The sequence below is a fragment of the Phocoena sinus genome, chromosome 5 (assembly GCF_008692025.1).
Source record: "Phocoena sinus isolate mPhoSin1 chromosome 5, mPhoSin1.pri, whole genome shotgun sequence".
NCBI lineage: Eukaryota > Metazoa > Chordata > Mammalia > Artiodactyla > Phocoenidae > Phocoena > Phocoena sinus.
Window position 1 is genome coordinate 129,634,798 of NC_045767.1, and position 1,006,966 is coordinate 130,641,763.

The window sequence follows — 1,006,966 nt, forward strand, 5'->3', positions numbered from 1 at the left end:
TGGCACTCCTGAAAAGCGACAGCTGCCTTGTGCTTTGCAGGACCCTGGCATTCTTCATTCATAGGATACTTACTGAGTGTCTGCTTGTGACCAGCTGCTCTACTAAGTGCAGAGGTATAGTATTGAAAAAAAAAGACTAAAATCCCTGCCTTCCTTGAGTTTGTACCCAAATAGGGAGACAGGGAATACATACATAAAATATTAACATGTTAGAAGGTGACAAGGGCTAAGGAGAAAAACTAAGCAAGAAAGGGAAACAGGGAATGTGAGCTGAATATGTACAATATTATTTAGGCCATGGAAGACTCTAAGAGGTGAGGCACTGAGCATGATGGTATCTGGCAGAAGATAATACCAGGCAGAAGGATCAGAGGATCAAAATCCCTGAGGCTGGAGATACGTGCACAGAGAAGAAACAACGGCAGTGTAGTAACAGCAAAGTCCTATGGGTGGAGAGGGAAGTTGAAGAGGTTGGAGAAGTGAATGGGGTGGGCGTAAGCTGTGTAAGGACTTCAAGTTGCACCCACAGTGAGGTTAGAAGTCATTGGAGGATTTTGAGCATCAGCCCTCTGGCTGTTAGCTTTATATGTTATCAAATGTGGTCTCCCTCATATATTTAAAAAATAAATCTCACTCCCTTATCATAAAACATATGTGTTCGTTATAGGAAAATATTAGTAGCCATAAGTAAAAAGAGCAGATAAATCACATAGTCTCAAAACAAACACTTTGATACAGAAAAATATTGGTCTTTTCAGCCTTTTCTCTCTCTCTACTCCCATCTCTGTGTGTGTGTGTGTGTGTGTGTGTGTGTGTGTGTGTGTGTGTGTCTGAGTGTGTGTTTTGAGCTCTTCACTTCAGGTACTCATACTAAATATGCCTTCAGAGAAGTGTTTATTCTGCATGGTATTGCTATTTCAGTCACTGGTCAACTCTACAGAATAGGAGTTTTGATGAAAACCAATCATTTTATCACTTAGTGGTCATTCTTCTTTATTTTTTAATAAATAAACTGCTTGCCATCTATACAGAAGAATGAATTTCAAAGCTATGATAATAGATTTTAAATTTTTTCACATTTCAGTAGGTGAAACTTGCTTCACTAGGATTTACAAAGAATAATTCACAAAGAGATGCAGACCACCTATGCATTACATTTGTTTTTCACTTGGTACATATTTTCATTCAGTCCCACACTAAGTGGAAGCTGAAAGCACTATTTGTGTGAACTAAGAGGAAAAATATTAAGCTAACATTATCAATTTTTTGAGAGACCCAGGATTAGAACTATATTAAGAATTCTTTTGGGACTTCCCTGGTGGCACAGTGGTTAAGAATCCACCTAGCAATGCAGGGGACATGCATTTGAGCCCTGGCCTGGGAAGATCCCACATGTTGCAGAGCAACTAAGCCCGTGCACCACAACTACTGAGTGTGCGTGCCACAACTACTGAAGCCTGCACACCTAGAGCCCGTGCTCTGCAACAAAAGAAGCTACTGCAACGAGAAGCCCATGCACCACAACGAAGAGTAGCCCCACTCGCTACAATGAGAGTAAGCCCACGCACAGCAAAGAAGACCCATCACAGCCAAAAATAAATTTAAAAATTTTTATATAAAAATATAATTCTTTCAACTTTTTGTGATGTACTGATCCAATCATTTTTCATAAGATAAATGGCTAGTGAAATATTGAGTAAATGAGCCTGAGAAAATATCTGAAGATATTATAGCTGAAAACTTCCCTAACATGAGAAAGGAAACACTCATTCAAATCCAGTAAGCGCAGAGAGTACCATACAGGATGAACCCAAGTAGGAACATGCTGAGACACATATTAATCAAACTGACAAAAGTTAAAGACAGAAAAAATATTAAAAGCAACAAGGGAAAAGCCACAAATAACGTACAAGGGGATCCCCATAAGGTTATCAGCTGATTTTTCAGCAGAAACTCTGAATGGCCAGAAGGCAGTGGAACAATACATTTCAAGAGATGAAAGAGAAAAACCTACAACCAAGAGTACTCTACCCAGCAAGGCTCTCTTTCGGATATGATGGAGAAATCAGGAGTTTACAGACAAGCAAAAGCTAAGAGAACTCAGCACCACCAAACATCTTTACAACAAATACTAAAGGAACTTCTCGAGGCGGGAAAGATACCAGCAACTTAAAACAACCTTGTAGCTATACAGACTGCTATAACAAAACCTCATGGGAACAGTAAACCCCTAAACTACAGTAGATACACACACAAAAAAGAAAAAGCAACCCAAACACAACAATAAAAATGATCATCAAACCAGAAGAGAAGAGAACAAAAGAGGAAGAGAAGAAAAAAGACCTATAAACACAAACCCAAAACAATTAAGAAAATGGCAATAGGAACATGCATATCAATAATTACCTTAAATGTAAATGAATTAAATGCTCCAACCAAAATATGCAGACTGGCTGAATGGATACAAAAACAAGACCCATATATATGCTGTCTACAAGAGACACAGGGACAGATACTAGGGACATATACAGACTGAAAGTTAATGGACTGGAAAAAGATATTCCATGTAAATGGAAATCAAAAGAAAGCTGGAGTAGCAATACTCATATCAGATAAAATAGGCTTTAAAATAAAGACTGTTATAAGACATAAGGAAGGACACTACATAATGATAAAGGCATCAAACCAAGAAGAAGATATAACAACTGCAAATATATATGCACCCAACACAGGAGCACCTCAATACATAAGGCAAATGCTAACAGCCATAAAAGCGGAAATTGACAGTAAGACAATATTGTCTTTAATGTCCCAGGTACACCAACTGACAGATCATCCAGACAGAAAATTAATAAGGAAACACGAGCATTAAATCACACGTTAGACCAGATAGACTTAATTAGACATCTAAAGGACATTCTATCTGAAAGTAGCTGAATACACTTTCTCCTCAAGTACACATGGAACATTTTCCATGATAGATCACATCTTGGGCCATAAATCAAGCCTCGGTAAACTTAAGAAAACTGAAATCATATCAAGCATCTTTTCCAACCACAACACTATGAAATTAGAAATCAGTTACAGGAAGAAAAAACCTGTAAAAAAACAAAAACGCATGGAGGCTAAACAGTATGTTACTAAATAACCAATGGATCACTGAGAAAATCCAAGAGGAAATCAAAAAATACCTAGAGACAAAAGACAATGAAAACACAATGATCCAAACCTATGGAATACAGCAAAAGCAGTTCTAAGAGGGAAGATTACAGCAATACAATCCTACATCAAGAAACAGGAAATTTCCAAACAAACACTCTAACTTTACAGCTAAAGAAACTAAAGACCAAAAAACCCAAAGTTAGTAGAAGGAAAGAAATCATAAAGATCAGAGCAGAAACAAATGAAATAGAGACAAAGAGAACAATAGCAATGATCAATGAAAGTAAAACCTGTTTCTCTGAGAAGATAAACAAAATTGATAAACCTTTAGCCAGACTCATCAAGATAAAAAAGTGAGAATTCAAATCAATAAAATTACAAATTAAAAAGGAGAAGCTACAACAGACACCACAGAAATACAAAGGATGATAAGAGAACACTACAAAAACTATATGCCACAGTGGTTGAGAGTCCGCCTGCCAATGCAGGGGTTCGTGCCCCGGTCTGGGAAGATCCCACATGCCGTGAAGCAGCTGGGCCCGTGAGCCGTGGCCACTGGGCCTGTATGTCCGGAGGCTGTGCTCTGCTATGGGAGAGGCCACAGCAGGGAGAGGCCTGCGTACCGCAAAAAAAACCCAAAAAACTATATGCCAATAAAATGGACAACCTAGAAGAAATGGACAATTCTTAGAAAGATACAGTTTCCAAGACTGAACCAGGAAGAAACAGAAAATATGAACAGACCAATCGCAAGTACTGAAATTGAAACTGTGATTAAAAATCTTCCAAAAAACAAAAGTCCAGGACCAGATGGCTTTACAGGTGAATTCTGTCAAACATCTAGAGAGAATTTAATACCTATCCTTTTCAAACTATTCCAAAAAATTGAAGAGGCAGGAACACCCCCCAAGCTCATTCTACAAGGCCATCACCACTCTGATACCAAAACCAGACAAAGATATCACAAAAAAAGAAAATTACAGGCCAATGTTATTGATGAATATAGAGGTAAAAATTCTCAACAAAATACTAGCAAACTGAATCTGACAACACATTAAAATGATCATACACCATGATCAAGTGGGATTTATCCCAGGGATGCAAGGATTCTTCAATATATGTAAATCAATCAATGTGACAACCACATTAACAAACTGAAGGAGAAAAACCATATGATCATCTCAATAGATGCAGAGAAAGCTTTTGACAAAATTCAAGACCCATTTATGATAAAAAAAAAACTCTCCAGAAAGTGAGCATAGAGGGAAACTACCTCAACATAATCAAGGTCATATATGACAAACCCACAGCCAACATCATTCTCAATGGTGAAAAACTGAAAGCATTTCCTCTAAGATCAGAAAGAAAACAAGGATGTCCACTCTCACCACGACTATTCAACATAGTTTTGGAAGTCCTACCCACAGCAATCAGAGAAGAAAAAGAAACAAAAGGAATACACATTGGAAAAGAAGAAGTAAAACTGTGACTGTTTGCAGATGACATGACATTATACGTAGAAAATCCTAAAGAAGCCACCAGAAAACTACTAGAGCTTATCAATAAATCTGGTAAAGTTGCAGGATATAAAATTAATACACAGAACTCTCTTGGCTTCCTACACACTAACAATGAAAAATCAGAAAGAGAAATTAAGGAAACAATCCCATTTACCACTGTAACAAAAAGAATAAAATACCTAGGAATAAACTACCTAAGGAGACAAAAGACCTGTACTCAGAAAACTATAGAATATTGATGAAAGAAATCAAAGATAACAGAAACAGATGGAGAGACATACTATATTCTTGGATTGGAAGAATCAATATTGTGAAAATGACTATATTACCCAAAGTAACCTACAGGTTCAATGCAATCCCTATCAAATTACCAATGGCATTTTTCACAGAATTAGAAGAAAAAAATTTACAGTTTGTATGGAAACACAAAAAACTCTGAATAGCCAAAGCAATCTTGAGAAAGAAAAATGCAGCTGGAGGAATCAGGCTCCCTGACTTCAGACTATACTACAAAGATACAGTAATAAAGCCAGTATGGTACTGGCACAAAAACAGAAATATACATCAATGGAACAGGATAGAAAACCCAGAGATAAACCCACACACCTATGGTCACCTAATCTATGACAAAGGAGGCAAGAAGATACAATGGAGAAAAGACAGTCTCTTCAATAAGTGGTGCTGGGAAAACTGGACAGCTACATGTAAAAGAATGAAATTAGAACTTTCTCTAATACCATACACAAAAATAAACTCAAAATGGATTAACGACATAAATGTAAGACTGGATACTATAAAAGTCTTAGAGGAAAACATAGGCAGAACACTCTCTGACATACAGCAAGCTCTTTTTTGATCCACCTCCTAGAGTGGTGAAAATAGAAACAAAAATAAATAATGGGACCTAATGAAACTTAAAAGCTTTTGCACAGAAAAGGAAACCATAAACAAAACAAAAAGCCCACAGAAGGGGAGAAAATATTTGCAAACGAAGTGACCAACAAGGGATTAATCCCCCAAACATACAAACAACTCATGCATATCAATACCAAAAAAACAGCCCAATCAAAAAATGGGCAGAAGGCCTAAAGAGACACTTCTCCAAAGATGACATAGAGATGGATAAAAAGCACATGAAAAGATGCTCAACATCACTAATTATTAGAGAAATGCAAATCAAACTTCAATGAGGTGTCATCTCACACTAGTTAGAATAGCCATTATCAAAAATCTACAAACAATAAATTCTGGAGAGGGGGTGGAGAAAAGGGGAACCCTCCTACACTGTTGGTGGAAATATAAATTGGTACAGCCACTATGGAGAACAGTATGGAGATTCCTTAAAAAACTAAAAATAGAGCTACCATATGATCCAGCAATCCCACTCTTGGGCACGTATCTGGAGAAAACCATAATTCGAAAAGAAACATGCACCCCAATGTTCACTGCAGTACTATTTACAACAGCCAGTACATGGAAGCAACCTAAATGTCCATCGATGGAGGAATTGTTACAGACAACGTGGTACATATATACAATGGAATATTACTCAGTCCTAAACGAAGAATGAAATAATGCCATTTGCAGCAACATGGATGGACCTAGAAATTGTTATACCGAGTGAAGTAAGTCAGAGAAAGACAAATATCATATGATATCGCTTATATGTGGAATCTAAAAAAATGGTACAAATGAACTTTTTTTTTTTTCTTTTTACAAAACAGAAATAGAGTCACAGGTGTAGAAAAACTTATGGTTATCCAAGGAGAAAGGAGGGGTGATAAACTGGGAGATTAGGACTGACACTTCCACACTACTATATATAAAAGAGATAACTAATAAGAACCTACTATATAGCAGAGGGAACTCCGCTCAATACTTTGTAATGACCTATATGGGAAAAAATCTAAAAAAGAGAGGATAAATGTATATGTATAAATGATTCATTTTGTTGTATGGCAGAAACTAACATTGTAAATCAACTATATTGCAATAAAATTTTTTTAAGTATAAATTAAAAACAATAAATTTAATGATAAAAATAGCTAATTTATTGTTGAAATTCAATAAAAATTAAAATTTTAACTATAAAAATGTCCTTATTGTAATAAAATATGGCTTTGAGAGAAAGAATAAATATTGATGCATTATCAGCTCTCTAGAATCCTCTCATTTTGAAGCAGGAAAAATATATTTCATGCTGGAAATACAGGATACTTGGTTTCATGTAGTCACATACTAAATAAGTAAATAAATAAACTATTATAGAAAGTATAGCTTTCAAATGTGGTCTATAAAATATATCTCTAAAGGAAAATGTTAACAAAAATAATGATTTAATGGTAGTATTTGTCAATAAAAATCAACAAACTTTTACCAAACTGGCTAACATAATAGAGGGTATCCATTGTTTGCTGAGAAGCAACATGGAATACAACTGAAGAAAAATATAAGAACCTCTTCTGTTATGACAATTTTACAGAGCTTCATTATTTTAGTGTATTGCTCAGATTACTGAATAAACTGATGTGGACTTACAAGATGATAGTTTTTTTTTTTAAGTCTGCTGCTTTTTATTTGAAGGTTTACAGATAAAAGTAACTCACTAAAACCTATACTATGGATCCAGTTATTTGGTAAAGGATCAAAAATAAGTGAATCAATACACAATTCTCTACATAAAAATATGAATTTATCTATAAAATACAGACATACTTAAGTGTAAACACAAACACATATCCATAAAAGAAAAAATAAAGGAATATTTATCTGTAACTATTAAACATATATATGTATGAAAGTATATATATTTGTATGTATATAAGCATATATGTGTCAAAATGGATGCAGGTGAAATAAAGTCTATTCCTCTCCTTACCTTATTTAACTTTCAATTATTCAAATACTAATATATTCTAAAATATTTCTAGGGTGGATAATTTATGCAATGCCGTGTCAATAGTAACTAATCAATAAATATTGAATGATTATTGCTAATAAGAAAAATTTTATTGTATATAATAGAACATTTTTGTTCCTATAAATCTCTATTTTTTTAAATGAAAAAATCAATAAAAACAAAATAAAATAAAAACACTATTTTAAGTGAGAATCGATTTCCTAAAATTAAATTAGAAAAAATATTTTCCTTGATTTTTCTAAGATGATCAACTTAATTTCCAATATTTTAAACTTTCTGATTTACATAAAAAGTTTATCACTAATATACTAGAGCCATTTTTGGTTTTGTAACTATAACAAAAGTTAATTAGATGATAAAATATATGAATGTAACACATATGGATGTCAATAGGCAATTTCAAAAAAAATTATGTAAGAAGGTCATTTATACAGAAAAATAACATGCTAAACTATATTAGAGGATAGATAGAAGAAGACAAATATTAAAGCAGAAATGATCTACATAGGGACTTCCCTGGTGGTCGAATGGTTAAGAATCCGCCTTCTAATGCAGGGGACGCAGGTTTGATCCCTGTTTGGGGAACTAAGATCCCAAATGCCACGGTCAACTAAGTCTGTGCACTGCAACTACTGGGCCCGCACACCACAACTAGAGAGAAGACCACATGCCGCAAGGAAGCGCCCATGCACTGCAATGAAAGATCCCACATGCCGCAACAGAAACCCAATGCAGCCAAAAGTAAATAAATATTTAAGAAAGAAGTGATCTACATAATTTCTTCCTATCATCCCTAAATTTAGAGTTTTGAAAAAACTGTTTAAAACTCAGAAGCATTTTTAGATTTCTGTCTGTGTGGATCTCAAGTGTGTTTCTAGGATACAGTATGTATATGATCTTCCGGAGCTTGATGGAGGCAGGTAGAAGCACGTGTAAAAGCAATCTATAATTAAAATTTATTTCCCTAGATACCTTGACTCAAACATTGCCATGGGAAGGTGATGGGCTGAAAACAGAACTCTTCAGAGGTAACCTTAGAGAACATGATAGTCTACCTTGAGCTAAAACACACTCAGTTCTAAGTCAGTTGTAAGAAGGAAACTAGAGAAACAATGTGTCTAGGAGTATGACATTACCATGCTTTCCCAGGCAGAAAGTAACACTGTGAGATAGTAAACAAGGCCCTTTGTTATTTTCCTGACAAGCGCTATAAAACATCTTAGTTATCAATAAAGATTTCATCATTGTTCACAGCTAACAACTAAAGCAGGTTTCCTGCCTTGGCTATATTCACATGTTGGGATAGATAATTCTTTGCTGTCGGTAGTTGTCTTGTGCATTGTAGGATATTAAGGAGCATCCCTGTCCTCTACCCACTAGATGCCAGTAACATTCCCCAACTGTCATAACCAAAAAAGTCTCAAGACACTGCCAGATGCTCCCTGGGAGGGTGAGGGGGTGGATGGGAAATTGCTTCTGATTGAGTTTTATTGCTCTAAGAAGGGTAATAAAAAGGAATTAACATAAGTTACCTAGAGATTTTCATCCTCTGGCTCTCCTCTCTTACAATTAGACTTAATATTTTCTTTTCAAGCATTTGCTTTGCCACCTTTTAATAAATAATTTGCTACCTTTTAATAAATACTTTGCTACTCAATCAACAAAAAGAAAATGCCTTTAATCATCTCTGATTGATTTATGCCTCCATGAAAGGCTCCTTTACCAGCAAATTTTCTTGCAATGTGATTTAAGTTTAGTTTTTTTCTTAATATTCCATGAAAAATGGACAAGTGTTTTGTTCCTATTCATGATAGTAAGATGAGAAAATAAAGGTGTGTTTGTGTATGCTGTGTATGCATATATATAAAATTAACATTCAGAGAATACTAGAGAGTTATCTTACTATGACTGGGAAAGTTCATGTTCAGTATCTTAAGTATCAGGTTCATAGACATCTTTGCCACAAGCATCTTTGCTGCAAACATTTTCGCCATGTAACTAGTTGGCTGCAAGGCAATTTTACCGTAAAAGATAAAATAATGAACAATAAAGAGGTACATTAAAAAGGACATAATGAAACATGAGAAATGAACAAAATTAAAAAGACTTTTTATTGTAAAATACAAAATATTTGAATACATTTAAAATGTGTATAGATTCATGGCAACACTGCGCAAACAGCTGATTTCATTTTGTGGGTTGCATCTGAGCACTTGTCTTCCAAGTCTTTTGTTCACATTATACTTTTTTTTTTTTGCTTGCTGATTTGTCTCTGACATCACACTTCTTCTTTTTCACTAAAATTTCTTCCTTCAGTAAGAGAGGTATCAGCTTCCAAACACTAGGATGCATATTTGTATCTGAGCTTTGTATTGCATTGTGAAAGCCGCTACACTGTTGTTTGTTTTTGTATATTGTCACATGTCTGTTGATAGATGTTCCAAAGTTCTACGGGAAATGTGGGTACAGCTCTGCACCTTCCAGGCCCTGGGCCTCTTTGTCCTCCAATGCAGTGTATTTCTAAATATGAAACCAACTCCTGGGACAAATCATCGTCATGTGTTAGCTTGATAAAGCCATCAATAATGTCACTAACTGGAAGAAATATTCATGCGTTTCAACCAGGTGAAACCCAACTGTCAAACCAAAAACTGTCAACCAGTTATTTATCTTTCAAAACAAAGATGCTGAAAGAAAAATACCTAGATCAGGAAATGTTAGCCTAAATATTAGAGCTCATGTGTAATAATTACCTCAATATTGCCTCCTTAGAAAATCTTCTACTTGCAATAATAAAAAACAGAATACGGCATTTAGAAGCACTGAGAATAAAAATCACAACTATCCATGCTCACTGAAAGTCTTCAAATATGTCTACAGGAAACCAGACATCAAAGTCTATTTCTCTTTGAAGGTCACGCCAAGGGTTAATCAAATATGGCTTTCTATAGCATGTCTTCATTACTGTTTACAAAATATATTTCTTTCTTCTTTTATCATATTGGACTTCTAACAAACCTTGTGAACCTTCTACAGAATATGCTGCCAATAGATTTCAAGAGAACTTGCACAGAAGAACGCTTTACCCACACTTTCGGTACTCTTCTTTCTCAAGAAACGTTTTACCAAAAGGAAGAAGACAACTGAACATTTTTTCCTCTACTTTTTAAAACATTCTCTATTGAAAAGGTGGTTATGTCCTTCACAGCATTTTCTTCCCTTTCGTCCCAAAGATTCATCTTTTGAATGGAGTTCCTAGACAAACTATTCAGTTACTGAGTACTTTTTTCAAAAGTAAGTTTTACTACCTCTTCTTGGACATGAGTGCTAAGAAAAGCAGCTATGAGTTAAGGGTACACTGCCATTTTCTTCTATACTTTACTAAGTACACAAATCCAGAACCATTGAGAGATGTGACTTAGTTCATCAACACTTTGATGTGAAGTGTGAGCTATTAGGATTCATAATGTCTATGTTCCTGAGAAATCACACTCAGGAACTTATTAGTAAGATGAAATTTGTAATTTATTCTGTTAATCTCTATCAATCATGAGTGAAATTTCGAGTCATATACTCCCTCTAACAGTGCTTACAAAAGTGCCAATCCCGAGTACCTAGGAGACACCCAATAAACAATTGTTGAATGAAAAACAATGAAATGAGAAATCACACACTTGTTTGTGATTAACAATGCTAAACCATACCTGTGAAACTTGGAAATGTAACATATGGTTCACTAAGAGTGTATGGCAGGGGAGCATCGGAATAGCATGTCAGCTCTGTTTCAATTACATGTAGGATAAACAAATAGAGACTCTACAGTGCAATCACATTGTTTTCAAGAGTACCCTGGGGTCAGCTGAAAGTGGTTATCTCCACAGTCAAGATAACCAAGCTATGCAGGCAGAAACCTTGCTGTTTTTAATTACCATGTATGCTTGTTAAAGGGCTATAAATATGCCTCCTGGATCCACAGTTCTACAAAAGCCTGTACAGAAAGCAGAGATGACTTCCACCCTACCTTTCTAAACCAGATGGCTAAGGCTGTGCTAATTCAACATGTTTTCCTTTTTTAAGAGTTTCTATGTTTGATTAGTAGGTGATGATATTAGAATGCAGCACCATAATTCAGTCTTGTTCTTTGTTTATTTGGATTTTCACCAGCAGATGTAGTTGATAATAAAAACACATTTCAGTCTCCATCAAGTTTAGTTAGTCTCAGAGAAAAAAAAATTAAATTTATAAGACCTCAGGGTGATAGCTCAGAGGAAATATGATAAAATGAAATTCAAACTCATTCATTCTCTAAAGCATTAATCCATAATATAACATTCAAAATGTTATCAAGACTGCCTATTACCTTTTGGGTTTTTTTTTCTTCTTTTCACTTCACCTTCTCTTTTGATTAAAATATAATTTTAACTGGGATGCTAGAATATAGTCTGGGTCAGAGAGTTGGCATTAACTAACTGTGATTCTTTATACACACCTCTATCCCAAACTGCTTTGCAATGAAACAAAAGTATCACTGCCTTTTTTGTACCTCTCAGATAGAGATAATCACTCAACACTGTACCTGGTGGAGATGTATGATGTGATAATGGGTATTTACAATCAACTACAGGTAAAAATACATCTTCAAAGGGATTCATGGAAAAGACCTTGACAAGTACCCTAAAATACAGGTTTCTGATAACGTTAAGATAATAATACTGAACTGGGTAAGAATTTCTAAAACTCTAACGGAAAATTGATTGATTCATAAGCTTCTCATCCAAGATGAAGCCAAACAAAATTTAATTACAGGAGACAACGAACTGATAATTATAATTTGTATGACTTCATTTAAAACAATGTTGGGTCTTTAATGATTTCTTTTCCAGATTTAAAGAACCCATTTTTCTCCTCTCTTTTAAGCTATTTACAACTTACAGCAATTTGTAGTTTTGTAAACAAAAGTTAAAACATTTATCTTTTTCTTCCTACCTGATCCCTCCAGAATTAAGACACACTCATTAAATAGTTTTATTTTTCATGATAATGTATGCATTTACATAAGTTAAATAATCTGTTCTCACTGTAAGTACAAACTTAGACAAGTCCTGAGCCTGGCTTCATAGCCTAAAGATACTTGAAAGATCTCATCTGAGAATCCTTATTACCAGACAATTTTAAAGAACTAAGGTTGACTTTATGGAGCCAATAAAGCCCCTTGGATATTACCAAAGCTTTGACTGAAATGTTATGTTTGAATATATGCATAGAATTAATATTCTTACTACATTTCTGTAAATAATAAATCCAAATTTAATAAGACTTATTTTACAAAATGAATCAGTTTTACTGTAAATATTTTTGATAAACATGGAATGACTATGGAAAATACTGTTTCAACAGAAGGCTACAGTATATCCATTATCAGATTCTAATCTTATTAATTAGCTTTGAGTCTTTGTTATCAACTAGTAGAATTCAGAGAAATGGGCACACAGATTATACATGGATAACCTTCATGCCTATTGCTGTGTGGGCAGCTCAAGAGTTCAATGCCAGGCCAAAAGGAAGTGGTGTGATACATTCAAAGTGCTCAAAGAAAAAACAAAACAAAACGAAACAACAACAAACTTTGAAGCAAGAATAACTCTATGCAGCAAGGTTATCATTCTGAATTGAAGGGGAGATAACAAGTTTTCCAGACAAGCAAAAGCTAAAAGAGTTAATCCTCACTAAACCAGCCCTATGAGAAATGTTAAAGCAACTTCTTTAAGCTGAAAAGAAAGGGCATTAATTAGTAAGAAAACATATGAATGTAAAAATCTCACTGGTAAAAATAAATATATAGTAAAGAAAGTGGATTAATCATTTATAAAGCTAGTTATAGAGAATAAAAGACATAATTAGTAAAAATAATTAAAATTACAAAAATTAGTTAAGGGATACACAAAAAGATGTAAAATGTGACATTAAAAACATAAAATGTTGGGGCAAAGTAAAAACAGAGAGTTTTAGAATGCATTCAAATGTAACTTGCTATTAACTTAAAACAGACTAAGCCTCATGGTAACCACAAAGTTAAAACCTGTAGTAAATACAAAAAGGATAATGAGAAATGAATTTAAGCAAAACACTAGAGAAAGTTATCAAAACACAAGGGAAGAAAGCAGTAGAAGAAAGGAACAGAAAAGAACAGAAGGAACAGAAAAGACAAAACAGTCAGAAAACAATTAACAAAATGGCAGTAAGTACATACTATCAATAATAACTTTAAATATAAAGGGACTAAATTCTCCAAAAAAAATGACATGGAGTGGCTCAACGGATACAATATCAAGACCCATCTTTATGCTGTCTAAAAGAGAATGACATCAGATATAAGGACACACAAAGACTGAAAGCAACACAGTGGAAAAAGATGTTTCACACAAATGAAAACCAAAAGAAAGCTGGGGTAGATATACTTATATCAGACAAAATAGGCTTTAAAACAGACTGCAGTAAAAGACAAAAGTGGACATTACATAATGATAAAGGGGTCAATCCAAAGGAAGATGTAACGTTTTAAACTATTTATGAACCCAACATAGGAGCACCTAAATATGTAAAGCAAATATTAAGACTCAAAGGGAAAAATTGACAGCAATAATGGGAGGGGACTTTAGTATGCCACTTACGACAATGGATAGATGGCCTAGACAGAAAAACAAAGCATCACTGGTCATAAATGGCACATTAGAACTGATGGATTTAGTAGACATATATAGAACATTCCATCCAAAAGCAGTGGAATACACATTTTTCTCAAGTGCACATAGAGCATTCTCCAGGATAGATAATATGCCAGGCCACAAAACAAGTCTCAATAAATTTAAAAATACTGACATCATACCAAGCATCTTTTCTGACCACAATGATATGAAACTAGAAGCTAATTACGAGTAGAAAACTAGAAAAATCAAAAATATGTGGAGATTGAACAACATGCAATTAAAAAACCAATGGGTTGATGAAGAACTCAAAGGAGAAAAAAAAAAACAAAAAAACCTTGAGACAAGTGAAAGTGGAAATACAACATACCAAAATCTATGAAATGCAGCAAATGCAGTTCTAAGAGGGAAGTTTATAGTGATACAAATCTACCTCAAGAAACAAGAAAAATCTCAAATAAACAATATAAATTTATATCTAAAGGAACTATAAAAAGAAAAACAAAGCCCAAAGTTAGTAGAAGAAATAAAGATCTAAGTGTACGTAAATAAAATGAAGACTAAAATGACAATAGAAAAGATCAATGAAACTAAGAGCTCGTTCTTTGAAAAGATAAACAAAGTTGTCAAAACTTTAGCTAGAACCACTGAGCGCATTAAAATCAATTAAATCAGAAATTAAAGAGAAAAAAATTACCACTGATAACCAAGAAATGAAAAGATCATAAGAAGCTATTACATAAAATTATGTGTCAACAAATTGAAGAAATGGATAAATTCCTAGAAACTTATAATCTCCCAAGACTAAATCATGAAGAACAGAAAATGTGAACTGACTGATTACCAGTAAGAAGATTGAGTCAGTAATCAAAAAGGTCCCCCAAAACAAAAGCCCAGGACCACATGGCTTCACTGGTGAATTCTACAAAACATTTAAAGAAGAGTTAATAATCACACTTCTCAAATGATTTCAAATATTTGAAGAGGAAGAAACACTTCTACACTCATTTTATGAGGCCAGCATTACCTTGATACCAAAACTAGACAAGGGCATAACACAAAAAGAAAATTACAGGACAAGACATAGCTAATATAACAAAGATGTGAAAATCCTCAACAAAATTAGCAAATCAAATTTGACAATACATTAAAAGGATCATACACCACAATCAAGTGGGATTTATTCTAGAGATGCAAGGATGGTTCAACATCCTCAAATCAATCAATGTGATACACCCCATCAACAAAATGAAGAATAAAAATCATGGACTTACCTCAATAGATGCAGAAAAAGCATTTGACAAAATTCAACAAACATTTTTGATAAAAACTCTCAACAGAGTGGTTATAGAGGAGACACACTTCAACGTAATAAAGGCCATATAGGACAAGCTCACAGGTAACATCATACTCAATGGCAAAAATCCTCAGTTTATCCCTTATTTTTTTTTATTGATGTATAGTTGATTTACAATGTTGTGTTCGTTTCAGGTGTACAGCAAAGTGATTCAGTTATACATACATATATATCTATTTTTTCAGGATCTTTTCCCTTATGGGTTACTACAAAAATGTTTAACTCTTAAATTCAGGCAAAAGAGAAGGATTCCACTCCCACCACTTTTATTCAACATAGTATTGGAAATCATGGCCAGACCCATTAGGAAGGAAACAGAAATAGGCATCAGAATTGGAAAGGAAGAAGTGAAACTGTCACTGTTTGTAGACATGTTTTTATATAAAGAAAACCTTAAAGACTCCACAAAAAAACTGTTAGAACTAACAAATTTTGTAAAGTTGCAGGGAAAAAAAATCAATATACAAAAATCTTTGCATTTCTTCTGTACCAACGAAAAACTATCAGAAATAAAAATTATGAAGACAATCCCATTTACAATTGCATCAAAAGTAATAACATACTTAGGAATAAATGTAATCAATGATGTGAAAAATCTACACTCTGAAAACTGTAAGATATTAATGAAAGAAATTGAAGAGGATACACATAAATGGAGAGATATTCCATGCTCATTGACTGGAAGAATACTGAAAAATGTCCATATTACTCAAAGGAATTCCTATCAAAATTCCAATGGCATTTTTCATAGAAGCAGTACAAACAAACCTAAAATTTCTATCAAACCACAAAATTCACAAATAGCCAAAGCAATCCAATAATGAAGAACGAAGTTGGAGGCATCATTCTTCCTGATTTCAGACCATATTACAAAGCTATAATAATCAAAACAGTGGTACTGGCATAAAAACAGACACAGATCAGTGACATAGAACAGAGAGCCGAGAAGTATACTTAAGCACGGATGGTAAATTAATTTATAACAAAAGACACAAGTGTATACAATGAAGAAAGGACAGTCTTGTAAATAAATTATGTAGGGGTTGGGACTTCCCTGGTGGTGTAGTGGTTAAGAATCCACAAGCCAATGCAGGGGACACAGGTTCGATTCCTGATCCAGGAAGATCCCACTTGCTGCAGAGCATCTAAGCCCATGTGCCACAACTACCAAAGCCCGTGCACCTAGAGCCTGTGCTCTGCAACCAGAGAAGCTTGTGTGCAACCAAGACCCAATGCAGCCAAAAATAAATAAAATTAAATCTTTAAAAATAAATAAATAAATAGTGTAGGGAAAACTGGCTAGCCACATGCAAAATAATAAAACTGGACCACTATCTTAAACCATACACAAACGTAATTCAAAATGGATTAAAGACTTGAATGTAAAACCAGAAATCATAAAACTTCTAGGAGAAAATGTAGACAGTAAGCTTCTTGACACTACTCCTGGTGATATTTCAAACAAAATCTGACTCCAAAGACAGTGGAAACAAAAGCAAAAATGAATAAATGGGACTACATCAAACTGAAAAGCTTCTGCATAGCAAACAAAACCATCAACAGAATAAAAAGGCAACCTACCTGATGAAAGAAGATATTTGAAAATCATGTACCTGATAAGTGGTTAATATCCAAACATAAAAAGAACTCATACAACTCAATAACAAACAAATCTGATTACAAAATGGGCAGAGAATCCAAACAGACATTTTTCCAAAGATGCCACACAGATTGCCAACAGACACATGAAAAGATGCTCAACATCATTAATCACCAGAGTAATGCAAATCAAAACAAAATGTAATATCATCTCATACCTGTCAGAATGGTTATTATGAAAAGGACAAAATATAACAAGTGTTGCTGAGGATGTGGATTAAAGGGAAACCTAATGCACTGTTGGTGGGAAGGTAAATTGGTACAGCCACTATGGAAAACAGTATGGAGGTTCCCCCCAAAATTAAAAATAAAACTACTACATGATCCAGCAATTCCACTTCTGGGTACTTATTCAAAGAAAACAAAAACATTAATTTGAAAGGATATATGGACCCCTATGTTCACTGCGGCATTGTTTAGAATAGCCAAGATATGGAAACAACCTAAGGATTCGCTGATGGATAAGTAAGAAAGATGTGTTATATAGATACAATGGAATACTAGTCAGCCATAAAAAAGAATTAAATCTTGCCATTTGTGATGACATGGATGGACCTTGAGGGTATTATGCTAAGTGAAATAAGTTAAAGACAGATACCATATGATTTCACTTATATGTGGAATCTGAAAAAGAAAACAAAGGAACAAAACTCATAGATAAAGGCAATAGTTTGATGGTTGTGAGAGGGGAGGGTGGTTGGGGGTGGGAGAAATGGGTGACAGGGATCAAGGGATACAAATTTTAGTTATAAAATAAATAAGTAATTGGGACATAAGGTACATCATGTTGACTACAATCAATGATATTGTATTGCGAATTTGAAAGCTGTTAAGAAAGTAAGTCTTAAAAGTTCTCATCACAAGAAAAAAAATTCGTAACTTTGTATGGTGATAGATGGTAACTAGATGTATTGTGGTGATCTCTTCACAATGTATACAAATGTCAAATCATTATGTTTTTACACCTGAAACTAATATAATGTTGTATGTAAATTAAACTTCAATTAAAAAAAAATTCCTCATGTTCATCCTGTCCTGAATAATGGGGATATGTGATTGCTAACACAGCAAGCACCTTAGTAAATAAATAAAAGTAGGACTTCTCTGGTGGCGCAGTGGTTAAGAAGTGGCCTGCCAATAGAAGGGACATGGGTTCAATCCCTGGTTCAGGAAGATCCCACAGGCCACGAAGCAACTAAGCCCGTGCGCCACAACTACTGAGCCCACGTGCCACAACTACTGAAGGCCACGTGCCTAGAGCCCATGCTCCACAATGAGAAGCCATTGCAATGAGAAGCCCGTGCACCACAATGAAGAGTAGCCCCCACTTGCAGCAACTAGAGAAAGTCCACATGCAGTTAACGAAGACCCAATGCAGCCAAAAATAAATAAAGTAAATTTATAAAAAAATAAAATAAAAATAGATTGACTTCAAATGGTAAAACTTGAATCTGATTATAACTCATTTAGGTTATTTAGTTGATTATACCCTGGCTTCTGGGACTCTCTACTCTGGGGAATTTTTTAATCCTTGTCTGTTATTTTCCTTATATCCAACATATTAACCTCTCTAGTGCGTTGTGTTCTCTCAAAGATTTTAAGTGTCTTTCAGTAGCCACTCCCATATCAAATGATATCCATCAGGATTAGAAAACCTGAAGAGCTCAGTGATCTTACCACCCAAGGCTATGATGATAATGCAATTGTTGCTAACTGCAACTAATGACCTTCCTTCCTGATGACTCAACTGGTGGAAACAACAAATAAATGATTTTCTGCCATCAATAGTGGTAACCAAGAGTCACGCCATACTACCTGGTCATAATCTCAGCCTACTAAAATAATGGCCAAAAGTGGGGAATTATTAAATCAGATACAAAATGGAGACCGGACTTGAGAATTCCCTGAGCAGACAAAACCATTCAAGTCACATAAGCAAACTAAATCTAGCTGATTTCATGAATGTAATCAAAACGACTTGGGTTATTTCCTGCAAATGACTCCAACAATCATAAAAGAAACAAGTCATCTTCCTAAAAGTGGTATGAGATAATCAATTTAACCAATCCCCTGCCTTCTAGAAGCACCCATTATAATAACCAATCATTATAAACAGTAGGCAACGTCCTCACTTTCGCTTTTAAGTCACCCTGTTACATCATGCCCCTAAGCTTCATATTAGTCTTCGATTTTGAAGGCACCCAGTTTGCAAATTGCTCTTACATGCACAATAACCTCTTACTAAATACTCAATGATTTGGTGGTTTTCATTTTTCTATTTCTGCTTTTTTGATATTTCTAATGCATAAAAATTGCTTAAGAATGTCAACCTATATTTTAAAACTTAGAAAATTAATTACTGACAAACATTAGGGATTAGTATCTTTCCATAAGGGATTAATATCTTTCCATAATTTGTATATTTAAAAATTCTATTGATACAATTCAAAACTGTGACAGGAATACATAGAACAGTCATACTTCTAGTATTTACAAATTTTCTTTTCATCTTGTATGATACAAATATAAACAAGTATAAATGTGAATAAAATATTGAGAATACAAAATATATATTCCTAACATTTCGATTAATGCCCTCTTTCAACTTACATAATTATTTTCTATATTCTGAATATGAATTTGGAAAAGATAAGTCTAAAATAGTGAGAATCCTAATTTCATATATATACAAATATATATTATTATATTTAGACTAAAGCTAAAGTAAATGACACCTTTGGTAATGCAAACTACTATACTGATATAATGAATGTTGACTTATTTTACTTACAATACAAATAGCTTGATTCAATTAGTATATTGGAATCAACAAATTAATTATAGACTGGAAGGAAATAATACTAAGGATTTCACTTTATATTCAAACAGTAAAAAGAAGGCATGCAGAACAATGTAGCTTGATTTGTTTACAAATTAAAGTTTCAATAGATAATTTTCTCATTAAAGAAAAATGTGTAGTGTGGGAATTGAAGGTGATTGTTGTTTGCATCATAAAAGTTGAAAATATAATACACGACTTAGGAGATAATTTGGTAGGCTTTAACATTAAATGAGAGGGGAAAAAATTAAAGGAAACCTATTTGTTTCAGTTGATGCAAATTATCTCTTTCTGAATCAAGCATAGCATATTGTTTGGGAACAAGAAAGTCATTTTTGTTCACACATTTAAAATATTATACTTGTCACTTAAAATCTCTAGAGATACTTCCAGAGGAAAAATGTGCTTAATGATAAGGTTTAAGGAGGTAAATGACTAAAAAATGTTGGTGGAATAGCACTGTCACTATGAATTATTCTGACAAGTACACTAACGATACTTAGAAACAAGTAGCCCAGAAAAAAACTCTCTATTATAGATATGGGTATGATCATTTGTTTTAAAATAGTTAAAACAAGCTAGAATATTACTGTGATAACATCAACAAATGCTAGGCAACTCAGTAGATTGTTGATTATAAACAGAAATGTTTTATTAAAAATAGAAATATTTCAAAATCTAGTGAAATGACTGAAATATATCTGAAGAATATGGTACAAGTAATATATGTATGTCATATGTCAAAAATTGAGACAGTATTATATACACAAAATGTTTTACAGAGGGATATTCACTTACAGAATTAGAAATTTTTGAATTAGATTTTTCTGAAAACTATGATGGAATCAAATGATGTTTATGTCAGCATACTTACCAAATAGTAATTTTCACATTTTAATTAAAACCAGCTTATTTCAGAGAAAAGTAGAAAGATGTAATAGTAGTCATTGGTGCTGTGTGCCAGTTTTTCATGGTTTTCCCACTTCTGGGCATATGACTGATTTGTCCTCCCTGCCCTTTGGATTTTACTAGCTGTGACTACACAACTTATTTTGACCAATGAAACGTGAGAAGTGTCATATGACATTTCTGAGTGGAAGTTTAAGACCCATTGTGCAATTTATGACACTCTTTCTCTCATAGGCTGCAACATAACAGATGAAGATTGTTCCACCAACCTGAGTCTTACAGAGAGGGCGGAGAGCTGTCTGTTGGCCAGCAATAGACAGGAGCAATAAAGCAACAAATAAAAGATACTGAAGTCACTAAAATTTGCTATTGTTTCTGCAGCATAACCATAGATTCAGTTATTGCATTCTATTGGGGGCACCACATAGTGAAGTGATTAGGGGGTGAATTCTGGAATCAAGACCACTTGGATTCATAACACAGCTCTCTCATCACTCGTATGATATCACTTTGGGAATTTTACATCACCTTGCTGTGCCTTAATACCCTCCTCTGTAAAATGAGAATAATAGAATCTATCTTGTTTTTGTTTAAGATTACATGAGACAACACATAAAGCATTTAGAATATTGCTTGGCACATAGTAGCACCTAATAAACATTAGCCATTATTCTCTCCACCAGGAACTACAGTACCTTTCATTTGCTTATGTTTATAATACTAGTACGGTTATTCATAATTATAATTGCTCTGAAAAAAAAAAAATAAACAAAGACCAGTACTTTAAACAGCAAGTTTATCAGATTTTAAAGTACTGATCTTTGTTTTTGGAATCTAGAAGAAATGGATAAATTTCTAGAAACATACAATCTTCCAAGACTGAATCAGGAAGAAGTAGCTAATCTGAACAGATAAATCATTAGTAGTGAAATTAAATAAGTAATCAAAAAACTCCCAACAAGTAAAAGTCCAGGACTGAATGGCTTCACAGGGTAATTATACCAAGCATATAAACAAGAGCTAATACCTATCCTTCTCAAATTATTCCAAAAAACTGAAGATAAGGGAATACTCCCAAATTCATTCCATGAGACCATTACCCAGACAACAAACCGATACCAAAACCAGACAAACATTAAAAAAAAAAGAAAATTATAGGCCAATATCTCTAATGAATACAGATGCAAAAATCCTCAAAAAACTTAGCAAACTGAATTCAACAATATATAAAAAGGATCATGCACCATGATCAAGTGGGATTTACCCTAGGAATGCAAGGATAGTTCAATATCCAAAAATCAATCAATGTGACACACTACATTAAAAAAGGAAGAATAAAAATCACAAGATCATTGCAACAGATGCATAAAAAATTGATAACATTAAACATTTATTCATGATTAAAACTCTTATCAAAGTTGGTACAGAGAGAACATATCTCAACATAAAAATGTCATATATGACAAACCCACAGCTAACATCATACTTAATGGGGAAAAGCAAAGTTTTTCCTTTAAAATCAGGAACAAAACAAAAATGCCCACTCCTGCCACTTTCACTTACATAGTATTGAAAGTCCCAGCCACAGCAATCGGACAAGGAAAAAATAAATAAATAAATAAGAGGCAACCAAATTATAAGGTAAGAAGTAAAACTGTCACTAATTGTAGATGGCCTCATACTGTATGATGTCATTAGGGTTTTCTAAAACCCTAATGTCTCTACTGAAAAACTATTAGAACAAATTAATTCAGTAAAGTTGCAGGATATAAGATTAATATACAGAAATCTGTTGCTTTTCTATACACTAATAATGAACTATCAGAAAGAAAAAGAGAATTCTGCTTAAAACGGCATCAAAAAGAACAAAATACCTAGGAATAAACTTACCAAGGAGGTGAAGGACCTATACTTTGTAAATCTTAAAACACTGATGAAGGAAACTGAAGATGATGTAAAGAAATGGAAATATATCCCATGTTCATGAATTAGAAGGATTATTATTATTCAAACAGCCATACTACCCAAAGCAAGATACAGACTTAGTGCAATCTCTATCAAAATATTCATGACATTTTTCACAGGACTAGAACAAATAATACTAAAATTTATATGAAACCACAAATAACCCCAAACTACAAAAGCAATCTTGACAAAAAAGAACAAGCTGGAGGCATCATGCTCATGGACTTCATACTATACTACAGAGCTACAGAAATCAAAACAGTATAGTACTGGCAAAGAAGCAGACATATAGATCCATGGAACAGAATACAGAGCCCAGATAAAAACCCACACACCTACAGTCAATTTACAGCAAAGAAGGCAAAAGTACACAATGGAGAAAAGACAGTGTTGCTAATAAGTGATGCTGGGAAAACTGGACAGCTGCATGTAAAAGAACGAAATTAGAACATTTTCTCATACCATATACAAAAAAACTGAAAATGGATTAAAGACCTAACTATGAACCAGAAATCCTAAAAGAAAACATAGGAAGAACACTCTTTGATATAAATCACGGCAATATCTTCTTGGATCTGCCTCCTAAAGTAAAGGAAACAAAAGCAAAAATACACAAATGGGGCTTCCCTGGTGGCGCAGTGGTTGAGAGTCTGCCTGCCAATGCATGGGACGCGGGTTCATGCCCCGGTCCGGGAAGATCCCACATGCCACAGAGCGGCTGGGCCCGTGAGCCATGGCTGCTGAGCCTGTGCATCCGGAGCCTGTGCTCCGCAATGGGAGAGGCACAACAGTGAGAGGCCTGCGTACCAAAAAAACCCAAAAAAACCCCCCAAAAAACCCACAAATGGGCCTAATTAAAATTAAAAAGGTTTTGCATAGCAAAGGAAACCATGGACAAAATAGAAAGACAACCTACTGAATGGGAGAAAATACTTGCAAATGATGACCAACAAGGGATTAATATGAAAAATACATAAGCTACTCATACAACTTAATACCAAAAAACAAACAAAACTGCATAAAAATAGGCAGAAGACCTGAATAGACATTCTTACAGAGAAGACATACAGATGACCAATAGGCAATGAAAATGAAAAATGCTCAACATTACTAATCATCAGAGAAATGCAAATGAAAACCACAATGAGCTATCACCTCATGCCAGCTAGAATGGCATCATCAAAAAACCCCACAAACAACAAATGTCGGTGAGATGTGGAGAAAAGGGAACCCTAGTACACTGTGGGTGGGAATGTAAATTAGTGCAGCCAACATGGATGTACAGAGGTTCCTCAAGAAACTAAAAATAGAACTACCATATTTTACAGCAATTCCACACCTGGGTATATATCCAAAGAAAATGAAAACACTATTCAAAAAGATGCATACACCCCAAAGTTCACAGAAGCGTTATTTACAATAGCCAAGATATGGAAGCAACCTAAGCGTCCATCAGCAAATGAATCAATAAAGAATATGTGATACATACATATATATATATATATATATACACACACAATGGAATATTACTCAGCTATAAAAATGAAATTTTATCATTTGCAACAACATGGACGAAATTGGAGGGTGTATGTCACTGAAGTAAGTCAGACAGAGAAAGACAAATACCATATGATATCACTTACATGTGGAATCTTAAAAAAAAACAAGTGAATATAACAAAAAAGAAACAGACTTACAGATACAGAGAACAAACTAGTGGTTACCAGTGGGAAGAGGGAAGGGGAAGGTGCAAGCTAAGGGTAAGGGATTAAAAGCTACAAACTACTATGTATAGCTTGTAAGCTACAAGGATATATTGTATAGGACAGGGAATACAGCCAATATTTGGCAGTAATTTTAAATGGGGTTATTCTGTAAAGCACTGAATCGGTATGGTTTACACTTCAAACTAAGGTAACATTGTAAATCAGCTATACTTCAATTAAAAAGTTAAAATATATATATATAAAGTACAGGCTCTAGATCCAGAGGGCCTATGCTTAAACACAGCCTACTAACTTTCTAGTAATGTAATTTGGTGCAAATTTCTTAACTCCTCTATATTTCAGCTTTCTTGCTTGCAAAATGGTGTCATGTAACAGTAGCTCCCTCATAGGCTTTTGTGAAGAATTAATACTTACAACATGTAAAGCCTTTAAAACAGCACTTGACACATAGCAAAATAAAAAAATGGTAGCCATAATTAAGCAGCAGAATGATTTAGAGTAGAATTTTATTATGCCTGGAGAATCCTGGGAATATGGGACTCGGTTTCCTCTTCATGTGAACAAGTTGAGAGAAAAGAAACAGCTCTATAGGTTAGGGGACTGATGTGAGTAAAGGCACTAAGACTTGGTAGAAACAAAACAGTGTGTTTGTGGAACAGCAACAGAACAGATAAATCAGGCTGCAGATATTGGATTCAGTTTTTCTTATATGTGTTTTCTCTTATGGGAATTTTTCTAGTGTACTTTTTATATATACCAAATGGATGAAAATACAAAACAACAGAGATTTTACATAAATAAACCCACATCCCAAATATCTTAAAACTAGACATTTTATATTCAATAAAATACATAATGAGGTATATAGTATAACTGAAAGAAGAAAATGAAGAATTTATTCCAATTAGTTGAATGGATTATCGTCCCAACAGGAGTAATTTTGTATAAATAGCAAATGGAAACAAAGAATAAAACAAGTATTTATAACTTTAAATATGACATATAAATGTAAATAAGCTGACCGTCTCTTATGTGGTATATTACAGCATACATCAATTAACAAAAACTTTATTTTAAGGAATTTTAATTTTTTCCAATTGAATCACAAATTTCTTGATTTTCAAAAACCGCAATTCACAAAAGCTTGCCTTAAGTGAAAAATAAAGGGAAACATAATCTTCAGGAAAAGCAATCTTCTAACTCTTGCCTCAAACTGTTTTGAAACATTGAAAACAAAGAAGAGAAACCCAAAACAAGTGCAATTTTGGTCAGATAAACTTTCTATAAGGTCTTCTCCTTTCAATTAAAGAGAAATGAAAAATCCAGGACGCTGGGCTTCATTCCACTCCAATATAATATCACTTTCAGAATGAACTGTGGAAATGGAGCAGGTGAGAAGGGAGAGTTAAAGCAACTGGCTTTTCTCCAGGGGAAGTAAATAAGAAGGGAGGTAACCTCTTCTAACCTTGCCAACATAAAAACTAGATCTCCAGGAAAATAAACTAGTAATAGCTGCTGGAAGGAGGGTCCTTATCAATGGAAATTATAACAGTATGCTGCTGGTTAAGGATTGATTTGAGTAAATAAACTTAGAATCTTTATGAACATGGCTCCCTGAAGAATTCATATTGTTGGGATATAAGATGAAGATACTTCATCAATGAAACATTTCTCCTGCTGTGTGAGGTAACTCCATAAAATCTCACTTGGAAATCTGATCTCTTAGCTTGAATCAGAGAGTGGATTCCAAAGTGGGATAAAAGACCTGGGAGAGCTGTCCCCAACCTGGCAGACCTCTTTCCTCTTTCACTGGAGCGTGATGGCCAGTACCTTTGAAATGATTAGTATAAGCTTGATATTGGCTAAGATCTATGATTTGTATGAGTCTTATTTGATCATCTGATCTTTTGTGCTCGCTCACCAGATATTGCATACTCTTTTTCATTAAAAACTAGCAATAAATTTCCAATGTATATATCACATTCTACTACAAGATGCTTTTCACTTTTAAAAATCAAACTAATTTAAAGTTATTTTGGGCTTCTAAAGGTTACACTATGATAAAAAGCATTAGAAAAACAATATAGAGTATGGGTTTATGCATATATAATTTTTTACTTATGTTGTATTTGCATTACTAAAACAGAAAAGTTAGGTTTTCAGAGATTACTCATTAATTTTCAGGATCCTATTCTTCAAATTCATGTGGCTACAACCAAAATGGCAGTATGATGATAAAGATCTCCAAAAAATCATAAAGTTGTATAAAAAGATCTCCAAAAAATCATAAAGTTGTATAAAAATTGTACTAGTAATATAAATTAAACCTTGAATCTATATTAACACAGTAACTTCTTAAACATCATAAACCATGATGCAGAGAAAATTAAAATCCGTGTAGCATATTTACTGCCAAACGAAGTTACTTGTTCTTTCAAGTTTACTCTGGTATTCTTAGTGGAAAAAAAGATACACATAAATCTCTTTCCAGGTCAAGAATCTTGCCAACTTTATGAAGAAGAAATCTTCCATGAAGAGCCTGAGTCAAAAGGCATGACATTTATTCACTCTCCCTGGTCATTATATTCAACATGTATTAATACACAAGGCTTCCAGACTATTTATCAAAGTTAAAGCTACTGGCTCTTCTACTTTATAGCTGAGGGGAGACTTCTTTCATCTTTTAAGTCTTATATATATATTTTAAATTGGAAGCTTAAAAGAAAATCTAAACTAAATCTTAAGGGGAAGTATGCAACAATCATTTTACCCTTGCTTTGTTGTTTTACTTCATCAGAATCCGTTTTGCATTTATATTTGTCATTGCTCTTTCCCTTTCTTTCCTAGGAATACTCATATGCTACTTCATCAAATTTCCTCCTCTTTAAAAAAGCAAATTAGTAAGAAGATAATTTAAAATAAGGGTTTCCTTATTTCATATATGTGTATGTATATACAATCTGACCATGATGTGTATAAATTAAGGATGCAACAAATAGTTTTCAGGTATTAGGAACATTTACCAGAAAATATTTTATTATCATTTGATCCTCCTGTTCATCAACCTCCTATATGTGTATCAATGTACAGCATTCAAAGAGGAGAAGAGAAAAGCTTTCACAAAAATCAGTTAAAAGAACACCCAATGAATATACTCAAGATGTTTGGTTTGTAGTAAAAAATAAAGTAAGAAAACTGCTAACCTCTCATTTTTTCTCCATTTTACAGCCTATCCTACTCTACTCCATTGTAATTAATGGTATAAATGTATTATGCAAATTTAGATATCCAACAGACATCACTTGGAAGGCATGGGAAATTCTAACAGTTCTTAATGCTTATTAATATCAAGAGTAACAGTTCTTTTCAATGGAGGATATGTATGTCAATCTATCATTGACATGTGGACTTGTGTCAAGTACGTACATCAAATGAAACTGATGTGTTTGAAAATATATATTAGTATTAGTTTTTTCTTTAAATGTGCCAGCATATCATAATGGCGATTACTGTTGCCCCAAAAAGCACCAAGACAAAGATTTCTTTTAGAAAGAGTGATTAGATGTAAGAAATTAAGATATGATAGAACTGCATTTAGAGAGTCCTGTGTGAACATATAGGCACAAAACACAAAATCATGAAAAGCATCCTGTTGTTACATTTGGACTTTCCTGCCTCTAGCAGCAAGTTAAATATGGAAAACTACATTTTGTTTTCTAAATAAACAAATATTTAAAACAATATCAAATTTAGGTAATTATGAAAAATAGCAATTTTGAAAACTTTAGCAAAGAAGTTTTTATGTGTGCCATAATAAAAATCACATGTGCATAGTAACATATACTTACTTTAGTCTTCATTAAAAAATCATTTAAAACACAGCTATATGTCATAAATCTAACCAAGAATGATAAGTGATTTATATTTTAAAATATTATAAATAAGAACAATTAACATGCATACATTTCAGGGACTGAAAAATTAAATTTTCAAAATGATTCAAGATATAAATAAAATATGTGTTAATAACTGTTAAAACATCTAGCAAAACTCTTCCTGGTTTTCCTTCTAAGCACTTCTTTATGTTTGAAAAAATAATTCTTAATATTATAAAATAAATTCCTTAGCTCATGTATTATTCATCTTAGACAGGTATTCACATAGTAAATCTATATCATCACCATTAAGCCTAGACTATAATGCAGATTTAAGATAACCTCAACCTTTAATATATAAGGCCTGTATAATATACAAGTGTGTATATATTCACATATGTAATCCATGTATAATTTGTATTGAATTTTGCAATCATGCAGTTCACCAGTATTCTGAAATCAGGAAAACAAAACAAAATCCTGACTTTTGATCTGAAACACCTACAGCACAATCTAGAACTTTTAATGTCTGTTAGAAAAGTTACATGAACTTGAGAAAGTCACTCAACCTCTTCAAATTCCACTTCAATCATTTGGAAAATAAATATAATTAAGCTTGTTCATCTCTTATTTTTAGTTACTTATTGTCAGGGTATTTCAGACAGATATGGAGGCATAATGCTCCTTTCACCAATAAATACTGATGATGCGCTATTTGCAGCTGTCAGATATACTATTATGCTTCTTGCTACTTCTTTGAGAAACAATCATCAACCTCAGTTTTGTTACACCTTGGAATACAGTGCAGTAATTATAATGGTTCTTGCACATTTTCTAAAAACTAACCATGCCATTAATCCCTATTTTTAATTCATGTTTAATGTAATCAAAGAAATGTAGAACATTTTAATAGTTAAATGGACAAACTACATAATAAACATTTCTGGAGAGTCTGAATATATTTCACCATGAAAGTAAAATTAACCCAGAAACATGTTCATTGATGTATATTCAGCACAATCCCATTAAAAAAGAAAAATTACATGAAAGAAAAAAAAAAAAGGGTTTCTGAGGAAGCAGCCTGAAATGTCTTACTGGTGTTAAAGAGCAATCATAAAATGGTAGCTTTTTAGGTTAGGTGGCTTTTTTGTCTGTATTGACAATTTTTGCTACATTGCTTTTGAGGAAAGAAGTACCTTTCTTTATTGACTTAATCTACTTGCTAATACATTTCTTTTTTCCCTTGCATCCTAGTCAAAATATCTTTAATTGAATTCTTTCTTCTTCAAAACGATATTGACCATTCAAGCTGATAAAAATCTTTATCAGAGGAGTGCTTTATTGCAGGTAATAGAATTTCTTACATTATCTACATTTATGGGTTTCAAATGTTAAAATAAAACAATAAATAGAAAGCGATAAGAACAGAATAAACTCTAGAAAACTGTTAGAGAAACAAAAATGTTTTCGTATCTTGAATCATAAAAGGATGTTTTAAGCAGCAAAGTCAACAAGGACACATACAATGTTTTCAAGTAAATAAATATATTTACAGTTTTAATACCATGGTTTAAACCCAACATTTGATCATGCATATTATATGTTACATAATAATTCAAATAATTTAAGAAATTTTATAGCATATTTCTAAATGTTACCATCATTAACCATGATTATTTCATTTCCTGTTTAAAAAATATAGGGAATTCAGTAAAACCTGCTTTTCCTCTCCTTAGCTCTATGGCTCTTCTGTTGTCCTGCACCACAACACTGCGACATCCTTTGGGTTCTGTCACTTATCCTTGCAATAAACTACAACACTCAAGAGTACCTTGTTGCTACCCAGTCATTTGATAATTAAAGTGAGCTATTACAGAAAGGTAATAAACAAAGACACACAGAAATCAGGCAGTGATGCCAAGTCCAGGAGACAGGTTTTTTTTAATGACACATTCAACAAACTTCCCTCAATATGAGGTCAATAGCCAAAAAACTTTCTTCACTTATTTAGAGACAGAAGTAAGTTTTTTTACTTTCTACAGTTAGAATAAGACTCTGCATGATTTATTTTGTTTGAAGACATACTGTTTTCATCTTTTGATCTCAATGCAAGGGAAAAAGAGGTAACTTAGTTCTTCGGTAAGACCTGTCACACTAGGATGGCAGAAACTAGAAGCACTGTTTTGAAACTTAATGTGCATAGAATATATGGTGAAATTAAACAGACTATAACCAGAGAGACAAATGACATGGATGAGAAGGTTGAACAAAAAATATGTCCTGCCAAGTGGAATATTACACTTCAGAATAGCTGCATACAGAGACAATTTAAAAATAAGTCTATTTTTTGTTTTAAAAATAAGGTAGGAATATGTTAGCTTAATCTACATCCATTAATATTTTATGCGATTGTGTACAAATGCAAAAAGTGTGAAATATCTGGAATGGAAAGATTTCTGTATTACATACTCCGAGAAATAGCTAACACATGAAATAATGGAAAACTGATTTCATATTTAGCATGTCAGATTTGTGATACATTTCTTATCAAATAATGATTTAACCTAGGTTGAAATATGTACTGGTTTAAATAAAACTTCAGTGCATGTAGGATTCCACAGGGCCTTGAAAAGAAGAAAACAAAAATAAACAAATGAATGACATCAAATTAATAAAATGAAAGGAAATTTTACTTAATATGAAGATGTAAAATGTTTAAACACAAATTAAAAAAACACAGACCAACATACCAACATAAGTCTATTCTACTTATGACTTTCTAAGTAAATATTGCTATTAAAACTTAATAAAAATATTTATATTAGTAATGTTTCCAGGCTCCCAACTTCCAATTAAATACTTTACTACCAAAAGCAAGGTGAAGGAGTGAAGACCAATTAGCAAAATTTTATTTCTCTGGTTTTGTAAGTGGAGTAAAAAAACGAGTTTTCCTCAACTTTTAATGTATTCTTCATTTCCAAAAAACTAAATGATTAATAGGTAAGTCCATCTGGCTCTCCTTTTTGTAAATCTCCTTTTTGTAAAGCTCCAAAAGAATTTTCAATCTGTTGCAATTATTATTATTTTGAAATCTCTATACTTTATTGCAGCTTTATGTGATAGGAAATTAAAACATTTCAAAATACTTCACCTTTAAAAAAAGGAACTCCTTGTCCAGGTAATGTGTATAAAAAGAAATATAGGATCCAAGAAGTATAGAATATGGCAGCTGCCTCCAAGGCATGTAGAATTCGGTTGGAGAGATAGAAATGAATATAGAAAAGATGAGCCATACTACAAGACAGTAAGTTCTATGTCAATACATAGGAGCTATATATGTCAATATATAGAACTGATAACAATATCTAGTACTGACAACTACAGGATAGGTTATATAGGACCAGTAACTGCTGAAATTGTTCTATAGAAAGAGAGATCACTCCCAGTTTGAGTGGCCAAATCAAATGGGAGTGGAGCTGGGCCTAAAAAGAGAGATACATTATAGGGGAGGGGCATTCTAAATAAAACAGTTAAAAACAAAACAAACGAACCAAAACACTGAACAACAACGGAGACAAGAAACAGCAATTTGTGTTGGAGCAGCTTAAGTGGAATAAAAGGTTTATGTTTGGGAACAGTTAGAGCTAAAATTGTGTAAGTAGGAAAGGATGTAATTTAAGCAGCTATGACGCTGGTTTGAGGAATGTGGATTTTATCCTTTAAGCCTTAGTGAGCCATTAAGAGAGAGTTTTAAAGTAGAAATACAACACAGTGTAAGCTGTGTGTTTGTGTTTATTTCTTTTAGATTTATCTGTGGTGCATATATAGATTAGATATATAGATTAGAATGTGTAGAGACTTTAAGTAGGAAGCCAAGACCAAAACTAATGTGAGTCAGTCCTAAAGCAGCAAGCAGTACTGGAAGGTGACTCTTCTTCATAATCTGATTTTTCCTGTTAAGAGGCTTGTTCCAGTTTTGTGAACAGCTGACCCATCACTCAGGTTACAGCTCAAAAGCAACATCCTCAGGTCTTCCATGATGAGTCCTTTCTAGACACAAGTATTCCTACTTCACCTGACATCATCTCTTAATCTCATCTTTCTGCTTCTTTACATCACCCCTCATCACTGTGTGAAATTCTTACCAATTTCTTCATTTCTAATTCATTTTCTGTCTTCATCCACTAGAATATGAGGTTCACGAAGAAAACAAACCTGTCTATTTCTTGTTCACCGCTACAATCTCAGTGCCTGGAATACCTTTCTTAACTTTTATTTAAAAAACGACTGTATAAATGAAAATATATCTTGAGAAAAAAATATCTTGAGAAAAAATGTCTTGAGATGAAAGGAAACTCAGGGCTATACTTGTATGTTGTACACAGAAGCACATACATATTTGCCAACCAAACATGTTCTTTTTTAAAAAAAAAAAGCCTTCAGAATCATTAAGGCTAACAAACATTTAATAGATACTCAGTGTTTGGTTACCTGTTTCCCAAATGCTAGTTGAATGGATGTAAAAAGACAGAGGAAATAAATTTCAGAAATCTAGAATCTGTGCTCCCGTGTATCTTATGACTCCTGACATTCATGTTTTTAATAAAGCTCTAATACAGATCCACCTTTTAATATTTTTAAAAGTGTCAGTAAAAATGAAGGGAATAAAATATTAGATTGAATATGTTCAGAAACACAAATGTCATAAAGCATGCAATCCTAACATTTCTCTCACTATGAAAGTTTATAATACTCTAATACTTGTCATGTAGGGAGGACGAAAAGCCCCAATACTTCTCTGTTCTTTTTAGCTAGTATAACACGAAGCAGGGGAGGGGAAATTACCAGGAAATATTAAAGCTCAACTAATGAGAATAAATGGTTCCCCTTAACTAGTCTGTAGAGACAACAGTAATTTGAAAAATAGGGTATTTTTTTATGATTAACCACTCTGGGGATATTGATATTGTAATGGCTTTACACCTTCATTGTTTCACTTATTAATATAGTCTAGAGATTATTCCATTCCAGAACATTAAGGCTTCCTCTTTTTGGAAGGGGAGGGGGCTCTACAGACCCCATTTTGTGAATGAGTCATTAGTACTAAATAGTCCCCTATTGGTGGAAATTCTGTGTTGTTTTCATCTTTACCTATTACAGATAATGCCCATAAAGGAAAACCTTATAGAAATGCTATTTGCTATCTAGGAATGTGTATGTTCTGGGTCAATTTCTAGAGATAGTATTGCCAGATGGAGAATAAAACCATGTACAATTTTGTTAGATTTTTCAAAATTTCTCTCGATACAAAATTGTAATAGCATATGACAATGCCATTCTTTAAAAGGAAAATTCTTGAGAAAAGTAAAATATGTTTAAAAGGTCACATGATTGAATGATATTCAGTCATTTAAACTATGAAGTAAAAATTTATTAATATTACAGCACAATAATATCCATTTTAAATGCCCAAAATATGTAAACACATGTATGTTTATATACATGTAATATATTTATAGATATACTATAGATTCAGTGTTTGTATGTTTATTCTAACATAATAAAAATCAAAATGGAGGTAAAAACTTTTAAAAGAGTAGAAAGTAATATATACACTCACACCAAGTAATTTTTGTCTTATAGTGACAAAAGTCCCAATAGTGAGTCATTACTGATGCTCCCTCAGAGAAGAAAAATTAATCCTTTCAGACTAAATTAGAGTTTGTAGCAACTTTCCCATAAATTAAGAAGACTTTTAAGTAGCATTTTTGGAGCAATATGAAGTGTCTCTTATAATCTTAAAATTTGAAAAACACTATTATTTCTAATTCTAGTCTTAGGCTAAAAAAAGAACAATTCATCAATTTTTAGGTTATACTTTTATAATTCAAGAAAATACTGAACCTGTTTAGAGTATTTTTCTTTTTGAAAATTACTCTGTATTAGACTAACCCTTAGACAAAATTTCCTCTAATTTGATGGAGTAAATCCAAATCTGTAAGTCCACTTATAAGCACAAAGCTCATAAAGTAATGACAAATCTCAAGTAATTCTGATATGTAAAGAACTATGACCCTTTAAGCACTCTGAATTGCAAATTACATTCTTTTTGGTATACATTTTCTCTATAGTAATTCAGCTACATACATGTAAAATTCTAACCGCCATCTTAAAAATGTGGCATCACATAAGAGTGTAATTTTCTGATATTCTTACTTTATAGAGCATGACATTAATGTTACATGTGGCTCTTTTTAAGGAAACTCTGTAACACATTATTCTGAAAATTCCAATTCCTTTGCCTATTTGGCATGAAGCCAAACATTTATGGAAGTTTTTTGTCTTTACCTCTCTACAGTTACTTATGTTATTAAAACATTTTACATCTTTATTTTGAAACACTAATAATCTAATATTTTAATGTTTTTTCCCTAAAATGATTACTACTTCTTTTATTGGCAGACGATATAAGCTAGTGAAGGCAAACAGAATTAGCCACCCCCAAATATGTCTCTTTGGAATAAAAATTACACTGAGTTAATTATTTTTGAGAAACTTCAGACACAGGAGAAGCTCTGAAAAGTGACTAAAGTTACCCTTTGTAAGAGATATTTCCGTTTGTAAGGGCATTCTCCATTTGTAAGAGTGTCTCCCTCTCTGCACCAGGCAGCGGATGACTAAGTCTCTAGAAACTCTTGTCAGTATAGAAGGCACGGACTTAAATCTAACAACCTTACCCTTGTTTACTGTGTTTTTCCTGGTAACCTCCCATAACTGGCTTCCCCACTGCCCAACACCTTTCTTTTGTCTCTAGCTGGAGATGGTATTTATAGTGTTGGTTTGACCATTTCAGGGAGTTAATGTATGCAGGAGATATACGTGGTATTAAATTTTTGTTTTTCTCCTCTTAATGTGTTTCATTACAGTGGAGACTCAGTCAAGAACCTAGACAGAGAGCGGGAAAATTATTTTTCTACCACTACAGTTTGGAGACCCGTGATGGGGCTTGCTGAGGCACCATATTTGCTCTGGAGTCTGCAGATGGGATTCTGGAAAACTGGCAGAAGCTGGCTAAGGGTAATAATTCTTACCAAAGGCAGATCTCCTGGATCTGTCTCTATAATGCCTGGTTCAGAGAGGAAGGTAAGCATTTCTTGACCCTTCCTTTTCAAATTTAGATTAAAGGGAGAAAATACCTGCGTGAATTAGTTTCTTGGGTATAGCGACTTTGGTAAAGATTTTTTTTTATGAGTACTCTTGTTTTATATTGATCCATTTTCCTCCCAGAGAGATAGTAATTGTTTGCTTTTATCTCTGTCTTTTCTGTCATTTGTTATGAGGAGAACCATAGCCTAGAGAGGTTTTCCTTCTATTTTATTCTATGCCTTAAAAGCTTGGCCTTGTAACCAGTGAGAATATTCTCCCTGGGATCCACCAGTCAGAAGATGCATGCGCCGGCATGCATCTAGTGGACAGCCCAATAGCAGCATTCTCATTGTCCCCCCCACCACACCAGCTGCCAGGGGAGTTTGTCATAAGGGTCCCAGTCCACAGGGGGCCTTTGATATCTCAAATTTCATTGTCTCTTTAATGCTGGGAAAGTCCCATTCACTAGTTGCACCTGCCTGGTGTCACAGATTAGTGGGTATGTAGCTGAATGCATCACACGTTCTCACGGAAAACCGCAGACACCATTTTCACTATACCATTCTTACCACTTGTGACAATGAAGGTCTTTGCTTTCTTAGGCTAACTTTGGGAGTGAATTTTCAGGATCTTGTGATGGCTGCAGCTTTTGTACACTCTTTTGGGATGCCTCTTGCCTCTATGGTTAAGCCATAAAAAGCCTTATTGGTTTGAGTTGCTATTGAAATATATAAGATCCTACTTGTCAATGGCCAGATGATGAATCCTTTGAGTTGGAAAAACCTCTATACTCGAAAAAATTTTTAGAGAGCTCTCATTCTAACAACTGTCTTTTTGGTACTATGGACAGACCAGATTGAAAAGAGGACACTAAGAATTGAAATGGCTTGCCTTACAGACCCCTTTGACAAGATGAAGTTACAAAGCCTCATTAATCACAACTTTCAGAAGATACTATCAAATTTAGAGAACAGTTAGAAAGATCAGTGGACATCCACAGTCACATTCACTGGAACCCTGATTGGTAGCTAAACGGTGTTCTTCCCACCCATGATTGTATTGTACTTATCAGATAAACCAGATGGCCTCTTGGGAAAACCCCCTCACAGAAGAAACAAATGACCAGAATTTCTCCCAGGCCCTCCTACAAATGATCAGGAAATGGATCAGCTGGACGCTGATGTTCAGGTGCTGATTGAAACAATAACAGAGGCTTTTTCCCCCTTAAGGTTAATTGGTCTAAGGTTGAATTGTACACTCAGGAAAAAAAAAAAAAAAGGAGAGCATTGTAGCCTTTGTTGAATGCTTTATATAGATTTTTTTTTTTTTGCGGTACGTGGGCCTCTCACTGTTGTGGCCTCTCCCGTTGCGGAGGACAGGTTCCGGACGCGCAGGCTTAGCGGCCATGGCTCACGGGTCCAGCTGCTCCGCGGCATGTGGGATCCTCCTGGACCGGGGCACGAACCCGTGTCCCCTGCATCGGCAGGCGGACTCTCAACCACTGCGCCACCAGGGAAACCCAATATATAGATTTTTAAAAGGCATACTGCATTAAACCCTAAAGCTCCAGAATATAGAAATCTTGATTTCCAGCTTAGTTGGAAATCTTCTACCTGATATAAAGCAAATTGAAAATAATGTAGTTGAATGGGCAGGTCAGTCCCTTGATATGATTTAGGCTACAACCAAGTTCTTTGAGGAATTAGAAACAACTTTGTTTTTCAAATCTTTGCAAAACCAGAGCTGCAGCTCTAGAAACAATTCAAAGTCCACCTATCCTTTTTACCCACGCCACCAAAGGTCCCCTATTCATCTCAAAATGCTTGCAAAAGGATCAGGACATTGGAAACAGTACTATCCTGCACCTAAGAAAAATAAGGAAAGTTTAAATAGTAATTATTCCCGGCCTCCGATAATATGCAAATATACCCCAAAACTCAATTTTGGAGAAAATTTGGATACTTTCTGTGTTTTTGAAATGTAAATTTTCTACCCCATCTTAAAAATTTTCTACCCATTCTTCTCTAGGACCTAAGAACCAATCCTTACAATGTAAACTTTAGGGAGCTGTTTCTCATCAGAAAGAGAAAAAAGGAGTTATTTGGAAAATGGGCAAATGAAAAATTCCAAGTCTCTTCTTTCACTAATACTAGTAGGAAAAAGGAAAAAACAATCTTTACCCATCTTAGTGGACAAACTTCCAGAAACACAATTTGGACCCAACTGTTCTCTTATAAACTATAAACTAGTCAGGTACTAATATTGTACCTGACTCATAGCTAAAATTTTAAAATGAAAGCTATAAGATATATATTTGTATCTGTACGTTTACACATGTCTATATATGTATGTTGTAGATGTGTGGTATTTTTCTACCTCCAGATGTTATTGCTAAAATTAATCTGTAAAAGAGTTCTATTTAATTGACTTAAAATAAGTGCCTTATAAATTAAGTATTCCTAAAACTCTCAGAAACATAGAAACTAATCCAATTAAAAAAAACCCACAGAATCTTGGATGATCTCCAGTTAAAGCTAGTTGAAGTTTGTTGGTTTAATTAAAATAGACACGTCTTCAGTGTCATTAAATATAATGCAGACATCCAACTCTCATTCTACTTCGGTTTACTAGTTGGAGAAAGTTCATATTACCTCTGTTAACAAAATTTGTAAACAAGAAAAATAGTTTAGGATGATGGCTGACTTTGTCAAATATCTCACAAAGTTTTCATGAGTAGTTTAAACATAATTGTTGAGAACAAGTGATTTAAAAAGGATAAGAGTTTTTAGGTGAATGTTTCAGCAATAATTATGTATCATGGTACATCTATTTAAATAGTTTCCCAAATCCTTTTGGTAACTTCAATCCTTAGAATTTTGCTAAGTGACAGAAATTTATCAAATATCTAGATTATTTCCAAGTAAGATAAAATATTAAACATCAATTATTGAACATAAGCTTATCTACTTTTGGCTTCCTATTATAGAGGAACTAATTACATTTGGGTTTGTTAGTAAACATTTCTTGTGCCATGTCGAAAGGTTTTACTATTAAAAGGAGCACATGCTTCCTAAATTATAAAATGTATTAATAATTAATTTGCCAATGTAAAGAAAACTGTAGTAACGTACAGTTTATAATTGCTTACTTTTTAGTTTTCACTATAAAGTTCATAAGGGTTAAAAATTCTAATTAATGTGATTAAAACTAGTAGAAACAGTAAGGGAAACAACTGCAAGGAAAGTAAGATGTGTTTTTGGCTAAGCAAATGTATGAGGTATGAAATTCCTAGAAATCTGATCTATACTGGCATAAAATAATTCTATTTATTATCTTAAAATGTATGTCAGACACATAAGCAAATTTCCTTGTCAATTGCATTGTTATGCACTCTCACCCGATCTTTAACAGTAGCTATTTTTAAGTATTTGTCATTTACAGACAGTTATTATTTCACCTTCATGCTTTTGCCAAAGTGCTTAATCTTCAAGGAAATTCATGAAAAGGACTCTAACAAGCGCTCTAGAATACAAATTCCTGATAACTTTAAGATCATGAAACCCAACTAGGTAAGAATTACCAGAAATAATCCAAGAACTGGATTAATGAAGAGTGAGATTTAATAACATGGGAATGAATGAAGTGATGACCATGAATATAATCTTTATGACTTTTTGTTAGAAACATTGCTGGTTCTTTAATGTTTTGTTTTTCTAGACTTAAGGAAACCTTTTTCTTTTCTCTTGACCTAAGTATGAATTAAAGCAATTTGGCAAAGTATGACTTTGTGTATAAAGATGAAACAATTACTTCTTCTCCCTAACTGATCCCTCCATAATTCAGAAACTGTAAGTATTTTTATACTTATTTGCATAAATTCAATAAGACTCTGTTCTTATAACAGGACAAAACTGGAAACACTGGCTATATTGCCAAGGCTTTGACTGAAATGTCATATATATTTTTTTTTTTTGCGGGACGCAGGCCTCTCACTGCTGTGCCCTCTCCCGTTGCGGAGCACAGGCTCCGGACGCGCAGGCCCAGTGGCCATGGCTCACGGGCCCAGCCGCTCCGCGGCATGTGGGATCCTCCCGAACCGGGGCACGAACCCGCGTCCCCTGCATCGGCAGGCGGACGCTCAACCACTGCGCCACCAGGAAAGCCGGAAATGTCATATTTGAGACTGTGCCTAGAATCAGATGACCACGTAACTTTAAGAAACTAAGTTTGATTTTATGAAGCCAACACTGTCCCTTAGAAAAATAGCCTGGTACCTTGCTTACAGGGTTCCCGGCAACCTTCCCAGGTGAATAAGGAAGTTCAACTTTCTGGCAGGTACAGGAACCTCAAGAGACTTTTATACCTTGAGAAGAGATATATATATAGGTTTTGCAGGCAAAGTCTGATGGCAACATTTTGGCTTGGCTTCCTAGCCTTGAGGTTTTAAAGGTTCAATCTGTGATTCTTTATGAAAGTTCTAGCAAAGCAGATTTAAAAAGAACCTATACAATCACTATTCTTGCTGCACTTATGTAAATAATCAGGCCAAGTTCAATGAGACTAGATCTATTTTGCAAATGTTTTAGTCTTATTGTGATTGTCTTTGGTAAAAATGAGAGTGATTATAGAGGGACATGTTTTAGTAGCATACCTTTATGGATATTAGATTCTAGTCCTATTATTTTTTTATTATTATTTTTTTTACCTGCAAACTGGAATGGAAACTTTCAGTTTCCTCAAATATCTTGCTACAACTCTTCAAACTCACTTCCAATTTTCTCCCACCCTTCTAACTTGGAATGGGTGAAAAGAAAAGCCCTTTCCTAAAGTTCTGCAAACTGAATGTGAACAACTTGATATAAACTTCAGAGAAATCACCACAACAGCTCATGTATAGACAATCTTCCATGTTTGTTGATATGTGGGACACTCCAAGTTTACCTAGACACCTGATAATATCAGAGACAATCAAACTGAAAAAGATGCTTTGAGCCTGACATATAGAAATCTTGTGCCTGGATTCAGAAACTGAGTTATAGTTTGTTCTCATCATTAATCTTTATCTTTCTTTCTCTACAGAAATGCCTCTTACTAAGTACCTGATTGCAAGCACAGTATAGACCTAATCTTGGAAGCCCGTTTGCAAGACCACTTCTGAGATGAGACACAACAGTTTAACTAGACTGACCTATTCTCAGGACTAAGACACTGGTTCAGTGAAATAATGGATCAACTTATCAACTCAGCTTCTGAACTGTGGGACTTCTTGAGGAAGTTTTAAAGGCAGGACTTAAGGGGAGCAGAATTTGACACCCTAAAATATGTCTCTTTGGCATAAGGATCATCTTAAGCTGATTATTTCTAAGTAACTGCAGACACAGGAGAAGCTCTGAAAACTAAATAAAAGTTACCCTTTTGTAAGAGACATTAACATTTATAAGGGAAATCTCTACTTTTAAGGGTATCTCCCTCTCTATACCTAGAAGAGAGGATGATTAAATCTTTAGAAACTTTTATCAATGGAGAAGGCACCAACTTAAATATGCCAAACGACCATACCCTGTTTATTCTACTTTTTCTGATAATCTCTGTAATTTGCCTCCCTGCTGCCCAACATCTTTCTTTTGTCTTTAGCTGGAGATAGTATTTAAGAAGGTAGCTTGGGACATTTCGGGTGTTAACCTAGTTTTCCTGTGTATCTCCCATCTATACCATACGTACACATGTTACTAAACATGTTTTTGTCTTGTTACTCTGTATTATAAGGGTGTCTCAGCCAAGAACCTAGAAGGGTAGAGGGAAAATTATTTTTCTTCCTCTATACAAGTATTCTCAAGTTCCAAAGTATGAGTTAAGTAGTTGAGAAACTTCTTGATAGAGAAAGACCATTATGAGTGCTAATGATCTTGACAGATATTACCCTATTTTGTGCTGCTGAAATCAAGTTACAAGTAGGAGATTGTTAGAGAACAGCAGATATCATAAGAAAACTGAAGGGGAAAAAAATGAAGTAATTTAATTAATTAAATCTGATAGCCTGATTAAACAAAGCCTCAACCATGACAAAATAGAAAAGCCATCAGTTGGTATAATGAAAAAAATAAAGTACTGTCACATCATTATGCTAAGGCAAAAAATTGTCATCATTATCATTTCAATTTAGAATATATGGTTTTATGATTTCTGCATATTGAAAAAGTAATGTTTTTAGGGAGTCATTGTGACTATTACCTTTAAAAACATTTAAATATTAATTTATACAAAGTATAATATAATTGGATCACAAATATACTCAGCCAATATTTGTATGAATCCAGTTTAATCATATTAAAATTCAAATAGCCATTTAAAACATATTAGCGTATAATTTGTTAATTCTTAGTATATACATAAAAAAGTTTAAAAAAATTTGCATCGAATCCTACCTTCTATAATAAGTAGAGTAAATAAAAGTAGATTATTTTTTATACCTGTGTCATGCAGGTGTTTCTCTGTGTGTATTGAGAGACTATGTGTTTTGGTGTATATATATATATATCTATATAAATATTTTGTATTTATATTGCAAAGATACGTGTGTATATATATATTTAAAGAATAAATTTCCTTTTACAGATTTTCCTGATTGTAGACATTAAAGGAAACCACTGCTTTCCCTAGAAATAATATAAATCTCCAAAGATTTACATTGAACAAGTACTTGAAGAAAGTCTTAGAGCTTAAATTAATACAAATTATGATTAGCTACAACTGCATAGTACATCATAAACAGATATTGAGAGATGCCCTTAGCGTATACATTGTGTTTTCTTCCTTCAGAAGGGACCCCCTATTATGCAATGCCACTTAGCACACTGGAAAATACTAAAATAACTTCCAAAGTTTTCTAAGGCAAATATTTGAAATTCTGAAGTTAGATTTCCTATAGAAATGGCAATCTATGAGATGGAAGTAGAAGTGGGTTGGGAGAAATTTTCTTTTCAACAAATATCTACTTTTCTTCTCTCCTATCAATGCTATCACAGAGTCAACATAATTTTAAGCAAATATGATCATCACTATTAGTAGATGAAAGGGAGCAAAATATACTAGCACAAAACATGCCTCTTTGGCAAATGGATTATCTTGAGCTGGTTATTTTTAAGAAACAGCAGGAGAAGCTCTAAAAAATTGAGAAGTGACCCTTTGTAAGAAGAATTCACATTTTTTAAGACAAACCTCCAACTGTAAGGGCGTCTCTCTCTCTCTCGGTACCAGGAAGAGAATGACCCAATCTCTAGAAAATTCTATTAATGAAGAGGACACCAACTTAAATCTGCACAACCATACCCTTGTTTACTGTGTTTTTCCTGGTAACCTCCCATTACTGCCCTCCCTACCCCCATTTTATTTGCCTTCAGCTGGAGGTGGTATTTAAGGTGGTGGTCTGGGCCATATCAGGGAATTACTCTTTTCCTGGGTATGTCCCACTTATACAGGAAGTATACACGCTACTAAACTTCTGTTTGTTTTCTACTGTAATTCTGTCTCTATTACCGTGGCGGGCAGACCTCAGCCAAGAAGGTTAGAGGGAAAGTTATTTTTCCTCCCCTACGTAATTTAAGCTATATAAAATATTTGTGGGTGTGCTCTTTTGCTTTGTTTTAATGAATATTTTTATAATTATAAGAATTTTCATAGTTAACACTAAGCCTTGCTATTTTCCCCATGAGAATTTCAACCACAAATTCACTTAACGAAAGAATTATCAGTTAACTAATACCAATTCTATGTAGCCAGAAATGAATTAAAGACCTGGAGACATTCCAGGAATGATCTAGCTCCTACATAAAGATTCAGAATTTTAAAAGGAACCATTCAATGCAATACTGTTAAGGACAGCTGCACGTTTTCACCCATGTTTTAAAATCATTGGTTGTCTATGCTGACTTGCATTTAATACATCTTTTAAAAGGCACAAAGTAGTCACTGCAAAATATTTGTTAGATATGACAAAGAAATATAGAATAAAAATGTAGGATAGCAATATGTACTTCTGTATTTTTGTGAATAAAGTAAAACAATGCATACTGATTTGTTACTGATTTTAGGATTATAAAATTATCATTAAAAAAATCATTAGAGTCTTAATCTATTCATTTAATTTTCACCAATTATTGAGTGCTTTCTTTATTTGTTCACTGTTAGTAGCACACCTCTAATAAATGGGATGTGCTGATATACAATGAAGTGTAACTATACATTTAAAGTTTATAGATTCAGCTCTGCCTGGGCTGGAAGAAGAGTGGTACACAGAGAAGAGGATGGAGAGAATGCATGCAAAAAAAGAAAGAAGAAAAGCAAATGTAATTTACATAGTATAGTCGATTCGACAGTTTTCTTCTTAGTGCCCCTAAGTGAGTATGATGGAAGAGGCTGAGCAGGCTGTTCCCTCAGATGGTCTGGGCTCCCCTAATGTGAGTTTCCTGATGCACTGGGTCTGATTCTAGGGTTTAATTGTCCAGAATGCATTTTTTTTTCATGTTGCAGGGCCTCTAAATGAAGCAAACTATTCTTATTCTAGGCCTGCAGCCAAGATAACAGCAATTTGTTCTGACTGAGGGTCTTTGAGGAGTTGCAAGGAGCACATCACAAAAGGATTTCTGGCTAAAGGTGATTTTTCACCTCACCTCCTTCAAGTCTCACATCTCACACCTCATCCTCAGACCTGCCCAGGTCACTCTATTTAAAATTTTTGGATCGTAGCCCTGACCACATCCCTACATTCACAATTATCTTTTCCCTGTGTTATTTTTCCCTTTTACATTGCATTAGTAGCTTCTAACATACCATACACTTTACTTTTTATTATATTTTTTACTTAAGTATAATAAAGTACAAGCTCCCTGCGGGATTATTTGTTGTTTGGTTAAAGGATGTATCTCAAGTACCTAGAACAAGGCCTGGCTTCCAGTAAGCACTTAGTAGTATTTGTTGAATGATGCATGTATGAATCTTCAAAAGTGATGCCCTTAGAATTTCACCAAAAGATAAGCTGATTCCTCCATTAAATAGTAACAAGCACCTGTGGCAGTCGATGTTTCCAGTGTTTTTCATCAATGTTCCTATATGAAAGCTACCCTTAATGTAATATGAAAAACTGTAGTTCAAAAGAAAATCTAGAATATATCGTTCAGTTTTGAAATCTGATTTTTTTAACTTGTAAAAATTAACAGAAATACCTGAGATAAGTAAATATTAAAGAATGAAGCCTATTGGGGAAAGGTACTCATCTACTAAACACTGGGGCACACTGCAACGAATGGATCCAAAATAGGTTTAAGAAACTACAGTTTATTAGCAGCTGGATGAGGGAGCCTAACTGATAGTTATTCAATTCTTAGCATTGGGCTTAACCCATAAGCTGACATAATGTGTTAGCATAACACAAAATATTCTCCTGCTCTAATAGCTAATAAAACAATTACAGTAAAAACTAATTACTTTTATTCCTTACATGATGAACTATTTCATATTTGTTAGAACTCCCTGCACACTACTAATGGTGCCGGGAGGGATCCAAAATTAAATCTAAGAAAAATAGCATAAATTGAGAATACATAGGTGATTGTTTTGAGTTTTTCAAAGTGTGTATTCATAATGCAACTACTTAAGTAGAAAGCTGCATTTACAAAGTAAATCCCACCATTTGGAAAATGCGTTAAAATATTTGGAGAACACACAGTGCTGTGAGCGTACATTTCTAAAATGATTTATGCTTCACTCATACATGACAGACAAAATGTGTGATGTCACAATTCGGTTGATTTTAAATAGTCAAATGAAAACCATTAATGATATTTAGACTAACAGTGATTACTAGTATTTGATGAAATACCTGGTAACTTTAAAACTCTTAAAGAAAATATGAACAAAGCATTCCTAGTTCAACTAAACACTTCTTTTTAAATATAAGTGTAAAACATATACTAATGAAAGGAAGATCTTCTTAAAACTTTAGTGCTTCTGCCTCTAAGAGTAATCTAGAGATCCTGTGACAGTTCTGAGTCAAGTTCAGGCACTAATTGAAAGGAAAATTTACACCCAAAGTCAATCAGCCACATTTAAAATGACAATCTTCTGTAGACCATCAAAAGGAAGTTAAAAAACTGTCCATAAAGGTGTCAAATTACTAAAACGATCTGAATTTTCTCACTGCCAGATTAGAGCATTTTGGTTGTTTATGCTTAATTACTTTAACCAAAATGTTATTTGCAGTAGTTCAAACTATAAGGTGTTTACAGGCAGCATATGTGCTTTGTTGAAGCATCTACTTATACAACTGATGTAATCAGAAGAATCTTGTCTACCTCTTAATGTAATCTTGTAATTGGCAACATTGCTACCTGACAAAATCTATTCATATTCTCTCCAGTTTTAATAACTCAAGTGACACCTAAGAAATTATTCTTTGATCTTTCAATAAACTAAGCCTGTGAAGACAGAGGAGGGTCAAAGAGGTTAAACTGGCATTGATTATTTAAGACACATTCATCATTTATTTAACAATCTCCCTCATCACAAGAACTATTGTGTTTACAGGCCCTTGCTGAGATACTCTGAATTTACTTTTTTTTTTTTCTTTTTTTTTGCGGTACGCGGGCCTCTCACTGCTGTGGCCTCTCCCGTTGCGGAGCACAGGCTCCGGACGCGCAGGCTCAGCGGCCACGGCTCACGGGCCCAGCCGCTCCGCGGCACGTGGGATCTTCCCGGACCGGGGCACGAACCCGTGTCCCCTGCATTGGCAGGTGGACTCTCAACCACTGTGCCACCAGGGAAGCCCTGAATTTACTTTTAAATAATTCTTGCCATGTGCATTAGAAATCAGAGCACACTGTACTCTAACGTAAGTTTCAAGTCTCCTGATAAATCTGTTACAGGCTAGAAGTTGTTTATTGTACAAACCTTTGAACTTATTCACTGTAGTGGATATTTGGAAATTTCTTTTAATAGTTTTCATTATAATTAGTATCTTCTGGGGATTCTATTTCCTTTCTTAAGCAAAATGTGTAGTAACAGCTGTCTTCCCAAGGAAATTATATTAATAGATACTTGTAGTCCCTTATATACTGACATTCGTATCACTGAAACATGATCCATAATGATCTGTAAAGAACAATTTGTGGCGAATATTGAGTTTTAGAAAAAAAATGAGACAAAAAAATCATCCATAATGTGCATGATTTCTACAAGATTTCTCATTTTTTCTGATAAATACTATTGCAAATTACAAATAAATATAGCATACAGTTGGTATATATATATTTGTGAAAAATTAAAATGTCAAATTATATTTCCTGAGAAAATGTGAGCAAAATGTTATAAGTCAAAGGATGATTCTTATTGAATATAAGAATGTAAAAATTGAATTATAGATATTGAAAAGTATAGAAAATATATTTCAGTCATGAAAAAAGTTACACTATTGATGAATGATATTCCAAGTAGTCACACAATTTATCACATTTAAAATGCTTTACTTATTTCTGTTTTGTTTATTTAAAGTATTTCCCTCCCCAGTTTTTTCAATACAAATTGCCCTAAAATCTATTACAACACTTACATCTGGTTACTGGCATAGGGCTCTAGATGCATATTTTTGGTAATTAATTTGCTGATTCTGATGACTGTCCTACAATATATCACCAGGAAGTATAAAGTATGAAATCTTTAGAACATATCATTCTATGTTAATGACTACCCAAATCATATCAGAAACTTGTACAAGGTGATCCTTTAAGGACTCACTACCAAAAAATTATTACTCTTTAACCAGTAAAATACATTAAGCTCTCACTGTCAGATAGGAAAAGAAGCTACGAATGATGAACAATTAACTATGATCATGGCTTTTTAAATTTTTATTTACATGTCTGGAGAACTAAATAGCATTGATATAAGAAATTTTGTAAAAACAAGAGAAGTATGGGTCATAGATATGCATTAAAATGCATAGGAAATTGCTAGTAGCTACAACTTAGCTACCTCCCCTATTGAATTACTGTGGTAAAATCCATTTGATCTTAATAAAAACCATTTATTTAAAAAATATTAAGCATTAATATCATTTAAATAACATATAGCACTGGTATTCAAGAAATATTATAGTCAGAATATTGATATCTAGAATATTTAGGTATCTAGAATAAACATTAAATGAATGTAAGAGAATAACACAAAAGAAAAGCATAGCTTTTAATGTTTTTTTAAATTAAAAAATAATGTACATAAATATCTGAAAACAATTTTTTCTGGAATTGAAAACTTTGGTTTATATCCTCATAGAGACAGCTTTATGTTAAATATGTTAATATACTTTGAAAGGCAACACAATGGTAACATCATATTTATGTTATAAACACAAGGACATGCAGATAGACATACATTTTATCATTATACCCCTTCATCAAACTTAAAATTCTCTCTCTTCTACTAATACTTGTCAATAAAGTGGTGAAAATAATACATTTTTTTTTTTAAACGAAGAGATTTCTCACAAATGTTAGATACAAGATACAGAAGATAATTCCCTTATGTTTCCATCAAAAGGAAATTTAAAGTCATGAACTTAGGCAACGTGAAAATTTCATTGCTTTATTTAAGATAGGTATTTGAATCAAAGTTGTCCAAAATCATTTAGTGTTACTAGAAGCCATCTTGTATTAAAACATGCTTTATAATCCTATTTTGACAGTTCAACAAGTATTTCACACTGAGAAAATGCTAACTTTCAATTAAATTACTTTCTGCAACCTGCACCAAAGCCCAAAAGCTAAAATAGTATTGTAAATTTCTCTGCAAACCTGTGTTTCCTTTTATGTGCCAGAATGTAAAAACGATATGCTTGGCCCTTAGTGATTGCAAACATAATAACTTTATCAAACAGTTAATAAGTTAGTACTCTCTTCAAAATAAATTGTCCTAGTATTCTAATATGTCTCTTCCACATGTCTGCAAATTCACTAATTCAAAAGACTGTATTAGAGTTGTTAAAGAAATTAATAAGACACTGGTACGCTAGTCGGTGCCTGTAATTATCTTTTTCAGTCCCAGAAGGTATTTGGGGATTATTTAAGAGCAAAAGATGAATGGGGAACCACTAAATCCTATTAAATCAACGCATGGGCACAGCAGCAGCAGAAGTAAATAAGCTGTGGAGGTCTGAATACCAATAAAAAAGATAAAAATGGTTTTATATAGCTACTTACATCATAGCCTAGAAGTTCAGTTTGTGTGGATTTATCTACTCTTGAAGCAAAAGCCTTCTGTAAATGCTGAACTTTGTCCTGCAAAAAAAAAAAAAAAAAAAAAGCAAAACCAAAAACACATTGTTGGTGAGTCATGTGCTTCTACACTAATATTCCCCACTAATTAAAATTTGGTTACTGTACAATTAATGATTCTTTGTGTGCATACTTCATTCTGGCGGTGCTTTACTTATCAGCTTAAACATTTAGACCTTTAGATTTCAGGTCATAATGACTCCATCTTTGGCATCTTTTCTTTTAGTACAGGAACCACTGAGTCAGGATCATGGTTGAATGCTAGAGACATGATTTGCTTAAATGTGAGATCAAATGATTATACAATGTGAGATCAAATGATTATACTGTTTTTTGTTAGCTGTTGTGTTTTGTTTGGTTTGGTAAATTAAATTGATAGGATTTTACGGATCTCCTTTCAGAGCATTTACATTTAAAATCCAAAACATTTTCAATAAATACCATCCAGCGTATTCCATTTAGTATGTTTATATTTTTTTATCTTTATTTTTTTGCTTCTTAATTGTTTCCTTCTGGAATCTACGCATTTAGAAGTCTGTTGTTTAAGGGATCTGACATGACTCCAATCCTGTTATAACTAAGGGACATAATGCATGGAGGATGTCTGGGATTTCATAATTCAAATGCAAATGTACTAATTCTGATTAACTAATGTGACTGGGCCTCTGGCTGGGGTCCTCCTCTTATTACTAAATGTAACACTTAAAAGGAGATCGTGAGCATAATTATGGTAATGTGTTTATTGTGTGTCTGGCACAGCTGGGAGTGCTGTACTCATATGACCACATCTCATCTTGGGAGTTTTACTACTATTACCACCCATTTTGAAGGAGAACAATACAGTTTACAAAGTTTAAGTAACTTAAGTTTCCCAAGAAGTTCACGTGATTACACTAGATTCTGTTTTTGCCTTAAGTTGCTTTAAAGGAGAATTTGTTTCCCTTACTTGGTCAATAAAATAGTTGTATAATATTTTAAAGATAAAAACTGATTTAACTCATCATTTAACTTCTTCGAGGGAGAGACAGTAGTCATCACAAACCTCACTACCAACATACAAAACTTGTTTCCTCTCCTCCCCTCTGCCACCCCTCCCTTCCCCTCTCTGTTCACCCTCTCTTTGCTTTAAATTCCTCCTGAGATACGCAAGTTATCCAAGCTGTTTAACAAAGTACATACATAATTTAGGTAAACATAATTTGACACTGAAATGTATAAAAGAAATATTTTATGAACTATTAATGTCCCAACCTTCTAACTTCCCTATTATAAAACTTCTATACTGCTATTCAGACAAAAATGAAAATGGAGACTAGATAACTCAAGAAGATGTAATGTGAAAAGGGAAGGTTTTAATTGTTTGAAAAGGATAAGTGAAAATGTGGCCACATTTTCCAAAATAAATTTAAAGCAAGAAATAACAAGTTGTGTTTATTTAGACTTCTTTTGGAACTGGGAAGAGAGAAAAAGGTAGTAGCAGGTAAAGGAACAAATAACATTTGCTCTCAGTGAATGGTTGTTTACAAAAATTTTTGAAATGGGTTGGAGTCCCAAGTATTAGAAAAATAAGTTATAAATCTGTAGGTATATAAATGTTTGTATATGAATCAGAAACTACACTCTAATGCATACAGTGGGAAAGAATAGATAGCAAATACTCCCATTATGCTTTCCCCACATTTTTTATTTTCAAGGGCTTCCACTCTGAAGATAGGAGTTGAAAAGGATTGGTAAACTCTGGTTCATTGGCCTGAGTTTTAAGACTAAGGAAATTTAAATCAAGATAAATGAAAAACTCGAAAAGCTTCATTAACCAAAAGCCTAATAAAAGCAAAACAAATAAACCCTAAATAAAGAATAGCTATCTTCAGAGGTTTTAAAAGAAAAAAGCACAGACATTTCTAATGAAAAATTCACTGCTACTCCCTTTTGCAGGCATTTCCACAACAAATATACCATATTTGAATTATTTATTATGTATACACTTGTATGCCATATTCAAATGTGGAGAGTAAATTAAATGTTTCCAATTGACTTAGGTGTACAAAATTAAGAATTAAATAATTCAGTGTAAGTTTATTTTATTTAGTAGGAAGAACATTTATGAAACTTTATGACAATTTCTATAACAGAGTTAAATAAAGACTATATATAGTTGTTGGGAGATAAGTCTTAATACGTCTTTTGAATTTCTGAAAGACAGATGGAAATATATGGATCGACAAAGTTAATACATAATAACAAGAGTATTATAGATAATAAAATAGAAAATATACAACAAAAATAACTATTACTAGATGATGGAACTGCAGATAATTTTTATTTCTTATGTAAGAAATGAATATATACTAATTACCTATATATATTTATATATATAATAGAGAAATAGAAACAAATCATTATATTTTCATTTCCACACTGATTTGACACAATAAACATTTTGATTAAAATTGACTTATTTCAGTATAGAGAAATAGACATTTCACCTTTCTGATGCAAATGTATTTGCACACCTTAATTCATCTATAATTTTTATTAAATGAACATTATGGGTGTTGTTCAAGGTACAGGGAACTGAAGGGGGGAAAAAATAGCTTCTTTTATTTAAAAAAAAAAAACTTCCAGTGTGGAAAGATAGAGAAATCAAAGACAATTAGTACTCAATATATAAGGTAAAGGTACTATAGAGAAGCTGGAGATATGTGTATGTGTTGGAGACGAAACATAGGAGAGTTAAATAACTAGAATGCAGAAGCTACTGACGTCCCAACTAAGATGAGAAACATGAATTATTATTAGCCACTTGGAGTGGAAGGGATAGGGGTATTTCTCAGGCAATGACATTTGCAAATATTTCAAAGTCAGAGAGACCCTGACAAAGATATGCATAAACAGCTACTAGTTCAAACTTGCCTAAGGAAAGACAATGAAAGGGACAATAGTGCGAAATAAGACCAGAGTGGTAAATCAAGTCCATGCCACAAAGGATAGACTTCTACATCAAAGGATTTTAGAGTTACCTTAATTTTTGAAATATTATTTTACAGTGAAAGGCCATAAGAATATTTTAACTAAATTACAACAGAACTTATTTAAATACTTCTTTTCACCTTGTATAAAAGACAAAATTAGAAGGAAGCAACCTGGAAAAGAGGAACAATTGAAGTACATGAAACTTTATTTTTCTGGACCATCAATAAACTTACACATACATGTGATTTAAGTGGCTTTCTTTCAGTATTTTCCTATGTAAGCAAACATTGCAATACCTTCTTCTAATCCCTCTCAGACAGATAGAAGAGTATTAAAACAACTCAACTTTTGGTAGATACACTTTATAAATAATTCTATACCCCAAACAAAATATCTAATTGCTTAAATTTTCCTTTCCAAGCAATGACAATATCAGTAATTCTTAACAAAACACACCTTTTTTCTTATTTCAGATTCATAAAACGTGTGCTTAGAATTAACAAAAAGAAAAATAACTAGCATATTCTGTGGAAAAATGTAACCAAGATGGGATGAAAAAGAGGAATTTCATTATTTATATTTGCTGTTTTTACACTGCTGGCCAATCTGACTTTTGAATATGTGGAAGATGTGAATTTTACATAATACTGCTATATGAATTAAAAAATATATAATGATTTTTCTCTCTAAATTTCCAAATAATTTCATCTGACATTAAGAGTAATATAACATCTGTATAATAAAAGCCTGCTACCATAAATGAGTGCATATAAACCAAAACATGCATAGTTTACAAACTTACTAAGAGTAGTTACTTATATTCACATTTCCCTCTACCTCTGTAATCTTTACCACTACAACTATAACTAACAATAATAGATGTCATTAACAGAATATAGTTATATGCCAGGCACTGTACCAAGTAATTTATATGAATCCTCTCAAGAATGCACTATGTCTGTTTTTGTCCCTTTTCAAAAGCACAGGAAACTGGCACTTAGGAAGTTGAAATCAGTTGCTAAAGGTCACACAGGCTATTAAGTGAAACAGGCAAGTTGGAAAACTTTATCTGTCTCCAAACCCAGGTGTACTTTCTATAAAGATATTCTGACTCTGGAAAAGCTTACAAGTGGTACTGCTGCTCCCATTTCATATATGCAAGGACACATACGAAATGCATAGTTTCTATACAGCTAGTATGATAATAAAACTGCTCTTGGTGTTCATCCTGCCTATATTCTCTTATGAATTCTACTAAGTAATTCTGCTTTACTGTGAAAACAATTTAAGTACACTTAAGATTTATCAGTTTATTTCCTGTAAGAACTACAATCCCATAAAATATCCATTACTATAACCGGCAAAGCATTTTGGAGCATGAGTCAGGAATAAAATGATAAAGTTAATACAGAGTTATAACATAAAATTGAAAGATGTAAAAAAGCAAACTGAAATAAAAACTAAATGTTGAAAGGCATGAAATCCTTTAACAATAGGATCAGTTCAAGCAGAGTAATCTAAAAGTACCTTCTGCTTAAGCTGTTGGAATCATTTCTGGTGCGTGGGTGTGTTTTATGTGCTGTTCAGTCACAGAAACTGCCTCTACAATATATGTTGTCAATATAAAAAGGCTAGTTCCTAATTTCTTAAATTTAAATTTCATTAATCATACATACATATCTATTAAATGCCTGATCAAAGATATAATATAACATAATATAATAACAATGTCATATCACATCAAAGTATCACTTGATAAGGATTAAGACTTAAAAGGAAGTATATTTTAAATTGTCAAATTTTCTGAGCAGAAAAGGGATTGAGAGAACTAAAGCTAGTCTCTTACATTCTTGAGTCTGATAAACTGTGGAAATGTATTTCCAAATAATTAAAGTTCATGCTGTTGTAATCATTTAATCATTTAAGTGTACATGTCTATAAAACCATCTAAAGCTGGCAATCATGTGTATTTCACTGCTATATGTACCTTTCTGTGTATTTCACTGATATATGTACATTTTTGTACTTTCATGTGTGCACATGCAAGCACATGTCATTGAGGAAGGACTGAGGAGGAGGAAATGTGGTTTTTAAAAAAAGACAAAATAATCACAAAGCCAGTAAAACTGGCTTTTAAAATAAAGCCTCAAGTGACTAAGGAGCTTAAGGGAACTGGAAGTTATTTATTTTTATTTTAGAATTTATTTGTATTTATTTGCATTATTAGATACCATATTGATTAACAAAAAATTATAAATATTTTAAACTCTACCATTTTATTAATCTATGTCATTTACCTTAGATATGAAAATCTATTACTTCCTAGAGCTTTTAAAAAACTACAAATGTCAAATGAAGTGCAGTAAACAAGCTGAAAAGAAAATATTAAATAATCCTAAGAAATAACTTATTTTAAATTATTTTAATTACCTATAAAGAAGTTTGTGAGATTCAAGACAAAAAGCAGATAATTTTTTAATAAATAGAACAGGCCTACTTGCAGTAGTTAGATTTATAATCTATAACAAGAGGAAACATACCCTTGAGGGTACAGACAAGATGGTGGAGTAGAGGGACTTGAGCTCACTTCCTCTCACCCAAACACCGAAATCACAACTAACTACTGAAAAACCATCAACAAAAAAGACATGAATCTACCAAAATAGATATTCTACATCCAAAGACAAAGAAGAAGCCACGATCTAACAGTGGCAGAGGTGCTTTCGTGATATAATCAAATCCTATACCCCCTGGGCGGGCAACCCAGGAACTGGAAAATAATTATATTGCAGAGGTTCTCCCACAGGAGTGAGAATTCTAAGCCCCACATCAGGCTCTCCAGTCTGGGGGTCTGGCATTGGGAGGAGGAGCCCCCAGAGCATTTGGCTTTGAAGGCCAGTGGGCCTGAGTGCAGGAGCTCCAGAAGGCTGGGGGAAACAGAAAATCCACTCTTGGAGGGTGCACACAAGGTTTCACGTGCACTGGGACCCAGGGCAAAGCAGTGACTCCATAGGACCTGGGCCAAACCTACCTGCAGGGCTTGAAGGGTCTCCTGAGGAGGTGAAGGTCGACTGCCACTCACCATGAGGGCAAGGACACTGGTGGCAGAGGTCCCACTGAATATTCATTGGCATGAACTCTCCTGGAGGTCACCATTTTGGCACTGAGACCTGGCCTCACCCAACAGTCTGCAGGCTCCAGTGCTGGTATGCCTGAGGCCAAACAATCAACAGGGTGGGAACACAGCTTCACCCTTCAGCAGACAGGCTGCCTAAATTTGTCCTGATCCCACAGCTGCCTCAAACATACCCCTTGACATAGCTGTACCCACCAGAGGGATAAGATCCAGGTCCACCCACCATTGGGCAGGCAACAGTTCCTCCCACCAGGAAGCCTGCACAAGCCCCTGGACCAACCTCACCCACCAGGGGGCAGACAACAAAAGTGAGAGGAGCTACAATCCTGCAGCCTGAGGAATGGAGGCCACAAACAGAGAAAGTTTGACAAAACGACATGGCAGAAAAATACATTCCAGACGAAGGAAAAAGATAAACTCTCACAAGAACAATGAAGTAAAGTAGAGATAGGCAATCTTCCTGAAAAAGAATTCAGAGTAATGATAGTAAAGATATTCCCAGATTTCAGATAAAGACTGGAGGCACAGTCCAAGAAGATACATGAAATGTTTAACAAAGAGCTAGAAGATTTAAAGAACAAACAGAGATGAACAATACAATAACTGAAATGAAGAACACAGTAGAAGGAATCAATAGTAGAAATGAGGCAGAAGAACAAATAAGTGAGCTGGAAGATAGATTGGTGGAAATCACTGCTTTATTCTGCAGAACACAATAAAGAAAAAAGAATGAAAAGAAATGAGGGCAGTCTATGAGCCTCTGGGACAATATTAAACTTACCAACATTCACATTATTGGGGTCCTAAAGGATAAGAGAGAAAGGGGTTGGGAAAATATTTGAAGAGATTAATAGGAAAAAACTTCCCTATATGGGAAAGGAAACATACAATCAGGCCTAGGAAGCTCAGAGAGTCCCATACAGGATGAACCCAAGGAGGAACATGCTGAGACACATATTAATCAAACTGAAAAAAATTAAACACAAGGATAAAATATTAAAAGCAACAAGAGAAAAGCAAAAACTAGCATACAAGGGAATCCCCATAAGGTTATCAGCTGATTTTTCAGCAGAAACTTGGCAGGCCAGAAGGGAGTGGTACAATATATTTAAATGGATGAAAGGAAAAACCTACAACCAAGAATACTCTACCCAGCAAGGCTCTAGTTCAGATTTGACAGAGAAATCAAAACACTTTACAGACAAGCCAAAGCTAAGAGAATCAGCACCACCAAACCAGCTTTACAACAATTGCTAAAGGAAATTCTCTAGATGGAAAAAAAAAAGGCCACAACTAGAAACAAGAAGATTACAAATAGGAAAGCTCACCAGTAAAGGTAAACATACAATAAAGGTAGAACATCCACAAAGAAATATAATATCAAAACCAGCAATTGTGAGGAGAGTAAAAATACAGGATACTGAAAATGCATTTGAAATTACGAGACCAGAAACTTAAAACAATTTTGTGTATATATACAGACTGCTATATCAAAACCTCATGGGAACCACAAACCCAAAATCTACAATAGATAAACACACAAAAAAGAAAAAGCAATCCGAACACAACACTAAAGATAGTCATCAAATCACAAGAGGACAAAAGAGGAAGGGAAGACCTACAAAAACAAAGCCAAAACAATTAATAAAATAGTAATAAGAACATACATATCAATAATTAACTTAAATGTAAATGGATTAAATGCTCCAACCAAAAGACAGAGACCAGCTGAATGGATACAAAAGACCCGTATATATGCTGTCTACAAGAGACTCACTTCAGACCTACAGACACATACAGACTGAAAGTGAGGGGATGGAAAAGGGTATTCCATGCAAATGGAAATCAAGAGAAAGCTGGAGTAGGATTACTCATATACGACAAAAAAAACTTTAAAGACAGTAAAAAGAGACAAGGAAGGACACTACATAATGATCAAGGGATCAACCCAAGAAGAAGATATAACAATTGTAAATATGTATGCACCCAACATAGGAGCACCTCAATATATAAGGCAATGCTAATAGTGATAAAAGAAGAAACTGACAGTAACACAATAATAGTAGGGGACTTTAACACCCTACTTACATCAATGGACAGATTATCCAGATAGAAAATGAATAAAAAAACACAGGACTTGAAGGACAGATTAGACCAGATGGACTTAACTGATATTTATAGAATTTTCCATCTGAAAGCAGAATACTTGGTAAATTTAAGAAAACTGAAATCATATCAAGCATCTTTTCTGACCACAGTGCTATAAGATTAGAAATCAATTACAGGAAAAAAACTGTAAAAAACAAAAACATGTGGAGGTTAAATAGTATGTTACTAAACAACCAATGGATGGATCACTGAAGAAATCCAGGAGGAAATCAAAAAATACCTAGAGACAAATGAAAAAGAAAGCATGAAGATCCAAAACCTACAGGATGCAGCAAAAGCAGTTCTAAGAGGGAAGTTTATATGAATAGACTCTTACCTCAGGAAACAAGAAAAATCTCAAATAACCTAACCTTATACCTAAACCAACTAGAGAAAGAAGAACAAACAAAATCCAAAGTTAGTAGAAGGAAAGAAATTATAAAGACCAGAGCAGAAATAAATGAACTAGAGATAAAGAAAACAATAGAAAAAAATCAATGTAACTAAAAGATGGTTCTTTGAAAAGATAAATAAAATTGATAAACCTTTAACCAGTCTCATCAAGAAAAAAAGGTTGAGGGCTCAAATCCATAAAATTAGAAATGAAAAAAGGAGAAGTTAAAACAGACAACACAGAAATACAAAGGAACGTAAGAGATTACTACAAGCAATTCTATGTCAATAAAATACACAACCATAGAAAGGTACAAATTCCCAAGATTGAACCAGGAAGAAAAAGAATATATGAACAGACCAATTGCCAGTACTGAAATTGAATCAGTGATTTAAAAACTCCCAAAAAAGAAAAGTCCAGGACCAAATGGCTTCACAGGCAAATTCTATCAAACATTTAGAGAAGAGTTAACACCTATCCTTCTCAAATTATTCCAAAAGATTGCAAAGGAAGGAACACTCCCAAACTCATTCTATGAGACCACCATCACTCTGATACCAAAACCAGATAAAGATACCACACATGCGCACACACACACAATTTTACATGCCAACATCACTGATAAACACAGATGCAAAAATCATGAACAAAATACTAGCAAACCAAATCCAACAATACATTAGAAGGATCATACACCATGATCAAGTGGGATTTATCCCAGGGATGCAAGGATTTTTCAATATCTGCAAACCAATCAATGTGATACATCAGATTAACAAACTGAAGAAAAAACATATGATCATCTCAATAGATCTAGAGAAAGCTTCTGATAAAATTCAACACCCATTTATGATAAAAAAAACTCTCCAGAAAGTGGGCATAGTGGGTATATAACTCAACATAATAAAAGCAATATATGACAAACCCACAGCTAACATCATACTCATTGGTGAAAAGCTGAAAGCATTCCCTCTGAGATCAGGAATAAGAGAAGGATGTTCACTCTCACCACTTTTATTCAACATAATTCTGGAAGTCCTAGCCACAGCAATCAGAGAAGAAAAAGAAATGAAAGGAATCCAAACTGGAAAAGAAGTAGTAAAGCTGTCATTGTTTGCAGATGACATGATACTATACATACTATACATAGAAAATCCCAAATATGCCACCAGAAAACTACTAGAGCTGGTCAATGAATTTGGTAAAGTTGCAGGATACAAAATTAATACACAGAAATCTGTTTTATTTCTATACACTAACAATGAAAGATCAGAAATAGAAATTAAGGAAACAATCTCATTAACCATCACATCAAAAAGAATAAAATAAAAAGGAATAAACCTACCTAAGGAGGCAAAAGAACTGTACTCCAAAAACTATAAGGAACTGATGAAAGAAACTGAAGATGACACAAACACATGGAAAGATAGAACATGTCCTTAGATTGGAAGAATCAATATTGTCAAAATGACTATACTACCCAAGGCAATCTACAGATTAAATGCAATCCCTATCAAATTACCAATGACATTTTTCACATAACTGGAACAAAAAAATATTAAAATTTGCATGGAAACACAAAAGATCCTGAATAGCTAAAGCAATCGAAAGAAAGAAGAACAGAGCTGGGGGAATCAGGCTCCCTGACTTCAGAGTATACTACAAAGATACAGTAATCAGAACAGTATGGTACCAGCACAAAAACAGAAATATACATTCAATGGAACAGGATAGAAAGCCCATAAATTCACACACATATGGTCAATTAATCTATGACAAAGGAGGCAAGAATATACAATGGAGAAAAGACAGTCTCTTCAATAAATGATGCTGGGAAAACTGAACAGCTATGTGTAAAAGGATGAAATTAGAGCATTCTCTAACACCATACAAAAAAATAAACTCAAAATGGATTAAAGACTTAAATGTAAGACAAGATACTATAAAACTCCTAAAGGAAAACATAGGCAGGACATGCTTTGACATAAATTCCAGCAATATCTTTTTGGATTCACCTCCTAATGAAAATAAAAACAAAAATAAATAAATGGGACCTAATTAATCTGAAAAGCTTTTGCACAGTAAAGGAAACCATAAGCAAAACATAAAGACAACCCACAGAATGGGAGAAAATATTTGCAAATGATGCAACTGACAAGGATTAATCTCCAAAATTTACAAACAGTACATGCACCTCAATATCAAATAAACAAACAATACAATTAAAAAATGGGTGGAAGATCTAAATAGGCATTTCTCCAAAGAAGAGATAGAGATGGCCTAAAAGCACATAGAGAAATGCTCATCATCTCGAATAATTAGAGAAATGCAAATTAAAACTACAATGAGGAATCACTTCACACTGGTCAGATTGGCCATCATCAAAAAGTCTACAAACAGTAAATGCTGGAGAGGGTGTGGAGAGAAGGGAACCCTCCTACACTGTTGGTGGGAATGTAAATTGATACAACCACTATGGAGAATGGTATGGGAGTTCCTTAAAATAACTAAAAATAGAACTACCATGTGATCCAGCAATCTGATTCCTGGGCACATATACAGAGAAAACCATAATTTGAAAATATCCATGCACCATGATGTTCACCGCAGCACTATTTACAATAGCAAAGACATGGAAGCAACCTAAATGTTCATCAACTGAGAAATGGACAAAGAAGACATGGTACACACACACACACACACACACTGTAATATTACTCAGCCATAAAAAGAATGAAGCAACATGGGTGGACCTAGGGATTATCATACTAAGTAAAGTAAGTCGGACAGAGAAAGACAAATATCATATGATATCACTTATATGTGGAATCTAAAAAAAATGATACAAATGAACTTCTTTATAAAACAAACAGACTCACAGACTTCAATAAAAAATTTACGGTTACCAAAGGGGAAAAGTAGGAAGGACGGATAAATTAGGAGGTTGGGATTAACATATACACACTACTATACATAAAATAGATAATCAACAAGGACCTACTGTACAGCATAGGGAACTCTACTCAATATTCTGTAATAACCTATACGGGAAAAGAATCTGAAATAAAATGGGTATATGTATATGTATAATTGAATCACTTTGCGGTACACCTGAAACTTACACAACATTGTAAATCAACTACTACAATATAAAATAAAAATTAAATTTAAGAAAAAATAAACATAGGGAAAAATGGAAATGTACTCTTATTAATAAAATTAACAGAGGTTGATATAAGAAATGTATGTAATAGTGATTATGATAGGGATAGAGTAGGATAATTATCAGTTTAGAAATCCTACTAGGGCACTAAGGACAGAAAGGGAATTTTAAGGGAGTTTGCGAAGCTGTTGTAAGCTAATGACCACTCAAGAAAAGAATACCATAACCTAGCAACAATCCACACTACCTTGAAGGAAGACCAGGTGCATTCAAGCACCAGACACACTCAAACCACAAATCCTGATAGTTGAAACACAAGACAATAGATATGGGTTCTGAACCTTGTAACATGAAGTCAGAAAGTTAATAGTGCTTGAAGAGTAGCATTTCTGCCTGTAGCCAAGACAGAAATATAGGTGAAAGTGGGAAGAAGAAAACTAGGTGAAATGGGACATTATACCAAAACCTGATCAACTACCATATTTTAGTATATGTTACCTCCGTTTTGCTAATATGCATATGATTTAAATAGCATCACCACAGTCCCAGTTACACCATATAAGACCAAAGGAGAACTAAGGGTTTAAGTCTTGATGTCTGCCCAAGAATGAGGAAGAAAGTAGTCTTCTCCCTGACCTACTTGTCCTTTGATTGTAAAAATGTAGCCCCCTTTGTCCTCAGGGCTGCTGTGCTCCCTTGCCAGCCCACTTCCATCTCTCACAAACATCCTATGCTAAGAAACTCACTCTTTGCCTGCCGCTTTGCCTCACACTGAATTCTTTCTGTGGTGAGACAAAAGAACTGGAGCTTCAGTAAATCCTGACACCAGGTGAGAAGTTTCAATTAAAAGACAGTGGGTCAAGTCCCCTCTTAAGTCAGGGATCATGGGTTCAAATCCCAATCTGAGGTGCAGGTGGGTTCAAGACCCAGACTTTGGGTTCAAGTCCCACTCTGAGTTGTGGCTGGGATCAAGTCCCACCTGAAGAGTGGGATTTCAAATACAGCACCACTATATGAACACATACCTAAGACTGTTATTATCCGAAGTTTGCAAAAGTCTTGCAAAGAGTAGATTAGAATTAGAAAAAGGAATACCTTAAACATATAAAAAGTACACAAAGATTGCTTAAAAGAGTATAATCCTAAATTTAGATTCTAAATCATGGATTTAAAGATTAAGTTTATGGAAAGAAATAGTATTGAAAGATTGACGCTCTATAAGAGGAGAAAAGTTAACTTTTAAAATTTAAAAGCAGTGTAATTCAACACAAGAAAATTCAGTGTTCTGAGTCAAGTTTCAACTAGATATTGGGTGGATGAAAAAGAATTTGAGCATCATCTTATAAAGGACTTCAGTGTCAATAATACAAGATTATTTAAATATAAAGAATAAAAACAAAGGGAAAATTATTGGAAGTTCTTAATGGTGCCAATCCAAGGATGAACTCAGGAAAGAAAAAGCAACATTACAGAGCACATTGATTATTTTCACCCACCATTAATGAGGGCATATCACTAAAGACATCAGTAGAATTATAAACAAGTACAACAGTGACCAAGCAAATCAAACCTCCTCACATAGAACATAAAATTTCTTGGAACTGTCAAGAAGATATTAAAATGTAGTAATATTTTCTCATTTTTTTGTTATGGAAAATTGCTAACATATAACAAATCATATGGACAGTAACACAAAGAATCCCTATGCCCTCATTACCCAGTTTCAACTACGAACACTAGAATTTAAATTAAAAGTGTTATAGCATTAGCTGTATACTTAACAGCTGCACTGGTCACTATTGTGCTTCAACTTACGTAAGAGACATTTGTATTACAGGACCCATTCTGGCCATCCACTCACCATGTCTCTGCCCATGAGGAGAGGATTCTCTAGGGATAAGGGAAATGCCACAATCAAAGCCACATTTTCGCTTCTAACCATACTCCAAAACCCTGGAATTCATTGCCTGGTTTAAGATATGACCCAGGTCATTCCTCCTGAGGGTCACCCGAGATAGGGCCATGGGACAGCTGGGTTGATCACATATGTGTTCATGAGGCTCTAAGGGGCACAATCTAGGGTAGTAAAGGGCCAGGTTCTCCACATTGCCAAGTTCCTGCACAGAATGCTAAAGAGTCCAAAAAAATCTATAATTTGATCACAGCTTTCCAAGTCATTAGCAAAGTATATTGATCAAGACACAAGGCTAGGGGGACTTCCCTGGCAGTCCAATGGTTAAGACTTCACCTTACAATGCAGGAGGTGTGGGTTCGATCCCTGGTTGGGAAGCTAAGATCCTACATGCCTTGCAGCCAAAAAAACCAAAATATAAAGCAGAAGCAATACTGTAACAAATTCAATAGACTTTAAAAATCATCCACATCAAAAAAAATCTTTAAAAAAAAAGACCCAAGGCTAGAACATATTTTATTGAACAGTGTTTAAAGCTTGATTTATCGTAGTAAGGTAGATAGCTGGGGGGAAGCAGCCGCAAGGCACAGGGATATTAGTTCGGTGCTTTGTGACAGCCTGGAAGGGTGGGATGGGGAGAGTGGGAGGGAGGGAGACGCAAGAGGGAAGACATATGGGAACATATGTATATGTATAGCTGATTCACTTTGTTATAAAGCAGAAACTAACACACCATTGTAAAGCAATTATACCCCAATAAAGATGTTTTAAAAAAAAAAAAAAAAAAGCTTGATTTATAACTTAAATCTTTAGATTTACATGCTGTGATTCCCCTTCTGTGCTCTTGCCCTGAGTCTCACAAATGTTAGCAGCTGACTTGTTACTAGGTGCATCTGGTTTTTGGTTACCCTACCTCAGGAAAAGTCTGAAAAAGTTGTAGAAAAGGGCAAAGGATTAAGGGGTTTATTTCATGCTTAAATATTTGAAAAATGGGTCAAAAATATAAAGACAAACAGAGGAAATGTCAGTAAAGCAATAAAACAAACATCTGGATAACACATTTGTTTTCATCCTATTTTATGATACCAGACTCACTGGAAATTGCTTGACATCTCCATAACCCACCACTTGAAACTGCGATGGAGGTGATTTTTTTAAAGAAATCAGAGGACATACCATTACACAGCGTATTTTAAATGTATGGAGCTCATTACCCATAAAAGATTGTACAAACTGAACATATACCTAGATTTAAGAAGAGTTTAGGTCACAAGAAAAATAGATGGATCAAAAATGTAAATTGAGAATTTCTACAACTTTGGCAATTGAAATTGGTGGATATTGTACCCAGTTAACTGCACACAACATTCTAGATGTAAAGCATACAGACTCTTCTTCTCAACTAGAACTGAATGAAAAGACATGAGAGAAGCTGTGACTGAGAAATACCACCCAGATTGTTTGGGCTTGGCCCCTTCACATTCAAGATACCTGCTAATTAAAATTTTATTTCACAGTCACTTCTTCCTTTTATATTTACTGCCACTACCTGGGGATGAGCAAGGGAATAGAGCATACATGTGTGCCAGGTGTGCACAAGCCACCACTATCTTTTACTTCTAGCCTCTGTATTGTGTTGAACAGTGTTCTCCCCAAATTCATGTCTACCTGGAACTTGTGAATGTGACCTTTTTTGGAAATAGGATCTTTGAAGATGTAATCAAATTAAAATGAGATTGTACTGGATTAAGATGGGTAATAAATACAATGTGACTGGTGCCCTTATAAGAGAGACATTTGGATACAGGAGAGAAAGCCATATGAAGACAGACCCAGAGATCAGAATGATGTATCTGTAACCAGGCAAACACAATGATTGCCAGCAACCACTAGAAGCTAGAAGAGATGAGGAAGTATTCTTCCCTAGAGCTTTCGGAGGAAACACGGTCTTGCTGACACCTTGATATTAAGACAAACCGAAAGAGAATAAAGTTTTGTTCATTGGGTGTTTTTTGTTTTAAGTCAGGCAATTTATGGTACTTTGTTACAGCAGCCAAAGGAGACTAATATAGCCTCCTAATTGGTATTCCTGTCTTCACCCATACTTTCTCCACTCCATCTTATCTACAAGTAACAGCATAGTAGTCAAACTGTATTTGAAATATTAAATTATATAAATGATTACCATTTGTTGCATGCTTTATATTTCTATCAAGCAGTTCTGGTCTACATAACAGAGAGTAAACCTTTACCATGATGTACAGCTTCTGCCTCTCCCGGCCCTTAGTTATTATTCTAACTTCATCTCATACCAGTTTTCTTGAAAAGTGACTCATACTCGTCTTTCAGTTGCTTGAGTGAACCAAGATTTTTCACACTTGAATTTTTAACATGCTATTTCCTCCACCTGGAATGTTCTTTATATTAGGTGTTATTACTGCCTTAGAGATATCCTATTTAAGGTAGACTCCCATCTCCAGGTAATGCTTTTAATCTCTTTTCTTTTTTAATATATACTAAATTTTCATTTCAATTACTTCTTTTATTTGGCTGTTTGCCTGTTTTGGGTCTGTCTTCTGCATTAGCATGTAAGTTCCTCATAGCAAGGATCATGTCTATTTAGAGCCATATTGACATCACACTGTCTAATGTAGTTTTCGGCACATTCTAGGTGTTCAATACTTTTTTTTAATAAATGAAGGAGTAGGTGAATGAGAGATGAGGCATGAGGTTTGAGAGGATTCATCGGAGACCAGCTGGTGAGCTTGACATACTGCAGAACCACTTGCTATAGGAAATTTAATATTAGTGATATGACAAGTCCAGTAAAAATTCTGGCATTTGCATGGTATATAAATTTAAGTGGGGAAAGATTGGAAATGATAGATGGACTAAGGGGTTATTCTAGTATTTCTAGGCTGTATAAATTTCTTAAGAGAAAAAAATGGGGTAAGAGGAAAGGAAGCAGAAAGACAAAACTGAGGACATTAAAGAATAGGTACAGGACTTCCCTAGTGGTCCAGTGGTTAAGACACTGTGCTTCCCCTGCAGGAGATGCAGGTTCAAGTCCTGGTTGGGGAGCTAAGATCCTGTGTGCCACGTGGTGTAGCCATAAAAAAAAAAAAAAAGAAAGAAAGAATAGGTACAAATCAAACATGTGTCTGAGGATTTGATGCTGCAACATCAGGTAAGAAATATTTTCGTGAATAGGTTAGGATTTTTTTTCCCAAGAAAACCTGATGTACTCCATCCTTACTCTTGCCTGAATTTTATACTGTGTGTGAGAAATTAATGAGGTGATTCCTCCAATAATGGTAAATTAGGGAAAAAATAATGAATGTAGAAATGTATTCTATAGGAAATCAGGCCCAGAAGAATATTTTTGATACTTGAAGTCCCAAACATTCACTCATTAATGACATCCCAGTCTGTAACACCCACTTTCTAATTGCCATGGGACCCTCCACACTGCCCTAGCCCACATCTGCATGAGGGCACTTCGGATAGAAATACTCTTCTGGTTTCTTTTCCCTACCTCTCACTCACTTCTTTGCATTCATAAACTGGTAGATGACCTTGGGATAGACAAACAAGCTCTCCTTCTTACTGGCATGGCCTGTCCACCGGATGAAATCTCAGCTTGTCCAGACATAAGCTTACAGATTCTGGCCCTGTGGGACAGGTCTGCAATTTTCCATTTTCGTCAGCAACGCCAGTGGGGCACTTCAGTTCAGATAAGAATGTACTGGATGCTTACACGGCTGCATTCCAAGCCAGATTTGGATTGTATTATATTATAATTCAATCTCTCTGAATCTTCTATTTTGCAATTAATTCTGAATTTAGGAGGGAAAAGAAGGATGTTGTTTATTGCCCCTTTTAAGCCTCCCTCTCACACATGCGCGCGCACACACACACACACACATACACACACACACACACACAGAATCAATCTGTAAGAATGGAGTTTTAATATAGTTACTGGGAAGTTCTAGGAGAGTTTTAATAGTGTTGACCAATATGACAACCATAGAACCTTAATACAATCTTGAAAAATTTTCCTATTAAAAGAAAAGCTATCAAAAAAAGAAACCTGACTGGCTGCAATATTGAGGTTGACATCTTTGAAAGCATGGCAAAGATTCCTCTAGCTTTTTCTGGTTTGATATTTTTATTTAGGAAGGTCAGGATATAATGTCCTGCCTATTTTATCATTATGGTTTAAAAGTCAGATTGCTGGTTTGAAGAAAAGAGTCACTTCTTCAAAAAGGGGATTTTGAGCATTTTATTTTATGGTATTGCTTTAATTTTAATGTATACAAGAATTCTTATAATGAACTGAGAAGTGACACAAAACTCCTCAAGGTAGTCATTCATTAACAGCAATATGCTGATGACAGCATTCCAGAAGGACAAGCATAAGGGAGACAAGAAAATGATCACCAAGGACTTGCAGAGTCAGCACAGCATTACAGGTTGACAATCAGCTAAGAAACAACAGACGTCATGAATCAAACTTCGCCAGATACACACAGATCAAACTTTACTGGCAAACTCAAGAAATTCTGAATGCCATAAAATGTGTTGTCCTTTAAATTGCCTTCAGCACACGCATAAGCAAAAGTAAAAATAAAATATAATCCCACAAATGTATATGTGAACAGCGAAATCTACTAAAACAGAGAATCTGAAGGGATTATGTGTGACTACACCAACTGCTTAGTTGCTTTGGATGTCTGTTTATTCATCTTGTCAACAGAAACGGTACACAAAGACATTTAAAGCTGGGCTTTAATTGATCTGAACAAATATTTAATGAATATCTATAATTTATTAGTTCATCCATCAGTAATTATAGCATATTTAACTATACAAATTAAACTGAGTTCATTCTTTTTCTCTATAATTAGAGATACAAAAAATGAATTTTAATATATATTGTATCATTTTGTATATTTACAAATAAAAGTATTTCTAAAAAATTTTTGGCTAATTGTTCACTATGAGCCATTTTAGAGCCCAGCTCCTGAGTAAGACACCACTTTGCTAGCTGTACAGCTGATGGAAGGGGTGAGGGCTCTATTCAGAGTAGTATGTTTCCATCACAATAGGAGACACGTCCGAAAAAAATTACTGCAATTTATGTCAAAGAGTGTTCCACCTATGTTCTCCTCTAAGAGTTTTACAGTATGTGGTCTTTAATGCATTTTGAGTTAATTTTTGTATATGGTATTCGAGAACATTTAAATTTCATTCTTTTACATGTAGCTGGTCCAGTTTTCCCAGCACAACTTATTGAAGAGACTGTCTTTTCTCCATTCTATATTCTTGCCTCTTTTGTGATAGATTAATTAACTGTAAATGCCTGGGTTTACTTCTGGGCTTTCTATACTGGTCCACTGATCTTTCTGTCTTTTTTGTGCCAGTACTATACTCTTTTGAATACTATAGCTTCGTAGTATAGTCTGACATCAGGGAGCCCAATTCCTCCAGCTCCATTATTCTTTCTGAAGGTTGTTTTGGCTATTCAGGACCTTTTGTCTTTCCAAACAAATTAAAAAAAATTTTTTTTCTAGTTCTGTGAAAAATACCGTTGGTAATGTGATAGGGATTGCATTAGATCTGTAGATTGCCTTGTGTAGTATAGTCATTTTGACAGTATTGATTCTTCCAATCCAATAACATGTTATATCGTTCCCTCTGTGTCATCTTCAGTTTCTTTCATCAGTACCTTATAGTTTTCAGAGTACAGGTCTTTTGCCTCCTTAGGTAGGTGTATTCCTAAGTATTTTATTCTTTTTGATGTGATGGTAAATGGAAATGTTTCCTTAATTTTTCTGATATTTTGCTGTCAGTATATAGAAATGCAACAGATTTCTGTATATTAATTTTGTATCCTGCAACTTTACTGAATTCATTGATGAAGTCTAGTAGCTTTCTGGTAGTGTCTTTAGGATTTGCTATGTATAGTATCATGTCATCTGCAAAACAGTTTTACTTCTTCCTTTCCAATTTGGAATCCTTTTATTTCTTTTTCTTCTCTGATAGTTTTGGAAGTTCTAGCCAAGGCAATGTTGAATAAAAGTGGCAAGAGTGGGCATTCTTCTCTTGTTCCTGATCTCAGAGGGAATGCTTTCAGCTTTCCATCATTAAGTATAATGTTCTCCGTGGATTTGTCATATATATTATATATGCCTTTATTATATTGAGGTATGTTCCCTCTATGCCCACATTATGGAGAATTTTTATCATAAATGGATATGAATTTAATCAAAAGCTTTTTCTGAATCATTGAGATGATCATATGGTTTTTAATGTTCAATTTGTTAACATGGTGAATCACACTGATTGACTTGCGAATACTGAAAAATCCTTGCTTCCCTGGGACAAATTCTACTTGATCATGGTGTATGATCCTTTTTTTTTTTTTTTTTTTTTTTTTTTTTATGCGTTACGCGGGCCTCTCACTGTTGTGGCCTCTCCCGTTGCGGAGGACAGGCTCCGGACGCGCAGGCTCAGCGGCCATGGCTCACGGGCCCAGCCGCTCCGCGGCATGTGGGATCTTCCCGGACCGGGGCACGAACCCGTGTCCCCTGCATCGGCAGGCGGACTCTCAACCACTGCGCCACCAGGGAAGCCCTATGATCCTTTTAATGTACTGTTCGATTCAGTTTGCTAGTATTTTGGTGAGGATTTTTGCATTTACGTTCATCAGTGACACTGAACTAATCTTTTTTTGTGATATCTTTGGTTTTGGTATCAGGGTGATAGTGGCCTCATACAATGAGTTCAGAAGTGTTCCTTCCTCTGCAGTATTTTAGAATGTTTTCAGAAGTACAGGTGTTAAGTCTTCCCTAAATATTTTTATAGAATTCACCTGTGAAACCATTCAGGTCCTGAACTTTTGTTTGTTGGGAGCTTTAAAATCACTGATTCAATTTCAGTACTGGCAATTAGTCTGTTCATATTTCTGTTTCTACCTGGTTTAGTCTTGGGAGATTGTACTTAAGAATTTTTCCATTTCTTCTAGGTTGTCCATTTTATTGGCATAGAGTTGTTTGTAGTCTCTTATGACCCTCTGTATTTCTGTGGTGTCCACTGTAACTTCTTTTTCATTTCTGATACTATTAATTTAGGCCCTCTCTCTTTTTTTTCTTGATGAGTCTGGCTAAAGGCTCATTATCAATTTTGTTTATCTTTTCAAAGAACCAGCTTTAAGTTACATTGATCTTTTCTATTGTTTTTTTAGTCTACTCTTCATTTATTTCTGCCCTGATCTTTATGATCTTTCCTTCTACTAACTAATTAAAGCTTTTGCACAGCAAAGGAAACCACAAACAAAATGAAAAGACAACCTATGGAATGGGATAAAATACTTGCAACTGATGTGTCCAACCAGGAATTTAAAAATATACAGCTTATACAGCTCTATATCAAAAAAACAGACAACCCAATCCAAAAATGGGCAGAAGACCTAAAGAGACATTTCTCCAAAGAAGACACAGAGATGACCAATAGGCACATGAAAAGATGCTCAATATTGCTAATTATTAGAGAAATGCAAATCGAAACTACAGAGAGATACCATCTCATACCAGTCAGAATCACCATCATCAAAAAATCTACAAATAATAAATGCTGGAGAGGGTGTGGAGAAAAAGGAACCCTCCTACATTTGTGGGAATGTAAATAGGTGCAGCCACTATGGAGAACAATATGGAGGTTACTCATAAAACTAAGAACAGAGTTACCATATGATTCAGCAATCCTACTCCTGGGCATATATCCGGAGAAAACCATAATTCAAAAAGATACATGCACCCCAAATTTTCATTGCAGCACTATTTACAATAGCCAAGACATGGAAGCAACCAAATGTCCATCAACAGATGAATAAAGAAAATGTGGCATATAAATACAATGGAACATTACTCAGCCATAAAAAAGAATGAAATAATGCCATTTGCAGCAACATGGATAGACCTAGAGATTATCATACTAATTGAAGTCAGAAAGAGAAAGACAAATATCACATAATATCACTTTTATGAGAAGTCTAAAAAAATGAATACAAAAGAACTTATTTCCAAAACAGAAATAGACTCATAGACATAGAAGACAAACTTAAGTTACCAAAGGCAAAAGAGGGGGGACGGATAAATTGCGAATTTGGGATTAAGAGATACAAACTAGTATATGTAAAATAGATAAACAACAAGGACCTACGATATAGTATAGGGAACTATAATCAATATCTTGTAATAACCTATAATAGAAAAGAATAAAAAAGAATAGATATAGGGCTTCCCTGGTGGTGCAGTGGTTGAGGGTCCGCCTGCCGATGCAGGGGACACGGGTTCCTGCCCCGGTCTGGGAAGATCCCACATGCCGCGGAGCGGCTGGGCCCGTGAGCCACGGCTGCTGAGCCTGCGCGTCCGGAGCCTGTGCTCCGCAATGGGAGAGGCCACAACAGTGAGAGGCCCAAGTACCGCCAAAAAAAAAAAAAAAAGAATAGATGTAAATATATATATATATATATATATATATATATACACATATACATACTTCAATAAAAAATAAGCCAATCAACAAATCAAACCAATCAAAAACAAACACGTAGACACAGGGAACAGAGTAGTGGTTACCAGATCAGAAGGGTGGGGGAGGACAAAATGGGTAAAGGGGGTCAACTGTCTGGTGACGGATGAAAACCAAACTTCTGGTGGTGAGCATATTATAGTGTTTACAGAAGTCAAACTATATCAATGTACATGTGAAACTTACATAATGTTATAAACCAATGTTACTTTAAAGTAAAATTAGGAGAAAGCTAGAAAAAGAGTGGTGTGTACAGAGCACCGAACACAATTTTCTCATTACAGAGGGAGTGGTAAAAAACATTGTTATCCATGCTCTTTCACTGCTTATAGTTCATAGGGCGGACAGGCTTCAATAAGGAAACATACCAGTAGGTATAAAATTACAGGTTTTGCTAAGTGATATAAAGGGAAGCAATGAACTGTTAGAGAGAATAACATGAAGGATGCTCTTTACTTAACATGTGAAGATATAGCAGACCTTACTGAAAAAATGGCACTTTGGGTTAAACCTGCAGGACAAGGACACATCCAGTAAGTAGGGGACTGCTTCAGAAAGAGATTGGAAAAAGCTTAAGGAGTGTGTGTGTGATGGGGAGAAGTACATGCATTTTTTTTTTTTCCAGAGAAACCAAAAAAGTACAGTGTGCCTAGAACTTAATGAGCAAGAGGCTTTTCATCATCAGATGACTGTAGGCTCTACTACGCACTGGCTTTTATGTTAAGTTCAGTGGAAAACCACAGAAATGTTTTAGGTATGATTCAGTCGTATTTAGCCAACCTTAGTTTGGCTGCTATATGAAGAAAATGGAAGGGGATGGTAGGGAAGATATGAGAAGAAGAGAATTTGGAATATAATAAAGTAGTCTAGAAGAAATGTTTTGGCAAGAGGGATAGTGTCCTATATATTTTCCAGGCTCAAAATAAGAGCTAGATTTGAAAGCTAGCAATTTATTGTATAGGTAGGTTAAGGAAAGAGAAAAGTCAAGAATGACTCCCAAGTTTCTGTTCTGAGCACACTGGGAGGCTTAATGGTGGTGGCATTTCCGATATGGGGAACACTGCAGAAGAAGTGGGTTCCATTGGAAAAAGGACTGAATTGGAGATCAAAGCAGGATAAATTGAGAAAGAGTGAATCAGACACATTGAACACACTAAAAAGTGAGGCAACTGAGACATCCAAGCATGTATGTGGGGTGATACGAGTTGTAAGAGAGGGTTAGGTTGTTGAATGCTATAAATAGCGCTAGGAACTGCAAAGGACACAAAGAATCATTACATGAATGCATTCAATTTGCACATGGTAGCAGACACCCATCTTTTCTAACCAGTACTTCTTGTTGCTCTCCTCACATGGATGCTGCCAGAACTACCAAGTAGCACAATATGATCACTGTTATTGTTCACTGATTTGCAAGGCAATTTGCCTTCTCTAGCAATTTTGGTACAAGAAGAAAAATGAGTTAATCTTTCATGTGTTGCTTAGATCAAAAGTAGTAAGGTTTGAGAGCTAGCAGTGGTCAAGTTTATTGTGGTACAGACAGGAGAAATAACAAAAGTTGTTCTATGGAAAAAAAAAAAAAGACAAAAGAAGAAAATCAAAGAACAGCAAAGATGAGTGTAGAGAATGAAAGATACTATCATCTGAAATGTAATTACAATTGCTCCTGGGGCCCAGCCTCATTCTTCACTTTGGTTTCAGGAGTCACCCTGGTAGTCCTTTAATAAATTCCCATTTTAGTTTAAGGTAGACCAAATTGTCTTTCTGACATTTATACTCAAAAGAGACCTAGTCAAGGAAAAGAGAAAGCCAAAATCAAAAGTCAAGGAAAAGAGAAAACTAATCCCAAAGAAATTATTTCTAAAAACTCAATAAATAGTGTTAAGATCATAAGTAGCAGTGTTCAAGTCCAGTTTTGTTTACTATTTTAAAAATGTATATTTAAAGTTTTCATTGAAATATTAAGAAATCAAATGAAATCTTAATAATAAAAGATATATAATTACTTTCTGTGTATATGTATTACTTGCATGTTGGCTGCTATGCATATCTATTTTATCTATTTTCAATCATAGTGACTATGTATTATTTTGTACTCATGTTTTCTTATATACAACAAATATTTCAATGTCAAATAATGTTAAGAGCAACTATTTAAAACATTAGACAATATATTATAAATGTACTGTTTTCAAAGGTCCCCACCCAAAGCATATAAAAGTGTATAAAATTAAAAGGGAAAATATTCTTCTCTCACCCTGGTCCAGCTGACAGATTTGAACAATCTTAACTCTTTTTTAAATTTATTCTTGAGGTTCCAACAATAATTTAAAATGTAATTTCCTCTATTTCTTGATTCATCACACGTAGACACCACTGACCCCTCAATGAAAATTATGAGAAATTAACATACTTTCATTATCCTCTATTTTCTCTTTAACCTTTCAATTTTCATTGGCTATATGATTAACATTGTTTTTAATTAATTCTTCTAATAATCACTAATATTTTAAGTGCACATCTAAACCTCTATCTCTTGACTTGTCAAATTTAGATAGTATCCAGTAGTTCTATATCATGAAAGGTATCAGGAATGCATTAGTATGCCTATCCTTCCTTTGCCTCTCCTTCTCATTCCATTTTCAAGTTTTGTTTATTATTAATATTTACATTGTTGGATACAGTTACATTGTTCCACAATTACAGTAAGTCATCCATTCTTTTCTACAAGTTTACTATCAATATTGGAAAAATAAATAAGTTTATGATTTTGATATGTAAATATTTTGGGGGGTTTAAATAAAGTTGTATAATTAGTCCCATGAAAAAGGAAATGAAATCCAGTTGGTGAACAATTTTCTGAGTAAAAAGAAAAATCTAAGATGCAAGGTGTAATGGAACTTCTTTTAATTTCATTCTTCATTCTTTCATGTAAATTTTTAATGGGCATGTTATTACATTTTGCTTACATTTCATTATTTGTTAAAACTGGAGGATATTTAGACTAATTTTAGAAGCATGCAGAACATTTTTGTACCTATCTCTTTTTTATCTTGCATTATTTTTTAGGATAAATTGTAGAAATAGAATTAATCAAATAGTATGGTTATCTTTATGGATCATGCTACATATTGCTAAATTGTATTCCAAAGGGTATAACCAGAAAAATGACACTAGAAATTAATATGTATGATAGTTTTTAGCAATGTTCACAGAATTGAATTTATATTTAAAAAAAATACTGCCTATATTAGTGAACATTGTTATCTCAAGTTAATATTTGCTTATTAACGAGACATATATACATATTAGATATACGTAACGGAAGTGGAATTGAATATTAATAAAAGCTATGATACTGCAAGTCAAAATTATGAAAGGTAGTATCACATCTAACCTTTTCATTCCTTTCATTAGTAAAAAATTATGCAACTTCTTTGAACAATGTCTATCCCATACGTCAAATCACCTACTAGGCACGTCTACTTAGATAGACGCATGCATCACAATCTCACCATATTCTAAGCAAAACTTGTCATCTTCTAAAATTTTTCTTTCTCTTTGGATTCCCTAAACCAGAAAAAGGTATAATTATCTAAAAAGTCTCCCAATAAAAACCCTAGGAGTCATCCTGAATGCTTCGCTTCCCAAGTTCTTCCATCACAAGTCCAAGAAATTCTCTTCCTAAATAACCTTCAAACGTGTCTATTCTTCTCCATTAACTGCCAGTATTTACTTCGGGCCCTCATTTTTTTTTCCTCCAGAATCTCACAATAACCTTTTAATAGTACACTCTCCTCCAGTTTTGCTTCACTTAATATATGCTCCATATTGCAGCCAAATCGATCTTTTAAAAATAAAATCAGATCATACCTCACTGGGTCTTGCAAATTGAAGATAACTTTAAAACTTTTTAGCATTATCCATTTGGTTCTTCATAATCTGACCTCTGGCTATTTGGCTGGTCTACCATTCTCCAGGACATTATAAACTCCAGGAAAAAAAAAAAAATTACTTTCTGTTCAAGAAATCTTATAAGCTCTCTAAGGTGTTTTGGTTTTTTATTATATTGTACCCAAAGCCAAAAGTATGTTCGCTTCACCTTTTTTCTTCACTTGGCCCAGGATTCTTGCAATTTAAAATGTAAATGATTTTATATATTTCACTTCTTTTTGGATCTATAAAGTGAAATTTAACCTATTTCCAATTTGATTCTGGAAATTATAGTCCAAAAAATTTTACATGTTTTAATTCTTTTTGAAAATGCTGAGCAAAGCAAATTTTGCAACTTCCATTTATTTTTAGATCAACCTATTTTAGGTCAGTCTAATGTTACTAATCTGTTGTAAAACAATTTAATATAGAATGTAATAATCCAAAAAGACAATTTTCAGGTACTTCTACATGTCCCTGTTGTATATGACAAGATCTACTGAGTTTATTATGAAGTACCATACATTTTTTGGTTGGTGTTCTAATGCAAAGGAAGGAATACAGCCAGAATATTTAAAGAGTAACAATTCATTAAAGAAGTTTATGGACAATTTTAATGTTATTTCATTTTCAATTCTCTTTTAAATACTTTAAATTGCACTATTGTATACTTGCTCCATTTTTAGTAAAACACCTAAATCAACATAGGAACAAAGTATACATAGACTATACACTTTATTCCAAGTATATATACACAACTCTAGAGTTTTTTGTTTTGTTTTGTTTTTTGCGGTACGCGGGCCTCTCACTGTTGTGGCTTCTCCCGTTGTGGAGAACAGGCTCCGGACGCACAGGCTCAGCGGCCATGGCTCACAGGCCCAGCCGCTCCGCGGCATGGGGGATCTTCCCGGACCGGGGCACGAACCTACGTCCCCTGCATCGGCAGGCGTACTCCCAACCACTGCACCACCAGGGGAGCCCAAACTCTAGAGTTTTTAAATCTACCTTTATTAATCTAAAATCCTTAGTCTATTCATTTTAATCTAATTTCAAAGTTGTCAGCATAATTTTAAGGGAATTGCAAGCCAATTTCTGTCAAATCTGTCTTAGTTTGTTGGAGCTGCTATAATAAAATATCATAGACAGGGTGGCTTATAAACAATAGCAGTTTATTTCTCATAGTTCCAGAGGCTGCAGAGTCTAAGATGAAGGTGCCAGCAGATTTAGTGTCTGATGAGGGCCTGCTTCCTCACCAGATGGTGCTTTCCCCCAGTGTCCTCACATGATGGAAGGGGCAAGAGATCTCTCTGGTGTCTCTTTTATAAGGGTACTGATCCTATTTATGAAGGCTCTGCCCTCAGGACCTTATCACTTCCCAAAGGGCCCACCACCCAATACTATCACCTGGGGGATTAGGATTTAATATATAAATTTTGGGAGGACAAAAACATTCAGAACATAGTAGAATCCCAAGTGGCCAACGCATGGAAAGTATTTAATGAATGAATATTGGATACAACCATCATTGGTACTTGTTTGAGAAATGGTACCACTACTACTTGATAACAAAAGAGAAAGAAAGAGGGAAAAGTATGAGAAAAAAGAAGAAAACAGATGGTGGAAGAAATGGCAAAAATGAAAAGGAAAATCAGGTTGAGAAGGAAGAAGAGAATAAAGGGGAGGTAGGGTGCAAAAGGGGCACAGAGAGAAATGGAGCCAATGGACAGTACAGCCAGTGTTTCTTAGAACAAAGCAACTTGCTTTCTTGGAGGGGGATGGTTTAGGGAATCAATAAAATTAACTGGAATTTAAACAAGTAATTAGTTGTCTTAAAGACTTTGCTGCCTTGGCACTTCTAACATAAGGCCATGTACTTATACTGATGTTTTCATGTAAACAAGAATGTGTGTAGAAACAAACACACCAATTTTCCTTTGGTATATTGCTTTAGTTTGAAAAAGATAAGGGGGTTTAATCCACTAAAATAACGTGTGGAGATTACTTAGGCTATAAAATTGGTAATATTTAGCAGCATTCAATTGTATTCACAAAAGAACAAAGTTTTGGATGAGATTGCAGAAGTCTCACCATATGTTATTTATTTTAAGTTTTATATTTGTGAATTATCCATGCATTTAAAAATTGCACATAAAGAGAACACTTCAAAGATTTACTAGCTAATGCTTCACATTTTCACACTTCATTTAAGTGTCTTTTCAAAGGACTATTTTATAAGGTCAGATTTCAGAGTATCTATTCTCATTGTAAATGGAGATTTTCTCATTGTTAAATAAACAGATTTGCAACTCTACAGTATTATTTAGCTATGAAGTCTATATATGTAAAATCATAAAATAACAAAAAAAAATACGTGAACAATTTAAAAGAGGAAAATGAATTATAGGAAAAATTGTAAACCACTGAATAGAAAGATTCACATAAGCAATGCATATTGAATGTATACACAAATTCACCATCCCCCCCATAAAAATTCATGTGTTCAACAAGATGTACAACTTGCATGAGTTGCTAGTTACCACTTCTAAACATGATGATGAGAGGACAATAAGGAAAGACAAAATCCAATATCTGACAACAGCAGCAGCAGTATTTTATACTTCTCTGTGTGAGGAGTGGGTAGTTACAGCTTAGGGCAGAACAAAACTAGAGGCAACAATGGAAGGACAATTTAAATTCTGTTCATCTCTCTTCACCCCACCCTCCCACACTTTTTTACCTTTGGACAATCATTGCCTATCCCCTTCCCTCAAACCACTGCTATGGGTATCTATGTGGGCAAGAATATCATTGGATGAGGTGAAAGTAAGTGGGCATTAAGTCCTTTACTGCTCCCAATCCAACCCCCAGGGTTTATGGAGTAGGATCTTGTAAAATTGCCTTCTCCCTATATTATACTCCTTGAGGAACTGGGGGTGAAATCCTGACACTTGTTTCTTGTTGAGTTGCTGCAAAATGAAGTATTAACTTTGGTTGGTGGTGCCTGAATGCCCCATATCTTACCAGCCCCACATCTACACATCTTGAACTAGCCTAGACTATCGTCTGGCCTATGGCCTTTCTCCAAGATCAAAGAGTCAATATTCCATCCCAGACCAAATAAACTAGACACCTGAGGTTGCCCATACCTCACAGATAAACGATGAATTGGACAAAATAAGCGCTTTCTGAAGTATAGTATTAATATAGAAAACTGAATAATTTTAAATAAATATATTGTAATACATCGAAGGAAGGAAGGAAGGGAGGGAGAAGGAGGGAGAGAAGAAACAGAAAGTTCCTCTGTGTTACCAAAAATAATATTCCAGGCATTAGTAATACAATGGGAAGTGGACAAAACAACAGACATGGGGTGTATTAATGTGCTTCTTTTGTAAGATGGAAAATATAGTCATTGACACATTTAAGAAATAGAAGTTACTCCATAAATGTTTCTTTAGAAAATAAAACCAGCCTATATAACTTTTAAAACACCACAGAATTTTATGGAATTTCATTTAAAAGAGTGCATAAAGTACAGGAAATGAAAAACATGAAACAAGATGGCCAAATTAAATCCTAGTTAGAAAGAATTTAAAACAAATGAAGGTGTATTGAACTAATAATCAAATAAAAGACAAAGGTCCACAAATTGAATGAAAATAAAATTCAACAATATGTTGTATGTAAAAACAAAAAGACAGATTAAGATAAAAGGATTGCAAACATATAGCAAACCTAGAGCCGATAAATATAAACCAAGAGAAAGCTGGAGTAGCAATCTTAATTTCTGAAGAGCAAGTAAACAAACAAAATCCTCCTTTTGTTTTGCAGCTTTATGTGACTTTACAGGTGCTTTGCATACAGCCCTGATTCCGTCAAAGTTAAAAAAAAGAAAAAGGAAAATAAAAAATAATAAAAGAGGAGGTAGCTAGCAAGTAATGCAAGATGAGAAATTTATAATTAAAATTCTGCTGCCAGTAAAATGATAAGGGGACAATCACACTTACTTTAGACTAATTACAATGGAAACTACCCTGTGTATTAGTTCTCATCTTCAGATTACATGAAGACAATAATATTTTTTCAGATGGTTTTATTTAAAATCTAAGACAGTGCATTTAATAAAATAAAAACAAGTCATTTTTCATTTGTTTGCTAGGTGATACACATTCACAAAGCAAGTTACCTGGAATCAGATGAAGAAGGTAAAGAAGATACTTTGCCATTAAAAGAATTAAGTCTGTGGAGCAGTGCAGTACAGATTTCGTAGTACAGTGTAGTATGGTACTTAAATGCTGCTTGGAGATATTAAATCTTCAGGCGACATTTAACAAGGATCAGTCAAAATGATATATGCCAAACTGTGAAACTTTAGCGCAGTATTTGAAATCATTGAGAAGGAAAATAAGAGTGAATGTGCTGTTAACATTAAACTATTTTTTCTCAGACTAAAGCCTCATTTTCAGGTTGAATTCAAGGAAAATGACTATGAAATAGAGAAAATAAATGTCAAGTTTAGCCAGTGTGCTGATTTTTCTTATTTTACTTGCCAGTTAGGAGAAAAAAAATATTTTGATATATTGGCATATAGCAAAGTAGTCCTTTCTCTCAGAAATATTTTTAATCTGCAAAAGACTTTATATTAAACTTATCTGATTAAAACCACAATTAGTCTTTATCAAAGGTAATTTCCAAAAGAGCAGCTTCAAGATCTCAGAGGCTGACTGGCTCCATCTCACAAGAAAGAGCTGGAAAGAGAAGTCTCATCTCAAAACTCTCTCTCCAAGGTCAAAGGAATTAGTGATATGGAGCTGGGGTGTGGTCCCTGCCACACAGATCAGTCATTGGTTAAGGGAGGTTTGCTTTGCAAGCAAAGTGGGGCTCAGGTTCTCAAAGCTAAGAACAACAACTCAGTGACAAAGACAAAGACAGTCAGTTGTGGCTGTTGAGAGCAAACATTCACCTGGAGCTCCTGGGCACCTGTGTGCACGCACACACACATATAGTAAAGGAAGCTAAAGGGATGTGGGCAGAGCACTGGCAGCACCTGCTACAGTTTATCTGGAAAAGACTTTAGAGTCTAATTCTTCAAGTAAGATGTTAGGCATCTGAAGCCCAGAGAAGTGAAATACATTTCCCAGAGTCACAAACTTAGTAAGTGGCAAACAAAATATGGAATCCAGGTCTCCACTCCTTCACCTCAAGTCACTTTCACTGACAATGCTTTACATTAATGACCTAACTTGTTTTTAGAAGTCCTATTTTTGTGGATTATTTAACAGTATTTCTCCATAGAATACTCAGAGGTAATTTTGACTTTTTTAATTCTAAGAAAATTAAAAGTTTGCTATTGAGCAAAAAGGAAACTATTATAATGGGTTTCTTCACATTGCAATATGTACTCTCGTTCACCATTAATAAATTTAAGTTGTTTACATGTCCATTTTTGAGCTAATGTACTTTCATATTTTATTTATGCTATCTACACCCTGAACTATTCATTTCAAATAAGGGAAAGCTAATCTGGGGGGACCGGGTTTTTCAAGAAAAGTGTAAGATTATATTTGCACAAATTATATACACATGTATATATTCACTTATTAAAATGTGCAACACTGCTATGTAACACTAATCACAATTTGATTTTTTGAAATATTTCTAGTATTTCACGTAAAAAAATTACTAGTCAAATGAAAATGTATCCGAATTTTGATAACTATCGATCCTGAAAAGGAGGATTAAACAATTGCACAAAGTGGAGTTATAAGTATTTACTAATGCTATAGTAATGAAGAGGTACTGTACTGAATAGAAAATTGAGAACATCTGTTCTAGGACACTTTCATCTCAAACTCGCAATTTTTCCACTTGGGATTCGCAAGCTCATTTTTGAAGAACTTAATTTTGAAAGAAAGAATATAGAAATGTTGAAGTGTTCCTGAAACTCACAAGTGATTTTTTCCAGTTTAATTAGTTAAAATATAAACATCAAAAGTTTTACTTTACTCATTTAAAAATAGTGCCAGATCCCAATTCTTGTGGTAAGCAACAGAAATCATCAAATGGTAAAACACAGAACAAAGCTCTGTGCCAGAGCTAAGTCTCCATTATATTTTCAAAAAATAGAAAGATAGTATTGTTGCTCTGAATTTCTTTTTATTGCCTTTTTATTTATTATTCTTTCTATTCTTGCCCTTACAAAGTATATCTAAATCAAGGGCACTTAATATAAAAGTGTAAAGGGTAGAATAAATCAGTAATAAAATAATGTGATGAATTGGGGATGTAAAATTGTTTTCCTCTTTAATTTTTAAATGTATCACATGTAATGTATAGGTGGTAGTTTTATATTGCTATTACAGTTGAATATTTTGAATTCAAATGTAATTCAGTAATTGCTTAATACACAGCTGGATTAAATTCTTTTCAAGACAACAATAAAGAAAATTAAAAATAAGGGTGGTTGTAAATTAAGTATCATCAATATAATTATGAATACTCCAGGCCCTGTTACTATATGATCTCAATTTACTCTTACTTAATTTGCCTTCACATTTGGTTTTTACATTGGCTCTTTCTAATTCTCAGCTGCCCACACTGTATTTCTGCTTTTCTTATTGTTGTAAAATCCAAAGGTCCCTTGAAGGGCTGTGTTAGTCTCTGTCACTGTTGATTCCTAGTTGGTATGTCTCCCCCCACTTCCAAATTAAACTTGATACCTCTTCTGGATACTCTAAAAATCTGGAATATTGTAAGAGGTTCCTGAATATGTAAATTTATAATTTTTCAGAATAGAGAGAAGTGGTGTGAGAACCAACTTTAAACTGGCTTAATCTCTGCAAAGAAGGCCCACGAAGTTAACCTTCAATTCACGCAGTTACAGGAAGGCAGTGGAATCATTTTGCACAGCTTCTTGCACAATCTCCCTCCCTCCCTCTCACACTCCCTCCCCACCCTGTCATGTCTCTGTGTGTCTTTGTCTGTGTCTGTCTCTCTCTACATCTGTCTGTCTCTGTCTCTTTGCCTGTCTGCTTCTGTGTGTGTGTGTGTGTGTCTCTGTGTGTCTCTCCTTCTGTCTCTGTGTGTCCCCCTCCCCGTCTCTCTCTCCCCCTCCCTGTCTCTCTCTTTATGCCTGTCTCTGTGTCTGTGCCTGCTTCTGTGTGTGTCTATCAGTCTCTATCTCTGTCTCTTTCTCCACGCTCTTATTTATTTATTTTGAATTTTGAGTATTTATTACTTTTGCTTTTTTATATATATATTTTAATATCTTTATTGGAGTATAATTGTTTTACAATGGTGTGTTAGTTTCTGCTCTATAACAAAGTGAATCAGCTATACATATACATATATCCCCATATATCCTCTCTCTTGTGTCTCCTTCCCACCCTCCCTAACCCACCCCTCTAAGGTGGTCACAAAGCACCAAGCTAATCTCCCTGTGCTATGCAGCTGCTTCCCACTAGCTATTTTACATTTGGTAGTGTATATATGTCCATGCCACTCTCTCACTTCGTCCCAGCTTACCCTTCCCCCTCCCCGTGTCCTCAAGTCCATTCTCTACATCTGCATCTTTATTCCTGTCCTGCCGCTAGGTTCTTCAGAACCTTTTTTTTTTTTTTAGATTCCATATATATGTGTTAGTATACGGTATTTGTTTTTCTCTTTCTGACTTATTTCACTTCTTAAGAATGACAAAGGCAAGTTTCTACTCCTTGTAGAATCATCATTCAATGATGGCAGTATCCTCAACCACTTGGTGGCCTGCATCTAGGAAGCCCTAACTCCATCTGGGAGCATCTGTGTTGTGTCCTGCACTGTGTAACCACTTCTGTTAAGTTTTATATCCTTCATCATTCAGGGATATTTATATCTGTATGTATATAACTCCTCTTTCTAACCTCCTTATTTAAATGTTTTCATTTGGTAGGTGTATTAGTCTCATTTCTTCTGAGTACTTTCAATGTGGGTGATACTTGTTGGATATCTAAAAGCAGAAGCAATAATTCAGCTACAGAATGCTTAGAAGTTTCTGACCCCATGGCATTACAATGAGTTCAGTACAGCCCTGATTTTTTTCAACTCAGTAGACATAGTAGTTTTAAGGACTACTGTTTATAATGGTAGATTCATTATAAATAAGAACAAGAGCTCTGAAGCACTATTCTTTGTCAGGTGACTTTGGGGAAATTTATAAACCTGTTTTTTTCTTTTTTTTTTTTGCAGTACGCAGGCCTCTCACTGTTGTGGGCTCTCCCGTTGTGGAGCGTAGTCTCCTGACGTGCAGGCTCAGCGGCCACGCCTCACGGGCCTAGCCGTTCCACGGCATGTGGGATCTTCCCAGACCGGGGCACAAGCCCACGTCCCCTGCATCGGCAGGTGGACTCTCAACCACTGCACCACCAGGGAAGACCTAAACATGTTTTCATCTCAACTTTTTGATCAGTAAAATGAGGACAATCATACGTTGCGTTATAGAATTGTTCTGAAGATTAAATAAGAAAACCTGGTACATGATCAACTTCCAATGTTATTATTACCATTCTTACCAATAATTAATAATTATTACTGGGCTTCCCTGGTGGCACAGTGGTTGAGAATCTGCCTGCTAATGCAAGGGACACGGGTTCGAGCCCTGGTCTGGGAGGATCCCACATGCCGTGGAGCAACTAGGCCCATGAGTCTCAACTACTGAGCCTGCGCGTCTGGAGCCCGTGCTCTGCAACAAGAGAGGCCGCGATAGTGAGAGGCCCCCGCTTGCCACAACTAGAGAAAGCCCTCGCACAGAAATGAAGACCCAACACAGCAAAAATAAATAAATTACTAAACTCCTACCCCTGACATCTAAAATAATAATAATAATATTAATTATTATTATCACCAATCTCAAAGGTAATTTAGAGATTAAGATCTTACAAATTACATCAATACACAACTGTCTTTATCATTTCAGAAATATATAAAAATCTGCCAAATAAAAAGTGTTCCCCCATTATGTTTAAAATTCTTCACTAAAACTGACAGGCATCTGGGAGAGAGGTAGCTTCCTTAGACTAGTCATTACTGTATTTGAGAACATGAGATGAATTTCTTCCAGGGCAAGTCAGACTGAAGTTGAATCGGAAAACATATGCTTGAAAGATGGAATTAAAAGAGACAATGCAGGAAGAGATAAGAGGATTAAAAAGGAGCCCACATCTGCAAGCTGGGAGGTACCATGGTTATTTCTGCCTAGCTCATAATTCTCCCAAGGACAGCTTGAGTTTATATTCTCAAAAGGTGAAGAGAACACATACACTTGAAATTTGAATCCCAGTTTAGCCAGCACTTTCAAGACTGACTGTCTGACTAGGAAGACTGTCCCGCTCACACATGAGACCCCAGCTAACACAGAGGGGCAGAGGTCATTTGAAAATAGCAATGGAGAGCAGCCGTTGGGGGTCAGGGAGTTCAAGGCAGTTTGCCCAAGATGATGAACTAATACCAAGATACAGAGGTATCAGTGATAGGATTGTGAATAAGAAAATTAGTAGAAGGATCAGGGAGAGACACTAAAGATGAAAAGGGTAAGGAACAGGGATTTGTGGTAATGGGATTAGTATTAATGGCAGCTGAATTCTCTCTCATTTGGCCGATTTGCCCTGACACTTGATAATGTGATTTAGGCATTCAATAAATGTGGCATTTCATTAAGAGACATTTTGTCACTCAGGAGGTGGCTGTAATGCCATCTTTTGCCACTGATCATATTTTTTCTCAAGTCTCCTATCACTGTCATCTTTTCATCAACTCCATTATTGTTCCAACACACTAAACAGTGCCCTTGGAGCTAAAAATGCTTCTCAGGAAAATATTTAATACTCTCTAAGAAATGAAAAACACCACCAAATGTGAGATGAATTTGGCAAAAATACAACGTACTTGCAACTAAACTGTCCAAAATCCTAAAAGAATTTCTGACTCACAGAATCACAATAGATGCTTTATACAGGGCAGATCAAAGGCAATCTTAATAATTATAAATAAGTTAACTCTTACCATCCTGTGACATTTTTTTAACTTCAATTATATTTTCAACAGCCCTCAATGTTCAGAAATATACAATTATATGCTGGCTAACACATCTTCCTTCTCATTTCTTTCAGCAGGTGCTCTCTTCCAGTTTGTTTTGGTGGTGATACTATATTAGTGAGATTAACGCATCATCACATGGTTGCAGTGAAGTACAAATACGTTGCAATTTGTGAAAGTCTCATGGTCACTAATTTCTTCTGAGAAAAAGATGTGACTGTCTCACTGTAATTTCTCGAATGATGTCATCTAAGAAGTGTATTAATCCCCTTAGTTCTTGATTATAATGCAGAACTAGACAAAATGAGTTTATGCTTTTAGTACGCTAAGGCATATATGAAAAATATAAAAGTTCTAGCACTATTGTAATGGAATCTGAAGGACATACAGGATGATGTATAGAGGATGATATAAATTCTTTCATTTTTGATTTCACAACTACATTGTTCAGACATCCTCTACATCTCAAACTATGCTTCAAAACCTGTCCTTCTCTATCTGCCCTTTTCTTCAATATATAAAATGCTGAAATCTCTTTTTTTTTTTTTTTAAATTCTCCTGGTCTTGAGTCCACCCTCACTCCCTCTTCATCTTTCAAGCTCAATTTTTACAAAGTGTAGTTCACACTTACTCTGCTCACATTTTCGAGTTGTTCTTTAGTAAAAGTGATCAGAAACTACTTCAAGCATAAATTTAGAATATACATATGAACTCACTAATCAGCTTTGTCAGATTTTAGTGTTTCCCTGTTTTAGTTTTTTGTTTTTGCTTTTAATAGAAAGAGGTACTGTTGAAGTCCTCTGTACGGCTGTCCAATTGGCTTCCCTCTCTACCTAATTTGTCAATAAATAATTTTGGAGAACTTACTATATGCCAAACACTTTGCCATGCAAAATCCTTTTTAATGTTCTTTGCATTGTTTCAGTACCACCTGTGGGTGTACAACTTCCAAGACCATCGTGCTGACCTCTCCCCTGGGCTGCAGTCATCTGTCTGTCTGCATTTGGATATAGCTACCCAGAGGTCTCCTAGACACTTAAAAATAAACATGATGAACACATCAGCCTCCTCCAGTCTCTTACTGGCTCTGCCTCTTCATTTCTGAGTATCAGAAATGGCTTCATGTGTCACCCAGACACTTTAGATATTAGAGGTCACCTTATATCCCTCTCCAAGTAGGCACCAATCTCTGATGATTTTAACTCTTCAACAATTCTTAAGTGCATCTCCTACTCTCCAACTGTCCTGTTAAGGCTCTTTCCAACTTTCTGCATTATTTCTATCTCTTTATGTGTTTAATTTCACCCTATAACCTTCAGATATAACCCACCTGAAAGAGGAAATGGCTTCAAATAGTTTCCATAGCATGAAGTTAAAACACTTCAGCATGACAGGATGACAGAAGGCTTTCTGCTAACTGGCACCTGCCTCTTTCCCAACTTCATCTCTGCCACTCTCCACCTCACACTTCTTTCCATTAACACTGACTTATTTTTAGTTCCCCATGTATAGCTGGCTATTTTAGAACAACGTAGATTTGCAATTCACTCTGTCTGAAAAAACCCTCAGACTTTCACTTGTCTTTTATTTATCCTTCAGGGAGCCTTTGTTCTTAGTGTAGGCAGAATTCCTGTTTTCCCCTGTCTTATAACTCTTTATGCAACCCAAGTACACTATTCCTGGTATACTGTAGGTGTCCAAATCCACATTAGTGAGAACTGAACTGATTTAAATGTACTGTCTTCAGTGACCACACTTATTTTGGAAATAAAGTTTTATGGAGTTTTCTAATAAAAAGTTCATTGTCATTGATAATATCTCTGACATACAGAAACTATTTATATTCATCTCCAATAACTTACTGTTGTCAAGAATTATACTGATAAATTTATTAAAAATTGAACTATCTTTACATGGTCAGCAAAACAGGATAGTATGATGCTAGGACCATGAGTTCAGGAGTCAGATTTCAGGGTTTACGATTCTAACTTTAGCACTTAATACATTTGTGTGATGAGAAAATTACTTTCTCTCTCAAGGCCTCAGTTTTCTCATCAGTTAAGTTGGGATGATAATAGGAACTAAGATACTGCTATACAGAGTTTTTATAAATAAGAACTGAGATTATGTAAGCACTTGATAAACACTGTATACTATTTGTGTTACTCTTTTTTAACTCATGACTAGACTTTATTTCCTAATACTTCACTGAGAAATCACATATCCTATTCCTAAGTCAAAGTGTTCTATTCATTTTCTAGGGGAGGACTGTCTTTGTTATTTTCATTATTAACATTAGGCTTGAATTTTAGAATGAATTAGAAAAAGTAATTCAGTGCTTTCTATGGCATAGCATAAATGAGTAAAATAAGAAGCATTCATTCTTTAATGATTAGATAGAGATCAAGTTACAAAAGCATTGGTTGGCTCTTTCAACATTAATTCTTTAAATAAACCTTTTCAATTTCTTCTAAATTTCTAGTTTGTAAAGCATGTCAGATATTAGCTCATTTAATTCTCAAAGAAGTTCTGTGACATAGGAAGGTCAGTCATTATATTACTATTATAAATAATTTTTCTTTAAATACATAAAAATGCCCAATATAAAACATATAGGAAACAATTTAAATGTATCTAGAATTTCCATATTCTCCTAAATATCTTTATATTCACAATTTTATGCTTTGTCTATGGTTTCTGAATGGCACTATATGTGTGTTCACGTGTGAGCACGTTACACAGGCAGATATGAGCACATTACACAAGAAGACATATGTCCACATCCTTTGGTAGATTTGTGTCCATGAAATTAACTCCTTATCGTGACAAGGGATTATATATGATATACTCGGACATTTTGCTTGGCTGTTACAGAAAAAAAAAAAATGACTGTGAAAGACAGTAATGTAACTAGGCAATATCATGTAATAAATGCAACCTTCATATTTGAAAGAAAACCATTAAATATTAAAATTGTCCAATTATATTGTAGCACTATTGGCTAAATTTCTGATTTAGCCAATTAATATATTAATATATTTGAAATTAACATATTTCAAGAAGTTTAATGTAGTACTTATTTTTTATGCCAAGAGCAATTGCATAGAATTTGGGAATTTTCCATTGCAAAAATACCACAATAAGATACATTTAGATTACTTTTCCCCAAGCATTTTGAGTTGCATTTTGAGGGTGGCATAGAAAGATGGGTAAGGAAATATAGGTGAAGGCCACTCTAGGTGTCATTTTGTTTTTTAATTGAGGATAATGATAAGGATAAAAGGTTTTGGTGTCATGTCAAAACTGTTTTTCTTTTTTTCTCCCAAATTAAAAACAAGTTACTTCTTTTTAGTCCAGTATTAAGTTCATTCTCATTCTCTCTCTTTCTCCTCCTAACCCAAGTATGTGTATTCATACTTTGAAAGTATTTTAAGATGATAAACACTGCATTATAGAAATAAGATTGAGATTGATATTTAAATGAGTAAGATTTTATATTGAAATTATACATTTTAAGGTTTTAAATTTAAACTTTAGAAGTTGAGAAACACAATGTTTTCTTTTTTTCAAGAATTTTAAAGGGCTTCCTCTGTTTAAGAAATTAAGAGATTAAGAAATCATACATACTTGGGCAAAAAAGAAATATTTAAATGTTTAAAGATTTACTACTGCAAACTCACTTTAATAGTAAAGTTACTTTAACAATACATTAAAAGGATCATAAACCATGACCAAGTGGGATTTACCCAGGGATGCAAGGTTTTTTCAATATTCACAAATCAATGTGTTGTATCACACTAACAAACTGAAGAATGGAAAGATATGCTCATCTCAATAGATGCAGAAAAAGCTTTTGATAAAATTCAACACCAATTTATGATAAAAACTCTCCAGAAAATGGGAATAAAGGGAACATACCTCAACATAATAAAGGACATATATGACAAACCCACGGCCAAATCATACTCAAATGTGAAAAGCTGAAAGCATTCCCTCTGAGATCCGGAACAAGACAAAGATATCCACTCTTGCCACTTTTATTCAACATATTTTTGGAAGCCCTAGCCACAGCAATCAGGGAAGAAAAACAAAAGGAATCCAGATTGGAAAGGAAGATGTAAAACTGTCACTGTTTGCAGATGACATGATCCTATACACAAAAAATCCTAAAGACGCCACTCTAGAAAACTACTGGAACTCAACAATGAATTCGATAAAACTGCAGAACAAAATGTCAATTAACAGAAATCTGTTGCATTTCTATACCCTAACAATGAACTAAGAGAAATTAAGAAAACAATCCCACTTACCATAGCACCAAATGCCTAGGAGTAAACCTACCTGAGGAGCCAAAAGACCTGTACTCCGAAAAGTATAAGATACTGATGAAAGAAACTGAATACGACACAGAGGAAAAGATATGCCATGTACTTGGATTGGAATAATATTGTTAAAATGACCATACTGCCCACGGGCATCTACAGATTCAACGCAATCCCTATCAAATCACCAGTAACATTTTTCACAGAACTGGAACAAAAATTTTAAAAATCTGTATGGAAACACAAAAGACCCCAAATAGCCAAAACAATCTTGAGAAAGAATGGAGCTGAAGAAATCATGCTCCCTGGCCTCAGACTATACTACAAAGCTACAGTAATCAAAAGACTATGGTGCTGGAATAAAAACAGACATATAGATCAATGGAGCAGGATAGAAAGCCCAGAAATAAACCCAGGCACTTATGGTCAACAGACTATGACAAAAGAGGCAAGAATATATAATGGGGAAAAGACAGTCTCTTCAGTAAGTGGTGGTGGGAAAACTGGACAGCTACATGTAAAAAAATGAAATTAGAACATTCTCTAACACCATATACAAAAATAAACTCAAAATGGATTAAAAGTCAACACGTAAGACCAGATACTATAAAACTCCTAGAGGAAAACAGGCAGAGCACTCTTTGACATACATCACAGAAATATTTTTTTGGATCCGTCTCCTAGAGTAATGGAAATAAAAGCAAAAATAAGCACAGTGCAGGAAACCGTAAACAAAATGAAAAGAGAACCTATGAAATGGGAGAAAATACTTGCATATAATGCAACCAACAAGGACTTAATTTCCAAAATATGTAAACAGCTCACATAGTTCCGTATTAAAAAACAAACAACCCAATCAAAAAGTGGGCAGAAGATCTAAATAGATATTTCTTTAAAGAAGCGATATAGATGGCTAAGAGGCACATGAAAAGATACTTATTGCTAATTATTAGATAAATGCAAAGAATTCCCACGTAATCGGGTAGAAAGGGGAAAAAAAGCATCTGGTGGGAACCTGTGACTCTGGGAGGGACCAAGAAGAAAGGAAGACCACACAGGCAGACACTTGCCCTGGGGAGTAAGCAGGTTGAGCCACAGACTGGGTGTCCCTGTCCTGAGGCCTTATGTGAAGGAGACAAGCACCCTTGGCTGCTTGAAGTACCACTGGGACAGACAGAAAGGCTGGAGAAGCCTAGACTGTGTCTCACCACACACCCCAGTCTGAGCTGGGCAAACACCCTGGCCCCTCTCACTCCACACCACAGCTTGGCACTGGATCTAGGGCAGACAGGTACTGGGAAAAGCCTCCGTCTATGGACACAGATGGCCCGGGGGCCTAGGGTGTGGTCCAGGTGGGGCAGTGGTGGCCACTTCTGGCACTTACTCAAATCGCACCACAGAAGCAGCCCAGATCTCTGACGGCAGCGTGTATGTTTCAGTCCCCACAACCAGAACACCCTGAGCCCTGACTCCCAGTCCCAGATGAGTAAATGTTCCAAGTCACGCACTCCATGACAAATCTTGCACTAGATCTGGGAGGACCACAACAGGGAAAAAGACACGATATTGGGTTGTGTCTGAGCAGAACCACAGATGCTTACATAGGTAGTGCATCAGACTTCTGTAAGAACATGAGCCTCACTTATTTCAGCACTCCCCTCCTTTAGGGCAAGGGCCCAGAATATGGCAAAAAGCAAAATCACACCCTTAAAGGAAACAGAGCCAGCTCAAGCCCAACCCTCAGGGCTTCCACTTCAACAACTTGGGAGAAGACCCCACCCGTGACAGGGTGGCCACTACCACTGAGCAGAGAGGAAGTCCCATCTCACACCATGTGCAGTCTCTAGTTCCTCCAACACCAGCCACACCCACTATCAAGGTGATAGTGGCTAGTGAGGAAAGTCACAGCTAATGTCCGTGTCAAATCCAGCCCTCCCACCAAAGACAATGGACACATGCAGTCTATAAAGGGACACTCCCACAGAAAAGCACCCCTTCAAGCCTGCAATGGATAACTGTTTCACCTTAATTCACAGAGACAGAGAAAGTTAAATAATATGAAGAGGCAGAGGAACTACTCCCAGTTGAAAGAGCAAGAGAAAACCCCTGAAAAAATTAATAAATGAAACAGAGATAATCCGTTTACCAGACACCAAGTTCAAAAAGTTGGTAAGAAAAATGCTGCCTGAATTAAAGAGAATTGATCTAAACATAGATCGTGGTAAAAAGGAATGAGAAACTATAAAGAACACCTAATCAAAATAGATAGTTAATTTCTGAGATCAACAACACCACAGAAGCAATGAAAAGCTGACTAAGTGACAGAGAAGAATGTATAAGTGATCTTGAAGATAGAATAATGGAAATCATCCAATCAGAACAGTAGACAGAAAGACAAATAAAAAAAAAAAAGAAAGGAAAGTAACATAGGAGATCTATGGGATGATATAAAATATGCCAATATCCACATTACAGGGGTTCCAGAAGAAGAGAGAGAGAAGTGGGTCAAAAATTTATTTGAAGAAATGATGACTGAAAACTTCCCAAACCTAAAGTAGGAAATAGATACCTAAAGTACAGGAAGCACAGAGGGTCCCAAACAAGATGAACCAAAACAGACCCACACTAAGACATACCATAAGTAAAATGACAAAAATTAAAGGTAAAACTAATTTCACAAGCAGCAAGAGAAGAAAAAAGTCATATACGAGGGAACTCCTATAAGGCTATCAGTTGATTTCTCTGCAGAAATTTTGTAGGCCAGAAGAGAGTAACATGATATATTCAAAGTCCTAAAGGGAAAAACACCTGCAACCTAGGGTACTCTACCCTGAAAGATTATTATTTAGAGTAGAAGGAGAGATAACAATTTCTCAGATAAGCAAAACTGAAAAAAATTCAGCAATACTAAACTTACCCTAAAAGAAATGTTGAGGGTCTTCTCTAAATGGAAAAGAAGTAGGAATCTATACAAAAGGGAAAATCCAAATAGGAAAGGCACATGTATATTAAGAATTGAAGATCACTTAAATAAGCCAGTATGTATTTAGATTAAAAAAATGGTAAGAGGAACTATAATTACAACAAACAGGAAAGCAATAAGCATGCTGATGTAAAATATGACATCAAAAACACAAAATGTGGGGGAGTGGAGTAAAAAATGTAGATCTTTTAGAACGTAAACTTAAATGACTATCAGTTTAAAGTAGATATAGTTATGGGTCAACATATATGAACCCCATGGTAAGCGCAAGTCAAAAATCTACAATAGATACACAAAAACCCAAAAGAAAGGAACCCAAGCATGCTAGAAAAGAAAATCAAACTACAATGGGTAAAAAAAGAGACATGAACAAAAACTAACTACAAAAACGACTGATAAGTGTGGAATAACATGGCAATAAGTACATAGCTAACTTTTATTACACTAAATGTTAATGAACTACATGCTCTGATGGAAAGAATGGCTGATTGGATTTAAAAAAAAAAAAGAAGAGCCTTCAATATGCTGTCTACAAGAGACTCACTTCAGGGTGAAAGACACACACAGACTGGAAGTGAGGGTATGGAAACAGATGCAAACAAATAACGATAAAGTGGGGAATAGAAATACTCATCAAAAAAAAATAACTTTAAAACAAAGACATTTTTCCAAAGAAGACATACAGATGGCTAACAGGCACATGAAAAAATGCTCAACACTAATAACTATTAGAGTAATGCAAATCAAACCCACAATGAGGTATCACCTCACACCTGTCAGAATGGCCGTCATCAAAAAGTCTACAAATGACAAATGTTGGTGAGGATGTGGAGAAAGGGAACCCTCGTACACTCTTGGTGGAAATGTAAAATTGGTGCAGTCGCTATGGAAAGCAGTATGGAGGTTCCTTAAAAAATCTAAAAATAGAACTACCATGTGATCCAGCAATTCCACTTCTAGGTATATATCTGAAAAAATGAAAACACTAATTTGAAAAGATACATACACCCCGGTGCTCAGAGCACTATTTACAATAGCCAAGACATGGAAGCAACCCAAGTGTCCATCAACAGATGAATGAATTAAGAAGGTGTGGTATACATATACGCAATGGAATATTACTCAGCCATAAAAATTAATGAAAAACTGCCATGAGCTATGACATCACTTACATGTGGAATCTAAAAACTAAATAAAAATGCATGTATATACAAAGAGACTCACATATATAGAAAACAAACTTGTTATCACCAAAGGGAAGAGGGAAAGGGGGAGGCACAAATTAGGGCTATGGGATTAACAGTTACAAACTACTATATATATAATAGATAAGCAACAAGGACTTCCGTAAAGCACAGAGCATTATACCATTATCTTCTAACTATCTTGTAATAACCTATAATGGAATATAATCTGAAAAAAATACTGAATCACTATGCTGTACATCTAAAACTAACAATATTGTAAATCTACTATACTTCAATTTTAAAAAAGTCTTGTCAAGACTCTAATAAAGACCATTAAATAATAGTTTCTGGAATAAAGATTTTAGAGCAAACATTGATGGAAATTATATATGTAATAGTAACTCTAATTAGGTAAATTCATAGTTTCATTTTTTTGTAATTAATGGTTTAATTACTTATTTGAATTTCTCACAGAAGCTTTACTTTTTGATTGCAAAAATAATGTTAAACCATTTATTCATTCTTGGAATTAGAAATCGCCAGTAAATGATAAATGTCAAAAACCAGCTTAGCTTGAACCAAGAGTTCTAACTGAAAAATTAAACAGTGAAATTTAGTAAATTAAACAATTGTTCCCTCACAGATTTATATCATTGCAGAAACAATATACTGAGTCACAATAAAGTATAAGATTATAAAATGTCTAATTTTAAATAAAAACAAAACCATTAAGACATCCTCTGTGTCCTCTGGAAATATGCCATTACTTCTTTTAAAATGTTTGTACGATTTATTCCCAAAGACACATTTGAATCCACACAAAATGGAATAAACTTGGAACCCTTTAAAGAAGATGGTAACCAGAAGCAAATCATGGCTGTTAAAATCAAGGTCTCTTATCAGCAGCCCTTGCCAAGAGCCTTCTTGGCTAACAGCTCACAGAGGCTTCAGCTGTGTTATTAGTGTCTTTTGTTGCATACGTAAGAGCAGACCTTATCTCAATGTTGGGCAACATACTGTCATCTGGAAATCCGCTGCCCACTGCTAGAACTCCTTTGACGATCACCTTTTCGAGGCCTGAAGTTCCCACGCTAGTCATTTAATTTGGACAATGAAGAGTCCATTAAAATGAAAATATGAGAAAATATTTTAATTCTCTAACTGGGATGCCTTCACACCTAGGAATTTGCCCTGCTATGCCAAATGAAGGATTTTAGGCTGTAACTATGTGACAGGATACATTCTCAAACACACTGAATGACCATGACAAAAAAGTGTTATAGAGAAAGCAAAACCTGTGGAGGTAATGCCATTGAGGATATACGGAAGAAGAATACTTTTTTTGAAAGCATCATTTTGGGTTATGTCTGAAAGGAAATGAAATGGCTTTCAGGTCTAAGAAAATGCCAATGCTAGTGAAACCTATATGGTACTCTAAATGCTTCACAATTACTAATTTATTTTATTCCCACAACTATTATGCATTATTCTAATTCTCACATTAGAAATTTGAGGTACAGATGACTTTACTATCTTATTCAAGTTCACAGAACTAAGTGACATAGCTGAGATTCAAACCCATAATACCCATGTCCAGAGTACATACGCAGCTCCACAGAGGAAAGAGTTAATATCTTGAAAGAGCTCTTAATATGTATTTAAGGGCATGGGGCTAAGAGGAACCCCAAAATAAAATGTAAATGCAAACTCAGGAGGCATGACAAGACTTGGGTTTCTCTACTATAAATGTCATATTGTTTTCAATTGATTACACTTTCTTCCAGGTATCAGGCAAGGTGACATGAGGTGAAGTAAGGCAGATTTACTGCTACTGCTGAAATCAACTCCAGAAATACTGGTCCAGAGGAGAGTTGGGAAAAGACCAGAGATTAGGAGCAGAGAACATGTCCTGACCTCCTTAAGACAATCAAGGCTGCACTGAGCAACTTCTAACTTGTAGTTCCAAACTCTGATTAAATCAGTAACTGTAAGCAGAGAAAGGTCTTCATCTATATGTCATGAGGCATCTGTGGATACACCAATAAAGGAAGAGTTCATTTTGATAGAAAGAATTTAGGATAATTCTAGGAAGAGATAGTAATGGAACTGTGTTCAAAGGAAGAAGAGTATTCAAAATATCGTCTAAGACACATACACATACATACATACACACACACACACACACACACACACACACACAGGCTAGATCAGAGTGTGTAACGGAGTATAGTTTAGTGACACATGGATGAGATTGGACTGGGCTCCAAATGTCATACTAAGGGAGTTACACACTAGGGACAACTAATATTTCTGAACCTAGAGATGATGATTAGATAGATGATGCTGAGAACAAATTCTCTTAGATACCTTTTGGTTCTCATTCAGCTTGAAAATTCTACGATTTTATGATCAATAAGAAAGTAACAGTTTAAAAAAATTTTTTTTTTTTTTAAATTCTTGTCCTGTTGGGTCTTCATTGCTGTGTGTGGGCTTTCTCTAGTTGTGGCGAGCGGGGGCTACTCTTCATTGCAGTGCGCGGGCTTCTCATTGCAGTGGCTTCTCTTGTCGCAGAGCATGGGCTCTAGGCACACGGGCTTCAGTAGTTGCAGCATGCGGGCTCAGCAGTTGTGGCATGCAGGCCCTAGAGCATGCGGGCTTCCATAGTTGTGGTGTACTGGCTCAGTAGCTGTGGCTCGCAAGCTTAGTTGCTCCACGGCATGTGGGATCTTCCCGGGCCAGGGATTGAACCTGTGTCCCCTGCATTGGCAGGCAGATTCTTAACTACTGCATCAACAGGAAAGTCCGTACATTTTTTAAAATCTTGAAATATCATAGTATTAACCTATTGCACTAATTTTATGTGTATTTTGTTGCCAACACAAAATTTGAGAGACTTTATTTTCTGATCATAAGTGATGGAATTATTTTAGTTTATTAATTGCTTGTTTTGACAAGAATATTTAGGGCTAATTGCTGTGAGCTAGAAGAACACCTTTGTAGTTACAACAGTTTTACAATTGGGTTTCTGTTGTAATGAATAATAATCTTATTAGTATTATATCAATTCTCTTAGCTAAAGACTTTTGGAGTACAAATAGAATGAGTGAAGAGACAGTTTTTCTGGTCTTTTAATTGAGTGGGGGGGTGGCGGGGGAGAGGGGGAAAGCTTCCTGGGTAGAAGGTGAGAATAAGGGTGACGATTTTGGTCTTTCTTTTCTACTAATTGCCTTCCCTTTGTAGATTTAATGATGCTTTAAGTTTGAAAAGAAACCGGCAAGGCTATCATAATAGACGAAGTAAACAACACTCTCAAAGCACAATATTCATGAGTTTTTAAATGTGCTATTGTAAACACTGTCATGAGATTAAGAATTTATAGTATTGCTTTTCATAAGTGAAACACTGTTGCTTTTGTTTGGTTACATTCCATTAAACTATATTCTACAGGATGCTTTTTAATATGCCCAAAGAAAATTTGCAAATGACTAGGCTTCATGTGCATTGACCTTCGTCGCTCTTCTTCTGAATCTGAAGTATGGCTCATTTTAATCAAGCTGTTGAAACATTTGTGGTATAATGCATCAAATTAAAGCAACCAGCTGTGATGTTTAATTTAAGCAAAAAGTTTATGATCTACAACTACAGAATACCTTAGGGAATAATTGATATTTTATGTAGCTGCACGACAGTGACATGTAAGACGTACTACAAAATGCCTACAAAATGTCACATATTTTACCGTATTAAGCCATGTGGACTTCAGATTTAAAAAGAATACCTTTATCCAAAAATGTATATCAGAGGATAAATGAACAGACTTCTGCATCATTCTCTAAACAGATGAGATGTGAAGTAATCTATTCTCATGTGTCAGAAGAGAGGTTCTTTGTTTTATCCACCATTGTTTATAATGAAGTTCCTCCATTATTTACAGACATCCTAGAATTTGGAAATGTCATTAACCATGAGGCTCAATTCTGTTTATCAAGTTTCTCATTGTATGAAAGTGAAGGCATTTAATAACCACCAAGACAAAAGGATAATCATTTATCAAGTCCCCTTTTGTTTGACAGCCTTACAGCACAATTGCTCAAGTGGTTCAGCTGATATAGGCTGCTCCATGCCATAGATCATTAGAGAACTCAAGATCTTGAAAAACACTATATATAGACACACGCACGTGCGCGCACACACACACACACACACAAACACACATATAGCTTTTGGTGGGGAGGGGGGCATTGGGTATTCGAAGTGCCTAAATATGATGAGCAAAGGAAAAAAACGATAAGGTATTTTCTTTAAAGAATATCAACAGATGAAACTAAAGTCAGCTATAAGCATTTGTTGATTTTTATGGCATTTTTAGATAACGATATTAATAGGTACTTAAAGAAGTGACTTTCTCAAGTTCTCTGAGGGTGGTAGCAGATGGTAAGACCTACATCATTTGATGACCTGGCCAAATGCCTCAATCTACAAGACTAGAATCAAAATACCATGGTGAGATTTCTTTATAGAAAGAAAATCTTCTTCTAGTTTGAGACACAAAATATTTTTGTAAATATAAAGAAAAAAGGGAACATTTAAAATAATTTTATAGGTTTGCTACACAGCCACTAGCTTTATATGCTTATTTTAAAAACTTCAAATACAAACCCTTGAATGAGCTGTATTTCTAGATAAAGAATTTATGTAATCATATTGTAAGAAAATGTTTTTGTAACTTTAAATATACTACCTGAAGCTGTGTCTAGAGATAAGTGGAAGTATAAGAGGAAAAAATGCTTCAACAGCAACTTAAGGGAGAAGGAAACAAATTATTCAATACCTCTGACTAGGTACATAGTTAACTTTTAAGTTGAAGACAGAAGGAAAGTCAAGTGTGAAGGAATCATTCACTTTTCACTATACCAGCATTCTCTTTCACCTTTAAAACAAATTAAAGAAGTTTGAAAACTCAGTTATTAACGTACTTAGTAGCACAGCACTGTAATTGTTTTCTTACATTTTTGAAAATAGAATTGAAATAAAGCCAATTATTAAATAATACATCTTGATAAATCTGAGATATGGCAATAGCCCACTGAAACTCTGAATGACATCTATCACTATTAGGGGCTGAAAGAATAATAGATCCAGTATAAGAAGGTCAAGGTGCTCCAATTTTTAGCTTAACATTTGTTATTTGATGGCAAATGTTTGCTATAACAGTTCCATTGCCATATTTTTCTTTTCCAAAAAACGTATTCACATGTCTACACTTTGGCATGTAGTGTTCATTTTATTTAGATAGCCTTAGTACCTAATATTGTCTGTGCATGTTCAACATTATTGATCAAAGGGAATAATAAATCATGCAAGGTCTATTAAAAATGATCTGAGGGGCTTCCCTGGTGGCGCAGTGGTTGAGAGTCCGCCTGCCGATGCAGGGGACACGGGTTCGTGCCCCGGTCTGGGAAGATCCCACATGCCGCGGAGCGGCTGGGCCCGTGAGCCATGGCCGCTGAGCCTGCGCGTCCGGAGCCTGTCCTCCGCAACGGGAGAGGCCACAACAGTGAGAGGCCCGCGTAACGCATAAAAAAAAAAAAAAAAAAAAAAAAAAAAAAAAAAAAAAATGATCTGAGCATCAGAATATTAGTTTTTTGCCATTAGAGATCTGCATGGGATATTAAAGGTAAATATCATTTTAAAGGTTTTGATTTGGTATTAACAAGAATTTAAACACTAAAAATGAAAATCAGAAACACCAATTGAAAGAGCTTTTAAGGAAATCTGAGTCCTAGAGAATTTGGAAATCACAACAAATAGATACTTCGTTTCAGTTTTTGTCAAAATTTTAGACTACTAACTATATTACACAAAAGAGCTACAGTAAGGATCTAGTTACAAAGAAGTTTATAATCAAGAGCTGTTGTTTACAGTTTGAATTAAGAAGAAATTATTGAATGAGCATTATGTGCAGAGGATTTATGTAAGCCCTGTGGGAAAGACAAAAGAATATATACTTCAGAGGTGTGCCATTTAAAGAGGTAAAAATTAACATAAGATACAATGATAGTATACTATACAACCATAAAATTAGTTGCTAAATTATAGGAGAGAAAGACCAACGAAGGCTGCAATAATCACTTAAGGTTTTATAGAAACTGGATCATACTGATCAAACTTTTTAATCCATTAATACAACATGAAATCACAGAAATTGATATATAAAATAGTAACTTGATTCTTTTTCTTGAAGAAAATTCTCAGTATTCCTGAGTCTGTTTGAAAGTATATATATATATACACACACACATACACACACACACACACACACACACACACATATACATTGTTAAAATTTCAGCCATTTCCAAATGAAGTGACATGCTCAGTTAAGCACCTTCACCCACCATCTCTCTTACACTGACATGAAAATCTCAATGTACAAATTTGCTTAAGTCTAACTTTCTATCCTTTGCTATTAATTTACCATATGAAGTTTCATGTCTATACTTATTCATTAAAACTCAAACACACACACTTCACCTTCCAATAAAGACAATAATTATTTCATCACTATCTGGGAGGCTGGTGTTAATCCAGCCAAAAATGCCTCCTTGAGTTACAAGAGGCTGTGGAATAAAAATAATAAATACAATGGAATATTACTCAGCCATAAAAAGGAATGAAATTGGGTCATTTATAGAGACATGGATGGACCTAAAGTCTGTCATCCAGAGGGAAGTCAGTCAGAAAGAAAAACAAATACCATATATTAACACATATATGTGGAATCTAGAAAAATGGTACAGATGAACCTATTTTCAGGGCAGGAATAGAGACTCAGACATAAGGAATGGACATGTGAACACGGGGGGGCTGGGTGGGATGAACTGTGAGATTGGGATTGACATATGTGCACTGCCATGTGTAAAACAGGTAGCTTAGTGGGAACCTGCTGTATAGTGCAGAGAGCTCAGCTTGGTGCTCTGTGGTGACCTAGATGGGTGGGATGTGGGGGTGGCTGAGAAGGAGGTCCAAGAGGGAGGTGATATATGTATACATATAGCTGATTCACTTTGTTGTACAACAGAAACAACATTGTAAAGCAACTATAACCCAATATTTAAAAATCAAGTTAATAAAGATATCTGAAAATTAGGTCTATTTAAATATAAAAATTTTTTAAATGGGTCAATTAAAAGTGACATATGAAATATGAATATAAACTTGGAAACTTTAGTTTTCAAAAATTAAGAAAATTAATTCTGATTGGGTATTTGGAATACAAACTTTTTACGTTCCGAAAGGTTACAGTAATAAAATCCATAGTTAATATTTATTAAAAGAAGTATTTATAAACATTTCAGAGATGATTAGCTGTACACTTAATTCAGTTTCTTTGTTCCTTATTGTGGGCTTGTTACGCTAGGGGTGTAATACTACTGAGGTATTCAGAGGCTTGGTTATGAATTGCCTGTTAAGTCTCTCACATATTGGCAATAGTAAGCCATCTAAAGTATTGTAGATAGGATAAACTATACGGAATAGAATTCAGTGGAAGTGGAATCGTGTGTAAATGGAAGAACCCCAGCTGAGTGTACCAGGTGAGAAAAAACGAGGAAGTGAGAATGGTATTCACCCTATGTAAACTCTGATTAGCTACATGGCATCTTAAGAAACTGCATGTCTATAGCCTTTCCACCTATTAGGTAATTTCTTATGTAGCAGATTCAACTTTCTAGGCAACAAGTATACATTTGATGGATTGTCTGAAGAAAAACAAAAGGTATTTGAAAAGGTGGGGGGGATCAATGATTTGATTCCAAATTGTGGGTGCAGATTTTGGCTATTACCTGTACAAACAACCTCACTGCTCTTTTATGTTAATTTTCTTTCATATGCAGACACCCTATTCTGGAAAGGGAGCATAAAGACCTTTTGTAAAATAAGATTAATGCCTCTTTACCTTTGTAATTTGCTTCCTTGCTTCAACTACCAACTCATTTATAACATGCTCAAATATTTTCTCCAAGCTAATTAATCACATTAGCAAATGATTCCCAATTACCCGAAGTTGCGTAAGGGTAGCATCACTAGCCATTGGCAAGAAGCAAAGGCAAGGGAGGGGCTAACAATGGGGAAAGAAGAAGGTAGTGTGTGTGTGGAGGGAAGATGAGGACATAAAGAAAAGTAAGATAAAGTTGCATTAATGTTTTTTTAATTGTCCTCTAGAAGTTTCATTAAATGTATGGCTTGCAGTGTCTTTCACTGAAAGCTGTGTAGAGAGGCAGAAAGACAGTAAAAAGAGGTGGGTATGAAGCTAGAGAGAGAAGTTGAATCACTATTGATGTACCATGTCTACTAGCTAACTAGACAGACACTGACAGCGAACTGCTGGTAAAGATACCAGACACATCGGAGTATGAAGGTACACATTTTAAAATCTCCTTAGATGCGTGATGTTTGTCCAGCTGTTGCAGTCACATGACTTCCTAACCTGTAATTAGTATAAATCAGTGTTCGATTGGAGGTGAAATTATCTTTCCACCACTCCAAACGTCAGCTCCGACCAAATAAAACTATGTCAAATTGAAATGAAATAACCTTAAAGGAAATTCTAAAGAGAATTTTTGATACGATCTTCCTTATTCTGTGTCTTTAATCATAACTATAGCAAAGGCATTTGGTTTTTGAGTGAGTAGCAAGACAGTCTAGCCTATTCCTGCTGGTATACTTCTATGAACTTGGGCAACTGACTTGTCTGTATTATGATTACCATGTCAACAAAATAACACCTATTTTACAGGACTTCACAAGGAAAAGAATATATTGGAATCATCGAAATGAGAAAGTGTTGCTTAGATTAAAAATAAAACAATAAAACCTAGGGTCTTAAAACTTCAAAGTGTTTTGTGGCATATGGAAAAACGTATTTCTTAGTATTTAACAGACTAATTTTTTTGACAATACCTAGCCTAGGTCATAGAAATGTGTCATTAATTACAAGTTTTTTGTAATATGGTCTATGTGATGACATCAGTGATATTTGTAGCCTACAAGAGTGTTGGACATGCCATGAACAGGTATCCCATCTGACCTGTCACAGATTAGACCTAAGCATTTACTGGGACAGATACTGTGCCTTGGTTGTGGGAACAGCAATGATCAGGAAAAAAATTCCACCGCTCTCACAGATTTTCAGTGTTACTGCATCTATAGATCTGTTTTCACTTGGAACCCAAATCAAATTTTTCTTTTTCTGACAAAAATTACAGAATAAAAGAATCTGTTTATCACAGAAGCATATAGTACACAAGTACAGGACACTCCAGTTAGCAAACAGAAGGGCGGCATTAAGCAAACACACTGAAATCAAGGCAAAGGAGGAAATACGGTAAGCAAACAAGTCTGTGGGAAAAATGGGAGGAAGCAAGCCTGTGAAAACTAGTGGGGTGAACTAGAAGCAAGTTTACAAGTAGAAAAAGAAGACTAAGATCCCTGATACAAGAAAGTGATATCCCCACATAGATCACTGCGGGAGAGAAGATTTCACTAGACAGAGATAAACAGAGGTGAACAAGACAAGAAGCAGCCTGGTCCGGATGAGATTCTCTTGGTCACCTAAGTGCAAAAGGGCATTCACTGGTGCTTTAATTACAAAGGATTGTTACATGGAGCTACAATTCTGCTACTCAGAGTAAGCGAAATATATATATCAAGTTTCGGGAAATGAAAGTTTATATAGTAGTTTTTATCCCCTTCCTCCCTTCCTTTCTTTTTCACTCATTCTTTTTTTCTGATTGGGTATGTTACAACCCTCAAATGTATAGCATTATTTATGATAGTTACAGTAGCTAATATTTAACAAAAATTACAATTACACTAAATTGTTAAAAATGACTAAGAACTTGGTTGAAAAATAATAAATACAAAGATAAATGAGGGGGCTTCCCTGGTGGCGCAGTGGTTGAGAGTCCGCCTGCCAATGCAGGGGACACAGGTTCGTGCCCCGGTCCAGGAGGATCCCACATGCCGCGGAGTGGCTGGGCCCGTGAGCCGTGGTCGCTGAGCCTGCGCATCCGGAGCCTGTGCTCCACAATGGGAGAGGCCGCAACAGTGAGAGGCCCGCGTACCGCAAAAAAAAAAAAAAAAAAAAAAAAAAAAAAAAAAAAAAAAAGATAAATGAGAGATAAGGGAAGGAAAAAGGATGTAAAAGAGGAATATACATGATCACTTTTATTCTTATAAATAGTTAATGAGATGTGATAAGTCGAAGTATAATTTGATTGAAAAAGAAAATAGCTATTGAATCAGTGAGGCATGAGAAGACAATGATTTCTGTGAATAATATATGCTTAAATATTTCAGGAACTCACTGTCTGCACCTCACAAGAAAAAATAAGTTAATAAAATAATTTCTAGGGTAAATTAAATAAGGGCAAGTTTTACTTCCAGGTAATCCCTAAAAAGCAAAAATATTGTACTCCAGTAATAAGGGTTGGGAGATAAGATGTCAGGTTTCTGTCCGCTAAATCTACAGTTTAATAGTAAAAGGGAAAGAGGAGATACTGATGTGGCAAACAGTGGCCTCCATTCCAAACCAGACCCGCTTACTGAGAACATAGATATGATGAATACTAATTGTACCTTCTTGGAGCCCAGCTGCATAACACAGAATTGAGGCTCATCTCTATCCTGCGACATTAGTTGTGGAAGAACAGCTTTTATGTCCTCATGGAATGTTGTCTGATTTCCACTTTGAAGATAGGATCAGATTGGGGAATGCCTCGATGCTTGCAGTAAGGTATAAGTGCTGTCACATGATCCTGAGATAGTAAGGGATGTTTCATGCTTGGTAGAACGAGCTAACAGCACTGTACTGGGATATTCTGTTGTCTTAAAAGTGTAGAATTAGATTTAGAATCACGTAAGGTGTAGAATTAGATTTAGAATCACGTAAGGTATGAGAGGGAGCATCAAAAATCAGGGCTACCATTAGATCAGCTGTCATTCCCAAGAAGAAATGAGTTCTGATTTATTGGGGCAACAGCCAACATGCTTGACTGAAATGCTTCATTAGAGAGTAACTGACTTTCATTTGAGAAGAGGGACCATATGGTATGTCGTTTCTAACTTACATAATTATTTATTAGTCTTGGGGACATAGCAGCAGCCCAGACACTTTTCTTTTTTTTTGCGGTATGCGGGCCTCTCACTGCTGTGGCCTCTCCCATTGCGGAGCACAGGCTCCGGACGCGCAGGCCCAGCGGCCATGGCGCACGGGCCCAGCAGCTCCGCGGCATGTGGGATCTTCCCGGACCGGGACACGAACCAGTGTCCCCTGCATCGGCAGGCGGACTCTCAACCACTGCGCCACCAGGGAAGCCCACCAGACACTTTTTAAGTACATATGGTTAACAGTCTAATTGATAGTATATATTTTTACACCGAGAACCTTTTTAGTCTCTCTTAAAAGCTAAATTGTACTTCACAGAAATAAGGCAATGTGCTCAGAAATGCGTCTAATAATTGTTAAGTAGGTCATTTATATTTAAATTTTTTCCCCTGATTCTGAACTACCTGCTCCCCCCGTCTATTTTTTAATCGAGTCATTATTCTTGACTATCAGTCCCCCATCATCCCACCCTTTTCACATCCCACCAACACCACTGCTCAACCAACACTACTGTAACTGTGGTTTTCACCATGGCTTTAAATCTAAGATTGCATAGTTAGATGACTTATTACAATCTCACTCTTTCCTCATTGGTAAAAATTGAGGAATGATAGCTATGTGCCCTATCTCACATATTTTGTGAGGGTCAAATGAGACATGGTATTTCACAAGGTGCATTAGAAATTCAAAATATTCAAAGTAAAATGATTATTATTGTAAATTGGAAGTTAATCCAATTGTGATAACTGTAAAAATGTTTCATTGTATGTTTCTTATTGGCACTTAATTAAATGGTTAATTTTTTGTATTTTCTCTGACTTCAAACAAAAGATACTAATTCATTAAAATTAAGTACTAAACAACCTATTCCACTACATCAGTGGTTTTTGTTTTTTGTTTTGTTTTGTTTTGCGGTACGCAGGCCTCTCACTGTTGTGGCCTCTCCCGTTGCGGAGCACAGGCTCCGGACGCGCAGGCTCAGCGGCCATGGCTCACGGGCCCAGCCGCTCCGCGGCATGTGGGATCTTCCCGGACAGGGGCACGAACCCGTGTCCCTTGCATCGGCAGGCGGAGTATCAGCCACTGCGCCACCAGGGAAGCCCCCATCAGTGTGTTTTTAAAATATAATTGCAAAGCCTCTTAAGTATACACTTAAGATTATTTATTGTAAAATGTAACTTCTCAGTTTTAAAATGAGTAGAATAATTCTATAGCTGCATGTCAACACTGGAACATTAATCAGTCAACATGATAATATTGTGTTATTGCTTTTGAAATCTATTCATTAAAATCATAAGTTACAAACCCTTCAGGGACTAATTTAAATACACATTACATCCCTCAGTGCTTAGCATTTGGATTTCTCATTTAGTTCAAATTTTTTTTTAACTTCTCATATTATTAGTAGACAACTCTGCATTCAATAATATATCTGAAAAATTGCAAATCTTTGAGTTTTCTGTTTCTGAAAAATCTAGCCTAATTTCTTTTTAAATTTTACCCCTCTGGATTATTTTCGAAATTTGTATCCTGTTTGTTTCCCGAATGGCACACATTCCAATTCAAAAACACTTATTATTCCTATTTTGTAACTGTTTTATTTTTATTCACATACCATGAAATTCACCTTTTCAAAGTATATAATTCAGAGGGTTTTAGTAAAATCAGTTATACAAATATCATCATCTCGAGTTATGTAATTCCAGAGCCTTTTATTTGCTCTGAAGAAACACTCCACACCCACTATCTGTTATTCTTCATTCCCGCATCTTCTGGCAATTACTAATTAATTTGTCTGTACGTATTTGCTTATTCTGGGTATTTTATATAAGTGTACTAACAATATATGGCCTTTTGTGCCTGCCTCCTTTCACTTAGCTGTTTTCATGTTTCATCCACGCTGTAGCATGTATTAGTACTTGATAACTTTTTTATGGCTGAGTAACATTCTAGTATATGGATATACTACATTTGTTTATCTATTCAGTTGATGGACACCTGGGTAATTTCCACTCTTGGTTATTATGAATAATGTTGCTATGAACATCATGTACAGATTTTTTTGTGGATATATATTTTCAATCCTCTTGGGTATAAACCTAGGAATACACTGCTGGCTCACATGTAAGTACATACTTAACTTTGAGAAACTGCCAAACTGTTTTCCAAACAGCTGTACCATTTTATATCCCCACCAGCAATGTATGAGGATTCTAAGTTCTCTAGCTCCTTGTCAATATTTGTTATTGCCCATCTTTTTTTTATTATAGCATTCTAGTGGCTGACAAGTCTTCTCATTTGTATTTCCCTAATGTCTAATGATGTAGAACATTCTTTTCATAAACTTATTGGACGTCTGTATATCCTCTATTGATAAACCTTTGCCCATTTTAAAATTGGGTTATCTTATCACTGAATAGTAAGAGTTCCTTATATATTCCAGATTCAAGTCCCTTATCAGATGTGTGATTTCTAACTATTTTGCCCCCTTCAGCGGGTTGTCTTTTCACTTTCTTGATAATACTCTTTAAAGTACAAGACTTTTAATTTTGATGCAAAGTTTCACATTTTCTTGCCTCAAACCTATTGTAGCGTTTATTTTTCAAATTCAATGCTGATTACAAATATATCACATTTTAAAACACAGCTACCTTAATGAAGTCTTTACCTATTTGAGGGCTAAACTATGTATATGAAATGAAATCTGTTAAAAATATGCATTCATTTTAATAAGGACAAATATCCAATGTTACTTCAGTTACTTTCTAACCTGATAACAAGTCTTAAGTGTGTACAGATTCTAAAAAGGCAGCATATCAAATAGAAGTTTAGAATTGGTACCCTAACTCAATCTCTTGCTGAATTTTAGATTAAATAATATCTATACCACATTGATATGGTAAAGAAAAATGATTTGAGAACTACTGCAAAGAACAGTTATATGAACAATGTCAGGGAGAAAAATAAAATTGAAGCTTAAATTTTATGAAAATTACCCAATTATTATTTCTTTGAATAGCATGAAAACAATCATACAAACAAGTATCTCAAGGAACACCATTAAACACAAATTCTGATTATTTACATGAATCAGAAATCCCTAAAATTTGTTTTATGGGTGATGAAGTTACATTAGAGGAAAGAGCATTTTTCCCCCACAAAAAAAGGGATGAAGATAGGCAGTCAACATACTTTTTAAAAATTTGCACTTGTAAGTGAATCTATTATAACATTTTGTTCAATGTGAATTTTGTTTTAAAATGACTGGAACTGTATTTTCATACCTTTTTCCAGGAGACTGAAATTACACATGAGAATTTTTAGGAAAAGAGAAATTAAGTGAATTCTGTGGAGTTCAAAAACATGTGTCATGGATGGGACTAGATCTGGTCCAATAGTCTTTGTGCTATATTATATGATTTTTTCCTGGTTACTGGTCACTTCTACTACTTCAAATATTAAACTAGGAATATTAGACCTTCACTTTTCATTATTACCTTTCTCTTTTGAGACATAAACGTCAAATGGGTCCTATAACTTTGTGAAAACCATGAACACACTCCAAAATTTCTTTTCACCTTTCAGTTATTTTTCAAAATCTGCATGTGGATGGCTTTTACTCACAATCTGATATAAAGACACTTTCTTATGGCTTTTCCTCCTCCTTTCTCCCTTCCTTCCATAGCAAGAAATGATGATAAGCAAATGTATAGGGCAGAATCATCTCTAAGAAAAATGTAACAGATATATCAATTCTCTAGAGTACTTGTATAGGTTAAATGCCATAATAACATATTTCTAAATTATAAAGTGATATCAGATTACTTTCTCTTGCTACTGTGACTATAGATATGTTCAAAGTAAGAAATGTGATTTTTATGCCTTATTTCCCTTTGCAGATACCACTTTGAAGTGGAAAAGCCGCTTCAACTTATAAATATTTATTCCATGTATTAATAACTGAAAGTTATGTTTTATCTTTTCTCTGCATTGGCTGTTGCTTAACACAGTTCCTACATAAATCAGCTGCTAAAAAATGTTGAATGAATGAATGAATATATTATTCACACATTTAAAATACCACAGTTAATAAACGTTAAATTTTGCAAGACTCCAATAACATTGCCTTTCCCATTGTATAAAGTGTTCCCAGATAATTGTTTCTTATCATTTCAAGATCTAGAGTTAGTGAATGGACATCTACTTGATAGTGAAGCATAAAGATATTTATCAGTTAATAAATACCACATATCTCCAAGGGAAAAAAAAACAATTATTTTTCTAACGTATTTTAGGATTAGGAAGCTGGCAGAAAAATAATTTTAAGTAAAAATCACTGAAACACTCTATGAATAATGATTGCAACTCATAAAAGTGCTAAAAAAATGTTGATAGTAGAAACCAGTTTGGTAAGATTTAATACCTAAACTTGTTTCCAGACTTCACCTTTGGCCTTAATTCTTGCTAGAGTAAATACTTATGTTTAACAGCTCTACATTCCTGCCAGAAGCTATACTTATTCCAAAAATTAAAATTAAAAACAAATTGATTCAGGGGATAAGTAGTGGGCTTCCGCAACTATGCTTTGTCCCTCATCTTCACTAAGGATAGAGTGAGCAGTAACAGTGGTAAAAGGCAACATGGTACTGTGAGATCTCAAGAAAAAGAAAGCAGAAGTAGTAATCCAAGAGACAACAGGAACAACCCCATAATGAACATCAATAATTTTTAAATAAGAAATCTGAATGTTCCTTTTTGGCCAGCAGAAAGGGGTAAAGAGGCTGCCTTCACCTGCACAACTGAGGGAGGGAGAGGAAGCTCCCTGATGAACAGAGGGCATAACCACAGAACAAGCTGCGACCTTGGGCTAGATGTCAACCAGGAGAACTCAGTCGTGTTGTAGGCTGAAGCATTGTGTAATGGACTTTTAAAAAATTTTATTGTAATTCTCTGGCAGGAAGAAGCACACAATTCCCTAAAATAAAACAGCAATGTAAACAATGACCTTATGCATAGAGTGGATAATTGCTAAGAAGACATAATCTGAGTAATAACAAAACAACTACCACTTGAAAGCCTCCCTTTTAGAATTTGAGTGAAACAACTACTTTGAGTAAGTCTAGTATCCCATCTCCAGCATGGAAGATGCACCTTTCTAGCTCACTGCCTTTATCCAGGCTTTGTGTTCTAGCCAAACTTGTTTACTTCCAATTCCCTAACATCCTTTCTGAACCTGTATGTCAATTTACACCATTAGCCCAATGTGAATCTTCCAATCACGTAACTAAAGACTATTCTCTCTTCATATCCTAACTAAATCCCAACATACTCATGAAGTATCTTCTAACCATCATATCTGGACAACAGCTACTATTTCTGTAGGAATTTGGATTCCTATTCTCATTCATTTTTGCATCTCTAGCTCCTTGAAGTGCAAAGAATATTTCAGGACCTCACTATGAATTTGTTAAGCCGAAGTAAATATTCAGTGAGGTCAGGAGCTATGCTGTACCCTTTTCTGGGCTTTCTTTTTGAAAGACAGTACAGATTACGAGAGCTAAAAAATACCTCATAGATGGATGGGTTTACTGATTTGTATAAGTGGAATAAGTGGGCTTCACCTCTTCCTTGCCATGGTTTGTTATAGCTTTCTTTGGATTTCATTAGCAAATGCATTTTCCCTAAGCCAATTTGAATTAGTCTTATTTCAACAACCATAGAAGTCATACTGATGCAGAGACAGACGTTTGTGAAATGTAAAGTAAAATACGAGAAATTAGAAACAGTTTGCATTATTCCACAGAACTACCCAGAGCACATAATAGGCTTGTTCTTTCAAACAGTTTAAACCAGGATGTTCACTTCCCAGTTGCTTTCATTTTAATACATAAAATCTTAAGGAAATATGATCTTTATAGGTATTGGTCTCTATAACTAAAAGTTTTTCAGATATAAAGGTTAAAACAGAAGCATAGAGAAAACTCACGGTAGCCCTATGAAATGGATCAATAACTTATTGATCAGAAATAATTCATTCTTAAATGTTAAATTGGATTTTTAATTATGATTTTGTTTACATTATATCTTGTCTGATTTTCTTGCACTTATTAATTAGTAAAGCAAATTATCGCAGTACTGCTATGGTTCACTGAGTTCTTTTTCCCCTAAGATTTGTTATTTTCAAATTCTTGAAAATAAAGGCTATATTAGAAAAAAATAACCATCTCTAAGACATACTATGTTACAGGAAAATCATCTTTTTTTCTAAGCATAAACTTTCATTCTTTGCTACATCAAAAAAGTTAACCTTATAGAGAAGCAGACAGTAAAGTGGTAGGATATGAACAGAGGCAGGAGAGGGACCTCAGTTTTGTTTGTTGTTTTCTTCTGTTGCTGTTGTTTTGATTTTATATATGATAAAATCTTGGGTTTTATTTTATACTATCTAGTTGCATTATCTCTTGCTCCTGCCCTAAGCCATGCTGAATGTCTGCACAAAGACAGGTGTTTGATCTTAAAAGCAGCTTAGGGTCTCTCTCAAATCACTAGCCTTGGGGCAAATAACTACATTTGCCAGAACCTAAAGGGAACTTTAACCTTCCTATCTATGAATTGCTCTGCAGTAAGATCCGTTCTTTGGTACATAAAGCCTTTGTGGATTATTCTGCAAGTCACATATACTTAAATTAAAGCAAAGACAACTAATTTTTTTTTTGTTCATAATAGGATTTTGTGTAAGTTGTCAATTGTCTCAGGTTCAAATTTACCCTTTATTGCCTGTTGTGCAATAATGGTGTTGGGACATTAAATATTCTTCCTTAGGCAGCTAGCGCAATGTTAAACTTTATCAGTAGAAGGTGCTAGGGTGACATGGCAGGGAAAGGTGTTTTTCCTCCTGATTCCAATGGGCTCTTACAACAGGCTTCTGTAATATGAGCAGCTTCTCCACTACCAGGCTCCTGGAGTTCAGGCAGTTTCTGAAGCATCCCAGCTTCCCCAGCACCATGGCTTCCCCACTGCCCAGGACCCCCAGTGCATGACAGCTTGTAGCACCCAGTGGCCAGAAATGTGCCCAGCAACCTTCTCAGGTTGTCTTGCAGAAGAGTGCCTCCATCAAGACACTCCCTGTGAACAAACAGCATTTCCCGGCACTCTACAGGGTAGAGCTCCTGCAAGTACCAGAGGGCGGACTTCCAGTAAATTCTGCCAGTGCAGCACCATAATGACTTTTCTACCATTCAGTGAGCCAACTCTGCTCTCTCCAACAGGGTCTCGATCTCAACCTGGGGGTGGGTGGACTCTTAGGTGTTTGCTTTATCTCAGTCTTAGGAATAGTGGTTGCCCTGTGTAGCTGCTATTTCTGCATTCTTCGGAGTTTTTATATACTAGCTAATGCTGCATTACCTGAATCTGCTAATACGGTTAGTAATTCTTTATATCAACTTCTGTTCAAATTACTGTGTGATGTCTGTCTATTGACAGGACCATGACTGATAAGAATTGTTTCAAAGAATTTGACAAAGTTTATATGTATGTTAAGGGATAAAATACATTTCTGAAAATTTTAGAGAAAGAAGTGATAGTTACGCAAATCAAAAGGGGAAGAATAATATTAGTGCGCAGAAAGGCATGCCACAGCTATGTACAATTACTAGGTAGGCTGCACATTTAAATGGGTGATCAAAATTTAAAAAGAAACATGTTTAAGATTGACAGTGCCCCGAAGTTAAAAAGCAACCTAACTCAATGAGTAAACGAGTGAATGGCATGATGGTAAATGTCAAATCAGAGGGAAAAAGTTCCATAAGTAGTCAAAAACAAAACAAAACAAAAAAGACAGTAGTACAAGTGCATAGATTCTTACAGGCTAAATTGGATCAAGGGTAAATTCTGATCATTTAGAGGACTGGACAGACTTCTGTTTAATTCAGGCAAGGCTCCATAAATACAATTAACAAAATAATTGGCAAAAAAAGTCAAAGTGCTAATCCTTGGTAAGAACCTAGAATTCTGATTCTGTGTTTCCAATTTGGGTCAGAATCTTGAGGATTATTATATGTGCTCATAGAATCCCTTTGAGTTTTGGCTTTGCTACTTACTCCAGACTTTGCTCCTCTGAGATGTTTTCCAAAAGTATTTACCATATTGAGGAAAGGCCATGCATATGGACCATAAAATATCATGGTCTGTTAATTGACCATTATTAGGTCTTCTGCTGGGAGTTAATTCAGAGTGTCAAGAATGAGTTGTAAGTAAATTGAAGTCACTTTAAATAATCTTGGACATCTAAATGATGGTGAATCGAAAAGGAGAGTAGATTTTAGAATTCTGAGACATTGTCAAGCTTGAAGAAAAGGAATTTCATTCACTGTGTTTCTTGGTGGAGAAAGGAAATCTCCATGTATTTATACCACCCTTTTATATTTTTTAAGTAATTCCCTGCCTGCTCTCTATATCTTAGGGTTACTTTCTGCCCTTAGATTTCAGCTATAATTTCTGTATAAGTAACAAATGCTCTGGAATTGATGAATATTTGCCTCACTGTTGCTATACATTCACCTTTTGAGTCATCAGTTCTACTACCTCATATAGTATAGGTGACCCTTGAATAACATAGGGGTTAGGAGTGCTGAGACCCTGTGCGTGTGAAAATCTGCATGTAACTTGACAGTTGGCCCTCCGTATCTGTAGCTCCCCATCTGCAGATTCAACCAACCATGGATCCTATAGTACTGTAGTATATATTTATTGAAAAAATGCTATGTGTAAGTGTACCCATACAATCCAAAGCAGTGTGTGCAAGGATCAACTATTTATACTTACCAAATATACAGTTATGTGTTATTAATTCCCATGACTATATAAGGGAAGTTACAAGTGCAGTAAGCATAAAGAACAATCTGCTTTAAAAAAATCCACAAAACTTCCTTATAATCAGAAAGGTGAGTGCTCGTCTTACATAATTATGATATGCCTATGATATGCCAAGTCTGAAAAATGAATATACTGTTGGATATATATATTTATTGATATAGTATTTATCAGTCAAGATCTTTGAGTAATTAAAAAATGAAAACAGAAGCTGCATATCCATGGCAGAAACTAAAAAACATTCAACAAATAAAAATAAAATCTGAAAAAAGTTACGAAAAGACCCATGAAAACATTGGGCGCCCACAGTGCCTATTTGATTTGAATGATAACTCTTATATTTTTATGGAATTCTTTCTACGTTTTCCCTTTTCTCTTTGTTTTTCAAAGTCCAACTAAGTTTATATTTAAAATATGTCAAACTAAGAAAGCTAAAGGAAAATACTGGTAACAAAGATTGAGCCTGGTGAAGCAAATGTTTATTATTCTCTAGTGGATGTGGCTATAAAAAGTTCCTAATAAAAAAGATGGAGAGGGCTTCCCTGGTGGCGCAGTGGTTGAGAGTCCGCCTGCCGATGCAGGGGACACGGGTTCGTGCCCCGGTCCGAGAAGATCCCACATGCCGCGGAGCGCCTGGGCCCGTGAGCCATGGCCGCTGAGCCTGCGCGTCCGGAGCCTGTGCTCCGCAACGGGAGAGGCCACAACAGTGAGAGGCCCGCGTAACCCCACCCCCCCAAAAAAAAAAAAAAAAAAAAAGATGGAGAGCATTCAACAAGAAAAAAATAAGAAATGGAATTAATATTTAAAGTTTGGATTTAATACACGAAACCTCACTAGAATGAAAAAGCGATATACAAAAATATTTCGAGATGATGAAGGAAAGAACTTGTAGTGAGGAGGAAGGGCAAGAGATAGAGGGAGACTTCTGAGATGCTACGTGATAAGGTCTCCCTGTCAGAACCACTGACGCATGCCCATACAGCCCATAGACACTCTGACCCAGCATTCCTCACTGAATTGAAATGCCTTATTTACTAATACATATTTACATTTCCCACAGACTACAATGGTTTAAGTACAGGAATCATATCTTATTCCTCTTTTGATTCCCTGACAAAGTAAACATTCAATACATTTTGGTGAATGACTGATTAAACTAATGAATAAATAAAACCTCTGTAATAGCTATAATATGAGTAATCAGTAAAGTTGTGTGTTACAAATATGGGAATAAGCTTCAAAGGGAATAAAGATACCTTATTAGAGAAAATTAAACCAAAATAAAACTCATAGTAATCATATTATGTCAGGATATTTATTTTTTTGAAGTATATGTAATAAAATTGTGCCAAAAGAATTTTTGTCACATGTAATTTAATATAATATTCATGTGTAAAGGACTCTCTTCCACATCTGACTGAGTTAATAAGTACCTCTTTCGTTGATATGATAGAAAATAATCAATTCCTTCATCCCAGGTCTGATCAGAATTATTTCTGACAATTTTACTTAGTATTTTATACATTACCATTCTAAAACTTAAAACCTAATAGCTTGTAGCAGTTCTAAACTGTGCACACTTTGGTCAATTATTCTGGATGTTTTCCTAAAGGTAACTGACCGACCATTCAGTCTGCATCTTGATATAATCTAAATGTCGAAATTAATTTCTCAGATAGGCAAGTTCCAACAACAATGTTAAAACAGATTTCCACAAGAAATAGTTCTATTCCAAAGACAGCAAACAGATTCTGTGAGGATGGATGACATACTTAAATTTTTCACACTTTCCATTGTGGTAACTGATGCTTTCCTCTCTTTAAGATGACATAAGTTCACTCTCATTCTGAAGGGTTTCTACCCACAAACACACATACCCCTATTTAGGATGGGCACACAACCACTTTAAATTTCTTGGTACATAAAGAAGTTTTCTAAAGCAGAAACAAAGTGATCCAATGAATTTCAAAAGACATTTATGTATGAGATGGTGAACTAATTCTCCACCTTCAGGTAACTGAGTCACATTTTGTGTTGCTGCTTAGAAATGCGTTCCAGAGTGAGGAAATAACAGCTGCAAGTCCACTGCCACTATTTTGGATTGACTTCTAACTCAAGAAATAGGAAAGTCTCTTATTCTCACAGTTGAAGTAAGAAAGAACATCACACAGTATGGAAATCAGTGTCTTAAAATGTTGAAGAAATAATTCCCAGACAACAAACATAATAGAAACTAACCAACATACTACATGCTAATCTCAAACTCAGGGTTTTTCTATCTTCTGGTCCAGGACAGCCTTTCACTGCTCATTAAAATTCTAATAACTCTATTGTACCCCAGTTACTGTCATATATAATATATTTAGTTTTAATGTACTGAGGAACTGTTAATTTAAGATGGGCAGTAAGGCCAGAGTAAATATTTTAAGAAATGACTAAATTTTAGGGTGAAAGAGGTAAATTTGTCAAGTAATTTATGTTCACACTTTAAATACATTTAATTCCAATACATTTATTTCATTTACTCCACATTAAGAACTTGCTATGTACCAGACATTAATGGCAAAGTATAGCCAAATCCAGCCTACAGTCTCTTCTGATAAATACCATCTTATCTGAACACAGCCACACCATCATTTACATATTGTTTATAGCTGCTCTCAGGCCACAGTGGCACAGTTTAGTTGAGACACTGGATGGACCACAAAGTCTAAAATATTTATTATCTGGCCCTTTACGGAAAACATTTGCTGACCCCTTACCTAGAAACTAGGAATACACTGGTAAATAAAACAAGCATCTTTCCTTCCTAGCATTTACATATTGGCTGGGGTGGGCAGACATTAACTACAAACATATAAGTTGGTAAATAATGTTGTGTATTAGAAGGTAATAAATGCTGTAGAAAAAAGAGAGCAGAGTAATGGTAATAGGACATATGATGCGGGGGCCAGGTTGCAATTTTAAATAGGGTAGAGTAAAGGAATTTGAGAAAGTAATATTTGAGTACATTTTTGAAGGATAAGAGGTAGTAACCACATGAACTGGGGGAAGAACGTCTGAGAAGGTAGCTTACGGCAAATAACCAGAAGGAAGGAACATACTCTGTTCAAGGAAGAATAAAGAGGCTGATACGGAAGAAGAGAGAAGAGAAAGTAGCTCTAACAATGAAGATTGTGTTTAATGGTACCAACATTTGTTACTGACAATAGCTGCTATAAAATGAGTCAATGCCCTGGGGTTAGAAATTATTTTTTTTTTATCACGCATGGTTAAGGAAGTGTAATTTAAGAAGTATGAAGTATAGTGTTTAGTAATATCCAGTTGCTACATATATCTCAATTTATATATATTACTGGAAAGGAGACTGGAATAATGACATGATTTATAACAATATCTTGGAGAACATCTAATATCTAATAATATGAGGTCATAGAGTGCTTGAAAAATTCACAAAAATCTTGAAAGGCTTGGCTAGGGCTCAAGAGTACCAAACACATAAAAGAATATATTTTATATTATTACCTTTAAGCTTCAAGAGACTAAGCAATGTTACTAGACTCATCAGGTAGTTAAGTTTTCCTGATGGATTACAGTAATAATTATAGAATGAAAAAACTGGTAAAACAGATTCTACGCCTAGAGAGAGGAAAATAACATGCATTCTCCTGAAATAGATTCACACCGTTAAGAAAATCTGGAAGATTTGAAAAGACTTTGTACCAAGTGGTTTGGCCATGTAAACAAAAGGCATATGGAAAAACCAGCAAAAGATGAAAAAAGGACAAATAAGTATGAAGAAAATGTTGGGTATAATAACACATAAAAAAAAGTTCTATATTACATCATTAAAGATATAATCCTCTAGAAAACATTTTGATGCTGAGACAGAAAAGATTAGTCTTAAGATACTTAAAATTAAGATTTGATCTATTCTTAAGTAGTAAAAGCAAAACGATATCAAAATCTCAAAAAATAAGTATGTAACACTTTACATTTGAAGAGTGCTTTAGACAGTCTTAGCCATTGTTGGTAAAAGGCCTGACTCTTAGTTTATTACTAATTTCTCCTGAAGACAAATTCAATCCAGCAGATCAAAGAAGACCTGGAAATCTGTAGGTAGCACATTTCCTGGAACCAGAGGGGGCCTCCTTTGGCAACAGCCACACTGTCACAAGTACACTTTTTAGCACTGACTTACTTAATGTGCGCCACTGATAGATACTATTACCGTTATACCGCATATAAAATAACTGAGGAAGTGAGGTGTTATGTAATTTGCCTAAGGTCTTACAAACAATAAATGGTGGAGAACTGGGCCTTCAACTGTCCAGTACAGCTCCAAAGGACCCACACAATTTTTAACCTATGTTGACTTTAAAGCGATGCCATCCCTTGAACTTATAAAGTCTAGAAATAGTCTTCAGATGTTCACCTAACCTAAAATCTTACTCTTACTTCAGGATATCTCTTTCCACCCCCCCTCCCAAAGACAGAATTTCATAGCCTATTAGGTAGAAATTTCCTTATTTCTTGGATATCATATAAAGTGAGCATATAATTTACTAGAAAACTGTTATATTTTTGATATAACGTGGGAAAGGGGATGATTAATAAAGATGGAATGACAACTTTGTGATTAGGCACTGTCTTAGGTAAACTAGAAAGAGGATCCTCTGAATGACCCATTTCCTTTGGGCACTAATTCCCTAAGAATCCCCGCTCTTACCCTAACAGTGGCCAGTATCCCTCATGCCTATCTTTTTCCTATAAGAGCTGTTCACCCTGAAGTTGAGCCCACTTCTTGCTATTTTCCAATTCATTTCCTAATGGTTCTCTTTGATGATCCGACACTTCAGGTCACTTCTCAGACTTCTGACAAAGCCAAGAAGCATTTAGCACCCCAACGTTCCTCCTGCTTCCCTGTCAGACTCTGATGCATACCTACAATAGACTGGCTTCCTGTTCAATCCAGATATTGGTTCATCCTCGGGGTCATCATTTGCCTCCATGTTGCTACTAGTTTCCCATTTATTCCCCTTCTCCCTGAGAAGACCAACTGAATCACAGCAAGCCAAGAGATGGTACCACAGAGCTAACCCAAACAAGGAATTAGAGTCTGAGCATACAAAAAGGACCAAAACCAAAAAACCCCACGTTTCCTGTCTAAGTTGTTCCTGGCAGAGAAAAAAATACCAAGAGTTTTAATGTCATTGTTAATTACTATTAAAAAAAAACAGGAAAAAATTGTAATGTTGCTTTCAAAATACAATTTGTTTAAAGATGTTTTAAATGAAGTTGGTGAGAAGAAATAAACTATATTATCTAACAAAATAATCCAACAAAGGCTAGTGGGGTAATTAATGTTTACTGAGCACAAACTAATGCTAAGCATTGTCTTTTTATGTGGGGAAAAAAAACATTAAATAGGCCAACCTTCAGGAAGAGGCAATGCAAAAAGGGCAGCAGTCATGTAGATTAAATACAAGATGTTCATGCTTGTGACTCGTGTCCAAATTCTCATTCACTGGACAAGTCACAGAAACTAACTGCCAAGAGAAAACACATTCTTAAGAATTTTGGTTATTGTTGAGCACCAGTGAAAGCCAGACGTGCTTCCAGAGTACTAGGACAAACCTCAAAATAGAAATAATACAGTTTCTACTTAGTTTATAACGTATTAAAATTCAATCCAGCTTTTAAAGTTCTGGAGAGTAGCCAGAAACCTGGGCAAAGGAAGAAATTGAGATCATAAGTAATTCTAATACAAAATGCATCCTGACCCAGACTATGTCAGGGAATATAAGCAGAAATATTTTCTTCTTCATTAAGCATTGATTTTTTTTTTTTTTTTTTTTTTTTAAACCGGTACGCAGGCCTCTCACTGTCGTGGCTTCTCCCGTTGCAGAGCACAGGCTCCGGACGTGCAGGCTCAGTGGCCATGGCTCACGGGCCCAGCCGCTCCGTGGCATGTGGGATCTTCCCGGACCGGGGCATGAACCCGTGTCCCCTGCATCGGCAGGCGGACTCTCAACCACTGCGCCACCAGGGAAGCCCAAGCATTGATTTTTTTATTGTTTATTCCAATCCTTGTCCCCAAACACATTCCTGATTTCTTATCTTAGGAATGAGTCATCTAAGACCCAAACTAGTATTTTGATAATAAAGGCTACTTTTGAAGAGGCATGTGCCATTCTTGTTTCTACATTACTACAGAGGTTTTTTAGACACTGATCTTATTTTCCAAAGTGGAGGAAAAACATTTTGTGAGAGCTGACTCTAGGTGCTGACTCAGTGTATCTAAGATACAGGTAAAACTCTCAATAGGGACATGTCATAGGCAAAGTATTTTAGAGCTGTAAGGAATCAGGTAATCTGCCTAACTTACCTAATGATTACATGGTAGCATGGTACTCACTGTCATTTTTTAAAGTTTTTTTTTTTTAAGAAAACATTTTTTTTCAACTTCTTATTAATCAGATGCTATTCTGCCAAATGAAAAAAGAATTTACTCTGATGAGAAGTGCCAGAATTGCCATGGAAATTCAGTGACCGGCAGACAAGGTTATGACCATTGAAAGACAAAAACAAAACAAAATTGAGAGGTGTTATAGCTTTCAGGGATGAGGATGCTTCTTGTTGTTATATATTGTCCCTTTGCTGATCTCCTTTAAGCCTTATACACAGGCACTGTAGTCAGTGAAGACATAAAGTATATGAAGTATGAGACATTTTGAATATTGACATTTTAAATTATTTTTTAATACTACTCATAAAACCTTACTCCTGAGTTTGCTGAAATTCAGAGCTATCTACTTCAGTTCATCAGATACCTAGTGGGAGGATGGAATCACAAAGCTAAAAAAGTGTGAAACACTCCAGGCTAGACATCTGAGGCTAATCACAATGTAGAAAAGTTCTTCAAGGATCTGAGCACACAGCACTTCATAAATAGTACTACTACCAATTAATTTCTCTAAAACGAAGATTACAGGTTTCCTATGGTGAAATGAATGCCAGAGAGTCAACCTCTTTTTAATAGAAAATGGTTATTTTGTCTCCTTTCTATTTCTGAATTAACATACATCCTTTTTCCTCATTCTTCTCCACCCACACACATTTAATATTAGAATTTGGTGGAACTGATTGAGATTTTTTTTAATCTCTAGTAAAATAAAGGATCCTCTCTTCTACTAAGTAAATGATGCTCATTTTAATGGCAGACTTATTATAATAAAATAATAAATCTCAAGTTACTAAAACAGCAGAGATCAAAAGGATACTTTATAGAACATTTCATATGTATGTGGTATTACATTTTTACAATTATGTTGTATTAGATAATTATATTATTATAATTTCAATTCAAGCCACTAAATCAAAGACCAGAGTATTAGCTAATGACTACAGAAGAATAAAGGGACAATTTATGCATCAGTCTTTTATTTACACTTTCTTTTGGAGAAAAACATTTTCTTTTCCTTCAGTGTTCCTATTAGTTTCTTTTTTTTTTTTTTTTTTTTTTTTGCGGTACGCGGGCCTCTCACTGTTGTGGCCTCTCCCGTTGCGGAGCACAGGCTCCGGATGCGCAGGCTCAGCAGCCATGGTTCACGGGCCCAGCCGCTCCACGGCATGTGGGATCCTCCCGGACCGGGGCACGAACCCGTGTCCCCTGCATCGGCAGGCGGACTCTCAACCACTGTGCCACCAGGGAAGCCCCCTATTAGTTTTTAAGTATGAATTTCTACCCTTTATGAAGAATGGGAGAAGGATTTCCAGTCTTTGCTCTATTCCTAACCTATGCTTTAACAACAGAAGACAACTGTCCTATCTAACTGGTGAGATTGGGTGAAAGCATGGAATACAGGGAGCTCAGCCTTTCCCAGGGTCTCTTTTGAGATAATTTGATCTGTTGATGTGGGATTCTCCTCGTTCTTCCTTCCATGTAAACATATGTGGACCAGGGCTTAGGAACTGCCTTCTAGAAATAAATCATGTCTCTTTGTAGTCTCACTTTTGGGACCATAGATGTGATGCAGCAATGAGCTTGCAGCAAGTTTGGTAAGTATGTAATAATTCTACAGATCTGTTATAGATTGAATGCTTCTATTCCCCCAAAACTCATATATGAAGTTGAATCCCCAGTGTTATGGTATTGGGAGCTGGGGTCTTTGGAAGGTGATTAGGTCTTGAGGGTAGAGCCCTCAGGAATGGGATTAATGCCTTTATAGTAAGGGACCAGAGAGCTAGCTTGTTCTCTTCCTGCCATGTGAGGATACGTCTAGAAATTGATAGTTGCAACGTGGAAGAAAGCCCTTACCAGAACCCAACCATGCTGGCACCCTGATCTCATACTTCCAGCCTTCAGAACTGTGAGAAATACATGCTAATTGTTTAAGCCACCCAGTCTATGGTATTGTGTTCTAGCAGCCCAAACCAGATCAGAGACATATGGAGGACACAGGTCCTTGCCTTATCTCATGTTTAGATTTCAGCTGTTTCAGAACCTGTAGTTGGAAGCTGTATAAAAAGTACACTCACACTTTATTTAAACTTGCTCTATTTAAATATATGTTCATATACATGTTTGATGAACTGATGTTTTTTGTTGCTATAAGCTTAAGAAAGTATATGTGATATTAATGCTTATATCGGCAGAGTCTCTATCGTTGCATTCTAGGCTTAATTCAGTAGAGTGAAGTCACTAGAAAATTAGAAAACATAACACCACTAGGCCCCAGACCTTGTGTTGCCTGTAATAAGGCAAACATTTCACAATGGCATATGATTCCCTAGACTGCAGCAAAATTCTCCCAGATGTCTTGCATACAATTAAAACAATTTGGTATAATCTATTTCAAGTTGACAAAATTAAAACTATATTCTCATTGGATATCTCTGGGAAAATCCAGTTTTCCTAAGCTGTCATCTCTGATGAGCATTCCAGGCACTGCTGACAGAGCATTAGATGTTATCAAGGATGTATCGAGAAGGAATATAAAATTTTTCAACTCAATTTAAATAAAATATGCTCGGGGGTGAGTCCTATCAACACAGTGATTCTAACCATATCACTGAATTGGGATTATAGCCCTGCAGGGTGATCTCATGGCTCCCACGTAATAAATATTTCACACCATAAAAGTGGCCTTAAATATGCAGTGGCAAAATATGTCTAATGTCATTGCATTTAGAAGTCTAAATCTGAAGCTGTAATTGGTTGCACTAGTTTGGGAAAAGGTAAAATTAAAATTCTAAGAAAAAATGTTAGTAGGCACAAATGAAAAATGTTTTTTTAAATATTAGAATTAGTTGAAAATGACATGTTTGATAGAGATATAGGCTTAATTCAGTAGAGTGAAGTCACTAGAAAATTAGAAAACATAACACCACTAGGCCCTAGACCTTGTGTTGCCTGTAATAAGGCAAACATTTCACAATGGCATAGTTTTGAGATATAGTTCTCAAAACTATCCTTTAATACTCCTAGAATAGAGTTAACTTTTTTCTTCTGTACTGTAATTAGTCAAGGAAACTTAATGGTAAAAGAAAGGTTGTATTGAAACTATTAAATTCAAGTATTATCTAACATCATTGTGGTGTCTAGTATCAATAATTCATTCAGCTTACTGAGGTACTAATATTCAACTTACCCTTTGAGAATGATGCATGAAATCCTAATGATTTAAAGTTGATTGTTACCAAGAAATAAATTATTCACTTTAGAGTTAATCACCTTGTGAATACTAGGAAGGGAAATAGGTTTGTGACCTCTGTGAGGGTCAACTGACAGCAATTTTATAAGAACTTCCTTTAAACTGAAAATACGGGAAAATTCATTTAGAGTTGTATATATAACACACGGAAGAGCTTATTTCATTTAGGGAATTAGGAATATATTTTGCCTATTTAGAATAACATATTCATTTATTCATTAAATAAATATTTGAGTGCTTATGGGTCATGCACTGGTTCTTAATACTGGGGACTGGGTGGCAGTGAGCAAATGAAATGTCTTTATAGAGACACAAATCCCTTATCATAAGTCTTTCTTATTGCTAAGAAAAAAGCCCCGTAGTTGTCTCCATAACTTCAGAGTCTACTTACTTTACACTGTCCTTGTGAGAGAAAAGTCAGCCTCTTAGGTTATTGAAAAAGCACTCAATAATGGAAGACTGGTTGTCTTTAAAGCTATAATAAGTGCGTATCTTCCTTCTCCTCAAAGATGGAGTAGGAATAGGATCAAGTGCACTTAGTTTATCAGTAGGTTTGGCATTTAAACACAAGAAATGTATTCTTTTCAAAAAGTTTAGCATATTATCTACAGAAGACTATTTTAAGTTGCAAATTTGATTGTTCAATAATTTTTCCCAAATACACACTCTTTAGTTCTCAAAAGATAAATTTGTAAAGTTCTGGGGAAGATTGGTCTTGTCAGTATCCTTTGGTGTGAATTTCTAGTAGTTAAACACTTCTGAGTAAAATAAGAATACGGAAAGTTTACATATTTTGGAACTGACAAAACTTGCCTAATAACAGACATAACAGGTTTCCTGAAAGCAGTACATTATTTACAGATCTCTAAGATAATGTACTTTGGTAACCATACTTCTGCCTACTTCGTAAGAAAAGACTCAAAGGGGGAAAACAGTCAACTCAAAACAGTTAACATGCTTAAGTTACATAGTTTTCTAAAAATTAGACACTTTAATACATTAAACAGTGAAGCTTCATTTTTTTATATAGTTTGCCCATTTGCTACAGCTCAGAAAAAATTCATAGTTTTGGTTTTATTATCAAATGTTTATATGTATCTATCTCTGGTCTAACTGAATATATGCAACTAAAATCAATTTTCTATTCATTTGCATACATTTCCAATGGGAAAGAAAACAGTCATTGAAATTTCATTTTGTTTCAGAAAAGGACCCATTTATGTTTATTTTAATATACAATTGGCCAAAAATATTATTAATAAATATGGACTTATACCACTAAATTTTTAAAAAGTTAACTAAGTAGTAATACCTAAAGCTTGTGAAAAAGAATGTCTTGTCCTTTACTCCAGTAATGTTACTTCTGAGAATTTTAAGAAAATAGACACAGAATGTATTTGATATATAATTTTTTTAAAAATCAGTACAAAATATTTAGTTATTAATGTTTCCACTTTATAAAAAAGGGAAGCAAAAGACCCGAATATATCCAGAAGAATCGTGTTGTGGTAGTGGAATAATGGATGGCATATTTCTTCTCTTCTGCCACTTAGATAACTTTCATCAATAGTCAAAAATAGAGTGAAGTTTTACTTAATAGTTAAAAGACTACTTTATGCAAAAATACCCTCCATTACAATATGTAAATAGTGAGACTTAAACAGCAGCATTTGTTGTTGATATAATGACATTTGTGTCCATGATGTTTTAAGGATGAAATAAACTGTTACTCATCCAACCTTAAGTTCAATTACATCAGATGGATGACATTAAACTTGCCAGGTGCCTGCCTTTTGCAACATATTGGAGATGACTCAAATTATGTAGCCAATCTTGAGTACTGTAATAGGCATAGTGTCATCTGTCTAGCAGCTTGGCTATTCTTGCTAAAACAAATATGCCTATTTTGACAGAGTTCAGAAGAGGAAAAAAATATACTTTCCTCTATGAAAAATATACAGATGTTATATATTTCTTAGATGAAAAACAAGATAGCTGTTCAGTCCAAGATCTCAATACAGAATGAGAGAAAAGTAGGGATAGTACCTATTTTTAGTTAAAAATTCAGATAGCTAGGAAGCAAGTCAATAAACAAATATCTTTTTAATTGATTCTATCCTAACACCCTCTCTTCCAAAATGTGGCATCTCTTTGCTTATCCAGCAGGAAGTCCATCTTAAGCAAAGGCAGGATTGCACTGCCCTAAAGCACCCTTCAGGCTCTCATCTGTGGCTCATTACCTAATGGGAAGGTTCATTAGTTGTGCTGAACTTTAGTTTCCCTGTTTGCAACTCAATGAGAATGATAAAACTGACAATTCTGAGTAGTTGGGAAAAGTAAACGGAATACAAGATGAGTAAATGGATAAAACTAAAACAAAGGACAACGGGAAGAGAAGCTTACATGGATTGGACATCTACTATATTGGTGTTAGATGTGTTTTACTTCTCAGTTTTTTCTAATTAAAGTTCAGTCACTTTTTAGAATAGTAGTTTGGGGATTCCCTGGTGGCGCAGTGGTTAAAAATCTGCCTGCCAATGCTGGGGACACGGGTTCAAGCCCTAGTCTAGGAAGATCCCATGTGCCGCAGAGCAACTAAGCCAGTGCACCACAAGTACTGAGCCTGTGCTCTAGAGCCCACGAGCCACAACTACTGAGCCCATGCACCACAACTACTGAGCCTGCGAGCCACAACTACTGAAGCCCGCACGCCTAGAGCCCATGCTCCGCAATGAGAAGCCACTGCAATGAGAAGCCCGCGCACCACAATGAAGAGTAGCCCCCACTCACAACTCGAGAAAACCCGCGCAGCAACAAAGACCCAACTCAGCCAAAAATAAATAAATTTTAAAAAAAAGAATAGTAATTTAATGCTGCTAACAAACTAGTTTCCTCACAGAGAAAGAAGACAAAAGTTATGTAATCGAAAGGAAAAAAATGGTAGGTACAGCAGCTTCAAACCCTAGGAGCCTTTAAACACTCAGTCAAGTTAATCTGCACTGGCTGTGGAATAAACCAAGGGCTGTGAAAATGTACTAGGAGTTGAGAGTTTTATTAAAGGAAAATTGGCAATTATGTCTGGGAAATTATAAGAACCATAAGGGGCTCTCATTCCAAACCAACGAAATTCCATGAACTTCAGTGGTTCAGAAATCCCTGTAACCGCTGACTTTACCTAGTTTCTATTCTCTGTTCCCTTCAACCTGATACTTCAATCTGTGCATGCTGCAAACAGTGAGAAATGATCTAAGGAACATACAGTGAAATACCTTTACCTTCTCCATAGCACACATCGTCAAATTAAATTACATACACACATATTCTTTAAATGACATCGTGTAGTTCTATTACTTTGAGCAATTTAACATGTTTAAGCCTCAACTTCGAGTATGAAGAAGAAGTGTGACTGAGGGTGAGATACATAAGCAAATTGCCTAGTGTAATAGTGACACATGGTATGGGCACTTAATTGCTTCATATACCTCAGTTTTTTTGTATTTTTACAAATGTAGGTTATATGTTTGAATGGTCACATTATAGACCATTTATTGCAAAAAAAATTAGTTTGACAACTGCCAAACTATTATTTCAAATGGTTTTCTTTTGAAAATGAGAAGTAGATTACATTAGCACTACCTAAATTTTTGAACATTGTTTCGTTGAATGCTGTTCCCCGATTCTTTGATTTCTAGACTATTTTAGATAAGAATCAATTTTGACTTTGGCCTTTCCTTTTTGCTTCTATCTTTTTTTTTTTTTTTTTTTTTTTTCGGTACGCGGGCCTCTCACTGTTGTGGCCTCTCCCGTTGCGGAGCACAGGATCCGGACGCGCAGGCTCAGCGGCCATAGCTCACGGTCCCAGCCGCTCTGTGCCATGTGGGATCTTCCTGGACCGGGGCAAGAACCCGTGTCCCCTGCATCGGCAGGCGGACTCTCAACCACTGCGCCACCAGGGAAGCCCTAGAGTTTCTCTTGATTCTTAGTCTTGACATGATTTTATAAGTTCTTTTTTATGTTTTATCATCACTGTTTACTGTGGCACCTAGTTTGCATTTATATTCTGTTTCACAAGAACATTTTAAAAATGGATTTCATTAAGTGTCCTTACTCAGATGCAAGAAGTATCCATGAAAAAGAACATGGTAACAGAAATGATGTGCCCGTGATGTCCCTTGTCCTTTCTGAGGAAAGCCACCATACTTCTCACATGCTCCAAGGCTGTGAGAAGTACCATAGGTAACTGCTCTAAGTCTGCCTGTTTCATATCACACCCTTGGTGCCCTGACGGAAGTCTGACTGCTATTACCAGACTAAGTAACCAATGAACTGGAGCTATTGTTTTTATTACGGTATGGATAAGTAGCAAAGGAAAACTGTGGTATCCTGTTGTATAGCACTAACCTCACTGTTTTGTAATTCATAAACCTATTACATGTAGTGGGGAAAAAGTGGTTATGGAGTCTGATTTTGCTTCAAATCCTATCACTTATTATGCAGACTTGAACAAATGACTTAATCCCTCTGAAGTTCAGTTTTAATCTAGATGAACTGCACGTGACAACAGGTACCGAGGCAGGAAATAGATGGGCCCCAGGCTGAGCAGCTGGAGTTTGTTCCCAGTGGAGAGATACTCCAAGATGAAGAGTGAGAAAAGAAGCTAAGCCCTGCCCAGATAAAAGATGGAGATCACATATTTCTCATTCTTGAGGTCAAGGAGACCTTTCCGATGATACTTGTGCAGAAGGCTCCTTGAAGGTCAAAAAAGGAGGGGGCACCGCCACATAGTAAGTGATGTCAACTACCCGTAGGCCTCTTCACTAGAATCCATCTTGACTAAGAGATGCACACGCACACAGTGGAGGACCCTGAGATATACCAATTACGGACTTAGAACCAGGCAAAGCAAGATGATTGGCCAAAGGAAACCCAGAAGACATGCCCGATAAATGTGATTCAGATGACCATGAGGGTGCAACTCTCTGAGCCCACCTGTGTGTCTATCCACACATACTCTATTTCCTCCTAATAGACACTTCACTTGTTTCACTACTTTCCGTCTCTATGTGAAAATTCACTGCTACACAGGTGACAGGCCAGGGCCTTGTCACTGGCCACGGGTCCCTGGTCCCTACTGGCCTGGTGGCCAGGATTCCGCGCTCTCACTGCAGCAGCCCGAACTCAATCGCAGGCTGGGAACTGAAATCCTACTTCAAGCCACTGCAGGCTGAGGCCACCTGAGATCAGTACTTCTCACTTTTATTATTAAAAACTCAAGTCAATAATTAACCTAAAGCATTCAGAGCGTGTGTCAAAGAGTAGGACCTCAGTAAATTACGGCTATTTTAACTGAAGTGATTTGTTTATGCCTGTCTCCCTTATTTGAACCTTGGCTCCTCGAGAGAGACCACTCAACTTCTTTATCTGTTTAACACTGCAAAGACCCTCGCTCAGACTGGCTTTCAAATGTTTACAGACACTATCATGAAGTAGAATATTATATATGTTACATAAACGTTTTACATATGTAGTTTATTTACATTTATATACACGTATTTACACACAAATACAACATACATGCAGACACACTATTATTTTGCATAGTATTAACTCCTTCAGGAATTTGGGAGCATGATTTATATGTTTTCCCCCCTAAGTCTTTGGCTATCTTTATAGCCCATTGACTACTTACATATTTTACATGGTAAATTACTTTAAGCAATTGGTATAATAAAAGAATAAAAGAATGAAGAGAAGACTGAGTTGTATGACATCCCTTATAGAATAAATTATAAAAGTCTAAAAATATCTAACAACTTTATATATAAATTTCAGCTACATGCCTAATTTGGCCATAACATGGCTTCATGTTTCTTTTAAAACTTACATATGTCTTTAAGGTAAAATACCTTCATATTGGCATTTAAATTATACCACAATTATTTCCCCATATCCATACCAAACTATAATATGACAACATTTCATGATAAAGACTTAAACAAATATGTAAGATTGCCAAGGCAAGTGCAGTAGAATATTAAAGACTCTTTTTTGGCAGGTCTTCATCAGGGTACTGCAGTGTGTAAGGAACTCGAGGATAATCCCCATTATGTATCATAGGATATTGTCATATTCACACTGTACCTCTGTCTCACAGACCTGACGAGGAGAGTAATTACTGCTGAGGTAAGCCTTTTCTGGAATATATGCAATTAATTCGCCTGAAAAAGGGAAAGTAGCCTGACATTTTAATAATGTTTAAGTATACCTAATCTATTTCTTTTCTGCTCCTAATGTTTCCTAAATGTAAGCAAGAAAGAGGATTTAAAAGTCCTTACAGCTGTCTGTTCTTATGGAAATCATCCATGGGCCTATAAAATTCTATCTTAAAATTACTGGCATGAAATAATACCATAGATTACAATACCATAGATTACAATAGAATGTAGAGCAAGTGGGGAATTACTTTTAAGACGAATTCAGGATAAGATTTTCATGCAAAAAGAGTGTTTCTCTTATCAAGTAGGAATTATTCTGTTATTAAAGTTTAAGAGCATAGAATTTTATTCAATTTGAGCTCTGAAATATGTTTTTCAACCTCATCAGAATTACTCTTCTTTGCAGATTCTTGATAAAGTGCTATTTAGCTATATGTATTTCTTGGTCTTTTATTTAATTTTTTAAAAATTTAAAAATTAATTTATTTTATTATTTATTTTTGGCCTCATTGGGTCTTTGCTGCTGCACACGGGCTTTCCCTAGTCGCGGCGAGCGGGGGCTACTCTTCATTGCGGTGCGCAGGCTTATCATCGCAGTGGCTTCTCTTGTTGTGGAGCATGGGCTCTAGGTTCATGGGCTTCAGTAGTTGTGGCACACGGGCTCAGTAGTTGTGGTTCACAGGCTCTAGAGCACAGGTTCAGTAGTTGTGACAGCTGTGACAGTTGTGACAGGGCTTAGTTGCTCAGCGGCATGTGGGATCTTCCTAGACCAGGGATCAAACCTGTGTCCCCTGCATTGGCAGGCAGATTCTTAACTGCTTAACCACCAGGGAAGCCCTAGTCTTTTATTTTTAGTCCCCCTTTTCATTAGGCATAGTAAACTGATTATATATAATGCTACACTTTCAGTTCTTCAATTGCCTTCCATTTTTCAAAATTCATCATTTCTACAAGGGCCTTTATGACGCCCCATACTTTGGTATTTAAATGTTGACGAATGAGCTGAGAGCTTGGCTTACATTTAAATAAAGTTAATGGAGTTTTAAAAGACTGGAGATAAATGACTGTTTATGTTTACTTATACTAAGTAAAAACATAATTTTCACTATTTGCTTTCCACTAGAACAAAGAAGGTGTAATAAAAAGGGATCTCACTTTTTAAAACTTTTTAAGTGATCTGGGTTTTGAGTTAGTCTTTACCTTGCAGGAGGAAGAAGTGTTAAACTCAGGAGTGTACCTACTATAAAAATTAATAAACAGAAACCTCAACTGAAATAGAATTGGGAGGCAAGAAGGAGGGGCTCTACAACCACAGCAGAACCCAACAGAAAGACTTCCTCTTCTTTCCTGGGAAGAGCTCAGCCAGAGAGAGACTACCAATTCAGCCTATGAACTCTCAGTTCTTCCAATGGACTCTGCTTAATACAGCCCCCCCAGCTTCCTCCTCTCCCTCTCTAAAAGAGTTCTCTCCTCGCTGGGGGGTACTTGCACTTGGCTCGCCACTATTGCAGACCCTGAGTGGTAATTCTTTGATCTCGAATAAACACATATTTCCTGGATAAAAAACTGGCAATCTATTTGTTTTAGGTCAGCACTACTATACTGGATACCTGGAACACATTTTTAAAAGCCTCTTCACTAAGTAAAACTTAACTTTATGTAATGATCATGATATAAAATGAATATTAGTAATGACCATAAAAAAATGCAGCTAGTTAAAACTGTTGTATTGAAAACATGATGTTTAAGTTTTAAGAAACATAATATTGTTTAGTAAGAGTCTGCAAAGATACAGTTTAGGTAACTACTAAATTATGCCCTGATGTACCTTATTAGCATCAGTTTTAAAAACATTAAAATGACACGTACAATTAAAAAAATAAAGTTTAGAATTAAAAAGTGCAGATATTAAAATTCAGTAAAATATTTAATGTATGAACTAAAATTCACAAGTATTTCCCCCCAAAATATATACCTCACAGTTCTCATTCTATTTAAGTCTTAAATAAAACTACCAAATGGTTACATCAAATGTCAGAATTGAAGTAACTCAAGGTCCATTCTTTCATCTTTACAGTAACTATGCTCTCATTGCTTGTTTTGAATTTATTGTTGAATACATGAATATGTAGTACCAGAGGGGTTAGAAACACTGAGCTTAAAGCTTGGGTGATTCGGAACTGTTAATCTTGGTATGTGTTTCAACGCTATAACTAAAAATTCTCCCAATTAACTTTCTTTTAAAAATACAATGTTTATCAAAGGATGAGTAATAGAAATGTAATAACTGAAATTTTTAACTGCGTGTGTGTAAAATGTAAAACTCAATCATAACTTGGAGCTACTAAACTAGAATTCAGATCTATAACATCTTTTCAGACAGCAGTCTTATTACCGACACTTTTAGAATTGTTGGCCTATGGTCATAGTAAATACAGATGACTTAGTTTTATTATTGTTTTAAGTATTCCACACTCAATGAACTCCCTTACTGACTGGCCTAGCAACATGTTGTAGTTAAGGCAACTGATAACAGTCAATGCTCATCAGAAGACAGTGAAAGCTAAGTTGGTAAACAGAGGAAGATTATGAAAGCAAACGTGGGAAGTATTTTTGTTTTGCTTTACTTTACTTTTTGTTGTTTTAATGAGGACAGTATTAAAGTATATTCTTAGACAAGGCTGAAACCTTTCTGCCCAGAAAACTTTTTGCTTTTGGATGACCCATTTAAATTGGCCTTTTTAATAGAAATACATGGTTTTAAAGAAACATACTGTATAAAAGTTACATCGGATGCTTCTATTTTGAATCAGCTTTCTATTCTGAATCAGTTAGAAAATGAATAAAAGTTTTGAGAGAGAAGAGTCTGGAATGGTAGGTTATAAAAATTTAGAATCATGAATTACAGGTAATTTACTTCTCTAATTACATATGACTTCATTTAATATCTGATGGAGTAATAGGCATCCAAATTACTTGCAAAACAAAACGGGAAATCTGTAGCATGGTATACTGATTCTAATTAGGACAATTAAAATTCACTCTTCAGTCTTAGGGCCAACTTTTTTATTCGTAGGTTCACCTCATTTAAAAGTATTTTGAATCAATCCATAAATACCAAATAGACTTTCTTCAATTTCTGATATATGGGGCACACTTTTCAGCCATAGTGTAAAAACCATTTATAAGGTTTCTCAAACCATTTACAAGATTAATTTAAGAAAATCTGTTCCCACAAGACACAAGGGTACACTTCACCATCAATGTTTATGATCTCTGATTTATTTTAGGCACATGAAGGTAATATTTAGTGTTCCTCAGTTTCATACTAACAATAAAATTACAATGTATTCTTCAACGTGACCTTCACTAGACAGCTTAAAAAATCAAACTTACTCTTCAGTGAGAAAAATATTTCTCTGCTCTGCATCATTAAATAATATACTTGAAGTTAAACTTAAGGTTAATACGCAATTATTTTAAACTGTTATTATAATTGATTCTGATTAAGTATTCCTACTTTAGCCTTATGTTTAGATTTTTGGTCTAAACCTATACCTATACATCAAATATCTTAAAATGTCAATTTATGAAATCCCCAGATCTTTGAGCTTAGTGGGAGAGATACTTCTAATATTAAAAAGTTCAATGTATTCTACATAATAAACATATTTAAATACATATCCAAATATTTAATTATATTTAAAAGAAAAACTCATTTCTGACTCTGAATGTTGGTTCTTTTCCATGCCTTCAATTAATATCCTGCCCAGTCAATGTGTTGAAAAATTCTCAGTGAAGTGTATGTCACACCATTTCATTTCATTTCCTACTCTGATGTAGTAATTCGCTGTAGCCCTTAGCAGTCATCTTGTCTGGGTTATTGGGCTTGGTTGATTTTTATTCTCAGATGTGACATTTTGTTAACTAGAATCTGATAGAGAATTACGATATTAAAAACACAGTACATTTATAATTGCTGTCATTAAGTGGCTGATGGAGAGCTGAATTCCGTAAGACCTCACTGATACTCATGTTTCCCTCTTACAAACTAAACATATATGTCCCCGCAAATTCATATGCTGAAGTCCTAACCCTCAAGTGATGGTACTTGAAGGTGGAGGCTTTGCGAAGTTATTAGCCTTAGGTTAGGTCATAAACTTGAGTCCCTCATGATGGGATTAGTGCTTTTTACACAAAGAGGAAGAGTCACAAGGTCTCTCTGCCCTCCCCAACCCATACCCTCTCTTGCTCTCTGTGCATGCACCAAGGAAAGGCTTGTGAAGACACCAGCAGGAAGGAAACCCTCACCACTGAGTCTACAGCACCTTGACCTTGGACTTCCAGCTACTGGGACTGTAATAAGCGTCTGTTGCTTCAGCCACTTCATTTATGATATTTTGTTATAGCAGCCTGAACAGACTAAGACATTCCAACCCACAAAAACCACAGGTTGAAAACCACTAAACTCTATTCAAATTCTTCTTTTCCAAACAGATATGTCTGATTTTTTCTGATTGTAAAATATATATTTGTTATTAAAATGAAGATCTATCAAATTTCATAATAGAAACTGAACTCACATTACCTAAAGAAATTACACACTTTCTCTGCACCTATATTTTTATATCATATTCATACCATATACAGTTCCCACCACTTAATTTTATAAATATATAGCCATGTAAATATACATTATAATATATACTGAAGCTATATAAATACATTATTTATCAAATTTACCTTTGGTGAATAGTCAGTTTCTATTTTTAATATTATGGTATTTGTTGACAACTGAAAAGTTGAGGCCAGAAGAAAAGAATAGCTACATCCAGTTACATAGTCACTGAGGCTAGATACTCATATCCTGATATTTAATATCACTGTATTGGCTCACTTTCCTCTTCAAGTTAAAGAAAGTTAAGGTTACAGACAGAGGAATTGAAGAAATTCCTCCTTTTGTCTATTTTTTAAAATTTTCTAACCCAAAATAAAGTTGAGCAAACCTGGTACATGCCTTGAGGCTTCATGTAATGTGGCTGTCACTGAACTTTTGCTAAGAAGTAAAGTGTGGAGGGGGAGACTGCATGATACAGTTACCATTTTGGGTTTGTTTAGAGGATGCATGAAGAAAGTCTCAAGAGAAGATGGTATCCTGAACACAGTTTTCTGACACCATCTTCTCCCAAGTTGACACTAACTTCTCCCGAGGTGAAGCAGTGACTGGGGCAGGAAAGTAAAGCTCACTGAGGCACATATGGAAGAATTCAGGTTCTGATGAGTGTTGGGAGAAGAGAGCAGGCTCAAGACTTTGTTATCTTCTGGGCTTAACTGGAGCCAATGAGACTAGTAGTTAATATGCCTGGGCAAGAATGAGAAATCAAAAGGTTCTGGAGAGAACAGTACTGATGGAAAATATCCAACCTTGCCAGAAGGGTGATACTGTACTGATTTCTTATTCTAGGAGCATCTACAGAACATTTTTGGCTGGGAAAACTGCAAAGCAGCCACCCAGATTGGCCAACGGTGTTCTACCATTTGTAACTGAGGAAACCTGAGAGTGTTGCAGAAGAAAAACTATGTCCAATATCCTTCAAATTTGTTTGTTGTCACCAGCCAGCATTTTTACATTTTTCATAACTTTTATCCTAGTACTGAGAAATAAGCAAAAGAAAATAACAGTAGATCTTAAGAGGAACAAAGACCTTAGGAAGCAAAACATGAAGGACAGGTCACTTCACGTGCAATAGAAATGTTATATGACACAATGACACGTGAACAACAAAAAACCAAGGTGTCAGCATGGTCAGGTTTTAGCAAGAGTTCTTCCTGGCTTGTAGATGACTGCCTTCTTGCTGTAGGCTCATATGGACTCTCCTCAGCACCCATGCATGGAAAGAGATTTCTCTTTTCTTCTCACAAGGCCACTAATGCTACTGAATTAGGACTTTACCCTTATGACTTCATTTAACCTAATGACCTCCTAAAAGCATACTCCAAACACAGTCACATTGGAGAGTAGCACTACAACATGTGAATTTGGGGGGACACAATTCAATCTATAGCAGCAGTATCCTTCATCTTTCAAGGTAAAGAGATATTCAAAGATTTAGAGACTACATCTTTAATACCCCATCTTAATACTTGGGAAAGGATTCTAACCAAGCCATAAAAGAATCAGAAGAGTCCATAAAATGGAGAAAGATCAAGAGGGGTGGAAACAGTGATCTGTAATAATAAATCTTATACTATACATAATTTAAATCTAATAGAAAATATTGTCACTATGTATTTACAAATATAAGTCACAAATAATTCTTTTGAAAGGAAAAAATATTTCAAGGGAAAACCAGCTAAAAGTACTAAAATCATTAAGTCCTCAACAAGCTCAGTAAAATTCATATAAGTTTCTAAGCGAGGGAAGAGAAGTAAAATCATTTTAAAGATCTCATTTAATGGGAAAGAGGTCTTAAAGTTGAGGAGATAATTTCAAATGTTGTTTGAGTTATTCCAAATTTTTTTGGACACATTTTGTAAAACCAATACAAGGTATAATTAACAAAATAAAAAGTACTATTTATATAGCCCATGTCACAAAGATATGGCTAGCAAGTGCCCTTCACATTACCCCATAGCAGTGCAGGAGATTTTGTTCTATTACAAAGCAGTTGAGAGTAAATGTCCCATTTAAGAACTAGTTCCTTCCTGTTTATCATGCCAAAAACTCTTGCCTAAAGACTATATCCCTCGTTTTCTCCAATTACTTGCCCCACCAAATATACAACCCTAGAACACTCTGATATTCTAATATTTATATCCCTTTAGACATCCTAAAACGTACAAATGATTATCTGTTTAAAAAAAAACTCAGTAAATCTCACTGATGTAAATGATACACACAAATTTCAGGTATAATAATTTCAAACATCCAAGATGCAAACCACTATGTTTTATTTTTAAAAAGAATAGAGAGGGATAAACTGGAAGTATGACTACAAAATACACTCATGTTATAAATTCAGTTAGTAATGTAGATAATTTGCTCAAATATCAATATATCATCTAAAATAAAAATTGAGTTTCTAAGTATATTTGTGCTTTGTAAAGTCCACCTACCCAGCAAGAAAAAAAGAACCAAGGTAATAATTCTCAAGTCATACAGTAGAGAAAAAATGATGGTTTGAAATGCACATTTAATGCTTGAAAAATAATAGACTTTTGTCCACATTTTTACTTGCTAATATTAAACAGAAATGAACATGAACAGTATGTGCTATGGACTAAATGGCATCTCTCCCACGTTTATATGGTGAAGCCCTAACACCCAATGCGATGGTATTTGGAGATAGGGGTCTTCGGGAGATGTGCGAGCTTAGACGAGGTCCTGAGGGCTGGGTCCTCATGATGGGATTAGTGCCGTTATCACAAGAAACAAAACTTACATCCCCTTTCCCCCTCTCCATCTCCATGCACATGCACTCAGCAGAAACCACAAGAGCACACAGCTAGAAGCCATCCGTAAGCCAAAAAGAGCTTTCACCAGCACCCAACCATGCTGGCACTCTGATCTTGGATTTCTAGCTTCCAGGACTGTGAGAAAATAAATTTCTGTTTAAGCTACCCAGTCTATGGTATTTTGTTTTGGCAGCACTAGTGGCCTAAAAGAGCATTCAAATAGCTATTTATGTGATAGTAAAAGAGAGATCCAGCCCTTCTGCAGAACTTTTTACTGAGTACCAACAGATAAATTGTATGATATTGCATCAACATCTAACCGGGGACTGTAGTATAATATACGCCTAAAGCAATGGTTTTCAACTGGGGCAAATCTGCCTCCAGGGACATTTGGCATTGCCTGGAGGGTACTACTGACATCTAGAGGGGAGAGGTCAGGCATGCTGCTAAGTATCTGACATTGCACAGGACCAGTTATAAAGCACAATCTGACCCCAATGTCAACAGTGGTGTTGAGGAACCCTGCTCTATAAGACAAAAAAGTAACCAAAGATCTTGCCTTTAAAAACATCTCTTTTGGAGTAACGTCATCATTGTGATGAAGCAAGTTTTTTTTGGTCTCTTCCCTTTAATCTACAGTCAGTAAAACACCCATAACTCAAAACGTACCTCTGCCCAACAAAAGCAGGAGGCCAGATGATTACACACATCTGTACACCTAAAGGTGGGTGGTCTGGAACACAGAGGTGGCGGGACCCGGGGAACAGTGGAGATGGTGCCTGAGCCCACAGCCCCAGAGAAGCTGGTAGCAGTAGGGGAGACAGGGGACAAGACTCCGTCCTCCTGGCCCCAGTGGCGCCAGTCACCACAGGTAACTGGGCAGTAGCAGCAAGGCTGGCACCCCATCCCTTTAGCCAGAGAAGTGCCCATGACTCTGGCCTCCCAATCCCCTGCCCACAGCAGCAGAGCCCCGAGCCTGACGATACCAGACATGACAGAGGCACCCATGTGATCTGTGCTCTTCCCCCGACTCACCTCCTCCCCATGAGGCATCAGAGTCTGTGATTCAGACTCAACAGAAGGGCCCACCACCCCAGTGCCCCAGATATTGGCACCAGTAGCACCGCAACAGCAAGGTAGCAATGCCCACAGAGACGCAAATAATACTGAGGTCACTGGGTGACACGTCTGACAAACATGGTGGAGGGTGTAAGTACCCATTCTCATAGATAACCAGAGGCAGCTCGGGTAACAGAAACCAAAGCAGCTTGTGCTCTAGTGCCGCTTACTGAAAAATAGGAAAGGCCTCTAATTTCTAACCTGTTGAATCATTAGAATCAATTTTTAAAAAAACCAAAAACCAGCTTTATCTAAAGAAAGGTGTCTGCTACTACAGAAGCGCTGGCATGGTAAGAACTGAAGCTGCTTGAAGAACCAGAGTAACACTGTACAACAAAAATCAAAGTGACAATTCTACAGAAACCGAACTTAAAGGCATGGAATACTGTAATCTAATTGATTGAATTCAGAATAGCTTTCAGGAAGAAACTCAATGAGCCACAAGAAAAAAACTCAGAAAGGCAGTTCAATGAGCTCAGGAAGAAAATTAATGAAGAGAAGGAATACTTCACTAAAGAGACTGAAACTCAGAAATAACCACATAAATTCTGGAGCAGAAGAATTCAATAAATGAGATGAAGAATGCATTAGAAAGGACTGGAAATAGAAAAGGCCATCTGGAGGAGAGTATTCACAAGCTTGAAGATAGATATCTAGAAATGATACAAGTAGAAGAGGAAAGAATTAAGTTTTTTTTAAATGAGCAAATGCTATAAGTGCTGACTCTATTAGGAAGGGAAAATATTAGGATAATGGGTATCCCAGAAGGAGAAGAAGAGATCAGAGTTTAAAGAATAGCTAAGGACATTCCAAATGTGGTGAAGGAACTGAATGTACAAGCCCATGAAGCTAAGAGATCACCTAATTACCTCAGTGCAAAAAAGACCTTTTCCAAGACATTGTATTAAAACTGTCAGAAGTCAATGACAAAGAATTTTAAAGGCAGTCAGGGAATAAAGGAAAAAAGGTTCCTTACAAAGGTACCCACATTAGGTTATCAGCAGACTTCTCAGCAGAAACTCCACAGGCTAGGAGGGAGTGGAATGACATACTCAATACTGAAAGATAAAAACTGTCAGCCAAGAACATTCTATCTAGAAAATTTATCATTCATTCAGATACAAAAGAGAATTAAAAGACCTTCCCAGACAAAAGCTGAGGGAGTTCACCACTAAACCTGTCTTATAATAACTGTCAAAAGGAGCTCTTCTACCACAAACAAGATGACAAAACACACACAACTTTGAGTAAGGTGATAGAATCAGAAAACTCCAACTATCAGAATAGGTTTTTAATACTTTATTATAGCATAAATGTTAAAAGGGTGGAAAAAACATAGCTACTTTCATTTGGTAACAAACTCACAACATAAAAAAGGATAATTTGAGACAACAAAAGCAGAAAAGGGGAAGAGGAAAAGAATGGAACCTGCATAGGCAAATGAAGATGCTATTAGCAGAAAAAAGGACTGTTCTATCTATGAGACATTTTATACAAACCTCTTGGTAACTACAAAACATAAATCTAGAGCAGAGACATGAAACAAAAGAAAATGGAGAAAAACATCATAGAAAACCATCAAACTAAAATGTCCTACAGAAACACAAGGGAAACAATGGAGATATAGAGCAACCAGAAAACAAAAGATAAATGGCAGTACTAAGTCCTCATCAATAATCACCCTAAATAAACTGAACTCATCAAAAGGGAGCGTCTGGATAGATTAAAAAACAAGATCCAAGTATATGCTGCCTCCAGGCAACATCTCAGCTCTAAAGACAAACATAGGCTCAAACTGAAAGGATCAAAGATGATACTCCAAGCAAATGGCAACCAAAAGAAAGTATAGCCACACTCAGACAAAACGGACTTCAAGACAAAAAGGGTAATGAGAGAAAGATGGACAGTACATAAAGTACTTAATTCATCAAGATGTAACAGTTATTAATATATATGTACTTAACATGTGAGCATCAAAATACATAAAACAATTCTAAACAGACCTAAAGAGAGAAATTTACAGCAATACAATAATAGTAGGGGACTTTAAACACCCCGCTCACATGAATGGATAGATCATCCAGTCAACAAGGAAACAACAGCCTTAAATGAAATGTTAGACTAATTGGATTTGATAGATTTGTACAGAATGTTTCATCCAAATGCAGCAGAATACACATTCTTCGACTATACGTGGAACCTTCAAGGAAAGACCGTATGTTCAGACACAGGTCAATAAATTTAGAATACTGAAATCATATCAAGCATCTTTCCCAATCATAATGCTATGAAACTAAAAATCAGTTACAAGAAGAAATCTGGAAAAGTCACAAATAAGTGAAGACTGAACAACATGCTACAACTATTGGGTCAATGAAGAAATCAAAGGATAAATTAAAAAAAAAATACCTGAAGGCAAATGAAAATGAAAACAACATGCCAAAACCTATGAGATGCAGCAAAAGTGGTACTAAGAGGGGAGTTTATAGCAAGACAGGCTTTCCTCAAGAAACAGGAAAAAACTCAAATAAACAATCTAATCTTATACCTAAAGGAACTAGAAAAAGAACAAATGAAGCCCCAAATCAGTGGAAGGAAGGAAATAGAGTGAAAATAAATGAAATAGAGACTAAAAAGACAATACAAAAGATTCAGACTAAGAGCTGGTTCTTTGAAAAACAAAATTTACAAGTCTAGATCCACTGAGGAAAAAGCAAGGCCCTGATAAATACAATCAGAAAAGGAGAAATGATAACAGATACCACAGAAATACAGAGGACAACCGAGAATAAAAGGACACATTCTTCAAATCATACAACCAGTGCACAAGTTGAAACTGTAATCAGAAACCTCCCAGAAAACAAAAGCCCAGGACTATACAACTTCACACCTGAATTCTACCAAAGATTTAGATTTTTTTTTTTTTTTTTTTTTTTTTTGCAGTATGCGGGCCTCTCACTGTTGTGGCTTCTCCCGTTGCGGAGCACAGGCTCCAGACGTGCAGGCTCAGCGGCCATGGCTCACGGGCCTAGTTGCTCCGCGGCATGTGGGATCTTCCCGGACCGGGGCACGAACCCATGTCACCTGCATCGGCAGGCGGACTCTCAGCCACTGCGCCACCAGGGAAGCCCAAGATTTAGATTTAATACTCATCCTTCTCAAACTCTTCCAAAACATTGAAGAGAAAGGAATGCATGCTAACTCATCTTACCAAATGATATCGAAATCAGACACATAAAAAAAAAATTACAGGCCAATATCTCCAATGAACATAGATGTAAAAATCCTCAACAAAATATTAGCAAACCAAATACAATAATACATTAAAATGATTACACACAATGATCAAGTGGGATTTATTCCAGAAATGTAGTTTAACGTCCACTAAAGACAACCAAAAAACCCCCAAAAACCTAATATGATACAGTACATTAACAAAAGGATAAAAGCCATATCATCTCAATACATGCAGAAAAAGCATTTGACAAAATCCAATACACATTTATGATAAAAAACTTTCAATAAAGTGGTTATAGAAGAAAGATACTTCAACATAATCAAGGCCATACATGACAAACTCACGGCTAACATTGCAGTCAATGGTGAAAAACTGAAAGCTATCCTTCTTAAATCAATAAGCCAAGGATGCCTATTCTCACTCTTATTCAACATATTGAATCTAGCCAGAGTGATTAGGCAAGACAAATGAAACAAATCCAAACTAGAAAGGAAGAAGTGAAACTGTCACTATTTGTGTGTGACATGATTTTTATATACAGAAAACCCTAAAGACTCTGCAAAAAAAGTTAGGAATAAACAAATACAATAAGATTGTAGGGTACAAAAACATAAAAATCTGTTGTACTTGTGTGTGCTAACAATGAGCTAGCAGAAAGAAATTAACAATCCCATGGAAGATAACAAAAGAATATACCTAGGAATAAATTTAACCAAAGAGGTTAAAAGAAAAATTGAAGACACAAAGGTAAACATATTCTGTGTTCATGAACTGGAAAAGTTAACATTGTTAAAATATCCCTACAATCTGAAGCAATCTACAGATTCAATGTGATCCCTATCAAAATCCCAAGACATTTCACAGAAATCAAACAAAAATTCTAAAATTAACATGGAACCAAAGAAGACCCCGAATAGCCATAGCAACCCTGAGAATAAAGAACAAAGCTTGAGTTATCACACTTCCTGATTTCAAACTACTGCAGCACCATAGTAATCAAAACAGCATGGTGCTGGCAGAAAAACAGATACATAGATCAATGGAACAGAACTGAGAGCCCAGAAATAAGTCCACCTGTATATGAACACAATTTATAATGAGCAGAGAATATACAATGGAGAAAGGATAGTCTCTTCAAATTGTACTAGGAAAAGTGAACAGCCATGTATAAAAAAAGAAACTAGACCACTATCTCACACCACACACAAAAATCAACTCACAGTGGATTCAAGACTTGAATGTAAGACCTGAAACCATAAAAATCCTAAGAGAAAACATAAGCAAAACACTGACATTAGTCATAGCAATACCTTTCCCTTGCCTGAGGAGACATACCTACAAACAAGAGGATAAATAAGCAAACTGGACTACATCAAACTAAAAATCTCCTGCACAATAAAGGAAAATCGTCAAAATGAAACACAAGCTATTGAATGGGGGAAGATCTTTACAAATCATATATCTGATAAGGGGTTAATATCCAAAATATATAAAGAATGCATACAACTCAATATTATAAAACAGCCCAATTTAAAAATGGGCAGAGAAGCTGAATAGACATTTCTCCCAAAAAGATATACAGATGTCCAAATGGGCACATAAAAAGATGTTCAATATCACCAAATACTAGGGAAATGCAAATCAAAACCACAATGAGTTATTACCTCACACCTGTTAGAATGGTTATTATCAAAAAGGCAAGAAACAACATTGTTGGCTGGATGTGGAGAAAAGGGAATTCTCATACCTCTTGGTGGAAATGAAAGTGGGTGCAGCCACTATGGAAAACAGCATGGAGAGTCGACAAAAAGTTAACAGAACTACCGTATGCTCCAATTATCCCATTGAAAGCAGCTCTTCTGCCCCTTTCCTGTTTGCCCATTTCTGTTCCCCTCTCACTTTAAGAGAACCTTAGTATAGGAATGACATCAGTAGGCAATTTAACCTAACTCCTGACTTATGCTCTCCTACATGCACACTATGCCTATTGATTCTTTTCGTGGATAAAAACAGTGAAAAATTAAGCAGTTAAAAAATGAGTAGCTCTCTACCTGCCACAATCCTGCAGGCAGATCACACATCTGAAGACTGTCAGACAGTCTGCACGCAAGGGAGGATGATGCAGAATCCAACCTTCTGCCTCAACGATTCACCAAGATTCTTCCCCCTTTTTCCCCTTTAAAAACTGTCATGACTGAGCAGAATATTTAGAGTTGGTCTCAGGACAAGTAGTCCACCTTCTCCCCAGATTGCAGGCTTTCCTGATTAAAGCACCTTTCCTTTCTATTGCCCCTTGCCCCTTGGATTACCAGCTTTTGACCGGCAAGCAGTCAGACCTGGGTTTGGTAATACCACTTCTGGGTATTTAACCAAAGAATATGAAAACGCTAATTCGAAAAGATAAATTTACCCCTCTGTTCACTGCAGCATTATTCACAATAGCCAAGATATGGAAACAAACTAAGTGTCCATCAATGAACGAATGGGTAGAGACGATATGGTATCTATACACAATGGAATACCACTCAGCCATAAAAAAAGATGAAATCTTGCCATTTATGATAATATGAATGGACCTTGAGAGTGTATTATGCTAAGTAAAAAAAGTCAGATGGAGGGCTTCCCTGGTGGCGCAGTGGTTGAGAGTCTGCCTGCCAATGCAGGGGACACAGGTTTGTGCCCCGGTCTGGGAGGATCCCACATGCCGTGGAGCCGCTGGGCCCATGAGCCATGGCTGCTGAGCCTGCGCATCCGGAGCCTGTGCTCCGCAACGGGAGAGGTCACAGCAGTGAGAGGCCCACGTACCGCAAAAAAAAAAAAAAAAAAAAAAAAAGTCAGACGGAGAATACAAATACCATATGATTTCACTCATATGTGGAATATCAAAAAACTAAGAAACACACACACAAAAAAAAACCAAACAAAAACATACATAGATACAGAGTACAGAGTATTGGTTACCAGAGAGGAAGAAGCACTGGGAAAGGGCAAAATGAATAAAGGGATAAACTGTATGGTGACAGAGGGAAACTACATTTTTGGTGGGGAGGACGCTGTAGTCTCTACAGAAGCAGAAATGTAACGTTGTCCACGTGAAACATAAAATGTTATACACCAATGTTACCTCAATAAAAAGGTTTTTAAGTGGTATAAAAACTTCTTTTGCCGCCAACCCCACACTGCACTAACTTTTTTAAACTGAAAATATCAAAGTGAGGCTAAATAAATTATATTAAAATAACTTTACTAAGTTGGATATAAATTCTTTATTGGTTAATTACATCTAAATTTGATTTATAGTGTATATGTAGGTAAACTGCTTATGATAATAGCAGTCGTTAAGAAATGAGAAACCCATAATAAAACTAAACTAAATTCTTACAGATTGTGATTATAGCAGGGTACAGGAAACTGGTTCCTAAAATGTTTTGAAATTTAAACTTTACCTATCTAAATTTGAAAATGTTAAATTTAATGTCTACTTTGTCAGAATGTCACAAGTCACTTATTATCAGAATCAGAAATACTAGGACCTAATTTTCAATGGATCTAAGTGGTTTATATTACTTTTATGCGATTGCCACCTTGTCCATGCTCCAAGTCCGGTTTTAATGATGACTTTTTCTTTTAACAATGTTTCTTCTTCCTTAACTTCCTGAATCACCTATACACTTTTTTCTTTAGGTACAGTTTTCTTTAATGAAACAAACTATTTTCAAAAGGTAACACTCTCCTTTGTTGAACTATTTAAGATGACTATGCAAACTACATAGCACAAAATTAAAATGCTACCTTGATTGTTACCTGGAAATTTTAGAAGCTAATAAGTCAATTTGGGCAATTCAAGTTTAAAACAAAAACAAAAACCAAGCTAAAGAAAACACCTGCATCTCATTTTACTAGATCAACCAACAGAGGACTTTTTTGGATGCAGGGGCACTAAATTATCTTAATTATAGCTATGTAACATTGGCTCTGGAAGTAATCATTTTCTTTCTCATTTCATTCAACAAATGAAGGTCTGATTTCTTGTATAAGCTAAGTTTTAAATCTGATCATAACTAATGTTGGAGGAAAAAATGAACACTTCTGAGTTAATTATCCAAAATATGCATTTTCTGGCAAAGTGAATACATTTTCTGCTGTGTTAAAACTAATAATTCTAGGCATCCATTCATAAATATCTACATGATTTTAGTCAACTCAAAGATAAAGCTTGATTACATAATACATACCTATAGTTATATGTAGTAATGTTTTATGTAATAAATTTCATATTATAAATTATTTATAAAAGGTTATTCCCAGTAATGTAAGACATGTTCCTTTTGTCTGTAATTCTATTACTATCTTAAGTAATAGATATGGGTCAATGGGTGTCTAAAGTGACAATAATATGCTCATGGGACCAATAATCAGCATCAAACCCAGTCATGAAACACAGTCTAAAGGTCAAATTTCAGTAAAACTGTTGTCAGTAGTCAAGAGTCAATAAAATAGACTCTAAATTTGTATGCTATCTCACTAATGTTTTCAGAAAAGTTCTCAAAAGCTTGACGGTCTATAAAATCTGTTTTGTCATTTAATTTAACAATTACATAATACATTGTTAATGTAGTCAAATATGAAATCATCATAGAGAACATTATTGACTAGGGTTTGTTTTTTTGATCTTGATAATGAGTCAGGGCCTCTTATTGTATAGTATGTCTTTATTTTATTGGTATTCTTAAGAATGATTAATTTTTTTTTAATTTCTCATTACTTCCTCATTTTTGTTTTGGAGAACTCATTTTATTTCTGTCCAGATCAAATGCGTTATATTGCAAAATACTATTCATATATATGTATATATATGTTGAGAACACATACTATAAAAGTAATGCCCACTGCTATTCTTGTTACCTACCAAATGCGTTTTCATGTTATGAAAGTATGATTTAATACATTTACGATGTCACATCTCAAAAACACCCTGAAAACATGAACTATACATTTCATATTTTTGTATAATTTTTAGATAATTTGGGATTTATATAATATCTATATTAACAAAACATCTCATTAGGTTAATGCATTTTTGGTATCTTTATGTAAAAATAAAATTTGCTTTTGTTAGCAAAGTTATCGAGTACTTTGCTTCATATTACATGATTGTGTCTCTAGGTATGGCAGTATGGCGTTAAATCTTGCACTTTACAAAATAAAGTGTGGCCTTAGCCTTCACGATTTTTGATAGGTAGAACTGAAATGCCTAATCCTGGGTCAGTAATCTGTTTCTGGAATTACATAAAGTTCAATATATATTATAAAACATTATCTTTTTCAGACTGTCAAATCTTCATTACTGTAGGATTATAAAATTGATAATCAGAATGAATTACTAACAGTTTATAAATGACTAATAATTTTAGTGTTAATAAAATAAGTTGTAGGGTTTATAGCAAATAACTTTGCAAGGAAAATACACCCGTGGGCCAAATATTGTTCACACTTACCAGTTCTTCCTGAAGTTGGGAAATGAGTTCGTCCTTCTCTTTCAGCTGTAGCTTCAGCATTGAGCATTCATCTTTCATTATATCCTATAAAAACATCAAAGAGATGGCATAATACACTCAGACCTTTCAGTTTGCTCTTGATAAGTCAGCTTCATGCAGTGGGAGATAATTGCATATGACTAATAAAACTGAAATTTCCTCTACAGTCTGATATTTTTCATAATATACTCTATGTTGCAAAACAAACTAATGTATCCAAAGATACTATACTATATATGATATATACACGTACATTTTTTCTGATAGCCTTTTCTTTTCTCTTTGTTCATTTAGTTGTCTAAGACAGAAATCAGGGATTCATCCTAAATTCTGTCCTCCCATTCCTGTGCATACATAATCAGTGGAATAAAAAAATTATACTTCAAAAGAGATAGTTTACCTACCATTTATTCCTGTTATAATTAAATATTTATTCTCAAATGAATGGCCATGTTATAGTCTTTATTTTTAATGATATCTCTGTAACATTTGTCCCTTTCACTAGAGCTCTGTCTTTGGGTATTTAACCTTGTCACTCTGCATGAACATTCAGCTACAGTCCCCATGTACACAATACATCCACATGACCTCTATTACTCTATGCTGGAAACTCTCACCTAACCAATGCTTAATCTAGACTTACCTTCCAAGCTTCAACCCACAAAAAGAACTACTTCCTGAGCATACACTCAGCATTTTCCCATGGACATTCCAACTCAAACTTCATCTCTACATCTTTTCCTACTTCAAAAATCATTTCCAGTTATTTCTCTCATTATCTTCTTATTTCCTAAAATAGCTAGAAAAGCATCCCATACTCTCAGCTCACACTCACTCTGAACCCAATCTGGTGCCCAATTCTTTGATCTGTTTCCCTGGTATTTCTTGAACTCACTCCTTTCTACTCCTCATGGACTTACTCCAGGTATCCATTGCTTATCTGACTTACTGCAGTTAAGTCTCTGAACTGGTTCTATGTCTATCACCTTCCCTATCTGCCAGAGTTATTTTCCTAACTGGGAATTAATTACATCATTTCTTAATGTAACAGCTAATCACTTTAGAGGAAAAAAAAGTCAAAACTCTTTAGCATAGCATATGGTGCCTTTCATTCTCGACTACTTGCATATTTCTGGAGTGGCAGTTTTTCGTTTCCAACTTTCTGACAACCAGGGCTCATTCCTACAGAACCGAGCTGCAGAATGCTGTTTCATGTGTCCTTGTTTTACACATGCACATCTCTCGGTTACACTGCATCTCTCTATCTCCCACAATTTCTCATGATCTAGGAGGCATTTCAAGCATTATTCCTTATTCCAGCAGGGAGCCTTCCCTTGTTGGCTGAGTTATGTTTCCCTTGAGTGTGACGCCGTGCTCCATAGCGTCTAAATCATACATCATTTCATACGGTACTAACACTTCAAGTGTTGTTTGCTTGTTTCCTTCCCTCATTAGACTAGTTTCCCTACCCCACTTGAGCAGATAGACTATTTCATTAGCATATTACCAGCACCAAGCATTGTAGCTGACACACAGAAGATGTTTAAATCCACGTTTGCTTCCCATAACTTAGCAGGTAAACAGTATAAGTAAGAGAACTCCCACTTTTTCTGAATCTGTTAACCTTACCTGAGCTGGCAAGGGAGAAAACAGCTAATGGATTAGAATAAACAGAGTACTTCTTTATTCTGGTTCTCATGGTGTTAATTTGTTTCTATTTTAAGCACTATAGAACACATGATTCAAATTTACTAATATCTCCTTTCATTTGCTGACAGCCAGCTGATTGGGATATACTAATTATCTGTTCCTTCTATTTCATAGTACTCCTGTTTCTTCCCTAAATCATGGGCTTTCATGAGTAGAGTTTATACCCAACATTTTAATATTTATTTTCATATTCTAAATATTACATGTTACAATGTTAATGGTAAAAAAGCTTAGCTTGCTCCATAATGCAAAGAAAAAGTTTGCAGGCTTAAAAGGTAGGTAAGAACTTCCCTGGTGGCGCAGTGGTTGAGAGTCCGCCTGCCGATGCACGGGACACGGGTTCGTGCCCCAGTATGGGAAAATCCCACATGCCGCGGAACGGCTGGGCCCGTGAGCCATGGCTGCTGAGCCTGGGTGTCCGGAGCCTGTGCTCCGCAACGGGAGAGGCCACAACAGTGAGAGGCCCACGTACCGCAGAAAAAAAAGAAAAAGGTAGGTAAGAAAATCATCATGTCCCTTAGAATCAGAGACACCTAAGGTCAAATCCTTGGTACTACCATGAACTCTCTCTGTGGCTTTGTGCTAATTAACTTCTTTGAGGCCCATGGACATTATCATGGAGGTTGATAACACCAGACTATAAACTATCTGATGACAAAAGCTCTACTGTATTACTGCTTATATTCCCAGTCTTGCCTAATAGCCCATTTAAGAAAAACTAACTCCCTTCATAAAATAAAATACTGTCACATTTTCTCTAGGAAACAAATATTGAGGTAGAGTTAAGAGTACAAAAGGTTTATAAAAGAATAAATCCGTGTGAAAAGAAAAGAAGAATCAGAATTGGGCAGAGGAACATGGACCATGATTCATACCTGACAAACCCTCTACCAGCGAAACGAGGAGCTCCAGCACCAAGACTGCCTAGGAGAGGAATCCCGGGCGGAGGGCAAGTGGGTAGGCTCTTGTACCACTCCCTGTTCAGTCATTGGCTGGGAGCTGACTCGAGAACTAGATCTCAGCTGCTGTCATGTTATTCATTGTCTCACACTAACAAGCGATGCGCTTGACTTCAGCTGGAGACAGCCAGCTAACCATAGGACTTTCAGCTGGGCAGCGAGTCCTTTATTGAAAGGGGATCTGAGCCTCAGCCAGAATCTACTCCAACTGTTTGTTATTGAATAATCAGCAGCAATACTTTTGTATATTAATTAATATTTTGTCAATGAATTCATTTAAAGTGAAGATTTACCTATATTGTGGCTAATAGGAATTGTAAAGAAACTTGGCTTTCCAAAATCATGCTCACTTTACTAAATTCTCTGATTTGTTTCAAGAAGTTTTTAATCTCACAGCTTTAAACCAGGTAGGTGCTAATATATCATTTGCACTTATTTATGGAATAACATATTAAGTATTCATTGTATGTCATCAGAAGCAAATTTATAAAATTCTTCTCTATGAATGACTTTGCAAATGAATCATAGTTACCTAGAGTTTTGTTTTTAGTTGTTATATGTACATGTGGCAAAATTCATACAAGTATCTGTCTAACACACAAGATGAAAACCCTTAAACAATACTTAGTAAAATGAAGGCTACTCTCAGATGAATCGATATTTGCTCAATATATTTGCAAAATTCTCGGACATATTTGATAGGATGATCTATTGAGTTAGAAATCCTATTGATGTGTAGAATTAACAGGATTTTAGTATCTTGGTTTTTAAAATAAGGTTATTCTATTAACCCTTAGGCTAATGTAAGCAATTTAACCTTGTGCTTATTTAAATGCATATTACTTATGAAAATATATAATTGAATAATTATGGCATCCTGTTTCTCAGTCAAGTATAATTAATTCTAGGACTAAAATTCAATTCTGTATTTCCTAATTTTTTTTTTTTTTTTGCGGCACGCGGGCCTCTCACTGCTGTGGCCTCTCCCGTTGCAGAGCACAGGCTCCGGACGCGCAGGCTCAGCGGCCATGGCTCGCGGGCCCAGCCGCTCTGCGGCATGTAGGGATCTTCCCAGACCGGGGCACGAACCCGTGTCCCCTGCATCGGCAAGCGGACTCTCAACCACTGCGCCACCAGGGAAGCCCTGTACTTGTATTTCTTAAATAAGGTAAGCAATTGTTTTAAGTGACCCTTCCCACAATGTGCAATATACAAGAAAAAAAAAATGAAAAGGCTAAAAACAGCCTGTTAAAAGTTCCTTTCTGTTATGAAGGCATGCTTACTTGCTTTTCATGTTTTATGTGAGGAGCAGGGGATATCTTATCTCTCAATACCCTGAATAAACTCAGAGAATTATATATGAACAAAGCTATGAACTTTAGTTGCTAGAAACAAAAGTAATCAGACATCAAACATACCCCATTCCTCACCTATAAGTACCGTTGACTTAAAAAAAAAAAATATATATATATATATATATATATATGCACAATGTGAGAGTTGTGAGTTAGCTTTATTTGGGGCAAAATGAGGACTGCAGCCTGGGAGACAGCGTTTCAGATAACTCTGAGAAACTGCTCCTAGGAGGCGAGGGGAGGAGCCAGGATATACGGGAGTTGTTTTTTTTGTTTTTTAAAAAATATTTTATTTTATTTATTTGTGGCTGCATTGCGTCTTCGTAGCTGCACGCAGGCTTTCTCTAGTTGCGGCGATCAGGGGCTACTCTTTGTTGCAGTGTGCGGGCTTCTCATTGCGGTGGCTTCTCTTGTTGCGGAGCATGGGCTCTAGAACGCAGGCTCAGTAGTTGTGGCGCACGGGCTTAGTTGCTTCGCGGCATGTGGGATCTTCCTGGACCAGGGCGCAAACCCATGTCCCCTGCATTGGCAGGCAGATTCTTAACCACTGTGCTACCAGGGAAGACCCTATATAGGAGTTCTGCAACAAAGTGCAGGTAATTGGGAACATCAAAAGATTACTGTTAAAAAAAAAAAAGAAAAGATTACTGTGAAATAAAGAAAACCAGATATCTCAAGTTAAGGAATTAAGCTCTTTTTTATGTATGGGAAGATGCAAGAGTTGGGCTCACTGAAATCATTCCTTTGATATGCACCTCAGCTCTCTGGAGCCTGTATTTTCACATCCTGAGTTTCCTCAAGGCTCACCACAGGGAGTGACTACAGTCTGATGGCTGCTAGATGGCAGGTATTCTTTTCAGCCCTGAGTTTCCTCAGGGCTCACCAGCTCACATTGGAGGGCTGCAATCATTGGTGACTGTGGCATCCTTTGTTTATTGATATGGTAGGAAATATTCCATTCCATTTATAAATATTCCATTGATCAGTGCATAATACAGTTGTTTTGTTTGTTTGTTTGTTTCTAAATGCTATATTGACTTAGTTTTAAGGCCTTGGCTAGTGAGAGGCCAGTTAGTTCTCTTCAACAGCTGATTAAGTCCATACTCCAAACACTTCCTTTATTGGGTCTTCACACTGCAGGGCCATTAGGTACCAACCCCATCGGGCCAGGTCCCAGGAAACTAGAGACAGTCTCTGCACCCCAGAGCTCTTGAAATTATTCACATTGGCCAATCCTCAGGGAGTGCTGGAAACCTAGCTAATCCCATCCTGCTTGTCATTTATAAACTGCCCAACTTGCTGTGGCTTGGTCCCCAGGGGGCAATATCCTCCATGACCCTGACTGGCAGCCTTCTCTCATTTGGAGGTGTAAGTAACAAAGAGTTCTGTCTTTCATCTGAGCATTAGTGTGTCAGGTCCCACCATCAAAAGAATCTTTATATCTTATAAAACATAGTGCTGGCAGGAGCTGGCTGTAGGTAGTGGGCACACTTTTGCCATCCTGCTGAGACAGCTCTTGGGCCCTGGACATTTATGCCAGGAAGGACAGTGTGAATAATATTGGGTACTGTTTGGCAATACATATACATTTTTTGCATAATGAAGAGAGAGGAAAGCTTTTCTAGTTGTATATGTTATTCAAGACAGTAAAACTCGAGAGACATCCCTAATATTAGCAGATCTCAAAAATGGTAATATCCCATTTTATGGGGTGAATTGTGACAATGATAAAGAATACAGAAATAAGTAATGGTGTAGGGATGCTTTTTCAAGAATTCTGGCATAACTGTAGAATTCTGGGGAGAAGAAAAAGCAGAGAGCCTGTATGTTGTATTGTACAGGAATCGCAGATAATGTGATTCAATTTAAGCAGTAGTTTCAGGCAGTCTGGGAGGTCAGAAAACTAAGCTGCGAAAAAGCAACAAACATTAGCTGAAGCTACGGATCACAGCTCCAGAATATAAACCAGTATCAGGTACTAAGGCAAGTAGGAAAGGTCATGCTTCGTTCCTTTTTAGAGCACTAATGGATAGTAACAGCACATACAGTGCTATCTTCAAAAACTCAATATATGTACAATACATTGTTAAACGGGAGTCTTTAAGACATGAATTTGGGAAAAGCAGCTTTTTTAAACTTATGGACCAGATATACTTTTGAATGGTTGCTTATGCACTGAATGCCTGTGTACTGAGACCAACTATATAATTTAACTTCCATTACAAAACAAAATTTTTGTCTCAAAGATTCTGTAAATTAAAGAGTACTGGGAAGTTTTAGATTATCATTAAGCAACACTACACTATCTTAAAAACTATAATCTAATATAGAACAAAACGTACAAATCTATCATTGTTTTTCATGTTACCCCTTGATGTCACTCAGTTGAGGCAGAGAAGACTTGCATCTAAGTCTTTGCTGTGGCACAACTTAGCTGTGTGATCCTGAATAAATCAATTACTAATAAGAAAACTATAATTTGTTGAAATTCGGAAATAATACCAAATTCTTTGCATACATCGTCAGTGGGTACTCACAACATTTTTACCAAGGAGGTGTTTGGTTTTTTTGTTTGTTTGTTTTTTGCAGTACGCGGGCCTCTCACTGTTGTGGCCTCTCCCGTTGCAGAGCACAGGCTCCGGACGCGCAGGCTCAGCGGCCATGGCTCACGGGCCCAGCGGCTCCGCGGCATGTGGGATCCTCCCGGACCGGGGCACAGAACCCGTGTCCCCTGCATCGGCAGGCGGACCCTCAACCACTGCGCACCAGGGAAGCCCGAGGTTTATGGTTTTTTAACTTTATCACAGAATTCATTTCAAGCAGTGTATGCCTCTTTCTGAATAACAAAGCATTATTTTATGTCTGTGTTTATATTTTAGGCTTCAACATGTAAGAGGCAGATAACCCAGTATTTTTTCAATTAAAAATGGACTCTGCTTAATACAGCCCCCCCCTGCCAGCTTCCTCCTCTCCCTCTCTGAAAGAGTTCTCTCCTCGCTGGGGGATACTTGCACTTGGCTTGCCACTATTGCAGACCCTGAGTGGTAATTCTTTGCTGATCTCGAATAAACACATTTTTCTTGGATAAAAAACTGGCAATTGGGCTTCCCTGGTGGCGCAGTGTTTGAGAGTCCGCCTGCCGATGCAGGGGATGTGGGTTCATGCCCCGGTCCGGGAAGATCCCACATGCCTCGGAGCGGCTGGGCCCGTGAGCCATGGCCGCTGAGCCTGCGTGTCTGGGGCCTGTGCTCCGCACCGGCAGAGGCCACAACAGTGAGAGGCCCGCGTACCTCAAAAAAGAAAAAAAGGATGGTTACAAAGTCTATGTGGTAACATGAAAAATACACTTTTTTTGTAAATGGAATCCTATATGAAATATATATTTATCACAGATCTGAAAATATTCAAAATATGACAGTCATTTTGTTAGAGTTGTGGGGTTTTGTGTGATTTCAAATGTTTTAATTTCTAAATTTTCATTAATGTGCTTGCAATATTAAAGGTGCTATATCCTAAAAAATATATATGAAAACCAAAATATTTATTCAAACATACTTAGCAATCATGTAACTACTGAATCTGTGGCACACGAGGCATAGTCTCAGAATAATATTGTGTTCAAAAGAAAATATTCCAGGCTCCCCACCCCCCGCCCAAAAAAAAACCCTGCAACAACTAGAGATCTTTGTATGTCTTGACCTGCATTACTGGAACACATTGTTTGCAACAATAATTTTTACTATTACTACTCTTTTCTCTGTCAGTTTCTCTGATACACTTCAGCTGCTCCTGCAAATGTCCTAAGGCCCTTGTTGAGGAGCCACGGGACCTGCCCAGCTTCCCTTCTGGTTAGGCATCAGAAAAACTCTTGAGAATATATCTGATAAAGAAGAACTCCCCTATCAGAGGGTAAGGAGGAAAAGAACTTAAGTAGTCAAAACTAATTTATTTTTTAGTGAATAGGCAAATGGTAACTTTCAGCAACATTTCTACATAAATACCTATACCCCACACAATTAAAACTGTGTAACTATTTACTAGACACCAAAAAATGCAGAGTAAATAGGCTAAATTACAAACACCTGCAGGGAAAGACGTGCATCTTTTGATACTAAGTACTCTTTACACAGAGGAGAGCAACAGCATTTTGATAATTAAGCTTAAGAAAGTATACAAAACTGTTCAAAAATAAGGTATTATAAATCTGCTAAAATGTTAAGATTATAAAGAAAATAAATGGCAATTTATGGAAGTGTACAATTTTAACATACAGTTTTAAATGGCATCGGACTTGGGTTTACTGAGAAAGCAATATATTGTAGAGGTGAATGGCACCTTAGTTCTGTCAATAATTGTCAAGTTACTTTGCTTTAACAGAAATTGTAATTGTAATTCATGAGATCTTTATTCTAAACTTGTCACATTGAGAGATTTTCACTTTAATGATATTATACAATTTTGAAAGTAATAGACCTTTCTGTTCACTTTGACTATGAATTTAAATATGATTTCTGCTCTTCTATTGCTACTTAATTTTTGTCCAGCTGTGCAACATCTAACATTGTAAGAGGAGAGCCAGTCAAGTTACAGGATTATAACATAATAAAAAGAAAAGGAAACTATATATTGGAGGAAGCCAATACTGAAGCACATAGGTACAAACTAGATAGGTAGTTTTCCACCGGGGGCGGGGAATGAAGAATTTACCCAGACCATCTAGGAAACATTTCAAAGATTTACAGTCTTCTGCTCCCCATTTTATCCCTTCAGTTTTATGAGATCCAATCGGAGGTGTGAGTTTGGACCCATCATTTTTCATCTTTCTAACCTCACTCTTTGGAATACACTGTTATTGAAAATCAATTGAATAAAGGAATGATTACCAGAATATATAAAACAAGCATATGCATTTATGATAACTGGTATAATTTTGCTACTGTAATCACAATGTGCCATAAAGTGTCCTCATATGGCAAATGCTTTGCATTATCCAGGATGATGGGGGGAAAGATAGGTTTTCCATGAATTTTTCAGTTAGTTGTATATAAAGTCATGAACAGTAGGGGCAAGGTTAAACACTTGTTCACTAATATTTAAAATACTGGTATAAGAGGAAAACTCTCTAAATTAGAGTAACAGCTGAGCCTTCCCTACTAGTTCTCTCAGTCTTTAAACTTGATTACGTTTCTACCTTTCCTAAAACAAACATAACAACAAACAACAACATTTTGATTCCTGACTTCTACTCCTGATTCTCCTTTTATTAATGAGATTCTTGAAAGAAGAACTACACTTATAGAATCCACTCCTCATTTGCAATTGAGCTACCATGAATAAATAACTAATAACTGTTCAATCTTCCTGCCTCTGAAAGCTGGTTTTCACTCTATTACTTAATTAAAATTGCCCTCATCAGTGTTAAGTAGAAACATCTTTTTCTGTCCTCAGCCTGATCTATGCTTTAGACTTGATAATACAAAATCCCTTCTTTAAAATCTCTCTTCCTCCTGGACTTCTACAGTGTTATTACTCTTGTTATATATGGTTTGGATATGTTTTAAACTTTTTAATACTTTTATTTCTTCTCAATTTTTTCTTTAAAAGTTCATTTTTCCTGGGTTTCTATCTGAAGCCATTTCCTATCTCAAATGTTTCACCTCAACAACTTATTGTATTAGCAACAACCTATAACTAACACTTCTGTATTTATTATCAATACTCACCTTCCTATCTTCTGAAATCTTGTACCAGATCTCAAACTGCATCCTGGAGAAATGCATTTGTTATATTTCCAGGCATGTCAGACTCAAACTTTCAAATCTAAAATCTCAACCCTGGAGAGCAACATGTTATTTCTTCTACACTTCTGATCTCAGTTAATAACATCATCTCTTCTATAACTTAATCAAGAAACCCAACTCATCCTTGACTTCTTTCAGCAGTTTACCTATTTCACTCCATTACCTTGCTGGCATGGTTTCTGAAGTGCAGTCCATTGTAACTTGTATTCTTTTTCCTCTATAGGTAAGGTATTTTTTTTTCTCTGTATCCTTTCAAGATTTTCTGTCTTTGGTTTTCTGCAGTTTCGACATGGTATGTTTGGTGTAGATTTTTTTTATATATATATATTTTTTTGGTTTGGAATTCTCTGAGCTTCCTGGATCTGTAGTTTGGCATCTATCATTAATTTTGAAAAGGTCTTGGCCATTATTAGTTTAAACATTTCTTCTCCATTTTCTCTTTCTTCTTGTGGTACTGCAGTTATGCACATGCTATACTCTTGAAACTGAGTTCTTGGATATTGTTATTTTGTTTTCATATTTTTTCTCTTTGTGTTTCAGTTGACATATTTTAAAGCTCACTGATTCTTTCCTCATCTACTGATGAGCCCATCAAAGGCACTCTTCATATATGTTGCAATGCTTTTTATTTCTAGCATTTCCTTTTGATTATTTCTTAAGGGTTTCCATCTCTCTGCTTATGTTGCCCATCTGCTCTTGCATGTTGTTTGTTTTCAAATAGAGCCCTTAACTTATTAATTATATCTACTTAAAATTCCCTGCCTAACTTTAAAATCTGTGACATATATGAGTCTGGTTCTGCTACTTGCTTTGTTTCTTCAGACTGTTTTCTCCTGCATTTTAGCATGCACTGTAATTTTTTGTTTTTGAAAGTTGAAGGTAATATACTGGGTAATAATAACAGGTAAATAGTGGGAGTTTTTATGTTAATCTTGCTAGAAGTTGGGCTGTGTTTAATATTTGCTGTAGCTGTAGTTCCCAAAGGCTTAAAATTCCTCAAGTGTCCTTATTTTTGTCTCCTCTGCTGTCTCAGCTTACTCGAAGAATGCAGTTTAGATAGAGTCTGTGTCTTGCAGCTCTTTCAGCTGTGACTCACTATTATTTATACTGGAAACCCGCTGAGGCAGTGATAAGAAGTTGAGGAGGAAAAGCATTCTATAACCTTATGATTAAATATCAGTCTTTTAGTGGACCCGTCTCTGGGTTGGTTGTGACTTTAACAAGTCTATCTTGGCTTTATTTCTCCCCCTAAGGTGATACAGGAAGGGTAGAGAGGGCTGGAATTGGTTAAGTGCCCTTCCTCCTAGGAGAGATAAGGCTCTGTCTGGTAAAGTCTTTTCTCTCCCTTTGTTAGGAAGAAGGCTCTGGGCATACTTCAGATGGTTACTTTTCCATCTTTCTGCCAAAGACACAGAGTTTTTTTAGTTTGTTTGTTTGTTTTCATTTTTTTGCCCCCTTTGGTACTTCACCCTGAGAACCTGGTAGGCTTCCTAGAGGTAAAACTCATGTTAAGTGTGGGTTCCCCCCGAAAGAATATGGCCCTCCAGGAGTTTCCTACTATCAAGTTAGTCTGCTCACAGCTTTTAGCAATTCACCAAAATTACCAGTTAAGTGTTCTTACCAGGTTATGGTATCAGTGGCTCTGTTCCAAGTAAACTGATTTCAGCTGTGATTCTCTATATTTGCCTCGGGTGGTGGTTTCCTCAGTGGCTTTATATCTCTGATAGGCCCAAGAATAGCTGTCGATTTTCAGTTTGTTCAAAATTTTTCTTGTAAAAACACAAGTGACAACGTCCAAGCTCTTTAACTGTTGGAACTTAAATGGAAGTCCCCAGCCTTGACTTCTCATCTTTTCTCACATTCTATCACCAAGGGACAAACAATCCTCTTTTTGCCTCCAAAATTCCTTTAATTCATTCCCTTTCTTCAATTCCCACTGCCATTGACTTAACTCAGGCCTTTGTATCTGGTTAGAATTCACTAGTCTTGGAATTGTTCTCCCTGATTGTGTTTCAACACTAAGGAAGGAAACCTTAATAAGGTTATTTGTATTGCTTAATTTACCTGTTAAATGTAAGATCTTTGAGGATAGGAACCATATTTATTTTTATACACCACAAACAATGTAGTCCAGTAACTTTCACAGAGGAGGAGTTCAGTAAATACCAATTCAATGAATGGAGGGGTTAGTCATCTACTATCCTATGTGACTTTAGTGCTTTAGTAGAAACATTAGGCTGAAATCTGAAGTTAAAGTTGATTTTTATTTCCTTAGATTAGTCCAGAAACTCCTTGAGTGAATATATTTTGCCCATAATATATTCCATTAATGATGCTAGTAGCTACCTCCTTGTGGTATTCTAAGTAACAATTCAATGAGGGCAGGCCAGGGAATGTGCTGTATAATTAAGACTCTGGGTATATAAATCTTAGATAGATATAGATAGATAGATATAGATATGTAAAATCTACAGACAATCCTGAATCCCCAAATACTCAAGAACTATCAGAAACAGGAAATAATTTTACTGCCTTTCACAGTATCAAAACCATATAGAAGAATACTTTATAATAGAGATGTTCTTTTCTTTCTCTCTTTCTTTCTCTCTCTCTCTCTCTCTCTCTCTCTCTCTCTCTCATATCAGGCATCTAACACAGTGCTTGGGTTTTCACCACTCTTTTCAAGATAATTTTACCTTCTTTGTAAGCTACATCACAATCATTATTCCTGTCTTTCATAAGTAAATTGAAATAGAAATAGAAAAAATAAGTGACTTGATCAAGGAAAACACAAAAGTTATCAACAGATGTAAAATATAATAAAAGACTGTCATATTGCAATAACAAAAAACATGATTTCATATGTATTGACATAGCTATTAGAATACTGAGAAAAATGCAGAAATTTTAATTTTCCCTAATATTTAAAGCCAAGATTGCATATTACATATAAAGGTATTTTTAAAAGAATGCAGAAAAAAAGTGTACAAAACACCCTAGTAATCTTAGCCACAAAAGAAAAGGAAAAACATTAACTAATTTTTGTATTGCCTATTTTATCAGAAACAAAATCTTCTAAATTTAACTTCTAGAGAAATAAGGGAAGACTCCCCACTCAGTTCCATAGGCTTTATGTCCATCATTTCATTAGATTTGATTTTACAGAAACCCTATGAGTTATGTTATTACTGAGATTTTACAGGAGAGCAGAGTGCCTCAGAGAAGCCCTGGTAGCTAAGATCCCACAGTTATATTTATGTTAGAAAGGAGTTTTACACATTGCATGTTTGATGAATGAGAAATTTCTGAGTTGAGCTCAGTGTCTGGTTCTATAGAGAATAAAGTATCAAGAGGAATATTCTTTCTGTTCTGGATTCCACGAGTTCACGATCTTTTGAATATCACACATATGTAGAAAAGTTGACACCAGCAAATTGAGGCTACTTTTACAAAGTATGTTAATAAAGTAAAGAGGAAATATTCCTGGGCAAGGGTCTTCCTAACCATGTCTCATGCTCACGGGGCCTCCATAGTTCATCATTATTTTGAGAGAATCGTTTGAATGAATGTCAACAATATGTAAAAACCTAATGTCCTTTGCCTACCCCTTTTCCTTTCACATATAGTTAACTGGATGGAAAAGGTCCTTCACCTATTTGCCTCTCATCTTCAACTTTTGAATAAAGTCATGATGGATAATCTGAGCCTCCTTAACCCTTGGTCTCCATTTGACATTGGTCTGGGGAAATTTTCAGACTTCCCTAGGGCAGATAAGTGACTGTATTTGTACTTTTTCTTATCTCAGCATTTTGCGTGAGTTATTTTGAGGATCATTCATGAACCTGAAATATTCTTACAGATCAATTAGAAGGGAAACAAAAGGACACCAATGTTTGGGCTTAACTTTGGGGGATTCTAACCTATCTCCCTTTTGGAAAAGGAGAACAGAAAGGTTAGAGAAGAAACTTGTCCTCACTGATAAGTTAACAACCTAGACTACCGATGATAGTGACTCTACACTAACTACATAACAGGGACTCAGGGGAGACCAAGTCCTGAGGGCATCTGTATCTTAGGGTGCTTTTGACAGTAAGTAAAAATTTACCACTTATAACTTATAAATGGCTTAAACAAAAAAGGTATGTATTACCTCATACAACAAGATGACCAGAAATAGGTGATTCCAGGTTTAGTTAATTCAGTGGCATACTAACGTCATCAAAGACCCAGATACTTTCTATTTTATTCTCACTCATCCTCAAAAGGTTGGCATTAGTTCTTAGCCTTGACCCTTCATAGTTGTAGGAAGGCAAACACAGATCCAAAATGCATGTTCTCAATCAACTTGATTTAATATTAGGGAAGACAGTTTCTCCTTGCTGGTATCTTTTTCATCCAATGCAATTTTTTTTCCCTATGGTTCATTGGCCAGGATTGGGTCACACAACCAAACCCTAGCTTCACGGGAGTATCAGACATTTTTCAGCTGGTGGGCTCTACATCAAGGATGAATGTTTGTGTGGGGATGGGATGAATGAGGTAGGATCTGACATTGTAAGAATGCATGCAAAACCCTTAGGGAAAGTCTCATGTGACCTTGCACTCATAACTCTTATTAATTTAAAAATCTTTCACTGAGTAAGGTATATAGAAACAAGTGAATGCTAAATGTGACCCATTGGACAAGGGTCTGAGAATACAGCAGCAAACAAGTTGGAAAAAGGATGGTTATACTCTTTAGCACAAGGGACAGATTTTTAAAGTACAATGATGTTATGGAAGAGAATTACTAGATTCTAGAGAAAGACAATTTAGTCTTTTTTGATGAAGTAATGCTCAAGCTCCAATCTGAAGGATGAGTATAATTTTGCTGTGGAAAAAAGAAAAACAAAACACGCCTGGACTAAGGTAAAAGAGAACACAGAAATTTCAAGGAATTAAAATATATCTAGTACAGACAAAGTATAAAACACTAAGGGACAGAATGGCACTTGACAATGCTGTACAATAAGTCCTATCACTTGGGCTTCTTAGACTTTATCTTAAGGACAAAGGGAATGAAGGTGTTTAAAGACAAGGTTTTTTTGTTTTGTATGGATATGACATAATATTTACATAATTGGAAGAATGATTGGGGAAATAAGGGGAGGAGATAGAATAGTAAGAGAGGAAGTGAGGATACCAATTAGGAGGCTATTATCATATTAGAGAAAACAGGTAACAGTATTTTACCTAAATTGCTAGTAGTGGAACTGAATTACAGATTTTGTCCCAAGCCCTCTGGAAAAATACTCAACTACTGTCTGAAATAATTTTTATGAAGGTATTAATGCACACAATTTAAAAATGCATAATTGCAAATCAATTCAATGTGGTTTAATAAAGAATTTTCAAAAGTCAATTAAGAACCTTTAAGCCTGTGTCTAAGGGATCAGGAATCTTGAGGAATGCAAGGTTCCCTCTGGTTAAACATGGTATCCCACATGAAGTTCACTGACTTCATTGCAGATTGTTCCCTCCCCAAACATGAGACAGAATATAGGAAAAATATGTAATTTCTGGGTTGCTGGTTTTGGGAAGGATAGATTTGGTTTTCTAATTTGTTTGTGTGTTTGTTTGGTTTAGTTTTCTACAAGAATGCATTTCCAATAATGTATTGGCATTTAATGGAGAACTTGAATACAATAAATTTTGCTTCTTGGATACTCTTATAGCAAGGTTTACTTGCAATCATCCAATGAGAGATACATCTATCCATGCACTCTTGCACATCCTACTTCCAAATTAATCTTCTCAATATATTTATCAAAATCTCGAGTTGTGTTTCTTTCTATTTAGGGACTTATGAATACATAGATACAGTATAAATCTTCTCCCTATCATAGTCTTCCAATTGCCAGTGTCTGTAAAATACAGATTCAACATATTAAGTTTTGTTAGACCTGAATTTTCTACTTCCCACAGTAGTAACTTTAAGCAGCATAGTGTTCAAGACAGTATAATTTGAGTTATACCATTATCAGGCAAAAATAGTGTTTATATTTTAAAGAGAACTACATGAAAAAAGTCTAATGAATGTATTCAATCAGGAGGCAGTGAATTGTCTTCTTTTCCCCCCCAATATATTAAACCAGAAGAGTATGGAATATTTAGAGGAAAGAAGAGCTATTACTAAAAGAAGCAGCTAACATTTACTTTGTTTTAATTGTACGTCAGTAACTCTGGATAAATTATCTCATTTAACCCTTACAATAACCCTGAATTAGGAACTTATGTTTTGTGATCAAGTGTTGAGAAACCAATGTTTTAAATGTGTTAATAATGCACTCAATCTACCAGAACTACCCTGTAACAGTATTAGGTCTCTTTGGCTCCAATGTCTAGATATTTCAGTATGATGATATATTGTCTCTTTCATAAAACATTTATAATATGCCAAGCATTCCTAGTTGTTTTAAGCACATTTAATTTAGTTAGTACAATAATTCTGCTGGACAGATATGGTAGATATTAGTATCTATATTGTACAGATTTAAAAATCCCTGAAACTCAGAGACGTTTAAATAAATCTTCTAATGTCACAAGTTAAGTAGTGGACAGAGATAAGTAATGGAGTTTTCATTTGAACCTGTACATTTTGACACCAAAGTACACTGTTTTGGTTTCAAATTATCCAAGATAAATAACAGAAATGGTGACAAATTATCAGGAGAAAACTAAGCGAGGGAGGGGTAATAGAAAGTGCTGGATGTGAAGTCTTAGAGTCCAGCAGGTTATGTGTAAAGGCATTTTTTAAGTTGTCTTTCATAACAGAGATTTGTTGATTAATTAATATATTCTTTTCTTTTTTTTCCAAAAATTACTTTTTGAGTGCCTACCCTGTGCCAGACACTGGGTACATAATGTTGAAAGAAACAAGCTTCCAGTTGAGAAATGAGAAAACTCAGTTAACTAAGGCTTACTAGGGGTGGCAGAATGGAGAATAGTAAGGAATAGAAATGTATAGAAATAGTAAGGAATAGAAATGTATTAGAGAGTTACAGAATTAAAAATTTTTGTCATTTACTAGCTATCTGACCTTTCTCAAATTCCTTAGTATCTTGGCACTTTAGTTTCCTCATATGAAATATGAGGGAAATATTAGTGCTGAATTTATGTGGTTGCTGTAGGCATTAAAATGAGTGACTAAGAGTAATTTGTGTCAATATATGTAAATCACTTAGAAGGGGTGCCTGCCTTGCAAGCACTCAATAAATATTAGTTACTTACCGTTACATAAGTGTTGGATGTTATGATGATGTCATGTTTCCTATTAATATTAAAGCACATCACCAAAGTTTATTCAATGTATAGTTAACTCTTAATATATACCATTAATTAGACCTACTAATTGGACCAAGACTTTTTCAAACAGGGATTTCTGTTCACAACAAGGTCAGCTGTAGCTCTGAAAATTTTCCTAAAGCTCTTATTTAATTTTCTATTATCTTTGAGATAACTTTCCAAAAATTTACTTCTCTTAGTGAGACTTACATGCAACATTCTTCTATTCAGCAGCATGTTTCTCTGTCTCTCAAAAACTACACGGAGATCCTCGGCTATGCCAATAAAATGTCAGAGAAATATTAAGGGCTTATAACACCTTGATGCTATAAAATGTACCACCTTGATTTCAGAAGAACTGGACTGGAATTAAAAAGGGAAATTGTTGATCTACCAGAGAGCAGAGAACAGAAGCAAAAAGAACTACAATCCTGCAGCCTGTGGAACAAAAACCACATTCACAGAAAGACAGACAAGATGAAGAGGCAGAGGTCTATGTACCAGATGAAGGAACAAGATAAAACCCCAGAAAAACAACTAAATGAAATAGAGATAGGCAATCTTCCAGAAAAAGAATTCAGAATAATGATTGTGAAGATGATACAGGACCTCAGAAAAAGAATGGAGGAAAAGATCGAGAAGATGAAAGAAATGTTTAAGAAACATCTAGAAGAATTAAAAAAGAAACAGAGATAAACAGTACAATAACTGAAATGAAAATTACACTATAAGGAATCAATAGCAGAATAACTGAGGCAGAAGAACGGATAAGTGATCTGGAAGACAGAATAGTGGAATTCACTGCAGTGGAACAAACTAAAGAAAACGAATGAAAAGAAATGAAGACAGCCTAAGAGAACTCTGGGACAACATTAAACACAACAACATTCATGTTATAGGGGTCCCAGGGGAAAAGAGACGGAAAGGACCTGAGAAAATATTTGAAGAGATTCCAGTCGAAAACTTCCCTAACATGGGAAAGGAAATAGCCATCCAAGTCCAGGAAGCGCGCCGAGTCCCATACAGGATAAACCCAAGGAGAAATACACTGAGACACATAATAATCAAATTGGCAAAAATTAAAGACAAAGAAAAATTATTGAAAGCAGCATGGGAAAAACGACAAATAACATACAAGGGAACTCCCATAAGGTTAATCGCTGATTTCTCAGCAGAAACTGTACAAGCCAAAAGGGAGTGACAAGATATATTTACAGTGATGAAAGGGAACAACCTACAACCATGATTACTCTACCCAGCAAGGCTCTCATTCAGATTCGATGGAGAAATCAAAAGCTTTACAGACAAGCAAAAGATAAGAGAATTCAGCACCACCAAACCAGCTCTACAACAAATGCTACAGGAACTTCTCTAAGTGGGAAACACAAGAGAAGAAGAGGACCTACAAAAACAAACACAAAATAATTAAGAAAATGGTCATAGGAACATACATATTGATAATTACCTTAAACGTGAATGGATTAAATGCTTCAACCAAAAGACATAGGCTTGCTGAATGGATACAAAAACAAGACCCATATATATGCTGTTAACAAGAGACCCACTTCAGATCTAGGGACACATACAGACTGAAAGGGAGGGGATGGAAAAAGATATTCCATGCAAATGGAAATCAAAAGAAAGCTGGAGTAGCAATACTCATATCAGATAAAATAGGCTTTAAGATAAAGAATGTTACAAGAGACAAGGAAGGACACCACAGAATGATCAGGGGATCAGTCCAAGAAGATATAACAATTATAAATATATATGCACCCAACATAGGAGCACCTCAATACATAAGGCAACTGCTAACAGCTATAAAAGAGGAAATTGACAGTAATGCAATTAACAGTGGGGGACTTTAACACCTCACTTACACCGATGGACAGATCATCCAAACAGAAAATTAATAAGGAAACAGAAGCTTTAAATGACACAATAGACCAGATAGATTTAATTGATATTTATAGGACATTCCATCCAAAAACAGCAGATTACACTTTCTTCTCAAGAGCGCCCAGAACATTCTCCAGGATAGATCACATCTTGGGTCACAAATCAAGCCTCAGTAAATTTAAGAAAATTGAAATCATATCATGCATCTTTTCTGACCACAATGCTATGAGATTAGAAATGAATTATAGGGAAAAAATACATAGATTACAAACACATGGAGGGTAAACAATACGTTACTAAATAAGCAAGAGATCACTGAAGAAATCAAAGAGGAAATCAAAAAATACCTAAGGACAAATGACAATGAAAACACGATGATCCAAACATATGGGATGCAGCAAAAGCAGTTCTAAGAGGGAAGTTTATAGCTATACAAGCCTACCTCAAGAAACAAGAAAAATCTCAAATAAACAATCTAACGTTACACCTAAAGGAACTAGAGAAAGAAGAACAAACAAAACTCAAAGTTAGCAGAAGGAAAGCAATCATAAAGATCAGAGCAGAAATAAATGAAATAGAAACAAAGAAAACAATAGCAAAATAAATAAATAAAAGCTGGTTCTTTGAGAAGACAAACAAAATTGATAAACCATTAGCCAGACTCATCAAGAAGAAGAGGGAGAGGACTCAAATCAATAAAATGAGAAAGGAAAAAGGAGAAGTTACAACAGACACGGCAGAAATACCAAGCATCCCAAGAGACTACTACAAGCAACTCTATGCCAATAAAATGGACAACATGGAAGAAATGGACAAATTCTTAGAAAGGTATAACCTTCCAAGAGAGGTCCAGGAAGAAATAGAAAATATGAACAGACCAATCACAAGTAATGAAATTGAAACTGTGATTAAAATCTTCCAACAAAAAAAAGTCCAGGATCAGATGCCTTCACCAGTGAATTGTATCAAACATTCAGAGAACAGCTAACACCCATCCTTCTCAAACTCATCCAAAAAACTGCAGAGGAAGGAACACTCCCAAACTCATTCTATGAGGCCACCATCACCCTAATACCAAAACCAGACAAAGATACTACAAAAAAAGAAAATTACAGACCAATAGCACTGATGAATATAGATGCAAAACTCCTCAACAAAATACTAGCAAACAGAATCCAACAACACATTAAAAGGATCATACACCATGATCAAGTGGGATTAATCCCAGAGATGCAAGGATTCTTCAATATATGCAGATCAATCAATGTGATACACCATATTAACAAACTGAAGAAGAAAAACCATACGATCATGTCAATAGATGCAGAAAAAGATTTTGACAAAATTCAACACCGATTTATGATAAAACCTCTCCAGAAAGTGGGCATAGAGGGAACCTACTTCAACATAATAAAGGCCATATATAACAGCAAACATCAAACAGCATTCTCAATGGTGAAAAACTGAAAGCATTTCCTCTAAGATCAGGAACTAGACAAGGATGTCCACTCTCACCACTATTATTCAACATAGTTTTGGAAGTACTAGCCACGGCAATCAGAGAAGAAAAATAAATAAAAGGAATACAAATTGGAAAAGAAGAAGTAGAGCTGTCACTGTTTGCAGATAACATGATACTATACATAGAGAATCCTAAAGATGCCACCAGAAAACTACTAGAGCTAATCAATAAATTTGGTAAAGTTGCAGGATACAAAATTAACGCACACAAGTCTCTTGCATTCCTATACATTAATGATGAAAAATCTGAAAGGGAAATTAAGGAACCACACCCATTTACCATTGCAACAAAAAGAATAAAATACCTAGGAATACCTACCTAGGGAGACAAAAGACCTGTATGCAGAAAACTATAAGACACTGTTGAAAGAAATTAAAGATGATACCAACAGATGGAGAGATATACTATGTTCTTCGATTGGAAGAATCAATATTGTCAAAATGACCATACTACCCAAAGCAATCTACAGATTCAATGAAATCCCTATCAAATTATAAATGGCATTTTTTACAGAACTAGAACAAAAAATCTTAAAAGTTGTATGGAGACACAAAAGATCCTGAATAGCCAAAGCAGTCTTGAGGGAAAAAAATGGAGCTGGAGGAATCAGACTCCCAGACTTCAGACTATACTACAAAGCTACAATAATCAAGACAATATGGTACTGGCACAGAAACACAAATATAGATCAATGAACAGGACAGAAAGCCCAAAGATAAACCCACGCACATATGGTCAACTAATCTATCACAAAGGAGGCAAGGATATACACTGGAGAAAAGACAGTCTCTTCAATAAGTGGTGCTGGGAAAACTGGACAGCTACATGGAAAAGAATGAAATTAGAACACTCCCTAACACCATACACAAAAATAAACTCAAAATGGGTTAGAGACCTAAATGTAAGACGAGGCACTATAAAACTCTTAGAGGAAAACATAGGAAGAACACTCTTTGACATATATCACAGCAAGATATTTTTTGATCCACCTCCTAGAGTAATGGAAATAAAAACAAAAATAAACGAATGGGACCTAATGAAATTTCAAAGCTTTTGCACAGCAAAGGAAACCATAAACAAGACAAATAGACAACCCTCAGAATGGGAGAAATATTTGCAAATGAATCATCAGACAACAGATTAATCTCTAAAATATAGGGCTTCCCTGGTGGCGCAGTGGTTGAGAGTCCACCTGCCAATGCAGGGGACACGGGTTCGTGCCCCGGTCTGGGAAGATCCCACATGCCGCAGAGCGGCTAGGCCTGTGAGCCATGGCCGCTAAGCCTGCGCATCCAGAGCCTGTGTTCCGCAACGGGAGAGGCCACAACAGTGAGAGGCCCGCGTACCGCAAAAAATAAATAAATAAATAAAATATATAAGCAGCTCTATATTAAAAAAACAAACAACCCAATCCAAAAGTGGGCAGAAGACTTAAATAGACATTTCTCCAAAGAAGACATACAGATGGCCAAGAAGCACATGAAAACCTGCTCAACATCACTAATTATTAGAGAAATGCAAATCAAAACTACAATGAGGTATTACCTCACACCAGTTAGAATGGGCATCATCAGAAAATCTACAAACAACAAATGTTGGAGATGGTGTGGAGAAAAGGGAACCCTCCTGCACTGTTGGTGGGAATGTAAATTGATACAGCCACCATGGAGAACAGTATGGAGGTTCCTCAAAATACTAAAAATAGAACTACCATATGACCCAGAAATCCCACTACTGGGCATATACCCAGAGAAAACCATAATTCAAAGAGACACATGCACCCCAATGTTCATTGCAGCACTATTTACAATAGCCGGGACATGGAAGCAACCTAAATGCCCATCAACAGATGAATGGATAAAGAAGATGTGGTACATATATAAAACAGAATATTACTCAGCCATGAAAAGGAATGAAATTAGGTCATTTGTAGAGACGTGGATGCATCCAGAGACTGTCATACAAAGTGAAGTAAGTCAGAAAGAGAAGAACAAATATTGTATAATATAAACACATATATGTGGAACCTAGAAAATGGTACAGATGAACCAGTTTGTAGGGCAGAAATAGACACAGAAGTAGAGAACAAACGTATGGACACCAAGGGGGGAAAGCAGCTGGGGGGTGGTGGTGGTGGTGGGATAAATTGGGAGATTGGGATTGACATGTATACACGGATATGTATAAAACTGATGCCTAATAAGAAAATAAATAAATAAACATTAAAAAAAACCTAAACCCTTCTTGTAAGTAAAATATGAAGTATTTAACACACTGACCCTAGCCTCACCTCTATTAAACCTGTATTGTGTATCAGTCAAAATCAAAACTGTGTTGTTAGAATAAAACGCCTTAAAAACAAAAAAACAGAAAAAAGGGAAATCGTTCTACTTCATACCATATTTTTGATTGTCATAGTAAAAATTTACTTAAAACACCAAACTTACTATCAGTGGCACTTTTGACAGTTTGGAGTACACTGCTCTTGCCTAACTCCCACATTTTACTCATTAAAATATTGAATTACATGCTGGGTAAATTACTTTCTCAAGACCATACAGCTAGATAATAAAGCAATCTGTACCAAACACCTGTCCCCTAACTGCTGTTCACAGCACAGAACCAAGTCATCCTCACATAAAACAGCAACTGGCCACCAGAGTTATAGCTGATCCCAGATTGAGAGACATTTTACTCAGGTTTACTAACCTTCTACCTACCAAAGCTGTCAGACTTTTAAATTCTGTTTTGCAAATGAAAATACTCTGCACAGAATATCTAACCTCTTATTTTCTAAAGAACTATGAAATATTAGCTAAAAATTCATGAATGTAAATAACAATTTTGAATGTGTTAATACCATACATTAAAATGTGCCTATTTTCAGTTAACCTGTTACAATCCTTCTGTATTAATTTTGAAATCTATGTATTTCTAGTTTAAATTCTTAAGGGAGAAATCCATATGTGTGTCATGGCAGTAATGAGTTTTAAGAATGGAAAGAGCTACATTTTTAAAACATTAAATTATAATGAAGATAGAATAAACCCCACCAAATATCTTTTCTTACTATTAACATTTGTAGTTCAGAAATTGTCTCACCATGTGCTACATTTAACAACCTTATCTCTTTGACAGTAAAATTATCTCTAAAACAATAGTTCTACATTGCCAAACTATTTGTAACTGAATGGAATAATAATTCTTATGATGTTTCATCAGGCATCTTTGGAAAAGAGTTAACAAGAAATAATTATTATTATGTTTTGACATATTGAGCAGGATACTTTAGCACTCTCTGGAGTTAAAACAGGCTGTGTTTTTAATCACTTGATCTCAAATACTCAATTCATCATTCTTATATGATCTCCAGGAGGATATGTGGAGTGGGTTCATTCAGTTTTATTTTTCAAGGTGCTGAAGAGTCATTATCATACAATGACTCATTTTTCCTTGTTAAATCCTTTATAGGAGAACTCAAACGGAAAATGATCTTGTCAATAAGTAATCTAGGCAGAGTTTAGAAGCTATACATTTCATTTAAAACATTGATCAGTGATTTGTGATTTTTTTAGCTTAAATCCACAAAGCCTAGTTATCCATTAGGCTCAGAATTTTATTCTTACATACAAGCCGATCAATGAACTTTTTGGATAAGAGTGGGTGAGATTAATGAGCTTGTTATAATTCATTAGAAAGTGGTATGTGGATGACTGCCTACTTTAATTAGTTTTATTACTGTAGAAAATTGTTTCATATGCCAAGTTCGTCACCAAGCACGCCTGGAAAACATTAGAGCAGTAATCAGACTTGATATGAGGTACCTTTCATTAGGCAGTATGGCTAACAGCACTTATAATGTTAATGTATTAAAAAGATGGACATGACAGCATTTAGCAAAAAGGAGTATATCAGATCAGCTATTTTTGTGAAGCAAAGTGCAAAGTATAGTACTTCAAAATACTGTTGTGGCATACAGGGTATTAGATTCATAATTACGGCAAAACATTTAAGTATCTTAGGTTCATCTAATAAATCTCAATGCAATTTTTCTATGACTCATACATTATCATGAAAATGTTAGTAACCAGATCTTCTAAACAAAGTAATACTTCAAATGATGTTTTTTAACCATTACCACCCCAAGGAATAATACACCTATAACTTTGATCAGATAGAAAACTCAAGTCACAATGTGAAGGAACAAATCCAAATATAAAGCATTATTTCAGATTAGAGGTAAATGAAAAATTATGAATGTACTCCATTGGAACTGACTGGCCTCTTTTGGTTAGTTCTGAGTAATAAAAATATTTCTTTTTAAAATGTTCTTAATACTTTTTTTAACCTGAGGTCAAAATTAACCTTAGAATCATTTAATATTTAAGATTTTGGCCTCATATAAATATTAGAAGTTAAACCTCATGAACTAACTAGAAAATAAAGAAGAAACTATGTACTCCTATACTCTCTCACTCTGAAGACAGTCATATCATTCCTAATTTACCAAATTTTATTTTACCATATCTTGTTAAGTAGTGTTTAAGAAGCATAGTCCTCATGTCACTGATCAAGAGATGAATGTTATTAAGTTTTTACATATATCGATAGCATGTTGAAGTTTCTGACCACCCAATCTAATGTTTACCTTTTTAAAAATAAAAAAATTTATTTGGCTGTGCCAGGTCTTAGTTGCGGCATGCAGCATCTTTAGTTGCAGCATGCGGGCTCTTAGTTGCGGCATGTGGGATCTAGTTCCTTGACCAGGGATTGACCCGGGCCCCCTGCATTGGAAGCATGGAGTCTTAACCACTGGACCACCAGGGAAGTCCCTAAAATTTACCTTTAAGAGTACATTCTCTCAATATTTAGAATTATTCCTTTAATTACGTGAGCTATACACTCAAGATGTTCTAATTTCTCTTCTGCTGTTACAGAAATAATGCTAGTGTAATTTCAGGTGGAGAACTGCAATTTCTGGCTTCTCCTCTAATGTATTTTGTTTTCACTAGAAATGTTCTAATTACAAAGCATAACAGTTCAATAAGCTATCATTACATAACAAATGCAGAAAATACCAGCAACTATTTTTCCATTCAATATAGATATCACCTAGGTTGAATAAAATCTAACTTTAAAAATATTAGGAATAAGGTGGAAAAGCATTTAACCATGTCCTGTTCCTGAGTAATCTTATTAAAACAACAACAAACAAACCTAGCCATCATCACTAACAGTAAGAGACACAACAAAGCACCCCAGTTCCAAACCCCACAAGTATTTTTAGTGTCCTAAGGAAAGTTGCTTGCCTAAGGTTTATTAGTAGCTTGCAAAATTACATTGTAAATATTCTGATTTCCTATCTTACAACACAGTGATTCAGCATACAAGTCAACCATCAATTACTTTTATTAAAGGCAGAAAGCATCATAAAATTCAGCTATGCATATGCTTAAAATTAAAATAAAGGCAATCGGTAGTATTAAAATGCCTATTTTGTATTCATTTCAAAAAATTACTATTTTGGGGTTATACTTCATTTTGTTTGCAATACAGATTATTGATTAGTGAGTAAAAGAAGATATAAAAACTTGGGAGGAAAAATAACATTTTTCCTTTTGTGTCATAAAAAGAAAGGTCTTTACAAGGAAAGACACTAGATAAAATCATTTTTTAACACAATAAGAAAAGCCTACTTTTCTTTAAGAGGAAATCAATTTAATAGACAAGTCACAGTAATTCTGCCAGGATGTTCTTGAGATTAGAGAATGATTTGAGGCTTCATTTTATCTGCTATACCACAACTCAAAATGTTGGAAAACTACAATAACTTAAGCATAAGCACGAAAATATTTTCAAGTATGAAAACAGTCTGGTGATTGATTAATCTGCCATTAAAGAGATGTAATTCCTAGTCAGTTTTTCACATGACACTGAAATATCTATATTTTGTTCCAGTAGTGAGTGTGAGTTATACCTGACATTTTCTGCAAGAAAATTTTGCCTATTAGCATATATAAAGCAGTCATCAATAAATAAACATATATTTCATAAGTCTTTCACCCATCACCTATCAAAAACTGGTCTTAATTTTGATAGTGAAAAGTAATTGATATATAAAGTTTGCCATGTTTTCTCTCAATATTTTTATGAAACCACTGAAACTTAATTAACTAATATACTGATTCGAAAACAAAACTCTAATGATAATCTTCACTGCCCCCCTAAAATAATATTTTGAATAACAATGCTAAGAAAATCTTTAAGAAATAATGGAATGTGTTTAGAATTCAAAACTGTTACATAAATTCTTACTTTTCTTTTTTTAATTACACCACATTAGTAGCATTTTTGCTTTGAAGCTAAATGTTCTCAGAGTGAAAGATCACTGTAGAACTAAAATTTATGAGTAGAATTGTGTAATTTCTTGCCTTAGTCTTACAGTACCTGGGATTTAAACAAAGTTGAAAACTCAGGGGACTATCTAGTCAAAATTTATACTGATTATATGTTTTAGCTCCTTCCAGTTGCCAGCGGTAATGATGCCTAAGAATCACTCCATGACACCAGTTTAAGTCACAGCAATGTAGAAATAGTAATAGGAAACCAGAGGATACATCCCACAAAGCTGTGTGTAGAAAGAAAAGCAAGTATTATCTGCTGGGGTTCCAAGTGAAATCCAAATTCCCATTCCAGTACTGGAACCTATGAAATTGGCACAAAATTGAAAACCCTTAAATTAACCAAACCATCTCATGAGCTATGGCCCAACACAACAGATTTGGAAGTTGTTTACATTCAAAATACTACCTCACTTTTTACAAAAATGTCACTTTTGTTCCACTTCTTTGCTTCTTAGTGCCTCACATTTTCTAAATACAATCACTTTATCTGGGCTTTAGCACTTTATCTCTCTAGTTGGGAGGAAAAGAAAGGGTAGGATGTACAAAGAATAGATTTTGATTTCTACCAATTCAAGTATAAAATTGTAAGATGGTATAAATGGGTCAATGAAAATATATTTTCCTTTAAGACATCCATTTCTTCATAAAAAATTTGGTTATTCAATAATGTTATTTAAAGAAAAACAGATGATTAACAAATCACTAGTAAAAATATAACATTTATTATATATAACAAATAATGTTAAAATATATTTTTATTTCTTTGAATATTTGGGTGATAAATTTAATAAATTAAACTAATAGCTTTAGAATAACATGTTTTATAAATAAACAAAAATACCATTAGAAATAAAATATGAAAAATTTTTTTCTAATAAAGAGATTTTATTCTACAGATAAGACTATTATGCACTGAATGACTCCCCCCAATTCATATGCTTAAGTCTAACCACCAAAGTAAGTTAGATGAGGTCGTGAGGGTGGGGCCTCATAATGGAATTAGTGTCCTCCTAAAAAGAGGCAAAGAGACTAGAGTTTTCTCTCTCTTTCTCTGTCTGTCATATGAGGACAGAATAAGAAGGAGGCTACCTGCATGCCAGGAAGGGGCCCTTTGAAGGAATCAAATTTGCTGGCACCTTGATCTTGGCCTTCCCAGCCTCCAGAACTGTGAGAATAAGTATCTGTTGTTTAAGCCACCCAGTCTATGGTATTTAGTTACAGCAGCCTGAGTTGATTAAGACAAAAACCAGCAGGTGATAATTAGGAAAATTTATGTAAATATTAGCAGCATGTAATAAGCACTTTAAGATTATAGCTATATAAAAGGCTAAATAACAAATAATGCATTAAAAAGTCCATAGCTATATTTATGACGGCAAAAGCAGTCCCACAAAAGAACAATAGTCTGTACGTGCAGGATAGTCATTAGGTTCTAAATAAGTTTTTAAAATATCTCTTGCCTCTAGTACTTTTTTTCCTTTGAGACAAATGAAAAACATCAAAACTACTGTTTTCCTAACTTAAGTGATAGATTTCATTTGCATTATTGTTCAAATGACTTGTTCCATTCAGACTTTTAGTAAACTATTGAGCAAGAAATTTTATTTGACTCCTAAAGTTTGACTTCGTCGGTAACTCAGTTTCTTCGTCATTTGCATGTGGTTGTGCTTTTGTGAGTGTATACATGTGTGAAAGAGAAAAAGCAGCTCACGAGAAAGAAGGCAAGAATGAAGCAACTGAGTAACAGTAAGACAGGAAGTGCCAGGGAGAGATTTGGATAAGGGGGTCAGTGGAAGAAGAGAAAATGAGAGGAAGAAAAAGGAAGATGGTGATTGGTACAGTAGACGGTAACCTCTGTATACACCAAAGGATAACAAAAAATTATAGATAATACAAGGAAGATAATTTACTTTGGGCTTTTTTCCTAAGATTTGAGGATAACATTAAGATATTGCAAGTCTTGTTTAATAACTCATTCTTTGATATATATGTTACTGAAATATTAATCTAAATGACATATGACCCAGTCTAAAAATGGTAATCCTTATATGCCCTAATTTTTCCTTTTGTGATTGCAAGTTTTTGACCTTCCACTCACATGTGTAGTACCAAACATATATTGAGTGTGGTATTAATCATCTGTACGTGTGTAAAAAATTAAACAGAACAAATATTTATTATCTCATTCAGTTTCTGTAAGTTAGGAATCTGGGTGTGGTTTAGCTGGGTGTCGGGCTGAAGGTCTCTTGAGATTGTAATCAAGATATAAGCCAGGGCTGCAGTCTTCTTGAATACAGATGAACTCGAGCTAAAGCACCCTCTTCCAAGCTCACTAACGTGAGTGTGTATCTATAGGGCTGCCTCATAACACGGGATCTTCCCGAGGGCAAGTGGTCCAAGCAAGAGAGAGTAAGTTAGAATGACACAGAAAGACAGCCTAGATATGAATCATCTAATATATAACTTTGGAAAAGTTATATTTTTCTCAGCAATCTACTTAATAACACACACAAAGATATTCACAAAAAAGTAGCCTTTTGAGTTCACTGTTAGGACAACCATTTGGTTTAGTTTAGCATCAGCAAACTGGAACTCAACTGATTTCTAGGGAGAAAAAAAGATCACAGATAATTTTCAAAGCAGAAGAACTAACTGTTTAAACCTATAATATTTCAATCATCAAAGAAATGGCAAATCCAAAGTTCAGATACAATCATGTTATGATGCCTTCACTTTACAAAAAAATGTTCTATATTTTGCATTTTGCCTCTTTTAGAATTGTGAAAAGTTGCACTATTGCTAAATTATTTTCAGATTACTGTACCTTAAAACAACAACAACAAAAACTATAGGAACACAGAAAAGCAGAACAATGAATCTGTTACACTGCACATTTTAAAATGCCCTCTTATGGAATCACTCCAGGAGGCTCTGCCAGGCAAATATTGTGAATGTTAAGATAATGACTATCATACACATAATTTGAAATTTGAATGATGCACAGAGCATCTGTGAGGTAGCTGGGTACCATTCTCTAGTCAGATAAATGGCGTTCAACTCGCTCTGTAGTACAGTCACATTCAACAGGTAATTCATCTTAAGTTGAACTGAGTGTTAAAGTAGTGATGAATTGCTCTGGATCTCCTAAACCACAGAGTATAGAACACATCTCATATGAGCTCTAGTGCACAAAACTTAACAGTCCTTAGATCTCATAAATGTTTAATATCTTTAACTGTCTCTAATTCTGTATCAATGGAGAGAAAATAAATATGAGTTACTGTCAGAATTTGTGAACACAGAGAAAGACTCCAGAAAAAAAAATTAAACTCCATTAATGTGTGCGTATGTGTATAAAATTTAATTTTAATACCAGATGGCATTTGTCACATAAGGACAAGGTCCTTTTGATTATGATTTACTTCAAATTCTTTGTATACAATCTATTACAAATAGGTAATATATACGAATAAAATCAATTAATTTCTGTTTAAGTGTTAAGATATTTTACTTCTCTCTACTTAGTTGTACCTGGTGTTGGTTAATATACACAATCCTGAAAATCTGATTTATAAATAAAACTTTTGCATAAAGAACATTTTACATGAATTGGGGAAACTGTGTGTTCAATTGCCCCTTGAACAACATGAGTTTGAACTGTACAGGTCTACTTATAAGGTGATATTTTTCAACAGTAATAATACAGTACTACACAATCCGCAAGGTTGGTTGACTCCACAGATGTGGAGGGCCGACTATAAATTATACTTGGATTAACCCCTGAGTTGTTCAAGAGTCAACTATATTTTCATAAAGAGAGTATCCATCTGCATTAGAAAGACTTACCTGCTATGTTCACACATGGGTAGGCTGTTTAAGATTGATGTGTTTCTTGTTTAGATTTTTGGCATATTGCAAGTCTCCAAATTTCAAACAATTTATGTTCTAAAAGTTTCTGTCTAGGTAAGTTTATGAAAATTTAATATATGCATTCCCTTTTCTTCCTCCAATGTTTTCAGTGATCCTGCCTACTCTTTTGGCTTCAACTGCCTCCCATTATAGGAGCCCATACAGCGAACAGTCACATGAACTACTTGTACGACTTCACACAGTCTGCACTCACCTCCATGCTTCCACCACCTTTCCTTCTGCTCAGAATGGCCTTTCCCTATTCTAGCACAATCTGACTTAATATTAAAAATTCAGCTCACATATTAGCTTTCTGGGAAATATGGAATCTCTTGGTCAAAATTAGATGTGTTTACTTAAAAATCTATTTTAACCCTTAACAATCTTGCCTGTAATTGTAGTTTGTTTGTTTCTTGCCCTACTCCTCACTAGAATGCAATTTCTTAGAGGAAAGAAACCATGGCTCAATTGACTTTGCAATCCTTACTACAGTGGAGTAACTGGAAAAGAATAAATATATTTTTTAAAGTTGTCTGAGTAAGAAAAATGGAAAGAGGGGAAGGCTCTCCTTTAAACCTCTGCATCCCATATTCTAACAAAGAAGAGTACAGAGAATCCTAAACAAGTCTTCAGGGGTATTTCTTTTTTTTTTATTATTTTATTTTATTGTTAACATCTTTATTGGGGTATAATTGCTTTACAATGGTGTGTTAGTTTCTGCTTTATAACAAAGTGAATCAGTTATACATATACATATGTTCCCATATCTCTTCCCAGGTATATTTCTTAATTGTCAAAGTTCTGGAGTGATCTTTAGGTAAAATATCTGTATATTAGGTGTTCATAGGTCAAGCAATGTTTAAAGAAACACAATATTAGGATGCCCCTTCGGGAGTCAGAAAAGAAATTTATCTCTCACTCTTTAATATCTGCATACGGATGCACTGCTAATAAGTGTATTAGGATTTTATGCAGTTATTCAGAATCCTTTAAGGAGACCAAAGGCTATTTAAGAGCCCATTTTTGTTAAAAACAGGTTTCCCGAAGGCCTTGTACAGTTTGTTAAATAATAAGCCAATTCAAGCTTGATGTAGAAACACCTCTGAGAACATAGGAGAGAGTTAATTAAGTGAGTTAGTGACCTGTTTGCTAAGAATTGTGTTCCTGATTGGAAAGAACCTTGGACAGAAGTATTTTACAGAGATTGTTGCAGACACAATGGGTTGCCATGATTTTTTCCTCTACATTTCATTTGAGAAAAGAAAGAAGTATAGGCCACCAATGGAGAATGAGAACAATGAGATACTTCATAGAATAAAGAAAATTATTTTGTATTTACAAAATGATTGGTCAGTTTAGTAGGCAGTGACAAATTCATATTGGTTAACAATACAATGTCATCATTAAAGTATTTGGAAGTGACATAGGCCAGCAGAAAAGAGAGCCTGAATTGCTACTAATATCCAAGTTATAAGTGGCTTTTTAGGAAATCATGGGCTAGGGATTTTCAACTAATTTCCTTGTTGAGAAAAATAGTTTCCAAATGTGGCATAAATTAATTTTCTTCATTGTTCTTTTAAACAGCTTAATTGGTTAAGTTTTATAAGTTATTATTATAATTAATACTTTAAAATTTTTACACTTTTATTTTAATAAATACTTCACTTCTTACAGAGAAAATATTATGGCCTTGATACTCTGCTTTGCTTTCTGTTTAAATGAGGCCTGTCATGACACTCCATGTAGCCCACACCTCATGCACTGCCATCATTAGGTGACAAGGGATATCTCTGTAGGCATAAGATACCTAAGAAAAAAATAAACAGTATTTTTGGTGTGTTCCATACATGCAGCTTTATCAGTGATGCTGTCTATACTTAAAGACCAAGTGGTGGTCTTTAAGCTTTTCAAAGGCAGCTGAACTGCTTCCCAGATTAGCTCTATTTATATTCTAGTTTTTCACTAGTTGGCTATTATCAATAATTTGTTAACAATAAATCAGACAAAATATTTGTTCATTGTATTAAATGAATTAGAAATAGTATTATTGTTTACTTTTTGCCATTTTTCAAATATTAATAGACAATCTATTACTTTTATTGACTATGATAATAAATGTTGTAAAAGACCCAAAATGACAAGATAAAAATTCAAATTACTGAAGAGTGCACATTTTATATGATAGGAAAATATAAATTATCTCATATCTGCCCCTACTAGATGTTAACGGTAAAATCTTATTAATAGTAGCATTAATTCAAATGTGTAAAAAAGAGTGAAATTATATACAGTCAGCATTCATATTGTAAGTGAATGTAACATCTTAACTTGAGTGTATTTTTTAAATAATTTACTGGTTAAAATTATAGACACTGTCAACCCAAAATGGCATGTATTACTTCATTTACTCATTTATACATTATATATCTTGTGTGTCTTATTCTATATAGCCAATAATTATTGCTTAAAGGACTACTTTAAATTTTATTCAATTTTTTCTGATTTTGAACTTCATGTGCTATTCTTTTTTTTATTATTAATTTTTATTGGAGTATAGTTGCTTTACAATGTTGTGTTAGTTTCTGCTGTACAGCAAGGTGAATCAGCTGTACATATACACATATCCCCTCTCTTTTTTTGGACTTCCTTCCCATTTAGGTCACTACAGAGCATTGAGTAGAGTTCCCTGTGCTATACAGTAGGTTCTCATTAGTTATCTATTTTATACATAGTAGTGTAAATATGTCAATCCCAGTCTCCCAATTCATCCCACCCCTCCCATCCCCCTTTGGTATCCATGCTTTTGTTTCCTACAATGGTGTCTCTATTTCTGCTTTGCAAATAAGTTTATATGTACCATTTTTCTAGATTCTACATACAACCGATATTATACGATACTTTTCTCTTTCTGACTTACTTCACTCCGTAGGACAGTCTCTAGGTGCATCCACATCTCTGCAAATGGCACAGTTTGGTTCCTTATTATGGCTCAGTAATATTCCATTGTATATATGTACCACATCTTCTTTATCCATTCTTCTATTTTTTTTTTTTTTTTTTTTGCGGTACGTGGGCCTCTCACTGCTGTGGCCTCTCCCGTTGCGGAGCACAGGCTCCGGAGCACAGGCTCAGCGGCCATGGCTCATGGGCCCAGCCGCTCCGCGGCATGTGGGATCTTCCCGGACCGGGGCACGAACCCGTGTCCCCTGCATTGGCAGGCGGACTCTCAACCACTGCGCCACCAGGGAAGCCCGCATTCTTCTACTGATGGATATTTAGGTTGCTTCCATGCAAAGGACTACTTTAACTTGGTACATAAAGCTAAACAAATGCATATTTATAAAGTTTCTTAGTAAAATATTTATACTTTGTGATCTTTTATAATATTAAAACATAACTTAAAAAATTCATTTTATGACAATTAAGTAGTTTTAACCATTAAAACTACTTAATACAGCTATTTTAACCATTTAAGTGTATCTTTATTTAACTCAAACTTCTTATATTTTGTAAATTTTGTGAAATCTATAAAGTTGTTCTTCACCTATTCATCATCACTTTTTTACTAATATACACTTGTGGTAAATGTGTGGTGGTGGTGAGGAGAATGTTGAAAAGAAATCTGTTTTGTGTATAAAGATATAGGTTTTCTATTTCTGAATTGATATATACATACATATATACACATTTAATTCATTTATATGTATATACACATTTAATTATTTGTGTATATATATGCATACACAATTAGAATATACACATATTTATATAAGATATATAGATGTTCAGAAATGCTGACATGTACACACTGCTATACTTAAAATGGATAGCCAACAAGGACTTACTGTATAGCACAGGGAACACTGCTCAATATTATGTAACAACCTCAATGGAAAAGAATTTGAAAAAGAATAGATGCATGTGTATGTATAACTGAATCACTTTGCTGTACACGCCTGAAACTAACACAACATCGTTAATCAACTATATTACAATATAAAATAAAAAGTTTAATTAATTTTTTAAAATGCTTATGTATGGCTCATAGTTTCACTTCTCCAAGATGTTTCAGAAATCTGTGAATTCAGGTTTTCTGCTTGCCTTAAATTTAAAGGTAGTATCTGGACGTTTAGGAAAAAGCAGTCACAATTTGTGACCATGAGATCAAGCTTACAGGAAAATTCTAATGATTCTGTGCAATCAGATTATATCACCAGTATTTTGTACATATGAAAACACTAGAATCATAGAAATTTACAAATTCTGGCACCTGCTCTTCTCTGTCCTTGAAAAATATACAGTCTACCTTATGATCCCCCCTCACAGAAAGGCTATCCGTGCAGAGTAAAACATCAGAGAACTTGCCATTCCTATAGCTTTTTCTGAGAAGTCCTTCATTTAAAAACTTTCGTTTTATCATATCAGGTGATTCTGTGATGCCAGGGGTAGGTGCAGCTTGGCCCTCAAGCTGACCTTGGCAGAAACATAGGAGAGAATATTAATGAGGGCACTAACTTTGGCATTTTATACTAGACAGTCACTTGCCAAATCAATAAAAGTTTCTCTCAGCTGTCTGAATATCAGCCATCCCAAATGTATGTATGACAAATGGATATTAGGTATCAAAGCAGCATAGAAACGTCAGTGAACAGAAGTCATGACATGACGGCAATTATGTGACAACAGAAGCCAACCCTAAACAGAAGTTACCAGCTAGAAACAAAGGAAAATTGAGAGAAATGAGGCAACAGTGGAGGAGAAAAAGCAGAGAAAGAAAAGCAGCACAGAAAAGGAGTAAAGAGTTTGGGCGACTAATGGGGTGACTGTCGCATATCAGACCGTGAGAAACACAGTGACTACTAGAGGAGGATGATTTTCCAGTTTGCCGTGAGTTCTTTGCTGGAGTCACCTTACACGAGTTTGCAAGAGCTGACTGTGCTCATCTTTTCCCAGCTCCAACTTCAGTGACCTGACCTGGTAGCTTGACATTTGCCATGGTGGAGCAAGGGCACCACGGAAACTGGCAAATGCTACAAATCTGCTTCTCCTTAAAGAGCTGATTATTAACCATTTACCAGCACACCACTGGCTCTGCTTATTTTGCCCCTGAGGCTATTATTTTCCTCCTTAATTCCCTGTTTTATTTATAAAATAAACTCACTTTTACTGGAGTAGCTTGAGGTTTTTTGTTTTTGTTCTTTTTTTTTTTTCTATTTCTCCAACATCCTGAGAAACCTGAATGCCATTTTCTAGTTATCCTTCCTATTCAGTGAGATTTATTGAAAGTCTATTATTCGTTCGGCACTGCAGACAATGCATTGTGTGCAACCAATTCTGAGATAAACAAGGCATCATACCAACCATCAGATCAATAATAGTCTACTGAAGAAACACAGGGAATTACTCCAATGCACTGGCATAGGCACTATAATTGAGCTTGTTTTGAGAGGTACGGAGGAAAAGCACAAAAGAAAGGTAAAGTCTACTACTTGGGAGGAAGTGTCGGTGTCTGAAAATATTACGCAAAAAATTTAATAGTGGATCTTTGACTTAATGATGACTAAGCTTTGGTTATACAGATAGCTTACAAGGAGGCACAAGTTGTTCTAATAGAGGAGACAAAAAAGGATTTAAGAGAAAAGGGACTGGAGGGAGCCAGTAGAATGGTGCTAAAAAATCATGGTGAAATGGGGAAAATTCAGATATCATAGTCACAAATGTCAGTAAGTTGCTTCTCCCTCCAGTTTATCCTGCCTATCCATCACCATGAGACATGAGAACTTCTCTCAGTTCACTATCTTAGTCATCTTATTATAGTACTGTTGTATTATGTTCTTATTCAACACACCGCATTTTCCTCACTTTAGCATCCCTTACAGCAGGGGTCCCCAACTCCCGGGCCGTGGAGCGCTACCGGTTGGTGGCCTGTTAGGAACCGGGCCGCAGAGCAGGAGGTGAGTGGCGGGCCAGTGAGCGAAGCTTCGACCGTATTTCCAGCCGCTCCCCATCTCTCACGTTACCACCTGAGCTCCACCTCCTGTCAGATCAGTGGTGGCATTAGATTCTCAAAGGAGTGTGAACCCTACTGTGAACTGCACACGCGAGGGATCTAGGTTGCACGCTTCTTATGAGAATCTAATGCCTGATGATCTGAGGTGGAGCTGAGGCAGTGATGCTAGCGCTGGGGAGTGGCTGCAAATACAGATTGCCATTAGCAGAGAGGTTTGACTGCACAGAGACCATAATAAATCAACTGCTTGCAGACTCACATCAAAACCCTATCAGTGAGTGGCAAGTGACAAGCTGCATCTGGTGGCAGGCTTTAACGTGGCCCACCCATTATTCTATTTACCACTTCCTTTCCCACGCTGTGCACTGGTCTCAGTCACAGTTTTGGTAAGCCCACAAGCTAACCCTAGCCAAAATGAGTAAAACACAAATGTCACTGGCGAGCTTCTTTGGAAAGGGAGAAAGACCCAAGGATGAGACAGCAGAAGACTCTAAGACTGACAACAAAAAGAAAGTTGCATTTAAAACAAAATACGAAGAGTCCTACTTAAATTGCGGGTTCATTGCAACAAGTGATTCACATTCTCCAAGCCCACTTTGTTTAATGTGTGGTGACCGGCTATCCAACAAAGCCGTGAAACCTTCAAAACTGCTGCATCACCACATGGAGACCAAGCACCCTGCATTAAAAGACAATCCTTTGGAGTTTTTCAAAAGAAAAAAATGTGAACATGAAGAACAGAAGCAAGTATTGAAGGCCACCACTTCATCAAGTGTTTCTGCACTGAGAGCATTATTCTTAGTGGCTAATCACATTGCTGAAGCTAAGAAGCCCTTTACTATTGGTGAAGAGTTGATCCTGCCTGCTGCTAAGGACAATTGTCATGAACTTTTAGGAGAGGCTGCAGTTCAAAAGGTGGCACGTGTTCCTCTTTCGGCTAGCACCGTAACTAGACGAATTGATGAAATAGCAGAGAATACTGAGGCATAACTGTTAGAGAGAATTAATCCAGGTTGACGAGTCTACCAATGCTGACAACTACGCAACAATGCTTGTTTTTGTGCGATATGTTTTTCAGGAGGACGTGCATGAGGATATGTTACGTGCATTTTTGTTGCCAGCCAACACCACAGCTGCAGAACTGTTCGAGTCTTTGAATGATTTCATATCAGGAAAACCGAATTGGTCATTTTGTGTCCGTATATGCACGGACGCAGCGGCTGCCATGACTGGATGGCTTTCTGGTTTCACTACTCAGGTCAAAGAGGTCGCTTCTGAATGTGAGTCTGTGCACTGTGCCATCCATAGAGAAACGCTGGCTAGCCGAAAAATGTCACCTGAACTTAACAACGTTTTGCAGGATGTGATTAAGATTATCAACCACATTAAAGTACATGCCCTTAACTCACGTCTGCACAGCTCTGTGAGGAGATGGACCCAGAGCACACACGTCTTCTCTTACACACAGAAGTGAGGTGGCTTTCTAAAGGGGAATCACTGGCCAGAGTTTCTGAGTTACAAGAGCCGCTCCAGAGATTTCTTTTAGAAAACAGTCACCACTGGCAGCACAGTTCAGTGACAGAATGGGTCGCAAAACTTGCTTACTTGTGTGACATATACAACCTGCTCAACGAACTCAATTTTTCACTTCCGGGAAGAACGACAACTGTATTCAAGTCGGCAGATAAAGTGGCTGCATTCAAAGCCAAACCGGAATTATGGGGGTGACGAGTGAACATTGGGAATTTTGACATATTTCAGACATTAGCAGAGATTTTGAAAGAGGCTGAGCCAGAGCCTTCTTTCTCCCAGCTGGTGCATGATCACCTAACTCAGCTTTCAGAAGAGTTTGAGCATTATTTCCCAACCACAAAAGACCCCCGAACCGGGAAGGAATGGATCCGTGACCCATTTGTGAATAAGCCAGGTGAATCGACTTTGTCCGTGCTGGAAGACGATCAACTGCTTGAGATCGCAAATGACAGTGGCCTTAAAAGTATGTCTGAGACAATTTCAAATCTCCATACATTCTGGATTAAAGTCAAGGCGGAATATCCTGAGATTGCCACTAAAGCACTGAAAACCCTGCTTCCATTTCCAACATCCTCTCTTTGTGAAGCAGGGTTTTCTGCAGTGACGGCAACCGAAACGAGACTACAGAGTAGACTGGACATAAGCAACACATGTCGGGTGTCACTGTCTCCCGCCACCCCCAGATGGGGTCATCTAGTTACAGGAAAACAAGCTCAGGGCTCCCACTGATTCTGCATTATGGTGAGTTGTAGAATTATTTCATTATATATTACAATGTAATAACAATAGAAGTAAAGTGTGCAGTAAATGTAATGCGCTTGAATCATCCCCAAACCATCCCCCCTCCCCCCACCCCCGGTCCCAGGTGCCAAAAAGGCTGGGGACCGCTGCTTTACAGGGTCTGGCACAACACTCTGGTTAGGAAGGCTGAATGCATATCTGTGGACCTGAACAAATGATGCAAAATCATTGAGAGCACGTTGGAAAACATACTTAAAAATCATGTTTGGTCTGGCATTGAAGGGGTTCAGGACATACTATTCCCCAAAGATGGCACAATGGCACATTAAATATTTCAAGTTGAAGAATCTGAGAAGTGGCATGTGCAGGAAGGACTTTCTGACCTTCCCTTGAAGCAGGTCATAAAACCCTCCTGTGAGAGGTGCCCTTCCTTTACCTGGGGGAAAAGAGCATCCTCTTTATCTCTGAAGACAAGAGACACAGAGAGGAATCTGAACGAACAAGCCTTGCTACAGTTCCACCATTTTACTACACTCACCTCATATGCTTTGTCCTATCATATCTTTCCACAACTGTCCACTCTTCATCAGACCTAGCATAAAAACACTCAGTTTTAACTGTTGCCTTGTGTCTTCACTTCCTCATGAAGGCTCCTGTGTCATGAACAACTTAGATTAAATATATTTGTATGCTTTTCACTCTTTAATCTGTCTGTTACAGGGATTCTAGTCAAGAGCTTAGACAGATAAAGGAAAGGGATGGTTGCTGTCCCCCACAGTATCATCAATAAATACTTTATTGTAGAAACAGTAAAATTAAGTATGAGGTGCATGGTAGATTTTATAACTGCTATCTAAATTGTATGTATGCAACTCAATCTATTTGGATGCTTTTTTGAGAAATTATCACTTATCACTTCTCCGTGCATTTAAATATTTGTGTATTAGATGATAGCCATTTAATTTTTTCCCTAATATAAATGTTTTACATTTTTTTATTCTGTTACTAATATGTTTTAAATTACTAAGCAATTTTTGCCATTAGCATATCAAAGATAAGAAGCACTACTTTTTTCACTTTACATCTCTATTTTTTTTACTATAAAAATATACTTCAGTTCTTTTTTTCTTGATGGGAGAAAAAGGGGCTGATTCTTGATACAAGAAACAGGGACCATCATAGCTTAGTAGTCCTGCTTCCCACTTTGAGCTTTGACTATTTTATGTTTTATGCCACATTTAAATATAGAAGGAAGTATCAAAATTTCAAAGAGAAAACTCCATGGCCTCCTTAATGCTCTCCCTGGCTTAGCTTACCACTGTTAAAACTGAAAGACAAGTGCAACAGCTAATCCCTTTCCTGTGTACCTAGAGTAGCTGGAGTCCCCTTGCAATTAGTTCCTTTGACGTGAATTTGAGACAGAAAGGGGGCAGGGCACAACCTTTAAAAGAATGACATAGCCATTGAGGGTACAACATGAACTGGTTAGAACCAACTAGGTCCAAGATGGCGGACAAGTTGACTTCCCCTAGACCTTGAGCCTCATTATACGCTCACTGTCACACATCAGCACACTAAATGACACACCCACAGGGACCATGACAGTTCCAAGGCTGACCATAAAAGGTCAAGAAGTGGGCCATGGCCCAATTCCTAGAAATCCACACCCCTTCCCCAAAATAGTTGGAATGATCATCCCACTCATTAGCCTATGAAGTTACCCACCCCTATAAAAACTGACAACTCTGTACCCTGGCATCTCTTGCCTTCTGAGACGGCCCGCACTCTTGTCTATGGAGTGTGTATCTCCCTGAATAAACCTTCTTTCACTTTACTATGGCTCCTTCTTGAATGCTTTCCTGTGCAAAGCCAAGAGCCCACACTTGGCAGCTGTCCCAGGGACTCGTCTGAGACCTAGGACATGACCATCCTCTCGTGCCCCACATTTTTTCCTGCAACAAATTCTTTGTGCACTTTTAATCTGGCACTTTTCTGCTCCCTTGGTTCCACGGATCAAGTGACCAAGACCCTGGAGCACTACCTAGAATGAGGGCTTTATTTCTTTTTACCCAATCCCACTTTAAAAGTGGGACAAAATTCTAGCAAAACATGCTAAATATTTTTATAAAGGGAAAATATTTTTTTTTTTTTTTTTTTTTTATGCGTTACGCGGGCCTCTCACTGTTGTGGCCTCTCCCGTTGCGGAGGACAGGCTCCGGACGCGCAGGCTCAGCGGCCATGGCTCACGGGCCCAGCCGCTCCGCGGCATGTGGGATCTTCCCAGACCGGGGCACGAACCCGTGTCCCCTGCATCGGCAGGCGGACTCTCAACCACTGCGCCACCAGGGAGGCCCAGGGAAAATATTTTTTTTACGATGAGAAGAGAAAAAGGGTTACCCTCAAGTTAATTTAATCTGTGTTTAAATCTGATGAGTCTTCATAAATTTATTTTGAGTTTAAATAATATATTCATATCAGTGGGAAAACATATGTATACAGGGTCCTCTGTGTTCCTCGTTTTATCATTTTAACCTAGTTTTACTATAGCTTCAGAAAGTACCTAATGAAACTTAAGAAGTACTTTTATTCAATAAGTACTTAATGAAAATCTAAAAGAGGACATAAACATATATATATGAAACCAAGCAGGACCCTGTTTGGTACAAAGCCTTTCTATGTCCTGTTTCTTGTTTCTTGTTTGTAGGAAACAGGCCTTATTCAGCTTCCTGAGTTCCAAAGAGCAGATTCAAACAGTTGCTAATCAGGGAAGGGAGGGAACATAGAAACAAAGGAGAAGCAGTCTAGAAACAATAGTGCAGAGATAAAGCAGGGTCCTGGTTCCTCCTCAAGGAATATACATAACAATACCTTTGAGTTCTTCTGCGGGGGAACTAAGGCCCCCACCCAGGTGGAGGATGTTGACTTCAAGCTGAGCACAAGATTCTTGGAATATGTCCCTGTTCCTTCACCACCAACCAATGAGAAGAAAGTCTGCACACAATGGAAAACAAGAAGACTCTGACAGCCTGTCCAAATGATTCTCCTTTTAAAAACTTTCATGGTCGAGCAGAATCTTGGGAATTGGTTTTTGGACATGCGTCTCTCTTCTCCCCAGGTTGCTGGCCTCCTGAATAAAGCAACCTTTCCTTTCCAACCAACAACTGTCAAGTACTGGCTTTCAAGCAGCGATCAGTGGAACCTGAGTTTGGTAACACACACACACACACACACACACACACACACACACACACACACATATATATATTTCTTGTACTCTAGCAGTTTAAACTTTGATATGAGAACTGGGAACATAATTAATTTTCAAAACTTTCCAATTTTTAAAAAAAAAATTGTAAGGAAATCCATGTGTGTGTATCATAAGTACCTCAAACTTTAAAATAGAGACTATTTAGCACATGACATAAAGCTATCAAGAATTACTGAACATATTACATAATGTAATGTCATAAAACAAATCTATAGACTGCTCAGAAACTTAGACACTAAAAAAGACCTTACTAGCTAGCTTCAATTAAAAAATTTAACTTGATTATTTTGATGCAGGTTATTCTTCAAGAATCATGCCTTAAAATGTTGAAAACTTGCTTGTATTTCTGTGTAGAGGAGTTGGATACAGAGACAAATGTTACATTAATGAAATCATTACAAGTTATATAAAACATGAAGATGATATTTGGCACTTGAAATTAAATTATTAAATATTTTCATATTAAATATTTTCTTATGTATTTTAAAAGCTTGGTTTTTAAGTAAAATCAAAACATATTCTGAGTAAAATGGGAAACATATTTTAGAAATGTAAGTTCCACACTGCATGTAATTTACAAGGGAGCAGGTATGGTTGGAATTTTATTTCCCCTGTGTTTAACTTCATTACCATAACTGATAGCCATTTTACTCACAATTTACTTTAGGAGGTTCAAGTTTTTGTTTGTTTTATTGAATACAAATCTCAGTTAACAGTGTTTGCATTGCTAATAGCTCTCTTTCAAAGTGTGTTGATACCTCAGTTGGGTTTTCTTTCAAATTTAAGTAGGCAATTTGGCCATTTATGTGAGAATACAGTAAAAACAGATTGTGTTCATTTTTCTTGTTTTTAAAATATCTGTAGAAGTGCTGACAACACAAGAAGACAAGGCTTCTCCTGCTTTTTAGCATCTGCCAGAATAAGGTGCTAATGAAATCAAGCTAATGGGTTGTCATTTGAATACAAATGTAACAAGTATTTACTGACTAACTATTGTGTAAAATACACTCCTAAATAGTGTGGCTAATTACAGAGACAGCACAATAATGTGATATATGGGGGTGGAATGTATAGGAAGATATGGAAAAATAAACATACGCCAATAACTGTAACAATAGTAGAAAAACTTCATAAGAAACTCAGAGATGTATTTAAAATATTCTGTTATTTGTCCATCAGTAACCACTCCCCCTTCTTCCTAGTAACACATCCCTGGTGTTTTGGGGATAGTAATGTATCTGATCAAAAGACTACATTTGTCCAGCCTTTTTTTCTGGGAGGTCTGGCCAATGACACATAAGCAGAAGTACTGTGTGGGATTTCCAGAGTGGCTCCTCACATGAAGCGGTTCAACTAACAAGTATGTCACTTTTCACCTTCCTCATTTCCTCCCTACTACTACTTGGAATGTTGCTTTAAAACAAGAACTCCAAAAAAAAAAACAACAAAAAAAACAATAACAAGAACTCCACTAGACTAAAGTGGTCTTTATTACAGAAGTTGGACATGCGCAAAGCAAGACAGAACAATAACAGGAGTCAGGGTCCCAGACAACCTCCAAGAGCAGCCCTATCTACCCACTCTGGGCTGCTACCTCCAGACTTTTTGTGTGTAAGAATAAATACAATAGGGTTTCAGTCACTGTTATTTTATGTTTTTGTTTTGATTTGCAGCTGAACACAATTTCTAACTAAAATGAGGTATCAAAAATGTTACCAAGATTATCAAGTCAGGAAAAGATTAGATGCAGTTAAGGGAAAAAAGGATATACAAGACAGAGTATTAAATAACTTCACCATATTGGGTTACTTCAAATTAAAACACCCAATTCTTTCTATTTGGGGGGAATACAGGTTTTACCTCAACTATACACAATTGTCTGGCTAATTCTACATCACCTGTATTAACTGGATGAAAACAGGGACCAGATTAAACTTATGAAAATTCAAAACATGCTTTGATTAGATAATTCAGTATCAGAAGAGAGCACATTATCATGATTTCTATTAACATCAACAATGATAATAAATTCTTACCTCTCTGCATATCAGATGCACACACACATATATACACTTAGGTATACTGAGTATTGCATATACATAGAAACATGTTAAAGCACAACATGACATAACAGCTTTTTCATTTAACAAATATTTATTAAATAGGTATTCTGGGGGCTTCCCTGGTGGCACAGTGGTTGAGAGTCCGCCTTCTGATGCAGGGGACACGGGTTTGTGCCCCAGTCTGGGAAGATCCCACATGCCACGGAGCGGCTGGGCCCGTGAGCCATGGCCGCTGAGCCTGCGCCCCCAGAGCCTGTGCTCCACACCGGGAGAGGCCACAACAGTGAGAGGCCTGCGTACCACAAAAAAAAAAAAAAAAAAAAAAAGGTACTCTGTGCCAGTCACTGTTGTATGAGCTGGGAAAACAATGGTGAGTAAGTCTGTGCCCATGCTGACCTTCTATTCTACTGAGCAAAACTAGTTTTAAATACATACATGTAATTTCATGTCAGGTGACAAGGGTTTTTATACTGTGAAAAATAATAAATGTCACAAAGTAAAATAAATCAGGAAAAGGAGCTGGAATACGACAGTTATTTTAGGCAGGGTAGTTGGAGTAGGCTTTTCTGATGAGCTGTGACACAGGCACATATCTGTGACACAGCACAGATTCTTAAATGCAATGACGGAATGAGTCATATGAAAATCTGGAGAATGAAGAATGGAGACAAAAGAAAAGTTAGTACAACTGTCCTGAGGAAGGAGAGAATTTGCTATGTGTAAGAAACAACACGAGGTCAGCATGGCCAAAACAAGAAAAGACATACAAGAGAAATCAGAGATGAGATTGGAAAAGCTGCCACGGGCTAGAAGATACAAACACTACAGCCCTTGGCAACTAATTTCACTTTAACCTTGTGTTTGATGGGATGCTTCAAGTGTTTTAAGCAGGGGAATGACACAATACAGCTTGTCTTTTATAAAGAAAACTCCGGCTCCTTGTGAAAAATGGATTATAGAGGAGACAAGTGTAGAAACAGGAAGGCCAGTAAGAAACCATGCCACACCCTGGGTGAGAGATGATGAGGATGATGGTAGCATAAGTGGAAGAAATGGAGAGACTTGGAATATACTCGTATATATTCAAGGCAGAGCTGACTTGCTGATGGATGGAATGGGTGTAAGAAGAAATGAAAGAATAGAGTCAAAGATGAAATATTTTTTCTTTTCTTTTTTTTCCTTTGGCCGGAACAATGAAGGAGTTAACAAAATCATTTATTGAAATTGTGAAGGAGATATGTAGACCCAGAGAGAAATAGATTGAGGACGGTGAGGTGGGTATAATGGCATAAGAATCAAAATTTTTGAATGGTTTTATCAATTTGGAGATTCCTAATAGATATACTAGTGGAGCTACTGAGTAGGCATTTATATATATGAGTCTGAAACTCAGGTAAGTCTGGGATGGAGTTAAAATAGTTGTGAGGAATCAGGCCGTAGATGGTATGAAATCAACCAGGAATGAGTGCAGCCAGAGAAGAGAAAAGACTGCAGGGAGGGGACTGGGATCCAGGACTATACAATATTTACAAATTGGCTAATATCGCTTGCGATTAGGTTTCAGAACTTTCACTTCCCAGGATAAAAACTGCCCCTAATATTTAAAAAAATGAATCACTACAAATTAGAGTATCATATTTTTTAAAAATGTAAATATTACCTATGCTGATCCAAACGTAGATTAACACGATACTTTAGGCCCACATTTATCTAACCCCCTAGAAGGAATCTAGATAAGGTTGGAGAGGAAAGAGTCTCCTCTCCTGTGAGTTCAGAAGATGGTATGTTTCTTAAATCCCAAGGTAAACTGTCTGATGAATTATTCCACAGAAACAGAGGAGTTAACTGCAGATGAAAAAGAACTATACGCTATAAGATTTATTTTAAAGTATTTATTATCATTGTTTTGTTAATAGCAATCATGATAATATGCTCCTCTGTGATACTGAATTATCTATCTAGTCAAAACATCCTTTGAGTGGTCATAAAAGGTGCTCTGATCTAGTCCCTGTCTTCATTCAATTAATACAGATGACACAGAATTAGGCAACTGTGTCTAGTACAATTTATAGCACAGGATAGTACTTTAAACAATGGGTTTTAAAATCATTCTGGCTCTGCCATTTACTAGAGGTATACTGGGGATATTAAAAAAGACTCTAGTTTCAGTTTCTTCATATAGAAAATAAGGTTAAAGATGCCTAGTCTAATTTATGGAGTTTTTCCTGAGAAAAATACATGTAAAACACCTTAAAGCCTGTTTAACCCATTGGAAGTGCTCAAGAAATTAAAGCTTGTACTGTAGCTATTTTTTAGATAAGCCATAGCTTTAAAGAGTCTTTATGGTTTAGTAGGAGCAACACTTAAAACAGATAACTTCTGAGCAAATATTTGGAATACGGTCTATTTTAAAACCAAACCTGAATATACTAGAATTTTGACTGTGCTTATAACTTTTAACATTATCTTAAAAGAAATGTTATGTCTATCCTTTTTAATTGAAAAAATACTGGGTTATCTGCCTCTTACATGTTGAAGTCTAAAATATAAACAGACATAAAATAATGCTTTGTTATTCAGAAAGAGGGATACACTGCTTGAAATGAATTCTGTGATAAAGTTAAAAAACCCTAAACCTCAGGCTTCCCTGGTGGCGCAGTGGTTGAGGGTCCGCCTGCCAATGCAGGGGACACGGGTTCGTGCCCCTGTCCGGGAAGATCCCATGTGCCGCGGAGCGGCTGGGCCCGTGAGCAATGGCCGCTGAGCCTGCGTGTCCGGAGCCTGTGCTCCGCAACGGGAGAGGCCACAACAGTGAGAGGCCTGTGTACCGCAAAAACAAAAAACAGACAAACAAAAAACCCATAAACCTCAATTTAGAAAGCAGATTACTCAAAATGAATATGTTATGTAAAGATGCTAGCACCTAGCAAACAACTGAAAATACAATCTCATAACTCAATAATCCAATAAGACAAATTCAAATACTTTAACAACTATTTAATATCCTATTAGCTACCATTAATCTTTGTATATATTGGCTCCCTAAATCACTATTTATATTGATGCTTCTGTATTTTTTTCCTCCCCTCAAGGAGCTCTTGAGAAGAATGTAAACACCATATGTTACATAGTGTTACAACAAAATTATAATTACTTACTCAAGTCACTAGATAGTTTAAATCTGAATAAGTGTAAGGCTATTTTAGAGGCAGCTGCTAACAGTTAAACTGTTTTTACCTCACAAAAATGTATTAAATTATGTAGCTAATAACCTAATTATACAACATGAATACACTGAAGAACAGAATTTTGTGTACTTTAATAAATCTCATTCTGTATTTGTGACTAAAGCTTTAAAACTAACTTATAAGACTGCAAATAGTGACATTACACCATGTGACTTACGGAAATTTGTCTCATTTTTTATTGTGAACTTTATACTCACTTCTTAGAGACAATTTTGAACAACATATGAATCTTGCTATACATACGTCTGAGTTTATGCACCAGTTTTTGCAGAACTTCACTGAAGCTTTATCAAATCTTTCCATGCACTAAATTAAGTAGACTTAAAACAAGTTACTTCCAGCGTATTTCCCATAATATAGAAATGATTATTCATGAAGTTCGATGCTTTCCTAATAGGCAATTGCTTTAGTAAGACATATTTCAAAGAAGAGACAATTCCAAATTCTTTAACTGGCTTTATTCTTAAACACTTAATAAATATAGTCTGTGTGACAAGGAAAGAAAAAAGTTAAGACAAAATTCATAATGCTAACTGCCATATTTGGTCCTGTCAAACTAAGTAGATATTGGCTCTTACTCTTTACTGATATGCATATAAAATTGAATGTGTATTGTTTATTATATTTTATAACCATGTCTAGAGTATTCAGCCTGGTTTTAACCAGGTTGACACAGAATTAGACAATCTATTAGACAATAGATTTATTCCTCAAAGTTCTTTAAAAATAAATATTAAAACTCTACATTATATAAATGTATATATATATACTTTTTTAAAAAGCAGAAATTAGGGAAAAAAAAGGTATATTTAAAAATAAAGAGTCCATTGTAAAATCTAAGCACTTTGAGAGTAGACACCAGATGGAAAAGAAAACTGGAAAGCAGACAGACACATGATACCTGAAACCTGAGCCAGTAGTGTACCCCCAATCCCCAAACAACCCTACTTTTACTGTGGGATCATAGCAAAGCTATGTACCTATGAAAGTGGGAATAAAAATGGAACTGACAACCAGAGGATTGGTTGACAATATTCCATGCAGCCAGGCAACTTCTCCTCCCTTCCCTAGCAGAGGATAGAAGTTCATTCTCTTCAGGAAAAAAAAAGTGTATATATATATATATATATATATATATATATATATATATATATATATATATTATTGTATATATTATATATTTATATATATAAATTAAAGAAACATCAGGCAAAAGTGGGGAAGGGAGTACTTATTGAAAAGAGGTAGATTAAGTTAAAATGAATAAGGATTTTTTCCAAAGAACGTATACAGATGGTCAACAGGTATATAAAAAGATGCTCAACATCATTAATCATCAGGGAAATGCAAATCAAAACAATAATGGGATATCACTTCACATCTGTTAGAATGGCTATTATCAAAAAGGCAAAAAATAACAAGTGTTGGTGAGGATGTGAAGAAAAGGGAGCCCTCATGCACTGTTGGTGGGAAAGTAAGTTTGTGCAGCCACTATGGAAAACAGTATGAATAATCCTCAAAAAATTAAAAACAGACCTACCATATGATCCAACAATTCCACTTTTGGGTATTTATCAAAAAAAGAGAAAAAAAAGAAAACACTAACTCAAAAAGATATATGTACCTCCATGTTCATTGCAACACTATTTATAATAGCCAATATATGGAACAAACAATGTGTCCATTGATGGATATGGATAAAAAAATGTGTTTTATACTTATATACACATGCACGCACACACACACACACACACACACACACACACGCACAGCAATATTATTCAGCCATAGAAAAGAATGAAATCTTGCCATTTGTGACAACATCGATGAACCTCCAGGGCATTATGCTAAATGAAATAAGTCAGACAGAGAGAGACAAATACCATAAGATCTCTCTTGTATGTGGAATCAAAAAAAAAAAAGCAAACCATAACAATGAAAGAACAGATTGATGGTTGCCAGAGGCCAGGGGTAGCAGAAATGGGTGAAGGGGGTCAGGAGGTAAAAATAATAGGATTAAAAAAAATAAAATAATGTATTAAATTTCAAAATGAAAAGAAAAATTTACGATGACTAGATAAATATTATTTTCATCACCTTGTCTTACTCTTCTCAGACAACCTTATACCCTCTAACCACAAATACCTGAAACCAACCACCAACAACCAATTCCCAAATTCTCATTCTTTCAAAAAAAAAAAAAAATCTACATATTAAATCCTGAAAACCCAGTGCCCTTGGCCCCACTTCTGCACATGCCCGGCTGAGCTGAGGGGCTGGCAGTAGCCATTCTGCACTACGAAATATGGTCGGAAGAGCTGGGTGCGAGGCCTCTGCACATAGCTCCCTGTAAGCAAGTAGAACCCGACTAAACACAAAGGAAAAAAACAGCCATCTCAGAGCTGTGACTATTTTCAAGGCTACTGTTTTTCTCTGTGGAACACAGCTTTTGGGGCAAAACAAGGAAGAAGCAGGTGATTCTAATGTGCAGTACCAAAGGACAGCCACTGCAGGCCACCTTCTCCAACTCTGAAGGCATTCCAGCCATGTGGCTGACAGAGTCTTGGTGTTCTGCCCAGGTGTCAGGCCTGAGCCTCTGAGGTGGGAGAGCCGAGTTCAGGACACTGGAACACCAGAGACCTCCCAGCCCCACGTAATATCAATTGACGAGAGCTCTCCCAGAGATCCCCGTCTCAAGGTTAAGACTCAGATCCACTCAATGATCAGCAAGCTCCAGTGCTGGACGCCCCATGCCAAACAACTAGCAAGACAGAACACAACACCACCCATTAGCAGAGAGGCTACCTAAAATCATAATAAGGTCACAGACACCCCAAAACACACCACCAGACGTGGACCTGCCCACCAGAAAGACAAGATCCAGCCTCATCCACCAGAATACAGGCACCAGTCCCCTCCACCAGGAAGCCTACACAACCCACTGAACCAACCTTACCCAATGAGGGCAGACACAAAAAACAATGGGAACTACGAACCTGCAGCCTGCTAAAAGGAGACTCCAAACATAGTAAGTTAAGCAAAATGAGAAGACAGAGAAACACACTGCAGATGAAGGAGCAAGGTAAAAACCCACCAGAACAAACAAATGAAGAGGAAATATGTAGTCTACCTGAAAAATAATTCAGAGTAATGATAGTAAAGATGATCCAAAATCTTAGAAATAGACTAGAGAATATACAAGAAATGTTTAACAAGGAACTAGAAGAACTGAAGAGCAAACAATGATGAACAACACAATAAATGAAATTAAAAATTCTCTAGAAAGGATCAATAGCTGAATAACTGAGGCAGAAGAATGGCTAAGTGACCTGGAAGATAAAATAGTGGAAATAACTACTGCAGAGCAGAATAAAGAAAAAAGAATGAAAAGAACTGAGGACAGTCTCAGAGACCTCTGGGACAACATTAAACATACCAACATTTAAATTATAGGGGTCCCAGAAGAAGAGGAGAAAAAGAAAGGAACTGAGAAAACATTTGAAGAGATTATAGTTGAAAACTTCCCTAATATGGGAAAGGAAATAGTCATTCAAATCCAGGACGCGCAGAGAGTCCCATACAGGATAAATCCAAGGAGAAACATGCCAAGACACATATTAATCAAACTATCAAAAATTAAATGCAAAGAAAAAATATTAAAAGCAGAAAGGGAAAAGCAACAAATAACATACCAGGGAATCCCCATAACCGCTGATCCTTTAGCAGAAACTCTGCAAGCCAGAAGGGAGTGCCAGGACATAATTAAAGTGCTGAAAAGGAAAAACCTAAAACCAAGATTACTCTAGCCAGCAAGGATCTTATTCAGATTTGTGGGAGAAATTAAAAATTTTACAGACAAGCAAAAGCTAAGGAAATTCAGCACCACCAAACCAGCTCTACAACAAATGCTAAAGGAACTTCTCTAGGCAGGAAACACAAGAGAAGGAAAAGACCTACATAAACAAACCCAAAACAATTAAGAAAATGGTAATAGGAACATACATATCAATAAGCACATTAAATGTAAATGGATTAAATACTCGAACCAAAACACATAGACTGGCTGAATGGATACAAAAACAATGCCTGTATATATGCCGTCTACAAGAGACCCACTTCAGACCTAGAGACACATACAGACTGAAAGTGAGGGGATGGAAAAGATATTCCATGCAAATGGAAATCAAAAGAAAGCTGGAGGAGCAATTCTCATATCAGACAAAATAGACTTTAAAATAAAGACTATTACAAGAGACAAAGAAGGACATTACGTAATGATCAAGGGATCAATCCAAGAAGAAGATATAACAATTGTAAATATTTATGCACCCAACATAGTAGTACCTCAATACATAAGGCAAATGGTAACAGCCATAAAAGGGGAAATCGACAGTAACAAAATCATAGTAGGGGACTTTAACACCCGACTTTCACCAATGGATAGATCATCCAAAATGAAAATAAATAAGGAAATACAAACTTTAAGTGATACATTAAAGAAAATGGACCTAATTGATATTTATAGGACATTCCATCCAAAAACAACAGAATACATTTTCCTCTCAAGTGCTCATGGAACATTCTCCAGGATAAACCATATCTTGTGTCACAAATCAAGCCATGGTTAATTTAAGAAAACTGAAATCATATCAGGTATCCTTTCAAACCACAACACTATGACACTAGATATCAATGACAGGAAAAAATCTGTGAAAAATACAAACACAGGGAGGCTAAACAATACACTATTAAACAATCAAGAGATCACTGAAGAAATCAAAGACGAAATAAAAAATACCTAGAAACAAATGACAATGAAATCATGATGACCCAAAACCTATGCAGCAAAAGCAGTTCTAAGAGGGAAGTTTATAGCTATACAAGCCTACTTCAAGAAACAAGAAAAATCTCAAACAAACAACCTAACATTACACCTAAAGCAATGAGAGAAAGAAGAACAAAAATACCCCAAAGTTAGCAAAAGGAAAGAAATCATAAATATCAGATCAGAAATAAATGAAAAAGAAATGAAGGAAATGATAGCAAAGATCAATAAAACTAAAAGCTGGTTCTTTGAGAAGATAAACAAAATTGATAAACCATTAGCCAGACTCATCAAGAAAAAAATGGAGAAGACTCAAATCAACAGAATTAGAAATGAAAAAGGAGAAGTAACAACTGACACTGCAGAAATACAAAGGATCATGAGAGATTACTACAAGCAACTATATGCCAATAAAATGGACAACCTGGAAGAAATGGACAATTTCTTAGAAAAGCACAACCATCTGCGAGTGAACCAGGAAGAAATAGAAAATATAAACAGACCAATCACAAGCACCATAATGGAAAAGGAAATTAAAAATCTTCCAACAAACAAAAGCCCAGGACCATATGGCTTCACAGGCGAATTCTATCAAACATTTAGAGAAGAGCTAACACCTATCCTTCAGAAACTCTTCCAAAATATAGCAGAGGGAGGAACACTCCCAAACTCATTCTATGAGGCCACCATCACCATGATACCAAAACCAGACAAAGATGTTACAAAAAAAGAAAACTACAGGCGAATATCACTGATGAATATAGATGAAAAAAATCCTCAACAAAATATTAGCAAAAAGAATCCATCAGCACACTAAGAGGATCATACACCATGATCAAGTGGGGCTCTTCCCAGGAATGCAAGGATTCTTCAATATATGCAAATCAATCAATGTGATACACTATATTAACAAACTGAAGGATTAAAAACTATATGATCATCTTAATAAATGCAGAAAAAGCTTTTGACAAAATTCAACACCCATTTATAACAAAAACTCTCCAAAAAGTAGGCCCAGAGGGAATTTACCTCAACAAAATAAAGGCCATATATGACAAACCCACAGCCAATATCATTTTCAAAAGTGAAAAACTGAAACCGTTTCCTCTAAGATCAGGAATAAGACAAGGTTGCCCACTCTCAGCACTATTATTCAACATAGTTTTGGAAGTTTTAGCCATGGCAATCAGAGAAGAAAAAGAAATAAAAGGAATGCAAATTGGAAAAGAAGAAGTAGAACTATCACTGTTTGCAGATGACATGATACTATGCATAGAAAATCCTAAAGATGTTACCAGAAAACTACTAGAGCTAATAAATGAAGTTGGTAAAGTAGCAGGATACAAAATTGATGCACAGAAATCTCTTGCATTTGTATACACTAATGAAGAAAAATCTGAAAGGGAAATTAAGGAAGCACACCCATTTACCATTACAACAAAAAGAATAAAATACCTAGGAATAAACCTACCTAAGGAGACAAAAGACCTGTACACAGAAAACTATAAGACACTGATGAAAAAAATTAAAGATGATAGAAACAGATGGAGAGATATACCATGTTCTTGGATCGGAAGAATCAATGTTGTGAAAATGACTCTACTACCCAAAGCAATCTACAGATGCAATGCAATCCCTATCAAACTACCACTGGCATTTTTCACAGAACTAGAACAAAAAATTTCACAATTTGTATGAAAAAACAAAAGACCCCTGAATGGCCAAAGCAATCCTGAGAAAGAAAAACGGAGCTGGAAGAATCAGGCTGCCTTACTTCAGACTATACTACAAAGCTACAGTAATCAAGACAGTATGGTACTGGCACAAAAACAGAAATGTAGATCAATGGAACAGGATAGAAAGCCTAGAGATAAACCCATGCACATATGGTCACCTTATCTTTGATAAAGGAGGCAAGAATATACAATGGAGAAAAGACAGCTTCTTCAATAAGTGGTGCTGGAAAAACTGGATAGCTACATGTAAAAGAATGAAATTAGAACACTCCCTAATACCATACACAAAAATAAACTCAAAATGGATTAAAGACCTAAATGTAAGGCCAGACACTATCAAACTCTTAGAGGAAAACATAGGCAGAACACTCTGACATAACTCACAACAAGATACTTTTGACCCACCACCTAGAGAAATGGAAATAAAAATAAACAAATATGGACCTAATGAAACTTAAAAGCTTTTGCACAGCAAAGGAAACTATAAACAAGATGAAAAGACAACCCTCAGAATGGGAGAAAATATTTGCAAACAAAGTAACTGACAAAGGATTTATCTCCAAAATATACAAGCAGCACTTGCTGTTCAATATCAAAAAAGCAAACAACCCAATCCAAAAATGGGCAGAAGACCTAAATAGACATTTCTCTTAAGAAGATATACAGATTGACAACAAACACATGAAAGGATGCTCAACATCACTAATCATTAGAGAAATGCAAATCAAAAGTACAATGAGATATCATCTCACACTGGTCAGAATGGCCATCATCAAAAAATCTACAAACAGTAAATGCCTGGGAGGGTGTGTAGAAAAGGGAACCCTCTTGCACTGTTGGTGGGAATGTAAATTGATACAGCCACTATGGAGAACAGTATGGAGGTTCCTTAAAAAACTAAAAATAGAACTACCATACAACCCAGCAATCCCACTACTGGGCATATATCCTGAGAAAACCAGAATTCAAAAAGAGTCATGTACCAAAATGTTCACTGCAGCTCTATTTACAATAGCCAGGACATGGAAGCAACGTAAGTGTCCATCAACAGATGAATGGATAAAGAAGATGTGGCACATATATACAATGGAATATTACTCAGCCATAAAAAGAAACAAAATTGATTTATTTGTAGTGAGGTGGATGGACCCAGAGTCTGTCATACAGAGTGAAGTAAGTCAGAAAGAGAAAAACAAATACCGTATGCTACCACATATATATGGAATCTAAAAAAAAAAAAAAAAGGTTCTGAAGAACCTAAGGGCAGGACAGGAATAAAAGCACAGATGTAGAGATTGGACTTGAGGACATGGGGAGGGGGAAGGGTAAGCTGGGACAAAGTGAGAGAGTGACATTGACATATATACACTACCAAATGTAAACCAGCTAGCTAGTGGGAAGCAGCCACATAGCACAGGGAGATCAGCTTGGTGCTTTGTGACCACCTAGAAAGGTGGAATAGGGAGGGTGGGAGGGAGATGCAAGAGGGAGGGGATATGGGGTTTATGTATATGTATAGCTGATTAACTTTGTTATACAGCAGCAACTAACACAACAATGTAAAGCAATTATACTCCAATAAAGATGTTAAAAAAAAAATGCTGAAAACCCCATATCCTCATCCTTTTTCCCTTTATTGCTCTCAACCTGACAGCATAGATTATCCCTTCCAGGCAGGAATCTCTCCTGGCATTTTGTCCCTACATATCCAAGCCCAGTTTGATGACCTTCCAAGAAGTTCTTTAAACTGTCAAATATCCTATAATAAAATCACTTCCATTTCAGCTAGCTAAAGCAAATTATATTCTTTGGATCTATGAAAACTGACCAATATTCCAGGTGGCTTTTATTCCAGGATTGCAAAGATGGCTTAAATTTATTAGGTCTGTTAGTAAAAGAAATACATAATCTTAGTAGAATTATGATCTCAATAAATGTCAAGCCTGAGGAATGGAGGGATGTTTATTATTTCTTTTTTTTTCCTTTTTTTTCTTTTCTTTTCTTTCATTCCCTTTTCTTTTCTTTTCCTCTCTTCACTTCTCTTATTTTCTCTTCTTCTGTCTCTTCTTCTATCTCTGCCTCTATTTGTGTTTATCCCCTTCAGTTATATAAAACCAATGATCAGTCAGAATCATGATTAAAATAAAAACACTGTAGACTTCCTGTAGTATAGTAGTTCAAGCTACAGTCTTTAGAATTTTAGAAACCTGAGTTGGAATTCCAGCTGAGTCATTTACCAGCACTGTGACCTCTAGTCAGGTTCTTAACTGCTCTAAGCTTCAATTTCCTTATCTGTAAAATGAGACAATAATCGTGTGTACTGAGGATTAATACTCAAAAGAAGTAGATAGCTTTCAGGATTTCCAATTTAGAGAAACTTGAAATGTATATAGCATTTGGCTATAGAATAATCTTAGGAAAGGTAATATTTGTAAATCCAAACAGCTGTTGGCAGGAATGCAGTTATCTCTTAGGCAATGGTTATCACATAAATACCTGCTAAAGCAGAAGCCAGATTTTCAGACCACAAGATGAGATACTGACAAATAACAAGAGCAATTAAATACTGAATTCCCTAGCACCAAGTTAGTCTCATACAGATAATTTGTATCCAGGATTGGTCCAGCTATGTTTATAGAGTTGTAGGGAAAAAGAGGGATAAGCTACAGAAAATTTGGCAGGCTACTTGTATAGCTTGATAGGCTCTGTTACATATATCAGCTTATCAATGGCTAATGTAATAAAATGAGTATTTCAATTTTAATATGATAAAACACTAGAAAAGAAACGAGGCCTTAAGTGAGCTTTTTTCACCATTCATTCATACAATTCATTCTTTCATCTACTATTAGTATATTATATACTAGTTCTATACTAGACACTGAAATAGGGAATATAAAGAATATAAAATATTTCTGTATTTATGAAAATCGGCATCTATTGGGGAAGACTGTAAATATATTTATAATATAATTTTATACTTCTATATTAGAAGTGAAATTAAAGTATTGTGGAGACTTTGGGGAAGAAGTTTCACAGAGGGGGTGGCATTTAATTGGACATTAAGTGAGGAGTTTGCCAGACAGAAAACTGAAGATAAAGGAAATAGCTTTTATAATTCAGCACAGTGGATATTCCTTACTCTGTATTAATATAATAACCAATTAACAATTGACAGAAAAAGAAGGGTAATGTGCATTCTAATTATTTAAATAATCAGCTCGGTGATTATGAACAAAGATTCCTGTGTCAGGAATAAGACCCACATCTTACATATGTGTCATTACTAACTGTGATAGGAAGAATAATGCCCCTTTTCTTCCTCCAGTGATGTCCATGGCAAAGGAGAATTAAGACTGAAGAGGAAATTAAGGTAGCTAATCACCTGACTTTAAAATAGGGAGATTTTCCTGGGTTATCTGGTAGACCTACTGAAATCATGAAGGTCCTTAAATATCATAGGGAGAAACAGAGAGTCAGAATCAGAGTGATGCATCATAAGAAAGGCTTAATAGGCCATTGTTTTAAAGATGGAAAGAGGCAAGGAAATGCAGGCAAACTCTTGTAGCTCAAATAAGTAAGTAAATGGATTATCTCCCAGAGTCTCCAGAAAAAACTCAGCTCTGCCAACACTTTGATTCCAGTCTAGGGAGACCTAATTCTGACCTCTGACTTTCAGAACTATATGAAACTAAAATGATAATTGTTTAAAGACATCAAGTTTGTGGTAAATTGTTATAGGAACAAAATAAAACTAATACACTAATGACAACTTTTAAAGATATAACAATTAGGTAAATATAAATATATGGATATTTTAGTGTATATTTATGAAAGCCTAGACTATCTATAAACTATTATTTTAATATAGATATAGACAATCTTCATCCTATTTGATGAACAGGTCTGCATCTCCATGTACAGACGAAGGCAATCAACAACAGTGGATAACATGAAAATCCTTCCTATTTCTTATCATTTGTATTTTATTAGTACCATTTGATTTTCTAGGAATTGACAAATTTCGAATGAAGTTCAGAACCCATTCTGTGGAAATCGAGCTCAAGAAGAATTATAAAATTTTCTTCATTTTGCATCTTAAAATTTGCTCAACTTGCTATGGTATGAACATGTGCGTCCCCCAACCTTTATATGTTGAAACCTTAACATGCCGAGGTGATAATATTAGGACATAGGGCCTTTGGGAGGGGATTAAACCATGAGGTCAGAACCCTCAGGAATGGGATGAGTGCCCTTATAAAAAAGGCCTCAGAAAGCTCCCTTGCTACTTTTGCCATGTGAGGGCTACAACGAAAAGACAAAAAGAAGGTGTCTAGGAAGTGGGCCCTCACCAGACACTGAATCTGCCCGTGCTTTGATCTTGGACTCCTAGCCTCCCGAACTGTGAGAAATCAATACATTTCTGTTGTTTATATGCTTCCTAGTTTATGATATTTTCTTAGATCAGCCTGAACAGACTAAGACACAACTCTTGCTTGCTCCCTGTACCTCACTGCTTGTAGAAGGCAGTCGAAGTTCTCTATAAAGCATGTGAAGTCCTTCACAACAAACAAATTCTTCCTTGCCACGTGGGCAACACGCAACTGAATATTTATAATGTCTAGACCTTCGTGGTCTAGCTTGAGACCCTGGCGCTTACTCCTCCTTTGCCTCACGACACTTCCCTTTCCTCAACTGCATCTCTGAACTTTTGAAATACTTGACATTTTTCCAGGCCATGCTGAACTACAGCCAGCATTACGATATTCTGTAGCTTTATACAGTCTGAAGAAAATATTTCTGCCCCAGTACCTTTACATAAGGTCTTACACATATATAGTCTGTATACACATATATAGTCTGTATACACATATATAGTAGGAACTCAATAAATGTTTGTTGATTGTTCTGAATGTCTCACTACATTCAAGAAAATAACAGAAATGGTGAGAAATGATAATAGTAGAACTATTATCACTAAGTGAGTAAGGCCCACAGGAAAGAACAAGAAAGAGAAGGAGAGAAACAGCTGATGTTAACAAGAGGACAGACCACTGTCGGTTTTATTCATGTAGGCATTATTACCAGAAACTATGACCCATCTCTCTTTAACATGGTGTAGCAGCTGGCATGGCTCCATTTTCCTACTTGGCTCTCTTGCCAGCTTCTATTGTCTGTCAAAGACACGTAAGGGAGAAAAGTGAGCTTAATTCTTCTACCCTTAATTATGCTTTGACAGTTCTGCCCAGCTTTTTCAAAACTTTCAGCTCAAATACTGCTGCCAAAGACTTTCTTGTTAAGCAGGGCCTAACTACTTTAAATGAATTTTTATTCTTCTTGTTTTTTATGGTCAAGATAAGCAACATGGATGAACACACACATCATTAAGTCTAGTGACTAGTTTAAGATAGCACAGGTGTTTGGCATTACATAGAGAATGGAGGACAAGTCTATTTTCTGACTTGATTATAATGAATCACATTTTTGTTTTCCATTGAGAGTTTTAACTCGGTGTATGAATTTCCTCAAGGCTTTTCAATACCTTTGGGGAGAGGGTGAGTCAGAAGGTGATAGGTCTGGTTCTCTGTACTAGGTCAACTTTGGTCTCCAAGGAGACAAAAGGAAGGAAAAAGCTTGGAGACATGGAAAAAGAAGTTTGCCTGTGTGGAGTCTGTAAGGAATAAAGGTTGTTGAAACAGATTCCTGTATATATTTATATATAAGAAGGGATTTTCTTTTCCCTTGGTGAGGAAGAACATAAATTGTTTCACAGATGTTATGTGGGAAAGAAGAAAAGAGCTTGAATTTTTATTCTTAATAAGAAATACATGAATAAGATTCTAATATAACAGGTTTAGCCAACATTTTCAGTGCTCGTCACATCTCCTGAGATAAGAGTTTCTTATCAGATTTGCTAGAGTAAAAGAGATTACCTGAGAAAAAGGGCAAGTCCCAGTACAGACAGAAGCTGACTGCTGATAATATAATGCAAAAGCTTAAAAGAAAACAGAGAATTTCCTTAGCTGAAAATCTGACATCAATAATTACTCAGAATATTCAAATTACATCTATCTTCAAAATTATTGCTATTAGGCTGCTGATTAGAGGCTAATATCCATCTGGCAATTGTTTACCTTCTAATTTCTTGCACTAGAAATAAGTCACTATCCAAGAGGAAGAAAGTTAAGTATTTGCAAAAGCACATTGCACCCTTCCTGATCTCTTTTGAAATTCATTTTAAAGTAAAACACAAGAAAAGATGCTCAACATCACTAATAATTAGAGAAATGCAAATCAAAACTACAATGAGGTATCACCTCACACCGGTCAGAATAGCCATCATCAAAAAATCTACAAACAATAAATGCTGGAGAGGATGTGTAGAAAAGGGAACCCTCTTGCACTGTTGGTGGGAATGTAAATTGATACAGCCACTATGGAGAACAGTATAGAAATTCCTTAAAAAACTAAAAATAGAGCTACCATATGACCCAGCAATCCTACTCCTGGGCATACATCTGGAGAAAACCATAATTCGAAAGGATGCATGCAACCCGATGCTCATTGCAGCTCTGTTTACAATAGCCAGGACATGGAAGCAACCTAAATGCCCATCGACAGATGAATGGATAAAGAAGATGTGGCACATATATACAATGGAATATTACTCAGCCATAAAAGGGACAAAACTGTGCAATTTGCAGAGATGTGGATGGACCTAGAGACTGTCATACAGAGTGAAGTGAGTCAGAAAGAGAAAAACAAATACCGTAAAATATTGCTTATATGTGGAATCTAGAAATATGATACAGATGAACTTGTTTGCAAAGCAGAAATAGAGTCACAGACATAGAGAACAGATGTATGGTTACCAAGGGGGAAAGGGAAGGTGGGATGAATTGGGACATTGGGATTGACAAATATAACTACTATGTATAAAATAGATAACTAATGAGAACCTGTGTAGCACAGGGAACTCTACTCAATGCTCTGTGGTGACCTAAATGGGAAGGAAATCTAAAAAAGAGGGGATATGTGTATTCAATATATGTACAACTGGTTCACTTTGTTGTACAGCAGAAACTAACACAACATTGTAAAGCAACTATACTCTAATAAAAAAATAAATTAAAAATAAAATAAAATAAGCGAATAACAACAACAAAAATAAATAAAGTGATGTTCATACTCTTCCCTAAACTATTAAGAATATCTTTTACTGTAGACAAGGGTAAATAGAATTTTCTGATTATTCATAATGACTATCCAACTTTTAATCTGCGTCATCCATACGCCAATTTTGCCCAGCAGAGTTACTACAGGTATTAGAATCTCTGACAAATTATTTATGTGTGCTTTGAAAACTGCACTGAAGAAATGTTAAATCTGTGATACAAAAAAACCTCAGAACAGAATATTTGCTTGTTTTACTCACTGTATTGCATCTGTCAGCATGGCCATTTAATACCCCCATATAGTATAATTAAAACAAAGGATGTCCAATGTCTTAATGAAACACTTTAGGTCTAATATTCTTTAACCTTGTGTAGTTAGCAAAGTAAATACAATCATTTCTAAATTATTTGATGTATGGCAGAGTTAACTGTACTTAATTCCTCGCACATTTTATTTTACCGCTGATATGATTCAGCTTCCAAAATTCATTTGTTATTTAAGTAAATGATTCCAATAGAACAGATGGAAGTCATTGCCAGATAAACTAAACTCATGCTGGGTCCACCTCTGACAGCTTCTCATATTCATGGTCCATCTCAAATGGTCATGTTAATAATGAATCACAGCCTTGGAATTTTACCTTGATTATTAATTTCTTATTTAAAAAAATGTGTTACAGTATACGCCACACATATAAGGTAAATCCTGAAGTAATGCAAGAGATTATATTTTAAAACAACAAAGAATAAGTGTATATGATCCAGAATGTGTATGAAATGGTAATGTTAAGATAAAAAATAAACACTGGATGTACTAAACATGAGATCAACTGCTTAAATTATCATTAATAATAATATTATCTTAAATATAGAGTTAACCCCAAGCCAATTCCAATATCTGACGTCTTCATTAAATGTTAAAAGAAATCTTGTTAATATTGGTGTGCAGAGCAATGACTGCCACATCCGCTATTATCTCACATCAAAGTTTTCTAGACACTAGGGAGCAACAGGTATTGAGGAACAGAGCACACTGCTGACATCAACTGTTTCCAAATAAAACTGTCCTGGCATCTTGTCGGCAGACAGAACATGTATTTCAGTGACGCCAATCCACTCTTAAGTGGGTCCCCAAACCAAAGTTGAGGTCATAATGACTCAGTTTCTTAAAATTCATTTTCTTTCAAGAAACACACAAAATTGTTTTCATTTCCCCAAATTTCAAGGCTTTTATTGGCTTTAGAATTTTGCTAGCTGTAATTCAATATCCTGTCTTTTATGTACAAACTAATCCAGACCTTTTCACATTGGGTACCTGAATTCTTTCCTCCAATGTTCTGTACCTGTATTCTAAATTCAAGCTTTTCCTAGAAAATCCTCACTTTTGCCAATTATGAAATACCATCCAAATCTATGTATCTTGTAGTTTTCTGGAGCTCTTTTTTTTTTTTTTTTTTTTTGCCATACGCAGGCCTCTCACTGTTGTGGCCTCTCCCGTTGCGGAGCACAGGCTCCAGACGCGCAGGCTCAGCGGCCATGGCTCACGGGCCCAGCCACTCCGCGGCACGTGGGATCTTCCCGGACTGGGGCACGAACCCGCGTCCCCTGCATCGGCAGGCGGACTCTCAACCACTGCGCCACCAGGGAAGCCCTGGAGCTCTTTTTAACTCAATGATATAAACAGTGGATCCCTGAATTCGGTTTTCCAAGGTCATCTCTAACAGATGCTGAGTAAATCTTGTCCACTAAATATGTCAAAGGGACTTTGTGACCACAGTAAGCAGAGTATGGCCCAATGCTCTGAAAGTATGCTAAAATAAAGCTTTATACCATGAACGTTTTCTCTCATTACCACATGGAGAACTCAAAAATGTTAGGAGAAATCTAAGGCAGCAACCTATGCAAAGATGAAGAAATTCAATGAGATTTACATTTAAGGAAGAAAATGAATGTGTGACCTGTGGATGGGGTGGGAGGGTGTATGCCATTATTTTTAGCATGTATTAATGTTGACAAGTTCTGTATCTTGGACATGCCTTACTGAAACCATTTGGATAGTGTATGAGAAGGATTTGACAGCAATATAAAGCTAGCAAGCGACATGAAAGTATTTGCTTATTATTTCCATTATTTTTTTTTCCCCTTGAGGTCTGCTATGTCTGAGAGATACTGCATACCTTTTAAGGAAAATTAAAATTTGTTTTGGCTTTAATTTATGTAAAAGTAATTTTAATTTATTTTAAAATAACTTTACTTGATTTATCAGGATATACAATTATTATTTTTCTTTCCAGTGAATATTCATAATACATCAGTGATGCTGTCTGCAAAAGTTAAACAATAGATACAGTGTTTATTCAAAATTTATCTTGACAAAACCAGAAGGAAAAATGTTAACATAAAATAATACTATATAGACATAATATAGAAAGTATTGTTTGGTAGTTGTTATTTCAATTTTCCTCTCAGTGTTTATAATCAAGACTTTAGTAAAATATTTTTATAGCCATGATTCTTTGATATTCTCAACCACAAGGTTTTAAGGACTATAAGTTAATTCAAATATGGTGACATTTAACTGAAGTTTCCAAATTTAATGGAAATTAAAATAGCATTGGAAAATATACTCAAATAAGTGCACAGATGAATATGTGTAAACATTTAAGGAAATCTCTCATTTCCTATTTCATTCCCTCAAATCCAAACTCCCTCACACATCACTGAGAATTTAATAGCACTGAAAACTGGATCAATAAAGGAATATCACATGTTTATATGGTAGATTAAAAATTGCTCCAAATCCTTGTCATTCCCCATCAAGAGGGGCAATTTATTTTTCCTTTCCTTGAGTCAAGGTTGGCCTTGTGTTCAGCAAAGAATTAACATAGCAGTCTTGAGTCTGTCTGTTATGGGCTGAATTTTGTCCCCTCAAAATTTGCAGGTCGGAGTTTCAACCCCCAGGACCTCAGAATGTAACCGTATTTGGATACAAGGTCTTTAAAGAGATGTTAAAATGAGGCCACGGTGGTGGTGGGATGGGGGGTGAGGGCTCTAATCCACTATGACTGGCGGCCTTATGAAAAGAGGAAGAGACCCCAGGGTGTGCATGCAGAGAAGACTCTGTTCATCGCTACATCATGATACCTGTTTATTTGCAACATCAGAAAGATAGCAAAAGAGGTAAAAATAGGAAAATATAGAGAACCTTAGAATCAGGGATAATCTTTGATATTGCTCTTTGTTGATATCCCACATACAATCCATTAACAAATCCTGATGACTCACACTCAAAATGTATCTAAAATCCCACCAGCGCTTATTAGCCTGTCACTTACCGTGCCATCTCTTACCTATAGGAACTTTGCCTTCCTTCTTCTACCATGTCCTTTTGCTGCCTACATCTACACGGAAATCAGAGTAACAGTTTTGAAATAAAGTCTGATTATGTCATTCTTTTTTCCCAAAACACTCCAGTGGTTTCCCATCTCATGCAATATAAGATTCCAAGTCTTTACCACGGCCTACAAGGCCCTTCACGATCTGGTTTCTCTCTGACTTGATCTTTTATTACCTGCACACTCATTCACTCTGCTTCAGCCACAATGTCACTCTTGCCGATCCTAAAAGGTCAAATGTTCCCCTGCCTCACGGCTTTCGCACTTGTCCTCAAGCCTCTTCCCATAGAGAGATGAGTGGCTTTCTCTTGTTTCTCATTTTAGTCTTGGCTAAACCATCTCCTAATCAGAGTAACCTTCTTTGACCATCCTTTTTGAAACAGCAACATACTTTAAAGTCACTTCTTATCTTCCAAATCCTGCTTTATTTTTCATTATAGCATTTATCATCCCTACCTGACATGCTATATATTTATTCTTTTGCTGTGTATCACTCCTCACTAGAACCCAAATACCATGAAAGCAGGAATTCAGTCTGTGTTGTTTACATTGAAGCACCAGTGTCTAGAACATTATCAAGCACGTGGTAGGTATTTTATAAATTGATTCATCAACAGATGAATGAATGAATAGATGGCCTAGTCAAAAACTAACCAAAAACGCAGAATATACCATTTTGGGCTCTTTCTGGGACAACCAAAAAGTGAATTCCAATAATAAAAAGAGACCATTAAATTCAGTAAATGAAAAACAACAATAAACACACAAAAAAATCTCAACCAATGCAGGATATGCAACAGATGATGTTATGAGGTCACACCACTATCCGACTCCACTCCCTCAGAGCCTTCCAAATGTGTTCTTTTCCACTATGGTGTGTTTAGACCAAATAAACTGACACTACTTAGTATATTGATGTTATATAAAGAGTAAAATATCAATAGTGCTTTGTTCACAATGAGGTTTTTCCCAGAATCTAATGTGATTAAATAATGTTCCTTCAGTGGAGATTGTATTTAGAAAGTTACCAGGTTAATGCACAGGGGGAGGTTTGGGGAATTAAAGAAAAATATACTGTGGTGTGTTCCTGATAAAAAGATACCATACATCCTATGGTTACACAAACTATTATGTATTCCTTTTTTCCAAGTAATGTTTTATGTATATTTACCAGTTTCCCCTTAAGACAAACTCATTATATTAACTTCTTCTCCCTCATAATTGATAAACATTTCGATTAATTATTTTTCATGAGAGGAAACTGATATATGAGCTCATCTGAATACTCGAGGGTATAAGATAAGTAGCATGCCTTCTAGGAATGAATATTAAACATTATTCTTCATCAAAGTAGACTTTATATTTCTATTCTCACATTTAGAAATGAAGTACAAGGAGTTGAGTGGAAATATTTCTGTTTCATGTTATTTCTAATATATAGAACTTTCTTGCTTTAAACTAACGGATATCTCTGTAAAAAAAAAGATCGGTTAAAACATATACTGTTGGCTATGTGCTATTCTAAGCACTTCCTATTTAATAACTTGTTTAACCTTATAAGAACACAATGAAGAAGCAGTTGCTATTGTTCCCATTTTACAGATGGAGAAATTGAGACACAAAGTAACTGGCTCACAGTTATAAAAATATAAAGTGGCAGAACTGGGATTTGATCCTAGGAAGTCTCTTAACTAGGCTACACTGCCTCTAATGTTCCCAACTCTCTTTTCTGCTTTCTTAAAAAAATATATTGTTCTTAAAATAGAAATAAGTGGTCATTATAGAAACTATAGGAAAAAACTTAAGTATAGTCCATCTAAATAGTTGATTGTTGATAACTGTATATTTCCTGGGGTTTTTTTTCTACTCAATATTTATTTTATATAATTGAGAGCAAACTATGTGTGTTACTACATGTTACTAAGTCCTGAGTTTAGACTCTGTGGTCAAGTGGATCATAACATCCCCGCATTGGCTAGCAGGATAAAATTTTTGAGACCTTCATGTATTTCTCTATTTCTTCCTCTGTGTCCCTTGCTTAAATAAGGGAGATGAAGAAAAGTAGTCAGAGAACCTTGGAATTCCATAGGACAGGAGACCCAGGAAAGAGCCCAGCACCACTCTGTGTCAGCTCCTGGGGAAGATGGCTGGACTTCAGGGAGGGTGGCCCCACCTTGCATTCTAGGTACTGGATAGCCAAGCACCTTACACATGCCAGGAACCCACTAACAGAGAGAAGCAGCAGTCAATGGGGTCATGAAGGCAATGGGTGATTTTTATTTTCAGACTTTGACTGAAGATTGGTGAATGGAGGATAGTCTTGGTGCACTTTGGAAACAATGTCTAAAGGAAAGGCAAATTGAATTTGTTTCTTTCCTGTTGGCTTTATCACAGGATAAGGATAAAGAATAAGCCAGGATAACCTGTGTCTAACTTATGTAATCAAAAAAGATGCTTTCTGGAGGAAAAGGGATTAAGATCTAGCCATCAGGCTTCACTGAAGAACAAATAAATTTAAAAATATGTGATGAATGTGGCTGGCAAAAAGAACATGGCCCATAATCAAGTGTACTATTAACGGAGGGGTCAGGAACAATGAGCCAGCTTTAGCTTCAAGAATGTTAGTTCCAGGAATGGATGGAGGCTGTAATACCTGTGTATATACAAATAAATTAAAAGGGTCATCCTACTAAAGAACAGTAATATTTGATGGCCCCAAAGCATTTTTGGTGTGGTACATCTGACTGAGGCCACAAAGGAAGAGACAAGGAAGATTAAGGCAATCAGGGAGAATGGCAGAGGGAACAGGTAGAATGGGCATCAAAATTAACAATGTCAACTTAGTTATTCTACAGAAAAACATAAAACTTTTAATTAACAGTTAAGCAGTCTACTCCCTTTTTCCTTATATCAAAGTCTCACTTAGATCAATTAACTTGCACTATTATGATTCTATTATGGCTGTTTAATAAAATATTGTTTCCACCCATGTGAAATTAGTTATCCCTTGGCCTTTCCATAATAACGTAGTGGCATATGTGTCAGACCATATATGTATATATTTTATGGAATGCTGAAAACTCTATTAAAAAATTGAAGTTATGCATTTGCCCTTTGTTTCCAAATATATGTCCATAATAATAGTCTGCATAATTATAAAAACCTGGACTCCTAGAAACTTCTCAGCAACAAGAGTCCAACTGGGAAATCTGTGAGTTTATTACCTGTGGTATAGGTGGAGGATTGTGAATTATACATCTTTTTATATGAAGGGGTTCACTCAAATGCTTTCAGTGCCAGGTGTGAATAGGGAATGGTGACTGTGGTGAACTGGTATCCATGTACCCTGTCCAGACGGAGAAACCCTACTTATCTTTGATCAATCAGTTCTATCTGAAAGAAAGGCAGTTTCCTAGATCTTGCAATTTATTAAGAGAAGACTAGATGGATTTTTGTGAGAACTGTCCTCATTTTTGAAAGACTAAACCAAACAAAACACTATGGCAATGGGTTTTAAATGGTAAGGGTAAGAAATTTAGCACAAGGTGAACTGTTCTGTAAGGGAATAGAGTCGTGAGTAAGTATACAGGGCTTGGGCTATTTTTAAGAGCAGATCTGGTTTTGTTTAAAAATTAAATTGAAGTATGTACTCCAGTACTATTAGTGCCAAAAAATAGTCTTATTATGGAAAAGAAGCATCTGGTCCCAAACAAAATTTAATTGTCATCTTTGATTCTTGTATCTTCAAAGCTTAACATACCTCTCTTGACTCCTTGGGTAAGTCTCCAGGATACTACCAGTTTTCTACTACCTTAAATTTAATAGATCCCACTGTGGTACATTCCTATTGATAGCCAATTTCTCATCTAACATTCAAGTCAATAATATAGGTAGAGATATTAGTGGGAAGGTAATTATTAGGGATTTAAAAAATATATTACATACCATTTGTCATTATGTCAAATGGTATGGTTAAAATAAATTTAATCTGAATGTCATTTTGAATATAATATTTAAAGGAAAGCATTTACTTGGATAAACACTTGAGCCAAAACAGGATATCGTCTCCAACTGTCATGTGAGTGCTTCCAAAATAGACCAAGAAAAAGGATGGAATACTTTCTTTTATTAACCTAATTATTTCCCAGAAGAAAAGGTATAAGTAAGTCTCTCAACCGGCCACCAAAGCTTATCTTTCAAAAGCCTTCCTTGTCTAATATTAGGGCAGATGGTTACGGAGTTGGGTGCTGAAATCACTGTCTTAGAAAATACAACTAAAGTATCAAAGGTGATTAATCTTATTTTATTCTTGGGGAGTAAAAAAAAAAAAAGATAATCAATTTTTTTTCTAGTTAACCATGTTGGTCAAATATCAAAAATTTAAATAAAGTTTCGGACATAAATGAATTAAAACTGCAAGGTTTTTCAGGGTATCATTATCGGAAAACTTCAATGTCTTCCGTGTTTTTTTGTTTTCAACAAATTTTTTTGCAATTAAAATGTACTATACTGCTAAGGTACATCTCAAAATAGTTTCTGTATATTTTGTGTTTATATAAAGATAAATAAGAATTCTGTCAATCATTTATATGACTACAGTTTATAAACTAAAAATAAAAGAAGCAAATGCAGGAGTTGTATAATTTGAAACCTTAATTTTAGATACTTCTAAATACTAGTGGATGTTTCTATATCTGATAAAATTGTTTTGAAAAAATATAAATAATATTCCTATCACAGAAGAAGTAAATTAAGAGCTACTATAACTATATTGGTTAGCAAAAGCCAATATTTTATATTATAAGCACTTGCAAGTTTTAACTGCATATTTACACATTAACACAGGAAAAATACTGATCTCTTAGAACCAGTCAGAGAAACTAACTAAAATAATTATATTTATATTAGCTTTATGTCAGCAGATTTTGGAATATATCTGACGTTTCCTTTTACCTCTGTTAAAAAATACATTAATTTTCAAGGAGGGTAGTCATTATCAGCATATTAAAAAGAGAAAATGGTTTCTAGTGATGCTGTGAGAAATCAATTAAAAACTTTTTAAAAATATGATTTTTCTTTAAATTTTGTCCCATCGACCGTAAGATGGAATATTAAGGAATACTAAACTTTGAAACATTAGTATTATTTTCTCCTTTCGTTGTAGAATGATAAAATATTTCTCAATAAATGATATAATCAGAATTCTATTTAGTATTTAACAATTCTCTGACATAAAATGAGCCTTTAACAGTTATTATTGTCTATCATTAAGACACAAAGCACCTATAATTAGAAAACTAAAGACCCACGATGGAATTTATAACCATTATTTTCATTTTAACAATAGAGCAAATATTGAGTATACAGAAATCCACGTCAGTCACTGTACTAGATGTAAGCAATATGAAGCTGAATAAGATTTTGTCTTCATATGAAAAACAATGACAAAGTTATGATAAAATACAAATCATAACCCCCCAAAATATGTTTACCTGTCTTTAAACTAAACTGAAACCATTGCACGTAAGTGTATCATCCCAACTTTCCAAGTTTTTTTTTTTTCTTCCCATGATCTTAAGGAGTCCCTTTATTTACAATAATCCTAAAGAAATCCAAAAATCTCTGGTGCACATATAAAATAGCTGATTTACAAGCTTTGGCTTAAAGAGAAACATCTAATCTTAAATAGCAAAACAAGAAGATGACTTCATATTTGTAATGTATACAGACTCCCAAACTGAAGAATTCTGCTAATCATACTTAGAGTATTTACTTAAATATTTTAAAAATGCAGTGTTTGCAGGAATGATTCCATATGTTAATTTTTTATTTTTACCATTAGTTTGTAAAGAATACACAACTAATTAATTATGACCTAGAGTTATCAATGAAAATTCAATCAGCTAATGAAAGTTTAACTACTCAATGAGTGCTGAATAATTCATTCCAAACTTATTGCTTAAATTAATATAAAAACAAGACTTGAAACCTATAATTCATGTGACATCAAACTATTACAATGAAATTACTGTCTCTTACATGCAAGGCAAACAATGTGTTATACAAAGTATCAATTTCTATTCAAACTCTACCTTTATTTAGCAAGTAGAATGACAACAGACAAAACAACAACAAAATTTTAACATCTGAAACAAGATCCTTATGAACTAAAGCAGTTAACCTCACCATCTATGCCTGGACTACCTATTTTACTATAGTAAAATAAATATTTTTTAAAGATCCTAAAAGTATTGTAAACAATTATTAAAAATGTTTTCAATTTATTTTTTACCTTGAAAGGCAATGGCTCTTCAGTAAGAGGACTAACAGGAAGTGAAGTGGTGCTACTTGCTGGGCTCATATCTGTACTCTACAAGAAAAACAAAATTGAATTAAAGAGATACTTTTTTGTAGTCATTTTTTATTATTCCTAATTTAGAACCTAACTCTTCTTGTTAAAATAAAAAACAAATATGTAAGTGAAAATGGATGTAGAAAAATTCAAATTATTATTGTATGATGAATCATTCCTTATTTAGAAATAATTAAGAAATTAATCAAATTATCACTTCTCAATTTGCATTTCAAGTGTATTTTATTAAATATAATAACCATATTTTACGTTAGGATGGTATCTAGTATTATATGTGCTTAACATATTTTTACCTTTTTTTGATAATTAAACTATACCTATAATGGTTCACTGTGGTGCTATTTCAATGTCTTTCAGGCTGATTTTCAAATATGTGTTATTCATATTTTCCTTTTATGGAGATTTGAGTCATTGTACCCAGTTTTTAATTCATCATGAAAAGCATATCTGCGATTAATTTACAATTGCAAAATGAAGAAATATTAAATTCTAAAAATTCCCATATTCATAGCTCTTGACAAACTTTCTTATTATATTCAGCTAAATAAATATTTAAGGACAAAAGATTTACACAAATATAAGAGAATTATCAGAATGTTGCTAATGCTGTTCTTCTAGTCCTTTAAAAATGTAATCAATTAAAATTTCTTAAGTGGGAGATTAGCCTATATAAAAAGAGATGCGTGTTAGAAGCTTGTCATTATTTTTTTCTAAAAGCAAGAAAACGATATTGATAATAGGCAGCAACAGAAGTTATTTTACTATGTTCTCAACTCGTTCTCTCAGAGGGATTCTTCCATTTAAGTAGATAAGCAAACAAAACATTGAAAAAAAATACACACCTACATTTTTTCAGTTCCATTTCCAAATGTACATGGACACAAATACAGAAAAACTTGCAGTAAAGATTAAAGCAAAAACATGAATTAACCTTGATTGAGATAAGGGAACAAGTAGACAAGTTTGGCTGACAAATTCTAACAAAAGAATACATTCAAAGAATACATGCTGCAGTTGCTACAAATTCTTAGTGTCTCTTTCTACTCAAAGATTACTTTTATTCACTTGATTCAGGTGTACAATAACCTGGACACATTTTAAATATCCATTAAAGTAGGATTATTTCTGACTGTCTATTCCAGAAACAATGGATATGAACTATAAACATAGGACCCAAGATACTCAGTATAATATTTAGTACAACATGTTACCTTCTTTAGAAATTGACATAAGCCTGAACATTGAGTTAAAATGTTTAAAGGAGGAAATTAGATAAAAACTGAACAATAATCTACTAAAGGAAACAGGAAAATACAGGCACCAGATAACTGAGGTGAGTTACTTACTGACTAATTTCTAAATATATTCAGAGCTTCTTGGACATTTATTAGATCGAAATCAGGAAATATTCTGAATTTCTGACTTTCACTATCTGATTACATGATGTAATGGGGAAACAAAGAGGTTTTCTTAGGAATCAATTTACTGCAGGATTTTAACATAAGAAATGAGTAAAACATTTTTGGAGAAATAGAAAAACAAGACCCTTGAGCTGTTCCTCTCATCATTAGGCTTTTTCATGAGAAATTAAGCAAGTGATAGAGCACAGTTCATATGTAGTTGAATTATCTGCTTTTTCCTAAAGTACTGATATCCTGCATAGCATATTAAAGTATTATGTCCTTAAAAATTATATTCAGGAGACAGAGATGACATTCAGTTACAAAAATTTGAAAGCCTGGATCAGATGAAGGTTTTTTTAACTTCCATAAGAAGATGAGCTCAAAATAAAGCTCCATGGTTAACTTCTTTAAGGGTTAAGGTCTCCCACAACTTCCCAGAAATAAATGTGTCATTCTAAGCACTATGGAAAGCAGACTCTAAAATCTGCATCATGTAACCTTGATTATTTGAATATCATTCTTAGAGAAAACTTTGTTCTCACTTTAACTTTCAAATAGTGTGACATTTTAATTCTATTGCTCTTAGGAAATCTTGAGAAAAGTGTTTTAAAAAAGCAAATCAGTCTTATATGACAACATCTGATAAACTGCATTTAATTATCAAGTTGAGAAATACATGGCAAAAAATAGGATAAAAAATCTTCAGTTTCAGCTTTTTATCCCATTTGTGTTTCAGTGATCTGTAATTTAGGTGTCATTCCAATTTATTCACCCTTTAGATAAAATACTACAGTAAGTCCTTCAGATAAGTCTTATCCATACTTCATATTTTAAATCATTTACCCTTTCATTCAATGGCAGCAATACCAATGCAAGTGTATATCTAAATACAAATTAACAAAGTACTCTAAAGTTACACTTGAAGTTTATAAAAACCAACAGTGTGTGTTCTTTCATAACTTTCTTCATAAATTATTTTTTTATAATTATGACTTCATTTGCTTTTAATATATTTTAGAGACTTTGGAAATGGTCCTTTCACAATAACGTGAAAGCAAATCCCATGGGAATATGGAAAAGCTGTTCTTCAAAAGAAGCAAATCATCCCAACGGAAGGAATCTCCTTAATGCTCATATGACACATTTGGGTTTTCTGACCCTTTGGAGACTGCATGAGACATTCTTGACAGGCTATTAAAAAAAAACAATCCTAATTCTTATTGTCTGAGTGTCCTAAAACTTGGTTTTCTGGTTCTAAGTCCAATAAGTCCAATAAATGTGTGCTTCATTCCAACGTTAGGTGATTAAATAAACATGAACCTAGCATTGTTCCTTCACGTAAAATGTTATTTTATACAAATTAGTAGACTTTCCCCCTTTCTATTTCTATCCCAAGTATGCTAAGTTCTCTTTTATTTTCTTCCAAATTGAGCTTAACATTAAGTAAGATCTTTAAGTTCAATAATAAAATCTAGCCAAGTATTTCCTTTGAGCATATCAGAGATATTCTCGTGAATATCACCCTCCTCTCATGCATACTGCTCTTCAGAATTCTTTCTACTCATTAGTTTTGAAGATACTACTCACTTTGCTGTTGTTTTTAGAATATAATTTCCCTAAATTTGCAAACTCTTCCCTCATCTCCAACCTCTTTTTCTTTAAATCAACTTTATTTCTTTAAATCAACATACCTATACTAAAACGCAAGTTTTCAAAATATATAGCCAGATGAGATTTGACAAATGTACTCACATGTATAACTACCACTGAAATCAAAATATAGAACATTCTCATTACCTCAAATGTTCCCGCACGTTCCTTTGCATGCAAGCACCTCCCACCCACCCAATCCATGGTCCCAGGCAACACTGATAAGCTATATGCTATAGGTTAGTTTTTCCTTCCCTAGAATTTCATAGGAAGGGAAATATATTAATATGAATTTGTCTAGGCCCAGCTCCTTTCACTCAGCAAAATTATTCTGAAATTCATCATATCATATTGTTGCATGTTTCAGTAGTCCATCCTTTTAAATGTTATGTAGTATTTAACAGAGGCCACAATTCATTTATCCAATAACCTGTTGCTAGAATTTGCATTGTTTCCAGTTTGGGGGTATTGGGAATACAGCCATACTGAGTGCTTTTGTATATATCTTTATGTGGATGTATGTTTTCATTTCCCTTGGATAAATACCTACTGGTGAAATTACTTGCTTCCTATGGTAAATTTATATCTGGTATTATGTTAGCTTTATAAGAAACTGACAAATGTTTTCCAAAATGCAATAGTTTGTACTTTCATTTGCATTGTATCTCATAAACACTGGTATTTAGTTTTTTGTTTTTTTTTTTTTAATTTTAGCCATCCAATGGGTCTGTAGTGGTAGCTCACTGCGGCTTTCACTTTCATTTCCAGGGATGACAAATGATGCCAAGCATCTTTTCATGTGCCATTAGTAAGTATATCTTGTTTTGTGAAATGTCTATTCAAATATTTTGCCTATTCTTCTCTTTCACTGGGTTGTTTGAATACAAATCCTTTGTCATATATATTTATTATTATATATTTATTATAAATATTTTCACCCAGTTTGGGCTTGCCTCTTCATTTTCTTAACAGTGTCTACAAAAGGACCAATGCTTTCCATCTTATTTGCCGTTTTGTTTGTTTTTTATAGTTTATACTTTTCTGGTGTTTTTCCTAAGAAATCTTGTCCTACTTCAAGTTCACAAAGATTTTCATGCATGTTTTCTTCTACCATCCTTTCAGATCAACATATGATGGCCAAAAACACAACAGAGTTAGGATTCTATTCTTTGAAAATATTTTTGCAATTACTTGGTGTTTAATGAGCATTAAGTAACCTTAATATTTGTACTGTACACATTCTAGTACAAAGATTTTCACAGAGATTAGTTTGTATTTTATCAAGTAACCTCAGACACTTTAGCCAATCTCATACCTTAGATGGGAATCTAACGGTTACTAGTGCCTTAATGATACTTTAATTACAACACACCTAAACACTGAAATATTAACTGCTTGTGGGTGTGTTGTGGAAGGGGAGAAAGTCTTTGCTAAAGTATTGACAATTTAAAATTAACATACAAGACTCTTCTCAGAGTGGGTGATTATGGAACTTCCTGGACAGATGGATGGCAGAAGGAGAGATATAAGCTTTAAGTGCGAAGGAGAATAGTAATGCCAAGAAGAGCAGTGTATCTATCATCTCCTACTGTTGACTCATCTTTGACTCTGAGGAAAATGAGGGCACAAGTGGAAATAAAACGAGCTTTTTAAAATAAAATTCTAAGAAACAAGATAGGAATATTCTCCTCTTTCTTAAATTTCTCAATGGAATAGAAATTTAAGCACATAGAGAGGTTTTGCCAACACCATGCCACTTTGGCATACTAAGAGCTGCCACACGGGGCTTCCCTGGTGGCGCAGTGCTTGAGAGTCCGCCTGCCGATGCAGGGGGCGCGGGTTCGTGCCCCGGTCTGGGAAGATCCCACATGCCGCGGAGCAGCTGGGCCCGTGAGCCATGGCCGCTGAGCCTGTGCGTCCGGAGCCTGTGCTCCGCAATGGGAGAGGCCACAACAGTGAGAGGTCCGCGTACCGCAAAAAAAAAAAAAAAAAAAAGAGCTGCCACACATGTTGGTGAAGAATAAGTATTAACAAATTTAAATGAAAATGACACCAGACAAGAGGAAAACAATGGCAGGGAGCTGAATAGACCTTTTCTTGGCTCCAATGAGATGGCTCATAAAAAAATCTATGAATAATTAGGGGCAAATTATCAAGAGGCTGGAAATAGCAGATAAATGACCTCAGTGAAATCCTCAGTCTCAAGTATCCTGGTACCAACTCTGACTACCAACCTAGTACTTTATCAACATTGATGTCAGAATTACTAGAAGTTATTGCTGAGAAAAAACAAATAAACAAAGTTAAGCTTTTTAAAAAAAAAAAAAAAAATCAGGGGGCTTCCCTGGTGGCGCAGTGGTTGAGAGTCCACCTGTCGATGCAGGGGACGCGGGTTCGTGCCCCGGTCCGGGAAGATCCCACATGCCGCGGAGCGGTTGGGCCCGTGAGCCATGGCCGCTGAGCCTGTGCGTCCGGCGCCTGTGCTCCGCAACGGGAGAGGCCGCAACAGTGAGAGGCCCGCGTACCGCAAAAAAAAAAAAAAAAAAGGCCTTTAGTACAGATGCATAAGGTAAACAAAAGCTCTGGTTGAAGTTCACCTTCTTAATTTTCAAAATCTCTTCCTGTCTGATATCAATAATCAAAGACAGCTGAGAGAAACAATATCCCAATAAATGCCTGGCTCAGTGTGGAGTTAGCTTTGCTCTTAGTCCTACTCTGATGTGATCAATCCTAATTACTAATCTCATTACCTCATTGTTTTGTCACTAAACCAAAGCTAAATCAAGGTTGTGACCAAAACCCAAAGTAACGTAAATTACTAGGCTATAGCAGAGATATAAACTAGCTCATTCCCACAGGAGAAATCAGGACTTGGTACTTAGTTTGGAAATTTCAGAAATTAAATTATATCAACTCAAATAGGGGCAGGCAGGTTTTGTAGGGGTGATTCAGAATAACTAAATGGATAAGAGACTGTACTTAATCAGATATTGGCCAACATATTAACTAATAATGAAAACTAAACTTGATGTAAGAACTCAGGGTGGCAACCTATTTGAGTTCTTTCCTTTTGGTGAAGAGAACCATTCAGAAACCACATTACAGAGTGGAAGATTCGTTGTTTAGTATAAAGTTAGAAAAAAGTAGTAATTAGATTCTCTCGGAGTATGCTTTATATCAAGCTATGGTATATGTACAAAGAAACACAGATCATTTACAATCCAAGCACTTTACCCTTTGATCAGTGCTAGAGCTTCACCATAGTGACAAAATTCATATCCTCTTATTCATTTAAAATAATTGAAAAATCAACTACCGAAAGCACAATGACTTCATGCCAGACACACTGCAACATAATTTAAGATAGAAATAGCTAATCTGATTAACAATATATTTTTTTAAACCAGCCCATTTTTGTTGATGGTGGCATTAGTTACCTCAACAATGACTAGCTTATTAATTTTATTTTGCTTTGGTTTGCTTCAATTTTAGGAAATTGCAGTTTCAACTCATGTATCCCAATTCTGGAAGTGCATATTTGAACCTCAACATTCCTATATAATTTCCCCAAGTTATTGTACAGATATCGTAAGGCTGAGTTCCTGTTTTTACCTATTATTTCTCCAAAGGAAAGAGATTCTGTCCCTGATCCCTAATCTCTAAGGCTGAATCCAAACCAACTGTTGCTAGACCTCTTTATGACTTGAATCTCCATTATCCCTCTATCTGCTTATTTTCTTGAACATTCTTGGTATGTTCTGCTGCTGTCACAAACTGAAATTATGGTCTTATTTCATTTACAACATTTAACAAGCAGTATTGAGAATCTATCACAAACTAGATTTGCGATGTATGTTTAATAAAAAGTCCTTGCCTCCAATTATCTTAAATTCGTTAGAGGAGATAAGCAAGTGTGAAAAGTACAAACTAGAAAAAGGATTCATAAGTAAGTAGATAGGGAAGCAAACAAACAAATAAAAATCCAACTACCTAAGATAATCACTGATTAAATACGTACACACATTTTTTCAGTCTTTTTCTGTGATATGTAATTAACTGGAATTAATGTATATTATCTATTCTAAATTTTGCCCCAAACTACATTCTCAGGATTTTTCTCGCATCAAACATTTTTCTCCAATGTACTTTATGATGAGTGAAAATACCATCATATAACTTTATTCATTTGTCATAATGTTTGCATTTTCATTTTTTTCTTTACAATTAATGCTGTGATGAGAATCATAAAACAGATCTGTGACTATTTCTTTCAATAAATTTATAGAATTATAAAGTCTCAGTTAATATGCACATAATTGGCTAATTTCACATATATTATCAAATTTTCCCCCAAGGCTAATGTACTGATTTTTACTCCTACTTGAGAAGTTTGAGTTCTAAATTTATTGTAACTTCAATAGGCATAGAGGAAATATACCAGGTTATTTAATAGGCTGTGATTTACTAATTGGTTAAGTGTCAGGGGGAAAAATACATCCTTAAATTTCATTCAGATAAACTTTAAATGTATTAAAGTGCTAAATATAAAGAAAATGCAAAAGAACTTGAAGAAAATATAGGTATTATCTATCAATTATAGAATGGCAGGGCTTTTCTAAACATAAACATAAATAAATCATAAAGTCAAAGATCTGTGACCATGTTTAATTTTCTACATTTAAAGAAAATGAAGTTATAAAGCAAATGAAATATTTGGAAATTAAGTTTGCAGGGAACACTTATTCCTCATTCCTGGTGTTTCCTTTCATGTAGAAGGAGCTTTACTAGTGTTACACTCTCAGCTTCTCTGCCTAGCAAAGAATCGGTAAATTTTCTTGCTGGTAAATTTGGGATGGATGAACTCGGTGTGATTGGCTCAGCTCATTCCTTTTTTTTGCTAGCTGGATCACATGCAGAGAACATGTGTTCTGTTCAACAGCTCTGCGGTAGGCTTTTTACTGCTAAGGTCCAAGTAAGAGCTTTAAGCCTCAAATCCTAAGAATTTTAACCTGGAAGTTTGTCTGCAGCTTATGGAGACTTTTCCCAAGGGCAAGGAGCCCTTTTACATTGTTGTGAGTATTAAGTGATGGTGTGTGGGATGAATAGACCTCAGCAAAGCCTCTGGGTCCCAAGAACATCAGAAAGACAATGGCCATGAGTCATCTCGGTCAAAACACAGATGCCAGGGCCTTAGGGGTTGCAAGTTGCTGCTGGCTCACTTTGAACTACACAGAGCAGCTTTTCATGAGCAGATTTGGCTGGTATAGTATTGAACTGGAAGAAAAGATTGCCTTTCCATTCTTGGACTTTTTAAGTGTTCCGTAGGTAGGAGAATGTTGGCAGCTTTTAAACTGAAAGACAGCTGAATTCTGTGTCTGCTATAGAGTGCTAGTAAGCTTCTAGCTTTAAATTCTGCCTGCCAGGGCTAGCACTTAAAACTTGATATATTGGCTAATGTAGTTGGCTTCTAGAATGGCCTCCAAAGATCCCTGCTTTCTTAAATTTGCACTGTTGTGTCATTCTCTCCCCTCGAGTGTGTGCTGGATTTGGTAACTCACCTGTGGTGAATAAAATGTGGCAATGCCAGGTTAAAAGAATTTCAGAAAGGCAAGCATGGAAGCAGAAAGACCACTTAGAAGGTGCTTGTAATATGTTGAGAGCTGATGGTGGTTTGGACAAGGTTTCATCAGTACAGGTGGTGAAAACTGGTTGAAGAGTATATATATTTTGATGGTAGAAGGACAGAATTTCCTGATGGTTTGGATATGGGCTAGGAGAGAAACAGAGGAGACAGGGATGACTTCTAGGGTTGTGCCTAAACAAACAGAAGGATTAAGTAGGAATTTACTGGGAGAGGAAATGACTGCAGAAGTAACACATTTGAAGTGGAAAAAAAAAATTCAATAGTTCAGTTTGTTCAAGTTAAGTTTGAAATTCCAGTTGGACATGGGAGTGGAGATGTCAGGTAAGCACTTGGATACACTGCCTGAGATAGGATGAAGAACAAGGTTATGAAAAAATCAGGAGTTCAAGTGAGGCAGGAGATAGATGGGCCCCAGGCTGAACAGTTTCTCCCCTGTCGACAGAAACTCCATAAAAGCAGGATAATGGAGGAGGCTGGTCCCTGCCCAGATAAGAGATAAAAGACCTCATATTACACATTCTCGAACTCAAGGAGACCTCCCCGACTACACATGTGCAGAAAGGCTCCTTGGAGGGTCAAAGAGGGAGGGGGAGCCCCCCCATAGTAAGTGATGTCAACCTCCCATGGGCCTCTTCGCTAGAATCCATCTTGGCTAAGAGATGCACACGCACACATGGGAGGACCCTGAGATATACCAAATACAGACTCAGAACCAGGCAAAGCAAGATGATTGGCCAAAGGAAACCCGGAAGACATGCCCCATAAAAGTGATTGAAACTACCACGAGGGCGCGACTCTCCCTCTGAGCCCGCCTGGGTGTCTATCCACACACGTACTGTACTCTTTTTAACTCCTAATAAACACTTTACTTGCTTCACTACTTTCTGTCTCTATGTGAAAATTCATTTCTACACAGCTGATGGGCCAGGGCCTTGTCACTGGCCACTGGCCCCTGGTGGTCTGGTGGCCAGGATTCACCGCTCTCACTGCCACAGCCCGACCTCAAATCTCTGGCTGGGAACCGAAACCTTGCTTCAAGCCACTGCAGGCCAAGGCCATCTGAAATCACAAGAAGCTGAGATGCTAAGGTGAGGCAACAATTTGGATAAATAAGAACTATTTCGAGAGCAATATTGGAAATCATAAAAATGAATAAGGATCCACATTCTTTTTAAAGAATAGGGGGAAGAATATGAAGGGGGTCAAACAAAGACTACAATAAAGAGGGGTAACAAGTAGAATAGTCTGATGAACTTCAAGCTTTGAACCAAGAGTTATTAGGGAGGCAGGAAAGATGCTGGTCAGGAAACTGAGGAGGAACAAGGACACCTACTTCTTCTCTCCACCCCTTAACGTGAGGGTGTGATCATGAAAATCACCACCACACAGCTTATGCTACCTGGAAACCAAAATGACTTCACCTACATTATTCTTTCACCATACATTGTCTCAAAGAAGACAAGAAGTTTAGCATCTTCCTGTAGCCAATACACATAGACCCAACTTAACCAATTTATAACAAAGGAAAACCAAAAAAAGGGAGTGAGCAGAATAAACATAAAATATTTACTTCAACTTTATACCCATTGTCAATTTTGTTTAGCAAATTTCTTTCTTTTTTTTTTTTCTCACACCACAGTGGCAGCCAACTGGCCAGTTCCACAGGTATTATTTAATGAACATTAAGATTCTTGTCATCTGGCACATAATAGATGCTCAATAAACACCTTCTGAACAAGTAAATTACATGAGCTCATAGACATAAGGACATCTGACCCTTTAAGACATAACTCAGAGATGGATAATTTCCATGACCAAAGGATTTTCTACGAAAAGACTTTGTTTAGCAAATTTCTGCTGTATTATATACTGTAGTCTTTATGAAGGTCACATGCAGTTTACCTCTTTTTCCACACCTCATTTTCTAAACTCCCTCAAATTATCAAGAAACCTTGTAGTGTTCGCCCAAATCTGTCCGTTCCTAATAGCTAAATCCTGATCACTGAAGGTGTCAGCTCCACTACTATGCACAGATCACAACTGTTAAGGGAAACTTTGGGTTTTCATTTTTGTTCCGTTGTTTCTTTTTAAATAATTTAATTCACCGCATGAAAAAGACAATTTTGAGGTGGGATACATGTGACGGTGTGCAAGAGTCACCTCACCAGGGCTCCCTAGAATTATTTTCATCTCTTCCTAAAAGTATTAACAGCCCACCAATGTGGTATAAAAATATTTTAAACTGAAAACTTCTGAACAATCGGTAGTCACAGAAAGAAACATTACCCTAACCTAAGCGGAGCCTCCGGAAAATACAGCTTCCATTGATCCTTCTCCTAGGGAGTTTCCTATTTAGGAAAAGACTGACCCTCAGCACCAGAAAAGTGAATCCAGCTGTCCATTAGCATCAAAAAGCCCCATAGAACCTTCCCTACTTTCCCACTGAAGCCCTAAACCGGCCCCCTTTTGTGTTGTGGGGTATAGAAGCCTTTACGTCTGTCTGGCTATTCAGTGACTCACTACTGAGTAGCTCCATCTGCATAATAAACCCCTCCTGTTAATCTGTCCATTTTCAGTTAATTAGAGGGGCCCACATCGGTCAGTCCTAAATTGGTAGAGGAGAACTCTTCCTCCCAACACTTCCCAAATTCATGTTCATTTACATGACAGCTCATTCACATTGATAATTTGAAATTGGCCACAGGGAAGGATTATTTTACACCACAGAAATTGGCAAATGTTACAAATTAAGGCATTTTTCTTTGGAGAGTTGATTGTTAACCACTGACCTGCACAGAACTGGACGCTTTCAACATGCAGACATATACTGCAATACAATTCGTTATACAAGACATTGACGGGGACCAGATGAAGCTTTAATTTTTTTTTTTTTTTAATTTCTTCACTTTCTAGAAGTAAACAGTCACAACATACATGGGGAAGGCCAACTTCTGAATAGGGCTTGTTTTGCAAACTATCATTTTTCCATGTTTTCATCTCTATATTGGAATGAAAACATGATTAAAATATTATAATCCTTGTCTGTACTATTGTATTTTAAGAGATCCCCCTAACTCAGTCTCTCCCCTAGCCAATTCTTCCCACACCCTAACAACAGATTGATCTTTCTGAAACGGCTCTTCATGCCCCTTCTTTGCTGAAAGATTTCAACATTTCACTTAGGCCATGAATGAATTCCACACTCTTTAGACTGGGATTCAGGCACCCCTCAAAATGAGAACAACCTTCCGTTTTAATTCCCTCACCTTTACTTACCTGAGTCCAACTCCCAAGACAACTTTTTCCAACAATCCTTTTTAACCCTAATTCTCACCCATCCTGACACTTAACTTGCTTTCAGTCATTATGATCTCTCCACCTAAACATTTGGAAATGCCCTTCTCCAGTAACCCTATTATCAAAATCTCATTCTCATTTACAGCTAAGCTTAAATGCCCACACCTCCAAGAAAGCTTCTCTAATGCCTTCAACAGTAAGCAATACTGCAATTCTCTGAACTTCTTTTTTTTTTTTTTGCGGTATGCGGGCCTCTCACTGTTGTGGCCTCTCCCGTTGCGGAACTCAGGCTCCGGACGCGCAGGCTCAGCAGCCATGGCTCACGCGCGCAGCCGCTCCGCGGCATGTGGGATCTTCCCGGACCGGGGCACGAACCCGTGTCCCCTGCATCGGCAGGCGGACTCTCAACCACTGCGCCACCAGGGAAGCCCCCTCTGAACTCTTATAGCACACTCTCTGCACCTCTTTGGGGCTCTTATAATATTCTAACATTATATTTTGGGGGATATATATCTTATTTCCTGTCTAGATTTCAAGGTCCCTGTGGATAGTATACTTATCTTACACATGTATTCCTCAGAGTACAGGGAAAAAGGTTTTCACATAGCAGATACCAGAAAAAATAAATTAATTAAAAAAAAAATATGTATATCAATTTTCTCCTTTTATACATTTATAAAAAGCTGCTCAGGTCATCCTTGTTTGCCACCAATATTGAGAATCATTAGATTAAATGAATGAAGAGATCAATGAATGCTGAACTTGGTCATATCTTTTGAAAGGTTTCCTAAATATTTGTTCAAGAAGCAAATAAATGGGCTCCTTGGGGGTAGGGGTATGGAATGTAGTGTCTCGATAAAAGAATAGGTAAGATTCAGTACTTTATTATGGAGTACTTTAGAGGATAAGTGAAGTAAGGATATGAAAGAACAAATTTTGTTTCATTTTTGTTTGTTGAACCGCTTTTAACCTGTGTTTTTAACCTATGTTAAACTTATTTTGAAATATTGTTTATTATTTTTGTGAAATAATCTAATCAGAAAGTGGACAATTTAAAAGGTCTATGATCTGGTCCTTATCTACCTCACTGACTTCATCTCCAGACACTTCTCATCTTCAACTTTACAGTTTGGCAGAGAATCTTGAAAATTCTGATACAGAGCAGTTCATCATCTGACGTGCTCTATTAAGATGCTCATTTTGGCCTCACTGAGAGATTCTAGGACATGGTCTGGGAAACTGTATATTGAACATGTATCCAAGGGTTCTTTCTCAGATGTTCTGAAGACTCTGCTGTGGTAGTTAAGAACCTGCTATAGTTCCCGCATACATCCACTGGTCTCATAGCTCCTTGCCCTCACTAAATCTCTTCTGTTCTCCCAGAAAGCTCTTTAACTGTTCCAGTCCCTGACTCTCCACCCTAAAAATTTCCTTTTCCATCACTGTGCAGCTCTCACCTAGCACATTTGAACTCATTTCCTGAGCTGTAATTCAGCATCATCTCTGCTGCAACAATAGCCGATGTACACCTTTGCTTCTTGAGTGAGACTGAGGCTGCTTGGTTTCAACTTCAGCACAGGAAGTTATTAACCGTGTTACCTCACGCAAGTTACTCATCCTTTCTGGGCAGCATTTTTCTCTTTTGTAAAATGAAGATGGTAATAGAACCCACTCTGAAGGGCTGTTGGGAAGAGTAAATGAGATAAAACTACTAAAAACAGAGCAGGCACACATAAAGTGCTAAATAAGTGCTAGGCTTTAGCTATTATCATGCTATATTGAAACAGTTTATATGCCTGTCTGCTAAAACTGTGAGCCAACTTCAGGACAGGCTCATGTGATCTTCATCCTTATATCACAGAAACTACCAGAATTATTCAATTAGGATTTATTATATAGTTTATTACATGGTTTATCTCTATAAATGTAGATAATTAGGTTAAAAAAAAACAGGTATGTAAACTACTTTTGAAAGCTCTTGTTTTGTAAGTTCTGCTTAAGACTTAAGTAGCTTTCTGTTTATAGCTTTAAAAAAATTAGCAGTTTCTCAATTAACTTTAACTATAGTTAAATACCCAGCATATTAGAATGTCCATCTTATCCAATGGGATAAATATACAACAAAAACAATGAGGCATTTTTATGAATAATGGTTGAATGTGGAACTGGTTGGCAGGAGCTAATCAGTTAATGTAAATGTAAATAAATTCAGCCACAGAGCACAGGTGCACATTTCTGTGGACATTATTCACCCTGATTAGATGCATACTTTATTTTCAGCATGATGCTAATCCAACTCCAATGGTCACTGCCTATAAATTAAAATTGATAGTTGGATATAAGTTTTATATTTGGGGAAAGGAATCAAAGAGTTTTGTTTTTTTTTAATATTCTGCTTTCTTTCACTCTTTTTTTTTTTTTTTTTTTATAAATTTCTTTCTTTATTTTCTGGCTGCATTGGGTTTTTGTTGCTGGTGCGGGCTTTTCCTAGTTGTGGTGAGCGGGGACTAGTCTTCCTTGTGGTGCGCAGGCTTCTCATTGCAGTGGCTTCTCTTGTTGCGGAGCACGGGCTCTAGGCGTGTGGGATTCAGTAGTTGTGGCACACGGGCTCAGTAGTTGTGGCTCGCAGACTCTAGAGTGCAGGCTCAGTAGTTGTGGTGCACGGGCTTCGCTGCTCCGTGGTATGTGGGATCTTCCCGGACCAGGCCTCAAACCCATGTCCCCTGCACTGGCAGGCGGATTCTTAACCACTATACCACCAGGGAAGTCCCTACCTATATCTTTTGTCCAATTACTGTTCTAAGTAATTTTAATCTGACTACACTGATTTAACACCAACAGGGCTTGCACTCAATAAAGTAATATGAAAATTTTATACAGTAATATAAAGAAAATTTCTTGAAAAATTATAAATGTCACCACCTGTGTATCAAGATATAAATATTTGGTTTAATAATATTAGTAAGTAAAACAAAATGTACTAATGTGAAGAGTATTTATTTTTCCTCTGCAAGTTCATAAACTGTTGAGATTCACCTGAATGAGCTACTTAATGTCATGTGAGTACAGACAAATCTCACATGAACCTAGACAATCACAACTGCTTTGCCTTTACACTTCCCTCTTATGTAAATGTTTAGTTCCATCCCTTTCTCCTTTCTGGATCTAACATTCTATGATACTTCAAGAAATAATATCTACCCAAACAGTAAAATAATAAAGAGCATTTTAAGATCCATTTCAGCTTTGAGTTCTAGGGCTCTCACACAATATACTATCTTTGAAAATGTGCAAAAGAAGTGGGATGTTATCACTAAATTTCTACAGATCAATGATTTGGTTTATAACTTAATTCCTTATAATATTTCATTGCATTAGATTCATTTTAAAACTTCTTCAGCCTCACAAGACATGAAATTTCTCATTTATGCTACATCTTTATTTATAATAGATGAACTTATCAAGTTCACATTATATGAGGCTTTTATTCAAAGCACTGTGTCCTCAAATTTAACATTTTAATTTATTTTTCAATTATACATCTTTCAGTTCCCTATTGGTTGCAAAATATACAGAGATCAAAAAATTCTGGATTAGCAAAAAAAAAAAAAAAAAAAAAAAAATAGGCAATAAAACATTCTTGCCCGTTCTGGCCTTCTCCTTACATGCCCTCTGAAAACAAAAGAAGGCAACATTAGTAAAGAATACAGTATATTGGTAAATTGTAGCTCACTGGCATTCAGATTTGGTAGCGTAGTAAATGATTTCCAAACATCTTTTCTTCTCTATAAAATTTAGGATTGCAGCTTTTAAAGAATGCAGTGTTGAAATTGGTTTCATAAATTAAACTCACACAGAAACACACACACATACACACACGTATATATATATCATGCAGTGAGAAAGTACCCAATACCCTGGCTTAATGGAGCTTTTTATATGAAGGGAATATGTGGCAGAGGTTGCCACATTTAATAAGCGCCCTTACTCTCTGTAAGATTCAAAAAAGATTTTGAGTTAATCCCAGCTCTGGAAATTTTCTTCAGAAAACAAACCAAACAAACATAAAGCCATTTTCCATGCCCCCAAAGAACAGAACATTTTGAACCATTAGGTTTGTCTATGGCACAAAACCTTCCACTGGCACTAAAAGCTGGTATGATGAACACTTAAGAACGATACTGAAATTTTCTTTCCTACTCTCTATTAACCTTTTCTCTCAATTAAGCAGCGAAAGTTACTATCATACTGCACACTAAGTAAATTAGCTGCCCAGCCAAATTAAATGACTGCTCACTCAATTCCTGCAACTTCCTGAATATAAGGACTCACGAAAAAGCTCGTAACACACAAACAGAAGTTTTTCTACCAGAAAAAGAAATGTTGTGCTTTTAATCACTAAATTTTGAAGGCTCCAACTTTGGTTCAATAAAACTGAGGATTATTAACATATATGAAGTAGTTATTGAAATACCTAATTCATGATAGATGCTCAATAATTATTATGATTTCCACTCAATAGGAACGATTTTGCAAAAATTGGGATTTGTATGAAATTTTCTGACTCCTAGTCCAGTGTTCTTTACCTACCACAATAGTCATCACTCTCCTTCAGTTCATGTGTCCTGGTTAAGACTATTAGTGCAAACATTAATTTCTAAATTGCTATGACACTTTCATTGTCATAAAAGGATTGTTTACAGAATTTTTAACATGTGTGTGCCTTTTTTCTGACAACTAAATTATGAACTGAAAGATAGGAATTTCCCTTCCTCCCTCCCCTCCCCTTCCCTCCCCTCCCACCTTTCTTCCTTTTTTCCTCCCTCCCTCCCTCCCTCCCTCCCTCCCTCCCTTCCTTCCTTCCCTCTCATATTAGTTACTATTGTACAAGATATGTATTAGACACTTAGGGAATGAATTGGCTTTGGTGAATCTCTGGTAGCATACCTTTGGAGTATCACAAAAATTAGACAACTTAGAAATAATTTAGACTCATACCTTATTTTATAAGAAACTGAAACCTGGAGAGTTTTCCAGAGGTTACACAAAAGTTAGTTGCAAAATATGACAAGAACCAAGTCTTACACCTGATAGTCAACTGAACAGTTAACTATCAATAAGATACCTTTCCAAGTCATCAAGTGTATCCACCCCCATCCCTGATTTTATCATTAGTTCACAAACTTCTTATCACATCAATGAAGTTTTCTCTTGACAGATCCCATCCTGTTAGCAAATTTCCTTCCCTGAACGAAATATACATTGAGTTTACAATTACTTCCCTTTCTTCATAATCTAGAAAATCCAACTTTAATTTGTAGCAGGGAAAGAGTAAATGGGAACATATGAATTTGGGGTAAGAATTTATTTTAAACCATAACTGTAAAACATTTTTCACATCTCTAAAATCGAGATAGTATCTTAATATTTGTTCTTATAGTTTTTATCTCATGAGATTTTTGTGAAGATTAAATATGTTTATACACATAAAGCTCTAAGCTTAGATCAGTACCTGGCACTTAGTTACTAACAAATGTTAGCTCTCTTTTATGAGAGAATTTGAAGACTCAGGCCACACTGTGAAGTAGAACAATATTCAGTGAACACAACCTCATCACTAACCTCATCCCTAGAAGTCCCACTCTACTGACCTTTAACCCTGAGTCTGACATTATAAAACTGTGCCCACCTTTCTAGGATAGTATTAAGTTTCTTTAATTTCCTTCCACAAATAAAGAGACATATTTAGAAAGAATACAGAGTATGCATTTAAAATAAGAAAAGTAGAAATAACTTTGAGAGGCAATAGGTCATCTATTACATTTGAATGAGAAATGAACAAAATCAAACACATCATTTAATTTTTAAGCTTAATTGATAATGTTGTATATGATACTGCTGTATGTTGTTGGGTGATAAAGGGCTAAAATAAACTAATTTTGTAATTATGATTAACAGTGTTTAAAGACTGGACATACTATTGCAGAGCCTAGCTCAGCTAATGTAATGTGTTCAAGGCACTGCACTACCCTTATTATGCTAGCTAACTGAAATAGTTAATGAGTAATGGTCATTCATAAAGTAGAATTCATATTTCAAAATTAACAAGTTATTTAACCAACATCATTATGGAATGAGGTATTTTACATTTTTCAGTATAACTGAAGTTCTCATTTCAATTTCAAAATTTCTTTAAAAAATTGTATGTTAAATAGACATTACTGTAAAATATATTACATATACCCCTGCCTTATTAATTTTTTTGTGTGTGTGGTACGCGGGCCTCTCACCGCTGTGGCCTCTCCCGCTACGGAGCACAGGCTCCGGACGCGCAGGCCCAGCGGCCACGGCCCACGGGCCCAGCCGCTCCGCGGCACGTAGGATCCTCCCGGACCGGGGCACGAACCCGCATCCCCCGCATCGGCAGGCGGACTCCCAACCACTGCGCCACCAGGAAAGCCCCCCTGCCTTATTAATTTGAGTACACTGAACCACAGTTCATTCTAATTTATGATTAGGAATATCATTATAAGCATCGATTACTCTCCTATGCTTTGTTATCCTGGGACTGCAGCTTGAATTACTGCCATTCTGTCAGTGTCCCTTCACGTTACTGCCATCATTATGCCTCTAGCAAATCCCCCTCCTAATTTGTTACTTTTAATCGAGGGTTTTCAAAACTTATTTGACCATGTAACATTTTTCATACTGTAATGCATAAATAGAACACAATGAGGAAGTCATGAAATAAAATGTGCACTAGGATTACAGCAGGTGCTCAAAAGGTACTTGAGGTTACAGATGATCAGCATTCGATTATCATATTTTAAAAAAAATTTAGTAACATAACAAAGACATATAAAATTATAAGTTAAGGCACATAACATCAGACAAGCTATTGGACAGGTGGTTAGCAAAGCTATGAATCAAAGAAAAAACGAATCATAATTGTTTAATGTTCCATGTAATTTAGCTTTCAACTTCATGATGGAACTTGTAAATGAAAAATATTTTCTTAAATGAGATTTTTCGTGATCACAAGAGCTCTATAAATGTGTTTGGTATTTTTCATATATATTTGAAAATAAATTGTAAAAGGATAATCACTAAATTTAAAAAAATGCTTTTATTAAGTTATTTTGTGCTGTATTCTCCCAGAACACCAGTTAACATCTCACTTAATATAAGAGTTCTTTGGAACATGATCTGTGAAATACTGGTCTAACCCGTGATGGATTTCGAAATAAGATAACCAAGATTGTTTACACTGGAGGAGGCATATGTACCTATAAAAGACTGAGAGTCATATCTTGGAGCAAAACTTAGGAGTTTAATGTAGGCATATATAAATTATACAATAAAGATTTAACAGTAAATTTATTAAGAGAACTGATAGTCTAGAAGTAAGGCTTCTATGGTATATCATTAAAAGCTGCTATCATCTACTAAGGATCTACTGTACTTCAGGCACTGCACTGAGCATATAATTAACACTCAAGGCAATCATATGAGATATGGAAGATTACTACTTCTATTTTCTAGATGCAGTAATTGAGACTTTGAGAGGTTAAGTATATTGTTAAAAGTTACTCAAGTAACCAACAGAACTGGGATTTTATGTCTGACTTCAGAGTTTGACTCAAGACTCCTTGAAATAGAAAACAGGAAGCTCCAGATGAAAGCATGTAACTTTGTATTCTGAGATCACTGTCTATGTGTTATCATTTTGTCAGGAAGTTGGAATTCCAACCCTAAATGATGATTGCAAGGAATTAAACTGCTTTTCTTTTTTAGCTTAGAGAGAGTCAGAAGAAAGCTAAGGAGGCAATGAGTTGGTTTCTGGATGCAGGAGGAGGAGGAAATGTTCAAGGGAGTGCAGCTCATGCATGAGGAAAGAATATGGTCTCACTGACAGGGTAGGGAAAAGGTATTTGGAAAAAAGAAGAGGAAATTAGCCCAGAAGCAGAAAAACCAAACTGAACTTACAGAACTCTAGGGACATTTGACATAAAGGACAACAGGTTTCTCTAAGAGGGAATTTTTAATAGGTTTTAAAGGAACATAATTAGTTCATTCAGTGGGACAACTGGGATTTGAGAAGAGGACACACAATAAACTGATTAAAGACATCTTCCTCTAAGGGGTGAGTGAAATATTATTAATTTTCCCATAAAGAAGCATTGACAATCAAACCAGACTCACACTTTTAACACTTAGCTTATAGTGGCAAGAAGATGAGCATTTAGCTGTTCTCTTCACCTTTCTACTCAAGCATTCCTTAACCCCCATCTGTACCACCCAGAGAGTTCATCTTTTTCCCGAGTATGTACTTGCTTTGAATGTCAATATATTATTAGATTTATCACACTAATATTTTTAAGGCTTAGAACCTCTCTGAGAACATGAGCTTCTGGCAGTAATCACTGCTAGTGTCCCACACATATTGTCTTCCATCACTCGGGCCAGTTCTGCGCCTGCCTGCCAAGCATGCTATGCTTTTAAAGGTTTATGTCTGCATCCTTCAGAGCACTGCTCAGAGCACTGGAGGCTCCTCTCCTATAGGACCTGCTGGATGTACCTGGGAGCTTTCAGCACTACCACGTGCTTATAACCCCACTGCCTCCTGTCCTGGCCAACAGGAGTATAAGAGCCCTATTCCTTTGTCTGCAGGCAGGACAAACTCTGAGGTGTAATTTAACATCCAGAGCTTCCCACAGGATCAGTCTGAGTCTTGAAAGTCAACTGAAATTTCTCCATTTCCTGGAGTTTTTGACTCTGGTTCCTGTTTTCTCCACTCCCTGACTGCTTTCTCCTGGGAGCACTTCCTTGATATTAATCACTAACACCTGAACCTTAAGCTCAGGGTCTACTTATTGGAGTGTCCGACCTATGGCACTCCTTGAATCTGGGTAGCATGTCTAATTATTTTCGAGGTCCCAGCACCAAAGCCAGTCCTTGGCATCAAACAGGTAGTGTGTAGTGGATAATATTTAAATTAAATGTTAGGAATCACAGTTCAATTTTACCTATGTTAATAAATGATTTAAAAACTAATCTTCTCTTTTTTAACTACCAAATAATACATCATAGCCAAATATGTTGGGTAAAGTAAAAGATTGTTTTTTTACATAAGGAGAGCTTCCAGCAGTTTACCTATCATCGTTTACTTTCAGGACTTAAACTCTGACTTATTGAATGCCCGTGCCCATCCAGATTGCCAAGTAATTTGTTCAGTCATCTCCAGAGGGCATGGATCTTGCTTCCCCTTCTCCCGATCGAATTCAGTGTTCCCTGCATTAATCTGAATACTAAGAGATTGAGAGAGAAAATGTCTTCAAGTTTGAACTCCTATATCTTCAGCATTTCCAAAGATCAAAATATCACACAACCTTGAAAAGAGAAGTAAGCACACTTTAAGAAGAGCTGCCATCTCTAAATGGTTAGGCAAATGTGTGAACTTACCAGAGTACATGTGGTGTGACTAAGATTGTTTTAACTCAAACATTACTACTCAGGTTTTCTTTATTTTTCTTAGCCCAGATACATGTAAGCTAGCTATCTTCTAAAATAATTTTAGTGGCTCTCCTGCATGGCAATATGAAAATATTTTCAGACACATATTTGAGTAAACAAATAACATTGCATATTTATTTGTCTTGAGGTCCCTCAGAATCTGAAAGCAAAACTGATCTATCAAATGGTAATTTTATAAATATCTGAATGCCCAAAGCAGATAATTCAATGTGTTTAAAAGTTCCATAGATGCACCAGTTAAATAGCTTTGTCATATGATTTCTTTGTCTCAGTGTATGATAATTCAAATGTTGAACAGGCTCACAAGAGATATATAAATGCCACCATTAAACATTAAGTAGCATGGAGATTCACAAGGTTATTTACCTAGAAAATTTAGTAGGCAGTAACCTCTTCTGAGAGGCTAAAACTTATTGAAAATTTTTAATTTAGTACATGTTTATTAGGGTACTTCTTTTTAATGGTATGACAAGTGTATAATACTGTGACAATCTAAGTTTTCTAGGTAGAAAACTTTTTTAAAGGCTATTTGTAACGTTAGATAGTATATATTATTAAATTGTTTCAGAGACGTTTAGTGTACAGTGTTTTTTGTGGTTTGTGGATTTGTAAGAGACCATACACACATGCATGCATGCACACACACACACTTACTCTACCAAACGTAAAATAGATAGCTAGTGGGAAGCAGCCGCATAGCATAGGGAGATCAGCTCGGTGCTTTGTGACCACCTAGAGGGGTGGGATGGGGAAGGTGGGAGAGAGGGAGACACAAGAGGACATATGTGTATGTATAACTGATTCACTTTGTTATAAAGCAGAAACTAACACACCATTGAAAGCCATTATACTCCAATAAAGATGTTAAAAAAAAAAAAGAATGAGAATTATTTAGCAAAGGATACAGAAGATATAGGCTATGAAAGGCTACTGAGAGTCGAAGCAGATGTGTATGTCCTGAGTGATGGTCTCTGTCCTTTGGTTCCCTAAAGAGGACACATATCTTTAACACATGGCCTGCAAGTAGTCTCTGGACAGAGTTGAGAACACAGACTAATGTTTACTATACCTCTGCCCTTTTATATTTGGGGTTACAGTACCATCTCAGAAAAATGTACACTAACGATCTATGCTCTTATGTGTAAAGAAATGTTTATGATGCTCAAGCTCTTTTGGTTTCTGAACAAAACTCAGCATCAACAAGGCCATCTTAAAGATGAGTGAGGCTGGGGATGGTCTGGGAACTAGATCAGAGTGAGAGCCCAGGAGTCCCTAAAAAATATTTCTGCCCCTTGCTTTCCAGATACCCAGAAAGATATTTCCTTGCAGCATGAAGTAATCGCTTCTCATTGGTGGCGACCGGTAGATTATGAAATACACGCTCTCAAGAATTTTACATTAGACATTAGGAGAAGAATTTTGAAGCGCTTCTGTGAAAAATCTACTCGGGTCTAAGACCTGGGAAGAAATTATTGCTTTCTCTTCTAGTCTTGTCAGTACCTTGTCTGAAAGAGCTGAAGCTATTTCACTACCAGCCCCGGAGACACAATGGCCAAGAAAATTACAGTAGAGTCAAACCCTGTTACAAGGCACATAGGAACCTCACTCCAGTTGTGTGCAGAATTTCTTTTCTTTAACTGATGCTTTCAGTTCCTTGCTGCCAGAGGCATCCTGATACCAAATCTGTCACCAGAAGTGAGTTGTCACAAGTAACAGACACTAAAATGTTGACCTTTTGGAAAAGAGGAGATAAAGCAAGGGAGAGGACGATCCACTCCTTTCTTCAAAGCTTCATGGTTCCTGACCCTTCTTGTGTGGTTTGGAAGCATCTGGCTAAATGGTTACGCATTTTGCAAACTGGAAGGAAATTTTCAGAACACTGATGTTTTGGCTAATTCTTGCTAATTCTCTCAGTTAAGTCCTTCAAGAAAGAGTTATGCTTGGGCTAAAGTTGATGTATTAGAAAGCACAGAAGGAATAAAATACAATTCTGCTTAAAGAGGCTGTTCATGTCTGTGGGCTATAATGTTAATTGATTTAGAGTTAATAACGTGGAACTTCGGGCGGTTGGAAAAGCTACACTTTCTACTCCAAGCTGTAGGTAATGCACACAGAGACAGTGAGAATGGAGACTCAGCAGATTTGATCAGAGCAAAAGGAAATCCTATAGTTCCAGACTTCCAGCAAACACCTCCAGTTAAAGATCTGGGGCCAAATGGACATGTGACGTACTCTATTCTTACGGACACAGATAAATTTTCAATTGACAGCACAACTGGAGTGGTTAAAATCGTGAACCACTTGGATCGTGAAGAACAGCAGGTGCATTACGTAAAGATTGAAGCCAGGGATCAAGCCAGAGAAGAACCCCAGCTGCTTTCCATGGTGCTTCTGAAGGTATCATTAGAGGATGTTAATGACAACCCACCCAAGTTTATTCCCCCTAATTACCGTGTGAAAGTTCGAGAGGACCTTCCAGAAGGAACCATAATCACGTGGTTAGAGGCTTAAGATCCTGATTTAAGTCAGTCTAGTCAGGTGAGATACAGTCTTATGGACCACGAAGAAGGAAACTTTGATGTGGATAAGCTCAGTGGAGCAGTTAGAATCGTACAGCAGTTAGGGGACAATCTCATCTTTAAAATGTAGATGGATAGGACAAGTTATATGTGTGCATTCCCACAACAGGCTATTCTTCTAATTTTCCTCATGACAGAGGCCATTAAAGAATGATGATTTGGGGTTTGAGGGAGAGGATGGATGAGACTAATGTATACGGCTGGGACTGGATTTCCCAGCGAAAATAACTTACTGCGCCAGCTCTCTGGCTAGGTTACCAGGCTATGCAACTGAATGAAGATGAGTTAGAATCCAACATTATTGAGGAAATTGCATGACCAAAGTGACTCTAAGCCTCACCAAGAGTGCATTCCTATAATTAAACCAATTTTCAGCTCACCAAACCCACTCAACAGGAAGGGAGTTGTTAAAACTGTGCAGTCCCAGGGTAAGGCATTCTTCCGTGTGCCCATCCCCCAAGTGTCCATGGTAGATATGAACAAGGACATGTGTCACCAACACAGTCACCACCCCCGCATCCCCCAACAAGGAGCTGTCATATTGGCAAAACAAGGAATTTAGTCAACTACCAAAACTGAGAATAACCACTATTCATTATTATTTTCCAGGAATACCACTGTGTTTTGTATTCCCCTTTTTGTTGAAGTAGTTTTTATGGTAGTAGTCTTTTCTATTCTCCATCATCCGAAGTCCCTGGCCTCAGGCAGTAAGTGAAAAACTTTCACTGGACTATAAATAGTTACCTTCCAACTTGATGGAAAGGTCTAAACTTAACACAGAGACCCTGAACTTGAATTTGCCTTAGGAACTCTCTGAGTCTTTATATTGTCTCATTTTGGAGAGGGTATAAATATATTTCAGATAAGCATGGTCATGGGAAGAATGTGTGTGTTTGTATGCTGGGTAGCTAAAAATGTGGCCTACAGTGGTATCTTTGATTGACACCCTAAAATCCATTACATTCCTAAATGAGTGATAATTATGTTCTGCTTTCTAGTGTTCTTTGTAAGAATGAGATAATTCTGATAAATCTACTGGAGTCTTTGGGGGAAAGTTTCTTCAATCTCAAGAATGAAACAGAGAATCACAGATTTCTTCCCATTAGGATGTGGCTGTGTCTGGACGTGTGGCCTGGAAATGCTGCTGCCATCTTGTTACTAGCCTGAAGTTGATGCTGTTACCAGAGACACAATAGAATGCTGGAAAGTACCTGGGCACTGGATGACAAGACTAATTGTTCTGGGCCTGGAGCTGATCCTACCACAGACTACCATTTGTGGATTTTGTTCGAGCAGCGATCTTCTGTGACTTGCAGATCAAAACATTCTACACTATACAGTAGATTATCAGTGGATGGAATTGTTTCCAAGTTTTAAAAGCAACCATAACTACCCATCACTCCCTATAAAAGTAAAAATATTAATGAATAACTCTAGCCCGGCCCATTTTATTGTTTCCTGTTTTTCCTTGACTCCAAAATTCTAAACCAGGAAACACACATCTGCCTAAAATAATGAAGAAATATAATCTAAAATATAAACTATAAAGAAATCACAGGACTTTAAAAATTTCTTCTAGCTCGAAGAATTTATAAACTTGAACAAACACAAGCTTAAACAGTAAGGACAAAAATAACAGAATGTGTTATTTTTTTAAGTGGGTATAGCATGTCAGGCACTATTCTAGTTATACCATTTGATCCTCAAAAGAGAGAGTTATAATAATCTGATTTGGGAAACAAGGAAATGAAAGCTCAAAGAGTTTGAGGAAACATGTTTCAAACCTTCTTTCCCAGACACAACACAGTTTCTTGAAGAAAATGATTACATCCCAAAATAAAGTGAAACAACCTAGACACAGTCCTTTGTTACATAAAATTGTAACTGTGATCACTACTTTTCTAATTTTGACAGTTATAGGACTCTTTTAAATTTTAGAAGATAATATGAAGCTGTGCATTCAAAACATAATCACTGAATCAATCAAACTCAGAGCATTCTCTAGAGTACAAACAAAACAAAACATGACAGGTCTGAGGATTTGGGAAAGCATCTTTTGTATAACTGCTATTAAATGCTGAAGGCTTAGAAATACGTTAGCAGAAAAGACTGAAAGAAGATAGCAATTATTTTGTTCCACTCGTTCTTTCAGTCAAAGAAACACATCTCGCAAGACAATTTTAAACTATTATCAAACATATAATATGCCATTAACTTATTACCTGAGAAATTATATTTTTATTAATTTTAGCAAACCCCCAAATTCCCTATTTTAGGAATATGTCACTTTTCTCTTGATTCAAATGGATACGTTATTTTCTTTTTAATAATGTAAAAGCATAATTAATCATTGCAACAGAAAACATATTTAAATTCATATATTTGGTGAATAAAAAATATTGGTTTCAAAGCAATTTAGTTTGTCTATTTTAAAATCATTACCATTGCAAAAATTGTTAATTTCCCCCAAAAGTGTTTTCACAATGAGATTATTTAGCAACTGGTCATATTTTTAAAATTTCAACTGTAAGTGACTCAGATTACTGAAAGCCAAACCATGTTTTTGCTGTGTATCAACTAGACTATGATGTATAGAAAAGTGTGGAAAATATGGATTGACTAAAAGTAATATGATTGCCATTAGGCAATGCAGTCACTTGCTGTAATTAGATGTTCAAAAATAACCTGAGAAAGATTATAACTTAGTGCCATATTATTAAAAAGAAATTATTTACAAATTTTAATAATGAAAATTAATTCCAAATTTAAAGCTATTCGGTAATGAATAAAACAGGATGTGTACAGTAACATCTATGTAGTCACCAAGTTCTGAGAATTTATATAAACTGTTACATATATCCAAGGCAAAATGAGCCCTTAGCTGTCAGTAGACATTACTATGCTCACCAATAACCACTTTTTCTGCCACTAGCCATTTCTGTTAGATGGGGCACTGGGACTAGTTATGGCTGGAGATAAACTGAAATAAAGTGTGCCTCTTCTGGGGTAAAGCTCACAACAGGCATGACTCCACCATGTATTTCCTTTCATTGCTCTGGTGATCAAGAAGATGCAGCTGGAGGATACATGGTGCCTTCAAAAGTCTGGGGCCCTGAATGACTTTATGGAACAAAGCTCTGGCTACAAAACTGACATGTGGCAAAAGCAAGAAGTAAACTTTTGTTACTTTAAACCACTGAAATTCTGTGATAATCTGTTACTGTCACGTCCCCTAGCCTATCCTGACTAATACAGATGCCCTGGAGAAATAATTCTCTATAATATTAAGAAGAAAAAAAAAAATAGAAGGAAGAAAAAAAATAGGAGAAAGAAAAAGTCATTCACCAATTCATGTATATACTGTATCTGGTCAAAAGCACCTGTTATTCTACACAGAAAAAGTATTTTTTTCAAGATCTGAAAGGATCTTATTAAGCTGATGATACATTTTTAAGTCTAATGTCTGTCCTTTTTAGCATAGGCACAAGTTATGGTGAAACCAATATAAATAGAATTATTAGAATTTAAAGTGTAAAGTAGATTTGTTTCTAAACCCATTCTGGGAAGCATTTCTACATGTGTGTGTGTGTTTGTGTGTGTGTGTGTATATAATATGGAAGAATATTAATGATTATACATATGCATACACATACATGTAATCTCTAAGAGGATTTACCTACCCCAAGTTTGCCAAGTCAGAGTAAGGATGTAATTCTTACGGGCTAACTGACACCTATGTTGGGATATCAAAGAGATAGGGGAAAGCCTGCTTCACACTTGCTCAACAGTTTTTAGCACTGGTAGTTCAGTGAAATTTAAAAATGTAAGAAATTAATCATTTATTTTCATTCAGTCTAGCGTCAGTAGTAGTGGACAAGTAGAGGATTACTTTTGCTTTCTTAAGGCAAAACTTGAAAACTGCGAACATTTTGACATTTCTTCCCTTTCCTTTATTTCCCAAGAGTGCAACACCAAAAATACTTCTAAAAATTTACTATTTTCCTGAGTTCTGTGAAGTTTGTGCAACTCTCACTTCTTAATTTAGTCCACAAATAAACGTGTGCTACCAAATAGGGTATAAATATAAACATACATATTACAATGAATCGATTATGTGTATTAACACAAAAGTCTTTAAATACATCATTAACATCAAAATATATGTCAGCAAAGGCCAAAAAAAATTGACCTGACCATAAGATACATACTAACACTTGAAATCATAAAACTGAGTCCAACATAATTAAACTAAATAAATACCAATATGATTTCAAACTAATGTTTTGTGAATCAAAAAATAAACTCAGCTACAATTAGCTATACAATTAGCATTTACCGAATATATGATAACATACATTATTTTTCTCGCATCTTTAGAGAGCACACTCTCCACATATGATAAAAAAACATGCATTTTGGTTAGAAATTCTTTTAAGAAGTATCACCTCTCTCTCTTTTCTTTTCTTCCTTAAATAAAACACAGGTTGTCTCCAGGTTGAAATAAGACTTGTATATAAGTAATAGTTTATATATACTAGTTTATATTTGTTGATTAGTTTTGACAATCCCTCTCTCGCTCGGAAAACTCACTGAATCCTCATCACAATCCTATGAGGTAAACACTATGAATATTCACATTTTAAAATGAGAAAACTGTGATAGGAGAGGTTGAAATAATTTGCTCAAGGTTACACACATGGGAGAGCTTGGATTTGGACCCAGGGAGTCTGATTTCAGAGACTGTGAATCGATATTTGTTAAGCATATGCTACACTTACTAAACTGCTCACTGAAAAATAGCCATAATAATGTAAGACAAAAACATTTTGTTGAGGGGAGAGGGGGAAGACGGCGAAAGAGTAAGACGCGGAGATCACCTTTCTCCCCACAGATACACCAGAAATACATCTACATGTGGAACAACTCCTACAGAACACCTACTGAACGCTGGCAGAAGACCTCAGACCTCCCAAAAGGCAAGAAACCCCCCACGTACCTGGGTTGGGCAAAAGAAAAAAGAAACAACAGAGACAAAAGAATAGGGACGGGACCCGCACCAGTGGCAGGGAGCCGTGAAGGAGGAAAGGTCTGCACACACTAGAAGCCCCTTCGTGGGCGGAGACTGCGGGTGGCGGAGGGAGAAGCTTCGGAGCCACGGAGGAGAGCACAGCAACAGGGGTGCAGAGGGCAAAGTGGAGAGATTCCCGCACAGAGGATCGGTGCCGACCAGCACTCACCAGCCCGAGGCTTGTCTGGTCACCCGCCAGGGCGGGCGGGGCTGGGAGCTGAGGCTCGGGCTTCTGTCGGAGTGCCGGGAGAGGACAGGGGTTGGCGGCGTGAACACAGCCTGCAGCGGGTTAGTGCACCACGGCTAGGTGGGAGGGAGTCCGGGGAAAAGGCTGGACCTGCCGAAGAGGCAAGAGACTTTTTCTTACCTCTTTTGTTTCCTGGTGCGCGAGGAGAGGGGATTAAGAACGCCGCTTAAAGGAGCTCCAGAGACGGGCGCGAGCCGTGGCTAAAAGCGCGGAACCCAGAGACAGGCATGAGATGCTAAGGCTGCTGCTGCCGCCACCAAGAAATCTGTGTGCGAGCACAGGTCACTCTCCACACCTCCCTTCCGGGGAGCCTGTGCAGCCCGCCACAACCAGGGTCCTGGGATCCAGGGACAACTTACCCGGGAGAACGCACAGCACGCCTCAGGCTGGTGCAATGTGACGCCGCCCTCTGCCGCTGCAGGCTCACCCCGCACTCTGTGCCCCTCCCTCCCCCCGGCCTGAGTGAGCCAGAGCCCCCGAATCAGCTGCTTCTTTAACCCCGTCCTGTCTGAGCAAAGAACAGACGCCCTCCGGTGACCTACACGCAGAGGCGTGGCCAGACCCAAAGCTGAACACGGGGAGCTTTGCGAACAAAGAAGAGAATGGAAATCTATCCCAGCAGCCTCAGGAGCAGCTCCACAATCAACTTGATGTACCCTGCATCTGTGGAATACACGAATAGACAGCGAATCATCCCAAATTGAGGAGGTGGACTTTGAGAGCAAGATTTATTATTTTTCCCTCTTTTCCTCTTTTTGTGAGTATGTATGTGTATACTTCTGTGTGAGATTTTTGTCTGTATAGCTTTGCTTACACCATTTGTCCTAGGGTTCTGTCTGTTTTGTTTTGTTTTTTTACTTAAAAAATAGTTTTTAATAATTATTTTATATTTTAATAACTTTATTTTATTTTACCTTACTTTATTTTCTTTTCTTTTATCCTCTTTCTTTCTTTCTTTCTACTTTTTCTCCCTTTTATTCTGAGCCATGTAGCTGAAAGGCTCTTGGTGCTGCAGCCAGGAGTCAGTGCTGTGCCTCTGAGGTGGGAGAGCCAACTTCAGGACACTGGTCCACAAGAGACCTCCCAGCTCCACGTAATATCAAACGGCAAAAATCTCCCAGAGATCTCCATCTCAACACCAACACCCAGCTTCACTCAACGACCAGCAAGCTACAGTGCTGGACACCCTATGCCAAAAAACTAGCAAGACAGGAACACAACCCCACCCATTAGCAGAGAGGCGGCCTAAAATCATAATAAGTCCACAGACACCACAAAACACACCACCAGACGTGGACCTGCACACCAGAAAGACAAGATCCAGTCCCATCCACCAGAACACAGGCACTAGTCCCCTCCACCAGGAAGCCTACACAACCCACTGAACCAACTTTAGCCACTGGGGACAGACACCAAAAACAACGGGAACTACGAAACTGCAGCCTGCAAAAAGGAGACCCCAAACACAGTTAAGATAAGCAAAATAAGAAGACATAAAAACACACAGCAGATGAAGGAGCAAGATAAAAACCTACCAGACGTAAACAATGAAGAGGAAATAAGCAGTCTACCTGAAAAAGAATTCAGAATAATGATAGTAAAGATGATCCAAAATCTTGGAAATAGAATAGAGAAAATGCAAGAAACATTTAACAAGGACCTAGAAGAACTAAAGGTGAAACAAGCAGTGATGAACAACAAAATAAATGAAATTAAAAATACTCTAGAAGGCATCAATAGCAGAATAACTGAGGCAGAAGAACGGATAAGTGACCTGGAAGATAAAGTAGCAGAAATAACTACTGCAGAGCAGAATAAAGAAAAAAGAATGAAAAGAACTGAGGACACTCGCAGAGACCTCTGGGACAACATTAAAGGCACCAACATTCGAATTATAGGGGTTCCAGAAGAAGAAGAGAAAAAGAAAGGGACTGAGAAAATATTTGAAGAGATTATAGCTGAAAATTTCCCTAATATAAGAAAGGAAATAGTTAATCAAGTCCAGGAAGCACAGAGTCCCATACAGGATAAATCCAAGGAGAAACATGCCAAGACACATATTTTTTTTTGCGGTATGCAGGCCTCTCACATTGCAGAGCACAGGCTCTGGACACGCAGGCTCAGCGGCCATGGCTCACGGGCCCAGCCGCTCCGCGGCATGTGGGATCTTCCCAGACCGGGGCATGAACCCGTGTCCCCTGCATCAGCAGGCAGACTCTCAACCACTGTGCCACCAGGGAAGCCCCCAAGACACACATTAATCAAACTGTCAAATATTAAGTACAAAGAAAACATATTAAAAGCAGCAAGGGAAAAACAACACATAACACACGAGGGAATCACCATAAAGTTAACAGCTCATCTTTCAGCAGAAACTCTGCAAGCCAGAAGGGACTGGCAGGACATATTTAAAGTGCTGAAGGAGAAAAACCCGCAACCAAGATTACTCTACCCAGCAAGGATCTCATTCAGATTTGATGGAGAAATTAAAACCTTAACAGACAAGCAAAAGCTGAGAGAGTTCAGCACCACCAAACCAGCTTTACAACAAATGCTAAAGGATCTTCTTTAGGCAAGAAACACAAGAGAAGGAAAAGACCTACAAGACCTACAATAACAAACCCAAAACAATTAAGAAAATGGGAATAGGAACATACATATCAATAATTACCTTAAATGTAAATGGATTAAATGCTCCCACCAAAAGACACAGACTGACTCAATGGATACAAAAATAAGACCCATATATATGCTGTCTACAAGAGACCCACTTCAGACCTAGAGACACATATAAACGGAAAGTGAGGGGATGGAAAAAGATATTCCATGCAAAGGGAAACCAAAAGAAAGCTGGAGTAGCAATTCTCATATCAGACAAAATAGACTTTAAAATAGACTATTAGAAGAGACAAAGAAGGACACTACATAATGATCAAGGGATCGATCCAAGAAGAAGATATAACAATTGTAAATATTTATGCACCCAACATGGGAGCACCTCAATACATAAGGCAAATACTAACAGCCATAAAAGGGGAAATCGACAGTAACACATTCTTAGTAGGGGACTTTAACACCCAACTTTCACCAATGGACAGATCATCCAAAATGAAAATAAATAAGGAAACACAAGCTTTAAATGATACATTAAACAAGATGGACCTAATTGATATATATAGGACATTCCATCCAAAAACAACAGAATACATATTTTTCTCAAGTGCTCATGGAACATTCTCCAGGACAGATCATATCTTGGGTCACAAATCAAGCCCTGGTAAATTTAAGAAAATTGAAATTGTATAAGTATCTTTTCTGACCACAATGCTATGAGACTAGATATCAATTACAGTAAAAGATCTGTAAAAAACACAAACACGTGGAGGCTAAAAAATACACTACTTAATAATGAAGTGATCACTGAAGAAATCAAAGAGGAACTCAAAAAATACCTAGAAACAAATGACAATGGAGACACGACGACCCAAAACCTATGGGATGCAGCAAAAGTAGTTCAAAGAGAGAAGTTTATAGCAATACAATCCTACCTTAAGAAACAGGACACATCTCTAACAAACAACGTAACCATGCACCTAAAGCAGTTAGAGAAAGAAGAAAAAAAAACACCCGAAGTTAGCAGAAGGAAAGAAATCATAAAAATCAGATCAGAAATAAATGAAAAAGAAATGAAGGAAACGATAGCAAAGATCAATAAGACTAAAAGCTGGTTCTTTGAGAGATAAAATAAAATTGATAAACCATTAGCCAGACTCTTCAAAAAAAAAAAAACGGGAGAAGACTCAAATCAATAGAATTAGAAATGAAAAAGAAGAAGCAACAAATGACACTCACTGCAGAAATACAAACGATTATGAGAGTTTACTACAAGCAACTCTATGTCAATAAAATGGACAACCTGGAAGAAATGGACAAATTCTTAGAAATGCACAACCTGCCAAGACTGAATCAGGAAGAAATAGAAAATATGAACAGACCAATCACAAGCACTGAAATTGAAACTGTGATTAAAAATCTTCCAAGAAACAAAAGCCCAGGACCAGAAGGCTTCATAGGTGAATTCTTTCAAACATTTAGAGAAGAGCTAACACCTATCCTTCTCAAACTCTTCCAAAATATAGCAGAGGGAGGAGCACTCCCAAACCCATTCTATGAGGCCACCATCACCCTGTTACCAAAACCAGACAAGGATGTCACAAAGAAAGAAAACTACAGGCCAATATCAGTGATGAACATAGATGCAAAAATCCTCAACAAAATACTAGCAAACAGAATCCAACAGCACATTAAAAGGATCATACACCATGATCAAGTGGAGTTTATTCCAGGAATGCAAGAATTCTTCAGTATAGTCAAATCAATCAATGTGATACACCATATTAACAAATTGAAGGAGAAAAACCATATGGTCAGCTCAATAGATGCAGAGAAAGCTTTTGACAAAATTCAACACCCATTTAAGATAAAAACTCTCCAGAAATTAAGCATAGAGGGAACTTTCCTCAACATAATAAAGGCCATATATGACAAACCCACAGCCAACATTGTCCTCAATGGTGAAAAACTGAAAGCATTTCCACTAAGATCAGAAAAAGACAAGGTTGTCCACTCTCACCACTCTTATTCAACATAGTTTTGGAAGTTCTAGCCACAGCAATCAGAGAAGAAAAGGAAATAAAAGGAATCCAAGTCGGAAAAGAAGACATAAAGCTGTCACTGTTTGCAGATGACATGATACTATATACATAGAGAACCCTAAAGATGCTCCCAGAAAACTACTAGAGCTAATCAATGAATTTGGTAAAGTAGCAGGATACAAAATTAATGCACAGAAATCTCTGGCATTCCTATACACTAATGATGAATAATTTGAAAGTGAAATCAAGAAAACACTCCCATTTACCATTGCAACAAAAAGAATAAAATATCTAGGAATAAACCTACCTAAGGAGACAATAGACCTGTATGCAGAAAATTATAAGACACTGAAGAAAGAAATTAAAGATGATACAAATACGGGCTACCCTGGTGGCACAGTGGTTGAGAGTCCGCCTGCCGATGCAGGGGACACAGTTCCGTGACCCGGTCTGGGAGGATCCCACGTGCCATGGAGTGGCTGGGCCCGTGAGCCATGGCCACTGGGCCTGTGTGTCCGGAGACTGTGGTCTGCAACGGGAGAGGCTGCAACAGTGAGAAGCCCGCATAACACACACACACACAAAAAAGATGATACAAATAGATGGAGAGATATACCATGTTCTTGGATTGGAAGAATCAACATTGTGAAAATGACTCTACAATCTACAGATTCAATGTAGCAATCTACAGATTCAATGCAATCTACAGATTGCAAAGCAATCTACAGATTCAATGCAATCCCTATCAAACTACCACTGGCATTTTTCACAGAACTAGAACAAAAAATTTCACAATTTGTATGGAAACACAAAAGACCCCGAATAGCCAAAGCAATGTTGAGAATGAAAAATGGAGCTGGAGGAATCAGGCTCCCTGACTTCAGACTATACTACAAAGCTACAGTAATCAAGGTAGTGTGGTACTGGCACAAAAACAGAAATATAGATCAATGGAACAGGATAGAAATCCCAGAGATAAACCCATGCACATATGGTCACCTTACCTTTGATAAAGGAGGTGGCAATGTACAGTGGAGAAAGGACAGCCTCTTCAATAAGTGGTGCTGGGAAAACTGGACAGGTACAAGTAGAAGAATGAAATTAGAACACTCCCTAACTCCATACACAAAAATAAGCTCAAAATGGATTAAAGACCTAAATGTAAGGCCAGACACTATCAAACTCTTAGAGGAAAACATAGGCAGAACACTCTGTGACATAACTCACAGCAAGATCCTTTTTGACCCACCTCCTAGAGAAATGGAAATAAAAACAAAAATAAGCAAATGGGACCTAATGAAACTTCAAAGCTGTTGCATAGCAAAGGAAACCATAAACAAGACCAAAAGACAACCCTCAGAATGGAAGAAAATATTTGCAATGAAGCAACTGACAAAGGATTAATGTCCAAAATTTAGAAGCAGCTCATGCAGCTCAATAACAAAAAAACAAACAACCCAATCCAAAAATGGGCAGAAGACCTAAATAGACATTTCTCCAAAGAAGATATACAGACTGCCAACAAACACATGAAAGAATGCTCAACATCATTAATCATTAGAGAAATGCAAATCAAAACTACAATGAGGTATCATCTCACACCACTCAGAATGGCCATCATTAAAAAATCTAAAAACAATAAATGCTAGAGAGGGTGTGGAGAAAAGGGAACACTCTTGCACTGCTGGTGGGAATGTGAATTGTTACAGCCACTGTGGAGAACAGTATGGAGGTTCCTTAAAAAACTACAAATAGAACTATCATATGACCCAGCAATCCCACTACTGGGCATATACCCTGAGAAAACCAGAATTCAAAAAGAGTCATGTACCAAAATGTTCATTGTAGCTCTATTTACAATAGCCCGGAGATGGAAACAACCTAAGTGTCCATCATCGGATGAATGGATAAAGAAGATGTGGCACATATATACAATGGAATATTACTCAGCCATAAAAAGAAACGAAATTGAGCTATTTGTAATGAGGTGGATGGACCTGGATTCTGTCATACAGAGTGAAGTAAGTGAGAAAGAGAAAGATAAATACCGTATGCTAACACACATATATATAGAATCTAGAAAAAAAAAAAAAAAATGGTCATGAGGAACCTAGGGGCAAGACGGGTATAAAGACACAGACCTACTAAAGAATGGACTTGAGGATATGGGGAGGGGGAAGGGTAAGCTGTGACAAAGTGAGAGAGTGGCATGTACATATATACACTACCAAACGTAAAATAGATAGCTAGTTAGAAGCAGCTGCATAGCACAGGGAGGTCAGCTCGGTGCTTTGTTACCACCTAGAGGGGTGGGATAGGGAGGGTGGGAGGGAGGGAGACTCAAGAGGGAAGAGATATGGGAACATATGTATATGTATAGCTGATTCACTTTGTTATAAAGCAGAAACTAACACACCATTGTAAAGCAATTATACTCCAATAAAGATGTAAAAAAAGAAAAAAACATTTTGTTTACACTTGCATTAAAGCAATTGCTCTTTGCTTTCATCCTGGGTCAGGGTTCCCTGAAGCTTCCTGGGGGTGATTTACCCACATGCACAATAATTTGTACACAACCCCAATATACTTATAAAAAAAACAAGCACTTGCTTACAGAAAATGTGCCTACTTCCTTATAGGCTGTGAGAAAAGGAGAGAAAGCTGAAGGAGACGTGATCAAGTGGCATCTTTCATGATATCAGGAATGTGACTTCAAAGCAGCCTGGAGACTGACTGTGCATTGAAAGTGTTAACCAATTTAGTGATCATAAAGATATATTCTAAAAGGTCATTTATAGTTTTGTGTGGTAATAAAACGATGCCCTCAGGGGTTCCCATGGTAGCAAGACTGTGTTTCCTACTAGAAAAGTCTCCTGACTGCTTCCTTCTTCCTACTCCGCCCTTCCTCCTTTCTTCCTTTTCATCCTTCCCCACCTTTTATAAGTATTCTCTCTTCATTCACTGTCAGATTTGACCACTGTCCCTTCATCATGCTGTAGTCGGCACGTTTGCCTCTATCAGGAAGCCTGCATCCTAGATAAAAGATAAGCTGCTGTGGGATTTGAAACTTTGTAACTATGTCAGAAGTAGGAGTAAATGATTCCCCTGGGGCCTAAGGAGTTCCAACATGAGTGCTGTAAAATTAAATAAAAATTAAAATAGAGGTTTAATTCTCCCTGTCAAAAATAATAGAAGATATTTCCTTCCCCTCCATTTTCTTAGAGCATTTACTTTAGAAAACTTGGAAGTACTTTTCCTCTCTTTGAAATGTATGCATCCTTCTGAAAGCCAGATGGGCCTTTTGTTAGCTTTTAGACCCAGGGACATCATCAAGGGAGCTAGAGCCCCTATTTCCCAGTTCCTATGGGAGGGAGGTTGCTCAACATTTTGGGCACCTTGCATCAAGCTGCAAAACTCTCTACTCTCAAAAGATATGAGAAGGCTGTTTCTCCCCCGATAAAGCTAATCAATTAACACAGATGGTCACCCCAATTACCAGGTAAATTTGGGATGAACTGTGTGTGACAAATGGTGCTGTCAAGTTCTCTTTACTTGAGGACTAGTTATTGTTTATGTTGAGAACATGTATGTAAGGGGTTGTATCTGCTTGGCTATGGAAAAGGGTGAGTTTTCTGTCTTTGCAGTCACGTAATGGTTGCCCGTGATGCCCATCACACTCTGGTTTAACGCTTATTCAATCATAAAAGTAGTTTCTTTCTCTGCTACCTTTGAGGATTTCTGGGGTTGGAAGAGATTTTGTTTTTAATTGTATCTTCCCAATAGTAGGGTGTATTGCCTCAGCCAGCACAACATTTTGTTCCCTTTATTGTGACTCTAGGGATGTTGCTTTCAAACACTAATGATCCATAGCATATTTTAGTTAAGTGGCAACTGGATAAATAAGATGTTACCACACATGTCATATCACAGGCGAAGGTATATGGGCATACACAGTTTATACAGCATCCCATAGATGTAAGATATTCCACACAGTTTAATTTTGCAGAGGAGTGAGGCTTAAAAATTTAATTTAAAAAATCATATCTATTTTTTTTTTGCTGCGTGCACTTTAAAAATATATATGCAGCAGCTAGCAATAGTTGAGCCTTCTCTGTCCGATAATAGTTGAATGTAGAATGTTATTTTAGCATATAACCCATTACACATAAATATTGATACACTTGACTGCTGCCCCCAGAGATATTTACATCTTCTTGGATAAAGAAGGAGATTATATGTATGTGTGTGTGTGTGTGTGTGTGTGTGTGTGTGTGTGTGTGTTTAGCCTCTAATAGTTCACTGTTCATTTTGAGTGGTTAATAAATACTCAATGACTATTTAATGATTGATCAGTGTGTGTGTGTGTGTGTGTGTGTGTGTATGTGTGTGTGAAATTAAATATGGCTATACTCTTGATAGCTCAATAAAGTATACAGAACACTTTTGGCGCCTGTCTGTACCTCTCTTATTAGGTCCAGTTGCTATGAGTGTTGCCTGCTAAAGGTTCACAGCTGGTTTCTTTGGAGAATTTCCCTTTGCCTACAGGCAGCTGCTTCACCTAGGAGATTACCAGTCCTCTTCTTCAAAGTCAATAACTAATACATGCAGGTACTGGCAAAGGCCAGTCCCTTTGCCTCAAGATGGGACCAACTATGGTAACAGTCATAGAACAAAAGAACAAAGTCCCCTCCAGTTGCCACGAGATCAGGCTGAATCTAGACTCCAGAGGACATCACATTCTTACTTAGTGACTTCCCTGCCCTCTCTCACTTCCCTCATCTGCTTAACTTGAGAGCACATTGTCAACAAAGTATTAGAAGGGAATGCCTAATAGCATAACTCACTATGTTTTAAGACATTTCCCTCCAATGTTCTCTATTTGTATATGTGTATTCATAAAAATATGCCTTATTAGAATTTACTATATTGTGATTATATTGTATATTCTGTACCTGGTTTTTCCACTTAATATTTCCATTGTCTAGCTGCAAAATAAAGTTTTGATTGTTAATCTCTCCCTTCTTATAATCTCTTCTGCTTTGCATTTCCCTGTGGTCCTTATACTGTATCTTACACAATAGTTATGTGTGTACACGATTCACTTCCTTAGTTGCATTAGTACCCTAAGGCAGGAACTAAATTGAATAAATTTTACATCTTATAAAATGCTTAACCAAGTGCGTTGTACATATAAGTTTTAAGAAAAATAACCAGCAGTCCAAACAAAATATGCTGAAGTGATAGTATTAATTTTATAGCTATGAATAAAAAAAGTTGATCTAAAAAACAATCGCCAAAGCCACAATTACCGAACAATTGATTAATATCTGATATCAATATTCTTTGGAAGCTTTTCAATCTACTGAAATTAACTATTTTAATCAAGATATATTTGAAAGCACATTTCATCTCACATCCCCTGTAAATGATATTTTTTAATATCCTTCTGAAATCATTCTTTCCTTTTATCAGATTCAGCATCTAATACTCTAATGCATTTAGAATATTCTCTTTGTAAAATAATAAATTAGAATGAACATGTTCAACTCACACAGCATACAAATGAGCATTTAGAAGGCTTCAAATTGTCAATTGTATAGTTTGAACTATATGGCAATCGTAAATGGCAACAGGCTAGCATTTTAGGAGATGGTTCCTTATCTTAAAAACTTTTTACTCTGCAGTAAATTGAGTTGTACAAGGGTAATTCCCCATGGGAGGGTGCTTCGATGCGAGAGCTAGAAAAAAGATGGACAGTTTTCCAATAACAGAAGTGACAGTATATTTCTTCTGCCTCCCTGTAGGTGACAAGTAAATATTTATTGTGACTACTATACCTAGAAAATCATTTGACTCCCTTTGTTTTTAATGACAAATATATTTCTCAAGAGTATTACTTCTAGAAGATCACGTCTCTTTTTATTAAAGAAAAAATAATCCATCAGGTAAGTTTACTTTACTCACATTGACATCTTTAGATCTACCAAAATCACTTAAACTGTAACCTATTTTCCCATCAACTGTGTTGATGCAGCTCTGCCAGAACACACAAGCAATAATACATATACCTCTCTGAGGTTAATGCTGTATTTCTTGGGCAGCACAATTGAATCAATACGACATACACAAAATGATTGTTTAGCATAGATTTTTCAGTCTGAAAAACGGTTTACTTTTCTTGCATGTTCTATAATATTTAGATTTTATATAAGCAGGTAAAAATTGTAGAAGTGACCATTAAATAATAACAGCTAAAAGTTACAAGTACTTATCATAGCCATGTACTTATTTAATCTGCGCAACTACCCAATGAAATGGTCACTACTGTCATCATTTCCACCTTGCAGCTGAAGAACCTGAGGCACAGAGATGAAGTAATTTGTTCACGGCTACAAGGCCAAGACTGGACCTCACACATCCCGGTGCCACAGTTTGTGTTCCTAACCATTAGGATGTACTGCCTCTCATAAGACATAACAAATAATGAGGGAAACACATGGCTGACTTGGACCACACACACTCTAGACCTCCAAGCCCCTAAAGTGCTTGGTATCAACTCTACCACCCACCACTGAAGACCATGCAGGTCTCAGCTCCTGGACTTCCTCTGCAGATCACTTGATATCTACTAAAAGAAAGTATCTGCTTCCTAGGGATTATTATATATGTTTTTAATTTTCTTGGCAAATCTGCAGTCAACTCATTTACTTTGCCTTCGACCCTACTTTCTGTCATCTTTCGCCAGTGTTCCCATCGCCGTGATGCAATCTGTATTCTCCCTTGATCCATTCCCCTGATTGCTCCCGTCTGTCCCCAGTTTTCTGCTTTAGCCCTGGAAAGCCTATTCCATTGTAAATAAACTCCTCAACATCATAAACTGTTTGTGAGAACCTTCAGTTTAATGTCTGACCTGTCTGAAACCTGGCCCTCTCTCATGTACTTGGATTCCCCTGAGTTCTCTTAGTTGGAGGTACCTCTTTCTTCAGCACTTGATGGGGCACTCTAATGAGGCTTCCCAAAGATCACCTCTCCGGAGTCTGCAATACTCCTTCCTGTCTGTGAGGCTCAGGCCACCCTCTACCCAGCCCTGTGTCTGTTAACTGCCAACCTCCAGGTAACTGCCCTTCATTTACTGGAGGCGTTTGCGTTTGACATCACTTTTTCTCTCCACTATAACCCTGTCATTATTTGGCCGACTTCTCTGTCTAAATATATGATCCAAACAACGACTTAGCCTCTACGCTCCTTGACTTCTTCAACTGCGATGAAATTCCCATACTGTGGCAGGCAGAATGTTGGCCTCGTGATCTATGCCCATGGTGTCAAGCCTGAATATGTTACAACACCTGGCAAAAGAGACTTGGCCAATGTAATTAAAATTATTACAGCCATACCTCAGAAATATTGTGAGAGTGGTTCCACACCACCTCAACAAAGCAAATATTGCAAAAAACCAAGTCACACAATTTTTTTTGGTTTCCCAGCGCATATAAAAGTTATGTTTACACTATACTATAGTCTAGTAAGTGTGCAATAGCATTATGTCCAGAAAAACAACATACATACTTTAACAAAAAAAACCTTTATTGCTAAAAATGCTAACCACAGTCTGAGCCCTCAGTGAGCTGTAGTAGTAACATCAAAGATCACTGATCACAGATCACCATAACAAATATTATAGTAATGAAAAAGTCTCAAACATTGTGAGAACTACCGAAATGTGACACAGAGACACGAAATGTGCAAATGCTGTTGGAAAAATGACGCTGATAGACTTGCTGGATGCAGGGTTGCCAAAAACATGCAATTTGTAAAACACAATGTTGTGAAGTACAATAAAGCAAAGCACAATAAAATGAGGTATGCCTGTAATCAGTTGACTTTAAGATATAGAGATTATCCTGAACTACCCGCGTAGGCCCAAAGTAACCAACGTGGGCTCTGAAGAGCAGAGCTTTCCCCCAGATGAAGGTAGAAAAGGAGACTCAGCGGACACACTGCAGAAAGGGGAGTCAGATGCGACTGTAAAAAGCTCCATGCTCTACTGCAGCGAGCAACATGGCAAGGAAGGCAGGAGGCATTAAGTTGCTGAGAGAAGTTCTCAGCTGACAACCAACGAGGGAGTGGAAACTTCAGCCCTACAACCATAAAGAAGTGAATTCTGCCACCAACCTGAACGAGCTCGGAAACCAATTCCCTCCATCCATCCTCCTTAGCCTCAGAACCTACAGATAAGAGCCCAGGCTGTTGACACCTTGATTTTTGCCTTGTGAGGCCTAGATCAGAGAAACCAGACAAAATCTCCGCCCCAGATTTCTGAGCTGCAAGACTGTGAGATAATAAATTTGCGTTATTTTAAGCTGCTGGGTTTGTGGTAATTTGTTACAGCAGCAACAGGAAGCCGATATACCACTGCCTTCTAAACACCTTGCCTCAGAGGCTTTAGAATGGTATTTTCCTCAGTCAGAAATACTCTGCTTTCAGCCCTCATGTCTCAGCATGTTTGTCCTCAGAACCCCTCGCACCCCCTGGATTACTGTTATGTATCCCAAAGCCCAAAAAACACACCACATACATGACACGTAAGTATTTGTTTAATGTTTCTCTTCCCTACTATCCTGGCAGTAGCCATACTACTGATTGTAACCATACTATATCCTACCACCAAACAGAGTACTTGAACTTAGTAGGCATTCAATAAAACTGAATTGGGTAATAAGTTAATAAAAAGACAAGAGAAATGGAAAAATAAATTCACTGAACATGGACATGAATTTGTCAAGACTCATTTTTAATGTAATACTCTTGGCAACATCCCCTTTACCATGACACTAAAATTCAGTAAAAGCATATTACTTTATGCCAAAAATGTAATTAATATTTCAGTTTTTTAGGCAGCTTTGTAAATAGACACACATCCATCACCCAAGTGTATAAATTCAGAGTTATTTTATTGTTATTATACTTATTAATGTAAACCACACAGTAGTATATAAAGGTATAAAAAATATGGTGCTAATAAATTCTATTAACTTAACAAAATTGCTTTAATGCTTTTAGCAAAAAAATAAAAACTTCCCATGTGTAGTCTGAATTTATGCTGTGTGAATACATTCCCAAATTAAAATATAATTTATGATTGAAAGTTTAAAGGAGACACACTAATCACAAAATTATATCATTACATTGAGTCCCATTTTGAATTGCTGGCCATCTACCTAGAAATTTGTAATGAAATGAGAAATTATGATGTTATTTCATTAGTAAAGAATGAAGTACATAGAGAATACTGTATTCATTTTATATTTTTATTGTATTCATAACACTGTTATTTTTAAGTTAATCCTTTGATTCTTAAAAACTAATCTCAAAAATGAATGTCTCACAGTAGTTATGTGCATAGAATCCCTTGAAAACTAAGTAGAGTTTTGTTTTCTTTTTTTAAAATAATTATCCCTGAATTGAAAATCAATTCCTATCTTTAAAACGGTAGTAGTACACAGGTAACTTAAGTTCTTAGGCATTAGTTTTGCTTTCAAACAACTAGAAAAGATATTAAAAATTTTGTGCCTAGAATTGAAAACAGTCATCCTTGACAACTGGATATATTAAGTAATAATAACACATTATTATTTTGTCTTGGTCACACAGATATAACTAATAACTAAACATCTGCCATCAACAAAGTGTTGTTACAGAGAATAACATAATTGACAATCTTATGTTTTAGATTTGACTTTGTTTGAAATATTTTTAAATAAATATTTCAAAAATTTTGAAGAATAGTATATTTTAGTGATTCTCACTGGTTCTGAACATTCCAATCATCGATATTTTGAAAGTTCTGCCAGTGGTTTTTATGTGTAGCCAGAATACATGGTAGAGTGGAAATATTTTGGCTGTGGAACTGAGCGGGCACGTGTTCTAATCCAGGTTTCACTACTTATTCACTGAGTACTCGACTAAAGTAGTGAATCTGATTCGACCTCAGTTTTCTCATCTATGAAGTGAAGTTAATGTTACCTCCTTCATTAGAAAATTAATGAAATAAATGTATAGAAAATTGCCAACTGCACACCAAGACAAATTATTATTATTTCTTTCCTCTGGGTTTCAGATGGTAATATACTAATGTACTAACAAAGTATTGCAGGTGAAAAGGCACAGGATATCTATTTTATCTTCCTGCCCAAAATCAGAAAATCTAACCAAAATGGTTATCCTAATTCCTCTCTCATGAGAACAAAAGCATCATAAGCTACTGCCAGTTAGAAATCTCAATTTCTGAAATAAATATTCTATCCTTTAAGATACTACAACATAATTTTGGTGCCTGAGTATTTCTAAATAATAATAACTGTTAAAGAAAGAAAATATGATTTAAGAGGCAGCCTTGGATCCTTGGTTTCTGAGAGAGTAGATCCTGTACGTTTTTTAAAAGTACAAAAACCATGTGTATAAAATCTCTGCACTTTCATGATTTTCGGTGAGACCAATCACAAATGATCCCACGTAAGAGACTCTGACATTTTAGGAATTTTGGAGTCATCCCATAACCTCTCTAACCTGTGCCAGAGCCCAATAACTGTCACTCAGCACTGGGAGGTTCTCTTTTAGGGCTAACACGTATCTTCTCCTGCTACAGGTAAGTCCTTTTCATTGTATATTGTGCTTCAACCTTCTTTTCTTCTGGTTGAGCTTCCACTGCAGTCTTCTATTCTTCCACTACCTTCTACCAGTAACTACACACAAATACACTTGCGAATTCTCCCCTGGGTGTTGCAGAAAAGCAGCTACACACTCTTGAAACACAGAAGGGGGGAAAAAAAATGAAGATCTTCTGCAAAACTATGTTTAAAGTGGGATTCTTGTAATTAACAGAAAAAAGGTATAACCGACTACCTTCATGACTGCTACCTAGTCTATGTGCTAAAGCAGCTTTAAAAACCACATAATAATTTAAAAGGAACAAGAAAAAAAGACGAATGAACAAACTTCATTATATGGGATTCTCTAAGGTAAGTTACAGTTTGGAGTTAGGGGAAGGCAGTTACACAGTAATGAAAGTGCTTATCAGTCTATTTAAATAATATGAAAGATTTTAAGAGATACACTATGTCAGAATTTAGAAATAAAATGAATATTGCTTCCTTTATTTTAATCACCATGAGGAGCACTATATTTATTTATTCCAAGAAAGTAGCAACAATAATAGCCAGTACCTTTTTTGAGCACCAACTGTCAAGTGTCTTATACACATTCATATTATTTACTCGCCTTAAAACAATTATTACTATACTATTTTGCATATGAAAGATTGGAGGCATCTCTGAGATTGCAGAATCTGTTAAAAGTCTACATCATATATGAGGTGGGATTGGGTGGAGGTCCATTTGTACAGTGCATCCAGCATTTCCACTTGGGCTCAAACTTTGTGACTCTAACTTAAAATGTATTTAAAATCTATTTTAGAAGGAGGTTAGATAGACCAAACATGAATTTATTTTATCGTAAATTCTATAAATTTAAATAAAACATTAGTTAATGTACCCAAATAGTTTTGGCTGGTTCCAATAAAATTTTATTTATAAATACAGGTGGCAAGATATATTTGGCACACAGACCATAGTTCTCTAACTCCTGGATTAGACCAATGAAATTAGACTAAGAAAAACTAGAAAACTCTGACCCGCAAACAAATCTGTTTAAAGACCTCACAAGGCCCTGATTGGTCAAAGACCTGAAAAAGTCAAGATTCCAGAAAAAACAGAAGCCAGAGAAATAAATGTGATATTTGGTGTCACATTTATCCTTTGAGTCTGTGACATTTTTATATACATTTTGTTTCAGCTCTGGTTTTCTGGCACACAGCTCTTAAAACCCTACGTATCTCCCAATTAATAAGTGTCTTTGTATGTTAAAGAGACGACTGGGGGGTGGAGGTTCCTGGGTAACCTCAGGAAGAGGGCTTGTTGCCAGTGGATCCAACCATGTGATTAGAAGATGGAAAGCTTCAGCCCCATTCCCCAAACTCCAGGGAGGGAGAGGGGCTGGAAATTAATCACCAATGCCCAACAATTTAATCAATCCTCTATAAAAATCCTAGCCAGGGGCTTCCCTGGTGGCGCAGTGGTTGAGAGTCAGCCTGCTGATGCAGGGAACATGGGTTGGTGACCCGGTCCGGGAAGATCCCACATGCCGCGGAGCGGCTGGGCCCGTGAGCCATGGCTTCTGAGCCTGCGTGTCCGGAGCCTGTGCTCTGCAACGGTAGAGGCCACAACAGTGAGAGGCGTTTCTCGTGTACCGCAAAAAAAAAAAAAAAAAAATTCTAGCCAAAGGCATTTGGAGAGCTTCTGGGTTGGTGTATACCTGGAGAAATGGCATGTAAGTTCCATGCTCCTCCCCTAACACCTTGCCCTACGTATTTCTTTCATCTGGCTGTTCCTGAGTTGTACTCTTTTACAATAAAGCTGTAATATAGTAAGCAAACTGCTTCCCTGAGTTCTGTGAGCTGTTCTAGCAAATTATCGAATGAAAAGAGGGGCTCTGGGAACCTACAATTTATAGCTGGTTGGTCAGAAGCATAGGTGACAACCTGGACTTGATATTGGTGTCTGAAATGGGGGCAGTCTTGTGGAACTGAACCCTTAACCTGTGAAATCTGATGCTAACTCCTGGTAGGATAGTGTCAGAATTGAATTGAATTATAGAACACTCAGTTGGTGTCTGTAGAGAATTGGAGAATTGGTTTCATCTGGGAAGATGCCTAGACATCTGATGTCAGAAGTATTGAGTGTGGTGGTAGTGGAGAGTACAGGGAAAAATAGAGTTTGCCCTTTAAAAGGTCATTTGCAAATTTGAAAGCAAAACCTGAGAAGATGAGCAGAAAGCAGTGGCTGAGAATGAGAGATCTTATGAAGAGCTATCAGCAGTGACACTGGGTTAAGACGGCAATATTGGAATTCAAAATATTTCATGGAAAAGAGGCCTTTGAGAAACTTCTGTCTTTCCTTCCATTGGTAATGCCCACTAGATTCTCAATGACTGACATTCCTCTTGGAATCACTTTAATCCATGATTGTATTGAGATGAAATGCCTAGATTTTAACTACCTAAAAAAGTAAACCCTTTCTGCAGGAAGTTAATAAAATCTACAGCCTCAAATTACTCTACTTAAATTAACCATTAACAGGTCTACCAGGAGAGAGATCAAATAAATAACAAGGAAAGAGCCAGATATACAAACAAAACCAAAGGAGGTCCAGATATAGAATTAAAACACATGGACTTTAACCTGATTGTAACTAATATGTTTAAGAAATTACACGGCAAGATGGGAAAATTTCAGCAGAGAATTAAAATTATGATACAAAATCAAATAGACTGAAAGATAGTCATTGAAATTTAGTATTAGATGCGCTAACAGTGGATTCAATACAGCTAAAGAGAGGATTAGTGAAGTGAAATATGGGTGAGATGAAAATATTCATAATGAAACATGAAGAAGATAAACAATGGAAAAACAGGCAATAAGGATAAAACATATGGTATATGGTGAAACATCAGCATATAAGTAATTGGAATCTTAGAAGTAAATAAGAGCGAAGATGGGCAGAAGCAATTTTGAAGAGATATTGGATCAGATGGTTTCAAATCTAACCACAGATATGAACCACAAGAAGGAAAAACAGAAAAAGAAAATTCTATACAAAGGTACATCAAACTACCAAAAGCCAAAGAAAAGTTAAAACCAGCCAGAGAAAGACACATTAGCTTCCAAAAAGCAATAATAAAAATGCCAGTAGAATGGAAGCCAGAAAATAAAAGTGCTAAAAATAAAAATAATTATAATCATAGAATTCTATATCTATTAAAATATGCTTAAAATAAAATTGAAATGGATATTTTAGGGAAAAAAAGAATGAGAGACAGAGACAGAAGAAATTCATCAACAGTATACTCATACTAAACAAATAGTAAGAAGAAAGTTCTTCAGGCATTAGAACAATAATCTCAGATAGAAACACCGAGATGTAGGAATGTATAAAGTTCAAAGAAAAGAGTAAATATTTGGGTAAATCTTATCAAATATTGAAGGCATGATAATATATGATTGGTATGTATCTGTAGAATTAAAATAAACTAAAGATTTGACTGAGAAATACAAGTAATTAAAGTATAAGTGTTTTAAGGTCCTAACATTACACAGAAAATTACATATTTATTGAAATTATGTTTTTTGAGGTCAAAGACATATGTTGTAATCTCTAGCATAACTACAAAGAAGAAAGATTTTAAATATTGTATAACTAACAAAATAATAAAAGAGGAAATGGAATAATTTAAAAAATAATTAACCCAAAGGGATACAAAAGGGAACAACAGAACAAGTGGGGACAAATAGAAAAAACAAATATCAAGAACATACATTTCAATTTAAATATTTCAGTAGCTACAATAAAGGCAAACAAAATACAGTCTACAGTTAAAAGATAAGGATTTTAAAATCTGTCATTTAAGGGGAAAAAGCCAACTATATTATATCTATTAGAACAACATGTAAAACATAAGAATAGAGAAATATTAAAAATAAGAGATTGAAGATACACACAAGGCAAATAGTAACCAACAGAAACTAGTACAGCAATATTAATATTAGACTAAGTAGACAACACAGTTTGAGATAAAATTAATATATTATAATAATTATAAAAGAGTTGATCCATCCAATCACATTGTTTTAAAATATATAAAACAAAAACTAGTAGAACAAAAAGGAGAAATAAAACAATACATAGTTGAAGGTTTAAACACACTTCTCTTAGAAAATTATAGGATAAGCAGAGGAAATAAGTCATTGGAGACACAAAGATCTTTTATTGGGGGCATTTACCATTCTAAGGAGATTTTTAAAAATCTATTTTGTTGAACAATAACAATTTACAAAACACTTAAAAATAAAGATTTTGAATATCAACATGTCAAACAACTGAATATCTTTTTCTCTATCGATGGCAATAGATGAAGTAAAAAGGTGGTCAAAACAATTTGAGGGTAATGGAAAATAAAAGAAATTCAGGCAGGTTTTTCTAGACTTGAGCAGGCAAGATGTTAGTAAAAGAAAAAGGCTGAGAATAACTTCACATAATCTCTTAAAATATTTTGTCATGTGTATAGTGATTTTCATGCCCTTGATTTTCATGGATTTAAGGGGTAGCGTTTAAAAAGGTGGTTAAGGTTGTCAGATAATATAAAATTAAGAATGCCTCTGTTTGGACCTATCTTTCTATTTGTCATTTAAACTCCGAATAAATGCCTACCTACATGTTTATTCCAACTATATTTTGGCAACTCTCAAAGTTTTAAAGATATTCTTAATACTGCCCAAACCAGGATCCGTGAAATTGAAAACTATAAAGAAACAGCCTACGTCATTAGGACCAATCTGAGAACACAGTGGGTTTTCTCAGAGACGTCTAAGCCAGACCAGTTCAGATTAAAATTTTCTAGATCTGATCATACTCATCCTCAGAGTTTCACAAATGCACTCCATATATTAGAAAAAGAACTGTTTTGTCCTTATAGGATGGACAAGAAAAACAAAGGTTAAAGAATAGAATGTTTTTATTTTAATGTGAAAGAAAAGACAATGAAAATTTTCCAAAGCTCTCTTTCAACATCAAATAGCTATCAAAAGCCATGAAAACACTAGACTGCTAATGTCATGCCATAAAGCACCCCACAAAGTGTGCTATAGAACTTTGTTCATAAAATGCATCTTTCACCTCATCAAACCAGGATTCTTTAGTTAAAGAGCAGCAGATATAAGGACCCTATTATAAACTTTATTATGATTAACTATCCATAACTAATATAAACAGAGACTCATTGTACTTTTATTGAACCTGCTGTATCTGACATGAGAAACACAAAACTAAAATTCATGTAGTTACACTGTCACATATCACCAGGTAAGAGTTCAAACACACTTTTTTTCTATAGTGATACTGTCATCTATAGGCACAGAATAGAATATATGAAATCTAACTCCTTTTAAAATATAAACAGTTGTTAGAATAATCCAAATTTAAATATATAAACATCACTTGATAAGATTTTTTATAAACGACTGTGCTGCTTTCTCTATCTACTGAAATTTCTGAAGATAAGAATCAATCTCAATTTTATTTATCTTCTTCCTCTCCACTCCTACCTATCCAGTGAAAATCTATGATCTGGCCAGTCCAGCATCCCGTCTAAATCTCTTTTTCTGGCAAGGGCACCATACTCAATCTTATACTTCCTAGTTTTGTGTGGCAATAGATTCCCAAAGACGTTTATGTTGGATGTGACTCCTTCACTTACAAATGATGTGACTAATATATCTCGAAGAACTGAGACAAGATTAGGCATGTAATAAGGCTAAATAAATGGCATTTGAATGAATGAATAAATGATGGAAAAAACTTTGTCTTCTATTAAAGAAAAGATACGTGCACAGATTTTAAAAAATTTATAATGTTATGCAATTGCATATAAATGCATTTTTAGAAATGCAGTAACGCATACAGGCATACCTCAGAGATATTGTGGGTCTGGTTCCAGACCAGCTCAATAAGACAAATAACACAATAAAGTGAGTGACACAAATTTTTTGGTTTCTCAGCACGGGTACATATAAAAGTTATGTTTACACTATACTGTAGTTAATTGAGTGTGCAACTATATTATGTCTAAAAAACACCAATGTACATAGCTTAATTTAAAAATACTTTATTGCAGGGCTTCCCTGGTGACGCGGTGTTTGAGAGTCTGCCTGCCAATGCAGGGGACACGCGTTCGTGCCTGGGTCCGGGAAGATCCCACATGCCACGGAGCGGCAAGGCCCATGAGCCATGGCCACTGAGCCTGCGCGTCTGGAGCCTGTGCTCCGCAACGGGAGAGGACACAACAGTGAGAGGCCCGCGTACCGCAAAAAACAAACAAACAAACTTTATTGCTAAAAAATGCTAACCGTCACCTGAGCCTTCAGTGAGTCGTAGTAGTAACATCAAAGATCATTGATCACAGATCACCATAACACATATAATAATAATGAAAAAGTTTGAAATACTGTGAGAATTACCAAGATGTGACAATGAGAAAGCCAGTGAGCAAATGCTGCTGGAAAAATGGTGCAGATAGACTTGCTTGATGCCGGACTGCCACAGATCTTCAATTTGTAAAAAACACACTATCTGTGAAGTGCAATAAAGCAAAGTGCAATAAAACGAGGTATGCCGGTAGCTAGAAACAAGCCATGCATAGTCAGAATGGAAAAATACAAATGTGCTCATTAAAAACATATACCTAATTCCTAAATATTTAAAAATATCTTTCGTATATAAGAACATTCTAATATAACCAAAAAATAAAGTTAAAATATAACATACAAAATGAGATATAAAATATAAAAATAATATAAGAATTCAAATATTTCAAGTAAATGAATAATAGGATTCCCTTTTTATAATAGAGCTTAGGGAAAATTAAAAAGCATATGTTAGCTATTCCATCATATTCCACTATATTCCATTAGATAAACTACTCAATATTACCCCTTGGAGAATAATTAAATACTGTTAAATGAAATATCCCAATGAATTAACATAATCTGATTTTAATTTTATCCCCTAACAAAAATAAAAGTTAAGGGATCCCATAATCTTTCATGGTTCAAATTGACTAATATATATATATATATATATATATATATATATATATATTTTTTTTTTTGCGGTACTTGGGCCTCTCACTGTTGTGGCCTCTCCCATCGCGAAGCACAGGCTCCGGACGCGCAGGCTCAGCGGCCATGGCTCACGGGCCCAGCCGCATCCGCGGCATGTGGGATCTTCCCGGACCAGGGCACGAACCCGTGTCCCCTGCATTGGCAGGCGGACTCCCAACCACTGCGACACCAGGGAAGCCCGACTAATATATTTTTGATGAATTACATATTTTCAAGTAACTGTAAAACTTGCCACTCTATATGTTTTAAAATAAGGAAAAATTTATTTGTGCAAAGTAGAGCATCAAGATGCCCTAAGTTATATGAAATACAAAACAGGTACTATGGTGACTGAATTTAGTAGGAAATCCTAAAACACAGGTAAAAAAATTAAGTATTTCAAATTTTTATTCAGGTTTATAAATTGATATCCTGTTGTGCTAAAATACTGATATAAATAATTTACTCCGATCGGGCTGCCTATTTTAATTTAATTCATTTTTTGTTTCTTTAATACTTACGTTTATTTTATTAAAAATACTTTATTAGTTTGCCTTTCCAGGATAAAAAACAATAAATTCACATTGCAGGAGAAAACAACATCAATGTACAGATATGCAAAGGAAAAGTCAACTATTTTCTTCTACCTCCCTGTTCCTTAGGTAAACTGTGATAACAGCTTGATGTGCAGCCTTCCTCATATGCCCAGGCTTTTTTAAACATACAAAACATATAAAAATATATACAAACATATAAAAACACTTTTTATAAAAATTTTATTCTCTATTCATGACCATGCAACTTGCTTTTAAAAGTGAATAATCTATTATCATTAAAAATAAAAACAAGTTGCAAAACACCTGCCAAGTTCTGATAATTGAAAATTCAAAGCAAGATTAATTGTTTTAGAAATATGAACTTTTATTTCCAAAGAGATCTATTTTATAAAGAGAAGTAGTTTGCCTGGTAAGAAATATATGGCAGTTGAAAGACTTGTGATGCATGCAAACGTATTCCTATTTCTCTACCTCAAAAGTAACACCCCATATTTTCAGTGAAAAAATATTAATGAGTTTGATAGGTGTGCTCTTCAGTACTAGTTCTACAATCACATGAAAACATTCTTATAAAGGATACCACAAAACTAGGAGGTCTTGATTCTAGTATGAACATGTGGCTGCATTATTTTATTTTATATTTATTTTTTTGCATTATTTTACTGCACACTTTGTCATTCTGAAATATGAAAATTATACTTCAAAATATTTTGAATTTAATGCATTAGATTTGTTTTATTTAGGAAGTAATTTTACCTATACATTTATGATTTTTAAATTCACTTATAAATTATTTCTAAAGGAAGAAAATTTTGCACATGAACTTTGAAAAGACCATGAAAGTTCTGAGATTGTACTCAATAACTATAAATTAGCATGCCACAGTTTCATGGATACTAGCAGAAAACTTGAGACTTCTGGGTCAGAGACACAGGGACTTTACTACTCAGGATACATCAGGCAGCATGAGTTTAATGTTTTCATTGCTCCCCTTGAGTACCCTGTCCCCCCAAATCCCACTGAGGCTATGCAGAGCATCCCAGGTGGATATGGCACACATACTGCATCACAACTGAAGGAGCCCAAGCTTAGGAAATTACAATCTTTTAAAGGTGCTGCTAGCAAAGCTGCCCAAACTTTGGCCTAGAGGAAGACAGTATCTCTTCTGCTTTTGCCAAAAAGTGAATTTGTCCTCTGCCCCAGAAGCAAGCACTATGTCTGTCTTCCAAGCTGAATTAACGTGGGCTTGTCATTAAGGACAACACATTTAGGTCAAGTAGAAAATTGTTTATATAAGTGTTGGTTTTGCTGCTGGTTTAATAATATTCAAAATAATTATACAAATTTAATATTTTATCTGTGCATTTATGTATCAATACAAATATTAATGACAAATTCAGAAAGAATGAATCTGGCATCCTTTATTTTGTAAAATCCAGAAATCAAGAATCAAGTTTATAAGACTCAACAAGTACTCAACATGCACCTGTGGCATTACATCAGTTAAAATTTTAAAAAATAAATTTAAGACATTTATTCAGAAAATAAAATTATCTTCTTTCTCTTGGTAATATCTATATGCTCTCTTCTTACACTGAAGAATATTTAGTCAGCCCCACCTACCCACTGTTGTGCTAGGTGCTCTGGGAAATACAAAGGAGACAAAGATGTGGTCTTTAGCTGGAAACACCTACACTGATCTTCATAACTAACTTACAGTGCAAGGATGTGGATGATTAAATGCATGTAAGAGCCAATAAGAACATCAAGGAAGGCTTGTTAAAGAGGTGAAATTTAAGGTTAAGAATTTGCACAGGCACGGTTGGTGGAGAAGGGCATGCCAAGCCTTAGGGAATAAAATGTGCAGAAGTTTGCAGTAAGAAAGCAACATGGCATATCTAGAGAAGAATAAAAAGGGCACACTGACCAGAGCACAGCAGAGACGTTAACTGGGAGATAAAGCTAGATAACCAAATTATGAAGATCTCTGAATAAAGGGTGAGGCTTTGGACTTTATAAAATAAGGGGTTGCTGGAATGTTTTGAAGAAAAATAGCATGATGAAACATAAGAAAGGATTAGGGAAGAGAAAGGTGAAACAATAGCTATTCTCTCTCATTTGTTCATGTGTTTTTTTTTACTATGCAACAAGTATTAGTATTCTCACTTATTATTATTTAATTCTTCATTCTACACAAGAGGAAACAAATTTGGAGACATTAAATAACTTCCCCAAAGGCAGTAGTATGCAAATATGAGAGATGAGATTCTACCCAAAGTCTGTGCAACTTAATAGCTTCTGCTCTTAGACACTTCTCAATGCTGTTTCTTGGTTATGAGACTACTGTACTATTTTGTACACTTAAGGCAATGAAATTTTTGACTAAAGAATTGATTACAGAAAGTAACAAATACAGAGAGTAAATGATGAGGGAGAAAAGAATGATTTTAGAGATTTAGTGACACACTGGCTGAGAAGAAAGCTGTGTCAAAGTGGGAGCCCAGTTTTAAGCTTTGGCATTTAGGGAAATGGTGGTGAAAACAACATGTAGATATTTGGGGAAAGGGAACATTAATACTAAGAAGCGCTATTTCCGTACATGTTGAGTGTGAAGGATCCACTGCAGGTACCAAAGTCCTTGAATGCTCAATTCTCATACATAAAATGATGTAGTATTTGCACAAAACTTATGCACATCATCCTGTATACTTTAAATAATCTCTAGACTACTTACAATACCTAATGCAATGTACATATATGTAAATCACTGCCAGCACATGGGAGATTCAAGTTTTGCTTTTTGGAACTTTCAGGAAATTTTCCCTGAATATTTTCAGTTGTCTTTGGTTGAATCCTTATATGCTGAACCCGCAGATGCAGAGCAACGACTATATTTAAGAGAGATATGAGCAACTGAAGGGAGTGCCCCAGAGAGTGGTGCTTTCTTCCACTCACCAATGATCTCCCCTTTCTTCATTTAAAAAAAACTGTTTTTTAAAGAATGACTATTTCCATTCATAATTTTCCTTTCTCATCCTAATTTTCATCCAAAATATTTAGAAGTCTGGAATCCCACCTATCCTGTCATTATCTTAACATGTCCTTTTTTTAAATCAAGGACTTCATTTTTAATTTAAGCCAACAAACTTTATTCTCTTTACTTCTACAGAAGATTCGACTATGACAATCTTGCCTTTTTTGTTTAAGAATATTCTCCCTCTTCCCCCCACTCTTTTTATGCTCTATTTTCACCAAATCTATACATTATTTTGGAGAGGCTGCATAACAAAGTGGTTAAGAGTATGTGCTCTGAAGCTCACAGTGCCTTGGCTATTTAAAATCCTGACTTAAAATGCCTAACCACTGTGAATCTCAACTTCCTTACCTATGAAACAGAGATGATAATAAGAACACCGTTATCATAGGGCTGTTAGGAAGGTAAAAGGGATATTTGTAAATGGCTTAACAATAACGCCTGGTACCCTGTAAGCACTATATATATGCTAATTATTTTATAACTCTGCTTCTTTGCATACCTTACCTCTGTTCTCTTCAGACCCACTTGTTTCTTCTCTTCTCTCTTAACTTTCCCTAACCTTGCTCACTTCAAAAATCACAGAAGGATAATGAATCACATCAACACTTAAGCACATCTAAGCAAATAAATTAACAAATGTGTAACTTTAGGCATGGCCTTTTATCCTAGCCTCTTCTGTATTGATGACTTATTCAGAAGTCAGGTGAATGAGCGATTTGGATAAGACACCACTACTTCAAATCCAACATAAATCAGATCAAGCTCATGATTTTGTCTCCAGAACTAGAAGTTTGAATTTCCTCTTTCAAGTTGAGCAGTGCCATTCTTTCCACTCCCCAGGTTTATAATATCAAAACAATCTTTCATATGTTTTCTCCTCTATCCCTATACAAAAATCAGTCATTAATCTCTTCACTTCACCTACAGCTTTCAGTTTCCTCTCTTTTCCTAGATACCTATTGATGCTGTTCCACTCCACACTCATTACCTCAAACCCGGATCAGTCTAAACTCATCTTCATCCCCCTCAATAACCTTTCCTCTAGTAAATCCTGCATATTGACAACAAATTAGTTTCTAGTTAGGACTGCTACTTTCAGACACACTTCTGCACAAAGAAATTAGCATAAAATTAACTTAGACTCTTGGCCATTTAAGAGTGAAACCATTCAGGGAGCATTGCCCCTTTCTTAATATGAGTACAAAGCTGTTGAGCCTTTCTGCCACATGCACAGATGAATGTGTAAGAACAAGCAGCTAGTTTCTGTTTTTCATTAATACTGTAAGACTATGTCACTCTCTTGGTGGTCCTCTGGAATAGTACAACAAAGTCCCAGGTTCCCTGTGCAAAAATCTACTTTTGGCTTGGTTTGTTCTATTTGGGAGCTTGGCTGGTATATTAGTTTTCCAGAGCTGCCATAACAAAATACCACAGACTGGGTGGTTTAAATAACAGAAATTAATTTTCTCAAAGTTCTAGAGACCAGAAGTCCAACATTAAGGTGTTGGGAAATCAGGTTTCTCCTGAGGCCTCTCTACATGGCTTACAAGTGACCATCTTTGTTTGTCCCCATGGTCTTCTCTCTGTGCCTGTCTAAGGCCAAATTCCCTCTGCATGGGTGCATTCCTGGTACCTGTTTTTTTTTTTTTTTTTTTTTTACTATAAGGACACCAGTCATATTGGACTAGGGCCCCATCCTTTTGACCTCATATAATTGTAATTACTACTTTAAAGCCCCTATCTCCAAATAGAGTCACACTGAGGATTACAGCTTCAACATATAAATTCTGGGGATCTGTCTCTTGAACTGTGCATGACACCCATAGAAACTCCAGGGTCTAAGCTTGATTTTATTTTGTAAACATAAGAACCTTGCATACCTCTCTCTTGAGGGCAAGTCCTGTCTTCCCTCTTTCCTTCCTTTCTTCTTCCTTTCATTATTTCTTTTTGCAGCTTCAGAGACTGTTATTCAGTGAATATTTGTGGAAAAAACTGAACAGAAGACTGTGAGTCTATGTATAAATTGAATTAAAGGGCCTATAAAATAAAATGCCACATAATAAGCTAATATTGAACTTAAAAAAGCAGTGAGTCATTAAAAAATAAATCCCCTTAAGAAATGGAGGTGCAATTAAATTATCATAAAAAACACCTTATTTTAAAAGTGTTTTCCCATTTAAATTTTAAATGCAGGCATGATTATTTCATTTTTACTAAAATATCACCTATTAGTGCTTCCCTGGCAGTCAGTGGTTAAGACTGTGCACTTCTAATGCAAGGGGTGCGGGTTCGATCCCTGGTCTGGGAACTAAGGTCCCACATGCTGCGTGGTGCAGCCAAAAAAACAAATAAAAAAAAAATAAAGTATCACCTATCACAAGCCAAATAACAGTGGTTATTATTCACTGATTGATAAGTTTCTTTATTCATCTAGATTTCTTACTATCTTGAACTTCCTTCACTTCCTAAACTCAGGAGAAACGACAAGGTCCATTTGAACTTGTCCTAATGAAGTGTAAAATAAACTATATCTGAATTTTCCTTTTTATTTTCCTATGCCCCATCCTACAATCAGTGCTACTTTAAAGAAATATTTTGTATACATTTGGGAATATCAATACTATTTTTAAAATTGTCACAAATGGATCCCATTTTTCATAATGATTTATCATTACTGAGTATCACTGCATTTCATTCACATTATTTACCTTACAAATACACAGCACACTTTTGGAAAAAAAGCCATGATAGTTTGTGTTCCGATGGTTTGTTTTAATATTCAGGGCAGAGTATAAAGAGCATTTCTAAGAAGTTCAACATGGTAACACTTGCTAAACTGATCAGTATCACTGATGTCTACAAAATCCTGTTAAAGATAACAAATACAGTCGCATGTAACTATCTGAGAAAAAAAAAAAAAACTACAGAATTAGTAGAGTTACTCCTCAAACACAAACAGGAGTAGAGTTCCGGCTCCTGTCCAGGTCTCATCCTCAGTAATCTTACAGAAAAATGTTCTGTGGAGCTTGTGGCAGGCAGTCAACTTGATTCACGTTCTACATAGTGTAAAAGCCTCACATAAGTTTATAATCAGGAGAACAGTTGTTAAACTACCAAGAACAGCTACAGGAATGATGGTGTTAAGGAAAAGAATTCTCATTACAATAAGATAAGTGAGGATTTCGTTTTGTTTTTTTTTAACATCTTTACTGGAGTATAATTGCTTTACAGTGGTGTGTTAGTTGCTGTTGTATAACAAAGTGAATCAGCTATACATACACATATGTCCCCATATCTCCTCCCTCTTGTGTCTCCCTCTCACCCTCCCTATCCCACCCCTCTAGGTGGTCACAAAGCATCGAGCTGATCTCCCTGTGCTATGCGGCTGCTTCCCACTAGCTATCTATTTTACGTTTGGTACTGTATATATGTCCATGCCACTCTCTCACTTCGTCCCAGCTTACCCTTCCCCCTCCCCATATCCTCAAGTCCATTCTCTGGTAGGTCTGAATCTTTATTCCCGTCTTGCCCCTATGTTCTTCATGACTTTTTTTTTTTTTTTTTTTTTTTTTAGGTTCCATATATATGTGTTAGCATACGGTATTTGTTTTTCTCTCTCTGACTTATGTCACTCTGTATGACAGACCCTAGGTCCATCCACCTCACTACAAATAACTCAATTTTGTTTCTTTTTATGGCTGAGTAATATTCCATTGTATATATGTGCCACATCTTCTTTAAAGCTAAATGCTCATTATCCCATGACCAGGATTTCAATTTGATGGGGGGCTGCATGATGAGCTGAGAGACTGTGAATATCTGAAGCACTGATGGAAAAACACCATTTCTCTTGAGCTGTGATTTACAATGAAAAGGATGTGTGTGGTGGGGTAGGGAGGAGGAAAGGACTGGGAAATCGTTAAGTCCTGTGTGAGGAGATACTTCATGAGATTTAAAGTGGAGCCCAGGTCACTCCCACTCTGTTTGGTCAAACAAACCAAGAATTCCCTGAAGGTAGTAAAAATATATGAAACGTCTGAAGGCTAATATAAAAGACAGGGAGAGGTGGGTCGTTAAAAGGTAATCTATTCAAGTGATTCTAGTGAAGAAAGCCAGTAAGAGATGATAATAGGATACCAAGAAATTACTCAGAAGTAAGACTGTGAATGCAGACATATGCCCTCATGTGTCTTTTATGAGCATCCTGTTATTTTTTGCAAGGTTTTCAGGATCTTCCAATAGGGCCAAATCTAATTTGCCAGGGAAGAAGCAAATAGATGACAACTACACAGCTAGGGCATTTGCTTTTTGGACATATTTTTTTTTTTTTTTTTTTTTTTTTTTGCGGTACGCGGGCCTCTCACTGCTGTGGCCTCTCCCGCTGCGGAGCACAGGCTCCGGACGCGAAGGCCCAGCGGCCATGGCTCACGGGCCCAGCCGCTCCGCGGCACGTGGGATCTTCCCGGACCGGGGCACGAACCCGCGTCCCCCGCATCGGCAGGCGGACTCTCAACCACTGCGCCACCAGGGAAGCCCCTGGACATATTTTTTTTTTTTTTTTTTTTTTTTTTATGCGTTACGCGGGCCTCTCACTGTTGTGGCCTCTCCCGTTGCGGAGGACAGGCTCCGGACGCGCAGGCCCAGCGGCCATGGCTCACGGGCCCAGCCGCTCCGCGGCATGTGGGATCCTCCCAGACCGGGGCACGAACCCGTGTCCCCTGCATCGGCAGGCGGACTCTCAACCACTGCGCCACCAGGGAAGCCCTGGACATATTTTTAAGACACTTTCCAACCCTGCCTCTCAACCACAACACACACAAATACATTATACTCAACAGCCCCCAACACACCTACACACCTGTGCACAGGCACACACATAGCTGGCGTCCTGGTACCTTTTCCGTTCTCTAATATCGCAATATTCTCAAATCCACACTTGAATTAGTACATCCTGTGACTATCTTTCAACAATGAATTCTTATATTTGCTGCATGGACAGAGATGTAGATGGTATCTGCAGGATTTTTGCTCCCCAGATCAATGCCAGCAGTTTCTTGGTCTGTGGTCCACAGAGTTACATGTATCCACAATATTAAGTGCTTTTCTGCCCACTATTCTTTACCAAAAAAATGGTTCCCTTTTCTGAAGGTTTCTTGAGAGAAAAAAATGCAGCTTTGGTAGGTACTAAACAATTTGACAGTAGGATAGATAGTCTTGGATGTCAACTAAGTAAAGAGAAATGTCTGGAAGAAACAATTCAAGAATATTTATAGGTTGCAATTATCTCTCCAGTGGCAGTTAAATTTGACATAGCATCTGCCAAGTCCTTAAATAAAATAATTTTTTTCAAGAATGTGTAGTAAATGAGGAAGCATAGTAATATCAGAAAATGGGCCTTAATATTCAGAATAGCGTTAGGTTTCATAAGCAATAGAGGCATATTGGGACACAGAACTTTCAGCAGATACTGAATTAGACCACACTTTAAATTTAACTATGTGTCCAAACCATGGTAGATGTTCCAAGAGTTACATGAAACAAAGCAATATGCTGACTACGAGCTTTTTGCAAAGCCCTAAATAAGAAATAAATAGCATAATATAACTAAGGTAACTGTGAATTATATTAAATTTCATCCTAGATTACACTATTAAAATAATATTTTAAATCATAAGTTTAAATCTAGACAAAGTGCCGCCTTAAGTGAAAGCGGAATTGTTTGGGGGAAGATAGAGATGAATTAAAATCATATCTTAGGGCTTCCCTGGTGGCGCAGTGGTTGAGAATCTGCCCGCCAATGCAGGGGACACGGGTTCGAGCCCTGGTCTGGGAAGATCCCACATGCCGTGGAGCAACTAGGCCCGTGAGCCACAACTACTGAGCCTGCGCATCTGGAGCCTGTGCTCCGCAACAAGAGAGGCCGCGATAGTGAGAGGCCCGCGCACCGCGATGAAGATGGCCCCCGCTTGCTGCAACTAGAGAAAGCCCTCTCACAGAAGTGAAGACCCAACACAGCCATAAATAATAAATAAATAAATAATTTTTTTAAAAAAATTAAAAATCATATCTTAGCTGCAAACAGAAGCTAAGAAAATCACTTCTATAAAATAGACTCCCTTGCAAGAAAATGATTTTAACACAGACTTTATTTCAGCAAACACTTATGAATATTTCTTAAAAACAAAATTTTGGAAAGATTTTAAAATCTAAAGATAGGTACTATATCTGGATATATTATTGATTCACTGATATCTATCCAAAATTTACTACACTATGCAGTTTGATCAGAGGTTTAGCAGTATTTAGAAATTCTGTGAACCAGTGAAATAATCTCTGCCACAAACCTGGGGCTTAAGGGCCAGACTATAGCTCTGGAACATGCAAGAGATAGGAACACCAAAATCAAGGGCCAGTTCTAAAGGAAATAAGAATCATGGAAGTGCTATGAAGTTGGAATCAAATCTCAATCTGGGCAACAAGTTGAGAAGTAACGTTAGAATACATTTTTCAAAAGTGGGCTAAGAGAAGAGAACTAATATTTATTTAGACCTTTAGACCTGCCAGATACAATTTAAATCTAATTCTCACAACAAAATTTATAAGAATTTTTATCCTCTTATTCTATATGTGGAGACCTAATGCTTATCAAAGAAACTGAATAAAATAGAATAAAATAACATTGCTGAATTGTAGATCTAAGTAAGATTTGAATTCAGGTTTTGCCTAATGTTAGATCCATGATCATTTTATTTCACTAGTGGTCCTCAGACTTTGTGATAATAAAATAATAACTAATACAAGTTGAGCGTTTGATATGTGTCCAACACTGTTCCATGCATTTAAAACATATTAACATATTTAATATTCTCAACAAACTTAAGTGGTATGTTAATATTATTATCTGCAGGGTTTAACTTGCCTAGGATCACTGAGCTAGTAAGTAAAGAGATGGAATATAGACTGTATATTCTGGCTCCTTAAACTAATGATCTTAACTACACCTCCTCATGACACTTGAAGTAGTATCACGATACCTCCCTCTTAAGTAGTATGGGATGACAGGCCCAGAACAAGAACCAAATCTGGTCCACTGCCTGTTTTTGTAAATAAAGTTTTATGGGACTCTAGCTATGCTCATTTGTTTACATCATATATCTGCTTTCTTATTACTACTTAATTGAGTTGTTGCAATACAGTCTATATGGCCAGGACTTTACAGAAAGACTTTGCTGACCCCTAATGAAGGCCATGGATAACAAAACAATATTTGTCTATTTTTGAGGTAAGTGAATAAAATTTTTCATAATAATTCATTATTCTTTTTAAACTCCTCATCTCCTCTTACTTACAGAAGCTCATCTAACCAAGAGAACAAGACAGATGTATCTATTTGTCGTCACATGTATTTGTCATAAATATGAGTTATTTTGATTTTATTAATAGCTAGCCCACTATACAGAGCTTATTTCACTTTAAAAAACAATAACAGAAAATCATCTATTTAAACTACAATACTTGAAATATTAAACATCTGTATTCCTATTAGTAAATTTATATTAAAAGTCAATACTAGTTTTCTCAAGTTTTCATTTTCATCAAGGTTAAAATGAAATAGTTAAGGAATAACTGTCCTGCATCTAAATGAGTCACTGGATGTTAAAATGCTTTTGCTTATCTGTAAACATGTGAACACTTTACAGTTTATATTACTCCTAAGCAACTGCATTATGTTGTTTGAATTTGTAACACCATCTTTTATATACTCAGTGATTAAAAATAGGCATTTTCACTGTAGTTGAATATGCCTTTGTTTCTGATTTTCAAACCTGAATAAAACACAATTTCTGTAAAAGTGTGTCTCAGAGGAACACAATTGCAGGCTTTCCACAGCATCATTTGCTTAAATGGCTCTCTGCTCTCCCCTTCCCTCCCCCACCAGAAGCACTGAACCCACTAAGCATCCCCTAGAGATCCTGCAGAGTGCCATCTGCTGTATATCTGCTATGTTGCAGCCTGAAATTCTTGATGTGAGATTTAGCCCATCAAATCACACAATAGTATGTGAGTTGTATTACAACTGAGATATTAATACTGGATGCAAGAAGAAAATTAAAAGTTAAACATGCATAGCAGAACCACATTAGTGGTTATTTGATTAATTATTGAATATGATTATAACACAAATAACCACATCATTCAGGTACAATGAGGGTGGCGGTTATTGTTAATACAGGGTTGTAGTTTGTTTTTAATAAGTAATAAAATAATACACATGACTGGCAGATTATGTAAGTACACATACCGGGAAAGAATTCTCTGCCTGATTGTTATACCCTTTCTCTCACTGATCCCACTCCGTTTTTAGTTTGACATTAAATAAATACCAAATGATACACTGATGGCAAAGGGAAGAGAAATACAGAGGAAACTAGCATTGTAGAGGATGGAGTTGGTGTAGAGGGAGCCACTCAGAGAACACACAATTTGGGAAGACTGAGTTTTTTAAGGCAACGTTAAACATATATAAGAAAATATTACGTATATGCAAGGATTTTGACAGAAACACATAAGAAAATATACCATGAATATAAAATAAATATCTCCCTTAATTACACATGTCCACCCCTCCTCAACCACTACCTCTACACATGGAATCTTACCTTGACTACCATGTTTAATATCCCCATACTTTTCAAAATGTATATTCTTTAATAATATTTAATAATTATTTAGCTTTGCATATTTTTAAACTCTATATTCTGTATGAATTTATCTGTGACTTGGTTTTTGTGTTGAAAACACTCTTCGTGGGACATGATGATACATGAATATAAAGCATTCTATTACATGAATATACCCGGAGGGAGAGTAATTTGGTACAAGCACTTTGGAAAAACTTTGATATTATCTAGTAGTTTTGAACATGCACTTACGTAGTAATTCTGCTTCTGAGAGAGACCAGATTCTCATGGAGAGATTAACACTTGGCTCAAAGTCATATGTACCTACTGAGATTTGATACTCAAATTTGAGCAGTCTGTCCTAGTACAGACTAGTATATTGTGATCACTGTATCAGATTGCCTCTGCAGTATAAATAACAACTTTAGGTAATATAAGTAATACTCTTTAAAGAAAAACATAATACCTCAGTATGGAGGGTACTCAGGTAAGATGAACGTCTGGTCATCATTATTAATTAACCTAATAAAATGTATAATATCCTTCCAAAACTAAGATGTGTTTTACCTTAAAACATATTTTAAAAATTCGTTCAGGGCATGCATTATTCATTTTCACATCCTTCAAATTCATAGACCAATGACTTACAAAGAAATAAACCAATAATTTAATAACTGAGAACAAGCTGGAAATAGTTACTATTTCTATTTTAGGCTTTAGCTTTATAAATTAATACTTTGTAAAGATTGTTTTACATATTGAAATTTCTAAAGCCTGGGAAATATGCTTTTGGAATTAATCAGTAGATTGACAAATCCACTGACCGTTTATCTTTTCTTTTCTTATCATATTTACTTCTCAGCATCATTCCTCAAGCTGGCTTTCTTAAAGCAATGTTTTCCCTTGCTTCTTGATATTACTCTTGGTATTCTTCCCATCTCATTGGACACTCTTTTTTTTTTTTTTTTAACTTTCTGATCATTTAATGTTGGCGCTTCCCACCCTGGTTTTAGGTACAAGTTCTTTCTTCCATAGCTTTAAACAGAATCTATATAATCATGAATACTCAATCTACAGTTTTAGCCCTGATCTTTCTGGGTTTGCAGACACATTAATTCAAATTTCTATTTGACAAGTACACTTGCATGTCTAAATAAACATCTCAACCTCAACCTGGCCAAAAGAAAACTCTTGTTTCCTTCCTGTCGCACACAGGTTAACCCTCTTCTAGTCTTCCCAGTCTCAGAAAATGGCAATAATGTCTGCCCTGTACTCAAAGAACAACTCTCAGTTGCCCTTGCTTTTTCTCTTGCTATCACTACCCAATTCCAATTCATAGCAATGGCTGCTGACATTACTTCCAAAACAAGTCACACATCTTTTGCCTTCTCTCTGTCTCAACTGTTACTACCATGGTCTATCATTATTATTTCTCACTTAGAAAAAAACTTTCTTACATATTTACTGTAAACAGGAAATTCAATTGACATGTAGTAGTTCTTTAGCCAAGGAATGTCAGGTCAAATGTGCTAGCACAACTGAATGCCCAGAAAAACATAGATGACAACAATACTTCCACTTTCAGTTTCAGCTAGTAATAGCCTTTATTAACAATTATTAATATTGAGTTATTATTCAATAAATACAACATATTGTCCTATTAAAAACATTTACTGGTATATTTACAAGTTTAAGAAATCTCAAATATTCTACCTTGCTTGAAACGGTCAGTATTAATCACACAAATGAATGAGATCATTGCAGGAGCTCCTGTTCAAGGGTACTTAAACCCACACTCTCACTGTGATAACTTGTTATATATATTCTACTGTTTAATTGGCTCTATGAAATAGTTGGTAAATGTTGCATAGGATAAAATAGAGACTCAAGAACCTTAATCAACTTGTAGCAGCTATTAAGCAGCAGAAGTGAGAATCACATCTATATCTCAATGGTTTTAACACCTGTAATTTTTACCACTCTAATATACCTCCTCTAGTGGGACTTTGTGGGTGAAATGGGATTAAGGATTAGGGAAGAATTTTTCTCTACCTTCTCTAACCTCTCTCAGAGGACTGTTGAAAGTTAAGGTTGCTTACATAGCAAAAGAGTCATGGAAATATACTTCCTTCCCCTTCTTATCTATTTTCCAGGTCAAGCTTATAGCCTCATAAAAAGCCAAGCCTCAGGTAGGTAGAGTATTCTTACTTGGAAACCTATCTATTCTCAATGAATGTAAGTTATGCCATTATCTAACGAGGTTTCTTCAGGGAGTATACAGGTGACTTATTGCTTTATAGGAAGAAAGGGTTTTATAGATATATGTGTGTGTATATATATATATATATATATATTTACTTACGTTATTCTAAAATTGAGAAGAAAATTAAGCTCCAATAACAACTGGTAAGAACTGACAATAGTGCCCTAACTTAGTCTATATGATAAAAGGTTTCACTTACAGGTCTTCCAAGGGAGAAGAGAAATTCCACAAAATGGAAGCACTGACAGCGGTGCTATCAGTTGTGTGACAACATCCCATGTGCTGTCATATTAAGTGTACAATTCGGTAAGCTCATGCAGCAAACTACACCAATCCAGATGTAAACATTTTTTATTACCTTATACATTTATTTACTAGATGCAGAGCTGTTCTGAAAGGTGAAAAACAGTGCTGCAGAGAACCTAGTTCAATCAGACAAAAGGTACCTTTTGGTATACCTTTAGGGTATGTCTCACAGATGCTCTCAACCAAACAATTAAAATTTTAAAGGCTTAATAAAGGGGCTGTCCATCAGCTATTTCAAGTTAAAGAAGAGCTTATCTTGAAGAGATTAATGGGTGTGGCTTTTGTCGAATGGAGTGAATCCCTAATAAAGTTCACAGAGATGTAAAAAGAATTTAAGAGTTATATTCACAGAAACACTTTACAGTTTCGTATTAAAGGGACAGAGACAGTACAAAATTAAAAGAGGCTTTTGGATACCAATGTAGGCAACACAAATAAGGATGAGAAAACTATTCAGCTGCAAACATGTGCTAACTTTACAATAAAAGAAAGGATGACTTGAACGGTAGAACCAAGAGTACAAAGGGTGGAACTAAAAGCCAAGGAGAATTATTCTCACGCTTTGAGTCCTAATCAAGGACTACTAACCTGTGCATTAGTTCACAGGTCTTCAAATGGAGAACTGTACTTTGGTTGCTGTACTTAAGGTTTATCTACTGCACATGTTTTACCTAATGAGATTCTGTACTTTGAGCTGATGCTGTAATAGAATGATACTTTTGGGTGGCCTTGGGAGGGGGGTAAGTATATTTTTGGACTGTGAGAGATGGATCTCTGGGGGTCAAAAGGTGGACTATGGTAGCTTGGATAAGAAGGGCCACAACGTTCTTCACTTCGTGGCGTCCAGGCCTTTGTATAGTGCCCTCTCACACTGAATCAAGATTGGTCTTTGTGACCAATACAGTTTACAAAAGTGATGGTATGTTACTTCCAAGATTAGGTTATAAAAGATATCATTTATTTCATCTTATTTTCTTTCTCTTGGATTGCATACTCTGGGGGAAAGCCAGCTACCATGTCACCAAATGAAGAGGTCCACATGGTGAGGCTCTGAGGCTCTGACCACCTGTAGTAAAAAACTGAACCTTCCTGCCACATACATTAATCCTCAAGCCCAGTCAAACTTTCACATGACTGCAGTTATGGCTGACATCTCAAGTGCAACCTCACTGAAAGGCCTTCAGCCAGAAGCAGTATGTAAACTGCTCTCAAATTCCTGACCACAAAAACTATGAGACAGCAAATGTCTGTTTTAGTCCACTAGATAATTTGCTATGGAACAATACATAATTTAATTATAAAATTCTATCTTTGTATCCTTCGACCTTGCTAAATTCACTTATTATTCCTAGTAGGCTCATCATTAACTTTCTTGTTGATTCCTTAGGGATATCTATATAAACATCTTGCATCTTTCGGATACAGGTAGTTTTATCTTTTTCTTTCCAATATTTATGCTTTTAATGCTTTTTCTGCCTATTTTTAGCTAGAACCTCCAGCACAATGTTCATTAAAAGTGGGAAGAGTGGACATTCTTGCTTTGCTAATAGTATTAGAAGCTTCCGTTTTACCTCATTAAGTATGGATATTAGCTGTAGGGATAGGAGTTCCCCTCCTACTACCACTGTGTTCAGTTTTTCTCTCTTTAACCATAAATTGATGTTTGAGTTTTTCAAATGTTTTCTTCACCTATTAATATGCTCATGTACTTTTTCCTTTTTTTAGTTTATTACTATAGTGAATTGCACTGACTGGTTTTTGATTGCTAAACAAACCTTGCACTCTTGCAGAACCAAATAGGTCATTTTATATATATATATATATATATATATATATATATATATTTTTTTTTTTTTTTGCCGTACTTGGGCCTCTCACTGCCGTGGCCTCTCCCATTGCGGAGCACACAGGCTCCGGACGCGCAGGCTCAGCGGCCATGGCTCACGGGCCCAGCCGCTCTGTGGCATGTGGGATCTTCCCGGACCGGGGCACGAACCCGTGTCCCCTGCATCGGCAGGCGGACTCTCAACCACTGCGCCACCAGGGAAGCCCTCATTATATATTTTTATAACGCCAATTTTATTTAGTAATTTAAAAGACTTTTGCATCCCTCTCTCTCTCCATATATATATATATATATATATATATATATATATATATATACACACACACACACACACGAGAAATTTTCCTGTGATTTCATTTTACTTATAAAGATTTTGCCAGATTATAATAGTCCTATGTCTGCCACACCAAAGTGTTGAGAAGCATATCTTGCTTCTCTATTTCCTAAACTTTTTTGCATAATATTAGTTTTAAGTCTTTCTTAAATATTTGTCAGAATGCACCAGTGAAACCTCCTGGACTTAGATTTTCTTTATGGGGATCATTTTCTCTTTTTTAATAATAAAATATATCCCTTTAATAGGAATTGGACTATTCTGATTTTTAATTTCTTCTTGTGTCATTATGGAAAGTTGTATTTTACAAGGGATTTGTGATTTTCATCCAAATTGTCATATTTATTGCCATACTATTGTTTATAACATTTCCTTATTATCCTTTTAATTCCCGTAAGATTTGTAGTGATTATTTCTCCCAGCAATTCATTGCTGATATTAGTAATTTGTATTTCTTCTTTTTCTTTTTTTCTTCTACAGTCATTTTTTTTTAACTTCTCAAAGAACCAATTTGAGCACTTTGTAAATTTTCTATTATTTGTCTGTTTTCAATTTTATTAATTTTGTTTTTTATATTTATTTCTATTACTTCCTTGGGGTTTAATTTACCATTATTTTCTAGCTTCTTAAGGAGAAAATTAGTTATTAATTATGGTACTTTATTACTTTAAATATAAAGTTATTAAATTACTTTAAATATAAACTTTTAAAGTTATAAATTTCCCTCCAAGCATGGTTTCAACTATATCCCATGAATTTTGATTTATTCTATTATTATTACCATCTCATTTGAAACACTTTAAAATTTCCCTGAGGTTTGTAAATTGATCCATGGGGTATACTGAAGTTTGCTGTTTAATTTCAAAATATTTGATGTTTTTCTAGTTACTTGATTATTCACGATTTTAAATATAATTCCACTGTTCTCAAAAAATGTATTATATAGATGTCTACATTTGAAATTTATTTGAAAATATTTCTCTTACCCAGCATATACTGTCTTGGTGATGTTCCACACACACTGAAAAGCTGGTATAATTCTGTTATGTAAAAGTCAGTCATTACTAAAGAAGTTAAATATGGTTTCCAAATTTTCTGAAGCTTTCCTGATTTTTAGTTGTTTTATCAGTTACTGAGAGAAGAGAGTTAAAATCTTCAACTATGATTGTGAAGTACCTACCTCTTCATTTAGTTCTGTCAGATTTTGCAACATATATTTACAAGTTACATACATAGGTCATCCACATGTATGACTGTTATGTCTTCCTGATGAACTGACTCTTTTGTGTGTGTGTGTGTGTGTGTGTGTGTGTGTGTATATTTTTTTTTCCACATCTTTATTGGAGTATAAATGCTTTATAATGTTGTATTATCATTATGAAATGTAGCTCTTTGATTCTGGTGATATATCTTATCTTTATATCTACCTGACATGGGTAGAGCGACTCTAGTTTTCTTGCATTTGCAGTTTTTGTGGTGTATCTTTTTCCAATTTTTATCTTAAACAAATTTTTATGCAAGCAAAAACAAGCAAATAAACAAAGTAGGTAGCAGAAACTTGGAATTTTATTATTTTCAAAAGATAAATATAAAGAGCAGTCTAATTATTATATTGTTATCTAGATTTACATGGGTAATTGCTTGTTTTTGGTGAATTTCCTTACTTCATGACTCTCCACTGTTGCTTTTTCCTTCTGTAATTATCCATTGTCGGAGTTCCTATTCTACAGGCTTTTCATTTGCTTTTGAGATTTGCTGATAGGAAAATGTTAGTTTATAAGAACGTTGTTATAGATTTTGGAATCATTTCACCAAAATGTGCTAAAAGAAAAAAATCTTTAAGAAATACCCACCATGCAATGATTTATGGTGAAGTTCAAAACACTCCAAATTTTGTCATATATATATGTATTATATTTAAAAATAAAAGAAATAAGTTTATGTTTAAAATTATCCTTGAAAGTTTCCCATTATTATTTTTTAGAGATAATAAAATTAGTTTGAACTGCTAGATTGTTGAGAAAAAAAGAAAAATGGGTAAGAGCTCTTTATTCAATGGCAAACCCAAATGTTTATGTCAACTACCTGAGCTTGTAAATTATATTGATTCTCGAACAAATAGTTCTCTGATTTTCACTAATGTAATTTTATTGTTAGATTCCCCTGATCATATCAACATATTTTAAATTTGTTTAACATTTATCTAACTTTAAAAAAAATGTCTTATATGATTTAGGAAATTTGCTAGGAACATTTGTTAAACATAAATTAAAAAGGCAAGCATGGGCTTCCTTGGTGGCGCAGTGGTTGGGGTCTGCCTGCCGATGCAGGGGATGCGGGTTCATGCCCTGATCCGGGAGGATCCCACATGCCGTGGAGCGGCTGGGCCCGTGGGCCATGGCCGCTGGGCCTGCGTGTCCGGAGCCTGTGCTCTGTGGTGGGAGAGGCCACAGCAGTGAGAGGCCCGCGTGCCACAAAAAAAAAAAAAAAAAAAGGCAAGCATGTTGGGTGGAGGGGCATTGCAAACAATCTTGGATAAACATTCTTATTAGCTGTTATCTTACTAGAAACTATGCACTGCATCTAAAATCCCTTCCCAGTAGTCTTCTTGGTCAGTTACCGAACAGTGCAAATTCTATAATAAGAGAATAACAAAAAGAGAACAGCGCAGACTGAAAGGAAACATCAAAACAAAAACTATTTCTGTAGATATTGTATTAAGTATTTTCTTCTTTTACAAGTAATGGAGTTATGTGAAGAAGTTAACAAAAAAGGAAGAAAAATTTATATAGCTCTCCCTTGTTGTAGTCACTTTTTTAAAAAAATCACTAATATGAAAAAATAAAGTGACAACAGAATTTCTTAGGGCCCAAAGCCAGCCTTTTTTTTTTTTTTTTAAATAAAGGAATTGATATTTGGGGTTGTAATAGCAAATGATCTCCAAAGAAGGGGGATATAATTGGCAGTGTGAGCTTCCATTCAGATTATTCACACTCGACCTATCTCAGAATTAAAATCTAAGATGGCAACAGAGTAGCATTAGGAAAAATCTCAAATAGGAGTGGTTTCCAGTGTGATACACTAAACTCATTAATGACTTTTTTCATCTTAAAAATAAAGTAATTGGGATATTCTGCAGTTAAAAATTATTTGTAGTGGGAAGAAGCAGCATAGAACAGGGAGATCAGCTCGGTGCTTTGCAATGACCTAGAGGGGTGGGATAGGAAGAGTGGGAGGGAGGGAGGTTCAAGAGGGAGGGGATATGGGGACATGTGTATGCATATGGCTGATTCACTTTGGTGTACAACAGAAACTAACACAGTATTGTGAAGCAATTATACTCCAATAAAGATCTATTAAAAAAAATTATCTGTATACACAGGTGGACTACTAAGCATCATAAAAATAAGTTAATAGAAATAAACTCTATTTGTCTATGTTAAAAAAGGTATTATTAATCTCAAATGAATAGCTGGAATTAAATTCAGCAATGAAATCTGAATTGCCATTTAAAAACTCATGGCTTAGAGAATATTTCAGTTTTCTTTAAAGGCACCTATTATGAATATCTTTTTTCTAGAACAGATGTTAATGCTAGTCATATAATAATATTGCTTTTCTTGCTGACCATAAAGAGTAAGACCCCCTGATCTCTGAATGGGCTTAACAAACAGATGTAATTATTGTTCATTTTACATTAGCTTTAAAAGTCAATTCTCTTCAGTTTCTTCAAATACTCTTTAATGAAGAAAAACAGATAGAAATATAAAAACAATCTCAGTATATTCTGAATATTGACTTTATAATGAATATCACTGCATATTTTTAACTTATAAAATTAAGTACAAGAAGAAAGCCCCTTGACTCTTCCTGCCAGTTTTTCCTACTTCCTTTTACTTTTTTGATTTTTTTAAATTAAAATCCAGACCAAAGAGAGAGGTAGAAAACTGAATACTTGACGGTTACAGACTTTGAGATTAATATCTTTTAATATAACAGCTATTATTAAGTTTGCGTTGTTCAGAGAGATTCAGACTACATGTCAAGCAAAAGGTCAGGAAGCCTGGACTGGTGCAGAAAGATACACTTACGTTGTCAATATAGAAACCATATAGTCATACATATAGCGGTGTACTGGTAAATATTTAACAACAGCTCTCCAAAATTTAAAAGCCCTACCTTGCATTGTTTGCCAATTTCTGTGGCATAATATTCCCATGTGGCTGATTTCACGCTAACAAAGTGACATAAATGAATGCACAATTGGGAAACATGCACATTAGCTATTATATAGTATTTCTACATATACATCCAATAGATGTAAATAAGCTCACAAGTGTAATTAATAGTAAAATATAGTAAAGTCAGTAGGAAATGTAGAGATTTCAGTACTGATTACCCTTTTAAAAATATGATTTGTTTCATTATAAGTGTACATAATTTAATTTTTTTAATGCCTGTGCTTAACTGTCAGCTCATAAAATTCCTGAAATTCTAACAATGATCAAGTATAAGCACACCGCTCCTACACACCACTGCATAGACACAAAGACCACCCCAGAGATATAAACTGGTTTGGGATGCAGAGATCTCTTCCAGTTATTACTTTAATAGCTGACAGGAAGACATGACTGGATGCCCCTAATAGGCTATGACAATCACTTCTCTTAAATTCCCTTCTCTCTCCCTGATTCATTTCTGGCCTCTAGTGGTAGCCACTAGTGTTGTTATTATTATTTTTATCAGTGTTAGAAAAGGAAACATCAGTGGCCATCATTGTAAGTGAGTCATAATACTACTCATATTAAATAGTTGTATTTTTCTGTTCTCACACTATTTATGAACATCCCTTATCAATAATGAGAAATCAGTTAAACGATAATAGGACATGATAAAATGTCACCGAATTGAGACTCAGAAATCTCAGGCTGTTGTTCCGAATTCACACCCACTAGGGGAAAGTCATTTAAAATTTTGGTCCCCTCATTTTACATCTTTGAAATAATATTGTTTACACTTTTTACAGAAATCCTCCAAAGAAAATAACTGTTGCAATTATAAAAATACAACCATAACGTACTTGAATCCTAAAGGATGGCTGATTCTTGGACATAAAGATGAAAGACTCCACTGCGTATTTTCCTGACTAGCTCATCATCTAACTGAGCATAGACTGAAAGAGGGCACCTGGAGTCAATGGGCAAAATCAGTCAAACATTCAGATGAAATTTTACTAGATTAATTGTTATTGGAACAAAAATGACTAAATAAACTACTTTTATGGTATCATATAAAGTCTCAATATCATTAAAATGAAGTCCAGTTAATAGGTCTCTCAATAGCTTTTAAAAAACAACAGCTGATGCCCATTTCTCTTTATCTGACTTTTCCCAGACTTGGTATCAATTTATTCCTTTTTAATTCCTTCACAGAATCTTAGAATTTTGGGGAAGAGTACCTTATAAACAGAACTACAAACCCTTTATTTGACATATGAGAAAGGCTAAGTTCCACGAGGATACCTGACCCCTGCCCAGTGTTATGCAGTTAACTATTGATAGAAGAAGGGATTAACCAGGTCTACAGACTTCACTATCTACCAGCACTGAAAACATTAATCTTAGAGCAAACCATTACCTCTTGTAGAACTCTTTTCATCTTTAATAATAATGTCTTGACGGCTGTGCAGTCCTGTAGCATCAGTCTGAATGGCAGAGAATCGATGCCTCCATTTTCTTCCACACCTGGCAGGGGCCAATCTGCAGATGGACTGCTGGGCATTCCCCTGATATGGGGACACCTGGCTTCCTGATCAATCTCTTTTGTTAATTTCAGGGAAAGTTTCCTAACAAGAAAAAAATGAACAAAAATTACTGGGTAGCATATTCAGAGCAGTATTTTCCAAGCTGTTGATCAATGTCAGTAGTGAGCTAGAAAAAACTTCCTTGTGACTCTCATTATTTCTTCACATTAGTCTTTGGAAATTCTGAAACTTTCTGTCAAAATTATGAAGTTATTTGTCAATTTTATATATAGTGGTAATAAGGTTCAATGACAATCACTATTTTATAATGTGATTTTTTTTCCCCAACTGGAATTTAATTTATACATGATAACAATGGGTTTACACTTATTTAACTCTTTTAAAAATGTTGAAATTCAAAAGTAATCACTGAAAGAGAAATTTCATATAGAGGTTTTCTGAAAATATGCTTAAAAATTAACTGGAAAGAAAAGATTAAGAAACCAAAACTTGGGATAAAAAATTTTGGTAATTATTATTTTAAATTACTAAATTAATCAATTGTGGATTCAACCATTTTGTGGATTAAGAAAGACTAGTATGCATAGGATTTTATGTGAAAATAGTGAAATAACTGCGAGATGCATAACTTCATATGTAATTAGCATGCTTATCAAATAATCATTAAATTTTTAGCATAGTAATGTGTGGAAAATATTTTATTGATTACTTGATATAAACAATTATTTTTAAATACTGCATTTTGAAAATAACATGCTTATATTGAAGGTATATATAAAGAAAAGATATTAAGATTAACAATTTTCCAAATATGCCTATGAGGCAGATATAAAAATAGTATGAAAAGAGCAGCCTATGAAAATAGTCATTTTTAATGAGTTTTTCTAAATTCGTTTCCATTCATTAAAACTAATGGGCCTAAAATAAATAAATACATTAAAAATAAAAAAAAATAAAGGGGCTTCCCTGGTGGCGCAGTGGTTGAGAGTCCTCCTGCCGATGCAGGGGACACGGGTTCGTTTCCCGGTCCGGGAAGATCCCACATGCCGCGGAGCAGCTGGACCCGTGAGCCATGGCCACTGAGCCTGCGCGTCCGGAGCCTGCGCTCCACAACGGGAGAGGCCACAGCAGTGAGAGGCCCGCGTACCGCAAAAAATAAACAAAACTAATGGGCCTATACAATAATGGCAATACTATAACATAGCTCAGGATATTTATGAAACTTATGCTCAATTTCAATAGCTTTTATGTATATTATTTACTGAAGTATATGACAAGGTCACTTGACAACCTAAATTGAGAAAAAACAGAGTTGCCTTGGAGCCTGCCACCAAGGTCAGGCAAAGACGCAAATAAAAAAATACGTCCTTGGTTAATTTTATCCAAATCTGATTATTCACAAATAGTATAACAATTTATAAAGTATTGGATAATTAGCAAAGAAACACATTTTTGGATCACACAATTGTTGACTTGTCTTCATGGGTATATTCAAGATCACAATTGTTATTTGAAGTGATCATATTAATTACTATCCCCACTTTACATTTACAATGAAATAATAAATGAACAGTCATAGCTAACATTTTTTGAGGATTGACTGTGGGCCAAGTACTGTGCTAACCACTTCATGTGTGTTAATTTATCCAAACCTTGAACAAAACCAAGAGGTAGCTATAATGAGTATCTTCATTTTACATATGAGAAAATAGGCCCAGATAAGTAGCTTTTCTCAAATTAAAATAGCTATTAAGAACTTGACCTGAGATGAACCAACCTAAGTACATAAGCAGGATAAGATTTTTTTTTCCTACTAGCCATTTAACATGCATATATATACAGTAATAATTAATGTATCTCAGGTAGTCGTGTAAGGACTTCATCTATGCTAAACCACTTAATACTCATACAACTCTTTGAGGTATTAAAATCCCCATTTCACAGTTGAGGAATTTGAATCTCAAAGAGGTTAAGGTACATGCTGATGGCAATACAGCAAAGAAGCAACAGAGCAGAGATTTGAACGCAGCCAGTGCACTCGGGCTCTTAGTCACAAGATTCTGCATCTCATAAACAAGCAAGCAAATGAACAAAAACAAAAATTGAAAACAATAAAACATACCTATAATTACACAAAGCATCATTTATATTTTCATTTTTAAAATATATTTTCATGTGGCTTAATATCATCAAAACAAACAACCCAGTCAAAAAATGGGCAGAAGACCTAAATAGATGTTTCTCCAAAGAAGACATACAGATGGCCAAGAGGCACATGAAAAGATGTTCAACATCGCTACTTATCAGAGAAATGCAAATCAAAACTACAATGAGGTATCACCTCACACCAGTCAAATGGCTGTCATCAAAAAATCCACAAACAATAAATTCTGGAGAGGGTGTGGAGAGAAGGGAATCCTCTTGCACTGTTGGTGGGAATGTAAATTGATACAGCCACTATGGAGAACAGTACGGAGGTTCCTTTAAAAAACTAAAAATAGAGCTACCATATAATCCTGCAATCCCACTCCTGGGCATATATCCGTAAAAAAACATGCACCCCAATGTTCACTGCATTACTGTTTACTATAGCCAAGACATGGAAGCAACCTAAATGTCCATCGACAGAGGAATGGATAAAGAAGGTGTGGTACATATATACAATGGAATATTACCCAGCCATTAGAAAGATGGAATAATGCCATTTGCAGCAACATAGATGGACCTAGAGATTGTCATACTGAGTGAAGTCAGACAGAGAAAGACAAATATTGTATGATATCACTTATATGCAAAATCTAAAAAGAAATGATACAAATGAACTTATTTACAAAACAGAAACAGATTCACAGACTTAGAGAACCTGTGGTTACCACGGGGGAAGGGATAGTTAGGGAGTTTGGGACTGACATGTACACACGGCTATATTTAAAATAGACAATCAACAACAACCTACTGTACAGCACAGGGAACTCTGCTCAATATTATGCTGCAACCTAAATGGGAAAAGAATTTGAAATAGAATAGATGCATGTATATGTATAACTGAATCACTTTGCTGTACACCTGAAACTATCACAACATTGTTAATCACCTATACTCCAATACAAAATAAAAGATTTAAAAAATAAATAAAGTATATTTTATTAGATATGACTGATTCATTTAAATTATATACAACTTGTAGTGAGCTATACAATCATTCTTAAAGGTTTTTATTTTGTTTTAGTGTCTAAGACCAATAAGAATAAAATAAAATATAAAAATTAAAATTCATAGCACAAGTAACAGTATTTTAGTTATAATAGAATTTTCCAAGATTTATCAGGTTTAAGTTGTGAACTTGCCTGGTGTCTGGCGCATATTAAGCTGACTCAGTAAATAACTGTATAATTGAAGTTGAACAAATGAATACAATAATGAGTGAATGAACAAAAGAATTCTTTGTAATAATCTATGCATACGACTCTCATTTGTACACAGACATTTTTCTGGAAGGTGAATTTGTATGTAATGCAGGGCTGCCACCCACGCTTCCAGATTTCCCAGCACTCTTACAATAAAATAAACTAACAATTTTATAATTCCTTTTAATTAGATTGCTGTTTCTTTGAACCCATTTGTCCAATTATGTATCTAAACATCAATAAAGACTGAAAAAGCTTTCACAAACCACACTCGTGTGAAGTTCTGCAACTAATTTCAGGAAATTACTGAGATTCTAAGGATTACAGTTTAGCATTTACACATCTAAGGATCACTGCTGTTTCAGATAGTTACGAATGGACTATATGCAGAAATGTACTTAGAAGATAAAATTAGCCATTTGTTTTGCACTTCACAAGTTTGGATCTCTCCTTAATTCCAACAAGAAAGAGAATGATGGCATTATGTCACAGTTATGGAAAACACCCACACTGTGTCCAGCAGAGCAACAGCGGCTGGTGCTGCAGAGATAAATAGGACTCTGTCACTGGCCTCAAGAGGCTCACCATGAACATTAACGGCTTAATAATTGATACCAAAAAATAACAGCTAATATTCTTTCCCATATGGAAAACAAATCCATTTATTTCTACATGAAAAAGAGTGGGCTGCCACACCACAATAATCAAAACCATTCTTCATTAGGTTGAGTCAGTTAGGAAAATGGGCTGTTAATCAGGTCTGCTACTCAGCTGCACAGGCCGGCACAGGTATCCTAGTCTATACTTATGGTCATTGGATTTCTGATTGATTGGTGCCTGGGGAATAACAATTATTAAATATTTTGAATACTAATGTGTTTAACAATAGACTATGACTGGGCCAAAAATACCCATGTGTCTCTGGGCAAATACACCTAAAAAAATCCATCCCTGTAATTGACAAGAAAAGGAGAAAAGTCTCTAATATGAAGTCATAGTTTCCCCTGGCACAGACAACCCATAATAAGGCCGGGAGGGTAGAGCAAGGTTCAGGTGCTCTCCTGTTCCTGTATTAGCAGGGCTCATGAGATGATGCAATTCATGTACTTCAGGATATATAGCTCTCTGTCTGCCAGCACTCTGAATTATTATTGTCCAGAAAACTGAAGAAATGTGCTTTATATCAAAACAGATAGTCCGTTCACTTCACACACACACACAAAGGATAAGATACTGAAGCCCGATACAGTGGTTCATTAATCACCATAACTACTGCAAACAAAAAACAAAGACAATGTAATCTCCACTGAGCACATCCATATACACTTCACCCTCTCTGTATCATCTCCATGAATCTTTGCTAGAATTGCTCAGTAATATTTTCACTTGCCTTGTTGATTATAAATGCCAACCAAGTCTTTATAATTGAAAATTTAGTAACATTTAGAGAGTCAAATTGAGACTTACGGGCCTTTCTTAGTCTGTACGTTTTAGATAATAAAGCTTTTGAGTAAAATTAACAGCAAAATTCATAAATGTTACATTAAATATATTCTTGAAAGTTTCAACTTGAGAAACTGGAGGGTTTCAACTGGTATTTAAAATGTTTGACTCAAACTACTATGGTGAATTGGCTCTGTACTTTTGTCACTGGGATCCTTTGTGTGAAAGAAATTTTCTACCAACCTAGTTCAAAAGTTCTGCTGCAATTCTATTTTTAATATGACAGATAAGTTTAATGGGAAAATATATATCTTGACATAAACTATACAGTGATTAAAGAATTTTTCCTTACCAGGAAGAGAAAATAAAAGTATTTTCCTTATTTTTTAATCATTTGGTTATAACTAGAACTATCGTTTGGATACTGAGATATTTTCTTCCCACCCATATGTATTCTTCAATCATTTGAAAACTTCCCAACATAATGGCCCAAATTACTAACAAAATACAAGAAAATGTCAGTTGCAAAAGACTGATGCTCTTACCTGTCATAGGAGCTACTCCTTATTTAGTGTACTGACACCTTTCATGATAGCAAATATCTGCGGTCATTAGGGATCGCAATGATTTACACTTTATAATGTGCCTATGATTTCTGAACTACATTTCCAAGGAATGAAAAGTAAAAGTAATCTCCATTTGTACAGCATAATAAATAAGCATATGTATATAACTGCCTTCCAAAGCTTCATTAAGTAGATTTGAAGAAAATAATATTGTGTTTTTAAAAACCATACTTTGGGAAACATTGTTATTTAAACCTCATTTCAAAAAGGCCCAGGTTAGGGCTTCCCTGGTGGCGCAGTGGTTGAGAGTCCGCCTGCCGATGCAGGGGACGCGGGTTCGTGCCCCGGTCCGGGAAGATCCCACATGCCGCGAAGCGGCTAGGCCCGTGAGCCATGGCCGCTGAGCCTGCGCGTCCGGAGCCTGTGCTCCGCAACGGGAGAGGCCACAGCAGTGAGAGGCCCGCGTACCTCAAAAAAAAGAGGCCCGCGTACCGCAAAAAAAAAAAAAAAAAAAAAGGCCCAGGTTATTTATGGTAAATTAAATCTTAGCTTTGAATAATTCTAAGACAGGCATGAAGGTATAAATCTATATTCATGAACTGGCATCCCAGAACCTAATAAAAAAATGTTTAGGGAACTAACTACAAGAAGTCTTGGTTGATGAATAAACTATGTATTTTTCTTATGTTTTCTTTCAAAATATATTGTTTAACTGAAAGTGTCATCTTAGGAAAATACTTGTATCTCAAATTGTATTATAATTGGGTATTTAGCTGTATTTCTGGAAGGGATGAAACCAGCATCCATCCTTCCACAGGAGGGTAGTGGTTATAAGAACGTGTTGATATTTTACATTTACATATGAGGAGGATTTCACTAGTAGCTTAAGTGATGGGTATAAGAAAGGCAAGATATGGGGAAAGGTAAGATAAAATCCAAATACCTTAACATAACCAACAAGGTTCTCCATAATCTAGCAACTGTCTGCCTCACCACACTTCATCGTCTAACAACTACCTCCTTGTTTTTTAAGTTCCAATCACACTGCTCTTCATTCAGGCCCTGAAACGTGCCAAGCTCCAACCTGCCTCAGGAACTTTACATATGTTCTTCTATCTGCATGAAAAAGTGTTGCTTACCCACCTTCCAGATCTTGCCTTAAAATACATCACTTCTTCAAGGAAATCTCCTTTGCATCTCATATCAAAAGAATAATCAAATTTAGTGCTACAGAAAGCATTATAGATCTAGTTTAACATTCCTATTTAATATATAAGGAGCTCAAATCTAAATTAATTTTCTAAGTGTCACACAGCTAGAAGGTGTAGAATTCCAGTCTCCTGACTTCTAGTCCAGTGCTCTTATCTTCATACTGCATCATGTCTTAATAGGGTTAAAATTTTAAATATACTTGTATTTATTTATGTTATTTTCACTGAAGCTACAGTAGTAAAATATTAGGTTACGATCTTAGGAAATAAGATTAAATAGTAAGGACTCCTATTCCCTACAACAGTTAGAATTTCTTTCTCCAAAATTTTCAAGAATGTAGATATTCTATGAATGTAAATCTGCTCATACAAACTTTGAAAGTAGTTGTTTAATCATAAAAAGAAATGACTGAGTTGATTGCCTTTGTTTAGCAACTTTTCTCCATGCCATTAATGTCATCCATGTTTCTCCCTGCCATTCTCTACTTTTGTTTTCACATGTCATTTAAGATCCAGTTTAAAGATCATTTCTGTAAGAAAAAGAATTAGAATTGATAAATATAGAGATGTACGTAGTAAAATAAAGTTCAGCAAAGAGCGACTCAAATTATTGTTTAAAAACTCCCATGTTCACACATATAAAGATATACAACAAAATCTGTGCACATGTATACATTTTTCACTTTGCAATTACTCATTTAATTGTAGATATTGTAAGTTTTAATTATGCTATGATTTAATTAATAGTGTAATCATTTTTTTTTGCTAGAGCACTCAAGCTGTCAGAAAGTTGAGGGCACAGAATTTTCAAAAATATTTTATATAGATGGAGATCAAATTTTAATTTATTGTCCCCTGATATTATAGAAGTGATTCTCAATTTAGAAAACCTCATAAACTGGCTGGTCTTCCTGTGTCTAACAGATAATCAATCAAATATTTTTTTAAAAACTTAAGTTCCTTCTCTCTAGTCTTCCAGGCAATTCATCATGTAAACAACATCAATTCTCTGATATGTTTGCAGACTCCTATCTTCAACATTTTCCTGATTTTACACTTCTCTATTCTGAGGGTCAGGAAAATTTTCCCACCCTCTCATCCACCACTCCATGGAAGTGATTTCATTTGGAAAATTTTGAACTATACAAGGAAAACAAATTAAAGTCAAACAAAATCTGATCTCTGAGAAATAATTATCTCACTATGATACCAAAGAGCTTTTTAAAATAGTTCAATTCCACTGTAGTAAACTGTTATTAAATTTACTTTCAAATGCATTTATAAACATGAAAATCATCTAAAAATGGGAAAGAGTTTTACTATATTATTTTATAGTTAATGTCTTGATTGGTGACAGAATTCTATAAATATATTTTAGACACTTGGCATCTTCTATAGTTATCTAAGATACATATTTTATAGTTACCTATTTGGTGTACTTTATATATTATAATTTATATAATTTACATATAATTAATTTAAGATTTTTTTAGTGAAAGAAATACACAATTTATTATTTTATATTTGCTTTGAAAAAATAATCTTTTTTTTTTAAAGTCACAAATTCAAGCTCTAATATGACTTGCCTTACTATGAAACTTCTTTCTTTTTTTAAATGAATTTTTTTCAACTATAAGAGTTTCATATTTGTAGGGTAATAGAATCAGTAAAATGAGAATCATCATTTTTAGAGATGTAAATTATATTTTTGAAAATAATTTTTTCCCAATACTACTTATTGCCTGCCCTTTTCCCTTCAATATCAGGAGAATAAGTCACAAAAGTACCAAGGTCTTGCTTCACATCCATATCATGGAGGGAATTTGATTAATCTTTCAGAACCAAACTATCACTATAAAACCCATCCTATTTCATTATCGCATAATATATTTAGAACTTAATGTCATCATTTTAAGAATTTGTATGTAAAAGTCTCCTCTTATGACCATTTAAGGAGAGCACACAATGGGTTTTTAGATATAATTTATAAAAAATATGTAACTGATATTTGCTTACAATAATTTGTATTACATCAGAACATTCTTAAAAAACACAACAAAACTATAGAATGTCTTCAATTTGCCTGTAGGTATCTAAGTAACCTTTACAAAATGCAATTTTTTACAAATATTGCAGCTAGGGTCTATTACAATAAAAATTCTGATATAATACATACCACTGAAGATATGCTAAAAGTTATACAACCTACAGTCAATTACATAGTTTTAAAAGACTTTTCTATGTCCTTCACCTTTTTAAAATATTCAAGATCTGGCAAACTAAGTGTAGTAAGTATTAGCCATGAAAGTATAATATAGGAAGTAGTGTTTCCAAATAGAAAATCAATTCTTGTGTTGTAACTTGACATAAAGACAATACCTAAAATTACTGGCATGATACGTAGCGGCAAGGAAACTGTAAAACTCCAATGCTTTTCAAAGCTAAAAGAATTGGAGATTTTGACTTTGAGTAAATCTTTAGAACCACAAAACTTTATCAGTTTGAGAAAGATTAGTAAAACCTCCATCACACTTATCAACCAAATTTCCCAGATTCCATTCTTGAGGTAACAAAAGGCACTGTGATGGTCTACATTCAATTTCAACTAGAAAAGTAAAATTTTCCGTATTACCCAAAATCAAGAATTTCTAAATATCTTGTCAAACTCACTCCTACATACACAAAAAGTACCTGGGCTTACTTTTAAATACATGAATTCCAGGGGTGTATCTCCAGCCCACTGTGCCACTCGCCTTAGTAAGACAAACAAAACACGTAGTGTAATAGCAGAATAGGTTAGACGTATCTTATCACACTCACTGCATATGATTTTCCCCAGGATATATGTGAGTTTTGACATAATGTGGCTCATTTATACTTATCCTTTAAGCCTGGGTTAGTGCACCCTCTCTCCCAGGAAATCCTCTCCAACCCTTCTGGCTACCTCAGGCTGCACTAGCTGTCTCTTCCTTTTGGTCCAGTAACACCGAATAAGGTGATACTCTCCTTCCGTGAGCCTTATATGTCCAAGTCGCTGTTGAATAAGTTAATATATGGCAATTTCACATACACTAAACACGTGTGCTAAGAATTCTACCTTATGAATCCTAAATAACGGGTTTACATATTGCAATTTCCCATGGATCACTTCCCAGATTTATCTTTGAAGCTTTACCTAGGCAAAACTATTTAAGGCAGTCAGTACGTTATGGGTAGATACAGAAAGAAGTAGAACTAAAACGAGTAGAATTAAAACAACAACAATGACAGAAATAACAATGATAAAATGATAGAAACTCATTTGGAGTATGAATATAGATATCAAGTACCACTGTCCCTCAGTATCTGCAGGAGATTGGTTCCAGGACAAAGGACGTATATCAAAATCCATGTATGCTCAAATTCCACAGTCGGCCCTCCAACTCCATGACCTCCATATCCCAGGATTCAATCAACACTGGATCATGTATTATTTGGGATCCTGGGTGGATTGAATCTGCATAGATGAAACCCACGGATATGCAGGGCCAACTATATACTTACTGGAAAAAAAAAATCCATGTATAACGGACTAGCACGGTTCAGACCCGTGTTGTTCAAGGGTCAACTGTAGTTGCACGAGAAGAAAGTGTAACTGAATTTTCATAGCTTCTGGGTTTAAATTTAGGTCCTCCTAAGAAGGAAGATTCTTGTTCTTGGGGAGAACTATTTTATGTAATATAAAGTTATAGTGGAGGTACAATTGTTTGAAAGAGAAAACCTCATTTTTAATAATATAGAAGACAATGTGTAGTATCCCACTTTTTGAAGATTATTCTTACTAAATGAAAAGTACATAATTAGGTTCCAGCCAATAAGCTGTCCCAAAGTCCTAATTCTAGAAAGTAAGTGGCTTTTGGAATCATGAGTACTGAAGAGTTACAACTTTGTGCCTAAAGTAAGATTAAGAAAAATTAGAAAGTACCTGAAGATTAACTGGATATCAATAAGTAAGTATTGTTTTCTCCAATTACCAGTTGTAATGATATCCTAAATTATATCACCTTTTAATATACTGAACAGTCAATTATGATATTATATACAGTTTGGATTAGTGGAATACAAGGTCACAGTCCAACCTCTTGATGGTCAGTTTGAATTGCAGCTGCAGTGCATAGTAACTAGAACACAGCTGTCCTGCAAACGCAGTCCTATTAGAGATTGCCCGCATGTGACATAAAACACAGGTATAGATTTGGGGGCTAAAAAGTATAATTGCTTTTTATTTTTAGCAAAATATTAATGATCAAATATGTCTTAAAAATTATATTCAGCATAATAATAGCTGAATAATCCTAGTAAAGAATCCTGCTAACTTTACAACTGTATTCCTTAAACATTCATTCATTTGTCCATTCTTTCAATAATTATCTATTGAGCACCCGTAATACCTATTAATGTCCTAAGAAATAAGATTTGTGAAATCTTATAGTAAATAGTTTTCTTGGAAGATGTTTAGATGGCTTATTAAAAAACCGTCTCAAAAAAAGTGCTGAATTTAATTCAAATTTCTATGTTAAATATTATAATAATAAACATTATGATAGTAAAAGCATACTACCAACATGTAGAACCATCAAATGGTGCTGATTCTAAAAACGTAGTTTTTTTGTAAACAATAGCAAAGTTAACCATGAATGGACAAGAAAGACAAAAGGTGTCAATCTTTTTTTCTCTCTGAAATGGAGAACCCCTGTACTTGGTATAAATAGCAGGCCAGATTATTTGTGTAAATGGAAAGCATATAGCACCATTTATACATAATTATACATCATAGAACTGTCAAGGTATAAATATCTGTTGCAAGGAACAACCAAAAAATCCTTGAGGCCAGTAGGAGAATCTGAGGCTGGACCTTGAAAGGACTGACATAAAGACAGAGTGTCAGAGCTGAACTGATTTAAATGCTTCAGTTTCAAGTAGCTGAATTACCTTTCCATTATTCATCAGTATAGCAAGAACATAGACAAACATTAATATAAACATGATATGTGGCTATAAATCAGAAGGTTAGATAAGTCAGAAGCTGCAAAATGTTTTAGGTTTCTGTTGATGAATCGTTTCCTTACTCCTGTCTGGAAGACACACTTAGATTGTTGGACTCTGTCTCCAATATATTCCTCTTTGAATGTTATCTCAGTTTCTTTCTTCCTATGCTTAAGTGTACTCGACATTTAAATCCAGATAACGGTGGGTGCTGGTGGCATAGGATGGTTTCTCTTTCACACAAGCAGCAGAAACACAGATCGGTATCAATGTTCAACTGTCTTTGAAACAGAGACGAGGATGAAAAAGAAAATACCCAGCCCTTTTTTTTTACACAACCAAAGAAGAGCTTTTAAAAGAAAACCTCCATTTTGCTCTTTCCTCTCCAGAGACAACTACCCATTTAAGGAAGTATAACAGGAAAAAAAATTCCTCAGAAAGAAATGAAGTTCCATTCCCAAAACAAGTCTTCCCAAAATGACTGTATTAAGTTGCTTTATATCTACTTTTTTTTTCTTCTTTTTTTTTGGCCACGCCGTGGGGCATGCAGGATCTTAGTTCCCAGACCAGGGATGGAACCCGTGCCCCCTACTTTGGGAGCGCAGTCATAAACACTGGACTACCAGGGAAGCCCCTATACCTACTCTGCAATGCCTGAAAATAAAAATGTTTTCTTTAATGAGCAGTCTTAATTGTGTTCTAAATTGTCACCTTTTAAGATATTTTAATAGTCAATTATGGTATTACTAATCTACAGAGGAGGAATCTAAGATGCAGAGACTGAACAGGATGCAAATAGCAAAACTGGGCTTCAAATTCAACAATTTTGGCTCCAGAGTCTGTGTCCTAATCCGTTTGCTCCCTCCAGAGACAGCTGCTTGGCAAAAAGTCAATGAGCTCACTAAGCCAGACTCTAAGGTCATAAATACGTATTGATTGGAAAATATAAGCTAATATTACTTCAGAGTACTTTCTATGATCTTTCTATCTCTTTTTCATCTAAAACATTTTTTATCTTATTCTTCAATAGTTTCATAGAAGAGTAGGATATTATACTATAATAATTTATATTGGGAAATTTACCTGAAAACAATTTTGTTTTTTAAAAAAGTTTCCTAGAATCACTGAAGTGAACAATTTGGGGATATTTAAAGTCGAGTGCCTATGATCCAAAGGAGGCGTTACTGGAGCACTGTTATAAAATAAACTATTAATATTCTTAGAGGCAACTTCTTAGAAGTTGGTCATAGTAGTGTTAGAATGGACTCTTTTTTTCTTCTTATGTGAACGTATGTTGTTTTTTTTCTTGCACAATAAATAAATTCTTCCCCTTTCTTTGCTAAAAAATGCCTTCATTTTCCTTTGAGAAAGTCCCTCCTCTCCCCTATGATTGCATGCAATCTTGATGGGATTGCTAAACAAGGTCCCCTTATCTCTTCTTTTGTGTGGTCACATAATTTGGTCTACAAACAAACTCTGGTGGTTTCCAGAAATATGAATCTTGAGCAACACAGCACAGGGACAGAAAACCACAGTAGCCAACTTATTCTAATGGTGGAGCCTTGAAGAGATTACCCATTCATTCCTGAGACCCAGGGCCAAATGCACAGGCTTGCACCTTCTAGAGTCACACAGGATCTGGTTCTTAGAAGGTCCTACATTTGGTTTAATGTTCTGCTATTACTAACTGGAAAATCTCAATTTTTAAACAAGGAGCCTTGTACTTTTTATTTTTCACTGGGCCTTGCAAATTGTGTAACTGATCCCGCTCTCTTAGTTCCCTGATATTACCATGTGTCTGCTCTTCTTGAGGCCTATTTGGTGTTTGGCTTTCCCTTTGTTTCTGTAAGCTGGTGCATATACTTAAAATAATTTTTTTTTTTTTTAATGAAGTGAGCAAAATTCGGTTTCTGGGGCTTGTATCAAAGCACCTTATGTTTTACATTTGACAGCCCCAAGACTAAAGTGTAAAATGTAACATAGTTTTTTTCCAATGCTCTCACACCCTTTGGTGTATTCCTGTCATGTCCATTTCTATGATCTTCTCCAGGTTTGTTTTAGAGTATTATTGCTCCCTGGATATTCAGAATTCATTATTGGGACGTTGTATTTCATTGTGCACTTTCTAAGCCAGAGGCCATCACTTTTTGTAACTTCCCTGTCAAAACACACTGATGCTGTGCCCTGGCCCTCACCGCCCTGACCCCTTTTAGGTAATTAATTCAGCTAGTCTGCTGAAGTTGATAAGGGACTGGTACAACATTTTTATTTTAATAGGTTACTTCTTATCCAGAAGGAATGACTTCTGACACAAAAATTTAGGGCATGTTTTCTGCTCAAAACAGATGGTTTGTAGCTTTTGGTTTTGGTTTCTCAAATCATACTAAATAGGGAGGCATATATTTTGTCTACCAATTTCTCCTGCATTTAGAATGAAAAATAAAGTTATTCTAAGACTCGTGGCTGGAGGTCAGCACTAGAAAATTATATGACCTTTGTTTTAATGTGGAATTACCCTGCTTTAAAATGGCGTTGCATGCATTCTAAATCTTGTACGTTTAAGGTTATAAACCGTAAGTTTCTTTTCACTGGTAACTCCAATAAATTGACTTTATTTCAGCTTCTCACTTTGTACATCAAAAAGGTAAAAATAGGGGCTTCCCTGGTGGCGCAGTGGTTGAGAGTCCACCTGCCGATGCAGGGGACACGGGTTCATGCCCTGGTCCGGGAAGATCCCACATGCCGCGGAGCGGCTGGGCCCGTGAGCCATGGCCGCTGAGCCTGCGCGTCCGGAGCCTGTGCTCAGCAACGGGAGGGGCCACAACAGTGAGTGGCCTGCGTACCGCAAAAAAAAAAAAAAAAAAAAAAGTTAAAAATAGATGGCTACTTTCTGTGATTACCTAGCCCTACTAAATTATCAATGGGAAATTTAGGATATGCTTTGTATCCTTTTTAAAAAATACTCTATTTGATATTCCACTTTTTTTCTATATCCCCTCTAAAAATTTCTCTATAAACTAAAATTTTACCTTGAGACTAAAACTTTACCTTGAGAGAAGCAAAAATTTCATGTGGGTCAAGATATTTCATTTTCTGTTTTAATGTTGTTTTAAGATTTAATGCTTTTATTTATAAATGACCTCAGTAATTTAAAGTTGCACTTTTATCGAATAGATTATTATTGGCCTATGTATTATCACCTAAGAGAAAAGAAAAAAAGGAATTACATTAAAAAATAATAGTTTTCTTCATATGAAATGGTATTATAAAAATATCCCGGGCTTCCCTGGTGGCGCAGTGGTTGAGAGTCCGCCTGCCGATGCAGGGGACACGGGTTCGTGCCCTGGTCCGGGAGGATCACACATGCCGCGGAGTGGCTAGGCCCGTGAGCCGTGGCCGCTGGGCCTGCGCGTCCGGAGCCTGTGCTCCGCAACGGGAGAGGCCACAACAGTGAGAGGCCCGCGTACCGCAAAAAAAAAAAAAAAAAAAAAATCCCTGTGAGGCTTTGTTTACAAATGGACACACACACAAATGAAATATGCCAACTGAACTTACATTTTAGGCAGACTAGGCATTGGTGAATGAATATCTTCTACTCCTGGGATCATTTCGTTCTCTCTGCATAACCAACTGAGATTTGATTAAATCCCACTGATCTTATAGGGATGTTAGTCATCAGAGGGATAAAGCTCTGTGCCTTCCACCTCTGGTTCATGTACTAAAAAAGATCTCCTGAATTTACATCTTAGCTCCCTCATATCACAAGAGAGAGACTTAATGACATTAGTCACCAAAAGAGTCCAATCATTAAACAAAGGTGACGTATCTTCATTTTTCCTATAATTTTGTCATTATTAACTGACTTTTTGTTGTTTAGTAAAAATTAACTGATGACATATTTGATTTTTTTATTACACCATAATTCACTCAAATACGATTCAGTCTGCCATCTGTCCCATACGTCCTAGCTTTACTTGTTCAACTGATATGATTTGCCTGCATATTGTAAGTGGGAACCTTTGTTTTTTTGGTCAACAATTATCATGCTCACAATAATACGGACAGATAAAATTTATTTTTTGCATTGTTTGGAGTAACTATTGGTTTGACTTTTAGGTATTTTCACATTTTTAGAAGCAAATTATTTAAGTGGTAAAATAACTAGCATAAAACTTCTGTTCTAGAAACTGAAGTAGATCAATAGCCTCACTGACAATAGGACACTGTCCGTCCTAGAAAACAAAACATTTAAAATATTTATATCACATTAAATGTATTAATTTATCCATACATGTATGATATGTGTAAGCAATGGCTATAAACTAGTTCTTTACGGTTTTTCGCAAATGTTCTTTGCAAATGTTTAAGATGAGAAAATTAGGCATGACATCAGAAAAACACCAGAATTTTTGACTCAGAGAGAATAGCTAGTTCCTTGGGATCTTTTGTGATTACTGTTTCTTGAAATCACATATTTCAATTGATATTCTTTACGAGTAAGTATGACTTTTTCTTCTCTAGGTAATATGTCTTCCAATCAAAATCACAATAGTCAATATGAATGCTATGTGATTCAAGTGAGAAATAAAATATTTTAAAACATGAGTTGAATATTTTAAGACCAATGTCTCTAGTATGCCAGTGGTTACTAAAGCACACATCCTATTAGTTTCCTCCTAGATGCAGGAGTCTCATCTACTCTTATTTATAAATGTTTTCTGAGTGTTCACTTATACAAAACCTCTCTAAGACAGCTAGTTAATTAGTTAGCTAGGTAAGTAAAGATAGAGACATCTGATATCTAATAAGTATCCTAAAGTGTAATATAAAAATGTTGTAAGGCATCGGATATCATATACTGAAAAAAATGCTCTACAGTTTTCCTTCTAAAATAGTTGTGTCAACTGTTCTCATTGCAATTTGAGGTTTGGGATGATGTCTTTAAATAGAATGTTTTATTTCTTCTTCCAGAGTTCTCCTCGTTCCATCATAAGGAAAACTATATAAACTGTTTTTTTCCCCTTTTCTTTCTTTTTAATTTTATTATTTATTTATTCACTTATTTAATATTTATTTATTTTGGACATAGCAGTGCTAGAATAGTCATCATCTGACAGACTAGAAAATCTCACATCACTATTTAAAGATAATTGGCATATGATTGTTTTTGACAACATGTCATAGTTATCCCAGCTCACTTATAACACATATATATTTACCAATCACTATCAACTATAGTAAAGAGAAGAGTGAAACAATTTAACCTTTATTAATGCCTAGAGAAGGAACCATGATCCCATTATGACCTCTTTTCTATCCTCAGTGTTCTCCTTATCTAGTACGGGGTGGAGTCAGAACACATACGTATGTATAAACATAAGGCAAAATAAAGAAAATTGATCACATACACCTCTATTATGGCTAAGTGCAGTGCACATACCTAGATGCAGTTATTACAGGTAACTACAGGAATTCAGGATTCTATCTTGGAAGCAATAGCATTTGAGGCAGGTATTGGACCTTAATGGAATGCTCTAAGAACAAATGGGGTGAAATGGGGAAGGAATACCATTCAGAGAGAACAAAATGAATAAAATCACAGGGTGAGTGTATACGTATAGAGAGATATGGCTAGAAAGTTAATATTGGAGTGAAATCACGGAAGGCCGTATATACCAGACAATTGGTTTCAGACCTAATGAAACACTTTTGAAGTTTCTGGAGAGAGAAGTCAGATGGTCTCATCTTTCTTTTAGGAATATAACTTTGGAGGTGATATGAAGGAAGGCTTAGAGTGATGATGGTTATTTGGGAAAGATAATTTTTCAAACGAACTGATACAAAAGCACTTTGAAATATATGAAGTGCTTTACAAATGTAAATTTAAGAATCAGTAGGGAAATAAATAACCTGGTTGATGTTGAGGATAGCACCATTTCAAGTATTAAAGACATTCCCATTTTTGCATCTACCAGGGATAAACCTGTAGATCAGTGATTTCTAAACTTACTTGACAATAAAAATCACCTTAAGTATTAGTTAAACACATGAATATCAAAACCCATTGAAAAAGAATTTCCTGGGAAGGGGCTTGGTAAAAGTTTTAACAAGCTCTTCAAATGATTTTTAACTGAGGAGAATAAGAGAAACCTTCTTGTCTAAATCAGGGCTTTTCAACCTTGTTAAATGGAGATTCTGATGCATTAGGTTGTGTGGTGGGCATTCTGGGTTTCTAACAAACTCAGGTGATATCAACGCTGTTGATCCACAGACCACAGACACTCTGGGTAACAAGGGATTAAACTGTTATTTATCTCTGAATGAGGAGCTTAAATGGGTTAATATAATCATATATGTTCTAGCTCTGTCCAAAGAGGCACCTAGAAGCAATGATAAACAAAAAGTAATAAGTACACCTAGCACCTAGATCTTGGTTTCTAAAACCATTTTCATATTAAAGAAATGGGCTTCTTGTAGAAGTGGTTGATTCTAGGCTAGGGAGTGAAAAATACAAGATGAGCCTGTAGCATCTTGTGGTGCTAGAGAAAAAAAGAAGTGCTCAAAAAAGGATGATATTATGTCAAAAAGATACAGAAGCTTCCCTAAAACAACTCCCAATAGCCAAAGATGGAATAATTTGAGGAACAAAATAAATAACAGCAGTATTGGATTATATCCAAAAAAAATAAATAACCATGAGGTCATAATAATAAAAATAATTGTGTAAATGTATAAATGGGGGAAGAGGGACAGCTCTCCCTTAAAACATAATTCCAATATTCCCAATTTCCAGTGAGGAAATAGAAACTCACCAATCAAACAATAATAATTGTTGGAGGCAAGATCCATCCGTGGGTAAAAGTTTCAGAAGAAACAGGATATTTGCACAGTCTTAAAAATATCTCCCCCAGGATATATAATATTTAAAAAGGGCACAACAGTAACTTGACCGTGGAGAAACCTGATGGGCAACATCTTAGCCAAGTGATAAATGTTAACATCATCTGTAAAAGACATATGAGCATCATGGTTGAAATTAGATTATGTTGCTTGTGTGGTACTCCTGCCGAAAATTAATAACCTAAATCTAATGATAAAAAACATACCAGACGACTTCAAATTAAGGAATGATCTACAAAATACATGACCAGTCCTCCCTTCGTGAAGTCAGGGAAAAACTCTGGAACTGGCACAGAATGGAGGAGACAGGAGGATAACGCAGCTCCATGTGTGTGGGACCGTGGCTTAGACCTTATAACAGAAAAAGGACATTAGTGAAAAAAGCAAAGGAAGTCCAAATAGAGTCTACAGTATAATTAATATATTGAATGAATACTAATGTATTAATTTTGATCATTTTACTATGGTATATAAAATGTTAACATTAAGGAAATCTGGGTGACATATGTGATCACAAGTACTCTTTTTTGCAATTTTTCTGTAAGTCTTTTTCTCAAGATAAAAAGTTATGAGAGTTAAAATTAATTATTTGTGTTATTTAAAAAGTATTCCTCAAATGTCTCGCTTTTATAAAATCCCTAAGAAACTGACTGTCAATCAGTATATACTGTTTCTTTTACTTTCTCCAGTCTTACATATGGTTGTTATCAAAACTGTAAAAGGCTTAGAAGTACTGTCTGAGTAACTGAACCTCACACTGTTAAAATTTAATTTTGTTAAAATTCTATGTCTCCAATTACTTAATGATATTAATAGTGACACAGAAAAATAATTTTCTTATTTGCTTGATCGGCATGTGAGAATATTTCATAGGCTATAATTATTTTTTTCCTTTTGTTCATTTGGGAGATTTGTAAATGTAAATATAACTTTGAAAATGTCATGAAAGGTAAACAAATTCTTTATTATAAAACAGATTGAAATTTCTGAGGAACAGACTACATAGAAGGCCATTGTTAAAAACCCTTCTATAGAAGCAGGAAAAACAGGAATCAAGTGAAATAAAGAGAAAAGGAAATTAGAAAGGTTATATAGTGGAAACATTATTTTCTAGATAATAATACTATATATATTAGGAGTTTAATGAAAATACATCTGTGTAGTTTTTAATTACATATGTATCTCATTTTTATTACCAGTGTCTATTAATAATGTATATTTTATTGATAACATATTCATCTGCTATGATACTAGGTAGAACTCTAAGGTGGCCTCTAAGATTCCACCCACTGATGTTCATGTTCTATATATACTCCTCCTCCCTGAGTGTGGGTGGAACCTGTAAATATGATGGGATTGGCATGTGATTACGTTGATAATAAGTTGTCTTTCAGTCAATAATAAAAGAAGCCTATCCCGATTGTCCTGACCTAATCATAGGAGCCTTTAAAAGAAGATAAAGCATCTTAGAAGTGTGTTCCTACTGGCCTTGAAGTCAAAGCCACCGTGAATTCTACTGATCCAAGGAACTCGATTCTGCCAACGATCAGCTGAGCTTGGAAGATGAGCCTCACATTGAGACCCAAGCTGGCCAACATCATGACTGCAGCCTTGTGAGACTTGTCCAAACATCTTACCCACGCACACTGTGACTGTTGATCTAAATACTTTAGACAAAAAATACCATATTTGAAATATAGTTATGTCATTGACATTCTAGTGAAACGAATTTTCTTAATAGCACCTTCTGTTTTAAAAATGAAACAGCATTCCTTTTTTCAAAAATTACAGAAAGGGCTACTCTATTTTATTTCTATTACATTATTTTCTACTTCTTCATTTTGTATATTTATAGCAAAAATATAATGAATATTTATGGGAGACAATACATCTAGAATCATAAAACAAGTTATAAATGTACGTATTTGTGTAGATAGAAGGGCTTTTTGTAGACACTTATAAGTATTACTATCTCCATAGATGGGTACTTTCTATACACAGATATGTGACAGCAAATTATCATTCTAATCTGATTCTTTATACTAGTAACAGTAACTAGTAAATGATGTTTTTCTATCTTCCACGTAAAATGAAAGAAATTATATATATTTTTTCCAAAGTAAAGATGTGTCTTTCTGCCAATAAATAAAAAAAGTCATAACACACCTTTGAGCAAAGGGCCATAATGAGTTTAATAAGATATCAGTATTTGTGTAACATACCACAGTGCTATAATACCACTTGCCTGGGTTGAAAATTGAGGTTTCATTGCATGTTCTCTAATGCCTTAAGAAAAAGGTTAATATAGCCAATAAAACATTTTTAATGCTTTTTTTCTATCTGGGCCTATTCATTCATTTACCAATTATTTGTTGAGTGCCTGTGTCCTATTTGTAGTAACTGCCCTTGACTTTACTCTTAATATCTGAAAATCATTTCAACAAATATATCTAGATCTCAGAGTAAATATCCAGTCTGTAATGTGTGACAGACATATATAAAAAAACGCTATTTTGCTTAATGAAAATTGACATATAATATAAAAAATTACAATTTGGCTCAAGTTGTGATCTAATGTTTTGAGAAATAACTGATTCCAAATGTTAAGTTCAACAATCATGATATGACTATTGCTTTTTTTCTAGTACTATAAATATTCTTAAAAATGTATTCTGTGAAAAAGTACATGACATAGATAATACAGTGATAGTACACATAATTCAATGATTACAATATTGGTGGAAATATATAGAAGAAAAGATTACTACTTTAAGTCTGTGTTGTTCAATAACATAGCCTCTAAACCCATGTGACTATTTAAATTTAAATTAATGAAAATTAAATAAAATTAAAAATTTAGTTACTCAGCCACATGTGGCTACTTGAAACACAGAGAACATTTCCCATAGCACAGAAAGTTCTACTGGACAGCACTGTTCCAGATAATATATGTAAACTGTTCTTCGAGAGTTTCTAAAACAATATTACATCAGGATACAAGTTAAGTAAATACCCAATTATTCTGAGAATATATTTTACAGTGTATCCATGCATTTAATTTCATAAAATACATTGGGGTCATTACTGCAGTTTAACTGACTATCAGGGAGCTACAAACACATTTTATTTCTAATGTTTTAACTTTATCAGGCTATGGCTCATTTGGCTGATTACTAAAAGGAGCCCAAAGGACAAATTTACTCCATTCCCAACAAAATCTTAGGTCTATATAATAAACTACACGGTCTTTAGGTGAATTTAATGTTTTTCTCAAAAATTTCCAATTGAAAAATGATTTAATTGAAATAAAAACCTACCAATGGATAACTGAAGTGAAAGGATGAATGAGAAAGTGAAAGGTCTGAAATCAGGAGTGTTGTCCATTTATAAGGCAAATGTTTTTAAAAGCTTTTAAAATCAATTTCAATTTCATATATATTTATATATAGTATATATATTATACTTATAGACTATACATATATATTTGTATATAAATTGCATATGCAAGTATATAATTTCTTTTTGAGGTATATACTTTTAGGAAATAACATGTCTGTATTACTTATTAAAACATCAAGAACTTTTCTTTATAAATAAAATAATGTAACACTAATATTTCTTTAATTCCTACTGTGTGCCAGACCCTGTACTATGTGATTTATAATAAATATCTCATTTAATAATCTATATGTACTTCTACATACCTGTGGAAGAGTTTAACACCCTTGGAATCCTTATATTTACAAATAAATAGCTATCTCACAAGAAAGTGAGTAACAAAAACTAAAAGCTTTGACCTGGAACATTTCAGTAAGTTACATGACTTCAACATTCAAAACACGTAACACCCAAAAGAGCAATTTAGAGCTTAACTGTATAAATAATCTCAGTTTTGTTTAACCAAACTATGTCTCACTCAGATTTATTTGCTCTTTTAAAATGAAGAAAAATAAAATTGTAAGCTACTTTTTACAAAATATTTTACCCATTCCCTTACTGGCACAATTATAGAATCTACAGTAAAAGTATAAATTCAATCTCCAAAATTTTTAGTTTATGAAATGAATATAAAACACTGAAACACTTGCTTTTCCTTTGACATTAAATGTGTCTGGGACTTAAGAAGTACAAATGAGAAAAAGAGAGATAAAGATTGTCTTCTCTTCTTGAAAGGGAATACAGGAGTCTTTATATTTTTTTCACATTATATGTATTAGTTAATCGAAATCATGTGTCAAAAGGAAAAGTTATGAAAAGCAAAGCAACATTTTCAGTTTCAGTTGTAAGGAATATGATGCTACTACAAATGATTAAAGATAAAAAAATAAGTATCCAAAAACAATGATGGAGTAATGCTGAAACATTCAGAATCAGTGCTTTTACAGAAAAAAAAAAGCAAACCTTCAGATCTGGTCAAGCGTTACGACTTTAAATTTACAGAGCAAGTGAGTAATATGTTTAAAATTAAAAGATAGATATGTACGTGATGTCTTAATCATTCTATATTTGAATATGCAATCAAGTTGAATCCATCATATTCATCACTGAACTTGAATGGCAGCAAAGGGGAAATTAGGACACATTCCAATTCATCCTTCAGCCATTTGAAGGGAAATGCGAGAAAGGAAAAGTGGCACTTACTAAGTAATTAAAAATAAGAACTACAAGGCTTATTTCTTCACATTTATAATATTCAAATTTGCAGGGGGAATTAATGGGTCATTAAAAAAGGTCAGGAGAAAGGGTCATCGATGACTTTCGTCAGATAATTTCAAAGAATGAGATATAGATGCTAAATATCAAAAGATATTTAGCTTTTCTACTAACCTAACAAATGTTTCAAGTGTTGAATAAATATCAATAGCTATTCAGACTGGCAAGAAATTCCAGTGGTAAGGAGAAATGTATTTTATTTATAACAAATGTTTTTGAATCTGACAAAAATATTTAGGTTGACTGATGTGTGTGTACAGATATGCACACATGTATGTATGTAAATACCATTTATTGTTTTGAATGCCCATCACATCTTGCTTTTTGCTCTCATTTTAGTACTTATCACAGTTGATGTCCTGGGGTGGCATTCATTCTATGACAATGAGGTCCCTCACATTATTTCTCAAGCGGAGAAGTGGTAAGATTTACGGATTATGTCCAGCATTTATCATCATTGACATTTTCATCATTTATAACATTATAAGAGTATTTTTTATGTCACATACACTTTGCCAAGAGGATTACATATATTATCTTATTCAATCCTACAACAAACCTACCAGCTAGGTTCAATTATAACTTACATTTTGTGCAAGGTAAAATTGAGATTACTTATTACATTCAGTGTTTATGGCTTTCATCGTTTCTCTAAACATAAGCTCCATGATTGGAGGGTCACTTGTCTTCTCCTTTCATTGATCAATTGCCTAGAATTCAATTGCCTAGAATAACACCTACCATATTAAAAATAATAACCACCTATTAAAAAAAAGTTGACAGGGTCAAATAAATCACACCCTATGAGCTCAAGGTTGGAGGAGGGCAGAGGGAGGAGATGACTGGAAGAGAAAAAGCAAAGAGTCAGAAAGGTCGAGGAGATTGGTTCAAGATGGCGGAATAGAAGGACATGCTCTCACTCCCTCTTTCGAGAACACCAGAATCACAACTAACTGCTGAACCATCATCAATAGGAAGACACTGGAACTCACCAAAAAAGATACCTCACATGTAAAGACAAAGGAGAAGCCACAATGAGATGGTAGGAGGGATGCTATCACAATAAGATCAAATCCCATAACTGCTGGGTGGGTGACTCACAAACTGGAGAACACTTATACCACAGAAGTCCACGCATTGGAGTGAAAGTTCTGAGCCACATGTCAGGCTTCCCAACGTGGAGGTCTGGCAACAGGAGGAGGAATTCCTAGAGAATCAGACTTTGAAGGCTAGTGGGATTTGATTACAGGACTTTAGAAGGACTGGGGGAAACAGAGATTCCACTCTTGGAGGGCACACAAAAAGTAGTGTGCGCATTGGGACCCAGAGAAAGGAGCAGTGACCCCACAGGAGACTGAACCAGGCCTACCTGCTAGCATTGGAGGGTCTCCTGCAGAGGCGGGGGGCAGCTGTGGCTCACCAAGGGACAAGGACACTGGCAGAAGAAGTTCTGGGAAGTACTCCTTGGCGTGAGCCCTCCAAGAGTCCACCATTAGCCCCACCAAAGAGCCCAGGTAGGCTCCAGTGTTGGGTTGCCTCAGGCCAAACAACCAACAGGGAGGGAACCCAGCCCAGCCCATCAGCAGACAAGCAGATTAAAGTTTTACTGAGCTCTGCCCACAAGAACAACAGCTAGCTCGACCCACCACCAGTCCCTCCCACCAGGAAACTTCCACAAGCCTCTGAAATAGCCTCATCCACAAGAGGGAAGACAGCAGAAGCAAGAAGAACTACAATCCCGAAGCCTGTGGAACAAAAACCACATTCACAGAAAGATAGACAAGATGAAAAGGCAGAGGGCTATGTAACAGATGAAGGAAAAAGATAAAACCCCAGAAAAAAAACCTAAATGAAATGGAGACAGGCAATCTTCCAGAAAAAGAATTCAGAATAATGATAGTGAAGATGATCCAGGACCTTGGAAAAAGAATGGAGGCAAAGATCCAGAAGATGCAAAAAATGTTTAACAAAGATCTACAAGAATTAAAGAACAAACAAACAGAGATGAACAATACAATAACTTAAACGAAAACTACACTATAAGGACTCAATAGCAGAATAACTGAGGCAGAAGAACGGATAACTGACCTGGAAGACAGAATGGTGGAATTCACTGCTGCAGAACAGAATAAAGAAAAACGAATGAAAAGAAATGAAGACAGCCCAAGAGACCTCTGGGACAATATTAAACACACCAACATTTGCATTACAGGGATCCCAGAAGGAGAAGAGAGAGAGAAAGGACCCGAGAAAATATTTGAAGAGATTAGAGTCGAAAACTTCCCTAACGTGGGAAAGGAAACAGCCACCCAACTCCAGGAAGCACAGAGAGACCCATACAGGATAAACCCAAGGAGAAACATGCTGAGACACATAGTATTCAAATTTGCAAAAATTAAACACAAAGAAAAATTACTGAAAGCAGCAAGGGAAAAATGACAAATAACATACAAAGGAACTCCCATAAGGTTAACAGCTGATTTCTCAGCAGAAATTCCACTAGCCAGAAGGCAGTGGCATGACATTCTTAACGTGATGAAAGAGGAGAACCTACAACCAAGATTACTCTACCTGGCAAGGATCTCATTCAGATTCAATGGAGAAATCAAAAGATTTACAGACAAGCAAAAGCTAAGAGAATTGAGCACCGCCAAACCAGCTCTACAACAAATGCTAAAGGAACTTCTCTAAGTGGGAAACACCAAAGAAGAAAAGAACCTACAAAAACAAACTCAAAATAATTAAGAAAATGGTCATAGGAACATACATTTTGATAATTACCTTAAACGTGAATGGATTAAATGCTCCAACCAAAAGACACAGGCTAGCTGAATGGATACAAAAACAAGACCCACATATATGCTGTCTAGAAGAGACCCACTTCAGACCTAGGGACACATACAGATTGAAAGTGAGGGGACGGAAAAAGATATTCCATGCAAATGGAAATCAAACGAAAGCTGCAGTAGCAATACTCATATGAGATAAAATAGGCTTTAAAATAAAGACTGTTACAAGAGACAAGGAAGGATACTACGGAATGATCAGGGGATCAATCCAAGAAGATCTAACAATTATAAATCTATATGCACCCAACACAGGAGCACCTCAATACATAAGGCAACTGCTAAAAGCATTAAAAGAGGAAATTGACAGTAACACAATAGTAGTGGGGGACTTTAACACCTCACTTACACCAATGGACAGATTATCCAAACAAAAAATTAATAAGGAAACAGAAGCTTTAAATGACACAATAGACCAGATAGATTTAATTGATATTTATAGGACATTCCATCCAAAAACAGAAGATAACACTTTCTTGGAAAGTGCACACGGAACACTCTTCAGGATAGAGCACATCTTGGGTCACAAATCAAGTCTCAGTAAATTTAAGAAAACTGAAATCATATCAAGCATCTTTTCTGACCACAACAATATGATATTAGAAATGCATTACAGAGAAAAAAAAGTAAAAAACACGAACACATGGAGGCTAAACAATACGTTGCTAAATAACCAAGAGTTCACTGAAGAAATCAAAGAGGAAATCAAAAAATACCTAAGGACAAATGACAATGAAAACACGACAATCCAAAACCTATGGGATGCAGCAAAAGCAGTTCTAAGAGGGAAGTTTATAGCTATACAAGCCTGCCTCAAGAAACAAGAAAAATCTCAAATAAACAATCTAACCTTACACTTAAAGAAATTAGAGAAAGAAGAACAAACAAAACCCAAAGTTAGTAGAAGGAAAGAAATCATAAAGATCAGAGCAGAAATAAATGAAATGGAAACAAAGAAAACAATAGCAAAGTTCAATAAAACTAAAAGCTGGTTCTTTGAGAAAATAAACAAAATTGATAAACCATTAGCCAGACTCATCAAGAAAAAGAGGGAGAGGACACAAATCAATAAAATTAGAAATGAAAAAGGAGAAGTTACAACAGACATGGCAGAAATACAAAGCATCCAAAGAGACTACTACAAGCAACTCTATGCCAATAAAATGGACAACCTGGAAGAAATGGACAAATTCTTAGAAAGGGATAACCTTCCAAGACCGAACCAGAAGAAACAGGAAATATGAACAGAACAATCACAAGTAATGAAATTGAAACTGTGATTGAAACTCTCCCAACAAATAAAAGTCCAGGACCAGATGGCATCCCAGGTGAATTCTAATAAACATTTAGAGAAGAACTAACACCCATCTTTCTCAAACTCTTCCAAAAAATTGCAGAGGAAGGAACACTCCCAAACTCATTCTATGAGGCCACCATCATCCTGATACCAAAACAAGACAAAGATACTACAAAAGAAGAAAATTACAGACCAATATCAGTGATGAATATAGATGCAAAAATCCTCAACAAAATACTAGCAAACAGAATCCAACAACACATTAGAAGGATCATACACAATGATCAAGTAGGATTTATCCCAGAGATGCAAGGATTCTTCAATATATGCAAATCAATCAATGTGATACACCAAATTAACAAATAGAAGAATAAAAACCGTATGATCATCTCAATAAATGCAGAAAAAGCTTTTGACAATATTCAACACACATTTATGATAAAAACTCTCCAGAAAGTGGGCATAGAGGGAACCTACTGCAACATAATAAAGGCCATGTATGACAAACCCACAGCAAACATCAATCTCAATGGTGAAAAACTGAAAGCATTTCCTCTAAGATTAGGAAGAAGACAAGAATGTCCACTCTCACCACTATTATTCAACATAGCTTTGGAAGTCCTAGCCACAGCAATCAAAGAAGAAAAAGAAATAAAAGGAATACAAATTGGAAAAGAAGAATAAAACAGTCACTGTTTGCAGATGACATGTTACTATACATAGAGAATCCTAAAGATGCCACCAGAAAACTACTAGAACTAATCAATGAATCTAGTAAAGTTGCAGGATACAAAATTAATGCACAAATCTCTTGCATTCCTATACATTAATGATGAAAAATTTGAAAGAGAAATTAAGGAAACACTTCCATTTACCATTGCAACAAAAAGAACAAAATACCTAGGAAAAAACCTACCTAGGAACAAAAGACCTGTATGCAGAAAACTGTAAGACACTGATGAAAGAAATTAAAGATGATACCAACAGATGGAGAGATATACGATGTTCTTGAATTGGAAGAATCAATATTGTGAAAATGACTATACTACCCAAAGCAATCTACAGATTCAATGCAATCCCCATCAAATCACCAATGGCATTGTTTTACAGAATTAGAACAAAAAATCTTAAAATTTGTATGGAGACACAAAAGACCCCGAATAGCCAAAGCAGTCTTGAGGGAAAAAAAGCAGCTGGAGGAATCAGATTCCTTGACTTCAGACTACACTACAAACCTACAGTAATCAAGACAATATGGTACTGGCACAAAAACACAAATATAGATCAATGGAACAGGATAGAAAGCCCAGAGATAAACACACGCACCTATGGTCAACTAATCTATGACAAAGGAGGCAAGGATATACAATGGAGAAAAGACAGCCTCTTCAATAAGTGATGCTGGGAAAACTGGACAGCTACATGTAAAAGAACGAAATTAGAACACTCCTTAACACCATACACAAAAATAAACTCAAAAAGGATTAGAGATCTAATAAATGTAAGACCGGGCACTATAAAACTCTTAGAGGAAAACATAGGAAGAACACTCTTTGACATAAATCACAGAAAGATCTTTTTTGATCCACCTCCTAGAATAACGGAAATAAAAACAAAAATAAACAAATGGGACCTAATGAAACTTCAAAGCTTTTGCATAGCAAAGGAAACCATAAAGAAGACGAAAATACAACCCTCAGAATGGGAGAAATATTTGCAAACGAATCAACAGACAAAGGATTAATCTCCAAAATATATAAACAGCTCATGCAGCTCAATATTAAAAAAACAAACAACCCAATCCAAAAATGGGCAGAAGACCTAAATAGACGTTTCTCCAAAGAAGCCATACAGATGGCCAAGAGGCACATGAAAATCTGCTCAACATCACTAATTATTAGAGAAATGCAAATCAGAACTACAATGAGTTATCACCTCACACCAGTTAGAATGGGCCTCATCAGAAAATCTACAAACAACAAATGCTGGAGACGGTGTGGAGAAAAGGGAACCCTGCTGCACTGTCAGTGAGAATGTAAATTGATACAGCCACTATGGAGAACAGTATGGAGGTTCCTTAAAAAACTAGAAATAGAATTATCATATGACCAGCAATCTCACTACTGGTCATATACCCAGAAAAAAACATAATTCAAAAAGACACATGCACCCCAATGTTCATTGCAGCACTCTACAATAGCCAGGTAATGGAAGCAACCTAAATGCCCATCAACAAATCAAACAACCACCTAACTGTGGTTAGTTTTGTGTTTATTTCTCAAATACTAGTTATCACTGGTTCATGCACATGAAACTCTACTGCCTCTGATTAGGGCCTTTTTCTGCGTTTATCTAATCTTGTCCTTATTTTTTTTTGTTTACCAAAATCCCTAACATGTCAATTTGCTGAAAGCAATGTTGAAAATAAACATCTTTAAAAGCTTTAAAAACTCTTAAGAAAAGTGGGGAGTCAAAATTACTAAAAATAGCTTTGGAGTGAGCTTTAACATTCACTTTGGCTTCAGTATACTTAAGTGTTATTTTCAGAAATGAAGTTTAAAGATCTTAAGCACAGTCTTTCCTTCAAATTCTGTAATGTTTTGAACTGAAATTTAGTTCAGAGAGAGGGAGAGGGTAGGTTGAATTTCAAGATCCATGTTTAAGAAGGGGATTATATGTGTTTAATACTCTCCATTATGGGTTGAGTCATGTCTCCCCAAAGTTTATACTGAAGCAATAATCCCCAGTACTTCAGAATATGCCCTTATTTGGCAATTGGCTGCAGATGTTAAGATGAAGTCATAATGGAGTAGGGTGAGCCCCTACTCTAATATAATTGTCATTATTATGAAAAGGGTAAATTTGGACACAAATATCACACAAATGCCATGTGAAGATGTAGGTAGAGATCAAGGTGATGCTTCTACAAGCCAAGGAAGGCCAAGGATTGCCAGCAACTCATCAGAATCTAGAGGAGAGGCAAGGCACAGAATCTTCCTCCCAGCCTGTCGTCACCCTGATCTCAGACTTCTAGCCTCCAGAAGTGCAAGACAATAAATTGCTGTTGTTTAAGTGACCCACTTTGTAGAAGTTTGTTACAGCAGCCCTAACAAACTAATACACCCTCCTTCCTTAGAACTTGTTCTGTTTGTCAAGTTAAAGGGCAACCAAATCTTATCATCCAGATAAAATTTATTCCATTAAATACTGAGGTACAAATCAAAATATTCATGAATATCCAAGACAGCCAATTATTTTCATTGCTTTTTAGTCAATAACTAATGTTAGATACTCTAAACTTTTGGTTAAAATGCAATACATTTCAGAACATCAGAGGCAGCCATAACTAAACGCATAACTTCAAGCATATATAAAATCTTCCCTCCCTGCAAGATTGGAATTAATCCTACCCTGTTCCCCTCCATTAGCAATAATTATTATGACTTACTGGAATCCTTCATTTCAGCGAAAACATATAAATAGAAAAGCCATGAAATTATCTTCAGGCCAAAATTTATCTATAACAATATTTTTTGGAAAGATGACTATTTGGTGTGTAAATGCAAAAGCTCAGCCTGAATATAGTATAAGTGTGCATGCAAGCACTAATATTTATGCATTATGACCCAGTTTATCTGTCTGTCACATTAACCCTCACGGCTTGAGGTGCCCCAGTGTTATTTCACAGCAATACAGTACATACACCAGTGAACATTATTACCTCTGAGAGACATAATAATTTTGGGAAATGAACCATTAAAGTAGGAATTTTTTTTTTTTTTTTTCCAGTACGCGGGCCTCCCACCTCTGTGGCCTCTCCCGTTGCGGAGCACAGGCTCCGGACGCGCAGGCTCAGCGGCCACGGCTCACGGGCCTAGCCGCTCCGCGGCATGTGGGATCCTCCCGGACCGGGGGCGGACTCTCAACCACCGCGTCACCAGGGAAGCCCCAAATTAGGATTTTTTTAATCTACTTTTTGGCACATATCCATGCTGTTAATTTTCTATGAAATGATGCATAGTACTTTAAGAATAAAAGTAACTAAAATGTTTATAGACGTATTAGAAAAATAGTGTGTTCATAATCACACAGTGAAAAAGTGATACAAAGTCTATTCAATGCCAGTATAATAACAACTGGTAGAAAAATTACCTCTGGCAAAGAAGAGATAAAGGCATAACTTATTGATAACAGACTCCAAGTGTATACATTTATCATTTCTATATTTAAAAATCTTAAAAGCATTGCATGTTCACCCAAAAATTACACTAACTTTGCTTCAGAGACAAATTTTTGAGGAAAAAGAAATTGTGAGCAAATGGGTGTCCACACATTATAAAATAAAAAACATAGTATCCGTTTATAAGACTCCTCAGGATCAAGAAAATTATCAAAAGAAAAAGGTATCAATGCAATTCAACTATTAAATTTAGCATATGTTAACTATAGTTACATTCAAATAGGTTTACGTGCTACAAAACTAGAAATATACTGCGAAGATATATTGTGGTGACCAAATTAAATATTTTTACCGTCTTGATAGTTTTAAAAAGAATACACAAATTTTGCATCAAAATTTTTGGTCAGTTTAAACACACTGGCAGTAATAAGTCTAGAAAAATTTTCAAGTGCATTTACATTTTCAGCAAGCACTCAAGGATATACATTTGATTCTAATAAAAATACCACTAGCACAACACCAAGATGTTCAGGCTGTTCCTGGTTTCCCATCTCATCTGCATTAGGGCGAGACAGAAAAAAGGCATACTGATAGAGTGCTACCAGCCAATTTTCCTTAAGGAGGAATAATAGAAGTTAATTATATTTTAGACTGGATTTGTAGTCTTGTCTACACATCCTACCCTAGTCTATATTTTCGATTTGCAAACATTTTTCCCTTTCTCGTATCAGCTTGTTTTGATTTGTGAACACAGATGCATCAGATTTAATATATGACTTTGAAGACTCAGAAATATCAACTTTAGTAGTCCACATATATGCCGTCGTACACAATTGACAGCAGCATGCAAACTTTTTTTTTTTTTTTTTTTTTTTTTTTTGCGGTATGCTGGCCTCCCACCACTGTGGCCTCTCCCGTTGCGGAGCACAGGCTCCGGATGCGCAGGCTCAGCGGCCATGGCTCACGGGCCCAGCCGCTCCGCGGCATGTGGGATCTTCCCGGACCGGGGCACGAACCCGTGTCCCCTGCATCGGCAGGCAGACTCTCAACCACCGCGCCACCAGGGAAGCCCACAAACTTTTGCATCCAGTTTCACAGTTCAATACGTGCTAGTCCTGACCTCTAAGTGTTTTACCTTCTTGCTCCATGATCACAGGTACACACAATTAATGTAGTAACAATGTGCTAAGAAAGTTGTATCTATCATCTCAATTTCTCACAACGACCTTGCCAGGTATATATTTTTATATGTTTTAGAGATGTTGGAACTAAAATTCAGAGAGCTTAATTGAATTGCTCAAAAATCACACAGATAGTCATTGGTGGAGATGGGAGTCAAACTTTAACTTAAATTCAAATATTTGTACCTCCGGAGTCTGAGCTCTTTCCAGTATACACGGGCAGCCTTGAAGAGCGTAAAACAGTCCTAAAAGAATAATAGGAGGCTCAAGGATATTTATCAGGAAGGAAGGTGTCTGTGACATACACAAAAAAGAACATAGGTTCTATAATCTTTCACAGCCAGTTTTGAATCATTCCTACCATTTATTAAATGTACGATCTTCAACCAGTTACTTGGCAGCTAAGACTCAAGAGCTCATCAGGGAGGATGGTGAGGATAATATACCAGTTCATAGAATGATACTGACAATGAAATTGGAAAATCCATGTGAAACCTGCTGGTATGATGCCTATCAGAGAAGACACTCAATCCTTCATTTCTCCTTTCCTACTGAATAGTGAAGGGATTGATGTCAGATATTAGATCTTAAAGTATCAAAGAGCCACCGCACTCTCTTCTTCTCTCCCACTGCCTCACAGACTCATCACCCAAAGGCACTAAGTGTCCAGGAAGGAGAGACCTGAGTACCAATTTCTGTTCTTAAATCATGTGCAAACAGGCTTTCCCTCTCTCCATTCTCCTGTGGTTACTCCCTGGAAAGTGAGTGCTTTAGGAAAATAAATTGGTACCATCTATCAAAGTGCAAGATAGGCACACACTGTGAGCCATTCCATTTCTAGGAATCAATCCACTGGATATTCTTTCACATGTGCCAAAAGGGAGATGTACCAAGTTATTCACTAAAGTATTGTTTGTAAAGAAAAAAACTATTATAATTTACATTAATAAAGACTTTGACGGATTATTTGCTATCGATTCAGCATCCTCCTCCTTTGTCTACACTCTTTCCTAAAATACAGGGAAGAGACCAGTAGCGATCATTCCCAAATTCCCAGAGTGTCGGCAGATTGTGCCAATAAAAATCACTTGAATGAGATTTGGGATGTGAAAGAGTAAGATAAGCCATTATTCTCTGGTGCTGCTGAGGACAGGCACAAGGGCATCGGCAGAGAGCAGGCTGAAGACGTGGAGTTTTGCCAACAGCCTTCAGGCATCCTCCTGAGAATTAAACACTTTCATACCATAGGTAGCACAGATCTGAGCCCTCAGCTCACCTGCTCACTCTGCACTTCCAGATATCTTGATAGTGAGTTTGGCGCCTCTCTAACTTTTGCTGTCCCGCCCTTCCAAGCATTATATAAGCCTCTAATTTTTTTGTATTAAATCACTTCTTGTTCAAAATACTTAAAGTGGCTTCTATTTTTTCTGCAGAGCTCTGACTGGTACTTTGGGAGATAATTCCCACTGAGTCTGCCTTTCTGCATAACCTCTGAACAAAGGGCACTGACAGCTTCATGAAAGAATGTTTGCAAAGCTGCTCCAGGGCAGGGAACAGATTTGCTTACATTCCAGGGTAATAAAACTAGAGTCTCTCATCCTCCCCAGAGGCATTCCAGAGCGACAAAGCAAGTACCTTCCTCCAGGAGAAAGGGCACATTTGATTCTTGACCAGGGTAATAAAGATGGTATTTTCCTGTGGGGAAAGCTTGTTAGCAGTTCCCTTGTGAGATTAGACATATTCCTCTCTGTGACAAAAAACTCTATGTACATAGTATTTACTTGGATTCTCTCCTTATTGCCTCCATGGAACTTGGTGAGGGGGTGGGGTGGAGTGGGGGGAAAGCAGACAGGCACAGAGGAACCAGTGCAAGTACGAATATCGTGCTGTTTGCAGTGCCATGAGTAGTGAACTGTCTAAATTCACTTGGTCTCACTGCTTCCTTATCGACCAAATTCATGAAATATGGCAAGATGCCCCAGCAGTTGTGCGCTGCTTTGAAACCCCTTGGCTACTTGTGAACGTAATGGAATACAATGCATGATTGAAATTAATAAGATTGATACACTAAGATGGAAATTGGGCAGCTGAGATAGCCCAATTAAAAGACAAATATTGTCAAAACGGATCAAGCTGCAAGACCAAACTATATAGTGCCTACAAAAAACCAACTTCAAATATAAAGGCATAAATAGATTAAAAATAAAATGATGGAAGAATATATACCATGCAACCACTAGTCAAAAGAAAGAAGAAGAGATTGTATTAATACTAGCCAAAAACATTTCAGGGCAAATACTACTGCCATGTATAAAAAAGGTTATTCCTGTTGATAAGGTGTGTTAAAGACAACAGGTCCAAATGGAGTCACTTATGCTAAACACCACATCACCAAACCTTGACTTACAGATTATAGATTTGGCTTAACTTAATTATAGATTATCTTAATTATAGATTTGGCTTCTCCCAGAAATGGAATTTTTTATTTATTTATCTTTAAAATGTATTTATTTATCTATTTTTGGCTGTGTTGGGTCTTTGTTGCTGTGCGTGGGCTTTCTCTAGTTGCAGCGAGTGGGGGCTACTCTTCATTGCGGTGCGCATGCTTCTCACTGCAGTGGCTTCTCCTGTTGTGGAGCATAGGCTCTAGGTGCGCGGGATCAGTAGTTGCGGCACACAGGCTCAGTAGTTGTGGCTCGTGGGCTCTAGAGCGCAGGTTCAGTAGTTGTGGTGCATGGGCTTAGTTGCTCCACGGCATGTGGGATCTTCCCGGACTAGGGCTCAAACCCATGTCCCCTGCATTGGCAGGTGGACTCCTAACTACTGCACCACCAGGGAAGCCCCAGAAATGGAGTTTTAAACCAGTCAATCAGGAATCACCTGGTCATCAACTGGTGAGGTAATCTGCCTGACTGATCCCTGCCACCCCCTGAAGGAAAGTGAGCTCGCCACAACCAATGGACTTTTTGTTAATACAGCTTCCTTGTTTCTGCTACCTTCTGCCTAGAAGTCTTTCATTTTGTGTAGGTCCTCGGAGTTCCTTTCTGTCTGCTAGATGGGATGCTGCTCAATTCATGAATTGTTGAATAAAGCCAATAAGGTCTTTAAAATTTACTCAGTTGAATTTTGTTTTCTAACAGAGTCATTAGTTCAAGAGGATAGAAAAATCCTAAACGTTTCTGCACCTAATGACAGAACTTTAAAATACACAAAGCAAAAACTGACAGAAGGAAAATCCATAATTTTCATCAGAGATTTCAATACCCATGTCTCAGTACTAATAGGAAAAGTAGACATAAATTCAATAAGAATGTAGAAGACCGGAACAATACAATCAACCAACTTGACCCACGTGAAATTCATAGACTGCTTCATTCAATAACAGCACAATACACAAGTTCACATAAAACATTTACCAAGAGAGACCGTATTCATATAAAACAAAAATTAGTAAATGTAAAGGAATTCAAGTCATACAAAGTATGTTCTCTGACCAAAATGAATTCAAACAGAAATTGATAACAGAAAGTCCTGAAATGTTGAGAAAATAAATAACACAATTTACAATAACCCATGAGCCTAATAAGAAATCAAAAAAGAAATTAGAATGTATTTTTAACCAAATGAAAATAAAAGTACAACATATAAAAATTTGTTGGACATTGTAAAAGTAATACTTCAGCGGAAATTTAGAGCACTGAACACTTAAATTTAAGAGGAAAAAAGAGAAAAAGTTCCCAAACACATCCAGCTTACACCTTGTAGTACAGGAAAAAGAAGAGCAAATGAAGCCCTATGTAAGTAAAAGAAAAGAAACAGTGTAGATGAGAATACAAATAAATGTTAATAGGTAGAAGACAACAAGTAGAGAAAGCAAATACAACCAAAAGTTGGTTCTTTGAAAGGATTAATAAAATTGATAAACCCTTAGCCACAGGTGGGAGAGTTGGAAGACAGACAGAGAGATAGAGAAAGGCAGAGACAGAAAGACAGAGAAAGGCAGGCGGAAAATGCATGTCATATTCCAACAACCATTCCTGACAAAAACTTGCAGCAAACCAAGAGTATATAAGAACTTCACAACCTGATAAAGGGTATCTAGAAAAACTATACAGCTAACATCATACTTAATGGTGAAAGACTGAATGCTTTTCCCCAAATATTAGGAACAAACAGAGGTGTCTGCTTTTAACACTACTGTTCATTATTATACTGATATTTCTGGGTTATGCAATAAGGCAAGAATAAAACATAAAAGGCATAGAGACTGATTGGAAAGGAAGAAGTAAAATTGTCCTTTATTTACACACAGCATAATTGTGGGTTAGAAAATCTGAAATTACTAGAATTAATGAGTCAGTTTAGCGAGGTTGCAGAATATAAAATCAATGTATAAAAATTGATAATGTTCTATATACAACCAGAGCATGAAATAAAATAATGCCATTTACAATAGCATCAAAAATAAGAAACAGGGATAAATCTGACAAAAATATGCAAGGCCTGCACACTGAAAACTACAAAACATTGCTTAGATAGAGAAGACCTAAATAAACTATGTTCATAGATAGAAGACTTGATATTGCAAAAATAACAATTCTTACCAAATTCATCTATAATTAAATTTAATCTCAAAAAAAAAAAAAAAATTTAATCTCAATCAAAATCCCAGCTGGGTTTTTGGTAGATATTGGCCAACTGATTCTAAAATTCAAAAGGAATTTAAAGACTATCAAGTAGTTAAAATGACATTGAAAAGAAGTCACATATTTGAAAGACAAATGCTACTTCTTTTCAAGATTTATTATTAAGTTACAGTAATCATGATACTGTGTTACTGGCATAAAGTTAGTATTCTGTTCCATAGATTTATTTGCCTGAGTCCATAAATAGATCCACAAATATAAAAACAACTAAATTTTGACAAAGGTAATTCATTGAATAAAAGTCTTTTAAACAGATGGCTGTGGAACAATCAGATATCCATATACAATAAAAATGGAATTCATACCACAGCTCATGATGGATACAAAAATTAATCTAAAAAGTATTCACAGATGTAACTGTAAGGCTTAAAACTATAAAACTTCAAAGAGAAAACCTTGGTGGCATTGCGCTAGGGAAATATTTCTTAGATGCTACAACAAAATCTCTATCTCAATCCAAAAAAAACATTGATTAATTGGACTTTATAAAAATTAAAAAGTTCCCTTCAAAAGACACTGTCCAGAGGATGAAAAGTTAATCCACCATCCTTTAGAAAACATTTGCAAAGCATATACCTGATAAATGACATGTATATAGAATACATAAAAAACTAACATCTCAATAAAAATTTAATTTGAAAATGGGAAAAATATTTAAATAAACACTCCACTGAAGAAGATATACAAATGACAAATAAGCTCAGAAAAAGATGTTCAACAGAGGGAAAATGCAAAATTAAAACCACAAAGAAATACACACTGATTAGAGACGCTAAAATTAAAAACTGATTATATCAAATGTTAGCTAGGAAAACATATACTGCTGGTGGAAATGTAAAATGGTGCAACTACCATTTGTCAACTGTTTGACAGTTTCTTAAATATTTAAACCCGACCTTACTATATGATTCCAGCCTTAGTATTTATCTAAACAATGGAATACTACTCAACAATTAAAACGAATGGACTATTGACATACATTATAGCACAAATGAATGTCAAAATAATTATGTTGAGTCAAAGAAGCCAGACAACAAAAAGTACATACTATGTTTCTGTCTATACAAAATTCTAGGAAACACAAACTAATGTATAATAGAAGACATATTAATTGTTCCCTGGGACTGCAGGAGAACGAGCTGGAAGGAGGTATTACAAAGGGGCAAAGAAAATTCTGAGGGGTGATGGTTACATTCATTATCTTGATCATGGTAATAGTTTCATGGGTGTGTACCTGTTTCAAAACTTAACAAACTGGATATTTTAAATACATGCAGTTTATTATATGCTAGTTATAACTTAATAAAGCTGCATAAATAAAAACTAACATATAGCTATCAGTAAGACAAAATACATAGTGAATGTAATTATAGTATAACACAAGTTCAGTTGAGAAGTCATAATACCATTAATTAAGTTTAGAATGATCAATGAAGCATGAATCAAACAGAACAGAAAAGCATTTGATTTTTTCAGCTCACCTTTGATTTTCCTACTGCAGGTTACTTTATTTTTACAGCTTATTTAAAGGGCTGTGAATCTTGATTTCAACTTTACAAAAATCCGTGGGTTTTTTCCTTAAGCAAACCAATCAGAAGATAGAATTTACATTTTTACAGAAATAGACATTGCATTTTGTAAACCTCCTGTGTTTGAAATTGGTAACTTAAGAGACTGAACTTTCAGATCAGTACCAAGTAGTCACGTGAATGAGAATTATTGAAAATAAGTCATAAAAACACTGAAAAATTTTAAACTATAAGTTGTTAAATTCCCTGTAGAATGTCTTTGGGAGTATTCCCTCCTCTTCAGTCTTTTAGAAGAGTTTGAGACGGATCGGTACAAGTTTTTTGTACGTTTGGTAGAATTCACCTGTGAAGCCATTTGGTCCTGGACTTTTGTTTGTAGAAGTTTTTCTTTTGTTGTTTGTTTGTTTTGTTTTGTTTATTACAGATTCTATCTCACTTCTAGTGATTGGTCTGCTCAAATTATATGTTTCTTCTTGATTTAATTTTGGTGGGCTGTATGTTTCTAGAAACTTGTCCATTTCTTCTAGGTTGTCGAATTTGTTGGCATATAATTGTTCACAGTATTTTCTTATGGGTTTTTTAATTAAAAAAAATTTTTTTTTGTATTTCTGTGGTATCAGTTGTTATTGCTCCTTTTTCATTTCTTATTTTGTTTATTTGGGTCCTCTCTCTTTTCTTCTTGGTGAGCCTGCCCAGATGTTTATCAGTTTTGTTTACACTTTCAAAGAAGCAGCTCTTGGGTTTATTGACTTTTTTTTTTCTATTGTTTTTTTGAATCTCTATTTTATTTATTTTCTCTCTGATCTTTATTTCCTTCCTTCTGCTGACTTTAGGTTTTGTTTGTTCTTTTTCTTATTCTTTTAGGTGCTGGTTAGGTTGTTTATTCCATCATGAAAAGGTCTACAAATAACAAATGCTAGAGAGGGTATAGAGAAAAGGGAACCTCCTACAATGCTGGTGGGAATTTAAGTTAGTGCAGCCACTATGGAAAACAGTATGGAGGTTCCTCAAGAAACTAAAAATAGAGTTGCCATATAATCCTGGGCATATATCCGGATAAAATGATAATTCGAAAAGATGCAGACACCTCTATGTTCATAGCAGCACTATTCACAATAGCTAAGACATGGAAACAATCTAAATGTCCACCAACAGATGAATGGGTAAAGAAGATGTGGTATATATATGCAATGGAATACTACTCAGCCATAAAAAAGAATGAAATCATGCCATTTGCAGAAACATGGATGGACCTAGAGGTTATCATACTGACTGAAGTAAGTCAGAAAAAGACAAATATCATAATGTATCACTTATATGTGAAATCTACAATATGGCACAAGTGAACCTATCTACAAAACAGAAACAGACTCACAGACATAGAAAACAGACTTATAGTGGCCAAGGGGGGAGGGGTGGGGGAGGGATGGATTAAGAGCTTGGGGTTAGCAAATGCAAACCATTATATAAAGAATGGATAAACAATAAAGTCCTACTGTATAGCACAGGGAATGATATTCAAAATCCTATGATAAACCATAATGGAAAAGAATTTTTAAAACAATGTGTATATATGTATAACTGAATCACTCTGCTGTACAGCAGAAATTAACACAACATTGTAAATCAACTATATCTCTATTTTTAAAAAATGCCCTGTAGAAAATTATTTATCCTTTCCATTGCCTTTTATTTTTTTGATAATATCTGAGGTCCATTTTTCAATATTTCAGTCTATTATTTATCACAAATTCTCTTACTTCAATACCTTTCACATTTGTTAAAATCATGGTCTTTTTGAAAATAGTTACTTTCCTTAAAATGATGTTATGACAGACTTCAATTATCTAATATGACATACAAATTATTTATGCTTTCAAGTCTCTCTTTATTTGTAATGAAAAACACCTGGTTTAGCGACTATTTTTTATAGGGATATGTTCTTTCACTTATCAATAACAGGAGCACTGAGTCCTTCTCTCATTTCTTCATATTGATTGTACCTGACTGTCACTAGGAAGCAGTAAACTCGATACCTAAGCTAGTTTATTGAACTGACACTTTAATTTCTCCTAGGAAAAATCAAGTAGACTCATGATCAGAATGTGTTTTATAGAAACATATTGTGAATATAGAGATAAGTTTAAACACTAAATTTTTAAAAATTATATCACAGTTGTTGCTTGCTTATACTTTAAATCAGTATATTTAGCATCTACATTTAATTCACCATAATGAAAATTGGATATGAATAACATTGAAAATCATTTAATAACTTTCTCAGTTGAATAAAGAAAAACTATTCCCTACTATGTATAATTAATATAAACTTACAAATATATTTTAATTTACTTTTAACTTCTTAAATTTTAATTTCTAAATTTGATTTTACTTTTAGTGTGCATATATTAACTTGCTTTCTTTTAATTCTTGTAACTTGATTTTAAAAATGGGAAATAATTTTTGTTTTCCAATTTGGGTCTAACTAAGTGCTATTCAAAGGGTGCTCTACAGACTACTAGCATCAGCATCACCTGAGAGTACATTAGAAATGCGAATACTCAGACCTCCACATACTGAATCAGAACCCCTGGTAATGGAGTCCCAAGAGTCAGTCAGTGCACTGCCCAATAGTCTGAAGAAGTAATAATATCGGGTTCCTTATTATTCCTTAATTTTTGTAAAATTAATGTTTCAATTCAAAGAGAAAACACCGAGGTCTGGTTGAGGTGCACAAAAAATGTACATTAATACTAAACACTGTAGTATAATGGCCTCTCACTTTATAATATTTTAAACTACTAATTAAGATCAGAATCAAGAAAGGACTTGATTTCACAATCATGTTCTCATTTTTAAAGCCAACATATGTTTATGCTTATTTTATTCCTTGGTGAAATTAGTTCAATTATGTCTGACAAGCCCAAACTAAAACCACAAACTTCCTAAGACTAATTAATTTAAAATATTTAAAATACATCATAAAGTTAATCTTGAATTCCCCCCTAGTACTTAGAATAATAATTTTATAAATGCATTCAGTCTCGCCTGAGTTGATTTAACTATTAATGTACAAATATTTCAAGTGTCTACCATTATTTTCAAATATCAAATGTTCCTGACTTCTAGTTTATTTTCAATATAAAAAACTTAGCTGTTAAAATGACTGCTTGAGGTGACAATATTTTCTTTGCTTTCCTTAAAAAGCACTATAGGTGTTAATTTCATCTGACACTTGGCAAATTCCAACCAAGACCTTCTATACTTCTGAAACTTCACTATGAACTAAATTCTATTATATTAAAAATTATATGATCAGAACTAGTGGATGAGGTTAGGTATATCTTAAGAACGTATAATTGTAGAATCACATTATGGATAAGATGTTTAATACATGTGTCCTGCGATGAATTCTCTAAGTAACTAAAAATATTTTGGCATAGATAGATAAAATTAAATAATTAATCATCAGAATCTAAGAGCATCAGTTAAGGCATAAAACACATTTTTTATAATATTAAAATATAAAGAATATATGATAGAACATAACCAAGAAATTTGAGGTTATCTAAATTCTAAATGCTGCCCTGAGAAAATAAGTTCTCTTGTTTTCAAGGCAGCTAATAACAGAGCTGTTGTGGTTGAATCAGTACATATCTTAAAAAAAAGTTTTAACTGTGGCATTTGTCTTCTGTACTTTTAACCTTTGGACATAAAAGGCGTTTTATCCTGTGGGATAGCAGGTTTTCAATATTAAGCACCATTATTTTGACTCATTCTGTTATATGTTTCTACCAAATATTATAACATAAACAAAATCAAATTACTCTTTGTTAGAATTTTTATTTGGATAATCAAAACAAGGTTTCAAAAGTGAGATAAATGTAAAATGGCAATGCTGAACTTTTTTCAAACTCTCTTAATGCTCTGCTTAACATTTTCATTATTTTTAGGCAGATTTCTTAAATGAAAATGTTCCCAATTCCGTGTTCTGCTGGCAAGATCCTACATATTGTTTAACAAGGGTAGATGGTTTAGATGAAAACTTCAGTGGAAGTACTTCAATTCCTTTGCTATGTAAAGGCAAAACTGACGAAAGACGATGGAGTGGGGAAATGCTTTTTTACCTGTCTTGCATGTCTTCCCTCCTTCCCCAGTGTATTTAGTCCTTTGAGACTTGTCTACTGTCCTAGTAGAATGTGATGAGGATGTCTAATAACATTACCCTAGCCATACCTTTGTTGTAGTAATTGGCCAAAGGATAGGCACTAGAATCAAACAGGCAGTTAAATCCTTCCATACGTATCTATATATGTACCATGGGAGAGTGGGCCAAGCTTCCAATGAGAGCATGAGTGGAAAGAAGTAACGTTTGGTCCTAAGAAAAGTTGTGTGAAGAGAGTCTACCTGAGAACCTGAGCCAACACATGGAGTGAAAGCCAGCAGAGGGATTCAGAGCCATGATCATCACATCATTGAAGCCATGTAGACCCTTTTCTTACCAGTTAAAAAGTCAATGAAAGAGGTGTTCTTTTTTTTTCCCTTTTCTTCAGAAAGAGGAATCTTAGCAAATTTGTCTAGTAAATGTCAATAGACACGTCTCCAAAGAATAAGTTCAAAAGACTATTTAAATTTGGATTGTAAAGATTTTTATTCCTCTGAAATACAGCCATTTAAAAATAAGCCTGTTTGTATTAAATTAGGCTATAAATCTGCATTCACGTATTCGAAAAATATTTACTAAGTCTGTGCTAAACATTGAGACAATCATTTGGATTCATTAGTGAACAAGACAGACATGATTCCTTCTCTCACATAGCTTTTGGTCATGTGGACTAAACAGTCAAGTATAGAACAACGTGAATATAATACACACTATGATAGGAAGTAGCTATGTTGTTATGGGATCACGGAGGAGAAGCATCTAAGCAGAGTTCAGGAATGAAGAAAGGTAATATTATTATAACATCCAGGGAGAAAGCACCATAGTATATGAAACACAAAAGAGTTAGTGATTTTGATAGAATTAAAAGGGCCTCTATGATTTATTTAACTGATGACATTAGAATCACAGGGTTTTGTTTGTTTTTCTATTTGGTTTTTAAGTTGGAACAACTAAATGAGTTGCAACATATTTAGTTTTCCTGTGTTCTGATATGATAAAATAAATCCAGAGTAAGCTTTATTGAGACAGCAGCTTTTTGCAATCATTAATAACTCTCTATGTATTTTAAATTATATTCTTCATTTAATATGGAAATTTTATCTAACAAAGAATTCTACAACATACATTAAAACTATGCATGATTTATAAAACTGTTTCGTACAAACGTGCTCACTTAATATCGAGAAACCTTATCCCCACAGCCTAATATTATAGAAGAGGTAACTGGAGTCAACAAGAGTGAGATTTTTCCCAAATGCGTTCAGTTAACCTGTAAAACCAGAATTTGAGCCCAGGCTCTGAACCTGAAACTACGTGCTCTGCCAGCTGTACCGTACAGCCTCATATGTGCAGCGTGCTCTCTTAGGAATTTCAGAGGATACAAGAATTATACGACATCATCTGTGAGCTTTAAGGTTTCATACTTTAATTCAATAGATGAAAAGAAAATGGAACACTAGATAAAAATACAAAGTAATAGGAACTATAGGCATTAGATAATTAATCATCAGTTAGCAGTTACAAAGAAGGAAGTGCTTTCCGTATAAGAGCTGAACAGCCTATTGTTACCAGGACTCTAAATATTAAGGTTAAAGTAACAAAGAAGTTTATATATCCTCAGAATAGACACTTCATTCATAACAAGGAAGTGAGGTCACAAAGTTGAATATAATTTCTGCGGGGTATTTCACACACTCTTGCACCTACCCCTGCCTCCACACACACAGACATATGTACCTGTAACTATTTCTCTCTGTACCACTATAAACATTTTTTTCATCTATTAAATGAACATAGAAATACACCAAAAAAAAAATGAATAGATATTACTGACCCAAAGTCTAACACCCCCTTTAAGGCCTATAATATAATCAAACTTCCAAGCCTGCAGTTAGGGAGAAACAATATGTGAGTTCAAATTCAATGCTTTCTTCATAGAGTGAAGTTTCAATAGGTAACACAATGCCACCTGGCTAATTCATAATGGGGCCATTCTAATAATCTGAGGTATTTCAAAATAAGGAAAATAATAACATATCTAAAACATAGCAGAAATCTACTCTGTCAGCCATACTTCACTTATTTTGACAGGAATTTTCTATTTTAATAGTGTGTGATAATATTTTTTAGAATGCTCTCAAATAGGCTACCCAACATTTTATAAAAATAAAGAACGTTGAGTAATTATATATCTGTACAGCTTGTCATTCTTTGATATTTGATGAATGGGAGGAACATGCCAGGGCTTCATATCATGAACTCATGAAATAGCAATATTTTAATTAATGTAAGAATAGATCAATACTTTAATCATCATAATGTGATATATTTGAACATTTCTGGAATTAAAAAAAATGTCCAGTTTCTGCTATATTGGTTCTGCTTTTTTCTTTAGATTTTTGTAAACTACTAAAATCCAAGTCTTTCAAATAAAATATTTCTTATAGTTTAAACGATACCTTACTATCACTAACATGTCCTTGGTACGTGGAACTCTTTTTCAACTTAATAAACCTACAGATTAAAAAAGAAAAAAAATACAAAAACAGTTACAACTTTTGATGACAGCAGTACATACATTGCCTTTTTGTTTTCAACATTTAACAGAAAATATAGTAAAGAAACTCTTCACCAAATGTAGGAATCCCAAAGATATTTAAAGTTAAGACAAATTAAACCCTTGAATTAATGTTTATTGAGTACCTATAATGTGTAAAGTGCTATTTTAGTAGTGTGAATATATGTAAATCTTGTAATCTTTGCTCTTTAGATATTACAAGATAAGAGGATAACTTTAAAATGCTAGTGGAAGTTTGGGCTAATAGGAATTACAGTGATTCAAGGCAGTTACTTTCAGGAGTTTAGAAGAGGGCAATCACATTTGTTTTTGTCTGTAGCTTCAGAAGAATTGAACAAGAACATTTTTTTTTTTTTTTGCGGTACGCAGGCCTCTCGCTGCTGTGGCCTCTCCCGTTGCGGAGCACAGGCTGCGGACGCGCAGGCTCAGCGGCCATGGCTCACGGGCCCAGCCGCTCCGCGGCATGTGGGATCTTCCCGGACCGGGGCATGAAACCGCGTCCCCTGCATCGGCAGGCGGACTCTCAACCACGGCGCCACCAGGGAAGCCCGAACAAGAACATTTTATTCTAAACCTTGAAGACTGATTATTGATCAGTCTGAGAAAAATCGATTATAAAAAATTATGGCACAGTGAAATGTTAATTCTTTGGAAGCTATCTGAATTCTGTGCTTCGGTAGCAATATGAATGGAGATGTATTCCAAGATGACTAATCTAAATGCATAAAAGGGAACAGATATTTAAGGGAAGGATACCAGGAGGCCATTGTACCAGTCCAAATAAGAGCCAAAAAGAGCCTGACATTTAGGCAGTGGTTAGAGAGCCACTGTCAGAGGTGAATCAAGATCACTTGGAATGGAAAAATTCAGTTACTAGAGAAAAACTGGTAAAATGATTTCAGGGTGTTGAGTCTAAACCAAAGATTAAAAAAAAATAGTAAAAACTAAAGATGAAAATGATAAGGAAGGTAAATGTGAAGAAAGATAATAGAGAAGGTAGAAATAGATAAGCTCCGAATAGGACAGGTTATTCTCAGCAGGAAAGATGGTTTATTTTAGAGTTAGAAGCAAAGAAAATGTGGAAAAGAAGCATGCAAAATAGAGAGAAATATATCTGAAGTGGTGTGGAGAAAAATTTGAGCTAATTTCTGGCCTTGAAATTTACATTAAAGCAGAAAACTAAGTCTTTTTCTGGAGGTGTAGTACTATACTAGGATTTTTCTCCCTAACCCCATCATCCTTACTCGATAAATCCTTCAGGCTTAACTCCCACTCTGACTCCCATTCTAATTTTAATAAATGTTTTTCTATTCTACCCAACTTAACAATTTTTTCCTTTGACTCTCGTATCTCTGTATGTTCACTGTTCTTTAGCACACTTTCCTTGTATTTTAGTTACTGGTATATTTGCCTTATCGCACCAATCCTTCCTGATTATAATCTACTTCATGGGTAGGGACTATATTCCATTTCCACAGTATTTACAAAACCATGACATAGACTCTGCTTATTTGCAGACCAGTCATTTCTCATGTATTTAGAGTCATACCGTGTGTTCAATTGACTCCAGCATCTCATTCTGAGTTCGACTCTACCTGTATAAATCAGAAGGGCATTATTTTATCCTTTATAGTTATTTTCTTTATATCTACATATATCTGTACAAACATATAAAAATGATATGGGATAATTAAGAATAAATTGTGTTAGTGTTATCACACATGCTTATCCTTTCTTGATCTTTATCTTGTATGAGCTAGACTATATGCAAAAGTGAGGGTCTAAATATCCAATTGATTTAATTTATTCAGAATGATTACTAAAAAATTACTACAAACAAAAGAATTAGAGTTCCCTTTTTATGTACTATATAATCCATATCACACATATTTAGTTACTATGTACTATGTATCTGCCAGAGAACTAGGAATAAAGTATACATCTTTCTTTTAAAGAACTCAGATCTTAGGGGAAGAGAAAGAAAAATAAATGTGATTGTGGTGCTATAAATTAGCTCTTAACAATCCAGTGCAATCTGGCAAAGTCATGACCTTCAGTAAATTTCATGATTTCCTGCCTTGAGATTTCTAGAATTGGAGTTCACAGACTTAAGCAGTAATAAATTTGAAAATCCAAATATTTATAATTTTTCTTTTTTATAAAAATTTCTAATGATGTTTTGCCAATCATACTATGTTGTCATTTGCTATTTAGTTAATGAGTATTAACAAATATACTCTAAAACAATTTAAATCTTAAAAGTCTTATGTGGTGCAAAGAAGAGACAGTTTATTTTTTTAACTACTCATTAATTTAAAAATTTGATATTTTAAAACATCTACTATATTTGGGTGTAAAATTTTAAAGCACAGTTTCCTTGCAAGGCAACAATGAAAACATGTATCAGTTTTACATTTTTCCTTAAAATCTTTGCTATGTTGTCCCACATTGAAGGATGTCAAATTGAAAAAAAATTTCTTTTTAAAGTAGAAGATTATTAGAAGAATGGGTCCTCAATAACTAGGCACTTAAGTTCTCAGCTTTAGAGTCTTCTCTAAAGATATTTTTCAAAAAATATATATTAAATATATTTATGGAAATACAGGAAATAGAGGCAATGTGATATAGCAATAGTGTAAATTTCAGCATCATCAGGTTTCCCTTTGCAATACTAAAAAGAAAACCTATAAATACAAAAATTCTAAATATTAATCATTTAAAACAATTTTATAAAAAATAAACAGTAATATTGACTACGGGCCATTTGCTTATTAGAATGAATTCTTGAGAATTTATGGTTTTCTACATATTTTTATAGACTATTCTCCAGGAAAAAAAAGTCTCAGGAAATAATTTGAAGGATACTATTGCGACTGCATAAGAAAAGAGGAACTTAGCGGGTAAGAGCAAGGGTTGTAGGGACAGACATGAAAGGCTTGACCCAGGACCCACCCCATATTAACTACATGTCTTGAACAAGTTACATTTATTCAACCATTAAGTAATTTATCCATTCAACAGATGCTTATTGTGTATGTACTTTGTTAGGCATTTGTACTAGTTTCCTAGGTTAACTGTTAACAAATTACCACAAACTTAGTGGCTTAAAATTATGTAAACATATCATTTTACAGTAGATCAGAAGTCTGACATGGGTCTCACTGGGCTAAAATCAAAATGTTGGCAAGGCTGTGTTCCTATCTTGTGGTTACAGGAGAGAATCCCCCTCCTTGCCTTTTCCAGCTTCTGGAAGTTGCCTGCATTCCTTGGCTCATGGCCTCCTTTCTTTTTTCAAAGCCAGAAATGGAGTGTTGAGTTCTCCTCACGTTACTGCATTCTGACACTGATTCTTCTTTTGTCTCTCGATTTCATTTTTGAGAACCCTTGTGATTGCACTGAACCAAACGAGGTGATTCGGGATAATCTTCCCATCTCAGGATCCTTAACTTAATCACACCTGCAAAGTCCCTCTTGCCATGTATGGTAACATAGTTACATAGTTATGGGAATCAGAGTATAGGTATTTCTGGAGGGGGCATCATTCTGCCTACCACAGCATTGTACTAGCAATGTCAATAAAGTTCCTGAAAAGGTTTCAGGAATGGTTCCTCGTTCCATGAAATTTATACATAAAAAAATTGTGAAGTTAATTTGTGCAAAACTGTTAGCAGTGCAAAATGATCTTGTCTAAAAGCAATGTAAATCATTCCTGTCCATAATAATCTAAATGAATATTGTCCTTTACAGAAGTGATTATTTTCCGTCTGAGAGAAAAAAATAACCTCAACTGTTATACATTATTGCCCTGTAGGATATTATTTTGCATCTATTAGGAAATTTATTTCAGTATTCCTTGATTGATTCAGTATATAAACCTCAGTTTTGCAAATTCTCCTTTAAACCAGTGTTAGCATCTTGTACTTATCTCATTTATTAATTAGTTGAATAAAACCGATGACTTTGTTCATTTGTATTTATATGAGGGTCAAGTTTTTCAATTTTTTTGAAAATTAGCAAAGTGGAGTAGAACTGTGTTAAAAACTATTCTTTGCCAACACATCTTCTGAGTAAATTTAAGATGTATTGGAACATCTAAATAGACATCACTCAATTAGGATTTTTTTTTTAATGGGATAGTAAGAGAAAATAAATCTCATCATGTTTTTGTGAAAGTTAAATGAGATAAAGTATTTAGCATAGTGTCTGACATATAGCAGACCCTAAATACATGACAGTTTTTTATCATTAATACTAATAATCAGAAGTTCAATTGGGATTAATATGCTATTGGGATGTATATAAATATATAAATAGGTCAGATATATTAATCTTGTGGAGTAGTAGTTTTATTCCCATGAAACATATTTTACCAACACTTGTGCTTTAAGAAGCACATTAAGAAGCACATATTTTCTTTATATATGAAGAAAAAAGAAAAGAAAACTACTCAGCTCATGAAATTGATCAGCCATTCCCCATTTGGTAATACCCACGCTGTCAGATACTGCCAAAGTACCGCAATACACATGAATCCCTGCTACTTCTACCAAAACTTCACAAAGAATCACTAATTTCCTCGCAAACACCAAGACTCTGCAGTAATAGGAAGCTTCTTTTTTGCCTAACTCTGTCTAGATATACAAGGAGTTCTCTTGCAGAGGATCAATTAGTTCCCGTGCAAATGTACTTTTGGCAAGCCCGTGCTGCTCATACGTCAGGCAAGGCAAACATGTCAAGGCATTTCAAAATTCTGGTAATTTGTGTTTTAGAACACAGTTTAGATACATGCCAGGGCATACCTTCCTCTACCTAAACTGAACTTCCTTACCTAAACTCAACTCAAATTACAGATGAAGAAAGTGAGGTGTAAAATACTTTGGTAAAAAAGGAGGTAAATATTTTGCACAAGGTCACACAGAAAGCAGGGGGTTAACTTGGGACCCCTATTTTCTGTTATCAAAACCTAAGTTATTTCCACTAAAGGAATTTCTCCCAAAATAATTCTTGACAAAATGTTAGGTACTAATTATATATAACCACACAACATATGTATCTCCCTCTCTCTCATACACATGCACACACAATATATTTTTCCTTCTTAACAAGGTATGAAACTTGCATCAAGTAGAACCTAACCAAACAGATCTGGACCAGGTCTTCTTTCCTTACTGTCTCACAGTGATTACCTCATCATTCTATTTTTCTATTGAATGCTCTTAACAAAAATGAACAGTTGAATTGGCCTTCTAAAAAGTTTTTTTTCCTTGAATAAAATATTACAATTTTTTTTTAAATTGGGGTATAGTTCCTTTACAGTGTTGTGTCAGCTTCTGCTGTACAGCAAAGTGACTCAGTTATATATATACATATAACCCCTCTTTTTTGGATTTCCTTCCCATTTAGGTCACCACAGAGCACTGAGTAGAGCTCCCTGTGCTATACAGCAGGTTCTCATTAGTTATCTATTTTATGCATAGTAGTTATATATGTCAATCCCAATTTCCCAATTCATCCCACCCCCTATTCTCCCTTTGGTGTCTATACGTTTGTTCTCTACATCTGTGTCTGTATTTCTGCTTTGCAAATAGGTTCATCTGTACCATTTTTCTAGATTCCACATATACGTGTTAATGTACGGTATTTGTTTTTCTCTTTCTGAGTTACTTCACTGTGTAGGAGAGCCTCTAGGTCCATCCGCGTCTCTACAAATGACCCAATTTCATTCCTTTTTATGGCTGAGTAATAATCCCTTGTATATATGTACCACATCGTCTTTACCCATTCATCTGTTGATGGACATTTAGGTTGCTTCCATCTCCTGGCTATTGTAAATAGTGCTGCAATGAACATTGGGGTGCATGTGTCTTTCTGGATTATGGTTTTCTCAGGGTATATGCACAGTAGTGGGATTGCTGGGTCATATGGTAGTTCTTTTTAGTTTTTTAAGGAACCTCCATACTGTTCTCCATAGGGGCTGTACCAATTTACATTCCCACCAACAGTGCAAGAAGGTTCTCTTTTCTCCACACCCTCTCCAGCATTTATTGTTTGTAGATCTTTTGATGATGGCCATTCTGACCGGTATGAGATGGTATCTCACTGTAGTTTTGATTTGCATTTCTCTAATGATTAGTGATGTTGAGCATCTTTTCATATGCCTCTTGGCCAAGTGCAGATCTTATTTGGAGAAATGTCTATTTAGGTCTTCTGCCCATTTTTTTTTTTTAGATGTTGGGGGTAGGAGTTTTATTAATTAATTAATTTATTTTTGCTGTGTTGGGTCTTCGTTTCTGTGTGAGGGCTTTCTCTAGTTGTGGCAAGTGGGGGCCACTCTTCATTGCGGTGTGCGGGCCTCTCACTATCACGGTCTCTCTTGTTGCGGAGCACAGGATCCAGATGTGCAGGTTCAGTAGTTGTGGCTCACGGGCCTAGTTGCTCCACGGCATGTGAGATCCTCCCAGACCAGGGCTCAAACCCATGTCCCCTGCATTAGCAGGCAGATTCTCAACCACTGCGCCACCAGGGAAGCCCTTCTGCCCATTGTTTGACTGCGTTGTCTGCTTTTTTGACATTAAGCTGCATAAGATGTTTGTATATTTTGGAGATTAATCCCTTGTCAGTTGCTTCATTTGCAAATATTTTCTCCCATTCTGAGGGTTGTCTTTTCATCTCGTTTATGGCTTTTTTTGCCATGCAAAAGCTTTTAAATTTAATTAGGTCCCATTTGTTTATTTTTCTTTTCATTACTGTAGGAGGTGGGTCAAGAAAGATCTTGCTGTGATTTATGTCAAAGAGTGTTCTTCCTGTGTTTTCCTCTAAGAGTTTTATAGTGTCTGGTCTTACATTTAGGTCTCTAATCCATTTTGAGTTTATTTTTGTGTCTGGTGTTAGGGAGTGTTCTAATTTCATGCTTTTACATGTAGCTGTCCAGTTTTCCCAGCATCACTTATTGAAGAAGCTGTCTTTTCTCCATTGTATATCCTTGCCTCCTTTGACATAGATTAGTTGACCACAGGTGCATGGGTTGATCTCTGGGCTTTCTATCCTGTTCCATTGATCTATATTTCTGTTTTTATGCCAGTACCATACTGTCTTGATTGCTGTAGCTTTGTAGCATAGTCTGAAGTCAGGGAGCCTGTTTTCTCCAGCTCCATTTTTATTTCTTAAGATTGCTTTGAATATTCAGGGTGTTTTGTATTTCCATACAAATTATAAAACTTTTGTGTTCTAATTTTCTGAAAAATACCATTGGTGATTTGACAGGGATTGCATTGAATCTGTAGATTGCTTTGGGTAGTATAGTTATTTTCACAACATTGATTTTTCTAATCCAAGAACATGGTATTTCTCTCTGTTTGTGTCGTCTTTGATTTCTTTCATTAGTATCTTATAGTTCCATTTATTTTTTACATGTGCTAATAACTAAAGTGTTTAAATTTTTTCTTTAACCACCTTTTTTGTAGATTGATGCTGATTCATCCATATATTCTAATGATAGCTGATGGGAGTAATTTGAGGCACTATAAATATGTAATATAGCATTACAGATTAAATTATTTATGCTACTACATATTTATTAACCCACTTTTCATATTTTGCAGCTGTTTGAATTAATGTTTTTAGATGAAAATATTATGCAATTTATTTTATAAGATATTAAAGCAGATTTCTGCAGGTTATAAAATAATTCTAAAATATTTGAGAATTATTTCTAATGAAGAAGTATAAATGAAAAGGTCTTTCTGGTTAATTCTTTGTAAATAAAGTACATAATTAATCAGAATTCACTTTCCCGCAAGGATTCTGTTCAGCAAGATATTTTGTTTTAAATCTTAATTTCTTTTTAAAAAGCAAATGCATTTTCAAGCAAAATAAATACAATTGGACAGTTTTTACTAATAGAGGCTACAATGTGTTATATGTAGTAACAGAAATTTAAATAGTTTGTAGCAAATATCTGTGCCTTTGCTGTTGACTATTTTTGATATAACCTGTAATATAAAGAGTTGAGAGTGTTTATTCAGGGGCCTTGTGAAGTAAAGTGTTAATTCAGCAGGTCTGTGTTGTTCAAACCTTGTACATTCCCAAAAAAAGGCATATCTTCAGGACTGGCCCTTGGCCAGCTCCTGGGAAATGAGTTCTGAGTCCTTATAAGATTCTGCCTGATAAGAGTGTTTTTATATGCCAGAGGCCCTGGGCTGCAGTACCCGTCTGATCAGATATTTAAACTAATGATGCAATTTACAGTGAATGCTTGTTTTTTGCTGGGGGGCGGGGTGCTGGAATCTGAATAGCTGAGGTCAGTCACACAGGTGCTGCATACTTAAGAATATGTTTTATCTGCAATAACAACTCTGCACACCAAGGCTTAGGTGAGATTCTCTGGTTGACAACACTTCACATTTTACACGAGGAAACCAAGGTACAGAAAGAGTAAATACTTTTCCTGAGGTCATACAGTAAGCAGGAGAACCAGCTTCAAAAATAATCCATTAACTACACAGGTGATATTACTTAAAATATTCAGTGGCAAAATTGTGTGTGTATAATTTTATTTTTTAATATTTTATTTTGAAAAATACTTTAACAGCCTCCCTTGCATTCCAATAAATGGGAACTCTAACTGAGGCACAAACAAACCTGATTTTATTTGCTATATAAAAATGATTTTTTTTTTAAAACTGCTGTGACCTTTTTCTTCACTTTTATTTTCCCTTACTCATTTTTGCTGTAGACTGACAAAGGGAAGAAGAGAGAAGACCTGTGTGATAATTCAATTTATAGAACTATGTAGGACTTTACTCATCTTTTTTTGAAACTCCTCCTTCCCTATGAATGAAATTACCCTCCCTTCCCCACAAAAGGCTCAATTTGCCATATTACACAAAAAGTTCAATTATGGGATGACCTGAATTGGAAAATGAATTACTCTAATATTATCCCTCAATATCTGAGTTTTAGAGATTTGCAAAAAGATTTGCCTGTAATTTTTCTTTTCTGAAAGCCAATAACTGCCCCCAGGCGATGTATATTAGTATTTTATATCATCTAGTAATTATATATTGCTTTTGAAAATAGCTATGGGACAGGAGTGCAAGGAGGTATGGATAGTCTTTCTGAAAAATTATATATGAGCAGATGGATACCACATGAAATAGATTAATATGTTAATTGTCTAAATGGAAAAGCTTGTCATGCAATTTCAGACTATTAATTAGATCGAGAATTTAAACTCTGAAATAAAGAAGTAATTTTATGCTGTTGGTAGCTAGGTTTTTGCCCTTGTCACTTTGTCGCTTTGTAGAATAATTGCTCCCATAGGAAAAAAAAAAAGTTAGATCAGAAAACACTTAGTAGAGTTGTTTCCTCCGAATTGCTCTAAATGACTATGCTCATTGCAAAAATATTAGCAGACCTGCTAGGCCTGCATTAAACACAAGCAAACAAAGCTCTTGAAAATATTATTTGCGTATCTCAGTTTTATTATTAAAACAAGATAACTTTAACAACAGTAAACTTGTAGTTCTGCATGTATAAAATTTAGTCTTCTCTGTGACCTAACACTGAAAATAAGTATTAGCATGTTTTCTTTAGTTTTATATTTTAAAGCTATAAACCATTTTAAGTAGTAGAGATGTTATTTATTTTCTTGATTAAAAAAAAAACTTTAGACAATTAGCTTTCCATTTAGCAAGTGAACAGTCATAGATAACACAATATTTATAACTTTTATAAGCACTCAAAGTATAAAGATAAGATTATGGTTTCCATTGCCATATCACTAGTACCAATATTTTAAGCCAGAAGAAATATTTGAAAGCTTGAGTAATACCTGCCTCACCAACCTCCAGGGTTCCTATGAATTAGATAATTAATGGAAATATAAATAATACATGTGGGATTAGAATTTAATAAATATTTTGTTGAATAAATAGTAATAGAGTCCATTTATTAATAGTCTATGTCAGGAATTTTGTTAGTGACTTGTGTTAGGAAGAACAATGACCTCCTAAAGATGCTCCTATCCTAATACCTGGAACTTGCAAATATGTTACCTAGCAAAAGAACATTAAAGTTGCAGATGCAGTTAAAGTTGGTAATCAACTGACCTTGACATGCGATATCATCCTAAATTATCCAAGTAGATCCAATATAATCACATGAGTTCTTAAATATGGGAGAAGAGGCAAAAGATAGGGCCAGTCTGAGATGACATGGCAAGGACTCAACCTGCCTTTTCTGGCTTTGAAGATAGAGGTCGGGACATCATGAGTCAAAAAAAGTTGGTGGTTTCTATAGATACGGGGATAGGCAAGGAATGGATTTTCCCCAGAGCCCCTGGAAAAGAAAGCAGCCCTGCGGACAGCTTGATTTTAGCTAAATGAGACCCATGTTGGAATTCTGACCTATAATAAATTTGTACTGTTTTAAACACTAAGTTTGTGGTAATTTATTATGAAAGCAATAGAAAACTAACACTATAATCTACATATATTAACTCTTCATTCTTATAAGTCTTCAAAGTAATTTTTTGTCTTTTATTCACAAGCTGTAAGAGAGTATTTAGCTTCAGATTATGCTATTTGTAAAAAGTAACAAGTCTAACTCATGTTATATCTTCTAAATGAAAATAATGTCACTTCAGGTTCCATTGGGAAAGTTAGATGAAATGATGTATAAAGAGTTCTATAGGGACTTCCCTGGTGGCACAGTGGTTAAGAATCTGCCTGGCCAATGCAGGGGACATGGGTTGGGTCTCTGATCTGGGAAGATCTCACATGCTGTGGAGCAACTAAGCCCATGTGCCACAACTACTGAGCCTGCACTCTAGAGCCCGGGAGCCACAACTACTGAGCCCACACGCCACAACTACTGAAGCCCAGGAGCCTAGAGCCTGTGTTCCGCAACAGGAAGCCACCTCAATGAGAAGGCCGCGCACCGCAATGAAGAGCAGCCCCCGCTTGCCACAACTAGAGAAAGCCCACATGCAGCAACGAAGACCCAATGCAGCCTAAAAAAGAAAAAAAAAAAAAAAGGGTTCTATCAAAGTAAAAGACACAGATCAGGGTGTCAATATAAGGTATTATCATTTTCTCAATAACTTATTCAAATCCATCCTATAATATTTGGGTGGCATTATGATAGAGTATAATTTTTAAAACTAGGCCCTTTCTATTAAACATGGTTGATTGACTAAATGCATTTATCAGTTGTCTCTCCCAAAACCTCACTAAAACAATTGTATAGAGTAATCAAAAAGGTGTTAGCTTACAAGGATAAAAAGAAAGAGAGGAAACAATAGAAGATGAAGAATGGAAAATGAAAAGCAAAAACAGGAATGGGAACTGATGGCACAGTGGAGGAAGTTTTAAACCTAAAGTCCTGCAGGAAAGGGTTACCCCAAGCAAGAGAGCCAAATCATCCTGCCCACTTTCAGACAGGAGACTGGACAATTCTTTTTCTCTCCAGAAACATAATAATTACATATCCTGCTAAACTATTCATTAAATGAGAAACTAGAACCAAAAAAAAATTTCTAAACACACAAGGATTAAGAAAGAGAAGGGAAATGGCAAGTACAGAATTTGAGGAGAGAAAATATTCATATTATTCTTTAAGGGAAAAGAGAGGAAAATGGTTAGATAAAAAAAGTCTTGTGTAGCACTGTGAGTACATTTGAAGTTCAGATCAGGATTTATAACAAAGATGTAATTCTACATGTTAATAGAATGGCTGGGAAATCAATGACAAATGGTGGCTAAATTGAATTTCAGATGGAATTTAGTAAGGGAGCAGGTCAGAAGTGAAAGGAATAAGAAGAAATTGATGAACCATAACAGCAGTGGACAGAGAAAAAGTTAAAGGCAGGAGACAAATAATAATTTGGAAGAAAATGGTGCAATCAAGTATCTGAAATTCTAGATATAAAAATGTTTCAAAAGACTATATTGGGGCTTCCCTGGTGGCGCAGTGGTTGAGAGTCTGCCTGCCGATGCAGGGGACACGGGTTCGTGCCCCGGTCTGGGAAGATCCCACATGCCGCGGAGCGGCTGGGCCCATGAGCCATGGCTGCTGAGCCTGCGCGTCCGGAGCCTGTGCTCCACAACAGGAGAAGCCACAGCAGTGAGAGGCCCACGTACCACAAAAAAAAACAAAACAAAACAAAAAGACAATGCTTGAATAGAAAGCAGAAACCAGATCTTCCTGGCTCTTAAAAGACATGTTAAGAGATATGGACTTTGCTCTAAGAGCAATAGGAAGATAAATATGCACTCTATCATCACATGTTTTTATCAAAAACTTCATTTCCAGAATTAAAAAATATAGCAGGTGATTAAAATCCTGGGCTATTAAATAGTATATGTTTACGTATATTTATCAAACATATATTTATATATTACATACCTATTATATATTATATTCTAATTATAAAATATTACTTAATTAGTAATTAAAATAATGTAAAATATATTGAAACACCACATACACTTCTTAGAAGTACAATTCTAGGTAAAATATAGGAAAGAGAGATGGTCTGACTTATGAAAACAATATTATATGTGTTGGAAAACAATATTATATGTGTTGATAAAATAGACTCAAGAGTAGAAATATCCAGAATGATGATAATACCATATATTTTATATTTAGAGAAGCTCACCTAAATATTAGGCAATAATTTGAAGGGCATTATTAAAATATCCAAATGTAAAACCAGCAAATCCTTCTGCCCAAAGAGATTTTTAATTACACATATTCTCCCTTCTTTTTATTCCATTATTTTCATTATCTCCTTTTGGCTGAGTGTGATGGTTAATTTTATGTGTCAACTTGGCTGGGCTAAGTGTTAACTGGTGCCCAGTTGCTTGGTCAAATAGGAGTCTAGATGTTACTGTGACAGTATTTTGTAGATGTGATTAATATTTACAATCAGTTGACTTTAACTAAAGGAAATTACTCTTGATAATTGGAGTGGGTCTCATCCTAAGGAGCAAAAATTTAGGTTTGCCAGTGAAGAAGGAATTCCATCTCAAGATCATGAGAGAAATCCTGCTTGAATTTTCAGCCTGCCAGCCTATCCTATGGATTTTGGATTTGCAGCCCCCAATATTGTGTGAGCCAAATCCTTAAAATCTATCTATCTATCTATCTATCTATCTACCTACCTATATATCTATCTGTATTTCCTATTGGTTCTCTTTCTCTTGATAACCCTGACTAATACAGATACTACTGTTATAGGTTGATTTGTATTTCCCCCAAGAGATTTGTTGATGTCCTAACCCCTAGAATCCCAGAATATGACCTTAGTGAGAAATAAAAGTCATTGCAAATATACTTAGTCAAGATAAGGTCATATTGGAGAAGAGTGGGCCCCTAACCCAATATGACTGGTGTCCTTATAAGATGGCCAGGTGAAGGCACAAAGACACAAGGAAAATGACATGTAAAGACAGTGGCTGAGACTGGAGTGATATATCTAAAAGTCAAGGAATGCCAAGGATTGCTAGCCATCATCAGAAGCTAAGAGAGGCATGAAGTAGATTCCTCTGTAGAGCCTTCAGAAGAAGCCAACTCTGCTGCCATCTTGTTTCTGGACTTTCAGTCTCCAGAACTGTGTAAGAATACATTTCTGTTGTTTCAAGTCATTCACTTTGTAGTACTTTGGTGCAGCAGCTCTAGGAAACTAATATGCTGAGGAATCCCCAACTGCCTTAAAAAAAATAATAAATAAGAAAGAAAGAAAAAGAAAAGGAGGACAGAAAAAATAAAAAAGATAACCTCTGCAATGCTAAAATGTCAGCTTACTCTTGGTTGCCTTTTTCTAAATTTTCAAGGGAAAATGTACTCCATGAATGCTTATAGTCTCATACTTAACTAATCTTTTCCCCAAAGGCACAAAATATAAGGAATGTTTTTAAAATCTACTGACAAACTAGCTTGTCATATGTGTTTTGTATAACAATATGTGGATACCACTTGCAACCAGAAAGATGTTAATAATCACTATGAATCCTTAGTTCCTCCCTGGAGGACACAGATAACACTGTCTAATGCACATTCCTGAGTTGTTTTGCAGATACTAAAATCCCCACCAGATGGAAGAAGTTGACTGAATGATGACCACGAGCATGTAGTACCCAGACTAGCTGAACCTTGAGCACTGATGATGTTAACCCCTGTCTCCACATGATCAACCAATCAGAGAACTGTGCACGAGCTGATCATGCAACTGCCACTCTCTCCCTCACCTTGCCTTAAAAACCCCTTTCCTGAAACCATCGTGGAATTTGGGTCTTTTGGGCATTCATTGCCTAGACTCCTTGCTTGGTGCCTGCAATAAGTGCTGTACTTTCCTTCACTACAACTGATTGTCCGTAGACTGGCTTTACTGTGTGCAGGCAAGTGGACCCAAGTTCAGTCTGGTAACAATGATGCAGTCAGTTTTATTTTTGTTAGTGTGATCATTACTCTTAGTCACTTAGCTTTGAAATTCTGGGAATGGCTTTTAATCCTCCCTCTCCCCCATGTACAGAAGTTACCAAGACGTACTGAACCTACCTACCTGCATAAATCTTCCTCACATTATTTTTCCTTTTTTCTTTATTTAAACTCAGGTACTTTTACCTCTCACCTAGTCTCAATGGTCTCCTGAACACCAATCTCTTCCTTTGCAATCCATTATACACTTACCTGGAACATCATCCTGAAATATCTCTCCCACCCCTAAACCTTAGTGGCATTTTCTTAACTATACAAGGATTATACTCTCCACTTAGAATTCAAAGGGGTCTTTTAGCTAGGGTCTCTTCCCTGATCTCTTACTTATCTTTTCAATCATATTGCTATGTAGTTGTCCTATGCAGTATCCAAAGCTGTTGTATATACACATCCAATACAGGGTCCTCTGTGCACCCCATCATCTGCCAGGGCTTTCTCTCCTAGCCCAGGTGGATCAAATTCTAACTGCGTTTCATGGCCTAACTCAAGTTTCAACAGTACCACAAATTATTTCCTGAAATACCCCACTATCACATCTACCCTGAGCTGAAACCAGTCTCCTTCTGGAAAAAAAAAACTTGTTTCTTGACTTCATTTATGGCACTTATTTCTATGTTTTATTACGATCATTTCTTTATGTGACAATTCTCCTTATTGACAAAGTTTGTGGGATGAGAAGTTGCACTGTTATGCTTTTCTGTAGTACAGACATCTAGTAAACATTTAAAGAATGAAATAGTATATTAAGTTATGGGTAATTCGTAGGTAGACACCATGTCTTGCTAAGTAACTGACCAGCTAATATTTACTGAATGAAGCATTACAGAAAAGAATGCAGTGAAGACAACACCAGTGTGTGATCTGTAAACAACGCCCACATTTTATGGGTGTGCAACGCCTATATATACAACAGATGTTGATGGGGGTCATGCTTCATAAAGTGTGCTACAAAGGCTGCTGGAATTGGATCCAGAGTTGCTCTTCATTTGGCAAACAAATTCTTGGTTCATAGATCAGACCAATTCAATTGAACAAGGCTCGGGAATCTGCATATTGAAGATTCTTGCTCACCCTACTCTTCCAATGATTCTTTTGCATATTGAAGTTTGAAAACACCGCAGGGTGAGCACTTATTGAGGAAGACAATAACAATGCTTACCTTTAAATGATGTTAAAATTGTTTACAAAATGTTACTACAACCATACCTTTTTATCTATTCAGTTTATCATGACACAAATAATGGGAGTTTCCCAGTTCCCGTTATTCATCAGAGGATAAGTCTCATTAGGTTGTTACCCTAAAATCCAAGGACCTCAAATCTCAGAACTTCTGGAACCCCTTTACAATGTTTCGCATTCCTGCTTGCTAGCCACTCCCAGAATCATCAGTCCCAGGGCCTCCTAGCAGGTGCCAAGCTCCCCTTTCTTTCTGTCCTTTGAAATTGTTAGTGAAAGTAACACCTCTGTGCATTTGTACTAGGTGGGAAAGTTATATGTCTGCACTATGTCTTATAGGCTCACCTGTGACAGACAGGTAGGAACTGAAAGGTTAAATTTGGGGCTGAAGAAGGAGTGGTGCACTGGTAAGGGACATTGTGAAGTGCTGACTGGGGTAGACTGCCGAGCCTGAGCTCAGGAGTGGAGTGTGTGACTGCTAATAGTACAACCCACCTTACTTTTTCTTTAGCTACATGAGAGTCACGTGCAGGGTTTGTCCCATGAGAGATGCAGACTTAGCCTTCCTAAAAGTTCTCTTTATGACCATCATGAGATGCTTTCTAGCCGGTAATGCAAATTGCACCCTAGAGTGATTGCCCTTGTCTTTTCCCTGTTTCCAGAGATGTGGGAATGTACACTAAATGCCAACTTGAGCCTCATTCTTTGGTTCATTTGAGCTCAATTTTAGTTAAAATATAAACTATGAGTTTTCTAGGAAATGGCCTTACTTTATTTATTTGAAGATGTATTTAACAAAGAACAACTTAACAAACAGAGCTGTCTAACAGCATACCAGTGAGGCGTAATTTACCACTGTCATAAATCAAACGGCATAGAGTGGACCTTTCATAAATCATTTTCCTCTGAATTAAAGTCAATTTGTAGAGCCACATGAAATTTAGAACCAAATTGTCTTACGTCTAGCAAGTCATCTTTAATTTGAAATCACTCTCTAAATTAAGATCAGTGAAACTATATCTGATAATGTGTAGCAGAGGTGTACCTTAGAGAAGAGCTGGAATATTTTCCTTGGAATGTCCTTATTTTCTGAACGCTTTCTCTAATCCAGAATTCCAAGTTCTAAAGTTTTTTGAAAGTGTAAGACACCAAGTGTATTTTCATTTTTTCCTATTTCATGAACGATATGTGTTTGAGTTTGGTTAGTCTAGAAGACAGTTCAGGTAGAAGAAATCAGACTATGAGACCAAAAACAAAACGTCAATATAAAAATGAAAGTAAAGAGGTATGCACATGTTCACGCAACACTGTTGGCAATGGCAAACAGTGCTATTTTCCTGGGTACAAATTGTGAAGAAATAAGCATTTTATTCTAAAATATAAAATTAAACATTCCTAAGAGGAACACCTTCAAGATAAAACAATTAAATAAACTTTATAAAATATACAATTGTCCTGCATCTTTTGCTAATAAAACGATATCACATTGTAGACCTCTATTGGCATTGCTTAACAATAGGAATAGACAAAATGTCACCCCAATAAGCCTTAAATACCATAAAATTAATTTCTCTAAAACATATGAATTTATCTACAAATGTATGTTTCATCTTTCTACCTTTCAAGTATGAAATGTAAATCAAATGTTTTAATAATTCTTCCTGAAAATCCATTAAAACTCATGCTCAAATAAATTTTAACAGCCTTAAGTAGGCAATATATATAAATGAAACAATGGATTATAAATTAGGCTTTAGAGAGACTTTGAAAATTAAATCCAATGTGCTCCAGCCAATAAAGAGTAAAAATTAGCTTAAAAAATGAATAAAAAAATAAGGTAAACCTGAACAAGAATGACTATAAGTTGACATAACATGGTATATTTACAATTACACCATCTAAGTTTTCTCAGGAATTTCAATTTCCTCAAATGGATGATTTTTGTAGTTGGGGGATACCAGGCTTTCAAAGAAAGAACAAAATATTGAAAAGTACTGTTTTCACTAAAAAAACCTTTTATAGGAAATATATACATTTTTTTTTTTTTTTTTTTTGCAGTACACGGGCCTCTCACTGTTGTGGCCTCTCCCACTGCGGAGCACAGGCTCCAGACGCGCAGGCTCAGTGGTCATGGCTCACGGGCCCAGCCGCTTCGCAGTATGTGGGATCTTCCCGGACTGGGGCACGAACCCGTGTCCCCTGCATCGGCAGGCGGACTCTCAACCACTGCGCCACCAGGGAAGCCCTATATATACATATGTTAAAGTCATTCACTTTTCAACCAAAACTGTAAAACATATTTTGTAGAAAATAAGGAATTGAAATTATTTTCCACTAAAGTATCTTGCTTCCACCTTATTTTATACATATAACATTAGAACACTAAAGAATATCTAGAAAAGAAATAATTGATCCAGCCATTATTCCAGGCAGAAAAATCCCCTTATCGCTAAATTATAAAGAAGCTATAGCTAAGAAAAATCAGTGAAATCACTGATGTCTCTCCCACATCATCCCTGCTCTAGTTACTGCATTTTATGTAAGAATTTTAGAGGCATTATGTTACACTGAATTTGGCATCCTGCTGGATTCAGAGAACAAAGCCACAGCCTGAGGATGGACTTACTCTTCCCTAACAGCCCCAGTCATACCAGAATCTATCAAGAAGAACAAGAACTTAGAGGGAAAGTATTAGGTAAGCAGGAAGGGAAATAACCTCTTTCAATGAGCATCACTTTCTTAGGTCTAGCTCTTAAGGAGTCAACTAGTTCAGCCAATGCTCTTGGGCACTGAGGCTATGATAGAGCATTTTCCCATGAAAGGCAGCTCTTGAAACTCAAATCTGATGCCATAGGGGGCAAACCGTATCTTATAAGGAAACATGTTATTTGCATGCTGTACTCTATTTATTTACCTATTGTTATTCTCCTGTCTAGATTTTGCTGCAGGATTTTGTTACAGCCTTTTATACATAATGTGTATTTTGAATTTCACTAGAGGAAAATACTGTTTACAGCACTTTCCAAATGTATTTGACAGTGAAATTCTCTTTTTAAGGGAGTCATGCCTTAGAGCAAATAGTTTGGAAAAGCTGCCATAGCATTTAGAAAAATATTTTTAAATATTCCAACCTTTACTATGGGATATCAAGGAAAGGAATTCTTGCTTGAGCCAAATACACAGAAAGGAGCATCAGATGATTTTCCCTTTTAGATCAGTGGGAGTACTTAAGGGAAAGTTAATTTTGTGGAACAAAAGTCATTGCTTAAAATGTAAGTGTATTAATAGGAATAGGGGGTAGTGGTTGACAGGTGGTGGTGTTTCAAGGCAAAGAGGAGTACCTGTCCTCTCCTGGGGATGATGAGGGCAGAAGGGAGGCTGTCACTATCAAAAAATGGGATAGCATTTTCAGGAACACATGAAATTAGCTCCTTAAATTCCAAATTACGGGTAGGTTTTGTTAATTCTATACCCATTGAGGAATGACATTGTTTTAGGAAAAAAGCAGAAACAAATTTTGATAATGCCATCTAATGAAAAGACCTACTGCTATGACCTCGAGGTAATCTGTGATTTCTCCTCCCACTGAAAACTTCCCACAGATTGCTCAAGCTATATGTCTATGTTTATGGAATGTAAGAAGCCCTCCCAATGTGGAAAGACTTTTTCTATTACCAACCATAGATGTTAAAGAAGTAGGCTGACCACTTTCTGCAGATCTAATGAGTATAACCGTGAAAGAAGGGTTCTAGTCTACCTGAAGGTTGAGGAAATGGGCAATGAGAATCTGAAAAGATAAGTTTTATCAAATGCAAAGCAATACCTACCTAGTTGCTGGCAGACTATTCTATATGAATCTACATATCTAGGCATTAATAGCTATTTTGCTCCAGGACTAGTTTGTCAGAAATACCTGTAGAAGCACAAAGCCCTGGAGAGATGGAGATAAAGATAACTTCCTCCCCACCCAGGTGAGATTTTCTTACTTTCTCGGGTATGTAGTAAGGAATTTAAGCTTGCCTATATTTAATTTTGCCCTTGGCTTCTGTGAGGTAGTCTCTAAACTCTTGGAATATCAAGCTCGATAGAAGTGTTTTTGTATGTCTGGAATCCTCTGGTCACACTAGCTAGTCTAACAGTAGGAATTTTGCTGGGAGCTGGCCACAGCAGATGTGATTTGGGATAGGAACCCTGGGTCGCAGAGTGTAAACTTGCCCTCTGGAGGGGCTGGAAACAAAGACGTTCCACGTGTGCAGTCAATTATGCTTACGTAACAGAGCCCCAGTAAAAACTCTGGATACCAAAACTTGGTGTGCCTTCCTGTTTCGGCAGCCCTCTGTCCATAATGCCATACAGGGTTTCTGGGAAAACAGCTCTGTCCATAACTTCACTGGGAGAGGACAAACCATATTCACTGTAATAAACCATAACCTCGAGTGTAATAGCTTTGAGTGGGTTCTGTGAACTCGTACAGAGAATTATCAAAACTGAAGGTGGTCTTGGTGATGTCCAGACTCATATCAGATGTCAGAAGTGAGGATGGTCTTGTGGATAACCTAACTTTGAACAGGTTAGTAAAGATAATGTTTTCTCCAGGACAGAGTATGGGCAGGTTTGCTAAAAGCTTCTTTAAGAGAAAAAAATCTACTAATCTCAGGGTTCTGCTTCTGGAATATACCCTCACCACATGTGCAGGCATTACCTGGCTCTCATCATGTCGCCTGTGGGAACTGGGGCTCAGGGAACAAAACTGCCATGTTACTCCGGATGATGCTTTACTGTAAGTAATAAATTCTTTTGTCTCTGACCTGTAGGCCTCATAACTTTCTGCCAATATCTATGAAATTGTGACAGGCTAACTCATTAGAGTTCAGGGCGAAATCTCAGACCCTTTCATACTTTCCAACTTGATGGTTTAACACTAGTCCTAACCATGTCTAACCAATTATTCATCACCCATCTTCAGAAAGATTTGTGAACTAAAAAAATCCATTCTAAGAGTGATAGTGGGTTGGTTGGAAATGGTTTCAGTTACATGAGATACTATCTTTAAAATGCAGTGAAGAGTCCTACAGGTGGAGTTAAAGTGTATATCAGACATTCTTGTGAGACACAGAAACATTTCACTTCATGCCTGATAAGCGAACTCATTTTGTGCTGTAAAGGTCTATAGCACTCTTCCCACTGACTCTCATGGGGTGACTGGTAATTTAAGCTGACAGCACCTATTTACTGTGTTACATTCGTATGCACTCTCTTCCGACTTAATTAAAAAACAAAAAACAACTGACCATAAGTTGCTGAAATGCTTATCTGCATTGGTTGCTAAATTTTCTAAATCTAATTTCCATCTAGAAACATTTATGACTACAATCTAGCACAGCATGACTGCTTTACAAATTCAGGCACTAGTGCCCATCTACATATTTACAATATCTTCCTATACAGGTAAAACCTATTCTCAGATTGCACCTAGCAGTGACAAGTGAAAACTCAGATACACATGGCTAAGATTTTTATAGTAACTCAGTGTGTTTTAGGTTGGTATCTATTCTTTCAGCTCCATGGAAGGTCTATTTATAGATGTTATAATTTCTATTCAACAATCACTGAGGGAAATGTGAACAAATGACACAATAATATGAAACATGGGCAACTGCATTTGAACTCCTAGTATGATATCTATTCAGTCTCTCTTTAGGTTGACAGACAGGTATTACCAGCAAATGTCAGTTAGGTAAACATAAAGGCCCCAAATGCCAATGTTTCCATGAATCAAATTCTTAAAACTAAGAGTTTTAAAGTAAATGTGAATATGTGTAATGTAAAAGTATAATTTTTAAAAAACAGTAAACAATTTTAGTAAATTCCTTTTTCTCCTCTTCAGACCAACCCCAATGCCAAACACAAAGATTTGTTTAAAAAGCTATTTTCAGGGGTTTGTTTACACATGCTAGAAAAATTTACTATCCCAAGTATAACATAGGCTCACCTGCCTCATAATACCTTTTTAAGAAAAACTCAATTAAGATTTCTGGGATACTGAAAGCTGACTTTTTAAAAATATTGGCAACAACATTTATACTTTTTTTTTTCAGTAAATGTTTTAACAGTCTTTATGGTCATGCAAAGAACCACTGAGCATACTAAACTATGTAAGCTTTCCCCTTCCTTTTACTAGCATATACACTTGCAATTCAGTTCTGATTTGACTTATGGAGTTTGTTACCACAGTTTGTCACAACTGAGAACTCTAGGTGACTGAGACTTATTTGCATCAAAACAGCTTTATTATGGTACATGCAGCTTAGCTTGATAGGTTTCTTATTACTGATGAAATTGTTATTCCATAGCAACAGCAGAAAAAGAATAACATTTCTGAGTCTGACTAGAATAAGTACACTTCTCACTTTCCCCCTGCAGAGTGAAAACTCCGTTTTCATCTAAACTACAGGATGTATCAGTGAATCTAATGGGACCTGACAGTGCATCTTAAATAGCGTTATTAGGTAACAAAGAGAAATCTGAAGCTGTATAACCCTTGGTCATTTTGATGACTGCTTCTCTTTCTTTCAATTTGAACAGGTAACTTGAACTCTACATCAAAAGGGCTTTCTGAAATTTTGTGCTTTTTAATCTGGGTTTCTCTCTGGACAGTTCTTTCATCATAAATCAATGTTTCAAGCAAATGGTTGTAAACTATAGCTAGTGAGTTACTGAGTTGTAGGAGAATATCACTAATGAAGCACTGTTTCCTTATTATTTGTAGGCAACCTCACAAAATTATACAAAACCAAAAAGTAAATTGAGAAATATCAGCTTCTCAAATTTCTTTTTTTTTTTTTTCTAACAAAGAAAGAGACATTATTGGGAAGGGGCACCTGGATGGAGAGCAGCAGGGTAAGGGAACCCAGGAGAACTGCTCTCTCAAATTTCCTTTCAATAAATGATATCGGATGAAAATATGCAGAATATGCATATTAGATAAATAACATTGTTGTTGCATATATAATAGGCCATTTCCAGGAAAAGGATTTGTGGTACTAGGGTAACATAAAGACATCTATTTGTACCTATCACGGTAAAGGGCAGGACTAGTTTTGAAAAAACTTTGTATCTGTATAATATCATAGAATTTAAACCAAATATATACAAGCCTTCTGAGTTAGGCACTTCTAACTCATTTTACAGATTGATAAATTTATGTTCACAGTGTTAAGTAATCTGCTCCAGATGAGATAATTTACAGGGCTTGCAATAGGATTTGGAACTAAGCAAACTGAATCTTCAGCTCGTGCTCTCCATAGTCTCTCAGTATCCTATGAGAATGGCAGAGAAAAGACTCTAAGAAGAAGAAAACTGACTTAACCAAAGTTATAATTTCAATAAATAGTAGAGAGAGGGCTTGCTTCACTAACTTTCATTCTCAGATTTTATTCAACTTCTTTGTTTTACTCACACTGTCCTCTGGTTTTTTGCTCTGACACTCAACACTTTTAAAGTGCTTTTCTTCAAATTAATTTCTTTTCATCCTCTCCATTTCCCTCTTCACTTCCCTGACCACAGTTTCATACCATGATGAAAGGAGTGAATGGCCAGTATCTATGACTCATGGTTACAGTGGCAGAGATTTTTCTAACGCAATGCATCAATAAATGGTGGCATTTCAAGTAGTGAGCTTGGTGAAAAACTGAAGTGCAGAATTTTAGAAAACTGAGGAAAGAGTATTTCATAGTTTTGATCTCTATCATGGATGATCACATTTTAATCACGAAACAACAAATGTTTATTGATTGCTAACTAAAATGTCAACCACTGTGTTATGCAGTGTAATTCTTACAGCAATCCCAATGATTGTTGATTCTGTTTGATGTTATGGAAACTAAGGCTTGTGATAGGCAATTTGCCTGAAGTTCAAGAGTTGGGAAGGATGGGGCTTCCCTGGTGGCGCAGTGGTTGAGAGTCCGCCTGCCGATGCAGGGGCACGCGGGTTCGTGCCCCGTTCTGGGAAGATCCCACATGCCGCGGAGCGACTGGGCCCGTGAGCCATGGCCGCTGAGCCTGCGCGTCCGGAGCCTGTGCTCTGCAACGGGAGAGGCCACAACAGTGAGAGGCCCACGTACAGCAAAAAAAAAAAAAAAGTTGGGAAGAAGTAGAGTGGGTGTTGCAACCCAGGTCTGTCTGAAAGCCCATGAACTCTGAAAGCTCCGAAATGTCATCTGTTGTGTAATCTCACCTACACATACAGCTTGATCTAGTAATTAATACAAGTATACCATTTAAAAACATTTTTGGTGGGAAATAAAGAGGATTATAACCAAATAGTAATATTTGGAGTGAGAAAATACTGATGCTAATATAATTATACTGTCACATCACATTCTTATTTATTCATCACTTTGCAAAGGATTTTAAGGAATATCTGAATGTTCTTGATTTCCTTAATTTTGAGGGTCTGCAATAAGGTCAGTGCATTCCCCTGAGGAAAGTGAATGAAAAACAAGAGCCTAATTAAAGCCTATGGAAATGGCGTTCTTTGGTCTTTTCACCACGGGAATCTTCTCCCATGTCATCAAGATTTTAACTGCATAAGAATGAAATAATTTGTAAGCAGAGGCTCTGCTGTTGTGTATTACGGCCTTTGAAATAATGCTATTGAATAGGCATGCCGCCGACTTTCCTTTGGAGATAAGTTGGGCATTAATCCCATTATCCAGTCAGTATGAGCAACAACAAGAAAAAAAGGCTTTATCTATAAAAATAGATAAATATGAAAACTGGTTATTACATTAAGAAATCTTATGGATCTGTAAAACATGTTTTATACTTATCAAAAAACGTATGTCACAATATTATTTTTCTATGTTAAGTTGGATCTTCCCAATGCTTAGCTCTGAATATTTTACTTTTCAAAAACTATCAATGGAGCAGCAATGCCGACCAAATTAACTAAACCCAAAACCTTACCTTAGCATCTAGGTTTATTCCGAACCTTACCAAAATCTACCTGCATAGACTAATTCACTCCATCCTTACACATAACCTCTGGTCAATGTCTGAAATTGCCCTGCTTCTTGCCATTTCCACGCTTTGGCTGTTCTCTTCTCCTAGAATACAAGCATCTACCTATAAATGCCTTGGAAATTCTTTCTCGTCTTCAAAATACAGGTAAATTAGCATTACTTACATAAACCACGTTGACCTCTATACCACTAACTTTAATTCATATAACGTTGCTTGTAACTTCTTGTGGGTTTTATTTATTTATTTGGCCAGTGGGGTTATTGCTCTGTGCTTATAATTATTTTACAGCTCTCACAGTCTCTACAAAACTTTGGGACAGGAAGTAGGTCTCACTTATTTGTGTTTCAATATAATATATAGCTCATTCAACAAACATTTATTTGCCAGGCTCTGTGTGGTGTGAAGGAAATTCATGCAGTGAATATATTGTCTCTACCCACTTAGAGTATGTATTCTAGTGAGGATGATGGCTGAATTATAGTAAAAAAAAAAAAAAAAAAAAATGTAAACTAGGAATTGCAGCAAGAGCTAAAGATGAGCAGTACCTGGTCCTATAAGAGTTTATGACTGGGTATATTCCCATGTCAAGAAGTAACAGAAGTTGTTGCTACGAAAATCTGAGTTGAATTGACATTCCTTCATTTAGTACATATGTATCAAGAGCCTACTGTGTTCTAGAGAATGTTTTAGGCATTTAGGCTAAATCAGTGAACCTCTGCCTTCCTGAGGGTTATATTCTAGGGAAGGGGTCCTTAAACATTTTTGTGCCCTGTACATTTTTGTTAGTTTCGAACAGCCTATGAACCCCTTTTTAGAATTACGTATTTAAACACATACATAAAATTATGTATTTAAATACATAGAATTAAAAAAGAAATCATTATATTACAAAATGGCATCTAAAATATTAAAAACAAATTTGTGATGTGGTGATATGTTTCTTTAGTAACAAATTAAATAATAAGATCTTGTAGCAGATCTATTAGTTACTGTAATTTAACATGATGAGCTTAAATGACACTATGAAATATCTTCCACAAGTCTAATGTGATATAAAAATATATGTTATGCATATTTGTGACAAAGAGGCACTGTGAATACTGCTATAATTTGTTATCTAAATTTATACTTGAAGGAAAGGGTAAGTTACAATTAGAGGTTAATGAAAATGTGGATGAGTTTTCTCAAACCAAACTGAGTTCACAGAGGGTCTGATTTGCTCTGTGAGTTCACTAGTACAGAACTTCTGGCACCCTGAGGAGGCAGACAGTAGAGATAAACATGTTATAGACTTGAGTGAAGGGGAGTTAAGAGCCATGCCCCCCATGCACATACAAGAGAAAGGGTGGGTTCTTTTAGACAACAAAAACATGTGTGAAAGAGCCTTGTGGCCAGAAGGAGCATGGCACATTTGGGGAAATGAAAGAAAACTGATGTGACTGCAGTGCATATTATGAGAGTGATAATGCTACAAAATCTGGCTAGCGTGAAGGCAGAGCAAAGACCAAGGGGAGCGTGGCAAGACAGACTAAGGGTACTGATCTCTATAAAGTGAGCAATTTGAGGATACTGATGTGTCTTAAATGGACAGGCGGAGGGATGGTGCCATTCCATAAAGATCACCCTGGCTATAGTGTGGAGAGCTAGGCAAGAGTGGATAGTGCTATCCAAGAAGGGAGACTCTTAAAGATGCACAGTGATGGGACCAGGATGGTAAAAATGAAAATAGGAAAAAGAAGATTCTAGGATGGAAGAAAGAATTTGACATTTTAAATCAATTTATGTATCCAACATAGTGTGGTTTTCTTGAGATCACATATTCCAAGGATGATTCACACTAAACCAAAATTAAAGAATGGCACTGGATAATTAAAAACCAGAATCTAAATATAATCTATTATTTCTGAGGCTTTGATTCAAACAAAATCTCAAATGCCAGTCAATATTCTATTTCAATTCTTCTAGCCATTACTCATTCCCTGAAAAAAAAAATCACAGTATTTTTCTTCCAATTACTTAATCTCACATTCCTATAAATATTACATATGATCATCCTTTTTTAAAAATTTTTTTAACATTTATTTTATTTATTATCATTTATTTTTGGCTGCATTGGGTCTTCGTTGCTGTGCACGGGCTTTCTCTAGGTGTGGCGAGCAGGGGCTATTCTTCGTTGCGGTGCGCGGGCTTCTCATTGCTGTGGTTTCTCTTGTTGAGGAGCACGGGCTCTAGGCGCGTGGGCTTCAGTAGTTGTGGCGCACAGGCTCAGTAGTTGTGGCTTTCACGCTCTAGAGCGCAGGCTCAGTAGCTGTTGATGCATGGGCTTAGTTGCTCCACAGCATGTGGGCATCTTCCCGGACCAGGGCTTGAACCCAGGTCCCCTGCATTGGCAGGTGGATTCTTAACCACTGTGCCACCAGGGAAGCCCAGTATGATGATCCTTTAACTTATTTTTCAACTTTCCCTTTTATAATATTTAACTTTTGTATCCTCCAAGTATTTAGGAAGTTTCTAAGAATTCAAATTTCATCTATTTAAACTATCTGTGAAGTTATCAATATATATTAAATCAAAGTTTGCACTCCCTAGCAAATTTCGCTTACTAATTATTTACATTACTTAATTTTAAAGAATTTCTAAAAACTTAGCGGGTATCAATATCCAAATAAAGCAACCAAAGTTTATGCTTTTCTGAAATTACTTAGGTATATGCAATTAATTTTTAAAAAGTTATTACTGAAATTATGCTACATTTTGTATTCTTTCATGGATTTTGTCATTGGCAGAAATATCCATACAAGTAAAAAATATTTAGCAACTTTGTGCAAAGAAATTTTTGTTCCATTTGATTAACACAAAAGTATCAAAAGTCAAGTACTTGACATAATGCAAAAATGGAAAAGTTAAAAAATTAAAAATATTTTATACCTGAATGACTCATTCCACAAGGTCCTCACATTATAATTATTATGATATTATTTCATTATTTCTGAAGGAAAATTAACTACTCTACCAATACACTCTGGAGACTTTGTAAGATAAATATTTCAAATACTTCAATTAGAGAACAAGGGAATAATCCATCAGTGGATGAATCTTGGTTCATGAGAAGGCTAAAACATGATTTAAAATGAGCCAACTGTTGACTGTTACAAAATACAGTATATCATGTTGCAAAACAATACATAATGCTCTCAAGCTAAAGTTTATGAAAGAAATAAATCTGAGCAAAGGCAAATCAAAGCTGTCAAGGACTAAAACAATATAACTCTAGTTTTGCAAGACTTAAAACTTTTTAAAAGACTTCTAGGGAAGCTGAGGACAATGGTGACAATATAGGCACTTATCTACCACAACAGCCCCTGTAAATAAGGAAAAATGAGAAAAAAAATTAAATTCTACATAAAAAAAATCAGAAGGGAAATTAAATTCTATGTAAATTCTTCAAGCATAACTTGAAGACAGAGAATGGCAAAACTGCAAAGTCATCTCTCATGCTGCAGCCCCATTCCTGCTCATACGCAAGCAAACACAGGCTGAAAAAATTGGGGGGAGACAAAAGAGAGAGTGATTTGCAGCAATCACTTGAAAGATAAAATTCACCCTGTATCTAAAAATGATGGGAAAATGTGCAGATCAGAGCCAGGACAACAGGGAAGGGATATCAAAGTGAGCACAGTTTAAAAGGTCAGATGCCTTTTAAAGGACAGGCATAATTTAAAAGACATGATTTAAAGAGATACATGCAATTAAAGAAAACTCTTTGAAAAGCATAACTTATGGCAGAGAAAAAAGACAAAAAGCACCTTTTGGCAATTCAATAATGAAGGAAAGAAAAATAGAGAAAATTTATTAGGGTCCTGAAAGACAAAAAGTGAAAGATGAAATTGGAGAATTCACAACCCCTCCCCACCAAAACAAAGTCCTATAAAGTACTTAGATTTGCTATACTGAGAGAAGAGGGAATTACTAAATTAGGAATGCTATATAAAAGCCACATAGCATAAAGGTAAAGAAGAGGAAAGAGAAGTCCTTATAAAACTATTGAAGAAAATTATGAAACAAAATTCCACACATATTAATGGAAGAGAACTCCCTCACACAAAGCAACTACAAACCGGAAGAAAACTGGTAATACACAATGCAGAATTAAATACACTCAAACAAGAATCTGATGATATAAAAAACACCTTTAATCAGAAATTCAAAATCTAAACACCAAGGGGAGAAATAGATGAATGAAAAAAAAAAAAGTTGACTGATCTCAGGAAAGAAACAAAAGAAAAAGACAAAATTATCTGTAAAATGGAGAATACATTACAAGATGCCCAAGGCAAGCAAAAGTCAAATGAAAATTGACGAAGGTTCATTGAAGAAAGGCATTAAAATAACCAAAAGAATGAAAATGACAAAAAAAGTGAAAGAGTCAGAGAGTAGGTAATGAAAGATAGGCAAAGGATTATTATATTTGAATAACACATATTAATTTAATAGAAGAAAAACAAAACAATGGAACAGAAATAACAATTAACACTATAAACCAAGAAGACTTTCCAGAGAAAGAAAAAGACCTGAATCTACACATTAAAAGGGCTCACCTGGGAAAATTGATCCAGAATAATTTCAAAAACAAAAATAAAAAACATCAAAGCCTCCAAGGAAAAGTGGCAAATAATTTACAAAGGCAAAATAATTAAATTAACACCAGGCTTTTCAAAACTATTATACAAAGCAAGGCAACAGACAAACAAGAAAACTCAACAAATATCAAGGATAGGGGAAAGTAGTTTTCAACATACAGGAACTTGGGGAATTCTGCTCTCATCAGCCCTACTTAAAGAGTATACTACAAATAAAGTTGACACAAATTTAATGATAGTAATAGCCATATAAGGTAGCTAGAATTTTCCTTATTCTATAAAAAAGAAAACAGTGGTGAGAGAATTAAATGAGAAGACTAAATTTAAAATAGCATCAGTAACAGAACTGGGAATTAGCCCAGATCTTCAATTATCAGGGTAATTAAACTCTCATCTTCAATTATCAGGTCAGTATACTTTCAATTAAGTCACCGCTTTCTCCTCCTTTTAGATTAATCAAGGTCAAGCTAGAGACCACAGACACACATTGAAGTCAAACAACTGCCACACATTCGAATCCTTGGTTGCCTCCAGAGGATAGATCAGAGGAAAGATGACAATATTAAAGGCCAAGCCATGAAGATGGCATAAGCCATGAGTATGTTTTTCTCATTTACAGGGTATATACTTAATCCTGTCAGCTACAGTGCAAATAGGCGCAGATACTCCTAATTATCAAACCTCACTACTCTAAGGTGAGAAATCCAAAGCACTTCTTCAAAAATGGAATATTAGTATCAACATAAAATAGTTCTATTTTATATTATATTATTATATTATATTATACTCTATTATATTATAATCTAGGCATTTTACAGTCAAGACATTTAACTGGAGCTTTCATCTCTTCATCTGTGAAGATGTGATTAAGACTACCTAATAGGATGCTCACAGAGTAAATTCTCAAGTGAAAGCAAAGTGTCTGAATATTAAACATATAAGTTACTCCAAGTATTTTTCCCATTGATTTATTTTTGAAAATGTGTGCTGTCTTTCTGTACCATCCTATAATGTTATCTAAGGACCTTTATATGCATAGAAAGTAAGCTCTCAATGATATTTATGGAAGGTATACTATTTATCTGGTAGTGTTCCATACATTAATGTATAAAGAGAAAAGGGATCCCTGCCTTTATGCTACTTACATTCTAGGTATGAGCCAGTGCAGATTTAAGTGTGGCGGGACTACATCAACCCGCTTGGTTGAGTACTATATAATCTTATATAGTAGGTCTCTTTGTTCATAATAATAGTTCATAAACTATTCATAATCAATAGTTTGTGTTTTTAAACTCTCATGAAAACAAATGAGCTTTGCTACCATTAAAGTTACATAAAATGATCTCTAACACCCATACCTATTATCAAAACCCTACCAAAAAATTGAACTACATGGAAAACATTACACAGGGTTTTAAAATTGCTAAATAAAAGTTCATATAATACTTAGTCTGTTCAAGTATTATTACATCATATATTAAAAAAAATTATCCCTTAATAAATTGTTTAGAATTTGGTAGTTAATATTATTTATTTTCTTCCCATACTTGATGAATCTAATAATATGAGAGAAGAACTTCCCCAAATTTATGAGGTATTGATATAAGAACAACTTGGGGATCTTGTTAAAATGTAGATTCTGATTCAGCAGAACCCAGATTCTCCATTTCTAGCTCCCAAGTGATGTGGATTCTGCTGGCCCTCAGACGACATTTTCAGTAGCAAAGCATTAGAGAACACTTAATACAGACACTGTCGATGAGAATAAATCTAGGCATGTGTGAAATAAATATTTCAGCAGGCATTAAATATGACAAAAATATGCCATAGAAATAATGACAGATGCTTTTATAAATTATATATATATACTTTTTTTTTTAGCGTTTCGCGGGCCTCTCATTGTTGTAGCCTCTCCCGTTGCGGAGCACAGGCTCCGGACGCGCAGGCTCAGCGGCCATGGCTCACGGGTCCAGCCGCTCCGCGGCATGTGGATTTTCCCGGACCGCGGCACGAACCCGTGCCCCCTGCATCGGCAGGCGAACTCTAAACCACTGCGCCACCAGGGAAGCCCAAATTCTATATTTTTAAAATTGGTATCTTTTAGAGTGACGCCAGCATGTAGAAATGCCTAAAGAAAGGTCTGATTGCTGTAGAGTTAATCTGACCTAGACACAAAAGACAATTATATGCCTCAGATGAGCAGCTAAGCATAAAATACAATAACAATGCCTGTTATACAACAGTTTATAGAACAGTTAACATTTCTTCCCTGCTGTGAAACCTGATTTGTATTCCTATCCTGAATGGCTTAAAATTAAGAACTAATGTTAAAACAGCATTATCTCATCTATTTTTTTTTTAATATGTCTATGTGAGTGTGAGAAAGAGTTATTCATTTTTATTCCTTTTGGCCTTCCAATTATCTCCTTCAATTCCTACTAAAAGTAAAAATGAGGCCCTTTATTAACAAAGTTTTCAATATAGAGAATAAGCAAATATGATGAAAAGGGCTGGAACATTATCCTATCCCCAATGCCCAGCAGAGGGGCAACTATAAGCAGTAAATAAACGCTTAAGTTACATATTTCATTCAATTGAACAGTAAACTCAAAGACCCAGTACTAAAGCTGTCCGTGACCTTTAGCAACATAATTGCTCTCAGTGTTTGATACAGAAAATGGAAATTGGGTTGTTCTAAAGGGTAAATGGGATATTCTTTGTTAAGGTGCCAGACATGATATCTAGAACATTCTGTTTCCTGAATCACAAACATTTACTCAAAGTCCTGGAATATAGTACTCAATAAATGAATGGCAATCAATCAATGAATAAATTTATAAATGAAAATATCCTCAAATACTAGAATCCAGAATCCTGGGACATTTACCTTCTCTGATTTGAAAAATAAGTGTATTAAAAGACTCCTGTGGGAGGATTACTGGAGAACACAGAAATGGAACAGTTTTGAATCTTCCTGAATTCTCCCATTAAAAACAGGATAGCAAACCCAAAAATCCTGGATATCTATTACAAATTCCAGTTATATACTATGAACTCTGAAATGCCAATTAGTAAAGTCATTGACAGCTACAAAATCTGCATGGTATCAGTAATTGTAAAGAGGAAGCAGGAGTAAGGCATTTATTCTCCTCATGGCCCTGAGAGTTCAACTCATTAACAGAGAACTCTGGTAAGCACAGACAGCCAACTAGAGAACCGCAACTCAATCAGGGAGAAAATATCGCAGGCTTAAATTTGTGGGTGAATACAAGGAGACCATAGTAAAGTCAGAGAGGCAGTGGAGTAGTCTGGATCATATTAAATCTCAAAACTAAAAATACTAAGCTCCTTTCCAGGACAAAGTCTTACACTGAAAAGGAACTCCTGGGAGTATTAATCTAAATTAACCTGAACAGAAACTACATGGACAAAGGTAGGAAAAGGTAAAGATAGACACTTGGGGAGAGTATAGAGGAAGCAGATGATCAAAAGTACAGATCAATTTTTTTGATCATTTTGTGAAAATAACAGAATTGGGAGGTCTAGAGTTATGAAGTTAAAAAGTCATCCTAGGGCTTCCCTGGTGGCACAGTGGTTGAGAGTCCGCCTGCCGATGCAGGGGACACGGGTTCGTGCCCCGGTCCGGGAAGATCCCACATGCCGCGGAGCGGCTGGGCCCGTGAGCCATGGCCACTGAGCCTGCGCGTCCGGAGCCTGTGCTCCGCAACGGGAGAGGCCACAACAGTGAGAGGCCCATGTACCAAAAAAAAAAAAAAAAAAAAAAAAAGTCATCCTAGCCAAATCTTCCTTCTAAAAAACTAATTTCCTTTAACTAGGAGTAGGAGAGAATTTTGGTAGAATCTCATATAAAGTTACTTTAAGAAAAAGAAAGTAAGAAGCAGAATAACATAGCTAGAAACACACTCTCACTCATTCATGTGTTGTGTGTGGCTGCTTTCTTGCCATAAGGGCAAAGTTGAATAGTTGTGGCAGAACAGATATATTCGTCAAAGTACGGAGAAACCATACATCTGCAAAGCAAAATAATTACTATTTGGCCCTTTAGAGAAAATTTTGCCTTCTCTGGACTAGAGGACAACCATAAGAAGGTCCAACTTTTTTTTTTAATTGAAGTATAGTCGGTATACAATATTATATAAGTTATAGGTAGACAATATAGTGATTCACATTTTATAAGCGTTACACTCCGTTTATAGTTATACTATAAAATGTCAGTTATATTCCCTGTGCTGTACAATATATCCTTATAAGCTTATTTTATACCTAATAATGTGCACCTCTTAATCCCTTACCCCTATATTGCTACCCCCGCTTCCCACTCTCCACTGGTAGCCACTAGTTTGTTCTCTATATCTGTGAGTCTGCTACTTTTTTGTTATATTCACTAGTTTGCTGTATTTTTTAGCTTCCACAGATAAGCCATCTGATCCCAGACTTTTCTGTTGCAAGTTTTTAAAGTACTGATTCAACTTCATCACTGGTAATTGGTCTGTTCATATTATCTATTTCTTCCTGGTTCAGTCGTGAGAGATTTTACCGTTCTAAGAATTTGGCAGTTTCTTCCAGGTTGCCCATTTTACTGGCATAGAGCTGTTCACAGTAGTCCCTCATGATCCCTTGTATTTCTATGGTGTTGGCTGTAATAACTTCTTTTTCATTTCTAATTTTACTGATTTGGGCCCTCTCCCTGTTTTTCTTGATGAGTCTGGCTAAAGGTTTACCGATTTTGTTTACCTTTTCAAAGAACCAGCTTTTAGTTAATTACTAAGTAGAAGAGGCTAGCAGGGTAGAAGCTGAGTACAAAAGTAGATTGAGAAAAAGTGGTTAAAGAGAGAACAGGAGAAGGAGAAAAATATGGAATTACAGAAGCCAAAGAAAAGGTGTTTCGGAGGGCAGATGTGAATAACTGCTTCAAATTATGCCAAGTCTATGAAAAAGAAAGACTGAAATGTGCCTGCTGGATGTAGAGGTATGAGAATCAAATAGGTAGGGAATAAATGGTGTGAGAAAATGGAAAGCGTGAATGTTCTCAAAGAGTTTTCCTTTGAAGAATTTTAGGAAGACCAGAGATTAACTGAAGGGGTTGAGTAGTCACATAAGATAAATAAGCAGCAGACTTTTGATTTATAAAATTATCACATGTTCTTTCATCTGCACTATTACCTATACTTAATTATAAGGTTTGCCTAACAAAGGTCTCATAAGAATATGTTTTATTTATTCTTATAAAAATATAGGTATTCTTTTAAAGTAGATTCTAAAAAGTTAGTTTTATATTGCCTTACTGTAAAGACCCTTTTGATTTAATGGTGACTTCAATGCATGCCGATTCAAATGACATAAACTGTTGAAAGCATGGATCCATGCTGGGCACGCTGACAGAGTCCTTATACAGTCCTATTTGAGTGAAATCTAATACAAAAACTAAGTTGACTTGTGAAAGACTCAACTGGAAAAATATAGGTATGTATATGTGTGGAGAGAGTCTTAGAATCTTCAGTGACTATGTACCAATATCATATATTTGGGTACAAAGTTGCTCTCTATTTTAAGTAACTCATTCTCAGGTCCAAATCAGTAAGTGTATCCTGACTCTTTTGACTCTAAATATGATTCAAGTATCTAATTATCCTTTAAATAATTCACATTTAAAGGTGCAATGAAAGTATTTCCCCTATACTTAACGATTAAAAAGCTTAATAGTTTGTTGAATGGACTTGTAATATAAACAATCAGGCTCAGAGCCATATAAACTAATAAAAAGACACCTGGTGAGTGACAGCTTGTAATTTCAAAAGTAGAGAAGTTAAAAAAAAAAAAAAGGAAAAAGGAAACCTGCATAATATAAAATCCACTGAGGATTTTATTAAACTCAATGAAGAAATCTCTAAGGAAGTAAATATCCATTTTTGAGATTTTTAACGTCTTTATAAGACAAGGCAATTTAACAAACTGACAATGAATGTGTTCATGCAGGGATAAAAGAGTATTAAGAAATGTCATTTCCTTTATAGATCTATGTTCTTCATTTTCTACTACAGATCCTTGGGAAAAAAAGAAAAACAAAACAAAACAAATGAACAAAAAAAAACAAAAGAAAGACTACATTTGTTTCTGAAAAGATTTCAACTCACATAAAACTAATTCACAGATGTTATGTGGCTAATAAACAAACAGGGACTAAACTGGGACTGAGCTTCAGCCAATTACTAATTAAGGTTAATTATATACACCTATTTTGAGGACAATCACTTGTCTGATATAAGTAACATATTTGCTTTCAATAATATTTTAATTTTTCTTCTGATAGGAGCATATATTTGGGAACAATTTCATTGACACCAATAGTCTATGAAAACTAATAAGTGGTTAATCTTTTTAGCAGAATTATAGAAAAGACTATAATTAGATGACTTGATTAAATTCTGTTCTGTATTTCCCCATTGTGTATGCATGTGTGTGTGTGAGTGTGTATAGATATAGAGATATATTTATCTTTATATAATTATATGTAGGAGGTTCTAGCTTTAGCTGTATATATGCAGAAGGTTCTAGCTTTAGTTGTATATATTTAGCTGTATATATACTCTAAATATGCCTGCTGAGGTCTCCCTGCAGATGTAAAGTCTTGAATGGCTTGAGAGAAAATATCTTTTTTCTTTCTTTGATAGAGCAAAATTCCCTAAAAGAAAAGTGGATCATCATATGATAATTTGTAGTATTTTGCCTACATCTAAAGAACTATCTGTTTTATTTATACTGAGTTTTCAAAAAGCTCAATAACATAAAACACACCTAACATGGAATAATATCGTACCAGAACTCTTAATAGAAGAGCTGAAAAGTAATGCATATTTATGTTATCATTTTCAGAAAACTGAACATATTCAATAGCATCCATATTTTGCTAAATGTTGATAACTGGCTAATAGCAAAAAAAAACCAGTATATTCATTTTCTTGTCCGTAAAAACAGTTGGTTTCTGTATACTATTCTTAATTAAATCATTAAACTGTTAGAGGAATAACAAGGAAGGATTAGTCATTTTTAGGGAACATCAAAAGCGGGTAACTAATACATTTGAACATAGTGAGTACAACGTCAAATTGCCCTGAAAACACAAAATGTTAGATGCATGTACTACAATCTAAGATCTGGTAGTTATTAGACTAAAATAGTTAAAAGAAAGAGGATTATATGTATTATTCTGTTTTCTCATCGTGCCTGAGAGGGACTTATATGAAGTGCTCACTAAATATTAATTTAATCGACAAGAATAATTTAACACATGTTTTAGAATCAAATAGCAGAAATCTGTCTACAATGTTTAACAGTCCAGTATACAAACCATTATGCTGAGAAAAAAAGTACAGCACAAAAAGACTTTAAAACTCTTTTCTCAGCCATTAGCCAATGTGAGATTAGGCATGATACAAATACCAGTTTCTATTACTGACTGTAAGAAAAACTCCATCTAAATATTAAAAAATATAAGAAATGTAGGCCTGACATTTTAAAATATTGCAAAAGTATATCAAAAAGGAGAAGTAGTCCAGTTGCATTCAAAAATTTAGATTATGGGCAGAGTAAAATGGAAAGTATTGGGGTAATACACTCTGAGAATAACTAGATGTAATCATTTAACTTTCAAAAAAGATAAATTTAATTTTATTATCAAAAACAGCTTTAAACTCAACATTTCTCTTACTTCCTGAAGTACTTCCTCAAAGGATATGTAAAAGTCCCTTTCACTAGTCAGTTAATAAAGCAATGGAAAATATAACATAAAAAATAACTGTATAGGGCTTCCCTGGTGGCGCAGTGGTTGAGAGTCCGCCTGCCGATGCAGGGGACGCGGGTTCGTGCCCCTGTCCGGGAGGATCCCACATGCCACGGAGCAGCTGGGCCCGTGAGCCGTGGCCGCTGAGCCTGCGCGTCCAGAGCCTGTGCTCCGCGGCGGGAGAGGCCGTAGCGGTGAGAGGCCCGCGTACCGCAAAAAAAAAAAAAAAAAAAAAAAACTGTGTATAAGTAAAAACAGACAAAGTGACCTAATATGCCTTCAAAATTTTGCTATACTCCATTTAGAATGAATGAACTCCATTTCACAACATTTGGATGCATGGATGAAATTTCTCAGGTAACTGGAAAAAAAAACAAACATCGCATAAACAGAACATATTGGTAGGCCTGACAGACAAATTTACTCTTGCAGTGAATAGAATACAGCAGAACTAAATAGCATCGCTTCAGCTAAAGTTACTGAACATAAATGAAGTGATGTTATAAGTTCTCTTACATTTGGTTGAAGTAAATTAATTCTAACCCAGAAATATCCATGAGTAATTAGAAAAAATCAAATTTCCAAAACTGCCCTGCTAAGGACAAAGTTCTAAATCAAACTGACTCCACCAAGGCACGGCAACAAAAAAATCAAGAATTCTCTTTACTAGTTGGGTATCTGAATTGTATTTGCTTGTGTTTTATTTAGATGTTTGGTTGTATAGACATTTTTGGGGGGGTAGGATATAAAGCAGCAAAAGAAAAACTTGGTGTCAATTACTGAATATAAAAAAGTCAAATGACAATTTAATAAGTCAATACCAAAAATCATGGATTACCTTTAAAGCAAGTGAGGGCAGAAGGAAAAAAAAAAAGCCATATAAGTATGTCCTCATCTGCATTTCTATAGTGACTGTACACCCAAAAGTTATATTTTCATATTTCAACAGCCAGCTTAAATGGAGACCCAAAGGACCGTGGAAGTCTAGAATAGACTTCTACTGCCTAGAATAAATGTATAAATCAAATACTGAGCAACTGCCACTTTCAAGTTAAATTTTGTTATAAATTACTGTTTGTATGTTATCATTTTCCTTCTCTGTCAAATACTAATAAAGATTCACTCTTTAAATCATTATAATTTCCCTTATGCTATCAGCAAGGAGATTTAATATAGTGATAAAGAAACAAATGGAGAATAGTATGTGTTCCTTGAACACTTGTATATTTTATGTAAAGCTGTAAAAACTATTATACATACAAATATATTTATTTCTACTTAAACAATATTATAAATTTACTGAAATACAACAGCCAAAAAAATTAATTCAGTAATTTATGCAAACTATGTAGAATTCAGGAGGTATCATATACAAAATGTATATAAATAAGAACCAGTTTTGTTAAACAAGTCTTTTATTTTAGTGATTTAAATTATATACTTTTAATAAATTGTATTCATCAGTCTAGCTTTGATTGAATTTTAGCTAATATAAACTCCATTATACCAATGAGCCCCAATTTCTGTGGAGGGAAAAATTGTGCTAGTAAAAGATTGTTCTAACTTATGATAAAATTGGTAAATATTACTGTAATAAGTAACATTGCCTAATATTTAATAAGAGTTATTATATACAAGGTATACTGGTATGATATTTCTTTACTAATTGTCCAATTTAATTCTAACAAAGAGCCTATATTACCTACATATTAGAGTTAATAAAGCTGAGACTCACGCCAGTGAAAAAACTTCTTTAGGTCTATGAAGTGAAAGAGCTGTGATTCAAACCCAGTTGACTCCAAAACCTGTGCTCTTTTTTTTCTTTAAATAATACACTAAGAGGGGTTAAGGCGACTATTGTGCTTGGCAAACCAAATCCGGTACAACACTATCAGAATGTAGGTTAGAAGTAAAGAGAGAATCAGGAAAGGGGTAAAAGCAGCATTTTCTTCTTTTTGTGTTAACAGAAATTGTATTACGTGTACATTCTCCAGGTATAAAGGAAGATTATGTTTTTATTAAAGGTAGCTATCAGATAACTTTAAAGAAATGAGAAAACTATAGCTAGTACCTGAAAAACTCTCAAAGGAATGTTTTAAAAATACTAAGTAGGCCTCTTAACTAAAACAGTGAAAAATTTTAAATCATAGCTGACCCTTAATACAGGTTTCAACTGCATGGGTCCACTTATACACGGATTTTTTTTGATAAATACTACAGTACTGCATGAGCCACTGTTGAATGAATCGCAGATGTGGAACCACAAATACTGAGGACCCACTGTAGAGCTATCTACTGCGAAGGGCTCAGCGCCACTAACCCCTGCATTCTTCAAGGGTTAACTGTATATCTAATTACATCTTGCTATGTAATAATATAGGTGCCATGAAAATGAAAAGTAAATATTGTTCGGTAGTATACAGAGTGTACAAAACATAAAAAATGGGAGGCATGTAAAATTTGAAATGAAGACAAATTTTAGCTTACTGCAAGAAAAAAGTACAATAACACTCACTGTAGTGAAGGTCAGAAACACCATAAAATTATACTTTGAAAGCATTTTTCTTTTCCTTTTGGTTTAAGTTATGATGAACATAAGGCAATACTGATAATAGTCCATATAATTCCTAAAATCAACTGTTTTCTTCTAAGAGCTTTGAGGGCCTTTAAAAAAAAACCTAAATTTACAAAGATCAACTTTTTTAAAAGACAGGATTTGTATATGAAAATATTCCCCAAGGCATTTAAATATTTTATTTTCAAGAAAAGTATTTTCAGAATTTGATCACTATTTCATTAGGAAAGATACTAGGAAGTCAATATTCTGAACCATTAGAAAACAGCAAAAACTATATCATTTATTAATTTTTTTTTTTTTTTTCTTCTGCGGTACGCGGGCCTCTCACTGTTGTGGCCTGTCCCGTTGCGGAGCACAGGCTCCGGACGCGCAGGCTCAATGGCCACGGCTCAGGGGCCCAGCCGCTCCGCGGCATGCGGGATCTTCCCGGACCGGGGCACGAACCCGTGTTCCCCGCATTGGCAGGCGGACTCTCAACCACTGCACCACCAGGGAAGCCCCATTTATGAACTTTTAACTGTATCTTTAAATTTAACTTTGAAACTAGTTTTTTTTTTTCCTTTTTTGCCTGTGATGCAATTTGCTTAATTTTGAATAAAAATGATTTCTTCCTATCTTACATAAACTTTATACAAGAGGAGCTCATATATATTTTGTTAAAGGAAACTATTTCTTTCACCTTTGGTTTTTGAAATAATACACACACAATTACTTTGGCTTTTCCTCTCCCTAAAGAGAATTTAAATTAATAGACCTAGTGTGTTTAATGATAAACTTTGTTTCTGGAAGAAGATTAATTTTGATCTTGATAATTAATGTTAAATAGTTTGATCTTCTTATCTGGGTATAAAATATTTGCAAATTAAATACACATATATAGTGTTCAAGAATAAGAAAGAAATCTAAATCTTAAAAACAGTATTTTACTATTAACTGTCTAGCATTTCAAATAGGAATGTTTTTACTGTAGAATCTTTCATTCATTTGCATAATCTTATATAGTGAGATTAAATTTCATATATATCTTCTTGCTTTCAACTCTCTTTTCTGTCACAACTAGATACTCTAACATTTTTAGTTATCTTTGTTTAATTGAAAAGAAAAAGAGTGACAAAATTAGAGAATTAAAAGAGTTATTGGAACAAGAGTATATGAGGACAAAAAAGAAAGCTGAATTTCATTTGTTTGATTTTTGTAGCAGTGAAAAATTTAAACTTCACACCAGAGAACGCAAGAATTACAAACAAGGTGCTTGTGTTTGGGAAGCTACATCCCACTGTTTTTCCGCTGGCTCTGCTCCAGCTGTTTTCCCCTTGGCTAACCACTGAACATTAATGTGGCAGCCTGCTGTGGTGATACTTAAGCCCTATCTCCCTGGAAAATAGGCCTGAAGTTTTCCTTATCAGTTTAAAGATATGTTGTTTCCCTCTATGAAGCTTAATCCTAATCAAGTTCCTAAGGTATCTTTACTTTATATATATATAAAAAAAATTGTCCTATCTTTAAGAAATTCAGGCAAAAGGATAAAAACTGGTTTACTTATTCCCAGAATTTCTTCCCTTTCTGACCCAGCCTAAAATGTTCTTCCCCTACTCTCATAAATAAATGGTTCTTTTTTCACCTGGTCCTACTGAGCTCTTATCTCAGAACATTACATACAATATTACAAATTATTAGGTGTATCTTAAAAATTAGTCCTATCTCGCCACCTAGGTTTTCAGCTTCTTCAACACAAGCCATGCTATTCAGATATTGGAATTTTTAGCTTAATACTGTATACAGCATCAATTTCATCATGATGGCTATGATGATTATTGTTGGCATCCTATTGTGATTTGTCAGATATTCCTTTCTTCCTGATTCTTCTACAAACTTTTGGAAAGGCTTCAGACTTTCCAGATCTATTATAATTTAGGATTTGGAGAATCACAAAAATCATCTTTCCAGATGAAGAAACTGAGCCAAGGTTAAACTGCTAGTAGCAGTAAAACCAGGTCTGGAACTTAAAGTTTCCAAATCGCAGAATTTGGATAGCCTTTCTATTTTACCTCTAAATATTACCAGGAATGATAAAGGCAATAAATACATTCTCAAATTCTATGCTATTTCTGTTAAATTAAGACACTTCTATAAATAATCACTGTATATATGTAGTTATACTTATTACATGTAACAGAAGATGTAGAAATGCCATCCTTTATTTACCAACTAATAAATTCTAAGAGGATTACCAAAAATAGAGTAAAAGCTGGTGACCAGAAAAAAAGCAAGAGCCACATTAATTCGATCACGTATTGAGTCACAATAGGACCAGAAATAATTTTAAATTGGTGCTGAACTGTCTATAATGTTGTCACCTTTGTTATCAGACTGATATGAGAGTGATTCCCAGCTCTGTCAGCTGCTAGTATATAAACTTGAACCAATTACTCAATTTCTCATTTTCTTAAGTAGTAAAATGAGCATATTGGCTATTTCATAGTACTACTGTAAGAATTACTGGTTAAGCACTTAAAATATTTAATAAAGTACTTAGCTTATAACAGTAGTAAATAATAATTAGATTCTGCCACTCTCAACCCCAAACCAATATATTGTTAACCTAGAGTTCTTTATAAGGTTCCTAATCTAATGACAGGTTGGCTTTAGAGCCTGGAGCAGGAATAAAGCTAAAGGTAAGGGCTAAATGATTACAGGATTTAAAATTGGAATATGTTAAAATAGGCAGCCAATAATATCAAAGAGGTTGTAAACCACTCCAACTAAGAGACTTATTTTAAGGCAATAATAGAACACAATCATTCAATTCTTATTTAAGTGATGCCTACCTTAAAACAGGCATTATATTATGTATAGGGAATATAAAAACATATTCCTATCATCAGAAACACTATTTTCTTGTAAGAGAACATTAATAATAAATACAAATGTTATGTGTAACATTCTGTAATAGAGCATAAAAGACAAGAGAAATGTGAGTAAAGTCTTCACAGAATAGGTGATATTTATGCTGGGTCTTGGAGAATGTATAGGAGTTTACCAGGCATTTAAGAAGTAAACACATTTCCTTCTGGAAAAGCATGGGCAAAGCCCCTGAGATGGCAGGCTCAGAAAATGAGGAAAAATTACTATACAGGAACACAGGATATGGCATCCCTGGTAAGGAAGGGTCACAAATGAGGGCAGAGAGAAAGTTCAGGTTTAGCCTGAGAAGTGCAATGGGGTTTAGGTTTAGACTTGAGACTATGGTCAGTAGAGCCATTGGAGACAGTTTAGCAGAAGAATAACAGAGCCAAACTGGATTTCAGTAGATACCTGATAGCAAACTCATCATCTGTACTAGTTGAGGAAAGTGGCAGGGAGCTCGATTATGGGATTGTTCTATAATATGGGAGAAAAATCATGAATGTATGACCGAAAGTTGCAGTATATGAAAGCTCTGATTAAAAGAGAAATTCTATACTAGAACTTATAAGATTTAGCTTAGCTAAGATTTAGGTAGCAATAGCTTTACAGGCTAAGGTGTGGGAATTAAGAAGGAGACCTGTATTACATCGAGATTTTTTAGCTTGGTAGATTGGTACGATGATGACATTACTATAGTTGGGAATACAGAAGAAAGAGGAACAGTACAGAAGTGAGCAGAAATTAATTCAGGTTGGAACATATAGGAAACTGTAAATAAGGCTCTGAAGCTCAATGACAGAAAATGGAACCAGACTCTAACTAAAGAGCATTTAAACCAAAATAATTGATTAGGTAACCCAGGAAGAGTGTTTAGAGAGTGGACAAATAAGTGTTTAGAGAGAAGACAAAGAATAGATAATTAACATTTAAGGAATAAAATGGCAAAAGGGGTCAATGAAGAAGACTGAAAAGGAGTAGCCAATCAGCTCAGCCTGACATTCTGAATACGAGAAAATTTTAAGAAATAGGAAGTGATTTCCATTTCAAATGCTATATTGGCCAAGATTCTCTTAGGCTTAAATTAATGAGTCCTTCTTTCAGAAAGGTCCAAAACTAATCTGTGAAAAGAAAAATAATATTTGCAAAAGAGAATATAAAGAAAATAAGTCAACGGGTTTCTTTTTTTCACTATATTGAAAGAAAGAAAAGACTGCTCGGTCTAAATAAATGAATCCAGCAGTGCTTCTATCTCTAACCTGCAGAGAGGAAAGAGTTTCCATCTACTTGCTTTTCATGACCACAATTTAGTTTTACAGTTACCATTTCATTTCCCTGGCTGCAATAAGCCATTCATACATTGTGCTAGCTAGCAGATAGTTACGTTTCAGAGGGCTTACCCTGTTCTTGAGGGTAAAAAGATTCCAGGTGGTCAACCACAAGGGCGAAAATTCAGGTAGATATGTACCTGATTCCATCACATGAATTGTGCCAAATTCCCTTTTTCACTATGCTTGTTTTGTAAACTCTTAATGATCAATGATTTACACTGCTTTAACTAGAAAACACAAGCATTATCATAACCATATTCTTCACAATTGGTCCTTTTGTCACTCTTTCCTTCTTTGTTACTAGTTTATTAGATCATAGATTTTTTTTATTAAGGAGGTTTTAAAGTCTGTTAGTGGTATAGTGGTATAAGTTAGATACTGATAGCAATAGATTGGGAACTATAGGGGAATAAAATAATTCTCTTCAACTAAAAGCAAAGAGAATCAGAGAGCAAGTTGAACTTTTATTTTTAATCTAGGTTAAGTCTACTAAGTGAAAAGAATTAATTTCTAGAGTGCTTTTCAGATTTCTTAAACGTCAATGATTATAAGGAAATACACTGAAAGTTAGAAATTCCACCATAAACAAGACATGGTCCTGAAGGATGCTGGAGTTCAGGAAGGAAGTGAACAAGAAGCTGGAATGTAATGTGTAATCAAAATGTCAGAAACACCAACTGAGAACCAACTGACTAAGGCTCTGATGACATTAATATCCACAGGCCCTTTTAGGTGACACAAGATACCATCCTACTTATATAATATAATCTGAAACTAATTCATTTATATAAATTCTATACGAAAAATGATCCTTTTTTTTCAACTTAACCTATGACACAAGCAGTATTAATATCTTGTCTTACATAAGAGAAAAATGCAGCTTTGAGATGCTTACACCACTAATAAATGCTGGTACACAAATTCATATCCAAGAGGGTACGATATTTCAAAGTTCATGCCACAACCACTGTACCACACATTTTTAAACAAATCAATGTACGGTTTTCACTTCAAAGAAAATCTAGTTTTTAAATAGCATAAGACTTAAGATGTTTTCATTTTTTCTGGATCCATCTGTCATTGGTAGAACAGAGATGTTCTGAGATAACTAAACATTAATGAAATGTGAATTATCTTTTGGTCCCAAAGCATCTCCTCAAGGTCAGTTATGGTTTGATAAAAGTGCTATCAATAGCATCTGACTACCAAAACCAGTATTTTAAATCTGATTCTGGCAAAACCAAAACTGATAACATTAAGCATCACAATTACCGCTTAGAGGAGTTAGATTATTTTTCTCATGTTATTTGGTAAAGTCAACTTTATTTAGAAATAAATAATTCTTTCTAGAATTATAAATTCTATAAATGATAGAATCTGTAATTCTTTACAGACTTCAGACTATAATGTATTAACATCCCTTTGAAAGTATCCCATTAATTAACTGGCCCCACTTTGGAAACATCTCACTGTTCTTATTCTTTCCTCTGTAATCACTGTTTTGCGGATTATACATTATACATGTCAAGTTTCAACTTGTGTCAACATGATCGATTTCTAAATTCTGAATTGTTAGACTGCTTAACATAACCTATTGTTAAGCAACTATACCATCTTATATGTTTTCCTGAATAAGCTCTATAATTACATTAGAACAATAACAGCAACTTCAAAATGTACTTATTTACTTCTTTTATTTACCATCCTTGATTTGCTGTAAGCTTCGTGAAAGTGAAGATTTTGTCTGTTTTTTCTTTTTTTTTAAACTAGATTATCAAGAGCTAGAAGATTAGCTGGCATATAGAAGGTAGAATGAATGAATAGAGACTGTAGGAGCTATCTCCAGTGTGTAACTTCAATCCAAGAAAAAAACTACTATAAATTTTAAAATGAATAGATAAAAATGCTTTTACCACAAATTTAAAGTATAAACTCTATTCATGCCTCCGAGCAAATATTTCAAAAAATAATTCTACTGATCATCCTCATTTCGTACAAAGATGTGGTATTCAATGGAAACAAATTTCTTTTGCAGCTCAAATATTGTCTGCTATGTAAATGTGTTTGACCTAATACCATTTAATGGCAAATAGAAATGCATCCTATTTATACACCCTAATATAAATTTTTAGCCTCTATAAGTTTACAATGTAAATATAATGTTAAAATGATTTTCACATAGCAAAAATGTGATATCTAGGAATGCTACAAACTATGAAAAGTTTAAGATTAAGATGAAAGTTTCCCAGTCAGAATGACCATCATTAAAAAGTCTATAAATAACAAATGCTAGGGAGTGTGTGCAGAAAAGGGAACCCTTCTACACTGTGGGTAGGAATGTAAATTGGTGCAGCCACTATGGAGAACAGTATTTTTTGAGAACAGCTTCCTCAAAAAAATGAAAATAGAGTTGCCATACAATCCTACAATCCCACTCCTGGGCAAATATTCAGGAAAAATCATAATTTGAAAAGATGCATGCACCCCGATGTTCACTGCAGCATTATTAACAATATCCAAGATATGGACACAATCTAAATGTCCATTGACAGATGAATGGATAATGAAGATGTAGCACATATATACAATGGAATATTACTCAGCCTTAAAAAAGAATGCAGTAATGCCATTTGCAGCAACATGGATGGACTTAGAGATTACCATACAAAGCGAAGTAAGTCAGACAAAGACAAATATCATATGATATCACTTACATGTGGAATCTTTTAAAATTATGCAAATGAACTTATTTATGAAACAGGAATAGACTCACGGACATAGAGAACAGACTTCTGGTTGCCAATGGGGAGGGGATGCGGGGGAGGGATGGAGTGGGAGTTCGGGATTAGCAGATGCAAGCAATTATATATAGATTGGATAAAGAAGAATGGATAAACAACAAGGTCCTACTATATAGTACAGGGAACTATGTTCAATATCCTGTGATAAACCATAATAGAAAAGAATATGATAAAGAATGTGTATATGTGTGTATATATATATATATATATATGTATATATATAACTGAATCACTTTGCTGTACAGTAGAAATTAACACAACATGGTAAATCAACTACACTTCAATAAAATGAATTAAAAAAAGAAAAAGATGAGTTTCTATCCTAACACCTCAAATGAAGACAAAGCCACATGTTCATCAGTATTTTCTACTCAGGACTTATTACAGTCACTGTGTTATTACAAATTGAAAGGTACTTCCTCCTCCCAAGTATATATGGATGTCTCAATGGAAGCACTTACTGATCATTATGGATACTTATTTGAGTTCATGACAGTTACCTTGTGATTAATGGACTAATTATGAAATTTCAGTCATTACCAAAGATGTTTAAAGCTCTATTGTTAATATCATAATAGAAAATAATGGGTTTCATATTTTTATGTGATGAGGTTTAAATGTCAATGCTTGTTTTCAACTGTACATTTCAAACACCTGTTCTCTAGTCTCTATTAATACATTACATGCTCAGGTATTAGGAATGAGTTGTTGGAAGTATGTACCAAAATTCTTCATAAATCTAGCTTAGGGACTAAATTAATTTTCTACCCATTAGATAGTAAAACCAAATTTGTGGCAACTCTATGGCAAAAATCTATCTTAAAGTATGTTTTAGCTGCATGAGTTAATCCCATTTAAAAGATGGAAAACCATATCATCATGGAAAACAAGAAGGTTAGTAACTTATGATTTAGTTTATATATCACAAGGTGATATATAAATTAAGAGGTGTTTAAAACTGCTTCCCTCATTCATATTTTTCCTTAAGTCTATCACTGTTCTAAGAAAAATGCTGACTTCACTTTAACAAGCATTTATCATTTATGATAGCCTGCCTGGTGTCATGGAAAAAGCATTAGTTTTGGAGTGAGGCAAAAACCAAAGCTACCTTATAGCCCAGTTGATTAATCTGATTCTCAGAATCTCATTCATAATATACCTGATTCATAAAATTATTATAATCTAGGTAGGATAACTTCCATAAAAGTGTTAGCTTAGTGCTAACATATGGATTCCTTTGCTGGCTCCCTCTCTAAGACCTAACATGGCCCCTCTAAACATCCAAGTTTTACAGGGCTTAGTTCTGTCTCCAGAGCTTTGGTCCCTCTATACACTCATTTTTTAAATGATAGCATCATATCACAGCTGTAAGTCCCAAATGTATGCATCTTGACCAGATTGATTTAAACTTGTATATTCAACTTGTGACACTTTCGCTTGAATATTTCATGTCTAAAATTAAAATTTTGGTTAATATCCCTATGTGATTCTGTTGATAAAAGAATTTTTCCTGCTGCAGTTCATGGCACCATAGCTACCCAGTTACACAAGTCTGATACACAATACATGAAAGTGTCATTGTGACATTTTAGTTCAAACTATTCATCCAAACTATTACCAAGTCCTATTAATAATACCTTGGAAAAAGCTCGGGCAACCACACTAACTAGAGCCACCAAACATGGATTAACAAGTAACTTTGTTTCACTCACCTCCTTTCTGCTCTTGCCCCTTAAATCCCCCACTGCTGCCTTGGGGCAAGTTCTCCCACCTGTAGTCCTCTAATAGGCCACTTGAACAGCCAGAGAGATTTTATTTTCAAATGCAAATTTGATCACAACTGTGACACTGTGATTTATAATAAGAAATATACATCTGGTCTTTGTCCTCTTTTCTGTCACAGAGGTCCTAAAACCCTTGGAATTTCCTAAGTGGTGACAGCAACAAAGGTGTCTTTTGTTATGCTAATGAGGTGACTTCCGGGAAAGTCCCTAGGTAACCTAATGATGGGGGCTGGTTGCCAGTGTAACCAACCCTGAGATTAAGAGTTTTGGAACTTTCAGTCCCTTCACCCTACTGGGCGGGGAAGAAGGACTGAGATTGAATCCAGTCAACAATCGCAAATGATTTAATCAAGTATGCCTATGTAATAAAGCCTTCATAAAAACCCAAAAAGACTGGGTTTGAAGAGTTCCTTGGGTTGGTGAGCCTGTGGAGATTTGCGGAAAGTGGTGCATTCAGAGAGGGCATGGACGCTCCATGCCTTTTCCCCATATCTTGCCCTAAGTATCAATTCCATCTGGCTGTTCTTGAGTTATATCCGTTTATAATAAACTGGTAGTCTAGTAGGTAAAATGTTTCTCTGAGTTCTGTGAGCCACTCTAGCAAATTAATTAAACCCAAGCAAGGGGTCATTGGAACCTCTGATCTATAGCTGGTTGGTCAGAAGCACAGGTGACAACCTAGACTTGGGACAGGCATCTGAAGCTGGCGGTGGTGGTGACAGTCTTGTAGGACTCAGCCCTTAACCTGTGCAATCTGACGCTCTCTCTGGGTACACAGTGTCAGAACTGAGTTGAATCATAGGATACTCAGGCAGTGTCAAAGACTTGCCAGTTGGTGTGTAAAAATCTGCACCACCCCCCAACATTGGAGATTGGTTCTAGAACCTTTAACAATAATCTGCTTACCATTTCAAAGCAAGAGCTCCCCATTTCAAAGGTTCCCCATTTTGCCTAAAATAAAATACATATTCTATAACATGACCTAAATACATGGCATGAACATTTAGCTGCCAAAAAGTCTAATGAATATCCAAAACCTCTCTCCACCTTTTTCACTGTACTCTCTGCCTTGGAAGGCTGAACTGATTGGACTGATCAATGGGTTCCTATGCCCTTTCCTTTGATAGTGTGCAGGCAATGGAGAGCCAGCCCTGCTGGAGACTGGAGGGCAGGAGGTGAAGCGTGATCACGAATTTACTTCCAGGCGCCCTCCCTTTGGATTTGCTCTAGCTGGCTGTGTCCCTTGACTGAAGGTCACTGATCTCTGCCCTGCACGATCCTCTCCCTCCTAGTTCCAGCAACCTTTGTTTCCCCGTTTTGGTCTTGAGGTAATAATAGCTCTACTACTGTTCACCCCAAGTTCTTGCATCATTCCTTAAGTGACCCCTGTATCCAGTCTATACCTTTGCAGTTAGTCTCTTTAAATAAAGCCCCACTGAAATATCCTAAGTTTTAGTGTGTCATCTGTTTCGAGTGACACACAAAATAAGGGTACTCTCTTAGTTCCAGGAATCCTGGCCTTCTCATATACTGTTTCTTTTACCTAGAATTCTTCCTTCACTAATCACCTGGCTGGCTCCACAACACAATTCAAGTCTCAGTTTAAATATCGTTTCTTCAGAAAGGGCCTGTCCACACAGTCCAAAAAAAGTCTTATTTTTATAGTATCTTAGAATACTTTTTTTTTTTTTTTTTTTGCGGTATGCGGGCCTCTCACTGTTGTGGCCTCTCCCGTTGCAGAGCACAGGCTCCGGACGCGCAGGCTCAGCGGCCATGGCTCACAGGCCCAGACACTTCTTAGCATGTGGGATCTTCCCGGACCGGGGCACGAACCCATGTTCCCTGCATCGGCAGGCGGACTCTCAACCACTGCGCCACCAGGGAAGCCCTTTTTTAAGGTTTTGTTTCCTGATTTATTCAAATTCTCTCCTATGCCTCTCTGATTCTTGAATCCATGTTTTTTTTTTTTTTTTTCAAACTTTTAAAGGAAGTAATCCATTGGTCTGAGGAAACAAAAAAATCTGTTCAACTCCAAATAACAGTGATCAATCTATTCACGTCTTCTATATTAATATCACTATTCATGCTAATTTTATCAATCATAGTAACTGCCTTTAATATCTAGAAAAATAATCTAAATTATCATTACATATGCCTTCATCACCAGCCTAATTCTCAAAAACAATATTTATCTACTTGGGTCAAGAAATAATTATTTCAAGCTGACACTGAATAACTGTCCAAACCCTGAAATCATCACTTAGTTTTAAATTAGACTGTTTCTCAATAATATTTATACCAGTAGCACTTTTCGTTACATGATCAGTTACAGAATTTTCAATATGCACTCAAACCCTAACATTAACCAATTTTTCAAATACTTATATTCCTATACTAATCTTCGTCACCACCAACAATCTTTTTCAACTTTTCTTTGAATGAGAAGGTTAGGAATTATTTCATTTCTACCAATTGGATGATGTCATAGCCAAACAGTCCACACACTGCTGCCCTTCAAGCAATTTTATATATAACTGTATCGGAGACATGGGTTCATTATATCAATGGTGTGATTTCCTATTTAATCTAAACACATGAGACTTTCAACAAATTTTATACCTAACTAAAATCAGATGATGTTTTCAGCTACCTGATCTCAGTCATTCTTTCCTGTTGTCATGCACTTTTCATTCATCTATTCAACAAAGATTTACTGTTCAGCTCTCTCAATCTATCAGGTAATGTTATAGACACTAGGAGTATAGCAGGCTGGGGAGAGCAGATTAAAAACAGATCTCTGCCTCTACTAGATCTTGAGTTCTAGTGGGAAGAAAAAGACAAAATAATATACCATCAGTTAAACCTGGACCTTGTCTTCAATAATAACTGCAATTCATCCAATACTGCAATTTCAGACTTTCCAAACTTCAAACACTCATGATCTGTCAGCACCCAGGTTGCAATAATTTTTCCACCCTGAGGCGAATGACCAACCATTGACAAAATCAGCTTTTTCAGTCTTCCTCACGTGCCCTTTTTACCCTGCATAAATACCATGGTTCAGCACCAAATCATTGTTTTTTGCACGATATTATCCTCAATCCTTTGGCCAAACAACCCTGGTAAAACACAGTGCTATTTCTACTGCATGCTGGCATCTGTACAACTGAACATAATGGGAGAAAAACATAGACTCATGCTGAGTGACCTTCCTTCACATTCCTGCTCTCTAATCAAAAATGAGTTTTTTTGTTTTGCCTGGCAACTTTATTTCTCTAGTGCATGCACTCTGCCACTCTCCACCAGTTGTCCACAAACTGTTTTGCTTGTGATCCTTCTAAACTAGTTTTGAAAAATCCTAGACCCCTACCATTTTCAAAGATGAAATTTTATACCTTTATCAAAATTAAAATAGTTGCAAATAATCTCTGATAAACAATAAATATGTTATTTGCCTGAAACAAAACATGTTTTATGTATACAAAATATTTTTGTCACCACTAATATTTAATTACTTCTGCTACACTGACTTATTATAATTGTTTACATTTAATCAAAATAGATAAATATATTCTAAATCTTGATTAGTAATTATCAAGTATAAATGTATCATTTTATTGGACTATATCACAGTATAAAATATAAAGGCATTTTTAGGGTTTTTTTTTCTGATTTTGTTTTTCTGATTAGTATGTGTATCAATATATTGATATTATTGCTAAAATTAGCCTGAATTCAATGTAATTTCTGTTCCTCATTACCCTCTTAGAGATATAAAAATAAATAAGTAGACGGGAATGGAAAGAGATTTGTTATAGGAGTGTCTGTCAGTTTCCTGAACTAGGATTGCCAAAAATTACATAATGATATATCACCAGATGCAATTACTAATTATCTAACAGTTGTTAAATTGATTAGGTCCTTCTTCAATTTTTATAAAACCAAATAATTTGGAAGCCATTTGATTTGCAAAAGAGATTGTTATTTAGATGTTAGAGTCATTCACTTTTAAAACTCAAATGATAATATTTAAAATTTTTCTTTCTGTTTTTAGTCACCCAGCGGTGATACACCGCAGTGGATCCAGAAGAGGTGGGAGATATGCAGTGGAGGCAATGAAAGGGAAGATGAGAAAGAAGAGCCTATATAGCACCTCCTCTCTTAGGCACATCACTTTTAGGGAAGAACACTGTAAGAAAGAGGATATTGAAAGTGAATTTTTAAAAAATGATCTGTGACTACATAACCACTGGAAAGTTTATATACTCTCAGTTTGCAGACCCTATCCTAGATCACTACATTTATTTCTTCTTTCTTCTCAAACCTTCAATACTTCCTAGCTCATCCTCACTCTCAGATGATGATCTTGTTTCCTATTCACTGAGAAAATAAAATAAGCAAACAGCAGCAAAAAAAACTTCCACAAGTATTTACACTATGAGCATATGTTCCCATTTATTTGTTTTCCTCTTTGTCCTAAGGATAAACTGTGGACTCTTTCATGTTAGACCATCCCCTCTATCAGTGAACCAGATTCCCTTCCCATTAAGCTATTCAAAGAATTCTCTAAGTAATTATTTTCTTTCTCTCTCCCCATTTTCTCCTTTCATTTTATTACTTGCAGCAGCATCTGAACAGGCTACTATAATCTCCCATTTTTAAAAAGATCCATTTACCCCAATTCTCCCTCAATCTACTGCCCTATTTTTCTATTCTGCTTTACAAGAAAACTGATTGAAAGACTTTCTTACACTCACAAACTCCAATTCCTCTTGGTCCATTCTCTCTGAGCCCATTCTATAACAGCACATCAATCTTCACCACATTATTGACATTGCTCTTGTTAAAGTTACTTCATCTTACTCTACCTCTTAGCAACATCTGACACAGGTGACTATAGGCAGACCTCATTTTATTGTGTTTTACTTTATTGCGCTTCCCAGATACTGTATTTTTTACAAATTAAAAGTTTGTGGCAACCCTACCTACATTGCCAAATGATGGTTAGCATTTTTCAGTAATAAAGTATCTTTAAGGTATGTACTTTTTTTTTAGGCATAATGCAATTGCATGCAATAGACTATAGTGTAAACGTATGCACTGGAAAACCAGAAAAATTGTGCGATCACTTTATTGCAATATTTGCTTTATTAGATGGTCTGGAACTGAAAGTGCAGTATCTCTGAGGTATGCCTATACTCTCTCATGTTAGAAACACTTTCCTGCTTCAGTTCTAGAACACCTGGGTTTTTTTCTCCCTCATTGGCTATTCCTTCCCAGTCTCTTTGCTTTTCTGTCCTCATCTCTTTGACCTCTTCATACTGAATAGCTTTAGGATTTGATCCACAAACCTCAGTGGTTCCAGGCCTCTACTGCCTGCATCAATTCCCCTTGTTCATCTGGCCACTGCTGGTCTGGACCAGCACCCTGCTGCTAAGGTGACCGTGACTAGTTGTCTCCTCTCCCTCAGCACCACAGGGCCCAGGGGCTCTTCTTGTTCACTGTAGCTCAGCTATTGTCTTGCTGGCTCTGTGAATTCTTAGAGATACTGCAACAACTTCCATTTTTACCCCAGCTATGATATATTGTCAGAGAGCAGGGGATTAAGGTAGCTCAGGATGACAATATAGCTCAGGCTTTTCATTTTCTATATTTCCCCAAATCATCTTTTCCTCATTGTTGGAATAGGTATGCTCCAAGGACCAAAAGAGAGCATATGAAAACATGTGATGACAATAGAAAGAGTGCATGGGAAAACTGGAAAAGACAACAGTGAACTCTAGGACTTGCCTTGTTATAATTTCTCATTATTCTGTCTCATGTGTGATTATAGCAGGTGAAATGTATGTTCAAAAATTGAAAAAAAAATACAAAATAAATAAATATTTAGTTGGTACTCTACATTAGTTTATGTGAGGGTAACTTGGAAAAGAGTAATGTCAATTATTAAATATCAAAAAGTTCGTTTAAAAAACCCACTTCATATCACACTCCGTGATTTCAAACTATATTACAAAGCTACAGTAATTATAACAGTAGGGTATTGGCATTAAAACAGATACATAGATCAATAAAACAGAATAAAGATTCCAGAAATAAACCCACACATATTCAGTCAATTAATTTACAACAAAGGAGCCAAGAATATACTATGTGGAAAGGACAATCTCCTCAATAAACAGAGTTGGGAAAACAGGACAGCACATGCAAAAGAATGAAACTGGACCACTATCTTACACTGTACACAAAAATTAACTTAAAATTGATTAAAGACTTAAATGAAAGACCTGAAACCATAAAATTCCTAGAAGAAAACACAGGCTGTAAGCTCCTTGACATAGGTCTTGGTGACAGATTTTGAAAATCTGACACCAAAAACAAAAGCAATAAAAGCAAAAATAAATGAGTAAGACTACATCAAACTAAAAACCTTCTTAACAGCAAAGGAAACCATCAATAAAATGAAAAGGCAACCTACTGAATGGAAGAAAATATTTGCAAATTTTATATCTGATAAAAGGCTAATATCCAAAATATATACTATTATACAACTCAATAGCAAAGAAAACAAACAATCTGATTTAAAAAGTGGGCTGAAGATCTGAATAGGCATTTTTTCAAAGAAGACCTACAAATGGCCAACAAATATATGAAAAGATGCTCAACATCATTAATCATCAGTGAAATGCAAATCAAAACCACAATGAGATATCACCTCACACCTGCTAGAATGGTGAGGATGTAGAAAAAGGGAACACTCATGCACTACTGGTAGGAAAGTAAATTGGTACAGCCACTACGGAGAACAGTATGTAGATTCCTCAAAAAATTAAAAATAGAGCTACCATATGATCTAGCAATTCCACTTCTGGGTATTTATCCAAAGAAAATGAAAACACTAACCTGAAAAGACATATGCACTCCCATATTCACTGCAGAATTATTCACAATAGCCAAGATATGAAAACAACCTAAGTGTCCATCAGTGGTTGAATCAATATGAAAATATGGTTATATACATACATAAAATATGGTGTATATATACTTATATATACACACACATGCATACCATGGAATCTCATTCAGCCATGAAAAAGAATGAAATCTTGTCATGTGTGAAAACATGGATGGACCACAAAAGCATTATGTTAAGTGAAACAAAGTCAGACAGCAAAAGACAAATATTATCCCTCATATGTGGAATCTAAAAAAAAAAAAAAGCTCACAGATACAGAAAATAGATCAGTGGTTGTCAAAGGTGGGGTGTGGAGTGGGAGAAATGGGTAAACTATTTTTTTCTTAGTTTAAATAAATTGATTTTAAAATGTATCCTATAATATAAAATACTTTCATATATTTTGGCTATTTAGAGACCATTTAATAATTTATTGATCTCAATCTCATTTCAGTGAAAGCTAAATAGCAATAAATACCTAAAGAACAGAGTAAGCATAAAGTTGCAAAAAAATTATGACATTATTGGTAATGAAATATTTTGCTGTGTATTGTAAGATATATTTATTCCCTTTCATTTATTTTTGCCTGCATATGTCCTTTAAAAACTCCTTCAACTTCACATATTATGTTCCAATATGAATGAGCACATCTAAAGGAGAAATGTTTAAATTCTAGCATACTGTGAGATTAATAAACCATGAAAATCTGACATTACATTAATTGCCTTTAGATACAGATTTAATCTCTATGTCCCATAAAAATTTAGTTATCATTTTGAGATGGCAAGAAAATTGCTAAGACAAAATTGTTTCTCTACTCAATGTACATATTAAGAGTCATAACATTAATACTTAATTCTACAAAGCAAATATTTTAAATATTCAAGTACGATAATCAATGTTAGGCTAGCCCACCCAGGTATCAGTAATAAAGGTACCATTACAGTAATAAAGGTACCATTATATCTCCAGCCAGCATCCTGTTATAATTTAGGATAGAACTAGAACTAATAAATGAGAAAAACAATCAGGAAGTAATCGTGGTAATAATGCTGAAGTATAATCATTAAGAAATCAGTATCCAGGAAAAGGCAAATGAAAAATTTTAATTTCTAAAATTGTTCTTAATCAAAGGTTTACTCTTTCAGGTTAAAGATGGTGCTTGGCTTGAGGCAAATCAAGTTACACATAGTTATGACTATAAAAAAAGCTTGCAGTTGTAATTAGGGAAAACGATAATTAAACCCCTGGTTTTACTCATCAGAGCTCTCTTACATCTGACTTATAATTGGTGAAGGACTTAGCAAACTTCATACGGTTCGTTTTAAAGGCTGTATAATAATGCACTACTCTTGTTATTATTTTATATTTGCTCCTCTACCCAGGTGTTGTAAAGACTTAAGTTCTCCTGGAATATTATTAATTAAAAGAAGAATCTCTGCCTTTTATATATCTAAATCTTCCAGAAAGACATTGTGGAGTAAAGACTAGCCTTTTGTTTAGATGTCAGAGAAAATAATTAGCTGCTTTATGCTGTGACACAAGTGAATCACTACTACATGTCTTTTCAAACACATGTATGCACTGATACACTCACACACATACATACATGCAAACATGCAATGGAAAAAGTTAGAACTCCCAAACTCTTCTACAACTGGGATTCCTAGCAGAGGTTTAATCCTTTGAATTTATTAAATACATATATATGTATACACACATATATGTATATATACATACACCATGCACATATATACAACGTATACATAACAAAATATTTTAAAATGCAAACTTTTTAAAAAAGCAATACATTAAATATATGCTAATATTATTTTAATAAGATTGTTTAGTAAATTTTAAGAAATCGTATACTTAGAAATTATAGTATTTGAAAGAAGACAATCCATTGCTAAGATAAAGTTATTTCTATAGTCAATGAGCCTAAGTGTTAATTATGTTAAAATCAGGTCTATGTTTTAAACATACAAGAATATTAATTAAAATCAGCTAGCTACCAGTTATGAAAGTACAAAATTGTCTCCTTTACATCTGATACCTTAGTGGAACTAATTTGGATACATTCTTCTACTCATGGCTTGTTCCTTCTATTTCCCAGTACAACTGTTTTTCTGAGAAGAAATTTCAGTTTCCTCCACTATAAATTTTCCATAAATCCTAAAAATTCTTTTCCTAGTCACCTAATCCAAAATTTAATAGTCAATTAATTTATTAAACATCAATAATACAAAGTGAAACCAAATTAACACATGAATTAACATGTAAACCCTAATTTGTTTCTACGTAGACACATTATACTGTCCATTACATTTATTTCACTGTTTTCAGGGTTCTTTTTATGTTTATATTAAAGAATGTTACCTTATATCTATGTAAAATAAAATTGGCTATCTTTTTTCTCAATGATTTGTCAAATGATTATTTTAGAAAAGGAAAGTTATATTTTAAAAGTAGGTTTTCTGTGTAAACAAAGATAATCCTAACTAATTATCGAAAATTAGCCTTTACATTAGTTCCTGGCTTTTATAGTGAGAGGCTCCAAAGAGATGTGGCCAGGTGGGGGAACAGTCAGTCATACTTTGACTAGGAAAAGATGGTAATGGATATACAACAAAATATGCCTTTTATCTTCTTCCTTTTCTATGTTAGGTAAATAGAAATATGTAGCAATTAAAGTAAACTAAAAATCTCAGAGATTAACAATCACAGTTTGAAATTGGATAGATGAAGATTTTTCTTCAAATAATGTTTGGACAGTATAAAGTCATCTATCATTCTTGATAATTTGCCTTTTTCTCTCATTTATGTCTTTTATTCTTTTTCTTTTTTCTTCATTTTTAAGGGAAGGAGGTAAAGAATAATGATACAACTTACGATATGTCTTTTTTTTTCATCTTTGTTCTGAGCCATTTTGCTTTTATTGCCTTGGGATACAGGGAAGAGATAATCACTACTGTTATAGCAAACAGCAATCACTGTAAAGAACAAAACCAGTGTATTCTTTCATGCTTATATTTTATTTCCATGTACAAATCCACATTCCTTCACGCTTCATTTAATTCTTCAATTTTCCTTGTTAAATGTCAAAATTGTGCATAAAATATAGGCAGTAAAATCATGAAATAACTACTTAAAGATTTCATTTAAGAGACAAGAGAATTGGGAAAAGAGAGTATCAACAAAACCTATCCATCTACCTGTTAGGAACAGAACCAAATTATTGGTAACAAGCTCCCCAAAATATCCAATGTCCAAAACAAGAGGCATCTTGAGTGAAGTATAGAATACAAATATAAAGGGAATTTAACAATGATTGTTATTTTTCAAAGTTCATATTTAAATATTGAGAAATATTTAATTTACATGAATAAGAATTTGTCGGATGAAATGTAAGCCAAGCACAAAGGTGCTTCATGAAGCTCTAAAAACACAAATAAGAAAAATATAAGTAGTTTTTATTTTACTTATATCCTTTCACTGGATTTTCATTTATGACAAAAAAGAATATTTCCTAAACTCTCTTTCTTGTAACCATAAAACAACTAACTAAAAGAATAATCTGATAAATGACATTTTCTGATGATCACTGGATTGCTTTAGATTGATGTTACCTTTTTAGGAATAATCTCTTTCTATGTACAGATGACCTATAGACTCATAAAGAAGACTAGAAAGTTTAGGATTTTGCTTTATGTACTCATACACTAATTCTACAAACATTTACTAAGCAACTGTACGTGCTAGATCTGAGCAAGGCACAGAGGTGGAAGTTGAATAAAACAGCCCTTTGTTCCTAAAAGAGACATGGAAGTGGAATTACAAGACAAGTTTAAGTGCTATTATAGACATAAGATCAAAGTGCTGTGGAAGCAGAGAAGGAAAGCAATCCTACCCAGCGGGTTAAGAAAGGCTAAGGAACACTAATTGGAGTCCCTCAACAAGTAATTTTTGAGGGTCTAGCATATGCACAAACCTCTCTGTCACCATTTTAAAGAACTGAGGCTCAGAGAACTTTAATAGTTTGTGAAAATTCCAACACACTTCATCATGCCCTAGTATGACAACAGCATCTACCCTTGCAGTATTATTGGGAGGATTTAAAACATGCCTGCCATTGTGCTTAGTGCCAAAAAAAAAAAAAAAAAAAAATCAGCAAACATTGGTTACCATCATTGTATCTTAATTTATCATTATAGTCAATATCAGATGACTGTTGTAGAGTTTAAATTGACCATACGACATTGTAAAAACTTTGGAATGCATCTTATATTTTTGTCCTTTTTCTATCCCTATATTTAAGATCTATCATCCATATATACACACATATACATACAGATAACCTCTATGTATAAATATCTCTACATATAAACTATACAAAATGACCACTGGGCTCAATCATTAGCAATTACATTGAGAATTTCCTAAGTAAAGAATTGAAGCAAGTGAGACAGATAATGATAATAGTGGTCAAGGGACACTTTGATATAAATGATATAATTTTGCAATAGATGAAGAATAGAAATTTTAAAAGTTAATGAATAAACTGAAAGCATTTCCTCGAAGATCAGGAATGAGACAAGGATAACCACTCTTGTCACTATTATTCAGCATAGTTTTGGAAGCCCTCACCACTCTTGCTGCTATTATTTGGCATAGTTATGGAAGTCCTAGCCATGGCAGTCAGAGAAGAAAGATAAATGAAAGGGATACAAAGTGGAAAAGAAGAAGTAAAACTGTCACTGTTTGCAGATGACATGATACTATACATAGAGATTCCTAAAGATGCCACCAGAAAACTACTAGAGCTAATCAATGAATCTGGTAAAGTTGCAGGATACAAAATTAATGCACAGAAGTCTCTTGCATTCCTATACACTAACAACAAAAGATCAGAAAGAGAAATTAAGGAAACAATCCCATTCACCATTGCAACAAAAAGAATAAATTACCTAGGAATAAACCTACCTAAGGAGGCAAAAGACCTGTACTCAGAAAACTATAAGACACTGATGAGAGAAATCACAGATGACACAAACAGATGAAGAAATAGACCATGTTCTTGGATTGGAAGAATCAATATTGTGAAAATGACTATACTACCCAAAGCAATCTGAAGATTCAATGCAATCCCTATCAAATTACCAATGGTATTTTTTACAGAATTAGAACAAAAAATCTTAAAATTTGTATGGAGACACAAAAGACCCCAAATAGCCAAAGCAGTCTTGAGGGAAAAAAACGCACGTGGAGGTATCAGACTCCCTGACTTCAGACTATACTAAACACCTACAGTCATCAAGACAATATGGTACCAGCACAAAAACAGAAATATAGATCAATGGAACAGGATAGAAAACCCAGAGATCAACCCACACACCTATGGTCAACTAGCCTATGACAAAGGAGACAAGGATATACAATGGAGAAAAGACAGTCTCTTCAATAAGTGGTGCTGGGAAAACTGGACAGCTACATGTAAAAGAATGAAATTAGAACACTCCCTAACACCATACACAAAAATAAACTCAAAATGGATAAAGACCTAAATATAAGAGAGCACACTATAAAACTCTTAGAGGAAAACATAGGAAGAACACTCTTTGACATAAATCATAGCAAGATGTTTTTGGATACACCTCCTAAGGTAATAGAAATAAAAACAAAAATAAACAAATGGGACCTAATGAAACTTAAAAGCTTCTGCACAGCAACAGAAACTATAAACAAGATGAAAAGACAACCCTCAGAATGGGAGAAAATATTTGCAAATGAATCATCGGACAAAAGATTAATCTCCTAAATATATAAACAGCTCATGCGGCTCAATATTAAAAATACAAGCAACCCAATGAAAAAATGGGCAGAAGACCTAAATAGACACTTCTCCAAAGAAGACATACAGATGGCCAAGAGGCACATGAAAAGCTGCTCAACATCACTAATTATTAGAGAAATGCAAATCAAAACTACAATGAGGTATCACCTCACACCGGTTAGAATAGGCATCATCAGAAAAGCTACAAACAACAAATGCTGGAGAGGGTGTGGAGAAAAGGGAACGCTCTTGCACTGTTGGTGGGAATGTAAATTGATACAGCTACTATGGAGAACAGTATGGAGGTTCCTTAAAAAACTAATAATAGCATTACCATACGACCCAGCAATCCCACTACTGGGCATATAACCAGAGAAAACCATAATTCAAAAAGACATATGCACCCCAGTGTTCATTGTAGCACTATTTACAATAGCCAGGTCATGGAAACAACGTAAATGCCCATTGACAGACAAATGGATAAAGCAGATGTGATACATATATACAATGGAATATTACTCAGCCATAAAAAGGAATGAAATTGGGTCATTTGTAGAGACGTGGATGGACCTAGTGACTGTCATACAGAGTTAAGTAAGTCAGAAAGAGAGAAACAAATATTGTATATTAACGCATATATATGCAATCTAGAAAAACGGTACAGATGAACCAGTTGCAAGGCAGAAATAGAGACACAGATGTAGAGAACAAACATATGGACGCCAAGGGGGCAAAGCGGGGCAAGGTGGTGGTGGTCAGATGAATTGGGAGATTGGGATTGACATGTATACACTAATATGTATAAAATAGATAACTAATAAGAACCTGCTGTATAAATAAATAAATAAAATTAAATTCAAATTTAAAAAAGCAAGAACAGCAACTCGATTGGCTATATGAATAAAATTTAAAAATTAATGAGTATAAGAAAGGACAGGTATAAATTAAGCAAGGTTTGTTTGAAACTAGAATGTACTCTGAAATATATTATGATATACAGCAGAACACCATAGGTAATAACACTTAATACACAGAAAACCAGAGACTTATTAGATTATGGCATCAGTACCAATCTGAAACCTACAAAAATAATCTTCACATTTTTTTCTAGTTATCCACACAGAGATCCATGGCTGTTTCAAGAATGTATCAGATTATGAGAGGCTTCCTTCAACATAAAACTTCAATACATTGCATTAATAGGAGCAAATATTATTTGAATATGATTAAAAGACCAAAAAAAATCCTCTCATAGTAAAACAGAGAAATTATATTATTGCATCATTTTAATATACATTGAATAGAGAATTGATAGAATTTAGAAAACAGACACGTGAAAATCTTGATATACTTTCAAGAATAATATGAGGGTTTTTTCCCTTTATATCCAAAGCTCCAGGATAAAGCAGCTAGTAAAAAAAGAATGAACATTGCTGCTTTCACAACACTAATTTCATATCGAACAGGCCTTTAAATACATACTCTGCAATGTTTGAGCACAAAATTTTTTATGTAATTCTAAATGTGTACTAAAATTTTAGTGTATTCACACAAAAATGGAAGACAATTAATTGTATAAAGTAATAAAATTTTAAACTTGGCAAGCTATATATAGGTTTTACTTCCTATAGGCAATTACATTTTAATTTAAAAATTACACTCTAGAAAGAAAATTTTAGGATGAGAATTATTTTCTTCTTTTTTAAAAAATTTCATTAGCTAATACTGTACAGGGTTTAAGAATAAAAATTGATGAGGACTATTATTGCATACATCTTCTGAGAATCAAATAATTCAAATAACTCTAACAGAATATTTATTTAGCTCCTCCTACAAGTGAAGTGCTGTGCTACCTAGAGAACATATACTTTTAAAAACTCTAAAATTATTCATCTTCATCTTTTAAAATGTCATATTTGTTTTATACTTTAATATGTTGTGATATATTCTGTTTAACATATACGGTAGATTCTTGTACCTGAGATTGTTCAATCAAACCTAAGAAATTTTCTGTAAGATAAACACATGGTTCTTCTTTCATTAGCTACTATCAATAATTATATTAGTCAACTGAAAGTTAATAAATTTGGTAAATTGAAGTTTATTTCTATAAGGCTATTTAACGAGATTTTTTTTTAAATTAAGTTTGGGTAAATTAGGGAGGCCTTACTTTGTAAGTATAGATAAAAATATAATTATAGGCTACTCAGATACCATTTGAAAGGGCCAAAAATATTTTTAGAAAAAAGTATTCTTGATTGCGTTTCTTCCATTTGCTAGGCTATTTTTAAAAATAGATTTTCAATGTTTTCCCAAACAATAGCACACCAAAGCTTAGAAACATATGCCAAGTAGGTATATATTTTACATTTCTCAAATATTTGCATCTTCCAAAGTCATATTTAAAGCAATATTTCCATTGACGTTTTCCCCCATTGTGAGCATAGAGAATAGTAGCTTAACTGTCATAGAAAGTATTAAAATGCATCTAAAGGGCAACCTGGTGTTACCAACAGTCCAAAGCAAAAGAAAAGAGTGGAGACAAATGAGAAGCAATTATTTTTAAGTCAAAGGACACAATTTACTTGCTAAAACATAATCCTCTAAATATGACAGTGTTTATGACCCCTGTATTAGCCTGGTCTCATTTTATACCAACAGATATTAATATCATTAATTACCAGGATCTAGGATTTTTATGTCATTTTAAAGACCAGAAATTGAAGTATGCAATAACCAGCTACTTAGCCAACATTTTATAATATTATTAAGAAATCTTTTATCTTTTCCAAGTGAAATTCCTATGACTATCAAATGCACTTATCATCATCATTAAGAATAAAATGAACTTTTAATGAAGGTCAGGAAGGGTACAAAGGAATAAATTCCTCCTCAATATTTGACTTCTGTTTTCTTTTTGTATTGGGCTCTATGAAGAAAAACTATTTTAACAATTAAAATTGAAAAAAAGAGTGGAAACCCTTCATAAAGTTATATATGTGTTTACTCTATTTTTTTAATTGAGATATAATTGACATATAACACTATATTAGTTTCAGGTATATAACATAATGATTTAATATTTATACATATTATGAAATAATCACCATATAGTTAGACATATATTTTCTTTACATTTGCCAAATTCTACTACTGACATGATTTTCATGTTTGTTTGCTTTTAGGAAGAATTTGATATTCTTTTCCTTTGTTTCTCAGTCATTGTCACTATACATATTTTACTTATAAATTCACAAAACTCTAAAACAATGTAGGGCTGCAATGAATTTCCTATGATTATTCTGATTTTAGAAGTCATATAACATATTGTCTCCAAAATACTTCTACACATTTTATCATAAAAACATTTATCTACTAATCTATTTTTTTGCTTGCTTTGTTTGGTTTGTTAGTTGCTCTTCTTTCAAATCTACATTTCTGTATGCTCTAACACTATATCCAGGTAAAGTGACATCAAAATTATTTGAAACAAATGATATGGAAAAAGTACATGAACTCCTTTCACTCTAATTTATTTTCTCTCTCATTATACAAATCACACATACATGCCCATTATAGAACATGGGGATGAATCAAACACACACCAACTACGTGGGGCTTCAAGAGATCAGAAATTCCGAATTAATCTCTACTGCATGATGAGTTCATAGAGATGTTTTCCAGTATGAAAAAAGAGAGGGAGGATTAATGTGGCCTTTAAACACCAGGAACTTTGATGATTACATGTTGAAAAATGGCCAGGATGATGAACGGAATAGAAAAAAACATTAATAGAAAGAAATGCTACATGCAGTACTTTTAAATTTCTCTTCTTTGTTTTTTCTTTTGGACTTTGTGACACTGCAATTTTAAATCTAATTGTTTGTACAAATGACGGATTTGGCTACTCCACGTTTCTGGTTTTCCATGAAATAAACCTGTTCTTAGCTGCGTTTTGAATTAACCCCAAAGGAAGTACAACTGATGGCTCTGTCACAGCAATATAGGCTATATATTCCTTTTGGAGAGTGCCCTAAAACTGCAAGGTATAATGGGACATGAAAAGTCACAGTTTTATTAATGCAATTTCTTGCCATTAAAATCTGACAAAAATTCTTCTGCTGCTGGGTTTATGATACCATTTTGATTAATTTGTTAGAAAGAGAACTGGAACAACTTCAGCATGGTCAGTACTGGTTATCAAGACATTATACAAGCTTAGGTAAATACATGGAATGAAAAAAACAAAAGGCAAGACTATTGTGTAATTTGCATATATCAACATGAATGCAGAGCCATGTTCAAAAACAAGAGATAAAGCCTGTGAAGGGAAATGAAGAGTTTGATTCAAGCACTATTAACTGGATGTCTCAAATTTCATCACACATGCAACAGTTTTTGCTAAGTAATCAAAGAAATTTTAAAAAGCAGTAAATGGGATAAGTTAAGTAATAGGGAGGACAACATTTCATGTTTAGAGACATGAAATAAATTTCCTGGTAATTCTTGAGTAAGAAGCAGGTGCTTTTTTCCTAGGGAATTTGGCAGACATACAGTTAGAACCTCCGCCTTGCACATGGTAAGCACTCAAAACACAATATCAAATTAACTTTGTGGAACCAGGGCATGGATTCAGCCATAGGGCAAGAACACCTTAAAATCTGACACTAACACGTATATTTCACAGCTAACTTTATTTTTAGAAACATAGGACTTACGTATTGATAAAAAATTTACTAATAATTAATTAAGGCTTAAATAGTTATATAATCATTGACTCATCACTTGCAGAAAGACTTGAACACTTGTCATTAGAGTTAAAAAAATGTGAAAATGTAAAATGTAAAAAAAAAATTTAAATAACATTTTAGGAAAAAAAGATGCCAAATTTTAATCTTTGTCTTGATTTCTGCCTCTGTTTAAAGACCTTAAGTGATACTATTATTACATGTGACCCATAAAACAAAATAAGACTTGTAAATATTTAAAATGCATATAAAGATTTTTAAATTTAATTCTTTTTGTGATGCAAATATGAAGATATTAAGAATATGAGGCTTGATATCATCATTTTATGGAAAAATTCATCTTTTGTGACAGAACAGACAAGACTTGGAATTTTTATCATCTAAAATTTATTGCACCTGTCTACACTGAAATAATACAATTGTTGATGGAAAAGTCACACCAAGTCATTGATTTGAAATGAAAGCAGTAGGCTTCATAACTTCTACTTCAAACCTACATTATGTATCAGGATTTATGCATATGTTCTCAACCTAAACCTTATCAAAATTGTTAATATTCTGAATACAACCAGATTATTGTAAATAATGGTGTTTTGGCTTTTTAAAAACTGTCTATTAATATAATCAAAGTACACATTAAGGCTCAATTATAAGCATATATATTAAAACTCATGGAAGGTATATGTGTTAGATAGTATCTTTGTATCTGTGAAAAATAAATACTATCCCTTTTCCTTCCCTCCCCTTTCTCACTGTAACTTCCCTATTAATAGAGTATATTTTCTGATTCCATTGAGTTTGAACTTATCCATGAGACAACTGTAACCAGTGGATTGTGGGCAAAAGTGCCAGAATGCTAGTTTTTGATGTATCCTTTAAGAGACATTTCATGATTCCAATTCACCCTCTTGTACTCCTGCACTCCACTCCACCATGACAAGAACATGCCCTGAGTAGCGGCTGATGCCAGAATGAGGAGACAGGTATACCAGACTTAAATCCAGCCCTTTAGCCAAAGCCAAGTTAAGCCCCTCTAGCTTATTTCAGAAAGCAAAGCAGAACCACAGCTGAGCCCAAGACCAACGAGCTCTGAGATGTGTAGTTGTTTGTTCTGCAACATTAGTACAAAAAAACTTAATTAAAAAAGCAATTTGTGTTTTTCTCTGGTTTTATACTGATTTTCGCTATTCTATTTCTAAATTTTTATAACATTTCATATATTGGTGTGGTGCAACTTGTAATCTGTTGTGGAATACAGCAAAGTTAAAACAAAATCTACATTTTAAATTAAGCATTAAGTCTCTTTAATCTTAATTGATTAAACAATCAATTGCCACAAAAATGTTAACAAAAGTTCACCGAAATAGTTTGTAAAAGCAGATTATTTAAGATACCAATACAAAAAATTCTGTGTTTAGAGTATATGGGTAATGTGTGTTCCTTCTTAATTATGAGGATGTAATAAGAAAAAAATAACCTGTCATGTACCCAATGTAAACTGATAGCTCTTGCTCACTTTGTCTTCACAGTAGAATATAGGAATTATCTCACAGTAAAAAACAGCCTTCTCTTTGCATGGTACCACGTTAACTGACACTCATACATATCATAACCATGGCCTCACTTTTGCACAGTTTTAGTTAACATATTACTATGCAAAATAAGAACTGCTGGTATTACTGAACATTTTTTAGTTATTAAAAAATAACTTTGCAATATTACTTTTTTTTTTGCAGTACGCGGGCCTCCGCAGAGCACAGGCTCCGGACACGCAGGCTCAGCGGCCATGGCTCACGGGCCCAGCCGCTCCGTGGCATGTGGGATCCTCCCGGACCGGGGCACGAACCCACGTCCCCTGCACCGGCAGGCGGACTCCCAACCACTGCGCCACCAGGGAAGCCTTGCTATATTATTTTTAGCATTTTGACGTTGTTGCCTTAGAAAGCATTATAAATAAATAATAATTCATACTGGTCTTGCTTCCCTCCTATGTACCTGATGACTTTTCTTTGGATTTCTGTAGTTTTAATCTATTTCAAGGAAAATATTGGTTGACTTAATCATGGTTGATTAAACTCAGTGGCGTTTGACTAAAATGACAAATATATCACTCAAAAGTTAACCAGTGAAAAGTAATTATAATTGGATTGAACTGAATTGTGTGGTGGTGTAATTTTAGTCTGCCAAATTGATGCAAGTTATGTAAGTTAAGTCCTCAGATGCAAGAGAGTTTTTAACATTTGAATGTTGCCTCAATAGTTATACTACCTAGAGAGTGTTTTTCTTTATTTTTGGAATCTGGGGAGGGATGCCTGTGTGTCCTGAATTGGAAGGATCACAGTAGATTTCAGGACTTAATTATACCAGGCTGGTAGAAAATGTTGGTGTGATAAACTGAACGGCTGGAAATGTGACCAAAGGCAATAATATTCTCAAAGGAAAGAAATTTTATCATGAGTTAAATGGGTCCTGTATTCTTGAGCATTTGCTTATATTCCCTTAATCACATTTTTCTAAATATCACTAAACAGACAGATAAGCATGTAATTATTTATTTTTGTTTGTATGCATTTTCATCAGTGTCCCTTCCCTTGGATAGGTTTGAAGGATAAAATAATGGTTATTATTACTTTCACCTGCTATCATACATAGTTAGAATCAAAAAAATATTAACCAGAGGACCTCAAAAAATTTGGAAAAATGAAAATCAGTCATACCTCAGTTTATGAGTACAAATCAATTCTAGGAAATAGAATACACTCACCTTTTATAAATAGTGAAATGTAGGAAATCTATTGATAATTTATTGAAACTGTAGGTCAACATTTCATATTGAAGGCATTTGCTGTAAACTCCAACTCCTCAATACAAATATTATTGAGCAAACTAATTTCAAGTAGGATTTTTCTATTTTCTGCTTTTTAATAAATCTGTCACAGATCATTTTCTGAAAAGAACACAATGATTCTTTGATGCCTTTCCAACTATCTTTCAATAGTTCTATAACTATCACCATAGGAACTGAGGCCATTCTATCAAGCTTCTTTAATTGTTCTGTCTTCAAGTAGAATCTATCATGCTTTCATTGAGTCACTCTGGACCTAAGTTACCTAAATTATGTTCCAGCAGTTTTGCTAAAATTACATTATGAAATAGGTCCCATTGATTCTTTGAGAGGTTTCTGTTTATATTTAAACTTTGGGCAGATAACCACATTAAAACATTTTTACAAATGACAGTATTTGAATGAATTCCTTTCCTGATGAAAATAAAAATGTGAATTGATCTTAATTAATTTTAATGTCGGATTGTCTTTCAGCATTCAATGCAAAGGGGTTTGATTTGCTACTTCCTCATTCTATTCCACTGTTGCAGGGGCCTAATAATTATGGAAATGTCTGTTTACAACGTAGAATCCCAAACTGAGTAACTGTGGGCCTTTTATTTAATGTTTGGTTCCTCAACCTCTCTATCATAAAATGATAATCTCTGCCTTATAGTTAAAACTGTCATTAAAAATAAATGAAAACAATGCATAAACTATAAACGATTGTTCATTTGTGTTACTCTTATAACTACATGCTATTCGTTTATTTTTTTAAGTACCCATATAAAAATTAGCAGGAATCCTTTAGCTCAAATAGAATTAATTCTACAACAGGATATTATATATTTGCAGAAGTGATTTATATATTTGCTGGCATGAAATACATTGCCATCTGTTATTTCAGACATTCAGTTGCCCATAAGGATGAAGTAAAGTAGGTGACAAGGCAGCTAAGCTGTAACTAACTAGGAGGTGGATAAAAGTCCACTTCTAAAGTAAGTAGGCAAAATCGCAAGTCTTAATAAGCTAACCAATTTGGGAGATCAGCACCAAGGTGGCCAATAACAGTGGTCATGTCAGCTTAAGTCAAATTCATAACAATAGTAAGCATTTAAATTGCTTCTTATAATTTTTAAAGCACTATTATCTAATTATAGCAACCTTATCTAATTATAACAACCACTATTATCCAATATCCAATGATTATTGGATATTAACCATTTGAACAAGAGGTGACAAGGGCTCAAAAATGTAAGTGACTTACCCAACACAGAATACAATATCTAAAATTGCAGAAGGAGCTGATATGCCACATTAGTGTTTAGACATACAGTTATTTCAGGGAGCCACTGGCCCAAGATTGTAGGAATAAAGAAGAATTAAGCCATTTTAATATTTAGTAAACAAATTTATAGACAGGTTAATGCTGAAACCAGATTAAGACCAGGAACTAGAAATTATGAGAGCATCTAAAAAGAAAGACAAATGGGAATGAAGAGAAACTATAGAAATCAGGTACCCAACAGGAGAATCAGGGTCAGAAACCAAGGCAAGGGATACAGGCAGCAACACAGCCATAAAAAGAGCTGGGAAAGAATATTATTTTGAACCAGTGACTATAAAACCCAGGAGACCCATTTCTCATCTATGGCAAGAACTGTTTTGAAAGTATGCTAGAGTTGGGACCATGAGTTTTAAGGTGTAGTGAGTTAATTAAATGGCAGAATTCTATTTTAACTGTTAGTTGAGAAAAGCAAGTCGTCTTCAATAAAAGTTCTAACTACTGTTGACTGAGCATTTTTTGCAGCCTTTATAATAATCCTTCTAATGATTCTATAAATTGAGTATAAATTTCCAAATGTATAAATTCCTGAGATTCAGAGAGATTACACAGCCTGCTCAAGGTCAGCAAAGTTTGAAAAGACGGAACAAGAATTTAGAAGTAAGGTCTAAACTGAATAATTTCCCACTTCACCCAAGATTAGGGAAACCTCAATTGATAGTTTACGAATGCTGACTCCCAAGACTGAGCTTTTCACCACTGCCCTGTGTTATTTCCTAAATCTGTTCTAAAAAGTGTAAATCTTAACATAACATACTAGTTCTCACCTGAAGTTTAAAATAAGATTTTCACTTACAAGATTAAGATATAAGATACTAGAATTCATTTTTAACACTTGAGATCATATTCCATTTCTCCATGTGGAAATATTTTCTATTCATTGTCTCTCAGTACACTGGTGTTAATGACCCTGTATAATACTCTGAAACATGAATCAAGCGAGAATCCTCTTTGAGAGACATAAAAGTTGAAGAACGGTTTTAGTTAACAGTGAAAGCTTAATCGTGGATTTGGAAAATTAACTACCCACATCATTAATTATTAATTCCAAAACTCAATGAAGTACAAGGAATTCTCATTATCCTAGTATTTTATCCAAGTCCCCAAATTCATGATTCTGTATAGAGAAGTAAAACTTGCCATACAATAAAATATTCACAAATGAACTGACTACTTATAAAATTAATCCTCCCTCAAATACTCTCTCCCCATTCCTATCTCCATCATCAATACAAGGTGCTTGAAAGATTTTTACATTAATTGACGATTTTAAAAGGCTTTGGGGAATGAAATCTTGGTATATTCATGTGAAAATGATCCTCTTAACATAATTATATACAATTAAAGTGAAGGATGTCATATCTTAAGAGCTATCATTCTATTTTGTTTAAAATATTATACCTTTCCAAAAGTTATTACAACCTAAATGTTGTAAAATATAAGGTAAACAAATTATTTTCATGTTGTCTCAGTTTTTAGCCACTTAACATCTTTTCTCACTCTTCCTTATAAAATTTTGGTCTACATATTTACTGGATTCACATTTAGAGGCCTTTTTCTTACACATACTATCTTTAGATATATGCGAATTTCCTTACTTATAAATGTTGGACTATGGCCATGTATTCTAACCACTCACAATAAATTTCCTTACAAACGGCGGTTCAGGGACAGGGAACATGCTATCTCTGAAGGTCTTTCTCCACTTTTTCTATGTGGAAAATTCTTTTGAACATTTAAAGACAGTTAAAATACCACATCTTATGAGAAGCCTTTCTACTAACCTGCGTTGACCTCTCTACTAAAATCCATATAACACTAGATTAATATTCATTGTTTCAACCATTTATTCCAAACATGCTTATAGCCCCTACTATGAATCTGGTGCTGCGCTAAGGCCCTCCAGTGCAATGGTGAATAAGAGAAGGGTTCCCTGCATTCATCAAATAAAAAATTATTGTGATATAGACTTAAACAAGTATGTAATAGAGAGAAATATTATTTAGAAAAAGAGAATGACTGCTGTACACTGAAATTCTGAGAAAAGGGCATCTATGATCTACCTAAAGTGACTTTTTTTTTTTTTTAAATGAGAAGACCTTCTGGGAATAATCTAAGTAGGACAGTTGAAGACAAAAAAGTTAGTTGCTCTCTTTAAGAAAATAACAGATGAGTGCGTAAGCAGTGCAGCCAATAGCACATATGCCGTCAACTTTTACTTATAATTTCCATGAGGTTTTATCTGAAAGACAATGAAATGATATTAAACTTATTCTACAATTTTTTGACCTAGTAAATATAAACATGATTATTTGGTTTCACATGAATAGTTAGCTTTCATTTGTTATCATTCTGTCAATTTACATGTCTTAGAAGTAACATTTTATACTTTTTAAAATTTCTGCTTTCAGATTAACTTATATGTCTTATTGGTTGGTTTCGAATTATTTTTTTAAATAAGGTAACAGTGCTACACATGAGAAGTGGAAATACTAATCTGTAAGATACTGCACAATAACATTTATAAATTTAAAATACCATCATTATATATATAATTATAATGTCATTTTAATATGAAATTTTTATTGAAATATTTGGTGATATTTTTATTTTGGAACAGGAGGAAGGATCGATGCTTAATATCTATGAATTTAACAAGCCCTGTAATACCTCTGAACCTTGAAATTGAAACAATGAGTTACATTTGTGCCAAATGAATATCAAGTTTACAAAGTATACACACAACTATTTTGAAAAGTGCATTCTTCCTACTGGCACAAAATGATCATAGATATATAAAATATGTACAGCAGAAAAATATAAAATAAGTTCCCTGAAGAAATTTATATTTTAATGTCTATGCGTCTGCAATTTTTTTGTTTTTGTCCTTAAGATCTTTTTTGAGTTGAGTATCTGTCATTTATAATCTAAGTGAGTACTGATTAATAGGAAATACACATAAGCATCTGCCCTCTTGAAACTTAAGTAATTTCTCCCAGCATTGGAGATTATCCACAGTTTTAATAATGGAATAGAGAATCAGAAAAACTTGAACCAAACATTGTCTTTACTGGTGCAACACAGACCAACCTTTATAAATTGATTCTTCAACTCAACCAAGTTTCTGAAGATGATTGGTTAGAGAGCAGTGTGTTCAATACACTTGGCAATGCATTCAGTTTGCTTTTTAGCTTCCGCTTTGCTCTCAGTTCACTCTGTATAGTGCACTGAAGTAGCTACAGATTACTCTCCAGGGCCTCCTGGTCATCAAAGAACATTTAAAGCTTTGTCAGCCTTGTTAAGAAGATAAAAACTATAACAGATGTTGTAATATTCTGTCATAATAATCCCAATCTCATCATGGTGGTGGGTGAAATAAATCATTTCCAGTTTCTCTCAGGGAGCTTTAAGTAGCTTCTAATAATTTCTTTTCCCATCCAGGTCAACTACAGGTATGGGAGAAAATCTGATCAATAATTGGGATAATAGTACAGTAGATTTAACAAGTTATTTTTTTCTTTCTAAGGTGAGTAGATAATATTTCTTTGTGGCACATTAATCTTATAACCATAAAACTTACTCAAGTAATCAGTTTTAAATTTAAATGGTAGCCATTTACCATGTAAAAATTTTAAACTGCCAGGTAATTAATGATGTGAAATATATAGAAACTACATTAAATTTAAATCATAAAATAGGTGTCAGCCACCTGCTTCCCATTATATCTTTGACAATATCAATTTTCTGAAAGTAAACTTTCACTCATTTTAAAAATGCTTTCTAATTTGTCTTAGTCCAATTAAAGGATAAAGCATATATGTACAGTTCAATATAATGCAATAATTTTGTTTTATTTGTTTAAACAAAAGAGCATTTTCTCTTGAAATGCATTAATTTCAAAATAGAAAATAGAAAAAAAGAGAGATTACTTCTTTAGCTTTACTATATTATCCAATTCTGAGTGGATGGTCAAGTATGGGATTATTTTCATAGTTATTTATAATGCAATAGAAATAATACACTTAGTAGAAAAAATTATATAGACATATAATTCTGTGAATCTCCTTGGTCTAATATAGACTTTTGGCATTTACACATTTAATTTAGATGATTATTCAGTCAGTCAGCTTGTGATAGGATGGGACAAGAAAGTAAGAATATCCTGAAACATGATATATTTACTAAGGGGGAAAAATGTTTAAATTTTCACCTGGAATGTGACCGGTTTCAGTTCAGAAGATACTGGAGTTTATAGATTGATGTAAACATAATAGAATAGGTTTTAAATGACAAAAATGTTTAAAAATAGAAAATTATTGTAATTTCACCAATATTTAATTCTTACTGTGTGGCGTGTCAAATTTCTGAAATTACATAGCGCACAGAAATGTTAAAATAGCAACTGAGAATGTCAGAGTAAGAGATTATGTAACTTAACAAAATATTTATTTTAAATTCTTCATTTTAAAGAAGAGATAAAAAATGGGGGGGGGTGGGGGACAAATATAGCCTTATGGTAAAATAATAACTGGCATGGAATAACTGAACACATAGAAAATACAAAGAAAAATAATTGATATAAAAACATAGCACCCTTTAAAAATCTTTTCTTATAATTTAGTTTTGTTAAAAAGAAAATCAGAATCTTGTTGTAATTGACCACGTTATATCCTAAGTGTCTTAAGCTAAATATAACATTTTTAAATCAAAGAAATATATAATATGTTGACTTAAATAACAATAATAATAACAAAATAATGCAGTTGATCTTATTTGGAACAGATTCTCTAGATTGGAAGAGATTTTAAAGATCACTGGGTCCTGTTACCTCTATGGCCTAAATCCAGCTACATCATTCATACAAAAAATAGTCATATAAAAATTTCAATGACAAGAAGCCTGCTACATTCATTGACTGTTATAAAATCCATTCTTATACCATAACCTATCTTTGTATATATCTTCCTTGTACATCTTCACTATGCCTTTTGGGTCCACACAGAATCATGAACATGACGTTATTTCTGATCTCAAGTTACAGAGAAAATACTAAGCTTACTTAATTCTGTAAAAGTCATTAAATAACTATTTTCTTTAAAAAGTAAATATGTAAGTTCTTTTACCAATACTTGATTTTGGTGCACTGTATTATGATATCTCTGAAAGCATGTGACATTTTAAATGGATATGTTGGTTGGAGAGAACACCTTTTTTTTTCCCAGCTTATACTATTTCTCTAAATTGATATATACTTTTTATTCCTTGACAACATATGTAACTTTAAGAGGATTGATATGAACTTAATTAAAGTTATATTCCAGGGACTTCCCTAGCAGTCCAGTGGTTAAGACTTCGCCTCCCAATGCAGGGGGTATGGGTTCCATCCCTGGTGGGGGAGCTAAGATCTCACATGCCTTGTAACCAAAAAACCAGAACATAAACAACAGAAGCAATACTGTTACAAATTCAATAAAGACTTTAAAAAAAAAAGCTATATTCTGAAGAAACATAAAAAAGAGAAAATAACAACAGAAAGGTGTTAACAAGTAGCTAATAAAATGAAAGACACTAAGTAGGACAGAAGCATTAAAAAAAGTTTCCTTTTCTTCCCGGTTCATTTGAGGAGAAATATATGCATAAATGAAGAGGCACTGATTGACTGTGATAATCAACAGTAAAGAACTTTGTTACTTAAATTCTTTTATTTATTCTGTTGATTTGCAAGTGCTAATCATCTTTTGCATTATTGGTTTATAACAGCATCCATATTTTTTAGGTTGTAAAAATCTATAAAAAGAACTGAATATGAAAAACAAGAATGACTGTCTAGTGTGTCAAGTTGTACATTTAGTAATTAAAGTAACTGAAAAGAAGGTATAATTTATTCTTTTTTAAAAGGGTCATCTTGGACAAATTACTTAATCTACATGTGCCTTGGTTTCCTCAGGTGTAACCTGGGGATAATAATAACACACAACATTGTTGGGAGGATTAAATGACTTAATATTTGTAAAGCTTAGAATAGTGCATGACACTCAGTATGAACTATGTAAGTGCTATTGAATACAGCAATATATTATTTTAAACAACGTATTTATAAATTCAACAAAAAATATTCCAGTGCCTGCAATGTATAAAATTTTGTGCTAAGCACAGGAGATTAAAAAACAAACAAAAAATAACTGTCTTCAGTGTCTGGTGAGAGCACAGAATACAGGCAATTATATTTTTGTCTAATAAGTACCATAATGGAGGTGTTCAAATATTATAGGAGTGCATGGGAGTGAATAAGTCTAAAAGAATCTTGATTTTTTCCAGCAATTGTACAGATCCTTTAATTCAGAGATTTGAGAATATTCATAAATGTTTATTGTAGATTCCTCTAAAAAGCAAAGCGAAGTAGGCTCTTTCATCACGTTTTATAAGATGCTTTCCTAGACTTTTCACTCCTTAGAATGTCTCTTTGAAGTTTGTGCTGCCAGTGTTTGTTTTACAGAGAACTATGGTTTAGAAATACAAACAGTCTTGCCTTGTCCCAGACATGTGAGTCAGGTTTCCAAACTCTTAGTTCACAGATCTTTCTTATAAATCTGTATGATAAAATTACTGTTTGAATTCTATGTGGCATCTTCAAACATCAATTATTCAAATATTTACTATGTTAATACTGAAAGATTAACAGTGGCTATGCATTAATCAAACCTAACTTTATTTTCAATTTGATAGAATAGAAGGTTCTACTTTCTAAATTAAAGATAATTTATTTTACCTCAAAAATAAATAAAATCAAACAATTCTCCAGTATTTTTGAGTACCTACTAGTTATTATTATCCTAAGTATTAGAGAAGATTAAAAAAAAGATTTTGTTGTGAAAGAGACTCAAGTCTAGTAGAAGAAAAAACTCTCCTTTAAAAATTAAGCAATCACATATCATGAATCGGTAATCTTAAGGAAATATCTAAAATCATAAATTCCATAGAGCATCACGTTTTTTTTTTACAGACCTCCTCTCCCATCTTCATGACCAACTTCTTCCTCCGAGAGATATCAAGTTATTTTTTATTGTTTTTCTTGTTTGTGCCCAGAATTATTCTACCCGTTTTACATTTATATATTGAATACTTATAGAATACTTAAAACAGCCTTACGAAGCAAATGTTGTTGTCCTTATTTTATCAACGAGGATATTTGATTTCAACAAAATTAATAACTTGCCCTACATCATCTTGCTGTTAAGTAGAGATATGTTAGATTTCAAAGCTTTTGATTTTTTTGTACTAGTCTAGCTCCCCTGAGGGGAAAACCAGGAAATTGATATTGGGTAATATAGTCTGTTTATGGTATTATTAAATCATTTTATGTTATTATCTACATTACAGAATAAATTTAATTGAAATATTTCATTTATCTGAAAAGATAATTTTTCCATGGGATGAAGTTAGCAGGGGCAGTTGAAAGTTGGCGTCACTCTTTTAATCTGTGCATAAGAGCTACTTTCACTACAATGGTGATGCACCTGCAGTCTTTTCTAGCGATCTGATAAACTGTATTTATATTACACTATAAGGAGTACAATGGTACTGTGCTGCACTGATGAACTGAAACTCTTCAGTCATCAGGCTGTCCCAAATCATCTGAAAAATAGCATTTGTGTGTCCACTGTACAAAGAAGGATTTTCAGATCAGATGCGTATGTTACAATAGGATTTTTTGATTGTCCCGCACAAGGGACCAGATATTATGATTCACTAAGGAGCAGAAGAAAAAATAACAACACTCAATCAAGGGAAGCAGGTTCTCTGGGGATTTTTATTTATTTGGTATTAAAATCTACTGGTTCTTGAGTAACACATGAAGTATGAAGACAATCAACTTTCTTGAGTCTTTTTTTTTTTAATTTAATAAACCAGTGACTGATGCAACATTTTCCAATAAGGTGAATAGGTACTATGAAACACAGAAGGATCCTCTTATAAGAGTCTCACAGTGAATGTACTCCTGCCACCAGGATGAAACGTAGAGGGGAGAGGTTCTTAGTTGGTAGAAGAGTTTTAAGGAAACTGTGCTTGGCTCTAGGGCCTAGTAATGGGCACAAAAGTGGTCTCTGCAGAGGTCTCTTTCTGGGCCACTCTCCTGCAGTTCTCTTATTGAGAGGGGATGGGTATCCTTTGCCTCTATCTCCTGGGTTTTCTTGTCCCTCCAAGTAGTTTACAAAAAACTTTGTGGTCTCCCTGACCAGCTCTGAGAGTTCAAGATACTACTGCTTTCACGGTTGGCCAACCCATCTTCACTCTCCAGATTTTCTGGGCGGATGTCAGAGTCTAGTTTGTGTTCTGCTTCAGTTTTCTCAGGCATAAATCAGCATCTGTCTTTTGTGTTTCCAATTGCAGAAAACACATTTGAAACTCTGAATGAGTCTCTTGAAGACCCTTCACTAGACTTGGGATAAGAAAGTTACTCCTCTCAACTCCAACTTCTCCTAAAGCTGTGGAGGAGACTCAAATTTAGGCCACAGCTCTCTCCACAGAAATCTCTCCATTTATCTCCTCTGACAGCCCTCTCTACTGTTGAATTGATCAAAATCACAAAACAGGTATCGTTTCTTTTGAAAACCTGCATGGGAAGAGGGCTGTTTCATATTCATAATAGTGTCCTGATATTTACCATGTTTATGCCCCAGTTTCTTTTTTAAATGAAAATTATGTTTATCAGAAGTCACAACTTATTAAAAAAACATCCTACCAACTGGAAAAGAGATCTGCAATGCACATAGCAATTCAAGTTTGGAAATCTGAATATACAAAGAACTTCTCCAAGTAAATATGAAAGACAAATCCCCCAGTAAAGAAATGGACAAGAGATACGGATAGGCAATTTCTGGAACAGGAAACACAAATGTCTGATAAGCACTTGCAAAGATGCTCAAGATCACTAGAGAGAAGTCAATGTAATTCAAAACTGCAATGAGATGCTGGTTTACACCCATAAGGTTGGCGAAAGTGTAAAACTTTACGAGGCTAAGTGTGGACAAAGGTGTGGACGATGAGGACCCCTGGAGAATGGTTTAGTACTGTCTGCTGAAGTGAGAAAGGTACGTGCCTTATAACTCTGCCATTCTTTTCCAGCTGCAGGGGCCCATGAATGTTCATAGCAGAACTGTCTGTAAAGTAAACACTGCAAGCCATGTACACATCCATTCACAGGAAATTGGATAAACACATTTTGATACATTTATATAATGGAATATTATACAGCAACAAAAATAACTAAACTAGAGCTATAAGTTAAACATTTACCAGCACACTGTTGGGTGGTAGTTGTGCCTCCTGGATCCCTATGGCTTCTGTGGGGGAAAAAGGAGCTAACCGTCCATGACTAGACCCAGGACAAGAACCAGGACCTCTGTGGGGATGACCTAGGGAGGTAGATATAAGCTGAAAATGAAGAGGAGTTTCCCAACAGGCAAGGCTGGACAAGGACAGAAGAAGCTGCCCTCCAAAGGCAGGTCACTGGAGGTATGTGAACAGGGGTTGGGCAACTGTTTCACGGGCAGTGTACCAATCACTGAAAATCAGTAAGTAGTGTAAGGGTGAGGTGGGATTAAGCTGGTTAAGACACTTCTTCCACACCCAGAGGCCCTGTGGTTCTGTGATTCAGTGAGTTTGCAAGGCAAGGTCAAAGAGGACAGGACTGAACTACTAACCAAACTCTGACACATCCATGTGATGAAACACTGCTCACTAATAAACGGGTATGGACCATGGCACATGCAACAACATGGATAAATCTCAAAAACATGCTGAGTGAAAGATGCCTGGCACAAGAGGACACAAACTATGTGATTCCATTTATGTCATGCCTCAGTTTCTGACTTTTTTTTTTAAATGGGAGAGTTTTAAGACACCAAGTCATTGATGGTAAGTAAAGGATACAGATCAAATATAGGAGGAAATTTATTGTTAAGAAGCATAAGAATTTACGTAAGGTCCTACATGAAATTTACCTACATTTATATGCATTTTCAGTGAGACTCAATGGTAACAATTCAAGAAGGAATTTTGTGCAAAACATATTTTCGTATGTTTCACACTTACATAATTCCATTGATAATACCCAATATAAATTAAAAGAGTATCAGAACTCCCCCTTGGCTAAACTATTACTAATTCAAAATAACATGCTAGGATTATCACAATAATATATTATCTTATCATAATTACAGTGAGTAGTTTCTTCTTTATCCTTGGTAAGGGCTTGGTATTATAAGTTTTAGTTTAATAACTATAATTTGCCTAGGTTCTGAAAAATATATTGACTGAGTTCACTTTTCACATTTCATCATCTCCAATGGCAGCACCCTAGTCCAAGCTACTGTCAGCAATCACCTAAATGATCTCACTGTAGACACTCAACCTGTCCCCCATTTAGAGGTGTGCTGGTAAATAGTTAACAACCAGTACTCTGGGAGAGGGAAAAGCCCTGATTTATAGCATTTGCCAATTACTGTGGTGTAAATATGCTCACCATGGCTGAGTGAAAGCTTCCAACATGAGATCACTGAACCTGGAGTTGGAAAGAAATGGTAACAATTTGGTTCTCCCAAGCCAGCTCCATCATACCAATGCCCCCACCACACCCAATTTGCTCTTTATAAGGAACAAGGAAAAAGTTTTCTAAAGAGAAATCTGATTCTGTTACCTGGGCCCTGCTTAAAAACATGTTTTTGGCTCCCTTTTACTCCCACCAGCTTTCATTTCTCTGTGCTCCCAGCCATCACAGGATATTTCAACAAGCCCTTCTCTCTGCTGCTAAGTTCCTCCTTTGCATTTTCACTTAATTAACTAATATCCTCCATATCTTAGCTCAAGTGTCACTTCCTCAGGGAAGTTTTCCCTGATTCTCTTGGCCATGTTAAATCCCCTTACTATAAGCCCTTATAACATGATATACATATACCTCTATATTATAGCCATTGTCACTTCCACAATCTTGCATTGTTGCAATTAATCAATCAATGTGTGTCTTGACTTGACTACACTCTAAGTTTCATGAGAGGCAGCACCTGCTTTTCAACTCAAACTGCCCAGCCCTGAGCACAGTGCCAAGAACAAAGCAAATACTCAAGAAATATCTATTGTTTATGGATTAAATTAATGAATACATGTCTATTTAAAAGGATAAATGAATATGTTCTCCTGAAATTTGTAAAGGAGAGTTGGAAACTAGCTGATAATAGAATCATTTGATGTGTCCAGTACAACTAGAGTTTGTGTAACAACTTTATAGCTGACATTAGAGAGTACTTAAACTTTTCCAATTTTAATATACATACATTATTCATTTATTACAAAACTAAATAAAAAGAGCTGATAGAACTTTAAACATATTCTTAAGCATTCTCTAAGAATAAAATAGGTTAGTTTTAGCCATTCTTAAAAAATAAGACATTCTAAACTAAACGATAGCATCCGTCACCTTTCAGAAGCAGCTCCATGAACCTTCCTCAGGTCAACCACATGAATCACTACATGGAGGCCTTGAAACTTGGACTGATGACAAAATATTTAGGTGATGCTTCATTTCCATAATATGAAACAATAGATCGCATTATCAGGAAGTTTAGATCTCTCTATATAAAATAAAAACACAGAAATGGACAAAGAAGTAACAGAATAGGGCTTCCCTTGTGGCGCAGTGGTTGAGAGTCCGCCTGCCGATGCAGGGGACACGGGTTCGTGCCACGGTCCAGGAAGATCCCACATGCCGCGGAGTGGCTGGGCCCGTGAGCCATGGCCGCTGGACCTGCGCATCCAGAGCCTGTGCTCCGCAACGGGAGAGGCCACGGCAGTGAGAGGTCCGCGTACCGCAAAAAAAAAAAAAAAAAAAAAAAAAAAAAGAAGTAACAATAATTTCTCTTTCCCTTTCACTTCTATATTTCCGAATTTATAATCGTCCATAAAATCCCTTCATTTCAGGTATTGAGCCACGGTATGTACAAACAGATTTCAAAAACATATTTCTACAAAAAGCACAAAATAAAATCCATAACCAAGCGTGGAAGCAGTATTCTTTCATTCTCTTCAAATTTTGAATTGTATGTACATTTTATGAGGTGCTCATTTGCTCACATCTGTGATTTGAGAAATGTTTAGGTTTGAGTAACATGCTAAGTGTGACTGGATATATGGACATACATTTTTAAAATCAGGATTTTTTTTAATTTATAAAGCTTCATACTCAAAGCTTTGATCACAACATTCTATGCTTATGGTCAAATATTTGGAAATTGTATAATTTTATTGGATCACAGGGATTTTTTTCTATTTTTCCAGCAAATTTATCCTTTCCATGGTATTCTGAGCTACCTCTTAGATTAGACTGAAAAGTAAAGTAAAATCCACACCTTTGTTTTCTAAATTAAGGGGAACTTTAGATATGAAAATGAGAGACAAGCTCTGACTCTCCCACTGTAATGCTCAGAATGTAGCTTTCCTTCTAAAAGATTTAGGTATTTCCTCTGTATCACTTGCTATGCTGAAAAATTTATACTTCATCCCTAATAGGAATTCATAATTGCTATTTTTTTCTTATTACAATAAATATATCTAAAGTTGATAAATACATGAGAATATTTAAAAATAAACTGTCGAATATAGAATATTTATTAATCACCAGAATATGACTAAAATAGTATAAGTGTTTCAGTCATAAAATGTTTCTTACACTCTAAAATGATATATCAATACAATGGTATATTTAAGACCAATATTCTGGGTTTACTTTCATAAATTTATACTGATATATCAATAAACCTGACTTAACTTTAAACAATCATACGCTTGGCGAAAATCTACTCCTTACATTGGAGAAAAAGCCTCTGTTGCTTTTATACTGTGATTTACCTTTTTAAGTGCATGTTTTACCTCTTCACCTAATTACAACAGCATCAAAATACATTATCTTACATATTCTTTTGTATGTACAATCTTATGTATTCTAAAGCCCATATACTAAGATTATTGCAGTTCCTCCTAGCAAGAGATTTGATGAGTTCTAAACTACATGGACTCTGTGAGTCCTATGATTCAAAGACTCAATTGTTTATGAATTCATCATGTGAAGTGTGTAAAATTTGAGATAAAAATTTACTTAAAGAAATAATTCTATCCTGAATTTAAAGGGAATATGAAGTATCCAAAGACAATGTTTCAACATATAGCATTCTAATATCTTAGTATTATATTGGTGGGTTATTAATTTTCCTAATGAGAAATCCAAAATACATAAAACGAATACTACATAGGGCTTTAGTAACTCCAACTATAAAAATGTGACATGTTTATTTACCTAATATATATGTTGTAAAAAATTACAAAAATTTTATATTCTTGCCTTTATATTTTGTTTTAGGCATTGCACTGTAAGATAGATAAAGTAACTCCCACATTAAAAAGAAACAAACTATGGTTAAGAAAGCATCAAAAACTAGCCCAAGGCCTGAATTCCTAACCATCAAGTAATACTGCCTCTCAATAGCACAGCTGGATCAAATAATATGAAATAAAATTAAATAGGTGAGAAGTCATTTAAAACAAGAAATGAAGATACACAGGATTGTATTTTAATGTAGTATTTCAAAGCCCATAGTTTCAACATAATAAAGAATTCTGACCTTTAAAACTAATGGTGCTAATATTACTACCTATATTGAGTATCCATTGTTTTGACTTCCAAGCATCATATCTGCCTTCTTTTTCCAACATCACCCATATTTCGAGTGTGGACTCACCTTTTCCGTCTCATCTCCACCCTCGGCTCCAGAGTTTGTCAAGTAACCTGGTTCTACCCAATCAATCATCAAATATTCCTAGATACAGTGATTGCTTCAGCATAGTCATGTCAAACAAGCTAAGCTGGTCAAAGCCAATGACACTCAAATATGGGGCTCTTTTTGTTTTGATTAAAGGGAACGAGAAACCATTTCTTTCCACTGGATTTGCTGAAAAGATAAAAACCCATCTCAGTACCTGCTGAAGGCAGTAATGTCACTAGAGGAACCTCTCTGAAAATGGAAACTACAGACCAGAAAGCAGAGCAAAGAGATGCAGATGGAGAAAATGACCCTCCTTGACATTGTCTGAGTACCAGACTCAACCATACTTGAGGAAATTTCTACCTCTATACTTTCAATTACATGAGCCAATAACAACCATCACCCTTGATTTTTCTGAAATCAATTTACATCAGGGCTTCTCTCATTGGCAAACAAGAGTTTTGAATTAATCACTACATCTGAATTGTGTTCTTGCCATATAGTCATATAGTCGTAGTCATTTAATTCTCAAAACAGCAGTGTGAGGTATGGAGGGCATATGTAATCTCCATTTGATAGATGACCACTATTTGAATGGCTTTATTAAGATCTCATTGAATATACATGTTAGAAAAAGTTTTAAAGTATAAGAAGTGTATGCCTTCCTGGTCAGCTCAAATGGTAAGAAAAATATAACAGAGACATTAATCAAGTAATCAATAACTAATTGAATGTGAGATGTGAGGAAAAAACATATCAAGATTTTAAGAAAAGAAAAATAATGGTTGCTTTACATAAATATGGAAATCAGAAGGAATGAAAAGCTTGAGGGGGCTAGAAGGGTCATTAATTTGGTTTAAACATACTTAGTAAACGATTCTGGTAGGACACCTAGTTAGACAATCCCGGTCAAGAACTTTATATATTAGACTTGCATTAAGAAGAGCCTTCAGGAGAAGAATATATATCTGTAAATCATCAGTAATGTTGGTAGTTGAAGCTATGGAAGGGGCAACATAACTAACACTTTTATGGATTTTTAGATTTCCGGTCCTTTAACAATATCACTTCATATAACACTAACAATGACCCTGTAAAGATGGTGATATCACCCCATTTTTTCTGACAGATGTAGAAAAAAAAAAGACAAAGCGTTTAAGTAAAATGTCTCCAATTTCCACCTAATATGTAGAAAAGTTAAGATTTTAACCAAGATCACTCTGACTCAGAAAAACAATAACAAAACCTATAGAAATGAACGAATGATCCTATTGAGGGACAGTGTTTAAATAAGAAAGATTCAGAGAATACACAGGAGTATCAGAGTGAATGTACGGTAACAGGAAGAAGAAGAACAGCCAGTTAACAAATGCTGTCTACTTCAATCTATACCTCAGAATAAAGAAGAATGAATATTTATGAAGTATCTAAGACTGGAAAAAAGACATTTTATGTAAACAAATAATACTATTTGCCAGTTTTGAATACAGTCACTGAAAGATAATTAAGAGAATTTAAGATCCAATTTACAAATATAAACATACATACATTGCAAAAAATGCATTTGAGTTTTCTAATACAATTCAATTGGCACATATGAGAAGTAATTTTCTTCCTAGTAGACAAAAAAGGCTTTTGGAACCAAAAAATTAGACTATACTAAGAGTAGTTGAATTGTTTTCACTTTTAGCTTGTATTAAAACTGAATTACAATCATTACTTTCTGAATTGGTTAGTATTTCTTTCCCCTATGATGAGAATATTAATGCTATCTTCATGCCATCAAATATACACATTGCTCTATTTGACTTTGACATTACCGAATGTAACATTAAGGGATTTTCTAATTGATTTTCACAAAGAGTATCAGACACTATCATGCTCCAGGAAACTCAGTCTTAGCAGCTTATCCAGTAGAAAGACATCAAGAAACAAGTATGATACAGTTAATCTAATGGGGGAAAATAGTAGCTACTACAAGGTAACTCCTACTGAAGCCAGCAGTCCTTGGCAACACCATACATCTCCTAGTCTCCTACCCAAGACCTTAAAGCAAGCATGACACTATTTTGACTGGAAAATCATCAGTAGGTTTTCCCTTTTAATTTACTTAATACATAACTAGAAATAATCCTAGCTTATTGGATATTTTAAGTCCATGTACCTTACATTGGCTATTATGAATTTAATTATTTGGCCATTATAAGAAAAAAATCTATTATTTATTCAATATAAGATCAAATTTAAATTTAAATGAAGCTTGATCTGTTTAAATGGAAAAAATATGGAAACATTAAATAGTATAAAGTTAAAAATGACTTTCATTCCTTATAAAGTACAAACCAACTTAAGGCTAAGAAATTTATATTTAAAAGTGATCATATTTTAGACCATTAAAGACTACAACTATAAAATAAGGAATCCAAGAACAGTACATCCATAATCACAGTGTTAAGGAAATGAAGTGCTTCAGTCTTCTTACTCACATCACTGAGATGAGGTAACAAAATGAAACGTGAAAGGCATATAGTTCAAACACACTACATCAGAAGACAAGTTATTCATTGAGGCATTATTAGGATAAGTTGATTTTTTAAAATGTGCAAAATTTATTTCTGTTCTCTCAATATACTAATATTAATACATTCATTATAAAGCACAATTTTTGAGTGATCAAATTCTGATCAGTTATCTAACTAGTAAGTTTTACAAAACTCTGAAAAATCAAATGAACAACTTACTGTTTCGAAGGCTCAGGAAATTTTAGTTCTTCTCTTTTCTTCATCTCTATTGTTGGGTCCATAGGAGTGAGAACTACAGCAGCACATGAGACCACAGAGTGGTATGAATCCTCCCGGCAAACTGTTTTATTAGAAATAATAATTTGTAAATGTCACAATTATTTCTTGACTGTTCTCTCTTTTTCTCTTCTTTATTTTCAGTCAAATGAAAGATAATTCAACTAAAACATTAATTGCCATTAAATTGTCTTTAATTATCATTTTCTATTCTGTCTCTCCACTCACTAGCTGTATGACCTTGGGCACCTTTTGCTTTCATTTTTTTAAGCCACACAGCAGAAAAGGTGTTGCCCACACTTTATAATCCTTCATTTAAAAAAAGCTTTTTATTGAAGAATAAGAAGTGCATTAATTACACACAATCTCCACAAATCACTACACAAATAAGAGATGTTCATCATGACCAGTGACACACACATTGCTTCTTTCAAAGTCTGTCAAGGATTTGTCACTATGTATCTGTACTCAGTTTTAGCAAAGACATCAAAGTGTATAGCTACATTGCTTCCTTCTCTCCCAGTGTTAAACCCACGTGACATTTTTAAAAAATGGATAATCTAATGAAGGAATTTGCCAAAAGAAAAGAAAGTGCAGCAAAGAAATAAAAACTGATAGTACTGGAAGTGATATTTGAATTGATTATAAATGAACGACAAATAATCACTGATCTAAGTACTCATTTCAAGAACCACGACTGGGACAACTATCTAGAAAGAGGCAATACTCAAGACGACAGCACACATTAGTAAAAGACAGTACAAAAAATACAATAGGACCATGCAAGTCACCGAGAAGTGTGGGCCCATGATCTCAAAGAGAAGGAGGTGTAAGAAATGATCCCAACGTTCTTCCATTTTCCCCTAAAAGTATCTGCTGAATTATTAATCTGCTTAGCATGAGAGTCTCAGACAAAAAGGATGACCACTAAAAGCAGAGCTGAATTTAAAACAATCTTGCGTCACTCAAGAGGCAAAGATTACTGCGCAGTATGTGTCAAAGAGGTGGAGCAGTGGGTTCCTCATCATCTCTCCAATGCCATCAAACACATTTTTTTAAAATTTAATTTTCTCGACTTATTCTTGGCATGTGCTTTGAGTTTAAAACAAACACATCCTTCATAGCTGGGAGAAGAAAACTCTATTATATTTTAAATTTCCACTGTTGCCTTAAACACTGCTAATGATGAAACAGACTAAGAATAAGAATTACTGACTCATTTCTCAGGGACAGCGTTCACTTATTCAATAAATATTGAGTGAACTAACTGGTATGTTCCAAGAAATATGCTTAATGGTAGGATTCTCCTGTGGACAAGAAAGAAATGTCCTCCCTTGCCCCAAGTTTTAATGAAGTTTTAATTTCTTCTAGAGATATTACTCAAATATTAGGGCAAAAAACTTCTGACCAGATGAAAACATTTACCTAGATCTCTATGAGGGAAAATAGAGCTAAGTCATTTTTTTTTTAAAGGAAAAGAGAGAATGAACAGGGAAAATGCTCTAAGTAAACAATATTTTTTTTTCAAAAATAGGGATCATTTGTTTACTTAAGGTAATATGAGTATTAATACTTAATTTTTATGATGCAGAGGTTGAAACAATTGACATTGAATCCAAAGGTACTGCAGTTAAAAAAAAAATCAATGACTAAGTCAATTAGAAAGTAAGCCCCTTTAATTTTTACATGATGAAAGTGACAATTAATGGACCTGTCTAAAGGTGGATGGTTGGGAGCTCCATGTAAATGACTGAGTTTTTATATTAAGCTGAAATTAAATCACACTCAAATTTTAATATCTTTAAATTGTATTTATCACAAAATATAAGAATTAGTGTAATAAATGTAAGTTAGGCAAATAAGTAACAGAGAATTTATAACTTCAAAAGAAATGAATGGTATAATAAAAGGGAAGTACAGATTTTTCAAAACAAAGAATATGCCTAGGCTGTCCTTCCTGAGGCAGAAAGAAAAAAAGAAATAAAAGAAACATTAGCAATATGTCACTGAGAAGAGAAAGGATTTCTGAGGGTCAAAAGAGTAATGGGTATTCATGTGATCACTATATTCTGATATATCAAAAGTTGTTCTTCCAAACCATGGTCCACATTTAAAAAGTAAATCATAACCTTATATCACAGTGGCCATGACGTGAACTACTCTGTAGAGTAATCTGGTTATCATAGGAGTTGTTGAATATTATCATATTTTACCATGCCATGAATGCATAGATTACTTTTGAAGAATCATAGGAATATTACTAACTAAAGGGGAAAACACTGTATTTGCCATTAAAAGAAACCTTTATGATACAGATTAAAAGGAAATTTCAAGTTTGAAAAAGACCTCCAAAGTTAGTGGATTTTAAACATTTGCTTTTTAGGAAAAGATCATAAACTTTTGTTGCCCTAGAGCATTTTACAAAAGGATATGGATGTCAGTGAGAAATAAGACAGTCTATATATCAAAATGATATTTAATCTCCCTGATAAAACGCCTTACAAATTTCTATTTAAGCAGGGAGAAATTTAAATATTTCTGATACAAATACTGAATTATTGCTAGACTCTGAAAGGAAATTACACTATAAGATCAATGAAAGTAAAATGCGAATCATAATTGTTAGCCAACATAAGTCTCTACCTTACAATTTCGCTAATAAGGCAATGAGTACATTTTTATAAAAAATAAATTTATTTATTTATTTATTTATTTTTGGCCGTGTTGGGTCTTCATTTCTGTGCGAGGGCTTTCTCTAGTTGTGTTGAGCAGGGGCCACTCTACATCGCGGTGCGTGGGCCTCTCACTATCGTGGCCTCTCTTGTTGCGGAGCACAGGCTCCAAACGCGCAGGCTCAGTAGTGGTGGCTCACAGGCCTAGTTGCTCCGTGGCATGCGGGATCTTCCCAGACCAGGGCTCGAACCCGTGTCCCCTGCATTGGCAGGCTGATTCTCAACCACTGTGCCACCAGGGAAGCCCCAATGAGTACATTTTTAACCATGTTAGAGATACAAGAAGAAAACAATACATAATTTTTATGGAATAGTATTGCTCATGTTTTTTCACATTTGTAGGATTAAGTAGACAAATTTTTACAAAAAGTATTGGAGTAAGATAAGTTAATATGGTTTTCTAATTATGTTGAACTTTATGAAATAAGGCCAATTTTTCTCATAATTGAGAAAAATTGCTTATATACTATACCATTTTAAAGGTAAACATATAAAAATTACTACAGGAGTTAAAGTTTGGGTTATTCAACAACAGGTGATTTCATTTTCTTCTTTATAGTCTTTAGTGTTTTCCAAATTTCCTATAGTGACCTTTTCTTACTTTTATAAACAGGAATAATAAAACATGCGTTAAAATAGTCATGAGAACAGAGTAGATGAACAGATGTGTGGAATACTGATTTTGGCCTCAAAACAGTATAAATTCTTGAAACTCCTTCAGGAAAACTAGTTTTCTAATTTAGCCAGATTAAATTTAGTCTCATTTTCGGAATATTTTCTCCTTCTTCCTCCTTCTCCCCCCACAAAAGATCACTTTTTCAGAAGACATTGTAAATGACTAGACTAGTTGATCATTCTAAATCTATTAAAAGGACAATATTATTTCATAGATTCCCCTCAAATCCATCTACTACCATACAACCAGGGGCTTTTGATTTGGGATTGAATCATGGTGGCATGCTTAGGGACTGTGAAAATTGTAGGAACCCTGGCTTGAGGCAAGGATGACTTCTGTACTTTCCAAATTACGTCAAGTATAAACGGTTCACCATTCATAAGATTTAACTCTTATGATGGGAAAAATTGGCTTTAGGCGAAAGCAGAAAATGAAACAAACAGGAACTCCCAACTTTTAATTACTCACATTATTTAATTGTACTTATAAAGTTAGCTTTAAAAATGTATGAAAAGTTTATTAACTTCTAAATTTTAAAAAGAAACAGCAGATAATTATTTCATAATGTAACTTAAAAAGCATGAGCCAGTGTCAAGGCACTGCATATTCAAGTAGGTTTCCAGCATCCATGAGTTGAAAAAAATCAATACATTTTCCACTATTGCTTCCAACCAAAGATGCAAATAATAATTTGAGGCACTAACCTACAAATTTATATGCTAAATTTGCTCTTCTGTGAAAAGAATTGTTGTTGTAAACGTACTTCATGAAGTGCAGACAATTCCATCACAGGCTTCTAATACTAGGAATGTCAGAGGACAGCTGACTGAAAAATTAAAGTCCCCGTTTCTTTCTAGACAGATAGAGCCTTTTTGCCAAGATTGGGGTCACTAATCGGGGCATTCTGAGAAGGTTGCACGTAGAATTGCACGTAGGACTACATCCAGAGGAAGTCAGTTGTCAGCAACCATAAGTTACTATGAAAAGAATGATTCCAACATGATAAACTGACAATTGACTCTGAGATTATACAAGTAGGGTTTTAAAATGAAGGAAAATGCTTGAGAGTCACAAGAATTACTTATCCTAAGTTTTTGTTCTAAGCACTGCTGTCACTTATTTCTAGGTAGAGTATATGAACACTAAAAATGATCAAACCTACTGGATCCCTAAGTCCAAAATCTGTAAAGCTTAGGACAGAGTAGAAATCATTTCTAGGTTTAACACTGAGTAGTCTGACTTTGCCATGTAACCTTTTATTATACCACAAAGAATATGCTATTACATGAAATGACTCTCCAATATTACAAAATGTTTCTCTCACACTCATAATAAACTGAGATGCAAAACCTGAACATTGAAATTTTAAGTTGCTCTCTCTCCAGTTTTATATATCAAAACTATTTCACTTAATTACTGAACTTCTATCTTCATTTGGTCTTTTAATTTATAAAATCAATTTTAAAGCACCAAAAAGTAATATATTTTAATAAATGTTTTCAAAAATGCCAAAGATTTATTAGGAGAGGCATGTTTCTCTTTCATGCAAAATTAAAACATTCAAATTACTGAAGGTTCCTAGAGCACAGTTAACTTATAAGTATCATTTGTAAGTATTATACATTTGAAGTCCCGACTCTAACTCAACAGAATAGTTTACTATCAATGAGCAAATTGTAAGCTTAAAAGAAAAGAATTTCCTTTATGACTTGGAAGTGTTCACTTTTCAATTTTTTTCCAAATATCCAGGATCCATGTATTTACCACATAACAACCCACCAGTAAAGCTTAACTCACCGAAAGGCTAACATTTGTTTAACGAATGCTTAAAGAACATTATGTGGGACTTCCCCGGTGGCGCAGTGGTTAAGAATCCGTCTGCCAATGCAGGGGACATGGGTTCGAGCTCTGGTCTGAGAAGATCCCACATGCCGCAGAGCAACTAAGCCCATGCATCACAACTACTGAGCCTGTGCTCTAGAGCCCGCAAGCCACAACTACTGAGCCCACGTGCCACAGCTACAGAAGTCCGCACGCCTAGAGCCCATGCTCCGCAACAAAAGAAGCCACTGCAATGAGAAGCCAGTGCACCGCAACGAAGAGCAGCCCCTACTCACCTCAACTAGAGAAAGCCCTTGCACAGCAACAAAGATGCAACACAGCAAAAAATAAATAAAATAAATTTTTAAAAATTAAAAAATAAGAACATTATGTGGTAGGCTTAGTTCTGTGTATTAACTGTGAATTTATGCTTAGAGTATTGTCTTTACCCCTCAGAAAAATTCTATACAGTAAGTACTATTATTATCCCCATTTGTACACTGTTCAAGATCACACAGCTAGGGAGAAGCAAAACCAGAATTCAATCAATTTGCCTCTAGTCCCCATGATACTGACCATACCCCATGTTGATTCTCATTTAAATAAAATTCATCAAGTGTTCTGAAATAGAGTTAATAGTTGACCATTTTCAATCATGTTTCTATTCAATAATATTCTTACATCTGAATTCTTTATCCTAAGAAAACTGTATAATCATTAGGTAATTTGCCTCAGAACATAATTTTGACTCAACATACAAATGCACTAGGCTCCAAACTCTGCCCTTCAAAATGACCGACAACAATTGTTTTACTACTGCTCCGCTGGAGAACGAGTGTCAAGGTGAAACCCATCACTAGATACATTTATCTATGACAAAGAAAGACATAATTTTGAAAAATTTATTTTTTCAAAATTATTTGTAATCAGTTGCTGTTGATTTTTCTTGCCCAGCACGTTACAGGGCCTTGAGATACATGAATGAATTTAAATGACAAAAATACATGCTTTTGTGGAATACATATCTTCTAATGGAATAGATTCTCAAATCAAATTTACCTCTCTGTAGTTTTTTCTTAACAGTAAAATAGGAATAATAATATCTTCTTAGGTTGTTCTGAGGATGAAATGAATTAATGCCTGTGAAGTGCTGAGGACAATGCTAGAGAAATGGTAAAGAAGTTTTAAAATGTTACCATATATTATTACTTATAACTGACGAGTTTTGAATTTTTTGATACATCAGACTCCAGTTATTCAATCAAACACTACTCTAGATCTGCTGTGAAGATGTTTTGTAGATATGATTACAGTCCATTACAGTTGAATTTAAGTAAGGGAGACTATGGTAGATAATCTGGGTAGGCCTTATTCAAATGGCAGTTGAAAAGCCTTAAGAACAATTGAGGCTTCTTGATGACGTTTAAAATTCTGCCCATGTCAAAAATTCCAACCTGCCCCTCCTGATGGTGTGCTCTCCAGGTTTTGCTTTTTGTTTTTTGTTTTTTGCTGTATGCAGGCCTCTCACTGAGGTGGCCTCTCCCGTTGCGGAGCACAGGCTCTGGACGCGCAAGCTCAGCGGCCATGGCTCACGGGCCCAGCCGCTCCGCGGCATGTGGGATCTTCCCGGACCAGGGCACGAACCTGCGTCCCCTGCATCAGCAGGCGGACTCTCAACCACTGCGCCACCAGGGAAGCCCCAGGTTTTGCTTTTGCCCAGCCAGTCCCCACAATCACATAAGCCAGTCTACCAGTTCTGTTTCTCTGGTTGAGAAATACACCAGTCAACAAAGGCATTTTGGTATTACATTCGATTTTTGGTGAACCTCTAAATATTTTCTTTTAATTAACGTCCTTAACACAGTGCTTATAAAGGGCTCTTCTGATGAAATAATAATAGTCCAGAATTGAAAGAGAAATTGAAAATAAGCAGATAAAATGCAAGTCATTGTATCATGACTATGAATAAACACACATTCCGCAAAAGCAGGTCCACATATTCATTACATTAGTGGCATTCACTGAGCTATACCATGTCTATGCATTGTAATAGGTACTGGACTGATAAAGATAAAAGACAAAGTATTTGCCAAAGTGTAACGTAGTGTAGTCGGAAAATAATACCATATAGGAAGTGCTAACATAGAAGCCAGCCAGGTAAAGTAATCAGCAGGATTGTAATAGTAGTATTGCTGCTATCTTGTTCACTCCTTGTTACTTAGTTCTTACTTATATATAACTTATATATTATGGATATATAATACAAAGAAGCCCTCAATAAATATTTGTGCAGTGAATGAGAGATAAAGAAAAATGAAGTGAGGCATTAGGGAAAAGAAAAGATGCTAGCCAAGCACAGAGAAAAGTGCTAAAAAGCAATGAGATATGAGAAAATGTTATATATCTTGAAAAATTCAAATAATTCAGTGTAGCAGGGACCACATAGACGAGAGCAAGAAGTTGCCGAACAGAGATGTAGATTATTGCCAATAACTTAAGGACCTTATAAGCATCTCTAAAATATTAATATCTGATTCTGAAGTTAATGAAGATGTGCTACCAATCATTTCAACATGATCAGCTTTAAATAGCCTGGGCAGGGCTTCCCTGGTGGTGCAGTGGTTGAGAGTTCGCCTGCCGATGCAGGGGAAACAGGTTCGTGCCCCGGTCCGGGAAGAGCCCACATGCCGCGGAGCGGCTGGGCCCGTGAGCCATGGCCGCTGAGCCTGCGCGTCCGGAGCCTGTGCTCCGCAACAGTGAGAGGCCCGCCTACCGCCAAGAAAGTAAAAAATAAAATAAATAAATAAATAAATAGCCTTGGCAATATCTAAGTACAGGAACAAGATAGGGTGAGACCACTGACAATGCTACTGAAATAAACGAAGTGAGAAATGGTGAGGACTTCCAGTCACTGGAAGCAGCAGTGCCATGGAAAGGAGGGAAAAAACTAAGGCTGCAGAGTATTCAGAAATTTTAAACTTCTATTTCAAACACATAATCACAGTTTATATTTACTTGCTCCTTTATTAAAATGAAACACAATTCTCGGTATACTACAAAAAGGAAAATATAGTGAAAGCATGGATCGATGAGAAAAAAGAATTGGCAAAAGCCAGAGGAAAAGACTTCCAAATTAATTTAGAGGTAACTTAAATGATAATTAAAATTTTAAAAAATATCTTGTACAACCATATTGTGTAAGGATAATATCATCTTGGGATATTTTTAAAGATCTGAAAGAATTGCATAGAAATTGTTAATATCCTGAAGTAAAAACTGATTACAGAAAACATATATATAGAAATACACATGAAAATAACTACATCCTGGAAACTTTGGACAAAACTATAAAATGTAAAAAGCAACATTAAATTTAGTCAGGCTTATCTCACATTATCCAGTAAATTCCGATACTTTTATTGTGGTGTACAGTAGTAACTATTCATCTTGTAACACGCTTGGACAGTTATCAGATTCACTGTAAAATTTTGTTCCTCGAAATTTCATGTTTTTAACCAATCTAATCTCAATTTATTTCTTGCCTCAGCTTTTGAATAGCTATTTTCACAAATCTTTACATTGTGCAAATATTTTTTGGAATAAAGTGGAAACCTCATGAGTGATAGACAAAAACAACAATGTAAAATTGTGAATTCAGTTTGTAAGGTTACCTCTTTTATTATTATAACTCAAGCACTAATATGTTTGGGGCAGGCAAAAATGCATCCTTGACACATCAAATGCAAGTGGAAATAGCCAGTGACTTTCTTGAATGTTGATCATGAACAAGCATTTATAAACTCCTGCTGACTCCCTCTTCTCTCCTGACTGCAGAGTAAGAAATTTATGTCTAGTGTAATTTTATTTTAATAAACAGAAAAATATCATCTCATGGATGTTATAGGTTAAACAGTGTCCCACCCCCCAAATTCCTATTGGAGGTCCTAATCCCCTAATCTCAGAATGTAACTGTATTTGGAGAAAGGGTCTTTAAAGATGTACTTAAGTTAAAATGAAGTCATCAGGGTGGGCCCTAATCCAATATGACTTGTGTCCTTATAAGAAGAAGAGATTAGGACTCAGGCTCACACAGAGGGATGATCAAGTGTGGACAGATAGAGAAGACAGCCATCTAAAAGCCAAGGAGAGAGGCTTCAGAAAAAAAATCAAACCTATAGACACCTCAAACCCAAAATTCTAGCTTCAAGAACTGTGAGAAAATAAATTTCTGTTAAGCCACCCAGTCTGTGGTGCTTGGTTATAGCAGCACTACTAAACTAATACAATGGTCATTTTAGGAACAGGACTCGAGAATTACTTGTACTAATATTAATAATTAAATAAACCATAAATCTCACCTAATGACTGGATCTATATTGCTCCTACTACTATCCTCTTCCATTCCAAATTCTCTGACGTGTCCATTCAGGCCATTCAGCTGATGCTTCACAATTCTAATTTTGAGAAGTTATTACTTTGTCATTCTGGCTGCCTTCTTCCAAGTGTGATCTAGATTGTTAGTTTATTTAAAAATATACTGTACAGAGTTTGTGTGTATGAACACATATGCATATATATTTTATATAATACACATATTACATACATATACATTTTATACACATATATACATTTATACACATATATAATACAGAGAGTACTGGAAAGGATAAAGTCATCAACAACCATTACTGCTTTCTGATAACTTAGGTATTAAAAAAATTATCAGCACTCCTTCATCTGTACTGCCATCATTTAGAGTATAAAACCCTAGATTATGCATTCTCCAGGCTTCCACAGAAGGCTATATACAGGGACAATAGTAGCACTAGAGGTCTGTGAAGTCTGTCATCAATATCACAGATTCCACATGTAATATTACAATGACATCATTATCTGTGGTTTACTGCTTCTGATTAATTCAAGTAGAAGTTATATTGTTCACTAAACTTTCCATGTTCAACTTTGCAGGACTGTTAAAACACATTATGGCAGAATGTCTTTTCTAAAGATGGTCACATTAATATATATCCCATCCTGCTAGTTTTTGACATTCTACTTGAGTGGTGGGGTTTCAGTTCCTTCCCTTTGTGACTGCTTTGACTAAAGGAATATGGTGGAAGTGATGCCCTGTGACTTTCAAGGCTAGGTCACAGACGGCACTGTGCCTTCTGTCTGGCTCTCTCTTGGGACACTGGCGGCTGGGACCCAGCTGCCATGTTGAAAGGAATCTAAGTCCACATGGGTGTTCTGGCCCACAGTCAACAGGCATCACTGATCACTGAATGTGAGTGAAAGGGCATTTATTTTGGTTGAGGCCTTGAACATCACACAGCAGAGGAAAAATCTTCCTGCTACACCCTGTCTGAATTCCTGACCCCCCAAAATCATGAAATATGAATGATGTTTGGTGTTTTAAGCCATTAAGATTTAGAAAAATTTGTTACACAGCAATAAACAATACATTCATAAAGAGCACTTACATAACTAATGAAAACTATAGATTTTCATGCCCCTGGACAGGTTTTCATTAAAAGTGTTACCTCAGTGATACAGAAAAAATTCTTGACATAAGTGCCACAAAAACTTGTCCACATGTTAGTATGCTTAAAATTTATAAGTGAAAATTACAAGGGACTAACTGATAGTTAAAATTCTCATTCAGCACTTGTCTATGACTCAATGCTATGGAAACAAAAAATATTAACAGCAACATATATATTTACATATATATTCAATTCACTTAGAGGAAAAAAAAGTCTGGTAAATGTGCTGAATTTCCCAGTTATGTCTCTCATTTCAAACTTCGAAAGAGCCTTGGAGCTACCCTTGGAGCAATTTCACTATCGGAAGTACAGACAAATAAGTATCTGCTCTACCAGTCTAAATAATTCTTTGTGAATTTTCCAGGCATAAGATGAAATCGTAGTTGTTATCCATTCTGGGAAAATGTGAATGACAAGGCATATATCAATTAAATAATGCTTAACTTAAAATGTCTGTAATCTGATATTCTAAGCTCTAGAACACAGAAGAAAATTTTTTTAAGGGAAGGGGGAAAAAGGTGCTTGATATAGTAGAATATAAAAGCATTTAAAAATCATTCCACATACGCAACAGTTAATTTCCTCAGAGGACAGAAAGTTAAACCAAAATGCATTTTACTACCATTCTTTCTAGTTAAGTATGTCAACATTATACATTGTTAAACATATTCTACAGGGATTTGTCAAGGAAGCAAGAATAGAACCACTAAAAAATTAAACTATAATCTTTTAAAGGAAATATTTAAAAACTTAATATTCTACTTAACTATATGTGAATAGAATTAAGTAGAAATATTCTACTTAACTATATGTGAATAAAACTATGTTGAACATAATTTTCCTATAGGTGTTGCCATTACACAAAAAAATTCTAATTGTCCTGTGTGTCAGTGCTTACAATCACTTCATATTTCTTCTCCTATCAGCCCAATCAAAGTTGTTCCATCTTGGGAACTTTGTTAGTTAGGTGTTTATTTCCTTCTTTCTAACACTGATGATTATTACACACAATACAATATGAATCAAGGCAGCAATGCAAGTTTTAGTTTTTAATCAGCATGGAATTTATAATCTAATACAAATTAAAAGAGTTACTGAATAGCTAGTACTTTATGTTTATCTCATGTACTTTACTTGAATAAACAAGACAATTTATTCAAAAAATACTTAAGTCCATATTTGGGCCAGCCACATTCTAGGCTCTGAAGTTATAATAATGAACAAAGCAGAAAAAAAAAATCCCTAGCCCTTCAGGGAATTATTGCTATTTGATTTCAACACCATCAGAAAGGTAGTGGTCGGACTAGTCTGGTTGTAGTGAGAGAAACTATTTTAGGTAATTTTTCTTTTTTTTATTTTCTCAGAAAGATCTCAGTAAATTTTCTCTCACATCTTCCGGCCTCTAATTTTTTTTTTTTTCTTCGCGGTATGCGGGCCTCTCACTGTTGTGACCTCTCCCATTGCGGAGCACAGGCTCCGGACACGCAGGCTCAGCAGCCATGGCTCACGGGCCCAGCCGCTCTGCGGCATGTGGGATCTTCCTGGACCGGGGCACGAACCCGTGTCCCCTGCATCAGCAGGCACACTCTCAACCACTGCACCACCAGGGAAGCCCCAGCCTCTAATTTTTGAACTAGATTGAATATCAACTAATGAGTAGTTATTGAATAAATAAAACTTTTTCTAACAACTGAATATTTCTATTTATTCCTTATATATATCTTTCTACTGCAAACCTAACAGTCAATGCAATCAGATGCCAAATCTCCCTCTCTCCTCCTCCCTTTTTCCCTCTCTGCCCCATCTCCACCTTCTTCTCCTCCTCTCTTCCGCCTCCCTCCCTCTCCCTTCTCTGCTCCTCTTTGGCAATACCGTTTTGGCTGACCAGAATAAAAGAACAAGCATCGAATGAATTATTAATCTTTGTTGAAGCAATTATATTAGGTATACGAAGAATCTCTCCCAGGTTATGAGACATAATTGATTAGTCTTTAGTTCTGCAGTACTGACGGTTATTTAATGGGTTTCACTTTGCAAAAGTATGAGGAGTAATATAATCTGCATAATGTTCATCCTCACTCTTACGAAGTTATATAAATTATTCAATTATCTCCTAAAATAAACACACTCTTCAGAATTTTACATATGAATTACAAATCAGAAAGAAGTGTGTAAGGTATACAGTTTGAATACATGATTTAAATAACACAAAGAAGTTAAATATATTGCAGCTAATGGTTTTGGGCTGCTCACCCCTTACTATCATTAAAACAGATTTTGAATTGCCAAAAAAACTCATCTTCCCTTTGCCGCCTTCTATTCTGCTTCATATGAAGTAATTACCTAATATTTAGAAATCTGTTCATTCTTTACCTAAATTTCTATTTAGAAGAGAAAGTGACATCATCAACTAATTTGAGTATGATCTGGTTAGATGAAAAGGAGGTAGACAGTCCAATTTTAGTAAAAATATAGAAGCCAGAATAAGGATGGCCTTTGAGGAAATTAGCATAGCTACAATCTGTGGTTGAGCTGGTGAAAATCGGGAAGTGTAACTGCATAGGTCAAAACTGTCAATACACTGGGGCTGCGTTATGCTGAGCCACAGATATCAAGCCAAGCGGTTGGTATTTCATCCTGTGGGACCAAAGTTCTAAATTCATAAACAGAGGGTAAATTTCCACAGGAGCTAATCTTGAAAAATATATACTGCTACTCCAGTGAGTAAAAGAAAAGGCTCTAGAAACACATAGCCAAATAAGTGAAGAAATACAGCAACGTTCCGTGCATTCAACCAAATAGATAACTGTAACAGGGCAATATTCCCATGAGAGCACCGTGCAGTTTAAAAAGGAGGAAGAGGGAACCACGACAGCAATAGCAAACCTCTCTTAATTTCCTCTAGGTATCTCCCTAAAAGGTTAATTACCTGAAAGCATCTAACTTTTCCAACAAATCTCTTAATTCTGAGGAATTTTCTTTGTTACAACACTCCCTTTCCTCAAGCCCCGTTAACCTTCCTGGATGGATGGAAATCATATATATACTTTATATCACTGCAGTGTCCTGAAATTATGTACATTTAACTAAGACATAGCATAATTCAATTTATATTCCAGTGTGAACTGAAGATTACTGGTCCACGAGACCTTTAGATTATTACTCCAATCACAAACTTTCATTTAGACATTCACTGGAACACTGTTTCTGAAAGGCTACTGACCTCTGCCCAGAGAAAGCACCAGTCTTTGACAAGTTCTTTAGTATGACTGCTTAGTACTCCAATCCTCCTTTGACATGAGAAATAATTTGTACAGCTCCATGAATAATTTATTTGTATATAAAATAGGAGTTTTTAATATTCAAATTCATTTATATATATACTAATTTACTTATTCTCAGATTATCAATGTTATATTTGCAACAACATAAAATAAAACACGGGTATATTAGTATCAGAAAAATGTCATTAATGATACTAATCCAATCTGCCATCATAGAATATGTCATCACAGTAATGGCACCTTTGTCATTTACTGTGGGAAGTACAAACATTAGCAAACACAAGCCAAGATTAGTGTCCTATTAAATAATGGATGATAAAGATGTTAAAGGAATTTGAAAGATGTGACTTTTTCGACAAGTTGGCAAAAAACTAAAATAGCTATGAGAAAAATGCCAGCTTTGTAAAATTCTTATAGAGGTAGCCTAGGGTCAGTGTTTCAAATGGCTACACTCTAGCTTCACCCTCACTTATCTTCTCCTCTCTTTGTCACGTTTGAAAAGAACAAATGGCAGTTAGACATTATTAAAGCATGAAGAATGCTCTCTCTGGCCATAGTACTAAATTGTGTCAGAGATTGATCTGGGCTTTTAGGATCTTTTGACTTTCTGATCAGACTTAAAAATTCAAACTTGGTGGAAATTTGTCTTGTTACTAAAAATACTGCTGATCTCTCTGACTGTTCTCATCTTTTTCTTTGGTGGGTATATAGAAGTTAATACATAGGAAAGAGGACAGACATAAGTTCAACAAGAGTGACACTAGAGCCAGCCCAAAGAACTAACAAATAAAATATCTTGTTTAATCAACAGCTATATAAGATAGACTTTGCTTTGCAGCACCTACCACAGAAACATGAGAACTATCCTCAGCCTTGTCTTGCTTTGTCCATGACAGTTTAGTTCCAGATATATCTCATCTCCACTCACTCACCCATCAGAAATTAGACACAGCCAACTATTTTGTTCCATGGTACAGACACAAGGCACAAAAGCACCTAGACCAACCATTGCTAACCTCTCACGTGTTTGTCTCTTAAATCAGTTTTCACAATGTCTAATTCAAGTGCTATTTTTCTAAATGAAATAATTTCAACACAGATAATTCCTATGGACCAAATTATGTCCCCCTCCACCAGATTTATATATTGAAGCCCAAACCCCTGATGTGATGGTATTTGAAGATGGTGCCTTTGGGAGATAATTAAGTTTAGATGCAATCCAGAGGATGGGGCCCTCATGATGGGATTAGTGCCCTCAAAGGAAGAAACACCAGAGAGCTTGCTCCTTTTTTCTCTCCACAATATACAGAAACTATGAGAAGGCTGTCATCTACAAGCCAGAAATTAAAGCTCTCACCAGAAACTGAATATGCTGGCACCTTGATTTTGGAATTCTAGCCTTCAGAACTATGGGGAAAAAAAAATTTGTTATTTAAACCACCCAATCTGGAGCAGTTTGTTATGGCAGTTCAAGCTGATTAAGATGATAATATAGGAAAATTTGGGGAATTTTCAATATGGATAAAATTGCTCATATGAACAGGGCCTTAAAGCAAAAAGGGAACAGAATCCCAAATACTCAATTGTGTGGATTTTTCTTGGTTTGAGGAGGTCTCTAAAAGAAACTCAGATTCCAAAATTACCTTCTTAAAGGATTCCTTGACTAAGGTAAAATCCTTTAAACTGTCTCTTTTAGAACCTTCATATGATCATTTGAACTTAACTAACTGCCATGCTCCTTAGTTACCTCTTGCTGTTTTCTCTTCTGACCTACTACTCTTTTTCTCTAGTCAGAAGAAAATCCTCAAAGCTAAATTACCTTCTAAAGCTAAATCTCCCTAAGAATAGAGCAAGTCCCTGTTTTAAGGGACTTAATTTTATACCCTGGTCTCAGTATGACCTCACAGTAAATATTTAAGACTTTTCAAAGCCTAGACAGAAGAGAAAGATATTCTGGGAGAAATTTAAAATAGTTCTAAGAACATATAATCAGTCAACTACTCCTAGGTCCACCATATCTAATAAATACTATCTCAGAAAAAAGAAGAATGAGAATAACAAACAGAAAAGATCTTGAGGGTGATATAAAACATCCCAAGTTGCACAGAAAAAGAAAAAAAGAAAGAGATTTAGAAAATCTGTGCTGTGGAACAAGATCTTTTGGAGACTCTCCTCAAAATCATTCCTCTGAACACAGATAGCACTCAAATCCAGTTCAGCAAGCAAAGAAAGGATAAGTCCACTGAAGACTCTAGTGATAGACTCTTTGTCTTTAGACAGTATTCAGAAGCCAAAGTTATCCGACCTCTCCCTGCATTTTTTTTCAGGGGGCCTTAAGCCAGAATTAGGAAATACAGAAAGAATGTCTCTAAGGGGACATTTTGAAAAAGCCTTGGAACAGAAGGGAATAAAACTCAAAATCAACTGATGTCTCACTCCACTCCAACTATAAATATCAGGGGAGAGATATATTAGAAGTCTAGCCTTTTGCAAATGAGTAAAAGAATATGACACTATTTTTCATTTATTAAAAAATAGTCTTTTAAAGTATATTGTTTTTTAAGTTCTATTACAATGTTGATAACCAAAATTATATAGGAATGAAATTAGAACTGCATAATGTTTTACCATTCAGGTCTTTTATTTTTTTCATAGTTCAAATATGCTCACATTGATCAATTCATTATTATTTCATTATCTGTATTGTGTTAAATAAGAATATAATTTTCACAATGACTTAGGACCAGAGTGCAATCATCCTGTTCTTTGACAGTAGATAAATGATAGATAGATGGATAGATAAATGACAGAAAGATAGATAAAAGATAAATAGAGTAGGGACCTATAACTATTTTATTTAATGACATCAATCTTGATTAATGTCAAGGATGTTGATTTACCATGAGATATCTTGTTTTCCTTCAGTAAATTTATGTGCATCTATTATTATCTCTGTTCATTTTTAGGTTAGACTTTGCCATTAAAATGAATTAGTTTTAAAAGTATGTTATCCAGGACTTCCCTGGTGGTGCAGTGGTTAAGGATCTACCTGCCAATGCAGGGGACATGGGTTCAATCCTGGTCCAGGAAGATCCCACATGCCATGAGCAACTAAGCCTATGTACCACAACTACTGAGCCCACGCAACCACACTACTGAAGCCCGCATGCTCTAGGGCCCACGTGCCACAACTACTGAGCCTGTGTGCTGCAACTACTGAAGCCCGCACGCCTAGAGCCTGTGCTCTGTAACAAGAGAAGCCACCGCAATGGGAAACCCGTGCACTGCAATGAAGAGTAGCCCCTGATCACCACAACTAAAGAAAGCTTCCATGCAGCAATGAAGACCCAACACAGCCAAAAATAAATGAAAATTCTTTTTAAAAAGTATATTATCCAGGAACATGAATTAGCCCTTCCTTTTATTATCCTAAATTGTCTCTTTAATTTTTGTTCTATTATAGCTATTAATTAGTTCTTTTGGTGAATTACCTTAACAATGTCATTTATAAGTTTGTAGTCTTGAATAGAATTATAGAAATAGACCAACCAGTAATATATGCTTATTTTATAGCAGAAGAACAAAATAAGCTATAAAATAATGGGTAGATCAGACTTTGAAAGGATCCTAACTAATTGAAATGTGATAACGCTTAAAATAAGCGATTCCATTCATTGTCTCCCCATGTTAATACCAACAGATCACTGGTTATATATCTTTTTCTAAAAGCACTGTTATCTATCCCATTACCCATAACTTTAATACTTTTAAATTGTGCAAAATTAAGTTTTATTTCTTTTTTTTTCAGCATCATCAGGTACCTCTGAAATGCACTTGTCTCCTGCATCAAGCATCAGTTTCACATAGATTTATCAATTTTATTGCTACCCCTTCTAGTCCTTCAAACTTCTCTAACCATTCCCCCTCCACTAAAAGAAAACAAGCTAACATACTAAAGCAGTAGGTTTGATTTCTTAAGAAAGATGAAAACTGTCACTGAATTAGTAATAATGATAATGACTATAATAATACAGTAGTTAACATTTATTGAGTTTTCTATAGCAAGCATTGTGATAAGCTTTTTAAATGTGCTAGCTAGTTCATTTAACCCTCACAATAACTTTTTCAGGAAAGTATTATTTATTTATTTGTTTCTACAGAAATGAGGAGATGTAAATAAAATGCCCATAGAGCTGTGAAGTAGCTAATTCAGGGCTTTAAACCAAGTCTTTCTGATTGCAGAGTCCATGTTTTTATCTATTGTTGATAAAAATTCAGATCACAATTAGCCAAGAAGAATAAAGACTTATAGATATGAAATCATAACTAGCTATTCAATTCCCAAGGATCATTTCATGTATACTAAAATAATAATTCCACTTCTGGATATCAGGTACCCAAGTAATCAGAAATATATGTTTCAGATTTAAATGCTGTGAGTATATTAGATATATGACATTGAAACATAAAGAGTCCACTGGTCTCACTGTGCTGATGTGGGTCACAGTACAAATAGAACAACACAAAATGACTCTGCGGACCACATCATATGCATTATTTCTAACCTTTTCTACAACCAGCAAATATGGTTTCATTATCCTCATTTTACAGAAAGGAAAACAAAAGAGATTCAGGGATATTAACCAATTTTCCAAAGACAGCCATCTAGTAGGTAAAAGGGAAAATTTAAATGTAAGTTTTCTGCTTCCAATCTATGTGCTCCTATCTCATTGTGCTAGCTCTGTCCATGATGACGAACTATGATTATCATCCAAGGGATGAAAAAATATATATAAGTATATACATAATTATATTATTCATTATATATATTTCTATATAAATACACATATAAATATATATACATCTTGACATAGATAGGTGTGTGTTGAATATAAATTACATCTCCAAATTGAACAAAAAATAAAAATCAGAACTTCTTTTCCTGTTTCTAATTTTGAGGCTTTTCATCCTATAATGTAACATTTTCCTTGATTATAAAGGCTAATATAATATTATATATGCTAGTATGTATATTGCTAATGTATAATATGTACATATGCAAAATTTTATATAATATATATTTACTATTTAACTTTATATATATATATATGTATGGCACTGTGTCAGGTGAATCTATTTTTTATGGTATAAACACACTAGACTTACAGTCAGGAAATTTGATTCCAATAAATAGATCTGATTTTAGCTGTTTATGTGAATTTAGGTCTCAATTTTTAAAATCTAATGCATTGAAGACTAAAAATTAGATGATTTTTAATTCCCTTCTAGCTCTAAGTTCTTATTCTCAGCTCAGTTTTTAGTTCTGAAATACAAATGGTGTTCAAAATGTGCCCTGAATTCACAATGTTCACATAACTGTTAAGCTGAGTATAATTGTATTTTCCAGCTTAAGCCATACCATACTCAGTTTTCTGCTAAAGATTCATACCAACAGACTTCTAAGTATCAGTATATTATTTGGAATTTTGTCTGTTAGACTTTCTTAAAAGGAAACCCATATTAAGTTCTAGAAAAGGACACTTTCATTTATTCATGATCAATAATGCCATTAATCAAGGCATGGCATCTCCCATAATATAACTGATTGTGCTAACATACAAAAGTAAGAAAACAATCCTGTTTTTAAGGATTGCTATACATTTTTTTGTTATGAGCCTTGTCAGAATTCAGTTTTGATCTGTCAAGTATACTTTATGTATTGGTGAAAATATAATTTTCTATTAATCTGATATTATGAATATTGAATTTTTTGTATTTTGACTTAAATTGGGAACTTTATAATCTATTTAAATTAGACAAAGCACTAAATTGAAAAAGTTAACAAAAATTAAAATGGCCCTCTTATTTAACTAGTTTTACACTTTATAAACAACTGAACAGCTTACCTAATATGTATAGATCCATAAAGATCTACATATCTATGCTCTTTTAAAGCAGGCATCACAAGGAGTAATTTCAATATATAATGAGTCAAGAGACAGCAGAAGCAAGAAGAACAACAATCCTGAAGCCTCTGGAACAAAAGCCACATTAACAGAAAGACACACGAGATGAAAAGGCAGAGGGCTATGTACCAGATGAAGGAACAAGATAAAACCCCAGAAAAACAACGAAATGAAGTGGAGATAGGCAACCTTCCAGAAAAAGAGTTCAGAATAATGAGAGTGAAGATGATCCAGGACCTCAGAAAAAGAATGGAGGCAAAGACTGAGAAGATGCAAGAAATGCTATACAAAGACCTAGAAGAATTAAAGAACAAACAAACAGACATGAACAATACAATAACTGAAATGAAAACTACACTAGAAAGAATCAATAGCAGAATAACTGAGGCAGAAGAACGGATAAGTGACCTGGAAGACAGAATAGTGAAATTCACTGCTGCGTAACAGAATAAAGGAAAAAGAAGGAAAAGAAATGAAGACAGCCTAAGAGACCTCTGGGACAATATTAAATGTACCAACATTCACATTATAGGGGTCCCAGAAGGAGAAGAGAGAGAGAAAGGACCAGAGAAAATATCTTAAGAGATTATAGTCGAAAACTTCCCTAACATGGGAAAGGAAATAGCCACCCACGTCCAGGAAGCACAGAGAGTCCCATACAGGATAAACCCAAGGAGAAACATGCCGAGACACATAGTAATCAAATTGGCAAAAATTAAAGACAAAGAAAAATTACTGAAAGCAGCAAGGGAAAAATGACAAAAAACATACAAGGGAACTCCTATAAGGATAATAGCTGATTTCTCAGCAGAAACTCTACAAATCAGAAGGGAGTGGCATGATATACTTAAAGGAAAGGAAGAACTAACAACCAAGATTACTCTACCCAGCAATGATCTCATTCAGATTCGATGGAGAAATCAAAAGCTTTACAGACAAGCAAAAGCTAAGAGAATTCAGCACCACCAAACCAGCTCTATAGTGGGAAACACAAGAGAAGAAAAGGACCTACAAAAACAAAACAATTAAAAAAATGGTCATAGGAACATACATATTGATAATTACCTTAAACGTGAATGGATTAAATGCTCCAACCAAAAGAAAGAGGCTTGCTGAATGTATACAAAAATAAGACCCATATATATGCTGTCTAAAAGAGACCCACTTCAGACCTAGGGACACATACAGATTGAAAGTGAGGGGATGGAAAGATATTCCATGCAAATGGAAATCAAAAGAAAGCTGGAGCAGCAATACTCATATCAGATAAAATAGACTTTAAAATAAAGAATGTTACAAGAGACAAGGAAGGACACTAGATAATCATCAAGGGATCAATCCAAGAAGAAAATATAATGATTATAAAAATATATGCACCCAACATAGGAGCACCCCAATTCATAAGGCAGCTGCTAACAGCTATAAAAGAGGAAATCAACAGTAACACAATCACAGTGGGGGACTTTAACACCTCACTTACACCAATGAACAGATAATCCAAAATGAAAATAAATAAGGAAACAGAAGCTTTAAATGACACAATAGACCAAATAGATTTAATTGATATTTATAGGACATTCCATCCAAAAACTGCAGATTACACTTTCTTCTCAAGTGCACACGGAACATTCTCCAGGATAGATCACATCTTGGGTCACAAATCAAGCCACTGTAAATTTAAGAAAATTGAAATCATATCAAGCATCTTTTCTGCCCACAATGCTATGAGATTAGAAATGAATTACAGGGGAAAAAAAGTAAAAAACACAAGCACATGGAGGCTAAACAATACGTTACTGAATAACCAAGAGATCACTAAAGAAATCAAAGAGGAAATCAAAACATACCTAGAGACAAATGACAATGAAAACACGACGATCCGAAACCTATGGGATGCAGCTAAAGCAGTTCTAAGAGGGAAGTTTATAGCTATATAAACGTACCTCAAAAAACAAGAAACATCTCAAATAAAAAATCTAATCTTACACCTAAAGAAAGTAGAGAAAGAAGAACAAACAAAACCTAAAGTTAGCAGAAGGAAAGAAATCATAAAGATCAGAGCAGAAATAAATGAAATAGAAACAAAGAAAACAATAGCAAAGATCAATAAAACTAAAAGCTGGTTCTTTGAGAAGATAAACAAAATTGATAAACCATTAGTCAGACTCATCAGGAAAAAGAGGGAGAGGACACAAATCAATAAAATTAGAAATGAAAAAGGAGAAGTTACAACAGACATGGCAGAAATACAAAGCATCCAAAGAGACTACTACAAGCAACTCTATGCCAATAAAATGGACAACCTGGAAGAAATGGACAAATTCTTAGAAAGGGATAACCTTCCAAGACTGAACCAGGAAGAAACAGAAAACATGAACAGACTAACCACAAGTAAAGAAATTGAAACTGTGAATAAAAATCTCCCAACAAACAGAAGTCCAGGATCAGATGGCTTCACAGGTTCATTCTAACAAACATTTAGAGAAGAGCTAACACCCACCCTTCTCAAACTCTTCCAAAAAATTAAGGAGGAAGGAACCCTCCCAAACTCATTCTATGAGGCCACCATCACCCTAATACCAAAACCAGACAAAGATACTACAAAAAAAGAAAATTACAGACTAATATCACTAATGAATATAGATGCAAAAATGCTCGACAAAATACTAGCAAAGAGAATCCAACAACACATTAAAAGGATCACACACCATGATCAAGTGGGGTTTATCCCTGGCATGCAAGGATTCTTCAATATATGCAAATCAATCAATGTGATACACCATATTAAAAAATTGAAGAATAAAAACCTTATGATCATCTCAATTGACGCAGAAAAAGCTTTTGACAAAATTCAACACCCATTTATGATAAAAACTCTCTGGAAAGTGGGCATAGAGGGAACCTACCTCAACAAAATAAAAGCCATGTATGACAAACCCACAGCAAACAACATTCTCAATGGAGAAAAACTGAAAGCACTTCCTCTAAGATCAGGAATAAGACAAGGATGTCCACTCTCACCACTATTATTCAACATAGCTTTGGAAGTCCTAGCCATGGCAATCAGAGAAGAAAAAGAAATAAAAGGAATACAAATTGGAAAAGAAGAAGTAAAACTGTCACTGCTTGCAAATGACATGATACTATACATAGAGAATCCTAAAAATGCCACCAGAAAACTACTAGAGCTAATCAATGAATTTGGTAAAGTTGCAAGATACAAAATTAATGCACAGAAGTCTCTTGAATGCCTATACATTAATGATGAAAAATCTGAAAGAGAAATTAAGGAAACACTCACATTTACCATTGCAACAAAAAGAATAAAATACCTAGGAATGAACCTACCTAGGGAGACAAAAGACTGTATGCAGAAAACTATAAGACACTGATGAAAGAAATTAAAGATGATACCAACAGATGGAGAGATATACCATGTTCTTGGATTGGAAGAATCAGCATTGTGAAAATGACTATACTACCCAAAGCAATCTACAAATTCAATGCAATCCCTATTAAATTACCAATGGCATTTGTTACAGAACTAGAAAAAAAAAAAACCTTAAAATCTGTATGGAAACAGAAAAGACCCCGAATAGCCAAAGCAGTCTTCAGGGAAAAAAACGGAGCTGGAGGAATCAGGTTCCTTGACTTCAGACTATACTACAAAGCTACAGTAATCAAGACAATATGGCAGTGGCACAAAAACAGAAACATAGATCAATGGAACAAGATCGAAAGCCCAGAGATAAACCCATACATCTATAGTCAAATAATCTATGACAAAGGAGGCAAGGATATACAATCGATAAAAGATAGTCTCTTCAATAAGTGGTGCTGGGAAAACTGGACAGCTACATGTAAAAGAATGAAATTAGAACACTCCCTAACACCATACACAAAAATAAACTCAAAATGGATTAGAGACCTAAATGTAAGACCAGATACTGTAAAATTCTTAGAGGAAAACATAGTAAGAACAGTCTTTGACATAAATCGCAGCAAGATCTTTTTTGATCCACCTCCTAGAGTAATGGAAATAAAAACAAAAATAAACAAATGGGACCTAATGAAACTTCAAAGCTTTTGCACAGCAAAGGAAACCATAAACAAGACGAAGACAACCTTCAGAATGGGAGAAAATATTTGCAAACGAATCAACAGACAGAGGATTAATCTCCAAAATATATAAACAGCTCATGCAGCTCAATATTAAAAAAAAAACAACCCAATCCAAAAATGGGCAGAAGACCTAAATAGACATTTCTCCAAAGAAGGCATACAGATGGCAAAGAGGCACATGAAAAGCTGCTCAACATCAGAGAAATGCAAATCAAACAACACTACAATGAGGTATCACCTCACACCAGTTAGAATGGGCCACCAGTTAGAATGTAGATCAGAAAATCTACAAACAACAAATGCTGGAGAGGGTGTGGAGAAAAGGGAACCTTCTTGCACTGTTGGTGGGAATGTAAATTGATACAGTGTTTATGGAGAACAGTATGGAGTTTTCTTGAAAAACTAAAAATAGAATTACCACATGATCCAGCAATCCCACTAATGGGCATATACCCAGAGAAAACCATAATTCAAAAAGACACATGCACCCCAATGTTCATTCCAGCACTATTTACAATAGCCAGGTCATGGAGGCAACCTAAATGCCCAATGACAGATGAATGGATAAGGAAGATGTGGTACATATGTATATATGGAATATTACTGGAATATTCCGTATATATGGAATATTACTCAGCCATAAAAAGGAACGAAATTGGGTCATTTGTTGAGACGTGGATGGATCTATAGACTGTCATACAGAGTGAAGTAAGACAGAAAGCGAAAAACAAATATCGTATATTAATGTGTATATGTGCAACCTAGAAAAATGGTACAGTTGAACCAGTTTGCAGGGCAGAAGTAGAGACACAGATGTAGAGAACAAACGTATGGACACCAAGGGGGGAAAGTAGCAGGGGGATGGTGGTGGTGGTGGTATGAATTGGGCGATTGGGATTGACATGTATACACTGATGTGTATAAAATGGATGACTAATAAGAACCTGCTGTATAACATATATATATATATATATATATAAAATGAGTCTCTATCATTCACTGCCCAGGAGTAAAATTTAATGTTGACTGAAATTTTAAGTGTCATTATCTGAGGCAGCCATATATTACACAGCTTAGGTGAAAACCATTTAACAACTTAAAATATCTCCATATTAATAGTACACATAAATCAGCACAAATAAAATACTGTTAATTTGCCATCACTTAATGTTTCCCACCCTCTTACAAAGATTCAGACTTATCTGCAAGCCAAAGGAATCATTTTTATTGGCCTAGTGGTAAGTTAGAAGAATACTGCAATCCTATTTTTCCATTACGTTTTTATCCAAAAGATAAACATTCCACACAATTTGTCAACAGAAGGAGCACTATATTGGTGTTAATTTGGTTAGTGTCTACCTCAATAAACAATAATCGCAGGATCTAATTTTAAGAGATGTGATCCCTCCAGAAATAAAGCTTATTTTGTAGAAACATGACTTCTGGTTACTATATCTTATATTTTCACTTTTCTAAGAAGTAAACTAATTTAGAACTGAATGGCCCAATATCAATATTAGATATTGAGACATATTTTTAAATCTTCAGTTATTATTATTAAACAAACAGAAGCTTAAAAAAGTCACCAGGGGGCTTCCCTGGTGGCGCAGTGGTTGAGAATCTGCCTGCCGATGCAGGGGACACGGGTTCGTGCCACGGTCCGGGAAGATCCCACATGCCGCGGAGCGGCTGGGCCCGTGAGCCATGGCCGCTGAGCCTGCGCGTCCGGAGCCTGTGCTCCGCAATGGGACAGGCCACGACAGTGAGAGGCCCGCATACCATAAAGAAAAAAAAAAAAAAAAGTCAGCAGGAAATTGTCTGATAGAAATAGTAAATTTGGGTTTTTTCTTGTTCTTCACAAATGTAAAAATACTATCTTCCTTGCCTCCTTACAATAATGAAACTTCAGTTAGTGAAATTGAGCTGTAGTACTATTTGCTTGTTTAAAGATTTTTAATGCGGTTTTCATACTTGATTCAAAGGTCAAAATTTGCCTTTGATTACATTAAAAGAATAATGAAAATGAAGAAGAGGAAAGAATGAGAAAGATCAGGATGCTGACATGAGACGACTGTGCACACAGAGGCCAACACTAACCACATCGGCGTCTAACAAGAAAATAAGAAGAATAATGGAAAGAGGCAGGAGTTGAGACAAGGATTCAATGAATAAGAAAAGCTAGTGGGCCGCTAAAATTGTATAAACTCCTTCAAACCATACTTTCATCACAGTATTCCTCTATGTAGCAAAATCTTAACCAAATCTCAAATGCTCACAACATAAAGCCTAAATTCCCTAGTCTGAAATACATGCTCCCTCAAATCATGTGCCACTAGTTTCACAGGCTCATCTTCCATCCTCCTTTCACATCACTCCAGACTACTTGCTGCACCCCAAACATCCTCCGCTCTTTCACGTTTCTGCTCCTTTTTACCCAAACCATTCTCCTGTCGTGTAGGTGGTGCTTCCTGTCTTTTCCAGTCTGACAAATTCCTCCTTATCCTTTAAAACTAAAGTCAAATGTTATCTTTTGAACTTTTCTATTCTGTTGGGTTTTAATAGTTGCTGTAGCTCCTAATGCAGCCACACTACATTCCAAAGACTTCGAAATTTTATATCCTAGTGAGGCTATGAGTGCCAAACCACTACCGGGTACGCATTCTTTCAGTACAGAAAGAAGGATTTCTAAATTTTCACCTCCATATAATTACCACTAGATTGAAGGGATTTAAAAACTTTAAACACTGTAAAAAACAGTGAGTAGGAAACAGACATGGGATTTCATTACTTTATTATTTCCCAAGTTATCAGTAACGGGAGGCTTTCCCCACAATAATACTCTCCAGTGTACTACTCCTATCAAAGTCAGGCACTGGTGGAGTTTTCCTAGAGATTTATAGAATGCATTCCAAAGATGAATCGTGTGGCTTTATTTTATGCATTCTTTCTAACCATACTAATTCTTTTACAGTTAATCAGTACAATATAACTTTAACTTCACTAATAGCTGAAATTTCAAGTAAATTAATCTTTTTACTTTTTCCTTACTTTTCTTCCCAAACTGAACTGTTAGGAGTAGACGTCTTTTTCTGTGTTATAGTGACAGTGCTTTTTTGTCACGATCCTTAATTTGTGGTCCTGTCATCAGATTTGTCTATATGAACACACAACCAAAATAATTTGAAAGACTCCTAAAAGGAAGGGTTTTGGTGTGCTATTATTTGTTTGTTTTTATAAATTATATCAAATGACACACTAACATCAATGTAGAGGACACTTACATGATAGTTGCAGTTTAGACTTGCTCTCTTGCTGTTTTTAAGCCCAAAGTGCTTTGCCCATGACTCTCGTGCTCTCACTAGTTATAGCTATTCATTTAGACATTTCTTAGATTCTTATGATGTTTTACATTTCTTCCTCTATTTATAAATTTGTTTCACTGGAGAGTAAAGTTAGATATTTGAGTGAATTTAGATAATAAAGCATGTACATTCTAGAAGATCATTAGTTCCTTTGGGCTAAGTAAAGATCTAAAAAGAAACATAAGTCATTCCTCTCTGTAAACTAAGCCTTCTGTGAAATTAAAAACAAGCCATCAGTTTTACCTTTTTAAAAATTTGGTGTTTAACCTGAGAAAAATCAGCTCCAGAGGTTCTTTCCCTCAATTTCACATTTTTTTACACCCATAGCTGCCTCCTAGGAAATTTAAACTATTAAAATGTGAGCATTTAGGAAATCCTCCTTTCCTTAAGCCAGCATTACAGAGATAATGTAAAAATGTCCATAAACATAACTCCTTAAAGGCAAAACAAATTCCATGAGTTCTGTTCTATTATTTCTACTTATAATCTGCTCTCAAATTTTCTTCTTGACTTTTTCTTCTGCAAAAGAGATCATCTTCTCCTTAAACACTTTGACTTAGCATAAATTTAGGTTTATGCATGTAATAAAGCATGAAAAATATTAATTATAATATTTTATAACAATAACTTGGACTTCTGCTATTGGTGAAACTTTTCATTATCACAGAAGTATTAAAAATATCTTCCAATCCTTCACTATCTCAGGCAATACTGCAAAAGTTTTCCTAATGAGGTTCTCTAAAACCAACATGTCAGGTACAAAAGATCACCGTTATTCATCCATCAGTAATTACACACACACACACACACACACACACACACACACACACACAAACACACACATTTATTATAGGGTTAATTAAATCCCTCAAGGGGAAAAAGGTAGGATGTCAATACATAAACATAGGAACAACATACTTTATTGTAAGAAAAAAAAATCTTGAAAAAACGTTTGCTGGGCGTCCCTGGTGGCCCAGTGGTTGACAGTCCGCCTGCCGATGCAGGGGACGCGGGTTCGTGCCCCGGTCCGGGAAGATCCCACATGCCGCGGAGCGGCTGGGCCCGTGAGCCATGGCCACTGAGCCTGCGCGTCCAGAGCCTGTGCTCCGCAACGGGAGAGGCCACAACAGTGAGAGGCACGCGTACCGCACAAAAAAAAAAAAAGAAAAAAGAAAAAACGCTTGCTGTATGACTTTCACAGCTGGTGAATTTTACTATACCTCTAAGGCAGTGACATTCCTGAAACACTAACCGGTGTGGCTGCTAAAATATTTAAACATTCAAATCCCTGTGAGGCAGTAAGAACTGTCAATAAAATTGGAATTAGCTATGTGATATATTTTAATTTACACATGCTTTTAAGAGTACTAAGATAATGTGGATTGATTTCATTTTTGATGAATTTCACTCAGAGTTTGTACTGGAGATTTAAATGCATACAGACTCTGAACTCAAAGGCAGAAATCTCCTTGAAAATAAATTTTGACATTGTTGCAAATGATTTTTACCTCCTTTTTACATTTTTCATCTTTTGTATGGTTGGGATCATGTTTTTCCCTAGTGAAAACACATCTGAAATAGAAATTCAAATGTTAGATGTAACTTGATATGTAAATATTCATTTTCGCAATTTATCAGAAATTCATTTAATGAATAAAGTGACTCCAAATAGTTAACTTGCAATCCCATTAATTTACACAAAGAAAAAAATGCCAACTGAAACCCTCTTTGAAAGTGTACCAGATAAAAACTATAATTAAATGACAACTACTACCAGTATTTAAATTTTTCCTGAAATGTATCCAGGACTTGGACTGTTTGGAAGGCATGTATTGCATCCACCGCATATATCTTCCTTTCTCATGGATCTCCCATTTGGTTCTCAAGACTTGGTCCATAAAGACTGGAGATTTCCCTGATAGTTCCCATCCCTGGACATTAGAACAGATTATTTCTTCTTTATGTTTTCACAGCATGTTGTTTGGTTTCCATTAATGATTGATTCACTCTCCTATTGTACACAGAATTATAATGAGACAGGAGAGATCTCTGCTAAGCACGAACTTTCTGTCAAATGAACTGAAATATAAAACAATAATTCTTAATTGATGAAGTATTTACTCTGACTCTGACTACCTACATTCCAACTAAAAAGTTAAAAATTGAAAACTAAAACACAAGCCATTCAAATCACACATTTGCCAAATATAAGGATAATCTTGTTGCTTAAATTTTGACAAGCCACATAATCTCTATTAACATGATAGATATACTGCTGTTCTGTACTATTGGAAAATAAAGTTTTTATTTGCTTGTATCATTTAAAATACAATAATTCTTTTCTCTAACATCAAGGCACCAAGAGCAGTTTGACACAATTTACACAGTCTTCTGACAATATTTTCCAAATCCCATGTTTTAATTCAAACCCTCTTCACAAATACTGTTTTATAACTCTTGGGAATAAAGTAAATGAGCTATAATAGTTGCATATTTTCCTGAAATATAAAGACATATACCCTTAATCCCTTAAATCTCATATTATATATGATTATAAAGATTACATGGGAAACTTCTCACATTTTATGTGTGCAGTTTACTAATTCAGACGCCTGTCTTCTAATGGATTGTCAACAGACCTGTGTCATTAAAACAGCTCTTCATATAAACCAATGATACTGTGTCCTTACAATAACGTTAAGGACTTCTACAACGGTAATGTGGGCATGTCTTTTTTCATCAATATTTTACTTTTGAGCCTAATTCCTCTGAAAGGGAACACTAAACAAATAAAGCGGTATTGTTTTCTTTTTATTAATATACTTTATTTTTAGAACAGTTTTCAATTTACAAACAAACAGTACAAAGAGGTGCTCTATATCCCCCAATTTACCCTATTATTAATTTTTATAATAGTACAGTATATCTGTTGCAATTAATGGACTAACATTAATATTATCAACTAAAGGATAAAGTTTGTTTCAGATTTCCTTAGTTTTTACCGAACGTTCTTTTTCTGTTCCACGATACCACATTACATTTAGTTCTCATGTCTCCTGTGATATGATGATTTATAATAAGAAATATATATTTGGTCTTTGTCCCCATTTCTGGCACAGAGGTCCTAAAACCCTGGGAATTTCTTAAGTGAAGAGGGTGATCAAGCTGTCTTTTGTTATGTTAATAAGGTGACTTTGGAATGCCCCTAAATCACCTGATAGGCCTGGTAACCAAAGGAACCAACCTTGTGATTAGAGGGTTGAAACTTTCAATACCATCCCCCTTATCTCTGGGGAGGGCAGAGGGGTTGGAGGTTGAATCAATAGCCAATAGCTAATGACTTAATCAATCATTCCTATGTAATGAAGCCTCTATAAAAACCCCAAAAGACAGGGTTCAGAGAGCGTCCAGGTTGGGAAACCAGAACACTTCTATGTGCCACCATGCTGGGCCCCAAAACTCCATGAGGACAGAAGATCCTTTGTTTGGAACTTCACCCTATGAATCTCGACGTCTGGCTGTTGATTCATATCCTTCAATATCCTTTGTAGCATATTGGTAATCTAGGGAGTAAATGTGTTTCTATGAGCTGTTCTAGCAAATCAATCCAACCCAAGCAGGGGATCATGGGAACCTGTGATTTATAGCCAGTTTGTCAGAAGTACAGATAACCTGGACTTGCATCTGGCATCCTGAGTTGAGCGAGTCTTTGGAACCTCCATTTGTAGCCTTTTGGTCAAAAGTACAGGTGACCTGGGTTTGTGATTGGCTTCTAAAATGTAAGGTGGACTTATGGGACTGAGCTATTTACCTGTGGAATCTGATCCTATCTCTGGCTAGACAGTGTCAAAGTTGAGTTGAATTTTCAGACACTCTTGCTGGTATTGGAGAATTGCTTGTTGTTGTGGGAAAGCCTACACACACACACACACACACACACACACACACACACACACTGAAACTGCGTCCACAAATATAATTTATCTCCTTAGCTTCTCTTGGCTGTGACAGTTTCTCAGACTTCCCTTGTTTCTCATGACCTTACCAGTATTGAGAAGTACTGGCATATTATAGAATCCTCCTCCATTAAAATTCTTCTGATATTTTCCTCATGATTAAACTGAGGTTATGGGTTTTAGATGGAAGATTATGGAGGTAAAGCTATTTTTATGACATCACACACATATCAACTGTACAGATTTCTCCACTGTAACAGTATTATTATTTTTTTCACCCCTACCATACTACACTCCTTGCAAAGAAGTCATTATGTGCAGCCCATACTTTAGGCGTGGGAAATTATGCTCCCCTCCTTTAAGGTAAAGTATCTGTATAATTTATTTGGAGCAAATGACAATTTCTAATAAACAAAGATATTTACTTCCTATAAAAGAAAATAAGAATTTGCTATCAACTTAATCCTGTGGGTTGATTTATTTTATTCTACTTACTATATTTTCAACATGACTTTTATTTCTCTAAAGCAATCGAGAAAATGAAAATGAGTACATTATGTTTCTTCATCCAAAAGCACTTTGACAAAATAGTTAATACTCCAGCAAATCTCTGTATAAATGAAATTTGCTTTGTAACAAATATGGTCTGGTTAAAGAGAAGCATACATAGTATGATTTATTTCTTCATCTAATACATTTGAAATGCCTCATGATCTATAATTACTCTCAGGAATTTTCAATCAAACATTATTATGGATCATTGAATTGTATCTTAATCTTTTTATAAGGATAATATTTTTATGAGCTAAACCTTTTTTGCCATATTTTTATAATGAATTCATGCATCCATTTATTCATTGCTTAATTCTCTCTGATATCTCTCTCGTCCCTCTCCTGCCACCCCTTCCCTTCCCTCTCTCCCCTCTCTCCCAAGATTTACATGACATGTGCACACATACACACAAACACACTCACTCAACTACTTCTGTTCTAACAAAACCACAGAGCATGCCTATGGGAACAGGGTATATGCCTTTCTTTACTACAGCCTATGAGCATGTTTTAAAAAGCTATTCATTGAACTCTACTTATTTATAATGCACAAAATAAAACACTGACAAGAAAAACAAAAGAGTTCAATTTGATTTGTTTTAGTCACACACAGATTCACTTCTATGTAAATGTCCCTAAAAGATATTTACAACAGTTTTATTTTTTATTCTGCCATAAGCACAGAAATTTAAATGTATACTTTTTGTTATTAATTCTCGAATTTTCATGACATAGGCGCTTTCCTGACAGCTTTGGTATTAAGAGAAAGATTTAAATCATATTTAGCATCTGTCTAATTTTGCAAATTCTAAGCTAAACAGTATCTCTCATAGGATGAGTGGCATCCCTATGCAGGCATCAGAGGCTATACTTATTACTAATAAATGACCAAATGTGTGAGAATAAATTCAGAGACCTAAGGTAAAACCATCTGTGTATTTATAGACAGACAAGGTAAACAAGAAGCACCTCCTAAAGTAAATACACGTGAGACACGTGTCATAAAGTATTTTGCCTAGGAGAACACACTCTTCAGCTGCAAACTTGGTTCACCTTCATCAATGAGTTTCATTTAAGACATCACTTTGACATTCTGATTTTCATATTATTTACTTAATATTTTACTATATAAAAATAAACATATATTTTTCTATATAATTCTGTTACCCAATAAATGTATGAAAGCATTTCCTTTTTTGTTGTTGGAGAAAGAAAGATATAGTCAGAGAAAAATGGTAATGCATCAACAGGAGGAGAAAAATAAAAAGGACAGGTTCAACTGTGAAATTCTGCTTAATAAAACAACTCTGCATAATAGGATAAAGCTTCTGTATTCTTAACAAATATATTCATCTCCTGAGGAGTACTGAAAATATAAAGATAGAAAGGAAAAATTAAAGTGAGATTAGCATAACACTTGTTTGATTTAGAACCTATGGGCATGATATCTGCAAACTGGATCAAGGAGGATCTGTCAGTGCTAAAAATCTGGCTAATATAACAAAACCACAGGTATGCCTCTTAGAGAAATGAGTTTCTGTTCCTGGTGACTATAATAAAAGATAGATTGCAAAATGGGGCTGATTAACACTATATTCTAATCATTAAGCGTATAGTTTGCTTTATTCTAGAACAACAAAAATCTCATCATGCCTCTAAGCTCAAAATTAACACATACAAATGTGTATTACTGAATACAGTTAAAGTCAAATTTAAAATACACTTGGAATTTCAGATCTACATTTTATCATGTGTATATACACTCAAGATCATAGAGTTGATAAAAAAAAATACCCCTGCTTAAATTTTTGTTTAAAGTGTGGTCTTCTTTCCACTAGGTGTTCAGTCATGTTTCATGAAAATAATCACTATAGCTTTGGACTACATCTATTGGATAAAGTCAATCACAAATTTTTAAAAGATGCCATAATAGGGTCTTAGAGTACATTATCTACACTCATAGTTGCTTAACAAATATTTAGCATATTGTAATTTATAATATTCATTAATGTTATTAGAATATATATGCAAAAGGTTAATCCAAAGCCTTCCATTCTATATTCCTTATTTTTGCAAGTTAGATGATGCTGAGTAAGTCACTTTACACATGGATTTAAATTTCCTCGTATACAAAGATTGCTGGATTAGAACATATCTAAGTTCCCATCTTTTTCTAAAATGATATGATAGAGAAATGTTTTTCTCTATGTTAGAGAAAAAAATCCTCAAAGAAATAAGCAACTGAACTAGGAAAAGTATCTGTATTAGTTACCACTACAGTAAAAAATATGAATACAGCTTTGGCTACTCGACACACAAAAATGACCCTTAGGGGCTTCCCTGGTGGCGCAGTGGTTGAGAGTCCGCCTGCCAATGCAGGGGACACGGGTTCGTGCCCCTGTCCGGAAAGATCCCACATGCTGCAGAGCGGCTAGGCCCGTGAGCCATGGCCGCTGCGCCTGAGCGTCTGGAGCCTGTTTTCCGCAACGGGAGAGGCCACAGCAGTGAGAGGCCCGCGTACCACAAAAAAAAAAAAAAAAAAATGAACCTTAACATTTACAAACTGTCTACTATCTGGTTAGAAAGAACGCTGCCTTTGATAATTACTGACTTTTAAATATTTGCCCTTGAAGTATATTTTTACTTTCTGTAGATATATTACTTCCATATCCCACAGAAACACATTTAAAAATATTCTTAAAAAGAATAATCTAGAATTCTTTTAGACATTTGCCTTGAGAAGATTGTCCAGAACAACTTAAAAGCAACTCTGCTGGTCAGAGAAGCACAGAGTTATTCAGAAAAGCATATTGCCAAGTACCAATTCATAGAACTATAATTCCTGGTTAATATATATATTTTTAAAACTTTTTGGCCACGCTGCGTGGCATGTGGGAGCTTAGTTCCCTGACCAGGGATCAAACCTACGCCCCCTACGTTGAAAGCACAGAGTCATAACCACTGGACCACCAGGGAAGTCCCGCTGGTTAACATTTTATAACGATTTTTATTGATATATATCATCAGACTCATATATTTGAAATTAACAAGTCATCCTTTTGTTCCAATACTTAACACATTTAGTATTTTATTTTATAGCAAAAGTAAAAAACAAAGCCCTATTTTGTTTTCAACTATTTAAAAACACATGAGAAAAAAGAAAAATAGTAATAGGATTAAAAATTGCATAAATAATTCCTAATCTTTGCTTTTGAAGTTCAGACAAATTATTTACTTCTTTAATCTTTTCTTTATTACTAATTCCTGCTCATAGAATTCTTTCCCACCTGAGACTTTACTGCACTTTAAATAAGTAAGTACAACCTCTCCTGAAGCCATGCTTCCTAATGCAGTCCACAGAAACATCTCTTTCCCCTGAACATATCAACAATATATTTATTTAGCCCTTAACATCATTGCCTAGTATCACCTTTATTTTCTCCTGTGCACATACTTTTTAAAAAAATATCTTTATTGGAGTATAATTGCTTTACAGTGTTGTTAGTTTCTGCTGTACAACAAAGTGAATCAGTTATACGTATACATATATCCCCATATCCGCTCCCTCTTGAGCCTCCCTCCCTCCCTCCCTATCCCACACCTCTAAGTCATCACAAAGCATCAAGCTGATTTCCCTGTGCTATACAGCGGCTTTCCACTAGACGCCGATTTTATGTTTGGTAGTATATATATGTCAATGCCACTCTCTCACTTTGTCTCAGCTTCCCCTTCCCCAACTGTGTCCTCAAGTCCATTCTCTATGGCTGCGTCTTTATTCCTATCCTGCCACTAGGTTCATCAGTACTGTTTTTTTAGATTCCATACATGTGCGTTAGGATACAGTATTTGTTTTTCTCTTTCTGACTTACTTCACTCTGTATGACAGACTCTAGGTCCCTCCACCTGATTACAAATAACTCAATTTCGTCCCTTTTTATGGCTGAGTAATATTCCATTGTATATAGGAGCCACATCTTCTTTATCCATTCATCTATAGATGGACACTTGGGTTGCTTCTATGTCCTGGCTATTGTAAATAGTGCTGCAAAGAACATTGTGGTACATGACTCTTTGAATTATGGTTTTCTCAGGGTATATGCCCAGTAGTGGGATTGCTGGGTCATATGGTAGTTCTATTTTTAGTTTTTTAAGGAACCTCCTTACTGTTCTCCATAGTGGCTGTACCAATTTACATTCCCACCAACAGTGCAAGAGGGTTCCCTTTTCTCCCCACCCTTGCCAGCATTTACTGTTTGTAGATTTTTTGATGATGGCCATTCTGACCAGTGTGAAGTGATACCTCATTGTGGTTTTGACTTGCATTTCTCTAATGATTAGTGATGTTGAGCATCTTTTCATGTGTTTGTTGGCAGTCTGTGTATCTTCTTTGGAGCAATGTCTATTTACGTCTTCTGCCCATTTTTGGATTGGGTTGTTTGCTTTTTTGATACTGAGCTGCATGAGCTGCTTGTATATTTTGGAGATTAATCCTTTGTCAGTTGCTTCATTTGCAAATATTTTCTCCCACTCTGAGGGCTCTCTTTTCGTCTTGTTTATAGTTTCCTTTGCTGTGCACAAGCTTTTACATTTCATTTTGTCCCACTTGTTTATTTTTATTTCCATTACTCTAGGAAGTGGATCAAAAAGGATCTTGCTGTGATTTATGTCATAGAGTGTTCTGCCTATGTTTTCCTCTAAGAGTTTGATAGTGTCTGGCCTTACATTTAGGTCTTTAATCCATTTTTTTACTTTTGTGTATGGTGTTAGAGAGTGTTCTGATTTCATTCAAACAGATCAGTGGTTTCAGACTTTGTTTTAGCAGTTGAACACTGATAATTAATAAGAAAGGAAAGAACATTTCAGGATCAGAAGACAGCACTTCAAACATCATACGGGCAAGAAGGAACACGGTTCATTCAAGTCACTCAGCTAGTGCCATTTACTCCCTACTCTGCCAAAGCACGCTGGGCTTCCTTGATGTTCCTCAACGTGTCACACTTTCCTCTAAGAATTCCAATTTGCTAAGCCATTTCCCCCACCACCTCACTGAACACCCACTTATCCTTCATGTAAAAGCTTAAATATCACCTCCTCAGGAAGTCTTTTCTTTGCCAAGATGGCTATATCCTTCCACTGCATACTGCTGTTTTCTTCCTTAACAATCATTTAAAAATAGAATTTTCCATTAGGCCATATGCTACATGGCCCGTGTCTGCTACCATAATCTTAGGGCTGATAGTACACCTTCAATAATTATTTGCTTGAAGTCAATCTTGCTATGTAGAAAAAGTGGTGAGTATTGAAGTTTGGGAACTTTGTAAGCCACACTAATGAAACTGGAATTTATAATGAAAGCAATAGGGAATACTGAAAGTTTTAAAGATACATCAGTGACCAATATCAGGTTGGCATGATAGCATACCTTGTGGGCAATATGGAGAATGGATTAGAGGAGGTCAAACTTAAAACAGGAGGCAAGCATGTAAGGAGATAGAGACAAGATGTAGCAGCATCATCTAGTTGGGAGAGCCCTACCTTTGAGAGGAAAACGCTCTGCTAAACCGTTTTAGAGGTGGAGCCTCTGCCTTCGGGCCTATGAGCCAGCTGACACCTAGCCCTGAGAGTAGCCTGTAGATCTCCTTCGCATGAATTAAAGAAGGAAAAAGGACAAATGGGCCAGAATTTGGAGAAGAATGTGGCTGTAGGAAAGAAACTGAGGAAAGTCCAGAACTGAGAGCAAAATGAAACTCCTGAATACACTGTCTACCTTCTCTCTCACCGGAACTAGATGATTACTCCACCTTGACTCCAAATTCTGAAATAAAGTCAACATTAATCAGGAAAGTTTTTATTTGATAGAATTTTTTGTGTGCAGTGGGGTAAGAGATGGGAAATTGAAAGAGGACTTGAGTTCTGCATCAAGGTCGGCACTGAGGAAAACGAAAAAACAAAGATGGCACTAATGGACATTTGGGCCAGAGAAAGGGCCTCAAAAACCAACTGGGTCACATAGAATTAGAGGAAAATGATCCTGGCCCAAATAAAGACTGAAACAGGAATTGTGGAGAGAAGGGTGTAGAATCAAGACTAGCTAAAAAGTAGCACCAGTTAAACCCGGTGACATCTGGCTTCAAGTTTCTGTCTGCATAATGTTGGTATCATTTGCCAAGAGATTAAATAAATAGAGAAGAACAAAGTAAGAGGCAGGAAGAATAAGGTTGATCTTGAATCTATTAAACCTAAAGCATATTACTGGGACTTCCCTGGTGGTCCAGTGGCTAAGACTCTGCACTCCCAATGCAGGGGGCCTGGGTTTGATCCCTGATTAGGGAACTAGATCCCACATGCCACAACTGAGTTCGCATGCCAGAAATAAAGATCCTCCATGCTGCAACTGAAGATCCAGGCATGCCGCAATTGAAGATCCCGTGTGCCGCAACTAAGACCCGGCACAGCCAAATAAATGAATAAAAATAAAAATAAATACAAAGCATATTACTGACATCGAGTAAAATTGTTAGCAGACTGCTATATACATATATCTGTACGTGAAAGAGGCTTAAGCCGGAGGTAGAGACTCTGGAGTCAGTATCTCTAAGTGATGGTCAAAGTTGACCTCTCTTATTTTCACAGAGTGATAACAATGTAGAATATGACATAAAAATGTAATTCTTAGTAACAGAAATCTCTTCTCTAAAGGGTAGTTTTTTTTTTATACGTAAGGATAATGAAGATCATAGTAGGTAGGACTAGGAAAAAATATGAACATATAAATGCATGGATAAGCACAAAACAATAATGTATATGTCCCACGTACACAAGTACAGAATTATGAGTACTGCAGTTAGTACCATACTGAAGATGATAAATGTTTTACTTTTCAAAATAATAAAACAATGTTAAAGCAAATATGACTCTTTAAGGGTGTCCAATCAGAATTGGGGAGTATTCTGGATTCTTTAAATGTAGGCAATATGAAGTCAAAGATATACAGGTTAACACTTCACCCCTACGGCTCTCTCAAATTCCTATTATCTAAAGAAGGGGTACCCAACCCCCAGGACACGGACTGGTACCGGTCCACGGCCTGTTAGGAACCGGGCCACACAGCAGGAGGTGAGTGGTGGGCGAGTGAGTGAAGCTTCATCTGCCACTCACCATCGCTCACATTACCTCCTGAACCATCACCCGACCCCCCATGGAAAAACTGCCTTCCACGAAACTGGTCCCTGGTGCCAAAACGTTTGGGGACCACTAATCTAAAGATATATATATTTTTGGATCTAAGACACCATTAATTGCAAGACACATTTTATGTAACAATTTAAAAGAAAAATAAAACCGCTGTCCATCTAGGACACGATGCTAAAATATCTTCATTATACTGGACTTCCCTGGCAGTCCAGTGGTTAAGACTCTGCACCCCCCATGCAGGGGGCACGGTTTCGACCCCTGGTCAGGGAACTAAGGTCCTACATGCCAAACAGTGCGGCCAAAAAATTAATAGAATTTTAAAAAAATCTTCATTATAAATACATCAATATCAGAGATAGTAAAATGTGAAATAATGTGACTCTTTAAATCATTAAAATATGTTATTAAGAAGAACCACCTGGTAAAATTAGTGATTACCTTTATTTCCATTTTCCTCAGAATATTTTTTACCATTATTACCCCCCAATAATATGTATTTTAATAATTTTCTGATCTACGAATACTCTAATGAGGGAGCAGATCCAGATTACTATTGGTGCCAAGATATCCAAAAAGTCCCGATCTTTCAGTGCATATGAGTAATGTTCAATTAGAAGACAAAATCTCACAAGGAGACAATAAAAAAAACTTTCCAGTTGTCTTAATCATCTTCAAATGTGGACATATTTGCAATGACAAGCTGGTTTAACCCATCATTCAGATAATATTTTTATATGTCCTATCGTTTTCAGGATGTTGAGAGCAGATTTTACTTGAGACAAAATTTTAAAATATTTCAGTCCAGGAGAGATTTCTTCTATCTAAACCTTATTCAGAATATCCATTTGCAGCCTAGGCTGGAGACGCTTTTGTCCTCTTACCCAAAGTATCCTGACTCAAAATAAGATATCAGAAAATTAAAGTAGTTTCGTTAACAACCCCATATCTGGTTCTGTAGGCTCTTCAGAATGGGGATGGGGTCTCGTCTCCTATTTAATCTGGGCACTCGACTGCTGGCTGAGAGTGGATAACAAATCCTGATCAGAAACCTTATTTTACTATTTATGTTGCAGAGTTCAGATATGTCATCTTCAGAATCTAACATAATGTATGGATGATGAGACAATGACTTGATATGTGATGATGACACCTCAAACAATAGTGAAAATCTGGATGGATGATGCCTCCACCTAAAAATGGTCTATCCCTCTGTCTCCCTCAGTGGGGATTAACACCTAAAACTACCAACTCCCAAATAGGTGACTGTGTATATGAACATCATTTTATTATTTTACTGTCTTTATTGGAATAACTTAACTATTTCAAATAGCTTCACTGTTCATTACAGGGCTTTCCCAAAAGACCTACCAATTTTTCAGTAGAAAGCATCAACAGTTTATGCACTAAGAATCATCCTTTCACTTTAAAATCCTTGCCTTGTAGCTTCCACAAATCTTACATTCTGAAACTATTTTATCTAATCCCAGTCCCAGTCAAACCTTCAAACTGAAATATCTGCTTTAAACCAAATTCGAAATCTCTATAAATCCTAACTTGTTCTTTCCCCTCCGAAAGACAACCAGAGTTCATCAGAGGTGGCGTTTCGCCCTCGCTTCAGTAAGTAATAAACTGAGAAGTTTCTTATCAAAAGGTTGGGGAATCAGCATTGGACACAAATATCATGGCTCACTCAAATCTCCTAATTATTCAGACAAGTTGTGGTCTTTTCTAATTGTTTTCTTTACTAATTATTCAGACAAGGGTAGGTTATCCTAGCATACTAAGGTGTATGGTTAGAGAAAAAAAGTGGTCCTCATAAGAATGAGACCCCCAATTCCACTGTCAACTTTTGGAAGTTTTGGTTAATAAGATGGAGAAGCAGAACATAAATAAAAGGGTCAAGATGCTAGATGCTATGGTGACGCCTGATAAAATGATGCTATTAAAATTTTATAATCCAAGGAAAAGGGACTCTGTCATTGTTTTTGGTGTATACAATTACAACTTAATTTGTTGTAATAGTGCGAATGTTCATTATTATTTCTATCTTTTCTGCCTCAGGCACTGTAGAAAATTATGTTTCATGTCAGTGGTTATTTTTCTTGTTGGTGAACAATTTTAAAAACATAAATATTCTACTTCTTCAGAAGAAAGACCAGCATTAGTTTTCTTAATTACTTGTTCGTTTCGATTGTGACAGCTGATGTTGCTGGCATTATTCAAGCAATTGTGTGGAGATGTCACCACATAATTGTACAAGGCCATGAAATTCTATATTGAGACACATATTTTCTTTCTAATTGCTCCAGAAAAACTATGCTGAATGAAAGAAATCTTTTCCTTTGACTGTATCCTCTAATGAACTTAGGCCTTTGACTGCCCTTTTGCACAGAAGAGAGTTTATAACAGTATGAAATGCTACAATAGCAGGTTACAAGTAAATTCTATGACTTCATTAAAACTGTCATTTAATATTAAATTAGGTCAGAATGTGTAAACATTTTTCAGCTATAGTTATTAGACCTTAAAAACGGTTTCATCTAAAAGCCTTCTTTGTAGCTGAAGCAATTCTCTTGAAGTACATGCTACTACAAACTAATTGTGTGATATTGACCAAAGCCATTAAAACTCCGAATATTCATGGGGAGCAGAAGCAGGAGAGGCTCCACTTCATAATATCTGAAATTCCCTTTCAGTTAGGGCCTTTCTTCTGTCATTTAAATATGCCATTTAATATCATGAACCAAACACCGAAAACAATGCACCCAGGTGAACATCATATTGAAAACCGGTAAGTTTGAAATTTAAAAAATGCAATTGAAAGCGAAGTATCAAATTAATGAACTAATTATTGGTCAATCAATAAATTTATCTGCCAAAACCAAGAAATAAACAAAAACCATTAAAATTTTGATCTATCCTGAAAATAGACGTTACAGCCAATTGTACAGTCTTGAGTTTAAGTAATATCATGATCCCTAATACCCTACCAGTAGGCCATAAATAAATTACTGAATTTTCAAGAATGATAATTAGTAAACCTTCTCACAGCTCTCCTTTTCTTTATTCAGTCATTTGCAAGAATTGGGGGGAAGGAATATGGGGAGAAATATAAAAATTATATAAAAAGTATTTTAATAAAATATACTCCAATTTTGCAATCTAGAATCCTTATGAAATGATACTTTCTGGATAAAGTTTATGAAGAACTAAGGAACTGTTTCCTCTTAACATATTAAAGAGTTAAATAAAAACAGTTCAGATAGATATATTTCCTAAGTGAATTTTATAGCTTACTATCTTATCAGAGTATGCAGACTATAATTTTTTCTCAATGATTCAAGGCTATAATAATTTTTAAATGCAATGGAATAATATACTGCAATACAGTAATGCCTCATGACCTGCTGATGCAGATGGCGATGTCTGTTCTTACACTTAATGACCCTATACTATTCTGCTTTATGACTTTGCCTACTTTTCAAAGCTTTTTTGCCTTTTCCTCTTGCTTTTTTGCTAGTGGTATTTATTTTTCACCACATTCAGCATGTCTGCTTAAAGCAATCCTTTCCCCTTTTCTAAGATGTAACTATGATTTTCAGTGGGCTTGGAAAATATATAACCAAATATATTAGATTTGTACCATATAAAATCAGAAGCCGCAAGATCCAGAAAGATAGTGAAAAAACCCTGTCATTTAATGTTAAGATCTGGGTTAATATTGGCTATACGAACTTCAGTAAGTTTTTAACCATAGAGTATTTGCTTCCTCTACTGTAGTTGGGATATATTAACACCTGTCTCAGAGTGTTATTGTGATAATCTGATGAGATAACATATTTGAAGTCCCTTGTAAACTGTAAAGCTGAATACAAATGTATGACAGGGTCACTATCATTATTATCAGAACACGATTGCCATCTAATGGCTACCAAGCAGATAACAGGTACTCTAAGCCTTTCAAGGCAGAAAAGAGCAACAGCACCAGGGGGTGAAACCCAGGAAATGACTTTTGTCCCAAGTTTGTCCTCACTATAGTGTTACTCAAACACTGTATTACAAAGGAACATTTTTCAGTTTTGTTATAACTGCTTTTTCTAGCAGCTAAAGATCACTGAGAGCTGTGTGAAAACATTAGGTAGGCACCAAGTCACCATGGAGTAACTTAAACCCTACTTCTGCCACTTATTATCTCTGCAGTCCTGGACCAATAATAACACTCTCTGGATCTCCATTCCTTCATTATCAAAGCAAGAATAGTAATAATTTCTAGAGAATTGTTGTTAGGATTAAATGGGGTAATCCAGGGCTTCCCTGGTGGCGCAGTGGTTGAGAGTCCGCCTGCCGATGCAGGGGACGCGGGTTTGTGCCCCGGCCCAGGAAGATCCCACATGCGGTGGAGTGGCTGGGCCCGTGAGCCATGGCCGCTGAGCCTGCGCGTCTGGAGCCTGTGCTCCGCAACGGTAGAGGCCACAGCAGTGAGAGGCCCGCGTACAGAAGAAAAAAAAAAAAAAAAAGGGGGGGTAATCCAAAGTGCTTATAAATTATAGCTTACAAACAAAGCAAAAACAGAAACATATAAGTGTCTACACCAGTGCCTGGGACAACACGGATGCTCTAGTAAATAAATATAAGTTTCAGCTTCCTGCATGAAGTCAAAGGCAGACATTTATAAGTGATGCTTGTAACTAAGTTAATAGAAAGAAGAGTCAATTTAAAACAAAAGCTTCAGTGTACTTGTGATCTTAAAATTTTATATGAATTAATTTTATTAGTCAAAAAAGTCATAAAGATTAAACATAGAGCATTCAGAGTTAGCAAAACTTTGTTTGGGTTCCCCTGGGATATCTACTACCTGTAATATGTTATCAAAGCTTAAATTTTCTCAAATGTGCAAGGGGTTATTTACCTCATGGAATTGGCACACAGATTCAGTAAATGTTACTTATTATTCTTCTATTATTTTATGTAATGCTATAATCTATAAGTTTTGTAATTAATGATAGTCACAGAATTGTTGTGGTATTCTATAATTAAAATTTGAGAAATACTATACTTGCAAATGTAGTTGAGAGCTTCCACTAATAGAGACTGGAAATATCACCAAAACTGGCAAAATCAGATTCCTATTAATGCTCAGGTACATCATATTTTATCATGGATATTGCAAAAAAATAGTATTTTCTATAGTTCTTAAAAAATATTATATGCTAGACATGTGGCAGAACATTCTACTCTGCTTTAAGTTATTATTCCTCATAACAAACTTATGAAGCAGATACTTTTACTGTCCCTATTTTCAGATGAGAAAGGGAAACTAGAGAGATTAAATAATTCATTCAAGTTTACATAGCCTGACTGCAGCTGAGATCTGTCTAACTCCAGAGTCCAGATTTTTACCCACTACGTCATAATTCCAAAATTAAGTGTCATGTTCTTAGCTTTATACAATCATATTGAAAATAACTTACACACGCTTTTTCTGACCGAGACATGTCAAAGCTTGTAAAAACTTACAGTTGATTTTTATAATTTTCCCTGTGTGAACAATGTTGCAATTTGTACATTACCATTCAAAGCCACTAGGGTTTCATCTCAGCTCTGCTATTATCCATTAAAAATTAATAACAAAAATTACCTCCTTAATTAACTCACTGCAGAATTTTATATTGCTTGTTCATCAAACTCAAAATAATTTAACAACTACCTAATTAATTCCTAACATATCATTGGACCATTACTTCCCTATTTGCACCTGGACATATACCAAGAGATACTGGCCCCAGGTGTTTTTAGATATACAGTCCAAAATAAATAACAAAAACAATAAAAAACTTCTTCACCCAATCATCCAAATGACCATTACATTATTTTCATCAAAGAATGATAAATAAGTAAAATATATTTTCAATTGAGTAACTCAACTGCAAATTGTAAACACCAAAATTTAATACAAAAGAACAGACTGGCTTTCTCTCTGAACATAAATGATTTACGTTAATAAGTTTTAAAGTATTTAACAGAAATTTATTCTTTCTCTGAGAAATTCCATTTTAAATATGTTGTGGTATATTGGACACATGACTAATATCTGAAAAAATATTTTCATGCATTTAACTGTATTGATTTTAACACAGAAACATACCACCTGTAATAAGCGAAGTGACTTAATTTTTGAATAATCAGTACTAAGAAAACACCATTTAAAATGTTAGATAATAAAAATTCAAATCACAAAGCATATTTTTAAATATATAGACTAATGATGAAGTATTAAGAAATTAAGAACTATGAAAAATAACCAACGATGGGACAAATTTTTTGACACGGAATTCAAGATTTCAAGAGAGTTAAGCAAATTGTACTGGGCTCTTATTTTATTCTAGGCAACTGTGAAAGGCATTTTACATGTAAATACGTCACCCATTTTGGTAGGACGATATTTTGAGATAGATAGTTTTATCGTCAATTGACAAATGAGGGAAAAGGGCTCAGGAAGATTGGATCACTCACCAAGGCTACCATGGCAAAGCTGCTTTTCTAACTTGGATGTGTCTGTCTCTACAGTGTCTGCTCTCTTTTGATATTAATTTGTGGTTTCTTTAATTTGAATGAATCTTTAAAATGCAACTTCCTCTCATAAAGTTACTGTGAGGATAAGCTGAGATAGCTTAGACAAAGAGCATGGCTTATTACAGGCATTGTTTTCCTTCCTATCAACTTAGATCTCCAGCTACTAATTGCTAAAGGTTACACACAACCCACTCCTAGTATTAACAAAAGAAAGAATTGGAGAAATAGTATTTTAATGAATATGTTCCAAACAGGTAACATCAAAATGTGTTTTAGCCTCTTTTCCTTGCAACTTTAAATCATTTAGTTAATTATGATGCTTCACTGTCAAATTAGCCAGGTGCATGCTTCCCATCAGCTTCTACCACTATGAAGGTAATGCTAGGAGCAGCCTCAATAGACATGTGACCTCGCTGTAGTTCACTGTGCTAAAGAATAGGTATAGATTAAATACTCTAAAACCAAAACTCAAATTCTTATTCTTTATCGAACAGTACGCACTGTTTGATATTTAGCTGGTGTTTTGATTACTTCTATTTGTAGAAAACTTGTCTTTTTCTGTTACATAAGGGTTACATTTTGCAAACAGTTCATTTTGGAGGACTCACTGGGAAGTAATACTGCTTAATATTAGATATTCAACTAGGCTTTATGGCAATTACCTTACGTCTGAGGAAAATGCTTGGCATCATTTACATTAACTATTTTCAACATTAAAATTAGCTGAGGGCTTCCCTGGTGGTGCAGTGGTTGACAGTCCGCCTGCCGATGCAGGGGACACGGGTTCATGCCCCGGTCCGGGAAGATCCCACATGCCGCAGAGCGGCTGGGCCCGTGAGCCATGGCCGCTGAGCCTGCGCGTCCGGAGCCTGTGCTCCGCATGGGAGAGGCCACAGCAGTGAGAGGCCCGCGTACCGCAAAAAAAAATAATAATAATAAATTAGCTGAGGAATATGAACTATGGACAAGGAACTAGATTTTATTTTGGGATTAAGCAAGCTCCTCATAAAGCTCCTAGCTTTTGCCACACTGATGTGTTACCATTTAGAATTTCTTCTGCTGAACTGGTAACATGATGCTACCAGCTTGCATTGAAAGGAGTTGCTGAGGAAACTATTGATATCAAATAATTTATACCTTATAAAGACATGTGAGCAAAGTATCTTTCAGTTCTCAGTAACAAGAATTCCTTTATTTTAAAAAGGGCATTGACTGATTGACTGAATGATGATTGATGGTATATATATATATATATATATATATTTTTTTTTTTTTTTTTTTTTTTTTTTTTTTTTTTGCGGTACGCGGGCCTCTCACTGTTGTGGCCTCTCCCGTTGCGGAGCACAGGCTCCGGACGCGCAGGTTCAGTGGCCATGGCTCACAGGCCTAACCACTCCGCGGCATGTGGGATCTTCCCGGACTGGGACATGAACCCACGTCCCCTGCATCGGCAGGCGGGCTCTCAACCACTGCGCCACCAGGGAAGCCCGATGGTATATATTTTTAATCATGCAATTGGTTCTGTTTCTTTCTTCACATATGCTAGTAGTATACTCCAAGTAACATGTTTCGGTCTCTGAGGTAATACTAGTATACATTTTGTGTGCCAAACTTATCTGTGGCTTCACTTTATTTTTCATATCCTTCTTTAATCATTACCTTATTTTCTTGAATGATTATTTTGTAAGATGCTTAAATTAATAGAAAAAAATCCTAATCACAAAAATGTAAAACTACATAAAGAAAACTAGGCAAAAATATATTTCTGGTATTTTTCCTTTGACAGATTATGTAGTTCATAACATGCATTTCAGGGTAAATAAAATTTTCAGGGCACCTGTTTGAGTCTTAGAGATACTAAATGCTAGTAAATCTTGTGAGTACTTTTATTTTTCAAAAGGCTGTTGAGGTATATCTAACCAACATCACTGCTAATATCTTGCATGACTCCATCTGTGGCAAAAACACCACCATATCAACATGAATAAGACAGTAAAGAAAGATAAAAAGTGGGAAGGTCACTAATATACTTTTTAATTTATCAAATTATAACTGATAGCATCTCATATTTTTAATTAAAAAATAACTGGTCATATGTGCATTATAAATGATGCATTAAACAGAAAAACAGTAAATATAATAATTTACTACAGGGGAAATGGAATGCCTGGTATTAAACCAATTGATAATCCTATGTTTAAACATGATGCATATTAACTGAACATAAAAAAATTTCCAGAAAAGTAATTTAAACATTAATTGCAGAAAACATAATAAAAGACATCTGGAAGGCTTATCCACAGGATTTTTAATCTAAAATCTTAGCTTTTATATTAGAATTTAAAAGATAATATTAGATAATGCCAAGATCAGAGTAAGTTATCCAGAATAGTTGCTTTTATTTTTTCTCCTTAAGGCAAGTCTCCTTTCGGGAACTCACTTTGAATTCATACACCTTTTTTTCATTGAAATTGTCCTTTCTTGCTTTCATTTAAAAAAAAAAAGATAATATCCACTTACTGCACTTTAAAACAGATATTTTATTTATACTACTATTTATTCATACTACCTCTTTTTTAGGAAGGAAGTGTGTTAATTTAGGACTCCATAGATATATTTACATATTAAAAGGATTCATGAAACATTATTCATATTGTTCACTGCACTGGTCAACTTTTGAAAATCTAACTGAAAACATATAATTCATTTTTAGATGAAAATACAGATAGCAAGAATCAAATAAGAACATTAAAAGATGTCCACAGTAACATAAGTAGTAGAATTAAATGGTACCATTATTTTAGTGCTCAGACTTTTGAAAATGACTTTTATTTAAACCAGTATTTTAGAATGTTTAGTATTAATGAGCTTTTTACCAGTATCATTTATCAATAATAAGCTTCTTATATTCTGATAAGACCTTTAATTATGTTGCTTAAAAAAAACCAAATTGTATAAAACCAATTCAACCAAAAATTCTTCTTTCTGAGCTAATGTACATAAAGAGATATTTGTGGCTTTTTTCAAACCCCATAATGTGGCATCCAAAGTGAAATAGGTTTTCATTTTATTAAGTAACATTAAAAAAACCCAAGTCACTTTAAGGACTATCTCACTTATTATAACTGTACTTCAGATATGCAAAGTAACATCATTTATCTTATGAACAATTTGGTTAACTCAGTTGATTCATAAGGTACCCTAGTTCTGGTTTCAACCAAGTTATCTACACCTTGAGGCAGATTCAGGAGATCCATCATATTTGTTATATCACTTTTTAAAATAAACTAATAAAGTTCATTGCACCCATTATTTTATAAAAGAGAAATTAAAGTTTACAAATGCTCATTTTGTTCCCAAGCAAATAAATTGAGGTAACTCTTTTATATTTTTAAGGCATTCTTTGCTCTTTATCATGGTTGCCTAACAAACACAGCTGAGATGTCTATGTTGTCTATAATTCTGCTTACTTATTACTTGGTTTTATTTTTATTGTGAAAATCTTTAAAAATACCTAAAATAGAGAAAACATTACAACTCATCAATGAAAGTTTCACCCCAAGCACCTATTTCTGAGCTTTGATAATTTTCAATAATTTACCAACATTGTTTCATCTATTCCCTCCTCCATACTGTTGGTAAAGCAAATCTCAGATACCATATTATTTCAACCACATGCGTCTCTATGAAGAGTTTTCCTCAAAGACAAAACCAAAGAAAAATATTTAGCACCCAACAAAATAAAAATAATTCTGTGATAATAATTCCATCACTACTCAGACTTCTCTGATAAACTCTGAAATATATTTGCATAGTGTTTTTATGTTTTGACACAAAGATGTCACATGGCATTTGCTCTTTTAATCTACAATACCCCTCCCCTTTTTAACATGCCATTTATTTGTTGAAGAAACCAGACCATTTACCCTGTAGAATGCCCCATACCTATGTTTGCTTGCTGGCAATCCCATCATTCCATTTAACATTCCCTCTCTCCTCACCCCAATATTTCCTGTAAAATCATTATTTAATCAAGAGACAAATAGATTTAAGTACTTGTGGGCAGGAGTGGTATTGCTGTGTACTTCTCTAGTCATTGCATTAAGAGGGACAAAATGTCTAGTTGTTACACTTGTAGTGAAGTTAGTGATCAGTGACCTTAGGTACTGCCTAATTCATCACTGCAAAGTTCTTCACCTTTACAATCATGCTATAGCACATATCGACACCATCATTATTCCTTTTAATGACTGCTTAGTGTACCACTGTATATTCAACCAATGTCCTATTGAAGGACATTTGAGGTTTTCCAATATTTTGTTTTTGCAAGTATTTTGCAATAAATCGTTATTTGCATATATTAATTTGTATATTTCCAGTGTGTTAGGATTAAATTACTAGATGTTGGATAGCGGGATCTAAAGATAAATGTATGTATAGTTTTGCTAGATACTGACATATTTCCCACCAAAATGTATACGTTGTCACCATGTGTGACTCTTTCAATACAAATACACATGAATGATGAAATTGTATAAGGTACCTGCATAAAAGTGAGAAAAATCTACATTTTTAAAAGAGTATCTGTCAAATCAACTGCAGGAAGAATGTCTCAAGAAATGGTTATCCTAAATATACATTTAAGCAGAAAAAATTTTTATTTAGCTCCTTTTTGATATTAGCCTAAAATAAGAGTGTAAAAAAAACATAGTTATTTCCTTCTTTTGACAATTGTTACTATGACATTATTTATAATATAAAAATACTGCATGAACAAAAATTCATCTTAAAATATTACAGCTGGAAACAACCTCAGAGATTATGTCTAATTCCTAAAAGTTAAAAACATGGACAATAAATTCCAAGAGGTTGGTTTTCTTAAATGTATGCAGTATGACTCAAGATTTTAAAGCTTTAATGTTACTTCTACTTTAACTTGAAAACGACTAAGTTCAAGGTATTATTAGTAGTAAAAAATAAATAAATAAAAACTTGCCTTTCTAGTCAAATATCTAAATTTGAGTGAACAATTAATTCCTATGTCCTACAGAAGGAATAATTTTGGTATTTGAAGACATTACACTTTATGCCTTAATACAAATTTAAACTATTACAAATATAGTGGGCTCCCTTCTTCATTCATTCAGCAAGAATTTATTTATCTCACACTATAACCCTGTGTGTGTGTGTGTGTGTGTGTGTTTATGAGTGTGTACTTGTGGTTGCTATTGGTAATTACTAATTTTGAGGTCAACCTTATCACATCAACATTAACCACCATAGTTATTACTGAGGTGGCTAAGATTTGAAAGAGTAAACTTGGTCCACCAAACTTTCGTTTGGTTATATAAAATAAATGAAAAATGGGATTATAATTGTTGTCTCCCCCTGCCAGAAAAGAAAATATCAACTTTATCATTAACTGTTTCATTAGAATTTCCCTCTTTGAAAGAACTTTTGTTTTATAATTTTTTCTTATTTAATAATTATCTTCCAACCAAATTTATATTTTCATAATAGATTGTAAGATCACCTGAATAATGTGTCCAGGGTACCTAGCATGTGCCTTGCAAACAGAATACAGAAACTGGGGATTGAAAAGACTGAATGCAGCCTAAACAATATTTAGCTTATCAACGAAAGCTAAATGACTTGGACCAGAGTTGTATGATATTGCGCATTTATTCAATATTTACCTGAAGAATGAAGATTCTGTTCCTCTAAAAATTCCAAATCAAGCATTAGATCATCTTCATCCAGTTCACAAGATCCCAAATTATTCAAAACATCCTGAAGAAAAAGCAAAATCAATAGTCAGAAACCAAAACTCTGAGAACCTGAGGAAATATCCACATGTAGATGCCATGAAGCGAAAAAGTACTCAAAATTACAAAGGAAATGCTGTAACTGAACCCCAGAAATTGTTTATTTTATGAGCTTTAAAATTATCAGCCCAATAAAAATTTCAATAATTATAAAAATTTTAACTCCCATTAAAAATGCACAAAGAGGTTTTTCAAATGTACAGAAGTCTGTGAACTAAAACTTTAGATTCTTTTTCTAATATTTATCTTTCCAATTTGTGTAACAGTCTTCTGACACATTTAATGAATTGTTTCTCAAACTTTGTATACCGTGCCAACCCTGAAATATTAATTTAAACTATGCTTGGAAGGGAGAGGAAATCCAGTTACTGTTTCCCAATCATTTGCTTTAGATTAGGAGGAATGAATGGGAGAAATAAATATCAATTAGATTAAAAATTACTGATTTTCATAAAGTCATAAATATCAGAGCTAGATCATGTTACCCTTTCATTTTTTCTCTAGAGGGCAAATAGCACAGTAAACTAGAAGAGTATATTGAGAAATCTTGAGGGCAAACAGTGATGTACAGAGGTAGAAATTCTTGAAGGAGGAATACAGTCCTGATTTGCATATCTGTATATAGATTGGTAGTGAATATGTTAAGAAAGCAAGAATTTACTCTTAGAGACTAGGATGGAAATAACAAAAGTACAAAAAATAGAACATCAGAAAAACAACCTAAATGTTAAATGATACCACAACATTTCAGATTACTTTGTCCACTGATTTGAATGTTACCATAATTTATATCTAAAGAAGTAAATATTCATTAGAGAAAGCCTAATGACGTTGTCAAATGGACACCTTAGTTCCTGGGATTGAAAGTAAGGATACTGCAACTTTTAAATAAACCACTCTCACTGTAAAAAATAGAATTAAACATTATTAAACTTTAGAAACACATGTTATCTGTGAATAGAGCACAATAGTTTCAAAGGTGATAAATATTGCCAAATATAAGTGCTTTTTATCTGTCAATGAAAATTATAGGGAACGATTACTATAATGGATTGCATTGTATTACATTGTATCTGTATTAATTACAAGGGATCTAATAATTTAAACTATAAACAAAATCAACTGTTTCTTGGAAGTTCTATGATATAATGTGGCAGGGATAACCAGTGAGAATAAGTTGCTTATGTATATAGCAATAAAAAGATGTTATAAATATAGGCAACAAAAGATAGGCTGCCATTCTCAAAAATTCAAAACAGAATATTGAGACAACAAAAGAAATATAACTGAAGTTGATTGTGGAAAATTAAGAGTTTAGAAAAGGGAGATGTTATAAGCATACTAATATTATTAGGGTTTATTAAGCAGTATCCAAATAAGAGAATTTTAGTCAGGTAGTCAAGAATACGTTGGTAAAAAAAATTGTTTAATGGTGAAAGTGTAGTCATTGATACAGCTCCAAATTAGCCTAAACAATTTTATACTTGTATTTTGAATTTCATTGACCAATATTATGGTCTTAACTGTTTTCGTCCAAAATTCATAAACTGAAGTCTTAACCCCCAGTACCTTAGAAGGTGATTATTTTTGAAGAGAGTACCCTTAAAGAAGAAGTTACAGTTAAATCAACTCACAAGTGTGGGCCCTAATCTAATATGACTGGTGTTCTTATAAGAAGAGGATATTAGGACAGACAACGCAGACAGAGGGACAATCGTGGGAGGACATAGGAAGAAGGCAGCCATCTGCAAGCCAAGGAAAGAGGCTTCAGGAGAAACTAAACTTGCCTACACTTTGATCTTAGACTTCCAGCCTCTAGAACCGCAAGAAAATAAATTTCTGCTGTTTAAGCCATCCAGTTTGTGGTATTTTGTTATGGCAGCCCCAGCAAACTTACACAACCAACAACACTTAGAAAGCAATGAAGATCGGAACAAAGGAAGTAAATGAGTGCCTGGCATATGTTTTTGTAATTATGCCAAGTAAGGACATCTTCCTCAACGTAAGCTTCTATGTTTTGCATAGCATTTCTCCCTTTCATTTGGAATCACCCCACTCAATCCACCTAGCTATAGAAGAAGATACCAGGTTCTTACACGAGCCAGACTTCCTGTCCTTGGTGGATGGTCCAAGATGAGCATTTTAACCAAACTCACTGATCATAGCCCTCTCAGAAAAATAAGAAAAATTTCTGTTTGGTGATAGATATTGCAAGATGCACATCACAAGGGCCTTGGATTTCATTGCATGGTTAAGACCAGAGTAAGTCTACTGGAAAAATGACAAGTGTCATAGTAGTAGACTTTCTGGTTCCTGATTCCAGCAGTTCCTGAGGTCCAGCAGCATACATGATCTTTTCAAGGTTGGATTGTTCAACCCTCTTTTGAATTTTGACAGTTAATACATCCATCCTCAGTTTGAAAATACACTTTAAAAAGATTTTATTTTTGTAACAAGGAAATACTTAAAAACTCTGTCACCATTATCCCAAACATTTAATTGAAGAAAGTAACACCAACAAAGTGAACAAATTAAATTTGGAAAATTCATTACATTGTTTTGATTTTCTCATTTTGCAGGTGACCCTTGACATTTAGTCTAGCAGGAGCCCATCGACCACTGGTCTAGAGGAGGTGTTCTTCAATATACTTATTCTAAATTGCCTTGCTTTGATATCTTGCTTACAAAGCAACTTTCTTGTTAATGGAGTGGAGTCTTTGAAGTTGGTGAAACATCATACAAAAAAGAGAGTAGATGCGCCAACGTGATGTTACAGAAGAAAAGTCAGTGTGAACTCACAGACCTAAAAGAAATATCTTTTCCAGATCTCTCCTTAAAAAAGACCAATAGTAGCAACAGTGCTTTTGCCCTCAGCCAGCACTTAGGGGAAGTCCAGAAACTCATTACCCAGTATCCACCAACCAAAAAGGACCAGGGCTCCTTAATTATTAGGGAAAAAAAGAAGGAAAGAAAAAATACAGACTATTTCTGGAACATTCTTTTGTTGCCAGAAAACAAGATTTGTCCAAAAAAGAAGTTGGAGGAAGTTTTGAAGGCTAAGAAAGCAACCTAAATGGCTTCTCCCTGGCTAACTTCTGACATTATGAGCATCAAAAAACAAACAAACAGGGCTTCCCTGGTGGTGCAGTGGTTGAGAGTTCCGCCTGCCGATGCAGGGGACACGGGTTCGTGCCCCGGTCCGGGAAGATCCCACGTGCCGCAGAGCGACTGGGCCCGTGAGCCATGGCCGCTGAGCCTGCGCGTCCGGAGCCTGTGCTCCGCAACGGGAGAGGCCACAACAGTGAGAGGCCCGCGTACCGCAAATAAAAAACACGAACACACACAAACAAACAAACAATAATCATTATGGCTAAATGAAACAATCTGAGTCTGTCAAAAACTAAGAGTTACTCAAACAGAAAAGTTAATGTGAAGGATATAAAGAGGCATTAATGATATACACACAAAAAACACAAACAGGCTAGAATATCTTCAATGTCTATTGTTTTTAATAAATAGCTAAACATACGGGTATTTTTTCTAATCTTATGTATGTTTATAATATGAAGACATGCACTTTTTTTGATCTGTGCAAGGAAAGACTTGTAAGTAAAGTAGTAGCATCAAAAGTAGTTCTGTACCAGGGATAGAAAGGACTGATCAGCAATAATGGTCACACACAACCACCAAGTGGAAAAGGAGTCCAGCATTTAATTAATACTAATAGTCAGACCTGTATCTAAAAGGGCACAACTGTGTGCTTCAGACATCTGATAAATTAATGGAATATCTAGAAGTGATAACTAACAATAGTCTCTCATCCTCTGGTAGATAAAAACCTAGGTAGCTCTGTATAATAAAGATAGAATAATGAAAGTCCATGGGTTTCTAATAACATTAATATACCAGGCATATATATCATAATAACAGGAAAACTGTTTATATAACAATTGCAGTTGAAACTTTAAAAGCAAATAATTTGGGGAGGGAGAACCAATATTGCACAAAATTAAAAGCTGGGCTTGAATTTAAAAAATAAATAAAGGCATAAGGACATAGAATGTAAAGTTTAATTGAAAAAGGAAAGTCCAACCTGATGGTCAGAATCTTGAGTGTGAATCGTCTCTGAATGTATAGCAAATTCCAATGACTACACAAAAATTTATCTAGTCAACAACTCAGAAAGTGCAAATTTAAGAGAAGACTTTCTTTTTCTTTTAAGTCTAGTATAATAAGTAAGTCCTAGGGAAGTGCAAAAATAGACTCAAGTATTTCTGAAATCCCAGTGAAAGATGAAAAGTTTCACATTAGCAAAGAGAACGAACGCAAATGGTAAAAGGAAATGTAAATTCCTAGCGTGAGCACATTTGTAACCAGTTTTAGGGTAAGCATATTGATTTGCTCTTGAATCATTGTAAAATGCATAATTTTCTTCTTTAAAAGTGGCTAAAACGTTTAAGATAAATTGATATGTTAGGCTTGGTGTTGTAATGAAACACCGAGAAGAATTTTATTATATAATATCTAAACCAATGCTTAAAGGCCATGGAAAATTTAATACATATTCTGATTCATTTTTATGTAAGATTTATGTGGGTATTATGAGAAGAGTTGATTATTTAATTGTAAGGAAATATTAATTTTTTACTAATTCATAATATTAATAAATTGGATATTAAATGAAGCACAATTATTACTAAGTATTCCCTAAGCAGACATTTAAAAATCTATCAAGAATACTAATTAGTCATGAAATCTCCCAAATGACTTTAAGCCATTAAGAGTAAACTAAGTAGTTATTAATGAATTAATTCAAAAATCAATTTTCTAAACTCTGGGGATTTAACAATGAACCTAACAGGCATGTTTTCTTTCCTCATAGAACTTAAAGATAACTGTATTCTTGTAAAGAAATACCAATCTCTTGTATAAATAAAGTAGGTACCATTATTTATAAATCAGTCTCCTGTGTTTCGTTACTGTGAATTAGTTCTCCAGAATTTGGTTGCTACTGGCTGAAAGAATATAGTTGAACTTCTGAAGCTACAGAGTTGAAAAGACAAGCTCTGATCTATTAATATGTAACCATCCCATAACCCTTAGGCCTTGTCTTTTTATTGCAATAAATATAATAATTATGATCCTGTGAAAAATATACAAAGCTGGGACATGTTACTACATAGGAAGTGTTGCTTATAGAAGAAATAAGTCCATCAAAGGAAATTATTGAATTAAAACATTCGCTAATTGTGGTATTATAAAGATGTTACTAATTGCATTTCTATGCTATGATATTTTAGTCAAAGCACTTTCCAAGTAGCCTTAAAATATCTAAAAGGCAAGATATGAGAGGCTCTAGACTTCAATACTTGTTTATGTAATTTTTAATGGCACAGCAGAACTGCTCTGATCATTGTTTAGTCTAAAAGTGAAGAGAGAATTATTCAAGTTAATAAGAGATAGTTAATCTAGTTTAAATCTTCTAGTCATTCTCCATTATGATCAGGTGCTGCTAGGATACGTGTTTCATTCTCTACTAATCTAATCATAGGAGTTTCCACAGATTGACTAAAAAGAAAATGTCATTTTATTATTGAAAACATATGATGTAGCTACTGTAGAAGATCCTCAGTGAAACTTTCCTGTCTAAAATACATTCTGAGGGACTTCCCTGGTGGCGCAGTGGTTGCGAGTTCGCCTGCTGATGCAGGGGACACGGGTTCGTGCCCCGGTCCGCGAGGATCCCACATGCCGCGGAGCGGCTGGGCCCGTGAGCCATGGCCGCTGAGCCTGCGCGTCCGGAGCCTGTGCTCCGCAATGGGAGAGGCCACAACAGTGAGAGGCCCGCGTACAGCAAAAAAAAAATAAAATAAAATAAAATACATTCTGAGACTGGCTTTACAATTAATTACAATGGCTTTTTTTAATTGGGAAAAAAAGATAAAGTCAAGTAACTTGGTATACATCTTTAAATAATTCGTATTATCCCAGAAAGATAATTACATGAATTGTAAAAAAATGAGAGACATAAAGGGACAAGGTACAGAAATCATCCAAAGCAGATATCTGAATAGGCTGGGTACATACATTTTGATAAAAGTTGAGTTGTTCACACCCATATATGCAGTGGGAAAGAGGATAATACACCAATACATGCATATAATTTTAATGATACGATTTCACTGCTATTTTTTGGAAAGAGAAATTAAAATGACAATACTTCGTAATTACTGCTCTGAGGAGTTATTTGGTTTTGATCTCCTGACTGGATAAATAAAGCATATAAAATCACTACAATAGAGTTACCTTCACCCTTCGACATCGTAGACACAAAGTATTTCCAGACACAGCTTGCTCTTTGCTAAGTACTGATTAACCTTATGGATCTGCATACATCAAAATACACTTTTAATACATATTTTCAAAAATTTGTCTTCATTCTTTCAGTCCTTACTCATAAGTCTTCCCATTACAAGTCCAAACACATACACAACGCATATTTTGTTTTGATTATGCATATTTTTTCATATTTAAATGTAAAAAAATAGCAAAATGAGATTCCTAAAGCTATGCCCAGAGCTGCTAACTCTACTCTTTACACTAATAAAAGGTAAATGATTTTATGTTATTCAAATGGTACAATACTAAACTACTAAAACTTAAAAATCATGTTATAATATTTCAATTTTTTAGGAAAAGTTAACATTTATATGGATTCATATGTCCATAGATTTTATGTGGATTATAAATCTATATCTGAATTCATACAAAATTTTAAAGTAAACTCTGAACATTTTCATTTTAATCTATGCAAGGGAATAAATTAAAAGTAATTTTTATTATTAAGTTATAAAAATAGAAAACTAGAGAGTATAAATATATAATTAGCAAACTCCATGATTCAAAATTAAAATATATAATGATTATTAGTGTAAAAATGCATTTTTTTCTTCTCATCATTTAAGATATGGAGAAAAAATAATGTCTCTTGGGATTCTACTTTCACGACAAAAGACAACCAACATTACAGATGCCGTCTCTTTGATTCTGCACTTGACTACATCAGTTTGTGTCACTGTCAATAAAGCAACACAAATAAATAATTATTATATAGCACTCAAGTCCAATGAAAGCAAGATCCATCCAATAAAATACCACAATTACATTGTGTGTAATTGGCTTGAGCTGAACGTGGTAATGTGGAAAAGAGTGCTATCACAATTAAAATATTTGGAATTCTAGTATTATTGTGGGATAGGGAGGGTGGGAGGGAGATGCAACAGGGAAGAGATATGGGGATATAATATGTATAGCTGATTCACTTTGTTATAAAGCAGAAACTAACACACCATTGTAAAGCAATTATACTCCAATAAAGATGTTAAAATATATATATATATATATATATATATATATGACTGAGATCATTATTTCTACCCTTCATTCTTCTTTGTGTACCAGGGGAACTGAGCATTCCACAGTTAAGAAGCATACTTCATTATATTCTTATTGGTGTACCTGTCAACTTTTTGCCAAGAACCATTCCAATTCTTCAACTTTCACTTATAATTCTTTCTACATACTACTCTGAGATTACTCTCATTGAAGTAGTCAATAATTTGTATATATTCCCTCATTGCCTAACACATGAAAAGATGACAATGGTGTATGTCTATAGAACAAACACTAACTCTATTGTCATTCAAAACCCAACAATCTGATGTGTATCTATCCACCAAATTGCTTCCTGAAAACTTATTACTAAAAACAAACATATTTATTGATTGTTTCCTGGAGATGCCATTTGCATTTCTTTCATTGCACTGAGTCTATCCACTTGCCCCAAATACCTAAAGAGCAAACACAAAGTAACATACTTATACTTCATTATATCACAGGCTTTTTTTTTTTTACAACATTACTTATAACAGGTGCTAAAAAAAATGCTTTTTGATAATGATAGGAAAGTTTAAAAGCCTTTCCCTTAAAAACTACCTTTATGTGCAATATATGCTGGTTTTCACAGAACATAAGACCCCCATAAGACTCGGTGCTACATATGAGCAGAGTTCTTGTGTTTTCAGAATCTCTAGTGCCGTGCTGTATCATTATAGTATATGGAAAATAATATCTCATTTACCTAATAATATCTTACTTACGATATTATAATAATATCTCAATTATCTGGGAATGAGATGTCTTATTGCCAAACTCTTTTGATGACAAAAAATAGTGTCCTTTTTAGAACATCAATTTTTTAAAACTATCAGATGTTTTGGGGAAAATTTGTTATCCAGAAAAAGTATTCATGTGTAGTACAGAGGGAATGTTTAAGAACTTAATTGCTATCTCTACACCAGTTTAGTTGTCTAAGATTGCCGAGGTGTGCTTTTTTTGTTGTTGTTAAAGCTGTCATTTTAGCCTCAGTGGAAGGGCTTACTTTTCACCATTATTAGTGTATATGGCTCTGAGAATTTTATGAATCTTCCATCACTATTCTAGCCAATATACAATGAATTGGAATTTGCCAAAGAAAACCTAATATGTAAGCTTGTTAAACCAGTGACCAGAAAGTGTACCATAAATACCATTCAGATCAGGATAGCTACTCTAGTGAAAAATGCGTATTTTTAGGCACAGATAGATCTCATATAATTAAGCCTTAAGTTTTATTCTAGGTTTATATTTGTATATCAGATATTATGAAATTGATGAATGTTTTACTGATTTATAATTTTAAAATTGTCATAATTTTATTTCTAAAATAGGTATCAAATATATCCAGTGATACTTATCATGCCAACCTTGTGTTAAATAATATAGCATAGTGGGAAATTCAAAAGATTGGGACTGATAAATCTGATTTCTAACCCTAACCCAGCCACCAAACCAAGTCTGTGAACTGAAGCAAATCATAACCTCCCTGATACCCTTCCATGAAATAAAATATTAGAACAGCTATTCTCTGTAATTCCATTCATATCTAAAATCTTCAAATCTATAAGACAATTATGAGCTTCTTTCCTCTAATGGTATAAACCCAGAGTTAGCCAAACTGCAAAGTCTAAGGGAACAGTCCTCCAAATTTCCCTGACTTCTGACACCAACAGCGAGTTTGGAGTGTTCACAAAAACACCCTCAAGTACAATCATTCACTGGAAGGACTCACAGAACTCACTGAAAGCTCTACTCATCACTGTAATTTACTACAGGTAAAGGGTACAGGTCAAAAATCAGCCAAAGGAAGAAAGAGTCTGGGAGGGTTCCAAATGCAAAGCTTCCCTTGTACACATGATGTATTACTCTCCCAGCATTGACATGTGACAACAGAAGCAGAGTACTGCCAACAAGGGAAGCTCATTGAAGCTTTAGTGTCCAGGGATTTTTACTCGACTTCATTACATAGGTATGATCGATTGACTGATTGATTGCCTACATGGTTGCTCTCAGCCTCGTCTGACAATAAATGACCTGAAGCTTTTACCGTAAATCATACGCTTCTTTTTCTGATGTGGGCTGCCCCACCCTGATATTTTCTGATGTGTCCAGCTCCACTCTAAGATCCAGTGTGGTCACCCCTGGACTCTAAACAAAGATACTGCTATCAGGTATGACGTAAATTACCTCTCAGAACCTGACGGCAAAGGTCAGACCTCGTTTTGGGCAAAGAGCAGTTCACTACACATATACTGTTTATATAGACGACGCATGGCTCATGATCTAATTTGGTTTCAAATTATTATGTTAGATTCCAGAGCCATATCTACAGGCGGAAAGTATCGTGAGTTGTTTTTTTTAATCAATGTTTATTTTTTAATAATACATAAACAAGGAACTGACTAAGATCATACATACTGAAATGGTGTATATATTGCCTATGTTAAAGATTTATTGGATATTTTCTATATCTTTTCCCTCAATTTTCCATATTGGGCTCATAATTCTGGTAACAAAAAGTAATTTATTCCCTTATTCAACAATATTTATTGACGGCTTACCAACTGCAGGGAAAGTACTAAATTAAGAATAATGACCGAAAGAGAGAAGTTTCCGATATAGACAATAAATATACAAATGAGGGCTTCCCTGGTGGCGCAGTGGTTGAGAGTCCGCCTGCCGATGCAGGGGACACGGGTTCGTGCCCCGGTCCGGGAAGATCTTGCCGCGGAGCAGCTGGGCCCGTGAGCCATGGCCGCTGAGCCAGCGCGTCCGGAGCCTGTGCTCCGCAACGGGAGAGGCCACAGCGGTGAGAGGCCCGCATACCGCAAAAAAAAAAACAAAAAAAAACACCAAGGTAATTTCAGCTAATTATATACGATATTTTTAAAAATATCAACATAATATTTACTGGTTGTAGGAGGCAGCTACTCTACATGAGAAGGGCAGGGAAGGCATTTCTAAAGGTGTCATAGGGGCTGAGGAATGAATTATAAGCAGCTATATGAAAACTGGAAGGAAAAAATATTCTCAACAAAGGACAAAATATAGGCAAATCATCTACAATGGATGTGAGACTGATATGTGAGTGGGGCAGAGAGAAGGCTGGAATGGTTGGAACATAGAGGTGAGGTGCATGGTACAAGAGGTTAGAGGTATGGGGTCTAGATCATTTGATCATAACTTCGAGGCAGGTAAGGAATTTAGAAATCACTGTAAAGTGACATGCTTAAATACACATTTTAGGAAAATCATCCTAACCACTCTGCTGAGAATTCACTGTAAAAAAAAAAAAAAAAATTTCTAATGGAGCCTAACAGCCAGAAAGGCAAGCATTGTTTTACAGATGAAAAACCCGAGGGTGAGAAAAATTAAATAACTTGACCATGACACAGAAAGTGGCAGAACTAAGATCTAAGATTTAAACATATATTTACCTGAAGAATGAAAGTTTCTCCATAAAGCTTCCCTTCACGTGACGTGTGTGCACGCATGCACGCACGTGCCAGATTCTAGAGATATTGAAGGAAATCCTTAAATATCAAGACTTTTTTTTTTTTTTTTTTTTTTTTTTTTTGCAGTACTTGGGCCTCTCACTGTTGTGGCCTCTCCCGTTGCGGAGCACAGACTCCGGACGCACAGGCTCAGCGGCCATGGCTCACGCGCCCAGCCGCTCCGCGGCACGTGGGATCTTCCCGGACCGGGGCCTGAACCCGTGTCCCCTGCATCAGCAGGCGGACTCGCAACCACTGCGCCACCAGGGAAGCCTCCAAGACCTATTTTTTTTTAAGGTTACTAGCATTTTACTAGATGTTTGATCATAAATGAGCATGTATAGTTTTGAAAACGAGCTCTAGACGGGTTTCCTTAAAACTTCTCAAACAGGTGTGCTCCCATTTTTGCTATTTTCTATGGAATCTCAAACAAGTAAACTAAATTCTTTAGGCCATGATTCACTTTTCTGTAAAATGAAAGCAAATAATTCCTGATAATCTACTTTCCCTATCTGGAATTCTTTTCACATACAAATGATCCTTCACTATGTATGCTCTTTGATAATGTTAAAAAAAAGTCTTAACTTTTCAAATTTTCCTTGATATTTTCTTTCTTTTACGCAGTTGCAAGTTGAACCAAATTTATTTTATTTATACTTCCATCAAGGTCCAACTAACATTCCATTCCCTTTAGGAAGACTTCCTCATCTTCATGTGGTTAACATTAATTTCTTCCCACGTGGTTTGTAATAGTTCTCTTATTTACATCATTTTGAAAGTAAATATGGTGCAATTATTCTCCCTTTGCAGTTCCTACAGTACTTGGCACAGTCCTGAGCATATCAATAATTTAACTCAATCAATAATTACTTATTGAGAATTTTCAGTATGTTAGGTACAATGCAAGTAACAAACTGTCTTGAATTTTGAACTTGTTGAATACAACAGTATAGTACACAAAATAGTGCATGTTCTGACTTATTGAGGAGAAAGCCATAGTTATTTAAATACTTTTTATATTTCATTTGTTAAGAGTATCACATTGGAACTATTTTGGGAAGCAATATAATTCCGCTTACTGAATTCTTTTCATATTAATGGACTTTGCATTAAGGGACAGAGAAATACAACAGCACAGGCAAGCGTGGAACACCACAAGCAATTGTAGAATACCTTTTTCTCCTTATAAAATTAGAACCTCCTAACTATTTGAAAGATTAAGTTTATGTTTTTATGTAATACAGTAAAAAAAATTATATTTTAACAACTAAAATATAAGCAGTGTTACGTGATCTGAGAGAAAGAAGGACAAATATTTCAGCAATATTAATATAAGAACATAACCAGTTAGAAGTGTTTTGTCACCAAGAGAAATTTCTTTAGTGCTTAAATACCTACAGTGATCTATAAAGCTATATAGTCCCATTTCCTAGTCTCTGAAAAATTAGTTTAAAAAACACAATATTGACAAATACTCTATAATAAAAACATATAGTCACAAAATAAATATATTCATAAATATCAAATACATGTCAATATTAATTTCACGTAAAATATAGAGAACAAGAAAATATCACTAGGGTATAAATCAGAAAAATATTTGTAGTTGGATGAGAGTCAAGCCAGAAAAGAATCAGCTCATTTCTTCAGTTTGGCATGTTTGCTAACTTATCTTTTGGATATAAAGGTTTTCAAATGAATTTCTCTCTCTGGTTAGATCAATACAAAATTTAGAAAAATCTTTTTATTTTACCTAAATCACTTGCAAAATTAAAGACAAAATTGGAATATTTTATCCTTCTCAGCCATTCACATATCAGTTTGTACTGCATATAGCTGGACTATAAAGAAATTCCAAGTAAATAAAGTGCTTTACAATCAACAGAAATCTAATGCAGTATTCAAAATCCATGGATATAAACCAATCAATTCAACTTAATTAATGTATAAGTTAATGTAATTTATATTATAATGGCTAGAGGTATATAAATAATGATAAGAATGAAAGAAAAATAAGTTTAGAGAAACGTCAATTAAACAAATTAATTTTTAATGAAATTATAATTGCTTTACAATATTACTATAAACCTTTGTTTCCTTGGCAACTCATTTTCCTTTCACTATTATGATTACAAATTCAGATTTATTTTTACAACTATTACTCTAAAACGCGTTCACTAAGTAAATTTCCCCCCTCTTTTTTTTTCTTCATAACAACAACATCATTACATTTGTAAAATAAAATGACCATTATTACTTCCATGTATACTGTGATATACTCTGGGGTAAAAATATTAAAAAACAAAAAAACTCTTGGTGCAGTTACATCTTAATTTGTTTGCATTTTATAAAAACACACACCGATATACAATGTAAAGTAAACATGAAATCAGCCTTTGAATTTTTATGAAGCTGTTGTTTTCATCATTTTCCTATAAAATGGTACCATTGTTTCTAAAAGACTCAGACTTTTCTCAAATTTGTGAAACAAATTTGAGAAAAGTCTTAGAGAATAATGAAACTAAAAATCTTTTATATCTTAGAATGAATAACCCCAAGTTATTCAAGATGTTAAAATGAAGTCCTACCTGGTCATTCCCTTCTGCCCTAATTATCATTTTCTCACTTAAGCTGCATCATTTGTTTGCCCTAAGAAATATCATTTCTTTTTTGTTAACTGCTTTCTGAAACATTCAGAATACTTACCAGAACTACCAGTACTTTTATTATAGTTCTGAGAATATCTCTCAGTCTTATACCATGCCAAATATATCCCAATTTCTGTAGAAACTTAAATTGTCACTTCTTTATTTCAAAGGTTTTAATCACACCATCTTAACTCTATCACACCAGTCCTCCTCACTGTGTCAAGCAAATGGCTCCTCAGCGATCCACTACTTTTTTCCCTTTCCCTATATTCAAATTGTTCTATCTTCTACATTACCATTAATCATGTGCGAAAGCATTTCAATCGCTGATACCCAAGAGCCATGACAAGTTCCTCAGAGTGTGCCTCACAAGGTTATCTGACTTGGAGAAAAGATTCTTTCTGTTTCATAACCCCAGATCTTCAACTTTTTCTCATAGAAATTTTCTCATTAACCTTCATATCACAGACTCCCCTAAAGTTATGTTAGAGCCATGCAACCAGATTTTGACCTTATAACCATCCTATATAAACCTCCAACACTATCTCCTTCTTTCCAGATAACCCAGAAATCCATACATTAAGATGACAGGAGTACAAAATAGAGAAAGTCTCTTAGTCATAACATGAAGGAGAGCTGCCCTGGAGAGTTGCCAGATCCACACTGAATTTTGTGTAAGAAATAATTTGTGTTGTATTTGAGCCATTAAGATTCTTCATGGTTTATTTCTTAGCACCTCATAGCCCAGTCTATCCTAGCTAATAAATTCTTTCTTTTTTTTTCTTTTTACTCTTAATTTATATGCTCCCTATTCTTATAATTTTGTCTTTAATTTCTGTAATTTCCTAATAATTGTTCCTCTATAACAGACTTTAAACAGTCTTGTGTTCCTGTATTTTAGCAGGTCTCTATTAATTTCTTTTTATCATTGGCAGTATTGTGTCTCATATTAGCAAAATACTTTGTGCACCCCTTCCTTAAGGGTATTATATACTGTGTTTTAAATCTTAGGAAATCAACTTTTACTTTGCATATTTTAAATGATGTCAATAAACACTGAGACATGCGGCAAGAACCAAGTTACTATATATTGAAATTATAGGATTTATTACTTCCCTTATAGAGACTTATATTCCTTGTAGGAATATCAATTCATTAGCTCAAGAATCAATGTCTCTATTGCAATACAATCAAATGTGTTCTGTAAATTATGATGCACTATTTTGGTAATCACAGTAAATTAGACAACTCTGTCTGAAATCAGATCCAAATTTTCTACACTAAGATATTTCTTAATTTACTCTGCAATTCTAAGCTGCAAAATCAAGATGTATTATCTTAGGCATATTTGGGATATCACAGAGTTGAGAATTAAATGAACGTATGCCCTCAGTGCTGTTTTAGTCAGATCCATTCTTTTTTGAAGCATGCGGGCCTCTCACTGTTGTGGACTCTCCCGTTGCGGAGCACAGGCTCTGGACGCGCAGGCTCAGCGGCCATGGCTCACGGGCCCAGCCGCTCCGCGGCACGTGGGATCTTCCCGGACCGGGGCACTAACCCGCGTCCCCTGCATTGGCAGGCGGACTCTCAACCACTGCGCCACCAGGGAAGCCCCAGATCCATTCTTAAACTGTAATTTTCAAAAGCCACTAAGAATACAAAGATTAATTCCATATTGCAATCAGACCTTTTAATCCACTCTATCACCTGCCAACTGTATGTAGAGCACAGTGAGAGAGAACAGTTTTCTTGGTAAAATTCTAATTCTGACTGCGCAACCTAGCTTTGGATCACTTCATCCTAAGGACTTATGTCCTTTTCTCTGTCAAATGGAAACAATCAGTCTTGCTCACACTTGTTGCTAGGATAAAATTCTGAAAAAAAATTGTACAATATTTTGCAAATATTACTTATTTTTAATTCTAGTTACCAAGTCAGGTGTGCATTTTAGTCCTGTTAGAGCCAGCAGACCTAGATTTTCTAGAAATCTGAAATTATGAAATTCTAAGCAATGCTATAAATACCTGAACAGAAAAATAATTGTTCAATTAATACTTGCCAAATGACTGAATGAATAAATGAACATGTAATATAATTTGGTACGAAAGAAATGAGTTAAATGGGAAGGAGAAATTAGAGATGAAAGAAAAAAAGTGACAGAAAAATGATACTATTTCTATTATTTACCTTATTTTCATGAAAAAAATTAGAATTTAAAAAAACTTCAATTACAAATAGTTTCTATGGAAATTTTCCATCCACAGTTAATTTCCATAATTATTGTCTATTTCCAGTTATAATTTGTTAATTCCTGTAAAAACGCTCATCTCAGTTACTATCAATTAGGAAATGTTACACTGAGTTACATTGGGTTTCCTATACCTTAGAACACAACATTCACCGTAAATTTGTGTTTAATAATGAAACTAATATAAGTTTCATTCTTAAAACTTCAGCAATTTTTACTTCTTACATATTTTCTGGTTATTTAGTTTAATTCCATCTCTCAGATGTTATTTTTTCAATAAATTAACAGCTTTTGATGTGCTCCTGATAATTTCCTTGGAGACCACAGCTCTTTTGTATTCATATGTTGCTGATATAATCCATTTTCCATTAAAATGATTTAGGATTCTGCTACCCAGATTACAAACAATTTATCTAGCATTCTTACCTAATTATACCAGTGCTGTACAGTGTTGACTAATAGTTTGGCACAAGTTCAGATTTTGGATAGCAAAGCATTTCATGTAGCTAAATTTCAGTGAAAATGAGATTTTACTACCTAGTCATAAATGTTGATGGGATATACTCCCCTCTCTGAAAATTAGCTCCCACAACACATTACTATTTTATAACTGCAAACATAATATGTCTATGAAGACACGTGTGTGAAGCATCTAAGATTTTATCCTATCTGCCACCACAGTTTCATTTGCTAGAAGACGTAACATAGGGTTAGACACAAAGCTCCCACCAATAGCAACAGCTACAGTGTCAGCATGTTTTGTGGGTGTGATGATTTCATAAGTGTCAATACCCACAAGGTAATACAAAGAGAGCAAGGTGATATGTGTACATGCATTGGGTTGTATTACAGGAGACAAGCCCCATTTGGGAGGTGCAAGAAAAATGCAAATGTTTGATAATGGGCAATAAGCCTATTTGCTTTGAAATAAAACACTTACCTTCCAAGTCTATCCACTATTAAACATTCTTAAAAATATACTGTGGTACAAAGACAGTGAGAGCCTCTGCTTGCAAGAGGTACGGAAGGATAAGAGACTCATGGAGAGTACTGTGTCTTAAGAATCTCCAGCTACTCTCTTCACAGCCTTAACTTCTGGAGAATTTTCCCATCACTACAACATCCTGTTGGCTGCTCTGATTAATATGACTGACAGAGGCTGGGACCAAAACCATCCAATTTATCCCACAGAGCATTTAATTAAGGCTACTAATAACAAGACCCTGAGCAGTATGAGGCTGACTTGCAGAAGTGAACTCAATCATATCCCCCAGGGTCTTAGACCCAGACAGCTGAAAAAATCCTACAACTGATCAGGGACGGCCTTAAAAGCCAGGTGACTTTCTGTATTGACATTTCCACTTGACCCAAGACATCAACCCAGTTACAGCAGGAAGTATTAAAGATTGCTCAGACTCAGCTCTGGCAGGCAAGGAGAAAGTCTAGGGCAAATCTGTCACCCATAACTACCCCAGTCAGTGAGTTGAGGTTGAACTGAAAGCCTTCAAGAGCAAAAGTCACATCACTGATCAGGGCAGCTGAAGGCACAGAAAAGTTTTTATCCCTTTTTTGAATTTATCCTCATTGTAGGGGTAACTGCAGATGAAGTAAACATTAATAACGAGTCACCTATTCCTCCATAAAACCCCCACCCCAGTAACACCAAGCAACCTAATTTTGAAGAAATCTCTGCAGTCATCTGAGGGCTACATGATCTACTGGTGGTGTCTCCTTAAGTACTTGACAGTCAATTATGACCACCCCTATAATGCATGTGTTTTCAGAAGGGAGGCAAGTTAATTCCTGGCATCTATACAAAAAGTATACTACCAGGGCCACATATGGTGCCCCTGGAATGAAAGTATTTTTAACAATCATAAATCCTCCCCAAATGAGGGGCACAGGTTGACAGTGCCTCCAATGTGGCCTCCCAGGTCACTGGGTACCCAATAAAGTTCAAATAATTGAATATAGCCCTTGTTTGGAGGGACTTCCAAAGAATCACACAGGCTTCATGGATCAGACATTGAATTTTAACGAGAGCTGAGTACCAATCTAATAGCTGTGTTTTAAAAGGAGTGCCTGATAACCCTATTAGGAGGCAACATGTCTAAAACCCCAAGGAGCACATGTCACGTGGAGGCTGCCTCCCTTTGCCAGGTCCTCTAACTGGCAAAACCATCAGTTACAGAAATTTTAGCTCAGAGTAATTAGGTTGTAGGACCCCAAAGGGATAAGCACTTCTCTATATGAGCTATTCCTACTGGGAGATTTTCCCTGCCACTTACGGGACAGGAAAGTACATGCGTAGAAGAAATCGATTTTCTCCTATATATTCAGATGTGACAATAATAAAAACAGACCACTGAATTTTCCCAAAGGGCCTTACCCAAAAGATCACATTAGCTCTCTTGCTCCTCTGAGAGGCTTGCCCAAATCCCATCAGTTGAACTTTGGTGCCCCTTCTCCATATGGCCCTGAGAAGGAAAGTGATGTGTACATCTATACCCAATAGAACCATAAAAGTTGCAGTCCCTTCCCTCCTTAAAGCTCCTCAGCATACTCAGATGGATCAGTATGGTCTTTTTACCCCTAGGGAACAAGGAGACTCTGGTCTCATCCGATATCATCCTTCTCTTTAAAACCACTTAGGTTGGGGCTAGGCTCCATACCACTAAGCAAGCCCTCTGGCTTACTTTCAGTTTTTAGTGATGTAGCAGTGGCTTGTGAATCAACTAAATTTCCAAAACCCAATGTCAAGTGGCAGAATCACCATGACTGAAACCACCTAGTTCAGACTTAAGGACCCTTTGACAGTCACGGTCACATCACTTTCCCGCAAGGGCCACAGATCTGCCTCTTTTGGCTGACTTGGGCTTGACTCTCATTAGCAGCAACATTTTTTGAGTCCACATTAATCCATTAGTGTTTGCGCCCCATTATCAAAACAGCTCTTAAGTTCTCACCTGGTTTCATCAGAAAGGCTAGGGGAATTATCTTGGGTAGCAGGACTAAATGCAAGAATTTATCTAGAACTTTTGCGGTCAGTGTCTCATTCTGCAGTGGGTCAGCTTCATTAGTATTGTAAATCTAATCCACGGCAGTGTGGACCTGAATTGTGGTCAATGCTTCATCTACGGTTTACTATGGGAGTCTATCTCAAAAATCTCTCTGAGAGAGTCAAAGCACCCTTAAAGTCTCTAGAACCCACTATAAAAACACTCAGAGACCTTTTACTGAATATATCTAAGGGTAGTAGACTGCAAGAGGGCATAAACAAAAAAGGACCACCCAGTTCTACAAGGAGTATGTTGTAACCCACTGCAGCGGCTGACCACCAGTGGCACTCTGAGAGGAAATTAAGACGATTACAGGATAAGCCACTCTGTGCTTTGGACAAGCAGGCCCCTTAGATAGTTAGAGGTATATCTCAGGAAGAATTTTTATGAACCCAGATTCTTGCATCTTCCCATACATAGAAAAGCACTAAAATCATTTACTTGAGATATCTGTTCTTTGTGACTAGCAGTAATCTTTTATCTAGATGCATGCTCGACTGTGTGTATTCCCTAGCCAAAAATCACATATAAACTGGCTTCTCCACTACTTCTTCGGAGCAGTTTGCTCAAAGCTCCTGAGAGGCTGTCTCCCAGGGCTATAGTCCTCAGTAAGTCCCTGAATAAAACTTAATAAAACTCTTCTGTTGTGTGGTTTTCTTTAAGTCAGCAAGGGAATGAGCCATAAAACAATCAAGTGTTGCCATTCTTCCTTAATAAACATTACATGTCCAGGCCATTATCTCCCAAGTAAACCAGGCAAAGTTGTAATCATTTACCTGGTTTCTGCCTACAGCAGTCATTAATTCCCCTACCCTCACCTTCAATGTATGTGCAAGACTCTGTAACTGTTTTCTCCGAGGGGACGGAATTCTGTCCATCCACAAGAAGTCTCAGTTCTAGTTGCTTTAATGGGTCAAACTTCAGACTGACAACTAGCTTGGCTCGAAAACCCACTTCCCCTCCCCGTAGAGAGGAGAGTGCGTGACAGCCCCAGAACTGCTCAGGAAGGTCTCATTATGCCGACTTCCCAGTACTCCACCTGCAACCACCTTTCTGATTCCTCCTTATAAAAAGGCAATGAGGTAGAGGACCACTTAGTGCCTGGTTTGCCATATAATCTGGCCATCGTGTTTGCTACCAATTCCTGTAGACTTCCCTCAAATTCTCTTAATCAACCCTCATTCATCCACTTCCTAAAATAAAACCTTTGTCAGCTTCTCATCCTTATAGCCCAAATTTTCAAAAATTATGAAGGGTCTAAGATTTTACATTATTTACAAGCTAACAAGTCAGCCTGCCATGGTTTCATGGATGTTCACAGAAGCCATAGGACTCTTTGTCAAGGACAAAGGACTTCATTACTCACAGCTATAACCATGTCCAGGATATCAGCATTTCCTTATGCCAGTTCTGAGCCTGAATTTCCACAGGGAAATTTAAAAGGGGCCGGGTGACATCTGCACATGTGGTGGGTTGCATTACAGAAGCAGAACCCTGAACTTAAAAACTTGAATATTTTGCAGTGGGTAGCAAACATGTCTGCCCTTAACTCCAAAGGGAGACACTATATCATTTAAGGTTGTTTCCTAGACAAATATCCTTGAAAAGACAGTCTGTAACAAAGAAAGTGACTTTGCTCACAAGACACGGAAAAACATTAGAGACCCATGGAGAATTATCTCCCATCTAAGTGCAGGAATGAATGTTCTCAATAAAATATGCTTCATTTGTGCCATTATTTCACACTTTTAAACATAACAGATCTGATAAGATTTCTTAAAGCCATTAAGCACAAAATAAATGACCTAATTAAAAAGAAAAATAATGGGGTCGTATTTCTGATAGAACAGAGTGCAGAGCAACATACTGGTTAATTATGCTTTTAAGGAATACACCTGTTTTCTAATGACTTACTATTTCAGTGAATATGCACTTTATTCTAACCACACTGTACCACAGTTCTGCAAACGTACAATACTTTCCAGTACTATATTTTGTACATATTATTCCTGCTGCTTTCGGTATTTCTGTCAACCATGATAATTTTTTGTCCATCAAGCATCATTTCTAGAAAATCCTTCCGAATGATGCACATTTGTACGTCTTTATGGCTAAACATAACTCTATCATATCACTTAGAGCAATATATGATAATCTTCACCTTATATGTCTGTTCTCCCTTTATTACACACCACCCATAAACACGCGCACACACTACACCAGCGAGTCCTGTTTGATCCAGCACACTACATAAAAATCAGTAGGTTCTCAACAGATTAGATGGATGGATGCATGAATAGTAGTGTGGCTTAATGAAGTTCGGACCCTTACCATCTCATGCCGTGGATAATGAATAGTTTGTATCTCCTTTATCCTTTCATTTCCTTTTGTGTTGGATTGTTTATAAAAATGTCTTTATATGTTTTTAAAGTTTTTAATTGGTATAAAAATATATAACATAAAATTTACCATATTAAGCATTTTAATTAGGTAACATTGGTTTATAACATTATATAGTTTCATGTGTACATTATATTTCAACTTCTGTATATACTACAGGGTGCTCACCACCAAAAGTTTAGTTTCCATGTGTCACCATGCAGTTGACCCCTTTTCCCACTTCGCCCTCCCCAACTCCCCTTCCCCTCTGGTAATTACTACTCTGATCTCTGTATCTATGTTTTTGTTTATTTTTTATATTCCACATATGAGTGAGATCATCCAGTATTTGTCTTTCTCCACCTGACATTTCACTGAGCATAATACCTTCAAGGTCCATTCACGTTGTTGCAAATGGCAAGATTTCATCTTATTATGGCTGAAGTATATGGTGTATATACCGCATCTTTATCCATTCATTCATCAATGGACACTCAGACTATTTCCATACCTTGGCTACTGTAAATGCTGCTGCAATGAATACAGGGGTGCATATCTTTTTGAATTAGTGTTTTCATACTCTTTGGATAAATACCTAGAAGTGAAATAGTTGGGTCATTTGGTAGTTCTTAATTATTTGAGGAATCTCCATACCGTCTTCCACAGTGGCTGCCATTTACATTCCCACTAACAGTGCACAAGGGCTCCCTTTTCTCCACACCCCCGCCAGCACTACTATTTCTTGCTTTTTTGACAACAGCCACTCTAATGTGCGTGAGGTGACAACTCATTCTGAGTGTACAGTTTAGTGGTATTAAGTACATTCGCACTGTTGTATCTCCAGAACTCTTCATCTTGCAAAAACTGCAACTCTGTACCCATTAAACACCTCCCGATCTCTCCCTCTCCCTAGCCAATGCTCTTACCAATGTTCACAATAGCCAAAAGGTGGAAACAACTCAATGTCCATCAACAGATGAATGGATAAACGAAATGTGGTCTATACACACAACAGAATATTATTCTGCCTTAAAAAGGAAGAAAATTCTGACACACACACACATTGATGAACCTTGAAGATATTATGCTAAGTGAAATAGCCAGTCACAAAAAAGACAAATACTATATGATTGTATGTCTGCACTCATATGAGGTATTTAGAGTAGCCAAATTCAGAGACACAGGAAATGTTCTCTTATGTCTTTAGTCAGCTCCACATACTGTCACCAGATAATGTATTTTAAACATCAGATTCATCATATCATTTCTCAGTTCAACAACTGTAATACTTTTTAATAAAATGAAGAATTGATTATGACTATCGATACAATGTTCAGAAATCTATACAATATAAACTCAAAATAGCTTTTAAAAATGACCTACACATCTCACCACACAACGCTCCAATAGCACCGAGATACTTCCCCCTCTGTATCCCACTCATGTCACCCGTCTCACAATATTGCGTTCTTCTCATTACCGTTTCACTGCTATTCAAATTTGAAAACGTTTCTTATTGCTGCATTCAAACACCATTACACTATTTTCAACTTTTACTAAACGAATTCCTAGACTAGACCATAGAATTATGTGTCATACAAGCCTTAGGTTGTGTGATTTTATTTTATTTTTTGTTTTATAAATTTTTATTTATTTATCTTTAGATTTAAGTACCCTTTAATTCCAAGAAGACTCTGAGCTCCATAACGGCAGAAACCAGGTCCTCTAGTCCTCTGTAACCCAAGAAAGTATATGGTAATTGAAAAGTACAAGCATATTAAAAGAGTTCAAAATTGATTATTGACTAGTAGTTGAACAAGATGTCAGCTTTCAGAGACCCATGTGTATGGGTTCATATGTGAAAGCATCCTTAGACTGATTTTTTGAATTTATTTTTGTGTTTGCTCTTTCAGATGTATGATTTAGGGTGAACAGTTTATTCATCAGTGTTCTAAATTAATTCCAGTCATGTTCATTCTTTTCTAGGTCATCCACACTAGTTTACAGTAAATTGATACATGCAATCATCTAAGGATGGTTTTTCACATGGTTCTCATCAAATAATTACCAGCAAGAAAATTCTTGATATTATTTCATCTGTGATATGACCCTAATCCTAACACTGGTTTCAGTTCCTGGTACTATTAACTTAACTAGGTCTGTTCATCCGTAATAAAAATAGGTTGAACTAGATGATCTCTAAGGCCTCTTGTAACTTCAAATTATTCCCAATCATAATAATGATAATAAAAACAACAGTATTTTTTTGTTGCTATAATGCTTTTATATTAACCTCTTAACTGTTTTCTTTTTTGGCTAATTACAAGTCCTATTATTTGTTTTCAATGTGTATAAACTCCCAGTCATATTTTGAATAATAAGTTATTTCACTATTTAAATTTAAAATAAAATGTGTACAAATCATGTGTTATGTTATGCCATAGCAATTATTTATAAACATATTTATTATTTATTTATATATTAAATTATGGATGCTAGTATAATTAAGAAATATAGAACCAAAAGGTTAATTACTGAAGGACACATCACCTCTATACTTTAAATTTTGTGATTAAAAAAGAGACAATATAGGAATTACTTTCTGGAAGGATAATGGATTTCTTGGAACAGGGATATTTTAAGGAGAATAATTGGGTTCATTTTCTCCCACCATCTCCCCAAAAAGTAGAGAAGATGATCACACAGCCTATAAAACTATATGCAGCTGTACTTTGTATGATTTGACAGTTATTTATAGGAAAGGTCTGGGTTTATTTCCTGCAATAGCTTGTAGCTGCTAATTCATTGAGCTTCGTACCAGCTAAAAAAAGTTGCTTTACAAGCTGCATTAGAAAATCTAAAACTCACTAAAGGAAAATGTTAAGCCATTTAAACTAATGTTAATTTTGAGAAACAATTCTGAATAATGCATGGTTAAAATTAAATATTCCACCTCTTATAATTTCACATGCTTCAAAGGGAAAATAAAATATACAATAAAAATAACAATTAAAAAACCAGGAGCTTTTTATTTGCAGAATCACTTGCAACCATGATTAAAATGCTATATAAATAAGGTAAAGCTTTATTTTAAAAATTTTTATTGGGGTATGGTTGCATTACAATGTTGCGTTAGCCTCCACACTGCAGAACAAAATTAATCAGCCATACACATACAGATATCCCCTCCCTTTTGGACTTCCTCCCATTTAGGTTATCATGGTGCATTAGGTAGTTTCCTGTGCTATATAGTATGTTCTCATCATTTGTCTATTTTATACATAGTATCAATAACGTATATGTGTCAATCCCAGTCTCCCAATTCCTCCCACCCCACCCCTTTCTCCCTTGGTATCTATACATTTGTTCTCTACGTCTGTGTCTCTATTTCTGCTTTGCAAATAAGATCATCTATATGATTTTTCTAGATTCCACATGTATGTGTTATTATACAATATTTGTTTTTCTCTTTCTGACTTACTTCACTCTGTATGACACTCTCTAGGTCCATCCACATCTCTACAAATGAGCCAATTTCATTCCTTTTTATGGCTGAGTAATATTCCATTGTATATATGTAAAGCTTTTGATTGTCATAAAAGGAAAAAATCTGAAAAGCTTTTATCCTTTGAAAAGGATCATGTAAAATGGGCTTTCTTTTTTTTTTTTTTTTACACAGGCTCAGAGGCCATGGCTCACGGGCCCAGCCGCTCCGTGGCATGTGGGATCTTCCCAGACCAGGGCATGAACCCGTGTCTCCTGCATCGGCAGGCGTACTCTCAACCACTGTGCCACCAGGGAAACCCTAAAATGGGCTTTCTTAAAAGAATGTGTGTAATAAGCTAGAAAAGAAAATGCAGACTCTGATTTTTATAAGCAAATTTCCCACAGAAGACATAAAACATACTAAATTTTGAATAATGTTCAATTTTACTCTGAAAGCTAATAAATGTAGATGACCAAAAGCATATGAAATATGCGAAATCATTTATTTGTTATTCAAGATCACCATACCCTCTGAGGCTTTAATTGTGCAATGTGAAAACCACACACTATTTCTAATTTTCTAGAAATAAGGGAAAATCAACATACTTTTTATGGGCTTTGAAATCTAGTTTTAGAAGTTCTAAAAAGCTACCCTCCTTTTCCTATACCCTTAATTCAGAAACACTCTTATCTGTATGGGAAGACTGATCTCTTTATAGAAACGTCAGATGTGGAAAGACCAACTTGGAGTGGTGAAGAAAGATGTAGGCAGCTGGCGTGCCAGGCAGAGCAGCCAAGACAACCTGGAGGTCAATGTGGTAGCAGATGTCTATGCCAGATGGCACCAATACTGACCAACATGTTTCTCTTCATACAATTTAAATTACTTTTTTTTGGAAAAATAAACAAAAAACAAGAACACAAATGTTTCATGTTTCTTTGATTAGGCTTTATAAATAATTCTGTTAGGTACAACTCCTAAGATTAAGTTTAAAAAATTAACAAGAAAAGATGATTCTGTTATGTTTTTTCAACTTGCATAAAAAAAAACTAGAAAAGTTTTCATTATACCAGAGTATCCTCAAGTTTTCAAAACAGTATAGTCATATTAACTTTAAAAGTGCTACTAAAAAGATGAAGACAATATATCTCTCTTACCAGTATCTTAAAGAAATAAAAAGCAAAAATTTCTTAATAGTAATGAATTTACACACACACACATACACACATTTTTCTGTAATATATGGGGTATTTACTATAGTCATAGAAAAATTCTAAAATATATGATTTGCCCAACCATTACTTTATGTAACATTTTAGTGGTTCTGCTCTGCTCTCCTATGCTACCAGACTGAGTGCTTTCAAAGACACTCAGGAATCTAGCCTTACCTGAAATCCCCATATTCTAAAACAACTCTTTCTCTTCACCTGAATAATAATGAAAGCACAAATTACTCAAATTTATCACCAAGGTGTTAGGTGGAAAATTTATGGTTATGCAGTAAAATAATTCATTCTAATAAACATTATGGATTAAATTCATCTATCACTTATTTATAGTTTCAAAGTGATGTCTTTGAAATAACATCTGAAGGCAAAGTGGATGATAGCCAATAAGATATATATCATAAGGATATTTCATTTTTCCTTCCCCCCCACAAATAACTCTTTTATAAGCATAAAGCACCTTAAATTACAGAATAAGAGACTCAGAGTTCCCTGTTACAGGCAAGGGGAAAGATAAGACTTTCCATGTTATCAGTTATCAGAAAGGCAAGGCTAAAAGATTGGAGACAGACTTTAACAACTTTAGAGTTTTGCTTCTAATTGGTATCTTCTGCCTACCACTGTAAAAATAGTACTATCCCTTATATGTAGAAAAGTCCTTCAAAGCTTCTTGTTCAGTGAAATATAATTTCTTAAATCTTTATTTCTGTTATATTCCAGCTTTACTGAGATATAATTAAACATTAAAATTATACATATTTAAGACATACAACATGATATTTTGATATATGTATAATGTCAAATGATTACCACTATCAAGCTAATTAACATAAACATCACTTCACAATGTTACCCTTATTTTTGTGTGTGTGATGAGAACCCTTAAGATCTACTCAGAAAATTTCAAGTATATAATACAGTATTATTAACTGTAGTCACCATCGTCTCTATATTTTTGGCATAGAAAATTATGGACAGTATTTTTAAAATTCAATACTTTATTTAGGTGAGGGGATTGTAGAGCACAATTAAAAGACTCCCAAGTCAAACAACAATAAGGTTACTTCACTGAATCCTCACTTTTCTCCCTTAAAATGTCATGTGACTAAAGAATGTAACTCAACATAATAAAAGCCATACATTACAAGCCCATAGCTAACATAATATGCAACAATGAAGAGCTGAAAGTTTTTCCTTTAAGATCGTGAACAAGAGTGGCCATTATCACCACTTCTACTCAACATAGAACTGGAAGTCCTAGTCTGAGCAATCTCACACGTGAAAAAGAAATACAAGGCATCCAAATCAGAAAGAAAGAAGGAAAACTGTTTGCAGATGACATGATCTTATATATAGAAAGGCCTAAGGACTCTACCAAAAAACTGTTAAGCCAATAAACAAATTCAGTAAAGTTACAGATATAAAATCTCACTTGCATTTTTATACACTAACAGCAAACCATTTGAAAGAAGAAAGAAGATAATCCCATTTATAATAGCATCAAAACAATAAAATACTTAGAAATAAATTTGACCAAGGAGGTGAAAGATCTCTGAACCAAAACCTACATGACATTAATGAAAGAAACTGATGTGGACACAAATAAATGAAAAAATATCCTGTGTTTATGGATTGGAAGAAATAATACTGTTAAAATGCCCATACTAAGATCAACAGATTCAATACAACCTCTATCAAAGTTCCAATGACATTAATCCTAAAATTCATAGACAACCACAAAAGACTCTGAATAGGTAAGCAATCTTAAGAAAGCACAAAGCTGGAGGTATCACACTTACTGATTTCAAACTACATAACAAAGCTATAGTAATCAAAACAATATGATACTGGCATAATAGAAGCATATAACAAACTTTGATAATGTATAACTTTTTAGTTTTTTTCTGGTCTTTAGACATTTATATAATTCATACTATTATTTTTGAAATTTTATCAAATTTAAGTAGTATGTAATGAATCCTAACTAATGCAAGATAAAAAAAGTTTATTTATTTAACTTTTTATTTTCTATTGGAGTATAGTTGATTGACAATGTTGATAGTTTCAGGTACACAGCAAAGCAACTCAGCCATACATATACATGTGTCCATTTGGCCCCAGACTTCCCTCCCATCCAGGTTGCCACATAACATTGAGAAGACTTTCCTGTGCTATACAGTAGGTTCTTGTTGGTTATCCTTTTTAAATATAGCAGTGGGTACATGTCAATCCCAAACTCCCTATCCTTTCCCTCCACCCTTCCCCCACTGGTAACCATAAGATCATTCTCTAAGTCTGTGAGTCCATTCCTGTTTTGTAAATACGTTCATCTGTACGTTCCACATATGAGTGATATCATGATATTTCTTTCTCTGTCTGACTTACTTCACTCAGTATGGCAATCTTTAGGTCCATCCATGTTGCTGCAAATGGCATTATTTCATTCTTTTTTTATGGCTGAGGAATATTGCACTGTATATACGTACCACATCTTCTTTATCCATTCCTCTGTCAATGGACATTTAGATTGCTGCCATGTCTTGGCTATAGTAAACAGTGCTGAAATGAATATTGGGGTGCATGTATCCTTTCGGACCATGTTTTTCTCTAGATATATGCCCAGGAGTGGGATTGCAGGGTCATATGGTAGCTCTATTTTTAGTTTTTTAAGGAACCTCCATACTGTCTCCATAGGGGCTCTACCAACTTACATTCCCACCAACAGTGTTGGAGGGTTCCCTTCTCTCCACACCCTCTACAGCACTTATTGTGTGTGGATATTTTGATGATAGCCATTTTGACTGGTGTGAGGTGATATCCCACTATAGCTTGATTAGCATTTCTCTAATCATTAGCGATGCTGAACATCTTTTCATGCGCCTCTTGGCCATCCATATGTCTTCCTTGGAAACACTTTTTACTAAGGTCTTCTGCCCATTTTTTGACTGGGTTGTTTGTTCGGATGATATTAAGCCATGTAAGCTGTTTGTAAACTTTGGAGACTAACCCCTGTTGGTCACATCATTTGAAAATATTTTCTCCCAATCTGTGGGTTGTCTTTTTGTTTTGTTTATGGTTTCTTTGTTGTGCAAAAGCTTTTGAATTTAATTAGGTTCTATTTGTTTATTTTTAATTCCATTACTCTAGGAGACTGATTGGAAAAGATATTGCTGTGATTTATGTCAGAGAGTGTTCTGCCTCTGTTTTCCTCTAGGAGTTTTACAGTGTCCAGTCTCACATTTAGGTCTTTAATCCATTTTGAGCTTATTTTTGTGTACAGTGTGAAAGAATGCTCTAATTTAATTTTTTTCATGTGTAGATGTCCAGTTTTCCCAGTACCATTTGTTGAAGAGACTGTCTTTCCACCATTGTATAGTCTTGCCTCCTTTGTCATCAATTAATTGACCATAGGTGCAACGGTTTATTTCTGAGCTTTCTATCCTGTTCCACTGATCTATAGTTCTATTTTTGTGCCAGTACCATACAGTTTTGATAACTATAAATCTGTAGTATAGTCTGAAGTCAGGGAGCCTGATTCCTCCAGCTCAATTTTTCTTTCTCAAGATTGCTTTGGCTATTTGGGGTCTTCTGTATCTCCATACAAATTTTAAGATTTTTTTTGTTCTAGCTCTGTGAAAAATGCCATTGGTAATTACATAGGGATTGCACTGAATCTGTAGATTGCGTTGCGTAGTACAGTCATTTTGACAATATTTATTCTTCCAACCCAAGAACATGGTATATCTTTCCATCTGTTTGTGTAGTCTTCTGTTTCTTTCATCAGTGTCTTACAATTTTCAGAGTACAGGTCTTTTGTCTCCTTAGGTAGGTTTATTCCTAGGTATTTAATTCCTTTTGATGCAATAGTAAATGGTACTGTTTCTTGAATTTCCCTTTCTGATCTTTCATTGTTAGCATACAGAAATGCAACAGATTTCTGTATATTAGTTTTGTAGCCTGCAACTTTACAAAATTCATTGAAGAGCTCTAGAAGTTTTCTGGTAAGATCTTTAAGATTTTCCTTTTTTGTGTGTAACATATATTCTTTCTTTTATTTTTTATAATTTTTATTTTTTAACATCTTTATTAGCATATAATTGCTTTACAGTGGTGTGTTAGTTTCTGCTGTATAACAAAGTGAATCAACTATATATATACATATATCCCCATATCTCCTCCATCTTGCGTCTCTCTCCCACCCTCCTTATCCTAACCCTCTAGGTAAAAAAAAAGCATGGAGCTGATCTCTCTGTGCTATGCAGCTGCTTCCCACTAACTTTCTGTTTTACATTTGGTAGTGTATATAAGTCCATGCCACCCTCTCACTTCATCCAGGCTTGCCCTAACCCCTCCCCGTGTACTCAACTCCATTCCCTATGTCTGTGTCTTTATTCCTGTCCTGCAATAGGTTCTTCAGAACCAGTTTTCTTTTTTTAGATTTCATATATATGTGTTAGCATATGGTATTTGCTTTTCTCTTTCTGACTTACTTCACTCTGTATGAGTTTCTAGATCTGTCCACCTCACTACAAATACTCAATTTTGTTTCTTCTTATGGCTGAGTAATATTACATTGTATATATGTGCCACTTCTTCCAATGCATTCATCTGTTGATGGACATTTAGGTTGCTTCCATGCCCTGGCTGCAATGACAGAAACACAGCTGCAATTTGAATTATGGTTTTCTCAGGGTATATGCCCAGTAGTGGGACTGCTTGCTGGGTCATATGGTAGTTCTATTTTTAGTTTCTTAAGGAACTGTTCTCCATACGGGCTGTATCAATTTACATTCCCTACAACAGTGTGAGAGTGTTCCCTTTTCTCCACACCCTCTCCAGCATTTACTGTTTGTAGATTTTTTTGATGATGGCCATTCTGACTGGTGTGAGATGATACCTCATTGTAGTTTTGATTTGCATTTCTCTAATAATTAGTGATGTTGAGCATTCTTTCATGTGTTTGTTGACAATCTGTATATCTTCTTTGGAGAAATATCTATTTAGGACTTCTGTCCATTTTTGGATTGGGTTGTTTGTTTTTTTGATATTGAACTGCACAAGCTGCTTATGTATTTTGGAGATTAATACTTTGTCAGTTGCTTTGTTTGCAAATATTTTCTCCCATTCTAAGGGTTGTCTTTTGGTCTTGTTTATGGTTTCCTTTGCTATGCAAAAGCTTTTAAGTTTCATTAGGTCCCATTTGTTTATTTTTGTTTTTATTTCCATTACTCTAGGAGGTGGGTCAAAAAAGATCTTGCTGTGATTTATGTAAAAGAGTGTTTTTCCAATGTTTTTCTCTAAGAGTTTTAGAGTGTCTGACCTTACATTTAGGTCTCTAATCCATTTTGAGTTTATTTTTGTGTCTGGTGTTAGGGAGTGTTCTAATTTCATTCTTTTACATGTAGCTGTCCAGTTTTCCCAGCACCACTTATTGAGAGAGTGTCTTTTCTCCTCTGTATATTCTTGCCTCCTTTATCAAAGATAAGGTGACCATATGTGCATGGGTTTATCTCTGGGGTTTCTATCATGTTCCATTGATCTATATTTGTTTTGGTGTCAGTACCATACTGTCTTGATTACTGTAGCTTTGTAGTATAGTCTGAAATCTGGGAGCCTGATTCCTCCAGCTCCATTTTTCTTTCTCAAGATTGCTTTGGCTATTCGGGATCTTTTGTGTTTCCATACAAATTGTGAAATTTTTTGTTCTAATGAAAAGTGCCATTGGAACTTTGATAGGGATTGCATTGAATCTGTAGATTGCATTGGGTAGTAGAGTCATTCTCACAATATTGATTCTTACAATCCAAGAACATGGTATATCTCTCCATCTGTTTGTATCATCTTTAATTTCTTTCATCACTGTCTTATAGTTTTCTGCATACAGGTCTTTTGTCTCCTTAGGTCAGTTTATTCCTAGGTATTTTACACTTTTTGTTGCAATGGTAAATGGGAGTGCCTCCTTTACTTTCTCTTACAGATTTTTCGTCATTAGTGTATAGGAATGCAAGAGATTTCTGTGCATTAGTTTTGTCTCCTGCTACTTTACAAAATTCATTGATTAGCTCTAGTAGTTTTCTGGTAGCATCTTTAGGATTCTCTATGTATAGTATCATGTCATCCACAAACAGTGACAGTTTTACTTCTTCTTTTTCTATTTGGATTCCTTTTATTTCTTTTTCTTCTCTGACTGCTGCAGCTAAAACTTCCAAAACTATGTTGAATAACAGTGGTGAGAGTGGGCAACCTTGTCTTGTTCCTGATCTTAGTGGAAATGGTTTCACTTTCTCACCATTGAGAACGATGTTGGCTGTGTGTGTCATATATATTGCCTTTATTATGTTGAGGCAAGTTCCATCTATGCCTACTTTCTGGAGGGTTTTTATCATAAACGGGGGTTGAATTTTGTCAAAAGCTTTTTCTGCATCTACTGAGATGATTATATGGTTTTTCCTCTTCAATTTTTTAATATGGTGTATCATATTGAAGTGTCCTTGCATTCCTGGGATAAACCCCACTTGATCATGGTGTATGACCCTTTTAATGTACTGTTGGATTCTGTTTGCTAGTATTTTGTTGGGGATTTTTGCATCTATGTTCATCAGTGAGATGGGCCTGTAGTTTTCTGTTTTTGTGAGTCTTTAGCTTTGGTTTCAGGGTGATGGTGGCCTTGTAGAATGAATTTGGAAGTGTTCCTCCATCTGCTATATTTTGGAAGAGTTTGAGATGGATAGGTGATAGTTAGCTCTTCTCTAAATGTCTGATAGAATTTGCCTGTGAAGTTGTCTGGTCCTGGGCTTTTGTTTGTTGGAACATTCTAAATCACATTTTCAATTTCAGTGCTTGTGATTGGTCTGTTTATATTTTCTATTTCTTCCTGGTTCAGTCTCAGAAGTTGTGATTTTCTAAGAATTTGTCCATTTTTCCAGGTTGTCCATTTTATTGGCAGATAGTTCCTTGTAGTAATCTCTCATGAGCCTTTGTAATTCTGCAGTGTTGGTCGTTACTTCTCCTTTTCCATTTATAATTCCATTGATCTGAGTCTTCTCCCTTTTTTTCTTGATGACTCTGGCTAATGGTTTATCAATATTGTTTATCTTTTCAAAGAACCAGCTTTTAGTTTTATTGATCTTTGCTACTGTTTCCTTCATGTCTTTTTCATTTATTTCTGATCTGACATTTATGATTTATTTCCTTCTGCTAACTTTGGGGTTTCTTTGTTCTTTTTCCTCTAATTGCTTTAGGTGTAAGGTTAGGTTGTTTAGTTGAGATGTTTCTTGTTTCTTGAGGTAGGATTGTATTGGTATAATCTTCCCTCTTAGAACTGCTTTCGCTGCATCCCATAGGTTCTGTGTCATCATGGTTTCATTGTTATTTGTTTCTAGGTATTTTTTGATTTCCTCTCTGATTTCTTCAGTGATCTCTTGGTTATTTAGTAGCATACTGTTTAGCCTCCATGTGTTTGCATTTTTTACAGATGCTTTTCCTGTAACTGATATCTAGTCTCATAGCATTGTGGTCAGAAAATATACTTGATATGATTTCAAATTTCTAAAATTTACCAATGCTTGATTTTTGACCCAAGATATGGCCTATCCTGGAGAATGTTCCATGAGCACTTGAGAAGAATGTGTATTCTGTTGTTTCAGGACGCAATGTTCTGTAAGTATCAATTAAGTCCATCTCATTTAATGTATCATTTAAACCTTCTATTTCCTTATTTATTTTCACTTTGGATGATCTGTCCATTGGTGAAAGTGTGGTGTTCAAGTCCCCTACTATTATTTTGTTACTGTCGATTTCCCCTTTAATGGCTGTTAGCATTTGCCTTATGTATTGAGGTGCTGCTATGTTGGGTGCATAAATATTTACAATTGTTTTATCTTCTTCTTGGATTGATCCCTTGATCATTATGTAGTGTCCTTCTTTGTCTCTTGTAATAGTCTTTATTTTAAAGTCTGTTTTGTCTGATAATGAGAATTGCTACTCCAGCTTTCTTCTGATTTCCATTTGCATGGAATATCTTTTTCCATCCTGTCACTTTCAGTCTGTATGTGCCCCTAGGTCTGAAGTGAGTCTCTTGTAGACAGCATATATATGGGTCTTGTTTTTGTATCCAGCCAGCCAATCTATGTCTTTTGGTTGGAGCATTGACTCCATTTACATTTAATGTAGTTATCGATATGCATGCTCCTATTACCATTTTCTTAATTGTTTTGGGTTTGTTATTCTAAGGCTTTTCCTTCTCTTGTGTTTCCTGCCTACAGAAGTTTCTTTAGCATTTGCTGTAAAGCTGGTTTGGTTGTGCTAAATTCTCTTAGCTTTTGCTTGTCTGTAAAGGTTTAATTTCTCCATTGAATCTGAATGAGATCCTTGCTGGGCAGAGTAATCTTGGTTGTAGGTTTTTCCCTTTCATCACTTTAAATATGTCCTGCCATTCCCTTCTGGCTTGCAGAGTTTCTGCTGAAAGATCAGCTGTTATCCTTATGGGGATTCCATTGTATGTTACTTGTTGCTTTTCCCTTGCTTCTTTTAATATTTTTTCTTTGTATTTAATTTTTGAGAGTTTGATTAATATGTGTCTTGGTGTGTTTCTCCTTGGTTTTATCCTGTATGGGACTCTCTGGACTTCCTGGACTTGACTATTTCCTTTCCATATTAGGGAATTTTTCAACTATAATCTCTTCAAATATTTTCTCAGTCCCTTTTTTTCTCTTCTTCTGCGACCCCTATAATTCGAATGTTGGTGCGTTTAATGTTGTCCCAGAGATCCCTGAGACTGTCCTCAATTCTTTTCATTCTTTTTCTTTTATTCTGCTCTGTGCTAGTTATTTCCACTATTTTATCTTCCAGGTCACTTATCCATTTTTCTGCCTCAGTTATTTTGCTATTGATTCCTTCCAGAGAATTTTTAATCTCATTTATCATGTTGTTCATCATTGTTTGTTTGCTCTTTAGTTCTTCTAGTTCCTTGTTAAACGTTTCTTGTATTTTCTCTAATCTAAGATCTTGGATCATCTTTACTATCATTACTCTGAATTAGTTTTCATGTAGACTGCCTATTTCCTCTTCATTTGTTTGCTCTGGTGGGTTTTTACCTTGCTCCTTCATCTGTGACATATTTCTCTGTCTTCTCATTTTGCTTAACTTACTGTGTTTGGGGTCTCCTTTTCACAGGCTGCAGGATCGTAGCTCCCGTTGTTTTTGGTGTCTGCTCCCAGTGAGTAAGGTTGGTTCATTGGGTTGTGTAGGCTTCCTGGTGGAGGGGACTGGTGCCTGTGTTCTGGTGGATGAGGCTGGATCTTGTCTTTCTGGTGGGTAGGACCACGTCTGGTGGTATATTTTGGGGTGTCTGTGACCTTATTATGATTTTTGGCACCCTCTCTGCTAATAGGTGGGGTTGTGTTCCTGTTCTGCTAGTGGTTTGGCATGGGGTACCCAGCACTGTAGCTTGCTGGTCACTGAGTGGAGCTGGATGTTAGCATTGAGATGGAGATCCCTGGGAGAAGTTTCACCGTTTGATATTACGTGGAGCTTGGAGGTCTCTGGTGGACCAATGCCCTGAAATTGGCTCCCCCACCTCAGATGCTCAGGCCTGACACCCAGCTGGAGCACCAAGACCCTGTCATCCACACAGCTCTAAGAACTGGGAGATTCTCATAAGTTACCTGTCCCAACCTGAGGTAGCGAGTTCCCTGGTCCCAAGCCAACACAGCCAGGAAGTGGCAGAGCTGGGTCTCAAACCTAGATAGTTTGTCTCCAGAGCCTTCTCTCTTCTCACTATAATGGGATTTAACCCAGAGTTCCTTCCATTACTCTGTGTTGTGTTATGCAAGTGCCAAGTGTTGTGCTATTTTACATGGATTTCTTAAGTCAATTCTCAAATTGACTCTGTGAAGTAGGAACTATTATTAGCTGCATCTCAGATCTGGAGTCTCAGACAGAATCAACGCTTGCAAAGAAAATGGTCATCTTCATTCTCCATTCTCCTTCCTCTAGCTCCTGCTGCAATGTCAGAATCAAGGACTGAATGCTGAGGCCCCTCAAAGTGACAAGATCTTACCCCCCTGAGCTGCACTCCCCACCCGCTCTCAGCAGAAGTCACAAGTCATCTAAGATCTTCTATGTATAGTATCATGTCATTTGCAAACAGTGACACTTTAACTTCTTTTCCAATTTGTATTCCTTTTATTTCTTCTTCTTCTCTGATTGCCATAACTAGGACTTCCAAAACTATGTTGAATAAAAGTGGTGACAGTGGGCATCCTTGTCTTTTTCCAGATCTTACAGGATATGCTTATTTCTGTGGTGTCAACTGTATCTTCTTTCTCGCTTCTAATTTTATTGACTTGAGTCCTCTCCCTTTTTTTCTTAAGAAGTCTGGCTAAGGTTTATCAATTTTGTTTATCTTTTCAAAGAACCAGCTTTTAGTTTCATTGATCTTTGCTAGTATCTTTTTTGTCTCTATTTCATTTATTTCTGCTCTGATCTTTATGACTTCTTTCCTTCCTCTATCTTTCTGTTTATTCTTCTTTCTCTCATTGCTTTAGGTGTAAGGTTAAGTTGTTTATTTGAGATGTTTCTAGTTTCTTGAGGTGAGATTGTATTGCTATAAACTTTCCTCTTAGAACTTCTTTTGCTGTGTATCATAAGTTTTGGATTGTTTTACTTTCATTTTCATTTGTCTCTAGGTATTTTTTGATTTCCTCCTTGATTTCTTCAATGATACACTGGTTGTTTAGTAGCAAATTGTTTATCCTTCACGTTTGCACTTTTTATAGTTTTTTTTCTTGTAGTTTATTTCTAATCTCATAGCATTGTGGTAGGAAAAGATACTTGATATGATTTCAATTTTCTTAAAACTACAGAGGCTTACTTGTGGCCCAAGATGTGGTCAATCCTGCAGAATGTTCCGCGTGTACTTGAGAAGAATGTGTAGTCTTCTCCTTTTGGATGTAGTGCTCTATAAATATCCATTAAGTCCATCTGGTCTAAAGTGTCATTTAAGGCCTATGTTTCCTTATTGATTTTCTGTCTGGATGATCTGTCCACTGACGAAAGTGGGGTGTTGAAGTACCCCACTATTATTGTTTACTGTTGATTTCTCCCTTAATGGCTATTAGTATTTGCCTTATATATTGAGGTTCTCCTATGTTGGGTGCATATATGTTTACTATTGTTGTATCTTCTTCTTGGATTGATCCCTTGATTGTTATGTAGTGTCCTTCTTTGATTCTTATAACAGTTTTTATTTTTAAGTCTATTTTATCTGATATGAGAATTGCTACTCCAGCTTTCTTTTGATTTCCATCTGCATGGAATACCTTCTTCCATACCCTCACTTTCAGTCTCTATGTGTCCCTAGGTCTGAGGTGGGACTCCTGTAAACAGCATATATATGGGTCTTTGTTTTCGTATCCATTCAGCCAGTCTGTGTCTTTTGGTTGGTGCATTTAATCCATTTAAATTTAAGGTAGTTATCGATACGTGTGTTCCTGTTGCCATTTTCTTAATTGTTTTGGGCTTGTTTTTGCAGGTCCTTTTCTTTCTTTCCTCTTTTGTTCTCTTCTCTTGTGGTTTGATGACCATCTTTAGTGTTGTGTTTGGGTTACTTTTTCTTCTTTGTGTGTGTATCTATTGTAATTTTTGGGTTTGCTGTTCCCATGAGGTTTTGATATGGCAGTCTATATATGTACAAGGTTGTTTTAAGTTGCTAGTCTCTTTCTCAACCAGAGGAGGTGCTTTAGCATTTGTTGCAAAGCTGGTCTGGCGGTGCTAAATTCTCTTAGCTTTTGCTTGTCTGTAATGCTTTTGATTTCTCCAGCAAATCTGAATGAGAGACTTGCTGGACAGAGTATTCTTGGTTGTAGGTTCTTCCTTTTCATCACTTTAAATATATCATGCCAATCCTTTCTGGCTTACAGAGTTCCTCTTGAGAGATCAGCTTTTAACCTTATGGGAGTTCCCTTGTATGTTATTTGTCCTTTTTCCCTTGTTGCTTTAAATAATTTTTCTTTGTCTTTAATTTTTATCAATTTGATTACTATGTGTCTCGGCGTGTTTCTCCTTGAGTTTATCCTGCCTGGGACTCTGTGCTTCCTGGACTTGGGTGATTATTTCCTTTTCCATGTTAGGAAGTTTTTTAACTATAATCTCTTCAAATATTTTCTTGTGTCCTTTCTCTCTCTCTTCTTCTGGGACCCCTATAATGTGAATGTTGGTGCATTTAATGTTGTCCCAGAGGTCTCTTAGGCTGTCTTCATTTCTTCTCATTCTTTTTTCTTTATTCTGTTTTGCAGCAGTGAATTCCACCATTCTGTCTTCCAGGTCACTTATCTGTTTTCTGCCTCAGTTATTCTGATATTGATTCCTTCTAGTGTATTTTTCATTTAGTTCTTTGTTAAACATTTCATCTTCTCAATCTTTGTCTCCATTCTTTTTCTGAGGTCCTGGAGCATATTCACTATCATTTTTCTGAACTCTTTTTCTGGAAGGTTGCCTATCTCCACTTCATTTAGTTGTTTTTCTGGGATTTTATCTTATTCCTTCATCTGGGACATAATCCTCGGCCTTTTCACTTTGTCTGTCTTTCTGTGATTGTTGTTTTCATTCTGCAGGCTGCAGGACTGTAGCTCTTCTTGCTTCTGCTGTTTGCCCTCTGGTGGATGCGGCTACCTAAAAGACTTGTGCAAGGGCTTCCCTGGTGGCGCAGTGGTTCAGAGTTTGCCTGCCGATTCAGGGGACACGGGTTCATGCCCCAGTCCGGGAGGATCCCACATGCTGCGGAGCAGCTGGGCCCGTGAGCCATGGCCACTGAGCCTGCGCGTCTGGAGCCTGTGCTCCATAACGGGAGAGGCCACAACGGTGAGAGGCCTGTGTACAGCAAAAAAAAAAAAAAAAAAAAAAAAGACTTGTGCAAGCTTCCTGATGGGAGGGACTGGTGGTGGGTAGAGGCAGGTGTTGCTCTGGTGGGCAGAGCTCAGTAAAACTTTAATCCGCTTGTCTGCTGATGGGTGGGGTTGTGTTCCCTCCCTGCTGATTGTTTGTCCCCAGCACTGGAGCCTACAGGCTCTTTGGTAGGGCTAATGTAGGGCTCATGCCAATGAGTACTTCACAGAACTGCTGCTTCCAGTGTCCTTGTCCCCATGGTGAGCCACAGCTGCCCCCCACTGCTGCAGGAGACCCTCCAACACTAGCAGGTAGGTCTTGTTTAGTCTCCTATAGGGTCACTGCTCCTTCCCCTTGGGTCCTGGTGCACACAAGACTTTGTGTGTGCCCTCCAAAAGTGGAGTCCCTGTTTCCCCCAGTCCTATGGAAGTCCAGCAATCAAATCCTGCTAGCCTTCAAAGTCCAATTCTCTGGGATTCCTTTTGGACCCCCAGGTTGGGAAGCCTGGCATGGGACTCAGAACCTTCACTCCAGTGTGTGGACTTCTGTGGTATAATTATTCTCCAGTTTGTTAGTCACCTACCCAGAGGTTATGCGATTTGATTTTATCGTGACTGCACCCCTCCTACCATCTCACTGTGGCTTTTCCTTTGTATTTGGATGTGGGGTATCCTTTTTGGTGAGTACCAGTGCCTTCCTGTCGATGATTGTTCAGGAGTTAGTTGTGATTCTCATGCTCTCACAAGGAGGAGCGAGCTCACGTCTGTCTACTGAAAACTACATTTATATTCCTTTTGGATTCTCCGCTCTGTCTCATAATTTTGAGTTTATAATTACTATTATTATTGCTATTATTGTTGGTACATTGTCCAGGCTTATAATATCTACCTTCTGTATTTCCTTCTGACAAATAAAGTCCTATCAACCAAGATGTGGGGGGATAAGATTTGCTTAAAAAATAAACACAATAAAAGAATGGATTAGCTTTAACACACAGAGGCACATGTGCATGGGCATTGTCACACATATATTTTTAATCTAATCCATTCTCCTTTTTTAAAAAACAAAACCTTATTCATTTATATCTTGGTTGATAGGATTTCATTTGTTTTGTTTTTTCTCAAAGTGCTCATAGGTGTTATCTTAGCTTCTGCTTGTCTGAGCCCTTCGACTGCCTCTATTTGAATGACAATTTATTTGTCTGTAAACTCTCAGATCATACTTTTTGTTCCTCAGAACGTTCTATGTATTATTTCATTATCTTATGGCATTCTATAAGACTCTTGTAGAAGTCTGAGAACCATTATAAACGCTTCCCCTTTGAAAAAGACTTGAGATTAATGCCTGAAAACTTGTAGAATTCTTTCTTTATTCTTGAATTTCAGAAATTTTATAGGCAATCTCTGTTAATCATTTTGATCAAATTTCCTGAAATACTGTGTAACACTTTTAATCCAAACTATTATTTTTCCTTTATTTCAGTAATTTTCTATGTTAGTAAATATCTGAGGACTTTTTTTTCTGTTCGAATGTGTTCATTCCTTTACTTCACAGACCCCATCATGCTCATTTCAAATGCTGCTGTACATTGAGTTTGTCTTTTCTAAGTGTTTTAATTTTAGTTACTGATATATCCCACTGCCTTCAATTGGACTAGTCTCTGGAAACTTTCCTCTCTACCATCAACTCAGTTTTCAGACATAATTTTCATATTCATTGTTATGTTTAAAAAATTAATGCTGCAAAGGTCTCGTGGGTTTTTTCCTCATTTTATATTAACTCCACAAATTCTGGGTTTTTTTTTTAATCTTTGATTCCTTATTTTAAAATTAATTTCTCCTTTGCATTTCTCTTTCAGTTCTTTTTTCCTTAGGCTTTTCTAGAGACAAAACACGATTAGTTAAAACTTAAGCACTGATGATCTGCCAGATACTGTTCTTCATGTAATAATGTTTAATTTTCCTACAAAAAATCTTGGAGGAAAATGCTAGTGTTAGCCTCATATTAGATATGACAAGATGAAAAAAACATACCCATTAAATTACTTGCCAAAAATGACACTGGATCTGGCAGTCAACCCCATCAGTCTGGCTTATGAAGACTGTGTGTTTATTCACTGCACTAAAATGCATGGTGCTTCTGTGAATTTTTTTCTGTTTATTGTTGTTGCTGTTGTTCTTGTTTTCCAGAATGAAATAGTCATCATTCTTCCAGAATGCACTTTGGATGTTTGTTTATTCCATTCTTTGCTCCTTTCCTCCATCTTTTTGATTTAGTAGTAGTAGATAACTACCATTTTCTCATGTACTTTTATATCTTGTTCTTTTTTTTAATACTGACAATTCTATCAATATTATATAATTGTTCCAAAACAGTGTACATGAATTTTCATTCCTTTCCATAATAATTGCTTTCCCTTCTGGAAGAATTTCATTTTAAAGACATGGTATTGTATGAACATTAGTTAAAAGAATGTTTTGTTTGTTTTGATTTTGATGACATCTATTCCTTTCATTGAATTGTGTAGTAAGGGGATTCTGTGATCTCTCTTCATTCGGTTATCTTACCACAGAAGACTCCTAGTTGTCTATATGTGGTTGGTTTCTAAGAATATCCACTTCTGGTTCAGCTAGTTAAATTGTTACATATGAAACTTATGAATAAGCCCAGATTGTGTCATCGATATTTACTTTGATCTAGGCATAATTAAAACCTAAGTAATTAAATTCTTACCTTAAATGCATTGTTTAACATACACAATTATATTGATCCCAAAGTGATTAAAATACTGACATCTTTATCTTTAGTTGTTACAAAGGATCCTGAATAGTAAGTATTCTTTTGTATATGGAAACAGAATTGCAATTTTATAAAAGAAATGGCTAATGATATACAATAATAACACCAAGAATATAGTATCATGATAGATATTATATTACCATTATTTAAAATCTTACTGTTACTATGGTTATGAACACTGAACAGCTTTACTGGCAACTAAGATTTAAATCCTTTCTTGATTATATCTTTATAGAAACATTGAGCTTTATGATTTTTGGCTTTGAAATTTAATTTTTGGCCAAGACTACTAAGAAAAAAATGAGATAAAAATACTGCAGAACGTAAGAAACTATTATTCTACATACTTTTAATTTCATATTAATATGCTAAAAGGAGAACTAATGCAAAGATAATGTCACAAGTATAACTGATGATACCAAGGCCCATGAACATTGTAGGAATATTTAAATATGTATTTAAACAATTAAAAACAATCACAAATTCTTTAAACTATCATCTCTGAAGTCTGCACAGACTAATTCAAGTAGAAATTAAGACATAAATGGAAGAAAAATATGAAAAAAATATATCCACAAATACCTATACCTATATATGCATACATATATATACACATACACATACATATATATATACTATATATGCATACATATACACACACACACACACACACACACACATATATATATATATATATATATATATATATAGGACACACACACACTCCCATACATACTCCTTTGTCAGAGCCAGGTGACTGGCCTCACATGTGATCTGCAGACTGAGGGTTGTCTCTGATGAGCAGGAGTCTTCAGAGAAGTCATTCCCCTGTTCTGCTTTTCTAAGAAGTTTTAGACATAACTAGAAAAACCTAAAATTTGGGGAGTAGAGGGAACAGCAATCTATATGCTGATAGTTTGCATTCAAATTATTTTTAATTGTGTCCCAGTTTCACCATCGTTTTAACACCAACCTTTTCTTTACCAATTACTTTATTTTATTTCCCCTCTTTCTCCTCTAGTCTGCTTTCCAATTCCCACCCTTCTTAAAACATATTTTAACACTTCTGTGATTCTTTGCTCTATGTCCCATGATAATAAAAAAAGAGAACTCACGGAGCAAGACCTGTGCGAATATTTTAAGATGTATGTATGTGTAAATACCTTAATCTTTTCTTTTAATTTTTTAAACTTTTTTTGATATTTTCAAAATTTCATTTTGACCTTTAAGATTCTTTTTTTTTCTTCTCAGTGTAAATTCCAAGTTGGAGATATTCTCATTTTTAGCCAATAACTTGACTTTCTCCTTGTAACCTTTCTTTCCATGTTGGAAAGCAAGTGAAGGAACAAAAGTAGGAAATGATCTTGCTTCAGTAAATTGGGTTCATAAAGTCTTTCTTTTTCTCTTGTAACATGGTAGGAAAAAGAGCTTTGTACCCAATAATACCCAATAATCTTTATACCCAATAATCTTCACATTGATTATTTTCTATACAGCAACCAATCTGGTAGGAATAAAATATTAATACTTCCCACATCATGAGTTAGGGCTGAGTAGTTAGTAATAAAAAATGAAATTTAAAGTAAAATTAGCTGGATTTTTAAAATATAAAATGTTATTTAAAATACAAAACTACTAATGCTTTTAAAATACAAAACTACTAAGCTCTGTATAATGTCTAGCTGATTTTTAGCAAAAACTTGGCTTCAAAAGTTACTCCATAGCCTATATTTTCACCAACTTATAAATCAAATATCAAGATTTTTAAACTGTAATTTTCTTCTATCTTCTAATACCAGAACACCACCTATTTTAGTAGTTCTCAACATTTCATTTTATCTTGTAATTCATACAATTTTCAAATTTCTCTCACTAAAGACGGTAAAGCTCAATTTTTAAAGTTCAATAAATAAGATTAGGGTTTGTGTGAAAAACGTTGAGTAGAGGGAGATATAGGATGACCTGCATTGGAGAAAAGAGGCAGATAATTCAAAAAGGTTCACATTTTCTACTCTCCACACCCTCCTTCCATCCCCAGGAGTCAATTTTATTGTCTCTTAAAAAGTAAAAATGTAGGTGTCATACATAAATTAGTTTTAGTTTGGGTATAAAGCTCTTTTTCCTACCATGTTACAAGAGAAAAAGAAAGACTTTATAAACCCAATTTACTGAGGCAAGATCATTTCCTATTTTTGTTCACTTGCTTTCCAACATGGAAAAAAAGGTTACAAGGAGAAAACTTTAAAGCATCAAATGCTACTTTTGAAAAAGTAACAAACCAAAGTGAATCCTTAAGCAGTTTTTTCAAGAGATACCACAACAGTTTAAATATGACATGACCAACAGAATCATTTTGCTTTAAAAAATTATTCTCCTATCTCTTTGTAGAATAAACATGTTATTGAAAGAGAATTCTTCCACAGTCTAGCTAGCGACATTAGACCACTACAGAAAAGCTCTACTGCAATAGTAGTTGGGAAAACAAACTACAGACAATTAAAAAATAATAAAATTATAAAGTAATTTAAGTTTGAAATTGTAGGTTACATATTAATAATAAAATAATTTCACTCTTTATTGTTTTTCATAGATTTTCAAGTCTATATTTACCAAATCACAGCTAGCAGGTCAAGCTGTATTTGGGTAAGCAGTGATTTTTTGGAATAAGATTCTCAAACACAAGAGTACACTAAAAGTCAGGAAACGTAAAACAAAAGAAAAATCCCCTAAAAGATCTGGTATACTTTAGGGACCACAGTGGTATGGATCAACAAGAATTTATGGAGCAACTGTTATGAGCCAAAAAGTCTATTAGTATTCCTTCAGGACTTGCAATACAAAAATGAAAAGGAAAAAAAAAACCACACACACACAATTTAACAGACAAATAAAAGATATCTAAATAAACAGTAAGTTTATTTAGAGAAATAACAAAATCAAATGATTACCAAGCACTAAAACAAATGCTTATTAGAAATCGGCAGGAGAGAAGTAATCTAAAATTTGTCAATCTAAACTGGAAAACAAGGACGGAGGCCATTTCAACTTTATGTTCCTTCACACATATTGAGTCCCAGCTTTGTCATATATTACCTGGGCTACTATTGAGGCAAGTTATTTATCATCTTAGTGCCTCTGCTGTCTCACATGTAAAACAAGGATAATAGAATTATTATGTGAAAAAGGGAATTAACACTTGAAAGCAACAGTTAGTGCAATATTAAGTGCTAAATAAATATTTGAGATCCACATTCCCTTCAAATGATAATGTATATTTACTTAATTTGCAATTTTCCTAGGGTAAATCTACAGATCAACAAAATTAATTTACTCACACAAATTAGAAGGTATTCCCTGTATACACCTGTTGATGTCACATTATATTTATTGCGAAGAAGAAAGCCTGGTTCATAGTAATCAGACTGCAGCCCATACAGCGATGCCTTGCTACTTCATGAAAAGCCCCTGGTAAGTCAGAGACAAGCAGAGGACTAAAAACAGAGGGATATCTGTGACTGTGGTGACCTCCTTACCAAGTCAGTGCAGGAAAAGTGGAGAAGCCAGTGATAACGGAAGGAAACTGTTAGAAAGCACATAGTGGGAACTCTTTTGTACCTAACTTAGTCCCATTCTAATATTCTGAAAAAAAGAGATTTAAGAAGTAGATATGTGAAAGAAATGAAAGGAATCCAAATCGGAAAAGAAGTAAAGCTGTCACTGTTTGCAGATGACATGATACTATACATAGAGAATTCTAAAGATGCTACCAGAAAACTACTAGAGCTAATCAATGAATTTGGTAAAGTAGCAGGATGTAAAATTAATGCACAGAAATCTGTGGCCTTCCACATACTAATGATGAAAAATCTGAAAGAGAATTTAAGGAAACACTCTCATTTACCACTGCAGCAAAAAGAATAAAATACCTAGGAATAAACCTACCTAAGGAGACAAAAGACCTCTATGCAGAAAATTATAAGACACTGATGAAAGAAATTAAAGATGATACAAATAGATGGAGAGATATACCATGTTCTTGCATTGGAAGAATCAACATTGTGAAAATGACTATACTACCCAAAGCAATCTACAGATTCAATGCAATCCCTATCAAACTACCACTGGCATTCTTCACAGAACTAGAACAAAAAAGTTCACAACTTGTATGGAAACACAAAAGACCCTGAATAGCCAAAGCAATCTTGAGAAAGAAAAATGGAGCTGGAGGAATCAGGTTCCTTGACTTCAGACTATACTACAAAGCTACAGTAATCAAGACAGTATGGTAGTGGCACAAAAACAGAAATATACATCAATGGAACAGTATAGAAAGCCCAGAGATAAACCCATGCACATCTGGTCACCTTATCTTTGATAAAGGAGGCAAGAATATACAATGGAGAAAAGACAGCCTCTTCAATAAGTGGTGCTGGGAAAACTGGACAGCTACATGTAAAAGAATGAAATTAGAACACTCCCTAACTCCATACACAAAAATAAACTCAAAATGGATTAAAGACCTAAATGTAAGGCCAGACACTATCAAACATTTAGAGGAAAACATAGGCAGAACACTCTATGACATAAATCACAGCAAGATCCTTTTTGACCCACCTCCTAGAGAAATGGAAATAAAAACAAAAATAAAATAATGGGACCTAATGAAACTTAAAAGCTTTTGCACAGCAAAGGAAACCATAAAGAAGACAAAAAGACATCCCTCAGAATGGGCGAAAATATTTGCAAACAAAGCAACTGACAAAGTATTAATCTCCAAAATTTACAAGCAGCTCATGCAGCTCAGTATCAAAAAAACAAACAACCGAATCCGAAAATGGGCAGAAGACTTGCCAACAAACACATGAAAGAAATGCTCAACATCATCAATCATTAGAGAAATGCAAATCAAAACTACAATGAGATATCATCTCACACCAGTCAGAATGGCCATCAGCAAAATATCTACAAACAATAAATGCTGGAGAGGGTGTGGAGAAAAGGGAACACTCTTGCACTGCTGGTGGGAATGTAAATTGATACAGCCACTGTGGAGAACAGTATGGAGGTTCCTTAAAAAACTAAAAATAGAACTACCATACGACCCACCAATCCCACTACTGGGCATATACCCTGAGAAGACCGTAATTCAAAAAGAGTCATGTACCACAATGTTCATTGCCAGGACATGGAAGCAACCTAAGTGTCTATCAACAGATGAATGGATAAAGAAGATGTGGCACATATATACAATGGAATATTACTCAGCCATGAAAAGAAATGGAAATGAGTTATCTGTAGTGAGGTGGATGGACCTAGAGTCTGTCATACAGAGTGAAGTAAGTCAGAAAGAGAAAAATAAATACCGTATGCTAACACATATATACGGAATCTAAAAAAAAAAAAAAAATGGTCATGAAGAACCTAGGGGCAAGACAGGAATAAAGACACAGACCTACTAGAGAATGGACTTGAGGACACGGGGAGGGAGAAGGGTAAGCTGGGACAAAGTGAAAGAGTGGCATGGACATATATACACTACCAAATGTAAAATAGATAGCTAGTGGGAAGCAACCACATAGTACAGGGAGATCAGCTCGGTGCTTTGTGAGCACCTAGAGGGGTGGGATAGGGAGGGTGGGAGGGAGGGAGATGCAAGAGGGAAGAGATATGGGGATATATGTATACATATAGCTGATTCACTTTTTATAAAGCAGAAATTAACACACCATTGTAAAGCAATTATACTCCAGTTTAAAAAAAAAAGAACTAGATATGTGATATTTTATGTGATCATTTTCAGTAACTCATAGACTCTCTAAATCAAGCAATCTGTGTACTAACTGCTTATAAAACATTTTACTAGCATCATTTATACACTTCTGGTGATGTTTGAAAACACTAAATGTTTTCTTAAATTGTGGATATAATTTTAACTGGATGAGTTTATGTTACACACCTTTTGTGTGCCATTTTGGCACACTGAGTAGTTTTTCACTAAAACTCCCTCCATTCCCCTAATCCCTGTCAGAAACTGTGAGGGATCTAACACTTTATGTGCTGGTATTACCTGACCAAAATTTAGTTTCATGAATGCAGATGTAAGACACAAGATCCCTGCGTCAGAAACAAAGGACTTTATTATTCATGACAATAGTTGTTAGAAGTGTCAACATGTGCATGAGTTCTGAGTCCTAATTCTCACAGGGTGACACACAGATGGCTAGATGATGCCTGCACACGCAGTAGGGGTGTACAACAAGAGAGGAAAACTGAGCTTAGCAACCTTGAATCTTTTAAAGTGGAAAGTAAGCCTGCTAAAGTTTGCCTCAGAGGGAAACATTATTACACTGGGGAGTAAACAAATCTGCTTTTTGTTCAGGAGAGAGACACTAAATATATCTTCTAAGACAGAATGTTCACTCTACAGATATCCTTGAAAAGGTAACCTGAAATCAGAGGCAGACAGTGTCTCTGCTCACAAGAAACAGAAAACATCCATGAAGTATCTCCCAACAGCCTCCAGGCCTATCATAATACTGATTAAGAGTTTATTCTAAATTTACCTTGAGGCATAAGCTGTCTTTTCCTATTTGGAGTTAATTCAAAGTTCCTAGAGAAACAGACAAAGAGGACAAATAGAAGAAAATGTTGTAAATTTATTTAAGCTAGATAACGTAGAGCATTATGTAGAGTCTGAATTGTGTCATATGTCCCAAAATGCCAAAGCCAGAATTTAAAACCAAAATTTTAATAGTTTACTTTTTAACTACTATGATAATATACTTCCCTACTACTTTAGAGAATGTTGTGTATGTCTGAAGAGTGCCTGTCTTTGGGAATAAAAAGTATAGATTTTCATGTTGTAGGAAAACTGTATTTGATTTAAGAAACTTAGATTCTATGTTGAGATTTGAACTGTGGATGTACTGACATGTAGAGTTATATAAATTAACATAGTAAAAATCATTCTTTTTCTCTTGTTTATGGTCTCAGAGTAAACGAAAATACTATGATAAAAGTAGGGTACTGTAAATAAAATTAATCAACTTTTAGTATTGAGTACTGCATTGAAAAGGCACATAATTTATATCTGAAGGAATACATTTTTTCTTGTATGGCAATTTATATGCATTATATTGACCATTATCAGGTAGGGATGGGTGGTTACTGACAGAAACACAACCATGAAGAGCCCTTTTCTGCTGAACAGACTCCTGGGCCTCACCAGACAAAAGACCAGAAAAGAATGATGAGCCCTCTACATTTCCAAGATTGCTGCTTTATAGAACAAACATATGCCTCACATGTATATGCTTTTTGATTATCTAAGTGCACAATTTATCTACCACAAAACTTTAGTTGAAGACTGATCCTAAGCTACAAACCAGCATAGTCCCAAGTTCTCTAGAGGTTATGTACTCAATAAATATAAACTACTAGCTCTAGCAAAGAAATAAATTTCAATGGAATTTAATGATGTATACAATGATAACTAGTTTTTATAGTGGTTTACAATTTTTAAAGCATTTTCACACATTATATTTTTATTCAAAATTGTTTTATGAGCATTATTCCCCCTTTTGAGTAATGTGAACTAATGACTATTCACATCATTTCCTCTACCTGGATGGTCTTCTTTCTGTTACTGCAATTCAAACCTCACCATTCAAGGCTCAATTAAAATATAGTATCTTCCATTAATCCTTTTCAGCAGTATTCAGGCATGTTGCTTCTCTCTCAATTAATAATGCATCTTGCCTTATAATGCTCATTGGGCAATCAAACACATGATGTCATGTGATACCAAATTACTGTCATCACATTTTATTTAACACTCTTCTCATGAATTTTAGAGAAATATCTCCAACTTTTTTTGAGTATCTAATAGATGAAGTGATCTTTTATAATTCCTGGCATCTGCTATGATGACCTAAGTACCTTTGAAGTAATCAAATATTTGTTGATTATCATTTTTAATTAAGTACTTATACCTGCATCCCAACCAATAGTTGAGAATAATGCCTCTGTCATGTTTTCAACTCATTAGCTGAAATTATAGATGTTCTTCTAAAATTTTATTTTCACTGTTATAAAACCTTCAAATTTATTTCTCTTCCAATGTAATTTTCTGCCTAAAACATCAAGTATCCTTTATTTTAATAATACAATTCATATATTGTAAATATGATGAATTAGGCAATGAAGATCAACATAAAATATCAATTTTTTTCCTGCAAAAATATTTAAGATATATTGTTAAATGTACTAGTCCACAAATATTTCTCAAGTACTGAATACTGTATTTTCAAATTATGATTAGAAAAGATAAAATAACTAACATTTATTGAAAACTATGTGGTATCAGGTACTGTCTATAAGAACTTTCCATGTATTAAATAACATCAATAATTTAAAATTTCAGGTGAGAAAAGTGTGGTTAAATAATCTGGCCAAAGTCTTACAGCTAGTTATTTGTGGTGGAGGGTGACCCAACCCAAGACAGAAGTACTTTGACTACACAGAATACATACTTTTGTTGTTTTTGTTGTTGTTTTGTTTGCAACGTTTTTTGCCTTTTTTTTTTAACTTTTATTGGAGCATAGTTGACTTACAATGTTGTGTTAGTTTCAGGTGTACAGCAAAGTGAATCGGTTATACGTAGACATATATCCACTCTTTTAGATTCTTTTCCCATATAGGTCATTACAGAGTATTGAGTAGATTTCCCTGTGCTTTATCTAAACTATAACATTTTATTTTAAAACTAAAACTCAAGCTGAGATAACGTAAATGTGTAAAAGTAAACAGAATATTCAGAAAACAAACAAAATTTCCATATTGAAGTGACTATCTGACATATTGTATTATTTACATTTATTTTCAAACATCTTTCGTCAAAATGTTATCATTTTATAAGAAAATTTGGGGGGTTTTCTTTGCTAACAATTAAGGTTTAGCTAAGAACTGAGATATCTCACCAAGGTTCTACTGATAGGTTTTAAAATCAGATGATTCCCAAAGACTCCATTTGTATTTTTTGAAGTACTTTATAGAAGGTTGATTTAATTGTTGGAGTAACAGTTTTTAATGCTAAGGACAGGGTAAAATTTTCTCTTTCTGATCAAAATATTTTAAGTATCATTATTCAAGACTCACTTTCAATAAAGCTTTAAAAGTTGAGAAGCAGGAAATGCCATTTTACTCTTCATTGCTAGTGAAGGAGCTGACCTGTTAAATCATATCAGTCAGACAAAAGCAAAAACATGTATCCTGCCATTAGTGATCAATTCTTTTTGTAACACACACCATGATTCCTCAAATCTTAAACTTGTTACTTGACCTCCTAATCAATAAATGAGCACTCTTTTTTTAATGCAGTCCCTGGTTACCTTTTTCTGTAAGTGAAAATACTATTAAGAATGATGAAAGCTGAAGACGTGCAACTTGCAGTTACAAAATAAGTGAGTCACAGTACAGTATGGAGAATATACTCAATAATAATGTAATATCTTTGTATGATGATGGAGAAGGTCAAAAGGTACAGACTTCCACTTATAAGATAAATAAATATTAGGGATATAATGTTCAATATGATTAATATAATTAACACTGCTTTTTTTTTAAAAAAAATTCAAGTATAGTTGATTTACAGTATTGTGTTAGTTTCAGGTGTACAGTATAGCAATTCAGTATTTTTGCAAATTATATTTCATTATAGGTATTATAAGAATGGGTATAATTCTCTCTATGCTATACAGTATATCCTTGTTGTCTATCTATTTTACATATAGTAGTTTGTATCTGTTAATCCCATACCTCTACTTTATTGCTCCCCCCTTTCCTCTCCCCTTTGGTAACCACAAGTTTGTTTTCTGTATCTGTGTCTGTTACTGTTTTGCATATACATTCATTTGTATTATTTTTTAGATTCCATATATAAGTGATATTATATAGTATTTGTCTTTCTCTGACTTATTTCACTCAGCATAATATTCTCTAGGTCCATCCACGTTGCTGCAAATGACAGTATTTCATTCCTTTTTATGGCTGTACAATATTTCACTATGTATATGTACTACATCTTAAACCAATTGTCTGTTGATGGGGACGTGGGTTGGTTGCTTCCATGTTTTGACTATTGTAAATTGTGCTGCTATGAATATTAGGGTGTATGTATCTTTTCAAACACTGCAGTATATTATATATGAAATTTGTTAAGGCAGTAAATCCTAAGAGTTGTCATTAAAAGGAAAACATATATTTTCCTTTTCTTTTCTTTTGTATCTATATGAGATTATGGATGGTCTCTAAATTTACTGGGTAATCATTTTATGCTGTATGTAAATCAAATCACTCTTCTGTATACCTTAAACTTACAGTACTGTATGTCGATTACAACTCAATAAATCTGGAAGAAAAAATTTTTTTATTAAAAATACATGTTTTATACATTTATTAGATAATTTATTTCTTATTTTGTATCCTAATTTATTTCAGTTGTCCATTTTCCTAAAAAAAAAAAAAATGATGAAATCTAAACATCTTTCAGAGCCATGAATTTTAAATCCTGGGAAACCTCAATTTCTTGTTTTCTCAGGAGTACCTCTTCTCTGACATGCAACAGTTTTACTATGTTACAGTTTGGTTCCTTCACAAAACACTTCTGAATTATACCACTTAGGTATTAGCAGAAAATAAGTCTCTTATAATTTATGTTTTAACAGAAAGTCTTACTTTACACTATTCCTGCACAGGAAACCAAGTATAAAAATCACCCGATATGTGACTTTACCAAGTATGATACTGCCATCAAGTGGACCACAGTAAGACTAACAGTACAAAATACTGAAGCCAAGTTCCTTTGATAGGTGGCCTATACCTGATATGGGGTACCATATAATAAGAATACATAAAATAATTTTTAAAAATTATCTCAGAGGTGATTATTAAGTAATATTTTACGCATCTGTTTTCAATATAGCACTGATATTCTGCAACTGAATAAATTTATCCTGTAATTGAATAAAGTCTGGATGATAAAAAGGCAAAAAAAACCAAAGTTCTCTAACCATTCACTATTGATTTAAAAAAGGTAGACCTCACCACTTTTACTAGGCCCTTAGAAAGTAATTGTATAACCTCCTTGAATCTTCCAAATAGAATTGATTGATCAAAACCTTGTAATATAGAAAACCTCTGAAAGTTATAGTGCTAATACCATAGATTTATTTATCTTGTCTGGCAGATTAAATACTAGTTTCTCTTCTAAAATATTACCAGAAATTATTACAGAAATGAAAAAAATATACTTAATGCATGGATGTATAGGATATCTGTACTGGATAAATAGATGAGTTAATTATACTCAAATCCAAAAAAAGCAAAGATAGTAGAGCACAGGGAGATCAGCTCGGTGCTTTGTGACCACCTAGAAGGTGGGAGGGAGACACAAGAGGGAGGGGATATGGGGATATAAATATACGTATAGCTGATTCATTTTGTTATACAGCAGAAACTAACACAACAATGTAAGGCAATTATACTCCAATAAAGATGTTAAAAAAAAAAAGACAAATCAAAAACAATAAGTAAAGTTTATTGTCTTGCCTGTAGGTTGTAAATTGATTATCTCATTCAGTCCTTGCTTCAAATCTATGAGGTTGGTATTATCATCTTGATTTTGAAGATAAAGAATCTCAGGCTTAGACATTTTAACTTGACATTCCAAAATCACACAGCTAATAAATGTTTAAGCCATGGCAGTCTGATTCCCAAACACTAGCTCTTAATCACTACACTATAAACTATAGAGATTAGATTAATTTTTCATATAAAACTCATACAGCTATCCATTTCAGAAAATTTTATAAATACAATATCTCAATATTTCTCAATTTAAAATAACTGCAAACATTGCAATTACATTAAGTACAATTAGTTCTTAATATTAATAATTAGTGAATGAATAAATAATTCATTCTTAAAAGGAAAATTCAACCCTACATATAAGTTGTGGGATAGAAAAAATGCTGTCAGTCTTAAAATGCTAGAAGTTATAAAATAGTACAGCTACACAAATACTAAAAAATTCCAAATACAGAATAGATGCATATGTTATCTTCTATATACTTTAAGTTGTACAAACTGTTCATTTTATTGAAGGAAACAGTAATTTGTCAGAATAAATACAGAAATGTTCTTATGAATTATGTACTCTTGATAAAGACATATGATGTAAAATAAATCAAATAATATAGTTAAAACTTCAAAATATAATGATTTGTAAATGGCCAGTTAAGACAGTGGGCTTGTCACCAATGCCCCCCAAATAAGCCAATTCACATTTGACTATTTCTAACATGAAAGTAATCTTTGCATCCTAGCAAGGGGTAATTTATATTTACAATAATTCACAATAGCCCTTTGGCACCCATAAGGTCCTTGGAAACATTTTCTATCGAATTGGTTCAGCAAGTGCAGAAGTTAGTAAATTCCACCACAAGTGACATTAAGTCAGCATCTGAACAGATGCCAAGAACCAAGGTGATTTCTCTTTCAATAATGTTGCAAAATATATAATCACAGTGTAAAAAGAATATTTGTGCATATTCTCTACCACATGGCCACAGAGTAGTGGAAAGAAAACAGACTCTACAGCCTTAACACATACCTCCCCATTTCAGTTTCAGCACTTAGTGGAGTGTGTGAGAAATTCAACAGGTTATTTATGCTCACTGAAACCTGCCTTTCCTCATCTGAAAATAGGGGAAATAACTCATAGTTCATTACAGATAATGCAGGATTATGAGAACTAAGCAAAGTAATTATTATGAATTACACGTCACAAGTAAATAAAAATCTGTGCCAGCAATATAACAATGTGGATTAAATAATTTAAATTAAACCATCACCTGGATGATCTTTCGTTCTCTAGTTTGTTAGCCTGTTCCTTTTAGGAAATGCATCTATTTAGTAAATGGGAATGATGTGTTCCATTGTCCCAAGGAAAGAATTTATAGGCATATGTGTTCTTTTAAAAGAGTTAGACACAGCTGAATACAGTAGATAGAGAATTGGTTCTTGTCCAGAAATCTTCAGTCTCCCTTAACTGGGTGTGTGATCTTAGAAAAATAAACTATTTGAGGTTCTCCTTATTTTAGCAGAGTTAATGAGATTGCCTAGAAAGAATGAAATAGTGGAACCAGGGAGAGTAATATAGGGTGCGGAGGGGGAAAAAAAGGCTTTGAATTTAGAGATAAATCTGTTTCTGGTTAAGCAACAACAACGATACGAACTGGAAAGAATAAAGAAACAGAAAAGCTAACATTTGCAATATGGTGAAATTTCTAATAGACAAAGAATCTTCCTGCTAGAAAGAAAACCTAAAGTTATCTAAATTTTATTTGGAAAATTCTGGGGGCACATATTACTTGGTTGTTATAGTATTTAAAGGGATGGGAAAATCTGTGACAACGCCCAGCACAAGAACTGTCAAACAAGAGGCATTAATACTTTTAACTGGATATAAATTTGAAGATATAAAAGTTGTCCTATGTTTAACATCATTCAGAAATCAAGAATCACTTGAAAGAAAATCACTAAAGAAGGTTGGCTCCATGAAAATTCCTCTAATAAAATTCATTTTTGTAACCATTATAATCAATAGACTGTACCAGGATATATCCAAAATATTATCTTTCAGTGAATAATTGAAGAGGAATTCTACCTAAGTCACATTTAACTTTGTACTAAATTTCTGATTTAATTTCCTTGATATATCCAAAATATGTACTAGATTATTATCTTCTGTTATTAATTTCAACAATGTTATAAAGCTGAAAATTTCTCTCAGTTAAAAGCTATAATTTGAGACTCATTAAATACTTAATGATTTCTTCATTAAATATTTATTATTGCTAATTTTCTATCCCCATCTATCCTTTTTATCTTAATTATAGGTTCGTAATTTCCACATTTGTTGAGTTATATTTTCAATACAATAAAAATAATGTCAAACCTCAAATATGCAAATAAAGAGCTGAGACTTTCAACATACTAACTCTTTAATAATCTATTGGTATTTTTATTGCCATTGCATTGCATTTTTTTGACTTTATTTTTTAGAGCAGTTTTAGATTCACAGCAAAACTGAAAGGAAGATAACAGAGATTTCCCCTTATATCCCCAACTACTATACACGCACAGTCTCCCCAGTTAACAACAGCTCTCCAAAGGCAGTATACTTACTTACTGTAACTGACAAACCCTCCAAAGGCAGTATACTTACTAAAACCCTCCAAAGGCAGTATACTTACTGTAACTGACAAACTCTCCAGAGGCAGTATACTTAGTTACTGTAACTGATAAACCTACATGGACACATCATTATCGCCTAAAGTCTATAGTTTACATTAGGATTTATTATTGGTGTTGTACATTCTACAGTCTAGGATTTGGACAAATGTATTATAACATGTATCCATCATTATAGTAACACACAGAGTAATTTTACTGCTCTAAAGATCGTCTTTGCCCTATTAATCCCTCCTGGCGACCGCTGATCTTTTTACTATCTCCATAGTTTCGCCTTTTCTAGAATGTCACATATTTGGAATTATATAGTATATAGCCTTTTCAGATTGGCTTCTTTCAGGTGGTAACATGCATTTAAGTTTTCTCCATGTCTTTTTCATGGCTTGGCAGCTCATTTCTTTTTAGTACTGAATAATATTCCATTGCCTGAATGTACCACAGTTTATCCATTCACCTACTGAAGGACATCTTGGTTGCTTCCAAGTTTTGGCAATTATGAATCAAGCTACCATAAACATCGATGCACAAGTTTTTATGTGAATGTGCTTTCATTTCCTAGGAGCATAGACCTTATGGTAGCAGCATGTTTAATTTTGTAAGAAACTGCCAAACTGTCTCCCTAAGTGGCTGCACCATTTTGTATTCACACCAGCAATGAATGACAGTTCCTGTTGCTCCACATTCTCATCAGCATTCAGTGTTGTCAGTGTTCTGAATTTTGGCCATTCTAATAGATGTGTAATGATATTTCATTGATGTTTTAATTTCATTGATGTTTTAATTTGCATTTCCCTGATGATGAAGATGATGTTGAACATATTTTCATATGCTTACTTGCCATTTGTATACTTTTATTTGTTATAGTATCTGCTCAGGGTTTTGCCCATTTTTAAAATATACATATTCGAGAAGTTTTATATTTGTGTTTTACATTTGGGTGTGTGATCCATTTTGAGTTAATTTTTGTAAGGGGGTAAGATCTGTGTCTAGATTTACTTTTTGTATGTGTATGTCCAGTTGCTCCGGCACCATTTGTTGAAAAGATTATCTCTTCTCCATTGTACTGTCTTTGTTTCTTTGTTAAAGATCAATAGGGTATTTTTATGTGGGTCTATTTCTGGGATCTCTATTCTGTCCCATTAATCTAGTTGTCTATTATTCTGACAACACCACACTGTCTTCATTACTGCAGCTTTGTATTGAATTTTGAATATAGAGATATTAATTAAAAAATCAAAATCACTTTCATTTTGATGCATTTCAGGCACAGTTTTCTTCCTAATTGGGTGAGATATTTTTCTCTAAATATACCAACTCCATGTAAGTTAAACAATTTCCCCCAGTGGTAACATTTTTTCAGACTATATTACAATATCACAACCAGGATATTTAGATTTAGATTTGTTCAGGTTTGTTCTATGATCCAAAAATTGGTTATTTTGGTGATTGTTCCACAGCACTTGAGGGGAAAAAGAAGTATTCTGGTATTGTAGGGTAGAGTGCTCTATAAATAGTAAATAAAACCTGTTGGTTGATTGTGTTTTTCCGATCTACATCCTTGCTGATTTTCTGTGTTGTAGTTCTATCAGTTGCTAATAAGAGTGGTGCTGGAGTTTCAAAATATAATTATGGGTTTTCCTATTTCTTCTTTCTGCTGTATCAGTTTTGCCTCATGTATATCAAGGCTCTACTGTTTAGGATTAAGTCTTCTGGGCAGATTAATTCTTTTATGATATGTGATATTCCTCTTTTTCTGTGCTAATTTTCTTTGTTCTGGAGTAAGTTTCATGAGATATTAATAGAGTCACTCCTAATTTTTTATATTAATGTTTGCATAGTATATCTTTATTCATGTTTTTCCTTTCAACCAACCTATGCCATTATGTTTGAAGTGCGTGTCTTATAGAGAGCATGTACTTGGGTCATGTTTTGTTATCCATTCTGTCAACTGTTATCATTTAATTGATGTATTTAGACCAGTTATATTTAAGATAATTATTGATATGTTGGGGTTTAAATCTGCCATCTCATTATTTGTTTTGTTTCTTTTGTTTCTTGTTCCTCTGTTTCTCATTTTTTGTTTCTGTGGTAACCAACATTTTTTATGATTACATCTTACAGTGTATTAGAATATATCTTTTTGTATAATTTCTATAGTGGTTGCTCAAGGTGTTACAATATACACATGTGACTTAAAACCAGCTATTGGTATTAATGTTTCACTGCTTCAAGTGAAATGTGGAAATCTCAATTCCATTTAGGACACTTTACCTTCCCCCCTTTAAATAGAATTGTCTTAAGAATTAGATGGTGTAAAATTTTCTGTCTTGGTTATTAAATGTGATTTGTAAAGCTCATGAAGAAAAGGATAGTCTATTATATATACCCATATCTCTGCTCTTTCTGTTGTTCTTTCTTCCTGATGCTCCAAGATTCTTTCTTTAACCCTTTCCTTTCTATTTGAAGACGTTCACTTAACAAACCTTTAACTATAGGTCTGTTAGTGACATATTCCTTTAGTTTTTCCTTCATCTGAGAATATTTTTATTTCCCCTTCATTCCTGAAGTTGTTTCACCAGATGCAGAAACTGCAGCTGACCTTTTTTTTCTATTGGCTCTTGAAATGTGCCTCGATACTTCCATCTGGCCTCAATGATTTCAGATGAGAAGTTTGCTGTCATTCTAATAGGTGTTCCCCTATAAATAGTGCATAATTTTTTTCTGGCTGCTTTCAAGAGTTTATAATGTCTTTCAGTTTATTCTGTTTGGGGTTCTCCCAGCTTCTCAGATGTGTAGATTTCTGTCTGTCCAAAATTTAAAAAGTTTCTCGCCATTACCTTTTTGAATATTCTTTCAGCTCTACTTTTTCTCCTTTCCCTCTGGAACTCCAAAGATATGAATGTTGGATCTTCTGTTATTGTCCTACAGGTATCCATGGTTATTAATTTTCTTTCTTTTTTTTAAAGTCTATTTTATCTCCGCTTTTCAGATTAAGTAAATTTTATTGGTCTGCTCTCTAGCTGACTAATTCTATCCTCTGCTATCTCCACTCTACTGTTGAACATATCCAAGTTTTTTTGTTTTCCCCACAAATTTCTGGTATTGTATTTTCCATTTCTACAATTTCCATTCTAAGACAATTTGCAATACACTATTCTAGCATTTTCATGACAGCTGTTTCAAAATCCTGGTCAGATAATTCCAACATCTTATTCATGTTGGCGTCCATCGATTGTCTTTTCTCATTTAAATTGTGATTTTCCTGGTTCTTGATACAATGGGTGATTTATGACGGTATCTTGGGTATTTTGTTTACTATGCTAAAAACAAACAAACAAACCCTGCAATCTGTATAAATCTTTCACTTGAGAAGGAAGTCACCTTCTCTAGGTTTTGTTTAGTGCACAGATCTTTGCTTACATTTTGAGGCTGTGGTCTCAATGACAGTTTAATTTTAAGAGCATTTGCACTGTTATTTTGGTCTTTGTGGTTTGTTTGGTGTTCCTGTCCTTGCTGGTAGTGCCTGCAAAGGCAAAAGATGTTTCCCAGGCCCAGTCACTGGGTGTTTCTTGGTGGTGGAAGATCTCAGGCCTGCAGTAAGGAAGATGATTTCTGAGCCAAGCACTTGCTGTGGCAGAATCTCCCTGCCAGGGTGGGAAAGAAAGCACTTCTCAGGGTGTGTGCTGGTTGTGACAGGGTCTCTGCTACATGTCTCTCTAGGCATCCATGATGTGTTTGGGTGGGGATAAGAGGCCTCAAGGTCAAAGGAACAACTGTTTTGATGGATTTTCTCTTGCCTGTGACATGATATTTCCTTATGGGGTAAGGGAGTCTCAAGCCTGCATAGACAAAGAGGGTACAAGGGGTGGACTAGGTGATGTGGTGGGATCCCCCTGGTGGGGGCCACCTGGCCACCCTGTATCCGTCCATTGGAGAGGGAAGTCTCAGATGCTGCAGAGAAGGAACGTGCTTCCCCTGCAGTGGTACAGAGCGTGCCATGTGTTTTCCTAGGGACTCTTGTTCAATCCAAAGGAGACATACATCTACCTGGCTTGCTTTCTGTTGCTAGGTTGGGGTCAAGGAAAATTTGGGTCTGAATAACGTCTTGCTGTTGGGTGAGAAAGTGTAAGATGCCACTTCGCTGTGCCATTCCTCCAGTTTTAGGATATCAAACCAATTTTCCTCCTTCTTACCCCCTTTCAGAATTTTCCTCTTCTTACTTCGGGCATTAATTTCCAGAGTTTACAGTTGTACTTGCAAGGGAGAAGCAGAAAGAAATAGATCCACTCCATCTTGTCTAAACTGACAGTTTCTCTGAGTGACTTTGAACATTCCAACCTGACAATGTAGTTATTTTTTAAAAGTCTTTCAGAATTTAAACTCAGTATCTTTAGCATGAGATACAGTGCTTGTGGTCCCACACTTTTGAATCCGCAATTCTCACGACATTTCTGTATGCCTGCTTCACTCCAACTTGCTGTGCTACTTGAAATCTCAAATTCATGCAACTCTCATTCCTTATTTTCTTTAAGTTATACTCCAGTTTTAAGATACAGCCTAAGCTGTCCACTCCTCAGTGAAGTGTCTCCTGACTCCCCGTGGCTAAATGAGGCGCATACTCCTCTATGTCCCTCCTCTTTAGTTCCACAACACCCTCTACTGGTATCACTTCCCAAGACGTCTGATGACGGTTAATATTTCATCAGTTCCTAGAATAGGCCTGCATATTGGAGGCTATCAGTAAGTGTGAAGCAATCACAGATGGTGTTAGCTAAGTATCAAAAATGGCTCTGCGGGAGTGCTAACCTACACAGAAATTAAAAATGATTAAAGAAACATACAGATGTTCAAAATTTATACTTTACTAAATACCTTAACAACACTCTTTTCCTTAATCCTCAAGGCATATATTATTACCCCATTTTACAGATGAAGAAGAGTGATTCAACGTTCCTTTTACTAAATTGTGCTGCCTGTTATCACCTCCATATTTTCTAAATGAGAAACCAGATTTGGAAATACGAGTCACTGTTCATAAACTATTATTTTGAAGCTATTATTTAAAAATAAAGTAAATAGGATCTTTCCATGGAAAAAGACAAAAAAGCAGAAAGTATAAAAGAAAGCCAAATGATTTCATTTTCGTCTACAGATTTGTCACAAAATACACACTAACATTTTTATGTATTACAACTAAGTAGCTTGTATGCATAATTTCTTATGCAAAGATAAAATATAGACATAGTGCCCAACTTAGAATATGCAAAAGGATATATATACAGATATAGAGAGAAAAGTATATTTCATTCCTATTCTTGCCCCAGAGAAATACATTCTTTCCTCCAGAGTCAACAACTGCTACCTCTTTTCTTTTGTTTTCATCCAGTAATACATATATTTTTCTTTTCTTTTTTTCCCCACAGATGGTAGTTAAACATACACACTGAAAAACTTTTTTTTTTCAGTTTGATCAGTATTTTCTGGAAGTTTGTTTGCTAATGTTATTATTACAAGTGGAGATAGTTCTATTTGTATGTCTTAATATTTATTACACCTTATTTCTGCAAGTATGTGATATAATTAGAAAGATCTTTTCTATCTTGAGATATTTTTAGAAATTTTATACATTTTATTACAGCTGTTCTATGGCATCATGTTTTGCCTTCTCTGTGGAACTGATTTTGGTATAGAACATGATAAAGGAGAGATGCAACTTTCTTTTTTTCTAGATGATTACAGGACATCCCAAATTATTCACTAGATAATGTACCTTTGCCCACTGATTACAAATGCTATCTTTATTACATATTGAATTTTTCCGCATATTTGGATCTGCTACTTGATTTTCATTTTGTTCATTCATCTGATTGACTGTACATGCACCGGTACCAAACCTTAATTTCCGTGGCTTTACAATATATTTCAATATTTGTTAGAATAGCATCCCTTTAATTACTGTAGTTTTACATGTTTTAATATCTGATAGGACTAGTACCTTATTATTATTCTTTTCCAAAAGTTTCCTGTCTTTTCTTGTTTGTGCATTATGTCCTAAGTGCTACAAATCATCTGTTATAATTCTTTTTAAAAAGATTAATATTATTGAAATGAAATCAATTTATAGATTAACTTGGAGAAATTTAACATCTTTATGAAACTGATTCTTCTTGACCAGGGTTATGGTCTACTATTCCATTTTTTCAAGATTTCTTTTGTGTACCATAAAAATCAAATTTTCTTTACATTATCTTGTATATTTCATGTACAGTTGAAGTACTGTATTATTTTTGGTGCTATTTTCAATGTGGTATTTACTTCCCTTATATCTTCTAAATAGTATTTATTGAAATATAAGAGGGCAATTAAATTATTTCTGTATATTAATATTTAAATTGCCATATTAATTCAATTCGATTTTGTTGCTATTGTTTTCAAATAACTGTCTTCAGTTATATGTAAACAATTATTTCATTGGTAAATAATGATAATTTTACCTCTCCGTTTCAAATATTCCTTTACCTTATCGAATTACATTGGCACATATCTTCAGAACAATGTTAAATAATAGTCATGAACAAGATTATATCATTATATATTATATATGTGTGTGTATATATATATATATATATATATATATAAAACATTGCCTGTTTCTCATGGTAATGGGAAACCTTTTCAACTTTTCCCTGAGTATTGCCATAACTCTAAGAATTTGCCCATGATTCTCTTGTTACCCTCCCAGATAATCTACAGGGTTAATCTCTCTTTGGTCCATGTATATATTTCAGTGCCCAGTTTACTCTCATCTTCTCTATAAGACTTTCTTTAGTCTACCCTGTAGTGATCCCTCTACTGTGTATTATTTGACACATTTACTTACTTAATCACAATTCAGTACTGATGATCATCTACTATGTGGCAGGCCCTGAATGAGGCACTTTTAAAACGTGAAATGACATAGTTTCTATCTTTGGGGGGTTAAAAGTACAATAAGAAAGTAGAACTGTTGAGAATTCCCTGGCCATCCAATGGTTAGAACTCCATGCTTTCACTGCTGAGGGTGTGGGTTCAATCCCTACTCCGGGAAATAAGATCATACAAGCTGTGTGGCATGGCTAAAAACAAAAATCCAAGGAAGATTTTCATTAAGGAAAAAACAAAAATGAAAAAGCAGAACTGTTTATTGTTTGTGCTGTCTTTGAAGACAATATGGAGTAGTGTTTATGATTATGGGTTTTGGACTGAGACACTTTATGGTTTTGAATCCTTACCATCTATGGGAACTTGAACAAATTACTTAACTTTACTAAACCTCATTTGCCTCATGTGGATGAAGGATGTGCCTCATAATGGTTTTTATGGTTATACATAATGATGCTTGAACAGCATAGGACCAGAACATAGTGAGAGCTCAATGGACATTAGTTATTGTTATAGCTATAACCACTGTTACAGTTAATAGAGTTAAACACTATTAGAGGTTCACACAATGTGTGCTAGAAGGAGTCTTTCAGAAAGCATAGAGAAATGATTTGAAAAGAAGAAAATCAGATTACCAGACAGATAAGAGTAAAGAATTTTAAAGAAAGTATTACAGAGGAAGAAAAAGCATATAAGAAGTAATTGGCATATATAAATAAGAGGACAGCAGGCTGAAAAATGAAAGGTATTTCAGTAAAATTAGAGGCCAGCACCAGGAAACAAGCTGGGAAGGTGGACTCTAGAATCATATCAATAGTTTCCATTCTATTCTTAAGCAATTACACACGCTTTTGTGTAACTACCAACTATTTCATTATTTATATCTTTTGACTGCTAAGATTATATGACTAGAAATCTAAAAAATAGATTTTCTATATTTTATATTAACTTTGCCAAATATCTACCTTGGTGCTTTGCATATATTAATATATGTTGAATAAATAAATGAAAGTATACTATGTGGTTTAAAAGAATAAATTTATGCCTACTAGATAAATGATAATCTAAAGCTGGAAAGACAATTCTCTTGCATAATTTAAATTTCACCTTCTCTCATCCCCAATTCACAGAGACTGGCTTTCTGACTCTTAGACACATAGAGGGAATTCTTCACAGCTTGTCCTCAAGTTTACGTTAGAGGGAAACCATTATTTTTTTAAAACTTATACTTTGAAAGTCACTACCTCATATTTACTAAAAACTTCAAATATAGTATTGGCCATACAGGTAAATGAAAAATGGTTTCTGCTTTCTATAAACTCAGAGATTAACAGAAAAAAAAGAGATATAAAAAGTATGTATACACCTAAAGCAATTAGAGAAAGAAGAACAAAAAAAACCCAAAGTTAGCAGAAGGAAAGAAATCATAAAAATCAGATCAGAAATAAATGAAAAAGAAATGAAGGAAACGATAGCAAAGATCAGTAAAACTAAAAGCTCGTTCTTTCAGAAGATAAAATTGATAAACCATTAGCCAGACGCATCAAGAAAAAAAGGGAGAAGACTCAAATCAATAGAGTTAGAAATGAAAAAGGAGAAGTAACAACTGACATCACAGAAATACAAAGGATCATGAGAGATTACTACCAGCAACTCTATGCCAAAAAAATGGACAACCTGGAAGAAATGGACAAATTCTTAGAAATGCACAACCTCCTGAGACTGAACCAGGAAGAAACAGAAAATATGTACAGACCAATCACAAGCACTGAAATCGAAACTGTGATTAAAAATCTTCCAACAAACAAAAGCCCAGGACCAAATGGCTTCACAGGCGAATTCTATCAAACATTTAGAGAAGAATTAACACCTATCCTTCTCAAACTCTTCCGAAATATAGCAGAAGGAGGAACACTCCCAAACTCATTTTACAAGGCCAACATCACCCTGATACTGAAACCAGACATAGATGTCGCAAACAAAGAAAACTATAGGCCAATATCACTCATGAACATAGATGCACAAATCTTCAACAAAATACTAGCAAACAGAATCCAACAACACAATAAAAGGATTATACACTATGATCAAGTGGGGTTTATCCCAGGAATGCAAGGATTCTTCAATATACGCAAATCAATCAACATGATACACCATATTAACAAATTGAAGAAGAAAAACCAAATGATCATCTCAATGGATGCAGAGAAAGCTTTTGACAAAATTCAATGCCCATTTATGATAAAAACCCTCCAGAAAGTAGGCATAGAGGGAACTTTCCTCAACATAATTAAGCCTACATATGACAAACCCACACCCAACACCGTCCTCAATGGTGAAAAATGGAAATCATTTCCACTAAGATCGGGAACAAGACAAGGTTGTCCACTCTCACCACTATTATTCAACACAGTTTTGGAAGTTTTAGCCACAGCAATCAGAGAAGAAAAAGAAATAAAAGGAATCCAAATTGGAAAAGAAGAAGTAAAACTGTCACAGTTTGCAGATGACATGATACTACACATAGAGAATCCTAAAGATGCTACCAGAAAACTACTAGAGCTAATCAATGAATTTGGTAAAGTAGCAGGATACAAAATTAATGCACAGAAATCTCTTGCATTCCTATACACTTATGATGAAAAATCTGAAAGTGAAATTAAGAAAACACTCCCACTTACCACTGCAACAAAAAGAATAAAATATCTAGGAATAAACCTACCTAAGGAGACAAAAGACCTGTATGCAGAAAACTATAAGACACTGATGAAAGAAATTAAAGATGATACAAACAGATGGAGAGATATACCATGCTCTTGGATAGAAAGAATCAACATTGTGAAAATGACTATACTACCCAAAGCAATCTACAGATTCAATGCAATCCCTATCAAACTACCATTGGCATTTTTCACAGAACTAGAACAAAAAATTTCACATTTTGTATGAAAACACAAAAGATCCCAAATAGCCAAAGTGATCTTGAGAAAGAAAAATGGAGCTGGAGGAAGCAGGTTCCCTGACTTCAGAGTATAATACAAAGCTACAGGAATCAAGACAGTACGGTACTGGCACAAAAACAGAAATATAGATCAATGGAAGAGGACAGAAAGCCCAGAGATAAACCCATGCACATATGGTCACCTTATCTTTGATAAAGGAGGCAAGAATATACAGTGGAGAAAAGACAGTATCTTCAATAAGTGGTGCTGGGAAAACTGGACAGCTACATGTAAAAGAATGAAATTAGAATACTTGCTAACACCATACATAAAAATAAACTTAAAATGGATTATAGACCTAAATATAAGGCCAGACACCATCAAACTCTTAGAGGAAAACATAGGCAGAACAGTCTATAACATAATTCACCGCAAGATCTTTTCTGACCCACCTTGTAGAGAAATGGAAATAAAACCAAAAATAAACAAATGGGACCTAATGAAAGTTAAAAGCTTTTGCACAGCAAAGGAAACCATAAACAAGACGAAAAGACAACCCTCAGAATGGAAGAAAATATTTGCAAATGAAGTAACTGACAAAGGATTAATCTCCAAAACATACAAGCAGCTCACGCAGGTCAATATCAAAAAAGCAAACAACCCAATCCAAAATTGGGCAGAAGACCTAAATAGACACTTCTCCAAAGAAGATATACAGATTGCCAACAAACACATGAAAGAATGCTCAACATCATCAATCATTAGAGAAATGCAAATCAAAAGTACAATGAGATGTCACCTCACACCGGTCAGAATAGCCATGATCAAAAAATCTACAAACAATAAATGCTGGAGAGGGTGTGGAGAAAAGGGAACCCTCTTGCACTGTTGGTGGGAATGTAAATTGATGCAGCCACTATGGAGAACAGTATGGAGGTTCCTTAAAAAACTAAAAATAGAACTACCATACGACCCAGCAATCCCACTACTGGGCATATACCCGGAGAAAACCATAATTCAAAAAGAGTCGTACCACAATGTTCATTGTAGCTCTATTTACAATAGCTAGGACATGGAAGCAACCTAAGTGTCCATTGACAGATGAATGGATAAAGACTATGTGGCACATATATACAATGGAATATATTACTCAGCCATAAAAAGGAATGAAGCTGAGTTATTTGTAGTGAGGTGGATGGACCTAGAGACTGTCATACGGAGTGAAGTCAGAAAGAGAAAAACAAATACCATATGCTAACACATATATATGGAATCTAAAAAAAAAAAAAAATGGTCAGAAGAATCTAGGGGCAAGATGGGAATAAAGATGCAGACCTACTAGAGAATGGACTTGAGGACATGGAGAGGGGGAAGGGTAAGGTGGGACAAAGTGAGAGAGTGGCATGGACACATATACACTACCAAATGTAAAACAGATAGCTAGTGGGAAGCAGCAGCATAGCACAGGGAGATCAGCTCGGTGCTTTGTGACCACCTAGAGGGGTGGGATAGGGAGAGTGGGAGGGAGGGAGATGCAAGAGGGAAGAGATATGGGGATATATGTATATGTATAACTGATTCACTTTGTTATAAAGCAGAAACTAACACACCATTGTAAAGCAATTATACTCGAATAAAGATGTTAAAAAATATATGTATAAAAATCATATTCCATATAGAAAAAAATGTAGTTGAAAGTTATGATGAATAAAGTAGTTTAGGAAGACTCATCTCTGAGAAATATGCACAATAATTTGTGGGGAAAAAACACCTTGAACAAAGAGATCAGCTAGGAAATTAATGCAATAATTCTAATGTCACCATAAGAGACACTAAAAGGCTCACTCTAATCTACCCAAGAAGACTTTTTTTAGAAGATGCTAATACTTATCACTGAATAGTTTTAAAATTATATAGTAATCAGTCTCCCAAAATGAAATTGTATTTTTTTTAAGTTTGTAGGCTGATAAACAAGGAAAATGTCCTAGACAAATGTGTACTTAATGTTAATGTTTTTGCTTATTCCAGTTATCCTTTTTAAGCCTTCCATATGTATTTAATCATGGGTAGAAAAACTAAGCAAACAAAAAGATAAGTGATAAACATGTAAACAAAAATAAACCTTCCTTTTAACTTAAAACAAAGATCTTTCAAAAAGCAGAGCTACAGTATCCTGGTAAGAAAAATATATTCTTTCAAATAACTAGAGAAAAACCAGCCTGACAATTTTTTAAGGCATATAAACACCCCTATAAAGTCTTATCTACATTACAAGTCATAATTTTTACTGTTTCTCCATTTTTAAGTAATTATATTGTCTACTATAGTCTGAATTAAAGGCTATTCGGAAGAATTTAAGTGATTGTTTTTTAGTTGCTGATCTCTTACATTATTACATTTTATTAATAAGATGCATGGCATAAGTAATAAATATGAAAATTGCAACAGCTCTTTGTAAGTATTTTCATTACCACGTCAGAGAACAGTGTTGTCTAATATAACTTGTACTTATACGCATGCAAGTATATCATAGTACATTATTTCTGAGGTATGGCATAAACACAGGTACACAATCACATACATTTTTCAGTAACACTAAATCATGACCATATTGACGCTTTCAAATAAAATTTCATTAAGCACTTCAAAGCTCTTTTTAAATTCAGACAAATGAAAAATGAAACATTACTTGATAATGCCAAGCATTCAAAGTTAAAAAGCTTTCAAGTTTAGTATTCAAATTAAATCTTGATCTTAAGTGGAATTATGTTGAGTATAACCTTTTACTGACACTTAGCCTAACTTATAAATATACCACATAATTATATAGAATACCTCAAAACAAAATATTTATAACTGTATCATTGTGTATAAAAAGGAGACATCTACATGGTGATAAGAAATAGAAAACTGATTAAACTGTATAAAATATGAATTAAATTTTAGGATTATTTATAAGGTTTTTAATATACTTTAACAATCACATTCTGGTTATTTATATTTATGCCTAAAATTTCTTTGTTAAGGCATAGCACTTCTATAAACTTTGCAAAGGATTCTTTATATAACATTCTATCACCATTGGTCTAAGCAGTGCTTATTATTTGCATTGTTTTTTAACTTAAGAGCATTTAAACAGAGAAAGCAGTATGTGCAAAGATCCTATGGCAGAAGAAATTAGGATATTCAAAGAAATTAAGAAAGGAAAGAGTGTTTAGACAACAGGAAGAAAAGGGGAGTATAGTATGTAATGAGGCAGCAAAGACAGGTAGTACAAGACCACCATAGCCTACAGAGAAAAAGAAAAAAAAATGTTCTTGTTCTTCATTCCAAAAACAATGGTTAACTCCTGAAATGGTTTAACCGGGAGATGATATGATAAAAATCTGCATTTTTATAGTGATTACTCTGAAATATGGTTTGGAAAATGATCAGAGAAATATGGAGAGATCCTATGGTAAACTATTCTACATTAATCCAAGAGAGAAATAAGGCTAGTGGGTTTAAAAATAAGGGCCATGTTTCTTGGTCATGGTTGGACTCTCAGTGCTTCTAGCATAAGTTCAGTAAATGATTTTGATTATCTATTTGTTCCTTTATTACATGAATGACAGTTACTCTCTCAAGCAGAATTAATTGTACCTCCTGTACTAGAAACTATTTATTTAAGGATTTCATACTGCATATCTTCAAACAGACATGAAATTTTCTCATTTCCTCATCCTAAGAATAACTAAAACAGAACCTAAAATCTGTGTTATAAAGTATCACATTAGGAAGGATTAGCATCAGCGCCCAAGTTTTCTTTAAAGGTATTCTTTGCTCAGCTTTCACTACAACAAACTGATAGATTTTTCTTAAAATTTTTCAATTGCAAAATATTAAAACTTCAAAAAGAAATACCTATAGCACCCATACAGTTTAAGAGACAACTTGACCCCTTTTTGCTTCTTCCATTCAAATACTTTGTCAGTAACACGGCAATCAATAACTTCAACCTCTATGGTTCTGCCGTAACATTCCCACACATGTATTTCTGTTAACTGTTCTTCTTAAATGTCAGGTTATACATAGACACAATCTTTTAAATGTAACTATCACTGGTTAAACCATATTTGATTCTGACAATAAACCATCTGATAATGCCAAAGACTTCGTTTGTTTACAAAGAACATTTTTATTTTTTCTTCTGTTTTTGTTCTCTGCATCTTTGGCAGATGAACTGACTATTAGAGGTGGGAATCACAGACTGTCTGACTGCAGTTTTTCAAATGAATATTAGAAAATTGAATTTATAAATACTGAATATTTTATATAGACAATGAGAAAGGGATTTCATTGAATATAAATTCTGCAAAAATAAATCAGCATATCTAACACACATAAGTCTCTTTTGAAGTTATTTATTCTTATTTGGTTATATCTTTGAGAATATTCATTCAAATGTTTATTGAATATTTATTAAGCAAAGTTATTACAGTTGGCATGAGGGCAGATTAAAAAATAAAATAGTGTCTATATTTATGCTGTACTGAGAAGCCAGTAAAAAAAAAAAAGATGAACATTATACAAATAAATGCAAATAAGCATCAGAACTATAAAAAAGAATATGTACAGAACACAGTACTTTGGGAGAAGTCCCATAAGTTAAATCTTGAAATATGATATGAGATAGACAAATTGTTTTTATGTCAAGAATATTTTAGGCAGAAGGATAACTGAATGCAAAGCAAAGTGAAATTAACTGAGATTCAAATAATTTGGCTGGGTACAATTTTCATATATATGAGACTACTGTGAGAATATGTTATAGCAGATCAAAACTAAAGTATTGAGTCCAGTTTGAAGGCTAATGCACTTATGGCAAATAATAGGTAGTAATTACCTACTGCCTTACCTGAATTCACGCAATGATAGTGAAAATGGACAGATGACAGTTTGAAGTGCCAATTAAGAAGCTGTATTAATACATCTTGATATTTAAAAGGGTATGGGAAATGACTTTGACAAGTGAGCTGATAAGGGCCTCAAGAAAATAGGAGACGAAAAAAAGTTTGTAAGATAATGAGGATGATCCATTTTGAATATATCAAAGATGACATGCCTCTGGGTCATCCAGTTAAAGAGGTTTACCTGAAAATAAAGATTTTATTGTCATCAACTAAGAGTTAAGTGGACTAAATCACTCAGAAAAAATGCTTTGAATAAGAAGATAAATGCCCAGAACAAAGATATAGGGAACATTCAAACTTAAGGAAAAGGCATTAGCAAAAGAAATTGAGAAGAAATGAGCAAGAGAATAGGAAAAGAAAAAAGAATAAATGATCTGGAAGTCAAAAAATGTGTTTTAAGAATAAGAAAACAATCAACAATATTAAATTACAGAGAAGAGAAGGATGATAAAGTCCACTGATAGTGACGATTAAAAAACTATGGCATCCTTAGTGGGAGCAGCGCCTATAAAGTGCTGGAATCTGTTGAAAACTGACTAGGTGGCAAGAAAGTGAAAGATTTCAGGGTACTGGCTACGAAGAGAAAATGAGAACTAGAGTGGCAGTGGGATATTCAGTACTATGTTTCTTTCCATTGTAAACAAGATTCTTGACAAATATATTTTCTTTCAAGACTGGGATGAAAGAATAATGATGCTGAATGCAACTATATACAGATTTATATATAAAAAGTCGTATGACATACTGAGTTCAACTCCCATAATCTCCATTTTCTCTGGAGAAAGAAAGGTAGGCAAGATTTCCTTCTGAAAATGGAGGGGGGCGGTCAAGTGGTCGTACTCAATGTTTGAAAGACTTAGGGTGAGAAATGGAGAGCAAGATGATGAGTAACATGTGAAATTACTAGTCAGGTGATGATAAAAATAGAACAAGTTTGGAGGCCTCATATACACCATGGTATCAATTCATTCTGTTTCCACAAAAATATTAGATTCCCAGATCAGTTAGATTGTTCTCACACATTCCCAGCTCAAAGTTATATTTCTGGGTCTAAAGAAACTGGAAAATACACACATTTCCTTTGTATACCTCCCCCTTTCACCTCTCATCTTAAATTCAGGGCTTATACAATGTCTGCATTTAAAATAAGACAATTTGCTCTTCTTATTTTGCTAGAGGGTGTCCAATAATTCCTTCTGGAACTAAAGAAGAACCAGATTTTTAGTACTTCAAGAGGATGTGACCCTGAGAAGAACAGATCAGTGCCAGCTAATTATTATTCTACCAAATCCTTAGGTTTTAAAATTATACCTATTAATTGGTATAGAAGTTTTTATTGTTTTATTTGTTTATAAGTATTCCATAATAAAATATACTTCAATATATTTTAAGTTTCTTTTAAATCTATTATTTCTCACTCTCACTTAATCTCCATGATTAAAGCAGATCCAACTACATTATCCCCAAAGAAAAGAGTATTTATTAACCTTATTTAGTGTAATAGTAAGTCAGGTTCAGCCTAGGAAAAAAGAAACTGAAATCCATGTCTAAACAGCCTAACAGTCATGCTAACAGGTTAAAGCTTCTTTATCCATTGACCATAAAATACAATGCAGTATAAATGTAAATGAATTGGCAAAGTTAATATTATAGAAGATTGGCTACCTTATTTGGCTTATCTGAACTAGTTAAAACAAATATAATAACAAGTATAATATTTAAGGTCCTTGGGGATAATGTAAATATTAATTTTTAGTTCTCATAATAATTTTATCAGAAGAATATTATACTAGAAATTGCTTCTTGTACATTTATAGACTCCATAAAGTCAGAAATTCACTTGCTATGTTACCTATTAGGTATCATAATCTGATTTATATATTTTCTAAAACTTGTCCAGTTAAGTTTAAAGTACAAACAAGAGATATTTTTCATCCAGGAAGAGGTAAATGAAACCCTTATAAGATCACAGAGCTAAACATTTTATCAAATAATAGTTTCACTGAATTCACTTCAAAATGCAGGGGTAAAGATGTGTTAAAAATTTATATGTGAGAAAACATGTTTCAGCTGATCTTTTAAATGTAATGATTTTCAGAAAAGACAAAATTATCAATCCTATAATAACAACAACAGTTCTCAAAATCATATTCTATTTGGAAACATGCATGATTTATCCTGCATTATACTGTAACTCTCTTTACAATGAAAACCCATTACTGATATTCAAGTCTCGAGCATTTTTCAAGTCATATGCTAAAATGTGTATTAAAATATATTGCAAATTTGTCCAAAACTTCATTGTTATTAAACATATCCAATAATTTGGTTAGATTTTTAATGTTCCAGATTGGTACCTAATTCCAAGATGAACTGAATGCTCGTTTTGAGAAATGTCACTAGGCTGTATTGTTGATAACTCTCTGAAATGGATGAATAACTACAATTAACAATGAAATTTCAAATTAATGGAAGGCATACTCTGAATGATATTAGTATTTCCAAGACTTCCATGAATGTTATGGGAAATTAGAAGTAAAAAAGGGGAAACCTATTAAATTGCTTGAAATTGCCAGGTTGTAAAACACAGAAAAGTTGGCATGTTAAATTAACTGAATTACTGAGAGTCCAAAATTACAGATTATGCAATATGCACCAGAGCTGATTCAACTTTTAATTTTTACCATTGCTTTATAACTGCTGTAATTATATATTTTTCTGAACCCATAAACTATGCCAAAATGTCTGATTTCTAAATGTTTTAAGCTACCACAAATTCACAAATAAAATTCAGTCTGACAGAAACAATTTGAGTAATACTGCAGCTTTCTTTGAGGACTTTTTTTAAACAGAAGTCTCTTTCATTACATAGAAAATTTACTAGGAGAAAACAAAGGAGTCAAAATCCACTTGCTTTGAGTGATTGAGGACGAATGTAAATCAATGTTTTAGAATAAACAAATACATTTGGAGCCTTAAAATCATGCATTAGGATATATATTTTAATATAAAAAAGTCCTTGTACCACTAGTAATTCTCATATGTGGCCAACAGAGAAATTAATATGTAATTCAATGATTTAGAATATGTCTTTTAGCAAGTTCTTAGTGGCATGAAAACATCTGAAGTGTGGAGAGGAAACAGTAGAAGTAGATAGATTTTTTTTTGTCATTGAGGAGAAAGTATAAAATAACAAAAGGTTACAGTGACTTGATAAATCTTTATCTCCTCAATTCTCCATTTCTTCTTTCTTTCATTCATTTAATATGTATTTCATGCTTTGTTCATTGACATTATATTCGTCTCTTGTTTTAAACAACAACTTTCCAGCTATTTTCATTCTGTTACACCTTAAACAGGAAAAACAAGCAAAATACAAAAGTGTGCTATCTTTTGAAAGGAAATAAAAATATTTCATCCTGATTATCCTGTGAAGACTTGGGGCTTGATCATTGTTTTATCCCCAGCATAGTCCCTAAGCATTATTCATTCGAGGAATATTGGTTGAGTTTAATTGGCTCAACTTAAGGGCTACTTTCTGGCTCCATACTTTCATTTACTCAAAAAAAAAAAAATACTGAGAATAAATATACTAAAATCCTGAGAAATACTGAGAATATGTCATATAAATCAGGCAATTGCTACTGATATGAATCAGGTAGCAATGGTAACACAAGCCACCTTCTGTTATACCAATGTTCTCTGCATTAAGGTTATGATATTCAGTCAATAAATGTTTATTGAGTATCCACAACTGCCAGGCACTATGTCCTTCCTGAGACTACAATAATGATCATCAAATGAAACCATTACTATTATCATGAAGTCCATAGTATACTGTTGGAAGAATGATGTTAATCAATTTATAACACTAACAAATGTATAATCATAAACTGGGATAAGTGTACTGAGGAAAAGGAACAAAGTTCTGTAAAGGCTGTAAGATGGTAATTACAAAGTAAGATGGCACAGCTAGTTGCTAAAACTTAAAGGACAATTTCCTTATAATGGATTATCATGAGAAGGGTATCCTATTCAGAGTAAATTTAAAAGTTTTAATATTTGAAATACCTGAAGAATACTAACTAATGGTTAATCAGCTAATCAAGATATATAATGTCAACGAATAATCAGTACTTTCTAACGCTCGTAGTGTCAGGTAGAAAAAGATGAACTACCAAAAATTCAGTCTCTAAATCAAGAGCATTCACTTCCTCTTCCTTTAAAGTAAGGACTAAAGAGAGAGACTGTAGAGTCAGATTTCCTGGACCTATGCCTAAATTTACTAGTTTTATGACTTTGGGCAAGTTACTAAATGCTACTTACTGTTTCTGTGCTTCAGTTTCCTCCTATGTAAAAAATGTGAGCAATATTATTACCAAACTGCATAGGACTCGAATGAATTAAAGCGATCGTATAAACCAACAGAGTTACAGAAAATCAAAACAGAGGTTTAAATCAGTAAAGTCTGGAATACTAAAAGAGGGTTTCACAAGGGAAGGACCTGAATTAGACATTTAGTAGTAACTAGAATGGGGTAAGTAAAGAAGAAGGCATGAGATACTAATAGAGGATAACAAGATGCACCAAGTCCAAGAACTGGAACTGAGTGTGACATGTTTGAAGAACGATGAGAGAAGAGCTTCACAAGAGTATAATATGAAGATTGGCAGCATCATTTATTTCAGAGTATGAAAAGTTCACTGAAATGGTTTCAAATCCCACAACCAACTAAACTTTAAATAAGGAACTATCCTTTTCCAACTACATATTTGTGTGAGGCCTAATATTCTTACAAAACAACATATTGCAATAGACTGAAACCAGAAATAGATTGAGAGCCCAGCTGTCCCCTATTAAGCCAGGTAATAAACAGATTTGCAAATATGTAAAGCCATGGGCTTCCCTGGTGGTGCAGTGGTTTAGAGTCCGCCTGCCAATGCAAGGGACACAGGTTCGTGCCCCGGTCCGGAAGGATCCCACATGCCGCGGAGCGGCTGGGCCCACGAGCCATGGCCACGGAGCCTGCGCGTCCAGAGCCTGTGCTCCGCAAACGGGAGAGGCCACAATAGTGAGAAGCCCGCGTACCGCAAAAAAAAAAAAAAAAAAAAAATGTAAAGCCATGCCACTGTCTTCCTTAATTTTTTTTCAGTTTAGGAAATAGTTATTTTTCATAAAGTTGTTTTAGTTAACATATAAACAGTTCATTACTGTTATCTGAAAATGATAATATTTTCGAATGTCTGTTTCAATTACTAGTATGGTAAAAAATAATTGATATAACCCACATAAACAGAAGCCCTTTCAGGTCCTCAATAATTTTTAAGAATGTGAAGGGGTCCTAAAAAAATATTTAAAACCACTATATTAGCATATTTTTCAGCTCTTAATCTCTGTACCTCAGTTACCTCATTTGCAAAATGTGGATAAGGATAATGGGCTTCCTGAGAAGATTAAATTAGATATCATGACAGCTAAAGTGGTATACTCCCTAGAGCCCCACATCTGGGACTGACACATGCATTCCCCCAGCTGCTGTGTTTTGGCAACAAACCCCTTTCCAGGACCTGGCCTCAGCTCTCAGCCCTTGCTACTTAGCCCAAGGTGGGTCACAATATCTTCTCATGGCAGCCTGCATCTACTGGTCAATGTGAAAGTATGGAGAATGCTTCCCTTGTCTCAATTTGGGACAAATACAAAGGGCCTTCTCAGCTTGAAAGGTCACGGCTACAGATCAGTGCAATTTATTCTTCCGCCCTGTCCTGCTTTCTTCATCCTCCACCCCTCCCAGGCATAATCCGCGAAGGAGCCACTGGTCCACTGAAATAGCTAGAGGACAGACGTTCAGGCCTTACTGATTCTGATATAAGCAAGGTTAGTCACAGAGATGGGTTTTTTTGTGAAGGCCAGACAATATTATCTCAACACTAGATGGAAATGAAGGATCACGACATTTTCCAGGTAGATGGTCTTCCAGTAAAAGAGGTTTCAAGGCCCCCTTGTCTTTATTATTTGAACTTCTTGTCTTTCAGTTTAAAACTCTGAACAACCAGGGGAGTGATTTTATTTCCACATTGTAAAAACATTGCTCACAAATCTGGCTGCTGGCTTGGCTTCTAGGAGGCCCCTTGCTGATCAAGGCTGCTAGCCGCCATGGCTGAAACTCTGCTAAGGATGGAGATTTGAAGTGGGATTTGAGATCTTGAAATCAGCCCTCACTAAAAAGGTCCCCCTCTCACATATATACACAACAGACAACAGAAACTTAACTTGGCTGCTATCAGTTTGATTGACAAATACACGTATTTTAATTTAAACCCTATTTAATTTTCACAACTACTATGTGAAATAGGCATTGAAAACATAGGTTTTTCAGCTCAGAGTTGTGAAAATACAAGAGAGTTAAGTACCTTGCTATATCCAGATTTTCTGATTCCAAGTTCTATTTTCTTTTCACTTCATCTCATTTTCTGGGCCAAGTATGACTTGTATGACTCTTATGTCTTGTATTTTATAACATTATATCAAGAAACCATCTATTACATGTTCACGTTTGATTCTAGACTTGAAGCCACCCTATAGATGGCCCTTAATAAATATGAGTTCTTGCTGCTGATGAATGCAAAAAAGGGATTTTTTTACTGAAGGTATTTAAAATAAATCTTATACAAAAAATAAGAGCTCCCAAGTTCAGTTTTGTAAATGTGTGTTTTCACATATTGGATTTACATTAGCAAAGCGCACACATGCACACATCATCATCAGAAATGACTACTTTCATGACAATATGAGCAAAAGTAAACTTCTCTACTCAATACCTCGACTCAGAAACATAAATCTCAGACACATGTCCTCAAGGATAGGGACCAGGGTGTTATAAATTCTTCTTGCATGATGATAAGGGCAATCAGAAAATTTTTTTAAATTTTTTTGAAGTCTTAACCGGCTGTTCCTATTTTTACTTAAAACCAATATTTCAAATTAACCCTAAGAACAGATATGAAAACTGGTTGAGATTAAACAATATTCTATGAATGAAAGCACAGAATTGTTAGCTCAATTTGGTCACAAGTGTTTTTATTCATTTTATATTTTCTTATGAACCATGCAGAATCCTAGGTTTAGAATCTGAAATATCATTCTACACATCTGTCATCTTAAAGAGAAATCTTTAACCAAATCTATACAGCTAAAATAAATAATTCTTTTGTCTCTTTGGTCCCTTGTCAGTTAAGCTAATAGACAAAGTAATCATTCTGTGAAAATTTCCATGGTTGAGTCAAAATAAGAAATAATAAAGTAACTTTTCAACTTCAAGAAATTTCAGGGTCTAACATCCAAAAAAAATAAATTATCATTCTCTACTCTGTGCAGATTATATGTGATTTATGCTACTTGTGAATGGATATTACTTGTTTCAAAAGTTTTTTTCCTAAGAAAGACTATAAGTGCAATAGAGAAAATGGTGAGGCTTCTGAATATTGAAAGAATATGCAGGTTTTAAGCCTCCTTATTTTTTAAAAATGCCATAAATGTTTTTTAAGACACTTTAAATATCTGAAGGACTAGAAGTATATGTTGCATCAGAGAACTAGATACAAGCTAAAGGAAGGCAGAATTCAGTTCAATAGGAGAAAATTTTAATGACTGCAGCCATTTACTAAAAGTGCAAAGAGCTCTTTAGTGAGAATTTTTCATAGAAAGAATTGTAAACACAACATAATATTTCTCACATGAAAAGTGATTATGTAATCCATGATACATAATAAACTCCCAATAAATATAACTTGACAATTTCCCTATCCTTAAATATGAACTAATTTATTGACTACTGGGTTGGCCAAAAAGTTTGTTCAGTTTTAAGTAAAAATAAAAGACATTTTTTTTCATTTTCACCAAGAACTTTATTGAATGTATCTCATTTACTGAACGAACTTTTTGGCCAGCCCAATACCTGCTTTGATGATGGTTAAAAAAGAGGAAAAATGTTATGAAATGTTTATGAAAATTATAGGTGAAATAGTCATAAAAGGCCTATGTTTTTAGGCATCAGAAAAAATATGATCTGAATATCTCCTAATAATATTAAAACATAATTATGACCTGCAAGCTTATATGTAAATCACTGTCTCTTCCTTCTTTACAGACATGGTTGCTTATATTTCTCATTTCTAATCTACCCATCATAAATTAATTAGACTGGTGTCTAAGTTCACTCCCTGAACTGTTTTAGAAAGCAGTTTAGAAAATAAGTATGGCACTTCCCTTACTACCAAGTAAAAAGCTTATGTGACAGTTAATTTTTCTTTCTTAATCGTAAGACGTCACCTTGATTAGAAGAGAATCTTGTAATCAGCTCAGATAGATTGCATCTTTATCCCCTTGTTCCTTCATGTCTACTACATTTAGTAAAAAGATGCACTTTGAAGAAAGTATCTGATTCCAGAATGAACACTCAGAAAACAAAACAAAAAACAAAAACACTGCTAATCACAATGCAGTTGGAGTATCAATCCCTACACTTACAACCACCACTGCACATAATTAAGATTTTCTGTTTCTATAAACTCCTATTATCTTGTGTCACCTTTCACACTATCCTGAGTACAAGGTTATATGGACATCTTACAGGTTGAAAGTTTGGTTAGTGACTACAGAGAAAATGGCTTAGCTAGAAAAATGGGATGTTCATAAATTAGGCTGTGTGACTTCAGTAGCTAATAAATTATGATACTTTGTAGCTAAGTATAATTATATACTTTGTAATGTAAGAAAGGTAAACAAATTGTCGAGTTAAGAAAAATAGCCCAAATAGGTATAAATCAGTGTTCTTCTCCTAAGAATATCTTTATTGCTATGTTCCACAAGAGGCTTAATTGATAGGTTAGTAATTATTCAGTAATTATTCACTAATGGCAAAGTTTTTAACTACATAATTTCACAATTTTTAGAAAGAAAAAAAAGTAAAATGTAATACATAATTGAATAAATAAAATGAAACTTTGACTAAGTGCTGAGAGAATAGTTTTAATTTAGCAGCAGTGTCTCAACCAAATAGGAATATAAAAAGTTTACCTCAAATGTCAAGAAAAAGCAATATGCTATTTTGTTTTCAGACAATAAAAAAAAAACACTGCCATTTTTCCATGTAAGGTATTTATCATTATAACCTATAGCTACCTACTGAATTCATTTAAGTCATTTAAAATTAGGTGAACAATAATTCTAAAAAGCATATATTTTTACGCCACTATCTTGCTTACAACCATCAATGGTTCCCGAATTCCTACAAAATTCTTATTATCTTAATTCTTGACTCTCCCTGACCTAGCTGTTCCCTATCTTCCCTCCGTATCCACTGTATGATCTCAGTTCTTTTCCAACACTTCTGCCTTACAGGAAAGCTTCAGGCATTAATGCAATTACTCATGAATTGCTCCAGATCTAAACTGCTGTTCTCTTGAGTTCACCATGGGGCAATAGATGTGTTAAGAACCATTATCCAAAACTAAGAAACAGGGCCAGGGAGATGACTACATAATGAAGCATTATTTAAAATGCTCTCCCAAGAGTTACTGAATTCTGTAGATTATACCATTGTTTGATTTTGCTATTTACTACTAATCAGTGTTCATCGTTAGGGGAATGCAAATCAAAATCACAGTGAGGGCTTCCCTGGTGGCGCAGTGGTTGAGAGTCCGCCTGCCGATGCAGGGGACACGGGTTCGTGCCCCGGTCCGGGAAGATCCCACATGCCGCGGAGCGGCTGGGCCCGTGAGCCATGGCCACTGAGCCTGCACGTCCAGAGCCTGTGCCCTGCAGTGGGAGAGGCCACGGCAGTGAGAGAGGCCCGCGTCCCGCAAAAAAAAAAAAAATTATCTTTTTCAGCATGCAGACATAGAGAATGGATGTGAGGACACGGGGAGGGGGAAGGGTAAGCTGGGACGAAGTGAGAGAGTCGCATGGACTTATATACACTACGAAATGTAAAACAGATAGCTAGTGGGAAGCAGCCGCATAGCACAAGGGAGGTCAGCTCGGTGCTTTGTGACCACCTAGAGGGGTGGGATAGGGAGGGTGGGAGGGAGATGCAAGAGGGAGGAGATATGGGGATATAAGTATAGCCCATTCACTTTGTTATAAAGCACAAACTGGCACACCACTGTGAAGCAATTATACTCCAATAAAGATGTTTAAAAAAATTATACTTTTACAGCAACTACTCTTATTTGAAGACACTACCTACTCTATGAAACCTTTTGTTATCACTCTCTTTTGTGCCACTACTCTACTAACCTGCTAATAGTGCCTTAAAAGCATGTATAACATAATTACACATGTTTCTTTACTTCTCTCTTTTGCTACATCCTAAGACCTCTAGCAGCCTAGACCCTTTTGAGGTTTTTACTGAATATCCAGGGCTTAACACAATCTAGTACTTAAATGATAATTAATAAACATTAATTGAATAAATGAATGCAATAGTATGGATACATAAATTTCTTTTTCTTTTTTTTCTTTCCTTCAAAAGAGTAACTCAACCCAAAATAAAATTTAACACATATTTCAGTATAGGGTTTAACAGTAAACCATTCATGGTCAATTAGTTCCTCTTGAAATTATTAGGGGATAGGTAGATAACCTGAAATTCATAATACCAATGTAGAGTATAAAACTATTCAGTAAAACATTTCCAGTCCCAGAGCTGGAAGCTCTAGTCAGACACATACAGTACTTGCTATAAGGTAGCCCTCTTGCACCCAGTTTATCACCCAGTGTTAGCCTATTCAAGACCAGATATTCATTACGGAAGAGATGACAGAGCTATAAAATCAGTACTAAGTAACATAGAAAAAAATAATTTGGGGAGGAATCAATGGACACTAAAACTTCTGGGTAAAAAATGGTGGAAAACAATATTTACATAGCTTCAGATATTTTTCCAGAGATTACTTATTAATTAACAAGGGGAACTATAACAACTTTACAGTGGTGTAACCTAGTAAACGCCATCTTTACCAAGGGATCAAGTGTAACATCACCAGTAATGATACAAACTGACATCATATACTTCCTGATGTGACCCACTAAGAACACAAATATCACACATGTAGTTTTCCTTCCAAAAAATGCATAAGCTGAACCTAATAGTGAAATACCAGAGAAATATGAATTGGAGAACATTCTACAAAATAAGTGTCATGAGTGGTAATAGCATGTGCAATGAAGAATGGTGATGAACCGTCCCAGATTAAGAGGCTAAAGGTACCTGGGAGCTAAACGTAACACATGACTCTGGATTGGAGCCTGGATTTTTTAAAAAAGTGAAACAATTAGGAAAAACTGAATATGGATTTATGTTAAATAAGTCAACGTTGTCAAGGTTAACTTTCCTGATTTTGATACGTAATCTGTGATGTAAGAGAACATCCTTGTTCTTAGAAAATACACGCTGAAGTATTTAGGAATAAAGGGAAATGATGTGTAAAATAACTCTCACATGCTTCAGGGAAATAATATAAATGATGTGTGTGTCTATGTGTTACAGAGAAGAGGAAAGAGAGGAAAAAATGTGGTAAAACTTAATGACTGATGAAACTGTAAAGGATATAAGGCAGTTTTGGGTACAATTCTTCTAACTTTCCTATAAATATGAAATTATTATAAAATAAAAGTAAAATGTATTTAGTAAAATTAAAGTGGCATGTTATAACCAAGGTGATGCTGGTGTTGTATAGTCCCAAGGTAAATTTGGTTACCTTTTTTTTTTTTAAAGTACAAGATTCACATGAGGGAATAGTAAAAGAAGCAATACCTAGATTATCTGCTCTCTTGAATCTGATACCCAACGAAATTTTATTTTGAGTCATATTTTATTTTTGAGAAGGTAGTTGAAGCTAAGGAGAGGTAGACAAAAAGGGGTAGAAAGAAGAAAAGACAGAGGAAAACTGCTCATTCTACCCGTCTGAGTTCTACTTCCTACAAGTTCTGTTTTGTGGATACGGCAGGTTGTGGAAAGAGGTTATCTGAACAAAGATATGATAAAACCTTAAAAAGTAAAACAAAAACAAAAATTGTTTTACATTTCTTTAAATACGCAATGCCTAACCCAGTTTCCGCTCAAGATATATAGTCCACAACGTTCTTCACTAAAGAAATAATTTGGATTCATCTTACTTAAATCTTGGTGCTGCCCTGCCAATAATTAAAAGCTACTTGTAGTCCTCCTTTGGTATCTGCAGGGGATTGGTTCCAGGACCACCCCACCTTGGACACCTAAATTCACAGATGCTCAAGTCCCTTATATAAAATAGCATAGTATTTGCATATAACCTACCCAGATCCTCCCGTATACTTTAAATCATCTCTAGATTATGTATAATATCTAATACAATGTAAATACTATATAAATAATGGCCAGTGCCAAGCAAATTCAAGTCTTGCTCTTTGGAATATTCTGGAATTTTTAAAAATATTTTCGATTCACAGTTGGTTGAATCTGGAACCTGTGAATATGAGGGTCACTGTATACCCTCTCATTTCTATTTTTCTGAGTTGTTAGCAGGCTGCTTACTATTCGATACATTACTTAGACATGGAATAGTCATTCCAGAACCAGTAATTTCCTGCCTATTCTAGTTAGTGGTCCTTGTAAGGAATCTGTCTTTTTAGAATATAAGAATGCAATAACCCTCACAGGAAACCTAGACTTTCTTTTTTTAATATCATATAACTCAGCTGCCACAAGTAAAGAGACCTCCTCTTCTTGGCCACCATCCCCTTCAAACAGTGTGGAACACTTATCCAGGGCACATAGCTAGCACTGGGTTCAACTGAAAATTCACTTTGCTTTCCCATTAAGGCCACATAATAGAATCATCTTTTGAATTTTTCTTCAATTTGGGTTGCTGCTTTACCCTTAGCAATTCTACTGTGGTTTTCTTAATGTGATCCTATTTCAGTGAAAAAAAAAATTTTTTAATGAAGCTTTTATCCACTGCTTTAGTAAAATATGTTTGCTTATTGAACCAGAATAATTTGCTTTTTTATGGCAAGATGATTCTTATTTTTAAATGAATATAGGAATTTTTAGCAAAGTCATAGTGTCAAAACTCAGAAAACACTTTATGTTGTTTTAATAGAGCAAAAGCAATTTCTGTAAAAATCATTTGTATGGGTCAACAGTTCTGATTTCCTGAAAATTACCTAATGGTCTACTTATAACAACAAGGAGAGACTCACGAAAAGCTCAAGATGTTAGCTTCCTTTATGTTCAACCCCACTGCGCTGAATCAAAAACTACAAAACAAAACTATATACTGAACAACAGTGGCTATCTTTGAACTTCTTTAGTCAACAGACCTTACAGGCTTCCAGCTGCATAATAGTAAGTTCCCTTCAAGGAACTATAGTATCACTTTATAAAACTTAATAGTGTTCCAACTCTCTTTTGTCCTGGAGGATTTCCTAGAGAGATGAATGCTATTGGAAAAGAGCACGCATTAATAGTTCCTTTCTCTTATTCTAAATGTAAGCCCAGCATCTCTGATTAGTTCTTTTTTCTCAGCTATAGCAGCTTCCAGTAGACTGCTGGGTCAGGTTAAATCTTTAGGATCAGTGTACCCTGGCACCCACTCGACTCAGTGATAGTTTCCGTATACTTTTATTATCATTATTATTAAAAAATAAAAGAGAGAGAATCACTGTGATTCATGAACCATAGCTAGGTGGCTGATCTTTTCATCTGAAATCGCTATTTGTATTAATGTATCCACATTTCTTTGGAACATAAATCTACTGAAGGCAACAGCATGCTGAGATATACTGTCTCATCCCAACCAGCACCTAATACATCATATGAACTATGTGACAGCTGGTTACTCCCCTCCTCATTAAAATTCATGTAGCTCAAATATTCAAGCTGAATATCCTACTGGTAGATGTATTCTTCCAACAGAATGAAGAAAGACAAAAGCAAAAACTTGAGTGTGTCATAAAACTTTCTCTTACAAGTGTTTAGGGATCTTAAGTTATCTCAGGACAGACTAGTACTACTAGTAAATACACTATAGTTCAAAATTTATTTTTAAAGTAAAATAAATAAGGTACTCTATAATTCACTATTTTCTTCAACTTTATTTTTTGTTTTTGAAGTCATTGCCTATTATTATTTTGTATAAAATTAACTTAAGATTTAACAGAAGATACTTTTAAATAAGTAATTTATCAAGTTATTATGTGAGTGTTCACATAAATGTTCACAATGTTTAAACTTTTTATTTAAGAAAACAGAGAATGCAAATTAAATTTCTTTGTAAAAAGCCAAGGCACCTGCCTTAGGGCAGATGCTTTTTTCCTAATTTCATAATCAGGAAATAACTAGGTCAAGTAAACTTTCTAATTAAAGGGTAACATAAACATGGTAACATATGCAAATCTTAAGTGTACTTCTCAAATAGTTTTTTCCTAAGCAATATAAATTGATTTTGAAAAATGTATGAGTTTCTGGAAAATACACAAATGAGAAATTAGGTAAATAGCAGATTACCCTTATAAAGCACTAACATATAAATAACTTGAATATTTTAAGGATTATTTTTGTTGTGGCTTAAAGGAGCCAACTCAACTTCTTGTCACGATGAGATATACTTTAAAGGTGAGTTTGGCTCTTGAAATGTTTTCCTTTCTAAATGGCTACTGGAAAAGGTAATATTATTTAATTTCAGTTTCTGGCTTTAATCCATGTTATTAATAAATACATGTCATTTTCATCAATAGAGCACTTTAAAATTTATAAAGCCTTTTCACATAAAATATAGTATTTGATCCTTACAACAACTCTATAAGGTAGGTAGTATTATTAGGAGAAAAAAATGAGACTGGAATTTGGTGTCCTCTTAACAACTGCTTGCTCCTTTTATCACACCATACTTGCTTATTTAAGAAATTAAAGTCCTGCTTAACGGACACAAGAAGAACTCCTATTTTGAAAATTTGTCTATTTTGATCATGTTTCTGTGTTAGGAGAAATAGTTTGCCTTTGGTTCTTAAGCAATATGATTTTATTCCAGACAAGTTTTACAAAGAGAAAATAAAAAAGCATATTCTTATAAGATATTAAATATTAGAAGGCACTAAAGGCATTTGGGAAAAAAAGAAGTGTGAAAAAGCATGAAAATATTATAAAGTTGTTTAAGAATTTATTAATTTACTACATTTTTATTAAATTATTACTTTTCTTATAATTTGGGGAACTAAAGGTATTTTATAGATTTTCTTCCCTTCTGAAATCATGCTGAAAACTCCACCCTCCCCTTTGAGCACACACACTGCACACCACAAGTTCCTCTTGGTTCACAGCCAGCCTGAGGCACAATCCACAGGAAGCTCCAGAGGAGACAAACCAGAAACAGCAAGAGAGTAAGACAGAAGTGGGCTATGTCTGGTTCTCTGGTAGTTGCCAAGTGTCCTGGAAGGTCAAATATACACTGCTTGCACAAGGCACACAACTCCTGCCACTATCCGTCTTTTGCTCAACTTAAGCTGCTGTCAATTTGAAAACAAAACAAAACCAAAAAAAGCATAACTGTGGGCGATAGTAGTGAGGGTAGACTTAATTACTGCAACGTATTACACAGACTCTAATAGGGAGGTCCTAGTTTAAGTGATATATCAATAATTGCTACTTCTCCAATATGACTTTAGAAACAGAAGGGAAGGATTGAGAATCCCTGGAGTACCTTAAAAGGAGGCTGAAATACAAGTGTATAAAAACTGAAATACGATAGTAACATAGATGGAGGGAAAAAGGGAGAGAAGCCATGAACTATGAGGGTGAAAGGCAATTCTCTTCATATTTTTCCAGTTCCACTCCAAAGTTGCAGTCCTTGGATTTTCAACTACTTTCCTTATGCAAATAGCTTTTTTTTCACGAGCTCTTATTCTATTGCCATAAATCTAATACATTGTGCTTTTCAGTGCATATTGGCTTTGTCAGATTTCTGATATATTAGAGATTCCCAGCCTTTCCATTTGGAATCCACATGTCATTTCACCTACATCTTAAGTTTTCAGCTAGAACAGGTTTAAAAAAAAGGGGGGGGGGGTCAAGAGCCAAATGCCAAGTAATAGCTGTTTAGAGTATGAAAAAGCAGTTTGCAAAGGAGTCTGGAAGGAGAAAGGGAGAAGAACCAAAGGAGAGTTAACCCTGCAAAAGGAGAAGTGATAAGTATATAGAGTTCTCAACAGTGTGAAATGCTGAAGAGAAGTTGAGAAAGATGAAGATTGGAAAAAAAAGAATATGAAAACTGGCAAAATCACTAATGACTTTAGAAAAGCTCTCCATTGGGGTGGTTTCTGCCTACCAAGGCATATTTTTCAACATCTGGAGATATGTCCACTTGTCACAACTTGAGGGTTCTACTGGCATTTTATGGGTAGGGGTCAGGGATGCCATTAAACACCCCACAGTGCACAAGACAGCCCTCTCCCACCTCCCAACAAAGAACTATCCAGGACAAAATGTCAATCGTGTCCATGTTGAGAAACTATACATTACAAGAGCTAATAAAACATGAAAGTGAGGACTCTGTGGGCAGTGAGGAAATGCATTTGGCAAGAGAAGGCTATTCTTTTAGAAAAGTTTGCCTTGTAGTGGAAAAGAGAGACAGGGAGGAAAACTTCAGGAGCAAGCAGGATATAGAAAATGTTTAATTTTTGTTTATTTCCTTCAGGCTGGGAAACTCGGCAGTGTTGTAAACTGACAGCGGTGAAGAGATGGAGAAGAAACCAGAGAAGCAAACATAAGAGATGTACTGGTGATGACTGTTCTTAAGGTGGTAAGGAGTTGAAATCAGGAAGACGAGTAGAAACAACTGCTTTGAAAGAATACAGGGACACATATCTCTCTAAGATCAGAGGAAATGGGGGACTATGGGAAAAAGACCAAGAGTGGGTGGCAAGAACAGGACAGTGGGAGGAGAGTGTTCAAAGCTTACACTTGGTGCCTGAGATAAGCAACTGGCCTGTGATCCATTTTCTCTGAGACAGAGTTACAGGGAGTTTGCTTCCTGGGAAGATCTCCTTGTAAACACAGTAATGACTGACTGAATTAGCAAACAAACAAACCATAAAACTAAATGCTTTTTACTATAGGGGAGTTTAAGTGAGACTGCTTATGAAAAATAAAGCTGGAACTTAGAGATGTATGGGATATGACTCCCTGGAAAATGTCTGTGTATGCTATCTATAAATATTTTAATATATTAATATTATTTTTCAAATAATTTAACACTCAAGACAATCATTTATAATAATCTCACAAACCAAATCTCTAATAATCTCTAATAATCTCACAAATCTCTAATAATAGAATAACCCTAGGAGTATAAAGTAGAGATGTTTCATGAGGTCAAAGGGGAAAACTTCTAGTTATAAGATAAATAAGTTCTGAGGATGTAGTGCACAGCATGGTGACTATAATTAAAAAGAAAAACAATGAGATGTTTCATATTGATTGGATCTTTCTGTGTCAATGAGGTGACTATATACATTTAACAATGCAAACTTTATCCAACAATCTGGGCCAGTGCCCACCACATGCAGAAAGGAGCTGGGAAACTGGACGGTATTCCAAATCTCTCCCTGCTTCACTTGTGCCTCTTGACAACTGATAAAAGCTCTGATTCACGTTGAGTTTCTCTGACAAAAAAAATTCTTTGTGTTTCTCACTGACACATACACTAATCATTGGGTAGTGCTGAAGACAACTAGCCAAGTATTAAAATCATAATTCTGTAAGGAAATTACAAATGTATACAATAAAGAGCCTAAGAGATGGAACAAAAAAAGGTACTTGGGTTGTTTCCAGTTGAACGTAACAAGCTTAGAACAATAGAAGATATAAACAAAGGAGGAATTTCAGACCAAACTTTTAACACTAGAGTGAAATGATCACTGAATTAAATTATAAAAGTGATAAAATGACAGCTACTCTAAATTAGGAATGACTAAACAAAAACATCATCACATAGGAAAAGTGTGAAATGTATATGCATGATTCATTTGTAAATCACACTTTCTTATCCTGAATTGCAAATATGATGGTTTGTGAGATTATTATAAATGATTGTCTTGACTGTTAAATTATTTGAAAAATAATATTAATATATTAAAATATTTATATCTTTTCTATAAATTGACTGTAATGTAAAATATTAAACATAATTCTACTACAATAATATACTTCTTGACCTTGGAAGTCAAATTTTATTTGGCTTTTTCAATTTACTAAAATTAATGTAATATGTTGTATTTAAATTTCAAAATACTAGAATAACCCTAGGAAGAATAATTTTTTCTTTATTGTGTAACTAGAATAATTTAAAAACTTCAAATTCCAAAGACTATTCCCTCAGGAAAGATAGTTATTTTACTCAAGGTCAATTCTATGTTACAGACTGTGCAGTGTTCAGCTGGTCAGAGATTTGCCATGGATCCTGAATCAATAAATATTCTTTCTCACACTATGAAAGCTGTGTCAGCTCATGGGGTTACCTAAACAAGGCATAAAACAGTTTGCATCTTAAGAAAATTGAGATGAACTGAACCAATTAAAAATAAAACTGTCATCTTTGCATTCTAATCCCAAGAATAAAAGGTAAACAACCTTAATTTTCCAATTTCTTAATTTCAGAGGGGTATAAAATGTCTAACAGGTACCCTAGATATAGTGTGGTTAGAGAAAAAATCTTTAATTTTCTTCTACTATTGTCCATCTTAATTATTTCCTTGATAAATAATAATAAATAGAAATATGTACTGTTCTTAATGAAGCTTTTAATATATTCTAGCATTGCTATCATTACAATGTGATTGCTTATTGCTATAGCCTGAATGCTTGTATTCCCCCAAAATCCATATGTTTAAATTCTAATCCCCAAAGATGATGGTATTAGAAGGGGGGGGGCCTTTGGGAGGTGCTTAGGTCATGAGGGTGGACCCCTCATGAATGGGATTAGTGCCTGCATAAAAAAAGCTCCAGAGAGATCCCTAACCCCTCCCACCAGGTAGGACACAGCGAGAAGATGCTGGCTACAAATCAGGAACCATGCTGCCACCTTGACCTTGGACTTCCCATCCCCCAGAACTGTGAGAAATAAATTTCTGTCATTTATAAGCTATCCAGTCTGTGATATTTTGTTATAGCAGCCTGAACAAACTAAGACATTTATAGTAAATTTTAATAATGTAATCACAGAAGGAAAAATTAGGTGCTATGGACATTTTCATGCGAACTGTATGAAGAGAAATGGTAATGTCTAGGGTACTGCACTTATTTACTTACAACTTTTCTTAAAGTCATTTAAGATGAAGTGAGTTAACTCTCTGAATAAGCTATTCATAGCACTGTGCACCAAACATACAAATTGTGACAGCTTCTAAACAAAAATGACTCATCCCAAAAGCTAGAATGAAAAAAAATGAATGGAATATTTTATCCAATTCTTCTTTTTTAAAGGCAATTCTGAATCTATAAGTTGATAAGAAATGGAGTTGGGGTAGATAAAATACACAGGGGATTTTTAAATATCACCTTATAGACATATTTGACTCAGAACTTACTTTTTTTTAATGGGTCCTCCAATAATATCACAAACAATTGACTACTCTTGTCTTCTTTGTATGGCCAGTCCGTAAGTATTGTACTGATATGATCCTGGAAACCATTCTGTAAGTTCAATTATCCTAAAATGAATGATGCTTCTACTAGAACCATACCAAAGGTGGTATGGCCTTGATCAAGTACTTAGCATCAAAAACCAGTTTTATCAAACAATGCATCATAGAAACATCTGTACATTTGTATAATAAGTTAAAATGTCAAAAATGTGCATAAGGACACCACACATAGTGATTGTTCTAAAGGCCTTAATTCATGCCTATATCAACATATATCACAACCTAATCAGCAATTTTACCTTTAATTCACCCATATTTACTGTGCACCAGGCACTTTACGAAGTGCTATACAAAATGCTAATATATACAAAAGTTCTTCCATTTAAAAGACTGAATGAAGTCTAATAAACGAAGCATATTCAAATAACTAAGTGGTGAGTGCCATACACATGATACAACTTAGAAGAACATTGGTAGGAAAACTATCATTAGTAACTAGAAAAATCAATAAAGGCATTATGGATTAGGGCTATTAATCTAAAATTAATATACTACTTATCAACAAATGTAATTGCATGTCTAATGAGTGATACTTGTGATTTTCCTTCTTAAAATACATAAGGATTAAGGAGAATGATTTGTATGCCCCCATTTTCTTAAATATATTAATGACTTCCTTTTCTCATTAAATATCCTTGTAGCATGCAATGATATTAGCTTTAATTCCATTCACAATGTTACATCAAAAGCTGAGATCATTATTTTAACCCTCAAAAAGCCACTAACATTTTTACGTATTTGAAAGTCTTATTTAAGATTTCAAGATTCAGGGCTTCCCTGGTGGCGCAGTGGTTGAGAGTCCGCCTGTCGATGCAGGGGATACGGGTTCGTGCCCCAGTCCAGGAAGATCCCACATGCCGCGGAGCGGCTGGGCCCGTGAGCCATGGCCGCTGAGCCTGCGCGTCCGGAGCCTGTGCTCCGCAACTGGAGCGCCCACAACAGTAAGAGGCCCGCGTACCGCAAAAAAAAAAAAAAAAAAAAAAAAAAGATTTCAGGATTCAGAGGAGAAAATTCTTGAATCACATCTTATAATCATCATCTTTCACTTGCTCTTAATTTTGAGCTTGAACAACTTTCATGCCACAGAATGAAAGTGTGAAAGTGCATATACCAAACAAGCCCAGGAGAACTCTTTTGCATAGTGGATGGTAGAGGTGGGATGTTTTGAAGGTGATTCTTTAAACATTAATTTTGTACTTTCTTCTTTACTGTCGCAGTGCCTCCCAGGGTTCCTGCTCAGCACTAGCATCGTCCTCAATGTTAGAAATTAGCCAAAAACGCTAGGGAGTTATCTGTATAATTAATAGTGTCAATTGAGCATTTGAGATAAAGTATATGTAAATTAGGGATACAGGAGTTCATGTGCCCTTTTTTTTTTTTTTTTTTTTGCGGTACGCGGGCCTCTCACCGCTGCGGCCTCTCCCGCTGCGGCCTCTCCCGCTGCGGAGCACAGGCTCCGGACGCGCAGGCTCAGCGGCCATGGCTCACGGGCCCAGCCGCTCCGCGGCATGTGGGATCTTCCCGGACCGGGGCACGAACCCGCGTCCCCTGCATAGGCAGGCGGACTCTCAACCACTGTGCCACCAGGGATGCCCCATGTGCCCTTTTCTAATCCTTTTTTACTTTTGATAGCAATGGTCACAATCCAAATCACGCATGCCCCACCCATTCTGAATTTTAAGATGGTCAAAATGCTTAAATCTGGTGTATTGATAAGATTAGGTTAATATCTCCCAGTCTGGAACTCTAAAATCCTAAAGGGCTGTCTCTTTCATCTTTGCATCTTCAAAGTAGGTTCTAAATAAATATTTATTGAGAGAAATTGTGAATGAATTGATGAATGGACGAATGAATGAAGAAAACGCTAACACAGGAGAAAACAGCCCCAGAAGAAGAGTGGATGCATAGTTATGTGCTTGTCTATTTAGCATAGGGCTTAATTAGTCTTAATCAATTATTGTCCATAATATTTAAATTCTAGATTTCAACATATCAAAGAATTAAGATACAACATGAGACGCTGCTGATATGCAAGTAACTGGTTTTTTTTCTCAAATATAAATCTGGTCTGTTCTTCTAGCGAAGAAGTCCTACAGTTCATGTTTTTACTACGCTATTCACAGTTTCTACACAAAGGCAACAGGATGCCAAACCGCAAATGAGAGGAATTAAGCTGTCAGAGTAAAAGTGGCCATAAGTGAATTGTCAGAATCGCTCAGCACAGATAGTTCCGGGGAACTTTGTGGATGCATTTGCTAAGTAAGCTAAAGCTAACACAACTTTCCAAGCCAGCTTTTTAATGTAATAAAAACAAGCATTTCCAAATATAGTAATATTCCCAAACCGGGAGTCAAGTAAAGTTAATTTAGATATACATCTCAAGGCCTTTAAGTCAGGAAGAGAGCACGTCTCAAAGGAAAAAACTTGTGGTTAAAATGAATCCTTCAATGTCAAAGATGTTTTCCTCTTTCTGAAACACAATGACCAGCTCAGCGTGAGGCATCAAATCAAATGACTTTATGCCCATCAAATGCCTGGAGACAACAAGGAGGGAGGAGGTAAGCAGGAAATCTCAGTTAATTAAAAGAACTGAGATACAATAAACTATTAGGGAATATCAGAGTCATTAGTGCCCATGATACATATCTGGGTCTACATCATCCAGACACATGCAAGAGACTATTCCCTGGCCCCTTTTGTGGCAAGTTTGGGCCTGGTGATTAGATGTGCTCAGCAGGAAATGAAGTGAGTCTCTCACAGGTAAAGCATTTATTACTGGGGTACAGTCTCCAGAGATCTTTTACCACAGTGAAAGGCAGTGTTTTGCAACAGCTGCTGCTTCAACAGCCTGGATACAGAAGGAGGAGATACTGAATGGAACTCCAACACCTTCTGCAATGAACACATAGCCGGAGCGAGAAATAAATCTATATTATAAAGTCACTAAAATTTGGAGGCTGTTTGCTCTTATGTAGCCTGGCTCATCCTTCCTCATACACTCAGGCACTTTCCTTCCTCTAGTGATGCCAGGTGCTATATATTGTTTAACACATACAAATCTATCCTCAATTAATACTTTTTTTAGAGCGGGGTGATCTCATAAATATTTAGAGTTAGACTTCACTGTGTGAAGCTGCTGGAGAAACCAAGACAAATCCTTACATTTAATCACTTATACATCACAATCTGGAGGGAAAGTTCCTGGAAAGAAAGAGCCTACTTCTAGAAAAGTTGTTTTTAAATGTTTGGACCATCCTAAGGAAAGTATCAAGAAAGTTACTCAGAGGAAAAATTAAGGGAAGTCTTTATTTAAAGCAGTTTGAAGATATATAATAAATTTGAATGCTCATCAAATTGTTACATATGTATTTATTTCTTGAAATAAATTTAAGCAAAGTCCAATTTATTCTGAGCCACTGGTGTTCAAAGAGTTAATACATCCTGCCCTTTCCCTTTTATACTGAAATATCCCCAAAGTGTACAAAAACACTAGAATTGTGGTCTATCTCACCTATTAGGGAATATTTTTGGTCATTCACAGGAACCCTCTGCATCTTAATAAACAGAGACATACACCATTGGTAGAATTAAATCCTCATGACCTATATGAAATACTCTAGTTCCTTCTAAGTATAAATATCTTCTTTTGTGACAAAGTTCCTTTTTGGATGAGCTATCTCTCAGTAAAGACATTGATACCATTCATCAGCATATCAAGACATATTACCACATTTTAAATCCAGAATAAGTACTACATTTTGTTTATTTTTTGTATCCCTTACAGAGGGTTGTAGTCTAGACTTAGAGCAAGCATAGATTGCCTTAAATGTGTTAACTTCATTATACAGAAATAATGCAAGAAAAATGAAAAATTAATTTTAAATCTATTACTTTCCCCCCAAAGCATGTAGGATTTAAAGCTAGACAGTGAGTATCCAAATCTAAATCCTATTTCTGCCACTTACTATCTGTGTTTTTGGGCAAGTTGCTTATCTTCTTAGTGCCTTATTTTACTGTTTTGCAAAACGTGATCAGTAAAAGAATCACTCGGTTCATAATATTGTGAGGACTGAATGTGATAATATATGAGAAGCATTAAGAGTAGTCCCTTGGTTCAAATAAGTATTAAAAATACATGTTACTACTATTGCTCTAAAAGAAAAGAATAACTGAACCATGGATGCATTCTTAAACACACATATTCACCTGAATTATTTTGGAAGAGGAATATAGAAAATGTGTGCATCTTCTCACACATAAAGCTATCATTTCCTAAACATATGTCACTTGCTTCACATATAGCTAAAATTACCTAAAAATCCTAGCATTTCTTCCTTATATTGCTAAGAGCTAAATAATACATTGTATGCATGTTAAATTAACTATTACACTATAAATTAATTAAAGATCGAGATATTAGTTGCAAAGTCCTAAGGAAGAAAGTCATAAAGTAATTTCGATACATTTCGTGTGGAAATTCAAGGGTGTCAGTATTTATTTCAACAAGTTTTACCTGTGAATCCAGTGAACCTGTACAATAGTTTAACCAAGTTTCCGTCTAATCTCCATAGCGTTTCCCCTACCATGGCAATGGTGTAATCATGCCATCTAGTGGACGATCTATATCGCTGCAAGTATACTTTTTGAAAATTTATAAAAAGCCTCAAATAAATTAACAAAATCACATTTTTATATTTGACATTTAAAATTTTAAATCTTGAAAGTGTATCTGAGGAGAAGAATAACGATTTTGTGATGTTATGATGAGAATTATATAAACGTAGTATGAAAAACACGAGATATAAAAAGAATAAGTAAAAGGCCCAACTTTGGGCAAAAGTAATAAACAGGGCACACTTATTAATATAAATACCTCTTTAAAAAGGAATAATAGAAATTTGGTGAAAATAGATGTTTCATAATAATTCATTAGCCATAACTTTTAATGTTGTATCAATTGGAAATCTATTTTAACATGTTCTTATATTTAGACAAAAAAAATCAATTGCAACAATAATAATATAATATTTTCAATGCAAAGAACAGAAAGAAAGATGAAATATAATATAATGTAATATCTTTCTATATATGCAAATATAAATACACAGTCATTTTTTAGCATAAAAGAAGCAAGAAACCCATTATCGTTTGTTGTTCTGTAGATGATTTGTCCAAGATTAAAATCTGGCCAAGCCTGACCTAATGGCTAGAACCTCTAACTTCAAACACAATGGTTTTGCTATCACTCAGTGTTGCCTCAGTAACTTAAGGCTTCTTCTCATTGCAATTGTCAGAACTAGATGACCTAATGTTTCCATTTGAAACATAATTGTCTAAGATATATAGATATAAGTGATTTAGTTTCGAGCATTTTTCACATGTAAGTAGGTAGGTGGATAGATCCTTTTAAAGAAGCAGTGTTAAACACTAGAAAATCAAAGACACTACTGAAAAAGGACACGTGAGAAAGGGAGCAAACGGAATTCAAAAGGCAAGCCCACCCCAATATTTGTGAGGCCTGAGGCCTCACGGACCTCCTGGGCTGCAGTCCACTCACATCTTTCCCCACTCTGGCTGTATCCTACACTGTGAGGGAGCTAATACAAGTTACCTCTAAGACACCCCAGCTCACAAGTGCAAGCTCAGACCCCACCCTCCTCTACACACCCCATTTCCACCCTCATCTGCAGGCCTCCGCAATTTGAACCAGGAATCTGGAATCTCGGTCACCTGGAATGTGTTAAAGCTTTGCATGGGCATATCACCTTGACCCTCAAGGAGTCTCACCCTATGTGAAGTGGGAACTGTAGAAAGATTGGAAGAATAGGATCCACTAAAGCAGCAGTCCCCAACCTTTTCGGCACCAGGACCAGTTTCATGGAAGACAATTTCTCCATGGACCGGGGGGCAGGGTGATGGTTCCGGTCGTAACGCAAGCGATGGGGAGCGGCTGTAAATACAGACGAAGCTTCGCTCGCTGGCCCATCACTCACCTCCTGCTGTGCGGCCCAGTTCCTAACAGGCCACAGACCAGTACCAGTCCACGGCCCGGGGGTTGGGGACCCCTGCACTAAGGGGTCTAAGGGTGGTACTGGCATATGTGTGGTTGACAACAGGACATTTTTTAGGTGGCTAGAGATGGAGAAATGGTGTGAAATGATGTTGTCAGAGGTTGTCTTCATGATCAACATTTTTCTTAGACTGTATATCCCAGGGTCTTGCTCTAGGATGGAGAATGTCAAACCTTCCATGCAAGCAAGAAAGATAGGTTTTAAGGGTTGCTATCCTGGTGTGCTTCTATGTGTTATGACCCATGAGCATCTCAAGTGAAGACTTAACCTCTCTGACTTGTGATATCAACTATGCAAACCAATTTTTCCTTCAAAAGAAAGTCTCTTCAATAAGTGATGCTGGGAAAACAAGACAGCTACATGTAAAAGAATAAAATTAAAACATTCTCTAACACCATATACAAAAATAAAATCAAAATGGATTAAAGACCTAAATTTAACACCAGATACTGTAAAACTCCTAGGGGAAAACACAGGCAGAATGCTCTTTGACATAAATCGCAGCAATATTTTTTGGATCTGTCTCCTAGAACAATGGAAATAAAAGCAAAATTAAACAAATGGGACCTAATTAAACTTAAAAACTTTTGCACAGCAAAGGAAACCATAAACAAAACAAAAAGACAACCTACGGACTGGGAGAAAATATTTGCATATGATAATATCGACAAGGGATTAATTTCCAAAATATACAAACAGTTCATACAGCTTAATATTAAAAAAACCCAATCAAAAAATGGGCAGAAGACCTAAATAGGTATTTCTCCAAAGAAGATATACAGATGGCCAACAGGCACATGAAAAGATGCTCAATATTACTAATTACTAGAGAAATGCAAATCAAAACCACAATGAGGCACCTCACATCAGTCAGAATGGCCAGCATTAAAAAGTCTACAAATAACAAATGCTGGAGAGGGTATGGAGAAAAGGGAACCCTCCTACACTGTTAGTGGGAATATAAGTCAGTGCAGCCATTATGGAAAACAGTATGGAGGTTCTTCAGAAAACTGAAAACAGAATTACTACATGATCCAGCAATCTGACTCCTGGGCATATATCCAGAGAAAACTCTAATTCAAAAAGATACATGCACCCCAATGTTCATAGCAGCACAATTTAAAATAGCCAAGACATGGAAGCAACCTAAATATCCATCGATAGATGAGTGAATAAAAAAGATGTATATATATATATATACATATATATACACATACATATACATATATACACATGTGTATATATACACACATACATTACACAAAATGGGATATTACTCAGCCATAAAAAAAGAATGAAATAACGCCATTTGCAGCAAAATGGATGGATCTAGAGATTATCATATTAAGTGAAGCAAGTCAGATAGAGAAAAACAAATATCATATGGTATCACTTATATGTGGAATCTAAATAAATGATACAAATGAACTTATCTACAGGACAGAAATAGACTCACAGACATAGAAAACAAACTTATGGTTACCAAAGGGGACGGGGAGAAGATAAGTTAGGCATTTGGGATTAATGTGTACACACAACTATATATAAATCAGATAAGCAACAAGAACCTACTGTACAGCACAGGGAACTATATTCAATATCTTGTAATAACCTATAATGGAAAAGAATCTGAGAGAGTATATTTACTGAATCACCTTGCTGCACACCTGAAACTAATGCTTCAATTTGCAAGGAGCATGAACTTGCCAGTAATATATGGGATTATTTTATTATATGCAGGTATATGTATATACTTACCATGCTGTTCATTTTTGAAGATGATGAACCTGCTCTTTGCTTTCTTAGACTATTAACTTCTTCTACATTTCCATCTTTTGGTTTCAAAATCATCCTGCTACTCCCTGCAGTTCCTTCTGATGAGGATCGCAGTCGCCTCTCTATAAATCTTCCTTCACGGTATGGACTGAGGCTACTGGCAAGAACTATTTAAAAAATAAATAAATAAAAATTAATATAAATGCTTAAATGTAGTTTTTATAAATGTTCCACTGAAAGTAAATGGAAAACTCTTAGTGTCATTCAACAAGTCTCAATCACAGAAAACTTTCTGAATTAGTAGTGGTACTTTACTTAACTATGTAATCACTTTGAAGCCTCTAAAACTTTCTAGTCATCCTTGGCTTCCTCATACCTCACATAAATCATATAAGCAAATCCTGTCCTCATTACCTTCAACTGTATACAGAATGTGATCACTTCTCACCACCTCTCGCACTAACTTCTGGCACAAAGTCCATCAGGGCTTGCCTTGGTTACTACAATACTTCCTAATAGCCTCCTGCCCCTGCCTACTCCTACCTGCTTCTCCCCAACCAATACACAATCTATTTTCTACAAGGTAACCAGAATGATACACTTAAAACATAAGTGAGATTGATCACGATCGCTTCTCTAATACTAAAGCTGATGTGTTTCCAGCGGGCTACCAGGTTCCTCATGATATGACCCTACTCCAGACCCCCACACAGGGGGCTTCCCATTGCTCACCTCTTCATCTCTCTAACCTCATCTTCTACTGCCCACCAGCCCCTTGTTCACTCTGCTTACAGCATACTGGACTTCTTGCTGTTTCTACAACATTGCAGGCATACTCCAGCCCCAGAATCTTTACCCAATACCCTTTGCACTGATATACTCCTCCCAAATAGCTGTATGGCTTACTCCCTAATTTTTGTTAATATGTTACTTTGAGTAATACCCCATTCACTGTATGTAAAAATGGAAACTAAAAACAAAGAACTATGAGAAAGAGAAATTAAGAAACTCATCCTTAAGATTCTCTTCCTCTAGAACCACCTCCAGTACAAAAATCTGTCAGTCAGAGAAAGAGAATCAGTAGGAGACCTATATTAAGAAGATTTATTGCAAGAAATTGGCTTATGCATTTGTGAGGCTGGCTAGGCTGTGCCTCGAGGCATGCGGGATCTTAGTTTCCTGACCAGGGATCGAACCTGTGCCCCCTGCAGTGGAAGCACAGAGTCCTAACCGCTGGACTGCCAGGGAATTCCCAAACACCTTTTCAAAAATTTGTGAAGATCCACCAGAGGGCAGACAGCAGAAGCAAGAAGAACTACAATCCTGCAGCCAGTGGAATGAAAACCACATTCACAGAAAGACAGACAAGACGAAAAGGCTATGTACCATAGGGCTATGTACCAGAAGAAGGAAAAGGATAAAACCAAAAAAAAAAACCACAACTAAATGAAGTGGAGATAGGCAACCTTCCAGAAAAAGAATTCAGAATAATGAGAGTGAAGATGATCCAGGACCGCGGAAAAAGAATGGACGTAAAGATCGAGAAGATGCAAGAAATGTTTAACAAAGACCTAGAAGAATTAAAGAACAAACAAACAGAGATGAACAATACAATAACTGAAACGAAAACTACACTAGAAGGAATCAATAGCAGAATAACTGAGGCAGAAGAACAGATAAGTGACCTGGAAGACAGAATGGTGAAATTCACTGCTGCGGAACAGAATAAAGAAAAAAGAATAAAAAGAAATGAAGACAGCCTAAGAGACCCGTGGGACAACATTAAACACAACAACATTCGCATTATAGGGGTCGCAGAAGGAGAAGAGAGAAAGGACTAGAGAAAATATTTGAAGAGATTATAGTCAAAAACTTCCCTAACATGAGAAAGGAAATAGCCACCCAAGTCCAGGAAGCACAGCGAGTCCCATACAGGATAAACCCAGGAGAAACACGCCGAGACACATGGTAAAAAAATTGGCAAAAATTAAAGACAAAGAAAAATTATTGAATGCAGCAAGGGAAAAATGACAAATAATATGAGGGAACTCCCATAAGGTTAACAGCTGATTTCTCAGCAGAAACTCTACAAGCCAGAAGGGAGTGGCACGATATACTTAAAGTGATGAAAGGGAAGAACCAAGATTACTCTACCCGGCAAGGATCGCATTCAGATTCGATGGAGAAATCAAGAGCTTTACAGACAAGCAAAAGCTAAGAGAATTCAGCACCACCAAACCAGCTCTACAACAAATGCTAAAGGAACTTCTCTGAGTGGGAAACACAAGAGAAGAAAAGGACCTACATAAACAAACCCAAAACAATTAAGAAAATGGTCATAGGAACATATATATCGATAATTACCTTAAATGTAAATGGATTAAATGCTCCCACCAAAAGACACAGGCTTGCTGAATGGATACAAAAACAAGACCCATATATATGCTGTCTACAAGAGACCCACTTCAGACCTAGGGACACATACAGACTGAAAGTGAGAGGCTGGAAAAAGATATTCCATGTAAATGGAAATCAAAAGAAAGCTGGAGTAGCAATACTCATATCAGATAAAATACACTTTAAAATAGAGAATGTTACAAGAGACAAAGAAGGACACTACATGATGATCAAGGGATCAATACAAAAAGAAGATATAACAGTTATAAATATGTATGCACCCAACATAGGAGCACCTCAATACATAAGGAAACTGCTAACAGCTATAAAAGAGGAAATCAACACTAACACAATCACAGTGGGGTACTTTAACACCTCACTTACACCAATCATCCAAAATGAAAAAAAATGAAAACAAATAAGGAAATAGTTTTAAATGACACAATAGACCAGATAGATTTAATCGATATTTATAGGACATTCCATCCCAAAACAGCAGATTACACTTTCTTTTCAAGTGCACATGGAACATTCTCCAGGACAGATCACATCTTGGGTCGCAAATCAAGCCCAGGTAAAAATAAAAAACTGATATCATATCAAGCATCTTTTCTGACCACAACACTATGAGATCAGAGATCAAATACAGGGGAAAAAAACGTAAAAAACACAAACACATAGAGGCTAAACAATATGTTACTGAGTAACCAAGAGATTACTGAAGAAATGAAAGAGAAAATCAAAAAATACCTACAGACAAATGACAATGAAAACACAACGATCCAAAACCTATGGGATGCAGCAAAAGCAGTTCTAAGAGGGAAGTTTATAGCTATACAAGCCTACCTCAAAAAACAAGAAAAATCTCAAATAAAAACCTTACCTTACACCTAAAGGAACTAGAGAAAGAAGAACAAACAAAACGCAAAGAGAGCAGAAGGAATGAAATCATAAAGATCAGAGCAGAAATATATGAAATAGAAACAAAGAAACAATAGCAAAGTTCAATAAAACTAAAACCTGGTTCTTTGAGAAGATAAACAGAATTGATAAACCATTAGCTAGACTCACCAAGAAAAGGAAGGAGAGGACTCAAATCAATAAAATTAGAAATGAGAAAGGAGAAGTTACAATAGAAACCGTAGAAATACAAAGCCTCCTAACAGACTACTACAAGCAACTCTATGCCAATAAAGTGGACAACCTGGAAGAAATGGACAAATTCTTAGAAAGGTATAACTTTCCAAGACTGAACCAGGAAGAAATAGAAAATACAAACAGACCAATCACAAGTAGTGAAATTGAAACTGTGATTAAAAACCTTCCAACAAACAAAAGTCCAGGACCAGATGGCTTCACACGTGAATTCTATCAAACATTTAGAGAAGAGCTAACACCCATCCATCTCAAACTCTTCCAAAAAATTGCAGAGGAAGGAACATTCCAAAACTCATTCTATAAAGCCACCATCACCCTAATACCAAAACCAGACAAAGATACAATAAAAAAAGAAAATTAGAGACCAATATCACTGATGAATATAGATGCAAAAATCCTCAACAAAATACTAGCAAACAGAATCCAACAACACATTAAAAGGATCATACACCATGATCAAGTGGGATTTATCCAGGGATGCAAGGGTTCTTCAATATATGCAAATCAATCAATGTGATACACCATATTAACAAACTGAATAAAAACCAAATGATTATCTCAATCAATGCAGAAAAAGCTTTTGACAAAATTCAACACACATTTATGATAAAAACTCTTCAGAAAGTGGGCACAGAGGGAACCTACCTCAACAAAATGAAGGCCATATATGACAAACCCACAGCAAACAACATTCTCAATGGTGAAAAACTGAAAGCATTTCCTCTAAGATCAGGAAAAAGAAAAGGATGTCCACTCTCACCACTATTATTCAACATAGTTTTGGAAATCCTAGCCATGGCAATCAGAGAAGAAAAAGAAATAAAAGGAATCCAAATTGGAAAAGAAGAAGTAAAACTGTCACTGTTTGCAGATGACATGACACTATAAATAGAGAATCCTAAAAATGACAGCAGAAAATTACTACAACTAATCAATGATTTTGGTAAAGTTGCAGGATACAAAATTAATGCACAGAAATCTCTTCCATTCCTATAGACTAATGATGAAAAATCTGAAAGACAAATTAAGGAATCACTCCCATTTACCATTGCAACAAAAAGAATAATATATCTAGGAATAAACCTACCTGGGGAGAAAAAAGACCTGTATGCAGAAAACTATAAGACACTGATGAAAGAAATCAAAGATGATACCAACCGATGGAGAGATATACCATGTTCTTGCATTGGAAGAATCAATGCTGTCAAAATGACTACACTACCCAAAGCAATCCACACATTCAATGCAATCCCTATCAAATTACCATTGGCATTTTTTACGGAACGACAATAAAAAAATCTTAAAATTTGTATGGAGACAGAAAAGACCCCGAATAGCCAAAGCAGTCTTCAGGGAAAAAAACAGAGCTGGAGGAATCAGACTCCCTGACCTCGGACCATACTACAAAGCTACAGTAATCAAGACAATATGGTAGTGGCATAAAAACAGAAACATAGATCAATGGAACAAGATCAAAAGCCCAGAGATAAACCCATACATCTATAGTCAAATAATCTATGACAAAGGAGGCAAGGATATACAATGGATAAAAGACAGTCTCTTCAATAAGTGGTGCTGGGAAAACTGGACAGCTACCTGTAAAAGAATGAAATTAGAACACTCCCTAACACCATACACAAAAATAAACTCAAAATGGATTAGAGACCTAAATATAAGACCAGACACTGTAAAACTCTTAGAGCAAAACATAGTAAGAACAGTCTTTGACATAAATCGCAGCAAGATCTTTTTTGATCCACCTCCTAGAGTAATGGAAATAAAAATAAACAAATGGGACCTAATGAAACTTCAAAGATTTTGCACAGCAAAGGAAACCATAAACAAGACGAAGACAACCTTCAGAATGGGAGAAAATATTTGCAAATGAATCAATGGACAAAGGATTAATCTCCAAAATATATAAACAGCTCATGCAGCTCTATATTAAAGAAACAAACAACCCAATCAAAAAATGGGCAGAAGACCTAAATAAACATTTCTCCAAAGAAGACATACAGATGGTCAAGAAGCACATGAAACGCTGCTCAACACCACTAATTATTAGAGAAATGCAAATCAAAATTACAATGAGGTGTCACCTCACACCAGTTAGAATGGGTATCATCAGAGAATCTACAAACAAGAAATGCTGGAGAGGGTGTGGAGAAAAGGGAACCCTGTTGCACTGTCAGTGGGAATGTAAATTGATACAGCCACTATGGAGAACAGTATGGAGTTTTCTTGAAAAACTAAAAATAGAATTACCATATGATCCAGCAATCCCACTACTGGGCATATGCCCAGAGAAAACCATAATTCAAAAAGACACATGCACCCCAACGTTCATTGCAGCACTATTTACAATAGCCAGGTCATGAAGCAACCTAAATGCCCATCAACAGATGAATGGATAAAGAAGATGTGGTACATATATACAACAGAATATTACTCAGCCATAAAAAGGAACTAAATTGGGTCATTTGTAGAGACGTGGATGCACCTAGAGACTGTCATACAGAGTGAAGTCAGAAAGAGAAAAACAAATATCGTTTATTAACGCATGTAGGTGGAACCTAGAGAAATGGTACAGATGAACCGGTTTGCAGCACAGAAGTTGCAGCACAGGTGTAGAGAACAAACGTATGGACACCAAGGGGGGAAAGCTGTGGGCGGGGGGAGGGATGGTGGTGTGATGAATTGGGCGATTGGGATTGACATGTATACACTGATGTGTATAAAATTGAAGACTAATAAGAACCTGCTGGGGGGACCTTGAAGATGGCGGAAGAGTAAGACGCGGAGATCGCCTTCCTCCCCACGGATACACCAGAAATACATCCACACGTGGAACAACTCCTACAGAACTCCTACTGAAGGCTGGCAGAAGACCTCAGACCTCCCAAAAGGCAAAAAACTCCCCACGTAACTGGGTAGGGCAAAAGAAAAAACAGAGACAAAAGAATAAGGACGGCACCTGCACCAGTGGGAGGGAGCTGTGAAGGAGGAAAAGTTTCCACACACTAGGAAGCCCCTCCGCGGGCGGAGACTGCGGGAGGCAGAGGGGGGAGTTTCGGGACCGCGGAGTAGTGCACAGCGACGGGTGCGGAGGGCAAAGCGGGGAGATTCCTGCACAGACGATCGGTGCTGACCGGCACTCACCAGCCCGAGTGGCTTGTCTGCTCACCCGCCGGGGCGGGCGGGGCTGCGAGCTGAGGCTCGGGTTTTGGTTTTGGACGGAGCTCAGGGAGAGGACTGGGGTTGGCGGCTTGAACATAGCCTGAAGGGGTTAGTGCACCACGACTAGCCGGGAGGGAGTTCGGGGAAAAGCCTGCACCGGCCGAAGAGGCAAGAGACTTTTTCTTCCCTCTTTGTTTCCTGGTGCGCGAGGAGAGGGGTTTAAGAGCGCTGCTTAAAGGAACTCCAGAGACGGGCGCGAGCCGCGGCTAAAAGCGCGAACCCCAGAGACGGGCGCGAGCCGCGGCTGAGGGCGCGAGCCCCCGAGACGGGCGCGAGCCGCGGCTAAAACCGCGGACCCCAGAGACGGGCGGGAGACGCTAAGGCTGCTGCTGCCGCCACCAAGGGGCCTGTGTGCGAGCACAGGTCACTCTCCACACCCCTCTTCCGCGGAGCCTGTGCAGCCCGCCACTGCCAGGTTCCCGGGATCCAGGGACAACTTCCCCGGGAGTAGGCACGGCGGGTCTCAGGCTGGTGCAACATCACGCCGGCCTCTGCCGAAACGTCACGCTGCCTCTGCAGCCGCAGGCCCGCCCCGCACGTAGTGCCCCTCCTACCCCCATCCCCCAACCCCCGGCCTGAGTGAGCCGGAGGCCCCGAATCAGCGGCTCCTTTAACCCCGTCCTGTCTGAGCGAAAAAACAGACGCCCTCCAGCGACCTAAACGCAGAGGCAGGGCCAAATCCAAAGCTGAGCTCCTGTGAGCTGGGAGAACAAAGAAGAGAAAGGGAAATCTTTCCCAGCAGCCACAGAAGCAGCGGATTAAAGCTCCACAATCAACTTGATATACCCTGCATCTGTGGAATACTTGAATAGACGAGGAATGATCCCAAATTGAAGAGGTGGAATTTAGGAGCGAGATCTATGATTTTTTTCCCTTTTCCTCTTTTTGTGAATGTGTACGTGTATGCTTCTGTGTGAGATCCTGTCTGTATACTCTTGCTTCCACCATTTGTCCTAGGGCTCTATCCGTCCATGACTTTTTTTTAAAAATTCTTTTTCTTAATAATTAAGTTTAATTGTAATAACTTTATTATACTTTACCTTCGTTCTTTCTTTCTTTCCTTCCTTCCTTCCCTCCTTTAGACAACGAATCACCCCAAATTGAGGAGGTGGTCTCAGGGAGCAGGATTTATGATTTTTCCCCCTTTACCTCTTTTTGTGAAGGTGTAAGTGTATGCTTCTGTGTAAGATTTTCTCTGTATAGCTTTGCTTCCAACATTTGTCCTAAGGTTCTATCCGTCCCTTTTTTTTTTTTTTTCTAAATATTTTTTAATTCAATAACTATATTATACTTTATTTTATTTTTACTGTATCATCTTTCTTTCTGTCTTTTTTCCTTCTTTCCCTCCTTCCTTCCTCCCTCCCTCCCTCCCTCCCTCCTTTCTTTCCTTCTTTGCTTCTTTCTTCCTTCCTTCCTTTCCTCCTTTCCTTCTTTCTTTACTCATACTTCTACTAATTCTCCCTACTTTTTCTCCCTTTTATTCTGAGCTGTGTGGATGAAAGGCTCTTGGTGCTCCAGCCAGGAGTCAGGGCTCTGCCTCTGAGGTAGGAGAGCCAACTTCAGGACACTGGTCAACAAGAGACCTCCCAGCTCCACATAATATTAAACGGTGGAAATATCCCAGAGACCTCCATCTTAACACCAGCACCCAGCTTCACTCAACGACCAGTAAGCCACAGTGCTGGACAACCTATGCCAAACAACTAGCAAAACAGGAACACAACCCCACCCATTAGCAGAGAGGCTGCCTAAAATCATAATAAGGCCACAGACACCCCAAAACACACCACCAGACGTGAACCTGCCCACTAGAGAGACAAGATCCAGCCTCATCCAGCACAACACAGGCACTAGTCCCCTCCACCAGGAAGCCTACACAACCCACTGAAACAACCTTAGCCACTGGAGACAGACATCAAAAACAACGGGAACTACGAAAGTGCAGCCTGCAAAAAGGAGACCCCAAACACAGTAAGATAAGCAAAATGAGAAGACAGAAAAACACACAGCAGATGAAGGAGCAAGATAAAAACCCACCAGACCTAACAAATGAAGAGGAAATAGGCAATCTACCTGAAAAAGAATTCAGAATAATGATAGTAAGGATGATCCGAAATCTTGGAAGTAGAATGGACAAAATGCAAGAAACAGTTAACAAGGACCTACAAGAACTAAAGATGAAACAAGCAACGATGAACAATGCAATAAATGAAATTAAAATCACTCTAGATAGGATCAATAGCAGAATAACTGAGGCAGAAGAACGGATAAGTGACCTGGAAGATAAAGTAGTGGAAATAACTACTGCAGAGCAGAATAAAGAAAAAAGAATGAAAAGAACTGAGGACAGTCTCAGAGACCTCTGGGACAACATGAAACGCACCAACATTCGAATTATAGGGGTTCCAGAAGAAGAAGAAAGAAAGAAAGGGACTGAGAAAATATTTGAAGAGATTATAGTTGAAAACTTCCCTAATATGGGAAAGGAAATAGTTAATCAAGTCCAGGAAGCACAGAGGGTCCCATACAGGATAAATACAAGGAGAAACACGCCAAGACACATATTAATCAAACTGTCAAAAATTAAATACAAAGAAAGCATATTAAAAGCAGCAAGGGAAAAACAACAAATAACACACAAGGGAATCCCCATAAGGTTAACAGCTGATCTCTCAGCAGAAACCCTACAAGCCAGAAGGGAGTGGCAGGACATACTGAAAGTGATGAAGGAGAATAGCCTGCAACCAAGACTACTCTACCCAGCAAGGATCTCATTCACATTTGATGGAGAAATTAAAACCTTTACAGACAAGCAAAAGCTGAGAGAGTTCAGCACCACCAAACCAGCTTTACAACAAATGCTAAAGGAACTTCCCTAGACACGAAACACAAGAGAAGGAAATGACCTATAGTAGCGAACCCAAAACAATATATAAAATGGAAATAGGAACATACATATCGATAATTACCTTAAATGTAAATGGACTAAATGCTCCCACCAAAAGACACAGATTGGCTGAATGGATACAAAAACAAGACCCTTATATATGCTGTCTACAAGAGACCCACTTCAGAACTAGAGACACATACAGACTGAAAGTAAGGGGATGGAAAAAGATATTCCATGCAAATGGAAACCAAAAGAAAGCTGGAGTAGCAATTCTCATATCAGACAAAATAGACTTTAAAATAAGGACTATTAAAAGGGACAAAGAAGGACACTACATAATGATCAAGGGATCGATCCAAGAAGAAGATATAACAATTGTAAATATTTATGCACCCAACATAGGAGCACCTCAATACATAAGGCAAATACTAACAACCATAAAAGGGGAGATCAACAGTAACACATTCATAGTAGGGGACTTTAACACCCCACTTTCACCCATGGACAGATCATCCAAAATGAAAATAAATAAGGAAACACAAGCTTTAAATGATACATTAAACAAGATGGACTTAATTGATATTTATAGGACACTCCATCCAAAAACAACAGAATACACATTTTTCTCAAGTGCTCATGGAACATTCTCCAGGATAGATCATATCTTGGGTCACAAATCAAGCCTTGGTAAATTTAAGAAAACTGAAATTGTATCAAGTATCTTTTCCGACCACAACGCCATGAGACTAGATATCAATTACAGGAAAAGATCTGTAAAAAATACAAACACATGGAGGCTAAACAATACACTACTTAATAATGAAGTGATCACTGAAGAAATCAAAGAGGAAATAAAAAAATACCTAGAAACAAATGACAATGGAGACACAACGACCCAAAACCTATGGGATGCAGCAAAAGCAGTTCTAAGGGGGAAGTTTATAGCAATACAAGCCCACCTTAAGAAGCAGGAAACATCTCGAATAAACAACCTAACCTTGCACCTCAAGCAATTAGAGAAAGAAGAACAAAAAAACCCCAAAGCTAGCAGAAGGAAAGAAATCATAAAAATCAGATCAGAAATAAATGAAAAAGAAATGAAGGAAACAATAGCAAAGATCAATAAAACTAAAAGCTGGTTCTTTGAGAAGATAAACAAAATAGATAAACCACTAGCCAGACTCATCAAGAAAAAAAGGGAGAAGACTCAAATCAATAGAATTAGAAATGAAAAAGGAGAAGTAACAACTGACACTGCAGAAATAAAAAAAATCATGAGAGATTACTACAAGCAACTCTATGCCAATAAAATGGACAATCTGGAAGAAATGGACAAATTCTTAGAAATGCACAACCTGCCAAGACTGAATCAGGAAGAAATAGAAAATATGAACAGACCAATCACAAGCACTGAAATTGAAACTGTGATTAAAAACCTTCCAACAAACAAAAGCCCAGGACCAGATGGCTTCACAGGTGAATTCTATCAAACGTTTAGAGAAGAGCTAACACCTATCCTTCTCAAACTCTTCCCAAATATAGCAGAGGGAGGAACACTCCCAAATTCCTTCTACGAAGCCACCATCACCTTGATACCAAAACCAGACAAGGATGTCACAAAGAAAGAAAACTACAGGCCAATATCACTGATGAACATAGATGCAAAAATCCTCAACAAAATACTAGCAAACAGAATCCAACAGCACATTAAAAGGATCATACACCATGATCAAGTGGGGTTTATTCCAGGAATGCAAGGATTCTTCAATATACGCAAATCTATCAATGTGATAAACCATATTAACAAATTGAAGGAGAAAAACCATATGATCATCTCAATAGATGCAGAGAAAGCTTTCGACAAAATTCAACACCCATTTATGATAAAAACCCTCCAGAAAGTAGGCATAGAGGGAACTTCCCTAAACATAATAAAAGCCATATATGACAAGCCCACAGCAAACATCATCCTCAATGGTGAAAAACTGAAAGCATTTCCACTAAGATCAGGAACAAGACAAGGTTGCCCACTCTCACCACTCTTATTCAACATAGTTTTGGAAGTTTTAGCCACAGCAATCAGAGAAGAAAAGGAAATAAAAGGAATCCAAATCAGAAAAGAAGAAGTAAAGCTGTCACTGTTTGCAGATGACATGATACTATACATAGAGAATCCTAAAGATGCTACCAGAAAACTACTAGAGCTAATCAATGAATTTGGTAAAGTAGCAGGATACAAAATTAATGCACAGAAATCTCTGGCATTCCTATATACTAATGATGAAAAATCTGAAAGTGAAATCAAGAAAACACTCCCATTTACCATTGCAACAAAAAGAATAAAATATCTAGGAATAAACCTACCTAAGGATACGAAAGACCTGTATGCAGAAAATTATAAGACACTGATGAAAGAAATTAAAGATGATACAAATAGATGGAGAGATATACCATGTTCTTGGATGGGAAGAATCAACATTGTGAAAATGACTCTACTACCCAAAGCAATCTACAGATTCAATGCAATCCCTATCAAACTACCACTGGCATTTTTCACAGAACTAGAACAAAAAATTTTGCAATTTGTATGGAAACACAAAAGACCCCGAATAGCCAAAGCAATCTTGAGAACGAAAAAAGGAGCTGGAGGAATAAGGCTCCCTGACTTCAGACTATATTACAAAGCAACAGTAATCAAGACAGTATGGTACTGGCACAAAAACAGAAAGATAGATCAGTGGAACAGGATAGAAAGCCCAGAGATAAACCCACGCACATATGGACACCTTATCTTTGATAAAGGAGGCAGGAATGTACAGTGGAGAAAGGACAGCCTCTTCATAAATGGTGCTGGGAAAACTGGACAGGTACATGTAAAAGTATGAGATTAGATCACTCCCTAACACCATACACAAAAATAAGCTCAAAATGGATTAAAGACCTAAATGTAAGGCCAGAAACTATCAAACTCTTAGAAGAAAACATAGGAAGAACACTCTATGACATAAATCACAGCAAGATCCTTTCTGACCCACCTCCTAGAGTAATGGAAATAAAAACAAAAATAAACAAATGGGACCTAATGAAACTTCAAAGCTTTTGCACAGCAAAGGAAACCATAACCAAGACCAAAAGACAACCCTCAGAATGGGAGAAAACATTTGCAAATGAAGCAACTGACAAAGGATTAATCTCCAAAATTTACAAGCAGCTCATGCAGCTCAATAACAAAAAAACAAACAACCCCATCCAAAAATGGGCAGAAGACCTAAATAGACATTTCTCCAAAGGAGATATACAGAATGCCAACAAACACATGAAAGAATGCTCAACATCATTAATCATTAGAGAAATGCAAATCAAAACTACAATGAGATATCATCTCACACCAGTCAGAATGGCCATCATCAAAAAATCTAGAAACAATAAATGCTGGAGAGGGTGTGGAAAAAAGGGAACCCTCTTGCACTGCTGGTGGGAATGTGAATTGGTTCAGCCACTGTGGAGAACAGTATGGAGGTTCCTTAAAAAACTACAAATAGAATTACCATATGACCCAGCAATCCCACTACTTGGCATATACCCTGAGAAAACCAAAATTCAAAAAGAGTCATGTACCAAAATGTTCATTGCAGCTCTATTTACAATAGCCAGGACATGGAAACAACCTAAGCGCCCATCATCGGATGAATGGATAAAGAAGATGTGGCACATATACACAATGGAATATTACTCAGCCTTAAAAAGAAATGAAATTGAGCTATTTGTAATGAGATGGATAGACCTAGAGTCTGTCATACAGAGTGAAGTAAGTCAGAAAGAAAAAGACAAATACCGTATGCTAACACATATATATGGAATTTAAGGGAAAAAAATGTCATGAAGAACCTAGGGGTAAGATAGGAATAAAGACGCAGACCTACTGGAGAACGGACTTGAGGGTATGGGGAGGGGGAGGGGTGAGTTTTGACAGGGCGAGAGAGAGTCATGGACATATACACACTAACAAACGTAGTAAGGTAGATAGCTGGGGGGAAGCAGCCGCAAGGCACAGGGATATTAGCTCGGTGCTTTGTGACAGCCTGGAAGGGTGGGATGGGGAGAGTGGGAGGGAGGGAGACGCAAGTGGGAAGACATATGGGAACATATGTATATGTATAGCTGATACACTTTGTTATAAAGCAGAAACTAACACACCATTGTAAAGCAATTATACCCCAATAAAGATGTTTAAAAAAAAAAAAAAAAAAAGAACCTGCTGTATAAAAATACAATTAAATTAAAAAAATAAAAGAAAGAAAGAGAAATTAAGAATACAATCCCATCTACAGTTGCATCAAAAAGAATAAAATACCTAGGAATACGTTTAATCCAGGAAGCAAAAAATATATACACTGAAAACTATAAAAGACATTGATGAAAGAAAATGAAAATAAAAATAAAGAGATATTCTATGTTCATGAATTGGAAAGATTAATATTGTTAAAATGTTCATACTACCCAAAGGGATCTACAGATTCAATGCAATTCCTATCAAAATTACACTGACATTTTTCACAGAAATAAAAAAAAAAATCCTAAAATTTGTACAGAAACAAAGAAGACCCCAAATAGCCAAAGTAATCTTGATAAAGAAGAACAAAGACGGAGGCGTTACACTTCCTGATTTTAAACTATATTACAAAGCTACAGTAATCAAAACAGTATGGTACTGATGTAAAAACAGACACATAGATCAATGGAATAGAAGAGACAGCCAAGAAATAAACCCATGCAAATGTGGCAATTAATTTTTGACAACGAACTAAAGAATATATAATGGGGAAAAGATAGTCTCTTCAATAGACAGTGTTGAAAAATGGACAGTCACATGCGAAAAGATGAAACTGGGACCTTATCTTATACCACACACTAAAATCAACTAAAATTGATTAATGACTTGAAAGTTAAGATCAAAAACTGTAAACCTCCTAGAAGTAAACATGGGTGTAAGCTCTTTGACATTCATCTTGATAATGATTTTTTGGATTTGATGTCAAGAGCAAAATAAATAAAAGCAAAAATAAACAAGTAGGACTACTTCAAACTAAAAAGCTTCTGCACAGAAAACAAAAAAAGAAAGAAATAAAAGACAACCAATTGGACCAATTGGATGGGAGAAAATATTTGCAAATCATATATCCTATAAGGGGTTAATATCCAAAATATACACAAAATTCATACAACTCAATAGCAAGAAAAAAAAAATTAAAATGGGCAAAGGCCCTAAGTAAACGTTTTTCCAAATAAGACATACAAATGGCCAACAGGTACATGAAAAGGAGCTCAACTTCCCTAATCATCTGGGAAATGCAAATCAAAACCACAATGAGATATCACCTTTCATTAGGATGGCCATTATCAAAAAGTCAAGACAACACATGTTTTTGAGCATATGGAAAAAAGGGAACCCTTGTGCACTGTTGGTGAGAATGTAAACTGGTGCAGCCACTATGGAAAACATTATGGAGGTTCTTCAAGAAATTAAAAATAGAGCTACTATACGATCCAGCAATCTTACTTCCGGTAATATACCCAAAGGCAGCAAAATCACTATCTCAAAGACATATCTGTACTCCCATGTTCACAGCAGCATTATTCACAATAGCAGAGGTCTGGAAACATCCTAAGTATGAGAAAAAAGGAATGGATAAAGAAAATGCAGTATCTACGTACAATGGAATATTATTCAGCCTTAAAAAAGAAGGAAATCCTGTCATTTGTGACAACATGGATGAATCTTGAAGATATGCTAAGTGAAATAAGCCAAACAGAGAAAGACCAATACTGCATGGTATCACTTACATGTGGAATCTTTTTTAGAAAGCTCAACTCAGAAACAGAGAGTAGAAAAGTGGTTGCCTTGGTAAAAGGGTACAAACTTTCAGTTATAAGATAAATAAGATCTGAGGATCTAGTGTATAACAAGGTGACTATAGTTGAACTTAAATTTCTCAAAAGCAAAAACCAAAAAGGTAAATATGTGACGTGATGGATATATTAACTAACTTGATGGCGGGGGAAATTCTTTCACAATGTAACATATACCAAATCATCACTTTGTTCACTTTAAATATACAATTTAATTTGCCAATTATACTTGAATAAAGTTTAAAAAATGCCAACTACAATCACACCCCCCACTTCCTAATCCTCTTTTCTGCTTTAAACTCATCCTCAGCAGTTATTACCATCTGACATTTATTTATTTGTATATTAATTGTCTGAGTATTCCCAGTAGAAGGTAAGCTTCATGAAGAAAGGAATTTATTCGTTTTGTTCACTGATATACCCTTAGTGCCTAAAACAGTACCAAAACAATATTTGTTGAATGAATGAATGAATGAATGAATGAAACTGTTCTGTTTGGGCTCATCTATGAGTTTAAAGACTCTTGGCTAGAACCTATTAAGCCAACATATGGCAGTTTTTTCAGTAACTTTTTAAGTCAATGAGTAAAAGTTAAGTTGCCAGAGAGGTCAACATTCCATTAATAATTCTGAAATGAATGTACACCCAGCACATTCAGATGCATATTAAATACTAGCTTAAACGTATTTCACAATAAATACAGAATAAACTTAGTATTATGGAATTTGACAACTCTTTCTTACATAAAATACATTTGTCTAAATGGCTTTAAAATCTTGAAACTTCTGAATTATAAAATCTTTATGAATAGCAGATGAATATCTCCTATTGATGAAAGTGAAGAATAGTATGCAATCAACTTTTCCTTTTTGGCATTACCAGCTTATTTGCCTGTCTCTTTCTATTTTACAAGTTGTAGATACTATGAATTATCACCTAATGTCCAGGAACAGGCATCATGGTGTCAAATTCAGTGAAATTAATGTGTTAAATGGCTTGCTATTAGGATCTCAGTCAACAGATTAATAATCAGCAAGATAATTGTTGGTCATTCCCTAGTTTCCAAAGAGATAAATATTTACTCTATTCAGTTTGACATTGAGGCAAGTCACCATTTCTAAATAAGAATTAGATATAATCAAAATAATTACACTTTTACCTTTTTGGGTGCAATTTTCTAAAAAACTGCCTACATTCTAATCTGAGGTCCACCGTTTGCTAACAATGTGATTTCATGAAGTTATTTAACTTAATCCTAAACCTTACTCATTAATAACTTCCACATAAGTCTTTGGTTAGTACTAAGTAAAACAGTGCATGCAAATTGCTTAGCACATCTTTGGGCACACAGTATCATCATCATTATCATTCTTATAATTATACTACAGTTAAAGAATTAAGCAGGTATAACTAAATCCCAAAATACAAGCAAGGCTACCAAGATAAAAAATGAAAAAAGTAGGCAGATGTGTAAAAGTGATTTTGTATCAAATGTGAAAAAATATGAAGACAGTTGGAAAATTAAGTCATGCATTTAAAACTGTAAAACGGCTATATTCATGGAGAGACAAGTTAGGTAAGTCAGATAAACTTATGATTCTTGACATTATATAATATATAATTTCACTGATTACAAATTTTATTTAATATTTCAGTATTATTCTTAATGTTTTGGAAAGCGCCTGGGTCATGACATGTACTACAACCTAGTCATAAACAGCCTGATCTTTGGATTGAGACAGTTGTAATTTGGCTGTGCTACTTACCAGCTGTATAATCCCTTGGTCTCAGTTTTCTCATGTATAAAATGGGGAACAGGGCTTCCCTGGTGGCGCAGTGGTTGAGAGTCCGCCTGCCGATGCAGGGGACACGGGTTCGTGCCCCGGTCTGGGAGGATCCCACATGCCGCGGAGCGGCTGGGCCCGTGAGCCATGGCCGCTGAGCCTGCGCGTCCGGAGCCTGTCCTCCGCAACGGGAGAGGCCACAACAGTGAGAGGCCCGCGTAACGCATTAAAAAAAAAAAAAAAAAAAAAAAATGGGGAACATACTAGTGCCTACCTCATAGGGATTGTATCCTAAACAATTACTTATGAACTTTGTGACTTTGGACACATTACTTAACCTATCTGTGCTCCAATCATCTTGCCTGTAGAATGAGTTAGAATAATAGTAGCGATTTCAATCACTTCCAGATTCAATAAATTAATGTATCCAAAGGGCACAGAACAGTAAATGGACATATTGTTGGGAGAACTATTAGTGTTAGTAGTAGTAGCAAAAGCGGCAGCAGTGGTAGTAGGAATCACAGTACAGAAAAAAAAGAATAAAAAATGTCAAATACAGCCAGTAGGCATTATATATTCAACAATTCTCTTGAACTGAATTTTATATTGAAAAACCATGTTTTCTGTTAAATAACAGACTGGAGTAAATCAACCTTTCCTCCCTCTTTCTGTGCCAAAACATGGATCCTATTTAATAATAAAAACTTTGTTAAAATAGGAAAAAGAATTTTAATTATACGAATTTCTTTTATAATGATTGTGTCTGGGCTATATCTATTCTTTAACTAAGAAATACCAATACTCTATCATGAACTATAAAAAAAAAGATGGCCCTTATCTTAGATAAAGCCACATTGTAAATAAAATTAATTTCCTTCCACTTTCTTCTGAGGGTCAGAATCTGAATTACACAACCAAGAAAAATAAGTAGCATGGATGAATTACATTTTCAGCATGATACGAATGAAGTAAGTTTAAGCAGAGAAATGATTTAAGACAAATTATAAATAGGACAGAAGATTAAAGAGTGAAAACTAAGAAAAATGTAGTTTCCGTGAGATAGAATAAGAAAATTGAAGAAATTATAATGAAAATTATAATTCATATCATTTATTATACAGAGAAAATCATCATACCTTTGGCAGGATTTGCATCATATCCATATGATGTTTTGTTTAAAATATAATGATCACCGGAAGAGGGTATTATCCTTGAATCTGAAATAGGATGGATCCCTTTAACACGTTCAGCTATTGCTTTATGTTGCTCATAAAATCCAAGTTTCCTTGGGGAGCTTGTTGCCAACATTGTTTCACCATTTTGTATCACCGTATGTTCTCCTCTTCTTGTATCTGCTGATAGATGAATCTCTGAGTCACTCGCATTCATAGCAGGTAGTTCAGTGATTTGCAATAACACTTCCTTCTGATTAGCAGCAGAGGTTTCTGGTAAGGATTTAGATTCAGTGCTACACCGACCTTCTAACCTGTATTTCCCAGGAGACATAATTGCACAGGGAACAGTTCCCATAAGGTCTGTTGTCTTTGTAGCAGCAGCAGGATTGGGAGAAATCTGCGAGGTAGAATCACTGTGGCCGAAGTTGTCACAGTGGGATGCCATGCTTCCACTTTTAGGAAATGCATCTGCTTCAGACACAGAATCTTCAGTCAAGGCTAAGAACTCTGAAGGTGTCTGAGCTGTAGTAAAATCAGCAGAAAGCAGTGGAGATGGTAACGAGCTTCCCGCCCGTTCTGTTACATCCACAGAACAAGATGGAGAACCTCTTAGTAATACAGGTTCCCTCTCTTGGTACTGTGCAATTTCCAGTGAGAATTCAGATTGCTGTACCAATGAAGTAGATTGGCTCTGTGGAACTGGCTTAGAAAATTTATAGTGAGATGAAAAAGATTTAGTAAGAAGCTTCTTTGTTGACTGCTTAACAGAACGGCGAGTTTGTTCTTCTGTGAATCCAGAATCATCCCCCTCACTTTTGCCAGAACTCAGGCAATTTATAAAGACATTCTTATTAGTCGAGGGCTCGTTTTCTCTTTCAAAATCCTCTGTCAAAGGTCTTGTTATCTTCTTATTTCGTGAACTGCTAAAACCAACAGAATGTCTTCCCCTGGTTTTAGTATGTTCTTCCAAACTCGGTTTTTGCACACTGCTGTGACCAGGTTGAGCACCATTTGAAATACTAAGGTTCTGGTTGGTAGGTTCTTGCTTAGGTTCACTCCCCTTCTTATGATGGAAGCTAATGGAAGGAGTACGGAAGAGGCTCCTGCGTTTACCTGTGCTACCTGAGCTTGAGTTAGTGCTGGAAGGAGACGAACTGTGGACACCGACTGTATTACTGGAGGAGGGTGACGAAGGAAGAGAATCATGTTTTCTGCTAATACTCCTTCTGAATATTGGCAACCGGGAGACCAGAGTAGATCGTCTTGATCTGGAGTCCCCCATTGGGACTCCAAGGCTTGCACTGCGATAGCCAACTTAGCAACCTGAGAAAAGACAAATAGAACAAGTTAATACAAGTCAATTATAAATAAGACATTTTAAAACATAATACTGGTTTTTCATTCATGACACAGCATTTGTTATACTAAAATAATAGTAAAATTCTGACAAAGAATTTTCTGAATTTCTATGTAGCAAAATATCCAATCATTTGTATAGAAATTTTATAATGGTGCCACAACTTCACAATGACCAAGAATATTTGAAGTCTAAATTTGTATTGGGAGACACGAGATTGCTATTCAAGGCTCAGCCTTACTACTCACACCAGTTCTATAATTTGGTAAATTGCTTAATCTTAACTTTTTATGTTTATTTATTTAGATTTAGTAGGCATATGACAGCCACCATCAATGCTCTCTGGGTAAAATGCCCCACCACTGCCCCTGGTGGCCAGCACCAGATGTACCATGGGGCTCAACAAGTAATTGATCTGAGCTTAACAGAGTCACAGACCAGACGAAGGTATGACCTGACCCTAGAATCTCTACTCAAAGAAAAAACCAATTGGAACAGATACTTCCCCTTCGATTATGATTTAGTAAGTTTAGAGATAATTAGACCATTGGAAGAGGAAAGTAAACTACATCATAAAGGATCTACATTAGAGTTATATACAAGATAAAGTTATGAGGAAACCACAGCCATGAGTTGAAGAAAAGACAAATGAAAGCTAATTCAACTGGTAATGCTAAGACAAGTGGAGACTACATGCAGAGAAAAGCAGAAGCAAAGCAAATTTATGAACCATATTAATGTCAGGGTATTGATGATGAAGACAAAGAAGAAGGACGAGGAGAAGGTGGCAGCTGCACTTCATTAATTGTGATGCACCAAGTACGTGAAACAGGTTATCTCTTTTAATGCTTGTAACTATAGAAGTAGATATTACTATGGTCACTTTACAGCGGAAAGATAAGCTGCCTATGTCACTCAGCTGATAAGTGCTAAAGCAGGACTAAGAAACTAAGCATTATCTAACCACAGGGTCAGTTCATAATCAGCATGGTATATACTGCTTTCACTAGAGTGAAAAGCCAAGAGCTTAGGCTGCCAAAGGCCCAGATATGTTTCCACTTCAGAAATTACTAGTTGTATGGTAGATCTTTCTCTTTCGGTGACTGCTGTTTTTCACTGGTTTTTATAATGTGTCATGATTTGTTTCCTATTTTGTATTGTTTTGCTTTGTTTCTAAATTTCACTTAATTCCTTAACTATAATGTGCACACCCCTGCTTTGTCAACTTGAATCATGCTGTTTCTTTCTGTTATTTATTGTAACCAAAGCTATCTAACGATAATAAATACTACATAAAATGACAGGCCCTCCATTTTATCATTCTTGCAGATAAAGTATTAGATTGATCAAGTAAAATACTTTCATGTCCTTGAGGAAGTGTATGACAAAAACGGAAAATATTTTCTTTCAAATACGCGTTTTTAAATATTTGATATTTTGTTCTGAATGATATAAAATCAATTTGCCTTTCATGATTTTTATTGGATGATCTTTAATTGCACTCACTGAATTTGAATTTAAATCAAACTATGTGTGAACCACTTCTAAAACATTTAAGCATCCTTGCAAGGCTTTAGCTGAAGAAAGCTTAAAATACAAAGACATTTTAGTTTGTGAAGTCTTTCATAAATTAAAACTATCTCATTTTCTCCCAGCTTAGATGTCCTGAAATGGATACAAAAAATAATACAATTTTGTTTACACGTTCACTCTTAATAATGCTTTAATTAACATCATTCTCAGCTGTGATTTTATTTATAGGCAAGATTTATTTCCATTCAATGCCCAGTGAATAATTTTGCTCTAATAATAGCATTATCAACCACAGTGATTTGCAGCCGGTGGTGAACCTATGGCCTTCAATGTATTCATGTCAAGATATTTACCACTATTTTTGAAATATCTTCAGAATTTATGTATACTGAAATATTTCTTGACCTTTTTTTAGTATTTCTTACATTTGTATCAGCAATCAAAAATAAAAGAGTGAATAAATCCCATGTCTCTTAGGCAAGTATTCAAAGGATTAGACTAATGAAAAATTTTCAGAAAAAAGAATTACAATAAAATTCTTAATGAAAACAACCAGACTTCCGTTTACAATACATATGTGCTACTAGTATATCTGTCTTAATTTAAGTAAAAACATCATAGATACACAGAGATATTTATACATTGAATGGGATGACATGGAATAGATATAAAATCTATTGGAGATAAAAATCTTTTGTTTCACTTTATCCGCAGATAGTCTTTTAAATGAAGTTCTTTATTCCAGCTAAATGAGAGAGACAAAATATCTATAGGTTGGAATTATCCATATTCTTTATAAAGACTTTAAAATCTATGTCTCATATTTCATTCTCCAATTGCGTTGATTACTACTTGCCACTTTCTGTTTGCTTTCACCATCAAGGCATTAGCAGATGTAGAACCATCTGCTTGGAATGCCCTTCCAGTAACTGTGATGTGGTAAAATTCCTATTTCTACAGATGGTCCCTTCCAGAATGCCATCTCTGATCCCCCTTCCTACTCTCTTCCATTTTGGACTTATGCACTCCTCCTTTATGCATCCTGTAAGGTAAGGTATTTATTACCTTACATAGTAAACATCTGTTTATCTATCTGACTTTACTATTTTACCTTAAGCTTCTTTTTTTTTTTTTTTTTGCAGTACACGGGCCTCTCACTGTTGTGGCCTCTCCCGTTGCGGAGCACAGGCTCCGGACGTGCAGGCTCAGCGGCCATGGCTCACGGGCCTAGCCGCTCCGCGGCATGTGGGATCTTCCCGGACTGGGGCACGAACCCGAGTCCCCTGCATCGGCAGGCAGACTCCCAACCACTGCGCCACCAGGGAAGCCCAAGCTTCTTTTTTTTTTTATTAATTTTATTTTTGGTTTCATTGGGTCTTCGTTGCTGCATGTGGGCTTTCTCTAGTTGTGGCGAGTGGGGGCTACCCTTCATTGCAGTGCGCGGGCTTCTCATTGCGGTGGCTTCTCTTGTTGTGGAGCATGGGCTCTAGGCATGTGGGCTTCAGTAGTTGTGGCGCACAGGCTTAGCTGCTCTGCGGCATGTGGAATCTTCCCGGACCAGGGATCGAACCCGTGTCCCCTGCATTGGCAGGTGGATACTTAACCACTGCACTACCTGGGAAGTCCCTACCTTAAGTCTGTTAATGGCAAAGGCCATTTTTGCTTTGCTTTGAGACCCCAGGTGCCTAATACACAATTAATACTTATAGAGTCAATGGATTTCATAAAATGAAGTTTTCACTTGAACACAACAGTATTTCAAACACAAACATACTTTCTGTCTCACTACCAAAAATGAAATGTTTCAATTTTGAGGTTAATTATGTTGAATTACAACTTTTAGAGTCATGAGTTAACTAAAAGTTTTTCAAACTGTAAAATCAGTATCTATAATTTGCTAACATTTGAAGACAATGTTATTAACAAGTTGAATAACAATATATCATCAAATCAACAATGAATTTCTTAATTGGCATGGTTGAGAAAGATGTAAATTCTAGTTCAAGGGGTTTTATGGATCATTAATTTGTTACCTATTTAATATTAGAGTAAAAGTAAAATACCTTAAAGAAGTAAGATATACTGAAAAAAATTATACTTTTTTTTTCCATAATTCCAAAGGCATTAACCAAGACATAAAATAACCTTGAAGGGTTTCACAGCTATCATCTTGGAAACTGATTACCATATGCAAAAACAGGTATGTCTATCTGTGCAGGTAAGAGAAACAAAACAAAACCCCCTTAATCTTTTTCTTTCCTGTCATTTTTCTGTTTTCCTAGAATTTGGACAGCCCTCATAGTTTTTCACTACGAGCCAAAGATGATGGAGGGACCTGATGTCCCACATCTGAGATAGTAGTGAGTATCCTTTGTCTCTCTCCCAAAATTAGTGGTATATTATTGCAAAAACAAGCCTACACAAAGTACCCTTTACACAGACGTGCAATCAGCATAAAAAAAATTTTGGTTTCAAATCCAAGCTCTGCCACTTACCAGTAGCATGAATGAGAACACAGATAATAATTATTTTATAGTGATTTTTTTTTTAAGGATGGAAGGTACAACATCACAAAGAAACTTAACACTCTGCTTGGTATAGAGTAAATTTGCACTTTCTTCCTTTTTTAATGAAATGCATTCAAGCAAGTGGTGCATGATGTTACAGCACATAGAGTGATTATGAAAATGAGCTACTTTTCAAAACCTGCCCCAATCACTGTTTAAAAAATCATCAAAAATTTTGGGGGGAGGTGGAGGTGTATAAATTGGGGTCAGTATTCTAACCCCTTATGATAAACATCCCTAAAGTATACATTTTTATTGGAATTTTAAAACAATGACCAATATTTGAAGTGTTTGTGGGGAATGTTGCATAAGTTAAATACAGTCTGTTCTATTCTCTCTGAGAAAAGATATCAGAAAATAACCCAGGTAGAGCCTAAATGACCACACTTAAAAGAAAATCAATGATACATTGTGAAAATGGAAAATAAAAATTCACAGAAACCAAATACTCTCTAGGTAACAACTTTCAACATTAAGAAAGCAATGGCAGAAAACAAATCATATGAAAACATATCAAAGGACACTGATGAATTTTCACCAAAATTAAATAGATAATAGCTTGGATAAGCTTCCAAGTCAATCTTATCTAATTATGTCATTTTGATGAAGATTTAAATGAGTCCTGATAGGTGTTATGGCTTAGCTGGAAAGCCCTCCAGCTCAGATTCTTTCTATTACAAAGTTCATGCAATTTACATCTCAATAATCTTTTTTATAAAATTAAAGTATAGTTGATTTGCAATATTGTGTTAGTTTCAGGTGTACCACAAAGTAATTCAGTTATATTTATATATATTTTTTAGATTGTTTTCCATTATAGGCTATTACAAGATATTGAATATCATTCCCCATGTTTTACAGTAAATCCTTGTTGCTTATTTATTTTATATACAGTAGTGTGTATCTGTTAATCCCATACTCCTAATTTTACTTTAACTATGATGTAATTTATCTTTAAATGTATTTCTAAAATGTTTTATTGTTTTCATTTAAATAAATATGGAACTAATAGAGGCATTTTTAACGATAAATCACTGACACACATGGACAAGGGCCACTTCAACCAGCAGGGTTAGTGAGGACAATATGAGATACATTTAAAGGATGACTGATCAGGACCAAGTGGGTTATTGATCGGTCACAGGGAAGAGAATGAGACTGTCAGCCAAAGATAGCAAGAGTTAGAAATCACATAATTGATTGGATATGTTTAATTAACAATTTATTAAATTTGCATATAATTTAGCCACACTGAGTACAGTAAGTTATTTTACTTCAACTATAAAGAAGAAAATAATACAAATAACTGCATATATCAGAAATGTTGCTTATATCAAAATGATTTGACCCTAAAAATTGCATGTAAGCAGAGAGAGATTGTCCCTTACTGGATCTGTAAATCAATAAATCAATCTCCTAGGTAAAAAGAGAAAGAGAGTGCATGGTGCTAAATTGCATGATAATGGGAACAGTTACAACAGGGAAGGGGAATATATTTCAAAGAGATTATTCTAGCAGGAATTAGGGAAGAAGATGCATTCCTTGTCTGAATTAATAGAAGGACAGGGACCATAATACATATTTAGAAAGACATGTAATCTTGAAACCCAGCCAGATATAATCTCAGTTCTTCATTGACCAGAAGAGACAACAGAGGGAGAAGAGAAACATAGAGAGAAAGAATGGATTTTGACCAGAAATTAGACAGAAGTTAGTAGTGAAAGAAGAAAAAAGTCTAAAAGTCATATCTACATGTGACCCAGGCTTAAGTAAATAATGAGACTACATTTATACTTAACGTTATAGTTTATGTTCTGGCATTTATACACAATGAATGCATAACTGTTAAGAAGGAAGACTCTCATGCAAAAATATCTCGATTTGAATTCAGCATTACACCTAAGAGCTGTGTGACTTTAGAGTGGCTTAAAAAGTTATTTAAACTCCCTGAGCCTTCATGAGGATAATAGTTGCAACTACCTTAAAGATTTTGTGATGATCTAATAAGTAAAACCTAAAAGCACTTAGAACAAGGTCTAGCACATGACAAATGTTTAATAACTATAAATTATCAAGAAAAATTAACCATACTTGTACTATTTCACAGCCAAGTACACTTTAATTAGCTTATAACCTCCCCCAACTTCTCTCAGCTGAAGTTCTAATTCTGTCTACTAGTAGACAAATAATACTGTCATTTCCAGTCAATCTTGAATAGGACAAAAAAGGAAGGTTAGAGGCCAGAGTACCCATATGTCAATGCACTTGGGGCTTGGAATTAATACGCTAATTAATACACATATATATAACTGCCTACATTCATTTCAATTCTTTATTAAGTAAATATTAAGTTCACTTATTCAGTATTATTTTTTTTACTTTCAACAAAATAATCCAGACTTAAAGAAGCAAATAACTAAAATATTATGAATATGCAAAGACGGTCTCAGACCCTGAACATGATTCTCAAAAGAGTGAATTTGATAAATTTGTTGAACAATGAGAATGTCATAACAAGTATGCAACTTTAGAAAGGATAGCACACATCCAAAAGTATATATGTTTGTTAATAAAGAAAATTTTATTACTTCTTACATTGGAGAATTTGGTTTGGTCTTAAAATATTATTCTGGAAAAAAAATTCCTTGCAATGTTGTAGGTTAGATTTCTTAGAAGCAGAGCCTAAGCAAGGAATTCTTTTTTTTTTTTAACATCTTTATTGGAGTATAATTGCTTTACAGTGCTGTTAGCTTCTGCTTTATAACAAAGTGAATCAGCTATAGATATACATATATCCCCATATCTCTTCCCTCTTGCGTCTCCCTCCCTCCCACCCTCCCTATCCCACCCCTCTAGGTGGTCACAAAGCACTGAGCTGATCTCCCTGTGCTATGTGGCTACTTCCCACTAGCTATCTATTTTACATTTGGTAGTGTATATATGTCCATGCCACTCTCACTTTGTCCCAGCTTACCCTTCCCCTCCCCGTGTCCTCAAGTCCATTCTCTACATCTGCACCTTTATTCCCATCCTGCCCCTAGGTTCTTCAGAACTACTTTTTTTTTTTTTTTTTTAGATTCCATATATATGTGTTAGCATACGGTATTTGTTTTTCTCTTTCTGACTTACTTCACTCTGTATGACAGACTCTAGGTCCATCCACCTCACTACAAATAACTCAATTTCGTTTTGTTTTATGGCTGAGTAGTATTCCATTGTATATATGTGCATGTCTTCTTTATCCATTCATCTGTCGATGGACACTTAGATTGCTTCTGTGTCCTGGCTATTGTAAATAGAGCTGCAATGAACATTGTGATACATGACTCTTTTTGAATTATGGTTTTCTCAGGGTATATGGCCAGTAGTGGGATTGCTAGGTTGTATGGTAGTTCTATTTTTAGTTTTTTAAGGAACCTCCATACTGTTCTCCATAGTGGCTGTATCAATTTACATTCCCACCAACAAGAGGGTTCCCTTTTCTCTACACGCTCTCCAGCATTTATCATTTGTAGATTTTTTTTTTAATGATGGTCATTCTGACTGGTGTGAGGTGATACCTCATTATAGTTTTGATTTGCATTTCTCTAATGATTAGTGATGTTGAGCATCCTCTCACGTGTTTGTTGGCAATCTGTATATCTTCTTTGGAGAAATGTCTGTTTAGGTCTTCTGCCCAATTTTGGACTGGGTTGTGTGTTTTTTTTATATTGAGCTGCATGAGCTGCTTCTAAATTTTGGAGATTAATCCTTTGTCAGTTGCTTCCTTTGCAAATATTTTCTTCCATTCTGAGGGCTGTCTTTTCGTCTTGTTTATGTTTTAGCAAGGAATCCTTATTCAAGCAATTTATTAGAGAATTACTCTCAAGAGAAGGTAAGGAAAAAAGGCATGATAGAACAGGGGTAAAGCTAATCAAGGATGTGGCTGAAAATGACATCTAGCTTCAGATGAATCCCATGGGATCTGGAACACTTATTGATACCTCGAGACACTGGCAGGTCCTCTGTATTCCATGCCAGTCAACTATTTCTCTAAGGAATGGGAAAAATATTTGAAACATATAAAACTGGCAAAGGATTGATATCTGGAATATACAAAGAATTCTTACAAATCAGTAAGAATAAGACAATTCAAACAGAAAAATAAATGGGCAAAAAATATGAACATGCAAATCCCAGAAGATATACAAATTACCAGTGAATATATAAAAACATATTGAAACCCATTAGTAATTAGAGAATACAGAAAGAGCTCCTACAAGCCAGTAAGAAACAGACAACACACAGGAAAAAAGGTAACAATGAATATAGACAAGAATTTCATGGAAGAAACACAAATCACTAATCAACATATGAACAGATATTTAACTCCATTATTAATCAAGAAAACCACAGACACTATTTTTCACCCATAACATTTTAATACTAAATAATATCAAGTTTGAATGAATGAAGGAGTACCTATAGACACTTATGAAGCATGAGTCCAAATTGTTAAGATCATTGTAGAAAATTATGTATCAAAATATCAAAGTAAGTAATTTCACTTCTCAGCATTTACCTTAGAATAATACTCACATATCTGCACACAGAAACATGAGAAACATATATAGAGACATTCAAGGCAGGTTTATAACAGTTGAAATTAAAAATAATATAAATGTCCATTAATAGGAGACTTGAAAAAGTAAACTACGGTATTATCTATTCCACAGCATAACAGACAAGAACTAAACACATAGGGTAAAAGATATCTGACAAAAAAATTTCCAAGGCGTTTAATTAATAAAATCAAGTACCTGACTGATATGTTATATATAATTTATGGAAATTACAAATGTATTATGACAAATTTTAAATAATAGTCTACAGATACATATGTGTGTAAATGCATAGGAAAAAATCTGGAAGGATGTACTTCAAAGTGTGAACAGGAATTATCCTTGAAGAGGGCTTTTGTACTGGGGGTTGTCATCAATGGGGGCACCAATGTAACAAATAATATGAAGTTTCAACAATGAAAATAAATTCATGAATTACTTTTATAATTAAAACTTACAGAATTCAAATTAAAATAGTATAAAAACATATGGCCTATCAACATTACGTAATTATAGGCATGTAAATGTGTTAAAATAATTTGAAGGATATACAAAAATAAAGTAGCTGCCTCTGAAAGAGAATGAGAATGTGGGAAATTATTTTTATAAAAATTATCTGACCAAATATGACAACATACAAAAATCAATTCTGAGTGTTTTAATAAACTCTTCAAATCTTTTAAATTGTAACACAAAATATTTAAATAAATAAGACTTACAGAAGTGCCAAGAATCCTTACATTAATATAAAGACTTTGTATTTTTCATGAACCTACATTCTTAACACTAAAATTCATGTTTTATGTGACTATCAGTCCAAAATGTATGTTTATAAATTGAAATTTACTTTGGTAAAAACTCAAATTCTATTTCATTTCACTATTGAAAGCTACTTCCATCCTTTTAAAAAATTCACTATTCCTTTACCATATGATAATTCATCTAACTGTTGTCAGTGATAGTTCAGACACAAATAATTTGTTCTAGGCTTTTCACAATCTTTTTAATGTTTTAGTATTTCCATAATACACACATTAAACCACCACAGATTATATAGTTGGCTAATAAATTGGAATTATATGATTTGGAAGCATGTGACATTATGACGTTTACACATTGACAATAAATTGATGCCATCATATAATTCTTTCGAAGGCTAGTAAACGAACCAAACAAGTCAGTTATTAGTTGAAAGGAATGCTTCATTTATAACAGTTTATTTGTTTTCTAAATACTAAAATCACTGGATTTGCCTCAAATTTTATTTTTTTACTAAAAAGAAAATGACCAAGTTTAAAATAAATAACCTGTAGTTGTGCAAACATACCAGCAGAGGGTGCAGAAGATCTTCCTTTTTAGCAATAGTCAATTTTTTTTCTTGTAACTTTCAAAACCAATTTAAGATTTATTGGGCAGTTAATTAAAAATATCACAAAGACTTTTATGTAAATGCAAAATTAAAGTCTTAAAGTCTCCAAATGCACTTTCAAATTAAATCTTTTTTTCTTCTAGCAAGAGTTTTTTAGTTTTTAACTTTTATATAGACTACATAATAAGGCATCTGTTAAAGGAAATTCACATTCATATATATCAATTCAAATTTATTATTTATTTTCCAATAGTTTTTCATTGTTTTTGAAATAATAGTAGATCATATGTTGCTTTGTAGGGAAAAAATTAGTGCAAAAGGTGTATGAAGCTGGTAGCATATCTTGTTCCTGTTATATGTTGTAAATATCACTTAATTTAAAATTTTTTCTTACAATATTGTACAGAGCAGCTCATGGTCACAGACACAAATATGAATAAGGAAAATTATGTATCAATGTAAGATAATACAAAAACTGGAGGAAAAGAATTTTTGAAATACAAATTAGAATATTAGGAGATTAAATTTAAAAGTTAATACACTCAACATTCATAAATATGTGTATGTCTGGGTCTGTGTACAAAATATCAGTAATACAGACACTTGACAATACAAATCAGCATATGGAGTAATACAGAATCGAACATTTCAGTGTATGGTCCAGTTCAAATATAAATATTAGATGAATAAATTGAAAGTCAGTATTGGTCTGGTAAGGAGGAAAAAAAGAAATGAGTATATCTGCAAATCATTACTGCCTCGCTTTGTTATAAATACTGTTGTAGTTGTATTCTTTGTAATACAAATGGTAGCGTATTAAAAAATATACCAATTTCCATTCAGTTATACGTTGGCTTGAAGTACAAATTCTGTCAGAATCATTTTTAAAACAGAATCTTAGATTTGTCCTTTTTTTAAGTGTTGTTTCTGAACTCAACATATAATGGTCACATTCAGCAATGACATTGTTTCACAATATATCTGTGGATCTAATTTCTCTTGAACTGCTTCCCCATTCATAAAACTAGAGGACTGAATAGATGAATTTTGTGAGGCCCTCTAATTCATTAAAATACATGCACAAAATCTGTGAAATGCAGGATACATACACACACCTGACAATAAAATGTCATTCTGAATATCATTTTTTCTAGTTCAAAGTTAATAACAAACTAGATTCAGTATTGTCCCATAAATAGGAAGATAAAAATAATGTCCCATTATAAACAAACAGATATAGTGTATTTTATAAAAAAGAGAGCAAAAGTACATCTGGGAATGCAGTCTGTTTGTTACATGATAAAATTAGAAATATGATAGTAAGTTTCTTCCACTTACCTTGTATTTGCCTATGTAATCACTGAACCTGACTAAATCATATACATATTTTCAAACTTTCATTATTTAAAATTCTGGTTTTTGTAATTCATGAATAAGAACAGGGGTATAGATTTTAGAATCTAGGGGAAAAAGAGGCATGGCTTTTATTTCATATGATATTTTAGTAATAAAATCCTCAGATATAATATAGTAGCAGATTGAAATTATTTCAGATTATGTTGAGATAAATTTTAAATTAGTAGAAAAGCCTAATATTAAAACAATTAATAGATTTACTCTAGATCCGTAAAATATAATTAAAAGATTTTATTAAATGTATTAAAGCATGTTTTATTCCCTAAGTTATTAACTTAAAATTTTATTTATTTTAGGAGGAATTATATAACATATATTACAACAAAAGGGACATAATAAATTAAGCCCGTTTCTTTCTTAAAAAAAACAAACTTAAACTTTGTTAATAAATTTACTAAGTTGTCTTGTGAGACTATGGTCCCACATCAAAGACCGCCATAAGGAATGACTGATACTGAATGTATACTGATTTATACTGTTAATTTGATAGAACAATTAGTAAAAAAGAACCCAGGAGAGAAGGACCTACGCTTATGCCAAAAGGGTTCTAGCTGTAGTAGCTGGTAGCAAAGGCGGTGTGCCTGACTTGAGCTGCCACTACATGGAGATTTTGCATCTTGGAAATTGTGAGTTCTGCTTTGGTAAATAACTACTGAATAGAATTTGACATTTGGAAGACGTACTTCTCTTTGAGGATGAAGAAACTGAAATCCAGATTGGTTAAGTACCTCATTCAAAGACAAATAGCTGCACTAACATTTATAGAGCTCAGTGTTCCTGATAATGGAATTAACTAATCCAAACAAAAGTAGAGACTCTGTCATTGTCAAGAGACATGTCCTTATTTAAAACAAATAAAAAGATTCTGGCTCTATAAGCATCTGATACATCTATATAATATTGTTACCATTTTTGTATAACTTTAAAATAAGTTTTCTTTTCAAGAAGCTACATTAACATAAAAGATTTTTTTGTTTCCCTTATGTGGTTTTTTTAAAAATTTAGTCACATATCACTGGAAGAGGTGACCTCACATTAAGTGAGTGCATATGTTATTTCATTTTAATCCTCCTAACAACTTTGTTAGGTAACTATAATTATTCTTATCAGATAAACAAATGTGGGGTCTGAGAGGTAAAGCTGAGATTTGAATCATGTATTTATGATGCTGAAGACAAATTGTGAATTCATATCTTTCTGCCTCACATTATAAGATATTAAATGACACTATTCTTAATGCTATTGCTGCCCTAACAGTGTGTAATTGGGAGAGGCTTAGTATTCCAAATCAGTATTCCAATGACAGAGCCACTGCCAGGTATCAACAGGAGTTTTAAATGACTCTTAAGTTAAACAACTGGTCACAGGAATATTAATTCTGCAGAAAGAATGCATCCATTAGCAAAGAACGTACAAAGTGTTGAGTTCACAAGCAAAAGAGAGATGGGGGCGGGGAGGGAGGCAGGAGAGAAAGAAATGGTTGTGTCATCCTACAGACTTTCCTAGGCCAACAGTTGCATGTCCAAGACTGAATATTAAACAAGGGCGTAAGTAGGATCTAAGAACATTTTGTGATTCATAATAAAATATTCAAAGAAAGGAGCAGGCATCCAAGATTAAAAAGAATAAAGAAAGAATGTCATACAACAAGCAGAAGGTTCCCCAGAAACTGAAATAAGAACCTATAGGGGCCCCTGCTTGCTTTGCTTATGGAGAAACCACATAACAGTATTTGGATACCATGTCATGTAGATAGCATAGAGTATACAATATAAATAAATAATAATATAATGGATTACAGAATGAGGGTCAGAGCTGTCTCAAAATATTTTTTTTGGCTTTCTTCTCAACATCTTAAAATCTCATTCTGGTTTTGTCCTGTAAAATATATAGGTTACATTTCAGAATCCACATTTCTGGTTTGAATTCTGGTTTCTACACTCACTAATTTTGTTTTTATGTTTGCTTGTTTTTAGCATCTTTATTGGAGTATAATTGCTTTACAATGGTGTGTTAGTTTCTGCTGTATAACAAAGTGAATCAGTTATACATATACATATATCCCCATATCTCCTTCCTCTTGCATCTCCCTCCCACCCTCCCTATCCCACCCCTCTAAGTGGTCACAAAGCACCAAGCTGATCTTCCTGTGCTATGCGGCTGCTTCTCACCAGCTATTTTATATTTGGTAGTGTGTATATGTCCATGCCACTCTCTCACTTCATCCCAGTTTACCCTTCTCCCTCCCCATGTCCTCAAGTCCATTCTCTACGTCTGCATCTTTATTCCTGTCCTGTCCCTATGTTCTTCAGAACCATCGTTGTTTCTTTCTTTAGATTCCATATATATGTGTTAGCATATGGTATTTGCTTTTCTCTTTTGGACTTACTTCACTCACTCTGTATGACAGTCCCTAGGTCCATCCACCTCCCTACAAATAACTCAATTTCGTTTTACACTCATTAATTTTGAAAAAACTACTTAATCTCCCTCTTAGCCTCAGTGTCACTATGTGTGAAATGAAGAAATAAACAGCACCTGCCATAACAGAATTAACTATTATGAGGATTAAAAGAGCTAATGTGTGTTAAGTGCTTAGACCTGTGTCCAACAGAGAGGAAGCACACAAAAAATGTTAGCGATTTGTATTACTACAAAATTATATAAAGTGAATCCAACTTTTCTACTTCAAGAATTTGAAATAGAAACCTATCCATCTCAAGAATGTGATGCCTTGAATGGGAAATCTATTGAAGCAATACTCTTTCTAGAATTTTCTCTTAATAAGGCTTCTTTGCTTCCACGTGAGCTACAAGTTAAGATAGCATGTATCAGGACTTCCCTGGTGGGGCAGTGGTTAAGAATCCACCTGCCAATGCAGAGGACACAGGTTCAATCCCTGGTCCAGGAAGATTCCACATGCCACGGAGCAACTAGGCCCATATGCCACAACTGCTGAGCCTGCGTGCCACAACTACTGAAGCCCATGCACCCTAGAGCCTGTGCTCAGCAACAAAAGAAGCCACCACAATGAGAAGCCCATGCACCACAATGAAGAGTAGCCCCTGCTCGCCGCAACTAGAGAAAGCCTACACGCAGCAACGAAGACCCAACACAGGCAGAAAGAAGGAAGGAAGGAAGGAAGGAAGGAAAGAAGGAAGGAAGGAAGGGGAAAGAAATTTTAATTAAAAAAAAGATTGCGTGTATGTGGATGAGTGTATATCTAAATAGAATAGGATCATAACCCTCCACCAACCCTTAGCAAAAAGAACTGTACTGCTAGCCTGAAAATGAGGAAAGATAGAGATAATAAATCAGAACATTCTATGTGAAAGACAAACTTTCTTTTTATTTTTCTTCTATTCAAGTGCATTTTATGCTGAGATTATCTTGAATAATCTTATGTCGATCACATTATTTCACACGATAATTTCAAACTTGTTCTATTAAATTGAAAATCTATATAATCCTTAGCACACTTTAAACACTAGTTTAAATATGGCAAAGGACGTATTTTTCTGGCAAGCTCTATATGCTGTATGTGCTTTAAACATATTTTCATTAATACTGTCAAGCAGCATATTTAGCTCATTTGGTTTAAGGAAAAGAGATATAAATGTATTATTTCACTATAATCTAATTGGAAAAAGCAATCCTCATTGTCACACCAACCAGCCAATGAAGATTCTTCTTCAGAAGCAAAGGTTTAAATCATCAAATAAACCTGTTAACGCTCCAAGTCAATATTCTCCCTTACTCATTTCTGGAATCTAATAGAAAAAGGAGGAGGGCAGGTGGAGGGAGGAAGGAGGAGGGTGACTTGGAATACTCCTCTTCTGTGAAATAAGATGTCATCCCCTGCAACATTTCTGTAGGAAGTGCTCACGGGACTCCCTGAAGAATTAAAACTTTGACCGATACCCCGGAGATTTTTAAAAACTAGACAATGCATCCTATAAAGATTCAGAAGAGATGAGAAGCTTGCCTTTTTTATTCTTTTTTGTAGAGTGGGAGACTGTGAAAGGCAAAATAAGGAAGATGAACTGGGAAACATCAGAAGCTTCTCAAGCAAGGAAATTATATGGAAAATCACAACTGGAAATTGAGGGTCGAGAAATTAATTCTCTTAAATATATGCGTGTACATGGAGGCCAGGAGAAGATTGTGGGACCCTGGGTTATTATACTACACTCTGAATACCACTGCTCTAGCATACACAAGGTGCTCAGTGGATTCTTCTATGCAAATAATTCAAAAATGGGAGCCACACTGTCTTCTAGGTACAGAGGATGCAAAAGAGAATAAGGGACAATAGGTCTTTTTTTTGATGGAGCAACTATTGCACTGAGGTAGACAGAATATAAGCAAGAAATCAAATGAACAAGATAGATCTTGGATAATCATTATTATATTACATAAAAAATAATTGCGGGATCACAGTAAAGGGATAAAAACTGAAGGGGAAAGTGTGGAAGTGAAGATATTTGAGATGAATGAAGATCAGTGAGAGAGCATTTCCAGCAGAGGCACCATCAAGGACAAACTCCCCAGGGCAAGCCTGAGTTTGCAAGGGAATGAGAGTATGAGATGAGGCAGGTCAGGAAGGTAGAGTGCCAGATCCCATAAGGCCTCACAGACCATGGTAATATGCTTGGATGTGATTCCAACTGCTAGGGCAAGCCCATCAGCGAGCTAAAAGAGATACCCTCTTGGTGGAGGGTGGGTTGTAGGAGTAGCAAGCCAGTTAGAAAATTACTGCAATAGTCAAAGGAGAGATGATGGTGGCCTGGTTTGGATAGTCATAGTACAAATAAACAAGGTAACAGACTTGGTTATCTTGATGGGAGCACCAAGAACTGCTGATGGATGGGATGGGAGGGGTGAGAGAAAGAGAGGAATCAAAGAAGATACCTAGGGTTTTTGTCTTCTACTTTTTTTTTTTATATTGTTGTTAATTTGTTTGTTGTTTGTTCTAACTGGGGAAAGAAGTGCTACTCAAAATGACCATCATAATAGTAAAGTCAATATGGAATAGATAAATGGAAAACAGATACCCAAAGTCTTAAATTATGACGAAATACTGTCTCATAAGTAATATGTCTTTTTCAAATTGAAAATAAAGTGTTCCAACAATATAGCCTTTAAATATAAATTCATTTCTGATCACAAAGTTAGAAAATTGGGAAATATGGAGAATACAGGAAAATATAAAAACTGAAAAGCATCCAATCCCATCCATGGTGCTCAGCATATTTTTTTCTTCTTTTAAGCTTTTAAAATTTTTTATACAGCAGCTTCTTATTAGTTATCTATTTTATACATATTAGTGTATGTATGTCAACCCCAATCTCCCAATTCATCCCATCACCACCATGTCCCCCCACCACTTTCCCCCCTTGGGGAAAAGCTACATTTGTTCTCTACATCTATATCTTTATTGCTGCCTTGCAAAACCGGTTCATCTGCACCATTTTTCTAGATTCCACACATATGCATTTATATTTGTTTTTCTCTTTCTGACTTACTTCACTCTGTATGACAGTCCCTAGGTCCATCCACGTCTTTACAAATGACTCAATTTCTTTCCTTTTATGGCTGAGTAATATTCCATTGTATATATGTACCACATGTTCTTTATCCATTCGTCTGTCAATGGACATTTAGGCTGTTTCCATGACCTGGTTATTGTAAATAGTGCTGCAATGAGCATTGGGGTGCATGTCTCTTTTTGAATTAAGGTTTTCTCGGGGTATATGCCCAGTAGTGGGATTGTTGGGTCATGTGGTAATTCTATTTTTAGTTTTCTAAGGAACTTCCAAACAGTTCTCCATAGTGGCTATATCAATTTACATTCCCACCAACAGTACAGGAGGGTTCCCTTTTCTCCACACCCTCTCCAGCATTTCTTGTTTGTATTTTCTGATGATGCCCATTCTAACTGGTGAGTTGATACCTCACTGTAGTTTTGATTTGCATTTATCTAATAATTAGTGATGTTGAGCAGCTTCTCATGTGCCTCTTGGCCATCTGTATGTCTTCTTTGGAGAAATGTCTATTTAGGTCTTCTGCCCATTTTTTGATTCAGTTATTTGTTTTTTTAATATTGAGCTGCATGAGCTGTTGATATATTTTGGAGATTAATGTTTTGTCTGGTGATTCGTCTGCAAATATTTTCTCCCATTCTGAGGGCTGTCTTTTCCTCTTGTTTATGGTTTCCATTGCTGTGCAAAAGCTTTGACGTTTCATTAGGTGTCATGTGTTTATTTTTGTTTTTATTTCCATTATTCTAGGTGGTGGGCCAAAAAGGATCTTGCTGTGATTTACGTCAAAGAGTGTTCTTCCTATGTTTTCCTCTAAGAATTTTATAGTGTCCAGTCTTACATTTAGGCCTCTAATCCACTTTGAGTTTATTTTTGTGTATGGTGTTAGAGAGTGTTCTAATTTCATTCTTTTACATGTAGCTGTCCAGTTTTCCCAGCACCACTTACTGAAGACACTGTCTTTTCTCCATTGTATATCCTTGCCTCCTTTGTCATAGATTAGTTGACCACAGATGCATGAGTTTATCTCTGGGCTTTCTTTCCTGTTCCATTGATCTATATTCGTGTTTTTGTGCCAGTACCATATTGTCTTGATTACTGTAGCTTTGCAGTACAGTCTGAAGTCAGGGAGTCTGATTCCTTCAGCTCCATTATTTTCCCTCAAGACTGCTTTGGCTATTCGGGGTCTTTTGTGTCTCCATACAAATTTTAAGATCTTTTGTTCTAGTTCTGTAAAAAATGCCATTGGTAATTTGATAGGGATTGCACTGAATCTGTAGATTGCTTTGGGTACTACAGTCATTTTCACAATATTGATTCTTCCAATCCAAGAACATTATATATCTCTCCACCTGTTTGTGTCATCTTTGATTTCCTTCATCAGTGTCTTCTAGTTTTCTGAGTACAGGTCTTAACTTCCCCAGGTAGGTTTATTCCTAGGTATTCTATTCTTTTCTTGCAATGGTGAATGGGATTGTTTCCTTAATTTCTCTTTCTGATCTTTTGTTGTTAGTGTATTGGAATGCAAGAGATTTCAGTGCATTAATTTTGTATCCTGCAACTTTACAAAATTCATTGATTAGCTCGAGTAGTTTTCTAGTGGCATCTTTAGGGTTTTCTATGTATATCATCATGTCATCTGCAAACAGTGACAGTTTTACTTCTTTTCCAACTGGGATTCCTTTTATTTCTTTTTCTTTGCTGACTGCTGTGCCTAGTACTTCCAAAAATTTGTTGAATAAGAGTGGTGAGAGTGGACATCCATGTCTTGTTCCTGGTCTTAGAGGAAATGCTTTCAGTTTTTCACCATTGAGAATGATGTTTGCTGAGGTTTATCATATATGGCCTGACCTTTATTATGTTGTGGTAGGTTCCCTCTATGCCCACTTTCTGGAGAGTTTTCATCATAACGGGTGTTGAATTTTGTCAAAAGCTTTTCCTGCATCTATTGAGATGATCATATGGTTTGTATTCGTCAATTTGTTACGATGGTGTATCACATTGATTGATTTGTGTATACTGAAGAATCCTTGCATCCCTGGGATAAATCCCACTTGATCATGGTGTATGATCCTTTTAATGTGTTGTTGGATTCTGTTTGCTAGTACTTACTTGAGGATTTTTGCATCTATATTCATCAGTGATATTGATCTATAACTTTCTCTTTTTATAGTATCTCTGTCTGGTTTTGGTGTCAGGGTGATGGTGGCCTCATGGAATGAGTTTGGGAGTGTTCCTTCCCATGCAATTTTTTGGAAGAGTTTGAAAAAGATGGGTGGTAGCTCTTCTCTAAATGTTTGATAGAATATACGTGTGAAGCCATCTGGTCCTGGACTTTGTTGTAAAATTTTAAATCACAGTTTCAATTTCATTTTTTGTGATTGATCAGTTCATATTTTGTGTTTCTTCCTGGTTCAGTCTTGGAAGGTTATACCTTTCTACGAATTTGTCCATAACTTCTAGGTTGTCCATTTTATTGGCATAGAGTTGCTTGTAGTAGTCTGTTAGGAGGCTTTGTATTTCTGCAGTGTCCGCTGTAACTTTTCCGTTTTCAGTTCTAATTTTATTGATTTGAGCCCTCTCCCTCTTTTTCTTGATGATTCTGGCTAAAGGTTTATCAATTTTGTTTATCTTCTCAAAGAACCAGCTTTTAGCTTTATTGATCTTTGTTATAGTTTTTTTGTTTCTATTTCATTTATTTCTGCTCTGATCTTTATGATTTCTTTCCCTCTACTAACTGTGTTTTGTTTGTTCTTCTTTCTCTAGTTGCTTTAGGTGTAAGGTTAGATTGTTTAAGATTTTTTTGTTTCTTGAGGTAGGATTGTATTGCTATAAACTTCCCTCTTAGAACTGCTTTTACTGCATCCCGTAGGTTTTTGATCATCGTGTTTTCATTGTCATTTGTCTCTAGGTGATTTTTCATTTCCTCTTTGATTTCTTCAGTGATCTCTTGGTTATTTAGTAACATATTGTTTAGCCTCCATGTGTTTGTTTTACATTTTTTTCCCTGTAACTGATTTCTAATCTTATAGCATTGTGGTCAGATAAGATGATTGATATGATTTCAATTTTCTTAAATTTACCAAGGCTTGATTTGTGACCCAATATGTGATCTACCCTGGAGAATGCTCCGTGTGCACTTAAGAAAGTGTAATCTGCTGTTTTTGGATGGAATGTCCTATAAATATCAATTAAATCTATCTGGTCTATTGTGTCATTTAAAGCTCGTGTTTCCTTATTAATTTTCGGTCTGGATGATCTGTCCATTGGTGTAAGTGAGGTGTTAAAGTCCCCCAGTATTATTGTGTAACTGTCAATTTCCTCTCTTATAGCTGTTAGCAGTTGCCATATGTATTGAGGTGCTCCTATGGTGCTCCTATATGTTGGGTACATATATAATTGTTATATCTTCTTCTTGGATTGACCCCTTGAGCATTATGTAGTGTCCTTCTTTGTCTCTTGTAATACTCTTTACTTTAAAGTCTAATTTGTCTGATATGAGAATTGCTATTTCAGCTTTCTTTTGATTTCCATTTGCATGGAATATCTTTTTCCATCCCCTCACTTTTAGTCTGTATGTGTCCCTAGGTCTGAAGTGGGTTTCTTGTAGACAGCACATATATGGGTCTTGTTTTTGTATCCATTCAGCAAGCCTGTGTCTTTTGGCTGGAGCATTTAATCCATTCACGTTTAAGGTAATTATCAATATGTATGCTCCTACTACCATTTTCTTAATTGTTTTGGGTTTGTTTTTGTAGGTCCTTTTCTTCTCTTGCGTTTTCCACTTAGAGAAGTTCCTTTAGCATTTGTTGTAGAGCTGGTTTGGTGGTGCTGAATTCTCTTAGCTTTTGCTTGTCTGTAAAGCTTTTGATTTATCTGTCAAATCAGAATGAGATCCTTGCCAGGTACAGTAATCTTGGTTGTAGGTTCTTCCCTTTTGTCACTTTAAATATATCGTGCCACGCCCTTCTGGCTTGTAGAGTTTCTGCTGAGAAATCAGCTGTTAAACTTATGGGAGTTCCCATATGTATTATTTGAAACTTATGGGAGTTCCCATGTATATTATTTGTCGTTTCTCCCTTGTTGCTTTCAATAATTTTTGTCTTTTTGTCAATTTGATTACTATGTGTCTTGGCATGTTTCTCCTTGGGTTTATCCTGCCTCGGACTCTCTGTGCTTCCTGGACTTGGGTGGCTATTTCCTTTCCCATATTAGGGAAGTTTTGGCTATAATCTCTTCAAATATTTTCTCAGTCCCTTTTTATTCTCTTCTTCTTCTGGGACACCTATAATTCGAATGTTGGTGCATTTAATGTTGTCCCAGAGGTCTCTGAGACTGTCCTCAATTCTTTTCATTCTTTTTTCTTTATTCTGTTCTGCAGTAGTTATTTCCACTATTTTATCTTCCAAGTCACTTATCCATTCTTCTGCCTCAGTTATTCTGCTAATGATTCTTTCTAGTGTATTTTTCATTTCAGTTATTGTATTGTTCATCTCTGTTTGTTTGTTCTTTAGTTCTTCTATGTGTTTGTTCTTTCATTCTTCTCGGTCCTTGTGAAACATTTCTTGCATCTTCTCGATCTTTGCCTCCATTCTTTTTCAGGGGTCCTGGATCACCCTCTCTGTCATTATTCTGAATTCTGTTTCTGGTAGGTTTCCCATCTCCACTTCATTTAGTTGTTTTTCTGGGGTTTTATCTTGTTCCTTCATCTGGTGCATGGTCCTCTGCCTTTTCATTTTGTCTATCTTTCTGTGAATGTGGCTTTCTTTCCACAGGCTGCAGTCTGCCCTCTGTTGCTTCTTGCTTCTGCTGTCTGTCCTCTGTTGGATGAGGCTGTCCTGTTATTTATTTATTTATTTATTTATTTATTTATTTATTTATTTATTGCGGTATGTGGGACTCTCACTGTTGTGGCCTCTCCCATTGCGGAGCACAGGCTCCAGATGCACAGGCTCAGTGGCCATGGCTCATGGGCCCAGCCGCTCCATGGCACGTGGGATCCTCCTGGACTGGGGCACGAACCCGCGTCCCCTGCATCGGCAGGCAGACGCTCAACCACTGCACCACCAGGGAAGCCCTTAGTATACTTTTAAATGCAGGGAATCTTCACTTCACATGGCACTATGTTAACTGAAACATATACATATGGGAACTGCATTCTTACTCTATACAATTCTGTCTTACTTAACTCTCAAGAGTCTCAGTTAACACAGTAAGTAATACAAAGCCTTGAAGAAGATTTACTTTCTTCGGTAATTTTTTACATCATTGAGATAAAGTGTATATATAATGCTATATTTTCTAAGCAATTTCTCACATATTATCAACTCTTCATAAATGTTTAGATGGTGGGTATTTCTTAAGGTGAGTTACCATAAATTACTTAAGGTTAAACATTTAGGTAGTTTTAATCATTTCTGTTTTAAAAAGCAATTTTATATTAAACTATTATAAAGGTAACTAATCCATTTTATTCCTAAATAATAATTTGATAGCATTCAATACCCCTGTTATGGGCTTGCAAGTTTTTGGAATTTTTATTAATGGAAGAACCCCATGTGATGTACTGGATTTCAGTCCGAAGGCTGTACAGCTTCTATTATCAGTGCACCTGGACCAAAGTCCTACGTGTAAATCTCTTCTTGGTAAGAAATGAAGCTGTTCTGAAGCCTAGAAACTCTTTCAGGCTATTAGAGTATCATTTAGTAAATAACCATAGCAACACACTATGGCTGAAGCCACCAGAGGCACAAGCGTCTAATCGCACTACGTTTATTTGTCCTCAAGATGTCTCTCTCCCACTCTGCAATGATTAATTCACTTGAGGCCACATAAAGTAAGAGCAGTCGCAGTTTTAAAAATCAAGCAAAGAAAACAGGCAACTTGGTGAAGAGTACTGACACAGAGACAGGACATTTCCAAAGAATATAAATCTGTTTACAAGTAAATGATTCAGCATACTTTATACTAAAATCTCCTACAAAGTGGGGGATAGGTACTAGGCATAAAGGAGAATGCAAAATACATGTAAACTTGCTTACTCCTGCCCTTAAGATGTTTATAATATAATTAATTAAACTTATATAAAAAGAAAGAGAGGCCAAATGTTAATGATACTGTGGCACTGACTGTAAATAAAATCACAGTTCTGAGAAGAAAAGAAAATGATACACTGGAGAAGCAGACTATTAATAAAGAAGCAAACAAAGGCATGAATATTTGAGACCAAACAGTCTTCATAATGTTTTTGAAATTTCAAGGATTGAGGCGTTCACTTTTTTTTTTTTTTTTTTTTTTTTTTTGCATTACGCGGGCCTCTCACTGTTGTGGCCTCTCCCGTTGCGGAGCACAGGCTCCGGATGCGCAGGCTCAGCAGTCATGGCTCACAGGCCCAGCCTCTCCGCAGCATGTGGGATCTTCTCGGACCAGGGCCCCCTGCATTGGCAGGCGGACTCTCAACCACTGCGCCACCAGGGAAGCACCTGAGGAGTTCATTTATCCAACAAACATTCAATGAAGGGATGTTCAACATCACTAATCATCAGGCAAATGCAAATCAAAACCACCATGAGCTATCACCTCACACCTGTCAGAATAGCTATCATCAAAATGAACACAAATAACAAATGTTGGCGAGGATGTGTAGAAAAGGGAACCCTCGTACACTGTCAGTAGGAATGTAAATTGGTGCAGCCACTGTGGAAACCAGTATGGAGGTTTCTCAAAAAATTAAAACTACCACATGACTTTATAAAAAACAAAAACACTAATTCAAAAAAATACATGTACCCCAATGTTCATAACAGCATTATTTACAATCACCAAGATATGGAAGCAACCTAAGTGTCCATCAATAGATGAATGGATAAAGAAGATGTGGTATATACATACAATAGAATACTACTGACCATAAAAAAGAATGAAATTTTGCCATTTGCAGAAACATGGATGGACTTGGAGGGCATTATGCTAAGTGAAATAAATTAGACAGAGAAAGACAAATACTGTATGATGTCACGTATATGTGGAATCTAAAAAATACAACACACTAGTGAATATAACAATAAAAAGCAGACTCACATATATGGAGAACAAAGCAGTGGCTACCAGTGGGGAGATGGAAGTGGGGAGGGGCAACGTAAGGGCAGAGGAGTAAGAGGTACCAACTCTTAGGTATAAAATAAGTTACAAGGATACACTGTACAACACGGGGAATATAGTCCATATTTTATAAAACTATAAAGGGAATATAAACTTTAAAAATTGTGAATCACTATATTATATGCCTATAACTTATTGTACAGCAACTATACTTCAATTTTAAAAAAAGTCTGTTTCAGGCTGCACACTGAGGATGCTCTTCTCCTTTCTCTCTCTCTTTATCTACTTGTCATTAGGCCATGGGATACAAAAGCTATAAAGCCCTGGGCCTAACTGAGGATCATTAAAGCCAGTGGTTCTCAAAGTATAATTCCCAGTCCAGCAGCATCAGCATCACCTGGAAAATGATTAGAAATTCATATTTGGGGGCCACATCCACAGAAATGCTTAATGAGAACCTGTGGGTGTCTCATCCCACAATATACACAATTTCCAATATCCCCAGATGATTCTGATGCATTGATGCATGCTAAAGATTGAACACCACAAATCTAAGCTAACCAAGGAAGAACCTGGAAGCTAACATGAGATAATTACTTGCTAGGGAACATTACAACAAGGACTAGAAACATGATTTCTAATGCATAAGAAAGCATTCTTTCTACTCACCATAAAATAAATGCAAATTTTCTCTTGGTTCCAATAATTTAAAAAAATTTTCCCCCTTTTCAAACATGATCCCTGGAAAATTTAGATGCTTTTTATCATAGTGTGCACATTATTAAAATTGTATTCCCTTTTCACATGGTGATGAACTAAAGCACACTAAGAATACAGATGTAAAATCTCATATTTTTTATTAATTAAAAGTTATTTTTTAAAACACAGTATAGAGTTATACAAAGAAGGAAACTTTTTTTTTTAATTTATTTTTGGCTGCATTGGGTCTTCGTTGCTGCGCACAGGCTTTCCCTAGTTGCAGCGAGCGGGGGCTACTCTTCATTGCTGTGCACGGGCTTCTCATTGCGGTGGCTTCTCTTGTTGCAGAGCATGGGTTCTAGGCACGCAAGCTTCAGTAGTTGTGGCTCGCGGGCTCTAGCACGCAGGCTCAGTAGTTGTGACACACGAGCTTAGTTGCTCTGTGGCATGTGGGATCTTCCCAGACCAGGGCTTGAACCCACGTCCCCTGCATTGGCAGGCGGATTCTTAACCACTGTGCCACCAGGGAAGTCCCAGAAACTGTCTTTATTCTTTTTCTTTAGGAGTTTTCTCTTATTCCTTATTGATTTGTTAACTCTCTTTATATATTAAGAATATAGCTCTTTAACATATTTAAATAGTTTCCTATTTCATTTTTGATATTTTAACATTTTGAATGCTTTGTTTTTACACTATCTGAAACATTCACATCTTTCATTATTTTTCAGTGTTCTACACTTTGAAACGTTTTCTCTTTTCTAGTAGAAGGTGAAAGTTTGCCTATTATTTCTTCAAATGTTTATGAGTTCATTTTTGAATTTAACTCTAATTCATCTGTATTTTTAAATGTTAGTCTTAAATTGTAGTATTCATGAGAATCACCTGGAAAGCTTTTAAACACAGATATTATTGGGTCTCAACCCCATGGTTTCAGAAATAGTAGACCTGATATAGTAGTGTTTGCACTTTTAGTAAGTTCCCAGATGTTGCTGATGCTGCTGATCCTAGACCACGCTTTTTTTTTTTTTTTTTTTTTTTTTTTGCGGTACGCGGGCCTCTCACTGCTGTGGCCTCTCCCATTGTAGAGCACAGGCTCCGGACGCGCAGGCTCAGCGGCCATGGCTCACGGGCCCAGCCGCTCCGCGGCATGTGGGATCCTCCCAGACCGGGGCACGAACCCGTGTCCCCTGCATCGGCAGGCGGACTCTCAACCACTGCGCCACCAGGGAAGCCCCCTAGATCACACTTTGACAGACACTGGAAAAAGAAACTGATCAACAAACAAAACACTCTTTATGTCCATATAGGATTTGGGTATTGTGTACTGTACTAGTTTAATGACTAAATATAAGGTGCAAAGTGGTGAGTTCAGAATGAGATAAAGTTTGGGACTAGAGTGCAGGTAACTTTGAATGTTATGAATATGAGTTTTCTCTGAGGCAACACAGCCCTAAGATAGAAGGAATATATTTATAATAAATGCTCACTGAATTTAAATTAAATAAAGCTTCAAAATTTCACTCTACCTGAGAAATAATATGCTTTTTAATTAGAAGCTAACTACCTCTCTTTATGTTAACTGTTATCACGGGAAAAATGCTTATAAAGAAAGCATTTATCAAGGAATTTGTAAGAATTCTATAAATTATTTTAATGACCCAAAGTAATCATTCCTCGGCTTTACTGAAATTTATTTATCAATTTAACTGAAATCATAAAGCCTGCTTCATTTCCTATTATAAACAATGAAATTGCAAAATATAAGAAAGAATAAATCAAAAATAAAATGGATTTAAACCGAATATTACAAACTCCATTTAATAGAGATACTTAGTAGTATATAAGTAACATAATCTCTCAAAACACTGCTATGGAATCTGACTTTAAAGTCACACCAATGGTGTGATACTTTTAAATCACAAAATTCCATGAAGTATTAGGATTTCTATGAGAAAGATGATTCAGTAAGAAGTTCACTTGAATGATAACGTCAGTAGAATAACATGCTATCACTAGATAACTGTTACATACAGTAGACTGCAGGGAAGAAGTATATGGGAAATAAATACCCAGATACAGCAAAGACATTTATTTTCAAAGCTGGAGAAAGCAACCCTATAGAATGCTGTATGACAATCATTTTACTACCTTATACCAAAGGCTTTGATAACTCTGATCACTCAGCACTCCTAACCCTTAGGAAACTCTTTATCAGCGTCAGTAGGATCTAAGAGTGAACTGAATGGAGTAATGGGCCTTAATCTGACCCTTGTGAAATACAGTGACCCCTAAGGTCTCCTCCATGAATTACACAACTCCTTTAAATAGTTATCTCCAAGAAGTATAAAGAGCACAGCCTCCACAGTAACGTAATGAGAACAGGGTATATAGGTTTATTGAACAATAATATTTAGGAATTTGTAACAGAGCCCGGCTGATATGGTAATTTGAGTAAACTGAGATGAGCATCTGAAACGTCAGTTATTTCAATGAGTATAAATCTCAAGTTTCAGTTCTGTATCTGTACTTATATTTACTTAACACTCAAAATGCTTTAAAAACACTAATGACAAGTTAAAAACCATTAATTTTCTAGGTTGCATTATAGAAATGAACTATTAGCAACAATACAAATACATATACAACATATGTATACATGTATTTATATATAATTTAACCTAGTTCACAGAATGACTGGCTATTTTGTATACTATTTTTACATCAATAACCACTAAGAAAAACAGACACACAAAACAGTGCTCTTATTAAGCATAAAAAGAAATAATATGGAGTATGATGATATACATTAATATAAAATGATAAGCAATATATACCCCAAGTACAGTTAGAAATGCTTTTGGTGAAACTGGAGTAAAAGCTTTATAACTAAATATCAACAACTAAAAAGTACTCAAACATATTTATTCAAGTCTAATTGGTATGCAGATGCAATTAAGCTGATTCGGGAAATATAAAACCAAGATACCATATGGTTCTTAGTTCCCCAAAATTGCAGACATAAATTGCACTTCACATACTGGTATCTGAGCCCATTACTACTGAAAACAGAATGCTTTGCCCAGTCAACCTTAGTGCTTTTTTAAAATTCGGTTTAGGAAATACAGTGTTTTCATCCTATCAAAATGTGTGACAGTGAAATGCAGCCAAACAGGCACATCAATCATGGGTATCCCCATGGTAACTCAAGTTGGATTTTTTCAGTGAGTGAACTAATGCTGTCTCAGTTACACAATTCTGCTTATGTTCAAGTTTAAAAGTTCAGGCTTATAAAGTAATTGTACACTTATGTATCTATACATATGTTTTGAATGGGCCAGTTACTATTCATAGTTTTCAGACTTTCCAACACAGTAATGAAAAAAGCTAACTCAGATAAAAATAGACTTGAGAATGTAAGTGATTCATTCCCATGAACTGCTTTACTAGCCATGATTATGGTTTTTCCTCTATTTTCTCATTAAGAGATAAATGAAAATACCTGGGATAGGGAAGCAGACGGAGGAAACTATTTAACCCAAATCAGCAAAAGTCAAAAATATAGATAAAATATGCAGGTAATTCTTAACATCTATACTACTATATAGCTAGATTTGTTGAGTAAACAAAATGATACCATTGTATTTAAAATATTTTTCAACATGAAAATAGTACAAATATATGTTATAGTACAGATATATATTTTTTCAACATGAAAATAGTACAGATGTATGTAAATATAAGCATGATTTCAAATATTTTTGGCCTATTTAATTTCAAATTAATTTTGAACAAAAACTGGGCTGTGTAATGCGATCATGTGATTTGCAAAGCAACAAGAATGGAACTGCTAAGATAATAATCTATGCTGAAACATGACTCTAAGGCTTTATCTCTACTGTAAGTGTTCCAATGGTTCTTCAACCACTGTGATAAAATATTTAGATTAATAGGTTAAAGACATTCTCACATGTCAGAAGGGTCTGTCTTTCTGATTCTAATTTTCTAACTTGGCAAGGAAAAACTCTGGTAACTCTCACTGAAGGACAGAAGATATTTGGAAAATTTTATGTGCACATGTAAACGAGGGCTTAGCTTAGATATGATTTAGAGCCTCTAGATTTCTCCATTATCTTGTGTGAGTCCACAGACCTCAACTCCCAAAAACAGAGGTCCACTTATTGGGGGGGAGGGTGGGTCCGGTAGTTACATAATAAAAAACAACACAGTTCTCTCATTCCCTTTCCTCCCTCTTCTATCCAGAGCTGTGGCATTGCTTAGTGTTGGGTTCAATTAGTCCTTGTGAATAAAAAAGAAAAGAAAAGAAAAGAAGGTACAGGAGAGAGAGAGGAAGGAAGGAAAGGTAGGAAAGAAGAGAGAGGGAGGGAGGGAGAGATAGGATGTGATATGACCTCATTACTTGTTCAGGAAAATATTTTCTGGAGACCAAAACATTCATCATCATCATCTGTCCACTGTATTTGGAATAGTGGCTTTACTCTTCAGTTCTCAGATTCTTGAAATATGAAAAATTACTTTAATAAGATTGGTTGGTTTATCATCTCCTTTTACGAATTCCTTGGAAATTGTCTTTCTTCATCTTGTTTAGCAAATACCTTTTTACTTCATATTTTATTAACATGAGATTCTGAAGAGTATTTATGCCCCTCTCTGATACAAATTTACTTGGAAAAACAGTCCCTTGACTATTATCCTTCTTATCTAGCATGAGAATTTTAGATTCTTTGCTTAGATTACCTTGGCAGAGAAAATGCCAAAGATTAATTTCACAATAAACTCTTAATATGACTAGCATTCACAAGTCACATACCGAAATTTAGAAACATTATACAATTTTCACTCTCAGCACACATGAATATAAGCCACAGCTACTTCAGAGAGCAAGTCCCATCTAGAAGGTGTTTCTAAAACACTTTTATCATATTTCAACCTATGGATTACACTAATCATCAGAAGAAGTAGATAGGTAGTTTAGGTATGGCTATCCACATATTAGATAGTTGAATGGGGAACCATTTCTCTTAGTTGGTGTGTCCTGATATGTCCCAGCTACTTCCACGTAATGAAAAAAAATATTGGGAAACAGTACAGAAAGAAGCAGAAAAAAAAATCTAACTCAAGATTTGTCTTCATCATGGAAACACCCAAGGCAGTGTGCTAGTTCTTTGATTCAATTTCTACTCTATTCTTCTTGAGGATTTCTGTATCTTCCTAGGAAACTTTTTGTTTTTCATTCTGAATCACTGCTATGTGGCTACTTCTTCCAGTATATGATGAATATTAGAAGCCCTTAGCTTCCATACTTTAGTTTTTCATAGCGGATTCACATATGATTCACATTCTTATCATATTTTTCTCCAATTTCAACACCACACTGACAAAACTATTTGCATACAGTCTACTTATTTTTATCCCACAATAATTCAGAATACAAGCAACCAGCAGAATATACACGCCTTTATCTTTATATTCACCTGAGTTTAACACATCCCAATAATGACTAGACCATACCACACCCAAAATGGGAGCTACGTTTCACCTCAAGCACAACTTAAATTAATTAGTGGGCCTACTTGGAGTGAAGTACTGAAAATAGTTGTGAGGTCTATCCAAGCTCAGTAGGAAAAAGTGCCATAGTAGAATATAACATGTGACAGGGCCAATGGAGGGAAAACTGACAGCCTATGGGCTGTGTATCTTCCACCATAATCTGGGCTCTCGCAGGTGTAAGCTTACTCTTACAAAAATACCCCTAGGGTCATTAAAGTGACTGAACACGTGACTTGCCAACCACCAGCCAAAGACATCAAATTTTCACTTCCTTGACCTAGATCTTATCAGCTCCCTTTTTCAATAACAGCTCTCTTACTCTTTTCTCTTCCTTTTCCTTAGTTTTGAATTCATGAAAGAGAATTTCTCAGTGTAATTTGAGTTTGAAACACTTATAGACATTTTCTGCTACAACATCAAAGACTGAGGAAACAAATGCAAAAAATCAATAAAAATGTTGGGATATCCTAAATCGTGGGCTAGAATATCACATAATTATTAAAGCTATGGTCTTAGGTTCAAGATGTTGTAAAGACCAGTGATGGCCGATCACAGTTTTGCCCCAAACTCTTTAATGTACTCTATAATTCTATGGGTTTGGACAAATTTACAATGACACATATATATCATTATGGTATCATACAATGTATTTTCACTGCCCTAAAAATCCTCTGTGCTCTGCCTATTCATCCCTCCCTTCCCCCACCACTTCACTTTTTCATTTCTTAGTTTCCTCAACAGCAACACAAATGTGATAACATCTGTTCAAGCAAACATAATGACTAAGTAATACAAAGTATTATACATAGTATGTAAAAGATTGTTCAGTGTGTTTTTAATGAACTTTTTTTAAAGTCCAGTACTCTCCAAATCCCTAGTAGTTTTTTATTGTTTGCCACCATGACTTCCATACCCGATGACATGAATCTACGAAATGGAAGAGAGGTCTCGTGGGCCCTCCCCAATGTTCTTTTTTGAAGTTTGGGTAAAGCTCTACTCCAAGACAAAATCTTTCTCATTCAAAGTCGGTAGGAGGTAGGGACGGTGGGGAGTTCGGACACAAAATGATGTGGAAGTGTTGGATTAATTGGATTCCATGTTTCAAAAACATATATGAGTAGTATCCATATACCTACAAATGTTTTTAATTTGCATTACTCTTAAAAATGGAGGGAGGACTTTTTTACCCATAGGCCATCTTCTCTACTCCCATCACAGCACAGTTCATGAGACCCAACAATCTGAAAAAAGGCACAGATGCCTCCTTCCCTTCGATGTATACTATTGCTTGTCCCTGGGAGTATTTCTGTTGCTCTGACTTAGTGCAAAAGAGGATATTACTACTTCTACTAAGCTGGATTATAGGATAGAAAGAATTTCCCTCATGTTTTGAGCTTGACTTCAGAATGTGTTTTTCAACAAAGAGGCAAGGTATATTTATTTGTGAGATAATGAAATATGACAATTGATGTTGCTGTGTTAAATTAACAACATAAATTGATTTTTGTGAGTTAGCATAAAATTCACTACTATAAAATAAAATCTGAAAAGGAAAATGTTTGATCAGATTAAGAACCCCGATTTAAAAATCTGTTTTTTGAACATATAGGTGAAATTATACATACCTGAAATCAACAATGATTTATGAACAATATAGAGGAAATAATTTCATGACTTTTCTAAACCACAAAGCAGTCAATTTTAGTTCTCTAATGACAATTAATAATATTATATTAAGTTCTTTAATGACAATTGTGAAGGAAAGAAAGGGGGAAGGAAAGAAGGGAGGAAGGGAAGGGGAAGAGAGGGAGGATTGATTTTACACTTTAAAAAAAAATCTGTTTCAGTACTTTTATACTGAATCAGATAATGTGAAATATGGTAATTTTAAGATGAATGATGATGGCCCTTTTCAGTTTCATTATGATAATAATTGCTATATTTATTAGAGCTGTGTTTTATCAGGTGATTGCAGTTTTAAATATTTAGCTAAGTTCATAAGTGAAATAATTTAAAGCTGAATGCTAAAAGATCAGGGTCCTAATATCTAGGGCTGCTGAATAGCCAGTGAAGTTAAGTACATTGCTTCCAAATATCTGAAGGCTTACAGCAGAACTAGACCTGTATTTGAAAGGCTAAAAATACTGTAAGATTGCAACAGAAGTATTTAATCAAAGCCTCATCTTGTCAGAACACGGCAGTGCATTTTATTTTATGTATCTATTCAATCAAGAAAATGAAATACAATGATGACAAAATTATTTCTCTTATAGAAGTACTATAAAAGAGATTCTTATCCTTAAGATCATGTAATTAATATTTCATACAGTAAAACAGCTAGATTCAGCATTAAGTATGAAATGGCCTCTCCTCGCTACGCTCAGAAAGATACATTTGATTCTGAATTAACCCTGAACTTAACCTCAAAGTAGAATACAGAATATTTGATTTTAATTTCTGATAGCTTCTTTCACTGGCATTTATTTTTAAATAAAGCATTATGGACAGACATGTCTTTAAAATTATTTGATGTAATTGACTAATAACATTTTAATTTCTATGTCATTATATTCAAGAAAAAGTTATTATTAACCAATCCTAATTTTGTGCTGGTGAAACTTAAACATTTACCACAAATTCACCAGGTTGGTTTTTAAATACTTGATTAATCATGATTGTCTCTAACTTTGATATGCATATATACAAATAAATGTAGATATCTGTATATACAACGTAAGTATTATTTAAATGTTAACCTTTCTTCAATGCAGCTTTTTAATATAAATATCCATCTTGAAATCCATTCAAAAAGATAAAGTTTGAAAGATAAAATTAATTACATTATATTGCCCTGGCAGTATGTACAGGTATAATGACTATATAACAATAATACTAATTTTGGTATAATTACTTTAAGAATTTTAAATGGTCAAATAAGAGATTACAAATCCCTTTCTCCTCATCATAAACCCATAAAGGTCTATCTGTTCACAAAGTTAAAGATTATAAAACATAAGCTATCTGAAATACAGGAATATTCTTTATTAGATGCTATATTTACAGCAAGTATTCTTACTGTCTATAGAGGTGGAGGGGAAATTATATCCTTAATTTAAAATAAGGTGGCTAAACAAGGACATCAGAAAAGGAAAATAGGTTATGTTTAGTGAGAAAATATAATTTGGAATTTATTAAGGGGACCTCTTTTGTAAAGGAATAAATTCAGAATTAATATACCAACTCAGAGGATGAAAATACAAAAACCTTCAGTTAATAATGATCAAGATAACCTTAATATTCTTGAGAGGAATATTAAGTGCTCAGATAGATACAAATGTCTGATTATCTAGAAATGTTCCAGTGAACTCAGCCATCCCGACCACCACCCAAACTCTGACAGAAGAAATAAAATAAAGTGTGCTAGACAGCTATGTATACATTGAATAGGGCAGATTTGTTAACTAACACCAGATGGAGAAAGAGAAAGTTTAGAAACATACCCAAAAAACTACATACAGCATTCCAGTGAACAGGAAAGTATCACAATATTAAGGATGTTCTTGTTAGTTCTAATCCTGTTAGTTGATGTTGTATGAGGTGACAAAATGACCCTAATATGAACATATTCTGTAATAAACTAATCTTTTATAAAATTAGTAGTCAACTAAATTTCCCATCTCAGTTAATACCATAATGATCCCCAGAAATCATGTCAATGTTTTCAGGAATTAGGCTTTTATTGTAAACAACCAAAAATGCAATGCAAACAAAATGCAATAAATTCCAAAGTGAAAGTGCAGAGCAGGCAAAAATTGTAGGATTCCACTGAATTCATGAAAGTGAGGTAGAAAACCACTCAAAGCACACACAAAGCCATTGACAAATTAGAACTGTAAGACACAGACTTATGGAAGAAGAAAAAATTGAAAAGAATAGCTAGAGATTTCTTTTTGTACAACAAAAAATCATTCTTTGAATATCACAGATGATGTCCTTGAAGAAACTGATGAAGCCCTAAAGTATTTTTTTAATAAGAGATCCTCTTTATGATGGTGGTCAAAAAGTCAGTGTGAATTGAAAGCTGTTGCATATTCCTATTACATCTTTATGTCTGCAAAACTGCTTCCCCAAATTAACACGATCATTCTTTACCTATTCCTTGTATTGAAACCATCATTGCAATCATCAACTAAAATAAATTTATATTTCATTTTTTTCAGACAAATTCCTAAATGTTTCTTTTTCATCCTAAATATTCACCATGAATTTTGGCTCTCCATTTTGGATGTATTTCTCTTAGCTGGCTTTTAATTTTTTTTTCTGAGTCAACCACCTGTACCAGAACCAGTTGTAAGATTAAATGTTTCCTTAAAGAGATACATTTTAGTGAATTTACAAGAAAAAACATATAGTGTTAAAACACCTCATTTTTCTGTGAAACTATACTCACAACTATGGCCAAACTCCGATTTAGTAACTATCATCACTTGCCAAGACAACGCAAATGTCTACAACTGACTCCCTGCTTCTGCCACTGTCCCTCCACACACAAACATTTCTGAATATTGAAGACAACTTTTTCTTATTTATTTAAAAATATCTTTATCATCCCCTCACTTAAAGTTTTTGAAAGACTCACTATTATACTTAGATTTAAATTCAAATAAATTACGTATTTTTGCCAAAGTCCTACCTCTTTGATCTTACAGTAGGTTATCCTCCTTGCTAGCTCTGTCTTAGCCACATTAGCCTTTTTTTCTCTTTATTGACCGTAGAAAGATATGAGCGCCTTAGGGCCATTTACTCTTGCCAACCCAGGAAACCCCTGCTCCCTCATTTGTGTACGGCTGGCTCCTTCATGTTATTCAGATCTTATTTCAAATTCCACCTTCTCATTGAGACATCCAGATCAGTCTCTATATCCAACTGTTTATTTCTTCTACCTCATCACCCTGTTTAAGCACATCTCCAGCCAGTCCCCACATGCCTACTTCACTGCACTCATTCACCTCTCAAACCTCCTTCCTAACCTATTTGCTTACTTGCCTACTGGCTGCCTCTCCAGACAGGAGTATGGGTTCCACGTGGGCAGTGACTTCATCTGTCTTGCTCTCTACTGTACCCTAGCACCCAGAACAATGCCCAAATTACAGTAAGCATTAAAAAATATTTGTTTAAAAGATGAATAAATGAAATGGAAAATCATTTAAAATTATCTCTAATGTTTTCATTAGAAGTACATGTCCAAAGGGTAAACAATTATGAGCGACAAGCATTTTCTTGCCCACAGATTAATAATTCATTTTGTTTGTTTAGAGACATTTGAGTTCCCACCTAGGAACATAACTCCTTTCTTCATATGCTTCTATAATTTCAGGGTTAACATTACAAGACGTTTTCTGTGATCTCTCAAGAGTGATCTCAAAAATTTCTATAACCCAAGAAAACTGTACTATCTTAAAAAGTCATAAAAACCATTCAAAACAGGGTGAAAGGAGGATTCTGAAGAGACAGAAGTGAGCCCTTAACATCTGAGTTCAGTTTAATGTTACCCCAGGATCTCTGACAATTTGAAATTACATCAGATAAACATTAAAACCAAAAAGATCCCAAGCTTAACATCGTAATTAGTTTTATTCCATCATCCAATTTGTGAGAAATGAAGATATTTTTCTGATGTTCTATGACCCATCTGCTTTTAAAAATGTAAAACAGAAAAAAAGATAAATTGAAAAAACAAAAAGATTTTGGTCTTATCTGTTATAAAATATAACTTGTATTTATTAGTCAAAATATGAATCTGCTTTCCAAATATATTTATATAATTCATTCTATTGTTTTTAATCTATCTACATCAATTTTATTTCCCTAAAAACATTTCCTTAAAATGTTAGGGTATGGTTCACATGATGAAATACTTTCATTACAATGAATGGTCCAAATAAGCTTATTCCAGAGGCAAGAAATTCATACAGAAACAAAGAAATCACTAATCTATAGTTTGGAAATTCCTAAGGGTTCATCTTATCCCATATGTGTATCTAAAGACCCAGGGGGCTCAAGTTACACTAAAATTATAAAAATTTCTTTAAACAAAGACTTTTGATATGCAAATCTCCTCAGAAGCTCTCAATAATCACCAGAAATTTCCTATTGCTCCAATAATTCTAAAGAATGATTCTACTCTTTCACATAGTGTATCAAGAGATAGACTTATTCATACAATATCTTAAATATGTTAAAAGTGTGGAAAGATAAAACGAAAATCTCCATCTAGCTAAAAAAGGCACCACACCAATAATTTATATCCTATTAAACTAAACCTATATAAAAACCACATAGTAATAACATGACAGTAGATTGTTCTTTAAAAATCCACCAACACCTATTTCAGGGAATAAAGTCATGTCTAACCATTATACATTAGCCTGGGCACATCAGGCTTTCTCTTAAGTTTGAGAAGCATATTCAGTGTATTATATGTCTGAGAATGTTTAAGACAAAATATGTAGCTATTCTATTATACTATGATTTAAAAGCCACCCATTAATCAAGGATCAAATATTATAATACCATACCAGTTTGTATAGATATGAAGTATTTCTCAATTAAATAATTTAGATATTGGATCGGCTAAATTGTGCTAGAGACACACAATTGACATTTTAAGCATTGAGAAAGATTATGGAACTATTTCATGACAAACTTTCAAGTGCCAAAAACGTACTGCGGGCTTCCCTGGTGGCGCAGTGGTTGGGAGTCCGCCTGCCGATGCAGGGGACACGGGTTCGTGCCCCGGTCCGGGAAGATCCCACGTGCCGCGGAGCGGCTGGGCCCGTGAGCCATGGCGGCTGAGCCTACGCATCCGGAGCCCGTGCTCCACAACGGGAGAGGCCACAACAGTGAGAGGCCCGCGTGTCGCAAAAAAAAAAAAACAACAACAACGTACTGCGTAAGTATACACTACAATCCCACTGAGTAAAACATGGTATGTGTATGTGGGGCAACCATATAGGTGTTCCACTCAGATCTTCCTTCAGGAAAATCAGCTGTGGGGAGCATACATGATCGACAGCCTCCAGTTGCTGTACTTTGAGATCCGTCATAGTATTCATTTTGAGGCCACACTTCCCCAGTCTGCTCCCAGTCAATGACTGAACACAAAGGGGCTCCTAGAATCAGGTCATTCTTATCAAGCATGACATTCCTATTTGGGGCAACTTTTGCTTGAGGAACACCCACTGGACTGGCTGAGACTTTTTCAAATGATTCTGCTATCTGAGGTTCTTCCTACCCAATTCTCCCTCCCCTCTCTTCTTAAACAGATGTCAGATCTTCATTGTGGCCTGAAGGCTCTCCAAGACTACTTCTGCTCCCTCCCCTTTATTTTTCACAGGTGTTTCCTCCATTAAACCTCTTGCACATCTAGTTTCATTCTGATGTCTGCTTCTTGGGGCACCCAAACTAACATAGTATATAGGCTTAATTTTATTTCTATATAAAAAAGGCTAGAAAGAAATCTATCAAACCATTATAACTGTTTATCTCTGAGGAATGTAAATATCAAAGAGAAATATTTAATTTTTTAAATGTTTTAAATTAATTTTTAAAATGTTTTAAACATTTTAAATCACCACACTTTTCAAAAATTCTTTAAATCCTTTTTTTATAAGTATTTCACTTTGATAAATTTTTAAATGAATAAATCATTTACTAATAATTATTTTTTGTGACATCATTTCAGTGGCCATCAAATACAGACTGAAGTGTTTGAGTCATTATTCTATAAATACTATAATACATTTACTGGTTACAAACTCTGTATCCTCTTACCATCAATCTTAAGCCTTAATGTCAAGATCATCTCCCTTCAAATAACTGTAGCTAGCAGAAAATTAAGCAGTATAATGGTCAATCTTATGTGTCAACTTCACTGGGCCACAAGCTGCCCAGATATTTGGTGGACCTCGTCAAATCTGGTGAAGGCCTGAACAGAGCAAAAGGCTGAGTAAGGGAGAATTTGCTCCCTCTCTGCCTCACTGTCTTCAGTAGGGATATCAGTCTTTGGACTTAGACTCAAACTGGAACTTACACCATTGACTCTCCTGGGTGTCTAGCTTGCCAACTTCAGATCTTGGGATTCCCTCTGCCTCCATAACTACATGAGTCAATTCCTTATAGTAAATCTTCTTATACAGATATAGATATAGGTATATATTATATATCTATTGAAGGCTTTTGGCATTCCTTATTTTAAAATTAATAAAATATTCACACATAGTAAGAATCATACATCATGATCAACTGGGGTTTATTCCAGGGTTGCAAGAATGGTTCAATATTTGCAAACCCAGCAATGCGATACATCATATTAACAAAAGAAAGGATAAAAATTACATGATCATCTTAACAGACACCAAAAAAGCATTTGACAAAATTCAACATCCATTCATGATAAAAAAATTAGTTGTCATCAAAGTTGGTAAGAGGGAACAAATCTCAACATAATAAATGCTATTTATGACAAAGCCACAGCTAACACTATACTCAACAGTGATACAGCTTTTAATCAGGAATAAGACAAAGATGTCCATTCTCTCCACTTCTATTTAACGTAGTATTGAAAGTCCTAGCTACAGCAATCAGACAAAGAAATAAAAGTCATCCAACTTGGTAGGCAAGAAGTAAAACTGTCACTATCTGCAGATAACATAATACTATATTTTAGAAAATCCTAAAGTTACCACCAAAAAATGATTAGAATAAATGAATTCAGTAAAGTTGCAGGGTACAAGATTAATATACAGAAATCTCTTGCTTTTCTATTCACTAATTAAGAACTATCAGAAAGAGAAATTAAGGAAACAATTCCACCAAAAGGAATAAAATACCTAGGAATTAGCTTAACTAAGGAAGTGAAAGACCTATACTCTGAAAACTATAAAACATTGATAAAGGAATTTGAAAAGGGTACAAAGAAATGGAAAGACATCCCCTGCTCTTGGATTGGAAGAATTAATATTGTTAAAATGGTCATACTACCCAAAGCAATCTACAGATTTGATGAAATCCCTATCAAAATATCCATGACATTTATCACAGAGCTAGGACATATAATCCTAAAATTCGTATGGAACCACAAAAGACCCTGAATTGCCAAAGCAATCTTGAGAATAGCCAGGACATGGAAGCAACCTAAGTGTCCATCATCGGATGAATGGATAAAGAAGATGTGGCACATATATACAATGGAATATTACTCAGCCATAAAAAGAAACGAAATTATTTGTAGTGAGGTGGATGGACCTAGAGTCTGTCATACAGAGTGAAGTCAGAAAGAGAAAAACAAATACCATATGCTAACACATATATATGGAATCTAAGAAAAAAAAAAAAAAAGGTCATGAAGAACCTAGGGGTAAAACAGGAATAAAGACACAGACCTACTAGAGAATGGACTTGAGGATATGGGTGGGGGGAATGGTAAACTGTGACAAAGTGAGAGAGTGGCATGGACATATATACACTACCAAACGTAAAATAGATAGTTAGTTGGAAGCAGCCACATAGCACAGGGAGATCAGCTCAGTGGTTTGTGACCACCTAGAGGGATGGGATAGGGAGGGTGGGAGGGAGGGAGACGCAAGAGGGAAGAGATATGGGAACATATGTATATGTATAATTGACTCACTTTGTTATAAAGCAGAAACTAACACACCATTGTAAAGCAATTATACTGCAATAAAGATGTTAAAAAAATAATAAAGAACAAAGGAGGAGGTATCGTGCTCCCTGACTTCAGACTAAACTACAAAACTACAGTAATCCAAACAGCATCACTGGAACAGAATAGAGTCCAAAAATAAATTCATGCAGTTATGGTTAATTAATCTACAACAGGGCAAGAATATATAAAGAAAAGACAGTCTCTTCAATAAGTGATGGTGAAAATACTGTACAGCTACATGTAAAAGAATGAGGTAAGAACATTTGCGCACATCATATATAAAGAAATAAGCTCAAAATGGATTAAATACCTAAATGTAAGACATGAAACTATAAAACTCCCAGAAGAGAACATAGGCGGAACAGTCTTTGACATAAATTGTAAAAATATTTTTTTGGATCTGGCAAAAGAAATAAAACAAATGGGACCTAATAAAACTTAAAAGTCTTTGCAAAGCAAAGGAAACTATCTATGAAGCAAAAAGAACAAACAAAAGGAAGACATGGTATATATATACAAGGGAATATTACTCAGCAATATAAAAACAGAATTCTGCCATTTGCAGCAATGTGGATGGACCTAGAGAGTACTATGCTTAGTGAAATAAGTCAGACAGAGAAAGACAAATACTCTATGTTATCACTTGCATGTGGAATCTAAAATATAAAATGAATGTATATAACAAAACAGAAACAGACTCACATATACAGAGAAGCAAGTAGTGGTTAGTTACCACTGGGGAGAGGAAAGTGAGGAGGTACCACACAAGGGTATGGCATTAAGAGACACAAACTACTATGTATAAAATAAATAAGCAACAAAGATATATTGTACACCACAGGGAAATATAGCCATTATTTTGTAATAATTTTAAATGGAGTATAATCTATAAAAATATCGAGTCACTATGTTGTGCACCTGAAACTAATATAATATTGTAAATTGACTATACTTCAATAAAAAATAAAGAAAAGAAAAAGGCTGGACATTCTAAAAAGATTTTTTTTATAAAATAAAATTTTCATAGATGTATCTATCCTAAATTCAGTGTTTATATATTCGATTTGCTTAAAATGTAGTATGGGTATAGGCCTCCATATTTATCTATAATCTCTTTAGATTTATTTATTTAATTACCTATCTATATTGTTCGTTTTATTTTTCTAAGCACCCAGACTAACAGAAACTCTGTTATCCAGCCCAGAATGAATCTCCCTTTTCCACCACCATAACCAACATAAATCTCTGCTTTGTTCATTTGAGTTTTAAATACACCAAATATATTCTGTTTGCTTCTTAATAAACATTGACTGAGTGGCCGTTATGTGTCATGTTTTAAAAATTAAAAGAAAACCATACAGGGTCCCTGTCCTTCATTTGCTAAAATCATGTTGATTTTCAAGTAAGTTTTATACCCACTATTAATACCACCACTATTTTCTACAACAATAAATAAATAAAACTATTACTGATCCACTTTTTGTTCATACTGTATACTAATCCACCACAGCAATCTCAAGGTGAGCTACATAAATTTATTTCTTATGACTCATCTTACTGGATCTTAGTTTCTCATCCTTAATATAGACTTAATAATAACTACCTCCAGAAAAGCACTCTGACAACAGCTTATTCAAAGAGCCCGCAATGCCAAGCATTCAGTAAACATTTTAGGATGTGACTGGGACTACTGGAAACAGCAATAACTTTGGGACAAATGGGCACAATTCAGTTCAAATACTTGTAAACTATGTAGCCAATGCACATTTTTAATGTAGCCAAAGCACAGCCTCTCTTACTGTAAGTTTCTTTATCTGTAAAACTGGAGGCAGTAATGCCCACCCCAGAGAATTTTACCATGGGTTAAATGAGGTAACATGCGTAAGGCATTCGAATAATACCTGGCACACCATGCTTTGGATCTCGTTCTTTTAGCCTTCTGCATCTTAACTATCTTGTCCCTTATGTATTTTTGCAATTATAGAATGGGTCAGATCACGAAGACTGTTGGAAATTTCTATGACTTTAGGAATGGCCTCCTCCAGTGCTTTTAAGAGCTAAGTTAAAAGAACAGAGAGAGCTCCAGTTGGAACTAGAACAGTGTCGATAAACATAATTTTCAAATCCATGGAAGCTAGGGATAAACTATAAAAGATGAAGAAAAACATTTACATAATTTTATGTATTATTTCTGTGGCAGAATAAGAGTGAGAAATCTGGAGTTAGGCTGCTGAGGTAAATACCACAGTCCCATCACTTAGCTAGCTATAAAACTTAGATAAGTTACATAAACATGCAGAGTTTCAGTTTCTTCTTCTATAAAATGAATGAGTTCCTACCTATTGGACATTACACGTTTGAAGTGAACAGTATCTGAAACACAGAAAGCAAATGTTAGATATCATAACTTGTACATTGGCTATTAGCTATCTATTTTCTAAAGACTTCTCTTGCTTCAACTGGGTGATAGGCAACTTTTACACTTCTTTGGGTGATAGTCAACAGTTAAAATTTCAGTGTAGTATAATGCATTTAAAGGCTGCACATCTGTAATCAGATTCTGAAAGCTTATTCTAGGAATAAACATCTGAAATTGTTAGAACATCCAAATGCTAAGGTTGCAAAATATTTTTGTAAATGTCAAAATTTTGCATTTATCATTGTTGATTTGTACACTAAATATTTAGAATTACTATCCTTATGTTTGAGATGCCCTAATTTTCTATAGCCTGTATTACTACAAATTGATTCAAATTTATTGACAGTAGAGCAGAGAGGATAAAGATGCAAAAAGATAGGCAAAAATGGCTTGGTACTATGAATAATTCCAATTATCAAACATTAACTATTGTTCAGATTCCATGGTCACCAAGCAACCTTCTAATTACGATTTTGCTTCCCATGTAGATCTCTCTAATGAGAAAAATATATGATGATCATGCTGATTCAAACAGTCCTGTCTATGTAATCATTATAATCTTCTTTGTAAATTAGTAATTGGAATTCTGGTGGTATTTTAATGAGGAGTGGGAGATAGTGTTTATGAAAGTATTGTTACTTTTTGATGAAAAGCACTAGAGTAGATTTTTCTTGATGTATGCTTTGAAAAACTCTATCATTTCACTGAAAAGGAGGGCACTTACTAGTAGAGGCAGAAAAAGTACAGGTAGGAAAAATATGTTCATGAAAAGGAATATATGTATCCACATATACTTTTTTATAAGCATATACAAATTTTTGTAAATGAAAGTAAATGTTAAGAACACTATAGGAGGAATCTACTGAAGGAACTCTGGGGATTCCTTATTTTAAAAATTAATAAATTTTTCATAAATGTATCTATTCTAATTCCATTTTTACGCATTTGCTTTGCTTGAAACGTAGTATGTATATAGACCTCCACATCGTATCTATAAGCTACATTTCAGGACTTCATAAGGGTACCAAGTAACATTCAGTTAAATATGTTCATGTTAGACTCCTGTGGATACTGATTCTTTAAAAAAAACAAAACAAAACAAAACATTATACAGATTAGCGTATCCAACTTTGTTTTTCATAGAGAAGAGTTGGGCTAGGTTAATCAGAACTTCCCAAAATTTAGATCAGATTTTCGCTTCTCACACACCTTTGCTAATCATCACCAAGCAACAATAAACACTTCAGCTCCCTAAAATAAAGTGTTTTGTAAATCCAAAGAATACATAATGTATATTGAATCTCTGTGAAAGTCCTTGGTTTTTCACACCCAACCAAAGTCTCATCAACTTGAATATTTCAACTTCACAACGATCATCTGTAGAGAGCATACAATGCGAAAAAGGATAAAAACTGACCTGACGGTACACTTCCAGAATGTGGGTGTAAGCTCCATGGACCCACTCCCCAGTGAAAGAATCATATGGTGAAAATCAAGTAAAGCAACCACTTAAAAAATCAGGAAATTGTCCTAAGGATATACAACATGAGAAACATTTATTCAACAAAATCTAACAAATCTCAATAAAAACAGTGAGAGTCTGTGGCATCTGAGCCACAACCCACTCCCCTCCCCAGCCAGCTCAGCCTGATGGAAGGTCTATTACAAGCAGGTGCAGCCAAGGACACATGGCTCACTCTCCTCTCAGATCCTGTCTAGGGCTATGGCTTCTCCCCAGGAAGAGCAGGTCCCCAGCATTCCTCATTCTGCCCAGCTCTGTGTTGCCAAAGTGAAAACAACCAAATGTCCTGGGCTCCCTTCACTCAGATCCCACTCATAGGGTGGAAGACTACCCTAGGTGCAACTGGATGATTATTCTTGGCCCTGATCACCCTGTATAAGCAAGTTCCTAGGTGTAGATTCAAGATCAAGACAAGAACAAGAGCTACCAGACTCACCAAGTACCAAACTCATTATAGCAAAGATGTCATTCCAAGAGAAGTGGGCCACTACCCCATCCTGACTTCTAGAGCACTTATTCAGGGGTTCTTCCTAGGAGAGGCAAGCCGTAAACTGAATATCCCACAGGTCTTCTGAAGGGGGCTGACTTTATTTGGGTCAGAGCATGGGAAGTGCAAGTGTAAGGATACTATTGAAAAGAATGAGGATTTTACAGTGAGAAACAAGAGGAGACTGGTAGCTCTATGAGAGCAAGAAGGATAACAGTAGAAAAGCTAGAAGTTTTAAAAGAGAGAACCAGAGAAAAATGCAGCTGAAGAGAGCACTCCTAGGGTAGGAGTAAGTCTCAAAGTCTAGTCTCAAGGAACACATCTGCAAAGTGGCCCAAATTTAAGTGGATTAGACTGTAGAGCAATCTATGCCCCTAGGCATTGTTGAAAACAATAGAGCAATCAGCTAGCAATTAGTAGAGACTAACAGCTAGGATTGATACCAATAGAAACAGACCAGCTAAAAATTTAACCGGGAAAGCAGAGTAAGAGACAGCCAAAAAGAGACTGACTAAAGCCACTGCCACCTCTTGGACAGGTCAGGGTGACTGTGAACATTCCCAAGACTGTGCCTCTGAAGAATTACATCAGAGGCTACACACTATGAGGGAGATGGACTTTATTAAAATAGTCAGGCAAAATCACTAAACAAATAAACAAGCAAACAACAACAAGCACGGGAAAATCTTGAAAGCAACAAGAGGAAAATAATTTGTCACATACAAGGGAACCCCAATAAGAACAACACCTGCAGTTTCATCAAAAACAATGGAGAACATAAAACAGTGAGATTTTTCAAAGCGCTGAAAGGAAAAAAAAGTCAGTTAAGAATCTCATATTCAGAAAATAATCTTTCAAAAATGAAGACAAAGACATTCTCAAACCCACAAACATTGAGAGAATTCATTGCTAGCACATCCACCTTTCGGGAAATGTGAAAGGAAGTTCTTAAGGCTGAAAGCACGTGGCAACCAAAAGTAATTTAAACCCATACCAAAAAACAAAGCATGTCAGTAAAGGTAATTAGAAAACTATAAAAGGCTATATAATTGCATCCTCTCCTTTCTTTTCTTAACTGTTAGCAATTGTATGAAACAATATGTATATAATTATATTGTTGGGCATATAACTTGTAGGAATGTAAGACATTTATAAGAGCACAACGCAAGTAAGGGGGAGCAAAGCTGTGTTGGAGTAAAAAATGACACCAGGTGGTAGAGTGAGTCTAGGAAAAAATGAAGAGAAGCAGAAGTGGTACATGAAAAGATTAACATAACAAACACTACAAATATATACTTACTCTGCTTTATTCTCTCAGCTTTCTTAGAAGACATTAATAGTATCTAAGCTAATAACTGTAACGTGACATTTTCTGGTTTGTAACATAGACTCGCTTGTGTCTCTGTATCTACCCCTGACTGCTCGCTCTCCCCCTCTCTCTCTCTGTGTATATATCCATGTAAAATAATATCACAAAAGGGGAAGTAAATACAGAGCTTTATAGGAGTAACATCTCTAGAACGCTCACTAGAATTATATTAGTATAAATCTGAGGTTGATTCTAATAAACTATGATGTATACTATAAGCCCTAACACAACCACTAAGAAAATAACTATTATATATTAATGTGTGTATAAAACATAAAATTAAAAGGCAGACATAAATCCAACCAAACCAACTACATTCCTAAATAACCAATGGATCAAAAAATAAAAAAGAAATCAAAAGGGAAATTAGAAAATGCTTTGAGATAAATGAAGAATAAACAAATTATAAGATGCAGCATAAGGAATGCATTGAAGGATGTTTATAGCTATAAACACATTACAATTGAAAAAATATTTCAAATGAATAGCATCACATTTCACCTAAGGACAATGGCGAGAAAAGGCAAATGAAATCTAACACATGCATAATAAAGAAAATAATAAAGATAAATGTGCTGGCTACTGAAATAAGAAATAGAAAAACAATGCAGAAAATCAACAAAATTGAAAAAAATTAACAAAACTTCAGCAAGATTGACGAAGAAAAAAGAGGGAAGACTCAAATTATTAAAATAAAAAATCTAAGAGAGAAAATCAATACCAACTTATAGAAGTAAAACTAATTATAAGGAATACCATGAGCAACTATATGCCAACAAATTACATAACTCAGATGAAATGGACAGATTCTCAAGAGATGCAAACTACCAAAACTGACTTAAGAGTAAACAGAAAATCTAACCAGACATACCAGAAAGATCATTAATTAGACATTTTAAATCTTCCCAGAAAGAAAAGACCACAGCAAGATGGTTTCACTGGTGAATTTTACTAAATATTTATAAAAGAATTAATACAAATTATTTGCTAACTTCCAAACAATAGGAAATGCTTCCCAAATTATTCTATGAGGCCAATATTAACCAATACCAAAACCAGGCAAGAGCATGGGATAGAACACTAAAGACCAATATTTATTATGAATTTACACACAATATCCTCCATAAAATCCTAGAAAACGTAATAAAAAGTTCATACACCATGACAAATAGATTATTTCAAGGAATGCAAGGTTGGTTTAAAATCCAAAAATCAATCATTGTAATACACAATATCGACAGAATTAAGAACAAAAACCACATAATTATCTCATAGATGCACCAAAAGCATGTGATAAATTCCAACATACTTCCATGGTAAAAATTCTCAACAAACTAAGAATACGAGGAAAGCCTCAATCTGATAAAGGACACATATGAAAAATTCATGGTTATCATCATACTTAGTGGTTAAAGTTTAAATGCCTTCTCTCTGAACTTAGGAAAAAATAGGGATGCCCATTCTCACCATGTCTATTCAACAGTGTACCGGAGGTTCTAGACAGGACAAATAGGGGGAAAAGGCATCCGATTGGAAAGGAAGAACTAAATCTCTATTTGCAGATGACATGATCTTGCATATAGAAAATCCTAAGGAATAAAGACACACACACACACACACACACACACACACACACACACACACACACGTAATAGTGGTATGCTTTCCTTATTGAGCACGACAAGTAGGAAGATTCAATTGTTATAAAGATCAACCTCTCCCACTAACCTTTCCTCTATCTCTCCAGTTTCCCTGATAGGTTATGTAATGGGTTATATAGGCTGTAAATACAGACTATACTATTATGAGAAATTAGAACGAAGTACACTATGTCTTTTCCACAGAATGATGCTTTCATTTTCCTAAAATAGTAACCTAGACATGTATTACCACAGTCAGGAGCTCAAGAAAAGTAACTAGGAATTTAAAATTTCTACAAGTCAGTCAGACAATGGTAAAGAAAGAGTTCATCTGAATCTAACCTCAGCCAGATCCAGGTAGAAGGCAAGATCCAGCAGAGTGGGACCTGAGAGTTAATGGGTATTTAATGTCAACGTATGCGAGAGTTAAGTAGGGACCTGAGCAGAAGATTAGTGTTACGTGCCCGAGGTTTTTAAGTTCTCTGCTTACTGATCAGTAAATTACCAATTGTGTCATGATTCTGAAATAAAATCTGTAGTGCAGGACCAGAAAAGCAAAACCCAATTAGGAAGCAGGAATGAAAGAACAGTCAAGTGACATGAAGAATCCATTTTGTGATGTTAGCACCAACAACTGTTTAAGCTCAGCTCTTAAACAAATGGAACACATTCAGTCATTCCATTATGTATTTACTAAGAACCTATTATGTATCAGGCCCTAGGAAAATAATGTTATGCAAGAGACAAAGTCCTTCTACCAGTGTTATATGTAACTGTTTCTAAAGTCCATTCATCAATTTACCATATTTTTCACTTTCTTTTTTTATCAGTTACACTGTTATCTTACTTTATTTTATTTTATTTTATTTACATGTATGTATCTAGTCTTTTTCAAATTCTTTTTCCATTTAGGTTATTACAGAGTATTGAGCAGAGTTCCCTGTGCTATACAGTAGGTCCTTGTTGGTTATCTATTTTTAAATATAGCAGTGTGTACAGGTCAATCCCAAACTGCCAATCTGTCCCTCCTCCTCACCCTTTCCCCCTGGTAACCATAAATTCATTCTCTAAGTCTATGAGTCTGTTTCTGTTTTGTAAATAACTTTGCATCATATTGTTTCCCTTCCCCATACAAGCAATATCATATACTTGTCTTTCTCTGTCTGACTTACTTCACTTAGTATGATAGTCTCCAGGTCCATCCATGTTGCTGCAAATGGCATTATTTCATTCTTTTTAGTGGCTGGGTAATATTTCATTCTATGTATGTACCACACCTTCTTTACCCATTCTTCTGTCGATGAACATTTAGTCGCTTGCATGTCTTGGCTATTGTAAACAGCACTGCAATGCAGACTGGGGTACATGTACCCTTTTGAACCATGGTTTTCTCTGGAATATGCCCAGGAGTGGGATTGCTGGATCATATGGTAGCTCTATTCTGTTTCCTAAGGAACCTCCATACTGTTCTCCATAGTGACTGCACCAATTTGCATTCCCACCAAGAGTGTAGGAGAGTTCCCTTTTCTCCACTCCCTTGCCAGCATTTATTGTTCGTAGACTTTTTGATGATGGCCATTCTGACTGGTGTGAGATGATATCTCATTGTAGTGTTGATTTGCATTTCTCTAATAGTTAATGATGTTGAGCATCTTTTCATGTGCCTCTTGGCCATCTGTATGTCTTCTTTGGAGAAATGTCTATTTAGGTCTTCTGCCTATTCTTTGATTGGGTTGTTTGTTTGTTTTGATGTTGAGCTGCATGAGTTGTTTGTAAATTTTGCAGCTTAATTCCTTGTCAGTCACAACATTTGCAAATATTTTTTCCCATTCTGTGGGCTGTCTTTTCAGTTTGTTTATGGTTTCCTTCGCTGTGCAAAAGCTTTTGAGTATGATTAGGTCCCATTTGTTTACTTTTGTTTTATTTATGTTTGTTTTATTTTTGTTTCCCTTACTCTAGGAGATGGATTCAAAAAGATATTGCTGTGATTATGTCAAAGAGTGTTCTGCCTATATTTTCCTCTAAGAGTTTTAGAGAAGAAAAACATTTCTGGTCTTACATTTACGTCTTTAATCCATTTTGAGATTATTTTTGTGTATGGTGTTAAACAATGTTCTAATTTCCCCTTTTTTACATGTAGCTGTCCAGCTTTCCCAGCACCATTTATTGAAGACTGTCTTTTCTCCACTGTATATTCTTGCCTCCTTTGTCATAGATTGACCATAGATGTGTGGGCTTATTTCTGAGATTTTATCCTGTTCCATTGATCTATATTTCTGTTTTTTTGCCAGTACCATACTGTTTTGATTACTGTAACTTTATAGTATAGTCTGAAGTCAGGGAGCCTTATTTCTCCCACGCCATTTTTCTTTCTCAAGATTGCTTGGCTATTTGGGGTCTTTTGTGTTTCCACACAAATTTTAAGATTTTTTGTTCTAGTCCTGTGAAAAATGCCATAGGTAATTTGATAGGGATTGCACTGAATCTGTAGATTGCCTTGGGTAGTATAGTCACTTTGACAATACTGATTCTTCCAATCCAAGAACATGGTATATCTTTCCATCTGTTTGTGTGTCGTCTTCTGTTTCCTTCATCAGTGTCTTATAGTTTTCCGAGTACAGGTCATGTGTCTCCTTAGGTAGGTTTATTCTTAGGTATTTTACTCTTTTTGATGCAATGATAAATGGGATTGTTTCTTTAATTTCTCTTTCTGGTCTTTCGTTAGTATATAGAAATGCAACAGATTTCTGTGTATTAATTTTGTATCCTGCAACTTTACCAAATTCATTGTTGAGCTCTAGTAGTTTTCTGGTAGCATCTTTAGGATTTTCTAGGTATAGTACTATGTCATCTGCAAACAGTGAGTTTTACCTCTTCTTTTCCATCTGGATTCCTTTTATTTCTTTTTCTTCTCTGCCATGGCTAGGACTTCCAAAACTATGTTGAATAAAAGTGGCGAGAGTGGACATCCTTGTCTTGTTCCTGATCTTAGAGCAAGTGCTTTGAGCTTTTCACCATTGAGAATGATTTTTGCTGTGGGTTTGTCATATATGGCCTTTACTGTGTTGAGGTATGTTCCCTCTGTGCCCACTTTCTGGAGATTTTTTATTATAAAAGGATGTTGAGTTTTGTCAGAAGCTTTTTCTACATCTATTGAAATGATCACATGGTTTTTATTCTTCAGTTTGATGTGGTGTATCACACTGGTTGCTTCACAGATATTGAAAAATCCTTGCACCCCTGAGATAAATCCCACTTGATCATGGTTTATGATCCTGCTGATGTATTGTTGGAGGTGGTTTGCTAGTATTTTCTTGAGGATTTTTGCAACTATGTTCATCGGTGATACTGGCCTATAATTTTCTTTTTTTGTGGTATCTTTGTCTGGTTTTGGTATCAGGGTGATGGAGGCCTCACAGAATGAGTATGTGAGTGTTCCTTCCTCTGAGATTTTTTGGAATAGTTTGAGAAGGATAGGTATTAACCCTTCCCTAAATGTTTGATGGAATTCGCCTGTGAAGCCATCTGGTCCTGGACTTTTATTTGTTGGAAGTTTTTAAATCAGTTTCAATTTCAGTACTTGTGATTGATCAGTTCATATTTTCTGTTTCTTCCTGGTTCAGTCTTGGGAGATTGTACCTTTCTAAGAATTTGTCCATTTCTGCTAGGTTGTCCATTTTTTGGCATATAGTTGCTTCTAGTAGTCTTTTATGATCCTTTGATTTCTGTGATGTCCATTGTAATGTCTCCTTTTTTGTTTCTGATTTTATTGATTTGATCCCTCTCCCCCTTTTTCTTGATGAGTCTGGCTAAAAGTTTTATCAATTTTGTTTATCTTCTCAAAGAGCCACCTTTCAGTTTCATTGATCTTTTCTATTGTTTTCTTCACCTCTATTTCATTTATTTCTGCTCTGATCTTCATGATTCCTTTCCTCCTACTAACTTTGGGTTTTGCTTGTTCTTTCGCTAATTCCTTCAGGTGTAAGGTTAGGTTGTTTATTTGCATATTTTTCACTTTCAACACTTACATACAGAAGAACTATGAGACCTATAAACCTAATCATCAATAAAACAATTAAATATGATTGCCAATTTGTTCAAACTATGTTATGACCTAATATACACCCTGCCAGTTTTTCATTTTGGAAATGTAAACAACGAAAATAATTTTTTAAATTTTGTTTTCTCTGTTACATTTTTTGACCAAAATAATATGTTGGCAGTGTTGGAAATTTTATAGTAAATGACATCCTCTAATACATGATGAGAATCTGCTTCATTCTAAAAATCAGATCAATTATGCTTTCCTTTAAAGCAAGCAAAACATAAATAGGAACCAGATGGTTTCAAAATGAAAGGGGAAAAGTCTATATATATTTTTTTCATATATATATTTCATAGATACTACATATGAAAACTGTACAATCCATTTAGTACCCCCAATATCTCCCTATAAATATGTAATATATTATATATTTCTAATTTTATATGTTTATCTAGTCTAGATTTACATTGGCTATGATGGTCACTTCCATTCGCTCTTGGGATAAAAACTGATGTTTTCAAAATTCACCATAAATCTGGAGAAGTAGTAATACAAATTTTAAACTACCTTTTTTTTTTTAAGTTATTTTTCAGATTGGAATCCCATTTTTACAACAAATAATTTGTTTAATTCTTTGCAAAATTATACTTTAAAATAAAATCTGATGGTGTGAAAAGTGTTAGTTTAGTATTCAGAGCACTCCATTTTTCACAGCAAGTTTTTCTTCAATACTTTTGCTAGGCTATATTTTCTATCTATAATTTCCTGAGATTATTGTGAATTATTATTCAGATAGTAACCAGTATGTATCAACAACTATAACTAGTTCCTTTACCTTTCCTTAACTCTGTAATAGATCAAAATTTGATAGCACTTTCTTGCCCATTGTTTGCTGAGGCACATATCAATTTTGATAACTAACTCTGGTAATATGCAGTTAAAACATTTATATGTAAACCCAAACTACTGGCTCGTAAAAGTGTTTTCTATATCCAGTATATTCTTTTAGTTTCTAACCTGATTTAGTTTCTGATTAATGATGCATAGATACTTTTTTAAATGCCCCCAAATATACTGTATATTTGGTAGGAAAAAATCAGAAGTTATACTGAATCCTAAATTCATGTTTTTGATGATTTGAGTGTGTGTGTGTGTGCGCACATGCATGTTGACACAGGTGGGAAAGCTACATTCTTGGCAAAAAAATAAAGCAAGAAAGAGCCATTTTGGCTATGAAAGTTCTATTTATCATCTCCACCATCTGTTTATCCCCCAGACTCCACTGTACCACACATGAATCTTATTTTAAAAAATAAAATATAAAATAAATAAAATAAAATAAAATACAAAACACTTCAAAATAGCCCAAGGCTCACTTAACCAATAGGATGCAAAATGTGTAAGCAAATAGAGGTTAGGTTTCACATTCAGATACCAACAAAAATACACACAAGTAAATGAAGGTCAGATAATCACAAACAGGCAAAGAAAAGGACCTAATTAGTAACTTCCCCCATCTTGCCAACCCATACAATTCATATTGCTTCCACTCTGGATCATCCTGGACCCTGTTCTTTGCTATATCTACATACTCTTTTTTTTTTAACCTCATCTGTTCCCATAGTGGTGACTCTCAAATCTATGTATTCATCCCAGATTGCCTCTAGTACTTCAGACTTATATGTGCAGTGGCCTATTTTAAATCTCTGCAAGAATGTCTATTAAGTATTAGGTTGAACTATAAGAAATTATCACTTTTGACAGTCAAAAATTGAATACAAGTAATTTCACATGGTTCAAGCTAATATTTAAACTTAATTTGACCCTAATAAACTGACTTTCTCACTCCATCAAATCTGTTCTCCCTTCTCAATAAACTGCACCATCATCCACCAAAATACTAAAAGAAGTCAATGGGGTTATCCAGGATTCCTCTTTCTTTTTATTGAAGTATAGTTAATTTACAATGTTGTGTTAGTTCCTGGTGTACAGCAAAGTGATTCAGTTACACATATATATGTATATTCTTTTTCATATTCTTTTCCATTATGGTTTATTACAGGATATTGAATATAGTTCCCTGTGCTATACAGTAGGTCTCTGCTGTTTATTTTATATACTGTATTTTGAATCTGCTAATCTCAAACTCGAAATTTATCCCTCCCCCACCCCCTTTCCCCTTTGGTTACCATAAATGTGTTTTCTATGTCTGTGGGTCTGTTAGTGTTGTAAATAAGTTCATTTGTACCATATTTTAGATTCCACATATAAGTGATATCCTATGATATTTGTCTTTCTCTGACTTACTTTCCCTAGTATGATAATCTCTAGGTCCATCCATGTTGCTTCAAATGGCATTTTCATTATTTTTTATGGCTGAGTAATAGTCCATTTTGTGTGTGTGTGTGTGTGTGTGTGTGTGTGTGTGTGTGTACCACACCTTCTTTATTCATTCATCTGTCCATGGACATTCAGGTTGCTTCCACGTCTTGGTTATTGTAATATGCTGCGATGAACATCTGGGTGCATGTATCTTTTCGAATTAAAGTTTTCTCTAGATATATGCCCAGGAATGGGATTGCTGGATCATATGGTAACTTTATTTTCAGTCTTTTAAGGAACCTCCATACTGTGCTCCACAGTGACTGTATCAATTTCCATTCCAACCAACAGTGTAAGAGGGTTCCCTTTTCTCAGCACCCTCTCCAGCATTTATTGTTTGTAGATTTTTTGATGATGGCCATTCTGACCAGTGTGAGGTGATACCTCATTGTAGTTTTGATTTGCATTTCTCTAATAATTAGTGGTGTTGAACATCTTTTCATGTGCCAATTGGCCATCTGTATGTCTTCTTTGGTGAAATGTCTATTTAGGTCTTCTGCCCATTTTTTGATTTGGTTGTTTTTCTGTTATTGAGTTGTATGAGCTATCTGTATACTTTGGAAATTAAGCCCTTGAAGGTTGCATAGTTTACAAATTATTGTCTCCCATTCTGTAGATTGTCTTTTCATTTTGTTTACGGTTTCCTTTGCTGTGCAAAAGCTTGTAAGTTTGATTAGGTCCCATTTGTTTATTTTTGCTTTTATTTCTATCGCCTTGGGAGACTAACCTAAGAAAACACTGCTAAGACTTATGTCAGAGAATGTTTCACCTATGTTCTCTTCTAGGAGTTTTATGGTGTCATGTCTTATATTCAAGTCTATAAGCCATTTTGAGTTTATTTTTGTGTATGGTATGAGGTAATTTTCTAGCTTCACTGAGTTACATGCAGCTGTCCAGCTTTCCCAACACTACTTGCTGAAGAGACTGTCTTTTCTCCATTGTATATTCTTGCCTCCTTTGTCAAATATTAATTGACTGTAGGTGTGTGGGTTTATTTCTGGGCTCTCTATTCTGTTCCATTGATCCATGTCTGTTTTTTGTGACAGTATCATGCTGTTCTGATTACTGTAGCTTTGTACTACTGTCTGAAATCTGGGAGGGTCATGCCTCCAGTTTTCCTCAGGATTGCTTTGGCAATTCTGGGTTTTTTATGGTTCCATATCAATTTTAGGATTATTTGTTCTAGTCCTGTGAAAAATGTCATGGGTAATTTGATGGGATCACGTTAAATCTGTAGATTGCTTTGGGTACTATGGTCATTTTAACAATATTAATGCTTCCAACAGGATCCCTCTTTTTACTCACCACCCACATCTAATCCATTTCAGCAGCTTTACCCCTAGTTTGGCAATAGCACACAACTCTTCTCTGGGATCTCTGTTTCCATTCTTGCCTCCACAATCACACTCCACAGACATACAAGAGTTACCTTCATGTCCATTTTCTAATTAATTCCATATGGTTGCTTCTAGTTGCACATAAATTCTATACCCTTACATGACCTGACCCAGGCCTGCCTTCCAACCTCATCACCACCACTCTACTATTTCTATCAGGAACACTTAGGTTCTTTGCCCTGATTAGCAACCTCCTTCCCCAGTCTCAGATGTCATGTGACTGACTCTTTTTGGCCAGTAAAACCTGTTTTAAATATCACATCCTTAGGAGACCTTCCCTGACTAACCAATCCAAAGAGGCTGCTCAGTCACTCTCAGCCACATTACCTCATTTTAATTTTCTACCACTGAACTTCTGAATACCTGATATTTTTATTGCTTTTTTTCGAACTGATTATTGGTGTCCTTCCAATTAGAAAATAATCTTCCTGAAAGCAAGGGCTGTGTCCATCTTGTTCACTGCTGTATCCCTAGTGACTAAAATACTAAGCACCAGCAGACACTCAATATTACAGAAATGAATGAATTTTTATTGAGAACAGGACAAACATATTCATTTGTAATTCAGTCAGCAAGGCACTTAAAGTTATAATGAAGTTCAGAAACAAAGGCACATGGCAGCAAAGATGAGAATTTGAAATCAGACTAAACTGGGTTGAAATTCCATTTGTCAATTATAAACTATGTGACCTTGAAAAATATTTGACTTGTCTGAGGTTTAATTTTCTCATGTTCAAAGTTAAGATACACACACGAACAAACACACATTATTTTTAAGCACAAAAAGTGCTGAAAATCAAAACTGTTATCTGTGAAATGCAACTGTGAAAATGCCAATGCTTCATAAAGGCTTTTTTCATTCCCTCACCAACCCACAATCAGCCACAAGATGTCAGGTGATCAGTTGGTTTGTAATCCTAGTAAATAATAATGCTCCCTTCTGTGAGAGGGATAACTATTTTAGGATGACTGAATATTTAGAGATCAGTCTTAATCATCTTCTCTATAACTTCTGTCTATATTTATTCCCTGAGGAAAAAAATGTTAAGTTACTTGTTCTGTCCAATTTCTCTAGGTTACTAGAGTCCTTCTGGTTAAAAATATTTCACAATGTGTTCTGGGACATTTTTATTAGATCGATAGGCCTAGCACTTCAAAGCTGAACATAATCATTGCAATTGACCATTTTACAAACACCAGAAGGAAGAGAGAATGTATGAAGTTGGCCTGAAGGAACTCAGTAAGAGGGTCAAAATCACTATACTATTTCAACTAAAAATTCTTCACATATAGATCAATACACTCACTTGAAAATGTAACACAAATATTACCTTGATATATAATACTCATTTTTGCACAATTGTTCTGATTTTTATAATACATAGGAATAAAAACTCTACAGTTAATTCTTAAATAACAATGGGCTGTTATACGAGCATGTAATAAACACAGCTCACCAAAGAATGTCTTATTCCTGAACTCTGTGACTTATGAGAAGGAAACTAAAAGGAAGCAGATTAAAGATCCTAACACACCCATTAGCTTAGAGAAAAGGTCAGTCACCAGCAGCTTAACTCTTTCAGATTAAGAGACTAATTAACCTAAGAGCCCAAAACAACATCAGACTAAATTTTCCTAAGAACTAAAAGTCACTGTACATGTTTACCTTAAAAATAGAATTTAAAATGTTTTTAAAATGCTAATCACAGTTTTAAATAGCCATACTAGGGAACAAGTAGGCTTTCTGTGATAGTTAAAATCTCTTTGATTTTCTCCCCACAATATTCAGAAAATTAATCATCTTCAGTACATCAAATAAACTTTGATATTTAAAACTGAAAGTAGCTGCATTTGTTCAGCAACTTCTTTGTTCCAGATACTTTTCATTTATTATTCTAGTTAATCCTCACAAAAACCTTATAGTGAGAGATGCTACTATTTTTATTTCGTAGATTAAGAAACATGGTTTACTGAGATTACTTAACTTGGCTAAATTCATATAGCTAATGATAGAGCTGGAATTCAAACCCAGGTCATGTAACTCTAAAGCTCGTTCTCTATTCACTCAGCCATGATACATATTTCTAAGGAATTTTTAGAGCTTAGACTTGTTTCTGGATCCTTCTGGCAAAGCATTTAACCTCTTCCCGATGATATCACACCACCTCACTGTAAAAAATTTGATGAATTTTTCTAATGTTGGACCATTTGTCAGGGCTTTTACTAAAGAGAATGCAATATTTCTTATTCCAAACTTGCAAAATATGCGTATTATCATAATGGACTAATCTTGTCAAGAAGTTCAGAAACCAAGTCTATCAAACATCTTGTTAGAATTACCAAAACCTGATTTCATAATACTCCCCCTACTCAGCATAATCAGATGTTTAATCTATAATATTTACTATATAAGTAACCTCTGTGTACAGCCTCCCTCATTAAGAGAAAATGGTGACACAACCTTTAAGTAGCTTACTTTCTAATTGAAGAGGTAAGAAATAAACCTGAAAATACTCAATATATTTATTGGCATGATGAGATGACAGAAAATGAAAGGAAAATGTGAAAATTCACTATTATGATTATTTTCATTCCTGTAATATTTAAGAAGTCACATTAGAGAAATAAGAATCTAGAAATAAGCCACAAAGATGAAATCAACACAAAATTGTTACGCAAGCCATGAGGGAAACACAAAAATACCAGTGAAAGCCTCAATAGAAGAAGGAAGGTTCCCAGATTTAGGAAAGAAATGATTTTCAAAATTTATATTCACCTTGCTCACTCATATCACATTTTAGTTTTCAACTACTTTAGAGGGAACAGAAGTAAAAGCTGAGTGACTATAAATCGAATAGAAGTTATCAGCTGAATTTTCAGTCTTTAAATTCAACATGGAAGTTATTAAAATTATCAATTCCTTAACATCTAAAGAAGTAAATGCTTTAATTATTTTTAACTTTTAGAAGCCAAACTGTGTACTGGAATGGGCCTGGCTTTGGGGATGTGCAAACCAGAATTGGTATCTCTGTTCATACTTTTGGCTGTGTGACCATGTGCAAATCTCCTGTTGTGTCTGAACTTCCATTTAAAACTAAGAGGTCCCAAATAATGTGTATCTTAGAGGAAAAATCGGTAAAGACAATCAATTCTGCGCATATCAGTCTTGTACTTAAGAGTACACTCAATAAATGGTATAATTACATGTTACCCTTTATAACCAAAGGAAAAATAAACTTATTGTTTTCAAGCTTCAAGTTCACAGAGCCATGGAAATGATGCATTTGTGAATGCCTGTTAATTGATAACCTACCATTTATTAGCCCCATGTTCTTTTTCATCATTTAATTCTTTCTTCACTCTTTTCTGTTTAAATGAGTTAGGTATTTTTGACTCAATTATTTCATACGTTTCTTGGTACTGTGGCAGAAACAAACAAAATATCTACAGTTAAAAAGCTAAAGACTTCAAGCTCCTTAAAATTGGGAGTAGTATCTTATATTGCTCCTACGTCCACTTCAACATGTAATACTTTGTTATATTCATAGTAGATGGAGATGAATTCATAGACCTTATTATCACGTATTGAATTCAGGGTTAGTAGATTTTACCTTAATGTTACAAGATTTCAGAAAATGCTTTCACAGCAAAGCATATTTCTTTTCCTATAATTATTCCATTACTCATTTTATAAGGGTGGATCATAATGGCTTTTATAGCATCGCCTATTTTCCACACGACAAATGAACCATTTGTACTAAGTATTAGCTTTTCAATGCTTATGTTCCTGAAACACTCTTTTAAAAATGTAATTGCAAGCAATTTATCTGTAGGATTTATTCATGTTGGAAATTTTTTAACATGTATGATAAAATACTCCCTCCTTCCTTCTTTTACCTAAAGGGGGTAGAAAAAGCACCCACCCTGAGGCAAGATTATAAATACAAAACAAATTGTCAAGCAATTACAGTATTTCCATCAAAGACTTTTTTTTTCTTTAACTTAAGAAAGAATAAACCACTTATAATAAAACTGTTCTATGTCCTGGGTGCTAGAAAAAAAATTTGCTTGCCAGTGTTAATTCCTATGTTAAAGCAGTAACAGACATAAATATCGTGAGCGATTTAGCACACAGCTGTTACTGTGGTTCACAATAAACCAGTTTTATGAAAGAATTATTAATTGGTATACATCTTTTTAAACACCTTGACACACAGATACCTGTATACCTCTCTCTTACATACACATAGTTGACAGCTCATTGATATATGATTACAACAGTATATGAATATAAATGCAAATAATAGCATCTATAGAACACCAGGAAGCAGTCACTAATAATAACTTTTTCTCACCTTAACTACAATAATAGTTGTACTAATACCAGAGAAAAAAATACCTAGTAAAAAACTCAACTATGCACTTGCATGTTCCTCAGTGCCTCAAAATCAATATCGCTCTTCAGCTTTGCCAAATGAACTGCGTGCTATTTCTAGTTCAGACTCTAGGGGTAAATAGTTTCCTCACTTGCTTATAAAAGAGATCTAAATAGCTCAAATTAGAATAGAGTTTATTGATACTCCATGAGTCTTTCCCACTGAGGTTGCTCAAACACTTAAAGAATTTGGGAATACATACAGTGGCATATGTAGAGGGGCTCCTATCCCACTTCAGAGAGCTATGCATGGTGTGTGAACAAGATACAGTGAAAACTAAGCACAGTCTTAAGCTCTCAGCTACTGAAAACATGGATAATGCGACTAATCAGGATAGACAAGTACAAGGGGCTAAAACTAGGGCACCTGTAGAGAACATGACATTCGTAACTGAATTATCGGTTTTGTTACAACATTAGCTACATCTAAATGAGAGGCAATGTATGCCAGTTATGAATTAACTGCCCTCCAGCTCTGACTGCACCTTTCAATAGATATATCCTCTGTGATCATAAGTGGAATTCCTTTAAGCATTTCTTCTTTATAATAAGCACACTGTTGACCTTTCCTGATAGAGAAAGCTGGAGGGATGCTAGAGAAAGAAGGGGCTCTCCCGAGGTTTCTGCTGGTGAGGGGGGGAGATCAGTGGTCTGGATGTGACTGTGAACACATTCAGTGGAGCTCTACCCCAGCCACACATGGAGCCCAGAATGCATGACTCCTCGCCAATCTTACAACCCGCGCCAGTGCCAGAATTGTCTGCGTAGGCCTGGGTGCTACCTGTCTGAACTCCTGATCGTCCCGCTACAGGTCCTCAGTTCCTTTGCAGTGAGGACTCTACCCGACGAGCAATCTGGAGGGGACCCACGCCCTCTGACACGCCATGTCTGGTTTGACTGCCAGGGTTCCTCCTGTTCTCTCTGCTGCCACGTTATCCAGCAACTGGGGACCACCTCCAGATGTGTGACCAAACCCATGAACTTCTCTGCTATCCAATGTGATGAATTATACCTTTTCTCCAAAGATCCGAACCTCTTCCAAGTTTGTTCTTCCTTGGTACACTCCCTTGACCCCTGGGTATTGCATAAGTTTCCCTATATCTCACAGTTACTCTGTTGTCACAATTTAATAATATTTTATATTTTTTATATTAAACTCTTGTTTAACCTCCTATGGTTTCCATCTCCTGGTTGGACTGACTGATCCACAATTCTACCAAAAACTCATATCAAATCAATCTGTGATTCACATTTTGAAACAATTATAAGCTACAAATTAGAATAAATTATGAAATGATCAATTTATCTAAAAAGTAGTTAGAAATTAACTACACATAACAATACCAAGTAAATGAGTTATTTTTGAATATCAGCAAATAATGTGGCTTAAGTTTCAAATACATAGCAACAATTAATTTTTACATTAATGTGCATAATTGATTTTAATTATGATTTAATTGATATTTAATTGATTTTAATTGATCAATTTTACATAATTGATCTTCTATATCAAAGATCAATACACAAAGTGCAGTACTTATCTCAGTATCACTGAAGTGATCAATATCCCTGGCTGTAACCTTCAAAAAAATTATTATTATTATTTTTTTGAGGTACGCGGGCCTCTGACTGTTGTGGCCTCTCCCGTTGCGGACCACAAGCTCCGGACGCGCAGGCTCAGCAGCCATGGCTCACGGGCCCAGCCGCTTGGCAGCATGTGGGATCTTCCCAGACCGGGGCACGAACCCGTGTCCCCTGCATCAGCAGGGAGACTCTCAACCACTGCGCCACCAGGGAAGCCCCCGCAAAAATAAAATTTTACAAAGATTAACTCCGACGGGTTTTAGGTGCATTGTTTCCTAATTAATGTTCAAAGTACACGTTTTATTATGTGAAACAATGGCCGAAAACTTTTTATTAGTGAATGTTACGATTCTACAGGAGAATCTACCAACATACTAATTAAAATGAACTGTTCACAGAAGACTTCATTTCTCATAGAATTCAACTGGAGACAAAACAAATAAAATACAAAATGTTCTTCTTAGTTTTACAGGGACTGTATTTTTCAAACAATGTATCCTTGATTATTTCAAGGAGGGGAGGGAGAGGGAGGAAGAGAAAAAGGTGTGTGCGCACGTGCACCCGTGTGTGTCTAAGTGGTAGGTACTACCCTTGGAAAGAAAAGTCATACCCAACAGGATAGCTCTGCTTCCAGCTCAGTATCACCTGGCAATATAAAATAATTTGAGGTAAAAACAAAAGCAGTAACAAAACCGGCATCTTAGACACTGCATCTCATGGAAAACGTTAGCTGTTGCATTATTTTACTTTTGGCAACGCTTGCTTTCCCCACAATTTGCAGAATGCCGGATTGAGCTCTCTAATGCCCCCCCAAGCTTTACTTCATTAAGAACTTTCTGTAATCTAAAGGAAACGTGTTGTGAAGAACCTTAATCAGTCACCCAACAGAAGCAATGATTAATAGCTCCCCAGACTATTTGGTCACTGGCATGAAATTCCTGGAGTTTATAGTAGGATATGACCATACACCTGCTGCCCCATTATCCTAGGTAAACAATTGAAGTAATAGAAAGTACGAGGGCTTCAAAGAAAGGTTTGACTTTTTGAGCTATAGTAATTTTTTTTTACAATGTATTTTGACAGCATTTTCTATTTCTTATCAGCACCCTGGGAAAATATAGGTTCTCATTACCAGCACCTCGTCTAGGAATATTCTGTTTCTGCTGTTGAAGGCTCTGATAAACATACAATCACTTTAACAAACACTCTGGGGAGCAAGACATACGATTTTGATTAAGAAAACTGCTGAATATTAACTAGCTGTGCTCACTGAGACAATAGCTGAACAACTTGTCCTTGAAAAACATTACACCAAACCTATTCTCAGGGAAAAATTGTTGGTTTTTGACAGCTGCCATGGCTCTGGAAACCTAAAATGAACCTTATTATTACAGTAGCAGGCTTTCAATAAAATCACCATAATTAAGGTGCTGTCATTATTTTCAATTTAAAAGTTATCCCTTCACAGGTTACTGAATTCAGACATTAAAAAAATCCACTCTGTAGTAGCATTCGGTAGCATTTCCATTTCCAGGGATTCCCTAAACCATTTATGGTTTAATTGATTGTTTTCCAAATCATTGTTTTGCTGTTTTAATTTCCTAAGAATTTATGAACTCAAGTTTTCTATGGTTGTATATAATAAAGATAAAAATAATTTCAATATATAGGATAAAGTAGTTAGTATTTCCTTGAAAAACTATTGAGAAATATTCCCACCAGTCTACTCCAATATGAACTCTGAATTCAACTACTTGCAAACCTTATCTGCCTAAACAGGTTTACAGCATAAGGCAGAATAAAACTATCTAGCAAAGGATCAGCCATTTCTTACACATACTGTTGAAATGAAATGGAAACATTAAGTGCAGATAACAGAAAGGATATTAAATACTAATAAACACTAATATTTATAAATGTCATTTGTCATCCTACAAACTTTTAAGAGTTCTTCCGCTACAATTTTAACTACATTAGAACATTAGCACCTTTATGGAAGAGGCATAAATTCCCACTAAAAACTAAAAAATAAGGAGGATCAGAAATACAAGGCAACTATATTTTATTTTTCTCTGTACTGCTTCTGGAATTTTATTTTATCCAGCGATAGAGTTCTTTACAATATACTCTGGCATGTATCTCAGAAAATAACAAAACACGTATCTATGTATGATGTTTAAACACAATAACATTATTAGGTTTTTCATATACTAACATTTTTCTTTCACTCCAATTTTAAAATTTTTAAAAATCAATTAAGAAGAAAAAATGTACATTACACACGTAAAAAACATCCTAACGTGTATGTATTAGGATAACTTTAAATATATAAATACATTCAAAATTCACATATTTACATTTGTTAAATAAACTAAATTCCTCATGCAATTTACTGGAAATAAAAGTACTGAATGCAAATTCATTCTATAAATCCATACGTCTGACGAATCAAGAAGCTCACCCTGTCAGAAACGTATGTGTTTAAGTTATTATATACCAATCCCCCTTTTCTTAATTAATAAAACATAAAGCAAGTGAAACAGGTGAAGGAGATTAAGAGGTACAAACTTCTGGTTGCAAAATAAATGAGTCACCTTGCGAAATGTACACTGTGCGGAATATAGTTAATAATAATGCTTTATCTCTGTAGGGTGACAGATGGTAACTAGACTTATCGTGGTTATCATTTTGAAATGTATAGAAATATCAAAGCACTATGCTGTGTAACAGAAACTAACATAGTGTTGTAAGTCAATGATACTCTAATCATATCTTGATAAAACTGGAAGAAAAAACATAAAACTCTCAATTATTATGGCAGGTAGAATGGAAATATAAACTTGCACTGCACTCAAACAAGAAAATTGACTGCTTTATCCCTAAGGGAAAAAAACAGTCCTTAAGAAGAGGATCCTGACCAGGATCCTGATACAACTGTTCTTTTTCTTTCTAGACTAGATGTAAGCAATAAAAGAAAAAGAAACACTTCCGGCATAGAACTAAGAGCTCTTTTCCCCCATATGCTTTTCTCAATTAAAAACTTCAAACAGGTTTTTGCTTTCAGTTAAGATGGTACAGAATTCTGCAATGTGACATTCTTTTCCCTCAGTTAAAAATTCCTTATTTTTTATGTTTTTAACGAGTTGAGGTTTGTAAATTTTCATGCTATTTCCTTATTTTCCAGCTTTGAGACAACGCTGCCCTCCTTTTGAGTTACGGTTGGAAGCAAAAGTAAAAAAGAATCACCCCGCCAACAAAATCACCTTGTCCCTGGAAGCCTTCTGATATGAGTAGTATGAATATTGATAGAGCTTCAAAGAAAGATTTGACTTTTTAAGGTCTAGTAATTATTTTTTCTTACAAATAATGTAAATCAAACTGAAACCACCCTTGCTAGAGACCAAAGTTGTTTATAGCAATTCTTTACTAATTAGCATGGTTCAATTCTTGCACAGCTAAGTATATGTTCATGATTATAAAATATAAGGGCTCTTTATATTTTTCAAACTGAAATATCCAGTGTAGTGGGGCTTCCACATTAAGACTGAATTATGTTCATTCTTAGGTTCAAGTGTCTATGCTCATGTTTCCACAGCTGGTGGGGCATTGCATGAAAGAAGAAAGAGCCTCTGAGGAAAAGAAATCTCTAAGGAAAGAAGGGAAAAGAGAACCGAAGTACATGTGTTTGGTTCAAGGCCAGTTGCCCCAGATGTTGGGGAAGATAAAACATACCTCCCATCGTCTTCCATCCCAGGCTCCGTGGACGTAAGCCTGAGTCCTACAGCAAAGGATCTACAGGTAATGAGCAAGTGAAATCTACAAGCAGCTGCTTGTCTACAGAATCACCCCGAGACCCCAAGAGCCCAAGGCGTCAGCAGGGCTGGCAGTGTTGGCAGCAGCACTAATGACAGCAGCAGTGCAGTCAGTGATAACAGCACGTTTGGCAACAAGGAGAGTTCCTTCAGCCACCTGCACGTCAGCTCCCTGCACCTTGGGCATCCACAGCCTGTGTCGCAACGGCAGCAAAGCAGCAGCAGCAGAGTGTCTTCCATGCTGACTAGTGGCACTTTTGACTCTCAGTGACTGACAGAACAGAAAAGCAAGTAGGAGAACAGAAATGTCGAGGTAACACAACAGTTATGACAGCGCAGACCTTGCAGCCAGCCACAGCTAAGTTAAAACCCAGGCACCGCCATGTTTATGCACCACAGTGACATGGGTCATATTATTTAACCTAATGCTCAGATTTCTTGAGTGCAAAATGGAAACAATAATATCCCACATCTAATATGACTGTTGCGATATTAATGGGGTAATTTACTTGAAGAACTTGGGGTACTATCTGGCAGATGATAGAGGCTCAATAAAGGTGGCTTTAAAAATAGAAGGCAAATCAAAAACTCCATGTGCAAAAAAAAAAAACAAAACTCCATGTGCCATGAGAGCAATGTCTGATTACTAAATATCACGTGATATACCCAGGGATTCCAGAATTCATCTCAAAAGAACATGAGAGAAGTCGGAGTGCGCATGACCACAAAGGCATGTTATATGCTGGCTGCCTGTCTAAACAGAGGAGGTCTGGGAAACACAGGCTGGCCTAATGATCACATCTTCTGAATTTTTTAATTTCAAACCTTCAAAGTAAGCATTTGTTTTACATTCATTTGACATAAGCACAACATTAAAAAACTTTAAGGAACTTCATTCCAACTCAAGATTAATAAGATAATTTCAGTACATTTTAATTTCTTCTGGAATTCCACATATATTCAAGAGATGCATAATTTAATAGGGTCCATATTTCAAAGCTGATTATTATTGTTACTTTGTTATGTGCTAATTATGTAAGATCTGGATGTAATGGAAGATTATTTTCCGAATTATAATAAATACCACCAGAATTGACACTTTTTCTATACTGCTTTCTTTAATCATCTTCAATGTTGGTGCTATCTGTCCAGAAAACATGTGTGTTGCACAGACATCTTTTACTAGATACCGATGTATTTCCATCTTTTTGTGCTGTTTAATAGATTTAAGTTACTGCAGATTGTTACAAAAATTAGCAAATGAATTACATTTGAAGACCAAATGCAAATGCACCTTTGCAATTTTGAAGAAAATATTTCCCAAAATATAGTTTGTGATTTAGACAGGTGCCTTCTCTACCCCAAAAGGTATCTCTTGCCTTACTTCTTAGAATTGCTATAAAATGATTATCCAACTCCACCTGGGAGCCATTAGATGGAACAGCGTAATATCATAGGATTGCTGAGTTAGAAGAGACCTTAAAATTTTTCTAAACTGACCCATCTCTCAGTTTAGTTTTGCCCATTGCATCTTGCTCGGATCCTAACAGAAGCAGATGCTAAGCCAGAATTTAGGAATAAAGATGTTTATTGAAGACTAACACCTATGAATGATAAAGAGGAAGAGAGGAGGATAATGCATGGGAAGCCTTCTCAGACCACAAAGCAGATCCTACGCTTCTGAAAGACGGTAAGAAGAAGAATCAAGGAGAACAGTATAAGAAATGCAGTGCAGATCTCAGGAAGTCTTGACCAACCTAATAACGGAGAGCTGCAGAGCAAAGACAGGGCACAGGAGAGGCTTGCACTGGCAGAAATAGCCAGGCTCTGTCAATGGCTGGAAGACGACCTGAAAAGCACTGCCTTAGCTCGAATGTTACAAAGGATTCTAAAGGTTCTGCAGCTATATCCGTCAGCTAATTATACTCCTCACAGCTGAAAAATAAGTAGTTTCTTGGAAGAAGGTCAAGTAGCATGACTTCATGACTGCCACACGTCTGAGCATGGTGGTAAGTTAAAGCACTCTGACTCTCCAGCAATGGAGAGTATGTTGTCTTCATCAGGTGCCCCTGCCATTTATGACAGTCCACTACATAGGACAATTCCATGTTTAATTTAAATGTGAGGAAAGTTTCATTATTCATATGTGGCTTCTGATCATTTTTTATCTTTCCATGCCTTGAATTCTCAAAAGCAACTATATTCTTCTTACCAAACCAGCCTTCAGATAGTTGAAAATGATGTTCTTATCCCACTTGAATTTTCATTTGTCCAGTTTTAACACTCCAAATCCATTAAATTTCTCTGAATTCCCTTTTCTAGAGGAACTAGAACCTCACCTTGGCTGAGGTCTCAGTACCTTGGTATGAGAATAAAGATGACAGAAAATAATACTCATCTTCAGTCTCTGAAGGACAAAATAAATTTGTAAGTCAGTGAGGATTTCTGGCATCTACTTCTATTTAACAAAATATCCCAAAACTTAATAGCGTAAAAAAAAAAAGCAGTTATTTGCTTATGATCCTACAATCTGAGCTAGGCTCGGCTGGCTGGGTTTATTGACTAGTCTCACTTAGGTCACTGATGGAGAAGCAGTCTTCTGGGGGCACATATGGGGCTGAAATCCAAGATGACTTCAATGATATGCTTGGTGCTTCAGATGCGATGGCCAGAACAGATGCGGGCTAACCATGCATATCTCTCTCTCTCTCCCTCCCTCTCTCCCTCCCTCTCTCCCTCTCCCTCTCCCTCTCTCTCTCTCCCCGTCCCTCTCTCTCTCTCTCCCCCTCCCTCTCTCTCTCCCTCCCCCCACCTCTCTCTCCCTCCCTCCCTCCCTCCCTCCCTCCGCCCCTCCCTCCCCCCTGACAGGCTCTCTGGTAGGGTAGTCAACCACAGTTCCTGGTGGCTCAGGGGTCCAAGAGAGTGAATGTGGTAGCTGGCAGGCCTCTAGAAGGTTAAGCCCATAACTGGCATAGTATTACTTAAGCCACACTGTATTGGTCAAAGCAGGTCACACAGGTATCTCCTAAACTAAAGATGGGAAGAAATAGATTCCACCTCTTGATAAGAGGAGCAGCAAAGTGTTTATGGCTAAGTTTATCCACCACTGAGGCAAAGCTGTTATAAACCCAGTATATCTGAAGCATGAATCTTCAGGGAATGAGAAGACACAAAAATGAGGAAAAAAGATATACAGCAAAAAGAAGTGACGGCCCAAACAGAGCAAGTAGGTTCTATACCAAAGAAAATGAAGGAAAGAGAAATTATTTCCCTGTGGCAACCTAATTCATTAATAACTTAGCAGTGTAACTTTAGAGTTTTAATGAAATAAAACCAAGGACCAGTTCTGGCATTACTAGCTGTTATGACTCTGGTCTAGTTCCATAGCTTTTATAAAACCTTATTTTCTCAACTGTCAAATTGAGAATATAATATCAGCCTTTTGGGGTTGACATGAAAATCAAATGAGGTAATGGATCTAAGGGAATTTATCCTACTCGTGACTGGGGGTTTGTAGTTTGGGGTTTTTGGGAGGTTTTTTGTTTTGTTTTTTGTTTTCTAAAAATTCTGTTAGTTCTCCTTTTTAACTTCAAGAGAGGTATCTGAAGGCCACTCTGGACTCAAGAAAGGTGAGTTATTAGAAGGGGAGAAGCAGGATGACATGAACCAAATTTTGTCAGAGCACCTTGGGCTCGTCTTACAATTTGGAAGTTATGTATGAGGGAGTTTGGAGAGCTTGACACTGAACCACTGAGGGCTTCTTATATGTATACAAGTCAGGGGCTAGAATAGCAAATGATAAAACACAGATGATGATAAGACTATATAAGAGACTTCCTGCCGCAAAGACCACTTTCAATGGTGCCAGGGATTTTCAATTTAAGCCTATTTTCATTGAACTGTGCAGCACCCTGAACAATCCATTACAGCCAATGCTTTACAACAGTTTCTTTAAAATCACCTCAAATATTTGTGAGCTGATACTGGCAACCCACAAAACAATGCAAATAGAAAAACACAATGAAAAAAAGTGAACAAAAATGCAAACCCTGAAGATCCCCTTGTAGCAAGAATCTGCCTTTTCTCTGTCTTCTGGTGAATGCTGGAGCTCTAACTCAACTCACAATGATTAGCTGGTTAGTACACAGCTAAATATAAAATCCCTGATCAGTAAGATTTGAACTATGTTGCTACCAAGAAATTCCACCCTACCTCTTTACTAATTAATTAATTAATGATTGATTTTTTAAAAGTACTAGCATGGGGCTTCCCTGGTGGCGCAGTGGTTGAGAATCTGCCTGCTAATGCAGGGGACACGGGTTCGAGCCCTGGTCTGGGAGGATCCCACATGCCGTGGAGCAACTAGGCCCGTGAGCCACAACTACTGAGCCTGCGCGTCTGGAGCCTGTGCTCCACAACAAGAGAGGCCGCGATAGTGAGAGGCCTGTGCACTGCGATGAAGAGTGGCCCCCTCTCGCCGCAACTAGAGAAAGCCCTCACACAGAAACAGAGACCCAACACAGCCAAAAATAATAAATTAATTAAAAAAAAGTACTAGCATGATACAGATTTACAGAGAACAACTTTCCAATCTAATAAACTGCAGTTATTCAACACACATTTACTGAACATGTTTTACCTAACTAATCACTGAGAATTCTTAAACAAGACATTATCTAAGTTTATGAAGTCATCAAGATCTTATTGTCAAGAATATTAATTTTGGATTTTGGTGGGGTGTCTTGTTTTTGGTTTTCCCCCTCTTTTTTCCAGCTTTATTAAGATAAAATTGACATACATCATCATGTAAGTTTAGAGCATGTAACGTGATGATTTGATACATGTATATACTGTGAAATGATTACCACAATAAGGTTAGTTAACACCTCCATCATCGCAGATAATTAACTATTTTTTGATGAAACATTTAACATTTACTCTCTTGGCAACTTTGAAGTGTATAATACAGTACTGTTAGGTACAATCATCATGCCATACATTAGATCCTCAGAACTTTTCCATCTTATAACTGGGAAGTTTGCACCCTTCGAGCAACATCTCCATGTGTTTCCAACCCCAAGGCCCAGGCAACCACCAACCTGTTTTTATGAGTTTAGCTTTTTTTAGACTTCACATATAAGTGAGACCATACAGTATTTGTCTTTGACTTATTTCACTTAGCATAATGCCCTCAAGGTCCATCCATGCTATCACAAATGGCAGTATTTCCTTATTTTTTTGTGGCTGAGTGATATTCATCCATTGTCTTCTTTATCCATTCATCTGTTAATGGATACTTAGGTTGTTTCCATATCTTGGCTATTGTGAATAATGCTGTAATGAACAAAGGGGTGCAGATACCTCAAAACAGTGATTCTATTTCCTTCAGATACATACTCAGAAGTGAGACTCTTCAAGATACTGATTCTATTTCTTTCAGATACATACTCAGAAGTGAGACTGCTGAATCATATCATACTTCTATCTTTAATTGTTTTTGAGGAACCTCCGTACTGTTTTCTATAGTGGCTGTACCAATTTAATTCCCTCCAGCAGTGCACAAGACTTCCCTTTTCTCCACATCCTTGCCAACACTTGTTGTATCAACTTTTTGATAATAGCCAAGGAATAATAATTTTATTTACTTTCTCGTAAGCACATAAGTTGAGAAAGGACACAAAAGGCATTCTATAATTTGGGGCCTATGACTGAGCAAGCATCCACTACCTATTTCATATTCAATGCCAAACAGAATTTTTTTAGTTATATGGCTTCTTCTAGATGTAAAATCATGTTACTAAAAATCACTAGATTAATAGTGTCCATATTTAACACACTCCCTCCAGTATGGGTCCTTCAATGTCATAAAACATATTCAAGATACTGTAAATTACTAGGTGTTCTGACCCTAAATCCACCTTTTTCTCCCTACTTGTGACACCCCTGAGAATACCCTGTCCATATTACACTCCAGAGATCAATGTTCACATGAATCTCTCATGTTAAAAACCAATGCAATCAGTATTTTTGTGACCCACAGACACATACTTTTTTTATTCTGTATACTCTTAACCACTTAATTGGCTTTCAGCTCCCTCCATTAATACAAATAATGAAGAATATTTCCATATATGTTAAAATATAGTGAAATATATTTTCAGGATAATATACATTATCCTGAATCTCTAATAAACATTGTTAAATACTGTCTTTTGTCACATTCTTACAGTCTTATGACCAAAAGTATATAGCGAAAAGATACATATTGTTTTAAACATAGAGAAAGTCAATCCAAAAAAGGTTACATACTATGTTATTCCATGAATATAACATTTCTGAAATAAAATTTTTAAAATGGAGAACATATCAGTTGGTTGCCTGGGGTTAGGAATAGGGTGGGTGGGATAGAACGGAGGTGGGTATGGTTATATAAGGGCAACAGGAGGAACCTTTGTGGTGATGGAACTGTTCAATACCTTGACCGACCTACATATGTAGGAAAATTGTGTAGAACTAAACACACACACAGACACAAATAAGCACGTGCAAAACTGGTAAAATCTGAATAAGGTTGGTAGAGTGTTATCAATGAAAATATTTTGGATGCAATATTGTATTATAACTTTGCAAAATTTAGCATTGAGGGAAACTGAGCAAAGGGCTCGTGGAATCTCTGTATATGACAACGGCATATGAATCTCAAATTAGCTCAATAAAAATTTCAAAAAAATAAAAAACAGAGAGCATGTTTTTGTAAGAGTCCTGATATGAAATTATATAAGTATGAAAGATAGCCATGTAACTATGAAAGACATAAATATGAAATATAAAAAGGTGTAAGGAAAATCACATTAAATATTTTTAAAGTGCTGTAGTGACAAAGGGACAAAAAAGCACTTTGAAATTTAAATACCAATATAAAATAGCATGTGCTAGTTGTATGATCTGTTGTCTTGTTCTAATTCCCATATTTTCATTTGGAAACAATATGCTAAACCAAATTTTCAAAGCAATTGCTAAATCCAGCCAAGTCCAAACTTGCCTTTAAGAACAGAAGGAATGCTATTAAAAAGATCATCCTCCGAACTAAGCATATAATTCCTACTATCAACAATAAGGAACGTTTAAGTGTGGTGGCATGAATTATGAGGTGAAAGAGAAGTAAGGAAAATTAATTACAGGAGCACAAAAGACTGGAGTGGATGAAAGTATACTTTAAATTCCAAATTTTTTATCCATGCCTCTTTTTAATATGCTAACCAGAACCAAGACACTCTCTTAGTAAAAGACAGTCCTAGGAAGATCCCACTTAAATATATCCGTGTCCAAATATGGGACATGTCTGCCTGACCCTGTGCCTTTAAACCAGGGTTGCCTAGCCATTCACATGACCACCAACTTTTTTTTTTATTGGAGTATAATTGCTTTACAATGTTCTGTTAGTTTCTGCTGTACAATGAAGTGAATCAGCTATATGTATACCTATATCCTCTCCCTCTTGGACCTCCCCCCACCCTTCCCCATGCCCCCTATCTGGGTCGTCACAGAGCACCGAGCTGAACTCCCTGTGCTATACAGCAGGTTCCCACTAGCTATCTTTTTTTTTTTTTTTTTTTTTTTTTTTTGCGGTACGCGGGCCCCTTACTGTTGTGGCCTCTCCCGTTGCGGAGCACAGGCTCCGGATGCGCAGGCTCAGCGGCCATGGCTCATGGCCCCAGCTGCTCCGCGGTATGTGGGATCCTCCCGGGCCGGGGCACGAACCCGTGTCCCCTGCATCGGCAGGCGGACTCTCAACCACTGCGCCACCAGGGAAGCCCTAGCTATCTCTTTTACACATGGTAGTGTATTTATGTCAAACTAATTTCCCAGTTCGCACCCCCCTCCTCTTCCCCACCATGTCCACAACTCCGTTCTCTACATCTGCCTTTCTATTCCTGCCCTGCAAGTAGGTTCATCTGTACCATTTTTCTACATTGCACATATGTGTGTGTTAAGATACAGTATTTGTTTTTCTGTTTCTGGCTGAATTCACTCCATATGACAGACTCTAGGTCCATCCACATCTCTACAAATGACCCAATTCTGATCCTTTTTATGGCTAATATTCCACTGTACATATGTACCACATCCTCTTTAGCCATCCATCTGTCGTTGTACATTTAAGTTGTTTCCATATCCTGGCTATTGTAAACACTGCTGCAATGAACACTGGGGTACATGTGTCCTTTTGAATTATGGTTTTCTCAGGGTATATGCCCAGTAGTGGGATTGCTGGGTCATATGGTAGTTCTATTTTTAGTTTTTTAAGGACTCTCCATACTGTTCTCCATAGTGGCTGTATCAATTTACATTCCCACCAACAGTGCAAATGGTTCCCTTTTCTCCACACCCTCTCCAGCATTTATTGTTTGTAGATTTTTTTGATGATGGACATTCTGACCGGTGTGAGGTGACAGATACTTCATTGTGGTTTTGATTTGCATTTCTCTAATGATTAGTGATGTTGAGCATCTTTTCATGTGTTTGTTGGCAATCTGTATATCTTCTTTGGAGAAATGTCTATTTAGGTCTTCCACCCACTTTTGGATTGGGCTGTTTGTTTTTTTGATATTGAGCTCCATGAGCTGTTTGTATGTTTTGGAGATTAATCCTTTGTCCGTTGCTTCATTTGCAAAAATTTCTCCCATTCTGAGGGTTGTCTTTTCATATTTTTTATGGTTTCCTATCCTGTGCAAAGGCTTTGAAGTTTAATTAGGTCCCATTTGTTTACTTTTGTTTTCCCTAGGAGGTGGGTCAAAAACGATATTGCTGTGGTTTATGTCAAAGAGTATTTTTTTCTATGTTTTCCTCTAAAAGTTTTATAATGTCTGGTCTTACATTTAGGTCTTTAATCCATTTTGAGTTTGTTTTTATGTATGGTGTTACGGTGTGTTCTAATTTCATTCTCTTACATGCAGCTGTCCAGTTTTCCCAGCACCACTTATTGAAGAGGCTGCCTTTTCTCCATTGTATGTTCTCTCCTCCTTTGTCATAAATCAGCTGACAATATGTGTGTGGGTTTTATCTCTGGCTTTCTATCCTGTTGAACTATATTTCATTGATCTATATTTCTGTTTTTGTGCCAGTATCCTACTGTCTTGATTACTGTAGCTTTGTAGTATAGTTTGAATTTGGGGAGCCTGATTCCTCCAGCTCCATTTTTCTTTCTCAAGACTGCTTTGTCTATTCAGGATCTTTCGTGTTTCCATACAAATTGTAAAGTTTTTGGTTCTAATTCTGTGAAGAATGTCATTGGTAGTTTGATAGGGATTGCATTGAATCTGTAGATTGCTTTGGGAAATACAGTCATTTTCACAATATTGATTCTTCCAATCCAAGAACATGGCATATTTCTCCATCTGTTAATGTCACCTTTGATTTCTTTCATCAGTGTTTTATAGTTTTCTGAATACAAGTCTTTTGCCTTCTTCAGTAGGTTTATTCCTGGGTATTTTACTCTTTTTATTGTGATGGTAAATGGGATTGTTTCCTTAATTTCTGATTTTTCGTTGTTAATGTATAAGAATGCAAGAGATTTCTGTGCATTAATTTTGTGTCCTGCAACCTTACCAAATTCATTGATTAGTTCTAGTAGTATTCTGGTGGCATCTTCCGGATTTTCTATGTAGAGTATCATGTCATCTGCAAACTGTGACAGTTTTACTTCTTCTTTTCCATTTGTATTCCTTTTATTTCTTTTTCTTCTCTGATTGATGTGGCTAGGACTTCCAAAACTATGTTGAATAAGAGTGGCGAGAGTGGACATCATTGTCTTGTTCCCGATGTTAATGGAAATACTTTCAGTTTTTCACCACTGAGGATGATGTTTGCTGTGGGCTTGTCATATATGGTCTTTATTATGTTGAGGTAGATTCCCTCTGTGCCCATTTTCTGGAGAGTTTTTATCATAAATTGGTGTTGAATTTTGTCAAAAGCTTTTTCTGCATCTATTGAGATGATCATATGGTTTATATTCCTTAATTTACCAATACGGTGCATCACACTGATTGATTTTTGTATATTGAAGAATCCTTGCATTCCTGGGATAAATCCCACCTGATCATAGTGTATGATCCTTTTAATGTTTTGTTGGATTCTGTTTGCTAGTATTTTGTTGAGGATTTTTGCATCTATGTTCATCTATGTTCATCAGTGATATTGGCCTGTCGTTTTCTTTCTTTGTGACATCTTTGGCTGGTTTTGGTATCAGGGTGATACCAAAATTCATTCATAGAATGAATAAAATTCATTCATAGAATGAATTTGGGAGTGCCCCTCCCTCTGCAATTTTTGGACAAGTTTGAAAAGGACAGGTGTTAGCTCTTCTTTAAATGTTTGATAGAATTTGCCTGTGAGGCCATCTGATCCTGGACTTTTGTTTGTTGGAAGATTTTTAATTACAGTTGCAATTTCATTACTTGTGATAGGTCTGTTTATATTTTCTAATTCTTCCTGGGTCAGTCTTGGAAAACCGTACCTTTCCAAAATTTGTCCATTTCTTCGTGGTTGTCCATTTTATTGGCATACAGTTGTTTGTAGTAGCCTCTTATAATCCTTTGTATTTCTGCAGTGTCAGTTGTGATTTCTCCTTTTTCATTTCTAAATTTATTGATTTCTGAACTCTCACTTTTTTTATCGATGAGTCTGGCTCAAGGTTTATCAATTTTGTTTATCTTCTCAAAGAATCAATTTTTAGTTTTATTGACCTTTGGTACTGTTTTCTTCATTTTTATTTCACTTTTTTCTGCTCTGATCTTTATGATTCCTTTCCTTCTACTGACTTTGAGTTTTGTTTGTTCTTCTTTCTCTAGTTGCTTTAGGTGTAAGGTAGATAGAGATTTTTCTTGATTCTTGAGGTGAGATTGAATTGCTATAAACTTCTCTCCTAGGAACTACTTTTGCTGCGTCCCATAGGTTTTGGGTTGTAGTGTTTTCATTGTCATTTGTTTCTATGTATTTTTTTATTTCTTCTTTGATTTCTTCAGTGATCTCTTGTTATTTAGTAGCACACTGTTTAGCCTCCATGTATTTGTGTTTTTTACAGTTTTTTTCCTGTAACTGATTTCTAATCTCACAGCGTTGTGGTCAGAAAAGAAGATATAACAATTATAAATATTTATGCACCCAACATAGGAGCACCTCAATACATAAGGCAAATGCTAACAATCATGAAGGGGGAAATCGACAGTAACACAATAATAGTAGGGGACTTTAACACCCCACTTCCATCAATAGACAGATATCCCAAACGGAAAATAAATAAGGAAACACAGAAGTGTTAAATAACACGACAGACCAGATAGATTTAATTGATATTTATAGGACATTCCACCCAAAAGCAGCAGCATACACTTTCTTCTCAAGTGCACGTGGAACATTCTCCAGGACAGATCACATCTTGGGTCACATATCAAGCCTCAGAAAATTGAAATTGGATCAAGCATCTTTTCTGACCACCAACTCTTAATAAAATGTAGCCTCACTCATCTGGTCTCAATAATTATATTAATTCTATCATTGGGGTAACCATATGTCCCAGTTCACTTGAGATACTCCCAGTTTATACATGTTGTTCCAGCCCTATTATTAACAGTGCCCTCTACTCTCAAAGTGTTCCAGTTTGGACAGTATTTTTTACAGGCACCTTATCTATTATGGATATGGTTTATATTCTGCCTGAGGCCCTGCTTTTGCAGCCTGGCTTCTATTACCTAAGTTTGATATTGGCCCATTTGGTGGGAAGGTCTCTAATAAGTAGAAGTCAGAGTAGGATGACAACATAGTGCACCAATTCACTTGCTAAAATAAACTAAAATTATATTGTTTCAAATATAATTTTATATACTACTTAGCACTATCATCTATCCCAGTCCTATGCCTACAGACTTAAATAATAAAACAAGGGGCTTCCCTGGTGGCGCAGTGGTTGAGAGTCCGCCTGCCGATGCAGGGGACGCGGGTTCGTGCCCCGGACTGGGAGGATCCCACATGCCGCGGAGCGGCTGGGCCCGTGAGCCATGGCCGCTGGGCCTGCGCGTCCGGAGCCTGTGCCCCGCAACGGGAGAGGCCACAACAGTGAGAGGCCCGCATACCGCAAAAAAAAAAAAAAAAAAAAAAAAATAATAAAACAAGGTAATGAATGTTCAAGCTTTCCTGGGCTGAAAGAGAATCTCTGGAGAGACTGTTCACACAATTAGGGAAGGAGATTTCCTTGACAGGAAAAGTCATTATTGAGATTTCATAGTCAATGCTTAGAATGTGCCTTGTAAATATTTAAGAGGTACCAGAAACCTACTGAACACACACGTTTCCTAAGTAGGTAAATGAGGTGCTACCTTTCTACAAAGATATATCCAGTTTCCACCTTGACAGAGAGAGTTATGGCAGAAAATGGGAAAGCACACAAAAATGCTGGCAAAAACTGGACTTCACTCAGTTAGGGGTTTCATGAAGCTGTCACAACTTTCTCTGTTGATTCAGGCTACTCTCGTAGATATCCCTACCGCAGAAATGATTCCCATGCATCCACGTACTTTGTTAAACCAGAATGAGCAATTCACTCTGTGATGTTTGTGTGTGCTTGTATTACTGTTATAAAGTGAAAACACATGAGTCATCCTTACACTATTACACAGAAAAAAAAACCCAAAACAAAAAATAACTTAGGGTTTTGATTTTTCTAATATATAAGCTATGCTTTATTCAATTAACCACAGTAAAAAGTAGCCAGGACCAGTCCTTTTTGACATGTAATGTAAGAAAAACAAATAAACAAAGAGTTCTTTATCATTCGGCTCTAATTTTTGGTCCTCTACCAGCTCAGTTCAAATAGTCAAGGCCTCTAAAATCATTTCTACTTCCTCTGTCAAAGCCTATTTACAGAAGAGGCAATAACCATTCACACTAGACCGTATGGTACGAATTTATGAAGACTTAAGAAATAACTCCTCTCAGGAATTTAATTTAAAAACACACACATACACATATACATATGTGTGTGTGTATACACATACACATATATATTAGTGATAAAGGTTTAAGTTTTGAGGTCTAATCAGTAGAATTTCAGGGATCAAAAAGAGATAATAGAAGGCATTTGGAGGACATTAGATCCCATCCTGTGTTACAATACAATGTCTAGTGCACTGCTTACATATGAAAACGTCTGGTATACATCTTGGCATATGATAAGTGCTCTATAAATATGCTGAATTTAAAAAATTCTATAATAGCACCACATAATCATATAGACAAGATATCTAGTCCACTTAAATATAATGTTAGCTCTGAATACATTTTAAAAAGATATAAATTCCATACATGTTAAGCATCAAGAATGACTTCTGCATATTATATGTGTAATAATTAAATTCTCCCTCCTTGGTGTTCCCAAGATTATCATTTCTTATCCTCTATTACACGTATCTTCACTAAAATTCTATAATACTTTGCGAGTCATATATTCTATTTTCTAGTCCTTACCTAAGGTTTAAACTATTTAAGTGAAAAATTGACACCACAACTTGCTATTTTCAAAATAATGTTTCTTACTTTAAAGTACATAAAATGGCATAAAAATAATATTGTTTTCTAAAAATCAATCCCGATTATACAAATTTAAAAACTATCCTCCATACTTTAAAAGGCCAAATTGCATTACAATTAATTTTATCAAATAACTAAATTAGCATAGATTTGTACAGGTATTGAATTTTCCATAAAAAGAGAAATGAACAAGAGAAAAATAAATATCAACAGGATACTAAAATATGTATTTATATATCTGTGGTACAATGGTACATCTAAACTGCTTCTGATCAGGTACACTTTTCTGAAACAATACACATATCTGTAATGATCAGGACCAGCTCTAGCTGCTTCTTACAGATAGTCCCGGCAAACTGTCGGTCACCGGGTAAATTAAAGTGATCCATCAATGTCATTGCTGTTGTAAATACACAAGATTGGCTAGCTAAGATGGATACAGAAAAGGTGCTGGACGCTTAAATTTTTTCTCAGACAGGATACATACTTCACATATGCTGAAGTCTATCAAACCTGATTTCTATTTTGTTATGTTGTCAGAAATCCTTTTTATTAAAATCTTTCAAAGAATGATAGCTGAAGTCACTGAAAAAACATAGCACTTTACATATATTTAATAGTTATCTATATTTTCCAAAATCAAAAATAAATTAAGAAAAAATGTAAACAGATATTCATGTGCGGGGGAAAATGACACAGCTGACAAAGTCAAAAAAGGGAGGAGAAGACCATGGGTAAACAAGCATCAGAGAAGGTCAGTTTTTCATTATTAAAATTTTATTTCTTTTACATAAGAGCTGAAGTGATGAAATCAAATGTTTTGAATTACCTGGTTTTAGTAACCTCGAGATAAAGAAATAATAGTATCATAGAAATATTTAATAACATTTTCCTTATGTATTCATCATTATGCTGATTTCCAGTAGACCCATTTGCTCATTCCTTATTTATACAAGCAATTTGACAACTTAGATTTTCAATGTTTAATTCAATAACTATTTATTTGAGCATGGGATATTTCTAAGGTGGTGTTTTTAGGTACAAAAGTGACACTAAAGTCCCATCACAATCCTTGCCCCAAAATGATTATGTTTCTCAATATCTAAAACTGAATAACATTACATATGCCATATATAAGTAGCAAGATCTGAAAAATCTTGTATTTCCAATGAACAGCAAAGCACAATTTTTACTGAAAATAAATTTAACCTCACAAGTATATTTGGGGCTGTAGTTCGGGTGATGGATCTAGACTGAGGATGTAGATTTGAAGGCACATACATGTATATAATAATTAGAATGAGAATAAATGATATAGAAAGTATGATTATCTCAAGATAGTTAAATATTTAAGGAACGAATATCTGTTAACAAGAAATTTATAACTGGATGTTCAGTCTTAAAAAATAACTTGATAAAAACAGAATCGATCAGTTCCTTCCAAACCTACCCTTTCTGTATTTCCAATCATGCTTTTAAGGCTCAAAACAGGAATTAGCCATGACAGTTTCCTCCTGCCCATCAGTCAGTGCATCTTATAGATTTTTCCTCCTAAACAGCTCATTTCTCCCCTTCCCTAATTCTACATCTGTAATTCATGTTACCATCATTCTGGCCTACATTATTCAAATAGGTTTTACCTAACTTCTTTGTCTATGGTCTTGTGGACTCTCATTTTCTTGTATTAAAGCCAGTATTAGCCTTCTAAAATACCAACTTCCCTCCTTTTCCTAAACCCTTCCAAACTTCTTTTAGCCTTGGGCTAAATTTCAAACCCTTTCAGAGGGTATAAAATGCCTTGATCACCAACCTCATATCTCACCGATAAAACCCCCCCTTCCCCAACACTAACACTATACAAAGACCTTCACAGACACCCTACATTCCAGGCACAATACTCAATTTTAATTTATTCAAAAGTTTCAGGTTTTCTTATCGCCCTCACTTTAATGTGCATACTCTATGCCTTCTGGAGTTCCAACCCCATTTCCAGCCCATGAATAGCAAACTACTCCTGAGGAAATCAAGACCCTGTGAGGTTATCACCTGCCCTTATTATGTAGCTAGTTGCACATGACTAGGTGATTAAAGCCAGATCTCCTTGTAATAAGTTTAGTATTTTATCTCTTATTTTTAAAACATTTTTTTAAATTTAGGCATAGAAGTTTCCTTTACAAATGACAGATGGAACTCTAATACGTATATCTTAAAAATAGGATGCTGTAACTCTTTCAGTTCTGTGGCTGAATGAGCTCAAAACACTTCCTTTCCCTGGAATCATTTAGGCTATTTCAAAAACACTAGACACTTGATAACTGAAGAGTATAAACTCCAACTGCAATGAGAACTCCTTCTACTCTTTCCCTACATCATGCCTTAGTTCACTGAAGAAGGAATTTATAACAACACATTTGGCATCTAGAGAAGTGCTTCTGAAATGCAATGCTCAAACCAGTCACCTGGTAGTGGAGAGGGATATTTTTTAAAAAGCACACTCTGGCTCAGTAGGTCAGGGATGGAGCCTGAGATTCTGCATTTCTAACAAGCTTCCAGGGGATGTTACTGCTGCTGATCGAAGTACCACCTCACATTTGAGTAGCAAGGGTCTGTTACAGAGAATGTTCTGTTCCTTTCTACCAACTTATTCGTATCTCTTCAGGGATAAACAGTCACGAATTTTATCCATCAGAATTTTTCACACGTGGGTACGTGTAATTCATTATCCACATGAATACAGAACACAACACACACGCACATTGATGCTCATCGTATAGCCTCTGTCCTCTGACCCTGCAGCATGCTGACCCTGGCAGGCTCCCATCCTGCTCCTGCCCTCTGGCCTGCTTCATGTTTCCATGTCGTAGAAGTACCTGGACAGTGCTCCCATGGGGTGGGGATGGGGGGGTGAGTTCAAAGGTTAGATCCAGGGCAGGAGCTACAGACTTTCAGCTTAGCCTCCATGCTTGTGCACTGCACAACTTAAGCCTGACTGTGCATCTTTTGAATTTGTTTCATTAAAAAAGAAGCCGTTGTTTTTAAAAGCCATGTTTTCCACTGCACCTGTGCCAGAAAGCTCTGTATCTGAGAAACTACTGGGACATGCCTAGCCCATTTTTAAAGTAGCTACTTTGATCCCCACATGATCAATAGTGTCCTGTTTCTATTTTCTCTGTCAAATAGACCACAGGGGAGAAAAGAGTTTCAGGCCTCCCTAACCACCTTCCCTAACCTAAATCCTATCTTTACATTCAGTTGTTAGGAAAGCCTGATGTGTTTATTATATAAACATACTTCCAAAACGTATAATTGCTATCCAGTAGACAGAACATTGATTTTTTTAAGTGGGCATGCAAAAGTACTGCTGTGTATTTTTAAACTGAGATCAACTGTGTTTTTTCTGAACTTCAGGAAAGTCAGCTTATTTTGAAATGTGTGCATGATGGCTTACTCACCCATCATTAAACTTGATAATATGCTAAAAGTAGAATGTGACTGGTTATATTTCTTATAAACAAGTAGATCAAGAACATCCTTTTCCCAGTCAGTATGCTTAAGAAATATATACATTGGTGAGAGGACTTTGATTTACTAAATGCTCACCCAAGTGAAAGACACTTTGAAAATCCTTTTAAAAGAAAACATTTTTTATAGCTAGCTTTGTAAAGAAGGGCTACAATGTAATCTTGTATTGTTAATGATAATGCTTCACTAGCTGAGTATTGCCTTTAACCTATTTCTTGGGAACAGTACACATGCTTCAAAGAATTTTTGTGTAACTTCTATCTAATCACTTTAAATAACCTATTTCTTTTGATAGAATTCTATTCATCCAGAATAATGTAAAAAGAAAAATATAGCACTCAAAACATTCATTCATGACACATTTCTTTAAAATTAACGAGCTTTTTAAACTGGAGTTCTTACTCATTTTTCTCCCCCTCATAATAAAGCTGTCAAAAGGAATTTACATAACTGTACAATCAAACACAAATTGAAAAACCAAATGCTACTAGAAGGAATAAATTTAAAATTAAATGTAAATCTTGGTAAAGCACACTTACAACAATTTTGAAAATTCTCTCAAAGTAATGTAAGATTCTCAGTAGAAGATAGGGGATTCCTTTAACTTCTCTAGATCTCAGTTTCTTTGTTTATAAAATAAGGAAAATGCTCTGAAGATTATTTCTAAAGTCCATTATCTCAAAAGTCTATAAGATAGTTCAAATATCAGCGTGTGCTTCACTCAAGACTGAATTAGTAAAAACTCAGATAGTATCTTCGCTACTTATATCAAATCCACTGACTAGGCTGGATCTTCCAATACAATGCTCTTCTTAGGAAATAAATTGGTATTCCATTGCCTTGTAATGACCCAGCAACTACGAGGCTAGATTCTGTTAAAAGAGACGAGAAATGTACAGTGCGTTCATTTTTGTGAACAAATAATCATGGATCACTGTGCTAACTGACTATATTTTAGACTCACAGGGTTTAGCCTCCAATGTGTCCCTAAGTGCTCTCCAGGAATCCTATCAGTCCGTCCCTCTCCAATTCACCTAGATGATCTATTCATACCTTTTCCTCTCCTTTCAAACCTCCAATATCTTCTCCTACATCCTCACTCTGAGATTTGTCTATCACTAAAAACAGAAGCATTGTGAAAAGACCCTCCCCAGACTTCCAGCCTCACATCTCCAACCCACTGGCCCCTGTGCCCATGCAGTCTGCCTTCCCTCCCATGACTAAGGATAAAGACTTCATGTGCTTATCTAAGGCCAATTCTTCCACGTTTGCACTGCGTTCTATCCCCTCTCAGCTACTCAGTGGCCTCACTCCAGAAAAAATTGTGCTTTCTTAACTCCACATTTAACTTCATCTTCTCTTCTGGATTATTCCATCAAATTACCCCCTGAAAGCATAATGTATTCACTCTTAGAAGCAAACAAAAACCCCTTCATTCCTCCCTCTGTCTAGCTACTGTCCTATTTTTCTTCTCTCTTTTATAGCAAAACTACTCAAAAGAGTTGCTCATACTTGCTGTCTCCAGTTCTGCATCTCTTATATTCTCTTAAACATCAATCAGTTTTTTAAATCACCACCATTTCAGTTAAGCAGTTTTGGCCAAGGTAACCAATAATCTCTATATCGCTAAGACCTCTGTTAAATTCAGTTTTCACCTTATTTGAGACCTATCAGCAGGCATCCGCCCGAGTGGACTAATCCCTTGCTGGCTGACTCCTGTCGTTAGCTGGCTTCTGGTACCACACAGTCCTGGTTGTTCTGCTCGCTCCTAGGATTCTTCTTCCAGATGTACTTGCTGGTTCTTCCTCATCACTTCCACAATCTCCACAGCTTTTGAACCTCTCCTCTTTCTTAGGCACACCTCTTCCCCAGGTGATCTCACCTAGTTCCGCACTTCAAGTGTCAGTTTTACACTGTGTAACTCCCAAATCTGTATTTCCAGCCTGAACCTAGCCTCTGAAACCGAGATTGACGTATTCTATAGCCTACTCGATATTTCAACCTGGATGTCTAATAGACATCTAGGTCTTAACATGTCTCAAAGTAAACACCTGGTCTTGCCCAAATACCTATTCATCTCATAAACCTCTTCATCTCGGTAACTGGCAATTCCCTCTTTGCAGTCCAGCCTACAAACCAATCATCCACAAGATCCCTTTCTCTCACACCTCACATTACTTCTCTAGCAATTCAATATGACTCTACTGCCACCACTACCACCCTCATCAAAGCTACCACTGCATTCTCCTGATTACCCTGCTACCAAGGTACTTCCAACACCAAAGCCAGAGTGCACCTGTTAAATACAAAGCTGACTTTCTCACACCTTTTTTTTTTAAAAAAACACTCATTACCTTTCCTATATCACAGAGAATAAAAGCCAAAGTCCTTCCATAGGTCTTTCATAACCTAATTCCCCCCATACACACATTGGGCCTCATCTCTTATGGGGCCTCCCTGCTACGGACACACTTTCCTCTTCACTCATCTCCAGCAAGCCATGCATTCTCCTGCCAGGAAGACTTGCACTTGATGTTCCCTTTGCCTGAAATATTCTTCCCACAAATTTGCCACCCAAATGTTACCTTTTCAGAAAGACCTTCCCTGAATATCTTACATGAAAATGCAACCACTATTGCATTCTCATGTCCCCTCATCCTACTTTACTTTTCTCCTCAGCACTTGTCACTGTCACACGTACTATATGTTAACACTCTTTAGAAGTTAAGAATTCAAAGCTCTCCAATATCATTAATTTGCAGTTAAGTCAGACATGAAATATTGTTGGTAAACAACTTTCTAATATGATTAAATACTTAACATAGTTTATTCAGGGTTGAAATCATTTCTACTTTGTTTCTGTGTTCCTAGAAAACTTAAAAAAAATAAAAAACAATCCTCCAAATGCATTTCCCTCTATGAGAAAGTCTCTACTCTTTTTGAGTGAAACAGCATAAAAGAAGCAAACATGATATAAACAAAATGGAAAAAATCGCCTTAAAATGAAATTATCAACTTTTTAATATTCAGTAGTCACAAAAATATTTCCAATCAAAATGCTATAAGTATTAGACACTCAAATGATCAGTTTCCATCACATATTTAAGTAAACACAACTAATCTGTATATTGACATGTCTGACAATCCAAACAAATACAGCTGCTTTTGAGTAATCTTCAAAACTTGTGCTTTTTACAGTGAATATTTAGGAATTCAAAATGATAATACCTTATGGTAACTTAAAAATCTCTGGACTATACACAAGATGCTTTGATTAAAGTTTCATAGACATATCAAAGAGTTTCTAGAAGAAGGTGCCCGATTTGATGATACATCTTGAAATTTTTCTAATTAATGAAAGCAAGTATTTGATGAGAATTGTATTCGGATAGCCAAAGGGCTGACATCTGGTTGATGCCTGCATTTAAACTTGGCATTCCACCAAGCTAAGTTAGATAAATTACTGGAAGGACTCTGTCTCATTAAAGAAGTACTCTGTGTTCCCTCTCACCTCTAAGATTATTTGATATTTTTTTCTTTTTTACTTCTTTCCATTCTGCCTATAAACATGCTCAAAAGACTCGTGAACAATCTAAGGAAAAGAAAAAACAAAACACAATGAACTTTCTTGATCATCTTATTTCGCTCAACAATTTATCAGTAAACTTAATAAAACATGTTTTTAATCATATTATTATCCTTAAATAATGTTATTCAGTAACTCTCAATCACCTACAGACTGAAACTAAAGTTTCTTAGGGTAACCTATTGTGGCAGATCACATTTTCCAAAGATGGCTGTAAGAATACTCCCATCCCACCATCTCTTCTTCAATGTGATTTTGCCACTCTCTCCATTTGGAGGCAGAGTCTACTTGCCCTATTCTTGAATCTGGGCTAGACTTAGTGACTTCCTTGTAACCAGTAAAACACAAGAGTTTCATATGAATATGCCATGGTCAAACAGTAGCTCTTTGAGCAACACCCCCAAATCCCCATTCTTAACTCACTTTGAATGTAAGTATACCAGTTATGTAATCATTCTCCTTCCCTTGAATTGCTGGGAATAATGTAGGCATGGTGCAGGACTAACCATAGCTTGGGTGAACCAAGAGTCATCAACAATAGAGACATCACTTAACAAAAGGTTAAAAAGACAGAAGGGGGCTTCCCTGGTGGCGCAGTGGTTGACAGTCCTCCTGCCGATGCAGGGGACACGGGTTCGTGCCCCTGGTCCAGGAGGATCCCACATGCCGCAGAGCGGCTGGGCCGTGAGCCATGGCCACTGAGCCTGCGCGTCCGGAGCCTGTGCTCCGCAACGGAAGAGGCCGCAGCAGTGAGAGGCCCGCGTACCGCAAAAAAAAAAAAAAAAGAAGGGATTTGAGTAACCCACAAATTTCTAGGCTTGCAGAACTTAAAGCAGAATTGAAGATGTGCTGATCTTACAGCACATGGAGATTTCAAATGCTTTTATTCTTTCTAGGAACAGCTTAAAAGAATTCTTCAAGAAGTTTATTTTTATTTCAATCATGCACAGAAAAGCTACTAAATTACTAGTCGTTGTTATAATGTTATACAAAATGAAATGTCTATGAAACCGGACTTTTTTTTTTTTAACACTTAGTGGACCATTTAAGGGAAATGTAAAATGTTGAATGTGTGTGAATACACACAATTTAAATTTAAAAATACACCTTTCCCATAAGACAATATGATTACCATAATGCTAATTAAGTCATATAACAAAAGCATGACTGTGAAAGAATTATTTTGATAGCAATGACAGGATTAAAAGTTAAAGTAAAATATTTCAGTTCTAGAATATATTCTTTAAATAATTATTTTTTTAAATAATTATTTTTTTAGCCACTCAATTTAGAAAAAGAAAATTTGGAAAATAAAACTATGCCATTGTTAATACATGCATATATATTTCTCATTATTTAAGAAAATCATGAAAGATTCTGGAAGGCTTATTTAAATATTGTTTATATGAAACCGAATGGTTTATTTTCACAGTGTCAATGGGATTTGAATATCATTTCTCTGCTAAATTTAATTTATAGGCATCTGAGCTCTACAAAAACTATTTTATTAATTTTACATCCTTTACCTTCTGACCATTAACTAAACTTAATATAAATAATGAAATGTTTTAAATAATAATTTTAAATATCCTACACTTCTTGAAACCACTGCCTAACAAAGTCAAACAATCATTTAGGGTTTTGTCATATATGTGTCATTTAATTGCATTAGAAATTATAGCAGAATACCTGAAACTATACACAGAAATTAGCTATAAGCAATGCAGATGAAGACAACTGTTTAAACCTTACAATTCAATTTTAAGAAACAACATACTGAATGCACGCTTTAAAGCATTAATTTTTCATTACATTTGTGTAAATTTTTCAAAGGTAAGTTCTCTGAAACAATAATCGATGCATTTTTTTAAAAAGACTAAAGCATAGACCACTTGTTTGCAGGTGCATGTCAAAGAAGGAAAGAGGGAAATGGCTGTTCAATTTCCTTCTTTTTAAAAAAAGACCTTTCACCTACAGAACTGTTTCTTGGGCTATTGAAAACAGAGTGCAAACAGAGCATCGAAGGGCAAAGAAGGGATTCCCCTGGTTAGTAGTAAGCAGGAAGTCTAAGTTTTTACTAATGTTTAGATTAGAGCATAGAGAAACAGCAAGATACTGACAGAGAAAAGCTGCAGCAATTTTAATACCAAGACAAACTGATTTTGAAGAATGACAGCAATAACAAAAAAAGAAATAACCAGCATAGAATGAGATGGTTTTACTCAATCTTTGGGGGGTAAATTAAATTAAATGTGGTAAGGCCTTTGATGATCATTGACAAAGATTAATTCTTAAAGTGATTAAAACAAGACTATACCAAAAATTTTTAAACAACAACAATAGACAAACACAACAAGCTTAATCATTCAGAGAAATTTAGTTTGGAGAGGAAATTCTAAGGATTTCATCTGGCCCAAAGTAAAGGAAAGCTGAAATTTAAAGTGTAATACACACACTGCAAGTATGTTATTGTATTATACATTCTATTATTCTTAAGTAAAATTAGAACTGTCTTAGGACCCCACTGATTAGATCAATAGGAAAGCCAGTATTATATAACTAAAGGTGTGTGTATGTGTGTGTGTGTGTGTGTGTGTGTGTGGAGACGGGGAGCTGCCTCGTGGACCCCTCAGGTAATCAGGACACATGCAGTTCAAATGGGGGAACAGTCAGACTTCCACTTCATGCAAAAGAGCCTGGTGTGGTTATGCTGCTGTCTCTCTCCTTTACTTTAGAGCTGGATGCTGTGGGTCCTGCTCCTGCCATCATCTTTCCCACTTTGCTGCTCATTGCTAAATCTTGGTTTTGTGTGCCCAGATCCCTGTCTATGCCAGTACTTCCAAGGAGGGTGCTCCAAGGGTAAATATACTCCTTTGTGCTAGGTTTGGCTCTGGGGGCCCCTCACTTGAGTTTCCAAGACCAGAACACTTAGCATCTATTGCTCTCTGTATCCACATAGCTATCTGTTTCAGCGGACTCTCCTTTACAGCATCTTTATACAGGGAAAGGTAGCAATAAGGAAGAGAAGACTATCCACATGGTCACTGTAATGGGCACCATTTCTTATCACAAGTAGGCCTCTGGGCATCTTCTGGAAGGACAAAAATAAGAAGACCTGAAACTGTTACCAGGCAAATATTTTCATATATTGTCAATACATGGCAAAACATACCTAACAAAACAATACATAAGAAAAAACAACAAGTACTTTGCTTTAAATATTTACTTGTTTATAACAAAGTAATGTGGCAAATTTTATCTTCTATCAGGACAAAAGAATATCTATAGAAATCAGTTTTTTCTGAAGACAAACCTCAGGCAAGTCCTTGGCAATGTTAAGTAACTATAAATTTAAAAAATAAAAAACTAATGAAAAACTTAGAGTCCCTTGTAATTTTTTGAAAATCTGTTAAAAATCAGTGGATAATCAAACACAGATTGCAAATATTCCTGGGCCTTTTAACTGCAGAATATTTAATGAGGTACAAAGTACTGTGCCTATCATTTATCAATTTACATGAGTCATTAGAAATCACATAAGCAGCTGTGGTTCACGAAAAATACATTTCCATAGATGAGAAGATAGGTAGTAATTCCAGTGAATAAACGAATGTATGTCATCATCTAACAAAATGTGACAGATTGCTATGTAATTAGAAAGACATAATTAAAGTATTCCTAAATACTAGAAGTAGTGATAAAACACTCTTCATACACAGACTTACACAGACTTTCTAAAATAGAAAATATATTAGAGCAGTGCTCCCAAGTTATATGTTTCACAATAAGACCCCTTAGTTAGCAACTTTGGGAAGACTGGATTATGCAAAATCAAAAAGGTTTCTCTACAAGACATTCAAGAAAACTTAGTATGCCAGGATTCACTGTGAATCACCAAGCAGGGTTTTTTAGTTGCTGACACTTAAACCAAAAAACTCTATTTACATATAGTATCTTAAAAGATTAATACTTAGCTGAATACCCATGTGAAAAAGCTGTGTCCACTGTTCTTTAAAATATAGTAAGAATAACATATTCTCATATTCCTTAATTTGTATAGTGACCTTCCTTAATAGTAACATGAAGTATATTGTAAACTGGTAATGTGCTCAACAGCTGGAACTATGATGATCATTTTCACTAAGTTATGTTTTAAAACCTAGCATTACTCCTTATTGTTAGATATTCCTTCCTTCCATCTACATAAATTCTGCTCAACTTTTAGGACTCAGAATAAGTTTTACATATTCTATACACCCCTACTCTTGTTTGATCTAAACTTTCTTTGAACATCTGTAATGCTAAACTTGCCCAGCAATTTCCAGTACAGTAGCCACCAGCCACATACTGGCACTTTAAATGTGGCTAGTTCAAATTGACATGTAAGTGTAAAACACATCGATTTCAAAGATTTAGTAAAAATAAAAAGTCTCATAAATTTTTATACCAATTATATGTTGAAATGATAATATTTTAGATATATTAGGTTAAATAAATATATTAATTTTACCTGTTTCTTTTTACTTTTTAAAATATGGCTACTAGAAAACTTAAAATACACATGTGGTTTGCACTATACCTGATACAACAACTCTGGTGTATACCACCCATTTTATTCAATTAGGTAATATTCAGGGCTAATTATGTAATAACTTCCACTAATTTATTGTCCTTATTGCTGCATCATGCTTCTTTGTAGCAGGTGTCTACAAATCTGTAGGGAACGTAGAAAAGCTTAATTTGAATACAAATAAATATGCTTTATTACATCAAATAGATATTGAACTATTTCTTTTTATTAGTAAACAGGTTCTAAAATTAGAGTTTAAATTGTATATACACATTAATAATAGTAAGGGGATGGCATAGCCAAAACTGTTCCTGCAACTCCATCAGCATATGTATCATGCACGCAGTATGTTCATATTGGGACAAATTGAGGGATTTCTGTCCAATTTCCTTCATAACATTCCCAGACAGGGTGTGAAGGGAGTTATACAGTCTTCTTTTGAAACCCTTGGAAGTACTCCTTTGGGAAGTAAATATATTGCACCATAAATGTTAAATAAAAATTGCTGTTGATTTTCCTCACAGACTGTGACATTCTTAAGGACAAAAAGCATTTCCCATTCATCTCTATAGTTATAGAAAGCACCATCATACATGGCACATAGTAGGAACTGCATAAATAGTAAAATAATAATCCACAAACAACAAAAATTAACTGCATTTAATGATGTTAGATTAGTAATACACTTCATACAGTCTCTTGGTAATATAATACCACGTTAAAAAGAAACTTCCAGGGCTTCCCTGGTGGCGCAGTAGTTAAGAATCCGCCTGTCAATGCAGGGGACACGGGTTCGAGCCCTGGTCCGGGAAGATCCCACATACCACGGAGCAACTAAGCCCATGCGCCGCAACTACTGAACCTGCACTCTAGAGCCTGCAAGCCACAACTACTGAGCCCAAGTGCCACAACTACTGAAGCCCACGTGCCTGGAGCCTGTGCTCCGCAACAAGAGAAGCCACCACAATGAGAAGCCCGTGCACCGCAATGAAGAGTAGCCCCTGCTCGCCACTAGAGAAAGACAGTGCGCAGCAACGAAGATCCAACACAGCCAAAAATAAATAAAATAAAATAAATTAATTTTAAAAACTTCCCAATTCAAGTTACTTTTTGTTAATACACTTATCAATATGTTCCTAAGGAGCTACCATAACTTTGTAGCAATAAGCACTGAATGCTCTAGAATGGCCCTTGTCATAAGCAAAGTGGGCTTCTCTGCTTGTCCTATGACTTTCCAGTTGCTGAAAGAATCCTAAAATTTTAAAAGAAGTACCAAGATATTTGTATGTCCAGTTATTATTCTTGGTTAAAGTATTCAAGGTTCCTTTGAAATCAGTGATACAGTATGAAAAATAATACAGTAAGCCATTATCAATTATATAATCCTCAAAATAATTTAAGAAGCAGTTTCAGAAAGAATTAAATCTGGGATAGGAAGGTTCTGTTTACTTTGAGAAAGTATTTTAGGTGTGGGATGGTCCTGGGGCATGGACTGTGGGAAGGAAATGAAACATTATGCCATCGTGGCTTTACCTTGGAGGGGATTAGAGAGCTAGGAATAAGGCTACCAGCAGTCAGAAAGGAAGTGTGTGCGTGTGCGTGTGCGTGTGCGTGTATGTATGTGTGTCAAGGTGGGAGGAGAGGGGCAGAGTTAATAATATAATGGGAAATATACTGCGACGGAGTCAAACACCATGAATCTGAACCCTAACTCTTCCACTTGCTATGCAATATTACTTAAATGAATCCAGGATTGCTTTTCTGTGAGAAGCGAATACCAAGATTTGTAAGCATTAGAAATAATACAGGTAGGGAGACTGACACATTAAGGTTTTCAACAGAAGGTAACTATCATTATTACTATATATAAATGTGGAAAAAAAACCCCAAATCAATTGAAACCCAAGCTCACAACTTTCACAAGTGCTAGGACTTGATGACCCCATGGTTCTGAGAAATTCTGCCTTTCTATTGCTCTTAATTTCCTAAAAATAAAACTCAAAGGGATTATATCCCAGTATATGATAAAGAACAAACTGTAGCAACATTATACGAGTGGCCTGCTCTGTTGACTAATACACACACACAAATTCACAAAGTGTGGTGCTCCAAAACTATCATTGCTTTAAAAAACAAGTGAACAATTAATTCTAACACTTTGTAAAAGCAAAACAACATGGATATAGAAAAATATAAAGGGACTTTTTATTTACACAGGAGTCAGAGATAGTCCAAACTAGACGAATTGTAGTATATTATATCAACTCAATCTTTATGCTTGACAAAGAATAAATACTGGTGGTTAAGATTCTTGGAAACCAATGCTTTGACTATTATGTTAGTATATTTTAAATTACTTAAGTATTTAAGAGAAATATTAAACTGGATGAATTAAGCACCGATTATCCAAAGTCTCCCTCATATTTATATTTTTGTGCAATCAGTTTTACTTTCCTTGAGAAAAGAGTAAAAAGGAGAGGGCTGGGAAAGTTAGTTACAGTATAGTTGGGCTTGCATAAATTTTTAATTATAAAATAATTTTTTCTACTACATAGAAAAATGGTTTCATTTCAACAAAATTAACCATGGTGGCAATTATAAAGTACCTTTATTAAAGCAAGTTTAGATAATACTCTGGGGAAAAATAAAAGGGATAATTAAATAGGATTTTTAGCAAATATTACCATAGCCTTTAGATGTTCTATATTTGAAGAAAAGGGAAATAACAAGTGGAAGTCCAATAAAACCTGTAGATCAATTCTTCTCTTCACACTAATAAAATGTTAAAATATTTATGGATTTGGCTCATAATATTTTGATTACATTTTCTATGTTAAAATGTTATTTTAAAGTATTTTAAGTTTAGAAATCTCAGAAAAAGAAAACATCAAAATTACAAACCTACTTCAAAATCAATATTTGTAAACCTGAAGACTGCTGACTTCAGCAGATACAACAATGGATTCCTTACAAAAGATCAAGACAATCTCTGAATTTCTGTGTATCAGACTCTTGCAAAACTTACAAGTAGAGAAGGAGATTAGTAAAAAAGACTGACAACTTGCTGTTTCATTAAGTAAAAGATAAATCTGTTGAAAAAATGAGTTTCAAGTTGTAACCAAATTAAAGATAACCTAAAGATAGTGACAAAATATGGGAAAATTATAATAATCTATAAGGTTTCAAAGGTTTTTAAGCTAGCAAAACTATCTTGTTCATACAAAGCCTTGTGAATAGATATTTCTGAAAAGAATCTATTGATTCTTCAAAGAAGGTGCTCTTTTTAGACTGATGGGTTTGTCCATTACCAACAAAAGGTCTCTTATATGATTGATTTGAAATAGTTCTTTGAAATTTAAAGGTCAGTAAACATCTCTTTTACTGCTAACTGTAGATGGTGAATTGAAGTTTTTTGCAAAAGCTGAATCCTTATGTAGTTAAAATTCACCAAGATGAAGTTGACTAAAATTTCATGTTAGACCCAACATTAGGTCTCGATTTGCAACAGCAAGTGTCATAAAACATTTCACCATGGTATAGAAATTTTTTAAAAATCTGTTTCTATTTCTGTTGTGACACAGTATCAATCCTGTATGTTACAGCAAGTCATATTTCACTGTTGCCTCTGAAAAAAGTTAGTTACTTGAAATACTCAAATACCTTATATACTGTTGCTTCAATTATTAAACACCTAAAACAGTGGGCTAAGATTACTTAATTTTTTTTTTTGATTACTTAATTTTTAAAGATTCTCTTTTATTAAATGGTGATAGGCATGCTTATAAATTAATTTAAAAATTATATACCTAAAAACTGGCTAAAAGCGACTTGATTTGGGATAGATCATTGATTATTTTAAGGCAGTTACACAGGCAATACAAACAGAGTTTTCATTTCAACCTTTCTTGTATTTTATGTGAGAACATTTCCTATGTTCCTGAAACTCGCAGGAGAACTTAGTATACTTCCAAAATACTATTTCTAGATTTTTTTTCAGAAGGGTAACCAACTTACTAAGATTATACTAAGACTGAGAATTACTTCCTTTTATGCTATGTAAGTGTTCTGATCTGCTCTTGGTTTAGCTAGTAAGTTCAGAGTGTCCATGGCTTTATTGGTCCAGTTTTTGAAAAACAAAATGTGCTTTTATTTAAACAATCTATTAAACTTCGGCCTCCTAGCTATTCACAGGGATTAACCAATCACAAAGTAATAGCGTCAATAAAGAGTGAAAAATGAGGTCAAATATTCTACAGTTCAATAAATTCCATATTTACATAGCGTACTTTGTATACACATCGTACAAGTTATTTAGCACAATTCAGACTTTAAAGAATCATATGCTTTAAAGCTGGGGGACATTCAAAATACCATTAAGTCTCAAACTCTCATTATTTAAAGTATAATAAGATTCAGTATACATAATTCATTTATTTATATAGATAACTGACACTAATAAAGTTCAAACTAACCAGTATATAAATGACAAGAGCTGCCAGCTACTGAGAATGATTTATATGCTGGATACTTTACCAACTGCCCTTCAAATCATAATTTTATTTAATCTTCATAATAGTAGTGTGGTATGGACAATAGTATGCCCACTTTATAGATGAGAATATTGAGGCTTAGGTTAAATAAATTGCAGAAAATTAAGTTACTGATAAGAAAGTGGTCTGGAATTCTGATCAAGGTTAGTTATTCCAAACTCTGATCTTCTAATCATAACGTCACTGTCCTAGAATAAAAGCGAGGAAGTCTTCCTAAGGCATCCTATTGTGATGACTGATCCACTGGACGTACAAAAAGAACCCAAATTAATACACCAACACATTCCATAAAAACTTAATGAATTTTAACTGAATGAAAGACATAATGTTTACTAAATCTACAGTTGATACAGTATAAATATTTAAATACATAAATATTTAAAATGCCCATCATGAGCACCTAATATGTTATATAGAAAATGAAATCAAAGTCTCTGATTTCAAATTTTCTATTGCATATTTTTAACTTTAGCTTCTTTGTTCTAGACACCAAACAGAATATATTGAACACACCAATGGACAGTGTCCTCATCTATTCTTTTTCTTGTTTTTTATCCTTTTTATCAGGTGAGGTACAATTTAAAAATGAATAAATGTCTTCCTGCAGGTAAAAGTGTTCTAAGCTTTTAATCACCTCTATTTAAAAGTAACTGGAGGGGCTTCCCTGGTGGCGCAGTCGTTGAGAATCAGCTTGCCAATGCAGGGGACACGGGTTCGAGCCCTGGTCTGGGAAGATCCCACATGCCGCGGAGCAACAAAGCCCGTGATCCACAACTACTGAGCCTGCGCATCTGGAGCCTGTGCTCTGCAACAAGAGAGGCCGCAATAGTGAGAGGCCCACGCACCGCGATGAAGAGTGGCCCCCACTTGCCGCAACTAGAGAAAGCCCTTGCACAGAAACGAAGACCCAACACTGTCAAAAATTAATTAATTAATTAATTTTTAAAAAAAGAGTAACTGGAATATTAGTGCTATTGAGCAAAAAATAAATAATGGTAAGTGGCTTTCTCGGAGAGCACTCAAGGGAGCACAGGTACAGATGAGATTAAAGAACTATGCAGTAGATAAAACTATGTAATTAGGTGATCAAATGAAGTAATTACTTTCAAGAATATGTATTGCAACTTTACAGCTCCGCAAATGATTTTGTCTCTATTATCTTAACCTACAAAATAACTTCTTGAGCAGAAAAGTGTCTCCAAGATCCCCTAAATCTCTTGTTTTCATACTTAACTCTTAAATTCCAAACTCAGTGTCCTTACTACCACATTAGCAATGGCCCTCTAGGTAGTACAATATATGAAGTATGACCACAGATTTCTCACTCGCCTAGCAAATCTATAGTTTACTGAACACCAACTACGTGCCAGAAACATGTTATACACTTGAGGCTTGTCTGTGGACAAAACAGACCTGGCCCTGCCTTCAGGGTGGCTATAGGAAACTGGGTCTCGCTTATGACTCTGAGTATTAGCCTTATTATTCAGAATTACACATCCATGGTTCCTTACACATCCACCTTAAGAATATCAGATTTCACTTTTTTACCAAAAAAAAACCCACGGACATTAGAAAATAATGATATGCCACTGCCCTCAGTACATATGAACTGCTCCTGAGATTCTCAATGGAGTGTCATTTGTATGCTGAAGTGGTAACAGGCATCCTGATAAAATTTGTTTTAAGATTTAGTTATTTGTGGTGCACAAACTGTTCTCCAGAAAGAAAAAATGTTTTTGTTCTTGTTTCCATTTTATAGATGTCTACATACTTTCATGACACGAGGGAAAATCGTAGCAGTATACGTTATTAAATTATTTCTATTGCTTTCTATTCTGACCTAATCCTCTAGAAACATAACACTTCCAAAAAGTTTTTATTAACTTCATACCCTAGCAAACCACCTCCTACTCAAAAGAGAGATTCTATTTTCACCTACTGTGTTTCATCCACTACTGGCAATATAAATCATCTTCGTTATTAACTGTTATGGGCCAGGAACCATGCACTAGGTGACTTGCATATTTTCTTCACAACCATCTTAATAGTTAAGCATATTATTATCCCCATTTGTCATATAAGAAAAGAGTCTTAGTGATGTTAGTTATTTTTTTCAAGGTTATACAATTACCGTGTGAAAACTGTGGAATTCAAACCCAGGACTTCATGGCTCCAAAGCTGAAATTCCCAACCTCTATTTCAATACCGCTTCTCAAAATAAAAACTGAACGAATGTTTACTGAATAACTTAGTAAGATGTGCTTTTATTTTATTTCATTTTCTCTCCATTCTGTTATTTTTATACCTTTATAACTAGCGTGGAGTCCTTTTTTCTGTTGGTTTTGGTAAATACAGATTAGAGGGACAATTCCTTTACATACACTCTAACTCAATGCAATGTTTTTAATGTATAGTAGAAAATACCCACCTTTTCTAAAGGTCACAATTTAGCTCCTTAGTCCACACTGGAAAGTATTATTTATTATTGCTTTAATTTGTCTGGATTCACCCAAAAAGACAGTAAATTTCTTAAAGGCAGGAAGAGTTATTGTGATGAATCCTTCTCTCCTCATGTTTACACTTTATAAAAATGATGGAATTTACACTCTTCACTGGAAGAGACTGTTGGAGGAAATACTATCAGTCCCTCTCCCTAACTCTTTACCAGCTCCTTCCCCAGACAGGAGATAGCTGACTATCCAGAAACTCTGACATTGCTAGGATGCTTTTCATTAAGTGGATGGAGTCACTGTGGGTGAAAGGCCAGTTAAAGACTAGAGCTCTCATCCTTCTCCGTGTCCTTTACACACCCTGCAAGTGTAGTAAAACAACTGCCTCTCTCTCCAGTTTCTCCACTTCCTCTTAGTAACTTCTACTTTACTCTCTTGTCATGGATTAAATGACCCTGGCCAACAAAGGGCCATGCAGTCCAGGCCAACTTGGGAAGCAAATAACCTCTTTCTGACCACCTATCTCATTCTGGTGGACAGGCTTCTCGCCAATTTTATACTCGCTCATGCTCAGATTATAACAATGCAGTTTTATATAAAATAGGCAGAGACACAGTGAGAAAGAGGCCTTATCTAACCTACTCTAAGCAGCATCTGGCAATAGTTTTCTAGAGAGCCCTGCATTGGGAGGGCTTGCCCAGCCATGTCCTCCACTTTTTCTATAAACCCTACAACAACTTAATAAATTATGAACATAAATAATTGCTCAATCAAGTTAGTCCAAAGAGAAACCAGCAATTAGAGGCAAAGCAATGTTCCTTAAATATTTTTAAACATAACATTCGATTCTCATTAGATTCTCTTGATTTTTTTAAAAACAGAACATACACCTTGGTGTTCTTTTTCAATTTGTATTAGCTATATAAACATAAATTTTTATGTACTATATGAGTAAAGTTTCAAATTTTCTACTTTCAAGTCGTTGCTGATGATAATCATTTTGTTCCAAGTACCAGGAAGAGATCCTTGTTTCCTATTAACAGCTGCACCTAGCACCTTGCCCAAAGAAGTGTACTTTCCTAATCACAGAAGAGAGCTGATGAGGGATACACAGTAACCAGATGGCAGTTTGGCAAAAGCAGCAAATGCAGGCCAAAATAGGGTTTGGGCTAAGTGAGATACTATCGATGTTATCTGTGAGCAACTGGACAAGAAACTGCCTGTCCTTTAGAATTTGTTCACACACACACACACACACACACACACACACACACACACACCCTATGAATAGCTACTGTGATGTTAAAATGTGAGGAGGAATATTAGAGAGCTAAGAAATAAAATGCTTTTTCCTTTAGCATAAGTAAAAGTAGCAAAGATCTATAAGCAATTTTCTGCATTTTGATGAAATCTCTGTCTTCTGACCATGAACAGCTCTTTGTGGACAGATAATCTCATTATCAAGAAACAGCTACAGAGGTGGCTTTGAACTTTCCCCACAATGACTGTCATAGGAATTATAATGCAGCATAATTGTTTTTCATCATGAATGCAAACATGGATAGGAATGCTCATATTTACTTTTCAGGAGGAGTCCTCTCTGTAGTAAGTATCTGACCCAGAGCTGGGTGGTTTTATTCATTGTTCTGTATGTGCTTGCCAAGTCACATGGCATTTTTTGTTCTTCAGCTTTTTGACCAACTATAGTTATTAAACATTAAAGCCAAATCACAATCATAAATGTTTCATTCTCTGCATCTTATGCCTCTATCAGAATGACTATTCCAGAAGACCCTTCATGGTTCCACAGACAATAACAAAGTAAAAGTAGATGTTGATTCTACCTCACATGCTCCTTCTCTAGTGGTAAATATAAATATCAAGTGTCACCATACTAAACTGTATGTTATATGTTTCTTTCTCCTAGTAAACAACAAAACCCATATATTCCTTTCATCCTCTGCCAATAATACTTAAAATTAAACAGACACACATAGCTCTCCTTTAGGAAAACATCGGGGATAAAATCATTCAATGAAGAAACTAAACCTTCAGGAACCACATATGTTTGCCATCCAACTGCAAAAGTAATATATTTTTGCATATAAAGCAAATATATGGACAGAGAAAAGAAAGGATGGAGGGGGAGAGAGAATAAATTCTGCACAGAGTAACAGGGTAAGAAAAAAGCATAAAAATATTAAACATAGATAATGTTACTATGGTAGACATGTTTCTACATACACACATATATACACATATCTATATACATACACTAAACATACCTGCACACATTTATATGCTCAGTGCACTTCATAAGCCAACTATCTTAGACTTAGAATTACAAAGTTAAAAGGGGCATTGGGAGGTCATCTGAGGAGATCCTTTCCATCAGGCGGTTTAATGCTCAAACCATCCAAAGACTTGGCTACCTCTTCTATTTTAAGAGCTCTCTAGGGATGGAGATTCATTATAGATCACATTGTATTGTACTTGTAATAGACTCACAGGTGCCCTTCTTGACAAAACCACATTTCACAGATCCTTGGTCTGACAGGCTTTCGTGGGTACCTTCTAAATACACACCTCCTTCCTTATTGTGACAGCATGGCAGCTAAAGGATTTAGTTTCACTTGAAATGCCGTCAAAGATTTCAAAAGGTACAGATTTGTATGTTAAAATGATGTTAATTTTTGCAACACTGCTGTCAGCCACAGGCCAGCCATTCATTTCCAAAGCCCTTGGGCTAACCTTAGGCAAAAATATAAAGAAGGTGAAATTTGTTTTCTGAGTCCATACCCTCAAACCCTGTTTATTTGCTTGTAGCAACCTTCTCTTGTCATTACTTATCAGCACTGCATCAGGTTCTGACAGTAAGTTTCCTGTCCTATTTCTCACTTACTCAGGCCACTTCTCTTTGAAAATTGTTAATGTGAAAAACACTAATCCAGGCTGAGATATTAAGAAGGAGCTAATGATTTAATAATAACATGTCACAGTTACTAGAGTGTTTATAATTTTACAAAGTGCCATACGTACTGAGAATTCAATGAAAATAATAGATCTGGATATTTTCAAATTTCACCATATATTCCACAACCTATAAAATATATGCATCACAGTGGCCCTTCCAAATCCAATCCTACTTTCAAACCTTTGGAATACTTCTAAATATAAGAGTATGATGATAAAAACCCTGTTCACTCAAAAAGAATACTGAAAAAATATATACTCATTGTCACTAGTGAAAATATGACTGGTGTTGCATTTTTTAAAAGTCCTTAACTCCACTAACCCAATTTTAAACTTAAAAGGAAATAAAATTAAAAGATATCCTAAAGGAATATATGTAAGTGTCCACACCTCATCACTCAAGTGGGTTTGTGAAGCTGGTGGTACAGGGAGGGCAATAGGAGTACAGTGGGAGACAGAAAGAATGGATAAACAGAATTTGCAAAGAATTTTTTAAACAAATGGTATTCTTGCCAAGAAATGCTACTACTTAACTGCTTCAAAAGAGTCAACCAATCTAAAAGGAGGCAATGGATTTGCATGGTAGAAAATTGGAGGGCTTTCTTTCAGCTACAGCTTTCAGGCTCAAGAGCACAAAGAGCTGAATTTTAGCCAATTTTCTGACTGATGTTTTTTCTGTTGATGAGCTTGCTTTCTATTCTGCAATGGTCTCTAATGTCTTCCAAAAAGAAAGAATGACACTAACTCTTTTATTTGAAATTGTGTATCACATGATCAGTAATTACAGATACAAAGCCTTTTCAGCTTTCAAGGGATAGCCAGTCCTTTAAGACACTACATTCATCTGTGGTATTTATTTACTCATATTTATCACTTCTCTCTCAAAGCAAAGGGAGACAGAATAAAAGGAATCAAAGTATTATAAAAGACATTTTTAAATAGCAAATAAATGTTATAAGTAAAATATAATTTCCAGTGCAAATGTCTTATAAATGTTCTTAAACCAAGTTTATGAAGCTTCTTTCATATGGCCCATAAAACACACAAAAAAACCCATTTTAATTGACGCTTCCACAGCAGCCAATTAAGGAACGTCCATAGTCCAGTGGTGCTGGGATACATGTTTATTTATGTGTGTTTAGTTTATGCAGAAGTGAGTTTGTGTGTGAGAGTGAAGTGTAATAAGGAAGGTAGTTACCACTCACCACAAGGCATAGTTTGAAGGGCAGCAAAATATAGCTACCATATTTCATCAAATCTAAGATGTCATTGATTTTAAGACACACTGTTATTTTATGCATCACTAAGAATGAAAAAAGAATGCTTCCAATTATACTATGAGAGTGTTTTATTACCGCACCAATTTTGAAAAGGTATCCTTGTTCTCAGAGATATTAAAATATGTTAAAAAATCTAAAATGGTACTTCTCCCTAGTGATTTGTCAACAGGTTTTAGATTCTCACACTGAGTCATCTCTTTAAATAAGGTTATGATTCTAAAAAGCCCTTTTAAAATGCAAATATTTTACCCAGGCGGTAGAGCAGATTAAGCCATTAACAGTCATTCAAATGCATTAATCTATTAGTAGTCATTAAAACCGTAAGGAATGTTAACTTATCAGATTATCAGAGCAAAGAAGAGAGGGAAAAAAGGATGCAGAAAGAGATACAAAGAAAGAGTAGGTGCTCAGCTTGTAGACTTTATCTAGGTTACCACACAAAAGAGGCTTCTGGTGCACCAAGAGGAGGAAAATGAGGAAATCTCAGGCTGAAAAGTTGTGCTTTGAGGATACAAAGCAACAGAGAATGAGAGGAGGGGAAAAGGCAAAAATAGAAAACAAAAAAGTAACCTTGGCAGTTTTGCCTATATCCTAACACGAAGACAAATTAGAGATTCTTAGAATAGAGGAGACACCCCTAAAGAAACCACGCTTCTATTAAGGTTTCCAAGAACATTCAAAACGTGGATTTACTAATGATAGTTTATATGTATATGTGTAATTTTTATATTGTTAAATGATAAATACTTAAACTGTTCTCAAGACTAGAAGCAGTTTACTCATCGGTGGTTTCTAATTCATGCTTTATGATCTCTGACATCTTCTCCCTCTCTGAGGCTTCAGAAAGACACTGATTTATACTAAAATGAGTCACAATGTTTACTTTTGATTCTAAGAGCAGAGTTCAAAGTCACCCAGGGTCGAACACCTTAGGTTTTATATACAGCTGTGCCACTGACTTCCTGGAAGACGTGTAGAAACAATTTAAACTTACCCCACAGGAATATAACTATCTGACACATATCCCTTGAGGAAGACAGTAAGCATTTTCTCTTTATGATCGAAACACGATATAAAAAATGAAATGTGCTGTTGGACTTTGAGCAAGTTCCTTAACCTTTCAGTTTCTTCCTCTCTAAAGTAGAAATAATAATATTTGCCTAAAGACAGTGTCCTAAGAAAGTTCTTTTTTGGTGAACAAGATCCAAGAAGCATTGGTCTGTTGTACTCTTAGACATGTGAGACAGTTAAGAGCTGTTGAATGCATATATTCCTTGGAAATGGGTAATTTTGCAACTCCGTATGAAAAAGTCTAATCGTGAGAAACCTAACATGGCACAATATGAGCTGCAATTCAACTCAGCAAACACACTGAGCATCTGCTATAGCAAAAGCACCATGTTGTCTGTGTTAGGCTTGTCTCCACAAGGAAGAATGCAGTGATCCTCTGTGAAAACAGAATGCCTTCCTCAATAATAATGCCTCACGTCCTTGAAACTGTATAAAGCACACTACTTTAAGTACACATTCAATTACCAAAAAAAATCACTTTATTTTAGACATTTTAAACTAGGAGATTATATATTACATGTATGTATATAGTCCAGTCCATTGAACAAAACTAAAACTTTGCTTCATGACTGAGGGACATTATTTAACATCTTCCCTCTCCAGCTTTACAGAGTACCTCAGAGTGGAAGGGGATACAAACAGCAGTCTCTTTTGGTCAGCACCTCCCCCTTAGTACTTTGTAATCAGTTCCCCCATTTTCTTTAGGTCTCAAGTGTCCTGTCCTCTGAGATGCTTTCCCTAATGACAAGGCAAACTTACTCCTCTGTTCATCGTGTTCCCACGTTGTACATCTGACTTCTTTTTCTACCTATCTATCAAAATCAACATTTAAAAATGATTTTTGCCTTTCCAGCAATCATCTAAGGGAGATATGATGAGACCATGTTCACTGTTTTATCTTCAGTAGCTATCATAAATTTTATCTATATCACAGCAAGTTGCCAGAAAAAAAAAATCATTTAATACTTAAGAGGATCATTCAGCATGATCAAGTGGGATTTACTCCACAGATGCAAGGATAGTTCAACATATTCAAATCAATAAATATGATACACCACATTAACAGAATGAAAAATAAAAATTATATGGTCATCTCCACAGATGTGGGAAAAGAATTTGATAAAAAACATCCTTTCAGGACTTCCCGGGTGGTTCAATGGGTAAGACTCCGCACTCCCAATGCAGGGGGCCCAGGTTCCATCCCTGTTCAGGGAACTAGATCCCACATGCATGCAGCAACTAAGAGTCCACATGCTGCAACTAAGACCTGGTGCAGCCAAAATAAATAACAAAATTAATTAATTATTTTTTAAAAATCCTTTCATGATAAAAAAGCTCAACAAATTGGGTACAAAAGGAACGTTCCTCAGCATAAAAAACGCCATATATGAAAAGCCCACAGCTAACATCAAACTCAGTGGTAAATTTAAGATCCTTTCCTCTAAGTTTAGGAATAAGACAGGGATGTCCTCTCTTGCCACCTCTATTTAACATAGTATTGGAAGTCCTACCCAGAGCAATTAGGCAAGAAAAATTAATAAAAGGCATCCTTATCAGAAAGGAAGAAGTAAAATTATTGCCGTTTGCAGGTGACAGGATCTTATATACAGTAAACTCTAAAGATGCCACTAAAAAATGTCAAAACTAATAAATGAATTCAGTAAAGTTGCAGTATACAAAATCAATATATAGAAATCAGTTGCATTTCTAAACACTAACAACAAAATTATCTGACAGAGAAATTAAGAAAGCAATCCCATTTGCAACAGCATCTAAATCAATAAGATACTTAGGTTTAAATATAACAAAGGAGGAAAAATATCTGGAAAATGAAAACTGTAAGACATTTATGAAATAGATTAAAGAAGACACAAATAAATGGGAAAATGTCCCATGTTCTTAAATTGGAAGAACTAATAGTGTGAAAATATCCATAATGCTACCCAAAGAGATCTACAGATTCAATGCAATCACAATCACAATCCCAATGGCATTTTTCACAGAAATAGAAAACACTATCCTAAAATTTGTTTAGAACCACAAAAGACTGTGAATAGCCAAAGCAATCTTGAGAAAGATGAACAAAACTAGAGGCATCACACTACCTAATTTCAAGCTATATTACAAAGCTATAGTGATCAAAACACTATGGTACTGGCATAAAAACAGGTACATAGACTAGTGGAACAGAATACAGTCCAGACATAAACCCATATGTGTATGGTAAACTAATTTTTGACAAGACTGCCAAAAACACACAATGGGGAAAAGAGACTCTCTTCAATAAATGGAGTTGGGAAAACTGGATATCTACATGCAAAAAAATAAAATTAGACCCCTATTTTATACCACTCACAAAAAATAACCTGAATGGATCAAAAGCTTAAATGAAAGAACAGAATCTGTAAAACTTCTAGAAGACTACATAGGGAAAAAGATCCCTGACACTGGACTTGGCAATAATTTCTTGGATAAGGTATCAAAAGCACAGGCAACAAAAACTGAAATAAGCAAGTTGGACCGCATTAACTTAAAGAGCTTCTATACAACGAACAATCAATAAATTGAAAAGGCAACCTACAGTATGCGAGAAAATATTCACAAACCGTATATCTGATAAGGGGTTAATATCCAAAATATATAAAGGACTCATACAACTCAACAGCAAAAAGGCTAATTTTCCAGTTAAAAATGGGCAAAGGACCTGAATAGACACTCTTCCAAAGAAGACATGCAATTGGCCAATAGGTAATATGAAAAAATGCTCAATATCACTAATCATCTTGGGAATGCAAATGAAAACCACAATGAGATATCACCTCACACCTGTTAGGATGGCTATTACCAAAAAGACAAGAGACACAAATGCTGGCAAAGATGTGGAGAAAAGGGAGCCCTTGTACATTGTTGTTGGGACCGTAGAATGGTACAGCCATTATGGAAAACAGTAGGGAGATTCCTAAAAAATTAAAAATTAATCTACGATATGATCCAGTAACCCCACTCCTGGGTGTATATCTGAAGGAATTGAAATCAGTATCTGGAAGAGCTCTCTGCATAGCCATGTTCATAACAGCATTATTCACAATAGCCAAGATATGGAAACAATCTAAGCATCTGACAAGGAATGAATGGATAAAGAAAATACACACACACACACATGCCACGGAATATTATCAGTCATGAGAAAGAAGGAAATCCTGCCATTTGCAACAACATGGATGAACCTTGAGAGTATTATGCTAAGTGAGATAAGTCAGACAGAGGAAAAAACAGTGTATGATATCACTTATGTGTACAATCTAAAAATGCTGAACTCATAAAAACCAAGAGTAGACTGGTGATTACCAGGGGCTGCGGAGTGGGTAAATTGGGCAGATGATGTTTAAGGGTACAAACTTGCAGCTAATACATAAGTTCTAAAGATCTAATGCACAGCATAGTGAATATAGTCAACAATACTGTATTATATACTTCAAAGTTGCTAAGAAACTAAATCTTAATGGTTCTCACCACACACACAAAAATAACAGATATGTGACACCACAGAGTTGTTAACTGCTAAGGTGGTAATCATACTGCAATACATAAATGTATCAAATCAACACACTGTACATATTAAACCTACACAATATGTCAATCATATCTCAATAAAATACAGAGGAGGTCCTCATAAAACATGTGTTGAGTGAATGCATGTTTAAATCAAGGTTTCATGGAAATAAAAAAGGAAGTTTCTCCTCACAAAGGGTTGGGGACTCCTAATCTGAACAAACTGTGACGGTGTGGAGGCATACCTCAGGTCAGTGCTTCACTCAGTACTGCTGGACCGCCAACCTTGTTCCACACCTTGACTGGCGCTGGAGATCTAACAGTGAGTGACACTCAGGTGAGCAGTGTCCTCAGGTCAGTTTACAAACTGATGTTGATTATCCTTACTCCTACTCCCTAGGCCAAGTAACTTCAAATTTACGTCACAGCCTAGAGAATAAGGAATTCGTGGCACAGAAATAAGAACTGCTGTTTCTTCTGTTCCAAACTACGTGAAAAATCCAGAACTACAACAGTACCTAAAGTATTATTTCAGTCTGGACTGGAAAGCACATCATTCTTTTAAGCAGCGAAAGCCTCGTTTCCATTGCTCATTCCTGCTTCCTCCCCTCCCTCTCTGCCTTCACGCTGCGGCACCCAACTGCACAGAAAAGACAGATCACCACGCTGTGATTCCTTTTCAGTGTTCACACTTCTCTTTCTAGGAGTCCAAAAACTGAATCAGGTATGTCAAACCTTTGGCAGGCAAAGCAAGAATTTTACCTGCTTAGGTTCAGAACAATTTTACAGTTTTGACTTTTCTAGCCATTCATTAGAGCTAGATGTTAAAAGCATAGAAATCTTTCACTTTTACTCAATTAATAAAAAGCTTCAACAAAATACTGTCTTCAATCTATCCCACTGTCTCTTCAGAATATTATTTGTCAGAAGGTTCTATTGTCAAGTTCCTCTAATCCCCACACTTCAACATTATCTTTAAATAAATATATATCTGGGTATAACGAGTACTTACTCTCTAAAAAAAATAATTTAAGAAGTCAAAGTTAGATCTTGAACCATCTCCACAAATCATTTTGATATTACTTGGAAATCTGTTCCTGGTCAACTCCCAACAGGGGCTCCTAACATAGATCAATATGCTTTAGCATTGGTCAGTACTGTGTTTTGCTTCAAATGAAAGGCTCACGTCCCCTGCCTTATTCCCTCAGTGCTCTGTTTTCTACCTTCTAATGTGACAATCAACTAATATAATAATCAAATATGCACAAACATGTTACTTTATAGACATGGCTAAATGTCTTACTGGTTTCAAGAGATATGTTGACAATTTAACAGAATTTCCACTCCTATATGCCATTTCTAGACTAGTGCTGGATATTTCAGGCACAAAGAAGCCACTGGGGACATATTTCCACTCAGATGTGTGTTATAATCCTCCTCAAAATACTGTGTTCTGGGCTTCCCTGGTGGTGCAGTGGTTGAGAATCTACCTGCTAATGCAGGGGACACGGGTTTGAGCCCTGGTGTGGGAGGATCCCATATGCCACGGAGCAACTAGGCCCGTGAGCCACAACTACTGAGCCTGCACTTCTGGAGCCTGTGCTCCGCAACAAGAGAGGCCGTGATAGCGAGAGGCCCGCACACCACGATGAAGAGTGGCCCCCGCTCGCCGCAACTAGAGAAAGCTCTCGCACAGAAACTAAGACCCAACACAGCAAAAATAAATTAATTAATTAATAAACTCCTACCCCCAACATCTAAAAAAAAACTATAAAAAATACTGTGTTCTTTTTCTAGAGGGAGTACAAATAACACATACAGTTTTACAATTTTATAGCATTATTTAATGATTTGTCCATCTTTACCTGGCAACTTGGTATCATATAGATACAATCTAAATACAGTTTCTCAAATTAATAAACGACTACCCTGAAGAGGAAGTTTCATTCAAGTGTTTGTGAAAACATCCTTCAAATATATGATTTGCAGTAAAATGAATTGGTGCTTGACATTGCCCCACTGTGACAACAGAAGAGAACTGAATTTACAATAATTTCTAGCGTTGCCCTCATGAAACATTTAAAGCTTGGCAAAGGCTACCTTTGAGGGTTAAAAAAATCTAGTAGTGAAAAAGCTCAAGTCAGAACAGTTGTTCAGCTGGATGAATACCTTTTCAGAAGTTCATAATTCATTATTCATTCCACTATCACGTGCCTCTGGGCGGTGTGTGTGTGTGTGTGTGTGTGTGTGTGTGTGTGGTGTGTGTGTGTGCCCATACACATGTAGTGGGACAACAGCACTGACATCCTTGGCAAGGAATCTTGCCAAATCAAGTGATTTTGAAAGGTTTTCACCCAGAGTTAACTGCACTATGAGATTATCATTCCATTCTCACTTTCCAACTTCTCCACACTTCTCCTTCTATAAAATGCAAATAAATCATCATAGACTTTGTACTGACAAAGATTCTTTGCTTAAGCCAACTTTAGTCAGACTCCTGAATCTTCTCATAGGTCCATCTGCACACTTCCTTATAAAATCCAGTTTCATCAAGATTTCTGCTAAATCGGAATCCCCACCCTTGGTATCTGATCACCCTCAATATCTAATGAAGTTCCTCATCTTCTACCATCCCCCTCACCGGTGATGTCTGATCATTCTGGCCTGATCAGCAAGAATCCTATTTTAACAGTTTAGCCAGATCCCCTAGCCCCTGATGTTTCCTCTTAGCAATTTTCCACCCGCTGACGACCACTCCACTCCTTGGCTATAAGTCCCCACTTTTCCTTGCAGTATTCAGAATGGAGCCTAGTTCTACACTGCCATCTCCTTCCCCCTATTGCAACAGATCTGAATAGAATCTGTTTTTTACCAATTTAACTACTGTTCCAGCTCTGGCTTTTCTTTGACAGTACCTAAACCATTATCAGTTTACACCCATAGTAAGACATTAGTTATTATCCCTACTAATGGGATAGTAGGGATACTAATAGATGGCTATATGGTTAAGACAGGACACAGGGTAGATCGTGTGTGTGTGCACGTGTGTGCACGTGTGTGCATGTGTGTGCACGTGTGTGCCTGTGTGTGTGTGTGTGTTGGAGGTCACAGGGCCAAAGGAAATATACAATTGGAAAGCAAATCTAACAAGGAAAATTAAGACAAACGGTCTAATTTGTAATTTTGCTTATAAAGAATACTGAATATTTGATTCAGCATCATCTTACATGTCATAATTCAAACTTTTCCTTGAGATCCACCAATAATTTTTCAGAAGTTCCCTATTTCAGAATGATAATGTATAGGAAACTCCTATTTTATGTTTTCCTTTTACTATTATACCAACTGAGAAAATTGAGGACATAAAATTTGGAGAAAGGGGAGAGGAGTATTTAAAAATAAAGTTCTTTTTTTTCTGTTTAACTATAAATGGATTACCTTCATTTCAGCAATAATTTATTTGAAATCAAATATAATTTAATTTAATATAATTTTTAAAAAGTAAGTATCAGTAGAAAGAAAGTTAATACTTTCTCTTATTAAACCCATTTTTGAACATGTTCTTCCATTCATGTCAGTGATGAATGTAATTTTCTTTCAGGACAGGGTATTAAGTGTATATTTCATCAAAGTGTCAGGTGTATATTTACTTTTTCAAAAGTCAATCTTTCTATTCTTAAGTGAAAGATGCCAATCTGAGAAGGCTGTATACTGTAAGATTCCAACTTTATGACATTCTGAGAAAGGCAAAACTATTAAGACAATAAAAAGATCAGTGGTTGCCAGGCAGGGGTGATTGATTAGCAGAGCACAGAGGATTTTTAGGGTGGTGAAAATACTCTGTATGATATTATACTGATAGATATATGTCACTACACATTTGCCTAAACCCACTGAATATGCAAACACCAAGAGTGACCTCTTAGGTAAAGTACAGACTTTGGGTGATTATGACTGATGTCAATATAAGTTCATCCTTGATAAAAAAAATGTACAATTTGGTGAGTTATGTTGATAATGGAGAAGCTATACATGTGGGGGGGGGCAGAGAGTATATGGGAAATCTCTGTATCTTCCTCTCAATTTTATTGTAAACCTAAATCTGCTCTTAAAAAAATAAGGTCTTAAACATTTTTTTTAAGTCCATCTTTCCTCTGAGCTTATACTGTTTCCTCAAATCCTCCTTTCCAAAATGGAGGAAAACAAGTTTTACTAAAAATTATCCAATGATACTCGATCATATGCAATTGCTTAAATAAGAAAAGCTTTGTCAATTCCTTTCCTGAAAAATTTGCTTCAGACATTGTGATTTTTACCAAAGACTCTCATCGTTATCCACACGTAACCCTCTGATAGTTTAACAATTTATCCTGAAATGTCTCCTTCGCCTCTGGGTAAGGAAAATTGACTATAATATCTGAGAGGCATCTGTAAAGAATAGCAGAAAGACTGGCTCTACCTCTTCTGGGCTAACAACAATGAAAAACAATAATTGCTCTGACTGAACCAATTTCACTTCCTAGAAAATCCTATTCATCATAATCATAGATAATCTGATTTCTATTTCCTTTAGGTCAAGTAAAGTGAATCAAATTAAAGGCAAATATATTCTTAATGTTTTAAAACCATAACCCTTATTTTCTAAAGTACAAGAAGTCAAATTTAATAATAATCAGGCGAAGACAACTCAACTGCACCTCAAATTCAAAGAAAAAATATGAAACAAAATGATTTATTTTTGGTACACAACTAAAGTCAGCTTTAGGATTTTTTTCTAACGTTAATATAGGAAATCTTTTATCTCCAAAATGCCTAACCATCATCATCCTTCTTTTCCTCTAGGCAAATTAACAGATTTGTTTAAGATATTCTGTGCACAGAGACTCTATAAACAAATAACCAGTTACTGTCACATGACCCCTTATTTTATCCCAAATCCTGTGATTTCAACCCCCAATCTTTCTCAATCCAACTCTTAGATGTTCACCAAATGACTTCCTTTATGGAATGTGCCTTTCTTTCAGAAGACTGGGAGAAGTAGAGAAGGACAGATAAAGGCAGTCAGCTGACCACCAGCTCTGTCTTCTGTACCAGTACAGAATCTTTCTTTTGTCAGTAAATCTGGAAGCTATCACAGCGTCTTCCAATTCATATATTGGTGAGGACTAAAATTACTGGGAAATTTAATTTTTTTAGTCAAAATTTGCCTTTTGAAGTTTCAATCAAGGGAAATAAAACTGAAGAGTTCTTTGAAGCCACAGAAAAGGCAGATGAACCCCCTCTCCTGCACCTCTTCCTCTGCCCCACTATTTTGCTTTTTCTCTTCCTTCTTTCTCCTGCTTCTTTCTTAAATATTCTCCATACCCTTTTCCTTCCATTTTTCTCTTGAGATGGGTTGCAGAAAGATAGAGAAAGCAAAGATGGAAGAAGATAGGGAAAGAGATATTGATGGCTTTTGTGTCTGGCTTACTGCTCTTAGAAGAGTGTGTTTAACTTTCATCCATGCTGCAGCATGTATCAAAATTTCATTCACTTTTGTATATCACATTGCCCATATTTTTTCACTTGGTGAAAAAATAAATCACATTGTCTATGAATTACTATTACTACCACCACTAGATAATTATGAGTAAGTGCTTACTCTGTGCCAGGAAACTTTCTAAGTGCTTTTGTAAATATTAATTCATTTGATCCTCACAACAACACATGAAGTAGAGATTACTGTTATACTCAACTTGTAGACAACACATTGAGGCACAGAGAGGTTAAGTAACCTGCACAGAAGTCGTTAGCTTGTGCAATGGTAGAATAACTATTCAAACCCATGTAATCTAGCTGCAGTCACAGCCACTTTTCATTTATATGATGGTGTTCACTGTTAAGTGTTATTTGTTATCAAATCCATGAATGCTTACTGAATACCTATATATTTCTTTTCTAAGTTTCTCAACCCTTAATGGGAATGATGCTGGTGGGCCAGACTGTGAGATGGTGAGAGGGTAGGTGACTGAAAGAGAGAATGTACTAACACAGAGATTCAAAACAGGATTTTTAAGAAGGTGGCTCACTCCTAATAGTGAGGACACAGAGGGAAGAGTTTTAGGAAGGAGATAAATTATCTCTTTACTCTTAATTTTTAGAGTTGTCTTATGTATTTAAAAAACTTCGTTCCAGCTATAAAAAGTATAAACTCTAAAAGTTTGTTCCAAGTTTAAAGCCAACACAATTAAAAGGCTTGTAAAATGTCTAAAACTATCTTTAGTTTTCTCCACTAAATGTAACAAAACCAAAAACAGACTATAATATTAGTATATCTCCAATGACTTTCCTGTTTTAGAAAACCAAATACATTCATGGGAAAAATGTTTAGTAGTCATAAGGAAATTCAGCCTAATTTAACATTTTTCCTCTCTCTTTTCTTTAAATCATACATTAGAGGTGCTTCAACTTTTCTAACTTGATAGGATAGTATTTTGCATATTTATTTTAGATATGCCTTCTAAAAAATGACAGATACAAAACAATGAAGGTTTCAGATTTGTGGAGAAACAAAACCATGAAAGGCTTGTTAGTGTGTTTGTGATTACACCAGCTAGAAATAATGGAGTTAAAGTGGATAAAGGAAAGCTAGGTTAAACATTAGGAAATAATTTCTTATAAAAACAGCAATTAGGGGCTTCCCTGGTGGCACAGTGGTTGAGAGTCCGCCTGCCGATGCAGGGGACACGGGTTCGTGCCCCGGTCTGGGAAGATGCCACATGCCGCAGAGCGGCTGGGCCCGTGAGCCATGGCCGCTGAGCCTGCGTGTCCGGAGTCTGTGCTCCGCAACGGGAGAGGCCACAACAGTGAGAGGCCCGCGTATCGCAAAAAAAAAAAAAAAAACAGCAATTAGACTATGTGAGAACAATTCAGAGGAAGTTACTGGACATCCATGATTAGAACTGCTCATAGGAAAACAGTTAAAATACTTTTGGTTATACCTCAGAAAATATACAGGTTGGGAACATGCAGGTAGATAACTTTCATTCTTGTCAAATTATCTATTTACTCCAGATGTTACTCTTAGCTTATCTCTGGGCTATATCTATTTTCTTTACTTTTTCCTCTAAACATACCATGTCAAAGGCTTTCACTCAAATATTTTCTTCAAGAAAAGAAAATTGATCACTTGGTCTGATTGTTCCTACAGTGTCCCAGAGTACTAGTGGGTTGGCCGAAAAGTTCATTTGGGTTTTTCCATAACATCACATGGAAAACCCAAACGAATTTTTTGGCCAACCCCTCAATATTTTCTTTTTTTTTTTAATTTGAATTTTATTTTACTTATTTATTTTTATGTAGCAGGTCCAATATTTTCTTATAACACAAAGCAAAAGCTGTGTAAAACTAACAGGAATAACTGCTTACACCAGCATCACTAGAAAGACTTCAGAATCTACAGGAAACTAAAAAAAAAAAATCTCCCTGAGGATGTCAGTGTGTGTTGCGTGTTTGTGTGTGTGCTAGTGTGTGAAAGTTTCTCCATCAGTATAAATGATGAGAAAAAACAACCCTGAGCATTCAGTGCTTATTTAGCCAGTTTCAAAGACTACTATTTATCCATATAGCAAAATAAGTTCACATTTGGAGAACAGATCATAAAGAATTTCATTAAAAAATATAAACCCTCTTAAAAATTATGCACATAATTTAATCACCCCAAACTTCTCTCCCTAGGATCAAAATGATCATTCCATAAGTCTTAGGAGAATTACAATAGTCTTTCAAGGATTTATTATTATGCCTACACTATTGTTGTCATAAGTCCAGCATGTTCATTTGGTACTGTTTATCACAGTGCATCTCTGGCTTTTCTCATTTATTGAGTGGGAATGAATTATTCTTTATAGGACACACAGGACACTCATTAACACTTATTTACATTCAATTTTCCTCAGTAAGGACACATACTATAATAAATACCACATTTTGAGCTCATAGTTTTCCAGCAAAGCCTTCACTACTTCAAACAAAAATTAACATCAAATATTTGATCTTTCAAAAAAGCCAACATAAAGTTCCTAATTAGAACACGGACCTAAAAAACAGGAGGGGGTAGCAGAAATAGAAAAAAAATATTTTCTGTTAGAGACAAATTGTTTCCATTTATGAAAGCTGTCTAATTGTCCTGCTAGTTACTGTATTTTTTTATATTTTTACTGTAATTTCAATAACCTTTATTTTAAAGCAAAAAAATTCTGAAATGCCAATTCTGCAGAAATCCTAGGAATACTTTCCTGTTTGTGTCTAAATTCAGTCAATTATACTAAATTGCTGCATTTTAGATTCAAACACACAAAAAATTTACTTTCAACATAAAATAATGCATTCCAAAAAATTTAGTCCTCCAGATTTCCATCTACACAATCAGTGCACTTGCCATACCTGCTCTGATCATGTAAATAGAGCATGGCCAGAATAACCAGAACTGTTCATTCTTGAAATATAACATATTTTATGACTTGATATGCAAAACCTTATGCTTTCAGCACAGTTTATAATGAAAAATGTGCAAAAAGAGCTAGTCTTGTTAAAAAAAAAAAAGCAATAATAGCTCCCTTGCTTCTACGCTTACAAATCCAGGCATGGATTTAGCCCTCAACATCAGAGTGATTTTTTTCAGGGGTGAAGACAGGTGATGTTTTGAGGAGGTTTGTGTGAAAAGATATGATAGAAATAAGAGTGAATGAGTCTCGCTGACTACTTTGGTAATACCTATAACATATTCATAGAAAAGTCTCTAAGTCTAATACTTCATCAACAGTATTCTCAACATCTGAAATGATGATCTGACTCCTCAAACAGGGGCCACCCACTCTTGATTAGAGATGTGGAGATGAAACCAAAAGCCTAGTTCATTCATCCTATGGTAAAAGCGCTTTAAATGTCCAAGGAACCTTTCAAATAAAAAGGGAAATTGTTAAGTTTGTTGCCACTGCTGCTATAGCTGATGTTTTCCCTTAGACTGAAAAGATAGGCTGTCAGAGATCAACATCTTCATTCCCTTTATAAACTATTTTCTCTTCTCTTGCCCTGCAACTACAGGAAAATATGGCTTATTTTTAAATGAACTGATCTTTGATAGCTGAGCATATATCTAACATGATTCATACTCAGAGGTGATATTCACGATCTTGTCATTCTCCATGTGTGCTGGATGCACAGTTTATCTGAAAAGACCGTGGTAAATGTTGCCAGCAAGCACTTTTAAGGTACTGCTGGTTAAGCCTGTCGCTTCAGCTCTGTATCCTTGCTTCATGTACCAATACAACTTTGCAATCTCTGCTCACATTTTGCTCCTAATGTAATGCTTACTCATTTATCAACAGCAGGTTGTTCTATTATGACATAAGAAGGTGACATACAGCAGCAACCTAACTCACTTGTACCCAGAGAACAACACAGTGTCCTAAACTACATTTTATTTATTATACTCTTCAGGATTGCCTGGTTCCCACTGAAACCCAAAAGGGGAAATCTGTGTCCCTCCTAATTTTAAGGTCTCCAAGATAGCCCTCATTCCGAGATGCCAAAACAATTTTGGATCACAATGTTAACAATGGTTGGAATGGTTCTAGGAGTCCTCGGAGTTTCTAGATACCCAGAGTAGGTCCAAAAGTAAGCCAACATTTGATGGGAAAAGTATCAGGCTAAATTTGCCCTCCACAACTTCCCCTCACAGAAATCACCAACCTCAACAGGGCAGTTCTTCTCTGTGATAGAAGACCTCTTGGATAATGGGATATGTTCAACACAGTTTCTAGTAGAGACTCATTCATTGTGTTTATTTAAGAAACTAACATCTTCTCCTTGCTAAAGCCATGGACCTTTCATTCCTCCTCTTCTCTAGAACTTCTCTTCCAATGTTTCAAAAAACATATCCTTGTTTCTGAAGCTCTTTTACCAAATGGCCTCTTTAATATTGTGATGACTGCATGCTCCTCTATGTACACTCCTTTAAAAAATCTTTATAACTATTTTTTTTCCTGAATTTACTTAACTTCAGTTCTTCTGCAGACTTGGTTTGGTGCCCTTTGCTTTTCTGGCAACAAGCTCCTTCCCTCAGAGGGCTTATCCATTTCTATAAAAACTCCTTTTTCTGTCATTCAAAAGTTCCAACCCATTTCCCCACTTTGTCCACCTCTCTCTATTACCAGTTGGGATCACTCTAGTTGAGATCATAGCCTATTCAACCTATGAAAATTCCATGATTTTTTCCACTTTGATGACACTATTTATATTGAACACATCCCCATTCATCTTTCATCTACCTACCAAAATGTTTAATTTTTAGTCCTAGCACATACCTCACCTCCTTTGTATAGCTTTCCTTAGTTGAAGGTGATTTATATTCTCTATTTCTCTCACACACTCTTCTATGTAACTATTGCACCTACTGTGTCTATCCTTCATTTGCCAAATATCATTTGCTTATAACCTTTTTTTTTAGCTTTTGGAGAGATAACTGACACAGTGATCTGCACATATTTAAGTTGTAGTAATTGGTAAGTTTTGGCATATGTATGCACTTATGAAACCATCACCGCAATCAAGACAATGAACATATCTATCATCTCTAAAAGTTTCCTCATCCTTTATATAATCTCTCCTTCCCATCCTTCCTGGCCAGTGCACACCTCACCCTTTCCCCAGGGAAGTGATGATCTTATGTTTATCACTATGCACTGCTTTCATTTTCTAGATTTTTATACAAATTGCATAACATACTATACACATCTTTAATCTGGCTCTTTCCACTCAGTGCAATTATTGTGATATCCATTCACACTGATACATTGTAGCATGTTATCAATGGCCCAATTCCTTGTATTGCTTAGTAATAGTCCACTGTGAGGGTACACCAAAATTTGTATATCCATTTACTTGTTGATGGCCATTCACTGTGTTCCCAGCTTCTGCTCTTTTAAATTAAAACTGTTATGAATGTTTGTGTACAAGTCTTTATACATATATGCTTCCATCTCTCTTGGGTAAATACTTATGTATGGAAATACAGAAAGGTCGTAAGTAGAAATGTGTTTAATTTTTTTTTTTTTTTTTTTTTTTTTTTGCAGTACGTGGGCCTGTCACTGTTGTGGCCTCTCCCATTGCAGAGCACAGGCTCCGGACGCGCAGGCTCAGCGGCCATGGCTCATGGGCCCAGCCGCTCCGCGGCATGTGGGATCTTCCCGGACTGGGGCATGAACCCGTGTCCCCTGCATGGGCAGGCGGACTCTCAACCACTGTGCCACCAGGGAAGCCCTTGACTTGTTAAGAATCTAACAAACTGCATTCCAAAATGGTGGTACCAATTTAGACTCCTACCAGCGGTGCATGAGGATTCCAGTTGTTCCACATTCTCAGTAACACTTGTTATGTCAGGCTTTTAATTGTAGTCATTCTAATAGGCATGTGGCTATTGGGAACAGGTACTATTTCTAGACCTGTGTAAGTATCAGGAACTGTTACCTCTATCTTTTTTAGTTCTTTTACTGGCCTCAGGTAGTTTCGTCAAAAACATTTGCTACTTAGTTCTCAGCTGAATACCTGAGGGATTCGATACCATGTCCTGCAATCTCTAGCCGTTGCTGTCTTCCCAGACACTCAACTCTGTCTCTTCATTACAGAAAATTCACTGGACTCCCCCTGAGTTTCCCCTCCATGCATCAAGACTTGGAAACTCTCAAGGCACTAAAGCTGAGGACATCTTAAGGCTCACCTAATTTGTTCTCAAACTTTTATGGTCCATTTTTCTTTGGTGGCTGATGTCCAGTGTCTTGAAAACAGGTGTTGCATATATTTTGTCTGCTTTTTGCTGTTTCAAGTTGGAGGGCAAATCTGGTTCATTAAATGGCATTTGTTTCTATTCTTAATTATGGACTTCTGGTATGGTTTATGCTTTAAACTAGCTGTAAACTTCTATCACATGCAGATGATTCTTATATCTTTGTATTCCTCATACTATGAGTATTCTGGCCTTCTAGGCATCTCAGAGCACTTATTAGGAGATGTTTCTATACCCACCTCTTTGTGCCCCCTTACTCAGGATTACAGAGTAACTTTAGATATTAAACAAACCTATCAGCCGCTCTACCAATGGAAATAGTTTAATCATGTAGGTATGTTGTTTCTGACTTGAATAAAAAGAAAAAAAAATCAGGTGCCTGTCCTGGCCTTCCTATGTGTCCACAATTGCCTTAGAACAATCCCTTCACGTGGGGCCTGTGCTCTTCCGTAGTGACACTGGCCCCTGCAGTGGGCTTCTGTGTTTGAGACCCTGAACAATGGCCATTGGACAGAGGCTGACCTGGAAGGAGGATGTTATCCAGACCCCTGAGAGCCCCTCTCTGCACAACCATTTTCTTATCCATAAACTGGAATTAATTACAGTAACCCTCTGACATAGTTTTTCTTCAGGTTAAATGAATTAGTATATTTAAAGTATTTAACTGTACCCATAACTAGTACATGATCAATGTAGCTACTACAATTATGTCCTTCCAACCTTATTTCTCAGCTATTGTTAAAAGAGCCTTTCTATTATAAGCTGAAAAATTCTACTTATTAGTTTCTACATTTGAACTACACAAATAGCTTGCCTCTGAACCAACTCCTCCTATTTCATCTTTCTTCCTGTGTATGTTTATCCTACTCCACTTCAAAATACAACTCAATTCTCATCTCTTCCATGAAAGGAAGCCTTTCCAGTTTACTTTAACACTCCCTGAGTTCTCCTAGAGCAACTAGAGACTATACTAACAGTTAAAGTCATGATCACATAAGGATTCAATGTTATTTCACATGTGATCATCTCTTTTTTTATCCAGTTGATTTAACACGAAGAAAGAGCATAACCTGTTCACCCAGAGAGACAAATTTGAATTTCATCTCTGTCACTTCCTACCTGTATAACCTTTGGTAACCATTTGATTTCCAGAAACTGGATCCTCAGTTTTTCAGCCTTTATTATTAAAATAATGCTGTTGATAAGACAATTCTCTAGAATGCTTACACAAACATGAACACATCCCTTCTTTGAAATGAATATAGAATTCTTGAGAATGGAAATCATGTCTTGCATTTTTTCTGTATTCTCTATCCCTTACAGCAAATAGTATACATGAAGTAGTACTCTAAAAATTAGTTGTTTTAAAGAGGGTGCTGGAACACAACATGTTTATCCAGAACTCTTCTAATTGTACAACTCAAACATTTATTGCTCTGTATTCTCATGGTGCACCCTCTCTCACTGTGCTAAGTAATGAAGTCTAGTAATCTCCTTACAATATACTAATCCCCACACACTATAATAATTAAAACAACTTCAAGGGACTTACAGGTGGAATGTGTATCTAAGTGAAGAAACACTTCTGAAGTGTTTTTAACTTAAAACATCTTTATTATTTGGAAGTTACACTGGCAGATTATCAACAGAAACCCAAATTAATAAGGGTATGAACAAAAAGGTTTTTAAGAAAAGAATGTACTGCAGGCAACAGAAGGCTGAGTGAGTGTTTAACAGCAGTAACTCATTACTTTAAGTTAGGAATATTCTATTTTCATGAGGGCAGATTGGCACAATGGGCATTTAGGTTAGGTTTTAAAAGGAACTTTTTAATAACAATATTTTTGAGATTTTAGTTTGAGTAAACACTCAAAAGAAACTGGGGGATTTCTTTATCTAAATATTTTAAAAACATTTTAAAATTGCTGAGTTTAGTGCCAGGCAGATGGTAAAAGAATGTTAGCTATTAAGTCAGGCATGTCTAGGGTTAGAGAACAGAGAGATATTTCAAGATTCTTTTCACATAGTCATGGCTACATATCAATAAGTTAGTCTGTAGGGGAAAAAACAACAATGACAAAAATAATATAAACCTTATCCATAATACAACAGAAGGTATTAAATCTGTTTGGATGGCCAAGTACCGTTTCTATAGAAATCTAATTTTTGAGATAGACACATTAGCATAAGGTCAATTTTTTGTAGATACACCACCTGTCTCCCAGGGGAAAAGTTCTGGACACTTTTGACTGGAAATAGACACATTTCAGTAGAGTGAGATGGGCAGGTGACTAGGCAGAAACCAAGATGCTGGGACTGTGAGGAAATCTGGGAACTTTAAAGGAACCTGGAAGTGAATGAAAGTCAAAGAGAATGTTGGAGCTGAACCAGATTGGAGGCTAGGGGAGATAAAAACATCATCGGGACAGAGAGAAGACGGAGGGTAAGAGAGAAGAGGAAAGGAGAGGAGAGCCCAGCACAAGTGGATTGTCATAGAAAATTCAGCCTGGAAAATTAAATAAAAGGGTTTATGCTAAAAACTAAGAATAAAGCATGAAAGAAACACTAGATAAATACATAGAGGAACGCAGTGATTCATACCCACAGAAACCAACAAGTAAGGAAACACAGACAAAGGTTAACTAATGAGGAAGGAAGAAATGTTAAGTATGTACTGAGAATGAAAGAGGCTGCTCTCATGCTTCACATTACATCTTCTGCTGTGGTGTAGAGAGACCTATAAATCAATGCATTTCAGCAACATGATGGTTTATAGCAACTCCATGGTTTTTCAGATGATACCCTTTTCTTTTCGGAGAGTAAATTATTTTTCTCATATCTCAATTAAACTTATCCCAAACTCTCTTTCTCATTATCTTTTTGTATAAATGACTACTCATCATTGTGTGGATAGCCATTGATAAAATGCAAATTTACAGGCTTATTGCCAAAATTCTTGTAAATATCTTGAATTCACCGTATAGTCTTACCTCTGTGATAATATCTTCAAAATCAATACATTTCTAATGATTGTGCTTGAAAAATATATTTAGGAAGTAATTACATACTTAGAATAAAACATAAATACTTTAAATGATTAACTTTGTTAATGCTTTATTATCTAGCATCTTTGCAATTCTTTGTATTTGCAAGTATACAGAGAAATTTGGAGACTCCAAAATTTATTGATTAACCTTATTTTACCTGGTTTCATAATGCAAGGTGAAATCATTTATATGACTATCTATTATAATAAATATATATAAGAAGATAACATAAGGTTATGTTTCATTAAAGTCTAAGAATTCCACTAAATTGATGCTTCCAACCAGCAACTGTCTCAGGAATTAAAAACTAAAACAAAAAAAAAATCCTACCTAAAGAATTATATGGCCTCAGTCTAAGAATGTCATCATCCTAAATTGATTAAACACTGGTAAATTAATTAAACCAACTATATAGGTTAATTATACACTATTTAAATCAACTTGTATAAGATGATCCTTTAAATAAGTTTTAAAGACTTTAGAATTCTTTTAACATTTACAAGAAAAATACCTGTAATTTGACCACACTAATGCAATTAGGTCCTTTTGCCTTAAATCTGTTTTTACTGCATCTGATTATTATTGTAAAATTATTTTAGAAATCAAAAAAGGCTTAATTGAAATATATTCTTTAAACTTATATATGTATTTCACCTAGACTGACAGTAGCTAGAGAGTTAAAATCTAAGAATTATTCTGTGATTTAAAAAAATGCTATAAACTTTAAAGGATTTAAAGAAAATACCTCCTTAAGGGCCCTAGTTCCAAAAACTGCTATGTCAAGGTCCTAAGTATATGGTGTACTATTCTATAATCTAGGATCACATACTTACTTTTCCTATATGTAGTTATTTTAATTTTCCTATTATTTGTAATATGGGTTATACTTGTGAACTCATATCTTGAATCTTCATTCTTAAATTCTGGAAATCAACATCTCCAGCTTTAACCTGGCTTTCCCTAGAAATTTTAATATTGAACTAATGATCCTCTGCTTTCACTCGTTCTATTTTATCCTCTCAATTATACTTCTATTCCTTGAACTCACCTTGCCTCAGTCTTCACTACAAAATTTTCAACCCAATTCAGATTTGCTCCCTATGTCAACCAGCCCTTTAAGGTTAAAACAACTTTCCGATTATTAATGTCTTGTGCTGCCCCTATTTTAGCATTTACCACATTTGTATACAATTATGATAGAAATATGCAATTATAATCTGTTTACATATCTGTCTCCTTCAATAGATAAACTTTGCCTCAATGAAGTCAGAGTTCTCATTTATTGTTGTACATCTGATTACAGAGTTATCAGGAGTTTCTTCTCCTTTCCAAGATAGTTTAATTCTAAGCCATCCTCAAAGGGGTGGGTCCTTAATAGGATAATACTAGTGTAGTTCCAGGAATTCCAATTCACACCACATTTCCCAAACTAAACATTCTGGGCATAACCATAACCAAATCAACAAGGAGATTAAAATTCTTAGGAACGTAAGTCATTTTTTTTTTTCCTATTCTTATAGCATTTAGAAGAGTTTTAGGCACGTTTTAAACAAATAGTCCCTTACTGACTTCCAAGTGTAGGTATACCACTGGTGGTTGGGTTTAGTGAAACAATCTTTGGCACAGCTGGCATCAGAGAATATTCTACCAATGACAAGACATGAGCATTACACTAAGGTCAGGATTCTAGATACTCACAAACAGTACCAAGTAGATCATGGATGCAGCCTTGGAGCTGAGGATTAGAATCCAGGGGACGAAAGATGTAATTGCTGGTTTTCAAAGTGTTCAAGTTGTGAAACACCTATATGTCTTTGTGGTTTTGGTAAAAACCACATCAAATACTATTTTGACCCTCATCGTTGTGCCTTATGGTTTATCTCTGTATGCTAGCATATTCATAGAACACCAATCCAAGTCTAAAAGACTCAAAAAAGAAAATCCAAAAAGAATGCAAGTTTTACCAATTGTCAAGAAGCAGCAAAAGGTAATTGTGGAGAATGGGATAAGGGAATGAGTGAGTGAGAGAATTTAGATTTCTAAACAACAAACAGTAAACTATCAACAACAACAACAAAAACCTCTTTAGACAAAGTTGCATTTAACATACAGTAGCTGCTTCACAATTTCTTCTCCTTCTATTTCTGTAAGAATTCTAGACTACCTCTAATTTTCCTCCTCTATTTCTGAACTTATTATTTTAGATTATAGATTACTATCTATAATCTAAAAATACCCAGTAAACTGTGTGTTCTTTCTTATGTAACTCAATCTACCATCTCTGCTACTTTAGACCCCTATCCATTATCCTGATAACCAAAGAGAAGACCTTATTAGCCCAGCAACCCAAGTATGAATTCTTCTTTAGCCAACAACCACTGAAGATAAAAAATTACAACTATTCCTCGAATATTTTGATTGCCACTATACCTTAAATAACTGAATATAAATTTTTTGTATCAAAATATTCATGTAACTGCAAGGATAGTTTCTGCCATAGACAAGCAATAGTAGGAGCCAAAATGTGAAGAAAAATATTTTAAACCTTAAGAATTTAGGAAATTGTAGCTATTATTTTCCTAAGTTATTTTTTAAAAATCGTCCTAATTCAATTCGTGTTAAGGAATACCTTCATGTAGCTTCTGAAATGCTACTAAGCAAAGTTTGAGAACCATTAGGTTAATAGAGGGTAGTAATTCAGGAAGCAATCACAAGTGCCGATAGCCTCTTGTTGACGTGTGACATCTTAAAAGTGCTTGTCAGCCCCTGACAAACATAAACCATGACAGCAGCACATATCCAGCTCTGAAAGTGAAATAAAGTGCATCCAAATTCAATCCCTTGCCAAAGGGTATGTTCAGCAGAAATGGCTAGACATTTTCAAAACTTTCAAAAGAAATGCTTTCCTTTCCAGAATGTCAAGGCCAACAAAGGAAGCATTCATACTGAATATACTTTCACCCCCTATTTTCATTCCCACTTTATTACTTACAAATCCAAAAAGTCAGGTGATATGATGAGGTTCTCAAATGTCCATTAACTTAATGGTACTAACCTTCTTTGGGTGGCAAATTTGGGATAAGTAAAGTTGAAGAATTTACAATAATCTAGGCCTCCTTCCCTTATCATCTGGGTGAGCTCAGTAAAGTGACTTAAACTTCCTCTCTCTCAGATATCTCATTGTAAAATAGGAATAATAATAGAAAATACTTCTTGTCATGTTGTGAATTAAACTAGATAATACATGTAAGGTATCTAGAAGAGTTTTAGGCAGAAAGCAAATATTTAATCAGTATGAATTATCAATAATATGTAGAAAAACTGGAGATTTATAAACTAAAAGTTGAAGTCCTCTTTATTTCTCTATGCACTGATAGAAGGAACTATTAAATTCTTTGATCAAAAGTAAAAATATAATTTCCCCCATATTTTCATCAGTACAGAAAGAATAATTATAGCAGACAGATGCACAAAGTAAACCAAATCTAAAGCCTAGGAAGCTAAAATGAATACATTCTGAGTCAATTAAGAATGTTGTTCTCTTTCTACAAAAGCTATTCACTCAACTGCCAAATATAATTATTAAGAAATATTTTATTATCTCTATTTAGTACATTAAAAACTAATTTATCACATTTACCTGTCTTTAACAAAATGACTAAATTGGGCATCATAAACTAAATATGTCACAAAATATTTCATTAATGATGTATGAGAAAGCACAAATTTAAAAATGATTTTATCTGAATGTGAGTACACAGCCATCCCTAAAAGGCACAAAAATTGAAAATAATCATATGCTTCTCTTGAAATACATAAAAATATAATAAATCCAAACACATGAATAAAAATAATCTTGAATTGTGACATATCTGAATCATTTCCTTAGTTTCTTACTCCCTGGGCAAAGACATAAACTGTTTTAGATTCAGTTAAGTGGTGATCTAGTGACCTGAAATATTAACACGCTTATCTAAGCCACTGCTCCTGACATACTCTAATCCACCATTTTTTAAGCACGTAGTTCTTCTTACTTTCATATTCAAATACTGAATATTATAAATTCAATAGACAAAAATCACACGAGGCTATCCTTATATACCACAGAAGAACAAAAGGAATTGTTTCTTGTCACAGATCCAAAGGTAGCAACCACATCTTTGCAGCACCCTGCTGCTTCTGAATTAATTTAGTTTATTTATGACTCATTGGACTCTCTTCCTGTCACTGCTCAAGTCACTTCCTACCACTGTTAGGGTTTTGATGTCTTAACTTTTTTTTTCAGACTGCTAGAATACTGTTTAGGGTACTGGCACTCTCACTTAAATAAAGGGTAAGTTTTAGAAGATTTTTCCAATTGAAATATACAATGCACTGTTTAACTTTTACTAACAAAAGGAGAAATACAAGCATTAAGAACTCATTTTAATTAAATACTTATTTGTCCAAAATGTCATTATCAGATGTAGAAATTATAAGAGAAATATATATTCATATATTTATAGATTATGCTATTACAATCATTAAATATTAATGGGACATGAGAATTTATTATGCCAGAATGCATAAAATATATAAATACGTAAAATATCAATCTTTCAATATGAGAACAGAAAAAAGGGAAAGCAAGTTACTAAAGGAAAGCCCTTCTGTTTTGCACTCAGGGAGGAAATAGGTAAGGCTGAGCTTCCCAAGTCAAAAAAAGGGTCAGCCTGAGAGAACACGGCTTACACCTTCTACATCTACAACTTCACCAACGTATGCCTTTCCCACTTCACTACACTCCACATTCCAAGATACTGCAGCTCTTTGTTTGTTTTTTACCTTCTGAACCTGGAGAGTAGACCTGATATTGATAGTCTTTCTATCCAATGCAACATTTCTCTACTTGCTTAAAAAAATCAATTTTACAAAAGGAGCCCTTTAATTTCTCATTTTTACATACAGTTTAAAAGTGATTATTATAGTGATTGTGTTTGAATTAATTATAGTAAAATGCAACCAGCTAATCTGACAACAAGTATGTAAATGCTGAGAACATCTGTATAAAAATAAAATCTAACTCAGAGCTGGTTGGAGAAATAAATGATTTATTATGTCTAAGCTACTAGAACAGTGCCTGGGACACAGTAAGTGCTAAATAAATATTAACTATTATTATAAACTGACTATGAAATCTGCTCTTATTTTGCATGAAGGAAGCGTGAAAAGAGAAGGTGGATACTGTCTACCTGCAAGAACTCAAGCAAAAGTCTTCAGCCAGAAGGAAAAGAACATAGGATGAGCAAACAGACAAGAGGAAACTTGAAGACTTCACAAGTTGACAGAGTAAATTCACTTTCCTCTTTACATTCACTTAGGATATGACATTACAAGTTGTACATTTTGATTAAGTATCTGCATAGGCAGGCAGTTTTATTTTGCATGATTTATATTTTTGGTAGCTTATCTCTTTCACAGCAGGATTTGAATTTTAAGTCTTTGTTTCTAGGGAATTTATTAATTGTGGTATATGTGGTGTTTGGTAAAAACATCACAGCAAAGTACAGTGATGGTTTAGTCACATACTATACTGAGCACTGAGACCATCAATGAGATTGTTACCAATTTCACTTTACTTCATAATTTATTTTCTAAGTCTCCATCGATCTCTTTTTTTTCTAGTCTGCCTTTGTAGAACTATTTTTTCCGCTAGTGTTTTCCACCTATTTCTTCCCATAGCCTCCATATCAAGCTTCATTACCTATCTTATCTCCCTTTTGATTCTTCAAGAATTCCCTCTCCAATGGAATCTCTCTCCAAACTATAAATAGGCATTGCACTCATTCATTCACCCTATTTCCACTGCTTTCTGTAACTGTCACTTGATAAAAACTAGTGTCCCAAGAGGCCTCCAATGACCTCCTAGTCATCAACACTAACAGGCTTTTCTTGTAGCACTGGAGAATCTGCCCAACTTCTTTGTTTCAAAACATCTCATCTCCATTGCATCTGTTATCATTGAACTCTCTTGATGGTTCTCTGAACTTTTTAGTTGCTCAATATTATTCTATCACCCCAATTCTGACTCCAACCCCCTTCTCCTTCTCTAATCTCTCCCTTATATATACAACCCAAGTTCATAGCTTCAATTTCCATCTTAGTGTACATTACTGTGATATCTACATCATCAGCCCTGTTAGGCCTGACCTCTAGATGAATTTTTAGTCTCAAATTCCTAACTTCCAAGTGCAACTCTCTCCAGTATACCTTCTCTCCTCCATCTATAATACCATTTTAAGGATTCACTTTGAAGGTGCCCATGTGCACTGGTTTGAGTGCAAGAATTCTATGGATTCAAATACTGCTCTGTCCTTCAGGTTGTGTGATCTTAGGCATGTTACATAAACTTGAAATTTTCCAATCTGTAAAATGAGAATAACAATTCTACCTACCAGAGGGTAGAATATAATACATTAATACACAGTATACAATACATGCAAATTGCTTGACACAGTGAAAGATCATGCTATAAGTATTCAGTAACATTAGATACTAAGATTTTAATTGTCACACTTATCATGTAAGTATAATTAATAAAAGTAAAAATGGCTTGACGCAATTCCTGAAATAAAGTGATTCTTAATAAATGTTAAGCAATGTTTATTATTCTGGCAAAACATATCAATCGGTATATCAAACATGGAGGCAGCTATGTTAAAACGAACAGAATACGGAGCTTACAGTCAAGAGAACTGAATGTGAAAACTAGCCGAAATGTAAAGCAATGTGAACAAAGTCACTACATTCTGTGTAAAATAAAAAGCTTTGAAAAACTGAACTCTAAGGATTCTATCATTCAATGGCTCCATGAGTAGGTTATTCAATGCATCCAAATATTGACTCCTTACCAATTCCCCCTTCAGATTTTTCCCTCCTGTGCTTTCTCTTTCTAGTAAATAAACAACCATCTTCCTAGACACCTAAGCTAGACATTAACAAACTTCCCCATGTCTTCTCCCCCGTGTCAGAATATGACATCAACATTTAACCAAGTGCTAAAGGAAAGAACTAAGATTCACTTGCAATACCTTTTCTTTAAAACCAGGCACTGGCAAACTTAAAACCTAATAGCAACTCTGAGCTTATTGATCTACTGCTCAAAATGCTGAGTGCTTCCCATGATCTACAGAATAAATTCCAAATTCCACTGACCAGCTTTCAGGGTATTCTACCACCTGATCTCAATTTACCCTTTTGCTGTTATTTCCTACAACTTCCCTTCAGGCATACTCTACCCAGCTGAACTGAAATAATCAGTGCTCTCGGCACATTCGTGATCTTTTCTGTCTGGCACATGTTCACATAATCTACTCTGCCCAAATGTCCTTTCTGATGTTTCGGTATCTAAATCACACTTCAGTGGACACTGCAGGCTGCCTACTCATAATCCATTCTCCAGTAGCACATGGATTTTCAGTGCAGTATGTCCAAAACTCTCCCCACACAAATGAATACTCAGGGAAAATCAAACCTCATTTCCAACTCCACGGATGAGCCTTGGCTCACTTATGCCAATATGCACATTCCTTCATCCAGGCCATAGGTTAAGAGTAAACATGTATCCTAGGCACTCCAATCAAAGCAGATCTTAGAGTGCTTCCTTGAAGTACTAGGGCAGTATTTCTTCGTCTAGAGCTTGTTATGCACAGTTGTGAGTCTCAGAATTCGCTCTTGCCATACTCCTACCAGTCAAGGAAAAGAGCAGAGCTGATACCCAACCTCAGAGAGAAAGAAAGCAGGAGTTGTGAATGGACTGTATTTGAACAACAAATTCCCTGTGTTAAGATACTTTGATTACTTACTTGGAGGCAAAAACACTTTAAATTGATATATATACACATACTTCATGATCAAATTCAAATACAATCTAGAGATGAACATAATCTCTCCTTTAAAATCCCATCGCTTTTTATATGCACTTTAATGGCATTTACATTCAATCGATTTAATGCATTAAGGTATAGTATATTTGTCATAACTACCTTCCTTAGAACACAAGCCAATCTGTGCCAGATCCATGTCTAATTCATCCCGGTATTTTTCACAATGCCTTACACATTGCAAAAATAGGATAACTAACTGTTTAATATTGAAAAGCTGAACAAATGGAAAAAAATCAATTTATATAATTATCTCCTAGGAGCAATTGTTTTAATAAAATATAAAATGATTATCTAAGTATTCTCTCCAATTGTATTCTTTGCACCATGACTCTTCTTAACCACACGAAATATCCTGAAACTCTATTAATGTATTCTAGATTAAAATTGGAAAGCACTGAGAAAAGTATATACTAAATATTAAATTCCTATTAATGTCTTTTGTAGCTTGAATATATGTATTCCATTTTAAATGACTGATTTAAATGTTAAGCTGTAAGAAAAAAACTCCAAATGGTAGATTTTATAAATCCTATAGAATCGTGTTAAAATTAAGCATTTTTTAACAATTAGATATTGAACATATTGCATCTAAATAAGCAATTCCTAATTATAAATATACCTTTTGGCAGAAACCCTGTATCATGCTTTTTAATAATTCTAAAATATAGCAGTAACAATATATTAAAACGCTACCTGTCCAATTTTACCTCTTTTTGGCTTTTATTATTCCATTTCTTTTTTTCACTATCATTTCATTTTGCATAAGTAACAATTTTCTTAGATACATTTGTAAGTGTTCCAGGCACGGTTTTCATTATTCAGTGATAGGAGGACTTTAGTTCTAATTGCTTTGACAGCTTTGCTTTAAATCTTTCATATTCTCATTCATGCTAATCAACCAAGCAAGTCTTTGTCAACCCAGAGCATGATTGTGGAAGCTTTTATTGAATCAAATGCTTTATTTTTATGAGGGAGAGAAAAAAGATAATCCATTCAATAAGACTTTAATGATTGTACTTTAAATAAACTCCAACCACAAAACAATAATGCTAAAATGATGAGAAATATTGTATATATATGTGTATATATATATTCGTTCACTGAATAATTATATAGATCCTTAAATAGACAAGTTATTAAAGCCATATGTATAAACACTAAACCTACACACTACGTCACATGTGTTTTCTATAAAGGTATTTAGATTGAGTAAAACATGGCTTACTTAGTAAGATATCGGTCTTTTTAATAATTATAATGTCCTATACATGAAAAGATCATGGTGGTCAGAACTGGTTTTAACAACATACTGCTGGTTATATTCAGGACACTGACAGGGGTGATGAAGATGCATGAGGTACAAGTACAAATAAATGTTTTTATGTTCAGAACACTTCACAAGCTAGTAATGATCTTTTATTGAAAAAGTCAGTTTCTACACATACATAACTGGTAACAAATCATGTATCTCGTCTCAGTGGCAAGACACAGGATTGAAAACTTGTCCCCACCAATGACCAGGCAATAACTTATTAGAAATGTGTGAAACCCCACATTTTCCCCACATTTGCGACTGACATTACTATGGGAAACCTATTCAAAAAGAACAGGAAAACAAATTTAAAACACAGACTAATTAATACTGATTTTTATTCCTCTGAAAAATTGAACATGGCTCAGAAAGTCAGCATAAACACTGATGATTTCAGACTTTCTTATGATATTATCCTATCTATAAAGTTTCTAACTATTTTACACTGAAAAACATAAGATGTGGGTGGGATAGGGAGGGTGGGAGGGAAGGAGACGCAAGAGGGAAGAGATATGGGAGGGAAGAGATATACATATGTATATGTATAACTGATTCACTTTGTTATAAAGTAGAAACTAACACATCACTGTAAAGCAAATTGTACTTCAATAAAAATGTTAAAAATAAAAGAAAAATTTAAAAACAATTAAAATTTTAAAAAATTTTTTTAAATTAAATAAACCATAAAGTATTTGATTTTAAGAATAATAAAGACAACTTGAATATGAAAAATATTTTCCCCTTTATTGGATGTTTCTATTTTTCCTGTGTCACTAAATATTTTAAGCAAAGTTCTAAATAACTTCAAGATCAACAGGTTTGTAATAATAAAATTTTCAGCTAAGAACAAGCGTAGTTCTGATTTTAAAAAAGTATCTAAAATTTCATGGTTTGATCACTATGAACACTTTTCTCTAAAACTGTCGTACAGAGGACAAAGTTATTCATAAGTTTATTTCTAATATCAGTTACTTCCTTCTCCCAAAGGTGAACACATCTTTTTAAGAATCATTCACTGTTTGCCTTGAAATCTACTAGTCCAGCTACTCTAACTTATTTCCCAGTTGATGCTGGGTTAATAGCACTACCTCCAATATGTACTGGAGTCAACTATATTCTTTAATTAGCAATGAAAAAGAAGTAGACAATTTCACCAATGTCAGACTTCCACTATTTTTGAAAGGGCTACCAAAAGGCTTTGCCTCACTAGAACGAAATATGTAAATGTTTACGAAGAAAACTATAGTTAGTCTCCATGTCTATATAGTGAAGAGTTTAAGAGCGTGGATTCTGGGCCCTACCTCATAGATTGGCTCCTGCTCTACTACTTTCTGTGTGAACTTGGGTTATTTACTTAACATCTCTAAGCCTCAAAATCCTCATCTGTAAAACAAGCAAATTATCACCGGTCCATTAGGTTACTGTGAGGACTAAATGAGTTAACGTGCGTAACATACATACCAGTGGCTGATAAATCCTAAAAATGATATCAGTATTGCCTATTATCTGCTGTTATAAATATTACTGGATTTCTGGACTTCCCTGGTGGCACGGTGGTTAAGAATCTGCCTGCCGGGCTTCCCTGGTGGCTCAGTGGTTGAGAGTCCACCTGCCGATGCAGGGGACGCGGGTTCGTGCCCCTGTCTGGGAGGATCCCACATGCCGCGGAGCGGCTAGGCCCGTGAGCCACGGCCGCTCAGCCTCCGCGTCCAGAGCCTGTGCTCCGCTACAGGGGAGGCCACAACAGTGAGAGGCCCACGTATCACAAAAAGAAAAAAAAAAAAGAATCTGCCTGCCAATGCAGGGGACACGGGTTCGAGCCCTGGTCCGGGAAGATTCCACATGCCGCGGAGCAACTAAGCACATGTACCACAGCTACTGAGCCTGTGCTCTAGAGTCCGTGAGCCACAACTACTGAGTCTACATGCCACAGCTACTGAAGCCTGCGCACCTAGAGCCCGTGTTCCCCAACGAAAGAAGCCACCGCAGCGTGAAGCCCGTGCACCGCAACGAAGAACAGCCCCCGCTCGCCACAACTAGAGAAAAACCCACACACAGCAATGATGACCCAATGCAGCCAAACATACATACATACATACATAAATTTTAAAAAATATTACTGGATTTCTGAAATAGATGCCACAAGAAACAAAGTTTTTCCAAAATCAAAATACCTTTTACATTCTAAAATATATTTTACTACTCACATCTTTTATTAAGGATGTGACCTACTTGTAAAACAAAGCATCCAGAAAAACGACTCCGGAAATCGAAATACAGTATTCCTACACCCTATGGAAAGCAGATGTACAGATGAGTTCGGTTTAGAGGTTCAGCTTGATAGCACAAGGGAAGGTGATAGAGGAAAGAATAGTTTAGCTAAAGCCAGAAGCATGAATTAACAGTGAGGTCATAGGAAATCAAAATAACTGTCCAGTGAGGCTCAAATGAGATAGAGTTTGGGAAAGCGGTTTACAGACTAAAACTTCTCCTGAGGAACGCTGTGGTTGTGCTTGTTACTGCAGGCAGATAGATCCCTTCCTCTGATTCTCTCTGATCAAAATGTCCTTTGCTCCAATGTCAGGAGCAAATCTGTACCAACCTTGCACCATAAAACCTAAATTTTCTATAGAATATGCATTCCTATGTGCCCTTTTTTTTTTTTACTACATTGTCGACCCAAGTATACTAACAATGCAAATGATTTTTACAAAATTATTATTATTTTCTGATTGAATATGTTCAAGAGACTAGTACTGAGTTTTTCAAAGTAAATCCATGGACACTCTAGGCAATCTACAAAGTACTAGAATTTACAAGCACTATTTTTTTTTGTTTATGCACACATGCTTATTTGGGGGGAAAAAAGGACCTATTTAATTTCCTCAACTCCCAAAAGGTGCCTGTAACTTTAAAAGTTGTTACTAAAATTCACTCTTGAAACAATCTCTTCTAATAACTTATCTTGCTCAAAATTACTCACATTCTAACCTACATAAGTTCACAATCATATGCAATACTATTTTCCTTGTAATGAAGTCACATTAGTATATCCAATGGCATGGCCTTTCTGTTTTTCTATATAAATGTGAAAATTACTCTAAGTATTTACGTGTACTGATGTATTCATTTCATTTTCAAACCTGAAATAATTTTGTCATGTAGATTTTTTTAGGACTTTAAGCCTCTTGCTTCCAGTACACTGATTTCGTCAAATACTAGTGGTTTTGAGGCATATATTTAATAAAGTTATTTTTTCAGAGTAATTTATATTAGCCTCTTAGGTGCTTGATCATTGCCAACATCATTTGTACATCTATGGGTACTAGGTGCATATTTTAATAAAGCCAGAAATAACCTCTGGTTTGTAAAAGAATTTTTTATAATGGAATACTTTATTTGATATAATAAGCAGCTACATAGATGAGATGAAATAAGTTATTCCATCACACACAAGCCATGCAGTCACTGACAAATTGTCTGATTTTTCTATGCCTCAATTTTTACAACCCAAAATGGAAATTGAAAACAACCTATCTCATTGATTTGTCTTAAGAATAAAATGAGAGCATGAAGTTGAGCACTTAGCACTGAGTCTTGCACATAAAAGATACTCAATAACTGTTAAGTTTATAAGTTTGTAAACAAAGTTCTAAAAGTAAATAAATAGCAAATAAATCACTAAACCAGTAAATAAATAAACCAAAATACAAGTAGTAGCCTGAAGACAATCAAAAGAAACACTACGGTTTAACTTCATAAACTATTAAGATCATGAAAATGAATGGTTAATCCTATATTAAAAATACTTTTTTAAGGATATCATAGTGTCTTAAAAGGGAAGTTATCTGTGTGTTTTTTCAGAGATTAATAGCAGCATTGATGCTGATTCAGCAAAAGTCAGAGACTGACCAAAGCAGTGCCACATCTTCAAGTTAAGGAAAACTGATCATCTTCTAGTGTAATATTTTCAAAAGCAGGCTCTTCTAATAGATATATCATCATTTGGATAAATAATCATCAACTATTAAGGTATTTTATGAACATTCTCTGGTCACATCAAAATTGGCTAATATTAAAGGTACACTGATTTACCTTAGCCAACGCCAACAACAGTTGAAAGTTAACAGAATTATCAATAGTAAATTAATCTTCCAATCCCCACCTGTCTTTTATTATTTAACTCACAGCTTTTTTGTGCTCTATTCCTTGAACCAAGTAAAAGCTGGTGAACCAAACTTACAACATGATGGTAACTGTTTTTCCAGACAAAATCAGAAGTAATAAGTACTGTAGGACAGATGATTTTCGGAGGAAAAAGATGATGTAAAGATCATATTCTTGGGGCTTCCCTGGTGACGCAGTGGTTGAGAGTCCGCCTGCCAATGCAGGGCACACGGGTTCGTGCCCCGGTCTGGGAAGATCCCACATACCGCGGAGCGGCTGGGCCCGTGAGCCATGGCCGCTGAGCCTGCACGTCCGGAGCCTGTGCTCCGCAACGGGAGAGGCCACAACAGTGAGAGGCCCGCGTACCGCAAAAAAAAAAAAAGATCATAAAAGATCATTATTCTTTTCATTTGTTAAATTTAAACATGAGAAAAAGTATAATGTGAAGAACCTGCCAGTATATATCTTTTACTCTATTTTTTTTCTATTGGATAGTTGAACATACTACTGTTGGGTTGGTGCCTTTCTTACATATTCTGGGTACTTAACCAGTTATATTCCTTGTAAATATTTTCTTCTTCTCTGTGATTTGTCTGTTAACTTATGGTGCCCTTTGATGTTCAGATATTCTTAACTTTCATTAAAAATATCAATATTTTCCTCCAAAATTGTCAATTACTTCTTTTACATTTTTACTTTAAGGGCCTTGTTCAAGTCATCCTTCTCACTCAAATACTAAGTAAAAAAAAAAATAATAAGAATACTGTTCTATACTTCTCTAAGCTTCTCCAAGCTCTGTGTGTTTTTTAAAACATTTTGCAATTTCTAGAAAATATAAACATAAGAAATTCTGAGACCTAAAATATTTTTCTTTCTATATTTAATTAAAATGTATAAAATAAAAATATAAGACAAAAATTTCAACAAATTCATACACTACCAGGAAATGTGGTGATACAAAATTTACATGGATAGAAAAAAATTATTCATTCCAGGAAGAATATTTAAAGTTCAGTAGTTAAAAAATAAAGAAAGCCATTCACACAAATAAAAAATTAGTAAATGAATACCTGCTATACATATCTATACATAATATGTATTACATTTATTATATTAATACCTGTTGTGTTCGTGTCTGTTTACCTACTTGCCAGAAAATGAGAATACAACAATGGGAATAAATAAACATGTTCTCAGGAGCAGTCTAAGAAAAATATTATCTAAATAATATCACAAAGAATTGAAAATAACAGCTACCTTGAGTGCTATCAAAGAAAGGTACCTCATGCCATGTGAGATTAAAATAGTATAAAGAAAAGATGTTTGAATTGAGAGATGAAGCTTGGAAAGAAACTGGCTAAAGAAAGCATGAATGAGAGAGCACTCCAGGCAGTATGAGGAACACACACAAATGTCACAGTTACTTCTTATATTCTCTCTTTGTCCTAGTCCACTGAGCTAAGTAAGCAAAAGAACCACCATCATACAGGAATTTGGCTTAGTCTCCTAGGTACTCAAAAGTAAGCCTTGCTCATTTTTCATACATCCAACATCAACACTAGTGTGTGGCACAGAGTGGATGCTCCATAAATATTGAGTGATTTGAAGTAAATTTTCTCAATTCCTGCTATTGCAACATACGTGTCCTTTCATTCTGAAAAACTGGACAATAAATACAACAGAGCTGATACCCCAAAATTAGGGCTTTGCAGAAACACTCAAAAATCTATGTATTTATAACACAAAGTTCTAAACAAAACCAAAACAATTTTTATAAAAACACCATATGCCTAGAAAGACATGTAAAATTTTTATTATAAAAAGAAATAATACAAGAAATACATAAACTTTTTCCTATTTTATAAAAAAGGTGAAAGTAGGGCTTCCCTGGTGGCGCAGTGGTTGGGAGTCCGCCTGCCGATGCAGGGGACGCGGGTTCGTGCCCTGGTCCGGGAAGATCCCACATGCCGCAGAGCGGCTGGGCCCGTGAGCCATGGCTGCTGAGCCTGCACATCCGGAGCCTGTGCTCCGCAATGGGAGAGGCCACAACAGTGAGAGGCCCACATACCGCGAAAAAAAAAAAAAAGGTGAAAGCAGTTAGGTGAAAAGGGTATTCCTCTATTGTATTTTGCATTTGCCTGTATTAGTATACTTTGCGTGCAGCTGTAATTACCTGGTAAAGCTGAATATTATGCTGGGGAGAAATCACACATGAACCAAATTCCACATTTTACTAACGTAATTCCCCTATTCACCAATCCTGTAGGAGCTAATTCACATTACAGAAAAATGCGTTATAGCAGAACAGACTGTACTTAATTGTCTGGTGCCAACTAAGTATTGCTCGCAACTCAGAGTGCAGCAAAGGAAACTCCCTAGGCGGGTTAGAGTTGTCATGGAAGGTTTCATGGAGCCAGGCCTGTAATGACAGCTGAGATTTGCATAAACAGAAAGGATTAAATGCATATGCTGCATATGTGAGAGTGTTCTAAGTTACATGACCTTAACAAAGTGGAAGATCTATGTTTGGATTAGTAAAGTGTGGCGAGTTTACAGAGGGCTTCAAAAGCCAGGCAGAGAAGTTCACATTCATTGAATAATAAAAGAGAAATAAAATGTAGTTTTGGAAGGAGAAAGTGCTATGAGAAAACAACCATTTGGAGGCTGTAAGGAAAATATTTATTGCTCTATGCTATATAAAGTACAAGATTATCAATAAAACACGACAGCCCACTTGTCAGACCTGTTTGAGTATATACTGAATCACCTTTGCATAAGCTGAATACAAATACAAATCCTTTAATGTGCTAAACTGAAAGCATACATGGCCAACACTGTCTAAATGAAGTTGACCTGCAGTGGGCAACCATACTTTCATAATTCAATTTTACATATGAGTCATCCTTAAATTAAGCATAGTAACTTGGCATATTAACCATTGCCATGAATTATTTTTTGATTGCTCATGAGGGAAATGACATTTAATTGACATGATTGAAAAACACACATTTCTACTCTGCAGATTTACTTATCATACAGTCATCTATTATACTTATGGCTCTTCCACTAGAATTAAAACACTTAGAAGACACAGCCTCTGTCATTCACTTTTTGAAGTTATTCAGTGGCCTAGTATTGTCTCTTGTACAAAGTGCATGCTTAATAAATGATTACAAAACGTATAAGGAACAGATGAATGACGATCTATGCCTACAAATATGAATAAATGACCAATGCTAAAGTATATCTGGCCAAAGGAAAAAAATGTATGCACAAACTTATCACGTAAACTAGAAAGGGCTTGTTACCATATTATCCATCACCCTCTGTGATGGTTAAATGGTATGTGAAATTTTGGCTTAGCTATGGTGCCCAAATGTTAGGTCAGACACTAACCTAGATGTTGCTGTGAAAAGTATTTTGTAAACATGATTAATGTCTATAATCATTTGACATTAAGTAAAGCAGATCACCTTCAATAATGTGGGTGGATCTCACTGAATCAGTTAAAGGTCTAAAAGCAAAAACTGAAATTTCCTGGAGATGAAGGAATGCTGCCTCAAACTGTAACACAGAAATCCTGCCTGATTTTCCAGCCTACTGGCTGGCCCTACAGATTTCAGATTTGCCAGCCACCAGAATCACACAAACTAATTCCTTAAAATGAATCTTCTTGTAGACAGGTGATATGGATATATACACAGTTGCTTCTGTTTTTCTGAAGAGCACTAACTGATGCACATGTTCCCCTCACACACACAAAAAAAAACTAAAAACACCTCCATTATTAGGAAAAAAAATTTTAAGACAAATCCCATTATAAAAAACCACATTGCTATATACATGTGTATGTCTGTACATATACATATTTAACAAAGATTGATCCAAGTTTTGACTTAATGTCAAACAATGTCAAAAAATTTTTAATTCACTGATATTGGTACAAGCACTTAAACCAGTTTTGGTCGGGGGTGTAAATTGCATTACTTTATCGTGGTGAAGAAGAAAAAAAGAATGTAATCACAGCAGGCCCCCATCTTTTCATGGCCATAGTCTAAATCAGAGGCAACCATCACTTTTGGTCCCTAAGGAGTCCTAGGTCTGACTGAGAGCTGAGGAGTCCTAGGGCTATGCTTACACAATGCAAACGATCCACATGGTGCCTAAAATTCACCTCTTTCTCCTAACAGTTACATTATAAAACACCTAAACTGTAAGCACACATCATATGTACTCGTGAGACGGTTTTAAGGCAACTTTACTTTTAGATGGATTAAACCATAGTATTTTTTTTTTCGTATTAGTCATCCAGTTTATATACATCACTGTATACATGGTCAATCCCAATCACCCAATTCATCACACCACCACACCCAACCCCCACCACTTCCCCCCTTGGTGTCCATTCGTTTTATCTCTACTTCTGTGTCTCAACTTCTGTGCTGCAAACTTGTTCATCGGTTCCATTTTCTAGGTTCCACATATATGCGTTAATATACGATATTTTTCTCTTTCTGACTTACTTCACTCTGTGTGACAGTCTCTAGATCCATCCACGTCTCTACAACTGACCCAAGTCTGTTCCTTTATATGGCTGAGTAATATTCCATTGTATATATGTACCACATCTTCTTTATCCATTTGTCTGTCGATGGGCATTTAGGTTGCTTCCATATGACCTGGCTATTGTAAATAACGCTGCAGTGAACACTGGGGTGCATGTGTCTTTTTGAATTATGGTTTTCTCAAGATATATGCCCAGTAGTGGGATTGATGGGTCATATGGTAGTTCTATTTTTAGTGTTTTAAGGAACCTCCATACTGTTCTCCATAGTAGCTGTATCAATGTACATTCCTTCCAACAGTGCAACAGAGTTCCCTTTTCTCCACACCCTCTCCAGCATTTCTTGTTTGTAGATTTTCTGATGATGCCCATTCTAACTGGTGTGAGGTGATACCTCATTGTAGTTCTGATTTGCATTTCTCCAATAATTAGTGATGTTGAGCAGGTTTTCATGTGCCTCTTGGCCATCTGTATGTCTTCTTTGGAAAAATGTCTATCTAGGTCTTCTGCCCATTTTTGTATTGGGTTGTTTGTTTTTTTACTATTGAGCTACATGAGCTGTTGATATTTTGGAGATTAATCCTTTGTCCGATGATTCATTTGCAAATATTTTTTTCCCATTCTGAGGGTTGTCTTTTCGTCTTGTTTACGGTTTCCTTTGTTGTGCAAAAGCTTTGAAGTTTCATTGGGTTCCATTTGTTTATTTTTGTTTTTATTTCCATTACTGTAGGAGGTGGATCAAAAAATTTCTTGCTGTGATTTATGTCAAAGAGTGTTCTTCCTATGTTTTCCTCTGAGAGTTTTATAATGCCCAGTCATACATTTATGTCTCTAATCCATTTTGAGTTTATTTTTGTGTATGGTGTTAGGGAGTATTCTAATTTCATTCTTTTACATGTAGCTGTCCAGTTTTCCCAGCACCACTTACTGAAGAGACTGTCCTTTCTCCATTGTATATCCTTGCCTCCTTTGTCACCAGAAATTAGTTGACCACAGGTGCATGGGTTTATTTCTGGGCTTTCTGCCCTGTTCTATTGATCTATCTTTCTGTTTTTGTGCCAGTACCATATTGTCTTCATTACTGTAGCTTTATAGTATAGTCTGAAGTCAGGGAGTCTGATTCCTCCAGCTCCGTTTTTTTCCCTCAAGACTGCTTTGGCTATTCAGGGTCTTTTGTGTCTCCATACAAATTTTAAGATTTTTTGTTCTAATTCTGTAAAAAGGCCATTGGTAATTTCATATGGATTGCATTAAATCTGTAGATTGTTTTGGGTAGCATGGTCATTTTCAAAATATTGATTCTTCCAACTCAAGAACATGATATATCTCACCATCTGTTGGTATCACTTTTAATTTCTTTCATCAGTGTCTTATAGTTTTCTGCATACAGGTTTTTTGCCTCCTTAAGTAGGTTTATTCCTGGGTATTTTATTCTTTTTGTTGCAATGGTAAATGGGAGTGTTTCCTTAATTTCTCTTTCAGATTTTTCATCATTAGTGTATAGGAATGCAAGAGATTTCTGTGCATTAACTTTGTATCTTGCAACTTTATCAAATTCATTGTTTAGCTCTAGTAGTTTTCTGCTGGCATTTTTAGGATTCTCTACGTATAGTATCATGTCATCTGCAAACAATGACAGCTTTACTTCTTCTTTTCCAATTTGTATTCCTTTTATTTCTTTTTCTCTGATTGCCATGGCTAGGACTTCCAAAACTATGTTGAATAACAGTGGTGAGAGTGGACATCCTTGTCTTGTTCCTGATCTTAGAGGAAATGCTTTCAGTTTTTCACCATTGAGAATGATATTTGCTGTGTGTTTGTCATATATGGCCTTTATTATGTTGAGGTAGGTTCCCTCTATGCCCACTTTCTGGAGAGTTTTTATCATAAAATAAAAATTCTGTGGAATTTTATAAAAAGCTTTTTCTGCATCTATTGAGATGACCAGATGGTTTTTATCCTTCAATTTGTTAATATGGTGTATCACATTGATTGATTTGTGTATACTGAAGAATCCTTGCATCCCTGGGATAAACCCCACTTGATCATGGTGTATGATCTTTTTAATGTGCTGTTGGATTCTATTTGCTAGCATTTTGTTGAGGATTTTTGCATCTAAATTCATCAGTGATATTGGCCTGCCATTTTTGTTTTTGTAGTATCTTTGTCTGGTTTTGGTATCAGGGTGATGGTGGCCTTATAGAATGAGTTTCGGAGTGTTCCTTCCTCTGCAATTTTTTGGAAGAGTTTGAGAAGGATGGGTGTTAACTCTTCTCTAAATGTTTGATAGAATTCACCTGTGAAGGCATCTGGTCCTGCACTTTTGTTAGTTGGAAGATTTTTAAACACAGTTTCAATTTCATTACTTGTGATTGGTCTGTTCATATTTTCTATTTCTTCCTGGTTCAGTCTTGGAAGGTTAGACCTTTCTAAGAATTTGTCCATTTCTTCCAGGTTGTCCATTTTATTGGCATAGAGTTGCTTGTAGTAGTCTCTTAGGATGCTTTGTATTTCTGCCGTGTCTGTTGTAACTTCTCCTTTTTCATTTCTAATATTATTTATTTGAGTCCTCTCCCTCTTTTTCTTGGTGAGTCTGGCTAATGGTTTATCAATTTTATCCTCTCAAAAACCAGCTTTTAGTTTTATTGATCTTTGCTATTGTTTTCTTTGTTTCTATTTCATTTATTTCTGCTCTGATCTTTATGATTTCTTTCCTTCTGCTAACTCTGGGTTTTGTTTGTTCTTCTTTCTCTAATTCCTTTAGGTGTAAGGTTAGATTGTTTGAGATTTTTCTGGCTTCCTGGGGTCAGCCTGTATAGCTATAAACTTCCCTCTTAAAACTGCTTTTGCTGCATCCCATAGGTTTTGGATCGTTTTGTTTTCATTGTCATTTGTCTCTGGATATTTTTTCATTTCCTCTTTGATTTCTTCAGTGATCTCTTGGTTATTTAGTAACGTATTGTTTAGCCTCCATGTGTTTGTATTTCTTTCCCTATAATTGATTTCTAATCTCATAGCATTGTGGTCAGAAAAGATACTTGATATGATTTCAATTTTCTTAAAGGTACTGAGGCTTGATCTGTGACCCAAGATGTGATCTATCCTGGAGAATGTTCTGTGCACACTTGGAAGAAAGTGTAATCTGCTGTTTTTGAATGGAATGTCCTATAAATATCAATTAAATCTATCTGGCCTATTTTGTCATTTAAAGCTTGTGTTTCCTTATTAATTTTCTGTTTGGTTGATCTGTCCATTGGTGTAAGTGAGGTGTTAAAGTCCCCCACTATGACTGTGTTACTGTCGAGTTCCTCTTTTATAGCTGTTAGCAGTTGCCTTATGTATTGAGGTGCTACTATGTTGGGTGCATATATACTTATAATTGTTATATCTTCTTCTTGGATTGATTCCTTGATCATTACGTAGTGTCCTTCCTTGTCTCTTTTAACATTCTTTATTTTAAAGTCTATTTTATCTGATATGAGTATTGCTTCTCCAGCTTTATTCTGATTTCCATTTGCATGGAATATATTTTTCCATCCCCTCACTTTCAGTCTGTATGTGTCCCTACGTCTGAAGTGGGTCTCTTGTAGACAGCATATATATGGGTCTTGCTTTTGTATCCATTCAGCGATCCTGTGTCTTTTGGTTGGAGCATTTAATCCACTCACGTTTAAGGTAATTATCAATATGTATGTTCCTATGACCATTTTCTTAATTTTCTTGGGTTTGTTTTTGTAGGTCCTTTTCTTCTCTTGTGTTTCCCACTGTAGAGCTGGTTTGGTGATGCTGAATTCTCTTAGCTTTTGCTTGTCTATAAAGCGTTTGATTTCTCCATCGAATCTGAATGAGATCCTTGCCGGGTAGAGTAATCTTGGTTGTAGGTTCTTCCCTTTCATCACTTTAAGTATATCATGCCTCTCCCTTCTGGCTTGTAGAGTTTCTGCTGAGAAATCAGCTTTTAACCTTATGGGAGTTCCTTTGCATGTTATTTGTCATTTTTCCCTTGCTGCTTTCAATAATTTTTGTCTTTAATTTTTGCCAATTTGATTACTATGTGTCTTGGTGTGTTTCTCCTTCGGTTTATCCTGTATGGGACTCTCTGCACTTCCTGGATTTGGGTGGCTATTTCCTCTCCCATGTTAGGGACGTTTTAGACTATAATGTCTTCAAATATTTTCTCGGGTCCTTTCTCTCTCTCTCCTCCTTCTGGGACCCCTATAATGCGAATGTTGTTGTGTTTAATGTTGTCCCAGAGGTCTCTTAGGCTGTCTTCATTTCTTTTCATTCTTTTTTCTTTATTCTGTTCTGCAGCACTGAATTCCACCATTCTGTCTTCCAGGTCACTTATCCATTCTTCTGCCTCAGTTATTCTGCTATTGACTCCTTCTAGTGTAGTTTTCGTTTCAGTTACTGTATTGTTCATCTCTGTTTGTTTGTTCTTTAATTCTTCTAGGTCTTTCTTAAACATTTCTTTCATCTTCTCGATCTTTGCCTCCATTCTTTTTCCAAGGTCCTGGATCATCTTCACTATCATTACTCTGAATTCTTTTTCTGGAAGACTGCCTACCTCCATCTCATTTAGTTGTTTCTCTGGGGTTTTATCTTGTTCCTTCATCTGGTACATAGCCTTATGCCTTTTCATCTTGTCTATCTTTCTGTGAATGTGGTTTTTGTTCCACAGGCTGCAAGGTTGTAGTTCTTCTTACTTCTGCTGTCTGCCCTCTAGTTTGAATCCTGGTTCTTCATTTAATAGATTTCTATATTGGTCAAGTTACTTAACTTCTCTGTGCTTCAGTTTCTTGACCTGGTCCAATATGCTGAAGAACAGCAGGATCTGGCACTCTTGTCCATAAGCACTTTTCAGCAAGCGCTGAAGGTAAATAATAATAGTGAGTAGGCAAATAGCTGCAACCAAACCATAGTTTTTATAGGAGTGTTTCATCTCTAGTATTATTAGAAAATTACTAGCAATTGGGAGATTGGGATTGACATATATACACTAATATGTATAAAATGGATAACTTATAAGAACCTGCTGTATAAAAATATAAATAAAATTTAAAAAAAAGAAAATGACTAGCAATTTTTAATCTCTAAAATTAATGATGATATTATTTGGCATAATTCTAAATACTTAGTAAAAAAATTATTAGTTTTCCAAACTGAGTTTATTTAAGATGATTTTAGAAAACTTCTGCTTTATTCATTTTTTAGCACTTTTTAAAATTCCTTCTTCGACATCTAAGTTATTCTGACTCCATATTTTTCTCTGAGTTATATAACTAGCTTTGCCAAGGGGTAAAAAATCACTAAAATATATAGCTTTTCTTTTTATGCTTCATAATTGAAACATTCCTGCTGGCAATAGGTACAAGAAAAAAATCAAAACAGGAAAAGAGAAACAGCATGATGTACAGGATAGATAGTAGTTATACTTCAAAAACGTGAAAAGCAGAATTATAAAGTGAAAATATCCCCCAGGAAAAGGCCCCACAACCATTTTCTATGGTTCATGCACTTGAAATACAGGAAATTTCTGACCAAAAGGAAAACTGTGGTACCTAAACTATTCTTGCACTATCCCAATAAGGGAAGATATAGACAGGTACACAATTTACCTACATCATGTAAAAGTGATCAGTAAGTCAATAACACACCAGTGACAGGATGACTTCCATGTAAACAAAAGTTTTTCTATGATGACATTATCACTTATTGCCACACTGAACATTCAGAGCAATGATATGTGTGATCCCAAGTTCCAGAAGCCTTAGAAAATGAATATGGAGTGAATGTTCAGGATGCTTGTTTGAGGACGTGACAAACCAGACAGTCCTTTGGCCCCCAATCTCCATATCAGCCTATGCTACTTTCCTTAAACCTTGCTATCCCCTAACGCCCATGGTATGTATGACATAGCTCCTCCATTCCTTTCATTTTTTCAAGACTTTTGGCCATTTTAGGTTACTTGGTTCCAAGTTAAGAACACATTTTCAGTCCATGAAAAAGCCATGGAGGGCAGTATTCAAAGTGAGCCTAGATGTGGTTAGCACTGGGAACAGTTCACATAAGACGTACAATATTCAAGTCACTCTTAAGCAGTATTCATTCATTTATCAATTACTGAGCATCTTCACATCACAGAGTTAGATGAGCTGTTTGAAAAAGAGAATAAAGCACAGAACACCTGCCCTCATTAAGTTCACAATGCAGTGGGCATGAAGCACAAGCAAGCAGTGAATTATGATACTTTAAAGGGAGATTTGATAATGATATATACGCAGGCTGTTACTGACAGTCAGAATAGGCTTCTTACATAGGGTTGAGGTAAGCATCCTTGAATTTTACATTTGAATTGAGCCTTGAAGGACCCACTGGAATAAACCAAATGATGGAAGGTTAGTCATGCCAAGTGAATGATGCAGCATCTGCAATGTCAGGCTCTATGATTAGCAGAAACAAAAACAAAGTATTTTGCACAGTTTTGCAAGAGAGGATTTTGGCAAGAGTCTAGTACCCTGGATAGCTCCCTTGCCTCAAAGGTGACTGGAGAGACTGAGGTCTAGCAGATTGGAAGGGGGGCTGAAGGATCTCCAGAACTTCAAATTCACCAATCTATCCTATATTCAAATTAAAACTCTTTGGCTTTTAAGATACATCATCCAATCATTTCCTGCATTAGACTTCTGGAGCTACGTTTTGTGTGTCATCATCCAATGAACCTGATGCCCCTCAGAAATATCCTGGGAGGCAATTCCTTCCTACTCTTCACTAGATAGTTAATGCTATACTGTCTTTACCCCTTCAGTGTTTTGAGCAGCACTTGGACCTGGCACCATCACGATTTCCCCCCGGAATGCTTCATATTACTCTCCCTCTGATCAACTTAGACCCTCCCATGGCAGGGCCCTTGATTCTTTCAAAAGGTTGACTGGTGTTGTTGAAGGAGATATCTCGCAATACCACCATATTTACGTCTTGAGGTACACTGTAGGAACTATCCCTCAAAGTTAATTTTAACCATAATGTTGCTATAAGTTTATACGCTTGCTGTGTACAAATCTGTAATGATTTTTTGATGGCCCTGTTTAGTAATCTATACTTTATGTTTAAAATTACTGCTATAAGAGGTACACTCTAACTTGTAAGTAACTCACTTATTAGTGAATACGTTTAGTTTTCTTGGGTCTGTTTGCACATGAATATAGTAATAAAAATTGAAAACAAAGTCAAATAATTATTCTTGAGCTATCTGCCCAGTAGGTAACATTCCTTTGAAAGTTTAGGAATCCTGGTGTACAGACCCATTGGTTTGTTATCAATAAGATATTTTGAAACTTTACCTGAAATAAGTTACTCTTAGTCTGCATTTCTAATACTGAATTTGAGTTTTATTTAGAGGTATGGTTTAGAGGTATGTTTTTCCTTTTCTTAACCTTCTCATCTGATGTCTTTTCCCTTTCAAGCTTTTGCTGGATGTCCTAAAGAATACTGTATCTTAGAAAAGAGTACTCACTAAACACATTTCATATATTCTGACTTAATGACTTAATGTTCTGGTAATCTGTATACCTATAAATAACAAAAAACAATCAAACAAACAAAAATACTTGAGGAAGAATTGCCTAGAGTGTCAAAGCCTACATCTGCATTTATTTCTGTCATGTTTTTACACTTGTTTTGATTTTATTTGTAAACCTTACATAGGTTTGTGATATATCATTTGCTGCTACTGCCAAAACCAAACAAAAAACAAAAAAGCCAAATACACAACAAAAACAACTCACTAACAGAATCACAGTATTTAACTTTGTAGGAAAGAGTTCAGTGCAGTGAACAGGTACATAAGAAATATGACATGCCAGTCTGAATTTGGTTGATGAGGAAGGTGTATCACTAAGACTCCCAGAAAAGTGGAACTAAGGTAGTACACCTGGCTTAACAAACACGTCCTGAACAAAGGAATACCTCTAGGTTTCACTAACAAATGGGGAAAATCAGAGAAGGCATCACACAGTCTGAAGTATGTTTCTTCAGCTGTTTGACTTTCCAAACATGTCATATTCAAATAAGGTTACACAAAAGAATGGAGAAGAGCCAGATCATCTTGAAATAAACAAGTGACTTAGAATAAGAGAAACAGGCAAACACTAAAGGATCAAACCAGACATGTAAGAATCTGTATTCCATTCATGTGGATTAAGCTGTTAAGGAGCCACAGGAACCATAGGAGGTACACTCTTCTTGAAACAGACTGACTTATTCATAATAAGCATTTACAAAATGTCTGCTGTCAATGATGATGAATGAGGTAGCTCTAGAGTGGGACACAGCCAGATAAGGGAAGATAACATGTAGCAAAATGAGGCAGTCTGGTGATGGTCAGAACCTGGAACTAGATTTGCCCTGTAGTCTGAAAAGCACTTTACAACCCCAGCTGTAAGTAATTCCAGAAAGTCCAACCAACCTGTGTATCCGGGGGTGGGGCAATATGCCGTAAGTGTCTGGCACCATGGAGGGCCAAGAGTGAGCCCTGGAAATGAAGCACACCTCTAAGAGCTGGAAATGACAGCCAGGAAAGTAATTACTAGGGGCAGCCAGGGGGGAATCTGCTAGCAGATGAAAAGGGCGCAGGAAGTGCAGTGGTTTAGAAGCATGATCCAAGTCCTTAAAGAAATAAAGAAGGCTCTGTCAGAAGAAAAGAAAGGCCTTGCTCAAATGCTATGAGAAATGGGGATATCGAGTAAGTTATCAAGAGGCAGGGGAAAACATTAGGTGAGAAATCACTTTCGGTTATTAGAAAGAGGCATTACTGTAAACACATTATAACACTAGAGTTGGACAGCAAGGGTGGCTTGATGTTAAGTCCCAACGTGCTGGGCGAGAAGTCAGTCAATCTTCCTCTACACAGAAGGACTGGTCCTAAATCAGGGGCATGGCTAAGGTTCCAGTTAATGATTAACCGATTCCAGCAACAGAGAACAGGTTCTGACAAAATCTACAAAACCTCTCACCTAAGAGACACACTCAGTGAAACACCAATTTTTTTCCTTTTGATATTAGGCATCTACTTTTATTCATGTTACTGACTGATTTAAACACATTATGAAATATATAACTTTGTCCGTTAGTCTAGCAGAGGGCTTCAGAATAACCAAATTTAACTGTCCATGGACTTCTACAGAATTAGAATACTTAATATGCCCTTTGCTTCAAACATTTGAACATTGACTAAACTCACATTTAAATAAATAAGTTGAAGATTAAAAGCCAAAAGAAACTAAACTGATGTGATCATGTAATTTTTTTTTCTCATGGGAGACAGATGAATTAACAGACTGCACCTAAGGTCAACTTTGCTTGAGCAAGGTTCTCAAAGCTTTGTGTGATCTTTTCCAGAAGATAAGCTGCATATCTCCAAATATGAAGAATATCTAATACCTTAATATTCTCTGCATAAAGGCACTCATTCTTTTTTTTTGGGGGGGGGAGGCGGTACGCGGGCCTCTCACTGTTGTGGCCTCTCCCGTTGCGGAGCACAGGCTCCAGATGCACAGGCTCAGCAGCCATGGCTCACGGGCCCAGCCGCTCCGCGGCATGTGGGATCTTCCCGGACCGGGGCACGAACCCGTGTCCCCTGCATCGGCAGGCGGACTCTCAACCACTGTGCCACCAGGGAAGCCCGGCACTCATTCTTAAAATTATACTTGGTTACATCTTAAATTTCCACTAACAAGTTGGGAGATTCTGACCAGCTGGGGTAAAAGAATTGTGATTGAGTGGCACTGAGGGTAAAAAATATCAGTACTGAAAAGAACAATAAGAAGACGGGAGCATCACCCTTACAAGTCCTCCATCACTTCTTCCAATCACCCAAAAAGCAACAACAGCACTGCTGAAGATAGTGGCAACATGGTGAGTACTGCACAGATACTGCTGGGCCCTGAGTCAAATCAGGAATAAGAAGAAAATACACTCCTTCACGTTTTCTGTCCACTGGTTTCATAATTTCTTCATCATTGTAAAAAAAAAAAAAAATCAATGTTTGGTGTCGGCAGCTTTGGCAGAGCACAGAACAGAGTGTCAGCTTCCTCATCTCTAAAATACACACAAAACTTTATAATGTTAAGAGAATTGCATGGCATAACATATATAAAGTGCTTAACATGGAAGACATGTTCAGCACATTACAGCCATTGCTGCTGCTGTTAATAAACATCTCATAATTTGCAAAATATAAAGGAAAACAACGCCCGTGTTTACATATATTCTAGGACTCCCTTTATTTTAAAATACTTTTTAAAGTGTCAGTCTTTGGAAAAACATAAAATACCCTTAGAACGAAGGCAGACAGTTATTCAACCGATATTTATTTATGTGTTGGCCACCGTTAAATCCTGATGATTCTGAACCAATCACACAAATACACATAAAATTAAACTGCAATGAGTACCACAAGGTAGAAGAACATGGAACTAAAACAATATATAATAGGGCAACTAATGTAGCAAAGGAGGCCAAGGAAGGTTTCCTTAGAGAAGGGATGATTGAGCTCATATCTGAAAGGCAGGGGTTGGGGGAGTGGAGGGGGGAGGGATGACAAAGTGAGGGACAAGGATACTAAGAGAGACACAGGATTTGAACACATTATCTTTAATCTTGAAGGATGTACAGATGTGGTCTAAAATTTATTTTAGTAGTAAGAACACTGGAGAGAACATTCCACACTGGTGAAGCTACTGTTGAGCAGCTAAAATAACTGTAGTCTTACCCAGAGAAGATGATTATAAATGCCAAGATGAAAAATATCACGAGTCAAAAAAACTAAACAAAAAATGGTCAACCTTTGTACACTGTGCATATTTTCTGCCTTATAAATGACTACCAATACAGTCGGTCTGAGGTCATTACTACTGTCCAGTTAAATTCCACACTTATGTATTGCTTCCCCAATCAACAACAAACATGTGCACAGGAATTAGAAAGTCATTTTTGGTTTTGTTTTTAATTAAGATGTAATTCTTCTGATGGAGAATGTAATATTTTCTAGGTCTAAATAGTTAAAGCTTAGTTATCTCTACCAGATGAGGAAAGTATTTAGATACAAAATAGGTAGAAAACACAGTCTTCAAGTTTCACTATAAGATATTCGAGGTCAGTGGTTCTCAAACTTTAGAGTGTGTGAGAATCATGTCGGGGACCCCAGCGCAGAGTTTCTGGTTCAATCATCCAGTGGAATTGCATTTTAACGAGTTCACTGGTGCTACCGTTCACGGAACCGCATTTTGAGAACTACTGCCCTAGGTTAAGAATTTGCCATTAGGTAACAAAAATGTTTCCTTATAAATGACATCTAGATTTTATTTAAGATCAGAACACAGTTACAGTGTTCAAATATTTTAATAAGTTTAATTAAAATTTCAAAATTGTTAGTACAGTGTAAATAACACAAAACGAAAAAGTACATTTTAAGTTAATCTAAATATAGGGCCAGGAATTTGGCCAAACAACAAACTTTATCTGTCAAAGACCTAAGCAGAAATGTTTTTTTTATTGTAATACCACAGACCCTAGTAAACATTTTCAACCATCACTTTTTTTTTTTTTTTTTACCATTTTGTTTAGCCCACACATGAAAACAGCTTAAAATGAAATACAGTCATTTTAAAGTGAGAACTGATAGCAATATGCTGGCACTGTATCAACTGCAGCTTAGACTGGTCAGCTTTACATTTTTATAGTTAGTTTAAGCTATACACTGAAGTATGTTTCTTTCGTTAGTGTCTTTCATCAATCTCCTCATCTTTTCTCACTGCTTCTCCCATCGCAGACTTCATGTTTTATTGTTAACTGACACTCTCGCATAGTGAAGATAATATTGCTGATAGAAGCATACGTCCTCAATATAAAGCAAATAGATTTTGTCACTATCCAGTAAGGAAATCACGCAGAAGCTGTCAGTCATATATTAGGAGAGATTATCAAAGTGATACACCTGTGACCTATAGTCCAAAACCAAACTCAAAAGAGACCAATTAACAGATACACTGGTCTGTAATTTGACTACATTGGAAATCATCCCATTCCTGCATGAATATGAAATAGGTGATTTAATAGGATTTTCACTTCTGTAATAACTCTTATCTATTCACTGTTGACAAAATATATACGCAAATCTTTTAATTCAACTAATCTGAAAGTAATTCTACTCTGTTATTTATTGAAAGTGATATCTAATATTTGTACTATTTCCTTATTGTCACCATAACATACTTCTCAGGTGTCATATTGAATAGACAGGCTCAATGTCAATTCAGATCTTTCCCCTTGTGGTCTTAAAATGGGGAAATGCATTTTAAACAGTTTTGTGTTTGCTTTTATATATACATATATATATATATAAACAAATATATATACAAAAAGCAAATAACTAAGTTCAAAATGCTCAGAGACACAGCATGCTCTTATTAGTAATACAATCTATTTACCAGAAGACAATTAAAACATCTTTAAAACTGTCACTACAATTCTAAAATTGTTCCCCATAGGCCCCACATCATAGCTGTATATTCATGGAAAATAATGTAAGGATAGATTAACTATTATGCAGATGCATTCTAATAACTTTAAAATAAAAATATTATAGAAAATATATTAATGAGTTACACATTTTATATGAATAAAATATTAAGCATTCAATGACTGCTCACTATGAATACAGCTGTTCTTTTACATACCTCATACTCTTTCCTTTAGAGCAAATCTAAGGAGAGTTGGCTAAGGATGTAACTCAAACACCTCACTTCATGTACATGCCACCTTGTTATTAATACGAAATGCAATACTTTAGTGTGATGTGGTATATTTAAATATTTAGAGTAATTATCCTCTATAAATGCATATAAAGCACATTTTTCATTAAAAGGCAAGATAAAATCAAAAATTTGTCTTCTTAGGTACAGAAATATTGACAATTCCAAGAATGCAGCATACAGAATATTGTTCATCAAAAATAGACTCACCTGCACTTTGCACAACAAATTCAACCACTTTGCAATATCAAAATCTATTTCAAAACAAACTTATCTTTCTTAAATCTTATGTTCTTTTCTACAATTCCAGGAGACTTACATCTTATACCTTATATTCTCATCCACAAGCCACTAATCCTATTTATCCTTTAAGATCAAAACCAAACAAGTCTCACCTACGCCGGAAGTCTTTTCAGACAAAATCCAGTATGAAATGTTACTGTCATGCTCTGAACTCCTGCAGTCTTCATTAGACATGCAACCTCTTATTGTCAAGGTTTGCTAACTCTGTTCAACCATGCGCATCAGATTTGCCCCAACTGGAGAGTAAGCTCCCGAAGGGCAGGAAGCAAGGAAGTCCTATGTTCCTCCACAGTACCTAGATAGTATCTTGCACATGACAGGCCCTTTATTATGAACACTATGTGATAAAATGCAATAAGGAGTTCAATATCTATAAAATGTAATATTTTTTTCATTTTCTACTTCACAAGTTTGATAAATTAACATTCTACAGTAAAAAATTCATTATTAAAATAATAAACAGTTGCTGATTCTCTAATGGTGTCAAAGAAGTATTCATAAATGTGACTTTTAATGACTGCAATAATATAATTCATCAAGCACATTTTAAAATTCCCCATTACTTCTACGTTCCAGTGATTCAGGAAAGTGAAGGTAACAGCCCTCAGAGTGCGGCGCTCAGTTCAAGTTTTAATGTGATATATAAAAACTGCACATGCTCCAATGCTAAAAATGTATTTTAAACCAACATGAATCTAACCAAATCAAAGTAACAAATCCTTAACACTGCTTTGTCTTCCAAATAAACAGGACTGTTAAGGAAAGCTACTTTCGCACTGGAAAAAAACAACAACAACAGTTGGCATGTTTTGATCAAAATAAGGAGCTCCTTAATTAATACCAAATGAAGACAAATCACTCTGACAATAAGTTGGTCAGTCTACTTCTCTTTCTTCTCCGTGAAATTACTGAACCGGAGGTTGCAATATGGAATTTCAATGCTTTAAAAACACTGTACTTGGCAGGTGCTTAAAGACATCCCAATTTAAAATAATAAGGACACTGTCCTACTATCTCCGTCACAACCCCGTCATCGGTTCCATGAAAACACAGGTTGCTACTTTTAAGAACAAACATAAAGTTGCTAAAGCATAGTTGGCAGACACTGTCCTAAGGCATTTCCAAGCTTCAAGTCATGTCTTTGGAATTTTTGCCTGTCATAAAGCAAAAAGAAACCGAAACAAATTAATTATGTTGTAGACTAGATTAATAGTATTTTAGGTCTTTTCTTAATAGCTAGTTGTAATTCTCATCAGTAATAATCGATATAAACTCACTAGGTGTCTGCTTCTCTTTCTTCCCCAAGGCTTTTATTAAAACCATCTTTATGGTAAAATGTGTGCGCATTATTTTTAATAGCCTTTCTTAGGGGTAGAAATGGAGGATATGCGTTACATATCACTGGGAAGGTATCCAACTGTAGAGATATTAGAAATGAAAGCTGTTGAAACCAAGTCAGTACTTTCTGCCTGTAGCTGTTGTTATTGGTGGCCTGAAGAGGTAAGAGGAGTGTAGAATAAGTACATACAAACATTAAAGGGCAAGAGACAGGTAACTTCTAAGAAGCATTTTTTTTCTACCTGTAAAATGACAAGTGATTTTCTGACTTCCTTCACCTCATATTCAATGCCCCACGGTGGGGAGGGGAAATGGAAAGCAGAATTGCTTCTAATTCTGAGAAAGAAAAGGGGAGACATGGGAGAGAGAAACAGAGAGAGAGAGAGAGAGAGGAGGAGAGAGGGCGAGAGAGAAGCTCAGGAACCACGGAAGGAAACCCGCAGAAATTTCACAACTCTTTGCCATAAATAGCCTTTCTTCTCACTCTGGATACCTCGTCCTCTACATCAGCAAGGCTCAGCCTCCACGCGCAGGGCAGCACCATTCACAAATCCCTCCGTCACCCCATCTCGCACACCTGCCCCTGATGGCACTGCTTGTACGAGTCCTGGGACACATGCCAAAAGGTGGCGGGAGGCGGAGCAAGGGGACACCTGCGGTTTCAGATCGGGACTGATTTCCTTTCCCGGGGAACCAACGCTTTGATTAGTCAGGAGCGCGAACGCACACACGCACACACACACACACACACACACACACAGACACCCCTCCCTGGAGCCCTTGACACGCCACCACAAAGCAATTTGTTCACGCTAAGTCGCTGCTGTTCCTGCCGCCGCTGGAGAGCGTCTGACCCCCAACCCAGGAAGCCAGCGCCGGAGAACGAGCGGGTGGAGGAAAGAGGACGTCCAGGCTCGGGCACTGCGGCTCCCCGCCCCCTCCTTCCTCTTCCCCCTCCCACGCCACCGCCCCCGCCCGGGCGCCCGCAGCCCCCGGCGTCATCGCTGCCCGGCCGCCCCTACCTGCGGGAAGCGAGCGGCGAGGGAGGGGAGCGGCCACCAGCCTGCGCCAACTCTTGCCTCCTCGGCCGGCCGCGCTCCGCATCGCCCCGGAGTGGCGGCCGCGGCCGCGGGGAGACGAGCGCTCAAGAGCGCGGAGGAGAAGGCCACGCAGCACGCGGGGAGTCGCGCGCCGGCGGAGAAGCGAGCCCGTCCGCCTCCCTCCCACCCCGCCCGCGAGGCCAGGTCTCCGCGCCGCGCACGCCGGGCCCACGGCCGGCGCCCCTGGCCTGCGCGCGGGCTGCTCCGGGGCGGCCCGGTCACAGCTCGGCCAGCCGCCGGGCGGTCCTCCCGCGTCCGCCTGAGGCCAGCGCCAGTGTCGCGGCGACGCGAAGCGCGACCCTCCGGGCGCGGGGGCACCGGGGGCGTTACTACCTGGAGGGCTCCGCGGCGCTTGTTAGGCTTCTCCCGGGCACGCGGGGATTTCTGTCTTCGGAGCACGGGGGTTGTCCTTCCTGGCCCCCCTCCTCTGCCCTCCCTCCCTGCCTTGGCCGTTGGGCTCCTTCTCTCCACTCCCAGTTGAACAGAGTCGAGCTGCGTTATTTAATAATCCTCCTGCTGCTCTGCCTGAGCCACCGCTTCCCAGGCAGTCATGTTTTGGAGAGAGGGAGAGAGCGAGAGGCGGATTGGCAGTCGGTCGGCGACTGTTCGTGGTGAGAGAGGGAAGAGCGGAGCAAGAGGAGGGCAGGGGAGGGACGTGGGGAGGCGCTTCCAAGTGTGTGAGTGCGCGGAGTGCGACTGAGTGGGGGACAACGGAGCCACCTCCCGGCTAGGCCGCGCTCCCTGACTGAGGAGGGCGGTGGCGAGCGCAGCTTTTATAGGAGCGGAGCGGGGGAGGAGTTAAACTGGGGCGGAGGGAGGGGTTAAACTGGGGCGGGGCGTGGATGGCTCCGAGGACGGCGCCCGGCCAACTGAGGCCGCGGGTTGCCATGCACGCATACTCTTGCATTAACGCGCGCACACCCACTGCTGGCCCGTTGCTGAGTTTTCATTTTAGGGGAAGCCGTATCCTGTCGTGCTGACTTGGCTTTGCACTCAGCCCATCCTCATGAGTGCGTCGAGTCCAAGTGCATTGGCAGGTCAAAAGTGTTAGAGAGGGAGAATCTGAAGCTCTGCGAAGGGGCCCCGGTAATGCTGAAAATGCACTGTATCTTTTCTCTCCAAACCACCGATGCTATTTTCTTTCTCTTCCACCTCTCAGGGAGAAAACTGTGAGGCTTCCTCCTCTTTTCCTTCTCACCCAGGCTATTCACATCCTGACACATCTCTTACCTCAAAGGCAGCAAGAAACCTGGCTTCCTTTCTCTTAACAGATGACACCTCCCAGCAAATATTTACAGCACTCAGCTCTTCTGTAGGATAATGGAAGCATTGGGACTGTGGCCTGGAGTGGAACTTGTGTTCCTGCACATAAGGTCTTCAACAACACAGGGATTACAAACAGAACCAGTTACCATTTTGACATCATTTGACTGATGGCCCTCTAGAGATATTTTGCCAGTTTAGTGGTGGAGAAGACTTCTGATGCACGGTGCTGTTGCTTACCTAGTTTATTTTCCCTTGGTCCTTTCTCCTATTGCACTGCCTCATTTCCTTTTAGATTTGCCCTGGGTCCTGAACTCTCCCATTCATCCCCTTCTTTATCTCCACTCCTGTGTATTTATATCTTTAGCAGGCAATAAAGCAGATGGAGTGCATTTAACTCTGTGTGTGTGTGTTGGAAACATCTTTTAACCAATTTTGGTGGCTTGTAGGACCATTTCTAGATAGAAAATACATCCCCAGTGCTAAGTTTGGGCACCTGACATTACCTCCCTTACCCTCTAACTAGCCTCCTGCCCAGATTGTAGGGTCTTTGTGATCTGATGCACTACTGTATTGGCAAACAGCTTCCAGGAATCAAGCAAATCTATGCTTCTTTCAAGTTTGTGTGTGTGTGTGTGTGTGTGTGCGCGTTCTAAATAATCTGGTCATAGTCTGACTTCTGAAATGTAAATATATTGAGTGTAAAAGCAAGGTGTACTTTTTGAATGAGTATTAGTGGTCGATGTGGATTTTGGTATGGGGACAACCCTGCTTTAGGGTGACAACTGTGGAAAACTTTTTTTTCATAAATGTGACAAAAGGAAATTAAGAACATCTAGGAGGCTAGGGCTGACAACTCAGTTATTGTACCTTCTCTCTTTATTAGTAGCTATATCCACTGCTATGTCCTCAAGTTTTTGGTGTATGCCAGCTCATAATATGTTCTCCATATATTTTACCTTTACCGTCAATTTTCTTTTGCCCTAATTCTTCCATGTCTCATACAAAGAGTTTAGAATCCATTAAAAGTGGCTTAAGTATATAATCAAAAAAGGGCAGCAAAGTTGGGACCAGTGGACAAATATATCAATAACATAAAAATACAGGACATGATAGCTCCCTTGATCAAGCATTGTTAAATGGATATACTAACAAAGGATGTTGAGATTCAATGTGTGTAGGCCCTGTGAAAAAGCTATTACCATATCTTCAATTTTGTAGATCAGGAAAGTCAGGTTTGGGGAGGATAGGTAGTTAACATTAGGTCTCGTACAAATTAAGTGGTGCAGGGCCTCCCTGGTGGCACAGTGGTTGGGAATCTGCCTGCCGATGCAGGGGACGCGGGTTCATGCCCCGGTCCGGGAGGATCCCACGTGCCGTGGAGCCTGTGCTCCGCAACGGGAGAGGCCACAACAGTGAGAGGCCCGCGTACCAAAAAAAAAAAAAAAAAAAAAAAATGCAAAGAACAAATTAAGTGGTGCACCTGGAATTCAACCGAAGTCTGCCTTACACTACTGTCCATACTCCCTCCCATTCAGACCACCTGGCTTAGTTGAGAGTCTTAACAGTTTTTTTATAGCTTTCAATAATTATGGAGTAAGCTGATCTACAACCCCTCAGCATTTTCCTTCTACTACCCTCTTTTTTCTAATGCAAGAACGGTTTACAAAACTGTCCACCATTTTAGGGTTAGGTAAGGATTTAAAAAGCCCTTACTACTTGGATTTATAGATGAAAAAAGTCAGGAAACTCTTCCCTGAAGTCCTTACTAAAGGAATCCTGCTATCACTGCAAAATGAAATTTTGTTAGAAGACATATTCCTGATCTGAACTTTGAACCTAGCAAATAAATATGTAGTTTATTTAAGAGCTATAAATAGGCATTTAAGAAAAATGTTTTTCACCTTTAAGGAAGATGCTCAGTCATATTGGCAAGTTTTTGGTGTTTTTATTGTCCCAGTTCTCTATTTAATTGTCACCAATAATGGTAATTTAATAATGACTCTATATTACGCAGTTCAGAATTATACATTAGACCAGATATTTCAAGGGCACTTTTGGTAACCACAACTGATTGTAATTTTCACACTCAATTGCATTCATAATTAGTGAGAACCATGAAAATCTGTCAATTGCCTTTATTCATTAAGGTATTAAGTAAAGCCAACATTCCTTCCTTAATTTTATAACAATTTTGCTTGCCAAATAAAGGCCAGAATTCATACACACTGGACCAATAAGCCATATGAGAATATGTAACCTAAAATACACTTCTGAAAATTTGATTCATTTTAACTATTTCATATTTTTGGTTGAAAAAAATCTGTACCAGAAACCCCATTTATAAATTATAATGAACAACATTTCAGAAGTTAAGTAAATGAATTATTCTCTTTTAAGATTGCTTAATGTTTCAAGTAGAATTTCCCACTTTGCTACATTTTCCTGATACAATTTGTGTTGTGATAGGAAAACAGAAAGTTAATGACTCTTTCCAGTTTGTTCATTTTCATCTCTTATGCTTGCTGCTGTTTGGTTCCAAGTGCGTTTAACTGGCAACTTCAATGAAGATTTGGCATTGTACCATTTGATGAAAGCAGAAAAATTAGGTTGCCAATTACATATGTGCCCCTTATGTGCACTGAATTCCCACTGAAGTGATGAGCCAAATTAGAAATTTTCAGTAGTGGTACCTAAAAAGTAAAATGAGTGCCTAGGGAAATAAGGGAGATAATTTTTCATTCCAACCCCTACTACTATCATAATAAAAGTCATAAGATGTTTTAGAAAATGAATTGACTTTAAAACATTTGCAAAACAATGTTTGTAGATGAAGTATCAGAAAAAAAATTTTAAGTTGCATTTTTTCTGTCCTAGTTATTTTATCATCCCTTGATTTACTTCATACTCTATCATGATTATCCAGTCAATATGAAGAAAGTTAAATGAAGACCACTTCTCCCCTTTGCTTTATCCTAATAGTATAAAAGAAATGAAAAAAAAATTTTTTTGAATATGGTATTAACATTTTGGATTTTTTCCATAATACTTAAAGGTAAAATGTATTTTTGTGACAACTGTTGTAAAATTAAGGTGACATTATGGGTACCTTATAGCAACAGAAGCCTCGAATGGAGATTGAGGCTGAAATTTGCACTGGTTTCAAGATCAAGGACGGGTAAGAAAGTGTGGGACAGGAGAGAGGAGAAAAGACTCAACTGCAGTTTGGGATCCAGGGGTCCAGAGAGCACAGGAAAAAGTCTATTTTAATGTGAAAAACTCTCTTAACTGGGGCAACCTGTCAGGTAGACAGAGCACTAGCAGAAAAAAATTAAGACAGAATTATTTTTCAGAAATCTGGTAATGACTCCTACACTTGGTAAATTGTCCTTTTGCAGCAGAAATTCTGCCCGGTGACAGAACAGCAGGATCCATCATTGCCCTTGCTCTGTGGAGGAAACTGAAAGGGCAAGCAGGTCAACTGCCCAGGATTTCAGAGAGGAATCCTCTCCAGAAGCTAAGCCCAGATGACTGGGTCAAAATACTCACTGCATGAGCTGTCTTTGATCTGGGAACTACACAGACACCAAGGATTCGTCCCATGGAGCAGATGTGGTAGCAAGACTATTAAGGTGAAAGCATGTCACTGTCCTTGTCACTGGGCTACCATATCCCAGGTTCACAAATAGATCTAATTCTAAGCCCATGGGCTGAAGGGGTGGAAAGCAGAGGATGTGGAGAGGCATCGCTTACCTAGCAACTGAGGAAATCCTTAATTTTCAGAGGAGAATATCCAGTTAGAGGGCTGAAAAAAGTTGAGGTGGCAGAAGGAGGGGAGAATTAATGTCAACACTGATGTTCTCTGAATTTATGTCTCTCTGTTAAGGGAGATAAACTGTATGTAAAATAATGTTTATCAACATAAAACCAAAGGAGTCTTTATAAGCAGATTCACCAGTAGAAACTTTTCCGTGTATATAATTTCCTTATCTTTGTTTCTATTTCCAGATGTGATCAATGAGGTCTTACAGAAAGTGATCTCAGGATTTCTCATCTTCATATGAGGTAATTTTCATGTTTGAATACTTGTTTTGTTCTGACTGCAATATTTTTTTAAAAATATTTAACCCAGTTAATGGTTCATTTGTTGATGTCTATGAGTTACATCTATCAAAGTGATTTTTTTCACTGGACATGTGAGTTCTTCTATCATGATTGTCCCTAGGCATCTATGCATTTGTAGGCATTTCATTAAAATAAATAGAACTTGACACATTTTTTAGAGAGATCATCAGTTAAATCATCTCTAAAAATAGTATACTGATAAAATCTGAAACTGTAACAATAAATCTGTGAATCATATAAATAGATCTAATTATAACAATAGAAGAACTATAACAAAATTGTAATAGTACTCTTTACTATTTAGATATATAGTAAAAATAGACAATGCTAATAAAATAATCTAAACCATATTAAACCGTTACTTAAGCAGGTTGGAAACTGGTCTTGACATCTGTCAATTTCTGTACTGGCAGTTTCACAAATGAGATGTCTTTTTAACAAAACATCACAGCAGGAGATACAGACATGTGAATTGTAATTAAAATGTGAAAAATGCATTTCCTAGCCTTTGTCACTTATATAAAGCTTCTCTTATGTTGTGAAATTCTACCCTTAGGAAGTTACACAAAGTGGAAATAATGTTTATTTTGCCAAATCTATACACTGTTGACCATAATTTTAACTGAAGTAATGAATGCACATGCTATCATAAATTTAATTGTGGTTTCCTTATGTCTTGTTCACACAGTAATGAGATTCAATTATTTTTTAATCATCCAAATGTAGAAGATGAAGAGGAATAATTTGTATATTTCTATTCGGTCTAGATCTGCTAAGGACTAATATTATTGCTTTATATTTACTCAGCATTATATTCTGTATATAAAAATACACTGAATTTTATTCACTTTCTGGGAAAAAATAAACCTAAATGAGTGCTTAATTCTGTAATGAAAAAGTTGCCTAAATATTATATAATAGTTTTCCTGGTTTCATAGCATTTACATAAAATACAAACCAAAATATGCAACGTAGGAGATGTAACTATGGTTAATGCTACATATTGCTATATATTGAACAAGTGCTCAAGAAATCAGTGGTCGCATATATCAAGTTAACAACATAGTTTAAACTTAAAATAACACATTAGCACTCAAATAGATCTTAGATTTTATTTTCACTCTCCATAACATCTTGAATATTTTCTAGAAATTTAAAGTTAGCATGTGTTCTTGACATTTGTCATTATGGGACTTATATATCCAAACACATTCACATCCCTGACTTACCTTTGGTGCAATGATGCTTTTCTTTGTACTGTTATCACTTAAAAGTTTCCTTCAAATGTTAACATTTTAACAAACAAAATGGGTATTGAGATAGGAGTGAGTCATTAAATCAGTATGTAATTATATGTTTCAAATACAAAATATTCCATCTCATTTTTATGTACTTCTTACAGTACGACATCGAAACTGCTGTGACGGAGTGTTAAGGATTATGTCCCTTCCTCTTAAACATGAGCAGACTTTTGTGACTGCCACCACTAGAATATGGTGAAAGCGATGTTATGTAATTTCCTAGCCTAGGTCATAAAATTGCCATTTACTTTATCCTTGTTCCCAGGGACTGTTGCTCATAGAAGCTAATCACCTGCTGTACAGAAGCCATGCAAGCTATGGAAAGGCCCACATGGAGAGGAACCGATGCCTTTTATCCCTCAGCACCATCTGACAGACTCCACATAAAACCAGCACCAATTTGCCAGCCATGTAAGTGAGCCATTTTGGTAATAGATCTCCAGCTCCAAATCTATCTACTCCAGCCAGCCATGTGGAGCAGAAACAAGCTGTATTAATTTTTATTGCTGCATACCAAATTACTGCAAACATAGTGGCTTAAAATAAGTAGCAATTTATTAGTTCACAGTTTTGCAGGTCAAAATTCTGGCAAGGTGTGGCTAGTTCTCTGCTTATTATCACAAGTCTGAAATCAAGGTGTTAGCCAGACTGAGTTCTCATCTAGGGGCTCTGCGGCACAAATCAGCTTCCCAGCTCTTTCTGGTTGTTGACAGAATTCAGTTTCTTGCAGTTATACAGCTGAGATCGCTTTTTCTTTTACGTGTGCCTCCCTCCATCTTCAAGCCAGCAACAGCAGCTTATATCCTCATGCTTCAAATCTTTAACTTCTTCTGCCGACCAGAGAAAACACTTCCACTAGACTATAAGCCAATGGTGGGCCCATGACTTTATTTGCTTATCATATCAGGGCCTAGTAGAAGCAAAATAATGTGTCTTCAAGTGACACAAGGGGTGGTGCATATGACTGACGTTTTATTCTCTTTATCATTTCCTGAAAATTATATGTCATGGTGAAGCCTTATTGTTCATTATTCCTTCAGGAGCCTTTGTTTTCCTCCATACCATTCTCAATCTTTCGTATGTTATCTTTCTTCTGACTTGACTTTTAAAATGAAGGTTGCAGGCTTCACTGCAGCCACTCAACCAAGTCCTATTCAGTCATATGAAGCAGTGTGGTGAGCTCTTATGCAACACCACAGCAGGTTGTCTTAGTCGGTTCGGCCGTTGTAATAAAATACAATAGACTAGGTGGCTTATACACAACAGGAATTTATTGCTCATAGTTCTGGAGGCTGGGAAGTCCAAGATCAAGGAGCCAGTATAGTCATGTTCTGGTGAGAGGTCTCTTCCTGATTCATAATCAGTGCCTTCTAACAGTATCCTCTCATGATGGAAGCAGCAAGGGATTTCTGTGGAGTCTCCTTTATAAGAACCCTAATTTCATTCATGAGGGCAGACCCTCATGACCTAAGCACCTCCAAAACCCCAGCTCCTAGTACTATTACATTGGGCATTAGGACTTCAACATGTGAATTTTGGGAGAACACAAATGTTCAGACTGTAGCAAAGGTCAAGACTGTGGAAGATACAAGAAACCTCAGAATAAACTCAGCTCTCCCCAAGAGCTTTAACTGATGTTGGGAATGAGATAAAGTACTTTGTATCACCATATTTACCTTTTGGACTCATTAATAAATATTTATTAGTTAATTAGTTTTCTCCTTATAATTTCTCCGTATATTGTAGCATGTTTACGGGTGGAAGTTCCAGCCAATAGAATGTCACATCTCTGAAATATAACATGAGATTTTGGTCATCAGATGTTTATGGTACAAAGTCGAATCATAGGAAGTAAATACTGAACAATAATCTGAAAGGATAAAAATAAAAGAGGGGAGAAAAGCAAAACTCGTCATGAAATAACTCCACAAGTAGTCCTGAATGGAGAGAATTCCTACATAAATAAATCACAATCATTTATGTAGTCACGCATCAACAAGTGACATATTGATTCTTTTTCTAGAAAACCAAGATAAAAGTGACAGGCCAAGAGTCAGTTTAGGCATACTGAAGGAGCATTTCACTAACGGGATACATGAGAATAATTTGAAAATCTAGATTTACCGTGCTAATTTCTCACCAATCTTGTGTTCTTTAGTATCTATAAAACATCTTTACTTAGAATCATAGGAAAGTAAATGTGAAGGGATTTTAGTCATTCAGATTTGTATTGCTGATGTTAAACAAACTAAATATTAGGGATACCAAAATTGAGGGGAAATTCTTGCAATTGAGATAGTCATAGAAACAAATAATTAGAATACAATGTATAGTGGAACAAAAAGGGTATAAAAGCAGTTACTCCTTGCTTTCAAGGAAATAACATTCCAACAGGAGACATATTACAGCAAACGATTACAATAGTTAATTCTCAGTCCTCATTTTACTTTTGTAGATTTTGAATTGGAGTGACTTTGAACTGTGTTGATGTAGCTAAAACTGGAATTGTATTTCCCAGAATTCCCTTCCTGATATGGTTCTGCACTAAGGTTGGCCAAAAGAGAAGTCTTCATGAGATTTGGAAGGGAGAAATGAGGCAGCAGCTATGTTATGTGCTAAAGAACAGTGTAGGGAGCCAGGTGGTCTTCTAGCTCATGCTCCTTGATCTGCTAGCTCACCTTGTTTAGTTTGGGGCGGCAGCTGCACCTCCAGCTCCCTCAACTCCTGCCAGATCTCCTTTACCCTCTCAGAGTGTGTGGTACAAGTTCGTGGGAGGTCCATTGTAAAGGTTCTTTCTGCATATCGCTATCTGCATATCCCTTGTAATGTTGAAACTGGAGGTAGCAAGAGACAGATGTAGGCAGAGATGGTCTTTTAGGGGTACACTTTATACAGTTTGTCTTAGCTGATGTGGGTAGAGATTGTCTTTTGGAAATCCAGTTTATCCTGAGGATTCCAGTCTGTCCCAGCTGACCACCAGTCCACACAACTTTTCTTCCCAACTGCCATTTCTCAATGACTTTAAGTCCACCATTAGAGCAGTGGCAACAGACTTCCATAGACTTCTGCCCAACTCCCACAGTTGCATAAGGTCTGATCCCTATAATAAATTCCTTATCCCATATCACTCGTATTGCTTCTGCCTTTCTGTTGGGACTCACACTTACATGAATATATTTTGTAGAAAAAAACCAAAGGAGTGCTGAGGACTAGATGTAGAAGGTCAGGAAAGAGAAGAGTCAAAGTGACTAAATCTTAAATTAACATGATAATTTTAGTCATTTCCTTCCATTTGAAACATTTCTTCCATTTGGCTTCTGGGACGCCACAGTCCCCTGTTTTTATTCAACTCACCTCGATGACCTCTGCATTTGGAACGTTCCAAGACACAAGACAAACTTTTGTTTTCTTTTTATACTCATTTCTTTGGTGATTTCACTTAGACTCAGAGTTTTAGTACCATCTGAATGCTTATGACATCCACGTTTGTATCTCTAGCCCTGAACTCCTAACCCATGTCTGACTTTCAACTTGACATCTCTGCTCGTTTATAGAAGCATCTCAAGCTTAAAAATATACAAAGCCTCTGAATTCTTCTGAAAACCTGTTCTGTATGCAGTCTTCCCCATCATGGCCAATGGCAACTTCTATTCTTGCAATTGTTTGTGTTGAAGACCTTCGGGTCATTCCTAGTTTCTCTTTTTCTCTTACAATGCGCATCTAACATGTCAGCAGATCCTGCTGACTTTATGTTCACATTATATAGAGTATTCCAACCACTTCTCAAAACTTTCACTGTATAACCTAGTTTAAGCCACCATCATCTTTCACCTAGGTAACTGTGATAGCCTTCTTCTTTTTTTTAAAATTTATTTATTTATTTATTTTTGCTGTGTTGGGTCTTCGTTTCTGTGCGAGGGCTTTCTCTTATTGTGGCAAGTGGCAGCCACTCTTCATCGCGGTGCGCGGGCCTCTCACTATCACGGCCTCTCTTGTTGCAGAGCACAAGCTCCAGACGTGCCGGCTCAGTAGTTGTGGCTCACAGGCCTAGTTGCTCCGTGGCACGTGGGATCTTCCCAGACCGGGCTCGAACCCATGTCCCCTGCATTGACAGGTGGATTCTCAACCACTGCGCCACCAGGGAAGCCCTGTGATAGCCTTCTGATCTCTACCTTACCTTTGTCCCTCATATTCTCAAAACAGTGGGCAGAACTGGCATGTTAAAATCTAAGTCAGATCACGCCACTGTTCTGCTCAAAATCCTACAATGGCATCCCATCTCACAGAGAGTAAAAGTTGTTAAAATGGCCTATAGGCCCTGCATATCATAATCTCCCTCACCATGACCCCGTACCACCACCACTATTTGCTGTTGCACTTCTCTCTGTGGATTCTCTTCCTGGATTCATGCAGGAGAACTTCCTTACTTTCTTTCGGACTTTGCTCAAATGTCACTTCATTGAAGCCTTCTCTGCCATTGCATCTAAAATAGTTACTCCATTCCACACACATGCTCACATCCATTTCTGAGCCCCCTTGCCAGCTTTATTTTTCCTTAGCATTTATCTCTAAAACAATGCATATTGTATGTACTTATTTTTGCTTATTGTCTGTTTTCCCCACTAAAATAAAAGATAATGAGGACAGGGGTGTTTCTGTTTCCCCACTTCCCATGCCTCCCATCCCCCTGTACCTAGAGAGGTACATTGTTTATAGTGACCCTTAATAAATATTTGTTAAATGAAGAATAAGTCATAGAATAAAAGCATGATAGAAACACATACAAGAAGTAAAACAGGAGACAGAGAGGGTTTCAACACTACCTTCACTCACTATTCTGAAAAACAAAAACGGATACTTGTCATTTTATAAAATCTTTTAAAAGATTTTGTATGGGATGTTTTCTAATTAATCTCAGTATTTATGAGGCATGTGATAATTGAGAAATGTGTCTTCACAGTAAATCTAAAAGCAGATGGCATTCGTTCATTTATTCATTCAGTCCACAAATGTTTATTGAGTGCCTACTATGTGCCAGCAGCTAATACAAAGGTGAATAATGAAATATTCACAAACTTTAATTAAACATTGGCAATATGCTAAGCAGAGTACTAAACCATGGATATAGAGAAATAAAAGTTATAGTCTAAAGAGCTGGGAATATATTCGGAAAGACAAATAAATAAATCAACAATTACAGAACTGTGTGAAAGGGCTACAGTAGGTGCAAAATAGGAGGTTTTGTATTATATAACATAGGTATAAATAATCCAAATTTAAAGGGTGGATTTTCAGGGAAGGATTCCTATCAAATGTTAACATCTGGCCTGAGTTCTAAAAAATATATCTTGCTTAACTATATAAACTTTGTTAGGCAAATGGTGGCAAAATAATTATTCCATTCTTTGTGTTTAATAAATATTTGCTAATTTTCTAGTATTCAAATAACTTTTCATTTGGGGGTATTATTTTAATAAACATTAAATGTGTGAAACTATCTTTACACATTTTATTTTTTATTTTTATTACTAATTTAAAATAAGATTGAGCACTCAGAAGTCTTAAATGTTTTCCCAGATTCATATGGACATTATGGAAAATAGTTATGCCACCTATATATTTCAGAGTCTCTGCTCATGGAAATAACACAGTGGATACATATATATATTCCTTTCCTGAGAACCATAAAAACAAAAACTTACAGTTCTATCATTTCTTTTTAATCTTGAGACTTGACAGGTGAAAGAAAACACATAATTTTCTAGTCAATTTCTAACTTATTTACTTTTGTATTTAGTTGACATCAAAACACTAATTTTTTGGTTTTGAAATCGTATGTTCAAGTAAAATGCCTAAATAAAGAAGATAATGTACTGTCTTGCAGAAGCAGTGTATGTTGGAAAAGTTAAATTATATGTTTGGTCCACACCCTGGGGCTACTACTTAGGGGAGATACCAATTAGAAGCAGACAATCAGCAAGTTTAAATTGAACCATGATTCTTCCTGAACTCAAGTAGTTATGCTACTGTACATATTTCACTCAATATTTTAATGTCACAAATTTTTTTAGGCAGTTCTATTTTTATCCATATCCTGCATAAAACAACAGCCTCAAAATAGGTCAGGGTGTTATTGACTGCTCAAAGCAAGCACACACTTGGGAAATTTCTTCTTGAAAAATCCATCTAAAGAAAGATAGGTGTTTGAACTTTCTGATATTTAGATGTCAAGTTATAAAACCTCTAAGGGTCTATATCCTTTATGTATAAACATATATGAGCATTGACTGTAAACAGTGAGCATCTGCTTAAATGTGACTCATATCTAAATTTTTAAGGATTATGCATTAACTTAGGTCTTTTAGAAATACAACTTGATAAAATCTGATAATACAGCTATATCATTAGGTTACCTACAAAAAAAGCACTTTGTATAATTATAATGTCCAGATTAATGCTATTTATCTGGACATTAATGTATCTGGACATTTATTAATGTATTATTTGTAGTAACGTGACTCACCTGCTCTTCCAATTCAGGGCATGAGACTGATTCCTATGTTACCTGTTCAGTGTGGTATTTTTCTCCTAATGAAGGCACATCTGTGTTCACTGTGTTACTGGTCAGCGTTCTCCTAGGAGAAGTAGAGCCTAGACGATTAACTACTTCTTGAAAAATATTTTTTAAAGGGAAGCATAGGTGCTGAAGCATGTAAAATGCACTACCACATTAAAAAAATGTTCATTAACAAAAATAAATTAAAAATGAGGGTGGTTTTACATCTCCAGGGCAATAACAAGTTATGCCTCAACAGTCTACAAGAATTTATGTCCCTAAATGTTGCTCCATTTAGCACTCTATGAAACCTGTAGAATCATATTAGTACATTTAATGGTTTGTGAGACAGCTCTCACTAAAGGTGTTTTTTTTTCCCTTAACTTAACATTTTTAAGGTATTGTAGGTATGTAACTCAGGTAACTGCAGGTATTTAAATTTTTTGCAGAATATATAGCAGTATACAAACACCTCTATATAATACTTTTCAGAGGAAAGGATTCCTTGATTTTAAAAATATGTTTAGAAAATATTTTTAAATATAAATAAAATATTTTCCTTTGTTTTCTATACTTTCAATAACTTACTCTCTTCTCTTCCTCCCTCTACCCTTCTTTCTCCTTGTTACTATTCCTCACACTCCTATTTCTTTCTCTTCTTTATTATCATCATAATGACTACCTTCAGCTGAGGCCTTACTCACATGGTGGATATTGCGCTACTTCTTCAAATATCTTAGCCATAATGAATGTATTTTGCAGTAAAATCAAGCACAAGTAAAATCAACCACAAATGAAATCAATCCACCCTTATTAATTCCTTTCCTGAGTTGAGCATGTGACTCTATTTGTAAGAATTAAGCTGCCTGTTGATGAGTACATTATTTCCACATCTGAAAGCCTGCCTCCAACTTCTTAGACCAGTTTCCCACATGATAATATGATATACTAGACAGAGTTTTTCAGGGAATATATGCAGCATTCTAATGCCATCATGGAAATAGAGCCACCATTTGGATTAATATCCTTTCACATTCTTCTGTATTCACAGACTACTTCAGCCTTGGTTAAAAGAGAAAAATTATGATTAGATAGTGCACATCTGTACTTCAACAAAACAAAACAATAACCAAAACTAAAAAGTGGGGGGAAGTCGTGTACCCTGTTGCTTAAACAGAGGGCATATTTTATGAAAAACTAAAAATATGTCCCTACTGTGTAAAACGGCAAACATATATAGACATAATATCCAAGAAGAGGCCATAAAATACAGTGATTAAGTTCACTACATTGCAGGTTCCACAGAACTGGCATCAAATCCTTGCTTCAATTTTTATCAGCAGAGCAACTGTGGGTGAGTTACTTAACCTCATTAGTCCTCAGTTTCCATGTATAGAAAATGACAGTAGTTACAGTGTTTACTGTCATTGGGTTTCTGAAGAAATTAAGTAAGAGGGCATGGGAATGTTTAGCACAGTACCTGAACAAGTATTCAGTATATGATATCTATTGTTATTAATGTACACCAAAGCTGAATTGTTAAATCAGTGAATATATAAATTTCTCTAATGTATTGTGCAGCTAAATGTATGTCAGAATAACTCCAAATGACCCTCTCTAGTAGAAACAAGTGTTGAAACACACAAATTACATTTTTTGGAATTTGCCACAATATAGCTAGCTTTAGTTTCTGAACATAACATCTATTAAGAAATAACGTTTCCGGGCTTCCCTGGTGGTGCAGTGGAGAGTCCGCCTGCCGATGCAGGGGATGCGGGTTCGTGCCCCGGTCCGGGAAGATCCCACATGCCGCATGAGCGGCTGGGCCCGTGAGCCATGGCCGCTGGGCCTGCGCGTCCGGAGCCTGTGCTCCACGACGGGAGAGGCCACAACAGTGACAGGCCCGCATATGGCAAAAAAAAAAAAAAAAAAGAAGTAACGTTTCCAAGTATCCAACAAATATTTATTGAACACCTAGGATTTGTCAATCGCTATTCTAAGACCGGACTGGAGATAAAAGAGTACACATGGAAGGTAGGATTCTTGCTTTCCTAGAGTTTACATTCCAGTCAGTAGAAGAATGGGGTAGGGCAGGAAAGCAGAAAGATAGCAAATGAATAAACAAAGACATAAGATAATTTTATGGAATGATCAATGCTATGAGGACAAGAGAGGAAAGTGATGCTCAGTGTATGGTTGGGTGACTTCTTTGGTTTGGGTGTGTCAGGAGAGGACTGTCTTTGAAAGTATATTTAAATTGTGGTCTGAGTGACGAGGAGGGACCAGCTACAACTAGTTCAGAGACCCTAAGGTGAAAACAAGTCTGCTATATTTGTATGTAGGAGGAACAGAAACTAAGCCAATGTGTTTGGAGCTTAGTGGTCTAGGGGAAGAATAATAATGCTTAAACATTTTATTTTACACTTCCATATGTCTTCCCTTTTCTGGTTCATTGACTACTTTCTATTTAATTGACATATTTATTCTTGATGTTAAAACAAAAACAAATTCTTTTAATCCAAGATATTTCCAATATCCCAGAATTTGCCCACATATTCTAAGACGTCATTAGCAAAATTAAAACTTCAACACAATTTATATGTCAGAGGCAGGGAGGGGATTATTCCAGGGTTTTTATAAAGGCTAAAAAATATTGGTCCATAGAGACTTAGAGAGTTTATGTGAAAACGAATAATTCTCTCAGTCGTTAAGTTTCAGTGGGTCTACTTCCATCTGCAGTAACAGAAGTAGGAAGTGGGGGAAATGAAGAACACAGAATTGTAGCACCCTCGCCCCACCAGCATGCAAATCATTTAGCATTGCACCGCTGTACCGAGGCTTTTACTGCCAGGGGTCTCTGAACAAATCATTTCCATTACTAGTCTGTTCTAATAACCCCTTTGCTGATTCAGCTACCTGAATGTAAATATCATAGAAATGACTGGGAAATAAAAGCTAATTTGAAACACTGAAAAGGGATCTAAAAGAAAATGCTCCCTACATACGCTTTCATTTTCATAAATCTTTGTTTAAAAATCTGCTTATCGTAGATAAAGTCTTTAGATTGTATTTGAAGCCAATAGAAGAAATATAATTCTTTTTTCACATATCACTATATGTTGCTTAAAGCTCCCTATCTTAAATGACAGCTATTTCACCCATACTAACACGATACATATAGAATATTAAACAGCCACAGTGAATTCCATAGCATTGCAGTTAAAATCCTTCATTGTCTATTGAATATAAGTCTTAGTGGGTTGTCTTGAGGTACAAATGAAATCTTGTACTATTTATTTGTTACACACAGGAGGTGTTTTTCTCTGCCTGAGCTTCTGTTCAGTCCTATATTCTCTCTACATATTCAGCCCCCCTCCCAACCCCCAATAGCCTTTTAATACTACTAGCTGTTGAATTTAAAGGCTGGCCTCCAGGGGAAAAAATCCTTTGTGTGATCTGTATGATGACAATATTAAAGTAAAAAAGCGAACAAGCAATGTAGTTTTTTGAAATTCATTCCAAATAATATTAGTGATGTAGTTTGAATGTTACTACATTCATATCTAAAATACAAGATTATCTTAGAAATATGATTATTGCAAATTACTTTTAAGCTTCATAATTATATATTTCAAAGCTGATTTGAGTAGGTTTAAAAGGCTATAAATTGCAGAGAAGTAAACAGCTGCCTTCAGAAAGAATTTGTAATTAACGAACCATCATAGTATTTAGTTGAAATTCCATCACAATTAAAGCTAAAATATTAAAATACATTTTAAAATATAAGGGCTTAAAGAAGAGATTTTCGTGATGAAAACATAGACTGAATTTGTGGCTACTACAATAAATGATGAATGCTGAATTATGCCAGAATAAATTGTATCACTGAGAGTCCAAGTGGAATTTTTAGTGGTTGTTATTATTATTATTGCAATACATACATGACATCAGTTCATCCTTTTCCAGTCTGGTATAAGTGTGTGCATAGTTTTAAAAAGCAGCAAGTTCACTTTAATATCAAGTTTCCAAAACTCTTTTTGCCATTTGTGCTAGTGACTCAGGATGAACTTAAATAGGACCTGTTTAACAACATCTTGTTTGGTTCCTAGAAGGCATATAGACAGCTCACTATGTGTATGTGTGTGTGTGTGTGTGTGTGTGTGTGTGTGTGTGTGTGTGGAGAAGAAGCTGATCATTTGTATTTGACTCACTTTCTGCCTTTATCAGAAGATAATTGCAGCTATTTATAAGGATGGCAATATTAATAGTTGCCATAAATATCTATTTCTGCATTTCTTTCTAAATATATATGTTAAGTGCTTTTCTCTGTTTCATGTCACTTAAAATTTGCTTTACAGAATTTATAATCTAGCATAAGCACTCCAAAGGAAAGCAACCATTTCTTCTAGGGTTTTTTGCCTCCTTTTCCCAGACAGAGGCTTCACAGAGCATAGTAGGGCTAAAAATTGAGAAACAATAGGTGGAGTATATGTTTTAGTTAAAACAGGATACTTGATTGAGAAAAAAGAGCTAGCATATGTTATTCCATTAAATCTTCACAGCAGCCAGGTATAAGAGCTATTAAGAAGGTTAAGAAATCTATGGAAGCAAGATTCAAATTCAGAAGATGTAGCCTTCTGCTAAATTTGGACGGGGCTCAGGAAACATTAAAGTTTAGTGAGTTAAAGAGAGGTGAAAGGAAAACATCTGAAGTGAAACTGAGGTTGGTTCATAGCATTGTCAATTGACAATATTTCTCATTCAATCATGCTGTAGTAAAGTTGTATAAAAATGCAAAGGCCAGAAATTTCATTAGGTTAATTACATAAGTAATACACAGTTAGCAACCAAGTGTTTATTGTAAAGAAATTATTAACCCTGGAGCAAAAATACTCTGTTTCTAGTTGGGTTTTTTTCTAGTTTAATAAGTGTTAATGGTAAACATATCATGAAGCTCTTTTGATTCTTCAGTGTTTTAATTTATGAAAGATGTATGCATGGCATAAACATTACATAGGGATAAATGTATATTTATAAATGGATATTTATAAATTTAGATAAATGTATATTTATCTAAATATACATTTTAAAAAAGACAAAGGAGACTTGCTTTTCCATTCAGTGTCATAGTTTTCCTTTCAATCAGAAAAGGATAAACTTAAAAATAACCTCTTTTTCACTGATCTGAAAATCAGGAAACAAGGGTTTTGGTTAGAAAGAATGATAATTGTAGAGCCTCAGTCAATCCTGAAAGCTGCTCTTCTTCTATTATCAGTATTCCACCTAATTTCAGCAGTCAGCATAAAGTATGGGTAAAGTGACCTTGAATACTGTAACTGACTATCCTTATTTGGAACGTTTGCCAAACTCGACAAATTTTGCAAAACTGTACTGCTGTGCACTTTGAATGGAAAAATTAGAGAATTCAAAGCAGATGAAAGTGCTTTTCAGATCTCAATCAGTTCCCTTATCTCTCTTCCAGCCCATCTCTCACTGCCAGGCCCACTCACTATCACATTATCTTTCTTTGTCTCCTTGGATCTCTCTCTGTCTCTCTTTCTCTCTTAATTACAATCAAGACATTTAGTTTTATAAGGTTCTGTAAAACGTCACAGTTTCCCCACTTTGCTACTTCTTTTTTTTTTTTTTTTTTTTTTTGCGGTACGCGGGCCTCCCCTTGCGAAGCACAGGCTCCAGATGCGCAGGCTCAGCGGCCATGGCTCACGGGCCCAGCCGCTCCGCGGCTTGTGCGATCTTCCCGGACCGGGGCACGAACCCACGTCCCCTACACCAGCAGGCGGGCTCTCAACCACTGCACCACCAGGGAAGCCCCTCCACTTTGCTACTTTTAACTTCCTTTGTATTCCCTCTTACTTTTTCCTAAGTGGTGTATAAACGTAAATACTAAAAAAGAACTAAATTGTAAGGGAACAGGAGTTACCCTAAAAAAAAGTAAAATTAAATTAACTAAAACATTCGCGTGAGCTGAGGACACTGCAAACTAGGGATCCTTTTCGAAGGAGCAGGAAAATTTGCAGCTAGTTATTTTCTGGAGATCTTCTAACCTAACAGTCCCTAGAAGGTATAACACCCCCTCCACTATTGTGCACTGATGGGTTTCATGGTAAAAAGTCCCAGGCTAGCTTTAATGTTAACCCCACTCTTCCTGGTCCTTGTTAGTCCCACATTATGCCCTAACCTAACCTTCCTTCTATTGAGAACTCTGAGTTATCACCCCTGGATAAAAATGTAACCTAGATTTGTGAAGAATCATATCTATTCACTAAAGCTATTCTTTTTAATAACCATTTTTTTAAATTGAAGTATAGTTAATTTACAATGTTGTGTTAGTTTCAGGTGTACAGCAGGGTGATTCAGTCATACATATATGTATATATCTCTATTCTTTTTCAGATTCTTTTCAATTATAGATTATTATAAAATATTGAATATAGCTCCCTGTGCTATACAGTAGGTCCTTGTTTATCTATTTTATATATACTTGTGTGTATATGTTAATCCCTAACTCCTAATTTATCTCTCTCCCTGACTCCTGCTCTCCACTTTGGTAACCACAAGTTTGTTTTCTATGTCTGTGAGTCTGTTTGTGTTTTGTAAATAAGTTCGTTTTTTTAGATTTCACATAGAAGTAATATCATATGATATTTGTCTTTCTCTGTCAGACTTCACTTAATATGATAATCTCTAGGTCCATTTGTGTTGCTGCACAGATTTTAATTTTATTCTTTTTTATGGCTGAGAAATATTCCATTTTATGTATATACCACATCTTCTTTATCCATTTATCTGTCAATGGACATTTAGGTTGTTTTCATGTCTTGGCTATTGTAAATAGTGATGCTATGAACATTGGGGTGCACATATCTTTTTGAATTAGAGTTTTCTCTGGATATATGACCAGGAATGGGATTCTTTATCATATGATAACTCTATTTTTAGTTTTTTAAGGAACCTCTATACAGTGACTGTACCAATTTATATTCCCTCCAACAGTGTAGGAGGGTTCCTTTTCTCCACACCCTCTCCCACATTTATTATTTGTGGACTTTTTAATGATGACCACTGTGACTGGTGTGAGTTGATACCTCATTGTAGTTTTGCCTTGCATTTCTCTAATAATTAGTGATATTGAGCATCTTTTCATGTGCCTATTGCCCATCTGTATGTCTTCTTTAAAGAAATGTCTATTTAGGTCTTCTGTCCATCTTTTGATTGGGTTGTTTGATTGTTTGATATTAAGCTGTATGAACTGTATATTTTGGAAATTAATCCCTTTTCAGGAGCATCATTTGCAAATATTTTCTCCCAGTCCATAAGTTGTCTTTTTGTTTTGTTTATGGTTTCCTTTGCTGTGCAAAAGCCTTTAAGTTTCATTAGGTCCCATTTGTTTATTTTTGGTTTTATTTCCATTACTCTAGGAGACAGATCCAAAAAAATATTGCTGCGACTCGTAAAAGGGTGTTCTACCTATGTTTTCCTCTAGGAGTTTTACAGCATTCGATCTTACGTTTAGGTCTTTAATCCATTTTGAGTTTATTTTTGTATGTGGTGTTAGAGAATGTTCTAATTTCATTCTTTTACGTGTAACTGTCCAGTTTTCCCAGCACCACTTTAAAAAGAACGTTGCAGGGAATAAGGTCAATTGCTTTATTCCAAAATTTCAAATATTGGGGAAAGTAAATGACAATGGAACATCGCTCCTGCATTCTCCAAATACACTTCTCCTGATTTAAAAGGCTGATATAGTCTATGTATTTGTCCAGCTCAAAATCCCTGTTATTATTCTGATGAATCCTTCTTCCTGATATTCTCTATTTAACTGATTAACAAGAGGTAGTTATTCTCTTTTAACTTATTCTCTCTGAATATTGTCATTTTTATTTAATCTCTCTTTAATGCATTTGTTGCTTTCAATTCCAATAGCAATTACCTTCATCCAGGCCACCATCACAGCTAGCACAAATTTCTGCCACACCCCCCTAACTAGTCTCTCACAGCAACCTGCCCCCATTCCAATCCCTCTTCCAATCTGTAGCTAATTTCGTTTTATAAAATGCAAATCTAATCATATCATTCCATGATTAAAACCATATAAATGCTTCCCATAAAAATAGTCTAAAGTCCAAACTTCTCAGGGTGGCCTAGAAGACCTTTACCATTGGCCTCTGATTATTACTATAGCTTCATTGTTCATCACTCTCCCAGAATTTTGTACCCTTTACCCTCATTCTACCAACTGATAATTCCACCAACTACTTATCGTCCTTCTCTGACTTCCAAGCCTTTGCACATGCTGCCCACTCAACCTTAAAAACTCTTTACCACCTTGCCCCATCCTCTCGTCAGACCAAACTACACTACACTATACACACTGCTAAACACACACACACCACTACTGCCTTCTACCTAGCTCCCAATTTTGTCTCAGATCATCACATAACACATCCAAAAGCATCCCTCTGACTCTTCCAAGCTTGGTTAGATGTCCCTTCTAAGCTGCATCCAACGTACTACCCTTAAACATCTCTTGACATTTGCTAGTTATCGTTTTTTATCCTTCCCATTAGACAGTAAGTTCCTTGAGAGCAGGAACTGTGCTTTCTCACCTTTCCAATTCTAGAGTTTGGCTTGTTCTCAGAACATAGTGAGTGTTCAGTAAATATGGGTTAAATGGATACCTATGTTGATGTCTGTGTGTTCCTGAGATGGAGGTTCATCAAAGAGTGCCTGGAACTCTTCTCTGGCCAAATTACTACCTATCCCTGTTAGGTACAACTTAATTAGCATACCTAGTTACCAATGCCGTTACAATGTTGTTTCTTCTTGGGTGTTTTTTGAAGAAGTTCTATGAGAAAATGGGAAGAATAAATGAGGAAAAGGTAGCTGTTTCAGCCTAGAAATTCTATTATCTTTTTTTATTTCATTGATTTTTAATGTAGGTTTATAACTTATTTCTACAGAATTTGTGCCATCATTCCAAACTATTCAGATTATATTTTTAAATTTTTATTTATTTAAAATTTTTGGTCTTCGTTGCTGCACGCGGGCTTTCTCTAGCTGTGGTGAGTGGGGACTACTCTTCGTTGTGGTGCACGGGCTTCTCATTGCATGGCTTCTCTTGTTGTGGAGCACGGGCTCTAGGCACGTGGGCTTCAGTAGTTGTGGCACACAGACTCAGTAGTTGTGGCTCACGAGCTCTGGAGCACAGGCTCAGTAGTTGTAGTGCATGGACTTAGTTGGTCCACGGCATGTGGGATCTTCCTGGACCAGGGCTCAAACCTGTGTCCCCTGCATTGGCAGGCGGATTCTTAACCACTGTGCCACCAGGGAAGTCCCCAGATTACTTTGACCATAGGTATTTTAATTTAGATAAGACTTAATCCAAGTTTTGTATCATCTATAATTTGATAAAATTTTCATATCTTTGTGTGCTACTGATCACTTGGTGTGTTTAGCAGGTACTTTGAAATGGGTCCTTTCAATATTATTGGTATAAGAGTGAAAAAGCCAAATAAAGCCAAAATCAAAAATTTGTGCCATAGACCTAAGACCATAGCCCGCCAAGTTGAAGTTATCTATTAACACATTTCGATACAACTTCCAAACCAGATTCACATGGGGTATCCATCTAGCACCTTGCTGAAATCAAACTCATTAAGTCTATGACAAGTTTCTGATAGGTGGAGACACAGAAGAACCTGTTAGTCCTATGTTTCTTCTTTTCGGTGAACCAATTTCACCTTCTATTAATGATTGTTATTGAAAATGTCATTTCTTTTCCCCCAGTACACTGCATGATTTTGTAGTCTCTCATAGATTTTCATGAGTGATATAAAAATCAGTTGTGACCATCTCATCTTCAGGGAGCAGCAAACTATCATTATAAAGACAAATTTGGATAATTTCCAGAAAGGAATTGATGGTCAGAAATTCACAGACTTTGATGCAAACTTTCTGTTTTTACAGGTGATGCTAATGACATGAGGGCAAGAGGAAACAAATGAAATTGAGTATACAATAAGTAAACTTTTTGAAGTTGTTTGTCTGAAACATTTTAAATGAATCCTGGATATCTAAGAGAAAACTCAATTCTTTTAAATCTCTAAAAACTATTTCCTAGGTGTATAGCTTTCCTATATATTAGGGTGTTAGGACCAGAGTTTTGAGAGAATAAAATCTACTCAGAACAATACTTAGAAACTTTTCCTGATTGCCTAGGTTAAAATACATGTCCTTACTCTGTATATACTTTGTGTTTCAATAATGCCCTGGACATATCTCTGGCATTGTGTTTCTAAATTGTATTACTACATACATCTTTTTTTTTTTTTTTTTTTTTTTTTTTTTTTTTTGCGGTACGCGGGCCTCTCACTGCCGTGGCCTCTCCCGTTGTGAAGCACAGGCTCCGGACGCGCAGGCTCAGCGGCCATGGCTCACGGGCCCAGCCGCTCCGCGGCACGCGGGATCCTCCTGCACCGGGGCACGAACCCGTGTCCCCTGCATCGGCAGGCGGACTCTCAACCACTGCGCCACCAGGGAAGCCCTACATACATCTTTTAATATTTCTGGTTTGCTCATGAGACTGTGAGAATTTTGAGAAAAGGCTATTTGTTATTCATCTTTATATCTCTAGTGACTATCTTTATGCCTGGCGCATATTAGATGCACAATAAATTTTTATTGAAAGAATGAATGAACATTTTTCATAAAGCTGGAGGCAAGTTTTTGTTTGTTACACAATAGAAGTTTCAGTCTTAGGGAAAGAAAAGTGTGAAACAACTTTGGTGGTGCTGGGCAATTCATTAAAGATAACTAAAACGGTGATCATGTAGCAGCATGATTATATCCTCCTTTGCATTATTTTCTATTAATTTTATGTGTGTAAATGTTATCTTCTAAAAATATATTATTGATTTTTACAATAATCTCCTTACTGATTTCCCTTCTCTGTCTTTGGCAGTTTATTTACAACAAAGCAATCATGTCAAAATGTAGGTCCAGTAATATCACTCCTCTGCTCACAACCCTGCAATGGTTTCCTAATGAAGAATAAGGTCTGCCATATCTAGCCCCTCTCACTTCTTTGACCTCATCGACCTTTTATCTCCTTCTATCCTCTTAGCTTACTCTGCTCTACCATGCTGATGCCATGCTGGTGCAGTCCTGCCTCAGGGCATTTGTCCCTCCATCAGGGAGGCTCCTCCTCTAGAAATCATGTGTCTGGCATCCTCACCTCCATCAGGTCTTTATTAAATGCCATCTTTCCAGTGAAGATTTTCTTACACCCTGTTTGTATCATCATCAACCCCTGAGACCCTGCCCTGTACACAAGCACTTTCCTTATCCTCTTGCCTCTCTTTCTTACCCTTTATCACTAACATGCTATATATTTTACTTAGTTTTCTTATTGTTATCTCATCGTGAGGGAAGGGACCTCAAGGTTTTGTTTTGTTTTGTTTCCCCACTGTTAAAAATTCCAGGGGCTTCTCTGGTGGCGCAGTGGTTGAGAGTCCGCCTGCCGATGCAGGGGACACGGGTTCGTGCCCCGATCCGGGAAGATCCCACATGCCGCGGAGCGGCTGGGCCCGTGAGCCATGGCCGCTGAGCCTGCGCGTCCGGAGCCTGTGCTCCACAACGGGAGAGGCCACAGCAGTGAGAGGCCCGCGTACCGCAAAAAAAAAAGTAAAAATTCCAGACCTAGCACAGTGTCTGGAATTTGATAGACATTAAAAAAAATTGTTGAACTAATGAAAAAATGAATACTTGATAGCAGATACATTTTCGTTTTTTTATTGTGTTTTCTGATGGCACTTTTATTTCTATATTTAAACATACCTTCAAAAACTGACATACATATTTGATATATAAAGGAAATTTCTTTTGTACATGAAATTTAAATACTAAAATTTCCAAGAGACTATCTTTTGCGAGGCAAATAGGAATAAAATATTCCTATTTTATTCACAGCCAAAGAAAACACTTTTCTTTTTAATAGTGTTAATCCTAAAAAGTGCCTCTGTGTAATAGATGAACATTTTCTTTTTGAAACAGATTTTCAATATGGACCACCAGAGGGTTAAAACCATTAATAGTGAAATATCTATCTTTAAAACTACTTCATAGAGTATAATATGCACCAAGAACTTTACAAAAAGAGCACCAGCATTGTTAATTTTTGTTTTTAACTGACAAATAATATATCATGCTAAACACTAAAATGTAAGTCAATGTCAAAGCAATGATGAATGCCTTTTTAAATTTAATCCATTTCCCAAGACACAAAATGATTTTCCAGCTTATCGTAGATTTCACGTGTGACATGAAAATCAGCTGTGATCACCATATCGTTAGATAAAAGACCATGAACTGGCAGCCGACAAACCAAGCTGATGACTTCCAAAGACTCTGGAAAGAAAGATTTAACTTCTCTCTGGCCCAAGCACCCCTTTGGCTAGAGGTTAAAAACAAAAAGATTGTAATTGAGCAAAGCATGATGGACTTGCTAGAACAGTCTAAAGATTTTGCTTTGTTTTGAAAATGAATTGATAAGGGAAAATATGTTGGTAGCAAGGGTTGGAGTCAAGCTAGTCATTTGTTTTCAGGTCTTCATGCCTTTTTAAAGTTTTTTTATACCTTCTTCATAATGAAAACAAGATGTGCATTCCTTACAAATAGCTAATCTTACCCTGTGACCTCAAGCTGGTCAACAACCAAACTTTCCACCCTTGACCAAATAAATGCAAACCCTTTCAGAACAAATATGCCTTTGAGTCAGGAAGACCTTTAGCATTACTGTGCAGAGTTATTTGATGCTGGCACAGCTGAATATTAGTCATCAGTGCAGTAGGTTAACCCTTGTCCTGCTCCTTCAGATAATGGCAATGTTGAAGTAATTTGATCCAACACTTTGCTAAACCACTTAGTTTAGCTCAGACCCCCTAGATGGTCTGCATATTGCTTGGGTCACATATAAAGTTGATATAAAGCACATACAAAGGTGCTATTTTCCAGGCCCAGAGATAACACAGATCAGGAAAATGGAACAATATGTGTAGGCGTTGTACTCAACTACACTGAAGTAGTTTTTAGTGTGGTGTATGACAATGACTTTTAGGTTTTTGCATCGTATATAAATATATAATATTTTATATATTTTATATAAATATATGTCATGGTGAATATTCATTTCTCTCCTTACATATTAATGTTTTTACTTAAACTATCATTTTATTGTACTTCCTTTATACCTATTTGTTTCCCTTTTTTTTTTGAGAGAGAGAGAGAGAGAGTCTAAAGCTAGTACTCTAGAATCCACCTGAATTTCAGACATATTATAGAAGCTGAAATTTGATAAGCCCCCAGAAAATCATATTTATATAGAGGAAAAAACTTCAAATTATAAAATCAGTTTCAGTTAAGAAAGTGTCATTTTTTGAGTACTGGAAAAAGTCTTTCTTTATTCTGTTTCTTAACATAGCAATTATGAATAATCACCATCCTCATATATCTCCATCTCCTGCTCTGCCCTGCTGCAGTTCAGATCATGACCAGGAGGAGATGTCACTCTGAATAAAATAAAACCCACAACCATGCCAAGGTGCCTGGGAAAAAATTTCTCTTAATTGTAAACCCTGTAGGAGAAATATGCCAGGTAGTTGGTGTTTTCAGAAAAATCCTACTTATTACATTAGTGAATTCTTGGATGTATCTGAGGAAGGCGACAATAGGCTAGAATGGGTTGACCTTCTGGGATCCTTTTAATTGGAAGAATGAGAGTAATATTTCTGGAGAAATAAAATGTTGAAGGAAATGGTTTGCTCTTCAACTAGGGAGCAATTCTAAGTAAGGTTGCAGGAAGAAATAATAAAGATTTTTACATATTTGGTTTTAATCTAATTTTTTACTGAGCTCACGTAACCTCAGGGATCAAAGAGGGGACACCACAAAACATTTTCTTATGTGCTATCAAACTATGTATGAAAACTGAAATTGATTCTTTTAAAAAATATATAAAAAGTGCATCTGCTTCCTCTGCCATCCAAATCCCACCGTTCAAATCATTACCTGTCTACTGTTGTCAGATATTTATCTTTATTATGATACTAATAGCAACAGCCAAAATTTTCTTTCATATTGAAACATTAATCCTTGTGCTCTTTTTTTTTTTTTTTTTCTTTTTTTTTTTGCGGTACGCGGGCCTCTCACTGCTGTGGCCTCTCACGTTGCAGAGCATAGGCTCCGGACGCGCAGGCTCAGCGGCCATGACTCACGGGCCCAGCCGCTCCGCGGCATGTGGGATCTTCCCGGACCGGGGTACGAACCCGTGTCCCCTGCATCGGCAGGCGGACTCTCAACCACTGCGCCACTAGGGAAGCCCTTGCTCTAATTTTTTGGTAAGAACGTATGTGTCTATATTCTTCTTCTGCATCTCCTATTTGAACTGAATTTGTTTTTCTCTTGGTGGCTTCTAGCCTTCTTAATACAAATCCTGGCAAACAAGGACAGTTTAACACTATTCATATGTCCTTCTAAGCAGATACATTTGGGTATGTAAATACGAAGGTCATTCATCTGTAACAGACAGGTGACTTTTGCATTCTGTTTATGAGGGTGAGTCCAGCTTATTTCAGATTCTTGCTTCAGGAATTTAGAGTACTTTTAGAGCACAAAAGGAGCTGTAATATCCTTGGAAGATAGCTTTGGTTAGACCTCTTGCTCAAAGCAATGATATTGAATAATCTCCATGATTCATCTCTACCATTCACTGAAGAACAAGACATATTGGTTTTACATCAATATTTGCTTCTGTGAAATGATTGTTTTGTAGCCTAGTTCCTTCAGAATTTTATCCTTAGTATTCATAAAAACTACCTGAGGGTGATGTCCATTTCCTCACACTCCATAAAAATGTATAATCATTTCTGGCACCTCTTTGCCCTCAAATTAATGCCTTTTTTCTTCATGTGGATTTAGATCGATAGCAATATAGAGAGAGCAACTCCTCCAATCTAAATATTTTGTGTTTGTAATGCACAACTAACCTGTAAATTACACTGAGATTTGAAAATAAAGACAAGATATTTGCCAATTTTCCCCATTGGTAATAAAATCAGTCTTTTTCATGTATCACTACAAACAAACCAGTCATCATAGCATTTCATGAATGTCATAAAAATACTTTTTCAAGTTTACAATGAGTGGAAGGAGTTCATTTTTAAATTTGGGATAACACAGTAATAAAGTAAAAATTAAAATAAATAATAAATAACACTGCAAAAGCTAATTGAGCATTGTTCCAGTTTTTATTTATTGTTTTCTTACTTTAAAAAGTAGGCTGGCAATGATTTCTTGGATATGATACCAAAGGCACAGGCAACAGAAGAAAGAATTGCTAAATTGGACTTCATCAAATTTAAAACATCTGTACACCAAAGAACACTATCAAGAGGATGACAAGATGACCCACAGAATGAGAGAAAATATTTGCCAATCATATATCTGATAAAAGATTAATATGAAGACTATAAAAAGAACACCTACAACTCAACAACAAAAAGCAAACAACCCAATTCAAAAATAGGCAAAGGATTTGAGTAGACATTTCTCCAGAGAAGATACACAAATGACCAATAGGTACATGAAAAGATGCTTACCAGTGTTAATCGTTAGGGGAATGCAAATCAAAATCACAGTGAGGGCTTCCCTGGTGGCGCAGTGGTTGAGAGTCCGCCTGCCGATGCAGGGGACACGGGTTCGTGCCCCAGTCCGGGAAGATCCCACATGCCGTGGAGCGGCTGGGCCCGTGAGCCATGACCGCTGAGCCTGCGCGTCCGGAGCCTGTGCTCCGCAACAGGAGAGGCCACAACAGTGAGAGGCCCGCATATAGGAAAAAAAAAAAAAAAAATCACAATGAGATACCAGTTCACACCCATTAGGATGGCTATAATTTAAAAACAAGCAAACAAAAAACAGAAAATAATAAGTCTTGGTGAGGATATAGGGAAATTGTAACCTCATGCATTGCAGGTGGGAATGCAAAATGGTGTAACCATTATGGAAAATAGTATAGTGGTTTCTCCAACAATTAAACAATAAAGTTGCCATATAAATCAGCAATTCCACTTCTGAGCATATACCCCCGAACATGAAAATCGTGGACTCAACAGATATTTGTACATCAATGTTCATGGCGGCATAGGCTGGGGGGAGGGAAGAATGGGGAGTTATTGTTTGATGGCTACAGTGTTTCTATTTGGGATGACAAAAAAGTTATGAAGATGGATAGTGGTGATGGTTGTACAGCACTGTAATGTACTTAATGTTACTAAGTTGTACATTTTAAACTGTTAAAATGGTAAATTTTATGTTATGTATATTTTATCACACTTTTAAAGTGGGAGAAATTTGAAAGAAGTAGGCTAAACAGTACTTTCATCTAGTATTTTCAGCTGCCTCTCTAAGATAGCTTTCATTTTAGAAAGTGAGATGAGTTGAAATTAGTTCAAGGAATTAATCTTCTTCTGTGCAAGTCTATAGTTCCTGTGTGTTTTCCTGGGATTTTTAGTCCCTATTTGGTTTTGACCCTAGTCTACTGCACAGGTTCTTCCTTTTGAAATTTCACAGCTCTTACTATACTGGGAAGAATCTCTTAGCTTTGGCTTTCATCTTAGATGTCAGTCCTGACCCATCAGCATTCTGATCTTGTGACATGCTCCCTAGTTTTTCACAATATACAACCTGATGTTGATAAATCCAATGTTACCACCACATGACAAGACCTCAGTAGCTCAATGTTTAGATTCGTGTCATTTATGTTCATAAAAATGTCGGTTAGAGGGCAAAGTAAGTATAGAAAGAAAGCTGTGTACATAAAGCTTAGCTGTTGTTTCTTCAATGGATTCATGTGATCTATATCAAAATTTGTAACTGACTTAAATATTCCCATGAGTTCTTAATGAATGAGACTTCAGTGCACCCATAAGCACTCAGACCATTTCTTATTACTGCCCTTTCCCTGAACTGATCTGTTTAATTTTTTATTCTTACATGAGACCCAAGGTCAGGGACTTCTTCATCTTTACATCTCCAATGCTTAGTAAGGTGCTCAATAACTCTTGACTGACCTATACCACCTAATAATATAATAATGATATTGTATTTTTCATGCATTTTCACATGCATTATTTGTTTTAACCCTTAAAATAACATTGTTATTTTAACAAAGTTAGACATTATTATTATTATTAATTTACAAATGAGAAAACTGGAGCTTGGGTAGTTTTGACATCTTCAAGGTAAAACAGCATCTGAATGGTAGAACCAAACTCTTACCAACATCTCTTCATTTAAGAGTTGATGTATGTTCAGTGACATCACATTTGCCTCCTCAAATATCATTCAGATAACACTGTTAAGGGAGAACACATCATCCAAACTCCTCATGTTTATTTCCACATTGAGGGAGCTGAATTCATTCTGCCCCAAAGGAAAGAGTGTGAATCACCTAACTGGTCAATTTAAGAAAACAAAATTAAGTATGCTTAAATTAGCTCATCTCTTTTTTTTCCACTGGGAGCCAGATGCCTGCATGTAGCACAAATTCTCCTCAGTACTTCTAACCCATAAGTCTTATCCAGAATTAGGTGCTTAGGTCTGTTTAAGTTTGAAGTTTAGTTAGGGATCTCATTCAGCTCTTACACTAAGTACATTCTCCAACATAGTAGTAAAGTAATAAATACAGTAATAAAGCTGATACTTTGTTCTCCATCTGCCTTCTTCTTTCTTATCAGTTTGTTCAGATTCCATGCCAGTTGTTATTAGACCTCCCATAAAGGTCCCCAATGACCTTTTTGAATAACTCAGGCCACTTAAGGTGTAGTGAGGAAGTGTGCTCAAGCATCTGTAGCACTCCATCACTGGCATGGACATTAAATGGATACTCAAAAATACTGTTAGGTAACAAGGTGAGCTTTATTTTTTCTAATAGAACTGAGAGATACAGGGCATCTTACAAATGAAGTTTAGAATTTAGGCATTAAGGTAAAGGAGAAGGTAGTGTGCTTTCTTGCTATTCAATGGATTCCAGGTACATAAAAAAATTATATCAGATCTTAGATGTTCATATATCTAATGCAAACATTTCTTACTTTTTAAATAAAAAGGAGGTTCTTCTGATATATACTTGTTATATGAAAAGCACACAGAAAACTATCTAAATGATGTTCAGTGCATCTTCTCTTTTCTGTAGAAAGTTATAACACATTGCCTGATCAATGTTATGATCAAATTATTCTTTCCTCTAACCATGACATTATTTCATGTAATTCTTTTTTTTCTTATAAAGTCTCTTCCCAAAATGCTAATAGATTTATGAATAAACCAAATTCATCTTAAAAATAAATATTAGACACTAAATCAGTTATCTAATTTTATAAAATATTACAGTTTAAATTTACCTGTTTTCTGCCAAGAATATAAAAATGTGGACACTTCAATTTATATAATACAGCAAAATTTCTTAAGTTCTCATCTTAGTTCAAAAAGTTCATTGTTTCTGAATTATTCAATATAGTTAATCCTGAACTTTATGACCTGTAACTAATTTTTTCAGCACCAGGTACTTCATTTGTTTAATATGCTTGACATATAACAATTAAAGGAGTTAATTTAGAAATCCTGTCAACTGAATGAAATCTTGCTAGTGACTTAATACTCCTCATACTAAAGCTTAGTGCAGGTGACAATATATTTAAGCAAATATTTATATATACCAATATGAAATCCAAAGACATTTTTTTTTTGCTTTCTATTTTACTGTTATTTGCCAGGTTGGACTCCACAGAGGTTAAGAGTCTCCCACATATATATGTAATTTCTAAATCAGGGTTTTTTGAATTAGTACATTAATTGAATTTACTTACTGCAGGACTGCAGAGTGATCTGTAGACTAATGTGTGCAGTCATTCGCTGAAAAGAGGTAATTGTGGGGAATTCCCCAAACTTTTTTTTTATATAAATTTATTTATTTTTATTTGTGGCTGTGCTGTGTCTTCGTTTCTGCGTGCAGGCTTTCTCTAGTTGCAGCTAGCGGGGGCTACTCTTTGTTGTGGTGCACGGGCTTCTCATTGCAGTGGCTTCTCTTGTTGCAGAGCACGAGCTGTAGGTGCGCGGGCTTCAGTAGTTGCAGCACGCGGGCTCAGTAGTTGTGGCTCACGGGCTTAGTTGCTCCGTGGCATGTTGGATCTTCCCAGACCAGGGCTCAAATCCGTGTGCCCTGCATTGGCAGGCGAATTCTTAACCACTGTGCCATGAGGGAAGTCCCCCCACAAAAAAACTTTTTTGACCAAACATTTCAAGAGACAAAGCTTGACAAATTTATTTTAGAAAATACTGGTCTAAATAATCGAAGAGTGAGAAGTATTGACATGTTAACGAAATTTGCTTATCAATTTCAAGTGAAGCTGTGATTAGATGCTAAGTGTTTAAATTTGGGTGTATACACTTAATAATGCCATTAAATTATCATGATATATGTTACCTATAGTTTGAAGCATCTGATAAATTCTTTAAAAATCTCAGCTATATGTTACCTTTCTTATTCCAGTTTTCATACAGCCAAACCACTGTCAGGTAGAGATATAATCGTTTTAAAATAAGAGGGGCTTCCCTGGTGGCGCAGTGGTTGAGAGTCCGCCTGCCGATGCAGGGGATGCGGGTTTGTCTTGTTAAGATTGTCTTGTTAAACTGGCTTTTTGTGCATGGTTGCTTGCGCGTAAATCTATTAGCAAACTAGGGAACAAATAACTATACATTTTATTAATTATGTGATAAATTTTTTCTCCTAAAATAATGATAGGCAAATGAGTTTTAAATAATTATGGTAAAAGCAAAGTTAAATTTTTTTTCTATTTATTTTGATTTAAAACAAATTGCTGGTGTGTAAACAGAATCAACTGATAAATATGCTTTGTGTTTCTGAAAAAGAAGATAATGAAGTATTTTCTTTTTTTAATATAAATTTATTTCTTTACTTATTTATTTTTGGCTGCATTGGGTCTTTTTTGCTGTGCACAGGCTTTCTCTAGTTGCGATGAGCGGGGGCTACTCTTCATTACGCGGGCTTCTCATTGAAGTGGCTTCTATTGTTGTGGAATACAGGCTCTAAGCATGCGGACTTCAGTAGCTGTGGCACGTGGGCTCAGTAGTTGTGGTGCATGGGCTTAGTTGCTCCGTGGCATGTGGAATCTTCCCGGACCGGGGCTCGAACCCATGTCCCCTGCATTGGCAGGCGGATTCTTAACCACTGCGCCACCAGGGAAGTCCCAATGAAGTATTTTCAAATAACTTTCTACTTGCTCCAAATAAAATAATATGTCTGACAAATGGCCTAAAAACTCTAAAATGTTACAAAGTCTATTAACTGAAAAAATCTCGGGAAGAAAATTGATTTGCTTCCAGTTCTCACATACATGAAAATGAAAAATTATACACATCTTAGGCTAGTCCTATATTCCATCTCTCATGGAATTAGAGGACAAATAGGAAAAAAAAGTACCGTTATGACTATCAAAATGCTTATACTAAAATAATTTACTTGATAATTATTTACTGATATTTTTATCAGATATATGAATATGCTGTAGCAAAAGCAAACAAATAAAACCACGAAATTCCCCTTAGGGAATTCCACACTTTAAAGTAATTAAATACATTTTTAAAGTAAGTATGAGGTCTTTAAATATAAGGTGAAAGATCTAACAGTTCTCTAAGTATAAGTAAGGGTAATAGTTCAGAGCATAGTCTTTGTGGCAAAGACTTCTGGAGGCAGCCTGGCTCTGCTACCATGGATCTGTGTGACCTTAGGCAAGCTATTAACCTGTCCAAGCCCGTTATTCCATTTAATACATTTAGCATAAAAATATTTATACTCTTTCTTTAGATGTTACTGTAAGTAGTCAGTGAGATAATAATAGTAGTAAATATCAATCATACCATTTAATTTGTACTTATTATCTGCCAGCAATTATCTAAGACATAATACATATAAGGTACTCAGCAAATTGACATATATTCAATAAATAAAAGCAAATTTATTAAATGAATATAATTTTGTCTACAATAAGAACTATACTCTTTCAATAGTGAACATTTTGAATAAAACAAATATGTATTGCTATCGTTTAAAATATAGCTATTTAGTTCAGTAACTCCATGCCTGGCTATATACCCAAGAAAATTAAAAACAGGGACTCAAGCAGACATTTGTACACTATTGTTCATAGCAGCATCATTCAGAATGGTCAAATTGTGGAAACCAAATGTTCATCAACAGATGAATAGATAAACAAAGTCTAATATACGTGTGTGTATATGTATATATATATATAATGGAATATTGCATATATATAATATATACATAATGGAATATCTTCAGCCTTAAAACAGAATGAAATTCTGACACATGCTACAAGGTAGAAGAACCTTAAAAACATTGTGCTAAGTGAAATAAGCCAGACACAAAAGAACAAATATTGTATGATTCCACTTATATGTGGTACCTAGAATATGCAAATTCATAGAGACAGAGAGTAGACTGGTGGTTGTCAGGGGCTTGGAGAGAAGGAACGGAGTTATTATTTAATGGGCACAAAAGTTCTCTTTGGGATGATGAAAAAGTTCTGGAAATGGATAGTGGTAATTGTTATACAACATTGTGAATGTACTTAATGCCACTGAATCATACACTTAGAAAATATTTAAGAGGGTAAGTTTTATGTTATGCATAGTTTACCACAATCTTAAAAAGTAAAAAATAAAATAAAACATAATTGGGAATTCCCTGGCAGTTCAGTGGTTAGGGCTGTGTACTCTCACAGCTGACAGTCCAGGTTCAATCCCTGGTCGGGGAACTAAGATCCCATGAGCCATGTAGTGTGGCCAAAAACAAAACGAAACAAAAACAAACAAAAAAACCCAAACATCATATTAGAAGAACAAAATCCCAAAGGTAGCAAACTCTTTAGAGACAATGTTTTGAAGGTGACTTTAAATTTATTCTCTATTTATGATTTTGAGCACCTGGTATAATTCTAGAATGAACATTTCCCCAGGGTTGGATAATGGAAGATTCAGGGGGTATTGTGATATTCAGATCCACCTTTAGAGCCAAAATTTTTCCTCAGTTGATGGGAGTATTGTGTGCTGACAATTCTCAGTTCTCAGCCCTCTCAGGAAATCACCTTCACCTGGAGAGCTACCTTGTCCAAGGTCAAACCCCATTCCTGAGGAAAGCCTCCAATCCAATGAACTATTGAAGGGGGAGTAGAAAGGCCTGTCTCCTCGCTGTAATGTGGGACAACTTGAAAGGGCAACCTTCAGAGCTCCATGTATGATCAGCTGAGGCCTTTGCTGAAACTGCACTGCAGCCCAACTTCTCCCTCTCTTCAATCTTGCTTTATTATCTGCCCTTCCGTAGCACTCCCTTCTAAACTTCTAACATGCTAATCTTCATCTATTCATTGAGGAAAAGAGAACACCTAAACATTTCTAGGTCATTGGCATAAGATCCTTGTTGACACTGAACGCTGGGGAACGAAAGTGTCCTGACGACCCCCCCTGTTGAAGAAGGGGCATATAGAGCCAGGTATTAAATGGAGTCGTGGCCCAGGTCTAGCCCACAATTGTCCACTCACTCATGAGCCCACCCAGTAATGCCCCCATTTCTCAATATTACACTTGAAATGGATATATCTGGTAATCGGCACGGCCTCTATACTATTTTCCTTGCCTGAGTCCTGTAATGGTGTGGAAAGCCGAGTGGGGCCTCTGAAACGGCTCTCCCAGCCAAGACCGTAAACCAAAACCAGTATCGCATTGCATGAGAGACGGCAGAGATTACTGGCCCTAAAGAAGGCAGGGCTAGTGATCCCAACGTATCTCCGTTCAAATCACAAGTCTGGCGCCTACAAAAGCGAGTTGTTTCCTGGAGGCCAACAGTCAAACTCAGTCAAGCAGTAGCCCTCATTGCAGTTGCTATGCTAGATGTGCTATCTTTGCCAGCACAGATAAACACAGCCTCAGGTCCACGGTGTAAAGCCTTTGATCAGGAAAATGTGTTCCTTTTTTTTACCCTTTTCAGAAAGAGCAACAGAAACAATTATCATTCACTTGGAAGTGACAATAGTATACATTTGCAGTCTTGCCCCAGGGTTATGCTAACACTTTCTCCCTCTGTCAAAGAGATCTGGACTGGTTGCACATTCGGAAGAACATCCTGTTGGCACAGTATACTGATAACATCATGCTAATAGAACCAAATAAACAAGAAATGGCAACTATGTTGCAGGCTTTAGGAGACAAATGTGCTCCAGAGGGTGAGAGGTAAGCAAGGTTTCAGGGGTCTGCTGCACCTCCGAAATTTCTAAAAGTCCTGTTGTCTGAGGAACGCCGGGCCAACCACTTCAAAGAAAAGGAAAAAAAAATTATTATCCCTCACATCTTCCACTACAAAGAAGGAAGCACAATACCTGGCAAGCCTCTTTCACGTCTGGAGGCAGAATATGCCACAGCTGGGAATATTACTCTGGCCCCTACACTGGATGACATGAAAAGCTGCCAGTTGTGATTAGAGCACAGAACGGGACAGGAGTTCAGCCCAGACCCAGGCTGGAGAGAAGGGACCACTACTGCTTAGGACACACGGTCTGTAGATGCTATGATAACTGTAGGCATCTGGGGTGAGAAAAGATGATGCGTGTGGTTTATGACAAGCCCGATAGGTTACGTATTGTGGCCCCCTGTGGCTCTGGAGCCATCTCAGAGGAGAAGAGTTGAGCTTCTGAAAAACAGTCCCTGGTGAGTTGCTGGGTTCTGGTAAAGATGAGCTGATTCTGTCAGGCCCATCAATTCCACAAAGGCTAGTTGACTTTGATCATGAGAAGACACGGGTGTGGTTACAAGGCAGTTATAGGGAGGAATATGTTTAGCACCCAGAGGATCCCTCTGGATAACTCTTGGTTAATAAGACAGTTCTTCAGTTCTAGTGGTTCAACAGCCATCATGGCCTGTCTACAGGATGTTAGATGATAAGGTACCTTCTCAACAAGTGATCTGTGGCGTTTCCCTGGTGGCGCAGTGGTTGAGAGTCCACCTGCTGATGCAGGGGACGCAGGTTCGTGCCCCTGGTCCGGGAGGATCCCACATGCCGCGGAGCGGCTGGGCCCGTGAGCCATGGCCGCTGAGCCTGTGCGTCCGGAGCCTGTGCTCTGCAATGGAAGAAGCCACAACAGTGAGAGGCCCGCATACCTCAAAAAAACCCACAAAAAAACAAGTGATCTGCTTAATTCATAGTAAAGCATTCCTTGGATTCATTGGAGTTGACATATAATAAACACTCCCCTGAAAAGAATCGGTGCTATCACCCTCGTGCATTCTGATAGTCGGTGACAAAGCACACACTCAAAATCTGATTTTTCTGTGTTCTGTCAAAATTAGATTATTATTTCTATTGTTATTATTAGTTACTGCTCACATTCCAAGCACTATTCTAGGCATTATATGTGCGATAGCTCCAACCTCACAATAATCTAGCAAGACACATCATTAACTCTAGTTACCATGGGTGAATACTGAGCCTCAAAACGCAAAGCATTTACATATAATTACCCAACTTGTAAGCGGCAGAGCAAGTTGGAACGTAATTCTACAAATTATAGAATTCTCTGAAATGTTCATTTCTTTTAAAATTTGGTCCTACCTAAGAATAACTGTAAAGTGCCATAAAAGTATAAAATGTACTTAGATTCGCCAGATCAGCCGTTATGGTATAATAGTAGAAGTAGCCAAAGCAGAACCCAGATTGTACAAAGCTAGTAAAAAACAAAAGGTAGTGAAGAACTACAGCATGAGTAGAAAACTCCTCCAAGAGCTGTGGCTTTGTGGAGACCATATGGTAGCCAGAGAGGCATCTTGGGTCCAAGAAAGCTATTTGTAGTTATGTGTGCATTTTGTTTTGTAATTTGTAAGATACACAGCATAGCCCATGCCTGTGTGCTTATTCAAAGGATTCCCCAGAAAGTAAGAGATTGAAAAATAGAGAAATAGAAGGAAGGACTGATGAAGCAAGATTTCTGAGAAGAAGGAAAAGGATGGGATGCAGTGTATCTCTGATACAGAGTTAAACTTCCTCATTGCAGTGGTTCTCATAGTGAGGGCCCTAGACCAGAAGCATTAGCAACACTTGGGAATATTAGCTCTGCAAATTAGCAGGACCTATCCAAGACCTACTGAATCAGAAACTCTGTGGTGGAACCCAGAAGTCTAGGGTTTAATAAGCCCTCCAGGTGATTCTAATAGATACTGCACTGTAACAGGAGATAAGAGTCAGGTGCAGATGTAGGTGGCTTTGTGGATTCGGTAGTGGAAAGTTGACAGTTTCCATTTATTACACCTCTTGGTTCTTAGACAGCTTCTACCTTCAGGATCTCCTCTTTCTTTCTTTCTTTTTTTTTTTTTCTTTGCGGTATGCGGGCCTCTCACCGCTGCGGCCTCTCCCGTTGCAGAGCACGGGTTCTGGACGCACAGGCTCAACGGCCATGGCTCACGGGCCCAGCAGCTCCGCGGCATGTGGGATCCTCCCGGACTGGGGCACGAGCCCGTGTGCCCTGCATCGGCAGGCGGACTCTCAACCACTGCGTCACCAGGGAAGCCCAGGATCTCCTCTTTCTACAGCCCTGGCCAGCAAAAAGGTAAGGTAAGGATTTTAGTTGGTTCCTGTTTGAGAACAAAGACTGAAAAGAGGATGGGAGCCTGTCATGATCACTGGTAGAGTTCAACAGGTTACATAGGCACCAGGTAAACAGGGGCAGAGCGGAGTAGGTCCCAGAAACCTCGGTAGGTCTGAGCACCACTTTTCCTTTAAACTGATGCTGTCTTAGAAGAGAGGATGTCAGCAGAGTGACTGAAAGTCTGAGAATTTTTATTTAAAGAGAGTAAACATTACATAAAGAGATAAGATTTTTGCTCAAATTAAAGTTAAAACCAATTGAACAAGTTTTCCCCTGATTACCCAGAAAATAAGGACTTTTAAGTTCAGATTGGAAATAGGCAGAATAAAGGGACTGTTTTGCCTTACTTTTAAATCGTAATGAAAGTAAATCTGTGACACCACTTCATATATTTAAACAAGTACCTTAGTAAATTAGAGGGTAATAAAGGAGATGCAATGTTCAAGTTTATGCCCATTTTCACCATGATATTCTTAGCAGAATTATTAACATGAATTAAAGTTTATTGTGTATTACATAATGAACACAAAAGTCTTTTATAGGGTGAAAATAAATTTATTATTTTATTCTGTGACAGAAAGATTGGCATTAAAATGCAGAGGAGAATAGAAACTGCTTGAATAAATGGAGGACTTTTAACTTGAAAGATTAAATGGTTAAATACTTTGATACTTTTTAAGGAAGAGAAATAGCACGAATACTATGATAGGCTTAACGAATTTGCTTATGACTAAAAAGCTTTATTTGTGTACTGTGCTATTATGTGTATATAAATAAATTCTCAGTGTGGAGAACCATCTGGTTTAGTTACATATTTACACATCTATTATATACACATATGATATTTATATCGATTTAAATGGTTATGCTTCTCTAAATGTTTGTAATGCATGTTAACATGTATGCAAGTTCTACACAGAGCTAAGCAAGAGTGTTAAAAGCAGGTCAATTCTAGGAAAATGCTACAGAACCTAGTATAGGAAGGAAGGAAGGAATGCCAGATTATAAAATTTAAGCGATTGCCATTGCTTTAGAAAAATCTAGCATATTAAAACCAGAACCTAAAAAAAAAAGGTGCTTCTATATCAGATCAGAGAATTTGTCTTTAAGCATAAGCATGTATTACTTGAAACCATAAGAGCAGGGGAGTAGGCAACATTTCATATACAACTTGAGCACCATTTTCTAAACCCTTCCTTCCCTTCAAATCAATTTGCTGCATTTGATTTTTTATCAGCTTGGATGAACTTATAATGCATTTATAATCCATTAGTGATGTAATGGGTTGGGGGAATTCTGATAACAGAAGAATTATGCTATCTAAAGGAGACAATGAAATTATATGTTGGTAATGAAAACGGGATTTTGCTTGTACCATTTTGTACCCTGCTGCAATCTTGATTCAAGCCCCTTCGAGCTGCACATGCAACTCCTATTACCGCTAACCGCAGTTTCACTACACAGGAACATCAGAAGAGAAGACACAGACCTCCTTTGTGCCGTGGGTTTTGTAATCCTTCTTATATTATATAATGAGATCCTATTCTACTTTCACAGTTCAGGTGCTGGTTGTTCTTATTCCAATATTTACCCATTTCCAGTTTTCCCCCTTCATTCTTTGAAACTCTTGGGAATGTTCAGATAGATGTGTTAAAATGAAAAGAGCTACTTATATTTTTCAAGATACTCTTCTTGAGTCTGAAATGAGAAGAAAATTTCTCGTAAGGGTGTATGTCATTTTTGTCTTCAGGATTAGTATAGTTAGTATAGTTAAAAACACTATCTGGAACTTGACATCTGTGAAGAATTGATTTAATAACATAAGCATTTTCAGAACCGGGATCTCTGCAGCTGCTCTGTCCCTCTCCTCTCTTCTCTCCATACCAAGAAAATGATCTTGCCGAAAATGCGAACATCATGACACTTCCTTCCTGGTTCAAATATTTCAGTTGCCCCTCATTGCTCTCCAGATAAAGTCAAAATTGCTACAAGGCCCTGGCCCGACCTACTTCTGCCACACTGTGCATGTTAATTGCCCTTGGCCTCCTTTCCCTTCTTTATTTGACGTGTTCTTTTGGACCACAGGCCTTTGCACACACTCCCTGCTCTTTGTAAAACTCCCTGCTGCCCTCTCTCTACACACACACACACACGCATATATACTCTCTCTCTCTCTGTCCATTCCTTTAGGACCTCATTCATCAGAGTGGCAATTCAAGTGTGACTTCCTCAAAGATCTCTGATTTCTCCTATCAGGTAAATAAAATACATCCTCACAGCACTCTGTACTTCCCCTCAGGAGCCCTTCTTCCTTCCTCTCTTCTTTCAACAAACATTTAATGAATAATTAAATTATAGGACAGGCAGGCATGATTCCAGGCGCTGGGGAACAACAGTCAATTAGATAAGATCCCTGCTCTCAAGAGCTTCTATTCTAGTGGGATACATGCAATAAATAAACAAAAACCCAAGTAAACAGACAAATAAGTGCTGCGAGGACAGTCTAACAGGGTGGTGGTGAAGGGAGGAGGCCACACCATTAGTGGAGATGGGATGGGGTTCTCTAGGGAGACATTTTGCTGAGACTTGTATGGTAAGTCAGTTACATTTTCTTGTTTGATTACTAGATTAGTTTGTTTCTCCCCTTCAGCTGCAAACTCCATGATAGCAGTGGCTATGGCAATTTTGCTCAGAACTTCTGTCTTAGAAGATCCTCTAGAAATATATTGAATAAAGAAGTAAATATAAGTACCACAAATCTTAGCTCAAGCCTATCTGATCGAATCTTCAAATTGGACAATTATTAAAACTCCTTCAATTTCCTCATCTACTGGTGAGGAAAATAACACCTATTTATCAAATAAATTCTTATACATATCTCAACCGTCAGCTTGTGGTTTTAATTACCATAAATCCAAAGGTGTGGATCCTTCATGTGGTGTTTCTCCTCTTATGTCTGAATCAAGAATACAATTATTAAAAATTTGATGAAAGCCTCTGGCATTTACTTTTCTCCTTCGTTAATTAAAATAATAATACCTATGTCATATGGTTGTTTTGAGAAATAAATGAGGCATTAACCTATGAAAGACCTTAGTTAAGTTTCTGGGGTGTTACAGACTTTAGGTTTTATTTTATTTTACTATAAAACCCTTTCAGAGTACACAAGAGGAAAGACACTATACAAGTTCACAGAATTATCAGACAAGAGTTTTTAAAAATGATTTTGCTGTGAAGGGAAGGAATTGATTTATATTCTTACAGTGTGTGTATATGCATATATATGTGTAATATGCATATATATATATATATACACACAGAAACATATATATATGTCTATGTACTTCCTGGGCTACATTATACATAACTGACATTTACATTGACTATTGTTTACAAAACACTTCTGTAAATATTCTCTTGTCAGACTCTCAGCAACAAACCTGTGAGGCAGGTATTACAAGTTATAAGAAAACTTCACATGGAAAGAGCTAACGGGGTGGCCAGGCTCTTAGGTTACGTGCCTTATCCTGTTACTAACAGTGAGCAGTGCCCTGATTTGTCAGGAGGTGTTGGTAGAAAGGGCTCCAACTCTCAGCTGCTGGAGAGGCAGAGAAAAGAAGATGTAACCTCATTGCTACTTCCAGAGTATGGCACTGGCAACACGATCAGTTGGTGATGGAAGATAGATTATTTTACCCTCACATTCTCTTATTCTTTTACAGTTCACTGCCTAAACCTGCTTGAAACTCTACATTTATTTAATCCTTCCAGCAGAGAACAATCACTCTGAGTTTCCCCACTGACATACTTGTATTTTCTGAAAGTTCATTCTTTACAGGTTGAGCACAAAAAAATTTAAAGTGACAGTGTTAAAACTAATATAAATCACCTATACCATAGAAAAAGTACCTCACCTTAAAGACTGGTTTAAAAGTATTTCCAGGAAATATACTCTGTCTAATAACTGAACACTTCAACAAAAGTAAAATGAAATCAAGAAAAGAGCTAACCTTGCATTTTCACATATCAAAATGTTCATTCAAGTAGTATCTGCAGAAAAATAGCTGAGTGTCTATGACCCAAATGATGCTACATTCATCATGTTCTCTTCAGATCTGAAAAAAGGGGTTGTGATGTGAGTAAAATTGTTTGGTGGACCTGATTTTGAGTTTCTGTGATAATGTCAATAAAACTCAGTTAATCTCTAGTTTCAAGCACTTTAAAATAATTCCATTTAATACTGAATGCTTATATCTCCAAAAAAAATTTGGGGTAATGGAGAACAAATTGTATTTGTAGATAGAAGTAATTGGACTAAGGTATTTTTCTATTTATTCTCTAATATTTCAATGATTTTATGATACCTGGTCATGTGATTAAAATTTACAAATTTGTTTGTGATATCTCAATTTAGCTAAAATATTAGAAATGACAATAATATTGTAATATTTTCTACAAGCTGACATCAGAGGGGAACTTTGGACAATTTTCCCTTGATCCAGGCTGAATTCTAAAATTCCATGATGAGGATATGGCAAAGGTGAATGGACTTTGCAGGTGTAAGGAAGGTCCCCAATTAGTTAATTTGGAGTTAGTCAAAAGGGAGATTATTCTAGGCGGGCATGGCTTAATCAATTGAAAGCCTTAAAGAGAACTGATCCTGACAGCCTTGGAGACTCAAGCTGCCATGTTGTGGAAGCTCCTGCACGCAGCCTCTAGCAGATGAGAGGGGTCCCCCCCTGACAAAAGCAAGAAAACAAGGGCCTCAGTCCTGTAACTGCCAGCAGCTGAATTGACTTCTGCCAACAGCCGCTTGGAACAGCTTGGAAGTGGACCCTACATTCCTGAAAAGCATGCAGCCCACTCACACATTATTTGTCACCTGATGAGACCCATAGCAGGGGAGCTCGCTAAACAGTACCCAGACTCTGACCCACAGGAACTGTGAGATAATAAATGTAGCTTGTTTTAATCTACTAAAAAACAAAGCTATCAGTGAACTGGGACTCCTCCATTAGTTATATCCACATTAAAATCCTGGATTTAGGGCTTCCCTGGTGGCGCAGTGGTTGAGAGTCTGCCTGCTAGTGCAGGGGACATGGGTTCGAGCCCTGGTCTGGGAGGATCCCACGTGCCGTGGAGCGGCTGGGCCCGTGAGCCACAACTACTGAGCCTGTGCGTCTGGAGCCTGTGCTCCGCAATGGGAGAGGCCACGACAGTGAGAGACCCGCTCACCGTGATGAAGAGTGGCCCCCGCTTGCCACAACTAGAGAAAGCCCTCGCACAGAAACGAAGACCCAATACAGCCAAAAATAAAAATAAATAAATTAAAAGAAGGCTCAACATTACAAAAAAAAAAAAATCCTGGATTTCTTTACCAGATATTTACTAAATGACCACTGTGTTTCACACAGTGTGCTAGGAACAGACAGTGTGGTAGATATTGAAGACTACATTTCTGAGTGTAAGTGAAACTAAAAAGCCACGAGCATTTCCTTTCTGACTCAGACGAACACAATACATAGTAGTGTCACATAATGAGAAATATATATTCAATCTCTGTCCCTTATTCCTAAAACCCTTATAATTTCCTGAGTGATAGGGGTGCTAGAAGCATCTTTGTTTTAATACTTGGTCATGCGCCCCAGTTTGAATCCTGATACAGGGCTCCTAAATCCCTTGGAATTTCCAGGATGATAGGAGAAACGTTTGTTCTAATGAGGAGATACTTGGTGGGCCTCTAGATGAAGGCTGGGCACCAGAAAGACCAAGCCATAATTAGAAGTTTGGAAATTTTAGCCTCACCCTTACCCCCTCCTTGGGGAAGGGAAGAGGAGATGGAAGTTGTGTTAGTCATCCATCACACTTAACATGATAAAGTCTGCATATCCCTAAATGACAGGGTTTGGAGAGCTTACATCCATGTACCAGAAGGATTTTGCATTCCAACTCCATGGGTCAAAAACTCCTGCACTCAGCACCATCCCAGACCTTGCCGCCCTATGTACCTCTTCATCTGCCTATTCATCTGTGTTTTTGTAGTATCCTTAATAACATGCCAGTAAACATAAGTAAATGTTTCCCCGAGTTGTATGAGTCATTCAGGGAGCAAATTATCAAACCTGAGGAGGGGGTCTTGAGAACACCCAGTTTGTAGCCAAGTTGGACAGAGTGTGGGTAATCTGGGAACCTACAACTTGCAATCGTTGTCTGAAATGGGGGGAATCTTGTGGGACTGAGCCCTTAATATGAGGTACCTGCGCTAAGTTGTAGTAGTGTCAGAATGAATTAAATTGTGGGACACCCAGCTGGTGTTCACAAAGAACTGGAAAATTGTTTGATGTGGAAAACCCACACATTTGTTGTCAGAAGTGCTGTGAGTAGATAGTTTCCTTTTAATTAGCCTGCGTCTAATCTCTGCTCATCTATCCCTACTTCACGCCTGGCACATCTGAGTTGTCTGCCCTGGCATCATGAATGCCTGCCTCTGGGACTCTTTTACCTTGTTTCAATTATATAAAGCAGGAAATATCTTTATTAAGGGGCAGAGCTTGTGTCCTTGATCACAACACAGACTTTTTACTGTCTTTTCAAGTTCTTAAAGGTTTACATGTTACAAATTGCTCACATCAACCTAGGATACTTATTTTATCCTAATATAATTTACTTCCCTAACTTAACGACTTGCTCCTTGCACTAATGGCCCAAGACTTCCCTGTTGGGGAAATCCAAACAAATCAGAAATCCAATCTGTTTCCCTAGACAGAACGTCTTACTGGCCAAATCTCTCTGAAGCTAACTTCCTGTCCCGGGGCCCCCTTGTTAAACCTGTCCTGTTGCCTCTTATGCTGCCTCCTTTTTGAAGTCTATTAATATGAGTCATTCATTCCTCAGTCCTTTGTTCCTTGTCATTAGAAATTACTTTCAACATTTCTAGGAGATGGGAACCAGATGTATCTTAGTTACATCAGACATTTCTGGTTCTGAAATTAATTGTGAAACAAATTTGGGATAGTATTTGAGTCTGGTCATTTCTGTAGTAAGATGGGATTTTTGAGATATTAACCTAAGTTTTGTGGGGTTTCTTTCCTCCCTATATTTCCCCATTCTTCCTTTTGCCCTAAACCACCCCAAACATGGAGATCCCTGTACTTCTTTGCCTTAGAGGGCATCTAAAGCAGACTAGGAAAAGAAAAAAAGAGAGAGACATCTACTTCCCTTTTAGCTCTTTTCCCTGAAAGCTTAAGGCCATATTGGAATTCCTGCACATAGTATTATGAAGTGATAAAGGCTTTGTCTATACTAGGAAGGGGTTTTCTAGGGTTGAAGTAAGGAGAGCTGAGAAGGCAAAAACAGTCAGTCTTAGGAGCAGAGGGGCTGCTTCTGCAGTGCCACCAGGAAATTGGTACGTTCTCGGTGAGGAATGTGAGCAAAGGTGTTTGGTAGATGGGATGGGACCAAATGCAGCCTCACAACCTTCCTGTGCTCCGAGAGCAGCCTAGATGCACAACATACAAATCACGTGCCATCAAGTCTTGACCAAGCTCTTTCACCTGCCTTGAATGTCCTCCTTTCTGTTAAACTGTCCATATCCCTCTCCTCTTCAAGTCCCTCCTAATCCACTAAGGCTTTCTCTTAACCTCATGACCCTGTTTGCCATTGCTCCATTGAACCCTCCCCAGTTTTATCAGTGTCACTCATTCAGCACTTAATCCTACTGCTTTCTAGCCTGCCATCTGAGGCTTTGTATTATTTAACTTTCCATCCATTCATTTATTAATTTGAACTAAATTGCAAATTCTTTGAGTTAAAGACAAGGTTTTAAAATCTTACTTTGTTACAGTAGTGCTCACAACAATTTATGGAAATGGTGTATATTCATGAAAGAATATCAAAGATATTCTAAGAAATCACACTATTCTAGCTCCTAAATCAATCTTGTGATACCTATAAAATAGAATTTTAAGGTCAAAATACGATCACATTAGAGTTTCATGCATAACAATACAATATAACAGAATCTTATCTAGAGGTTCGGGGTAGAGCACATGGGAATTTTGGGTCAGTGAAAGTATTCTCTTTGATACACAGACGATACATGGCATTATACATTTCTCAAAACCTATCGAATTGTACAACACAAAGAGTGAACCCTAATGTAACGTGTGGACTTTAAGAATAGTGTCTCAATATTTTTGTAACAAATGTACCACACTAATGCAAGATATTAATATATTAATAATAGGGAAACTGTGTGTGTGTGTGTGTGTGTGTGTGTGTGTGTAAATTGGAACTCTCTGTACTTTCTCCTTAATTTTTCTGTAAACTTAAAACTGCTCCACAAAATAAGTCTATTAAAATAAAAAAATACAACATTACAGAAATCACTCTTCTCTAGAGGCACGCTATTCAAAAAATATATAAAATTGAGTCACATAAGTTTTTAAAAGCAGAGAAATTTGAAAATTGTGTATCCTGATTTTTTTTCTATTTTTTGATAACCCTTTTTCTCTCTCTGCTGAAATGGATCTTTTTATTACAACAGCAAGATAGCAGCAGTTGTTCACCCATGGCTGGCCAGATGTGGACTACAGCAGGATCATCATATCTTATTTCTACTTAAAAATCATGCCAATTACCTGCTAATTGCCATGTATTGATTTACTTAAGCATCCATGGTTGCTGTATGAGAAAGATAACACTTGGCTCTAGGGGACCTGGAAATTCTTTACACTGTCAGTGACCTTGACTGAAAAGGATAATTAATCTGAACCTCCAGATGGAATTAAGAGACTTAAACCTTTCATTCTTTATGAAAAGCTTCATCTTTAGTGATGTAAGCACACTTCTCTATTTGCTGAGAAAACGTCTTATATTAACTTATCTCCTTCTCTTTTATGATCAGCTACCAGATTTCAGGTTTTCTATATACAATGAAGAGAAGGGGAGACAAAAAGGACTTGGGTACGCAGAAAAGAATTTGAATTTCCTCTCGGGCTGTGTCCACTCATCCACTGAGTAGCCCTGTGGCAATGAACAGGCCATTTATTTCCCTGTCTAGCTTTTTCATTTGCACAAAGAAACAATAAAAGTTAGTACTTTCATGAGACTAAAATGAAACAATAAATCTAAATTTTTAAAACTATGTTATAAATCCAGGGTGGTTTTTTGTTTGTTTGTTTTGTTTTTGCAGGTACAGAGCCACCTGAGAGTTAAAATACATCTAAGTTGTAGATATAATCCCTCATTTTTTTTAGTCCTCATTTGTCTCTTGGTTTCTTGCAAGAGGTGTCAGACACTGTGACATAAATGTGAAAAAAAAAATCACACTGATGACAAATCATAAAACGTACCTAAACTTAAAAAAAGGTAGAACTGTTTTGAGATACAAATGTTCTTTAATGTGTTCTAGTGATTGTTGATGCTAAATAGGAAAATGCAAAACCTATTTTTCTTTTGATAAGTATTATGTAGACACCTTTGGTTTGAATGATGGTTGTAATTTGCCAAATGGTGTTTGCTTTTCAATATAGAATTACTGATTACTGTTGCTTCTAGCCAGGCAAAGGAGGTATAGGGGACATTGTGATGTGATACCAGGCAAGAAACATCTTGACTTCCAGATCTCAGACAATCTGTTTAGTCAAACTCAAGTACATTTCCAGTCATTTTCTTTACTGATCAGCAAGCCACCAAGCTAAATGAGGATTCCATGGCTGTAAGAGTTCTGAAATAAGCCATCTTCCTCCCTATTGAGTATTTTACTTTGTAGAGCTGACACTTCTGTTTCTTTATCAAGTGCCACTTCTAGAACTACTCTCATATCTCTTACTCTTTTTATTTTATTTCCCTCAGAGCTTCCACAAGGGTGCATTTTTGCATGTGTATGTGTGCGTGTATTATTTTTCTCTTCAGCAACAGTAAATAGCTACCAATGGATAGTGGGGCTAATTTCTTGTGGAATAGCATAACATATTCTGCACCTGTAGAAAATACAGTGACATTTATGTTGAATTGCCCGACTGAACAGTGAGCAAGAAATAGAGAATAAGGTTATGGGGAATGGGAGAGGAAGCAGTAGGCTACCACCAGCCCCAGTTTTTAAATCCAGCACATTGTTAGCAGGATAGAACTAAGGTCCCTTTGAATGTGGCATACATGAGCTAATGACTGCCGGACATCAGTGAGCCATGCCTTTTTCCATCCGTGGTTCTTATGAGTGAGGGGAGTGATGGCGTAAGGAAGGGGTGGAGGCCGGCAGGAGGAGGCAACCAAGTAACAAGACTAAAGATGCAATACATTGGGAAGCCCTCAAAGGAGACCTCTGGTCTCAGTCTCCATCCCATAGGTTTCAGTTTGCATAGCCTTTGATTAGCTTCCTCTGCGGAGATTGCTAGGGTAACGAAGCAGCGTAAATGCCAGCGCGGAGAAGCACAAGTGGGACAAGCAGAATCCTGCTTCTCCTCAATACCTAGAGTTTTGATATCATTCAAAGGTAATGATTATCAAAATTATTTTCTTTACTATATCATGTTAAAGGGGTATAATCATTCCTTCTGACAGAATTCTAAAATAAGTTTGAAAATCATAAATTCATGGAATCCTTTTTCGGTTCTGCATCACCCTATACACACACCTTAGTTAGAAATATATACATATGTATAAGCCAAAATTTTTGCAAAATTCTTGTTTTCTTCATCAGTACATACCTTGGGTGGGTGAGATTAGAGGATAGGAGAAAAATCCCTTAGAATTGATTAGGTCACAGTGAAGTACCCCAAATACGTTAACAGGCAACTTCTACTAAATGGTTTTTGGTGCCCATGATATAGTTATTAATACATACAGGAATTGTAACAGCTACATGTAAAAGAATGAAATTAGAAAATTCTCTAATACCATACACCAAAATCAACTCAAAAAGGATCAAAGACCTAAATGTAAGGCTGAACACTGTAAAACTCTCAGAGGAAAATGTAGGCAAAACACTCTTTGACATAAATCACAGCAGTATCTTTTTCAATCCACCTCCTAGAGTAATGAAAATAAAAACAAAAATAAACAAATGGGACCTAATTAAACTTAGAAGCTTTTGCACAGCAAAGGAAACCATAAACAAAACAAAAAGACAAGGATGGGAGGAAATATTTGCAAACAACGTGACCAACAAGGGATTAATCTCCAAAATATACAAACGGCTCATGCAGCTCTATGTCAAAAAAAACCCAATCAAAAAATGGGCAGAAGATCTAAATAGACATTTCTCCAAAGAAGACATACGGATATAGCCAAAAAGCACATGAAAGGATGCTCAACATTACTAATTATCAGAGAAATGTAATTTAAAAGTACAATGAGGTCAGAATGCGCATCATCAGAAAGTCTACAAACAATAAATGCTGGAGAGGGTGTGGAGAAAAGGGAACCCTCCTACACTGTTGGTGGGAATGTAAATTGATACAGCCACTGTGGAGAACAGTATGGAGCTTCCTTAAAAAACTAAAAATAGAACTACCATATGGCCCAGCAATCCCACTCCTGGTCATATATCCTGAGAAAACCATAACTCAAAAAGAGACATGCATCCCATTGTTCATTGCAGCACTATTTACAATAGCCAGGACATGGAAGCTACCTAAATGTCCATCAACAGAGGAATGTTTAAAGAAGATGTGGTACATATATACAATGGAATATTCCTCAGACAGAAAAATGAATGAAATAATGCCATTTGCAGCAACATGGATGGACATAGAGATTATATGAAGTGAAGTAAGTCAGACAAAGACAAATATATCATATCACTCATAAGTGGAATCTAATTTTTTAAAAAATGATGTAAATGAACTTATTTATAAAACAGAAACAGACTCACAGATTTCAAAAACAAACTCATCGTTACCAAAGGGGAAATATGGTGGGGGGAATAAATTAGGAGTTTGGGATTAACAAGGACCTACTATACAGGACAGGGAACTCTACTCAATATTCTGTAATAACCTTATGGGAAAAGAATGAATATACGTATATGTATAACTGAATCACTTTGCTGTACACCTGAACCTAACACAACATTGTAAATCAACTATACTCCAATAAAAAAATACATATAGGAATTGTAAAAGTCTTAAAAAATGTGAAAAATAAGATGAAAGAGGGTAACATGGACATAGGTGTCTGCTTGTTCAGAAAGTTCCCAGAAATTGGCCTTTACCGGTTTGATTCACTATAGTCAGGGTTTAATCTGCAGAACAAGAGAGAACTTCTCATTTTCTCTCATTTGTAGAAATAGACTCATATTAACCAGCACACAGAAGCTGTACATAAACCAGAATATCAATACATTACAACCATTCATTTGACCAGAATACTTAAATTGGCCAACCACAGTAACGAGATTGGCATCAGAACAAAAGTCAGTTTATCTTAAGTGACGTTTAGCTAAGGTAGCCTGAGTTCTTTCACCTACTAGCGGGATGCTCTTGCAAAGGACACCTTCCTCCTTGATCCTGCTTAGCAAATATTCATTCCGTCCACAGCAGGGAGGAGATGCTCTGCTAGTGTTTACTTCTGAGACTTTCCTTTTCTCATGCTTTCATGGCTCAGCACCTCTTTTCTCTTCCCATAGTCTTTTTCCAAATAGGTTCAACCAGTTGCATCTGCATGTGGTCGATGACAGATACAAAAAGTATTGTCTCTGAAGTGATTCTCAGATCTCCTGTGGTCTTAACATTAGCACACAGCTGATGGACAGCATTTTGATTTTCTAATGCAGATAGCTAATCATAGCAGTTTTATTTGGATCTGATGATGTGAACTCTCCTGGGGGCAATCTTCTTTATACATGTTGGGAGTGTCTCACCGTAACCCCTGTTATCCTAATTGCAATATGAGTTGAAGGTTATTTTATAAAATTCGCAAATGTCAGTATAAATGTAGGAATAAATAAACACATATGTATGATGTTAAAAATCACACTCAAGCCCTAGAAGTCAGGTTAGTACTGTGGGAGAAGCATGGGCTTTGGCATCTGATAGAAATTTTTAATCATACCTCCAGTACTTTTTAACTCTGTGACCTTTGCCAGGCTATTTAAAACTGTCCATTTCTTCATTCTAAAACTGGTGATAGTGGTAATAATCGTTGCTTCATAGAACTGTTATTAGGATTAAATGAAGCTAATGTTTTCTGACAAAAGTCAGGGCTGGATAGATAGTAGTTCTTGCTAATTATGAATAAACTGGTTATAATGCCAACTGATCAGTGTATCTAAACATCAACAAAAAGTTTGCTGTCTTAAAAGAAGAAACAGTACTTTTATGGCTCTAGCCATAAATTCTGGTTCTTTATTTCCATTCACTGTTCTCAACATTTTCCTGATCTCAAGATGTTTTTCAAAGATGTGATAATATAATAAAGAGAGAAGGCTCCAAATGATTTCATTCTTTCTCATGAGAAAAAGGGTTTATCCAGAAGCAACAAGTGTTCTAGAGGATTATAACTGTCTCACATTCTCCAAACTTTTAGATCCAAATTATAGCTTTATTTTTTGACTGTCTGCACTGGTAGGGATTATTGCCAGGGGAAGATAGCAGAGTACACATTACCAACATTACTCCCCACACTTTGCATGGGCCATTTCTTGTCCTCCCACCAACAAATAAGAATTGCTGACTCAGTACTTCCTTCTCAGGCAAAGTGGCCTCTGAACCCACGTCTACTAGATTACAAGAATTCTGTGAGGCAACCCTAAGATGGAACCAGTTGCTAATAGATAGACAAAAAGAGCTTTGTGTTTTTCTTCTCCTGATCTAGATTCTGTATTATTTCCCCGGGAGAAGAGTTACATCTATAGCAGGGTGATCTTAAGTGGTATCATACAATATGCTTCACTTCCCCTCACCCTGTCAGTCATCAAAACTCCAGAAGATACTAAATTGCTAGGAAACTGGATTTCGGAGACCTAAAGTTTCCATGATTTGTTTCAAGAAAATGGCACTGAAACCATGTTAACAGAGCTAGGTTCAAATTCTAAATTAATTAATTAAGAATAGACCCAATTTTAGACCCATTTCTTCACCTACCTGGAATGTAACACACATTTAATGTCATTTTCTTAAGGGATACCTCCTATTAAACTTCCAAACTATTTTATCCCTATTTACAAGGGCCCATAACTCCACGGGGTTGTGGGATCTTCCGCTCCGCGGCATGTGGGATCTTCCCGGACCACGGCACGAACCCGCGTCCCCTGCATCAGCAGGCGGACTCTCAACCACTGCGCTACCAGGGAAGCCCTACAGTCCAGTTTTGATTGTTGGTGAATCTCAGCAGCTATGCCTTCCACCATGCCTTGTCAAGGCCATGGCCTTTTTCTTTGGCAGTAATGTCTGGAATGGGGTCTCTTTCCAGATCAGACTCCTGATACCTGGATCTAACCATGCTTGCTATGAAGTACACTAGCATTTAATATAACATAAGCTCTGTGACAGCACAGAATTTCTTCTTGTATACAGTCTCTCTAAAATGGTGCCTTAAAAGTAATTATTACTCAGTAAATACTTGTTGAATGTTTGATTAAATCAATCAGTGAATAAATTTACACTAACAGCATTTCTTAGCACCATCTCCCATAGATTTAGGTATTGATGTAGACTTATGTATAGTGAATGAGTGATGGGAATGCTAAGGAAGGGTCCAGAAGCCTCCAGCTAATAGTTATTTTCCCTCAGTCCAAGTGATATTTGCCAAATGAGTCAAACGAAAGGTTTTAGAACCTTAGGGGCCTTAATTCTGCTGAGTAAGTTTACATCAGGTACCTCTAGAACACCCTCATGGCATTCATAGTTCGTAGAACTTCATAGTTTATGAAATTAGAAAATAACTTAGTTCTAACATTATGGACAAGGAACTTTGATCCTACATTTCTGCAATGTCCTAGTTATAGTGTAAGAGACAGAGAAAAACTGAAACTCAGATTTTCATATTCCTTATCCAGAGCTCTTTGCTTCCCTCATGACCAAGATGCCATCCATCTAGATCGATAGGTTATACATGAATTTCATTTTCTGGGTGAGTGTTCTTGTTCACTGAAATGGAAAATTGAACAATTGATTTTTATTAAGAGAAAGTTTATGGTAGCTTTGCCAGTGATGGCCACAGTGAAGTTTTGGAGGTTGATTTTTTTTTTATTGCTTCTAACGACTTTGTCAAACAAGGAGAAAACCCACATATATTGTGAGAAGAAGAAAAACTAAGACTCCATTTAGTTCATTATTGTACTTAAGGTGTTATCACTTCCTGGGAAGAAATATAAATTAGAAGTTCGAGAAACTGGTTCCCATTTAAATTCAATCTCTGAGTTGTTAGGGTAACTTCTAAAATATTTGCTCAGATTTAAAAATTTTCTTTAGCATTCCCCAATCCATTGGTAAACAATGAAAACAACTATCTTAGAACTATTACATTAAAATGAATTAGGGTATTTGCAATACTTGAATCGAGCAGATTTTTTTAATAACCTGTAAAGACGCTTTCTCTTTACTTAGTGTTCTCACTCACACTCATTATGGGTCCCAGGCCACAGCCTCCTCTACGATCTCCTTCTCAACTATTGACACTTACTATGTGAAGTAAACTATATTTCCTATTAGGACATTGATGTACTTAAGTTCAGTTCTTTAAAGATACTTGTATGGCCTATAGGCTAGTACTCAGATACACTCTATTCTCAGTAGTGTCCACCAGTTGTTTTCACAGGATATAATAAAATCTCTACGCAGGCTGGCTGAAACTTTAAGCAGAGCAGAGCTTTCAGAAATGTCTTTTACAATCACTGCCATATGCCTCCAGCCCTTATTGATATTTGTACTCCAGAACTCATTCCAGTTAATGGAACATTTACATAAACCATACGCATTATAAAAAAGTGTGACTGCACCAGATCATGGAATTGTTCTCTCCCCCTCCTGCTCCTACCCTGGAGGATCTCTTAACATCCTAAGGATTTCAGGTCCATCAGCCTCAAGAGTTGTATGATATCACAGGTGTAAATTGCCTGACTTAAAAAAATCTAATTAATCAACTATACTGGAGGCCTTAATAGCTGGGAATTGACTAATATCAAGCTATTGACTTGATAGTCAATATCAATTAGTCAATATCAGTTGACTAACTGACAAGCTATTCTTACAGCTTGTTCCTGCCCAGGTAGGGAAAATCCTATTCTTTACCCCCTGACACCTGAAAGTATCTGCTGTTCCTTTTCTGATCCTTAAGAAACGGGTGCAGGCACAGGTGCAGGTACTCTACATCTGGACTATAGATTTCTAGTATTAATAAAATGTTTCTTAATCCCTTCAGATGGAAAAGCTTCTTGTTCTGTATACGTATATAAGCAGGTAATTGATGGCATGGAACAATTAAATTGAAGGGACTTTTAAGTGACTTTTTTTTTTTTTTTTTGCAGTACACGGGCCTCTCACTGTTGGGGCCTCTCCCGTTGCGGAGCACAGGCTCCGGACGCGCAGGCTCAGTGGCCATGGCTCACGGGCCCAGCCGCTCCGCGGCATGTGGGATCTTCGCGGACCGGGGCACGAACCCATGTCCCCTGCATCGGCAGGCGGACTCCCAACCACTGCGCCACCAGGGAAGCCCTTAAGTGACTATTTTTGTGTGCAAGCCTACACTCTAAATTTTGTGAGAAAACACAAATATTTAAATGCTCCATGTGCATAATTCATATTCACTATAAAAACATGGTAAATGAGATACCACTTTATCTTGAATCTTAAATTGATATTCAAATCGAGATATTCCATAGAATTGCCAAATTAAAAAAATAAGCTTGGCTAGTAACAAAAACTATGATTGTCTTTGAAGAGAAGAATGTTAAAGTGTTTCATTTAAGACAGTTTACATTTAATAACCTCATTTATTCCTTATTTCCATTGTGATGGAAATCGCATATGCAGGCTTTGTGATTCACACCTGGCTAGATGCAAAGGTAGTGACAGGTTCGCCTGCAGAAGTGCCACTGTATTTCTATAAACATTTAAGTGTCCCTCTTAAGACAAAAGACAGATTTTTCTTCAAATCTCAGAAGCATTTCCTATGAACATCAAGTCTTAAGCATCCATTTAGGCAAAATTCATACAATTTTGATAGCATGCTAGATGTTAAGGAACGCACAGGATTCATTATTATTTGTGGTTTTGTCTCTTTTATTCTTAAAAATAAATACTTAAATGGTACTTTTGTTATTCCTCTTACTGCTCCCTTATCCCACCCCCATTCTAAACAGTAATTAGTATTTTTCAAGAATTCTCTTAGGATTCACAGAAATGTAGAGAATTTCTGTGAATATGACTTGTTCCAGTGGCCCCCAATTAAAAGGATAAAACTAGCTTCTTCAGTTTTACTGCATGATTTCCATACTCCTAATTTCAAGAAAACATATAATGCTACTTTGTGGGGGGACTGTAGAGCCAACATTCTTCGTGGGTTTTCCACATTTTTTATTTAATTTATTAACATCTTTATTGGGGTATAATTGCTTTACAATGGTGTGTTAGTTTCTGCTTTATAACAAAGTGAATCAGTTATACATATACATATGTTCCCATATCTCTTCCCTCTTGCGTCTCCCTCCCTCCCATCCACCCTATCCCACCCCTCCAGGCGGTCACAAAGCACCGAGCTGATCTCCCTGTGCTATGCGGCTGCTTCCCACTAGCTATCTACCTTACGTTTGGTAGTGTATATGTGTCCATGCCACTCTCTCACTTTGTCACAGCTCACTCTTCCCCCTCCCCATATCCTCAAGTCCATTCTCTACTAGGTCTGTGTCTTTACTCCTGTCTTACCCCTAGGCTCTTCATGACATTTTTTTTCTTAAATTCCATATATATGTGTTAGCATACGGTATTTATCCTTCTCTTTCTGACTTACTTCACTCTGTATGACAGACTCTAGGTCTATCCACCTCATTACAAACAGCTCAATTTCGTTTCTTTTCATGGCTGAGTAATATTCCATTGTATATATGTGCCACATCTTCTTTATCCATTCATCTGATGATGGGCACTTAGGTTGCTTCCATCTCCAGGCTATTGTAAATAGAGCTTCAGTGAACATTTTGGTACATGACTCTTTTTGAATTATGGTTTTCTCAGGGTATATGCCCAGTAGTGGGATTGCTGGGTCATATGGTAGTTCTATTTGTAGTTTTTTAAGGAGCCTCCATACTGTTCTCCATAGTGGCGGTACCAATTCACATTCCCACCAGCAGTGCAAGAGGGTTCCCTTTTCTCCACACGCTCTCCAGCATTTACTGTTTCTAGATTTTTTGATGATGGCCATTCTGACTGGTGTGAGATGATATCTCATTGTAGTTTTGATTTGCATTTCTCTAATGATTAATGATGTTGAGCATTCTTTCATGTGTTCATTGGCAGTCTGTATATCTTCTTTGGAGAAATGTCTATTTAGGTCTTCTGCCCATTTTTGGATTGGGTTGTTTGTTTTTTTGTTATTGAGCTGCATGAATTTCTTATAAATTTTGGAGATTAATCCTTTGTCAGTTGCTTCATTTGCAAATATTTTCTCCCATTCTGAGGGTTGTCTTTTGGTCTTGTTTATGGTTTCCTTTGCAGTGCAACAGCTTTGAAGTTTCATTAGGTCCCATTTGTTTATTTTTGTTTTTATTTCCATTTCTCTAGGAGGTGGGTCAAAAAGGATCTTGCTGTGATTTATGTCATAGAGTGTTCTGCCAATGTTTTCCTCTAAGAGTTAGACAGTTTCTGGCCTTACATTTAGGTCTTTAATCCATTTTGAGCTCATTTTTGTGTATGGTGTTAGGGAGTGATCGAATCTCATACTTTTACATGTACCTGTCCAGTTTTCCCAGCACCACTTATTGAAGAGGCTGTCCTTTCTCCACTGTACATTCCTGCCTCCTTTATCAAAGATAAGGTGACTATATGTGTGTGGGTTTATCTCTAGACTTTCTATCCTGTTCCATTGATCTATATTTCTGTTTTTGTGCCAGTACCGTACTGTCTTGATTACTGTAGCTTTGTAGTATAGTCTGAAGTCAGGGAGCCTGATTCCTCCAGCTCCGTTTTTCGTTCTCAAGATTGCTTTGGCTATTCGGGGTCTTTTGTGTTTCCATACAAATTGTGAAAGTTTTTGTTCTATTTCTGTGGAAAATGCCAGTGGTAGTTTGATACGGATGGCATTGAATCTGTAGATTGCTTTGGGTAGTAGAGTCATTTTCACAATGTTGATTCTTCCAATGCAAGAACATGGTATATCTCTCCATCTATTTGTATCATCTTTAATTTCTTTCATCAGTGTCTTATAATTTTCTGCATACAGGTCTTTTGTCTCCTTAGGTAGGTTTATTCCTAGATATTTTATTCTTTTTGTTGCAATGGTAAATGGGAGTGTTTTCTTGATTTCACTTTCAGATTTTTCATCATTAGTGTATAGGAATGCCAGAGATTTCTGTGCATTAATTTTGTATCCTACAACTTTACCAAATTCATTGAATAGCTCTAGTAGTTTTCTGGTAGCATCTTTAGGATTTTCTATGTATAGTATCATGTCATCTGCAAACAGTGACAGCTTTACTTCTTTTTCGATTTGGATTCCTTTTATTTCCTTTTCTTCTCTGATTGCTGTGGCTAAAACTTCCAAAACTATGTTGAATAAGAGTGGTGAGAGTGGGCAACCTTGTCTTGTTCCTGATCTTAGTGGAAATGCTTTCAATTTTTCACCATTGAGGATGATGTTGGCTGTGGGTTTGTCATATATGGCCTTTATTATGTTGAGGAAATTTCCCTCTGCAGGGTTTTTATCATAAATGGGTGTTGAATTTTGTCAACAGCTTTCTCGGCATCTATTGAGATGATCATATGGTTTTTCTCCTTCAATTTGTTAATATGGTTTATCACATTGATTGATTTGCGTGTATTGAAGAATCCTTGCATTCCTGGAATAAACCCCACTTGATCATGTTGTATGATCCTTTTAATGTGCTGTTGGATTCTGTTTGCTAGTATTTTGTTGAGGATTTTTGTGTCTATGTTCATCAGTGATATTGGCCTGTAGTTTTCTTTCTTTGTGACATCTTTGTCTGGTTTTGGTATCAAGGTGATGGTGGCCTCGTAGAATAAATTTTGGAATGTTCCTCCCTCTGCTATATTTTGGAAGAGTTTCAGAAGGATAGGTGTTAGCTCTTCTCTAAACGTTTGATAGAATTCACCTGTGAAGCCATCTGGTCCTGGGCTTTTATTTGTTGGAAGATTTTTAATCACAGTTTCAATTTCAGTGCTTGTGATTGGTCTGTTCATATTTTCTATTTCTTCCTGATTCAGTCTTGGCAGGTTGTGCATTTCTAAGAATGTGTCCATTTCTTCCAGGTTGTCCATTTTATTGGCACAGAGTTGCTTGTCGTAATCTCTCATGATCTTTTGTATTTCTGCAGTGTCAGTTGTTACTTCTCCTTTTTCATTTCTAATTCTATTAATTTGAGTCTTTTCCCTTTTTTTCTTGATGAGTCTGGCTAATGGTTTATCAATTTTGTTTATCTTCTCAAAGAAGAAGCTTTTAGTTTTATTGATCTTTGCTATCGTTTCCTTCATTTCTTTTTAATTTATTTCTGATCTGATTTTTATGATTTTTTTTCCTTCTGCTAAATTTGGGGTTTTTTTGTTCTTCTTTCTCTAATTGCTTTAAGTGCAAGGTTAGGTTGTTTATTCGAGATGTTTCCTGTTTCCCAAGGTGGGCTTGTATTGCTATAAAATTCCCTCTTAGAACTGCTTTTGCTGCATCCCATAGGTTTTGGGTCGTCATGTCTCCATTGTCATTTGTTTCTAGGTAGTTTTTGATTTCCTCTTTGATTTCTTCAGTGATCACTTCGTTATTAAGTAGTGCATTGTTTAGTCTCCATGTGTTTGTATTTTTTACAGATCTTTTCCTGTAATTGATATCTAGTCTCATAGCATTGTGGTCTGAAAAGATACTTGATACAAGTTCAATTTTCTTAAATTTACCAAGGCTTGGTTTGTGACCCAAGATATGATCTATCCTGGAGAATGTTCCATGAGCACTTGAGAAAAATGTGTATTCTGTTGTTTTTGGATGGAGTGTCCTATAAATATCAGTTAAGTCCATCTTGTTTAATGTATCATTTATAGCTTGTGTTTCCTTATTTATTTTCATTTTGGATGATCTGTGCATTGGTGAAAGTGGGGTGTTAAAGTCCCCTACTATGAATGTGTTACTGTCGATTTCCTCTATTATGGCTGTTAGTATTTGTCTTATGTATTGAGGTGCTCCTATGTTGGGTGCATAAATATTTACAATTGTTATATCTTCTTCTTGGATCAATCCCTTGATCATTATGTAGTGTCCTTCTTTGTCTCTTTTAATAGTCTTTATTTTAAAGTCTATTTTATCTGATATGAGAATTGCTACTCCAGCTTTCTTTTGGTTTCCATTTGCATGGAATATCTTTTTCCATCCCTTACTTTCAGTCTCTAAGTGTCTCTAGGTCTGAAGTGGGTCTCTTGTAGACAGCATATATATGGGTCTTGTTTTTGTATCCATTCAGCCAATCTGTGTCTTTTGGTGGGAGCATTTAGTCCATCTACATTTAAGGTAATTATCGATATGTATGTTCCTATTCACATTTTCTAAATTGTTTTGGGTTCGTTATTGTAGGCCTTTTCCTTCTCTTGTGTTTCTTTCCTAGAGAAGTTCCTTTAGCATTTGTTGTAAAGCTGGTTTGGTGGTGCTGAACTCTCTCAGCTTTTGCTTGTCTGTAAAGGTTTTAATTTCTCCATCAAATCTGAATGAGATCCTTGCTGGGTAGAGTAGTCTTGGTTGTAGGTTTTTCTCCTTCATCACTTTAAATATGTACTGCCAGTCCCTTCTGGCTTGCAGAGTTTCTGCTGAAAGATCACCTGTTAACCTTATGGGGATTCCCTTGTGTGTTAGTTGTTGTTTTTCCCTTGCTGCTTTTAATATGCTTTCTTTGTATTTAATTTTTGACAGTTTTATTAATATGTGTCTTGGAATATTTCTCCTTGGATTTATCTTGTATGGGACTCTCTGTGCTTCCTGGACTTTATTAACTATTTCCTTTCCCATATTAGGGAAATTTTCAACTATAATCTCTTCAAATATTTTCTCAGTCCCTTTCTTTTTCTCTTCTTCTTCTGGAACCCCTACAATTCGAATGTTGGTGCGTTTAATGTTGTCCCAGAGGTCTCTGAGACTGTCCTCAGTTCTTTTCATTCTTTTTTCTTTATTCTGCTCTGCAGTAGTTATTTCCCATAGTTTTTAAATAAAGAGGTTATTCATAATATGTGTTATTTGGTACTAGTTCCCTCTTGCACAAAATCAATGACTATGTATCTTTACTACATGTAAGGATCCTGGCTCTGTAATTAAGGTCCTCAGTGGTCACGGACTTCATGCTAATGGAGGACATTTCTTTTTTAGTTTATATAACTTCGCATTATGAGATCTGGTCTGTTAAGTTTCTGACTGCATATGACTTAGACCATTTGGGTATTCACAATGCTTTTGATGATTTTGGAAAAAGAAAGTACTGGACGGAGAGGAACAACAAATTATAATGTATCTGAGTATTTAAATCTTGGCTCTGTGGCTGAATAGCAAATTATTCAACTATTTTTAACTTCAATTTATTCACAGTGGTGATAATAATAATAATTCCTCATGTTTTCTAAGAGGACTATTTTACAAAATAAGTAAGATAATATATGTGAAAATGATTTTTTTAATTGTTAAAGGATACACAGATATAAAGTGGCCTCATCATTCTGTATTTCCATATGGGACAAAGTACATATAGTTTGACTAATCATTCACATCTTCAAGAAGAGTCGGGTCCTAAAAAATTATTGAATTATGGTTATATATTAATCAGGTTCCACTTTGTTATGCTGCATAATAAACTCAAATCACAGTGACTGAAAACAGAAGGTTTATTTTTCTCTCAAGGTACATGTCCTTTGAGAATTGTCTGTGAGCTCCAGAGCAGCCAGCGCAGACACCTGCTGGAACATTGTATGATCAGGTTAAAAGGAAAGAGGACGACAGAGAACCCTCTGTGCTCTGCCATAAAATTGGCACACACTATTTCCATTCACATTCCTTGGCCAGAACTATTCATATGATTCACCCAACTATGAGGGCCACAGGACATGCAATCCTATAAGGAGCCTCGAAAGTGGAGAGCAGGATTGTAACTAGATTGACTTCCTAGTTTACAGAAACTAATCCCATATCTTTCTTCCAAGTTTTTTCCCCTTCACGTAGTCAACCTGCCTATCATGTTTGTAGGAGCTTAAAGATTTGTTCATTGGATTCAGCATTATAATCATGTAAACACCCACAGGATGATAGAAAGTTAAGGTATTTTATTTTCCAAAAGGCCTCTCTGTTTTAACAAATGGCTCTTAAACAACAACAATAAAACAATAACAAACAAAATTTCAGAAAACTGTTAATGAATCCTTACTCTCTACTTTTGGGAATATGGGAATTTCACTTGTCTACTCCTGAAGGAGATATTTTTAAGCAAGTGAGTCTCCCCTTCACAGTGCGGGTCACAACAAATCGTTTGTCCTTTTTACGAAACAGGAAGCTGGAATAGATGTGTTCAATTCTTACCATCATTTAATAGGTTGAACACAGCACCACTCCACAGATTTGTGAAGGTGTCTGAGAGTACCAGCTCTGACTGAGAGCTTGGACGTTGCCAACTCAGGCAGTCAATTAAAATACTGACTTCAAAGAATAGAATAAGAAGGTAAAATGGAACAAAGTTACTGCTTTCATTTCTCTGCTATTGTTCCAGCTATTGTTTACCCAGATGGTTCATACAAAGCAGGGTGGGGGTTTTTTTGTGGTTTAAAATAGAGTTTTTTATTGCTTCTCGGCCTTTTGGCTAAGATCAAGTGTAAAATAGAGTTTTTTCTTTTGCTGTTTTATTTAAAAATATTGTTCACTTGATAAACTTTTTCAAAAAGAAAATCATGTGATAGTAATTTGTTCCTTAATAAGCATCCTCTTTCATAGTTTTTAAATTTTTGTCATTTTTCAAAGGTGAACATAAAACCAACAAGCTAAGTACAAATAATATTTGTGGAAAATTGTTCAAGACGAAGGTTGACTATTTTTTTCTCCCAAGGAATATGTAATATGGCAAGAGTATCCCTACTTCCATGGAAGCAATGGCAGTTGATTGGTATCCAGGACAGTGGTCTCTAGTCCTCTAACAGCCTATTATAACAATTTAAGAGTCCACATAGTTTTATAGGACTAGGCCAAGTGAAGGCAAAAGTTCACAAGTTAAATATGGTATGTAATATTTGTAGACAAATTATGAGGGTGTGGGTGAGATAAATATTATGGCTCAGTGAATATACATGACAGACACAACAGAAAATGTTAAAAAGGAGGTCTCTCTGTTTCTAAATAGCAAAACAAACAAGTATCACAAGTATTCACCTCTAGCTTCCTTCTCAAAGTCTAGCTTCACCTATGGTCAATAGCTTAGCTAGTTCAATATGTATAAATTTGCATTTAACAAAATGTGAAGATGTTAAGTGTTTTAAATTAAAAAAATTTTTATTGAAGTATAGTTGATTTACAATGTTGTGTTAGTTTCAGGTGCACAGGAAAGTGATTCAGATATCTCTAACACCGTACGAAAAACCCGAACGAACTTTTTGGCCAATCCAATATATACTTTTTTCAGATTCTTTTCCATTATAGGTTATTACAACATATTGCGTAGAGTTCCCTGTGCTATACAGTAGGTCCTTGTTTTTTATCTATTTTATATATATTAGTGTGTATCTGTTAATCCCAGACTCCTAATTTATCCCTACCTCCCTCCCTTTTGGTAACGACAAGTTTGTTTTCTATGTCTGTGAGTCTGTAAATAAGTTCATTTGTATCTTTTTTTTAGATTTGTATCTTTTTATTTATTTAATTTATTTATTATTATTATTTTTTGCGGTACGCGGGCCTCTCACTGTCGCGGCCTCTCCCGTTGCGGAGCACAGGCTCCGGATGCGCAGGCTCCACGGCCATGGCTCACGGGCCCAGCCGCTCCGCGGCATGTGGGATCTTCCCGGACCGTGGCACGAACCCATGTCCCCTGCATCGGCAGGCGGACTCTCAACCACTGCACCACCAGGGAAGCCCTGTATCTTTTTTTAGATTCCACATGTAAGTGATATTATATGATATTTGTCTCTGACATACTTCACTCAGCATGATAATCTCTAGGGTCCATCCATGTTGCTGCAAACAGCATCATTTCATTCTTTTTTATGGGTGAGTAATAAACAGTATGGTAATGGCACAAAAGCAGACATATAGATCAACGGAACAGAATAGAAAGCTCAGAAATCAACCCACGCACTTACGGTGCCTTGGCCTGTTAGGAACCAGGCCACACAGCAGGAGGTGAGCAACAGGCCAGTGAGCGAAGCTTCATCTGGGGCTCCCCATCGTTCGCATCACCGCCTGAACAGTCACCCCACTCCACCCCGGTCCATGGAAAAACCATCTTCCACGAAACCGGCCCCTTGTGCCAAAAAGGTTGGGGACTGCTGAGTTAATCTATGACAAAGGAAGCAAGACTATACCATGGAAAAAGACAGTCTCATCAGTATGTGGTGCTGATGTGGCATAAAAGAATGAAGTTAGAACACTCTCTAACACCCTACACAAAAATAAACTCAAAATGGATTAAAGACCTAAAGGTAAGACCTGATACTATAAAACTCCTAGAGGAAAACATAGGCAGAGTGCTCTCTGGCATAAATCAAAGTGTTTAAAAATTAATAGAATTGCCCTTTTAATCAAGATACATCTGTGTTTAATTATTTATACACAAACTGCAAATCCCTTAAATGTCTAAGTTTAACATAATGCCAAAAAGTCTGTAAAAAGAAAAACCCTCATTTTTACAATAAATTATTTATTTTCTTAGTATTACTTACTATTGAGGATCTCATTACTCACTCAGGTTTATAGATCCCTAAGAGCTCTATGCTAACCTCAAGTGTTTTGAAAATACTTTTGTTTGCTTTTTGATGAATAATTTAAAAATTAATGTAAACATACTCTTTATCATATGGGAAGGCACCTAATGACAAATTTCCAGTTTATTTTCTTGAGAAGTTAGATTTAAACTATCACTAATATAGAAATGATTAGCTTTTTATGACGAATTAGATAGGCAGAAGTGAAGTCAATGGATGATTCCTTGGGAAAGATAGAGGGTAGTCAAAGGAGATGAACAACATGCCCAGTTTCTCATTCCAAACTCCTATCAAATTAACTCACTACTTCTCCCAGGGGAAGAGCTAATGTGAGGATAGAGAAAGGCTGGCAGGGTTACTCAGTATAGTTCCCTTCTTATGAAAGAAAAACGGAAAAATAACAGATATAGGGAAAAGGCATCAGCCACCGCCACATCCAAACTTCATGTCAAAAACAGAGCAAACAACACCAATTTGAACAACTTTCTGTGCATGAAAATACCTTACCAAGAGCTACAAATATAGGTGAGGGATTACAGCACCTAAGTGAAGCATAGAAATAAGGAAAGATTCATTGATGAGGGTAGGAAAGGTAGGTTAACCCCCCCATAGCTTCCCCAAGCCCAGACAGGCCAGTACAGAAACAGACATCCTCCTGGTGGGAGGAGAGTGAAGTGGGCACCCGACTTCACCACAGAGCCCAGCCCTGGAGCACTCTAGCATAGGCTGACTCCTTCTGAAAACAGTATGACATTTCCTCAAAAACATTTTTTTAATTAAAAATAAAATTATGATAGGATCCAGCAATCCCAGTTCTGGGTATATGTCTGAAGGACATAAAATCACTATCTTGAAAAGATATCTGCACCCCCATGTTCACTGTAACATTATTCACAATAGCCAAGGTATGGAAGCAACTTAAATGACTATCAACAGATGATGGATAAAAAAGACGTGGTATATATATGCAGTGGAATTTTATTCAACCATAAAAATGAAGAAAATTCTGCTTTTTATGACAAAATGAATGGAACTTGAGGCCATTATACTAAGTGAAAAAAGTCAGGCAGAGAAAGAAAAATACTGTATGATCTCACTTATATGTGGAATCCAAAAACTCCAAACGTATAGAAATAGAAACAGGAGCTGAGGGTGGGAGGTGTGTAGAATGGGAAGGTGTTGGTCAAAGGGTACAAACTTCTAGTTCTAAGACGAATAGATTGTGGGGACCTAATGTACAGCTTGGGGACTCTGGTTAACAATGCTGCACTACATACTTGAAAGTTGCTAAGAGAGTAGATCTTAAATGTTCTCACTATAAAAAATGGTAATTATGTGAGGTGATGGAAGTGTTAACTAACCTTATTGTAATAATTATTCCACAATATACACGTGTATCAAATCATCACGTTGTATACCTTAAACTTATATATGATATATGTCAATCATATCTCAGTAAAGCTGGGGGAAAGAAAAACAATTTCTTGCACTCACATATTATATTCTAATGTGGAAAATTTTTTCCAGTGACTAAAATATTTGTGTGTGTTGTCCAGAGCATTTCCTTCCCAGGGTAAAGTTATTACCAGGAATTCTAAGTTGGTAATCAAAATATGGTTTTGTGAATATAAACAGAAAAAAGAGAGAGAGAAGATACTAAGATTCATTTCACTTAAGCCACAGGTAAAGCCTAAGAAATTATTTGTGCTTTAGAACAAGTGTACTCTCTAATGACTAGTTTAATGATGTCTTCGGGTTTAAGATTTCTCTATCTTGACCATTCCTGGATAGAAAAACATGGCCAAATTCTTGCAGATTCCTCTGTTTGGGATCCAGGTGAAGCATTTCAATTATAACATCTTTATTTTTTCCTTCATAGCATTATAGCAATTGTAATTATTTATTTGTATTACAAATTGTTTAGTATCTAGCTCTTTCATTTAACTCTATGGACCATGAGGATGAAGACTGTATCTGTTTTGAACTGTATACTCAGCACCTCGCTCAGTGCCTGGCACAAAGTAAGCTTTCATTTAATCTTTCTTAAAATAGTGATTGAGTGAATTCATCTCTCACCCAAGTCCTAGGGAGAAGATAGGTAATAGGCAGTGGTAATAGACTTCCTTGTGTCAATCTCTAATTTCTAAAGAAAGATTAAAAAATGTATTTCATAAGTAAGTCAGATGTCATTTGTATATTCTAGGCAATATTTAGATTAGCCACAATAACTTTCCTAGAACTTGACTAGAAATTGTACACATTGCCTGAATTATAGCTTTTGCCTGTATCAAGTATATGTCTTGTAAGCTCCTGATTTCAGTTACCAGAAAATTTATTTTATTCCTAGGGAAGCAGGAATAATATGTTCTCTTTTATGCTGTCAGAAGGAGCTGGTTTTGAGGGTGGAATGCAAAGAGTCTATTTTTCTTTTCCCAGAGCTTATTTCTAACCCCTGGCAATACAGCTAGCTTTAAAAAAAAATTATGCCTTGGTAATAGTGTTTGCAAGGAGCATGTCTAAACTGTTTAAGAGAATAAAATCTAAAGATGTTATTAATAATAAGTCATGAGAAACTGTATAAATCATTCCCCTTTATCTATTAAGTTAGTGTTTCTCAGGACATTTGATATCACTTTGTTAACCTACTTTTGATATCTATATGAACATAATAAAACCATAATTCTTTAAACTATTTTTTATGATTCTGAATTCCATCAACTCACTGTTCTTTCTCTTTCACTAGTGTAAATTAGTAAAAATTTTACTGTAATTTTACTATTAATTAAGGCCAAAACAATAATGATTATTTTATTTCTGTATTTATTATATCATGACATTATTAGACAATAATATTAACAGAGGAAAAGTATTTTATTTCCCATGATCAGATTATTGAGAAATTCTTATATTCATAGACTTCATAAAAGGTTTTCTATGAAAACACTTTTATTGAAACATAAAATTCAATAGACCAAACATATATATAGCTTTAGAATTAAATGATTTAACTTGGATTGTAATTACTAAGCTGATATTTATTTTTCATAGCATTTGCTATTAGCCAACATTTTACTTTAATATGTATGTATATATAATATGCATGTATATAATATACAGACTTAATTTTAATTAATATATCAACCAGTTATATGTCACATTAAAAATTCCCTAGTAAGACTTTTGTGGCCTTTCTAAGTTGGATAATTAAAAAAGACATTTTCAATTTCTCATGACTATATTAAATAAACGAGGTTTACACTAATTTGCTCCATGTAGTCAATTAGCCTAGTTAAATTTCTCATGGATAATAACATGAGATTTATTGGAATATTCTAAAAGATGCATATAGAGTTGCACATATACAAGAACATTCTTATTTTTTGCCCCACTACATGATCATGTCAATGACATATATCACAGTTCAGCAGCCAGGGCTTTGTGGCAAAAACAGCAAGACTATATATTATAATCTAGTTAAAATAGTAAAATTGCTAGTTTCCTCTGATTAAAAAATTGTAAGCTTGTCTCAGCTGTGGGGAGGTAAATGCTGCTCAACTCAAGAATAGCAATGCATGGAAGTATAATAAATTCTCTAGATGAAAATAAATTATCCTTATTAGGAAACGTTCTTTTCATTGTTTCTATTTATTATTTCACTTTGTAATGAATACTGTAGTCAATTTGCAATGCAATGAACAGTTTTATAATACTAGTGAGAAGAATACAAGCACAGTTTTAAAAAACATAATTTTACATAATATATTCTATTGTCTAGAAATAAACAAATTTTCAGTTTTAGAATTTATCACCCACCTCTTTAGAAATTTAGTCTTTTCCACCTTTCCAAACACATATGCAGGAGTCTGCATCTTGTTGAGTGTTGTAGTACTAAAACATTTGCAGTATTTGCAAGGCACCATTGTCTCCTGCTAAAACATTAATGCTAAGTAAATACACAGAAGAATGAAAGCACTAAGTCATTGAATTATGGTTGTAAACATGCCTTTAGCGGAGGAGGCATGGTCAAGAAAGCTGCTTAGATTGAATATGTCCTTGTTAAACCTATTTGGATGAAAAAATGAATACTATGATTGGGTTAGCTTTGGCTGTGTCTTAGTCCTTTTGGGCTGCTACAACAAAATACCATAGACTGACTGGGTGGCTTATTAACAACAAACATTTATTTCTCACAGTTCTGAGGCTGGAAGTCCGAGATCAGGGTGCCAGCATGGTCGAGTTCTGGTGAGAGCTCTCTTCCTGGCTAGCAGACTGCTGTCTTCTCCCTGTGTCCTCACAAGGCAGGGGTGGGTTGTGAGGGGAAGAGAGAAAGAGAGAATGAGGGAGAGAGAGAGAGAGAAAAAACAAGCTCTCTGGTGTCTCTTCTCATAAGGGCACTAATCCCATCATGGGTGCCACACCATCATGACCTCATCCAACCCTAATTACCTCCCGAAGACCCCATCTCCAAATACCACCACACTGGGGCTTCAACATTAAATTTTGGAAGGCATAAACATCCATCCCATAATAATGATATATTCCAAGGAAATTGGTTAAGGAAAAGACACATATCATTTAAGAGAAAGAGAGGGAGGGATTGAGGGATGGATCTCTGCCACTTATAATGAAGAATGATTCTATTTGCAAGCAATTGATACCTCTCATCAATAACAATGTAATGGCAGGTGGTGCTAGATATATATGTGTTTCATGCCTGATAGAAAAGATAGTGAGATTTAGTAAATAGGAAATTCACAAACTTGTATCAGCTCTACCATGTAAAGAGTACTCATTAGTATTTTAAAATAACTAAAGTTGTTTTTTTAATTTTTTAAGACTGTATTTCTAAATGAATTATCTATCTACTCCAGGGATTACTAGCAGCAATGCTCTTTAACAAAATCTTAAGGCCTTTCTACCCCAGCCTTCAAATTGAGTGGAAATAAATATAACAACATTTTTAAAATAGAATTTTGGAACTAGAATGCCTATATTATCTAGTAGGAAGCTAAGACTCTTATATCCACTTGAAGATGTTAATTATGCTTTCCAGGAGTCTTTTCTTGTTAAAGAAGTAGGAAAAATAGGGCAGTGAGAAATAGCCCATGGAAGAAAAGCAATCAAGTGGTAATAAAGAAGAGAACAGGCAAATGCCAAGAAAAAGAACTTTCCCATAAATTAAATAATTTTCTTTGTCTGAAAGTTAAATAAAATCAACTTGTCTCTTTGGATTCTTTGCTTTAATTCCTTAGAAAATAGAATTCTGAATAGGTATCTGATCAAGTGTATTTGGTAAAATTATTGTATATCATATTATTATTTACTTTTTTTTTTTTTTTTTTTTTTGTGGTACGTGGGCCCCTCACTGCTGTGGCCTCTCACGTTGCAGAGCACAGGCTCCAGATGTGCAGGCTCAGCGGCCATGACTCACGGGCCCAGCCGCTCCACGGCACGCGGGATCCTCCCGGACCGGGGCACGAACCCGCGTCCAGTGCATCGGCAGGTGGACTCCCAACCACTGTGCCACCAGGGAAGCCCTATCATATTATTATTTAATAAAATAAGAATTAATTTAGTGTTTCTATGTGTAATTTTCTTGTAAATCAAAAACTAGCAAAGTTATACCCTGTTTTATTAAATGTGTTTGTCTTTATGTTTGACCCATGTTTTGCTTTTCTTCAGATTCAGAATAAATTCTGTTCAGATATGGCTTTGCTATATTAGGGAGTATATGTGGTAACCTATAGCTTTACTTTCCAACATTATTATATTCTGGTTTATAAAATGGTAGACTTGGGACTTCCCTGGTGGTCCAGTGGTAAAGAATCCGCCTTCCAATGCAGGGGACATGGGTTCGATCCCTTGTCAGGGAACTAAGATCCCACATGCCTCAGCACCACAACTACTGAGCTTGCATGCCTCAACAAGAGAGCCCACGTGCCATAAACTACAGAGACCACATGCCCTGCAGCCTGTGCAACACAACTAGAGAGAGAAAACCCACATGCCACAACTAGAGAGAAGCCTGTGCACCACAATGAAGAGCCCGCGCCGCAACAAAATATCCCACATGCCTCAACGAAGACCCCGTGTGCTGCAACTAAGACCCGACACAGCCAAAAAGAAAAAGAAAAAGAAAAAATAAGAAAATTTAAAAAATAAAATAAAATGGTAGACTTTATATGACTGGAAATCAACTAAGCGAATTAAACAAATTTAAAAGAAAGGTGGAATTCTCATAATTATGTTGTCGAAGAAATAATAATTGTCAGGATTAGCAAAACTATAATATAAGTTTTCAGGGTTTCATTTAAAAGTGTAGAAAAATTAGGAATATTGGATAGTTTTCCTAAAGAATAAGTATGGTCATATTTCCAGAATTGAGCACTATATTTTAAGATAAAATATTAAGAATTAGACAAAGAAGAACAGCATTCCAGCTGTGATTTTTATGTCTCATGCAGCTGTGGCCCACCCGCCCCAAGCATCAGTGATTTGGACACTGGGCATTCTTGGCCCTGTAATATACTTGTTGGAAAATGTTAAGGCAATTAGCAGAGGCAATCTCAAATGAGAAGACCCAAGAGAATTATGTCAGTGAGGCTGTTGAATAAAACATATCATCTTAAAATCTTTGCTTATTTTTTCTGTATAATACTAGCACAATTAAAAGAACATGCTCAATTTTGCCCGGAGTGAGCTATTTTTAGTCCCTCAGTTAATCTCTATTCCAATAGTTATTATCATTTCCATAGCAATACACACTTTTTAACACAAGTGCTTTATAACAATCTTTAGAAATTTCTCCTCTCTGTGATTTATGAGGTAAAAGCTAATTCACATAAGATTCACAGGAAAACACGACAAATTATACGGAACCTACATCTCATGTGGAAACCACCTGCAGTTAGCTTTGCCACAAGCCAACATAGGTTGCAGTTCTTGCTGAATCAAGAGAAAGGTGACTAACTTATGGAGGGTCACATCTGGAGTGAGCCAAAAATCCAGGCATAAACCTCTGTCCTCAATATCCATGATCTTGTGCCCCCTGAATAATGTCATAAATATTCAGAATCCAATTGGCAATAAAACCATAGTGTGAACACATACAATTAAATATAGCATCAGAACTGCCAGATATCACTTAGTCTTGCATAATGCACGGCAACTAGGACACAATTGGAAATGAGATTTGATCCCCAAAGGCCAACGGAAACTGGAGCCTCGGCTCCAGGGTTGGGTAATGCCCTCTTGAGGATTGACTTTCTGTTACCTGCATCAGGTTAGATTGTTATAAGCAATAGACTGCTTCTCTGGTGGGATTTCGAATACAAAATTGAAATAGAAGCAATAATCAACGTACATACATGCCAATGGCTATTTTTTTTTTTTTTTTTTTTAGATCTTGGGGGGTAGGAGTTTATTAATTATTTTTGCTGTGTTGGGTCTTCGTTTCTGTGCGAGGGCTTTCTCTAGTTGTGGCAAGCAGGGGCCACTCTTCATCGCGGTGTGCGGGCCTCTCACTATCACGGCCTCTCTTGTTGTGGAGCACAGGCTCCATACACGCAGGCTCAGTAGTTGTGGCTCACGGGCCTAGTTGCTCTGCGGCATGTGGGATCTTCCCATACCAGGGCTCGAACCCGTGTCCCCTGCATTAGCAGGCAGATTCTCAACCACTGTGTCACCAGGGAAGCCCTGCCAATGGCTATTTAAAAGTCAAGCTCATTCATTAGAAAAGTCTCAAAACTCTTAGAAATGTGACTCTTAAAAAATCTAAAAGGCAATTCCTTCCCAGGCTCATAACTATTTTTTCTCCCCTATCAACTCCTCTCTTTTATCCTTACTTCTCAGAAGCTTCCGGGGTGCTATTTCCTGAATCAGAGGCTCTCCCAAAAGACCTGCTTTGGCTCTCTCCTTTCTCTCACTTTACATCAGTAGGAAAGATTTGTCTATATAAATACGATAAAGCTCTTTCCTCTTCTTTTCCATTTTAATGAGAGAAAAAGATTGGGAGAGTAGGAATTGTATAGTGATATTTTAGCTGTTATTTTCTCACTAAAAAATATAATCCTTTGGAAATCATTTAATTTTTCTTTGTTTTCATACAGAATGCCCCATTTCTGGGGGAGAAATGGATGTCCTCTACTTAGGAAGCAAAATGTGCTGAGCAGGGCAAAAAGTAAGGTATTTGGGCTTGGCATATACTAATATCACCCTCTATTCTAGTCACTAAAAATGAAAAACACTTGAAGATTCCCAACTCTCCTCATAAGTTTCTCCCTAATGGATTATTGTAAAAGATACTAATACAATCCATATTAAATGGAAAGGGAGGAAGGAAAGAAAGATGGAAAATAATATATTCAAGCCCACAATTGTCTTAAAAAGCTGAATTCAGCAAAGTACTATTGACCCATGTGACATGAATCTGTTTCCAAAAACATCTTTCATGTTCCAAACCTTAAGTTCTCAGCTGCCATTACCACCTGGCATCTTGTTTTACCCATTTACACCTTTTATCTAAAATACAGAGAAAAGCTTCCAGTTTGACAGAGAATTGCCCAATCCACATAGAATGTAGTAAAGGATGGTCAAGTTCTGTGAGTTCATGGCCTCCTGACACAATCTCCAGGATCAGTCCTTTACTGCTTCAGAACCCTGGGGCAGGTGTTGGCACACAAGCTTATGTTGCTCCTAAACCCACCCAGTAATGACCGCTGTTCTAACTTGTTTCCTTAAGTCTCTTTAGTACCAGTCAGACACAACACCCGGAAATTCCTCTGTATGTGAATAGTTCCCCCAAATCCCAGTGTCCTCTTCCTTTTTACTACTATATGGTTGAGTTCTACCACTATGTTTCCACCTTGGTCGCTATTTCTAAGTTTTCACTACTTTCGCTCACGATGCCTCAGTCCCTTTGAGGGACTGGAACTCTATTTAGGTTTAATGACTGAGTCGCTGTCTCCTGGATCTGGAGACTGAGATGGTACCAAGTCCCCTAACTGGGACCATGATAAGCAGATAGATTTTCTAAATGGAAATACTTGCAATTGATTCTGCTGCCTGAGACTCATTATTTAATCTTTATTAACATAAGGATTATAGTCTATCTAGGAATCACTATTTCAGGTGAATTGTATCATTAATAAGATATCTGTCTCTGATTCCCTCATCTGATTCTACACAGTCTAGACTGTAAAATCCTTGAAATAGAGAAATATAGCATTCTTTTTTTTTACACTGCAGAGCCTGGCACGGTTAATGCTGTAGCTGAAGGCATGAATGAATTAATTCCCCACATGGCAGGCTGATTCATGGTTCTCCAAAGACGTCCCTGTCTTAATCCCTGGAACCTGTGAATGCATTATGTTACACAGAAAAAAAAAAGGACTTTGCAGATGTAATTGAGGCTATGGACCTTAAAATAAGGAGAGTAAGCTAGGTTATCCAGATGGGCCCACTCTAGCCACATGGTCCCTTAAAAGCAGCAAACATTCTCTGGCTGGAGTCAGATAGATACAGTGGAAAAGAAAGGCAGAACAGGAACAGCAACAGGTAAAGTCAGAGATTTCAAGTGTGAGAAGGATTTGATATAGGTGGCTGTTTGCATGAACTAGATAGAGGCCTCTAGGAGCAAAGGTGGTTGCTGACAGGTAACTAGGAGATGGAGATCTCAGTCCTGCAGCCTCAAGAGACTGAATTTGGCCAACAACATGAATGAGCTGGGAAATAGAGTCCTCTGCAGAGCCTCCAGTAAGAAATGCAATCCTGGTGAACTTCTTGATTTTAGCCTAGTAAGACCCACGTGAGTCTTTTGATCTCCAGAAACTGTGAGATAATTAAGCTGTGAACTTAAGTTTGTGGTTATTTTTTATAGCATCCATAGAAAACGAATAGACCTTATTTGGGGGTTTCTCTGGTGTAATTCCCTAATGTGGGTCATGTTTTAAATCTATCCTTCTCCATGTATTCTTGGATATTATGCCTAGGAGGAATTGCTGTTAGAGGGGCTAAAGATATCCCCAGTGCAGGCCAATTTATTATAAAATGTTTCTTTCCTTTTAACACACTCATCGCAGATGAAAACTAAGCTTCTCTAAATACACCAAACTATTACAGCGTTCACTCCTTGATGCTTTTATTCCAGCAGTTGTCAAAGTTTAAAGTATATAAAAATCACCTAGAGGGCTTGTTAATACACAGATTGCTGGGCCCCAATCCCAGAGTTTCTGATTCAGTAGCTCAGGGCCCAGAGATTTTCATTTCTATAACAAGTGCCCAGGTGATGCTAATGCTGCTGGTTAAATGAACATCCTTTGAGAACCACTATTTACTAAGATCAAATGATTTCTTTTGTTCATAAAATATTAACCTATTTTCTTCATGCTCCTTTTTATAAACCTATTTCCATACGTAGGAAATATTCATCTGGGTATGTACCCTTCCATAAGAGAGTAGAAAAAACTCAAATTAGCAAATTTTTCTGATGATGAAGTAGGCCACTGAAATTATTTGGAGATTAGTTATGACAATATTTCTGAAGAGGGAGGCTATTGGCATTTAAGGTAGGGTAATTCCTCATTGTGTCAAATTTTATTAAAGTCCAGTGTATTGCTTTGGTCCTTGTCCATCAAATGCCCATAGCATTCCCCAGTCATTGTGATAACCAACAATGTTTCCACACATTTCCAAATGTCCCTGTAAAGGGTGTAGAACACTATCTGAGAAACATAAATCTATGTTATTCAAGTTATTTTTTTTACATCTTTATTGGAGTATAATTGCTTTACAATGGTGTGTTAGTTTCTGCTTTATAACAAAGTGAATCAGTTATACATACACATATGTCGCCATATCTCTTCCCTCTTGCGTGTCCCTCCCTCCCACCCTCCCTATTCCACCCCTCTAGGTGGTCACAAAGCACCGAGCTGACCTCCCTGTGCTATGCGGCTGCTTCCCACTAGCTATCTACCTTACGTTTGGTAGTGTATATATGTCCATGCCTCTCTCTCACTTTGTCACAAGTTACCCTTCCCCCTCCCCGTGTCCTCAAGTCCATTCTCTAGTAGGTCTGCGTCTTTACTCCTGTCTTACCCCTAGGTTCTCCATGACATTTTTTTTTTCTTAAATTCCATATATATGTGTTAGCATACGGTATTTGTCTTTCTCTTTCTGACTTACTTCACTCTGTATGACAGACTCTAGGTCTATCCACCTCATTACAAACAGCTCAATTTCGTTTCTTTTAATGGCTGAGTAATATTCCATTGTATATATGTGCTGCATCATCTTTATCCATTCGTCCGATGATGGACACTTAGGTTGCTTCCATGTCCTGGCTATTGTAAATAGAGCTGCAATAAACATTGTGGTACATGACTCTTTTTGAACTATGGTTTTCTCAGGGTATATGCCCAGTAGTGGGATTGCTGGGTCATACGGTAGTTCTATTTGTAGTTTTTTAAGGAACCTCCATACTGTTCTCCATAGTGGCTGTACCAATTCACATTCCCACCAGCAGTGCAAGAGTGTTCGCTTTTCTCCATACCCTCTCCAGCATTTACTGTTTCTAGATCTTTTGATGATGGCCATTCTGACTGGTGTGAGATGATATCTCATTGTAGTTTTGATTTGCATTTCTCTAATGATTAATGATGTTGAGCATTCTTTCATGTGTTGCTGGGAAAACTGGACAGGTACATGTAAAAGTATGAGATTAGATCACTCCCTAACACCATACACAAAAATAAGCTCAAAATGGATTAAAGACCTAAATGTAAGGCCAGAAACTGTCTAACTCTTAGAGGAAAACATAGGCAGAACACTCTATGACATAAATCACAGCAAGATCCTTTTTGACCCACCTCCTGGAGAAATGAAAATAAAAACAAAAATAAACAAATGGGACCTAATGAAATTTCAAAGCTTTTGCACAGCCATAAACAAGACCAAACGACAACCCTCAGAATGGGAGAAAATATTTGCAAATGAAGCAACTGACAAAGGATTAATCTCCAAAATTTACAAGCAGCTCATGCAGCTCAATAACAAAAAAACAAACAACCCAATCCAAGAATGGGCAGAAGACCTAAACAGACATTTCTCCAAAGAAGATATGTTATTCAAGTTCACATGCCACTCTTCCCTAATATTAGTAAGGGTTTTCATATTTTATTCCCATGTTTTATTCACAAGTACTGGTTATTCTAAATATTTTAATTAATAGAAAGTATTACTCTGCTAAATTCCTGAGGCCACAACCAAGAAGAATACGTGGCTGGTACCATGAATTGGCTCACTCAAACGCATTCCTTCCACTTTTAAGTGTGCAGAGGCTGGGAAGTAAAGGCCACAGTTACCAGACTCCTTGAAGTTTCTCTGTGTGATTTAATTTCCACTAATAACTAGATCCTCTTGACCTGGAATCAGAAGAAGGACATCTATGAAGAGGAACTAACCAGGAAGCATCCATTTTATTCATACACATTATAGTAATAGAGATATGTTTTGAAGTCAGAAACTGTAGCAATAGCTTCCTAATTTACTAGTCAACTCCCTGACTCCACAGATTCCCACCATTTCCAGGCTAGTAGACTCCTGAACTGTCCACCTCTACTGTACGGATTTAGGACCCTTTCCTGGAAGCTGTATGACTTTGGGATTCAAACCTCAAAGTTCAGCTTTAAATCAGTTTCTTTAGCGTTCCCCCAAAGTCTGTAAGTCATTTCAGAGCCAGGAATAAATCCTCTTATTTTCAAACTAGCTACCAAGGAACCTGCTCTCTACCACAAAACGCCATTCAATACAGAATACAATTAGAACTAAATATTAGTCAAGAGAAAACCCATGGGTGTTAGTTTGTTTGTTTTGAAATCTAGAATCAAGGTAATTCAAAGGTAATTATTCCCAAATGCACACATGGAACAAAAATGTTATAATAGGTACATACTATTTCTTCTGGATGGAAATCTAGTGGCAGTTCAGGAAGGCAAGGATAAAAAATATTTGACTATGAGTGAGGTTGGAATTATAGATAAACAAATTGGCTTTCATCTTGGTAACTTCTCTTTATTCTCCCTCTACTTCAAGCTGTCAAAGTGGAACATATCCTGTCATTGAAGAATGACCTATTTGGCTTTTTCAGACCTTTCAGTCAAAATGCAGTTCTAATTAGAATTGAAAGAGTATCCAGATAGAATTTACCACTTTTTATTAGTGTCCCACAGTATTTAAGAATATGGAAGGAAAGAGTTAGATTGCATGTCTGAATGAATAAGGACACTGAACTAAATCATTGAAAGTGAAGTTTGGTGCAAAGGTAGCCATGAGAGCTTATCCAGACCCACCTGCCTCAGCCTAAAACAGATATACACGCCACATACACAGGCACAACCCCTGGTCACTAGGGAGGCAGAGACATTCTGGTGAGGTTCTTGAGCATTCTAAATATTAAAAGACTGACTTATCAGCCAATCTAACTAGTGTTTAATGGGCGGTGTTATGCTATGACGGTATCTGGTTTTCCCTTATGAATCAAAACCCAACATTTAATGCTGGCTTTTTCCATAGGGGGCCAGCACCAAGAAAGCATCAAATTATGTAATGTTTAACTTTATTATTTTTTCAATTATTTGTTTGCTGTTCTTCCTATTTTACTAATATTCTAAATTCATCATTTATAATACACACAACTATCCATTTCTAACTCTTCCTTTTTTTCCACTTTACACACTCAAACACATGCACACACACACTTACACCACAGTTACGCTCACAGGAAGACTTTCTGTGCATAACATCACAAAGGATTAGGGGCTTGAAAATGTACACTGTTGCAATGCCAACTAAGTTGAATATTAAACATCATTTTCTAAAATCACTGTAGATATTTCCAGAACTCATGCCTTAGCTTCCCACCATTCTGTTTGGCTTTCTTTTTGACTCTTTTGCTGTTGTTCTGGTTCTCCTTTCATCTTTCTCTTTTCCAGACTCATTTTCTGTTTTTTCCCTCTTCTTTTCTTCAGCGTTCCTTCCCTTTCTTCTCTACCTCACTCAGAGGTCCCCCTCCCCCAAAACCAAACCAAACCAAATAGTAACAATAAATCCTTAATTTTCTTACATACTCAGTGTTCTTTGGTTCCTACCCTTAAATTCAGCAGACTTTTGCATATTCTAAGAATTTATCTGAAGAATTCCAGGATCTCCATCTTATATTCTTTGATAATTAGGGTTGGGAGGTTGGAGGGTTGGTGTATGAGGATGGTGTAGAAGGATTCAAGGAGCGTGTCATGTTTTCCAGTTACAGAGGGATTTATCCTTCAGTTATTGGTGTTGGAATAATATAAATATTTTTCAATTGTACGGTGAGAAATATTTCAAATTAGAGAATTAGGGGGAAGGTATATAACTACAGGCTTTATATTGCAAAAACATCAAATTAATTTTAGCTGATATTGGTTGAGTGATTTCTTCCATTGTGTATCTTTCCATAAGCAGCTCCAATCAAATCTTCTTATCTATCTGTGTATATGTTCTCATATCAAGAAAGTTCTAAAAGGGTATTAATATCTTAGTTTATTATTCTAATGCTGTAATGCTTTTCACTTGCTTTATAAAGTTTACTTGTTTTTTTCTGGCTTCTTGCTTCAGTGTATCTATTACCATCCTGTAATTTCTCATGACTTATATTGTTGCCAAAATCATTTTGTTTTCTAATCACACAACTTGACAGTACGTCACTCTTCTTCACTTCAATACTCCAATCTAGCTGCATTTGGAATCCTCACAGATAATGAACATGAACTTAATAGACATGCTCCTCAAGTCTGGTAATGAGAAGGGAAAATTAAACTATCTCATTCAGGAATTGAAATTATTAACTGTGAATTTCCTCATTTGTCTCATTTAATGAGGTAATTCATGTGCCAGCACATTTAAAACTATACAGTATTATGCAAATGTTGGTTATTATTTACAATAATAATAATAACATTGTTTTCCTCACGTAATACATTTTACATCAAAGAGAAATAAAATTTAACAATATGGACTTTTCTATTAGGTGCATACAATAAATGACCTTGACTGTCAAAAATGTCATTATCATTGAAAGGAAAACATCAATCAAAAGAAACAATAATATTTGAGCAAGTTATTCTTTTGCCTCTATGGCTACCTTGGTAAGCATTTTAATTTTTTAGTGAGATTTTGAATTCGCTTTTCTCCAAAGCCTTTAAGACAACATATATAAAAGTAAATAAACCTTAACCATTATAAAATTTCGAATGTTGAAACACAGAAGGGAAATGGGGAAGAAGGAAAGTAATAAAAAGCAACCAGTATACGACATAGTATTCAAGAATCCTGCTATCATGGTAAATGTCAGTAAATAAAGCAATACCACTGTCTACTTCCTGAGTGAATATGTTTTATGTGAATATTGCTTTCCGGTTCTTCTCAGGCAAAAGAGTAAGTGAGAGACTCGGGTTGGACCCTACGTGAGAACTGATTGCTTAAGGCCTTTTTAAGTCTCTTTGAAAATGAATTGGTCAATACAAGCCCCCTCTGTTTATTAGGAAGAAGGGAGGCAGTCAGGCCTCTGAGCAGAAGCAAAAGCAGGTGGTAAAGAGTAAACAATTCCCTTCCCCACACCCACCGTCCCCCTGATGCAAGACTTAGAAAGGTGAGGAAAACGTGAGTTCTCTTGATTTCAAATAGTTTCTATACCAGGAAAAGCTGGTGTTAAAGACCCTTTCTAAAAGTTACAGGTGTTAGCATTCAAATGCAGTCACACAGCTACTGGCTGCCTTGGGATGGAAGTCATCCTCAGAAGGAACGTGTCACAGATTTTCCCTAAAGCCCCAAACCGAACATCAGCTGTGGCTAAGCTTTTCCATTTTTCTTCCTGGATGTGAAGATCTCTCAGCTCGTGCCCAGGATTATCACTTTGTCACTTAAATCAATTGAAAGTAAAACTGGAAAAAATAAATGTCATCAGCAATTGCTTTACTGTGAATAAGGCTTGTCATACTGGATACAAAGAGATAACCAGGGTCCTATCAGGCCTATTTCCACTGGCTTAATCTCCTTAGAATTTGGGGCCTCCAAGTCCGCTCAAAACAGTTCTGCCAAGAGCAACCTAAGGGAAGCCCTATATCTGCCTTAATCCAGACAATTTTTATGCTAAGTATTTCTTCAGCAAAAACACAATGTGCGAAAGACTATTAATGCCCATCTCTTGCTGATCCCAAAATAGAAAACTGACTGCTCTCTCACTGCCCTGCATCTTCCTCTGGATTTTTCTCACATCTTTTATTTCTGGGGCCTCTGCTCCAAGAAAATATACATTTCAAAATATATAAAATCTCCTTCAGTACACCTTGAATTCCATGTTGACATATTTAGGTAGGCTTTATTGATTTTTCCAAGTTAGTAGAATTCTTGAACACTGTGTCCTGTACTGGACGCTTTCTTTCTCTGACACTTTTTGGGCTCACTATGTGTGCATTCCTGTTAATTCTAATAGCAACCAGGTGGGGTGCCTATTATTAGCTGTAGTTTTTTTGAGATGAAGGTTATTTTTCTTACTTGAGGTCACAGAGCTAAGAAATGAGGAAACCAAGTTAAGACCACATTGTCTGACTACAAGGCTAGGCTGTTTCCTATAATTAGGTTGCCATCCAGAAATTTGGGCTACAGTTCCCATAAGCACTTGATTATAAAGAACCTAATAACTGGATAGAGATTGGGAAAGTGAATTTAGTAAGGAAATATGGTTAGATGGTGTTCGTGAATTTAAATTCAAATCAGTTGTCAGGACTACATGTATCCAAGGAAACCATTTCACAAACAAAATTGTATGCACTTGATATCTCATAGTGTCTACTGGAAAACAGGGCACTTAGTGACTTAATGGATGTAATATAATTGGTGTGACCTTCGTATTTTAATTGTATAACTAATATGCCTGGTGCCACTCCTTTCTGTTCCATTTCCCCCATCTATAGACATTTTGTCCACCCATATTCACCACTTACAACCCAATTCAGGAATTTCTCTCTGTTCCCTCATATCTTCATTACATGTAGGCCCACCCCTTGCTAACTTATCTTTATCTAACTCCCTGAAGTAGCTGTAAAGCCTAGAATTTCTATCCCAATCTAAAACTTGCTAAAAACAGATCATAAGGCATCGGCTTGACAGATCCATTTCCTGGTTCGGAGCAGATACTCAATATGCACTTGTGGAGTGGCTTTGGGGCCAGAGGTGACCCACTCCAGCCAGACTGCTAGGCAAGGGAAGATGAGTTAATTCAACACTTAAACATATTTTTTTTCCTAGCCAGTCAGATAACTGTGTTCAGGAATTATGATTTGGGTACACTGTTCTTATTTTACCAATGCTAACAAAGAAAAGAAAAAAATATGGGCAAAAGAGAAAATATAGTAAAACCACTACATAAAAATTGAGACGTTACAGTATGTGAAAACCGACCAGAATAACATAAAGTGGTTAGTGACGGAGGCAATTCAAAATCATTTTCTCAGAAGAACAAAATGATACTTGCAATTTTGAGGCAAATATTTTTGTATATTCTTATATGGCTATAGAATTTCTACCTGCTTTTTCTGTAAAATAGATTTACAATTTTTCACGTTCGAGGTAATATTTATAAATCCTAAAATGATTAGTTTAGTCTAAGATTAGGTTCTCAAACTGTTCATTCCCCAGAGTCCTAGGGTCCTAAAGAAGGGAATGCCTACAAGAGGGCAGTTTGGGGGTGGACATCAAACTCTACAGTCATATGTCTCAAATGTGTTCCACATAGAAAATCTATCCAAAAGAGGTTTATAAAAAATGATCTTGCTGCTAGTATTTTAATCCAATTATGGAGGTTGTTTTTCCTTAAAATGTTATTCAAATGTTCTTAAACACTTAGTGGATTGTAATTCTCTTACAGATTTAAGACCTTTTGAGTTTTCAGTTAGTGAATATTTAATAAAATATTTAATAACATTTTAATAAAATTTAATGATATCAAACTGAGTCTGATATTTCGGAAAATATTACATAGTCTATGTATTACAAATGTGTTTCTAAACTTACGTATTCAACATTTGCTAAATCTTAGAATTTAACGGATTTCATTAAATCTGCATCAAACTGTATGTTGTATACGGCAATGGCAGCTGAGCATGACAGTTAAGAGGGCAGACTCTGTAGAGCCAGTTACTTAGGGGACTTTGGTTGTGATGATTGATTTTATGTGTCAACTTGATGGGCCATGGGGTACTCAGGTTAAACATTATTTCTGGGTGTGTCTGTGAGGGTGTTTTTGGATGAGATTAGCATGTGAATCCGCAGGCTCCCCAGCGTGGGTGGGCATCACCCAATCTTTTGAGGGCCTGAACAGAACAAAAAGTGAAGAAAGGAGGAATTTGCCCGTTGTTTTTCTGCTTCACTGCATGAGCTGTAACATCTCCTCTCATCTTCTTTTGCCCTTGGACTGGAACTTATACCATTGGCTTCCCTGGTTCTCAGGCCATTGGACTTGGACTAAATTACATCACCACCTTTCCTAGGTCTCCAGCTTGTAGACAACAGATCTTGAGACTTCTCGGCTTCCATAATCGTGTGAGCCAGTTCCTCATAATAATTCTCCATATTATCTTTCCTATTGGTTCTGTTTCCCTGGAGAACCTTGACTAACACACTTGTCAATTATTTAACCTCTCTATGTCTTAGTTTACTCATCTGTAAAATGGTAATAATAAACCATTTCCCATATAGGGTTATTGAAAACTTCAATAAGAGTATATGTAAATCATTCTTAGAATTTAATGGATGACTCAGAACAGTGTCTTGCAAGTATAATAGCCATCATTTTGGGAGTGTTTGCTATGTGCCAGGCAGGTAAGAGTTAGCTGTTTTATCATTTGTTTATTTATTCGAAAGAAAATGGTGACACTGTGATAATTTATTTGTCGGTAACCACTGGCAGCAGTGTATCAAGCAGTGTTAGAGCAATCAGGCACAGGTGAGATTACAAGTAATAATGCAGTAACGTCTATTGTGATAAGAAAAGTTTAGCTGAAGATTTGTGGTTATTAGCCATTAAATAGCTTTGCATGTGCTTTGGTTCTAATTTACTTTATCTTTTAAAAAAATGTATTATACAGGAAATTCCCCTTCAAAATAAAATCGCACCTTTGTATGAAATGGGGGAAAATTTTTAGATGATAGGTCAGTTGTCTTGCATTTAGTTGAACAAAGGTGATTTTGCTTTATAGCACAAGCATTTTTCTTCTCATTTTGGTAAGTAATGTGGCACTTTTTTGGACATCTATCTCAACCTTAGAATCACATTATTATCTCATTACTTTTCACAGTCTCTGTGAGAAAGTCAACATTATCAACTTTCACAATGGAGAAACCATATGGCAAAAAGTCTTAGTAACTTATCCATTGTTTCAAATCAAAGAGAAAGGCAGAGTCTTTAATTCAAGTAAGGTGGTTATACTCTTAGTATTGTCAATTTGTAAGTATCACAAACTAATAATTACTTTTCTTCTTGGAAACTAGTATAGATGTATGTATGGGTCATCAATAAGAAACTCTAGATTGTTCTCCTTTTTTCACTGCAGAACATTTGGCTATGACTGACCATGCTACATATATGCCTATCCACCTGCCTATCTATATACCTATTTATCTGTCTTTCTATCCTTCTATTACCAGTATTTTCATTTTTTTCTTACTTAAAATGATAAATCTGAATATGTTGAGAACTTGATTTTAATTTATATTAGTCTGCAATATTTTATATTTCTTCCTTGACTTTTCCAAAACAAACAATATTTTTGGTCCATTTTTATTTACTTTCTTCCATATTCAACTCAACATGAATCCGTTCCATGCAGTAATTTTCTAAATTATTCCAAGTACATCAAAATTTCTGCCTTAATATACCTCATATAAAACTTCCTTCTATCAAGAAATAAGGGGTTTTCAGCTTTTCCTTTACAAACTGTGTTTCTCCTTTCATATACAGAGAAATGTTCTTAGGTAAACTTTTTTGTTTGCACACTTCTCAGCAGAGGCTTCGTTCAGTTGGATGGATGTTCAGATGGAAATTATTTTGGAAGAGTCCCCAGTTAGGGTTACCAGGAAGACAAAGAACTTCTGTGGGTGCATACGAAGCCAGAGATAAAGAAATAAATGCATTATCATGAACATACTGAAGGACCAATGAGATGTGGACAATTAGGCCAATGTATTTTTATCCCTCTTTTGCCATCCTAGCCTCCCTCTACCTTCCAGAAGGTAAAAGTGATTGAGTAAAAGATAAAGCAAAACACAGTGTTCTACTTAATTTGAACAGGATTTTCCCAGGATAATGAAATTACAGCTTTCTCATTATTTCACATGAACCATTAAGAGCTATCAGACATACTTGAATTTGTGTTAAGAATTCCAGATCATGCATCAAGGATGTTTCTAAGGCACAACCTCTGTTATTTACTGCTATGTTACTAGAGAATAGGAACTCTGTCTGCTTTGCTCGTATTTTATAGACTCATCACTGCCATTCAAAGCGGATTTTCATGACGGTGATGACACATTCTCTTCTTTATGTTTCATGCTTGCTCTATCAGTCCTTCCCTTCAAAGAACTATGTGGTGCTGAAAACAATTACTGAAAATTCCTAAACCCACTTGACCTAACCCTCTTAACACAAAAGAGTGTCTTTCAATGAAGACTAAGTATTTAATAATAAATAAAGATAGAAAAAGAAGACACTGCTGCTTTATTGGCTGTATGCATTCATGTGCAAAACTATATATGAATGAAAGCAGGAAAGAGTCTGGTTTTCTTTTTGATAAAACAAGAGAAAATGTCCTTACGTTTTCTGTCTCTTGCAAGCACTTTTTTCCTGGCTCACTGAATGGAGGTTAAGGGAAAAGGAAACAGTGTAACACACCCTGTGTATGGGTTACTTCGATTGCCTAAATTTTATTTCATGTAATTCAGAAAGTTTTATTTTTTAAGTTGAATATAAATTTATCATGTAATAATTGTTTATTGTATTTAATTCAGAGACATATCCTGGTAAATACTTATTAATTTTGTTCTTCTAAGGATTTAAATACATATATATGTATATATATATATGTATATATATATAAATTATTCCTTGCTCTTTTGCACATTTAACTGGAATCTGGGCATGAAATAAAAATGTTTGTTAAATTGTTGGGGAAAAAGCCTTGGAAATTATAGTCATGTAGCCTTTTAATAAAAAATATTGAAAATTATTTTAACTGATATGCTCTAGAATCAATTAGAATTGTATATTTGATTAATCATTTGGTTAAAGAAAATCAGTCTAAGTAAATCACGTGAGGGAGGTAACATTTTAGACTATCTTGTTGGCTTATAGTATACTTATTGATTGACAGGATAAACCTGATAAGAGCAAATTAGAAAATGCAAATGACATTCAACGGAAGATGAAATCTCAAGACTTTGGAATTAGAGTGGCAATGATACATATGGTTTAAAAATTTTTTCAGACTTCTTTTATTATAAGTTTTCGTCATAATAATCCTGCTTTGTGGGTTAAAACTACTTTTAGACCCTGGCTTTCATTTTCACATGTAAGGAGCTTGGAGGTTGTCGCTGTGTCCTAACAGCAAGTAAAAAGCTGAACAAACAGACAAATCAACATCTCTTCTTGGATCTGTCAGAGAAGTGAGGTCCCAGGGCAAACCACTGCCCCCCAGACTGGAGAGACAGACAGGCTGGATACAAAAAGGCACAACTTATTGGAGCAGAAATACCCAGGTAAACACCTTTGCAGGAACCAATGCTGGGGAAGGAAAACCTATTGTAATTGAAGAATCATTGGAGGCTCAGATTGGACAGGTCTGTGAGTCAAAAAACAAACAAACAAAAGGTAGTTCTTTGAAAAGAGCAATAAAATCAATAAGCCTCTAGTTGTGCTAAGCAAAAAAGAAAGGGGACACACATTACTAATACCAGAAATGAAAGAGAGAACGTCACTACAGATCCCATGGACATTAAAAGGATAATAAAGTGACACTATGAACAACTCTATGCCCACAAATTTGATAACCTAGATGAAATGGACCAACTTCTTGAAAGACACAATCTGTCAAAACTCAGACAAGAAGAAATAGACAATGTTAATAGGCCTCTATTTATTAAATAAATAAAATCAACAATTAATAACTTTCTAAGGCAGAAGGCACCAGACCCAGATGGGTTCACTGGTGAATTCTACCACATATTTAAGGAAGAAATTATACCAATTCTCTACAGTCTCTTTCAGAAGATGGAAGAGAGAGAATTTTTCCTAACTCAAAATCAGACAAAGACATTGCAAGGAAAGAAAAACACAGATCAATATTTTTCATGAACATAGATGTAAAAATCCTCTACAAAATATTAGCCAGTTGAATCCAACAATGTATAAGAATTGTAGGCCCAAAGCAAGTAAGATTTATCCCAGGTGTGCAAGGCCGGTTCAACATTCAAAATCAATAAATGTAACCTATCACATCAACAAGCTAAGGAAGAATAATCATACGATTATATCAACAGACGCAGAAAGCACTTGACAGAAGCCAACATCCATTCATGATAAAAGCTCTCAGTAAACTAGAAATAGAGGAGAACTTTCTCAACTTGATAAAGAATATTTGCAAAACCCCTGCAACTCACATTATACTTATAGTGAGAAACTTGAAGATTTCCCACTAAGATCAGGAAAAGACAAGTATATCCCCTCTCACCGCTGCTCTTTAACGTCATACTTGAAGTCCTAGTTAGTGCAACAAGACAAGAAAAGGAAATTAAAAAGTATACAGATTGAGAAAGAAGAATAAAACTATCTTCCTTCACAGATGATGGTCATCTATGTAGAAAATTTAAAAGAATGGGTAAAAAAACTCCTGGAACTAATAAGTGATTATAACAAGGTTGCAGTATACAAGGCTAAAAGTCAATCATTTTCCTATATGCCAGCAATAAACATGTGGAATTTGAGATTAAAAATGCAATATCATTGACATTAGGACCCAAAAAATGATATACTTAGGTATAAATCTAACAATATATGTACAAGAGCTACATGAGGAAAACTACAAAGCTCTGATTAAAGAAATCAAAGAAGGGCAAAATAATAGGAGAGATATTCCATATTCATGGATAGGAAAACTCAATATTGTTAAGATGTCCAGTCTTAACAAATTGATCTATAGGTTCAATACAATTCCAATCAAAATCCCAGCAAATTATTTTGTGGATATTGAATAACTGATTCTATAGTTTATATGGGAAGGTAAAAGACCCCAAATAACCACATAATATTTAAGGAGAAGAACAAATTTGGAGCACTGACACTACCACACTTCAAGACTTACTATAAAACTACAGTATTCAGGACTTACTGTAAAGTTAGTTAAGTGTGGTCTTGGTGAAAGAATAGACAAATAGATCAATGGAACAGAATGAGGAACCAAGCTACAGAAATTTAGTCAATTGATTTATGACCAAGGAGAAAGGCAATACAATGGATAAAAGATAGTCTTTAACAAGTGATGTTGGAGTAGCTGGACATGCACATGCAAAAAAGAAAGGAAAAGAAATGAATCTCTTTGGAACATACTCAACTCTCAGTTAAATATTTGCATCTGCTTCGTAAAAATTGTTAACAGAAAAACTCTCTGTGGCCATATGTTCTACACACTGTATTCAAGGAGATTTTCACTGATAGAAAGATGAGCTAATACAACCAACATTTTATCTATTCTCACGGCCTTTTGTGTCTCCCAGGAATCTCTTTGGCTCACAGGTTACTCTGACAATAGAAGGTCTTCAGTGAGCAATGCTAGTTTCTTGCCAGAGCCAGCATCATGAGCATGTGACCTATGCAGTCTCATTTGGTTTAATACTTATCTGTCTCCATCGCAAAACTCTTAATTTTTGAACAAGGAACTCCATATTTTCATTTCACATTGGGCACCACAAATTAATGCAGCTGACTGTAGATGTTTGCTGTGTATTACATTACCCAAATAGCATGGAGTGTGTGTGTGTGTGTGTGTGTGTGTGTGTGTGTGTGTGTGTTGTTTTTAGAACAAGTAAATGACTTTTTAAACGAATTACCGAAGAAAGAATAGCAAATAATTAAATTATACTAGCAGTGAATACATTTCAGGTTTTGTGTTTGCTTTGTTTGGTTTTGGTTTTTGTTTATTACAATTCTACATCTTCTTTTAAAAAGCAGAAATAGGAAAAACTCAGTTTAGATAGATAAGGGGAGAGAGTAGATTCATTTTCAAAAGTAAAAAGAGTAAAGCTCTGGAGTTACACTACTTATGTCCAAATACAGGATACATCATTTATAAGCTGTGTGACTTTGGGCAGATTAGTTAACCCTCTCTGTATCTCAATTTTCCCATCAATGAACAGAGATAATAGTAATACTTATTTTGTGCGGTTCTCTGAGGAAAAATGAGTAAAACAGTGCAATGTTTGGCAGAGGAAGGGCTTACTACTGAGATATTATTATTCCCAAATGCCTAAATCCACTAGTACAGTGGCTTGTAGGTGCTAAAATAAATATTAATTGAATTGTTATATTAAAAAAAACTAAAAAGACATTGAGATGTACCCAAGAAAAAAATTTTACTGACAAAATTATATAATGCATTTTCCTCTGTGTTTTATTTGGTACGTTAGTCTTTCAACAGTGATCCAGTAAATAGAGACCTTAGAATATTGACATTTTTATTGCCTATAAAGCCCTTGGATTTCCTTAAAAGAAAGTATACATACATTTTTGGACATCAGACAATATTATTCATCCTCTTTAAGTAATTACCATCAGTTTTTAAAGCATAAAAAAATCAAGGGGATATAAAAAATAACCACTAATCTTGACCAAAGTGTTATTTTTAGATATCAAATTTATAAAGTTGACTCAGATATACAATTAGAAATTGAAATGGTTTTGTGTGTGGCCTGCATCTACTCTGTATAGAATAAAAACAACTTAAAACCATGTGCTAGGAAATATGAAGAAGTTTCTTCAGGGCCCCCTTGATAAAGGGTGCTGGGGAACTGGTGATCAGTGGACCTTTCTCCGTGGGTATGTGATTTGCTCTAAAGGCTTTGAAAGCACAAAGCCTCCAAGGCAAATGAGAATAATAATCATAATCCCAGTCATAAGCCTAGTAACACAGGGGTGATTAAATGTCACTCTCTGGGGAAGAGATAGATTGTTTCTGTTTCATACAGAGGAAAAAAACCTACATCTTCCTCAACTATGGCATTAAATACATGGCTAAAGTTGGGTTTCAAGCAGAGACTGGTAAATTGAAGAGAGATAGTTAACTGCTTCTCTGAGGTACAAGCACTTACCACATGCAGTGGTGGTTATATTGACTAAGCATCTAGTTTGGTATTAGCACATTTTAGCTTCTGAATAGACATGATCTTCCTTTTGTTTCCAACATGCTAGCAACCACCTAATTAGGTCCTATCATCACACCTCCCATCATCGTTACTAACAACGCCCTTCTGTCAACCTCAAGGTATATATACTCTCCATCTTTTAAATAGCAGACCTCCATGGACCTGCAACATTCTGGTGGCCAGCAGAAAGTTCACCTATAGCTGGGGACCTCCACGATGCTTTCTCTGCCTTCACCCAGCTCCATTTCTTTAACTCTAATAAATTGATTAAAAAAAATTTCTTGCCAAGGGATACAGCACTTCCATGTGTATGCGAAGTACTCTGGAATTCAGTATTTATTTATGTAGTTATCACAAGCCCATTCTCACCCATATTTTTCTCATTTGACCATTGTTTAGGAAGGAAAGTATTAAACTGATCTCACTTATTCATGTTAGCTCTTGTAAGGATTTTATCACATTGTAATTATAACATATGTATTGTACTGTTTAATCATTAACACAAAATAATTACCATAAAAGCAACCAAATACCCACTTCCATATAAGAGGTTTCGTTTGCATTAAGGCAGATTTGAGATAGGACAGAAATAAATATATATCCATAGTATTCACCTACTTCCAAAGTGAGTAATACCTCAAAATAATATGATTAATAAAAAGCTACCCAGGTAACTAAAGAAAGTATTCTTTTTTTAGATCTTTCAGGTGAAGGTATTAATTGACTTACCCACTTCGGATTGTTGGTTCATACAACCTAAGAGGTTAAAAATAAAACATGAATAATAATAATTTAAAAATAAATTTATTGGTTAGAATGATAAATGCATTCATTTAATTGGTGTAGTAACAATGTTTATGTTCTAGTTCTCTTTCTCTATTTCAGGATAAATCATATCATGGAAAACCCCAGTAGGTTCACACCTTAAGGAACCACCACAAGTTTCTTGTTTTTGCCCACTACCTTATTGCTAAAGGAGAAGTCAATCGCTGCACATTTGAAAACGTCTGTATGAGCCAGATCAGTACAAATTTTAAATAATTTGTTACACTAACAATTTAAGCAAGCCGTAGAAATTTGAAACAGATTTTGCTTTTGTTCTGTTCTTTTGTTTCAGGAAGTAAAGTAAACTGAGACTTAAAGAAAGATGATAGGTTGGTCCAGTTCCATAGTGTAAATTACAAAAAATTAGGAGCACTGAGTCCTGGTCTGATACCTCCTCCTTAAGGCCTCGTTGCTCCATGCATGCCATAGTAATAGCGTATTAATTTTCCATGATACTGGCCAGATTTTAAAGTAAAATGATATATACCTAAGGTATTAGCTATAAATTCAGCAAATTATGATTCTGTAATCCAGTTGAGCAAAAGGAGAAAGAAAGACAGAAAATGTAGACAGATGAGGATGGAGAGAGAAAAAACAAGTAATGTTACTGGAGAAACATTGTTTTGAGCCTGATGTTTGTCAGCTAGGAAGGAAACCATAAATGACTTAGGTACTCACAGTGTGTACAGTCTGTTTCTTTGTGAGGCACTTAACCTTCCTGATTATTCTGTGTTCTTACAATTTATTTCTCTCTTTTCTACTCAGCATTCCAGTTCATGGATGTTAGACAGATTCAATTTTTTAAGACTGTAGAGTCTCTATTTTATCAAAGAGAGACAGAGAGAGAGACATTAAAATATTATGGGCTACAAGCACTAGGTCTTTTTAAAAATCATAATTAAGCATTATTACTTAAAATTATATATGTAGATGTTAACTAAAGCTATATATAAATATGTAAAATTTAAAACATGGCTTAAGATTTTTGGACCTGACGAAATGTTTGGTATCATTAATAGTAATCTGAGTGACCTTACAATTGGGGTTGCAATTGGAATTGGTCTCTATTGGAAAAGACTTTACTTGGAAAAAATAACTCTTTATGGAGGGAGTTATTGGGGTTCCCAATCAGGAAAGACTTTATTTGGAAAAAGCCCTCCTATGAACGGAAATGGTCTCATATTCTCAGGGTGTTTTTGCTTCTTTTGTCTGGAACCGTGTCTCTCCTCCTAGGACAATAACTTTTTTTTTCCATTTTTAAAAATTATTATTATTATTTTTTAACATCTTTATTGGGGTATAATTGCTTTACAATGGTGTGTTAGTTTCTGCTTTATAACAAAGTGAATCAGTTATACATATACATATGTTCCCATATCTCTTCCCTTTTGCATCTCCCTCCCTCCCACCCTCCCTATCCCACCCCTCCAGGTGGTCACAAAGCACCGAGCTGATCTCCCTGTGCTATGCGGCTGCTTCCCACTAGCTATCTACCTTACTGTTTGGTAGTGTATATATGTCCATGCCACTCTCTCGCTTTGTCACAGCTCACCCTTCCCCCTCCCCATATCCTCAAGTCCGTTCTCTGGTAGGTCTGTGTCTTCACTTTTGATTATCTTTTGCTAGAAAAACTTAAAAATAGCAGAATCTAAGCTTTGAACTGAACTCTCACATTACTATTAATGTTTTTCTGTGTTTAAGTTTCAAATAACTTATTTTTTAAAGGAAGTCCAAAGTGTCCTGATTTATACATCTCAATAAAAACAATCACAGTGGCTCTCCTTCCACATATACTAAAGTTTAGACTAACCTGTAAAGACTAGTTAGCATCTTGACCTAATGCATTAGAATTTTTTAAAAGTCGATATAACATTTGAACGTCCATTTGTGAGTTCTTGGATTGGTTTTGGTGCAAGTCAGGCTGTACAGTGGCTTATACAAAATCCTTAAAATTTATGCTGCTGGAGATAGATATCAGCACATGAGCCTCTGACTTCTGCTTTTCCACATTACTTTTCCATTTTAAAAGCATAACCTTTCGATGTGTGCAGGCACAACATATCTGCAATTATATAATTACATGATGCATATACATAATGTTGAAATTACAGATGATCCACTGCGCTCACATAGCTGACAGTGTAAAAACTGCTACCGTTCTATCCGCTCGTTGTAAGCAGCCAGAAGATTTAAATGCTCACGACTGTTGTTAAGCCATTAACCAAAATGGTCAACAGACTGATTTTTATCGCTCCTTCTCTCAGAAACATTTAAATAACTGTCCAATTAAATTTGATAGTCTGCATATGTATTTATTATAGTAACTTTAGGCTACAACATAGATGATTGGTTGTTTGAAGTTTTGCTAATTCTACAAATAAATGAACACGTAAATAAATATTAGTTGCCCACTTCTTTGTTAATTCTAAGTCCGGAATTGAACACTAAAAGCAGAAAGGCCAGATCAAAATATGACCAAAACAAAATGAGCAGTAAAATCCCCCCAAAATTTCGCAGCGCAAAAATAGATATATTAAACTGATGTTCTGGTTCAGTGGCAGTAGTATTCCAGTGTCTCTTGGTTTTCATTCAGGCATTAGACTTTTCAAAGAAAATCTTAATGTGTTGTTTGTGTTGTTTTCTTTTTTTTTCAGTTAGACTCAGTTCCGATAAGGTAATATGTTATAGAACCTCAAATGAGGCTTCTTAAAAATTTCCTTTTTGTAGATTAGAAGAAACAAAGAGGGATATGTGTATGTGCCCTCTGCTGGCAAAGTTAAGATCAGAGTCTCTTTCTAGAGACAGAAATGAAATCCTGGAAGCAGAACAGCACCTTATACTCAGTCATTTTACAGACGGAGCAAAACAGATTTGAATTAATTCAGTAAATGTCTTGAAAGAACTGCAGGCAAGTTTGGTATTGCAGTTTATAGCAAAAGCTAAATGAAGTTATTGGGAAATAACAATGTTATTTTTTTACTGTTCAAAAGTTTGTATTAATTTGTTTAAAAATAAGCTTACACATCTAATTTGGTTAATTCCATCAAAGTTCTAGGAGACAAAGTAAAGCTAAATTACTTTACAAGATGAATTTAAGCTTTGTAAGCCTCTGACAATAGCTACAGTCCATTTGTCTCTCAATCTTAAAACTAGATAAATTTGGTATTCCTGGAATCAATAGAATATTGATATTTTAAACTAAGTTGAACTGATTTAACATTTCCGTCTTTTTAAAGTCTTGGAAATAATATAAAAAATAAATCCGTATAAGCTCATCAATTTGAAAAAGCAAAACTTTTAAAAAAAATATAAAGATACAGAAAATAAAATTAATCTGCCCCAGGAATTTTGTAAAACATTGACAGACAAATGTCCCCTAAACTGAAAACACTTAGCGAAAATATAAACGAGTAATAGGGATGTGATCAATGCATTAATGTCAACTTCAGAAGAATGTGACAAATGGTGTCTTGGAAGAGTTGATTTGGGACACTTCTCATCAAGTGTCTGGATGATAAAATACAGAACATATTGTTAAAATCTGAAAGTGGCATAGATTCAGTCCCAGTTTGGAAAATGGTGCTTTGGAAGTAAAAGGTGCCTCAGGAGTTAATTCACTCAAAGTCCCTTATTTTGCTAATGAGAAAACTGAGGCCCAGGAGATTAAGTAAGGTCACAAAGATTGCAAGAAACCATAGTTTAATAAAGAAATAATCACATACAGGATGTAGTTCAATAAAGACAACTGTGGAGCTGTGCATTAGGAGGGAAAACAAAAATATCCCATAAATCTGGCAGAGAAAAATGGCTTATGATCATATAGTTCATAACAAGTTGACCATGAAGCATTAGTCTGAGAGTACAGCATAAAATTTTTTCTTAAAAAAAACCCCAACCCAAAAAAAAAAAAAAAAAAAAAAAAAAAAAAAAAAAAAAAAAAAAAAAAAAAAAACCCCAACCCAACAATATTAACAGATTGGAGGGAATTCAGAAAGGAGGGAAATGTATAGCAAAAAACATATAAATGGGAATCTATTCCTATGCTGCTACCAAATAGTTAAGAACTTTAATCAGTTACTTAATCTATTTGACCCTCAGTTTCTAAATATATAAAATAAACAGGTCAATGAGGTGATCATTCCCTATCATTAGCTTTTTAGGAACTATGCTCTACTGGCTGGTATACCTACTGAAAGTGGATTTCCTGAGGGCACAGTAATACATTATTTTTAATTAAAAGTTATATAAATTTGAAGCATAGTCACAAAACTAATGTTAGAAAGAAACTGGGGAATTTTAGAGAATTAGGGTTAAGGGATAAGAGATAGGAGACGAGAAACGTGTGGTAGTTATGTCATCACAGAGTTGTATAACTGGGGATCAAATACTACAGTTCCTTCATTTGGAATATGAAGAAATGGGGAATGGGAAAGTCAAATGATATGATTATAGTTGAGAGTTAACAAATGACAGAGAAGTAGAATCCAAGTCTAAGTCACTTACATTGCCCCTAATAAAGTAGCAAGCTGTGTTGCATTACTGTGGCTAGAATGATAAGATTGAGGAATAGGGAACTTAATTCCAAAGCATTCTCTCCACCTCTTTTAGGAGGGGAAAAAAAACCCATAAGTTAATGTTTAGTATCTAGCAGTCTGGATACTCAATAGAAATTGACAATCTACTTCTTATATTTTAATTATTTTTTTAAATTTTCACTTCACTTTCATATTTTCTTAATGATGTTGGATATTTATCCTTGTTAGGTATACCTGTGGTTAATTTTTGAACAGTAGTTAAGATTTTCTAAGAGAGTAGTGGCTTCTATTTATAGAAGTACTGAGTTTACTATGTAGCCACACTAGTAGTCAATGAATCCGAGTGGAGCACAGTAACTCGGATGTTCATCGGTGGGTTTATTTCTTAGTGGCCTAACATCTTTAACAGACAACAAGCTTATTCAGGTTTCATGTTTCTATTTCCTCAAAAAATATTATCTACCAAAAAGTAATGTTAAGGAGACAGGCAATGATTTTAATATATGTGGAAAACATATGATAAACAAAATCTCCTGAACAAAGGAGCATGCCTTTCTTGATAAGTAAAAAATGATAAAAGACCATTTGCCAGATGGAAGGGTAATACTGCAAGATGTAAATGTGTCTTGAGACAGAGGAAATACAACAAGGGTTATGACACAGTTGGATCACAAAAAGAACCATGCAGATGGGGGCTAAGTTCTGAAGAATATAACAAAATAGGGTCAAGCTGTGTACCAAATAAAGGGAACGGAACTCAAGGGGTGACAGCTAAGCGTTAGATGGCAAAAAAGGAAAATTACGGATATTACCACTGGTATTCACATTCTGTGTGAAGATGTTGGAAAGGCTGAAGGCCAAATCTGAAACAATGTGTAAAACCTATTAACAACAAAGGGTGCCTCACTGAGGCGTGAACAGATCTCCACACTTGCAGGTTATCTACTCCATTTGCAACGAACCATAAACTGTGGTGAAATCTAAGTAACACTGAGGTAAAGGGAAATAACGGCTGCTGTGTGGGAATGTGCATCTTTCACTTAATATTATATACGGAGGTGAAATTTCTAATATAGCTAGACTTCCTCTTGGCACAGTCATTTCTTTAGGAGGGATTTGGATGTGGGGCATGCTCTGTAGTAGTATACTTTCAGAAAGAGATGTTGCTAGTAGCTAGTTTTAGAGGGTTTTCCAGTTTGCTGTGTGAAGAAAATGAGACTGCTTTTTAATCTCATTTCAAATATCCAAGAAGTGCTCTGGGGAACCACAGCTGGCCATCCATGTCGGAATATTATAGGAAGTTGCATGCTTTATTAAGATTAAGGATTCTGGGTTTTATTCCTTTTTTTTTTTCGTTGTCTAGGTTATTTTGGTTTTCTATGAAATTCAATGGTGCAGAGTAGTTAGTTATCATAATATTCATGCTAGTGAGTTTCATTTTTCTTTAGAAATAAATTAGAATGTTCAAGAAAGGTAAGCGTCTATAGTCAGAAGTGATTTTTAATTTTTAAAAATTAAATTAATTTTAGCAAGCAACCATACATAATGGAAAAAACCCACAGCCTTGTGTATTTAGGCAATCTATTTTTACAATGTAATTTTCCTTGGTAGATAAATCCTGGAGGTATTGGAAAACTTTAGAACCAAAGTTCTGTAGATTTTGATCAACAGCACTTATTGCTTCAAGAACCTCTGGTTTATTCCTGCATTGTTCCTTACCATACTTCATTGACGGTTTCCAGACAGCAACTTGATCACACTCTCCACCTGGTCTGTCTTTGTCCGTATAGCCACCCCATTCCCTAACAGCTGAGCATTTCTGTACTCACACGTATAGAGCTGTGCGTGAGAGGATGGGCTCTGGATGAGGTAACTGTCTCACAGGAGTGGCACAGTACGTGGGTGCTCCCAAACTTTAGGCTCTTAATTTGAAGCTCTATTTCCAGGCAATTCAGGAAAATCTTCACTCCCCTGAGAAGAAACAAAATGAACTTCATATTTTAGTACACTCTCATCCATAATACTCTAATCATGTATATAATGAATTATAAAATTATAATTAACCTGCCTATCTTAGTCTGTTTGAGTTACTAACATACAATTACCATAGATTGGGTGGCTACGACAACAAACATTTACTTCTCACTGTTCAGGAGGCTGGGAAGTCTAAGATCAGGGTGCCAGCAGACTCAGTGTTTGGTGAGGGCTTTCTTCCTGGTTCCTATGTGGCCATCTTCTCACTGTGTCCTCACATGGTGAAAGGGGTAAGGGAGATCTCTGTGGTCTCTTTTATAAAGGAACTAATCCCATTCCTGAGGGCTCCATCCTCATGACCTAATCACTTCCCAAAAGACCCACTCCATCACACTGGAGACTAGGTTTCAATATATAAATTGCGGGGGGGGGGGGGGTCGGCAGGCATGAACATTCCATCCATGACATCACCACTACTGTTTACTTTGGCCCACAGTGTCTAGATTACAAATTACCTTTTCCCGTCTGTTCTTGAGATTTTCCTCTCAATATTTAAATGGCTGGAGATATTCTACAAACAAAGACAGAGTCTGATTCGCCTATTTGGGTTAAGTGCCCAAACTTTGGCTTGAGTTAAAGTCTTAGCAAGACCATACACAGTGGAGTTGTGCCAGTTCCCTGAAATGAATTTTGGCTGCTTTTACCAGAAGAAGAGAGAAAAGATGTAGGGGAAACCTAAAAAACACAGCTTGTACATAGCAATCTTCTCGCTGCGTCTTCACATGGTCACCCCTGTATTGTCTGTGTCCTAAAATCCTTTTCTTAGGACACCAGTCATATTGTATTTGGGTTCACCCAGGTTACCTGATTTTACCTTAATTAACTCTTTAAGGCTCTATCTCCACATACACTCACATTCTGAGGTATTGAATTTTAGGAAGTCAACAGATACATTTTGGAAGGTTCACAGCTTGGCCCATAACAAAGTTTACTTAAAATAATATCTCTTTGTAAAAGCATTAGAACAACTACTAACTCTTTAATATATTAGAAGGCAATATATTAACTCTCATAGAATCACCAAATTGTATATCCTTATGTGATCTTGGAGATAGCTCAGTCCAACTCCCCATTTAACATGGAAGAAGTGGAAGCCTGGCTCATGGATGTGACTTGTTCAGATTTATTCTGCTGTGTCACTCCATAGCAAGTGCTTAATATTTACTTCATTTACTGATTATCTCAACACAATTTAGTGCACATCTATTGGGTTTTTGACACTGTGATATGTGCTGTAGAGCTTGTAGCAGGCACAGGCAGAAATAGTCCTAGCCCTCATGGAGCTTACAGCCTCAGAGAATGTACAAATACTACAAAATAATCATGTCAAAAATATAAAGCACACCTGTGATAAATAATACAAGAGAAATCCATAGTGCTGTGAGAACCTACAATAAGGTGCCTTACTTGACTTGATCAAGAAGGTCTTCTAGCAGAAGTAAACTTGAGCTAAGGGCTGAATTATGAGTAGAAATTAACCAAATAAGGGAGAGAACCTTGTAAGTAGAAAGGCCCCATGGTGGGTGGTCTACAAAGCCCGCATTACCTCTTAGACATTTCTCCAGTGTCCCCTTCCCCACTCAGTATCAGTTACACTGTCCTCCCTGCCATCCTCTGAGAAGACTGAGCTTGTTTCCTCAACCCTTAACGCTCTAGCCCTCATCCATGCCATATCTCCTCAGACAGCTCCTTAACATACATCAGGTGGATGCTCTCAATGAAGTCTCTCCTGACCACCGTACTTCCCATAACACTATAATCTGCTCCGCTCTATCCTCCAGTCCTGCTTTATGTGGCGTGATTACTCTTTTTTCTTCTCCCCATAAGATATCACTTTTCCACATAGTTTATAATTTAGTTATATGTAAATATTTATTGTGTATTAACTGACTTCAGCTAGAACATAGGCTCTGTTGAGGGCAACAATATTTGTCTGCCGTATGCCACATTTTTCTGGTGTATACCAAATACCACAGACAGATACATAGTAGTCATTCAAAAAATACTTACTGGTTGAATTGACTGATTGGTTGATTGCTGAAGGAATAAAAGCTTGTGTCTGGAGCATGAAGTTTAGAAAGGGAGTTAGGGGCCAGACCTGGCAGTCTTGTGATGTAACTGAGGTAGAGATAGAGAGAGAAAGGGAGGGGGAGAGAGAGACCATTAAAAGATTTTAGGAAGCGGAACATGAGCAGATATAAATTTTGAAAAAGTTCCTCTGGGATTAGTCACTGTAATAGTCCAGGCGAAGTCTATCAGCTTGGGTTAGGGTGACAGAGGGCAAGGTGGAAAGCAGAGGATGGAGCCAAGAGAACTTAGGAGGTAAAATGCTGTGTACATGAGGAGAGTATGTCTAGCCAAGAAGGCATCTTTTTTCTCGATTCCTAGCCCATGTTCTTTCTATTACAGGGGAAGAGAGAAGGAAAAGAGCATAGACTTTATATTCAGTAGGTCCTCAGCTTAAATCCTGATTTCAAAACATGCTAAGTAACTTTGGACAAGTATCTTAACCCCTGAGACCCTCAAATTACTGTCTATGCAAAAGGAATAATACTTGCTACCTGGCAGATTTTCTGTAAATGTTAAATTAGAAAATGTAGTTAACAAATAGAAGCTATTCTTAGTAACCTCTTTCCCTGAAGAATAACTTTCTTTAGGAAAAAAAAAAAGCTGTCTTACAAAGTTTGAGTTGCATTTTGGCTTTTCTTCAAAATGTCACTCATGAATGTTGCAATATTAAATGTCTTGTTGTTACTACTGTAAGAAAGAGCATCTACCGTAATTGTCACCTTCAGCAATGCTCTGTTTATGGTACTCTATTGCAGTAATGGCCTCCACTTGTCACCTCCCACACTGACTCCAGGCTTGGCCATATGACTTGCTTTGGCCAATGCAATAGCAAATATGACTTAAGTAGAAAAGCTTGAAAAGCACTTGCACTGTGGGGTTTCCCTTTCTGCTGGTCCTGTGATCACTGTGATTGTCCCCCGAAAAGAAGTCCACTCTAGTCTCCTGGAGGATGAGTGATCACATACAACTGAGCTGAGTTATCTCTGCTATAGCCCCCAAGCCCAAGCACACTTCTGGTGGTCATCCTAGACCAAACAGCCCCAGCTAAGACACTACTTGACCACAGAGATCACCCAAACTGATTCAGACCAGAAGAATTGCCCAGTGGATCTTGTGGCTCAAGAGAAAGAATAAAAGTTTGCTGTTTTTAGGTCACTAAGTTTTTAAGTAGTTTATTAGCAGCAAAATCATTTAATTGATGTATCATTGTATCTCCAGTCCATAGCAAGATCCCTGGAACATAATAGATGATAAATACATACTCCAAGAAGTCTGAATCTTTATTTAATGGCCTTAAAACACTATGTGGTTGGATTAATTGCTAAAACTTAATGTTTTGAATAAGAAAACACTTTTCTTCAGCAGTTACTATAACATGAATTATCTGATATGATTTTTTTCTGCCTTGGTAACAGTGTGATAAATACTATTTTCTTAAACTTGTGTGTGATTTATAAGCCATAAAGATCAAGTATCATTTTGGTTCTGTGTTAATTTTGACATTTTAGTTTGCATGAGTTAATTACTAATTATGAAAGACAGGAAAACATTTTTGCATACCTATCTACATACACACTTAAAACTACATGTATATATGCATATGTGTGTATTTATGTGTGCATATGTGTATGTATGTATGTGTATAGATGCAAGTGGTTAAATTCTACATTGTGAGGATTAAATAAAATTATATGGTTTGGAGAGCAGTCACAGTTGAGACAAAAAGTTGGCTAAAACCAGCTGTGGAGAAATTGGAACATACCTTGAAGACTGACATCCCACTCAAACACCACAGTCCTTAGAGTACTTACTATGACTTATGAGGCCCTACATATAATGTTACTCTCTGACTCCATTTCTAATTACTCATCTCCTCGTTCTCTCCACTACAGCTCTGATGGTCTTCTTTTTGGTCTTTAAACTTGCCAAACATGCTCACCTCAGGGCCTTTGCACTTACTAATTCCAATGCCTGGATACTTTTCCCAAATAGATTTACGCTTAACTCACTCACTTCCTTCAGGTTTTTGCTTAATAACCACTTTCTCTAGAAGACCTTCCCTGGTTGACCTATTTAATTTCTCAACTGCCCTTCAGGATGTCTCTGATTTCTCCCACTTCTCTGATTTTTATTTTCTCCTTAACACTCATCACTGTATCACATACTATATATTTTACTTATTTATCTTCTTTATTGTCTACCTCCCCACACCAGAATATAGCCAAATAAGGATAGGAATTTTACATAAAGGTTTACTACTTTATCCTCAATACCTAGAACAGTGACTGACGTGTAATAAAGTCTACTAACATTTGTTAAATAAATGAAAGACAAGGGTTTTTTTTCATAGCTGTTTCAGAGTCTTGTGAATTAGCTGGACGTTTTATGGAGCTTTGGTGTAAATGTAAAGATAATTGCAGTTTTATTGGGAGAGGGTCTATGGTTTTCAGCAGATTAACGGATTACTTGGAGCCGGAACCCAAAATGCTGCAAAGAGTTGATCTAAAGAATTTAAAATCTTTTTTGAAATGCAGAGTTGAGAGGTATTGAAGTTTTTGATAAAGAGACAAGCAAGAGAAGAATGGTATTGAAGGAAGATTAAGCAGACAGAATGATGGATTCAAGTCAGGATAGATTAAAGGCAAAGAGACCAGTCAGGAGGTTATTATAGTAAATAAGACAAGAATTAATGAGGTCTTGAACTGGAAGCATGGTTTTGGGGAATGAAAAGAAGCATTCAATCTCATTATGTTCAAATACTGTCAGTAACGGCTACTATGTTACAGTGTGATAGCATTGCTGAAATGGAAATCAAGTATCATAGTAAGAGAAAAATATTCTTTTTTAAAACTAAACAAAAGTTCAAATAGTGGGATTTTGTGGGCTGAGATAACCTCACTGCATTAAAGAGAGAAAGCTTTCACCACCAATGCCCCAACCAATTCCAACTTTAATCCAACGGTCACCTTTTCTCTCTGCCTACCAGCGCCACTGTGAATGCTTTTGACTGTGAGAAAGATGATGGGACATTATTTGCTTAGTCCCATTAGAGGTACTGGAGTAAGACAAAATACTTACTGATGAGTAACACATTACTTACCAGTTTTGACTCTTTTGATTAGCCATGAATATACTTAAATATTTTCCCTTTCGGCTAGAAAATTAATGTTATTTGGAAAATATCTTAATGGAAATTATTTGAAATATTTCACTGAATTGTTCCCTGCAGCAGAGAGAAATAAACATGTAACCTTGAGAACTGACCTCTCACCTTAAGTTAATTCTAAGTCCTGTGTTTCACGTGCATTTTGTGTTCTCATCAATAATTTATCTGTGTAATTTCAGTAGAAAATAATACTTAAAATAATTCATTGGTTAAATTCTCATGGAAAAATTCTTTAAGAATATTGATGCTATCTTTGTAAACCACCAGTACCATGCTAGATACTCAATTTTGGAAACAAAATGGTAAAGAATTACTTTCATTTTCTCAACTTGTTGCAAAAGGGCCACAATACACGGTGAATCGTGAGCTAACCTAGTTAATAATCAGAAGTTAACTAATGGCAACGTTAGCTGCTAATATTTGAGAAACTGTTAGGATTGCAATGTAATTCAGCCGTTGGGAAGAAGATGCTCTGCACACTTGAATTTCTTTGCACACTGCTGTGAATTTGATGCCCTTACTGCTCTGTTCCTACAGGCCCAAGTCAGGGCTCCCTTCTCTTCCTTGAGCAAGTCCTAGATTCTTATCTTGCCCCTTGAACTTACCTGTCCAGGTGCTATATGCCTTCGACTTCTGCAATTTGATATGTAACCTGATCCAGTGCATATGTCCCTTATACTATGTTCATGGATGTTCTTCCAAAGGAGGTCCCCACCCCTAAACATAGGTATATCCCTTCCTGAATGCCTCTCACTTCAGGCCCTTCTTCTCCACTCTCAATGGTACTTCTCCATCTCAATCAGCTCTTTACATCTATGTCCTAACTGCTTTCTCAGCACTCAGCCTTAAAATCTACCTTCCACGTTGCTGGAAATTTGATCACACTATTAACTCTCTCATTTCCCATTACTTTCACAGGTTGTGCTATTTCTTTTTTTTCCCCTGAAGCATCATGCTTTTCTCTCTACCTGCTAAAGGCACTCATTCCTTGTCTTAGTTTCACTGACTCCCTTCTCTTGCCTAGGCAGATTCTTTTTTTTTTTTAAATAAATTTACTTATTTATTTTTGGCTGCGTTGTGTCTTCGTTGCTGCGTGTGGGCTTTCTCTAGCTGCGGCGAGCGGGGGCTGCTCTTCGTTGCGGTGCGCGGGCTTCTCATTGCGGTGGCTTCTCTTGTTGCGGAGCACGGGCTCTAGGCACGCGGGCTTCAGTAGTTGTGGCTCGCGGGCTCTAGAGTGTAGGCTCAGTAGTTGTGGCACACGGGCTTAGTTGCTCCGCGGCGTGTGGGATCTTCCCGGACCAGGGATCGAACCTGTGTCCTCTGCATTGGCAGGCGGATTCTTAACCACTGCACCACCAGGGAAGCCCCTCCTAGGCATATTCTTCCTTCCTGTGTTTCTACTGAACATTATCTCATTACATAGTAATGGTTAGACAGTTTCTTGGTCATCTTTTATCTCCAATGTATAGCATAGTGATTGGTGCATAATTTGGTTTTTACAGTGATAATACCTTCAATCAAATGATGATTCAAATGATGGAAATTCCAGGTTACATATGTGAGAAGGGAAAGTAATGTCTTTCAAACTGTGCCAGATATGTTTAAGGCAGGCTTAATCACTACTATTCAACCAGTACATTTAGGAAACAATCAGCCCTTGGCTGACTCATTGTCTGGGTTCTGGCTCCCATAGTGAGGCCATGTGGACACCTAGGAATGAAAGATGAGGGAAGGAAAAGTTTTTAGGAATGAATCAAGGAAACTGCTACTTGGCTTCTGCAACCTCATGCATAATGGCTTCTGGAACTACAGACAGCTGGGCAGGAAAATCACTGGCTCTCAAAGGAGAGAAACAAATGCTAACCATTTTAATCCTTGCTGTGACTATGCAGGTAAAAAAAAAAAACAATAACAGCAAAAACCCAGCCTCTCAACAAAGAAGAGCTACTTGGCTCCCTCTGTACCAAGGAAATGTCAGCAGCCATGACAGCTTCCTTCATCCAGGTACTGCTTTCTGGAACACAAATCTTGGACCATCTCAGGAATTCTTGGCTTCCTGACAAGACTCATCTAATCTCACTGTCTACTCAAGCTAACCATCTGGAAATGAACCTGCTTGCTAAGATGAGCCACCTTGTCTGTACACATCCAGACACACTGGCACTGTAGCCCTGGTCCAAAACCAGGGTTCCTGTATCTTAAACCTAGAAGCATATAATGGGTCCAACTGCTAGAGTTACAGAAAGTGCTCTACATTTCCGGAATGAACCCCTAATACCTATGAACTAATATTAAACTGAATTTCATTTGTTAAAGGGTCAAGTTTCATTAAAAAATGAAATGATTGTCATTTTAAAATAATGGCATTCAAACATTAATGAATGTATGTATTATAGATGCTCTTTAATATATAAACATAGTCTCTGTATTTTTACATAAAACTGAACTTGCAACATACAATAAATCTACTTTTAAAAACATATTCCACATTTCTAGTTCCCTTTTTATGACTTCTATATCTTATAGGAGACAAGCAATGAAGCCATTTCATTAACAGTTGTATTGAAAAAAAAAAATTGTTACTTTTGTCTTCCCCTTCCCACAATCTCATGAGAATTTGAGGACTATGTGAAAAACAAAGTATTCAGTGATTATTGATTCAATGATTCCCTCTCTCCTTTCCCTTCCTGGCAACATCTGTAAATCATGCTTCATATAAGTTTTGAAAAAAAATAAGAGGGACACTAAAATAATTCATATACATAAACATAACAGTATATTATTTGATCTTTACATTTTGCCCAGCATTTATTTTATTATGCTATCATTTGTTTATAAGTTTCAAAAATGGGTCTGTGTAGTTCTAAGAAATAGATTCTAAAATAGGATTACCAGAGCATCACCCAACAGAAATAGCACCAATTAAGGAATCTGTTTATCTAAAATTCATCTAGCCCTACTCTACTAGGAATGGAAAGATAAATCCTTGGCTCTCGCCCTCAATACTTTATAGAACCCTGCTTCCTTCTGAGCACGCTCTGTATTTTTAAAAGCTTGGGATCATATTACAAAGTTACATGGTAACTATATTTCCATTCTATGTAAATAGCTTAGCATCTAAACATATTAGCTGAGCAATACTTTCCTTGATAAAGGAAGGAAGGAAGCCTAAATCTGAAATTAGAAGAGGATTTGCCACTGTGCTCCAATGCCAAAGCCACACCATCTTCAGTGGACAACAGCAGAAGTGCTCTCATCTTGTGACTAGTGCCGGCATTTGTGGGTTTTGTTGGCACCACCCAGGTCAACCTCAGCTGGAAGCAGTGGTGATAGAGGTGGTAGTAGGTGGCAGTGAGGAGTGGTGCTGGTAGAGGTGATGAAGAGGTTTCCTATGGGTTACTCAGGATGGAGGTCTCAGAATAGACGGCTTATCCAAGGGTACACATGAGCCACTTCTTGGGACTCTGCCTGGTATGTGAAAAAGTCTTTGAAGAACATAAAATACTATGTTTTCAAAGAAATAGTTTTACTTAGTCTGAACATGACACCATATTTATACCTAGACTGGAGTAACTAGAAGAAATGGAAATCACATTTGTGAAAAAAATTTTTTTTTTCTAGAGGAAATTAGACTGGTAAAAAATAAGACTTATATTTCAAAAAGTGATTTGGGGGGAAAATATTCACATTCAAGGAGGCCACAGAATCCAAAGCCAAAAAAATAAAAGCCAATGTCTAGCTTTGAGATCACTTTTATTAGCAGTCAATGTAAGATATTTGTGAGAGATACAAAGACTCTCTGAGCGCTCCTAAAATCACAGTAAATTTTCCTCTGCCACAACCCTTCATAAATGTAATAGTCACATGAAGTCTACTGAATGGCACTGCTTTTCCAGTTGATAACTTCTTGTAGACTTTTCTTTACAGACATGTATTCATTCTTTCCCCTCTTTAAAAGTTTATATAATAGTTTTAAGCTTATTAAAAGAAAATAAAATCCTCCTTTCTTGAGAGAACTTACGGCTACTGATTAGAACTAAACTTCACTCTTAAAGGGAAGAAAGGACCGGTGAGAGCAGATGCAAACACTTCACCTTTTGCTTACTCATTTCAGCTCAGGTGAGTTTTATAGTAAACTAAACTCAAAGCAATTTCATTTGAACTTCTCAGTGACCTTTCTGAAATTGGGCATTGGCAGCCTGTGGTACTTCCTAGAGGAACTGGCCGTATTTCAAAACACCAGCGTAATTGGCGTTCCTTCCAATAACCTTGTCAGAGTCACAAGGGTAAGTGGAAACAGAGCAAAGCAAATATTCACAATGGTCTTTCTTGGACAAGGTTAAAGTCTTTTTTTGTTTGTTTGTTTTGTTTTATTGTGTGGTTGTTTTTCATAAGAGGGAGCTTTGCCTGCAATTCTGTCAATCTAGAACCTTTTATAAATATGGAGATAGAACAAAGTCAATCCGGCATTACATTTATTTCCTGTATTAGAATCACCGTAAGAGACACACACACAGAAAAATAGTAATCAGATCTGAACACAAAAATGCCCATTTATTAAGTCTCCTCGTGGTCAGAACACTACAAATGATATAGCTAAGTGCTGAAAGCAAGAAAAATCAGGGTGCTTTTTTACTTTTCTTAACTGGTATGCACGTCATAGGGCCGACAGTGACCGTTCTATTCCTCCATGACCTGCTAATTACTGGAACACAGGACAGTAAGTTAATTGCGTATGTGTTTTTTTTTAATCCTCGGCATAGGGAGAACTGAATTGCTCTTGCTTCTGTGTTTTACCATCTGGATGCCCACAAACTGCAGGAAGTGCCCCTTCCTCCCAAAGAAAAAATAGAAGATAAATGCTTTTGAACACTACCTTATGCCTGTTTAAACATCAATTTCTGACTATACACAGTAGCTTCTTCGACCCCTCCCCCTCATTCTCTTCGTTTCCCTCCCTCCAACTATCCTGACAAGAGAAAGAAGGAAATCTTACATGTACCACATTCCCATTATGATCCCCAGTGTGGTGCCATTAAATAGTACCCTTTCTGAGTGGGTCTAATTGGCCGATATGTGGTGCTTTCTATCGATGCTTTTCCGTCACTGCAGAGTTCGGTGTACTTACGTGTATGTAATTCATCACACGAAAGTCACTTTCTTCACCCTTATTGTCCTGCCGTTTAAATAGTTATTCTATGTGAATTTCCATGTAATTAACTGGTTTGGTCGCAATTTCAAGCACTTCAGAAAGACAAAGGGAAAACTGAAAAACGCCACATTTGTGAATTGGCTGACATTCAGAAGCATTAACTTGCCGTTTCCCTAGACCACCAGATGTCAGCCTAAATTGAAGAACGGAAAAGAAACCCTGTATCATAGTGTTAGTGTCTAGTGTGCCAGATGGGGTTTTACACAACCCTGCAGGAAGAGTTAGCCAGCAGTACTTAAAATTCAGTGTTAGAAATAGCACAAGTGACACTGCATGCACTGTAGCATTTTTTGATTATGGAACTTAATTGTATCGTAGATCACTGATAGCTTAATTTATGAGGATTGACTTTGTTAATTCAAGCAGTTCAAAAGTCACTGTTAAAGCTTCAGTCCATTTAATTGTATCTGACTTAAGCTTCACTCAGGCTCTCAGAAGACAAATGGCTGCATAGAGGTAATACATTTTTATTTTTTCTGCTGTTTATCCATCTATTTCTACATGTATCATTTACTGTGATTTACATTTCAATGAGCAGTATTAGATATATGAGGCAGATTTTTCTTTTAGCTTTCAGTTGAGCTTAAAAAAAATGCAAATATTAAACCATTTTAAAAATGTGTCACTTTTGATTTCACTACCATGGGAGAACCAACAGCCCTAGAAGGTTAAGGTTTTCTTTTCAAAATTATCATCCATCTCAAACTGAGAGATTACAGGTATTACTTCTTAGGACCAAATTGTTGTGGGCTGATCTAACAGAAGTGGTCTGCTGTATTTTTCATTAATATATGCATCATTAAGCATGAGGGAAATGCCATGAACACATGCATTAAGAAAAGCAGTCAGGGGCTTCCCTGGTGGCGCAGTGGTTGAGAGTCCGCCTGCCGATGCAGGGGACACAGGTTCGTGCCCCGGTCCGGGAGGATCCCACATGCCGCGGAGCGGCTGGGCCCGTGAGCCATGCCCGCTGGGCTTGTGCGTCCGGAGCCTGTGCTCCACAACGGGAGAGGCCACAACAGTGAGAGGCCCGCGCACAGCAAAAAAAAAAAAAAAGAAAAGCAGTCAGGAATACGTTTAATTTTACTACCTTTAGAATTTAACATGGGAGCATGAATAATATATTACACATGAGCCAGTGCGTGTGTGTGGCGGGGGGAGAGGAGATGAGATATGTATGTTTGGCCCTGTTGTTAGTTTATTTAGGATTCCATCTTGCTCAAGCTGACTCTCATCACTGATGTATCAGTGAAATGAGGTTTTTCTCCCTCTGTCTCTTCACTTTCTCCTTGAATTTTTAACCCTGATGTTTATTTGAACACCAGTAGCCAGCTTATCTTTTTTCACCCCACTGAGCTATGAAAGCCAAATTCCCTTTGAAGCCAATGATAATAATGATAATAAAACCTCAGGTTTGCTTATCATTCTGAAAATAAAAGCGCTTAAAATATGCTACAGACACAATCTTATTAACCTCATAATAAAGTCCTTTTTGACTTAGTGAATGCGAATTTCATAAAGGTTAAAGGCCTGCTCCATGGTTGCACAGTATATCGATGGCAGGATCAAATCAAACTCCTTATTTTATCTCAACTGTGGCTTTGACATCTGAACTTCGTTTAAATCAGATCAGCAGGAAAGAGGGACAAAATAAGAAGCCGGCCCTTTATTCAGTTTTACTTAATCCTTAATAAGGAAGTCTTTTATAGTGATTTTCTGTAGTAGAAGATAAAATCTGAAGACTTAAGTTTGATTATGTCCTACATATTATGTTTGTATATTTTGAACCTCAAACATCTATGTCTTCCATTTTTAGCAAATATTATAATAACCCAGAGGCATATTAATCTCTGGCACATTACAAACAGCCTAGGGTACAGATTTTGTATTATTTACAAAATAAAAAATAATCTTCAAATGGTAGAGATACTGCTATTTAAAAGAGGATAGAATATTCTTACTTCTTTCCCAATATAACCACAACATACATTAAGGAAAAGTATAGATTTGATTTGCTAAATGTAATTTCAGAAATAAATTACAAAGAAAATCAAAGGCAAAATGCCCAATACAAGCCTATGTGAATTATTCATGCCCATCCGTGTGGAGGGGACATATGGGCCCTGTTACCACAGGTGTGATTAGAGACTGAGTCTGAACATATGCTTTCAGGAACAGGGAGGTAACAACAGTATACCACACATAGTGGTTTTAGTTTTGCTTTTGTTTGTTTTTGTTTTTCCTATCCAAAGTGGCACAAGATTTTGGGGTTTTGCCTTGCCTGTGCTCCCCCAAATCTCAAGTTGAAAAGAAAAGAAAAGAAAGAAGGAAGGAAGGAAGGAAGGAAGATAGAAAGAAAAGCTTCTTACTTTGTAGAAGTCACAAAATAGTAGATTATAGTTAAACCATTCTGAGTTTCACCAAGTTAATTGTTTATTATTTAGATCACAAATAGTTTTGAGAATTTCCCTGAGGACCTGTTCACTCCCATACTTCAGTTGCTTAATGCAATTGAAAACTGGAGTTGAGGAAAACTTCTATCCTTTTCCACTCAATTCAGCAACAGCCCAAGTCCACCACAGATAGAAATGCATGATGATTTCCCTCCATGTCAACATTGTGATATTGACTAACAATCATAGTTCTTTTTCTCCCAACTCTCTGTGTAATCTCTCGGTTTGGGAAAATAGGTCTCAGAATGACTTTCATCCCTTTTGCTCTCTGCTCACCCACCTTTCCCATTATGCAGCTTTGCATATATAATCTGCAACTTTCTTTTTCTCCTTTACATACTCAAAGCTATTCAACAAACATTTGCTCCTAGGCGCTGCAAAGGGGATTCCAGGTGAGTTAGTCTTCCCAGAGTGCACAGTCCAGCAAGGACAGCAGTTGTTAGTGCTTTATCAAAGTAATAGCACTCCTGCAGGAGCCTAGCAAAGGCAACGATCTCTTCTTTCCTGGATGTGAAAGTGGCTTTGGGAAAGACCCAGCAAAACAGCCTTGAAGCCAGGATAAGATGTTCTCATGTGAATAGTTTGGGAGTGTTTATTCTAGATGTCAAAGGCAGAAATGTATAAAACTTCAGAGGATGTTTGAAGAACAGTATTCACAGAGTATCCTGGGGGAATGACAGCCCTCAACACTGACTTTATCTAATTCTTCTACTTTAGCTTATAAACCTTCTTTTTAAATGTGTTCATTTATTACAACCCCTGTTAAGCACTTACTAGGCATTAGACTCTGGGGGATATGCAAACTTCAAATAGCTGAACATTATAGTTCGATTGTCTTCCATTCTTTATAAACCTCACAACTTCATATTTTTATTCACTTCCTTCCATGATTTAGGGAAAGTTAGCAACTCCAACCTTTACTGCCCTTTGGAGTCACCTAAAGGGCTAAACAACAACAACAATAAAAACACCCCATACCCAGAGACCTCCTTGGACCAATTAAAGCAGATATTTAGGTGATTCTTGTGTGAGGAGCTCTGGTATAGGCTGTCTAAGGAGGATCCAGTTGGGTAAAACCAAGGCCACTGGAAAGAATTAGCAGTACAGTCCCCTACCCTGCCCCAGGGCCACGAGCGTGGAACAGATTAACATCCATCAATCTCTTAAAGCCCTGGCTGCTTTTATCTTTCCTGAGTTAGATACTTAGAATATCTGGAATATCTTTCATGGACTTCAGGATAAAGTTAAAATTCTTAACAGAGCATTCAAGACCCTTCGCTGATTTCTCACTAGATGTATATTCAGCCTGAGCTGCTGCCATGAACCCAAACACACACACACACACACACACACACACACACACACATACACATCTTTTGCTCAAAGATGCAGACGCACTGGCCGTTCTCAGTTTTGAACATGCTCTTCCTTGTCTTATTCCCTGTTTTCACTCCACACCTGTGTATGACTAACTTGTTCTTCTAGGCTCCATGAGCAAGTGTTTCTTGGTCGTGCCCCATTCCTCAGGATGAATTAGACCCTCCCTCTCTCCTCTTTGCGCTAGGTCCACTGCAGTACTTTTCTCCCTGTGTTATAATTGCTAACTTTTCATTAGTCTCCTCACTAGAAGGTGAGCTCCTGCTGAGTGGGCAGGAGGTCATGTTTACTTCTGAAACCCTTTGTCCGCCACGCTTGACACACAGCAGAGGCTCAACTATGTACTGGAGAAAGAATTTTATGATTTCGTTAAGATGTTACTATTCCATAATACTTCCAGATCCCTGCATTGTCGCTAACTGGTTTTTAAACTCTTGGAACGTTCAGGAGCCAACTGCGTGTAGCACGTTTTGGCTATTGCTAGACATATGCACAGCTTTCTGTGGATAAGACGCTTCAGTTTTAGAGTGATGTTATTTTTAAATTATTCTATATATTTAAAAAAGCTGAAAATGCAGACTCAGGAAATGCTCTGTAGTGTAGTGATTTCTCCTCTACATTTATAAAAATGAACTGGATAACTTTATTTGGAAAAAATTCCATGCTGAGAAGGAAAGATCTTGTCTTTGTGTTTAATTAACTGTTGCTACTTCAGGCTTAAGGTAAAGGGAAATGAGAAAAACAAATTTATTTAATTTGAGAATAGTGAGAAAGAACCTGACGTCCTTTGAAGAGCCCTTTTCTTCAGGTTTCTCCCATTAAAAGGGTACAAGAGCACTGAAATTGCATAAATAATGCTAATTAATATTTAACGAGTGATTGACCAAATGCCAGATGTGAACCTACCGTGACCAAAACCAAGGAAATATCTTTCAATGGTTTTCACGGTCAATGTCTCTGGGGAATCCTTTTTCAAATAGGTTGTTAAAATATTCCTAGTTTTCATAATCAGGCATTTATCTTCTGCTTCTATATTTAGGTGCGAAGTAAGACTCTTTGGGCTCGTAATCAATAAGCCAAAAATTGTGTCTCATGGAAGTACAGCACTGTGTGCTTCAAAACTACGGGAAGCACAAAGATGATTTAAACCCTACTGTACCACTATGCCATTCTGAACTGCTGCAGAGAAACATTCCTGTTATGTAATGAAACTTTTCTCTTTGGATCATTTCCTTTCTTACTATTTTATCTCCATCAGTTGCTACTTGCTCTCTTAATACCAGGCTGATACTGCCAAGATGTTACAACTGAATTTTTCATTCTTAAATGTTGAAATTGGATTATTCCCCTTCACACTTCTATTTTCCTAAACAAATTTTTGGGTCTCTCCACAGTTTTATTTTCTCCGTCTGTCTCAAGCATTTTTATCTTACTCATTTCATATTCTTAACTAGCAAGGGACTTTTGCAGGTTGGATTGGCTGGGAAGCAGACGCTGAGATCCAATTTTTTTTCCATAAGGTTTATTAGAGAGTGGACTCTAGATTGACAACTGTGGAAAGAAAAGAGAGGAAAGCGGGACTGAGCAGAGGAAAAGATTGAGTGGCAACATAGCCACATCCAAGTCTTCAGCTCAGTCAGTCAGCTGGTCCCATAGGGAGCACAGGGGCTGAGACGGCCCATCATCAGTCCTGAGTTTAAATGTGGGTGTTGCCAAAATTCAGTCTCTGTTCACTGGTGCTGGCTTAAATCTTGGAGATAAACTTTGGGGTGAAGTAGAAAGAAATAGCTTTATTGCTTTGCCAGGCAAAGGGGGCCACAGCCGGCTAATGCCCTCAAAGAATGTGTGTCCTGCCCTGGAGGGCGTAGTGAAGAGTCTTATAGTGTTCAAGAAGCAGGGCGTGGTCAGTTCGTGGACACTCTTCTGATTGGTTGGTGGTGAGGTAATCGGGAGTCAGCATCATCAACCTTCTGGTTCCAACCAGTCTGGGGTCTACTTGCTTGTGGGCAGTTCACATACAGTTCACTTCTCCCACCTGATAGGGTTTTCAGTATCTGCAGAACAGCTCAAAGGACATGGCTCAGAATATTATCTATAGTCCTGAGGAAGAACTAAAGGTCCTTGACTTTGTTTCATGGCTAAAGTATTATTATTTTGTCTTGCTTGACTCTTTTCCTTTCTTTCTCCATTTCCTCACTTCTCTGATCAAATGTATTCTTTGACCACAGTTTTTCTACAGACAAAAGGCAGGCAGAGGACACGGGTGGGGATCTATTCTGGGAAGGCCTCATAGGGTCCTGCTCGGTTACAAGGGGCCAAGGCCTTCATACACAGACCAATCATTAGCTCTGGGCTGCCCTTGGTCAAGGAGACTGTCTTCACCTGAGCCAATTCCGGGGCTCACAGAGACAACACTACCAACGGCTACGGGAGAAGTCTTTCCTTCCTGATGGGGGATCTTAGTGCCACACCATAGTGTCCACTACAAGACCAAACTGGTTCAAATGTGCCTTTTAGCAAAGAGAGTTAGGCCAGTATTTCCTAAGGGAATTTAATGACTATTGCCAACTAAGGTGTTTAGATAATACTCTGATGTGCGACATGAAAGGTCTCCTTTAGAAAACAATTTGAGAGACTGAATTAGGGAGGGGCCCGGGGGGAAAGAGCAGAGCAAATGAGGTGGGAATGAGAAGGACTGAGTGAGTTCCTTTAAGTGGAACCAAGTGCCAATGAGAAACCCCAAGTGGCATGGGAGCCAAAAGGATTTTACAGCACATAGCTGTCAATATCTGATTGGAAGTTGTTGCTGTTGCTTCAGTGTCAGCCTCTCTCAGCTCCCTCACTCCCATGAAAGTCTTTAATGAAATTTACTTCATGCATGTGTCCTGCATGAATTATGTAATTTTAGTGGAGATTAGGGTATAAGTTTGAGATTCATAAATGGGTTGACATAGCATATGTGCAAATAGGAGCTCTGTGAATCAGTAGGTTTTTTTTTTTTCTTTTTTGCCGTACGTGGGCCTCTCACTGCTGTGGCCTCTCCCGTTGCGGAGCACAGGTTCCAGACGTGCAGGCTCAGCGGCCATGGCTCACGGGCCCAGCCGCTCCGCGGCATGCGGGATCTTCCCGGACCGGGGCACGAACCCGCGTCCCCTGCATCGGCAGGCGGACTCTCAACCACTGCGCCACCAGGGAAGCCCGAATCAGTAGTTTTTAAGGGGTGATAAAATTCCATGGATTTGATACATGTGAAAACATATATAGTAGTTTTAAAATAAATAATGAAATTATAATTCAGAATTTAGCAAAAGAACCGCTTTTTGAACTCATTTCCCTTTGAGATAGTGAAGACACACTAAATATGTTGGTACACACCTGATAGAACCTTACTGCCAGAATGTCTTTTCTTGCATGGATATTTGTGTCAACAATTTATTAAAGGACTAGAGCAACGAAAATTGGATTAGTAAAATCTGTTTGGGGAAGAAAATCATTGCAATTTTAAGATTGAACCTAGAACAATTGGAGGGATAAAAAGCAAACAAAAATCTGCCATTTTCCAAGTACCCATTCTTGGAAGTGGATACAAGTACAAGTACCCAAGTACTCACCAGGCCTTCAGCAAGGTGTCCTGATCCTAACACAACCTTGGATGGTAGATAGTCTCATTTTGCATGGAGGAGCCCAAGGGTTAGAGAGGTTATGTCACTTGACAGAGGCTATAGAACTAAGATTCAAACCCAGGTTGGTCTGGCTAAAGGCCCATGTTTTCTCAATTGCTGAGAAGTTATGAAACTTTCTCATTAATTCTGATAAAAAGGAAATGCTCAATCTGACTGACATGTTTCAGCAAAATTCTATGGTACAGATATTATATTATTTCCAAAATCCTATGTAGAATATAAATTATCACAAAATGAGGAAACAGAAGGAGAAAGGACAAAAGGATCCTCATGGAACCATTAGTATGTTGGGCTAAGGTGTTTTCAATGACTAAGTAAGAAGGTATTGGTGATTAGCAAGAATGTCATGGTAATTATATCTGCATATTATTTGAATTTGTTATACAACATCTGCTCTGGTTAGTAAATTATAACCTGTTCATTCCATTATCCAATTCCAAACCCATAATATTTCATCAATGATTATCGACATGATTGTGTTGACCTTGAGAGAGATATCTGAACTCACGTGCCAAACTCATAGTTGTAACCACAAAAACAACCCCCATATTTGTACATGTGGGCTGACCAGGCAAGCAGCATCATTTACCTAAAGATTTCTGAATCAGATCTGTCTACGCTTATTTCTGTTATACCTTAAACTTATAGATGTCAGAAATACCTTATTTTTAACCTATCTATTAATGGCTATAATGGAAAAAAAATTTATTCAGTGTGAAGAGCTAATCACACTATGTCTCTGTATTTGTTAGATAAATTTGCTGTGAATCATCTTGGGTAGGTTTTATGCAAACTGGCTGTTAAAGAATGAATCCATGTGGTACGTAAATACAAGATTATATTTAAATTCTAAATAATTAAAGGTGGAATTTCTAGAATTAGAGGATATACTCTTTTAAATTGTTATAATAGTCTTCTCCAAAGAGGTATTTTTAATAGTTCCTTGGTGCTTCTTACTCAAACTTCTTTTGATTCTTATGTATTCACCACCACCTCCACTTTAGTACAACTACCCAATATTTTTCCATCCACTCTTCAAAGAACTATTTGGTCATTTTCTTCTATGTCCATGGACTTTGGGGCTTTGTGACTTTATCTTGTTCTGTTCTGCAACTCATAAAAATTAGTTAGCAAGTGTAACACTAAAATCATTTTCTACCACAAAGCCAACTTCGGTGTCTTCACCAAAAGAACATATCACTGCTCAGTTTAGAGAGAGCAGACATGTCCAAATCAAATCAGGGCTGTCCCCTGTAGGTTCCAGCATCACACAAAGGCTTGACTCTCCAGTTACCCAGAGTCTGGTCTCAAATATGCTTTCCTTCTAGGCAGGTTTTCTGTAACAGATCCTGTGCCCACAAGACTCTCCCTGGGGCAGAAGCAAGCACAAAGGCGCTTTGTCTTCCTCTTGAACAGGATTCAAGGCGACAGCCCTGGTTTCTTTGCTTGTAGCTTTCTCCAAGCTGTTCAGCGTGACAGGAGGAAGCAGAATGTGTCTGTGGTCCTCCCACCTGCCACATTACTCTGAGTCACTTGGGAGCAAACGGTTGGGGACCCTCATCCCACTTCTGAAGTCCAGCTTACAACTCTTAACAGGAGTCTTGAAAGAAGCAAGCTTTCCTTTGGTTATATTTATGTGGTTTACTTGGTGTTATTTCCTGATAAGTACATCATACAGTAAAGGCACATTATTCTGTCTCAGAGGAAGGACACCTTTAGGAAATATCAACACATACAAATTAATATGTTTCCACAGGTTAGAAGAAGAAAAAACCGGTTTTTTCTTTATGTTTTACATATGTAAAACATATGTAAAACGTGTCTTTGTTTCTTACAGAACCAATAAATATTGGTTGAGCTCCTGTAAGTGCACACAAGCAGGTGACGATGAGACTGGAACCCTATGCTTCATACAGGGAAAGTGTGTTCTATCAGTGGACTACAGCCTCTAGGAATTATTGCTTTACTTGTGTTTCCTTGCTTATTTCTGCTACGTTAGGCTTTATATCCTCTATCCTTCCAACTTGTTTGGCAAAAATTGCCAAATGCTATGTGTTTTCCCCCTTGTCATTTTCTGAATTTCTGTTTGCCATATTTGATTTTCATTGTTCATAATGTGGTACAGTATTTTTAACATCTCTTTTTAATTCTGAGGCCATACTCTTTATAATGTTTCTCTCCTGTGCTCATGGTTTTAAAATCTTTCAACACTTCTAACTTTTAAAGGTTTTATTCTGTGCTTAGCCACTTTCATCCTTTATTTCTCTCTTTTTTCATTCTTGCTTTTGAGTTTACATTCCTAGACTGTGATCCTGCTGGGCAACCGCCTGTTACAAACTGCAACGCAGGAATCTCCCGGGAACAGCCTGTCAAAATCGTCTACTTGGCGATCGGTTACAATGCTTGGCAGGTGGTGTGTGACTGATCACTGCTTGAGCAGAAATGTATTAAACTGATATGTGGCCCCATTACTGTCACCTAAACAACTGATTATAGATGATAAAGTAGCCGTGGAGCAGAAAAATAAAATTATATGAACAAAAAGCAAAATTACCAGTGAAATCACATAAAATAATGGCAAAGCGTCAAAAGATGGACCAAAACATTCATGTTTCATTGTTCTGAGACTACATTTCCTTGTGCTATGAAATAATTTGGTGTACATATGTGAAACAGCATATAGTATGGATATACGTGTTCAAACTGTGATTTTTAAAAAATATTTTCTAATTCTCATCTTTGTGTTTCTGTTCCCTAGTCTCTCCCCATGTTCACTGGAACGGACCTAGATACTCTACAGCAAAGCCATTGAGTAGAGGATGAGAATGGAGTGGGAAGTGATAAAAACGACGAGGAATGTTGCCTAGGTCCCTACAGTATAACGGTATGGTATTCTACATCTGGGCCTTAATAAAGTCAGAAACTCTTCTTTTATATATGTTGAATAAAGAGGAGCAAGAAATTCAATTTTGGAAAAATAGCAAAGGAATTATATGAAAAAGAAAATCCTTTTATAAATAATTTATTCTATTAAACCAAAAATTATATTTAATCACAAAAATGTTTGATTAAAAGACAACCAGATGAAAAATAACAGGTGCTGGCGAGGATATGGAGAAATTGGAACACTCATATTTTGCTGGGGGGGAATGTAAAATGGTACAACCACTGTGATAAACAGGTTGGCAGTTCCCCCAAAAATTAAAAATAAAATTACCATATGACCCAGCAACATTCCTAGGTATATGCTCTGGAAAACTGAAAACAGGTACCCAAGGAAACACTTGTAAATGAATGTGCATAGCAGCACTATTTACAATAGCTAAAGGTGGAGACGGTCCAAATGTCATCAACAGATGAATGGATATATGCGATGTGGTGTATACAAACAATGGAATATTTTTAGTAATAAAAAGGAATAAAGTACGGAATATGCTACAACATGGATGAGCCTTGAAAATATTATGTTAAGAGAAATACATCAGATGGAAAAAGTCACATTTTTACATGATTCCATTTATATGAAATAGTCAAAATAGATAAATCCATGGAGTCAGAAAGCAAAGGGCTGGTTGCCAGGGACTGAGGAGAGCAGGAAATGGGGAGCGATTTCTTAATGGGCATGGGGGTTTTCTTTGAGGTGATGAAAATGTTTTGAAATGGGGTACAGATTGGAGTCACACAACATTGTAAATGTACTACATGCTACTGAATCGATCACTTTAAACTGGTTAAGTTTATGTTTTGTGAATTTCACCTTAATTTAAAAAAGAGAGAGAGAATCAAGTCTTTTTGGAGATCCAAAGAAAGATAAAATTTTTCCTGACAATGTGAGGAAATGTATATTTCCACAAAAGTTTAATAATCCCCTTGCATTTGAATGAATAGGTGAAATTGTAGTTTTACATCTTCTCCTGAAGGTTTATTCATCATTTATTTATTTAACAAATATTCATAGAGTGCCTAGTATATTCTAGTTATATTTTAGTATCACTTGGTTCATCCTTCTGGGGAAATTTTCTTTTTTTTTAAGCAATGTTTTATTAGGTTTGTGGATAAAAACAAATAATTACATGTCTATTTAAAATCTATTTTCATGTAGTCTTAGACTTTAAGGGGAATTGTCAAAGAACGTTTGCTTAAAAGATGAATAAGTTGGAATTGGAATCCAGCCCAACATTTGTCTTCCTCCCTCCCTCCCTCTCTTTTTCTCTTTCTTACTTCCTTTTTATTTCAAAGTTACTAAGTCAAATATATGAGAATGTTTTTAAATGATAGCTACAGAAGTTTAAAATATTATGGTTTTGATATATATATAGTATATTTGAAAATAGTTGTGTGTATATTTTTAAAATGTTCCTTTTTTCTATCCTTAGAAGACCAATGATTTTCTAATTCATTTTAGAGCAGAATCCTGTTTTTAAATTTAATCTCATGCAGGAGCTCAATATAGAAAACAGATAAACATGGAGCTGAGCTACTTGAAGCTGCCCCTGCTTTACCCTTCATCAAGTGGCCTCTGACCTTGGAACACAGTTTGAAAACCGCTACTTCAACCAATTCAATATATTTAATGACATTTCTTGTTCCCCTATTTCTATATAATTTGTTGAGCCTGTTACTACAAGAAAGGAACAAATTGCTCATTTTCAGTGATACATGGATTCAGGGATTCCTCCAGAATACAGTTAGTAAATTACTTCTAGTGAGGTAAATTGTACTTTAGTAGCCTGAAAGAGATCATGAAGTTCAGAAGAGAAAACAACCTATGTCTCATTCCATTCTTTCTATTAGGTTCTGGACATTCTGTGCAGTTTGGGTTTTTAAAGGTTTTTGTTGTTGTTGTTTGTTTGTTCATTTTGGTTTTTAGCTTATTCCCATCAGACTGGTCACGTATCACATATTATTGGTCCCTCTTTCTAATTTTTTATTATTAACCTTGAAAATCATCTGCCAGCTATATCTTCATCTAAGCACAGATGATTTTAAAACTTATTCTTGGGGAATGACCAAACAACACATAGTTAATTATAGCAGGAAAAGGCAGGGACCGCATTCATTGATCTAATGACAGCCACCAGGAAGAATTCATTCTAGCAAGATGCATCTCCATAGGGGCTGGAGGACAAAAATTGAGTTTATCGTAGCTGCTTGCACGATAGATAATGCCTTAGGTGTCCTATCAAGACAACTATGTACTAATTAGGAATTCAAAAGCTGACCAATGTTTATTCCTATGGAGTCCCAAGACATCTATCTTCTGCAAGCATCAGAGACTGCTACTCTTTCCAAAACTTGGTAGAGGCCAGGAAATTACAAATGACATTATTTGCTGCCCACCTGTGCTATGGTTCAGTCATAAATAAAATTATTCAATACAGAATATGTAATTTTGGATAGGTCTAAGTCCTTTTGCCTCCTCGCTCTTTTCCCTCTCACCACCACCAGCAGCATATACTACTTTGACTAATAATTCTGGAAAGTTCATATCCATATCATCCTCCACGCTATGCACCCTCCTCTCCTGCTACCCAACTACTTTCTTGCCAATGTTCAAGAACAGCCTTATCCTATTATCTTTTTGTTGTGTCCGTTTGGCAAAATGACAACCCTAGATCAGTGTAGTTCCACCTTTCTTTTCCCATACAGGAGATACTGAATGGTCATAATTGCATAAATTGATACTGTAGCAGACTCATTGTGTCCAATCCTGATAGAACAAACTCCCATTGCTGACTGTCAGTCATTCTATGAGCAGTTCTCTAAATATTTATTAAATCTCTATCATGTGCCAGGAGCTATTCTATGCTCTGGTGAGGTAGCTGTCAGGAAAACAGGAATAGGTCCCTTCTGTCACAACACATTCCAGTTGAGGAGAGAGAATATAAACGAGTGAACCAGAATAAAAGAAGGTTTCAGTTACTGTTGAGTGCGATAAAAAGGGTGACCAGGATGATATGATAGAGGTATATGGAGAGTGCCACTGTTGGTCATGGTCAGGGAAGGTCTCCTTCTTAGAGGAGGTGACTTGAGTTGAGCCAGCAAGACAAAAAACACAGGGAGGGCATCTCTAGAGCAAATAACTAGATTCATAATAGAGCAGGGGCTTTCCAATCAAGGAAATGAGGCCAATGAGCTCAGAGTCGAATATATAACAGTAAGTAGAAAGCAGGACTGATCATACAGGGCTTGTAATCCATGCAAATAATGTTCTGAGTACTAGGGGAAAGCCCTTTAAAGGGTCTAAATACTTTTTTTTTTACGGTCTGAGAAAGAGGTTAAGCAAAAGGGGAATGCTAGAATGCACCCTGTGGTACTGCATTAGATAGGAATCAGCGGAACTAATTACAAATAGTTATTTACAAATAGATAGATAGACAAAAAACAAGTGTATGTATGTGAGTAAAGTTTCAGGGTACATGCATATATTTCCTAGCTCAAACACTGAGAGGGTCTGGAAGCAGTGAGTAGCTCTTTGTCAAAGAGCACACCCAGCATCTAGATCTTGGTTTTGAACACATTCTCCAATAAAAGAACCCAGAATTCCTTGGAGAAGCTGATTCCAGGGCTGTGCTGAGAAAAATGCAAGAGAAGCCTAGAGCATCTCATGGTGCCAGAATGTACACATGCACAAAAAAGAAAAAACGCTGGGGTCAGATTGAAAGGACATAAGAGCCAACCTGAAGGAGCTCCTAATGGTCATATCTGGACCTATTTAAGCAGCAATATACACAACTACGGTACTGGATTATAATCCATACGGATCGGGAATCTGTTGATATTTACCAGTACTGATGCAATCTGGTTTTGAAGCTTTTTATGGTTGGCCTTTGTTCGAAGCTGATTTTCACTCTTGGTTATTTCTGCGAGGAGGACTTGCACAATGTACTCGTTTTTTTTTTTTTTTTTACACGAGTGATATATACCTGGCTGAGTTCTTGTTGCATCCCCTCCCCACATCTATCCTTTTACTCCTATGGTCCCTTGTGTCAGGCAGTCACCCTCTTGGGGAAGGTCCCTTCAGGGTGACTCTGGCTCAGGGAAAACATTAATCCCGAGCCCTGCTACAGACCTGCAGATACAGTTTTTGTTTCCAATAGTCACCTCTATCTACTTTAAGATCAGAAAAGCTAGTCATCTGTAATATCTCATTATAAAACTTTTCCAGATGTGAATGACACTGCCGTAGTACCTCCCCAAAACTCTAGGCAGTACAAGTCAAACTCTCTGAGTAGTCCTCCTGACTACCCACTCGATTTGCTCATGTTAAAAGGCCAATAACCTGATCCTTTATTCTGCTGGGAGAAAAGGGAAAGGGAAGAGAAAATGCTGCAGTAGTTCACTAGCTTTCCTCCAAGAAACTCTTTCTCTCCTGTTCATTCAACTTCAGGCTTCTAGAATTCAAAGAGGGAATGGCATAGGAAGAAGTATTGGCTAAGTACACAAAGCTAATTTTTGATCACCTGCTTTACAAGTCCTGCATAGATGTCTAGCACATGACTATGAAATGTGGAAATACTTGCAAGCTGTGTGTTAATTCTCAAACTGCCAACAAGTTCTCAAACTTTTGGGCCTTCAGCTATCCTCAAGATCCAAAGAGGCCCATTTTCTTATTTTGAGATAAGAATAAACTTGCCTAATAAGAACTCATTGCCATTTTCCACAATAGACTTGAATAATTTTCCAAACAATTCTTGTGGGCCTTGGTAGGAGACCTTACCTTATTGGAAAAATGAACTCCAAGAGAAATTACCTCAGTTTTGCCATTTCAGCTACTTTTATCCTTCCCTTCTTTTCATGGAGTGCCCGAATTAATGGATACAAATAAATCCATACCTAGACACATAGTGAATATTCAGAACACTCTGGACAAAGAGAAACTTCTATAAGCTTTCAGAGAGGAAAAGAAAAAAAAAAAAGTGGAGGGACACTAATAAAGGGTGAAGGGTCAAAAGAACTTTGAATTTCTCCATGATCACAGTGAAAGATCATGGACAACATGCTCAGATTGCTGAAGGAAAGTTGTTTTAAATTGAGAATTCGAGATCAAACCACACTCAATCAAGGATGAGAATAGAATAAAGATATTTTAGACATGTGGGGTAGCAACAAATTATGTCCCTTGTACTCTTTCTGTGAAAGCCAGAAAAGATGATCCATTCACACAAAGGACTGAAACAAGAAAGAGGAAAACACTGAATAGATTCTGTTTGGAAAGACATGAAAGGAATCCCCACAATGAGAGTACAAAGAGTCCCTGGAAGACAGCTGTGCACCAGGCCAAGAGGGCAATGAGACTAGATTGGAGTCAAAAAATGAAATTGATAGAATGACATAAATCTGATCATTTAGGAGAAGATTTAAACATTTGGCAAAAGGTTTGGGATTGAATTAGTGATGAGCACAGAGAAAACTAAGCAAACAAAGAAGATAATTAACTCCAGAGAAAACTCGTCTGTTACTAGCATTTGCATAATCATTGTGATGTAAACAAAAATATTAATCTAATCAACCAAACGACACAGCTATATTGGGAGGATTGGTAATGGGATGGTTGTGTATTTGTGGGGCTCATCTTCCACAGTAGCAACTGATCAAATGATTCCTAAAACTGAAATATCAAGAAGTAGGAATACCAACATGTTGATGAAAACCAAGGAATTAAATACCACAGTAATCAGTTAAAAGTGATGAACATCATTGCCTATGAAAAGGAGAAATGTGGGGAAAGCGTCCACGGGATTGCTTTGTTACCAAACTTAGGCATTTATTTCTTTTTAAAACTTCTGCATATACCCGGAGAAAACCATAACTCGAAAAGACACATGCACCCCAATGTTCATTGCAGCACTATTACAATAGCCAGGACATGGAAGCAACCTAAATGTCCATCAACAGAGGAATGGATAAAGAAGATGCGGCACATATATACAATGGAGTATTCCTCAGACATAAAAAAAAAGAATGAAATAATGCCATTTGCAGCAACATGGATGGACCTAGAGACTGTCATATTGAGTGAAGTAAGTCACACACAGAAAGACGAATATCATATGATATCAATTATATGTGGAATCTAAGAAAAAGGGTACAAATGAACTTATTTACAAAACAGAGGTAGAGTCACAGATGCAGAAAACAAACTTATGGTTACGGGGGGGGGATAAAGTGGAGGGGAGGAGTAAATTGGGAGATTGGGATTGACATATACACTTTACTATATATAAAATAGATAACTAATAAGAACCTGCTGTCTAGCACAGCATAGGTCAATACTCTGTAATGACCTATATGGGAAAAGAATCTAAAAAAAGAAAAAGAGTGGATATATGTATGTGTATAACTGATTCATTTTGTTGTACAGCTGAAACTAACACAACATTGTAAATCAACTATAATCCAATAAAAATTTTTAAAAAATCTTCTGTACACATAAAATTTTAATAACAGTGAAAAGAAAACACAGTAAAAACAAAACATTTACAGGGACTAATGAGGTCTCACCTCTGTAAGTCATGGGACTTACAGTCTAGTAAGGGAAACAGGTAAATAATAACTAAATAAATAAAATAATGGAACAATAGCAAACAGGGTACCTGGTAGAGAATAACTGGGGAGGTTTCTTTCTTTCTTCCTTTCTTCCTTCCTTCCTTCTTTTCCTTCTTTCTTTCCTTCTTTCTTTCTTTTTTTTTTTTTTTTTTTTTTTTTTTTTTACATGAAAAATGTTAGAGTTTTATTTCAGGTCCAATTTTTTCGAGTTTTTTTTTTTTTTTTTAAACATCTTTATTGGGGCACAATTGCTCTACAATGGTGTGTTAGTTTCTGCTTTACAACAAAGTGAATCAGCTATACATACACACATGTTCCCATATGTCTTCCCTCTTGCATCTCCCTCCCTCCCACTCTCCCCATCCCACCCTTCCAGGCTGTCACAAAGCACGGAGCTAATATCCCTGTGCCTTGCGGCTGCTTCCCCCCAGCTATCTACCTTACTACGTTTGTTAGTGTGTATATGTCCATGACTCTCTCTCGCCCTGTCAAAACTCACCCCTCCCCCTCCCCATACCCTCAAGTCCGTTCTCCAGTAGGTCTGCGTCTTTATTCCTATCTTACCCCTAGGTTCTTCATGACATTTTTTTCCCTTAAATTCCATATATATGTGTTAGCATACGGTATTTGTCTTTTTCTTTCTGACTTACTTCACTCTGTATGACAGACTCTAGGTCTATCCATCTCATTACAAATAGCTCAATTTCATTTCTTTTTAAGGCTGAGTAATATTCCATTGTGTATATGTGCCACATCTTCTTTATCCATTCATCCGATGATGGGCGCTTAGGTTGTTTCCATGTCCTGGCCTATTGTAAATAGAGCTGCAATGAACATTTTGGTACATGACTCTTTTTGAATTTTGGTTTTCTCAGGGTATATGCCAAGTAGTGGGATTGCTGGGTCATATGGTAATTCTATTTGTAGTTTTTTAAGGAACCTCCATACTGTTCTCCACAGTGGCTGAACCAATTCACATTCCCACCAGCAGTGCAAGAGTGTCCCCTTTTCTCCACACCCTCTCCAGCATTTATTGTTTCTAGATTTTTTGATGATGGCCATTCTGACTGGTGTGAGATGATATCTCATTGTAGTTTTGATTTGCATTTCTCTAATGATTAATGATGTTGAGCATTCTTTCATGTGTTTGTTGGCATTCTGTATATCTTCTTTGGAGAAATGTCTATTTAGGTCTTCTGCCCATTTTTGGATGGGGTTGTTTGTTTTTTTGTTATTGAGCTGCATGAGCTGCTTGTAAATTTTGGAGATTAATCCTTTGTCAGTTGCTTCATTTGCAAATGTTTTCTCCCATTCTGAGGGTTATCTTTTGGTCTTGGTTATGGTTTCCTTTGCTGTGCAAAAGCTTTGAAGTTTCATTAGGTCCCATTTGTTTATTTTTGTTTTTATTTCCATTACTCTAGGAGGTGGGTCAGAAAGGATCTTGCTGTGATTTATGTCATAGAGTGTTCTTCCTATGTTTTCTTCTAAGAGTTTGATAGTTTCTGGCCTTACATTTAGGTCTTTAATCCATTTTGAGCTTATTTTTGTGTATGGTGTTAGGGAGTGATCTAATCTCATACTTTTACATGTACCTGTCCAGTTTTCCCAGCACCATTTATTGAAGAGGCTGTCCTTTCTCCACTGTACATTCCTGCCTCCTTTATCAAAGATAAGGTGTCCATATGTGCGTGGGTTTATCTCTGGGCTTTCTATCCTGTTCCACTGATCTATCTTTCTGTTTTTGTGCCAGTACCATACTGTCTTGATTACTGTTGCTTTGTAATATAGTCTGAAGTCAGGGAGCCTTATTCCTCCAGCTCCTTTTTTCGTTCTCAAGATTGCTTTTGCTATTCGGGGTCTTTTGTGTTTCCATACAAATTGCGAAATTTTTGTTCTAGTTCTGTGAAAAATGCCAGTGGTAGTTTGATAGGGATTGCATTGAATCTGTAGATTGCTTTGGGTAGTAGAGTCATTTTCACAATGTTGATTCTTCCCATCCAAGAACATGGTATATCTCTCCATCTATTTGTATCATCTTTAATTTCTTTCATCAGTGTCTTATAATTTTCTGCATACAGGTCTTTCGTATCCTTAGGTAGGTTTATTCCTAGATATTTTATTCTTTTTGTTGCAATGGTAAATGGGAGTGTTTTCTTGATTTCACTTTCAGATTTTTCATCATTAGTATATAGGAATGCCAGAGATTTCTGTGCATTAATTTTGTATCCTGCTACTTTACCAAATTCATTGATTAGCTCTAGTAGTTTTCTGGTAGCATCTTTAGGATTCTCTATGTATAGTATCATGTCATCTGCAAACAGTGACAGCTTTACTTCTTCTTTTCCGATTTGGATTCCTTTTATTTCCTTTTCTTCTCTGATTGCTGTGGCTAAAACTTCCAAAACTATGTTGAATAAGAGTGGTGAGGGCTTCCCTGGTGGCGCAGTGGTTGAGAGTCCGCCTGCCGATGCAGGGGACACGGGTTCGTGCCCCGGTCCGGGAAGATCCCACATGCCGTGGAGCGGCTGGGCCCGTGAGCCATGGCCGCTGAGCCTGCGCATCCGGAGCCTGTGCTCCGCAACGGGAGAGGCCACAGCAGTGAGAGGCCCGCGTACCGCAAAAAAAAAAAAAAGAGTGGTGAGAGTGGGCAACCTTGTCTTGTTCCTGATCTTAGTGGAAATGCTTTCAGTTTTTCACCATTGAGGATGATGTTTGCTGTGGGCTTGTCATATATGGCTTTTATTATGTTTAGGAAAGTTCCCTCTATGCCTACTTTCTGGAGGGTTTTTATCATAAATGGGTGTTGAATTTTGTCGAAAGCTTTCTCTGCATCTATTGAGATGATCATATGGTTTTTCTCCTTCAATTTGTTAATATGGTTTATCACATTGATAGATTTGCGTATATTGAAGAATCCTTGCATTCCTGGAATAAACCCCACTTGATCATGGTGTATGATCCTTTTAATGTGCTGTTGGATTCTGTTTACTAGTATTTTGTTGAGGATTTTTGCATCTATGTTCATCAGAGATATTGGCCTGTAGTTTTCTTTCTTTGTGACATCCTTGTCTGGTTTTGGTATCAAGGTGATGGTGGCTTCGTAGAAGGATTTGGGAGTGTTCCTCCCTCTGCTATATTTGGGAAGAGTTTGAGAAGGATAGGTGTTAGCTCTTCTCTAAACGTTTGATAGAATTCACCTGTGAAGCCATCTGGTCCTGGGCTTTTGTTTGTTGGAAGGTTTTTAATCACAGTTTCAATTTCAGTGCTTGTGATTGGTCTGTTCATATTTTCTATTTCTTCCTGATTCAGTCTTGGCAGGTTGTGCATGTCTAAGAATTTGTCCATTTCTTCCAGATTGTCCATTTTATTGGCATAGAGTTGCTTGTAGTAATCTCTCATGATTTTTTTTATTTCTGCAGTGTCAGTTGTTACTTCTCCTTTTTCATTTCTAATTCTATTGATTTGAGTCTTCTCCCTTTTTTTCTTGATGAGTCTGGCTAGTGGTTTATCTATTTTGTTTATCTTCTCAAAGAACCAGCTTTAGTTTTATTGATCTTTGCTATTGTTTCCTTCATTTCTTTTTCATTTATTTCTGATCTGATTTTTATGATTTCTTTCCTTCTGCTAGCTTTGGGGTTTTTTTGTTCTTCTTTCTCTAATTGCTTGAGGTGCAAGGTTAGGTTGTTTATTCGAGATGTTTCCTGCTTCTTAAGGTGGGCTTGTATTACTATAAACTTCCCCCTTAGAACTGCTTTTGCTGCATCCCATAGGTTTTGGGTCGTTGTGTCTCCATTGTCATTTGTTTCTAGGTATTTTTTTATTTCCTCTTTGATTTCTTCAGTGATCACTTCATTATTAAGTAGTGTATTGTTTAGCTTCCATGTGTTTGTATTTTTTAAAGATCTTTTCCTGTAATTGATATCTAGTCTCATGGCGTTGTGGTCGGAAAAGATACTTGATACAATTTCAGTTTTCTTAAATTTACCAAGGCTTGATTTGTGACCCAAGATATGATCTATCCTGGAGAATGTTCCATGAGCACTTGAGAAAAATGTGTATTCTGTTGTTTTTGGATGGAGTGTCCTATAAATATCAATTAAGTCCATCTTGTTTAATGTATCATTTAAAGCTTGTGTTTCCTTATTTATTTTCATTTTGGATGATCTGTCCATGGGTGAAAGTGGGGTGTTAAAGTCCCCTACTATGAATGTGTTACTGTTGATCTCCCCTTTTATGGTTGTTAGTATTTGCCTTATGTATTGAGGTGCTCCTATGTTGGGTGCATAAATATTTACAATTGTTATATCTTCTTCTTGGATCGATCCCTTGATCATTATGTAGTGTCCTTCTTTGTCCCTTTTAATAGTCCTTATTTTAAAGTCTATTTTGTCTGATATGAGAATTGCTACTCCAGCTTTCTTTTGGTTTCCATTTGCATGGAATATCTTTTTCCATCCCCTTACTTTCAGTCTGTATGTGTCTCTAGTTCTGAAGTGGGTCTCTTGTAGACAGCATATATAAGGGTCTTGTTTTTGTATCCATTCAGCCAATCTGTGTCTTTTGGTGGGAGCATTTAGTCCATTTACATTTAAGGTAATTATCGATATGTATGTTCCTATTTCCATTTTATATATTGTTTTGGGTTCGCTACTATAGGTCATTTCCTTCTCTTGTGTTTCGTGTCTAGGGAAGTTCCTTTAGCATTTGTTGTAAAGCTGGTTTGGTGGTGCTGAACTCTCTCAGCTTTTGCTTGTCTGTAAAGGTTTTAATTTCTCCATCAAATGTGAATGAGATCCTTGCTGGGTAGAGTAGTCTTGGTTGCAGGCTATTCTCCTTCATCACTTTCAGTATGTCCTGCCACTCCCTTCTGGCTTGTAGGGTTTCTGCTGAGAGATCATCTGTTAACCTTATGGGGATTCCCTTGTGTGTTATTTGTTGTTTTTCCCTTGCTGCTTTTAATATGCTTTCTTTGTATTTAATTTTTGACAGTTTGATTAATATGTGTCTTGGCGTGTTTCTCCTTGTATTTATCCTGTATGGGACCCTCTGTGCTTCCTGGACTTGATTAACTATTTCCTTTCCCATATTAGGGAAGTTTTCAACTATAATCTCTTCAAATATTTTCTCAGTCCCTTTCTTTCTTTCTTCTTCTTCTGGAACCCCTATAATTCGAATGTTGGTGCGTTTCATGTTGTCCCAGAGGTCTCTGAGACTGTCCTCAGTTCTTTTCATTCTTTTTTCTTTATTCTGCTCTGCAGTAGTTATTTCCACTACTTTATCTTCCAGGTCACTTATCCGTTCTTCTGCCTCAGTTATTCTGCTATTGATCCTATCTAGAGTGATTTTAATTTCATTTATTGCATTGTTCATCGTTGCTTGTTTCATCTTTAGTTCTTGTAGGTCCTTGTTAACTGTTTCTTGCATTTTGTCCATTCTACTTCCAAGATTTCGGATCATCCTTACTATCATTATTCTGAATTCTTTTTCAGGTAGATTGCCTATTTCCTCTTCATTTGTTAGGTCTGGTGGGTTTTTATCTTGCTCCTTCATCTGCTGTGTGTTTTTCTGTCTTCTCATTTTGCTTATCTTACTGTGTTTGGGGTCTCCTTTTTGCAGGCTGCACTTTCGTAGTTCCCGTTGTTTTTGATGTCTGTCTCCAGTGGCTAAGGTTGTTTCAGTGGGTTGTGTAGGCTTCCTGGTGGAGGGGACTAGTGCCTGTGTTGTGCTGGATGAGGCTGGATCTTGTCTCTCTAGTGGGCAGGTTCACGTCTGGTGGTGTGTTTTGGGGTGTCTGTGGCCTTATTATGATTTTAGGCAGCCTCTCTGCTAATGGGTGGGGTTGTGTTCCTGTTTTGCTAGTTGTTTGGCATAGGTTGTCCAGCACTGTGGCTTGCTGGTCGTTGAGTGAAGCTGGGTGCTGGTGTTAAGATGGAAGTCTCTGGGATATTTCCACCGTTTAATATTATGTGGAGCTGGGAGGTCTCTTGTTGACCAGTGTCCTGAAGTTGGCTCTCCTACCTCAGAGGCAGGGCCCTGACTCCTGGCTGGAGCACCAAGAGCCTTTCATCCACACAGCTCAGAATAAAAGGGAGAAAAAGTAGGGAGAATTAGTAGAAGTATGAGTAAAGAAAGAAGAAAAGGAGGAAAGGAAGGAAGGAAGAAAGAAGCAAAGAAGGAAAGAAAGGAGGGAGGGAGGGAGGGAGGGAGGAAGGAAGGAAGGAGGGAAAGAAGGAAAAAAAGACAGAAAGAAAGATGATACAGTAAAAATAAAATAAAGTATAATATAGTTATTGAATTAAAAAATATTTAGAAAAAAAAAAAAAGGGACGGATAGAACCTTAGGACAAATGTTGGAAGCAAAGCTATACAGAGAAAATCTTACACAGAAGCATACACATACACCTTCACAAAAAGAGGTAAAGGGGGAAAAATCATAAATCCTGCTCCCTGAGACCACCTCCTCAATTTGGGGTGATTCGTTGTCTAAAGGAGGGAAGGAAGGAAGGAAAGAAAGAACGAAGGTAAAGTATAATAAAGTTATTACAATTAAACTTAATTATTAAGAAAAAGAATTTTTAAAAAAAAGTCATGGACGGATAGAGCCCTAGGACAAATGGTGGAAGCAAGAGTATACAGACGGAATCTCACACAGAAGCATACACGTACACATTCACAAAAAGAGGAAAAGGGAAAAAAATCATAGATCTCGCTCCTAAATTCCACCTCTTCAATTTGGGATCATTCCTTGTCTATTCAGGTATTCCACAGATGCAGGGTATATCAAGTTGATTGTGGAGCTTTAATCCGCTGCTTCTGTGGCTGCTGGGAGAGATTTCCCTTTCTCTTCTTTGTTCTCACAGCTCACAGGAGCTCAGCTTTGGATTTGGCCCTGCCTCTGCGTGTAGGTCGCTGGAGGGCGTCTGTTTTTTCGCTCAGACAGGACGGGGTTAAAGGAGCCGCTGATTCGGGGCCTCCGGCTCACTCAGGCCGGGGGTTGGGGGATGGGGGAAGGAGGGGCACTGCGTGCGGGGCCGGCCTGCGGCGGCAGAGGCAGCGTGACGTTGCGGCAGAGGCCGGCGTGATGTTGCACCAGCCTGAGCCCCGCCGTGCGTACTCCCGGGGAAGTTGTCCCTGGATCCCGGGAACCCGGCAGTGGCGGCCTGCACAGGCTCCGCGGAAGAGGGGCGCGGAGAGTGACCTGTGCTCGCACACAGCCCCCCTGGTGGCGGCAGCAGCAGCCCCAGCGTCTCCCGCCCGTCTCTGGGGTCCGCGGTTTCAGCCGCGGCTCGTGCCCGTCTCTGGGGCTCGCGCTTCCCGCCGCGGCTCGCGCCCGTCTCGGGGGCTCGCGCCCTCAGCCGCGGCTCGCGCCCGTCTCTGGGGTTCGCGCTTTTAGCCGCGGCTCGCGCCCGTCTCTGGAGTTCCTTTAAGCAGCGCTCTTAAACCCCTCTCCTCGCGCACCAGGAAACAAAGAGGGAAGAAAAAGTCTCTTGCCTCTTCGGCCGGTGCAGGCTTTTCCCCGAACTCCCTCCCGGCTAGTCGTGGTGCACTAACCCCTTCAGGCTATGCTCAAGCCGCCAACCCCAGTCCTCTCCCTGCACTCCGTCCAAAACCGAAACCTGAGCCTCAGCTCCCAGCCCCTCCCGCCCCGGCGGGTGAGCAGACAAGCCTCTCGGGTTGGTGAGTGCCGGTCGGCACCGATCGTCTGTGCAGGAATCTCCCCGCTTTGCCCTCCACACCCGTCGCTGTGCACCACTCCGCGGTCCCGAAGCTCCCCCCTCCGCCTCCCGCAGTCTCCGCCCGCGGAGGGGCTTCCTAGTGTGTGGAAACTTTTCCTCCTTCACAGCTCCCTCCCACTGGTGCAGGTGCCGTCCTTATTCTTTTGTCTCTGTTTTTTCTTTTGCCCTACCCAGTTACGTGGGGAGTTTCTTGCCTTTTGGGAGGTCTGAGGTCTTCTGCCAGCCTTCAGTAGGAGTTCTGTAGGAGTTGTTCCACGTGTGGATGTATTTCTGGTGTATCCGTGGGGAGGAAGGCGATCTCCGCGTCTTACTCTTCCGCCATCTTCAAGGTCCCCCTCCTTCTTTCTTTCTTTTCTTCCATCCATCCTTCCTTCCTTCCTTTCTTTCTCTCTTTCTTTCTTTCTTTCTTTCTCTCTTCATTTCTTTCCTTCTGTCTTGGGTGGTCAGGGACAATGTCTCTAAAGAGGTAAAATGTAAGCTGAAGTTAGAATAAAAAGTCATACGTGGTGGGAATTCCCTGGCCGTCCAGTGGTCAGGACTCCACACTTCCACTGCAGGGGCACAGGTTCAATCTCTGGTCGGAGAATTAAGATCTTACAGGCCACAAAGCCAAAAAAAAAACCCAAAAACAAAACCCCTGAAAAAAATCATACATAGGAGTAGCTGGAGGTGGGGTTGGAGGAATGTTCTATGTAGAAAGAAATGTCAGTTAGAGAACTTGACATTTAGAGAAACTGAAGAAATTCGTAAGTGTTCATTGTGCATGTGATGAAGTGTTTGAGATGAGTTTGGAGAAACAGGAAGGGGCTAGATTAGGCATGGATTTCACTTATAAAATTATATCTAGAGGAAATTAGGATGTTTAAGCAACCAAGTAAACTTGTCTAAAGATCAACCTGGCTGCCTAATGGAGAATGGGTTGGACACAGGCAAGACTGGAAGGAGGTAGTCCAGACAAGAAACAAAGGTAACCATGGAAATGGAGAGGCATGATTTAATAGAAAACATATTTGTCATAATGTACAAAATTAGGTGATAGATCTAACATGGTGTTTAAAGGAAAAGGAAGTATTAATGATAACAGGTTTCTGGTTGGAGCAAGCTGGGAGATGATGGCAGCATTTACTAAGGCAGGGAATGCCAGAGAAAGAACAGATGGGAAGGGGAGCGTGCAAGTAGAAAAGTAGAGTCTTTTCTGCACAATTTAAATTTCAGATGCCTTTAGGTACTCAAGAGGAGCCATGAATCTCGCAGATGGATGTGTGAATCTGGAGTTCAGATATACGTCAGGGAGCCATCAAAGATGGGCGGAAGAGCATGGTGATGTAGAAGTCAAAGAGGAAATTGTTTCATGATTGAGAAAGGAAATCAACTATGTTCAATACTGCTGGGGGGAAGGTAAGAAGAGAACAGGTATGTGTCTCTTGTATTTGGCAATATGGAGGATATCAGTGACCTTGAAAAAAAATAGCTTTACCAGAATGGTGGAGGCAGCAATCAGAGCTGTTGAAGAGTGAGAGCTGAGTGAAGAATTAAAAACAGTAGAAAACAGAAAGGGTTATTTCCTAAGAAATATTTGTTGAATGAATTGGATATCCAAACAACTGACTGGTCCCTCAGTAAATGGGAAATGTTGAGTAGGCCACAGGATGAGTTGCAGGATAGGCAATAACAAAGGTCAGGAAAATCCTATATCATAGGAGATTGTAGTGTAAGCCTCGTAAGTTAGACATTAGATCAGCTCCAGACTAGTAACAAATGGCTAGTTTTATTTTTCAAGTAAAAAAGCATTCAAATAAGTGTAAAAAAAACAAAATAAAATCAGAGCCAGTCTCTCCACCAGATTCATAGACATCAAGAAGCCCAGAGCTCTTAACACCCAAGTAGGACTTTAGAATTTTAGTTAGTAAAAGCAAGCTATTTTGAATGCCTATTGACTCACATCTTCGATATGTTTTTGTTAATCATACGATTTTAAAACTGGAAAGATCCTGTGTTAGTTTCATAGGGCTGCTGTAACAAATTATCAAAAACATGGTTGCGGGGCTTCCCCGGTGGCTCAGTGGTTGAGAGTCCGCCTGCCGATGCAGGGAACACGGGTTCGTGCCCCGGTCCGGGAAGATCCCACATGCCACGGAGCGGCTGGGCCCGTGAGCCATGGCCGCTGAGCCTGCGCGTCCGGAGCCTGTGCTCCGCAACGGGAGAGGCCGCAACAGTGAGAGGCCCGTGTACCGCAAAAAAAAAAAAAGACCTCTGCTGCCCAGGGTCCTGGAGCACGTGAGATTTTGTGATGCTCTTTAAGAGTGGAGTCTGTGTTTCCCACAGCCCTCTACGTCTCCCGCAAGTAAGCCAGGTGGCCTTCAAAGCCGAACACTGGGCGGGGCCTATCTTCCTGGGGTTCCTTGCTGCTTGAGGAGAACCTCTGCAACTGTAGTCATTCTCCCATTTGTAGGTCACCCACCTGGGGGTGTGGGTCCTGACGATACCGTGACTCAGCCTCTCCTCATCATCTCCTTGTGGTCCCTTCTTTATACCCTTAGCTGGAGAAGATCTTTTCTGGTACGTTCTTGTCTTTTTCGCTGATAGTTTTTCTGTAAATAGTCATCATTATGGTGTGCTTGTGAGGGGACGTGAACTCAGGATCTTTCTGCTGTGCTGTCTTGGGAACGCCCTCCTATCATTAATTTTAATAACAAAATATCAGATTTTTTCTATTGTGATCCGGCTTATCCAACCATTTTTCATGCTTGATTTTAATTACCTGATCAGCCAGTTGTATAATTTTAAATAAGGGTTTTCAACACCCTGGTTTATTAAATAACATCAACCTGAAAATAAAAATCTTACAATGCAGAACCCAAATAGAACTGATTCACAATTATTTTAGTGAGAGTTATATATTTGTGTAGCATAGTAGGCAAGAGAATGGATTTTGGAGTCAGACATGGTTCATATCTTTCCTCTGACATCCGGTTCAGATTAGTTAATAGTCTAACATTTCTGAGTCTCTCAGTAACTGCTTATGTAAAATCGGGATAATAATATCTTACTGGTAGGCTAATTTTGAGTTTTAAATGGTTATTGTACATAAGATGCCTTATAATGTCATTTTAAGATACCACTTATGTAAGATTTTAGAGAAGTAGAGTACCAAAATATTTGAAACCTGCACTGTAGTAGAATCCAGTGAAGTTTCCTGCTGTCACTAAAATATATGAATCAAAATATCCCTATAACTATGGAGTAAATACAATTCCTATGAAAGTGAGAATTATAAAGCACCATTCAGGTGATGGAATGATTCTCACAATTTTACTTTACAAATGACACTCAGGTACTTAATCAATTTTTCAATTGCTCTTTGAGAGATGAAAAATAAACTCACATATTATCAACGTAATAATGTCAGCTGAAACTGTACTTCAGATGATAGTCTTGGAAGGAAAATATAAATCAGATTCAACAATTCTGGAGCCACTTTTTCTCAAGAATTAAATCCCATGGGTCTTAACGATATCTTTAAAACGAATGGGAAAATGCTTGGCAATATTAACAATAAGGTACCATATGTACTTCATGAGCAAAGAATAAGCTTTATTTAAGGAAAAACGTATGCTCTATGAGAATGTGAGGACCCATGATTAAGGATTCAAACACAATAGACCTGTCCAACAATGTGGAGGTTGAAAGCATGCTGTTATCAGCCTACGTGAGCGAATGATTGGTACATTCTTCTGAGAGAGGCAGCCACCATGCTGTGGGAAGATCAAAACACAGATAGAAATTTCTCATTAAGTTTGTTAGGTTGGAGGCAATTGTGTAAGTGTGTTGTCAGCACTCTTGAAAATGCTCTTGGCTAGAAAAGGCAAATTCCTTGGTAGCAAAGTAAATTATATGTCCCCTACAAGCTGTCTATAAGGAATGATCTCTGCATTCTATTGTTTTTTCAATTCACAGTTAGTGTTTTCCAGGATAGATGAAAACTAATAAAAATTTATTATTGACATAAATAAGTTATACTGACCTTAATATTGTTTCTTCTAAGGGAATTCACTCTACCGGAACATTTATAGATAAGATATAGATGATATAGACATAGATTTAATGTTATCAAACTCTTTTAATTATATATAACTAAATATATAAATATTAATGTTATATGTCAATTTATGTTGTTATATATTAATGTATATAATCAAAAATACATGTATATGATTGTATAATAATTATATAAATAATTATATATAATATACACGTATAGTTTCCTAGGGCTGCCATAACAAAATTCCACAGAGTAAGTGGCTTAAGTAATGGAAATTTATTTCATCAGGAGGCATGAAGTCTAAGATCAAGATGTTCACAGGTTTGGTTCCTTCTGAGGCCTCTCCCATAGGTTTGCACATGGCCTCTTCCTGCTGTGTGCTCACATGGTCTTTCCTCAGTACAGGTGCTTCTCTTATTATGAGGATACCCGTCAGTGGGTTAAGACCCGCCCTCAAGACCTCATTTTGACTTAAGCACTTCTTAAAGGCCTTATCTCCAAATACAATTACATTCTGAGGTACTGAGGATTAGGATTTCAACATATGAATTTTGAGGGGGACTCGATTCAGCCCATAACAATACATTTTATAGTAATTATGTTTATGACTACATATTAATTATGTTTATAACCACATAATTAATAGAGTTTGATTATAGTTGCTAAAAGTTTTACATGATTAAGTTTAGTGTTCCATTTTCTTTTATAGAATATCTTAACGTGAAATGGCTCGAGACTCCTTTTAGGTCTCAGCTGCTACAACAGTGGAACAAGATGCCTACAGTCCTATGTCAAATGATCCTTGAGTGACACTCCCAGGGAAACTGGAAGTGCTAAGGGGTGGACATTAGCAATCTCAGTGTCAAAAACCTGCCACACCGCTGACGATTCCCGTTAGGTATAGCTTCTGAGCATCCTACCACATGGTGTTTGAACTGGTCCTTGAAGCACAGCATTCCCTTCTGGGTATGACATTCTAAAAGAGATATTAACAAGCCACAGCAAGAATGTAGAAATTATTTTCTACATGACTGTGCATGGCAGAACTAAACTAACTTGTGAAAATGACAGGGAAATATATTTTACCTCAATATTGGGAACAATCTATGTGGCTTAAAATAGAATGGGCTTCTTATTATGTGGTTAACCCCTTGTCCAATAAGTATCTAGAGGGAGGATAATCCCCAGGCCACCCTCATGAAATACTCTACTCTTTCAATTTCTACTGTTATTGTAACTGGATCTAACTTGTGCACGTAATTACTGATTTGTTTCCTCCCAGAGAAAAGAAATCTGCAGATAAGTGGAAAGCTTACATCTGATAGCATCAGGGTTTCTGGAAGGTCAAAGACTATGAAATATAATGGGACAGTTATCATCTTATTCTCCTTCAGTTTTTCAATATTTTGAGGATTTTTAACTGTAAAACTAATTTAATAAATTTTAAAAATCAACAAGAGAACTCCTTCTTTTTAGTGATTTTTTTTATATGAAACATTTATGTTATCCTCAATGGAAAAGCAAATATATGCTGGTGCATTATTTTTCTTTTTTTTTCAAAGAATTAACTGTGCAGTCCATTGTATGGCTTAAGAGCTATGGTAGCTTAGTATAATATATAAATGGAATTTTTTGGAATAATTTCAAAAAGCTTGACACCCTCTGACTGTGCATCTTCTCTTTGTATTGTCTCTTAATTCATGACAAATCAAATAATGAGACCAAATTAACTGAAGAAATTTTTATTCCCAGTGATTTAGAAAGGACCCTGCTTGGGCAACTGCTCTCCAAAAGAGAAACAGCCATAATAGGACAGAAGATGGGGGCATGGGGATTGAGAAGAGGGACTGGATTACATTTCCCAGAGTGTTGTGTACCTTGTATAGGATCGTGAGTTCAGAAGTTAGGTTTAGCTTGGGCAGAACCAGTTCTAGGAGAAAGGGAAATGGATTTGACCCTGCGTTCCTGGCCTGAGAGTCATATTGCTACACCTAGCAAGTTATTTGATCCTTTTCTACCATATTTGATGTTAAGTTGAATTTTCCCCCAACATTTTGATATGGTAAAGGGAAAAAATACCATATAATGAAACACAAAATTGTGATTTTTCTCCAAATCTGAGATATATAACAAAGATAGTTTATTATTATTTTTCCTGTGTTTATAATCTTTTTTTTAAACATCTTTATTGGAGTATAATTGGCAGGATGGGAATAAAAATGCAGACCTACTAGAGAATGGACTCGAGGACACGAGGAGTGGGGAGGGTAAGCTGGGACAAAGTGAGAGAGTGGCATGTACATATATACACTACCAAATGTAAAACCGATGGCTAATGGGAAGCAGCCGCATAGCACAGGGAGATCAGCTCGGTGCTTTGTGAATAAAGATATTTTAAATCTATAAACACATGTTATAGTTCATGTTGATGTTATTACTTTAAATGGAACAAGGTATTTACTTGCTTTATACAACAGCATAAAGATAAGAGAATTCTGAATTTCAGAAAGTTATCTATTACATCTTCTTCTGTCTATGCTCTCATTTTAAGTACCCAACTTTTCCCCCAAACACAAAATGACTGATTTCCTAGGGGTTAATGATACATGTGCATTTCAAAAATAGATGGGAAATCTAGAGTGCAAAATTATTTTCTCCCAGTATTTTTTTTTTCAATATTTCAACTTTTCAGATGTATATGTATATGACAAAAGAAACCGTATCTTCTGTGAATGTGTTGTCCATTCTCACCTTGTTGCTCTTTTCTCTCTTTGCCAAATCACTAATCTGGATCAGTCACTAGACAACAGAGTCAGTCTCAACCGAGTTCTATTCCCATTTTACTCTACCTAACTGCATTCACTGTCAAGGTGTGTTCGATTGTTTTAATATGCTTATTCTTTCATCAATATTCCTTTGTTCTTTTTTTCTAAATTTATTTATTTTTATTTATTTATTTATTTATTTTTGGCTGCATTGGGTCTTCATTGCTGCGCATGGGCTTTCTCTAGTTTTGGTGAGAGAGGCTGCTCTCTGTTGCGGTGCCCACGGGCTTCTCATTGCGGTGGCTTCTCCTGTTGCGGAGCACAGGCTCGTGGGGCTTCAGTAGTTGTGGCACACAGACTTAGTTGTTCCGCGGCATGTGGCAACTTCCCGGACCAGGGATTGAACCTGTGCTCCCTGCATTGGCAGGTGGATTCTTAACCACTGCACCACCAGGGAAGCCCTCCTTAGTTCTTTATAGTGGTCTACTACTATGATCTGTTTTTACCTCCATGGAACACTTCTGGCACCAAATGTGTGGATTTTCCACACCAAGCAATTCCCCAATTCTCTGTGGACACCAGCTCAGTTCCTACACCAATTCTGCCACTATCTACCCAGACCCACCGCTTAAGGGATCAGTCCCACATGACCGCCCTCCACCTTTAGATGCCAATCACACGTAGTATAGGTCCCCAGGTCACCCACACTCTTGTCTGACTTGGCTACAAACTGGGGGTTTCCACAACCACCTCCTCAGTTTTAATAATAATTTACTATAATGGCTCACAGAATTCAGGAAAAAACTCTACTTATTATTACCAGTTTATTGTAAAGGATACTCTAAAGGACGCAAATGAGGAGCCAGATGGAGGCACTGGAAGGGTCCCAAGCGCAGGAGCTTCTGTTTCCATGAAGTTTGGGGTACACCAGCCTCCTGGCACTCAAGGATGCATTGAACAACCCAGAAGCAGTCCGAATCCCCTTGTTCAAGGTTTTTATGGAGGTTCTGTTATCTAGGCATGATCGATTAAATCACTGGCTTATGGTGATTAGATCAGTCCCCAGCCCCTCTCCCATCCCTGGAGGTCCAGCGAATGGGACTGAAAGATTCAGGCCTCTAATCGTATGGTTGGTCCCTCTGGTAACCAGAACCTTATCCGAAAGCTATCTAGGGGTTCCAGCCACCAGTCATGTCATTAACATATACTCAGGTGTACTTGAAAGGGACTTATTATGAATTACAAAAGACAATCTACTCAGCCTTATCATTCAAGAAATTATGAGGGTTTTAGAAGCTCTATGCCAGGAACTGTGGATAAAAAGCAAATATCTATTTCTATTACATCACAACATCACAGTGGATTTAACCACTTTGTAAAATAGCTAATTAGATATTTTCTGACCTCCTGTTTGAGTGAAACATAATTAAATCAAGCGTGCAGGAATCCAAGTGGCTTAAGTTGGAAATCTGTGACTTACCTGTACCATAGACTAGATACTGGAAAAGCTTCAGGTGGGCAACAGAGATAAGTGGAAATCGTTTTAGTACTATCTGAATGTTTCTGTTCTACATTAGCTTACTCAAGATTTTCTTAATAAAATATTTCCTGTAGTTTTTTCCTTGTATTTGTTTCAAGTGAGATTTTCTGGGAATCTCAAAATCTTTGTTTAAAGTGATATCTCTGAGATTAGAAACAAATATTTTGTTAGATAATAAATTGGAGTGTACAACTCTGAGCAACACTGTACTGATGTCCAAAAAGTTTTAATCATTATTTTAACTTTAAGATTATTTCATTTATTTTTTGCCATCACCTTTAAGTGAAATTCCAGAAATGCTAATAGTGGATATTTCAAGAGTACTGATTATATGCCAGTTAATATTCTAAATGCTGTATGTCTATTAATTTAATCCCTGCACCAACCCTATGAGGTAAATATTATTACCACTCATTTTACAGAAGATGAAACTGAGGCTCAGAGAGATTAAGTAACTAACCTAAGGGCACACAGCCAGTAAGTGGCAGAGTCAGGTTTTGAGCTAAGCAATCTTACTTGTGAATATTATGCATTCTACCTCCTTAAAAATCTTTTATTTAATTGCTTCTGCTCTGCTTTTTCTTTCGGGTCTTTTCTAGTGTGCAAGAGTGGGGGAAAATATTTTTAATCCAACTTTTAAAAATTCTTACTTTAGATAAATCAAGAAATTTTAGGGAAGCATTTTACCACTACTGAACCAAACAATCCTTAGCAATATAAAATGATTTTCTTAACTTTCATGCAATTTTGATATATTAGAACAGTTTGTGAAGTTCAATAGCTTTAACTTCTATATGTTCTATGTAATCTGTTATCTTGACACTATGGTTAATATAATACCTAAAGAAGATACAAATACTATGGTAAAACTGATTTTAAAAAGCCAAATAGGGCTTCCCTGGTGGCACAGTGGTTAAGAATCCGCCTGCCAATGCATGGGACAGGGGTTCGAGCCCTGGCCCGGGAAGATCCCACATGCCACGGAACAACTAGGCCCGTGAGCCACAACTACTGAGCCTGCGCTCTAGAGCCCACGAGCCACAACTACTGAGCCCGCATGCACCACAACTACTGAAGCCCGTGCGCCTAGAGCCCATGCTCCGCAACAAGAGAAGCCACCACAATGAGAAGCCCTTGCACCACAAGGAAGAGTAGCCCCGCTCACTACCAACTAGAGAAAGCCCGTGTGCAGCAACGAAGACCCAACACAGCCACAAAAAAAAAAAAAAAAAAGAAAGAAAAAACCAAGTAATCAGGCTAAAACTTTATTGAGCAACTTATTTATACTTCTGAAACTAACATAATGTTATATGTCAATTATATCTCAATTTTTAAAAATTTACCTATATGAGAAATCCTTTTTCATTTCGGCAATGTTTTTGTTCATATCCTTTTGTAGATAAAACTTTTTTACTCCCCTGTGAGGTTTGTGTCACTATGACCTAAAGAAACGTGAAGAATTAATATAGCGTTTGAAGTGGAACAAATAATTTCCTGTTGCCTTTTCTTCTTCTTCATATGCCCTCATTTTCTATGTTTCCCCCAAACACTGATGTATCACCACAGGCTAAGGATACATTTCAATTCAGAAGTACGCTATCCAGTGTGCAAGGGTTTCTTTGTACTTATTTTTCTTTCAGTTTTTCAGTCTGTTACATGATGACTATGCAAGTGTCTTCTGGTAACAGGGTATATTTTGTCTTAAACGTTTTCATAAGCTTTCTTACTGTACTAATAATTGCTTTTTATTTCTTTGTTAAAAGTTGAATCCAACAGTAGTTGCGAACTTGCTATTTGTCTCCTCCCCTTTTCTGTGCCTTCCCCTTTACCTTCACAATCTTCTTTCCAGCATCACAGTGCTAGGCTCCTCATTTATTGAGTACTTACTAGGTGTTAATCATTGCATTTAACGTTTTACATGAACCATCATATTTAATCTGTATACAAATCCTAATAATAAGTAGGAACTATTTTTATGTCTATTTACAGATAAAGAAAATGAGGCACAAAAGAGTCCAGTGCTCATAACTGGAGTTTGAACTTAGTAATCCATGCCCATAAGATCGGCCCCCCTAATAGACTGCCTCTCCCATAAAATAGGTGTGACCTCTGGGTTTGACCAACTGACAACTGATTTCAAGCCTTGTTAAAGAAACTCCTGACCATCTTGGCTCCTAACTCTATCATTAATTCTAGTCAGGAAATTTGACTTAAGGTAAATAAATAATGAAATTGGAACTTTTAGTTAGCAATATGCAAATAGTCAAGCTGTGGTTTACAAATGGTTTTTATAGCCTTTTATTGGGAGTCGACCCAGTTCCATAGGTTTAATTGTTATGCAGAACAGACAGGTTACAGGGAACTCCAATTATATAAGGGAGATTGTTTTTATAAACATTAAATATTACACTTACTATTTCACACACCTGCATGTATAAATTATGCAAATCTTTATGGCATCTATCTGTTTGAAGTAATTTTATTTACTTTCTTAGGCATCATGAAACATTTGTACTTACCTAAAACATGACCTTATGAATACTTTACTCAGATATTTTTATTCAAGTCAAGTGTTCAGTAAACAAATAATAAATGTCTACTGTATGTTGACCATTGGGTTAGTCCTGTGGGTATTGCAAACAGGAAAAACCAAGATTAACTGTCTGTGAAATAACTTTAACAAATATAACAAATAAGTGAACATTGAAGATTTCTGATTCTGGGATTCCTTTTTTTTCTTTTTTTTATAGTAGCTATGCCTGAATGTAGATACCAAACACCAGTGTTTCTTTGTAATGAAAAGCAACACGTATAGGGTTTCAGAAATCTTTTCTTTTTTTAAATTTTGGTTATTTGAGCAATAAGTTTGATTATTTAGAGAGGTCTATAAATTATCCTTTATTCAAAATGTCTATAATTTTAATCATGTTATTTTAGTTGCAATAGGTTGTAAATTTGCAATAAAATAACAGGAAGGCTGTAACAGATGTTCTGTCAGCACATGTGATTTCATCTGAGACAATCAAGCATTCATCATGCTTAATCTTCATCGATTGAACTGTACTGATTTTCAATAATGTAAGCTCTGTACATTCAAAAGGCTTCTGATACTTAGGAAGAAAATCTTTTGACTGGGACATTTTTTGTTCAGTGGCTAATTTACCCCAAGGATTGCCCTCATCTATTACAAATCATGTTATTTAGTTGTGTATTATTTTCATATTACTTGATTATAAAGGTGGCCATATACAGTCCTTTTTTTTTTGTGGTCATTCATTCCATATATATGTTTTTTTCACATGACAAATAGTTTACCTAAATAAGTAGAGTATTTATCTGCATAAGATAAATATTTCACTTAAATAAGTAAAATTTATGCTTAAACTGGAAGCAATTTGTAAATAATGATGTTAAATTATTTCTTTGAAATATACGACCCAGACGGCAGTTTAATTAATTTAGACAGTTACAGAATCCTATTGAACAACACATTAGTAGTAATACTTGCAAAAAAAGAAAATACAATTAGGCTTCCCTCAGGTCTATTACACAATAAAATAAATTTCACTGAAAATATAGAATTTCCTGGAGAGTGTTTTGTTTTGAATTATTCTTGGACCTTAGAAAATATGGGGCAAAAAATAAAATAGGGAAAAAAGGGACAGCAGGACTTTATAATCTGTACATTCTTTAAATGATGGTTTATGGAAATGTGTGTAAGAAATGGAGAGTGGGGAGGAAAAAGCAGGACAAAGGAGGACAAAGGAGAGAGCCAAAGAGATCATGAAAGTGAAAGAAGAGGCCAACAGGGGTAAATAGAGAAAACACAGGCAGTTAGAAAACCAAAAGAAGACGAAGAAAAGAAAGAAGAGGAGAGGAAGAGGCGGAGGGCGAGGGCAAAAGGAAAGGGAAATAGAAGGGACCTGCCAAAGGAGAAGCAGAATCGTGAAAGTTCAAGACCAAAGCTCCTCCTTTCACTGGCAAGGCCAGACATTCTCAGACTAAGGCTCAGACGTTCCTGCAGCTCGCCAAGCTGTTGCGTAATGAGAAGGTGATATCCTGCCTGGAGGCTTGCTTTCCTAGAAAAGGAGTGGTTGTAGGGGGAGAATGAATGAAAGCTCCTGCCAATGGGACCTGGGGAGAGGCAATTAGGTCTTGGCTGGTTCTCAGGTCTTGCAAAGGCCATTCGTCTGCACCTGGAACCGTCTTGGTTGCTGGGTAAATGACAGCAGTTTGAGAGGCTCCTGAGGAAATGTGGGGAGTTGCCGAGAAACACAGGAAGGGTGAATCTAGAGGTCAAAGTAAGATTTAAAGTGGGCAAAAAAAGAATAGAGTCGCCCTTATTTCTTTGCTTTTTCCAACAAAAGGGTTGGAAAATAAAATAATATACCTTCCAGAATGTCTTTCCACTTATTCTGAAAAAATTGTCATTTTAATCCCGGATGATGTTATATTTCAGGGAGGGAAAATCAGAATTATGTGCTTCTGATACCTGTTCTGAGATTTTATAAAGAACTTCCTCTCCCAAACTCCACCCCTACAGTTAATTATTTATATAATGCATTTGATTATCAAATTCTTTCCTTTTCCAAAAGACATGCAGGCTGAAATCAATGAAATGTTACTTTAGGTGGAAATTTCTTTTATCTTTTAAGAAAAAAGAGAGAAATTTGGGGGAGATGCATATTATGACATCATTTCATGATCTAACTATCTATCTATCTATCTATCTATATATATATTTTTTTTTTTTTTTTTTTTTTTTGCGGTACACGGGCCTCTCACTGTTGTGGCCTCTCCCGTCGCGGAGCACAGGCTCCGGACGTGCAGGCTCAGCGGCCATGGTTCACGGGCCCAGCCGCTCCGCGGCATGTGGGATCTTCCCGGACCGGGGTACGAACCCGTGTCCCCTGCATCGGCAGGCGGACTCTCAACCACTGCGCCACCAGGGAAGCCCTATGATCAATATTTATATAGAACATATTATACTTTATATTCAGAGCAATCTGAATTAAATGCAGATTCATTTTAAAGCCACTAACTCTACATTTTTAAAAATTCGATAGCATTTTCTTCGCTTTTAGATCTCAGAAAACATATAGAAAGTTTATATTTGCTAACTTCCTACATTTATTCAGCAGCAATGCCAGTTTAGATGCTTGGCACTTCTTAGCATTACTGGAGCATAAGCTTCATTTGTTGAAAATGTGGCCACGTTACCCATTCATGCCGTTTGTTTTAATGTGCAGACCTGCCTCAGGACTTCAAGGAGAATGCTGAATAAACACCCTAATAATCATGTTATACCAGGAAACAATCTTAAAATCCACTAAAAGAAAATCTGTGGGAATGCTAACTTTTTCTCTTCTTAGACACATTACCAAGTTTCAAGAACCAAAATATGAGAAAACAATCATAAAGAATTTTTGGAATGAGGGAGTAATACTTTCCCCTTTGCTTCCCAATTTGTGAAGCTAGTGTTACATTACTCAGAGAATAGTACTCCGCAAAGCCCATGTCAAAAATTTTTTAAGGCAAAGTTACAGGTTTTCCAAAAGGCAGCTGGAGTGAGGAGAGACAGTAACAATAGGCATTGTAGACTTTCTCTGCTAGAGAAAACACTTTGAAACACTGCGTAAAACGGTGACCAGCTTAAACCAGTTTGTCTTCTTAAATAGGTTGTTGATTAATCAAACTGAAACAGCTGGTAAAGCACTGATCAGCTTAAACTGCTTTTGCCTCCTTGAATAGGCTGTTGATGAATCAAACCTTGAGTTATTTTACATAGACAGCACTGGGCATGTGCAAGATGAGAACCCATGTGTCCGGGATAACCCCAGAGTCAAGGATCTTCAGTCTATGGAACTCAAAGAATAGAAGTGTTGCCACCAGAGCCCTTTAGCAATCAAAAATTCCTTCAGTAAGGAAAATCTGGCTTCCAGCAGCACGAGTAGTTTATATGGACTGCTTTGAGACTAGCCAGTCAGCTTCTGAGTTTGAAATTTCCCAAACTCCTTGAATTTCACTCTGAAGCCTAGAGCAGGAAGACAGAGTTGAGCCCTGTTTCCTTGCTGGTGGACCTCAGAAGAAAGCGCTCTATTTTCTCAAAAGCCAGTGCCAAAGTATTTGCTTCTGTGTGTGAGAGGCGGCAAGTCCTTGCTGGGTAACGAAGTCGTCTGGGCTTAGAGGTAAGTTGATGAAATGGTACCAGTACCTTACATCTCAGATGTTTTTCACTCCTCCACGCTATCTCACGCTGTGTCTGACCATACTCTGTCAACAGTAACCAGTTTGTCTCTAGTGTTTTCTTCTTAGCACTCTCCTCCTCTTAGCACTCTCCTCCTCTCATGGGCAGCCTCCCCCTTCTACTCATCTTCGTTTTCCTCCTCCTTATTTCGGTTTTTTTTTTTTTTTTTTTTGCGGTACACGGGCCTCTCACTGTTGTGGCCTCTCCCGTTGCGGAGCACAGGCTCCGGACGCGCAGGCTCAGCGGCCATGGCTCACGGGCCCAGCCGCTCCGCGGCATGTGGGATCTTCCCGGACCGTGGCACGAACCCGTGTCCCCTGCATCGGCAGGCGGACTCTCAACCACTGCGCCACCAGGGAAGTCCGCTTATTTCTGTTTTGATCTTTCTTCTTTCTCTTGTCTCCATACATTTTCTGTCAGAAGCAAGAGGGAAAGAAAATATTTAGGAGCTTTCTCTTTGTAGTTTGTGTTGCTTTTGATTTTATAGTTGTAGGGGAAAAAAATCATGTTATAACTTTTTTTTTTAACATCGTTATTGGAGTATAATTGCTTTACAATGGTGTGTTAGCTTCTGCTTTATAACAAAGTGAATCAGCTATACATATACATATATCCCCATATCTCCTCTGTCTTGCGTCTCCCTCCCACCCTCCCTATCCCACCCCTCTAGGTGGTCACAAAGCACCGAGCTGATCTCCCTGTGCTGTGCGGCTGCTTCCTTCTAGCTATTTTATATTTGGTAGTGTGTATATGTCCATGCCACTCTCTCACTTTGTCACAGCTTACCTTTCCCCCTCCCCATATCCTCAAGTCCATGCTCTAGTAGGTCTGTGTGTGTAGTGATACAAGGGAGGTTAGTAAATTGGTGTGATGTGTACTTCAAAAAGAGAATGGCAATTCAAATTCTGCAAAATTACTTACTAGTGAAAGTAGTCGTTCTCCCTGAGGTGGTAGCTATTTTGCCTTCTTGCAAATAGTTTCCTCACAAGGTCACTTGCCAAGATAATTTTTCCATTGGTGTGAAGAAGACATAACTTGCTTGCAAAACTGCATCAGTGTATTAAGGATGTATCTAGGGCAAATAAGTAGCTGTTTGTTACAGCCCAGAATGAGAAAATTCGATGCCTTCATCACAGGTCTAAAACCTCTGTCTAACAAAGGTAACAACATTAGCCAAATATAGATGTCACATTTTAAATCTCTACATCAAAAAAAAAAAAAGAAAATCAGGACTAGTTTTGGGGTTGGCGATCACAAATTTGAATATTCAAATTATTTTTGTTCCATTAAAGTAAGTAAAATGAATTTTACTAGAAAATTTTCTTTTAGTAAAATTTAATTAATAAATTTAAGACATTTAATTCTTTTCGGTTTACAGCATGTTCTGTGTATTTACTGATCTCAGTGATCTTCCACTAGCTGCAGTGCCAAGAACTTTATTGATGGGCAAATGGTACCCGACCTCATGGAATTCTATTGTAAGATGCTTTATAGGCATCTCAGTCTGCCCATGTTTCAGAATACACTACAGAATCAGTTTTCAGGTACTGGTACTGCTCCAGTAATATTTACAATGTATTTCTGAAATATAAAAAGATAGGTTCCTTTGTGATACCCAAGAATGCCTTTAGGGATGTTGGTGGTCATTGTTGGTAATGATGATGCTGTGGTTGCTTTCTCAAATATGCCCTACTTTGAGTATACCACATGGGATGAGAGAAGCCAAAATTATACAGACATTCAGTGATGGTCTTTGTTTATTGCTTCCATTCATTGAGTGGGGTAGAGTTCACAGTTTGCTGTTAATATGGAACTCTGTGAAAGGCTAAAACCCACGTGTGACCTGTCAGTTTGCCAACCATTTAAAGGAATGAGAATTAGTGTTTATGAAATAGAATCATGATTCAAAAACTTAATGACAAGCTTCAGAAAGGGCAATGAAAGTAGCATTAAAAAGACATGTAATCTCTGGAGAGTCTTTTAAATCTACAGAATAATTTCCACACTATTTAGCTGCCTCCTCAGCAGGATTAAAGAGATCTAAACATGTTCGTTGAACAGCAATTCTACGATGGTGGCATAGGGAATCAGGTGCAGTAGGGGATTGAAAGAGGGTTTCACATTGCGGGAAGCATCTCTGTAGAGTATTCTGTGTTAAGCACAGGATTACTCTGTGACAAATCTTGAAAAGTAGTACATGTGAGTATATATAAGAAATTAGGATAAGAAAAGCACATGTTCTTGACATATATTGGATGTGTAAGTAGCAGCGATCTTTGTTAAAGTTTAATATTTTTCCTATCATATATTATTCATCTAGCCACCTCAAATGATTTTTGGAAATGGCTAGGTGGTACAGATAAGTGTATTTTTTTCTACACATGTTTTCTGGCAAATTATTGTCATCCTTAATTCACAAATTTCATATAGATGAAGAAATAGACATGCAGTCCTCTTTATACATATTATGTACAATTAAATGCTTTGGTGGTGATGATGGTGACAGCAAAGATCAATGGAGGGAAGTAAGTTACCGAAAAACTTTTTGAAACTATCTGTAATTTTAGAAACTATCTGTAATTGTCTTGTTTCCTGGTAAGAAGGATCTAGTCAATTTCTTCACTAGTGGCTAAAGTAAGCAAAGTAGAGTAGTATTTATAAGAACACTCACCCCTCGGGTTGTGTCATGTAGTATTTTCATTCTTAACCTGAGTGGACTTGATACAGTTTTTGTTTGAATCTAAAAGATATAGGGAATTCAAGTGTTTGAATACAAATATTTGGATGTAGAGTTAAATACATTGAAAAACACCCACTAACTCCTAGGTTGCAGCCTTGTAGCATTTTAACTGTAGTCTTCAATGGGCTTGATGTAAGTATTTATTTGAACCCAACAGAAAATCGTGTTACAACCCAGGATCTGCTATGGCCTAATATTTTTTAAAATATGGGAATAACATTTTAAAATATTACTACGTAATACTAAATATTACTACATCTGACACTTGGTACCTGGGAAATGTTTTGACCAAAGTCTGGGCTCTGATATTTCATGAAGAAACCCACGAATAAAAGTACTAAAAAATCCTAAATTTGGACTTCTTCCAGAGTTTGGGATTGTTTAATCAGGATGCCAGCCCAGAGAAATGAACACTACTTTGTTGTTGTTTTTCTCCAAGCACAAACACAGTATAGCTCATTGAAGGTTCTCACTGAGCTGTGATAAAACCTCCCAAGGGAAGGTGCTTTATAACACTCCCCTGCTCATTGATGAAACCCTGGGTTTGAAACCCCTGGGGCAGCAAACACCTCTGCCTCTTACAGGGAGGATCAACCTAACTAAATGTACAATCTAGGAAGGGCAGGCTATCATTTCTGCTCTAATACATCCCACACATGCTTGCAAGGATAGAGGATAGGCAAACTATTTTGAATAAGGAGAATTTTATTGCATCAAAAATTGCTTTTGAAGACAAAGATTATTACTCAGCTAGTTTCTAATGTGAAAAAGTTGACAGTAATAAACCATAGCAATTTTTTTTTAAAGTACCAAGTTGTATACCCATTTTCTTTAGACTTGGATAAAAAGTACATGATAAAAATCTTAAGTTTTATATGTATGATATACATAATTTATATATATTAGACAGAAAAATATTTATATTAAATATATATTAGGTAAGTGAAAACCTTAAGTTATATATATATAACATAACTGAATGTATATGTAATATAAATATATGTATTATATATAAAATGTTTCTATATAACTGAACTTCTATTCAATTCAGTAAATTTATATTTTGAAACAGATAAACAAGTTCAGAAAATCCCCTTTAAGAGCATTAAACCAGTCAACCGAAAATCAATATGGCTTATTTTTAGCATCTTAATGCCCAAATGATATTAGCCCATTCTACCAAAATGAGAAATTTGGTAAGAGACAGTAAGAAAGAGCAATGTAGGCACACTTGGCTTCGAATATGAAGTTTCTTAATTCTTAGAGTGATCCAAAAGCAAGTAATGGAAGTTCAGTCAGAGGTGCAGAAAAAAGAGGGGTTGGTTATTAAAGATACATTTCCTGTCCTTATGGAACTACTCACGATTTGGTGGAGTAAATCCCAGCATGACTCTGAATAATGTATTTAAAATGCAGTATCTATCTGTGCTGATTTACTTGATACTTATTTTTACATTATTTAATATATGATTTATCCTGCCTGTCACAAAGTAGGTGTTTATTAAATAATTGATGAATGAATGGGTATGAAATTGTCATCAGTAATTAGAGTCTTGGTATACTTTGGGAGTTTGCTGGGCAAGAAGGTGTGGTGAGAGAGAAGAGCTCCGGAATTCAATCTAGGAAATAATAACCATTAAAGTCTGCTGTCTCCATAGGAAAAATCAAGAAAATCCCAGTGTTATATTTTTTATACATGGAAAGTTTGATCATGATGATTAGAAATATATTACACAGCTGTCCTACATTTTATTGGGTGGCTTTTTAAAAGATACCGAGACAAGCTCACAGCAACTTAGAGGTGGCTAGAATGCTTTTTGGCTATTGGTGGCAATTTGTCATTTAACTGTGTATTTTTACAAATACGTATAAAAATAAAGAATAATATTAGTAATTAAAACTCCAAACACCGAAGCATCATTTAGTGCTAAATGTTCTAAATTATCTAATTACAAAATCAAAAATTAAATTGTGCATGGCAATAAAAATATTGTCAAATGATTTACTTCCTTCTGTTCTTGCTAATATTACAGAAAATGCAGGACATTGAAATCACTGGTATCTGTTGAAGTATATTTGGAAGAAAAAGATTCTGTTTAATCTAGGAGTACTTGAATAAATTTTTAAAAAATTATTTTTATTTTTAATTTATTTTTTAATAGATCTTTATTGGAGTATAATTGCTAACAATACTGTGTTAGTTTCTGTTGTACAACAAAGTGAATCAGCTATATGCATACATATATCCCCATATCCCCTCCCTCTTGAGCCTCCCTCCTACCCTCCTTATCCCACCCCTCTAGGTGGTCACAAAGCACCAAACTGATCTCCCTGTGCTATGCAGCTGCTTCCCACTAGCTATCTGTTTTACATTTGGTAGTATGCCAAATGTATATGTATGTCCGTGCCACTCTCTCGCTTCACCCCAGCTTCCCCCTCCACAACCGTGTCCTCAAGTCCATTCTCTATGTCGAGGTCTTTATTCCTGCTCTCCACTAGGTTCATCAGTACCATTTTTTTTGTTTTTAGATTCCATGTATATGCGTTAGCATATGGTATTTCTTTTTCTCTTTCTGACTTACTTCACTCTGTATGACAGACTCTATTTCCATCCACCCACCTCACTACAAATAACTCAATTTCATCTCCTTTTATGGCTGAGTAATATTCCATTGTATATATGTGCCACATCTTCTTTATCCATTCATCTGTCGATGGACACTTAGGTTGCTTCCATGTCCTGGCTATTGTAAATAGTGCTGCAGTAAACATTGTGGTACATGTGTCTTTTTGAATTATGGTTTGCTCAGGGTATAGGCCCAGTAGTAGGATTTCTGGGTCATATGGTAATTCTATTTTTAGTTTTTTAAAAAACCTCCATACTGTTCTCCATAATGGCTGTATCAATTTACATTCCCAACAACTGTGCAAGAGGGTTCCCTTTTCTCCATATCCTCTCCAGCATTTATTGTTTGTAGATTTTTTGATTATGGCCATTCTGAACGGTGTGAGGTGATACCTCATTGTGGTTTTAATTTGCGTTTCTCTAATGATTAGTGAGGTTGAGCATCCTTTCATATGTTTGTTGACAATCTGTATATCTTCTTTGGAGAAATGTCTATTTAGGTCTCCTGCCCAGTTTTGGATTGGGTTATTTGTTTTATGATATTGATTGAACTGCATGAGCTGCTTGTGTATTTTGGAGGGTAATCCTTTCTCAGTTGCTTCATTTGCAAACATTTTCTCCCATTCTGAGGGCTGTCTTTTCGTCTTGTTTATGGTTTCCTTTGTTGTGCAAAAGCTATTAAGTTTCATTAGGTCCCATTTGTTTATTTTTGTTTTTATTTCCATTTCTCTAGGAGGTGGGTCAAAAAAGATCTTGCTGTGATTTATGTCATAGAGCTTTCTATTTATGTTTTCCTCTAAGAGTTTGATAGTGTCTGGCTTTATATGTAGGTCTTTAATCCATTTTGAGTTTATTTTTGTGTATGGGGTTAGGGAAGGTTCTAATTTCATTCTTTTACATGTAGCTGTCCCGTTTTCCCAGCACCACTTATTGAAGAGGCTGTCTTTTCTCCACTGTATATTCTTGCCTCCTTTATCCAAGATAAGGTGACCATATGTGCGTGGGTTTATCTGTGGGCTTCTATCCTGTTCCATTGATCTATATTTCTATTTTTGTGCCAGTACCTTACTGTCTTGATTACTGTAGCTTTGTAGTATGGTCTGAAGTCAGGGAGCCTGATTCCTCCAGCTCCATTTTTCTTTCTCAAGATTGCTTTGGCTATTCGGGGTCTTTTGTGTTTCCATACAAATTGTGAAATTTTTTGTTCTAGTTCTGTGAAAAATGCCATTGGAACTTTGATAGGGATTGCATTGAATCTGTAGTTTGCTTTGGGTAATATAGTCATTTTCACAATGTTGATTCTTCCAATCCAAGAACATGGTATATCTCTCCTTCTGTTTGTATAGTCTTTAATTTCTTTCATCAGTGTTTTATAGTTTTCTGTATACGGTCTTTTGTCTCCTTAAGTAGGTTTATTCCTAGGTATTTTATTCTTTTCATTGTAATGGTAAATGGGAGTGTTTCCTTAATTTCCCTTTCAGATTTTTCATCATTAGTGTATAGGAATGCAAGGGATTTCTGTGCATTAATTTTGTATCCTGCTACTTTACCAAATTCATTGATTAGTTCTAGTAGTTTTCTGGTGGCATCTTTAGAATTTTCTATGTATAGTATCATGTCATCTGCAAACAGTGACAGTTTTACTTCTTCCTTTCCAATTTGTATTCCTTTCTTTTTCTTCTCTGATTGCCATGGCTAGGACTTCCAAAACTATGTTGAATAGCAGTGGTGAGAGTGGACATCGTTGTCTTGTTCCCGATGTTAATGGAAATGCTTTCAGTTTTTCACCACTGAGTATGATGTTTGTCATACATGACCTTTATTATGTTGAGGTAAGTTCCCTCTATGCCCAGTTCCTGGAGAGTTTTTATCATAAGTGGGTATTGAATTTAGTCAAAAGCTTTTTCTGTATCTATTGAGATGATCATATGGTTTTTATTCCTTAATTTGTTAATATGGTGTTTCACATTGATTTGCTTATATTGAAGAATCCTCACATCCCTAGGATAAATCTCACTTGATCATGGTGTATGATCCTTTTAATATGTTGTTGGATTCTGTTTGCTAGTATTTTTTTCAGGATTTTTGCATCTATGTTAATCAGTGATGTTGGTCTATAATTTTCTTTTTTTGTGATATCTTTTTCTGGTTTTGGTATCAGGGTGATGGTGGTTTTGTAGAATGAATTTGGGAGTGTTCCTCCCTCTGCAATTTTTTGGAAAAGTTTGAGAAGGATCAGTGTTAGCTCTTCTCTAAATATTTGATAGAATTCACCTGTGAAGCCATCTGGTCCTGGACTCTTGTGTGTTGGAAGATTTTTAATTACAGTTTCAATTTCATTACTTGTGATAGATCTGCTTATATTTTCTAATTCTTCCTGGTTCAGTCTTGGAAAATTATACCTTTCCAAGAATTTGTTCATTTCTTTGTGGTTGTCCATTTTATTGGCATATAGTTGTTTGTAGTAGTCTCTTATAATCCTTTGTATTTTTGCAGTGTCAGTTGTGATTTCTCCGTTTTCATTTCTAATTTTATTGATTTGCGTCCTCTCCCTTTTTTTCTTGATGAGTCTGGCTAAGGGTTTATCAGTTTTGTTTATCTTCTCAAAGAACAAGATTTTAGTTTTATTGGTCTTTGCTACTATTTTATTCATTTCTATTTCATTTATTTCTGCTCTGAGCTTTATGATTTCTTTCCTTCTACTGACTTTGGGTTTTCTCTGTTCTTCTTAGTTGCTTTAGGTGTAGGGTTAGATTGTTTATTTGAGATTTTTCTCATTTCTTGAGGTGAGATTGAAGTGCTATAAACTTCCCTCTTAGAACTGCTTTTGCTGCATCCCACAAGTTTTGGGTCGTCGTGTTTTCATTGTCATTTCTTTCTATGTATTTTTAAATTTCTTTTTTGATTTCTTCAGTGATCTCTTGGTTATGTAGTAGTGCACTGTTTAGCCTCCATGTATTTGTGTTTTTTACAGTTTTTTTTTTTCCTGTAATTGATTTCCAATCTCATAGCATTGTGGTCAGAAAAGATGCTATTTCAATTTTCTTAAATTTTCCGAGGCTTGATTTGTGACCCAAGATGTGATCTATCCTGGAGAATTTCCATGTGCTCTTGAGAAGAAAGTGTATTCTGCCACTTTCAGATGGAATGTTCTATAAATATCTATTAAATCTAGCTGGTCTGTGGTGTCATTTAAAGCTTGTGTTTCCTTATTTATTTTCTGTTTGGATGATCTGTCCATTGGTGTAAGTGGGGTGTTAACATCGCCTACTCTGATTGTGTTACTGTCGATTTCCGCTTTCATTGTTGTTAGCATTCGCCTTATGTACTGAGGTGCTCCTACGTTGGGTGCATAAACATTTATAATTGTTATATCTTCTTCATGGATCAATCCCTTGATCATTATGTAGTGTCCTTTGTCTCTTGTAACAGTCTTTATTTTAAAGTCTATTTTGTCTGATATGAGTATTGCTACTCCAGCTTTCTTTTGGTTTCCATTTGCATGGAATATCTTTTTCCATCCCCTCACTTTCAGTCTCTATACATCCCTAGGTCTGAAGTGGGCCTCTTGTAGACAGCATATATATGGGTCTTGTTTTTGTATCCATTCAGCCAGTCTGTATCTTTTGGTTGAGGTATTTAATCCATTTACATTCAAAGTTATTATCGATATGTATGTTCCTATTACCATTTTCTTAATTGTTTTGGGTTTGTTTTTGTGGGTCTTTTCCTTCTCTTGTGTTTCCTGCCTAGAGAAGTTCCTTTAGCATTTGTTGTAAAACTGGTTTGGTGGTGCTGAATTCTCTTATCTTTTGCTTGTCTGAAAAGCTTTTGATTTCTCCATTGAATCTGTATGAGGTCCTTGCTTGGTACAGTGATCTTGGTTGTAGGTTTTTCTCTTTCATGACTTTAAATATATCCTGCCACTCCCTTCTGGCCTGCAGAGTTTCTGCTGAAAAATCAGCTGATAACCTTATGGGGATCCATTTGTATGTTATTTTTTGTTTTTCCCTTGCTGCTTTTAATAATTTTTCTTTGAATTTAATTTTTGTTAGTTTGATTAATATGTGTCTTGGTATGTTTCTCCTAGGGTTTATCCTATATGGGACTCTGTGCTTCCTGGACTTGGGTGACTATTTCCTTTCCCATGTTAGGGAAGTTTTCCCCTATAATCTCTTCAAATACTTTCTCAGGACGTTTCTTTTTCTCTTCCTCTTCTGGGACCCCTATAATTCGAATGTTAGTGCACTTAGTGTTGTCTCAGAGATTGTCTTTGATTCTTTTCATTATTTTTCCTTTATTCTGCTCCTTGTCAGTTATTTCCACCATTTTGTCTTCCAGCTCACTTATTTGTTCTTCTGCCTCAGATATTCTGTTATTGATTCCTTCTAGTGTATTTTCCATTTCAGTTGTCGTGTTGTTCATCTCTGTTTGTTTGTTCTTTAGTTCTTCTAGGTCTTTGTTAAACATTTCTTGTATTTTCTCAGTCTGTGCCTCCATTCTTTTTCCGAGATTCTGGATCATCTTTACTATCATTACTCTGAATTCTTTTTCAGGTATTTATTTCCTCTTCATTTATTTGGTCCTGTAGGTTTTTACCTTGCTCCTTCATCTGTGACATATTCTTTTGCTGTCTCTCTCTTTTTTTTTTTTTGGATGAGTGGGATTGTGTTCCTGTCCTTCTGAGTGTTTGGCCTGAGGATTCCAACAGTGGAGTTTCTAGGCTGTTGGGTAGACCTGGGTCTTTCTGCCAAGATGAGGACCTCCAGGAGGCCTCACTCTGATGAATATTTCCTGGAGTCTAAGGTTCTCTGTTAGTCCAGTGGTTCGGACTTGAAGCTCCCACCTCAGCAGCTTCAGCCTGACCCCTGGCTCATGAACCAAGATCCTACAAGCCATACGGGGTGCCAAAAAATAAAATAATAATAAGGAGAACAATAAAAAATAAAATTAGACTAGGAAACTAACAGGTATGTTGGAAAGAATATAAAAATAAAGATATAGATGAAACAACAACTGGAAGGTGAAACAAAACCACAATAGTAAAAAAGGAGAAGAAAAAAATGGGGGGGAAGGCCTTGCTGTGGAGGGTGAGGCCTAAGAAGGGGTGGGGTTTGGGTGGTGGGTGGGGCCTATACTTAGCACCCATGGGGCTGGAAAAGGCCCTGGGGGGTGTGGAGTGTGGAGCTTAGGCTCAACAGAACAGAAGGGGCCCAGGCGGGTCTCCTGCCTCTGGTCTCAGAGGGTGGGGGACTAGCCTGGGTGCTCATCAGGTTTCCCAGGCTCGAGTGGGTGGGGCAAACGTCCTCCGCGCCTCTCCCACTCCTCAGGTCCTGGAGGGCCTCTCCCACCTGCCTCTCTTGTAGATTGTGATGTAATTTCAGGCAGGGACTAAAGAAATTTTCAAAACTTTCCCAATATTTTTGAAAATGCCACATTTACACAGAATAGAAATTGTCAATCATTCAGGCTTTACTTGTCAGCATCTGGCTCACACTCTTCCCCAGTGTACTGAGTGAGGCTCAGCTATGAAGGCACAGCTATTTTGGCTCAACATGAGACATTCTGATGGGCAATAGTCACTTCACACTTACCTGCAGCGTTATTCCAGGTTCATTAGGCTGCAGTTTGAAATCTTCTACAGATTATCTGTGGTATGTGTTGTAGTGTGTTCATTCCTTTTTATTGATTGGCAGTCCTCTGCTGTATGGATATGCCAGAGTTTGCTTAACTGTTCATCTATTGCTGGACGTGTGGGTGGAGCCTAGGTTTTGGCTATTATAAATAAAGTTACACTGAACATTTGTGTACAACTCTTTGTCCGAACATATGCTTTCAAGTTTCAGCAAATTTGAAAAATTTTTAAGTTTCTGCCATGAGGAGATAATATTTTCACTTTCGAGATTGGCAATATTTTTAAAAATTGTGAGTTTTGATGAGTATGTGTTGGGGGTAATGAGTACTCTTTAAACATGAGCAAACTGGGCCTATGGAGTGGTACAAATCTCTTCAAGGGCACCTTGATAGTACGTTAGAAAATAAAAATACATGCTTATCCTTTGTTCCTGAAATTCTCACAATTTGCTGAACTATTGGGAAAATTACCTTCTTCCTGCCTCTGTTCCTCATAAGTATAAGGAGAATAATACATGATACATATCTCACACGGTTAGTATGTTATACATAGGATTATAGTAAGCATTAGAGTAATTAATTCATGAAAAATGTTTGCCATACCAAAAACGTCTTATTATTTTTAGGATAACTTATAGGAATCTCTTGTTCAAAACTATCTTGTTAAATACATAGGGAATATATGTTTAAGGGTGTTTACTACAATAACATTGTTATAATGAAACATTGGAGATAATGCAAATGGCCTTCATAAGAGATTATTAAATCAGTTATGGTACATCTTAGGAGGTAACATACAGAAAGGATGGATGTGGATGCTGGAGAAGGATGGCTGATTCTAAATACTGCCTCAGTCCTTCCTACTTGTGAAGCTTGGTCCATTCCTTAGTCAATCGCTGTTCAACCATAAAAATGATGATAATGATACCCACCTTATAAAAGCTTTTGTAAGGAATCAGTATAAGTTGCTTAGAAGAAAACCAAGGCAGAGGGAGCGTCCCATAAATCCATAAATTGTAGTATCACCATGGCATATATGCACCTGTTATAAGAATAAGGCAGGTCTGCATGTGTTACCACAGGATACCCATTAGAGAAAAGTGGTTTTTTTTTCCCCTGTAGATATTGTATGATGGAGGCAGGTAAAATGTCCACTTCTATATTTTTAGACTTGGGTGTAAGTGTTCAAATGTGTCAAGTACTACTTTATTCTCTAATTATAGGAAGGGAACAATAGTTTTTAAAAAAATTTTATTGAAGTATAGTTGATTTACAATGTTGTGTTAGTTTCTGGATTACAACAAAGTGATCCAGTAATACATATATATATTCTTTTGTCAAATTTTTCATTATGGTTGATCACAGGATATTGAATATAGTTTAGGAAGGGAACAATAGTTAAGCATATTTTAAGTTTCTAATTCAGCTTTAAAAATTCTCATTACAAATGAAAATTTTAATATGTAAAATTAATCAACTCAACAGGAAAGAATAAAAATCAAAGTTAAAAGAAACTTCTTGGTCTTTGAGTACTTTATTTGAATTTGTGAATTTAAGAAACATATGTTATATATTTATGTACACAGGGAATAACAAAAGTTAAATGTTCTATTGAAAAGACAACTGTGACTGGCAATATTGAGTGATTGTCATTTTATAATATTTCTTTTACACTGAAATGCCTTAACATGAAAAGACAAAAATAGGAATGGTTATGCTAACAAATGCACTTTGTTTTCCATGCCTCTAAATCTCCTTAGGAGCAAGAACTCCATATACAGGTTGTCCAAAAGATATTCAAATAATTTTATGAAATAAACAAACTTGCAGCCTTACTCAGATTTAAAAAAGAAGTTGGTTTTCATTCATGTGGAAAAACCAAAAACAGAGCAAATGTGCATGCAAAGATAAATAAAAACACTGGCTGCTTCTCAGTAAAGGTGACAGTCTTGTCTTTCACACTAATTTATGTACGGTATAATAAGTAACCACTAAATGTAGTAGCAGGGGGAAATTTGGCTGGAATTGTTCCTTTTACAAGGTGCAACCACACTTCCTGCCCATAATTTAATTCTAATAAGGCATCCCCAGTCAAAACCCTATCACAGCATATCTCACTGTTAATACTTTCAGACTCAAATGCAAGCTTGTCTACTCCATCAACCACTAAAAATCCAGAGATATGAGCACTAAATGACTCAATGGTATACTTAAAAACATACACCCCAAGATAGGGGATTCTGAATTTTCCAGTTCTTGGAGTATATGAGGCTCCATAGTTGACATCCAAGTTATTAAATAAGATAGGACCAGGTGTAGTCATTCCATATGTATGAGATGCAAAAAATGCCACCATCGGTGCGTATCTGTAAGATCCTTTTGAAAAATCTGTTAGCGGAAAAAAATGGAAAGAGTTAATTTTCATGTTTTGATCTTGTTCTGTTTATATCTTTATCATTTTATCTCGGTTACAAAAAGCATTAGTAGAAGAAAAAAGGTCATTCATCAGACTTAACAAGGGCATATGTGTCTGGGTGTTTTCCCCTTTTCTTGCCTGAACTACCCAAAATTGCTTAGCCTCTCTGAGACTGTTTCTCCATTTAGATCAGGATAGAATGGTGGTAGTAACACTCAATACCTTCCTCATAGAAATGCCTCAGAGATTAATTTGCATGTTGCTTTGATCTCTCCAGAGATGAAGGAATTCAAAGCACTCTGATTATTATGGTATGTCAGAATGTTTTAAAGCCTCTTGCATGAATTAAAGCTGATATGATGCAGAAACAATTTTTGCAGCACCTTGTCAAACAGTTTCTAGAGGCTAAAACAGAAACCCAATGAAATTGTATGCACTATCGAGAAGTAGACAAAAGCAGTCTTCTATGTAATTAATGCCAAATGTACTTACAAAGGCTGAGATTTAAAAACAGACTAAAAAATTTACTCTTTATTATGCAGCGCACTATTAAGAAAAGCCTGATCTGCAACATACTTTTTTGCTGTCATTTTAAAGAGAATATATTTTAATCCCTGCACACATTTTCTTGTATAAAAATCAGAAATGGTACATTCTGGAAGTAAATCTATAGCAACCAATACTTACGAAAGTAAATGGGCAAAAAGGCATCTTTGTTCTACTCATTACATCTGAGCATGTTCTAACAGCCCTTAGCCAGTCAAAATGACACTATGAACTTGACCTTCATAGAAGACATACTGCTATTCACTTATTATGGCTTCATTTAAAGGATCAGATCTGATATGAATCAAAGATGTATTCTTTAACAACTTGTTTGAGGAGAAAAAGTTTATACTAGTTCGACATATATATATGTATTTTCTTTTAAGATGCACTAGGAAAAAAATAAGTGGTGGGGGGGAATTTTCACTAAACTGCCTCTATTCTACCAATATTGACAATTTCAACTTGTGTATATCAATGAGTTTACCCGACAAAATCATGTATGTTATTCACTTAATTTGAGAAGTAAAAGGAATTAATCCTCAAGTGAGTCCAGATTAAGCAGGTCTAAACATTCATTCGTAAACAGTTCAAAAAATGTTTTTATGACATTGAGCAAATCCAAGGACGCGTGTACTTTCTTACCTGGAGCTAAAGCATTTTCTTCCACCACCTTGACAGTACAGTTGTCACCAGTAAAAGGATGTCGGCAAGCACAGATAAAGCTAGTTCTTCCATTTATACATGTGCCCCCATTCTGGCATGGGGATCTACTACAGTCTGAATACTCCTCTGTTACTGAAAAAGAATCAAGATAAAAGAGGGTAAAAGTGACCTGTTTTCCTGTTGATCTCAAATCATAGTTTGCAGCAGAATTAGAATTAAGGAAAATGCATTCCCAGGCCCAGGACACCCACCAATGTAATCATGGGACTTCATGCAAATCTCTGAACTACCTGAGCGGCTTCTTCTGAAGCCCTTTCCTGCTTTTTGGAAGTGGGACTAATTCTGTGATTCACTGCATTTATGTGTGGTAAATATTAAGATTTTGGTCAACTGTAGAACAGATAGATTATCTGGACACACAATCATATATATTTGGAACCAGTACATGACAAAAGTAATATTTCAAATCATTGGAGAAAAAAAAGTCTATTCAATAAATGGTGCTAAGCTAATTGGATATCCATAAAAATATAAATCCCATGTGTGTAAAAATACTAAATGTGAAAAAAACATATATGATTGCATTACAATCGAATAAAAGGAATATCTTTGTTGAGCTTTAAAATTTTGGAAAGCTCTTTCAACACAAACAAAATAAACAAAACCCAGAGGCCATAAAAGAAAAATCCTGACATTTGACCACCTAAGAATTAAAACTCATTTGCAATGAAAACCACCCATTATTGAATTTCAAAGTGCCAGATTAAGAGAAACTATTTTTTTTTTAACAGCTACAACAAGGTAATGACTAATTATAGCAAATGAAAACTTCTGACTAATCCAAAAGAAAAAGTATGTAAACCTGTAAAAATAGTGAAAAGTGGGCAAATAATATGAACTGGCAAATCATTGAACAAAAACTACAAAAGCTCATTAAAATTTTCAAAACTTATTCAACCTCACTACTAATTAAGGAATAACAAATTACCACCAACAACATTTTATCAGGTGGCAACATTTAAAAACAAAATAATCATGCAATATGAAGGAAAATGGGCATTCTCATACAATGTTGGTTAGAGCTTATATTGTTGGAACCTTCGAATAGGAGGACAATTTGACCATATTTGACAGAATTAAAAAGGTTCTTTCGCTTTGGAGTCAGAAATTTCTCCTGGCCAGAATATATATTCCAGATACCCTTGCATATGTATACAAAGATAATTATTCAAGAAAGTTCTTTATGATATTACTTGCACTAGTGAAAAATTGTAGGACACCTACATGACCATTGATGAGGGACTTATTAAATGAATTTATAGTATCTTTTCATCAAGGAATATTAGACAGCAGTAAAAGAGTGGGGTAAATCCCCAATATGTTTGATTTGCTGAAGACGGCAAGTTTCAGTTCACTTATTAGGAATAGAATAATTTCAGTTATTTAGGAAGCCTCAAGTTGTGAATATGGTTATTAACATAATTCATAATTATGTGGAGAGAGAAGGTTGGAAGAATACACTACTAGCCACAGTTACCACTATGGCTCCACCTTGTGGAAATAATGTAAACAGTTTACAATTCACTCATTTCAAATCATGGTCACTGATGATTTTTAAATTTAGGGTTATTTGTTTTAACATTTGTCTCAAGAGTGAGATCTAAAAATATTTTAAATAATTCTACCTCATATTTAATAATTCGAATTCATATAAAATGTGACCAAACTGCATGCCTGTATAATTAGAATTAAAAAAAGTTTTTTGAAGTGTAGTTGATTTACAGTGTTATGTTATTAGTTTCAGGTGTACAATATAATGATGCAATATTTTAACAAACTACTCCATTTAAAGTTATGATAAAATATTGACTATATTCCTATTTTGAGAAAAATATTTAATGGATCAGTGTCAAGTGCAGAGCCTTGTAACATACAACCAAAGATTGGTTGGCACTGATTTGTCAGTTGAAACTATTTGAATTTCATTATGCAACCAGCTACAAATCTACTTTTGTATATCATCTGACTCATATTTTTTTTACTTTATTACTAAAATACTTTAAAAATGGTTAGCTACCTTTATAATAAGTTCCTGTACATATTTGTGCTCAATAGGCAATTTCTTCTTGAATTAACAGTAAAAATCAGACTCCAATAAAGCATCATTTTCTTTTTGACATCTTTCCTCATCCCTTTTGATAGAATTAATTGTATGCATTCTCTTATCTGTTGTCTGATGCTCTGAAGTGCTGTTGAATTTATCATACCCTACTGTAATTGCTCACTTGTCCTTACTTCCAATGAGTGTGGGCTTTTGTGAGGTGAGGGCTCAGGTCCTCCATTTCTTAAATTTGTGTCACTATTGACTAGCACAGTGCCTGACATATAGAAGTGCTAAATTGCCTTTCTAAAGATGAATGAACAAATCAATGGAAGATGGAGTAGATGACCTCATCCTTAATCTAATACTCTTATCCCTTCATCACATGTTCTAAAACATCATGTAGAGTTCGATGCTATGATGTCACTGGCATGTTTTTCTAGAGACGTAGAATTATTTCAAGCAAACTTTCCACAGCTTCTACCTTGGGCTTCCATAACCTCTTAAACTCCTTCCAGTCCATTTATTTTCTTTGTTGGAGGTCGTACAATTAGTTAAGTTCTGCCAACTCAACATTCTACTATCTTGTGCAAAGAGCATAACTAATCTTTTAATATTCATTTCTCTGCTCTGAACATGACTAAAATTCTTTTACCACTGTCTTGGAATGTTTCATAAGTCTCAATTTGTTCTGATCTTTGCTTTCTGTGCCCTAATACGTGCTCAAGTTACACTTTTCTATTAATCCTACTTCCATATTTCATAAATATTCATGTTAAATTTGAACTGACTGAAGAGCTCCTTACATTTTCAAAGCACTGTCTTTGCCAGTATTTACCATTCTTTATTTTAATTACTTGCTTAATGTCTGAACTCCGTGAGAAGAGGGATTGTGTTGAATTTACCACTCTGTCCACTCAACCTTTCTTGGCGCTCATTCAGCACTTATTCAATAGGTATTCAATGAATAAAATGAAAGGGCACTTTATATTGATGTCTTCTATTTTTATTTATAGTAACCCTAACATGTCATATATAATACGTTTTATGTAACATAAGTTTTTTCTTAATCACTTATTTAAATTATTTTTAAATTTGTAAAGCTTAGTTCTATTTTAGCATCAGTATTTTATTTTTTTATTTCTTCATTTAAACAGTAACATTGTAGAGAGCAGATAACTCTGATCTCTGCTTAGGGCAGAATGAAGTTTGCAACAGGTTAGTGAGGAGACCTATCACTGCCTCTGGGTGAGTTTTGTCATACATAGAGGAAAACGTTATACAAATCCACCAGTATCTGCTCTAGATACTGTATCCACACAACATTAGAACTTTTCTTTATCTTTCGTCCTGATGCCAATGCTCTCTAACATGTTTTCACCCTCATACCAATGGATACATTAATTTTCAATGCTATTCTGTTGCATCATTTATCAAAATTATATCTATCAAATAATACTTATCCTTCCATTGCGCTAAAAATACTTCATATGTCCCTTTTCAACAACTTCTAGAAATGTGAACAGTTGTTTATATTAAATTTTCAAATTCATTGCTCTAATCACTCATATTCTGTTCATTGGTGTGTAGACAGATGGCAATATTGTCTCCAACCATCTTTACTACTTTTCCTTCAATTGTCAGTTTTAATTTTTGTTCTTCTTTTTAAATCGCATCTGTTGTTCTTGATATTGTTTCTGGAATCTTTTTTCTCAACCTTTCAAATATAATTTAAAGCTCATTTAATCATATCAGCAATCTTTACCAAATGAAGTAGCCCTGTCCCAGATGATTTACTATAACCCTTGTCATTAAACTATTCTCATTTATCTTAAGCCATGACCCAGAAAATTTAATGTTTTTTATTTGATGTTATCATGTTTTGCCTTTTTCTTATAATCTTCAATCAAAAGAAGTATGAAAAGTGGCAAATATATTGAAATATGCTCAACAACGTTAGTCATTAGGAAAATGCAAAATAAAATCACAATTAGATACAGTAATACACTTATTAAAATGGTAAAATAAACAAAATTGACAGTGCCAAGTGCTGACAAGGTTGCGGAGCAATTAGAATTCTCATACATTACTCATGGAAATAGCAAGTGATTGGCCTGTCCTTATAAAGTTAAAACTGTACTTATCTTACAACCAAGCTATGCTACTGGTACATATTAGCTCAAGAGAAATGAAAACATATGTGTACACAAAAACCTTTATGTGAGTGTTTATAGCAGCTTTATTCAGAATCACCTCAAACTGAAAACAGCCAACATATCCTTCAACTACTAAATGGGTAAACAAACTGTAGTACAGCCATACACAATGGACTACTACTTGGTAATGAAGAGGAATATATGCAACAACATGGATGGATCTCAAACATATTATACTAAGTGAAAGAAGCCAGACTCAAAAGCTTACACACAGTGTATGATTTAATACACTTTGAAAATGTAAGGGAAGAAAACAGATTACTGGTTGCCAGTGGCTGGGAGTGGAGGTAGGGTTTGACTACAAAGTTACATAAGAGAATTTTGGGGGGTGATAGAACTGTACTTCATCTTCATTGTTGTGGTGATTGCATGACTACACATCCGTCCGAATTCATAGACTGCACATCAAAAACAGTGACTTGAACTCTATGTAAATTATACCATAAAAAAACAAACCTCTCCCCAATATTTTTACTTCTATTATTTTGTTTGCACAGGTCTCCTACATCACTATGTCTTCTTGTCTTTTTCTTTTTCTTAAAGACTTTGAGTTCAGAGAATCACGCACTTTCCTTGTTCTGATGGTTCTGATTACTCCTCCCCCAACCCCCGTGCTCTCTTCAAATAAAGGAAATCTCCGTGTTTCTGTCTTCAGTTCTTTTCTTTTTCTTTAGCTACCTAATTCACTTCTTTGCCCTCAGATATCACTTCTGTGCAATAATTTCCACTTTTTATCTACAAACCCTCTTTTGGTTCCAGACCTACATTTGTAAATGACTTCTGGACATTTCTATAGGGATAAGAGATCTTTAAACTCATGTATCACAGAATAAACTTCTCTTCCTGTGTACAACTGTACTTCCTCCTTAACCTTCCTATTTCCATTAATGGAATGACCAACTTCCCATCACTGATGCTTTATTTAAACTTTGGTGTTATTCTTTATTCTAAGAGTTTGTATTTTCAATTAGCTGTTTTCTACGGAATATATATTCGCTTTTAACTAACATTCCTAGTTTCCATTTTGTTCCTTTCTCTATCACTATTTGAAGTCTTAATCTATTCAAGCCAGGGCTGCTGTAATAATTTTCTAACTGGTCCGCGGAAGAACTCAAAATAAATCTTAATAATGCACATACGAGGTGATGTCATACTCCTGCTCAGAAATGTTTAATTGTTAACAATAGGATGAATTTAAACATACTCAACACAGTGTGTAAACGGTTGATTGAATAAATGCTCAGCCCAAAGCTACCTCTTCCATGAGATTTGTCCAAACATCCAGTTCTCAATAAGACACGAAACTCTTATGATAATGAACTCCTATAACATTCATTTAGTGCTTAGTATATGCTGTGGCATGTTTCTTTTCTTTCACATTCAAAACAGCTTTATAACAGCATAGTGTTCAAAAGCACATGGAAAACATTTTAAAACATAAAACATAACAACCAAATATCACATTACTCTATAGGCACATCTTCCACTGTCAACTTTTGTTACAACAAAATAACAAAGTTTCCATTATATCCCCAGTTGCCTGCAGAATTCACTATTTTTCCCACAGTTGAAGCCTATCCCACCATCTTATTTAATAATACTGCACTTGGCTCCCAACACACTCAGCACATCCCACAAAACTCTGCTTCTCTACCTTTCTCTGCTTTTTCTTTTATGCATAATATTTATCACCTTTTAACATACTATGTAATTTACATTTTTACTTATGTTTTTGTTCTCTATCCTTGCTAGAGTGTAAACTCCAAGAAGATAGAATTTTTTAAAAATGTTATGATGTATCCAAAGCATCTATAACAATACCTGATTTTATTGGCACAATATTTGTGCTGATGCCTCTCGAATCTAAATGTCCATGAAAAATTTTAAATTTAACGCTTGCTTAGGATTATAAAGCCTAGAAAAGAGTTCTTAAAGGACTGTTGATTAACTGTAAAAATTGATTTCCTTTTTTGTAAAAGTTAGATGTGTATTTTAATTCCTATATGACTCTGGCACAGTGACACACAATAACTTTCTTTCACTGATTTCTTTAGCTGTCCAGACACTATGTAATAATTTTTCTGGTAATTTGTTCGAGAGGTGAAGAGACTTGAGTTTTCATTAATCCAGAGTATCAACAAAGTGCCATGTGATATTTTCCCCTAAAACAATGATATTCAAAATAAACAGCTTTGAATAATTCACATTAAATTTATAAGAAAATACTTATTATTTCCATTCAGATCCACTTTGAGGCTGTGTATAGTAAAACTGGCAATTACAACTTTTAGGGTATGTTTTTCAAATTTCATACGCAGTTAATATACGGCAGAGCTATTTTTTTATGCTGCAAGTTTTTTGTCAAGATGCGGGTATCATGTCCACTCAGACTGCTGTTCCACATGGTCACAATCTGTGATTTAATAATCCCAGCACATTCTTTTTCATGCTTGATAATCAATACAGCACAAAATAATACTATCATGTACAATTTTGAACTTATAGTGTTGGCAGGGACTGGTAGAAAGACATCGATTCAGTGTATTTAATTACAGACCAGTTAATAATCAAATTTGGTGTCAAAACTTCGGTGTCAAAGAAACAGTCTGTTGTTGAGAAATAGCTCCCGTGATTCTTGTTAGAAAACGCATCCCAGCATATGCAGTGACCATTTCCTTTTTATTGTCAGACCATGTGTCATAAATTTTGGTTCAGATGTGAGTGTCAGGTGCATGAGTTTCTGACTGTTCACCATAGGTACCATGGTCACTTTATTGCAAGACATGAAGCAGGAAAGGATTGTTAATTTTGTCAGCATCCTCTCTTCAACTGTCATCCTTCCATACAAAGGGGCATCCTCTGGAAAACTAGGGGAGTCTTTTCTTCTCCCAGGGAACAATGAACAAAACTAGTTCATGTTAATATTCTTTTCAATACTGATATGTTTTATTGACACAAACTGGGGAGGCTGTCCCCAGAAGACAGGTTTGCTAACCAACTCTGACACAAAGAATATCTTTAATATCATGAGCAGAAAAGAGTCAATATAACAGGCCTGAGACTGCTGCCTTTAGAAAGGCTGACTTGCAAGGATTTTCCCTTGATCTATGCCTGGGAACTTGGCTTGTCTCTATTCTCTAACTATTTAAAAAGTGTCTTTTGCAGTGCCCTGACTCTTCAGACAAGCTATATGGTTTATGCTGAACGTCTACTTTCCTTTTAGAGTATGGAGTTTTGGTATGTGCTCAACAGAGGGTACCTACGTGACCAGCCCTATTATGGACTGAATGTTTGTGTCCCCCAAAAACTCATAGGTGGAATTCCTAACTCCCCAGGTGATGGTACTAGGAGTGGGGCCTGTGGGAGGTATTTAGGTCATTTAGGTATTTAGGGTGGTGCCTTCACGAATAGGATTAGTGCCCTTTTAAAAGGGACCCCAGAGAACTCTCTCACTCCTTCCCTTTCTGCCATGTGAGAATAAAACAAGAAGTTGACAGTCTGCAATCCAGAAGAGGGCTCTCATCAGAACCTGACCATGCCAGCCTGATCTCAAAACTGTGAGAAGTGAATTTCTCTATGACTATAAGCCACTTTATCTATGGTACATTGTTATAGCAGTGTAAGCCCCAATAAACACCCTTGAAGAGCTTAATATCTGATGGTCTTCTCTGGGCAGAAAAATTGCACACATGTGACTGCATTTTTTGGTGACTGGAAAACAGAGCACATAGAAGTACACCCCCTCATGGGAGGGAGAGAGCATAAGAAAGCCTATGCATGGATTTCTCCAGACTCCGCCTGGGTCTTTCCCCCTTGTTGATCCTATCGTCTATTATTCACTATAATAATCCTTAGCTGTGTGTATAACTAAATGCTGAGTCCCCATGAATGCTTCTAGCATAGCAAGCTTGTGTGTCATTTTGGATACCTTATAGAACACATCGTAAACTCAATTCAAGTAGCTATCCTTCAAAATTTAATTAGCTTATATTCAATATTTTGTATAGAAGTCAACTTATCCTGAGGTATATGTGAGAATGTTTATTTCTTATGATATGGAAAAGCATATAAGAGCTGAAATACCTTGGAAAAAACTCTTGTTACACTTTTGTGGATATTTTTTAGTGCTTGTCAGTACCCATGCATTTTTATACATTTAAGCCTTTATATTTTTAATCCTGTTCTTTTTGATTTATTATGTGGTAAGCATAAGCTCATTTATCAACATATGCTGATTTTAAAACACAGTGACATAAATTAAAGATGGAACAATGGAATACGATGAGCATTTAAATTACGTTGCTACATGGAAATAATTGCATATCAAATATTAAGTGAAAATTTTAGAGAAAATAAAATATAAACATCGAATATAGCTGAGAAAATTGTATCATATAATCCTAACTACCTCAATAATATACTGTATGAAAGTTGATTTCTTTGATTCTCAAACTTTGTAAGGTAGCTATGTTATTCTAATTTTATAAATGAGGAAAGTAAGTTTTAGAAAAATAAATGACTTTTACAAATAAACACATTGCTAGGGAGGACTTAAACTTTGTTTTCCTGATTCCAAGTTCAGTGCTTCTTAGTCATCACAACTGCCTCTGTGCTGTGTCACAAAATTTAGAAATGGTTTTAAAGTGATGTAAGACAGTAAAATATTCACTAGGTTCTTATTTTTTCTTTTAAATTGCTTATATTCACAGAAATGATAATTTTTAAAGTTGCATTTGGTATACTGCCAAATCTGTTACAGAATGTATTCTTTCTTTTTTTTTTTTCGTAGTCTTTCTTAAGAGTAGTTAAAGTGACAGTGATGAATAAAAGTGGTTTATTAAGGAGAGTTAATATACTTGGTAAATACTGGAGGAACGGTTAAAATAAAAAGTCAGTGGTCTCACGAGCAGAAGGCGCATCGTCAGCCATGCCGCTGACATTGTTACAACAATTCAATTCAGGATTCAGCTCCTCTTGCAAGGCAAGCAGCCCGACCTGCTCTGTGGGGACAAATCTGCCAATTGCTCCACAAACAAATCTTCAAAGAGGAAATAAAATCCTCTTGGTGTCTACTGGACTTTTGTTTAGAAACAAATCAAATATTTAGAGATTCAACCAGAACAGTTTATCAGAATTGGCCTGAGAGGAATCATAATTAGCATAACTGGATGTGGGAATGGCTCAGAAGAAAGTGATATGGAAGAGAACTCTGAATGTTACCTCCCACTGCATCAGCTCAGAGGAGATATGGTGAACAACTGATGCCAACTTTCAATGACAACTGCCCACTGGCCATTAACACAGAAAAGCTAAACTGAAAAGTAGCCTTTTTACTTCCTTCTGGTCAATGCAGAAACAAGTGGTAATGTTTGGGTCCTCAAGAAAGCAAACTCCCTGGGAATATCTACGGAATATTCAGATATGGCCAGACTCTGAGATAGATATGATTCGTCAAACACAAGCAGAAGGAAGAGAAAGGCAGGTGAATAGACTTCACAATCTACTTCAGTACAGTAGTTGAGCGGAGCCCTGAGTCCAAAAGACCAGGAGTCAGGCTCCATCACGTACTAGTTGCATGACCTTAGGCAGGATCCCTTAGGCCATCTCTCTGAGGGTTAGTTTACTCACCTTCAAAATAAGAATAATGACGGCTACCTCACAGATGTTAAATGAAAGAACATATGTAGTATAATTTGTACAGTACCTGGGATGTAGTAAGTGTTAATACATGGTGTCCAATATTACATCATTATAGTATTACTATTATTAGGCTTCAAAGGAGGTTATCAGTTATTAAAATTAAGATTAAACAGAAAGAGACTCACAGACATAGAAAACAAACTTATGGTTACCAAAGGGGAAAGGGGGAGGGAGGGGGGATAAATGAGGAGGTTGGGATTAACATATACACACTACTCTATATAAAACAGACAAACAGGGCTTCCCTGGTGGCGCAGTGGTTGAGAATCTGCCCGCTAATGCAGGGGACGCGGGTTCGAGCCCTGGTCTGGGAGGATCCCACATGCCGCGGAGCAACTGGGCCCGTGAGCCACAACTACTGAGCCTGCGTGTATGGAGCCTGTGCTCCACAACAGGAGAGGCCGTGATAGTGAGAGGCCCGCGCACCACGATGAAGAGTGGCCCCCGCTTGCCACAACTAGAGAAAGCCCTCGCACAGAAATGAAGACCCAACACAGCAAAAATAACTGAATAAATTAATAAACTCCTACCCCCAACATCTTAAAAAAAAACAAAATAAAAACCCAGACAAACAACAAGGACCTACTGTATAGCACAGGAAACTCTACTCAACATTTTGTAGTAACCTATAAGGGAAAAGAATCTAAAAAAGAATATATATGTATAACCATATAACTGAATCACTGTGCTGTACACCTGAAACTAACACTATATTATAAATTGACTATACTTCAATTTAGAAAAAGAAAAAAAAAGATTAAATTTTAAAAACTATGTTTCTGTGTTTTTTCTTTCTACAAACTGCATTTATTCTGCAAATGATAGTGGCTATAATCTGAATAATATTATTGTGAGATTTGTAAGATCGTGATAAATTACCTTCTGGTGTTAGGTAGGGGAGTAATGTGGCCAGACAGTATTTACAGTATCATAGCAAAGGCCGAAGGAAGCACAGCCAAATTTAACTAGTGTGTCCGTGTGTCTCACAGTTGGTATCAAAGGAAGTAGTTTATTTTGCAATTGGTTTATTCTTAGAGGAGAATTTAGCCTGAGTCCACTGGTTTCATCATCTTGCATAGGCTTTACCTGCTCAGCTGTTCAATGAATACCGTCAGTTTTATGACCCATAGAAGCAGAGCCTGCTTAAAGAGCACGCGTATCTACGCATATACTTGAAAGGGCCTCACACATTTTTGTTGCTGATCCTGCGGTACAGTGAATGTATCTGCCCCACATATGAAATTAGGCCAATATACCTTTATTGCCCTGATATCATTATGGGTTATCTTTACAAAGATAAAATAAAGAACTTTTAATTAATTATTAACTTGAGGCCTATAAAAATTCTACTTACAGTAAATAAAGGAACAAGAAACAATTAGATCAAGGCATCATTAAAAAGAGAATCAGTACTAAGTTAATTATTAGCCCATTAAGCCCAATATTGAGTCAACTTGATGTAAATGTCTCAATGCAATTTTTATAAGCTCCTAACATGCATTCTTTCTACTCTGAAAGTTTATTAGTTCTTATGTTCTACTGAGTCTCTTAACTCAATTAATTTTGAAGCTATTTAAATTTATACTTACTGTAGAGATACGGGTACTTTTTGGTTTAAGGAAAAAAGAATGACCCAGTTTGCCTGGTGTATGATCACATATCCTGCAGAGTTTAACTGAAACTCATTTGCAGTGTCCACAAGAGGACCAAGGATTAAAGTAGTTTGGAGAAAGAACAACTCAATATTTTTCCTAAAATGATTATTGTAAGAACATCTTGTACTGAAATGCTACTTTTCTCTTGGAAACATGTAAGCCTAAATAATTTGTTCTGTGATCCCACATGGTAAGATTAGTCCTCCTGGGTCAGATTAATTTGGAAGGAGTCATAAATAAATGCAATAGCTTAAATAGTCAAGAGACAACTCAACTTTGTATTATTCTGTGATTTTTTGTATTCTCTGAACATTCAGAGATTAAACATGAAGGGTCATGTTAAGCTAGGATAATGATTACCCTTTTGTAATGAAAAAGCAATAAAATTCAAAATTCATCCAAATGAGTGTATATTTTAACAGCAGACTCATATGAGAGGTTCACTGTATTTCTTTTAATAAGAGTCCGTAGCTATTCTTTTCATTGTGGAAAGATTATTTAATATTACTCATATGCCAGACATCTTAATAAAACACTTCTTTCATACAGAGAGACTATTAAGTAGTTTATATGCACTACACTAAGTTCCTCTTTCCTCCCAAATGTATGCTTCTCTGGTGTTTACAACATCTGTCCATGGTACTTCTACCCTCTCATTTCCCAAATGCAAAACCGCAGAATATTCTAGATCTCTCCCCTCCCCAAGTGCTGTGTAGTGTATTCGGGCTGTGAAAAGCTCATGTTTTTTTTTACAGCAATCCAGTCTGCAACATATTTCTACTAATGAGCTCAGAAAAATACCTACTGCAATCCCATCTCATAAAAGGAAGAAGCCGAGACCCAGAGAGGGGAATTACTCAAGGCTGCACAGAAACATACAGAAATAACTAGGACCAGAATCATGATTTGTTGTTCCTTAGACCATTAATTTTCCCACAATCTTTCTGTTTCTGTTGATATTACTTTCATGACACTATTCATACTCATCTCCTCTGATGCAACTACCTCTTCTTAAGATCTGGCTTTCACTGATCTTGCCAATAGTGTCCTAACTGGTATCTCTGATTTCTTCTTTGTAGTCATGCTACACACTACTGCTAGCTTCGTGCTTCTGAGACACAGTTCTCACCATACCCAATGCTCTGCTTGAAATTTTCAAAGACCGCTCTTTACAAAATCATGTCTACATGCCTTGAATGTATCTCCCCAAAATTTATATGTTGATATCGTAACTTCCAGAGTTGCTGAGATTAGGAGGTGGGGCCTTTGGAGGTGGTTAGGAGATAAGGATGGAGCCCTCATGAATGGGATTAGTGTTCCCAGAGCTCCCTCACCCCTTCTGCCATGTGAGGACACAGCATGCAATTACTGGAACCAAGTGAACCGGGAAGAGGACCCTCACCAGAATGTGACCATGTCGGCACCCTGATTTTGGACTTTCCAGTCTCTAAAACGTCGAGAAATGAATCTCTGTTGTTTCTAAGCTACCCAGTCTGGCGTTTTTTTAAAGCAGCCCAAAGGGACTAAGATACTTAGCTTGTCATTCAAGACCTTCTGTGATCTGCCCAAACTGAATACCTGCTCACTGTACCTTCACTCAGCCAGACAGTCGTTCAACAGATATTCACTGAGTTCCTATTGCATACTGACACTTCGCCAGGTAACACCAGAATGAATGGGATACAATCTGGTCTTACCCATCAGGGAGCTCATTGTCTAATAGCTTCCTTTAATTACACATGTAAAGAAAAATGTTCTACAAGGGCAAACTTGATTGTTTTATAGGGGTCTTGTCAGAAAAAAAGTTAAGAAATATGTAGAAAAATATTTACACTATAAACAGTTGTTTTGTATTGATGCCTGCTTTATATAGGATAAAATCAGCTTCAAATAATATATCAGGGATCTTTGAATTTCTTAACTATTTACTCAAGTTTAAGTAAGTGCTCTTTATATCTTATGGTCTTGCTAAACCATACAGACCTACTAAATACCACTTAAATAGGAAAAGAGATTAAAAGTTATTTTTTAACAATAGCTTACCAGGAAGTAGAATGTTGTCTGTGTTTCTTTGGGTCCGGCCCATCAGGACAGTGGTCAGATTCACTGTTGGTTTTTTAAGTGTATTGGGTTTCTTCAGCAATGGTTTTATTTGCTTCTGTGACTTGACAATATTTGCAAGACTACCAGACAATGATTGATTTATATACCGAGTTAAATTAGATAGGGCAATTTGAGTTTTTATTTCAATCACTGATTCCACAAATTCTGTCAGACCTTTCTGAAGAAGCTGAGTATCTGGTACGGAACCTTTTATCTTGGGTATGGTAGCATTCAGTTCTGATATACTTGTAGAAGCATCATGACATATTGTTAAAGCTTCATAGAGAGTCTTGTTAAGTAAAGAGAAATTAATGGAAAGATGAATGGATTTTGCTTCCAGTGCTTTAAATCTGGAATTTAGTACCTGCAGTTGTAGAGCCTGGTCTCTCTCATTTGTAGCTACAAAGCCTTTTTTTAGTGAAACATAATAAGGTATGAGCGTCTTGGTCACTTTAGACTCAATACCTTGCAACCGAGTTTCAAAATTTTTGGAAATGTTTGTGGCTGAGAGTATTTTTTCCTCCAAATGACTCATAATTTGCTGGTATTTTATCACTTGGGAACTGGTTTCATTGATCATTTGAGAAATCTTTTGAAAGTTGGACAGACTTAGTTTTTTATCTTTAGGAATATATGCAAGGGCCTTGGCAACTTGCAGAACAAAGTTATATCTCTGATTGTCATTGACCAAAATCTCAATAGAATCATTCAAACGTTGGAATTGAGAAATAAATGTCAAAATAGTCTCCATATTTTGGATACATTTGTGATGGACTTCAGGATTATACTTTGTTGTATCTAAAGTCTCTTTTAGCATGTAGTTATCGTGAATGAAGTCAATGGCATTGTTTATAATAGTTATCGTCTTATTTAGACCATCTTCCATTTCTAAGGCATGTTCATTGATACGTCTGTCTAAGGAATCCCCACGACTCTGTACTTCATTTCTAAGTAAGTTGTATCTTTTTGTAAGTTCTTTGATAAGCAAATTTAGACTGCTAACAGCAGTAATCAGATTTTCCACTTTTTTCTTTGTAGCTACTACTTCTTTTGGTTGCTCATATGTCATTGTCTCTCTAAAGGATGCTCCCTGCTCGAGCAAGGGTTGAAGAATCTCCATATCGTAAGTCAAATCATTTAGTTGCTCATTCATTTTATCCATCTTATTGTCCATTGGAAAGAGAACCTCAACCAATGTTTGGTTTAAAACTTGTAAATTCTCTTCGGTGTCCTTAATTTGAAATTTAAAATCATCTCTGCATTTGGATAACATGTGTTCACATTCCTCCCTGACAGATTCTTTCTCCATCTCCAAAGCAAGGGTGAGATTGTTAATCTTGCTATCTTGGGTGTGCAAATCATCGAACATATGCAGCAGCATCAAACCCTGCTTCTTTATAGTCTCATGTAGAGTAGACATGTATTCAGTGACGTTACTGCTAACTGATCCAGCGGCTGGAACACTCTTCTGATTTGATACTTGTTCAGTTGATAAAAGATGCTCCTGCACGTCCTTCATTTTAGAAAGGGTCTTGTTGAGGGATTCATGATACAGAATGCTCCTTGAGCGCTCCTGTTCTAGAGCACCTTCTAAATGAGTCTGCTTTGCTTCTAGTTCTTTAATAGGCTTCTCACATGTAAAAGTCATTTCTTGTCTTACATTCACAATGCGATTTTTTAGATCCAGTATATCAGTCGAAGTGGGCCTATTTTCTTGCATTAAAACAGACTTTTGCTGGACCGCTACTGAAACCACGGTTTCATTAACTTGTCGAATTATCTGTCTGGTGTTTTCAAGGTCCTCTGAGAGAGTTGATACAGTCTTGAAGAGCTGCACTATGGTCTCCTGCATGTCATTTTGAAAAATTTTAAATTGTTCTCTTACTATATCTTTCACCAGATCATTAATGCTTTTGGATTTTAGACCTGGAGAAAGAAATAATAAACAACAATAAATGATACATGATTTTAATAATGTAAACTTTAGATAGCTCTAAAAAGATAAAAGTTTGAGACTAAACATTAATGACATGAAATAATAAAAATATCTCTTGACTACATTTACTTATGAAATTTTTAAAAAATTACTAGAGTTCATATAAGGTGGTCACCCTCTTAACTGATAAGTCTGAGGGGAAAAAATCAGTTGCCGGGAACACGCTAGAATCATAGAACTAAGATTCTCTGGACAAAGGCATAAAGGAACTACTGCCGACTTCAGTTAATACACCCTTGTATGCAATGATTCTAGCCTTAGTCTTGTATAAAAATAAATGGTTTGGGGCTTTCTGCCTTAGTAAATAATACCTGATGTTAGCTCATGACTGTTTATTAGGTTTCTAGTACAGTTGACCCTTGAACAATGCAGGGAATGGAGTGCCGACCCTCTGCACAGCTAAAACTCCACATATAATTTATAGCTGGCCCTCCGTTACATCCAAGATTCCTCTGAATCCACAGTTCCACATCCTTAGATTCAACCAACCGACTGTGGATTGTGTAGCACTGTAGTATTTCATTGAAAAAAGTCTGCTTATGTAAGTGGACCCAGGAGGCTCAAACCTATGTTGATCAAGGGTCAACTGTAATTAGGTTTCAGAACTTGTGTTTCGAGCTTATAAAATTTAATATATTGGGCTTCCCTGGTGGCGCAGTGGTTGAGAGTCCGCCTGCCGATGCAGGGGACACGGGTTTGTGCCCCGGTCCGGGAAGATCCCACGTGCCGCGGAGCGGCTGGGCCCGTGAGCCACGGCCGCTGAGCCTGCGCGTCCGGAGCCTGTGCTCCGCAACGGGAGAGGCCACAGCGGTGAGGGGCCCGCGTACCGCAAGAAAAAACAAAAAATTTAATATATTGACTGCAGAGACGAAATTTAATGAGGTTCCCAGAGGAGGAACTATATGAAGTAATAATCACAAGACTGAACAATAGTTCATAATAACAATAAAATAAAAATAATGAGAGGTTTGAGGATCACAAAACTAAGTCAAATGAGAGAAATTTAAGATACACATTGACTCTCATAATATGACATTAATTTTTTTTTTTTTTTTTTGCGGTACTCGGGACTTTCACTGCTGTGGCCTCTACATGTCTGTATTTTGTAAGCAAGTTTTAAAAAGTATTTAAGTTGCTTGAGAGACCTCCATAAAACATATTGTGAAAGAGCAATTATACCAAATAGAATGATATATTGCTTGAGGGTCTTGATACTAATTAATGTGGTACAAAGACAAAGCTGTGAATGGATAAATACTTCCTTGGAAATCCTAGACCTTAAAGATGCATGTTTTTAATTGATCTTTAGGGTCTAGGATTTCCAGAGTACAAAAATTTATTTTACATTTCTAAACCTAGTGGAAACTGATATAAACTTAAAAGTCTAAAAACTATAAGTAAGTGAAAATCAACTTGTATGTAATAGAAAAAAATAATAAAAGCATGTGAAGCATGAAATAGTAATCAGTGACACACAGCACCAAAGTACTAAGGAAAGGCTTAGAAAAGATTATATAGCTGCAGTTAAGATAAATTATACTGAAACAGTCCTAACCTTTGCATTTACTAACATGCATAATCATACCAAGAAGAGTTTTAAAGTATTTTCTAAATTTTACTTAGCATTTGACATGTCACTCATTTATACAACAAATCTTCACTGAGTACATTCTAGATGCTACACAGAAAATGAAATTTGGAAAATTAGATTTCTTATACTTAGAATATACTAGCTTCACTGAGTGTAAGGCACTACTTAATAGCAAAGTTATTTTTATTGCACTTTCCACAGGATCATTTAGTCATTTCCTATGGGTTAAAATTGTCTTTAATTCTCATGACAAAAACAGCTAGATGAAACACAATAAAATAATTAAGGTTAGGAATCAGACTTCCCTAGGATTTATAACCTCATAATTCTGGCTTAAAATGTTTTTCAAGACTGACAAGGTAAAATAGAACTTAAGCGTAATTCAATTAATTAATTGTGTACAACAACAACAGATTTTAACTTCAGTAAGGGAAAAACTACATGATCTGAGAGTCAGAAAAAGAATGAAAATAAGCAGAAACACTGTAATAGGTAAAATTCAGTACAGAATCTTGATCAAATTAATTAGGAAAAAAGTAAACAATCAAAGTAAAAATTAGAAGGTACTCTCATGCTATAAAACTTCAGTGGAGCCCGGGGGCCCTGCCCCAGGGAGGGGAGGAGGAGAGGCAGGAGGGTTTGACTGAGCTGCAGCTGTTTGTCTGTTCAACACAGGCTTGGGCCCTACGGGGGGAAACGGAGCCCCAGGACTGTTGAAGCCTGGAAGTCCCCTCCCCTCCCCCTCCCCCCTCCCCTCCCCTCTCCCCCCTCTGCCGCTTTGTGGCATCCCCCTCCCTCCACCCTTTCCCACTCTCATAGTCTAGCCACGACTAGCGGAAGCACAGCCAGGCCCAGTGGGCAGCCCCAGGCCAGCAAAATACGTCAGCTCAAATTGGTCCTGCTGGGTGAGTCTGCAGTGGGGAAGTCTGGCCTGGAATTACGTTTTGTCGAAGGGCAGTCCCACAAGTACCGGGAGAGCATCACTGGAGCAGCCTTCCTCACCCAGTCGGTTTGTCTAGAGGCCACAACAGTCAAGTTTGAGATCTGGGACACAGCTGGGCAGGAGCGATACCATAGCTCGGCCCCCATGTACTACAGAGGTGCCCAAGCTGCAGCTGTGGTTTATGACATTACTAATCGGGAAACCTTCGCCTGAGCAAAGACATGGATAAAGGAACTACAGCGACAGGCCAGTCCTAGCATCGTTATTGCCCTGGCGGGGAACAAAGCTGACCTGGCCAACAAGCGCATGGCAGAGAACGAAGAGGTCCAGGCGTAGGCAGATGACAACAGCTTACTGTTTATGGAGACTTCAGCCAAGACAGCTGTGAACCTGAACGATCTCTTCCTGGCGATAGCTAAGAGGTTGCCGAAGAGTGAACCCCAGGATCTGGGGGGTGCAGCAGGCCGAAGCCAGGGTGTGGATCTCCATGAGCAGTCCCAGCAGACCAAGAGCCAGTGTTGTAGCAACTGAGGGGTGGCTAGCAGCAAACAAGTATGGAGCTAGCGCGAGAGCCCAGAAATAACCTCCATCCCCACCGCTTAGCACTCAGCCCCTACGGTAACAGCACACTGGGCCCTGGCTCCCAAGGGCTGCCTCTTGGCACTTTGTAACACTTCAGAAACACCACCAGGCAGCTGCTGCCACTGGCCTCCTACCCCTGCTCTGGGGCTTGGGGGGCAGATCCCCCAGGACTTAGCTTCCAAATCAAACTTTCTTCACTTTGTATTATAGGTGCAAGACAGTGACCTACTTATCTTTCCTCCTCCTCCCCATGTTTTCAGAAAACTCTTTTTTGTCTCCTGCCCCTTCCCCTTCTGCTTTTGGTCAGTCTCTGTTCTTGATCTTCTTTTTCTTCTCCTCCCCGGGATGGAGAAGGTAGTGAACCCAGGAAGTGAGGAAGGAGGTTTGCAGTTCAGTCACATTAGGGGCCCTGGGGGAAAGTAAGCCTCAGAGCAGAGGGGAGTAAGGAAACATTTCCTTTTTGTTTTTATTTGGCTGGAGTTTCTCATATTTGAAAACACTGAGTTGGCCTTGTGGAGGGTGTTTCTAGGTAGAGGTGAGAATGGGAAGGCAAGCTCTCCGGCACCAGATTGGAGTCTTGTTGTTAGCTAACTGGGCAGAGGTGGAGATGCAGTGTCATCTGTGGCTCAGGAACTCTTCCAAGGCTTACTTTCCCCTCACGCAGCCTCTTAGGTAGCTTCTCCCCCATAGTGGGGGAGATTCTGGACCCCAGAGTCCTCCAAAGAATCTTCACTGGCTGCGTGCATCTTTGGCTCTACGGTGATCTAAAGGGAGGGACCAGCCTCTGACTTACACATATGCATATTTTTCTCTCTGGCGCTCAGATGGCCTCAGCCCCAGACACTATATCCCCCCTGCAGTTTGTACTTTAACTGATGGTAGTTCAGTTGTGATACTGTTTTATGGGGGTCTTGATTGATTTACCTGCCCTCTTAACTTTTTAATTAAGTGGAATCCGAGGTGTATATGAGGTTTGGGGAGGGGCTGTAGAGAACAGTACCGGTGGCGGCTACTCAAGCCCAATCTCCATTGCTAGCTTCCTCCAACTCTGATTCTTACTTCACCTATGTTCTGGTCAGCCTAACTCTTGGGTGTAGGTTTATCTTTCCTGAGGAATTAACTGAGCAGCTGGAGAGCAGTCTCAGGATAGCACAGGCCATTGTAGGGGAGTGAAAAGGAGTCAGCAAGATGGAAGAGTTTTCTGTCCTTTCCCAGGGTTCCCATTCAATTTGATCCACCTATTACCATGTCTTTTCTACTTCCCTGTAAATAGGTATGATCTTTATTCCCACTGTGCAGTCTGTTCTGCCCCCCACCTCCCATCAGGCTCTATTTCTTTTCTCCTTTGTTAGTATCTTCGGTTTGGTGCCTCCATGCTTACCCCCCAAACCCATCCCCCATGCAACCAGTGGTTTAATCCGCATACCACTAGGAGGGTAGTACCACAGAGGCCTACTTGTGGCCCCCTAGTACCATGACACCTGTTCCTGTGGACAGGGAACGACTGGCACTGAGGGTCCCTCACAACTATCTCACATCACCAGAGGATGTTGGTCCTTTCTAAATCTCTAGTCTCTCTTCACCTCCCTCATCAGGTATTTTAAGATGTCTTTGGGAAGCCATCAAGGCAAGAGAGAACTCTAAATCCCTTCTTGTTTTAGCCCAGGGTTTTGAGGAAATTGGAGGAAATAAGATAGGAGAAGCCATAGTGACCTAGGATTGGAACCTTTCTGCCCTTTTGGCTTGCAGACTGCCTCCTGTCCCAGAGAAGCTGAGAAATCCATGAAGCTGAGATTCTGAAGGACCCAGCTTAGGTTCTTCCACCTACACCTAAATTCTCTTCCTTTACCAGGGACAGCCTTAGTTCCCGTGGCCCTGAAATATGTACACATTTCCCCCTCCTTTTCCCAGTACCCACTAGCCCCCCAAAGCAGCCAGTGCATCCTTACGAGTGGAAGAACTACGCCGGCTCCCTTAAGTTTCTTAGAAATGAAGCTCTTTCTCTGTGTAGTTTTCCCCATGGAGCAGTAGCAAAGATGTTTCATTGCCTTGGGGCTGGGAAACCATTTCTCCAGGCTTCTTCTCCCCCCACTGCCCCCCTTAGGAACAGGATTGGCCTTAGCTTCTGGGCCTACCTGCTGCCTTCCTTCTACTATCTATTAGCTCTTCTGCTTTCATTTGAGCTCTGTTGGGCTTAGGGAATCTTAGTTTTTATTTCCCAGCTCTTCATTTTTTTCTTCTGATAATTATTTTTAAGAGGGAGGGTATCTTTTTTTCTTTTTTGGCTTCTAAGAAAGCATTTGCCTTTTTCCCCCCTTTCCTCCTCTCCCGACATAACGATCGTGGTAACAGAATGCAACTGCTGATTTACCGACGTATTTAATGGAAGTAAAAAAGGAGAAAAAAAAAAACCTTCAGTGGAAGACTACATTGGGCACAGGGTAAAAATCACAGCAGTGTCTGAAAAGGAATCAAACAGATTATTAGCTTAAAAGCTCGTTTCAGGAAAACAAGCTTTTCAGATAATATTTCTATAATTTGTTACTAAAGAAACAACTGTGCAAGAATCTGATTTTGCAAAGATACATCAAAGTGCTTTATGTCAGTGTATGAGTGGGCACATCAGCCAAGTGCTTCTACTTCCTAAACGATTTGATATCGTATTTGGTAACAACAGACATATTTGATTATCAGACACCTGGGCGTGTCCCTTCTGTGGTTGTGAATGCATGGCCTATCCATAAGATTCAGACACTTCTTAAGGTGTTGGGGCATTTGATTTTGAACAGTTTCTCTGGCTACTAGCAGATGAAGCACTGCTTCTCAACTTGGATGTAGAGTAAGCGCGAGAAGGGGTGGTGGTTTCAGGAAGACACAGTGCCTTGGGGGTGAATTTAGTTTTTGTTTCCTGTATAAACATTCATTAACTGCAAGCCATCTGGTTCTCCTAATTGATTGTGCTCAGTAAATGATTAACTGTCCTGTTGAAGAGGGAATACTGTTGTTGTTGTTGCTGTGTGTATTTTTTCTCATGTCTGGGTCGGAATTTTTGTTAGTAGGTTCACAAAAAGCTGTTGACAGGCCTAATTCACTCAGGCTATGATAACCAAATTTTGCTAGACAAATTTCATTACTGTGGTTACAGTCAATTATGTACTGTTCCTACTTCACTTCTTTCTCATGCTTACTTCAGGGAAAATAGATTCCTCTCTCATGCTTGCCATGGGTAAGTTTTAGCCATAGGGAGCATGCCAGAAACGTAGGACGGAGTCTTTCAGTTGGTTAATAGCACCAATAATTTACATGATTAAAAAAAATCATGATGGCTCTGTACTGGTAAAGGATATGGAAATCACCTTTTTATTTCTTTTACCTGTGAACCACATAAAATAGAGAAAAAATAACTTGTGAGTGATTGAAATGGGGTGTACAGTGAGTATGTTTTATGTATAAAACAAAGTGAAAGGGACCAATAATCCTGAAACTTGGGAACAAACAATAAGCCCAGTGGATTGAGATGCGCCTAGTAACCAAAATACTTGTCTGGAATATCTGTGCGCTACCTGGAACCTCTGCCGAGTTAACTCCCCCGATCCCTTATCAGTTGAGATGGTTTTTCTTTGCAGAAACCTTCCCTGAAGTCTAAGACTGGATTTATTGAAACTATCAAGGGGCCCCAGTGTATTGTACAGAACACTACCATGGCAATTTCTCACTACAGATTCAGCATACATCTCTCTGGTAGGCAGAAAAACGCTGCCCCACCTAAGATGTTCACACCCTAATGCCGTTAACCTGTGAATATGTTGCCTTCCATGGCACAAGGGCCTGGACATATGTGATTAAGGTTGAGAACCTTGAAATGAGGAGATTATCCCGGATTATCCAGATGGGTCCAATGTAATCATATGAGTCCTTACAGAGGAAGGAGAAGGCAGAGGAGTGGGCCTGAGAGCCGCCATGAGGGCTCAACAAGGCCACAAGCCAAGAAATGCAGCGGCCTCCAGAAGCTGGGAAAAAGCCAGCTTACAGTCATCAAGAAAATGGAATCTCAGTCCTACAACCGCAAGAAAATGAATTCTGACAACTCAGATTAGCAGGAAATGGATCATCCTGTAGATCCTCCAGAAAGGAACACAGCCTGTTATTTTTAAGAGCACAAAATTCAGGCAAAACTGACTCACATTTCTATGGGTAACAACCTGATGTGTTTTAGAATATATTTTATTGATTATATTCCATGAGCGAGATACTTTCTGGGATAATAATGCACTTTAGATTTATCCTCAATATCTTCATCAACATTAAGATAACCATGGATCTAACTGTCCCTGACAATCATCCCTTAACCTCACCTTTATCTTGAGCTGCGAACCACAATTGGAGCGGATTAAGTACGGCTCATTTTAACTATAAAGGAATACAAGTTAGACTGTAACTAGGTACATAACGTCAATAAGTCAGATGAAACATTCAGGCAAAAAGTTGACTATATTTGTAAACAATATTTAGATGCTTCAAGTTATTTCAGAAATTGAGGGACTTGAAAGTATCTTATTCAAAAAAAATCTTAGACTTCTGTATCACCCAATCCAAAGCAAAGATCCCAAAAGGATGTGAGAAAAGATAAATGAGTCATTTGCTGTTTGTCTCAACTGAATGAATAATTTATTTTACTTTTACCTTTTAGAAAAGATTGAAATTCCCTGCCTTTATCTTCATTGATTTTCCCTTCCAGTGAGGAGTATGTGTTCTTTATATCACTCACGGCCAAAGAAATATTGTCAATCTTCTTCTGCAGAAGGGTCAGTTTCATTGCCTGGTAGTTCATCTGGTCAGTCATTTTTTGTGTCACTGCTGCATATAGAAGAAGAGAAAATGGGAAACGTTTAAACGTACATATTTAAAAACCACTCAAATTTCATGATAGATTGAAAGGTAATTCAAATAAGCCATGTTTGCACTTCATATTTGAAAATACAGATTATATGCACTTAGCAAATGGCATCCTGAATTTTATACTAATATTTAGGGGTAGAAATTTGTAAAAAGCATTCTAATATCTTAGATTTCTAAAATGTTTTAACTTTGTCCAAAATTTTCAGTCTCTCTTTTGTTAACCTGAAAGAGTTGTTAAACTTTCAATAGATGGGGAAATTGAGGGTCAGAAAACTGAAATACCTTGCTTGAGGTTACAGAGCTAATGGTTTAACTTCTGCTTTCAAATCCAATGCTCCAGCATTAAATAGATGTAACCATAGATATATACACACACATATGTTTATATACTACATGGATGTATGTAGTTTGTATCTGTATTCTGAGAATTTTATTCTTTACTGAGGTATTCTTTGGAGAGAGAGAGAGATTCAGAATTTGGTTAGAATCACTTTATAAAGCAATGATACTTTCCATGCCATTACACATGCGTTTCAATAATTCAAGGAGGATTTTACGGTATCTTGTGAAAATACTGAATTTCAATCCCTTAAAAAAATTTGAGTACAGATCCTAAGCTATTTTCACCTGCATTCTTAAAGAGATCCCCTTAAATCAGATTTCTCAATTTGAGTGCCTTATTTTGTATCACTAGATATATGCCAAACATAGTGAGATATTTTTAGCAGTAACCAACTTTATGTTTCTAAGAGATGAGGTTGAGTCTAGAAGGAACGGTAAAATATTTATGAATAGAAAGATGAGAAAATATGTAACATGCCAACTTTAGATCAACACGAGGTCCTCATTGATTCTGAGCCACATTCTTTGCCCTACTCAGTGAGCAATACCCCTTAGTGATCTCTTATCAACCAAGGGAAGGGAGCCTTCTTAGCTCCCTTAAAATGATCCAGTCTGCCCATCCATGTCAAGGTTCTTCCATGATTGTACTCTTTGCAGGACAAAGTTTGGTTTAATTTTGGAAACCTGTGATATCCTCACAACCTAGTATGACAGCATTTTTATTCTCCTTCTGTGTCTGCACACAGAGCTCCGGTAATTACACATGTTCCCTTCAGGCTGGGAACCTGCAGCTCACCCACAGTTTCTCCCAACATGCAAATAGAAAAGGATCGAGAGGTATGTTAATGTCACCGTCAAACGTTTGACAGCCAAGTGACGTCTTGTTTGGAAGTCATCATAAGCAGTGTTGACAGTGATTGGGTTTAGGGATGACAGTAATTACAGTCTGTGACCTGGGTCACCACAGTCTTGCTGCTGCTGCTCGGGCGTCCCTCTGCCACCTGCGGCGTGACTCTCAGCCTGGTTGCTGTGTATCAGCTGCTGTTGTTCTTGGGCTAGAGGGAAGCAAAAAGAGGAGAGAGAGAGTTAAGCACTGGGACCGCCTCATTTTTTTCCAGTCCTGAGCAGCAATATGGCTGCTGTGCATTTTCCCGTGTACTGAAGCTTGATGGTCAGCGATGACTGCAGAATAAGAGGCTCCACCCCCATCCACAGGGTGATGTGCTCCCACATTGGTGTTGGAAGTGCAAGACTCTAGTTCTGTTTGGAAAAAATAAAATTATTAAGGTTTCCTTTTAGGTGAAAATGGGTGGTAGTTTGGGGAAGCCGTGTAAACCGGGGTACGTAAACTGCCGGCATGATTGAGAGGAACCTTAAAATCAGCTGTGTTAAAAGCTAGAGCAGCTTTCTAAGTGGACTGTCACAAAGATGGCTTGTTTAACAATGCAGTTTCCAACTGGTGGCCACTTGGAAGTAAGGGAGAGCTACAGGTTCTTTACTAAAAGAATACCTGCGTAACAGTGCCACTTAAATGGGTTGTTCCCAGATTTTTAAGAAATGCATAGGCTCAAAACGTAAGGACTGCATGTAAAAGTAAACCATTATAGGGCATGTCTCGAGGGGTTCTATCCGTAAAATCAGTGAAATTTCAGAAAAATAGAAATTCTTGTAAAGTAAATTTACTCTGTTAAAGAATTGCTTCTCATTTCCCATGAATCAAGTCATATTTTAAATGGCAATATAATTTTTCATTGGGGAAAACAGTTTAGAGGGAAGATTTATTAAACATATCGAACACATCAAGTAATGTATGTCTGTAATTTGCAGACTTCTAATGAACACATTTATTCATGGAAGTCTGCATATCAGACATGAGAAAACAAGCGTTTGGTGTCTGACTGTGCTTCTTCCCGTGTGAAATTATGTACCAATGAAACTGCACCTCTGGTACATGTGAATTATGCTCCCTAGGGCATATGTGGCTGGGACAATAATACTAAAGCATCTCTACTCCATAGAAAATATATTTGCCACTAATTTGAGTTAGTCTCTATTGCTAGATTGAATTTTGCATTGCTTTCTTCAGGGCATTGAGCTAAATTAATGAATCTCCATTCACGTCCAAGGTTTTTGCTTTGATTTTGTTTCTTCTTTTTCTCCACTGCATAATAGATGGTCCTGCATAACTGTTGATTTATTTGGTGGAAGAAAACAATCTGTAGCTTGGGGAAAAGTGTATGTATTTGAGGGCTGCAGTAGGTGGTGAAAAGTATTAAATTTCTGCTAGATCCTAGTAATAAAGTTCTTATAGCCCAAATTCAAATGAATGCATACAAATATATCTGCTAAATAATTGTATGGTTTTTAAAATCAAGGTTCCTTCTTAGATGATGTAATAAAGCATTTTCCTAAAATGCAGCTAAAATCTATCTACCCAGGAGGGTTACCAGAGAGTAAATGATTCTCAAACCAGGCTCTCTGAATCAGCAGTGTCAGCATCACCTGGGAACTTTTAAAAATACAACTTCTGGGCCCCATCCCAGACCTGCTAATTGAAGAAACTCTGGAGTGAGGCAGCAGTGTGTGGTTTAACAAGCTCTCCAGCTGATTCCAATGCACACTAAGGTTTGAGAACCACTGGAGTAGAGCATCAAGATACATCTTCCTTAGCAACTTCCCACCTCGCTACCTTCCCTGTTTCTCTTAGCAGTGGAAGAGTGTTCAGGATACAGACTTGTCAGTATTACAGCAAAAGGAACAGGTGGGTTTAACACAGTGAACAAATTGGTCTTTTCATTTTTTTACTGCTTACCTTTCGAGCTAGATCATAGGAAAACAAAAAGGGCTGGTGTATTGAAATGCATACCACGACTTGGTAGGCAGAAGACTTTGTTAGGAAGCAATGTGTAATTATGGTAAAAACAAAGACCATATTGTTTTGTGACATACAAACAAGGTTGCTCTTCAAATTTCTTTTTCTATCATTAACTTTTAATGCATATTATGTTTTTGCTTTTTTTTTTTTACGTTTCTTTAGAATAGTGATTTTTCATCATGGGTGGAAATCAGAAGCATCTGTTATCTTTGAAACACTAAGTGTTAATGTTCTCTCCATCCCCCTCCCACCCATCTGAAGATTATGATTCAGTAACTCTGTTCTGGGGAATTGAGCATGTGTGTACAGAGTTTTTTAAACTCTGTAGGTGATTTCGAGTTAAACCTTTTTAACCCTAGTTAAAAAGCACTAATTTAGAACAAATTTCAAAATTTTCTAATTCTAGTAAGTAAATTAAATGGTGTAAGGCAGAAAATACCAGATGTTTAAGTTAAAAATTGCAATCCAGAAATTGATCTTCAGAGATTTTTCAACAGCCGTAAGTGCTTGTTGATAACAAGAGCATATGTTAAAGACTTGATTTATTAAAACTCTAGTGAATAAAAACCTTTAGTCTCCTACCATTCCATAGAGAAGCGGGCCTTTACAAGGAGTAAGTGAAGCGGGGTGGACGTGCAGGATGACTGTCACAGTCCGCGACTCCCTAGTATAGATGATATTATTCTCTCTGTTGTTAGGACACAGGATCCCTGAAGAGGGACTGCTAAGCATGGATGCATGTGAAGTGTCTGAGCCACCTCCCCAGCGATCAAACCCAGAGTCCACTTACAATTATAGAATGTCTCAGAAATAAAAGGGCCTTTCCACTCAAAGCCTAGGCTATAGCTCCTGACTCCCACCTGGTAACATTCCACATACCCCAACTCCAAAACTGTATTTAGTCAGTATGCACCGGTGTGACCTAGCAATTATTAAAATACTGAAATACAGCCATACCTATTGGCAAATATATAAAGTGTAATAACTGATACAGTTAATTATAAAAATCAAAATATTAACTTATTCCAAGTTAATTGTGGATGCACGATAAAGAATAAAGATATATCTTGTAGGATACATGATAAATGTATGGAATTCCTATTATAATAACATCCGAGAACCGTTTTTCAGAACTAACAGTTTGTTGGGCCCGTTTCACGCACTACATAGATTTTACGAAACATTCTATGTTTTGGCAGAATCATCAGTTTATCATTATGTGTGATTTATGTAGTAGTTAGAATTTCCAAATTGTTTGGTACTTACTTTAGTTTACTTGCTAGCACTAATTGTCCTCAGCACATAATTTTTGCTAAATATTATTAAAGAATTTATAATCAATTATTGAAAACACTGGAAGAGACAAAAGTTTAAATTTTCAAAGTATTTCTTTTAGATATCATGAGTTGGAATTTTTCGAATCTGAGAAAAAAACAGAAATGTTTTCAATAATGAACCTAGTCCTGGATTATCTAATATACAGTGCAGAAATCAGTTAGTCTGGGACATCTTTTGAAATATAAAATATCAAAGTCAAAAATATCAAATCAATATCAAAAATCAATTCAATTTAAAATGTAATTAGTATTTTTGAAATAAAATCAGCTTGATTTTCAATAAAAATTAGTGGCCTATTTTTACTTAATATATAAATGTTGATTTCAAATAATGATATGAATTTGTATCATTTAAAATAAAAATTGGGCTTCCCTGGTGGCGTAGTGGTTAAGAATCTGCCTGCCAATGCAGGGGACACGGGTTCGAGCCCTGGTCCGGGAAGATCCCACATGCCGCAGAGCAACTAAGCCCGTGAACCACAACTACTGAGCCTGAGCTCTAAGGCCCACGAGCCACAACTACTGAAGCCCACATGCCCTAGAGCCCGTGCTCCAAACGAGAGAAGCCAACGCAATGAGAAGCCCGCACACTGCAACAAAGAGTAGCCCCCACTCGCCGCAACTAGAGAAAGCCTGTGCACAGCAACGAAGACCCAACACAGCCAAAAAAATCAATAAATTAATTAATTAATTTAAAAAAGTAAACCCTCAATACTGATCTAAATAAAATTACAATACAAGCCTATATGAAAAAAGTAAAATAAAAATTACTAGACTTATTTGTCCTCATAATGACATTCAATTTCTGTTAAAATTCATTTGTGATCAAGAGAAAAATATTAAAGAACTTTATGAAATTAGTCTCATGAAATAAGCTTTTGTGATAAAAATTTTCAAGTTAAGCAAAGCTTTTGAAATAAAAAAATTCAAAAACACTTTATCAAGTATGTTAATAAAAATCAATAAAATAAAAGTATTTAGAAAAAATTAGAACTTTTAACATTATCATATAATTGAAATAGTAGATCATTTCAGAAAAGAAAAATATTATGGAAGTTACCTGACAAAATAATTCTGATATAAGAATATCATTTCAAATCAGTTTTACATTTAGCATTTGGAAAACAAGTTTTTTACAGAAAGAAAAAAGAGAATTGGTTTTCAGAAATGACAGTCTAATAGAAATGTCAATCCTTTTTTAACTTTATAAGGGAAAAAAATATTCCCCTTTTTAAACTGGAGATAACTTGAAAACTGATAAAAGATATTTTACATATGAAAAATGTTTATACATACTATTTGACACAAAAATTAATAAGGGATAAACTACATGAGAAAACATAGATTTTCTAATAAATCATATGAAAATGAAATTTTTATGACAAAACTCAAAAGTGTAATAAATGTTTAAGTTCCTTGATTTATGATGCCCTAAATTTGACCAAATGGTGTTTGCAAAGCTCTATGAATTAATTAAATAGGACATTCCTACAAGAATTTTTACGATTTAGTTAATAATAAATATACTGAATATTTAAAAATGCACACACTATTTAAGGACTGAAAAAAAAGGAATGCAATCACAGTTAAATCAGTAGTGGCCAGTAGATAATTCAGCAGGATGGCAATATCATTGATGTTAAAAGAAATTATAAACATACTGAGATTTCCTGTCACCTAATGGCTCTAAATCTGATGGAGAAATCTCTAAAGGAGATGGAGAGAGTTACCTATATTAAATCATCTCTCTGACATCATTTAGCTGGTGTCATCTATGTCAAAAGAAAGAGCACACCAATAATTTGTAGAAATTAATAAGCTGTTTAGAAATTATTTGAATGATACACGATGAGTGATTTGTGTTATGGCTTATATTACTTGGTATATAGTTTATAATATAGATAACATATGCATTAACTTAAGAAAATAAAAAGTAATGCATTCTTAATTTTTGATTTTTATATTAATGTATATATTAATTGACACTGAGTCAGTTGTCAAATGTTTGAATATGACCCCTGCCCCTTCTTACCCCATCCTCATAATCAAGAGGCAGATTGGTTGAGGCGGTCACGATCCTGCCTAAGGTGGAGCCACCTCAATAAAAATCACAACAGCATTTTACATAGGGTTTATTTCCAGGGGCTCAAAATCCTATGCTAAAGCTTTATTATAAATCATAAGGCATTATTTTATATTGCATTATCATATTCTAATGAAATTGGGTCTCTTCATCTCTTTACAGAGTATTACATCTTGCATAGTTAATGTAGAGATTATTACATCGCATCTCATTGAATATTCTCCATTTGAAAAGTACTGGCGAGGGAGGGAGACGCAAGAGGGAAGACATATGGGAACATATGTATATGTATAGCTGATTCACTTTGTTATAAAGCAGAAACTAACACACCATTGTAAAGCAATTATACCCCAATAAAGATGTCTAAAAAAAAAAAAGAAAAGTACTGGCAAAGCAGGGAATCACGCGCACACACGCACATACACTCACACTCACACAAGAGGAAGTAGGGGGTATTTTACGTGTGCTCCATTCCTATTTGAGGGGGGGTAATTCATCAAGTCGTAGTTCTCGCTTTGCCACTCAGCCCAGGCAAGATCCTGAATGTGCAAGAAGTGAAAAAAAAAACCTAGGTTAGAGGGAAAGGGTCAAGAACAGAAAGGAGGCAAACGAAAAGAATTCAAGAGTAATTTTCTATTGACCTTAGGGTCAAAAGAATTTCAATTAAGTTTTATTCATGCAATCTGGAAAGATCCTATTGCATTGCAAATGAGAGAATAGAAAGTGACATACCAGAGAAAATCAGCAAATTAGAAATAAAAACTAAAAAGAGAAGAAAAAAATTTTAAATCAGTGACAAGTAGGAGAAGAGAAATTAAATAAAGAAAGCTTTCAGGAAGAAAAAAAAGAAATAAATTGAAAGGGGTAAAGATTAACACATAGAAGTATTGAGTGCAAGTCTTCAGGTTTCTTGCATACTCGTCTTTGGTGATTCACTCCTCAGTATGTGGAAACAGAATATCTATGAAATAAAAATGAAAATTTCTCCATATTTTTGTAAAGTTTTAAAGAGACTGATTTGAAAGAAAATGTAATTGGAAAAATCCTTTCAATATTGAATTACAAAAACTAATGTGATTATGTGTGTGTGTGCATAAAACTTTCCATTTGCTCTTAGCTATAGTTATTTTAAAATTAATTGTTTTAGGAGGAAATAGGTGAGGAAATTATACTCCTAATTGTAAAAGAAACAACTATTAAGCATCACACAAAGATCTTTGAGATCCAATTGTCATATGAACCTCTTTTCTCTGGAATTCATTGGATGGGGTCTGTGAAAACCTGAAATACCTGTTTAGCAAATTCAATAGTTTGTTATCTTTTCTTAGCTCTGTTTGTTGACTGGAGTTCAATACTTGCATTCATCCCAATTTATTTCTCAGTATTTAGCTGGTGGAGAAGCACTGATAGGATCTCTGACAGCGGAGTCAGTTACTCTCCTGTGATAAAATTCCTGGTTGATCCGATGCTCTTTTATTTTTTCATTTAGCAATCTTTCTGTCTTCCCCACGTATTCTCTACCACAGAACTGCCACGATTCTGGGTTTTCCAGGCAATGTATCTTATCTTGCACTTAAGCACAGACCTTTACTTTGTTCCACAGGGCCCAAATTTCTGTCTCTTCTTTTTTGATCCTTTCTAAGATATTGGAGCTGAAACAGAAGGGCATTTATTTAAGTCAAATAATTTCCAGAGATCTTTATGTACTTCTCATTTTAAAAAAAATTCAACATATTTTAAAAATTGGATTTCTTTTTTCTCTTCTCCCAATACAATTACTCTTTTTTCCTTGCACTAGAAACTCTGATCTTCGTGGATCAAGGACTTAGAGAAGCAAGGTCAGCAAGTGTCAAGAGCAACCATTTTCTTATTAGGTGCTTTTTCTTTCTTTCTTTTTTTTTAATTAGACAGGTATTATTTGTGAGGGTTTTTTTTGTTTTCTTCCAGGCCTTTGAGGCATATCGTGGAAGTCATTAATGGCAACTCAGTAATGAGGAAGCTTGCTCTCTCTGCCTTAGAAACAGAAACTTTCCTGTGTGGCTTGACAAGACGGGTTTCCAGCTGATTCTTTGATATCAACTGAATGCTTGCATGACGATGTTCAGTACATACGTAAAGATTTAGTAGTTAAACAGTAGAATGCAGTTTTATGCAACAAAGTCCCTGGTGTTTTTTGACTAAATGTATCATAATTTTATTGAGCAAATATGCTTACAGGAGGTAATGTTCTTTTTCAAAGAGGAAAGCATTAATCACCACCGAGGAGAACTAGATATGCAAAAATATAAGAAGTACAGGATTTTTTCTGTTTTAAATATTATAACTTTTATGGCATAGTAATTGGAGTAATATTTAAAATAATCTTACTAGAGAAGCCCCATATTTAAAATGTTAGTTACAATAGCTCTTACATAATTTATTGAATTAGTGCACACTTGTGAAATGAAATATTCTTATATATTCATAACATATGGCAGGGTTAGTTTATTCCAATTACTGCATAATTGCATTTTTTAACATTCATAATAACTGTGATAGATTTTATAAAGCACAATTTTATAAAATATCTTTTCCCTACATAGAGGATCTGATTAAAGCTGACTGGACTTTGTTTTTTTATTTTTTAACATCTTTATTGGAGTATAATCGCTTTACAATGTTGTGTTAGTTTCTGCTATATAACAAAGTGAATCAGCTATACATAGACATATATCCCCATATCCCTTCCCTCTTGCATCTCCCTCCCACCCTCCCTATCCCACCCCTCTAGGTGGTCACAGAGCACTGAGCTGATCCCCCTGTGCTATGCAGATGCTTCCCATGTGGCACATATATACAATGGAGTATTACTCAGTCATAAAAAGAAATGAAATTGAGTTATTTGTAGTGAGGTGGATGGACCGAGAGTCTGTCATACAGAGTGAAGTAAGTCAGAAAGAGAAAAACAAATACCATATGCTGAGTAGATTTTTTAAAAACAGATTTGCAAAGAAGTTTTTTTTTCCTCCTCTCTGATCTAACGTTATTTGAACTTAAATTCCTGTACTTTGTGTCATTAGAGCAAAGCCACAATTTCCTTGTACTACTTTAGAACATTTTAGAGACATCTACTGGAAAAGCAAATTATTGCATTTTTTATAAAATTGGCTTAAAAAGTATGTTGTTACTGACATTTCAAAAAACTTTCTCGCATATCATATCACAAATCTAGCTCCCTTTCTGAGACAAACTCGTTGACCCTCAAAAAGATATAACAAATGTAAAATATATAAAAAGTGTTACTTTGCCATTGGACTTAATGCTCCTTTTTCTCCCAGCAAAACTCTATTCACTTAGACTTCTTAAAACTTAGTTTCTTCTTGACAGTATGACTAATATTTTTAATAAACTGATCTAGAACTTATTACCAGAATTTTGATTATCTGAGTTGCAGCAAAAAGAGCATCTATGGAGGGTTAGTAATATTATAAACAGCATATTGGAGAATAAGACAACAGAATAATTGCCCCATGGATTCTTTTTTAACTCTTTATTTTATATTGGAGTATAGGTGATTAACAATGTTGTGTTAGTGTCAGGTGTACAGCAAAGTGATTCATTTATACATATATATGGATCTGTTCTTTTTCAAATTCTTTGGACCCGAATTTTGAATCACAACATCCTTTCCGAACAGGTCAGGGATGGGTCTATGGAGAGAGAGAGAAACAGAAAAAGAAAAAGAGAGGGTAGAAAGTGAGGGAGGAGAAATAAACAAGAGTGCAGTTGCCAGCAATTCCATTTTATTCCTGATCTACCGATTTTTTTGTATATTTAAAAAGGCCTCCCTACTGCAATTTAAATTAAAATGGTTACTTTTTCTATTATGAAATGAATTTTGTTGTGGGGAGGAAACTTGTTGGGGAAACAGGGAGTTGTGAAATTCATGTAATAGTTTACAAATTTTCTGTGAATAAAATAATTTCCTCTTGTTGTAAAGGACTAGCACTGAAGTAATTATCACGGTAGCTACATAACCAGGTTTTCCAAACCCTTGAGGGCTCTGAAGAGCTTTAAAGAATGGATCAGTCACACTGATTATTCTTGCCATATTTGGAGCTGCTTGTCATATGAGACAGTGTGGAGAGTGCTGTCAAAGGAAACCTGACAATTTTCTCTCCCACATAAGAATAAAAGACTGTTGGCACATATATAAAGTGTGATGAAAAGGGGAGGGGGACCTTGGCACATAATTGGGTAGGAATCAGAAGGAAAATATGTGTACCTCCCCACTGCCTGCTCCAAGGATAGATGAGATAATGAAGAATGGCTCAAGGGACAAAGGGACTCAGTAGTTCTTGATACTACCAGTGCATCAACTTCAGTAATAAAGAATTCAACAGCTTTTATGTACTTCCATAAAAGTGAAGATGAGGATGGTCAGGATGCCATAGGGAGCAACAGTCAGTTCTTTTGGAATCACAGTTGTATTAGAGTTGATTGTATGACAAAATGACACAATGGGCATATCTGCCATCAGAAAATTATTCCTACCATAGATTTCAATAGAAAGAAGTCTTTCCCACAGCAGTTTAATCAGCACACACCTGAATTATGAGTAATTCTAGTTACAGTATTGTGACAGAGAGTCATAGAACTGTTCTGGGACATTTTTGTTAATGGGGATTCAAGATAACGATTTGTGAATCCAGTATTAAAGATATCCACAGGTTGCATCCATTAGAACATGAGGTGTTAGTAAGCAATCAAAGCTAAACTGTTTGAATTCCATTTAAATATTTCATATACTACTTTTCTAAAAAAGGGAAAAATAGTACGTAGCAGGTATTCAAAACTGTCAACTAGTCTTGTCTCTTGTGTGTATATTTATAATGATGGAATTCTATGTTTTTCCCTCCTAGGCTTATACAGTCCATCATAGTGATTAATAACCCATTAGCAGGTATAAAAGGAAGAAGCATGAAACAACACAGTCCTCATCAGCTGGACACCATGACATTCTTTGACATACAGACTTTGCTTCCTATCTCTTATGTACGATAGGGTGTGGAACGACATTCGAAATTTCTAGAAGGGTATATTGTGAACAAACACTGAATATTTAAGAAATGATGATGGAATTAAAATCCTTTTTCATAAGGAGAGAAATATAAAAATTAATCTTAGACTTCAGAAATATAATTCTAAATACTCTTAACTGTCTGTCATACACAGACTATAAACAAATAGGTTTTACTGCTGTGAGTATATCTGTGCATCTCATGGAAATTAGAAATCCTTTGAAAGCAGGATCATATTTGGAGTTTTTCTTTTTTAGAATATGGTAAAGTATCTTGTTTGCAAATATTTTTGGTATAGATGATATTTTGTTTAAAACTTTATTTTACCTGGTTATAAATGAAGTACATATTCATGCTGTACTCTGGAAATGTATTAAATTTTTATAACATCTTTGAAATTAAGGCCATATCCAGAATAAATAGCGTTACAGTGAAATTTGCCTATAGATTCTCAACGAATGGGCTAGAAGAGCCATATATAATATCCTTAACTAAACTGCAGGTTTTCTAGAGCTTTTATATTACAACTTTCTTTTTGTGAAATGTGAATCATAATGGTTTCTCCACACTTACATTAATTTTTTTTTTTTTTTTTTTTTTTTTTTTTTTGCGGTACGCGGGCCTCTCACTGTTGTGGCCTCTCCTGTTGCGGAGCAACAGGCTCCGGACGCGCAGGCTCAGTGGCCATGGCTCACGGGCCCAGACGCTCCGCGGCATGTGGGATCCTCCCACACCGGGGCACGAACCCGTGTCCCCTGCATCGGCAGGCGGACTCTCAACCACTGCGCCACCAGGGAAGCCCTACATTAATTTTTAATCACAGTCTCTTACACTGCTGATTGAACTCCCCACTACCGCTAATAGCCTTCCTTGTAATATTCATTCATTTAAAATATGTATGCGGAGGCCATATCTTATGTTTCACAGGGAACCTGTTTAAAGCCCAAAGCAAAATAACAGCCACATGGATGCTAGGCCACAGCAGGTTACCATGTACTTACTTGATCAGCCTTTTGCCACCAGAAAATCCTTAAAATCCGTTGAAAAAATGGCTCCATTAGGAGATTTTTTAAAAAGCAGGATTATTCATGTCATATTGGTATATTCTTTACAACTGAATTTCATTTATAGACGATATTATTTCAAATAACTGAACTGGAACAAAACTAGAGGGTAATCTTATTTTTACATAGGGTCACTGCTAATGACAGTTTATTTAAAAATATACAATTAGGATTTCTGATATTTTAACAAGGCACGTGTCTATGCCATATAGCTAAGAAACAGTAAGATACGTAGTCAGGTCTCCAATTATTCATCCTGTGAAACCAACATGAAAATGATGAGAGAAGTTAAAGGACAGCTTATGAGATATCACAGCTACTAAATTAGGAAGCTCGAAGAAAGTAACAGTCTTGATAGTTTGGCTACATGTTAATTAACTTTGCTCAAAAGATAAATTGCAACTCTTCTCTTCACTGGAATCAGTTGCTTATTCTTTAGAAGTTTTATGCTTCTCATTGTTATTATGAAATTAAAATTAGAATATACCTTCTAACTGACATTTTGGTCCACTGAATCCAGGACAGCACTTCCATTCTAATGAGGTAACAATCTTATGTTGCATCCTGTACACAGGATTTGATATCTTCTGAGATCTAGAGAGGAGAGCAGTTGGGGGAAAACAGATTATTTGTCTCACATTAAATTATCAATTGGAATAAAAGTGTTTGGGATGATACCTGGAATATAAAAAACATTCAGGGACTTCCCTGGTGGTGCAGTGGATAAGACTCTACATTCCCAATGCAGGGGGCACAGGTTCGATCCCTGGTCAGCAGATCCCACATGCATGCTGCAGTTAAGAGTTTGCGTGCCACAACTAAGGAGCCCACATGCCACAACTAAGGAGCCCACCTGCCGCAACTAAGATCCCATGCAACCAAATAAATAAGTAAATATTTTTTAAAAATAAGCATTCAGTAAGTGTTATCTGTTCTTCTTATTATAATAATCTTCATCATCAATATTATTGTCAAACTTAGATTTCCTTAAGTACATTACAAAAAGCATTAAGGTTTATACTTTTTGGTATTTTAAATTTATACCTCTCATTATGTTTTCTAAGACTCTATAACTTTTCCCTTGGTAATGCTTTTCACTAAACCAATGTTAAAACTTATTGTAATTCTAATTTTTAAATAGTTTATGGGAATAATTTTTTTAGTTCTTATTTCTTAAATCATTATAATTAAAAGGATGTTTTCCTCCAGATCAATATCAAATAACTCAAAACAAATTAGATATTCCACTGTGACTTCAACCTGTACTTTCTCATATCTCAAGTTTTTAAATTGTACCATCTATTATTTCTCTCATCTAGTATTTCTCTGAGAGGGAGGTGAGGAAGGGAAGAGGATCTAACATGAGAAAATGTTGTTTTTGAGAAGAAACCATGAAAGGGAAATAAAGAAACTATAACATTTCAAATTAACAATCAATATAAGTAGTGAATGGCCCTAAATTGCAGGCATTATGTATGTAAATGTAAATCATAAATCCAATTTGGCCATATTATCCTTATCCCCATGACTTCAACATTTAGCTAATATCTATCAAATGATTCTGTGAAATGGGTATGTATTATCTTGTTTAGTCCTCATATTAGTTCTATGAGGAAAGTATTATTATTATCTTGACGTGCTGATGAAGAACCTGAGGAACAGAGAGATGGAATACTTGCTGAAAGTCCCACATCTAAAAGTTACCGAGCTAGGATTTTAATCCACTCCGCATGGGTTAGCCTCTCCTGTTATTATCTAGAGTTTGTTACGTATGACTATGTGGCGACAACAGTAGTCACTCTCATGGATTATGTATTATAACAGACTGGGTTTTAGTTTCTGCTATAACCTGATGGGCAATTAAATATGTGTGAAATTATTCCTCAATTTTAAAATGAGCTGTAAGACTCCTTCCATCTCTGAAAGTAGGCTAATCATTCATCTGTGTTTATTTCTGTAAATTATACTCAGCAAATAACTCTGTTCAGTGAAATATCATATCTAGTCCAACAGCTAGTGCTAAACAGGAAGTAAGGTAGCTTAGAAAGGATTCTTTAGAGTTGATTAAGGTGAACTCAAGCAGTTAGTTGCATTATTATTGGACTCAATGTTCCTGCTTTGGCAAACTGGATCGCTGGCTTATGCGGCTCAGACAGAAAGAAAAAGTGACAAACAGTGCATATGCACTGAAATAGTGAGTGAATGGAGAGAACCATTCAGATGCAGAGAAAGATAAGAAATGAGAATAAAGATACCTATTCCTAGTTTGTTTAAAGAGAGAAAAAAGCTCACCTTGAACTCAGAAGGGCAGAATGATGGGGGTTACTGTGGTAATAGTTTCATTACTAAAGAATTAACAGTGCATTCTTTGTATCTCAGGTTGACTAGGAAATTGTCACAAAGGGAGTAAATGCCAGAAACAGAACTGGAGCTCAGCTCTCCCAAATCCCTAAGATATTCTTAGCTCTCTGGACCATGAGCCCTAGCTATTTCTTTAGGGACTACGAAACACCTTGATTTTATGTATCCTTATTGCACACTGTTCCAGATTGCCAGTGTGTCAGATTCACTGCCTGAGTTATTTGTATGACTATCTGTATAACATGAGCCATCATGGCCTGAACGACAATTTTAGTTTTTATTGCAGGCATTCCTGAAACACCCCCAGCTGAGCTACTGTGACTGTATGAATTCAGAGAATTTATCAATTACTCAGCCCCACATTTTAGGACAATTACATAATTAAAACAAAACCCCTAAGTAAGTCATTACAATAGACACAAGAAGAAAGGCCCTACTTAGTTGCTTTACCATGCATAATAGCAATTAGTGGCTTGCAACGTTATGGACTTCTCTTCGGCCTAGTATGAAAGGGAAATTATCAATAGTCCTTTAAAACTGTGTATGAATTTAATGGAATTAAAGGACAGGATTGCTGCTCAGGTCATAGAATAAAAGTAATAGTCATAGTAAAAATAGAAAGACACATGAGTTAACATTCACTGAAGACTCACAGAGTACCAGGTCCTAGGCTAAACATATTACTCCATTTATCTCACATATTCTAAAAACACCCACATGAAGCAAGTATAATTAGTTTCTGCGTTTTAACTTATTTAAGATCATACTTCCAGTTTAATGTGAAGACCCTACCCTGACCCTCCTATACTTACGTGTACCTGGGATGATTAACTTTCTCTATATATTCCAGGCCACACATGATTATGGTACAAGAAGTAGGTATTTTCAAAAAATATTACATACCTCTGAGGACAGGATCCACTGGTCCAGCCACAGGGCCCTCTGCCAGCTGGAACATAAGTGACTTGGTTGTCCAGTATCACTGTTGGAGATAATCTGGTACGTACATAAGCACACCAGTTCCTAAGGAAGAGATCATTTTTGTTAGAAAAGAATTGTCAGAAAGAATTCTTTTCATCAAAGTTATTTGCATAGACCTATACTGTCAGTACTGTGTATCAGATACATTGAAAACTTGATATCTGGCTTTAAAATATGTAGAAATGACAGAAAACATATGTTACTTCATTACTGTACTGATGGACAGTAAAGAAGCACTGTAAGGGGAGATTTGAGAAGATGGCGGAAGAGTAAGACACAGATATCACCTTCCTCCCCACAGATACATCAGAAATACATCTACACATGGCAGAATGCTGGCAGAACACCTACTGAACGCTGGCAGAAGACCTCAGACCTCCCAAAAGTCAAGAAACCCCCCCACGTACCTGGGTAAGGCAAAAGAAAAAAGAATAAACAGAGACAAAAGGATAGGGATGGGACCGGCACCAGTGGGAGGGAGCCATGAAGGAGGAAAGGTTTCCACACACTAGGAGCCCTTTCGCAGGCGGAGACTGCGGGTGGCGGGGGGGGGGAAGCTTCGGGGCCGTGGAGGAGAGCGCAGCCACAGGGGTGCGGAGGGCAAAGCGGAGAGATTCCTGCACAGAGGATCAGGGCCGACCGGCACTCACCAGCCCGAGAGGCTTGTCTGCTCACCCACCGGGGCGGGTGGGGCTGGGAGTTGAGGCTGGGGCTTTGGTCGGAGCTCAGGGAGAGGACTAGTGCTTCATGGCTAGCAGCCTGCGAAAAGGAGACCCCAAACACAGTAAGATAACCAAAATGAGAAGACAGAAAAACACACAGCAGATGAAGGAGAAAGGTAAAAACCCACCAGACCTAACAAATGAAGAGGAAATAGGCAGTCTACCTGAAAAAGAATTCAGAATAATGATAGTAAAGATGATCCAAAATCTTGGAAATAGAATAGAGAAAATGCAAGAAACATTTAACAAGGACCTAGAAGAACTAAAGAGGAAGCAAGCAATGATGAACAACACAATAAATGAAATTAAAAATACTCTAGAAGGGACCAATATCAGAATAACTGAGGCAGAAGAACGGATAAGTGACCTGGAAAATAAAATAGTGGAAATAACTACCGCAGAACAGAATTTAAAAAAAGGATGAAAAGAACTGAGGACGGTCTCATAGACCTCTGGGACAACATTAAATGCACCAACATTCGAATTATAGGGGTCCCAGAAGAAGAAGAGTAAAAGAAAGGGACTGAAAAAATATTTGAAGAGATTATAGTTGAAAACTTCCCTAATATGGGAAAGGAAATAGTTAATCAAGTCCAGGAAGCACAGAGAGTCCCATACAAGATAAATCCGGGGAGAAACATGCCAAGACACATATTAATCAAACTATCAAAAATTAAATACAAAGAAAACATTAAAAGCAGCAAGGGAGGGCTTCCCAGGTGGCACAGTGGTTGAGAGTCCGCCTGCCGATGCAGGGGACACGGGTTCGTGCCCCGGTCTGGGAAGATCCCACATGCCACGGAGCAGCTGGGCCTGTGAGCCATGGCCGCTGAGCCTGCGCATCCGGAGCCTGTGCTCCGCAATGGGAGAGGCCACAACAGTGAGAGGCCCACGTACCGAAAAAATAAATAAATAAAAATAAAAGCAGCAAGGGAAAAACAACAAATAACACACAGGGGAATCCCCATAAGGTTAACAGCTGATCTTTCAGCAGAAACTCTGCAAGCCAGAAGGGACTGGCAGGACATATATTTTTTTTTTTGCGATACATGGGCTTCTCACTGTTGTGGCCTCTCCCGCTGTGGAGCACAGGCTCTGGACGCGCAGGCTCAGCAGCCGTGGCTCACGGGCCCAGCCGCTCTGTGACATGTGGGATCTTCCCAGACCGGGGCATAAACCCGTGTCCCCTGCATCGGCAGGCGGACTCTCAACCACTGCGCCACCAGGAAAGCCCTGGCAGGACATATTTAAAGTGATGAAGGAGAAAAACCTACAACCAAGATTACTGTACCCAGCAAGGATCTCATTCAGATTTGATGGAGAAATTAAAACCTTTACAGACAAGCAAAAGCTGAGACAGTTCAGAACCACCAAACCAGCTTTACAACAAATGCTAAAGGAACTTCTCTAGGCAAGAAAAACAAGAGAAGGAAAAGATCTACAATAACAAACCCCAAACAATTAAGAAAATGGAAATAGGAACATACGTACTGATAATTACCTTAAATGTAAATGGATTGAATGCTCCCACCAAAAGACACAGATTGGCTGAATGGATACAAAAACAAGACCTGTATATATGCTGTCTACAAGAGACTCACTTCAGACCTAGGGACACATACAGACCGAAAGTGAGAGGATGGAAAAATATATTCCATGAAAATAGAAATAAAAAGAAAGCTGGAGTAGCAATTCTCATGTGAGACAAAATAGACTTTAAAATAAAGACTATTACAAGAGACAAGGAAGGACACTACATAATGATCAAGGGATCGATCCAAGAAGAAGATATCACAATTGTAAATATTTATGCACCCAACATAGGAGCACCTCAATACATAAGGCAAATACTAACAGCTGTAAAAGGGGAAATTGACAGTAACACAGACATAGTAGGGGACTTTAACACCCCGCTTTCACCAATGCACAGATCATCCAAAATGAAAATAAATAAGGAAACACAAGCTTTAAATGATACATTAAACAAGATGGACATAATTGATATTTATAGGATATGGCATCCCAAAACAACAGAATACTCATTTTTCTCAAGTGCTCATGGAACATTCTCCAGGATAGATCATATCTTGGGTCACAAATCAAGCCTTGGTAAATTTAAGAAACTTGAAATTGTATCAAGTATCTTTTCCAACCACAACGCTATGAGACTAGATATCAATTACAGGAAAAGATCTGTAATAAAGACAAACACATGGATGCTAAACAATGCACTACTTAATAACGAAGTGATCACTGAAGAAATCAAAGAGGAAATCAAAAACTACCTAGAAACAAATGACAATGGAGACACGACAACCCAAAACCTATGGGGTGCAGCAAAAGCCATTCTAAGAGGGAAGTTTATAGCAATACAATCCTACCTTAAGAAACAGGAAACATCTCAGATAAAGAACCTAAACTTGCACCTAAAGCATTTAGAGAAAGAAGAACAAAAGAATCCCAAAATTAGCAGAAGGAAAGAAATCATAAAGATCAGATCAGAAATAAATGAAAAAGAAATGAAGCAAACGATAGCAAAGTTCAATAAAACTAAAAGTTGGTTCTTTGAGAAGATAAACAAAATTGATAAACCATTAGCCAGACTCATCAAGAAAACAAGGGAGAAGACTCAAATCAATAGAATTAGAAATGCAAAAGGAGAAGTAACAACTGATACTACAGAAATACGAAGGATCGTGAGAGATTACTACAAGCAACTCTATGCCAATAAAATGGACAACCTGGAAGAAATGGACAAATTCTTAGAAATGCACAACCTGCTGAGACTGAACCAGGAAGAAATAGAAAATATGAAGAGACCAATCACAAGCACTGAAATTGAAACTGTGATTAAAAATCTTCCAAAAAACAACAGCCCAGGACCAGATGCCTTCAGAGGCAAACTCCATCAAATATTTAGAGAAGAACTAACACCAATCTTTCTCAAACTCTTCCGAAATATAGCAGAGGGAGGAACACTCCCAAACTCATTCTACGAGGCCACCATCACCCTGATACCAAAACCAGACAAAGATGTCACAAAGAAAGAAAACTACAGGCCAATATCACTGATGAACAGACCAATATCACTGATGAACATAGATGCACAAATCCTCAACAAAATACTAGCAAACAGAATCCAACAGCACATTAAAAGGATCATACACCATGATCAAGTGGGGTTTATTCCAGGAATGCAAGGATTCTTCAATATATGCAAATCAATCAACGTGATACACCATATTAACAAATTGAAGGAGAAAAACCATATGATCATCTCAATAGATGCAGAGAAAGCTTTTGACAAAATTCAACACTCATTTATGATAAAAACCCTGCAGAAAGCAGGCATAGAGGGAACTTTCCTCAACATAATAAAGGCCATATATGACAAACCCACAGCCAACATAAACCTCAATGGTGAAAAACTGAAACTGTTTCCACTAAGATCATGAAAAGACAAAGTTGCCCACTCTCACCACTCTTACTCAACTTAGTTTTGGAAGTTTTAGCCACAGCAATCAGAGAAGAAAAAGAAATAAAAGGAATCCAAATTGGAAAAGATGAAATAAAGCTGTCACTTTTTGCAGATGACATGATACTCTACATAGAGAATCCTAAAGATGCTACCAGAAAACTACTGGAGCTAATCAATGAATTTGGTAAAGTAGCAGGATATAAAATTAATGCACAGAAATCTTTGGCATTCCTATACACTAATGATGAAAAATCTGAAGGTGAAATTAAGAAAACACTCCCCTTTACCACTGCAACAAAAAGACTAAAATATCTAGGAATAAACCTACCTAAGGAGACAAAACCTGTATGCCGAAAGTTATAAGACACTGATGAAAGAAATTAAAGATGATACAAATTGATGGAGAGATATACCATATTCTTGGATTGGAAGAATCAACATTGTGAAAATGACTCTACTACCCAAAGCAATCTACAGATTCAACGCAATCCCTATCAAACTACCACTGGCATTTTTCACAGAATTAGAACAAAAAATTTCGTAATTTGTATAGAAACACAAAAGACCCCGAATAGTCAAAGCAATCTGGAGAATGAAAAATGGAGCTGGAGGAATCAGGCTCCCTGACTTCAGACTATACTACAAAGCTGTAGTAATCAAGACAGTATGGTACTGGCACAAAAACAGAAATATAGACCAATGGAACAGGATAGAAAGCCCAGAGATAAACCCACGCACATATGGTCGCCTTATCTTTGATAAAGGAGGCAAGAATATACAGTGGAGAAAAGACAGCCTCTTCAATAAGTGGTGCTGGGAAAACTGGACAGGTACATGTAAAAGTATGAAATTAGAACACTCCCTAACCATACACAAAAATAAACTCAAAATGGATTAAAGACCTAAATGTAAGGCCAGACACTATCAAACTCTTATAGGAAAACATTGGCAGAACACTCTATGACATAAATCACAGCAAGATCCTTTTTGACCCACCTCCTAGAGAAATGGAAATAAAAACAAAAATAAACAAATGGGACCTAATGAAACTTAATAGCTTTTGCACAGCAAAGGAAACCATAAACAAGACCAAAAGACAACCTTTAGAATGGGAGAAAATATTTGCAAATGAAGCAACTGACAAAGAATTAATTCCCAAAATTTACAAGCAGCTCAATAACAAAAAAACAAACAACCCAATCCAAAAATGGGCAGAAAACCTAAATAGACATTTCTCCGAAGAAGATATGCAGATTGCCAACAAACACATGAAAGGATGCTCAACATCATTAATCATTAGAGAAATGCATATCGAAACTACAATGAGATATCATCTCACACTGGTCAAAATGGCCATCATCACAAAATCTAGAAACTATAAATGCTGGAGAGGGTGTGGAGAAAAGGGAGCCCTCTTGCACTGTTGGTGGGAATGTAAATGGATACAGCCACTATGGAGAACAGTATGGAGGTTTCTTAAAAAACTAAAAATAGAACTCCCATAAGACCCAGCAATCCCACTACTGGGCATATACCCTGAGAAAACAATAATTCAAAAAGAGTCATGTACCAAAATGTTTATTGCAGCTCTATTTACAATAGCCAGGGCATGGAAGCAACCTAAGTGTCCATCAACAGATGAATGGATAAAGAAGATGTGGCACATATATACAATGGAGTATTACTCAGCCATAAAAAGAAATGAAATTGAGTTATTTGTAGTGAGGTGGATGGACCTAGAGTCTGTCATAAAGAGTGAAATGTCAGAAGGAGAAAAACAAATACCGTATGCTAACACATATATATGGAACCTAAGAAAAAAAAAAAGGTGATGAAGAACCTAGGGGTAAGATGGGAATAAAGACACAAACCTACTAGAGAATGGACTTGAGGATATGGCGGGGGGGAAGGGTAAGCTGTGACAAAGTGAGAGAGTGGCATGGACATATATAAACTAGCAAACGTAAAATAGATAGCTAGTGGGAAGCAGCCGCATAGCACAGGGAGATCAGCTCGGTGGTTTGTGACCACCTAGATGGGTGGGATAGGGAGGGTGGGCGGGAGGGAGAGGCAAGAGGGAAGAGATATGGGAACGTGTGTATGTGTATAGCTGATTCACTGTGTTATACAGCAGAAACTAACACACCATTGTAAAGCAATTATACCCCAGTAAAGATATTTTTAAAAAAAAGCACTGTAAGATAAAAGTAAATTAAGAATAAATCAGAGCTAAAACCAGAATCTCTATTGTTTAGCTATAAGCTAAGTCAAAATCCAAAATTGCCCTTATGCAGATATCAATATTAGACTGAGGTAGTGACTCAGACGTAGATCTGTTACTTCCATTGAACAATGTGCAGTAAGATGAAAATAAATAAATGATGTAAGGATCTAAAATGAGGGAAAAAAATAACTTATTAGCAGCAGGTGATATGATTATGAAGAAAGAAAATATAAAGGAGTCTATATGTAAATGATTATAATGAATGAGTTCATCAATTTAGTGAAGATCAATATAAAATGTTTTATAATTAATAAAAAAGATTAGCCATACAGTTAAGATCAGTTATAGTTTGATGTGCTAACAGCAAATTTAAGAGAGATACTGTTTATAATAGGAAAAATAACATTGTTCTTGTTAAATTTAACAGCATGTAAAACGTTGACCAGCTTAAACTGGTTTTGCATCCTTAGAGAGGATTTGATTAATCAAGCCTTGAGTTATTTTACAGACAGCCCCGGGCATGCGCAAGACAGGAACCCACGTGTGCGGTATAACCCCAGAGCCGAGAGTCTTCAGTCTGTGGAACTCAAAGAATAGACGTGTTGAGGCTTTGATGAAATGAGAAGTTCTTCAACAAGGAAAATCTGGCTCCCAGCAACAGTGGGAGCTTATATGGACTAATTCAAGCCTAGCCAATCAGCTTCCAAGTTTGAAATTTCCCTAATCCCCCTCAACTTCACCCCGAGCCCTGGATGGCGAAGACAGATGCGAGAGCCTTGCTTCCTGTTTCCTTGCCGGTCGATCTCGCAGTAGAGCTTTTATTTTTCTCAAAAGCTGGTGCCTTGGTATTGGCTTCTGTGCACATTGGGCAAGGAGCCCTTGCTCGGTAGCAATGTTGGTCACCACAAAGGGATGTAAATCTCATGACTACCTGCCAAAGGCACCACAGCCCCTGGCAGAGAGCAGACCCTCGTCACCCACCCTGAGCAGTCACCCAGACCAAACTTGTCTAGAGGGTCAGCTGTCGCGTTGCTGCTTCCCGCTGCTGCTCTCCAGGCTCCTTGGTGCTACTTTCACTTTTGAGAGAAGAAACCGCACCTGGATCAGACGTCTTTTGGGTGAGTAACATTGTTAAAATGTGCCAGCACCTAAAGTTGTCTAATAACCTTCTCAGGATTGTGGGTTAGATTCCCACCCTGAGGGAGACAATATAAAAGGTTACAGCTGCTGAGGTACTCAAAGGATGGAGTCCTAAGACTTTGGATTTCTTTGTCCATGTTTGTCTATGTCTATTTTGTTAGGATTGGTTAAGAGGGGTTGGCTCGCGGATGACTGTAGCAAAATATTAAACCTGATATTAGTGGGGGTCCTCTGAATCAGGCGGTAAGATATTGCTCCCTGACTAGAAATCTTGCCTTTACGCAGGGGTTGGTTTTTCACCCATGCCTAATATGATCGCCTGGAGGTATAGATACAGGTGTGTGTCCTTAATGGAACCTGCCCCGATTACCATGTTGTGTGAGAGGGTAAAGGAGAAATGAGGGACTGTAAATCAGGAAAACTCTCCACTGCAGAACATGTTCTGTGCCTGGGTTAGAGGAATTTCCACCCAAGACGCCTCCTTGGTGTCATTTTGCTCTGGTCATCCTGAGAAAAAGCCCTTCCAAAGTGGGGTATGTCAGCGATATACCTGCTAATTTAACAGGAAGGGAAAAGAAGAGACATGTGATCATACCAGTCAGTCTAAGGAGTAAGCACAGCAAAAATAAATAGCAAATATAAGAAGTAAAATTAGTGAAATGGGAGCTAAGAGAAAGATTGTCTATTTCCAAATTGGTGGTCAGCATGGAATAAAAAGCACACCTGTGTCTTTAGAGTGAGTTAATGAAAGGCAGAGACTAAAGAAATAAAACAGGTGGGCCAATGTTATTAGACAAATAGGGATTTAAGGAAGGTTGAGATTGTTAAGGCAGTAACAGGACAAAGAGGAATTGTGTATAATTACTTGCAGTTTAAATAATAAATATGGTGATCAGACTTGGCCTACATTTAGCCGACTGTAAAGCAAAGCAAAAAAATCTTCCAAAACACAGACAAAGCTTGATAAGAGCTATTTTCAACAATCTCACTAAGAATTCTCTTACGTATTAAACACATCTGAGAGTGGCTGGAGAGGGTTGAAGTATTTTGAAGATGGAGATAATGTTTTCTAATGGAGATAATATCTAAGAATCAACTGGATATAGAACTCTTATCAGTAAGTTTGTACCTGTCCTTTCTGATAATGTGGCTCTTTTAGCTACGTGCTTTTATTCTATAAATGGCAACGTATTATGTTCTTAATTCTATATGACTTCCTACTGTATGTGGTATACTAGAGTTACGATAAAGAAGAAAATGACTTTCTTTTTTAACACTGCCTGGCTCCAACATCGGCTAGAGTCAGGGGGAAAATGGCCTGAGAATGGGTCTTCGAATTACAACACGAGCTTACAATTAAGACTTCTTTTGCAAAAGAGGAAAAATGGGAGGAAATCAGCTGTCTCCCTGTTTCTTGCAAGGGAAGAGGCCTTTATACAATTGGACACATTTTGGTCTTTCCTCTGAGAGTTTTAACCCTCTTTTGTATGAGCCAAGCTAGCAGGCATTGAACTGCTTTTAAGTGTGTAAATATGTATGTAAAAAGGAAGCTTTTCCAGGAGGAACAAACATTGGTGGTGCTAAATACCATGGGATACATGGAGGCCTAAATGCATTCTACGTGGAAATTGCCCAGATGTCTAGATTAGCTCGTCTGTGATCTCTGCTGGGGAGGTAAAATGTTTTGATCTTCTCCCATGAAGATTAAACCCCAGCATGCTCAGAAAGGAGTGAGGCCTTGATTATTTCAGCCTATATCCTCTGTCAAATTCAGCTCTGAGTCTCAGGCAGACTCCCCACTTCACTTTCTTCAAGGGGATACAGTCACTTCTTCCACCCTCCTCCCTATTGGGTACGTTTTTCAGGGTGGTGAGCGAAACAGAGGCTGGACTTTCCTAGGCTCCTCTGCGGTAGGCAAGTCCACCTCAGCACATGGGGGAGAGATACTAGTAGGATCCTCTGACCAAACTGGCTACAGTCTTGGAACTGCTTGGACGGATTCCTTGGCAGCTGGGAAGCATGCGTGTAGGCTACAGTTCTGACAACCACCTCCAATGGAAAGGTAGTCATCTTGGAGACTTGGTCCTCAGTGGCTTCTCAGGGAATTCTTATAGCCAAGTTGTAGACAGTCACTGCTATATTGGCTTGCTTCTTTCCAGAAACCGAACTAGGAGATGGAATGGGTTCTTAAACCCTCAGATTCTTGCTTTCTCTCTCACGCCTCTTGAGGCTGGTTGATTTCCTTCTGCTTTTTTTTTTTTTTTTTTTTTTTTTTTGCTGTACGCGGGCCTCTCACTGTTGTGGCCTCTCCCGCTGCGGAGCACAGGCTCCAGACACGCAGGTTCGGCGGCCATGGCTCACGGGCCCAGCCGCTCCGCGGCATGTGGGATCTTCCCGGACCAAGACACGAACCCGTGTCCCCTGCATCGGCAGGCGGACTCTCAACCACTGCGCCACCAGGGAAGCCCCTCCCTCCGCTTTTTGAGGGAGTGAGGGAAGGTCCTTTTCTAGAGATTTGCAACCCATAGACTGTTCTCAGCTCTTGCGTTTGAAATCTGGGATATTGACTGAGCTGTGACTTAGGAGTCTCGTGCTCACACACGTGCTCTCTCTCTCCAAACCTCCATTCTCAGAGGGGATGGCTAACCCCTCAGAACTAGCACTAAGGGGGAAAGCCTTTGAGGGGGCAAGCCTCTCGTGTGCCAAGGTGCTTCCTATAAAGGAAGAAGTGGGCTTTGAGTCCCCAGATGTGCCTTCCTTCATCTCCTGTGAACTCAAGCGTTTTCCAGGTGCAGCCAACATTGCTGCATCACACAGACCTCGGGTTTCTGTTAAAGCTGCTGGTTGACACCAGGCCCAATTCATGAAGGCTAGGAAAGGCCTTTCCAGGCTCTTGGTGTATGTCGCCAAATAAGCAAATTTTGAGAATTTGACAATCTCATGTGTTCAGAGGATATAGAGAACTGGAATCTCATATACACTGTTCGTAGAAATATATGGTAAAACCACTTTGAAAAACAATGTGTTAATATCATGTAATAATGAACATGCGTATACTGACCCAGCAGTTATACTTCTAGATATATACTTTAGAGAAACTCTTGCGCATGTGTTCCAGGAATCATGTTATCTGAGTATTTATAGTAACAAGCATTATTCATAACTATCAAAACCTAAAAGTAGTTTAAATGTCCATTTACCGTAGAATGGAGAAATACATTGAAATATTTACACATAGGCATTATTCACCAGTTAAACAAATGAACTGTAATATTCAATAACCCAAATATAACTTATAATAAACTTGTGTGATACAAGCAAGTTACAGAAATAATACATACGATGATTTTTTTCTCACATAAAGCTAAAATATAAAAGTGAACGATACACTGTTAAGGATACATATGGTAAAATTAGGTACACATCTATTTTGTATCAAATATAGCACAATTTTAAATGATATGATTAAGAATAACAAATCCTGCCTTACAGAAAGATTTAGCTGAATTGCTGTTCTGATCCACATGTCTTATCAATTAGACCATACTGTATCCATAACTTTTCTCAAGCCCGTTTCTAAAAACCTTTGTTTATGTCCATCCATGTACGCTTACTGTCTTCAACATATAAGATAGTAGAGGAATATGAATTGACCACGCTCCAGTGGCTGAGAAACTTTAACAACATCAAAGTAGGCCATTTGCCACAAAAATGCCATGATCAGACAAAAAGAGCCTTTATTAAAATACCTATTTTTAGATGACATCCTGGTAGAAGCCATCCAAAATCATATAGATACTGTTTAGGAAAACAAAAATCAGCCTCATTTCTGTTGTAATACCAGTTATTTTATTTTAAAACATCCTATACTAAACTGTAGAAAGTTCTTAATAACTATAGATTGAATGATTGGATTATAGCACGATTTTTTTTCTCTCTACTTTTCTGTTTCTGTCATTTTTTCCCTATTGTGAATATATACCTTGTTACGTTACATTTATATTCTTCCCTCTCGTTTGTTTTCTGAGGTTTTTTATCGAGGGTAGAGGCAGAAATGATTTACAAAATCTAGTACTAAAGGAAATGCTACATGACTGTAAAATCAAATCACTATGAGTTCAAATTAATATGAGATGTACACCACTAAATCAGTAGAACATAAGACCTCTATGCTGCTTAAAATAATTATTATTATAATCAAAATAACGCAAAAGTCAACCTAAATGTTAAAAAACAAAGAAGGAACACATCTTCCCCCAGAGTAGAGTCACTGAAGTTAGTAAGCATCTGCTTTGGAATATTTAGGCCTCTTTGGACCACATGTTCCTCTACAAATAAAGCTGACTCAGCCATTCATCTGTCTAAGGCAGATAAATTGAGCACTGTACAGCTTATTGTGCAAGGTTCTCTTGAATGAGAAGTTTGAAGATTCAGCTCCATAAAGGCATGAAAAGACACGTTGGTACATTTTGTTCAAGCATGGTGATACTTGGCAAAATAATGTGAAACTAAGTACGGCAAAAACAGGAAATAAAAATTTTAAAATTAATAAAGACACCATGATAAAGGGATATTTTAAAAGTAGATTTCTCCTGCAAATCCACTGATTATCCTAATCACAGAGAATGTCTAACTTCATCAGAAGCACACATTGTCTGTCACGTGAGCATTGGCTGAATGACTATGGAGGGCACGGGGGCGAGGCAGGAAAAAATACCACCGTCCCTGCATACCCTGGGTACTGAAAAAAAAAGAAAAGAGATGGTTGTTAGAAAGACAGATAGACAAACAGAAAGATATTGTTTGTGAGAATAAATCAGTGTCACCTGCAGAGATTGTTTAAAACCCTAAATAGTGAAACCATTTCATGACTAAAATAGTTGAGTAGGCAAAAGAGCAGATTGCCAATGGCCCAGCAACCTTTGATCCAGTGTAAATTGGAAGAACAATCCACAGCCAAAGAGCCCCTGGTGTGACTTGTAATTAGGTTTATGCCACCGATGAAATAAGCTCATTAAGAGATGTTAAAAATGTAAATATAAATTTAAAACGAAATAATCTGAAAATAGAAGTTTAAAAACAGAAAATTCAGCATGGTGAAATGGTGACAGGCCACTATAAAAGCAAATGTAATGATCCCAGACAAGTATTTTGCTTAAATCTAGAAATCCTTTGTACCTTTCCAGAGTGATTATGGCCAACGGAGAGCGGTTTCTTTGAAGTATTGAGCTTTCCGTGGGGTCCGAACACTCCAAACAGCAGACTGCATTTGGGATTCTCTTTAATGGTAATAACACTGTTGCTTTTGTGTGGCAACATGTACTGAAAAAAGCTTGTATTGATCCTTTGGATTTTCCAAGTTAATAGATAAAAATTTGTTTGAAGAAAAAGCAGACATCTTTTGTTATTTATGAACATGAGCCTGGCTTGCAGAACTTACAAAAGGGAGAAAAGGATTCTATTTTGACAGAGACAACTTGAAGTCTTGTGGATAATGAACTAAGAAAAGCATTGTAAGTAAACAATCACTGTACTTTTGGTTGAAACATTTTAGAAATCCAGTCTCCCAAGGAGCCCTGAAAACACTAAATTAAAAACAAAGATTGCATTAATTGGTCATTTGCCATTTGAAGTGTACCCTGACCAAACCCTGGTCCAGACATATCCATTCTTATCCTGAATTGAGAGTGGACTGAAGCAACAAAGGATTCATTTAAATAATGACCATGACAAGTATTTTCCTTAAGAAATAGAAGACATCAATCTAAGAATTAATGTTATTTATTTATACTAGTCCTTAGAACACAGATTAATAAATTGCTTGTCATCCTGTTCGTAGAAGACAATGTTTAAACATTTATATTCATAACCTGTGATTTGAATTGACACGATAGCATGAAAATACCAAAGTCCTGAGGCTATTCACTAGAAATCAAGGTAAACGCAAAATCCCCTCCATAAACTAGCCAATGATATGTAATTTTCTCTTGGAAGTTGGAGAAGATTCTCTGCTTGGGGAGATGATATATTTAAGGACATTTTGACTTTGTTTCCTGTCATCCCGTTATTGAGATGAACTTAGGGATTCAATAAGGACCAAGAGAAAATGAAACAACTTATTAGCCATTAGCTTGTTTGTTAAATGTGGCTTCCTCATCGATACAATAAATATAATAATATTACCTACCTCACAGGATTGTTGTGAGATTAAATGACTTAATATATGTAAAACACTTGCTGCTGCTGGTAATGCCTAGATGATTCAGAGAGCTCAGTAGGATTTTTTATAACAGGAATAGATACCTATATAGCTATATATATGAATGTATATATCTCCCATTTTGTTTTTGGCCTCGTACACAAGTAGAGGTTGCTCCTTTCTTGTTTCTGTAATGACCTGATAAATTCGTCTTAACCATAATTGCTTATGTGTATCAGGTCAATAATAAGTTCCAGAAAACCATGACAGAAGACTATTATTGGTGATGTTCAATTCATATGAGGAGGCTTAGCTCTCAGAAGAAATATATACTAAATGTCTTTATAGTCTTAAGTAGTTATGAACAAAAATACTTCCTAAATGTTATGTAATATTTATTTTTTCAATCAAACTAAAAAAAAAGATGAAATTATTAATTATTATGAGAGACCAGGATTTACAGGTAGTTCATCAGTCATAAATGAGAAAGGAAATATACCCAGTGTGAAAGAAATATTAACAGAAATTGGAAGTAAGCATTTAGATTTAGTAAAAAGATTTTTAATATGTAAATCACACACAAATAAAGCATTAGACTTTTTATATTTAGTTTTGGCTATTAGTCCAAAAGATAAGTCCATCTTGATACAAATCTCCTTAAGAAAATTACTATTTTCAAATTAAAAAAAATATTGTGGTTCATTTTATTTTAGTGTAAATACCTTTATATAGTCCATCCTTTTTCAAAAGTCTATATAATATATAAACTGGGATAGAAGTATCAGTTTTATAAAAGAATCGTGTAAATATTTGAAACAAATCTTGAGAGGCAATCATGAAAAGCTCAGATTATGGGGAATTTCTGATACTTTAATTTTCTGGTTAATTTAGGTTTTAAGATGAAACCCCTTTTACATACCAACTTTTGCAATGAAAATCTTTGGTCAGGCACTGATTTGCCTTCCATGTTGGGCACAGTGTAGTATGTAGTTGAGTTTTTAATGATATATGCCATATAGTACCTCAGAGTCACAAATCATTGTGTACATACAGTAATAATACTACTAATAATTTCTCAGTGTAAAATTTTAGGAGAATGAGCTGAGTGTGTCCCCTTCTCAGGATGTGCATGGAGTTTGCTTTTTGGATCCAACCTATTTTCAAAGTTTTAAAGCCAATGACAGTACATTTTTAAGAGGTACACTGAATTAGATATAAAAATACGTACATTATACCTAAGAAACAATTCTTAAAGTTACCTTAATTAAACTTTTTTCACAAATTTGTTTTATTTTACCTAACTGTATTTTTTTGTTTCTTTTCCCCATCCTGTTACTTCAACGTATTCAGGGACATTGTAAATTCTATTCCAGTAGGTGTCAGACTTTCCCAGTGTGCAGACCACAGAGCCTCGGGAAAGGCAAGCTAATAGGTGCTGTGATGCTTAATTCTGTACTTAAACCAGTTGTTCCTGTAAACTGACTCTTTTAGCATTTCCCGAAATAACACATTTTTAAATTAATATTTTGGTATTTAAAGAAACAGAAGGTGTACAAACATTTCTTGTTTAATCACCTAGACTGTATAAATTCTGCCATGTATCATACAATATGTGTATGTATATTCAGCAGTGAGTAGAAATATCAAACAAATAAAAAAGGAAGCGATTAATGAGAAAAAAACCGAGATACTGAATATACTTTAGTATTTTCACTGGCAGTAATGTAGTAGATACATTTAATTTCTCAAGGACATAAAAAATACTCTTTAATATAATGGTGTATTTCTTTTTATAATTTAACAGCATGTGAGAATAATCCCCTTGGATGCTACTAGGCCACTGATAAGAACTTTGCCAACTATAAATGATAAAGACTGGATGGTTGTGTCCCCCCAAAATTCATTTGTTGACATCCAAATTCCCATTATGATAATATTGAGAGATGGGGATTTGGGGAGGTGGTTAGGTATAAGGGATTAGTGCCCTTATAAAAGTGGCCCTAGAGAGATCCCTCATGCCTTCCACAATGTAGGAGTACAATGAGAAGTCGGGAATCTGAAAAAGGCCATGCTGGCAACCTGTTCCTGGGTTTCCAGCTTCCGGAACTGTGAGAAGTAAATTTCTGTTGTTTATAAGGAACCCAGTCGCTCATTTTGTTATAACAGCCTGAATGGACTAAGGTGGCATCTGAATTTAATTGACCAGATTTTTCACATGTAAAACCTCATAATTTACAGAATTAAGCAGAAAATTGCATATGACGATAGGCAGCAGAATTAATTTAATGGTTAGTTTTTGTAATTTTAAACCATTAAATTTTAAAATTAAAATTTTCTATTTACAAGTGGTTTAATAAAAGACTTGTAGAGTTTATCATGTTAGAAATAAGAATTCATTTAACTTGAGCCACCTATTTGTACATAAAGCAAGTTACATAGCTTATAGAAAGAATAAACAAGTGAAATTCTAAAATAAATAAAGTCAATAAACTCAGCAAATAGAGGATTCATCTTGTTTCATATTCAACTTTTCCCTTCTGGCCCTTTCATTAACATTTTACCATATTTATGGCCATTCTATATGCAAAATCAAATACAATGACAAACAGGTAAGTGGGAAACTCTCTGGAAGAGCTCTGATTTCTGCCCTCTCTCCCTCCCTTTCATTAAAGAAAGAAAGAAAGAAAGAAAGAAAAACTCCTCAATTGAGCATCCATATTTCTATAGTTCTCATATTTCCCAAACTTATATTTCTAGTCTTTATCTCTGCTGTGAACTCCAAATCCATCCAATAATCTGTCATTCCACAGAGTTTTGTGGAGCTCTCTCTATGTGCATAGCACTATTGTTGGCAGTGAATAGAATAATAGTAAGTAAGGTCAAGGGTCCTATTTTCACAGAATGTATTTTGTGGAAAAATATAAAATACACAACTGTCTAAAAAAAAAAAAAAAAAAATACACAACTGTCTGCATAAATAGACCCAATAATTTCAAATAAATGCTCTGAAGAAACAATAAGGGTGATAAGATAAGGATGGCAACTTTCCATTGGGTGGTCAGAGAAGGTCTACTTGAGGGAGGGCCATTAAAGCTCAAATTGCATATGAAAAGGAGCCATTTGTCTAAATGCTGAGGGAAGAGCATTCTCTCAAGAGCAAACAGGAGTTTCCTTGAGATATGTATTAACTTGGCATGGTCAGTAACCAGGAGGAAGGGCAGTGTGGCTGGACGAGATTGAGTGGAGTGAGCTTGGAGCATGGTAGAAAATGAGATCATAAAGATAGGCAGGGGTCATGTCAAGCAGGACCCTGTGTGCATGGTGAGGATTTAGGATTTTATTCTAAATGTATTGGAAAGCTACAAAGTGATTTTGAGCATGTGAGCAAAATACTAAATTTTACAGGTTTTAAAACATCTCTGAAATCAGGAATATATTTTGAAATCAATGATATATTTTAGTCACTACTAGTCAGACAGTAGTTTTTGTCATTGCCTTAGAAATGTCTTAACCAGTTTCATTTATATCTTCATTTCAAGGAGGCAAAAGTGATATAAAAACTCTGAGATAGGGCTTCCCTGGTGGCGCAGTGGTTGAGAGTCCGCCTGCTGATGCAGGGGACGTGGGTGTGTGCCCTGGTCCGGGAAGATCCCACATGCCGCGGAGCGGCTGGGCCCGTGAGCCATGGCCGCTGGGCCTGCGTGTCCGGAGCCTGTGCTCCGCAACGCGAGAGGCCACAACAGTGAGAGGCCCGCGTACCGCAAAAAAAAAAAAAAAACCAAAAACAACTCTGAGATAAATCTGAAAACTTTAAATAATGTCATACTTCCTGATTAGTACATAAAATCCCATCACAATAGATGAAACGTATTAACCTGCATTAAAGTTTAAATACCTTAAATGTATACAATGTTCTATGTCAAATGTATTCAATAAAAAAAAGTTTGAAAGATCTCACACTTGTGTGGAGGCAAGAGTGGAAACATGGACAAGTTAAGAGACTGAGTAGTAGATAATGGTGGCTAAGAATAACATGGTGTGGTGAAGGTGGAGAGAAGCTGGCAGATTTGGGGGATATTGGAGGGAACACCAAGAAGACTTCTTGACTGATTATGTAAAGGCCGGGAGAGAAAAAGTATAAAGGGTATACCCAAGGTTTCTAGTTATGGAACTAGCCGTTCACTGAGATGAAGATTCAAGTACGTGTGTGCAGGGGTTGGGATTGTGAGAGAAGTTAGGTAGGCAGTTAATGCCAGTATCTCGTTTCACCTACTATCCTCTCAGGGAAAGCTCATAGCCTCCAGGTAGACCACTCATCCTGTTATGTTCTCTCATAAACTTCGTTCAGAATGTTTGTTCACCATTTTGATTCAACACCAGCATTTGTGATGTACTGTTTTTCCTCCCCATGCCCTTTTCCCACTGGACTGCAGATTCCGTGAGGACAGAACAGGTGGGAGTTTGTCTTCACTGTTTACCATCAGCACAAGCACAAAGCTGGGCACATATTAGGTCCTCAGCAAATGTTGGTTCAATACCTAAATGCATTAATCCCAATTTCTTCTTTTTATCCTGCCTGTTTCAAAGTGCTTGGTCACTGACCAACACCCACTTTTCCAGACAGGAAACCACAGCTCTGGTGTAGCCAGGAGTTCCTGTGGTGGTAAGATGAGGGAAAGTACAAGATGAGACAAAAATATGCCAGAAAAATTCTATTGACAGAAGTATTCCTTTTACATAGAACCACTATAAAATTCCAAAAATAGTAAGGAAAAAATCCCCAAACCTAAGATGAGTTTGTCCCAAGTCAACAAGGTTTTATTATACAGAAATATTTCTTTGGGAAGGATCCATCTATATATTCACATATAGATCCATAAACTTTACATTCAGTTTGTTAAATACTGTGTACTTATTGTAAACCAAACACCTTACTAGCACTGGAAATATGTCCCTAAACTCAAGGAGATCACAAGTTCACTGTAATTATAACATTGTAAGTGCGGTGATAGAAGAATTCAAAGAGAGCCCTATGAACAGTTAGAGGGGCCACATAACTGAGCCTGAGAAAGCTTCCTGGAGGTATTATTATCAGGTGTAAAAGAAGTAGGTGATGGGAAAAGAAGACCATGCTAGCCAGAGGGACAAACAGGGAACAAAGATAGGTTTAACAAACAGCATATTGTGGACTAGAAAACTACAAATTTTCATGGCCAGAAAGTCACAGAAGGTGAGGCTGGGGAAGTAGGCAGGAGCCAGATCAAGGATGGCATTGTATGACCGACTGGGAATGAAATCTGGAATTTATTCTGGAGGCAAAGAATAGCCTCTGAAGCCTAAGAAGTGGGGAAATAAACTGGCCACTTGTATTTTCCCAGTTGGGATGATAGACTGTATTTGCTGAAGGAGTATAATGTACGGATTGAGAGCTACGTCTCTGAAGCCAGCCAGCCTGGGTTTGAATTTTTGTCCTGGGATTTACTAGCTAAGTGACCCTAGTTAATTTTCTTAACCTCTCTATAATGAAATAGCAACAGAATCTTCTTCATGGAATTATGGTTATGATTAAAGGATTGAAAATATGCGAGTGTGTGTGTGTGTGTGTGTGTATACATATATATACACATACACACACACACTCGGAATAGTACAGTACTAGGAAAAATGCCATAAAGTGTTTGCTATTATCATTATTTGCTAATCAAACGAAAATATGAAAGACCTCTTTTGACCTTACCAAGGCTTATTTGCATCAGCACTGTGGCCATAATAGATGGACCTAAGTTTTCTCTAATACCGTTATCAATTGCATGGCTAATGAGTAAGAAGTCTGGGACTTAATGAAGTATTACTTAATGAACGAATACTTAATGAAAAGTATTACCGGGACTTCCCTGGTGGCGCAGTGGTTAGGAATCCGCTTGCCAATGCAGGGGACACGGGTTCGAGCCCTGGTCCGGGAAGATCCCACATGCCATGGAGCAGCTAAGCCTGTGCGCCACAACTACTGAGCCTGCGCTCTAGAGCCTGCGAGCCACCACTACTGAGCCCACGTGACACAACTACTGAAGCCCGCGTGCCTAGAGCCCGTGCTCCGCAACAAGAGAAGCCACTGCAATGAGAAGCCCGCACACCGCAACAAAGAGTAGCCCCCGCTCGCCGCAACTAGAGAAAGCCCACACGCAGCAATGAAGACCCAATGCAGCCAAACATAAATAAAGAAATAAATTTATAAAAGAAAAGAAAAGTATTACCAAAGAGAACCTTAGCTCTCTAGGACCTCAGGATGTAGAATCTCTAAGTACAGTTAGTTCTTTTCTCTAGAAATAATTTAAGATTCTTTTCATTGGAAAATGCATGGGATGGAGTTCGGCTCAGCAAGTTACACCTTTAATATCTTGTTTCCTCCTAACATATAATGAATTTTTAAAAATCTGAGATATGTTAGTGCTTGCTTTTTATATAACACATTCCTTGGGAGCAGGAATTATTTTTGTTTGAAAAATTCTGTTTCCCCTGAGACCAGCAATGTATAAACAGTCATCAAATGAGTAAGGGTTCATAAGCTTTGACAGTGAGGTCTTTGGATAAAGCAACTAGCATTTATTTAAAAACTAGTATTCATCAAATTATCAATTACTAGTTCTAATTATGAAACAACCATATGCCACTTTCTATATGCTATGTAAAATTTAATTGGTATTTTACTTTCAACTGTTCCCTTCTTTTGGTTATATTTACTAGTCTATTGAAAAATCCCTTTATAATAACATCTCTAAAAGGTTCAAATCATTTCCTATGAGTGCCTAAGATTTCTATATAATTGGTTTAAAAAATTAAATCATAGTCTAACAAAATATGATTAATAGAAATGATATTATACATGACTCAGAAAAGACTCTCAATAAATTACATTTTTTACTTAATAGACCACATTCTGTTGTTCCTAAACATGAGAAAGTTTAATTTATATCTGTTAAAATGTCTGTTTTAGACAGTCTATCTATCCTAAGTTGAACATTTTGTAATCTGTAGCATTTGTTTTTACAGTAAATTGGCATGTTCCAAATTCCACCATGTTAATAAGTTTTTATAAAATCAAATTTACTTTCATGTTTTAAAAAATGCCATAGCCTTTGAAATACAGTAAAAAATGGATTTGAATAATAAAGAATACATAAATACAAATCTATTGGCTTATATACTTCCCAGTGTCTCATGTTTATATCAACAACAGTGTTAACACAATGCCTTTCATAGCAGGTGTTAGTTGCTATTATTAACTTGAATTATTTTATATAGTCAGGTGTTTAACTTTGAACATTAAATGAATAGAACATGGACGCGCATTTTCCAGGGTTTTGTTTTTGTTTTTTGGTCCTTTTGAAAGACTTCTTTAATGATACTCCTTTCAGCTTTGTCTTATTATTTTGCTTCAACAATTCAAATTGAATTTTCTCTCATTTTAAATCAAAATCAATTTGAAAAATTGGCCGTTCTAGTCAACCCATTCATAATGATGGCATAATTCAGTATAATGGTCCTAGTAAAAGATGACTTGTTGAGTACCTATTCTGTGAGAAGCGTGTGTCTGAGCACATCTCATTAATTTGAATCTTGCATGATAACCCTGCAAAGTTGGGATTTTTATCTGTACTCCTTATACCATATCTGTCTTTTACAAATGAAGAAACTGAGATTCACGGACATCAGTTGACTCGCTCAAGTCAAGGATCTAGACAGTACTGGAGCCAGGTTTCCAACCTAGCTCTGCTTAGTTTGAGCTTTCCACAGCGCAGGCTGTTTCAGTTTTTAAACCTGTTCACACCTTAACTGTAATGACATTTTTTCTTTCATGTTGTGCGTGTAGTTCTGAGCATGACCAACTTACCCTTGATCTGAATTTACTAACAGTCACTGTGAGGTTACAGTTTGTTACCGACTATCCCCAGTTAAAGCACCTCTATTAGTAACTTCGACCACTTCAATTGAAATAAATTACTGCGTTTTGTTTGTTCATCTTTTCCCTTTTAGATAAGGTAACACTTAATTACCTCACCTCACTGAAATATGATCTGGTTTCATCTTGGACATGAAATCCTTTTCTGGAGGTAAGACAGCTGTTAGCTTGCAATCTTATAAACCTTATAGTTAGGAAGAAAAAGAAAAAAGAATGTTTCTTACTTTCCTCTAGTTGTTTCAAAGCTTGATTTTTGGTAGCTGGTTCTTTGGCTTCCAGGGCTGTCACCTCTGCTGAGGTACGTTTCCCGTGGGGAACGATTTCCAACGCCTCTAACCGAGTTTAGAGAAATGGCTTGTTCATTCGACTTTCTGGCAAAGCTCTGAAGAAATTTCAGGGTGGAGTTGGAAAGGACCACTGACTCTGCTTTAGGACTGAACCTGATGCTCGATTTGGTCGGGAGGGCAGGAGTTTGTAACTTCAGTACCACTTCTGTCTTCCCTGTGGGTGTGAGAGTTTGGTTTCTCACACGCTTGGGAGATGCACTTGTCTCTGAGGGAAGCAATGTCGATTTCAGAAGACTCTCCTCGGAAGTGCTTGCCTCGGGAGCTATGGCCATCTCCACTGATGGGATCTGGGTGGTTGGCAGCGCCTGAAGACTTTGTATTTTGCTTAGAGGAGCCGGAGCAGAGGTCTGGGAGTTCCAGGAGTTCTCATCCTCGGGTGTAGTCCAAGTATGTGTAGTGTTGTTACGCCCAGTCCCCCCACTCCATAAACTAGAAAGGAGGATGAATAGCCTTGCTCCTTTCATTTCAGTAGTTTGAAGCTAGAAAGCTCGTGTGAAATTGGGAGGGGGATAAAGTCCTTCTAGCCTCTTCGATGGCTGCTTCCACACTGAATCTGCTAAGACAGAACTTTGCCAATTTGAGATGTGTAGAGGAAACAGGTTTCTGTGTTTTGCAGTGGACTCAGGAAGTTTGATTTCCTGTTTCTGTAGGTTCTGTGTGATCTGTGACCTCTGGTAGGGTGATCTATGGAAGCAGTGAAGGGTGTCTGACGAGGCTAAGGGTAAATGGAAAAACACAGGCAATTATTATCAGGAAAACCCATGAGAGAAACATGAAGTAACTTTCCTTTCCTAGGTTCACTCGTATTTCACGTGCTGCTGATTTTGAAGAGAAATTTCACGTTGATAATGGAATTTTGTTTGGATGGGCTGAATCAAGGAGTTTCACATTTTTTTTCTACTATACGAGGAACTTGAGAAAAAGCTTTGTGATGCTTCCTTTCCACTGTGCCCCATCCAGAGAGCCACATTTTGTTCAAGGACATATACGCATGTACACATGTAAACAAAAACTCATCTGCAATGTCTCTGCTCTTTCACACATCACAGGCTGAATTGTGAAATATACATACATCCTTATGTTTATATCTACACTTCAGCTGTAGCGTTATTTGAAGTTAATCTCAACGATGATAATAAAAGAGAAAAGCGTAAATTATTGAATTATGCGAGTATACAAGAAAATCACTTTAAATTATGCTCTCCAAATTTCTATTAGAACCAATTAATGGAATGAATAATCAGAAATTTACTTCCTCTATTTTCTAATCCTTATCTTCTAGTGGTTGGGGGGTGATTAGTATTTTACCACTAAGGAAGGGATGAAAGAAAAAGTGGAGTCACATGAAAATAAACTGGGACCAGTTTTTGTACTTCTTCTGTAGTGCAAAATATAACAGCTGCAGAAAAGAGAGAACTAAATCGATCAAAGACTTTTCTGTGGTTGTTTTCCCAGTAGAGATGCTTCATGGGATTTATGATTTCACTACTCCAACAAATGTCTGATTCTCAGACTTCCGTTAAGTTCTCTCATCTGTAAAATATTCCATAGCAAACTTTTCAGACATACAAGTAACAAGCTAGAACAGTTCATCCATCCATATACATTCCTTCCTTCCTTCCTTCATTCATGTGGTAATTACCCAAACCCTCAGTCAGCTTTAGTAAGGTACTCGCTTAGGTGCTGAGATTATAAAGCAAGAATATTCTTGGCTCTCAATTTGCTCGTGGCCTATATACATTATCTGAAGGCTAGATCTCTGTGTAATTAATCTTTCTGTCAACTTCTATGTGTGGCATTAGGTTCTTGTTAAATATTCAGTCATGGAATGTTTTCTTTCAGAACTGGAAAATTGGAAACCTTGTGACTATTTGGTTCTATGTTATTGTAGATATATACTCCTGTCTCTAATCCTGGATACAGGACACCGGGGTTTGAAACAAGACCTAGTTTTCCTCTGAACTACTAACTTTTTGGTGTTAATACTCCTTTCTCCCCTTACTCTTTGCCATTCTCTTATACAAGCATATTGTCGACATATTAGAGAGTATCTAGTATGAGGTTATTTAAACTACGACACACAGTAGTCAGCAGCAACCCCAGTTGACTTTGGCATGGAGTACAAACATCTGTTTCTCGGATATATCACAGGACAATCCCACAAACTTTGCATTAGTAAAAGAGCAGAAAAGCCCAGCACAGACAATCCAGGCAGAGTTAGTAACTAAAAAGGGTGATGAAACGGCATAATTTTCACACAAACATGGTTTTCAGCACTAAGAAAAAGACATTACAGCTTCTTAATCTGGAAGAGACACAAGCAACTATCTTTGGCTTAGAGCAGAATACCAGTTAGAAAAATCCAAGTAAAGTATTTCTATTTAGTGTACAATTTTAAATCCATTTTCCTAGATTTAGTAAAAGTCGAGGAAGAAACCATCTTGAAAGTTTAAGAAACAACCGGAATAATGACACACGTAGATTTTTTTGCTTCTATGATTTGAAAAACAACATCTTGATCCTGCTTAGGACAAGTGAACTTGAGTGGTAAAGGGTCACTCATTGGATCTATAAGTGATAACAAATGGCTCTCAAATGGTAATAAAAACTGAAATGAGCTAAGCAATCCATTCCTCCTCCCGTAAGGTATTGACCAGTAATGATTTTGGTTACTCTTATCCTAGCCTACAAGTGACCTTGCAATCAAAAGCCTAAAGGTTCCGTATCTCATTATCAATTCACTAAGCCATCTTGTGCTGTAACTCCCCAGAGAGTCCCCAGCTCATCTGATGGTTTTAGATGTATGGATCATCCCTTAACTGGAGACGTAATTTATGTCTGTACTTCAGAAACTGTCAGAGAAACTGCTTAATGAGGCTCATTAATACTTATCAAATAACAGTTAAAAAATAATATTCCTGGGATTATTGCCCAAAGAATACTCAATCATTTTTCTAACTACTCTAAATACTATCCTTGGATTAAACTATATCATCAGATTTTTGTGTACCTGGACCCCATCATTCTGCTACATCCCTGTGCCTGCTAACTTTTTATATTAAATGATGTTTTACCCTATTGCCTTTTTTTTCCACTGAGTAATTTATAAGAAAAAAACTATGAAACTCATTATATTATGTGCTGTCAGGAGGTTTTTATGTCATTTTTCTTTGTACCATAAACAAAAGATTGAATACGTATTGCAAAAGTGGTTCTCTCTAGGTGATGGTATAATGGGTTTATTTCAGTTTTCTTTTTCTTATGTATTATTATTATTTTTTAAAATAAATTTATTTATTTTTGGCTGCTTTGGGTCTTTGTTGCTGAGCACGGGCTTTCTCTAGTTGTGGTAAGCAGGGGCTACTCTTCGTTGTGGTGCGCGGGCTTCTGATTGCAGTGGCTCCTCTTGTTGCAGAGCACGGGCTCTAGGTGCGCAGGCTTCAATAGTTGTGGTGTACGGGCTTGGTAGTTGTGGCTCATGGGCTCTAGAGTGCAGGCTCAGTAGTTGTGGCCCATGGGCTTAGTTGCTCCACGGCATGTGGGATCTTCCCGGACCAGGGCTCGAACCTGTGTCCCCTGCATTGGCAGGTGGATTCTTAACCACTGTGTCACCAGGGAAGCCCTCTAATGTATTATTATTTAATTTATTATACATTATTATTTTAGTCTTCTAATCATAGGAAAAAAACAAAAGTTATTAAGTTGAAACAAAAATATAGATATGAGTTAAAAGAGAATCTTAGATTAAGGATTTCATGGTTTGTAGATGGTGCCATGTATTATTTAAAGCCATTTTTATGGCTGCAAGAGTTATTATCCTTTGTAAAATATTGGGAGTAAGGAATAACTTCCACTAGATTATTAGGACTTCTTAGCAGCTTCTTTCTTTCTTACATGAGAAATTATTATTTTCTTAAATTAGTATGAAACTTTTAAAATAATATTTCACTACACCCCTTCTCCATAAATTGTCACTGTCAAAAGATAATTGCAGAAAACAGTGCTCTAAGCTTTTTTCGATTTTATGTTGGTTGAAAGTATTAAAAACATGTTACATTTATATATGGACCCAAGGGCGTTATAACCATACAGTAAAAGGGCTGGGGGAAGGACTGAAACAGATTTACATGTGATTTTGATGAGCTAAGCAATGTGCTAAATAAGTTAAATTTGGCATATTATTTAATTCTCCTAATTATGCCAAGTAAGTATCCAACTCTCATTTTACTGAGGGAAAATCAGGCTTAAAGAAGTTAAGTAACTTCCTAGGGTAACACACTGGTAATCGATAGATATGTATGTCCAATTCTGGTTCTTTCCACCATCTGAAAATATGCCCCCCAAAGAAATAGTAAACATCTGAAGTTTACAAAAATCTAGAGAAAATAATTTTCAAATGATCTTAAGTTCATTTTCTCTATTGTTTTTAACTCAATATTTAGCTTTTATTTCACAGCTAAAACATATAGTGAGATAATGCTAATAACATTGTGATTTCTATTTGTTCAAATTTATGGAATCAGAGGGGAAGTGTTGTGTTTATAAGTTTGCTTTTAGTCTAATCTTTACTTTTTATTCTTTTTGGTTGGGTGCGTTTTTCAATTCCTGTGCAGTATTGTAAGTGATGACATTGCCTTATCCTTGACAGCACAGATAATGTGCTCCTTTCATTTGCTAGATTGGAACCTCCAGGACAGTATAAGACTGCTACATCCCCGTCATCTAGAACAGTGTTTGGTAGGCATTCAATAAATATTTATCAAACACATGAATGGATAAAACTATGAATGTACTTCTATATATCTGTAGTAGCACATGTCAGGGGTTAGAGAGGAGGATCCATTTCCCCAACTCATAGCCACACAAAAGAAAAAAAAAAAAAGGCAGTGTAAATAAACACAAGTACTCCCTTTATGAACACAGCTTCAAAAGGTCTCCTAGAATACCCTTTCAATCAGATTACCTCTTGCAAGTCCTTCCTAAGTAAAACTCAGAAGGCCCATTGTTTCTACCTCATCTGTTTTCAAAGTATATTTGAAACAGTTTATTTTGAAACCATTGCAGACACATGACGACTATAGAGCAAAGTCTAAGAGCTGTATAAGAAAGGATAATAACAAAGTAGTTACGCCAGAAAAATCTCAGGTGTGCAACAAACTGAAATTAAGAGTAAAATTTAGGTCTAAGTAGGCTGGTAGAAAAGGGAATATGGAAATATAATGAGTCATATAATTCTTAATATTAAATGAGAGAAATGTATTAGTTTGTCAGGAAAAAACACAACATATTTTGTACTGACATAAAATTTTTAACGCTATAATTAGGAACATTAAGAACAAATTGATAAAAGATGACCAAATATCCTTCATAAGCAAATGTTTATATTGGTAGGATGTAAAACTATACTGTTGCTTATTTTATATTTCCAGTTTAAGTAGAGCAATACACTTGAAAAAGTTAATTTAAAAAGTCTTTAAGCCTAATTTCTTTTGCACATTTTAGAAATAACATTTTCTTTACCTTCATGAAAGTTATGTCTGGTCGTTGAGTGATTATCATTAGTGACGTCTGCTTCTGGACCTATGGAATAGACATACTTTTCCCTATTCCTCCTGCTAAGTACATCTAAAAATCCTGGACACTATATGTAAAACAAACATAAGACTCTGAGGTGAAGAAAAGAAGGCAGATTGGCTAGGAGACCCAAGGAACAACACAGCATTGGGTTCTCTGGATTTTCTTTTTGCCTCACACCTCCCAGACTGAGTACTGGAGAATTTGGCAAACTAGAAACACCAATGGCATGAACAATAAAAAACCCAAGAAAAGCCAAAGGACCAGAAAGCGGTCAATCTAGAAAGACAGAAATCTTATTAGACAGTAACTGCTCTACTAGCACAAAATACCACAGAAAGAACTGTGGTGCTGCCCCGTCCCTGCCTGCAGAGGCTGAATGGAGAGCTTAGGCTTCCACACTCACAAGGTTTGTACAAGCAGCCTCAGCCCCCATCCCTTCCCTGGGGTAGTGACAAGAGAAGGCTAACAGAGGAGAACTTAGTCTCCACTAAGTCACTGCCATAACCCTCCGTAGGCTGGGTAAAGGGCAAGAGAATAGAAAAAAAATAACTTTGAGGCATGCCAGGTCTTCACTGAGCACACTTCGATGGTCCCCCAAAGGTAGGTGATAAGGCAAAAAGTCGGAGAAATATCTTCCATAGTGTAGAAATCCAGGGGTGGTTCTGGGGAAGAAAGATAACTCATCAGAGATGAAAAAAATAGATTTTTTTTTACTGTAAAGTAGGAGATCTCCCACAGTGTTTTAATCATCTCCTCTTCACTGGTGAGGAAGGAATTCCCACCCTAAGGTTATGGGGGTGGCTGAACACATGGCACCCGATACTGGACGAATATATACTCACAGAGCTGGGAAGGAAGACACCACACACCATGCAGAGCGACACAGGGGTTGCACTTGAGAACAGAGCAAACAGCCAGGAGCTGTGAGAGGCAGGCTGTGTAATATTAAGAGTATAGGTTGCCCTCCCGGCTCTCACTGGCGGATGCAATTGGCTTGTTTGAGTAATTCTACAGGCTGGCAGAGAACTGAAACCCACTACTCAGGGACAAGCAGGAACTGTGTCTGGTCCCTGTGATAAGAACTATTTGGCCAGGGGACCTTATCCGCTGGAGCAGAGTGGGGAAGGGAACTTGTGGTTAGGCCATATGAAGCCCTCGGGGTTTCACATGTCAAAGCAGCATAGGATAGTAAACCTTAATTTTAGGTCTTATAACACACAAAGTTCAGAGAGCTTTTTTCTGTATTGCAAAGAATAAAGAGCTCTCTGGAGCTTTGTTTCTGCTCAGATCTTAAGCTTAGTTGAAAGGAAAATACTGATCACACCCTCAAAGTATTTAAAAACTATCGTGAGTTAAAACTAATAAAAGATGCAACAACTTGGTTTAGATTAAACCGAGCTCACTACAAATTGGTGTGACTCAGCCTCCATGCTAGAGGCCTGACAGGAGGAAAGGTATGCCCTTCTCTGAGGTAAATATTATTTACTACAGTTCTTTTACACATAATGCCTCTCAAAAATTATGAGACAAATGAAGACACGAGAAAATGTGACCCATAGTCAGGAAAGAAAACATCAGTAGAAAAAAATCCAGAGAAGGCTCAGATATTAGATGTATTGACAGAGAATTTAACCTAACTTTGCTAGAATGAGGGAAGCATGTCTGAAAGGGAATTTGAGCAGAGACAAAAACTATAAAGAAAATGGAAATGCTAGAAATAAAAAATATGATATCAGAAATAAAGAATTTGGTAAGCTTAATAGCACTGTGGAAATATCAAAGAAAACAACTGGCTAATTTGAAGACAAGTCAAAAATAAATTGTCGAAACTGAAACACAAAAAAGATAAAGGTGTAGACAAAATGAACAGTGCCTGAGATCTGTGGAACGTTTTCATATGGTATAACATAGATATAATAGGAATAAATAAAAGAAAAGAAAGAGATTAGGAAAAAAGATAAAATTTTAAAAGATAATAGATAAGAATTTTCCAAAATAGGTGAAACACATTAACCCAAACACTAAAGAAGTTCAGAAAACCCTGAGAAGGAAGCTGTGCCTGGACATACTGTAGGTAAAATCCTGAAACACCAAAGAACATTTTGAAAGCACTCAATAATTTTTCTAAAAGGTCACAATTACATAAAGGGTACAGCAATTATGGTTGACTTTTCATTAAATACAATGAATGAGAGAAGACAGTGGAATGACATCTTTAAAGTACTCAAAGGAAAAAAGCCAGTTAATTTAGAATTTTATATCTATCTAGTAAAAATATCCATAAAAGTAAAGGAGAAATAAAGATATCTACAATAGGCAAAACCTAAAAGGATTTTTCTCCAGAAGACCCACATGCCAATATGTTTGACAATTTAAATGAAGAAGATATATTATTTTTTTAAAAACTTACTAAAATTGATAGAATCATTAAAAATAATCTAAAAATCCCCATTCATAATAAGCTTTCCAATAAAGAAAACTCCAGGCCCAGATGGTTTCACTAGTAGGTTCTATCAAACATTTAAAGAAGAAATATCATGTCTCCAAAAGGAAGTAATATATTCCAACTCAATTCATGAGGTCAGAAAAACACTAGTACAAAATATTACAAAACCAAATACTTCAATAAAAACAAAACCACAGACTAATGTCCTTCACAGACATGAAAACAAAAATAACTAAATAAGAACACTATGTAAAAAGCTATTATATCATGACCCCATGGCAAAAAAAATGGTAGAAAAATGGAGAGAAATGGTAGAAATTCAGATATTTGAACAAATTCGCTATCCAGAATATAAAATGAATTCCTGTAAGTAAATAATAAAAAGACAAAGAATCCAATTAATAAGTTGGCAGAAGCCTGGAACAGGCACATAACAAAAAATATACACAAATAGCTAATATACACATGCAAAGGTACCCAGTGTTCTTTGTTATCAGAGCAAAGCAAAACAAAACTATAATGAGATACCATTCTACCATTAGAAGAACTGAAATTTAAAAAGACAACACCCAATGTTGGAAGGGGGTAGAGCAATCAGAACTCTCATATATTTCCAGTAGAAGTGTGAAATGGTACTACCATTTTGGAGAGCTGTGAGACAATTATAAAGTTTAAATATATATCTCACCCTTGATAGAGGAATTTTACATTGAGCTATTTACCCGAGAGAAATAAAAACAAAAAGTTCTTTACAAGAGTATTCAGAGCAGCCTCATTCATATTAGTAGCCCCAAACTGGAAACAACACAAATGTCCATCAAGAGAAGAAGATATAAATGAAGACTGGAGAGATCTGAGAAAATATAGTAGAGAACACAGTTCTATCTATATGATATCCAAGAATAGGAAGCACTCATTTATGGTGGTAGAAATCAAACAGTAGTTTTTTCTGGGGGTGGGTAGGAGGATTTATTGGAAAAGGACATGAAAGATCTTTCTTAGATGATGTAAATATTTTACATTTTGCTTTGGGTTGTGAGTAATGATTATGCACAATCATCAAATCACTTAAGAGCTGTGAATTTAATTGTATGTAATTTACACATTAATTTTTTTAAGTGCAAGAAAAAGAATTTAATAAGCTTGAAATCAAGAACATTTGCCCCTTCTTAGCAGTGTGTTGAACTTTCTTATATTAAGTGTACAGTCTTTCCTTTATCAAGTACAACAAATCTAATATTTACATTCATCTGTAGAGCAGAGGTGATCTTCAGGGTAAAAGTCAACTTCAATTGAATTGATATTTACCAAAAATTTAGTATGCCTAGAACATGAAAGAAAAAATACAGTAGGACACTGAGAAAATTTTGCTGTTAGAATCAGGACTAAAATCCAGGGTTTGTAAAATGGAGTCAGTAATCCTTCTATACCTAATTTTGTCTTCATACACATTCTCTTACAACCATCTTAGTAAAATTTAGAGCTTAGAAGATTTGTTCTAATTTCATTAAACTGGAAAAAATTTTAAGTGCTGTTTCCAACTAACTAACCATGATATATATATATATATATATATATATATATATATATATATGTCATTTATTTTATATATATATATATATATATATAAAATAAGTAGCTGACTAGCAATCCAACAGTTTTTGTTGTTGTTGTTGTTTTCTACCGTGACAAAACTCAGTTAAAATAGAAAAATGAGAAGCCAATAATATCCCCCCATCTTAGAGGAATTAAAGAATTATGGTCATTCTACAGCAATGTGATTCAAGATGGCGGAGGAGTAAGACGTGGAGATCACCTTCCTCCCCACAAATACATCAAAAATAAATCTACATTCCTATGACTATAGGCAAAGGGACTCTCTGGATTTGCATTGAAGCAGTCAAGAAATGACTTTCCCTTAAGTTTATCAGTACTTCTGCTCCTAAATCCCAGTAGATAAATCTCTCTTCCAAAAACATCTCTACCCTAACAAAGCACATAGTTTTTCTCATATTTTCGTGGACCCCTTCTCTCCAAATTCTTTAACTATTTCTTTTAGAACCATAGGCAGTGCAGTGTAGAAAGAAGGCAGCAGGGCAAATAATCTCAGGTTTGAACCTGAGACCTTTCTCATCCTTGCTCTGTCATGGACTGCTGGTATGATCTTAGACATGTCCCTCGATCCTGCTAAGCTTCAGTTATCTCATCTGTCTTCTCCTTCCGATGATTACATGGGTCAGTGCACATGAGACTTTTTATACAATGTAAAGTAATATACTGGTCAAAGTTGGGATGTTACTATATCAAGAAACCAGAGCTATATTTTATCAACCCTATGCTTAATTTCCATTATATTCTCTCTACTCTTGACAGAGTAAGCTTCGACCCACCTATTCGTGAATTCCTTTGATCTTCAAGGAAGGATTATTCTTACTCAAAGCACCAGAAAGCCTTCTGTGCGGTTCATCTGTTTTATAAATTTTTGTCGGACACATAAATTTTGTTTTTCCTTCTTATGCCAATAGAAGGGTTAACGCTGATTTAACTTCTGATAATTATAATAATTGTTAGCTTAGTACGCACTGACTCTGTGCCAAGCATTATCTTAAGTGGCACATAAACTGCGTTGTTTTATTTCTCTCACAACCCCTGATATGTGACTCATAATCCCTATTTTACCGAGAAGTCAAGTAACTGCCCAAGGCATGGCAGCTGAAAAGTGACAGAACCGCCATTTGAACCCAGGTCCTTTAACTCTGAGGCTTTGCCCTCTTTCCAGGTTACCCTGATCTCATGTATTAAGTTAGATTCTTAGTTTTTGTTGACACGCAGAGGTCAATTTCTGTTATATTAGAAAACTGGTTTAAATAGTTAACACAGAGCTTGGTTTCAAAACAAAAGAAAACAGTCAAATTTGCAAATGCACCAAACGTCCTTCTCCAAGGTTTCTATATCCAGAGCAATCAAAATATCTGTAAAATTAAAGCCGCAACATTCTATTGTCCGAAAGATTAACAGTTTCACAGTACAAAGTCTCTTGATTTAGTAGTTGATTTAGTCTATCAATTAAGGAAATAGCTAAATAATTGTGCCATAAGCAATAATAACATGATAACATTTTTCAACATAAATGCTTTTTTTCAGGCTGTTTTCATATATATTGTTAATTTCTGCCAAAAAGTTTTTCTCTACATAAGCTCTTACTGGATTATGATAAATGCCACATATTTTAAAGGAAAATTAATGCTTTAAAAAATAAACTTATTATATGTTCCACAAATACGAACACTATTAATACTTAAAATAGACCTGTAATCTCATTAGAGGCAACAGTAGCAAACTTCTGTTTAAAACAAATTCTTTCAAGCAGAATGTTAATTGAGAAAAAAATCCTTGGTAGCTCTTACCTTAAAATTCTTTGCCCAGGGATATAAACTAGATGGAAGCATGCGGAAACCTCTGTTGGCCTCTTTGTAGGCTGCTTCCAAATAGTCACTTATTTTCAGAACCAGAGAAACAGCAGCTTAAGAAGGGCAAGGGGAAAAGCACCCTTACAATAGCCCTGCCATTATTCTTTCTGTGAGCGCCTAGCAACAGAAGCCCAGAGAGGGAGCAACTAAGATGCCTGAGGGCACTGACCCCCAGCCTGCCTCCTGTCCTTTCAGTGTTGATGTGAGCCTAAGTATCTTACTGAAAAGTATTATCCAACCTGAAGGTTTAGCCACTGCGATGAAAGTGTTCTTACTAATGCAAGGCTAAGAGAGTTTTCTCAAAAATCTTGATGGCATTATATTTTGTTAATAATATTTAAGCCAATATTGAAAACAGACATAATGTATAAATCTTATTTATTAAGATTTAGACTTAATTCTACCAGATTTGGAAACAAGAAAAAAAAAATGGTGGAAGCTAGGGTAACCTGCTCTAGCTTTTTGTTAGCACCATTACTGCAGACCTGGGTTGCATTACTGAGAGCATTTCACAGTCAGCCACACCTCACTGATAAAATCTGCTTTAATTCTTTGCTAAGGCATTCTATAGTTTCTCACACAGCTCCAGAGAGTGGATGGAAAATGAGTTCTTGGGAGTCTGCATCTCTGACAGAATTTTTCTAGAGTGTGGAGAAGTTTCAGTCAGCTGAATCTCTTTACACTTAGCTTCTGCCTCTGTTTCAGCGTTTGTAGTATTTCTTCCGTTGAGTAAATAGATTTTCCTCTGCAAGCTTGTGGGAAGGGCCCTGTGCTTTGTTGTCTTTTGAATTTCTCAGGCCCAATCGTGCACATGATTGCTGATCAGTAAATAATGTGTAGTTCCCTTCTGTAGCTCGAAGCTTTGACATAAGTTTGAGTTCATTCCCATATATATTTTGATCCCTTGAAGATTTTTCTGTCTCTGATCAGCTGAGACTCCCCAACCAAGAGCTTTACTGTTGAAAAAGTCTACAGATTATAGCACATGTAGGTCTCTGTCTAAAACACTTTTGAAAGTTTAAAGGCATATGGATGGAAGTGTACCTAAATTCCAGTGAGTTTTCAATGTTCTGCTTTTGAGACACACACACAAAAAGTCTATTTAGCAATAAACAAAACAACAACAAAAAAAACCCAACTAGAACAGTGTTCTTTTTTTTAATTTAAATTCCATTTATAGTTCAAGTATTTGCATGCTTCATGTCCAAAAATTGTTTATACCTTTTGGAAAGAAAACGAATGGTGTTCTTTTTTCTTTAATGATGTAAGCATTCCAATAGCTACCCGACTACTATGAAATAGGTAGAACCATAACAAAGTATCATAAATCTCTCATGTGAAACAATCCAAAATTCATTCACAGATTTTATGAAAATACAACATCTAAAAGAGCACTGCATTCAGCTCTACATTCCACTAACCTATCCTATGTAGAGTCAATCTAGAAAACTTCCGAATTGCTTTATAGGTATCTATCACAAATAGAATGAATTAAATAATAATTAGTCATAGGCAAAGGAAAATATTTTTGCCTTGACACTAACATTTGACTTGAGCTTATATTTTAAAATAAGAAATTATGCTTGATTAGACACGTATTTTCACATAAAATTGAAAAAGATGAAGATATTTAAAATAATAATTGTTGGAGCTTCCCTGGCGGTCCAGTGGTTGACTCCAAACTTCCACTGCGGGGGGGACTGGCCAGGGACCTAAGATCCCATATGCCACGTGGCATGGCCAAAAAATGCATAAATAATAATTTATTAAAATAAAAATATGAAATTATTTTTATAAAAACATAACACAAGTTTGTGAATTCAACAGAGAATATCCTGTGGGTTTGATATACAGTATTGGACCTGACAAAATTAAGATTACACTATAAATTATTCTAGTAAAAATATTTTTACTCAAATATTTAAAAAACATGAAAACTCTATATTAATGCATAATTTAACATAAGCATATTATAAATAACATCTATGTAGTATATATATACTATATATAATATCTATACTGCATATACATAATATATACACATATATACATAATATACACATACAGCATGTAGGATATATACATAATTTAGTATATATAGAGATAGTGAGTGTGTGTTTGTATCCCAAATAACTCTAATACAAGGTAAAAGAATGACATTTTTAAAAAAGCAAAAATAAATAAATGAAGAGCTATGGGAGTTATTCAGAGATTACTCTTCATCCATTCATTATTATAAATGCGTGTTTGTGCATAGAGAGAGTGATAGAGATAGAAAGGAGAATCTCTTTATGGAGAATTAAACTTCATGAGGCAAGAGATTTTTGTCTTTTTATCTCATCACTGTATCTCTAGAGTGTGGCATATTTATGTGTTTATTAAATAATTGTTGAAAGCAGTTCTCAAAAGTAATGTCAAGTTTTCTGAAATCTTTTTAATCCCTAAATATCACTTTCTCTACTGTAGCCAGAGGTAACTTATGTACAGTGTTAATCATATCATGTATGCTTTCATGGGTGTTAAATCATCATCTTGCATCGTGCCTAGAATATCACCCAGATTCTCAGGCACTGAATGATCTTCTTACCACTCCAATCTCATCTCACACCACTCTCTTCTTTGCTACTGTGTCCCAGTCAAGCAGGTGCTCTCTTGGTTCTCAAACTTGTCACTTTGTCACTGAACTTTTTTTTAGACCCCTTGCTTAGAAATCTGTCTTCCTGTTCTCCCAGAGGCTGCTTCCTTCTCAAAATTAATTCTCAGCTTATGTAGTTCCCTCTTTCCTATGAGCATCTCCTTCAATATATATTTCACAATTAGTCATTCATTTACTGTTTATTTCCTTTCTACCACATGTCACAATTAGCTGTTATTTCACGTATTTACTTGTCTTCAGTCATTCTCCCAAATGAGTCACTAAATTCCATGATGGCAAAGGAACACACCGTCACCTTCATTTGTTTTATCATATTGCCTAGCATGGTATCTAACATATAGTAGGTGCTTAATAAGAATTGTAAATGAGTGGATTAAAATTACCCTCTGAAAACCCATCCCTCTTCATTTGTCTTTCTCTTTAAACACTTAATTCTTCCAACCTTATGTTAGAGTTCTTTGAAGTGTAACTGGAAGGTAAGGTCCTCATTTGTCCAGGGCAAAATGTGTTTTGTATTTCCTATTTTATCCTCCATAGCGCAGATACTGCTAGCAGTCTGCTATGGTAGATGCTGTGATGTACCACCCAGGCCCCTTTTCAGGAATGGAGAATTTTCTCCCAACTGCTGGAAGACAGCCCTCAACTGCCAGTCTTCTTTGGGAATGTTCTCAGCTGAAGAGAACTGTCTTGCCCAATATCATACTTTCCAGCAACAGCCTGCAGCAAATGACCAAAATTGAAATATAAAGACCGACCACTCCCCGTCACTCCAACTATGGAGTACTCTGAGTGGGACTGGCTTAAGTCTTGGTTGGGACCGAAGAGCAGCTGAGCTTCTCCCTCTATCCACAGCCATTCCCTTCCCAAACCTTGCGTAAAGTGTTGATCCCAGGAACACTCTCTAATAAACTCCCTTGGAAATAATCTTCATCTCAGGTTATGCTTCCCAGGGAACTTGAACTGCAACATCTGCAAATATTTATTTCCCTCTTTCCCATAGTAATAGAACACCTTATTTTTAGCTGTATCACCCCGAATGAAGGCTACACATCCTCATTTTCCCTGCAGTCAGTCACGGCCATGCGGCGAAGTTCAGTGTGTTGTAAGCAGAAATTGCGTGCCTAACTGCCAGAAAACATCTTAAAGGAAAGAAATGCACTTGCATCTTTCTTTACCTCTCCCTCCTTCCTGCTGGATGGACTATCTGGAGATCTGACAATCACCTGTTATCATGAAAATAACGAGAAATCAAAATTCATGCAGGGCAAAGCGTTAGGATGGACACACCTGGGTCCCGGACATCGTGATTATTGTTCCAGTGCTAGGCTGACCATATCCAGACTTGCTGAGTAAGAGAGAGAAGTAAACTTCTATCCAGTTTAATTCACAGTTAATGAGAATTTCCAGTGATGGGCATCCAACTCAAATGCTAACTAACATAGTAACTGACACAGAGCTTCAAACATTGTAGACTTTGACTTAAATAATTTTGAAAGACTTTGAAAATAATTCTGAAGGTTGACTCAATCAATAAATAAGTAATTATGGAAAAGTTACTATTTTTAAGGCAAATTTTCACTATGATTATGACTAAAAGATAAAAGAACAAAAGAAGGCAAAAGTATCTTCATAATGAGACTTTCTTGAATGGCACCTTAACAATTTATGGTTGAAGACAGAAAAAAACATCAAATATCATGCTTTGGTTTAAATGACCTTGACTAGGACTAAAAAAATATGCATCCTCTTCCCAGTGCCCCAATTTCCCTCTTTGCTTGTATTTCTATTATAGATATAATTTCATACCTTCTTAGCTATATTTGGTAAAGTCTAAGAAAAATGGAGTGTTCTATACAATCCTCTATTAGAATTATTCAGCTTCAAAAAGAATAAGTCATGCTAAAAAGTTGACATTTCTCTCTGCACTTGGTGAAAATCAGCTGGCTCCTAAGAAACTAGTGTACTAATAAAATACAACTCAAATTTAATTTTTTACCTTATAATGGGAAAAAAATAAAATTTGGTACTCTAAAAGTTATTTATATCAGAAATGTCATCAAGATAAAATGTCATTATTCAAGGGAAGAAAGAATAGTCATGGGTGTTGAGTCTGGAATCAGTCAGAGCTGAGGTGACTATCATTTATTTGCTGTATCTTAGGCAAACTACTCAGGTACTTCTGTCTCAGTTTCCTTACCTCTTAAACGGGGTGTACATAATAATGCTTTCTTCACATATCATAGCCTGTACTAAGTTGACGTGGATCTTTCATGTCTTTTCTAATTCTTGGTATTGATTGGCATAACCCGTCTTACCAACTTTACTTATGTCTCCTCCTTAGTCAGCCTAGTCTACTCAGCATCTCCCCATCTTCTGCATCAACTGCTCCTGTGTGACTCCCGAACACACGAAGACATGCACAATGTCTTCATCTTTTTTTATGACTTTGTAATGTCTCCCACTTAAGAAATTAAGATATAATTCACATGCTATAAAATTCACACTTTTGAAGTCTACAGTTCAGTGGGTTTTAGTATATTCACAAGGTTGTACAACCACCACCGTTACCTATTTCCAGAACACTTTCATCCTCCCATAAAGAAACCCCGGCCCATTAGCAGTAAGTCCCCATTCTCCCCTGAACCCCTAGCAAAAACGAATCTACTTTTAGTCACTATGGATTTGCCTGTTCTGTATATTTCCTATAAATGGACTCATACAATATGTGACCTTTGGCTTCTTTCACTTAGCATAATGTTTTCGAGGTTCACTCCTGCTGTAGCATGTACCAGTACTTCATTCTTTTCTTAGGCTGAATAATATTTACTTGTGTATATATACTACATTTTGTTTATCCATTCATCAGTTAATGGAGGTTTGGGTTATCTCTCTTTTTTGGCTATAATAAATAATGCTGCTATGAACATATGTGTATAAGTTTGTGTAGACATCTGTCTCAATTCACCTAAGAGTAGAATTGCTGGGTGATAAAGCAACTCTATGTTTTTGAGTAACTGTTAGATTTTTTTAAATTAATTTTTATTGGCGTATAGTTGCTTTACAATGTTGTGTTAGCTTCTACTGCACAGCCAAATGAATCAGCCATACATATACATATATCCCCTCCCTTTTGGATTTCCTTCTCATTTAGGAGACCACAGTGCATTAAGTAGATACTAGGTGTTTTTTCAAAGTGATTACAATATTTTACATTCCTACCAGCAATGTATGGAGGGTTCCATTTTCTCCACATCCTCAACAACACCTGTAATTTTCTGTCTTTTTTATTATAGTCACTCTGTTGGGTGTGAGCATCATTATTTTTGTTTGTTTGTTTTTTTGTTTTTTGTTTTTGCGGTATGCTGGCCTCTCCCGTTGCAGAGCACAGGCTCCGGACGCGCAGGCTCAGCGGCCATGGCTCACGGGCCCAGCCGCTCCGCGGCACGTGGGATCTTCCCGGACTGGGGCACGAACCCACGTCCCCTGCATCAGCAGGCAGACTCTCAACCACTGCGCCACCAGGGAAGCCCTTGTTTTTGTTTGTTTGTTTGTTTTTCTTTTCTTTTTTTTTTCATTATTTTGGTATCCCTGCTCTTAAACATATAACACAATAGGAGTCAAGGAGAATATTTTTAATTAACTTGTTAACAAATTACTCTAAAATTTTCTTCTCTTTTCTGGGAATGTTCTTTCCCATTTTATTTGCCTTTCCAGATTCTACACATGCTTTTCATTTACTGCCCTTACAGAAGACTTAACCAATGATTCTAGCTCATAGTTGTTTTGTTGTTGTTGTTTGTTTGTTTTTGTCCTGCACTTTGTGGCACTTACTGTCTACACTGCCCACTTATTTACAGCTTTGCAATATTATCTTCTTATTCATACTCCTTATCTTCCCAACTCTATCTGTATGTTGTTTGATGTGTAGAACCATGCCTCATACTTCTGAGTGTCTCCTATAGCACTTAGCATATTCCCAAATTTATCTAGTAGGGCCAAAGTAAAAGTCTTTGAATACTGCTTTATTATTAATTTGGGAATATCACAATTTCCTGGTTTTCTCTTGGCTTTTGTTTTTTTCTACCTTATTTTCTAAATACTGTAAGTGTTATTTTAGCAATAAAGTTTAGATATTCTTAACTGAAATATTTATGGCCATGCTTTATTCTGTAGCCTTTTAGGATATAAAGCAAAACATTTTTTTGACAAAATGAAATGAAATATTTCTTTCAAGTAACATTCAGCCCTTTAAAATTGTTTGTCTACTCTAAAACCACTTTTAACAACCTGAGTAATTTTGGTAAGATTTGGTAAATTACTTTCAATATATTTACCGTTTGATTTGTGTTTCAGTGAGCCATTGGGTAATGGTAGGTAAAATAAATAAAATAAAAATTTTTGAAGTTGGCAAAATCATATATTTCTTCGTTAATAGATGTCTCTGTCAATGTAAACATGGCAAAGAAGAAAATAACAAAGAAAGAAAGGAAGGAAAATCCTTCCTAAACTTTGTGCTTTCAAAATAACCCAATTCTCTGTTCTTTTGTTCAGAAAACCAGTGGACTCTCCTCCACATGTCCACTTCTTTATCCCCTGGTCTTCCCACACCCCTACCAAGAGGAAGGTTTTTATTGCTTCTCGTTTCAGTTGAATCAGATATTCTCAAGCTTGCCTTGACCTGGCTTCTTGGTGACCTCTTTTGGCCAAATACTAATGGTCCGTTCTCAGGCTTCCTCTTATTCCAGTGATCAGCAGTATTTCACATGTTGGTGCCACGATCTTTCTAGAAATGCTTTCTTCACTTGGAACGTGGGAAATAAGACTGTCCTGAATTTTCATCTCATCTCATTGGCCACTCTTTCCCAGTCTGTTTCTTACTCCTCCTATGCTCCCAACATCTAAAGTTAGAGCATCCCCTAGCTTAGTACAGTACATGGTCCCCTTGCATTCCCTCTCTCCATTTAGTACTTAGATGTCATCTCATATCCAAAAAATTTTAATATCACCTATGTCCAGTTGACTCTGACATTTATGTCTCTAATTCAGTATTTTCCCTCTGAATTCCCCACAGCCATAGAAAATTGCCTACTTGAAATCCTCATTTAGATGTCTAATGGGTAATTTCAAAACTGAACTTTTCATTTCTCTGTCCCCATGTTAACAAAACAAAACATCTCTAGCTGTTTCACTCGTAGTAAATAACCATAATTCACCCAATTGCTTTCTCTCACGATGCACATCCAATATACAAACAAAAGTGATACCTCTATTTTCAACATATTTGTAGAGTCTAACCTATTCCTATGACCTCCACTATTTCCAACTTAGTATCCAAGTCACAGTCTTCCCTCTCCTAGACCTCTGTGTTTCTCACTTCTACTCTGGCTTCTCTGTTATAAGTACTGCACAGCAGTCAGAGTGGAGTTTTGAAATGTAAGTCATATTATAAAACTGCTTTTCAAAACTACACACTGACTTCTTATTACATTCACTATAAAGTAAAGTCCAAATGCTTTGTCATAATCGTCAAGGCTCCTCATGACTCCCTGCCCGATCTCATTGCCTATAACTCTCCATCTGGCTTACTTCTCTTGGCCATATTGACATTCTTCCTGCTACAAAAACACATCAAGTTAATCCTATTTCAGGACTTTTACTTACTGTTTCTCCTGGTTTCATCTCTGTGTGCTTTTCTCTCTTACATTTATGTCTTTTCTGACATATATCAACTTTTCTAAGGGTCCTTTTAAGACTAATCTATTACATCCATCCCTGTGTATCAGCCATAGTTCCTTGTTGCAAACAGTAGAATTCACTATAGGCAGTTTAAGAAGAAATAAATGTTATTAGATATTAAGTAACACACATTACACACCAACACTGCAGCTCATACCAATGATGCTGGGGTCCCACTTGCATCAATATTTTTGGGAAATAAATACCAGAAATGGCCAGTACTGTTCTCCTGGACTGTGTACTACTACACCTATCAAGAAACTCAGTGTCCTGAATGAAATAAATATCTTCAAGTTGTTCAATTCCATATTGAAATCTTACGTTAGTGAATCTGTTTTACAGAATCCAAGATACTGCCTGCATCCTAGGTGAAAGGTGGCTGAGAAAGTAAGTTTTCTATTTTCCATTTGGGGAAAGGTCAAAACTCAGTGTAGAAAATTATCAAAATGTAATGCAAGTGCTCAAAAAACTGGTCATCCATAAATGACACATTCATTGCATATGTAAATGACATATATAAATGTATTTACTGCTTTTACTTTTTACTGCTCTATCACTTTCTGATATTATAGGATATACCTATTTATTGCCAGGTTGTCCACCCATTGAGATACAAGCTCCCTGAGAGCAAAAACTTTATATCACTGTATATTCAGCTCCCAGTATGACACTCTTTGATATTCTATGATTCTGTTAGCATGCAGATAGACATACATTTCAACTTGGAATTGAATATAATGAAGATTTTTTAAATTCATTTAAGTCATTGAATTTCTTGAAAGATAGAGGTGTCTGTGTCTTCAGGAGCAGTATAAGCAAAGTATCTGGCATCCAAGTTAATCTCACTTTGGCATCCTCAGTTGCCTCATCTGTAAAGTAGAGATCCCAGGAGTACCTGCTTCATGAGATTGTGGTGAAGAATCAATGAAACAACCTAGGACTTAGCAAAAGTCTTTCCATCTAGAAAATGTTCAATACATATTAGATAAAGTTATTATCAATAATAATATCTATTTTATCTCCATCTTTGTATATTTCTAAGCCAAATCTCCAGCCTAGGGGGGAGAAATAAACCATCCATGTGAGAGATACATCCTTGAGTGAACACAACGACTCATGTTTTAAATTAAAGTCATAAGTTAGTTGAAAGCAAGTATTTTTCTCTATTAAATAATCCATAGAAATTTTGATAGAAAAGAATCCAGGGACTACACTGGATCATAGGAAAGAAAAAACATATCAGACCATCAAAAATTAATTGATGTGGAACATACGTATCAAGTTTATCTGTAAAAGTGGAGGACTGTACAATATTTTACAGTCAAAGCATACCTGCGAAGGTGGAAAAACAATTCTAGTTGCAGGAAATTGATGTTATAATATTCAATGTCAGTCAGAGATCAATGTATATTATGAAAAATTTGTATGGTGACTTGAATATCTTAGAATTTTCGAATCCCCTCTCCCTCAAACTTGAATGACAAGGATAAATTTACCATCAGTCAGCATATGATTGTGGGAAAAGGAGGAGGAAATGATTAAGGTTGAGGTCAAGTTCAGTAATGTGCAATGGAAAATGACACAAAATCATATTTTTCTGGTATTTGAAAAATGGGGTCATCAGCATCAAATAATTTTGAACGTTCTCTACACCAACTGGTTTGCTCTTGAAGAGTGTTTAATAGAGAAAGGTAACACGACACATACATAGAGAGAAAGTACTATCATTGACTTTGAGCCAGAAAGGGATGGAAATGCTTAATTTTTATAAAAACACATGTGTAACCTTTCGGGAAATCTTTGAAGGAAAAAGGGAAGGCTTTGTACAAATCCCGACAGATTTTATTGCTAAGTCTTGATGTGACCTAAGTCAAATGCTGCTTTGTAAATGTGTCACAATAGTACTGGAACTAAAACCTACCATTTCTAATTGTAATATGTGGAATACATGCTTATTTGAAAGAACCCTGAACCTCCATTCATCCCTGCTGGGATCATTTTCATTTTCTATGCTGTTATCACCCGGTCTGCCTTTTCCATTTTCTTTTCTCTAGCTATTTCATGTAACATTTAAATGTATCTAAGCTTTATGTGTGTAAGCTAAGCACTCTATGATTTAAAAAAAAAAATAAAACCGCAGATATGAGATTTAGGTGATAGTATAACGAATTAGTTGCCTTAGTAGTAACAATAATAAAAATAATACCAGTGCGTTATTTTTTGTTTTTGTTTTTGTTTTTTGTTTTTTTCGGTACACGGGGCTCTCACTGCTGTGGCCTATCCCATTGCGGAGCACAGGCTCCGGACGCGCAGGCTCAGCAGCCACGGCTGACGGGCCCAGCCGCTCCGCGGCACGTGGGAGCCTCCCGGACCGGGGCACGAACCCGCATCCCCTGCATCGGCAGGCGGACTCCCAACCACTGCGCCACCAGGGAAGCCCCCAGTGCGTTATTTTTGAGCCTCCTCACTTAAAGTTACAGATGATGCAGAATGTAAGATGCTTATGATTATAATTAACTGCTCAATTCTCTGATTAGGTGCTTAAGATTAAAATACTTTAAAATAAGTAGATTCAAGGAAAAACTATATGAACAGTAAAATGGTCATTTCTGTTAAAGAAGTGCCACTGAGTCTGGGCAATGGTGTAAAAAGCCAATTGCAAAACCCATTTTGAAAAATCAGAGAAAGTTGGCTATGGGCTGGGTATCTGATAAACAGGAATAATCTGATATAGTTACATGTGGTAATGGTTTTGTAGGTACTTATGAGTATGGCTTTATTTTTAGAGATACTGATTAAAGTAGAGGGATGCAATGAGTAGGTCTGGAATTGCTTTAATATATTTCAATAAAGGAAAAAAGAATAATGACCAGAATTTTGTCACAATCTTGATACTTTCATTTGGGTATAGGGCATGTGGGAGTTTATTTTATTATTTTCTTTTTTCCTAAATATATATTTTAAAGGAGGACTGAAAGCAAAAGCAATGAAAAATTGCTTAGAAATGCATAAAAAAAGAAATGCTGATAGTTTAAAAATTGCCATTTCTTTTGCTTATTTACTTTACTTCTCGTGCAGAAGGTGATTTAGACCACAGAATTCCACTGTAGGGATTTGTGTCACTGTCTGAACCACTTGATTGCCTTTATAGAATGGTGGATGAGGCCATACAGCTAAGTCCTGACCACATCTGACCACAACTCTCCTCCCTGTGGGCACCACACTGGCCTCCTTGGATGCTCTTACCTCAGCACTGTACACAGGCTATTTCTTCTGCTAGGAACACTTTTCCCCAGGTAACCACGTAGCTTGCTTCCTTACTCCTTCAGGTCTTCCTTATTTGTCCTACCATTGAGGCATTCACTGATTATTCAATTTTACTTATCTATTTTTGTGATTTTTAATTTGAGGTGTAATTGACACATAAAATTGTAAGATATTTAAAGTGAACACCTTGATGATTTGCTATAATTATTCTCTGCAAAAGGATTCCCCCATCAAGTTAACACATCCATCACCTCGTAGACTTACCTTTTATGTGTGTGAAAACTTTTAAATTCTACTCTCAGCAAATTTCAATGATACAGTAGTGTTATTGATTGTAGTCACCACGTAATACATTAAATCTGATTATTTAATTTAAAATAGCAACACCCACCTCCCCTGCCCTAATAGTTTTTGTTTCTCTATTTTTATCATCTCATATACTATACAATATACTTATAATTTTGTATGTTGTTGACCCCCTCCCAACAAGAATGTAAACTCTTACTCAGCCATAAAAAAGAATGAAATAGTGTCATTTGCAGCAATATGGATGAACCTAGAGATTATTATACTGAGTGAAGTAAGCCAGACAGAGAAAGACAAATATCATATGATATTGCTTATGTGTGGAATCTAAAAAAAAAATGATACAAATGAATTTATTTACAAAAAAGAAATAGCCCCACAGACATAGAAAGCAAAACTATGGTTACCAAAGGGGAAAGAGGTGGGTAGGGACAAATGAGGAGTATGGGATTAACATATACACGCTACTATATATAAAATAGATAACCAACAAGGACCTATTGTATAGCACAGGGGACTATACTCAGTGTTTTATGATAACCTATAAGGGAAAAGAATATGAAAAAGAATATATATATCTGAATCACTTTGCTGTACACCTGAAACTAACACATTGTAAATCAACTATACTTCAATTAAGAAAAGAATGTAAACTCTATGAAGGCACCTCCATAGTTCCAGTATTGCTAACTAAGTTAATAGGGCAGATTCTGAAAGATAGAAGAGTAGAAATACAACAATTGTTATATTTTTGCCAATGTTTACCAGACAAGAATTTGGAGAATGGGAGAGGGTATTAAAGGAAGAAGGGCAGTGTTGCAAATGTGGTTCATCCCAGACAGGCCAAGAAGCACGGAACCATTCTCCTGGTTCAAAAATATCTCAGACAACTTTTCACAGCACAAGATTCCATCTGAGAGATATTTTGGCTGGGCAAAGAATTCTAGGTTAATAGTTTTTTCTGTTAGTACTATAAAGATGTTACTCCAAAGTCTTCTAGCTTGCATTTTGCATTGTCTCTGACGAAGAAAAGGATCTATTGACATCTTTATCTTTGTTCTCCTATATGAAGCTATCTATGTTCTCTGGCTGCTTTTAAAATTTTTCTTTACTACTAGTTTTAAGCAATTTGATAATGATATGCACTGATGTATTTCTCATGTTTCCTGTGCTTGCAGTTCTTGGATCTGTGGGTTTAAAGTTTTCATCAAATTTTGGGGAAAATGACCATTATTTCTTCAAATACATCTATATATATGTATTTTTTCTTCCTCTGCCTTTAAAGATTTCAGTTACACATATATGTGACCACTTGAAATTATCCCACAGTTCACTGATGCTTTGTTAAAATTTTTTTCACTTGCTTTTCACTCTTTCATTATGGATCATTTCTAGTACTATGTCTTCAAGTTCACTCATCTTTTCTTCTGCAATGTTTAATCTGCCATTAATCCCATCCAATGTATTTTCCATCTTAGATATTGTTCACCTTGCGTCTTTTTTATATCTTCTATGTCTATACTTATCATGTTAATCTTACCTCTAGCTTATTAATCATATGGAATACAGTTAAAAGTGTTCAATATCTTTGTCTACTAGATCTCTGTCATTTCAGAATCATTTTAATGGATTTATTTTTCTCATCACATGAGTTGTTTTTTATTTTATCTTTGCATGCCTCGTAAATCTCAATAGTATGTCAGACATTGTAAATTTTTCCTTGTTGAATTCCTTTAAATATTCTCAAGAGTTGTTCTGGGATATGATTAAGTTACTTGGAAACAGTGCGTCCGTTTCAGTTCTTGCTTCTTATATTTGTGAGGCAGAACCAGAAAAGCACTTAGTTAAGGGCTAATTTTTCTTGACTGCTGAGGCAAGACCATTCCTTATACTCTGATGCCTTGTGAAGTAGTGTGTGTGTTACACTACTAGTGTGAAGTAGTGTGTATACACTCTGTGTATTAGGAACACACACTATTCCTGGCCCTATGTGTTCTTAGGAGTTTGCTTCCTCTAACTCTTCTGCGTGGTTTTCTCCCTGGCCTCAGATTGCTTCCTCAGATGTATATGTTCAGTAGTACTCAACTGAGCACTCGAGGATGACCCTCCACAGGACTCTGGTGTTTTCTGTTTGTGCAGCTCTCTCTCTCCAGTACTCTGCCCTGCAAACTCTCACTGCCTTTGCTTCTCCAGTCTCCCAATTTCATTCACATAACTCAAAGAGAACCCTCTGCTCCCTATGCCATGGCCTGGACCCTTTTTCCAGGTAGTAATCTCAGGCAACCATAGGGCTCACTTCATTTGTTTCTCATGTATCACTGATCACTGTTGCCTGATATCCAATGTCCAGAAAGCCACTGTTCCATATATTTTTCGAATTTTTTTAGTTGTATCGACAAGAGGATAAAGCCAATCCCTGTTACTCCATCTTGGATGAAATCAGAAATTTGCTAATTCATCTTCCTTTGGGGTCTATATCTGCTTAGGACATGTAAGACTGAGGACTTGTTTAAACATTTGGATTCATATACTGATTTGTCAGGTTATATTCAAAATACTCTAAAATTAATTCATTACTATGAGATTATTACCAATGAATGTCATATACAGCTAAACATAAGAGAAGAAAATAATCTTCATGAGATCTTTCCTTATGTGAGCTATCAGTAGTGTCAAGGAGATGAACATATTTGTTCATTCTGGAAAAAATAAATGGGATTTTTCTATTTTTTACCATTTCTGCTTTTAGAATAACTATAGGTAAGAATTTAATTCTAAAAAGTAGTTTTACAATTCCACCACAATTTCCATGTAATAACATTAGAAAAGACTCTGACTTAAGCCAAGTTGAAATTACCTACTGTGGAATGTTAAACCACCTCTGTGAACAACAGCATAAATAATTTGAAATGTTGCTCAAACTATGGATAGTTTTGTAACATCACAAACCCTAATTGTTCAGAACTTTCCTGGATCTCCTTTTTTTTTTTTTTCCGGTACGTGGGCCTCTCACTGTTGTGGCCTCTCCCGTTGTGGAGCACAGGCTCCGGACGCGCAGGCTCGGCGGCCGTGGCTCACGGGCCCAGCCGCTCCGCGGCATGTGGGATCTTTCCGGACCGGGGCACGAACCTGTGTCCCCTGCGTCGGCAGGCGGACTCTCAACCACTGTGCCACCAGGGAAGCCCCTGTTTTATTTTTTAACATACTGAAATACACTCAGGAGTTTTTTAGTAATAAATAATCACAGACAACAATCATGTGTAATTTGAATTTTCTTTTTCCTCTGCAATACCAACATTCATTTAGTAAGTTGATTTCGTTATTATTAGTACTTTATCTCTTCTGGCAACATAAAAACAAAAACTACAGCAATTAAACAGATAATCACATAAAAATATTTTTCCTGTATCATCCAAATAATTAAAATATATTTATATATTTTTATAAAAATTATTTTGTATAAGAATCTACAAATAAATATTTTTAGTGAATGAATAAAGTCATTCTTTAAGTTTTATCTGCTTCTATAATATTAATTACATAGAGTATTTGAAATTTTCTGATGTTTTATTAAACAAGAAGGAAATTATATAACTCACATGGCTAAACAAGTTGAATATTTTAAAATAGTGAATTTTATTCTTCCAAGTCTAAAATATATATTTATGTATTGCCATAGTTACATGATCATTCATAATTATCCTCATTGTTCAGAACAAAAAGTCATTCTCATCTTTAACATTTGTATACAAATTAAGGTTTATTATCTTTTGAAACAATCCTTAGTATCTCCTATATCTGCTACTTTGCTTTTCATTTTTAGTTCATTTTCATTAAACTAAGTATCTTTTTAAATAGTTGTTAACTTTTAAATAGATACTTACATAATATTTATATTTATAGCAATTCCAAAACTATGGCACATGTTATACAGTATAAAAGAAATGGCACATGCACTTGAATCCAAGTTCAGAAATATAGTGTGAATAAAGCACCATAGTTTTCTCTTTTTAATGGATTGACAACATGAGCTAAATTGATCCTATACTATTTTTTCTTGAAAATTAGAGAAAGAAATTTTAGGTTTAAGGCACATGAAATTTTGTTTTTAAATAACAGATGGCAGTATCAAATTCTATATTCGCTACCATTTTTTTCTATTTTTTACTCTTTTTTTTAAAAACTCATAATGACTGTCTTAGCCTCAGAAACACAATTAGCTTTAATTCAGGAAATACAGTTTTACTGGCAATAAGTCTTGAAGAAAAATGTCTGCAGTATCTTGAACAAAATACTGTTATTTCAGCATTAATGACTGACAGCAGTTGAAAAGCTGATTGCTCAAATTTTAGAGGCATTAGCATCAAAACAAATGAAGTCAAAGTCATAATCTAATTGGTGGCACTAATAGCACTGGAATGCTCCACTGTTAAACCAGGATAATCTTCTCTGAGCATCAGTAGGGATTAGGATGGCTTGTGAGGGAAAAGGCTGCACTGAAGAACCGTAGGACTAAGTAGCCACTGGGAAGCCCAAGGCCGTCACAGAGATTTTAAAAGGTAAAATAAAATATAACATTTGCCAAATCACCTTTTTTTTCCCCCTCAAGAACTATAGTCTAGGGTAGAATATGTAGAAAGAGTTGAGGACAAGGAAGAAAGATGGAAAAAAAAAAAGGTTGTTCTCACAGAACAGAGACAAGTCCAGTTTGGTGTAGGAAGAACAGATTCATTTACCATAGAGTTTCGCCAAGAACATTAGTTCTTTAGTAGAAGAATTTAGAGTCAGCAACGTCATCCCGTTGGCTCCCCTCTTTTAGTCCATCCTGGAGCTTCAGGTAGCGCCGGAGGTAGCGTTGCCAGTTTGAGGTGCTTATCTGTTTATGTGTTCTGTTACATCTCACTTTCAGTATTCCCAGTGATATGCCATGCCTTTGTGCCAGGTGTTTTTCTTAGAGCAACATTTTGGAAATTTAGCGTAAAATATTCTCTTGAATGATTATAGTCATTCCACTTGTTTATATCCTTTTTCCTTAAAAACACACTTTTCCTTTCTATTTTCTTTATCACTGAACAGTGGATTATCATATGGCTCTGTCCTCATCACTTAGCAAAGTGTTAATAATTTATCCTTTTCCATGTTTCTTACCTCATTCTTTTCAAATTCTTATTATGCTAGACAGAATAGATTTCGAATATAACTAAACTGTTTTAATCCCCTTCAATGTATTTTTTCTATTTTCTCTTTTCTATGTCAGATTATTGCTGCAGGTGTAGCTTAGAAGAGACCTCCAGTGCAGTTTATATATTCTCTATTTTCCCTTCTCTACTGCATTTATATAAATGGTTCAAGTATTTTGACTGTACTATAAACAGTGTAAATTTGCTCTGCTGATTTAATCACATCAAGAGTATTAAGAGTTGGGCTTCCCTGGTGGCACCGTGGTTGAGAGTCCGCCTGCCGATGCAGGGGACACGGGTTCGTGCCCCGGTCCGGGAGGATCCCACATGCCGTGGAGCGGCTGGGCCCGTGAGCCATGGCCGCTGAGCCTGCGCGTCCGGAGCCTGTGCTCCGCAATGGGAGAGGCCACAACAGTGAGAGGCCCGCGTACTGCAAAAGAGTAGTAAGAGTTAACTAAATTTATCTATTTTCCCAGAAATGAAAAACAAAAAGCTTTAAGTAAATCACTCCCCATTCTTGGTTGTGCAGAACTCTTGGGTGTTATTATACTGGGATGTCATGAGGTTTTCAAAAACAAACAAGCAAATGAACCAACAAACCAAGAGAAAACTCAGTAGTGTCTAAGGTAGATTGGGAGCTGAGGACGACTCAGGTAGGGGCAGGGGTGACAGCGCTGACACAGCTGCTGGCATTCTATGAACCATCTAGAATCCACCCAGAGAATAAGAGCAGTAGCAGAAGTAGCAAACCCAGGTGTTTACAGGTGACAGATAAGTACATATGTGAATGAGGAAAGATCAATCTTTCTTGAAAAATATAGGTATCTAGTGCTACTTTCCTATTTCCACTCTTCATACAGATGTGTCACATTACGATTCCCTTCAACGGCAAACAACAGAAGAATGCAAAATGTCAATAACAATGGCTTGAATAAGATGGGAATAATTTCTCTCCTGTGGAGAAATTCAGAGACAGTCAAGCGCTGGGATGGCAACTCTATTCCAGAAAGTTCTCGGAGACAGAACTACATCTAATCCACGGCTCTGCCATCTCTAGTATATAGCCCATGTCCTCAGGGTCCAAAATGGAAGTGAGCATCAAAACAATAAAAAAACACAGCACCGTATCTGTGTTTCAGGAATTATATGCAGAAATATATAAAGAAGAAAAGGAAGCCAAAAGGTGTGCACCAGCTGTCTTTTATGGATTGTTCCAGAAGCTGTCATGTGACACTTATGCTAACATTTAGTTTGGCCAGAACTTAATCTTATATCACACCTAACTGCAAGAGATTATAGAAAATGTACCTTTCTCCACTCTGCCTGGACATTATCCCAGAGCATTTCTCAACACAGAAAACCATGTAACCAATGTCAAAAAACCAGAGTGGAAGTACAAATGCTGTACTAACTGTCTTTCTCATTATTGGTTGTGGCAATCAAATCCAAATGAGTTTAAATGAAACTGGAAAATGGGAAAATGCAGTATACTTTATTGTTATGGTAACTGGAATCGTTGAAATACGTGCATTATTTTCACAGCATAAATGATACAGTTCTAAGCATGTATTTTGAAAAATTGCTGTAGGGTTTGCTTAATAGCCAGCGTATAAAGGAATATTTGTTTCTCAGTTGGCAAAAATCACAGTTTTGACGAATTTGACAAATTTTTAGCAGCTCTGTAATTTATTTGATTAAATGAAATTTTCATCTTATTTTCACAATTAGTAATTTGAAATAAAATTTAAAGGTCTAAATGGGAGAAATTTAAATTTGAATGTATTGGTTGAACTACTTATAATTTTCATTGGTAATTCAGTAACAGAATAAGTCATTTTACTAGGTGTGAGCCAACTCAAAGAGAACATGACCAAGTGCAAGTTCACTAGGTATTTGAAGTAACCTACAGAACTTCCCTGGTGGCATAGTGGTTAGGATTCTGGGCTTTCACTGTGGTGGCCTGGGTTCAATCCCTGGTCGGGGAAGATCCCACAAGCCCTGAGGTGCAGTCAAAAAAAAGTAAAAAAAAATAACCTACAGATTAAGGTTATGTTTTTATAGTCCACAAAACGTTACAGTCCATATATTCAGAAAAACATTTTGTTTATGACATATGCATGAATAAGATGTATATATGGATAAATGGGTATAAAGTTGTGAAACATAAGGCAAGTTTTAAACTTTTGACCACAGTTGAAACTCTCAGATTTCAAAACAAAATTTTCAATATTTAGTTTTTTGATAAATGCACCATGGTTATATAAAATGTTAACTCTAGGGAAAACTGAGTGAGAGATACACGGGATCTCTCAGTACTTTACAACTGTTTTCTAAATTTCATATTTCAAAACAAAAAGGTTTTTTAAAAAGTCTAGTCTTAAATATACTAGAGACACTTATTCAGAGTTTTATTGGTGTTACAGCTAATATATTAATGATATTACATACAGAAAGACAGGGAAAATAATTTGAATGTGACTTGCTTTTAGTCATTCACATTCAGCCTTATCAACTTTACCTCAAGTCAGAGTATATCACCTCCCAGCTTAGATATGGTTACACTCAGCATTTAAACTAAACAGCAGGAACACTGAGATATCAAGGACTCACTATGTGTCAGGAAATGATAAAGTCCCACCTCCTCTTTGCACCGGCTCCAGGCTGTCTTAGAGAAAGCACACCCTACATTCACAAGTGGTGATCTACAGCTTCAAAAGCCAAGTGTGGAAGGAAATATTTAATCCAAGGATTCATTAAAATGTTGAAAAAAAGAAAAACGATTTCAGCTTTCCTTATAGCCCAAGTATTTTCCTACCTTCTTTTTCACAATTGAAGCTACCACCATTCCCCCAGATGCCCAAGAGAAAAACTAATTCAGATTAACGTATGATTTTTGTAGCGCACATGTGGGTTTGTTGTTTATGTTGGGCCACACCTCTCCATGGAACCCTCCAGTTCAGCTTGCTCTTGATCTGAACTGTCCAGCATCGGCTTCCGCATAGTCCCTACCTTTTTTGCTCATACAGCTCATTCCATGCAGACCATCAGCTTTTTCTAGTGCATGTCCGTATCTCTGGACCTTCCCTGAAACATACGCACCCCGCAACATACATACAAACATATTCAAGGATTTTAAGGCCCAACACTGAACTCTGCTTCTACTCAGTTCAACAAATCAAAAGCATACTTTACTCTAGGCTATAGACTAAACACTTTTCTTTTGGCCACACCGCGGGGCATGTGGGATCTCAGTTCCCCACCATGGATCCAACCCGCTTCCCCTGCATTGGAACGTGCATTGGAAGCACGGAGTCTTAACTGCTGGACCACCAGGGAAATCCCTAAACACTTCTATTCACAGAGTATTAAGACCAAATTCCTGCACTTGCAAAAGCAGTGGGGGAATTGGCCATCTAACATTATATATTTTTTTGGTATTGTCCAAATTTGGTCTATTTTAGTCCAAATGGACTGTGAATTTTCTAAATCTGCTCTACACACCT

At 35.9% G+C, this 1,006,966-nt stretch overlaps 2 protein-coding genes, 1 long non-coding RNA gene and 1 pseudogene across 7 annotated transcripts; 2 read left to right on the forward strand and 2 right to left on the reverse strand.

Moving 5' to 3' along the window:
* Window positions 1–30,002: 30,002 nt before the first annotated feature.
* On the reverse strand, window positions 30,003–751,108 carry CCSER1 (coiled-coil serine rich protein 1). Of its 4 annotated transcripts, XM_032632163.1 has the most exons (10): window positions 750,695–751,108; window positions 594,223–595,584; window positions 575,693–575,877; window positions 477,205–477,298; window positions 425,671–425,791; window positions 292,995–293,202; window positions 218,409–218,486; window positions 147,202–147,285; window positions 49,031–49,108; window positions 30,166–31,261 (listed from the first exon to the last, which is right to left on the reverse strand). In XM_032632163.1, the coding sequence occupies exons 2-10, from the start codon at window positions 595,541–595,543 to the stop codon at window positions 31,202–31,204; spliced, it is 2,229 nt and encodes a 742-aa protein (XP_032488054.1). In that variant the 5' UTR covers window positions 595,544–595,584; window positions 750,695–751,108; the 3' UTR covers window positions 30,166–31,201. The 4 variants fall into 4 exon arrangements, with proteins under 4 accessions (XP_032488055.1, XP_032488054.1, XP_032488053.1 ...); XM_032632164.1 differs by lacking the exon at window positions 49,031–49,108 and having other exon boundaries at window positions 30,003–31,261; XM_032632162.1 differs by lacking the exon at window positions 30,166–31,261 and having other exon boundaries at window positions 45,872–49,108.
* LOC116754066 lies at window positions 750,854–757,520 on the forward strand. Its single transcript, XR_004349938.1, has 4 exons — window positions 750,854–750,972; window positions 755,023–755,256; window positions 755,633–755,689; window positions 757,316–757,520. It is a non-coding gene; the product is annotated as an uncharacterized LOC116754066 (long non-coding RNA).
* A 153,233-nt stretch (window positions 757,521–910,753) lies between these two features.
* On the reverse strand, window positions 910,754–981,404 carry MMRN1 (multimerin 1). Of its 2 annotated transcripts, XM_032633477.1 has the most exons (10): window positions 981,245–981,404; window positions 980,346–981,064; window positions 974,703–975,540; window positions 952,678–952,797; window positions 949,901–950,007; window positions 937,948–938,049; window positions 936,437–936,610; window positions 926,582–928,567; window positions 912,846–912,998; window positions 910,754–911,626 (listed from the first exon to the last, which is right to left on the reverse strand). In XM_032633477.1, the coding sequence occupies exons 3-10, from the start codon at window positions 975,287–975,289 to the stop codon at window positions 911,205–911,207; spliced, it is 3,651 nt and encodes a 1,216-aa protein (XP_032489368.1). In that variant the 5' UTR covers window positions 975,290–975,540; window positions 980,346–981,064; window positions 981,245–981,404; the 3' UTR covers window positions 910,754–911,204. The 2 variants fall into 2 exon arrangements, with proteins under 2 accessions (XP_032489368.1, XP_032489369.1); XM_032633478.1 differs by lacking the exon at window positions 980,346–981,064.
* Window positions 930,878–931,702, forward strand: LOC116754647 (annotated as a pseudogene).
* Window positions 981,405–1,006,966: the final 25,562 nt, after the last annotated feature.

Excerpts from the sequence above, each read along its gene's own strand:
- MMRN1 (XM_032633478.1), bottom strand. The coding sequence starts at position 975,289 with ATGAAAGGAGCAAGGCTATTCATCCTCCTTTCTAGTTTATGGAGTGGG. Across the intron at positions 936,611-937,947 it reads GCAAGACTGTGGTGACCCAG|CAGTGACACAAAAAATGACT; the intron begins GTCACAGACTGT and ends TTCTATATGCAG. Across the intron at positions 911,627-912,845 it reads AGAAAATGCTTTAGCTCCAG|ATTTTTCAAAAGGATCTTAC; the intron begins GTAAGAAAGTAC and ends TTCCGCTAACAG.
- CCSER1 (XM_032632160.1), bottom strand. The coding sequence starts at position 595,543 with ATGGGGGACTCCAGATCAAGACGATCTACTCTGGTCTCCCGGTTGCCA. Across the intron at positions 477,299-575,692 it reads CTTCAAAAATGAACAGCATG|GATGTTTTGAATAATTTGGG; the intron begins GTAAGTATATAC and ends CTTTTTCTTCAG. Across the intron at positions 147,286-189,274 it reads CCCCGCAGAAGAACTCAAAG|GATATAATGAAAGATGAATG; the intron begins GTATTGTTATGT and ends ATGTTTTTATAG.